The sequence below is a fragment of the Peromyscus californicus genome, unplaced genomic scaffold (genome assembly GCF_007827085.1).
Source record: "Peromyscus californicus insignis strain IS unplaced genomic scaffold, ASM782708v3 Scaffold_8__1_contigs__length_139910024, whole genome shotgun sequence".
NCBI classification, from domain to species: Eukaryota; Metazoa; Chordata; class Mammalia; order Rodentia; family Cricetidae; genus Peromyscus; species Peromyscus californicus.
In genome coordinates this window covers 6,317,662-7,377,476 of record NW_026294606.1, presented here as the reverse complement: position 1 = coordinate 7,377,476, position 1,059,815 = coordinate 6,317,662, and the positions used below count along the sequence as shown (strand labels likewise).

The 1,059,815-nt window shown below is 44.6% G+C and overlaps 2 protein-coding genes, 1 long non-coding RNA gene and 1 pseudogene across 5 annotated transcripts; 3 read left to right on the top strand and 1 right to left on the bottom strand.

The window, feature by feature from the left end:
- Positions 1–272,681: 272,681 nt before the first annotated feature.
- Positions 272,682–344,845, top strand: LOC128104467 (uncharacterized). 2 transcript variants are annotated; one of them, XR_008216015.1, is made up of 5 exons: positions 272,682–272,851; positions 332,474–332,765; positions 333,895–334,066; positions 341,011–341,147; positions 341,896–344,845. It is a non-coding gene; the product is annotated as an uncharacterized LOC128104467 (long non-coding RNA). The 2 variants fall into 2 exon arrangements; XR_008216014.1 differs by having other exon boundaries at positions 341,011–344,845.
- A 195,256-nt stretch (positions 344,846–540,101) lies between these two features.
- On the bottom strand, positions 540,102–1,035,210 carry Spock1 (SPARC (osteonectin), cwcv and kazal like domains proteoglycan 1). Of its 2 annotated transcripts, XM_052727130.1 has the most exons (11): positions 1,035,053–1,035,210; positions 1,034,265–1,034,450; positions 813,460–813,505; positions 697,829–697,943; positions 666,554–666,680; positions 623,767–623,881; positions 557,966–558,082; positions 554,471–554,692; positions 549,262–549,324; positions 544,333–544,470; positions 540,102–543,514 (listed from the first exon to the last, which is right to left on the bottom strand). In XM_052727130.1, exons 2-11 carry the CDS (start codon positions 1,034,448–1,034,450, stop codon positions 543,324–543,326), a joined length of 1,320 nt encoding a protein of 439 aa, XP_052583090.1. In that variant the 5' UTR covers positions 1,035,053–1,035,210; the 3' UTR covers positions 540,102–543,323. The 2 variants fall into 2 exon arrangements, with proteins under 2 accessions (XP_052583090.1, XP_052583089.1); XM_052727129.1 differs by lacking the exons at positions 1,034,265–1,034,450; positions 1,035,053–1,035,210 and adding an exon at positions 819,799–819,845.
- On the top strand, positions 659,656–659,981 carry LOC128103055 (40S ribosomal protein S28). The gene has a single exon (XM_052727131.1). The coding sequence runs from the start codon at positions 659,686–659,688 to the stop codon at positions 659,893–659,895; it is 210 nt and encodes a 69-aa protein (XP_052583091.1). The 5' UTR covers positions 659,656–659,685; the 3' UTR covers positions 659,896–659,981.
- LOC128103649 (60S ribosomal protein L29-like) lies at positions 691,874–692,347 on the top strand (annotated as a pseudogene).
- Positions 1,035,211–1,059,815: the final 24,605 nt, after the last annotated feature.

The following is a 1,059,815-nucleotide window of genomic DNA, read 5'->3' as shown; positions in this document are numbered from 1 at the left end:
GACTAGTGAGTCAATATGGAACAAGACTTTCTTAATTATAAAACACTTTCTCATGAATACTGAGTTATGACTTTAATTGCTAGTCATAGAGATGATTGTTTTTTAATAAATAGCCAATAGTATATTTTCATGAAATTCTGAGATAAACTATCCTTTTTCTATCCCTAATAATTTCATTGAAAACATATTAATATGTACCAATGATGAATAAAGTTTTATTTCCATCTATGAAGGAAAACAGAGGAGTAGGAGGGGCCAAGAGAAGAAAGGGCAGTGAACTAAATATTTTATAGAAATAATAGAAATGCTGAAGAAAGATCAGCATCATTTCAGATGAAAGATAGTACTTTATGAAGGATGCAGCCTTCAGAGGTCTTGTTATCAGAGTGCCTTACTTATATGTAGAGAGGCATTTGTTTAATGGGCAGCTACTTATCATCTGGAAATGTCACACCCATATGAAAGCACCATTTTTAATAAGCAGAACACTGAAGTAATTAGGTCTTTGCTATCCACATTGAGGATTGAGGATGCTATCAGCTCTTGGACTGGAAGATGTCTAAGGTTCCTCCATAAAAGATCTTGACTTTGGCTTTCTATCAACTCAGCATGTAGGCTTACAATAGAGCATAGAGTACATGACTTCTTGCCAAACATCTTGTGTTTGTGTCTTCCATTCCCTGAGTGCATCTTTTAGTTGTGTTCCCTAGAAAATGCAGATGACAGCAGCTGCTTGTGTATAGCATTACGGTGAGGCTAAAGCTGTAAGTTACACTCAGAGTTAGAGCAGTGCCTGGCACAGAGGTCAGCTTTCGCTATTACTCAGCATCTTTGAGCAGCGAGCATCCTTAGCTTTCTGTGCTCCATACAGCCCAATCAGCTTGTTGGAAGTAGAGAGTACCAATGCCTGGTGCTCCTTCCCCAGAGAATTGCTCTTTCACCCCCAGGAACTTCACAGGTGGTTCACAAGTAATCCTTGGAGGCAACACTTGCCCATTCTCTTTTAGAAATTGTAGCCACAAGCATGAAAGTCTTTTTTCTAATAAGTGAGTTCTTTGGGATGCTCTCTTTTTAACTCTCAGAATATTCTTAGTCTGTGCTGTTTGGTTGGGTCCTAGACTGATGTGTTCCTTCTGTATAGCAGTATACTGAGCAAAAATCTTTAGAGTGAGCATCATGTGGCAAAAATTCTATGTTCTAGACTGTTCTCAAGTCATGAAATATGTGTCTTTATTCACAATTAGAAAGTAACTGGAAATAACAGTGTCTTCATGATAATAGGATGGTGTTTGTAGCAGGCTTTTTTGTACTGCCAGCCCCCAAATCATGACACAGAGACTTATTAATTATGAAATCTCAGCTTTAGCTTAGGCTTATTTCTAACTAGCTCTTATAACTTAAATTAACCCATTTCTATTAGTCTATGTGCTGTCCTATGGTTTGTGGCTTTTACCTCTCTTCCTGAATGTCCTGTTTCCTCTGCATCTGGCTGGCAACTCTGCTTTTCTTATTCCCTGAGACCCCTCTGTCTGAAAGTCCCACCTTTACCTCCTGCCTGACTATTGGCCATTCAGCTTTTTATTAAACCAAATACAGTGACATATCTTTACACAGTATAATCAAATATCTCGCAGTAGGTGCTAAATTAATTGTATTTATACTTGTGGCTTATCAAAAGTTGTGGCTCATCCAATTTGGCATGTGCATTGAAATTTCAAAGGTTGTATTAGAATTGTATAAGCTATATAATCAGTGCATAAATTGTTGAAGGTCTTTTTTTAAAGAAAGCAGAAACTAATATGAAATACTTTCAAAAATCAGCATACAAAATAATTGGTTTTACTGTGAAAATTTTATAAATGAATATAGTGTTGTGCTGGCTGGTCTTATGTCAACTTGACATGCAAACTAGAGTTATCTGAAAGGAGGGATCCTCAGTTGAGAAAATACCCCCATAAGATCAGGCTGTAAGACATCTTAAATAGTGATTGATAGGGGAGGACCCAGCCCATTGTGGGTGTTCCCATCTCTGGGCTAGTGGTTCTGAGTTCTATAAGAAAACAGGCTGAGTAAGCCATGGGGAGCAAGCCAGTAAGCAGCACCCCTCCATGGCCTCTGCATCAGCTCCTGCCTCCAGGTTCCTGCTCTCTTTGAGTTCCTGTCCTGATTTCCTTCAGTAATGAACAGTGACATGGAAGTGTAAGCCAAATAAATCTTTTCCTCCCCAGCTTGCTTTTTGGCCATGGTGTTTCATCACCACAATAGAAACCCTAACTAGGACAAATGTACCTTACTCACTTTGATGTCTCCATTCGTCCTTTGGTATTTTTCCCTTTTCTCTCTTGATTGTCTCTTTTCTTCTTCCAAATAATATAAAATATTTATTTATATTCTACCTTGAAAAGAAATTTGAGATGCTGTCATGGACATGGGAATTCTTCTTCAATAAAGGATTTGTTCAAAGATAGCATCCAGCATTCCTAGCCATCAGCATTAGCTGTAACTAGAAAGAGCTCTCTTACCTCAGCTCACGCCCTTTTGAGGGCAGATTACATTCATGAATTAGCAGAGAGGGAGAATACAGGGTACTCTAGGGACCCTCTTGTCAGCGCTTCTCATTCCAGGGATTATTGCTCCATTGGACAAACCCTCATAGTTTGATTTCTCCTTCTGTCTGTCCCTTTTTCCTCTCCTCTCTCTTCATAGACATTGATCTCTAATGAATATTTTCACTCAAAAGTCCCTATCAACACTAACTCCTGGAGACTGTATTATGCTTTAACTGGTATGAGGAATAAATTAAGAAACTAAACAATGGGGTTTTGGACTGGTTCACTACTGTCCACATGGTAATATGTATCCCACCACAAGTCATAAATGAAAATAAATGTTGGCTAGCTAAGAATTGACTAGCTACAAATTTTACCTTGAGTTATAGTATTTAATGGTTTGTCAGTGATCCTGGAGATCCTATGAACTGACTATTAGACTGGCCCCTGGAAACATGAAAAAACAATGGGGTACATTGTACAAAGTTGAAATGATGTAATTTCTATTGTAGAAGGTAGAGGATATAAATAAGTCTCACAAGTGTGGAGATCCTAGAATCTGACTAGTAATGTGTATTTGTGATGCAGAATTGTGACTTTTTATTTTTAGTAAAAATTCTTAGTATACCAATCATTCAGCAAAAAAATATGATTTATTTTATATTTATTTATTTACTCTCTCTCTGTGTGTGTGTGTGTGTGTGTGTGTGTGTGTGTGTGTGTGTGTGTGTGTATGTGCATGTGAGTGCAGGTGCCTGTGGAGGCCACAAGAAGGAGTGGAGCCCTAGAGCTGGAGTTATAGGCAGTTGTGAGCCATTTTATATGGGTGCTGGAAACCAATCTGAATCTTCAGGAAAAATAGTGCATTCTTTTAACCACTTAGCCATTTCTCCAGGCCCTCATTAACTTTCCCTCTAATAAATGAGGGACCTTGAAGGTATAAGAATGTGCTTCTGGCCTGGGACTGCGCTAGGATCACATAGCCTTTCAACAGTGGGACTTCTTTCAGAGCAGTGTCAATAGGAAGATATTCCATTACAGAACTTGGCTTACTGATGGCAATATGTGGGATGGAACCATGAAGCAAAAGAGGCCAGGTGGCTATGCTTAAACATCCTGAACAAGGTTGTTACAATTACTGTCATGACCAGCAGTCAAAGGGGCATAACCCACAGAAATATGGAGACAGTTACCAGAACATAGCCTTTCTATAGACAAAATGGATAGACAGCTTCCTAGTACATTATTTTGTTTGCAATTGTGGAAATAATTTTTCAAAGGATAACTGTTCACTATACTAAAAAGCTGGTTCTGGATCACAAATGTATATTATGAAGTGAAAGAAGTCTGCATGGGAAAGTAACATATTGTGTAATTCCAGCTATATGGCATCCTGAAAAAGGCAAAACTATGAATTTGGTAAAAAGTCCAGTGTTTGCCAGAGCTTAGGAAGAGGGAGGATTAATGGGCAGAACACAGGATTGATAGGGCTGTGAAACAGTTCCATGTATTTGGTAAAGGAAGGGATCACACGTATTTCAAATGTTGGGACAGGGACAATACCAAGAGTGAACTCTAATGTAAACTGCGGCCTTTTGTCAAAATGGCCCTCTATACAGGGCCATTTGTTGTAACATTTGTTATGCTGTTGATAATGGGGGAACCTGTGTATGTATAGAGGCAGGTAGTATGTGAAAACTACTTTCCACACCATTTTATTGTGAACCCAAAGAACTCTGAAACTTAGATTTTTTGTTTGTTTTTTAAATCATAATTTCTTTTCTGTTGTCTGGATCTGACCCAGTGTATAGACCAGAACCTGAAGAGGTGAACCTACCCTTGAGGGAAAGAAACCAAGGTTCTTTTCTGAGCAGTGATTCCCTCGGTTCCCCAGACCTCCAGGACCTCCCTCTTCTGGCCATTTACTTGACTTATTTTGCACTGTGGAAAAGAGGAAGGAGACTATGTGGAAATTAGGAATGCTTCTGGACACAAACTCTGAGTTGGAATTAATACTCAGAGGCCCAAAGCTGTGTCATAATCTTTTTGGTATAATAGAGACAAATAGTGACTGGGTAATAAGCATAATTCTGGCAGAGAGAAGCATGCAGGAAGCCCACAGAGTCCATGAACTTTCCTGTGGGCTCTTTTCCTGGCCCCCAAAAGAATGAGTATGAAGTTCTTGGCATTTGTATCTCACATGGAGTCCTAGTCATGTAGGTAAAACCTTTCACAACAAAGATGACTAAATGGCTCTCACATAGTCTGCACCATGATGGTAAAATTAAAAACTACATAGCATCCCAGAGAAAGGAAGTGGTGGAGATCAGTAAACGAATGAATCCCTCATTCATCCAGGGTCTAAGGATTCCAAATGAATCAGTGAACAAATGAAACACAGAGAGGTGATGATTCCCAAGATTCCTTCATTTAACTGGCCAGCTTGGCACCATTGGAGTCAATGACCCTAGGATGGTAGCTGCAGATGGCTGCAAGTTCAGTTAATTAATAGGTCTGATCACAACCATTATGCTAGGTGTGATATCTCTGTTTGAGTAGATTAATAGGCCTGAGATACATTGTCATGGTTTTGAAAAGTGTTTTCATATCCTAAATTATAAAAGAGTCTCAGATATAATTTACATTTAGGTGAAATCAATAACAGATTATATGTATGGTTTTGCCAAAGGGCTTATGTTCACTGCCCCACCCTCTGTCATAAGAAAGTATACAGAGTTGTAGATTATCTGGTCATACTGCAGAATGCCGTGGTGATTTAGTACATTGATGATATTATAGTACGTTGATTGGCCAGATAAGCAAGAGGTGGTTGGCATGTCAGAAATCCCAGTGAGATGCTCATGTTCCAGAGGCTAGGGCACAAAACCTCCCATGGGAGAAAGTGATGGGTTTGTCATCACTAACCTTCTTAGAGTTAAGAAATCAAGATATGCCAGTAAATTTCCTCCAAAGTAAAAGACAGATCGCCATGTCTTTCCGTCTCCCACCCTGAGAAAGAAACAAAGACTGGTAATCCTCTATGGGTTCTGGACACAGCAAATTCTACATCCGGGAATTCTGCTCCAGGTCATGTTCTGGGAGACATGAAAGGCTGACTGCAGCCCAGGGCAGGAAGTGACTTTATAGTAAGCCCAGACTCTGCCATGTGAGTCATATAATCCAATGAATTCATACCAGCTGGAGGTCATCAGTGGCAGGCATGGTCTCTGTCATGCACAGTTTGGGTCATGTCTTAGTGAGAGAATTGCAGCACTGGCTTTATGTTCTGAGCAGTGTGTTATACATCTATAGGATTATACATATCTTGAAAACTGGCTTCTGCCATGACACTGGATTATCTGATGATGAGAAGCTGTGTGACCATGTATCCAGAACTGTGTTCTGTGAGCTAGGCCCTATGAGATCCACTGTCGTAAAGTCTAGATTGGTCTAGAACAGTCATAATAAAATCAAAGCAGTATGCTCTGACAGAACACTGGGGGCGGGGCGCGAGAGACAAGTAAGCTGCTTGAGCCTGGGCACTTGACCCAGCCCCATGGTGCCTTCCACTATGACACCGATGTCCCTTGCTCATCTCCCCAGATAAGGAAGGTGGGAAAAGCTGAGTTTTGTGTATAGAGAAGTCGACTTAGTACTTGAGTGCAAGTCAAAAGTATGTGGTAGATAAATTTCAGTTCAGGGGTAGCCTTAAAAGATGATGGAAATCCTCCCAGCCTGTAGACGTAGGCCTGGTTGCTTCCTTTGTATGTAAAAAAGAATCTGCTTTTAAATATATACAGACTCATCAGTAGCAATGAAGAACCTGGCTAGCTGGCAGGAGCCATGGCAGGAGGAAGAATGGAGGCCTGGTGAGAACAAGAGAGACCTATCTAGCTGATGTGTGTCAGGCTGTGGTCACCCACTGTAATGCTAATGTATAATGGATATGGAAACTATGGGAACTGATGATAAAGGGTCTGTGTGACCCCCACAGGGCAAGCTTTTTTAGTTATGGCCACTGCTGAACATCAACGAGGGAGACCATTGTTAATATAACACCTTTGCTCAAGAAGGACATCAAGATTGGTAGGGTGGCTGCACTGGGTCCTTTTCATCTTGGTAGGGTTAATGGTTTATGTTTACACATCTCACAGCCATGGACGTACGTTTGGGGTATGAATTTGCTTTTTCTGTCCATGGTGTTTCAACCAGCACTATTATCTATAAACAAGTATCTACCTCTTAAATTGATGTATAGATATTTGGTTCATAGCATATTAGTAAGATGCATGCATGATACCTTTTGGGGACTTGTCTTAATGGAGATGCATTTTACAATTGTTGGTGAAGTGTTGTACTGGTCCTTGGCTCACATCAACTCTCACTGCTTTCCTCTCCAGCTCTGTTCTGTTTTACAAAAGTGCTAACAACGGCAGGATCCGTCTCCCAGGCTTCCCTATAACTTGGTTGCTGTCTGGGTTTGACCCATGGGAATCACTGACAAAAGGTCAATAAGTAGGAAGAAAAGAGGCATTTCTAGAACTTTCTCCCATAGATACCATCTGTCCTTAGAAATTTAGCATTTCCCTGGAGACCTTATTAAACCCTTAAGTACATTTTCTTCTGACTTGGACACTTTAGCCTTGAGGTGATGGTGACTCCTCGCTAGTGACAATTTTTGAGTGATCTTGTTTGGTTTCTCAGCTCATCTGTCATTCATGTAACTAATTCCATGCTTAAAATTTAGGGTAATACATGTTTAAAAATAAATGATGTTGAGACAATTTACATTTATCTAGAACAAAATAGTTTCACATCTCACACAGTCAGCAGAACTAATTCCATGTTGATTGGAGACCTAAATGTAGAAAACATCCCACGTAAATGACAAAAGAAAACATGGACCATTTCACTTAGATGGGGAAAACTTTCAAATATAACCACAAATCCAGAAATAACCAAAAAGGAGATTGACATTATAAGTTGCACAAAAAATGCTAAGTGTTTTTTACATGACAGAACAACTCATGTATTATCAAAGGACAATGATGACCTGGAAGACTTAGAGTTGAGGTAATTTCCCCAAGAAATAACTAATCAGAAGTTCGAGAAAACTAATGGGCAAGAAGACCATGATAGTTAATGCTTCTAAGTACGGGAGAAGGTGGCTACACTTAGTGATAATAAGTGCAAGTTAGAATATTGTGGAGAGACTGTGTCTCACCTCCTAGGTTGATCAAAAGCTCAGAGTGTAGGTAACACACTTGACGAGGCTGTGGAAATTCAAATATTTTCATATAATTCCAATAAGAATGCTAAATGATGTTGTTCCACTAGAGGGGATCTGACAAGATATAACACTTATTTTTTGACCCAGAAAAATCCACTTAATTGTTTTCTCCTGCAGACATGCCTCCATGGATAGCATATATGCAGTTGCTTATTAAGGGATAATTTGTGACATCTTGTACTACATCAAGCCTTACATGGAAGTCCTTCTAAAGGACTATGTAGAGACAGGTGTGATGGACACAGTATTGCATACAAGGGTTTACGGCACAGCCAGAGAACAAGAACGAGGAGGAGCCTGTGTGTTCCATAGTAGAGTAATGAAATAAAGTTAATTTCAGTGGAGTTTTTTCAACAGGAAACTGAAGACGGACAAGAAGGGTGTTCATTCTCACAAAATGGAAGGGAAACTAAAACACCGGAAATTCATGAACCTGTTTACTTTCAAGGAAGGTGGGAAGACATGTATGAGATTTGTCTTAGTAAACGCTCTATACAGTTTTATTTTTGAATGAAGTGAATGATTTATCTACATTTTTAGTGTATTATAAATTTTATGTGTATAGGTGTTTCATTTTCATGTATGCCTATATGTCACCTATGTGCCTGATATCTGTAGAGGTCAGAAGAAGGCATCAGATTCCTTGGGACTGGAGTTATAGATAGATTTGAGCCATCATGTGGGTGCTGGAAACTCAATCTGGGTCCTCTAGAAGAGCAGCCAGTGCTCTTAACAACTGAGCCATCCACCTCTCCAGCCCCACTGCAGACAGTTTAAATGTGCAAAATCATAGTAAGATGAAAGGCAGGTGCTAAGTTTAAATTACAATTTCAAAAACAAAACCAAAAATCCAAAACAAAAAACCACCCCAACAAAACAAAACAAAAAACCACCTCCACTACCAACAAATTAGCTGCATATCACGCTGAAATAATCACAGAGATAAAAGTAACTTTCCAACATGGTTTTGACTACACCATAATCAGAATACATTATGAAGTGAGGGGGGTCTCAGGGACGGGAGCAGCTCAGAGGAAGACTACTTGCCTAGCCGAGGCTTTCCAAGGCCATGGCTGTCCTCGGGGCTGGGTCAGAACCCTGCCGTTTACCTCACAGATCTGTTCAGTTATTGTTTTTGTTTTTTGCAGACAGTTTCCTGTAGCTTAGGCTAGCCTGCCCTCCCTATGTGGCTGAGAATGACTCTACCAACTGAGCTGTATTCCTGGTTCTAGGTTTGTTCTTGATGGTGGTATTATTTGCTAGCATAATCTAGGAACTATTTTATGTGTTTAGTAAGATAAAATGAATGTGTAAATAAATGTATTGACACTTAGAGAAGCAGAATTTTTTATGCTTTTAGATGGACAAACTGTAAAGAGTTGGGTTTTAGCCAGAATTGTCAGCATAGACCACCATACATGGACAGACGCATGGACAGAGGACATTGTCCAGTGCTGCCTGCTGGGAGGACTTAGCAGCAAGGAGCACCCCAGCACTGGGTCTGGATTCCACATTCCTGTCACCAATAAGCAGCTCCTTAGAGAAATGGCCATTCCAGACCCAGAGCAGAGACTTCGAAAGTAAACTCGAGAAACCCGATCTCCAAAGCCAAGCAACTTCACAGAGACTAGTTTGTTCATTTGAAAGAAACTTATAAAAGCTGGCCTGGGACGAATTACACACCAAAAAGAATGATTACAATTGATTATAATGCGCACAGTAAAAACTGAATTCATGAGTTCATAGTGAGAAGAGCGTGAAGTACTTTGTAATAAATTAGCTGAAATGATACAACCAGACAATTAGTATCTCAATTGATTGTAACACATGATTCAAGCAAGGATGAGCAGTGCATGCTGGAACCACTGGGTAAAAGGTGGTTAGGGAACAGGCTACTCATGTGGTCTCAAGAATCACCCCAGAGATATGGAGGGTGAAGAGAAACTTGTCCTTGTGAAGCAGAGGGTTCTGACGTGCCACCCCTTAGCCAAACAATCGGTCTTAGGGTCTCTAGATCAGTGGTTCTCAACCTATGGGTCATGGCCCTTTCACAGGGGTCACCTAAGACCATGGAAAAACAGATATTTACATTACAATTCATAACTAGAAAAATTACAGTTATGAAGTAGCAATAGAAATAATTTTATAGCCGGGCGGTGGTGGCACACACGTTTAATCCCAGCACTCGGGAGGCAGAGGCAGCTGGATCTCTGTGAGTTCGAGGCCAGCCTGGTCTACTGAGTGAGATCCAGGAAAGGTGCAAAGCTACACAGTGAAACCCTGTCTCGGAAAAACCAAAAAAAAAAAAAAAAAAAAAAAAGAAAAAAGAAAGAATTTTATGGTTGGGGGTCACTATGTAGCATGAATCTTAAAAGGTCTTATTAATAAAAAGAAACCTGAAGCCAGGTATTGGGGTGAACGCTGAAAGATCAGAGAAACAGAACCAGCCACAGCTAACCTCACCTTGCCAATTCCTCAGCTGATCTCATTTGCTCAGACTGGAAGCCTCTGAGTCCTTATCCAAATGGATCTCAGCTGAACTGCTGCTAGAAGCCTAAAAGCCTAAAAGCTTAACCAGGCTCTAGTTCCTGGTCCTCACACCTTATATACCTTTCTGATTTCTGCTTCCTGCTAATTGTGTGTATGAGTATGTTTGTGTGTCTGCATGGGTTCAGGGCACATGCATGCAGTACCTGAGGAGGCCAGAATGCTAGGATTAAAGGTGTGTGTGCCACCATTTTCTGGCCTCTATGTCTAGTGGCTGTTCTGTTCTCTGACCCCAGATAAGTTTATTAGGGTGCACAATATATTGGGTAACACAATATCACCACATCACTACAATATGAGGAACTGTATTAAAGGGTTGCAGCATTAGGAAATTTGAGAACCACTGGTCTAGAGTGAAATAATTTGACTTATGCCTCCTGAGGGAACATAGTAAGTCAGACATCATCTACATTTGTTTGCTAAAAAAAAAAAAAAAATCCTCTCGTTTCAATCTTGGGTCAGTTTTGGTAATGGTGTTTTATGAAGAAATTTTCTATGTGATCAAACTTATTGATATATGTTCTATGATATTGTCCTGTAACTTAGGTGGTAAAGTCAATTTTATTTATGCTATAGTTAATTGTGTCTTTATTCTCTTCCTTAGCTAGTTGCTATGATTATTTGCCAAATCCATTAATTTTTTTCAAGGAACTTTTTGAGTTTTTTTTTTTGGTCTTGTTTGGCTTCCAATTGGGCCAAAAGAAAAACTACTGTTTTCCAGTGGACAGCTCTGATGGCATACACCTTAGCCAATTGTGTTCCTTTCTATACACATTCATTCCTGGTCGCTGGTTACTTTGAGTTTATGTTGTAGTTTAGGAAATTGATTTGGGACTTTTCTTATTTTTATCATATAATTTTGTGGACTTATAAATTTATCTTTAGGCAGTGCTTACACCCCTGCTATAGATAATGAAATTGCTGCGTTTTCATTATCATTCAATAAAATTCTTATTTTTCTTATAATTGCTTCTTTGACACACAGATTACTCAATTACATTAGAAGATTTTTCTAGATACAGTATTGATGCTAATTTGAAATTAAATTCTGATGTGGTTAAAGGACACCTCTGTAACATATCAATCCTTTCCTTAAGAAATATTATTTTATATTGTATATATATGTGTGAGAGCGTGTGGGTGTGCACATGCCACAGAACAAATGTGAAGGTCAGAGGACAACGTTGGGAGTTGGTTGTCTCTTTACACCGTGTGGATTGTGGGGATTCAACTCGTGTCCTCAAGCAGTTTGACAAGCACTTTTACCCATCTAGCCATCTTTCCAGCCTTCTCTGTCACTGGAAACTTTGGCAAGCTCCATGTTGGGTGCCATATGTTATCAGGAAAATTAGGGTTCTCTTTCTGGAGAATCTTGTTTTGTTAACAAGAATCAGGCTTTTTAATAAAAGAATTGAAAAATATATTGGGAAGGAAGCTCCAGGGTAATTTTATTAGAGTTTGAAAGAGAAACAGAAGGACAGTTAAGCTATAAATCTTGGCAGCTGACCCAATGAGGAAGATGGAAGTGAGGAAGAGAGACACCCATGCCATTTGTGAGCAGCCACAGGACAAGAGAGGAGGTGGTTTTAGAGGAAAAGAGTGAGAAATGCTGTAGTAGCATTGGAGGTCCAGTAAGAAAAGCTATTTCCTTTTAGTCAGAAGAAAGGAAAATACATACTGTTGCCTCCTCCCTCCATAATTAATCGAGCTGGGCCTGTCAATCACCTGGCTAAGGAGCCACTCCTCAGGAAGGCAGATTCATAAGAAGAATAATTACCCCTTTAATGAGATAATGTGCTTCTCCTTCTCAGAAAGCCCATCCCCACTTCAGTGCTACAGAGCTGTGTTGGGCTCTGTTATGTCTGCCTACCTTTCTAACTGTTGTTTCCTTTTCCTTCTCTTCTGTCTCTGTTCTGGATGCTGGCCAGAGCCTAAGGATGCTTTCTATGATGCCTTGGGCTTTTCACACACTCTCTCAAGCCCTCTCTAGTGTGCAGTTTCTTACAAATAGCATGGTCTTCCCTCTTCCTCTTTTCCATCTCTCTCCTCAGGGTAGCTGTTGAGATTTACAGTTTGGTTGCCCTGGGTTTTTCTTTTAAACTCTAATAAAATTGTCCTTAATCATTCTTCTGAGTTCATTATTAAATTCTTTTATTAATAAGACTGAAATTCCCTAGAAGAAACCCCTATTTCCTGGTATTGTGGTACTCTAGGTTAGATTCTACCAAATTTCTGGTAACATCAGTTACACTATTCATCTAAGTCTCAGACACCACTTAATTCTCAACATCATCAGCACTTTTATTACCACCCCCATTCAGGCACACCATAGAGAAAAATAAAGTTATATAGTATTCCCTGGGTCATATGAATAGTAGCTGGGAGATTGGTCCTTAAATTGGCATCTGATTACCCCCAAAGCCTGTGTCCATGTCTTTGTGCTGTCTTTTTCTGTTTAGCCCTCTGGGTGTTTGCACTCCTAATTTTTGGTTACTTGATGCTAATGTCCTTCTTTGCAAAGTGAATGTTTTCTCCATAGGCATTCCAGTTAAACACCTGCCCTTTCCATATGTGTTAATGACTGTCAAAGCTGCGCTGGGCAAAGTGTGGGTAAGGAAGACTATCCAAGGCTGTCACAGTGAGGAAGGGAGGGCAGGACTCACCTGACTGACTTCTGACCCTCACTGTCAAGCACAGGGCTGGAAAGCTAAGACTTTGGACAGAGACGCAGACAGGCTGCCTGTGTTTGCTTATTGGACTTCTGTTACAGAAAAAGAAACTTTCTGAATTATTGAGCAAGGCATCACGTGGCTTGTGGCTTACCAGCATCTTCACATGCTGCTTGTCATGGCGACGGCTGGCAGTCTCTCTCCCCGCCTTCCTGTTCTCTCAATTCTCCTTTCTGTTAGTCTCACCTATACTTCCTGCCTGGCCACTGGCCAATCAGTGTTTTATTTATTGACCAATCAGAGCACATACAGACCATCCCACAGCACACTGAGTTACTGCTGAATTTCTAACCCAAGCCACTTTGTTCTAGACCAGCGGTTCTCAACCTTCCTATCACTGTGACCCTTTAATATAATTCCTCACGTTGTGGTAAACCCCAACCATAAAATTATTTTATTGCTGCTTCATAACTGTAATTTTGCGACTATTATAAATTACAATGTAAGTATTTCATATGCAACCCTAAGGGGTCATGACCCACAGGTTGAGAACCATTGTTCTAGCTCACCAGCATTTCCAGGTAGCCACAGTGCCACACTTCAAAGGGAAATGTTAGTGGACAATAAAGAGGAAAACCAAAGCAGAACAAAAAAACAAAAAACCAAACCCAAAACAACAACAAACATTAGTCCATCTCTTTGGTAAGAACTGGTTAAGTTTTAACAGTGTCTTTGGATATTTTATATAAGGAAATTGCAAAGTCCTCCCCACCCTGCCCAGCACCCAGAGAACCAAGTGCGAGACTTCCATGAGAATGCTGTCTTTGAACTACAGCCAATGATTCAGATTTGGAAAAGGTTCTATGCTGGGATAATACACCAAAGAGAAACTCACATTGTTATATAAATCAAATATTCGTATGATAAACAACAAAGGCAAATTAAAAAGCAAAAGCTAAACCCTAAACACAACAATCTATGTATCCACAGAGCCTTGGTTTATGCTCAGTGCTGTGCATTATCTCATTTAACATTCCCACAGCCACATCATTTTCTCGATGCCGAGGTCATGGGCGGTGATACCGAGGTCACAAGCAGTGAGCGCTGATGCTCAGTTCCCCGAGGTCCACTTCACTCACTAGTATTTTTCTTTATTCTTAGTGGAGAGGCCGGTGGTCTGCTCTCTCCTCAGCAGCTCAGCAAGATGTGAAAAGTCCTGTAAGTGCTGTTCCTATGGACTTCGAAAAGCTGTCATTTTACTATTGATTTCTAATTTTATTATCTTCTAGTTACAGTATTCAGTGTTTGATATTGATCTCTTGGCGGGAGCTTCTTTTGTGGCCCAGAATATTGTCATCAGTTTTTGCAAATTAGCCATGTGCACTCTAGAAGAATGTGTTTGCTCTTGCTGAAGGGTATGTCTGTCAGATCAATACTGTTTTGTTGTTGTTTTTTATTGTCATACATTTTTTGTTCACTTGATCTATCGGTTCTGAGAGGCGTGTGTTGAAATACCCCATGGTGATTGCTTGATAATTTCTCTTTTCCCTTTTCCTCTCTTTATGCATTTGGAGGTGGCTGTGGTGGTGTTTATACTGAGTTAGGGTGCTTATGCTTTTCTGCTGAAATTTTCTTTCACTAAGTCTTTATTTTATTCTTAAAGATCCAGTTTGTTTTCGAATAATTTATTAATACTGTCACACATCACTTTCCCATTAGCATGAGCTTCCTTTATCTGTCTTTACTAAACTTAAAAAAAAAAAAAAACAAACCTCCATGTGGCTGGAGAGAGGCTCAGTGGTTAGGACAGCAAACTGTTCTTGCTGAGGACCAAGTTCCGTTCTCAGTACCTGCACTGGGCAGTTTGCAACATCCTGTAACTCCAGTTCCAGGGAATTCAACACCTTTTCTGGCCTCTGCAGGTACTTGCATTTATATGTGCATACACACACACACACACACACACACACAGAGAGTTAAAATATTTAAAAAAATATTTTTTAAAAATCATGCAGTCCTTCCCATTTTTGCATCTCTGTGGTTTTGGGAGTTGAGTTAATTTTAAAATTTGTAAAGAACAGCAAAGTACTTGATAGCCAACATTCATTTCCCAGGGGCAATATATGGTGCAGAAGACTGGACTTGCAGATACCAGGATTTCTTTTTAAGCTATAAAAAATAAATAATGAAGTATTCATATATGGATAGAAAATAAGTCAATAGACATATATTTTACATACATGAACAGTTCATTTTCACTCATAAATAGAATTTCACATCCCTGGGGAAAAGGCGAGCTTTCTGATAAGTACTACTGAGACCATATGAAAAATATTTGCAGCCATTCCTGGTGACTATGAGGGCTGGGTTCCAAGGCATTTCTCTTCCAAATGTAACCAAATGTGTTAATGTTCAGTCCCTTATATAACTTGGTATTTGCATATGACCTCCATGTGCCCCCACTCCCATATGCTTTAAATCAATTCTAGATTACATCTAACACCTAGCAGAGTGCACTCACCACATCAATTGTAATAGGCTGCGTAGTTTAGGGAAGAGTTTGAACCATCTGTGTGTGTGTGTGTGTGTGTGTGTGTGTGTGTGTGTATATTCAGTATAGACACAACTTCCTCCCCTAAATATTTTTGTCTGTAGCTGGTTGACAGGTGCAGGACCTGTTGATATAGATGACCGACTGTGTTTGGAATCCTCATCAAATCCAACCCAAAATCAGAGTGAATGCCCAAACTGAAACTTCAAGAGACACATAGGACCATAGTCTGATCTTGAGGTAGGAAAAGAGTTCTTAAACAGTGTCAAAAATCTGTTCCTACAAAGGAAAGGTTGTTACTTTTGATGGCAGCACAATTAAAAGTGTTCATTTATCAAAACTGCTGCACAAAGTTAAAAGCACAAAGAATGGGAGAGAAGGTGCTTGTGGTGCACGCATTGATGAAGAGTTCATGTTTGGAGCAAATGAATATCTCCCCTCAAAGACAATAGGAAAATGGACAGAAGTAAACTGGTATATCATCAAAGAGGGACCTCAAAAGCCCAAAAAGCGTGTGAAATGATTAGCCTCTTAGTAACTGTACAACTGCAAATTAAAAACACGTTATACTCATCAGTTAGACTGAGAACATTTGAAAGAAAACTCACATTTTGTGAGCAAATCATAGTATTTTATGACCTAGCAATTCCACTCCTAGATATTAACTTAAAGAAATGCCTATTTTTATGTACCAGGGTACTTGTTTGAAATTTTATAGCAGAGATGTCTGTTAATAGAGATCAGGAATAACACAGACGTCTGTCAACTGGAGAATTGACAGGGAAGTGTTGGCACAATCTCACTGGATGCAGTGATGGCGGAGCTCCTGTGCCCTCCTGCAGCAGTGGCTCCTAGGAGCCCATGTCCCTGTCAAGGCATCTCCCAGACAGCTTGTCCCTCTGAGACTGCACTCTTTGTGACCCTAGATTCCTGTGTGGATTAAAAACCCTACTTCCCAGCTCCTAGAACCTGTATCTGCTCCCACATTTTCTTGAACCCCCACAGCAGAAGCTTGCCCCAGCTCCTCTGTTAGTTTTTGGTAATTGGGATTTCCTTTTCTTCTTTTCACATTTATCTTAGAATTTTCCATTTTGTGAAGATGTTTTTTCAAGCATTGCTCCAGGTGTGTAGTAGGAAGAGGCTTAGCTGCTTGGATAGAGGCAGCCACTGTGCACGCTCTGCATCAAATCTCCATGATTCAGTGAGATGCCCCTGCCTATTACTTTGCCCAAGTTCAACTGTTGTCTCTTGCCAGCCAACAAAGTGGGTTCTTTATTATCATTAAACTCTTTTTGTTTTGTTTTTTTTCTTGTGTGTGTGTATATAACTTGATGAAGGCGTCTTACAAATGTTTTCTCAGGGCAGCTATCTTGACACAGCTGAGGAAACGTTTACAGCTATCTAAATACGGAATGTAGGTTTGTAAGAGGAGACTAAGAAAGAGAATGGAGGCCTCCTGAAACAGTCTGTGTAAAGCCGCGATGGTGGAAAGCGGTCTACCTAGAACATGTGACACCCCCCCCCCCCCATTCCCACCTTTACGTCTTATCTCTTTCCTCCTCCTCCTCCTTTTTGACTTAAGGTTCTTTTAATACGCTATCCAGTTCTTGGGTAAAGCTTTGCATGCCCTTTGAGAGTCTGGGCAAGCCATTTTTTATTATTTTGTGTTGGGATGAATTCCACTTCCTGTCCTATTTGCCATGGCCTCCCCATTTCCCTGTGCCAAAGTGTTTCTTCTAGTCCATTTCTTTCCCTTTTCTATGGAACACAGAAAATCTTTCCTGGAATGTCTCCTGTTAGTAGAAGCCTGTACGCTGACCCAAAAGCAAAGGCCTGACACTGTCCATAAGGTCTGTTTGTCCAGCTCTGCCTCTGACTCAACCCTCTGCTCAACAAGGCCAGCAGGGAACATTTCCAGTTTGGCTGTTGTAAGCTACAAGTTGCCTTATGTTTGACATTTTCGGGTTGTCCAGACTATTCCTTCATGTGACACTCCAGAGGATGCATTCTTCATGGGGTAGTCATCAATCCAAGAAACTAATTGCAGGTACAAGAAATAGAAATTCAACAACAGCAGGAAGCATGATGATAAAGTTTCTCAAGGCCGCTAACAAAAGGATAACCTTTAAACGGTTGGAAGAAAATAAGACTGGACTATAGGAAGTAAACGTGCTCTGCCAGCGTCTTTGGAGGAGTACAGTGCCAGCCTGGTCTGCTGTGCCCGAAGAAAACTCTTTCAAAATAAAGGCATTTCAGTCATGTGGAAGCTAAGACTTTACCACCAACCAACCTGCACAGAAAAACCCTCGGCTGGCAGGATAGCAATGCTGCTGCAACTCCTAGCCACACCCAGGAAAAAAGAGTGCAACAAATACCATGGACAGGTTTATGAGCCTTTTAAATGCAATCCACTTTTTAAATAGAAAGAAAAACCCCAATAATGTGGTTGAAAGATGAACCTATCTGGAAGTTGTTATTGTTTTTGTACAAATATGGAAGCGATAAGTGAAAGGTGGGAAACAGGTATGTGCCATTGACCCTGGGCTCTGCAGAAGTGAGACAATGTCAGTTGGAAGTAAAGTACAAGCTAGTGATGCTGCAAGCCTGAGCAACTACTGCAGGAGCAGTAATGCAGTAATGCAGCTAATAAGGAAGCAGAATGAAGCCACACAGGCCAAGGCACACAAGAAGCAAAGCAGGAAACAGGGCAGATAGGAAGCAAACAATACAAAAATAACACCTACCAAGGTAAACTACACACTGCGCCATACCACAAGTCAGTGAGCTCAAAAGATTCCTGTGTGTCTTCTGATCACAGTGGAATTAAATTAGAAATGGAAAACAGGCCGGGCGGTGGTGGCGCACGCCTTTAATCCCAGCACTCGGGAGGCAGAGGCAGGCGGATCTCTGTGAGTTCGAGGCCAGCCTGGTCTACGGCGCGAGATCCAGGAAAGGCGCAAAGCTACACAGAGAAACCCTGTCTCGAAAAACCAAAAAAAAAAAAAAAAAAAAAAAAAGAAATGGAAAACAGAACACTGTCATGAGAATCCTCCAATATTCAGAAATGAAATAAAATACTTCTAAGCAACGCCTAGATCAATGAAGAAATAAAAAAAGAGAAATTAGTGTTTTGAAAGGAATTACAATGAAAGTAGATTTAAACATTTTTTTTTATATTTTTATTATATTTTATTTTTACATAGAATTTGTAAGATGTGGCTAAGGAGTATTGATTTAGTGCTACATATCCGCCACCTTAGAAAACAGAAAAAGCAGAGAAAAGTGTTGATACAAAATAAAGTCCAAGATGCTGGGAACAAAGAGAATAGAAAAAATAAAAATAAAGATTTGAGAAGATCTATGAAATCAAACTTGCAGCCAGACTGACTAAGAAGATAAAAAGGACACAAATTATAGATTATCAATCCGTTGTGACGTCACTGTGGATTCAGTGATGTCACAACAGGCTCCACAGATACTAACAAGACAGCACAGGAGGTTTTTCTTTTTGGTTTGTTTTGTTTTGATCAAGACAAGGTTTGGTTACCTTGGCTGTCCTGGAACTCACTTTGTAGACCAGGCTGGCTTCAAACTCAGAGATTCACCTGCCTCTGCCTCCCAAGTGCTGGGATTGACATCTATAAATCCGATAACCAAGGTGAAGTGAACAAATGCATCTTCCTTACAAGAATTAAAATTCTATCATTCAAGGAACAGGTGCTTCACTTCACCCAAGATACTGAGTTGGTTTTTATTATTTGGTCTTTTTCCTTTTCCTTTTCTTTTAATCTTTTCCCTTTTTGGATCCAGGGTTTCACTGTGTAGCTCAGGTTGGCCTCAAACTCCTGAACCTCCCCACTCAGCCTCATGTACTGCTACTGCAGGTGTATGGCCCTGCCGAGCCACACTGAGTTTTTAGAGAAAATGTTCCCTAGGAAGTCCATGCTCAGCTACTTTCTGGTGAAATCTACCCATCATTTGAAGAAGTTTATACCAATCTTACATAAATTCCTGGAGCTGAGGAAGAGGCCATACTTTCTTATATGTTGTATGAAGCCAGTGTTAAGCCAAGAGCAAAACCAGAAACAATCATTACAAGATCATTATAGGAAAGAAAACCAATGCTGATGTCCCTCATGTCCCTACATATGCATGTAGTTTAAAAGTTATCAGATTATGCTAACAATATATAGAAGGAAAGCCATAGTTTGTGAGCAAGGTCTTTATCCTAAAAAGTTGAAATGTATTTAGTGTCAAAAAAATCCATGTGCAAACTGGAGGGTTGTTCAGTGATTGACAGCCCTTGCTGCTCTGACCGAGGATCTGAGTTCAGGTCCTAACACCCATGACAGGTGGCACCCATGACAGGTGACTCCAACTCCAGCAGATCCATTGTCCTTTTCTGGCCTCCTCAGGTACTGCATGCATGTGCCCTGAACCCATGCAGACACACAAACATACTCATACACACAATTAAGAAGTGAAATCTAAAAAAAAGTAAAAACAATGTCATAAATCATAACAAAGTAAAACTGAAAACTTAAAAAAACCCACATCAATTCAAAGTATAAGAGAAACAGTTTTTAAATTCAAAACATATTACTGATTAAAAACTAAACTTTCCTCAGCGTAAAAAACAGGGCAGAGCTTCCTCACATGAAAAGACGTTTGCAGAAAGCAGGCCCTCACACACAATGGAGGAAGGATGAAAGGCTTTGAGCAGTGTGGGGGTGGGGGGCAATGGTGTCTATCAGACCTTCTAGCCTGTGTAAAGAGGAAAGACAAAGAAATGAAGGGTGTTCATATTGGAAAAAAATACACTTACCTTTTATCACAGAGAATATTATCCTTGTAGAAAATCTAATGACGTATTCCTTATGACTTTAAGACTCATTGTAAAACTGTTATAGTTAATATAACGTGAAATCAACATTGAGACATACAGGCAATAAAACTAGAACAGAACAGAACAGAGAATCAACAGGTCGACCCACATGTGTGGAATGGTGACCTCTGACAAAAACGCCAAGGTAATCCAGCGGAGACACACTCTCCTTTTCATCAAATGGCACAAGCCCCAAATAATACAGATCTTTTCACACAACAGATGAGAAAAAGCTGACCACAGACCTATGTGGAAAACCAAGTGACCATTCACAGGCTGTATAGTTGTCATCTTGTTTCCCAGAAGGGAAAATGAAATTGCTAGAGTTTGAGTAACTTGCCCACATTTTGCTTAGATTCTATTAAACTAGGCTCTGAACATATCTTTGATTTGAAACATTTTTTCTATTGCCTAATATCTTGATATCTTTGGAGTCTAGCCATAATCTCTTAGGAAAGAAAGAAATAAAAAAAGGTTAAAAAAAATGGGAGAGAGGGAGGAGGGAGGGGAGGGGCATGTTGGATATCCACCTTTAAGCCTTGAGAATTTTCTCTGAAAGAATGCCTGGGGAATTTCCCAGGGGGCATCATGATTTCCCTGACCAGGGCCAAGTGAATGAACACTCTGCTTGGTGCCCCTGAGGCTGTGAGCCTTTTTTCTTACCTAACTATCATATTCTTCCTGAGTCATTCTAGAATGTCATAGTGAATGGAACCTTTAGTTTAAAAACACAAAAGCAAACCATTAAACTTCACTCATTGAAACTAATAACTAACATTTATCTCAAATGCAAAGTACTCACTGAGTGCCTTGCACACACTGTCCGGTTTTTCCCATGGATTGCTAAGACATAGTTCCTAGCACCATCATTGTTCTTAAAAACCATGAAGAAAGGGAAGCTCCAATCAAGCTGCTGTCCCAAAATTATGTCACAAGTTGATGGGAAACCAGGAATAAAACTTGGTCCCACCCCAGCATCTGCTTCTGTTTGGATGCCTTGCAGTATCTTGTCTTACTGGAGTGGCTTCTGTTGTGAGCTCTTCTAGCCGACTCTGACTCCTGCTCCTGGCTCTGCCCGTGAGAGTCTAGGGGTTGTCTCAAACCCTGATAATCTTCAGACGACTCTCCAAGACCTGTGAAGACGCTGCAGGCTCCCCAGGAGGAGACCTGTGACTGCAGCTTGATTATCCAGTGCCACCTCTCCTCACCAAGGAACTCTTCCTAATTAAGCAGTGTCACAGGTCTCCTGGAAGAGCCACCTTGGAGCGGAGGGGAGACTGAAGTGACTCTTGGGGATTACTGACTTTACCAGTGCCCGAGTGGATTAGGGGACAAAGCCGATGGGCAGCATCTCTGCCAGTGGGTAGCAAATGGTGTCAGCCCTTCCCCTGCCTCCTGTGCACAGCCTTCTACACTGAGCAGATCCAGTCTCTCAAACTAGAGGAAAAATGGGAGAGCTTCTTCTCCTCTTTTCTCTCAAGAGCCCAGATCCCACGGCTCCTGTCCCCCGCTGCTTCTGAAATTGAATCTAATTTTCCAAATATTAAAAAACAGTGTCACCACAATTGATACTTAATATTGCTTCCTATAGCTTTGATATGAAGTGTCTCTCAAAGGACTCCATATTCAAGCCTTAGTCATGGGCCTATGTCACTAGTGGGTGGTGGGAGAACCTTCAGGGCATGGGTTGTCATTGGGGACATGCCTTTGATGTGGATACAGGAACTCTGATCCTTTCTGTCTCTCTCTCTTTGCTCCTGGGTAGAGGGATTTTCTCCATTACTTCATCCTTCTGCATCAGGTCTCACCCACAGCCTCAAAGCAACAGGGCCAGATTACCTTGGACAACACGAAAACTGTGAGCCCAAGTAAATCTTTCCTCTTTTAAGTTGTTCCTGGTATTTGTGACTGTGGCAGAAAGCTGACTAAACACACCGCAGGGATAAGACAGCAGTGTTGGAAATGCTGCAGGGCATTATGGGTGAATTACCTGACCTAGGACAGGAAATAGTCCTTTTCAAACTTGTGTTTTGCTTTGTGTTGACTTTGGACTCATTAAAGATTTATTTTTATTATTTTAATTTATGTTTATGTATCTATATGTTTGTATGAGTGCCAGCAGGGGCCAGAGAGGGCATGGGATTCCCTGGAGACTCCCCTGCTGTGGATGCTAGGATATGAACTCCCATCCTCTGCAAGAACATCAAGCACTCTTTTTTTTCCCCTGTTCCTCCCAGTTCCTCCCCACCTGCCTTCCCCTTTCTGTTTCTCATTAGAAAAGAAAGACTTCCAAAAGATTACAACCAAATATCACAAAATAAAATATAAGATAAAACAAAACATTGAGGTTGGACAAGGCAACCCAACAGAAGGAAAAGAGCCCCAAGAGCAGGCACAAGAATCAGAGACCCACTCATTCATACACTCTGGAGTCCCATAAGAAACGCTAAGCTGAAAGCTACGATATATACACAGAGGACCTGGTGCAGACCTGTGCAGACCTGTGCTTGCTGCTCCAGCCTCTCTGAGCTCATATGAGCCTTGCTCAGTTGAGTCAGAGGGCCTTGTTCTCCTGGTGTCCTCCATCCCCTCTGGCTCTTACACTCTTTCTGCCTCCTCTTTCATGGGGTTCCTTGAGCTCTGAGAGGAGGGATTTAATGGAGACCTCCCATTTAAAGCTCTCTCTGCACATAATGTCTGGCTGTGGTTCTGTGCATCTGTTCCCATCTGCTGCAGGAGGAAGCTTCTCTGATGATGCCTAAATAAGGCACTGATCTGAGTCTAGCAGAATATCATTAGGAGTCATTTTATTGATACTTTTTTTTTTTTTTAGATTAGTAGTATTTGGTTTTACCCTAGGTCTCTGGGCTATCTAGTCTCTGTGTCTAGGTCACCCACGCAGTGTCAGGTATGGGTTCCATTTCAAGCCTTTAGTCAGAGCAGACATTGCTTGGCTACTCCCACAAGATCTGTGCCCTAGCATATTTTGCTGGTAGGACAAATTGTAGGTCAAAGGTTTTGTGGCTGGGTTGCTGTTTACATTTTTCTTTTGGTAGCCTATAGAATACCTTCCCTCACCACAGAGACTAGAATGTAGAGGTGAAGGTTCCATGTAGACATGAGCTTGACATCTCCATGTCCAGTGAGTTGTGTGGGTGTTGTCTTCAGCAAAGGGGCCCCACTGTCAGTTTGTGGAGATCCATTGTCTTAGTAACAGCCTGGGTTGTTTGGGGACTCCCATGGACTCCTTGGCCAACAATGCAATTGAATGCAACCTAGTACCAATACTGGAATCCTCATTTGGTGACAAGAGATGACACTTGGGACTCTGTATCCCCCATTGTTAGAGGATCTCATTAGGATTGTGCTGTGGGATGTTCTGTGTGGCAAATGTGTTGCTGATTAGTCAATAAATAAAACACTGATTGGCCATTGGCTAGGCAGGAAGTGTAGGCGGGACAAGGAGGAGAATAAAGCTAGGAAGTGGAAGGCTGAGTCAGAGAGACACTGCGAGCCGCCATCAGGACAAGGAAGATGTAAAGTACCGGTAAGCCACGAGCCATGTGGCAAGGTATAGATTAATGGAAATGGATTAATTTAAGCTGAAAGAACAGTTAGCAAGAAGCCTGCCACGGCCATACAGTTTGTAAGCAATATAAGTCTCTGTGTTTACTTGGTTGGGTCTGAGAGGCTGCGGGACTGGCGGGTGACAGAGATTTGTCCTGACTGTGGGCCAGGCAGGAAAACTTTATCTACAGGATTGCCTTCATATATTTTAGGGAGATTCCAGTGCATCGGGTTTCCATATCATACTTCAAATGCCCCTGCTGTGGGATAGTCTGTATGGCAAATGTGTTAATAAATAAAACACTGATTGGCCAATAGCCAGAGAGGAAGTATAGGTGGGACTAACAGAGAGGAGAATTGAGGGAACAGGAAGGGAAGGGAGAGACTAACTGGAGCCACCACCAGGACAAGGAAGATGTAAGGTACCAGTAAGCCATGAGCCACGTGACAAAGTATAGATTAATAAAAATGGGCTGAATATAAGAGTAAGAGCTAGACAGTGATAGGCCTGAGCTAAAGGCCAAGCAGTTTAAATAACATAAGCGTCTGTGTGTTTATTTTACAAGTGGGCTAAGGGACTGCCGGGGTTTGGCGGGACCCTGAGAGAAGACTCTCCAGCTACAAATAGCTTATTAGGGTACACAATATTTTGGGGAACATAATGCCACCTATGCCCCTCAATTCCAGCTGTCTTTCCTCAAATTCCTTCCCTCAACCCTATCTTCCCTCCCCTTCCCCATCTGATCTTCCCATTCCCATCCCCATCTGCCCCTAGGCCATCCATAAAATCTATTCTATTTCCCTCCTCCCAGGGGATCCATGTGCATGCCCCCCCAAGTCCTTTCCCCTAAACCTAACCTCTCCAGGTTTATAGATTGTAGGTTGCTTATCATTTATTTAATGGCTAATATTCACATATGAATACATACCATATTTGTCTTTCTGGTTTTATGTTGAGGTCCTTGACCCATTTAGACTTGAGTTTTGTGCAGGGTGATAATTATGGATGCATTTGCATTCTTCTATGGGCAGACATTTGGTTTGACCAACACCATTTGTTAAAGATGCTGTCTTTTTCCCAGTGTGTGTTTTTGGCTGCTTTATCAAAAACTGGGTGTCTGTAGGTGTGTAGATTTATGTTCGGGTCTTCAGTTGGATTCCATTGATCAATGTGCCTGTTTTTATTGCCAATACCATGCATTTTTTATTACTATATCTCTGTAGTACAACTTGAAATCAGGAATGGTGAAACCTCCAGCAGTTCTTTTATTGTACAGATTGTTTCAGCTATCCTGTTTTTTTTTTTTTTTCCATATGAAGTTGAGAATTGTCCTTTCAAGGCCTGTGAAGAACTGTGTTCGAATTTTGATGGGGACTGCTTTTGGTAAGATGACCATTTTTGCCCTGTTAATCCTACCAATTCATGAGCATGAGAGATCTTTCCATCTTCTGATATATTTTTCAATTTCTTTCTTCAAAGACATGAAGTTTTTAATCATATAAGTCTTTCACTTGCTTGGTTATAGTTACTGCAAGGTAATTTTATATTATTTGAGGATATTGTAAAAAGTGTTGTTTCCCTGACTTCTTTCTCAGCCTGTTTGTCATTTGTATATAGTAAGGCTACTGGTTTTGTGAGTTAATTTTGTATCTAGCTACTTTGCTGAAAGTGTATCAGTTGTTGGATTTTCCTGGTAGAATTTTTATGGTCACTTATGTATATTATCATATCGCCTGCAAGTAACAATACTTTGACTTCTTCCTTTCCAATTTGTATCCCCTTGATTTCCTTCAGTTGTCTTATTGCTCTAGCTAAGACTTCAAGTACTATATTGAGTAGATATGGAGAAAATAGACAATCTTGTTCCTAATTTTAGTGGAATTGCTTTCAGGTTTCTCTCTATTTAATTTGATGTTGGCAATAGGCTCTCTCTAAATTGCCTTTATTATATTGAAGTATGTCCCTTATATCCCCAATCTCTCCAGGACTTTTGTCATGAATGGGTATTGGATTTTGTCAAATGCTTTTCTGTATCTAATAAGATGATCACTGTTTTCTTTCTTTCAGTTTGTTTATATGGTGAATTACATTTATTATCTTTTGTATATTAAACCATCTATGCATCTCTGATATGAAGCCTACTTGATCATGGTAGATGATCTTTCTGATGTGTTCTTAGATTCAGCTTTCAAGCATTTTATTGAGAATTTTTGCGTCTATGTTCATACAGTGTGGTGATTTGAATAGAAATGGCCCCCATAGACTCATGTGTTTGAATGTTTGACCCATAGTTAGTGGCACTATTAAAAGGTATGGCCTTGTTAGAGTAGGTGTGACCTTGTTGGAGGAAGTGTGTCACTATGGAGGTGGGCTTTAAGATCTCTTATGCTCAAGCCATGCCCATTGTGGCACTCAATCTCCTGCTGCTGCCTGCAGATCAAGATGTAGAACTCTCAGCTCCTTCTCCAGCACCAAGTCTGCCTGCATGCTACTATACTTCTCATCATGAAGATAAAGGACTGCACCTCTGAAACTGTAAGCTAGACCCAATTAAATGTTTTCCTTTATATGAGTTGCAATGGTCATGATGTCTCTTCACAGCAATAGAAACCCTAACAAAGATATAAGAGAAATTCATCTGTAATTCTCTTTCTTTGTTGGATCTTTATGTGGTTTTGGTATCTGGTAACTGTGGCCTCATAAAATGAATTGGACAATGTCCCTCTGTTTATATTTTGTGGAGTAATTTGAGGAGTATTGGTGTTAACTCTTTTTTTTTTTTTTTTTTTGGTTTTTCGAGACAGGGTTTCTCTGTGTAGCTTTGCGCCTTTCCTGGGACTCACTTGGTAGTCCAGGCTGGCCTCGAACTCACAGAGATCCGCCTGGCTTTGCCTCCCGAGTGCTGGGATTAAAGGCGTGCGCCACCACCGCCCGGCTGGTGTTAACTCTTATTTGAAAGTCTGGTAGAATTCTGTGCTAACACCATCTGGCCCTGGGCTTCTTTTGGTTGGGTGATCTTTAATGACAGCTTCTATTTCTCCAGGGGCAATAGGTCTATTTAAATTGCATATCTGATCTTATTTTAACTTTGATAAGTAGTATCTATAGAGAAAATTATCTATTTATTTTAGATTTTCCCATTGGTTGGAGTACAGGTTTTTAAAGTATGTTCTTATGATTCTCTGGATTTCCCTGGTATCTGTTACTACGTTCTTCTTTTGGTTTCTGATTTTGTCCATTTGGATCTTCTCTCTCTATCTTTAGTTAGTTTGGAGAAGGGTTTGTCAGTCTTGTTTCTCAAAGAACCAACTCTTTCTCTCATTGATTCTTTGTATTGTTCTCTTTGTTTCTAGTCTATTGACTTCATCCCTGAGTTGATTATTTCCTGCTGTCTACTCCTCCTGGGTGAGTTTGCCCCTTTTTGTTCTAGAGCTTTCAGGAGTGTGGTTAAGTTGCTAGTGTGAGATCTCTCCAGTTTTTTATGTAGGCACTTAGTGCTATGAACTTGCCTCTTAGAACTGCTTTCTTTGTGTCCCATAAGTTTGGGTATGCTGTATACTCATTTTCATTGTTCTCTAGAAAGTCTTTACTTCTTTATTTCAGTCTTGATCCACTTTTCATTCAGTAGAGAGCTGTTCAGTTCCATTAGTTTGTAAGCTTTCTGTTGTTGTTGATATACAACTTTCATTTGTAGTGATCTGATAGGATGCAGGGAGTTATTTCAATTTTCTTGTAGCTGTTGAGACTTGTTTTGTGACCGAGTATGTGGTCAGTTTTGGAGAAAGTTCCATGAAGTGCAGAGAAAAAGCCGTATTTTTATGTGTTTGAGAGAAATGTTCTATAAATATCTGCTAGGTCCATTTAGTTTATAAAATCTGTTAGCTCCAATATTTAGCTCCTTGTTTAGTTTTTTGTTTGGATGACCTGCCCATTGGTGAGAGTGGGATATTTAAGTCATCCAGTATCAGTGTGTGAGTATCAATAAGTGATTTAAGCTGTGTTGGTGTTTCTTTTACAAATGTGGGTGTTCTTGTGTTTGGTGCATAGATGTTAAGAATTGAAATGTTGTCTTGGCGGATTTTTCCTTTGATGAGTATGCAATATCCTCTTCTGATTAATTTTGGTTTGAAGTCTATTTTGTTAGATATCAAAATGGCTACACCAGCTTGCTTCTTAGGTCCATTTGCTTGGAATATCTTTTTCAAATCCTTTACCGTTTATTCTTGATGTTTCTTGGATGCATGAGAAAGATGGATTCTGTTTTTGCATTCATTCTGTTAGTCTGTGTCTTTTTATTGGAAATTGAGACTATTGATATTGAGAGGTATCCAGTGATTGTTGATTCCTGTTATTTTGTTGTTGTTGTTGTTGTTGTTGGTGGTGGTGGTGGTGGTGGTGGTGTGTGTGTGTGTGTGTGTGTGTGTGTGTGTGTGTGTGTGTGTTTCCCTCCTTTTGATTTTGCTGGTCTGGGATTATTTCTTTTGTTTTTTTTCATGGGTGTAGTTAACCTCCTTAGGTTGGAGTTTTCCTTCTAGCACCTTTTGTAGGACTGGATTTATAGGTACAGATTACTTAAATTTGGCTTTATCGTGGAGTATCGTATTTTTTCAATCTATGATGATTGAAAATTTGGTTGGGTGTAGTAGTCTAGGCTGGCATCTGTGGTCTTAGAGTCTACAGCACATATGTCCATGCTCTTCTGGCTTTTAGAGTCTCCATTGAGAAGTTAGGTGTAATTCTAATAGGTCTACCTTTATATGTGACTTGGTCTTTTTTCCTTGCAGCTTTTAATATTCTTTCTTTGTTGTGCATGTTTAGTGTTTTGATTATTATGTGGTGCAGGGACTTTCTTTTCTGGTACAATCTATTTGGTGTCCTGTATGTTTCTTGTATCTTTATAGGCATCTCCTTCTTCAGGTTAGGAAAATTTCCTTCTATGATTTTGTTAAAAATATTTTCTGGGTCTTTGAGCTGGGATCTGTCTTCTTCTATTTGTATTATTCTTAGATTTGGTCTTTTCATAGTGTCCCAGATTTCCTGGTTGTTTTGTGTCAGGATTTTTTTTATTTAACATTTTCTTTGACCAATATATGCATTTCTTCTATGGTGTCTTCAGTGCCTGAGATTCTCTCTTCCATCTTTTGTATTCTGTTAGTAAAGCTTGCCTCTCCAGTTCCTGTTTGAATTCCTAACATTTTCTTTTCCAGAATTCCCTCAGTTTGGGTTTTCTTTGTTGACTCTATTTCCATTTTCAGGTCTTGAATGGGTTTATTCATTTCCTTGCATTGTTTGTGTTTTTCTGGACTTCTTTAAGGGATTTATTGATTATAGGTAATTTTCTTTGGACCTGATAGTTGTGGCCACTGGAGGTTCCAGGTAAAATGTGTTTCTGGGTATTTGGAGCTGACACTTAGGAATGGGGATAAGCTAGGTTCTGAAGGGGTTCATAGGAAGGAAGAGAGAAGAGTGTTCAATCAGGATCTGTTTGTCATCTCCTTGGCATGGGAGAAGACAGTGAAGAGAGGTCACCTAAGAGAGTCTGATATAGCACTGGGGATGAGAGTGGAGGATGGATCTAGAGGAACAGAAGGATCTACAGACAGCCTATCTGCTTCCCTGGCAGGAGTGGTCTGTGGGTTGGCAGGGAGTGTTCCTGCTAGTGTTGGGGGCCTGAACAAAACAACAAGTGGGAGAGAGAGGGTAGGAGGGGAAGGTCTGTGGGATCCTCAGGAGATGTGGGCAGAGGGAGAAGGAAGGCTGCAGCGTATGTTCTGATGCAGAGATAGGGATGAGACTGGGGAATTGGATCTGGTGGAACACAGCAGCATACACTCCTAACTCTTTAGTCCCAAGGTCCACATATTTAAAAACAAATTCAATATTCCTTGTGTTAATTCAGATAGATCCTACATTTTTATTTATACCATTTATTCATGATGATGTAATATATATGGGTCATTTGTTGAACATAAATATTTGAAAGTGAACATTATTGTGACTCTTCCATGTGCACAATCACTTCATGATCCTATGAAATTAGAAGCAAAACTTGGTGGTATTTTTGGCAGCGCCATGCAGAATGCTTTGTGATATGGTATGGAATGGATAGGAAGGTCTCCCTGGCTATAACTAGGGAATGGGTCCTGTGATTGAAGACTCAGAAGAGGATTCAGGGAGATTTGGGACTAGGTTGAATCTTAGAGATGAGGAAGGATTTACTAGTGAAAGATGTGGGGATCCACCTGGACTGGCTGCTTCCTTTGTGCCCATGAGGACATTTGGACCTGATGTGGGTGGGCTATTGGCCCTTTGTATTCTTGTGAGGATGTCTCCCTTGAAGGCCCTGAGCCTCTTCAGGTTGTGATTCAGGACTTACTCATCTTGGTCCTCTGTCCTCTTTGTATTTTAGCAGGAGTTAGTAAGTGTTTGTTTGATGCGCATGTGAGATAAGTGTTTTATCTCTTTCAGAGTTCAAACAAATTGTGAAGCCAGACCCTATGCTAGGTTCCCACAATAATGAGCATCCCTGGGGCTGCAGTGTCTCCTCTCCAGGACTCAAAAGAAGGCTTCCCTTTGTTTGGGACAAACTTGGAAAATGAGTGACCCAAAGGAAGGAATCATTTGCTCAGACTGCACCCCTGGGCCTGGCTTGGGCAAGGTGTTTTTTTATCAGTGCTCTTTGTGGCATGTTTCTTCATTATTCTCCTAGGACTGTCTGGAGGTACCATGTCTCTGGTCTCTATCATATCTGGTATGTATCTCCATGTAAACATCCATACCCTAGGTGCAGATACTGGGTTGCTGCTGCAGTACCTCAGCCCCCCCTCCCCCCAGAGCTGAGAGCTGAAAGCTCTTAAGCAGCAAGGAAGGCATAAGGATAATTTCACATAATTGGTTTCACTACAATAAGGGAGCTGTGACAAGGCATAGCTTGATTAATTGTCAAGTGAGTTATGCTGACTACCAATGCTCTGGAGGCTCAAAAGAGGAAGGCAGGAGTTCTCAAGGGAAGGATCTGTAGAGGATGTGGGAATTGAAGAAGGGCTTGGAGCATGGAAAAATGTTAAACTACCTGAAAGGGGGCCAGAGGATGCAAAAGCAGATTTAGGAAAAGCTTGGAATTTTGATGCATACACCATAGTTAACAGGCTATAGGAAAAGTGGTTTGATGGAAAAGGGAGTTTTTCTCATGAAGGGTTGAAGTTCATGTGTCATTAACATCAGGAACACTGGTGCAGCGGCACCAAACATTTATTGAACACAAATCCTAGTGAACACCAAGCTAAGCACATGATGATCATAATCTCAGTTAATCCCCACAAAGCCTCATGATGTGCTTAGAGCACTCTAGCTTCTATGCTGGCTTCAGAGAATGAACAAATGATACCCTCAGGGTAAACATTACCTCATGGGAAGACAACTTGGGGTGACTGAGTGACTAAGGGCAGTGTACGATGCCCAACTGAAACCACCATACCATTTACCAAGTGTGAGCTGTAGTTCAAGTCCTGCACTGGTGTTTCATGTGTGCATTGACTTTCTTCTTTTCAATTAATTGTTTTCATTCTATGTGTATTGGGGTTTTACCTGCATATGTGTCTATGTACCATGCATATGCAATGTCCATGAAGGCCAGAAGAAGGCATCACACGCCCTAGAACTGGAGTTAGGAAGGTTGTGAGCTGCTATGTGGGTGCTGGACATCAGACCTAGGTCCTCTGAAAAAACATCCCATGCTCTTAACCTCTGAGCATCTCTCCAGCCCCTGCATCAGCTTTCATGCTCCTGCTAGGTGGAAAACCCGTTTCTCATTTCCCTACTTCCTACAACTTCAGTTTTCTGGAGATGATGGAAAAGCAAGTTTGAGAAAAATTGTGGATGACTTTGAATGCCAAGTATGGGAAACACACTTTATTCTGTAGGTCTATGAGACTTCTACCCTGGTCATTCAATGAGTTTCCAACAGAGCCCCTGAGCTACCCAGGCTCCTATGCCCAGGTCTCTCACACCCAGGTGCCCCATGCCCAGGCCTCCCACGCCCAGGTCCCCCATGCCCAGGCCTCCCATGCCAAGGCCTCCCACACCCAGGTCCCCCATGCCCAGACCTCGCATGCTTAGGCCTCCTATGCCCAGCCCGCCCCACACCCAGGCCCCCTAGGCCCAGGCCAGGGCAAACACCCTCACACACCTCACCTTTGAGCCCAGTGTTGCTCACACCCTCCATCTTGCTCTTTCTGAGTGTCATTCCCTAGCCTCCTGCTTCCTCAGCACCACAGCTAACTAGCTTCTCTGACTCCCCACTGAAGCCGAGGCAGCAAGCCCTCTGGAGACTGTCCATGAGAGCTCCTCATGATAGGGGAAGTTCTAATTGTTTGGCTCTCAGCATCCTTAAGCACAGATCGTTTTACTCAGCCCAAGTGTGAGCATTTCCCAAGGAGCCACCTCCTCCCATTTACTCAGTCCAACATGCTTGACCTCCCTGGATTCTGGCACTTTTTGTCTCTACCTTATTGTGTTTTCTCCACTGCAGAGCCTTCGACACTGGCTGCTCTCACTGAGTCTCACATGGTCCTGTGATGGCCACTGACACTGTCACCTGCTCTTGAGATGGCCAGTCTCACCCACTACTGAGCTGTTGTTCCTGGCTTCCAGGCCTTCAGATGCTGTGAAGTGCAATACAGCTGCAGGGAGATTCTTTTGTTCCGTGGCTTGAACCATTGTTGGGCATCAGATGAATGCCACTGGTTCAGACATATTAACTCAACACACCTAGGCTGGCTGCACTAAGTTACCTGCCCAAGAAGGGCCTCTGCACTTCCAGCTTCTAGACAGCATATAGCTGTAGTTGGTCCATACCTGCATGCCTAGCATCACAGTACTGAAATACTTCTGCCTGATGGCAATAGCCCTGCCCCATGCCCTTCAGGGTGTCCCTGCCATGTAGCCTGCTGTAGCCTGTTCTCTGAGATCTCTTAGACTTCCCTGTATCTAGCAACCTGAGAGTTAATGTTCTGTATGGCAGGAGGCTTCAGGCCCTGCTCTACCTGTGAGAATTCTTCAGCTCTGTTTGTCTAGCCCAGGACTACATAGGTTGTTCAGTATTGTGAATCATGCTGTTGTTTCTAGACCAGGGAAAGCCCAGCCTCCCTTCTAATACCAGGCTCATTAATATAGTGGGAGTGTTTTCATCAGAGGGAAAAGCTTCCAGCTCCGGTGAAATGAGGAGCCATCATTTATTAGGAGCTCACTCTTTACCGAGCACTCACCAAGCGCTTGCTCAGAAACACTGTGTCTTTGTAAGGCCTCTAATGATATTCCACCCATTTGTTCTTGAAAAAGGAAGGCTCTTTAGAGGTTGAGAACTTGTCAAGGGCTGACAGGTAGAAAGGCTGGAATTTAAACACAGGTTGTCTGGCTGCCCGTGTCTGCACTGGTCTCTAACAGCCATGCTCACTTCAGCCAGCGCTGCATCTCCAAGCTCAGGACTCTCTAGCCACGTCCCCTGCTCAGTGGGACCTTGAGTTCTGGGGAGCACATCTGACTCCTGATTTCTTCTCAGGAGGGTTTTGAAGGACAAGTCCCTCTGCTCTCCTCTGAATAACAACTACACCCACTTGTAGCTAGCATTTGGGGTAGGTCATTTAAAATAGTACCCACCTAGATTACTCCTTCTCCTGTTTACAGCCGACCCCCATGCTTTGTAATGAGCCTTTCCTGTTCCACTCACCCAGAGGTGGGTTTTATTTTCTCATGGATGGTCCAGGTTCACCATGTGACTTGCACTGGCCAGGAGGAAACGTGGAAGTGTATTCTGAGAACTTTCAGCTTTGGCTGTGGAGGCCTTCTGAGTTTGCTCTTAAAATCTAGTCACTGTGTGAAGAAGTATGGGCAGTCCTACCAAAGGAGGCTGCCTGGAGAACAGGCACCAGCTCAGTGCTAGAAATCAGAACCACTTGGGTCTTCCCTTGCTGGTTTAGTCATCCCCAGTGACTACAGTGGGGGCCACACAACCATCTACACTCAATCCCAGTAACCCCTAGAGTCAGGAGCAAAGCCAGAGGTCTGGAGTGATATGTACTGCAGTATAAAACTTATCAAGAGTCAAAGCCTGGGGCTGGAGGATGGCTCTGTGGGCAGAGTTGCTGTGGGATGTCCTGTATGCTGTGAATATATGTTGCTATGATTGATTGATAAATAAAATGTTGATTGGCCAGTAGCCAGGCAGGAAGTATAGGCGGGACAAAGAGAGAGGAGAATGCTGGGAACAGGAGGGCTGAGGCAGAGAGACACTGCCAGCTGCCACAAGGAGAAGCATAATGTAAGATACCGGTAAGCCACAAGCCACGGGGCAAGGTATAGATTTATAGAAATGGGTTAATTTAAGATATAAGAACAGATAGCAAGCAGCCTGCCATGGCCATACAGTTTATAAGTAATATAAGTCTGTGTGTTTACTTCGTTGGGTCTGAGCGGCTGCAGGAGCTGGGTGGACATAGGAATACTCCAGCTACACAGAATGTTTGATATGGAAGCATGAAGACCTGAATTCAGACCCCCAAGCATCTGTCAATGATGGGCAGATGTGGCATCCTGCCTCTGCCCCTGACTCTAGAACTCCCTCAGTGCCAAGCTGGCTAGCTAGGCTACCTGAGTCAGTGAGCTCTAGGTTTGGTTCAAGTGAGAGACCCTGCGTGCCTCAAAATATATAAAGAGAAGAGAAGAGTGACTGAGAAAGACATCTGATATCACCTGGCTTCCACACATGCAAACATGCATTCACATCCACTCAAATACATATTCATGTGCAAGTACACAGAGGGGAAAAAGCCCAAGGCCTGAAAAATTATTTATAATTGTTAATTGCTCTTTTAAATCATAGATTGATTTAAGAACAACCCTGAGCCTGGTGTGGTGGAGCACTCCTTTAATCTCAGTACTGGGAGGGCAGAGGCAGGCAGATCTCTGTGAGTTCAAGGACAGCCTCGTCTACATAGAGAATTCCAGGACAGCCAGACCCTGTCTCAAAAAAATAAAAAAAAAAAAGAACAACCCTGTTCCTTGGCTTTTAGATTAAGGATAAAACAATTTATTAACACAGGCAAACTTTAAAAATCTAAAGGAAATAAAAGAAAAAGCCTTCATCTGAGGACTTTATTACCAATACCAAAATCCCCAAAGTAAAAAGCAAGGTCAGGCCGGGCGGTGGTGGCGCACGCCTTTAATCCCAGCACTTGGGAGGCAGAGCCAGGCGGATCTCTGTGAGTTCGAGGCCAGCCTGGGCTACCAAGTGAGTTCCAGGAAAGGCGCAAAGCTACACAGAGAAACCCTGTCTCGAAAAACCAAAAAAAAAAAAAAAAAAAAAAAAAAAAAAAAAGCAAGGTCAGGATAGGCTGCCTGTGAAGGAGATCTTCATCTAGACAGTTCTTTGAAAGTGGTATGATTTCCTACTCTCTTGATTTCATCCAGGGGACAATTTTCAGAGAAACACAGAGGTGTGCCCTGAGCAAATGCTGTGAGATTAGGGTGTGGACGCTAAGTGCTGCCTTGTCCACACTCACACTTGCTTTGCTTGCACAAGCTTTTGGAAACACCATCCTGGATTATGTAAAAGTGGATATGCATGGTGCACACACCATAAACATTTACCCCTTTACTTAAATTCAGCAATGAACTACAAGTTCCTACTACAACACTGAGAGAGGCAATCTGGATAAATTAGATTTTCACATTCTCCAACCATTACCAAATAGTGAATCTCTACAGTCACAGAGCTGCTAAACAGTTCTGCTTATTTCCTACCCAAGTCTCTAGAATAAAGTTATCCTAACAAACTCTGCTTGGTAGGCTCTCTGTGTATCTGTTGAATGAGAGAAGGAAGGGAGCGAGGGAGGAAGGGGAGGAGGGAGGGGAGGAGGGGAGGAAGGAAGAAGCTGAACAAAAGTTGCATAAAGAAAGGCAACTGAGCAGAGCATGGAGGTTCTGTGAGACATGAGACTGTGAGAGGATGAGTCTCTGGGGATGAGAGTCAGCTAAGCTCTCCTTGGTCCCAGGAAGGCCTTCCTTCCTTAGAACCTGCTCATCGGGAAGGGGAGCTGAGCTAAGATGGTGAGTGAAAACTTGGCTCTGCCTTTAGCCATGCTAGTGTGCTGTGGTTTCCTGCCTGCTGCAGGACCTGGCAGCTCTGGCCTCTGGTCATAGACAGGGAATGGTAACAGGAACAGGGAAGTGGGAGGAAAGCATTTGAAAGGGCATGGGGGCAAGCACAGGGTAAAAAGCTGATGTGTGATATTTAGTGCTTAAAAGGGTCCAAAGAGCATTTTTATCTTCAGTCTTAGAGTTCTTCCCGCGAGGAGGAGGGTGCTCACATGCCTTGCTGTTTGTGACCCCAGAAAGTGCAGGGAAGACCAGCAAGCAGGAGTTATATGACCATAGGACAGAAGATCAGTTCTGAGTGCATTGGGGGCTCAGGATCCCAGGAAGACTTTGTTCTGGAGGGATGTGCTTCCTTCATTTATTTCAGGGCTCAGAGAAGTACAGCTTGACCATATGAAATTGTTGTGGGGGATCCACCAGAGAAGACTACTTGGACACAAGTTTAAGCCAATAGAAAGTCTTTATTAGTCAGTCAGTAACTACCCCAGGTGTTTGGGATCCAAGTATAACCCCCAACCGTTTCTCAGGGTGCACTTTTAAGTACCAAAACTATATCCTGCGTTGTCATACTTCAGTTAACAAGAACAGTTAGCCAGAAGTGTAACTAGCTGCAGAAGCCAAAAAGCAAGGTTAGTACCCTTAGAGACTTCCCACAGCTATGGGCTTTGATGGATTAGACCTTGGCTTTCATTTTGGCCGGTGGTACTGTCTACACGCTGAGTTTTACGGCCTGAATGGCACTTCCATCGTGGAGTCAGTTGTGCTAAGGTCTGGGACCTGCTACAAAATGTGTGAGAGAAGGCCAGCTGGTGAGTTGAAAGCTATCCTTACCAAGAGCGTTGGGAGTAGAGATTCTGGAGTTAGGTAACCTGGGTTAGACCCCAGCTTTCCAGCTATTATTCTGGAGTTAGATGGCCTGGGTTAGAGCCCCACTTTACAGCTATTATTCTGGAGTGAGATGTCCTGGGTTAGACCCCAGCTTTGTAGCTATTATTCTGGAGTGAGATGTCCTGGGTTAGACCCCAGCTTTGTAGCTATTATTCTGGGTGAGTTACTAAGCCTCTTCTGGCCCAGTTTCTTATGTGTAAGAGAAGGTTATGGTAGTGAGGGGCTAGCAGTTAGCTTGGGTGGACATGACCAGGTAACAAAGGCATCAAACTTCCAAGGTGGCTGGCTTCTTCCTTACCCTGCTGATGCGAGGCAAGTCTGGCAGCCTCAAACAAAAGGCAGTTAGTCTTTTCCCTCACCAATAGGACCCCGCCCTCACATGGAGCAGGACGTGATTACAGAACAGTTGCTGGTTGTCCTGTTTTTGTCAAACTAGCCAGCCCTAAGTTAGGAAGGAAGATGCCCTCAAAGGTCCTTAAAAGCCCCTTTCTACCCCCGAAAGATAAACAGGGCTGAACTTTGCAGGGTCTTTCTCTGTGTGCTTGCTCTGTGTGCACACACGTGTGTGTGTGTGTGTGTGTGTGTGTGTGTGTGTGTGTGTGTGTGTGTCTGTGTGAGTGTGTGCATGTTTGTATGTATGTGCATGTGTGTGTTAGTGTGATGTGATGTGTGTACAAGGGTATATATGCGTGTGTATGGGTGTGTGTATGTGTCTGTGGTGTGTGTGTCATGTGAGAGTCCTTAGTAAAGCCTTTCTTCACTGGCTGATTCTGTGAGCCGTGTTGGAGAATTTCTCCTCTGCTGCCTGTCACAGTCAAATTTTTTCCTTCCTGCCTTTCACTTCTTTAGCACACAGAAAAGGAACCCTGTAAGATTCCATGGGAGCAGGAGTGCCTACTGCACTGGGATTGACCGAGGACTAAGGGAACTAACTAGCCAGGGTTGTGCAAGTTCATGGAGGACACATACAAGAGGGACAAGCCATCAGCCTGGCAGTCAGGCTGCCCTCTGTTCTTTCACAAGGACATGCTATTTCACAGTGTGGAAAATTCTTATACAGGTAGCAACTGGCTTGGTCCTCATAGCAACCATGTATGACAGGTGGGGTTGGTGAACTGTTATCCCCAGATGAGAAGACAGTTTCAGGTCACTCCATGACTTAGCAAGGGAAAAGAGAGTCCTGGCCTGGGTTTGGAAAGTCCGGCAGACATTCCCAGCACAAAATTGCCTTTCCCCAGTCTCCATGTGTGCAGGACCAGACACCAGCAGCTTTTGGAGGAGAGGGAGGAGTCACTACATTTGGTTTTCACAAGCTTGGCAATGCTGAGCTGCAGCAGGGCCTAGGAACAAAGTGCCTGTGGTTTACATTTCCCCTTTGAGTGGATAACTGGGGCTGGGGGCGTGGCTCAGCGGCTCTGTGGTAGAGGAGAACCCAGCCTGTGTAAGGCCCTGGGCTAGAAGGCAGTACCGAAACGAAATAGTGAGTCTGGAAGCAAATACTGAACATACAGAGGAGCCTACCTTCTGGCACACAGATTTCCTTTCCCTATAAAACTTTCATGCCACGTACTTTAGCTCTGTTGATGGAAAGCCGGATTCTGGGCCTCAGGGCAAACACAATATGAGGTCTCTAAGAGCAACCCTGAAATTATAAGCAGTTCCCCCACATTAACCTCTAGGAACTTACCTCAGTGTGAGAGTTGATCATACAGAAAATGAAATGAAATGATAAATATGTTCCCAAGTCTTATGCTTGCAGATCTAATGAGGCCAGTGCCTGAGATATCAGGCAAGACACTTAGCTCCTGTGACTTCCCGTCCTGGCCTGATTCTACCTGCAATCATGCTAGAGAGCTGGAGAGAGACACTCTTCTCATCTCATAGTGGGAAAAATGGCCCCAAAGAGGAGGAATCCTGGTTCCTGGAAGATCCCACTTCTCTCTAAAGGTGGGAAGTGAACAGATAACAGGTACAAAGAATTCAGTAGTATGTGATGTACAGTGACTTCCTAGATGCTTTAAGAAATGGCATTCAGAAAAGTCAAAAATGGTCCGTTCCGCCGTAGAAACTTCAGGGAGCTTGGTTCACCTCCTCGTGCCATTCAACAGTATTCCCTTTATTTTTCAGTTATGTAGTTGATTCTTTAAAATTCCAAAGGCTGTGAGTGGAAATCAGTCGTGCTTTGTATATTTATTTCACCAGCCTCTGCTGAATGCATAGGAAGCGTTAACGAAGCAAATGAGATTATTGGTTTACGAAAGTGCACACTGCAGAGAAGCAGACGAGTTACTTAAGCAGAGGGATGCTGTTGCCGTGTGTTGAACCGCGCTGACTTCTTGCATCTTTTCCTTTAATACACACACACACACACACACACACACACACACACACACACACACACACACACGGTATATTCCCTGTGCCTCAGGGAAGAGTCGCTACAGCTTGGTGTAGGAGAATGTCTCAGTCTTTGCTTTTGAGTTTCAGAATATGTTTGAAAACACAAGACAAAAGTTTGAAAGTAAGATATTGGATTTTTAGAGCTTAGGACTTTGCATTCCAAAAGCCTTTGCTTTGAAAGACTCATGACCTAGAGAGTATAAAATCAATCAGAAATGTTCCCCCACCCCCTGCTCCATAAATGTAAAGACAGATATTTCTGGGCTAATGGGGGAGGAGTTGGAAAGAATACAACAGAAATAAGAAAGGTTTCTTTCCTGTGGAGAGGATCCTGTGGTTCTAGGAGCATGACTGCTAGGGAGGAGGGTGAATCCATTATGTCTGGGACAGCCTGGAGCAGAGTACCCTGTGCACATCACTTTCAGGAGATGTGTTTGTAACATCCTCTCGGTGCTCAACATTGTACAGAGGACAGGGGGAAGACTCCTGTGCACAAGGGGGCACAGAAGCAGCCACAATGATATTCGATTTAGAGAGTAGATTCTGGTACAGATGAAGACCTCCGTAGATCACTAACAGAGGACCAGAGCAGGTGGGCCACAGCTCAGCATTCTGGTACAAGTGCATGGGAACAGCTGAGGAATAATTGCCTGACCTGTCTCTCTGCCTTCCCATTGATGGGAAATTAAGTTCAGCTATTGAGTAACAAAGGAAAGGTGGTCTCTTTGTGTGTATAGTTTATATTGTACACAGAAATGCTTATCTTTCATGCAAATCATCCCAGTTCAGTGTGACATAGGTCCTGACTGGAAAAGCTGGAAAGGAAAGATGCTCTGGAAACTTCTAAAAGGTCACCTGACCCTGGCTGAGGTAGAAGAGCATGTTTGGGAAGGCTTTTGGAGAAAGCAGTGCTTGAATGTCGAAAAGAAAGGAGCAACTAAGTTAGTCCAAGAAGTTAAGCGAGGTCCTTCACAGAAGCAATGCTGCTGTGTTGTGAATCATCCCTCCAGGGGTGGAGAAAGTTTAGGTAGTTTGGAGGGGGAGGGGTGAGGACTACATATAGCAGGGATGGGAATGTGCCCTAGAGGTTAGGGATGGAAGGCTGGTTTGAGGAAAAGAAAGATCCACTGTGGAAGTTTGAGATTGAGGGTATCACCACACCCCAAAGACATCGGTCATGAGTGTTGCAATCACAGAGTTCTGAGTCACCAGCTGCTAGGGGAAACTGCTCCCTTCAACCATTCCCAGCCAGCACATAATGGCCAATTACTAGCTGCTAACTGCTTGGTCTGTCCCAGCCTTATGCTGATTTCCTTTGTGCGTTCCGTCGCTTCGCTTCGCCATTGTAGCAACCCTGGGCGACAGGTGCAGCCATTTTCTCAATGTCCTTGATCAAAAACAAAAATCAAGGTTTAGAGAGGGCAAGCAGCTTGTCAGATGCCGTAGAACCTGATTGTGGGCCAGCCTGGACCAACCCTTCCCCTTGGCTACACCCACTCAACCCTGGGACACCCAGAGAAGGTGAGCAGAGGGGTGTCTGCCTCTGGAGGGAGGAGCTGAGGAAGCCTGCCCCTGGTTTCTTCTGTTGAGAGGCTATTTTTGAACATTTTCCCTCAGGCTTTGGGAATTCCTGTTTCTGAGGGACAGATCCACATGTCAGTCATTAATGGGATGGCTTGTAGGGCTGAGCGGACCATCCAACTCCAAACATGCCATGTGTTGGGACCAGTTGTCACAGAAGCTACTGATAGTCCTTACTTCAGTATCCCCAGGAAATCCTTGGACTGATTCTCAATGTCGAGCTGCTTCAAAGAGAGCAGAGGCATCCACAACAGAAGCACAGACTATGTACGAGAGAGCAGAGGGCAGGAATAGATCAATGCTACCTCTCTTGGCCCAGGCCCCACAGCAAGATACACATGGCCCACTGAGTATATGTGTGTCACAGTGAAAATCACTGAGGAGAGAGGTGTATTCCAGCACAGTGGGATCCTATCTGATTGCTGAGCTGGCAAAGCAGATGAATGCTCCCATAAGGAGCTCTAATATAGGCTATGACCTCAGAGTATGTGTAAATTACCTCTGAATGCTGTTTGCATTGGACAATCCATGCTTTAGTCAGACCTGCTCTCTGGAATTCTTGGGCAGTTTCAAAGAGATCAGTAGGAGATGGGGTGGTTTGGAGACGGGGAGATAAACAAAACAGGCTGTGTCTACAACACTAGAGAAGATGCTGATGCATGGCCGGCATGGCTCCTTCATCTTGGCATCTTAAAGCCTGTAGGAGGGACTTACAGATTTATGGTTGAGACCCGAGCTCCCCACTACTGTGTCGCTCACTAGCTACTGGCACTTTTGTGAGTGACTTCTCCCTTCATGTTTGTGGAGTGGGGTTATTAACAACTGTTGAGGGTTGTATGGAGAGGATATGAACTGATGTGCACATTGCTCAGGCTAACATCCTACACTCTTCTGCCCCTGAAGTTCACAGCAGATTCATTTCCCACGATCATAACCATTCCACTCATGCCTCCCATTTTTAGCGTTGATCCTCACACACTGCTGTGGTTTTGGTTGGAGTCTTTTTTTTTAAATTTATTTTTAAAATTCATTTTACATGCTAACCACAGATCCCCCTCTCATCCCTCCTTCCATCCCCTCCACCCCCCTACCCCAACCCACCCCTCATCCCCTCTTTCAAAAGGGTAAATTCTCCCATGCAGGGACAGCAAAGCCTGGTGTATTCAGTTGAAGCAGGACCAAGCCCGTCCCCGCTGCATCAAGGCTGTGCAAAAAGCCAGCTCATGTGCCAGGGATAAATCCTGATCCCACTGCCAGGGGCCCCTCAAACAGACCCAGCTACACAACTGTCTCCTGTATGCAGAGGGTCTAGTCCAGTCCCATGTAGGTTCCACAGCTGTCGGTCTACAGTTTGTGAGTTCCCATGAGCTTGGTTCAGTTGTCTCTGTAGATGTCTCCATCGTGATCTTGAGCCCCCCCCTGCGCCCCACTTGCTCATATAATCCTTCTTCCCTCTCTTCAACTGGACTCCCATAGCCTGATGCTTGGTTGCAGATCTCTGCATCTACTTCCATCAGTTACTGGATGAAGGCTCTATGATGACACTTAGGGTATTCACCAGTCTGATTACCAGTGTAGGCCAGTTCAGGCACCATCACCACTATTACTGGTAATCTAATCTGGGGTTGTCCTTGTGGATTCCTGGGAATTTCCCTAGCACCATGTTTCTCCCTTACCGCAGAATATCTCCCTCTATCAAGATATCTCTTTCATTGTCCTCCCATTCTGTCCCTATGGTGATATTTTATTTGTGCACCCCAACAAAGTTTATCTGAGCATCAGAGGAAAAAGCCAGCCACTATATTAAACATGGAGGTCAGGCAGTGGTAGCACACGCCCTTATCCTAGCATTCAGGAAGCAGAGATTCATCTGACTCTTTTTGAGTTTAAGGTCACACTGGGAACAGAGCGAGGTGTGGTGGCACATGCCTTTAATTCCCAGCACTAGTTAACCATAGAGGTATGGAGGTCTGTACAGACAGACAGGAAGTGATAGAGCTGGGCAGAAAGAGGAAATTGGTGTAGCTGGGCGGCGAGAGGAAGTAAGAGGGCAGGGACAGAAAGGCATATAGGCGTGAGTATACAGGAAGTAGCTCTCTCTGGAGGCTGAGGAGTTGGTAAGGTGAGATTGGCTGTGGCTTGTCCTGTTCCTCTGATCTCTGAGTTTTCACCCCAATATCTGGCTTCAGGTTTTTCCATTAATAAGACCATTTAGCAATTCGTCTTACAGTCCCTCCCCCAGCTTGACCATCCCATTCCCTCAAGTTCTCATCCCCCAATTTCCCCCCCCCCATTGCCCCAGCTCATCCCCAGTTTACTCATGGAGATCTCCTCTGTTTCCCCTTCCCAAGGTGATCCATATATCCCTCTTAGGGTCCTCCTGTTTCCTAGCTTCTCTGGAGCTGTGGGTTGTGGTCTGATTATTCTTTGCTTTACATCTAGTATCCACTTATGAGTGAGTACATACCATGTTTGTCTGTCTGGGTCTGGGTTACCTCACTCAGGATATTTTCTAGTTCCATTGATTTGCCTGCAAATTTCATGATATCATTGTTGTTTACAGCTGTGTAATATTCCATTGTCTATATGTACCACATTTTCTTTATCCATTCTTTAGTTGAGTGGCATCTAGGTTGTTTCTAGGTTCTGGCTATCATGAACAATGCTGATATGAACATAGTTGAGGAAGTGTTCTTGTGGTATGATTGAGCATCCCTTGGGTATATGCCCAAGAGTGGTATCATTGGGTCTTGAGGTAGATCGATTCCCAATATTCTGAGAAGTCGCCATACTGATTTCCAAAGTGTCTGCACAAGTTTGCACTCCCACCAACAGTGGAGGAGTGTTCCCCTTGTTCCACATCCTCTGGTTAGAGAGTCTTCTTGCTCAATCCTTCACTGAGCTGCTCTTTGAGTCAACATGGTGGCTTCTCCTGTGGAGGACAGATGGCCAGGAAACAAGCTCTTGTGTCTTGAGGTCTGAGGTTTTCCTGGCTGCCTGCAGATAGAGACCAGGAATGCTCGACTAGGGAGGAACCACTGAGAGCAATTAGTACAGTGGCTGGAAGGGGTGTTGTTTCAGAAGTAACATTACTGGCCACTTCAGAGGCTTATGGTGTTCATTAGGTAATAGGATATAGCCCAAGATTATGACCGTTTCTACAAAGAACCAGGAAGAAGGTGGTCTGAATTACTTTCTCCAAGTCTGTTTCTTTGGTTATAAACTGTTGGTATGTTAAACTCCTACCTTTTGGAACTTTTGTGAGAATAGTACCTAAATGCAAATTAAATGGTCTTTAAAATGGTCAGACTATTTAACAAGCATGTCATATTTAACTATGCACCAAGCACCATTCTGAGCAATTTGCTCAGGTTGCCTCATTTACTCTTTTAGGGGTAGAAACTGAGAAACACAGAGAGGAGACATACCTTGTCCAGTATCTCATAGCTAGCCAGTGCGTCAGACTTGGACAATCTGAAACCATATTATCCTTATTCTCAGAATGATATTCCACAAAGGACCCCGCCTAAGGGCTGTGGAGATATAGATATAACCATCCCAGGCCTCAGCCAGTGTATTAGTAACATTTGCTCAGCAAGCACTTCAGTTCCTCTCATGACGTAATGAATGTCTATTTCTGGGAACCAAGTAGCCAACACCACACAGCTCTAGCTGCCTTTTCTACCTTAAAGCCGTTTTTCTTGAGTGGTCTGGAAAATAGAGTATGTGAACTTGGCTTTTTTTGGGACTTCATTTGGTTCTCAGAATCATTTGCTTGTGGCGGGATAGGTGGAGCATGTCTTTAGACCCTCTTCCACAGCTAGAGCTCCTCTGGGTCTAGAACAGCCTAGAAACCTGAAATCCACAGGGCAGAGTCCATACTGGTTCCAGCAACTGAGTGTCTGCTTGGTTTTGAAGCAAAGCCCCACCTCTGCACACAGGTACCTCCCTGAGCACACATTATCCTCCTAGCAAAGTACTTGAAATTATACTCTTGTGCAAGTGAAATGATGTGGAGAATTTCTTGCAAGAAAAGCAGTCACAGCGGGGGGAAACATAAGCTTCCTGGGATCCCTCCCTGGATGGGGCGGGAGAACTGGGCTATGAAGTTGTTGTATCTTCCAGTTCTCCTGGAAGGCCCAGGAGGAGGCTCGAGTCCAGCAGAGTGCCAGGTAAAGACCCAAAGAAGGCCCTTGTAAGCAGCTCCCTAGGGGAGGGCGACTTTGCCTCAGAACCTCGGCAGCAAAAGAATGTGAGTGATAAGCTAGGCTCCTATGGGGAGTCTTATGGAAATTAGACACTAGAATTGTGGGCTTAAAATTAAGATTTATTTTTCACTTTTAAGTATGTATATATGAGGAATGTATGTGCACGTGAGTATTGGTGTCAGAAAGGCCAGAGACACAGGATCCCCTGGAACTAGAGTGACAGGTAGTTGTGAGCTACCCTGTGTGGGTGTTGAAAACTTAGGTCTTTTGTAAGAGAAGTGCTCTCTTGCAACCACAGACCCATATCTCCAGCCCTAGAACTGTGTTTTAATGGCTTTTGATTGACATACTTCTTTGACTGTGTGCTCAGACAGTGCTGTGCCGGGTCCCGGGTTTTGTTCTGGTCACTTCCTGCTCTTTTTGTTCCATTCAGCAGGCGTGGAGTAAGAAGTGTCTCTTTCCCATCTCCATGTCCTTAGTGATGGGGCCAGCACCCAGTGGTACACTTGGATTGGGTTGAAGGACCGTGATAGGCCTCGGTAGGACTTGGTGGTGTCTAGGAAACTTGAAAGGCTCATGTTAATTCTCCTCACTTAGTGAATGATAATGGACTAGCCCTAGAATTCGTATGCCCTAGAGCAGTGGTTCTCAACCTTCCTAATGCTGTGACCCTTTAATAAACTTCCTCATGTTGTGGTGACCCCCAATCATAAAATTATTTGGTTGATACTTCATAACTGTAATTTTGCAAGCATCTATTTTTCAATGGTCTTAGGTGACCCCTGTGAAAGGGTCATTCAACCCCCAAGGGGTTATGACCCACAGATTAGGAACCACTGCTCTAGAATGGCAGGAAAGTTCCAAGTTTATTTCTACTGGGTCTAGGACAGGGGTAATTAGCATTCCTGGGCTCAGGCCTTCCAGCGTCGTGGGAAGCTGGAGGATTCCTTTTCAGAGTCATGCTTTCATGAGATCAGAATAAAACATACAAGGCTTAATAGGGCCAGTTATATTCACTAAGAGAACATGCATACACATGTTCTTTTTTTTTTTTTTTTTTTTTTTTTTTTTTCTGAGACAGGGTTTCTCTGGTTCCTGGCTGTCCGTAGACCAGGCTGGCCTTGAACTCACAGAGATCCACCTGCCTCTGTCTCCTGAGTTCTGGGGTTAAGTGTGAGTCCCCACCACCTGAGAACATGCAATTATAAATTCCTGTCACAGTCAGATGCATGCCTCGCATGCCCTCGGGTCCGCATGTAGACTTCAGGTAGCAGTGCAACATCAGTGTTGTAGACAGTTGTCTACACTGGTGAAATGCGTGCTCTCCCTCTTCTTGTTTATGTGGAAGATTGTAATTTAATTACAATTTCTCCCTTCCCTTTCCTCCCTCCAGACCCTCCCATGTACCCCTCCCCACTCTCCTTCAAATTCATGGTCTCTTTTTTCATTGTTATTGCATAAATGTATTTGTATATACATCTTTATATTCCTAGAGATCACCTGTAGACTCCATATAATGCTACTTGTATGTATATTTTTAGGGCAGATCATTTGGCACGGGACAAGTCATTGGTGTGCTCTTCCCTGTGGAGGACTACCTCTCCTGCTCCCGAATTTACTCAGTTGCCTACAGTTCTTTGTATACGGTTGAGGCCTTATGGGATTTTCCCCACCCAGTCTGGCATATTTGTTGGTGTCGTCCTTGTTCAGCTCACACTTTGGGCAGTCGTGTTGGTGAGTCTTTATGGGTGTCGCTTCTGATGTTACTGGGAGACACGGTCTCACAGCAACCTCCCGGTCCTCTGATTACATGCTTAAATCCATCAAGGTCTTAGTGAAAACAGCAATGTCATGTTTTCTTGTCCAGGTTCATGGGTCCCTGAGTCCTGTCCAGGCTCTGGGAGGTTGGTGATATACAGAGGCTGAAGTCTATAAGCTGTGTTCACCACACCCTTCACCACAAGCTCTGATTCAGTTCTTCTAGTGGAAAAATGCGTGGGCATTTAAGGTCAGGCAGAGAAAGATGAACTTCAGATGGCCTTGGTGGCACCAGCAGATGGTGGCAGCAGCAAAGCAGTCTCCCCAGCAGCATAGGCCTGTGGTGATATTTGTACTAAAATGTGATTTTAATTGTATGTTAATAAATAAAGTTTGCCTGGAGATCAGAGGTCATAGCGAGCCACAAACAGAAGTCAGGCGGTGGTAGCACATGCCCTTAATCCGATCACATGACAGGCAGAGTCTCTGTGTGGTCAAGGACACAGCTAAGCGTGGTGACACAAGCCATTAATCCCAGTACCAACCATAGAGACTTGGAGGTCTGTATAGACAGGCAGTGATAAGGAAGTCATGTGGCTGGGCTTAGAGCCAATGAGAAGGAAGAACAGAAAGGCAATAAAAACACAAGTCAGACAGGAAGAAACTCTCTCTGGGGAAGCAACGGTGGTGAGGTAGTAAGATAAGGAAGTAGTGGCTCTTCGCTAGTTCTCTGATCTCTTTGGTTATTACCTCTGTATTTGGCTGTGTTTCTTATTTAATAAGACTGTTTAGAGATTCATCTACATAGGCCAAGGGGCACAGCTGGGCAGGTGCAGGCCGGAGTGAGCAGTGATGACCCCATCATTCCTTTACGTCCAGTTGCACCATGACTCTTTGGCTCTCCTGAGAGTTGTTTATTTCCAATCTGTTGACAAAATCTCCCTCTGCTCAGGCGCCTAGCATGGCCTCTGCTCTTCAAGTTGAGTTGTGACCCATTCCCTGCCCTGCCATTTGCTTTTAGTTCAGATGCTGGGCTAGTGAACGGAGCTGTTTTCTGTGTGTAACACACGGTTCAATGCCGTGGACACTTAAAGTTCAGATCATAGAAAGTATTTGGCGTATAGAAAAATGTTCCCAGGGTGTATTTTTATGTTAGGATGATGTCCTTTCATTTTCCTTCTTTTGTGTTGTGTGTATGTAGGTACATGTTCATGTGGAGGCACGTGTGCATGTGTGTGCATATATATGTGCACATGGAGAGGCCAGAGGACAACCTTGAGTGTCTTTCTTCAGGAGCTGTCCAATTTGTTCTTGAGACAGGGTCTCTCAGTGGCTGCAGGTGGCTGGGTAGGTTAGGCTGGCTGGCCAGCAAGCCCCAGGATTTACCCTGATCCCCACACTGCAGTGTTGTAAGCCTGTACACCGTGACTGGCTTCCACATGGGCTCTGAGGGCTGAGTCTCAGGCTTATGCAGCAAACGCTATGGTGACTTAGCCCTCTCCCTAGCCGCTTTGCTTTCTGACTATCTCGTCCCTCTTCCTTCCCCCTTCCTCCCTCCCTCCCTCCCTCCCTCCCTTCTTTCTTTTCTTCCTTCTTTGTTTTAAGCAGACTCTGTGTGGTTCAGGCTGTCCTTGACCTTGTAATCCTATCGGCACATCCTCCTAAGTGCTGGGATTATAGGAATCTGCCCCAATGCCTGATTTAAGGTGTCATTTCAGCTACCTGACATTACTGTGGGAGTGTGATCTGGCTTCAAGTGTTCCTTGGATACAACTAAGTATTGTCTATCATTTGTTTATGAGGACAGTTTAAATGTGATGATCAATGGGACCGGACTAGGCACTATGCATAAGGGAGACAGTTATGTAGCTTGGTCTGTTTGAGGGGCCCCTGACATGGGATCAGGATCTATCCCTGGTGCATGAGCTGGCTTTCTGGAGCCCATCACCTATTGTCAGATGTCATGCTCAGCCTTGAAGCAGCGGGGAGGAACTTGGTCCTGCCTCAACTGAATGTACCAGGCTTTGCTGACTCCCTATGGGAGCCCTTATCCTTTTGGAGGAGGTGATGGAGGGTGGGTTCAGGGAGGGGGAGAAAGCTGGTGGGGGGAGCTGGAGGAAGGATGGGAGGGGGATCTGTGGTTGATATGTAGAGTGAGTGGGAAAATTTCTTAAAGAAAATGAAAAAAAAAAAAAAAAGAAACCGCTAAAGCCCGATGCTGCTCAGTTGCTTCTGCCAATCTCCGATGTGGTTCCCCTGTAGTGACGGCTCAAGCAGGGCTGTATGTGGCTATCTATTTGTGACTAATTTTCAGGTTTCCTTAGAAATGTCACTGTGGATGCTTTCCTCATCCCAATCCAGTGTCAACAAACAATAGTAACTCCACAGAGAAGAGAACATTTTACCAGACTGAAGAAACCACAAAATCCCCAAAGCAAAGTCTTCAGATAGTCCTAAAGATTTCCAGTTTTATGGGGGCAAAATATTTGTCATTAAGAAAGATAGTAAACTGTTAGAATTGTTACGAAGATTAATGGAGACACAAAGCAGAAATGACTCTCCATTACAATGACTGATTGGAAAATTCTGATTTATTAAAAGGGAAAGAAAGTCAGAGTGGGAAGGAACTACAGATAGGATCAGCTACTAGGAATGGACTTGCAGCCTCCTGGCCTGGTTAAAACCTCCTTGTCTGAGAAACAGGGCCCCAGGACTCTTGCCTGATGCTACTAAATGCTCTACTCACCTTGATGTGCAGACAACACACTCGTCCAGCAAAAGAGAGGTTCTGAAGCTGTTCGTCATGCGGACCCACCTGGAGAGTCAGATTGGGACAGCAAGGGAATATCAACAATAGCTTATTTACTTAGTGTTCCATGTGCCTGCCGCATGTTGCTAAAGTTTTCCTGCCTGACCCACAGTCAGGACAAATCTCTGTCACCCGCCAGTCCCACAGCCACTCAGACCCAACCAAGTAAACACAGAGACTTATATTGCTTACAAACTGTATGGCCATGGCAGGCTTCTTGCTAACTGTTCTTACAGCTTAAATTAATCCATTTTCATTAATCTATACCTTGCCACGTGACTTGTGGCTTACCGGCATCTTCACATGCTGTTTCTCATCATGGCGGCTGACAGTGTCTCTCTCACCCAGCTTCCTGTTCTCTCAATTCTCCTGTTAGTCCCGCCTATACTTCCTGCCTGGCCACTGGCCAATCAGTGATTTATTCATTGACCAATCAGCAGCACATTTGACATACAGACCATCCCACAGCAGCCGCACATTGTTCCTATGTAGAATCCATAGCCCTCTGAGGAAGATCTAGTTAGTCTCTCCATTTTCCAAGTGTTGAGACTGAGGCACTGACTGTGTGGGTAATAAGCATGCCCTGCAGTTAGTGGACCTTCTAGACAATGAAGGGCGTCTCTGTGGTCCCAGCTTCTTTTTCTCTCCTCCCTCTGTGTGCTCTTGGGTTTTGATCTCAAATGGTTTTATCCATTTTCCTACTTTAGCTGGTGTGTTGACATCTCCAAATTTGAGTGATCGCAGCTGATTTTTCCTTTTGAAGCACAGATCATGTTTCCAGTTGGCTGCTTCAGTAATCCATTTGGTGGGTGGACTTGATGAAAAGAGGAAGCTATAGAGGTTGTCATTTGAGATGGAATTCCTCTGTCAAGCATTTCAAGCAATTCCCACATCTTTTTTGTTTATTTCTAATTAAGATTTGTCTTTGTCCATTTGTGTGACATCTCTGGCCATGGCTGACCTTACATGAGGTCACGACTTTTAAAGGATGTACTTCCATCCTGGTAGCCATGGTCTTAGCTTTGTCCATCTGGAGAGACTTCACCCTGGACCTGGCTCGCGCTCTCAGCATGCTCACATTATAAGAAGAGGCTCAGGCTTGGTAGTTCATGGGTGAGTGGGCCCATGGCATCAGCGCCAATGTTTTCCCCTCCTAACACGCATACAGCTGTTAGCTCCTCACTGAGAGGCAGGCAGAGCTAGGGAATGAAGCAGGACAGAAGTGAGCAACTGGTAACCTAAGCCCTTGTATGAGGTATTTGTGAAATAGCTGGACACATCGATTTAATTTTCTTGTCTGTTTCTCCAAAGTTAAATGCTGTATTGTCCCAAGGCAATTTAAAGACCTTGTAAGCATGTCACAAACAATGAGAGGATAGCACCTCAGGTTCCTCGGTGATAGACCTGCCACAAGTAATAACACTCGTTCCTAACTTTTCTGAAGACACCAGAGTGGTTTAACACCCAGATGACAGAGTGTGAGCCAGAGATGGGGCAAAAGGAACAGCAGGAACAAGAAAGGAAACCCTGTGCCAGTCTGCCTGAGTGACTCCATACTGGGACAAGCTGACTTAAGGCCATAGCATTTAAACCTCTGAATTCCCAGTGGGGCTTCAAATCCACTTGCGTTATTTCAGTTCCATCCAGTAGAATTCCACAGCCACCAAGCAACACAGTGGGACTATCCACATTCACAGTTGTGTGATTCTGACCCTCTGACAACTGTCCTAAATCATTTGCGCAAGGCAAGGTGCATGTACAAGGTAAGAATTGTGTTGGACTTACAGACATTCATGCCTTTTGTTAAAGCCTGACCTGCTTTAACGTCACCGTACATGTGTTTCAGTGGAGTGGGAAATTCTCATCTCACAAACTCGGATCAAGCACAATGAGACAAGATGGCTGGTCTGAGTGGTGCTGTGACCCCGGAAGTGATTTAGAGGCAGCCTCTGCTCATGTCAGACAGGAATATTATATCTTCAGAGATTTGGCTATTATAATTTGAGTTGCATTAGGACTTGAATTTTAGCTAACCAAAATAAAATAAGTTAGCTTAAAAACCCTTAGCTTAGGCCTTGGAAGTCAAGGAACCCTGGCAAAAGAGGAGTGCTCGGGAGGGAACTTGATCTGCCAGTGTTCAGCAGAAGAGGCGGTATGGGGATAGTGAGGGAAACGAGGAAGCCGTCCCACCCATAGCGTGTGAGCATCCACATAGGTGGCCTCTTTCTGCCAAGTTAGGCTGCAGGTAGCTGTGCTGATTATTCAATCGCTGCAGACATGCCTGCCTCACCCAGCAGGTCATTGTTATCTTAGCGTTTCTGTGGATCAGGAATCCTGCCACAGCTGGGTGGTCTCTGGAGGTCTTGGGTGGCTTTGGCTTGGGATCTTTCCAGTCATACTGTTGGCCAGGGTTGCAGTCTGTGAAGATTGCTTAGCTCAAGGTTTGTCTTTAGAGTTCATTCATATGGCCAATAAGACTTTTCTATTCCTCACCTTGTAGACTCATGATGGACCTGTACATGGCAGTATTCTACCCCTGAGCAGATAAAGGGGATGGGTCTATAACATTTCATAACTTTCAGAACCTGACCTATGACGTGACACCCCCTGCCCCCCCCCCCACTTCTATATTCTCTTCATGACAAGCGAGGGACTCTTCAGGTTCACTCTCCTCAGGCCACACGTGGGGATGGGATGGGGGTTATGTTTTATATTCGAGAGCTAGAAAAGCAAAAATGGTTGGGGACGTATTTTTAAAGTCAAGACCTTGTCCATGTTTTCTGGATGTTGAAGGCCTGGCTTCTTGGCTGGCAGGTGGGGTCTCTTAATAAACAGCGGCACCTTTCCATATCAGATTAGCCACTGTCACATCCACAACCCAACTGGGCTAGGCCAGTGTGGTAGGTTGTGTAGAGACAGCATGAGACATGGAGAGAATTGGGGGAGGGGGAGTGAGGGAGTCTGGTGACCCTGTAACACTATGTGGACTGCGTAGGAAACAGCCCCTGGACTGTCGGGATCACAAGCTTTTGTCTTCCATGCCTCTTCTCTGTGCTCTTTAACACAGGGAGAGAGTTTGTAAGTTTGACCGCTTACAGGGTGTGTCAGTGACAACTTTCTGTGCTCAGCAGTTGAAGGCAGCTGGCTGCATGCACACACACAGGCAGCTTCTCTCCTCCCAGAGTGCCTGCGAGAAGCCACTCATGTCTCAACCCCCCGTCTTGACTCAGCCAGCTGTTTCTCCTGCTCCCTTTCATTTGGCAAGGACATCAAGACTAGAAAGGGGGTACTTTTGGGACATGGCAGTTGACATTGTGGCCCCATTTTCCTCAGAAATCAGATGACCATGGTGACAAGATGGCTGAGAAGTCATCCTCAGAGGAACTTGGGGCCATTTATTTTGGACAACAAAGACCAGACTCAACCAGTTCTAATTCACCAAAGCTGTTTCCCCTTCCCACCCAGGCCTCAGCATCTGAGATGACGATATTGACTCAGAAAAATATAGAGCCTCTTAAAACATGACTGGGAAATTAACAGACCACTTGGAAGACACTCGGGAGTGAAATGTCAAACCAGGGAGAGTAACTCCAGCCCCAACTCTTGCATGGAGGTGAAGGACATCTGTCTACACGTATGAACACGGAGTCTGTGTTTGCAGGTGTGTGTGGCTGAGCCTTTGTGTGTCTGTCCTTTTCCCTGGAGGCATCTGCAGGTGTCAGGAGTAATAATGACAGCAGTCAGAGAGGAGGGACCTTGAACACTTAGTGTGCCTCTGCTCAGTGTCAGCCATTGCTGGGGACTTGATAGTGACAGATGGATGATGTGTCTCTGTCCTTGAGGAACTGCTGGCTTGGTTTCACAGCCCTGCTCAGCAGTCTCAGAAGGACCCTTTATTTAGGGAGTGGAGTTTCCAGGACCTTAGAAATAACCCAAGGCTCCGGCTGTAGGTGTTACTATGAAGGCAGGCCTGCAGGGACAAATGGAAGTCAGGTTATTGTTCTATCCCTGGGGCTTACCAGAGAAGCTTCCTAGCTTGGTAAGAGGGAATTTGTAGTACTGGATGTGGTTTTAAAGAACAGGGAAAGCAGCCTTGACTTTGTATGTGGGTCAATCAACATTTTGTAACTAGTGTTCTCATCCCCCACCCCCACCTCCCTTTAGAAGGCAGTTTGTGGCTAAAAGCCAAACTTCCTATTTATTCCATCAATAAATTTAATGACATTGGCAAAGAGAAGCAGAGGGATAGAGTGTTTGCTTTGCCTCAGGTCTGATTTCCACCCTTATATCGTTAGTCCTGCTGATAACTTCCCCACAGAGCACATGAGAAAATAGGGGAAATAATGACTTCATGGTCACCATGGAGATTGTTGGTTTACAGAGCCAACATATGTTCTTATATGTACTTTCATTATTGGAAGATAACATCCTTCAGTTCATTTTCTTGTCAACCCAGACAAGAACCAAAGAATGCTCAGACTCCACTCATGAAAAGGGAGTAAATGTAAATTCCCCAAAGGACGAAGATCTGTTTCCCACAGTCTAAGCTCCGTGAGGCCGAGGCCACATGTGCAGGGCCAGTGGACACATCAGACATCAAGAGACCTTTGAGGGAGCAAACGTGTTTGGAGAAGGGCTTGTGGTTTGTTGGGCACTGTTCTGGGCTCATCATATAAGGGGTTGTATTTAGCCCTTCCCGAGTTAGGTGTGGCCCACTGAGAGTTAGTAGACATGAGGAGTGAGGGACAGCAGATGGAACATCCTAATGATGTCATCCCTCTGACCTACCGTCATGAATATCAGATTTAAAATTTTACTTTTCAAGAGCAGTTCATTCAGCTAACGAACGCCTCCTCTGAGAAAACCTGGGTGCTGAAACGGAGCGAAAACAAAGAGCTCTCCCTTCATGCCGATATGTCTGTGCTGGTAAAACATGGCTGCTCAGTGCTTGCTGGGCCTCAGACCCCTGCCAGCATTTCTGTTACGTTGGTAGGATATCCGATCCCAAGTCTCCCTTCAAGAGGTCCAAGGGGCTTCCTGGACAGAGCTCATCCTGAAGACAGAGGACCTGGGCCAGGAAAATGTAAGGAATGTGTGTCTTCTCTTTTGCTTTCCTATTGCTTGAGGCCCCTGACATGTGGTCAGGTTTTGTGGTCTCCCCGACGCTGGAGGCGGGTCCAAAGGCAGCGATGTTTCTTCATCCCTCTGAGACCATGCAAAACTCCCCCTTTTCACAACTTCACTACCATTCTACCATTTTGAGGACTTTCAGAGCTGTGTCCACTGGGCCAGACCATGAGTCCTTCAGAGGCTGTGGGTGTTCTAGCAACAACTGGGGGTGTAGGAGTGGCATTCAGTCTGCACAGGGTCGCGGAATCTCATCAGGAGATTTCCTGCTTATAAATTTAGATTGAGCAAGTGCCTTCCTGACCACAGCACTGCTGAACTCTGGTTTTCCCCTCATTTGGAAGTCCATGTGGATATGAAAATGATCTCTTGATAATTTAGCTACAGCCCATTTTTTATGTATATAAAAAAAGTATCTTCAAGGAGTGGTTGGCTAATTGGACCATCATGTTTATTATACCATTCCCTTAAGCACTTAAATGTTCTTCTTTAAAAGATTTTAATTTGCCAGATCTGTACTTTAGTTCTTGGTCATGCTGTATCCCTGCCAACTTGGGCCTTTGAAAGTCAACTGCATTTTCAGCAAGTCCTTGTGGATGAAAGAGCCCAGACACATTCCTAAAGGTCTCCATGTGACCAGCACGGAGTGTCACCAAATGCAGCGGTGTGTCTGGAGAATGCTGTAAGGTGTTGAGGAGCTGAGCTGTTTGTTTTTGCACAAATCCTCTGATATGTCTTCCAGGCAGAGCCTCCTACATTTCTTCTTTAGCGCTTCCTGACGCAGCCACTGGTGCAGACTGAGAAGAGCGGACAAGAGGGAAGGATGGACGATCAGCTCCCAGACCCTCGCTCGCGTTCTAGGGAAAGGAAATCCAATAGTAGACAGAAAGGGCACTGTGTCTATGGTGGTGGTGGAAGTGGGCTGTGAGTCATGCAGCTGTAGCCAATGAGAAACTCCCACTTTTTACTGAGAAAAACTCCCATTTAGATCCAAGGACAAAACAGAAGTATTTCAACCAGAGAGGTGTGCTCTCCTCTGAAAAGGCAGTGGACACAGTTGGAGGTGGCTCCGTCAAGTCGGCTTTATTACTCTGTGATCTCTACCTTGGGACCTGGTCTGCCTAAGCCGATGGGAAAGAAGTGTGTCTTTTGCCTGTGGTGTCTCCCCAGAGAGGTAGGCAGGAAGGTCCCAGAAGGGGAAGAGGGAACTGGGCTCAACTCACCTCTTGAGCTCAGACATGGCAAAATGACCACATGTAGAACTCCTTTGTAGTGGTCTGTCATCACAAAGGGAAGTTCCTATGTTTACTGTAGGTTGTAAGATTTTCTTTTCCATGTGTAATTGTCTCAATAAGTAAGTAGAGGCTTCCATTGTCTGTTCCAGAGAGCAAGGGATGTTGATATTGGCTGGGGGCAGGTGTCTGAAAAGTCCTTGTCCACAACCTAGAGACAAAAGAGAAGAGGGGTCGGAAGGCCATGGGCATAACAATATGCTTGGGTGTCTCGTGGAGTCTGCTAGCTGGTTGTTGTCACCTGGGGCAGGTTGCAAGAGGGGTGAGCAGAGGCTGCTTTACCCAGGCAGAGGCTGTGGGCCTTTGCAATAGAAGCTGCGAGAACTGCTGTTGTCTGAGAATCCGAATGCAGACATCCAGAACCTGTGCTGTTGGTTAAACAGCTGAGCTCTTGCCCTAAGGTCGGAACAATGTGGTCCTTGTCAGTGATGGCCAGGAGGAAGCTTGGCAGCCCTGTCTTTCCAGAAACGCAGGTCCATGAGTAAAATGTTGGGACTTTGTTGGAAGGTGGCTAGTGCTGATCACTGGGTATTTAAAAAAGGAAGCAACCTTGCTTTGTAGTTCAAGAATGTGAAGTGGTTCCTGTAGGTTCTTTACAAACCTCAATAGAAGATTCTTTATATTTTAATTCATGAAGACCAAACTTGATAACTTGATCGCTGTGTGGGTTTGGCGATATTCTAGAATGGACAATGCATGGGGTGCTGTTTGGACCAGAAGGCAAATGTAGAGACGAGTCAAGTCATACTTGTGTAAGGGCAGAGGAAGTGACCCAGGCCTGCTTCACACATTTACACTTGCTGGAGGGGACAGGCGGCTCCTGGCCACTTTGCTACACTGTAAACCATCATTCATGGGGCAGCATCAGTGCAGGACTGACCACTGAGTCTTTAAAACAGGAAAGAGCCCATCTGATGGCAAATGTAAGGGTGTGATTGTAGGAGCAAGTTCAGACATATTTTGACTTTATTGAGACTATGATGTGTGAGGAGACAAATGGGTTTGAAAAGTTAGTGCTGATGTTGAAGGGGAACTTAATTCCCTGTGACTGTGAGGACCCTAGCCACTCCAGGTCTCAGTACTCTTCAGGACAGTGAGAGGTCTGACTAAGCATCCACTGCTTTACAGTGCTCTAGGCCTTCATAATGGAGACTACTTTATGAGTCTGTGTCCTAATTTAGGCTCAGAGCTCTGCATTGGGCCACGTACCCATTGATGGCTGCAGTCAGGGAAGGCTGGCTTGCAGGAGCCCCAACGCTCAGGGAAAGGCCTCCTTGTGTATGTAGCCTGAAGGCCTGATGGTTGACTGGCTCCCTGCAGCGCCCCCTGGTGTTTCCAAACTCCACATGCAAGCATCCTCCAGGTCAATTGCAGGAGGTCAGGAACCTGTTACATAACACAGGGCATTCAAGGTGCTGGTGTCGGGGTCAGATTGGCAGGTCATCTCCCTCTGCTCCCCATTAGTGCACCAGAGACCAGTATCAAAATGCTATTTTTCCTGGGAGAAAACAAAGGCACACACAGAGCAAGGCTGTTCCATATTCCAGGTCCACTCCAGAGCAAGGGCCAGGCCAATAGTAGAGCATGTAGCTCAAGAACCAGAAGTCCTGTCTCTAGAAATAGAACTCTTCTATCAGCTTTAAATTAAAAGTGTGTTCTGTGCAGCCTCCTGTAGTGCATGTGTGATGGGGTGTGACAACTATCAGTTATAGAGATGGCCCTTGAGCAGCCGTCTACACAGTCAGGGATGGTGATCAATATCAGGAGTGCTGCATATTCAACATCAGAGCCCGTACAGTGTGTGAGATTCGTTTGCTGAGTTTCCTTCAGGCTCCTGGCAACACTGTCACTGAGGACAAAGTCCTTCTGAGCCACCATAGCTTCTAAACCCAAGCCCCGCCTTGCTGTGTCCATGACCAGCATCTCTGCTGTGAGGATGCTTTTGGGGAAGCATCTCCTTCCAAGGCTGTTTGTAGAGGTGCCCAGTTCTCCTGCTTGGTCCCCAGACCTCTCACTTCCTTCTGCCTCAGGAACTCATTTCTTCTTTCAGGTCACTAGTATCTTAGACTCAGCAAAACAGAATCCTGACGTTGGCCAACACTCTAGAAACTCTGACTGTCAAGGCAAGTGAAGGGTCCAGGAATATAGAAATATAAAATTATAAGCTTAAGAGATAAAAATGGACAGTCATCAGCTCTAAATTTAACTGCTAACAGTGGCTGTCTGCTTTACAGCCAGCTCCTCTGTCAACTGCCAGAGGTTAACTTTTAACCCCCTTACCCCTTATAGTCAACAACTGCCTGGACCAAAGTTAACTTTTAATAGTTGTTTCCATGTGACTCCTAGCATGCAGCCCGTGCCTGATACTATAAAAGGGGGCCAGTACCCACCTCCATTGCCACAGCTCCAGAATCCCAACATTGGCTATGGTCTTAGCTAGCTGATAAGCTTTTGTACCCTGTGGTGTTTTATTTTAATTTTAAATTTTTTTTAATTTTTTATGTTTCTGGAATAAAGTTTGCTTCTGGTTTAATAGGCTTTGGTGGTCTGTTCCCCATTATTTTGTGACCCTGGATCCAACAGCAAGGAAGATGAGATGCCAGTCAGCAGAGTGTGCATTCATGTGCACAGATGGGTCCAGCCCTGTCTCTGTCCCTTATCTTGTGCCCACGAGCCAGCTCTGGCCTTCCTTTGGTCTCAGTTCCCCATTCAGTAGGGAACCTCCTGTGTCACCTACTGTTCTGATGTTGTGATAAGACTCCCTGAGCAGAGGCGGCTTTAGAAAAGGCTCCTTCAGCTTCCTGTTCCAGAGGGCTAGAGCCCAAAATGACAGTAAGTGATGGCGTGTGGCAGGAGCAGGAAGCTGAGAGATTGCATCTCAACCACACATGGAAAGCAGAGTGAACAGGAAGTGGGCAGAGGTCGCAAACCCTCAAAGTCAGCACCCAGGATGTGCTTCCTCTAGGAAGGCTCCACCCCCTGAAGGTCCTAAAACCTCCCCAAACAGCGCCACTGTCTGTGGACACTTGTTCGTGTGTGTGAGCCCATGAGGAGCATGTCGGATTCAAACCACTGCAGTTCCGTTTGGTTCCTTTACAGTTTACGAGCTGTGCACACACTTCAGAGCCGGCTGCTCGTCTGTTGCTCCCTCCACAGTTTTTCTAGACAGAGAAACACTGGGGCTTTTCCTCGCCTTCATCTCTTCTCTGCTTGCTTTGTTCTCACGTATCACACTTTTAAAACCCACAGCTGTTACTTTAACAAGGTCTTTGCCGGACATAGGCAAGAATGCACTTTTAAACCCCACCATAGTTATTCTGAAGTGTCTTGATATTTCATCTGACAAAGGTGATTCTGTCATTAAAGTTTTATAAATGGGGAAAGCAGACCCAGAGATGTTAGCAACTTTTCCCAACGTCACACAGCTCTCTAAAATAAGACCTGTGCTTTTCCCTGTCAGCCCCTGCTGGCATCTGGGTCATTTCCCTGTCTTGAGCTTGGCTCTGCACGTCTCCCTCTGAGCCAGCTGAGCTCTTGGTACACTGACAAGACCAGGACCCCGAGCTGTGAGACTGTGGTGGCACCACGGTCACAGCACAGTTGTGAAGGAATCTCTCCTTTGTGCATCACCATGGGCACCACGAGGCACACGCCTCTGCCCTCATTTTAATTTCCACATGTAAAATTGAGTTCATCTGCCTCTGCTGTGGTGGCTGGAGTCCCAGTGAAGAAAGCCAAACAGGAGTTTTAAAATAATACTCTTCTTTATTGCTCTTTCTTAGATTTAAATTTCTTTAAAAAAATTTTGTATGCTTGTGTGTATGTTTGTGTGCACACTTGTGTGTGTGTGTGTGTGTGTGTGTGTGTGTGTGTGTGTGTGTGTGTGCATGTGTACATGTGCGTGCATACATGTGGAAGTTAGAAGACAACCCTGAGCTACCTTTTCTTTTGAGACAGGCACCTCATTGGCCTGCAGGTCACCAAGTAGGCTGGGCTGCCTGGCCAGATCCACAGGGGCCTGCCTGTGGGGTCACAACCGTCTTCTGTCACGTCTGGGATTTTTTAAAGGCAGGTTCTGGAAATCAAACTCAGGTGCCTATTGCAAGGCAAGCACTTTACTGACTGAACCATCTCCCCGAATGCCCTTAAACTGAAATTTCCTTTGGGTGCTTTGGACTTATTGCATTTGCAAGAGCTTGTATTGGGAATCCTGAATGTTGTATGCTTGTTTTTTTCCCCCAATGGTAAGATTTTGTACTTAACAAAATATTGCACTAACACATGCTCATAGTTATACTGTCCTACCACCATGCACATGGAAGCAAACCACGGCTCCATCTTTCTCCTCTTGGCTCCCTCTGCACTCCTGGGTCCTGCTGAAGTCTTCTGTGCCTCCCCCTCCTGTGATATTCTCTTCTTGTCAAGGTGAAATCCCCGGACTCCAGGATTTCTTCCTGACACTCTGGGGAGCCTCCTCCTGGTGACTGGCATCAGTGGTAATTAGTCCCACCTCTTCCCCTAGCTGTCTGACCTCTTGATTCTTAGTGTACATTTTTCTTGGCACACCCAGTCAGAAAGAAGCTCTGTGTCTGTGTGTGTGTGTGTGTGTGTGTGTGTGTGTGTGTGTGTGTGTGTGTGTGTGTGCATGTGTGTAGTGTTTTCTATACATTATATTATTAAATATTGGTGGTACCATTTTATATTTTATTTAACATATACTGCCAGGCACTGCTCTGAATACTACAAATATTAATTAATTTAATACTTATACTCTATGAAGATACAGTTATTTCTGTGTGTGTGTGTGTGTGTGTGTGTGTGTATGTGTGCCCATGTATGTACAGGTGTGCATGCGTGTGTATGTACTTGCATAAGTACATGCATGTTTAGGCCAGATGCTGATGTTGGGTCTTCTTCTATCACTGCCCACCTCATCTTTTGAGATGGTGTTTTTCACTGAACCCAGCCCTCACTGGTTGACTAGACTGGCTGGCCTACCAGTGCCAGGGACCCACCTGACTGTGCAGATGTGCATGGCCACACATGGCTTTTGCATGGGCTCTGGGGTGTGAACTCAGGTCTTCATACTTGCAGTCAGGAACTTTACCAGCTGAGCCACCTCCCATCCCACAGGAAGACACTATCCTGTTTTCTTTTATAGGTTATATGAATTCAGAAAAGCCCATTGCCTTGCCTGAAGTCACACAGTGAAGAACAGAGCCCAGGTGAAACCCATTGGTCTGGTTCATAGTCTGAGCTCACTGAGTGTTGGACAGCTCACCTACTTCCTTAATGCTTACACATTTTCCCTTACATTAGTCTCTATGATGCAGGCTATGAATGTGTCTAATATTTGACGTTAACCTGTCTTCCATTCTCTCTGTCCCTACACCCTAAGCTCCAGCCCCATGCATCACTTCCTTTTCTCCGTACATTTGCTTGGGCTTCCTAGATTATCTTATAGCTGCCATCTCCATGTTCCTCTCCTAATTCTCTCAGGCCTGCAGCAGCTGCTGATGGAATCCTCTCCAACATCAGCAAGACATTTATTGCCTTTATCTCTCTACATATTGATGTGATCAATTATATCAATACGTTTCCTGATGGGAACTTTCTAACGCCAACACTGGTTGTTGTTCTTTAAAATCAGTGCTGGATTCCATTTGCTAATATTTTATTTTTGACTTTGGTTAGCATTGGATAGACAGACTATTTCCATAAAGGCCAGGAGAATCTAGGAAGTTCTTTCCAGTCTGTTTAATTTCCCTGTTAATTTATAGGGGTCAGTTTCCTTAAAGAAATAGCTTTAATGTCTCTGTGTTTATGCCTTTCCCCAGGGGATGTCTTTAATTTCCAATTAAAAGAGAAACAAATGTATTTTCTAATTATCACCCAGTAGTTATATAAGGCCTTTACACTGGGGTATGGATTAGGGAAGCTAGAATAATTTGATTGGCTTACACACAAGGTTAAGTTTGAATCCCCAGAAAATGTTGATTGGTAATATTGTGTGACACTGTTAATGCAGAGACATGAACAAACATCTGCTCACCCCAGATAGGGAACTCACTTCAGACCAAAATAAGATACTACCAAAGTCAAACTGGATGGACCAATGAGTTTTATTAGAGTGATTTACAGGATCATGGGTGGGGTTACTTAGAGGATCAGAAATGACTCAAAGACAGCTGCATCACCAAAGCCCGCCCGGTTCATGAAGGCTGACACCCGAGAATGCACTGCAGGACTTGCAGGCTGCTCCATAGGTGGGAGAGTGTTCCCTCAAAGCTGGCCTGGTCTGAGAGTATCATTACTCTTTATATATGCTTGGAGAGGGACTGGTCTAGCCTATCTGGTCAGTTTCAGGGATTTTCTGAAGCTTTTGAGTTGTTTACTTTCTGAGTTTAAGAAACTTCCCTACAGGGTGGAAGGTTTCACCTCGCTCTAGAACATCGTGTGTGTGCCTGAACTAGCTTCCAAGATGGAAGGTTTCACCTCAGAGGAAATTGCTCCATAGCAGGTAGGAGAAGCATTCTCTTTGGAGAGGCACTAGAGTAACCATCATGGTGACAGTGACATTAAACAAAAGAGGAAGAACAGTTGTAACATTTTCAGGGCCAGCATGATGTCAATCATTGGCCTGAAACACCTTACCTGTGCTATTTGTGAGAATGTAGTCTGTGAGGGCAAGACTGCAGGAGGTGCAAATTATTATTCATTCATAAGTCTGTTAGGTGGGTGCTGCTGTTGTCCATAGTAGGGATGGGAGGCTCTGGGAGGTGAGGCTACTTATTTAGGCTCCTCCATAGAGACACCAGGGTTGCCTGTCACTAGGTTCTGGTAAAAACTGAAGTCAGGACCTTTTCCTGCTGGCATTCTTGATGTCCCATTTCTCCAGACACCTGCAGTTTGCACTGTGGAACATGTGCATGCTGGGCCTCTGTCTGCTTCACCAGAAGTTTGTTCAGAGGTCCCTTCTTCCTTTCACTGCCTTCTCTCTGCCCCCAGGGCTGTGATGAGTACTCTTCCACACACCACTCTGTGGTTTCTCTCCTAATTTTAGCATCTTCAAGGTCCTTTGGACCCTTGCCTGTCTCCTGGATCATGCAGGACACTGGTGGGTTCCCTGTTGGAGTTAGGGTTCCGGACAACTCAGAATGAGTTTTCTGAGTGAATAAGGGCCGAGAGCTTCCTGTTAGGTCCTCTGCAAGATGAGCCTGGCCTGGCGGCTGCCAGCAGTTACTAAGCATCACTGATTTGGGTTGTCAGTCTGTCCAGAGAGGCCCAGGCTCTTCTTGTCTCTCTGCCTCTCCAGTGCCAAGAGGGCAGGCATTGCTACCATGCCCAGAGTTTTGCAGGAGTGCTAGGAATTCAGACTTAGGTCCCCATGGTTGTGAGACAAGCACTTTCCTGACCAAGCAAACTTCCCAGCCCAGAAATGCACTCATTTCTTAGAATGGTCTTGCACATGTTTCTTGAACTGATTCCCAATAATTTTGTGAGTTTAATGTAGTTATACATTGTATTGCATTAAAGAATTTATTTCAGAATAGTTGAGGTCTTCAGGACTATCACTGCATTGAGCTTCCCTGAAGCTCACACCAGTTTCTTCTGGTATCAACATCTTCCTTTAGACCAATACATTGTTAGTATTCATAAAAACAACCCTGACACATTACTATTATAATGTCATCTTTGATAAAAATACCAGGAACACAGATTTTATTTCTTTCTAAACTTATATTATGTGTTCTAATCTTTTGTGAAGAAGGGCTATCCAAACCACATATTATACTGCACCGATAATAATGGAAATGAAATACTGTAAAAATAAGGTATTTCAGAAAATGTCAGTAGATTGTGAAAGAACCATGCAATAGAGATGATTAACAATTTGTTATTAGGTTACATTAATGAGCACATTCATAGGACTAGTTTCTATTATGAATGCAAGCGTGTATATAATTGCATGCTGTGTAGTGAGAAAACCCATCATTCAGAGAAGGCAAGGCAGCCCATTGCCTCCAATATTTTCCTTCTTTCCTTCCTTCTACATTCACTAATTGAAGTCCTTCTACTAAATCCGAGCCGTTTCCCCTACTTACTTATCGGATTATTTACCTGTTTATTAGGAGCGCTCAGCTGTCTCCAGCATCCTGTCAGTCATTATTCACCGTGTGGACCGGACTCCTCCAGCTCGACCACGGGCGGCTCTTTCAGACTGTCTTCTGTGTTTAGTCGACACAATCCTTTTCCAGCCATTTTCGTTCTTCCTCCCTTCCTTCCTTCCTTCCTTCCTTCCTTCCTTCCTTCCTCCCTCCCTCCCTCCCTCCCTCCCTCCCTCCCTCCCCCCTTCTTTCTTTCCCTTCCTTCCTTCTTTGTTTTTTGAGACAGGATTTCTTTCTGCATAGCCCTGGCTGTCCCGAATCTCACTACTGGCTTTACATCTACCCAGGAAGGGAGGCTTGGTCCAAGTGTACATTGAGTCTAGGCTCTCTCCTAGCAAGATTATTGAAAACATGAGTGTGCTTTTGCAAATGTTCGCACATACATGTTTCAGGAGTGGATCTCCAAAAGGCTGGTATTTTATCTTTGTCTTGTTTCTCGTATCCTGCAGATGGTCTAACCAATTATCTCCTTTGTTTGCTTCTTTCCCATCAACATAGAATCACAATCAAGTCTCCATCAACCTCGACCCTTTCTCTTGACCCCAAGTTTCTTTCTAGCACTGCCTTCACCCACCTCTCCTTCACAGACACCCCTCCCTGAGGAGCCACCAGCCTTCACCCACCTCTCCTTCACAGACACCCCTCCCTGAGGAGCCACCAGCCTTCACCCACCTCTCCTTCACAGACACCCCTCCCTGAAGAGCTATCAGTGGTGCCTCCACTGCCTGGCTCCTCTGTTCACATCTTAACTCTGTCCAGGACTCATCCCTGTGACTCCCTCAAATCCACCTCCAGCCATTTTTCTCCTGTGACTTGGTCTCTCGGTGGCGTCCTCCATGTCTCAGACAATTAACACAATCTGTCACTGTTGGTGGTTACTCTGAGCACCGGGCTGAGGTGTGTGTGTCAAGTTTCTATGTCCTCTCAGCAAACATAGGAAAATGCATGTGGACATACTGTGTCCACAGCACTTCCTTGGGTAGCAATCTTTAACCAGAGTGGCTCAACACTGATTCCTAATGATGTTCTCAAGTCTAACCCATCACCACGTGCATAATTTTACCTTCCCACCTTTGCTTATCTGATGTCCAACCTGGCCCCTCTACCCACCAGTCACTTTATCATTTATCCAGGCCCAGGGTACACGTATATCAGGTCATAAGCTCTGACCCACATCCCCCAAGAAACAGCTTTTACCAGCTAGTGTCCTGTGATGATATTTTGTTTGTACTCTAACAAATAATATTTGCCTGAAGATCAGAAGACAGAGCCAGCCACTAGATTAAACCTAGAAGCCAGGCAGTAGTGGCACACACCTTTAATCCTACCTAGCACTCTGGAGGCAGAGATCCGTACAGATCTCTGTGAGTTCAAAGCCACTCTGGACTATGCAAGATTAATCCAGTCTAAAAGAGAAACAGAGCCAGGCAGTGGTGGCACACGCCTCCCATCCCCATGGTTATGCACTGCAAATCTGCCTCCCACCCCCATGATTACACACTGCAGTCCTGCTTCCCATTCTCATGGTTACACACTGCAGACTTCCCTCCCATCCCCATGGTTACATACTGAAAGTCCTACCTCCCATTCCCATGGTTACATACTGAAGTCCTAACTCGCATCCCCATGGTTACACACTGCAGTCCTGCCTCCCATCCCCATGGTTACACACTGCAGTCCTGCCTCCTCCCATCCCCATGGTTACACACTGCAGTCCTGCCTCCCATCCCCATGGTTACACACTGCAGTCCTGCCTCCCATCCCCATGGTTACACACTGCAGTCCTGCCTCCCATCCCCATGGTTACACACTACAGTTTGAGTCATTTAGTGTGTGCCTTTTCAGACTAGCTCATTGTTCACAGCAGTATCTGATAAGCTTCCCCCATGACTTCTCATAGCTTGGTAACACGTTTCTTTGGAATAGTACTCCATATGTGGGAGTACAAGTTTGTTTCCTCATTCATCTGTCTGTAGACATTGTAGGTATTTCCAGTTTTGAGTGATTGTGACTAGAACTATTGTGTTAGTTACATTTGCATCACTGAAACCAAATACTGAAAGAAACAGCCCAAGGGAAGAAAGTAACTTCGACTCATGATTTCAGTCTGTGGCTGCTTGGCTCTGTGTCTCTAGGTGTGGAGTACGACAGCATTTCCTGACAATGGGAGCAGGTGGCAGAGAGAGGTATTTTCTTCCAAAGGCTGACTCCAATGACCTCTAGTTTCTACAACCTCTCCAAAGAGAACTACCCCAGAACCAAGAATTCCAAACATGAGCTTGTAGGGAACACTTCATATTCAGACCGTAATGACTACTATAAAGATCCATATATGCTTTTATTGGCTATGAAAGTTTACATATCACTTGGTAAGTTCTTACAGGCATTACTGCTAAATTGTATGGACAAACCACACTTAACTGTAAGATATGCCAAATAATCTTTTAAAGTGCACAGTTTTGATTTCTCATTAGTAATGAGTGAAGGCTTTTTGTTCTAACCTATAATTTTCAATGTAATTTAATTTAAAAATAAGACAGCTTTTGGAGCCACATTATGTACTGTTCTCTACCCAGGTTTACATGGGTATAATTGCAAATAATGTTGTATGTACTTCCAGTGTATGTAATGTTTTGATATCTATCCACATTATGAAATCACAATCATGCTAATTAACATATCCATGCCTCATATCATTTAATTTTAAAAAATATATTCATGGGACTGGAGAGATGGTTCAGTGGTTAAGAGCAGTTGCCACTCTCAAAGAGGATTGGGTTCAGTTCCCAGCACCCACGCGGCAGCTCCTGGAGAGCTGACATCCTGTTCTGGCCTCTTCAGGGACTGAAAACACGTACATAGTGAACTTACATGTTTGCAGGCAGAACCCTCACACATTCTGTGCTGGATAGTTCTATTTCAACTCCACACAAGCTAAAGTCTTTTGAGAAGAGGGAACCTCAATTGAGAAAATGCTTCCACAAGATTGAGCTGTAGGCAGACCTGTAGGGCATTTTCTTAATTAGTGATTGATAAGGGAGGACCTAGCCCACAGTGAGTGGGGCCACCCCTGGGCTGGTGGTCCTGGTTCTATATAAAAGCAGGCTGAGCAAGCCATGAGGAGCAAGCCAGTAAGCAGCACTCTTCCATGTCCTCTGCATCAGCTCCTGTCTCCAGGATCCTGCCTTGTCCTGACTTCCTTCGATGATGAACAGAGATGTGGAAGTGTAAGTCAAATAAACCCTTTCTTCCCCAAGTTGCTCTGGTCATAGCATTTCATCACAGCAATAGAAACACTAAGACATGTGTAAAATTTTGCTTTTTTTTTTTTGGTTTTTCAAGACAGGGTTTCTCTGTGTAGCTTTGGAGCCTGTCCTGGAACTCACTCTGTAGCCCAGGCTGACCTCGAACTCACAGAGATCCGCCTGCCTCTGCCTCCCAAGTGCTGGGATTAAAGGCGTGCGCCACCACTGCCCGGCGACATGCATAAAATTTAAAAATTCATTTATGCGTGTGTACCACGGCAAAGCCTGCAGAGGTCCTTATCCACTGAGCCATCTTACCAGCCCCTGCATACTGTTGTGAAATCACCTAAAAGATATTCTTTGAACAGTTTGCTTGCATAGAACACATTATTATTTCTGTGGTAACCGTGGATACAATAGGTGGTTGTGCTTTCGTCGGTACTTACATCCAGGGCAGCCCTCGGCACTGTAAGATTATCTCTGCACACTGCAGAGGGATTTCATTTTTTGTCCTAGCTTGCAGCTCCCCAGTGGCATGTGATGCTGCACCTATTTGCTATCTGCGTATCTTCTCAGGTGAAACATATTTATGTCTTTGGTCAATTTTTAAAATGTTTGTTTTCTTATTGTTTTGTTTTTAGAATCTTTTTGCAGTTCGGATCCAAATCTCTTTTGTGATGTTGCATTTTAACACCCCCCCCCCCCCGCCCAGTTCTGACTTGTCTTTTAACAAGTATTCTGTCAAATATTGTCAGATTCTGTCAGTATCAATTCTGATAGTATTTGTTATAGTGTAGACAATTTGAATTCCAGTAAAGCCCAATGTCCCTACTTTTTTCTCTCATAGGTCATGTTTTTTATGTTGTTTTATAAACTCAAAAGTAAGTTTGAGGTCACAGAGACTTTATTGTCTCTCCTGGAAGAAGATATTTAAAAATTTATTCTTGTGAATAGAATCAGGTATGTGCAGATGCCACAATGCTTGTGTGGAGGTCAGAGGGCAGCTTGTGAGAGTCAGTTTTCTCCTTCCACCGTGTGGGTACCCTGGGTTGAACTTGGGTGGTGAGTCTTGACAGCTAGTGCCTTTACCCACTGAGCATCTCGCTGCCCTGTGCTGGATACTTACAATTTAAGTGTGTGTTTGATCAACTTTGAATTCATTTTTTAATGAAAGCTACAAGGTCTGTGTCTAAGTTTGTTTCATGTGACTCTTGCTGTTCAGGGTCATTTAGTGAAGATTATTTTCTCTCTCTTCAATGGTCTTTGCCCCTTTGTCAAAGAACAGTTAATATTGGTGTAGGTCTATTTTCGCATCTTGGGACTGTTTGGTTGATCTATGTGTTTATTCTTTATCTAATACCATACTGTCTTGATGTGCATTTTCTTTCTCTGCCTGTTTGGTGTATGAATATTTACGTGTGGGGGGGTGGTTAAGGGCCCTTCGTTACTGAGTGACTTTTATACCTGTTATAATGTTAATTGCTTCTATCTGCAGAGGTAGGAACAGTTTCTGTGACAATTGGCAGACACAGGCACTCTGCAGGAGATAATTTCCAGGTGTACATGTGAGGTTTGCAGTAGCTGAGCTTAGGTTATGGATGGAAATGGGGTGCCTTGAAGCAACAGCCAGGTTGTCCCCAACAAGTCCAGTGGCCACAGAAGTTCAGAGTTCTCATGAATAGAAAAAAGACACTAGCACTGGGTTCAGATGATGTTGCTGGAGAACACCTGTGACTGGGGCCCAGAGTTCAGATGACATCACTGTGTGGACACCCGTGACTGGGGCCGCAGAGTTCAGATGACATCACTGTGTGGACACCTGTGACTGGGGCCCAGAGTTCAGATTATGTCACTGTGTGGACACCTGTGACTGGGGCCCAGAGTTCAGATGACGTCACTGTGTGAACACCCGTGACTGGGGCCCAGAGTTCAGATGATGTCACTGTGTGGACACCTGTGACTGGGGCCACAGAGTTCAGATGACGTCACTGTGTGAACACCCGTGACTGGGGCCCAGAGTTCAGATGACGTCACTGTGTGGACACCTGTGACTGGGGCCGCAGAATTCAGATGACGTCACTGTGTGAACACCCGTGACTGGGGCCGCAGAGTTCAGATGACGTCACTGTGTGGACACCTGTGACTGGGGCCGCAGAGTTCAGATGATGTCACTGTGTGGACACCTGTGACTGGGGCCGCAGAGTTCAGATGATGTCACAGGGTGAACACCCGTGACTGGGCCTACAGAGCCTTTGTTTTGAGGACTGTGCACTTGGTTCTTTTCTGGATGTAGATTCTGTTTCCAGAGACAAGCACTTGGCAAGAAGGAGTAGGTATCTAGCAGGTGACATGATCATGGAGACACTCTAGAGTCCTTTCAAGACCTCTTTAAACTTCCTTTAGGAACCCCTGACCCCCAGTGTCTCTCCTCTGAGCCCCTTTCTCCAGGTGGCTCCTTGTTTTGATTCTTAGGCTTTTGTCCCTGGTGCTGGCTGTAGCTTCCAGGCCTGCAGGAGCTGATGGCATCTGTGAGGCTGCTGGTGGCCCTCTTGGTGGTGGTGTCTTTGGAGTCTGAATCCATTGGCTTTAGAGAAATGGGTGTAGTAGAATGTTGGGATTGGGCAGTGGGGTGTTGGCAGCATTTGGACCTAGGCAGGCTGCAAGTAAATGGCATAGGACAGACCGGACTGATGACATGGGCTAGAGATTGGGGAACCACTTCCTGGGGGTTGGATGAGGGGCAGTGCCATTACCTCCAGCTCAGCATTCAGTGTGATGACCAGAAAGACCCCTGGTCTGTGGCGTCCTTGCCTTGGTAGCTTTATTTTCGTTCTTTCTTGGCTCACTCAAGATGGGACTTGGGATGGGATGCAGTGAAGACACATTTGCTTGGAGAGTTCTGCACATCTAGGAAATGATGGTGCTGTCAGGTCAGGGTGTTGTGCACAGGACTAACCCCGCCCCTGCTTTTAAAGATCGCTGCAGCCGGGCCTGTTGATCGTTGGCTTTCCCTACAGGAGGAGAGGGCAAGGACAGTCGAGGACCCTCACCTGAGTGCCCAGCCTCTCCCCGGTCAGATTGTATGCAATTCTGTCCAAATTGCACGGGGTCGCAGAGAGCGGTGAGAATATTTAGGCTGAGAGGTCTGAGGGAAGGGGGCTCCATCTATGCAGCCTGGAGGGGGGCATCATCCATGCTGGATGAAGATCCTCCAGTGTGGTTTAGGGTCACCCAGACTTCTGCTTGTGACCATTCACCCATGCACTGTAAGTAATCCTAATAAATTCATTGGTGTTAAAAATTTGGTTTGTCACTAGACCTTATAAGGGGGGCAGGTAGACATTGCAAGCTATCTCCACCCCCACCCCAGGGTGAAATTCTCTCAACAAGGTGTTCTTGACTTGAGGTTAAAGTCTGTACTATTTTTTGAGATTTATTGATACTTCATTTTTGGCTCACTTCATGGTCTGTCTCTATTGATGAAATTTGATGTGTGCATCTGAAGAGATGGGGCCTTCCTTCCCTGTGGTTGGGAAGTGTGTTATGTGGTCACTCTGGGAGCGGCTGAGCAGAAAAGGTTCTTTGTCTAGTTTCTGAGGCCAATGCTAATCCTCCCATGAAATGAACAACTCTGGTAACACAGCGAGAAAGTTACCCCGGAACAGGAGGGCACAGCTGACCCACATGGCCTGAGTGCACCCCCAACTGCAAAAAAGTGGGAGTTACTAAGTCTTACTTTGTGTGGCTTAGCGCCAACGGGGAAAAGCGCACTGGTTTGGGGTACTGACCTCGCATCCCTTCACTTTGCTCTATGTACATAATTAGATCTAATATATTTGTTTGTGCAGACCTCAGGGTTTCCATCTGTTAGAGATGGCTTTAGCTTCCCCAATCTGAGTGACTGGTTTCCCTTCCTTGCCGAATTGTCCTGCTCACAAACGGTATTGGTGCTGTCTTCTCCCAGTTTATGGGGAACACCCAGGCATTCATCTCTGTGTATGAAGTTCCCTAGGGTTTTATCAGACACCAGCTATCAGATGAAGGTGTTCCCATTTGATAATAGAGTATATACCATCTTTTGAAATTTATTGATACTTCTTCTTTTTGGCTCATTTTGTGATCTGTTACTACCGATAAACATTTGATGTGTGTGTCTGAAAAATATGGATTTTTTTCCTTTTTCTTTTTTTTGGTTGGGAATGGTGTTCTGTACTAAGTTGGTTAGTAATGTTGTTTGTGTATTTTCCATCCTTTGGTCTGCTGGGTTACCGAGTGAGAAGATGAAATCTCTATGATTGCCTATCTTTCTTTTCGCCCTTTAGTTCCGGTATTTTATGTTTCAGGAATCCTGTTCTTTCATCAGAGGCATATAGACATAGGCTTGTTTATCTTTCTGATGAATTACCTCCTTTATCATGATCATATCTCTTACAACATGTATCTTGTGTAATGTATTATATTTCCTGCAATGTTCTCGTTATTGAGACTTCTGGCTGATATTGTGGGGACCTATTTTTCTTGTGATTTCTGCTTGTATGACATGTCTTTGCCCTTTTTTTTCTTTTTGGAAAATAGATATCTATCATTTTGTTTCAACTAGCATGCATTGCCATGATTTTTAACCGGCCAGAAATGTTCTGATTTTTAACTATCTGGGGTATTAATGTTAGTGTATGAATGTTATTTTCAGGTTGGTTATTGTCTTGCTGCTTTCCCTGTGTGCTCCTTTCTGGAGTTGGCTCCTCTGGTGTTCTCTTCCTGTGTTCTGTTGGATACAGTTACGATTCCACTTCATTTCTTTCTATTCCTGTCACTACTTCCCTTTCCTGTCCATTTTAGAGGTTGTTTTCTGGGTTACAGTTTGCATATTTAACTTGTCACTACTCACAATTAAATAAAACCACTTCACAGCTCACACCTGACAGCTCACAGACAACTCATCTTACAGCTCATACCTGACAGTTCAGACCTTACAGCTCACCTGACAGCTCATACCTGAAGCTCAGACCTACAGCTTACCTTACAGCTCACACCGGACAGCTCACCTGACGGCTCACACCTGAAGCTCATACCTGACAACTCACACTTACAGTTCACACCTGACAGCTCACCTGACGGCTCACACCTGAAGCTCATACCTGACAACTCACACTTACAGTTCACACCTGACAGCTCACCTGACGGCTCACACCTGAAGCTCATACCTGACAATTCACACTTACAGTTCACACCTGACAGCTCACACCTAGAGCTCACCTTTTATCTCACACCTATAGCTCACCTTACAGCTCATACCTGACAGCTCACACTTACAGCTCTCCTTACAGCTCACATCTGACAGCACAAGTCTCTGCTTCATATATCATACGTCTGTCTTCACTGGAAACTTCCACTCTCCCATGTTGTACTTTTAAGTACAGTAACCTCACATCAGTGTGTTCCCTCTTGCCTGCATTATTATCTTTTGCATTAATGTCGTATTGTTCACTTCTGCACATGCTACAAACCTTTACAATGTTCTTTTTAAAATTTAAATAGTTGCCAGGAAATGGTGACATAAGTCTTTAATCTTAGCATTTGGGAGGCAGAGGCAGGTGGATCTCTGTGAGTTCAAGGCCAGACTGGTATACAAAGTGAATTCCAGGACAGTTAGGACAGAGAAATTTCATCTCAAACAATAAAAAAAAAATTTAAGTAGTTAATTGTCTTGCAAGGCAACTTGAAGAAAAAAAAGACAATCATACTGTTTGTATTTCTAAAAATTTATTTTTAATTGTGTGTGTGTGTGTGTGTGTGTGTGTGTGTGTGTGTGTGTGTGTGTACAGGTATGCATGTGAGTGCAGGTGTCCCTGGAGACCAGAAGAGAACTTAGATGCTTGGATGCCCTGGAGCTGGAGTTACAGGTCATTGTGAGCTGCTCGGTGTGGGTGCTGGGGACTGAACTCACATCCTCTGGAAGAGCAGTGTGTGGTTTTCACCATGAGCCATCCTCTCTCCAGCCCTCTTTGTGTTCACACGTGTTTACCATTTCCAGTTCTTTCCTGCACTTCTCAGTCTCTACAGTCATGTTCTTACAGCCTAAAACCCCGTCAGCATTTCCTGTAGTGTATGGGTTTCCTGGTGCTGATTTCTCTAAGCTGGCTTTTCCTGGAAGAATATTTCACTCTCTTTGTTTTGTTTTGAAACAGAGCCTCACACTGTAGCCCATGCTACCCAGAAACTTATGTGTTCCAGGCTGGTCTCAAATTCATGATAGTTCTCTGGCCTCAACTCCTGAGTTCTGGGATTAAAGACATCACTCCCTGACCAGCTTACTCTTGTGTAAGGCATGTTTTAGCTGAAACAGAATTCCAGGCTGAGCCTTCCTCCCTCCCTCCCTCCCTCCCTCCCTCCCTCCCTCCCTCCCTCCCTTTCTTCCTTTCTTTGACTACTTTGTAGGGGAGGTGGGGAGGAACTGAGAAGAGCTGAGGGAGGGGCAAATGTAATCAGGATCTATTATGTGAGAAAAGAATCTATTTTCAATAAAAGGGAAAAAGATACAAAAAGTAATATACAATATTCTGAGATTATGTCCACACAGCTGGAAAGACCCACCTTTGTTCTTTATCCACTAGCTTCTACACCTATTCTACATCCTCCCCATTCTGTGTAATTAATGTATCATCACATCCATCACTGCTTACCATATTTGTGCTTTTGCATTGAAAATAGAAAATTATGTATACAATAATACAAATTTGTATGTGATTTTTTAATTTTTTATGGCAGTGAGTTAAAACCTTGTCTTATAAAATGGCAATTTAATTTACCAACAAATGAAGTAGTTACTTTTTTTTAGCACTTATAGGCTAATAGAAAAATGGAATTCAATAGTTGGTCTACAATGGAACTTTACTAGAGGGCTGTTGGAATATGCAACATTCTTAAGACATTCTCTTCCTTCCTAATTACTTTCTATTATTTCTTCAGTACATTTTATTTTATGTGTGTTATATAGTAAAAGGACCCACACCCTGGAAATACAACATTTGATTAAATAAAATCATCTTTCCATAGTGTGGTGGCTTGAAGGAGAATGCTTCCCATTGGCTCAGATGTTTGAATACTGGGTACCCAGTTGGTGGCACTATTTGGGTGGGTTTTGGAGGTGTGGTGTCACTTAAGAAAGTATGTCTCTAGAGTTGACTTTGAGGTTTCAAAGCCATGCTTCATAACTGGTACTAAATAGGGAACAGTTTAGCAACCTGGGACTCCCCTTGTTTTGTTTCGGACTGTGCATATACCCCTCTTGGAGTAATTCACTTGTCACCCTGGTACCCTACCTGTACAAACTGCACACACTCTAGAAACCTGCTAGCAGCCTAAGACCCCCACCTGAATTGATCTTCATGACAACCCATTCTGAACAATAGAACAAATCTCCCCTCTCCTTAATGACCGTCAAACTATTCAGTTGTACTCAGTGTGTGCCTGGGTAAATGAGTGGAAAGGCTGATCTGGCCTGAAAGGGTTTTGGAAACATGGGCAATGAGGCAAAACTGTGTCCTTAAATGAACTTTTAGGGAGAATCCTGTATTTACCATCTTATGCCTGTGCATAGTCAGATGTGCATATGACTAAAGTCAGATGCACCACGGGAAAGGGCACGAATAGTAGAGAAATAGTTATATAACTTACTCTGTCAATCAAAACAGAGAACTGTGGGTCCCCACCTCCCCCACAGTCTGTTGGCCACTGGGCCATGGGGCAAAGGGGGCAGAAGCGGCCAGCAGGGCCTTGTCTAGCCTGGGAGTACGACAACGGAGATAGCCCTCTGGGAGATAACTCTATAGGACTGGGGACAGGACCTGGGGAGTCACTTAATTTGCATTTAACAGCAGGCTCCTATCATAAAGCTCCTAGCACAAGTCTTAGTTATCATCTGTGGGAGCACGGTCCTATCATAAAGCTCCTAGCACAATGTCTAATTACCATATGGGCAGCAGAGGGCGGGGAGCCTCTGTATGGTACTATGTCCAGGGTCACACTAGAGATAAATCAGGCACTGGGCCTGGAGACAGTCTCCAAATAAGGTCAGGAAGAGAACTGGGCACCTTCCACCAGTGGGGAGGGAGTCATCCATTTTGCCGAGTTCAGAGAGAGCTGCCAGGCCATGGTAGACCGCAAGGCCTCCCAGAAGAGAACCACCCCGACTATGCCCCTTAGTCATGTCTCCCTCCTTCCCTTAGACCCCATGAAGAGTAGTCCCAAGCAGTGTCATCGAATCCCTTCATTCTATGGGCTGCTGCAGTCTTGATAGTGTCTTCCTTTTGAATCTGTGCTAGCTCTTGGCTTTGAGTAGAGCATTTCATTCTTGGCAGTCTCTTTGTGCCTTGATTTTATTCTCTAATTAGACAGCAAGAATCTGAAAACACCTGGGCCAGACCCTGACTACAGCAACACCCAAGTGTGATTTAGTGTTTATATTTATACCTCAGGGTTTGATGAGCCTCTCAGATATATACATTTATTTTATTTTTTTTATAGTAGAGCAACTGTAGATTTGATAAAGAAAAGTGGAAAAAGGACTCCTGAGAGTAGAGAGTTCCAAAGGATGTTTATTTTTAAAAGTAAATTTGGGGAGTGTAACGTGAATCCTAATTGGTCTTAATAAAAACCCTGAGCCAGATATCAGGGTAAATGTTGAAAGATCAGAGAGACAAAGGAACAAGCCACAGCCACTTCTCACATTGCCAACTCCTCAGTTGAAAAGACTGATTCCTGTCTCCTCCTGTCTTGTATTCCTCTCTCCACCCAGCCATATCACTTCCTGTCTCCACCTCCCTAGTCCTGAGATTAAAGGCATGTGTGCCTCCCAAGTACTGGGAGCAAAGGCGTGAGATCCCAAGTGCTAGGATTAAAGGTGTGTGCCATCACTGCCTGGCCTCTATGGCTAACTAGTGGCTTGTTCTGTCCTCTGATCTTCAGGCAAGCTTTATTTGTTAGAGCATAAACAAAATATTACCACAGGGGAGATTTCAGCTACTATTCTAAAATATATTTTCTGACCCATCTTCCACCCCCATCTGCTTTGGGATGCCTATTACACATGCAGTAGATCCTTTCCACAGGCCTTTGAGTCTGGCTATTTTCTCTGTTTCTCTGAGTTTTTCTTATCATGGAATTTTCACCATCAAGTTCTCAGAGTCTTTCTCTGTAGATGAATTTCTAAACAGTCTTATTAAATAAGAAACACAGAGCCAAATACAGAGGTACATACCATAGAGATCAGAGCAATAGCCACCAACTAACCTTAGCTCACTGCCTCGTGGCTTCCTAAGAGAGCCTCTTCCTCTCTAACCTGTGCCTTTATTGCCAACCTGTTCTGCCTTCTCATTGGCTATAAGCCCAGCCACATGACTTCCTCATCACTGCCTGTCTATACAGACCTCCAGGTCTCTATGGTTGGTACTGGCATTAAAGGCTTGTGTCACCACGCTTGGCTGTGTCCTTGAACACACAGAGACTCTGCCTGCCATGTGATCGGATTAAGGGCATGTGCTACCACCACCTGACTTCTGTTTATGTCTATGACCTCTGATCTCCAGGCAAATTTTATTTATTAACATACAAAAAAATCACATTTCAGCACAAATAAAATATCACCACATTTCTCCCCACTGTCTCTAACCAGTAAGAAAATTCATTTGATTAATTTGCTTAATTCCAGGTTTTCTATTTTCTTTAAATGTTTATTCATTAAGACAATATCTCTTCAATTCTTAAATGACATTTGCATTTGGATTTTAAAGAGCATCTTCTATCCTTGTTTAAAGACTAGTCCCAGTGACCACCACATCCAGGCTTGGTTTCCAATGATGGCTTATCTCTTAAGCATTCATTCCCTCCCTCTGTCCCTCTATCCCTCTGTCCCCCCCGTCCGTCCCTTTCCCCCATCTCTCCCTGTGCATGTCATCTCCCTCTCTTGCTCCTAAGTTGGCTTTTGGACTAGATGTCACGAGCTTTGCATCCAGAACCCTCAGAGTCTGCTGTCTTTCTCAGAAGTGTTAGTTTCTTCTTTCCTCTGCAGCCCCTGTTGAATGCTTGCTGTCTTCTCTCTATGGCTTCTTGGTTTTATCATTTACTGAGGCCAGATCTGTGTAGCTTGTTTCCCTGGCTATTCTAAGTGGATGGAACTCGGCCCCCACACAGCTTTCTCCCTCCAGATCTTGTGAGGTCTTGGTGCTCGGGGGAGTCTGGAGGACTTCTCTCAAGTCCCTGGCTCGGCCTCAAGTGTCTCAACAGTTTGCATGTTAGTGACACACTGGTAAGTTTTGTTCTTTGGGGCCAGACTGGAACTGTGGCCCTCCTAACATGCTTGGCTTCTCTTACCCTGGTTATGATTTTCAGCTTTGTAGCCGCTGAGAGGCCTCATGTTACCTCCACACAGTCACAGTCCTGACCCCAGCAGCTGATCTGGTAGATGCTCCCCAGATGGGAGCCTACAGGACATTGCTGCACAGATCTAGGATTGTGACCGCTCCATCACTGGCTCACCAGGACCAGCTTGGCCCACCTGAACTGCAGCTCACCATACGTGGCCAGAGGATTGCTCCCCATGCTTGGCTGGCCCTCCACCCTGTCATGCACAGTCGCTGCCTTTCAGCCAGTGTCTGCAGACAGTTGTCATGCATTTAATTTCTAGTTTTATTTTCTAGTAAATTTCAGCGGATGCCTAACCTAGAGTCAGTTTCTTCCTCATAGCTAGAAACAGAGGGCCACAACACAGTTCGCCATGTTAAATTCTTTTCTTTTGAGGACTGTCAAATACCATCCCTTCTATGAAGCGTCTCCATCATGCTAAGACACGGTTGGCCTCCTCCTCCTTACACACCCATTGCATTTGTGCCTCTGTCACCACTGAACATGGAAAACAGTTGTCCCTCAGTCCACTTTCTTGGTGGGTGCCATGACTTGGCCACTGCTATGGCCTCTTCTGGGTAGACTACACTGGGGAAGGGTCATCGAGTAGCTGCTTCTCTCAAGTTCAGTGGCCAGGATTCACTCCCACAGCTGCTTTTCTGCTCCACTGGGTGGATGAACCCTTAGGACTGTATGTGTAAGAACTTTGTTTCCTTCTTAGGCCTGAGCTGCTGATAGGGATAACAACAGCAACACGGGATACGGATTGAGCGCTTTGATTTGCTAGGTGCTAATATACATATACAGTATTACACAGCACTTAGTGTGTGAAAAGTTCCATTCTCACCACTCATTATAGATATTTTAAGATAAGGTCTCGTGATGTAGCCCTGCTGGTCTGCAACTCACTCTGTAGACCAGGTTGGCCTTCAACCCACAGAGATCTGTATGCCTCTGCCTCCTGAGTGCTGGGTGCACTGTCACACGTGGGCTAGCACTCAACTCGTGGGTGAATTTTAAACCATATAAGAACCTCACTGTGTGCCAAAGCATAAGGCAACTGAGGTTTGGAAAAGTCTCAGTGTATCCAAATGATCAGGCACCTAGCAAATGGCTACAGAGGGAGCTAATAGGTAACCATCAAGTGGTGGTTTAATTAGATACCATTTACAGGTCCATGGGGCTGGAGAGATGGCTCAATGCATAAGAGCACTTTCTGCTTTTCCAGAGGACCCAAATTCGTGCAGCCCACAGCCACCTATAAGTCCAGCTCTGTAGCTAGGGTTTTCCTGCCTGGCCCACAGTCAGGACAAATCTGTCACCCGCCAGTCCCACAGCTGCTCAGACCCAACCAAGTAAACACAGAGACTTATATTGCTTACAAACTGTATGGCTGTGGCAGGCTTCTTGCTATCTGTTCTTATATCTTAAATTAATCCATTTCTATAAATCTTTACCTTGCCACATAGCTCGTGGCTTACCGGCATCTTCACATGCTGCTTGTCATGGCGGCGGGTGGCAGTGTCTCTCCGCCTCAGCCTTCCACTTCCCAGAATTCTCTTCTCTGTTTGTCCTGCCTATACTTCCTGCCTGGCCACTGGCCAGTCAGTGTTTTATTTATTGACCAATCAGAGCAATTTGACATACAGACCATCCCACAGCACAGCTCCGAGGGATCTACCACCCTCTTCTAGCTGCCATGAGTACCACACACCTGTGGCATTCACTGTGCAGATACATATAAACAAAATAATGAAAAAGGAATTACCTTAACACTGTACCTGCATGGGAGAGGTATTTCAGCAGTGGACCTAATAGGTGTCTGCCATGCAGAGCTGGACCTGGTAAGTGTAGCTGGTTACATACAGTGTACTGAATGGTAGCCATTAGTGCCAAGATTGGAATTTATGGTGAAGGCTGCTCTTTGGGGATGGATGGTGTTCTCCACCATCTTCCATCTGATAGATGCTGGGCTGCCAGTGTAAGTGATGGCTCCGGGATGGATCTAGAACCAGAAGGCTCAGTGCTTTACTGTTCATTTTCCATCTCTGCTTTCAAGTGAGGTTGCAGGCAAAACAGAGGTGTTCGAAATAACCAGGAAAAATGCCATGCTTCTCTGAGAAGATGGATTAGGCAGTTAGCAGGTAGTGCCAACGCTTTAATTCAGGTTTTATGGAGTTGTAAAATTCAATAAGACATTTGTGCCTCGTGTACCAAGAAACTCTCAGGATAATATTTCTCCGAGGAACATCATCTATTCATGCCAGCAGGAAGAGGGTGTGAGGGGTTTCCTGTAGTCAAAGCAGGCACAATTTACAGGGCTCCAATTGAAGCCAGCCAGCTAAAGCCATGGGCATGTATTTTGTCTGGCAAGTCCTTCCCATCCCCCACTAGTGACAGATAATGGCATTTTTCCACAGTAGAAGAAAGATCTTTCCTTTTCAGATTGTTAGTTCTTCCATACACTGAAAGATTTTTAGAGGAAGTGTAGCTGATTACCTCACTCTAGTGGATGATTGAGCTTCCTCTCTGCGAATATGGTTAGTGATGGATTCAGTCAGTCCCTGGGCCCTGCACTATGGGGACATATCCTGATTGTGAGACTCACAGCCCCTCCCCAGCATGTCCAGAACAGGCAAGTGGTTTGATAACATGAGGATGGTGCCCTTCATGTGTCCAGTCCAAGGAGGTGACATCTTTTACTTACCGTGACTATGGCCTATGTGAGAAATGTCCTGATTCGGATGCTTCATTGCTAGCCCAGTGGTTGTTTTTGGTTACAGGGTAAAGAAATTTTATAAAGAGCTCATTAATCACATAGACAATCTGCTGTCTGCAACTGAGTTGAACTATGGCTAAGATTGGCTTAGGGGCCAGACAGGGAGACATGCACACACAGTAATGAGCGGTAGTATTAGGAGTCAGACAGAGTAGATTCACTTGCTGTGTGACCTTGAGCATGAGAAGTAGGCTGCTGTGGATTTCCCTTCACCAGAAAATGGGCAGAATGTGACCGTGCAGAAGGATCTCCTCACAGCACTGACAGGGTTAACTGTGGGGCCGTATGCTAGATATTTGGAACTGTTCACTCTCTGTAACGTCCTACAAAAACTCTTCCTTTTTTGTTTTCAGGTGAGGAAACCCCACCCTCAGAGTTTAAATGACTTGTCCTAGGTGTAACGCTCCTGCACAGTAGAGGGTAAGTTAAGCGCAGCTGGTGCTGTGGTCCCTTTCAAAGGTAAATGACAATTCCTAAAGTCCTGAGTTGTAGGGCTGTGGAGCAGAAAGTACAGTCACCCAAGAATGCTTGAACAGTGGTTTCAAGTGCTAAGTAACTCAGCAGTCCATTTGTGAGTTCTCTAATACAGTTGGACATATGGAAATCACATTGCCCACAATAGAGTTTTCCCATTTTTAGCTGTCATGCATTTTCTGTGAGCCCAATGGAATGTTTTGACCAAGCCTAAATATTTACTGAAATACTTCTCAACATAAATTTATCTTAATATAGAATCAAGCTTTGAAACCATTTATCAAAAAGTTTGAAAAAAATCGTTTTTTTTTCCTGTAGGAAAATGAAAAATGTTCTTTGTGCCTACATTTTGAATTAAGAATAAGTTAATATTCTATGAATAATGAAGGTAGTAACTATACTCCAGGTAGATATTATGACCAACAAAATTATGCAAAAGGAAGCTAAAGTATCTCTACAGCCCCAGAGTAAATAGCTATAAATCACTGTAAATATAATTTTTATATTGCTCCTTCTTTTCAAAAACACCAAGTAATTTTTTGGATAGAAAATTATTGCCAGGATATAGTAAAAATGCATTCATTAACCCATCTGAAGTTGGGATGTATACAGCAGGTGCCAGCACAAAATGGCAAGTGTTACAGAGCTGGGAACTTGGGTATTAGTTGCGTAGGTGTCACCCACGAGCTGTGTCACTGGAGGAAGCCATTTGGTGTCTCAAGGCCCGTACACCTGTTTCTATAACAAGGGGTTCCAGGCATTGCACTGTGCCATTGCTATCAATGTGGATTTTAGAGGATCATGTTGGTCCCCCTTTCAGAACAGCAAACTCGAGCTGACAGAGCCCAAAGACTTTGCTCAAAGTTAGATACATGTTTGTACCCATTTGTTCTTGGCACCCAAAATGAATATGCACAATTGAGAGGTTTGGTCCCCTTGGAGTCATACACGTGAATAAATGAATCCAACCATTTCTTGTTTTTCTACAGTTTTCAGCTGGGGATTTGAAATAGTCTCTAACCAAAATGCATGGGAGAAGGTTTCCATTGAAACTGTTGAGAGGAACTGCCTATGTGAGATGGCTGTAAATGCTGTTTGAAAATGAATTGGAGATGTGCTGAACTGGGGTCTGACTCAAATGTCAAAGCCACATCATTTGAACTGTGTTCAAGGACAGAACTGAAATTAAAAAAATAAAATGTAAAAGGCAGCTGCAGAAGAGGGAAGACACGAGGCTGCTTGCATCAGCTGGCGGCAGCTTGCCCTCCTCCACTGGGCATGCAGGCTCTGATGTCCCAGTGGGCGGCTGTGCTGAGGACAGGTGAAGGTCTGCAGGAGTGGCCAGAGCCTGCGGGGGGTGTGTTGTCACCGCTGTCAGCCAGCAGACATCCCACCAGCCAGAGTGAGACTTCCATCTCCTCTCAAGTCATTGTTTTTGTGAACAGGGTTAAGATGTGCACACTGCTTTGCAACATCTTGCAAACCAGGGCACAGCAAAACGAATTCAATTGTATTTAGTCTGAAATGTCTACAGTGCTTCTAGCTCATAACAATGAGGGACTTCTGATATCTCCATGTCACTTATGGTTTTTTCTTGGTTCATTCATTTGTTAATCCATTCAACAAATCATTCCTAAGCACTCACTATGTGCATAGAAGTATTCTGCATGCTGGGAATACATCAGCGCACAAATCAGACAAAGATGGATGCTCTCCCATGAATTAAATTCCACTGATTTGCATAATTAAGCAGAAAGAGCAGTAGCTTTGGGGCCTGCCAGCTCTGGGCACTGAAGCTAATTCCCAAACTTGTAAGCTATGTGACGTAACCTGCTTGAGTCAAATTTTTCTTACAGGAAAAGCATAGACCATAATTCTAGATCACAGAAATCATGCAAGGCATGGACGAAACAGTAACATAAGCAATACTCAACACCTGGAAGGGCCAAACTAGTGCTGACATCCTCTTCATTTTCCCTGGTTGTGTCCTTCACACCCTACCCCGAGACATGGCCCTGCCTTCCGCTGGCATCAGACTGTGAGCATTTTCCTGTGCCTTCTATCAGGTAACAATCTGTCCATCCTGTCCTTAGAATCCTGTTTTTGCTACACCTGGTCAGAGTCTGGTGAAAGCAGGGATGGTGGCCCTGGATGGAGGGATATGTGCCTGGTTCCCAGCGTCATGGTCTTAGGAAGTGCGGCTTTGGGGAGATATGTGGGTAAGTTTAGTCACAATGGTAAGATTCTCAGAATGGAACTAGTGTCCTTGTAGAAAAGGAAGAGCTCGGTCTTCTCCATCCCATGAGAGTGCACACAGAGGCGTGTACCTTGGCAACCCAGGAAGAGGGCTTCCCCAGAGGCCATCTTTTGGTGTTTTGATCCTGGACTTTCCAGCCTCTAGGAATGTGAGAGGCAGATGATTAATGATTATGCTACTCTACCTCTGGAGTTTTATTCTGGCAGCCTGAGCTAAGACGGCAGACTTAATGGCAACTAGTAATAAATGAGGAGTAGCCAAAGCTGATATGCCTTGTTTAGTAGTGTGAGCTTAGTACTTCCCCTTGGGGGTAATTGTAACAGAGCTCTTGCAGCCTTCCATCCCTCTAGAGAGGTTACCCAGGAGGACCTGGAGGCCCTAGAGGACATGCTGCACACAACAGCCTCCCCTCCCTGTGTCTTGTGCCACAGCCCCGCCCCCTGCCCCTTGCCCCCCCCCCCCCCCACTGTGGGCTTGCACTGTAGTTGATTGCCTTTTAATGGCACAAAAAATTGAAATGCACTTCCAAAATACTGTTTATACATGTTAAGTTGAATCCAATTCTGTCTTTTTTAAGCACTTTAAGCCTTTCCTTAATTTTTTCTATTTTAATATTTCTGTCTAAATTAAGCCAAACTAAAGTAAATGGGAAGTAATAATGGCCAAGCCATTTGTTTATGACTTCCTATGCAACGTGATCAATGGAAGATGGCATAGAATCAGCCATCTTCAGGCTATGTAGTTTTCAGGTAAGAAGTAGAGAGAGGAAGAAATCATTTTAATATTTTTTGAATTTTATGTTTTGAATGTCTTACTGCTACATGTATAATACCAGAATATAATATATATTCATGAATGAAAATAAAAACTGAACAATATAATAAATAGGATAATTTCTAAGACCCTGTGATAAATATAGAATTTTTTATAAACATGGTATTATTCTTTTTTTTTTACTTTTTATTAGTTCTTTGAGAGTTTGATAGGATGTATTTTGATCAGATTCACCCTCCCCCTAATTTCTTCCAGATCTATCTACCTCCCCTCTACATCTACCTTTGTATTCTCAGTTTGAAAAAAAAACAAAAACAAACACATCAAGTCCAGTTTATGCTTCTCATATACTCTTGGGTGTAGCTAAGGTTTTCCTGCCTGACCCACAGTCAGGACAAATCTCTCTCACCTGCCAGTCCCACAGCCACTCAGACCCGACCAAGTAAACACAGAGACTTACATTGGTTACAAACTGTATGGCCGTGGCAGGCTTCTTGCTAACTGTTCTTACAGCTTAAATTAATCCATTTCCATTAATCTATACCTTGCCACATGGCTCGTGGCTTACCGGTATCTTCACATGCTATTTCTCATCATGGCGGCTGGCAGTGTCTCTCTGACTCAGCCTTCCACTTCCCAGCTTTATTCTCCTCCTTGTCCCGCCTACACTTCCTGCCTAGCCAATGGCCAATCAGTGTTTTATTTATTGACTAATCAGCAACACATTTGCCATACAGAACATCCCACAGCACTTGGGTGTGAGGACATCCTCCGCTGGAGCATGGTTGACCTACCAGGGACAGATCCGTAAGGGAAACTGACTCTCTCTCTCTCCCCACATCTATCAGGTGCAGACAACTCCTCAGCTGAGGATAGAACTTGGTGCTCTGCAACCCCCTCCTGACGGAATGTTGTCTGGTTTGAGCTTGTGTGGGTCTTGTGCACGCTATCACATATTCTGAGTTCACACATGCAACTGTCCTGTTGTGTTCCCCAAACACGTTTTTCTTGGAGTTATCCACTTGGGGAGAACCTATTATTCTACTAAATGGGTAGAGTATTAAACCGACTCCTAATGATTTATTGTTGTATCCATAGATAGATTTATCTCTCAACCATCGTTAGAGAAGCTTTTGTTGTGGTAGATGGTGTTTCATGTAGCACCCACAGCTGATCAAGGTACAATGAGAGACTGCAGAACTCCCAGGCCTAAATGGGCACCTGGTAGCAGAGACGATTCTTTATGAATCTTTCCACACCATTAATTTTATGTAATTCCATTTTAATTGATTCCTATGTTCCATTATTTGACTATTCTATAATTTAATCAGTTTCTTCCTCCGTCTCATATTTTATTTTTTTCTCACACTTTTTTGGCTCTCACTAACAGTGCCATGAGGAAACTGTGTCTGTGTGAGCCACAGACCTCTTCCACATATGTTTATTTAGAATAATTTCTTAAAGATAAGGATGGTGGGTCTCAAATTACAATTACATTTCATTAATTTGCACAAGATTAATGGGAACCTTTTAAATGTCTACTATTTTTAGGCAGTAATAATCACTGGAGAAAAATCCTTAGAACAAGACATGAGATCCTCATCCTCACAGAGTTTAGTCTCACAAATTTATGTCCCAACACAGAGTACATACATGCCTTTCACCTGGGAGATGGTACCTGATATGTGTTTTATAAAATGCCTTGCAGAATTTTATATTTTATTTCATTTTACCACACTGGAGACAGAAAAGAACCCTGGGCCTCCCACATGTGGGGGCAAGCAGTTAGCCACCAAGATATCCCTCTATGCCCTGAAAATTTTAATATTTAATTCATTTTTAATTGTGTGTGTATCTGTCTGTGTGTATGTGTGTGTGCTTGTGTGTCTATATGTCTGTGTGTGTTTGTGTATGTGTATATGTGTGCCTATCTATGTATATGTATGTTGTGTGGTCATGTGTCTGTGTCTGTGTGCATGTGTGTGTGCGTGTGCATGTGCGTGTGTGTGTGTGTGTGTGTGTGTGTGTGTGTGTGTGTGTGTGTGTATCTGCATGTGGGCTGTACATGTGAGTGAAGATGACTGAGGATGCAGAAGACAGTGTTGGCCACCCTGAAGTTAAAGTAGGTAGACCTGGTGTTTGTGAGCCACCAGGTGTGGGTGCTGGGAACTGAACCTGGGTCCTCTGGAAGAACAGCAACTGTGCCTAACCACTATGCCATCTCTCCAGTGCCAGTCCCTGAGTTTTAAGCCATGCTCTGCTTATGAAATGATGCCTTTTCACCGAAGTTCTTATAAGGGTGTGAAAGCCTCAAAACTGATGAGTTGGTGTGTTTACACCTTGATTTAAATCTCACATGTTCTTGTTTTAGCACCTCTAGGTGTGGAGCAACCTGAACTTGGATGTTCTGTTTGAATGTCACAGCATTTGTGTCCAAACAACTTACTGCCTGAAATGACTCAGATGACCAGGGGACTGGACGAGACAGCTCTGATACGCCTTTTGGTCTCACAGGTTTTTTTTCCTTCTTTGCCATTTTAGAAAGAGAAAACGATCTTCAAAAAGAACAAAACATGTGAGGACTCAGAAATTATTCTAAATCATTAACAAAGAGAGAAATCTATCTCCTCTCAACACAAAGAGATCCCAAAATGTCATCCTCAGATCTGTACCAGAGAAAATCTGAACCATTGAAAATCATGCATTAACTATGGTCACAAGATTGTCATCTCATCTTGACAGCTAAAAATACACAGGGACAGTCTGAAATACTGCCGTTTTCATAACTAGTAAAATAGCTTCATTTTATTCCACAAAGAAACAGGCCCCTTTGAACAATGAACAATATTAAATTTGCTGCTAACTCCAGCATGCACACACTGTCTTGGGGTCAGTGTTTCCTCTACCTCTGCCAGATCCAGCCCTGGCTGCAATGACTTTGACTGCACAGTCCCAGGGCCCCAGGCCCTCACCATCATTGTCAGGCAGCTCCGGCCCTGCCCCCAAGGTCCAGGGTCTGCACTCTCTCTTCCGCGCTCTCATTTCTCCTAAACATGCCCTGATTCCCACTCATGCTTATCTCAAGGCTGGCTTAGCCAAGAGTCCATAATTGAGTTCAAGACAGCCTCCCGAGCAGGTGATGCCAAGAGAATGCTGTCCAACACTTTTGTTTTTGATGATGCTTTTAAGTAAGGTTTTGAACAAAAGAGACAAACATTGGAAAGAAGAGGTGTGAAGTCTGAAACTTTAGCGTCAGGGGTGAGAACAGCAAGGAAGGGAAAAGTAAGACTCCACAAGATCATCTCATTTGGGGAAAGGACACTCAGCTGTGGTAGTCACCGCAGTGTGTCCTCAGCTTAGGAGCCTCATGTTGTAGGGAACTGTAAACATCTGTTCCCCAAGACCTCCTCACTCACTGTGTCTTAAATCTGAGGCAGTCATCTTCACAGTAACTCTGAGGTGATGCTCTGCCACAGGGTGACCTAAGTCTGGACCACGAGATTGTGCATGTCAGTGAGACAGAAGACTTCTTAAGGACCTTGCTGAATTTCAGAGTCTCCACCCCTACTCACCCCCATTCTCATCCGGTCCCGAGGCAGATGCTCTGGAGGGAGAAAATGCCTGAGCCCTGGGGTATGGCTTTGGACACACAACAGGGAAAAGCGGACTCTAATTTGGTGGCAGGTGAGGGTTTGGAAAGAACTTAGGGATTTCAGCACAGACGTGCTTAAGTTGACTGACTGGGTGAGTGTTCAGGCATAAAAGAGGGATAAATGGTCCCCATATTCCATGGCCAAATGAGGTCGTGCCCTCATGTAGGAAGAGCCAGCCTTGGTTCTGAGCTGGCTCCATGGCTCCGAGAGTAAATGTAAGGATAGCCCTCAGGTAGCTTAGGCAGCAGCAAGTGGTGAGGAAAGGGTGAAGGGCTGAGAAACTTGCTGCCCAGCGTGGTTTGCTGCCTAGGATACATTCTTGGGTTTTTTTTTTTTTTTTTTAAGTTTGTGAGAATTGCATTAATGAATATTGTATTTACACCATTTCTACTCCCCCAAACCCTCCCATGCCCCACCCAAATTTAAGACCTCTTCTTCTTTAATTAGTTTGTGTGGGGGCGTGCTTAAGGCTGAACTTGACCAACCATCAGGGAGATTGTCCCTAGAGAAGACTGTCTCTCAGTTTTCAGCAGCCACTAATTGCCTGTAGCTCTTTATCTAGGAGTGAAACCTTGTGAAATCTTCCCATCCCCGTTGACATGTCAACTGGCATGGCCGTCGTTATTCACATCTTGTTTAGGTGATCGTATTATCTTTCACAGATGCAGTTTTCTTGTCATGTTCAGAAGACACCATCTATCAGCTGCTTAGTTCTGGTCTTCCGGCTTCTATAATCTTCCTGTCCCTCTGTTACAGTTTTCCCTGACACTTAGCAGGGGTTGCACTGTGGGACGTATGGATGGGGCAGGCACCCTGCACCCTATTCTGGGCGTTTGGACCAGTTGTGGAGTTTTTAAGTAGTTTCTGTTTGCTGCAAAAAGAAGCTTCTTTGATGAGGGGGTAGTGGCTACACCTGTCTGTGGGCATAAGGATAAGTATTTAGAATACAGTTAAAAGTTATATTGGTTTAGAATTCTTGTCACAAAAGAGTCTGAAAGTTAATGGACAGTGTGTGAATTACAGAATAAAGAATTGCTTTATTTCTGAATCTCTTCATCCTTCTGAATAGCTAAGGAGTTCTCATCACCTGGAGGATAAAATCTAGACTCCCCAGCTCAGTGTGTCTGAGTGCTCATTGCCCTGCATACATGCCTAGCTGTCTCTGCCTGTCCCAAATCCTAAGTGTCCTTCTTATGTGCCCTCTGCTCTACTCCAGCCCCTGAACGTGCTCTCCTGAGAACATGTCTTGACCCTTTATGTCCCTCTGCCCACTCTGTGCTCCCACTTGAACCCTGCTCCAGGGGCAGCTGTAATCACTGCAGGGATTATGGTACTCACCCCCTTCCCCTTCATCTTTTGAGCCAGCCTTGCTAATTACATGAGTGTTCCCTAATGTGCTCCCTCCCCTTAGAAACACAAACCCACTGTATATTGGTTCCAGAGGAAGATTACTGCATTTCTTTTTCTTTCTTTCTTTCTTTCTTTCTTTCTTTCTTTCTTTCTTTCTTTCTTTCTTTCTTTCTTTCTTTCTTTCTTTCTTTTTCTTTCCTTCCTTCCTTCCTTCCTTCCTTCCTTCCTTCCTTTCTTTCTTTCTTTCTTTCTTTCTTCTTTCTTTTCTTTCTTTCTTTCTTTCTTTCTTTCTTTCTTTCTTTCTTTCTTTCTTTCTTTCTTTTTCCTTCCTTCCTTCCTTCCTTCTTTTCTTTCTTTCTTTCTTTGACTCTTTTTAGAAGACAGTAGCTACATGGGTGGTGGCATCACATGGTTTGGGGTTGGGCAATGCTGAATAAATATCCTATGAACATTGTAAATGTGAACTGCCAAAACCATCAAGTTTCTTGGGTAGACTTAGGAACAGATGGTCACAGAGCTAACAGTTGCCTCTAGAGCAAAGAAAGACTGTATAGAGAAAGTCCAGTGTGTCTTCACCGGAACAGCTTGTAGTTCTCAGTTTCAGTGAAGGTTCTGGGGGTGAGCTTGCTCTGGCTTCCACTTGACATCTGATGGACAGCTGTCACCTGCCCTAAGAAGCTAGGCTTAGAGGAACAGGCCAGTCACTTAGGACCACAGATAAATGCCTTCTTGGTTTAATTTTTAAGATTTTTATTTTCTTTTTTGGTCTTTTTTATTTTGTTTTGTTTTGTCTCTAGACAGGGTCTTTCTATGTAGCTTTGGCTGTCCTGGAACTCACTATGTAGACCAGGCTGCCCTCAAACTCACAGAGATCTGTCTGCCTCCAAGTGCTAGAATCAAAGGCATGTACCACCATGTCTGGCAAGATTTTTATTTTAACCTGAAGTTATACATTTTAAAAGTTCTAAATTTGTAATACTGTTTTTGTGTATTTGGTAATTCATATGAACCTATTAAAGAGTTGGCAATACTTTGTGTTTATTGAACAAAATAGCATTGCTCAGTTATTCTAGAATTAATCTGGTGTCTTATATGTTAACTTTTACAATCCTGCGTAGAAATGAAAAGGATGGTATTATTCCCATTTTCATAGAACAGTTTCTAACATAGGATGGCTGAGCCCCAGGAGACTGTAAATATGGGAGCATTCTGAGACTTCAGCAGCCTAACACATCTCTACCTCAAGAGTGGAGTGAATACCTTTTTAAAGAAAACTGAAGACAAACCAAAAATACTTAATAAATTTGGAGTAGATTTTATCTGTTGATCTATATCATATAACAGAGGTATTTATTCACTTGGATATTGACTGAAGCCTTCTCTCTGTCCAGAATTATCCTGGATTCCAACATGGACATGAGACATGTTTGACAGTGGTCATCAGGTCGTGTAAGGCTCTGAGGAGAAATAAGAATGTCTGCTTGTGGAGGTAAGGGAGATCTTAGAGATCCACAGGAGAGAACTCTGCCAGGCACAGCACCGCTGGGAGCTGAGGAGGGGAGACATGGCCAACAGTGTCAGAGGGAGGGCATGTGCCCCTTGGGGACTCCTACAATGGGTGTTCTGGTAAGAGTCGGCTAAATGTGTCAGAAATGTCAAATAATGCCAAGGTGGGGTAATGGCCCTGGAGCTGAGGGGCCTGGCACACAGGAGAGCACCCAGAGGTGACAGTCTTGTGGCTTGTCTCTACCCAAGCACACAGACGCAGATCCATATGGTGGGCAAACACTGGCCGACTGGATAGCGAAATGGGGAGTCTTTGGTTGTGCTGTTGTGGACTTAAACTAGTCCCACAGTGAACTGACCGGTTTGATAATCATCTCCTCATCTGCTTGTACCTGTCACATGCCTTCCTTGCAGGAAGGACACCCCTAACACGCTTCAGATGCTGTGGTTTCCCCCAGTTCTCCTTGAGCACATAGCTCAGGGACTAATGGGCTTCTTATGGCTGGAGGCATCTTTGTTCTTTCTACAACTGTGGGTTTCTGGGCCCTTTGTGCTACTGTCTTAGTCTGTTAGACACTTTGTGTCGGGTGTGGGTGTGCCCTGATGGGTTTCTTTAGCATGCCTGGCCGTTGCTTTTTATCTGAAAGAAAGAGCTTGCAAGAATTCAATGGATTATTTATTAAAGAGCCAGTCCTGCCTTGAGAGATTTTTTTTCCTTTTGAGTGTTTAATAATGATTCTTCTCTTGGATGCTCAATGCATAAAAGAAGAGTACTGAAAAGAAACACTTTAACCATTTTAAAATAATACACTTTAGAACTCTGATTTGAGATAAAGTGGGCTTTTATTAACAAACAGCAAATCTCATTTTCTCAATGTTTTTCTTCTGAGATGTCAAAACCAAGACTTGGGGGCCATGTCTGGGCCACCACAAACCCAGGTGACATTAACACACATTCACTGTTCTGTTCGGGAAACCCAGAAGGTGTCTCTGTCTTCTGACCTCCACAGACATGAGGGAGGACTAGGCAAAGGCTCCTGGGAATACTGTCCCACTCCCGTGTGGCTGTTGAGCGGCACACAACAGCTGTTTCTCCTTAATGTTAACTAACATGCTTCGAATGTGGGGACAGTGTGAAGATCCTGCAGGTGACACCAGGACCAACAGCTCTAAGTTGCCAGGTGTGATTATTTGCTTTGTGTGACAGGTGGTCAGTCACTTGCCCCAGGTTACACAGCTTCAGCCCCCAAGTGACAGTGTCACATATACTGCCTTCAAAGTACTGGTCCCCGGCCAGTGGTGACCTTGCTGTAAACTCTCTGAAGGAAGACAGGCTTTCTGAAAAGAAAGCAGAGGGGGTGGGGGTGAACGGGGGTCGGGGCAGGGGCAGGGGGGAGGCTTAGCTGATAAGGATGTGGGGAGTGAAGCAGGTTGTTGTGACTGGATGTGTACTATGGACAAGAGCACGGCCCTGTCAAGGACTCCAATACCTCAGGCCTACGGAAATGGCAAGGCCTTCGCCAGGTCACAGCCACAGCAATGGCTGGTTCTCCCCCTGATTTTAGGATGGATATTGGAAGTGTGAGCAACAGCAGCACCACCAAGGCTTTCAAGGCAGGATGTTGAGAGTGTGTGATGACTGCAGGGGAGACTGCCCTACAGACGCCTCGCCTCCTACAGGGACCAGGTGACCCGGCTCCTCCTCATTTGTGCTGTTTACCATAAACACACTGAGTTTCCCAGTTGCTGTGAGTCCACCAGAGTGCATAGCCCACCCGCCCTATGGAGGGCAATCCCAAAGCCATGCAGGTCTCAGCACAGTGAGTTGGGTTCTTAATCGCAACAACCACACCATGAAAACTGCCCCTATGTTGTAGACCAATCAGAGCATTGATGGGGAAATGCCAACATTAAAAATAATATTGAGTGGTAAATGTTAGGTCATCAAGGGCATATCTGTATTGAGTATGATTTATTGTAATTTGCCATATAATTAGCTCTCTTTCTGGATGTTGTTGCAAGGAATTGTGCCTGTTAATTCACAAAAGATAGAGAAAAGCAGAAAGATATTTAGGAATAAGTCCCCCAGGAAATGACAGCTTGTTGGGAATTACAGCTTTTATAAAAAGGAAAAAAAAAGCCAGAGTTAAATCATTGTACTTTTCAAGCTTTCTGCTTCCCAAAATAGAGTGCCTGCCTTCCTTCCTAAAGATAAACACTTTCAATACCTGGATTTAAATGGATAAATCTCCTAATTATCTTCAGTCAACATCTGGATGTGATTTGTTTTTAAAGAAAAAAAGGATGCTGTTTAGGCAAAGATACATTTTAGAAACTTTCTTAGAATTCTCCCCTCAGCATTATTGATATGTAATTGATAAATATTGATTGTGTAGTGAGATAGTCTAGTTAGTTTAAATCTTTATCATGCATAGTGGCTTTGTGTGTGTGGGGGGCTGTGATGTATGTTTGTGTGTGTATATGCTATGTGTATGTAGTGTGTGATGTGTGTATGTATGTGTTTGTGTTGAGAACATTTCGGGTCAACTCTCTCTGCAAATTCCAAGCAAATAATAGGTTAACCAGAGTCTGCAATGGATCTGGGAAGTGTTGAGTCTCTGTTGAGTTCCACCACTGACCCAGCAAAAGGAGCAATTATGCACACAGCACAAGCTGAGGAAGAGACCAGTGTCTTGTTCAGCATAACAAGAAGAAAGGAGACAGTGAGAGCAGGAAGGAAAGACCCTACATTGTCTGTCTGTCTGAAGAGAGCTACCTCTAGCTAGGAGCTGGGGTGGGAGTTAAGTGCAGGCCACCTGCCACAGTGAAGCTGGATGTGGGGGAAGCCCACGACCAGGTCTGCGATCCGCAACTGCTGCCCTTCCACAAGTGGGTGCCCCGACCACTGCAGAGTAGAGAGCAGACAAAGATGCTCATGAGGAGTGTCATCTCAGAGCGCAGAGGCAGGCTTGCCTGAGGGTACCCAACACCCAGAAGAGCCTGACAGCCACATACCAAGGCCAGAGCCCACAAGGAGCCTCTGGACCAGCTCATCCTTAGGCCAAGACCAGTGCTCTGCTCTCCAATCTTCGCGGTTGCCCTGTTTTGTTCCCAGTCTTGAAGAGGGCTGGGGACACACTGGCTTCCTCCTGAAACCCTGCCACCTCTGTAACTGAGAATGGGGCTCCACCAAGCTAAGCAGCAGGAAGCTTCCTCTGGATGAGTACTCAGTACTCAGGATCATACTCAGTGCCCAGGATCACACTCAGTACTGGGGATCATACTCAGTATTTGAGATCATACACTGTAGTTGAAAGTTTTCTCTGGTCATGCCTGGCCCTGCCATCCCACAACCACTTACAAAATAATCATTCAGAGGCTTAATATTATTTACAAACTATATGGTCTATGGCAGGCCTCTTGTTATCTAGCTCTTTTATCTTAAATTAACCCATTTGTATTAATCTACGTTTTGCCACATGTTTCATGGCTTTACTGGTCTGCTGGCATGTTGCTCCTTGGGTGGTGGGCTGGTGTCTTTTCTGCCTCTACTTTTCTCTTTCCTGTCTCTCTCCTTGGATTTCCCACCTGCCTCTAGGCTGCCTTGCCATAGGCCAAAGCAGCTTATTTATTAACTAATGGGAACAACATATATTCACAGCATACAGAAAGACATCCCCCAGCAATACTCAGTACTTGGGATCATACTCAGTACTCAGGCTCATACTCAGTGCTCAGGATCATACTCAATACTCAGGCTCATATTCAGTATGCAGAATCATACTCAGTACTCTCAGGATCATACTCAGGATCACTGGGCCATGTGTAGGTCTGTTTCCAGGTTTCTGAGAGCCCCGTGCTGTTTCCCAAAATGGCAGTGTTGATTTACATCCCTCAGCTGTGCAAGGTCCTGGCTCCCCACACTTTTTCCAGCATTTAGGACCTCTTAGCTTAAGGCAGTATCTGTCCTCACAAGTACAGGGTGGTATTCTGTGGTGGTTCTGGGGTTAGTGAAGTGAGCCCATTTTCATGTACCTATTCTCCTGTGTGTCTTCTTTTGAGAAGTAGTTATTCAGTAACTTCGCCCATTTGATAAAGTTTAAATAGCCACACAATAATTAGATATATTAATGGGTACTATGTGATGATTGGATCGTGCATACATAGTATCATGACAACTCAGACAAATGACAGTTTCCATCCCCTTAAACGCTCTCCTTCCCTTTCCTACTTTAAAATTGTCACTTCAGGGTTTGGACATCGAGTTGCAGTTCCCAATATATTTCAGATATCAACCTGTTATTGGATCAGTCTTCAAATATAACACTCTGCAGCTGTTAGAGGCCAGTTTATTTTAACCTCTGCATCATCACATATTGATTTTAGGTGATAAAAATAACATGTCTCTTTTGATTGTACCTGCCTGTTTTTGCTTTGCTCTAGTTAATGATTCTGTGTCAGTTAATTGCACAAAGAATGCTGGTTAGACAAATCCTTGGCTAATGTGTGAGATGGCTGGTTTGTTTTGTTGTCTTAAGACAGTGTCTCTGCACATAGCCCAGGTTGGTCTTACACTTGATATGTAGCCTAGGCTAGCCTCAAATGGGCACACTGATCTTCCTGACTGCTGGACTTGCAGGCACGCATGCACCTCCATTCCTGGCTGTATGCATCTTCTGACCTTCATCAGGGTCCTGCTGTTGCTTTTTAAAAAGACTGAACATTTCTCTCTTCCGTGGCCTGTACACCTTCGCTCTCCCAGGACTGCTTGGCCCAGATATTTGTGTAATTCTTTCTCCGACCAAAGGTATCCTAGGAACATTGCAAGTCCCAGCCCTGGTCAACTTTCCTTTTGTGGTTTACTTTTATCTATAGTTTTATCAATGTCTCTTCACTGAGCATTAGCTCCATGGGTTTAAAGTGCTGGTTGGCTCTGTTCCCTACTGTATGGCAAGTATCTGGAACAACACAGAGCACAGAGTAAATACTTCATCAAAGTTGATTGAATATATTATAAATAAGCATGTTACAAATAGAAAACTCCATGACATTCACACTTCTGAGAACGTGTTTTCTGTCAAGGGTATCCCCAGTATCTCGGAGAGGGAGTATCTGCTGTATCCAGACTTCCAGTGTAAACTTGCAGACTAGGTAGACAGACAAGTGAGCATTACTGAGACTCTAGGGAAGATTATTGGCTTTAAAGGTAAAAGAGAGGAAAGGAAGAGTGGTGTATGGCTGCATCAGAGCTCGCTCCCATGTCACACTGGTTTTATGGCAATTCCACGTTGTAGTTTATTATATTAAAAACACAATGTCAAATGCAATTTGCAATTCTGCTCAGAAGATAAGAATCAAATTGGGAACGAATATAGCTCATCTTAGGGCCTCAGGTCGATTCCAGTTGGCTGTTTTTTTCAGTTTAGCACTGGTGGCTCTGATGTGAGTGTTTGACCATATGGTTCCTGAGTCTGGGTGATTATTCTAATCACATTCTCCTATCTGCAGATATATTGGATTCATATATAATGCAGCAACCACTTACTCAGCATGGAAATAAGATTACACTTGCCATATCCGTTCCTTGTAGATTCAGGAACAAAACAGACACATCAGTCAGGCTTTGAACCAATTTTCCTCTGGGAGAGTGCAGGGAAGGCAAAAGGTAAGATGGGTTTTAATCATGGGCTGGACCTGACATTAGACGTGCCTGTTTGTTACAGAAACAGGAAAGGTTCAAAGTTATTTTCTCTGCCAGACAGAGGCAGAGCTGAGGAGAGAAGAGCAAAGTGCCTTTGATGAAAGCATGTGCCCACCAGCCACTGGCAAGCTCCAAGCGTACATGTGAGAAGACACGTCGATCACTAACTAGAGTTAGCCTTCAGTATTTCAGGGCAGATTTTGAACATGGAGGAGATAGCAAGAACACTGTAAAGCTTTGGGATTTGGAACCTGGGCATGTTTAAATAAAATATTCGGGTTTAGGACCTTACCAGGTAGAAAGCACAGAATCTACGTGGAATGGTTCAAGAAGAATGTGATGGGAGAAGTCATGTGGCACGATATTAAGTTTACCCAGAAACTATCTATTTAGGAGAAAGAATTTTGAGATTATTCTAGGAAAATGGATGGTTGTAGTGGTTCCAACCAGGGTTTATGGTTCATTGTTTTCTTATAACAGTCATGTTGGTACTAGTCTTTGGTACTAGTCAGTCCATTTCTAAGGTAGGAGACTGTTCCTTGTTTAACTGATGGCAAGCTTGGGTGTGGGATTCTCACTGATTCGTGAACATAAGGGAGCATGACATATGACATGCAGTAGGACTGTGGCCCATATTTATGGCGCAGGCATGAGCCAGTGAGGTGACATGTTTTGGCATGACACTGAGAGCCTTTACCTTGAAGCTACCCATACTGCCTCTGTGCATATGAATGGGATGAAGAACATGGTCTAGCCTCAGTGGCTGGGGTTCATGCCTTAGCCAAGCAGAGAGAGTTCCCGGAATCCGACTGCTCCTTCTAGCCTGCACGTGTCCGTGCTTTACCCCAGAACTGGTGCTTTTGAATCTCTGGAGGTGGGCCTTATGCTTGCTCAGTTGTAGATTCTTTGGGTCATTTTGTACAACCCCCCATTCTAAGAACCATTGCCAAAGTGTCTTACTTGAGATTAAAGCGCAAGAGCAGACAGGGAGGGAGAAACTAGGAGGCTTGTGTTTAGAAGCCAGAGGCTAGTTGCTGGCCCCGCACCTCACTCACTGGAGGCCCTGTGCTGCTCTGGCCTGTCTAGTCTTACAGTGGTATTTCTTGTGTCTTTGTCAGAAGACAGCCATCCTATTCTCCTCCAGGAGGATGTGTGATATCACCACTAAATTGCTCTGAAAGCTGAAATACATTTGTGCAAATGAAAATATTGTTATGGGACGTGTGCTAGAGGGGGGCTCAGTCCCCAGTGATAGCAGATTGGATGGAGTTGAAATAATTCAGCCAGTGCATAGGAGAGCAGGCTTGGTCTCATCAATGCTAATTTCATTTGGCTCTTTTAATAAACAATTAGAAAACGATTTAGGGATTATTCAAATCTAGAGAAGGCTTAATGTCCAAAGCTCACAGGTCTAAGCTGCTGAGCAGGGAGAGCAGACATATCCTTGTTGCTTCATAGGAACCTGGGGTCCTTGGAGAAGCCAGGAAAACAGAAGGTGTTTTGAGACTCTCAGTGGAGGATGCATGGAGACTCCTCGCCCTCTCCTGAGCCTCTAAGACAGGGCATTTCCTGAGTGCTCGCTGGAGCCTGGCATCATGCCGAGAACTCTGATGCGGTCATCTCCAGAGAGAGGACTGTTCAGTCTACTTTCCCATGCAGAGTGGGAGCTGAGAGCTGCAATGTTGCTTTCCCCAAGTGCTTCCTCTCATGACAGAGCAGTGAGGATGGCGGGCTGTGAACCAGGTTCCTGCCCAAGTCCAGAGCCCTTGCCTGGGTCTCTGTATAAAGCCTGTGTTGGCACTCGGGATGAAATGAAGACGCACAGCAGTCATCACTTTTGTTTTACATTTTATTATTTTATTTTATAAATATAATTATAAAAAACTCACCAGAAGGTAAAAATATCACTTCTACAACCAGAAAAATAGCGGTACCATGTGAAAGTCATCTCCCTGAAATCCAGGCATTCTACCCAGGAAAACTAGAAACTGTAAGACAGAAAATTTAAAAAATCCAGGGAGTTTCCTATATGCTACCTTCTAACTCCACCCTGAAAGACACCGCCACCTTGATGCAGAAGCATGTGATTGCTGCCCAGCTGTGCTTAGACTCCAGTGGAAGGTGTGGAAGAAAACAGCCTCAAGCTTCGGGATTGCTAATGTCACTGAGATCCAGTTCCAAATGCAAGCTGAGGACAGTGAAACACATCTACCACCGCCAGTCTTCCTCGTAATTATAGAGCCTTTTAAAGTGGGCATGCGGCATCTCTTAAAATGCCACCCTTGATTTGCTCATCACTGCAACCCAAAATAATTCCTGGAGGGAGGCATGCCAGGGGAAACAGTCTGCAGGCAGGAGCACCCACCCCACCCCCACATTTCTAGTTTACAATCTCAGTGTGCTGACTCATAGTTGTGTACTTGAAGATCTGATGGGTGGTGATGCTCTTACCTAATGTGTGTCTCAGGGGACAGAAGGCAGGGTAGCAATCCAGACTCCTCTCACCTAGCCTGCTGAGGTGTAATCCATGAACAGTAACCCTCCCCCACCCCGTCTGATGGGCTTGGGGTTTGTAACATCATCTTCCCACCAAAGTGTCTATGATTCTCAGTATTCAGAAGTCCAGCGAAGCAGTGCTGATACAGAGCCCAGACTGCAGAATGGAACCCAGACTTATCAGAACAAATGGGTGCATATAGAGGCCTGAACACAGAACTGTCTTCCTGTTCTTTCTCTTCCTCTCTTCTTCCTTTCCTGTCTGTCTGCCCACCTCTCCCTTCCTTCCTTTAACTTTTCTAGCAAAGGAGAAAAAGCCTGATTTGGGGAGAAGCAGGGAGGGAAAGACGGTAGAGACCAAACACAGCTGTAAAAATAAACAAGCCTCTTTCTCAAACTAAATAAACGAGAAAGAATCTGAGCTCCCCGTTACCTTTTAAAAAGAACATTGTGGACTTGTTATTCCTTTCCTCATTGTTAGCTGTGTGCCCAGAGTGCTATAAGCACCAGGCATTCCCCTAGGCTCTGGGAGATCTCAGGGCTCTGGAGTGGGGACCCTGCCCTGGGTATCTGTGTCTGTGAACTCTAGCTGGAGCACTGCTGTCCCTGGGTGGGCGACCACAAACCCTTCTGTCTGATGGGCTTCCAGCACCTCTGTAAGCTGATGTTCCTAGTCAGAATCTGAGCAGTACTGGGAACTGAATCCCACTTTCTGTCACGTGGTGCATGTCAGCCCTGGGCTGCTGGGGAACATGCATTGGAGCAAGCTGGTGCCATTACAAATCCACAGTCTTCAGTTTCAACTGGACCCTCAGTGTGAATGGGTCCTGGCTCAGGTAGTTCTTGGTATTTTCAGGACACCTCTGCTTTTCTGTTCCTAGTTCTTAGGCAGGTGGTTCTCAACGCGTGGGTTGTGACCTCATAAAGGGGTCAAATATCAGATATCCTGCATATCAGATATTTACATTACAATTCATAACAGTAGGAACATTGCAGTTATGAAGTAGCAACAAAAATAATTTTATGGTTGGGGTCACCACAACAGGAGGAACTGTATTAAGGGGTCGCAGCATTAGGAAGGTTGAGAACCACTGTCCTAGGCATTGATTTCTCCGAACGAGAAAGCAGGTGGAGGAATAGAGTGCCAGCTTCATGTTTTACTTCTTCCAACCACACTTGTACGCTGGGCCTTCCCCTCCTCAGAAGAGTGTGATGTGAATGGCCTTCACTCTCTCCTCTGCCATCTGCAAAGCCTGTCCCCTTGGGACCCTTAGCAGCAAGTGGCCAGTAGACATGGTTTAGTTTTTCCCACCTCACAGACTATTTTTCCTGAACACTCGCAGCTCATGTTGCTTCCTCCACTTTTCAAATACCAAGTGATAGATGGCGACTTTTCTTTAGTCATAAATTAAAAAAAATAATATGCCGGGCGGTGGTGGCGCACGCCTTTAATCCCAGCACTCGGGAGGCAAAGCCAGGCAGATCACTGTGAGTTCGAGGCCAGCCTGGGCTACCAAGTGAGTTCCAGGAAAGGCGCAAAGCTACACAGAGAAACCCTGTCTCGAAAAACCAAAAAAAAAAAAAAATGTAATACACAGTTTTCTGGGGTATGGTCCAATATAGTAACACCTGTATCATGTAATACACAGTTTTCTGGAGTGTGGTCTAATATAGTAACACCTGTATCATGTAATACACAGTTTTCTGGGGCATGGTCTAATATAGTAACACCTGTATCATGTAATACACAGTTTTCTGGGGTATGGTCTAATATAGTAACACCTGTATCATGTAATACACAGTTTTCTGGGGTATGGTCTAATATAGTAACACCTGTATCATGTAATACACAGTTTTCTGGGGCATGGTCTAATATAGTAACACCTGTATCATGTAATACACAGTTTTCTGGGGTATGGTCTAATATAGTAACACCTGTATCATGTAATACACAGTTTTCTGGGGCGTGGTCTAATATAGTAACACCTGTATCATGTAATACACAGTTTTCTGGGGTATGGTCTAATATAGTAACACCTGTATCATGTAATACACAGTTTTCTGGGGTATGGTCTAATATAGTAACACCTGTATCATGTAATACACAGTTTTCTGGGGTACGGTCTAATATAGTAACACCTGTATCATGTAATACACAGTTTTCTGGGGCATGGTCTAATATAGTAACACCTGTATCATGTAATACACAGTTTTCTGGGGTATGGTCTAATATTGTAACACCAATCAAATCAGCTAGTGAGCATTCCCATTTCCTTGTCAGTCCTTTGTGTTGAGAACCTTCAGTCTCCTCCTCCAGCTCCTCATCAGTGTGTGTACATTACATTATTGCGATCTCCACTGTGTTGTGGAGAACATACTCCTGCATTAGTGTGTTCTGTGCAATGGTTTTTGTTGAGATAGCTAATACAATCTAGGCTTCAAGGAGATATCTTTCTGTCTTTGTAAACCCACACATGGAGATCGACCTAAGGTACACTTTCTGTCCCTGTCACCAACATCAACAAGCTCAACAAACCAGGTAACTCAAAGTCTGTAAGCTGCCAGCTTTCACACAGGCTTATCTTTCTCCATTCTCCTCAGTGGCACATGCAGAAATAGAAAATATTCATTTGGTCACAAGGAAGAGGTAAGAATTAAAGAACAGGCAAGAAAAACTAATTTCAGAGTGCATGGTCCATCCAATTTGGCCTCAAAAGATCTGAGGAATAGTATTCTTTTGAACTGTTTCTCAGCCAGTCAGAGAGGTCACTCTATGTCCCTTTTCTTAGGACTGTGGTAAAAGCATGATAGCCAATTTTATTAATAGAGATTTATTGAAGACAAAAAATATGGAAAGAATTAAAAAAACAATCTAGGCACCAAAGCCACCTGCCTTTGATCGCCTGGGGCAGGCTTTAGACGGGTGGCCTGCTCTGTGTCTGTCTGTGTCTCCCACTCTCAAGATGGAGGAGTTTTGCATCTGGCCTGAGTTCCACAGAGCCCATGTCCTAGCCAGCACCCATGCTGCTGGGCGCAGCCCTCTCCACACACCCAAAACCATGAGCCATGGAGAAGATGGATGTGAACAGCTTACTCTGCATCCCATGTGCACAGGGAAGCTGCTTTCTGCAGCTGTTAGTATCAAAGGAGGAATGAATGGCTTCATAACACTTGTACTGTTGCTAACCGTCATAATAAATCTGGGTATTTTACTTTGACCTCTGTTGTGGAGCACTTCCTGAGCATATGGAGAAATATAAACTTCCTACAAACATCACTTTACACAGTTCAGCCATCTCCTGTGAAACAGTCGGTACTTGCTATTTTACAGCCCATGGACACCTTAGACTACAGTTAGGGCAGTCACATCCAATTGTAACCAAAGGCATAGTTGATGTGGTTGGAGTCCAGTTACTTCAAATGCTTCTGTTCTCCAGTTTGCATTCCTTGTGAAGGGCAATGGAGTCCAGTCACAGTGCAGCGCTGTGTGGCCTTCCTTCTCTTCTTGATGCAGAGCAGAAGAGCCAAATGCAGTCCCTAAGCAGAAAGCTGTTTGCTTGACCTGGGTGTGGAGCTAGGCACACACCACCAAAGATGCCCCTTCATTAAAACTGTGGGCACTCTCTCTTTGGGACTAAAGACTCATTTGTGGATTTTCATCTTTGTTTTTCTCTTGCTTTTGTTGGTTAATCTATCTGAGGCCTGACTAATGTGACAACCTTCCCTTTTTTGCTCAGGGCTTTTCAGTAAACTCAGTTTGGGGTAAGCCTGTGCAAAGCGGTACAGACTAGTAAATCATCTTTGGATTTCTCCTCTTCTGGAAGTTCCATTGTTTTCTGTCAAAGGCTTGTTGGCCTTTGCTTAACTCAATCCTTTTGAAACTCGTAGAAACATTCATTCTTTGTCCTCCTGGGAAATAAGTATTACTATCCTGTGAAACTTGGTTCTGAGGTGGGAAACATTCACTGTTTTAGAGTTGCATAAACTACGTCCATGTTTTCTGCTTTGTCTTGTGACAAGGTCTCACCATGTAACCCGGACTGACTAGAACTCACTGTGTAGACCAGGCTGGCCTTGAATTCACAATGATCCTCCTGCCTCTGCTTCCCAACTGCATTAAAGACCTGCACCAGTGTACTTCCAAGGTTTCCTTATCTGTAGAATGTACACATTGGGAATTTTCTGACAGCCTTATCAGCACCCTCCTCAAAACAAACAAACAAAAACCATGCAAACTATGTAAATTGTGCTGTTGGAGGATACTCCAAGGTGACCCTGAGTCCACAGAACAGCAACCTCGTCCTTGGTACACACAAGGCTTTCCTTAGTCAGTATTCTAGGATTTGTCACAGAAAGAATTCTGTTAATTGAAAGAAGGGTGACGAGAACTCCGTGGAGAATTGTTATCTTCTCTCATGTACATTCTAACCCTTCACATCCCAAGGCAGCAGTGATAGATCACATGATCTTCCCCAGGTCATCTCTGCATGCACCCTAAAGTATATTCTGATGTCACTGAAAACCTAAATTGCTGACTTCGGGACATAGCCAGTTCATCAAAAGAGCCCAAGAGGAGAAAGTGGGAGGTGTCTGGTGTGTTTCCTTCATGTCTCTCTATTATTTTGACACATACATCCCACTGATTATTTGGGGACTCTACGACAATGCACCAGTCAAGGACGAAGGGCAGTAGGTGGAACTTCAGACCAGCACAGCAGCTACCCTCTGAAATAGAGGGGCCATGGCTACACATAAGAAAGGAAGTGCCCCGAGGCCACCCATTATCTGCCCATCCAGGATGTGGATGACAGAGTAGGCGCTTAGTACTGGAGACACAGAGGTTGGTGCAAACTAGTCTGGCTCCCTCTCTTGTGGGACTGGTAGGAGACTGATAACCATAGTTTGAAACTTTGACTTCCCAGTGAGAAAGGGGCCTGTCTCCATGGCAATGGATATCCAGTGGGTCAGCCTAGGCCAATAGGTCAGCGAAGGATTCTCTAAAGAAGTGATGGGTAAGGTCATATGAGAAAGAAGCAAATGGGCACAGGGAGAAAACAGGACACGGTCCAGGGAAGGGATGTCAAAGGCCCGGTGCCATGAGGGGAGGGGAGTGAACTCAGCAGGTCCAGATCACACCAGCATCATGATTTCATGGAGGAACGGGAAAATCGGTGGGGTTAGCCTGGGTCCTTGGAGCTCTTGGGAGAGGGTGGACTCTGTCTTGGGAGCAAGATGTTAAGTGGGTGTCTGGTTCAGAGGTTTCTTTTTCAGGATCTGTCAGTCAGTCTGCTGTGGAGAGCAGTGTCCCAGGATGAGACAGGAAACTAGTGCTTTGTACTTGTCTGATGGGAGCTGGCAAGGGCTAAGGGTCAAGGGCTAAAGGTCAAGGGCCAAGGGCTAAGGGCAGGAGGATGTTTACGTCCTAAACCATCAACCCCAACTGATATGTGGGGAGCAGGTCTGGTGGGAGCTGTCAAGGACCAAGGGCCAGAGAATGTTTTTGCCCTAAACCATCAACCCTGATTGATACATGGGGAGCAGTAGAAGAAGGCATCTGGGGCTGACCTCTCAAACGATGCTGTAAAAGCCCCTGCCACTCTGTGAGAGCATTTGTGGAGGAGTTGTCATAACCAAATAAATGGAGCAGTTATTGATGTAGAAACGGCAGGTGATTTCTCCAATTCCTTACAGTCTTTTCTGCTTGCCTCCAGGCCTCCTGCCTCCAACTTCAGTCCTCTGTGAGACTTCTGACAGGTTATACCAGGGACCTTTTTCAGACACTGGCTTTGGAGACCTTTGCTACTGAGCTTCACAGGCACAATATACCCAAATGCAAGGTCCCCAGCCCCACCTCCACCCCACCGAGACAGCCTCTAGCTCATGCCTGGTATCTCCTTTCCTAGCCAAGCTATGGCTTCCCTGAGGCAAAAGTGAGGACTGAGGCCTCTCCTGAGATCCCACCTGGGCTTTGCCCTTTGCCCTTTCCCATGTTCTCCACTCCCACTGGTCCCCTGAGAGCCCCACTTAGAAACACTTGCTCTCCAATCCTCATGTGAGAATATTCTTTCAATAGCCATCTCTGCCAGAGCATTGCTGTGGTCACAAGGGAAATGTAAGTAGCAGTTAACTGGGAAGATATGTCAGGGAAGACAAGATCAGAAGGATTGTGGAGCCAGGAAGACCTGAGACAGGCAGACTGGCAGACCAATGAGGAGCTCCTGTCTCAGCTGCAAGGCCTGAGAAGTAGGGACCCCATGCTGTGAGTTCCACATGGAAGGTTGGGGGGGGGGTGGCTGGGGACCCAAAAGGGCCTGAGTTCCAAGGCTGAAATGAACAACAATGAGAGCCCTCCCAGCAGGGACTTCAGGCAGGATGAGGTCCCTCCTCCTGGGTGCTGTTCTCCCTGCCCAGCCTCACACACCAGCTCCAGCCAGAAGCACCCGTATATGGCCACTCAGAATCACCTGTCCCGATGGGCGGGCTACCTGTGGCCTGGGAATGTTACCTAAGGTTAGCAGCCACACACAGAATACACTGCCTTCTAATTTTATTTATCCTTTATGGTGGTATTTTATTTGTACTGAAATGTGATTTTAATTGTATGTTAATAAATAAAGTTGCCTGGGGGTCAGAGCTATTAGAGCCATAGCAAGAGCATGGCGGTGGTGGCACACGCCTTTAATCCCAGCACTTGGTAGACAGAGCTAGGTAGATCTCTGTGTGTTCAAGGATATAGCCAGCATTGGAGACACACGCCTTTAATCTTAATAACCAACCATAGAAGACCTGGAAGTCTCTACAGACAGGCAGAGATGAGGCAGTCATGTGTTTGGGTTTACAACCAATGAGAAGGCAGAACAGCTAGACTAAATAAAGACATACACACAGGAAGTAGCTCCCTTTCGGAGAGCTCTCTTGGCCAAAGCAGGAAGGGTAAGGCTCTTAGTTCTGACCTCTTGGCTTTCTTCTCTGAATCAGCTCTGTGTTTCTTATTTAATAAGACGGTTGGTTACATCTACAATCCTTTAACAGAAAAGTTCTTGTCTGGTGGCATGTTGTTAATTCACTTATCTTTTATTTCAACACATACTGACTGCTGATATTGGAACATGGTTTGTCCCTATGGAGACATAATGAAATCTGATCCTCAATGTGGCCTTGTTAGGAGCAGGGCCCTGGGAAGGTCAAAGGCTGGTCCTGCCCTCAACAAATAGATTAATGTCTTTTAAGAGACATTTAAAAATTAAAAAAAAATTATCATTGGAGTGTATGTATGTGTGTGTATGTATGTGTACACGTGTGTAGGTGTGTACTTGTGTTGTGCATATGTGTATGTGTGCATATGTACGTGTGTGCATGTGTGTGTGTGTTCTTTGTTCAGAGGTGGGCTAACTTTTCTGCACACAGGGAATGAGTTGGATCTCGAAGGACTGAATTAGTGTTTGAGAGCAGACTGTGCTGAGGCAAGCCTTGTCTCTCATTTGCTCCCTACCCACGTATGTGCGCCTGCTCCCGAGTTCTGCTTCTCTGCTACGAGGGTCTCACCAGAAGCTGAGTGGATGCAGTGCTCCACTCTCTGGGCCTCCAGAATGGTAAGATAAATAAACCCCTCTTCTTTATAAATGACCCAGCCTTGGGTATTCTACTATAGCAACAAAAAGCAGAGTAAGACGTAAGTATCAATCACGTACCAGAAGCTGCGAATGGGACTGTGGCGATGAATAAGAGAGACTTCAGCTGCAGCAGCTCCACAGTGCAGAGAATTCTAACCATGCTGAGTGTGCCCATGCACAGAATGAACAATTACTTCTGACAGGAAGCCTGGGCTCCCCAGAAAGAGTACACAGGAATTCTAAGGATGAGTCAGAGGTCCCTGAGTTGAATAGTATGTTCTGGGCAAAATGAACAGCATCAGCTGAGGTGCAGTTGGGTGAAGAGAAGGCAGAGCCTGTGCAAGTTAAGTTAGAGGTGGGGGAGAGAGGGGTCCAGAGAGATGGCTCCAAGGTTAAGAGTACTAGCTGCTCTCGCAGAGGACCTGAGTTCAGTTTCCAGCACTATATTGGGCAGCTCACAACCACTTATAACTCTATCACCAGAGAATCTGATACCCTCTCCTGGCTACCATGGAGCTGCACTCATATGCACACAGATACAAGAACAGTGTCCTGTGACAGACTTTTCCTAGGGAGATGCAACATACACGTCTACTCATCCCAGAGAGGGAGCCTACAACAGACCACAATACGGATACCACCAATGTCCAGCTTGGCGAACCAATGACTTTTATTGGGGTTACGGGTAGGAATATGAGAGAGGGGTCACTTGTATGAGCAAACATGACTCACAGACAGCTGCATCACCAAGGCCCACCCCAACGTGGGTGACAGCTCACAAAAGCTGGAAACCTGGAGCACGCTGCACAGTGCAGGAGGCTCAGGAGGTTGGAGAGAGTCCTTTCCTTGGGGTTCACTTGGTCTAAGTCTCCTCTAGGCAGCTTGGCCGGTTTCTGCTTCTCCCAGGCAGGAGGCTGGTCTGGTCTCAGAGTCTTCACAGCCTGGCTTGTCTGAGTGTGACTCTCTGCAATCTTCATTGTTTGATGTTGGGGAGACAGGGAGTGAATCTGGTCAGTTTCAGGGAGTTCCTAAGTGATTTCAAATTGTTTACTTTCTGTCTTAAGGGGCTTTCCTGCAGGAATGTTTCAGACTAGGAAGAAATTGCTACACCACAAACACATATAATTGTTTTTTAAAAGGACATTGGGAAGTTGACAGGGTAGTTGGAGAGAGTACATGGGAAAAACCTGAAGAGATAGATCAAGGATGTTCTCATACTCCAGGCAAAACAAAACATACTGTGATTTCACAATTGGTGTGTGCAGTAGACATTACTAGTCAATTACTGGAATATTTAATATTAAATTAGTGTCCATAGCAGGCATTACTAGTCCATTGCTGGAATATTTACTACTGAGTCCAGAAATAGCCAACTGGAAATGTGTCTGTGCTTTGGAGCCGGTGCTTGAGAGGATACCCCTTCCCTATCCCTTCCATACATGATAAGAATGGGGTACTGTTTCCCAAGCAATGTGTGCATGTGAAAAACTATTTTTAAAGGATCCTCAATGACCAGAGGATCTAGAAAAGTAATGACTGAGTAATAGAGAATATTCTAGTGTCCTTTCTGTTGTGGTAGTAAAATACTCTGACCAAAGGCAACTAATGGGAGGGAAGGGCTTATTTGGCTTACATTTCCAGGTCACAGTCCATCACTGAGGGAAGTCAGGGCAGGAACTCAAGCAGGAGACATGGAATGAAGTTGACTTGCTCAGGCTTATGCTTATTAGCTTCCTTGTACAATCCAGGATGACCTGACCAGGGAATGGAACCACCCACAGTGGGCTAGGCCCACCATCAACTAATACTCAAGACAGTCCCTCACAGACATGCCATCAAGAGCAACCTAATAAAGACAATTGCTCAGTTGAGACTCTTTTTCTAGGTGACTCTAGACTGTGTCAAGTTGGCAGTTACTGTTAACTTGGACAGAGAGTGCAAGATGTGGAAAGACCAGGTAGGAATAGCTCCTACTAATTATGTTGTTTCATTATGGAGCAGCTATGATGAAAGCTCATGCATATGTAAATGATATTTCCTTTAGGCTTCCTAAGGTCAGTGACACGGGTTTGCATTATCCTGTTTAGAGCTAAGGAAGCTGGATTCCATGGAGGCTAAGCAATGTGGTCTCTGTGGTCTGGGTAGTAGGTAGCTGAGCTGGCCCTTGACTTTAAAAGGCTGGGTCATGTGCCCCTTGCTCCCTCATGGAGCTTCATTTCCTAACTCCTTCCTCCTGCTCTGTGTTCTAGCCACATGGGTCCTTTGTTCCTCCCATAAGGACCCCTTTAATGTAGGTCCTTGGCAAAAATGTGCATTTCCCTGTCGCTGTGGTAGTGCATCTCTCATCTTCACCATCTGAACTCTCTCATCTGAGGTGTTGCTTCTTGGAGGCTTACAGTGAAGGCTTTTGCAGTATTCTTCTCTCTTAGCAAAGTCCTTACCCTTCTTGGTAATAACATGCTTAATTATTTATTGCTATAGTTTGTATCTTGAATACCTTCCAAGGGCTTATGTGTTGAACACCTGGTCCTGAACACATGGAGTACTGGGAAGCAGTGGAATGTTAAAAAATGGGGTCAAGACACTAAGGTTGTCCTTCTCTTCCAGCACTTCCTCTGTGATACACTGCCTTGCCGCAGGCCAACCAGGGATGAAAACATTCAGAACTGTAAGCCAACACACACTTTCCCTCCTTATCAGTATTTATCTCAGGTACTTCACCATTTCAGTAGGACACTGGTCCACTCATGCCATTATTAGATTAATGTCCCCCCTGAAAGTCCCTGCAGTGGGGTAAGGCTCCGAGGGGAGCGACTGTGGTTGCTTTCACTGGCCACTGTATCCCAAGAGTTTACGAAATGGCTCGGGACCACCACATGCAGTAAGTAAATCTGTGATCACTGAACTCCACTTGCTGTCACAGTGTGGCTGACCAGTGCATCACCCACAGCAGCGTGAAGGTACAAGGGGGCTGATGCGGTTACAGAATCATCAGCTAAGAATGGGAGCAAAGGCAACGGGAAAACCATGAGTGACTATAATCCTCAGGATGCTTCTAGCAACCATGAATACAGGAGGGGCACCATCACTTTCAAGTGTTAAAAGGTGACCTTTCGGGCTGTTATAAAAGAATTTGATCCCACTGGATCTCCAAAGGAAGCGATCAGAAAAATTAAATCACCATCAGTTCATCAAATGAAATGAATATGGGACAAGACATCCAGCAGTTCTTAAGCATAAGCCACGAACCCAAATTTTGTAATTCAGAAGTAAGGTGGGGCAATCAAGAGAACAAGAACACAGCATCCCATAATACCCACAGCATCCTTTCCCTGCCATCAGACTATCAACACATCCCTCCAACATCTTCAATAGCAATATTTTATTTAAAGAGTGAACACATAAGCATTTCTATGTGACTGTACACATTATTTAGATGTGGAAGCCCAAATTAAAAATACAGGGAATACCTTCATTGAGTGTTTCTGCATGGCAGAGTACTTATTTGGGAAATCAGTTTCACTTAACTACATATGTGCACCAAACATCCTGTTCTTAAAGAATGGTATTTTGGGGCTGGTGTTGGTTCAGTAGTTGGAATGTTATGTATACCACACCCATGAAAACATGACAAATTCCATTTTCCTTCTTTTAATACATTTAATACATTTAATACAGGCATGTGTGTACATGTAAACACAAACCCAAACACATGAAAAGAAGGAAAATGTACCTAAGTTACAGAGTTATGGGTACTCATTGTGAACATTTCACAGACTCAAATATGTGAAAGTTAAAGACAACTTTCCCTAAGTGTCCTGAACCAGCCTCAATCTTAGTCTCTTTGGAAGTAACCTTACTGGTTCTGAAGTGTTTAGTGTGACCTTCATACCTATGGTTGGTTGATCTGCGGTGGGGAAAGAATAATCAGTCCAACGAGTGACTGCTAGGAGACTGCTCTCACAGCAGTGAAGCTGGGCTTCTCTCTCTCTCTCTCTCTCTCTCTCTCTCTCTCTCTCTCTCTCTCTCTCTTTCTCTCTCTCTTTCACACATACACACACATACACACACACACTATATTTTGCTTGCATATATAGATTATAGGTCTAAGTAGCGGATGAAAAATGATCCAACAATTAGAAGAAGCTGTGAGAAAATACTTGTGACCTGGGGTTAGGCAAAACCTTCATCAACATGCTGCAAAGACTTGTAGACCTAAGAAACAAAGATTCATTTATCTGACATGTCCGGAGCAGACAAATCTGCAGGGATGGAAAGCAGATTAGAAGTTGCCCCAGGCGGTGGGGAGGAGTTGAGGAGGTGTGGAAGTGGCTGCCAACGGGTCTGAGCTTTCATTTTCTGTAGATGAAGTGTTCTCAAGTTGATGACGGTGATGGTTGCATGACTGGGTATAATGGAAGCCATGAATCATACATGCCAAATGTGTGGACTGAATGGGATATGAATTACGTTGCAATAAGACTTTTGAAGTAGAAAAGAGTTTGCTGTGTATATTTCCACATATATTTCTGTGCTACAAGAGGGCATTTCTGTGCATACATTTAACACAAATGAGAGTAATGCAGGATAATTTATTTGTTGATTCCCTTTTATCTGCTAGTATACTTAGGATATTTTTATAAGAATCTTCATCTTTTATATGGCAGTACTAAATTTTCTAAAAGGACATGCCATAATTCGTTTAGCCATTTCCCTGTTGTTGGCTATTTAGGTTGTTTTGATGTTTTTCCCTATAACAAGATACATTATTATGACCATCATGAGAAACAAGTATTTGAGCTCATGGGTGGGTCCTTCAGTAGACTGAATCCAATACAACTGCCCAGGCAAGACTCTGTGCGTTGCTTATTAAGTAAATGTTGTCCACCTCCAAAACAGCTTTAAGGGATCTCTATTTCGGTGTTTTCTGCTAGCATCTTGCAGTTAATTCCACATCTTTGCAAGATCCTCACACACCTAGTGGAGTAGAGAAATTTCATTTCTAATATAGGATGTATCTTTGGTTTGATGTAAGAGTAGATGGCTTTTGGCACTGCATAGAGGTGGAGCTGAAGTGTTTTTTTTTAATCGTATTTGAAATGTCTCACCTTGCTGTGATTTGATTGTGTCTTACAAGGAAGGCTTTGGCCTCTCTCCCTCCCTCCCTCCTTTTTGATCATTTCTTCCTCCTTCCTTTCTTTCCTCCCTCCCTCTCCGTCCCTCTCATCACCCTCTTATTCTCTCATCTCCTACCTTGGAGGACACAGCCAGACATCCCTCAGCAGATGCTGGCCCCTCAGTTCTGAACTTCTCAGCCTTCATCAGTCTCAGAAATTAACCTTTTGTGAGTTCCCCAGTCTTTTATGCTGTTACAGCAGCTCATGGTCAACCAAGAGGTAACGCTCTAATGTTGAGGCTAAGAGATGGAAAAGTTACATTAGCACAAAATATGTTCTTACAAATTTTATAGTGCCCATTGAGGGTGAGGACATCATACTGTGGAGTACATACAGTGAATTGTTGTTATAGTGAAGGATATCAACCTGCCTGCCATCTTACCCATTTACCCATTCATATGTGTGGTAAGAACAGCTAGAGTATACTAATTTAGCAAAAATCCCCAATACAATACAGCATTTTAAACTCTAGTCTGCACAGCATACCCAGGAGATCTGGACTTACGTAGTTTCTCTTATTTGAATGTTGCACACATGGAAGTTGGGTTGAGTGCTTGCCTGGAGTGCATCAGGCCCTGAGCGCAACCCTGGTGCTACATACACGAGACACGGTGGAGAACATCTGTAGTCTGAGCGCTCCAGAGGTAGAAGCAGTGGGGTCTGGTGCTCAAGGTTCAAGATCCTTGGGTTCCATGGTGAGCTTGAGGCTAGCCTGGGCTACCTCAGACCCTATCTTAAAACAACAGCAGCAGCAAAACAGGAAAAGTCCCACATGGTTCTGTGCTCTTGGTTATCATCTCAGTTTTGTACTTATGCTTGGAACATATTATTTTGTAGCCTGATACTTGATTTCCTTTAGAAGACATGCTAAATCAAAAATAACTTATGAGAAGAAGAGAATTTAAGTAAAGAATTTGATGAGTGTCACAGTGATCTCTGTCAGGGATGGATGGGAATACTCTGGAAATGTTCTCTCACTGCTGTGTTTTGGGAGAGGAGCTACAAGGCAAAAGTATTGCTCATAACTTGCTAATTAATTTTTAATTAATGTTTTAGTACCTGTACAAATGATGGGTTTCTTTTTATTTTATTTTTTGTAGTGAAGGAAGTGTACCCAGGGCCAAGTATATGCTAAGCAAGTACCCTACCACTGAGTCACATCTCCAGCCCTAGTAGGATGGATTACTTTGTTATATTTTCATACACTTAAGTCCTGTGAATATTTGCTCCCCCCCTTATCCCCACTCCTGCTGGCTGGTTCCCTTCATCACCAAAATTTGTGTACACACACACACACACACACACACACACACACACACACGCACACGCACATGCACACGCACACGCACACGCACACGCACACGCACACACACACACACACACACGTACACACGCACGCACAGAGGGATAAATCTATTTAACTCTGTTATGGACTCTCACTAGAACTGAAAAGAAAGCAGTACAATTCTGGTGGGGAGTTGAGGTTGATATGGTGGTTTGCACAAGATTGAGTTCTCCACTGGCCCTGTTTACTTTCCTCCTGGCTTTGATCAGCCTGTAAGTCCTGGGTGATCTGCTTTGGGAGAGTGTGGGCCATTAACCCTGAGAAAGAACCTTCCTTTCTGACCAGGGGAACTGTCTTAGGGTTACTGTGATGAAACACCATGACCAAAGCTACCTGGGGAGGAAAGGGTTTATTTAAATTGTACTTCCATATCATAGTCCATCACTGAAGGAAGTCAGGACAGGAGCTCAAACAGGGTAGCAGGAGATGGTGCAGAGGTTATGGAGGGAGCTGCTTACTGGGTTTCTCATCATGACTTGCTCAGCCTGCTTTCTTAGAGAACCCAGGACTACCAGCCCAGGGATGGCCCCACCCACAATGGGCTGGGCCCTCCCCCATCAATTAGTAATTAAGAAAATGTCCAACAGACTTGCCTGCAGACAGATCTTTTCATTGGTACAGCATGTCTATTTAACAAAACAACAGTCAGCAGCCATGGTTTCCAGCTAGGGGTTATGGCCTTCCTACCCATAAGCTTTTCATCAAGTTTACAGTAACAGTCATGAATTCCCTCCTCTAGGAGTGGGTCTCAAACCCATCTAGAAAGTAATTGCTTACTCCTGCTGTCTTCTGCATAGGCTACAAACATGGATGTTACACACAAGAACTCACAGCAACCATGGTTGCCTGCACAAGACCTGTTCAACATTTGACCTGCCATTATTCTGTAGTAGTAAGGGAGTCACTGGGAAGGAGGACCCACCTCTCCATAAGGAGCTATTGGTAGTTAATGGATACTTGGGAAGGGAGAAGCGTTTTCATCATTGGTATAGCCATTGGTATGTTGTTGATGATCTGATAAATCTTGCCCCAAGTGATCATTTAAGCAACTCCAATTCCACTCACTGAGTTACACACCATTGCCTGTCATGAAAGTAGAAGTGTCTAATTGGGAAGAGGAAGGGATTGATGGAATAGAAGAGGACAAGAGAGGACAGTAGGGGGTGACTGAAAATACATTGTATACATACATGAAGTGGTCTAAAAGAAAGATTAACTTCTAAAAACTAAAAACAAATGAAATAGCAAAGAAAATTAGAAGTATCCTTCAGCAATATGTGCAAAGCAAAGACCTTCTCCAACAAAAGAAAAGTCTTCACACATGTCACAACTGTCGACTTGATGAGCATGATGGGTAATCGTAACTGCCGACTTGATGAACATGGTGGGTGATCACAATTGCCGACTTGATGAACATGATGGGTGATCACAATTGTCAACTTGATGAATGTGATGGGTGATCACAACTTCAACTTGATGAACATGATAAGTAATCATAACTGTCAACTTGATGGATGTGATGGGTGATCATAATTGTCAACTTGATGAACATGATAGGTGATCACAACTGTTGACTTGATGAACATGATGGGTGATCATAACTGTTGATTTGATGAGGTCTGGAATTACCTGGGAGACACCACTGAGCATTCCTGTTGGGAGGTGTATTGGTTAGTTTAATGACATCTGGGAAGAGAGGGGCTCCCATTTGAGAAAACTCCTCTATAAGCTTGGTAAATAGGCAAGTATGTCAGGCATCTTCCTGATTAATGATAGATGTGGGTAGTGTCAACCCTGGGCAGGTTGTCTTGGGGTATCTAAGAAAACAATTTCATAGCAATAGAAACTCAAACTAAGTCAGGGAATTACCTTGATAGAGTTAACTGATCCCTAAATGAGTGGATTGTTCCCTGGGGTAGGATACCAGACTGAATAAAAAAGGAGAAGTGATCTGAGCAGAAGCATTCAATGCTTTTTTAAAAATTATTATTATTATTATTATTATTATTATTATTATTATTATTATTATTATTATCATGTGTACATGCATATGTGCATTGTGTGCCTATATGTGTGGAGGTCAGAGGACAACTTGCAGGAATTGGTTCTCTCCTTTCAGCATGTGGGACATGATAGGTAAACTCAGGTCATCAGGCTTGGAGGCAAGCACCTTTTTAACCACTGAGCCATTTTGCTGGCTCCATTCTGTGTTTCTGTCTCAGGCTCCTGTGACTGTGCCTTTCCCACAGTGGCAGAGTACAACTCCTTCTGAGGGTCAAAAATTCTCCCTGAGTTGCTTTGGTCAGGGAGTGTAGCTAAATTTTTCCTGTGTCCCACCCAGTCTGCAGCCACTCAGACCCAAGTAAACACACAGAGGCCTTCATTTACCATGGTCTCCTATTCCTTGTTCTCCCTCTCTGTTGTTGATCCAGCTGGGATCTCCCGCTCCCCCAAGCTCTCTTTCCCTCGACCCTCGCCCTTCACTACCCCCACTCATGTCCAGGCTGTTCATGTAGATCTCTTCCATTTCTCCATCATTGGGCGATCCCCGTGTCTTTCTTGGGGTCCTGTTTTCCAGGTAGCCTCCCTGGTGATGTGAGTAGCAGTCCAGTCATCCTTATTCCACATCTAGTATCCTCCTATGAGTGAGTTCATACCATGTTTGTCTTTCTGAGTCTGGGTTACCTCACTCAGGATGATTTTTTCTAGATCCATCCATTTGCTTGCAAACCTCATGATGTCATTGTTTTTCTCTGCTGAGTAGTATTCCATTGTGTATATGTACCACATTTTGTTTATTCATTCTTCAGTTGAAGGGCATCTAGACCACATGAGAATAGGAAGAAGCAAAGTGCTAGAGAGGCCCACAGAAATCCACAAAGATACCCCCACAACAGACTGCTGGCAATGGTCGAGAGACAGCCCGAACTGACCTACTCTGGTGATGGGATGGCCAAACACCCTAATTGTCATGCTAGAAACCCCATCCAACGACTGAGGGATCTGGATGCAGAGATCCATGGCTAGGCCCTAGGTGGAGCGCTGGGAGTCCAATTAGCGAGAAAGAGGAGGGTTTATATGAGCGAGAATTGTTGAGACCAAGGTTGGATAAAGCACAGGGACAAATAGCCAAACGAATGGAAACACATGAACTATGAACCAATGGCTGAGGGGTCCCCAACTGGATCAGGCCCTCTGAATGGGTGAGACAGTTGATTGGCTTGATCTGTTTGGGAGGCATCCAGGCAGTGGGACCGGGTCCTGTGCTCATTGCATGAGTTGGCTGTTTGAAACCTGGGGCCTATGCAGGGTCGCTTGGCTCGGCCTGGGAGGAGGGGACTGGACCTGCCTGGACTGAGTCTACCAGGTTGATCTCAGTCCTCGGGGGAGGCTTTGCCCTGGAGGAGGTGGGAATGGAGCATGGGATGGGAGGAAGGGGAGGGGGGGTGGGAGGGGGAGAACAAGGGAATCCGTGGCTGATATGTAGAACTGAATTGTATTGCAAAATAAAAAAAAAAACCACATAGAGGCTTATATTAATTACAAACTGTATGACCTACTGGCTCAGGATTCCCACTAGGTAGATCTTACACCTTAAATTAACCCATTTCTACAAATCCATACTTTGCCACGTGGCTTGTGGCTTACTGGTGTCTTTGCATCTTGCTTCTCATGTTGGCAGCTGGCAACATCTCCTCTGCTCTCTTTCTCCTTCCTCCTCTCTAGTTAGAATGTCCTGCCTAATCCTATTCTGCCTCACCATTGACCAAACATCTTTATTTATCAACCAATCAGAGTAACATATTTTCACAGCATAAAAAAGGACATTCCTCCATCACGTCCCCTTTTCTTTCTAAACAAAAGGAAGGTTTTAACTTTAACCTAGTAAAATTACATATATCAAGCAATAATTACAGTTGCAATATCTAGTCTTTAACTACATCAAAGACCTTAGAAGGATATAATATTACCTCAGTAAATAGGAAGAACATTGTAAGCAATTTCCAAAAATCTAGAATGACAGAGACAGCTGCCTGCCTAGACAGTCACCCAAAGTTCCTCTGTAATGTTGGGACATCCGTCTTCAGCCCACAGGCTTGAAGTCTCTCAGTTGCTTCTCTTGGTGTCCTGTAGAATGTCTGGCAGTTTCTTCTGCAAAGCAGGAAACTGAAGGACCATCTCTTCTTGCAAAGTTCAGTGGTCACCTTCCTATGGATCCTGCATGTCCAGTTGAAAAGTTTCTTGCCCAAATGGCTACTTATGCCAAGAGGAAGATAAACTCCATATGGAGTGTCTTTGATGCCCATCTTTCTCTTTGAAGTAAATCGGTACTGCCAGGAGCAGATGTGTCTCACTGTTTAGAAAGTCTAAATTTTTAAAACATTTAAAATGCCATATTCTGTAGGTCTTTGACATTTTTGAAAATTACCTATCTATCTGAAATATATCTATGTATACCTAGAAAACTTAACTAACATGACTACAAGTTTGATTATCATAGATGATAAGCTATAAATCTGTATTTCTTAATTATATATTACAATTTCAAATGAGCTGTACAAACATAATACCTTAAACAAGGGTAAAAATATACATACAGTATGACAAAATTAACATTAAATTTGTATCAATAAACTAAAATCCATAGCAATGTAAAATATTTTAAAACAAGTTATTCTTTAAAAGTAGATTCAATAATCTACCCTTTCATCCTATCATATCTTATTTTATTTGTGCTGAAATGTGGTGATATTTTATTTGTATATTAATAAATAAAGTTTGCCTGGAGATCAGAGGAAACAGCAAGCCATTAACACAAGTCAGGCAGGGGCAGCACATGCCCTTAATCTGATCACTTGGCAGGCAGGTTCTCTGTGTGTTCAAGGACACACTAGGGAACAGCCAAGTGTGGTGACACATGCCTTTAATCCTAGTACCAACCATAGAGACCTGGAGGTCTGAATAGACAGGCAGTGACAAGAAAGTGAGGTAGCTGGGCTAAGAGCCAATGAGAGGGCAGAAAAGCAAGGCAATAAAGGCATAGGTAAGTAGCTCACCTTGTGGAAGCTGCAGAGCTGGTGAGGTAAGGTTGATGATTCTCACTATTTCCCCGATCTCTAAGGCTTTCACCCCTATATTTGGCTCCATATTCTTTACTTAATAAGACCTCTTAGAAATTTGTCTACAAGGGAGTTTCATCACAGCAATAGGAAAGTGACTAGAATACCATGCTTTGTAGATGTAACCAACCGTCTTATTAAATAAGAAACACAGAACCAATGCAAAGAAGAAAGCCAGGAGATCAGAGCTAAGAGCCTTACCCGTCTGCTGCAACTAGCCTCTTCCGCCAAGAGAGACCTACTTCCTGAGTGTTTGTCTTTATATAGACTTTCTGTTCTGCCTTCTCATTGGTTGTAAACCCAACCACATGACCGCCTCATCACTGCCTGTTTGTACAGACCTCCAGATCTTCTATGGTTGGTATTGAGATTAAAGGCGTGTGTCTCCAATGCTGGCTGTATTGTTGACCACACAGAGATCTACCTAGCTCTGCCTACCAAGTGCTGGGATTAAAGTCGTGTGCCATGAACACCCAGCTCTGCTATGGCTTGCTATTAGCTCTGACCCCCAGGCAACTTTATTTATTAACATACAAATAAAATCACATTTCAGTACAAATAAAATATCATCATAATGTTTTCTTTCTTTCTTCTTTTCTTCCTTATTTATGTAAAGGAAATACTGGAACTGGGAGTGTAGTGTGTGGCTCAGTGGTAGAGTACTTGCCTAGCATGGAAGGGGTCTTGAGTTCAATCCCTACACCTGCAAAATAAATAGGTAAATAAAATAAGTAAATAAATATGTAAAAAATGATAAAATATTTAAATGATATCAAAAGGAAGCATGAAAATTCAGGAATGAAGTGATAGTTGCAGTAAATATCTGAATTGTCTGAATAGTTTTTTTTAATTCTTTAAAATAAAGAGTAAGGCTGAAAAATAGAAATTATTAATACATTGGGGGATTTTATATATCATACCTAAAACCTTAACATATGAGGAAAGGATGAAGGAAGATATAAGATTGAAAGCCTTCTAAACTTTTACTCACAGTGTTAAATGTCATCCCTAAGTTGTCAAAGTTTAGATAAGAATATTTAATTCCTGGAAAAAAATACTCAAAATAAAACAGTGCAAAGAGATACAACCAAAAGACCAATAAAAAGAAATTAACATAATACAAAAATATCACAATAATCAGAAACCAAGAAACAAAAATACATACAATAAAGAGTGGAAAAAATAAAATGGTAGACTAATTCACAGGAATAATTATGAAAAATGCAAGCCATTGTTGGGGTCTGAGTGTGAAATGCACCCACAGGCTCATGTGTTCAGGTCTGCATCCCAGTTTATGGTACCATTTTGAGAAATGTTAGACTTTGGGAGTTGGCCTGGTTGGAGAAGCCCGTCATTGGGGTGCATCTTTGAAGGATGTGTCCCAGGACTGGAAAGATGACTCAGTGATTGGGAGTGATTGCTGCTGTTCCCAGCTCTTGTGTCAGGGGGTTCACAGCTGCCTATGAAACCAGTCCTAGGGGACCTGATGTCTTCTGGCCTCCATACACGGGTACCTACACACACACACACACACACACACACACACACACACACACACACACACACAGAGAGAGAGAGAGAGAGACAGACAGACAGACAGACAGACAGACAGAGACAGAAACAGACATAAAGAAATAAGAATATGATTTATCTTTAATAAACAGATGAAGATGTATCTTGACTGCTTCCTATTCTGTTTACCCATCATCAGTGAGCAGCTTTACTCCCTTCCACCTACTCTTCCATGATGCATTTCTTCACTGTGACTCGGAAATGATGGTGTCAGCCATCTACACTATCAACCAAAATAAATCCTCCTATGTGGTTTCTCTTTTGCTCCTGTGGTGGTGATGGAGAGTTGAACCAATACAACCTAAATAGTAATGAACAGAGAGTGAATAAAAAAATTATAGCTACTTGCCCAACACACTGGGCATTTAGGACTTATCAATGTTGTGGTTCCTTAAAGAATTAAAGGTTTTCAAGACAGAAGAATATAAGTTGATATATAGAACCACATGGATTACCTGGAAGCAACAGAAGCTGTGGTTGGAAGCTCCTGAGCAAGGTACAGCCTTGTGATTCTGAAGCATCCTGCCCTCACATGATCCCTTACCTGGGACATTATGGTTTGTGTCCACTCTTCCAGGAATCTTCAGCCACATAAGGGAGGTGATGGTTATGGGAGGAAGGGGAGAAGTTTTCCCCCTGCACAGACCACATGTGGAATGTAGCTGAAACTTTTCTATGCTTGCCCAGCACCAAGGTCCCACAGCCACTTATAAATTCCTATGTCCCACCTGGCTCCTGTGGTCCCACAGTCCCACAGTTTCTCAGACCCAAATGAACACACTGAGGCTTATATTAATTAAAACTGCTCAGTCATTAGCTCAGACTTGCTACTGACTAGCTCTTACACTTGAATTCAACCCATTTCTGTTAATCTGTATGTCATCACATGTTCCATAGCTTTACCTGTATGTCATTCCATGCTGTTCCCTGGATGACAGGCTGGTGTCTCCTGACTCAGCCTTCCACTTCCCAGAATTCTCCTTGTCTGTTTACCCTGCCTATACTTCTTGCCTGGCTACTGGCCAATCAGCATTTTATTTATCAGCCAATCAGAGCAACACATTCACAGCATACAGAACATCCCACAGCAGTGGAGCCATGGAACCAAGACCAAGCAATGTTTTTGGTCATGAGTCCCCTGTGCCATTTGTATTTCCATACTCATTGTTTTGGGGTTGGAATATGCCTATTACTCAATTTTGAGCATGTGGCTTATCTTTGTTACTTTTGCTATGAAAAGATACCATGACCAAGGCAACTTATTTGGGACTTACAGTTTCAGAGCGTGAGTCTGTAACCATCATGGCAGGGAGCATGACAACAGGCAGGCAAGCATGGTTTTAGAGCATTAGCTGAGAAATTTCATATTAATCCACAAGCATGAGACAGCATTCACTGGCGATAGCATGGCCTTTTAGAAACTACAAAGCCCATCCCAATAACACACCTCCTTCAACAAGGCCACATCTCCTAACTTTCCTAAACAATTCCACCAATAGGTGATAACATATTGAAATATATGAGCTTATGGGTTGCATTCTCATTCAAAGTACCCCATGATGACACTCACTTAGGCTGCCCCGCTGAACTTTGGAGACCAGATCACAGGTAGGCCATATTGGGAAGTTAGTCTACCTCTGATTTTTGTGTTTGGCAATTGACCACTAAAATGTTAATCAGGTACTCACATATAGAAACACGTTAATGACATATTTCATGCCTGTAGAATATGGAAATGGAAAAGTTGGTCTAACATACTTCATTTGCAGGATGCTTCTGTCATGGAATTTGTTTGATAAGCCACTGTGGAGAAATAAAAATTTCCTCCCAGGAATTCTCTCTGGTTCCCTAGGCAAATGAAACATGTTTCAAAGCAATCATAGGTTAGTGATAAAACTGTTTTGCAAATCCTTCTTAGACAGTGGACAAATCAACCCCAACTCATTCTATATTTAAAACCTACAGAGCCCCTGTCAGGAAATTTGGTGAAAGGCCATCTATTTAGTAAAGGAAGGTATCAGAGAAGATTCTTGGATGGGTGTGTGTCCACTGTAAGTGTGAGCCGCGGGGAGGAGAAGACTGGACAAGAAGGTGATCCCATAGGCAGATCAGCTCAGACTGACAGTGGGATATGCCTTGCAGGGTTTTCTAATTTCATACCCTAGTTTCTTCCCCTGGGGTGCAGCGACACCCCCAAGCTGTACTGCCCCAGGGGTGTAAAGAAAGACATTGTAAATATGAAACTGCCACATGGTTACCTCTCAGGTGGTAGAGAGAATAGCCAGAGGCATCTGGGGAGTCAAAAGCTGCCATATCCACCTCTCCAGGACAGAAAGAGTAGCAGACCAGGAACTGCCATGGCTGTCTCTTGGGAGCAGAGAGGTGGAGTGTGTGCTGTGGTTTGTGTGTCGGGGAGCTTGCTGGTTTTAAAGAGAACAGTGTGGCTACAGAAGGGAGGGAGTAGACTCTGGATAAGCCTAAGTTTTGGGGGAGGGTTGTGAGCTAGAAGAGCCCTGAGACTTTGATATGCACCACAGGTATACACCAATGCCAACAGAGAAGCAGGCGCCCCATTCGCTCGAGGTAAGGGAAGATGAGGGAAGTCGCTCTTCCTGGCAGACAGAAACCCATTTCCCAGGTTTTTGAGGAATGCTGAGAGTCATCTTTGATCTATGACAACAGTCCTTCAGTTTACCATGTCAGCATTCAGCCTGAGCTGAGCCCAGACTGTCATTTTGGGACATAGTCAGTGTCACCTTCTTTTTTTGGCAGGGAGGGATTAAGACCTAACACTCAGCACCTTAGCCTATGGTTTTCCTAAAGCATCAAGGTTCTGTTGCTGATGCAGTTGTTAATCTACAGTAGTGAGTTGAACAATGAACAGTGAACAGTCAGATCATGTGTCAGGATCTGCCTTACACCATTTAAATTCAGAAAAAAAAAAAAAACTACTACGTTACTGTGGTAGCTACTTCATGGCTTCCTGGTGGTCCAAGCCAAATATTACATCATCCTAGCTTTTCACCTGGCCCTGCCACTCTGAAAGTGAAGGCCATGAATTAAATGGCAGCCCAAGTATTCCTTGAGATTCTACATACATACAGATCTCTTATGAGAGCCCTTTCCCTAGCAATGAACCCCAGGAAACTCAGTCCTGAGGTCACTGTTTGCTGCCTGAGGTAAGACCTGGGGATTGATGGCTTCCAGGGCCTTTCTTGTGCAGCACTTGGCTGCGTTCCAACCCGTTGGCACCATGGAAAACTGTTCGTTATATGTTCTTAATGGACCAGGAAATTAAGGCGATGGAGGGCTGCCGACTGCTATCCAACCTCTGAGAGTACTCCAGTTTTGACTAAGCACACAGAGGAAATACACCATTCTTATAACCTTTTTATTACTCAACATGTTTACTGCAGAAAAATTAGAAAAGCATAGATAAGCAAAATGAACAAATTAAAAGTCAACCTCTGTGCCCGAAGATAATTATTATTAACAATTTTGGTGACATCCTTTCTGACTTTTTCTATGTATGTGTATTAAGTGTTTAGATTGAATCACACTGTTTATACTTTATAGCACAACTTCATAATGTATGAATAAAATCTTTGTCAATACTAAACTTTATCACATTTTAAATGGCTGCATAGTTAATGGAAATTCATGTATGTCTATTCATTTAATTGAATCAACTATTGGTAGACATTTACAATATTTCCTGTTTAAGTATTATAAAATAAGTTACAGTAAAAATTAATGAAATATTCATAGGCACAATAATGATTACTTGCCAAGTAAAAATAAATTGAAGTTTAATAGCTTTATGAAAGTCTGAACATTTTATATATTTTTACATATTATGAAATTGTCTCCCAGGAAAGTCATCCCAATTTGTCCTCACAAGAATATAATATTTCCTGAGTCCTTGTCTTTCCACACTCTTGGCAACTGGGAGGTGTTTTACTGGTTGTTTTTCTTGTGCCTGTCACAGAACACGTGACTGAAGCAGCATGAAGAGGGAGGATTTATTCATGTGCTGGCCTACAGATTCAGAGACTGTCAGTCTGCCATGGTGGTGGAGGCTTAGCAGCTAGAGAGACGTGGTCCCTGGGGGCAGGAGCTTACAGTGTAGCTTGTTTACATTCAGAAATCAGGAAGTGGAGAGTCTGGGCCAGAATCAGAAGTGGTAGAATCTTTAGAGTCACCCCTGGACTCCCCTTCTGCAGCTATGGCCCACATCCCAGTGGTTCTGCAGCTTCTGAAATGGCACCAACAGCCAAGGAACAAACTTGTGACTCCAGAAGCAAACAGAAGGTTACATGTCTGGGAAAGCAAAAGCTTGACCATCCTCAAGGCTCCTCCCCTGCTTTATTAGAGGGGTAACTGCTGAGGGAGGGGATGCTGCCCTGCAGAGGAAAGGGCCTGCAAGCTGTGCTCCAGGAGTGTGGCTGTCCTGTGTTGGGGTGGGCTTTTCAGTGATGCAGGTGCTTTTGAGTCAACACTCACCCACACTCCTCTTAGTAACCCCAATAAAAAATCATTGGTTCACCAAGTTGGACATTGGTGAGGTCCTTACTTTGGTCTGTTGTGAGTTCCCTTTCTGTAGTGAGCAGAATTGTGAAAATGTGTGAAAGTCTGTCACACAACAGTTGTGTGTAAGGTAACACTTGTCCCCATGTTCTGATTATTCTCACCTCTATACAAATCAACTAGAAAGGACTAGTTCTCAGCTCAACACATCCCTATAAGAGAAAGAAACAGAATTTCTGTTGGACAAAAAGGATAGAGACAGATATTTGGATGGTATAGGGTGCACGTTATTGGGCTTTTCTCTTCCTTCCTTCTCCCTTCCTTCCTTCCTTCCTTCCTTCCTTCCTTCCTTCCTTCCTTCCTTCCTTCCTTCCTTCCTTTTTTGACAGTTTCATAAATACGTACACTCTGTTGTGATTGCAGTCACCCTTCCATTGCCCTCTGTTATCTTCTGTTTCTTTCCTTTTGGTCCCTTTCTTCTTCCTGGACACACCACCGAAGAAAATGACACACTATCCTTCAGCAGCTGTTAATAGTCAATAGCTCCTCAAGTAGGGGTGCAGCCTCAGGGGCACCTCCTCTACCCATGATAGAGTGTTGAAGGGCCTGATCTTGTACAGGTGTCTACAGCTGCTGTGTTTGTGATTGCAGCAGCTGTGTTGTGTCCAGATGCCACTGTTTCATCATGGCGCTCCTCCCCATCTCCAGCTCTTATGTTCTGTATGCCCCACTTTCTGCAACATTCCCTGGACATTGCAGCTAGAGATCCAGATGCCTCCTTTAGGGCTGAGCACTTGACAGTCAGCCTTTTTGGCACATTGACCAGATTTGGGTCTCTGCATCAGCTATTTCCCTCTGCAGAAAGGAGGGTCTCCTTTTACAGGCTGAGAGTGATACTAATGTGGTGATGTATGATGTCCTCCAAAATATTGTGCACCCTAATAAAATTTATCTGAGGATCAGAGGAAAAAGCCAGTAACTATATTAAACAGGCAGTGGTAGCACACGCCTTTAATCCTATCACTCAGGAGGCAGGGATCCATTTGGATCTTGTGAGTTTAAGGCCACACTGGGAACAGAGCCGGGTGTGGGGGCACACGCCTTAAATTCTAACACTAGTTAACCATAAAGGTCTGGAGGTCTGTACAGACAGACAGGAAGTGACAGAGCTGGGTAGGAAGAGGAAGTGAGGAGAGAGGAAATGAGATGGCAGAACAGAAAGGCATATAGGCATGGGTATTCAGGAAGTAGGTCTATTTGGAGATTGAGGCGTCAGTAAGGTGAGGTTGGCTGTGGCTTTTCCTCTGATCCCTCAAGTTTTAACCCCAGTATCTGGCTCCAGGTTTTTTTTTATTAATAAGACCATTTAGCAATTCATTCTACATACTAATCTATGGGTATAAACATAAATGTGTAGAAGGACATCAGGGAAACAGCAGTTGTGTTTTCCTCCCTTGGTCTCATGACCTTCCTCACCATTGGCTTTTGACTAGGCATCTAGACCCAGATGTGCATCCCTTCCCACAGAGTTGGGCTTTGATCCAATCACAAAGGGCTGTGAAGTCACTCACCACTGCACAGGTAACATCTTACCTGGTGGGTCAGTGTGGAAGTATGCATGCTCTAGGCCCAGAACAGGCTCCCTCTTCCAGCAGGGAGCTCAGCACCTTCTTGTGGTGATATATTGTATACCCCCAACGTTGCAGAGAAACCTTAGGTGACTGTCCAGGCAGCCAGCTATTTCTGTCATTTCTCATATTTTTGGAAGTTGCTTGTTTGCACTTCCAGCTAACTCAGTTAATATTATTTCCTTCTCTGGTCTCTGAGGGAGTTGAAAATTAGATAGTTATAGTTACAGTTTTCCTTGTTAAGAAATTCAGAAAAGAAACTCACTAAGAGGTGTAAAGTGTATAAGTTTGAAAGACATCAAAAGATAGTTTTGGGTTGGTAATGCAATTTAGGATAGAAGGTGAATTAGTACAATCTTTGGATTCACAAAGACAGGATAGATAATGGAGTATTTGTGGGGTGGCTACCCACTAACCCTACAGTTTCCCAGACTTTTCTTGAGTGAGAGTAGCAGGAAATATTAATAGAAGGATTTAGAGTGTGGAGATAAACAGATAGAAAATACAGGATAGCCTCGAGAGGACCTGAAACCTATTCCAACAGGCCCTGACTGTCTCTGCCCTAGGGTATTTATAGAAATGCCAAGGGGTGGAGCAAAATACCTCCCCCCAGCACAGCCAAGTGCAGACCATCTCAGACACCTGCACTCAGGCCTGTGGGTCCAATCATCCTCTCTAGGCAGGCCTGCTGGGTAAAGCCACTAGGAACCTGAAAATAGGCTCCCACAGTATTTTCTCTGAATTTGTCAAATGCAAATGGACTAGACATTGTTGATGTATTTATTGCCTGCATATATTATATATCTTATTGTATATAGTTTTTCTTATATTAGTTATAAATTTCTTTTATTATTTTAGACAAGAAAGGGGAAATTTGGTGATATATTGTGTACCCCAATAAAGCTTATTTGGGGATCAGAGGACAGAGCCAGACACTAAATTAGACATAGAGGTCAGACAGTGGTGGCACACACCTTTAATCCCATCACTTGGGAGGCAGAGATCCATCTGGATGGATCTCTGTGAGTTCAAGGCCTCACTGGGCTACATGAGAGAAACAGAACCAGGCAGTGGTGACACATATCTTTAATCCCAGGAAGTAATATGGCAGGACACAGAAAGGTATGAAGGCATGAGGAAACAGGAACTCACTTTCTTAAGGCTGAGGATTTTGTGAGGTAAGCTCGTGGCTGGCTGTTCTGCTTCTCTGATCTTTCAACTTTCACCCCAATATCTGGCTCTGGGTTTTTTATTATTATAAGACCTTTTAAGATTCGTGTTACACCTTCTAGCACTGTGAATATTCACCAGCATGGAGAGAGCTTCTAGTTCAGTTCTAACTCAGTCCCTTTGTGTCCTACACTCACTTCTGTGTGTCTTCAGCAGTAGGTTCTTACCGTCTAGTTCTAGTGGGTAGCCATGGCAATAGCAATTGCCTATATTCTTTTGAAAGCCTGGAAACTCTCTGACAAATTCATAGGGAGGTATCTCACACCAGACACCAGAGGTTTTCTTTAAGACATTGGTTCTCAATCTTTTAACACTGAGACCCTTTAACACAGTTCCTCATGATGTGGTACCCCAACTGTAAAATTATTTCATTGCTACTTCATAACTGTAATTTTGCTACTGCTATCAATCATAATGTAAATATATGATATGCATGATGTCAAAGGGGGTCATGACCCACAGTTTGAGAACCATTGCTTTAAGGGCTCATGAATTCTGGAGCCACATTATCTACTCATGTAGGATATCTCCATTTCAAGTGGTTTATTTTAATTAAAATTACTTTATTATTATTGTGTGTGTGTGTGTGATGTGTATGTGGGAATGCACACGTGCCACAGCACACATGTGGTGGTCAGAAGACAGGGTTTTAGAGCCAGTTTTCTGTCTGTCTTTATGTGGGTTCTAGAAATGAACTCAGATCATCGGACAAAGCTTCAAACCATGAGCAAGCTCATTGGCGTAATTTTTTAATTCTATTTTTAGTTTTTAAAGCAGGTTTATAGATGACTTTTTCACACATCCTCAGTTTTTTTTTTTTTTAACCAACTGAAGAACTGACCTGCCTCCATCTCAGGCTGGAAAGCCATATCATAGTATAGATAACTAGGCTCATTCTTGTTTATGATTAAACTTCTGTTTCTTAAGGATTGGGCTACATCCCACTTGTAGCCTTAACTACAAATGGTTCTGTACTGCCTGTTCCAAGAATAGCAATCATGTCTTTGTTTCAAAAAGTTATTAACCATCTTGCAACCCTACCTTTGTTTCAGAAGGGTTTTTATGGCTACCTTGTTCTGACTACCTACTACCACCTTGCAATCATGTCTTTGTTTCAGGAGGTCATTATGACTAACTTGTTATACTTATGTTCTACTCCTGTAACCCTACCTGTTTTTCTCACCAGATTCCCCATTTGGAGACCCCCCTACCCCTGAGCTATAAAAGCCTTGTCTTCCTCACATCTAATGCTGACCTCTGGAATCCCACCTTAGAGGGAGGCAGCCTTTGTACAGAAATAAGAAAGCTTACTTTAATTAATTGCTTGCTTTAATTAATTTGGCCATGAAGATTTGGGTCAGTGGTCTTTTTCCTCTCATCTTTGGGGTTAACACAATCCCAAAGAGTTTTCCTCCCCTGCTTGGACGTTACCTGTGTTTATTTTCTGCCTGCATTAGTGCCTCCCCTACATGGTTCCTTTACTGCTTTCTGATCTCTACAAACATCAACTTAAACACAGAAGCCTAACATCTCAAAGCTAGGATTTGCATATGAGAGAGAACATATTGTTTTTGTCTTTATGGACCTGGATTATCTCACTTATGACAGATTTCCAGTTCCATCTATTTTCCTGATTTTTTTTTTATGGTTGAATATAATTTCATCCTGTATACTGTTAGGTCTCAAACCTGGGACAAATGGCTAACTGAGGTGCCTATTGAATATATCAAAGTGGACCTGGCCACTGGGTTCTCCCAGCATCCTTCAGTCCTATGTGTTACTGGGTATGGCTGGCATACCCAGCCTCCTACCCTAAGCTTCTCCAGTCCATGAGCTGGGCTGCCCTTCCCCAAGCTACCCTTCTCTATATAATTCAGCTATTTGGGTTATCCACCCTTTTGTCTACCCTTTACTCTCTGGGTTCCCCCCTCTCCCCACATGGCCCAGCTCAGGGTCATGTTCACTCTGGACTCTCCCAGATGTCCCCACCTCTGGCTATGCTCTCCCTCCTATCCACAATAAACGTTCTCCTCCACTATACCTAGGAACAGTTATGTCCTCCTTCTTATTTGTATTTTTTTTCATTCATGTATGTACTATTGGGTAAATCCTCAGGAATGGTAGAGCTGTATCACATGGAAATACTAGCTTTAGCTTTTTTAAAAACCTCCATATTGTTTTCCATAGCGGCAGCACTGATTTAGGTTCCTACCAACAGTGAATATCCTCACCAGCATCTGTTGTCATTTGATTGATTGATGGGTTGATTTTTTACTAGTCATTGTGGGGTGAGATGGAATCTGAAAGTAGCTTTGCTTTGCTTTTCCCTGGCGGGCAGCTATGTCAAACTTGTCTTCAGTAGCTGCTGCAGTTCTTCCTCTAAGAAGGCTCTGCACTACCGTAGCCCAGTTTGGACTGAGTCACTGCTTTCCTTATGGTTGGGGAATGACCACAAAAAGGTGTAACCCATTACAAGTTAATTTCAGACAAACAATCCTTTAATTTAGTTTTTAATTTACTGTGAGAATGTGCCATGCTGTTTTGTCCATCTAGTGTTCTTATGACAAAAATTATTTATAAGGAATTCAAATATCATGGGCTATCCTGTGCTCACCTGACTCCCCACCCCAGTAGCAGTACTCTGTAACTGAGTCCTCTGTCCAGTTCTCTGCTAACCCTCATGTGCTGAAATTGTCCTTTCATAGGACAGGTGGGTTGGTTGCCACCGGAAGGAATGCCCGGGGCCTGTGGCTCCTGGGTTTGTTCTCTACAGATTACCCCTCACTCAGCTGCTCTGTGGATTGTGCTAGAACAAAATCATGATTATGTCAGTCCCCTCCTCAAATCCTTCCATGCATTTCTCTCAGAACCTACGGCTCATCTTCACCCTGTCGGCCTCCCCTCTGCTCCTTCTTCCACAACTCACTGGCTCTGGCTTTAGGAAGTCTGGTTGCCCTGAGAGCTTGCTGAGCATGTATTCTTTTGTATCTGCTGTCCACCGTCTGGAAGATCTTCAGACACGTGTTTGTGTAGATCAGCCCTCCAGGTTCTACGGCCTCTGCTCAAGTGTCTCAGCAGAGATCGTCTTTGACATCCCAGCTGAAGGGAGCTGTCATCCCTCATTGGTCACTTTCTGGCAGATTAATTCATTTCTGCTCTAACAACTCAATGCCGTTCAAATGATCTCCTTCACTCATGTGTTTGTCTAGTCAATGTGTCGCCTCTCTGGGAAAGTCACCCACTTTGTGCTTCTCACTCACCAGATTCTCCAGCCTGTGGGGGAGGGGCTGGTGCAAGCTGGGAGCTCTAGAGGTAATGAAGTGAGTTAATCCTATAGAAGGAGGGCTCTGTGTCTGCGAAAGCGATTCACACCTGGGGAGTGAAGTGCCGTTTCCCTGAAAGCAGACATCTGCAGTGGAGCTGATCAAAGGCAGTTCCTGAGGAGAAGATATGTGTGCATCTAACCTCTCATAGAAGGTTTTCAAGGTAAATGTGTGTGTGAGAGAAAGAAACTAAGGAAGGTAACAAGCCCAGGTTAAGTCTTGGTCCAAGCCTGACCCCTAGGAGACTCAAGCCAAATTGTACGCTCTTGTGGCAGGCAGGTGCATCCTGGGAGCCTATTAACACCAGGGGTTTAGGCTCCCAATGCTGGCTAATGCAGCAACAATAACCAATAGACAGTTATCTGATGAAGGTCTCCTGACCACATGACCCACCAGCAACATGCAGTGCAGCAGCTGAGGAGCAGGTGCACAGAGCAGGTGCAAGCGCGTCTGGGAAGATGGGGTTTCCTACAGCATCTTTGACAGCAGGCCTGGAGCAGGACTTCCCTGTAGCTAGAGTTTTTCTGGTCCTGCCTGAAAATCTCTCTCACCCACCAGTCCCGCAGCCGCTCAGACCCAACCAAGTAAACACACAGAGACTTATATTACTTATAAACTGTGTGACCACAGCAGGCTTCTTGTTATCTAGTTCTTATATCTTAAACTAACCCATTTCTATTAATCTATAAGTTGCCACATGCCTCTTGGCTTACCAGTACCTTACATCTTGCTTGTCATGGCAGCGGCTAGCAGTGTCTCTCTGCCTCAGCCTTCCACTTCCCCAAATTCTCCTCTCTCCTTGTCCCACCTGTACTTCCTGCCTGGCTACTGGCCAATCAATGTTTTATTTATTAACCAATCAGAGCAACACATTTAACATACAGAACATCCCACAGCACTTCCTGCCATAGCACATCAGTGGGACAGGCTCCCATCTTCCTCACAGAGCTGTCTGCAGGTATTGCCAGAAGCCTGGGGGATGCTGCCACAAGTCTACCAGTATATATGAGGACCTCTAGTGCACCTATGGTCAAGGAAGGAGAAGCGCCATTCTGAGGGACATCACACTGCTGTTGGGCTGGGCGTCTCGGCAAGAACAAAAGCACAGGCGGCTGTCCCTTGGGGCGGGGCTCTTTGAACGGGCAGTGGAAGATAAGCTGAGCTTTCTTAAAGGAAATCTCTAAGCAAGATGGAGTGGAAAGTCATGCTCTCCAAGGTCTAAAGGTGGCAACAGAGGAAATTGAGAGTATACATTATCATGTAATGGAAAAGGCACAGGTCAGAGTCCAATAGAAAGAGCTAAATGCTCCAATAAAATGGCACCACAAACTTAATATGGACCGGATCTTAAAAACTTCAAAGGACTGCGTGTGTCACCGATGGGAATGTAACAGTCTCACAGCATGCAGCGGCACTGACAAAGTTGGCAAGCATCCCTTTAAAGTGCATGGCTGTCCTGTGGCCACTGCTTTACATTGCCATAATCCATCAGTTTAGTATCATGATGGAAAAATTCTAATATGTTATGACCAAGGCACAACTGATAAGATGTCAATAGCATCTGAGACTATGCACTAAGTCTCACTAATTTATTAGCTATTTATTTGAAATAGATTGAAAGTAAAGCTTCTCTCTGATGTTAGCTTGGTGGCTTTGGGGAGAACACTCTTCAGTGCTCAATGGGGCAGGGTGTTGTAGAATATTATTTTAAGATGTGTTACATTTGTTTGTGCTGTGGAACATTTGTTTTAATGATGCAATGTTTGAGGATGTGTTGCATTCCTTTATGTTGCATTTGCTTAACTCTGTGAAGCTGTGTTACTTTGCCTATCTAAAACACCTGATGGTCTAATAAAGAGCTGAATGGCCAGTAGCAAGGCAGGAAAAATGATAGGCAGGGCTGGCAGGCAGAGAGAATAAAGAAGAGGAAAAATCTGGGAGGAAAAGAAGAAAGAGCAAGAGAACAAGGAGAGGAGGATGCTAGAGGACAGCCACCCAGCCACACAGCCAGCCACAGAGTAAGAGTGAAAGTAAGTTATACAGAAGTAAGAAAAGGAAAAAGCCCAGAGGCAAAAGGTAGATGGGATAACTTAAAGTTAAGGAAAGCTGTCAAGAAACAAGCCACGCTAAGGCTGGGTATTTATAATTAAGAATGAGCCTTTGTGTGTGATTTATTTGGGAGCTGGGTGGCAGGATGCCCAAAAGAGCAAAAACAACCAACAACAGCAGGGATCCTTCACAGGCTAAGCTGGAGTCTGGTGAACTCATTCAGAAACTCTTCTCCATCTCCATTATGACATGCCCGGTAATGTCCCTGTCATGTTGCTCATGTATTCCATAAGACTTCAGAAAGAATGAGTCTACTTATTGTTGTTGTGCATGTCAGATAATGACTTTTGGGAGTCCGGTCTCTTCTTTACTGTGGATTCCAGGGATGGAATCAGACTTTTATCCCTGCTCAGCAGATACCTTCACTCACTGAGTTCTCATACGGGCCCTGACCATGTCCTGTCTTCTGAATCCCCAACTGCTGCAAGCTGCAGGAAAATGTAATGGAATTCAGCTACTAATACAAAAGCTACTACTTGGAAAAGTCAAGAACTTTTCCAGAGGTCAAGCCATGGTTTAAAAAGTGTTGGTGATATTTTAGCTTTTGTATGTATATTAGCTGGTTCCTACAATGATTTTATTGTATGCTATGTGTGCTTCCAAGAACTCCTAACAGTGTATATGTCTAAAATACCTATCAAGCATCCAAGGCCAAATGATCTCCCGAACTAATGTAACACCCTTATGGTAACAATCCCTGTCTCCTAGGTCAGGCAGATAGCTTTATTTCTTGTACAGTTTAAGCTGAGACCCTCCTTTCTTATACAGCCTTACTAACATTATAGACTCGTAACTTCTTACCTAATCACTTCTAGGAATGTACATTGAGCACATAAATCTCCTTTTCTTGAGATTCTAATCAATCATTAGCTCTCAGCTTTTTGGGTTGCAAAAGAAAGCCTGATGGCCACTCCCTGAGGAAAACTCTTATCTGCCTTTATGACCCTGTAAGAATTCAAGCCTGGTGACCTTGCTTGACCATAGATTGGCTATTGCTTGGCTTTATAACTGAATACCTGAGAGATGAGGGGGCTGAGAGGTATAAGGAGACTTAGAGGAGATTTTGAGGGATAGAACTCGAGGGCAAGACAGAGAAGAGAAAAGAGAATGGAAGAACTAGATGGGTAAGAACTGGAGAGGAATGAACTAGATGGGGAAGAACTAGATTGAGGGGCTAGAAGAGAGTACTAGAGGAATGAGATGGAAGATGAGGAAGAGCCAGATGGGGAGGAACAAGATGAGAAACCTAACAATGTACAAATAACTCTTACCCAGATAACACAATTCTAAATAATTCAAGCATTTTAAAGGCAGAAATTGTTAGGAATGCTATCTGTAGAATTGAATAGGTTCACTTTGATTAAAAACAAAACACATGCATACAATATTAAAAAAAAAATCAACCAACCAAAACAAAACAAATAGCCTGAAAGGAACCACAGTGTGGGGCACCCCCTTAGAAATCAATTCCTTCAACAGTCTCTTGTTGACTGTTCCTTATTCTCATTACATAAGACCAAATGACCAAAAAAGTCAATCTTCAAAAGAATGTATATACATTTCTTCTTTCCTTACACAATCAGGCCCATGCATCTGGTCCACTGAGGATGAGACCAATGGCATGTTTAAAAGTAGAAGTGTTGTTTTAAAATAAATAAAATTCCTCACCAAGTACACAGGCCTGTCCATGTTATTGGGGATCAGAGGAAAGCACGGATGTCAACAAGGACCAGATGCCTTTAAAGTCGTGCTTGAGCAGGACAGAGAGGGATACATCTTCCTCCAGATGCTCATAGGGAGTCCAACACATCCAGTATATGTAGGACTAGTGATAGAACTGTCCACTAGCAAGGACTCTACCATCAGAGCTACATCCTCAGCCCTGATCGTTACATTCTATAAACTGTGAGAAATGTGGCACACACTGACAAATGCAGCACTAAGGTGGATGATATAGGAGGATCACAAGTTCAAGGCCAGCCTGGGCTACATAGGGTGGATCTGTCTTTAAAAATGTGTCACAATATATCTATGTCATCTGTGCTCAGAAGCAAAAGAATAGTCATCAAATGATGTACAAAAAGTGGGAAGTACCCACCTCTGGGAAGGGTCAGGGCAATAAGAGTTTGGGTGAGGGAGTTTTCATCATATCCATTGTACAATCTGATTTTTTTAAACAAATGCATTTACTTTCCAATCAGAAGCTTTAGAGAAATATAATTTATAGGCCACAAAATTCAGTCCTTTTGCCCTTTCACAGAGTTGTACGACTATGGCCATCATCTGTCATCTGTGTTTAGGACTTTTCATTCTCCTTCCCCACAAAGAAACCCATTAACAGTAAACTCCATATCCTCATCCTCAGAAACTGCCAACAGTGAACATACCTTCTGTCATTATGGATTTGCCTATTCTGGACATTTACTATAAATAGAATTAAACCGTATGTCTAGAGCTTCTCACTTAGTGTAATGCGATTAAGATTTATTCATGTGATAGCTCTATCAGCGTTTCCTTTGTTCCTGCTCACATAATATTCCATCTTAAAGATTGTTTTCATTTTGCCCATCAATTAGAAGATCACTCAACTGACTTCCACATCTGACTGAAGTGAATTGTCTTGCTCTAACCCTTCATGTATATTTTTGGGTGGACACATCTTTTCACTTCTCTTCGCTATGTCAGAGAAATGGAACTGGCGGGTTGTGGGTTCTGCACATTTGAGGAACTGTTTTCTGCCCTGATTCCCTTTCTCACGAGCTGTGTGAGGAGTTAAAAGTTTCCCAACTCTTCTCATCTTTCTGATTAATCCAACTTAGGTGTAAAGTGATGCTGCCAGCTCACATTTCCCAGGAGGCAGATGCTTCTGGGCTTCATTTAACTGTTGATAACTTGAACACCATCTTTGGGGAAATGTCTATTTGGGTTCTTTAACTAGTTACAAATAGAGATCATTGTCATCTTATTGCTGATTAATAAAAGTTCATCGCACACCCCAACACAAGACTCCAATTAGACACTTGATCTGATGATGCCCCTCTCTGCACTGACATTTACTCTTCTGGTGGCATCTTCTGGAGTCAAGTGTGCCCACTATTTGCCTTGCTGCTGTTTCCGGATGCACCATGAAGACAGCTCTGCCTGACCTGAGGCTGTGGACAAGGTTGCCCTCATTTGGGCTTTGGGCTTTGCTTCTGCCTTGTGTTACTCTTCTCGTGGGGTGTGTTTCCCACTACATCCTTCTGCATGCATGTATACAGTTGTCCCACAGTTAGAACAGTTTGAGTGACCATTCTCTGTAGGCAGAAGTTTCTGTCCCACCCACCAGTTCCCAAATAACCAACACAGAGGCTTAATATTAATTATAAATGCTTGACCAATGGCTCAGGCTTATTACTAACTAGCTCTTACAACTGAAATCGACCAATTTCTGTTATTTCTATGTATTGTCGCATGGCTAGTGGCTTTATCTGTCCTCCCGCATGTCTTGCTCCCTCTGTGTTTTCTGGTGACTCCTCTGACTCCACCTTTCTTCATCCCAGCATCCTTACTTTGGTTGTTCTGCCTATACTTCCTTCCTGGCAACTGACCAGTCAGATTTTTATTAAACCAATCTGGGTGACGAATCTTCACAGAGTACGAAAGGATTATTCCACAGCAATTCTTTTCCCCACTCACACATTTTGGAAACCTTATCAAAATCAATTGACTGCAAAGATACAGGCTTATTTCTGGATGCAGAAACCCAAACATGCCAACTGTTAAGTTTTCAGGCCTATTGCCTTGCATATCTCTATGTTAGGTGAGCTTTGGGATACTGATGGTGATGGCAGTGTCTCTGATAAGTCACTGGGAGAGGATCCCATTTTAATCATATTGGTGTTTCCAATCCACAATCACAAGTTACCTTTACAGTTCTTGGGGTCTTCTCTTGCCAGTGTTCTGTGGTATTATGTTTATGCTTCTGTGGGATTTAACCCTAGACATAGTATTCTTCATTGTTTGATAGTTGTTCTTCTCACAAGTTCAGGTCTGAGTTGTTCTTTGATGGTGCCAAGAAATGAGTCTGAGTTCTGTATAGTGCTCATTTTCTGCTATTCTTCTGAGCCTAGTTATTTGCTCTAATTTCTTATTCTAACTTCCTTGGGATTTCTTTTAGACAATACTATGTATCCTATGGAAAGATAGTTTTCTTTCTCCTCCATAGTTATCTGAGGCAGAACTTTAAAGTTTTGTTGGATAGAAGTGACTAGACATAGACATCCCTGGGCTGCTCCTGACCTTAGAGGGAGCCTTTGGTCTTTTATAATTAATAAGGATGGAATTTATGGTTAGTTGAAGATTCCCATTGTCAAGTAGGGGATATCCCTTCCTTTGCTAGTTTCCAGAATCTCCTTTATCCTAAAAACTGCATAGATTTTGCTAAATATGTTTTCTACTTCCTTTGCTAGTTTCCAGAATCTCCTTCATCCTAAAAACTGCATAGATTTTGCTAAATATGTTTTCTATATCTGATGATATAAATAACCACATAGCTTGTATCCTTTACGCTCTTAATATACTGTGTTATAGAGAATGACTAGGAGATTGAGCTAACCTTGCATTATTAGAGTATGTTTCCTTGGCCATGGAATGTAAACCTTTTTCATATCAATGGATTTTTTTTGCTAGTGTTTTGTTGATAAATTTTGCATCCATGTTCCTAAGGGACACTGGGGTATCATTTTATGTAAATTTTTCTTCCTTTTCAGATTATATTAATTGCCTAAAGTAATGAGGTTCTTATTAACCCCACTAATCCTCTGTTGGTTGCTTTCTGATTTTGTGGCTTTGTTTTGTTTTTAGACTCCATGCATGAATGGAAACATAAGATAGATTTTTGTGAGGAATGGAGGAAGCCCTGAGACAGTGAAGTCCTGAGAGAATGTGTATTGTTTGACATGGGCATGCCTATGTCAAAGACCATAGCCTCAGACCCATGGGAAATGGCAAAGCCTTCCTCTTATTTGTGTGTGGATGTTCATAGCTGTGGTGATTTAAATAGGAATGGCTCCCATAGGTTCATGTGTTTGAGTGCGTGACCCATAGGGAGTGGCACTACTAGGAGGCATGGCCTTTAGAATAGATATGGTCTTGTTGGAGGAAGTGTGTCACTGTGAAGGCAGGCTTTGAGGTCTCCTATGCTCAAGCTATGCCCAGTGTGACACTCTCCTGCTTCCTTTGGATTCAGATGTTGAACTCTTAGCTTCTTCTCCAGTACTGTGTCTGCCTGCACATTGCCATGTTTCCTGCCGTGATGATAATGGACTAAGTCTCTGAACTGTAAGCCAGTCCCAATTAATGTTTTCCTTTATAAGAGTTGCCGTGGTCATAGTGTCTCTTCACAGCAATGGAAATCCTAAGACCCACCCTATGAATTTGATGAGTTTTCTTTTTCCATTCGTCTGTTAATGGAGACCTAGGCTGTGTCCATACATCGGCTATGTGGACCCTGCCACAGTAACATGGCTGTGCGGGTGTCTCTCTGATATTGTGTCTTTGATTCCTCTGGGTGTGGCTGGACATGCAGGGCAGGGTCATATTGATGGAACTTCATTCTGACTTCCATGATGACCGGACTAATTTACATTTCTGCAAACAGCAAAGAAGGATTTCTTCTGTCCTGTCTTCTTCCCAGAATTTGAAACAATGTGTTCCTTGGGGAGTGGTGTTTTAAACTCCTATTATTTCATCCCTTGCTGCCATGTGAGCAACAGTTTTCTTCAAAGTTGTTTACATCAGTAGACACAGTATCAGGTTTCATAATGGATTTTCAAACAAAATCATTGTTTTGGTTGCTCTCCCAACCCAACCCCATCCCTGCTTGTACCCTCCCCTCCATAACCTTTGTTTCATTGATTCGCTGTATTGTTTTTTCTCTCCATTTCATTCATTTTACCTCTGGTCTCTATTATTTTTTTCTTTCCTCTAATTTTGTGTTTGTCTTATTCTTGTTTCCCTAAGACCTTAAGATACATAGTCAGGTGTTTGTCTGAGAGCTCTTAGAGTTTTAACACAGACTCCCGTGGTTATTAAGGTCCTCTTTTAGAACTGCTCTGCTGTATCCCAAAGATTCTGATAGATTTGTTTTCAATATCATCCAGGAAATTTTAATTCCCATCCTCTGATTTCTTCAATTGCTTACTGTTCATTCAAACATGTTGTTTTAGTTCCACATGTACCTGTTCTCTGTTGTTTCTCTTGACATTGATTTATTCCATTATGATCTGACACAATACAGGAAATTAATTCATTTTGGTATTTGTTAAGACTTGCTTTATGGCCTAATATGTGATTTACTTTGGAGACAACTCTATGGGCTGCTGAGATGAGTGTATGCCACAGCTGTTGCATGCCATATTCTGTAGATGTCTGTTAAGGCTGTTTGGTCTAGGGTGGAATTTCGTTGTGACAGTTTTCTATGGGCTTTGCCTGTATGATCTTTCTCTGTTGATGAGAGTGAGGTATTGAAGTCACCCACTTGCTTTGGTGCCTGGGCCGTTCCATTCCTTGTGTCCCATAGTGTTTGTTTTGTGAGGCTGGGCACAGCAGCATCCAGTCCAGGCATGTCTCCAACCCTTCTGTTTACTTGACGGGTTGTTTCTTTGTGCGTATCTCACCATCTTCACCGTTCAGCTGCTGTTGCCTTGGAATTGGCCTTGTGAGGTATAGGAAGACAGCCTCTGCCGCTCTCTGGTTCCACTCGCTGGGAATATATTTTCTCCCTTTCTGTTCTTTAACTTTCGGGAGTGATGTCTCCACTGAAGAACTCGGTGTTTTATAGACAGCAAACACCAGGATCTACTGTTTTTGAATCCAAGCAGCCAATCTTGTCTTTGAACTGGAGAGTCATTCCAGTTTCATTTCCTATTTATTATTAAAAGGTGTGTACTGATTTCCATGTAAACTTTTTTCTGGTTGCTCAGCACACTCTCTTTATGTATTTATTTTAGAGGTATCCAGTTAACTGCTCAGCACCATGATTAATTTTGTTAACCCTTTTTGAGTTGGTTCTGCTGTCTCTTCAGACTGCTTAAATGTGCTGTTGTCTGAGCCTAAGATAGTTTTTGATTCAGTCATTATAGTTTGTAATCACAGAACAGTTATTTTTTCTTTTTTTCACAAGTTTTTTCCTTTTTAAAATTACATATTTTATAAGACTCTGATCTCGTACTTCCCTGAGTATTTTGGTCATTTTCTCCACAGAGCTTCAAAAATCCTTACAAAGAAATCTAATCCCTAAGCTTCCCATGCTCTGGCCACTAAGCTTCCTCCAGGGCGGTTCCTATTGACTTGGCCCCACCCCTCCCATGCCACACTTCCCCATTTCTCTTCATGCAGTTCAGTTTGCAGTGCTGAAAACTGAACCCAAGACCTTGTGCATGCAAGACATGCATTCTACCACAAAGTTGCACCACCAGCCTGGCACACAACAATGAACAGTCTACAGTTTGGTTTATAATAGATGGCTATTGTGGAATCAGTTGTCCCCTCCCCGGGGGGATTGACTGTCATCATGTTTGCTGTTGATTTTGCATTTGCTCATTTAGTGACATCCCTGTGTGAATTCCCTTTGCCCGAAGCCTCTGCTTTCTTGCCTTGTTGCTAGTGACAGGTTTTAAAAGTATATATTAATTGTATACATGAGTTTCATTGTGACATTTCATATGTGTACTTTGGATAACAGCCAGGTCCTCTTACCCCTGTGCTCTTCATGAACAAGCAGCTATGAGCTACTGCAGAATATTGAACTATTGGAGTATTGAAACTATGCCTCATGGTATAACCCAGAGCTGTGGCAAAGGTTGGGAGACACATATGAAGCGAAGATAGGGATTCTTCTGTTTTGAGGCAACTTGTAACAATTTCACAATTTATAATGTCTGCCTTATTCTTTACCATCTGTTTGTACAGAGCTCCAAGGTCTCCCAGAGGTCAGATATTCAGATCTTCTTAAGTATTTTCCGGGGCTTTTCCACAGCCCTACATGCAGAGAAGAGATTCTAAGACTCCTAGAATATATTGTGTCTTTTCAAAATGCATGTGAACATCTTTCTTGTCCTCAGATTATCTTTTACATTCTTTGGGTAGCCCTCTCTGTATGTGCAGATACTGCTGACTCAGGCCGCTGAGGTGCCTAATCATTTTCCTGCTTGTTGTCAACAAACACCTTGGGGAACTGGGCTTTTTCCATTGATCAGGCTTTGAGTCGGGTAAAATAAAGACAAGCATGGTAAATTGGGGGTTTTCCAAGGAGCTGACAGGCAGCTGCAGTAGTTGACAGCCTCTGGGCATGCAGCTTTGTGGAGAGCAGCTTGCCCATCTCCACCTCTCTGCTGACTAGGCAATGCGAGCATTCAGCCAGCATTGGTGACTGTGACTCTCCTTGTTTTCAGTAGACTGTCAACCTCAGGAGAGGCAGAGGGAATAACACGAGTTAAAATCCCAGGACCTTGCTGTTCTTGTGCCGAGCTTTGGGTTTACTTCTGGAGTGCTAGAGAGGTTTGTGTTCGCATCTCTTCCAGGGTTTTTGTGCTTTTCTGGCAGCGTGGGTTTGAGTTCTTTACTCTGCTGCGCCATTAAAATGTCTTTACATGTGCCAGTTAGCAATGAAGAAGTGTTTCATTTTTAAATACTTGTGCAAGATGAAGGGGTTATTTATGGCAGTGATTTACTAGGAAGAGTCTGTGTAACCCTGCCTGGCCCAGAACTTGCTCTGTAGACCAGGCTGCCCTTGAACCCTCCTGCCTCTGCCTTCCAGGTGCTGGGACTAAAGGCGTATTCTACCACATCTGTCAAAAAATGCTTTTAAAGAATGATGTATGTATATCAGTTGAGTACATCAGTGTGTAGGATGGATGTGAAATATGTTAAGTGGTAGTAAATGACAGTGCATATCTAGAAATGTGACAAATACATTCCTAAATGTTTACATTAGCTATTTGAGAAAGAACTGAATTGTGGGTAATTTATTTTCCAAAATTAACTTTGTATTTTTTGAAAATATATTATCTCTGTGTTGCTTTTCAGTGTATTTTTTCCAATTAAAACATGTATGTAAGATAAAGTTATTTCCTGGTTAAAGGAAACCACACCGTAGTTTATTCAGAATAACATTAGGGGCTCAGTGGCAGAATCCCTGCACACCATAGTTTATTCAAAATAATGTGATGTAAAATTGCTAGACTGTGTAACTTTAAATGGACCCAGATCCCTGCTTGAAAGCAAATCTTCCTGCATTGTTCTTTGGAAATCATGGGTCAGACTGAGCAAACCAATGAAGAGATGCCCCCCCAGGCTTCAGGCTTGTGTGTCCCTGGCTCATTGAGGTGGGTTCCAGAGACTAATACCGTCCCCAGAGCTACTTCTGCTGTTAGAATCTGCATGGGTCTCTGGGAATGTATAATTTTCCCATTGCCTAGCAACAGTTCCATTATTTTCAGGAACTCGTTAAATGAATGAATGCATTTTGATGACAAGACAGCTTTATTCATGCCATGCTCTGGGCCATCATGTAAGAAGAAGAGATAACAAAATGAAATATTGCAGAGATCATGTCCCCAGTCACTTCTTCCCACAAAAACCCTCAGAGGCACTGGCTTGGTGAAGAAACTTTCTGTGCAAACAGACTTGAAAAGCTAATAGAGAATGCATATTGATTCTGAGTAATTATATTGTATGTGCACACATTCACATTTTCTTTTTATCAATTTTTGGATGACCTTCTGTGCATAAAATATTAGTAGAAGTACTCCATGAAAAGAGTCTTTGACTGTTTCAAAATCCCCCCAAATGTCCCTGATTTTCTCTATACTCATGCATACCACAGTTCCCAATTTTCTAATGAATACACATTTGGCTAGAGAGAAATGCAGAGCATCACCCCTGCAGACCCAGTTCACACTGCATGTGGTACATGCTGTGCACCTGCGCCCTTTTAAATGGAAAGGATTCTAAACAACCATGGCTTAACATATTTATATTTTGATTCTCAGGAAACTTGGGGAAACATTTTGGTACCTAAATTCTAGCAACAGGTTTACTCTGGGGTCCTGAAAGATCAGAATTTCCTTCTAAGAATATTGGAGGAAACACACACACACACACACGTACACACACACACATGTGCACACACACACATGTGCACACACACATGTGCACACACACATGTGCACACACACACACACACACACACACACTCAGAGTGATACTGCCAGTAGATTTGAGACATCAAATTTATGCCGTCTGGATATATGAAATATTGTCATTTACCTGCCCCAAGTTCAGGTTAAAACTCACTTTAAGTTTATAAATAAAACTTGGTGGGTGGCATCAGTGGGTACAGGAGTTTGCTACCTGAGCCTGATGATCTGAGCTCAATCCTTGGTACCCATATGGTGGAAGAAGAGAACTAGCTCCTGGAAGTTGTTCTCTGACCGCCACATATGTGCTGCAGCATGCACCACCCACCCCACCCCCACCACATGCGCACAGATAAAAACCTTTTTAATTGCTATAAAATCAAAATATTTCAGAAACACATCAAGTAGAATTTGTAATCTCTCTTTAATGCCCCATGTGTAGAGTTTTTACGTGTGCAGAGAGTGGCACCGCATTTGGTAACTTCAAAACACACATGAACTTCAGTTAGCTGGCACAGTTTAACCCAGCAGTGTCCCCAGCATGTGTCTGTAAGCATAAGAACTTGGGATGTGAAGCAGGACAAGGACTGGACAGACATACATATCTTCAATGGGCTCATGGGATGTTTGGGAAAAGAAAGCATAAATGGGTCACATGAAAGCATGGGTCATAAAAGCAACATTAAAATGTGTAAATTGGGAGGTATTACATAATTCAGAAGAGAACAGGCCACCATGAAATCTTCCAGATGGGAGAAGAAGCTCTGACAGGCTTTGACAGGCATGTGGGGTTTGAGAGCAAAGAGAAAGAAAGGAAAACTCAGAGATCAATTCTCCCCAAGGAGTTCTATCTGGCTTTCGTGAAGAGAAACCACTGGATTTCTCTGTGCATTACTTGTTTTTTTTTTTATGGTAAAATAAGGCAATAAAAGCAGAACCAATTACTTAGAGTCATAGCGAAAATGAGACAAACTGCTGAATGGTATAGGACAGTGGCGGGAGTATGTGGGGATCTGGGTAGAACCTAGTTCTGTACTTCTGTCCTGCGGTGCGTGGCACAGGCTGAAATGCACGGTGCCACACTGGGCTGCATTATGGCTGTCATATTGCTGTTCTTTCCAGTGGAAGCAGTGGGGCACAGGCCGGGAGAGGTGGCTTAGCTGTTTTTCCAGAGGACCAGAGGACCTAGGTTCAATTCCCAGCACCCACATGGCAGCTCATAACCATCTGCAACTCCAATTCCAGGGGATCTACTCCTCTCTTTGGACCTCTGTGGGTACCAGGCATCCATGGCAATTCACACACACAGGCAAAATTCTCATATGCCCAGAATAAAATAAACAAATCTTAAAACAAAAACCTTCCAAGATAACATCAGAACTTCCCATGCTACCCACTGGAGCCTTTGCAGGCAGCAGGCTCTGGGCTCCCATTCTCTCTCTTGTGATTGCTCTGCTGTTCTTTCCCCACCCCCATCTCCAGTTCTCTCAAAGCCTAGCATCTTGGCTGCCTGCTTCTACCTCTGGCAAGCCCTTGTGCAGATGTGCTCATTAAGACGATAAACCTCACTGTTCCCATTTTCCAGTTGCAAAAAAAAACGTTCTTGAGTCAAGGATGACTGGAGATGCTGATGATTGCTTCTAATGAGCAGGCCAGAAAAATCAATCAGTTCCTTCTCAGAGAAAAAGCACTCGAGTGTGCTCACCTCTAATGTGAGCAAGGCAATGCTCCTTTAGTGAGAAAAACATTGATGATTAAAAGAAATAAGAGTGGGAGTTGGTGTAATCTCAAACCAGAAAGATTTGAAGAGGACAGGAGTAAATCCATAGGCGGCAGACTCTGACGCAAAATCTCATGTAAAATGGGCTTTTCACCAAGACACATTCGCCTGAATTACAGGAAACATCCAGTGCTGTCTTTGTCTTTTCCTCATTTTCTGTTGGAAAGCATCCAGAAAATGCCCAAGAGGTAAGTTTGGTTTCACAAGTGATTTGATTTAACAAACGCAAGATGCTAGGAAATAGACGGTTCTGAGCACTGTGGATTATCTCTTCCCTCCCCTCCACCTTGTGATAGTTCTCTGTGTTCATGGGCCGCAGCACTGTATCCACACCTGTTGATGGACCTGCAGGTCATGTTCAGGGCCACTGTGAGCAGTCCTGTGCTGAGTACCCCTGTGTATTTTTTCTTTGGGGCATGTACCCAGGATCACAAGATCCTATAATATTCAGATCTTCAGCTTTTTGTAAAGAATGCTGATGTCTGTCCTAAATTACACTCTTGCCAACAGTATAGGACTTGTGAGAGAGGAGAGAAGGCTTTTCATTGCATTATAACATACTTAACTGCCTGAAGTTCATCCATCTGGAATCTCGTGGACTACCTTCCACCAACGGTCTGAGTACTGTGTCCTCGGACATTGACAGAGCCAAGTTGAGTCCTGGTCTATTGTGTTAATTTAATACCATAATTAATGTACCTTGTACCTTGTGTGGCATGTTGTGAGACTCCAGCATAATGGCTACTGTGTTACTATGACAATGGTTTGTTCTTATAGTCTCCCTAAGTCCAGCAGTGAGAAAGATCAGGAAACAGAACCTGAGAGTTGCCCATCTGCATTTGAATGTTTTCCAGTAATGCGCAACCAGGGGAACAGTTCCAGAAAAGGGTAAGAGGCAAAGGACATCTTATAAACTCAGACCCTGTGTGCCACTGCAGTATCTGAAGACAAACAGACATATGTCAAGAGATTACCTCCCAGGTCACCCTGACAGGTATATACTTCCTGGTGCTTCTCAGTCACAATAGCTGCCCTGAGCCCTCCCCCACGCTGGTGGGGACCATGAGTGCTCAGCTCTGTTGCTCTAGAAGTAGCCACCTGGCATCCCCCTGAATCCCAAGACCACAGCTGCATGGCAGTGACGTCCAGTTGAGCCAGAGCTCTGGACTGCAGCTGGCAGCAGCTGTCCCCAAAAGACCATAGTGGCTGGCAGCCAGCAACATGGAGAAACAGGAATCACAGAAGCCAGGATCAGGGTGGAAATTATTGTAAAGTATCCGTCAGTGAGGGAGTGGGAAGGCTGCCAGTGCCCCTCTGTGCCCAGCTCTCTTTATCCCCCAGCAGCTCCTCTCCAGTGCCCGCTCCTGTTGTCTGTTCTCCCAGCAAGATGCCTGGCAGGCATTGAAGACTGCATGTTCTAGAAGCAGGACTTTGATAGACCTCTGCATGAGAAACCCATGGTAGGTGCTCCTGAAGGAAGGAGTGGTGGCAGCCCCAAGGAGCAGGGCAGAAGTGGGCCAAGAAGGTGTACAGCCCTGCTCCTGATGAGAGGTGTGGGCACGGAGTGGATTATGGGGTCTGTTTGGGGCACTGATTAGGCAAGAGCATCTGTTAGATGATACCATTGTCCTTTTAAGATTGAGTGTCCTCTTTATGATGTCCTTCATCTGGAGTGGAGGTGTTAGAAGAGTCTCAAGAGTCAGTTGGGCTAGCCTGGGGCTAATTACACACATCCACATGCCTACTAACTCCAAATGGGCTTTTGGGATCTTGTATCAGAACCTGATCTAACAGACTTTCAGCCACACTAGACCATCCATGCTTTCCATGCTATGTGCCACATTTACACACTCCACTAATTTACATATTTACACACTCCACTAATACTCCCTTTGAACTGCATCTCTCTCTTTCTCCTTCTCACTTTGTCTAGTGTCTTTATTTCTTTAGACAATTGCTTGGATGTGATGCCCCCTCATAGTCAGGACATTTGAATACTTGTTTCCCAGTTGTTGATGGTGTTTGGGTAGATTTAGGAGGTGTGGCTTTGCTGGAGGAAGTGTGTCACTGGGGGCGGGCTTAGAGAGTAAAAGTCTATTTCTAGCTGAGCTCTCTGCTTCATGCTTGTGCTTTGGTTCCAGAGTGAGTGGTCAGCTCCCTGTTACAGCCACCATGTCATCTGCCTGCCATCAGAGCTCCACATCATAGATTCTAACCCTGTGGAAACGTAAGCCCTAATAAACTCTTCAGTTATTGCCTTGCCCATGTGTTTTATCACAACAACAGAAAAGTAACGAATATGCTTCATTATTACAAAGATTAGTTATATTAAGCTTAACCAATATATATTCATTGCACAAGGTGATGGATTTCATGACATTTTAATTCAAATATATCATACACTTTGACAATATTCACCTCCTATTACCCTTTTCTGTCTCCTAGTCAGTCACTGTCATCTTTCTGGATTGTTCTTTCCTTTCATTTATGTCCTCCCCCACCCCCCCTCTCTGTGTGTGTGTGTGTGTGTGTGTGTGTGTGTGTGTGTGTGCGCGCGCATGCGCGTGTGTGCATGTGCTCCAAGTTCTAAGTTCCGTATATGAGAGAAAAATATGCGTTTGTGTTCCTGATTCTGTCTCATTTTGCTTAACATCATGGTCTCTACTTCCATCTGTTTGCCCACAATGGTTTAATTTCATTCATTAATATTATCAAAACATTTGTTTCTTCCCACCATTCTGTGTTTAAAAAGGCTCCCAGTTGCTATGAAATAATACAAAAGTATGTCTGGAACTTAATGTCTTTTGCCTTTTCCAATTTAAAACATTTTAATTTCCCACAGTTTTACTGTGAGTCCTCTTTGCCTTCAAGTTGGAAAATCATCATTCTCATAACTTGGAACAACTCCTACTGAGGGGCAAAGAACTTAGAAAACCTGTGCTCCATCAGTGGCAAGTTGGACATGTGGTGATTGGTATCTCTACCCACAGTTCTCTTTCCAGGAATGTGTAGACATACCATGTACAGAAACCACTGTCTACTTAGCCTGTGCAATATAATCAGATTGGGATTGAGTTTTTGCCATTTGTTTTTCTCATATTTGGGGTTATTATGAGATTTGTACATGTTAAGGTAAGCCTGTGTCGGGTGTGTGAGCTGTGGAGACCTAATGGTTACACTGGAAGCTATTAATAAATCTGAGCTATGTGTTCTGGCAAGCTGTACATGGAGAGAGGCAACCACAAAACAGCCATGTTTACTCTGAGATCCCGGGTTGTTCTATAGAAAGTAGTGTTTTATCACAGCAACAGAACAGAACTGACAGACACTTCATTATTACAAAGTTTTATTAGTTTTATCAAGCTTAACTAATATATTTGTATCACACAAGGTGATGAGTTTCAGAATGACATTTTAATTCACACTAACCTCCTATTACCCTCTCCTGTCTTCTAAGCAATCCCCTGTGGTGATGTTTTGTTTGTGCTCTAACAAATAAAGCTTGCCTGGAGATCAGAGGGTAGAGCTATCCACTAGTTAACCACAGAGGCCAGGCAGTGGTGGCTCACACCTTTAATCCCAGCACTTGGGAGGAGGAAGTAGGAAGATCAGGAGTTCAAGGCCACCCTGGGCTACACAAGATTGATCCATTCTAAGAGAGAAACAGAGCCAGGCAGTGGTAGTGCACGTGTTTAATCCCAGCGCTAGGGACATGGAGACAGTAGTATAAGGTGGAAGGAGACAGGAGCTCAGCCCCTTTTTCGGTCTGAGATTTCATGGAGGTAAGAGGTGACTTTGACTACTCCTTTGTCTCTCTGATCTTTCAACATTTACCCCAATATCTGACTCTGGGTTTTTAATTAAGACCAATTAGAATTCGCACTATAATCCTCTTCATTTTTTTTTACTATTATTCTTCTATGTTTATGGTATGTTTTGTGTATGTGTGTGTATGTATGCTAAATTCCATATGTGATAGAAAAATATGTATTTATGTTGGTGTTCTGAGGCTGAGTCTGCCTCATTTTGCCTGATGTTATGGTTCTGGGGTTTTAAGGGGATCATAATACTTTCCTAATGAGATTGTCCGTCTGTGAGGTCATATGTTAAATCAGGAATGGCTTTGCAAATTGGAATAACTTTTTTCACCTGGGCAACTTAAGGTTATCCCTATGAAAGAAGTTTATAGTAGGTCAGGTGTAATGGTAATTCCTACAATCCCTGCATTCAGAGGTAGAGGCAGGAGGGTTGACTAGTTTATATAGCAAATACTAGGCCAGCCAGAGCCACATAACAAGACATTGTCACAAAGAGACAGACAAGAATTTATAGTGTTTCTGATCCTGCTCTGGATATTTATTTTGTCACCTTGATACAAGTTAGGGTCACCTGGGAAGAGGGAACTTCAATTGAGAAAATGTCTCCATCAGGTTGGCCTGTAGGGCATTTTCTTGATTAATAATTGATGGGGAGGGTCCAGCCCACTGTGAGCAGTGCCATCCCTGGGCAGGTGGTCCTGGGTTGCATAAGAAATTGGGCTGAGTATGCCCTGGGGATCAAGCCAGTAGGCAGCACTTGCCTGTGGTTCCTGCCTCTGCTCCTGCTTGAGTTCCTGCCCTGAATTCCCTCAGTGATGGACTGTGATGGAGTACGCTAAACAAACCCTCTCCTTCCCCATGGTGCTTTTGGTCATGGTGTTTATCCCAACAGAAAGCTAGCTAATACAGATGCACCAACACAGTAACACAGCAAACCAGAGCTGTAGAGCTGTGGGAAAGAGCTGGGTTTCCATAGTGCACTGTCGATGTCATCATTAGCTCAACAGACACCCACTAAGGTATTCTGAATAGTACAGAAAGTACCTGGAAAACTTAGTTAAAGTTTTTCCAAATGTTTTTTTCCAGCAGAGTAAAGAGATTGAAAAAGCACAAAGAACATAAATCTTTCCCTTATTTAGAGTTTATTAGTTTGCAATGATATGGGATAAGTATGGAGCTTGCTGCAGTTGATTTTTAAAGATTTATTTTATTTTATGTGTATGAGTGTTTTACCTGCATGTATATCTGTGCTACTCATGCATGCAGTGCCCATGGAGACCAGAAGAGGGCCTCAGATCCCCTGGAACTGAAGTTACAGACGGTGGTGAGACACCCTGTGGTGCTGGGAACTGAACTCCCATCCTCTGGAAGAGCAGTCAGTGTTCTTAACTGCTGAGCCATCTCTGCAGCCCCTGCTTTTGACTGGTTAGAAATTGATCCTCAGGGTTCAGTCTTGGTAATTCCTTTTTTCTGTTTCATCCTCCACACATTGGAATTCAATGAGATTGTACCTACACACTCAAGCTATCTATTAGTAACGGATTTCTCTTCACCTGGAGCCAGTGGCTCTGATCCAGTGATAAGCAATACGTTTCACTCTTGAATGGTCTGTTCTGTCTCAGAAGTTTATTTTTAAGTGCGTACTTCTATGAGTTGATCGTGTGAAATGTTATCCATTTCCTGCTTACTTCTTTTGGATTTAAATGTCAAACTCAGTAACTTTGTTTTTGTTTGCATTATTTTTAATCTAACTATGGTCATGATGTGAAGTTTAATTCAGGAATGAACATTAGGGAGAAAATGAGTTGGTTTAAAGAAAAACACAAGTAGACAATAATGTGTGTGTTTTCAGCAGACATGACTCTATTGTGTCATGTAAATATCCAAGACTTTGGAAACCATGCTTTAGTTGAAGAAACTTTATTGAAGTTAAAGAAGAAGCATCCTTTCTCTAGGATGTCCTTATGACCTGTAAACTCTATCAACTTTTCTCTCTGTTTGCATTTAAAACTGTGTTCATCTTTTTTCCTTGCCAATTTCAAAAAGTTCCAGACTTTATTCTTTCAGCTGATTGAAAGACACCCACTTGGAGCATAGACCCAAATGCCATTTGTACACCAAAGCCCAAGAGTGGTATGTGAACACAGCCTGCTGTAGGCACAGGCAGGAAGGAAGGGCCACACTAACTGTAGTGAATTTAAAACCAGCCAAACTAGCCGAAATGCTGTCTCCCTTTTGTTATACTGCCTCAGCAATTCTAGACATTGGTGATAAAACATTCCCTTGCAGAAAAACTCTTGTGAGGCCAAGTCCTGAATAATTACTGTGGGGATCGGTAGGTTTTAGTCATAATGCACGCATGCTTCGAATAAGCATATTTTTATCACCTGTTCTCTAACAAGCATAGTGTTGTGCATGGAATAATTTATAGAGACCCCACAGTAGTACAGTCAACTTCCGGCCAGTCAGCTATCCAAACCATCTCAAGAACAATATATTGGGGTCTGTAGTCACAAGTTCAGGATGCTTTAGAATTGCTGACTGCTTCCTCAGCATCTGGTTTATGTCTCCTATCCTGTGGTGTTTTATCTTTTGATACAAAACAGTATATTTGAGATGAGCAATTCTTGCTCAAGAAATACTGCTACTTGGAGTGTTTGCTTTAAAATTGTTTAAACCATTGAAATGATGTACATTGAAGGAATGTGGTATTTTTGTCTATTTAACACACATTTTAGTTCATATTAATATTCAATTGAATTTGAGTAGTATTTGAAAATTAAAATGTGTTTTAATTTTTGTTATATAGCTAAATGACATATGAAGAAAATAATGATTATTCTCAATAACTCTTGAAAATGTTTTGTTATATATAGAAGGAATGTGTTCCAAATGATCTGATACATTAATAGAAAAATCAATGCTGTGTATCAGGAAAGGAATAAATTTACCGTATTTAAATCACAGCTCAATTTAACAAACACACCATCAAGCATGCTAGGTTCTCTACTAAAATGAAGAAAGAAACGGCTGCCTTACTCACAGGTGTGGGAGGGCTGGCATGGAGAAGGACTGGTGTGCTTTGGGAGCAGGCTGCGTAGAGGCATCACAGCACAGGACCAGTGTCTGCTCAGTTGGCCTGTGAGGAAGACTTCCAGGAAGAGGGAGTGAGTCACTGTGGTCACCTTGCAGCCTGCTGTTTGATGAGTTGTGTGGGGTGAAAACACAAATCAGCCTTGTCCCCCTCCGTCCTTCCGAGTTCCTGTCTTCTCTAGCCCCAGAGCTGGCTCTCTGTCATACTGCCAGCAACAGGAGCCCACTGAGGGGCCTTGTGCCATGGTAATTCTGAGCCCTCTGGGGTGGATTCTCCATATTTCTCATGACTTGACATTCTTTCCTTCTTTTGATTTGTGTCAACTGTTTTCATATGGGCTTTATTAATAAATAAGGCAACATAGAACATTGCATTAAATCTGACGCCTGTTTCCACCTGTGGGTTGACTTTACTTTTTTAATGGTCTGGAAATCTAAATACCTTGTTAATTAAACCACGAATACTGTGGAGTTCAGCTTTTCCTTTTTTCACAGTTCTATTATTCCCAGGTTAAGGACGATAACTTGACTTAAAAACTTAAGGCCGATAAATATGTATAATTATTATGTGTCAATAGAACTAATTTCCCACAAAAACTTCCACCTCTGTTCCCACACTCCTGTGGCAACTGATGAAGATAATGAGGCCCAGAGAGTGCAGGAGGCTGGCTCTGAGTTTGGGGCCGATCAGGACCAATACTGCCAATCAGGTTTCCTTCCCTCACAGCCCAGCACTTTTTCTCATAAATAATGAAATATGTGTGCTTGGGCCAAGTCACAAGCTGCATTTATTTACAAGGTGTTGGTCATGAAGATGGAAAGGCATAGGTGAACAGAATCTTCCACCTCTTTTAACTGAGTGAACTGTAGACGCAATTCACTCATAGATATGGTCCCAAATCACTGAGAATGAGTTCAGAATGCTTGGAGAGTAGACTATGCAAAGAACCTCCAGGCAGAATAATTCATATACACACACATTTTGGGGGAAATGTGTGGAATTGCTGTCCATCAATTTTAGAATTTTACTTTGATTTGTTTCTTGGGCCAGCCAACACAGTCTGACTTGAACAGACTGGATACCATTTGGATTTGTGTTATTTGAGATAAATGATGTCAGCTGATGTGACAGATAACCCCAAAGTTTTGGTGACTTTGCACAGTATAATTTATTTTTGTTTTGTGTCAGAGTCAGAGGTGGGGTGGTAAAGGTCAGGTGTTTGGGGACCCAGGCTGATTTGCCCTGCCCCGTCTTAGGAATTCTCTCCAGTCAACCCCAGTGTAGATGACAGGAGGAAGCAAAGCCGCAGGAGGGTGACATACATCATGTTAGTCCATTCATCCTCTCTCCCACTCCTTCCCTCCTCCCTTCTATCCCTCCCTTCCCCCATCACTTAGTTCTGTGACCAAATGCACTGTAAACAGGAATTTGAAATCATGGAATTATTGAACACTGATTTCTCAACTCCGTTCCAGCTAAAGACGGTGTACTCTGGCAAGGCACTGTGCTGAAGGGGTCAGAGCCACAGGCCCTCTAGAAACCATATCACCCTGTTCACAATGGAACAGGACCCAGACCCACAAGAAGGTTCCTTTGGAAGGACCAAGGCCTGAGATGTGGCACAGCTTAAGAACTTGGTCATTTTCCAACAATTACAAGAATCCTTAACTGTAAGGGCAAACATCTAAGTCCAGGCTGCCCGCAAAGTAAACTACCTTAAAAGAAGAGGGAATCTGCTCAGGATTTCCCTGAGACTCTCCGCAAGTGCTCAGCTTGAAGCCTTCCTTTTCTTTCATGGCACTTCTCAAACCTGGTGCTTAACATAGATGTCCAAAGAAGACGATGCTTTGTGCTGAAAGATCAAGGCAGGCGTTAGCTGTTGAGGGGTGGAAACTGAGATGGTGTAAGGATTCGTTTTACCCTCCTCTTTTCAGAGCAATCATCTATATATAACAACAAATGGGCAGTCCCCATAACACTTATTGCCCATGTTTACCTTTGGCTACTTAAACATAGTGGGGTACTTTCCAGGAAGCTTAACTGGACTAAGGGGCAGACTGGGCTGGAGTACTCAGCCTTCAGGCCCTATAGATTCTTAAAAGATCTTAGTTCAAGCTGAAATCCCAGACACAGAATGGAAGACATGGGGGAGAGGGTAGCTAAACCCCTGGGTTTGAAGAAAAAGTGATGAAGATAGCAGATGTCTTCCTGTGAGTTTCATACTTGACTAAGATACAGGAAAGGGAAACAGAAAGGACAGAAAGCATCCAGTTGTTAACTCTATCTCTACCCATTAGTGAACAAGGCCATCTCAGAGACAAACCAACCTGATTGCTATTCTCTTTTCTCATGGGAAGAGAAAGGGTATGGAGGAGGGGTCGGGTAATATTCCCCCTCCTTAGAAAGCATATCCAGAGCTTCCTTTCTGAAATGAGCACAGTTACCTAGAAGCCTTGAGTGGGTGTGTGGGGTGTCTATGGAAGGCCTCTTCTTTAAGGGTTGAAAATTTAATGGGAAAATGAAATATATTAAGAGGAGAAAGGTAAATACCCAGTGCTCAGCTCTGCCTGGGGACTCTGGCATCTGAGCTGAGCCAGGGGCCTTCTAAGAAGGGTCAGGTATGAGCTGGCCCTTGAAGGCTGCAGCAGCTCTGGAGACATGGGGAAAGTATAGTAGCTGGCACTCAGGTTCTGGAGTGCAGGAGATGTGGGCCTATACCCTAGACTAGCAAGCTTTCTCAAATATAGTCAGACTTTCCTTTGTGGGACTGCCAGCTCTCCAATAACAACATGGAGACTTACTATTAGCTATGAAAGTTGTGGGGGACCAACCCTGACCTTTTTCAGGGTTCCTACAAGGAGGAGAGAGGAATAAGGAACTTGTAGATAAAATGATAGGCCTAGCCAATAAGAGGAGAGACAGAAACACAGAACAGCTTAAGGAGGACCTGGGTCAATACCCAATGGCCCAGAACTTAAGGGCTTTTTATAACAATGCCAAGGGGAGGGGCAAAAGATTTCCCCCTTGCTAGATACAACCAAGTGTAGACACCTCCAAGCACCTGGTACCCAGACCCGTGGTCCAATCATCCTCTTACCCAGTCCTGCTGGGTAAAGCAAGCTTAGATTTTAGTAGGAAACCTCTGTGGGCTCCCACAGAAAGCACAGCCTTTGCCTTAGGCTTTTTCTCATCTAGTTCTTATAGCTTAATTAATCTATGTTTTGCCATTAGCTCAGTACTGTATGTCCAACTTGCTCCATGTTTCGCTGGCATAATCTGCGCACCTAGATTCCTTCTTCTCTTCCTCTCTCTTCCCAGAAATCTCACCTATCTTCTCCTGCCTAGCTATTGGCCAGTCAGCTCTTTTATTAAACCAATCAGAAGGTACCTTGGCAAAGACACATCTTCACAGTGTACAAAAAGATTATCCCACAACACTAAACCCACGTCTTATGAAGTTGATCAGGCTCTTCAATCTTTCTGAGCTCAGTAGCATTTTGTAAAATTTGGTAACACATTTCACCTCTACTTATGACAGGGTTGCCTCCCAGGAAGCCCATTATAAAACTAAGAAGTCCTAAGCTAAGCCTTACAGGTCAAGGGCCATCCACAATAATCTCACATGGTAGGCTGTTGTGGGGATTAAATGTGATAAGCCATGGAATGTACCCTCCACTCTGAGTTATCAGGGAGCAATGTATCTTGGCTGCTCACTATGACAGCTGGTAGGGAACCCAGGAGGAGCAGCAGCAGCAGGTGTATATGAGGCTGAGACAACTGAGTAGAGAGAATGCATTGTGGGAGGTTGTGGACAGTCAGGGTGAATGGGGTCACAGGCCTGGGTACTAGGGAGACTTGGAGAGGTTTTCCATAGTGTCACTTGTAGGTGGGTAGAAATAATGTAGTGAAAATTGACTACTCCTGTCAGAGTGAGATACAGTTGCCTGCAGAATTGTGTTACCACTCCATAGCTATGACTGCATCTGTAAATAGGACATGTAAAGGACTCAGATAAAAAGTGACATTGTGGAGTCTCATTGAGAAACCTAGGTCTCAAAAAACCTATAATTTACATTACAAAAAAAGTCAATCAAATGAACACAGATAAAAGATATTTGGCCTCTAATTTGTATTCCAACCTGATTACAAAATGACTAATCTATTTACTGAGCTCTTTAATCTCTTCCCATATTTTTATCATCCACCTGTCTGATGATTCTAATATACATGCAAGCTGGCTTCACTCTTGGACCTACACAGATGTAGTTTTTGATGTCAGTTTTGCATAAAGCCAACTACCCTTGATTCCCCATGGCCTTTTTTTCCTATTGATTTAATCTTAACCTCACCCAAGGCTTAGCCTGTCTGTCTTGCCTTTTAATGGATATTTTTAGTTTGTTCTTAGAAAAAAAATAGATATGGGACGTAGATCATTGGAATGCTAATCACAACAATAATCAAAGTAAGATCAAAACTCACAGCTTGATTTAAGTATCCCCAAAAATTCAGTCTAGCCAAGGAACACAGGCAGTAAACTCGGACAGCACCATATTGTCCCGAGGACATGTTTCCTGATACTTGGCTTTAGTTCTGTAGACTCCTGTGATTTCCCTGCTTTTCAATATATATTGGCTCAGTACAGTTCTAGACTGGCTGTCTCTAGGAATCCGTAGCTAGAAGAGAGTCAGATTTCTTTCCTGTCTGTCCTAAGTACTTTTCTAGGTCTGTACTAGAGATGCTTGTGTGGTGATATTTTACTTGTACTGAAATGTGATTTTAACTGTATGTTAATAAATAAAGTTGTCTGGGGGTCAGAGCTAATAGAGCCATAGCAAGTGCATGGTGGCGGTGGCGCACGCCTTTAAGGACCTGGAGGGCGGTACATTCAGGCAGTGACGAGGCAGTCACATGTTTGGGTTTACAACCAATGAGAAGGCAGAACAGCTAGACTATATAAAGACACACACAGGAAGTAGGTCCCCTTTTCGGAGAGCTCTCTTGGCTGAAGAGGATCCCTGAATCAGGAAGGGTGAGGTTCTTAGCTCTGACCTCTTGGCTTTCTTCTCTGAATTGGCTCTGTGTTTCTTATTTAATAAGACGGTTGGTTACATCTACATTCTTGTAAGCCAAGAGAATGACAGAATAAGCCCATGGATACATTGGTTCTAAGTACTCATCAATGGCATAACAGAGACACAAGGATTGGCAAAGACTGTTTCCTAATGAGTAGTTTGGGGGTTCATTTTCGAGTGCTGCACTGTGCATAATGGAACTTTGTTACCGGCTTTTAACTCTTTGTGTTATTATTTTGTGTGTATGTGTGTTAGTACAGGTGTACACTTGCCATAGCATGTGTGTGGAATTCAGAGGGTAACTCTTTGGACCAGTTATCTCCATATCTTGTGGGATCCAAAGAGCAAACTTAGATCACCAGGTAGGCAGGCAAGCATCCCTCAGTGCTGAGCTCTGTCACCGTCCTCCGGTTGCTTTGAGCACCCATGCAGGCATAGAGGGGCTCTGCATCACTTCAGAAGGCCCTATCAGAGAAAATCCATGCTCATGAGCAGCCATGTGCTTGAGAAGAAAAAGACCACATGGCTGAAAAACAGCACAGAAAAGAAGAGTTAAAAAGAAGAGGAGAAAAAAATTGAAGTCACAGAAAGAGGAAGGATGAGGCAGTAAATGGTGCTTCAAGGCGGTATATACCCTTAGCGCGTCCGGGCCTTGATGGGTGCAGGGCTCTATGTCTTAGATTGTCCAAGAAGTGTTAAATTTCAAGTCACGTTTCCTCTTGTTAAGCCATGGCTTTTGGACTCAGAATGAGGGAAATGGCCACCAGCAGGAAAGCCATAAAAAAATTGCCTTCCATGTTACATGGGCCTCACAGACTATTTAGCAATCAACTTCTGGTCCCGGGGAGAGTACTGAATGTAACCTATTATTGAGAGCAAGTGAGTTACACACATTACAATAGACAGTATTAGTGCCACTGATTGCTTCTTTGAATTAATTATGGCCAGCAGGGACTTCTTGGAACTAACTGTTGCTGGACTCACATTTAGTTTTTCCTAGTGACTGTGTGAGTTCTTTTAGTTGGCACTTAAAATGTTTTGGCCATTTCAGGAGTCCGGTTCCTATTAGATTGTAGAATTACTAGCATTTAGATGTGAGTGCTTTTGATTTTAATTTTAATCCAATGTGTATCATGTAAGGAGTAGAACCCTTTAAAAAATATAGAATGAATAAGTGGCCAGTACAGACAAAATGGTATATAAGAAAGAATATAGAAAAACATAAATATTAGCAGAAATAGATTAAAAATAATAACTACTAACATATGGGGGTTGTATTTGTGATGTTGCCTTTTGCAATGTGTGTATGTGTGTGCGCACGTGCATGCATATATGTGTTGTGTATGTGTACTTCCCAATGACTAGAAAGATTATGATTACATCCTATATGCTAGTTTTGTTAGCTGTTTTTTCACATAATTCTTGTAAGTTTGTCTTCCACAGTATTTAAAAATGGTACGTGTCTGAGTGTTTTTGCCTGTGTGTGTATATATGTACACCCCTCCCCTGCAGATGAAACGTTGGGGAAGTTGTAATGCTGGGAGAGTACATGCAGCCACCAGCCACAGCGCATGCAGCCACCAGCCACAGTGCTCTCTTCTAGCTGGCATCTTAGCATCTTCTTTTGCCATGCCTGTAGCCATAGCTGTGGATCTACCTCTGCAGTAGCAGCCCATTGCATTGTGGGCCTTCCTCCACCACAGTGCTATGTTTGTCTTGGGGAGCGGTGGGTTCAGGATGTGATACAATTTGGCAACATTGGTAGCCATAGATGTAGCATAGGAACCTGGCATGGGGTGAGTTGACCCATAATGACACTGCCCAGTCCTTTTCTGCTTGACTGCAGGCCTGCAGCTGTGGATAAGGTGTTCAGTCTATGCTGGCCCCAGGGGAAACTTGTGGGTACAGCCTACACCAGGCAATCTCCTGTTTCTTTTGGAATAATAAATCAACAATATATTGGGGAAAGCCTTTCTCCACCAGTCTAAAACAACAACAGGCCACTAGTCACTTGGCAAGTCTAGATCTGAGCACCACTCAGTGCTGAACTCAGGAAGTTATCTACAGCGTAGAGAAAATGCACAGCCTGATGCAAATCCTGGGAAAACAGGCACAACACAACCAGATTAGGAAAATGAGAATAAACACCTCATCTTTCAATGTTCAGACAGTTCTACATGCAATTTACACTTCAAAACTTCCAGGAAATCATGACCCCATATAATCTCAAAAAAAATTAAAACTAAAAATTAAAAAAGAAAAGAAAAAGAATGGCGGTCCTGGGTATAAAGCTATAATCAGCAAGAAACAGCAGTCTGACTTTGATGGTCAAACTGACAGGATCTAGACTCACCAGGAAACGAACCTCAAGTATGTCTGTCTGTGAGAAGGTCAGAAGCCAACAGTTTGAGAGAACACTCAGAAGGGGGATTGAGTTGATGTAAAAAAATTCAGTGAGTTTGGGAGATTAAAAAACCCCACAGAGAATTGTTTTTTATATTTTAACAGAAATTTAGCAGAGATTAAACATGCTTAAGCTGCAAAGAACATGTGGGAAAATTCAGAATTTAAAAAGCCATCTATGGTAGACCAGATCAAACAGAAAAGTTTGTATTAGTTACGTCTTTCACTGCTGTGAAAATACTCCTGGCTAAAACAACATAAGGAAGGGCTATGTGCTTCAGGGTTTTGGACGGAGACCACTATGGTGCAGAATTCTGGCAGCAGCCATGTGAGGCGCTGGATGCATCCCGTCTGCAGCCAGGAAGGGAGAGCAGTAGACGAGGCTGCTCAGCCTGGCTTTTCCTCTTCCAGGCTGACCTCAGCCCATAGAATATTAACCTAATCTAGAAGCTTCCTCACAGACAGACATACTTGAGGTTCATTTCCTGGTGAGTCTAGATCCTGTCAGTTTGACCATCATTATTCATCATCACAGAATTACTTGAAGTCAGACTGTTGTTTCTTGCTGATTATAGCTTTATACCCAGGACCACCATTCTTTTCCTTTTCTTTTTTAATTTTTAGTTTTAATTTTTCTCTCATATATTATAAGTGTTACAGCTCTGGAAGGAAAGGTATCCTGTATCCTGGCCGTTAGAAGCCAGGCTATACCTGTAAGTGTTACAGCTTTGAAAAGAAAGGGATTCTGGCTGTCGGAAGCCAGGCCATACCTACACCTCTGTTCTGGTGGGGGATAGTTTCCACACAGGAATGTAGCAAACCTGCTCCTCTCTGAGAGAGCCATCACAGCTCAGCTCTGCTCCACATTGCTAAGGGGTGTTGATTCGGTGTCTGCTCTTCCCCCTGCTCCAGTGAAAGTTGTTACTTCTCTGCCCCACTCCACTCTGGTGAAAGAAGTTCTTCACATAGAACTTCCTTACTTAAGAGATGTATTGGGAGGGAGGAGTCCAGGAGAGTGTCTGCCTCTGCCAGGGTGGAAAAGGCAGCTCTGAACTGGACAGTCATAGGACATACATAGGGCTTCTTAGGAGCAGAGTTTTTCCAAGGTAAAGATTTTCAGGGTGGGAATTGGTTGGGTATCAATCCCTGAGCTTGGACAAGCTCGGAGATTGGTTGGATTTTGTGCCTAGGGACTGGTTGGTTTTCCTGCTCAGAGATTGGCTAGTTTTTGTGCTGAGTTGGTCAGGGGCAGTTTTTTTTGTTTGTTTGTTTGGTTGTTTTTTTGGCTCTGGTTTCAGGAACAAAGTGTGTTTCTTTCACTGGCTCTGGTTTCAGGGTCAGGATGTGTTTCTTTGGTCCTTTTACATTACATATATTACATCTCAACCTCAGTATCCTCTTCCTTCCCTCCTACCAACCCCCTATCCACATCCCCTCTCCCCTAGATCTACTTCTTCTCCTTCCTCTTCAGAAAAGGGCAGGCCTCCCAGGAATATCAACCAAACATGGCATACCAAGTTATAATAAAACTAGGCATATTTGCCTCACATCAAGGCTGGACAAGGCAGCCCAGTAGGAGGAAAATGGTCCCAAAAGCAGGCAGAAGAGCCAGAGACCCCCCACTCCACTGTTACTAGCATCACAGGAACCTCAAGCTGTACACATATGCAGAGAACATCAGTCAGAACCATACAGGCTTCCTGGTTGTTGGTTAATTCTCTGTGAGCCCCTGTGAGCCCTGGTTAGTGATTCTTTGGGCTATTTTCTTGTGATGTCTTACCCCACTGGCTCCAACAACCCCTTCTTGCCCCGCCTCTGCAGGATTCCCCAAGTTCCACCCAATGATTTGTTGTGGGTCTTTGCATCTGCTCCCATCAGTTGCTGGATGAAGCCTCTCTGATGATGATTATACTAGACATTAGTCTGGTTACATATAAGATGGCCAGTTCAGGTTCCATATTACCCTCTATGAGGAGTTTTCAATGGGGTCACCCTTATGGAATCATGGGAGTTTCTGTTGCACTAGGTTTCTACTTTGCCCACCAAATGCCCCCTAATTCTAGTAATCTCTCCCAGTACTCTCCACACCCCCCCCAACTAATCCCTCCTGTTCCCTTCCACACCTGCTCCCAGTTCACCCATAATATCAATTCTATTTCCTCTTCCCAGGGAGCTCCATGTATATCCGTTTGAGCTCCCCTTATTACCTAGCCTTTCTGGGTCTGTAGATTTTAGCATGATTATCCTTTATTTTACAGCTAATATCCACTTATAACTGAGTACATACCTTGTTTGTCTTTCTGGGTCTGGTTACCTCACTCAGGATGACCTTTTCTAGTCCATCCATTTGCCTGCAAATTTTATATTGTTTTAACAGCTGAGTAATACTCCATTGTGTAAATTTACCACATTTTCTTTATCCATTCTTTGGTTGAGGGACATCTAGGTTGTTTCTGGGTTCTGGCTATTATGAATAAAGCTGCTATTAACATAGTTGAGCAAGTGTCTTTGCTGTACGATAGAGTATCCTTTGGATGTATGCCCAGGAGCGATATAGGTGGGTTTTAAGGTAGATTGATTCCTAGTTTTCTGAGAACCCGCCATATTGATTTCCAAAGTGGCTGAACAAGTTTGCTCTCCCACCAGCAGTGGAGGAGTGTTCCCCTTGCTCCACATCCTTGCCAGCATGAGCTGTCATTTGTGATTTTGATCTTAGACATTCTGACAGGTGTAAAATAGAATCTCAGAATTGTTTTGATTTGCATTTCCCTGATGGCTAAGGATGTTGAAGATTTTTTGTTGTTGTTGTTGTTTTGTTTTTTGAGATAGGATTTCTCTGTGTAGCCTTGGAGCCTTTCCTGGAACTCACTCTGTAGACCAGGCTGGCCTTGAACTCATGGAGATCCACCTGCCTCTGCCTCCCAGAGTGCTGGGATTAAAGGCGTGTGCCACCATCACCAGGCTGAAGACTTAAGTGCTTCTCTGCCATTTGATATTCCTATGTTGAGAATTCTTTGTTTAGATCTGTACCCCATTTTTAATTGAATTATTTGGTTTTTTGATGTCTAGTTTCTTGAATTCTTTATATATTTTGGATATTGACTGCTGTGGGATGTCTTCCTGTACGTTGTGAACATGTGTGCCTCCCACTGGATAATAAATAAAGCTGTTTTGGCCTATAGCAAGAAAGCTTACAGCCAGGTGGGAAATCCAAGCGGAGATACAGAGAGAAGAAGGGTTGAGTTGAGAGAGATGCCAGCTGCCGCCAAAGGAGCAACAAAATGCCAGTAGACTGGTAAAGCCATGGCTATATGGCAACATATAGATTAATAGGAATGGGTTAATTTAAGATGAAAGAGCTAGCTAGCAAGAAGCTGAAGCCATAGGCCATACAGTTTGTAATTAATATAAGCCTCCAAGTGGGTGGGAGAGATTCATCCAGACAGCAGGGCCAGGTGGAACAGGAGAAACTTCTGGTTACAATTAACCCTCTGTCAGATGTTGAGTTGGTAAAAATCTTTTCCCATTCTGTAGGCTGCTGTTTTGTCCTATTGATGGTGTTCTTTGCCTTATAGAAGCTTTTCAGTCTCATGAGGTCCCATTTGTTAATTATTGATCTTTAGTGCTTGTGCTATTGGTGTTCTGTTCAAGAAGTTTCCTGTGACAATGTGTTTAAGGCTATTCTCCACTTTTTCCTCTATCAGGCTCAGTGTATCTGGTTTTATGTTGAGGTCTTTGATCCACTTGGACTTGAGTTTTGTGCAGGATGATAGATATGGATCTATTTGGATTCTTCTACATGCAGACATCCAGTTAGACCAGCACCATTTGTTGAAGATGCTTTCTTTTTTTCCGTTGTGTTTTTCTGGCTTCTTTGTCAAAAATCAGGTATCCATAGGTATGTGGATTTATGTCTGGTTTTTAATTTGATTTCATTGATCAATCAGTCTGTTTTTATGCCAATACCACATGGTTTTATTACTATAGCTCAGTAGTACAGATTGAAATCAGGGATGTGATACCTATGGAAGTTCTTTTTTTGTACAGGATTGTTTTAGCTATCTTGGGTTTTTCTCTCTTTACAAACGAAGCTAAGTATTTTTCTTTCTAGGTCTGTATCGAATTGCTTTGAGATTCTGATGGAAATTGAAGCTGTAGATTGCTTTTGGTAAGACGGCCAGCCATTTTTACTATGTTAATCCTACCAATCCAGGAACATGGGAGATCTTTCCATCTTTTGATATCTTTTTCAGTTGCTTTTTTAAAGACTTAAAGTTCTTGTCATACAAATCTTTCACTTGCTTGGTTAGGGTTACACCACCAAGATATTTTATATTATTTGTGGCTATTATGAAGGGTGTTATTTCCCTGATTTCTTTCTCAGCCGTTTTGCCATTTGTGTATGGGAGGGCTACTAATTTTTTTTAGTTAACCTTGTATTTAGCCACTTTGCTGAAGGTGTTTATCAGCTGTAGGAGTTCCCTGGTGGAATTTTGAGGGTTGCTTATATTTACTATCATATCATCTGCAATAGGGATACTTTGACTTCTTCCTTTCCAATTTGTATCCCCCTGATCTCCTTTAGTTGTCTCATTATTCTAGCTAGAACTTCAAGTACTATATTGAATCAATGTGGAGATAGTGAACAACCTTGTCTTGTTTCTGCTTTTAGTGGATTTACTTTGAGTTTCTCTCCATTTAATTTGATGTTGGCTGTAAATTGCCTTTGCTATGTTTATGTATGTTTCTTGAATGTTCCTGATCTCTCCAGTACTTTTATCATGAAAGGGTGTTTGTCAATGGCTTTTTTGGTATCTAATGAGATGATCGTGTGGTTTTTTTTCTTTCAATTTGTTTATATGGTGGATTACATTGACAAATTTTCAGATGTTGAACCATCCCTGCATCTCTGGGGTGAAGCCTACTTGATCATGGTGGATGATCTTTTTGATATGATCTTGGATTCTGTTTGTGAGTATTTTATTGAGTATTTTTGAATCAATGATCATGAGGGAAATTGGTCTGTAATTCTTTCTTTGTTGAATCTTCTATGCTTTGGTATCAGGGTGACTGTAGCCTCATAAAATGAGTTTGGCAATGTTCCTTCTGTTTCTATTTTGTGGAGCAATTTGAGGAGCAAATTTGTATTAGCTCTTCTCTTAAAGTATGGTAGAATACTGCACTAAAATCATCTAGCCCTGGACTTTTTTTGGTTGGGAGATTTTTAATGATTGCTTTTATTTCCTTACAGGTTATAGGTCTATTTAAATTCTTTATCTGATCTTGATTTAACTTTGGTACATTGTGTCTATCAAGAAAATTGTCCATTTCTTTTAGATTTTCTACTTTTGTGGAGTATGGGTTTTGGAAGTATGACCAAATGATTCTTTTGATTTCCTCGATGTCTGTTGTTATGTCCCCCTTTTTGTTTCTGACTTTGTTAATTTGGATATTCTCTCTGTGTCTTTTAGTTCATTTGGATAAGGATTTGTCTATCTTATTTATTTTCTCAAAGAACCAACTCTTTGTTTCATTGATTTTTTTTGTATTTGTTCTCTTTGTTTCTATTTTGTTGATTTTAGTCCCCAGTTTGATTATTTCCTGCCATCTACTCCTCTTGAGTGTGTTTACTTCTTTTTGTTCTAGAGCTTTCAGGTATGCTGTTTAGTTGATAGTATGAGATCTCTCCAGTTGCTTTATGTAGGCACTTAGTGCTTTGAACTTTCCTCTTAGCAGCACTTTCATTGCGTCCCATAAGTTTGGGTGTGCTGTGCATTCATTCTCATTGAATTCTAGGAAGTCTTTAATTCCTTTATTTCTGCTTTTACACAGTAGTCATTCAGTAGAGAGTGGTTCAGTTTCCTTGAGCTTATAGGCTTTCTGTTTTGTTTCTGTTGTTGTTGAAATCCAGTTTTAATCCATGGTGGTCTGATAGGATACAGGGGTTATTTCAATTTTCTTGTAACTGTTGAGACTTGCTTTGTGACCAAGTATGTGGTCAGTTTTGGAGAATGTTCCATGAGGTGCTGAGAAGAAAGTGTATATTTTGTGTTTAGATGAAATATTTTGTAAATATCTGTTGGGTCAATTTGTTTCATAACATCTGTTAGCTCTAGTATTTCTCTGTTTAGATTTTGTCTGGATGATCTGTTCATTGGTGAGAGTGGGATATTGAAGTCTCCCACTATTAATGCTTGAGGGTCAGTGTGTGACTTAAGCTTTAGTAATGTTTCCTTTACAAATGTAGGTGCCCTTTTGTTTGGGGCTTAGATGTTAAGAATTGAAAAATCATCTTAGTTGATTTTTCCTTTGGTGAGTATAAAGTGTCCTTCTCCATTTCTTTTGATTAACTTTGGTTTGAAGTCCATTTTGTTAGTAATTAGAATGGCTATACCAGCTTGTTTCTTAGGTCCGTTTGCTTGGAATATCTTTTCCCAACCCTTTACTCTGAGGTAATGTCTGTTTTTTGATGTTGAGGTGTGTTTCTTATATGCGGCAGCAGGATAGATCCTGTTTTCACATCCATTTCGTTAAGCTGTATCTTTTTATTGGGGAATTGAGTCAATTGATATTGAGAGATATCAATGACCAATGATTTTTATTTCCTGTTATTATGTTGTTGTTTTTGGTGGTGGTGGTAGTTTTGTGTGTGTGTGTGTGTGTGTGTGTGTGTGTGTGTGTGTGTGTGTGTGTGTGTGTGTTTCCCTTCTTAGGGCTTTGCTGGTGTGAGATTATTTATTGCCTGGATTTTCCTGGTTGTAGTTAACCTCCTTGGGTTGGAGTTTCCATCTAGTACCTTCTGTAGGGCTGGATTTGTGGACAGATAGTGTTTAAATTTGACTTTACCATGTAATGTATTGTTTTCTCCATCTATGGTGATTGAAAGTTTTGCTGGGTATAGTAGTCTGCGCTAGCATCCTTGGTCTCTTGGAGTCTGCAAGACATCTGTCCAGGCCCTTCTGGCTTCTTGAGAAGTTGGGTGTAATTCTGATAGGTCTGCATTTATGTGTCACTGGGCAGTTTTTAATATTCTTTCTTTTTGTGTGCGTTTAGTGTTACAATTATTATGTGGTGTGGGGACTTTCTTTTCTGGTCTAATCTGTTTGGTGTTCTGAAAGCTTATTGTACCTCTGTAGACATGTCCTTCTTTAGGTTAGGAAAATTTTCTTCTATGATTTTGTTAAAAATATTTTTTGGGCCTTTGAGCTAGGATTCTTCTCCTTCTTCTATTCCTGTTGTGATCAGGTTTGGTCTTTTCATGGTGTCCCAAAATTCCTGGATGTTTTGTGTCAGGGATCTTTCAGATTTAACATTTTCTTTGACTAATGTGTCTATTTCTTCTCAATGCCTGAGATTCTCTCTTTTGTCTCTTGTATTCTGTTGGTGAGGCTTGCCTCTGTAGTTCTGTTCACTTATCTCAATTTTCCTTTTCTAGAATTCTCTCAATTTGGGTTTTCTTCATTGATTCTATTTCCATTTTCAGGTCTTGAACAGTTTTATTCATTTCTTTCAATTGTTTGTTTCTTTTGTCTTGGCTTTCTTTAATTAATTTATTTGTTTTCTCTTTAAGGATGTCTATCCTCTTTATAAAAGTGGTTTTAAAGTTCATTTTCTTGTGCTTCATCCATGTTGGAACATTTGGGGCTTGTTGTGGCAGGATAGCTGAGGTCTGGTGGTGCCATATTGCCCTGGCTGTTGTTGATTGGATTCTTAACTGGAATCTGGGCATCTGGCTTTGGGGTGATTACAGGACTAGTTGCTGATTTCTGAGTTTGTCTTTGTTGGATGGGTGATTTGTTCCTTGGTTTCTGTTTGCTCTCTGGTCTTCTTGCTGGAGTGACCTGTGTTTGAGTAGAAGGTCTATGCCCAAGTTGGGTGTAACAGGTTTTCTTTTGTCCAACAACCAGCTTCCAAATTGTGACATGGAGACTTATTCTTAGTTATGAATACTTGGCCTTATCTTAACTCTTATTTTAATCTGTTTCTCTTTATTCATGTTTGCCTTAGGGCTTTTTTTTTTTTTTTTTGCCTTTCTTTCATTCTGTATATCTTGCTTTCTTATTTCCTCTGTGGCTGGCTTGCTGGCAGCTGCCTGGCTTCTGACCACAGGAGTGTCCCTCTCTTGCTCCCTCATTCTCTCCTCTCTCTCATTCCCCAAGCCTAGATTTCTCCTCCTACTTATTCTTTCTACCCACCAGCCCTGCCTATTCCTCTATAGCATAGCTATTGTCCATTCAGCTTTTTATTAGACCAATCAGGTACCTTAGGCAGGCAAGGTGAAACAGCAACACATCTTCATCTATTAAATAAATGCAGCATAACCATATTCAACACATCTCTACATTGTTAAACAGACACAGCATAAACAGCTGTAACATACCTTTACATAGTGAAAGTAATATTCTACAACATTTCTACTTTTTTGTCTGAATAAAAAGGAAGGGTTTTAACTTTAACATAGTAACACCATATACAATAAGAACAATTATCAAGTAAGAATTACATTTACAATATCCAGTCCATTTGTATTTGGCAAATTCAGAGAAAATACTCACATTATTTATCTTATCTTGGTGAGTCCAAAGTTTTATAATTAATTTACCTTCTATAATAACTAAGGGGAACTACAACTATAATTATCTAGTCATCAACTACATCAAATACCCCAGAAGGATATAATATTACCTCAGTAAACAGGAAGTGTAGTACAAGCCACTTCCAAAACTATATAAAAGAGACATCTGGCTTCCTGGATAGTCACTCAGGTTTCCTCTGCAATGTTAGGGCATCCATCTTCAACCTACAGGCCTAGAATGTCTGGTAGACTTTTCTACAAAGCAGGAATTTTGAAGGACTGTCCCACCTTGTCTTGGCAAAGTTTGGCAATCTTTTTTCTTTGTGTCCTATATGTCCAGTTTGGATGGTATACTGTCAGCAGTAGAGGCAAGAACAGTTTTGTTTTTTTTTTTTTCCCGAATGGCTAGCTTTGTCACATTGAAAGAAAACTCCATATGGAGGTTCTTCAATGCCTATCATTCTTTTATGGAGTACATTGGTGCTACCAGAAGCAGATGAGTCTGTCTCACTGTCATGAAAAGTCTTAGGTTATTAAACATCTTAATTGCCATATTCTGTAGGTCCCTGAAGCATTTGAAGAGAATCTATCTAAAATATATATGTTTAACCTTGAAAACATACCTAATATGACTACAAGTTTGATTATTATAGATGACTAACTACTAACCTGCATTTCTTAATTATACATTGCATTTTAAAATAAGCACAATACCCCAAACAAGAGTAGAAACATACATACATTATAACAAAAGTGTAGGTGGAGTTTCTATGTGTCCTGTTAGTCCCTTCCAAATAGCCACAAAGAGACTTGTTATTAATTATAAATGCTCAGCCAATAGTTTAGGCTTGTTTCTAGGCAGCTCTTACAAGTTAAATTAGCCCATATTTATTACTCTATCTGCTGCCCTGAGGTCTGTTTACCTCATCTATGAACTTCTCATGTTGCTTCTTCCGCATCTAGCTAGCGATTCACGGACTCTACCCTTCTTCTTCCCAACATCTTCCTAGTCTGGCTCTCCTGCCCAATCTCTTCCTGTCCAGAAGTAGGCCAATCAGCTCTTTATTAACCAATGAGAGTAATTATATATTCACAGTGTACCAAAGGATTATTCCACAGCACAAAATAACATTAAATCTGTATCAATATATCAAAATCTATACCAATGTAAAATATTTTAGGCTAATAGTTGTCTTTTTATCCTATATTCCTATATTCCCTCCCTAAATGATGACAAACATCCATAACCCACCAAATGACCAAAAGCTACCCACCTCACCTCTTGGGAATGTGGGTGTTGTGTTCTCTAGACTGTTTCTTGTTGTCTGAGGACAAAGGCATCTGTAGAGGACCCTGGGGAAATTGAGATAATGGTCAAGTCCTGGGAAAATGAGTTGTATCATTTGTTGTTCGGTCTTAGAACTGTTCACATACAGAGGGATCAGCTTATATGTCACCTGTCTTGTAGTTTTTATTGGCTGATTTCTTTATGTCTGTAGCCAAGATTTTCAGAGGTCTCCCAGAATCACACCTGGTCTTCTATTAACCTTGGAGTAATCCACAACCTTTCATTCCCTGCAGAAACAAAAGCATAATCTCTTCCCCAATGCAATACATTTTCTGATTTTAAATTTAAGGCATCCCTAAAGTATCTAGGCTGGTTTAGTTCAGCAGCCCCTTTTACAATCCCAAGTCTCTTGGCAGCTGTCATTTGCTTATCAGCATTCAGAAAATTCAAAGTCAACACAACACCATACAGGATCCAGATTTCCCATATTTGTGTGGTTTATTCTTTTTATATTACTTTACTCTCTCTTTAAAGACTTTATTATTTTTAAACTATTCATTTTTTCCTATTACTGTCTATACCAATTTTCTTTTCTTTCTTAAGCCTATGCACATTTTTAAACACATTGTAACCCGTTTAGAGGTTGTTTTTTCCATCCAGACCTGTCTTTACTGTGTGTCTCTAGCCTTTTTTGACTGTGTGAGCCTTAAAATGCTGAGCCTTAAACTGGTAAGCAGCCTTTCACTGGTGGTTGGTTCCACCCTGCACAGGTCCATGAAAGCCGAGCTATATGTCCCAAGAGCCTGACCCAGAGCTGCGTTCAACTGGGAGCTGTGTTCAACTGCCTCAGCTCTATGAAGTTGGTGCCCTGTGCTGTGGCAGGTGGCTTTACTGAGCATACTGGTAAAGTAGAGCCTCCAAAAGGAGCCACATCCATTTTTTTCTTTTCCTTTTTTTCTTTTTTTCCAGCTTTCTTAGCCCCTGTGTGGAAATTCAGCCCGTTCTTGGGTACCAAATTAACAGACATAGCATAAACAAATGTAACACACCTTTATATAATTAAAGTCATATTCCACAACGTTGTGGGCTCGACCTCTGGTGGCCGGAGAGCCTCTGGTTGAGCAGGGGGTTTCTGCCTGAGTTGGGGTCTGGGGTTCTCACAGCCGGAGTGACCTCTGGTCTAATCAGGAGTCTTCTGGGGATCTGGGTGCTGGTGCAGCCTCTGGTGGAGCAGAGGGTTTCCACAGGAAGTGTGGGTGAGATGGGGTGACAAAGTGGGAAGGGTTATTGGGGTTAGACTGGTGGGTTCTGGAGGAGTGTTGGTTGTCAGCAAGGGGGTACTTACTTGGGCATCTGGGTGCTGGCATGGCCTCTGGTAGAGTAGGGGGCTCCCACTGGAGGTGTTGAGAATAATTTAAAAAATAGACTATAGAGGAAAGAATAGAACTTACAAGAACTCTGGGATAGTATGAAAAGAGCAGATATTATAGTTGATGGTGTATAAAGTCTAAAAACAAAACAAAAATTAATAATTATACTAACATCTAAGAGATGAGCAATATAGAAATATCTAAAATTCAAAATGTGGGAGCAATGAGGTAAATTGTAGGGTTTTCATATATTTTATCTTGTCCTTTGTTCTTAATTTTTCAATTATGTTGTTATTGTATTTCAAAATGGTTTGTTATAATTAAAAATGACTTAATATATTTAATATTCATACATACATATGTGTTTGGTTCAAATCCACTCCATTACTTCCCATCCAGTTCCTTCCCCACCCTGTCACCACTTTGTAAACCTAATAGCCACAAAACAAAAATGTATAATGTATAAACCCTAACTGATAAGCAAGGAATATAGACATGCTAGATAAACTCACGGATCCACAGAAGAACACAATTAGAAAGTGCTACATAATGGCTCTAGCAAGACGTCATCAATGTCTTTCAATGTAAATGGGTGCAGTTTCCTTGAAAGACATTATCCAAATGTATTAAAAGATAAAAGCCAACTTTATACTGCTGATAAAATCCTTCATCTCTACAAACATAAATAGGCTTGAAAGTGAAGGGACTGAGGTAGATAGTCTGTGCATTTGAAATCTGAAAGTAGGGCCACCTGTACCAGGTAGAATGAATCTTAAATCAAAGCAGACATGGTCATTATGTAATTACAAAAGTATGGATTCAGCAAGAGGAAAAATAGTTATATATGTCTGTCTGTCTGTGTTTCCAAGAGGCAGAGGCAGGTGAATATCTGAGTTCCAGGCCAGCCAGTGCTCTATAGCAAGGTCCTGTCTGTAAGTGCCGGTACTTACTTCCCGAAGCCAGGTCTCCTGATATGGCTAGTTTGGAGGCGTCCCGGCAGGACTGGGGCTGAGACAAGTTTATCCCAAGCAATCAGACTTCTTTTTTTGTTTGTTTGTTTTTGTTTTTTTCAAGACAGGGTTTCTCTGTGTAGTCTTGGTGCCTGTCCTGGAACTCACTCTGTAGACCAGGCTGACTTTGAACTAACAGAGATCCGCCTGCCTCTGCCTCCTGAGTGCTAGGGTTAAAGGCGTGCACCACTATGCCCGGCCTGCAATCAACTTTTTATACATGTATCAAAACAGAATATAATGGTGGCTGCCCGGAAGAATACACCTGACTTTTGTAGGCTATATGGGCTACACGAGGTAAATGTCTAAGACTAATTTTCCAGACAAGCTTCTATATGCTAAATGACTTCTAGGGAACACAGAGAAACACAGGCAGCCTGAATAATCCACTGCCTGAGGGAGTGCCTCGGTTTCCTAGGAACTTAAAGGCACACAGTGCCCTGGGAGCCATGGATTCTAACCTGAAAAATCTGTGATGCATGCGTTTCAAGGCAGTGAGACCAGGCTAACTCCGTGATTCCTTGCACCCGTCTAAATAAAGAAATGTATGCATGTATGAAGGCAGCCCCTATCTCCTGACAGCTTCTTCTGTCAGCACTGTCCCCATTGTCTTGGTTGATACAGATCACTTTTCTTCAATGCTAAGAACCTCCAATAGCGACCACTGTGGCATTCGTGCTTTGTCTGCATCAAACACATATTTTCTTGTCCAAACTGAAGATTTAAAGAAATAGTTTGGCTGTTTTTATTTTTTCCATATGTTCTAACTATAATCCGTACAGCCAGCAGCAACCACACTACAACCCAGATGCTTCCCTGCCGTGGAATTTCTCCCATTAAGTTAATTTATCCGTATCTTCTGATGGCCTCACTCTAATTGTTGTGATATGTGGAGAATGTAGCCAGAATCTAACATAAATAGCCTCTAGTCCAGTTTCCCATCATGCCTTCATTCCCACCTGAGACTCTCCAAGTGCTGTCTTTACTGATGACTTTCCTGTGGGCAGGTGTTCCTCCAGGCTTACACCAGAACTTCCGGTTAGCCTCTTCTCACAGTGTTCTCTAGGCTGCACTGTCAAGCTCTTCCACAAAGCTCTTGCAACCTTGTCCAAAGGCTTCAGACCACACATTTGAGTCCATCACACCAAGAGGCCAGCTTCTCTGACACAAATTTTATGTGCTATTTCTTTTCCAATTCCTGTGGCAAAGAGCTTGACAGAAGCAGCTAAAGAGAGTGCTTTAGTCACTTAACACATTGTTTCAATAAAATTCCTCACAAAGACAACTTACAGAAGGAAAGATGGTTTGGGGCTTACGATTAGAGGATGCTGTTCATCACAGTGGCAGGAGCTGGGGGTGGCTGCCACATTGTATCTGTGGTCAGGAAGGAGAGATCAGTGAATGGTCATGCTCAGCTCATTTTCTCTATTTTGTGCAGCCAGAAGCACAGCCCTTTGAATGGTGCCACCCACGCTTAGGGCTGGTCTTCCCTACCCTGGTTAACCCAATCTAGATAACCCCCGCACAGACAAAGCCAGACATTTGTTTCCATGGTGATGCTAGAGCCTGTCAAGTTGACAGTCAAGATAAACCATCCCAGGCAGGAGGGATGTATTCTGACTCATAAAGTTTCAGCAGGTTTAGTTCACCAGAGTGGGAGGGTATGGTGGATTGGCTCAACATTTGTCTTAGTTAGGGTTTTATTGCTCTGGAGAGACATCGTGACCATGGAAACTCTTATAAAGGAAAACATATAATTGGGGTGGCTCACATTTTTAGAGGTCCATTCCATTATCATCATGGTGCGACATGGTGACATGCCGGCAGACATGGTGCTAGAGAAGTAGCTGAGAGTCCTATATCTTGACTCACAGGAAACCAAAAGGGGTCTGAGACAGTGGGTGTGGCTTGAGCATATATGAGACCTCAAAGCCCACCGCCACAGTGACACACTTCCTCCAACAAAGCCACACCTCCCAGTAGTACCACTCCCTTTGGGGGCCATTTTCTTTCAAACCACCACAGATAGTATTGTTCACATAAAAGTGGGGAGAGCAGGCTAGATCTAGGATTGGTGTCTACTTCAAGGGCCTAATCCTAGCAACCTGCTCCTGCTGGTCAGGCCTCACCTCCTAAAGACTCCATAGCCTTTGAAACAGCACAAGCTGCCAACCAAGCATTCAGCACATTAGTCTTGGGGTAGGGGACATTTCTAGTTAGACCTTAACAGCTTATAAACCCAAACTTTATTCCTATTGAGCTCCCTACCCCCAACTTTTGGAAGAAGAAATGCCTTTGGTCACTTTGTTTTCACCATAAGGTAATGATAAATGTTGAAGAGATATTTTTAACCTGATCTGAACATTATGCAGTATGTCTATGTGTTGAAACAACATGGTACCTCATCATTGTTTATACTTTTCATGTGCTTATGTACCAGTTACAAATACTCCTAACAAGCTGAGGAGCGGCGGTTCTCATATCACATTTTGTCAGATGAGGTCATGAGGATAACACTGGCTCACTAACTTCACCAAACTCTCATGGCTAGTTAGGAAGACTGAGATCAAGCTGGTTTGTTTCAACTCTTGGTCTTTCCCTACAGAACCGTCCTGTTTCATAGTGGATATACACAGGAGGACTAGACTGAGCTGCCACGTAAGCATTGTTGAAGGGTGGATCCCCAGAAAGGAACTCAGACTCTGAAGTTCTCGTGGAGGAAGATGACTGGGAATAGCCTCTGTGGGTGTGGGTGGGCCAGACAAACAGATGTGTGGAGGGAAAGTTAGATGGCAAAGCAGTGTTACAAAGCTCTCAATCAGTCCTATAGTGAGTGCTGAGTAGGAGTGGCCTTTTTTGTTTTTAGTTTTGGTTTCTTTTGGGGTGTGTGTCCTGAGTTAGGGCAAGAAGGTGGCCCTTTGTATGCTGGTCATTGACTATGAGCTGTTCCAGATGATGGCTTCACCTTATGTTAGGCAGTTGGACTGAAGGGAATTACCAGAGACTCACTTGTGTGCTCAGGGGAAGGTATCTTAGGCAGCCTTTCTAGGGAAGTGGGGTCTGTACTGAAGAGCACAAAACTCACTGAAAATCCACATTAGCCAGTTGTTCAGGGGAAATGACATTTAGGCACATGTTCAAATTCTTGCCTGTCTTTTGTCCCTTTAGGAAAATTCTACCTGTGGCAAAGGAAGTCCATGAGAACCCCATTTTTTATCTGGTAATGTCCCAGAGCACCTTAAGGGGACAGTGTCTGTCTTTCAAGGTTGACTTTACCATCCAATTTAGTGTGCATGATTTTGACCACCTTAGAACTCTTCCCTAGCATAGGAGGGCAGGGACCAACAGAGGTGGGGGAAAGAATAAGTATTGATTTCTTCAAGGCAAGGAGAGTCCTGCCCAAGACTTTTGTGATGTTTAGGAAAAAGATTCTATGTTCACTGCACTTGTTGAGTGTGGCCTGGGGCTTCTGGGGCCACCTCTGCCTTTGCTTGAGAGAATTCATTGACAAAACTGTAGGAAGAATAACACAGGAGACAGACACAAAGGCAGAGAGTGGATGACTTTGGGATGTGGCATTAACCCTCAAATTTAGTCAAGCTATGTTGCAGTAGCACCCGCGCTACCACCACCCATTCACTATGTCCGAGCGAGAGGCTGTGGATTAAAAAATATAGACAAGAAACAGCGAGTCATTCACCACAGCAGAATGCCGAATGCCGTTTATTGAAAGAGGGAGGGAATCTTTAGTACAGGCTTACAGCACAATGGAGGAACCCTGGAGGGCAGAAGTTCGCTACCCAATGTTCTACATTCTTGCATCTAAACTGTTTACACCAAATGCAGGATACACGAATAAAGAACCTCCAGTGAGCGGAGCGGTGAGCGTTCAGTAAGAAGGAAATCGGCAGGGAATCAGCATAGGGAGGACATCTGGTCAAGGTCCGGCAAGCAGGCAACAGTTTACTCAATATGGGAAGGCCAGGGCCCACAAAGCTGGTCTTGCCCTGACGCCATTCCTCCATCCTTTATATCACCTAAACAAATTATGTTCTCTTTCTTCTCCTTGGGTTATAGCTGTCCTTTCAAGGGGTGCATTTAAAGTTATACAGCGATGTCCTCGTGGGCTGCAGATGGAGGGGCCTGGCATCCCCGGCATTACAGAAGGTCACCCCAAGGAGCAGAGTGCAGATAGAGGTTTATTGGGACTGCATGAATGTTAGAAAATCCAATCAGAAGACATGCCTTCTGACAGACCTCTAAATACAAAGAAAGGGGCTAAATGTGTACGGACCTTTCCCAAAATGTTCACCAAAGAAGACGTGGATATAGATGGCAGGCTGAGTGACCTGGAGCCCTCCGTGTGCTAAGAAGGATGCAAAGAAGGTCCAGTCCTGAACTCTGGCCTTGAGGGATCCTGTAAAAGCTTTGCTAATAATTGATATATTAAGGGTGGAACTGACAAGAGTTTTGTAGCAATGTAGTGGAGAAGGTGAAAGGTGGCCCACCTAATCAAGATGATTAACTAGAGTGGAAGGCAAGGGAGTCGTCAGTGAACTCTGGGGGGCTGAGACTTCCTTAGTGGAAAGAGCTGGGAGCCCTGCACAGGCTTTATTTAGTTTAGTTTTAATAACAGAAGCAGATGGTTCTGAAGTCTAAGCAGCAGCATATGTTATGATGTCACCGTGTTCCACTCCAGGGATGAAATAATGGATGCCTGTATGGATTCCGGGTTCCTCATCCCTACCTGACCCTCCCCCACTTGCTGCTTTAAGGCTGCATCAAGGCTCTCCTCCTCATTATGCACCTCCCTGTCTACAAGAGTGTCTTCATCTCTTCCTGTCTCTCCCCTTCCTAAAAGCTAAATGTTGATAAGACTTTGTGTCTAAACAGACTCAGATGTTGTGTTCAGTTTTTCTATTTCCTAAATTGTCCAATTTCATCAGACAATGACCTCAATCTAGCCTAGAATAATGAAGGCAATTATCAGTTACTTTGTTGCATGAAGAAGCCCTGCTCTTACTTTGCCAACCCCCCATAAGTGTTTTCTAGAGCCTCCTGCTTCCTTTGTCTGTGTCAAAATGGAGGCAAAGCCTCACAAGCCATGTAGTTAGTTTCACTCCTAAATGAAAGAACAGCCTCAGAGATGCACATCTCCCTTGAACTAGAAAAATCTATTCTGGTCAGAGAGGACTGCTATCACTCATTACCATGGTAACATAGGACTGGAGCATGCACAACATGGAGTCTGTCCTTTTCTCTCACTACTGGTCATACCATGTGTCATCTGACAACACTCTTTGGATGCTGTCCTAGTTGGGGTAACTACCACTGTGATGAAACACCATGACCAAAAGCCACTCAGAGAGGAAATGGTTTATTTGGTTTACACATCCTAAATCACTGTTCATCATTGAAACAAAGTCAGGACAGGAACTCAAACAGGGCAGGAACCTGAAGGCAGGAGCTGATGCAGAGGCCATGGATGGGTGCTGCTTACTGGCTTGCTCCTAATGGCCTGCTTTCTTATAGAACCCAGGACCACCAGCCCACAGGTGGTACAGCCTACAACAGGATGGACCCTTCCCCATCAATCACTAATTAGGAAAATGCCCTACAGACTTGTCTACAGCCAGATCTCACAGAGGCATTTTCTCAATTGAAGTTTCCTCTTCTCAGATGACTCTAGCTTGTGTCAAGTTGATATAAACTATTCAGCACAATTGAGCCCTTGTCACATAAGCACATCATTGTGAAACCATAACCTTTCCTTCTTGTTAATCCCCAAGATCTCACATTAACATTAACATCACAATATAAAATATTCTAACTTTTAAAAGTCCCACAGTCTTTAAAAATTCAAACACTTTAAAGTTCAAAAGTTTCTTTAGAATACCCAAACTCTCTTTTCAAATCCAGAGTCTTTGTACAACTCTAAAATGTTTTTAAAAGTTTAAAGTCTCTCAACTGTGGGCTCCTATAAAATCAAAAATACTTTCTTACATCAAGAGGGAATTTCCAGGGCATAGTCATAACCAGACCAAAACAAAACCAGTCTCCAATGGTGTAATTAACTCTATGTCCAAAGTCTGGGATCCACTCAATGTTACTTCTCCGGCTCTGCCCTCTGCAGCCCACCCAGATTGTCTCCTAAGCTCCAACCAGGTCTAGTCCACAGCTACTGTGTTTCTTGGTGGTCACCCCATGGTGCTGGCATCTCAAAAATGTTGGGGTTTTCTGCTGCAACTGGGCTGCATTTTCACCAATAGCCTCTCCTGGGCTCTCTTCGGGGACTCCAGCCCTGCCACACAGGGCCAAGCCTCTGCTGCTCTCCATGACCCCCTCATGTCTTCAAAACAAGTAACTGTAAGATTAAATAAACCCTGTCTTCTCCAAGTTGATTTTGGACATGGTGTTTTTCACAGCAACAGAAAGCCAACTAGAATAGATACCAAATAAGATTTGGATAAAACCCAAGCTCTCTTTTTGGTTAAAAATAAACCTTTAGTTATAAACTTGCATATAAATATAATTTTCTTGATATAAATACTTATCTAGATGGGGCCCAACACTCGTCAGACTTCCTCCTAATCCTTCAGGCCTGGCCACTTTACAGGAATGTGTGCAAATTACCAACATAGTTATAAGCATGCATTCAGCTGACAGCATAACTTGAGAAAATACTGTGGAAATAAAAGCCAAAAAAAAAAGCATATTTTTTCAAGCCACAGTGAGACCCTTCCACCAATCTGTTTCTCCTACAGAGTGGGAACAATCCCTAAGTTAGGTGGAAGCCAATGAAACTACAAGAGAACAAAGTGACACTTGGCAAGCGATGATGTCCAAGAAGTGTGCAGAATTGACTAGTCTCTGTACATTCCCACATGAAGCTTAGACTGTTGGGCATCTTGCCAAACATCAGCACTGGATGTCTGGAGAAGACTCACCAGCTGATGGGCACTCTCTTACACCATTCTAAGAATCATCTAATTTTAAATCACCAACAGCTCTGTGATAGACTGTAACTAATCCTGTTGAAAAGACATGGAAATGGAGACCTGGGCTGTTTATTCATCACAAACTGTGTCATAGTTAATGTTAGCTGTCAACTAGACAGAAACCTAAAGTCAGCTAGGAAGACAAGACAGAATGTCAACAGGACAATTTCCCAGTCCCATTGGCCTATGGCCATGTGTGCTGCTTAATTTGTGTCATTTTGACACAAGCTAGAGTCCTCTGCGACGGGGGAAATCTCAATTGAGAAAATTCCTCCTTCAGAATGGCCTGTAGGCATATCTGGGGATATTTTCTTGATTAATGATTGATGTGGGAGGTCCCAGCCCACTGTGGGCAGTGCCATCCCTGGGCTGGTGGTCCTGGGTTATATAAGAAAGCAGGCCACAGGGAGCAAGGCACTAAGCAGCATCCTCATGGTCTCTGCTTCAGTTCCTGCCTCTGGTTCCTGCCTTGTGTTCCTTCCCTGGCTTCCCCCAATGATGGACTGTTACCTGTAAGGCCAACAAAGCCTTTCATCCTCAAGTTGTGTTTGGTCATAGTGTCTGTAATGGCAATAGAAAGTAGGGCATCACATCTACCAGGCATTTTCTTGGTTGATAACTGATATAGAAGGGCCTCGCCCACTGTAAGTGGTGTGATCCCTAGGCAGATGGGCCTGGATGGTATGAGAAAGGAGCCTGAAGTGAGCCAGTAAGCAGCGTCCCTCCACCCCACTGTCTGCTCCAGTTCCTGCCCTCAGGTCCCTGCCTGAGTTCCTGCCTTGGCTTCCACTGCTAGTAAACTGTGGCCTATAAGTTGACATAAACCACTTATTCCCCTAAGTTGGTTTCTGTCAGTGTTTTATCACAACAAAAAAGCAAACTGGAATAAGCAGGGCCACCAAGCCGTGAGGTGACCCCACAGCCTGTGCTCTCCCCAGCTCAGCTGTGAACCAGAGCTGTTTCATGCCCTGGAAGACTCACCTGCCTTTTCTTGGCAAGAAAACGCTTGCATAGCCCAGAAGGCAATGACAGGATAGCCTGGGTGAATACACTGTGTCACTTGAAATGTGGTAAAGGCTACTTGTTCTCTGTTGTTTGCTGAGCAATGCAAGTGTTGATTAAGCCCACCTCAAAATAGTTTTACAGATTGATCGGGGAGCCATGTGCTATGATGAAGTGACATTAGCCTAGCCCTACCTGTCACGGCTCACCTGTCCGGGCTGTGACCCTTCCTCTGTAAAACAGGTGGCATCGTTCCTGTTACACGAGGTTGTTGTTAAAATTAAAGTAAAATGCTCGATATCATTCTGGGTAAAGCATGTGCCCTCAGTAATTATGAACTAACTGTTCTGTCATTACTCAGTTCACCATTTATAGTGAGGAAAAAGGGTTCTACCATCTCTTACCTAAGATCTTGAAGGCAGGTGTTCTTTGAAATTCCAACTGCAGGGGGGTTTAGAAAGGAAACTCTACCATGTGACTTCTTTGGTGGGGTCTGGGACAGTATACCCCACAAAACACAGGAATGTCTGTGCCAGAGGGGATTGTGCTTTAGTGTGATAACAGTATAGATGATCAGATTGTCCTGTCCAGTTTTGTGGGGAGTGTGTTTGCCTGAGAGTACAAATGACTAGTTGATACATTAAGTAAACACACACACACACACACACACACACACACACACACACACACACGCATACCTACACTCACACATGAGCACACATGCACACCCATACTCATACATGAGTACACATGCACACACATATGCATGCACTCTCACATGGACACACACATGCACATACACACATGGACACACAAGTGGGCTCCTTTCCAGAACTACATTTCAGAACTTTAGACAAGAGATTATTGCCCTTAGGCACAAAAGTTTCATTGGCCATTATGTCCTACTCCACCGCTGCCCCCATCTACCTGCACACTAGAATGTACCTTCCTCATCTCTCTCCACACTGGGGTCAACCACCCCCCACATCTATCTCTTCACTGGAATGAGTCCCCCAATCTGTTTCCTCACTGGAAATAATCCTCCAATCTATCTCCACACTGGAGTGAATCTCCCCCAATCTATCTCCACACTGGAGTGAACCTCCCTCCAATCTATCTTCACACTGGAGTGAATCTCTCCCCAATCTATCTCCACACTGGAGTGAATCTCTCCCCCAATCTATCTGCACACTGGAGTGAATCTCTCCCCCAATCTATCTTCACACTGGAGTGAATCTCTCCCCCAATCTATCTCCACACTGGAGTGAATCTCTCCCCCAATCTATCTGCACACTGGAGTGAACCTCCCTCCAATCTATCTCCACACTGGAGTGAACCTCCCTCCAATCTATCTCCACAGTGGAGTGAACCTCCCTCCAATCTATCTCCACACTGGAGTGAACCTCTCTCCAATCTATCTCCACAGTGGAGTGCATCTCCCTCCAAACTGTCTCTGCACTGCAATTAATCCCCCATCTCTATTCTCACTGGAGTGGATCTCCTTTCACCCCCACAAGGACTCCTCACCCCTACATGCCAGGGTCTGGAGGAACAGCTCCCCATGCCGCCTGTTGGCCTTCAGGCTTGACACATTGCTGCCTTCAGTAGCTACCAGGCTGCACTCCCTTGGGAATCTTGTCTCGTTGGCCCCTCAACACTCAGGTCTGTTGCAGGGGCTTTCTGCTCTATAATCCCTCCCCAGATGTCTACACTCATCCGTAGTATCGTCATTCCTGCTATCCTAGTGAGTTATTTATCTTGGCTGACTTCCATGTGCCCGTAGGCCAGGTTGTCCTCAGAGATACTCAGGTTGTCCACTCCCCTCCAAAAATTCCCTGGTGCTTTCTGGAAGTCGCTGTCTGTGGAACCAGCACTTAAACACTCCCAAGCCACCTGGCTTCATGTCCCCCACTCCCACATATGAGGACTTGCTATCTACCACAGGCCCCATGAACCTGCCAGTGTCTGTGCCCTGAACTCTGTCTAGATTTTCTTTCATGTAATTAGTGGTAACTCATCTTCCAAGCATGAGGCCAGATAGCTTTCTGTCTTGAAGAAGGCTTTGCATATTCCAGCACAAAGTGTGCTAGGAACTCCTGCTACATCACCACCGAGGCCCTTTCCTTATTGTCCACTCATACCACAGCTCCTCTGTCCTTCCTTTGGGAAAAGGCTGGCAGATATCAGGGCCATAAGTCCATCCCTGGAACCCAGTCCTGTCTCTCACATTTCCTAAGTACACACAGCCTCTCTGCAAGCCTCCGTTTCCTCATCTATTAAAGTAGGGGATGGAAATGACCACTTCCATCAGGTTGTCAGAGCACTTGGCTATTCGCTGTACAAAACAACACTTTGCAGCGCCTGGATGTGGACTGTGTGACAAATGTTGGAAATTAGTTTCATGGTTTTTAACATTCTGTGCCTCACCAGCCCCAGCGGAGGGAACAGCTCAGCCATCGCTCAACTCCTCCAGGATCGTGATGGCCTCTCACACTGTGTGCAATGGGCATTTGTCGGGTGAGATTCTTAGACTGTCACACTCTACCTCAGGATTTAGTTTTACTAAAGTCCTTTCTGAAGTAAAGCTGTAAATAAAACATGTAGCCAAAGACAAATCTGGTTCATAGACATAATCTTTTTGGGCAAACATACCAATCTTGAGCTAATATATCTGTTTATTTGAATAGCTAAACCCATATACAAGCTAGAGAAGTCTGTATCTGAGCTACTGAGGAATAGCAGTGTGGGGGGTAGGGGAAATCCATCAGTCTGGAGCAGAGAGAAGGGCCATCTGGCAGAGGCAATGGGAAGCTTCATTAAGGTCTGTTAAGCCCCAAATACTAGGTCATTAACAGAGGGATTTGTTTCGAGCTCTGGAAAGCTGTAAGTATGCATAATTGTACTGTGTAACCCAACTGAACCATCGCCTCATCTGAGGTGCTCTGCTGCCTCTCCAGATGCTGTTCCAGATGTTATCCTGTGTCCAAAAGCCTCTGCAGAGTCAGTGTTTGCTACCTCAGCTGAAGGCGTCCTTTCAGGCATGCTAGGGTGGTCAAGTGTCCCTTACTGGGACTATTAGTGAGACGCAGGGTTCATGGTCGATGGCTGGCTTTCCTGGGCCGTCCCAGACCAACTCAGGTACACTGTGTTTGGTTGTTTCACCTTAAAGGGCTGGCAACTGACCAGAGAAGAGCGGACCCCCTTGGTGATTGTGAGCCGCCTGGTGGAGGTCCATCCTGTCCAGATGTCTGGTTGCCTCATAGGACAAGGCAGGGGAATAAAGGCCTTTTCTTTCCCAGAATCCAGTGGCTTTGTGGCAGGTCTCTCTGTCACCAACCTGCAGGGCTTGACTAGAACACCTCCTACAGTGAGGGAGAGAATGGCAGCCAAGTTAAGAACTGAAACAGCACAGGAGCCCAGACAGAAAGAAGCGTGTCCCCTCCCATGATCAGAATCAGCCGGAAGTCACAGGCTCCTGGGCATGCAGTTGAGTGGCAGGTGGTCAGAAGGAAGCTGCTCTGGGTCGTCATTTCCAGCTTGGATGTGGCTGGGCACTTTGTGGACAGCTCAGGGTCCTGAGTTGACACAATGAAGATCCAAATGTACAGTCTTAGGTGTGGAGCTTTTACTGGGGTCTCTCCCAACATGTAATCCATTCCTGATAGAACCCCTATTTCTCTGGGGTGGGGACTTTTCACATCCCACAGTATGCAGTCATATGATGGACACATCCCAGGGCATGTGTCCACAAACCTCACAGCATTTACTCCGAGCATACAAGCAAAAGCATAGCCTTTCAGAAAACCATTCTTTCTGCTGAAGTTTGCTAAGATGTGTTTATGGCCTTTAGCTGGAGAACCCCAAAGCCAATCCTGACCGACTGTTTGACACTAGCTTTCCAGTTCTTCTAGTCTTTCTTCCCCAGAAAGCATCCAGGCATTAAAAGGCATTTCCCAGGGACTTAGAGAGGAGGGAAAGATTCCCATTAAGAAGCCAGCCAGGGCACTGGCTGTGGGAAGTTTGAGTCACACAGTCTGTTGGCTGGTGGCCCCAGGGAGCTGCTCTGGCTGGCTGAGGCCTCATGGGAAGGTGCAGGCTGAACTGACCAGATCACGAACTAAATATCCTAACTATTCATGCCTGGGGTTGGAAACCTTTTCTGAAGTTTACTGAAAAGTTGTAAATTTCTATGTCAGAGCCACATGCACTGGTACCCTCAGTATCCCATGCTCAAGGCACTTAGGGCTGTTTGATTCTGTTCTGACTCCCGGGTCACTTGAGAGCTGCTATGTGCTGAGGCCCCCACCAAGCCTTCTCCTTGGTTTTCAATAGTAAATGTGTGTCTGCCCATTATGTCCATCTCCTGATTTTCAAGTGGCTTGAAACCAGGAAATAAGTGAAGTGAAGAGGGCATTGCTTGTGGGTAAGGGGTGGCCAGGGAATTAGTGAAGAGGGCATTGCTTGTGGGTAAGGGATGGCCAGGGAATTAGTGAAGAGGGCATTGCTTGTGGGTAAGGGGTGGCCAGGGAATTAGTGAAGAGGGCATTGCTTGTGGGTAAGGGGTGGCCACAGTACCTCCCTCTGCCATGGTGTCTTGTGTTCTGAAATGGTTGCCGGTCAGTAATAGTCTCCAATCCCGGGAGACATTAACGTGCTAAGGATTGAAATACGCATCTCTCAGTTCTCACTTCACTTCCTTGGTGGCTCTCCTACCTGCTAGGACTGACTCACAGACCAAGTGACAAATTGGAATTCTGAGCCCAGGTCTCAAGTGCTGACATCATCACAGCCCTGTCATTCAGGAACCATGCATGGCCTTCTACCCAGGCTGGTGTCGGGCAGGCTCAGCAGAGCCTGTTCTTGTGAGGGAGGAGTGTAGAAAGTCTAACAGTTAGCTTGGTTATATAACACACCATCTAGAGTTTAGATTTAAATAGCTTGTTTTGTATGACTCACTGGGTTAGAAATTAGGGACAGACTCAGTTGGGGTGGCTTATTTCTGTTCTACTTTTCGCCACCTGGGGACCTCTGCTGGGGCACCTGGAGAAGAGGGAAGGTTGGTTGTGTGTGTTCCCCGTCTGTCCTCCCCCAGGGAGCCAACATGGGCTTCCCATGGACAGGACACCAGCTTCCAAGTCACCGGAAGCTGCCTGAGTGCTTGGTATCTTTGTTCAGAATTCCCAGGATGTAATTCCCCCTGTGTTCTGAATCAGAGTGAGGTACCGGACCAGTGCTGACTAGGAGCTGGGGCAGACTGCCTCTTCAATTGACCGTAGCAGGAACCCCAAACACATTACTTTGATAAAAGACTAATTAAGCACAAAGTCTTCTGATTTTGGAACACTCATCATTCTGATTGGTGCTTGTGAATCACCAAGTGCATTCATATTATTTCATTTACCCATAAGATAAACTTTCGAAGTATGTCACTTCTCATTTTCAGATAAGAGCTGGAAACTCACTTACTCAGGGTCCCTGAGTGGCATGCATGTTGTCCCTCTGGAACCCAACTGGAAGTCTTGTGTTTAGCTGGAAGCATATTTGAGCCATGAAAAACTCAACTGAGGAAAGAAGGAAGATAGGTAGGAGAGAGGGAGGGCCAGAACAAACTTGGGCTTGTGAATTTATTAAACTGCTTTAAAAATAAAATACACATTAATTATGTGGAGCTGAGCCTCCATACAAGGGGAGAAAAGGCTCAAGGATGCGAAGAGGGGTTGGAGATTATTGTCCCTGGAGTCTGTCTGTCTTAAAACCATGATGTCAATAGCATCACTTTCATGTTTAAAGCTTCCTTCATTATTTCATAGATGCCAGAGAATCAGCAGCTATGGCTCCAAGGAAATTGCTAATCTGTGCACCATGCCCCATATGGCGCTTAGTGGGATGCAGTCACTCATGTGTCTCAAGGCTTTACATCTCATCAGATGAAGGACTGATCTTATAAATGTTTCTCTTCTTATCCCCAACTTTGTGCAACAGCCAAGGAAAATTCTCTAACATTTGAGTTAGGAAACTGAATTAACTTGGATGATCTAAGTCACAATCCAGTCATCAGACTGGACTCATATGTGGCTACTGCCCCTATCACACTGTAGCTTTTTAAAAACAAACAAACAAAACATGCTGACTATTTTATAGATATAAATATGCATATGATGATAAATGGAAACAAAACATTTTTTTTTTTTTTTTTTTTTTGGTTTTTCGAGACAGGGTTTCTCTGTGTAGCTTTGCGCCTTTCCTGGATCTCGCTCTGTAGACCAGGCTGGCCTCGAACTCACAAAGATCCGCCTGCCTCTGCCTCCCAAGTGCTGGGATTAAAGGCGTGCGCCACCACCGCCCGGCTTGAAACAAAACATTTCTAAGTTCTTGCCACCCAAAAACAGTCAGTAGGAAATCTGTCTTCTTTTTCTAAGATTGATGTAATTCTAAATATAGACATTTTTATCTGATATCTTGGTTGTTGTATAAACAGATCAAGAGGATTTTCCCAACCTATTCCAAAGTCTTGGACAGCACAACTATAGTAGATCACATGCATATTCTAGAATTCATTTCATCGCTCCTTATTGTGTGACACTTCTGTAAAGGAACTTTTGCTATCCTAAGTAACAACAGTGTGAAAACATTACATGTAAGTCTTTTATATTACTGCTTTCAAGGCAGATTTCTGAGATCAGAGGGTTAAAGGTATTTAACACTTCTTGCATAATAAATGCCCTCATTGAGTTCAAGTGAAACACAAACTGCAGTAAAACATTTTTATTTAACAACAGAGTTATTTTCATTTTTTGAGATAGTCTTTAATTCAGACTGGCCTTGGACTCTCTGTGTACTAAGGATGTCCTTGAACTTCTGACTCTTCTTCCTCTCCTTCCTGAGTGCCACCAAGCCTGGTTTATACAGTGTTGGAGGACAAACCCAGGACCTTGTGTACAGTAAGCACTTTACCAACAGAGCTTAACCCCCAGCCTGAATAGAGAATTCTAAGTGGAAAGCCGAGAGCATACACTCAATCACTGTGGTGCTATCTCTTGAACAGGCCCTCCATGGGCTGTGTTGATAACTTTTAAAGTGCCTCTAACCTCTGTGTGTCTGCTCTAGAGCTTGGCCACTTTAGAGTATCAAGGTGGATCATTTACTGCACCAAAGGCACCTTTTCTCTTCTTGATGATTCTGTGCTCACTGCTTTGTTAGATACTACTGAAAATTGTGCTTACTTGGGGAGTAATTGTTGCCTTTACCTTTGCTACAGCAAAAAGTCTTCATAGTTTACCCTGGGATTTTGAACTACATGCTTTAGGCTTTTTGAAAGAGAGAAAATTCCTATCTAGATGAAGCAAGGCAAAGTGAGCAAAGAGGAGACACATCTCCTTGACAAGAGCTGCTCTGTAGTTTGTAACATTGGGTGCCAAGTCTGCCTTTCCTTTCTCTCAATATTTCTCATTCCAGGGCTATTTTTTATATTCTTTATTTTTTGAAACTGTAATATAATTACATCATTTTCCCCTTCCTTTTCTTCCTTCAATGCCTCCCTCGCACCCTCCTCACCTGCTCTCCCTGAAATTCATGGCCTCTTGATTGTTGTTATATATTTTGGTGGTTGAAAGAAAATGGCCCCCAAAGGGAGTGGCGTTATTAAGAGGTGTGGCCTTGTTGAAGTAGGTGTGGCCTTGTTGGAGAAGGTGTGTCACTGTGGGGGTGGGCTTTGAGGTCTCTTTTGCTCAAGCTTTACTCAGTGTGACACTCAGATCACTTCCTGTTGACTGTATGATGTAGGAGTCTCAGCTACTTCTCTAGCACCATGTCTGCCTACACATCACCATGTCCCACCATGATGATAATGGACTGAATCTCAGAATGGTAAGTGAGCCACCCCAATTAAATGTTTTCCTTTATAAGAGTTGCCATGGTCATAGTGTCTCTTCACAGCAATAGAAACCCTAACTAACACACACATACATACACACTTACACTTATTTATATACATTCCTAAGCACATAAATACAACCTCCTTAAACCATATAATGTCACTGTATGTAGTCCCTACTTGGCTATCCAATACCAAGTGTTGGGCTCTGAGATCATACACATCCAGAGTTACTTGTTATAGAAGTTCTAGAAGAGTAGCAAGCTATGGTCTAGACCTGGCAGAGTGTGAAGATACACACAGAGCTCATGTGCTGAGGACTCGTAGACCATGGTGTCAGTTAGCTTTCAATTACAGTGGCAGAAATGCCAGGGGGGAAATTAGAACAAAAAGTAGTTTTGCTCATGGTTTAGGTTTCAGCCCATGATTGGCTGGCTCCGCTGCTTCACTGAAGGGCCTGGATTGGTTTTCCTATGAAAGCTGACTGATTATGAATTAAAACTGCTCCCTCTTTTTCAGATTTCTGATTTGGCCAAAATATGGCACATTTTTCATTAATGTTTGGTGAATTCATAAGTAAAGCCATTGATCTCTGGAGATTTTCTTTGCAAGAAGATTGTATGGTCTTAATTATATGTCTACAATAGTTATAAGATAATTCAGTTTGTTATTTCTTCCTGGTTCTGTTTTTTAAAAAAAATAGGTAAAATTTTGCCAGAAAGAGTTCAATTCTTCTAAAATTTCAATTTCATTAGTATAAAGTTTTTATAATACTCTTTACCTTTAAATATTTGCATAATACAAAGACACCCTTCATTTTTCTGTTGTTAAGATCTCAGTTAATTTCTGCTGGAGTTTTATCAGTCATTAAACTAAATATTGACTTTATCCCCTCTCCTGTGTATCTCACTAATTTCAAATCCTACTTTGATGATTTTATTTTTTTTTCTTCCCCATTGCTCCTCCCTGTTCCGTCTGAAAAGGTTACCGAATATGGATGAGGGCTTCCTCACTGCATAGAATGAGCCCCCACTGAAGTCCTTTCCAGCCTCCCACATTCTGTAGTCCTACCCTCTGGCCATGCAGGGGTTCAGGGAGGAGAGCAGCTGGATCCTCGAGGGTCTACTGCTCCAGGGTGTAAACTGTCAACCAGGCCAACTGGAATGATCTTAGGACTGCAGGTGACACACCTAAACTCCCCAAGATGGCTGTTGTTTGGCCCAGAGGACAGTGGAAGAATAATTTCAAGCAGAGAGGAATTTCAGCTTTCCTCCATGATTTCAAAGGAATGACTTTTAGGAGTTTTGAAGTATGAAGGAAGTTCCTTAAGTGAGTTAGTAGTCACTACAACATGCCACACTGCCACTTACTTTGATGCAGAGCCCTAACATTCTCCCTGATAATGCTCAAGGCTAGAATGCCTGCTGTCACCCTTTCTATTTGGTATTGCATAGGATATAATAAAGAAGAAAAGGAGATTTTAAAATGTAAGGATTAGAATGGATGAGAAAACTCATTATTTGAAGGTGGTATATTTGTAGAATGAGCAAAAATATCTCTGATAACATTTGCTGCAGGTACTGTAGCATTAGAAATTTCAAGCACCCTATTAAAGTTCATGACATCAGGCATGACCTTCCCCCTGAAAATCACACAGTATCACTAGAAGAAACTTCAAGGTGTACAGGTGATGGATGTGTGCATTCGTCCACAGACTGCAGAATTGCTTCATGTCCTTCAGTTGGCCTTGGGCATCAGTCATTCCAGAAGCCCTTCTCAAAAAGTCTGGGGCTAATTCTATATCTGAAACCCACAGGAAGATAACAGCACATGTCCATCAGACCAGTAAAGCTGAGTAGACTGACAGTGCCTGGCATTGAGAAGGGATGTGAGGAGGCAAAAACCTGACACTCCACTGGAGAGACTTTGTCACTGTTAAAATGGAGCATGTGCATTCTGCATGAACAATCCCACCCCTAGGTCTAGTCTTCCCCCACCCCCTGCCACACACATACAGTCAATGGCTGCATAAGTGTGTTAAAAGGCATGATTTCCTAGGACATTTTTCATAAAACCTCCAAATTACAAGTGACTCAAATATCCATAAAGTATAGATGGATTCACACAACAAAATATAATCCAAGCTGAAAAGCAGTGGACTTAAACCTATAGGCAGAAGCACAAATAGATCAGATATAAAACTGAGCTAAAGAATACAGACACAAAATAATGTGTGTTATATAATTCCTGTTCAAAGCAGAAAAATGTATCCTGTGGGGATGGTACAAGGAGAGAAGCTACCTGCTACAGAGACAATATAACAGTAAGTGAGAGGCATCAAGCAGTGAACTTCAGGAGGGAATGCACTGGTCAGTCTCCTGGGCGTGACATCCATCCCAACTGAACATTAAAATATGAACACATACGGAAACTTAAATATATAATAAAGAGTTACAGTATGTAATGAAAGCCAATGTTAGACAGATTTATAGCTATTAATACAACCATTGGGAAAAAATGGAGTGGTGGTGTATTGGATTTGTTATAGAATATTATTTTAAGGTGTGTTACTTTTGTTTATGTTGCATTTGTTTAACTCTGTGAAACTGTGTTACTATGCCTATCTAAAACACCTAATTGGTCTAATAAAGAACTGAATGGCCAATAGTAAGGCAGGAGAAAGGATAGGCAGGGCTGGCAGGCAGAGAGAATATACAGGAAAAATCTGGGAAGAAAAAAGAAGTAGGCAGAGAAGGAGGAAGAGAAGACTCCAAGGGCCACCCACCCAGCTATACAGCAAGCCACAGAGTAAGAGTAAGATTTACAGAAGTAAGAGAACAGGAAAAGCCCAGAGACAAAAGGTAGATGGGATGATGTAAAGTTAATGAAAGGTGGCTAGCATGCCAAGCTTAGGCTGGACATTCATAACTAAGAATAAGCCTCCATATATGATTTATTTGGGAGCTGGGTGATGGGCCAAAAGAGCAAAAAAACAACCAATAATATTGATTTTCTTTTAAAAAGAGTGAGGGATGGTGAAGAAAAAGAAAATCATAAAAGTAGGATTAAAAATTAGTGCGATACACAGTAGAGGAGATAAAGTCAATATTTAGTATAACAGCTAATAAACTCCAACTGATAAAACTCCAGCAGAAATGAAGTGAGATCTTAATAACAGAAAATGAGGTATGTCTTTGTATTATGCAAACATTTAAATGAAAAGGGTATTATGAAAAATTCATGCTAATGAAATTGAAATTTTAGAAGAATTGGACTCTTTCTAGCAAAATTTCACTCACATTTTAAAAAAAAAAAAAAAGAACCAGGAAGAAATAGCAAATTGAATACTCTTATGACTGCTGTGGACATTTAATTGATAACTTACAATCTTCTTGCAAGAAAATCTCCAGAAATCAATGGCTTTACTTATGAATTCACTAAACATTAATAGAAAAATGTGCCACATTTTAGCCAAATCAGAAATCTGAAAAAGAAGGGGCAGTTTTAATTTATGAATCAGTCAGTTTTTATAGGGAAAGCAATCCAGGACCTTCAGTGAAGCAGATGCTGGAAGCCAGGCCCACAGGAGCTGGCCCTGAAAGGTAGCCCAGCAATCTATAAAACAGGTTTACCCACCACGAACAGTGGCGACTTAATTCTCCAAATGCAATTCCATTCAACATTTAAAATCAATGGGGTTGACTGCATCAAAAGAATAAATAAATTTATGTGAGCGCCTCCAGGTACATTTTGAAAAACTAAAAGTAAAAGCCCATAGTAATTTTCAGAACTCTTAGCAAACTAGACTTTGAAAGGAACAAGGCATATAGAAAATGAACTTACTGTGGAATGGGTAAAAGCCTCCTTTGAAGGCCAAGAACACGATGCTCTTGAGACCACTTCTGTTTCACCTTGAAAGGCAGGGCTTCCTAAAGCAGTGCCGTACAAAACAGAGGACAGCGGAGAGTTGTGAGGACCAAGGATACATGACACATTAGCAGGGGAATTGCTGGATTAAAGTCAATGTGGAGGAAATAAAATATATTTGTATCAACCAGGAACATTTAGGGTTTATCACATAAAATATAGGCTTTTATCATTTAGCATCAGAAATACCAAATACCTAAAAAGATCTCTGCAGACAAACAGCACCCTATTCAGAACTGACAGGGAACTCAATTCAAGGAGAATGTAGTGCGTGGTCACAAGACCTGTTATAAAGGCATCTTTTTACTAAGTGTACCTGTAAATTCAACAGCTCCATATCAGTATCCCAGCAATAGTTCTTAGTGTGGACCCTGAGTTAGTGCCACAGTGCATATGAAAATCCAAAGCATCAATAATAACTGAGATATTCTTGAAAGAAAAGAACAAAACTGGTCAAAAGCTTCCTTCTAGACACCAAGACTTTATGGTGTTGAATCAAGTGCAAATAGATATAGGAACAGAAATTTGGCCAGTTACACTATGTAAATGTAGCAGTTTTAGGTGGAACTGATAGAATTATTGTAGAAATAATGGTAATTAAGGTAAACTGGAGCTTAAACCTCTCTCCCTCCATCTCTCTCTTCCTCTTTCATTCTGTCCCACTGGCCTTGCACTTGCTGTGTAGCGTGTAGCTGAAGACGCCTTGCACTCTTGGCTTCCACCTTTCAGGGGCTAGCATTACACAGTGTGCTTTGTCCGCAAGTGGACATTATACTTGTCCACTTCGCCCAGAAGAAAATGTCAGCGGTAGCTGGGCTCTGTCACTGTCAGGAGGGAAAATTTATCACAAAAATACTTTAGTGAGAAAGCTACTTGGGAACAGATAATATGATTGTTTTCATATATATATATATATATATATATATATATATATATATATATGATCTCTAATGACACATACACACATATATGCTCTTTTGGTGTGGTTTTTAGAGTGTATTTTTATATATGTGTGTGTGTATATGTATATAAAATCTCTGGATATGAACTTTATATAATGATTTTCTTTTAGAATCATAGCCATTTTTTCCTCCTTAAGTCTTTTGTATACCTGTAGGAGAACTGTTTGTAGGCTTAGTCAGTATCTAATTAGGAAAGTTATCTATCAAATTTTTTTCCTGAGGGACAAAGAGAATTTTCAGTCTTATAACCTACATTGTGGAGAAAATATTGATTTGAATGTTTCTTGCAGAGTTCTTTGAGTACTTATTTTGATTTCTCTCCAGAATCATCCCCCGCCTCCCCACTCTACCATTTTCATTTGTTATTATCATCCCATAGAATTTTCAAGAGCAAATAACCCTGCAATTACGTGTTGTGGCTGCTCGATAATTGCAAGCATGGTGCTTGAATGCCTCACACAGTGAGCTGGTACAAAGACGAGCCTCTGTCAGGTCATCTCGGCTGCAGATATTTGTCATCAGAGGGATGTAAACATAGTCATCTGGGAAACAAATTCAAAGGATGCTGAATGAGAGTGGTCAGAATCTCACAGTCTACAAACTCACCAGCAAATGGGGCTAACAAGGGGACATGGAAGGAGCATTGGCTTGATGTGGACATGAAAGAGGCTTATGGGAAGGAAGCCAGAGAGCAGAGTGGGATCAAGTTGTGCTCGGAGATCTCGTAACTAAGGCTAAAAGTGAATGTACATCCTTTGATTCAAGGGCTGGTGACAGCCAGTCAGCTATTCTGTGCGCACAGCTACAGAGACAGTAATGGAACCATTGAGTTATAAGAAGATGGACACAGGCCATCTAGAAGGAAAAACTAAGAAACACAGGGGTGAAATGTGAAGTATTTTCCTGAATATCTGTGGAGGATCTGCTCTCTGGAACTAAGGGAGGAGGTATTCGGCTTTAGAAAGCTGAACTTTGGGCAATGCTTACTTTCTTATTTAACAAGGTGGCTTAGAAAAAAGGACAAAGGCCAAACCACTGGTAGGAAAAGCATGTGGAAAATGCAGGTAGAAGACCGTGGAAGTAAGCTATCTCTGCTTTTCTTAGAAAGGGTCCAGTGTTCAGCAGGAACTAGGACCAAACCACAATATCACATACTCAGAACGAGCACAGGCTGACCTGGTTGTCTAGTCGGAGAAGAAAGAACAGGAAGGATCCAAGTGCACACTCAGCATCAGAGACTTGTGGCCCAGGCCACGGAAGAGCCAGTCATCTGTTGCCCGTGCAGACATGCTTCAACCTCAAAGACACAAACAGGTGGAAAGCAAACACCACAAAGAGCATGATGGGGGGGGGGGGGAGAGAGAGAGAGAGAGAGAGAGAGAGAGAGAGAGAGAGAGAGAGAGAACAGCATGAACCAGAATAACTGTATTATTCACATAAGAAAATATGCTTTAAAACAAAGCTTATTATTAGGGACATAAAGGCACTTTCTAGTGATATAAGGGTTCAGGCGAAAAGATAATAAACCATTAAAAATCTGTAAGTACCTCACAACAGAGACTCATGAAGCCAAATGGACAGAACTGAAGGGAATCAGCTCAATCGGCTGGCTGTTGGAAACTTCAGTGTTCCATTTTTAGTATTAGCTAGAACAACTGACAGACACCAGTGCGGAAATAGAAGGCACAAAATCCACTCTAACAGACCTGATATAACAATAGCACATGCTAACCAGCAATGGTAGAAAGGGCGTTGTTTTAACGGGACCATGTGTCAGGTCATAGAGAGACTCCTAGGTTTAGAACAACCAAACTCACGCCATCTTTGTGTTGCACCATCAAAGGAATTAAATGAGAAATCAGTAACACCATAAAATGTAGGGAAATCATGGATAGATAAAATAAAATAACATATTCTTAAACAGCAGTGATTGGAAAATAGTTTCAGGTGAATTAAATTTGAACAAAACCCCAAAAGTACCAAAATTATGGGATGCAGTTAAAATAATGCTGAGAAATGTGTTGTTCTTGGTAACCCAGTTTTGTTGGTGTTGTTTTGTTTTTTATTCTCTCATATATTACATCCCAACTACAGTTCCCCCTTCCTCCCCACCTCTCCTCTCTCCCAGATCCACTCCTCCATTTCCCTTCAGAAAAGAGTGGGCCTCACCTCCCAGGGATGTCAACCAAACAAGCACAGCATAAAAAGTTACAGTAAGACTAGGCATAAACCCTCACATTCAGACTGGATAGGGCAACCCAGGAGGAGGAAAAGGGTCCCAAGAGCAGGTAAAAGAGTCAGAGACACCCCCAACTCCCACTCTTAGGAGTCCCACAAGAAGACCAAGCTACACAACTGTCACATATATATGCAGAGGACCTAGGTCAGACCCATGCAGGCTCCATGATTGTTGCTTCAGTCTCTGTGAGTCCCTATGAGCCCTGATTAGTTGATTCTGTAAGCCATGTTCTCGTGGTGTCCTTGACCCTTCTGGCTCCTACAATCCTTCCTCCCCCTCTCCCATGGGGTTCCCTGAGCTTTGTCTAATGTTTGTGGATCTCTGCATCTGTTCCCATCAGTTGCAGGATGAAGCCTCTCTGATGATGATTGGGCTAGGCTCCAGTCTATGAGCATAGCAGAGTAGCATTAGGAATCATTTCACTGACTTTTTTTTTTTTTGCCAGTCCTGTTTAGTTCTATCCTGGGTCTCTGAGCTATCCAGCCTCTGGGTTCTGGCCATCCAGGCAGTGTCAGACATGGGTCCCAGACATGACATGGGCCTGAAGTTGGACAAGTCATAAGTTGGCCACTCCCACAAATTCTGTGCCAGCATTGCCCCAGCACATCTTGCAGGCAGGACAAATTGTAGGTCGAAGGTTTTGTGGCTAGGTTGATGTCCCAGTTTGACCACTGGACACCTTGCCTGGTCACAGAAGATGGCTGGTTCAGGCTCTGCATCCTATTACTAGGAGTCTTCACTAGGGTCAACCTCATAGGTTCCAGGGGATTTCCACCACACTAGGTTTCCACATAACCCCCCAAGTGCCCCCCAATTCCAGTCATCTCTCCCAATACTTCCCCCTCCACCACCCCCAATTCACCCACAAAAATCAATTCTAATTTCCCTTCCCTTGAGCTCTCCTTGTTACTTAGCCTCTCCAGGTCTGTGGATTGCCTCATGATTATCCCTTACTTGACAGCTAGTATCCACTTATAAGAAAATACATACCATGTTTGTCTTTCTGAGTCTGGGTTACCTCACTCAGGATTACCTTTTTTCTAGTTCCATCCATCTGCCTGCAAACTTCATGATGTCATTTGTTTTTAACAGCTGAGTAATACTGCATTGTATAAATGTATCACATTTTCTTTATTCATTTTTTGTTTGAGGGACATCTAGGTTGTTTTCAGTTTCTGACTATTACAAATAAAGCTGCTATGAACATACTTAGTAAGTGTCATTGCTGGAGGATGGAGTGTCCTTTGGGTATATGCCCAGGAGTGGTATAGCTGGGTCTTGAAATAGATAGATTACCAGGACTCTGAGGAGGAACCACCATATTGATTTCCAAAGTAGCTGCACAAGTTTGCACTTCCAGTAGCAGTGGAGGAGTGTTCCCCTCGCTCCACATCCTTGCCAGCATGAGTAATTACTTGTGTTTTTGATCTTAGCCATTCTGATAGGTATAAGATGGAATTTCAAAGCATTTTTTGAGTTGCATTTCCCTGACAGCTAAGAATGTTGAACATTTCCTTAAGTCTTTCTCAGCTGTTTGAGATTCCTCTGTTGAGAATTCTCTGTTTAGATCTGTACCCCATTTTAAAAATGGATTTGTTTTTATGTCTAGCTTCTTGAATTCTTTATATATTTTTGATATTAGCCCTCTTTGAGATGCAGAGTTGGGCTGGGCAGTGGTGGCGCATGCCTGTAATCCCAGCACTTGGGAGGCAGAGGCAGGTGGATCTCTGTGAGTTCGAGACCAGCCTGGTCTACAGAGCTAATCCAGGACAGGCTCCAAAGCTACAGAGAAACCCTGTCTCGAAAAACAAACCAAAAAAAAAAAAAAAGAAGAGATGCAGAATTGGTAAAAAATTTTCCCATTTTGTAGACTATCATTTTGTCCTATTGAAGGTGTCCTTTGCCTTATGAAAGTCTTTCAGCTTCATGAGGTACCATTTATTAATTGTTGATCTTAGTGCCTGTGTATTGGTGTTCTGTTCAGGAAGTTGTCTCCTGTGCCTATGCATTCAAGGCTGTTTCCCACTGTCTCGTCTATCAGGTTCAGTGTATCTGTTTTATGTTGAGATCTTTGTTCTACTTCGACTTGAGTTTTGCGCAGGGTGATAAATACAGATCTATTTGTATTCTTTTACATGCTGACATCCAGTTAGGTCAGCACCATTTGTTAAAGATGCTTCCTTTTTTCCATTGTGTATTTCTGACTTCTTGGTCAAAAATCAGGTGTCTATAAGCATGTGGATTTATGTCTGGGTCTTTGATTTGATGCCATTAATCAATCAGTCTGTTTTAATACCTGTATCATGTTTTTTTTTTTATTACTGTAGCTCTCTATGTAGCCTGAAATCAGGGGTGGTGATACCTCCAAAAGTACTTTTATTGTACAGGATTGCTTTAGCTATCTTGAGTTTTTTTGTTTTTCCATATGAAGTTGAGTATTGTCCTTTCAATGTCTGTAAAGAATTATATTGGAAATTTGATAGGGATTGCATTGAATCTGTAGATTGCTTTTGGTAAGATGGCCATTTTTACTATGTTAATCCTACCAAACCATGAACATGGGAGATCTTTCCATTTTCTGATATCTTCTTCAATTTCTTTCTTCAAAACTTGAAGTTTTTTGTCATACAAGTTTTTTATTTGCCTGGTTACAGTTACCCCAAGATATTTTGTATTATTTGTGGCTATTGTGAAGGGTGTTGTTTCCTTGATTTCTTTTTCAGCCCATTTGTCATTTGTACATAGAAGGGCTACTGATTTTTTTTTTTGGTTTATCTTGTATTCAACCATTTTGCTAAAGGTGTGTATCAGCTGGAGGAGTTCCCTGTAGAATTTTTGGGGTCACTTATGATTACTTCATATCATTTGCAAATAGCGATACTCTGACTTATTCCTTTCCAATTTGTATCCCCTTGATTTCCTCCAATTTTCTTACTGCTCTAGCCAGAACTTCAAGTACTATATTGAACAGGTATGGAGAGAGTGGATAGCTGTTTTTTGTCCCCGAGTTTAGTGGCATTGCTTTGAGTTTCTCTCCATTTAATTTGATGCTGGCTATAGGTTTGCTGTAAACTGCCTTTATTGTGTTTAGGTATGTCCCTTTGTATCCCTGATCTCTCCAAGACTTTTATCATGAAGATGTGTTGGGATTTTGTCAAGGACATTTTCAGTATTGGTTGAGATGATCATATGGTTTCTCTGAAGAGCTGTCTTAGGTCAATAACCTAATCTTCCATTTTAGGATACTACAATATAAACAGAAGAGAAAATTAAATCCAAAGTGAAAGAATAAAATTTTAAAAAGAACCCACTGAAGATTAGAGCAGATGGAGTTCAATGAAGAGTAGGCAGACAGCAGAGACACTTGGTCAGTAGTCATAACTGAATGTCTTTGTGTGCCAGGTGTGGTGTGAGACACAATTGTTGCCATGAGTTGTACTCAACACACCATGTTAAATATTAATCAAAGGTTGGACAGATTTTTGTGTGCCAACGTAAAGTTACCCACATTTTGGTCACTCTGGAGACAGTCATTTAGTAGACACAGCTGAGAATGAGAGCATCTAAGGCTGTCCTTGCATGGATGATATCCTATATCATGGACAGTGAGCCTCCTGACCTCTGGACTGAGAGCCAGATTGGCACTCCCAGAATGAACATTTCCCTTTGGTGGTGGCATCTTATGACCCTTGGCAACTCAGGCTTGTTGTTTGGTTGAAGCAGACCCTAGTGATTTCTAGTCTAAATGGATTCCCAAGGATTTAAAAGGCTGAACCACTTGAAAAATTCACAGCTTACATGTGTCTAGAGAGGGCATCCTCCTCTTCAGCCACCTGTACTCTCAATATTGAGATGCCATTTTCACAGTTAATGTGGTTTTTCCAGATGGGTTATTTTTCAAAATTGGGTCTATATTAGCAGAAGTGCAATTTCTTCATAATTTAAAAAAATGACATTTCTTTGAGTTTGAAATGGATTGGTGTTAGAACTAGCGTTCTGTCGGTGGGAATGTGAATAAGCCTGTCTCCTGTCATTTACCCCTTATGTTGTTCGCATCAACTGTTGTCGTCAGGACGCTGCAACTCTGTAGAACAGGCCCAAGAATGACTCTCTAAGGCTTGGTAATGTCTTTGGAATTAAGTCTGGAGGGAACAGCCCGCACATGCATAGCAGACCATCAGACATGGTCAGACAGCCATCTGTCACGAGCATCCTCAATAGCAGCCAGGGCACCCCTGCAGGCAAGCCCAGACCTAATTCTGAATTTTGTCTTAGCCCATACCTCAGGTTTTGGTACTCTATGGTCTAATATCAAAGTATCCTTGTTATAAAGTTTCGTTTTGTTTTAACTTTTTGATTGTGTTGTAACATGCTTATAGACAGGCGTATACATTCTCTGTACAAAACCCAGGATATGTTTACATCTGTTTACACCTGTGTGACCACCTCCAGACCAATACAGGGACCATATTCAGCACTTTAGAAGGTTCACTCATGACCTTTGGTAACTGAGGCAGTGATGTTTGTCTGGACACAAATGACAGAAACACTGGAGTGGAAATTGATGGAGAGATGTCATTCAGAACATCTCTTTACATGGTGCCTTGCTTTTATGATATAGAGAGGTGAGGTGCTCCAGGGTAGGCTAGCATGAGGTGTATGCTATGCTAGACCTTACCAGTACATTATGTGGTTATAGCCAACCATCCGAATAGGTATGATAACTACAAGGAAAGAGGTATTTAATAAAATAGATTTTAAGGCTACATAGCAGTTTATGATGAGGAGAGACTGAGGCAAGGACACATTTATAACTATCTCAATTCCACTATTGCAACTTCATCAGTAAATATTTATTATTCTATAATTTGTTCAGTAATACAGCTAGTTTTGATTGAGTACCTGACACATGCTGGGAATGGAAGAGAGCTGAAGGTTGTAATGCCAACTGTCATCAAGAGCTTCTGGAATCTGAATCCTGTTTCCAAGGACACTACATCACACGGCTAGTTTTGCTGTCTGCACATTGACATCTGGGACTTTATTTGCAACTTTCCCTTTGCCTCTGACATTTGCACTTCTCAGCTCAATGCTTCAGTAACTCTCTGTGCCCTTTACATCCTCGTAACCAATAACTATGCAGCTTACTTAAGAAAAAATGAATCTCAAGTTATAAGGAATATGAAACAAGGGCTTCTGTGTTCTGACTATGAAGTTCTATCTTTCTTCTTTGTGTGTGTGTGTGTGTGTGTGTGTGTGTGTGTGTGTGTGTGTTTGTGTGTGGGCCAGAGGCCAACCTCCATACTGACCCACCAGGTAGTATATATAACTACCTCTTGGTGCAATAGGGGCATGACAATCGTAATTAGATTGGAGACCCACACCATGGGAAGGAATGTACACACCAGGTACTATAAATTTACTTAAAGCATGACTAGGGAAGTTGTGGGCCCAAGAATGAGAGCATACTACTACTTCCTTAAATGAACATGCTATCAAACTTTGTTTTAAATATTTGTGTTTATACCCATAGACTAGTCCTGCTTTCAGCCTTGGAGAGAAGCTCCTTTTTCACAGGGAACAACAATTAATTCAGAGATTCACATCTGGTTATAAGTGGTTGTTGAACACGGGCCCTAAATGGGACATCTGTATACCCCCCAGGTCAAGGAACACGGAAGAAGAGGGTGGAAGGAAAGCGAAGGCTGGAGAGCAGCGGGGAGTGCTGTGAAGTGTTGCCCTCCAGATACACGGCTACCGCAATCATGAACACAGTGGCTATGGAAACCTTCACAGGATTGCACTGAAATATTCTGTCGTGGATACAAGATGTGTCTGTGAGTCCCTGCCTCTACCTGAGGAGCTATGGACTGTTAACAGTTGTTGCAGGGGATTCTTACTTTACTTCAATGATATTGTCACTGGGGAATTAGCTGAGAGAAAGAAATGGTACAGAGGAAAAGGAATAGATAGGCTAGAATTAATGGAGGGTGAATATAATCACAATATTTTATATATGTTTGAAAATGGAGAGAGAAGTGGGGGTAATCTTGTCTGGATGGCTGGGTGGTGAGCCAAGGAAATGCTATCTAAAGTGTCATTTTGGAAGATTATTTCAAACTAGTTAAGTCAGAGGGGACAAGCATCTGATGTAGAGATTTTAGCTGAATTGTGTCCTGCAAGTTCATATGTCAAAACACCAACCTCCAGTGTTCTATAACCAGGCTGCACTGAGCACAGGACCTTTAAAAGGGTGTTTGCTAAGCTGTGCCCACCAGATGTGCATGCGTAAAGACTGTGTATGGCATAGCAAGAAGGCAGCCATCTACAAGCCAGGAAGAGGGGCCTCCAAAGTAACCAGACCTGCCAGCACCTTGATCTTGAACTTGCTGTCTCTAGGACTGTTCAGGTATGTCTGTTGTTTCAACACTCAGGCTGTGGTAATTCATTATGCTCATTATGCTTTGTTTGCTATGGGGCTCTGTTTGGGAGATCAGAAAGGTTGCCAGTGAGGCTGACACCCTTTCGCTGTGACCTGAGCAAACCTGTCCTCTACCTCTGGGATGAAGGCTTTGCTCCCCTAAGACAAAGATCTTGTCTAGCTATTATCTCTGACATGCCCTCCGGAACTATGATGCTATAAATCCGATGCCTCCAGCCTCGGTAGTCTTAGCTCTCCAGGGAAGAAACAAGCAAGGTGATTTTCTGAGAATGTCTTAATGAGACTCCCACCATTGTGAAATCTTCTTTGATTCATCAAGTCTAAATGTGAGTGATCAACAAAGGATTGTTGGAAAAATGGGCAGCTGGGTAGATAAACTCCCACTCAATCTATTCAGTGGCCAAAGGATCTCTGTCTATCCAGAGAGAGCTCTTGATGTGCTACACGTGTTAGTGAACTGTTAATGATAACTGCTGAAAGCTACTTAGCATTTCTGGAATCAACTTTTTGATATAAGCACATTTTTGTAAATAAAGAAACTGAGATTCAGGGAGGCCAACCATCTTGAGCATCCCCACACTCCTCACGCTGAGGAGAGCAGAGGTAGCTTAGGCCTGTGAAAGAGAGGTCAGTAGTCTTGAACTCTGACTTCCCAGGCCCTTCCCATGGTCCACACTATGTTTCTTGTAAATTTTCCTTCTTTCCCTCCTCAACTCCTTGATACTTCATGTCTAGGTGGATCTCTGGTAGTCCAATTAGCGAGAATGAGGAGGGTTTATATGAGCAAGAATTGTTGAGACCAAGGTTGGATAAAGCACAGGGACAAATAGCCAAATGAATGGAAACACATGAACTATGAACCAATGGCTGAGGGGTCCCCACTGGATCAGGCCCTCTGAATGGGTGAGACAGTTGATTGGCTTGATCTGTTTGGGAGGCATCCAGGCAGTGGGACCGGGTCCTGTGCTCATTGCATGAGTTGGCTGTTTGAAACCTGGGGCCTATGCAGGATTGCTTGGCTCGGCCTGGGAGGAGGGGACTAGACCTACCTGGATTGAGTCTACCAGGTTGAACTCAGTCCGTGGGGAAGGCTTTGCCCTGGAGGAGATGGGAATGGGGGGGGGGGCTGGGGGGAAGGTGAGGGGGACGGGAGGGGGGAGAACAAGGGAATCCGTGGCTGATATGTAGAATTGAATTGTATTGCAAAATTAAAAAATTTAAAAAAAAAAAGAGCTGGCAGGGGAACCAAAAACAAGCCTGGTGTGAAGAAGAATGGGATGTTTCTAGAAAGTTGCTAGTTAGAAGAAGGGTTTTGTTTTGTTTTCTGAATTAACCATTCAGCCTACACTGAAAGGTCAGGAATCTGTCAATAGATCTCTTTGCTCATCTGGTTCCTCCCAGGAAGGTGATTTCTCCTCTACCCAAATGAGAGAGTCATCATCCTACCTGTCTCTCAGTAGGCCAGGCTGGAGTTAGTAAAGTTTCTTCAGGAATGACCTCATACATGGGGATGTTGTAGCACTATTCATGCTAATGTACAACCTGATGTGCCCATCAATCCTGTGAGGTATATAAAAGGCCATGCTTAGATTAAATAGAATCTCCAGTCTCATTTGTCGTATTTTCACCTCTGCCTTCTTGGGGAGGGGAAGAGAGAGTGGAGCTCAGTTGGGGCCTAAAGTATGGCTGCTACTGCTGTGGAACCCAGAAGGTCACGTGTGACTCTACTACTAGACTGTCTTAGTTAGGGTTTTATTTCTGAGAAGGGACACCATGACCACAGCAACTCTTATAAAGGAAAACATTTAACTGAGGCTGGCTTACAGTTCAGAGGTTTAGTTTAGTCCATTATCATGATAGCAGGAGACATGGTGGCGTGCAGGTAGACATGGTGCTGGAGAGGTAGCTGAGAGTTCTACATCTGGATAGGCAGGCAGCAGGAAGAGAGAGTGTTACTGGACCTGGCTTGGGCTTCTAAAAACTAAAAGCCCACCCCTAGTGACTAACTTCTTTCAACTAGGTCACATCTCCAATAATGCCACTCCCTGTGAATCTGTGGGGGTCATTTTCATTCAAACTACCACATGGGCCAATTCTTCTTAAATGCAAAAAACAAAAACAAAACAAACAAAACAACAACAAAACCAAAAAAACAAAAAAAACCTTCTTGCCCAAGTCAAATGTTCATCTCATTGTGGTGGTATTGTGTTCCTCAAAATATTGTGTACCCTAATAAACTTATCTGGGGTCAGAGAACAGAAAAGCTGCTAGATACTTAGGATAGGCAGTGGTAGCACACGCCTTTAATCCTAGCATTCCAGAGGCAGAAATCCATGTGTTCAAGGATACAGCCAAGCATGGTGACTCACGCCTTTAATCCCAGAAAGCCAGCCTTTAATCCCAGGGAGTGATGGTAGAAAGCAGAAAGGTATATAAGGCGTGAAGACCAGGAACTAGAAGTATTTGGCTGGTTAAGCTTTTAGGTTTCGAGCACAGTTCAGCTGAGAGCCACTGGGATGAGGACACAGAAGCTTCCAGTCTGAGGAAACAGGACCAGCTGAGAAGTTGGCCAGGTGAGGTTAGCTGTGGTTTGTTCTGTCTCTCTGATCTTCCAGTGTTCACCCCAATAACTGGCCTCAGGTTTGACTTTATTAATAAGACCATCTAAGATTTCTGCTACATCTCATAGCAAAGATGCATCCCAGGATTTTTTCAGAAAAAGTGAGAGTACAGACTGACTTTGGGCCACCTTACATGATGGTCTGCAGAGGCTCAAACTAGAGAGTAATGTTCTTTGTTTCTCTGTTTATTAAATTGCCATTTCTGGATCATAGAAAAACCCCAACTCTTTATAACTCACTGTCATCCATCTGCAATCAATGAGCCTTTCCTGCCCACACTTGGAGTATTTGTAGCTGCCCTCTGCCCATCCTCCAGTCTGCTTTCCAAAATGCCGTGTTATTAAAGCCAACTGATTCACCAGAACCGACTAGGGGATTCCAGGGCCTTGCTCGACAATGAGAGATTCTTATTCATTAACCGTATAGTAGGGCTGAACAATAATTAAAAAAAAAATCACCCAATAACAAATGAATCAGTAAGCTTTCCAGATCAGAGAGCTGAGTGGCTGGCTGTGATGTAAGGAGTCCTTTGTATGGCATGGCTTCATCAATACTTTGAGTTTGGATCTGTTGAGTATTATTCCCAGAAGCTAAACGAAATTCAAAATGAATGCATAAATAAACAAACACACAAAAGAGCATACCCCCTAGGTGATTCTCCTGCACAGCAGGTTTGAGAATCATAATGTTAATTCATCGCAAGGGAAGGAAATGAGTCCAAATTGCCTAACACCTTCATTAATCTTCCGGTGTAGTCTTTGCCTTGGCTCTCTGCTGCTTAGTGGGGGCATGAGATGGTGGGTACTCAATAACGTTTTCTCAAATTTCAATCAGTCTTCACGTGTTCTCTGCAGCAGACCAACGTGAAGAGTCAGGTCACTAAGGCTGGAGTGATAAATGCTCATTTGTAACTGTGTAGTACTACAGCAGTCTTCACAGCAGCTCGATGATGGGGCTCCTTCTCTGATCCTGAACGGAGGCCTTTCAGGATGAATTTAGAAGAGGGCATGGAACATCACAAGCCAAAGATCTGTACATGGGGCATATGTATGGGGTGGGCAGGGAGACAGGGAAAGTGTTGGTGGAGGAAGAGGGTGTGTGGTAACCAGGGTCAGGAGGATACTGAAGAGTTCAGTGAGCCTTGCTATCGTGGGAAAGGTGGGCTTGGAATTAAGGCAGGTGGAGTTACGAGAATGAGAAAATGGTGCATGGGAAAAGCGATAAGCAAGAAAGTAGGCGAATGCTTTGGGAAATAGGGAGCAGTTAGCCATGAACAATGAGAACCAGCAGGTGCAGGCTGGAACATGGAGCCAGGTGGTGGGAAACATAGTGCAAATTACACTAGCATTTTTAACATGACACATACCTAGAAAATTGTAATTATTATATCATTATGATTTTTTTTGGTCCCGGCTGGAAAAATCATATGAATTATGGCCCTGAAGGTAAACTGGGGCTGCTATTTTAAGCAACTAATATGCCTCAAAGCTGCAGAGCTGGGAAGACCAGGCTCTCCTGCAGAAGAATAAGTGCCTGGGACACTGTCAAGCAGGTTTGAAGTTGAGCCTGCTGAGAATAATGAGAGAGCTGTGAGTGGGAAGAACACGAAGACAATCATCCCTTAAAGAAAGAAATGTAGACGGAGATAACTGTTTTCTCCTCTCAGATGGAACAAAGAAATACTGAGATGGGGGATGATAAAGCGAGGCCCCAGAAGGAATGGAGGATGCCAGGGAAAGAAATTGATCCACTGGGGCTCAGAGGCAGAGCTTCTGGGCTTTTGTTCTCTATCTCCAGCTCAGTAAATTCCTTCCCTTTCCCCTCAAGTGCTTCCTACTGAGATATTGTTGGGAAGGGGAGAGGCTGCCCCTCTAAGCAGCACTGAAAGAAGCCAGCCAAACTGTGATCTGTGTCACCATGCTTCCCACAGATGCAGAGGGCCACCAGCAACATGAAAGAACTATGCTAATAGAAAATAGAGCAGCAGCAAGTGCTTCACCAGCAAACGGTATTTGCCCACAAAGGTTTTGAGGGAGGAAATAGGAAAGAGATCATGCAAAACTACCTTTGCTCAGCATCAGCTCCGTTCTTCCATGGCAACAGAGGAATTCGGCCCAGCATGGATTCCTAAAAACTGCAGTGCCCAAACTGGGTGCACCCATTATCTCAGACTGAGCGAGGCTTAAAAAGTGTGAGCTAACCTTTGAAGCAACCTCATGGAAATGTCTTCTGCTTCTGGCACAAGGTCCTATAAACTAAGTCACACCCCATAACAGGATTAGGTTTTTAAGTTTATGCTTCACTTTTAATGTTCATATTCTTATTAATAACTCTTTGCCTGGGAGATGGGAGATGAATATAGGAAAATGTTTCCTGTGATGAATGGAACCCACACTGTTTCCCATTCCTGTTGATTGACACTTGCTCCTCAGGCTGTTACATGACTTACTTTCTCTAGCTGGGCCTCTAGGAGTCTATGTGATGTGAATTTACATGGGGAAAAAGTCCAGAGGCACAGCCTGGCATCAAAAGAGTTGAGTTGTTACTACTGGAGTGAGGGACAGAGCACAGAGGCAGGGTTTATGAGGAGCTCTAACTCTCCTGGTTGAGTGCAGAGTTGTCCCTAGAGAGGGAAAAGAACAATCTCGGTGTCATGTAAAGGAACACACAAATAAAGCAAAAGCAAATACACAAGTCAGTTTCTTTTCGGCAAAAACAGTGCACTGGAACCAAAAACTGGGCTTGCATCACAAGTGACCAAGACGGCCTCCTTAACGCAGGCAGCGACTGTGTCTCATCCCATTGGTGGAGTTCAACTTCACAGTCTGACTCGATTGGCTAATCGGTGTGAAGGGGAGGGAGCAAATTCTGAGACTATGGGTCCTTGTCAGACTAACTAGGAGCTGGTGCCTTCTCAGATTTTGCTCCTGACTGTCTCACATGCCTTGGGCACAATGAAGGTAGCCTTCATACTTTAGGCAACCGAGTTACCATTTTATTCAGGGTCTGTATTTCTGATTGCTACTCACAGTTATTAAGAAGTTTCTCCTGCCTCTTATAATCTTCCAATGGTGACAGTCCCAACTGTGTTCATGGAAAGTGCTTTGTTGCTTCATGCAATGAGCCTTAAACACATTTGCAAGAAGCTGGCATTGAATTGATAAAGCAGAATAATCTGTGGGTATTAGTGAGAACTCCCAAATGTGTCTGTTCTGCTGGTATGTTGCCTCGTTTTTCTGTAAGTTTGAATTCCCAAAATTCAGTGTTCCATGACCAAATGAGAGGTTGAACATTATAAGGGCTATCATTGGTCTTCATTACATTTTAGCCATGAGTTCCAGTCACAGCTGCTGTATTCCCAGGCCAAACTAAATAGAAACCTACTATTAGCCACCTGGAAAATGTATTCTCTTCTTCCAGGGTATGGATTTAGTACCTTGCCCAACAAGTGACCTCTACCTGCTACCACGGAAACTGACGGTCCCTTTTGGGTTCCTTAGTCTCATAAAATAATTTAGAAATGGATGCAAGCTCCAGGACAATGTTTTTAGAGTCTCAGATAAAAGCAGCACAGATTAGGTAAAATCCTGACAGTCGCCAGGAGGAGAGACAGAGGAAAAGTCATGTCTTCTAAGCTAGGCATCCTTGTAAGAAATGGCTTAGGAAGGAATGAAGTGTAGGAGAGAGCCCCAGAGCATCTGGTGCCTGTGTGGTCTTTTCTAGCATGCTGGCCTCCTGTTGGTCTTTCAGGGCCTGGGCTTGCTCTGTTTGTTAGATGATGCCTGGGGATGAAGGGCTCCCACTCTTCCTCACAAACTGGCTGCTTTCACACATTAATGTGGATTTGGCCTTTTTGGTTCCTACTGTCTTATCACATATCAATCTTGACAATAGAGGATATGAGTTCCTAGTCCCTGCTGCCTGCTATGGGAATACCTGAGCTGAATCTTAAGAAAGATTTTACATTTTGTGTAGGTTATATTATTTTGTAACTGTTCACTTTAAGGCCAAAGGCTCTTCTTTTATTGATATTGTTTAATTAAAAAATTTAATATATCTAGCTCTTCTATTTTTGCATGTTCTAAAGAAAAGATGGTTCTCTTTCTAGGTAAACAATTCACATTATTTTAGAAAATCTTAAATTTTTAGACAAATGCATGCTCTTAATTACCTAAATCAAACTTGCAAGTAACTAAAGATATGGGAAAAATCACAATATGTTAATTATAAAAAGATGTAAAATTTATTATCCAATTTAATAAATTTATAATGATGTGCAGTATTTATATATAATCACATGTTTATGTTTACTCATAAAGGATTGAAAATATGCTAAATTCTCAGTTGTCTATACCATTGTCAATTTATGGTTATTTTTCATTGTTTCCTATTTACCTTCTGAGCTTTCTGATGTTCTCAGTGAATATGCATTAGTTTCATAACAAAATGATAGTAACATTGAAAATGTCAAAGCATTTGCCTGTTATACCAGGCTCAAATGAACTCTGGGAAGGAAGAGGCACTGAGTCCCTGCTATACCTGAGGCAGATCCCCAGTATAGACCTGTACTCCAAAATATGAGCATATGGGGAAGCCACCAAATGCCACAAGATGGCCCTAGTATTTCTATTTCTGTTGGTAATGTGATTAGGACAATAGGCTAGCCTCTAACAGCTGAGAGTGGAACCTCAAATAGTCAACTGGTTCTCAGTGGCGGGCGATGCAGGACTCCTGAGACTAGCAGCTGACACAGGAGAGAGATTTCTTTCTCCCATTCTGGCTGAGCAGGAATATGAGGGGCATATTGGCCTATGGCCCTGTCCTCACAGATTCTCAAATTAGCAGCTGGAGCTCAGGCTAAACTGTGTAAGACACGAGTAAGATGTGTGCCAGGGACAAAGAAAGGCAGAGGGGGGAGGGGGCAGAGCCAAGACACCCCAGGAAGCAGGCTCCCCATTTTGGGAAGACTGAAGAAAATGACAGAAGAGGGAACCCCAAGGAACTGTAAAGGCTCTAAACTCATGTCTCACTCAAGGAATCAATTACACATTGAAATAAGTAACAAAAATATGGAAGTCAATTTTTTGCCAAGCTAATATGTGAAAAACAAAACAAAAAGTAAGAGCCAGACATAGGGGTGCATGTCTGTAACTTCAGTGGTTATGAACAGAGGTAGGAGGGTCATGCATTTGAGGACAATTGATGCTGCATGCTGAGGCCCTACCTCTAAATCAATCAGTCAGTCAGTCAATTTATCAATCAATCAGAGTAGCATGCCTTCAGACAATCAAATCATGCTAGAAAGATACACTCTGAAGCAGAACCAAACTGTAAACTTATGACTTCAAAACCAAAGGAGGCAAAGAAAGTGGCACAAATCATTGAAGACCAATACAAACTAGAATTAGGAAAACTCAAAGCTTAGGTGTTGAGACTGAAGAAAGAACTACAAATAGAATTTTAAAATGTCTTCCTATAAATTTGTCTTCCACCACACGACTAGAGAGACATAGGTTTGAAAAATAATGGTTACATCAACTGTGGAAAGGTATACAGACCCAGTGCCAGTTGTAGCTAGAGTTTTCCTGCCTGGCCCACAGTCAGGACAAATCTCTCTCACCTGCCAGTCCCACAGCCACTCAGACCCGACCAAGTAAACACACAGACTTATATTGCTTACAAACTGTATGGCCATGGCAGGCTTCTTGCTAACTGTTCTTACAGCTTAAATTAATCCATTTCTATTAATCTATACCTTGCCACGTGGCTTGTGGCTTACCGGTACTTTACATCTTCCTTGTCCTGATGGCGGCTGGCAGTGTCTCCCCTACCCAGCTTCCTGTTCTCTCAATTCTCCTCTCTGTTAGTCCCGCCTATACTTCCTGCCTGGCCACTGACCAATCAGTGATTTATTCATTGACCAATCAGCAACACATTTGACATACAGACCATCCCACAGCAGCCAGTGATAGCTGGAACTGACATTTGCCACATACTCTGGCAATGTATGGACACATTACTCCAAAAAGGCATATGATGTATGCAAATGATGTTCATGTTTTCTGTGGTCAGACTGTTACTACTATTGGTCTTGTTAGCAGTTATCATGGTACTGCTAGCCTGCCACCCTAGTATTCTTGGCTTCATGAGAAAGGGAGTGTATAGGTAGTGTACAGAAGGTTGATTGCAAGTTTGGTGGACTTGTGTTCAATGGGAAAAGGAAATACATAAAGTCATGTAGTGTGTATGAATGTGTGTGTGTGTGTGTGTGTGTGTGTGTGTGTGTGTGTGTGTGTATGTGTGTCTCTCTGTGTGTGTATGGGTTGGGTGAGTGTGAATATGAGTGTGTGTATGTATATAAGTGAGAGTACATGAGTGAGTACATGAATAAGTAAGTGTGTATGTCCATGTGCATTTTTTAGCTCTGTAGAAGATGCCAGATAATGACAAACTCAGTAAGCCAGAAACCAAATTCAGGTTTTGAAAGTAAAATCTCTCACTAAAAGACAGCAAGGATTTATTTAGTTGGTTAGTTATTTACTTAGTTATTGTGTGCACATTCCTGTGTACAAGTGGGGGAGGCGTATATAGGCGTACTTTGAGAAGGCCCAAGGCCATGTTCTCAATTACTTCTCCACTTTATTTTTTGAACCAGTTGGCTAATGGGGAGGCCAGCAAGCTCAGGACCCTCTTGTCTCCCTCCCCAGCCCGAGGCTGAGGCTGCAGATATGTGCTATGGGCACCTTACCTGGCCCTTCACGTGGTGCTGGGATCTGCATCAGGGCCCTCCTGTGCTCATGTCAAGCAATGTGCTGATGGCAGAGCCATCTCTGCAGCCCCTAGTAGAGGATGCCAGCTCAGGACATTGTCCTGAGATGGACATGGAACTCCTGTCACTACAAGAGAGGACCTTGGAGTTATCAAGAACTACTTTGGTCATGACAAAAGAACTTAGGGACCAAGTCAAAGAGGCTTTCATATGCTACACACAAGACAAATCCTGTCTCAAGAAGAATAAAAGTCACGATGATTGCAACCCATAAGATATGTTTAAGTGTGTGAATTGGAGCATTAGAAAATTAATTGCTCTCAGAAGTAGAAATCCTGTGAATAAATGAATGGGAGTAGACACCACTCTGCTGTATGTCTCTGAAGTGAACTATAAGCTAGTCACAAAATAGCACAAGAGTGTCTTTATAAAAATCCAATGAGTAAGCTCAATTATGGCATCTGAGTGCCGTCTTTCTGTGTGGGCTGTTGGTGACTTCAAAGCCTGTCTCCCTCCTTTCTGCCCCACATTTGGCCTGCGATACCAGGGCTTGTTTTCCTGGTGTCTGTAGTAGGTTCAGACCATGCATACCTTCCTGCATGCAGGAACATACTCCTCAGTTCCCCCCTTGAGTCACAGTAAAAACACTTGTTTTCCTTCTTTCTCCCACAGTTGGGGGCAGGTTGAACTCCTGTGATTGTTTTGTGGAGACAGTCTTACTCTATTCCAGACTACCAGGAACTCACAATATAACCCAGGCTGCCCTCACACTTACAACCATTCTCCTGTCTCAGCCTGCTGGTCTGTACTGGTAATTATTTTCCTGAAGAGACTTCAGGCAGAAAATTTTAAGAAGCTTAAAATGTGTAATGTAGAGATTGTAGATGTCAAGTCTAAGCATAATTAGTGACATGATAAACACACGTGTATGAGGATTTGCACTGTAGTGTCATTTAAGGTAAGAATGGAGGGAATCAATGACAGAGAAATGGAATGAGATCTACATGAACAGCCTGGACATGAGTGGGGGTAATGAAAGGCGAGGGTCGAGGGAAAGAGAGCTTGGGGGAGCGGGAGATCCCAGCTGGATCAACAACAGAGAGGGAGAACAAGGAATAGGAGACCATGGTAAATGAAGACCACATGAGAACAGGAAGAAGCAAAGTGCTAGAGAGGCCCACAGAAATCCACAAAGATACCCACACAACAGACTGCCGGCAATGGTCGAGAGACAGCCCGAACTGACCTACTCTGGTGATGGGATGGCCAAACACCCTAATTGTTGTGCTAGAAACCTCATCCAACTACTGAGGGATCTGGATGCAGAGATCCATGACTAGGCCCTGGGTGGATCTTCTGGGAGTCCAATCAACGAGAATGAGGAGGGTTTATATGAGCGAGAATTGTTGAGACCAAGGTTGGATAAAGCACAGGGACAAATAGCCAAATGAATGGAAACACATGAACTATGAACCAATGGCTGAGGGGTCCACACTGGATCAGGCTCTCCGAATGGGTGAGACAGTTGATTGGCTTGATCTGTTTGGGAGGCATCCAGGCAGTGGGACCAGATCTTGTGCTCATTGCATGAGTTGGCTGCTTGAAACCTGGGGCCTATGCAGGATTGTTTGGCTTGGCCTGGGAGGAGGGTACTAGACCTACCTGGACTGAGTCTACCAGGTTGACCTCAGTCTGTGGGGAAGGCTTTGCCCTGGAGGAGATGGGAATGGGGGGGGGGGGCGTTGGGGGGAAGGTGAGGGGGACGGGAGGGGGGGAGAACAAGGGAATCCGTGACTGATATGTAGAACTGAATTGTATTGCAAAATAAATTAAAATAAATTAAAAAAAAAACAAAACAAACAAACAAAAAAAAAGAATGGAGGGAATATAACATTTAAAACAAAAATTCTGAAATATAAATAAAAGAGGCTTTCAAAAACAGTAGTCATATAACAAACATCAGTGCTTGAAATGAATGCTATGGTGTAAAAATATTTAAAAAACAATAAATGAATGCTAAATGAGAGTGTGGGACATAGCCGATGTGATCATGAATACATGCAGCTATGGCTGAAGCAGGAGGGGACTAGGTGGGAAGAAGGGGCTAGTGGATTGGGAGGGGATAAGAGGGAGTAAGGGGAGACCTAAATATGTTCACGGTGCATTGTAGACGTGTATGAAATTGGCAAAACTTTAAGTTAAAAACTTTAAGCCAGAGAGGTGGCTCAGGTAAAAAGCGCTTGTTGCTTTAAAAGCACTGGTTGCTCTTGCAGAAGACCCAGGTTTGACTCCCAGCATCCACATGGTGGCTCAAAACCATCTGTAACTCTAGTTCCATGGGATATGATGGTCTTTGCAGGTCCTGCATGCACATGGTGCAGTACATGCAAGTAAAATACACATACACATAAAAGATAATCATCATCATCATTTTAAAATTATACTTGCTGCTCAAGTCAATTACTCTGGAACCCATGGTAGAATGGGAGAACTGACTCCTGAAAGTTGTCCTCTGACCTCCATTCATGTATGCAACTTTGCACATGTATATTTGTACTAACATATATACATCATACACAGATACAATAATAATAAGTAATAATTTACAAAACAAAGCCAAACAGGAATTACATGCAGCCATTCCATTTGTGGGCATATAAGTCAAGGAAAGTGAAAGTGAGATTTAGATATTTGTATTTCTATGTTCATCACAGTGTTTACTCTTGGAAGCTCAAAGATGGACTCAACCTGGGTATCTACTGACAGGCAGAAGAGCAAACCAAAGTGTATGTACATAGCAGCACTTATGGCCTTATACAGGAAAATAGTCCTGTTGCATGTGTGGACACGGGTGACAGTGAGAATGTTATGCCAAGTTAAACAAGCCAATTCCAAAGCTAATGTTGGGTAGTTTTGCTTTCATGAATGCATTCAAGAGGTCACATTTGTACAAACAGGAAATAAATGGGGGTTGCCAAGGGCAGGAGGCAGTGAGATTGGGGAATGTTTAATGAGTTTTCAGTTTAGAAAGATGGAGAAGGTCCTGGAGGTGGCTGTGGGTGACGATTAAAACCATGTAAATGTACTTAAGACACCTGACTTGAATACTTCAAAAATGATTAATACAGTAAATTTTATGTTATGTATATTTTTATCATAATTAAAAGTCTGTAAGCCTATAAAAAAATAAAGAATTTTGTGTCTGGGGTCCATTGCAGACTAATTTAGACTTTCTGGGAATGGAATGTAAGTATCTGTGTTTGAGAAGCTTCCTGATGGATTCTGCCATCATGGTTGAGGATTTCTGATTTAGACAACAATGGGTAAGATTACAAGCTTAATGAGAGCAGGGAATGCACACTTCATTCCATATATAACAGATTTTCAGGAAGACTGGGTGGGGGCAGGGGGATGGCTCAGCCGCTAAAGTGCTAACCTTGCAAGCACGAGGCCCTGGGTTTGATTCCAAAGACAGGGGCAGCGGCATATGCTTGTAATCCCAGCAATGGGAAGGTGGAAACACACAGATCCCTTGGGCCAGCTGGCCACCCTTCTTGGCACTCTCCAGGTATCGCAGTGAGAGACCCCATCTATAAACAAACAAACAAACAAACAAACAAAGGCAGATGGCACCTGAGGCACAACACTGAGGTTGACCTCTGGCCTCTACATTTAAGTACACACATACATATATGTAGCACCCATCCCCACAATGCACCTGCACACAAGGTACACACACAGACACCTGTGAATGCATACACACACACACACACACACACACACACACACACACACACACACACACAGATTGAGCAAACTAAATACTGAATAATTCATACATTTATGTATAGGTAGCCTAGCTTCTCATTCCATAGTTTTTGAGAGTCCATGTTGTGATAACTTATTTTTTTGTTTTTTTCAATATCTATTCAAATAACAATATTATCTAATCCATAATATATAGAAATGAAAGAGTCTTTGAAATGTAGTCAAGTTTGTGCCCATTTCTTGCCACCTAAAGGAACCAGTTGCCCATCTCTTCATTACATGTGGTGGGCGGGGGGGAGCACTGAGCAGCTCATGAAGGTCACACAGTCCTAAGATTCTGGTCTGACTGGGAGTCATGCTTTCCCACAAATGATGGTTCCTACAGGAATGTATACTTCACATCAGAACCAGCATATCCACAATAGCCAATACTTATCCTCAGTGTGTGAGATAATCCCTGGCATTTCTTGTTCTATATTGTTCATCAAGAATGTTAACAAGAGCCTCATTAATTCCATTGGCACTTGAATGCTACAGTATGGACCTGCCAAGCAAAATGTGACCACTGGTACAACAGTGGCATGAAGGTTATGGGGTAACCAACCATTCGTAATTGGATCTGAGACCTGCTCTACAGAGGGAACTCATGTCTGGTACTGTATACTAGGCCACAAAAGCTCATGGTGGGAAGTCATAGGTCCTGGGGTGGGGAAGACCTACTACAGACGGGCAACTGGTTCCTTTAGGTGGCAAGAAATGGGCACAAACTTCACTACATTTCAAAGACTCTTACATTTCTATAGATTATGGATTAGATAATATTGTTATTTGAATAGATATTGAAGAAAAACAAAAAAAAGTTATCACAGCATGGACTCTCAAAAACTATGGAATGAGAAGCTAGGTTGTGACTGGACATGTTATCAAACTGTCTTCTGAATGTTTACATTTGTAGCCATAGACTGGCCAGAGAAGCCTTCTCCAACAGTGGGAAACAGCTAATGTGGTGACTCCAAGTGCTGATAATTGAGTACTCAGTCCTATATGGTCATCTTTACCAACCCCTCCTCCAACAAGGCTCAGGACATGTTGCAGAGGAAGAGGCAGAAAGAACGTTGAGCTAGAGGATAGGGAGTAACACTGTAAACTGCTGTCTTCTGGGCATGGTGTAGCCATTGTACCCATGGACTCACTGACACTGTGGTTGCCTGTGAACTGCTGTCTTCTGGGCATGGTGTGGCCATTTTGCTCATGGACTCACTGACGCTGTGGTTACCAGCACATGAAGGGTGACATGCTGGGACTGCCTAGAGGAGTGTGAGGAAATAGCTGGAGGTGGGTGTGATGGAGATACATTGTGTACACACATGATGCTCCTAAAACTCATCTTAGGATTTAAAATATTATCTCAGCCCTGAAGTCCATGATCTAAAACCAAGATAGATAGGTAGCTAGGTAGATGTATGTATGTATGTATGTATGTATGTATGTATGTATGTATGTGTATGGATGGATGGATGGATAGATGAATGGTATATTTAGCTAAATGTGTATGGTTAGTTATCTTTGCAGAGAAGTAGGCAGACCATGAAAGTAAAAACATGTCAAAGATGACAAACCATTAAAAATGAATGCCAATGAAGTACCAAGTTCCATGAATGTTCTGGCCATTGTAGTGACTGGAATGACCAGTAATAGGCCAATGATGGAGAGCACTAAGAAATAAGGGGTTTCCTAGCAGGGGACCCAAGAGCACAGCTGTAACACAGGAAAGAGAACAGAGGAAAGAGTGGGAGCAGAGCCTGGTGTGTGTTTATACACACACACACAACATGTCACAGGTGGGTTGTCTGCCAGCACCCACAGAGCTCAGGACTCGGCTTCAGTTGGAAGATCTGTTGCCTTAGAGATATACTGCCCAAGCTCTGATGCTGAGAGAAGCTGCAAACCTGTTGTTCATATGGTGAGTATCTGTTGAACACTTGTCCTGTGTAAACATTAAGAACACAACAGTCAGTATGGCAGACAGAATCCTTGTCTTCATCAAATTTCCAACCTAGTCTAAAGGGGGAATTTTGACATTCACATACGATATTGGTTAGCAATACAGTGCTGCCGGTTTTAAGTTAGAATGAGGAATGCTGCTGTAAACAGTTGCGATATGCTCATGCTTGAAGAGGAGTTACTGGGATATTCGGGTAGAAAAAACACAGTAAAGGCCTGTGGCAACATCAGCATATCCATTTGGTGAAACTTGAATCAACAGGGGTGTGAGAATGGCCTTGGCCACATGGGAACATCCCCAACCTGCTGCAGATTTGATATTGTACCCAAGAGCAATGAGAAGTCAGTCAGAGGTTTCAGGCAGAGTTCAGAGGAACAGAATGTCAGGGAGGGGTGGAGGCAAGATTGACAGTGAGTGTACCTGTCTGAGGTGACCATGGCAAGGCTTCAGCATCCCAGGCATCACTTTCTAATTCTAACTAGGCTAGTTCTGCTACATAATAGCTTTTGCTCTGTTACCAAAAGATCTTTCCAGTATATCCCCAAAGCTGCCTGATTTACTGTCTAGACATTCTCCAGCTTAAATCATTTCTCATTAGAGAATGATTTAAAAGGGAAGAGCTTCTCCCACCTATTACTACCAAACGCTCTGGAGAGAGAGGCTTGCCTTAATCTTGGGCCCGTAACTCCTGCCCTCACTAAATCTGCTTAAGTCCCACTAGTGGCTCCTCTTAATCCTTCGTTCCTGCCTCAGGTGTCGTACGCAGGCAGGGTGGTGGAAAGCTTCTCACTTATTAGGAAGAACCCACAGCACTGTGACCTGAGAACGTGGTCTCGTTTGCACCGGCTGTGTGGATCTTTGTGAAATTTTGATGGAAATGGAATTTCACTTTCTAGTGTGAAAATGAGTGTCAGCTGCCTTAGGATTCCTAGTTCTCGAGAAAGCCTGTCAGAACAGGTAGGCTGTGTTCTTTCCAGGTTTTTGTTTTGTTCTTTAAAACTGCTTTAGGATTAGAAAAGATACAGTTGCACTATGATATTTCCTCCCTCCCTCCCTCCCTCCCTCCCTCCCTCCCTCCCTCCCTCCCTCCTTTCCTTCCTTCCTTCCTTCCTAATAAAACAATATCTTAGTTCATAGCCTAGGCTGGCCTGGAATTCATGATCTTGTTGCCTCAGCTCTTGAGTTTGACATTACAAGGATATGCCTCCACACCTAGTTTGCTACATGGTACTATTTAAAATAAAAAAAAAATTCAAAAAGTTTCAGCATGAGAAATGTGAACCCACACAGGAGCCTTTGAACTTGGCACCAGTTCTGAAATGGTAGAAGACTAGGAGGACTTCTTTAAATGTTTATGGAGCAGTTACTGGGTGCCAGGTGCACACGGAGACTTCAAGGCACCAGTTCTCCTTAGACTCTTATCTATTCCAGGACAGAGATACTGGTAACGTTCCCATTCTGCCAAAGAGGAAGCTGAGGTACAGAGAGTTTAATTTGCTGTCTGAAAATGTGGTAGAGCTGGGTTCTAGACCCGGTCTGTTCAATGCAAACACCCCTCCTTTCCTCACAGTTCATTATACACAGGGAATACTCACCCAGAATGTGTAAGCACCAGTTTGCCTGGCAGGCTCCTTGTTCTGTCGAGTACCAGAGAGTTAATTACTCAGACAGGCGTCTAGAAAAGACAGTGATTTCTGCTGAGGGGCAAATGCCACCATCCTGTAACCTGACTGAAAGGATCAAGAAAGAGACAGAAGAAACAGGCATTGGTATGGGAATCAGAGACAGCCACATTCTCACACCAAAACCTCAGAAATTTCTGGTGCGGTAGAACTTACATGAGCAAATGAGGTGCTCTGGAAGGAGATAAGCAGGTGCCTCTGCAGCAGCTGCAAAGCCCCTGATGATGGAAGAGGGGTACAGACTGCAGAGCACAGAGGTCCCCCTCTGAAATGCCTCTGTTCTGTGGGTGCTGCCCAGTGAGGTCAGTGTAGGAGATGGTAGCCATCAAACACTGTGAGCTGTGTTTTGAGAAGTAACTGGAGAGCAGCTAGGGGATTATTTGTCTCCACCTCAGATGCCAAAAAGTAACAAACTGTTAACCTGCAGCAAGCTTTTCCACAGGAACACGCAATTCATCCCAAATACAGACTGTTCCAGGGAAGATAAATTGCCTGTTCCCAGGGATGGAGCACACACTTGCTTACTAGCCTTGGGATGGAAGGGGGCGTCCACTGGTTTTTGTGGTACAGAGAGAAAAGCAGTGTGGTATTTTTCTCCTACATTCTTTGATACAGGGGGAATTGAGGTTCCTGGTGTCACTAATAAAAGGATTTATAAGTAGACACAAATGGAAGAAAGTGCAAGAATGATTTTCTTAGAGTTTAAAAGAAAAACCGCAGGCCAGGCCAGCTGCTGCCCAGAAAATGGAGGAAAAGAGGGAACCAGCCATGACACTGAACCTGCCATGGAGGCCATCCCCACGGACAGCACCTGGTCAGCAGAGAGGCTTTAGAGAAAATAGAGATGGGGGGAGTGGCAGAAAGCATGCTTAGAGCGGAGACAGAAGAAGGCGAGGTCAGTCTTCTGAGTAACTCTGAGAAGCCGGCAGACATTGGCCCCCACATGCCTGTGGGCCAGAAGCTTCTACACCAGAGGTGGGATTCTGGAAAGGGAAAGCACAGCATCTCACCAAAGGAACAATTATTCTGCCTGTCTCCTTAGCATGGCTGAAAATGGGGCCACCTTCCTGGAGGTTGTCCCTTGGCCAAAGTGACTGAGCCAGCACACCTGGATCGAATGTTAGGCTCCACCCAGTGTAACAAGAATCTTAAAGGGTCTTCTTAATAAAAAACAAACCCAGAGCCAGGTATTGGGATGAATGCTGAAAGATCAGAGAAACAGAACAAGCCACAGTCAACCTCACCTTGCCAACTTCTCAGCTGATCCTGTTTCCTCAAACTAGAAACCTCTGAGTCCTTATCTGAATGGATCTCAGCTGAACTGCTGCTGAAAGCCTGAAAGCTTAACCAGGCTCTAGTTCCTGGTCCTCACGCCTTATATACCTTTCTGCTTCCTGCCATCACTTCCTGGGATTAAAGGTGTGTGTCACCATGCCTGGCCATTTCCAGTGTGGCCTTGAACTCACAGAGATCCAGACAGATCTCTGCCTCCGGAATGCTAGGATTAAAGGCGTGTGCTACCACTGCCTAAACCTATGTTTAATATAGTGGCTGTTCTATTCTCTGACTCCCAGATAAGTTTATTAGGGTACACAATATATTGGGAGACACACTATCACCACAGCTGAGGCCAGAAATTCTAAACTCTTAACCATTAGTTTTTTCTACTTTAACCATTTTCCCACAAAACCATCAATTTCCCACTTTTCATCCTTCTCAACTAGAAGGAATATCTTCATTGTTATTGTTTATTTGATGTTTATTTTTACTTTAATTTTAAAAGTCATATTTTCATAGGGTAAAAATAGAAAAACTATTAAAGTCTAGGAGTGTGTGAAATACAAGTGTGTCCCCCTGCCACCTACTCTGTCTGGACTTCCCAGAGGTGTTTTCTATTTTTAGTTTCTTGCTGCTTTTCAAAGAACTGTGGTCCATGATGACACAACATGATCCCTGAAGTTCATCTTTGACTGTCCTTGGCCTTCACTCTTCTTCAGTTCAGCATGGAACTTTGTAGATGGAATTTTCCTGTCCTGACCGTCTGCTCCCAAATAACTGACACAGAGGCTTAATATTACTATTATATTATACTAATATAAGTGCTAGGTCAATAGCTCAGGCTCATTACTAGCTAACTCTTACACTTAAATTAACCCATATTTCGTATCTATGCTTCACCACATGGCTCATGGCTCATTTTCTATACATCTTGCTTGCTCGACAGCTGGCTGGCATCTCCTGACTCCACCCTTCCTCCTCCCAGAGTCCTCTGTGTCTGGCTGTCTCATCTATACTTCCTGCCTGGCTACTGGCTTGTCAGCTTTTTATTAACCAATGAGAGTAATACACATTCACAGTATATAGAAAGATTATTCCACAGCAGAACTCATCTATAGGAGATAAGCAGATCCCACTCTGCCTATTCTCACAGCTATCTGACATTACATTTCTGTGGTCCTCTGTGGACTCCACCAGTGTCTCACTGCCTCTGTTGTGATGCATTCCTCCTGATTATAATACAGCCTCCATCTGCATGCTACCTTCTGTCCTTGGTTTCAGACTCGGTGATGGCAAAGACTGGTGCTGTTCATTGCCATGTGTTCTGGGGCCTCTGTAATCTTAATGTAGTATAGACATATGCAATGGTTAAATTATAAAGCTCTGTCAGGGCACCATTTTGTCAGGAAACAACAGATTTTTAATCCTAGGTGCAGAATATCTTGGTGATAACCAATGACTTGCTAATTAGACTTAAGTCTCACTCAAAAATAAGGAAATCAAGCCTGATACTGGAAACCTCGCCAATTACTCAGTGCTAGTGAAGTCTTCGATCTTGGAGAAGAACCCACAACTGCTGCTTTACTAAGCCAGCATAATCCCTAACTACATTCCAAACATTTGTTCTTATACCCACAGAAAAGTGTAGTCCTCACTCCTCAGCAAGGAAACTTCTCTTTGCAACAGATGGAGACCATGACAGAAAACCACAAGCAATCTAAGTGTAGAGTTGTGGAGCCCAGTCCCAATAGATACATCTACACAACACCCCTATACCTCAGGCTCAGGGAGCACTGCCCAAGAGGAGGGAGAAACACTGTAAGAGCCAGAGGATCAGCTGTGAGACTGTGTCTCTTAGTAAGGTCAGGAGCTACACCAATGACGTCGTAGTAACATGACTGCCAAACATGGGCTGAACAAGGATGACACTGGTAGACAGGCCAAAGTGGACGAGGGGGAGGAGAGAGACCTCGAGGCCTCAGTCCCACAAAGAACTACAGGCAGCTAAGCAATGCCCAGAGCGGGAGGAATAGTCTTCTCTGGGGAAGATCACACCAATGGGTTTTTAAATGCCAAATGGTCAGCCCTGAAAACGTACGTAGGCTGAACAGACTGAGCAGGTTATAATATGACTGCTGTTACATGTATTTAAATGTCTAAATATAAATATTTTAAATATAAATAAATACATGGAACAGCAATGAGTGAAGAAAGAGGCCATGCATTTGAAAAAGAGCAAAGTGGAGTATATGGGAGGTTTGGAGATGGGGGACAGGAAAGGGAGAAATAATGTAATTATGTTATCATTTCAAAAAGAAAAGAAAAAGTGAGAAAACAAACAACAAACAAAAACTCTCATTCAATTCCATCAAAAAAAATAGGCCTGATTTCTAAACAATAAACTGCACGAGCCTTGAGTTATTGCTTTGAGTTGATTGCTTTTGGCATCTGTGTGAATCTGTGTAACCACCAATCAAAACAAGGAATGACTAGTTCCAGGAATCTGGAAATTTCCCCATGTGCTTTTCTAGTCATTTGTTGTTGCTGTTGATTAAATGTGTTCTTTTGACGATTTCCTGCATGTATACAACTCATCTGACTATCCTTATTCGCCATCCCTTTTCCCACTCGTACCCTTTTCAACACCCCATCCTCCCTAAGGCCCTTTCCCATGGTCATGTGTGATCCCCGGTAAGGAACCGTCCAAAGGCACCTGTCACCATTGGGCACACATTTGAAGATAATGGTTCCCTTTCCCAGAATCCTTCAGTGGCCTATCAGCAGAGTGGGCTCTGGCCCCATGAGTCCCTCCCCCATTCAGGACTGGTGGAGTCTCTTAGCCCTAGTGTAGGCAACCACAGCGGCTGGGAGCTCAGGATTGCAATGGCTGCGTCATGCCCACAAGATGGCGTTCTGCAGCCCTTCTCTCTGTCTTTTCTGCTCCCTCTTCTGATGTGTTGCCTGAGCCTTAGAGGGGCAGTGTAAATGTCCTGAATAAGTTGATTTTAAACACCACACCAACGCCAGAGGCAGTGACTGATTTCCACCACCATATTCTGATACCTGCATGGGATAATACAGTAAGATGCTTATACTCTTTTATTACTTTTAATGTATGAGTAATATTTTCTTTCACAAAATTGATCTTTCATCTTTTTAATAAATTTCCCTTATTTTCTCTAATTTTTACATGTTAGAATCAGAGTGCTAAGTCATCATCTCTTAGGCAAATATCTCGATCATGAGCTAACGATCTCAACTTTAATAGGAAACTCCCCAAATGTCCCTAAAATGATCCTATATGTCAGGGCTGGAGAGATTACTCAGCAGTTAAGAGTGCTTGGTGTTCTTGCAGAGTATCTGTATTTGGTCCCCAGCACCCTCATGGTGGCTCACAACCACCTGTAACTATAATTCCAGGGTGTTAGGAGCCAGACAGATCCAAGGCTTTCTCAGAGGCCAATGAAAGGACAAAGGGGACATTAGTCCTGTGTCTTTGTCCAGGAGAAGACTTGCTAGGTCCTGGAGCCTGGACCTTGAAGGATTTAAGGTTTCTGTTCTTGGAAACCCAGCTTTCTCCCTGGAAGGGGTGGGATCCTAAAGGCAGCTTTGTCTGAGGTATCCTGTCTTATCTTGGCCACATTGTCTGATTTATCTCTCTGTTGACCTTGGCCCCTTCTGCAAACAGTATACAGGATGCTTTTTACTTAATGACCTTGCCTGGCATAAATCAACAGCTTATGCAAGACCTTCAGGCCTCAGCTATTGCTTTTGTCTTCTTCATTTCTCATCCCTGGTCCTCCTACCTGACACCTTGCCTCAGGACCCTGCAGGATTGTATTTTCAATGTGTCTGAAAGGCAAGTTCATCACCCTATGTGGAATGACATGTCCTTTTTTGGTTGCATGAGTAGCTTGCTGTTGGCTTCTTACTGCTCAGCTCCTGGTTAGATATGCTCGCTATCCAAGTTCACCTCCTTCAACTATCTCAGAAGTGGAATCCCAGAAGCCCAAACTTGGCTGTAAATGTTGGGATGCTGGAAATATCAGAGGCCTACTTTTACTCTAAAACTCAAAGAAAATTTTCTCTCTAGTTAAATGGTCTGGAATGTTTTAGAAGACCATTCATCCCAAGTCCCCAGCACGTCGCTTTCTTTGAAGTATAGTCTGGTGACTGGCACAGAGTCGCTGGGGCAGCGTCTTGTACAATGGTCACCAGTTCATTTCGGAAGTCTCCTGGAGGCTTTGTCACAACACTTAAATATCACCCGTTGATTTAAACTCTCCTGATGGAGTTTAAGAAAGCTATGGTGGGCAAAACAGATGAGCTACTGACTTCAAAGGGTTGTGTCTCCATCTTGCCTGCTGCTGTGATAAAGAACTCAGACCAAAGCAAGCCAGAGGACAGAAAAGAGTTTATTTCAGCTTACAGACCCAGGGTATCCATCATGGTGGGGAAGGCATCGAGGCAAGAGCTGGAGGAAGCTGGTCGCATTGCATCTGCAGATAGGAAGCACAAATGATCATGGGCAACTAGTTTTCTCTGTTATGGACAGAACCCAAGCACAGAAAGGGCTGATGCCCATTTTTAGGGGACATCTTCCAGCCTCCATAACCTAATCAAGATAATCTCTACAGGTGTGACTGGAGCCTTAACTATTAGAAGATTCCAGATCCTGTCGAGTTGATAACCACTAACCGTCACACAACCCTCTCAAAAGATATATCAGGTAGTGATTTCTACTAAGTGCTTGTTTTTATGTGCTGGCTATAGAAATCTCCTACTGCTAGGGTTTGGTTTGGGATGCCTGTTCCCAAGCCAGTACTTTCAAGGCTTCATCTATAGCCTACGGGGCTACTGCAAAGCCTTACCTTTAAGAAGTGGGGCTCTTAGGAGATCTTGAAGACATTAGGGGTGTGCTCCATACTTCTCCTTTCCTCTTTTTCAATTCCTGCACATGTGGTAAGCAGCCATACACTACCTCCATGATGTGGTGTTGACTAATCATGGACCAAAACGTCTATGATGGTGACTAGAAACAGGTGGATCTTCCAATTATGGTGATGGAAAGCTGACTAAACAACCCAACTCTGACCTGGCAGGAACGTAATTTTTGACCCTGAAGTCTTATTCATTACTATTCATCTAATTCAACTAGAGTCAGCAAAAACTCTATGGTTATTTGGGGGCACTATGAGGTCCATGATCTGATGGTAGGAAATTTGAAGGGTCATGGGAGGCAGGGCAGCTAAAGAGAGCATAAGGAGAGATAAGACATACTTTATTAGCTCTGCATGAAGGCCTCCACGTGACCTGAACAGAGGCAGGTACAGGCACACAGGTCACATGGAAATAGGCACACAGGCCTACAGACAGACATACACAGACAGCCTGGCCATGGTGAAGATATAGAACCTACACAAAAGTAGTACTCTGTCAAAAATAGTTATATAACAGATTACATCACTGTTTGCTTTTGGGTTTCCTGGACAACAGTGTCAGCCATTTTGTGCTGACTCATACCCCCATCTCATGTCCAGTGTTAGCCATCTTGACCCATGCTGGATATCTGTATCAGCACCACGTTGTCTAAACATGAGTTGGCCCTAGAGGCTCTCTCTTCTCAACAGATGCCTTAAGCATTCTCAACAGTCTATGAAGATTTGAGGTGGGGCTAGGGCATGGACAAGGGGTAGACCAGGTAGCATCCTAATGCATATTCCCCATGATGTCAGAAAAAAATCCATGTCCACACTGCCTGCATCTCAAGACTTTTGGCTCATACAGTCTTCAAAAGTAGCAAATTCCTTTAAAAATGATTTGCTAAATATAAACTTACACCTGCATCAGGACATGCTGATTTATAATACACCAAATTTTACTGCAGGATGCTCCCTTCCACCCCTACCTTCAGTAGCTAAGCAGTAAGAAAACAAGGTTATTTTTTTTTGTTTGTCTGTCACCTTTTGAATCAAAGCAATGAAGAATTCCAGTGCAGCTTGTCATGTGCTGCAAGTGCTGTGACTCAAAGCTGAACAGCAGAAACCTCACCGTGTGGAGATTCAGAAGAGCTAACAGAATAAGCAAGTCCCCAAAGTAAAATGTACCTGTTGCTGTGTGGCAGTATGGGTGAATGTGGTTGCTGTGTGACAATGTGGTTGATTGTGGTTGCTGTGTGGCAGTGTGTGTGAATGTGGTTGCTGTGTGGCAGTGTGTGTGAATGTGGTTGCTGTGTGGCAGTGTGGGTGAACGTGGTTGCTGTGTGGCAGTGTGGGTGAATGTGGTTGCTGTGTGGCAGTGTGGGTAAATGGAGTTGCTGTGTGACAGTGTGTGTGAATGTGGTTGCTGTGTGGCAGTGTGGGTGAATGTGGTTGCTGTGTGGCAGTGTGGATGAATGTGGTTGCTGTGTGGCAGTGTGTGTGAATGTGGTTGCTGTGTGACAGTGTGGGTGAATGTGGTTGCTGTGTGGCAGTGTGGGTGAATGTGGTTGCTGTGTGGCAGTGTGGGTGAATGCAGTTGCTGTGTGGCAGTGTGGTTGAATGCGGTTGCTGTGTGACAGTGTGGGTGAATGTGGTTGCTGTGTGGCAGTGTGGTTGAATGTGGTTGCTGTGTGGCAGTGTGGTTGAATGCGGTTGCTTTATGGCAGTGTGGATGAATATGGTTGCTGTGTGACAGTGTGGGTGAATGTGATTGCTGTGTGACAGTGTGGGTGAATGTGGTTGCTGTGTGGCAGTGTGGTTGAATGTGGTTGCTGTGTGGCAGTGTGGGTGAATGTGGTTGCTGTGTGACAGTGTGGGTGAATATGGTTGCTGTGTGGCAGTGTGGTTGAATGTGGTTGCTGTGTGGCAGTGTGGGTGAATGTGGTTGCTGTATGACAGTGTGGGTGAATATGGTTGCTGTGTGGCAGTGTGGTTGAATGTGGTTGCTGTGTAGCAGTGTGGATGAATATGGTTGCTGTGTGGCAGTGTGGGTGAATATGGTTGCTGTGTGGCAGTGTGGGTGAATGTGGTTGCTTTATGGCAGTGTGTGTGAATGTGGTTGCTGTGTGGCAGTGTGTGTGAATGTGGTTGCCGTGTGACAGTGTGGGTGAATGTGGTTGCTGTGTGGCAGTGTGGTTGAATGCGGTTGCTGTGTGGCAGTGTGGTTGAATGCGGTTGCTGTGTAGCAGTGTGGATGAATATGGTTGCTGTGTGGCAGTGTGGGTGAATGTGGTTGCTGTGTGGCAGTGTGGGTGAATGTGGTTGCTGTGTGGCAGTGTGGGTGAATGTGGTTGCTGTGTGACAACATGGTTGCTGTGTGACAATGTGAGGTTTGCAGGATTATTTAGAAGTGGTCTTTATTGCAGCATTTCAGACGCTGTCTCTCCATTTATGATATTAAAACAGGAAAGGACTCTGCAGAAAGTTTTATGTCATTTTTTTTTCCTGCCAAGGAGGAGTCTAAGATGGCATTTTCTTGTAAATGCCTTTGCTGGCAATATTGCTGCCCAGGCATTGTGATATAATACGGATGTTTCTTTTAATCTAAGCTGTGTATGTTTCAATATCTAACCATTCAAGCTGTTGTAACAGGAGACACAAAAAGAAATTACTTTGGCCAGCTTTCTGAGATGATGGGATGGATGCGGTCCTCCAGGTTGGGAGAAAACTCTTCAAAGAGCAGGGGAGTCTGCCCCTGGAGCCTTATCTGTTCTATTTCAACACGGTGGAAATGGACACCCTCTCACACTGCATCTCATCCACTGACTGACTCGGCTTTTAGTGGTGAGTGATAATATAGATACAAATTTTCTCTGATTTACAACAAGGATTTCCCATCAATCATGTCACAAAGGGCCCCAAATACAATGTAAAACTAGAAAAAGTCACCAAAATAAAATTGCATCTTCCCATGGTGCTTGTGGGCAGATGGTCACAGCTTTACGTACCTGTTAAAAGGTCCCTCTGTGTCTATGAAGTCCAGCAGCTGCCGGTACAAGGACATGTCCACCTAGCATGTGCTTCATCTACACTAAAGGTTTTCAGGGTACCCTTTTTAGATAAAGATGGGTTTTCTGGAACTTGATCCTTGGCCCTGGCAGAGTCTTCACTATCCCAGAATGCCATAAATTAAGTTGTAGGATGATGAGATAGCATGACCTGTAATGACAGTGATTGGGAGGCTTAGGCTGGAAAAGTGGGGGTTAGTGGCCAGCCTGGGCTACATAGGGTAACCCTGTCTCAAAACAAAACAAAAAACAGCAATAATAGAAGCCACCAAGTCGTAGAGCCAAAAAAAAAAGTCGTAGAGAATGGAAAGGGATCAGGTGCTGGGGATGGGGCTGGGGATAATTATGATGCTTTTATACCTGTGTGCAAATGTTAAAGAACAGATTTAAACAGTTTTAAAATGATTCTTAAAAAGACATTGAATGAGGTCTCATGAGCCCAAATCTCTGGTTAGCATATATCTAAGTTTTTTTTAACATTGATGGGGACAGTTCTGTAATTTTTCAAAAAATATTCTGAACTTAGTGTTTCAGTAGTAAAAGAAACTTACTGCTTTCTTGCCCCTATGATTCTAGGCAATAGCCAGGGTTACCACTGGCAGCCTGGGATCTGGGACCCTTGGTCCTGAAGATTCAACAGTGCCCTGGAACTCCTCTGGTGACCAGGGCCTGCAGGGTTTCCTCTAAGGTTCCTTATAGCCTTTATCAACTTCCTTCCTTCCTTCCTTCCTCCTTCTCCTCCTCCTCCTTCTCTCTTTCTCTCTCTCTCTCTTTCTCTCTCTCTCTCTCTCTCTCTCTCTCTCTCTCTCTCTCTCTCTCTCTCTCTCTGTCAAGTTTACATTCTTTCTCTGGCTTAGTTAGTGTTTCTACTGCTGCAAGGAAACACCATGACCAAAAGCAACTTGGGGAAGAAAGGGTGTCAGCTTATACTTCCACATCTTTATTAGTCATCAAAGGAAGTCAGGACAGGAACTCAAACAGGGCAGGAACCTGGAGGCAGGAACTAATGCAGAACCCATGGATGAGTGATGCTTACTGGCTTGCTCCTCATGACTTGCTCAGCTTGCTTTCTTATACAACTCAGGACTGCCAGCCTAGGGGTGGAACCACCCACAATGGGCTGGGCCCTCCCCAGTTGATCACTAATTAAGAAAATGTCCTACAGCCTGATCTTATGGAGGCATTTTCTCAATTAAGGTATTAAGGTTCCCTCCTTTCAGATAATTCTAGCTTGTGTCAAGTTGACATTAAGACTAGTCAGTGCTCCCTCTCTCTCCCTGCCCATTCTTGTTCGTCTGCTTTTTCAGGATTACATTAGGGGGCTTCCAGCATGTAATGGTTGTAGAGTCATCTTGAGTTCATTGAGGTTTCTGATTATGAAATGTCTAGTTCAAAGTGTTTCAACAGGCCAGGCAGAGCCTGTGCTCCCAGGAGTGTGGTGGTTTACACTGTCGACTTGACAGCAACTGGAATCACCTAGGCCTGACCTAGAACCACATGCCTCTGTGAGTGTCCTAGTTTGCTTTGCTGCTGTGATTAAAACACTGACCAAGACCAGTTGGGGAGGAAAGGCTTTCCTTCATCTTCCTCTTCATCTTCCCTCAATGCTGAGAGAAGCCGAGGCAGGAACTGGAGGCAGGAACTGAAGCAGAGACCACAGGGAATGCTGCTTACTGGCTGCTTCCCCTGGCTTGCTCAGCTGCCTTTGTTATTCAGCCCAAGCCCACCTGCCTAGGGAGAGCACCACCCACAGTGGGTTGGACCTTCGTGTGTTGTAGATCAATTATCTTCACAGCCACAGCCACAAGCCGATCTGATCTGGGCAAGTTTTCAGTTGACGATCTCTTTTCCCAGGTGACTCTCTCTAGGTTTGTGTCAAGTTAACAGCTGAAGCTTATGATGAATGTATGTCTCCGAGGGATTTTCAAGGCGAGGTTAATTGAAGTGGGAAGCTGCCCCCCCCCCAAACTATGGATGGATCCTTCCATGAGCTAGGTCCAGACTGAATGAAAAGAAGGACTAAGTGCCAGCAGCACTCACCTCCCTCTGACTAAGCACCAGCACTAGCCCTCTTCTGCCCCTGAAGCAGATGCAGTATGCAGCTGCTTCATGCTGCCATCACTGTGATGTCCCTGCCATGATGAACTGCATCCTTGAATTGTAGATGAGCTAGTCAGTTCTTTGGTCTACTGGACACAAGCTAGCATCATCTGGAAGAGCAACCTCAACTGAGAAAATGCCTCTGTCAGATTGACCTGGAGGCAAGTCCGTGGAGCATTTTCCTGATTAAAGACTGATGTGTGTGCTGACACCCAGGGCAGGTGGTCTTGGGTTGTAGAAGAAAGAAGGCTGAGCAAGCTGTGGGGAACAAGCCAGTAAGGGGTGCTCTTCCATGGTCTCTGCTTCATTCTTGCCTCCAGGATCCTGCCCTGACTTCCCTTTAGGATAGGCTAAAAGCTGTAAGGACAATGAACCCATTCTTCCCCAAGTTGCTTTTGGGCAGTGTTTTAGCACAGCAACAGAAAGTGAACTAAACTACTTCCTTAAGTTGCTTTAGTCAGGAATTGTCACAGCACTAAGAAAGCTGAGGAGCCAGAAGAATGGGCCCCAGTGTTCCCACAGCTGTTTAGGGGTCTGTTTGATATGGGCTGTGCTGTAAGGCAGTTTGCGGGGCAGCTCAACGTACAGCCCTTCTGCTGAAGGCTGCCAATCAGGGAGTTCAGATTTCCCCTTCTCTGCTTGGCTTACTTGCAGAAAAACGCACATCGGGAAGAGCGCTTACAATATAAACTTAAAGAAGACAACAATATGAACAGCCAATTAAACAGTGCTTTAACAGTACTTAACACCTGCCCAGTGTTCCCAGAGAGATGGGTCTCCCCACATCTGCCTCAGGCTGAGTGCTTCTCAGGTACCTGATAGACCAACCCTATGCAGAGTTCAATCACAGTGACAGATTAGGCAGGCTATAGAAAGCCCTGTAGCCAGTGAACTGAGTAGGCTATGAACAGCTAACTTTAAGCTGAAACCAACTTAGTGGTTGGCTGAAGACGCTGTGGCCAATTAAGTTGTTTTCTGTGCCTTGTTTCTGTTGTCCTAAAATGCTATGAGACGCCCAAGTTGCATGTCAAAGTTTGTTTTGTTTTATCTGGAACCTTTCTAAATTTAATCGGTATAAGGAATCTTCCCTTTCTGTGTAGCAGGCAAGGGCCAAAGAAGAGCTTTGGTTGTCCAGAAGCATCTACCTGGTAACCAGGAGAGGATGTTACAGAATCCACACGTCCATTGTCAACTACTGCATCTGAGTGGTAGGTAAGTTCTCTCCTGGATTTTGAAGCTTTGTGGATTTTTGAATTGAGATTTTCAACAAAATTCTCACCTCAAACCATGTTTGGTGAAGTTGTAACAGAAATAGGACTAGACCCTATAAGGAAGTCTCTGGTGTCAGACTGGGTCGGACACAAACTCAGCTTAGTTCAGTGGGTGCTGGACTAGGATCGGAGAGTGGTCTCTGACCTCAGATACTGCACTTGGCCAGAACTCCTACCTCCACCAACAAAAGATTAGGTTCAATAGGTAGGTAAGTCTGTCAGTAGTTGGTAAATTCTGGGTTCACCTGGACCCAGGTCCTATAAAACTCTACCTCCAGATTTCCATCAAGGATTAGTTTATGCATCTTCAAGAGTTGTAAGCTTGTGGCAGTGCCAAGGATCAGTTTGTACTACAAGAGAGGTTTGTGGGCACTGCCTGGTGAGACGGGCTGTACTCTGGCCAAGTTCATTTATAAGAACTGCCAGGATCTATACTTCTTTTAGAGAAATGGGAAAACTTAAAGAAATACTTGGCAATTATGTAGCCTTAATATGGATGATTTGGTTTGGATACAATTATTTCATTTGTAGAGTATGTTAGAAAAGGAGCAACGATTTCATATAACCAAGGAGGTGTAGCTCAGAAAGCCTTTAAAAGGCTCAGTGGGTAGGGAAAGATTTGCCTGTGGAAATTGAGTCTCTGACTGGGGGATGCTTCATCTCGCTTTGTGCCTTGGTTAAGATGAGGACCTCGGAACATGTAAGGAGTCTGATTGCTGTCTGGAAGACACTTTGATCTTGTCATTTGCTTATGAACTCTACTCAAAACTCAGTAATTAAGTTGAGAGATTGCAAAATAGATTAGAAAGTGGCCCATCTTCACTAGAGAGTCTTCATTTAGGCTCTGGGTTTTAGTGGTTCTTCCTCTCTTCATGAAGAGAGAGTACTAGCTGTGTGAAGCCTCTTATAATAGAGATAGTGTTTGGATTCGGGGCCCATGTAACAAGACTCACTTTTGTCCACTTTGTCCTGACCACAATCCCTGCTCATTATTGTTATTATTATTTTAATTTTAGACTGATGATAATATTTAGACCTGAAACCTGGTTTCAAGGCAGTCAGTCAAGAAAGGGGCCTTTAATCAGTGCCACTCTCATTGAAATGAGCTAAGAGGAAAGTAAATATCCTCAGAGTAGTTTTTGAAAGAGGTGAATAATTGGAGTCTTGGACAAGGTCTGTTGGGATGTGAAGGATATGAAGCCTACTTTCTTATAATAAAAGTTGATGTTGAGGATTTCTTAAAACAGTCTTGAAAACAGCTGTGGAATAAATGAGAGTAATGTGGCTTTGTATTGTGCCATTTCTTTTCTTTTTTCTTTCTTTTTTGCTTGTTTGTTTGCTTTAAACTTAAAGTAACCTATGTATTTTAGAGTGGGATGTCTTTAACTTCTTCAGTGGCTACTTTGGTGAATGAACAAGCCAATCAAAATTGGTAAAAATCAATAAATTGGGTGGAAATAAATGGAGAGAAAGTTGGCAGATGAAATTATCTGGAATCTGTGATGTGGAGTCACTTCTGGTGAGTCAAGTGACAGTTACTTATGAAATGTCCAAGTCATGGAGGTAAAACACTAAAACTTGTTCTTCGGCAGTCTGATTCCATTCATGCTGGAGGAGAGACTGAAGACAGGACATAGGACTGAGGCTGCTGGGAATTTCCCTGTTTTGTTGAATTGGTTGGGGTCGTCCAATTTAAGTTGTCCAAACCAAAAATAGCTGTTCACTGCTTTTCTTGTGCATATGGAAGGTCTAGGTCCACAGGTAACATATCAAAAAATGAATATGTTTATTTCACAGAAATCTAGATGTAGCATGCACTAACACTTGTTTACAATGACAAGACAGGAGTTGTTTCCCCCTCCCTGGGGTGTCACAGGAGAGACAGGTGCATACGTGGTAAAGTCAGAAGGTACAGAGAATCAATAATGCTGGCAGAGGCCACAAAGGACTGCCCGTCCACTGCACGTGGGCTTCATTCCTGTAACTAGATGAACCACTGATTGAGTGGAACACCTCAGGACAGCAGCCTGTCACCTTTTGTCTTATTCCACAGATAGTACTAACCTCTTTGGTCAAACTCTGATAATAAAGAAATTCTGCCAGTGAACATCTTTATGCATTGTGGGATCTGTCCATAGACACAAAATACGTTGTGTTGTGAGAAAATATCCTCAACTTCATAAAATTGTGCTCATTTATAAAACATTAAGATGCAATGGCTCAAAATTGCTTGCTTCCTAGACTGTCATTAGAAATTAAGGTTATTGGTCTCAGTAGTTAAGAGCACATGCTGTGCTTCTGGAAGACCTGAGTTCAATTCCTAGTACCCATGTTGGGTGCCTCACAACCACCTGCCATTCCAGCTCCAGGGGAACCCACACTTCTGGACTCTTCATTCTCCTTTATATTCACATATACAGACACACACATTTTTTTAAATAATTAAAAGAATCAATCTTTAAATAAAAGAAATTACGGTCATCAAGAGTTAAAAATACCATTACATGGTAACTGTGATTCAGAATGACTTGTTGCTATGTAAGGAACCTAAGATATAATTTTGATGCTGAACCAATGAGCTCTGAGAGATGTATTCTTAAGGAAAAAAATTACTTTTCTGCCCTTAGTAAAATGACTACCTGGTCTACACTGGGCCGTCATTTCGGGGACACAAGGGACAGTACGGGGACAAATTGTGGAGAATTTTAAAGAAGTAAATCCAGTAAAGGGATTTTTATGACCCAGCTGGCTCAGCTTAGGAAGGAAGTATAAGGCTTTCCAAGCTTTGTGCATTAACATCAAAAGTGTGGTTATGCAAAATGGGAATCCATCCTTTCCTCCAGCCAGACTTTGTCAGAGCACTGAGCTCCTTTGCACAACAGCGTTACTGATCTCTCGTTAGGGAAAGGGAGTCTCCTGCAGGGATGACTTGGGGTGTTTGCTGCATCTGTCTGACTTCCTTTGCTTATGTTAGCAGTCGGGTTTATCTTTTGGGTTCGATGAATGAGTCTCTCGTGGTGAGTTGTGATCTTATTTGAGATTTTTTATTTGATTTTTGACAGATTTCACAGAATCAAATTCTGAATGATTCTTTTGATGTAGAATTAACTGAGGGAGATATAAAATTATATCATGCTTGATATGTAAAGTCATAGCTGTGTTTGTTTAAGAGTTATGCAATGGCCTTAGAAACTAATTGTTTACTTTTGTGCTGTCAATCATAATTGTAGTCAGTAAGATGTTGTCTGCAACAGAGACAATGGTCCTTAGTTGTTTTAAGACTGTAATGAACTCTCTTGAGATGTTTAAAATCATGGCTTTCACAAGTCTTATACTCAGGTGGCTAATTGTTCAGTGTGGTCTAAAGTATTTCATCTTCAAGAAAACTCTGGGAAAGGATTCTGACAGGCACAGGTTTCTGATCACTTTGAGATCCCATTACTGCACTGAGTAAGAATTTCTAGAAGTCTAGGGGAGAGATTGATGGGTCATAAGCTTACTGTGCCAACATCAGGCAGAGCGGGGAACTGATGGGCTGCCAAAGAAATGCTGATGAATTTCCCCACTGGGTTTGCAGAGCATATGCTTTGAGCACTTCCTTCAGGTGGGAGATACGGCCTTTATTTTTAGCTTCTCCTCCAAGGTCTTCTTCCTTGATAGACTAGGCTAGTAACTGAACTTCTGGGCATGCATTCACACTCCCCGCCTGAGTTTAGCCAGCTTGTGGGGGCACTAAATTATCTACTGGCTGAGTATGGGGTGCAGCACGAATCTTAACAGGTCTTATTAATAAAAACAAACCTGGAGCCAGGTATTGGGGTGAACACTGAAAGATCAGAGAAACAGAACCAGCCACAGCTACCCCACCTTGCCAATTCCTCAGCTGATCTCCTTTCCTCAAACTGGAAGCCTCTGTGTCCTCATCTGAATGGATCTCAGCTGAACTGCTGCTCAAAAGCCTAAAAGCTTAACCAGGCTCTAGCTCCTGGTTTTCACACCTTATATACTTTCTGCTTCCTGTCATCACTTCCTGGGATTAAAGGCATGTGCCACCATGCCTGGTTGTTTCTAGTGTGGCTTTGAACTCATAGAGATCCCAATAGATCTCTGCCTCCAGAATGCTAGGATTAAAGGTGTGTGTGCCACCATTTTCTGGCCTCTATGTCTATCTAGCGGCTGTTCTGATCTCTGACCCCAGATAAGTTTATTAGGGTATACAATATATTGGGGGACACAATATCACCACATGGGGGAGTCTGTGCAGGTGTTAATACTTTGCATTGATTGTGGATAAACATTGAGTAATACAGAGACTTTGCTATAAGAGCATTTAAAAAACAGGCTATTTAGTTTAAATAAATGCATTCTTCACCCAGCTTGTTCTGTAACCATATGATGTTTAGTTGGTGCAAGGGGGGTTGGGGGAGAGCTGGACCAGAAGCCTGGATCAGGAGCCAAAGCCTTGGCATTGTCCTGGTAGTCATCACATCCTCCCTGGTGTACTGTGTTCTCAGTTTTAAATGTCTGTGTGCAGCCATCTGCTGAATACTAAATGGCCCCCTTTGGCTAGAATGACAAGAACTCATGCATGGTCACCATAACCTATGTATGATATATAGTTGGAAACCAAGGGCAGTGGTGATGGGATGATACCCACACTCTGAGTTTTGGTCAAACTCTGTGGGATATATGTCAAAGAGGAGAGTTGCTAGATGGAGTTTGTGTAGGCAGCATGCATTTGGACAGGGCATCTGCACTGGGCTAGCAGACCAAAGGGAGTTGAATGGTAATAACTGAGCTTTGCCTGGTTGTAGAAGGGCTTATTTCCAATTACCTGAGGAAGCTGTGGACAAACATCGAGTTAAGCTCTAAGCGACTGCATCGTTGCCTGTAACTGTAGCCAATCACCTGTTTTCTGTACTCCCTCTGTTTTATGGAAGTTCTCGGAAACTTCTTTAAGTCTGTCCAACTTGCAAGTCATTTTTGTTCTCAAATAAAATGACCAAAGTTAGTGTAAGGATTTTCATTTCTACACAGTTATTACAGCTCCATCCCCAAGGAATATATGTATTACAGCCACAAGATTTTCAAAGTCACAGGCGTATGATAACTCAGTAGATCTGAGTTCCAGACATGAACCTGGGAGGGTATGGGGCATATTGCATGACATGAATATAATGTAGATGATATGGATGCCCTTCACTACCTGAACAGTAGAGCGTGTCCTGGGCTCCAATTATACTCCAAAAACCATAACTTAAGCTTTCATCAGAGACTCTCATAAATTGTACAATGACTACTAAATATGAATGTCTCCATCTAATTTTGATATGAGAACTTCTTTCATGGCCCGTGAGTAAGGGGGTTTTCCATCTTACGTAGCTTTCTGAGTTGACACTCATTCCTGAAGAGGGCTTTTTAGTGATGTAACTGCCTTCGAGTCATCCATGTTCCTATAAGTAACCGAGCCAACTGACTCACTGAACTAGACTTGTGTAGAGTTATTTCTTTGCTCTGTCATCGGTATTCTATCTGAAGCAAACAGACCCTTCTTCATATCTCCTCAGGAAAATCAACACTTGTCAATAAAAAATGGACAACTTAGGAGTACTTGCTGTAACTGAGAGAAAGGCCTAGGATACCAGATATGTACAGACCTCACCTTGCTGAGCCTGCAGGAGACGTGCATATCATGAGGCCACCCTGGAAGAAGTGGCAGGAACTGCACAATAAACCCCTGGAGAATCATTCAGAACTAGACCAGGTGACTTGGATGGATGTTTACCCTTCAAGAGCTCAGAACTGAAAGGAAGATCAAGGCCGGAGTTAGCTGGCTACATGTGGGCTTCTACTGAGCTACTGGGTTAAAAGTGGGGTCTTGAGGAATCCAGAGGAATAACTAACTTAAATTATCTGTAAAATACATCCACTGGTATTAAATGACAGCAGAAGTACTGCTCTGTGACATATGCTGTGCCCAGTACACAGCACCTTGCCAACCCCATCAAGTGACTGTCACTGCTGTATTCCTCTGCAGATGACAAAAGGGATCCTGAGTTTCCAGAACACTTATCCAGGCTCAATTCAAGCTCTGGGGGAGGCCATGATTTCATATGGACTGAATATGGCCTTTTAATTTTTCCCATCAAGCTTTTCCTGAGGCCAGTTTCCTTTTCATCAGCATCTAAACGTATTTAGAACCCTCTGTATTAAAGAAAAATGATCAAAAGCAGCCCTGCTTCCCTGCTGTCCCCTGCATGACACTGTCCACCTCCACTCCTCTTTACATTGCAGCCTTTTGTTTTCTCGATTCCCTGACGCCATTCCTTACCTCTTTAACCTCAACTTGTTCCAAAACTAGTGATCATAGCAAGAGTTGTGTTGTTGGCTTGATCAGATGACCAGTAATTGCCATGTTAAACTCAGCAGCTATCTTTCAGTTTGCTATGATTTGACATCTCAGTGTCATTTCTTAGCCTTGGTTTCTGTTCCCTTTCCTCTCTGTCTAGATGGCTTCATCATCTCTGTCCTTTCTGTTCCATCCTTAAGTCCTGGAATTAGCCGAGACTCAATCATAGATACGATACTTCACTTGTTCATGCTTAGACTCCTTTTGCTTTATGCTTTCTACCTATGTACATTCCTTTATTCCCATGGATTCAATTTTATCCTCAGTGATTCACTAAAATATTGACCTGGGTCCTAACAGGCAGATCTGACTGTCAACATACCAGCCTTGCTCAGACGTTTCTATGGATCTTAATCTTGGCATATTCAAAATGCTCTACTCCATCCCTTCTAATGTCCCCCTGTCAGTCATGGCATCCCTATCCACCCAGTTCTCTAAGTCAGAAATCTAAAAGCCAACTTCATCTTTCTCCTTCATGCATATTTGCTCTTCAAACCAGCTGTGTTAACTTCTAAACCTACGTGTCTCTTTCCATGGCCACCATGTCAGTGTAAGTGACCATCAGTTTTCATTGGGCTGTACTATGTAGTTAGCCAATGGTTTTCAAGATCCAAATCAACCATTTGTCCTGCTGACTCTTAAGCTGAAGACTGTAATCTTTCATGTGACTCACAAGGCCCTTCTTACACTAATCTATGGACTAATTGATCATTCCCTTAAGAAATATATTAGGTGCAAGTACATGTCAAAGCTTCATGGATACATAGGTGAGCCAAACATGACTCTATCCCTGTGTAACAATGGGGTTACTTTTTAAGATGATAATACCTATGAAGAGATATTAAGGGTTCAGGACTGACTTTTAAAGAGGCAGGGGAAGCTTCTCTAGGTTTCTAGGGAGCCATATGCTTAAGAGCACTGGAACTTTTATTTATTTTGATTAACTCATGTAGAGGGCAGATCTCACTATGACACAAAGGTTGGTCTTGAATCAACCATCCTCTTGCCTTGGCCTTCTGGTTCTATAACTCCAGGTGTGTGCCACTATGCCTGGCTTTGGCTGGTGTTTTTATCTATGTCCCTAGCTAAGGTTACACAGTTACTGTTTGTCCCCCTTCCTCTTCCCACTGCTCCCCATGCCTCCCCCTTCAATATTCTCTCCTTTATTTTTCAGCACTCCCAAGGCTCTCTTCTCATTTTCCCTAGTCCCCAAATCCAGGTGAAACTCTCTGGGAAAACATTCCTGCTCTTCTAGAGGGAATCAATCTGATATGTTCTCCTGCCTAGGCCCTTGTTTTCCATTGTCAACTGAGCTTTGAATTGTATCTGAGGGATTTTATATCTTGAATGGAGTATTTAGTATTTCTCACAGTAATACTACTAAAATGATTAAAGTTAAGTTTTAGTTAGCTCTTCTTAACATTCACCTCAACTTTGAATCTAGTCATTTGCTACATAAAAACAAGTAATATTTTGTTACTTGATTAATGTGATAGTTATGTTTTCAATAGATTAAATTCTTATAACATAGTTTTCTTAATATGTTTTTAAATGCTTTAATTTTTTTCTTTCTTCCTTTTTTTTTTCCAATATGGGTCTGCTTCCTGAGTGCTAAAATTATAGGCATGTGTAAAAAGATGTTTTAACTGATAATCATAAATATATAATGAAGTCTAATTCTCCCTAATTCATTGTAGGCATATCTACAACTTGAACGTAATTCTTTTGGTCCTTAATACTGCCTTTAAAACTAATTAATCTCAACTTTTACATGTAATTGGTTAGATTATCAAATACTGTTTATACAAATGCTATCGATCAGATTTTCTATATATTTTAGATTAAAATAAAAACTTATTACCAATTAAATGTCTAATCTTCAAATTCAGTGGGCTGGGTAAGCTTAACTGTAGCTATATTTTCAGTCAACATTTCTCTACCAGCATGCCTCAGACTTGAAGCTCTTAGCCTTTGGAGTAAGCAGAAGGAATTTGGATTGGCAGAATGTGGGGACTGATAGCGTCTCACAGGAACACCCTCTCACAGCTTTACTGTTCCCTCCAGTTAGCAGTCCTCTGTTTCTTTAAAATACATTGATTGAATACTGTGACAAAGGTTGGGACCAGAGCTGGAAAGGAAATGACACACTCAAACTATTGTGACCGCATAACCTTAGAAAGCCCTAACCGAAGGCACTAAAGCCTTGGGTGTGCTGTGGGTACTTAAAAACTCTGGGCTTATTTCCAAATTTCCAAGGATATAAAGGTACCTTCTGAAATGAGGAGAGCAGATTTTCCCTCTCTGGCCAGCTGAGATCACTGGCCTAAGACATGAGATACTGATGGATTTGGCTGTACACGTTCAGAATAATTCTACTTGAGCCATGGATTGAAAAGCCTAGCCCTGTCTTAGAGTCAGGCTCTGTCTCCATCCCAGCTCTTGACTGCTACCCTCCCACAGTGCTGCTGACTTGTTTGAATGGGGTCTGCTTACCTACAAGACAGAAACGAACCCTCTCCTAGTGCTTTCCTGCTCTTGCACCCTCAGGGAGGCATTTCTCTCTCTCGCCATCATGGCCCTTCAGGGTTTGAGACATACAGCATCGGGTAGTCTGGCTTTGATAGGTAAGTCGTCCATTTACCCATCTGTCTTCATCACGTGGCTGGTTTCCAGTAGGCTGCATCTGCTTCTTGCTGCCCACTGCATTTGTACTGTGTGGCATAAAATTCCTAATACATGTTCCAGTGAGCAAATGAGTGAAGAATTGTCCTGGGAAAGTATGCTGTGTACTGCTGTTATGAGAACTTTACACAGTCAACTATTTTGTAGGACATTACATCATTCGTTTTATAATGGTAAAATAAATCTTTGTATAGTGTGGCTGGAGAGGTGGCTCAGTGGCAAGAGCACCTGTTGCTTTTGCAGAGGACCCAGATTTATTTCCTAGCACTTACATGGCAGCTCACAAGTCCAGAGACCTGTAACTCCAGTCCAGAGACCTGGCCCCTCTTCTGACCTCTGCAGGACCCAGACATACACATAATACACATATGTACATGGAGGCAAAACTCCCATACACATAAAATAAAACTAAAAACTTTAAAAATCCTAGTGTAACTGACATGCAGTTGTTACATCAAAGGCTTATATTCCCTCCCAAAAGCTTGGCTGCAGCAAGTATTGTAAATGCCTCTTCTGAATGAGAAAGACACCAAAACAATGTGCAGAAGATCTGCAGATCAAGTATAACATCCATCCTAGTAGGTTTGTGTAGCAGCTCTAGGTATCTCAAGCCAGTAACCGCTGACATTGCATGACCCCAAGGAGACAGTGCTGAGGACGCCTGACCTGCTGTCTGAGGAAACTGCCTTTAGAGAAGAAACAGCATCCAGCCTGCAGGAAGACGGCATGTGGCTGGGAGTCGCATCCCAGGGGCCTCTCTCCAGCCTTCTCCTTCCTGTCTCTCCAGCCTCCCTTCTGGTCTCTATTCCAGGATCACAGCCTCCAACCCAACTTCTCTTCATCCTGGCTACCCACGCTGGTATATATACCTCTGCCCTGAGCTCCTATGATGCTGTGCCTTCCTTGGAATTTCATACTTAGCTCCCTGTTTTCATTCTTCCTACACTGTGGGCAGCACAGTGGCAGGAGATGGCCAGCTCGGAAAGGCGAGACGGCCTCTCGAAAAGGCGAGAGTGCCTCGTGTGCAGCCAGGTCCATAGACACTGTTCAGCAGTTGGTCAGTGAGCAAACTGTTTTGGTCCCTTATGCAAGGAGACACTCCCACCACACTGGCCTTCACATGAAGAAATGGTGTTCACAGATTTGGGGTACAAGTAAAAAGTGGAATTCATGGTCCACTATGTTTCTGATTTTTTACTGGAATGTGCTAAGCAGGTATTCTGGCTTATGTGTCTGTCTGGACACTTAGTAAGCATGAGTCCATTTCTGAGGGAGAAGCTGGGTTTAGTCAAACCCATCTGAAAGCAAATTCCTTGGGGTCTAAGCAGCTGCCCCTCAGGCTCCAGCTACTCTATCTGCATCTCTTTTTTTGCGCCAAGCTTTGTTTTTGAAATATTCATACATGAGAGGAAAAACGACTCAAGATCGAACCTGAAGGCAATTCTTTGCTAAAAGAAACGAGCCGGCATCTGGTGAAAGGCGGCTTTCACAACGACTGCAGCCATTGCAGATGTCTTGTCCTGGGATTCTAATTCAATTTGGTGGCTGTGTAGCTATTTAGTCCGTGAATGTTATGATCTACTTTGAATCTGTGAAGAATTTAACCTGCGATGAGAGATTGGCTTGTCTTACGGGTTTCATCCTAGAAATCTATTTTCACTTGAGATGAAATAGCAGCCAGAGTTTTATTTCCCACTCTTTCCAGAAGCCTTGGGGCTTAGTGGGAATGAAAATTAAAGCAAACGTGGGAAAAATACAGAAGGGGCTTTTCACTGAGGTCTGGAGAGGATCATGCCCAAGGACGGTAGTCATATTCCACTCAGGACCAAGCCCTTGTCCCTCCCACTTTTTATTCTGAATTCAGCATCCTCACTGAACAACTGACAAGAAACGAATACATCAGATCTCATTTGAAAATTTTTACACTGTCCTTATTTCAAGAAAGGTCTGTGGTTGAAATTGTTTTAATTATTAGCTACATCCTAAATAAGTGCTGCTGTCTCTAAAGGACCCCCACCTGCCTGACCCTTACACTAAGCCTGGCTGTGCATGTAGCCCCTTAGACTGGCACGCACACCCCCACACCATCATCTTTGAGCAAACAGAAGTCACTTGACTTGTCCAAAGCCACAAAGAGATAAGCTGTGTCAAGACTTGAACCCTCCACATTTGATATATGACTTGATGCTCTTTAGTACCACAGCAGGCAAGCTTCCACAAAAGTAGGCTAAGAGGCATTTGGTAAGCACTGGTTTTGACTGGGTAGATGGTGTCACCTGCCTGTCCCAGACTCCAGTCTGTTATGGTTTCCATGGCTCTTTGAAGTCACAGCCATACTGATCTGAACTTGCTAGTGATAGCACAGTATGGTCAGTATAGGGCAGCATGGCCAAATATGCAAAGTGTGTATCAAAAATGTTCCCTGGTGAGCTAGAGGCAAGAGCCACTCCAAATCAGCTGAGGAAAACACCGTCTCTTCTGCCTTCTATGTTATGGGTTTTGAGCAGGTTAGAGGAAGCAAGGCTTACATCATGGTGTACACATAGTGCACCATCGTGCTTAATGACATGGAGCAGTCAGTGATTTAGGACCAGTAATTTGTGTTCAGCAGAAATCAAGCAAATGACATTTCATAAAAGGATAAATTCACTATATAAACAATCAATATTTAATTCCAGAAAAAAAAATTTTGTTGTCATTCAACAAATACTTGAGTGTTTTTTCTGTAGAAGTCTCTGTCTCAGGGGTGTGTGTGTGTGTGTGTGTGTGTGTGTGTGTGTGTGTGTGTGTGTGTGTGTTCTTACATATTTTTCTTTACAGGCTTCTGTTATGATCCTCATATGATATACATGAAGACCAACAGGATGACCACAGGTGGGTGGGACACACCCAAACTGGCTTCCTCAGACCAGGCACAAAGGCTTTCTCTTAGAGATGGGGTAAAGGGAAGATCCCACTATGGCCTCCCAATGCTTGGCTTAAGGAGGATAGATCCACATTAGTTGAGGAAATGCTGCCAAATGATTGACAGGGTACAATTCTGCTCCCTGAATGAAGATTTGGGAGATGAAATAAATGGTTTCAGAGTAGCATATAGCTACTGAGCACTGAACCAAGATCTTTTTCATATCTTTGGAAAAAAGAACCTCAGGATGTTTACAGAAGTGGGATGTTCTTAACAGTCTATGTTTGGTCTTTGTGCTGATTGCTTTTGTGTGGACTTGATGGGCTGAGGCATACCCAGATAGCTGATAGAACTTAAGTCTAGGTGAGTCTGTCCTTCGGGTGTTTCTGCAACAGTCTGTCAGCTGAACCAGTTATCAGAGTATGGTCTCCACTGGTGAGGTGGCCATCATCTAATTGGTTGAATTGGGCCATGTGTCTGCTCTCTGCTCTCTCCTTGGACAATGATGTCACTGGGTTTGTCCACCTTCAAACTACAGCTGAATTGTGTACCCAACTTCCCTCACTCTAGCAGACCATGGGGCTCCTTCTCCTTCATAACCTTGTGTGCCGATTACCATAATATACCAGCACGTGCTGTGTAGGTCTGTGTAGCCATCTGTGGGGTCTGTGCCTCTTGAAAGCCCTGATACAGTCTTCTGAAACAGAACTTTACAGTGACCACCTGGGGCTCCATTCTGCTTTTTCCAGGCCTATGATTGAGAACGTTCAATGTCTGCTCTATGCCAGCCTCCATTGTGGCCCATCCTCCTTTAAAAGTTTCCAATAGGTTACATGTCTCATATGTCTCTCTCTTTCTCCCCATATATATAATTTTACTGGGGACTTATTATGTACGAGCCCTGTGATGAATATTTTTATAAAGACAACAAGTCCTAATTTCTTATATATGCCCATTATATAGTGGAGGAAAAATGATTTCAAAAACTTGTTTAAAAAAATAGAAGGTCTGTGGGCCATATCCATGACTGACTTAATCATCTCTAGTTTTTCATTAAACAGTAAACTCACATTAAATAAGTAATTGCAGATTTCCTACTGTGTGCTGCTATGCTAGAAGCTGGCCACTAATAAGGGGGAAAGAGATTGTGTCATTGCCTGTGGGGATTTCTCTGGGGGACATGGAGGAACCATGTCAATCAAAAGAGAATGGCATATCCAGAATTGGGTACCCAATGTGATGCTCTGGTGACAAATGCATGGCATATGTGTCTGTTAGATCTGTGCCCAGAAAGCAGGTGAGGACAATCTAGACCATAAGGGGGAGTCTCATGGATGCTCCAAGTTTTATTTTCTTTGTTCAAAAAAATCAAATATTCGGTGGTAGCCATGTATTTCTGATCTAATCAGATGACACATAAATATTATTAAAAGAGACTTTAATTTTAGAAAAGCCTAACTGACTGCATATGGTTTCAGCACTCCCCTCTTATGTTCTTTCATTTCTGTTCCTTCTATGAGAAAAGAATACTTCTTTTTGCCTCAGCCATACCAAGTGCGAAGTATTTCGCATTAGGAAGAAGAGTGGACCCTTTAATCCCAAGCGAGTTTCTACCTCTCAGTGCTGGCTGAGCACTCTCCTGGACAGCCAAAGCTACAATGCCCCCGTGCCCCCACACCCCCCCAGTCCTCCACCCTCCCTTACCACCCTGCTCCACCCCCACCACACTGAAGCAGAGGCACAGACAGAACTGAGAATCTTAAAGCAATGCTCTCAGTCCCCTATTCCTCAGAGCCTGGGCACGTGGTTTCTGGTGAGCAGCCAGGGCAGGGGCAGCTCAGAGCAGCTCAGAGCAGCTCAGCCCCCACCTTCCCCTCTATTTTATTGAGTCTTAGATAGTGGAGCAGGTGGCCAGAGCCAGGCAGAAGATGGCATCCTAAACCCTCAAGCACAGGCTCCCGGCCCCTCCCTGCTGACCTACTTACTCTTGCTGGGCTCACAATGCGAGGGACTCCGAGGACAGTGGAGATGTCTAACAAAAGCAGAGTGCTGCGCAGGTGGAAGGCCAAGGACACACTTGGGCCCACTAGAGTTCACACCATTCTGGAAGGGCACACACAGTCTCTGCTTTGGGCCTTTGTCCTGTCAATCTGCTTAGCTCTAAAGGGCCCTGTGATGCTAATTCTCCCCTTCCTGAGGGCTGAATTCTCTTCTTTGAAAATGAATCTCTCCCCCCACCTCCAGTCCAGTACCTTCACAATGGCAGGAGTTGATTCATACCATTAATGCCACCCTGAGCACATTTTATTGCTTGGTAAAGCTGTCTGCGTCCCTGATCAGGCCGGGGAATCCTCAAAGGCAAGGCCATATCCTCATCTGTCCCATACTGAACCCTCTATGCCTCCCAGGACATCTGCCAAGTAGATGGCTTCTGGGTACTTTTTGTCTTGAGGCCAAGCTGGAATCTACATTTCGCAAGGTCACTGCGTGTTTGGAGGCACTTGAATAGCACCTGTTCCTTTAACTCTCAACTTGTTCAGCTGTGTAACAGGAGTAATGATTGTTAATGAATGTACAGTGTCTCTGTGAAGTCCATACTGCCAGCATGCTCAGAGTCCAGTTAGGAACCAGCACGTACAAGATATTTCTATTGCTTTTTCCTCAGTGAATTTTGTGAGCTTCCATGTGGGTTCTGGGAACTGAACCTGGGTCTTTGGCAAGAGCAGTAAGTGTTCTTAACCACTGAGCCATCTCTCCATCCCCTTGTTCACAGATATTTAACTTTGTACAAAGCTGTCTCCCAAAGTGAGATCGTTTTGATCAATACCAGTGCAGGGGGGTTGCGGTCACCTACGTTATGGCTCGTGTTTGGCATTGGCATGGCCAGTTTTCCTTGCAGAATTTGAGGTCTTCTGATGCATGTGTTATGGGTTGCAGTAGTGTCTCTGTGTTGGTCTGAACTTGCCTCCCTTGAATGACTGTGGAGACTAAGCATCTCCTTCATGGTAAGTACCTGGGAGGGGAACGTTAGAACTGCTCATTAACTTATCACAGAGGCAAGTGATCAAATGCATGGTCCACTGCTCACTGGCTCTCACAAGCCTTTCTTTCCCTCCCTCTCCATTATGGTCTCAATGTTCTGAAGGCTTCATGTACTGAAATTTAATCTCCATCCTGAGAGACTTAAAAGGAGGAGCAGTCATTCATCTGACTGGATTTAGAGGTGGAGCAGGAAATGAAAAGAGTTAGAAAAAGTCATGGAATCAAGTGCCTTCCTAATAAATCTTGAGGCTATAAAAAAAAAGAGGGGCTGGAGAGGTGGCTCAGTGGTTCAGAGCATTGGTTGCTTTAGATGACCTGGATTTGATTCCCAGCACCCACATGATGGCTCAGAACCATATGTAACTCCAGTTCCAGGGGCTCTGATGCCCTCTTCTGGCCTCTGTGGACACTGTACCCTCATGAAGCACAAATATATTCAGGCCTAAAACCTATACACATAAAAATAAATAAATCTTTTAAAAAAGAACATGCTGCCATGACCACTTATTTAATTGGAATATTGAATGAGTGTGAGGTATAATGTAATAGGCTTCCTTCCAGCAAGAAGGCAACTTTTCTGTATAGTTTGGAATGTTACAAAAGACTAAGTTCTCTGCTATAAAGGGACCCTCTATTTGTAATGCTGTGTAGGTGGAGTTTTCCTATGCCGGCAGCCACTCCCAAGTACTCACTCAGAGTCTTAATAGTAATTGTAAATGCTTGGCCAATAGCTCAGGCTTGTTACTAGCTGACTCTTACATGTAAATTAACCCATATTTCTTACCTATGCTTTGCCACATGGCTTGGTACCTTTTATCAGTACAGCATGTCCATCTTGCTTCTCTCTGCATCTGCTGGTGACTCCAGACTCTGCCCTTCTTCCCCCCAGCATTCTGAGTTTGGCTCTCCCACCTAACCTTATTCTGTTCAGTTATTGGCCTGTCAACTTCTTTATTAAACCAATCATAGCAACATATATTCACACAGTATAAAGGAATATTCCACTGTGCTGCCCCCCTACCTTTCTTCATACAATCTCATCCAGATTCACTGGAGTCCAGCTGGACAGGACACATCCCCTGCTACCTGTGTGTGATTGTGGCTAGTGGGGTGACACTGTACACCAGCTTTTTGTTTAAGTGTGTTCCAGGAAGTATTGGGGATATAATCAACAGTTACCTGAAATTTGAAAGCCAACTCGGTATGTCCTTCATATCAGCTACTAACCCTTGCCCTAGATAACAACCCAAGACCGAAGCTCCACCTTTTAGACTCCGAGTTTAGACTTCCTGGAAAGGCCCAAGGTTATCTTGGGTTCTCTGGGCTATACAGCGCCAGCTGCTGTTTTTCAACTATGCCATTGCCTTGCATTGACAGCCATGAAGAAAATGCAGCTTGTGAGCATGACTATGACATTTAAAAAACCTTTTGATTTACAAGAACAAGCTGGATTTGATCATGGCCCATAGTGTCACTAGTTCAGCCTTACCTGGATCTTAGTAGGAAAAGTGAATTCCAAAGCTCTGGCCAGACCTACTGGGTCAGAAGGTTAAGAGTTAGGACAAGCTACAGGACCCAGAGATTCTGACACCTGCGTCCTCTTCTAGACACGTCTCGCTCCTTCCAGATTCTTTGTTTTCAAACATGAAATGGTCAGCAGGATCACCCAGAGCATGTCTGAAGTGCCAGCCCCTTGTTGTTCCAGACCACCTCAGTCAGAAATGCAGTTGGAAATTCAAGGTGGGGTCACAAGACGAAGGTGTGTGTTACGTCTACAAGCTACATGATGTTCAGCCAGTGCTGAGAACACTTACAGTGATAGGCACATGGATTCCTTCCTGAACCCTCTCTTGTTGAAGATTTCAGAAAATGAACGAAAAGAGTTAATCCTCCTCCGAAGTGATGGACCCCTTCTGAGCCACTTAATAAGGATATGCAAGATGGCAGAGGTAGTCAGACTGGGGTACAACAACAATGGTGTCCTTTGCTCAGAGGTCTTTCCCCTTAAAAACTGCAGGTGCACTCTATAGGCCCTGGTGGTCAGTCTGGGGTGCCATTCCCCTAGCCAGAGCTGGTAGACTCAGGCCTGCCCCCACTTTCCCAGTGGGGAGAAAACCAACAGAGCAATTTATACAGGGTAATGTACTGTGGTTCTTTACTACAAAGGATATTATTCTACACAAAGAGAAATAATTAAACCAGCCAGCCACATTTCCTTTTGGCCAATTCCCTCTTTCAAACACTTTCCAACCTAACCAACTACAAATGTGTCAAAATGCTATAAACACAGGGAAGGAAACTCATTAAACGCTGCTTCTCTGTGAAGCAGTCTCAATTAAGGCTTTAGATGTTATTAGTTCTCCCTTGTAGTCCTTGACTTTTTCTTAAGAATAGTCATCAAAGAACTTTAGGCAGAGTTTCCATCTTTTTTTTCTGTCTTTCTAGAAATTGTGTGTTGTTAATTATAGTTGGAAAAATGGAAAGTCTTTTCTCAATAAGTTGTGTGTTTGAGGTGGGTTATTGGGGTTCAGGAAGAAGTTTTTGTGTCCTCCCCTAAACTAGAAACCTTAGATTTCAGTGAAACTGGCATCCTTCTCTGTCTCCATTCCAAAACGGGTCACTGAATGTTTTAAATGAGCAACTGAAAATCTAGTAACCTGGGTCCAGGTTATTTAAGCTGCTCTGGAGAGGTGCACTCAGGCTGGGAGCAGGAAGGGAGGAGCTAAGGGTTGGACTTCAGGAGTCCTGGTTGACTTCTGGATGGAAAGGGAGGAGGAACAAGGAAACCCCACAGCGGTAAGCCTCTTCCCCAAATCTCTTTGTAGAACCATCTTTCCTGGACCACGTCTCTCTCGAAAACTCAAATGAAGGAACTTGAAAGTTGAACTATTTTTATGTAAGTGTGGGAACATGAAACATGGCTCATTTTGCAATTGAAGGTGGTCTTGGTGGATGTCTCCCAAGAGATATTTCTAGCAGGTTCCTGCTGTGGCAGCACTCTGCAGCATCTGCCAGCTGGGTGGCGAGGGTTAGTATGCCTGTCCTGAACTGCTAGGTGTCTTCTTAGACTAAACCTTCCAGGGCCAGAAAGTCGGATCAGGGATAAAAGAGAACTGCTAGGTGTCTTCTTAGATTAAACCTTACAGGGCCAGAAAGTTGGGTCAGGGGTAAAAGAACTTCCGTTGAGCCTGGGAAGCTGAGTTGGATCCCTGGGACTGACATGGTATAAGGAAAACGATTGCCGCATGCTGGCCCCTGACCTTCACACACAGGCTGTAACACACATATGGACACATACTAAATGAATACATAAATAAGCATAATACTCATCATAATCCTAAAGGCTCCTGGAGTGACAGGGTTTAGGAGTAACCCTGTGGAAATTTGAACTCTTGAGAGTCTTACCCACCACTGTTTCTTGCCCTGCTCAGATCTAGCAGTAATGGCTGAGGAGCTACCATCGATCAGCCATGTGCATCCCTGTGCCTTCGTTCATCCTGGTTCAATAGAAAATCGGCATGGGGACAGGGGACCAGGACACTGCAGATGGAGAACAGTCATCAACACAGACAGATGTGTTCTTGGGTTCTGATGTTTAACTGGAAATGCAAAGTATCTCCTACCCCATTTTGAGTGTGACACACCATGGTCCATGGTCAAACCGTGAACTCTGAGGTTGACACAGAAGCAAACTCGTTCTTACGCAATTTGAGGATGTTTCTAAATGTAGCTTACAGATGTGTGTATGACTTGTATAATATTTCTTTAGCCTTATGTTATTGCCAGCTTTTCCTAATTTTTAATAATTTTTGACCTTGTCAATTCCACACAACATATTTATTCAGCCCCCTCTCCCAATCCCTCCCAGTTCCATCCAACAAAACTTTACTTTTATTTTGTAAAATAAACACATAAATACACACAAATGTGTATGTTTACACTAGTAATGATTCTTCAAAAATACTGAGATTAAAATAGAAAATAAGAAAAAACAAGCAAAAACAAACAAAAGTAGATTCTGCTGCTTGTGAACTCGACTCTGGTGAGAAAGTCCCATCCTCCTTGTTTGCGCAGCAGAGGATAGTAACAGTGCTTACTTTCTGGAATTGTTGGAGGGGTTATGGCATCTATTTTGTGAGATCCAGAGATAGTGCATCTGTTTTATGAGGTCCTTGGTAACCATAATGTGAGAACTCCTTGCCTAGTGCTGGCACACCACCAATTTCCCTTGGTCGTCATGGTAGGAGAACTCCTTGCCTAGTGCTGGCACAGCACCAGTTTTCCTTGGTCATCATGGTAGGAGAACTCCTTGCCTAGTGCTGGCACCGCACCAGCGTTCAGGAGGTTTTATTACCCCTTCTGCTTCCTTTCTGGTATTGTTTGCAAGTACTTCTTACCCTCTGTTTGAGGAGCGTGGTGGGAAAATGCACTGCTCATTACAAAGCTTGCAAATTAGACCCTGTGTGTGTGATGCTGTAGCATCTAGAACCAGCACATAGATTCAGGACTTTTAGAATAAGACGTTTTAGTCTGTCTTAAAGATTTTTCAGTTAAAATGCTACCATCTAAGATATTTTATTTCTATTTTTAAAACAGACAGTGTATTTCCAAAAATCTCCTCATCTAACATTTCAGTAAACAAGATAAATAAGTCAACCAGGTGGATGGTGTATATGTAGGGGTACTACTACTGGACAAGGCAGTACATACCATTCAAACCAGCAGGACCAGAGACTACGTCTGCCATCCCAGCACCTGGGAAGTAGAGAAAGAAGCCTCAGAAGCAGGTGGGCATCTTCAGCTACAGAGTGAGTTCAAGGCCAGCCTAAGCTACATGAGGGTAAGAAAGGGGAAGGCAAAAAAAACAAGAAGAAAAGAGAATGACCCTCGCCTATCCAGGAACCTCTAATATTATTCTTGAAGATTGCTTTACAAAACAAAACAAATGCCTTTTCTATTCAACCTGCAAGAGGGCCTCCCTCCCCGTCCCCCACATCTGGTACAACCAGCACATGCTTGGGAGCGTCATGAGGATGTCAAGGGGCCAGTGCTGGTGGAGCCATGCTGGACGGCTTTCTTCTCTGTGCAGATACTGCCCACTCACTAGCTCCATTCTGCACCAGCTGGGTCACAGAAAACAGACAGGCACAGCTCAATGTATGTTTGGGGCTTTTCAAATGTTGTTTTGCTGCTTCCTGTGTGACTTCCTGAGTTATCAATTCATTTCTTGGAATTTTCCACCCAGGAAACACCATCAAAAGATCCGCTGTGAGATCATGAATCCAAAAGCGTGGACTGTGGACAGAGGTAGAGCAAGGGCGATGGAAGGGAGAGGGAAGCACTGGGAAGCAGGAAGGACCCACTAGCGAGGTGCCGGGCAGAGAACGTGATACTAAGTGACAGGCACCACGATGTTACCATCCCGTATAGCGTTTGGAGCCCAACGCAGGTTCGGCGTGAGGATGCAGCCATCCTCCTGAGGAATCTACACAGAGCCCAGTGTGTGTAGGAACTTGACTTTCCTGGAAACATTTGTAGAGTCTGCACCTTCTCTACCTTCCATACCCAGGTGCCCAGAAAAGAAGACACCCAGCCCAACAAGACGCAAGTGTAGCTCTGTGTCCCACAACTTACAGAAAGTCTGTCTAACACTAGGGAGCCAATACATGTCAGCTGAGGAACTGATTAAGGTCATGTTCTGGACTCGCTACCGGTCGCAGACACCCAGACCTAATAAATCATTAACACCCGAGAGGCTCCATGCCACTAGTATGTCTATTATCGACCAATAAGATTTATGTGGGAGAACCCCCTGAGCACTCTGTCTGCACCACCCCAAGCTACACATGGCTAATGAAGATTTAGGGCCTTTACCCACAAGGACAGATGCCTTTTCTAAAGTCACTCAGCTTAGGTCCTTTTGCACTCACATTCTGTCCTCAGTGAGGTGTCTGTGACACCATGTTCATATCCCACATGAGGGAAGGCTGACTGGGCAAGGAGTGGGAGTTCCTGATGAATATCAAGCACCATGTATGACTTTACCCTTCGTCTATGACTTGGCTCAAGCTCTCTTACTTACAGCCAAGCCACCTCTACAACAATCCTAATTCAGCATTCCAAACTTCAGTTTTGACCATCAGCCACTCTAACTGAGGTCCCAGGGGTTTCTACAAAACCAGGTGACTCAGGTCACCTGCAGACCAACAATTCAGCACAAACTGGGAACATCTCCTCTGGGGCCCGAGATCCAGCAAATGGCTGAACAAGCCACTCAAGCTAAGAATGAGTCCCCTCTCATTTCTTCTTATTAAAGGAATGACAGCCTCTTTTAAAGAAAAGAGTTTATTTGAGCTCATGATAGGAGATACAATACCAGTCTGAACACATGATGGGGCCAGGCAGGTGCGTGAAGGCTACACATGGGGAACATGTATGTGAAATTGTCATCCTGTGGCTCACAGTGTACCTGTGACATCAAATGACTCAGAGTCTGGTGACAATTCAGAGTTGCCTGAAGGTGAAAAGTGAAAAGTCAGTCTGAGAAGAGAAGTGAAATGTATCCCCACGAGACTCTGTCTGGGCTTCAAGGAAGGGAGCTCAGACAAAGGATGGAAAGAACAGAGTCCTGGGGCTGTGGTTAGATAGGAAAGACCAGTTCATAAGATGGGTTCTACGGTGGTGTGACTGTCTAGGGAGCAGGGTTTCCGCAGCTTGGGTACTGTCATAGTACCCTCTTTAGGAGTCTGGAGATTGAACTGGAAGGTGTTGGTTTTATGTGGTGGCGCAATGTTATTCATTAAGTGGTGCTGTTACCCTTCGAGAAAAGCCACAAGGCACAACAAAACCCACTATCAGAGTTTTATTAGGAGAAGGAAGGGGCAGAAAAGAATGTGATCAGGCCTGTGGAAGACATGTGCAGGGAGCAGGGGGAGAAGAAGAGGGAGGACTCTGTGACCTGCTTTTTATGCATTCCCCTGTATATGGGCAAATGGAACTACACTACGCATGTGCATAGATTGCGTGATCACACTGCATGCAAATTACGCGACCATGCAGTGTATGGATTACATAGGACATAAAGCCCTGGAATGACTAAGCATCTGAACAGCACTTGTGCGGTCATGTAGCTGGGGGAGTAGCCAGGAATTCCAACAGAAGGAACCTTAGGGGTTTCAGTGTGATGCTCTTGTCTGGGGATAGGAAGTGGGATATGTAGTACTTAGATCCCGATCTGTAAAACCAGGGCTTTACTGGCTATCCGAAGTAGAGTGCTGGGGATTCAATGGAGCCGAGCCGTGCATGTATTCTGTGGTGTGTTAGTAAATGATTGTTAGTGCTGTTACCACTTACCTTCTGACAGAGCAGCCAAGGCTTGGAGAACTCAAGCAGACGCCACAATCGCACAAAAGAGAGGCGACTTCAGGACTAGAAAAAAAGTCTTTCAAGAGCTGCCTCCAAGGGAAAATGGAATTTGGGGTAAGAAGCAGAGTTTCAGGCCTTTGAGAGTCATGCTTCAGTATCTGAGGGGTCCCCACTAAGTTCTTGCACAACCAGGCCCATTACCTGGCCTCCCTAGGACTGGCCCTCCTCGGGGCACAGTGAGGTAATGTCACTTCCACACAGCCTGAAGTTACATGGGACAATGTGCTGGATGCCAAGATTGTATTACTCACTCCCGGGCCAAACAGATGGCCTTGCACTGGCCCCAGACACAGCATCTATGTGTGAACTAGGGCCTTGGGTTTACTGTATGACAGGAGGTTGCTTCATATTCCGAGATGGATCCCAAAAGTGACAAGACACAGTGACTGGGTCCAGTGCCCTCACCCTGTCCCTCTCCTTTGGAAGAGCCAGGTAAACATCTATCTCCTGGAGACAGCAGAGATGCTCTGTGAGAAGACTCTGAAAACTGCCACTCAGCCTGGCAGAGCCTCATCAGCTAGAGCCCTTGACATTTCCATGAAACAGGAGAGGCCACTCCACCATGCTGAGGCTCCTTACTGTTCTGGGCACACCATAGACATGCCTATGTCCTCCTCTATTCTGCTGGTTCTGGGGAGAAGCCAAGTCAAAACAAACATTTATTGAGTACCTACTGTGTGTCAGATGCTTCCTCTCCTCATCAGTCCTTACACACACACACACACACACACACACACACACACACACACACACACACACACACACAGTTGAGGCTCCAGTCTCTTTAGAATCACCAGCCTGGATCAGGAGAGGTACATTTTGTGATTATGGTATGAAGGTCAAGGAAGGTCATGAACACTGGAAAAGCTCTCGCCTTTCTGTTCCTCCTTAGGCCTCCACAGTGTTCGTTACCATATTAAAGGCTCCAGAAAAAAAGCACAGAAGACATCCAGTTATTTCATCTAACCTGAGTTTTTCCAAATTGTTTTATTTTTCCCTGCAGAAGACCTTTTAATCATCTTTTTAAAATTAATGTTCTGCCAAACGCATTTGGGAGACCTGAACTCTGCTAGCAATTTCTCTGCAATTAGCTGTTTTTGGCAGCCCCAGGCAGGCATCTTTCATCAGGTTACTCCTTAGACCAGGGTGACAAGAGAGCTGGGGGTGCTGCTTTTCCAGGTGGCCCATTCACTGGTCCTGCCTTTCCTCCAGGTTATTGATCCTTCTCTTTCTTGAAAGTCTGCCCAGGTACTTTTCCCCCGTCTCTTTGTTAGCAACCCGGTTTCACTCTGTCTTTTCAGAAGGATGAAAAGGATCCTTTTCAGGGGGCAATGAATCCAGGTGAATTACGCATCAGGTGCAGCCGGCCTGACTGTTTCCCTGAGGCAGCTCTAGGCATCTGGACCTGTGCTGGGAAAGCAGAGTTCTCTTTTGATTCAGACAATGGTGCTGCTGTGCCAGCTGGCCGAGACATTCCAGGCATTCTTTAACCAGCTCTGGTCAGGAAAGAGGCTGCAAACCTCAGTGTGACCCTAAAAACCAAATGAGACCAATCTGCTGTCACCAAATAACAGAGTAGAGCTTGGAGAAGGTGCAGAAAGTGACCTTGAGCAGAAGACGGTTCTCACTTCATACATTCCTGTAGTGAGGTGGCAGGCGCTTTGTGAACTTGGGCGCAGATAAACTTGCGTTTGGACTCTAACTCTGGCAGCACATGAGCTCTGTGACCTTATTTCTTATGGTCTTTAAGCCTTTTCTTCTCATCCACAGATCACATGCAAGGATGGTATGGGGAGGGGGCAGGGCCAGCCACCTTTGTCTCCCTTGTTCCTGTGATCTACACTGAACGGTTAACATCATAGTATGAATTATTTATAAGATAGGTCCTATCAGAGAGCTGGGGTTGGGAGTGGGGAAATAGGGAAAAGAAGAAAGGGTTGTAGAATTGAAGAGAAACTAAAAAATGTCCAGAGACAGGCTCCTAGGTGTACCAGCACAAGTAATGGCCATAGGAGGCTTGTGGACCTACAGACTAGGAAACTCTAGGGGAGAGTGGAGCAAAGCCCTTGGAGAACTGAGTCCTGACATCATTGCTCAGAGTAAGACGTGGGCCTCTAGTGTACAGTGTAAGCTAGGAACTGCTTCTTTGACCCTGGCAATGATGTTTTCCTGCTCTGGCCTCAGATGACCACCTGGCCAGAGAACGTCCTGGCTGTCTCCCTCAAGCAGGCCAGAGGTGTGGCGCACAGAACTGCACAGTGCTGGGCTTAAAGGGATCTGCTTCAGTCAACTTCCTCAGTCTACAGGCAGGGAAACTGAGGCATAGGAGAACACTTGTCCTGTTCAGTGTAACTGGAACCTGTTCTCCTGAGTGCCATGTATGTGTCTTGCCCTACCACCGTGCACCAGGTCACTGAATGTCAGCCCCTGGCAGAAAGCACACAGGATGTTGTGAGTTCAACTCCAAGCTAAGAAGGTTCCTAAGAGACTGATTTCACTCCTCCTCTCCTGCCTTCTTGAGCATCTTGCTGGTGCATGGAGCTTCTTGAAATGTGGTGGTGAGACAGCTTGGAACCTGGAGCTGAGTTCTGAGAGGCAGAGCAGGGTCATCGAAGGCCTCAGAGAGCCACCACAGAAGTACAGCTTGACTTTGATGAGAAAAATATCTCTATTGTATCTAGTGTGTCTAATATAGACTGAGAACAGGAGTGTATTGTATATTTCAATGTCAGTTCCAAATCCCAGCTCTATACAACTTTAAATAATTTGTATCTGTTTATTTACATTTAATTTAAATTTAATTTTTGAGACTTTTATATATGAATACTATATTTACATAATTACTACCTCCCCCTCCCCCTCTCCCTCCCCCTCTAACTCTCCCCATTTACTCTCAAATCCCCTCCAACACACACGTGTACACACACACACACACACACACACACACATACACACACACACACACACACACACACACACACACATACACATGCACACACTCAGCACATATCCCACTTAGTCCATTTAGTGCTGTCCTATAGCTCTTCATTGAGGGGTAGGTGGGGCCTTGAGATTTCCCCTGTTCACATAGGAATGTCAACTGAGTGTGCCATCAGCTGATAGTGTAAACAGACATGGCTGTTCAGGCAGCCATGTTGTTGAGATTTCACGGCTGTAGCTTCATGGGTGACACTATCTAGCAGTCAGGACACTGCAGAAGAGGGCGTGGTGACATTGTGATAACCTTTCTCTTAATCTTCCTTCTTTGGAGAAGTACATAATTGCTACTAATTACTCCATGCCAAGACTTATGCTCTGTACCCTCCCCTACTGTCCGACATGTCACTGAGGAAGCTAAGATTAGCAATTTGAGTTAGCAGAATTATATGGAAGATTATGTGGCTTTGGACACCTGTTCTTCACCAGGTCCCAGCAGATTAACATGACCCAGTAATGCATCAAATGACACACAGGAAGCACTCATATTAGATAATAGCTATCAATAATTTAAATAAGTAGCCGCATGCCTATAATCCCAGCACTGGGGAGGCAGAGGCAGGCGGATCTCTGTGAGTTCGAGGCTGGCCTGGTCTACAGAGTGAGTTCCAGGACAGGCTCCAAAGCTACACAAAGAAACCCTGTCTCGAAAAAAAAAATAATTTAAATAAGTAATCAATGTGTAAAATCCTGGCATTATGAATAATACATCTTACATTATGTCATAGATGTACTTCTCGAAACTAAAATTTTATATAATTCTTAGGTAAAACTCTATTTCTTTCTTTTTTTTATTTTAGGTCTGGTTTTGTTTGCTTCACCAATCCTAACCCAACCCAGTAGATAAAAATGATAATTCCTAAGAGGTAAAGAAAGAATTAGGGGGCTAATCATGGAGAGCGGGGGTGGGGGGTGGGGGGAGTAGTTACCCAGCATGCACAAGGCCTTGGGTTTGGGCCCCAGCACAGTGCAAGGCCACAAACAACAGTTTTAAGAGGACTTGTTTGAGGGGATGCTCCACCATTTCTGGCAGTAGCTACTTGCTTGTGTGAGACGCACAGCTGCTGCTTTTCTGTTGCACTCTGAGTCCTAGCAGAATGGTCCATGGACCAAGAGGAGCTAGGTCACGTGCTTGGAGACCAGATGTGTTAATAGCTCACCATGTGACTTGAAGCAAAGGCCTTCTACTTTCTGAGTCCTAGTCGCCACACTCCAAGAGATGGCTGGGTAAGGTTTGCCCTGAGGACATCCTCATTTGCTCTGCTGGAAACCCACACAATATGAGCACAGACTAGTCACTTCAATGAAATCTCCGTAGAGAGTCACTGCGAGACACTGCGAGTCCCCTCTCAAGACGCACATCAAATGAACATTACTCCCTTACATAGTCAAGGCCTGTGTTAATTTCAAGACCACTGCTCCTGAGAGGTTAGTCTTAGCACTGTATCATGGAATCGTTTTTCCTAAGGCATTCACTACAGCTACTTTTAAAACTTCTTCTGAATATTTTAGGATTAAAGAAGGCTTCAAGATAAAAATTGAAATGTCAGTAATCCTCAGATCTGATCTCCGTTCCAGTCATGCTTGTTCAGTCTGTTACTCAAAAGGAGTTGACAGCAGCCCAGGCAGCCCAGGCTCTCAGGATGAGGGAAAGCTGACTGCCTATCTGTTCTAAAGATGTGTTTCCTGTTGCTAGAGTTTTCCTGCCTGGCCCACAGTCAGGACAAATCTCTCTCACCCGCCAGTCCCAAGCCGCTCAAACCCGATCAAGTAAACACAGAGACTTATATTGGTTACAAACTGTATGGCCGTGGCAGGCTTCTTGCTAACTGTTCTTACAGCTTAAATTAATCCATTTCCATTAATCTATACCTTGCCACGTGGCTTGTGGCTTACCGGTACTTTACATCTTCCTTATCCTGATGGCGGCTGGCAGTGTCTCCTGACTCAGCCTTCCTTCCCAGCTCTATTCTCCTCCTTGTCCCGCCTATACTTCCTGCCTGGCCACGGGCCAATCAGTGATTTATTTATTGACCAATCAGCAACACATTTGACATACAGACCATCCCACAGCAGTTTCCGTAGTCACGTGGGTGTCCTGGCAACTGTCCTAAAGATGGCTGCATTCTGTGCTCTTTGCCTACTGTACACCCCTGTTAGCATTCAGACACACTCCTGGCCTGCCCAGCACCCTGATGACGTCATCCTATGTAAAGTCCTCTTTAAGAGAAACTCCTCCCCCTTCTCTCTCTTCCTTCCTCTCTTGCTATGAGGTAGTATGCACCTTATCCCTTCCTTTTCTTTTCTTTTCTCTTCTTCTTCTCTTCTCAGACCCTGCCTGTTTTCTCTTTCTTCCTCCCTTCCTTCCCCCCTTAATAAAACTTTCCATGTGGGTGCCGTGTCTGCATGGTGTGAGCGACTTTCTGCCCTGCCCCCTTGGCCACCAGCGGCCATGTCTGCATGGCCTGTCTCCCTCACCTGGTGTGGGGCACCATGGCCCCATCTGCCAAGACCTCTCTCCCGCCATTTTACAAAAACTCCATATTCCAAAGCTCCCAAGTGGCCAGAAAATGGAATGATAGTGAGGGAGGTTCGGAAGGAGCCTCAAGGAAGAGATACTCCCAGGAGAATTCCAGGTGGCGACTTCCCAGACCCTACCCCATGTGCCCATCTGTACAGGGGACCAGCGATCAGAGTAACTCCCCAAACCCTACCCATGTGCCCACCTATACAGGGAGGGGACCAGCGATCAGAGGAACATCCCAGAACACAGGGAAGTTTCCCAAGACCATGTTGCAGACACTGACCTTGTTGCCATAAGAAAGCAATTAGCAGTACACTGCTGGGAGAATTAGCTTCTCCTCTCCCCCTCCTTTCTGGGTTCCTGACTGATACCTTCTTTGCATTCCTTTGTGTGTTTTCTTCTTTGTACACACCAATGTTAGGTAAGCCTCGGCCTTTATTAGTTTTTCAATCAGTAAGTCAACCCCCGAGAACCACAGTGAACTTAGCTGTTGTTACCTTAGTTTGGGGTCCATGTTGATTTCTTTATCTTTTGTTGTTTTTGTAACCTTAATATTCTTGAGGAATACTTGGCCAGATACTCTGAAGAACTGCCACAGACCGGGTTTGTTTCACTGTTAACAGGTGGCCCAGGTGTTGTGAACGATGTTAGAGACTCCACATATGCTGATATAGGAACCTTCCTCAATTGGAGGGTGTAGTATTTCTTCACTGCAGAGTTACTATGTTTCCTTTTATTATTCTTCCTTAAATATGAGCCACTAAACATAGCCCACCCTGAGTAGGCAGAGCATAAATTAAACATGAAGAGTCATAAATGGTATCTTTTTATGTATAAAAAAGTTTCATCTTCATGTGTATGGTAGTAGTGATGGGGCTGTGTGTGTGTCATGTGTGGATAGGTGCCCAGGAAGTCCAGAAGAGTATTAGATTCCCTGAGTCTGAAGTCACAGGTAGCTGTGAGCTGCTAGACATAGATGCTGGAGAACAAACGCGGGTCCTCTGCAAGAATAGCAAGCATTCTTAGCTACTGAGCCAGCTTTCCAGCCCCAAATGGTATCTTTCTAAATTTAATTTCAAATTTATTTTTGCTGGTATTTAAAAATATAACTGATTTTTTTTTCATATTGCCCTTATTTGTAAAAATTTGGTATGTAATTTACTTATCAAGTCATGCTAGATATTATTTCAAAATTTCTTTGTTCAAAATCTCATCTGTTGTAATTTGACCTTTTCCTTTCTAGCTCTTACATGTATAATTTCCTGCTCTACTATATAGACCAGTGCTTTCAGTATAATGTGGGACTGATGTAGCTTTACCATGTATTATTGCCTCATTCTCAAAGCTTTAAATAGGTCATAGTGTCTGTTAGAACACGAACTAAGACAGGAGTTGGTACAAGGAGTGGGGTATTGCTGTTGAAAGGATGAACAGTGCTGGTCGCGGTGCTGGTTACCGGTGGAAAAGTCACCAGCCACGGCCACGACTACCAGAGTTACAGAGAGCGTTATTGGAAGGAAGGAGGGGACAGGAGAGAGGAGAGCCAGGCCTGGGGGCAGGGAGAGATGGCAGGAGCAGAGCAGAGCAGGGAGCAGAGCAGAGTGTGAGGTCTGCGTCTGGCTTTTTAAGGAGCGCCTCCTGATGACGTAAGACGCAAGATCCCAAGCTGCACATGTGCAGGAGTGAGGGCAGGATCCTAACAACTGTGACAGGCCTGACCATGATGCTTGTTGGTGGAATGTGGACTTTGGGACTTTGACTTAGGGAAAGCAGTTGAACACTTTAAGTGGGACTTAGGGCCCATACTAGTAGGAGCATGGAAGACAGTGGTGCTGAGAGCAATGTAGATCATGATGGTCTATTTCAAGAAGTTTCAGAGGAGAAGATTATTAGTAAATGGCCTAAAGACTGTTCTTGCGATATTTAGGCAAAGAATGTGGAAGCTTTCTGCCCTTATCCAAAAAAAATGTGTCTGAGGCTAAACTTATTAGCTAAATTAAATCAATGTATTTGCTAACTCAGCAAATCTACTTTGCTAAAAGTTTTTATTGTTGCTTTCTTGTTCACCTGTCTCTTCTCATTTCTGTGGTTATCAAGGTATCTGACCTCAGACAACAAAGCCCCAGTCTGTGATAGGCTGAGGTAATAAAGAGATGAGCTGAAATAAAACATCCCACGTATAGAGTTGAGGCCTTGGACACCAGCACTAGGATGCCAGGCCTGCCAATCAGAGAGTAGGTGTGCTTATGTTTCTATTGGGCCTCTGGCCTCCTGTGTGGACCTGAGGTCAGATGCCTTGGTGACCACAGGGATGGGATGAATTTGAATGAAGATCTGGGCTTTCTGAGCACAGGTGAGGTGCTCTCAGGAGACTCTGTCAGCACTGGCCTCCTGTGGTTGTTTAGAGAAAAAAATGAGGGTACTTAGTAATGATTTAATTATACAGATTGCAATGACTTGCTTTGTTATCGATTCTATGTGTTCAAAGAGTCTTTAAAGCGATTATTCTTAGAGTGGGCAACCGCCACAGCATTGATTTCTGTGAGGCTGAGGTTACCTGGAGAGATGCCAATCTGCTTGGACAGAATACTTTGGAAGTGAAGTGGTGGCTCTGTTCCAGTGGGGCTCCGGGAGAAGGATGCTGAATGTGGAGTGAGCAAGGGAGCTGCCTCAAGGCAGACTGCTTGGAATAAAGCTGGTGTGGTCTGTGCATACTCCTCAAGCCCAGAGCTTAGACAGGGCATCCCACACTGACACTCCCAACCCTGAGGATTTTGGAAACCAGGCTAAGAAGGCATCAAAACATTGTATAGACTCAGATCACTTGTCCTGATGCTGCTTAAATTTGCAAATATAAATAAATGCATGAGTAATGCTAACAGTGACTGTCTTTTGGTAGATAATGTGTTATCTATTTCTATATATAATATACAATAAATATACATTTATATATAAATAAATATATAATCTATAACAAAGTTTTATATTTAGAAATATATTGGTATAGCCATATCCAATATTTTCATTTTTAGAACCATACTCTTGGAAGGCAACTGAAAAAATATATAAATGCTACATAACAAATTATAACAGCTAGTGAGCTGTACATTTAAAAATTATCTATTGTGAAATGAGTGTAATAAAGATAAGAAAGATAAAATGAATGTTGGCATAGTTATAACATAGAATGTAAATTTGACTTTAAGTCTTAAGGGTTTGCAGATGGAGAGTTGGCTCCATGGTTAAGAGCACTTTCTATTTTTAAATTAATTAATTGATTTATTTTTAAATTAAAATATTTATACAATATATTTTGATTGTGTTTTTCTTTTCCAATACCTCCTAGATCCTCTCCACCTTCCTGCCTACCCAACTTTATGTTCTTTCTCTCACAAACAAAACAAAACAAAAAACATAAAAACACAAAAATGAAAATAAAAACAAACAAGGAAAAAAATCAATGAGACAAACAAAATGCCAAAACAAAGCAATATGAAACAAAAAGTTAGAACACACACACACACACACACACACACACACACACACACATCAAAACAATGACATGAAACTTGTTTTTTGTTGGCCAACTACTCTTGGGCATGGGACATGCCCTAGAGTGTAGTTAATGTACCCAGCGACACTCCATTGGAGAGAACTAGTTTTGCCAGTGGGTATCAATTGCACACAGTTTCTTGGTTAGAGAGGAATCTCTTACCCATTGCCCCATCTCAACACTTGCCAGCTTACAGAGGTCCTGGGTTCAGTTCTCAGCAGTCACATGGTGGCTTACAACTGTCTGTAACTCTAGTTCTGAGGGATACAATTCCCTCTTCTGGACTCCATGAGGCTCAGGCATACATATGGTACACAGATAAGCTTGCAGGCAAGACACTCATACACATAAATAAAATAAATCTTTCAAAGGTAAAGAGTTTGGAAAATTTTTTGGTGAAAACATTGACACATAAAAAGAAAATACAAGTTACAGATTCAATTGATAATTTTAATATAATCTTCTGTAGACTAAACATTAACAGCTGATGAGATGGCTCAGTGGGTAAAGGCACTTGCCATTGTTATAGTTACAATTTGAGCCCACTCCCTGGAACTACATGCAGAAAGGAAAGAACAAATTCCCTCCGCTTGTCCTCTGGTTTCCACATGTATGTTAGGGCACCCTCATCCTCCCCCACACAAAACAAACAAATATAAAGAATAAAATAAGCATTAAAATGCTTTCAGGCCTTAGCTTTGGCCATCAGGATCTGAATGACTATTTTCCACTCACCTTTGCTCTATTTTGTCTTTTTTCTCAGTGGTCGTAGTTTCAAGCATGCACTGAAAGTTTGTATCATAAGACCCTTATGAGGTTAGAACTTTGTTACTTAAAGTCTAAAGAAAGTGATTGAGCCTTAAAGGAGTGTAATTTTTTATAACCATCTAATTTTCTCTCTAAGCTCCAGATTAAATGGTTATACAGTTATCAAGCCAATGGCTAGAACAATTTCACCCATTACTTAGAAACTACGTTAAATGTTCATACAGAGGCACAGTGTGAAATGAGCCCCGCAGCCTGAGGCTACATGTCACTTCTTAACTGAAGGTGAAGCTCCGGTGTGCATGGTGAGTCATCAGCCACAGCCACTTCCACTGGGTAGACATGGAGAGCTCACACCCGCTTACTCTCCTGCAGAGCACCCTGTATTCCATCTCATCTGAGGGACCTGAGAGGGCTACTATATTAAAGCCCTGTTGAATTTAGATTCCCATGCCTCTACATTTCTCACAAGGCCACTGCACTTATAATGTCCATATCTGTGTATGCAGTGTACCCTGGGGCCCTGGATGCTGGTCATACCAGGCAGTTCCTCAGAACAGTCTTCTGGTGAGTAGAACCCCCAGTAGCCAGGGCCCTGAAATTTATACAAATCCCCATTCTACCTTGCTTGGCTGCTCACCACTCTCTCAAGCACTGAACTTCAAGATTCAGTTGAGTTGATTGTTTTCATTTTTCATTTTCATTTTCGTGTGTGTGTGTGTGTGTGTGTGTGTACCATGCACATGCACATGCAGGTTCCTGAGGAGGCCAGAAGAAGGAAGGTGTTGGATCTCCTGGAACTAGTGTTACCATGTGAGCCACCATATGAGTGCTGGGAACTGAACCTAGGTCCTCTGCAAGAGCAGCAAGTGCTCCAAACTACTGAGCAATCTTTCCATCCCCTGAATTATTATATTAACCAGAAACCGGAATAAATATCAGTGTAGACATCACAGGAAGAAGAGGCGGTTAAAAATGAAGGAGTGTGACACTTTGCCCAAATCACTCTGTAATCCTTAAAATAGTAAGTGCTTAACACTTCAGCGCTTCACAATGGATGCCCGCTAACTCTGCTATTATGGGAAATAGTGATCAAACCAACACTATATATTAGTAATATTATAGGGTTATGTGCCAAGTTTCAACGAGAGCTGTAGACACAAGTAGAGCCTTTAGTCTAGCAGGCTAAATTGCCTAAGCGCTTGTCCATTATGATTATAGTGCCTAGACAGATTTAATCAAGGCTGAACTTCCTCCCTTTCCCTACCACCAGAGAAAAACAGGATAAAGGTAGTTTTGTTGTTGTTGTTGTTTTAGTTTTTTAAAACTAGATCTTAGCCAAAAGCTAAGGAGTAACATTTTTTTAAAGATTTATTTTTATCATTTTAAATTATGTGGACCTATATATGTCTATGTATGGGTATGTACACTTGATGGCAGGTGTCTGTGGAGTTCTGAAGAGGGTGTCAGATCCCCCAGAACTGGAGTCACAGGCAGGGAGAGCTGCTTGACTTGGGTGCTGAGAAACAAATTCAGGTCCTCTGCAGGAGCAGTAAGCATTCCTTACCACTGAGCGGTCTCTCCAGCCCTGGATGTCTGATGTGGTGCAAGCTTAGGCCTTCACAAGGCTCAGCTCTAATTTACAAAGGGCTTACCTCTCATGCTTCCTGTGGGAAGCTTTCTGAAGGACTTCCCTGCAGGCGGTGCTCAGAGCCCCAGGTCACTTCCATGCTGCTCTTCCACCATCTTTGAGGGTTTTGTGCTTCTGGCTGTGCAGGTAGGAGACAGAAAAAAAAAAAAGAGAGAGAGAGAGAGGTATTCCAGACCCAACTGCCTTGGACCACAAGAAACAGACTCACTAGATTCTGGGTAAAGATGGTTTTAATCTCCGTTTCTTTATCCCACTGACAACACACACACACACACACACACACACACACACACACACACACACACACACGAAATGGATATTTGGTGAGAATTAAAAGCTTTTGCTCCATGCCCTAAATGAAATAGGACCAGCAGAAGAATGCTCCCATGAGAGAGCTCATGGCTTCCTACGGCAGTTTGGTGTGTGCCAGGCTGGGCACCTGTATGGGCCTCTCAGAAAGAAATCACCAGTGTGTGTGGCTAGTGAGTTCTTGGTCTCAGACTCCTTTCAACCTTAAAGCAACTTGGGTTTGGCTTTCCTTAAACTAATTTACGTCCTTAGGTGTATCAGTCAGGGTTCTTTAAAGGAACAGAAGTGATAGTGAATGGTGTGTGTGTGTGTGTGTGTGTGTGTGTGTGTGTGTGTGTGTGTGTGTGTACATTAAACAAGGATTTATGAGATTGATGAGATTGGTTTGCAGGGTGCAATCTAGGCAGCCCAACAACGGCTTTCTCACTCTGGAAAGACAGAGAATCCTAGTTCGTCAGATGTGGCAGCTGTCCTAATCTGGAGCTGAGGCCTGGAGGATTCCTGGAGAGCTGCTGGTCTTCAATCTAAATTAAAAACCTAAAAAAAGCAAAAGTGGGGACAAACAGGCAACAGTTTCCTTTCTCAGTGTCCTTCAATCTGGGCTGCTGTAAGAGCTTCCTTCAACACATTGTATCTACCAGGAGCTTCCTTTGACACATTGTATCTACCAGAGCTGAGCTTCCTTTGACACTGTATCTACCAGGAGCTTCCTTTGACACATTGTATCCACCAGGAGCTTCCTTTGACACATTGTATCTCCCAGGAAGTGTCACCCTCAATTAGGTGAGTCTTCCTAATTCAAATAATCTGATTAAGAAGACCCTTCACAGAAGTGCCCAGACTTGCAATGGTTCTCAACCTGTGGGTTACAACCCCTTTGGGGGTCAAACCTTTCACAGGGGTTACACATCAGATACGCTGCATATCAGATATTTACATTACGATTCATAACAGTAGCAAAATTACAGTTATGAAGTAGCAACAAAAATAATTTTATGGTTGGGGGTCACATGTGGAACTGTATTAAAGGGTTGCATCATTAGGAAGGTTGAGAACCACCGCTCTAGAGGCTTGTGTTTTAGTTGATTTCAGATACAGTCAAGGGGACAACCAGTATTAGCCATTACATGGAACTTCAAAGCCTGTGTGTTCTGTCACTAGTTTCCTTGAGAACTGAGATGCGCACCAGTGAGCTCCTGCTTTTGTTCTTCCCGGAGCCTTCTGACAAACAGAGCCCAACTCTAACCATGAACTCTAACCTCAACCCATATTTTTTTTATTTTCTTAAAACACATTTGAAATTAAGACAATTTCATGACTCTTCTCCGATCCTGTCAACTAAATGTGTGCTCATTTAGCATACATTGATTGGGTCTTAGGTGGTGATATTTTATTTGTGCTTTAAAAAAATAAAGCTTGCCTGGAGATAAGAGGAAAAAGCCAACCACAACACAGAAGTTGTGCAATGTTAGCTCATGCCTTTAATCCTATCACTTGGCAGGCAGGAACTCTGTGTGTTCGAGGCCACACTGGAAACAGAGCCAGGCGTGGTGGCACATGTCTTAAATTCCAAAACTAGTTAATGATGGAGGTATGGAGGTCTGTACAGACAGACAGGAAGTGACAGAGCTGTGTAGGAAGAGGAAGTAATGTAGCTGAATGGAGAGAGCAAATCAGATGGCAGAACAGCAAGGCATATAGATGTGGGTAGACAGGAAGTAACTCACATTTGGAAGCTGCAGAGTTGGTGAGGTAAGGTTGGCTGGTGGCTTTCCCTATTTCCCTGATCTCTCTAAGGCTTTCAACCCCTATATTTGGCTCTGTGTTTTTTATTTAATAAGACTATTTAGAAATTTGTCTACAGTCTTATATCATCCGTAAGTGACAAGTCCAATTTCACTCTCTGGAAAAATGTTACATTCATGATATGGTACATTCTGGCCAGTCATGGTGTATACATTCCGACCTTGTAAGTTTACCTTCTAGTTGTGAAGCTGCGCCTTGGGGTAGCACGTTTCTTCTGAGGTAAAGACCAGCAGGAAAGTGAGTGGCTTACCCTGTCCTGTCAGGTTGAAGGCCAGAGTAAGGAATGCTATCTACCTCCACCCTGGCAAGCTACTTCTGTGCACTTTCCAAACTCCTCCTCCTTGACTAGCCTTGATATGAAGGCCATCAGCATTGGAAAAACTCATCCTGCTCTACAACTGTGAGAAAAAACTGCTTTTAAAATTCCAGTTGTGGGAATGGTTGTGAGGGGAGGAGGTGGGATACTTTTGCCTGGCCTCAGGTCTTTGTGAGAAGGTAACATGTGGACAGACTTTGAGACCCTTGACTGTGGCCTTGTCCTTCCTTCTGGGCCGCCCAGCATGTTGTACACTATGAACTCTCATTGCCTATGCATTGTTTATTTTCTTTTTCCCTTCTGACTCCTTCTGTCAGTGGGAGCATTTGGAAGGAAGGAAATGTGTCTTGTATGTCTCTCACATCAAGGCACTGAGTTAATTTTTCCTTCTGACATCTTAGCAAGTAGTTAAATGTCTGCATTGTCCCTGGGCCTTCATAGTTACCCAATAAATAGAAATCTTACATTGTTGGATGGACACACATGCGGGGGTGGGCGGGGGTAGCAATGCATTTAAGAGAATTGAACTGACAAGGTATCAGAAGTAACTCATAGCGTTAGAAATAACCTCATGTCCAGCTTGACAGCAAGTCAGTCTCTCCATGGCATCTGTCAAGTCAGGCTCCACACTGAATCATCATCGCTTCTTCCACACATCACTCTAAGCACACAGCTAGCTGTAGGGTTTTCTTGGTACTGGAGCACATTTCCTTTTGTAATTTATTGGCTATGGCTCATGCTTAGAAGAACAGGATGAAATATATCCTCCTACAAACCATGGCTTCTTGTTAAAGACTGAGCCCAGAGCAGGCTGGACTGCTGGGGCGGTTCATGAACAGTCCTGGGCAGCCTGGGGTCTGGAGGGTAAAAGGCTCTCGTCAACCTAATATCCTTGTCATTACCAGGCCAAGTTTCAATGACATCATTCTTTCCTGAACATGTCCTTATGATGGCTAATCTTGGTTGTCAGTGTGATGCACCTGGGAAGAGAGAACCACAATTAAAGACTTGTCTCCACCAGATTGGCCTGTGAACACGTCTGCGGAGGCATTTTCTTGTTGCTAATTGATGTAGGAGGGTCCAGTTTACTGTGGACAGTACCATTTCTAGGCAGGTGGGCCTGAGATATGTAAGAAAAGTAGCTGAAATGAACCTGGATGAACCAGTAAACTGTGTTAGTCCATGGTTTCTGCTTCAGTTCCTGGCTTCCCTTAAGGATGGACTGTGATCTACAATTGGAGCTAAGCCCTCTTCTTCCCCAGCTGCTTTTGGTCAGTGTTTGATCATAGCAACAGAGGGAGTAACCTGGACAGTCCGCAGCATGTGAGCTCCACATAAGCTGCCTACCTATTTCATGAGACGGATGCTACCATTTCCTTGGGCTTTATGAGTTAAGGGGCTTGTCATGCTTACAGACCCAATGAAAGACGGGGCATTCCACAGTCCCTGTGTGACAGCCCTGTTCTGAGACAGACAGCCTTCCTTGGAATTTGTACACGGCTCAGAACAGTTCTTATAGGAAAGGATCCCATGTGGCCTTCTGTCTAGCTGGTGCTTTAGCACCTACAAAACATTCTTACACAAAACTGTTTGTGGAATAGGGCAGAGCATATGAGGACTCTCTCCAAGGGACATTTGTCCTTTCTTTTTTTTTTTTTTTCTGAGACAGGGTTTCTCTGTGTAGTTTTGGTGCCTGTCCTGGATCTCACTCTGTAGACCTGGCTGGCCTTGAACTCATAGAGATCTACCTGGCTCTGCCTTGCAAGTGCTGGGATTAAAGGTGTGTGCCACCACTGCCTGGCCTAGACATTTGTCTTTCTAAAGCCCTCTATTCAGAGTGTTTGGATCTATGTTTACACTATGTGGATTCTCTCCTCTGGCCAGTCTTTGGTCATGGATACATGAGTCAGCATTTACTTTAAGCTTAGTCAATTGGAGTGTCTTCCCACTAGGAGTTTAGAATCGAGGTACCAATCAGCTGGTCAATGTTTTAAGACCTGTGAGGAGAACATGTGGATTTTTCTTCCTGAGGTTGTGTGATCTCTCTTAATATTATACATACTAAGTTTATGCATTTTCCTGCAAATTTTGTGATTTTTGTTTTTCTGTAGAATTGAATAGTAGATCCCTCAAGTGCAGATCCTAGCCCTATATCTATATAAACAAATGTATGTGTGGGTGTAGTATATAAACCTAGTTGTTTCTCTAGTTTCAATCCAGTCATGGATGTTTTATGGTTTTTGGGTGGATAAGTGTATGAGAACATGTTCAACAGTGAAAGGTGTAGCATCCAGTATAATGCTGTACAGCTTGAGAAGTGTTGTTCTAACTGAACAGAAGTTCTTTAAAACATCCAGACTTTGGATAGGGTGAATGTTGGTGCATGATGTTTTTAATGTTCAAGTTCTTTATGATAAAGTTTTAATTAATAAAAAGAGACCCATCAGGAGATGGTGATCCAAGGGCAAAGTGAGTGTTCCCTGCCACATTCATGGAGAGCAGGGGATGCTTATTTCTGGAGATGGGAATAAAAAGATACAAAAGAGCTGAGTGCGGGAAACATGTCTGTAATCCCAGCACTCAGGAAGTTGCAAATTTGAGGGCAGCCTTAGCTATGTAGAGGGTTGGAGGTAAACTTTGGCTACATGACAAGACCTTGTCTCAAGAAATAAATAAACCATTCTTTTGTCCACAACAATAAAAGGAAAACAAGCAGACAAAACTGTGGTATTGTATTCCCCCAAATATTGTGCATGCTAATAAACTTATCTGGGGTCAGAGACAGAGCAGCCACAATATTAAACATAAAGGACAGGCAGTGGTAGCCTTTAATCCTAGTATTCCAGAAGCAGAAATCCATGTGTTCAAGGATACAGACAGGCATGGTGACTCATCCCACCTTTAATCCCAGAAAGCAAGCCTTTAATCCCAGGGAGTGGTGGTAGAAAGCAGAAAGGTATATAAGGCATGAGGACCAGAAACTAGAAGCATTTGGCTGGTTAAGCTTTCAGGCTTTGGAGCAACACAGTTCAGCTGAGAGCTATTGGGATGAGGACTCAGAGGCTTCCGGTCTGAGGAAACAAGACCAGCTGAGAAGTTGGCCAGGTGAGGTTAGCTGTGGCTTGTTCTGTCTCTCTGATCTTCCATCGTTCAACCAAATAACTGGCCTCAGGTTTGATTTTATTAATAAGAATTTTTAAGATTCATGCTACACAAAGTCAAATAATAACAATGCCAACCCCCATTTTGCTCAGAGTAGCTCAGAATCCCAAGCCTGAGTGACAGACATTCCTCCCTTATAAGACGAAGTTACTGCTCTGGCCAGTTCATGAGAGGTCTCTTGACAATCCCCAAACCCTGACTTTTCAGGACAGCCTTGTAGCTCCCAGTAAACATGTTTGCTCCAGTCTTTGCTCAGGAAAGTGATGATAAGAGTGTTAATTGTAGCAATGTGCTTGAACCATGGCACAGGGACGTCCCCCAGGTAAAGGACCAGGGTGAGTGACTTCCTTTCTGTCTCAACAGCACACTGGCTAGAATAAGGGGGTTATTTATAGCTTGTTCAAAAGACTGGCCAGCTACTTCTCCTGACTGCAAAGCAGGGTGCTATTTCTTGCATTGCCCCCCTGCATGCCCACCACATGACCTATAACGCTCATACACAGTCAGCCACTACACTCCCTTAATCCACACTGTGTCTCTTGTTTCAGGCAGGCCATGGTACCTCCCAGATTCTCTTTCCCATATGGATCCATCTGATGGCTACAAGATTTGAGACACAAAAATGAAGCGGAAGCTGGGCTGCCATGGTGAAAGACAAGCAGGACCATCTGGTCAACCTCAAGCAGCCCTTCTTCACTCCCTGTTTCCCATGCACTTTGCCAAGTCTGCCGGCCCACAATAGCTTCGGGCCCTCCACCAGGCACAGAGTCACAGCCTGCAAAGTAGCATATTACAAAGGGACAGCCAACTGTGTAGATGTCGTTTCCCAGACCCTTGCTAGCAGTCTCTCATTGCATTTCCGTATTAGCAGCCAGTTGGATACAACTTCTACTTTTCTGCAAGCTCACACTTAGCCAGTCTCACCAAGGCAGATGGAGTCAGTGACTCTTTCTTTGATTATTCTATGCCCATCTTGAGATCTTCTCTTTCCCACATCAACATTTCTCTGAGTACTGATTAATCTATTAGAGGATCTATTTCATATTTCCAGTGGTTCTGTTTTCATGACTGACACATGTGAACTAGGAATAATAACAAATAATAAGGTTAAGGCTTACTAACACGTTTATTTTGTGCTGCTATAACAAAATACCTGAGGCTAGATAATTTATAATAGAAAGAAAGTTTCTGTCTTACAGTTCTAGAGGCCTGAAAGTCTAAGATCTAGGAGTCAACATCTGGACTTTCTTATTATACAATTTTGTTCCACTTGAGAAGCTAAAGAGAAAACCAATAGACCATAGGGAGCCTGATACAGTCACAGGCATAAAAGGACCAGTGATGGTAGAAGTAGGCATCTCAGGCCTGCTCTTCAGGCATGGTGAATGGAGTAACCCTGCTCTCCCAAGTGACTCCGTAAGACCATTTCCCCTTTTATCTTTCCCACCTTCCTTCTTTATTTTTGAGGCAGGGTCTCACTAAGTAGTCCAGCTTGGCTCAAGACTCATGGCAATCCTCCTAGTCAACTTCCTCAGAAACCTCAGCAGTCTGCTTCCAGAAGGTGGATTTTATCTCCATGTTCTAACCCTCTAAGAAGGACTCCATGACCTTGGTGTTTTCTACACACACATGGGGTTGAGATGAAAAATGGAAGTGATGGTGGTGGTGCTAGTAAGTAAGGAGCGTCCTGTATCCCAGCCTACTTTACTCCTTCACTAGTGAGTAAGTAAGGAGCATCCTGTATCCCAGCCTCCTTTACTCCTTCTCTAGTGAGAAAGGAGCATCCCGTATCCCATCCTCCTTTACTCCTTCACAGTAATACCCACTCTCAGTTACAGATGTAGAAACAGGTTCTAGGGAGTGCAAGTACCTTGCTGAGGTGAGCTAGGTTCTCTTTGTTTGCCTGGCTAGCCCTTCACATTCTGAGATGTGCATTGCATTTCAAGCAGTTCCAAGAAAATCGCATAGAAAACCCATATCCAGGATCCATAGGAACAATGAATTGAAGTTTGTTAATTCCATCCCAGCTCCCTTCCTCCTAATCCAGACCACTTTCCAGCCCATGCCAGTATATAGTAGAGCACAGACATCCTTACAGCTATGAAGATTAACAGTGTCATTTATTACACCTGCTACAAGGAAGCGTGTGTGATGCCGTACCTCAGGCACTCATCCCCGCCCCCAAATCTAAACTGCACAAACAACATCATTAAGAAGAAAAACACAACATAAAATTAATGTGGTTTTTGAAATGCCATAGACTTGAGATGAGCTGCAGACTGGGTCAAGAGAGCCATTTCTAGGCTTCTTTCTAAATGATGTGGACAGGGAATTCTTCCTGGGGTGTTGAGGGATGGATGCAGATTGTTGTGCTCAGTCCTGTCTCAGTGCCAGCCTGTGAGAGGCAGTTCCATCTGCTCTACCTGCAAGAGCTGGAAAGTTCTGTCAATGAACCTGAGGAGCCTTCCCTCCATGGTTGATCATAGGGTGGGGACAAGCCCAGCTCCTGTCTGGGAGTTGCTGTTTAGAGGACCAATCATAGGAAAAGTAGGCTGCCATTAAGGGGCAGTATCAAAGGAGGCTTGCAGGGTCCCCACAGAATTTGATCAGTAGTATAATCCGTTCTCCAACTGCCATCTCTGTCCTTTACCTGGTGTGGTCCTCTGGGCTATTCAGAAAGGTTGAAAAGGCTGGGAGCCTTCCTGACTAAGTCTTACTGGTTGTTCTAGCACAGACTTAATACAGCTAAGCAACTGTATAGCCGCAGAGCACGTGCTGGCAAGTATCAAAGCTACTTTTCTTTTGTTTCAAACAAGGTTCTGTAACCATAGTAACTTGTGACAATATATGTCAGAAGCAGCATCTTGCTTAGAGTGGTAACAACGTGCTGAGGATGACGGTGCCCTGGGGCTGAGTCTACCTCCCAGGAGAGAACCGTGACTAAGCCGACTTATGAGGCAGAAGAATAGCATGGAGACTATGATGGGGAAAGCCCTGTGGGAAGGCTGCAAAGTGATCATATGAAAAGAACAGGTTGACAAAATAGGAGGCTGAAGGGTTTGCAAAGGTAAGAAGTCTCTGGTGGCTGCTCCTCTGCTTCTCTGATTTTTTACGAACCTCTAATCAGCTTTTACTGATATCTAACTCCAGGTTTTTATTGATAAGACTAATTAGGATCATGATTCACTACCCTAGCTGAGGCAGTCTAGATCTAGACATCTGTGCAGGTGCAGAAGAGGGCACAAAGACGCTCCAGAGTGCGTGGAGGTGACCTGTGGCTCAGGGGTGGAGACTTCAGATGCTCATAAAACATGTGACACAGGAAGTAGTTTGTAGAACTGTACCTCACAGATAAAGCAGTTCCAGGAAGCCTGTGACAACTATGCAAATGATCCCCAAACCCATGTTATGTGACATTAACTCCCTATTTCTTTATAGAGAGGAGCTTTGAGCTATTAACTTTGTCTGTTTTGGACTCCTTTCTTCCTTGGAAATACTACCTTTTCACAGTGAACTCCTTGACCTTGCTCTAACTGCTTGCTTTTCTTCAGTTCTTTGTTCTGGGACATAAGAAGCAGGAGCCCCTTGGAGGTATGCGTTGAACCTATGTCCACCGGTACCATCGCAGTAAAACCTGCACGTTTCCCTGCTCTCCTCTCGTGGTTTTCTATGGAATGAGGCTGTGGACGACTGCTGCAGAATGTAGAGAAACATAAGGCTCTTTCCCCACTTGTCTGAACTGTAAAGAAATCCATTTTTATTTACCTGTGTGAAACAAGACCATCACTCTCTAGTAGCAAATACATGAGACCAGAGAAAGTGAAGCAGTTTTGATTTTAGGATTCTGCAGTCACTGGCATCGGTCTAGATAAAAGGCAAAAATGGCCTCTCTATTGATTTGATACAAAATGATTTTTTTTAATTCGCAATCACATTTATTTGCTACCCTGAATTCCCCATTGGCTGAATTCTCAGGGAGGTACACTCTTCCTGGTGTCCAGTATTACTTCCTCCCCAAAGTCGCCATCCTATTGGTTCAGGACATAAAAACAATAGCCTAGTGACTATTCTGAGGATTGAGATTCCCTCCCATTTCTAATAAGTAGATTCAGTCACATTACAGACCAACTGTAACTTTCCAACCCTAGGATGAACTGAAAGCACCCAGACAAGCAGACGCTAACTTCCTGTTATGGAGGACAGGGACCCACTGCCTCCTGCTTCTCTGTGACTCTCTCATGTCTCTAAAGACACCTCCCACTGAAACTGAACCATGGTGATTTATTTCTTACATTTGCCAATTTATATTTTCAAATTTTCTTTGAACTACAGAGAAAGTAAAGCAGAAGTATATGGACCCAAGTGGGCAATGATAGTCCTGGAGGCAGTATAGAGTCATGGATGCTGAGGGCCCCTCTGTGAGGATGAATAGCATCCGCTATAGCTACCGGTAAAATTTCCAAATGGTATCCCACTTTGCAAAGCTGCTTCTGGGTCTGGTTCTTTTGTCCTCTTAGTGACCTGTGTTGGCTTTTTAGGTGACTCACCTAGACTATACCCAGACTTGTAGAGCAAAATCCCTGTCTCTGACATCTCCAACATGGTAGGGCAGCCCAACATCCCAATGTGTCAGTTAAAGGGAAAGGCAAAGGGGGGACATTGAGAAGAAGGACAAATAGAGGAACCCAGTAACCCCAAGTTTGTCCTTGGTGTATTGAAATGAGTTTACGATTTCAACAGAGAAAGAACTGAGAGACAAGAGGAATGTGTAGTTTAGTCACTCTGGTCTCGGAGGGGCTGGTTGGTCACTGTCTAAACATTGGTTCTGCAAAGTGTCAAAGATCTCCTTAACCTTTCACAGTATAGGGCATAAGCAGGTCCCCATGAGATGAGCACTTCATTCCAGGATACAACCCCATTCTTGTGGTAGCTGCCCTTGTGGTGAGGGGTCTGTCCTGTGCCACTCTGCTCTTCCTGGAACCTGAGGTGACTGCAGGTTTAGGACAATGACTGGTTGTTCTGTTCTCTCTTTAAAAGGGGTATGATATGATATGATATGATATGATATGATATGATATGATATGATATGATAGGCTATGAGACAGGCTTCCTTGAAGGGTTGCTAGGCTGCATCTGGGCACAACCACACAGGTGATGGAGCCAGGACAAAGGAGCCAGGACAAATAAAGACAGAGATTCTGCATGTTCGCACTGTCTCTAGTTGTTTGCAGGGCTCTAGTGACCAGTGGATGGCTTTCAGCAAGAGTGCCTTCTAGCCTCTGTTGTGAGATTGCTGGGGCCTCTGTCTGGGTTCTTAGCATCCTACATGAGGCTGGAGGAAGGGCTCTGTGACACACCTCTGGGGTCCCTTGACCAGGTCACTGGGCAGTCTGAACAGCTCTTCTAGATTTATTCTAAGTCACCTGTGTGTTAACAGGTTGGTGTCCCTGTTTCCTCATGATTTCAGCCACATTTTGTTGACTTCAACTTTGTATTTGGGAAGCAATGGTTTTCAAGATAATCTCTCCCTTAAGGTTCCCAAGACAATGTGTGTGTCAACATTTATTTAGCTCTAAGTTGTGGGAATAACGGTATTTTTGCAAAACATCTTCTCCATTGCCCCTCTCTCCTATTTTTAAGATGCATGTCTTGAAAGCACATACCCCAATGAATATTGGAAATTTCATTCCTTTCTTCTTTACTCACTTGGTATCAGTTTATCTGTCATGAAGTGCTCAGCTGGCTTTCTGTGGGTCAGCAATCAGAAGAAACTGAGTCATGGGAGAGGAATGGAGTCCAAGGTCACAGACATTGCCTGGAAGGTGCTCTGCTCTGACTGTAAAATGGGAACCTTCCTGACAAGAATAAAGATAACATGAAGAGAGACACCGCTGTGTCCTCCCTTAGACTACCAGATCATTCAGATAATGACCCCCAAGGAACCTCGAGGCAGCCAGACTGGAAATGTTTCCTGTAAAGAGATCTCACGCAGTGCAGACAACTTTTCAAACCATCCTGAGGAGACACTGGGGCAGAGCAATGATGCCAGGCAGGACCACACCTTCACCAGGACAGCCTAGTTATGCGTGCTTCTTTGTCCTCTATTTAAACCCAGATCTTATGTCAGGACCCCCAAGATGGACTCGGGGGTCACTGGGCTTCTTCATTTACTCTTCTTGACAACATGGTCACACTGATTATATTAATCTCTTCTCTGCTTCAGGTGGCCCAGCCCAACTTGGTAGAGATCCAGGTGACCAAACTTACCCTCAAGACTGTGGTACAGAGAGGGTCTTTGCCCAGAGCTGCATTTCACTCTGGCACCCACTGCTTTGTGACCTACACAGCCCCAGTGAGTCTTTCAAGCTTGGGTTTTCATCAATAAAGGTATTGATCATGCAAGGTCATGGAGTTAGTGGGGAGATTCTATTAGTGTGTATCAGAAAGTGCTTGGCACTGAACTCAAAGCACATTAAGGACCTTACAGCTAGCTTTTATGAATATGAGGGACTCCGGGCAGGCACGGGGCTGCCCAATCTCATTAGCTGCTGACATCAGGACTTGTGTGGATTTGGTTTGGGATTTACAATTAGGAAACTAAATGTCAACTTTCTGCAAAGCATTAACCAGCTCACACAATTGGATATTTTCACAGGGCAAATTGTACCACAAAACAACTTTTTTGGACTTTATACCTTTCCTCTGCTCACCCTTAACCCACTTGTAGCATCCCTCTGTGGCATGTGTCACGGGTAATATAATCTGATGATGACCCTGTCCCTTTCCTACCCCACTCTGTGTGTATGTATGTATGTATGTATGTATGCATACATATAATGTACACATAGAAGCATGCACACACACATACACACAAATATACTGAATTACGCATCAGTTGGGATAATAGCATGCATAATATTTCTGCAGCCCACTGTGGTATAGTTCAATACTTTTTGTGTCAGTAAAGATTATTCTACCTAATGATTGCATGGTGTGAATTTTAACTTTATAAATCTTTTGAAATTTATTTCTAATTTTTGCATCTTCTGAGTGACATTTTGATAAAGATCTTGACATGTGTATCTTTGTATACAGCCATCAGGTTCTTATAAAACTGTCTAGACACAGGAATTTTGTGTCAAAGGATATGCACATTTTTTATAACTTTTATTCCATCTTGCCAACTTTTCCATCAGAAATTCTAGATCGATGTATACTCCTGTAGAAGAACTCTGCCAACTGAGGTGTCTTCACTTAGAAACACATGCCAGTTGGAAAGAGGAGCACAGTTTCCCCATCCTCCTTTGATTTCCAAATCAGAACATTTTCACACCTTTGTTGCCTTCACTTCTAGAGTGGAAAGGAGAGGTGGGATGAAGCTGAAAACATAATTCTCCTTAATAAGTCTCCTTGGCTCCTTGGACTCAAACGAGAAGTAAGAAGAGTCTGGTAGTAGATAATTACTATCTCACAGGAAAGACCACATCCAACAGAATGCACCAAGGCTAAGAGATACCGTGTCTACTGAGTTCTGGTAGTAAACATAGTAATTAAGAGTCTAGGGCCTGGAAGAGCTCCTGCAAGAGGGTGAAAGAAAAGCCCTCCGTCTTAAAATATGAAGGCTTAGTGGAATTTTAAGACCTTTTCAGGAACCTTAGAAAGACGTTTCTGTCATAAAATAGCAAGGTATAACATTCACACACAGACACTTGAGAAGCCAGTCTTCCATCTTCTCTGCTGTCCCTGTACTCGCCAACAGCTGAAGCTCTGAGGGATAGCATTCAAAATGAAGACCTCAGAAGGAAACCCTGCTAGGACCTAATTACTGCAGGAGGTTGCCTATAGCCCACTCTAGGGTAGGCCGCATTCAAGCTTACATGTTTATCTTGCCTGTGATAAAATGAGTCAGTGTACAGGAGCTGGCATGCCCCTGTGTGTGTGTGTGTGTGTGTGTGTGTGTGTGTGTGTGTGTGTGTGTGTGTGTGTGTGTCTATGTGTCTGTATGTGTTCACTTATAAAAGTCCACAGGAAAACTTTTGATTGGAGAGTCCTGGCCAAGGTTGGGCAGCACCATCCGTAGGCAAGTGAACCCAGGCTGTAAAAGAACAGGAAGCATGAGGCAGAGTGCTAGCCAGTAAGCAGCCTTCCTCTAGGTTTCTGCCTGAAGCTCCTGGCTGACTTCTTGCCGTAGCTTCCCCTGACAAGGGACTGTCAGCTATAAGATCAAATAAACATTTTCCCTAGCCGGGCGGTGGTGGCGCACGCCTTTAATCCCAGCACTCGGGAGGCAGAGCCAGGCGGATCTCTGTGAGTTCAAGGCCAGCTTGGGCTACCAAGTGAGTTCCAGGACAGGCGCAAAGCTACACAGAGAAACCCTGTCTCGAAAAACCAAAAAAAAAAAAAAAAAAACATTTTCCCACCCAAGTTGCTTTTGGTCAGTGCTTTATAACACTGATGGAGAAGTACATCAGCACACACAGTAAGCAAAGCCATATGTATTAGTTTAAATTTTTGTTTTTGACAGCCACTGTAGTTCATTGAGCTCCACAGAGATGGCGCCAGGGCAATGGAGAGTCAGACAGGCACTGGATGACTGCCTCTCTGAGGAAAACCAGCTGAATATGGGCAGAAGAGATTCTAAAAAGCCAAGAGGCAAAGCATTGTGATGGTTAACATTATGTTTAAAGTTTAAACTTACTAAAAGGAAAAATACCTCTAGCACATAAGCCCTACGTTTGTAATCAAGCTTGCTTACTCCACTCAAAAAGATAACTAGGACAACTACAAGACATATATGTTCAAATAAGCCCCTGCCCACACATAGGCAGGACACATGTCATCTTGTGGGTTTTACCTTTATAAGCCCTGAGCTGATATGGCTAAATGCTACACCTTGGAGGTGTTCTCTGGTACCAATGCCAATTAGTCCAGGTGCTGTTACCTAAATCAATGGCTCCCAATCTTCCTAAAGCTGCGACCCTTTAACATGTTTTCTCATGTCATGGTAACCCCTAACCATAAAATTCTCTTGTTGCTACGTCATAACTGTGATGTTGCTACTGTTATGAATCATTATGTAAATATTTTTGGAGAAAGAGGTTCGCCAAAGGGGTTGTGACCCACAGGTTGAGAACCACTTATGTAAATAAAAACCCCTTCTTGTTAAAATCGTCTTTGTTGTCAGGCTGTGAGTTTCTGAAGAGCCCCAGACCCATGCAGCAGCAGCATGTGCATCCTTTGTGCAAATGTGCTCCGAGAAGGCACACGATAGTGCCTGGATGTGTCAATCATCTTCTCAGAGTACTCTAGGAAGTGCTTGCAGTGGGGGAAGACCATGTTTGCCTGCTGAAGAAAAGGAAGCATTTGAAGACATGGTGAATGTGGGCAAGACCCATTATGAAAGAGAAGTAAAGTCTATCCCTCCAAAAGTGGGAGCAAAAGGTTCAAAGACCCCAATACACCCAAGAGACCCTCAGTCTTCTTGTTTATCATAGTCCCATCCAGATCCATGACATTGGGACTAGCATATGTGGGTTGTTGGCACTTATTGATCCCATTAGTGAGAAGAGGAAAGTCAGGTAGAAATGAGTCTTAGCTTTAGCAGGTCCTGTGAATGGGGTCGTATCATCCATCTTTTATCTTTATCCTTGTTGGGTCATCTGGAACTGGCTTTAGGTGGGAGTGGTGTATCCAGGATTTGATTCTGTCTATTTTCATTGCTGACTAGGTGGTCAGGATAACCATGTAGGGTCCCTTCCAGTGAGGCCACAAAGATTCCTTCTGGTGATGTTTGACCCAAACAAGGTCTGCTGGCTTGTAGTTGTGAAGTTTAGCGGGAGGGAGGTTGAGGGGGAGATGTAGCTCATATATGTGCTGGAGCAGGGGAACAGCAGTCTTGGGTATGTTGCAGGGCCTGCACAGACTTAAGCAAAGTAAGACTAGATATTTCAGCTACGACCTCGGATCTGATCTTAGGGCAGAGAGGAGAGGCCTCCAAAACATAATCTCATGTGGGGTCAGTCCTGGAGTATAGGGGGCATTCCTAACTGTAAGAAGGGCAAAGGTGTAGCTGAAAGGTTTCCTGTGTCCTGCCTGGCCCGTGGTCAGGACAAATCTCTCTCACTCACCAGTCCCGCAACCGCTCAGACCCAAATAAACACACATAGACTAATATTATTTTTAAACTATGGCCATGGCAGGCTTCTTGCTATCTAGTTCTTATATCTTAAATTAACCCATTTCTATAAATCTATATTTTGCCACATGCCTTGTGGTTTACCAGTACTTTTACATCTTGCTTCTAATGGCAGCAGCTGGCAGCGTCTCTTCTGCTCTGCCTTTCTTCTTCCTCCTATCTGTCTGGATTTTCTGCCTGCTTCTAAGCTGCCTTGCCATAAGCCAAACTGCTTTATTTATCAACCAATCAGAGCAACATATTTTCACAGCATAGAGAAAGACATTCCCCCATCACAAAGGGGAGGTGGGTCATCCAGTCCTTGCCAGTCTCAAGGGTTAATTTAGTCAAGGTCTTCTTTAGAGTCTGATTCATCCTCTCTATCTTTCTAGGGATGGTATGCATAATGAACTTTCCAGTTAATCCCCAAATCTTAGACAGTCCCTGAATTACCTGAAATACAAAAGCTGGTCCATTGTCTGAGCTAGTGCAGTGGGTACTCCAAACCGAGGGATGACCTCTTCTAGGCACTATGGACACTGTCTCTCCTTTTCTTGTAAGAGCTTCTGTCCAACCTGAGGTGCCTACCAGTACTAATAGATACCTATGTCCATAGTGCCGGGCCTTACCTCAGTGAAGTCTGAGGTAAGTTCCCCAAAAGATTCATGGTACCATACCTCTTTCCCATTTTCCAAGCTCCTGATGATGTCATAGGTCAGGGTTGGTGGCCTGGCAGGCCGGACATCTAGAAACAATGTCTTGAAGCATAAGATTTAGGGAAGGGATGAGATAACTTTTAGACAACAAGGTGAATAATTTTGTTGTACCAAGATAAGTGCTCTCATGAAGCTGTTAGATTGAAGACCTTCCCAGGGCGTGGGGTAGAACTATGTGTCTGTCAGTAGAGTACTGCCATCCCTGTTTAGTTGACCTGTTAGGCAGGTCTTGTCAAAAGTCAGCATCCCCTGTTGAATAAGTGGGTGTCTCTGGGAGGGTGGGCGCTGGTGCAGGAGCATTGCTGGTGTTGGAGGTCCCTGAGGGGCTTCTCTAGACACTTGATCTGCTTTGCAGTTTCCATGAGCCTCACTTGATTCCCCCTCCCCACTGGTGTCCGGGGGAATGCATTACTGAGACCTGCCTTGGGCCTCAGAGGACTTCCGGGAGATCAAGAATTGTAGATGTAACAGTCTTATTAAATAAGAAACACAGAGCCAAATGCAGAGTTAAAAGCACAAGAGGTCAGAGCAGTAGCTAAGAGCTGAGATTTAAAACCCTTTCTTACCCTTCCTGCCACTGCCATCCTTCCCCTCTGAAAGAGAGGCCTATTTCCTGTGTGTCTGTCTTTTTATTGACCTTCTGTTCTGCCTTCTTATTGGTTGTAAACCCAACCACATGACCTCCTCATCACTGCCTGTCTATACAGACCTCCAGGTCTCTATGGTTGGTATTGAGATTAAAGGCATGTGTCTCCATGCTGGCTGTATCCTTGAAAACAGAGAGATCTGCCTGTCATGTGATTGGGATTAAAGGTGTGTGCCACCACCGCCAGGCTCTGCTATGGCTTGCTATTAACTCTGACCCCCAGACAACTTTATTTATTAACATACAAATAAAATCACGTTTCAGCACAAATAAAATATCACCATAAAGAATCTCTTGTTTGTTTTTGATCGATTTACATTCAGCGGTAGGAAGGCCTCTTTCCCCATAAATAGCTCCACACACATGGACTGTGGCAAAGGCTTAGTGACTGACTATCAGTGAATATGTTGATTCTCTTTCCTTTACCCAACCTTAGGGCTGCAGTAAGTACAATCAGTTCAGCCTTTTGGACAGAGGTGCCTGTCGGAAGGGCTTCCACCCATAGCGTTTCCTTCAGGGTGACCACTGCAGCCCCTGCCAGCCTCTGCCAGCCTCTGCCTCCCTTTTATAAAATTGCAGCCATCAGTATACATTTCCAGATCTGGGGAGGCCAAAGGGACATCAGTCAGGTCAGGCTTGATGTTCTGGAAGCTGGATGCTATGTCCATACAGTTATGGAGCACCCCCCCATTCCACTATCGGGCAACATGGGGGCTAATTAAGCATGGAAGATTGGGCAAAAGCTATCTTGGGTTGATTCAGCAGTAAAGCCAAGCATTTGTTATCCATCAGTCAGGGGAGGGGGATTCCTCAGGAGGCTCTCCACTGCTGTGGGGCCATGATGGTCAGGTTCTGCCCAGAGTTAACTTGTCAGAGTCCTTAACAGGCAGGTCACTGCTGCTGTGGTTCTCAGGCAAGTTGGCCATCCAGCCACTAAAGAATCCAGTTTTTTAGATAAATATGCTACCAGGCAATGCCATGGCCCAAGTTTCTGAGTGAGCGCCCCTTTGGCAACTCCTGCTTTTTCATCCACAAAGGGACAGAAAGGTTTGGATATGTCTGGCCATGCTGGGGCTGACGCCAAGACCAAGGCCTGTTGGATGTCCCTGAGGACTTTAGCCTCAACCTCAGGCCCAGGTGGTTTGCCCTCCGGGATTTTGGTCGCCTCATAGAGAGATCTGGTCATTTTAGCAAATCCAGGGATCCATAATAGGCAGTACCCTGCACTTCCCAGAAATTCCTGCACTTGTCTCTTGGTGAGGGGGTCAGGATCCCCAAAATAGCTTGATTGCAGGAAGCAGACAGGGCCTTTTACCTTTGTGGAAGTCAAATCCCAGGTAGGCGGCTGTCCTGGTGCAAAGCTGAGCCTTTGTGGCTGACACCCAGTATCCCAGAGTCTGGAGGGTCTGCAACAGCCCTTCAATGGCCTCCTGGCAAGAAGTTTCATCCTCAGCCACTATCAGCAAGTCATCCACAGACTGCAGGAGTGTGACCTGGGGAAATCTGAGATGGTACTCAGGTCTGCGTGGAGAGCCTCAACAAAGAGGGTTGGCGAGTTTTTAAATTCTTGTGGCAGTCGAGTCCAGGTCAACTGGCCATGGGACCCAGTCCAGGTAGTTCATTCAAAGGAGAACAAGGGCTGACTGTGTTTGGCCAAAGGGATGCTGAGAGAGGCATCTTTCAGGCCCAAGACTGTATGGACCTGCTTCTCTGGGGCTAACGGCTAAGTACAGTCGGGTGAACGTCCTCCACACGCTTGTCCACCTCACTCAAATCCTGTACGAGCCTGAAGTCCTTGGTTCCAGGCTGTCTGACTGGCAGGATCAGGGTGTTCCAGAGTGATTGGCAAGGGACCAGGATCCCCTGTTCCCTAAGGTGGTTGATGTGAGTTTTGATGCCTCTTTGTGCCTCAGATGACATAGCTGGTTTTTAACCCGGGCAGGTTCTGCCTCTGGCCTCAGCTGCACTATGGTTAGGACTGGGTGCTGTACTAATCCAGAAGGGTTATGCCCACCTTACACACTGCTGCAAACACAGAAGCTGCCCCGCCCCCCACCTCATCTTCCATCTACTCAAAAGATGCTATGGAGTAATGCTGGCCACACTAAATGAGGACCCCAGCTGAGAGACCTGGAGGACCTGGTGTGACCAAGGAGACAGGCCCCACAAGACCTGAGACATGCTGGGGACAGACACCCACTGCAAAGGCGTCAACGTGCCCTTTGTGAAGGTTTTGGACATTGGCTCAGGGAATGCCCCAATTGGTCAAAGAAAAAAGTTCCCCACCAAAGTCCTCAACCTTGAGGAAGACTGAGGAAGTTGCAGCTTGGTCTCCCTCCCTGAGCTCATGGTAACTCTCAAGAGGATGGAAAGCCTGTGGACCTCTTAATAGATGTGGGTGTTCAATTATCCTAAAGGAACCAGGGGCCACTAACCACCCAGAGAATTTACATACAAGGGGCCACAGGTACCAAGTCTTACCCCCAAAGGACTATAAGAAAGGTTGATCTCGGGAGAGGCACAGTGACTCATTCCTTCCTAGTAATCCCTGAATGCCCCTTCCCCCTCCTGGGATATGACTTGATGTACAAGCTGAGAGCTCAGACAATATTCAAAGATGATGCCATAAGCATAGACTTTCCTCAGAAGAGGATCTCAAACTCTGGAATCTTTGTTACTCTTGCCCTGGGGAAAGGGTATCTCAATTCCCCAGGGGAAGGAGCCCCCAAACACCAAAAGAACCCCTATTAAAGGAGCACCAATTAAAGTTCTGATATATAAAACTGATATATGAAGGAGTGTCCTGGTCAGGGTGTCCTGGGTGGCCAAAAATCCTTGTGTGGACTGCAAGAGAAATAGATTAGAATTGCCCTCAGGAGGCCAGCTGACTCTGAAAGCTGACAGAGAGTGCGGAGCTACCCAGGGAAAACGGGATCCCTGGATTCCTAGGCTCTCTTCTTGAAGTCTTTACAATGCTGTAAAACAGGGTCTAGGGGAGAATTAGGGCCTAAAGATGGAGCTTGCCCCATGATCTCGGAGTACTAGAGAAGACTAATAGAGAGTAACAAAGTGAAACCAAGAATCAGACTTGGCAAAGATGACGAGACAGCGATGCACCACAGAGAAGATGGCAGTGACACACACAGAGGCAGGAAAGACAGGGTGACAGTAAAACTGGTCCTCCTCAGAACCAGGCAGACCAGCTGTTCCCAGAAAACAGACACTCCTGGTGGGGGAGCCCAGCGGCCAGATGACTCAGCCGCGGTCTGAGGAGTCTCCAAACACCCCAGTCACTCCCCTGCAGGACCCTGAAGGCCAGACTCATCCTCAGCCACCACTTAGGCCAAGCTCCCAAGTGGCTCAGACATTCCCCCTGTGGGAGCCTGAAGGCCAGACTCAGCCCTCAGCCCTGGGGCCAGGCTGAGGCCCCCAAAGAGAATCGAGATGTCTCTCATCTCCCTTTGATCCTAGAAACAATACTGCATCCAGTTTCTCCTCTCTTAGCTCCCAGAAAAAGACACCACAACCCCAAAACCTCTAGTTCTTGCCTCCAGAGATTTCCAATAGGGCCAGGGGCAGACAGCCTGGCCAAAGACTTGAACTAGTGGATGCCCCCCCCCATCCCAGACGAGCCCCCAAATGTTGGAGTCTGAGAATCTGGGAATAATCCACCACAAAAGACCAGGTTCAAGCAAGCCAAAAATTTATTTAGAAAAACTGATATAGGAAGGAGGCTGCAGATGTTGGGCTCCAGACCACAGTCCCTGAGGCAAGAGCAGCAGCCAGTCTTAAAGGAAAAAAAACCACAAAAAGTTCTTGAGTCCCATCCAATCATAATGTAATAAGAAGTGGTTGAGGACTTTCCATCATGGTACTCTTCCAGCCTATCAGAAAGTTGTGTGGTTTAGTAGCCTAGACTCAGCTCTGGGCTGACCACTCAGAAGAGAATTAAACGGTGTGGTTTGGTCTCACTCTAGACACCTGTTCAAGGGGGTTCAGGGCTGCAATCCAGCCTCAGGAAATTGTGGGTAACAAACAACTCAGAGTAGAACCAACTGGAACAAAATGAAGTTCCTGTTGCCAACTAGAATCTGACAGTTAAATATTGCAGACCCTCCCCTACGACTTTTTGAAATGTGTATTGTGTGTTTGTTGCTGCCACCCTACTGTGCACGGGCACACAGGAGTCTCTGATTCTTATTGATGATTTAGTCTCCATTGATCAGCCTTACTGTGTTCCCCTCCCTAACTCTCATCAGCCTCTGTGAAACACCATTCTACCCCCCACCACTGTGAGATCAACATTGTTATATTGTACATATGAGCAAGGTCATGTGACACTAGTCTTTCCATGCCCATCATACTTTGCTTTACATAATTACTTCACTTATATTTTATTTTTATTCTTTGAAAGTTTCATGTGTTTGTAAAATATATATTGATGATATCCATCCACAGCTACTTCCTTTCAACTCCACCTGGGGTCCCCTACTCCATTTCCCTCCCAATTTCATATCCACTTTTTACTCACTTTTGGTTGTCATTAATAACTCTCTGAGCCTCATTAGTACTACCTGTCTGTGCATGAGTGTGCGAGAATCCACTGGGGCGTGATCAACCTACCAGTGACCACATTCCCAAAAGAGAGTGATTCTCCCTACCTCAGCAGCCATCAATTGCCAATAGCTACTATGACAGAGAGCCCCTTTCCCATTCATGTTGGCATTTTGACAAACTTGATCTTGTGCAGGCAACCACAGATGCTTGTGAACTGATGAGTGTAACAGCCACGTAACATCTGAAAGTCAGCATTCCACAGCTCTCTTCCCCATCTGCCAACTTTTATACTCTTCCCACAAAGTCCCCAGAGCCTTGGATGGAAGAAGGTTGGTAAAGATGTACTGTCCACAGCTGAGCACCTAGAGGTCTTTGTTATCAGAGCTTTGGCAGTAACAAAGTCTCTGCATAAACCACTACCCACTGCAAAAAGAAGATTCTTTGATGAAAGTTGAAAGCAACACAAACCATTGGTATAAATATAAATATTTAAATAGAAGTTTGGCTGCAGACTTACTCAGCAAAGTAAGAACGGAGGTTCCTGCCAGCACCTTTAATCTGCCTATACATGGTTGTTGACCAGGTTTGCAGTCACAAATTTTGTCTTATGAAGCAGAGCTAATTTCCAGTGAGACATTGGTTGGTTACCCACACAGTAACCATGCAGCTATTGTACCAGTGAGCTCATCTTACCAGCAGGTCAGCACCATAGCAGTCAGAGTCCAGAACTGGGTAAGACCTTGATGTCTTTCCTCCTCCAACAGCCTGCATGACACTATGTAAGCTAGCCATCATGGACAGAGTTTCCTGGTCACTCTCAGATTGATTTCTCTATGTCCTGAATCCAGAGTAAGTGAGATCTTCAGCAATAGTGTCTTACCACCTAGTTATGTGGACAACCAAGAGCAATGGCCATAGCCTCTATTGTTTCATATGACTCTGAGCCTCTCTGACTGATAACTCATGTGGAAATATCCTGGCATAATACTGAGATTCTCATTTCATAACTTGTGTCTTCTGGGAGTAGCATTCCTGCAAGGTACTTCTGTTCAAACCCCCCTTTTAGTGTGTGTGTGTGTGTGTGTGTGTGTGTGTGTGTGTGTGTGTGTGTGTGTGTGTGTTTAATTAGATTACAAGTCACAGTAGACTTCCATAAGGCTTTTTTATGTATTCTCAGTTTTTTCTTAACCATCCATGCACTCTCCTCTCCCCAATTCCTCTATCCCCACTTAAACCTTTAACCCAGAAACCTCTGTTCTGCTATCTCCTCTAATTTATTTTTTTCTTGGGTTGGAAGATTGTAGGTTTCCATTTGGTTGAGCCTTCTGCTGTCCCCTTATCTCCCATCTCCCACTGCCCCCACATGTTGGAAGCTTTCCATCCCTGAAACTTGTATTTTACTACCCTTCCTCCCTTATGGTGTCCACTCCAGTAGCCTGTTTCTAGAGTCCAGGTTTCCACATGTACTTCAGGCTGACTGTACAGAAGACTGGAGAAAGGGATGTACCTAGAAGAGAGAAGATGCAGCTTTTGTCTTTTAGGGCCTGGGTGATCTCACTCACTATACTTTTTTACAGTTCCATTTATCTGCAGCTACATGATATCATTTTTCTCTGCAGCTGAGTGATACTCATTATTATCTCTTGTTCTGTCCACATTATTACAAATGAAAGCCCTTCAATTTTTCATGGTTTAATATTATTGTTCTATGGTGTACCTGTGCTGCCTTAAAACAAATCTGCTTGTCAAATTGATGGACACTTGGACTATTGCTGTCTTGGCTGTTAGGAATAGTACAGCAGGGAACGTCAGCAGGCAAGTGTCTCTTCAACATATAGACTCCATTTCCTGTCCCTGTGGAACCATGTGGTAGGAAAGCTGGATCATGTGGCCGTTCATTTTGGAGCTTTTGGAGAGGTCTGCATACTGTTGGCATAACCGCTGTCTACTTTCCATCCCCACCAATGGGGGTCAGTGTCCTGCTTCGCCTCCTCCCTGGAACTGCTCTGGTTCTGACAGCCTACGTAGCGAAGGAGAAGAGCCAGCTCACACGCTTTCCGTCTGCCCTCCTCCTCTTTGGTGCCTGACCATTTATCTGTTTTCCTCACATGCACGTCATTCCGCTTTAGTAACTTAACCTTTTATGCACCTACTATTCGGCAATCCAACCGAGGCTTAATGTTTCCCTGTGAATTTCCTTCGTGTACATGTATGTGAGTGTGTGTATGTGCATGTTCAACTTGATAAACGGATTTTCAAAGTAGCAGAGGTACGCCATGGGATATGTGTGCATATATGTGCATGTGCGTGCAGACACATGCTTGCTGTGGTATGTGTGTTGAAGGTTCAAGCATAACCTTGGATGGCCACCTTCACCTTCCACCTTCTCTGAGGCAGGACGTTTCTGTTGTTATCTGCTGCAGATGCAGGGTGGCTGGCCTGAGGCTTCCTGGGGTTCTCATCTCCAGCTTCCATCTCGCCTTCTGAGCACAGGCTTACAGATGCTTTCTACCATGGGTTCTGGGTTCCAGTCCAGCTCTTCATCCTTAGGTGCCACGTGCTTTACTCACTGAGCAATCTATCTCCAGCCTTGACTTTCTTACATGTGAACTTTTAAACTCATTTAAAATATCCCTTAAAGTCCTAGCAGGGTTTTGGAATTATATTAAATTTATAAATTGATGCAATGATGATGATGGTCTACAAATCTTCTCAAGTTTGCTTCATTTTTCTCAGCATTTTGTTTTAACTTTCTAAACATCCCCTCTCTATATTACTTCTAAGTTTTCTTTAAGTTATTAGACATTTTTCAAGTTAATACATTTTGCCTCTGTAGTTACGAGAGAAACGACCATTACTGTTAAATGCAGTATGACATTGAAGTCAGCGGCACCTCTTCAGGACTAAATATAGCCAGCTAATTGTGCTGTTCTGTCTTTCAAGAAAAGCCAAGTGACATTCTACAGGCAAGGCTTCGCTTTTATTACAATTCACAGTGTCATGACCTTTCTGTGACCCCTAAGGTGGGGAGCCATCTTATTTTAGAGGGAAAGAAAGCTCTCATCTCAAAAGAGATTAAGTAGAGTTTTTTCTGGAGCCCAGTCTTAGTGGCCATCACCCAGGAACACAGACACAGGATACCCAACTGCATCTGTCCATTACATCAAGACCTACTTCACTGGACTGAAATGAGCTCTTCCTGGTAAGCCACCAAGCTCTTGGCTTGACACAGCAAGGACTTGATCAATGCCAACTGTTCAGAAAGATTGTCTTACCATGAACTATACCCTTCCTTTACCATAGTTCCTGCAGGAAGTGTCATCTCCCAAGGGAGCCAAGAGTGATCTGAAATTGGCTTTACACGTTAATTCTAATGGAAACAAAGGTCTTAAGAACTTCATTCCTTCTCAGGTTAGATTCCCATAGAGCAGTGTTTCTCAGAACATGGGCCACAACTGCTTTGGGAGTCATAGATCAGATATCCTGCATATCAGGTATTTGTATTACAATTCATAACAGTAGCAAAACTACAGTTGGGAAGCAGCAGTAAGATAATTTTATGGCTGGGGATAGCCACTGCATGAGGAGCTGTGTTAAAGGGTTGCAGTGTTAGGAGGCCTGAGAACCACTGCTCTAGACAGAGGCTGAGAGAAAACACAGGAAAGGAGGGAAGAAGGGGAGAGGCAATTGTCTTAGAGAGCCGGGCTTGAATCCTTATTCCACATGCAAGTCCCCTCGCCTCTCTGTGCGTTGGTCCCCTCATCTAACTCAAATGATGAGGTTGCCCACCTGCCTCTCTCATGAAGACCAAGCAGGATAACAAAACCAAATTCAGTTAAACTACTATGACAAACAGTGTTTGCGTTTTATTGAGCATCTGGTGACAGACACTAGACTGAGTTGTTCAACAAACATCCTCTCATTTAAACCCGCAGTCACCCTGGGAGGTGTTCCCTTATGCCAGCTTCATAAGATGAGAAAGCGCAGACTAACTATGGCTGGGTCCAGATCCCACAGATAAGTGAGATCTCAGTGCGTCTGTAGCTATTTCTTTTTATTCAGCTTCTCAGTCAGCTTTGCCCTTTGAGTCTGGTGAACCTGGAAATATTCTAGAGAGTGGAGCATGGCTGCTACTACCCACCACTCTCAGCCAGCTCCAGCCTTCATATGCACCCATTCAGTGACAGTGGCATTCCCCAATGACAGTGGCGTTCCCTCCGGCCTCTGCTTCTCCTTTCATAGAAGTCACTTCACAACCATGTCACAGTGAAAAGTTGACCAGGTGAAGTGACTGCCAGGGACGGCACTGTGGCGGGTCCCAGAAGCCACTGGGCAGCAGGAACGGAAGGAGGAATCTCACTCACTCACTCACTGTGTCTGTAGCTGGGATTGGCCTGATCTGCACCAGGGTTCTAGCTGTGAAGGGGGCAGATTGGTAGGATCTTGTGTTTCAGAAACGAGTTTGCAATGAGGTGAACCTCAGAGTCTGGATTTTCTATCATTTATAGTATGAAAGACAACTGCAAGGGAAGTGAAGAGAGCCTTCTGTGTGCAGACTGCACACAGATCGGATGCATTTCTGCATGGAGCCTGATTCCATAACTTCACGAGCTTCCCTAATCCTGGCATCTGAGCTGCTCAAACATTTTGTGCCAGGGGACTGGGGTGGAGTAGGGTGGGGGTGGGGGGTGTTCTAGTCAAGGCCCATCACTCTGATTCCTCAGCAGTTCCCACGAGGAGAGTTGTGCTTCTCATTCTGGTGCTCTGACTGTAGTCCCACAGGGTGTGGGCTCTGACTGTAGTCCCACAGGGTGTGGGCTCTGACTGTAGTCCCACAGGGTGTGGGCTCTGACTGTAGTCCCACAGGGTGAGGGCTCTGACTGTAGTCCCACAGGGGTGTGGGCTCTGGTTGTAGTCCTGCAGGGGTGTGGGCTCTGGTTGTAGTCCTGCAGGGGTGTGGGCCCTGGTTGTAGTTCTGCAGGGGTGTGGGCTCTGACTGTAGTCCCACAGGGGTGTGGGCTCTGGTTGTAGTCCTGCAGGGGTGTGGGCTCTGGTTTTAGTCCTGCAGGAGTGTGGGCTCTGGTTGTAGTCCTGCAGGGGTGTGGGCCCTGGTTGTAGTCCTGCAGGGGTGTGGGCTCTGGTTATAGTCCTGCAGGGGTGTGGGCCCTGGTTTTAGTCCTGCAGGGGTGTGGGCTCTGGTTGTAGTCCTGCAGGGGTGTGGGCCCTGGTTTTAGTCCTGCAGGGGTATGGGCTCTGACTGTAGTCCCACAGGGGTGTGGGCTCTGGTTGTAGTCCTGCAGGGGTGTGGGCCCTGGTTGTAGTTCTGCAGGGGTGTGGGCTCTGACTGTAGTCCCGCAGGGGTGTGGGCTCTGGTTGTAGTCCTACAGGGGTGTGGGCTCTGGTTGTAGCCCTGCAGGGGTGTGGGCTCTGGTTGTAGTCCTGCAGGGGCGTGGGCCCTGGTTTTAGTCCTGCAGGGGCGTGGGCCCTGGTTTTAGTCCTGCAGGGGTGTGGGCTCTGGTTGTAGTCCTGCAGGGGTGTGGGCTCTGGTTGTAGTCCTGCAGGGGTGTGGGCCCTGGTTTTAGTCCTGCAGGGGTGTGGGCTCTGGTTGTAGTCCTGCAGGGGTGTGGGCCCTGGTTTTAGTCCTGCAGGGGTGTGGGCTCTGGTTGTAGTCTTGCAGAGGTGTGGGCTCTGGTTGTAGTCCTGCAGGGGTGTGGGCTCTGGTTGTAGTCCTGCAGGGGTGTGGGCTCTGGTTGTAGTCCTGCAGGGGTGTGGGCCCTGGTTGTAGTTCTGCAGGGGTGTGGGCTCTGACTGTAGTCCCACAGGGGTGTGGGCCCTGGTTGTAGTCCTGCAGGGGTGTGGGCCCTGGTTGTAGTCCTGCAGGGGTGTGGGCTCTGGTTGTAGTCCTGCAGGGGTGTGGGCCTAACTGTACTCATTGCTCCCCCAAGAAGGTCTTTCCCAGATCCTTCCTCAGTACATCCTGTGAGCAGTCGCAGGGCAGTTTGGGGGTGCACTCCCTTGGAGTGAAGCAGTGGTGCATCAGGAGGTGTAGGATTGGCAGAGGCAGTGCCGGCAGCGTCCGTGTCAGAGTTGTTGCTTTTGTGTAGCTCCCTGTTACTACCTCCCATTGCCAGTGTTGACCAGCTCCCCTGACCTGCTCTACCTGTGAACGCTCTCTGCCCCGACAGGGAGTCCTTGGCGTGTGTTTGGAGTCATGAAATGCCTAATTCAGGATGTGACTCTCTGAACACTGCAACCTTTAACCTGGACTCTAAAAGCTGGTCATGCCTGCACCTGGGAACCGGCAAAGACTGATATAATCTAACTCCCCTGCCTACACACACACACACACACACACACACACACACACACACACACACACACACAGAGAGATGATTCTGGGGAACTGACCCTGGGTGTGGTATACACACACACACACACACACACACACACACACACACACACACACACAGAGATTCTGGGGAACTGCCCCTGGGTGTGGTATGCATATTGGAGTTTTGAAAAACGCTGTGAAGGTACGTGCGGGCCACGGCTTTGACACACCTAACATTATCTAGTTCATCTCACAAGCAATGGTAGGCTTGGCTTGTCCCAACTAAGCAGATTTTATTTCTAGTGTTGGAAATACAATCAAAGCAGAGCATTGTGGATACACATCCAAAGTGGAAATCCCTTTATGTTACAGCTACACAGCAAAGCATCAAAACATGCATACACACACACACACACACACACACACACACACACACGAGAGAGAGAGAGAGAGAGAGAGAGAGAGAGAGAGAGAGAGAGAGAGAGAGAGAGAGAGAAATTGAGATTCAGGCACTAGAATCCTCATGTTATATGCCCTTCTCTGCCGGGCCCTTGAAGGGCATGTGTCCAGGTGTCACAGCCTGATGTGATGTCTCAGACAGTTTAAACCAATCCCTTCTGCTCTTGAAGCTGTCACTTCAAAATGCTATTGTAACAGAAAGGCTCTTCTAAGAACAGAATGTTGTTATCTTCCAAAGTCTGCTAACTAGAACTGTGGCACATGTATAGCTCCTGTGAAACTACAGTTAAGATAAACCCCTACCCACTTATCTCTGGTCTACACCTGCCAGTGTTTCCCTTTCTGCCCATCAGGGCAAGGAGGGTGTTTTGCACATCCACAGTTACAACCACAGTGGAGGATGAGAAAGCTCAGCCACTCCCAGCAAGGCAAGATCACCATCTTCTAACCCCAGGAAGACCACCCCATCCTTCCCGTTGTAGCCCTGTCCCCCCACCCCCCCTGTAGTCCTGTCCCCCCACCCCTCCTGTAGTCCTGTCCCCCATCCCCCCTGTAGTCCTGTCCCCCCCACCCCTCCTGTAGTCCTGCCACCCATCCCTCCTGTAGTCCTGCCACCCATCCCTCCTGTAGTCCTGTCCCCCCATCCCTCTTGTAGTCCTGCCCACCCATCCCTCCCGTTGTAGTCCTGCTTTTCTGGTGCTTCCAATTCAACGAGGAGATGGAGTGTCCAATGGTCAGGGCCACACACCTCCATACTTAGTTATGAAGAAGTCAGGACATCTTTAAATCAGGTGGAGAGGCAGATCAAGGATCCATAGGTGAGGGAATGAGCCACGTGTGGCTAAGATGGAAGGAGATGAGCTTCTCAGGTTCCCACCCAAGAGGTGGTGCAGTAGGGGACTGCTCAGTCAGTGTGCCTCAGAGATCCTGGGCCAGGAGGACAGTAAACGTGGTGAGAAAAGGAGGTTGGACCAGCCAAGGCCTTGGAAGTCAGGGGATGATTTGGGGCTTTATTCTGTGAGACAGAGAACATCTCTGGGGGTGTTTCGTGGCGGTAGCCTACCCTCAAACGCAAGCATTCTTGCCTTTGCAGGAGGGGGACTGAAGAAGCCCGAAGCACAGGAGGGGTCCAGAGAGAAGGGCGCACCCAGCGTGCAGACCAGCCGTCTTCCCTTCTTCTCACTTCCACTGAGTGGGAGAAGCAGGGGCATGTGCTGTCTGTCTGTCCAGCAACCCAGGAGGAACGGGGCAGCTAGGATGGAGGCCAGCTCTGTGGTTTGGTCAGCTGCTCTCACTGTGCAGACTGAGATCTGCAGAATTGCAGGAGCTTGCTTTGGTGCCGACTGCACGGAAATTTCTGCCCTTGGGAAGATGTCGTCTTTGCTCTCAGTGTTGAGTAAGCCCTGGGTCCTTTTACTCTTGATCTAGCTCCTGGGACCTTTTCTGTAGTTTCTTACTGACCTCCCTACTGGGTTTTGAACCTCCAGTCTCTTTTGCTAATCTGCTAGTGTAACTACTTAAATCTGATCCTCATTCAGGGTAGCTCTTTCCTGGTTCCCCCTGGGTTCACACTGCGGAGTAAATTAAACTGAAGTTCTCCCAATGGTGTTCAGGTCTCCAAAATATCTTGTATTGGACCAACAGGACCACTGTACTCTGGACCTGTGGCCTCGCATCTCCTGTCCTTAGAATGGCCCTGCCTGGCATTGCGGAGCGATTTCTCCTCTGGCAAAATAAGAACATATTCCCAAGCATCCACACTTCCCTTGCTGCCTTGGCCATCCATCTGTCCCCCACAGGCTACAAGGGCAGACCTGGGCAGTTCTTCACTGACCCTGTTCATCTGAGTCCTACAGGAAACACTGAGCATGGACATGTAACTTGGAATTCTGCCTCACTGCTCCATTCTCAGGAATATCAGTTTAGCAATAGGGCCATGCTCACTACCTCTGGCCATTGTTCTTCCTGGGAAGTGTGCTTTTATTTAGAGAACTGCTTTCTATCTTATCTCAACTTTTTTTTTTTTTTTGGGGGGGGGGCAGGCTCTTACTACAGAGCCTTGGCAGGCCTGGAACTCACCGGGATGTTGCCTGCCTCTGTTCCCAAGCGTGTCACCCCGCCCATCTTGCTTTGTCTCTTTTAGTTAGTGTCTGTTGGAGTCCCGTGGTTGCAAGGGTGACAGAGACATCTCCCTTGGCTGGCACAACGGTGTTTGCAGGATTGCAGTCCCCCTGTCCCCATCACACTTCTCAACTCCACAAGTCCCTTTCCTCGGTGAAGGGGAGGGAGAAGAGCTACTCCCATTCTCACCTCTTCCTGCAAATGACTTTCCACGGCAGCTGGAGCCAGCCGGTGGTTGACTTGGTCCCAGAGAAGGCAGTTGTAAAGCTGCTTATGCACCACGTTCTCCTGAAGGATTCATAGGCTGGCGAACTTAAGTGCACTGTTAGTGGCCATGTCACAAAACATTAGCTGGTCATCGGCTGATGGAGAAAGTGTCTTCCACAGTGTCAGTTGGCACAGCTGTGCCCTGGAGGGACAGGGCTTCTAACACCAGCTACTGGTTGCTAATTTCTCAAGCACATTTACCAGTGGTCAAGGATGTCATAGCTCTAAAATGTCAAAGAAAATGCAACTGATGCCACTGTGACTTTAGCCTGGAAAATGATGAGAACTTGACAGTCCCAGAATGATGCCTCTAACATGCAACTTTCCACTTAATTTAAACAGCGTGAAAACACTGGCAGCAGCAGCCATTGGAGAGACTCTAGCAACAAGAACTCACACACCATTGCTGGAAGTATAAGCTACCACAGCAGCCATTTTGAAAAAATCCTGGCAGTTTTCTATTAAATGAAACAGATCTATTCTTTGGCTTTTACCAACCACCCCCATCCCCCTACACAAACACAAATGAAAGCAACTCTTTAAAAGATTTTAAGTTAGGGGCTGGAGAGGTGGCTCTGTGCTTAAGAGCACTGGCTACTCTTGCAGAGGACCCAGGTTTGGTTCCCAGCAATCACATGCAGCTCCCAACCATCTTTAACTCCAGTTCCAGGAGATCTAATGCCCTCTTCTGGTCCCAATGGGGATTGTACACACAAGGGACACATGTATACATAGAGACAAACACTCATATACATAAAACAAATAAGGAAAGTCTTTCATTTAAATATACAAAGCAGCCCAGATGCCCTTTACTAGAAGAATACCTGAGTATGAACTGTTATATAGCAATGAAGAGCACATGAGCAAGATGGCTCCGTGGACAAAGCGATCACTGCCCAAGCCTGGCTTCATGAGTTGGATCTCTGGAACCCATAGAAACATGGAAGATGAGACCTGATTCCATAGTGTTGTCTATGTGTATGCGTGGCATGTGTGTGTTCCTCCCCCCATGCATGTACACATAATAATAATATTTAATAGTTTTAAAGAGGATCACATTGCTGATACATGCAACAGTGTGGTTGCAGCTGGAGAACATGCTGAGTGAAAGAAGCCTTCTTTGATATCTAGGGAAGCAGCGGGGAAGGACTCGAATATCTTCATTGTAAGTCTTCCACTCTGTTTCATTGAAGCAGATGCCCCAGGCAAACAACCCTCCTTGCCCAGGGGACCACACCCTGGCTCCTACTTATCGGGAGCAGCCCACAAAACCACTCAGTCAGGTTAATCATGTCCTCCTGTGAAAAACAGTAGACACTCCACCCTTTGGCTCCTTCACAGTCTGCCCCCATCCTCTGGCTGGTAATTTTGTTCCCATATGCAGCCTTCAAGTGGCCCTGTGGGTAAGCAGTACCTTCCTCTTCCTGGTATCAAGTATATGCAACTAGTGAATATTCCCTGTCTGTGACAGTGTACATTTGGCTATCACCGTAACCCTATAATGAGAATCCTTTCTTTTCTAGCAGGGTGAATAAGAGGCAATTAAAACATCAATCTGTACACTTCCTTTCCATACTGTCAGTGACCTGTGGTCTATCAACTGAGGGCTGAAAATATTAAGTGGAAAGTTCTAGAATTAAATAATTCATTAGTTTAAAATTGCATGCCATTCTGAGTAGCATAATAAAATTGTGTCTTCATCTCTTCATCAAGAGTACCCATGCTGTATACACTACTTGACTGTTAGCCACTTAGTAGCCATCTTGGTTTTTAAAGCAGTTGCCATGGCATCACAGGACTTGTGTGTTAAGTTTACATTTATTTTTATTAACAGTGGTACCAAGGTATAAGAGATGGCTTGGATATGCCAGAATCATTCTACAGAATGATTCCCACAAGTGAAGAAGAAGTGAATGTTCTCAGGAAGAAAATCCAGTGTTATATGCTCAGTACGCTACGATCCATGGCAAGAGTGTATCTTCTATTCATGACACTCTAAGGAAGAAAAATGCTCTGGCAATTTTGTCCTGCTTTTCAAAGGAATGCACATGTAGGAATGGCATTGTATGTACAGGGTCCAGCACTGACCATGGTTTCAGGTGTCCACTGGGGAGTTTGGAACATGCCCTCCATGGGTAAAGGTGGGACTGCTGTGTGTTTGGAACTTTCATATAAAACGCTAAAACCTTTCATGTGCCTAACAGAAGGTCCTGTTGGAAGAGAGACTGCTGACTTTATTGATCTTTTAGTTTACTGAGGGAAATTTCAGGTAGCACCGGTCCACACAACCACCTTTAAATATAGTGCAGATTCTACTGCTGGCTGTTATCAAACCTGTCACAGAACCCAAGCATCAGAAACTGTGGCCAGATGCAGCTCAGGATGGAGAGCCCTCCGAGCCCTCCAACAATAACTAGTTCTGTGACCTTTAAACAAATCCCTTCCCCTCTAGGGCCCCATCCCTCATACATAACAATGAGGGATTGCTGAAGCTCACCCTCCCAGTCATATTAGCACAAAGAAAAGATATGTGATTTTTAAATTAGCATAAATGACCTCACATACAATTACCTTACAAAGGGGCATATTATTTCTGGGCCCTAATTCCTCAGTTGTCACTTATTTGGGAAATGGCATTTCCATCGAAAATGTTCTCCCTATATTCTGCCTAAGCACAAACTCCTGAAGAGCAGGAATGGAGTTATGGGCTTAACTTAGTCACTTGATATTGAGAATTTGCATATCAGCTAGCATTTGTCCTTGTTGTTACATTAATACTTCTCATTATGAATCAAATAGAAGAGTAATCCTTCCAAGCGTTCTCCTGGGCATTGTCTCTCTGGAGGGTAGGGCTTTCTATAACATACAGAAGGGTAAGAGTGATACTTGCACACAGGCATGTAGCATCCTCACTGCCAGGCTGAGTGTGTTGGGAGCAATGGGGAACGTGGATAAAATGCCACAAGTGGTCGACCTGACCTCTTGCATGCCTGCTGGGATGGAGTTCTTTTATTTTTCTCAGGCTTCAGTTCTTTAAGTTCTGCAGAAGATGCCAGCTGTCCCAGGACATATTCACTGAGGATAAAGACAGGCCTGACAGTGCTTTGGAGACCCATTTTTCAGGCTGCACTAAAATATGATTTGCAAGATCAGAGAGAAAGAACAAAACCTACCAGTTACCAGTCCACTTTCCCCTGCCAGGGAAACTGCATTCAGTTATTCATGCTGACATGCTGGCTTGAAAGCGCTTGAGGAGGGAAGTTTACTTTGGCTTAGGGTTCCAGTGGGCTAGAGCCGTAGTAGGGGGGTGCATGGCAGTAGGGGAGAAGTTAACTGATCTCATTTCACAGGCAGCAGGAAACAGAGAGAGAACTGAAAGTAGCAGGAAGATATAAACCCCCAAACCTACACCTTGAGTGATGTATTTCCTCCATCAAGCAGCCGTGTCCTTAGAGTTCCATAACCTCCCCAGACAGGGCTACCAACTGGGACCATGTCTTCAAATCCCTGAGCTTATAGGAGTTTTTCATTCAAACCACCATGCTATGGTTTCCCCGCCTTGGCATTCTTGGTGTTTTGGACCACATAATTTTTTGCTATTGGAGGCTGTCCTGTGTATTATATGATATCCAATGGTGCAACCCTGGGTGACTCTGGCACTGTCACCTCTCCTGGTTAGAAGATATTTCAGTAAATGTCATGCCAGGGAGGTGTTTCAAACATCTCGGGAGGTAGGGGAGAAATGGATGGCCACCAGCCTGACTTCAGAAGTCTGTGAAAAATCAGCTGTGATTAAAACACAGGACAGTTCAAGCCTGTTAGTATGTTTATGCTGTTGTGCAATGTCCAGAGTGACTTCGCCTTGCAAAGCCTGAACGGCACCCATTATTCAGCCCCCCTTCCTCAGCTCCCCAGGCCCCATACCCCCATTCTACTTTCTGTGAATCTGAGACTCTAGCTATGCCAAAGAAGCAGCAATCATGGTGTATTTCCTCATGGCGAGCTGTTTCATTGGGCATTGTGTCTTCTAGTCAATCTGTGCTGGAACATGAGCCAGAAGTGTTTTCTTCTGTCAGGCAGGACATTGCTGAATCGTCTGTCCAGGCACAGTGTGTTTACTCATCCATCTGTCAGAACACCATGCCAATCTCACCCTGCAGCATTTGAATGATGCTGCTGTACACACGGATATGAAATTCCTTTAATGAGACCTTGATTTCTGTTGTGTTGTTGATTTTTAAGATTTATTTATTTGTACTTTATATGTATGGGTGTTTTCCCTGCATGTATGTCCATCATCATGTGTTGGGCTTGGTGCTCAACAATAACAGAAAGGGTGTTGGATTCATCTGGAACTGGAGTTACAGATGCTTGTGAGCTGCCATGTGGATGGTGGGAATCAAAGCTGGGCCCTCTGCAGAAGCAGCAAGTGCCTCACATCCACTGAGTCATCTTTCTTGATGTGTATCAAAAAGCTGTGTTCCTGCATCAAATGTGTTTTATTTAGTTACTATTGCTGTAATGAAACGCCATGACCAAAAGCAACATGAGGAGGAAAGGCTTTCTTTGGCTTACACTTTCACATCACTGTTCATCCCTGAAGACAATCAGAGCAGGAACTCAAACTGAGCAGGAACCTGGAGGTAGGAACTGACGCAGAGGCCATGGAGGAGTGCTGCCTACCTGCTTACTCAGCCTGTTGTCTTATACAACCCAGGACCACAATCCCAGGGGTGACCCCGCCCATAATTGGCTGGGTCCTCCCCCATCAATCACTAATTAAGAAAATGTCCTACAGGCTTGCTTACAGTGTGATCTCATGGAAGCATTTTCTCAATTAAGGATCCCTTCTCGCAAATGACTCTAGCCTACAAAATGTACACCAGTACAAAATGGCACTTTTAGTTAAATAGCTTTTTGGAGCTGCCATGCTACTTTTCATTATAAAAAATGCCCAGCATCAATGCAACTGATTTCTAATTTCTCCACATCTTCACTATGTTAAACGCTGTAGAGCCTTTTGGTTTGGGTTGGGTTTTTGTTTTTTGATAGTCATTCTGATGGGTCTGAGGTGACGTCTCCCCTTGGGTCTTCACGTGCATTTTGGAACTTTATTTTTATTTTTATGTGTGTGTGCCTGTGTGCATGTATGTACACCACCTGCATGCAGTGCCTGTCAAGACCAGAAGAGGTGTCAGCTCCCCTGGAGTGGGAGTTATAGTGAGTAATCATGTGAGTTCTCGGAACTGAGCCTGGTCCTCTGGAGAAGCAGTAAGTACTTTTAACCACTGAGCCCTCTCTCCAGCACCTTCTTAATAAATTTTTAAGTACACAATGCTGTGTTATTAATTATAAGTTTGGTTTTGTAGAATAGATTTTGATACCTTACTAGTCATATGTAGCTTTAGCTGCAAACACTGAGTAAGTTCCATTTTTTCCTTCTACCATCTGTGTTTTCCTACTGATAATGACCTTGGTTATCTTGCATATGCTGGCTGACTGTGGATCTCCTTTGCAGAACTTTCATTCATCTTTTAATTGTACTACTTTCTTTGTTGCTGCTGTTTGGTTGGTTTTAACTAGTTAGCAGGTGTATGATTACAAGCATTGTCTCCCATTGTGGAAAGCATCTTCTCACTGGATTGGTTTTGGATACACAGGAGCCATTAGTTTTTATGTAATTCAATTTGTTTTTACTTTGGTTGCTTAATTTGGGGGTCATTTCCCTCCTCTAAAATGGAGTCATGGTTCAGAGAAATAAAATTTCCCAGACTTACTCTTCTGTGGCCATAACCCCCTTAAAAAGTTTCTAGGAGTATCAGGGGTCTTTGCATGTTCCAAAGTAAATTCTCCCAGCCCCTGGGTGTTAACTAGAACACACTGTCAGCCCCTTGGAATGGGCAACATCAAGTCCAGTGAATACCCTCACCTTGTTGACCTGTTTGCTGTCTGTTGGCCAGAACTCCATTTCCCATTCAAATCTCAGTTTCTAACAATCCGCTGCCTCTTCAAACAACCTGCAAGAGAACCAAGACCTCCATTACCCCGGGTTCACAAGAGGCACACATATCCACCTCTTCACGATGGCACACTGTCTTTAAGGGGCTACATATTCAGGGGTTTTTTGCTCCATCGGGTGAAGCACTTAAATGTTTGCTGACTGCATCCTTCTCTCCCTAAAACCCAGAGTCATGGATCTGAGGCTGAGCTTCAGATGAGGCCATTAGTAGACTCCACTGTGTTATCCCCAACACTTACTCAAACAATACAGTTTTGTCACAGGGCAGAGCTCATGGCACTTGAATCCACTTTCCCTCTGCATGAATGCTGCCACATGAATCCCAAGTTGCTCTAGAGACTCATTTCTTCTTCTGTCTGTGAGACCCATCTGAATTAGACTAGAAACATCATGAGCTCAGAAGTCAGCTCTGGATCAGCTGTGAGTCAGTTATATACCAGCTGAAGCTCCCGTGTAGGATGTTCTAAGTAGATCCATAGATCTTATCTCTTTGGCACTCATGAATAATCTTTATTCTTTTTTTAGAATAGATATTTGTCATATACCATCCAATATTTATGAGTTAATTTGTATCTCATGGTAAAACAAAATATCAACTCTAACAACAGAAAACTTGTTATTCTTGAGCCGTGCATCACTGATGACTGCTAATTTCAATCTTGCTGCTGAGGAGCAGGCATCTGTGTGACCATCACTCAAAGTGTGCCAGCTTGAAGAGGATAGGAAAACACAAACTGACCTGTCAATGAAGCCAGGGGCAAAGGAAGAGTTAGGAACTGTAACACCAGGGTGCTAGTACCTGTTACACATGCCGAAAGGCCACGTGGTACCCACAGCCCCTAGGACTGTCCCAGCTGAAAAAGAAGGGGGTGGTCCTTTGCAACTGAAGTTCCCATTAGACTGATAGGTGAATTCTCTAGCACTATATGTGCAATTAACAATTTGTATTAACAGAGAGGTGTGTGAGGTGACATAGGAAAGCGGATGGTGGCTCCTTGTGCTTTGTTCAGTACACGATTGTTTAAAAATAATTTCTGGGGAAGTGATGTAGTTAGATTATAATCTCAGAAATAAATAAATAATAATAAAAACAATAAATTTCCTTGTATTTTTTGTCCAATTACAATGAAGTTACCACTGAATAACAAAGTGGCCTCCTTGGGTTATGCTGCAAAACTTGCCTCCATCTGTAAAACAGTGACACTATCACCTTCAGAGAATTGGGAAGGAAGCAATGATACCTCATTGAGTGCCTGACTCCTCATCACCACCACCACTACACCACACCACCAACTACCACCACCACTACAATCACCACCACCATACCACCACCACCACACCAACAACTACCACCACCACCACCACCACACCACCACCACCAACTACCACCACCAACAACAACTACCACCACCACCACCAACTACCACTACCACCACCACCAACTACCACCACTACCACCACCACCACTACCACCACTACACCAGCACCACCACCACCACACCACCACCACCTACCACCAACAACAACTACCACTACCACCAACAACAACTACGACCACTACCACCACCACCACCACCACAGTCACCACCACCAACTACCATCACTACCATCACCACCATCACCACCACCACCACAACAACAACAACAACACTAGCAGTACTGACAGCTGCTTCTTGCTGACTCCTAACTACAGCCTGACACATTACTTGGCAAGGATTCCAGTCCAGATTTGCATAGATCTTCAGGCTTATATCCAACACATTCAGCTTATATTGAGAGCGTCAAAGCTGATAACATAAAGATTATGGGCTAAAGGAAACCGAATTAATAGCTTGACACCACTTGACCAGGACACTGTCATCTGGTAGTGGGGGCCTCATCTACTTCTAGGATACTATCCTCAAACCACCATATGTTTAGAGAGTCAGTAACTGTTTTTCCTTTGTATGTAAGCCATCAACTTGAGGATGGAGAGGAGAGGTACTTAAAGTCACAAAAGGAATTTGCTCTAGGTGTGGTCAGAACCTGGCCTGCGCTTACTATCAGTGGACTTTAGTCTACACTGTGTGTCTGGTAACCTCACTTTTTGGAGTCCACTCCCTTTTCTTGAGAAATAAGACTTAGAAAATATCCTCAGTGAGTCAGCAAATTTTATACAACTGTCAAAGATGACCAAGAAGTGAGAGAGGTATAGTTACACTCAGCCTTCTTTCTAATAATCCCTCTATGCTATAATTCATCTAATATACATGTTTTTGTACTCTATAACATATATGATATAACATACAAGTGCTATTATTTGACTGTATATTATTAGTATATGTTTCTGAAATATATGATTATATCAGCAGTTCAACTTTGTGGACTGGAGTTTGGTTTTTGCTTGTCTTTCTTCTTTCAAGGAGAAATATTTTTACTGGTTTTTCTGTGACTCATCCACAGCCAGGCTCCACTTATCATGTATGTCCATGGCAGAAGCTAATACATTATGAGCATTGACAACAGAGCTTGGAAGACAGTTTACATCTCAGAACGGTTCAACCTAATTTACACCAGAACATATCAAATCCATTCGGACCTGAGCAGAGTGGAGACACCTACTGTACACTAGTGTATTAAAGTGCTTTGATGAAGTCACCACGAAGAAGTGAGCAATGGCAAGGCAGTATCTCTGTCCCTGGTGGCACCTGAGACTGTTCTCATGCCACCAAGGCTGACTCCAGGACCCTCCTTGGGTTTCTCACAGACCCACCAATGACCCCTGCTGTTTCCCTGTTTTCCTTCCCAGACTCATGCAGGTTCTATTTCACAATTTATTTTTTACATTTCTTCTTAATCTAAGGGAGTGTCAATTTCTTCATCTATTCTTCTTTCACATCCTAAAACATCCAATTGAAAGATTTCTTATATCCCAGGTTACGGTCAATGGCCACACAGTGCAGATGAAAAACTACTGAGACCCTTGGCAATCTGCTCCTTTTGTAATCCTTAGTGAATCCCCTGCCTTTGCCACAGGCACATCAATATAAAATCGTTCTCCTTCCTCGGGGTCTGCAGAGCTCAACACAGCAGCAGACAGAGCTGATGAGGTTTATGCTCAGAAATTATAGACTGTTTAAAGCCCACATGTTGTTTCTGGATCCAAAAGGCTCTGTCTTAGTTTCTTTTCCTTTTGCTTTAATAAAATACCCCAACAAAGGCAATGTATGGGTGGAAGGGTTTTCTTGGTTCACATTTCAGGTTACTATCCACAGCTGTGATGAAGTCAAGGCAGCAGGGATTTGAACCAGCTACTAGCATTGCATCCACAGCCAAGAGCAGGGAGTGATGAATAAATGGATGCTTAGCTCAGCTTGTTTTCTCCACTCTTAAACAGTTCAGGATCCCCTGCCTAGGGAATGGTGCCACCCACAGTGGGCAGGTCTTTCTACCTCAATGTAGTTAAGATAATATCTCCCAGACATGGCCACAGGCCAGCCTAATCTAGACAGTCCCTTCCCAGATGATTCTAGATTATCAAGATGGCAATTAAAACTAAACATCACAGCCTCTAGTTCTAAATTTGAGCATCTCCTTTTTATGTTGCTTTCTACACAAGATCTTTCTACTGACAAACCTTATCTTTGGAATCCTAAATTCCTCTTAGTTCTTACCAGTGAGTAATAATCTCTTATGTCTGCCTAATAGCAAAGTTGAATTTCAGTGGGCACTATGATTCACTTCAGTAAGATCCAATGTGTGATCTTGGACGTTTGGACAGTGGAAAAACGTATTCTGAAAACTGACTTGGTGTCAGCAAGTACCAGGTGAGCCCTGGTTGTCCCCTATCCTGATACCAGCATGGAAAGAAATAAAAGAGATTGATAAGCGCTAAACAGCAGCTCATGGGGACAATAAGCTTGTCTCTCTGAGCTTTGGGGTATGTAGAAATTGAAAACACACTAATCAGTTAAGCACTTAATGCCCTCAAAATGGCTCTAATGCTGACAGACTAAGACTGGGCTCAGATTTTCAACAGGACAGATTCTCTGTAGCCAGTGGTGAGCACTGACTGTTTTCAAGTATAGTCTTCACTTTTTTGATAGTCCTGAGCATCTCATTAACCCATCTACTTCTTCCCCTCTTCCCTGTGCTATCTTAGTGAGCAACCCTGGTCACACTGGTGGTGTGTCTCCCTTCCCTCTTTCCTGCCAGCTGCCAGCCTGCCTGAGAGTTATATATACCAAACCAGAGGAACGTGTCTCCTGTCTAAGGGCTTCCCGTGCCATGTAGAGGTCTCCAAGGTCCTTACCTTGTCCAGCAAGGCCATTGTGATCTGTGACCTACCTACTACCTTTAGTCCATAGTGCCTTTCTTCCTTTCATGAATTTCTTCTCGTATTTCATGTCAGGCATGCTTCAAGAAGCACAGAAGGTGGATTGAAGGCTTTAAACCACGAGATAAACTGGCATTGCAAATGGCTTGTAAGTAGTGGAGTCATGAAGGAGGGTTCCCGAGTTAAACAGATTGAATTCAAATCTTGATTCCTTTCTTCATAAGGTGTTCAGCCTGTCAGCTTACCTTTTGAGAGCTTCTGTTTGCTCCTGAAGTGGGAGGACTAGGTGAAATAAGAGATAAGGGATGCCTGGCATAATGTAGGCTGTGCAGCAAACACTTGACTAATATTTGTACGCAGAGGGAGGAGGAAGTGCTGCCTTGTTACCCAGTGGTGGAATTCCTGTTGGCCAAAAGATTTTTATTTAGCAAGTAATGGTCAGCTTTGGGTTGGAGGAGGAGTAGGCAAATGGGATGGGGATGCAATAGGGAGCTAGGTGAACTGCTTTTATAGGAAATAGATGGGCACTAATGTACACGGATTAGAAGAATCTATGTTATTAGAATTTCTCTATTACCTTGAGGGATCATCAAATTCAGCACAATCTCTATCAGAATATAAGTGACATTATTTACATAATTATAAGATTTAATCCTGAAACATATATAACCTCATAAAAGAGTAAAAAGCACACACACACACATGGGTGGGAGCAAGTGATGAGAAGTGAGGGGCCCATGTATAGGGGATGGTTAAATAATGAGGGGGAGGCTGATGATCTGTGTAGAGGGATGGTCCAGGTCAGGGGGAGTAAAGAGGACATTTTTATTTATAATTTTATGTGATTGATTAAATTAATGTACTGTCTCTTGAGGATTGTGAGTTATCCAAGTGAAACATTTAATTTTGCTTTTTTCTTTTATCCCCTCTATCATTTTTACTGAATTTTACTTAACTGATACATAAAAACATAAAACTATACACACACGGGGTGTGACGTGACATTTAATACATATATTTATACATGGTACAATTTCCATTCCCTGGTCATTGTGAATGCTGTAATGGACATGGGAACATATATCTATTTCAATTCCTCTTAGCAGGATTGATGGATCATATGTCAGTTCTTGTAATTTTTTTGAGAAACCTCCATATTCTTCTCCACTGTACTAGCTTGGATTCCTACCAAAGGTGAGGTGATTTGTGTTTCCACAGTGAATAGTAGTATTGAGAAATTTGTATGCACATGACAGTCATTTGTATGTCTTACTTTGAAAATTTCTATGTTGCCCTATTGTTCATTTCTAATATTTAATATTTAGTTATTTTATTTTGAGATAGGGTCTCACTGTGTAGCTCAGGCTCACCTCAAACTAGAGACTTTTCTGTCTCAGCACCCCCAGAAACTAGGGTTATAGGCAAGCACCCCATGCCAGGCTACTGTCAGTTGTCTGTTTTATATCATGTCTGTTTTTCAGGTAATTTCATAGTTTTGTGTCTTTAATCTATTTTGAGTTGACTTTTTTAACCGGTTAGATATTTAACAGGAATCCATTTCCATTCTTTTGTGTGTGAAATTTTCTTTGCATCCTTTGATGAAGATTCCTTTCTCCAAAGTGTGCTCTTGGCACCATAGTGGGAAATGAGTCTTAGAGTTTTAATTCAAGGCTCTCTAGTCTTTTGTTGATCTGGGTGCTAGTTTTTATGTCAATTTTTTCATCATGGTTTATAGTATATTTTGAAGTCAAGTGACATATTAGTTCCTGCTTTGTTCTTTTTGCTCAGACTTACTTCAGCTATTTAGGGTGCGTGTGTGTGTGTGTGTGTGTGTGTGTGTGTGTGTGTGTGTGTGTGTGTGTGTGTGTGTGTGTATGTATGCTTTTTACTCTTTTATGAGGTTATATATGTTTCAGAATTAAATCTTATAATTATGTAAGCAATGTCACTTATATTTTGATAGAGATTGTGCTGAATTTGATGATCACTCAAGGTAATAGGGAAATTCTAATAATGTAGATTCTTCTAATCTGTGCACACTGGTGATTCCATCTTTGTCTGTCTCCTTTTCCAGCTGTCATTGGGTTAACCTTCACTTCTTTGCATAAAAGTTTCTGGATTTTTATTTGGTTTTGTTTTCCTATGACTGTTTTAAACAAAATGTTCTCTCTTCTTTTTCTGGCACTTGCTGAGTGTAAGCAACACTTCTGGATTATGTGTGTTTAGTTTAATTTATTAGTTCAGATAGTATTTCAGTGGTGTCTTAGGATTGTCTGCACAGAAGATGGTTCCATTTTCTGATAGTGACAAAGTGACTTTACTCTTTCACTTTGGGGCTTTTGTTTCTTTTTCTTCCCTGATTGGTTCAGTTATAATTGAAGTGCTATTTCTAGTAAAACAGTAAAGAGGGTGTCAACTCTTATTATGTTGTAGGGTAGGCATCAGAGGTTACTCAGACACAGGTTTAAGCCAATAGAAAGTCATGAAAGTCTCTATTAGCAGGCTGGTGACAGCACTGGTTATTAGGGATCCCAGTGTAGCCCCGAGCCTTTCTCAGGGTGAGCTTTAAGCACAAAAACCATGTTCTGAGTTGACATATTTCAGTTAACAAGAACAGTTAACCAGAAGTAGAACTACAAAAGCCAAAAAGCAAGGTTAGTACATTTAGAGACTTTCCCAGAGCTATGGACTTTGATGGATTAGGTCTCTGTTTTCATTTTGGCAGGTGATACTGTCTACATGCTGAGTTTTATGGCCTGAATGGTACTTCCATCATGGAGTCAGTTGTGCTAAGGTCTAGGGGCTTATTACAATTAAATGCTCCTTCTGCATTGTTTATAGGATTTTATGGGTTTTTATTCATCATTCTCTTGATGTGGAGTATTGCCTTTATTGATTTTCATATATTAAACCCCTTTATACTACTTGATCAAGGAGAATAATTTTTGTTAATATGTGATTATATTTGTTTCTATAGTATTTCATTAAGAATTTTGGTGTTTCCATTCATCAGTGAGATCATCCTACAGCTTTGTCTTTTTGTTTGGTCCTTGTCTGGTTTTGGTATCATGGTAATGGTTGCCTCACAGAATGTGATCAGAAGCATTTTACCACCTGTCCCTACTTCTTGAGGGTTGGGATCACAGCCGGGTTCTCATGCCCACCTTGCATTTACTTGGGTGCTGGGGTCATTATGCTTGTGTGGCGAGCTGTTTACCCACTGAGCCTCTTTCCCAGAACCCAGAGCACCTATTTAAGACAATTTTAGACAGTTGAGGCAGTAACATGGCCATTGAGTGCCTTACTCTGTGATTCAATTGAAACTCATCTCCTAGTTTCTATCTCATAGTCCTGCTGTGTTTAAGTGAATTATTCTGGACATAATTTTTAGTCTTTGCTTGTTATTTTTGGTCTTTATGTTATGGATTTTTGCTTTGTGGTTGTCATATGTTTTGATAATTATGAGCTGCTTTGAAATGTTACCTGAGCATGATCATGAACATAAGAAGATGAACTAAAGGGAGCAGACAGATCAATAAACTCTACGCTTGCATGAACTCCTTCCCACTCTTGGAATTTCTAACTTCCCATTTTCATTAGGCTTTTGTGATGGCTCCTCTTGGTTGTGAACTTGATTACATCTGGAATTAACTAAAACCCAAGTGGCTGGGTATACTTGTGACAGATTTTTTTTCTTAGTTAAATCATTTGAAGTGAGAAGACCCACCTTTCATCCAGATCTTTTGAAGTAGAAAGGTCCAACTTTAATCTGGACCACACCTTCTGCTGGCAACCTACATAAAGGACAAGGGAAAAGGGAGATCTCTCTTTGCCTGCTTACCCCCACTCTCACTGGCAAGTCCATTCCTTCACTGGCATTACAGACTACTTTGGGATTCTGGAGTATACTGAAGAGCAGCTGGGACATGCAGAAGGTCTTCATGAACTGACCAGCTACTGGATTTGTAGACCTTCTGTTGGTAGACAGTCACTGGTAACCCAACTGGACCACAGCCTGTAAGCCATTCTAATAAATCCCCTTATGTACATAGTGACTCGTATATAAAACTTTTGACAATTTGTGGAAAAATAAGGAAAATGATGATGATAGTTGGCTGTTCCAAGCATCTTTAGATAAATTGATGAAGGAAAAGAACATGCTCTGTGGGGGGGACCTGCCCCTACCTTTTTTCCCTCCAGGGTATTCTTGAGGAGTGAGGGATAAGAGATTTAGATAGAAGTATAGAGGGGATAGAGAAAGATAGAAACACAGGATAGCCTTGGGAGGGCCTGGATCCTCATCTACCAGCCCCCTCTGTCTCTTCTTTAAGGCTTTTAAAGGAATGCCAAGGGGCAGGGCAAAAGACCTCCCCTTGCTAGATCAAAGCGTGCTGCACATCCAAGTGCAGACCCTTCCAAACACATAGTAACCACGCACGTGGTCAAGCAATCCTCTAATGCAGCTCTGCTGGGTAAAGCAAGCTCAGACCTCACTAGAAAACCTTTGTGGGTTTCCACAGCTCTGTGACAAAAATAACAAACCTCCAGAAATCAGAATATGGTGAAGGATGACAATGAACTCAATGATAAAAATCAACCAGGTCTGGAGGAGTGACTTGGTGGCTAAGAACAAGGCTTTCGGCTCTTAGGAAGGACCAGATTTTGTATCTTAGCAACCATGCAAAACAGTTCACAACTGTTTGTAATTCCAGCTCCAGGGGACCCCACACCCTCTTCTGACTTCTGCGAGCACCCGCATGGAGGTGGTAGATAGACTCATACACATGAGCAAATAAAATAAAATCTTTAAAAAAACAAACAAAAAAGTTGACCAGCTCCAGATGTCCATAAACAGACTAAAGGTTTCTAAGTGTGTCCTGGGAGAGAATCTTTTCTCCAGCAGCCACAGAGCTCAAGTTTAGGACAATCAAGCCGAATTCCTCATTCTCATCATAAGGCTGGCTGAACTACAAAGGGAATTCAAGTCCCAGCCTTGGGAGGGTGTCAGCGCTAAAGTAAGCGCATTAATTGGTAAAGAATGGGATCCTGTAACTTGGGATAGAGATGTGTGGGAGGACTCTATTGAGTCAGAGAATTCTCAAGGGTTTATCTCACCTAAGAAAGTAGTCTCTAAGCAGAAAATGTACTCACACCTCCACCCCCTGAAATACTGCCTTTCCTGCCTTTGACTAAGGAAATTAATCCTTCATTTCTGCTAAACCAGCAGTGACTTTTTCTGAAGGAGATGCCAAGAAAGACAATACTGATGTCCCCCAGGGCCCACCAATGGTTGCCTCTAGACCTATAACCAGACTCAAGGCTAAGCAGGGTCCTAGATGGGAGCTAGGAAGTGCAGTCCAGGAGGAGGTGCACTACACTACTAATGATCTTGATGAGTTTGCTATTTCATTCAAGTAGAAGTCTGGGGAATATGTGTGGGAATGAATTTTAAGGGTGTGGGATAACGGTGGAAGGAACATAAAACTAGATCAGGCTGAGTTCATTGATACGGGCCCTCTGGGGAGATTCTAGGTTTAATATGGAAGATTTAACTATTTAAAAAAGTGGGGGGTGTCAAAAGTTTGAATGGTTGGCTTAAGCATTTGTCAGAAGATGGCCTGCTGCAAAGGAGTTAGGGTGCTTGCTATCCCTTAGCTTAGTGTTGGTGGAGGGATTTTAAGGCTTGGGAAAACTGCAATGCCATAGTGGGTACGCTGTGTAAAAAAAACAATCCTCCACAATGGGAAGGCCCAGAAGACACGCCCTTCACTGATCCTCCACAATGGGAAGGCCCAGAGACACGCCCTTCACTAATCCTCCACAATGGGAAGGCCCAGAGACATGCCGTTCACTGATCCTATAGGATGCAAAATGGTGAGGGGGCACCAGAACATTGGAAGAACTTTGCTGTCACCTTCTTTGTGCCAGACATTAGGGTTGGAGATGTGCCTGCTCAGTCTGATGAATTCAGTGCAATGGGTTTAATTGGGCCCCAAGTAGCAAGGGCCAGGTGGCAGCACTGAATTGCCCAAAGTAGTCAGATTTTTCTGTGCCTCCAGCCAGGTCCCAATTAGCCACCCAGAGGCTTGTTATTAATTATTAATGCTCAGCCAATAGCTCAGACTTGTTTTTAACTAATTCTTATAACTTAAATTAACCCATTTTTCTTATCTATGCTCTGCCACGTGACTCAGTAGCTTTTCTCAGTATGGCAAGTTCGTCTCCTGCTTCCTCTGCATCTCCTCAAAACTCCTGAGCTCCTCACTTCTTTGCACTCTCTTTTTGTCTGCCAGTCCCACCTAATCTCTACCTGTCCAGCTATTGGCCAGTCAGCTTCTTTATTAAACCAATCACAATGACATATATTCACACAGTGTAAAGGAATAGTCCACAGTCCAAGGCAAGATGATCATAGTTATTATGACAGGCACATAGACAAAGCAATATCCATAGTGGGCAACACAGACGAAGTGATTTTATAGTGGAATGACTTGTATGGACCTTTGTTACTGACTAATCAATCATGGTGTTTCCAAGGGTGAAAGAGATAAGAAACCAACTGCATTTTTTTTTATTGTATAAGCAGAAAAATTCTCAAACAAATGAATAAAAAGTCCCATTGGATTGTGGCTAAAGGGAATCTTGGTCCATGTGCTGGCTAGTTCATGTCATCTTGACACAAGCTAGAGTTATCTGAAAGGAGGGAACCTCAATTGAGAAAATGCCTCCATAAGATTGGGCTGTAGAAAAGCCTGTGGGGCATTTTCTTAACCAGTGATTGTCAGAAGTGGGACCAGCCCATGGGTGGGTGGTGCCATCCATGGGTTGGTGGTCCTGGGTTATACAAGAAATCAAGCTGAGCAAGCCATGAGGAGCAAGCCAGTAAGCAACATCCCTCCATGGCCTCTGTATCAGCTCCTGCTTCCAGGTTCCTGTCCTGTTTGAGTTCTTGTCCTGACTTCCCTCAGTGTTGAAGTAAGACTGGGAAATGTAAGCTGAAATAAACTCTTTTCTTCCCACATTACTTTGGACATGGTGTTTCATCATAACAATAGAAACCCTAACTAGGACAGCCAATATCCAGACTTTAGCCACTTCTCAAACCCAGGACCCCTTGAATGAAGAATCAACCAGGTTCCCCTGAGGAAGGACTATGATACAATACCTGAGTTTACTGTTAGCCTTTCTCTAGTCTTTCCCTGAGTTAACTATACACTGGGGGAAAGGAAACAATCAGACTTTCCAGGGTTGATAAGATACTGGTTATAAATTGATGCTGATTTTGGAAGATCTCAAGTCACATTGTGGCCCTCTAGTTAAAGTAGGGGTTTATGAAGGTCAAGTGATTAATAGAGTTTTGCTTGAAGTCCACCTCACAGTAGGTCCAGTGTGACCTTGAACTCATCCTGTGGTTATTTCCCCCGAATGTATAATTGGGATAGATGTACTTAGGGCTTGGCAGGATTCTCACATTGGTTCCCTGACCTGTGGAGTGAGGACTACTATGGTTAGAAAGGCTAAACAGGAGTCTTTAGAGCTGCCTCCTCCAGGGAAAACAGTGAATCAAACCAGAAATTCATCCCCAGAGGAACTATAGAAATTGGTGCCACTATCAAGGACTTGAAAGATGCAGGGAGGTGGTTCCCACCGCATCTCCCTTTAACTCTCCTATCTGGCCAGTTCAGAAGACAGATGGATCATGGAGAATGACAATTGACTACCAAAATCAAGTAGTGACTCCAATTGCAGCTGCTATACCAGATATGATGTCCTTACTTGAGCAAATTAACACATCTCATGGTACATGCTATGCAGCTATTGATCTAGCAAATGCATTTTTCTCTGTACCTGTTCATAAGGACCACTAGAAGCAATTGGCAAGGCCAGCAGTATACATTTACAGTTCTGCCTCAGGAATATATGAACCCTCCAGCCCTGTGTCATAACTTAGTTTGAGGTGATCTTATCATCTGTCTCTCCCACAAAACATCATACTGGTCACTATGTTGATGACATTGTGCTGATTGGACCAAGTGAGCAGGGGGTAGCAACCACTTTTTGACTTGCTGTTGTCACATAAGCCAATCAGAGGATGGGAAATAAAAGACATCAGCAAAGGGAAATCTTTAGAGTGGGCAGAACTTTGGACAGTACTAATGGTCATATATTTTATTTGGAAGGATAAATGGCCAGATGTATTATTGTCCACTGATTCATGGGCTGTAGGCAATGGATGGTCAGGGACTTGGGAAAAGTGTGATTGGAAAATTGTGAGAAAGACATCTGGGGAAGAAATATGTGAATGGACCTCTCCAAAAGGGTGAAGGATGTGAAGATACTCGTGTTCCAATAAATGATCATCAAAAGATGACTTCAGCAGAAGAGTTCAGTAATCCACACCTTTTGTGTGGACAGTCAGCCTCTGTCCCCAGCCAACCTTATCATTGTCTGATGAAGGTTATATATGGGCTCAAAAACATGAACTGCCACTCACCAAGGCTGATCTGGCTATATCTGCTGGTGAGTTCCAGATCTTCCAGCAGCAGAGACCAACATTGAGCCCCAGATAGGACACTGTTCTCTAGAATGACCAGCCAGTGATCTGGTGGCAGGTTGACTACATTTGAACACTTCCTCCGTGGAAAGAACAATGCTTTGTCTTCACTGGAGTAGATATTTATTCTGGTTATGGATTTGCCTTTCCTACACTTAATGCTTCTGCCAAAACTACTATGGATAGACTTACTGAATGTGGACACCATCATGGTAGTCCACACAGTATTGCTTCTGACTAAGGAACTCACTTCACAGCCAGAGAAGTGTGACAATGGGTCCATGACAATGGAATCCACTGGTGTTACCATGCTCCTTATCATCCTGAAGCAACTGTCCTGATAAAAACATGCAATGGTCCTTTGAAGACACAGGTACAATGCCAACTAGGTGGCAACAGCCTGGAGAGCTGGGGCAGGTTTCTCCAGAAGGTGGTATATGCTTTGAATCAGCATCTGTGATGGCTATTCTTGGTTGTCAACTTGATTATATCTGGAACTAAAACTCCAAAATGGAAGGCACACCTATGGGGGGGGTTGCTGGGGGATGTCTTTCTGTATGCTGTGAGGATGTGTTGCTCTCATTGGTTGATAAATAAAGCTGTTTGACCAATAGTGAGGCAGAATAAGGTTAGGTGGTACATTCAAACTGAAGACAGAGATGAAGAAGGGTGGAGTCAGCAGACTCTGTGAGCTGCCCAAGAAGCAAGATTCGAAAGAACGGTTAAGCCACAGGCCACGTGGTAATACCTAGACTAATAGAAATGGGTTAATTTAAATGTAAGAGCTAGTTAGTAATAAACCTGAACCATCCACCAAGTGCTTATAATTAATATAAGCCTCTGAGTGGTTATTCAGGAACTGGCAGACAAGAGAGAACTACCCAATTACAGGAATTTTTTGCTTAATTTGAAGTAGGTAGATCCACTTCTTATCTGAATCTTTGAGTTAGAAAGATATGCACCTTTAATTGAGAACTTGAGGTGGGAAAGACACAACTTTAATCTAGGCCACACCTTGTGCTGAAAGACTACATAAAGACGTGGAAGAAGAAGGCTATTGCTCTTTGCCTGCCTGCTCTTACCCTCACTACAAGTCAATTCCTTCACCGGCATTAGAGCTCACTTCTTTCAGATCCCAGTATATACTGAAGACCAATTGAGACACTCAGCCTTGTGGACTGAACAATTACATGATTCTTGAATTTTCCATTCATAGCAAGGCACTGTTGGATTGGCCTGTAAGACATTCTAATAAATCCCCTTTCTGTATGTATGGACAGACTCATTCTATAAGTTCTATTACTAATACATGGTCTAATATATAGTATGACCAGAATCTACAGGTCTAAGAATCAAGGGGTAGAAAAGGAAATGGTCCCACTTACCATTACCCCTAGTGATCCACTAGGGAAATTTTTGCTTCCTGTTCCTATGACCTTAAGTACTTCTAGCTCCAGAGAGAAGCTCAGACTTTCCTCTGGCCACTTTGGGCTTCTGATGCCCTTAAGCCAATAGGCTAAGAAAAGAATAACACTGTTAGGAGGGGTGATTGATCCAAATTACCAAGGGGAAATTGGATTATTTCTTCACAATGGAGATTGTATCTGGAGTGCAGGTGATCCTTTAGGGCACCACTTGGTGTTACTGCGTCTGTGATTAAAGTCAGTGGGAAACTACAACAACCCAATCCAGGCAGGATGGCAAAGGGCACAGACCTTTGGGAATGAAGGTATGGCTCACTCTTCCAGGAAAAGAGCCAAGACCTGCTGTTGTGCTTGCTGAGGGTGGGGGAAATACAGAACAGGTAGTAGAGGAAGGCAGTCATATATACTAGCTAAAGCACATAAACAGTTTCAGAAACAAGGATTATAGTTGACACAAGTGTTTCTGTCATATTTTGCTTCAAAATATGTTTGCACAGATATTTGTACTTTCTTTCCTTGATTTCTTTATCATGTAATGTAACATCAGTTAAGAGAATATCAGTGGTTGCCGGGTGGTGGTGGTGCATGCCTTTAATCCCAGCACTCGGGAGGCAGGTGGATCTCTGTGAGTTCGAGGCCAGTCTGGGCTACCAAGCGAGTTCCAGGAAAGGTGCAAAGCTACACAGAGAAACCCTGTCTTGAAAAACCAAAAAAACAAAACAAAAAGAGAATATCAGTGGTTATGTGGTGGTTTGAATGTAATTGGCCCCTATAATCTCATAGCAAGTGGCACTATCAGAAGGTGTGGCTTTGTTGGAGTGAGTTGGGCCTTGTTGGAGGAAGTGCATCACTGTGGGGGTGGGCTTTGAGGTTTCGTATGCTCAGGTTACCACCCAGTGTGTCAGTCAACTTCCTGTAAGATGTAGGACTCTCAGCTGCTCCAGCACCACATCTGCCTGCACGCCGTCATGCTCCCCACCATGATTATAATGGACTGAACCTCTGAAACTGTAAGCCAGCACCCCAGTTAAATCTTTTCCCTTTTTAGAGTTGCCATGGTCATGGTGTCCTTTCTCAGCAGTAGAAATCCTATGACATGTTATCATATTTAAGTTTTGAGATAACAAAAGAATGTCCCTCAAGGGATGTTGCCACCTGTTCTAAATTGATAACGCATTTGCAGTTTTACAAGGGGTAGTTATATCATGTGAGGTGTAATTATGGACTGGTTATTATTCTAATTTGAAAATTAGGCATGACATAAGGAGACCCAATTGTGTGTCATGTTGACAAGGGTCAGACTTGTTACAGCTGTTCTAGGTTGTCCATCTACTGACTACATCTGGAATTAACTAAAACTCAAGCATCTGGGTACACTTGTGAAGGATTATTTCCTAACTAAATCAAAGTGGGAAGATCCACTTTGAATCCAGATCATTGGAGGTAGGAAGATACACCTTTAGTCCAGATCTTTTGAGGTGGGCAGATCCACCTTTACTCTGGGCCACACCTTCTGCTGGGAGCCTACATAAAGGACATGGAAGAAGGGAGCTTGCTCTTTGCCTGCTTGCTCTTGTTGGCAAATCCATTCCTTCAGTGGCATTACAGCCTCCTTCTTTGGGATTCTGGCATATGGTGAAGACCAGCTGGGACATTCAGCCTCGTTGACTGAACATGGATTCAGTGGATTCTTGGACCTTCTGTTGGTAGACAGTCATTGTTGGGCTAGCAGGACCACAGCCTGTAAGCCACTCTAATAAACCCCATATATGTATGTATATGTATGTGTTCTGTAAGTTCTGTTCCTTTGGAGAGCCCGGAGTGATACAGTTTTGGCTTAGGGCATGCTTTCGCCAGTTCGGTCTTTCATCTAGCCCACACGGCAGCTTCCGCAACCATCTTCCTCCTCACTGTACATTCAGCTGAGTTGCCCTGCCATTTCCTTTAGGAACATTTCTTTTGAGTTCGGACCTTGACTAACTTGTGTAACTTTTGGTCCAGCATGGCTTTCCATATGCCTTGGTGTGAGACTCTTTCATTAGATACTTAGAAGGACTGGTAGGGTTATTAAATAGCCTTATTGCAATATTGTGTCTCAGCAAATAAGCAGGTCAGAGCAGAGGAGAGGAGAGCAGAGCAGAGGAGAGGAGAGGAGAGGGGAGCGGAGGAGAGGAGAGAAGAGCAGAGGAGAGGAGAGCAGAGCAGAGCAGAGGAGAGGAGAGCAGAGGAGAGGAGAGCAGAGGAGAGGAGAGGAGACTTATGGGGAGAGGAGAGATGGAGAGTGGTCAGTGGAACAGTCGGACACTCAACAATTATCCCTTGAGTTGACTGTCTTGGAATGACACGGTTCACGGCGCCCCCACATAACCACCATGTTAAGGTGAGACAGCAGCAGCATAGAGGATCATGGCGTAGGTAAGAACGGCGAGACTGAAATACTAGGATAGTGACCACGTGTGGCAGACACAAGGTGAGCTCACATCTGAAAAGTGGTGGGGATAGTGTCAGTTAACTCAGTAATGCCATGAGTGTTCAGATTATAAAACACACAACAGCCACAGGCACAATAAGGTCAGGCAAATCAGTGGCTGTCTCTGGCTGTAACATAAGATAGCCCAAATTAAGTTATGGCTGTATTGACTTTTCTTATATATTCATAAACATGATGGCATTCAGTTTATAAATTAGGCCCAGTAAGATAGTGACACTGCCTATAAAACAGAACAATAACAATAGCACAGCACAATTAAAATTACTATAAACGTATTTATTGCTTATGTCAGGTTTTTTTTTCTTTAATATTTTCAGTTCCAGGTTGCCTATGGGTGCCTGAGACCTTAGGAAGCACAACCTCAGATAAACAGAACCACTCAATTTTCCAGACAGAACCACCTGTGCATGAGCACGTTTCCCAGGCTCAAGCCTCTAGTCACCGAGCCTGAGGCAATCACAGATCCACTCGCCACCTCTAGTTTTGCTTCTGCAGATCGGCATGCATTTGGAATCACACAGCACGCAGCCTCTTCAGACAGAGTCTCATACACTGCAGCCTGCATCTGAGGTTCTTCCAATCTGTGTCCTCATTTCTCTTCACTGTGTACTACTGTTCTGTTGATGGGCCTTGCTTGTGTGCTTACTCAGGAGAGAGACACCTCAGTTGTCTCTGCAATGTGGTGGTCATAAACTTTCACGTGCAGCTTGATCGTGAGTTCAGAGCTCAGCTAGGCACTTTCCCCTCACCCTGCCCTTGGGACCTTTCTGCTTTGGCCTGTGAACAGTCAGTCCTCAGGTCTCGCCTCAGGACCCTCAGCCCTACTTCTGCCTCCTCCTGCTGTCTGCAGAGGTCCTCAACGCTGCTGCACCGATGATGGCCTGTGGTGTCTCCCACAGAGCCGCCGCCTCTTCATGCTGTCCAGCCTCAGACACTCTGCACGGGGAGGTGTAGAGGAAGGAAAGGAATCCTGTCTTCCTCTGAGATGTTGTCGTTACTGTTGCTGCTGGCACCTAGAACAGCATGTTTGCTGGTTGCCTTTCTGTCCCTGTGACAGGCCTGGATATTGTGACCCTTCTTCCTCTTAAATGACTTGAGTGAGGCCCTGGGATGGGCATCAGCTGGCCTCCAAGCCCCTGACCTCTCCACAAGTCCTCAGGCCCAGCAAGAGAGAAGGTGTATGTCTATGGCACTTTCCACAAGAGCCAGAAAGCCATGGTTAGACACCTGACTTCTTTGGTGACTTACCTTTGAATGAGAAATAGTTGCAGAGGTAGGTGACTTTGATTGGCCTCTGCTGAGAAGTCCTAGCTGAGCGGCCGTTAGAGTAACCATGGAAAACAGACTCAGTACTGACACCACTGCTGACTGAATCTGGGTCTTCAGGGCCACCTCCCTGTCTGGTGTGTTCACAGACTGAAGGTTAGCTCCCCCCACAGTGATCTGGCTGGATGACTGGGGCCACCCTACCCTCCAGTATCCCATGTAGACACACCAGGCCGACAAGCCAAAGGACGATGACAATGTCTCCTCTGGCCCAGAGGCCAAAATAGACAGCCGTAATAATGCCAGCCCTTTGGGGTCAGGGCCTTTTATTCATTCCTCAATATTAACATTTCAAATCCTGAGGCCTAGATGCCTTTGTTCATAAAAGGTCACAAAAAAAACCCACACTGACTCCAATCAGCATTTTTAAACAACTCATCTGGCCAGGCCATTCCAGAAGGGACAGGCTCCGGAACACTCCATCACAGGACGGCAGGAGACTCGGGGGACACAGGATTTAAAAGTGTCCAATCCCCCAAGTCCACAGTGCCACAAGGAATAAGTCCTAATCTCCAGTCCTGTTCTGTTCCGGGCTTGCCAGGTGACTTGTCTCTGGGGATGCTCGTTCCTCGTTCTATATAAAAAAGGGCAGAGACACCAGAGCAGCCACTTCCCTTTGGAATTGCTTGACATGCAGTTTTATTTTTAATTTAATGCCAATGAGAACTCCTGAAAAGAAGCCTTGTCTGCAGAGACTGACTGGACACAGCAAGGTAAAGAGGTTGGGACGGTGCAGGTCCGGAGGCTAACCACCTTACCGCAGGCTAGCTTTAGACTCCCGAATAACCACTTCTTGCCCACCTCTGTGTTGGAATGAACAGCCTGTGACTAGTAGATAAAAACCTTTGGAATCTATTAACATCGCAGACTGCTTAGATTTTACCAACCCAGAGCCTAAGAATAACATCAGATTGCATCTGAGGCCTGAAGAAGAACTTCCCATCTTGCAGTAAATGCCTCTGATGTACCCAGCAATGTATTTTAAACCTGCCTTGATTTATGACTCTTTGTTCCATAAAACTATAAAACATCATGAAACTGCTTCCGTGTTGGAACATGCAATTTGGGATAACCTAAATCTGTGTTCTCTGGCCATGATCACTCAAGCTTGGCTCCAGAATAAACTATCTCCATTCCCTTTAAGATGAGAGCTGGTGTTGTTTGGTGGTGGTGGTGGTGGTGGTGGTATGTGTGTGTGTGAGAGAGTGTGTGTGTATGTGTGTTGTGAGAGTGTGTATATGTGTATATATGTGTGTGTGTGTGTGTATATCTGTGTGTGAGTATGTGTGTGTTATGAGAGTGTGTATATGTGTATATATGTGTGTGTGTGTGTATATCTGTGTGTGAGAGTATGTGTATGTGTGTTGTGAGAGTGTGTATATGTGTGTGAGAGTGTGTGTATGTGTGAGTGTGTGTTGTGAGTGTATGTGTGTATGTGTGTGAGAGTATGTATGTGTGTGTATATTTGTGTGTGTGTGTGTGTGCGTGCACATGCGTGCACGCGTGCGCCCGTCCGTCCGTCCGTGTGTGTGTGTGTGAGAGTGTATATGTGTGTGACTTTGTGTGTGTGCGTGTGTGTGTGTGTGTGTGTGTGTGTGTGTGTGTGTGTGTGTTAATGGGTCCAATACCTGGCTTTCTGAGTCAGCTCTAGGGCTGTGGTCCTGACCTTGCAGTTAGGTTACAACTGTTGAACGGTGAGAAAGCCAGCTGGGTCCCACCCAGCACGGTGTTTAGGAGCCACTGATCTAAAATGGTCTCTCGGGGGCCTTTATTGTGATTGTCCTGAAAAAAAAATTAATTATCGTGTGACAGTATAAAATACATGTATTTTAAAAGAAAAATCAGAAAAGTGGAGAACAAATGGTTCTCAGGGGTGATAGCTTGTCTCCGTGACCTTCTGAGATTTTTCATGGCTGTTAGGCTGCATAGTTATAATCAGATTACAGATTCAAACTGGCATCTCTTGTGGGATCTTTTTCACCAATTTTTATCTTAAAAGGATCTCCGTATGTCTTAAGCCTTTCCCCCAGTGGACGACCTCAAAGGGAAATGACCACTTGCTAGTGTGGACCCTGCTTCCTCTCACTGCCTCTGATGGGATACTCTTGGTTAACCGGGTGGAAGTACCTGCTCTCCCTGGCTCTGACTGCGTGAGGGATGAGCACGGGCTGTCTGTCTCTGGCCTCTGCACAGCCCTACAACTCTCTCTCTCTCTCTGCTTCACAGCGGCATTTGTGCTGGATGAGGACAGATGCATTGAGTCATTTGCTTCTAAGGGAAGCCAGGACAGGGCCTTCCGCACAGCTCATTGACCCTTTGGCCTTGGTGCCCTTACTGTTGCTGCTGATGGAATGGATTAGTGTCAGAATGGATGGGACTGGCCTAGAAAACACCTCCTGAGCATTCCCTGTCAGCTTTCATTTGCTGTGGCTTGTTCGGCTGTTTTAAGGGTTGCAGTGAATTTCAGTATTAATCGGTGAAATATCCAGTCAGAGAGCTCATTCGTCAGCCCCATTACAAGCTGCTCAGACTGAGAAACAACAGAAAAGTCAGAGCTAGATTTGGGGCAGAGCTGGCGCTCGGTTGGATGGCTCACAGGTGACAGAGGCCAGAGAACTGGACAGTCTCTACAGAGGAAACCAAGACACGGGGAAGTGATGGCTTAGTCCTAGGGTAGAGACCGAGGCTGGGGACCAGGACAGGGGTTGGCTGTGAGGTCCTGTTGTCCAGTAGGATTGAAAGTGCTGACCCAGGACACCTGTCACCGCTCTTCATTCAGGAGGTTCAAAAGCTCACAGGGACCCCATCCTATGTCCATTCTCCCCCCGACCAGCTGTGCCTCAAAACCCACATCAGTGTCATGGCCATGTGCTCATCCTGCCTCCCCCGTCTCCCTTCTGGCCTTTCCAACTCCCTTCTTGCCCTCTTCTCAGCGTCTCTCCCGTCCTTTCCCAGCAGTCCTTGAGTGTAAGGCAAATGTAAAGCAGTTTGCTGCAGTGCCGCAGGGTCTGCCAGCCAGTGAGTGACAAGCTGGCCCTCCAGAGAGGTGAGCACCACCAAGGGGCCTCAGGAGTTCATGGAGAGGCCTCATCCTAGGCTTGAGTCAGGCAGAGAAGAGCACCTCAAAATCAAATCCCAGACCTGTGTGTGGGTGAGCCTGGTGAACTGTGAGCAGAAGGACAGACCCTTTCCTTCCTGCCAGGGGAAGTGCACGTACAAAGGCCCATGTGTGAGGAAGCCTGTGGTACATGCAAGATCTGTGAAGACATTCCATGCAGGGCCCAAGGGATGCACAAGTGTGTGTGTGTGTGTGTGTGTGTGTGTGTGTGTGTGTGTGTGCGCGCGCGCATGCATGCGTGTGTGCATTATGGTGTACAGTGAGGACCATAGCAAGACAAGAGAAGCAGTGGTAACGTAAGCCAAGGACAGGCAGTGGTGAGATAGGAATAGAGGGGAGGTAGGGGTAGTAGGGAGGCAGGGGTAGTGGGGAGGTAGGGGTAGTGGGGAGGCAGGGGTAGTGGGGAGGTAGGGGTAGTGGGGAGGCAGGGGTAGTGGGGAGGCAGGGGTAGTGGGGAGGCAGGGGTAGCGGGAGGCAGGGATAGTGGGGAGGTAGGGGTAGTGGGGAGGTAGGGGTAGTGGGGAGATAGGAATAGTGGGGAGGTATGGTAGTGTGCTGGTAGAGGTAGTGGGGATTAGGGCCAGTGGGGAGGTAGGAAGTTAGAATATTTCTAACACAGAATCCCTGTCATTGGGTTTCAAGCTCCCAGGTGTGACTGTTTACTTCCAGAGCACCCCAAGGGAGTCCCCAAAGCAGACAATAAAGCCACTCGGCTCAATTTACCGAGTTTTTCTTTCTCTCCTGGCATGCCATAGTCACCCATTCACTGGGGCACTCAAGTTGGCTTCTTCAGCTCAGAAGCCTCTGTGCTCAGACTGGGCAGAGCCAGCTCAGCCTTGGGGAGTATCATGGCCAGAGTGTGCACCTTTGATGATGGTTAATTGAAGTTTTGTGTTCCTAAATTCAGTATTGATGGCCAGAAAAGGAGGGATGTTCTTTCTTTCTTGTTATCTAAAGAAAACAGACATCTAAAACCCAGTCCTTACAGTTTGCAGCCAATTTTTCTTTCACGTAAAAACATACACTGGCACAAAGCGACTTCGGTGCTAATTCAGACATAAAATTGCCTGTGCTGCCATTTGCCCCTATGTCCGTGATCCAGAGTTGGTTGCTGTCATAGCCGAAGGATAAAGAGGATCTCAGTAGAAAATACAAATGACAGGATGAGGTGGCTCACAGGACTGTAATCTCTGCAGTCCAGAGGCTGAGGCAGCAGAATAGTGAGCTAATCCATGCTACATAGATGATTCTAGTCTGGACTACAGGGTTGACACCTTGGTTCAAAATAATAAAATAATAATAATGGTACAAAGACCAGGCTAGAGGTGAGGCCTGATGGTGGAACAGCACTTGCCTGGCATGCAAGAGGTCCTGGGTTCATCCCTCAGGACCGAAAACAGTTTACATCTGTGATGGCAGATGGAGTGAACGGACATGTCCTTCTACCTCCCCATAAGGGGTGAGACATGACATTGGCCACAGAGGGAACCATCACAGTGTTAGGCACGTGTGCCGTGGAAAGAATGCACCAGCTCTGTGGGAAACTAGGCATCCCCTGGAGCCCAGAAAGTAAAGGAGTCAGTTCACTTGGGTTAAATCTTGCTGAAGGCCTCTTCCAAGTGTAACCTGACTAGGAAGACTCTGGCATGGTTAGCTGTACTCCCTTTGCCATCTCTGTGTTGTGGAATAATTAGCTCGGGATGTGTTACATTCGTTTATGCTGTGGAACATTTGTTTGATGATGCAACGATATGTTGCATTCTTTTATGTTGCATTTGTTTAATTCTGTGAAGCTGCATTACTTTGCCTGTCTAAAACACCTGATTGGTCTAATAAAGAGCTGAACAGCTAATAGCTAGGCAGGAGAGAGGGACAGGTGGGGCTTCCAGGCAGAGAGAATAAACTGGAGGAGAAAGCTAGGCCCAAGCAGAGGGAGAGAGGAAGGAGCGAGCAAAGGAGAAGGAGAGATGATGCCAGGGTCCAGCCACCCGGCCACACAACCAGCCACAGAGTAAGAAGGAAAGAAAGATATATAGAATAGAGAAAGGTAAAAGGCCCAGAGGCAAAAGGTAGAGAGAGTAGTTTAAGTTAGGAAAAGCTGGTTAGAGATAAGCCAATCTAAGGCCGGGCATTCATAAGTAAGAATAAGTCTCTGTGTGCTTATTTGGGAGCTGGGAGGCAGGCTCCCCCAAAAAACAATTACATCTCTGCTCTCCTTATCCCTCATTAGGCTGGTGGCCAGATGTGCATCAAGGTGAGAGAGAAGCGGGGTGTTAAGCTTTCTGGCTAAGGGTCGGACAATACCCAGGCAAGGCCCACTTGTCTATGTGGGTCTTTGCTATGAAGGTCCAAATCGGCTGAGGGAGCAAGTTAGAAACAGCAGAATACATGCTGCAGGACTGACAGGAGGATAGCTGGGGGGACCAATTTCATTTATCCTGTGTCAGCTGTGCTCGAAAAGCCAGGCTCAGCTTCCTTTTCTGTGGGCTCTTTGATACTCACAGTGTCCGGTGTAAGAAATCTCCAGCATCACGGACGCAGAAGTGGGGGTAGGGGCTGTGTTGTTTTTATCAAGACAAATAATGATCTAAGTCTTTTGTAAGAGTCTCCTTGGGAGGCTTAGATTTCATGCTTTATCATCTCTTCTTGGGTTATGGGCTGATTCTCGGTGACTTCAGCTACTTTAAAACCGAAGATCCCGAGACATTGTCGGTGAGTCTGTTTTTCCTGGCTGTGTTGCTAAGGATCTCATAGAATTGTTCCTGAGGCCACAGTCCAGCTGCATTCTGTTCTCTGAATAAGCTACGGCACTCTAGGAGGCAGACAGGATAAAAATAAACAAGAAGAAAAGGAGAGACTAGAAGTGGCTGATGGGCTCTTTCACACTTCTAATTCAATTTAATCCTCTCTACAATTCCAGTTCTGGGAGGAAGGTTTGCTTATCTGTTTTTCCTGCTGAGGAAACTGACGACGTGTAAAGGCAAGTAACTGAGCCATGGAGGGGTAGTAGGTGGGGTTCTAAGACAGCCCCCAGGCCTCCTGTCTCTCTCTTCCTTCCCCGACTATGGGCATAGCTTCCCTGTGGGTAGAATAAGCAGCAATTTTGTATTTGGGTCATGTTACACAGCCCAAGAGTTGTTCAGGTATCATTAATTTTATTCCCCAGTTGACCGAGTTAATCAAAAGGGACACTGTCCAGATGCAATTGACTCACTACAGGAGGCCTTGTCTACAGAGTGAGAAATCTGAAAGAGAGAGGTTGGACCACTGTTGTTGTGGGAGAGAGGCACTCATGTGGAATACAGGTGACCTTAGGGTTGGAGAGGTATTCCTAGGTGAAAGCCAGCGACAGAATGAAGCCTCAGTCCTAAGGCCCTGAGAACTGACTTTGGCCAGCATCACATTTGCATGAAAGCCCACACTCTGGGCAAGAAATCAGCCTAGCAGACACTTTGGCTGCAGCCTTGTGAAATAGAGCAGAGAACAGAGCTCAGCTCTGTTGGACTCCTGGCCTGAAGAAACCATGAGAAAAGTGATTCTTATTTCAAAATGGATTTATGCTCATTGGTTATGTAGCAATAGAAGGTACATGCGGAATGATGAGCCAGACTTTAACGCAAAGGCTGTCTGGACCTCCGGCCATGCTGCTCCCCATGCAGTGGTGACCTCCATCTTCCTCTCCATCCAGGAAGAGAAGAAAGGAATCAGTGGACAAGTGGATTCTACAAGTGTTTAGTGAGAGCCATTCTGTGTATACCTGTGGACTGGGCAGTGGACCTGCAAGACTATGGAGACAGGATGGAATCCCAAAAGGGGCTGCAGACTAGCATGAAAGACAGATGTGGCAGAGGGTGATCATGTGGGAAAATCATGGCAGATGCAAGAACAGTATACCAGGAGAGTGGGTGAGGACCAGGCTCAGATGAACGAGGACTTTGAACTTGGCCCTGAACCTGGACAGGAGCCTGGAGACACGCGGGAAATGCATGTGAAGGAGTGTAAAGAGCCAACATAAAACACACAATATGCTTCGGTTCTGATGCGGAGCCTGCAGTTCCTGCACTGCTGGCTGCCTGGGAGTAAGTGGGAGATGGGCTAAAACACGGGACAGGCATGCAGAGAGCAGTTCATGCCATGACGTCGCAGGTGGGCCACTTCCTCTGTGCGGTGCAAATAACGTCTCTGCTCTTTCCACTGGCTCTGCTCCAAGACCTCAGAAGCACAGACAGGCCACTCGCTAGACTGCATTCTATATACCCTAAGTGGTAAACTGCACAGCCTCAGGGGCTCCGATTCCTTTTCAGTTCATTTAATCCATGAGTCATTCAACAAACACTCCTCATACAGCTTCTCTTGCTGATACTGTCAGGGTCAAGGGAACATAAACGCCCTCTCTTTGCTGAAGAATGGTGAAACTACATTGATTATGGGTTGCAGGAGGGGTGAGGCGGGGGGCATTAGGAGGCTTTTCCCAGAGAAGGGAATTTGGCTCCTGTGAAGAGAGGAAGGAATAAGCCAGAAACATCAAAGCCTTCTTCTTTCTAAGGCATGCTGGGACTCCCTGTGCCCAGAGGACCTCCTGCCTTGATGAGTAACTGTCAGACTTCAGCGAGAAAATGCACACATTTACCAGAATCGGCCCTAGCTGGAGCTTGCGTCCTACTTAACTGGATGCTCAGGGGGGAATCACAACACGTCCTTCACCTTAATTGCACAATGGCATCTTTTTTTTGTGAAAACTGACATGATGACATCATAGGCAACCAAGCATTTCAGAGGAATCTTGGGGAATGTGCTTTTCTCTGCCACAGATCTGGCCTCCCTGCTCTGAGCTTTAGGGCTTCAGTCTATTGTGAAGTATGAACAAGAAATGTGTGAGGTGGGATTGACTAGTGTTGCAGTCAAGGAGCTGGTTTCTTTGGGCATCAGGCAGCTGTAGTGTCCACTGAGAGGCTTCAGCCTGTGTGCGGGACTCGGGGACAAGGCCTCCAAGAATATAAGTGAGGATAAGTGGGGTTAAGTTAGAGAGGATGAACCTGAACCTGGGCAGGAGGCAGGGAGACAGGTAGGAGGTGATGTAGTTGCTACAGCATGGTGCTGTGGGATGTTCTGTATGGCAAATGTGTTGCTGATTGGTCAATAAATAAAACACTGATTGGCCAGTGGCTAGGCAGGAAGTATAGGCGGGACAAGGAGGAGAATAAAGCTGGGAAGTGGAAGGCTGAGTCAGAGAGACACTGCCAGCCGCCATGATGACAAACAGCATGTGAAGATGCCAGTAAGCCATGAGCCATGTGGCAAGGCATAGATTTATAGAAATGGATTAATTTAAGCTGTAAGAACAGTTAGCAAGAAGCCTGCTACGGCCATACAGTTTGTAACCAATATAAGTCTCTGTGTTTACTTGGTCGGGTCTGAGTGACTGTGGGACTGGCAGGTGAGAGAGATTTGTCCTGACTGTGGGCCAGGCAGGAAAACTTTAGCTACAGCATGGTACCACAGGCTGGGAGGGCTGTAAACAGTTGACGCTTACTTCCTGTGGGTTCTGGAGGCTGCCACATCTCAAGATGTGGGAGCCAGTGGGGCAGGGTTCCAGTGTGAGCTCACTTCTGGGTTGCACACTGATGTATCATGTCAAGGTCAGGACTGTGTCAACGTACAAACCTCAAAAACAAAACAAACCCACGGCTCTTACCTCAAAAAGCATAAGAGATATTGTATTCTGGAGCCAAATATGAGTGACCATGACCAAATCCAAGTTACCCCAAGTTCCCTGGTCCAAACTGGTAACAGTTTTGGTAAGTTTTTATAGTAACAGAACAAAGCAAAGCATGAATCAGGACGTGTTGCAGATACGTTGTTGGCCACATCAGGGGATGGTGACAGCAAAGCAGGACAGTCTCTGTCGCAGGCCCAGAGGTTCCCTGATGACATCCTTGGCTTTTGGGAAGCTGAGAGTCTGTGTGTACATTTCAAAAAGATTTATTTAATAGTCAGAAGGTCAGACACAGAGGTGGCCAATGAATGATTAATTAGAAACTGAGATAGCCCCAAATCATCAGGCTCTGGGCCTGCACTATGCCAGTTCTCCACTGTCATTGAAGCTTGGAAAGTGGTAACACTGGTGCAGCTCCCCCCCCCCCAGAAATGTTAGTTAACAACGTATTTAGCTTTGACCACATCCTTGAAGATATTGCTACCCAAAGCAGGCATAGTGGAGGTTAGAGATTCAGACTTCTTCGAGTGGACACAATTTAGTCCGCAGCAATGGTTGTAAAAATATCCTGAACTCATGAATGAATGTGTTTTAAAGTATGCAGTTGATTATAGATAAAAGATTATTGGCAGCCTATATATTAATAAATTAGTTTACAAACAAGAAAACCAAAACAACAACAGAAAGCCGTGACCTGGATGTGGTGATGCATGCCTACAATCTCAGCACTCAGGAGGCTGGCGCATCATAAGGAGCCTATACTGAATTAATTCATTAAAATAGCAAAACTAAAATTGAAAAGCCCAGAAACCTCCATAGTTCTGTATGTTTAATGTGGACTTTTAAAAAGTCAGGTCAGTTCTTACTTCACAGTGAGATTACTGAGTCACCTGTCACCAGATGAAGCATGGCTGTAGAAATACCCCGGAACCTCTCATTCCCCGGGGCTTTCATCTGTTCCTGTGACCAGGCCCAGGGAACAGGACTTCTGTGTACTGAGGCGAGCTCCCCTTGCCTGGGAACCTTTAGCCATGTGACCTCCCTCCCTCCCTGACACTAGAGGCTCTAACCCTGAACAAAAGATGGACCGTCTCTGCATTTGAGGAGTAGGCCTGTTTACCACCTACTCTGGAGGACAAGGTGTCTCTGAAAAGCTACAGGTAGCTGTGCTGTGGATGAAGCGTCTCAGGTGCCTGTTGCTTCACAGTCCTCCTGCAGACCTGCCCCTTAGGGCCAGACACCCGTCGAGGCTCATCTTGCCCCAAGGGACTTTGAGCTCCTATTTCCTCTCCTGTTATTGACTCCTCCATGGAATGTGCTGTCTTCGGCTCTACATCTGACTTTGGGATAGCAGGCTGCTGGATGGTAGTGACTAACACTACCTACAGCTGCCTCTAAATGTAACAAGCTGTGCTCTGGGAACAGTGTCTGAATCCCAAGCAATCCTGACCAAAATTCACCATAATTGCCACTGAACTCTAATTTGTCTGCTCTACTATGTCCAAATGAGTCACGTCATTTCATTTAGGAGAGTACCTCGGTATCTCTTCAGATGGGGTCAAATTTCTGCTGCTCTCAGCACCAGACACATGGAATGAAGAGGTCAGTTCCTGACCTGTAGGACATAAAACCATCTGGCAGAGGCAAATAGATTCTGTCTTCTAGGTGGAGTTAAATGTCACAGGGCTGTTGACACCTGGACAGAAGTGATCTCAAAGGAGCAAGGTGTACTTCTTCCTAGATTCTCCAGAGGGCATCAACGAATGCTTCAGAGAGACATCTACCCCTGGGCATGTCATGGAAATGGGAATATGAGATGTTCTCAGAAGGAGCCACACTGCATACAACACCTGCTTGTCAACAAGCTTGCCCAGGTCACATTCCTCCTTTGCTAAGAACTGCCATGTGACAGGTATTTTTCTAGGGACAGGGAATGCAGCAGGGAATAAATTCAAGTTCAAGTGCATGATTCTTTCCAGTACTCAATACACAGCACCATATTTTCTTTCTTTTTCTGTATGAATGAGTGGGCGTATGCATGCTCATGTGTGGGTGGGCACACATGAAAGCCAGAGGTCAGCCTCTGTTGTCAACCAGTAAGGGTTGTCTGCTTTGGAGTTTTTGAGAGAGAGTCTCTTACTAGGACTCAACTGGTTACCCAGAAAAGCCCCAGGGATCTGCCTGTCTCTTCCTTCCCTGGGGCTTGGATTAGGAGCATGTGCTACCACACGTGCAATTTGTATAGGTTCTGGGGATCGAACTCAGATCCTCACGCTTGCCCACCAAGGGCTTTTATCACCTCAGCCACCTGCACAGCCTTCAGCACCATCTTTCCACTTCCACAGTGTTATTGAGCATGCTTCTCATGCACAAGACATTTGGGGGAGTGTGGAATGACTTACGCAATGCTGGCCTCAAAATACTTGCCCCAGAGGGAAGGAGATCACAGGCAATCACACATAACTCTGTGACCTTTCACCTTTGCAATGTTAGCCTTAAAAATATATGTAGCTCTTTTATTTGTCTGTTCATTTTATGTTCTTGGTGACAAAATAGAAACATTACAACAAAACCGAAATCTTACTGACCTGGTTTTTAGATATTGATCAAAGTTTCGACTTACATTTTCTTATGAACAAAATAAAATGAACTCTGGCCCAAAGAGAGCTACTCTGTTTCTACTCAAATTTGGACCAGGTGGGATTGAGTGCCACTTGCAAAGAGATCTCTCAGCTTGCACACAGGCCTCTTGTGTTGTCTGGAGAGGAACACAGAGTCAATACTTCCTTGGCTGTTATGTCAAGAACTTTTGTCACATGGATGTTTGAATGTCTGGATGTCAGAGAGGAGGCAGAGATGTGACATTGTGCAACCGTAGGTTCCAAGCGTTGGGCCACTAAAGCTCTGCCATGGATTTCCTCTTCCTCTTGCTTTCTTCACTCTCACCCACCAGTGATGAGGGTGTGCTAATCTCTGGCCCCGTCTCTTCCCTCCCTCCCTCTATTTGAACACACCCTTCTAGCTGGATTGTCATTTGTTGCTCTTGTTCTTAAACATTTCTCACTCCCTAATGAGTTTTTTAATTTAATTTTTTTAGGTCTATGAGTGCTTGTCTATCTATCTATCTGTCTATCTATCTATCTATCTATCTATCTATCTATCTATCTATCTGTCTGTCTGTGTGTATGTATACCTATATGTGCACCTGGTACCTGTAGAGGCCAGAAGAGAGCATCGGATCCTCTGGAACTGAAGTTATGAATGGCAGTGAGCCACCATGTGGGTGCTGGGTACTGAACCTGGGTCCTCTGCAACAGCATCAAGTGCTCTTAACTACTGAACATCTCTGAAGCCCCCAAAATCTTGATATAAAAATTCATTAGAAGGACTAGGAAGATGGCTCAGTGGTTAAAGAACTTGCTGCTCTTGCAGAGGACCTGGGTTCAGTTCCCGGCACCCACATGGATGCTCATAGTCCTCTGTAATCCCAGTTACAGGAAATCTGACTCTCCCTTTTGTCCTCCATGGGTGCTGCATGTATGTGGTGTATGGAAATACACACAGACAAAACACCCATACCCAAAAATAAAGAGAAATAGATCTTTAAAAATAGCAAGAAAAATAAAGATTTGTGAAGTTTTTAAAAAGCAACTGGAATTTTCTCTTCTACTGTTAACAGAACAGAATAATAGATGCCAAATTAGCTGATTCTTCTGGTTCCCAGGCCTCTTCACTTGGAGAGGGAAGCCCTGTCACACTGTCTTGGTCTAATTTATCTTTTGCCATCTCAGGACTGCCACAAGGCACTTGTTAAATAATATTCCTGTCAGTGGAGCCTCAGCTTCCCTACCTCCTGGGGAGAACACCCTCTCACACCACCCTAGGTCTGCCCTCAGCCTCCAGGTGTGGCCTTTGCTGTCCTTGTACACAGTCAGGGAGATACCAGGAAAGGACATGAATGGCCTCTATTATTCCTAAACTCAAAAGCTCTTGGGAATTGATGGATAATTTCTGCTGTGTTAGAGGGAAGAATTCAAATCAGTGTTTCCCTCTGATATCATGAGCTTCACTCAAGGGAAGGATTAATCAGATCAGTCGGGTTTCCAGAGTAGGAGAGGCCTGCAGGGAATGAAGAGCCCAGCAGACAGGCAGTGAGTGTCCCCCTCTGCTGTGTAGGGGAGGGGATGCTTTCCCTGCTGAGAAGGGGTGCTCTGGAGCAGCAATGACAGGACAGCTGGGGAGCAGCAGCAGGTGGAGCCCTCTAGGGTCGTAGTGTAGTGGGCCTCAGGCACTGGGTCCTTCAGTCCTAGAGTGACAGCTCCTTTGCAGCCTTAGGTATCAGGAGCGGATCTGACCTGCAGCAATCTGCAGTTCTGCCAGCAGCCAAGGCTTCTTGCAGGCTTTTATCCTTCTCAGCCTCAGTCCCCTCCCGTCTCTCTCTTCCCATTTTCCTAGGCGGTGGCTCTTCTGGGACGTGTCACTTGTGGTTACTGCTCCTGCAGTTGATGTCTGTGACGGCTTTTGCCCACTGCTGGCGTTTCCATCTCTGCCATCACTGCTGTCGCGGGACAGCTACCACAGTCTCTACTGTCACTTAGCTGCCACACCTTCTGTCTTTGCCATGGCCTCTTCACTTCGTGTTACCAGCTCAGCCCACTTGATTCATGACGAATCAAACTAAGCAAGAAAAAAGAGCGCTCAGGAGAAGGCTCACTTTGCAGCAACAGCGGCAGCGGCAGGCAGGAGGGTAAGTGAGGCTGGCTCACGGAGTGGGCCCACAAGTCTATGTAGCCAGATCACCTCTGGGCATAGTGTCGCCACCCTCTCTTTATCATGAAACCATGGCCCTAGTCAGGCAGGGAAGTAAGTAAAAGAATACAGTGGGAGCTAGGTATTCCGTCATGGTAACAAGACTGTTCATGCCCACTCATAGGCATAGAGAGGGCATAGAGTTACCAGAGCCCCACCTGGGATTGTACCTGCCACTGCCTTCTGCCCCGAGCTGTGCGTGATACTGGAGGTGGTCCAGTATATAGGAAGTATCTATATAAGTGGTTCCCAACCTTCCTCAATGCTGTGACTCCCAACCATAAAATTAATTTTATTGCTACCTCATAACTGTAATTTTGCTACTGTTATGAATTATAACATAAGCATCTGATATGCAGAATATCTGATATGTGATCCTCCCAAAGGGGCCGAGACCCACAGGTTGAGAGCCACTGAAGTAGAATTACTGAGAGTGATACTTCCTGATGCAGTCTCCAGTGCGGTCACTAAAAGAAGGAAGAAAGGAGTGACAGGTTTATAAAAGGGAGCGGACACGAAATTACCCTTCGGCTGGGCTTTGTTAGAGACAGTCTGTGACCGCAGTCATCTGTGTCTTCTCCTCAGTTGATCAGGCCTCGAAGCAGCGGAGTGTTAGAAGAGAGCCAACCCCATGCCATAGGCAGCAGCATGGTGGGACCTTGAAGGGTGAGCCTTCAATTTCAGAGAACAAATGGGTCTCTGTCTCTTAAAAGTTTTCTTCTGGAGATGAGAGAAGCTCCATGTTATGTGATCTAGCTTGACCTGACCTATGTGCCGGAAGTCAAGAAGGCACTAGTAAAGCTGTAATTGAAGGTTGCCTTTGGTCTAGGAATTGAGGGAGGGGGTTGCTCATGTCGGCGTGTGAGAGGGGAACTGCAAGGCCACAGTGTAGTCCACTTTCTTATCAACTCTGTCAGAAAGACAGTCAGACAGTCAGTCAGACAGACAGACAGACACAGAGAGAGAGAGAGACAGACAGAGAGAGAGAGAGAGAGAGAGAGAGAGAGAGAGAGAGAGAGAGCGCTACAGGGGGGTAGTCTGATTGCTGACGTAAAATTTTCTTGTAGATAGGCTTTGTTATAAAAAAGAGATCTTCATGGCCACAGGCAGCTGTCCATGATCAGGCCTTGAAATGAGAGAGGATTAGAAGAAAGGGAACACCATACCAAAGGCAGCATGGTACAAGCCTTAAAGGGAGAGACTCCAGTTCTGAAGAACAAAGAAGTCTTCTGAGTCAAGGTAACTAAAGATTCTGGGATCTAACAGTAATTATTCATGATAGGGTGGGATGTTTTCATGATGCACCTTTTTGGGTTTTGTTGTTGATGTTGTTGTTGTTGTTGTTGTTTGTTTTTTTAAGTCAGCCACACTCCTATAAGTAACCCTTCCCCCATGCTTCTATAAGTAAGCCCAATAAACTCTCTGGTTCACCGAGTGGGACCTGGAAGCATCATTCCTTCAGTCTGTTAGTGGGGCTTGATCTGGGGTGAATACACATTTATTCCCATCTCCCCAGGAAAGCCACACAACACTGAAGCTCCACCTTCAGGAGCCAGAGTCCTGCCCAGCAGCAAGGAGCTGTGGTTATCGTGCGGCTTCCTAGAAAGCTAGTGGTGGCATGAGGCTTATCCAAAGGGCTGTTCGATGGGCAGTCCTTAGTTCAAGGAAGCCAAAACCAGGGGAGAGCCAAAGGGCTGTTCATGAGGGGCACACATTGCCCCATTCTCCAAAGTCTTGGCTTATTTACAGGGAAAAATGTCCATCATAAGTACTCACAATATTAACAGTGATTTTAATAGTGTTTAATAGCACTTTAACAATGTTAAACACCTACTCAGAACTTGAACAAAAGTGATCCTCAGTCTGTCCTAACTGGTAGAGGCCTAGTGGGATGAGGTTTGAAACTTACACTGGAGAGGGGACAAGCATGAGTGATGACCTCTGGTGTCTAAAACACTGGTTCTCAACCTGTGGGTCATGACCCCTTGGGTTGAACAACAACAGGGGTCACCTAAGACTGTTGGAAAACAAATATTTACATTATGATTCATAACAATAGCAAAATTACAGTTATGAAGTAACAACAAAAATAATTTTATGGTTAGGGGTCACTTGTATTAAAGGGTCGCAATATTAGGAAGGTTGAGAAACACTGGTCTAAAACCAATTAAACTCCACTAAGGAGTCATTGGTGGTTGGGGACTAAGATATCTCCAGTGTGCACTGTGAGGATTCATTGGTGGCTCTTAGGCTCTGTTCCTCCAGCCTTGCCTCCATTTGATGTATCCTGAGCATTCATGATTGCATGAAATGTGAGGATCAGATCCTATCTTTACTCTTGGAGAAACAAAATATTCATATATACAGACAGAGATCTGGGGCATGATCAGAGAAGTGATTTGCTGAGAAGAATGAGCCTGCACACCCACGTGCATGGCTTGCTGAGGGGGTGGGGGGGTGAGGGGGGTGGGGGGGGGTCAGGAGCTGTGATGGCAAGCAGAAAAATGAGAAGGAACTAGAAAACAAAAATCCAAAGGTTTTGCAATAAGGTCTTGGCATCACAGTCTTACAGACTACCACATTCCGTATTAATCAGGAGATGTGAAAATGATCCCTTTCCAAGCTGAGAATTCTGGATCTGCTGTTGGATAAAACCCTGAGCCATTGACTATTTTCAAGTCTGGGCATGGCCAAAAGCAGCTTGGAGGCTGCTCCATCTCTCCTTGCAGGACTCAGGAAAATCTGATTAGGAAGCACTTCCTGTGCAGCCAGGTGAGAGGAGATGCTGCTCCTTCCGGTTTCCGTTGGAAGGAGTCATGGCCAGCTGTTGATACTGAGGCAGGAAGAGCCAAAAGCAGGGGGAGGCCAGGGCAAGTCTGGGAGGAAAGTCAGACTTGGGGATGTCAGATGAGGCTGCGCTGGGCATGGAGGACAGAGGAGCCTGGAGTCTGAAGCAGGGTCAGTACTGCAGGAGACATCTGATCGAAGCACTGTGGGAAAACTGGGGCTTGGGGTTAGATTCAAGGGCAGGCAGAGCTTGTTAGGAATCAGCACCAGCTTGCAGGACAGATCCTTGGCTGATGGGGAAAAATAAATCTCTTCCATGGGACGAAAGGCCAGAACACCACCTGAGGCCAAGTCTACCCTCATCTTTCACCTTCTAGAAATTTCTACTGCATCTGGTCTTAAGGGCCCAGCCATCTAGTGTCTGTTCTAGGCCTATGAATGTCAGGGATGTGGGAGGGAGTCCACAAGGGCCCACATTTCAGCGTGGCAGTGGCCTGAATTTGCTGCCTTGCTGTGTAGCTGCTGAGTAGGGCTGGGAAGCCAGCCGCCTCTAGCCATTTGCACCCGAGCTTTTACATTAATAAAAGCCCTTTATTTCCAGAATGTTTCACATGCTTCTGTTATGGAATTTGTAATAATCACGTGCTGAAGTATCACAAAACCAAATTGGAAAAACCCATGTAGCCAGTAGTTGAGGGTGCTGTTAGGGCTTCCGGATAGCTCTCTGTGCCAAAGTGACCTCCCTCCATGGTATAGATGTTTCTAGACAAGCTTCTCAAGATACTAGGGCACTCTCTTTCCCATGTCTGGGCTCCCAGAGATGCAGGACTGGCTGACCTTTCACATTCCATCTCTACATTAAGAGTGAAAGTTGTAAAATGGTCTTGGAGTTGTTTGTTTTGTTTTGATTTATATTGTTTTTTGGGATGAAAACAGCCGCCAAAAAATAAGACCGTATGATATTTGACCCAAACAAGCCAGGTAGTTAAGCACAGTGTTTATATGTGTGTTCTCTTCCCTTTTCCTCCTTTGCCTAGAGGCATGCTTTCAGATAATTCCTGCACTTCAGAATATATGATTCCACCAGAAAAGGGGTGGACAGTCTAGTGCCTACTGCGATGTGCTTCATCCTTGTCATTTTGATGGCTCTGGATTCTAATGTCCTCCCGTGACCTTGAATGTCCATGGAAGGGGTTACCTTACCAGCCCGATGTTTGCAGCCTCAGCCCAGAACCTATAGAAGGCCATCTAGGAATCTGGCCTTGGCTGCTGGGAATGGCAAGAGTATTTGGTAAAGAATAACCCTACCTTCATCCGGGATAAGCATTTGTCCTCAGTGGAATATCTGACTCCAGCCTGTGCTAGTCATTCCCAAGAAGCTCACTGCTGACAGGAGTTCAATCAAGTATTACAAGTATGGAAATCAGCGTGGGTGTTCCTCAAAAAGATAGAATTAACCAGACCTGCTAGTATGTACCTTTAATCCAGTACTCAGAAGGCAGAGGCAGGCAGATCACTGTGAGTTCAAAGTCAGCCAAGTCTACATAGTGAGTTCCAGGTTAGACAGAGTCACATGGTGAGACCCTGTCTCAAGCCAAACAACAACAACAACAACAAAGAAAACAACAACAAAAAGCTGGAGATAGATCAACCGTGGGATCCAGCTATAACCCTTAGCACATACTCAAAATACGCTAAATCCTACCACACAGACATGGGCTCATCCACGTTCATTGCTCTATTCACAATAGCCAGGAAATGAAAACAGACTAGATGTGCATCAGCTGATAAATGGACAATAAAAACACTGCATATTTTCACAATGGAATAGTATTCAGCTGTTAAGAAAAATGAAATTATGAAACTTGCAGGCAAATAGGTGGGGCTGGAAGTAATCATTATGAATGAGGTAACTGAGACCCAAAAATTCAAGTGTCCCATGTTCTCTGTCCTGGGTGGACTCTTAAGTTTTGGGTCACTCATTTTCATACATTTCATCCACTTCATGTCTACAGGATCATCCCCCTCTTCTCTCTAATTAATTCCATTTTCCTAGTCAGAGTTCAGCACAACTTTCATTATGTAGCTGTCTGTAGGTGGATTTTGTCCTGCAATCCAGCTCCCAAATAACCACACAGAGACCTATTATTAATTATAAATGCTCAACTGATAGCTTAGGCTTGTTACTAACTAGCTCTTACAACTTAAATTAACCCATATCTTTTAATCTATGTTCTTTTACATGGCTCAAATACCTTTACTTTGTAAAGGCTATGCTGCTTCCTCTCCCTCTAGCTAGTGACTCCACCCTTCTTCCCAGCCTTCTCTTAGTCTGATTCTCCTACCTAACCTCTTCCTGCCTAGCTACTGGCCAGTTAGCTCTTTATTAAATCAATGAGAGCAGCACATCTTCACAATGTACAAAAGGATTATTCCACAGCAGCTGTCTACTATGAGCAAAACTCAGAGTTTTCTGAATAGCCCACAATAGCAAGACCAGTGGCTAGAAAACACCTCCTGACCTTGAAGCTCATGGTAGAACTCAAGGAAAGACCCCACCCTTCTGGAGTTGCTGGGTGAGGAAGGGTATGATCAATAGGAAAATCCAAAGCCCCCTTTTATAAGGAGGTCACCTCCAGTTGTGAGTGGACAGAGGGGTCACTCACGTGCAGAGAAATGTAGCTTGTTTTGGGTATCCTCATGCCACTCTTTCTGCTTTTCCTGTTAGCTTAGAGGGTGTGTCTAGCAGCCGAAATGAGCCGTGAAATGTGTTTGTTACACGGCATAGCACAGCAGGTAGAAATAAGCTCCATCCATAAATTAATTCCATTGTAGTGACAAAGCATTCAGACACCAGGAGGCTGTGGCTGGCAAGCCTGAAGACCAACTGTGTGTAATTAAAACAGAGGAGTTCTCCTTTTCAGGGATACGAGCCAAAAAAGCAAATAAAATGAATGTTCAAAATGGATTTTCTTTCCCAATTAGTTCAAGAAAATGCTAATTAGGTGAGTATATTAATGAATCATGTTTCTAAAACAATAAAGCTGGGTACCTCGTGCCCCTCCGGTCACAGGCACTCTGATGTCTCTGGGGTCCAGCATCCACAGTTAGTCTCTTCCTCACAAAACAAGCAGTAAAACCACTCTGACCTCTCTTCTGACTCTGCATCTGACTTTAAGGGAAATCTAGACATCCAAACAAGAGACACTCCAGCTGGCTCCAGCATAAACTGCTTTAGTTTGTGATCTGCCACCCAGTGAACACACATTACACAATCACACATGCACACACACACCATACACGTATACATACATCGCACAAACACACACACACGCACACACTCATACATACTAAACACATAATACACATACATGCACACACATATACACACACCATACCACCCACACACACATACATACATACATACACACACCACACAAACAACACACACACACACACACACACACACACACACACACACACACACACACACACATTCACTTTAGTTTTGTCATAAGTGCTAGATAGTGGTGGGCTCAGTGAGAAGGGAACAGGGTGACTAGTGTCCTGTCTGGGGACACTAGACACTGGGGAGATAGACACTGAATTTCGATTAGGAACACTAGAGTTTCTCAAATACTGTGAGGTCACTCACACTCATATTTTCTGGTTTCTGTTTCTCCATGGCTAGAAGGGAACATGCCCCACATTCCTTACAGTAATAAAACAGTGTTATTTTAAGAAAAGAGCAATATGAGATAGCTAGAAGCAATATACTTATATATTTAATATACACTTATTGGATAAATTTATGACTTAAAATATTAATGTTATGACCATGAAATACTACTACAAAATCATGATTAGCATAAATCTTATTCAACATGAGGCATGAAGTCTATGAGTATTTCTGAAAATCCACAGAGACATTCTGGGCCTTTCTCCTTACCATGGGTGGTAAAGATGTGTTCATTTCCCAGGGTTCTCTGGGTGACTGCAAGGACCCCTCTCTCTACTGTCACTAAGGGCAGTTTGTATATTCGAATTCTGTAACTAAAAAACCGTTGGGGGAGGATTACCTTAGTTTGTCGTAACTTACTCTGGCCACTAAGGTTGAGTTTCACGGTATTGAAAACTATGACTTCCTTCTCTATTTGGAAATAATTGTTCAGGCAAACAACATCAGCATGCCAGTGTTTACCAGAACGGCAGCTGGGGTATTGTGGAAGGATTTTCACCCCCATACAGACTGGAATCACAAAGCCTTAATGCTTCAAAACAAGTCTACCGGTTAGTGAGTATGAAAGACTCGCGGCTCACTGCTGCTTCCGGTTGCCCCACCTGGTGGTCTATTTGGCATAAAATGGAAACATCTATGGCTGCATGCACTGAGGTACCTAGCCCACCCATGTGGCTGGAAACAGCACCAGGAACCAACCTTGTGGTTCAAAAGACTTGGTAAGAAACTGTATGGAAGGTGGGATTTTTAGGGACCATCTCAGACCTCACAGCTGTAAGTGCTTTTTTCTGTGTGGTGCCTTGCTGTCCAGGTGCTGTGAAGGTGACCCCAAGTGTGGTAGCTGTGCACCCTCGTCAAGGATCAGGCCAGGGAAGTCTGTCTTTTCCTAGAAACCAGACAACATTGCCAGGGCTTAAAGAATAGAATCCCAGAGGTAGCACAGTTTTCCTGTTGCTATTATAAAATGCCCTGACTTTTGTGTTTTAAGGGATTTTTGTTTGTTTGTTTGTTTGTTTGTTTTGCTTAAGGGAGACAGGATTTGTTTAGGCTGCAGATCTGAGCCTACCACAGTGGAGTCAGAGCAGCAAAGGCTTAAGCTTGCAATGCAACCAGGTGCAATACAAGTCAAAAAGCAGAGTGGCCCCCCGGAGCCTCAACACCACGGTATTGTCATCAAGCACTGCTAAAGGGACATGCAGGCTTCTACACCCACACTTGGTAAATCCCAAGTGTTTGTGGTAATTTTTCTAGAAAGTGCCCTGGCCCTTTTGGGAAAAGACTGTCCAGTTCGTCAGTAGTAACTCGCCGTGATTCTGACAAAAGCCCCAGGATTATGACTAATCTGTAACTGTTTCTGTCTATGTGGCCTTTGAGTCATAGATGACTACAGTTAGCAGCCACAACCTGAGGAAATGGGGAGTGTGGGCCCAGCTGAGTGGCCGGATTTCTCAATGGTACTGGCTGTGCCATATTACTCCTTATAGCAAAGATAAGGACCTAGGAGTTTTTATACAGTATTATAAACTGATGGAAATCTGGCATTTCTGGATGCAGGACTTTCACTTAAACACAAATTTGGGAAGGTGGAGGGCAGCTTGGAACTATTCTTCCATGGAACAGATAATGTAAAACTTGACATTGTTTTTCTTCTATGAAGGAAGACTGACCCTGTGTGGAATGGCCAAAATAGAAAAAATGAAGTTAATTGCCTGTTCCCTAAGTTTACACCGCCTAGACGGCATGTGTGGACATGAAAGTCCATGTGGAACAATTGGATACATCGAGACAACTAAGGTAAGACCTGGAGGATTCCTGAAGGGTGTGGGACTGCAAGAGCTCCCTATCCCCGGAATGTGCAGCCTGATGGGGTATGGCCCGTTTATACTGAGAGTATAAGGTAAAGTGGGTCATTTCACACACACACAAAGGGCGGCTGCCTTTCTGTCTGACAAGTTTGAAGACACAGGGGAGAAAAAGAAAGAAAAATGAAAAGCAGAGAGTGATGAAGATTTGTGCTGAGCTCACCTTCTCCTCAAGACCAGGATCCCAATCGAGGAACAGGGCAGCCCACAGTGGCCACCTCTTCTCAGCTCAGTTCACCTAAGCAAGGCAATCTGTCTTGGCCATGCCCCACAGGCTGCCTCTGGTGTGGTTCTAGAGCTTTTCAAGTTCCACAACGGAGATTAACCACCACCCTGCCACCAGCTTTCAATCAGTGTGGGTAAAGAGAAAGCAGGGGCTGCCTCTGTCTGAAAGACCTGTGGAAGAAGTAAAGCCACACACCCCATTGTACTAACGACAGCCTTTGCCATGAGGACCTCAGCGGTATAAGTTTCTTGCAGATGTGACCATTACCCTTAGTGTTGGAGAGAGCTAAGTTGGCCTGGGGTACCACAGGCCTTGGTTATTCAGCAGTCATTACCAAGGCCATTTCCGTCTCGTAGAAACATGGCTGGACAGATTCCCAGCCTCCATTTCAATAAAGTGCAACTTTACTGCTGTATTCTAACCTGTGGGACATCTGTGGACCATAACTTTCTAGGCCTGGCCAGGAAATCACTCACCCGTCCCTGAGCCCCCCTCCTCCATCTACCTGCAAGTGGAATGCCAATGTCCAGGGCAACTATGGAGGAAGGTACAAGAAGAAGACCACAGAGCACGGGCAGCCTGGACTCCTGGATGAATCCTTCCAGTGAGTACTGTACTCTGAGAGTAAGACGTAAAATTCAGCTGCTGAAGTGACTGTGCTAGTTCATCACAGCGGCTAGCGGCACGGGTCAGTGTCTGCCTAGGTCCGAAAGTCATGCTTGGGGTGCGGGAGTTCTCAGCAGCCTTTGATGTTTCCCCTAATTAGTTAAACCAGCCACTGTGGCTCTGGAACCAGTGTCTGCAAATGAATAAATAAATCATGGGCAAAAAAACACTGGACAAACAACAATCAGACCTGCCAGAAGTATGTGCCCTGGAGGGCAGTGTTGGGCAAGATGGTAGAGTAGCTCCTCCCCCGGGCTCCTTTGTGCAGAAACAGCCTGAAGCAGCCGGGGATGTATTCTCGGGAAGTGAGACCTCCAGCTCTTGGTGGCAGTTCACAAGAGGCCCGGAAAGAGAGTGGCCAGCCCATCTCTACTGTCTAGTGGCTGAGCAGGGAGGAAGGAAACAGAGGGAGGCGACAGTGCCAGTAATTAATTTAGGATCAGGGCAGTGCACACCCTGGGATTGGATGGCTGGGACAAGGGGGAGGGGCATCTGCCACCTTCTCCATCTTTCCAGGGAACTTGTATCCAGGTGCAAATTTTTGAACAATAAATAGCATGGCTCATATAATATAGAATGACTATGTGCCAAAGATCATTAACTAAATAATGAGAGGCCCAGTAAGATGCTGAGTGTGCTTATGACTTTATTTTGAAAAACAGGAGATATACAGTTGGCCACAAAGAACATTCTGAAATGAACTCACTGTTAGATAGAAAACTGGAAGAGATTGAAAACAATAAACTATAACCTCTTTTTATTTATTTTTAACCAGATGAGATCTACATGCTGCATATAACTCAGGGTCTAATTGTGCGTGGGGGGAGCTAAACACAGATCCACTCACCATGTCACTCATGAATGCCCACAGATGTCTGTCAAACAGTACTCTCTTGTAATGTGAGGGAACGTGATGCTGCCTCTCAGCTTTATTTCTAAGTTTTAAAAGATTTTTTTGCTAATAGTCCTCCTGTTTTTGGATCATAGAAAATCTTCATAGACCATTCTCAGTCATGGGAAATGGCTGGTTTCATTCTGTATTAGTCTGATTATTTTCAAAAGTGGCTTTAAGTCACCATAAAATTACCCTTCAGCGTGCAGACTGGGAAACTCCCAAGGCCCAGACTTGACTTCTGTCTGGAAATTTCGTTGAGGTGTCTGAGACTGGGCTTTACAGGTGCCATTATTTGATCATCTAATCCCAAACCTAGAAGTCAAATCCCTGAGTGCCCAACTGATGCCACAGGCAATGCCTATTGATAGGAACTTTACTGTCTAGAGGATGGCCCGGTTCTATGCCCTCTGGTCTCTGTAAACACTGAGCCCACATGCTAACCATGGTTCTCCCAAGCATGGCTTCTCATAACTTAAAGGCAGCCAGTCCTCATGACTGTCCAGATCAGGCCTTAGCTGCACAGGTGACTGGTGAAAGTCAAATTCAGAACAAATAGAATGGAATTTCCACTAAAGCTTTGCAAATAACTGCACCATTGTGCAAAGTGGAGCATCTATCTAAGTGAAATCATGAGCCTTCTTCGGGTTCTGCGGTGCTAGAGACTCAGGTACCATCACAAGCCTTGTGGTTTAGGGTTCCAAGATTGTACTTCTTCACACATCCTCCTGAAATAGGGTGTTGACAAATACACAGAGCTACAGTTAGCTTTCTCCTGTGCATAAGCTCTGTCCTCTATGGTGACTTTTACCCCACTAAGCCATGGATAAGCCGCTGCTTCCATGGAACTGTTTCAGGACTAGCAGTTCCCAACCTGTGGGTCACGACCATTTGGGGGTCACATGTCAGATATCCTGCATATCAGATATTTACATTATGATTCATAGCAGTAGCAAAATTACAGTTATGAAGTAGCAATAAATAATGTTATGGTTGGGGGTCACCACACCATGAGCAACTGTATTAAGGGCTGCAGCATTAGGAAGGTTGAGAAACATTGTCTAGACTAAAGAACTCCTCAAGTTCTGACCAGTCCCTGGCACAGTCTAAATGAAGGCAGTCTTACTCTCTGAAGCTCGCACCAGGAAGGTGGGTGTGAAGCTTCAGTCATCACTGGTACCCAGGGTCATCCTTTTCTAGAAACTCAAGCCTGTGCTTCCTCCCTGAAGTTGCTGGAGGTCTGTGGAATTCATGAAAGCTCCGAGGACAGTGAAATCATCTAGAGGAAGCAGTGTATGACTGTGGATTTGCAGTGAATAATTGTTCTGGTTAGTTTTTTTTTTTTTTTAATAAATTTGACACAGCTGGGGGTTCTCAAACTGTGGGTCGAGACCCCCTTTGGAGTTGCATATCTGATATTCTGCATATCAGGTATTGATATTATGATTCATAACAGTAGCAAGATTACAATTATGAAGTAGCAATGAAAATAATTTTATGGTTGGGGGTCACCACAACATGAGGAACTGTATTAAAGGGTCCCGGGATTAAGAAGATTGAGGAATCACTGACCTGGAGTCATCTGGGAAGAGAAACTTAATTGAGAAAATGTCTCCATCAGATTGGCCTCTAGGCAATTCTGTGGGGCATTTTCTTGATAAATTATTGATGTGGGAGGGAATGCCATCCTTGGACAGGTGGTCCTGGATCGTATAAGAAAGCAGGATTAGCAAGCCAAGGAGTAAGCCACCGAGTAGCACTCTTCTGGCCTCTATACCAAGGGTTCTCTTGAGTGTCCTTTTGGCTTCCCCTGATGATGGCCTGTAACCTGTAGGTTGAATAAACCCTTCCCTCCTCAAGTTGTCTTTGGTCATGTTTTATCACAACAACAGAAAGCAAAATATGACAATAAAATCAAAATAAAGGAGGGCTAGATGATCTGTTGGGATCCAATATTCATTTTCTAAGAATCTAATTGATGTTCTGTCTTGGGCAGGGACACATTGTGGTCAGTGAAAGTATTAAAAAATATCTGAGATATCCCAATATCTTCTATGAAGTTTATTCCTTCTTAAACGTTGTTGATATTTTACCCACATACACTTACTCTTTTATTTGACAAGTAAGTTTTTGTTATTCAGCTTTTATAACAACATCAAATCAACTTACAAATACCCAAAGCGGACCTAATTCTTTCTAGATTTTCTTTCTCTCTAAGATTACAAAACAAATATTTGTGAATTCCCATGGTAACTTTGAGACATCAAAAGATTCTTAGATATGAAAGGTACCCTGACTTTTTCCCTATAAATTCTGCTCTGATTTCAGGGTGGCTAAGTGATGAATTAGGAGAGATCTGTGCACTCATGACTGTAGCAATAGCTTGCCTGCCAATTAGACTGACTGTGCCATATTTGATGACTATTGAAGAAGGTGGCAGAAATTCCTGGAACCTTAGCTCATTAGTAATCAAGGGCATGATGAAGTCATGAAGCACAGAAAACCGTTCCGGTGAGAACCAGAATTCTTACCATCTAGTAGATAAACAGATGCACAAAATAGCCTTGTCTTGCTCCCATAGGAGCCCCAAATGCCTTCAGATCAAGTTACCACGTGATCAATACATAAGCACATATATGGTCTCTCTCTTAGCCTAGCCTGGAACTTACTATGTAGCCCAGGCTAGCCATTAACTTTTAGTGATCCTCCTGCCTCAGTGTTCTGAGTGCTGGGATTACAGATATGAACCACCACATCTGGATCCATTTATCTTTTTAACAGGGAGCTCCAAGTCTCATTCTTATAATATCAGACCGTAAAGTACAGATTCTCATGTTCTTCTGTTTCTTAAACTCAGGGGTGTTTGCTGTTAAGCCACGTTGTAGCCCAACTTTCTTAAAATCTGCAAATGAGTTCCACCTTAAAGAAAGAGTGAGGAAGACGGGAAGGAGGAAATAAAGGAGGGAGGAAGGGAAGAAGGGAAGAAGGTATGTAGGAAGGGAAGGAGGAAGAGAAGGAAGGAGGGAAGGAAGGAGAGAAGAAAGAGGGGGGGAAAACAGGAAGTGGGGAGGGAGTTGAAAATTCCCCATCAAATGCTAGCATTCATGCAGACCCCGAAGCTTGGAGGATTGTAGACTATGACTCCCAACAGTCATTAGTGTGTCTTCAACACTTTCTCCATGTAGCAAAAAGGAACTATTAAACTATTAAATAGTTATTTATTTATATATTAATTAAGCCGGCCTGATGTGGTTCTCTTTGTTTGTATCTACTGTGATTCTCTAACAAACGCCGGGATTTTCTAAATCTGACTCGTTTAATCTATTAGAAGTGTAGTTTCTTTAATTTGAGGGGAATTCTAGGAATATTAGATTAATGTAGGTACTTAAAATCTCTATGAGCCAATTAATTAAGAGATATATTCTAATTTATTAATGCCTTCCAGGAAACCCCCCCCCACACACACACACAGAAATAAAGTTTGCCTCGATCACATGCATTTAGGTGTACAGCCTTGCAGCTTCCCTCCTAGAGACTCAGAGGAGAAGAACAGACAGGAGCTGTGCACACTTACTGCCCACATCTGAAAGGCTACTCTTTGTGTCACAGATGATCACATAGTCCTGGAGGTCAGAAGTCAAGCAGATGAATTGAAACAGCCAACAATCTAGACTCTTGACCATTTCTTAGCCAAGGGAAGAGACGTTCTTGTCCCATCCGGGATTGCCAGATGAGCAGTGACACCTGAGTCCCAGTCACTGTAGCCCTACAGAAGGTAAGTTATTGATCAGCCATAAACGAAGATCAGAACTGAAGCTGGATCCAAATAAAAACAGGTGGGAGGTGGAAGCAAGAGGAAGATGGAGAGAGAAAGCAGAGATGCTGGAGAGAGCCTGATTTGGGATCCAGGCCAGGAGCCAAAATAGCTGTGTCAGCTGCAGCAGCCACACAATGCACTTCCTTGAGCACATTTTAATTGGTGCAGACAGGTTTCACTGAAGCCTCCAAACTGACAACTGTAATGACTTCAGTCCTCTAAAGTTAAAAACACACAGATACAGAGTGAGTCTGTGTCAAGGACTAACTGAGTCATCAATCTGGGAAGCTGTCAGATTGTCAATCTACTTAGAGAAATGAACGTGTTCCCAGGAGGAGTCACCTTATCCTGATGCCCGCTACTTTATTTCTGGTCAGTTTCCATTTCGAGGAAATGGAGCTATTTAGTTTACAAAGACATGCATTCTGAAATATAATGGTTGTTACATACTGTGGGAGGCTGAAAAATGACCACCAAAGATGTCAGTGCCCTCATCCCTAGAGCCAGGTACCTCGCAGGTTCACAGCAAAATTACTTTGCAGATTTTCTTGGCTGAGGATCCTATAATAAAAAGGGTCTTGGATCGTCTGAGCATGATCAGTTGGACCATACAAGTCTTCTTAAGTGGGAAAGGAAGGCAGGGGTAGATCAGAACAATGCTGACCTCCTGGTGCCTGCTGTGAAGATGGAAGGGGAACCATTCTGACCTACTGGTGCCTGCTGTGAAGATGGAGGGGGGACCATTCTGACCTACTGGTGCCTGCTGTGAAAGTGGAGGGGGGACCATTCTGACCTACTGGTACTTGCTGTGAAGATGGAGGAGGGGGACCAGCAGCCAAGAATCATGGTAGCCACCAACTTTCACCAAGGCAGAACAAAGGACCATGGTCATACACTTGCAAGAAACTGATTTTTTTTTTCAATTAGAATACTGGGAAGTAGATTTCTTCCTAGAATTTCTAGAAAGGCACAAGACACCTTAATTTTAGCCTGCTTGGACCTGCACCAGACTTCTGATGTCCAGAACTGTATGATTGCTGTTGGCTTCAGCCATTAAACTCATGATAACAATAGGAAATAGACACAGTGGGACAGACAGAATTTGCTAACGTTCTACAGGATGACAAAGCTAATTATTGATGCTATCTTTCTAACAATCTAATGGCCCTCTGATTTTGTAACTACTGGGGAGGGCAAAGCCAAACATGGGTACATTATTCTAGACAACTGGCTCATTCTTGAGTAATACTGTTGGACACTGCAGTGTGACACTGAGACAACATGTCTGTCACCCTTTGCCTTCACCAACTAGGTAAGATCGTGAGGCAACTTTTCATCTCATAGAATATAAGATCCACAAGGGCAAAGGCTGTGTTTATATCAATTCACATAGATGTGCCAGGGTTTAGTATAATGCCTGATGTGATGTAGGTCCAAGCATATTTATTGAACAGGAATGACTCTACAAAACCTCATCTTTATTTCTGGCTTTAAATGGATGATCAGTCACACTGAATTCCTCCTATTCCTTGGGTGTAAACCTGCCAACCTCTCCCCCACAGTGAGACTTCTGCACTTACTTGATTCTGCTTGTAGCCCAAACCCCACCGGACAAGCTTATGTATAAATGGGTGCATCGTGTCTTAGCTCTAACCACACATCCTCTGAGGTCTGGCTGTTCTCATCCTCGCATGCATTCTCCCAGTTCTTAGAGCCCCGATACCATCTTTTCACAGCGCCTAAACATGATGTTATCTACCTGTGTGGACCCTCCTCCCTGGTCTAATGCAACAAAGTAACCATTTAAGCATCGTGGATTAGAAGGTGTGGCTCTGCAGTTGGGAGCTGTGTCATTCTAGATAAGCTGACCTTATTTTCTCACTTGTGAAGGAGAGGCGATATTAAGCCTGCCTAAGATGGGTGTGAGGATTCAACGTCCAGGGCTTAGGGCAGAGCTTGGTGCATAGGTAGTACACAGGAAGCTCTTGCCATGTTATGTGCTCTGTGCTGCTAATCTACCCTTAGTGTCTGACACAGACTATCTGACATGGTGTTCGGTGTGCATGGGGTCGTTTGTGATGTTCACAGAGTGCTGTGACCTGAGATGAACTGTGTGAGCAGAACTGTAGACAAGACTGCATTGTCTGTAGAATGAGAAAAGCTGTCGAAGGAGACTCTGCTTCAAAGCCAGGAGAGACATCATCCTCTACTTCTGAAAGATGCCTGGAAGCCAATGTACTGGTACCGCTGAACAGTGCTGGAGACTCCAGCCCTGCACCGGAGCCTTACTTTGTCACAAAGACAAGCATCTTGTTCTCCGGAAGAACCATGGACTCTCAACAGTGGTAGTCCCGTGCCACCCCACCCCCACCCCAGGCTCTGCCTCACTCTCTACCCTTCTCCCAACCCCACCACAGTGTCCTAAATCTGGAACTTCTCTAGAACTCTTGAAAGCCATTAGAATGGCCCTGGGAATCAGTCTTTGAAATTCCCAGGAGCCCAGTCAGGCTAGGGTGTGTCTTCTAGGACTGTAAAAGCCTGTTCTTGCTGGGGAGAGCCAGTGGCCATCTCATCCCTTCTTCGGTGACTGGGTTGGTCGCTAGCTGAGCCAACAGACCTTTGGGTGTGCAGGTTGAGCACTGTCCTCCTCCAGCCCTTCTGCCTAAGGTTGGGAAATACCAGGCTGTTTGGTAGCATCACGGGACTCTGTCAGGAGCTCAAGGTGGCTTTATCAAACTCCTGCCCCTTCGGTCATCTTGAAGACCCCTTAGAGTGGAAAGGGATTATCTATAAATTAAGAATAGTCATCTTGCAGCTATCCCCAGAGCCAGCATGGATTTTGTCCATGGAGAGAAGCTATAACCATTAGCATATGTCTTTAGAGTCCTGATATTATTACTGGTGTGGGCTGCCTCCAAGAAGCTGGGAAGAACTCTCATTGACAGCCAGCCAAACCTTCCTATTTTCCATCTGTTATTAGATAAGGTTTTATAGTCGATACTTTTGTGGTTCATATTAAGATGCTTTTATTCCCCTACTATGAGAAAGCCAAAAATGCTACATAAATATAATCATAAAAAACTAAGGGGAACCCCTGAATCATTACTTTGCTTCTGAGCAAAGCAATCTGGGAAAGGTTATATAGCCTGTGAGAGGTTGTGACTGCAATGGGCACAGAGACCAGGTCCTGGGTTCCAGATTTCTAGAACATGATGTCATCTGATCTGCACTGCACCCTGTGCATTTGGTCAGGGTAGGTGTTCTGGGGCAGACACTTAACAGAAAGGTATGGTTCCTAGTTTATATCCCTGAAATGAGGCCTTTGACATGCTTAGAGGGACAGGTGAAGGAAGTCCCGGAGCTGTGCCCAGGATTGTTTCCTTCCCATCTATCTAGCATGACATTTGAAGTGTCACTGTCCCAGAAAGCAGCCTGCCTGAGTTCAAGATGCTGCCAGAAACCACAGCACCTACTGGCACTGCTGTGCAATTTCAAAAAATAGCTCCATGTCTTCCTGTTGAGAAATATCACCTTGGGTTGACCTTAGGAACAGATAAGGTTTTCAGATATGTACCCTTCTATCCAACTTCCACTCTCTCCCAGGTGGCTAGGGAGCAGGAACAGAGATATCATGGAGAGGACAAGGTCACACTTTGACAAGAACTAGAAGAATGGAATGTGTCAGGTCCCCTCTCCTGGTTTCTAAGTTGTAATTCGCATTGTTCATTCTCTGCTCTCAGATGTGCGTGGCTGAGCCAGCCCCATCTCCGGGATCCTTATTCCCGATCCAGCTCTGCTTCCTCCTCCTCGTGTTCCATTGCATTGGGGTATAGTAGCCTGAGCATGACACTGTAACCAGAGGGAAGATCCTGAGAGGTTTGGGCACTAGTCCCACATAGCCAGTTGCCAACAGTAACTTTTTCTGGCATCTGTCAAGTTGCTGTCTGGCCCCCCTCCCTCCCTCCCACCCTATTCTGAGATCTCTGAATTCCTCCGGGTCTTGACCCCAGTCTTGGTACTTACAATCCAGAAAGAGGAGGATTCAGACTGGCTATAGTAGTGGACCAAGTAGTCAGTCAAGAACGTAATTAGATGGGGTTGGGGTGAGGGATGGGGGCTGGGGTAGGGGTGGGGACAACACAGCCCAGTAGGTAAAGGAGCTTGCTGAACAAGCCTGACAACCCAAGTTCTCCTTGAGTATTCTGTCCCCGGAGAGAACTGACTCTTGCAAGTGGTTCTTTGTCTCCACTTACAGGCCCCAGTTCTTGCACACATGCACATACACCGATAAATAAATGTTTATTTTAAAAAGATGTTTAATTCTAATACTCAAGGAAGCAGGAATACAGTGGGCCTGGAAAAGCAATGTCTTGCTCTCAGCACAAGGCTTAGGTTTTCCCTCCACTGTGCTTCCTCTGGACAGACACTTCTAGCAAAGGGGAGAGCTTTCCTCAGAAGCTCATTTTACCCCAAATTTAATCTGTATAAGAAGATATATAATATGTAAGAATATGCATAGGAATTTAAGCACTCCAAATTTGAAAAGTTTACTAAGTTAAAAGTTTACTAGCTAACAGTGATCTGCTAATGCTTCCCTGAGAGGGAATCACTGGTTTGCTTCCAGCCACTGTCACCCATTTCCCCTTGCATCTGTCTTTGGAGCCCCGAGCTGGCCCAAACTAGAGCAGCCACCTCCATAATCTTATATCTTGACTGTTAATTGATACTACCATTATCTTTACAACCTGATTCACGGGCTTGGCTGGCCCAACCATTGTTCTTTATCTCATATGTTTGGGGGCCTGTTGGTCAGTCCATAGCCCCAGCACCTAGAGAACAGTAGTAATTATGTGAATTGTTTGGTTAGATTCTGTTGTATAAGTAATAAACACACCACCAGTCCCTAGAGCCCTCTCCCATCACCACAGTTCCTCCTGGTCTGAAGGTCAAAGGTTGACATTGGGTTCAGTCAGAAAGCCCTCCTTCTGAGTTTAAACTCATCCCATAAAACAGAAAGAAGCAGAAATGTGTTGATCTTGGGCTGTGCCAAGGAGATACGGCGTGAGGGAAGTTAGAAGCACCCTCTTTGGTCTTCCCTCGTGGCCTGCAGTATGTCCCATCCATCATGAGGACAAGACACACAAGAAACTCTGGGGAGAGTATGAAGGCTGGATATGTGTCCAGAGTCCCAGACAAATCATGCCACCCACAGCTGGTACTGGTGCCCCCAGGTCCCCTCCGTGAAATCCCAGGTGGATGGCAGACCAGGTTTCTCAGTGTCTCTCCAGTCTGCTACATGCTGCTTTGTTCCTGTCTGTTTGGTGCTGCTATAACAAAATATACGAGATGGGTAATTCATAAGGGAGAAGCATTTGCTTTCCTGCAGTTCTAGAGGCTTGGAAGAGCAGAATCCAGGCATGGCCAATTAGGTTTCTTTGGAAAAGACTGTTCTCTGCCTCCAAGATGGCACCTTGGTCCTGCATCCTCTGACATGGAAGAAGGCTGTGTGCTCACAGGAAGGTTCAAACCTAGCTGCTGCTCGGCCTAAGGGCGAGGGCCAGAATCAAGCCAATCCCTTCACTACCTGCATCTGTCCCCATCTCTAGGATGCCCTTGGTGGACCTTGAACAATTCCTCACGCTGCCTAGCACACCGTTCTTTCTCAGATTTTCTGACCTTTGAGAGAACCAAAAACAGTGGGCACAGATGGAGCAGGATGGCACTGAGAGAGCAGCAGGGACCAGGAAGGTACTGGCCTCGCCGCCGTCCCCGCAAAGACAAACAGTGGCTGTGGTGGCCTCGACAGCAGAGTTCTGACGACAACGATACCCAGTGCCAGCTGCTTCACAGAGAGCAGTGTGCTGGCCTCCCCGAAAGTGCACACGAGGCCAGAAGGAAACATCACCCTGGACTGGAGCCATCACCTGACACAGCCCTCACTCTCCTTGCCTGCAGTTCATCCAGGGTGGCACGTGGCTACTCACTCCATCATCTCCCACCCCCCAGGCTGAACACTGTCTGTAGACCAGCCTATCTCAGATGTGAAGTATTCCACAGTGGACAGACTGATGCTCCCATCTCTAGTCAGGCTCGGTAGTTTATGTGTCTCAATTCCCTTTCCCTTTCTTGCCTGGGATAGCCATCCAGGTGCTTCTTGCCTTGTGTTTGGGATTCAGCCAAACTCTCCTGCACAGGGAGGATATGGTGGAGGTCTCTGCTTGTTCCCAGTCTTAGCTGCGGGAGGGCAACGGAAACACAAGGGGGAAGGTGGAGAGGAGCATGGCTGTCATTTGGGTCACTGTTCAAGTGTTCCAGTTCTGTCACAGTTCCTCTTGGGGCGTGTGATTGTTCACTCAGATGTCTACCGTCCTGCCAGCCTCCCCAGCCACCACCCAGTGCCTCAGAAACCTTCTCTTTCACTAGAGTGCAGGCAAGTTCCCAGGGCTAGGTGAAGCAGACACCAGGACTGAAGGCTTGGTGTGAGGGAGCAGTCACACACTACTGAACAGGTGCCTCCTCTGACCTGTGAGGGAAATGTCACAGAGGGGGAAAGCCAAGCTCGCAGAAGTTACATAGGCTCCTCAAGGCCACATACAGGCTTGGTATATACACAGAAAGTATTTATTGTATTTTACCAGGCTTCCTGGAGCTAAGCAGAGGGCTTGGGCAATTTGCTGAAATGTTCAAACCTGGAGTCTTGCCAAAATCTCACCAGAACTCTGATTTCCACTGAGGTTTGAAGTGAGGTGTCCCTCATGTGCGCTTGTTTGAAAGGCTGGTGTCCAGCTGGGAGTGCTGTCTTGGGAATTTGTGGAACTTTGAGGAGGTGGAGCTTGCTGGAGGAAGTGGGTGACAGGCAGTGGGCCTTGGGGTTTTATGCCCAGCCTCACTTCCTTTTTACAGTCTGCTTCCTGGTCACCTGACTACAGTTGCACGGTGACCACCTGACCTCCTGCTGGCTTTCCCAAACAGGAGGGACTGTATCCTTTAAAACTGTAAGCCAGAGGAAGCCTTTCTCTCCCTCAAATACTTCCTGTCCTGTGTATGATTGCAGCAACAGGAAAAGTGAGAGTATTGTTTCATTCTTGGAAGTTTTAGAGAAAAAAACCCAAATCTTCAGAGGTGCCAGAGAAGGACAGGGGGGGACTCAGGCGGGCGTGCTAGGCTGGCACTGGCTTGCCACTGAATGATGGAGCTCTGGCAAATACTTAAACCCCACCCACCCCCTGCAAGCAGTAATCCAGCTCAGAGATTCCAGGAAAAGGGGCTGAAGTTAAAGGAAAACTGGTACTTACTCCAGAGGGTGTGATGAGTGGGCTGTCAGGGTGACACTGAGACCCTGGTGTGTTAGGGTTGGCTTCATCTTTGCATTGATGTGGTGGATGCCAGCTCCGGGCTGCACCTGAGTTTTCAGCCAGGAACCAGCATTGCTCATAGACTGGCACCAGGGTGGGGCACCAGTCAGGATGGCCGCAAAGCTCATCTCCCCAGCACAGAAGACGCTGTGAGGATGTCTGACTGGTGTCTCACATGCAGGTTCACTGTAGCTCTTCTCTGCAGCTTGCAGGGATGCTGTCATCCGAGGAAGGGCATGTTTACACAGCCTGGTTCCCAGACCTGGGAGGAGCAGAAAGTCCCTGGAAGCCAGATCTTGGTAAATTCCTCCAAAGAAAGCATTCGCCCCTAACTGCTGGGGAGTGAAGGTATTCTAAAGAGACATTTGGTCCCCTCCTTTTGGCTGTCTGACATTTGGGACAATAGGTCCCAAGGAACTGGAATTTCCCCAGGAATCTCACACGGTAGAAGGAAAAAGCTGTCACCTGGTGCCATCCCCAGGAGGACACGTCTCCAGAAAGAGATTTCACACAGTTCTGACAACTTGCCAGACAAGTATGCCGGAGAGCCTGGAGCCAAGACAATGCTGGGCAGTGATGGGCAGAGCCTTACTTTAGGAGAAATGCTTGGTTGTACATGCCTCTTGCCTTCAATTTAAAACTAAGGCTCACAGCCTGGGGGAGTGTGCAGCCCCTGGACCTCTCTGTTCCTTTCCCGAGGGTGGCCATATTGAATATATCTTCCTGTTTTCTTTAAGTCTTACATACTACTGAGGACTGATAGGTTGCCTCGCCTAGATGTTGGGGCTACCAAGGCCCAGGCTTTGATTAGTATTTCTAATGATAACATCCAGCTATTGATGTCTCTGGAACTGGCCTTAGCTGCTGAGAGCCACTAGCCTATTTCCACATTCCCCAGTGTGGTGGTTTGACTGAAAACGACCCCCATAGCCCCATAGGGAGTGTGTGGCCTTATTGGAGTGGAGGTGGCCTTGTTGGAGGAAGTGTGTCACTGGGGGTGGGCTTTGAGGTTTCAGATGCTCAAGCCAGGCCCAGTCTGTCTCTCTCTCTCTCTCTCTCTCTCTCTCTCTCTCTCTCTCTCTCTCTCTCTCTCTCTCCCTATTCCCTATAGATCTGGATGTGGAACTCCCAGCTACCCCTCCATCGGAACTCAGGTTTTCCTCCCACAGTCTTGCTTAGACCCTACTTCCTGTCACAGGAATTCCTTTCTGGTAGAAACCTCCTGCTCCATACCTGGTCTCAGCATCCTTTTCAGAGATTCCAACCTGCCTCAGTGCTAGACACCTGGAGAGTGTGAGTGTGAGGAGTGGGGACCCCTGGAGAGTGTGTGAGTGTGAGTGTGAGGAGTGGGGACCCCTGAGAGTGTGAGTGTGAGGAGTGAGGCCCCCTGAGAGTGTGAGTGTGAGTGTGAGGAGTGGGGCCCCCTGAGAGTGTGAGTGTGAGTATGAGGAGTGGGGACACCTGAGAGTGTGAATGTGAGAAGTGGGGACACCTGGAGAGTGTGTGAGTGTGAGTGTGAGGAGTGGGGACCCCTGGAGAGAGTGTGAGTGTGAGGAGTGGGGACACCTGGAGAGTGTGTGAGTGTGAGGAGTGGGTCACCTGGAGAGTGTGTGAGTGTGAGTGTGAGGAGTGGGTCACCTGGAGAGTGTGTGAGTGTGAGTGTGAGGAGTGGGGACACCTGGAGAGTGTGTGAGTGTGAGTGTGAGGAGTGGGGACACCTGGAGAGTGTTAGTGTGAGGAGTGGGGACCCCTGAGAGTGTGAGTGTGAGGAGTGGGGACACCTGGAGAGTGTGTGAGTGTGAGTGTGAGGAGTGGGGACACCTGGAGAGTGTGTGAGTGTGAGGAGTGGGGCCCCCTGAGAGTGTGAATGTGAGGAGTGGGGCCCCCTGAGAGTGTGAGTGTGAGGAGTGGGCACCCCCCTGAGTGTGAGTGTGAGGAGTGGGCTGGCAGAGAGCAGCACATCCTGGCAGTGTGGCCCTTATTCTTCCTGTAGGGAGACATGGGCGGTTCATTTCAGATTCTCATCTTCAAGAAGTAAACACATACTGTCATCCCCTGGTCAAGAGTCAGTCAGCACAGTGGTCCTTCTCGGTGCTCAGCTTGTCTGAAGGCCAATCACAAGGGATGGGCCACACCCACCGGTCACCAGCTTCTCCACGGATGACTCTTAGCTGCCTTGGTAGCAGCCTTCGCACCATTTCCCTTCCATCTGTGGCCGCGTTCATCCTAGACACAAACCACAAAGCAGATCTCAGCGTTGCTAAACTTTCAGTGGTTCTTCCTGCTTCTGGACTAAAACTTTGGACTGCTTGACTCAAGCTGCAACCTTCTCGGCAGTCTGGCCCCCACACTCCAGGCACCCAGCCAGGTGCCGGTGACATAGCAGCACACAGAACAGAGTAGGTGGTGACGAATAATTGTCACACCACTATGGAGAGGGGGAGGAAGTGTCCCGCGTAGATAAGGAGAGGAGAGGAGGGAGCCGGGTGGTGAGAGGTCTCCGTATCAGGATGACTTTCAGTAGACAGAAAGGACTTTGGGACAGGAAGACACATGGAGTGTGTGAGCCAGGGGAGGTGGCAGAGGAGGCCCAGGGCTAAGACTTGAGGTGAGAGTGTACTCAACATGTCAGCAGAGTGAGGTGCTTCTGCGGCAGAGGGAGGGAAGGGTGTGCGAGAGAGTCCAAGCGCCTGAGGGCCCTGGGGTCACAGGGCGCACTTGAGCTGTACTTGGAAGAAGGTAGGGACCATCCTGCGAGCTGCCATGTTTTCACAGGTGGAGAGGGTGGAGTGGGGCTTGGGCTAGGGTGGCCACCATGTAAGCGGGGAGAGTAGTCTGACCCCCGAGGACCATGGAGCTGGCTGGGCTTGCTACAGACTGGCTCTGGAGCACAGGAGGGGGTCAAGGCTAACTGCAAGGATGGGAACCCTGAGCAGTGGGAGAATGGAGTCTTTGGGATGTGAACACAGCAGTTTCGTGGAGAAATCAGTATAACTTGGATGTGTCAAGTTCAAAATTTCATCTCCTGTCACACTCTTGTATTCACACTGTTTATCCATTAGTTGCCTAAAAAGCGATCTTGTTTTACCCCAGGGCCTTTGCACGTGCTGTAGCCCCTCACACATAGAAGTGGGGTTCAGTGGGGTGAGAAGCCAACAGGGCTCTGGCCACCAGGCACCTTCTTCTCTCAAGTTCCAGTGTGGCTGTCAATTCCTGCTCGTGTTGAAAACAGTTTGAAACCACATCTACCCTTTCCTTGTGTTTAATCATGTTTATCGCCATCCATCACTGCTCGTTTGTCAGCTGGTAAGAGTTAGATTCTGTCTCTTGGGCTGCCTTGCACCAGCTTGGAGCCTGCCATGTGGTGGATGTTCAGTAAACATTTGTTAAGGTAACTTAACGATGGATGGGAATCATTTCTTTGTACCCCAGTGGCTTCCTGCCAGGGAGAGATGTCACCAATGATTAGTCAGGTGAAAAGGAACAAGCATAGATAAGGCCCAGTGAGCATCTCTGGGGTGGCTGGGTGAGGGCAGGAGCAGAGACAGGATGTGGCAGGGAGAGCCGTGCAAGGTCAACTAGCTAGACCAGGGCAGAAGGGAGAACTGTGCTTAGCAGGGCCGGGCAGGAGCTGGGGTAGGCCCTGGAGGAAGGAGCAGAGGGGTGCCGGCCCGGGCCAGGGTGGAAGCTACACAGACTTACCAGGCCGAGAGCAGGGACCACAGAGCATGAAAGTTCAGCCCCAAACGCTCAGTAGTTCCTCATTGGGGGTGGGGTAGAACCACTGCAGCCCTGTCAGAATGCACTGCAGTTAGCAAATGGCTTGCTAGACACCAGAGAAGAAACCCGTGGAGCTGGCCATCAGGGCCAGGCCTAGTGTTTTCTAAGTCCTGCTTGAGCTCCACAAATCCCGGAAATACTGTCAAAGCTTGTGAGGCTGACCAGGCGGGTGTCTTTGAGCACCATGGGAAGATTGACCCTTCCCCATCCCTAGTCAAGTTTAGGCCTCAAGAATCAAAAGAATATCAATGTGCTCTCTCTATATCAGCCTTTACCCACCCAGGACAACTCCCTGACCAAACCTAGAAGTTTCTCTGAGGTTGGGGGCAGTGGCATCATGGGAGTGACATTTCCATATACTGTTTAACTTTTCTTGGGGAGACATCAACAAACCGAGAAGGGCATGCATAGAGAATAGGTTAGCAGCCTAGGACTCTACTTGGTATGGGCTGTGTACACACCCCTCTCCTGGTAATGCACTTAGCAGCCCGAGACACTTGCCTGCACTTACTATGCACACAGCCCTCTCTGAACAATGCACTTAGCGACCTATTAGCAACCCAGGACCACTGCTTACATTGAGTCACATGCATACCACATTGGACAACACAGTAGCGTTCCCTTCCCCTTATCAACCATCAGACTTAGATGAGTCTGTTCATTTGTACTCAGATAATACCCGGTAGGAGAGTAAAATGCCAATCAAGCTTGAACTGGTTTTGGGTGCATTTTCAGTAAGGCAAACTGTGTCCTCAAAGTAAACTTTCAGGGAGAATTCCCTACTTACCATCTTATGGCTTTGTATAATTGATTATGCATATCATTAATAGGTGCATTATGGGAAGAAACCTGCACAGTGAGAAATGGTTATATAATAATCTGTCAATCAAAATAGAAAAACACCCAACTATAACCTTGGTAATCCTCCACTCCCCTTTAGTCCCTGTTGAAAAAAGCTCCAATCAGTATCCCAGGCCCTTGAGCACCTTCAGTCACATGGTTGCTGTCAATCTTGATAGTGTATCCTTCTCTAATCTGTACTATTGTTTTCCTTTGAATAAAATACTCTAGCTACTTTATAATCGGTGCAGTCTATTCATTCTTGAAGGAGACAGGGAAGACCTGGAAACTGAGGGTGGATAACTAGGGCTGGCCTCTAATGCTAAGCATGTGATGATGGATGATGACAGGAAGGATTGAACCCAAGTCTAGGTTGGTAAACCAGTCAGTTTATTTGGGTTGCTCACAGCTGTGTCACCAAAAAGGCCACAGGAGTACGGTTGACGACTCAGGACAGCTGAATCATTGGAGTGCGTCATTGGAGACCCCTGTGCACCTTGCAGGTGACCTCACTGCGTTCTTCCCTTGCCTGGCATTTATTGACTGTTTGCATAAGCTCAGTGAGAGGCCTATGCACCTTATGACTTTCTGGTGAGTCTCTGGAAACTCCTCGGTCCCTCCATGTGGAAACAGCTACACACCTTATCACCAAGGGAAGTCAAGAGCTGTCAGCTCTGAGCAGGGCTAGACAGGAATGGGACAGGAAGCTAGAATGGAGGCAGGGCCTGTCTGTCAGGCTTCCTTGGAGCTATGGGGAGGGTTGGGCTTTGTTTAGCATTATAGGCTAGTGGAGCCAAGCTTGACTGGACCCGTGGGTGCCTTGGCTGTGGGGTGTCTTTCTTAAGCTTCCAAGCCCCTGAAATGTGTGCTATTCCTTCTCTGTGCTGCTAGCTGGGGTGTGTGCCGGGGTTATATGTTTATAGGGCAGACCCTTACTTCGGCAGCAACATTCATGGAAAGATGCCAGGTCTCTCCGAGATGATTGGAGGCATATCCACAGGAGTGAGACTTTGGAGAGGATTGACTCTGGGCAGCCTTCTGTCCTGTATTCTCAGTCTTTGGAACCTCGGGGAGAGCTTTTTCCTGGGTCATCCTCCCTGGCTGATGTCAATTTCCTGTCTTCCTAGTCCAGAGGCCTAGCCACAGCCCCAGTTTGGTCCTTCATTGCCCCCTGGTGGCCATCTAGGCTCATTGCCTGCAGAATTGACTGCTTCCCCTTTTCCCTTAAGCCTGGGTAGCTACAGAGCTGCCCCAGTGAGAGCACAGCGAAGATTACCCGCAGAGGACACATTTCAGTCCCAGTGGGCGTCTGGAAATTTGACAGGACTAAACTCTGGTCTACTGTGCTCTCCCCCTACACGCGTTCCTCTGACAGTCTAGGGGTCTTGATCCGGTTTGCTTTCTTTGTCCGCTAAAGAATTCAAAGGTGGGAAAATTCTCAAGCACAGTGGAGAAATCTCAGATGCTGCAGACAGAATCAGCAGTTGAAGAAAGGTGTTTGCTGGGGGTGAGGACACACACACATGCACACAGGGAAAAAGACTCTCTGCAAAGCAGATGGGGGACCCAGAAAGCCAAAAAAATCCAGTCTCTTTTGGGGGCTGGGAGGTTAAACGTCTCTGAAGAGTTCTCCTCCCCCAATTCAGGTTGGTCGGCATGGAGACTGGATGATTGACTGGCTGGCAATTGTGTGACACACCCGAACTTGTTGAGATAGTCCCTCAGCAGGGGCCCAGCTGGTTGGGGACAAAAGCCCACAAGGCCTTGCTTTAAGTTGCCAGGCTTTTGTCTCAAGTCAGGAGGTCTAGGAAGAAGCCAGCCATCTTGGAAATTCATCACTTTTATTATCTAGCCATAGCATTGCCTAGCATGGCCCCTCTCCCTCTCTGTCTGCCTACCAGGTCGTCTGTCTAATGCCTGGTCTCTCAATAGTTTATGTATTAGGCAGAGTAAGAGAGTAACACCACCCACCTTTGATAAAATAGAACAATTGTAACAACATACTGATAGCATGAAAGCATGACAGTGGATCTGATAGCCAAGACAGCTTTTTGTTTTGTTTTGATTTTTTCCAGGCAGGGTCTCTCTGTAAAACAGTGTTAGCCATCCTGGAACTCATTCTGTAGACTAGGCTGGTCTTGAACTCAGATATCTGCCCTAGCTGCCACATGCTATTTGAAAACTGGCTACAGCTTGCTCCCCTTAGCCAGAACCCAGTGCTGAGCATATAGAAGTTGTGCGTAAACTAGAGTTAGTTAAAAACGTAGCTTTTGTCTTTCACTCTCCTCTTCATACATGTTTGTTTTAGTTTGTTCTTTGTGTTCTGTGTGCACTTGATTTAGAACCTGTTGACTGGGACTGGAGAGACGGCTCTAAGTGTGCAGACTGTTCTCTCAGAGTACTGGAGTTTAGTTCCCAGCACCTACATAGATCTACTCACAACCACCTGTAAGTCCTGCTCCGGAGGACCTGACATATCTCCTGGGCTCTGCAGGCTTTGCACTCAGGTGCACAAGTCCTCACAGACACACACACACACACACACACACACACACACACACACACACACACACACGTACATATAATTCAAAATAAAAATTCATCTTTAAAAGAAAGTCTGGGGCTGCAGAGATGGCTCCATGATTAAGAGCATTGGTTGCTCTTCCATGGGACCTGGGTTTGATTTCCAGCACCCACATAGCAGCTCGCACCCATCTGTAACTCCGGTTTTAAGAGATCTGACACCTTTTTCTGGCCTCCATAGACACCAGGAATATACATGGTATATAGACGTACATGCAGGCAAAATACACATATACTTAAAATCAAAATAATTTAAAAAATAAATTTAATGCATAAAAGAACGTCTGTTGACTCTTCCATCCAACATAAAGTCAATGTGCCTTTTCTTTTCCATCTGTATAGCTGGTTCCTTATTTTATATACCAAAACATTTTTGAAAGTTGCTTTTATTTTCCTCTTGGACATTGTCCTGTAACCAGCCAAAGACTCATGACCATTGTGCTCTTGTTTAGTGCCCATCCTCAAAGCAGTTAGCTGTGGACCTACAAGACTGGTAAACAATGGATTCCCAGCATGGCTTTCGGACAGAGTGTCTGCAGATCACTTGCCTCCTTGGCTTTGCATTGCTCCACTAACAAAGACCCAAAGTGCAGCATCAGTTAGAGGCACACTTGCTGGGTGGACGATGCCCCGTGTGTACACACACTCAGATTGTCTTCCCAGCAAAACAAGAGCCCAGGCATAGCCTGACCTAATGCAGGGAAGAGGGGCAGCCACCCAGGAAGACATGTTCTTTTACTGGAAATTTAAGTACTACAAATATCTGCCCACAACCTGCAATTTAACCTAGGCTATGTCTTAGCTGACAAGGACATTGTCTCAAACTAATGACAGGAAAGGACCCCTGGATGAAGCACTGTCGAGGGTGTGAAGGCCCACGTTATCTGACACACTTGGGTTTGCAATATGAACCCGGAAGTCGTGGGACATATCATTTGAGTCTTCATGGTTTAGCACAAGGACCGACCTAAATGTAGCATACAAGTGTCTTGAAGACGGTCAGTTCCACTGAGGTTAAGTTGTGCTTGTTGGGAAGGGTAGCCAATGGTGGAACTTAACTTCTTTGAACCTCAATTTTCTCATTTATGAAAGACAACAGTTGTATGAATCTCTTCCAAGACCCCTGAAGTCTTAATGTGCACAGCAGGTCATCAGAGGCCTGAGAGGTCAGCACACTGGAGTCCTAGCCAGTGAGGCCTGAGAGGTCTGCACACTGGAGGCCTAGCCAGTGAGGGGTACTGGTACTGCAAGCTACTCTGGGGAGGGACTGACCCCTGCAACCAAGTGCTTCTGTGTGTGTGTGTGTGTGTGTGTGTGTGTGTGTGTGTGTGTGTGTGTGTGTGACCCCTGGGCCCCAGTCCACCCACAAGATGCCAGGTGTAGATAGATGGGTGGCCATGTTCATGGGGTAGTCTGTCCAACATATGCTCACGGAATAAAGTCCAGTTCTTTAACCTATTTCAAATGAAGGATTTCCTCTCACAGTTTTTCAACCAGTTTCATGGTTTTCCCTAGTCTTAAAACAAAACAGAGCAAAAACCAACTTCATAAAGGATCTTCCACCTACATCTTCAAGTAACATTTGAGTTTCTGGTACATGTGATAGTCTGGTAATTCTGATTTCTTTACTAAGGAAAACATACAGCTGGCAGATTGGGGTGATGTCCCCACTTTGTCGTGTTCTCGTCCCATTTTTCTGAAGAAGTGCCTCTTCCAATCAGAGGGAGGCCATTTGTTTTGAGATCTATGAATAGCCATGGTTCTCTAAGGTACTTCTAGAACATTCTATTCCTCTGACTCTCTATAGTGTTGATTTTCTCTCTTTCCTCATTCCTACAGAGCCTCAAAAATGCCCCTCTGTGTGCCAGGGTGTGACAAATGTGTCAGAACAGAGGGAGTCATTGCTAGTGCGCAAAGAGATGGCACCTGCATAGCCAGGCAGGGACAGAATGGCAGGACGTCTTCCCAGCTCTGGTCCAGGCTGAGCAGATGATTAAGGACAGCCCCCAGGTAAGTGCAGTATACCATCCTGAGTAAACACTAGGAAGGCTGGGCTGTCAGGAGCTGTGCCTGTGACCACCCAGCATGGCTCTTCTCTCTGCTCTGGTTCAGCACTACACTGTGGGAACTCACCTGTTTGGATTCAGAACTAAATAAAAGAACCGGCATCCCCTGGTGACTCAGGGAATTTGCTCACGGATATTTGAGACCATCCAGTCTCTCTTTTTTCTCAATTTTTTTTCTGTATAAGTGTTTTATTTGGATCCTGGCTCGTAAATCATGTACATATCAGTACAAGATGCCTCACCACAGTTTATAAGATGTCAACTAACCAATATTTAGTAATAGTTAATTTAAGATTTTTAATATTAAAAAATGTGTATGAGTGTTTGTGTGTGTGTGTGTGTGTGTGTGTAAATGTATTATATATGTACAGTGTCCCCAGAGGCAAGGAGAGGCCTTTGGACCCTCTGGAACTGGAGTTGTGAACAGTTAGTTGTGAGCTGCCATGTAGGTTCTGAGAACCAAATCTGGGTCTTCTACAAGAGCAGCCTGTGCTCTTAACTGCTGAGTGACCTCTCCTGCCCTGAGATGAAGATGTTTAGTAGTTGAAACACCTGAATAATACAAGAACCATTGGAGGTCTTACCATCCCTGACCTCAAACTGTACTACAGAGCTATAGTAATAAAAAGAACACAGCATTCGCACAAGAACAGACATGTTGATCAATGGAATTACACTAAAGACTCAGATGTAAATCCATATACATATGGAAACCTGATCTTTGATAAAGAAGTCAGAAACCTGCTCTGGAAAAAAAGACAGCATCTTCAACAAATGGTGCTGGTCAAACTGGATGGCTGCATGTGGAAGAATGCAAACATACCCATCCTTATCACCCTGCCCAAAACTCAACTGCAAATGGATCCCAGACCTTAACATAAAACCCAGATACACTGAACCTGAAAGAAGAGAGAGTGGGAAACAGCTTTGAACTCATCGGCACAGGAAAAGACTTTCTGAACAGAACACCATTAACACAGTCACTAAGCTCAACAATTAATAAACAGGACCTCATGAAACTGAAAAGCTTCTGCATGGCAAAAGACACTTTCATTTGAGCAAAGACAGCCTATAGAATAATAATTTAAAAAAAGATTTTACCAATCTGATAGAGGACTAATATACAAAATAATAGAGAACTCAAAAAAACTAGATATCAAGAAAACAAATAATCCAATTAAAGCATGAGGTACAGCTCTAAACAGAGAATTGTCAAAAGAGGGGTCTCAAATGGCTGATAATCACATAAAGAAATGTGCAGCATCCTTAGCCACCAGGGAAATACAAATCAAAACGACTTTGAGATTTCATTTTACACCTGTCAGAATGGCCAAGATCAATGAAACAAGTGACAGCTCATGCTGGTGAGGATGTGGAGTAAGGGAAACACTCCTCCAATGCTGGTGGGAGTGCAAACTTGTACAGCCACTATGGAAATCAGTGTGGCAGTCCTCAGGAAGATAGGAATCAATCTACTTCAAGATCCAGCTATCCTGCTCTTCATTTGGGAATTTGCCCAAACGAAGCTTATCCCACCACAGAGACACTTGCTCAATCATGTTCATCAGTACTCTATTCATAATAGACAGAAACTGGAAACAGCCTAGATGTCCCTCAACAGAAGAATGGATAAAGAAAATGTGGCATATTTACACAATGGAGTATTACTCAGCCATTGAAATCTGAAATCATGAAATTAGCATGTAAGTGGATGGAACTAGAAAAAAAAATCATCCTGAGTGAGGTAATTCAGATGACAAATATATATTCACTTACATGTGAGTGTCAGCTGTTCAGTCAATTATAACGAAGGTATAATCCATAGAACCACAGGGGTTAGATATAGATTAAGGGACTGTGGGTGGGCAGATAGATCTTCCTAGGAAAGAGAAATGCAGTAGATAGCTATAGATGGTTGGGGGGCGCTGAATGGAAGAACTAAGTGGAGAGAAGAGAAGAAAGGGATAGGGGAGAGAATACAGAGAGGGATAGCTGGAACTGAGGACCACTGAGGAGTGGCATAGAAACCTAATATAGTAGAAGCCTCCTAAAATATATACATAAATGAAGGTGATCTAAATGAAATTGCCAAATAATGGGGGAGACAGAGCCTAACTGGACATCTCTTGTCACCAAATGAAGCTTCCAGTACCAGGCTTGGGTTACATCTAATTGAGTTGTTGGCCAAAGTGGTCCCTTGAGGACCCCCAAACAACCCAGGCTGTTGCCAAGACTACAGACTGCTCTCCACAACTGATGGCAAGGCCCCACTGCTGAAGTTAACACCCTTACAACTCACTGGACATGGAGGGCGGAGCTGACGCCTACATAGAGCCTTCACTCCGTAGATGTTAGCATCTTTGGTACAGGAAGGTACTCTGCATACTACCAAAGGAGAAACATCAACCCAGCCACAAACCCTTGGATCTACAGTGGTGTCCTGCACACAAGATATGCTCCTGCAATGGGGACACAAACTCTGTGGAAGTGACCAACCCATATCTGATTGACTTAAGGCCCACCCTGCAGGATGGAACCCGTACCTGACACTGCTTGTGTGACCAAGAACCCGAGACTAGATAGCCCAGGGACCTAGGGGGAAACCTAATGTTGTTGTTAAAAGAGAAGTAGCAAGAAAATGCCTCCTAATGACATTCTGCTATAATTGTAGAATAGTGACTTGTTCAGCCATCAACAGAGAAGCTTCCTTCTGTACAAATACAGAGACCCACACCAGAGAGTGGAACACTCAACACTAAAAGGATGTCTCCATTAAAACCCTCCTCCCAGGGCTCAGGGAACCCTTTGGAAGAAGAGGAAGGAAGAATGCAAGAGCCAGAAGGGCTGGGCGGCGATGGCTTTAATCCCAGCACTTGGGAGGCAGAGCTAGGCGGATCTTTGTGAGTTCCAGGACAGCCTGGTCTACAGAGTGAGAAAATCCTGTCTCAAAAAATCAAAAAATAAAAAATAAAATAAAAAAAGAACCAGAAGGGATGGAGGACAACAGGAAAATAAGACCTTCTAAATCATCAAGACGGTGCACATACGAACTCACAGGGCCTGTGGCAGCATACATAGGGCCTGTACGGTCTGCACTAGTTGGGGTCCTAGATCTGAAAGGAGAAGTGGACACATGTTCCCATCCCTAACCCAGAAGCAATCTAATTGATAACCACTTACAAATGAAAGATTGGTTTCCTCCAGGGGAGTGTCGCTGGGGGAACAAATCCCCTTCAGGGTAGGCTGTCTGACTGACCAGCAGTGGATGGCCAAGAGACAGAGTACTCAGTGGCATCTTTGGAGGTTCCTTGTCTCATAATGTTGCGCCAGAGCTCTTCTTTTTTAATTTAATTTAATTTTTTATTATTTTTATTTTATTATATTTTTTTCTTCTCTGTTTTTATCCTACAGGTCCTTTGCACATATATAATGGCTTCCAGTTTAGTGTTTTTACGGTATTCCTGAGTTTGCAAACAAGTAGGTCTCTGATTCTTGTTCCTTCTCTTGGGCTCTTTTCCTTCTGTTGGTTTGCTTTGTCCAATTCTGATGTGTTAGTTTTTGTTTTATCTTTTATATTTTATTATTCTCCCATAGAAGCCTGGTTGTTTTCTAGCGAGAGACAGAAAGGGGGTAGATCCAGAGGGGAGGGGGGACCTGGGAGCAGTAGAGGAAGGAGAAACTGTAATCAGGATATATTATATGAGGAAAAAAAATCTATTTTCAACAAAAGGAAAGAAAGGCTTTTTTTTCTTTTTCAAGATTTAAATTAGGGAATAACTAAATAAAATGTCCAAGAGAGATTTAACCTCCAGAAATCATGCTCAACTCAGCTGTCTCTTTTGCACTTAACTCACATATGGAGTTTAATGGTCTCCCAGGGAGTTCAAGTCTTTGGAAAGTCTTGGGTTTCAGTCTGTGTCATGATCTTTCCATAGGAGAAGAACATAAGGAGGGTCAGGAACAAGGAGGTTTGCTTATACATGAAGCTCTTCTTGTGGATGGGGAGGTGTGCTGGTGGCTCTTTGACTGTGTTCATTGTTGACCTGCCTCAGTTTCCCCACAATGATGGTCCATTTTTAGGGAGGCTAATCAGTTTGAAACAAACACAGAAGAGCATGCACAAAGTCCGTCAGTCCCCCTCAGGCACCGGTTTGTAGCTTGGAGTTTTCCTGCCTGACCCACAGTCAGGACAAATCTCTGTCACCCGCCAGTCCCACAGCCACTCAGACCCGACCAAGTAAACACAGAGACTTATACTGGTTACAAACTGTATGGCCGTGGCAGGCTTCTTGCTAACTGTTCTTACAGCTTAAATTAATCCATTTCCATTAATCTATACCTTGCCACATGGCTCGTGGCTTACCGGTATCTTCACATTCTGTTTCTCATCGTGGTGGCTGGCAGCGTCTCTCTGACTCAGCCTTCCACTTCCCAGCTTTATTCTCCTCCTTGTCCCGCCTACACTTCCTGCCTAGCCAATGGCCAATCAGTGTTTTAATTATTGACTAATCAGCAACACATTTGACATACAGAACATCCCACAGCACTTCCCCCCTTTTTTTTTTTTTAAAAAAAGGAAGGTTTTAACCTTAACAAAATAAAATTACATATAATTTGGGAATTTGGGCGTAGCTTCTCTTACTACTTCCTGCTGGAGGGGGGCGCTGTATCTTATGGGGATACAAAGAAAATTTTAGGATCATGGAAAAGTCCATGAGGATGTATCGTCTGAGCCAGTTGCCTTCAAACCATTCTGGATGTTGGATCATCTGGGCCATGGTGTCATCAGAGACCTTTCAGGGGGTCTTGGCTGGTCAAACCTGATGTATCTTAATCTTGAACAAATCCATAGCCTCTTGCTTTCTGTGGGAACAAAAACAGAGTCTCCTTTCCAAAGTAACATATCCTTATATTCAAATTTTGAAGTCAAGGTACCTTTAAAATATACATTTTGGCATAACTCAACAGCTTTTACAATCAAATGTTTTTCTGCAGTTACAAGTCCCAAAGACAACACAATGCAGATTCTCTGTGTAATATCCATTTTTACATGGCTTATATTTTATACTACCTTTACTGTCTCTTTAAAGACTTTATTTTTTAAAACTATGTATTTGTTTCTATAACTCTATATATCATCTTTTTTGTCTCTTTCAAGCCTACGCATCTTTTACACATATTGTAAACTATTACATCTGAATCTGTCTTATTGTGAATCTATTGCCTTAAACTGCAGCAGTTGTGGCTGCTGGCTCCACCCACCTCAGCTTCCCAACGTGGCGTTTTCCAACAGCTCTGGGAGCTATCGTGGGTCTCTATGCTTTTATCCAAGCAGCGTATAGCCCAGAAACCTCTTTGTTTTGTACCTGCAAAGGCTAAATCCACCACGCAGCTTAATGTGCCACTTGCAGAGGACTCATTCCCGCCATACTGCAGGTCGAGCGCACATGCTAGGAACCCACCAGTAGCTCAAACTGGCAGCTGCCGCTCATTTGAGAGAGACAATTAGGAAGCTGTTTTTAACTCCGTTTTAGAATCTTTTCTCAGGTTTTAGGTGGAAACTCTTGCCACCACGTTGGACGCCATTTGTAGATGTATCCAACCTTCTTATTAAATAATAAACACGGAACCAATGCAAAGAAGAAAGCCAAGAGGTCAGAGCTAAGAGCTAAAACCTTACCCTTCCTCCTGCGGTGGTCCTACCTCTCCGAACCAGAGCTACCCCTGTGTGTTAAAGTCTTTATATAGAGTTCCTGTCCTGCCTTCTCATTGGTTGTAAACCCAACCACATGACCGCCTCCTCACAGCCTGTCTGTATAGGCCTCCAGGTTTTCCATGATTGGTATTAAGATTAAAGTCATGTGTATCCAATAATGGCTGTATCCCTGAACACACAGAGACTTACCCAGCTCTGCCTACCAAGTGCTGGAATTACAAGCGTACGCTACCACTGCCCTGCTTTCCTATGGCTTGCTAATAGCTCTGACCCCCGGGCAACTTTATTTATTAACATACAAATAATATTTTAATACAAATAAAATATCACCATACCGGTTAGTCTCAGAAGTGTATCAGGAGGCCAGCTTCTTGTCTGCAGGAGGCTGCTGTTTGCTATTTGTTGGGAAGTGTAGTTTTCAGAATTCACAGATACTGAGATGAATCAACCAGGAAATCAGAAAAAAATGGAGAACAAGTGTTATAAATCACTTTGAGAAATCAAGGCAACAAAGGCATCCCTGGCTTCAAGGAACCTGCTGACTTCCAATTGGAAACAGATCTGGGGAAGACCTGACGGGAAAGGGGCTGTTAGGGCTAGTCTGTGTCGGGACCAGACATCAGCCTGGAGACAACAGGAGTCCGCCAGGCAGTTACCCTTGTAGCTAGCAGTGTGTGTGTGTGTGTGTGTGTGTGTGTGTGTGTGTGTGTGTGTGTACACGTGCATGTGTCTGCTGCTAATAGTGAATTGTTCTTGCAAACAAAATGAACATCAACAGATTTATGCACACAGTATTGTCTTCGAAAGTCCAAGAACAACTTCTGACTATGACACTGGCTGTTTCTACACGACTCTGTCTATTGTCAGCCACCTTGCCAGATGACTGAAAAGCTGCATTGCTGGAATCTTAGCCAATACTGTCTGCTGATCTCTCCAGTGTCTGAATATCATTTCTGGCTACCCTTGTTTGTAAATATTATACTTCAATTCCCATTTTCTTCTTACTTTGTTCATTAAGCAAAAATAGCAAATATCTTTATAATTAAGGGCTGTAAAGAATGTTGGATGTATATTAGGTAAAACAAGATTTTAGAGGATTTCCAGGTATTCCAGTTTCTCATTCAAACCATGGACCCTGTAGGAACTGGGAAGCACTCTTCTCTGTCTGGAGCTTTCCTAGTCTGGTGCCCATATGTCTGCTTCTCACTGGTGCCGTCTCCTCTGGATAATGCTGCCCAACCAGCTGCCAGTAGTTTCTGCTCAGGTTATTCTCCATGCCAGAGCCAGAGGGAGCGGATACAGACAGAGACACATTCATTTCCTCCCCCTCTTAAGACATTTTCATGAGTATCTGCACTTAGAGATGCTCAGATTCTCTAATAATCTGGAAAGTGAAATTTAAAACAGTTAGACTTCCATGCACACATGTCACATTGGCAAAACAAGTTCAGTCCTAACCTGCTAGGCCAGGGACAGGATCTGGGTTCACTCAACCTTCCAGCTGCAAGCTTGTCACGAAGACAAGGGTAGATGCCCAATGCTCATCAGCTCAAGTGTGAATGAGAGCCACACAAGCAAGGGTTCTTGCTTGAGTGTCACTCAGGTGCCTGCCAAAATGGAGTGTCCCCAGAGTCCCCTGAGCACTGTCCAGCATGCTAATCTTCCCCAGCTCTGATTCAAAGGCTTCGTTTACTGAGTGCTTTAAACCCATCCTTAAGAACAGAAGTTTTCCCACCATGAATGACCATGGGAAAACTACATTCCAGGAACCCCAGTTTCACATTCTCTTCCCTCTGGAAAGCGGTGAAGCTATATACAAGTTCATTCAGACATAGCCCAACATTCCTCACACCGTGTTTCCTGTTTTCTTGGATATCTGTAAGAAAATGAAGGAACTAAAGCAAGTAAGCTACTCCATAAAGCACGGTGTCATGCAACATTAGGATCCAATATTATTAAAGCAGCAGGCCTCCAGTTTACAAGAACAACTCCAACTTCTTGAATTCACATTATAGAGTCCAGCTCAGCCTACCTACCCATCCTGAAGATACGCTGTCTGGCCTCTCTGCCTTGATTTGGACACCCTATAATTTGATACCTATGATCAAGGTCTCCATTGTGTTTGGAGAAAAGCAGACGTTAAAATCAAGCGCATCTGCTTTGGGATTTGGGGCACCAAAGCTTAACATTCTTTGTTCCTAAGCCCATGTTTCTCCACCTATATAATTAGAGTGATAATATTTCCATAGCCAGGATGTTTTCTGAGAACTGAACAAAGCCCTGTGCACAAAGTGGCTTCCTTAACCATCTGATTTGTGGAACATGTAAGACATCCAGTGCCTCCTTTGTATTTCTCTGGTTGATCTCAGCTACTGGAAAAACTGAAAACTAGATCCCTGGATGAGGCAGAAGTGGGCATGTGGCCTTGGCTGTGATGCTAGTTGGCAAACACTGATAGGTGGTCACATGGGAAGAGAACAAAGGAACAGACTGCTATAAACAAAGACCCTTGTTCCGGGAGTGTGACAACTCGATGTCTCCCAACCACGGCCATTCTTCACTCAAAGCAAACTGGATTTGAGTGGATTGCTTAGCCACATTACAGGAACAAAGCTAACAATGATCCAGCAACCAGTTGGTCTTAAATCGTTTTTTTTGTTTTTGTTTTTGTTTTTTTTTTATCAAACCTGGAATCTCCATTTAAAAGTTAGACCAAGACTTGCAGTGTGTGTGTTGGGGGGGAACAGGGGGGCGGGGAACACCTCAGCATAGGCTTACTATGAGACATACACATTTATTTATTTTAAAAGATATACTTTCTTTTTAATTATGCATGTGTGTCTATGTATACTTGTGTGTCCTTGGGGCCAGAAGAGAGCACTGGATCCCCTGGAGCTGGTGTTACAGATGGTTGTATGCCACCGGACATGGATGTTGGGAACCCAACTTGGTCCTCTGTAAGAGCAGGAAGCACTAACTGCTGAGTCATCTCTCCAGCTCCTGCCACAAGACTTTTATAGGCCCTATCTGGGCCCTATCTGTATCTATGAATCCGTTAAGGAGTTAAAGGCTTGCATGAAGTCAAAAGGTCCAGTCAATCAATAGTAAGTCTCCATCCGTATCAGCTCTCTCCGAAGGATCTTACATACCAGTCAAAATCACTCATTCCTCCTGTATTTGAAGTCTGCCCTGCATTATCTTTTTCAGTGGTAAGGGAACTCACCTCTGTAGGCTCCCAGAACCTTCTTTCTTGCAGCTGCACTGAGCTATCTAGTTCCAGAGGCTCTGTGAGCACCAGGGGGTTAGTTGTCAATACAATGGTGTCCAGTCATCCTGGCATCAGCAAAGGATGCTTTAGTCTGTTCCTTCTAGTTAGTTCCACACAAATAAACACCTGCCGTGCAGTGTGAACGTTTGCTTGTTTGCTGTCGGCCTTCGTACACGAATCCATGCAGAATGGCTTTGATAGGACACCAAAGGCTTTTGGCTGTACCAAGTCCGTGCCAAGGATTCCCTGCCAACCCATCTCAAACATTACATCCAATTTTCATGTCAGGAGTTCTAAATTTCAGTTGTGGAAAAGTTATCACGATGGGAGTGAAAGTCAGGGAAGTGGCTGCAAAATGAACCCTGGCAGAGATGTAAGTGATGAGGAAGTCCGTGCTTGCTACAGAGCAGAACCAACCTGGGGGCAGGAAAACCTAGTTTAGCCAGGCTCACTGATACAGCACCAGCACAGGCAGTGATCCATGTGTGTGACTCTCCTGCCCTCTAGTGTCTCTAGATGTAGACTGAGTTGGACCTGGGAATGCTTCTTCCCATCCATTCAGAGTCACAGATCACAGAACACTAGCTCAGCCACAGAAACCAAAACGCACAGGGAGAAAATCCAGTGAGCGCCATAAGCGGCTGGACAGGAGGGAAAGCCAAGACCAGAGAGAAAGAAACTTGACCCTTTTGCTGAAATTAGCCAAGGCAAGGATTAATCAGCCCTCCCATCCATTACTGGGAGCCTGGGTATGGGTGAAATTCACAGTTCTCTCTGTTCCCTTCTTAGATCGTTTTCCCTGAGGTTCCTGGGAGCAGAACAAAGACATTTCCCTTTGGTCATTGTTCCTAAGCTTTTTAAATCCCCTAGAGTCAAACACAGACCGGCTCACTTCCGCTGCTCACTTCCGCGCTCACTTCCACTCACCCCTGGTGTTCCAAGTGCTTTGAAGAGTGTGGTCAGTGTTTGTCCTAAATCAATATTTGTTGAATGCAAGAATCAATGAATGAGTGGCATAGTAATTTGTTAGAATATTTATTCAGCAGCCATGGTTAATGACTAATTAACAACTTATTAATTAGTCATGCCTATTATTCTCAGTGCTGGGAGTATACAGCTTGTTGAGGCAGCAGAATTTAGCCAAGTATGGTTTCAGAGTGACTCTCTCCCAGCTCCTACCGTTTGAAGCCTGCTTTAGTTTTTGGGTTTGGGTTCTGTTCACTGTCCAGAGTGTGGCCACTTTTTTACACAGTACTTAAATGTCAGCCTCTTGGGGTTGGACTTCACAGTTCTAGGGCCATTCTTTAACACGGGGAGGGGCTTGATCTCACTGGACAGGGAAGATCAAGTTTCAGGGCCTCCCAAGAAGGAGGGGTCATAGCAAATACCCTGGAACTTGCAACTGGGGCCCCCTGTCCCACAAAACTTCTCACTGTGCTAGCTCAGCGTCCACAAAGAATGAAATGAAGCCAGCTCTTAGCTGCACTATGGTGATACACCTCTAGACCAGCTGCCTTCCAGAAGTATCTGCAGATCCCCTCTGGAGGAAAATAATGTCCCCATAACGTCAAATGATCTTCAGTTTTAAGTGCATGAGCCTCATATGCAATAGAATTGTACAGCTGGATAGAACCTCCCCAACCACTGCAGACAGCTGGGGTAGACCTTGGGAGATCTGAATGTGAGGGCGCCCAGGAGCACAGGGACATTGAGAGTGACTTACACAAGGAACTGCCAAGCAAAGAATTACATGTTAGAAAAAGCATACCAAATAAAGACTTAAAAAGAGAATTATCAAATCATGATATAAATCAGAAGGATAACTCCAGACAGAAGCACGTAGAGACATCCCCCTCACAAAATAGAAAAACAGACAGAAATACATAGAGACACCCCCTCACAAAACAGACAGAAGCACATAGAGACACCCCCCTCACAAAACAGACAGAAGCACATAGAGACACCCCCCTCACAAAAAAGAAAAAAAAAGATTTAAAAACAGAGACAGTGATTGATCCCAGCAATTGAAAGTGGGGTGTGTGGTGGATAAAAGGTCAGAAATAGATTTAGAGTCAATGACAGATTTCGAAGACCAATAAAGAGAATTGAGTTTCATGTTTTAGGAGCTCCAGAAACCCGGTAAGATGAATACAAAGGCACTACCTAAGCACATCAAAATAAAAGTCATAAAATTAATAGTATTTAAATTTGTGTTATATCCTCACTGTGGAATAGTACATGACCATGAGGCTGAACAACTAAAAATGGCTTGCAACATTTTAAATCTCTAAGTGTAATATTGAGCAATATCAAGATTTCAAATGAACACATATTGTGAGCACATAAACATTTCAAAGTACAAAATATTAAATAAACCCAGAAATTTATAGTGAATTAAACCAGAATTTATTTAGCTTTGAGAGAATAACAGTTACTGGTGAGTAAGGGGCAAAAGTGTAAAGACCCAAAGAATTTATGTTAAATAATAATACTATGTCAGGGAATTTAAATGTATGCAAATAACCATGCATATTCATTGAAAGGACTGGAGTCAGCACAGGACACACCAAGCCCAACTTCTCAGCACAAAGGAGATTTATTTGCCGCAGAGGGACAGAGGGCAGGGAATAAAAGACAAGGGCAGACAGGGAGAAGGGAAGGAGCAAGGGAGAGCGGCAGGGGAGGGATATTTGCCCCCGAGGACAAAGGACTGCCTCTGGACAGAGAGGGGACAGACATGACACATGGGCAAATGGCGGTTTATAAAGGGAAAAGAGGTACCCCTGTGTCAGGATGAGGTGTTTAATTTTGATTGGGCTTGGTAATTAGCGTGGCCAAAAGGGGGTTTTTGATTGCTGGCCTTCAATAATTTGATAACTGGACCTTGGTAGTCAGCCTAAGCGGGGAGGAAGTGGCCAAAGAAGGGACTAGACCTTGGTGGCTGGCTTTAGGAGTGTAATCTCGCAGTTCTTACCAAGGCACAGGGAATGCAGGAGAAGGGTAAAAGGGAAAATCTGTCAGGGCCACGTTGGCCATGCTCAGGCTTGCTAGAGCCCTCATTTATGAGAATGTGTATTAAAATACATTACTTTAGTACACTTGATATGGCCTTTGATAAGTTATATTAATTTAGGAAGAAGTAGTAAAAAGCTTTATAGGAAACATTAATATATGTGGAAACGCAGCAACATTTTAAAAATCATTAGACAAAGGAATTATAAATAAAAGTGGAAAACATCAACAAATGATAAAATATACTACATTAGAGCTTTTGAGATGTAGCTGGTACTGTCCTTAGAGGGATATGTACCACCCTGAGTGCATATTTTAATAAAAAGGAGCCTAAAAATTAATAATTTAGCTATTGCAAGCAGTCACAGTAAAAGGCAATTGAAACCCAGAGAAAGCAGAGAGAAGGAAATGATTAAAATAAAAGCCAAACAACTGAACTAGAAAAAAATAGACCCAATGAAGTCAGTACTGTTTTCCCCCAATATGAACAATATCCTGCTGTTGAGAGTGATCCAAGAGAAATAAAATACAAGATAGACCGTCATCAGAGGTCACAGGAGATGGCAAACATCAGTAAGAACCAACAGTAAGACTGCATCACAAACATTTGTACATCCACGTCGAGTGAATAAGTTGCTTGTTAAGCACGCAGTGAGCAGGAGAAGCCACAGTGAGCAGCAGGTAGACAGCAAACATCCATAGCAGAAATAATGGGGAAGCCCGACTTCCGGACTGGGAGACAAGTCTCACCATGGATGGGCTTCTGGCTTCTTGTGCTTGGGACAGGTGCTTGAATATCACGTGATAAACAACTGCAGACACTGCTGGGGATGGGTCTCCTTCCAGCTGCTCTCAAGGCTTCAGTTTCTGCTGCTCTGAGCCGTTTGCTCTCCTTGTTCCCTGTTACAGACTCAGGCAGCAACATGACCCTGTGGGACAGGGAGCCTTAGAGGACGCTTGAGCCAAACATGCTAGACACTTTACCATATAGTTTATGATGCAGTAAATACGGCTAAAATTTTAGGTGAAATGGACAACATAGCTTATCAAAACTGATGTCAGAAAATTTCAGATTCTATTTAATTATATTGACATTTAAAAACCTTCGCCCATGAAGCGTAAGACACTGAGGCATCACTGGTAAGTCATTACATTTAAAGAAGTAATAACATCGGTGCATATGGATCCTTCCTGATAATAGAAAAAGAGGAAACACGACCCAACTCTTCTTGTAAAACTGTAACTTTGAAGTGTTTAAAGACCATTTATCTAAAATTATACCTATTTAATCTAGAAAACATGCCATTTCCTCCTTGGGATCTGTTGACTTGTACAGTGACTCATGGACATCAGGGAAACACACAGACTGGCTTGTTAAAAAAGAAATTACAGCCAAGCAGTGGTGGTGAACGCCTTTAACCCTAGCACTCTGGAGACAGAGGCATGTGGATCTCTGGGAGTTTGAGGCCAGCCTGGTCTACAGAGTGAGTTCCAGGATAGCCAGGGCTACACACAGAAACCCTATCTTGAAAAACAAAACAAAAGGATATTACAGAGAATTCAATGAAGAGATGGATAGGACAAACTACATGGGTGCTGAGCCTCCACACCCTCTGGGGGTACAACTTTCTCCATGATTTCAACATCCTCAAAGGAGCAGATCTCTGGTTTTCTAAATTCATTCTTAGAAATATTTATGTCTGGGGCTGGAGAAATGGTCAAGAGGTTAAGAACACTGGCTGCTCTTCCAAAGGACCCTGGTCTATGTCTCAGCACCCACATGGTGTCTTCCAACCACCTGTAACTCCAGTTCTACTGGGAGATATTTGGAAAAAAAAAAACTCATATGCATGAACTAAAGAAAAATCTTTTAAAAACAAAAACCAAAAAACAAAAACTGTAACTCGAGTAGAATGCTGCAAAGTGAGAGAAACTATAGACCTAGTGTCTTCTAAGAACTGATTGCCTAGCCTGGCGGTGGTGGCGCACGCCTTTAATCCCAGCACTTGGCAGAGGCAGGCAGGTCTCTGTGAGTTCGAGGCCAGCCTGGTCTACAAAACAAGTTCCAGGACACCCAGGGCTGTTTCATAGAGAAGACCTGTGACTTCTCTATGAAAGACTAGTGATTCTTGCCAAAAAACAAAAACAGACAAAACAAAACAACAAAACTGATTATGGAATGGACCATACAATGTCAACAAGCAGAATCCAGCAAGATTTATGTAAATATAAATTTTATGTATTATATTACATGTTATATAAGTTATACATAATGTACAGTTTATATACACATAGTTTATAATATTTTGTATATATTAATTATAATTAATGTAGTAAAATAAATGTAATTTATTTCTATTTGCTTGTATTTGTTTAAGTTCTGTGTGTGTGTGTGTGTGTGTGTGTGTGTGTGTGTGTGTGTGTGTATTTGTGTATCAGCCAAACAGGGACTCAAGAGTCTTGAATATTTTCAAAGTAATCAGTGTAATTTACCACATTAATATGCATAAAACAAAAAGCCACATGAATATGTCAAAAGATACCTAAAAGGCATTTGATAAAATTCAATCAAATACCTAAGAAAATTTTATTATTCAAATATCTAAATGTTTTTACTGAGAGTCCTAGATTGTAAAATACAGGAAAATAAAGAAATGAAGCCACAAAGTTTCGAGAGAAAGAAATTAAAATCTAGTGTGTAAACAACAGGTTTGTTAAGTGCTAGGTGTAAGTGATCCTGAGGTAGTTATAGGACACAAGTTCAATATCCCACTGTCCCTTACATTTCTATATGCATCTCATAAATAATTAGGAAATCAAATGAAGTAACTTATTTACAACAGCATTAAAGATAAATATCAGGTAAGATTTTAAGGAAAGATGTGTAAGACCTCTACTTAGAAAATCACATAATTCAAAGAAGGAAATACATGAAAGATTCTGCCATGTCCTTAGGTTACATGAGTGTTTAAAAAGTCATTTCAGTTTGATTTACATACATACATAATGCAATCTTGGAATTATATTGATTGCATACATCTTCTCATAGAAATTGATAAACATAAAATTTATATGGCAAGTAAAGAGCTAAGTATAGCCAAAAAAAAGTGCCAAATGATAGAAGTGCCTGGGTTGCATTCCTAGACAGTGGGCAATAATAGCAGCACTCAAAACAGCATGGGCAGTAGAGAAAAGACAGACTCACATATTCAGACACACTTGATTCATGAGAAAATGAAACATGATAACAACGAAGAAACGAGTCTTCGCTTGCTGCTTCTGGGTGCTCAGCATCCTTAGCCAGCAGGGAAATGTAAATGAAATCTCCCCTGAGATCATAGTAATGAAAACAAAAGAATTCCGTGGAACACATGGGGAAAAGGAAACCCCATTTCACTGCTGGCAGGAGTGTAAATTATTTTAGCTACTGTGGAAATCATATGGAGATTTCTTTAAAAAAAAAGGAACCTGAAAATAGAACTACCATGCAATCTCTCTGCAACTTCCAGGTACATGCCTGAAGGATTCTAAGCCAACACACCACAGAAACACCTGCACATTCATGTTTATTGCAGAACACTGTTCATGGTAGCCAAACTATGGAATCTTCCCAGGTGTCCATCAACATAACCGGATAAGGGAAATGTGATATATATGTATATATAGTAATACATAATAGAACTTTATTAACTCATAAATAAGTAGAACGAAATTATGTTGTTTGTCGAAAACTGGATGTAACTGGTGATCATCATATTAAACAAAGTAAGCCAGGCTCAAAGGAGCAAATGCTATGTTTTCTCTTATTTGTGGATCCTAGGATTTTATAGATAGATACATAGGGCCATGTGGACACAGACACAGACATAGGCACACACACACACACACACACACACACACACACACACACACACACACACGTTGCACTTAACAGGAAGCAGAAGGGAAACTGAGTGACGGGAGGGAGGAGAAAGGGGAAGGGAGAATGTTCAGAATGCAAGCCACACTTGAAGGAGGTTACTTTATGAAACCCTTCACCATGTACAATGAATACAGGCCAATAAAAAGAAAATATATGCTTCAGAAGGGTTATGTATGAAACTCTCATCAAATATGTTTAAAGATTTTTAAAAATGCAATATAGCCTACTATTTAGGGATTGGGGCTCTGGAGTCAAATGCCCACATTTGACTCTTAGCAGCTGCCAGCCCTCCCTGTGATTTAATATTTTCAATCTGTGAAATGAGAGGAAGTAGAATAAAATATGTTCTGTAATAAAATCCTTGATAAATTGTTCTTCATTCAAAGTATGGACTTCAGAGGCTGGAGAGATGGCTCAGAAGTCAGGAAACTTGCAGCTCATGCCGAGGACACAGGTTGGGTCCCCAGCTCCCATGCTGGGCAGCTCACAGCCTCCTGTAACTCCAGCTCCAGTGAATCCAAAACCCTCTTGTGCCGGGCGGTGGTGGCGCACGCCTTTAATCCCAGCACTCGGGAGGCAGAGCCAGGCGGATCTCTGTGAGTTCGAGGCCAGCCTGGTCTACAAAGTGAGTTCCAGGAAAGGCGCAAAACTACACAGAGAAACCCTGTCTCGAAAAACCAAAAAAACAAAAAAAAAAACAAAAACAAAGCCCTCTTGTGAACTCTGAAGACACTGCACACATGTGGCATACACATAAATAAAAAAACTTTAAAAATAAAATTATAAATTTATGTTCATCAAAATCTGCCATTAGTGGGATAAAATGACAAACCACAAAGTGTGAAGATATGTCTGCAATTTATATAAATAGCACAGTTCTCATCTCCATATTTTAAAATTTCATAAATAAAGTGACTCAGAATAAATAGATAAATGGGATGGGAGGGACCTCACTAGAGACACCGAAATGTAAAGATGCCTAATGAGAATTTATATCACAGTGCGGCTCTACTGCACTGCTGCCAGATTGGTTGAGATGAAGAGGACCATCTAATTAAGGGGACCAGGGACAGCTAGCAATGTCACACACAGGAGGCAGAAGTACACACTGGCACATCCACTTAGATCAACTGCTTAGAACCATCTTAAAAACTTTATATGTGTATGCAGAAAAATCGAAATGTCTATGTCAAAAGACACACAAACAAGTACCTGTCTCTATTACTCATGAGATTCAGAAAGAACCAGCACCCCAAGTGTTCACAGACAGCACAGTAGGTGCTACGTGCCATTATGGTATTTTCACATGTGAGCAGTAGCTAAATGGTCATGGAAATGCCTATCCACCATGACATACCACATATGGCTGAGGCTCGAAAACAGACTACTGGGTAGAAGACATCGGACTCAAAATGTGTGTCGTGTGGCTAGATATGACAAGACATGAACCCAGGAGAACTTCTTCCTGACCTTGGTTGCTGGGATAACAACTATATCTTGGAGTAGAAAGGGGAGAGGTAGGGACTTGGTGTTCTGAGTTGCTAGTGACATGCTGTCCCTTGATCTGTGTTGTGCACACACAACTGCATGACCAGAAGTGCTTATGCTGTGCTCACCTTCCCTTAAGGTGCAGCAACAGCATTGTTCAAAAGTGAACACATAAATAATTGATCATAAAGCAATGCAATCGAAGGCTGGAGAAATGGCTTGCAGGTAAGAGTTAGGGCTCTGGCAGAGGACCTGGGTTCAGTTCCCAGCACCACATGGGGGTTCACAACCACTTGTAACTCCAGTTCCTGAGTATTCTGTGTGCCCTTCTGACTTCTGCTGATTTCTACCTGCTCATGGTGCACATACATAAACTCAGATGCACACACATACACTAAAATATTTAAAACAAAAACAAAAATGTGTGCAGCCGGGTGGTGGTGGCACCTGACTTTAATCCCAGCACTCGGGAGGCAGAGGCAAGTGGATCTCTGTGAGTTCGAGGCCAGCCTGGTCTACAGAGCGAGATCCAGGACAGGCACCAAAACAACATGGAGAAACCCTGTCTCAAAATAAATAAATAAAAACACAAACAAACAAACACAACTTTAAAAAAAAGTGCTATCTGTGGTGGTATTTTACTTGTACTGAAATGTGATTTTAATTGTATGTTAATAAATAAAGTTGCCTGGGGGTCAAAGCTATTAGAGCCATAGCAAGTGCGTGGCGGTGGTGGCGCATGCCTTTAAGGACCTGGAGGGCGGTACATACAGGCAGTGACGAGGCAGTCACATGTTTGGGTTTACAACCAATGAGAAGGCAGAACAGCTAGAGTATATACACATAGACATACACACAGGAAGTAGGTCCCTTTCGGAGAGCTCTCTTGGCTGAAGAGGATCGCTGAATCAGGAAGGGTGAGGCTCTTAGCTCTGATCTCTTGGCTTTCTTCTCTGAATCGGCTCTGTGTTTCTTATTTAATAAGACGGTTGGTTACATCTACAGCAATCAGTTTCTAATCCTTTAATTTGGGAATTCTACTTCATAATGTAGAGATGAAGTAATTAAAGATATACAACAAGCTTAAACAATTTAGCTACAAACATGTTAAAGACATCATTGTCTGTAACAGGGCAGATGGAAACTATCTTAGTGAGAAACTAAAGATGGTTTAGAGGGGTCAGTGGGGAAGTAGTGGCAGCAAGCTCCAGTGCTGGCCCAGGGAGCCAAGGCTCTCCAAGTTCTGCCAGCCCTACATGAAGACAGGCAACAGCAAGCCATCAGGGAGACCTTGTGTTTGGTATCTAAGCAAGATGAGAATTTTTGTAATTTTCCAGGAGGATTATTAATTGGAGGATCTGACAACAAACTGATTTATAGACATTATGCAACACTATATTTTGTCTTCTGAACAGATTACTCAGAAAATGAACTTGGCATTTTAGATCTACTTAAGTATTTATGGAAACATTGGACAAATGTTTTGAAAATGTCTGTGAGCTGGATTTATTTCATGTAGACAAAGTTCATAATATTCTTGCAGAAATGATGAGGGGAATGGTATTGGAGATCAGCATGAATGAAATTGATGCACAAAATAAACTGGAGAAATCTGAGGTCTCTGGGCTATCCAGTCTCTGGTTCCTGGTCACCCAGGCAGTGTCAGGCATGGGCTTCCTCTTGTGGATGTGGGCCTCAAATTACATCAGTCATTGGTTGGACAATCTCACAGGTTCTGCTCCACCATTGCCCCAGCACATCTTGCAGGCAGGACAGATTGTAGGTGGAAGGTTTTGTGTCTGGGTTGGTGTCCCAGTCAGCCCCACCACGGGAAGCCTGCAAACTAGACTTCTAAACTGTCTCCTCTGAGGACCTTTAGCTAGGGTGAGAAGCTGTGATGACAGTGGCCTCTAGTGGACAAGGAAAAATGGCTGGTTTTTATTCCTTTTTTTTAATTAAAAATTTTTTTATTCATTTTACATACCAACCACAGATCCTCGTCTCATCCCTCCTTCCACTCCTCCCCATGTTCCCTTCCCCCTGACCACCCCTCATCCCCTCCTCCAAAAGGGTAAGTCCTCCCACGGGGAGATAGCAAAGCCTGGTACATTCATTTGAGGTAGGATCAAGCTCTTCCTCCCTGTATCAAGGATGAGCAAGGTGTCTGACCAGGGGATCCAGAAAGCCAGCTCATGCACCAGGGATAGATCCTGATCCCACTGCCAGGGGCCCCTCAAAGAGACCCAGCTACACAACTATCTCCTGTGTGCAGAGGGTCTAGTCCAGTCCCATGCAGGTTCTACTGCTTTTGGCCAAGTTCGTGAGTTCCTATAAGCTTGGTTCAGTTGTCACTATAGATTTCCCCATTACAATCTTGATTCCCCTTGCTCATATAATCCTTCCACCCTCTCTTCGACTGGGCTCCTGGAGCTCGGCCTGGTGCTTGGCTGTGGATCTCTGCATCTGCTTCCATCAGTTACTGGATGAAGGCTCTATGATGACAGTTAGGGTATTCACCCATCTGAATACTAATTAGGCACCCTTTCCACTATTGCTAGTAGTCTAACCTGGGGTCATCCTTGTGGATTTCTGGGAATTTCTCTAGCACCAGGTTTCTCCCTTACCCCATAGTGTCTCCCTCTATCAAGATATATCTTTCATTGTTCTCTCACTCTGTCCCTCCCCCAACTCGACCATCCTGTTTCCTCATGTTCTTATTTCCCATCCCCTCCCATCTATTACTCCCCATCCCCAGTTCACTCATGGAGATCTCCTCTGTTTCTTCTTCCCAAGGTTATCCATGTGTCCCTCTTAGGGTCCTCCTTGTTTCCTAGCTTCTCTGGAGCTGTGGGTTAAAACCAACATGTGAACCAATGAAAATGAATTGAAGATCCTGACATTAATCCAAACACCTATGAACACCTGATTTTTGACAAAGAAGTCAAAACTATACAATGGAAAAAAGAAAGCATCTTCAACAAATGGTGCTGACATATTGGATGTCAACATGTAGAAGATTTCAAATAGATCCATATCTGTCACCATGCACAAAACTTAAGTCCAAGTGGATCAAAGACCTCAACATAAATCCAGCTACACTGAACCTGATAGAAGAGAAAGTAGGAAGTAGTCTAGATTGCACTGGCACAAGAGACCACTTCCTAAATATAACACTAGTAGCACAGACCCTGAGAGCAACAATTAATAAATGGGACCTCCTGAAACTGAGAAGCTTCTGTAAGGCAAAGGACACAGTAAATAAGACAAAACGACAGCCTACAGAATGGGAAAAGATCTTCACCAACCCCACATCTGAGAGAGGGCTGATCCCCAAAATATATAAAGAACTCAAGAAACTAGAGATTAAAATACCAAACAATTCAATTTGAAAAAATGAGCTAAAAATCTAAACAGAGAATTCTCTACAGAAGAATCTCAAATTGCCGATAGACATTTAAGGAATTGCTCAACATCCTTAGTCATCAGGGAAATGCAAATCAAAATGACTCTTACACCTGTCAAATGGCTAAGATCAAAAACACTGAGGACAGTTTATGTTGGCGAGGATGTGGAGCAAGGGGAACACTCCTCCACTGCTGGTGGGAATGCAAACTTGTACAGCCACTTTAGAAATCAGTATGGTGGTTTCTCAGAAAATTTTGAATCAACCTACCTCAAGACCCAATGATTCCACTCTTGAGCATATATCCAAGGAATGTTCAATCATACCATAAGGACACTTGCTCAACTATGTTCATAGCAGCATTATTTGTAATAGTCAGAATTTGGAAACAACCTAGATGCTCCTCGACCGAAGAATGGATAAAGAAAATATGGTACATATACACAATGGAGTACTACTCAGGAGAGAAAAACAATGATAGCATGAAATTTGCAGGCAAATAGATAGAACTAGAATATCATTCTGAGTGAGGTAACCCAGACTCAGAAGGACAAACATGGTATGTACTCACTCATAAGTGGGTACTAAATGTAAAGCAAAGGATAATCAGACTGCAACCCAGAGCTCCAGAGAAGCTAGGAAACAAGGAGGACCCTAAGAGGGACACATGGACCACCTTATTCCTTTATTTTGACGGTGGATGGCTCCAAGGAAACAGACGCTTCTAGAGGCATCAATCAGGGCAGGTGACACAAGAACTCACAAAGACTGGCAGCATGCACAAGACCTGTACAAAATTCAAACCAGACAAAACCTCAGGACAGAGAAGGGGAAGTGGACACAGAGTCCCATCCCTAACCAAGAAGCCTGATAACCCACTGTCAAAGGGAAAGTCAGCTCTCTCCAGTGGAGTCACTTTTCAGGGCAGGTCCCATGCCCAGGAGCAGTAGGCTAACACAAAATAAACTCCATAGTTTTCTTGTGAAAAACAAAAGATGGTTTAATTACTTATATTACTGCAAATGTAAAAATGTGAAAGTAAATGTTTTGACTTGAAAAGCTACAAACAATTAGGCAAAAACACCAAGTTATCAAATGACATTTCTTTTAGGATTCTAATTATATTAAATAAATTGTCAGACTATATCTGACAAAATTCTCTTTGTTTGAGTGGTACTTAAGATATTTTAATTTTCACTTTTATTATTCTAATTTGTAATGTTTCTGGAGTAACAACACATTTAGGCATATTTGCTGACTCCCAGCCTGGTGTTCTTTTAAGAGCAAGGGGTCTGACGTCCCTGTAACTGGCCAGGATCTGAGCTAGGGTGCTCCTGGCTTGCCTCCTCTGTGATTTAGGAACCTGGGGAGGTAGATGGACTATGTTCTGCCTTTTGGCCATCCTAATCCGCTAATGGAGGAAACCTCTTGGGTCTAGGGACTGATTGGTGGCTGGCATGTCTATACAGTGACAACGTTTTCAAGAAAAATATGTTCCTACTTTTTTGGGGGAACATATTTCTATGGGAAGGCATCACAAGTAATCACTACTGATCTGGGGTGGTGGTGGGGCTACTCAACTCACTCCCCTGTGATCAGATCAAGGTAACAGCAGGGTGTTTCCTTTGTATTTTAACTTTTATCTTATGTGTATGAGTATTTTGGCTTGACATGTCTGTGTACCACATGTGTGCCTAGGCCTATGAAGGCCAGAAGCAGGCATTGGATCCCAGTGGAATTCCAGACAGTTGTGAGAAGCCATGTGGGTGCTGGGAATCAAATCTGGGTCTTCTGTGAGAACACCTGGTGATCTTCCCCACTGAGGCATTTCTCTAGCCCCAACCACTGTCTATTTCTAAAGACAGGGATTGTGAATTCAGATGCTACCAATGTGTAAAATCTGATCATTGCAGCTCAGGTTTGCTCTTCATGTGTAGAGGCATTTCCAAGTGGAGTAGAGTAGCCTCCCTATGCTGGTGCCAGCAGGGCTTGAAGTTTGGAAGGTAAGGCTCTGTTGAAAGCATAAGATGCTTATGTGATAATCAAATAAAACGTTATGCTATTGTACCTGGCCACCAACTTAAACAGTTGTATGTAGGAAAATAGACATCATAAAGCTTTGCAAAAAATCTTTAAAAAATCATCTTTTTGGAGCTGTAGAGTTGATTGAAGGACATACAACTTCAGTTATGAGAAATACATTCAAGAGCAGCTATCATATTTTTTGAAAGTGTATGTGTGTGTGTGTGTGTGCGTGCGTGTGTGTGTGTGTGTGTGTGTGTGTGTGTGTGTGTGTGTGTGTGGTATTTGTGGTATATGTGCACATAAGAATCTGTAGCACAAATTCTAGTTGGTCTTAATAACAAAAACCTGGAGTCAGATATCAGGGTAAATGCTGAAAGATCAGAGAAGTAAGGAAGCCAGCCAAAGTCACCTCTTACCTCCACGATGACTCAGACCAAAAAGGGGGCTGAGATCCTGTCTCTGCCCATCTCATATTCTTCTCTCCACCCAGCCATATCACTTCCTGTCTGTCTGTACAAACCTTCAGACATCTACAGTTAACTAATGGCCAGCTCCACCCTCTGATCTTCAGGCAAGTTTTCTTGGTCAGAGCACAAACAAAATATCACCACAAAGAGTGCATCAACATATTTGTGTGCATGTACGGTAGTGAGGGGTCAATGTGGAGTGTCTTCCTCAATCACTCTCCACGTTAATTTTAGAGACAGGGTCTCTCAGTGAATCTGGAGCTCACAGGCCAGTGAGTGTCAGGATCTACCCACCTCTTTGGGATTATAGATGTGAGGCCTGTGCTCAGCTTTTGCACATGCTCTGGGGATTTGAACTTAGATCTACTGAGCCATCTCTTACAGTGAAACTTGCTGGCAGTTTTATATTTCCACATTACAAAGAGTGGCGGTATGTAAGGTGATGCATAAGCGAAGGAGCTGGATTTCATCAGTGTGTGCTGTACACCTATTTTAAAACATCCCATGCAGACAATAAATACATGCGACTTTTGTCAATTAAAAATAAGAGAGCAATACCTCTTACTACGTGTATATCTTGTTCAAAACTGTCTTGTTCTTTTTACAACCTTATTAGGTTGGTAGTTACTGCCTTGCCTAGGCACTTGTCTAGTAACTGCTGTAGTCAAATTAGAAGGGGTGTCTTCTAACTACAGATTTGTTTCTCATTTTTCATCAACCTAGCTCTTCCTTCAACAGTCTTGCTGACCCCACTGTTGAGATGGGAAGGGTCATGCTTTGTCTGAGAGCTATGGAATGCCTCGCAGTGTGTCCCAAGTCTCTCTGTTGAGGTAGTTGGTTCTTAACTGTTCAGCAGTGACTTTTGGATGTTTGTGGCTTTCCCGTGACAGTTTATGGGGGCATGCTGAAGTCACACACAATCATCTCTGGTGCTGGTGTCTTTATTTGGTCATGGAAACTACTGATCAGCCATTTGAGAGCAGGGAACATTCACTAGCCTCTGAGTGCTTGGCAAAGTAACTAGCACATAGTAAATGATCACCAAGTGCTTATCACTTGGTTCCCAGGGTGTGTTGGTGACAATCCTTATTCTCATTTTGGGAGCTCATAACCAACCCTTTCTCTGAGGTAAATACCCCAGATAAAATTACACACAGTAAAAACTTTTGAACAATTTCTTCTGAAAGGCCTTCCAGAGAAACCTTATACACTTCAATTTCTATCAAAAGTTTATGATAGTATTTTAGTCACATTATTTCCATCTGATTTGATCTGTTATCATTTTTAATTTTATCGAAGAGTTCAAAGCATTTTCTACTTGTTTCTACACATCTCTAGTACATTTTGGCATGCACAGCCTTTCCTTTTAACATCATAGACATTTTGACCTAATTAAAATCTTTTATAGCTTTGTCTTTCAGTGGTATCACAGAAGTGTACTGTAGACATAATGACTTAATCTATTCATTCTCTCGATTTCAGGACATTCAACTGGCATTATTTCCAGCTTCCTTCCTTGTTATTTAGTGCCTGCATACCATATGCATGTTGTATATGTGCATGTGCATGTGTGCACACCCACAGGTATGCACAAGGAAGCCAGTGGAGGATGTTAACATCCCCTCTTCTCTTTTTATCTTGTTCCTCTGAGACAGGATTTCTCACTGAAGAGCCTGTAGTTGGAGGCTTTGGCTAGGCATGCTGGCCAGCAAACCCCGCCCTTCTCCTGTGTCTTCTCCCAGTGCTGGGGTACCCGGCACATGAAGCCAGGCCTCATTTTCATGGAGGAGAGACTTGAACTCAGGTCCTCATGTTTGTTCTGCAAGTCTTCCTACCCACTGAGCCATCTGCTTAGCCTGAGAATCTTTTGTATACAAAACTTTTTATACAGTTTGGTTTTTTCCCACTAGAATAGACTCTAAGAGTATGGATGTTGGGTCAAAGGTCTGTACATTTTGTTTACAATTCTTGGTATTTGCTAGCAATGCCCCCATAACATTCATAGCACATACACTCCTGCAAGAGAATTGTACATGAGAAAAACTAAGCCTCTGTCACATCTAAATGCTCTGGCTGCATTGTTACATCCAGGACTTATATAGGCCTCCTGGGTGAGCGCACACATGTGATACCTTTGGAGTCATGTGTGCGTGTGTGTGTGTGTGTGTGTGTGTGTGTGTGTGTGTGTGTGTGTGTGTGTGTGTGTGCCTGTTTGTCTGTCTATCAAAGGTGCTGACACAACCTACTTCAGATGCCAAATTTAGCCTTTCCATCCATTTCTTTTGCTTAATTCTTCACCTGTCTCGTTTATGTTGTCCAACAAAAATTAGTTGCCTCCTTGATCCCCATTTCAATGGCAACCATTGGCCCCAAATGATTAATTCATTTCCGTCTCCAAGTAGAGAAAACTAACAACTATCCATTTCAGGAGAAAAAGCCCTCAAAAGATGCTGTACCTCCAACATGCCAGCAGAGGGCACTGTGGGCCCTCAGTCTACTTCAGAAACAACCAGGCGCTTTCTGGTTTTGAGATGGTTCCTCTCAGGGATAGGGTGTCCGCTGAAGGAATATTAAACTTGTAGCCTATGTACAGGGCCCCTTTCCAGTGAGACTCATTGGGTTTCTCTCTGCATGATTTAACCACACAAGTGTACAATTGTGTTTTAAAATGAATGTAGAGCCATGATTTTAAAAGACATTGAATTGTTTTAGTTGGGTATGTTAGCCTCATTCTCAACACCACGGAAATAAGGTCACATTCACGTTTTTCTTTTAAAGTTTAATAGAATTGAGTGTCAGAAAAGGTCATGAAGAGGTTCTGCACATTTGTACGCTTTGTTCCGTGGGCACTATTGATGTATGGTCACATTAGCTTATGCTCTCTGACGGTGTCCCTGCCTGCTCAGAGCTGAGCTCTTCTGGCCTGGACCATGGTCATAGCTTCCTTAATGATGTCCCCATCCCACTTCAACCGTCCCATCTCCATGCCCACTGCAGCCCTCGCTGTCTCCTGCATCCAGAATGAACAAATAGAACGGGAGCCCATCTCGTCCCTCCTCAAAGCTGTTAGTGAATCTGTGTGGAAGAAAAAGGCCTTAGTTCTGTTTTGGTCCCATGCTGGCCTCAAAATGAAGCCTCTGCTGGTGTTTCCAGCCTGATGCCATGCCATGCTTTCGGCCAGTCATGGGGCTGCTACGTCCCAGTGGTCCCCATCTTCTGGCCTTCTGCGGCTGTCTGAATGGACCCTCCAGAATCTGTGTGCTGGAAAGTTTGTCTTGAGCAAGAGCGTTAGGAGGCGGGGCCCAGTAGGAGGTGTTTAGTTCACAAGGATAGGGCCATTGTGCTAGATTGATTGATACCCTGATACAAAGGGGCCACAAGAGCAAAATCTTCCCTTTCCAGTCTTCTGGGTGAGGACATCGCGTTCCTTTTCTCTGGGGTTTGCAGCAGAAGACTCCATGTGGGACCAGAGACTGAGTCTACTGGTACCAAGCCTCGTGAACGGTGAGAAATAAACGGCTGCTCTTTATAAACAGCCCAGCCTTCCTCTCTCACAGCAGAGCAAACCTGCAAATGCCTTCTCTGCTGTGTGCTCTGCTCCGCAGCGCCACCCACCCCAAGCTCTTTGTTATACCCATTCCCCTCTTTGCCGGGCGGATTCTCCACTCTTTTCTCCAAGCTAGCAAATTCTTTTCCCCACTCTCACAGCTAGCATATTCTTATTCATTCTTCAAAACCCAATTAATAAGTCACTTCTTATTCACACCCTCCCAAAATCTCTAAGTTTGAGCTATTGGCAGAGCCCATAAGGAACCACAGATGCCAGCCACAAGTCCTAGTTACTTCCAGTCTGAAGCTAAGGGCTTGAAAATCTGGGGAAGGGTCCTGTTGAGAACAGAAGTCAACAAGGGCCAGCTTATGTTTAGACAACATGGGGCTGACATGGATATTTGCAGTGAGTCAGCTAAATCCTAACTGACATTGGACAATTTGAGGCTAAGAGTTAGCCGAAGTTGGCTGTTACCTAATGTCTGGGGAACCCCAGAGTACAGAGTGATATAATCTATTATATAACTTTTTCCCCCATATATCTATCTTTCTTTTTCCTGAGTGCCACATTTGTGTAATTCTGTATAAACATGGCCTTGAGGTCAGAGGCCTTTGCCTGAGTCTTGTCTTTGCCAGTCTACCTGTGTGTGTGTCTGTAGATCAGTCTGTCCGCCTCTCTGCATCCTGTGTGACCGTGTGTGTGTGTGTGTGTGTGTGTGTGTGTGTGTGTGTGTGTGTGTGTGTCTGCAGATCAGTCTGTCCGCCTCTCTGCATCCTGTGTGACCACGTGTGTGTGTGTGTGTGTGTGTGTGTGTGTGTGTGTGTATGTGTGTGTGTGTCTGCAGATCAGTCTGTCTGCCTCTCTGCATCCTGTGTGACCACCTGTGTGTGTGTGTGTGTGTCTGTAGATCAGTCTGTCTGCCTCTCTGCATCCTGTGTGACCACGTGTGTGTGTGTGTGTGTGTGTGTGTCTGCAGATCAGTCTGTCTGCCTCTCTGCATCCTGTGTGACCACGTGTGTGTGTGTGTGTGTGTGTGTGTGTGTGTGTCTGTAGATCAGTCTGTCTGCCTCTCTGCATCCTGTGTGACCACGTGTGTGTGTGTGTGTGTGTGTGTGTGTGTCTGCAGATCAGTCTGTCTGCCTCTCTGCATCCTGTGTGACCACCTGTGTGTGTGTGTGTGTGTCTGCAGATCAGTCTGTCTGCCTCTCTGCATCCTGTGTGACCACCTGTGTGTGTGTGTGTGTGTGTGTCTGTAGATCAGTCTGTCTGCCTCTCTGCATCCTGTGTGACCACGTGTGTGTGTGTGTGTGTGTGTGTGTGTGTGTGTCTGCAGATCAGTCTGTCTGCCTCTCTGCATCCTGTGTGACCACGTGTGTGTGTGTGTGTGTGTGTGTGTGTCTGTAGATCAGTCTGTCTGCCTCTCTGCATCCTGTGTGACCACGTGTGTGTGTGTGTGTGTGTGTGTGTGTGTCTGCAGATCAGTCTGTCTGCCTCTCTGCATCCTGTGTGACCATCTGTGTGTGTGTGTGTGTCTGCAGATCAGTCTGTCTGCCTCTCTGCATCCTGTGTGACCACCTGTGTGTGTGTGTGTGTGTGTGTGTGTGTGTGTGTGTGTGTGTGTGTGTGCCTGCCTGTGTGAGCATGCTTGCATGCCTGCCTAGCAGCCTGGGACTGGAGTGAATAAAGTGTATCTTCTCTTCCCACAGCTCCTCAGAGGCCCTTCACCCTCCTCCTTCCCTGGCATGGGAGCATGGACTCACGAGTACACTGGTGTGAGGCTTCTAGTCAAATTTAATTAACATATATTAATTGCACATATTAATGAGATTAAGTGTGATGTTTCCATGCATGTAAATAGTACACAGTGGTCAAATTCAATCTCATTTCCCACCTTTCTTCCCCCTTTTCCCTCCCTACTCTACTTAGCAGTTGACCTTTTTCTTTAACCACCCGAAGTGAAAGAGAACAGGAACTCTGAGCCCCGCTGTGCCAGGCTTGCTTACGTCACTTAACATGATATGCTCTCCTCTGGGCCGTTGTGCTGGGAGTGGTGGGACTTCTTTGTTTTTGACTCCACATTTTGCCTACTTACATGTTTGTGGCCACCCAGGCTGATTCTACCTCAGCTATTACAAAGTCTGGCACTAAACACGAGTGTGTATATGTCTTGTTGGTATGTTCACTTCACTTCCTTCAAATATTTATCAAAGAATGGGGTAGCTGAAGCATATCATAGATCTATTGTCAGTGTTAGGAACTTCTATACTATTCTCCATAGTGGCCATACAAATTCTTATCCCCATCAGTAGCCATAAAAAATTCCCTTTTCTACACATCCTTCTTAGAATTTATTGGTTTTTTTTATTGTTGTTATTTGTTGTTTTTGTTTGTTTGGTTTGGTTTTTTGTCTTGTTTTGTTTTTGTAATTGCATTCTAACTTATGTGAGATGGTTAGCACTACTGAATGGCTAACATTCCTGAACATTTTTCCATGTATTCATTAGCTATTTGAGTTCCTATCTTTTCCTCATTTTAAATTAGATTACGGAATTGTTTCTTGCCAAATCCTGTGAATTCTCAGTATTCTAGGTTTTAACTCTTTGTCAAATGAAGAGCTGCCAAACACTTTCCGTGTTGTGGGCGGGCTCTTTGGGCCCCTGACCGCTGTGGGCAGGCTCTTCGGGCTCCTGATCTCTGTCTTTCAGTCTATGAGCCTTTAAATTCCATGTCATTTGTCAGGTTTTGCTTTGTTTTACTTTTTTCTGCTCCTTTGAGGTTCTCCCTAGAAACCGGAGAAACCAGTGTCTGCAGATATTTTGCGCACATTTTCTTTAATCATTTCAGAATTTCCCGGCTGACATTTGGGTTCTGGTCCTTCAGAGGAATCCAGTGTCTGTGATCTTCATGTGTATCCAGTTGCCCAGCACCGTTTACTGAAGATGCTGTTTTCTTCAATGTGTACTTTTTGTGTCTTCTCTGGGAACCGTGTGGGTTTCTGCCTTCTCTGTTCTGCTCCCCCTGCTGCATGTCTGTTTTTATGCCTGTACCCTGCTGCTTCGATGACTACAGCTTTGCAGTGCGTTCTCAAGCTAGGCAGTGTGGAGCTTTCTCCCTTGTTCTTTTGGCTCAAAATTGCTTTGGCTGCTCAAAGGTTTTGTGGTTGTATTCAGATTCTAGGGTGAGTTTCTCCAGTTCTGTGAAGAACACCATTGGTACTTTGATGAGGGTTTCATTGAATCTGTGAGCTATTTCTGGTAAATGGACATTTAAACAAGATTAATTCTTCTAACCCATGAATTTAGAAGGATTTTCTTTCTGTTTGTGGTTTTTTTGTTTGTTTTTTGGCATTTATAAAATTTACTTTCTAAAAGGCTTTTATTTCATTCTTAAGTACTTTATTGACTTAAGTAGCTATCACAATGAGATTGTTTCATGGTATCTTCCTTTTTAAAACTATTTATTTATTTGCTTTTGTTTATATATAAGAATGTTTTGCTGGAGTGAGTGTATGTATACCATGTGCATTCAGGAGCCTTCAGAGGTGAGAAAAGGACATTAGATCCCCTGGAGTTGGAGTTACAGGCAGTTGTGAGCCACCTTGTGGGTGCTGGGAACTGAACCCAGGTCCTCTGCAAGAGCAGCAAGTGCTCTTAACCACTGAGCCATCTCTCCAGCCCACATGGTACTACTCTTCATGATCTTTCCTCCTCGTTACAATGTCTGCCTTCTACAGTGCATAGTGCCCACCATGCTTAGGTCACACTCACTCTACTGAGCCATACTGAGTATGCGAGGCAGCTGCCCGAGTTCCAAGGATGGGAATGTAACCCTTGGAGCAGTCTAGACTCAGACAGTAGCTCCCTCTTAAGGTTGTCTGGGAGAGGCTATAAAAATCCTCACGACGCCCTTGCAAAGCCTCATACACATTGCTAGATTCATCCCTGCTGGACACAGGCTTGCAGTGCTGATCGCAGTATCACATTCATTCAGGTACCAGGCTTGCTGCACCCCACTCACATTTGCTAGAGGAAAGCTAAAAGACTAACATAGTGACCAGGTTGTCATATCATAGAGAAGATAAATGGAAGACAATTGGAGATAGAAGGGAAATGGGAGTGACTTCCGGCACCAAATCCTCCTTCTACAACCTCTGTGTCTGCCTCCCATCGTAGAAATTAGTATCACTGAAAGACAATTGCCAACTTTCTATGAGCTGAGTATTTTTAAGATAGCAATGGGTTTTGAGTGGCCATACCACCTTGAAGTGTGGGAAATGAATGTTATTCATGCAGAGGTCTCTGGAGTTTGCAGTTCATGGTGTACATTGTTTGCTTCAATATTAGACCCTGTTTGCTGGTCCTGTATTCACCTATGGAACTGTGGCTCCAGTCCCTGTAACCACAGTGGGATACATGCACAAACATGGGGTCCCACCCACCTGCATTCCACATGGAGCATAATTCCATTTTCCTGCTGATATATGTGGCTCTTGTGTTGCCATGAACCATCTGTCTCCCAAATGGCATTTTTAATGTTTCAAGCACATCTCCAATAATCACTTCCCCTAAACACATTAGTGGGAAATGATGTAAAAAATAATTAAGCATGACTACCCACAGCATTAGAAGCTGACGATATCTGTGTTTTATAAATTAGAGATGTAGATGAAAAAGATTGTTCTCACAACTACTGCTACACAAAGGTCTCTGTGTTGCCATGGTAGAATTCATCCTGGTAAAAAGAATGTTTGAGAACTTGGTGGCTAAAAGGAAAAAGAAGGAAGTGAAGGCTTTAATTGAAAGATAGAGATATTTATAAAACTGGCAGAGTAGATAGCTTCATGATTAATAGTTATGGCTGCTCCTGCAAAGGGCCTGGGTTCAGTTCCCAGCATGCACATCAACCTGCTCATGACCACCTGTCATCCCAGCTTCAGAGAATTCGAAGCCAGTGGCTTCTGTGGGTACTTGCAGGTATATGGTACACATAAACTCAAACATGTGAAATACATATACACATAAATAAAATGCTTTTTTTGAAAGATATGGATGGATCTATGAGGTGGTGATAACACATACAGTATTATTGGGGGCCAGAGAAAGCTTGTATTCATCATGCAAAGCAAGACATCTGTGGCATCTGTCTGTGTTCTACAGGATTGGTGAATGGATGTGTTATATTGGATATACTAAGGAACAGCAAGCCTTTAAAGATAATGACCTACAGAAGAAAGTTCAATAAATTAGTTTGATACTTAATAGAATACCAAGAAACATGGTCCTCATGAAAGAGAAACAGACAACAGACATGCACACAGGATTAACCACAATGAAGAGATAACAGTCTAACTGGAGAAGACTAAAAACATAGGTGCCATCCAGAAGGAAAGTGTAGGAGTAAGTCTGTTCTAGAATCACTAAAGATCAGAAATTCCCAAAAATTCAATTCAGTGCTATCAATAATGTATCTGACAAATACGTAATAACTAGAGGCTGGAGAGATGGCTTAGCAGGTAAGAGCACCTGCTGCTCTTGCAGAGGATCTGGGTTCAGTTCCCAGCACCCACATGGTGGCTCATAGCCCTCTGTCATTCTGGTTCTAAGGGATCCAGTGTCCTCTTCTAGTCTCTGCAGGAACTGCACACACGGTTCACAGGCATAAGTTAGTTCTGGCAGAATACTTAAACATGTAAACTAAAATAAATGATTCTAAAGAAATAATTATAGAAATGCAGCAAATACTTTAAATGGGAGTAATAATAAATAGGGAAAAAGGAAAGTATACAATTCAGTTAACCTTTTTTTAAAAAAGGAAAACATTCAGAGTCCCTGATACTGAGTCAAAAACCAAGAAGTTAACAAGAGGAAGTTCTGCAGAAATATGGTTTAATAAGAAAGGATTTTAATAGAAAATACAGGGGCAAGGAAACTTATTATATTCTCAAATGGGATCAAAGAAATTCACCCATACATAGATATAAACCATGAAGTAAATCATTTTAATTGTAAAATAAATCTACATGTACTGTTCTATGTGACTCACAAATGACCCTCCACAAACACAAAACTGCACATATCTAAATTACTCTAAATTTTCCTCTGTAACACTGAATCACAGAGAATAAGAAACGAAGAGTTAGAGTGAAGCTGGTAAATGAGAACTCACATGGAAAAGCAACAAGAGAACACTCCTGGGGACATATGTGTTAGGTAGACTCTACATGCGTTTATGTTAAAGCGCTCAGAGAAATAGCTCCAGTCAGCAAAATGGTCCATAATCAAGAGTTGAGACGGTGAGATAAAAGCTCACAAATTTCTTTGGCCATTCACAATCCTTTCCAGGGAAATAATTTTATATGTGGTGATTTATTGTGCTAAGGTATTGAAGCCATGATGCTTTAGCCAAATATTGTAAACAGATTAAAGAGCCATCCTCTCAGGAAGAGAAAACGACATTCAGGTTTTCACCCACCACAGCAGTGTTAGAAAGGGTTCCAAGGACACCTGTGATAAAATGTGTGACAGAACAGTATGAGTTCCCATAGAATATCTATTATGTAAAAACACGTGGAAAAATCTAACATGAACTCTGGGACCTCTCCATGGGGGTTAGGACTGAGCTCCGAGCTTCTGTGCGACTTCAGAACTTTCTAGATCAGCCTTGATGATGGGGTAGGGGGGCAAGGTTTAGTGAATTAAAGTTGAGGAACTTGAAAGGACTTCAGAATATTTCTAATGCTGTGATTTATAACCACAAGGCCATTTCTAGAATGCCTGGAGCGATATTTAGTGCTTCCAGCATCAGCAAGTTGCATTTATTTATCCTGACCTGATGCTAGTCACAATGACAACTCATTTACTTACATTCCCTCATGGTCAAGTATGGCAGTCTAGAAACAGTATGTCATGTCTCGTAAGAACAGGCATAATGATCTTTGTATTAATAGTTTTAATTTGCACAATTAGAGCATTCTGTAGGGTGAGGAGTGGTCAAGACACCTGCTTTAGGGTGGGATAGATCATTCTCTGCACCCATGAGGACATGAGGAAGATGTTTGCAGAAGTGTTCACAATGCCAAGTCCTGAGAGCCCGGCAGAATCAGTTTTCAAATGTGATTCAAAAACTTAAAAACTGAACGATTTCAGGCAAGTCAATTAACCTCTCTGTGTCCCTCTCTTCTCCTAGAAGTGTGCTGTGTGGATTTAATTAGATGACACACAGGGTGCCTGGCACATCAAGCCCATTGTGACTATTGATTCTCTTCCCCCTTCCTTGACGGCTTCAGTACCTGAGCTGCCGATCCCTTCCACACTCTGACCTTGTTATCTTCACTGTGCCCCACTTCCAGACATACTGGAGCAGCTTTTCATTTGCCACAGAGCTTGTCCAAGCACCCTTCTCCGTTCTGTGTCTCACTGAGCACTGAGTACTGCAGACCCTCGTGGTAGCATTCAAAGGAGCTTTCTGGCTCTTTGCAAAGCAGCCCCTGACTCGCCCCAATCTCTTTGCGTCTCACAGTGCCAGCAGAGCCTCCATGGAGACCTCAGTGAGGCTGCCTAAGGCAGCAGGCAGCTTCTGGTATGGAAATAATGTCTGTGCCAGCTTGGCACAAACTCGGGCCCCTTTGCTTCCCTTACCCCTTGGGTTACATCGTGTCAGATGCTCGCTGATGAAGGAGGAGTGTGGGCTAACGCTTTCTTTTTTTCAGTTTCGTGGACAGATCGCAGGGGGAGGATAAGGTTTAAGGTGAGCTCAAAGCTAATTTGACCCTAAACTATTCTACCCAACTGCATCTTCTCCCTTCCAGGGTAAGCAGGATGATTACAGTCCCAACATTGGCCACCATGGCCTCCCTTTGGAAACATCTTTTGATCATATCTACAGTTCTCACAGGATTAAAATCCACCCATCATGCCTCAGTTACAATCCCATCTGCCATGAGACATTTTCTCATAGCCCAGCCTGCTCCATTCCCACCTCCCCTCACCAGGTACCTCCTCACTCAACCGTCTACCAGTGAAGACAGAGGAAGGAAAGAGCCGACTCTCAAATCCTCTCAGTTGTGCCATCTCGACAGTAATTCTTTTCTAAGTATGGGCTTTCCCATTTTTGTTAAATTGACATACTGATAAGATAATGCACTCTCATGGAAGCACTGTGAGGGTTAAATGGAACAATCCAGAAACAACTTAGAAACATTCTTTTCATGTAATCAAATCTTTATCAAGCATGTTCTAAGTTATGTAAAATGGTTGCATGTTTCTTTTTTAAAGATTTATTTTATTTTATGTGTATGAGCGTTTTTCTGGCACATATATGTGGGCACCATATGCATGCCTGGTGCCTGCAGAGGTCAGAAGAGGTTGTCAGATTCTCTGGAACTGGAATTACAGATGGTGTGAGCTGCCTTTGGGTGCTGGGAACCAAACCCAAGTCCTCTACAAGAGCAACAAGTGCTGAGCTATCTCTCCAGCCTCCACTGTGTGTCTCTATATTATCTACTCATCCAACCCACGATATCCAGAGATAAATGAAGCCCAGTGTTTCTCCTCAAGGTGTTGACATCACTCCAAGGGATGCAGAGATGCAGACAGGTCTGCCATGGTGTGACATGTGTGAAGGGCTGAGGGCCTGTCATCTTGGAACTGGTCAGGGATGTGACAGCTGGGATGGAACATAATCCTTTGGCTGTAGTATTCATTCTCATTATTCTGGGATGCTCACTGAAGTCTCTGGTCCCAGAGAAAAAGTTGGAAACTATGGCTACACAGTGGTCTGAAGGGACTTGAACAGTGTCCTGATTTCAATGGCATAGCAGCTTCCTCTCTCCCATAAGGGAAGTGGAGCAGCTTTTCAGCACAGACCAGGGAAGCTTCCAGGAACATTGCCAAGAGTTTAATTGATCCAAACTAATTACTCTAGGATGATGGTGAGTTCCAGCTCAGAATGGCAGAAGTTGAAGGTCACTTGGTGCCTCTTCAGTACTTTTCACCCTGCAGGTCTGTCTACATCACCCCAAACAAGGAGGGAGATGTCATTGGAAGATATTTAGAGGAGTCAGTTTCACAGATGTCCTTTTCAATATGAGATTAATCATAATACCTCTGAATCATCCCACAGACTTTTTGAGAGCTTCTGAATATAGAAACAGTGTCCAATTAGCTCAAGGGATTACAACAGCCTGTGAGCACAGTCTTAGTGAGGGCTGGGAGTCTCATGTAAGCCAGCTGGCCTTTCTCTGACGCCAGTAGACCCAATGGTGGTAGAACAACATATGGTCTTCAGGGACCAGGGTAGAGTGTGGGCAGCTCTTCATAGTCCCCATGACTAAAACTCAAAGGCAATTTCCTGTGTCACCCCTTGGCCTTTGCATAGCATGTTTTTTGCCCATTGGCACCCAGTTGCCTGCCTGGCAAATCCCAATGATTCTGCCAGCGCATTGCTTATATGTCTCTAGTCACGTTTCTTACTACAAAACAGGTCACCTTCTAGGGTCCTCTAGTCACTAGACCTTTTAAGGTTTTTCTTCTATTTCCAGTGTGTAGATGTCACTGTTTTATTAACCATATGCAAGCCTGTAGTCAAGGGCAGGCCCTTCTCTATCCCCACACTCAACACGTTCTTTCATATCCTGGTCACCTGGCTTTACTTTTCTCTAATTATTTCACTATTACATTTTCTCTTATTTCTGCTTATAGGTTATCAACATCTACTTTTAACTGTGTGGTATATCACTATACATTATTTTATTACACAAAGATTTTCATTTCCAGAGGGAGTGGGGGACAGCCTCCAGCAGAGCAAGGCTCAAAGGGAATCCATGGAGTTGTCACATACTAAGACTTTTTTATTTGAGGGGGTAGAGAAAAAAGACACTCACACACTCTCATGATGGTTTTCTTCAGGTATTTTCTTTATTCTTCCTTTGCATTCTCTATTCTTTATTTTCCTGGTGATTTCCTTCTCTCATTCTTGATGATTTCCTTTTAACTCTATCTTTATTCTTGATGTTTCCTTCTAATTCCTTCTAACTCTCTCATTCCTGATGTTTTCCTTCTAACTCTCTCATTCTTGATGTTTTCTTTCTAACTCATTTTAACTCTTTATTCTCTCCCTTACAGCTCATATACCCCAGTAAAATTTTTAGGCAAAATAAAAATAACAATGTGGAAATATTCTATTTTCAAGTGAATGATCACAATGAATATAAGTAAAAAAAAACAGAATGTTTTCCATATCCATTACATGATTAAACATTTTACATATTACAGGTGGAAAGCAAATTATCCCAAGAACCCACGTACATTCATACCCAAGCAAATTATTATAGATTAATTGTGTGTAAGCAAACAAGAATTTCTTTTACTGGCAGGCTGCATTTTGCAGTTACAAAGAAAGGACCAATCACTTTATTACTTATCTTGAAAGGTAATCTTACAAGGAATCTTAAAGGAATCACAAATTTAAACTTTTATATATATAAAAGAATCGGTCAGCTCTATTTTAAATCTTTAGGGTGCATACCCACTCATCAACAGTTTTTTTATATCAGGAGATTGAGGGCAGAAATGGGTATAAGAAATCAATCATCACCTTTAGTCATCAACCAATTCTAGCAAGAAAGGCACATCAGCTAATGATAATTGGGCTGCTTTGTTTTTGTTTCCCTAACCTTAAAAAGTTCCTCATTCAACTACGTGCCTTTCTAAAACTTTACATTGTCTTCCTGGGTTTTTCACCTCAAACCTATTTAACAAAAACATCTCAGTCTAACTTTAAGTTATTTTCAAAGCTTTGTTTCAGCTATGATGCACTCCAAAGCCTGTGAACATGTCTCCCAACATTAAGATTAAAAGAATTTAAACTAGCTGAGCTACTGGCACTCAATTGTTTTTTCTTAATCATTAGCCTAAGCCACATCTATACAGCTCCTCAATAGAAACTCATGTGTTCTAGCTGTGTGATGCTTCCTTCTTTTAATTTTTTATCATCAAAATTATATTTAAACTAACATTATTATTACCATCAATTAGACAGTATAGCATAAGAAGAGTAATCCACAAGTAAAAATACCCAGTAGAACAGGATGTTTTCATGAGATAAACACACTACATTACAGGCAATGGGGATCTCCCCACACCCATTCACACCATGCCAGATACCAGAGAAAGATGGCAGCAGCAAACATGTGAAGGCACAGCAGAAGCAAGACATTCTTGGATCTGTGGTCTCAGGGCCTTGCCTATCCGAGATTCACCCATCAGGGATTTGCCTCCTGGTGGGCTGACACCTTGAACTTCGATTGCTAGCCACTGCTCTTCTGACATGGCCAGCAGCAAAAGATAACAACTGTCAATAACCGTATCAACATACACAATAGTGATGAGGTTTGAGCATATTTTATCTTTTAAAATATTATTTATTTAATATATAATTCATAATATGTAGTTTCTATGTTTATATAATTTACTTAATTGTAAATATATAAATTGATGCTTCTCCACTCACAGTGGGATTGCCTTTCAGTGAGGCCATCAGGGGAAAGATATGATGAATTAAAAATGCATTAATCATCTAATCTGCAGAACATCAGTGCTTAGCCACATGACACACAGTTACTCTGCAGAGTACCCACTTTTGTCACACTGGTCCTGTAGTTGACCATGAGTTGTGGTTCACTGCTGAAACCTAACAAAGAGAGAAGTTGTCGTGCCACATATTGCCAGCCCAGGAAAAGGTGAAAGCTCAAAATCCCAAGTACAAACTCTATTTGGTGTACACTGCTTTTGTACTATCATAAAGTTAAAAAATCATAAGCTGAAACATTGTGAGCTGAGGACCATCTGCCATTTAATTTTAGTGTGGCTGTGTTTAACAAGCAGCTTGGTTGATTGCTAAATACATGCAGATGACTAGCTCAGGTCACTGACACGGACCTCTCTCCATGCTTTGCACACCAGAGTGTGTTTCACAGGAGAGTTTACATTCCAGCTGGAGACTTAAAACTTGTCCAGACACACTTAAGATCAAAGCAATCTGGCCATAAGATCTGCCACTGTGCCCATGTAGGAGAACTAGAGGTTTTGCGTCTACATATGAGGCCAGCCTTTTAATCATTTGCTGTGGTTAGGCTGTTTTTGTAAGTGAAGTATGATTCTTAGAAGCTACAAAAGATGGATTCTGTTTGCTAATCCAACATGCTAATATTTCTATTGGAGGAAGTGAGTTAGTACCATGTTAATTCTTGCCATATTTTTTGGTGTCTTCTTACACCTTTTTTGACTAACTGTTCTGATGCTATTTATTTAATCCATGTGTCCTCCTGGGTGTATTTATCTTTCTCTTCAAACTGAAGCATCCTCCATAGAGCTGACTTAGTTTTCTTAAATTCCTTTAATTTATTTTTAATCATGGAAAGCTTTTATTTATCTTTTAATTTTAATGGATAGTTTTGTTGGGTATTATATTCTGGGTTGACGGTGTGGTTTTTCAGAACTTGGAGTTTATCTTTCAGGTTCTTCTGGTGTGAAAAGCTTCTGGGTCATTCTGAATGACTTTATAAGTGTCTTTATAAGTGACTTTACTTTTCTTGGATCTTTTCTTACCATTTCTTTATTCTGTGTTTTTAATGTCTTAAATATAATATGTCATGGAAAGTTTCTTTTTTGGTCCTGTTTATTTGGTATTCTATATGACTCTTGTACCTAGATGGGTTGGAAATTTTCTTCTGTGACTATATTGAAAATATTCTCTTCTCTATGCCTTCACTATGCTGTTGCTGCTCCTCCTCCTCCTCCTCCTTCTTTTCCTTCTCTTCCTTCTCTTTCTCCTTCTCCTTTTTCTTCTTCTCCTTCTTCCTCCTTCTCCTCCTCTTCCCCCTCCTCTTCTTCTTCCTTCTTCTATGTTCATAATTTGAAGGTTAGTTCTTTTAATAATGTCCCAGAGCTTGCCAGTATTCTGCTTCAGGTCTAGTAAATCTACCTCAGGTAAATGCTGGTCAACCCAGAAGATATTGGGAATCTGGATGAGTGGTTGGGAGGCTTGTGGGAAGTGTGTGACTCTATGTGGTCCTCTGGTGATCAGGCTGTGGTCTTTGGAGTGAGTTGTAATACCTGTATGCCTGCTTCTTGATGATGTGGGCATCAGGTGGTAGGGGCTGAGACTGATTCTTCAAATTAGTAAAACAAATGACAGAATGGAATTGTTTCACATTTGGCTAACCTCCTCAGTGCCTAGCCTAATGCATGGCAGTTGGCTTCTTATGTTATTTTTATATTCATCCCGTTCTAACCTCACTTGTCATATAGTTTGTGGAAAACTTCATTGTATACTTGTAAGAGAATAAAAATGAAAAATCCAAATAACATCTTAGTGTTATAAAAATAGTGTGACAGAATGGACCCTGAACAGGGCCCAGGGACTTCACTTTGAAACTGTCACCTTCGCCAGGTCTCCTAAAGCAGGAAGCCTTGGTCCTTAGGTCAAATATTGCTAGTCATGCATGTACAGTGGTTTTGAGTTATGTCTTGAGTCCTGTGAATGTTGCATGGAGAGACTAGATTATGTTATATTTAAGAGCGCATTATTTTCTTTCCTTCTTAGAAGACAAAAGAATTGGTTGGAGTCACATGATGAGCTCTGTCTTTGGGGCTGAAGCTTGGAGGTCATCTGTAGATTCAGGCAGAACTTATACATGGGATCTGGTGGCCCTATCTGGTTCTCCCCTTTCTATTCATTATTCTCCTGAAGCTGTGGTTTCACTAGAGCCAGTCCACTGTTTTCTTTAGATTGGCATGGGTTGGGTGGTTGGGACTGACCAACTCTGACACAAGGGAGAGGAAGGGTCATGGAATGGACCTTGGGTGTTGACATACACAAGCCTCTTCTTCCTTTAGCCTTCCACCAAGGAATGGAAGAACACTAATGTAGAGTCTATGACCCCATGGAAGTCACTACAATGAGTTAAGCAGTTGGCACATGGGCACAGTTCTTTTGACTTCATGTCCTGTATTTTGAGAAGGAAGCAATCATAAGTGAGTGCCCTAAGCTGCCTTGTTGGACATGCTTCTGTCTTGTGTTTCTTTCTCAACAGCAGGTCCAGCTTATCTGTTTCACCTGAGCCCCAGGATGGTGCTGAGCTGGTTGTGGGGCCTGAAACTCGTCTGCTTTTCCCTTCCTGGCTTTATGTCTCTCATCGCCCAGTTACATTGGTGTAGCCTTTGGCCTGTATTTCCTTAGGCAGAACTAGCCTAAGGAAAAGACATTCACCAACCTAGAATTCTAGGTAATAGTGTAATGATATATTGTTATATTTATTATCTTTTATTTTGCCTGACACTCTCTTGAACCTCAAAGGGAGGAGAGTTGATTGGCATGACAGGATTAAGGAGTCTCCAGTTCTGGGCCCCTTCCAGACAGCAGTCATTGCATGTGGCAGCGGGCATTGCATGTAGCAGTGGGCACTGCATGTGACAGTGGGCATTGCATGTGACAGCGTGCATTGCATGTGACAGCGGGCATTGCACGTGACAGCGGGCACTGAAAGTGACAGCGGGCATTTCTTTTTTTTTTTTTTTTTGGCTTTTCGAGACAGGGTTTCTCTGTGTAGCTTTGCGCCTTTCCTGGAACTCACTTGGTAGTCCAGGCTGGCCTCGAACTCACAGAGATCCGCCTGGCTCTGCCTCCCGAGTGCTGGGATTAAAGGCGTGCGCCACCACCGCCCGGCTGACAGCGGGCATTTCTTGCTTGCAATGCTTGGTATACCATGCTGTGGCTCTCTCTTTTCACCTGTGGCTCCCCTGCTAAGCAGGAGCTCCTTGGCTCCCAGGATCACTACTTCTTCTTTCACCTGTGAAAGGCTTTGGTGATCTTCACTCTGTTTCTCCTCTCTGGTGTAATAGTCAAGAGATAAGGGATGTTGATTGCATTTAAAATTATTGGTCAAAGGGATGATCTTTGACCCCTATCAGCCAATCAGCATGTCCCCTATTCAAATTCTAAGTGAGCCTTCCTGCCCCCATTCTCAGGACACTGCTATCCTAACTGTAGTGGTCTGAATAAGAATGGCCCCCATAGACTAATGGACTTGAATGTTTGCTCACTAGGGAGTGGTACTATTAGGAGGTGTGGCCTTGTTGGAGGAAGTGTGTCACTGGGGGTGGACTTTTGACTAAAGGGGAATTTCACAAAAGTGTGACCAGGACTTAAAGAAAAGAAAAGGAAGGGACAGTCCTCCACCTGGGGCAGAAGTCTTTTCCTAGAACCCACACAGAGGGCTCTATGGAGAAGCCATTCTGTAGGAACTGTGACCCACACTCAGAAATCACAGGCATTTTGTAGCAACTTATGAGAGAGGGGACGAAAACCTGAACTCTCATCCTGTGTCTGTTCTCCTGCAGGGGAATTGTGCTAGGCTTGACTCAACTGAGGCTGGTGCATAAGAAAGCTCAGAGTCCAACACTGGGGCACAGGACAGGGTCACAGGTGAAGACGGATCTCAAGAAGCAGAGCTGAGGTAACCCAGGCCACCACCATCAAGCCATCCTTCTGAACAGGGGAAAGAAAGAGTATGTTTATTCCAAGTAAAGTCTGTATATGGACGGGTTTTCCACTTCAGTCTTATTTAACCTGCCCTGTGATTTTGAGCAAACTACTTAATCTGTGTGCACCTCAGTGTCCACCTTTGCAAACTGGTGATAATGACATACACCACACCGGATAGGGATTTTAGGTAACTGTTAGGACAGGAATAAGGCCCATAGCATGTAACCTAGCACACAAGAGACCTGTGCAAATGACAAATGTCCTTGCTGGGGCCCATCTTTCTTCTTGTGTCCTTAATCATATCTATTCCCTCTTGCTTTTATGGTTTCATTCTCTCAGAGGAATGGCTTCCTTTTTCAGCCAATGTGTCTGAACAACCTTTTTCCCAATTCCTCCTCAATTCAGCTCATAAAAATAATCGTGGCTATTGGCATTTGATACTGCTTCTCTCTCTTCGTAGGGGACCAGACCCTGGGGTAGGATGCAGCCTTAAACCAGAAGCAAGCTTTTATTTCCCTGTCCTAGGGAGATCTATGTGCCCCCAGTCCCCAGCCCCTTACTTTATACCTAACCTCTGCAGTTCTATGGATTGTAGCTTGGTTATCATTGACTTAACAGCCAATACCCACATATGAGTGAGTACATGCCGTATTTCTCTTTCTAGGTCTATGTTTCGTCACTCAGGATGATTTTTCTAATTCCATCTATTTACCTGCTAATTTCATTTTTAACAGCTAAGTAATACTCCGTCCTATAAATGTACCACAATTTTTTTATCCATTTTATGTCAAGGGATAGCTAAGTTGTTTCCAATTTCTGGCTATTATGAATAGAGAGGCAGTAACATGATTTATCAAGTGTCTTTGTGGTAGGATGAATCATCCTTTGGGTATATTCACAAGAGTGGTGTGTTGGATCTTGAGGTAGATCAATTCCCATCTTCCTGAGGAACTGATTTCCATAGTGACTGTACAAGTTTGTGCTCCCACCAGCAATGGAGAAGCACTCCCCTTGCTCCATATCCTCACCAGCATGAGCTGTCACTTACATTGTTGATCTTAGCCATTCTGACAGGTGTAAGAAGAAATCTTAAAGTAGTTTTGATTTGTGTTTCCCTGAAGACTAAAAATATTGAGCATTTCTTTAAGTGATTTTCAGCCATTTAAGTTTCCTTTTTTGAGAATTCCCTGTTTGGATCTGTACCCCATGTCTTAATTAGGTTATATGTTTTCTTGCTGTCTGTTCTTTCTTTTATATCAGATGTGTAGTGGGTGAAGATCTTTCCCATTCTGTAGGCTGCTGCTTTGTCTGAATGATGGTGTCCTTTACCATGCAGAAGTTTCTCAGCTCCATGAGGTCCCATTTATTAATTGTTGATCCGAGTGCCTGTGCTATTGATATTCTGTCCAAAAAGTCTTTTCCTGTGCCAATGAGTTCTAGGCTATTCCTTATTTTCTCTTCTATCAGGTTCAGTGTACCTAGTTTTACATTGAGGTCTTTGATCTATTTGGAGTTGAGTTTGTGCAGGGTGATAACTATGGATCTATTTGGATTCTTCTACATGCAGCCATCTTGTTTGACCAGTACCATTTGTTGAAGATGCTGTCTTTTTTTCAGTGCACATTTCTGGCTTCTTTAACAAAAATCAGATGTCCATAGATATGTGGATTTATGTCTGGGTCTTCAATTCCATTCCATTGATCGACATGTCTGTTTTTGTGCCAATATCATGCTGTTTTTATTACTATAGCTCTACAGAGTACAACTTGGAAGCAGGAATGACAGGACCTCCAGGAGTTCTTTTGTTGTTCAGGATTGCATTAATATCCTGGATTTTTCATGATTCCATATGAAGCTGAGATTTTTTTTCAAATTCTGTAAAGAATTGTGTTGGAATTTTGATAGGGATTCCATTGAATCTGTAGATTGCTTTTGATGGGATGGCCATTTTTACTGCTAATCCTATCAATCCATGAGCATGGGAGATCTTTCCATTGTCAGATAACTTCTTCAATTTCTTTCTTCAAATCCTTGAAATTTTTGTTATACAAGTTTTTCACTTGCTTGGTTGGAGATACTCCAAGATATTTTACATTATTTGATACTGTTGTAAAAAGTGTTTCCCTGACTTCTTTCTCAGTCTGTTTATCATTTGTATATAAGAGGGCTACTTATTTTTTGTTAATTTTGTATCCAGCTTCTTTGAGGAAAGTGTTTATCAACTGTAGAATTCCCTGGTGAAATTTTGAGGGTGACATGTGTATATAGTCATATCATCTGCAAATAAAGATACCTTGACTTCTTCCTTTCCAGTTGTATCCCTTGATTTCCTTCAGTTGTTTTATTGCTCTCGCTAAGACTTCAAGTACTATATTAGATAAACATGGAAAGAATGGACAATATAGTTCCTGACTTTAGTGAAATTGCTTTGTCTTTATCTCCATTTAAGTTGATGTTGGCTACAGACTTGGTGTAAACTGCTTTTATTATCCTTAATCTCTAATATCTCTAATTATTGTATCCCTAATTTCTCCAGGACTTTTATCATGAAGGGGTATTGGATTTTGTGAAAGGCCTTTTCTGCATCTAATGAGATGATTATATATTTTATTTCTTTCTGTTTGTTTATATAATGGGTTACATTTATTGATTTTTTTTATATGTTGAAGCATCCCCACATCTCTGGGATGAAACCTACTTGACAATTGTGGGTGACTTTTTTAATGTGTTCTTGGATTCAGTTTATAAGTATTTCATTGAGGATTTTTGCAGCTATGTTCATGAGGGAAATTAGTCTGTAGTTCTCTTTCTTTACTGAATTTTTATGTGGTTTGGGTAACAGGGTAACTGTGGCCTTATAAATGAACTGGGCAATGTTCCTTCTGTTTCTATTTTGTGGACTGATTTGAGGAGTTTTGACATTAATTTTTCTTTGAAAATCTTATGGAATTCTGCCCTCACACCATCTAGCTCTGAGGTTTTTATTTTTGGTTGGTAGATTTTTAATTACTGCTTCTTAGACTAGGGGTTATAAGTCTGTTTAAATTGCTTATCTGGTCTTGATTTAACTTTGACAATTGGTGGTATTGAGGAAATTACTCATTTCTTTTAGATTTTCCAATTTGGTGGAGTACAGGTTTTTAAATATGTCCTCATGATTATCTTGATTTCTTCCATGCCTGTTATATCCCCCATTTCATTTCTAATTTTGTTAATTTGGGTATTTTCTCTCTGCCTTGTAGTTTTTTTATAAGTGTTTGTCAATCTTATTGATTTTTTCAAAAACAACTCTGTTTTATTGATTATTTGTTTGTCTTTCATTTCTAGTTTATTGGTTTCAACCCCGAGTTTGATGATTTCTTGCTGTTTGTGCCATTTGTTTATGGTTTCTTCTTTTTGTTCTAGAGCTTTCAGATGTGCTGTTAAGTTACTAGCATGGCATCTCTCCAATTTTTTTATATAGGCATCTAGTGCTATGAACTTGCCTCTTAGAACAGCCTTCATTGTGTTCCATAAGGTTGGGTGTGCTGTATATTAATTTTCATTGAATTATAGAAAGTCTTTAATTCCTTTCTTTATTTCTGTCTTGATCCATTTTTCATGGAGTAGAGAGTTGCTTGGTTTCCATGGGTTTGTAAGCTTCCTGTTGTTTCTGTGGTTGTTGAAATCCAGCTTTATTTCATGGTGATCTGATAAGACAGAGAGAGTTATTTCAGTTTTCCTGTATCTGTTGAGAACTGCTTTGTGTCTGAGTATGTGGTCAATTTTGTAGAAAGTTCTGTGAGGTGCTGAGAAGAAGATATATTCTTTTGTATTTGGGTAAGATGTTCTATAAATATCTGTTAGATTCATTTAGTTTATAACATCAGTTAGCTCCAGCATTTCTCTGTTTAGGTTTTGTCTGGATGACTGATCTATTGGTAAAGTGGGGTATTGAAGTCTTCCACTATCACTGTGTGAGGGTCAATATGTGAGTTAAACTGTGTAGTTTTCTGTTTTGAACTGGCAAGTTTGTGTTTGGTGCATAGATGTTAAGTATTGAAATGCTGTGGGATGTTCTGTATGGCAAATATGTTGCTCTGATTGGTTGGTAAATAAAACACTGATTGGCCAGTAGTCAGGCAGGAGGAAGTGTAGGCAGGACAAGGAGGAGAATAAAGCTGGGAAGTGGAAGGCTGAGTCAGAGAGACACTGCCAGCTGCCACGATGAGAAACAGTATGTGAAGATGCCGGTAAGCCACGAGCCACGTGGCAAGGTATAGATTTATGGAAATGGATTAATTTAAGATATAAGAACAGTTAACAAGTAGCCTGCCATGGCTTTACAGTTTGTGAGCAATATAAGTCCCTGTGTGCTACTTGGTTGGGTCTGAGCGGCTGTGGGACTGGCAGGTGAGAGAGATTTGTCCTAACTGTGGGCCAGGCAGGAAAACTCTAGCTACAAGTGGTGCCCAACGTGGTGGCAAGAGTTTCCAAATAAAACCTGATTAAAGATTATAAAATGGAGCTAAAAACAGCTTCCTAATTGTCTCTCTCAAATGAGCGGCAGCTGCAGGTTTGAGCTACTGACGGGTTCCTACACTTGACCTGCAGTATGGCGGGAATGAGGCCTCTGCAAGTGGCACATTAAGCTGCATGGTGGATTTAGTCTTTGCTAGTACAAAACAAAAAAAGAGGTTTCTGGGCTACATGCTGCTTGGATAAAAGCATAGGCCCACAATAGCTCCCAGAGCTGGCGGTAAACATACCACCGCCATGTTGGGAAGCTGAGGTGGGCAGAGCCAGCAGCCACAGCTGCTGCAGTTTAAAGCAATAGATTCACAGTAAGACAGATTTAGATGTAATAGTTTACAATGTGTGTAAAATACACGTAGGCTGAAAAGAGACCAAAAAGGTGATATATACAGTTATATAAACAAATACATAGTTTAAAAAAATAAAGTCTTTAAAGAGACAGTAAAATTAATATAAAAAATAAGCCACGTGAAGATGAATATTACACAGAGAATCTGGATTGTGTTGTCTTTGGGATTTTTAACTGCAGAAAAACATTTGATCATAAAAGATGTTGAGTTAAACCAATATGTATATTTTAAAGATACCTTGACTTCAAAATTTGGATATAAGGATATGTTGCTTTGGAAAAGAGTCTCTGCTTTTGTTCCCACAGAAAGCCAAAGGCTATGGATTTGTTCCAGATTAAGATACATCAGGTTTGACCAGCCAAGACCCCCTGAAAGGTCTCCGATGACACCAAGGCCCAGATGATCCAACATCCAGAATGGTTTGAAGGCAACTGGCTCAGATGATACACCCTCATGGACTATTGCATAATTCTAAAATTTTTTTTGTGTCCCCATAAGACACAGCGCCCCCTCCAGCAGGAAGTAGTAAGAGAAGCTACGCCCAAATTCACAAATTATATGTAATTTTACTTTGTTAAGGTTAAAACCTTCCTTTTTGAAAAAAAAAAAAGGGGGGGGGGAAGTGCTGTGGGATGTTCTGTATGGCAAATGTGTTGCTCTGATTGGTTGGTAAATAAAACACTGATTGGCCAGTAGTCAGGCAGGAGGAAGTGTAGGCAGGACAAAGAGGAGAATAAAGCTGGGAAGTGGAAGGCTGAGTCAGAGAGACACTGCCAGCCGCCATGATGAGAAACAGCATGTGAAGATGCCAGTAAGTCACGAGCCACGTGGCAAGGTATAGATTTATGGAAATGGATTAATTTAAGATATAAGAACAGTTAGCAAGAAGCCTGCCATGGCTTTACAGTTTGTAAGCAATATAAGTCTCTGTGTTTACTTGGTTGGGTCTGAGCGGCTGTGGGACTGGCAGGTGAGAGAGATTTGTCCTAACTGTGGGCCAGGCAGGAAAACTCTAGCTACACATGGTAGAATTTTTTTTTTTTTAATGAGTATGTGGTATCCTTCCCTATCTCTTCTGATTAGTTTTAGGTTGAAGTCTATTTTGTCAGATACTAGCATGGCTACACCAGATTGCTTCTTAGGTCCATTTTCTTGTATATTTTTTCCAGCCTTTTATCATGAGATGGTATCTATCCTTGATGTTATGGTGCATTTCTAGGATGCAGCAGAAGGATGAATCCTGTTTTTGTAGAAGGATCTGTTTTGTCAGTCTGCCTTTTTATTGGTGAATTGAGACCACTGATGTTGAGAGATATCAATGAGCAATGTTTGTTTACTCCTGTTGCATTTGTGTGTGTGTGTATGTGTGTGTGTGTGTGTGTGTGTGTGTGTGTGTGTGTGTGTGTGTGTGTGTGTGTGTGATTTGCTGGTCTGGGATTGTTTATTCTTTGTGTTTTCTTGGGTATGGTTAACCTCTTTAGTTAAGAGTTTCCCTCTTAGTGCCTTCTGTAGGGCCAGGTTTATGGATGCATATTGCTTAAGCTTGATTTTATTTTGAGTATCTTATTTTATCTATCTATCTATCTATCTATCTAAATTGAAATTTTTGCTGGGTATAAAAAAATTGTCAGGACTGGCATCTGTGGTATCTTAGAATCTGTAGAACATCTGTCCAGGTTTTTAAGGTCTCCACTGAGAATTCAGATGTTATTCTAATAGGTCTGCCTTTATATGTTACTTGGCCTTTTTCCCTTGTAGCTCTTAATATTCTTTCTTTGTTCTGTATGTTCAGTGTTTTAATTATTACATGTGGCAAGTGGGAGGGGGATTTCTTCTCTGGCCCAGTCTATTTGGTGTTCTATGTGCTTCTAGTACCTTAATCATTGTTTTCTATGATTTTGTTGAAAATATTTTCTGTGCCTTTGACCTGGGTTTCTTTTTATTCCTCTATTCCTATTATTCTTAGGTTTGTTTTTTTTTTTCATAGTGTCCCAGATTTCTGCCAGTTTTTTTTTTTGATTTAAGGTTTTCTTTGACTGAGGTGTCTATTTCTTCTATTACACCTTCAATACCTGAGATTCTCTCATCCAATCCCCCAGTCTCATCTTCAGCTCTCTAACAGACTATCTGCTGAGGACTCCCCTCCTTCCCTGCCCTCATCTCCAGTGGCTCACACATATCTTCTCTTTCAACCTTCCTTTTCTCCTCTCATTGCTTTATCCCAGTCCCCAGCTCCAGCAGACTTTCCCTGGGAACCCACAGACCACATGGGCTAGGGAAGTAGGCAGCCTAACTGGATCTTCAACAGTCCCCTTCTCTAAATCCAGTCCTGCAATCTCACCCCCATCTTGGTATCAGACTACTTACTGTGGCCTCCTCCTCCTCTCTGCCCCCATCTCTAGAGATCACACCTATCTGCAACCTTCCTCTCTGCTCCTCCTGCTACCCCAGTCCCTAGCTCCAGCAGGCATTCCCTGGAAATCCACCAGCCAAGACCGCCAGAGGAGCAAGTAGGCCAGAGAAGCAAGTGGGCAAGCTTCAGTGCTTCACTTTCCCTCCTCTCCTTCAAATCCAACCCCCCGGTCTCATCTCCAGCTCTGTAGCAGACTACTTCTGTGGCCTCTCCTCACTTTCTGTCCCCCATTCCCAGGGGACTAAGCAGATCCTGATTGAATACTCTACTTTCCTCTCTCCTTTAGACCCCCTCAGGACCCTCCTCCCCGCCCACACACACCTCCATTCTTAAGTGTCAGTCCCAATACCTAGAAACACATTTACCCAGAACCACTAATGGCCATTCCTAACGGGATCCCATAAGTATTCTCTATCAGGCAACACACAGCCCACACACCCTCCTAAGAACCATAGAGGGCAACAGAAACCAAGGAACACAACTCCCATCCAAAAAAATTAGACTAGATATCAGCACTTAGAGCTAGAACCTTTGCAAATCCAGATGCCTAGATGCCAGTGTAAAATCACAATTAATAGCAACCAAGACAATATGTCTCCACTAGAGCCCAGCAACCCTACAACTGAAGGCCCCAAGTGGAGCTAGAGTTTTCCTGCCTTGCCCACGGTCAGGACAAATCTCTGTCACCCACCAGTCCCACAGCTGCTCAGACCCAACCAAGTAAACACAGAGACTTATATTGGTTACAAACTGTATGGCCATGGCAGGCTTCTTGCTAACTGTTCTTATATCTTAAATTAATCCATTTCTATAAATCTATACCTTGCCACGTGGCTCGTGACTTACTGGCATCTTCACATGCTGCTTGTCATGGCGGTGGCTGGCAGTGCCTTCCTTCTGTCTTCCTGTTCTCTCAATTCTCCTCTCTGTTAGTCCCACCTATACTTCCTGCCTGGCCACTGGCCAATTAGTGATTTATTTATTGACCAATCAGCAACACATCTGACATACAGAACATCCCACAGCACCCAATGATGGCAACATAACTGAAGCACAAGACAAAGACCTTAGAACAGCCTTTATGAATATGATAGAGGTCCTCAAAGAGGAAATGAAGAAATCCCTTAAAGAAATCTATGAAAACACAAATAAACAGTGGAAGGAAATGAATAAAACTACCCAAGACCTGAAAGTGGAAATAGGGTCAATAAAGAAAACCCAAATTGAGGGAAATCTTAAAATGGAACCCAAACAGGAACCTCAGAGGCAAGCCTCAACAACAGAATAGAAGAGATGGAAGAGAGCTGGGGTGACACTGGGGATTGAATTTGGATGAGAGTGAAGATCTGCAGTTAGCCTACCTGCTTCACTGGCTGGTATGCCATAACTAATTTTCTAACCAAGAATTCTTGCTAAAGACAACCTCCTTTCCCATCTTCTGTTGAAAGTTTTTTTTGTTTGTTTGTTTTTGTTTTTGTCTTGGCTAGTATCCATGTATGTTGTCTCTGTTTGGGTTTCTATTGCTGTGATGAAACACCGTGACCAAAAGCAAGTTGGGGAAACAAGGGTTTATTTGGCTCACACTTCTACATCATGTCTGCCATTGAAGGAAATCAGTGCAGGAACTCAAACAAGGGCAGAAACTTGGAACCAGGAGCTGATGCAGAGGCCACAGAGGGGTGCTGCTAACTGGCTTGCTCCCCATGACTTGCTCAGCCTGCTTTCTTATAGAACCCAGGACCACCAGCCTAGGGATGGAATCACCCACAACTGGCTGGACCCTCCCACATCAATCACTAATTTTTTAAAAATGGCCTAGATCCAGATCTTATGGAGGCATTCTTCTCAACTGATCCTCCCTCTCTTCTATGTCAAGACTCTAATCTGTGTCAAGTTGGCATAAAACTAGCCAGCACATATACCAAATAAATGGAAAAATTTGCATACAATAGAGGATTTTTGACTACATAGACACTTCCTTTTGCAGAGCTCTGAATAAACTAACAGACAGTGAACTCAGAGTTTCAGTCTGAGCTGTCCTACATCTGTCTCTGTCACATCCTTGGCCAATACTGTCTGAGAGTCATTATTTGTGCTGTCAACACAGACCAAGAATAGAACATTAAATCTGAGTTTTATAAACTGTGTTTTTTTTCTCCATCTTTTCCTATACTTTGTGTCTGGAATCCCAGGGCATGCCTGGCATCTTCCCTTAGGGCGATATGAAAAAGGCCTTTTATCTCCAGGACGGACTCAGATTGGCTCCAGGCTTCTGAATGTTAGATGCTCTGCTGCCTAAAGCCGACATTTCTGTGGGGCTCAGTGGTGAGCCTGAGTCAGAAGCAGGCAGGATGGAAACCATGGGCATGCCTTACTAAAATAGAAGCTATGAAAACAGCCTTGCAGGATAGATAGTGGGCTGGTCCAAGTGAGACAGATGGGTGAGTGACAGTGTTCTGCTCTCAAAGAACTCCCAGCTACTTCTCAGTTGTGAGGAGTGGGGAAGGCTGAGCAGAGTTAGCCTGGGATCATGTAACCCCACCTGGATCAGTCTGTCCCATTTGGGGCGTGAGCCTCGGAGATTCTTCTTGTCATTGGGTCTGTGCATGATTTTCAGCTTAGCTCTACGGTGATAAGACTCCTAGTGGAGGACAGGGTGACACACACTGTCTGTCATCCTGGCCAATAAGTGCTTTGGAAGGTGGACCCTGGTTGTGAAAAGACTATTGCTCTCTCCCAGGGTCATTCTGACTCTAATTCTGAAGAACAGGGAAGGGTGCCGGTTTAGAGGTAGAGGTGAACTAAATATCTGGCCACAGGAAAGCCACTCATTCCTAAGAAGCAGAAACTGTAGGAAGAGACTCCTAAGGCTGGTCTACCCACAGATGCTGCCCTAACTCTGTGTCACTCCTTTCTCAGCATTTGAAATTGTGGTGACATTTCAAAGGTACAGTGTGATCCTTACCCTACTTACTACAGGTGGTGGGAAGTGGAAAAAAGTTCGCCAAGGATGACTGGCAGCATCATCTGGGGATAGCTAGAAGGACCGTTTGCTGACAGAGGAAGTGTTGGAATATGCCACTGAAACAAGCAGGCAGGAAATTGGTTCTGATGAAGGCTGTTCACCAGGTCAGCTCAGGTATGGTGGAACCACAAATGCAGCGGCAGTGCGTGGTTAAGAGCAAGGAGTGTGGTTTGGGGCCAGACAGCTGCAGTTTGGGGCTGTTGGCACCGGCTTGCTCACTGTGGTTAGGGTTGGGTTAGTTTGGTTAAGCCTCAGTTTTTTCATAATCAATGGAGATTGTGTTGTTGCCCTGTAAGAGTCTTAGTAAAACAATCCGTGTAAAGTACAGTCTTAGGTTGTTGTCCTGGTGTTCCTTTTGCCCAGCAAAAGCAACTCATGAGGGAAGGGTTTATTCTGCCTCACAGTTCAAAGGTGCAGTCCATCATGGCTGAGGGTACAGGCTTCAGAAGAACAGTTTGAGGGTACAGTCCATCATGGCTGAGGGTACAGGCTTCAGAAGAACAGTTTGAGGGTACAGTCCATCATGGCTGAGGGTACAGGCTTCAGAAGAACAGGTCAAGGGTGAAGTCCATCATGGCTAGGAGCTCAAAGCAGCAGGAACTTGAAGCAACTGGCTTATGACATCTACAACCAGGAACAGAGAGAGATGGCTGAATTCTACTGCTCAGCTCCTTTTCTCCACTCACACAGTGTAGCTTGAGTTTTCCTGACAGACTACTCCATGATCCTAAAATTTTCTTTGTTTCCCCACAAGATACAGCGCCCCCCTCCAGCAGGAAGTAGTAAGAGAAGCTACGCCCAAATTCCCAAATATACCAAGCTGACTTTGGAGTTGTGTAAAGGTTAAAACCTTCCTTTTTAAGAAAAGAAAAGGGGGCCGGGCGGTGGTGGTGCACGATTTAATCCCAGCACTCGGGAGGCAGAGCTAGGCGGATCTCTGTGAGTTCGAGGCCAGCCTGGTCTCCAAAGCGAGTTCCAGGAAAGGCGCAAAGCTACACAGAGAAACCCTGTCTTGAAAAAGCAAAAAAAAAAAAAAAAAAAAAGAAAAGAAAAAGAAAAAGAAAAGAAAAGGGAAAAAAAGAAAAGAAAAGGGGAAGTGCTGTGGGATGGTCTGTATGACAAATGTGTTGCTGATTGGTCAATAAATAAATCACTGATTGGTCAGTGGCCAGGCAGGAAGTATAGGTGGGACAAGGAGGAGAATAGAGCTGGGAAGTGGAAGGCTGAGTCAGAGAGACACTGCCAGCCGCCATGATGAGAAACAGCATGTAAAGATGCCGGTAAGCCACGAGCCATGTGGCAAGGTATAGATTAATGGAAATGGATTAATTTAAGCTGTAAGAACAGTTAGCAAGAAGCCTGCCACGGCCATACAGTTTGTAAGCAATATAAGTCTCTGTGTTTACTTGGTCGGGTCTGAGTGGCTGTGGGACTGGCAGGTGAGAGAGATTTGTCCTGACTGTGGGCCAGGCAGGAAAACTCAAGCTACAACACAGCCTAGAATCGCCAGCCAGGGAACAGTACCAGCCACCGTGGGTGGATTGTCCCACTGGATCAAGGCAGTAAAGATAATCACCCACAGGCATGTTCAGAGGCCTTGTCTTCTGGGTGATTCTAGGTTCTGTCAAACTGACAGTTAATGCTTATCATCAAAACTGCTTAGCATCATTATTTCATTCATCCACAATCCAGAGGTATGTGCTCATTTCTGACAGAGTTGCCAGCCCAATTTTTAGGTACAAGATATGTCAGTAAATAAAATCAATCAAAAGTCTTGCTTGAACTCAGCAGCCTACTCTACCTCCACTACTGAGTTTAGTGTGAGACCTTCAAAAGTGAACAAGATTTAGTGTTCCTACGATGGCATTTGGGAAAGAAATGAAGATTGACCCAGGAAGAAGAAAGGAAGTGAGGACAAGGATTCCAGCAAAGCCAGCAATATAAGCAAGCCTAGGATGACGGGACACAGTAGCCTTTGAGTGACCCTCAGGTAAGCTCTCTCCATCTCCCTCTGACTGACTATGCCTGGTCAGTTCCACCCAGTGGAAAAGGACTGGATGACTTCTTATCTTGGAAGTCCTCTGTTTGAGGCCAGAGAATTCTGCTATGAACATGAGTGTGCTTTTGAGTGACCCTGGGAAACAGTGGCAGAATTAGACTGAACTGGGGAGAAATCTGAAAGGCCCTGATGCCCTTGAGTTCTCACAGCCCAGCTGCAATCTCATAATTATTCTTCTGGATGGGGTGGGAAGAACACATGGAGGATGATGAAGCAACTCGGGATGTCAGCCGAGAGAACGTAGAAATCAGCAATTGCGTTACTGTGATGGAAAATGTAACAAGGGATCTTTAAGACCATGGACGCCCTGACTGAGACAGTCATCCTGTGGAAAATTCTAGCAATACTGTAATAAACCATTTCCTAATTCAACTGAACTGAAGGCCCCCACAGTCTCAGGAAATTGGGTCACATCCTTGCGCTCTCATCTCAGGCCCCCTGTGGTGCTGAGCCAGACAGTGTGGATGGAATATTTTCCCAGACTTATCTGAGGAGAATATCCATTTGTTTCCGGCTTAATCAGTTCTCCATGTATCCTTAACTAGTTACCACCTGTGGTCTGTGTGTGAGTCATTTAGAGAATTCACTGTGCAGGGACATTTAACAATATCCCAATACCTAGTGGATTATACAATATAGCACTCAGGGAGATGGCAAGTGAGCATCAGAACCATTGGATCCTGTGAGCCAGGCACTGGCTGTTTACGGTGGAGCAAGATCTACAGGGCAAGCTGTGGAACCCATCTTGGCCTGATAATTATGGATACAAATTATTAATACAAGTTATAAAATAATGATCACTAGTGCAAGCGACTGCTATGAATTAAGTGTAAACACCCTACATATACTGTCATTTTATCTTCACAAGCCCTCTGTAAGGTAGATGAAGTTACTAATTCTTTCCTACAGGAATTCTGATTGTTATTTAATCATCACAAGCCCTCTGTAAGGTAGATGAAGTTATTAATTCTTTCCTATTGCTATTCTGATTGGTGTTTTTTAAGTTGACACAAACCTAGACGCACCTGGGAAAAGAAAACTTCAGTGAAGAAAATGCCTCCATCAGATTGGCCTGAAGACACACCTGTGGAGCATTTTCTTCAGTAATGGTTGGTGTAGGAGGGTCCAGCACACTGTGGACAGAGCCATTCCTGGGCAGGTTGTATGAAAATCAGGCTGAAAAAGCCATGAGGAGCAAGCCAGTAAGCAGCGCTCCTCCGTGGTTTTTTCCTCAGCTTCTGCCTCCAGGTTCGTGTATTGACTTCCTGCCCTGACTTCCCTCACTGGAGTGTGACCCAAGAGTTGTGAGCTGAAATAAATCCTTTTCTCCTGAGTTGTTTTTGGTCAGGGTGTTTTATCACAGCAATAGAAACCCTAACTAAAACAGCAGGTAATGTTACTGAGACCTTGTGAACTTAGCCATCTTGTCCAAAGCAAGTTATAGAAAAGTATTTAGGAAGTTAGCATGCTATGTAGAGCTTTGTTCTAATGTTAAGTCCTGGAAGGGCAGACAGACAATGGAATGGGCAAATGAAGTCAGGACAGCCTCTATTTCAAGGGAAAACCTGCAGAGAGGGTCTTTGTAAGAGTCAAAGCCCACTATCCACTTACAAGCTGGGTGCTTATAGGACAGACGTGGAGAAGTGGGGAGGGATGGATGATGACGGGGTCAAATGCCCACCACCCTCTCTCTTTCTTTGCTCAAGGCCAACCATTGCTAGAAGTGACCAAAGAATGGTAAGTTGTGAGTAGAACAAAGTCAAGTGATGGATAAGCATATCTCATGGCCATAACTATCTGTAAGTCCAATTCCAGGAGATCTGATGCCCTCTGGCATCAGTATGCACTGCATGCTTGTGATACATAGGCATACACTCGGACGCACGTACAATGATAAATTTTTCTTTAAGTTCATAAGGTAGAAAAACTTTAAAAGGAAAAATGGTGAAAGAAAATAGTGAGTGGTGTAGCTAACCTATCAAATTGTAAAGTGAAGAGAAGAATGAAAACCGTGGGACTGGGATGTCAGCAAATAGATTGACATCTGAATAGAACAGATTCAGACATGGTGCATGTATACGAAAGCCCATGGACAGATGGAGTTCATATAACTAGAAAGAACAATGGATACTTTTGCCTCAGCAGGAGAGCTTGCTCTCCCAATGTCATTGATTTGAGAAAATTAGATACAGCCCTCTGGCCCACACACAAATGAGATGCACTAAATAAGTCTACATTTAAGACAGTAATATTATACTAAAGTGGATGGGAATATTTTGATGACCCTGGAATAAATCAATCCCTCAGGTAGATAGGGTAAAAAATGTTAGGAGTTAAAAATCACTGTTTACAGATGTGTAACATGTAATTAAATTGTATACAAAGAAAGCTAAAAATTTTTTCAAACTGCTGAGCATTTGAAAATTTTCATAATAAATTTCTGAGAAAAATAAGCAACAGTCTAAGAGAAAATGTTTATGGTACAAATTATAGCAGGATTAATATTCAAAATACATAAAAAGCTCCTATAAATTCTAAAACATGAAAAATAGGGAAGGAATACAGATTAGCAATTAGCATAAAAACAAATGCCAACAGACTATAAATGTTAAAACGTGGTTCATTTTGACTAGTAACCAGGGAAATGAAGATGAAATCAACAATTAGTTCACATCTGATGTCCACTGGATGGGAAGTAACCACATTGATCATAGTCCAGCACTGGTGAGGGGACAGTGCTCCCACACTTGCATGGGGTGTCCACTGCAAAGTCTCTGGGAAAGCAGCTGGGAGCTCCTCGAGCATTCTAAATGCTCACAACATTAGTCCAAACATTCTGAGTTTTAGAATTTATTCCAAAGAAAACATTTTTATCAAGATTAACACCTCTCTCACTAGACAAACCATTAAATAAATTACTGATATAAACTGTGGTGATTAGCAAGAATATGGTGTGTGTGTGTGTGTGTGTGTGTGTGTGTGTGTGTGTGTGTGTGTGTGTAAAACAGTATTTCAAGGGCATTTTCTCTCACCAGTGAGAAAAGCCATTGAGAAATCAGCTTACAGAAAATGATCCTCATTTTAAAGATTTATGTTTTTCCCCACTGTATGTTCTCATGTCCTGTGGGTGTGTGCACATGAACACAGGTGCCCTCGGGACCAGGGGTGTTGCATCCCCTTGGGTCTGGAGTAACAGAGAGCTGATCTGCCCAACATGCATGCTGGAAACTGAACTTGGACCCTTTGGAAGAGCAGCAGGTGCTCTTCACTGAGCCATCTCTCCAGTCACGATTCCTGTTTCAGCAGGGCGAGGTAGGGCCCTGGCAGCTCCCATCCATGACTGATGACTGATGGGGCCACTCAGCAGCCAGTTACAGAAGCCTCTGTGAGTTCATGATCGCAAAAAGTCACGACATGCCTGGAAGACACGGCTCTCCTCCTTATCTTCTGACTCTTACACCCTTTCCACTCCATCTTCCTCAGTGTTCCTTGAACCCTGTTGGGATGTCATGGGTGGTTAATAAATGTCCTGTTCAGGGATGAACACTCAGCTCTCACTTTTTCTCAGGACCTTGAACAGTCAGAGAACAAATTTAATTAATAAGTAAGCACGAGCTACTTCAAAGAGGATGAAAAGGAATAATTTAAAAGGGTTTTTCTGAGCACCACACCAAGGGTTCTGAAGTGTGGATTAGCCATCACGTCATGGGCAAGCAAGAACAGTGTTGGACAAATGGAGAAGAGTTGAGAAAAGAAAATAACAGGAAAGAACATGCAGGTGATTCTCTCAGTGAGGAATATTATGGGTATTAAAATATCTACAAAGGTTCTCTGTAGCATGCTGGAGTTGTTCCTTACTCACCGAAGTCTTCGGTGGGGGTGTGGCTGAGCACTGCCTCTTTCATAGTCCCTGTTATTTCTTCTCTGGCATCGAATCCCCTGAATTTAATTGTAGAACTGTCCTGCTGTGTCAAACACTACATGTTTCAGCTCACTTTGCAGCCTTTGTGTCCCTGAAACTAAGTTTTAGCCAATGGAGCTGAGAGCAGAAAAGTAAAGCCTCGTCTTGAACTCACAGACATCAACCTGCCTCTGTTCCCAAAATAGATGAGACCAAGGAAGAATTTTACCTAACCTCTTTACACACACACACACACACACACACACACACACACACACACACACATCTCATGAATGCACACATACACACAGAGACTCACATACAAATACACATACACAGATAGACCTATATACTTACACAGACAGGCAGACACACACACAGATACACACAGATACTTACATATACGTGCATATATATAAACACACACATACACATAAACAGACACATAAATGCATACATAGACATACACATATACACACAGAGACACATACACACAGAAACACACATATATGTGCACTCACACACAGACACATGTACAGATATACACACATGCACACACACACACGCCCACACATTTACACACATACAGACACACACATACACATAAATACATATGTAACAAATGCATATATTTGTTGAAAGCATAATTCCTCTATAAAAGGCAGTGCTGATTGATAACTGGATGGATTTAACCACTCTACAATGTACAAAAATGCCATGTTATTTGTCCATGTTTCAAAAATAAAGACACTATTGAAATAAATTAGTAATTGCTAGTGAACAAATAAATTAACATTCCCCATATCAAATTACTAGTTGGAGAAGGAGTTCACAGTGACATGTGGGCTTCTTCATGTACACGCCTTCCCCACAGGTAATACATGTGTGTCTACTTTTCCTTTTCAGTGAGGAGGACCAGCTGCTTGTCCTTGTGTTTAGAGACATGAGCACAAGCCTCACCAAGTATCCTTTCTGTTCCACTGATGTGTGAAACCCTAACAGAAGAAAGCCAATGGTAGTGGCGGGCTGAAATAGTTCATCACAGTACACACTGTCACCTGGTTTTTATTTTAACAGCAAAACATCCGCACTACTATAGATAATGCAGAATTTGGGTTCCACAGGAAAGATAAGCAATAGAAGCAATCTGTTCTTCCATAAACACAGATAATGTGACATCTCCCATTGTCCCAGGGGTGGGGATATCAGAGGAGTTATCTGTCCCCATGAGATTGTTTGTTCTCTCGTCTGTAAGTCTGCAACAGCTGCATTGTCGCTGTGGGTGAATTTCCAGAGAGAGAGAGAGATAGCTGGACGTGAGTGTCTGGAGGAGGACCCTCATGTGGTGAGGCTGGGTCGAGTTTGTGGGGAAAACAGAGTTTGTGTTAACCTTCAAGGCTGCCTCTGGCCATCAGAATATACTTCAAACAGGGCTTGCTGGCAGGGAGCTTTGGACAGTTTTGTGGGAGAAGTGTGGTGAGCAGGTCTTGCTCAGTGTCGCCGGCTGAATTAGTATTCCTGGGCATTGATCCCAAGGAGCCGTGGAGAAATGTCAGTAGCCAGCTCTCCAGTGCCAGCATCCCAGGGGTGGAACAGGTAATGCACAGTACTCTGGAAAGCAGCCATTTTACATGCTGTTTTTTGTTTGGTTTGTGTGGTGGTATTTTACTTGTACTGAAATGTGATTTTAATTGTATGTTAATAAATAAAGTTGTCTGGGGGTCAGAGCTATTAGAGTCATAGCAAGTGCGTGGCGGCGGTGGCGCACGCCTTTAAGGACCTGGAGGGCGGTACATTCAGGCAGTGACGAGGCAGTCACATGTTTGGGTTTACAACCAATGAGAAGGCAGAACAGGAAGACTTTAAAGACAGACACACAGGAAGTAGGTCTTTTTCGGAGAGCTCTCTTGGCTGGAGAGGATCCCTGAATCAGGAAGGGTGAGGCTCTTAGCTCTGACCTCTTGGCTGTCTTCTCTGAATTGGCTCTGTGTTTCTTATTTTATAAGACCGTTGGTTACATCTACAGGTTTGTTTTGTTTTAACATGGAAATCAGGATAGTGTCTTTTGCTTGAAAATGACCAGTGGCTTTAGGAGAGAAAGGGCAGGAAGACTTGAAAGTCTTTATCTTTTATTGACATGTGAGTTTTGCCATGAGTTTGGTTGGGTGTGTAAATTTTGACCTGTTTGATAAATGATATTGGAGATGTAGCTCGTAGAAAACCACCTAGGTCCATGACCCTTCATTCTTAGGAGGCCATCATTCTGCGTCCTCACTTTCACTCTGTGTCTTTTGAGGAAAGTTGGGGAGGCCAGAGGGCGGGAAAGTGTGAGAAGCCCAGGCTTTGCTGTTGTGTCTTTTCCTCATTGAGCTCTCTTGTGTGGGAAGTGCTCTGCCCATCCTCTGGGAATCCATCTGGACACAGTGCATTGAAAGGGCAAAGCTGGGCAGTCATGGGAGTGCTACACTGTAGCTCATCACTGCCGCAGCAGGAGCAAATCTGATTCTTCCCCGAGAATCTCACCTCCCCCAGAGTCAAAGCCTTCCTTTAGTGCCCACAGTCAGAAGGCCCTGTAGAAAATCAAGGGGCACCATGCCAGGAAAATCCAAACCACACGCTAGCTGGGGTGAGCAGGGCAGCTAGCTGCTGGGGTAGGGGAGCTCACACTAGTAGCTGGGTGAGAGTCCATGGAAGGGACAGAGACAAAAACAAAGACACTGGACCTTAAATACATGTCCCCACAGCTACACGCAGTGAGGGACTTGACCGTAAGTAGCTATGAGATCTCCTCCTTACAAGAAATACCCTGGCATGGTGCTGCTGTTGGGGACATCTATTTCTCATTGTTACTAGTCTCTGAGGCACTTGTAAACCCAAGGAAACTATCCCACCTTTAATACATGTTTGTGTGTGTGTGTGTGTGTGTGTGTGTGTGTGTGTGTGTGTGTGTGTGTGTATGTGTGTGTGTGTGGTGGGGTGTGATGTGTGTGTGTATGTGTGCGGTGTGTATACATGTGATATGTGTTATATGTATGTGGTGTATATGTGTGGTGTATGATGTATATGTGTATGTAGTGTATATGTGTGTGTGGTGTATATATATGTGTGTATGTGTGTGTGTGTGTGTGTGCATGTGATATGTGTTATATGTATGTGGTGTATATGTGTGTGTGGTGTATATATATGTGTGTATGTGTGTGTGTGTGTATGTGTGCAGTGTATGTGTGTATGTGTGTGGTGTGTATGCATGTGATATGTGTTATATGTATGTGGTGTATATGTGTGGTGTATGATGTATATGTGTATGTGGTGTATATGTGTGTGGTGTATATGTGTGTGGTGTATATATATGTGTGTGTGTGTGTGTGTGTGTGTGTGTGGTCTATATATGTGTATGTGATGTGGTGTATATGTGTATGTTGTGTGTATGGTGTATATGTTTGTGTGTGTACACGTGCCCATGCTACCCCTCAGATTCTGTCTTCTCTGTGTTGACGGATGTAGAAAGTATATCCATCACCAGATTCCTCTATTAAATAACAATTTTGAATTTAAGGAATAGTTTTTTCACAAAATGACTCTATTCCCATCCTTCCTTCTCTGGTAGTCTCCACAGTATCCTTCATCTTCTAGAACTCCTTTCAAAGGAGAGCCCTAGACTGTAGAATGTAGTCTTCTTGACAGAGGAGATGTAAGAAGTAGTCACCTGCCCAGATGTCTCAACGTGCTCAGGAATAAAGTTACACTGGCATTCTGGAGCCCTGAGCACCATGTGCCATGCATTCCCATTCCCTTGCTTGGCTTCTCATCTTCCCCAGACTCAGTTCACTGTAGCAGGCCTCCCTTGCTCGTTTGAATCAAACTCAGACATACTTTATTTCTTCTTCAGTGAAGGCTCTCTTTTTATACCACCTTTTATGCAGCCCACTGATTCCAGGCTGGACAAGGAACTGCTGGGGTCAGAGGGTAAACCCTCCAAGCATTCCAAAGTCAGGTTTTTGCTGCCTTATCTCTCAGCTCAGAGTCTAGTGAATCTGGGACACTTGTTCTGGGGGAATCACTGATGGGATCTGTGGAGAAGGATGCTCCCAGGTCCTCTGAGGCCTGGCTTAAGAAATGCAAGTTATTTTGGAAAAAGAGAAAGGCTGCCACTTTTCAAACCAATGCTTTGTCTGCCCCTGAGTCTCTGGCCACAAGTACAAAATTAGTTTGAACAGACAACCCACTCGGGCTCCCCTGGCTTGTCATCTCAAATCCCTTCCTGCGGCACTTTGTGTTTGAGAAGGAAGGCTGTATGGAGGCAAAATCTGCTGTCAGACAGGAGTGAGGAAACAGCGGGTTAGGGAGAGGCACTGCCATGGCAGTCCATAGAGACACCCAGCAGGAAATGCCAAGGTATGGGGAGAGTGGCTCACCAGCCTCATTTCCGACCCCAGTGCCCAGCCAGGCAGTCTCCATCTGAATACCTGCCCACTGAAAAGGCCAAGAGGAAGGAGCAGAAGGCCCTTGCAAATCTCTTGGAGAGGCAAAGCTTCCGAAACACAGGCAGAAGTCAACCGACCATTTGAGAAGCCAAAGCAGCAGCCATAAGCCCAAACTTTGGACCGTTGTGTATGTGGATTTTCCTGTCCCTCCTGCCAGTTCCCAAATCACAACACAGAGACTCCTTATTAATTATGAAGGCTTAGCCAAAAGCTTAGGCTTGTTTTCAACGAGTTCTTATAACTTAACACATTTCTATTAATTTACTTTCTGCCTCATGGCTTTATTAACTTTACTCTGTACTGCCCACTCCTTCCTGCTTCCTTTGTCTCTGGCTGGTGACTCTCTGGGTATCAGCCTTTTTTCTTCCCAGGGCCCACTGTGTCTGGCTGTCCCACCGATACCTCCTGCTTAGCTAATGGCTGTCTAGCTTTTTATTAAACAAATGAGAAGGCACCTTGGCAAAGACACATCTTCCAGTGTACAAAAAGACTATTTCACAGCATTTCTCCCTTTTTGTCTAAATAAAAAGGAAAGGTTTTAACTCTAAACTATAAACAAGAAGAACAATTATCAGGTAAGAATTACATTTACAATGTTCAGTCCATTTGTATTTGGCTTATTTGGAGAAAATACTCCATTATTTATTCTATCTTGATGAGTCCAAAGCTCTGTACCTAATTTACCTTCTATCATAACTAAGGAAAACTATAAGTATGACTATCTAGTATTTAACTCCATCAAAGATCTCAGAAGGTTATAATATTACCTTAGTAAATAGGAAGTACAGAGCAAGCAGTTTTCAAAACTCAAAGAAATGACAGAAACAGCTGACTGTCTGGACAGTCACCCAAGGCTCCTCTGTAACATTTGGACATCCATCACCTTTCTACAGGCCTAGAATATCTGACAGACTTGCCAGTGAAACAGGAATTTTTGAAGGACTATCCTACCCTGTCTTGGCAAAGGTTGGCAGTCACTTTTCTTTATGTCCTGCTGGTCCAGTTTGGACAGCATATTGTCAGCAGTCAAGGCAATGGCAGTTTCTTGCCCAAATTTCTAGCTTTGCCACATTGAAAGCAAACTCCATATGGAGGTTCTTTGATGCCCATCATCCTTTTTTGAAGTAAATTGGTGCTGCCAGGAGCAGATGTGTCTCACTGTCATGAAAAGTCTTATGTCATTAAAACATTTTAAATGCCATATTCTATAGGTCTTTGAAGTGTTTGAAGACCATCTATCTATTTAAAATATATCTGGTTAGCCTTGAAAACATACCAAATATAACTATAAGTTTTATTGTTATAGATGACTATTAACTAATTAACTATTAATAAACTGTATTTATTGTCCTAAATAGATTTTAAATACTAAAACTTTACATAACCTTTTTAAATGAGCTGCATAGGTACAATACCTTAAATAAGAACAGAAACATATATGCAGTATAACAAAAATAACCTTAAATTTGTATCATTATACAAAAATCCATGCCAATGTAAAGTATTTAAGACTAGTCATTGTTTAAAAGTAAACTCAACAATCCACTCTTTTATCTCTTCATTTTTATACTATATCCCCCCTTTTTTTCTTCAGAAAGAGATCCTTGAATCTAACTCCTTTGTTTAGCTTTTTTCCTGACCATGACCAATAACAACTGTAACCTACCACTCTAAATGATAACAAACACCTATAACCCATTGAATGACCAAAAACTATACACCCCACCTCTTGGGAATGTGGGTGTCATGTTCTGTAGACTGCTTCCTGTTGTCTGGGGGTGCTGGCATCTTTAGGATACACTGGGAAAATTAATCTCTTCACTTCACAGTGCTGTAGACACCAGTATTTGTTTGGTTCACTGTGTCAAACATTTTCTGTTTGGTGTTAAAGACCCTCCCTCTCTGTTCCTTCAGTAATTCCCATTTTTTTTAAATCAAAACTTGCTTTCAATTATCTAATATTTACAGGGAAGTGTAAATGGCTGGTGACACTCACAATGGAGGAGGCAAGTATCTACACTAAAGAAACATTGCCCAGGGGTCATAAGCCATGGAAAGAATCAGAACATAAAATATCAAGACCCCAAAGAAAGGAATCCTGGAGAGAGCATCAATGGGCCAAAGGCAAGACAGTGCTTCTGTGGGGGACATGGGGAGGGGAATGTGTGCATGAGGGGTGTGGCTGGTTAGTGTGCTGCCTTTCTTCCTGTCTCTAAACAGGGCTCTTCCTTCTTCCATCTCTGGTTCCTATGCTCAGCTGGAAACTGGCCTGTCTCTTTCCTTCCACTTCCTATCTGACTCAGACTGTTATTGAATTTCTTACCCGGGTGACCTGATGAATCCCAGCTTCTTTTTGTCCCAGAGATGACTTACTGATTTAAGCCCTGGAGTCTTTGTGAACACACTCACACACTCAACACTCCCCTTGCCATGACCAAAAAAAAAAAAAGCAAGATCACTACTAGAAAATGATGTTCCTAGAAACCCTCAGGATGTGCACTTTCCACTGCTGGATAGAACAGGGCATTAGATGATTTCTGTCCAGGCCATGGAATAGCAGACACAGCAGGGCCATGAGGACCATTTCTCCCCATTCCACTGTTTTATTAGCTCAGCTCCATCTGACTTAACTAAAACAGACAGAGGCTTATTAAAATACCATGCTGGCTGGGATGTAATTCTCAGAATAATGTTAACATCAAACAAGCAGTTGGAAGATAGCATTGCTCCAGCCTTGCAAGTGACAAGCGCTTTGTAGGGTGAGCACTCTTGAAACCTTGGAGAGGGAAAACTAGATGTTGCTAAAGAGGCTGGTGCAGGGGCTGGAGAGCTCGCTCAGCAATTAAGAGCATGTACTGCTCTTGTGGAAGACCAGGGTTTGGTTCCCAGAGCCCTCAACTGCCTATGAATTAGTTATATTTCTATTGCTATGATAAGAAACTGTGACAAAGGCAACTTTGGGTTTATTTGGGCTTATGGTTCCAGAGGGATAAGAGTCCATCACTGTCAGTGGGAAATATATGGAAGCAGACAGTCATGGTGGCTGGAGCAGTGATGGGGGGGGTCATATCTTAAACCACAAGCAGGAAGTAGAGAGCAAACATGGAATGGCATGAGGCTTTGAAACCTCAGCGTCCACCCCCAGTGACATACTTCTTCCAACAAAGCCATACTTCCTAAGCATCTCCAAACAGTGCCACCAACTGGAGATGAAGCATTCAAATTCCTGAGGCTAGGGGCACATCTATCAATCAAACCATCACAGACCACTCTCTGGTTCCCATAGTTTTGTGCCCATATCATAATGCAAAATACTTTTGAAGAACCAAAGCACCCCCATTTCAAGCAATCCCCTCACCCCAGCTTGAAACAGGCCTGAGTTTCAAAATTCTCAGAGCTGCTGACATAGGTCCCAGGACAAAGTCAGGATGTTTGAAGAGCCATCTGGTAACAACTGATTAACCATAGAATGCCCCAATGCCAGAGATGGTCAAAGTACAAAGTCAGGATGTCTGGCTATCTGGTGGTGACTGATTAACCACGAGATGTCTCAACCTCGGAGATAGCATGCCTCAACTCCAGAGATGGGCTGTAAAAGTTCTGACAAAGCAAACGGACAAACTAAAATAAGATAACACGGAGGCCTGGGAAGATTGAGCCAATTAGAATTGTACCTGTACTAACTCCCCCACAACCTAGAGGGGCTTGTGGGTTTTGCCTTTAAAAAGTCAGCCTCACAAGGAAAGAGCAACGCCTCCCTGCCTTGCTGCGACGAGTGTTTGGGGACAAGTTCCCCGCCCAGCTCGCACTGCATGCCGCCTGCAGTAAACTGCTGTTGCATTCTGGATATCCTTGGTCTTTGGTGGTCTCTCTGGGGGTGATCTGGGCATAACACTTTTAGTCCAACATCAAAATTCCCCATGATCTTTTACAACTCCAACACACTGTTTAAAATTCCAAAGTCCATAGTCTGTTCTAAGACTCAAGGCAATCTCTTAATTGTAACTCCCTATAAACTCAAAAAAGCAAATTACATATTTCCAACATGTAATGGCACAGAACATACATTGCCATTCCAAAAGAAAGGAATGGGAGCAGAGTGAGGAAATATGTACCCCTTGCAGACACCTTGAAACAGCACATTTTCTGCCACACTAGAGCCCCTAAACAAAGTCGATACTGTAATGAACATATTTAGTATGCTGCTTAATCACAAATAAGTCTTTAGTAACCATAGAAGACCTGAAGCACTCAAGTTGAGTGTCTCAGTGGGACCAGCTTCTGTCCCTGGAAGACATCTTTAACTGGGCAGGTTCCCTTTAGAGTTAAAACCCAGAGTTCAGGTATGGCTTGAACTTCATACAATTCTCTAGTGTTTACCACTTGATCAAAATCAACACATATGGTTTAATTGATTGCCCATCCCCAGTTTCCTTGGGCAAGGCATAGAAGCCAACCTCAGCAACAATAAGAGTTTCTGAATCTTCAGATTCATGTGCTCAGATTCATTCCTCTGGTTGGCAGCCCAATTTCTGGGAATATTTTTTCCAGGAGGAAACAGAATCACACAGTTTAGAGTAGCTGTAGAGTGGGTGATGGCCACACAGCAGGCCTCCCAGCCAGAAGAGGAGGAACAGATGCAGACTGCTTGAGCACTTGCTGCTTGCAGAGGTACCGGAGGCTCACGGTGTGACAGCAGCATCTTCTGTGGGTCACTCAGTGATTACAGGGACAGAAATCCCCTGCTCTCTCCAAAGTGCACACAGGAGTGCCAATGTGCTTTTAAAAAGGCAGTTATTGTTCCCTAGAAGGTTCTTTTTGAACTGCCAGGGTTGTCTCTGGGTCTGCAAAAGAGGTTAACTGGAAGCTGTTCCGAAAAATGACTTGGGCTTCCTCCCACCAGGAACCTCCAGCTACCACAAGCTTAGACAGATGGATAAGCTGTCAAGCTCCACATAACTAATCCTAAGTCTCTGAACCAAGCAAGGTTCCCATCATCAGTGACAGCCAGCCTTTCTTTGCCCTCAGACCTTTTTAAAAAAGGACAAACAAATATTCCTCTTCCCAAAACATGTGTAGGGTACACGGCAAATTGGATTTACCACCAACTGTGCAAGTGCAGGCTCAGAGAAAGAAGGCTCGTGGAGGGGGAAGCTAAGAGTTAAAGGATGGGAGGGGGAACTGTTGACCAAGTCAGAGTGTGTGGGGTGTGAGTGTGTGTGTGTGAAAGTCTTAGCTGAGGCTCTTACATCTAAAATAATGTTCCCATGAAGAGAAGCCAAGAAAGCCAGGCAGGAAGGTCCTGAAGAGAGGCCCTTCCATCCAGGTAGGTGAAGTCATCTCCATTCTAATCATTGGATGTCCTAAGTCATTCCTGTGAAATGTTAAAAATATTTACTCTACTGTGCACGAAGGTAGCACCTAATTCCAGTCTTCATATTTGAGTACAATAATATCTATGTTCTCCTGGAAGCTAGTCCACCCCACTTTCTATTTTATTGTCATGCTTGGTTTTATGTGTGCCATGAAAACCTTACATTCTGTGCCACCAAATTCTGTGATGCTGATTCAATACTCCTTATGCTTCTGCTAACACCCCTGAGAAAAGTACTGCTAGGGTGTGTTCTTGTTAGAGATTAGAACCTTCTGTTTTATATAAAGGTCCACTGGCAAACAAAAGGCATGTACTCAGGTGTCTTTATTATGCATCTCGGCACAGTATGTGGTACCAAAAGTGATAACTCACTCAGAGAGCTGACCAGGTTATTACTTATGAATGGTGAGAAAATCTGGATAAAATGTGGAATGTGAATGCACTATTTGAAATTTCACCAATGGGGTGGCTTTGATGAATGTGATGATATAGAAGAAAACCTTAATTATATTTATCTCGCTTCTTTGAAGTAGCTATCTGAAATCAGAACAGCATTGTCTTTGAGTAGTAGATAAGGGCAAATTCAGTCTAAAAATGAAACTCTCAGTTCTGAGCAAGATACAATAGGAAATCATAAATTTAAATCTAGATTCCTCATTTCAAGAAATACAGCCACAGGAATGGGCGTACAGGGTAAAGTGTTTAGACAACTCAACACGTGGGGGGTGACAGAGAAGATTTACATCATTTTACTACTGGGAAAAGTCTTTAGGAAAGTGTCTTGGAATGACTCCAGGGTGAGTCTGCGGGAGTGAATTCATCCCATGTCATTCTTGGAGCGGTAGCCAGAAGGGTATGTGCAGAGGCCAGGAGTCTCAACTCCTCCAAGGTGATTAAATCTGGGGTAGCAGAGACCGAGAAGAGAGAACAAAGGGGAAAAGAAGAAAGGATTCTTCAGCTGAAGAAGGAGATGAATGGAGAAAGGCGTTGAGACCTGGCCCACATCTCTGGTCTACAGAAAGGAATAAGAATGAGGATGAAAACCAGGGAGCTAGGCTTGCTTGTTGCTCCTGGGGAATTGTCATTTCAAGCCCCTTTCCATGGATAGAGCCAGGAGACATGTGTGCATACATTTATCTGTAAAAATGTCTCTATGGGCTAAATATGAGGTTGTGTTAATATCTCCAACAATAACCCAGGACGACAACCCTAACCCTTGTTTACCTGTGAATTCCTACCCAAGCAGTTACAAACCCTGCTCTTCCACTATTGTTAATTTGTCTAATCATTCAATTCCTTATACACCTAGAGAAGTATCAGTGACCGAGCTGTACGTCATGGAAAACAACGTTATCACCTCGGGTGTGCCATATAACATCCCTCTGCCTTTAGTCTTAGAGACTGCAGCGCTGGGCACGAGTCTCAGGTCAGCCCAGCAGCTCCCATTCTCTCTGCAGGAACAGTTTTGTGTTTGTGGAAATGTCTCTTGCTATGATCTGATTCCTTTCGGAGCCCACCACCCCCGACCTCCTGCTATTTTTAAAACATTGCTTTCATTAGGGCTTGCTCTTTGTGCTGTAAGTAAACTCAATGAATTTAAAAAATAATACCGTGCATCTGCAATCGCAGCCTCCTAGGGACCCTCTGGGCTGTGCATATTTATTTACCTCCCTCTAACTGAAACAGGAAAACAATGTTTACCACCACAGTAGAGTAACTGTTTTTCAGAAATTCCTCTAACTGGGAACATTCAGCCCACAGCCTGGTCAGTCTGACTCTTTTACTTAGCAACTGGCACAAAAGGCTTGTGTGTATCTTTCTATGGTTCACTAGACCATAGTTTTTGTCACTGAATTAATGTCTACCTATGCATCTCACCTTCACCAATTGAGTGGTATCTTAGTGGCTCCAAGTTCTTGTCAATTATGAGCAAAGCAGCTATAAACCTTCCCTTACAACTTTTTCTCTGGACATAATTTTTTAAATAACTTTGGTAAATATATGAGTATGATTGCTGATATGACTATGCATAGCTTAACCCAAAGAAGTGACTAAACTGTCTTCCAGCATGATGCTCTTGACTCTGGTAGCAGTGAATGATTCCTTTTGCTTCTTCACCAATATTCAGTATTGCCACTTGAGGGGGATGCATTAGCCACCTTGATCAGTATGTAACATATCTCATTGTTAGATTAACTTGAGTTTCCTACCACAAGCAATGAATGTCCTTTCTATGGCTGTTTTCCCTCTGTACCTCTTCCTTGATGCTGTGCCTGTTGAGATCTGTGCATTTCTAAAGTTATGTTGGGTTGTTTTCTGTTATTACATCTTAAGGGCGTTTGCATTTTGGATACAATTTCTTTATCAGACAGGTGCTTGGCAAACATTTCCCCCAGTCTCTGGTTACTTCTCATCTCTTTATTAGTGTCTCTCACAGCAAAGATTTTAGTTTCGGTGGAGTATAACTTACCAACCTTTTTCTCTATGGGTCATGTTTTAATGGATTGTGTATAAAATTCATCACCAAACTCAAAGTTACTGTGATGGCTGACTTCAATTGCCAACCTGACTGTGTAGAAACTCCTGGTGAGAGAGTCATGGCAAGGGACTGCCTGGATCAGGTTGGGCTTCGGGTAGGCCTGGGAGTGATTTTCTAATTGTGTTTATTGAGATAGGAAGACCCTTGTGAATTTACACAGCACCATTTCACGGGTTGGGTCCTAGAGTGTGTAGGAGAGAGAAGAGGCTGAGTTCTAAACAGCATGTTTTTATCTCTCTGCTTTTGGTGGGGGATGTCATGGGACCGGCTGCTTCAGGTTCCTGTGGCCTTAACATCTCTACAGTGCTGATCGGAACTTGGGATTGTGAGGCAAAATAAATCCTTTCTCCCCTGCTTTGCTTTTTGTTGGGATGTTTTACCACAGAAACAGGAACAAAGTTAGGGCAGTCACCTAGATTTCCTCTTCTGCTTTCTCCTAGAAGCTGTTCAGTTTTGTGTCTTACAATCAGATACCATACTGCATTGATTAACTTTGTGAATGGTCTAAACTCATGTTTACAAGATTTGGAGTTTGTATTGGTTTCTTTTTTCATTTTGAGGTGTAACTTTTCCAGCGTCATTCCTTGGAAAGCTTATATTTCTCCACTGAATTGCCTTCAAGTCATTCATCACAGACCAATTGACTACATGTGCATGGGTCCATTTCTGGACTTGCTATTGCAGCCTAATGATTTATGTATCTTTTCTTCTCCAATACCATGCTGTCTTGATTGCTGTAGGTTCACTGTAAATCTTGAAGTCATACACTTAGTCTTCTGACCTTGGTCTCCTTCAGTGCATATACTTTTGGCTTTCCTGGGCCTTTTGCATTTCTATAGAAACCTTGGAATCTACTCACCAATACCAACACGGTAGCCTGCTGTGATTTTGATTGGCAGTGTGCTGCATTTTTAGAACAGGTTGGAAAGAACTGAGGACTTTTGAATATGGAGCTTTCTCCAATCATCTGACTCTGCTACTTGTCCTATGAAAAGGTCCATGGTTTCCTATATATAGATTGTCAACAGAGACAATTGAGATTAAATTAAAATCAAAGGGAGATGTATCTGGTGCAGAGTTGATTTGCCAATTGAAAATGCAGGTTCAGTTAGACAGCACATATGAGCTGCAGGGGGATAGTGGTGGGCTGGGGCTTTTCAAAGCAGATGCAAATACATCTGAGCATTCTTTGAAGGAAGATAACCAGAATGGAGGCCAGCCAGCAATTGGAAATTGATACAAGCCCGAACAGTGTTGAACTCCATAAATATATTGGAACGTTTGGGTCAAGGGGTTAAACCACTCACTCAGGTTTTTCTCAGTCCTGGCAATGTATTGTTCGATTCTAGAAAATTGTTCCCTCTGGCAGATTCTGCTATTAGCATGATGTCTGTGTGGCCGTTTATTCCTGTTAGTAAGTCTCCAAGGCTCAGAAAAATGTTCACTCATTTTTGATCATCCTACAGCCATTTTTGTCTTTATGTTACCGACATCTTGCATGCATCTTGTTGGATGAATACCCACACATTTTATATTTATGCTACTCAAAATGGCACCACATGTTAATTTCACAATTCTTTGCAAAGCTTCTTAGCGCCCCCTTTCCCAGCTCTTAGTTATGACAGAGAGACTAAAGGACCACAGTAGGTTACATGATTCTGTCCCTCTTGCCTAGGTAAGATGGGGGCTTTGGAGTCTTTTTTTGTTGGGAAGCAGGTGTATCTCAAAATGGCTTTCCCCCTTCTTGGAACTTAGAATTGTCTTACCTACTCAGCTGATAATGTCCTGTGTACCCATAGTGTAGCCCACCCACGACCACAGCCCAGGAGTGTCTCAGCTTCAAGAGAGACACATTCAGCCTCTAGCCATCCATCACAATTTGTATTTATACATTCTTTCTCAGCTCTAGCATCTGGGGCTTCCTGGCTGGGTTTTCCGTGTTCACCTGTCTCTTCAGATTGTGGAGGTTGTGACTCACACTGTGACATTAATTCTTTGAATGACCAGAGAACACTTGCTGATTTTGGCTTGCTCAGCTTTCTGTTGTAAGGATGATAGGGGAAGCTTCCAGACCGTTTGTGGGTCAGAGCCCAAGTTGGAAGACCCTGGGGGAAGTGAGACAAGGAGACACATTACAAATGAGATCTGGATTTAGCTTTGCTTTTCAGCCTCACACGAGTCTCTGCCTCTCCCTACACTTCTCTCATCAAGTTCAGGAAGTTCTAAGTGCACAGCTTGAGATGCCAACTCTGAGTCATGGAGATGGTTAGACATCCGTTTACCCAACTGAAGTAACAGTTGGAGAACGTAAATTGTGCCAGACCTTTCCTCAGACATGGTACAGAGGACCCTATATGGTGGCATTTTGTTGTACTCTAATAAAACTTGCCTGAAGAGCAGAGGACAGAGCCAGCCGGAGTTAAACATAGAGATCAGGCAGTGGTGGCACACACCTTTAATCCTAGCACTCAGGAAGCATTGATCCATCTGGATCTCTGTGAGTTCAAGGCCTCACTGGGCTACATGAGATTGATCTAATCTAGGAGAGAAACAGAGCCAGGCAGTGGTGGCACACACCTTTAACCCAGTATTTGGGAAGCACACATGCCTTTAATCCCAGTACTAGGAAGGTTGAGATAGGAAGTGAAATGGCTGTGTGGAGAAAGGCATAAAAGGCATGAGGAGACAGGAACTAGAGCCTTTCGCCTGAGGACTTAGAAACATTCAGTCAGAGGATTCGTGGAGCAGGTGAGGTGAGAAGTGGTGGCAGTGGCTTGTTCCTTTGTCTCTCTGATCTTTCAGCATTTACCCCAATATCTGGCTCCAGGTTTTTATTATAAGACTGTTTAGGATTAGTGCAACAACCCTAAACTGGGAAACATATTGTTCCCATCTTCTGACATTGTTCTTCTTTCTTATTTTTAAAATTTTTTTAAATTTAATTTAAATTTAATTTTTTGAGACAAAGTTTCACTGTGCAGCCCTAGCTGTCCTGGAATCCAATATATGGAGCAGACTGGCCTCGAGCTCACAAAGGTTTTTCTGCCTCTGCTTCTAGAGTGCTGGGACTAACGGTGTGCACCATCCCACCCGGCTCTCTTTTTTTTCTTATTTTTTAAGCCAAAACTATTCAGTCATGGTTGTCAATGTTAGTAGCTTCACTTTATCTTTCTCTACACATAGATGCATTTTTTCCTCCAACCTTCTGAGAGTTAGTTGCAGACATCTAAAAATTCAAAGGAGACATTCTTTCATAACTATAACTCTTATCTTCAGAAAATACAATGTAGATGCATTAGGCTTAGCCAATATGCCATTCATTCATTACCCAATCAAAGACTGTGAATTTCATTGACTTGGCATATGTCTTTGTTTTCTCTCAGTGTGGACTCTTGCCCGAGTGTTACTTTGTGTTTGATTTTGTCTGTGGAGTGACTTTGATGACATTGACGCTGTTCAAGAATGCAGATCTTTATCTTTCCAGAGTGCTCTAAACCTGAGTTAGCATGATAGTTTTCCACCACCCACAGCAAGTCAAATATTTCAGGAGAAATTCTGTAATGGTCATAACATATCTCTGTGCTTATGTATATATGTTCATATGCATGTGGTCACATGTGTGTGAGCAGGAACAATACACGTATATATGTGTACATGTACATGTGGGGGCCCAAAGTTGCCATCACATGTCTCCTTTACTGCTCTCCACTTTGTTTATTGAGGCAAATCTGTGTGATTCCAGGACCATCCTGGTCTTGACAGCAGGTTCTAGGTCAGCCAAGTCTACATAGCAAGACCCTATCTTAAACAATAAAAAAGGCATTATTTGACTGTATTTAAATTTAAGTCAATGTTCTTTCACCTTGGGTTTTTATTTTGATTAAGTATGTAAGTCATTAATTTGAAATCAAAAGTAAAACTATAAAAGGATATTCTGAGGAAGGTTCTGACTCCCTTCCTAACCCTGTACTCTATTTCTAGCTATCCTTACAGGTTCTCAATCAGTAGCTAATTAGTGTTTAGTGTGCTCTCCTCCTGTTCTGCCATAGCCACGTCTCCTCCCCTTCCATTCCCCTCCTCTTCTCTGTCCTTCGCCTTTGGCCTTCTGCTTCTTCAACAAATCTCTCCTCTCTCTCTCTCTCTCTCTCTCTCTCTCTCTCTCTCTCTCTCTCTCTCTCTCTCTCTCTCTGTATGTGTGTGTGTGTGTGTGTGTGTGTGTTTTAAATAAAAGTCTTTAATACTTGTAGAGCAGTTTTGGGTTCAGGGAAAAGCTGAGAGGAAGCCATGGCTCTTCTCAGGGCACCCTGCCTGGGCACAAACATCACCTCCTTCATTATCAACATCTCCCAACATTGCTGATGCTTCTGTGGACACATCACTGTCATCCGAAGCTGTAGCTTACATAGGGCTGGCCTGTGGTGTTTTATATTCTTTGGGTTTGGACAACTGTTTAATGGCACACATTCCTTATAACAATGCCATACAGAGTGTTTCTCGTTGCCCTGGAGAGTTGCTATGTTCTGCTTACTCACCCCAACCCCTAACTCTTGGCCATCACTGATCTTCTTAGTGTCTTCATACTTTTCACTTTTCCAGGTTTCATATTGCTGATATGATGCTGGGTGATGCCTTTGCAGATCTGCTTCTTTTTAAATATACTTCCTGTGGTTATGAAACGGTAGAGATTCTACGCTTTTTATAGAAAATCTGTTCCTTTGGCTCATGGTTCTGGGTGGGAGTGTGCTGGCATCTGCTCAGCTTCTGGTGAATCTTGGATTGCATAAACTCATGGCAAAAAAGTAGAAGGGCAGAGGATGGTGCGGAAGAACCACATGGTGAGAAAAGAAGCAAGCTGTGGTAAGTGTGGTGCAGGGAACACTGGCGGCGGAAGCCAGGGCCACTTCAGACAGGTGGCATACCTTCCCATGGGGTAGGAAACCTATTATTATTATATTATTGTTGTTATTATTCTCTCTCTACCTCTCTCCCCTTTGCCCTGCCCATTCTTTCTGTACACATACACGTGTCTCTTTCTCTCTGTGGTGTACACACTTACATGTGGAGGCCACAAGTGTCTTCTTAATCACTCTTCACTTTATTCTTTGAGACAAGGTCTCTCCTTGAACCCAGGGCTCACCAATTCATCTAGACTGAGTGCCAAAAAGCCATAGAGCTCTTTCCACATCTGGCACATTCATTATAAGTGTGCTTTTTACATGGCGGCTGGGAACTGGGCTTGGGTCTTCACACTTGTGCAGCAAGCACTTTGCTGACCGAGCTGTCCCCCAGCCCCGGGAACTTTTCAGGAATCCATTTTGCGGGGCCTGGTCTCAGACTTAGAACCTGATGGGGAGAGGTGGGTGTGAGGGCCCAGCGGCTCTCCAGGCGACTCTAAGCCAGAGTGTGTACAGTGTGTGTGAGCAGAGCGACCTCCTGCTTAGCTCCTGAGCGCTTGGGTCCCCTGTCCCCTCACCTTTGGTTCCCTGCTCTGTCTGCACCTGGGTTCACTCACCCATTGGCTGCCTTCGTCCCGGTGCCTGCTTCTTTGACATCGCCGTGGAAACTAAGTTAGCCCTCTACACAGAACACAACCGGACTTGGCACACAGTGAGCACCGTAGTGAGTGCTTCACGGCTGTTTGTCAAACAGAATGAAGTTGTTGGGGGATTTTAGATGATGTATGTAAATCATTCTTGGCCCCACCATAACTGCTCAGCAAATCTTCACAATTACCGTCATTAGTGACAACAATACTCTAACAAATTGTTCTGAAGGCCCAGAGCCCAACAAGCCTGGCTGAGCTGAGCCCGCACGCCCAGCGATCACGGTCTGCTTCCCAGGGGAGATGAAGATGAAAGGGCCACACTAAGCAGGCCATGTCACCAAGAGACAAACCCAGGAGCCTTGGGCATTGCAAGCAAGTGGCAATGCATGAACCCAGAGGGAGGGCGCCGGGATGAGGGAGTCGGTGGAGAGAGGAGGCTGACCGCCCGCTGGGTCACAATTGAAAGGGACACACCATTTCAGCTGGAGACACTCAAAACACCATTACTTGAAAATTGCCAAGCAAATTCAGTGGCTGGTATTGCTGTGCTAATGTGTTAATAATAATTCTGCAGTTAGACACAAGCCTGTGCTGTTAGCATTCAAGGCCACTTAAATTTTAAAGAGTCATTTTATGGAAAGTTTTAATTAGCTCTGGATTGTAACTAACATTCTCTTTAAAACTGTGTGAGTGTCTGATTAGGTCCGGGTTTCAGAGATGGAATGGAGCCGGATTGTACTCTTTGCAGCCAGGTCCAAAGAGTTCACATTTCTGGGCCTCTGCATGAGTTGCAGCAGGTGCTGCACCTACTAGAGCATTGCAGCTGGGGCCCTCTGGTCCTTTGTGTGGGGAGAGGGGAGTGCAGCCTTTGGGATAGGGACTCTACCCTAGACCTTAGACTGTGTAGCCCTCCCTCCTTCCCTTTTAGAGCCCCTGAGTTCCAACTGCCCTCAGAACTTCCTTCCCAGACAACTGTGCATTCTAGTTCCATGCATCTCCTCTGTTTCTCTTTATAGAATCCCACCAATCATGCAGGTCCAGCTGCAGCTTCTGCCTTTCTTGCAGTATGAGCACAATGCACCAAAGTCAACAGGATTCAGGAGGACCTACGTTAGCAAACTGGCTTTGATGTGTGAGCTTTGTTCTGTGGGCTCGTTAATCTCCCAGACTCTGTTTATTCATTAATGAAATGGGAACAAAGCGTTTAGCAGTGACACTGTCTAATGGCTGGCATGCAGTCAGTGACAGGGCAGTGATCATTACCATCATCTGGCACATCTAGTCCCCCCAGTGTTTAGTTCTGGTCTGCCTGCATTCTCCTGTATTTATTCTGTGCTTCCCCGCTTCAGCCTTGGGGCTAAGGACTTAGCTAACTTTGAAATTTCTGCAACCCCCCACCCCCACTATTTGCTTGCATGGTAACAGACGGCCCCCATTGACCTACAGACCTGCACCCCATGCTACCATGCTGGACATTCACTACCTTGTTAATGGTTGAGTTGCTACTGCTCATCTCCCAGGCCCAGGCTCCCAATGGAGACATTTGAAATGCTCTGTTACTATTGTACTTAGATAAAATGGCAATGAAACAAAATTGAGACATGGGGCATCTTCCTGTGCTGCTACCAAGGAAGCAAGCCTAGGTTTGAGGTGTGGCTTGTCTGGGTTCTGTTGCTGTGTGTTGCTTGAGGGTTAGGAGGCTGGCAGGAAGCCAAGAACTCATGACTACAATGGCTCTCACCCACATCTATGACTGGGCAGGGGGAGCATAGCCAACATGATGGCCTCGGTCAACCATCCTGAAAGAAACGTTGGCCTTCTTCTGGCAAAGCCAGGACAGGGCTGGAGAAAGATAGGTACTATCAAAGCATACTTCTGGCTGGTGTCTTCAAAGGAGCTGGCTGGCCTCTGTGTGTATAAGGACTGCCTCTAGGTTTCCTTCTGTAGTCAACTACCTCACAGTTCATGTCTGTGACATTCTTCTCTAGCAAGCTAGGAATCCCTTAGGATCTAAAGTTCTGGCCTTATAGATTTTGAATTCTAGACACCTACCCTGTACCAGCTCTGTAATGGGGAAACTCCATGGGGATATAAAGAAGAAGGTCTTTGGAATTACCCAGACCCAGGTTTGAATTAAGCTCTGATATCGGCCAGCCTATTTACCTTGGGCAAGCCATCTCATCTCATTGCCTTTTATCTGCACAATGAGCAAAGGAAGACCTGTCCTTCAGCGTGCGTTTCTCCAGCAATGCGCCTGTCGCACCCTGCCTGCTTGGGAACGGCGCTCTTGGATCACCTTGGTGCCTCTCCAACAGCTTGGTTCAGAAGACCCAGCTAATTGTTCAAGGAGTGACAAACAAACTTGGAATGACTGAAACTATTTCCTAGCTAATTTAGTGCTGCCATCTTTAGCTAATTGAATCAGCTCTCATTTGCCAATGGATAAATTGTCTTCATCATAGACTTAACCATGCAGCTAATATGGTTTTGAGACAGATTGATTAACAAAGCCCTAATTGAGGCTAAATAAATGAGATAAATTCAGAAGTCTGGAAGGCCAACCAACAGTCCTGAAATGCCAGTGGCAAAACTCCATTGCCAAGTGTGTCCACTATTGTAACAAACACTTACACACCTACTTTGTGCATGGCGGGGCTGGAAGTGTGTTCTTTGTTGACACTGGATATTAAGTGAGTACCAAGTCAGCAGTGGTCACCAGGAAAAAAACCACTGAGAGGTTTGACTGCTCTGGGGTTTGAGTCGGAGATTGAAGTTTAAGTTAAGGCGTGGACAGAGGAGCCAAATTGGGACCAGAAGACACAGCAAGTGGGCCAGGAAGTGTTGGGATAAGCCAAGGGATATAGAGGTCATCACCCCCTGACAGAGGCCAGAAATGGAGCAGGAAGGGAGAGACTCACACCAGATGTGATCTGCCATACGTGTTGTCCACTTCTTGGTTGATAGTTTGTGTTACCCTGTCTCAGTCTATGATGGGATTTGCTTCCCACACCTTAGATTTTCGTCTCTGTGATCAAACAGCTGAGAGAAGGGATTGTATAGGGGAATGATTGATTTTGAAAGTGTTTTCAGTGCCCTCAGTCCACTGAGGCAGGGAGGAGTGCTTGTATCACAGTGGATATGAGAGAGAGAGAGAGAGAGAGAGAGAGAGAGAGAGAGAGAGAGAGAGAGAGAGAGAGAGAGAAGAGAGAGAATGAAAATATATGCCCTTTCCCCACTTTATCCACTGACACCCCCAGTCCGTGCATGGTGCTGGCACTCTCATGGACACCGCCATGGGTGTGCTTCACTCATGTTCTAGACCTCTCTCACCCCAAGCCAGCTGACCATCAAGGTCAACTGTCGCATGTCTAGCCTTGTCAACTTGAAGCCTAAGCACGTGTCCCTAAACCACAGCACTGTCAGCTAACGGTCTCTCTCACCTGCCTCTTTTGAAGTGCAGTTCTGTCTCAGGTGTCTGCTGTGTGCTGTGGGATACCAAGCTCCCTCTCTCTTCGGTTCTGGAAAGCCAGACTCCAGAAAAGCTCCTGGTTTTTGGAAATCCCCAAAAGTAACATGGGAAAAACCAAAATACTATCCAGCAATGTGTCTTAGTACCCAGCTGGTCTCTGAATGCACCTCAGTGTTTAACAACTGATGTGGGGACAGTCAGTCGGGAAGATCAGAAACGGTATTGTGAAGCGAAATGCTGAATGCACACTGGGAGCCAGTGGGAACTTACGGTGTGGAGACGGCCTGGAGCTCTCTCACTTCTCACTCTCTCTCTGAGTTTTCATTTCCTAATGGGGAAAAAAATGAATTCTACCTCTTCAACACCGTTTTAGAAATGTCATCCGTAGAACAGAGTAGATCATTTCCCCAACTAGTCAGGTTTGCACATAAACCAAAGTGACGGGCAAGGGGACCCTGAATGATTCCTCCTCTGGCTTTACCTCTGAGAGTCATACTATCCTCTGAGAGTCTGTCAGCCAGGGAGACTCATCTATGCACACACACTGAGGTAGGATAGAAAAGACAGGTGAAATATGGGGGACATAAGAGGGGAAAGAATCCCCCTCTCTAGAACCTGGTTGGGTATCAGTGACTTCAATGCAATTGATAAAGTAGAAATTGTCTACCACAGTAGTCCTATGTGGGGGTGGTTGTCTGTGCTTCACCCCCGAAGCACCACCTCCAGAAGGCAGCAGGTAACTGCTAGGCACCTGCCCCCCACCTGGGGCGTGGCCAAGACAGGGACCCCTTAAGACCTGAAATGCATACGTGCTCACTCTCTCTTGGCTATCTCGTGATCCTGGATGCTGGATGTTGGTACTACAGCCCAAGTCAGAGTTCTCCAGAGAACCACGTTGGACTGGGCCTCACCTCTCCTGGATCCTGTAACTCCCTTTGCTTGCTGTGGTTAGCTCAAAATCAACCCCTTTTGACTATCAGCTAAACTACGTGGAATTGCCCCTTTATCTGCTGCTATAGTCCTGTAATCCCAGCACTCAAGAGGTGAGACAGGAGAATCAGGAGTTCAAAGCCATCTTGACTTTGAGAGAGCCTGAGTCACATGGGGCTTTCTCTCAAAAAATAAAAATAAAAAAATAAAAAAAACAAAAAAGAGAGGCGTTTCCTACAGTGAGTTGTTGTCTCCCAGTGGCATTTCAGACAGGGATGTTAGAACAGTGGTGCTTCCCTGCAGCAGGAATGGTCCTCGCCTCTATTTCAGCGAGTCAGCACCCTTCACTCTCATGCCTACACCCTAACAAAGAAGCACCTCAACAAACCATCACACAATTTCATTTATAAAAGGAAATTAAGGGAAGAGAAATAAACAAACCAACTCCTCTATTTTTACTTAATTTTAAAGCTTTGCTTGGTCTTTAAACCCCGCTGGAAATGTATCCTTTGAGCAAAGTAATTTAGAAGTTCACAAAGTCATAAACAGCCATTGTAAGCTGAAATGTGCTGCTTCGAAAATCCCCTACTCAAATTTTTGGTGTATGCTACCCTTTTCCTTTATGGCCTTTGTCAAGTGTTTGTTAAATTCACTACGTTTACTTCATTTGTCTAGTCCTGAAATTCTTCTCTGGCTTTAACGACATCACAGACGTTAGACCTTGGCTGTGGAGCCATCAGCGTGGTCTATCAAATGCTGTGATGTGGGGGCGAGCATGATCTTTCAAGGTGTCTGACCTAGACAGTATACCTCACAGCGGCTGTTAGGAGTCCTCTCTAATGCGTTCTGGTCCTGCATGTCGGGTTGCAAGGCTGTCCCTTCTACAGAGGGGCTATTGCCTTCTTTTGTTCCCTTTTTAAGTCAGCTCATGACTGCTCCTCTTAGCCTTTGAAAAGCACCCCAACAATGCTCGCCCTTAGCTCATCCATTTCTGATCTAAACTCTCGGAATGAATGTATTTTTAGAACAAGTGTGTTCAGAAGCAGATTTTTGACATTTTCAAATATTAGGCTTAGAACATCTCTTTCCTTACCAAATTCACAATGGCAGAATGTACCCTTAATTTCAAGAAGACTCATTAAAAACTTCCATCTTTGTACACAATTAGCAAGAGTCAAAGTGGCCATGATTAGTCAAGGCTCACAATTAAAATCCTGTTTGATGAACTTTTGAAATAAAATGTCATTATCCTCTAAAACCTCAATCATCTCTGATAATGAAGCTCTCAATTAATTCTTTTGTTCTTCACAAAAAGATTCATAATGCTGGCTCATAATTATTTTACTTATCAACATAGGCAAGAGGCAAATCATACAAATCATGTGCCACTCATGTTTTCTAAAGAGAGCAAGGAACTGATCTGGACATATGTATTATGGACAAATAATAGTTTCCTTAAAATAATTGTTCCTGCTAATTTTATTTCTTGAACTGATTATGTTTGCAATTAATTATTATCTTTATGATTATTGGTACTTTCAGGCAATTATTCATAAAATAATGGTGGTTAGTCTAAATGACATTATACTAGTTAGTCTTTGAGCTATATGCCACATTAAGTGGTTAATTGCTGTGATCTGACCCTTTGTCTTAGGGTTTCTTGCTGTGAAGAGACACCATGGCCACGGCAACTCTTATAAAGGAAAAACATTTCACTGGGAGTGGCTTACGTTTTCAGAGGTTTAGTCCGTTATCGTCATGGTGCAACATGGTAGCATACAGGCAGACATGGTGCTGGAGAAGCAGCCAGGTGTCCTACATTTTCACTTTGAAGGCAACAGAAAGTGGTCTGAGACACTGGGTGTGACCTCTATTGTGGAAGATGCTGTGATCATGCTGGTTCTTATGTAAGATGCATCTTCTAAGAGGCTCTTTATAGCTGGATGTGCTGGCCCATGCCTTTAAACCCAGCACAGCACAGGGAGGCAGAGACAGGTAGATTTCTGTGAGTTCAAGGTTAGTCTGGTTTATACAAAGAGTTCTGGGCCAGCCAGAGATGCCCAATAGGAGACAGTCTCAAACAAACAGAACCCCAACTCTTAGGTTTTCTGCTGGAACAGTCGTGTCCTCACTTTGGTTACTGTATATACTATGAGCAACCTCTTCTCCATCCTTATCAACTTTTTCCTTCCTAAACCAAAGCATACAACAACCATGGCAGCCACAGTTCCTTCCTTAGCATCCTCTTAAGGTGTGGTTGGAGAAGTACCTAGAAGTAATGAAGTACCATGTTCAAATAGGTTATAAGATACATATCTGGATCAACCCTCTGCAAAGAGAGCTTGGGATCTAATACTGCTTAGGGCTAACTCTTTACTCCGAGCCTGGTCACAGCATCCAGCAAAGATGGAGGCATTCATTATGCTAAACTCTGCAGTATAGTTGTGAATAGACATCTACTGCCTATGAGCAGTCTACCGAGGGATAGTGAATAGGAAATGGGAATACTGAATTTTGAGATGATTATGAGGAGAGACATGGGAGTGTTTGATCTCAGAGGCTCACAGAAGGTCTGTCGAGAGAGCTCATGCATGTAGGCACAAGTGTATGGCACACCTCCAGGACAGTAGTTGCTAAGCCTATAAAGAGAGTGAGTTTGCAGTCTATGCAGAAGGTAAAGGAGAGCCACTGCAGGGTGTGAGAAAGGCAACACTGTTATTGGATGTGTATTTTTAAAAGCATGCTTTCACAGCAGTGTGCACTCTGGAGTGAAGGAGGTCAGAGGCAAACCCATAAATATGCCGAAAATATAATTGAGGATTAAGAATGAAACACACTCCAATCACAGCTACGTTTTCTTGTTTCCTGCAAACGAAAAACTGCTTTGGGATCCAAGTTAACAATTCAAGGGTATTTTCAGTTATTTTGAGTAAAAACGTGATCTACTTCAGATGAGGAAAATGCTGTTTGCCATAGTTAAAATGTGCTCAATTGGTAGTTCTCTGGGAGAAACCACTCAGTCTGCTAAAATTTAAATACCCACAAGTAAAAACAAAGACAGCTAATAAGAAATGTGTCACTGAAATGGAACAGAAAACAGAGAAGCCCCATTTCTTGTTCCTTTTATCTTTTCAGAAGGGTTGCTCCATGGCAATTTACCAGCACCATCATTCATCCTTCGTATCATTAGCATTTGGGGAAAAGCCTAAAACTGTCACTGCAAGACAAGCAACATGTACAAACTAGAAATGTAGTTTGGGAAAATGAGAAAATAAAACTCCTGAGCCTGAGGATTGAGTGTTTCATTAAACCTAAAGATGATGCTAAAAAAAAAAAAAAAAATCCTTTCTGACATTAGAAGTTGTAGACTACTGAAACGTTATCATCAATTAAGCTGCTTTTGCATGCTCTGAAGTGTAAAATCAATTACGCCGACATCCTCACACTACAGACATGGAGGTCACTGATGTGGGCAGGCCGAGCAAGAGGCAATTCGGGCGCAAGCTTGTGGTAAGGCGGGAGTGCTCTTAAGAGAAAGTTGTTATCTGTTCACTCGTTTGCTTTTGTGCATTCATCTAGTCACGAAAGTACATACACAACATGCAGTGTGAAGGGGGTCAAAACTCAGTGCCAGGATAAAACGGTGAGGGTCTGGCCCACAGTGAGCTTGGCTGTGGTCTGGTGGGAATTCTATGGCAGGGAAAAAATAAAGAGAAAAGTAGGAGAATTGGATCTGGGCATGTGGCTAAGTGGGTGGAGTCTGTGCCTAGTGTGCTTGGGGTTCTGACTTCAATCCCCAGCATCACAGAAGGTGGGAACAATGAAGAGACTGTGTCCCAGTAAAAGTGAAAGGGAACTAGAGAAGAAGAAGGAGGAGGAGGAGGAGGAGGAGGAGGAGGAGGAGGAGGAGGAGGAGGAGGAGGAGGAGGAGAAGAAGAAGAAGAAGAAGAAGAAGAAGAAGAAGAAGAAGAAGAAGAAGAAGAAGAAGAAGAAGAAGAAGAGAATGTCAGTTAATGCTTGACTGGACAGGCATTGTGTTACTGTCTACATATCTTACCCGAGGAGCAGATTTCATGTAGATGGGACAGTCATCACTCATTTTTTTAGCTAAGGAAACCAAGACATCTTAATGGCTTACTGCTCTGGGGCAGGGTGATTATATCACAGCCCTCCATTCTGCTCTAGCTTCCTGGAGTTGAGCTTTCTGGAGAAAACAATGATCATGAGGGCTTTTCGGGTTTTGAAACTTTACCAAATCCAGGAGCCTCATCACATGTGCCTTTAACTTTGAGAACCCCATGTGTACTCTTCAAGTAGGAATGCAGAGCTGAGGAGGCTAGACAGTGATGTGACACGAGGATGAACAGTTCAGACAATGAGGTGTGTCTGGATAAAGATGACAGCACACTCAGGAAAGTTCCAGGAGTGGGCATGTGCCTTGGATGATGGGGCATGAGCCAGGGGAAGATGGAAGTCACAGGAAGGTAAGGGGATGAAGGTGTGGGATGAAACCAATTCCGTGCCCATTGAATGCTTCCTTCTTCCCAGAGAATGAGCAGAGCCTGTCTATGCCAAGGTCTGGCTTGAGGTGTGGAAACAGAGAGAGGGCCCTCTGAGGTTGTCAGTGGTGGTGACCTGTACGTGGGAACTGCGGAGATGTGACTTTTAGAAGCAGTTGGTGTTGGCTGGAGAAATGGCTCAGAAGGTAAGGTAGTGTAGTATTCTTGCAGGGGACCTGAGTTTAGCTCTAAGTATCCACATTGGGAGGCTTATAAGTGCCTGTAACTTTAAGGATCTGAGACTCTCTTCTGGTCACCTTGGCTACCTGCACCCATATACTCATACACATAGACACAGAAAGACAGAGAGATAGAAACACACACACATGCACACACACACACACACACACACACACACACACACACACACACACACACACAAATAAATAAATAAATGAATAAATCTGAAAAAAAAATTCAAATGACCTTCTAAAAAAGGCATTGGTGGTAAAGAAGGAAGGACTAAGCAGCTCAGTGTCCACTTGCAGCCCTCACCACGAACGAACACAGCAGACACATTCTTAATTTTGATGAATGCTGTTTTAAGTCTCCTCCCCGTACTCCAACTTTCAATTAGAACATGTACCTAAGATACCTGTCATCACTATTTGAACACGAAATGCCTCTTATAGGCCCTGGTAGCAAATGTTTACTCCTCAGCTGGTGGTGCTTATTTGGAACATTCTGGAAACAGCAGGAGGTAGGACCTATTGGAAGAAGTAGGTTGTTGGGAGAGGTTCTTGGAGATGTTGTCAGAGCTCTTCCTGTATCTCCCTGCTTACTGTCTTCTCTAGACTGGAGAGCATCTTTCATGATGCTTCTGCCTTTACAATGTTGTACCTCACAGCAGGCCCTCAGATGAGAGCTAAGAGACTGTGGCTGAACTCTAAAGCTAGGAGCCCAAAGAAATACATCCTTTTCTAACTGTCTCTCAGGTACATGGTCACAACCCTGATGAAACCGAGAGAATACACCAGTCTTATGACTCTCACTTTAGGATGGTAAAGGAAGGGTGTAGAGAAAGGTAGAATATACCATTTATTCTCTGCCTGCCTCTATTTCCTCCTGCATTAAAGGCTGAATGCATCACTTACATTACTAGATGAACATACCAGTAAACACCCTCAATGTCAGAATCACCATTCTTTTCGTAAAGACCCTTTAGTTCATTTTCTGTGTATGAATGTTTTGCCTGCACTGTGTCTGTGCGCCACAGGCATGCAGTGCCCACAGAAGTCAGAAGAGGGTGTCAGATCCCTTGGAACTGGAGTGATGAATGGTTGTGAGCTGCCTTGTAGCTGCTGGGAGCCAAGTCCAGATCCACTTCAAGAGTGACCAATGCTCTTAACTGCTGAGCCAACTCTCCAGTGTGCAGAGAGGTCCATTCTGTCTGCACATGGAACACTGAAAAAGGGTGGTGGTCTTTACCAACACTGCACAGTGAAGAAGGTGGGCAAGCCAGCTATTAAGGTAGAAAATGAGAATTGCAGACTGTGAGTACATTCTGTTCACTGGGCTCCATCATAATTGAAACGTGGGAATAAACTAGTGAGAAGTAGAACAGCAGGGTCTCCCGTTTGTCGTTTGCCTTCTTTACAAGTCAACATGCTGAAGAAGGCTGTCTTAGTGTGGACTCTGTTGCTGTAGCAGATACCTGTAAGAAAAAGAGATGTGTTTTTCCTCACCTTTCTGGAAGGAAGCTGTGATGTCTGAGAGCATGACACTGGCATCTGCGGGGCTTATGATGAGGGTTCTTGTAACAACTCATGGTAAAAAGTGGAAGAGCTAGTAGGGACCCGCAGAAGAAAGAAAACACAGTGCTTTCTAGGAATCTTTAGTAGCTCATATAATCCTGAGACTAAGAACTCATAAAGATGTTGGTCAATCCCTCACAGGTCCAGTCCTATTTTATAAACATCTCCCACCAGGCCCACCTCCTGACACTGCCCTACTGAGAGTAAGCTTCCGAACGAGTTTTCATGAGGACAAGGGAAAACAGCCCTCTGTCCTTATGCCGAAACTGGCCTATTTGTCTCAACGCCATTGGCAGACGACTAAATACAATTAATTATAAAGGGCTCAGCTCTACCTGTAATGGTGGAGACTCAACTGAAGTGTCTCTAGTAGTGTTCACCAATGAACTGAATATTCATTTATATTCATGATATAAAAACCAACTGATACACAGACTTTAAAGAAATGAAATACATTCACTGGAAACATGTACATAGACTGGGCAGTGGTGGTGCATGCCTTTAATCCCAGTACTCAGGAGGTGGAGACAGGCGGATCTCTATGAGTTCGAGGCTAGCCTGGTCTACATGAGGGAGTTCCAGGACAGCCATGGTGGTTACACAGAGAAACCCTGTCTTGAGAAACTAAAAGAAAGAGAGAAAGAAAGGAAGGGAGGGAGGGAGGGAGGAAGGGAGGGAGGGAGGGAGGGAGGGAGGGAGGGAGGGAGAAAGGAGGGAGGAGGAAGATGTTCACAGCTTCAAAGACACCCTGTAAAAGACCTCGAGGAAGCATGAAATTGCTTCAGCCTTTCACCCCAATTCTGGGGTGGACCCTAACCTGGCTATGGGTGGGTTTCTGTAGAGAATACAGGGAACTCTTCTATTTTCCACTAGTACCAGTGATAACGTAGATGTGTCTTGATCAACAGACACCTTTCTGAGATGCCACTGTTCTACACAGTTTTATCCCATGGTGACGGTCATCTGTTGTGTTGTGGCCAGTTTTACATGTAATCTGACTCTGTGAGACTAGGAGTCACTGTTGGGACATCTTTAAGCACTGCCTCAGGTGGCCACATTCTACACACAGTGTTTGGAAATAGTCTGGTGGAAGATCCACCTCAACTCCCCTCCCCATCTCTTTCCCTAAACCTGCCCCTTCAAAGCCTGCCAAACACAGCTCCTCCCCCAGAGAGGCTCAAGACCACTCCCACAGGATATATAAGCCACATCCCAGAAAACAGACGTGTGGTTCTTCCGGTGTCCCAGTCGACTCTCTCTGCAGACCAGGAATCGCCCGGGAGCTCTTGACCCATTAAACCTGGGCTTTCCAATTCAGTCTGATTCAGTTTGCTGCGTTGGCAGTGAGGCCTTCAGGAGGCCTAAGACTTATCACATAGTATGCAAAGTTGTGGTTAAAATAAACAGAACTGGTAAGTGATAGCCCTGACAAAAAGGAAGTGATTACAACAACAACAATACCCTCTCCTTCACTTGAGTGGATTCATGAACACTTTTTCTCAAGATTATGAACTATTTACCTATACCGAAGACACCACGCAAAGGAAATCAACAGTGCTAATCAATACTTCAAATCATGTCTGCCCTCTCTTCTCTCGGCCACTATGTTTCCTTTTTCTTGGTGTTGAAATCAGCGGTGGCTCAGAGCAAAGCTAGAAATATTTCAAGAGAGAGGGAAATAAAACTGAGGCGCTTGTGAGGACAGGGTGGGAATTAGCAATTAGGGAGTGGGAAGGATTAATTAATGTTTTCCAGTTTAACATAATCACATTTCCCGGCCACTGTGGGCTGTGAAGCCAAGATGTAAGTGAAGAAAATATAATCAAATCAGTTTCTTTGAAATGTACTTTACACAGGATTAGTACAAATTCTTGAATCACCTCTTTGCTGAAAAAGATCTATGGATTTAGTAATTATTTTGGTACAACTATTAAACACTTTTAAAGTTAATTCTCTACAGAATATCAAAGTAATTTCCAGATGAGCTAAAAGTTTACACATTAATGCTTATATTACAAAGGTGCTTAAAAGAAGCCCAGCAGATATAAACTGATGCTAGAGCTTGTATTTCCAAGTGTGGCTCTGAAGAATGAGCCCACAGAAGAGGGGGGCAGAAGACGCGAAACTGACCATGTGAAATTCTTTTCCCTTCCTTCCTTCCTTCCTTCCTTCCTTCCTTCCTTCCTTCCTTCCTTCCTTCCCTCCCTCCCTCCCTCCCACCCTCCCTCCCTCCCTCCCTCTCTCCCTCCTTCCTTCCTTCCTTCCTTTTTTAAATTTTAACCAGGCAAGACATTTTCTTTTCAAAAAGAATGCACCTGGACCCAAACTGGGCTAGCAAGCAGCAAATAAGAACAAAATGGCTTTTTTCTTTTATCCTGTAGCACAAAGGCCAGGGGTAGGGGGTTGACTGTTCCTCACTGGGGGGCAAGGTCGGCTGTTCCTCATTGGCTGGGGGTCAACCTCATGGTGTACTCTTGATTGGCTGATTTGGACAGCAGTACAAAGGCTATGAAGCCAAGGGATAAAAGGTGGACTGTCGTGGGCCGTCATGTTCCAGCAATGCCGCAAGGCCTTGGCATAAACCAAAGTTTCACTAGGTGGAAGAGATGTGTGGATTTTTAGTCCTTGATGGGTCAACCACTTTTGATGGGGCGGGGGGGGGGGGGGGAGGTGTCACAAATTCCCTCCCTTTATTATATATTTTTGTATCTTTTCCTTCAAATTCAGCCAGGATATGCTTTGAAGGTTCTAGTAACAATACTGTCCGGGGGTTGTTTGTATCACATCTCAGTGAGCTTCGAACCAGGCACTTAATGTAGGGAATTAATTTTTCCACCTTTCTCTTTTGATGACTTAAGGTGAGCCTGCCTTTCTAGATGTGGTTGCTTCGCCAGACAGTTGAGCAGGTCCAGCCCGGACGTTAGGTCTCAACCCAGGCCACAGAGTCTATTCTCTTGATTAGAAGGCAAAAGTTTTCTCTCACAGAGCCTTTACTTTACTCTAATGTTCTCCCCCTCCAATGAGGTCACCCTAGAATCACAGGGACCCAGAACAGATTAGAGCCCCCTAAACATTTTTGACATCTCTGGTCTCTGGTGAGGATGAGGCTGCCAAGAAACTCCAAGGACATTTCTGACTTTTATCCAAGAAAGAAACTGGCCACTTTCTTTGGATTCTTTTAGACCGCTTAGTCAATTTTTGCATCCCATCTCTTCCTCACCGCCTTCCTCAAGAGGGGAGCTTAACTGCCATTTTAGAAGTGGGGGTGGTGACCGGTCTGCCTTCTTCAAGCTAACTGAGGGTATCAGGTGTGGACTGGGTCTCCCTCCAGTTGGCCTCTCTTAAAGACCCCCCCAAAAAACAAAAGTAGCTGGTGGTTCCATTTTTATAACAGCCAGGTGTAAGGTGGAAAGGAAGTCCTTAAATGATGCTTGGAAAGAAATGTGAGGGAGCAGCTAGGGAAAGAGGTATTAGTATTACAAGTCCTGAGCAAAAGAACCAGAAGAAGCCAGAACAGAGCATATCTTTTAAATGTCCAAATCAAAGTCCATTAGCATTTCCTAATGCGCTTAGGAGAGCCCATCTACTGGCTCCTTCTCAGTTTTTCTTCAACCACAGCATCGCCCTACAAAAGCCACAGGGCAATGAATGCAAAGGGGAATGGCGAGACCAGGAAAACATTTTCAACAACGCCAGTAATGGACAGTTCAGGGGAGAATGATTTTAAGTAGAAATTCAAATGGCCCCTTAGTGTGCAGCTCACATTCTACTTTGCTAGTCAAGTCAGGGATGCAGGAAAATGGCAAACCTACAAAACAAAGCCTGGGGTGCGGAGGCTACTGTCCCTGCTGCTAGGACCAGGCGTCTGGGGTATGGTTTGGCAGCGTCTGTACTTCACTCTTGGCGTACTGTTTCCGCTCAAAATTCCATGCTTAGGAACATCCCCCATGGGCTTAGGCATTTGAGCATTTAGTCCCCAGCTGGTGGTGCTGTTTGGGAGGCTTAGGTGATGGCGTCTTGCTGGAGGAAGTACATCGCTGGAATGGGCTTTGGATGTTTACATCCTACCCGCTGCTTCCAGTTTGCTCTCTGCTTCGTGCTTGTGGTTCAAGATGTGAGCCCCCGCTTCCTGCTCGCGCTGCTCACTGCCAGGTCTCTCTGCCATGATAGACTCTTGTCCTTCTGCCAACACAGGCCAAAATTCACTCTTTTGTCCCTAAGTCACTCTGGTCATAGTGTTTTATGACATCACAGAAAAGTATATAATACAGGGACCTATCCTGTAGAATAACAACCAAGAAAAGTAACACATCACAGCCAAAGCCTGCTACACATTTATCGTATGGTAACTGTGCCAAATAGTTGACCTTCTGTATTTCATTTGGTGTCCCCAGTAATCACAAGGACAGGGGCTGTGATGGCCTAAGAGTTCCATTTCCCCTCTCATTCTTGGACATATATTATTGTGTTGCCCAGGATGGGGCCAAGAGCCTTGCTCACACTCAACAAATGTTCCACCCATGACCTGAATCTCCAACACCCTTTAAAAGTCAGGTTCTTACTGTGTAGCTCAGGCTGCCCTTGAGCTTGCAATCCTCCTGCCTCAGCCTCCCGAGTGTTAGAATTGCAGGCATGAGCCACCATGCCTAATAAAAACTCTCTGGGTAAATGAGATTGATTTTTGTTTGTTTTTATAGTGCTGAGGCTTGAACCCACCCAGACCTGTACATTTGCTGTGCAGATGCTTTGCTACTGAGCTCTACCAAAGTCTCTGGCATTGTTTCTTAAATAATGTGATAGGCGGGGACAAGGAGGAGAAGAATTCTGGGAAGTGGAAGGCTGAGTCAGAGAGACACTGCCAGCCGCCACCATGACAAGAAACATGTGAAGATGCCGGTAAGCCACGAGTCACGTGGCAAGGTATAGATTAATGGAAATGGATTAATTTAAGCTGTAAGAACAGTTAGCAAGAAGCCTGCCACAGCCATACAGTTTGTAAGCAATATAAGTCTCTGTGTTTACTTGGTCAGGTCTAAGCGGCTGTGGGACTGGGGGGGGTGACAGAGATTTGTCCTGACTGTGGGCCAGGCAGGAAAACTCTAGCTACAATATTTTTAACTAGCTCTTTGAAACTTTCACACATGTATACTCTGTATCCTGATTGTAGTCCTTCTACACTTCTTCCCTTTCCCCTGGGAACCACGCCACATCTCCGTCCCGGAGATTTTCTTCAACCTACTGACTCCACTTACCCACTGTGTCATACTCAAAAGAGCATTTCACGGCAGGCCTCCTCATTCTCCGGTTCACATGTTCATCACAGTCAGTTCTCAAATGACTGAGTCTCTGCATCAATCACTGGCCAACCACAGTAAGAATCTCCTCTGACCATGGTTGAGAGCAGCACAAATCTATGGATGTAAACAGATATCTAGAAAGAAGTCTGGCAATGCAACCATTTAAGAAAATAAGATCAGGTTCTGAGGGCCTATGACCTCACTGGCTGTGGGGTTTTGTAGCTAGAGTTTTCCTGCCTGGCCCCCAGTCAGGACAAATCTAGCTACAAATGGCGTCCAATGTGGTGGCAAGAGTTTCCACCTAAAAACTGAGAAAAAAGATTCTAAAACGGAGCTAAAAACAGTTCCTAATTGTCTCTCTCAAATGAGCGGCAGCTGCTGGTTTGAGCTACTGGTGGGTTCCTAGCATGCGCACTCGACCTGCAGTATGGCGGGAATGAGGCCTCTGCAAGTGGCACACTAAGCTGCGTGGTAGATTTAGCCTTTGCTAGTACAAAAACAAAAAAAGAGGTTTCTGGGCTACACGCTGCTTGGATAAAAGCATAGACCCACAATAGCTCCCAGAGCTGGTGGTAAATGTACCACTGTGTTGGGAAGCTGAGGTGGGTGGAGCCAGCAGCCACAGCTGTTGCAGTTTAAAGCAATAGATTCACAATAAGACAGATTCAGATGTAATAGTTTACAATGTGTGTAAAATATATGTAGGCGTGAAAGAGACAAAAAAGGTGATATATACAGTTATATAAACAAATACATAGTTTTAAAAAATAAAGTCTTTAAAGAGACAGTAAAATTAATATAAAAAATAAGCCACGTGAAGATGAATATTACACAGAGAATCTGGATTGTGTTGTCTTTGGGATTCTTAACTGCAGAGAGATATTTGATTGCAAAGGAAGCTGAGTTAAACCAATATGTATACTTTAAAGATACCTTTACTTCAAAGTTTGGATGTTAGGATGTGTTGCTTTGGAAAGGAGACTCTGCTTTTGTTCCCACAGAAAGCCAAAGGCTATGGATTTGTTCCAGATTAAGATACATCAGGTTTGACCAGCCAAGACCCCCTGAAAGGTCTCTGATGACACCATGGCCCAGATGATCCAACATCCAGAATGGTTTCAAGACAACTGGCTCAGACAATGCAGCCTCATGGACTATTCCATAATCCTAAAATTTTCTTTGTGTCCCCATAAGATACAGTGCCCCCCCTCCAGCAGGAAGTAGTAAGAGAAGTTACGCCCAAATTCCCAAATTATATGTAATTTTACTTTGTTAAGGTTAAAACCTTCCTTTTTGAAAAAAAAAAAGGGGGGGGAAGTGCTGTGGGATGTTCTGTATGGCAAATGTGTTGCTCTGATTGGTTGGTAAATAAATCACTGATTGGCCCATGGCCAGGCAGGAAGTATAGGTGGGACAAGGAGGAGAATAAAGCTGGGAAGTGGAAGGCTGAGTCAGAGACACTGCCAGCTGCCATGATGAGAAACAGCATGTGAAGATGCCGGTAAGCCACGAGCCATGTGGCAAGGTATAGATTTATGGAAATGGATTAATTTAAGCTGTAAGAAGAGTTAGCAAGAAGCCTGCCATGGCCATACAGTTTGTAACCAATATAAGTCTCTGTGTTTACCTGGTTGGGTCTGAGCGGCTGTGGGACTGGCAGGTGAGAGAGATTTGTCCTGACTGTGGGCCAGGCAGGAAAACTCTAGCTACAGGATTTGACTGTTTATAGTTCCAGGAATGAATCCCTCTTCACTTCTGCAGAAAGTTAGAACATGAAATGTTTGCTTTTTACTGAATATAGTTCCTCTGTGAAAGATATAAAACAAATTAACAGTCTAAGATCAGAATGTGTTTAATGTGTCACTATTGGACAGCACAATTCTATTATCTTAACATTAAAAAAGGTTACAGAATATCTTCAAAGCACAAAGATATCAATGGTGCATTAACTGTGAGAAAATACATTACAGGACTAGAGAGATGGCTCAGCAGCAAAGAGCCCTGCCTGCTTTTCTAGAGGACGACGGTTTGATTCCCAGGACCCACATGGTGACTCCAAACTGTTTGCAGATCCACTCCCAGGGGACCTGATACCCTCTTCTGGTCTCTGTGGGTACTTTATGCATATGGTATACAGACATACCTGCAGACAGAACACTGATACACATAAAATAAAAATAAATAAATCTTTAAAGAAATAAAGTAGGTTATAAGAGAATGTTTTACAATATTTTGTAAACAAAAAAAAATCACTTTGGTTAGAAATGGGTATTTACGGGTTGGAGATTTAGCTCAGTGGTAGAGCGCTTGCCTAGCAAGCGCAAGGCCCTGGGTTCGATCTTCAGCTCCAAAAAAAATATGGGTATTTATGTATTTACATGTGTATATAAATTTCAAAGTACAACACATCAAAAGATGAATAGCAGTTATGTCTGGGGGGGTAAGGTTGTACACCATATATATTTCCTTCTCTGTGGTGTTTCTTATTTTTGACACACTTTACTTGGTTATCATGTAAGGTTCCCCACTGAAGGCTCTTAGGAGACAGAACAGCATCAGTTAATCATTGTTTATTTTTATCACAAGTTGAAAATAGAAATCCAATTGCAGAACATTCAGTGGTTTTATGATTCAAATAAATTGTTTCCTACATGGGGCTGGAGAGATGGCTCAGCAGTTAAGACCACTGGCTACTGGGCATGGTTTAGTTCCCAGCACCCACGAGATTGTGCACAGCCATCACAACTGAACTCCAGGGGACCTGACACCTGATCTTTTGACCTCCACTGTCACTGTTTACATGTGGCCCACATGCATACATGCATGCAAACACTCAAACACACAAAATAAAATGAGTAAATCTAACAACCAAGTTCCCATGTGCTGGACATTGGCCCCCAGATAGTGACACTGTTTTTAATGGAGTGAGACCTGCCTGGAAGACAAAGTTCTGGGGACAGCCCCTTGAAGCCTATACTTGTCTCTGGTTCCTTCCTTTGCTATGCTTCCTGGATGACGTGGGATGCCACTTGCTGTAGCACGAATTCTAATCAGTCTTAATAAAAACCCAGAGCTAGATATTGGGGTAAATGCTGAAAGATCAGAAAAGCAGAGCAACCAACCACTAAAGAGATTTCTTACCTCTACTGAATCCTCAGCCTGAAAGGGACCTGAGCTCCTGCCTCCTCCTGCCTTATATTCCTCTCTCCACCCAGCCATGTCACTTCCTGTCTCCACCTCCCTAATGTTGGGATTAAAGGCATGAGATCCCAAGGGCTGGGATGAAAGGTGTGTGCCTCCACTGCCTGGCTCTGTTTCTCTTTTAGACTGGCTCAATCTTGTGTAGCCCAGGGTGGCTTTGAACTCACAAAGATCTGTCTGCCTCTGTCTCCTGAGTGCTGAAATTAAAATGTATGCCAGCACTGCCTGACCTCTATAGCTAACTAGTGGCTTAGCTCTGCCTCTGATCTTCAGTCAAACTTTATTTGTTAGATCACAAACAAAACATCACCACAACTTGCTGACATAGCCCTGATGTATTGCTTCACATTCCTCTGAAATACTGAGCCAAAATTGACCTTTCTTCTTTTGAAGTTGTTAGTCGGGCATTGTTTCCCTGCAACAAAATGTCTCACTGACAAAATGAAGGGTCAAAGCAGGCCCAAGTAAAACATATTTCAATTATAGTTCCTAAAAGTTTTCTTGACCAACAGAAAATGAAAACTGAGGAGTGTGGTGGTTTGCATCGGAATGCACCCCATAGGGTCACATATTTGAATGCTTGGTCCTCAGGGAGTGGTGATACTTGACAGGGATCAGGGGGTGTGGCCTTGTTGGAGGAAGCGTGTTACTGGAGGTGGGCTTTGAGGTTCCAAATGCCCAAGTCAGGCCCAGAGTCTCTCTCTTCCTGCTGCCTGTGGATCTGGATAATATAGAACTCTCAACTTCTCCAGCACCATGCCTGAATGCTGTGTGCTCCCCACCATGGTGACCACAATGGACGAAACCTCTGGAACTGTAAGCCAGCTCCAGCTGAATACTTCCTTTGTAAGAGCGGCTGTGGCCACAGTGTCTCTTCACAGCACTAGAACACCGATGAAGACGAGGCCCATGCCACACGTAGGTTGTTGGGTCTGTGTGACTTCGCAAGCGAGCAGCACAAAGGAGGCTCTCAGAAGCTGAACTACTTGGGCATCTTCCCATGTACCCTTTCATTTGGATGTATTGAGTCTGTGAAGAGAATTAAAGTGCCTGTGAGCTCGGGTAGTAGACGAAAACTACAACTTTCTTTTTAAATATCTAGCTCTAAATTAGAATTTCCTTTAGTTATAAATATCAATACCAACCCACCATTGGTAACCCGTAACTTGCCACCAGTAAAAAGCCGTGTATTTATATAAATTCTGTTAACATTAGCATTGATGTTTATCAGCACTCTGGAATTATGGTAGTGATTAGATTTCCCTCTAGTCTTGTTATCAAATTCAATAACAAAGAACCTATATAGTTATATCCTTTTGTTTGTTTTGAGAAAGAGATTTCCTACATACCCCCAAGCTGGCCTTGAACCCATAATAATCTTCCAGCTCCAACTTCCCAAATACTGGGATTGCAGGCATGTACCACCATGCCCAAAACAAAACATCTTAAAAATAAATGTGTAACATGAATCTTAAAAGGTCTTATTAAATAAAAAAAAACCCAGAGCCAAATATAGGGGTGAAAGCTTTAGAGAGATCAGGGAAATAGGAAAGCCACCAGCCAACCTTACCTCACCAACTCTGCAACTTCCAAATGTGAGCCACTTCCTGTCTTACCCGTGCCTTTATTGCCTTGTTGTTCTACCCTCTCACTGGCTACCTTAGCCCAGCCACCTCACTTCCTTGTCACTGTCTGTTTGTACAGACCTCTAGGTCTCTATGGTTGGTACTGGGATTAAAGGCATGTATCACCACTCTTGGCTCTGTTCCCTAGTGTGGCCTTGAACACACAGAGATCCTGCCTGCTAAGTGATCAGATTAAGGGCCTGTGCTGCCTGACTTCTTGTTTACTTAAAATGGCTGGCCTTTCCCCCTGATCTCCAGGCAAGCTTTATTAAAGCACAAATAAAATATCACCACATAAATGGTTTTGTTTTTCATTTCTCAGCCACACAACTATGTTTGGAGTCCTATATGTTTCATTGTATGTGTTTACAAATGGAATTCCAAGAAAGGGTTCCTAGACTTCGCCAGGGAGCTAAAAGATCCATAGGGCAGAGCAGGGCAGTTGGATGTGGCTGCACGACCTGCTAGTCCAGCTCCAAGGAGGCTTAGTGAGGAGGGTGGCAAGCCCCAGGCCAGCTTGGACTTCACAATGAGACCCTGTCGTCATCCATTTCTCCCCCCCAACCCCCCACCCCCCGCAACAAAACAAGACAAACAGAATCCCTAAATCAAGCTCAAGATCTCCTGTCAGTTCTGAACAGTAAACCAACTTCTGTCCTGTAGGTCCTGAAGGCTGTGGGCCCTGAGGCAAAATTGGGGTTCCAGAGCTGGTTAGGAGGCCGCAGCATAGCAGCAGCATGCCATCACTTTAATGTGAGCATTTTTTTTTTCCTTTCTCTCCTCTCCTGGCCTTGCCCTCTCTTCCTACAGGCCAGTTAAGAAGTACACTGTGCTCTTTAAATGGCCACCTTTTAACTGAGTTCACTTGGGCTACTCCCCTACTGACGTGTGTGTGACTGGGTTGTCTACTCAGACAACTGCTGAGTATGTGGCAGGTACAAGGTCCATGCTGTGGTCTGCAGAGGCACAGGCTCTTAAGCCTAGTCTCTATTTCTAGTTCTAAGGACTAGAGAACTACCCCACAGGAAGGAGAAGGCAGCTCATAGAAGGAAGCTTGAGAACTTCATTTGGAAGTGTGTTGTGCACTGATTTCTGGAATAATTTCACCTGTGTTCACTCTTTTTGGATACAGAATATGTGAAAATTTTATTTGCACATATGTGTGTGTCTGTGTGATAGATCACATGCATGCTTGTTTGAATGGGTGTAGTGCATGTGTGTGCCCGCTGGTATGGAGGCCTGAGGTTGACCTCATGTGTCTTCTTCCATCATTCTCCACCTTGTATTTTGAGGCAGAGTCTCTCACTGAGCCCGGATCTGGCCATTTCAGCTAGGCCAGCTTCTTCCAGGGAGTCCAAGCGCCTCCCACTCCCTGGGGCTATGAGAAGGCTGTTGTGCCCACTCAGCATCTCATGTGGATTCTGGGGACTCTGAACTCAGTCCTCACGTTCCTTTATCTCTGAGCTGTCTCCCCAGCCCTGTGTTCATTCCATGTAGGAGCTTTGCTACTTCTGTGTTCCCAGTGAACCACTTTTTCTCTCTCTGAATTTTTCTGCTTTGTTATTGTTGGGTCTCCACACTTGCCACTGATACTCAGTGTGTGCTCTCTAAGGTGGCATGCATTCTAGTCTATGAAATGCCTTCATATTCAATGACTGATGATGAACTGTCTCCAAGTGGGAATCAGAAAACTCCGGAGTGAGGATCTCTAACACAGACCCTGGTTCTGATATCTTCCCTAATTTGCCCATTCTCCCTGTGATTTCTAAGCACTTAAAATTTTGAGAAAATGATCCTACGTGACCCTCATGAAAACGGTATAAATTAAGTAGGGAAAATACCATCAGCTCTTTCTAGAAATCAGGAACTTCTATGGGTTTGTTCATGAGGAGACATCTATACCATGCCAGTTGGTAAGGGATGATTCAGAGAGCAGCTGGGCAGGAATGGAGTCACATGAGGGGACCCTTGTCAGCACCACAGAGAATGGAGGCCTAATGGCCTAGTGGCGGACATAGAAAGTATGAGCTTGGGGTAAGGGGAATTGTCACAGGGAACTGGCAAATGGGAGCTGTACCACAGCAGGGCTTAGTGGGAGGGGCCCCGGCTGCCCTTTCTCACTACTTACAAACTCCATCCTTGCCACTTTGCCTCTGGGCTCGAGTTTAAAATCAATATTCCGGTTGTTTTCAGTGGTATTCGTGGACATGCATAAAATGTCAAAAATTCCGAGTTGCTCGATCCGTTTCTCACTGAGATGGAGCTAGGCGAAGCTTTGATTTCGGCCTCGTTGTTTATGCTTTCACTCTGAGCGAGGGTTCCCTGACAGTCTGTCCAACAGTGTCTCGTTTTACACGGTTTTGAACCTTGTGTTGGTGATGTCACTGTTTAACGCTAATTTATAAGTTCAGGAAAATGTATGCATTACGTGAGCTTTCTTCAGTCCCCTTATAACTCTATCAGTCCAATGTCAATGAATCAATAAAGACTATTGTGTCCAGTGTGTTTAAGGAGCAACGTGTGACAGAGTAGAATTGGTAAGGTAGTGTAATCCAGGGCTCATAGGAGTTGAACCCTGTATTTTCATGGTCACGATGGTTTGTCATTCACTAACTCAGTGTCTATGGCAATTTGGTTGTATGTGTACTTCCCAGAACAGGGAAGAATCAGCCACAAGGATTCTTCCTCTGTGCTTCAATGGCAAGCCTGTTTTCCCAATCCACAGGGCACAGAGCAGGAAGCTGAGCCTTAGAACTGCTGACCTAACCCGAGGTTACTCTGGAGAAAATGCACAGTAGGCATTTCCCAGCCAGAACCAGCAGGCTCATTTCCTGCTAGAGCACAGCAATGAGAGTTTTAAAGATAACCTAAAATGTCCAAGGCTGAGGTGTATCCTACCAGGAAAACATAAGAATTAGGTGAGCTTTCTTCAGTCCCCTAATAATCCTGTTTCTTTCAGTCCAATGTCAAGGACTCCATAAAGCCTACAGTGTGTTTTAGGAGTAACATGTAATACAGTAGAATTGGTGAGATATTGTAATTCAGGGCTCATAGGAGCCCAGTAGACCAAGAAGGCGGCAGTTCGACTAAGAACAGTTTATGAGAAAAATGTGCACACACGGTCCTTGATCAGTTGGATTTTAGGTAAAAAGGTAAAACTTGACTTAAGGTATAGCTTTGGAGGCCACCCACAAAGATGAATTTACAGTAAGTGGAAAGAACAGACAGGCTTCTTCTGCTGCTAGGAAGAGGTGTGCCCAAAACCATCATTGTCTTCATGACCCCAACATCTCTCAATAGTGCAACCGGCTGGAGACGAGGCTTCCACATGGAGTCTTTTGGAGGGACACATATGTCAAGAGACAACAGGGAGGAGGAGGGAAAGGGGGCAAAAAAGAAGAAAACAAGACCACGATTAGAGGTGCAGGAAAGGAATGATGGAGTTAACGCGAATTTTCCACAAAGGTGAGAGAGCACAGGCCCAGCCTGTGTGAGACTCTGGGAAAGGTCGGCCTGATGAGGCCGAGGAAAGGGCGCTGCATTCACTGTGACAATGTCACTGTGTCCTTCATTGATGGTGGGGACAGAAGACAAAGAGAAAGAAAAAGAATGAGTAGGTCGTGAGGACTCCGGGAGGCTGCTCTCCCCATCTGCAGGTGCCAGAGGAGGGAGAATGCAGCACTTTTGCTTGGAGGGAATGGTATGGAAGTAGACGGGGAACGTGGGAAACGCTGCTTCAAAATGCGGGCAGGACTAAGCGGCAAGGAAGAAGCCATTGTGTGCTTCAGAAAGATGAGCTGTGTGTGTGTGTTTGTTTGTTTGTTATTGTCTTTTTTGAGACAAGATGCAGCTGGCTGAGAGAGAGAGAGAGAGAGAGAGAGAGAGAGAGAGAGAGAGAGAGAGAGAGAGAGAGAGAGAGAATGAATATGAAATTCCCAGGTGGAATGAAACTTCAACCAGTAAACAAAAGCACCAAAAAAGATCAAATGAAGAGAGTGTGGATCAGCTCACCCAGCACTGGGTTGGAGTCTTGGCTGTGATGTCAGGGTGTACTGTCATGATTGGAGAACATCTATTCATTTGGGGAAACACTGGTGAGGAATAGACCATCACCTCAAAACAGGTGGAATTACTTGGAAATTTTTCAGAAGTTATGGCCTGAAGGCTTGCTGAGTCTGCCTTTGCCATTAATAAAAGCAATTAGGAGCTGGCATTTGGAGGCGATCCAGGCTTAATTTCTTTACAAATATAACCAAAACTGTTGCATATCTCAAAGAGGTTAAACTGCCTATTTTTACTTGTCTATTTTTCTTATTCACCAAAAAACCCTGAAAGCCTTTTATCTACAGATGTTGTAGGAGACAGACTCCAGCCAGGCTTATGTCAAATTGTCACAAAACTCCAAATTAATAAGACCTGACTGCATGATGCTGCGCACGGGCAGAGCTGAATGTCCTTAATTGGCCTGCCTATGGGCACAGGAAAGCAGCTAGCTGATGGTGATAAAATGCTTCCAGACAGGCTGTAACAAACATCCGGTTCCTGGAAGTGCTGTGGAGAAGCTGATGTAACGAACAGTGGCTCACTCCTACGTGACCTCCTCGAGAACTGAGATATTAAAGTCTGATGTGCAGGAAGCCGGTCTCCTCGGCTCTGTCTCTCATCTGTTGGTGCCCTTTCTCTGTCACTAGGCACAGAAGGAAGCACTCAGCACCTCCTGACAAAAAGTCCTCCAACTCAACTTCTTGGTATCTAGCAAGCCCTCTAGCTACACTCCTCCTCCAAGATCCCTACATCCACCAGACCTGGGTTCAAATATCAGGTGCATCGCTTCCCAGTAGTGCAATCTCGAGCCACTTGACCAAGCATGTGAAAGCCTGTGAAATGGGAATGTAAGAGCATGCAAACCATACGTGACAGGCGTGGTTCCATATGTTACATATGGCTAGAGCAGGCTGCAGACAGGGTGGTGGCTGATCTCCTTTGGTCACACTCATTACTTTACACGTCAAGCGAGTTAGCCGATCTGGATTGCAAGTTAATCTCTTCATCACTCTTAACAATGTGTCCTTTGTGATGAATCGAAAGATAAAGCGGTGTGCAAACCCCCCTCTTCTCCTTGTTCTCTTCCAGCACCCCGTACAGCTCTAGAAGCATCCAGGAAGACATTTCACAGTATATCTTGAGCCTTTCTCTCCTCTCAGATGCAAGTATCTGGGACTGTTTGCCCTAGGTTTGTGAGCGCTGTTTGGTCATTGTTTTATTAAAATAAGACCATGTTTTCCTTAAACGTATTCTTCCTGCCTTTGTCAACTGCTGTGGGATGGTCTGTATGTCAAATGTGTTGTTGATTGGTCAATAAATAGATCACTGATTGGGCAGTGGCCAGGCAGGAAGTATAGGCGGGACTAACAGAGAGGAGAATTGAGAGAACAGGAAGCTGGGTGAGAGAGACACTGCCAGCCGCCACGATGACAAACAGCATGTGAAGATGCCGGTAAGCCACAAGCCATGTGGCAAGGTATAGATAATGGAAATGGATTAATTTAAGCTGTAAGAACAGTTAGCAAGAAGCCTGCCACTGCCATACAGTTTGTAACCAATATAAGTCTCTGTGTTTGCTTGGTCGGGTCTGAGCGGCTGTGGGACTGGCAGGTAAGAGAGATTTGTCCTGACTGTGGGCCAGGCAGGAAAACTCTAGCTACAGTCAACATCTCTCTAAGTATTATATAAACAACTTGTTTTTAAAGACTTATTTCTGTGTATGTGAGCTTTTGCCTATGTGTGTACATGGGAATGTGTATGCAATGCCTGGGAGGTAGAAGGTGGCATTGGATTACATGGAACTATAATTACAGACAGTTGTGAGCCACTAGACGTGAGTGCTACTGAACTTGAGTCCTCTGCCAGATCAGTACCAGTGCTTAACAGCTGAAACATCTCTCCATCCCTTTAATGATTTTTTTAAAATGAAACACAAGTTAGCAACTCAAACTGTGATCTTTAAAATCAAACATGCTAATATGTTGCAACCCAAAGATAGACTTATCTGATACATGCAGAGAAATGATGGTGGGGAAAAATTAAAAGCCTGCTTCCTGTAGTTAAACTCTCATGTTTGTATATGAGCAGAAAACTTGGTGCACTGAAGCGCTGATATTCCAACATGGGCTGCTCTCCAATTCGGAGCTGAGGTGTCTCAGGCAGTGTGTGTTGGCACTGCACTGTGTGATGGCATGCATAGCACAAATACTGCATGTCACATGTTCAAGGCAGAGGCTTCAGGGAGGTAGTACTCTGCCACCAGGACAGCATCCAGAACACCTTAGACTCATTAGCCATTTGGTTTTTGAATTAAGTTTTAGTTACCATGCATTCAGATGCCTTTTACTGTTTGAAAACTGTTTGCAGCCTCCATGTTCAGGTCATGTTCCCATTTGGGTCCCAGTTCACTGTGTGAGAGGCTTTGTACTAGATGGCTTATTAATTTAAGGACATAACATAATGCCAGCCCCTATTGGTGCAAAATCAAGGTACCTGTCACTGGCATAAAATTTCCAGTAATAATAATATTCCATTATGAGCATAAAACTGGACCTCCTATAATTTCACAGTTTTGATGAGGAAATCGGAATTCAGATTTCCTGTCTTCTGTGTTATCTTTCCCCGCTTCTCCTCCCCCTCTCTCGCCCTCCATCTCCTCCGCTCCCCTTGCTTTCTCTCTCTCCTCACAGCCCTGGCATATCTAGAATCAAGGGAGCTGAGAAGGGCTGTTTTCATTTCGGTATGTTATCGGCCCGGCCTTTGGGGATCCTTAGTCATTTGTATGACAAAGTGATAGTTGTAAATGGTCCTCACGATCCCTAAGCAGAGGGTCTTATAGAAATGAATTACCAGGCTGTGCTCCACTTGGTAAACACACTGCCCCGTCCCTGGCAGCCTTGTCCCCAGGAAAATCACAAAGATGAGTCTTCCCTGCACAGGCAAGCCATTACATCACTCCAGAGAAGCAGCATTGAAAATCTGTTATAATTCCTGTCACAAGCTGAATCTGTGGATCTGTGGGCTCAGATGTGTAAACTCTTTCTGAGGGCTTTGCTTGCCCTCATTTTCCTGTAGTCTCAGGGCCTGGCATATTGGGGCACTTGGCTTGTTTAAAGGGCAGAGACCCAAAGTCATGGCTCATCTTGACTCCCAGTGATGGTGCTCACAAGATGATCAGCACTGGACAGGTAATGCTTAGACTGGAGCAGAGGAAAAATGGAAATAGTCCTGATGGGGCAAACCCTGGCTTCTAGAACATGAAAGAATTGCCCCAGCCAGGCCCTTCCTTGTGCATGACCTTAGCAGCTTCAACTAAATTTGGCATTGTCTGTTATAATCAGCTCAACCTATATTTTAGTTACATGTAGATTAAAAGTCTCACCTAAATACTGAATCTAATTTACATCTGCCATTATTTAGGAACTGTAGTTTGAGCTCTCCAGCCCCACACATGCTGATTCCAGATGACTTGAGGTCTGTCCGGGATAAAGGGGCAGAGAGATCTCTATCTGTGGGTCTGCTCTGGGCTCCCCTCTCCCCTCTCCAGGCTCTGGAGCTGGAAGCACAGAGGTCCCCACCACCCCGTAACTCTCAGCCTCTGTTCCACTGGGGATAGCCTGGCAAGCCTGCCTGCATTCATACTGTCTTCTCACCCACTCCATGCCAGTCTGAACCAGCTGGCTGTTGGGGGAGGAGCCTGGCTAACCAAGTTCTCGATCTGCCTCCCATTATCCGTTAAACGTTCAGCCCATCCCTGCAGACTGCTGTCTGAAGCACCTGAGTCTCACCTCTGACCGGCTTGTTCTCAAGTGCACTGTTGCGCGGTTGTCCCCATGCTGTGAACAGCATGCCCTGGAGATCACCCAAGGAGGAGGGACCAGCTGGGGTTCAGGTCTCCCACCTTTGCTGTCCCCTTCTCTTTACCAGGCCCTTTTTTCTTTCTGTCTTGGTGGCAAAAGCCAATGAGCTAGCAGAGTTCTATTTTCTCCTTGATGAGGACAGGAGAGCCTGGTCCCAGAAACTACTTTTCAGCTGGGAGATGAAAGGTGTAGCTTCTCTGGCTATCAGCTGTGGGTCTGCCTTCCATAACTGGACACTGATGGGGGTTGGGATCCAGTGGACAACCTGAAAGAGCAAAGAGAGTGTCCTCTAGTGACATTTCCTGTTGCTTTGTCCCAGCATTCCATAATAAATTATGGCACTGGTTGCCGAGTGCTTATTTGTTTGTTTTGCCGAGGGAGACAATATATCTCATGGGAGCTAATACTGCATAGCTACTCAGTGCTGCTCAGTGTCTGTCCCCAGCACTCTGCACAGTACCTGGTATGTCATAGCTGCTTGGGTTTTGGTGAATGAAGAGAAAGAACTATCAATCCAGTGCCAGAGATCGGAACCCAGTAGTCTCCAAAAACCAATCCCCGCAAGGGCTGACTGGTCTCCCCATCCCAGGGCCAGAACTGATGATAGAGGCCAGGGCAGTCAGAAGGAGCAGCTGGAGGAAGAGGGAGAAAATCTGGGGAAATGGATTTGACTGAGCATGGAAGGAGTTGGATTCTCTGCCCTCCTGAAGGCCCCTGTTCTGAAATGTGAACCTTTTATGTCTGAGCACGAAGAACGGACTCTTTGTCTGCCAGAGCTAGATTGCAGCCGTCATCAGTGGCCATTTTCTATACCTTAACTTGGGTTGAATTTATAGAGGAAAGGAGAGAAGAATCTAAATCCATCCACTTTGCTCTTTTATTTGAAAGGGCTTTGTCTGTGCGCTGGAGTGCACGTGACCCAAATCCACAAGTGTGGGACATGTTCTTCATTTTTATACCAGCATTTGTTATTCCTGATTTGATGTGGGAGGCAGTACAATGTAGTGTTTAAAGGGCTTGAAATCCGGATTCTGGTACTTGTTAGCTGATTTATCCATTACTAATTTGTAAGCCTTAGATTCCTTATCTGCAAAATGAGAGAATGTGATTATAATCAACGTTTAATAAACATTAGCATCTGTCACAGGTAGAAACTAAACACAGCCCACACACTGCCCGATCTCCTTTATCAACCAAATTTTATTCATTTCTTTACAAACTGGTTTCTTCAATAAACACTTCTAAAGCCTCCACAGTGATCCAAATACTGGAGATTCACGATTTAGGTTCTAATTGTTGCCTAGGTGTTTATTCGATGTGTGATCTCAGGCAAGTTACTAACCTCTCTGTTCCCTTGAACATCTGTTTCCAAAGTAAACATATAAGTAGAATGTAGAATCTGAGATTATGCCTAATAGCCGGTATAAAGGCCAGGTGGGCAGAGCATGGTACATTAGGGAAACAGAGGCAAGTCTGGTGTTGTGGGGGCCAGGGGGCGGCTTAGGCAGATACCAAGTCCTCCAGGACTTTGGAGGTCACACAAGGATTTCATACTAGGCAGATGCCATCAAGGCAAACTCAAGGAAGCAGATGCCTTTACTGCTTTGTTCTGTCCTAGGAGCCCAGAGGCGAGATGGGGAAGCTCCCACTGCAGACAACAATTCAGCCATCAAAAGGAAGGTGGCCTAGTGTTCAAGGCCCTTCAGGCTTTCTCACCCAGACCTTGTCCTGGTCTTGAGGTAGACTAGAAGGGGAACGAAGGGAACATGAGAAAGGAAAGGAGCCCCCCATTCTGGAGACTGGTTGACACTTCTCACCAGCAGAGGATCAAGAATCCAGCACAATTAACGTTTGCTTACAGCCTTTCTCCTTCTCCAGCTGTAAACCTACTGTTTTCTAGGAATCTCACCAGAGACTCCGATTAGAGAAAGCAGCATTCCCTAAGTCCCTGTGCGACACTGCTGTTGCCAGAATCTGAGGGAGCCCCACTGGACTGCCTACCTGTTGTCAAGGAAACAGGGGTCCCATTTTAGGGTTCTGAGACTCATTAATAAATGGATTTAAGAACAGACTCACACAGAAGCTTAAAAACTTATTAGAGTTATAAAGTAAAACTCCAAAGCAGCCAAACTGTGGCTCTCAGCTGCTGCCTGGAGGAGGGGGATACAGCAGAGCAAAAGAGAAGGGCGTGTCAACTGAGGGGCATGGAGGACAGCCACCCAGGGGACAAGAGGCCGTGTTGATTGAGAAGCGTGGAGGACAGCCACCCAGGGGACAAGCATCCACATGGTGGGAAGAGAACTTTAAGAGAAAGAGCGAAGCTCAAAGTACTAGGGAAAGTGTCCTTAGAAAGAACAGGAGAAATGATGCTTTTCTGAGTCATTCAGAGAAGTGGACACACATAAAGCTGCACAGCCACAGCTCTGTGAGCAGTTGTGCTGAAGGGGATCCTGGGAAGGGAGAGTATACTGTCTCATTCAGGGATAATTATTCCGTCCATCCTTTCAGCACGGTTTAGTGTAAACCCGCCTTCCTGAGGAGTGGCCAGGTGATTGACAGGTACAATTTGCAGCTTCTGGTTTAAACATGCTAGATTGTAATCTCATCCAAGCCATGCCCACAGCCACCCTGTAACCTCACTTATCAAACAGAGAGGAAAGGAAAAGTGTCTTACAACTTTTTGAGGTGTATCTTGAGAGCCATCAAAATGATTTAAATGGTGAATGCTAAGACAATTGCCATTCTTCAGGAAGTCCACGCCCACGCTCTTGACTGTTTTATTTTTTCCCCCTTCTTTCTGTTTTTAGCTCTAGCTGTGCTTCACAATGGCTCACCCTGGACTTCTTTCCTGTGTTGAAAACAAGGACTTGATGTTGCCTGAGTTGAAGTCCCCAGAACATTAAAAGAGAACTCTTCAGGCTGCCAGGGTGACAGAGCAGGACTGTGAGCTGCCATGCCTCACCCTCACTGTACCATTCAGTCCCCTTGTAAGAATCAAGACTTTCCCTCTGGCAACAAAATTCTAGAAACTGGAATCAGCCTCGACAAAAGGGGAAATGGTTGACCCACAAATTTGGTAAAAAGCAGTGGTATTTATTGCACTAACTGCAAAATTCCTTTCATTTCTTCCACATAGTCTGGGTATTTCAGAGAGTTACAGCCTTCTTGCTCATCTAGCGTTGCATCTACCCGTCATCCAGCGTCTTGAGATCATCTACCTCTTGTCCTCATGTGTTGACTCAGTAACTTCTCAACCCTAAGACAGACCAAAGGCACTTGGGCAAGCAGGGGCCAACTGATATCTAGGGAAGACAGGGTACATGGTGCCTCCTGCTGATCTTTCATTTTTCTGATGAGGTCTAAATGAACCTCATATTGAAAGTGGACCATAGTGATTTATTCCTTACACCCTCAGCTCCCCAGTCATTATGTTTTGGGAACTCAGATAAGACACACCAAGCATGAAATGGAAGATAGGTAGGGTTTATTAGCATAAAGTAGAACACTCTCAAAGGGAGAGAAGAGGCAATCGACAAAGCTAGAGTTGCTCTGAACTATGTTTTAAGTAGACTTTACACTACATCTAAAGCCCCAAGAGCAGGAAGCGTCTCTTGATGAGGATTTTTTTGCCCAGGTGATTGGCAGGTCCATCTGGGACAGCAAAGCTGAGAAATCCATGCTGTTGGCTTCAAGTGCTACCTGAGGACATTCTTAGCTTTTCAGTTGGTGCAAAAACATTTCCTTAAAGTTTCACCTCTTAGTCAGCACAGATGAGCAAAGAACGACTATTAGGGAGGCTGATGATAGCCCAAGGTAAACTGTGGTTAGGCTCTGGACCTGAGATATTCCCACATCTCCACAGTCACTAAGTTCTAACTGGTTAGCCATCCTTGCAGGAGGATCGGTGGAAGTCCTTGTTCTCTCTCAGAAAGCCATGGCTAGGCAGCACACGAGTACAGAGTGGCATGACTCCATCCAGGACCAGCGATCCCATTCTCAGTCATTGAAGTCTTGCAGTTTGAGTTCCTAGCTTTACATGCTGCCAATTAGGAGGGAGAGGGTGCATCCTTCATGGTCTTCAAACCTGCTAATATCGATCTAGTGGCCTAACAGCTTCATTAATTAATCCATCCCAGAAGCCTCAAGCCAGGTTTACATCTCAGAAAACTCGAGCTAGGAGCTAAGCAACTTTGATCCTGAACTGTCCCTGACTAGCCTTGCACACTTTTACAGAAAAGTGAGCACACTCATTTCTCTGCTCCCATCACACCGGCAGTGTTTAACACAGTGAAAGGGACCGTAAAAACAAATCCATCCGTGAACAGTTGGCATGCAGTATGTCACCAACACTGACATCACTGGGTGCCCCATACATGGAACCCAGGGCACTTTGTAGCCCATCTTAGGGTTCTGGTGAATGGGACAGTGGGATGCGGAGGGGTGTGTGTGGGGTGCTGGAGTCCTGGTACTGCATGACACAAAGCTCTTCTGCTTCTGGGAATCTCTGAGTTACCAGTGTGAACAAAATTTCCTGGTAAGAAATGTACCTCCTACTGATCTTCCTGCAAAGCTCACAAACTGGTTTGCACTTCAGCAATGGTGGAGAGATGGGAACGCCCCAGGCCCAGGGCCCAGTTACAGTTTATCTTGGGCTATCTTTAGCTTCTTAGTAGCCATCCTCGGCCCATCTTTGTCTGATCTTGTGACTACCAGATGAAACTTTTTGCAGTGTTTCAAAAGACTGGTTTCCATTAACCAGAAAGCTATGAACGCCCTCAGATGGCGTCTGAGGCCCACAGCAGAGGCTCCTCTGTTTGCTTTAACTGACTACTTGATGTTTGTACCAATATATTTGAAAAGAGCCTTTTATTTATCACTTAGTTTGTTCTGTAACTAGGAAAGCTTCATGAATCTGTTACCACACTGAAACGAGGAACTGGGGTGATCCACAGCTGTGTTCTCTGGCTGTGGCCACTCACATCCAGTCCCCTAGAACAAAGGATCTTTGAGGTAAGAGTGTGTTTTGAGTTGACACCAGAGACAAGCCACTGTGACACTGCTGGGCTTTATTTCTGTATTTTGGCTTTGAGCAGTCATTTGTTCCTCTTCGCCAGCTCTTTGAGTAGCTCTGGGTTCCAGGAGGATAGAGCATTTGCATTACAATGCTTTCCTTGCAAGTCTAGGTGTCTGCACTAGTGAAACCGTCCCTTGATCAAACTCCGTACTGTTGTGGGTGTTTGGAAAGGTACATGCTTTCTTCGCTATGCCTGAGGAGAGAGCTCTAAGAAGAAAACATTGTATTCTTTTTGTAACAAATCATAGCTGTCAGGTACATAGCCAGTTCTGGGAAGAATTACACGCCGGGCCAAACTCTGCAATCTTCCCTGGTCGCAGCTGATTTCCGGAGGCCCCATTAAACGGCATGTGCAAAGTCTGTACAGACAAATATAGGTCAACTTCTTTGATGGCTAAATCGCTGTCTGCAGCCAGAGCTTCTGCATGTCAAGGTTTTGTTTTACATTCCGAACAGAAACAGGCTCCTAGAACCTCTGCCTCTCACATGACTTCCAACACCAGCTTTCCATGCACAAACCCCTCTCCTCCTCCTCCCAAGATCCAAGGACTGTGAGCCAAATTCAGTGATGATACTGCTCAATTCCATTTCTGTTTAGGGAATCTTTTGATTTTCTGGTTGAGTTATTCTAGAAAAGATATAGGTTTAGTCCCGAGTCCAAATGGCTTATTGGATTTGTGTATTTAAAAACAACTTTGATCTGCTTCTCAGCGGACTTTAAAAATAATTCTGGGCTCAATCTGATTTTGGAAATAAGTATGACTTACCCTGACTTCCTGATGTTGCTTCATTTAAGACCCTGAGTCTCACATAGAAAGCCCAGTTCTGGAAAATAACCTTCCAGGGTTCTGGGCTGAGTGCTCAGGAACCTTTCAGCAAAGGACACTTTCAGCAAAGAATGGCCACAGCCAATTTGAATAAATACATATTTATTTTGACAGTGATCACACTATTACCCTTCCATAGGACGAGAGAAGCCTGGAGCTGTAGCAACTTTCTTGGCCGCTGACCTAAGTTCTTCCAGCAAATAGAAATGAACTTGCCCATTGTACCTGTCCCTAGTGGTTCCCATGCTTCTGTTTGATTGTCTAGAATCTCTCCATCCCTGGAACCAATCTGTAGGCAGAAGTTTCTTGTCGCACTCACCAGTTCCCAATTAACCATTCAGAGTCTTAATATTAATTATAAATGCTTGGTCAATAGCTGAGACTTGTTACTAGCTAACTCTTACATGTAAATGAGCCCTTCTTTCTTATCTACGCTTTGCCGTGTGTCTTGGAACCTCCTCTCAGCATGGCATGTCCATCTTGCTTCTCTCTGAGTCTGCTGGTGACTCCACTGACTCCACCTTCCTCCCTCCCAAGGTTCTCAGTTTGGCTGTCCCACCTATACTTTCTGCCTGGATACTGGCCAGTCAGTTCTTCATTAACCAGTGAGAGTAATATAGATTTACAGTGTATAAAAGGATTATTACACAGCACCAATCAGTAGGCCTCATGGTGCTACCTGTGAACTAGTGTTGGGTAGAACTCTGGCCTTATAGAAATTAGGGTTTGAGCTGGCTATAAGAACCCAAATGAGCCAGAGGCTTAAGCAAGCCTGAATGGAATTGGTTCCTTTTCAGGGTAGATGGTCAGAGCTTGGGTGGTCCAAGGCTGAACACTTAGCTTTCTCATGATCTGAACTGAACTTTTCCTCTGCCATCTTTATCATCTGCACCAATAGCCTTATTCCTGAAAAGGAGGGTTTGGCCCCTCATTCTTTTCTTTTTTAAAGTATTCATGAGTTGGGAGTGGAGGGATGGCTCAGAGATTAAGAGTACACACTGCTATTCCAGAGGACCCAAGTTTGGATCTCAGCATCCACATTAAACAGAATGTGCTTTTGTTTTGCTTTGCTTTTCAAGATAGGTTTTTTTTGTTGTTTTTTGTTTTTTTGTTTTTTTTTTGTTTTTTTTCTGTGTAGCCCTGGCTGTCCTGGAACTCACTCTGAGCTCAGGCTGGCCTTGAACGCACAGAGATCCACCTGTCTCTGCTTCCTGAGTGCTGGGATTAAAGGCGTGCACCACCACCGCCCGGCTCAGAATGTGCTCTTAACTGAGCCATCTTAGCAGCAGCTAAGGACGGACTCTCGACTGTGTGAACTAACATCAAGTATTCTGCAGGCGATCCTCCTGTTGCGCTGCCACTTATCAGAAAGCCACCCTTCCCTGCTCCCCCACAGCTTCGCTTTGCTCTATCCAGGCTCCACACCTGTGTGCGTGTGTGCGTCTGTGCACTCTGGTCTGCCCCATTGATCCCCTGCCTCTGATTCAACACTGCACTGTAAAACTTGCTGTAGCTCTAAGAACCTGATACTTGATATAGCTTGTCCTTTCACTTTCTTCAAGAATCTCAGTTTTCTTGGTCTCGTATTTCATTTCAAAATTGACTTGTCAGCTCTTACGGTTTAACTATGAAATGCCCCCACACCCATAATGCATCTACCACAGGCTTAGTGCCTCGCTATGGGACTGCTTTGGGAGGCTTTTGAAACCTCAGAAGGTGGGGTGGCTGTTCCTGGTTCTTCCCTTGACCCCTGCTTCTGTCTCCCATGAGGTAAGCAGCCTCTCCCATCACACGTCCCCACAGCAATATTCTGCAGCATCAGAACCAGGGGGGTAAGGGTTGTTCCTGGAATCTCTGGCACTTGTTCTGTCAGACATTTAGACCCAGGGAAAACTAACAGACACTGTTGCACTTGAGTGCCCCAAATGAACTGTTTGTAACTCTGTGTAAATTTCGGTTAATTTACACGTCAAACTTAGGAGGAAAGGACACCTGTTTGTACTGGGTAGTTTGGACTCATGAATGTGGTCCATTTCTTCTTTTAATTAAGTCTTTAATTTCTCTCCATGATATAGATTGACGCTCTCACACTTTACCTGTTGGTCTGTAATTTCTGTGGAGCTCACATCGTTTACTTTCCCTGTTATGTCCATTCTTTGAGTTTTTCTTTAATTTCCAGATTTATCCATTTCCGTTCTCTGTTTTCGACTTGTTCTTCATTCTGTCTCTTGGCTGCAGTTCCCTGTAGTGAGAACCTGGTTTGTTTGCCTTCACTGGTGTTAGCTGTCTTGGCTGCTATAAAATTCTTGTGGGTTTGTGTCATCCATTGAGTCACACCAGGCTTGCACTCAGTCGGCGCTTTCCCTGGATTCTTTGAAAGTCAGGCAATCTCAGATTACATGTGAGCATCACGAATGCTGAGTAAGGGGGATCCTGGAGTCTTTTATCTGTACCAGTGAATGCTGCTTCCTTTGTTAGCAGGCCATTGTGTTGGCTATATTGGCCACAGATTCTCTCTGAATCATCAGCTTCAGTTTCGATGCCGCTAGCTTTTTATCTACTTCATGCCTCATAGTTTCAGGGTAATAAAAAGATGTGGGTAAATGAGGTTAGAAAGTTCCTCTCTGGATTTTTCCTTCTGTGGCCCCCTTCCACATCTCAGAACCAAGTCAAATGCACGGACTTCATTTCCCTGTGTCTCCAGGCTGGAAAGACCACAAGGATTTTAGAAAACCCACCTGCCTCTCTGCATGAAATCAGCCTCAGGCTGAAAGCGTTGAAGAGACCTTACCTATATAGCTTTGTGTCTTTCTCTGAGCTCCCTAGCTGCCACGCTCTCTGCCTCTGGGTGCTGTGTTAACTTGACAGCACCTTCAGATGGGTGGTTTGTTAAAAGTCAGCTGGCAGAGAGCCTTCTGCTCTGTCCAGATGGGGACTGTGACTGAGCCAAGGGCTACTTGCTCAGTGTGGACAGTTCCTGGATGCCAAAGGCCTGTGGGTGGGCTAGACTTGGTCTTACACTCGGTGGATAATGATGCCTGCCTTGAAGCAACACTCAGTGTGGGCAGCAGCAGGGATGGCCAGTGTTACAGCCCTTGGGACCACTGGCCCGTGACATGGCCAGCATTACAGAGCTTGGCCCTTGGCAGCTCACTGGGACGTAGACTGGCGCTGCCAGTCTCTCGTCTGGGGTTTTCAGGAACTTCTTCTTCTAGCCTCCACTGTCTTAGCCGTTCCTGATCTCACAGTGTCTGCCCCCATGGCCCCCTGGAACTCTTCAGACACTTCATCCTGCTGTTGTTACTGCTGCTTCTCCCGGCCTGTGGTCTCTGCTGTCACCGCTGCCCCTCGCTGCTGTCATGGTGGCTGTCATCTGCCCTTCCTGTTACCGGCTCCTACTACTTTACCTGACATGAAGACTTCCCTAATGAATGGCCTTGTGTCTGGCAGGAGGACATGAACCTTAAGATTAGATGTTATCTTTTTATCTAGAGTGTCCACACCATCCTTCTAGGCAGGGGCTTCAAAGTGGCTCAGAGTGGCTCCTGCCTACACTGGCTGCATTTCCTTGGAAAGGTGTCAGGTCTCAGAGATCTCATTGGGCTGTGAGTCACATCTGCCAATTAGAGCTTTAGTTCTCATGAGGAGGAGTCTTCCCTGACCCTGACCCCCAGTGTTGTCCAAAAGGACAGTGAGCGTATATCATGATGGAGAACTCAAGGAGGATTGATCAGGAGGCTGGGAGCTGGCAAGACAAAAAGAGCTCAACATGATGTTTACTCCAGGCAACAGAAACATAGAACACATTGGAGTTCATTCCAGACCACACTCCCTTCTCCCTCCACACCCCCTCCCCTCACTCCACTCCTCCTAGCTAACCCCCCCCCCCCCACCTCTCCTCTTCTCTAAATCCACTGCTCCTCCATTCCCCTTCAGAGAAAAGCAGGCCTCCCAGGGATATCAACCAAACACAGCATAACAAAATGCAGTAAGACTAAGCACAAACCCTCCTATCAAGGCTGGACAAGGCAACCCAGTAGGAGGAAAAGGATCCCAAGAGCAGGGAAAAGAGTCAGAGACATCCCGACTCCCACTTTTAGGAGTCTTACAGCCTAACAACCATAACTTAATTGCAGAGGACCTAGCACAGACCCATACAGGGTCTGTGATTGTCCCTTCAGTCTCTGTGATCCCCTATGAGCCCTGCTTAGATGATTCTGTGGGCTCTGTTCTCCTGGTGTCCTCAACCCCTCTGGCTCCTACAATCCCTTCTCCCCCTCTTCCATGGGGTTCCCCAAGCTCCACCAAATGTTTGCTTGGACTTTTTGAACCATCTAGGAAACAAAGTCAGGAGAGTCTGCTCAATAGGTATATTTGGGGTGTACATTCTGCAAGGAGACACCAAGAGGACCCTGATATTGGGATTAATCCATGGAGTTTATTTAGTGATCAAAGGAATTTATTTGGGGGTTAACTCACAAGACAGAAAAGAATCTCTTGCAGGATCCTGGAAGGGTGAGGCATGGTCCAATGCAGTTCTCTGTCAAGCTCTGCCTTGGTCTGTACCAGCATCCAAAACCACAAGGTAGTGAAGTGAAGAGAGAGCTGTGTATGTGCATCCTAGGTCTTAAGGGTCCCAGTGGCCATGCTCCAGGGGCATGTACCTCAAGGTCATAGGCAACTGTAACAGCTACCTGCCACTTTACTGGGGCCGTGCTTCAGGGCATGGCTCAAGCAACCACTCACTACACTCTGAGAGCTCACATCTTCTGGGGGCTGAAAAAGGGAAGGAAACTGAACCCCAGTTTTTTTTTACCACCTGCCCAAGGTTTCACAGGTAGGGGTGATGGAGCCATAGTGCATGTCGTGGTGCAGGACTGGGAATGAAGCCTGATCAGAAGATCTGGAAGCCTTCCCCCAATAAGAGGCACTGAGTCCTCTCTGGGCCTTTGGATCAACAGTGGATCTTTATTATCTGTTCAAGAAAACAAATTGAGACAAAGAGTAAGGCAGGTATTAAAAAAATTGCCAGTAATATTGATCTACTTAAGGCAAGAGTGGGAGGGAAAGGGGGGGAACTATTTGCATATTTCAGTGTCCTGATCATCATCCACAACAAATTATAGCAGCCACTCCCTTAGTAACCTTTCCTGGGCCATCACAGGGAAAGTGCTTAGGGCCTGGGACCTCATAGGCTCATATATTCAAATGTTTAGTCCCTAGTTAGTGGAACTGTTTGGGAAGGACTAGGAGGTGTGGCCTTGTTGAAGGAGGTATGTCCCTGGGGTGGGCTTTGAGGTTTCAAAAGCCATGCCAGGCCCAGACTTGCTCTTTCTTTGCATGCCTGTCTGCTGCCATGCTTCCTGTCTTGATGGTTGTGGACTCACCTTTAAAACTATAAGCAAGCCTCAGTTAAAGGCTTCCTTTTATAAGTTGTCTTGGTCACAGTGTAGCATCACAGCAATAAAAGAGTGACGACCACAGTCAGCCTGCTGAAGTCATCCTGGGTTTGGGTACACGAATCCACCAGGAGGGAAGTGAAATCAAGCAGTTCCTCCAGGGCTTCCCAGCAGAGCAAAGAGACAACAGATCCAAACCCCAACTTCTCACCCACCATCCACCCCTGGTATCCCCAGCACAGTCCTGGCCTGTAATCAGTCTGACCTGTTAAAGCTATTGACCAGGCTGCTGGAAAGCCTTTGCCCAAACTCCATCTCTGTTTAAACCCATTTTCCCACCTCAGAGACAGCCAACTGGACTTCTCAATTATCAAATTGTGTGGCCAGGAGCCCATATGCTTCTAAGAGGTAATGCATGTGAGTTTCTTTGCCATGAAAATGCCGTACTAGCTCCTATGGAGAGTGAATGGAGTATTGAAAACTCTTGTTCTGTGTGTCCCACTAGAGCTGGTGAAGGTGCAGTGTGCTTGGGTTGGGCTGCAGTGGACCCTCACAGATGTGTAGCAGACAGCCTCACGACAGCATTGTTGCCCAATCTTAACCTTTCTCTTTCCAGTTTCCCATCTGGCTCCAAAGTGTACAAACAGGCAAAGGCAATCTCTCCTAATGTATGTCTTTGACATGTATGATCATGTGGACAACATCTTTAAATCTAATTAAATCAGCACATTAAAAAATAGACCAACTTTTCCTTGCTGGTCATATCCTTTGTGTCAAGCAGTAGTGAGATGTGTTTAAAGTGCTACATAATTTGAGAAATTAGCTTTTCTCATAAAATTCAAAGGTCTTAACACTGACTCCCAATTTGATCTCAATCTCAGCCCTCACTGAAGATTGTTGCACTACTCAAAAATGAAAGTTTTTCAGTATTTTGTGCCCTTCTAGAATTTTCTACATGTTTACACTTATCAATCCTGTGGAAGATATAACACAGTTGTGTGTGCTTGTGTCTGCTGTAAATAGAGTTCCCTGGATCTTATAACTTGCTGTTCACATTCAATAATGTCTTGTGTATTTTGCTCACATTGGTAAGAGGTTGAACTCATTGTTTTTAGCTCCTATTTAATTTTCCAAAACAGGACAAGGCACGGTCTTATTTGTTTTTCCCCTATTAAAGCACAGCTGGGGTGTGTCTCTTTTTTCTTTCCTGTCTGGTACAAGTGAGAATTTCTGTGTGTTTCTTAGTATGGAGCCCTAGCTTCCTCACTGACAGGAGATACTCAAGTGTGAACACTGGCCTGCTGTGGCTGATATATGGACAAGGTTTCAAAACCACATTTCCTTGGGCAAAGTAATCTGCATATTATTTTGAGGCTGTTTGGGGTAGAAGAAGAGCTAAAGCCAGGACTGCTGTGTATGGAGGTAGCATCTCTGGGTTCACTTACAGATTTTTCAAACAATAGAAGGGACAATTGGCCCCCAGGAAGCCCAAGGCTGTCACTTTCTTTCTGGTTTGTTTGTATTTTTCATTAGGAAGCAGCAGAAATCTCCTGTAGAGACGAGGAAAACAAGCTCTTAATTAAGAAGAATGTGCTAGGCACAGGAAGCCCCCATCCCTTCTGGTCACTGCATATAAGCACTACCCCTGTACTCCCCGGAAGGCATCCTACTGGGGGGGAGGGGACTGATGCTGCATTCCCCCCCCCCACAGCCCCACCTCAGGAGCGTCTATCCTGCAGGCTTCAGAACAAAATGCAAATCTTTGCATCTGTATATCATCCTCAAATTTACAGCTTGTTTTTAATGGGAGGTTTATGTAAACATGACTTGTTTCCATATGAAATACTCAAGCATTATGGAAATGTGTAAAGAAAAAAAAGCATCAAACCTACATCTTCTAATTTCTGCCTTAATATTTATGCATATTTTAGCAAATATCTTCCAGATGGTAAATCCCTAGTATCTGTTTATAAAGACATAAATATTATAACGGGCTGAGTTGGTGCGTGTGTGTTTTGCATCAGTACGTGTATACAAGTGTATGTGATTGCATGTGCATGTGTGTGCGTACATGGGCATACACATACGAGGAGGCCGGAGGTTGGTATCCGACATATTTCCTTGATTGCCTTGTATTTCTGAGACAGGGTGTCTGACTGGACCTGGAGCTCATTGGTTTGTCAGGACTGTGTGACCTGGGACTTCCCGGGAGAGCTGTCTTCCTCACCGGCAGGCACAGCCACTGAAGGCATGCACCACCCTCCCAGTTTTGACATGGGTTTGGGGATCCAGACTCAGCTCCCCATGCTCACAGGCAAGCTTTTCCCACTGAACTGTCTCTCCAGCCCTAAACTGATGTTTTTTAAGAATTCGATTTTTCACTGGACAGCATGTTCCATATATCTATCTACGCCAACGCTAGGGCATGTGATTTGTCTTGATATTGACTAAATCAGTCACATGGCGCTCTTGTGGATTTGATCGTTTATTTATTCCTTCACCCATTTGTTACCCAAATCTTTATTGTATGCTTTGGTGCAGTTCGTTGTTGGATGGCTTAGGTGGCCGAGTCGTGACAGCTGAGAGATGGTAGTGTATGCGGGGACATTTGCAAGGCGATGGGAGGGAAGTGTGCCATCCGGCGGAACAGTGTCTATGAAACTCTGCAAATAATAAAACCCTTAGCCATTCTGCAGAGCTGCTGCACTGGATGGAGTGGGTTGGAGAAGTGTTAGAGGTGTGGGGACAGATGACCCTGGCCTAAGCAGTGGCATTAGCCATTCTCCATGACCTCTTATATAATCAGCCTAATTATCCAAACATGAACATATACCACCCCCCACTCACCTATAGGGATCTCAATATGACTCAAGGAGGGAGGGACAGACTAGCTCTGTCTGTATGGACTTATAGAAAGTAACAAGTATGACCGAGAGGTTTCAAGAATGTCTGAAATCAGGTAGTGAGAGAACACGGATCGACCCTTTTTCTAGTCTCTGACTTGGTTGAGAGGAAATGCAAAGAGTGCATGCAAGAAAAATTTTGCAAATATTCAGATCTCTGTTCTGTAGATACAGCTAGTCTTAGGAGGTATAGGTAAAATAAAACCCAGAAAGAATAGGAAGTTATCCGTGTTGTGGAAACACTTAAAAACTGAGCAGACTTTCCGCATTCAGCAGTAAAGAAGCATGAGCTGCCAACCCACACTGACTCCGGTAGGCTGAAACCTGCAGTGTGCTTGTTACCCGTGTACTGGGACCAGCTCAGGGGACTGGTCACTGAAACAGTGGCATGAAGAAGAGAAACCTCCTGAGGAAAGGGAAGGCAGATTCCACGGGTAGCTTGTGCATTAAAGGGACGTGTTTATTGACTGTACAATCTACAGAGAACTAGGGAAGAGGTCGGCTAGAAAACGGGGCCATGAGAAGTCGGGTGCAAAGACACGTTTCTCCTCCCAAAGCAGAAGCAGAGGAGGCACTGGGAAGGGGCTCTCGGGTCCAGCCTGTCTATGGAAGTTGGCTAGCTGGAGTAGTCTACAGCATGGGTTCCATGCAGACAAGTCGGGGTTCTTGCCGGGACTTGCCTTTGCCTGGGCTCTGTCCTGTCTAATGCTGTGTCATCTTGAGAGTGAGCTGATGGCATCCCACACTGAAATCAGTAGGATCTCTAGGGATGGTGACAGCTGGTGGCACCTACATCCATTAGGACAGAAAGTAAGGGACCAAAGACATTACTCCACAGGGACATTTTGTCATGACTTTGATCCCCTCATTTGGCAAGAAAGGTTGGCTATGCATGGTGAGCAGAGTGCTGCCTTTACAAAGCACAGGCTCCTTACCAAACTACCGCCAGCCAGGAGGGGAAGCAGGAAGGCACCTTCCCTGTACTTAGATGCCCTGCTTGGGCAGCCTTCAGCAGCTTCCAGGTCCTACCTGGTCAGAGTGTGGAGCCCCCTGACTACATGCTGTCTCGGGATTTCTGGCTTTGACGGACCAAGGATAACCAGCAAGGTTCTGATCTCAAAGATAGGATCAAAGGGCTCATGTGGAAATCAAAGAATAAACAAAACTTACGATTTTGATATTTAAAAATACTTCCATTTCCTTAATAATGGCTCTGGACCTTTTTGGAAGTTATGGAGTTTTCCTGTCCATTCCCAAAGGAAAGTGCAAATGGGGGCAGGCACTCCTGCTCACCTTCTAACTGCTGTGATCCCCAGTTTTCTGGTTAAAGCATTGTTTTTCTCTCCATGGTATGTTTCATGTCTGGCTAGACTTGAAGGTAATTTGGGATACTGCCCAAAGAGCCAGGGAGAAAATAGTTTGATCCCGTCACTTGCAAATGAATTAAATTCCAGTGGGTGTTTCTACATGTAGTTTGTGCATTAGAGGGACACATTTGCATATTATACTAAGGAGTGGGAAAGAGAAATATTTGTGCTTGCATTGAGACACATCCCTGAGACACACTTCAAGTTCCCAGACCTCTATTTTAAAATTTGCTAACCAGCTTCCCCAACTTCTTTGTATTTTCTTCCTTTAAAAAAAATATTTTATGTTTTCATTTATGTGCATGCATATTTGTGCACCATGAGGAGGCCGGAAGAGGGTTTGGGGTCCTCTAGAACCACAGTTACAGGTGGTTGTAAACCACCATTTGGGTGCCAGGAATTGAACCTGGATCTTCTGGAACCAGAGTTACAGGTAGTTGTAAAACCATGTGGGTGCTAGGAATTGAACCTGGATCCTCTAGAAGAGCAAAGGCCTAACTACTGAGCAACCCTCCAGGCCCTGAAATTCCTCCTTGGACAACAGGTGACTACAAGGATGCTTTTAGCTGTCACTTCGGGTCATTATTTGTAGTTGTTATTCATCTGTAGGGGTTTTCTTTTCTTTTTTCTTCTTTAGGACTGAATGATACTCAACAGAAATTATAAAAATGAATTGCAAACCTCTTTCAGTTATTAACAAAAGCAGTTCTCTATCGACAAAATATACAACCTACAATCTTGAAAATGTTGAAATGAAAATATTAATTAGGTATTATTACTTTGTTTTTAAAGATATAGAGTTGGGTTTTCTGCTTCATCAAATCTACTGGTTAATAAAGTTATCAAGTAGAGAATATAGTTAAAAAAACAATAAAATATCTATCAATAAAATAACATCAAACCTTCTTTCATGCTAAGGAGGTACCTTAGGACCTTTGAATGGCTTGCAAGATGCCACCGTTCATCATTTCTCAGGGTGTAGGACATCCGTGAAAATGCACCCAGTGGAGTGTTCTGATTGGCCAGCTGCAGCAGCAGAGCTCACAGTTCGTTTTACACACTTGCATCCGTGCATTCAGAGGTTGAGTGTTCAGGAGACTAAATGAAATAACACAGCTCGAGGACATTGCCCAGGAAGTAGATACAGAACTGACTAGACTAAGAGCATGTGAGTGGTGGAAAGGTCGGTTACGCCATCCCAGGATAAGGCCCGATTGGAAGTGGGAAGAGTCTCAGTGGAGTCAGGGCTGCAGAGGCGAGAAGAAAAAGGGAGCAAGGGACCAAGAAAGGAGCCAAAGAGTAAGGTGAGGAGCTAATGTTGCTTGAGCTTTGAGATCACAGAGACAGCCGGGCTGCGGGAAATCAGGCACATGGCGCATTACTTACTGAGGCTGTAAGTATTCGAGAGTCCGTGCTTCTACTGGGTCTCATGGGTGCTCTTAACTTCTGGCTTTATGAGGATTTAGGTGATCACGGAACTTTTTCATTCTAATTGTCTTTGCCTTTCTCCTCCCACAGTGAACTCTTGGATAACAGGAACATTCTCTTTTATCTTAGAATTCTTAAAGCATCTGCCATGCCAGCCACATAGAGTGTGAACAATAACTCCTGGAAAGAAGCTGTGTCTATACAGACTGATTGATTGGAACTACAGTGGTGTGGAGAGGTTGGTATGCTGCAAGTCCAGAAGCTAATCACTCAATTTTAGGCTAACTTTAGCCCCCTGAATGCCTCCGTTGTTGGTATTGTGTGTGTTGCCCACCTCTGTGTGTGGGAACTAACTTCTTGTGACTAATACATAAAACTGGTTGAAATCTATCAGCTTAGAAGACCAAAAGCTTCTATTAACCCAAAGCTAAGCATGTCTGTCACCAGCTAACATCTGAGGCCTATAGCAAAGCTTCCATCTTGCTATAACTGCCTCTCTGATGTACCTACCAATGTATTTTAAATGGCCTAGACTTAGGACTTTTTTCTGTAAAACTGTGAAACTGCTTCCATGTTGGAATATGGAATGTGGAGCAACCAAAATCTGTGCTCCTAGGCTGTGGTCACTCAAACTGGCTCTAGAATAAATTATCTTTTATTCCATTTAAGATGAGAGCCATGTTTTGTGTTGACAGTTATGGAGTCAAAACTTTGGACGGAGTATGATCTGCTTTTCACCGAGGAAAATCTGAATGGAAGCTGGTCAGGTACCTGCAAGGGCCCACTGAGTCCAGGCCACCTGGGGTCATTGGCTCACAATAGCTGGTGAATTCTTTCCAGGGGACTCAGATTTCCCTTGGTTTGTTTGATGGTTCATTTGTTTATTCTGAGCTGATTAATTAAAAATCTTAACTTGAAAGCTTCCTTTTCTGGTGTGTTTTCAAAATATTTGGTTTAAGGTCACACTCCCTCCAACAATGCCACACCTCCTAATCCTTTCATCTTCTGGGAACTAAGCATGCAAATATCTGAGCCCACGGGGGCCATTTGAATGGGAACCACCAGGGCACCTGCTCCTAAGGCACCAACAGTAGAAGGTCCTCCTTCCCTCCCACCCCAGAGTGTGGCCATATCAGGGAACACCTCATGACATGCAGCAGCTTCATTGGGAAACCTTCCTCTTCCTCATGCTTTCCTGATTATGAAGGATAACCCCTGAGACCCACTGGAAGAAGACGGTCTCCAGGTGACAGCTGGGAAAGTGGATCCCCGAAGCAGCACGTGAACCTGACCCCAAACCAGCATCCCCTCATTAGCACTGACAGGCAACTCTTCAGAAAAGGGGGAAAAATGGAGAACAAAAGGGAGGGTGGGGGAAGAACCCCGAGGGTGTAGGGAAATATGTTGGGCAGATGCAGCAGCAGGCTGGGCAGATGTAATCCATGCAGGTATGGTGGCGGTGGCCAGTAATTAAAATGCAGATGTTGCATCCACGTGGAGAGTTTATTATAATAGAAAGAAGAAAAGAAAGATAGGAAAGAGAGAAATAGAGAAGAAGAGAGAGAGAGAGGAAGGGGAGCAGTTTTTCTTTAGAATGAGGCTTTTAAGGCAGGATGCAGGGTGGAGCTAAGGGGTGGGATTTCAAAGGGCGGATCAGAATATTAACCACAAAGTTTCCAAAAGAAAGGAAGTGTTTGGAGATAAACCACCGTTTGGTACTCTAGCAAGCTTTATGTGTGATAATTACTGATCTTCAACTTGCAGGTATCTGGGGAAAGGGTGGATCTAACTAAAGATTGCCTAGCTTCACTGTTCCCTCAGTGGAGAACATTTTCCACCTCCAAACTGGTTTATCTTGCACTCTTAAAGTCCTAGGCAATAAAACTTTAAAATCGAAAACATGAAGCCTGCTTTAATTATAATTTAAAATTGTCTGTAGAACTGATAAAACTGGCAATTCGCACTAATAAAGGTCTCTAAAATACATGAGTTAAATTAGATGCTTAAATAAGATGATTTTTTAAATGTTAAGTTTATATCAACATAAAGACAAATTCTAAAACAACCCTGCTGCCCCTTCCTCGGCCCGGCTTCTTTGTCTCCTACCTACCCTACTGTTTTCCTCAAGCAGCTTCTTTTCCTCTTTTGACTCATGCTTACAGAAAGTGTCATTATTATACAAACCGGTCCTAAATTCCCGCCAGGCTTAAAGGCAGAAAGCTCAGTTTGTTCTGAGTTAGCTCCCTAAAGCTTAGGGAGCTCCTCTGGCTGTTGAAGATAACCAAATGAGACTGTGCCCTCAGCACCCCTGGGATTTTCGCTGAGACCCATCTTCAAGCTCTGTTGGTGACTTCCCTGTTTGACACTTGGACAACAGATCCTGTTAAACTTGCCTTCTGTGTTCCTTTGCTTCTGTTTTTTTTTCTGACCAGAGACTCACTAAATGTTTACGAGTCCCTGACACCAGCACCAGACATTTCCTGACCCAGCCACACTCTGCTCCTGGATCATATGTAAAAGCACACTGATTTTCTGAGAAACAACATTGTAAAAGCTGATGCCCTACATATCCTAAGCCAGTTTCTTACTACCTAGCTTGGACACAATAGAAAACTATTTCCCACGGGGAGAGAGAGAGAGACAGAGACAGAGAGACAGAGAGACAGAGACAGAGAGACAGATGTAACAGGATTTGCTAAATGGTCTTATTAATAAAAAGCCCAGAGCCAGATATTGGGGTGAGAGCTGAAAGATCAGAGGAATAGAACAAGCCAACCACAAGTTCTTACTGCTAGGAAATCCTCAGTCCAAGAGAGCTACTTCCTGTATACTCACACCTTATATACTTTTCTGTGCCCTGCCATCTTACTTCCTCACTTCCTCTTTCCGCCCAGCTCTATCACTTCCTGTCTGTCTGTACAGACCTCCAGACCTCTGTGGTTAACTAGTGCTGGCACTGAAGACATGTGCCACTGTGCCTCTCCCTGTTCCCAGTGTGGCCTTGAACTCACAGGGATCTGGATGAATCTCTGCCCCCTGTATGCTAGGGTTAAAGGTGTGTGTTACCACTGCCTGAACTCTATGTTTAATACAGTGGCTGGCTTTGTCTTCTGATCCCCAGGCAAGCTTTATTTGTTAGAGCACAAATAAAATATCACCACAGACAGACAGACAGAGACAGGCAGACAGAGAAAGACAGAGACAGAGGAGGGAGTGCCTTAGGTCTATGTAACAAACTTCACCTTTTGATCTTTTGTTACTGAGCCTTTCTCACATCTTAAGAGAGACATAAACTTTCTACCTTTTTTATTCTAAATTGAGTGGACCTAATTTCATGTGCTATGTCATACATGTCTGCAACAATTGTTTTCATATGTTTTGGGTTGTTTTCATATGATGCTTGTGTCAAAAATTTTTTTGTAACAAACTATAGCCAATTCAGTTTTTTTAATTCATTTTTTGTTCTGTGCTAAAATTATTGTTGTTGTGATTGGCATGCCTGTTAGGGTTTATGCAGTGGGAGTACCCTGGTGGGTCATGGCCAAGGTATGCTGCAAAGATCACACCACACAGCAGATCTCACATGGGAGATTTATTGGGGAGGTAGGGTGGGGTATGCAGAGGCTGCCTCTGAGTAAGAGTAGAGAGGAAAGAGACAGAGAGCAAGAGACAAACAGAGACAGACAGACTGGGAAACGGAACAGGCCATGAGGACCTGGCTGGATATGTCTCATTTGATGGCTGGTGATGATGTGACTGCTGGCACTGAGTCACTAAAGGCATGCTGGGGCTAATGATGCCCAGTGAAAATGTATGTACAGATTACAAATTTGAACATTGTGATGATATGTTAAATTACCTGAAAAATATGTACTACCTTACAAATCTGGATACTCTAATCATCTTAAAACATAGTAAAATTATAGTACAAATCTTAAAACATCTTATTAATAAAAGCAAACCTGGAGCCAGGTATTGGGTTAAAACTGGAAGATCAGAGAAGCAGAACAAGCCACAGCTTCCTCACCTTGCCAGTTCCTCAGCTGATCCTGTTTCCTCAGACTGGAAGCCTCTGAGTCCTCATCCAAATAAATCTCAGCTAACTGCTGCTCAAAAGCCTAAAAGCTTAACCAGCTCTAGTTCCTGGTTTTCATGCCTTAAATACCTTTCTGTTCCTGCCATCACTTCCTGGGATTAAAGGCCTGAGTCACTATGCCTGGCTGTTTCCAGTGTGGCTTTGAACTCACAGAGATCCGGGTGGATCTCTGCCTTCAGAATGCTAGGATTAAAGGTGTGGGTTCCACCATTTTCTGGCCTCTGTATCTAGTGGCTCTTCTATTCTCTGACCCCAGATAAGTTTTTTAGGGTGCACAATATTTTGGGGAACACAATAGCATGACATAAAATGGCATTTTTAAGTCAATTAAATGTTTCATAAAACCTTAAAATGCTAATTGTTTATATAAAACAACATTCAGTAGAATCATAAAATAAAAATTTTATTAAGCTGTGAAATTTGTTATATACATAAAATTAATAAGGATTTCCTTTCAAAACAAATTCTAAATGTATATATTAAATTTTTTATTTGATTTATGTGAGTAGCATAATTTACTATAATTTCTTTTCCAAAATATTATTAATAAAAAACTGTTGAATATAAGGTATTTTATTAAGGCTGGACTACATATACAGTAATAAATGTATATGTTTACTAATGATCTTTATGCTATGCTTCCTTTTCAGAGTGAGGATTATAGGAATACAATCCCAACAATGAGTATGAACAGAAGGAAAAACAAATAGAGATAGCTAATTGTCCTAAATCTTTATTTGGGTCAACTAATGGGAATTTTTAAATTTTAAAAGAATTTGACTTTTTTAAAAGGATAATGTATACATAATTATACTATTCTGGTCAATGACCCTTGTCTCAATTCTGGTTCTATGACATGGTCTCTGTTGCTTAAGGTATAAATTAACTTTAAGATTTGGTTGCTCCTACTCAAGGCTATTTTTTTTCCTGTTGGATAATTACCCAGAGGACCGGGGTTCAATTCCCCTACATGGTGGCTCACAGCAATCTGTAACTACAATTCCGGGGACCCTATACCCTTACACAGGCAAAATACCAATGCACATAAAATAAATAAAAATAATTAAAAAAAAAAAAGAAACAAATGGTAAACAAGTTATTTCAAGAGCTTATCATAAGCCAGGCTTATGTGACAACCTTAAACATTTTTTAGAAATTGTCATTTTTAAAACCTGCTTTAAGGCTTACAAAGACATCTTAGAGCTTAGAGATAATCTTACCTCATAGTGGTATCTTTGAAAGAATTATTCATCTCTGTTTTTAGCTTTTAAAATATTCAAGTCATAAATGGCAAACTTTATTCTGCTTTGGGTGCCTTACAAACCTAGATGTTTTTTCTAAAATGAACAAAAAATTCAAGGTGCATCCTATAATAACTTAAATATTTAACAAATAATTTAAATTTGGCTAAAAAACCAAAAACTATTAATGTATTTACCTGTATTTATTACATATAATATTCATTACACATATATTCTCATTATTCAACATAATTTGGGTAAAACAATAATTATTGGATATTTAAAATGATTTTTAAGTCTAATTAACTAGAGATATTCAAAGATTTGAGTTAATTTTCTTATCTAAATGATACAAAAGACATCAATCTATAATAACAACATTCATGATGTTTTATACTTTAAGTACTGATATTTCCTGAATAAACCAACTTCTTAGATGCCCTTTAATATAACTAGCTGAGATTTAAAAAATTAAATAATATCCAGGGGTTTTTGCTAATAAAAAAGGACACTACTACAGTGACTCCTTCCAAAGTCCAATTTCTACCTATTTAAATATGTCAGATAGTTTACAGAATATAAATAACTATCAACTGAGTTACAATGCATACATTTTAGTTATTTAAAATGCATGCTTTCTTTGCCTATTACCCTCACTCCATGAGGGCAAACTGTTGTTGATTATTTTAATGCTAGGGTGTGGTAATCCTATTATATGGCGCCTGTAAACATCAGGTACAGAGGACTAGGTGTGGGGTTAGAGCTGACTCATGGTGGATAACAGTTTGATATGATCCAGGAGTTTCTTTCTTAATGTCTGTTATTATTCCCCTGTCCTGGAGACATCGGTCCTGCCTACTACTCAGTTACTTCCAAATCAGATGCTGCAAAGACTGATTGGACCTGCCATGATGAGGAGACATTGAGAGGTGCAGACGCAGAAACTAACCACCTTCTTTCTGGTGGCTTTAGACCCGTTAAGAGCCAGTCCTCGTCCACCTCTGTGTCAGGACTCATCCTGTGACTAATAGATAAAAATCTCTGAATCTATGAACTTAGCAGAACACTAGCTTCCACCAACGCAAAAGCTAGGAATGCAGTCAGTCACCAGTGTCTTTGGCCTATAGAAAAGCTTCTCCTTCTTACTGTAACTGCCTCTCTGATGTGCCCACCAATGCAGTCTAAACTTGCCTTGATTTATAACTTTCTTTGCTCTGTAAAACTATAACATTTGCAAAACCACTTCCATGTTGGAACATGGAATTAGAAGTAACCTAAACCTTTGTTCTTGGGCCATGGTCACTCAGATTTGGCTCTAGAATAAACTATCTTTAATTCCCTTTAAGATGAAAGCTTTTTTTTTTTTTGCATCCACAATTGGTACTTATTAACGGTTCAAGAAATGAAGAATGAGGGGCCCAAGGAGACAGTTCAGTCTGTAAAGTACTTGTCATGTGCACTGGAAGACCTGAGTTTCCAATCCCTGGAACCCACATTCAAAACAAAACAAAACATCCTGGGTCTATAGTGTTGCTTATGTGTGTGTGTTTTTCTGAGCTGACCTCCTAGTACTAGATAGTCACTTTATATGTGTGCACTTATTTGTTTATATACATATATATATACACACACATGCATATATGCAACAATGTTAATTTAAAAATAAGGCTGTGAATGGGGAAAGGGATTATGGGAGGAATCAAGGGAGGAGAGGAAGTAATATTTGGCTCAAATTCTAATTGGTCTTAATAAAAATCTCAAGTCAGATATCAGGGTGAAAGCTGAAAGATTAGAGAAGCAGAACAGCAACCACCAGAGAGTTCTTACCTCCAAGACTCCTCAGCCTGAAAGTGCCAAGCTCCTGTCTCCACCCCACCTTATCACTTATCTCTCAGGCCATATCACTTCCTGTTTCCTCCTCCCAAGTGCTGGGATTAAAGATGTGTGCCACCACCTGGCCTCTAGTGGCTAGCTCCACACTCTGATCTCCAGGCAAGGTTTATTTGTTAAAGCACAAACAAAATATCACCGCAGTAATGTAACTATATTTTAGTTAAAAGTCCATCATGGTGCAGCCACAGCACTTGTTAAGTCAGCACTGGCAAAGGGGTCACGGGAATCCTTGGCTGGCTGGCCAGCTAGTCTGGCCTAATTGGCAAGACCCAGGCCAGTGAGAGATGCTCTCAAAACAACAGGAACAAAAATCAACAAGTTGGGTGGCATCCAAGTTTTTCCACTGGTTTTCATGAACCCTCACATGTGTTCCCGCACACACAGAGGACCTGCCTGAGAGGGCCAGAGACAATGAGGCTACCCTTCAACGCAAGCATGCCACAGGGGTTAGCCTCTGAGAGGCTCCATGTTTATGTCGAAATTCACCTTTTTCTGGTTTGTTACACACATTAGCATATTACATAGACTAATCTGTACTTTGCCCTTTTTTTCTGCTTAAAAATATCAAATATGCAGCTTCAAATTTAATAACTGCAAGGAACAAATTCTAGAGCAACATATTTAATTTACAGAATGGTAAATTAAGGAACCCAAGCAAAGGAAGCAATTTATTCAACCAAGGTCAGGGACAGGAGCAGAGATAGGGCCAGAAACGAAATGCATCATGTCCATGGCCCTATCCTTACCTGGAGAGCAGCTTCCATCCAGCAAGGCCAGGAGCTGTTTCCTTTTCCCATTGTCAACAAGGTTGTGGAAAACACCTACTAATAATGAAAAGAAAAGCAGGCCATGACGATTCTAACAAGGAGGCCAGGATCAAGCTCACAAGGTTGACCACAAGGCATACTGGTTATGTTTAGAAAGTTAAAAATGTAAAATAATTATTTGATTGAATTATTGGCAAGTAATACAGTCATGCAATTTGAAACATGAAAGACTGAAAGGGTATAAATAAGTAGGCACAGAGAGAAGTGCCCCCCCCCCAACCGGTTAAGTTAGTACCTGCACATAGGTCTGCCTCCATCTTAGCGTCTTAATTATACCCGCTCTCATTTCCTGATGGTTGTATAAGCGCAATATGAATACATATTCTTATTTTCTTCCTTTAAATTACACAAAATTAGCATATTGCAGTAATAATCTACATCTTGCTCTGCTCTTTTTCCTTTTCAACTTAAAATTTATCTTGGAGAACTCTCATGCCAAAGCCAATACCTTCACTTAGCTACAAAGTATCCTTGCATTGTGCATTGTAATTTAATTAAATGGCCCCGTATTGATAGGCATTTGGGTTATTTCTAAGCTTTTGTTGTCAGGGGGAGCATCCTTTTATGACTAGCACTGTCCATACCTCGGGGCTTTGCATGTGTCATCCTGACGGATTGCCAATTGCCCTCCTCGTGGTTGTACCGATTCATATTCAGGTCTGGTGTGCCACTGCTTGATTCCACACAGCCTCTACAGCAGCAGCGTGTTACCAGGCTTTGGATTGAGCCAATCTGATGGGTAAAAATGTTCTTTTAGTGTGCTTTAATTTGCATTTATTTTAATGACAAGCACTTCGAGGAGGAGGGGCTAGCTCCCTGAGAGACAGTTCCCAACTCTCCCCAAATTCAAGGTCTTCACTTGGGTTAGTTCACTCCAATGTTGACATTCCTGAGTGGCAGGCATTGTTACATCTGCCAGAGAGGAAGCTGAGGTAGAGCGGGAGCACTCTCCCAGGATCTGGTGAAGGACAGAGCAGACACCGGAGCTCGTATCAGGACACCAGGGTTGCAGCCAGTGCTCAGGCTCCATCAGGAGGCTGTATTTATATGGAGAGCTGGAGTTGGGTCATTTGTGTGCTATTCTTTTCCCAGTTGATTGATGGTCTTTCCTGTGGCTTAGCTGTATCCAGCTCTGTGCCTGGTTCTGAAAGACATATTTTTATTTAATGTGGCTGTGGCTTGTTGCTTTTCCCTGTAGACATGTGAGATGAGCAGATTACTCTCAGGCTGTCTCCCTTTTCTGCTGGTTCCTTGTTTTAAAAACCACCATGTTTGCAGCAGATTATAAATATCGATCTGTTTTTTCTCTCACCTTCGTATCAATATGAACATTGGAGCAATGGACTTTGTAACACTAGTAAATAAAGCAACTTGGAGGGGAAGTTTATTATTTCATTGATTATACGTGAAGGATTAACTCAACATAATTGTAGAAAGATAAATATTGAGGTTGGGCTGTGCCTTGCATTTTGTGCAAACCCGTTTTGGGCTGTACCTTGACTTGGGTGCCTCCATCTCACAAGCGTTGGCTCCATTTTGAGTGCTGGCTGACTGTTCTTGTGCACAGAGACACCACCTCCAGCCTGGCACCACTCAGGAGATAGAGACTCATAAACTGGGGTTCAGCTCTACCCTGATCCTTTGGCTTGGATCTACAGCATGTCTCCAGGACCATCTCTCAACAGAGTTCATTATCTACCCCAATGACAACAGCACTACCTCAGACTCCTTGCTTCTCTATCAGCCCTCTGCCTCTGCCTCCAGTAAGATCCCTTTGAACTCTGAGGCCTCTTTAACCTTTTGGTAACTGTCTTAATTGCTTTTATATTGGTGTGAAGAGACACCATGACTAAGGCAACTTATAAAAGAGAGCATTTAATTGGGGATTGTTTAGAGTTTCAGAAGGTGAGTCCTCTACCATTATGGTGGGGAGCATGGCAGCAGGCAAGTAGGCAGGCAGGCATGGTGATGGAGCAGTAGCTGAGAGTTTACATCTTACTTGCAAGTTAGAGGCAGAAATAGAACTAACTGGAATAGTATGGGCTTCTGAAACCTTAAAACCCATGCCCAGTGACACATCTCCACCAACAAGGCCACACCTTCCAGTGCTTACTAAACAGTTCCACCAACTGGGAACCAAGCATTCAAACATATGAATCTATGGGGCCATTCCCATTCACTGTTTCTGTGTAATTTATAATGTGTGATCTGATGATTTTTGTGGTTAAGATGGCAATTAAAGATCCTGTATTGGCCCATGGTCATCTGTCAAAGGAATAGTTGGCAAACTGCTCCCAAGGGAACTGACATAGTTTGTGAATTTATTGTTCTCCAGTAAATTCTGCCATTGTAAGAATACACCTTTGTCTATTTCTGACATGGAATGTTCATGACATTAATCAGTTTTAAAATTGTTCATTTTAGCCGGGCGGTGGTGGCGCACGCCTTTAATCCCAGCACTCGGGAGGCAGAGGCAGGCGGATCCCTGTGAGTTCGAGGCCAGCCTGGGCTACCAAGTGAGTCCCAGGAAAGGCGCAAAGCTACACAGAGAAACCCTGTCTCGAAAAACCAAAAAAAAAAAAAAAAAATTGTTCATTTTAATGACTTGTTAAATGTACCTAGACCTTTTCAAAATTACCTGGGAAAGACTATTTTCCCCAAATAGTATACTACAGAAAAGAATGAAGCATCTCAGAGAGAATGTTCTGGACACAGAGCAGCTGTTTCTGTACCTACACAGAGTCGCCAGTCTTCCGTGGACTGTGCTCACCCTGTTGGAATAGATTGGGAGCCTGATAACAACAACTGCCTGTCTAAGAAGCCTCTACATGGCTGTAAAGTGATATGTACTTGTGCCTCTCTACTTCATACAAACCTGGCCAGCTTCCTTCAGACTTATGCTTGCATTTGGCCATTTGCCCCTTCCTTCCATAATCAGAATCTGTCTAGTTCACAGCCTGCTTCTGCCTCGCCTGGCTGGCCACCTCCATTCTCCTGTCCTGGAGTTTCTGCACAGCTGATGTAGCATGGTAAGCTGTGGGGATGCAAGGCCCCATGCCCAGGAAACCTGAATAAGCCCACCCAAGCTTCTCAGTCCAGAGTTAGAGATATCCTGGAAACTAAGAACTGAGTCAAGACTGCATCTCATCAGAATCACCCAGGCAACTCAAATCACTGGGAAATTGCCACGGAAAAGCTCACGTGCCAGACAAACAGCTCTGTGGAGAGGTGGAGAAGAAACAGTCGCCCATGCCCTGCCACTCAGCTTCTGAGCACTTTCCTCAGGGTTTCTTCAGTACAGGGTAGAAGGCTGTCAGTCAGGGCTTGAGAGGAAAGAGACAAGGAAACAAGACAGAGTCACTTTGCATCCCCCTCCCCCTTGCAGGTACCTGCAGAGACCTTCGTTCACTTTGATGACCACTCTACCTGTACATTGGAAACTAAAAAAATAAATAAAAATAAACACCCACAAAAACCAACCACTAATTCTTGAACCCCATTGGATTTGCATGACCTAGAGTATAGCTTAACCACTGGGCTGTTTAATTCCTGGGGTGGTACAGCTATGCTCAGGGAGGTATTATTTACAATAGGAAAGCACTTCCAAGGGAGTGAAAAGGTATTTACCCTTTAAAAAAGGAAAAAAATCTGGTACATGTTACATGTCTGAGCCTGGAGGACAGTAAGGCTTGTGTCAGGGACCTGAATGAAAAGGTAGGCAGCATAGTGTCTCCTCTATGAACTACTAAGAACTGCGTTGGGGACTTCTAGCTCTCACAGTAAACATCAGTACTTTCTACCTGACCATCTATCTCTAGGTTTCTCATAACCCTCTGGGTCTCTGTCTTTTCCCCTAAGATTATATAATCCAAATAGCAATGACTTAAGTTCAGGGTGGAACTTAATTCTATGTCATTGATGGAAGTGAAATATATCTCTAGCCTCATTTGAATCTTGGGGATCTGGCTCCAGCATGCTTCTCCAGACTTACTTGCTCCCATCCTCACCTTGGACATCTCACCCTTTCCAGAACTCCCTGCACTCACCATTCACCCCATGTCATATCAAGACTTCCTTTCTTGGTTCCTTCTTTGCCTGTTGTAACCCCCCTCAACCATCAAGAATGGGGCTCATTTTGATGCTTTCTGTAGAAATTTCCTGAGTCCATTCCACATCTTCACCTGTCCCCCCTATCTGGCACAGTCATAACATTAAGCTGGGAACATTAAGGCTGCCTGTTTGGGTGTGTTCATATCTCACTCCTGCAGTTCCCAGGACGTGGTCTTCAGCTTGGAATTGATGTTCTCCAGGAGGACAAGGAATTTCCCCTGTTCCTAGCCTGATGTTTGTCTCTGACTGAGTGTTCAGAATTTATTATAGTAATTTGTATTTAGCTTTGCAGCCCAGACCTTACTTTTAAGCACTACACAAATATATTCAACTGTCCATAGGATTTCTTAAAATTTTTAATTGTGATACAATCAAAACGAGGCCTTGATTTTTCTCTGTATTTTTTCCTCTTCTATAGGATTTCCCCAGTCCAATAATAGTACCTTCCTTTTCTCCATTTATTGCTCAGGTAGGAATGTTGAACATCAACATTCATAACACCTCACTCTCACCTCTTATATCCAATCAGTAATTGAATCTGCAAAATAAATGATAAAAACTCTCCTTTCTCTCCATCTTTAGTGTGGCCGGCCACCAGGCTTCATCATGTCCCTCTGCCATCTGAAACAGCACCATCCACAGTCTGCTCTTTCAGTGCCTTCTCTTCCCTGCAAGTAACATATCAAGCAATGTCATCCCATTATACGGACCCTTTTGTTGACATCCCACCATGCTTGGCAGTGGCAGTCCTAAAGAAGATCTGGAAGGCTCTTCAGAACCCAGCTAATCTTCTTAACCTGCTACTCACACTGGTTTTCTCCCCACTCTCCCAACATCAGCTCCATCACGGCTCTTTATTTTTGTCCTATCTCTTTCTTCCCTCAGAAAATTTGCCCACAGCGATCACTGTCAAGGATGCTATTACCATGTCTTTTATTATTAGCTACTTGCTGATCTTCCAGAAACATGCGTCCCACCCAAGGGTTGCAGATCCCTCTGCTAACCTCCTCGGGGCACCTGAGTTTTCCATCTTAGCTCTGTGTAGTTGTATGAATTAAAGGTAGCCCCAGAGGCACCCAAGTGTACCTGTGTCACATTTAGGAAGGAAAGCTCAGTGCTTCCCTTTGGGTTAATCTGACCATGAGGAAGCCTGAGTTTGGAAGCTCACTTCTCCCTCTGTGTCTTCCATCTGTCTGTAACTGGGGATTTCTGGTTTGCACGTAACCTGTCTCTTGTGTGTGTGTCCTGTCCTTATTACCTGTGTCTTGATGCTGCCCTAACAAAGGACTTTGCTCTTATCGGTCAACACAGAAAGCATCGCATGGGACAGGAAATACGGGGCAATTTCAGAAATCATGAGTGTTTGACACAGGGTTATGTTACTGACTCTAGCTGATCCCAAAACACTTACTCCTGCAAATACACAATTACAAGTAATTCTTATGTTGTTCCAAAAATTTGTAGTGGATGTTTGTTGTATAAGATTGCTTTTGACCTGTTCGTTGTTTTCAACAAATGACTACCATAACATCCACACATACATACATACATGCATTGCTCTTTAGGTCATAGACATGGAAGAGCATACAATTTAAGATTATAGCCATAGGTTAGTTTAGGTAGTAAAAGCTGACTTCATGGGAAATCCAAGAAAGTATGTTAGTTGTTACATTGTTCTCTTAAAAGCAGGTTAAACAAACAGGCTGGGGACACAGCAGACTATCAGGCTCCTAGGTTTAGGGGCAGGAGGGTTGCCTAAGTGGTTAAGAGCGTGGATGCTCTTGTTCCCAGCACCCACATCACAGGCTCACAAGTTTATCCATGACCCAAATTCCAGGGAGTCCAAAGCCCTCTTCTGGGCTCGATGGGCACCAGGTATGCATGTGGTATATTTCCGTAAGTATGAGCAAAACACTCATCCACAGAATCTCTCTTTTAATTTGGAGCAAGTTAACTATTTATATACAAGACTGGGAGGGTCACCTTAAGAGGGGAGGATTTAGAAGTGGCCCTTCATCACTATCATACTGGGAATAACAACAACAACAATAACAACAACAACAACAAAAACCCAGTCCAGTGCTCAGCTCTTCCTGGATGAAAGAGCTTTGAGCATTATGATTGGAACAAGGTTCTGTGGCTCCACCCTGGACCCTCGCACTGTGTGTGCTCTCAGGTTTCAGATCTTGGCCTGGCACTAGGAGGAAGCCTCCATCCTGTTCTCTGCCTCTCCAAGCACATTAGCATGGACAAAAGAGGAAGAGGAACATTGTTTTCTTGAACCGAATGCTGCATTTCCAATGAAGCTCCTTAGGCGTTTAAACAATCATATTTATTCTACATGCAACAGCAGTTTCATTATATATAGTGAAAATCCTTCTAAATGTTAATGTCACATTGGCCCAAGGAATAAGCCAAGATGTGGCTTCTCGTTAGCAAAAATCTATTGAGTCCAGTCCTCGGCTGCAATTTGTTTTGGGGGAGATTTTTGTTGTTGTTGTTGTTGTTGTTTGTAGCTGAAAAGAACATGGACTGAAGTCAGAAAGAACTGAATTCAAACCCTAGCTTACTAATTGGATGACTTTCAGGAAGTCATTTACTAACACCAGCCTACTAAGTAAGGCTTTTGGTTTTATTGGTAAGACAAGGTTTCACTATGTAGCCCAGGCTGGCCTCAAATCCACATCCTCACGCTCCAGCATATTGACTCATGCGATTACAGGCATCTTCCACTGCATCCACCCTTTATAGGGCTCTTGAGCAAATGTAGAACAACTTAGTACATGATGATTTATTATGTATACGTTAGATATTCCATACTCAAAATGGTTCAGACCAGAGCTGCTTTAGATGTCAAACTTTGGGGACCTTTGAATAGTGTCAGTTCTAAATCTAACCACAAAATTTATTTATATTTTGTATACACATAGCCTGAAAGTAACCACTTATTGTATTTTTGGTGTCTTTGAATGTTAATAGGAATTTAACAAGAATCATTGCGTGTAACAGGAACCCATCACATGAAGTCAGGTGCAGAGCTTTCCAGTTACATCCCATGAGCACTCAGAAAGTTTTGGAATTTGGCGCATTTCAGATTTTGGATTTTCAGATTGGAGATGTTTAACCTGGAATATATTTCATATAATTATAGGTTTTCATATTTATAGTATAAGTCAAGATTCAAAATGGCATTTGTGTACTGTATATTCTATTGATTTCTATTATGAATTTCTTATATTCTAGCTTAGTGGTGGTGCTTGACCATGGTACAAACTCAGTCTTGATTAACGTTCATTGTCTATTCAGTCAGTAACTATTCACTGAGTTCCTCCTCTGATTCAGGAAATAACGCTAGGGAACACATGGTATCTTAGGGAATAGAGTGGACACTGTTTTTGCCTTCATGGAGTGCACAGGGAGGCAGAAGAATGAGTAAGAAAATCAGTTATATGTAGTTGTGAGATGTGGGGTGTGCTGCAGGGCAGAAGCCCCTCTGGAGAAGAAATTTTGGGGAGAGCTGTGTCAAGGAGGCCATCGGAGAAGTGACAGAGAAGTACACGGCCACAGGGTGTGGTTCCCAGCCGGCAACCTGGCATCATGCAAGCCTTTGCCAAAGGCTGCTGCTGACCCCCATGGTGCTTTCAAATTTCCTGCTAGGCCCTGCAGAGCTGACCTGATAGATGCTCTCAACTCACAAAAATGTGAGGCTGAAAAAGAAATTCTTTGATAAAATACTAGCAGACAAAATTCAGCAGCATTTGAAAGAAACTATCTTCTTCCACCCATTGGGTTTATTCCCAGACTCCCAAATTGGGTTTACATAAATAGATTTGCCAATGTGATTTATCCTATCAGGAGGTCAGAGGACAAAAGCTGAATCCTTATACCCCACAAGTAGCAAAATCATTATATTTTATTCAGATTCTGAATACAGCTTTTTCTTATGACTTTTTGCTGTGGTTATTTTGCCTGAAGCTGTGGGGCTTTTGACTATCAAATGTGCTAGTTAAAATAATCAAACACTGAGGGTTAAGTTTAAAAAAAAATCAGTGCATCTATGGAGTTCATACCCTGGCCATTTCTACTGAGTTACATCAGGATCCATTACCATACACCAAACTCAGTCCAACATGAGCACCATTTCATCCCAGTCCCTGCCACATGCTCAGCCTGTCAGCCCCCCAAACACCATCAACACACCGAAGGCTGCTGCTCACTGTGGAGATGGTTTGATGCCATCGTATAACTGACAGACAATCTCCATTTCCAAAATTAATTGCTTTTCCTCTGAAGTTAAATTTGCTGTTGATGCATCTCACAAAAAAACATGAGCCCTTTACATAGAAAATGTTCTAATTAAGTAAAAATAAAGGGCACAAAACTTCTAGCACTAAATGAGATACATTTATTCTGTGCATGTGGTTTACTCCTTAATAATTTGAAATATAACCACTTCTTCCCTCCCGGGATAGTGCTGCAATTGTGCCTGTGCCTGCATTTACATCTATCTCCCTTCTAATGTTTATTTATGGCCAAGTATGAGGTGGGGGGAGAGGCACGCACTTCTTTTGCCTGCTGCCCCTGCAGAGTTCCCAAACCCCAGTGGTTTGGACTGAAAGTTGTTCCTCTCCAATTCTTGTTGAAGTCCCTGCACTCAGTGTGTGCATGTTTGGAAACAGGGCTTTGGAAGTAATGAAGGACAAATAAAGCTGTAAGAGTAGGGTCCTCTGGTTAAGTGAGACAGCTGATGAGCTTGAACTGTTTAGGAGGCCCCTGGGCAGTGGACCGGGACCTGACCTTGGTGCGTGAGCTGGCTTTTTGGAACCTAGGGCCTATGCTGAGACACTTTGCTCAGCCTTGATGCAGGGAGGAGGGGACTGGATCTGCCTCAACTGAATCTACCAGGCTGGGCTGAATCCCCAGGGGAGACCTTGCCTTGAAGGAGGTGGGGATGGGGGGTGGGTTGGGGAGGAAGACTGGGGGGTAGGAGGAGGGAGGACAGGGGAATCCGTGGCTGATATGTAAAATTAAATTAATTATAAAATAAAAATATTTAAAAAAAAAAAGAGTAGGGTCCTGATCCTCCAGGAGTGGTGGTCCAGTGAGGAGATTGTCCCTGCTCTCCCTTGCTGCCCTTCTCTAGTCCCTTTCCATCTCCTCCTTGCCAAGGCCCTAAGGGAAGGGCCTGTAAACACTATCAAAATCAGCTATCTCCAAGCCAGAAAGAGACCTCCATCAGGATTAGCCACAACGGGGTTCTCATCTCAGATGTCTAGGTTCTAGAACCCTCAGAAAACCAATTTCTGCTGTTTAAGTCATTCACTCCAGTATTTCCTTATTGCAGCCTAACCCACCCGGGCAGGAGAGAAAGGGGCAGCTGGGAATTCAGGCAGACATCGCCCAGCTTCCACCTTCCAGGAGTCCCATCTTGCTTTTAGCACCCACCCAGTGGGCGAGCAGACTTCTGTTGAGTTCTGGACACTGGGTTCTGAACATATGATTGAATAGCTTCCTCCTCCCCATCCTCTCGTGCTTGCTTTGGCTCTTTGCCACAGGGTGGAATAAGACTTTCCCAGAGGGGCAGAGTTCTAAGTTCCTCTCTCATCTGTTCACTGAGGAGCCATATGAGTTTTCCACCCTTGGTTTAGAGTGCATGGGTCCAGGGAGAGAAGTTCCCAGAATAGGCAAGGCAGTGACTCAGCACCCAAAAGTATCTTGCTCCAAAAAAACCTTTATCAGAGGAAATCAAGAGGAGGCTGCACAGGGGAGGAGACTGCTGGCTGGCCAACTTTTAAATTCAGCTTCCAGCAGAGATATCTAGAGGAGGCTGTTCCTGAGCAGAACAAAACAGTGTTTACAGTAGCGGTGAATTCCCAAGATGCATTGTTCACGAGGGCAGCCGGTGAGTGGGCTCCGTAGTAGGGACAGAATCCCAAGTTCATATGCAGAACACTGTTAGACGTGTTTATGTTTTATCTAAATCCAACCTCTCAACAGTTGTTCTGAAAGGTAAATCCTGGCAGAGAAACCTTTCTGGAAGCGAATGGAAAGGGCATTCCAGTGCATGAACAAAGGTTTGTGTTGGGTTTTGGAATGGGGAGGGTGGCTCCTGAGGACACTGAGATGGATTACTAGAGAATAAGTAGTTCTTTAGAAGAGTTTTGGTGCCATGGATAGACAGACAACAGTGTGCCGGGGGCTCCAAGGAGAATCAGAACCCAGGTTGGAGGGGTGGCAGTCTCTTTTTAGACCTCTCTGAAGGTGCTCTCAGCAAGAGCCTGAAGCCAGGGTCTCCGTTCCCAGGCAAGAGAGTAGGGCACGGTGCGCTATGTGGCATGCCCAGGTGAGATGTCCAATACCAGCAATACTTGGTGCTGGAAATGGGGAGATTCCGGTGATTTGTCCAAATAGAGGAGAAATGCTTTGGAATTTGAGAGAATGTGTAGGAAAAAGGTTTACCAAAATTACAAACTAATACAACAGCCTTTAATTTAGCTAATTTCCTTTTTGATCCCCAGGGTGTTACAAGAGGATCTGGGCACCCCACTGGTGTCAGGTCCCAGGGGTGGACAGGTAAATTCCATGTAGCAAAATCTCAGGGAGTCTCATCCAATGGACACAGGAATAAATGTTGGAAACAATAAATATGCCCTCCACTCACTTTAGAGTTTAAAACAGCGCTGGGGACTCTGGCTTCACAGTATGTAAACCACGTTTGTCCGTGATGAACAAGGATGGCAAGGGATTAAACCCAATGCATCGTTAGAGCCCTCTCCATGTGTTGTCATTTTAAAGAGGAACCTAAGTATATCTTAAAAAGAGAAGTAACAATATAAGATTTAGGGGGGGGGGCATTTAGGGTGAGCTTGTACCCCAAGCAATAGCAAGCTGAAGACACTAGTCTGTAGTAGTGACTATAAATGATACTCCCCAAAAGTTGACGCCATACCATCAGGCAGCAACTTTAGAAAGCCGCTCATCTAGAATAAATCTCATTTTTAATAAAAAATGTATCTTTAAGATATACACAACGATTACCCTGGAAATAGATTGGACTGTCTATTATATTGATATATACACAATCTCAGAAATTTGTCTCCAGTGCCCGGTTTACTATACACCAACCAAATTTAGAGCTCCATAAAAATACTTTATAGCGCTCAGGCAGCAGTGTGCCTATTTCTTATGCGGGTACATTGGGGATGTGGTTGGGGCTGTCACTCATTCTTGACACTTAAGTGTTTCTCACAAATAGTAGCTGCCTTAAGAAAGTATCGCCAAATAAACTCGTTTTATTTGGTTCTTTGATGATATGTCAATAGACATTAAAATAAAAACTTCCTTGTACGTAGGTGCTATTGCCCACTTCAAAACGTTTGCAAGGGGAGCTGGAGGTTCTCTGGAGACCCATCAGCAAGGGGAGGCGGCAGAGCAGGGATGATTGCCTCTTGAAGGGATGGTGCTCTATATTGGCCACTTCACCTTTATTGGGAAGGAGGGTGAATAACGGAATTTATGAGACACATCCTGGCATGTTCAGAGGAGGACAGTCATATTGGTGTGTCTTGCAAGTGTGTCACCAAGAGGAACCAACCAAACACATTTCTTCATCTCAAAACACCAACACTATGCAAGTGTCCTTTGTTTTTAACCAATTTAGTCTGTGATGTCTTCACCTGCCATGTATATCTGGTGGGAGAAGGATGTGTAGACACTAAGGAAACATATCACCTATATTCTGTAATCATCATACACAGCCAGGCTTAATGAGAGTATTGGTCAGATATCTGTAATTACAACAAAATGTGGGAAATAAATTGCAAACAAAGAAGACTGATTTTGGCTCATGACGTTGAAGTTCCTGGTTAGTGGTTGATTGGCCTATTATGTGAGGCAATAAGTCTTGGAGGGAGGGAGTGGCTCAGCAAAGCTGCTCACCTCCTTATCCAAGAATCAAAAGGAGAAACAATGGCTGGGGGCTCACAATCCCCTTGAGAGAATGCCACCTTGTCAACTACAGACCTGATACTAGAGTCAGACATTGGAGTGCACACCAGTGACCAAGCCAGGCACTGGAGTGCACACCAGTGACCAAGCCAGGCACTGGAGTGCACACCAGTGACCCCAGCATGTGGGAGGCTGAGGTGGGAGGACAGTGGTCCAAGGCAAGCTGGGAACTTGCACAGTAGGCTGGCCTGGCTAGCCAGCAAGCTCCGGGATCTGCCTGCCTCCATCTCACTCGCACTGGAGTTGCAAGCATACACCTGGCTTTTGTTGTTTCATGGGTTCTGGGAATTCAGGTTCTAATACTTACAAGACAAGTACTTTACTAACTCAGCTGTACCCGTATCCCCAACCCCATTTTATCTTCTTGTTTCTTGCTGCTGTCATTTTCATAGTCTAGAACATTCCTCACTCAAAGCATCACTAAATAAAATATTTTTAGACAAAGTGAGAAGTTTGAAAAATTCTTGGTCATGACCTTTACCTCCTGTAATTGGTATAACTATAAACAATACTATTTATTATTCCCACATTTTAGTTAAGAAAATAAAGGAGTGAAGTTTTTGTATTAGGAGTTAAAACACTACCCAGGCATAGATTATGGTCTATAAATATCATTTTAATTAAGTTTTTTTTGAAGGGGCTTTCTAGAGAAATGGCAGATTTCACAACTATAACAACATGCAGAGGCAGGAGGATAGAAGTGTGGGGTGAGGGAGAGAAGGAGGGATGGAGGGAAGGAAACGGGAGGGAGGGAAGGAGGAAGAGAGGAAAGAAGAGAAGTGAGAAGAGAGAAGATCCCAGACTTGGGATGGAGAACACACAAAATGAGACTAGTACATCCTATTGAGTAGGGGCAATGAACCTTTAAAGATATGAGTAAGGTCTGCGGCCAACTCAAAGAGGCTCCCCTGGCCAAAGAAGAGGCAATGTAATTATCAAAAGAATAATCACAATAGATTAAAAATCCTTAAATGCTGCAATCCAGCCATTCATATTAATGCTTTAAAATGCTGAGTTAGTCCCTTTTAACAACCTTTTAATACTGAGAGTGTTAAACACATCAAGAATCCTAGTTTTAGTTGAAAAGTATAGAGCTGCCAGAGGAGAAAAGTCATCAGCAGTACCACAGAGCTGTGACTTCTGCCAGCTACAGTGACAATCCCACTGGCAAGATGTGCCCAGTGGTGCGAGGGTGGCATGGCTGTTATGAGTGTAACCTATCACCTTGCAGTTGTAGTTGAGACCACTCCACATTAGGGAACTCATACCTGGTCAAGAGCTGGTGGCTGGGGAGATCATAGTGGGAGCCCACGATTATTGCTTTCCTAAATGAAACTATGATCAAGCTGCCTTCTAAATACTGGAGTCTATACCCATGGACTAGTGCTGCTCTTGGCATCAGAGCAGCTTCTGTTAAAACGGTTAGTGAGGACTCAGACCTGGCCAAAGAGCCAAAAAAAAAAAAGGACAACCAATGGTTTGGCCCTCAATGGGTCATCTCATCTATATCACCCATATGAAGACTCATGGAACATCATGGAAGACGGAGCAGAAAAATTACGGGAGAGCCAAAATCAGCGGAGCTCTATTACAAGAAGACACCTTCTGGACAGGACATGGCTTTTGTGTTCATGGTCTCACTATGTCTGTGTATGTAAGAATTGTACCAAATCAGGTCCATCAACATTTCATCATGGATGGAGGAAGGGCTCTTGAAGCTCCACCCCTCTTTGATGGTATACTGGCATGTAGTTAGAGTTTTCCTGCCTGGCCCACAGTCAGGACAAATCTCTCTCACCTGCCAGTCCCACAGCCGCTCAGACCCGACCAAGTAAACACAGAGACTTATATTGGTTACAAACTATATGGCCGTGGCAGGCTTCTTGCTAACTGTTCTTACAGCTTAAATAATCCATTTCCACAAATCTATACCCTGCCACATGGCTCGTGGCTTACCGGCATCTTCACATGATGCTGCTTGTCCTGGCAGCGGCTGGCAGTGTCTCTGACTCAGCCTTCCACTTCCCAGCTTTATTCTCCTCCTTGTCCCACCTATACTTCCTGCCTAGCCAATGGCCAATCAGTGTTTTATTTATTGACCAATCAGCAACACATTTGCCATACAGAACATCCTACAGCACTGGCAATTCATGGCTGCTGGGGTGGGCTGTAATTTTCCTCAACAGTATAGCAACTGGTAAATTGCCTGTGATCCAGTAAATAACCTCTATCTGTGCTTATGCAGCAGCAATATTAATTAAACACCACACACACACACACACACACACACACACACACACACACACACACACACACACACTGTGAAAAGAAGAGGGGTACTTTTGAGGATAAAGAATGGTTTTACTCAGAGAAAGAGGAGTGGATGGGAAGGTATAATGGTTAAAAATGGCAAAAATGATTATATAGATATGTATGAAGATGTCAAAGATCTAAAAATATACGGACGGTACAGAAAGCAACACCATGCAGGGATGGTTGTCTGTACCCTGAAGCACCACCCCTAGTAGGCAGCAGGTAACTGCTAGGTACCTGCTTCATCCCCCCCCCCCCCGACGCCCTGGGTGCCAAGATGAGGACCCCTTAAGACCTGGGATGAGTATGTGTTCACTCTCTCTTGGCTACCTTTTGGTCTTGGATGCTGGTGCTGCTGATCAAGGCAGAGTTCTCCAGAGAACTGCGTTGGACTGCGCCCCACCCGTCCTAGATCCCACTCCTTTATGCTTGCTGTGAGTTAACCCAGAATAAATTCCTTTGATTATCAGATAGACTCCATGGAATTTCCTCATTAACACCATGCCCATATCTATAGCAAGAAAAAAAAATTGAACAAACAGAAAAGAGAGAAACAAAGGTTTTTCACAAATATGTAGAGAGCTGAGGTCACAAAGCAAATGATGTACGATCTGCTGCCAACGAAATGCATCAGGTAAGCAGATAGTTAGCCTCTTGCACAAAGAAGAACACCTGAGGTTTGAAAAAACGGTGTCTCTTGGAGTAGTGGTCTTACCTTGGATGTTTCTAGAGAACCTCGCCTGTTTCATGTGGGAGGGGCTTACAAATGGGCCCATTTTGCTGGCCGGGAAATCTAAACAACTGTGTTAGAAATGCTTATCTCCTCTGCCTCAGAGGACAAGCAGTTCTGACCTGAGGCATGCACTAATGAGGTGAGGATCTGCAAGGTGAAAGGGTCATGTCTCTGGCTTTATTGGCATATACAGACAAGAGAGGAAAGATCTGCATTCAGCCTCCTCACTGGCAAGCACAGGAGTCACACAGCAACATGGAAGAATGGACGGCGGGTTTATTTAATGGTGTGGAGAAAGCAGGCTCTGTGCTGAGTACCTTCCTGGAACACAAATTGTGTGGGGATTTCTTACGGGTCACTGTTTCCTAGATGCATAAAGCTTAGGTGGAGCTGAATAGTGCCATTAAAGCGACTCGGGAATGTATAAGAAAAAAGAATTGAAGCCATAGGTCACCTGGAATAGACCACTGGATACAACAGAAGGCCCGCTCCCCCCACCCCAAGAAGCAGGTGGAAGAACATTGCAGGCTGGGGAGTGATGGGGTGTCCCTGACGTCAGGTGCTCTTCACACTCTCACAGGTGTAGTCCCCCCAGGAGGAGCCCGAGGGGTCATCCCCTGCTGAGACTTCACAGAGGCTGTTTTCTGTTGAAAGTAAGAATGCCATTCCAGGAAAGGAGGTAGGAAGGATGTAAAACCCCCTCTCTAGCTCCTGGTGCAGTGAAGCCCCTGTGAGAGGGCACCCATGGTTAGGGGCACATGACTGCCCACGACTGTCCTCAATCAGAGGACCAGAGGATGCTAGCAAGAAAAAGCAGCAGTGGACTACAGGCCGAGGAGCAGTTTCGCTGGGAAGCGGGGCCCAGAACAGAGGGGCTCTGCCCAGCAGCGGAGGGGCCGAGACAAGCCCTTCAGCAAATCCATTTGTATTCCGATGGGTAGGTTCTGAATTGTTTTTATTTAATTGGTGTCAAACCTTTGGGTTTTGTCTGTAGAATATCCCACCCAAATGCCAAAGAGCATACATTTTCCTCAGCGGTGTATGGAAGCTTCTCTGAAGACTATACTCTGGGACACAAAGCAAACCTAAACAAATACATAAAAATTGAAATAATCTTATGGTCTTATCTGACCATTAGCATTAAAACTGACAGCAAGCAAAATTCTAGTAAGAGTATAAACTCATAGAGATGAAACAGCTCATTATTGAATAATAAATGGGCCAAAAAAAAGATCAAGAAGGAAATAAAAATATTCCTGGAAATAAAATGAAAACGCAACACAACAGAACCTCTGGGACACATTAAAAGCAGTTCTAAGAGAGACGTTTATAGCCTAGAGTGTCTGCATTAAAAAAATCAGACCAATTACAAATAAGTAACAATGATGCAGTTAAGAATTAAAAACAAGAAAACTGTGGTGGCTTGAGTAAAAACGGCCCCCATAGGCTCATAGGGAGCGGCACTATTAGGAGGTGTGGACTTGTTGGAATAGGTGTGGCTTGTTGGAGGAAGTGTGTCACTGGGGGCAGGCTTTGAGGTCTCAGAAGCTCAAGCCAGGCTTAGTGTGATCCTGTTGCCTGCTTATCAAGATGTAAGGACTCTCAGCCCCCACACCAAGTCTGCCTGCACACTACCATGCTTCTCACCATGACAACACTGGACTTACCTCAGGAACTGTAAGCCAGCCCCAATTAATGTTTTCCTTTAAAGAGTTGCTGTGGTTATCGTGTCTTTTCACAGCAATAGAACACTAACTGAAGCATAAACCAAACCTAAATCCAGTAGACAAGAAATGATAAAAAAATAAAAGCAGAAATTAACGAAATAGAAACAGAAAACAATACAAACAATCAATACATCTAAGAGCTGGTTCTTTGAAAAGACAAACAGGATTTACAAACCCTTGGCCCAATTAACCAAAATAAAGGAAGAGAATACCCAAATTAACAGAATCAGAAATGAACAGGGAAACAGTATGACAGACACCAAGGAAACTCAGATTATTATAAGGGAATACTTTAAAAATCTGTGCTCCATTGAGTTGGAAAAGATCTAAAAGAAATAGATGAGTTTCTTAATTCATCTAAACTACCAAAGTTAAACCAAGTAAAGGCTGACAGCCTAAACAGACTCAGTACAAAGGAGGGGACTGAGACAGAGCAAAAGCCTTCCAGCTAGAAATCGTTCAGGCCCATATGGATTCACAGCCGAATTCTACCAGACTTTCAAAGAAGAATTATAACCAGTCTTGCTTAAACTTTAAAAAAAAATAGATACAGAAAGAAGGATACTCCCAAACTCAATCTATGAAGCCAGTATTACTCTAGTACCCAATCCAGGTAAGCACCCACGTGCATGCACACATTCACACATACACACACGCACACAGATACACACAATTTCTTGAGTATATATATTCAATAAATATATAGAAATATATATTTTGCATGATATATACTCAATATATATATTTCTTGAGTATACACACACACACACACACACACACACATACTCAAGAAAGCTATTTTACTTTAGGCTAACAATGCTCTTCACAAGAATCACAGACTAACAAAACCCTCAACATGGGCATGTGAATTGTTGGTCAAGGTAGTCCAAGTGACTCCCCAAACAACTAAACTATTGACATACTCCTTAGTTGGCTCTCAGGGGTTGAGGATAGGCCCCTTTACACAGGCTTCAGATGATCTGAGCTGGATCTGACCTGAAAGCCTCCACCCTGTAGTCTAGCCTTCATGGTACCAGAAAATACTGTGCAAGCTGCCAAGAGAGAGAAGCAATTAAACGGTCCTACTCAAACGTGAGACCTGTGAACTACAGCAATGACCAACATGACAATATATGCATAAAGATATAAGATGTGGCATGCATATATCAGTGGCAACCAACAGCTGTAACTGAACTTAAGGTCCACTCAACAGGAGGGAAGTCATGCCTGATACTGGAAACTTAGCCAGCTTCCCTGGGGTCATGAACCTTAGAAAAGAACCTATTACTGACCATGTTAGAGCTCCATAATTCCTTACTACATCTTAAATCTTTTCCTTATACCCATGTGTGGTGATATTGTGTTCCCCAAAATATTGTGTACCTTAATAAACTTATCTGGGGTCAGAGAACAGACAGCCACTAGACACAAAGGCCAGGCATGGTGACACACGCCTTTAATCCCAGAAAGCAGCCTTTAATCCCAGGGAGTGGTGGTAGAAAGCAGAAAGGTTTATAAGGCGTGAGGACCAGAAACTAGAAGCATTTGGCTGGTTAAGCATTTTTGGCTGGTTAAGCATTCAGGCTTCTAGAAGCAATTCAGTTGAGAGCCATTGGGATGAGGACACAGAAGCTTCCAGTCTGAGGAAACAGGACCAACTGAGGAACTGGCAAGGTGAGATAGCTGTGGCTTGTTCTGTCTCTCTGATCATCCAGTGTTCACCCCAATAACTGGCTTCAGGTTTGATTTTATTAATAAGAACTTTTAAGATTCATGCTACACCCATGTCTTAGTTAGAGTTTCTATTGCTGTGAAGAGACACCATGACCATGGCAACCCCTATAAATGAAAACATTTAATAGAAGCTGGCTTCCAATTTCAGAGGTTTAGTCCATTCATTATCTTCATGGCAAGAAGCATGATAGAATGTAGGCAGACATGGTGCTGGAGAAGGAGCTGAGAGTTCTACATCTTGATCTGCAGGCAACAGAAAGAGACTGTGAGTCACACTGGTCATAGCTTGAACATATGAGACCTCAAAGCCTGCCTCCATAGTGACACACTTCCTTCAACAAGGCCACACCTCTTAATAGTGCCACTTCCTGTGGGTCATGCAGTCAAACACATGAGTCTATGGGGAACATTCCCATTCAAACCACCACACATTGTATATACTGCCCCTAATCAGAGAAGCCTCTCTTTACAGTTAATGGAGAGCATCACAGAAAACTACAACTGGACACATGCAGAGGTCAGTAGCTCATGGGGAGTCCAGCCCCAATGGATACATCTTACTCAGAGCTCCTGCATCTTTGGCTCAGTGGATACTGAGGCAGAGAAGGAGGAAAGCTTTTAAGATCCAGGATATCAGGTGTCTGCTGTGAAATGGTCTTTCCTAGAAATGACTATATAAAGAAGACAGGAACAATGGTGATATCAACAGACATGTTAAGGTGGAAGGGGGAAATCACAAGGAGGTCCCCACCCTTAGACAAAGAATTACAGGTAACTGTTGACTGTCAGTGAGGAGAATTAGCCTCTTCAGGAATGAGCCAGCTCCCTTATTGGTTATCCAACGTAGAGTGGTGGGCCCTGAAACCATTTCCACACAAACAACAAAGACAGATTCTGCATGTTCTATTTATATATTTGGCATACATATACACACACACAGAGTTATGTAACAATAATAAAGAAAAGGAGGCTATCGATTTGAGAGTAGAGGGGATGTGAGTTAGGGGAAAAATAGCTGGGAGGAGCTAGAGGTAAGAAAAGGAGATGGAAAGTGATGTAATCCTATTTCAATGAAAAATATATTAAAGTAAAAAATTAAATGTTCAATTCACAAAAAATAAAATAACTAGCAACCTTACTTACAACATCAAGGTAATTAGAAATCCCCTCAATCGTCCTTTGAGAGAGATATGGAATATTCTAGTAGCTGTCTATCACCGGATAGGCCATGTGCTGAATTACTAACTTTAGTAATTTATCTCTGAAAAGTTTATGTCCCCATTGTACCAAGACAAGGACCAAGTATCTGACATCCATTTTAAAGGCTTCCTTGTTCTCCTAATGAAGGTCATGCACATACAGTATTCAAACTGAAGCACCAGGGAAATTTAGATCTTGTATGTCCCGTTGAGGACCTGTGAAAAGGAGAGGACTCAGAAAATGCCGGGCACACCTGCCGAGAGGGCTGTTGTCCTCCCAGGAGAAGGCTGCAAGTACTGGCTGGTCTAGAGGAAAAGACAGAGAAAGAGCCACTACATAAAGCCAGCGCCTTGAGAACGAACTGATCACAAGATGGTATGTGGGTTAAGCAGTACTGAAGCAAAGTGTAATGATTTTGTTGATGGCCCTCAGGTCCTGAGCACACTCACACCCTCATTCCTTCAGGATTTTACTCTCAGGGGCCAGAGTGTTACACGGGATAAGAGAGAGTGAGAAGACCCTGGGATGGGGATTTTAGCTACAGGATTGAATGCTTCTTTCACATTTGACTTTAAGGAATACTAGGGGGCAATTCATAGTGGCTTATAGGATCAATGCAGGTTTTTGTGTACACCAGTGAAATCTGCCTAGCAGGTCCCGGCTTACTGTGAGCACAGAAGTTCCCCAGAGCTGAATCGAGTGGTCCCTCTGTTGTGCATTTGATGGCTCAGTACAATGTGCAAAATGCATTTCTCCCAGCTCAGTTTGCGGTAGTTGGTGGGATAACAGCACGATAAAATGCTGTTCAGTCAACCTGAGGTTTGAGGTAATAATGCCTGGGAGATGAGAATCACACAGGACATTTACAGTACCTGTGGCCTGTGTGGCTAGTTTACTCTGAAGCAGAGGGAAAGTGAAAATGTCAGGGCTTGCTACAGAGAGCATCGGACGCTAGCACTGGATGCTGTTTGTCTAATTCATCTTGAGTGTTTAAGGGATGGCAGGATTTTAAGTAGGTTTTCCTTCCCTAGAGTTTCCCACTTGGTCTAAACTGAGGGAAACCTTGCCTTCCCCGCTCTGTAAGGCAGAATAACTTCCTTACCACTTCTGTTTGGCTGTGTACGAGTGCCCTAGTCAGAGCACAGCTGGCTGGGGAGTGGATCACTAGCTATGATCTGTAGGCAACTGCATGACTATAGGTTACGACTCTTTTTTTTTTAAAGTTCCATCCAGATGCTGTAGAGGGAGTGGTGATTTAAGTAAAGGGCCCTTTTATCCCTCCCCACTTTTGAATTTGCTCTTCAATTTCAAGTTTAACACCACTGAAAAATCAGACAAAAGGGTCAGTTACTGTTATATGAGTTCCTTCTCTCTAGAGTAATGGGCAAAATGTGTGTGTGTGTGTGTGTGTGTGTGTGTGTGTGTGTGTGTGTGTGTGTGTGTGCGTGTGCGTGTGTGCGTGTGCGTGTGCGTGTGCGTGTGCGTGTGCGTGTGTGTGTGTATGTGTTTTTTTTGTGTGTAGTGTTTGCATGAATAAATGGATGAATGAATGAAAGAGTGGGTGAATGAGGCTTCCATGATTCCAAGGTCGTAGCTTTTAGGAGGCCATGCATTTGACATATTTGGAGCTCATTTTTGGCTACTACACTTGTTGCAGTAAAAATGTCCCATGGTCCCTTCCCAGCCAGTCCAATTGGCTTTTAACATCTGAAGTTCAGAATGACTCATGGGCAAATTGGCCATGTGTGATTGAAGGAATTCTAAATTCCTTCATGAATATTTGTGCACCTTGCTTTGGTGTAGGGATGTTTAAAATTATTTGAAAAATAGCATTTACTTCTGGTCATTTCCAGGGTTCTACAGTAACCCATGCACCTCACCCATGGGCTCCCTGTGGGCACTGGTATTTGTAGGGGGCGGGTTAAAGCTATTGGGATGTTAAATGGGCATAGGAACAAAGGGAAGAGAGAGGCAGAGGGCAAAAGAAGACAGATCAGAAGGTAAACAGGACACTAGCTACAGAGGTAACCTGAGGACGTAGAAGGACATTTGTTAGTGGAATGTGCTTGTTTTTTGCTTCTCATACTGATCTTCAGATTTAGACAAATGATATTTCAGTGGTGCAGTTTATGACTCAGAATTTTTCTCAGAAGCTTCTGTATACTAATCAAAAATCCTACCCGCTTTGCTTACGAAATCTTGTTCTCTTTCTTTCCTCAAATGAACAACTTTATTCAAGTCTAACATCCCTAAGAGTGGCACCAAAGGCTTAAATAATTCCTGATGTAGCATGCTGTTTAGGAAGGTAGGCATGAGAAATAGGATTATGATGAGAATGTTTGCAAAGAGCTGGGTTTTCCAGGCACAGAAGAGGGTTTTCATTTAGCAGAGCATTTACCACGGAGCTGATGGTGGGCAGCACAGGATACCTTTTCTTCCTGAGGCTCCCAGCTGCACATTTGGTTGAATACACCAAGAGATAGAAAGCTAGGAAGGACTCAGTTTACCGCAGCTAAGCTAAGCTCAGGATGCAGCATGAGGTTGGAAAGAGAGGCTCGATTGGTTTTATTGGTGACCCACAGAAGCATTTGCCTAATGATGCTCATCTAGCGAGAACTTAAAATTTGCTGGGTTTTGATGCCAACTCAGACAACAGGCTCCCAGGGCCTGTGTTCCACCCTGATTCTCCTTCTTATGCCAAGCAATGTGTTTAGACAACACAAAACAGGAACACATGCCCAAAATAGCAACAGGTAAAATTAATTTCCTGGGCAAGGAGGTAAAAATAGGACATCAAGTTCCCTGTAATGATGCTGTGTGTGCTGGGAAACAAACCTGGGTCCTCTGCAAGAGCAGCAGGAGTTCTAAACCACGGAGCCACATTCAGCCCCAACATCCTCACGTTTATTATCTTTCCCCCTTTTAATCTCATAACCTCTTTGGCTTTATTCTGGAACAATTCTGTGATTATATCTTTCAGCTCATGAATTCTTTCTCTTTAGGTGTTTATCTGATGTTTCATAATGGTCTATTGAGAAATATTCCCCCAATAATCATGTTTTTCTATGCATGTCTCCCAGTAGTATACAGTTTTAGTTATTATTGACAGGTGTAATTCATTTGGGCAAATAATAAATGATGTAATAATTATATTTTTAAGAGTTTGGAAGTATATAGAAAATCAGGTAGGCTTCTCATCATTCCCTGTCTATGTTGGACCCAGGATCCATCTTCTTTGTTAAGTCTGCATCCAGCACTTTCTAACATTGGTTCTCTCATCATTTTCTTTCCAATATGTCCTTCTTCCCTAGAATATAAGTAATGCTCATGGGTGTTGCAGAATATTTGTGTACATAGTAAAGGTGTGTCTCTGCCTAAGTTGCCTTCTGATTGGTTTAATAAAGAGCCAAATGACCAATAGGCAGGAGAGAATAGGCGGGATTTCTGAGGCGAGAGAGGAAGAGGAAGAGGAATCTAGGTGCTCAGATTTCACCAGAGACTCTGAAGAAGTCAGGCACACGGTACAGAACAGAGGTAACCGAGTCGTGTGGCAGGAGGTAGATTAAAAGAGACAGGTTAATTTAAGTTATAAGAGCTAGCTGGAAAAAAGCCTAAGCTAAGGCCAAGCTTTCATAATTAACGTTAAGTCTCTGTGTCATTATTGGGGAGCTGGCAGTCCCACAAAAGATAGTCTGGCAGGAAAATTTGCTACACATGGGGTTTAAATTTGTTCTGTTTACTATTATATCTTCAACACCCAGAACAGCACTTCATTTATCATAGGTGTTCAGTAAATATTTATTGAATGAATGAACCTGTTTTTAAGATTTACTTTGCGTATGTGTGTATGTGCACATCTCTGCATGTGTATGCCACATGTGTGTGAGTACCCACAGAAGCTAGAAGAAAGTACCAGATGCCTGGGAGCTGGAGTTACCAGCAGTTGAGGACCACATGATATGGGTGTAGGAAACTGAACCCAGGGCCCCTGGAAGAGGGCCATCTCTCCCAGCTGGGTAAACTCTCAATAATCTCATTAAAAATATTTTAGGGAGCATCCTGTGTAAATTCACAAACTTCCTTATACTCCCAGTTTGCTGTTTTAATAATACTGCATAGCAAGCTATTTGATGTGGCCTGTGTGTTAGGAAAGCCATCTACCTTTCCATCTTTAAATAGAAGTACTCTATCTTCTAAAGTCGATGAACTGATTGGATTATTAATTGTGGGGATAGGGGATTTGCTGCATGTGATGTTACCTGCAGAGGTCAGAGGACAACTTGTGATTGTTCATCCTCTCCATCTACCATGTGGGTTCCAGGGACGAAGCTCAGGTCATCAGACTTGGCAATAATCATGTACCTTTCCCCACTGAAGCATCTCTGGTTCAGAAACTGCACACTAACACTGGCATGCTAACATTCAGCTAGTGTATTCCTGGGATAAACCTGAGTTGGCCCTGATCTTTCTCATCTTATGTTACTATATTTGGGTTCCCAGGGAGTAAGACAGATATGGGAGTTTTGTTGCCTCTAAAATGTGTTCCTGGGTTTGGTATTAGGGTCACTCCAGCTTCATTGCAGGATTTACAAAGTAAGGAAACATTATGTAGGATTAAAACCTGTTTGTACCTTGTTTCACAAAATGTCTCTGCAAATCACCTGAGTGTGTGTGGAATAGGTTGGTATTTAGTTTCCAAATTAATTTAATTTTTAAATAGTTTCCTTTTTATGGCAACTATAATAGTTTATAATTCTGAAGTCTTCCATTTCATCAAGGTTCTGAACTTAATCGGTATGAAGTTGTTAATCATCTTATTGCAGGCTGAACTTCAGCTTGGTTTCTAATTATACCACCTTCATTTGTGATCTTGTATGTTTGCATTTTCTCTCTTTGTTCTTGCTGAACAATCTGATTTTACACATTTAACTTTTAATTTCCATATTTGTTTTTAATTAGCATGCATAGTAATGGGTTTCATTAAGACATTTTCATATATACTTTCTTTGGTTGAATCCTATTCTCCCATCTCTCCTCCATCTCCTTTCTCCCCCACTTGTCTCCTTCTGCCTCAGTAGTTCCCTCCCCCTTTATGTACCTCCCATGACCACCTCTCCAGCTTCCTTAAAGGGTTCCCCTCCCATGACCCCCTGTTAGGTTCATGACCTATACTTACAACATAAATATTCAAAACCAAGATCTGCACATGAAAGAGAGCATGTAGTGTTTGTCTCTCTGATTCCAGCTTATTTAACGCCATCATCTCCAGTTCCAGCCATTTCCTGGAAAGTCTGAAAACACTTTCACTGTGTAAATGTACCCGCTTCTGGTATCCATTTTTCAGTGTTCACCTTGCTGTTATGAATAGAGCAGCAATAAACACAGAGTGAGCAGGCATCCTTGTAGAAGGATCCAGAGGCCTTTGAGTATGGTGATATTTTATTTGTATTAAAATGTTATTTGGATGTTAATAAATAAAGTTGCTCGGGGGTCAGAGCTATTAGCAAGCCATAGGAAAGCAGGGCAGTGGTGGCGTACTCTTATAATTCCAGCACTTGGTAGGCAGAGCTGGGTAAGTCTCTGTGTGTTCAGGGATACAGCCATTATTGGATACACATGCCTTTAATCAATACCAATCATGGAAAACCTGGAGGCCTATACAGACAGGCTGTGAGGAGGTGGTCATGTGGTTGGGTTTACAACCAATGAGAAGGCAGAACAGGAACTCTATATAAAGACTTTAACACAGGGGTAGCTCTGGTTCGGAGAGGTAGGACCACTGCAGGAGGAAGGGTAAGGTTTTAGCTCTTAGCTCTGACCTCTTGGCTTTCTTCTTTGCATTGGTTCTGTGTTTCTTATTTAATAAGAAGGTTGGTTACATCTACATTTGAGTGCGTGCCCAGGAGTAGCATAGCTGAGTACTATGGTACTTCTAATTTTTAGTTTTTTGAGAAACTACCATACTGATGTCCATAGTGGTAGCACTAGTTTACACTCCCACTTAGAGAGAGAGAAAAAAAAGAATTCCTCTTTTCCCACATACTGGCCACATTTTTTTTCTTGAATATAATTGTTCTGATTGGAATGAGATGGATTCTAAAGTCTTTATAATTTGCATTTCCTTAGTATCTAAGCTTTTAAAGTATTTATTAGCTATTTGTGTTCATTAGCCTGTTCATTGATTGGCAGGATTGGGAATTAGTTTTGTGTTCAGTTTGTACAGTTCTTTATATATGATAGATACTATCCCACTTTCTGGATTATTGCTAGGAAATCGTTTCTCCCATACTATAGGCAGTCTGTTTAGAATATTGATAACTTCCTTTGCTATGCAGAAGCTTTGTAAATTTGACGTGATGCTATTTGTCAATTCTTGGGGTCATTTCCATCTTATTGGAGTCCTATTCAGAGAGTTCTTATTTTTTTTTCCCAAGACAAGGTTTCTCTGTGTGGCTTTGGAGCCTGTTTTGGAACTCGCTCTGTAGACCAGGCCGGCTTGAACTCGAGAGATCTTTCTGCCTCTGCCTCCCAAGTGCTGGGATCAAAGGCTTGTGCCACCACTGCCCAGCTGAGAGTTCTTATGTCTATATTTTAGAATATTTTCCTCCAGAGGTTTCAACACTTTGGGTTTTTAATGAAAGTTTTTGATACATTTTGGGTTGATTTCCATGCAGGATGAGATATAGGAACCTTGTTTCTTCTGCACATGGATATCCCATTTTAGCAGCACAATTTATCTAAGAGGCTATCTTTTTTCCAGTATATGTTTCTGACACCTTTTGTCAAAATATATTCCGTGGCCACAGCTCTATGGGTCCTCTGTTCTGTCCCATTAGTCTACACAGTTTTTGTACCAAAAACATTCTGACTTTGTCACTATGGCTCTGTAGTATAATTCAGAGTTAGGTATTGTGACGCCACCAGCAGTTTCTTTCTGCTTAGGATTGCTTTGGCTGCTGTCTTTTGTGTTTCCATATAGATTTTAGGATTGTTTTTTACTTCTATGAATAGTATTATTGTGATATTGATGGGGATTGCATTGAATCTGTACATCTCTTTGGTAATATAACCACTTTTTAAATATCAATTCTGCCAAATCAGGTGCATTAAAAACTATTTCCAACACCCAGTATCTTCTTAAAATTCTTTACTCAGTGGCATTGCATTCAAGTCTGCACTGCAGAAGTCATTCATCTCTCTGGCTAGGTTTAAGTATTTGGGGTGTGCTATTGAATAAGGTATTTCTTATTTTTTTTCTCAGCACATTTGTTTTCAGCATATAAAAACGCTAGCTACTGAATTTGTGTATTAATTCTGTATCCTGCAACTTTAAAAAAGGTTGTTGCAGGTTTTGTCGGACCCAAGAGTTTCCTGGTGGTGTTTGCCTTTTACCACTACGCAGTCTGCAAATAGAGAAAACTTGACTTTGTCATATCCTGTAACATTTATATGTTTAAAATAATCACTGTTGGTCAATTTTCACTCATCTCTTCTTTTACATTTTTCTTCTCTTTCTATTTTGTTAATTATACCCACATTTTAAACACTATTTTTTAATTTACATTTCAGTCATTGGTTCCTAACTTTGAGATCAGAGAATGAAACCTATGTGATCTTTTTACTTGAACTCAGGTTTATGGGCTGGAGGACGCCTGTTAATGATAGGACATTTTATTCTTTACTTGCCTATGATACTCAACTGTTAAAAAGAGCACTTGGTTCTTTTGCAACTTTAGTCTTCTTTCCCTATTTGATCCGTCATTGAGAAGTCTTTTTAAATCATTATAGCTCATTCAAATTTTGCTTGTTAGGACTTGAAATGCATTATTAGGTACACACAATTTCAATTCCTAAGTTTTGAATTTTTCTGTTTTGTTCTTCAATATATTGCTAGTGTGTAAAACCGTAATTACTACACAGTAGACTCTTGAAAATAATGGAATGAAGTACAATTTTTGTATGTATAGGGACTCTACCTAAGTAATTTCATCTTCACGAACAATGTCCTGCAAATAACTACTCTGAGGCAATCTGTTTCCATCAGTGTCTCTGGGGAACAGAACCAAAAGGATGAATATATTATACCAAAGTCTCCTACGGGAGCTTTAAAGTAATGATAGCCACGTCACCTCTGACCCTCCGGGAACCTGGTACTTGGTCTTTGAGGCTGAGCTCAACAGTCTGAGCTGTCCCAGAATAGATACCTGCTGTTCACTGGGGGCAGGACGGAGGGTAGTAATCAATAATTCTGTCCACAAGGTGGGATGCCTCATGGTCCCTCCCCAGCTGGAGCCAGGAAGGCTTGGGAGAGCCACTGCTCCCTATTCCAAGGTGAAAGTTTGGAAACATTAGTTCTGCTGTCAGGGAAGGAACCCATAGCAGCAGCAACAGTGTCAGGGCAAATTGCCTTTGTGGCCAGAGGGAAGGGCAAGCAAGCAAAAGGAAGCTGAGCATCTTTCTTGACACACCCTTCTTATCTGTGCTGGCACCTGATGGTGCTGCTGTGGCGCGGTGGACTTTTCTGTATCAATTACGGCAATCAGGACAGTTCCTCAGGGGGAAGCTCCCTGCTCAAGTGACTCTTAGGTTGTGGCAGTTGACATTGAAACCAAGCATAATACAGTATTTTGATTATATTTGTGTAACATTTTTTCTTCCAACCTATATCTATTCTTATATCTTAGCTGTGTCATTTACTAGACTACAAAAAAAAAATCAAATTGGATATTCTTCATTTTAACTGGAGAATTTAGCCAGTATGTATTGACTGAGATTACTGATAAACAATATCAATATACAATATTACTTTACAATATAGTCTAAATTTCTTTTGAACAATTTTCTTATTCTCTAATTTTTTGTTTTCCCTTCTACTACTTTGATATTGTATATTTGTTGGTCTTCTTATAGTGAATATATTAACCATTTATACATGTATATTGATTTGTGTGTGTATGCCTATATATGTCGATTTTAGCTATAAATTTAATAAACATGCCTTGTTACCCACCTACAAAATCAGGATCACATACTATTTTAAAACTGGTTATTCTGATTTTATTCTGTGCTTTTATATACTACGATCTTAATTCTGGATTAATTTTAAAGCTCTACAGGTGAGAATTGTGTTTGCTTTTTTCACACAACATTGACTTAAATTTACCCACATTAGATGTTTTCTTTGTTTCCTCAGTCCTTCTCACATCTCAGACCTTCTTCTCAAATACTTTTCCTCTTCCTGAATTACATATTCTAGAAGTTACTACAGCGGGAGTCTGTCACTAACTCAAGTTCTGTCCAGAGCAACTTGACTTTGCATTTGTTCATGGAAGCCCATTTGCTGGCCAGCAATGCCAGGCCAGCTATGTTCCACTGGTGTTTTGCTGAGCACATTTCCCACCCACCACAGCTCTTCACGATGCAGTTACCAATCTAGCCAGTGTTTTTACAGGGTGGCCCCAGATCAATGGCATCAGAATCACCTTGTAGCTTAGTGTAGCTTTTTTAAACCTTATTCCACAATTCCTGACCCCACTCTACAGTTGGGGACAGGCAGGGCTGTCTACCACCCACTGAAGTTTGATGGCCAGTGGTCTGAGCATCTGTCTTTAGAAGCACGATGTGGAAAGAGAAGGTGAGCCATCTTTTATTTTGGTGTGTTTAAGACTTACCTAGTCTCTGTCATCTGTAGACTAAGATAACTCTAGGAATTGATTAAGTTTTTTTTTTTTACTTTGAATTAAGTTTTTTCTTTGATTCTCTGAATTTAACAATTGATGACTTCTGTTAATTGGACAAGTGGAACCTGTTGCCGTTTCAAGCATTGATTTCCACCTCGATTTACACTATGTTTCTGAATGTCCTTTAGATTTGTGCTGGACCTCCTCACTATGCATTGTGTATTTTAAGTCATTTCTTCACATTTTCCATGTCTATGGCACCATCACTTCCATGCAGTTATTAATGGTAAGTAGGAACATTTGCATTTGCTTCTGATAGCAACATACTAAATTAGATTTTCTTCTTGGGTTCCCAGACCACACAGATAATATGAATTCAGCCTCTAGCTCGCCCATTTCCCTATGTCTGGTGTGTGTGTATGTGTGTGTGTGTGTGTGTGTGTGTGTGTGTGTGTGTGTGTGTGTACATGAATGTGCCATGGTCCGTGTGGAGGTCAGAGAACAACTTAGATGTAGGCCCTTGCTTTCTACCTTGTGTGAGACAGGGCCTCTTGGTTGTTTTACTTCGGTGTACACCAGCCTGTGAGGTTATGGAGATTTTCCTGTCTATGTCTCCCATCTCACAAAAGTTCTAGAATTGCAGATTCACTGTGTGAATAGATTTTACCTGAGTTCTGAAGTTCTAGAATTACAGATTCTTGAACTGTATGAATGGGTTTTACTTGAGTTCTAGAGTTTTAGAGCTGCAGATGTTTGCACTGCATGAATGGCTTTTATCTGGGTTCTGGAGTTCTAGAAGTGCAGATGATCGCACTGTGAGCACGGATTGTGCCTGGGTTCTGGGATTCCGGAGTTGCAGATGCTTGTACTATGAGCATGGATTGTGCTAGGTTCTGGAGTTCTAGAACTGCAGATGTTTGCACTGTGTGAGTGAATAGATTTTACATGAGCTCTGGAGTTCTAGAATTGCAGATGCTTGCACTATGAACATGGGTTATGCCTGGGTTCTGGAGTTTGAAGCCAGGCCACTGTGCATGGGTGCCAAGCACTTTTATCTACAAAGCCATCTCCACAGCCACACTTTACCTCTATCTTATTTATCAACACACTCATTTATTGGGGCCATTGCCTTTCCTCGAGTTTTGCCACCTACTTCCATCTTGCTGAGGTCCAGGCATTTGACTATTTCCCAAGATCACAGAAGATTATCACATAGCTAGAGACCAGAAAACAATTATCAGGTTCTCTGGGGGAAAATTAGTCCAACCAGGTCAAATATCGACAGAACCTTGTGGACTTTGGCCTTTTCATACTAATTGAAGAATTAAATATACCTACATCTTGATGGTTGAGCTATCATGAAAATACATTAATTTCATTCAAGATTTTTTGAAATACTATATTGGGGTTTGCTGAGTATCTTGTCATCCAAATACCCACAACTGAGATTACTTGAATTATCTAACCCCCTGAGCATGAACTTCCTATCACTACCCAGACTCCTTGCTGAGCATCCTGTACCTATTGGTTATATTGACCTTAATGCCTAGCAGGTGGATAAAAGTAAAGAAGTTTGAAAAAAAAGATAAAAAAGGGAACGGTCGTAGCCAATGAGAAGTAGGACAGGGGTTTACGCATTTATTTGTTAGGGGGGCTGAGGGCATTAGACCAAAAATAGCCTAATGCGTTGTCATGTAACAAAGGTGATTGACAAAACCCGTAGAAAGATGGAAATGTTCATGGTGTGGGACTTCAGAGTGACCTTAGTGTTGTCCAGAAGCAACTGGAATGAATGGCTGCTGGTTAGAGTGATGCTATCAGGCACCTTCCATTCACAGTAACCCAGGAAAGTGGCACCATTTATTGGTTAACTTTAGCCTGCTGCCTGAATCTGGTCTAGTGCGTTCATCCAAAGCGTTAAGTTCCTCTACTCATGAACTATTTGTTAAAGTAGAAAATGACTTGGGAATTATTCCACACAAAATGTCAAGTGGCAGAATAAATAACCATTCCCCTCATTAATCCCCATGGGCAGCGTCTGTCTGAGGGCTTTGCTTTTCCATAATGAAAATATGTCAGCCCTGAATATATGTTTGCGCTATTGAGACTGAACAGTGAAGTGAAATGAATTCTCCACTCAGCCGCAAGTGAAATACAGCAGTTTGTGGGAAATGCGGCACCGAGTGCTGGGAAGTGGTGACCTGGACTTCGAGAGACCTCAGGCAGGCTAAGATCAAGAGGGAAATGGGAGGGCAGTGTGTGGCGAAAGAATAAAGCATTTCTTCAACAATATTCATCTTCATTCAGCCCCATTTGTAAGAGAAATCTCTGCCCCTTTGTGTAGCTCCGTGTTGAAGACATATGAGGGGCTTTGTCATCCTGGAAGCTGTGAAAATGATGGAGGCCCAGGGGAGACATCTTGATGAACAAGAGTGTATCACCTAGGAAGACTGCTGATGACAGTGAGGTCAGAATCATAGGACTTCAGAGACCTGCCTGCCAGCCAGGTCATTTCAGAACTGGGGAGAGGCAGAGAGTGGAGGCCTCTGTCTGAAGAGCCACAGAGGGCTGGAACAATTATTAGTTAAGATGCATGCACTCCCACGAGCCTAGCCACATAGCAGTGCCCGCTGCATAGCTCTGTCCTCTGCCCCCTCCAGCATGGAAACAAGAAATTCTCAGACGTCAAAGTTTGATGTGTTCATTGTCCAATGCCCCCCACCCCTCAGGGACCATTGTGGGAGAGGAGCAGAAAGATTGTATGGGTGAGAGGTAGGAGAGGCCTGGAGTGAAATCGTGTCTTCTGGACACAACAGGAGTGCTGTCCTCATGAACTTCCAACACCTTTGCTTGCCTGCACAGGATCAAGACAGATAAAATTCTAGCATGTAGAAAGAAGGGGCCCCCACCCCAAGGGGCAATTGAGGTTGGTGGCTTCTGAGGAAGGGGGAGTCAATTTTTGTTAAGGATGTGGTCTCTAGTAGGTCCACCATGTTCCAGTGGGTGGCCACACACTCATGAGAATAGTAACAGTATAAATTGGACTTGGTGGGTTATTTTTTAAAACAAACCTATCAGTGGGAATAAAGTTTGGAGTGAGGATTGGGGGAAGAGGGGTAGATCCAGGAGGAGTCAAGGGGATAGGAAGTGGGTGGATGCTGTGGGATGGTCTGTATGTCAAATGTGTTGCTGATTGGTCAATAAATAAATCACTGATTGGCCCGTGGCCAGGCAGGAAGTATAGGCGGGACAAGGAGGAGAATAGAGCTGGGAAGTGGAAGGCTGAGGGGAGAGACACTGCCAGCTGCCATGATGAAAAACAGCATGTGAAGATGCCGGTAAGCCATGAGCCATGTGGCAAGGTATAGATTAATGGAAATGGATTAATTTAAGCTATAAGAACAGTTAGCAAGAAGCCTGCCACGGCCATACAGTTTGTAACCAATATAAGTCTCTGTGTTTACTTGGTCGGGTCTGAGTGACTGTGGGACTGGCAGGTGATAGAGATTTGTCCTGACTGTGGGCCAGGCAGGAAAACTCAAGCTACAAATGGCGTCCAACGTGGTGGCAAGAGTTTCCACCTAAAAACTGAGAAAAAAAGATTCTTAATCTGAGCTAAAAACAGTTCCTAATTGTCTCTCTCAAATGAGCGGCAGCTGCTGGTTTGAGCTACTGGTGGGTTCCTAGCATGTGCGCTGGACCTACAGTATGGCGGGAATGAGGCCTCGGCAAGTGGCACATTAAGCTGCGTGGTGGATTTAGCCTTTGCTAGTACAAAACAAAAAAAGAGGTTTCTGGGCTACATGCTGCTTGGATAAAAGCATAGGCCCACGATAGCTCCCAGAGCTGGCAGAAAACGTACTACCGCCATGTTGGGAAGCTGAGGTGGGTGGAGTCAGCAGCCACAGCTGCTGCAGCTTAAAGCATTAGATTCACAATAAGACAGATTCAGATGTAATAGTTTACAATGTGTGTAAAATATACGTAGGCTTGAAAGAGACAAAATAGGTGATATATACAGTTATAGAAACAAATACATAGTTTTAAAAAATAAAGTCTTTAAAGAGACAGTAAAATTAATATAAAAAATAAGCCATGTAAAGATGAATATTACACAGAGAATCTGGATTGTGTTGGGATTTTTAACTGCAGAAAAACATTTGATTGTAAAAGCTGTAGAGTTATGCCAAAATGTATATTTTAAAGGTACCTTGACTTCAAAATTTGGATATAAGGATATGTTGCTTTGGGAAGGAGACTCTGCTTTTGTTCCCACAGAAAGCCAGAGGCTATGGATTTGTTCCAGATTAAGACACATCAGGTTTGACCAGCCAAGACCACCTGAAAGGTCTCCGATGACACCATGGCCCAGATGATCCAACATCCAGAACCGTTTCAAGGAAACTGGCTCAGACGATACACCCTCATGGACTATTCCATAATCCTAAAATGTTCTTTGTGTCCCCATAAGATACAGCGCCCCCCTCCAGCAGGAAGTAGTAAGAGAAGCTACGCCCAAATTCCCAAATATACCAAGCTGACTTTGGAGATGTGTAAAGGTTAAAACCTTCCTTTTTAAGAAAAGAAAAGGGGAAGTGCTGTGGGATGGTCTGTATGTCAAATGTGTTGCTGATTGGTCAATAAATAAATCACTGATTGGCCCGTGGCCAGGCAGGAAGTATAGGCGGGACAAGGAGGAGAATAGAGCTGGGAAGTGGAAGGCTGAGGGGAGAGACACTGCCAGCTGCCATGATGAAAAACAGCATGTGAAGATGCCGGTAAGCCATGAGCCATGTGGCAAGGTATAGATTAATGGAAATGGATTAATTTAAGCTATAAGAACAGTTAGCAAGAAGCCTGCCACGGCCATACAGTTTGTAACCAATATAAGTCTCTGTGTTTACTTGGTCGGGTTTGAGTGGCTGTGGGACTGGCGGGTGTCAGAGATTTGTCCTGACTGTGGGCCAGGCAGGAAAACTCAAGCTACAGGTGGATATGGATCAAAATGCATTGAATGGGATTCTTAAAGAATGAATTAAGTACACACACACACACATACACACACACACACACACACACAAGAGCCACAGAGGGCCAAAGCAATTATTACCTACGATGTGTGCACTCCCCTTAGCCTATCCTCACAGCAGAGTGCCTGCTGCAGAGCTCTGTCCTCTGCCCTCTCCAGAATGGAAATAAGAAATTCTCGGATGTCAAGGTGTGATGTGTTCATTGTCCAATGTCTCCCCCATTTCTCCCCTGCCCCACTCCCCCTGCCGCCCCTGCAGCTCAGGGACCATTATGTGGAAGAGGAGCAGAAAGACATTCGTGTCTTGGAGGTTAAGAGCACTGGCTGCTCTTGCAAAGGAACTGAGTCTGGTTCCCAGCACCTACGTGGTGGCTCCCAACTATCTCTAACTCCAGTTCCAGGGGTTCTGATGCCCTCTTCTGGCCCCCCATGGGACCTGTACAAACACAGTGTACAGACATACATGCAGGCAAACACTCATAGATACAACTTTAAAAATTGAAATCAAAGTTCCATCTGTGTAAAGGTATTGATCAAATATCCTTTCTATGAGGCCAATACATCCACTACCTCCTCTTGTCTACCCTCCCTGTCTCTCCTCATCCTGATTCCTCCTCCTCATCAGTCGTCCCTTCTCCCCTCCTCCTGTACCTCTTCTTCATCCTGGTCCCCCTCTTCCTCCTCCTCAATATTCTTCTAAGCAGACTCAACTGGCCAGCCTCTTTGTTCCTGTTATCATTTGTCTGTTGATGTGTAATTGACAGATTAATTGCTGTTCTACCACGTATTGGCACAGCACTCACAAGTGAGGAAGAATAGGGCAAATTGTGTGTGTGTGTGTGTGTGTGTGTGTGTGTGTGTGTGCGCGCACACGCGCGCACGCATGCGTGCGTGCATGTGTGTAAAATTATCTTTGTTATCCATCAGAATTTCACTATACCAAACTGAAATTTTATATGGGAAATCTCCATTTCTCATGCTTCTATCCTCTAGAAAGCATGATTCATGTTTCTGCCCCTGAGCTTGGGGATTCTTGCTAGCTCGTATAAGAGGAATCACATAATATGTCCTTTTGGATTGACTCGCTCCGTTGAGCATGTTGTTTTCAATATTAATCCATGTTTTAGCACATGACATCAATTCCTTCCTTTTTATGGTTGAAGAGTAGCCTGTTTAGCCATAAGATGACATTTTACTTCTCATCCAATCTGTTAATGGCCATTCACCTTACTATCATCTTGTGGTTCTGCTAGTGATGCCACCATAAATATTGACATGTAAGTTTAAGTTCCTGCTTCCAGGCTTTTTGTGTAGAGATGGAGGAGTAAAATTTCTGTGTAAGATGGGAAGAACCTCCATGCTGCCTTGGGCATGAGCACAGCACTTCACCTCCTTCCACTAGTACTCAGGGCAGTGATCTGCCCATAGACTTAATGTGCAACATTGGTTACATTATTTACTGTTTTGAGAAAAAAAACATTATAAATGGTGGGAAGTGAGACCTCACTGTGGTTTGAGTTTGCATTTCCCTTTATGTGTTTTGGAACATTTGTATGAACCTAGCAGATGTTCTAGTCAAATATTTTGCCTATTTTTAAGCATCTGCTTTATTGAGTTGTGAAATTTCTTACATATTATGGATATTAATTTCCTCCCAGATAAATGATTCGTAACTATTTTTCTGTTCCCTAGATTGTCTTTTCATTCTGTTAATTGTGTCCTGGGATGCACAAAAGTTTTCATTTTAACTTTACTTTTCTTTTTTGTCACTTGTGAAAGGTCTAGGGTTATGACACACTTTTCTTTAAAGAATTTTATAGTTTTAGCCTTTGCATTTAGATCTCTGAGCTATTTTGAGTAGATATTTTACAAATGCTGTGAGGGAAGACTTCACCATCATTATTTTGTGGGGTTCCTCCACTTTTCTCAGCGTGGTTCACTGCAGACTTCTTTCCTTGTTGAATTTTGTTGGCTCCCTGACTGATAATCATTTGACCATATCTGTGAGTTGATTTCTGGGGTCCCTTCTGTCTTTCTGTGTGACAGCCCCACACTGGGCTATTGCCACAGCGGTAGAGTCAGCTTTGAAATGACGAAGTGACATCTCCTCCCACTTACTTCAGTCCCAGATGGTTTTGGATATTCAGGGTCTCTTGAGATTTTAAGATTCCTTATAATTTTCTAGTGGGTTTTCTATTTCTGAAAAAAAGTATTTTTGGAACATTGATTTGAAATTAGTAGAACTATAATTGGGGTATTCATTGGGTTAAGACTTATATTTTATTAATACTAAGCCTTCTATGACTATGAAGCCTGCCCATATGTATATTCTTTGATTTATTTCGGTATGTTTTGGAAATTTCAGTATACAACACACAGGTCCTTTATCTTGTCAGTAGTTTCATCCTGGGCATCTCAATTTGGGAAACTATTATACATTGGATTGTTTATGTAATTCATTTTTTATCATTTCCTTGTGAATGTACAGAAATAGCACTGATGCCTGTGTGATCATTTTCACACCTTTCAACTTTATCAAATGATTTACTAGCGTAAGGTATTTTCTTCGTCATGCCATTAGGATTTTCTCCAGAACTGTGCCATTGCAAACAGACACTTCCAATACCGTGTTGAATGAGTGTGGGCCACGTGGGCATCACTGTCTTCTTCATGGTAGAGAAAGCTTGAGGTCTTTACCATTAAGTACAATACGACTGTGGGATTTTTATATTCGGCTCCTTCTATAGTGGAGATTGCTTCCCCTTCTATTCTTTTTGAGTATGTCTATCCTTGAAGAACTGTTGAAGTCTGTCAAGTAATTTTCTGCAACAATTCAGATGATGGTATGTTTGTTTGTTTCCCGTTCATTCTGCTGATGTAGCATATGCCACATTGATTTTGTGTTGTTTGTTGAACCACCTTCCATTTCAGGAATAAACTCCACTTCAGCATGGTTTACAATGTTTTAATATATGCTGTAGTTTCCTTGTACTGTCTCGTTTGAAGGTAGTGTTAACCTAATTGACTAGAATTAGAAAGTATTCATTCTTCAACATTTTGAGAAAAAAATTCAGAAGAACTGGGTTAATTCTTCTTTAAAAAAATAATTTATTTTTATTTTCTCTGTGGGAGTGTATGTGTACCACATGTGTGCTTGGTGCCTGTGGAGGCCAGAAGAGGGTGCCAGATCCTCTGGCATCATAGATGGCTGTGAGCTTCCATGGGGGTGCTAGGAACTGAACCCAGGTCCTCGATGGTCGGTGTTCTTATCTCTGAGCCCTTGTTCCAGCCACTTAGTTCTTCTGTAATGTTTGATAAAGATCACTGGTGATGTCTTTGGCCCCCAGCTTTTCTCTGCTAGTAGGCTGCAGTTCCTGATTCACTATCATAGCTGGTTATAGACCTGTGCAGACTTTCTTCCTGTTTGTGCTTCATCTTGGTCGATAGATGTATGTTTCCAGGACTTTGTCCATTTCACATAGGCTTCCTAATTTGTTGGCCAATAGTTGTTGACAGCATGACATTGTCTCTTTCAGTTTCACAAATGTCATCATTCCTATTTTTTCATAATTTGATTTATCTTTGTCAATCTAAACATTTGTAAATGTTGTTAATTATTTTCTAAAACCTAATTTTTGGTTTGTTTGATTTTTTTCTGTTTTAATATTTGTTATTTATACCCTTCTGCTGGCTTCAGGTTTGTTATTGTTCTCTTTCCTAAAAGTGAAATATTAAGTTATTGATTTGAGATTTTTTTTTATGATGAGGCATAAGAGTCACAGAATTCTGTCTTAACCTTAGTTGTGCTTCACTTTATACCTTTTTGTGTGCTGCATTGTTGTGTCATTTCATTTAAATAAAGATGTTTCCCAGTTCAGTTTCTTCTTTGGTACAATGATTGTTTAGATGTGACTTGCTTAATATTCACATCTTTGGAAATTTTAACTATTTATTTAGCTGTCTTTACTGATTTCCAGTTTCTACTGTGTCCAGGAAGATATTTTATATAAATTTACTTTTTTAAAAAAACTTACACAATTGAAAGTCTTAAAACAAGAAAGACTTAGTTGAGCTCTAACATATGGTCTCTCTTGGAGAATGTTCCATATATACTAGAGGGAAAAAAATCAATATAGTCTGCTGTTGTGTAGGGGGTTCCATAAATGTCTGTGAGTCTAATTGGTTTATATTGTTGTTCAAGTCCTCGACTTCCTTATTGATTTTCTGTCTGGTTGTTCTATCCATTATTGAGACTGGAGGATTAAAGTCTGCAATTAGTATTGGGGAGCTGACTATTTCTCATTTTGAGTGTGCCAACGTTTGCTTCATATATTTTTGCAGGTATGAGTTTTTCACATATACATTTTTACTAGCTGTGCCTTCTTCAAAGTTAGCACTTTGGGCATCGTGTATGTCTCTTGCAGGGCCTTGTAACCATTTGACTTCAAGCCTATTTGTCTAATATCTTAACAGCAATCTCTATTCTCTTTTGGTTGCTATTTTTACAGACTTTCCCCCAAATCTTTCACATTCTACCTATTTGTATTCTTAGACTTCAAGTGTCTCTTGTAGGCAGTAAATAGTTGGGTCATATAGAAGACAGTAGATAGTTTAATCTGTTCTTCCACTCTGCCTTTGACTGGGGCATTCTATTTAAATTAGTAACTAACAAAAAAATACTTTGGCCACGGGATTGTTCTCAGTATGTCTTACAAATGCTCTCTTTGCCTCTCATGTCCTCCATTGTCATTTCCTTTTCCATTTACTTGATTTCTTGTAACAAAATGTTTGGATTGTGTTTCCATCTCCTCTGTCAATGTTCGTTGCTGTGGGATGTTCTGTATGGCAAATGTGTTGCTAATTAGTCAATAAATAAAACACTGGTTGGCCATTGGCTAGGCAGGAAGTATAGGCGGGACAAGGAGGAGAATAAAGCTGGGAAGTGGAAGGCTGAGTCAGAGAGACACTGCCAGCCGCCATGATGACAAACAGCATGTGAAGATGCCGGTAAGCCACGAGCCACGTGGCAAGGTATAGATTAATGGAAATGGATTAGTTTAAGCTGTAAGAACAGTTAGCAAGAAGCCTGCCACGGCCATACAGTTTGTAACCAATATAAGTCTCTGTGTTTACTTGGTCGGGTCTGAGTGACTGTGGGACTGGCAGGTGATAGAGATTTGTCCTGACTGTGGGCCAGGCAGGAAAACTCAAGCTACAAATGGCGTCCAACGTGGTGGCAAGAGTTTCCACCTAAAAACTGAGAAAAAAGATTCTTAAACTGAGCTAAAAACAGTTCCTAATTGTCTTTCTCAAATGAGCAGCAGCTGCCAGTTTGAGCTACTGGTGGGTTCCTAGCATGCACGCGTATGGCGGGAATGAGACCTCTGCAAGTGGCACATTAAGCTGCGTGGTGGATTTAGCCTTTGCTGGTACAAAACAAAAAAAGAGGTTTCTGGACTACATGCTGCTTGGATAAAAGCATAAACCCACGATAGCTCCCAGAGCTCGTGGTAAACCACTGCCATGCTGGGAAGCTGAGGTGGGCGGAGCCAGCAGCCACAGCTGCTGCAGTTTAAGGCAATAGATTCACAATAAGACAGATTCAGATGTAATAGTTTACAATGTGTGTAAAAGATGCGTAGGCTTGAAAGAGACAAAAAAGATGATATATAGAGTTATAGAAACAAATACATAGTTTTAAAAAATAAAGAGACAGTAAAGGTAGTATAAAAAATAAGCCACGTAAAAATGGATATTACACAGAGAATCTGGATTGTGTTGTCTTTGGGATTTTTAACTGCAGACAAACATTTGATTGTAAAAGCTGTTGAGTTATGCCAAAATGTATATTTTAAAGGTACCTTGACTTCAAAATTTGAATATAAGGATATGTTGCTTTGGAAAGGAGACTCTGCTTTTGTTCCCACAGAAAGCCCGAGGCTATGGATTTGTTCCAGATTAAGATACATCAGGTTTGACCAGCCAAGACCCCCTGAAAGGTCTCCGATGACACCATGGCCCAGATGATCCAACATCCAGAATGGTTTCAAGGCAACTGGCTCAGATGATACAGCCTCATGGACTATTCCATAATTCTAAAATTTTCTTTGTTTCCCCATAAGACACAGCGCCCCCCTCCAGCAGGAAGTAGTAAGAGAAGCTACGCACAAATTCCCAAATTGTATGTAATTTTACTTTGTTAAGGTTAAAACCTTCCTTTTTGAAAAAAAAAGGGGGAAGTGCTGTGGGATGTTCTGTATGGCAAATGTGTTGCTGATTAGTCAATAAATAAATCACTGATTGGCCATTGGCTAGGCAGGAAGTGTAGGCCGGACAAGGAGGAGAATAGAGCTGGGAAGTGGAAGGCTGAGTCAGAGACACTGCCAGCCGCCATGATGAAACAGCATGTGAAGATGCCTGTAAGCCACGAGCCATGTGGCAAGGTATAGATTAATAGAAATGGATTAGTTTAAGCTGTAAGAACAGTTAGCAAGAAGCCTGCCACGGCCATACAGTTTGTAACCAATATAAGTCTCTGTGTTTACTTGGTCGGGTCTGAGTGGCTGTGGGACTGGCAGGTGATAGAGATTTGTCCTGACTATGGGCCAGGCAGGAAAACTCAAGCTACAGTTCGTGGAGTCTGAACTATTATGAAATTCATGTTTTGTCCTAAAGTTATCAGAATCCATTTTAAAATAATAACTTCAACTGCATGGAGAACACTAACGTACGGGGCTTCCTATAATTGAAAAAGTGGATCCTCTCAATAAGGACAGATGGAATATATATGTGAGCATTGTTCAGCCAGTGCAGCAATTGTTTGTGCATGAAATCATGAAGAAGTGAAACCAAGCTAGCTTTGCTGTCATCTCAAGTTGAAAAATCTGTGGACATCGTGTGTGATAGGTCTGTAGGAGGTATTGAATTTATAGGAGGAAGATGTGAGCTGAAACAGGCTCGCCATGATTCCACTGTGTCTTCGGGAAGTCCGCAGCCTATTTAGTCTTCCTTGAAGGGTTCCCTGAAGTGAGTGATACTGTGACTCTTAGGTAACAGATAGATAAGCTGATTCAGAAACAAGTTTGGAACCAAAAGGTATAAAAATTTCGAGAGAGGCTGTGCTTGCTTAAAGAGAAGCTGCCCCTTTCCCAGCAGAGTTAACAAGTTGGTTAAGGAAAAAGAACACAGACAAAAGCAAACCCCAATTGTGTTGAAACTGGACACTTTCTGAAGAAGACAACTATCAGAACTACATTCCAAAAAGTACAGAGGCATTGGGGCTGGAGAGACGGCTCAGCGGTTAAGCATGCTAACTGTTCTTGCAGAGGACCTGAGTTTGATTCCCAGCACCGACATGGTGGCTCACAACCATTTATAACTCCAGGCCCATGGCATCTGATGGTCTTTTCTCTCCTCCATGGACACAAGACATGCACATGATACACAGCTATCCATACAGGTAAAACAGGTCATACACATAGAATAAATTCTTTTTTTTAAGTACAAAGGAGTTACCATGGCATAAAACATGAAGGACAGGTTAACTCTGCCACGGTGTGGCAATACCACAGAGTATATAAAAATGCAATTGTAGTTACCAGAACAAAGAACCCTGAGCTTCTAAAGAACAAAACTAAAAGTCATCTTCCCTTGCTCTAATAAGCTCAGAAGCGTAAGAGTCAGCCATCTTGTTTATGCAAAGGTTGTACATATGCTTTACCATAAAAAATGGGATAATACTTCAAAGAGGAAAGCTTCATAACTTAAAGTCCTGTTAATAATAAAATGCCCTTCCAGCTATCTGGAACCAGTTTGCTATGAAAATGAAAATGTTAAGGTTGTATTTTTACCACCATGATCAACTTGGAGCCACTTGGCCAAGGAAATACTTGGCTTGTGAATGCTGCTCCTCTTACCCAATATTTCATCACATCTGGCTGGCCATTGATGCAGACTCTAATCTGGATGTGATGCAGGGGTAGAAGTCACTCACTACTACTGATGCGGTGATATCCATCAAAGCTGCAAAGGGTGAAGTAAAGCAAGAAACTATAAATGCCTTAGGAACAAAAGGAGTTAAGTCATGAATGAATTTATGGTTTTCCTGGGGGTTGATGGGCAAATGAGAAAAATCATTCACTTAGCCAGTAGAGTTGGTAAGGACTTGCAGATGTACCTGATAAAGATGTGGAGGGGCATATTGAAGGCAACTAAGAGTCAGTTCTTAATGATGATGGATGGGAAGAACCCATGGACTCATGCACAGAGGAAGAAGAAATTGATGTGGACATGGTCTCCTTTTCCAAAGCATTTTCCATTGCATAGACAAAGTAGGACAAAATGGAGTGTGATTCTCTCTAGACTACAAATCCAAACTTAACTCAGACAAAGGCTGAAGGGTTACAACCCTCAAAACATCTGATGAACTAAAGAGTGAAAACAGCTTCCAGTCAGATGTTTCCAAAAGGCTTTTGATAGACACCTATGAATTAGGGCCTTGGATCATTAATGTTGTCTGTTCTGGATATCTAGCCATTAACATTGTCTCAGCTTAATCACAGAACCACCAAAGAAAGATTTCCTTCTCATATACCTTCAGGTTATGACCTTTTGTGGAATAACAGCATAGACTTCAGGTCATCTGGTTACATTGTATCAAACCACCTCATCACTATGGGGTAATTGTCTAAGAAGTATTAGATATTTAAGGAGGGAGGGGGTAATATCCACACAAACTTGGTCATATGTTGTATTCTTTCATCAGCTATAGCTAATATTGCACTGTGCTTAACAAAAACTTCATCCTAAGTGTGTTAGTTGTGGAAAAACATAGTTCAACTAGGGGCTAGTATGAGTTTAAGGCATCCAGTGAAGGACTTGAGATGTATCCTCTGAATATAAGGAAGGGGCACTATGGTTTATAATTGATAAAAAGCTTGCAATTAAATAGGGGCAGTGACCTGATCAGCTTAGTGTTTTAGAATCAATTACTGTGGTAACAACGTTTAGAATAGACCATAAGTGCCAGAAAAAAGTAAAGGAGGTTCCTGAAGCTGGCTGCGGGAGAGCCGACCCTTACTGCGAGCATTTGGGAGGCTGAGGCAGGAAGATTGTAATTTCAAGGCCAGAGACTCCATCCAAGAACCCAGGGGCTTGGTTTGTACCTCAGTGGTGGGGGGCTTTCCTAGCTGTGTGGAGTCCTGGTTTTGATGCCCAACACCGAAAGAGTGGATGAACGAAGCCAGCAAACAAACTTGCTCCTGAGATAGTTGAGGGATGGTGGTTAGAACAGGACAGTGATGGCAGGATGGAGAAGAAACCGAGACAAGACTGAGATTAGGGGGAACTTTACTTAGGTGGCGGAGTCATTGCTTACATCAAGGGTATTTTGTTTCCCTGTTTCCCTCCATCTTTTCCCTCCTCCCTTCTCTTCCACATGCAAGGTTAGCCTCAAGTTCACTAAGTAGCCTGGGTGACCTTTTGCCTCTGGCTCCCTGAGTACCGACATTACTGTGAGCTACCACACTTAGTTACTTTACTTATTTCTTAGATTACACAAGACAGTGGGATGGATTGCTATGTGATACAAACAGTGAAACTTAGAAACCAAGTCTATGCCTCTATCTGCCACCTGCCCCAACCCCAGGGTTTTTCCCTTGGCAGGAACCACTGCTACTGTTTTGAAATGTATCCTTTTGGGTCTTTTTCTTTCTGTGTGTTCTCTGAGCAACCATTAGTATCAAGTTTTAGATATATAATTTACATACTTGATACTCTTTACCTGAATTTTTCTAATGTAACCAATATCTTAGAGGTTTTCCTGAGTTAGTACATAGTAGGTGACTTCATTCTTTTGACTGCTACATACCCTTCCAAAGTATAGCCTCCTTCTGTATCTCCTTTGATGGATATTTAGTTTTGTTTCCCCAATTTCTCTTTTCTAGTAAACAAGGCTGCAACGGAAATGCGTTATCTCTTTTCTGGCTAAGGGTGGTTTCTGGGAAGAGGACTCTCTGCTCCCTGGATATGATCCTGTGTCAGTAGCTCTTTCGGTCCCTCTCCTCGGCTAATGTAGTTCTCTACATTATGGGAGTCCCCTTGGCCCACGCTCTCATCAACACTGGCTTGGATCAAGATTATGTTCTTATTTATAAGCATGATATTATGGTATTTATTTACCGTTGTCTAATACCAGGTGGGACTGCACAATTTCATTGCCTTTTGTGTTCCTGTGAACTGCTTTTAACCTTTCATCTACCAGTCTGTAGTGCTCTGTTTTTCTTGTGAATTTGTAGGAGTTAAAACATCCTTTATACCCTAATCATCCCTGGGCTTTATACCACTGATATCTTCTTCAGCCTCGTTTGTCCTTTCTTTATGGTGTGTTATTGTCTTTTATGGTTTCACATTTGTCAATTTGTCAATCTTCCCCTTAATGGATGATGTTTGTAAGGGTTTCAGAAAAGCCTTCTTGGTTCTGCTTCCCCAGGCACAATGACTGGATGTCCTGTCATTTGTAATTTGTAAAGGTTGAGGTTGAAGTGTCAGCAGGAAATTCATGCAACGTGAGCTCAACAGCAGATGGGTATTTCAGAATGGAAACGAATTCAAATCCTTCACTGGGGATACAGACTGGGACTCTCAGAGTGGAGGGGGTGTTGCAAGCAGAGGTCTCAGAACACCCAGAGAGTGAGTATGTAATGCCAATGGGACTCCACTGAACAGCAGCAATTGAGACGGATGTATGAGTTAGTCACGAGCACACTGGGACAAATATGGATGCTTTGTCCCAGTTTGGATGCTCACCGGCTTGACAAGCATCTGGTATGTTAATTCATGGAGGAGAGGTGGGGTTCTTGAAGAAAAGGAGAAAGCCTTACACCTAGTCTTCACGGAAACTGAAAACTGTTAAGTGTGAGTAGGGATGACAAGAGTGAAATCCAGCATGGCCAAGGAAAAAGCTGGGGCCAGAGAGAATCAAAAGTAGTCAGATGGGAGGGTTGGAGTGATGTGCCTCTGAGCAGGCACAAGAAGCTGATTGGGACATCTGCGAGAGACCAGGTGTCCAGCAGGTCATCTCTAAGTAATGGCAGCCTTGACTGACAGCCCCTGTGGTGGTATTGTGTTCCCCAAAATATCATGTACCCTAATAAACTTATCTGGGGTCAGAGAACAGGACAGCCACTAGATACTTAGGCTAGAAAATGGTGGCACTCACACCTTTAATCCTAGCATTCCAGAGGTAGAAATCCCTCTGGATCTCTGTGAGTTCAAGCCCACATTGGAAACAACCAGGCATGTGACACATGCCTTTAATCCCAAAAAGTGAGCCTTTAATCCCAGGGAGTGATGGTAGAAAGGAAAGATATATAAGGTGTGAAGACCAGGAACTAGAAGCATTTGGCCTGGTTAAGCATTTGGCTGGTTAAGCTTTTAGGCTTCTAGCAGCAGTTCAGCTGAGATTCACTCTGGATGAGGACTCAGAGGCTTCTAGTCTGAGGAAACAGGATCAGCTGAGGAATTGGCAAGGTGAGGTAGCTGTGGCTTGTTCTGCTTCTCTGATCTTTCAGCATTCACCCCAATACCTGGCTTCAGGTTTGATTTTATTAGCAAGAACTTCTAACATTTGTGCTACAAGCCCCAGTGGCAATTACTTGGCACCCCAGACTGTAGTTGTTTGGGGACTTGGTGAGTCAAGTTCATACCCATGCTAACAAAACACAAGCATTCACATGTTGCAGACAAAGTAAAATTTATTGAGACAGACAGAACTGTGCCTACTCAGGACTACAGGTAAGCGTTTGCTATTAACCAAAGAGTTGTGTTCACATTCCAGAAAAGTCTACATGGAAAAGCATTCAGAGTACTAGATTTTCTACATCACTATTTCACCTACAATAGGGACAACAAACGGACACTCTGGATATGATGGGCTTTTGTTACAAGGCTACACATTGAACAGGGACAAACATCAGTGACTGAGAAAAGGTGTAAAAAGACCAAAACCACCCATTGTAGAAAGGGCTCTTGGATGTTACTGTACAGTGTGGTCAAGGCAAAAAAAAAAAAAAAAAGCAAACCGGACGCCAATGGCATTGTGGGAAGAGCAGAGGGCAGACCTGGACAGACAAATCATCATTTCCAGTATGTAGGCATCAAGGAGAAACTAAGAGAAAGCTATATGAAGGCATCCCCATGCTGAGAATATCTGTAGAAACTAAACACATTAATATGGCAGACAGTGAACCATGGTGGAAGAGAATTCTGAGGTTTAAATTGGATGCCTCAGTAATGGTATTAAATAACTGTAGAATTAGAGTAACAGTATCAACTGAAGGATTTGTAAGAATAAGTCAGTAAGGATTCAACTCAGTACCTGCTTAAACAAGGGGATAGTCATCACAGTAGATATGCTTTAAAAGAATCATGTGGTGCTTAGAATTATTGGGATTAAATTATTGTAATTAAAGGTTCCTTCCAAACAGGGCAATGGAAGTTCTCCATCTCAGGAGAAGGCGACACAAAGTCTAATTTTAAGTACTATTATAAAGAACTGTCTTTAAAACCCAAGGTGGGGTGTGAGAAGTGGTACTGGTGCTGCTTTCTTGATGTGGGCTCCAGACCTCCAAGGGCTTTTGATTTAATATTTTAATGAATCAAAGTATCTTCTTGGAATGTCTCAGAAAACGACATCTCATTACCTTCCTGGGAATTGCCCATTGAGCACTCTTCTCCACCATCAAGATAATGTTAAGGAGCTCCAAGTGCCATCTTAATGTGACACTTGTCAGAAGATAATTAGACAAAATAAGTGGTTCATTGGGTTCCTAGAAGTTTCTCAAAGAGAAATCAATTTGCTGATTGTTAATTTGTTCTCTTGTGCATTTTTTCCAAGCTCAAAGGAAATAATAACAATGGCTTATGTTGATGGCCTCAACTGAGATTTCTAATATGTCTTTTTAATGTATTCTATCACAATTTAGCTGCAATTGAGCACCTGTTTTCTAAATTATGATCTAAATTATGATCAATTTTGAGAGTGGGAAAAAACAAAAACAAACTTTGGGACTGGGGAAGATGTTGTTGAGATCCCCAAACTGAGCAAGTCTGCGCCTCCACAGAGAGGAAGCACACAGAATCTCAGCGTCCTTGTGTCTACCAGGCCAAGGGGGCAAACGGCACCATGTGTTCATTTCCCACATGAGAAGAATACTTGGGCCAATGTAACCTTGTCCATCCTGTGCAAGGAGGGAAATACTAATTAAAGGAGGATTACTACATACAGAAGACCAATTTAGGGTGGGAGACTGATTTGTTCAAACTCACTTTTTGCCTGAGTTAATAGATCTGTCTTGTGGACTGGCTAAAACTCACTGGGGAAGGCAAGGGCAACAAAGAGATAATGCTGGCAGGCTGTGGCCAGTTAGGGCAAAGTAGGAATGGTCCCTAACAAGTCATGGCTGGTTAGGGCAACTGGCTAGGCAGGAAGCAAGTAGGCAGAGCTTGGCAAACAGGCCCTGACCTGAATGGGGCTGCACTGAGGTCCACTCTTTGGTACTTGTGTGAAAGAAATCTGGAAGAATATAGAGACGATGTCATTACTGAAACTAGATGCCAACAATGAGCTTAGGGAACAGATGATGATAAAACTGCTTCCGTGGTGTCTCCCATGTATTGACGAGTGTCGGAGGGGAGGCTGCTGACCCCCTGACTAGCTTCTTGTGCTATGATGAATCTCTTCCTAGGCCTCCACTGGGGCTTTCTATTAAACGATAGGTGAGAAAGAGGAACTCTTAGAGCCTTTATACCCTGGTCATAATTTGTGGATAGAAAGGGGGGAAAAGAAAACATGAAGAATCCTAACTTTTTCCCTATGGACTATTATCATGATGCTGTCTTCTTGGCGAGCAGGAGCTTGGTAGGAATGCCTTAGAAAGAGCCCTTGCGGGTAGAGAAGGAAGCTGCCACAGGCAGAAATGCTGCATCCTCAGGGGAGCTTTGAGCTAAAATGAAGAAATGGCTTGTGGAGCTGCCCAAGGGGGAGTTGCATGGCTTCTGTTGGGGAGGGGACCAATTTAGGCAAACAGAGGTTTATTCAAATCAAAAAGGCTTCCAGTCACTCTGTGACTGCGTGGAGGAGCCTCCACAGGCTGTAGGCTACACATGCCAAGTGTCAGTGCAAACAGGACTCCAAGAAGAAATTCATCTACCAGTTTGTGTTCTGCATCTGGAGATGTTGACTAAAAGCCATAGTTTTCTAAAGTGTTTTCAGTGTATGGTGTACAATCAGACACTCAGCTGAGAGGTGTGTGTGCAAGTCATGTCAGCACAGACACCCATTTGTGGATGTGCAAGGGGGAGCATTGAGATCTTAATTTTAAAAAGGGAATGAATTCTCCAAAGGGACTTTGACTGAATTAAGGCTGTCATTGTAGGAAGCCAGATACAGTGACATGAAAATTAAATTTTAATAAACACCAGAGGTGGTGGGAACAGGAGGAAAAGGAACAGCGTGGCGTGTTTTCCACAACATCTACAGGACACAAGAAAAGCACTTAGACACCATAAGGCTGGGAACCATGCTGTAATAACCACCGGTGTGGGTGATCAGAGAGGGTCGTTGACATTTGAGAGGGTGGGGCTCCCCGCACTGTTGGATTCCACATAAATCACATGCTAGTTGCAAAAACCTTACAGGAGGGAAGGAGGCTTTTCTTAAGCCAGCCATTCTCTCATCCGATGAAAACAAAAACAAGAAACAAAAACAGCATCCTTTCTCCCACACAACTGTTTGCAAATTCAGAACGCTCTGGGAAGGGGTCTTCCAAACCTTAGCCCTGGTACAGAGAGCGACAGCGGAGAAGAGACCTGCTGGCCTCAGAGTCTTAGATACAAATGCAGGCAAAGGAAGCGACTTGCAAATCTGTGCCAAAAGTGTGTCCTCTTCCTCGTGGGCACTACCATATGTACCCAACCTCATCTTCTTTGTCATCGTCTTCGTCCTCATCATCTTCCCTCACAGCCCGGGTATGCACCCTCAGCTTCCCCTCTTGGTCATTTGGTGCCAGCTCCCGCTCATCTTCCAGATCATCCAGCAGGACCACGGAGCCACCGCTGCCAAAGTCTCCCGAGGTTTCCTGCTCCTCTTCTAGCACAGGAAGGAAAGACTTCAGGTTAGCGCCCACTGTTCCTAAAGGCCCATGCGGGCTCCCTATGCTTATGACTTGAGTTATAGGATAAAGCCAGGGCATTTACTTCTGCAATGTGGGAGCTCAGCTTGAAACAGTCTCTAGGGCTTGGCCCTGTGAACAGGAAAGCTGTCCTGGTTAATTTCTTATCAACTTGACACATTTGGGAAGAGGAACCTCAATTGAGAAAATGCCTCTATCAGGTTCCCTGTAGTCAAGCCTGTGGGACATTTCCTAGATCAATGATTGATGGGGGAGGGCCCAGCACATTGTGGGTGGTGCCATCCCTGGGCTGGTGGTCCTGGGCTGTATAAGAAAGCAGGCTGAGCAAGGCATGGGGAGTAAGTCAGTAAGCAGCAGTCCTCCATGGCTTCTGTTTCAGTCACTGCCTCCAGGTTCCTGCCTTGTTCCTGCCCTGACTTCCCAATAAGCTCTTTCCTCTCCAAGTTTCTTTTGAATACAGTCTTTATCACAGCAATAGAAAGCCAACTAGAACAGGGCCCTCGAGTACCCCAGGTGCCTCAGCCTTGCCAGGAAGGTCGCAGTCTTAAGTGCTGTACCAGTGACAGTCCCCTGACTCAAAAACTTGTCTACTCAGTGCTATCGGTGAGTATCTGCTGCTAGCAAAACCAGCTTTGCATGAGGTCATGGAATTCCAGCATTTCTGTCTCCATTGCATACTCATGACAGCCAGAGCTGGCTCTTGGAATTCTGCTGTGATCCCTACACAGTGAGGTCCCCTGGGTCAGCTGGGGCTGGTGCAGGAGTCTGTACTCACCGCAGCTCACAGTGCCCTGTTTCCTGGAGCCAGCAAGCTCGTTCCCGTATTTATCCACACACCAGCACTGCCCCGTGCTGCCATGACACTGCGTGGCTTTGTAGTAGCCCTCCTCGTTACACCGAGGTATGAATGCCCCTGTGGGAACAAAATGGCCAGTTTAAGTCAGAGAAACAAGCATGGAGGCTTGGGGCTAGTGCCGTTTAAGACAGGGAGGAGGGCCCACATGTAAGCAGAAGATCTGCTGCAGGGCTAGCAGGAAAGAATGGGGGTTGGTTGGTTACTATTTTGTAAACATTATAGGGACCTCAGCCTTGAAGAGGAAGTATACGTTGGACTCCAGGAAGCTCATTCTCCAATTAGGCTTGGTAATAGCCAAAAGTACTGAATAGTTATACATATTCTGGGCACTAGTCTAAACCATGTACATTATATATTAAACATGTTCACATAATTTATTTCCTTTGAATACATATACAGCTAGGGATTTTGATGAGTTTCATGTTTTTGCTCAAGTATGCTTGTGATAAAAATTTGGAGAGTGTGATCATTAATCTTAATTATCAACTTGATTGGATTCACATTAGTAAAGCCCATCACTGAGAGGTATCTTTGAGGGCATGACCTAATCAATGGGTTAATCCCTGTATGGATTCATAACAGGCTGGCATTATTGGAAGTACAGCAGTGTAGAAAGACATAGACAGTTAAGGGGGCATGTGATGGCAAAGCAGCCCCCGTCTCCAGGGTCTGACTGAAGCCCCATGACAGTTGAGAGTAAAGAATTCCACCACAATTAATATTTCCTATAAAGATTGCCCACGGAGCAACAATACTCCTTCTATATTGAAAATTTCAAATATGGATTTTAAAATTAAAGTAAACCAAGCTGAAGGCCTGAGCCCATGTGACGCCTCTTTCAGATATTTCCTGAGATGCTCACTAGACAAGGCTCTCAGTCTCTCATGTGCTTTTTGTGGTGTCACATTTTACCTTATCAGCTGGAATCCTCCTGGCATTCCTCAGGAGCCACCCTGGGATCTCATTTAGATTCCTAGCAACCCTTTGAAGATGTAACTTCAGAACCCACTAAACTTGTAACTTTGACTGCTGTAAAGACAGTTAAGTGCCACCCTCCTTGGGGAAGCCCACATCTGTAATAGTGTGTCTTTTCCTTTCCCCAAGTGCCTCTCTTTCAATGGACCATCATGCTTAAATCTGTGTTTAAAAATCACTTTGTAATGAACTTCAGTTTTGCTTCATACTGGCTGGCCCCAAGAATCCTTTCTGTGGTGAGATCAGGGGTCTGACATTACCTGAGTGGAAGCCCCTAAAGGAAGAAGGAATGCCTCAGGCTGCTAGCTGCCATACTGGGCTGCATCTGTTTGTGTGCTTCTGCTGACTGGAGCAGATGAAAGGTAGGAGGCGGGGTCTAGTTAGAGGAAGTATGTCACTGGGGGCATGTAAGCTTCCTGTATTTTCTTGACGTGAACTGCCCTGCCATGATGGCTGACACCCCCAAAACAGTAAGCTAGAACGTACGTTTTAGCCTTTAAGCAGCATGCTCAGGTATTCTGTCAGTGATGAGATCTTAAATGCGCTGTTTCTTTAAATTATTTATAGCTCTATTTCATAATTTGGTTCATGGATCAGCAACATAATCTGAAACCCACTTTAGAAATGACTTGTTTCTGGTTCTAAGTCAAAAGTCCATTTTGATTTTCTTTTTAAAAAGAACTTATTTGTGTTTAGTGTGTGTGTGTGTGTGTGTGTGTGTGTGTGTGTGTGTGTGTGTGTGTGTCCTTGCCTGCTTGCATGCATGTTTATGAACTGTGTGCATGTAATTCTCATGGAGACCAGAAGGATGCATCAGGTACCCAGGACCTGGAGTGACAGACGGTTGCGACCTGCCATGTGGGTCCTGGGAACTGAACTAGGATTCTCTGCACAGCAAGTGCTCTTAACCCTGGAGTCATCTCTTCAGCTCCCTGCACCCCCAGAGTCAATTTTGAGGGCAGTAAATACCTTCCCTCTGTACTGGGTTCGGATTGTTCACTTTTAAGTCAGGACCTTTTTGCCTCTTACTGTCAAGCTTCCTCTGTTCTGTTAGTTTGTGAAAGAACCAGCCCTCTCTAATCGTTTCTGGTTATTGTGTTCTTGGGGTTTTGAGTTGAAATCTAGTTCTGTTCATTATTTTTGATAATGTGTTTGAAGTTACGTGTGCTTTTGTGGACTTCACGTTGTTTCTGTGGAGTTGGTGTATAGCCCTTTTATATTTTCATTCAGCCAAAATTTTCAGCTCTGGATTTGTTTTAATTCCTTGACATCTCTTTTCCTCACTGTCTAGGCCAGTGAGTTTGAGATGCGCTTATTAAAAATGTGTTTTATCTATGGGACTGCCCATGACAGGTATTTCATGCAAATCTGCATGACTGCATATGCAAATATGATTGTGAGTCACACTGTTCAATTATTCTATATCCAATTTGTGTCTACTTGAGCTGCGTTATTTGTGAAAGTCTATTATACTTAGTCTTAAAGTAATGAGGACACCGGCAGTCTATGACACGTCTTACTTCTTAGAAGGTGAAGTGTTTGCCTTCCCAAATGTTCTCACGATATAAAAAGGAGCATTTTCCATCTTCTAATTTCAATTTTTTGTACATATGTTTTAGGTGTAACTTTGAAGATACTTTCAAGTTACAATCAATACTTCCTGTCTCACAATATGTCAGTCCGTCCCATGTGTACTGATTGTGATTATGGACTATTTTGTTTCAAATAACTCTGGACTTTGGAATTATAACCTCTTTTTAATGTTAAAAAAACATTTAAGTGGAAAATGCTAAAGGACTACTGAACTTGATGTTGTATTTACATTTCTATATCTGTATAAAGTAATGATTATAAATGTTTGTTTAAAAAATTATTATAGCCACAGTTTGACCAAAAGTTTAAAGGATTGATAACAATATTATACCCATTAAAAGTCCTAAGAGGCACACAAACCGAGTTGCACTATGTAGGGCAGCTTTTACTGTTATGAACCTGGTGTTTGGATCTGGCAGAATGTTATTGGTGATTTTTGTTTTAAAGATGTTAACTATTTGCATATATGGTTCTGTGTGTGTGTGTATGTGTGTGTGTGTGTATGTGTGTGTGTGTGTGTGTGTGTGTGTGTGTGTGTGTGTGTGTGTGTGAGAGAGAGAGAGAGAGAGAGAGAGAGAGAGAGAGAGAGAGAGAGAGAGAGAGATTTTTCTAGAATTGGATGTGTTTTTCAATCCAGGAAGAGAACACATAGAATGGGAAATGCTGCCCCCATAACCTCAGCAGTAGTTGGAAACCACAGCATCTAACAGACCACAAAATAAATTAAAATTGGGCTGAGCCTTCAGGTTGGTGAGAAGCAGGTGTTGTACTAAATCTATAATTTAATAAGATTACTGCTTTTTCTAAGTAGGTAGTAATTATAACTGATTATAATTTGTTGTTGCTTGTTTCGTTTATTTATTTGAATCTGAATATCCCTGAACACACAGTTGTTATATTAGGAGATTTTCTTCATGCAGAAAATAATTTGTAAGCAATATAGATGGCATTTGTATGAATCAGTCTGGGTGAACTCAGCATGTGGGAGGGTTGAGATAAGACACAAGTGGGATTATGGTAGGAGAAAGGCGGGCAGTTGTTGGATCATATGCATTGAGAACATGAAAATGAGACATGTCAGGTGGCATACCTTATATACAAGTCATTAATTAATGATAAAATCACCATTGCTATGGAGCTTTAAAAATATTATAATTGCTTAAACTGCATGTAGACCATGGGTAGATCCTCAAACCTAAAACATCACCCTATGTAGAGGAATACAATTAGCCTTCAGAAGTCCGTGAGTTGGATAAAACCTATGTAGGGGATCTCCAGACATCATGCCTTCAGCCAGAATGACGTCGTTTACACTGACAAACCAAGACTGCCAGGGTCAAAGGCACAAGCTGAATGTTCTAGAAAAAATGAAAAGTACAAGGCAAGCCATGGAAATAGGTCTCAAAAGAAGAACAAAGAGGGGTGCACTATGAGGTGACCCAAAACTTCAGAGGGTGTGGGGCCAGCGTTTGTAGAATGCTTGCCTTTGGCAATCTTTAGGGAAAATGTGCCCATCCCCTTCAAGGAAATAGATTAACTTCTGAAATGGTGGGCTGCTTAGGGGATGCATGTGCCTCTGAATGCTCAATGAGAATAATTCTGAATTACTATGTTGCAGCTGTCTGCTCTTTTTAACAGGGAGAGAAAGCAGGTTCCCTTTTCCCCAAATGTGATTTACCAGTGTGCCAGTGATGGCCACCACACCCCCTCCCCATCCTGGAGCTAAGAGGACCAAAAGGGAACCTGTACTCCTGCAAATGACCTACTTCCTCCTTAAACCCAAAGCAGTGTCTAAATAGGTGGGAGACTTCCCTCCAGAGAGGCACATGCCCTTCAACACTATCTGATACATTCTGGTAGGGCCACAGATTGTCTTGTTCCTTAAATGGACAACTAGCCCTGGCGGAGAGAAGAAATAGCCTAACTGAAGAGCCTTTCATTTTGAGAGCTGGAAAAACACTCGTGGGCTCTATTCAATGGCTTTCTGTGACAGGGAGAAACCCAAAAGTTAGTGTAGCCAGAATCAGAGCTCCCTCAGAGAACAGAAGACTGAGCATGGCCGAGCTGCCTGCTAGCCCTGACCTGACCTCTGGCTTCTCTTGTTGGTAGAGGCCATCCTGTGTGTGCCAGCTGCCTGCAAGAGCTCAGGCTGGGGGAGAACGAGGCACTTCTTCCACAAGACACTGTCCCTAATTGAATAAACACTGCAGCGCCGAATGTTACAAGAGTTGTGGATGGTTTAATTAGTTGTTCTAATGAGTGGCAAGGAAGTGTACTTACCCAACAGGCTTTTCCCCTTGCTCAGCTTCTGAATTCTGTTCATTTCATTCTGGCAAGGGAGACCTAGAAAATAATTTATGGAAGTCAGTTTCCAGATGGTACAGAATATAATCTCTAATGATTGACTCCACTCTTGATGTGAAATGTAGGCAACGACACACCTGGGTGTGGAACTGCTCCATATGTTGTTGACTGTGTAATAAAACAAATTCAAGCCATTAGTGTTACTAATTTTAAGAAAAGCTGCATATCATATGGCACTTAGAATAGCATGTGGAGGCTACTTATATAATATAGGGCACCTCCTACCTACACCAAACCAAGCAATACCAAGTGTGGCCCAAGGATGTTTTCATTTTCTCAGCAAAGGAAGCATCCAAAAAAGGCCTCTCAGAGCTAAAAAACTGATGCTAAGCCTTACAAGAGGGCAAGAACTCTGAATATACAGACCAACTAGCCAGGGATGTCAATGCTTGACCTACTGCAGCTCCTGTCTCATGGGAGAGAGGTTAGAAGCACTCAGGCATGCCTGCATGGACATGGTAGCCACATGGAAAGGCAGTGAGCTAGCAAAGACATCCAGAGCCAGACTCCATCAAGGTTCTCTCTGCCTCCTGAATACTCAGGCCCCCAACATCTCTTCACTACTTTCAGCTGCTGAGTCCTCACTTGTGAAACATATGCTGTGTGAACAACCACCCAGGAAAGTGCTGTGAAGGACAGACAGGGAGCCACACAGCTAAGTGCAGATGACAGGGAAGGCATGGACCTGTGTGGTCTCCCTGGAGAAGAATTTACCAGTAGGCAAAGTGACAAAGACTTGCCTTTGTCAGTCTTATGTGTTTGGCGGGTCCTGCCATGGGCTCAGCATCCTTGTGGCTGAAGGAATTCCACACCTTTGTACCCACAACCATCTCTCTCTACAGCGCCACTTCTGTGTGTCACTGTACGGGCTTTACAGCACCACCTGGACACTACTGCTGCCAGGTGAGAAAGACGGGGCTGCAAGACATGTTTCTGACTTCAATCAGGGTAAGGGGAAAGAGTGAAGCAAATCCCACTGTGAGTACGAAAGTAGTACTTACTGTGACTAACACTACCATTTACTGAAATGTTAGAATGTTCTAGAGCTTCTTAAAATCTTTATAACCACCATACAAGACAGGCACTGATATTATGAAATTCCCATCCACAGAGCAGAGACAGCTGATGGGTAGAAGGATGATCAGACTGATTAGAACAGAGCACTACTGTGGGATGGTCTGTATGTCAAATGTGTTGCTGATTGGTCAATAAATAAATCACTGATTGGCCCGTGGCCAGGCAGGAAGTATAGGCGGGACAAGGAGGAGAATAGAGCGGGGAAGTGGAAGGCTGAGTCAGGAGACACTGCCAGCCGCCATCAGGACAAGGAAGATGTAAAGTACCGGTAAGCCACAAGCCACGTGGCAAGGTATAGATTAATAGAAATGGATTAATTTAAGCTGTAAGAACAGTTAGCAAGAAGCCTGCCACGGCCATACAGTTTGTAACCAATATAAGTCTCTGTGTTTACTTGGTCGGGTCTGAGTGGCTGTGGGACTGGCAGGTCAGAGAGTTTGTCCTGACTGTGGGCCAGGCAGGAAAACTCTAGCTACAGAGCACTGTTCTAGTTAACCATAAGTTCTTCAAATTTTCCTGTAGTAGTTTTGAAAACAACTAGTTTAAAGAAAGAAAAATTAAACGGATGGAAACCTACTTAAACACAGACAAGAACAAGACAAACACACAATTTTTTTTTTCATTTTTAAAATGAAAAATTCATCCTGGAAGTTATTTGCTGCTGAGCAGATGACAACCCTTAGTGGAGGGTTTGCTAAGTCGGGGATTCAAATGACAGAGGGAACTATGGAAGAGCAGGGCTCAGGACAGAGGCGTGCGGGCTCAAAGATGACCGAGACACAGGAAGAAAGAAACAGACAACAAAGAGACGAAGTTCACCTCCAAAGCCAGGAGATTTAAATGAAACATCTCTGTGGAGGCTGAGAAAGACGATCCAGAGAGAGAAAAGTTCTCAGCACAAACTTAAATGAAGAAAGGCTTCCTGCAAATGAGAAAGAATCGAATTCTAGAGTTGAGAGACATACGGCATCACATCTCATCGATGCGACACACTGAGCTAAGGCGGCTTTTAGGAAATGAAGGGCCTTGAGCGGAAGAAGAATCCTGCATAGTTCTTTTTTGTTGCTTTTGGCCATGGTGCTTCACTGGGGTGACTTAGAAAGCAAGGGGCTTAGTCTGACCCACACGTCAGGAGGCAAGAGTCCACCGGACCTTGGAAGGCATACCATGCGGATAGGAGCAAGAAGGTGGTTGGTGACATTTCCTCTACACACAGGAGGCCGAGGGAGGGAACAGGCAGTGGGAAGAGGCTCTACCTTGTAACGGCTCCTCACCCTCCCTCAGCAGCAACCAGCCGGGACCAAGTGTTCAAATACTCCAGTCTATGGGGGACATTCTCATTCAATGCAGAACAAATCCCTCTAGCTTCCAGGCACAATGGTTACATCACTCGTAAAAGATAAAAAACTACCATGGCTTCATGTTCTCAAGAATAAAGCAGGACTATTTTCAAATATTTCTACTAATTGTCTTCTAGAAAGATAACTTCCAAGAAAATTTTGAGAAAAATCTCAGAAAACTAAAACATCCATAAAACTAGAGAACACCACAAGATCTCAGGTTTTCCTTGGGTCATAGGTCACAGAGGTCATTGGAGCCTTAACCATAAAGTTACCAGATGTCAACATGTGTAACATCTCTAGCTCCAGCTCTGCTCTGGAGAAAAGCCTGGAGTCTTGAATGTACTTTACATTGACCTATAAATTCTAAGTGTGACACCCCTATCATCTTTAAGCTTCTTTATGAAATTATGCAGCAAATCAAGCAATAAGGAAGAACATGGAGGTAAAACGGAAGTGAGAAAAGTATACAAAACAAAAAATTTTTCTCAAAACTAATCCTGGATGCTGCATCGTTCCAAGGCATACCACAAGTGGGAGTCCTGACTTCTTCTCGCACATGCCAAAGGGGAGCTTGTCCAGAGATAGCCCTGTGGCCAAGCACCTAGCTCAGTACCCTGGGTATGGCAGTGCATAAACTCAGCCAGAGGGCTGGTCAGACTGTGCCATAAGCATTGTAGACCAAAGTGAACCAATTGCTATCATTTAGCTCCAATTTGTGTTAGCTAATATAGAGAGCAGAAAGAAATGAAGCACAAAGGGGAGGGGAAACAATGTAATTATAATTTAATATTCAAAGAAAAATGTATCACTGTTTGCATGATACAGTTTACACCGGACAACACCAGAGAGCCAACCAGAACAACTGAGACAGAGTGAGAATTTGGTGAGGGAGGAGAGGGAAAGAGGATTCGTTTACAGTCGTGCCAAGATGGGAAACCGTGATAACAACGAAGCTGAAAACGAACGCCACCAGCTAGGACACGCCTCTAAGCTAAAGGACTCAGCATCATATGGCTGAGAGCAGTCCAATTTATTAAAAACTGCTCTCAGCCATTGGACAAATGCATCCTAAAGTTCAGGAGGGAAGGAAAACATGACTATCCAGAGCATTCTGGTATAAAAATTGATGGCAAGAGAGGAGAGACCTAGAATATACCCAGACGCAAGGTCGGTCAACTGTGATTTAAACTGTTTTATTAAACTGTGAGCTAAATGGGATAGAATTGATTGATGGATATTTAGGAAAGTGGGACTTAGTATTCAGGAATAAATCTAACACACATGCACATATATCAGACATGCTGTTCACAGGAGAAAGATTAGTCAATAAATGACAGAAAGGCAGCTAGGCAGTTATCTTCAGGTTTGGAGCAGCAGCTGAGGCCTCCTGGACTGTGTGCACACATAAGGAGTAATGCAAAAGGTGAACCAACACAAAACCACCGAAGTGAGCAAAAGCGTGAGAAAGCTGCTTTACTAGATTCAAGTGGAGAATACCCTTCAAAGCCTAATGCAAGCTTCATGACTTAAAAAGGCATAGAATAAGAAAAGGAAGACATGCAATTGTGTCAAAATTTAAAACTTTCTCACTAAGAAGAAAAATGCACAATGTCAAAGTTGGAAAACAATTGCAATATTCATCACAAGCAAGTCTCTAAGTCCATAGATTTTCCTACACAATTTAAATAGGAAAAAATGTACAAAGAACATAAAATTACTTTGAGGAAATAGAAACCTGAGTGTCCCAGAGATGAGCAAAGTTACTCAGATTCATTCATGATAAACAGAATGAAGCCAGTGGGGAGTGTGGCATTGCTTTTGTCCCACTTTGGCAATAGTGACTAGGTCTGATACTGTCATGAAGAAACAGCATTCTGAATTTTTTTTCTCTCACCAAAAGTATCTAATACAACTTCTTTGGAAGGCAAATTGGCAACTGTGCTGAAATGTAAAGACGCATGCTCTGCCACTGGGGATATACCTGAGAACTCTATGAATGTGCACATGGAATTATTCTTCACTGAAAGCTCTTTGGAGTGTCTACATTTTTGATGTGTGTCCCGGCATCTTTGTGCACATGCATAAATATTGCAAAATTTAAATACTATTAGTAGACAGCCAGGCAGACTTCTGGTCCACTGGGTACAACCCCAGGAGGCAGAGACAGAAGTAAAGCCAGACAGGAAAGGCGACCCAGGGGAAGGCAGAGCACAGCCACTGGATGGAATGCTGCAGCAGGCTGCCTCCTTTGCCTGACTTTGAGTGACAGGAGACTCCTGATATCCTTCTCTATATTCCTTAGATCCAGTGTCTTTTGTTAGCTGTGGTTTGTTATGAGCAAAATATTATAATTAAGGAGAATTCATGTGACAATGGGAAATAAGATCTTCTTACATTTGTATAATATTTTTCACACTGAGAATCTCATGGTGGCCTTGAGAATGAAGTATCTAGGGTTTCTACACACCCATTTTATAGATGAAAATTCTAAGCATGGTAAGGATGCTTTCTTTCCCAAAGGGAAGAATTTCTCAGTGAGGAGCCACCCCCATTTCACTCTTAGTTTCCTGAAATGTCATGTTAAAAGTAGACAGGTGCCCTTGGGCTTGCTGTCCGTAGGGTGATTGACAGCTGTGTCTTTCTGGGCACAGATCTCTGTGCCCTCCCTGCCCAGCGCAGCTGCGGACCTTTGGGTCCCACCTCACCTCCTGGCTTCTGGAAGCAGTAGCACCACTCATTGTTAGAGAGTTTGCCGTCCTTGAAGGAGTCACAGGAGTTGAAGAGAGGCTTGATGCAGGGCTCATACTTGTCTAGGTAGATGGCGTTGATTTCCGAGTGGTCCAGCAAGAGGTCATAGTTCATGTCCAACTTGTTGAACATCCAGCCCAGGGAGTCCTTGCAAATGGGCAGGATGCTGGTGTCAAACCCTGTGAGAGAAAGGGGCAACTCAGCCTACCAGGCAGGGAGCACACTCTGCTGCCCCGGAGTGGCCAGGGTGCAGCTACAGAGTCCTCTCTTCGGGCTTTTTCCTTTATATATGAGACATATAGATGTCCAAAACACAGCCAACTTTGGGGAAAGTATCTTCCAAACTGAAGTCGTTCCCTATGATACTGTATCTGTGGCACACATATGAGTTCCACTGTCTATAAACCTGCTTGCAAGAGGCGTCTGAAAGGAGAACGAGGAGCACACTGAAACACGAGGTATGTGATGCTGAAACCTGAGCTGACCTTTCTAGGGAAAAGGGAGACTCAGAACAAAATACTGGAGAAAGGAGTTGGGGGTTGGAGACAGCAGCAGGTGAATGAGACTCGGCGGCTCCATCTATCCCATAGGACCCTTCGGCCCAGTCTGAGGCTGGAGGGCAGAGCACCCAGGACCTCCTGCCTCTCGTCCCTCTCTTCTTTTCTGCAATCCCCCAAGGAGACACAGGAGATGGAATCCAGATCCACTCAGACAACCATTTCTTTCTTATTTCCCCAGGGAAGGGGAAGTCGTTTTTCCTTAAAATTTTTCTGTTTCTATGTGGAGACTGTAAACCAGGAATGCTTGCTTACACTCAGCTCCACACCCTGGAAGCCCTAGCATGGCGGACAGACACCAAGCCCATCTTTCTCTCAGAGTCAAGGGATGGTAAAAAGCCAGGCTTATTTGAGGCACTGAGTCTCGAGGAATGGCTTTATTTTCCTAGGACACTACAGATAAAATGTTTCTAAGTGCTACATGCTTCATTATCTCACGAAATCCAAGTAGCAGTCATATGAAATGTCATCATTGCTACCATATAGATGAAGAAATAGCAAGATCATATGATTTCAGAATTAGGATTGAAACCCAGGCAGCCCATTCCAGATCTAGAGTCCCCACATTGTATCTTCCAGCTCCCCGTGCCTTCTTTAATACATCTGTCCTGAAAGGCATCCATCTGGCTTAGAATGCCATGCCTGGGATACAGTGTCTGCAGCACAGGGTCCTGATGAGACAGACTGTCCTCTTCTGTTCTGCACCACGGGGAGCCTTGGTCTAGTGGGACTCAGAAGATAAAGCAATATCTTCATGGCAAATCTGCACAAAAATCTACACAAAGACAGCAGTTACCTCCTGTGAGCTCTCAGGGGAGGCCAGGCTTTCCCCCACTGCTGATGCTCACTAATCAGGCTAGAAGATCTCTGAGGGGAGACCTCCATTTTCTCTTTAATACCCTTGGCACTTTGGGCACATCTTATCAGTAAAAATATTTGTTTTCCAGCCAGATAGGAGTTTTCTAGCCAGTTTTAAATTTACCCTTTTAAATAAATCTTCACATATTTAAATTTATTCATTTTGCTACCAAAGGATAACATCCTTTAAATTTTTTTTCCAGATGAGGACTATGGATGTGACATGGCCTCTTTTTTAGTGACTATCATGATTATCAACCAGAAGAAATGCCAAGCTGTGTGGCTTAGTCAAAAGGTCAAGCCTGCTCTACCCCATTTTCAGTTTCAGAAAAGGGCACCTGCACCTGGCATATGCAGCTGTCGGAGCCAGAGGACAGAGCTTGGAGCGAGGCTCAGGAGCTGCCCCTCAGGACTTACGCTGACAAATGTGTTGCTCTTTTCTCTGGCTTCCTAGGACCAAACTGTCCTTCCTCTACACACACACCCCCACCACCCTGGTGGCTTCAGATCATCAAGCCTACAGTGGCTTTGGGAACTGAGTTGACCCTAGGTATACTGGTATTTCCCAGGCTCCCACCTGTCTACAGAAAGGCTCTGAGGACTGATTGGAGGCTTCGAGGACATTTCTTCCCAATAGCCTGCTTTCTGTGGAGAAGTTATTCTGAAAGCCTGGGGCTGGGCTGCTGTTGGGCGACTCACAGACAAGCTTTTCTAGATGGAAATTAGTGTTCACAAACTCCCAAGGAACTTCTGGGAAGAATGGGAAAAAATAAAAAAAACCCAAACACCAACAAAACAAAACACCTCTCTCACCTCACCACCCTATAGACACAGCTACCAAGAACTACCTCCTGTATGGCACATTCTGAGAAGCACGCATTACGTCACCATTAAGGCGAAAGCGTCAAGTGGCTACACTAAGCATCCCTTCTCTCAGGACTCCTCATTCACCTCTCCAGGAAGCTGTGGGTGTGAAAGGATTACTGAACACTGAACGTTCAGATCACTGTTTTTGTTCTTGAGACAGCATCTTTCCATGTGGCTCAGGCTAGTTTGGGTCCTATCTTTAAAGGATCCTCTTGTTTCAGCTTCCCTAATATCTGGGAAAGCATGTGGACTGCCACACTGGGCTGGAGAGCAGAGTCAACAGTGTTACTTCTCACCTCCTGCCTTCAAGCCAGGAGCATTACTTTCACGGTTCCATCCAAACAACCGGAGGGAAGGAGGCTGGGTAAATACCTTGACCAGGTCATCTCAAACGCACACCCAGTCAAAGTACCTGTGTTTAAAGGATCAGGTGGATCAGTGATCTCTATTGTAGCAGTTAGCACAACTACCTTGGAATTCAAAGCATGGAGAGGAGGAGTATAAGTATGTGTGGGTTCTGGGGGCTCCTTCAGGAGCTTGAGTGTTAATAGGGAAGAAAGGGGAAGGGCACCTGTCTTGGTTCCTGGTGAAAGTTAAGCCCAGCTGCCCAGTACACACAAAAAGCACATTATTCAAGCTGCTTGAATGTCCCAATTAAAGGCTCCTTAAGTTGTTCTATCCATGATTAGGATCCTATTTGGCTCCTGCAAGAAACTACTCAATAACACGAAAGCATAATGATATATCTAGGTATTTAAATTTCCAAATGGTGTATCAGCCTGTAAAGTGTGTAAACTTTCCAAAACACATGAATTTCCATATACAGCAAAGAAAAGTACTTCAATGTAATACGGTAGCATGCTTAAGTTGTTAAATGGGTAGGTAGTACTGTATATATATGTATATATTTACACACAACTTTTTTTCTATATAGTATATTTACTAAAATATCTCTATAAAGCATGATCTCTTTGAAATCACATTTTTCCAAAATAAAAGATATATCTCTCTTGATTCTAAAGCACCACCTCTCTTTAAAAATTTAATGTTTCTAAAATCGGGACTTGTTTTAAATCTCTTTAACCAAAATGTGCTGGTGATAAACCCATGTGTCTGATAATCGAGAAGAGGGATACTTAGTTTGAAATAGCAAGAACAGAGTGGTCTTACTGCCTTGGGCTGTATCAGAGCTGGTAGGCTTGATGACTCTGTTGGCATCCTCATGAAGAGCCCCGAACCAGTCCTTCAGCCGGGAAGCAAGGTTCCTCAGCTCCTTATCTGTGCAGGCTGCAGGGAAACACACAGAGCAGATGGTGAGCACCTGGGCTTTGCACCCTCAGTGTACAAGGTCATTGGCCAAGCTGCATTCAAGACAATCTTCCTTGCCCAGACACTCTGAAAACACCCCCCGCCAAGGAATGCTACTGTCATAAGTCAAACGTGGGACAAAGAAAGATTGTCCTCGATTCCCAGGACAGACAGGCTGTTCAGACTTGAACTGTCTCAGATAAAGCAAGCTGCTGGCACTTCACATTTGTGCAGCATCCTCCAAGTCTGACTGACATCCCTTTGCTAAGCACATAAAACTTGTTATTGCAATTTTGCCAGAGAACATGACACCTTCCAGTATGCTCACACTAAGAGATTAACCAGCTCATGCTCCTAGGAAGAAAATGTCGCCGGGCGGTGGTGGCGCACGCCTTTAATCCCAGCACTCGGGAGGCAGAGCCAGGCGGATCTCTGTGAGTTCGAGGCCAGCCTGGACTGCCAAGTGAGTTCCAGGAAAGGCGCAAAGCTACACAGAGAAACCCTGTCTCGAAAAACCAAAAAAAAAAAAAAAAAAAAAAATGTCTAGGGTACCACGGGAGCCCATGAACAGCATATTGCCCATTTTGGATTAGGACAAGGTGGACTTGTGAATCTGGCCTCATTTTTTTTGCCTTCCATGTACTCATCACAGCTCTCCACTACTGACAGGTAAACGTCCTGACCATGGAAAAGCCCTTTCTGCCTCAGCCCTGGTTCCCCATTTTAGTGTATGACAGAATGATGGGGGCTGATACTGATAAGGACAAGAAGAAAGCCAGTTTGATGGGTGGCAGCAGATAAGTGGGTGCAAACAATTTGAGGGTATGTAGTAGGCTGTGACTTGAAAGGGGAAATCCCAAAGGAGGGGATGATGGAGAGACTGGAGCGGACTCTGAAAAGCTCTCTGCCATTTCTTCAGGGCCCACCTTCATTCTGAGTGAGAGAATCTTAGCTAGGGGTGCAGCAGTGGGATGCTCTCAGGACCATGGAAAGGAAGCACTTGTTTTGTGTCCTTCTGCAATTAGAGAAAAGTTTAAAAGCCATGAGACCAAAAGGGAACCAGGAACAGACCTTCATGACTCTTAGCTTTTCCAAACTCTAAAGCTGGAGTAGAGCAAGTAAGCTAAGAGGTTGAGCACCCCACTGCTCTAATGGGGAGCTAAAGCTGGTCCTCTCCCAGTGTTGAGAGGACACAGCTGGTGCCTCAGAACATGCTGATGCTCCAAGCTTTCCCCTGAAGCCTCAGAGGGTAATGATGGAGATACAAAGTGTCATCCCAACCCCACTCCAGCCTCCAGAAAGCACAATGCTTGACTGAATCCCAGTGCCAGGCCCCAGCAGACAGCCTTGTTGTTGGGGAGAATGCAGAAGAGGGCGATCCTCGGCAGGCGCTGTCCTCATTTTACAGCTCATGTCTACTGAACCATGGGTTGGTGCAGCCAGCTTTGCAGACCTCCCCCAATAAAGGTCTTTCTCCAAGATCAAATGGGTGTGGAAGTGCAGGCCCAAGCTGCCTCCACACAACTGCCATATTTCATCCCTCCCTTCACTTCACATAGGATGCAAGCTTGAGTCTCTGCATGGCAGCCAGTGAATGTGTCCAGCTATAGATGCCAAGGTGCTAACGACCCGGAGGTCCTGCTTTGCCTTTAACACACAGACCTGACTATAGTGTGAAACACAGGTCGGAAGTGGAACAGACTATCTTGTTGGTAGTAGAATGTCACACCATGGGGTCACGCTGACTAGAGTGATTCTCAGTTTTATCATCCATCACAGATCTATCCCTAAATCTCCTGGGACCTCAGTTTCCTTATCTGTAAACCTGGGGTAATAAGGTCACAACAAACCTGACAACATGGTCCAAGCTCTTAACAAATGACACGATCATTTGCAGAATGTGCCAGATAGAGCTTTAGCATTTTTTCCCATAATTATTATTTTAAATGGAATGTTTAAAGGTAGACTTAGTGCAAGCAAGTACTGTACATCTCAGAAGGAAAAACTGTAAACCAAATGCAAATAATCAAAACTGGCTTTGGCTACCCACAAATTCATGCAAGTAGATACTTGTGTAATCCTATATAAGTGAGTTGATATTAAATAAAAGTACAAACTAATTCCTTGGGTACATGTCCCATCCCAAGTTGGCTCATTGCCCACCTGGCAGAGACCTTGCACTGGGTAGCACAGATGCAGATCTTGCCACCAGAGCAGGCTGCCGCACTGGTTGGAACTGGGTGAAGGTGGCTTTTATTCTCTGATTTCTAACTTCACAGGGGCTCCCCATGATAACTAGCTACCCAAATATGTGTCTTTCCCCCTTCCCTTTGGCCTTTTGAGCCAGATTGAGAAGATTGTAAGCTCCCACAAGCCACCTCCCAATACCTCTGCTAACCTGTGCTCATAAACAGGAAGAGAAGCAGTTGCTGCTGAAGGCAGAGGTTCACTTATCTACTCCAACTCAGAGCCTCTGAGGACCAAGCCTGTGCCTTTCTGACCTGCTCAGCTCTAAACAGTAGTACGATGATCTAAAACCAGGATATGAACTCTCCAGCCAATCTCACATTTGGAAATTGAAAATTAATAGCACTCATTTTCCATCTATCGCCAGTGCACCATCTATTTAGAAATGTTCTCTGAGCAGAGAAAATTGCCAAGTCAACTCGCAATGAAATCACTCACACACTGAAAGATAAATTAGTCAGCCATGTTTGACTAAATCCTGAGACATGCAGGTAACCTGTATATTCATAAGCCTGCTGGATTTCCCCCAGGCTTCACAGAGCACGGAGGCCAGGGAGGGCTGAAGGAAATGGGCAGCGCAATCTTGAAAGAGTGAATGTGTCACTCAACAGCAAGTCTGGGAGCAGGGAGCCATGGCATGGCTGGAGTGAGATCAGAGGACAGAAACAGAGATAGAAGACACTCAATTACTGGGCCCAGTTCACTTGGTATCTTCAACCGAGTGGTCTTTGTGAGGAGAAAGCCAAGCACAGTCTGCCTGGAGCATGATATATTCCAGAGGAAGTAATAAAGGGTGACGGCCTGCAGAGAGCTATTTGTTCAGATTTGACACTCTAGCCACAGCACAGGCTGGCTGCCTCTTAAGATGTCTATCACTCCTCCAGATGGTGGGACTAACTGGAAATCACAATTTAGGAACTGGGAAGCCAGAGAATATTTCCCAAGGAAAAGTAATGTTTTCCAGAAAGAAACTGTGAACCACACCCACCTGCCATTCCTGTACTCTGCCAGGAAGTGGGACAAATCTTGTCACAGAGGAGTTCTGTCCCAACCAAACCCCTACGTCTCCTGGTGGGAGAATCAGTCTGCAGAGCAAATGATGCTCTCCTGGGGAAATCTGGCTAAACCAGGACAACCTGGACCCTGTTTTGCTACATTATCTCCCAGCATGTGGGCATCACTGAGGTCAACTGTATTCGGTTCTACTCCCTCCCTGTCTCTATCTGGGTTTCTGTTGCTCTCTTCCTCCAAGAAGTCTCTGCTCAGAGTCCTCCACTGAAATCCTATTTTCCTGCCTGGTCACTGCATCTTTCTTACATGATTCAGTCTGCTCCAACAGGACCCACTACGACCCCTCTAGCAGTGCCACGGCCAGGAGGCAGGAAGTGGTCCTTCAGATATTTGCCCTCAGAGCAGACATTTGGAAGTTGCCCTGGATTTCCTCATGTTCCTCACCTTCCCAATCAGTTGGCCACCAAATGCTTGTTTCTCCCTCTGTCTCCACCGCCTACTCCCATCCATCCACCACGACTCACAACTCTTCCCCCCTGGGTTAGCCACAGCAGGCTCCTAACTCCTCTCCCAGGCTTACTCTCTACAACCTCCCAATCCAGCAGCTACAGTGAGTGACCATTCTGAGTTGGACATTGGGTCAAGTTACTTTGTCTGGCTGTTTCTGAGGCTCCTGGTTGCTCTGTTGGCTGAGCCTAAGTCCATGATTTAAGTGGCCTGTGGGATCAATCCATGGTCTTCCATGCGTTGACCTTGCTGGCTCCCCCCCACACTCTTTACCTCAACATCCCTAACCCTGTTGCCTTGCCCATGTCTCCCTTACATCTCAGCTTTAAGGTTCTTTCTTTTCCAAGGTCTTCCAGCCCAGTGCCATCTCCCTCTTGATCATAAGAGCATAAACTAGTACCGTTAGCCCTCAGCATGGAAGGCAGCCCGTTACCTGTTTGAAGGATGCTCTCATTATGTAGCTATTGATGGACTCTCATAACCCTCTCACTGCCTTTTGTAAACTGTAGTTTTTCCATCTGTGAAATGGCAAAATGAAGCTTAGCTCCTGGCATCATTGCATGGAATAAGATATCAGCAAAGCATAGCTCACAGCTACTGGCATGTAGCAGGGACTCATCTCCCAACTATCTGCATGATATGTTGGGATTTTATTGTTATACTTTATTTTTAAGCCTGAGGAGATACTGATGCTATAAAGAATAACATCTCCTCTCATTTAGTTTATAGCTGTGCCAATAGAAGACCAAGAGACTGGGGTTTCGATTTCTGTCTGCCTTCTAGTTGGATAAGCTATGTGATGGGTGATTGATGTGACTTCCCCGCACCCACATTCCCAGCCTTATTGTAGGTGGTATGTAGTAAGTGTTCAAAATATATTTATGGGAAGAAAACATGAATGATTGATTGAGCATATTGGTTGCAAAGTCCCAAGTCAAATGTTACACTAAGTGGTAGGATTGGGGTTTGAAGCTAGGCTGCGATCTTGCAGAGTCAGTTCTATGCCGGGAGGGTTGGGGGAAGCAGCCTCCTTGGATAGACTGACTGGGCCTGTGGGTAGCCAGCACTAATGAATGCAATTAATAAACCTGGTCATGCCTTCCCCTGTAATGGAAGCTCCTCCAGTGACACAGACAGCCGCCAGCCCAGCAGTTCAGGGTGGAGGGGCAGCGAGTGAGGCTCTCGCCTTCATTAGCTTTGGGGTGAGAACAATGGCCATTCGGGAGGACTGTAGAACAGCCTGCCCCGTGGCACATGTACAGTCACTGGGGCTTCATTAGGGAAAACAGTACCATTGCACATTATTCTACGACATCCAGAAAGACAGCTCACTCCCCCAGGAAGCCACAGCACTCAGGCAGGGAAGGGCCCAGGTAATAGGACACTCTCCCAGTGGACTTCTGTCTCTTTGCAAAGTATGAGCAGACTGCAATGAGCAGTGGCGGCTCCCCAGGAGCTAAGCAGCCCAGAAAGCCAATGTGGCGACTTTCTCCTCCAACCTTCTCGCCTCCCCACCCGAGAGGCATGGAGCTCTGACGGGTGTGGAGTGTGCTGGATCTGAAGGCTCTCTACAGGAAGTGCAGTTCAGGTGATTCAGATGGCAGAGGGAGAGGGGGGTGCTGTGGCCAAAGCTAGAGACAGGGCCCCTCTTCTGTGTCACTGCAGCTTGGGGCAACGAGGAGGAAGAGAGATGGCTGACCCATCAGTATTACCTTGTGGGGAAGTTAGATTGCCAGGAGAGCAGCTATAAGGAAGAGGCAGCCATGACGCCTGCTCCTTGTCTCCAGCCCTGGGCCCCTAGGGCTAGTCCTTCCCAGCCCCTCTACCCTCCCACAGACAACACTAAGGCCTGGTGAAGAGCAGAGGAGGAAGCTTTAAAGTATGCTGCAGTCTTGACAAAGAAGGAGCTATGAAATTCAAAACTGCACCCAACAGCTTAGCCCAGATCCTAACTTAGTCTCCAGTTATTAACAAGTGTGGTAGCTGAATGATAAGAAGACTATTCCAGAAGGCTAGACTTCAGAGAGGACATGTGCAAAGGTACAGAAAACACTGGGGAAGTGATATAAAAAATGCAGGTGGTGACTGGATACACATTCTTATTCAAATCTAGTGCTAACTGGAGGGACAGACATAGGCACCTGTGGTGTGTCCCTGTATTAGCAGCCCTAACTGAAGCCGCATTTGAGCGCCCACTGGGGATGTCTGAAAACAGCAAAAATCTCAACTACACAAGCATCCCAGGATACCTATGCACCTCTGCCAGGGAACTGATTCTCTAGGTCTGCTCTCCATCACATGAACTTCTCCAGCTCAAGAGCCCAAGTTAAAAACTACTCCACCTGCCACAGACCTACCTCCCCCCACACCAGCCTCATGGATGCTTAGCTCAGGGCTCTGCAGAGGCTAATATGAAAACAATCCGGATTTAATTTAAACTTTAGTGCCTCCGAAGGCAATTAAAGAGTTGGGCCAGACTCAAGTTCTTTCTGGGAGCCAGCCGAGAGGCCTCTCTGCAATGGAGACCTGGTGTGATGGTCCTTTCCCACTAATCCCCCTCAGCCCTCCTAGGTACTATTGTGAATAATTACTTAATCAGAATGGCTCTGGATCAACGAGCTCAGAGTGTTTGCAATTAGCAGCTTCTGCAGAAGGTCCAGCTGAGCCTTCTTTCTGGTGATGATTAGACGCTGGGATAAGACTTCTCAGAGTCAGGACCTGAGCAAAGGCAAGGTTCCTTCTTAACCCGGCCTGTCTAGGCTAGCTTTTCCCTTGAACCATTGCAACCTCATGCTGCTGGTACCCAAGGGACTCTAGACTCCTCTTCCTCCCCGGGAACGGGATCCTTCCAGTGGTTGCATTTCTGGCATTGAGCAGGAGTGACAATGCTTGAGCCATAGACTGGGTGGCTGATGAGGAAAAGCTGCAAGACCAGGGAACTTCAAAGAGGAAGGCACAGTGGCTCCAGGTCCCTTCGAACATGGCTCCGATAACTGATATGCAAATAGTGGACTGATGCTGCTTCCTTAGTTTCTGCAGCAATAACCAAAACCATTCTGCCTTCAAGGGCTACAGGAAGGCAGGAGAGAGGAAACGGTTTTGGAAACACAAGGCACTGAGTATGGATGTCAGATGAGACTGTGGACTCTTCCAGTCTCCAGTCTCCTCGCCAGTGTAATGGAGGTGAAACAGAACCGGCCAGCAGGATTGCAGGAGGAAGGAAAGCAGAGCGATGTAAGCCCTCAACCGCAGGCTTGACACCCACACTACCACAGCCAGCAGCAATCCCTGCTGTGTTTGTGGGCATAGCGCAATGCTGTGGCTGACCACATGGAAAAACTGTAGGCCAGACCCTACACATGGTACTTGCACACAAATCATCCCATAAGGCTATCCAGCAAGACCTGATTCTGTTGTCTTTCAGAGAAGTTCCACAATCCCTCCAAGGTACAGATCCCTACAGATAGCGAGTGGAAACCCTGAGACTAACACTCTGGTCTTCAGACTTAGAGTTCATCTGCTCCTATGTTACAACCCAAGATCCCCAGGGCACCTGCTCTGCTCTTCCACACAGTCCCTCTGTCACACGATAATGATCTTGGGCATGAGTTGCAGGCTTGGGACTATGCTCCCTTCAGACTTCTGGATACCAGCCCCCAGGAGACCAGTGTTTCTCAAACTGGCAACTCTTCAGGAACCCCTGCTTCCTTTTCTGTAAATGGGGATAATGACAGCCGGGGTCTTATGCGGTGATATTGTGTTCCCCAAAATACTGTGCACCCTAATAAACTTATCTGGGGTCAGAGAACAGAACAGCCACTAGATATAGAGGCCAGAAAATGGTGGCACACACGCCTTTAACCCTAGCATTCCAGAGACAGAGATCCGTCTGGATCTCTGTGAGTTCAAAGCCACACTGGAAACAGCCAGGCCTGGTAATAAGAGCCTTTAATCCCAGGAAGTGATGGCAGGAACAGAAAGGTATTTAAGGCATGAGGATGAGGAACTAGAGCCTGGTTAAGCTTTCAGGCTTTTGAGCAGCAGCTCAGCTGAGATTCATTCTGGATGAGGACTCAAAGACATCCAGTCTGAGGAAACAGGATCAGCTGAGAAACTGTCGAGGTGAGGAAGCTGTGGCTTGTTCTGCTTCTCTGATCTTCCAGCGTTGACCCCAGTACTTGGCTCCAGGTTTGTTTTTATTAATAAGACTCTTTAAGATTCGTGCTACAGTCTTAATCTCAGCTGAAGATGTGATGCAGAGTGCTGGGAGAATTGTCTCAAAACCAACAGGAAGCTGCCACTACCTTCTGAGCTGGGGGACTTTGGGAGCTAACACTGCCCACTCTTGAGAGGCTAATATTGACGCTTCGAGCCACATGTGATTATAAAGGGGGCTCCACGAAGACCTTTGGAAAGCGCACACTATGAATCCTGTTCTAACTGGAGCTCACTTGACAGACCAGGCTGTGCTTAAATTAAACCATGTTACACATGATTCTAGCTTTTACTTTTCAGTGCCCAAAACATCAATATATATGCATGTTCTCTTATCCTTAGAGAAGGTATCATTTTATGGAAAAACAGGAACAAGGAAGGAATTAAGACTCTGTTACTCAGGAGCTAGCTAATAAAATCCTCCTTAAAAAGCAGTTTTTGGAAGAGCTTAAAGTACTGACATTAAACTTGGAAGGAGATGAGTTTAACTAATTAATGGTACAACTCACAATCGGGGATGGATACATTTCCTATTAAAGTCATTAAGACTATTCTTGGTAACTTGATTTGAGGAGGCTCTCTGTTCCCTTGATTCCAATGATAACCCTTCATTTGGAAAAGGAAATATGTTTAGAATTTGCCCAACACTTGTAAATGTGCATTAGCGGAGCCACACTTCTCCCCTTGAATCATCTAGCAGGGCAAGTGAGTCAAATGAAATAAGCTTTGAAAACCTCAGATAAAATCCACAGCCTTTCTTATACTCTGGGGTACACATGTACTATTGAATATGCAAAATGTTGGCTATAAATGCCAGCTCTGGTTCCATTGTATTTCCAGCTAGTGAGCCAGCATTGGCCTGTAGAGGAGACCAGGCATGGACCGCCTGCGACTACATAGGGCAATGTACAACTGACAGTTTCAATGAGGGACTGCATGGCCATGCAGAGGTGTCAGGTGTCCCCAGAGAAGGAGACCTTTGCTGAAGAAATGACAACTGCCATTCCCACTAAAACAAGCAAGGAGGTGCTCTCAGACAGGCTGTGAATGGGTCCAACCTGGATTACTCAGGATGCTGGGGTATAACACACTTTGCTGTATTATATACTACACAAGCAGTACATATCCAGTCTTTGAGGTAACATGATATAAACTGATCATCATGTGATAACCCCAGATTTGTAAGTAGCTCTCGTGACAGAACTCTTGATTTTGAGGGAGAGATAATTTATGAAGAATCTTAAAAAAAAAAAAAAAACAACTTTAACCTGCTCAGATTCAACATTCAAATCTAGCTATTACAAAGTGTAGATTTTTATTCTGTGTTTTTAATGCCTAGAGCAATAACATGCACAGACATTTCTACCCTTAAGCAAGAGAATACTACATTGCTAGTTAGCACAGCAGAGAGCTAATGACAACCTTTGATCTGAGATCTTACACTAGCAGGAAGTCTAGGAGGTGCCTGGAACCTATGAACAGCTTCCTTAGGAAGAGGACACTAAATACTGTCACATGCATCTTCTGTGGTGGCAAAAGAAACGAGACAAGTGTAGAGTCCCTCTTACCCTCACCCCCGGTTTACAGCAGTTACCTTTCAACAAGCTGTGTGGAAGGGAGGCCACACTACCCTCTGGTGACAAAGGTCCAGTAGCAGTATCTCTAGGTTCTGAGTCTAGGGTAAGAGGATGGAAGCCAGAACTGCACTGAGAACCCAGAAAAGGGTCATTGAAATGCCCGAAGTGGTCATCTCCATCTTCACTAAATGACAAACCAGGAGTCAGAGCCATCGGGGTAAATAAAGCAGGATCCAAGGAGGACCTGCCTGAGACTGAAGGTACCCCAAACTGAGTGCCGGGCTCCCCGATCGTCTCTCACTCTCAGGCTGTCCCCTCCCTGAGGTGTGACTGTGGACAGTGACTTGGCATGAGAAGTAGCTGGCATCTAAGCCCCCCTAGACCTCTCCTAGATTGTAACTGACACAAGGGTGAGATATGAACCACCATTCTTCTATTTTGATCACAATTGCCAGTCTGGAGAGCTAGTATCTACATGAGAAGACAGTAAGCAACTTCTACCGTCTTCTCTGTAGATAATAAATGAGGTATACAGAAAAGGGTAGAATCCTTTACTTTCATTAAAACTAGAGGAGAGAGAGAGAGAGAGAGAGAGAGAGAGAGAGAGAGAGAGAGAGAGAGAGAGAGACTGACTCTCTTTGGACTGAAAAGCCAGAAACCTCTCAGATGGAAGAGAAAAGTAGAATTTCCATGAGGGTCTATAAAATGGTTACACACACAATAAAATGGCACAAATCTGTCTCTCAGAGGCAAAGGTTCCTCCCTAAAGTGACTCAAATGTTCTGCTCAGCAAGAACTAAGGGATGTGGAGGGAAGGGCAGGGAGCAGAGCTAAGGGATGTGGAGGGAAGGGCAGGGAGCAGAGCTAAGGGATGTGGAGGGAAGGGCAGGGAACAGAGCTAAGGGATGTGGAGGGAAGGGAGGGGAACAGAGCTAAGGGATGTGGAGGGAAGGGCAGGGAACAGAGCTAAGGGATGTGGAGGGAAGGGTGGGGAACAGAGCTAAGGGATGTGGAGGGAAGGGAGGGGAACAGAGCTAAGGGATGTGGAGGGAAGGGCAGGGAGCAGAGCTAAGGGATGTGGAGGGAAGGGCAGGGAGCAGAGCTAAGGGATGTGGAGGGAAGGGCAGGGAACAGAGCTAAGGGATGTGGAGGGAAGGGAGGGGAACAGAGCTAAGGGATGTGGAGGGAAGGGCAGGGAACAGAGCTAAGGGATGTGGAGGGAAGGGCAGGGAACAGAGCTAAGGGATGTGGAGGGAAGGGCAGGGAACAGAGCTAAGGGATGTGGAGGGAAGGGAGGGGAACAGAGCTAAGGGATGTGGAGGGAAGGGTGGGGAACAGAGCTAAGGGATGTGGAGGGAAGGGAGGGGAACAGACTAAATGGAAACCACACAGGAGGAGAAAGCGTGAAGAAAAGGGGAGGTGCATCCTGGAGGCAGCAGAGCTCAGAAGACACACAAGGTAGTTCTGTGTGTCCTGTGCAGACCAGAGGCTCACTGCAAAGCACAGCTGGAGTGGAACAAGGACACTGGAGGATGACTGAACAGAGTAACAGAGAAAGCCCTCTTGGGCCGATTGCCTACAGGGAAGATAGGCCCACACAGAGGGGCTGTTTTTAAAGGGAACAATCTGTCTGTACTCGGAAGTTGGATACTTTTGGAATTGTAAAGTCCATGGAGGACAGTTTGGTTCCCCTCCCCTGAAGACCCCACTGTTTTTAGTGTTTTAAAGAATCGGACCCTGTTGGTTTAAAGACTTCATAGAGATTGGGGGTGGGGGAGCAGATAAAACTACCAGAGAACACTGAGCAGAAAACATGAAAATGAGGACCAAGTAAACAATAGAAATTCAAATGAAACACTCGCCTTTAGAGAAAATAATAATAGTAAAATAAAAAGAAAGCAGCACATCAAAGCTCAGAGAAGGGAGGAGACAGTAGGGATGGAGTCAAAACTGGAGGAAGAAGAATGGACAGACACTACAGGAAGCAGGAGGATGCTAGAGTGAGCACAGGGACCAGCACAAGGGGGAGGAACCACTGCACATAAGTGACAGCCCTGGAAGCAAAGGATGCTCCTCATGTGGTGACCGAAAGCCCTGAGGATACCATGGAAACATGAAGCAGAGTGGGCTGCAAATCCAGTTGTCTACGTAATTCCCATTTCTGCTGAACCTACAGGCTGAAAGCACAATGTGGGACAAGGAAACGGCCTCCGGATGGTCAATACGAAGATTCATCTTCATCAAATCACTGGATTTTCGAAGTAAAGAAAGTCAATATGGCATCAGAAGATACATCCTAGGGACTTCTGAGAGAGAAAAGTACAAAGCTGCCCCCAGATTTGAGCAACATTCAAGGTGGGAAAGCAAAGCCTGTGAGTATAGCTGAGGCACAGATTAAACCACGGAGAGCTAGCAAATCAAGTTACATAAGGTTTTATACAGCAAAGGCGGCAAGCCCTAGGAGGAGCAGTGTATTGCCAAGAAGAAGACCGAAAGAAGAGGAGCTTTAAAAAAATGGAGGGTAGGGGAGAGAGTAAGAAAATCATCTGGGTTTTGTCACTGTCTAAAGTGCTAACTTCGATGTGGGGAATGTTAGTAAATGCCCAAATTTTTAGTTAGTCGGGAGAATCACAAGTTTAAGGCCCACCAAGGCTAAATAGGAATTGTAAGAGCAGCTTGGGTACCTTAAGAAAACAAGCAGCTGGGTGGTGGTGGTGCACACCTTCAATCCCAACACTCAGGAGGCAGAGGCAGGTGGGTCTCTTTGAGTTTGAGGCCAAACTGGTCTATAGAGTGAGTTTCAGAGAAGCTAAGGCTACACAGAGAAACCCTGTCTTGAAAACAACAACAAAAACAAGCAATCAAACAACAGCACCAACAACCAACTTTATCAAACTTAACTTCTATAACAATAAATATAAATGAGCTAAATTGATCTCTCAAAAGGATAAAATATTATATCTAACCATGTCACAAAGAAAAATTTAACTAGATGTTGACTACAAAAGATTTAACAGAATTTAAGGGATGCAGAAAGGTTACCAATGTTTTCATTATAAAAATCCACTGTGGAACTCATAGCTCATTTGTGGTCAAGAATACAAGGCTCCAGCCCACAGTACTGTCTGAGATAGCAAAAATCAGGAAACAATTCCAATACCCCCTGTAAGTCAGTTATAACACACCCACCCACTGTAATCAATACAGTTAATTGTATTGTATTCTTTGAGACATGAAGCTTTAAAAAAATCAACATTCTATATGTCTCATATAGGATCCTTGTCTGTGTTTGTTTCTACAATGCATCAAGAATCTATTAAGGGTTGGAGAGATGGCACACCAGTTAAGAGAACTGGCGGCTCTTGCGGAGGACCTGGGTTCAGTTCCCAGCATCCATACACTGGCTCACAACAGTCTGTAATTCCAAAGAATCCAATGCCCTCTTCTGGCTTTGTGGCCATTGCATGCACATGATATATATACAAACATACATGCAGGTAAAACTGTAACGAGTCTTTCTCTGTCCCACCAGCCAGGTCCCAAACAGTGACTGGAGACTTCTTAGTAATTATGAAAGCTCAGCCTATAGCTTAGACTTGTTACTAACTAGCTCTTATAATTTAAATTAACCCATTTCTATTAATCTACATTCTGTCATGTATCACCCATCCTCCATGTCTCCTCACGTGTCTCTCTCATGCACCTAGATTCCTCCTAGTTCCTCTATCTGCCATGAAGTCCCACCTATACCTCCTGCCTAGCTATTTGCCTTTCAGCTTTTTGCTGCATCAATCATAGCAATACACCTTCACATAGTGTACAAATATCCCACAGCACAAAACATTCATATAGACAAAATAAAAAAAATAAAATTTTGGCAACAGCAAGATATAAGTGATGAAGGAAGGAATAGTTTAAAAATACAGGGTGGGGAGCTTTCATTCAGGAACATATGAAAGGCAGCAAAGAAGGAAAGGGAGGAGGAGGAGAAACAACACTAAGGATGTTTGGAAAAGCTGAAAAGATATTTTTAACCTACAATTACATATAATACAAATAAGTATATATTGATAGATAGATAGATAGATAGATAGATAGATAGATAGATAGATAGATAGATAGATAGACAGAGTTTAAATGAAGTTATATCACTTGGGCTGACAATGTCCCTCGCCCCCCAAGAGCCATAGATCATTTAAGAAAAACCTCTGGGCCAGGATGTGAGGAACATCCTTTTAAGCTATCAGTTACAGGAGTCCAAGAGACCCCTTAAGTAGTATGGGCTATTGCTGTTGTGCTTGACTATCTCCCAGAGGCTGAGGTAAGTCCCTATTACTGAAGACACCATGCACTTCAGACACAGGACTCAAAGGACCTGAACTATATCAGACCTGAAAAACCCCCTCCCAGAGGACTAGCTTTCATAGTACCAGGAGCTGCTATGGAAGCTTCCAAGGGAGGGAAGCAACCAATAGTCCTGTCCAGCTGATGCCTGGGAACCACAACAATAACCAACATGGCAGGAAGCCCCTAAGGATGCAGTAGTAGCACTCAGATCTTGGCAGTAAACAAAGACGTCTAACTAGACTAAAGGCCCATTCAACAGGAGAGAAATCATGCCTGGTATAGGAAACTGAGCCAACTACCTGGGCCTAGTAAGGCCATGGATATCAGAGGAGGACCCACTATGACCACTTTAACCAAACCGCATTATTTCTAACGGCATTCTACATACATGTCCTTATACCCACAGACAAATATAGTTCCCATTCCTCATCAAAGAAGCTCCTCTTTGCAATAGATAGAGATCATAAAGAAAACACAACTGATACAAATGAGGAGAACCTGTTATAGGATGTCCAGGCTGGTGGATACATCTACAATACACCTCCTGCATCTAAACCTCAAGAAACATCACAGAACAGGGGGCAGAAAGACTAGGAGTGAAAGGACCAAGCAAACTGCTGTGTGTGGGTGTGCCTCCTAGAAACAACAAGGAAGCTTCCCATGATACCCAAAGACATGGCTATCTACACAAGACCCAAATAAAAGGCATCACCAACAGACACTCTAAAGGGGAAGGGAGAAAATCTCAGAGGGCCTCATCTGTAAATTGAACTATAGGCAACTAATGACAACTGTAAGATGGAATATTAGTCCTTCCAGGGATGAGAGCCCTTGTAGTGGGTAGCTGTTCTGGCTTTGACCTGGAAGTACTACCTCTAGTGAAGCTTCTGGTAGCTGCCACACCTACCTATGACCTGCCCCTGGGATGGAACAGAGATGGGAGTCCTTAAGACCTGAGATTTAAATGTGCAGGCTCTCTTGGTTCCTCACAATCCTGGATGCTGGATGGCAGACCATGTCAGAGTTCTTTAGAGAACCCTGCTGGACTGTACCTCACCTCTCCCAGATCCTGTAACCAACCCCTTTACTGGCTATAAGTTACCTCAAAATAAACCTCCTTTTTAACTATGTGGAGTTGCCTTGCTACATCCTCACATTACCCCCTAATTGACTTTCTGGTACCAATTGGTCAGCCCTGTAATCATATACAAGCAACACTAACTAGATTAAGGAAGATTATATTTATATATTTATGTGCATATACATTCATATACACATACATATATATGTAACAATAACAATTAAAGAAAAAGGCCATGAATTTGAGAGAAGGGGTAAAGGAGGGATGAATAGTAAGAGAGAAATGATGTAGCTATATTTTAATTTCACTTTTTTAAATTAAAAAATAAATCTTTAGAAAAAAGAAACTATTCAAAGACATTCAAAGACACATGAAAATTAGTAACGATAGTTTCTTTCGGGGCAGGAGCCAGGAGCTAGATCACTGGGAGAGTGCCTATGTTCCTTTAAATGACTTTTGTGTGTGGTGTAAATATCCACACAGAATCAAAACCATGACACCATCCTTGTCTGTCTCCCTTACTAAGCCACCTGCTCCCTGAATCAAGGGACTGCATGTCACACTCAGTCATCTCTTCAAAGCTGGGCTCTAGATCTAAAATAACAATTGTGGCTGCTTGGACTTCATTAAGAGTAAATAAATGGATGAACAAAAGCAGTATAGAATGATAGGAAGGATGAAGCTTGGGTTAGGACAACAAGGGACTTCTTACCTGCAGCTCAAGACAGTTTGCACCCATCCATCAGTTTTCATGCTTACATGCTGATAATTTGCTTTTGAACCCAGAGGAGAAATAATCCCTAAATGCAGGAATTTTTAATCCAAACAATCTGTGTGCTGTGCTCCATTGTTCCCGGGGTCCCTGGGGGCAAGTCTAAATCAATTTCAGCACTCCCTAAGCCACTCTGGGGAATACTGAGATGATTAAGACACAGCCCTCGCTTGGTGCCTGGTATTCACTCTCTCCTCTCCTGATGTGTAAAGGAGGAGCAGGCACTTTCCTCACACCAAGTTCATGGAGTTTTAATGAGGGAGTCAGAAGTGCTTTCTCAGACTGCTCCTTGATGGGGATGCAGGGCTCAGATGGAGTTATATGCTTTCCAGAGACTCTCATCCCACCCTGGAGGAAGCTGGATGCATCCTGAAGTCCAGGACACAGAGTCCCACCTCTCTGAGGTATATCACAATGTGCCACTCTTCTGGGCTGGTAGACTGCCTTGTCAAAAGTGGACATCAGTAGGTTTACAGAAGCATAGTAGGAAAAAACCTGAACATTTCTGGTGAACAGTTCCCACTACTGCAAAAGCACTAAGAACACACATGGTGAACTGGCTGAAGCTTAGCTGAGCAGCAGGTCCCTTCAAGATCAAAACGGAAGCTAAAGGCAGGGGAACACTCTTCCTGCCAAAGAGTGAACGGACCTGAAGGGGACAGGAAAGCAGAGAGAGATACACACACGGATGAAGATTCTTTGTCTTAGCCAAGCTTCAGAATGCCTCAGGGTAGCCTTTGGTCTCCACTGCATATCTGAGAATAGCAAACCTTGCATCTTGCCCATTTAAGCCCACAGGACCAAAGGATTCACACCAACGTGCCTGAAACCCACAAAGGAAAAAAGATGTTCTGACCATTTGACTACGGACTCTGTCACACCAACTCCCTAGGCTTAGACAAAGGAAAGACCAGCCTATAACTGTCAGTTCTCAGTGAGTTCAGGGTCTCCCATGCTGAAACTGGATCTACTGTTTTACCAACTGAGGTTACCCCCACTGCTGACACTTCAGACCTCAGCCCTCCTCTGCAGCAGCCAGGGAGACCCCGACCATCTCTGCTTTGTCTGCTGTGATTGCAGGGTTCTAGAGCTCCCTCACACCTGGTTTCTTTTAGCCCCGGCTTCTCACTGCTGTCTGGGTAGTTACCACTGTGTAATTTAGTTTGTCGGTGTCTCCGCAAGCTTATTTGAAAACCATGGAAGACTGCTTACAGAAAATTAAGCTTCATTTTCTTAAGCATCCAGCCAACGGTGCAGGCAGGGGATGACGATTTGGAGATAACTGGCTTTTGCATATGTAAACATGATGCATTTAGCAAATTACGCAGACTTCACACTTCAGAGCATTGAAGAAAACAAAGGTGTCTTCCAGGACAACTGTAGTGCAATAGAGCTGTTCTGAAAAGGATGCAGAATCATTGGCTTGTAAGAAGAATGGAGCTCAGACAGGAATGGAAAATAACAGTTTATAGTGTGAAGCATGGGCAGAAACAAGAATTGGAACAGGTCTAATTTTAAGTGGTTTTATGGCAACTCTAAGGACTCGGAGGAATTATGGATCGTACGTGTTTTGAGATTGAATTCACAGTAGGAAGAGGTTGTACACTTCAGACTCAATTCCACTGTGACTCCTTGTGCTTCACACAATTTCCCAATGCATGTTTTTCTCCTTGGGCCTAGAGAGAAAATTCTAGGTCTGCCCTAAGCTAAAAAGCGTTTTGATAGGAAGCAGCCCTGTAATCTACTGGACTTTGTTTCCAGTCTCCACCAGGACCTGTTGCCTCAGTCCCCGCTTCTACCTCATTGTCGACAAATTATACCTGAAGATGTAATTAAAAGCTTTACTCTGGTAAAAGTAACTGCTAGTAGCCAACACCATAGACAGGTCAGGTAGCAGGGGACGCCTGCTGGGCTGATTGCACATCTGCAGGCTGCAGGAGAGACAGCTCAAGTTTGCAGGCCTGCATCTAAAGGGCTGGCTGCAGGAGTGGCAGTTTATGTTTGCAGCGTCGCATCTGAAGGGCAGTGATCAACACTAGCTGCTGACTTTAGGGGTCTGGGTGGTATCAAGGCAGCATGGCTTGTCTTGTTTTCTAGAACTGATGCCACAAATACCCCGATGCCCCAAGAGCCAATACATATGGACCATCTACTGCCACCAGTACCCATGCTAGTACTTAGAGCTAGTGACAACCCCTCAGCACCCTCGTTAATTATTACTTCTATTTTACGGATGTGGACACTAGGCTGAAGGAGGTTAAGTGAGTTGTTTCTGCTGCTACCAAGTGCTTATTTAATGACGGGCACTAAACACACTGACACAACCTAACTGAATCATCAGAGCAGCTCTGCACGAGGAATGAACTTCAATATATCTGCTCCAGGCAGTGAACCCAAGGGAGTCACACGACACATGAAGTCAAGGGGTTAGTGTCAGGAGAGCCGGGCATCACACTCAAGGCTAGAACACAGACATGTCTATTCTGCTACATCCTGCATCGCCCCATTTAGAAAGGGGTTTCTGTCAGCTAGGGTTTCTGTTGCTGTGATAAAACACCACACTCAAAAGCAACTTGGGGAGGAAGTGGTTTATTTCAGCCTATAACTCTCAGGTCATACAGAAATTAGGACAAAAACTCAAGGCAGGAATTAAAGCAGAAGCCATGGAGGAGTGATGCTTACTGGCTCCCCGAGGCTTGCTCAGCTTGCTTTTTTTATACAGCTTTGCTATACAGTCAGGACCACCTGCCTAAGGGATGGAACTGCCCACAATGGGCTGGGCCCTCCCACATCAATCATAAATCAAACAAATGCTCCCATAGACTTGCTGATAGGCCAATCTGATGGAGACATTTCCAAGTTGAGAGTGCTTCTTTCTAAATGACTCTGGCTTATGTCAAGTTGACACAAAACTTGTCAGCACAGTCCTCTGAGGCAGCAAATGAGAGAACACCAGAAAGAAACTCTTTGAGCAGCCAGAAGCCATGCTGACCTGGAGATGATGTGGCCTTTCTCTCCACTTCCTTCCCCCAAGATCTCACACATAGACATGTACATGTCTGTGATTCCAAGTGATATTCATTCATCTTTACCATAATACAATGAAGCTACCATTGTTTTCACCCCCATTTTAAGGCTGTGCAGATTGGCAGTGGGGGGGGGGTTCTAAAATATTAAGTAGCAGAGTGAGATTGGCACCACGGCCACCTGATTCTGTGAGGCAGACGTCAGGTTAGGCACCAGTCAGCCCAGGAGACATCAAGCCCAGGCAAACCATTTACCGGATTTCACACAGAACTTATGGCTAAGAGGCATAGATGGATGAGGAGAGTTAGCAGAACTCTTACAAACGATTACACTGCATACCACAGGAGCAAACACCTCTCAGAAACAAATGTCAACACTGGGTATTAAACGGAGTTTGCAGAGACATTGAAAAGGAATAGCAGCAATAAAAAGTATGGTAAAGAAAGGGGGCTATGGCATGGGGAGTGTTCATGATAAATTAGACTGTGGGGAAATAATTTAGAAAAGGATCTGTGGTTTGACCCACATGTAACATGAAAGGGGCAGTGGGGTGTGTGTGAGAGAGGCAGGCCCCGAAGCAAAGTGGGAAGACAACAGGAAAATTCCATTTTTAGCTTTAACAGCTTGAAGGGAGAAGCAAACGGCTAAAAGAGCAAGACATGATGGCTGGAGATCAGTGTGGCATCTCAGAGTCTGGCGTGTGTGGACATTTCAAGAATAGCATTTCATGGTGAATGTTAATTGGCGAATTTTCTACCTTGTTTTGGTAATGCACACTGCAAGCTCTTGTTAGTGGGTTGTCTTAGTTGCTCATCTGTTAATATGATAAAACACCTTGACCAGGGAAACTTAGAGAAACAGTATTATGTTAGCTGTATGTTTCCAGAGGGTTAGAGTCCATGAGGGCAGAGAGAAGGAACAGCTAGGAGCATCATCCAGATCCACAACCATGAACCATGAGGTGGAGAGCAAGCTCTGGGAATTACACTTTTGACACCTCAAAGCTCAACCCTTGACACACTTCCTTCAACAAGGCCACATCTCCTAATCCTTCCTAAACAGTTCCACCAACTGAGGGCCATGTTTTCAAACATGCACTCACCAGGGCCATTCTCACTCAACCCAGCACCACAGGGACTATGTTTAATTTTGCTTTAACTGAAGCTTTTCTGATTTATATAACCAGAGCAGCAGTCTTCAGGTAAAGGCATGGATGATCTCCTGCTGTCCTGAGGAATAAGCTAAGAAATGGGATCCTAGAGGATATTCATCCTACAATCTATGTGTCATCCAGATACTGACCTCTCTATCCAGGATTTAGCTCTCTCAAGTGACAATAAAACAAAGGATTCCCCCCCCCCTGTCTGTATCTCCTGTAAATGCTTCCATACTATAAGTCAATGACATACTCTTCTTAATCCTCTGGACTCAGGATCACTAGCTCATAGTTAAAATGTTTGTGACATATGAAACACAGTTCTTTTCATTGTGACTGCTCCCAGTATTACGTTGAGTGTTATTTCTTAGGCCTGTATTTTTCCTTGAGAGTTTTCTCAGCAGCCGTATCAAGACCGAATATCATTTAGGTGGCTGAGACAGCCATGGCCTGGTACCATGGGACCAGCACACAACTGATAAGTCAGCAAGTGCTATTACATTAATTCCTGCTGACCCTTTCTTTATCCCCGGCCATATCCCAATCTAGAATGTAACCTAAAGACATTCGGATTCATAAACCCATTCTTGCCAAGTCATGAACAAGAAGGTCTTGGTACATCACAATTTGGAATCTTCCTGGAAACATGGCCTGAGATATAGCTACCCAAAGAACTCCCTAAGACTGCTCTGTCCTAATTGTAAGTGTTCAAAACCTGAGAGGAAGGCTTCCCATCCCTATAGTCTGTGAGGAACAGAGACTGTCTGTGTCAATACGTCCGAGCTTATCACCTGTAATGGGATGTGTACATAGCTAAGACTTAGTAATCCAATTTTCTATCTCAAGGGGTATTAGAATCCTGGCAGGCACACATTCCTGAGAGGGTCAGAATACATCATCTTTTATTTAGTTTATTTTGTGTTTGTAATCCTGTGTAATGGATATGAACACCCCAATGATTCCAACAGAAATTATCGCGTACTGCCGATTACCACTGTGCATGCAGCAAGGGTCTTGTGAGAAGAAGGGCTGGTGGATGAAAAGGCTAAGTTCATCAGCAGGTGACAGATTTGCTCCTGTGGAATGAGGCTGGAGCAAATTCAAGACTTCTCTGGGTAAAAATGGCTTCTAAAAGCCTAATTTTTCTACTTTCACCAAGAGGCAGCTGATACAGCCACAGAGAAGAATTTATAGCACAGACTATTGCATTAGGCTTGTGAAAGGAAAACAGGCCTGCTTTTACAGAACAGAGCCGGGATACAGACACTCGCATGCCAACATTCACATTCACACCAAGGACCCATTTCCCACACACCTCTCCTGTCCCAAATAGCTGCCTCTGGCATTCCAAGCATGTGAAGAAGCATAGGCAGAGTCTCCCCCTTCCCCTCGCCCTTCCCCCTCCCCCCTCCCCCCACCCACCCAAAGCCTGCACCTGATGATATAACCCCTTGCTGGAGCTCTGCAAGGAAGAAAATGGGGTCCACTGTGCTGCACATACAATAAAATATTCTACAGAGGGGATTCTTGACCACCCTGGGGACACTCAGATCCTCAGGAGATGACAGATTTGTTCTGGACCATAGGTGTCGTTCGACCCCCTGGAGGCAGGGAGCAGAGTGGGGAAGAAGGGCCCAGAATGGTTTGTGGCACCACACTTTTCAGGCCGCCATTTCCAAAGGCCTGGACAGTTAAGTGCTGGACAGTAACAGACAGCTTTGAAGGAAATGCCACCAGCCCCAAGGACTACAGAGAGAAAAACAACATTCCATGTTTTGGATACATAGTTCAGAGTCTAAATGGCTCAGTTTTGCTGCTGAAAGGAAGAGGCCCTTGGGCTGACAGGCTGACAAAGGGGGACACACATGCTTTTCTGGAACAAAGCTACCTTCACTGCTAAACCAGAGCAGCAGCAACTCCATGCTTTCCCATCCCTGGACATTTGTGAATATGACTATCACTCCCAACCTGCTGGTCTCTTCTTGGAGCTTGTGCAGATACAGCCAAAGTAACGTCCTCATGTCCCATACCACCAGGCAGAATCCTGACAGTCTTGCAACCCTTCCAGCAGGAAGTCAGAGGCCACCAGGACACTATCCTCTGCTTGAACACTGCTTGGAACTCTTTGCTAAGTAAGCAAAGGACAAACATTTGTGAGTTCAAATCCAAACAGTAGCCTCAAAATAAGCAGACCAGAAATAGGGAAAATATTTCATACTCAAAGTAGAAATCAGATTACAGGGCTTTGGAAAATCAGACACTCAGCTATGCATCAACTGTGTCCACCAGCTAAAAACACAAAGGCTTCATCTAGTCCTCACACAGTGGGGCACAGGGGCTAGTAACACATGCACTGCACACACATGTGGAGGTCAGAGGTTAATGCCAGGTAGCTTCCTCTATCCCTTCCTCCGCCCTTATTTTTTTAATTTTAATTCTATTTTATATGTATGGGTATTTTGCCTGCATGTATGTCTGGTCACCCCTTGGGTCAGATAAGGTGTCAGATCCCTTGGAACTGGAGTTACAGGTGGTTGTGAGCTGCCATGTAGGTGCTGGGAATTGAACCTGGGTCCTCTGGAAGAACAGCCAGTTCTCTTAACTGCTGAGCCATCTCTCTGCCTCTTCACCTTGTCCTTTGAGACATGGTCTTGCACTGAACCCAGAGTTCACCATTTCAGCCACACCACCTTGCTAGCAAGACCCAGGGATCCATTGTTTCTACTATAAACATCAGTGCCAGGACTGCAGATGTGTGCCACACTACTCTGCTTTTACAAGAGAGTCGGGGACTTGGACTTGGGTCCTCCTTATGCTTCCTGGCAAACACGTTTCCAGTGAGTCAACACCCCAGCCCTTCTCTCTCTTCTTCTTTCTGGTGTCATGGTTTGATATGAACTGTCCCCAGCAGCTCATATAGTCAAGGCTGGACTCCTGATGTGTGGTGTTTAGAAACTGAACTCTGACTTTTCTTTTGGTTTTCAAGACAGGGTTTCTCTGTGTGTCCCTGGCTGTCCTGAACCTCACTCTATAGACCAGGCTGGCATCAAACTCACAGAGATCTGCCTGCCTCTGTCTCCTGGGTGCTGGGATTAAAGGTGTGCACCACCACCACCCATCTGAGCTCTGTCCTTTTTGGGTTAATCCATTGACACATTATCACCTAATGCATTTAAGGGCAGGGTTTTGTTACACCCCAGATGCCAAGAGGCAAACAGCTTTGCTCCTGGTGTGTTGGTGTGTTTTGAGATACGTGAGCCCCAACACCTTCCTATATGCACATGTGAACAAATGTGTGTGGAGCACCTTGGTTCTCAGAATGTAAAGAATATAAGATGGTGTATGAGTCTCCAGAGAGAAGTCAGAAACAGAAAATATGATTCCCTGGAAGAATATAATGAATGCATCAAGAAATATCATAATGGAATCATCCAGCAAATTACATCATTACATTTGTTATATTCAAAGGAAAATTGCAAAAAGGTTAAGTGTCACCACACAGTGTCACTTTTTACAGGAATTAAAGGCTTAGGGCAAAAATAGTTAACAAAACTCAGGAGTTGAAGATGAGGAAAGAGAAACTCTGTATCTCAAAGCAAGACAAGGAGTTACAAGGCAGGAAGGGCGGCCCAAGCTGCGATCTTGACACTTTGGAGGCTATGGCAGAAGGGTTGCCATGGGTTGGAGATCAGCCTAAGCTAGCTTGACTTTGTCTCAAAAAACACATGTTCTGAACATGATATCATTATTGCACATACAAAGTCAAAGCAGAGTTGGTTACCTACACAAGATCCGTGCAAGGTCAAGTCAGTTAAAACTACCTGTATGGGAAGGTATGGGAAGGGCTACTGAGGCCCACCCCTGCTGAGGAGCTATGGCACATAGTGGGTATTGGGGGATGGACAGTCAGTTTTCTTTGGGGATTGGCCACTGGTGGTATGCCCGTTTTAGAATGGGTGACCCCACACCGATGTACACACAGGCAGCACAAAATTAGACTCTGTGGGTTAAAAAACATAATAATGTAATAAAAATGTAAAAAGAGGACATAAAGTTGGGAAGAGGACATATTGAGGGGCTCGTAGTGAATGTTGAGGCTTGTGGTGAATGTTGGGGGGATAATTAGGAGTTAACATGACTAAGACACATTGTATACATGAATTAATTACCAAGGAATAATGTTATAAAAGGAAATAATATTAAGAAATTGAACTCTAAAACTAAAAGTATATGTTCACAGAAAGCCTTGTGACAGAATCTCTCACTGAGAAACTGTGGTGATCAGCTGCAATCCTGTCAAAACTAACCGAGTCTGAAATTTATTCAGATGGCAGTACAGTCCCATTCCCAAAGCCCAATGGCCGCCTCTTGTTCCTACTGCCCTGTGCCAGCCAAGGCCAACACTGTCCCTGATGGGACACTGGGTAACATCTGGAGAGACTTTTGACTGTCACAACAAAATAATCATATTGGCCTCTGGCCAGGGGAGGCCTGGGATATTGCTAAGCATCTCACAGTGCAGAGGACCATGAGACAAAAACAGTTCAGCCCAGTGTGCCAGCAATGTCCAAGCTGGCAACTCCCAGACTCAGAGAAAAGACCTTCATTCTTTGTCACTCATGACTGAGGGAGGTCACTAAAGTGACAGGAAGGACAGAGCAGCGTATGGACTCAACTGCTAGGGAAAGTGAACCAGCTCTGTGCTGTCTCAAAAGACAGCAGAGCTCTGCAAACCTGTGCCTGCGGGTAGGTGGGCTGAGCTGTTCACACACACACACCTGTGTCTGCGGGTAGGTGGGCTGAACTGTTCACACACCTGTGCCTGCGGGTAGGTGGGCTGAACTGTTCACACACCTGTGCCTGCGGGTAGGTGGGCTGAGCTGATCATACACCTGTGCCTGCGGGTAGGCGGGCTGAGCTGTTCACACACACACCTGTGCCTGCGGGTAGGCGGGCTGAACTGTTCACACACCTGTGCCTGCGGGTAGGCGGGCTGAACTGTTCACACACACACACCTGTGCCTGCCGGTAGGTGGACTGAGCTGATCACACACACACCTGTGCCTGCGGGTAGGCGGGCTGAGCTGTTCACACACACACCTGTGCCTGCGGGTAGGTGGACTGAGCTGTTCACACACACACCTGTGCCTGCGGGTAGGCGGGCTGAGCTGTTCACACACCTGTGCCTGCGGGTAGGTGGGCTGAACTGTTCACACACACACACCTGTGCCTGCGGGTAGATGGGCTGAACTGTTCACACACACACACCTGTGCCTGCGGGTAGGTGGGCTGAACTGTTCACACACACACACCTGTGCCTGCGGGTAGGTGGGCTGAGCTGTTCACACACACACCTGTGCCTGCGGGTAGGCGGGCTGAGCTGTTCACACACCTGTGCCAGTGGGTAGGCGGGCTGAGCTGTTCACACACACACCTGTGCCAGTGGGTAGGTGGGCTGAGCTGCTCACACACACACCTGTGCCTGCGGGTAGGTGGGCTGAGCTGATCTCCTTTCCTCTCACTTTTCCCCCTTTCCCAAGCATGTCAGAAAAGAGCAATAAAAAATAACCGCACAAACAGACGTGTTAGTCATCAGATATACAGATGACAAGATGTCCATCTGTGTCCTACACAGGGGTGGCAGACAAGACAAAAACAAAACAAACAAAAAACCAAAAAATCCCCTAAAAAGTGACAACTCTGGAGTAGCCAGCCTCTTCTCCTTCATCTCATGATTGTGCAGAACTTAGTTTTGAAGTATATTCTATTTCCTCTTTTCCTCCTTGCCACCAAGACTTACAACAGAGTCTTTTCAGAATAATGTGTCTTCCTTGTTTATATCTATTCATGCCCTTTTTCAAAATGCATAAGGAATCAATTTTTAATAGAAAAAATTAAACATTAAGTTATTATGAATGATAGTCCAAGACAAGTAGGAAAACAACTTGAAAACAAGGCAGGGTCAATATTCTTAATATATAAAGAGCTATTTCAAATCAATGAGAAAACAATTAAGATTATAATTGAAAAATCGACAATAGATATGGCCAAATGCTCTAAAGCGAGAATTATAAATGACTAGTAAACATGGACATAAAAAAGTGATTGACTTCAATAGTAATTACAAATGGGAATGGATATAATAATAAAATAATTCAGTACACTTATAAAGTTAACAGACAGTAAAATATAATGACTATTCACTTACTACAGGAGTTGGATATGAGTACAAATGACACAACCTTCTTGAAAATCAAATTCTACTTTATGTCATCTATGAAGCCAAAGTTGGTTTCTAATTATATTCAATGCACTTGCTAATGTAGAAAAGTCACACTCCAAATACAGAAAGAAGCACAACTTTAACCTACGATTCCTTCAATATCTGGGAAGGAATTTGAATTTTTTTAATTAAATAATTAATTTATTTTACATCCTGATCACAGCCTCCCCTCCCTCCTGTCCTCCCCTCTCCCCCATTGTCCCCTCTATCCTGCCCCCATCCACCCCTCCTCCATAATCACTCAGAAAGGGGCAGGCCTCCCATGGGCTTAGCAAAGCATTGGCATATCAAACTGCCGTAAGACCAAGTACCTCCCCCTGTATTCAGGCTGTGCAAGGCAATCCAACATAAGGAATAGGTTCCTAAGAGCCAATCAAAGGGTCAGGGGCAGCCCCCGCTCCCATTGCCAGGAGTCCCACATATAGCCCAAGCTACACAACTGTCACATACATACAGAAGGCCTAGGTTGATGAATTTCTTATTGTGCCTTCTCATGCTTCTTGAGGCATGTATATAAGCACACACATTATAGTGCACATGAAGAGTGGAGCCTTGCTCCCAGCCTCTGTCATTTCTGAAATCATGACAATCATGGTTATGTTCTGCTGCGTGGATGCATTTGTACAGCTGCAACCTCACTACTGCCCACATACATTTCTACTCCTCTGGTTTTGGTCTCTTGCCTGCCACAAACAATACTGTCATCATGTTTCAATCTTTTCTGCAACTCTAATGACCGTGACTATAGTTAGAGTGACAGGGGAAAGAGGACATGGTTACAGAAACAAAACCAGGTACTGTGCATGACAGGCTCTCGTTACAGGAATTCCCACAGGACGCACTTCCAGACAGAAGGCAAGGGACCCACGGAGAGTTAACAGTGTAGCACAAAGACAGTTAACAGCAGCTTAACACAAGGTTAAAAACAACAACAGCAAACAAATGAAAACACCACCAAGGAAGCAGCCTTGAGGTTTAGAAAGGCAGGCCACAGGCTCATGCCCTCACTGCCCACACTAGTTACTGTCCAAGTAATAACAGAATGAATAACTTCAAATTAGATGAACAGGAATTAGAATACGATAATCCAGCATGAGTAAAAAGGAAAAAAAAAAGGATTCATGGGAAAAAGCAAATAAAAAGCAGAAAATATTAATCAGAAAGTAGACTTCTGATAAATATTGGCAAGGTGAGTATTTAATTAATACAAAGATTGTGAAAAAAATGAACAGCAAGCTCTAGTTATTTGCTACTAACAAATCAACTAGAAAAAGCAAAGGTATAAAAATCAAAACACTATGCTCATACTAAAAGAGTTACTATGGACACCTGATGAGAATACCACACGTTCAACATCAGAATTTGTAATAATTAAAAATCACAAGCAAAATGCAAATAAAGAGGAAAATCAGAGGTTCACAACACCGCAAAGCATTTCTCAACATCATGCACAAAAAAGGGTCAACCCAGCTATTCTACACACTAAGCAAAATGTCATAGAGCCTGTAGAAGAGAATAAAATGGAGAATGATATATAACCTCAAGTTAGGAAAGGATTTTCAACCTACAAAGACTGAGATTTGACAGGGCAAACTTAACAGTTTCTGTGCTTTAAACTCAAAGAGAACATGAGGCACCATCAGGGAGAGGGGACAGTGCTGAGAAGGTTGGGGACTTGGTAGAAAAAGGATGCTCCTATAGATGACTGAGAAAAAGATAGCTCAGTACATAAACCAACAAGAGTCTTGGACAAGAATTTAGTAAAACAAAACAAAACAAACAAAAAAAACCAGAAAATATAAGAGAAGATGCTCACAGCAACCAAAACGAGGTGACAAGTTTCATTTCCTAACTAACATGAGGATGTCAACAAGTGTTCAAAGACAAACAACCAGGAACTAAGTTAGAGGAGCATGAGAAATGACCAAACCTTTTACATATGTTAGCATGTACCATGAAGAAGTCACAGTGGACCATGATTCACCATTCCAACAAAGCTGGAAGTTAGCATTTGTCAACAGTTAGCAGAGATGTAAGAATTTTGACATAGAAACTCTTTACGATAGGAAAGGAAAATGTTCATCAGCAATAGTCTACATTATGGTCTCAGTCTTGACTATGTTCTAATAATGAAGATGGCTGAAATCCATCTGCATGCAATAATGTGGGTAAGTCTTGGGACAGCAGCACTGAAAGAGAATAAATACAGTATGGCTCCAACTATGAAAATGTTCTAAAGCACGTAAAATTAAATGTGTATCCCAGAGGGATGAAAGCACATACCACACTATAAAGAAAATTAATGCATCAATAAACACGCGAGTCAGGATAATGGTTACCATAAAGTAGGGAAAAGTGAATGTGGTCAGGAAGAGGCACATCAGCCTCAAGGTTCATGGCCACATCCTTTTATATTGCTGGAGTTCTCTATGTTGTTACTATCCAATCCGTATACAAGTTTCATAAGTTAAAAAGGTAGGAGCTGGTTCCACGGCTCAGCAGGTGAAGGTGCTTGCCGTCAAGCCTGGCAACCTGGGTTCTATTTCTGGGACCCACATGGTAGAAGGAAAGAGCAGACTCCTGCAGGAGTCCTCCACCCTTGTCCTGTCAAATGCGCGCCCACCACACACACACACACACACACACACACACACACACACACACTTAATTAAAATGTAATAAAATAAAGGTAGCAATTCTATGTTAAACAATGTTGCAATTTAAAAATAATAAATATTCTAGTCAGAAATGTTTATTCATTAAGGTAGGTCTGGGTGTAACTCAACTCACAGTACTGTGATTGGGAGGAGGGAACATCAGACTATGAACTATAAAAGTCTTAAAGTGGAATGCAAGCAAGCTATAAACTGTTGTGGTTTTGCTCAACATCCCTGGAATTACTCTAAATGGTTTACATGGGACAAAGAAGAGAAATGTCTTCTGTTGATTGACACTGTTCAAGATGCAGAACTGGTTTTTGTGGGATGCCAGATGTCCTAAGAAGGGAACAGCTGATCTAGGCGATGGTAGAAATGCTTTGTGCAGATGTGTGAGCTCCAGAAACAAAATCATTCTAGGAAAAACCAAGGCAGCAGAACACCTGTTTCAGACCTAAGCACTTGCCCACTCCCCTGTAGTCTGACCTCAGTGCACCTTAAATAGAGTTTCCTTTACATCAGCTTGTATAGAGCTCTGTGATACATGTGATGCTCTGGGATTTGGGGTCTGGATCTTTGAAGGCGTCTACCACTGTCCTCTCCTCTGTCCCTCATCCATTCACCAGCTCTCTATCTCTCTTTGGACACTTGCTCTTAGATTCCAGTTGTGAAGCTGTGAGAAATCTCTAGAGGAATCATAATTAGGTGCTCCAGCCAACAGTCCTAGCTGTCATACTAGCTGATGGCCAGAATCAATGGCAAACCCACGCCTAAGAAGGATTTCAATATCACTTCAGCTACCATCTGACTGTACCCACCCATGCGATCCCAGGAACAAACTGCCCAGCAAATCCCAGGCAGCCCCACTGAAGGAAGTAACAACACAAGATGTCACTAAGGTAGTCTGTTACACTGTGGTAGATACATGGTACCATGACTTTGTGGTCACTTATAGCAACCAAAGCAAAGACAGTGTACAGTAAAAGAAGCCCTGGCACTAGCTAGTTCTCTCTTGTTAACTGCTGTGAACTTGAAGTTCTCTCAGGGAAAGATTGTGGGTCCCTGTCACCGGCTCTCTCAGACATGCGGTAGGTCACCTGAAAACGCTATTGCTCATTGTCTGCTGGAAGTGACACACAGCATCGGGGAAATGTTGTAGTCCCCTGCTACTAGGTCAACATCTGACTGGCCCTGTCCTCTCTTCTTCTATGAGACATGGGTAGAACTCCCAGGGACATGTTGGCTGCAAGCAGTTTGCTGTGGCTAAGCTCTCTTACAGAAGGGACCATCTGCTTTAACTTTTCTCTCAGACTTTTCTCTTTTCCTCAACCTTTAAAACTGGTTCTGGTCCATGGCAGTTAGACCTGACTAGCTGGGAGGCAAGCACACAGGCTGGGCTGAGAATGGAGCTTGGAACCTAGTGCTAATCCCCAATCCAGGTCCTGCCTCTTACCAGCATAAGACCTGGGGCAACGGACTGTCCCATATGCCTCAGCTCCTCCCTTAAGAGTGAAATTAATTTATCTAATTCCCAGAGCTGCTATGCACACTGAATTAATATGTTGACACATATCATTCTTAGAACCTCAATGCACCCAGAAAGCCTTCATAATCATGGAAAAGGGTCAATAGGTTAGATGGAGGGCAGGGACTCTTTTGGGTGATGGAAAAAGAAGACATCAATAAAAACAGAAGGGCCAGCTTCACATTTGGCAGTCTAGCTCTCAATAAAATAGGAACTAGGTTTGGTTCAGAGAACCTTGTGCCTCTATCGTGACAGTCGGTAAAACAATCCAAGTGGTTGTAGACTTCTACCAGGGACAGATTTGAAGGAAGGGTGTGACAGACTAAATCTTGCTGTAGTTTTAGAAGCCTGCAATCAAAACGCCATGTTTCAAAATGATTGGGATGCAAGTGTGACTTAAAACCAGACAGCAACTAGGAGATCCATCTATAAGATAGAATGAAATCACGCCACTGATGGGGAAAATGCACCATGTGACAAGCATCCTTTCAGCAGCAATGCAGCCTCCAGACACACTCAATACCCTCCTTGTCATGGGCGGGGGGAGGAATCTGCCAATGTTCTGTCACCCTATGTGATATAAAGATCCTGCCCCTTAACCTTTCTGTTCTCAAGGGGATGAACGAAAATGGAGTCCATTGAGCTCTGTTTATGACCCTAAATATACCGAGCATCTTTAGCAATCAATGTATCAATGGCACAATGGAGCTAAAGGTAGCAAACTCACATGAACACTGCAGGCTGTGTGGTGAGATTGTATCTAATTAGCAATTATCAATATAGTATTGCTTTCTAACTTTACCTTCTTTTGCTATTTTGGAAAATCTACAGAAATTTTGTGGGTTTTTGTTTTTAAGTCAGGTGTGCAACCTGGCATCCCGGCACATCCTATGAAGTCACTTTACATGAATGCAGTTGCTTCTCCCTGAAATCAAAATGCCAGCCAGCTCCCCAAATGACAAGGAAGGAAACCGTGGCTTTTGAACAGCAAAATTGGGCAGTGTAGGCACCACTACCCTGATAAGGTTAGCTCAGAATGAGAGAGGGCGGTCGAGGGTGACAGGTGTAATTAAAATTATGTTCAGCGGCTGATCTGCTAGACAGATAAATTCCACACGCTCTCAATTGCATCATTTTGCTGAAAAAAAAGTTACAAGTGACTGCTCATTTCTGGTTAAATACAACATTGATTTTAAAACTAGGATTCTAGAACTTCACTGTGATTAGTGAAGGCTTCCTGGCTTTTAGAATAAAAGGGGCATCAACCTTTGGATCATCACAGTTTTCAAGGACCCATGCAGAGCATGGGACAAAACACCCTGCTCACTCTCTACATTACTACTGTCCAGAAGTTCAGACACTTGATGGTAAAAGTCTTTTCCACTGTGCAGTATAATCTCAAGCCAAAGAGCTACCTAATACAGAAGAAAAACAGGAGATCCAGAAAGCAGGCAAGACACAAGGCAACTGGCTGGACACTGAGTTCATGATGTGTCCAAATTCTCTATTGGCCATTGAGACAAGACTGGAGGCAACTCCCACTGGCCTCAGCAATTCCGCTTGTGGGCAATAATCCCAAATATGGGAAACTGTAACCAAAACAGATGATAGCACTCTCGTGATTGGTGCTATTCAAATATGATGTGGTAGCATCCTAAGTCGTCTACTGATGGATGGATGTAAAAATTGTGGTCTATGTATAGCAGAATATTATTCGGCTTTGAAAAATGGAGCCTTCTGCAATGTGGCAACATGGGCAAACCTTGGTGACATGCTATATGAAATAAGCCAAACATAGAAATAGAAATATGATCCCACTTCTAAGAAGTATCTAAAAATATTTAAATGATCAAAGGGCAGAGCAGTGGCTTCTAGGTGCTGGGGGAAGGAAGAAAAACTGTAAAATAAAATTATAGTAGGGCAAGGGGCTAGAGAGAGGGCTCAGTGGTTAAGAGCACTTGTTGCTTTTGCAGAGGACCCAGGTTCAGTTCCTAGCACCTACATGGCAGCTCACAACTATCTGTAACTCTAGTTCCAGGGGATCACATGCCCTCTTCTGGCCTCCATGTGATCCTGCACACGTGTGGTACATATAAACTTATGCAGGTCCACACTTATACAATCAATCAATAAACCTTTATATTAGGGCATAGTCTCTCTCTCTCTCTGTCTCTGTCTCTGTCTCTCTCTCTCTCTCTCTCTCTCTCTCTCTCTCTCTCTCTCTCTCTCTCTGCAAAGAGAACAGCAAACTTGACAACTATGGGAAGGAAGCATGTTCTTAAAACACCTGCTACACACGGCCACCCCTGCTTATATCTTTCCCTCTGAATTAATTCATTCAATATTTAATCAACAGCTATTCCATGACCATCTGTTATATATTTAGGACTGTTCAATTTACAGAGTGGGAAATAAAACATCAGAATCTGTCCTTAAAGACAAAAAGGAACAAGGGATGAAGGGGAAATGCCCAAACTGAGTGGCAGGTACTACAGAGGGCACCGGGGGATAGTGCTGGTCCCATTTGACTGAGGAAGAACCTGATTTGTAGAGAGGGTAGAGTTGGCTAGGGAAAGGACCAGGGCTGCTTGTAATCTCCATGTCTAACTTCAACCCTGTAACATTTCCATCCCTTCACTGGTGTCCTAACTGTAGAAGGGGAGCTAGGGCAGGTAGGTGGGGAAGGGGTCCTCTACCTGGGACAACATGGCCAAGGAAACTGAACTCAACGACTAAGTCACATGAAGGACGTAAGAGCCTGCTTAGTTCTACTTGTCAATATGACTAAGGTCATAGCACTGGTCAAATGTTATTCTGGATGTTTCTGTAAAGGTTTTAATGAGATTAACATCTGAATCAATAGCCTAAATAAAGGTGATTACCTCATGTATGTAGGTCTGATGTAATTAGTCTAACACCTTTTGTGAATGGGGTTCTGGGCAACTGACTTCCATGAGGAAGATGGTGACTCAGGTGTGTCCAGAATCAGCCCCCACAATCTCCACAGCCATTCCCTTCATCCCCTCCTTCCCTTTCCCCAGTAGTCCTGGCTCTCCTGGGAGCCCTCAGAAGTAGGACTGCACTCTGATACTGAACTATGAAGCCAGCCCTAAATGGCCCCGAGCCTACAGGACATCCATAGCTGCCTCCTGGTGCTCTGGTGCTCTGTGCAGCCCCCAGAGAGCATGGGGAGCAAAGGGGAATGACTGAACATACCAGCCTGTGGACTAACTGTTCTTTCATTTCACAGATGCTTACTGCATGGCCAGGCCCCACCTGGCACACAATGGGCATTCAGTAAATATTTACTGACTCTATTGGAATAATAAAAGCTTTACCATGTCTCAAGAAACTAAAATATCCATGTCCTCTCTATTTTCTATTCTCTGTGCTCAAATAATTTATACTTTCCAAATGCTTGATAATTAACATTTTATATTTTTTATCTTGAAAATAGCACCAGTCATACTAACTAAGCAGACAGTAACATCTTGAACCCGTGCAGGATGCTGTACCACTCCACACAGTCACCCTGACATGGACAGAGGAGCAAGATTTCCAGGGCTCTACAGAAGCCCAAGTCCAGAATTCTACACCTCAAGTCCAGAATGGGAATCAAGTCCCATTCTGCTACAACTGGACTTGCTCATAGTCAGTGTCAATCTTTTAGCTTCTAAATAGACTAGACCTCCTGTGAACTTCTCGAGGGGGACCACGGCTGACATTGAATTCACCAAATGTAATTAAGTCATTGCTCTGGATGCAAATCCACCCCAGTGGGAAAGCATAACAGCTACTTATTAGGTTTTTAATTCTAATTCTTCCTGAAGAGTTTCTCAAAAGATTATAAGATGCCACAGGAATGAAGAGTTTGGTTTTGTAAGCGTTTTCCCTAAGAACCGTGCAAGCCCATTCTTCCTTGTAAATCCCACATGGCACAGTTATGGCAGGAAGGGCCGGGCTCTGCCTCCTGTTTCAGCGTGATTCCATTTTAAAGTATTCCCTTTGGTAAGTGTGCAACCGGCAGCCCCACTGTGGTCGCTTAGGGATTTCAGACCTTATTTATTTTTAAAGAGAAGACAGCACTTTGGAAGCTAGAATCAAGTTCACAAAACCTAAGTTTTATTGCAAAAAACCCCCAAGCCCTCTTTTATGATATTGAAAGTTAAGGGGTTTGTGGCAATGACAGGAGAGAAACGGAGTAAGAAACACAGAGGGGTAGAGCGGCTCTTGTGAACTGTGGGAGGAGAGTTCCGAACTTATCAGGACTCAGCATTCTATTCTCCAGCACAGAGGACTATCATTTTCATCCTTCACCCCTTCAGACACACTGAGGACTCTGGAACTACAGGGCAGGCCCATGGTTAAAGCTGACAAACATTTGCTGAGTTGATACAAACAAATGGACAAGAAAGCTCCACCCCCACCACCGTTAAAAGCAAACATCCCAGATAATGGTGTGAGAGAGTTCCTTTTTCTGAACATGCTCACTAATCTTTGTTACTTTTTATTTGTTTGATCACAACCCTGATAACTAGGGTGACATGAAGTCTCCCTGTAGTTTCAATTTGTATTTGAAAGTTAATCTGATTGGTCATTAAAACAAAAAGATGTATATTGTATTTTATGTGTATGAGGTTTTGCCAACATGCATGTCTGTGTATCATGTGTGTGCCTTGTGCCCATGGAAGCCCAAAGAAGGTATCACATCCTCTGAGAGTGAGGCTGCCCTGTAGGTGCTGGGAACCAAACTCAGGTCCTCTGTAGGAGCAGCAAATGCTCTTAACCACTGAGCTTTTTCTCCAAGCCCAAGCATTTTTTTCCATATACTTCTTGGCCATTTGTACTTCTTGTTTTGAGAAGGGTCTATTTAGGTCATCTGCCTAATTAAAAAAATTAACCAACGCACCTTTCTGAAAATATTTAAATTTTTTCCCTATATAGTAATATAAACCTAGAAATCAGTGTAGAATTTCCTCAAAAAAATAAAAATAAATGAAAAAAACAAAACAACAACAAACAAACAAAAAAACCCTAAGATAGCTTTACTTAAATTACAAAATGTGATACAGAACTGCAAATGATAAGCATGTTAAGAAAAAGTGCAAGGCCGCCGTTGGAGAAAGCTTCCTACTACAGCAGATGGGAACAAATACAGAGACCCACAGCCAGACACGACGCAGAGAGAGAAACCTCAGAACACTCAGCTCTGAATGGGGTAGCCCCATCAAATCCCTCCCCTCAGAGCTCAAAGAACCCCATGGAAGAGGAGGCTGAAAGAGTGCACGAGCCAAAAGGGATGGAGGAGGCCAAGGAAACAAGACCCTCTAACCTAACTAAGCAAAACTCTCATAAACTCAGACTGAAGCAGCAAGCTCGGAGTTCCACCTGTCTGTGCCAGTCCTCTGCATGCATATTATGGCTTCCAGTTTAGTGTTTTCAGGTAACTCCTGAGTATGTGAGCAAGTGGGTCTCTGGTTCTAGGGCCTTCTCTTGGGCTCTTTTCCTTCTCTTGGCTTGTCTTGTCCAACTTGGACATGATAGTTTTTGTTTTGTCTTGCTGTATCTTTTGTTATATTTTGTTGTTTTGTTATATTTATCTCTTAGAAGCCTGTTCTTTTCTAATGGGAGACAGAAAGAGGGTAAATCTGGATGGGAGGGGAGAGGGAGGAACTGGAAGGTATAGAGAGAGGGGAAACTATAATCAGGATATATTGTATGAGGGAAGAATCTATTTCAATAAAGGGGAAAAAACACATAGAATAAATACATGGCATCTAGAGAGAAGAGCAATTGACTTTGACCTTGTCGAGGAGGGAGGGCTTCCAGTGGGAAGTGACATCCGATCTGAGGTTGCAAGTATGTGTATGGGTACGAAGCCAAGGGAAAAGCAAGACTGAGACTACTGGTAGGGACACACCATCATACATATGAGGGATGAGGCAGCCCGGGTATCAGGAATGAGGGAAGGTTGACCCAGCCTGCAGGATGCATATTACAAGTCACCTCATCCTCCTGTCTCATTGGGGACCTTAGAGGACCACCCATGTCTGTCATTATGGTGTAAGTGCCACAGGGGCAGAGGTATTTAATTTTTACCTGACTCCTCTCTTTGAGCATAGTGGCCAGTCCTGTGTAAGCACAAGGATTGGCCTTAACAAACACACAGCAGGTAAATGCATTGGCTGTAACTGCTTATGTGTTGGCCCCATAGTGCACTGGAAACAGGCTTCCAGAAGGAGACTGTCTCACACCATGCTCAAGGCTAGCACATAGTAGGTCCCTGTCACCAAGGAGTGCTTTGTCTAGGAGGGACATGTAAGGACACAAGGATTGCTGTGGAATAATCCTTCTGTATACTGTGAATGTGTATTACTCTCATTGGTTAATAAAAAGCTGACAGGCTGGTAGCCAGGCAGGAAGTATAGGTGGGACAGTCAGACACAGAGGACTCTGGGAGGAGGAAGGGTGGAGTCAGGAGAAGCCAGCCAGCCGCTGAGGAAACATGGTATATAGAAAGTGAAGTAACAAGCCATGAGCCACATGGCAAAGCATAAATGAAAAATATGGGTTAATTTAAGGTGTAAGAATTAGCTAGTACCAAGCCCGAGCTATCAGCTAAGCATTTATAAGTAATATTAAGCCTCTTAGTGGTTTTTCAGGAACTGGCAGGCAGGAGAAATGTCCAACAACAAAGAATTTTTAAAACTGGGCGAAGAATATGGTGAGGGTGGTGCCATGGGCAACCTGAGGAGCAACCTCTACCACTACTGATCATTGGTGAGTCCCTAGCAGGGCCAAACTCAGATGGACAGTTTAACAACATGGCCTCAAGGGATACCAATAATACTCCTAAAGCCACCCAAGAATCAGCCTTCACTGTGGCAGGGTTGCAGATCCCTGTGAACAGCTATGGATAAGGACCCATTGTACCCATGTGGCTGGCATGCTAGGGACTAGAGCATAGCAGGAAATACCATGCTGGAGTGCAACTGGCTCACCCTGAGAGCCTTGGCTTATACCCCAGGAGAAGGGCTGTCTGCAAGTCTGGGAAATGGGATGTCGGTTTCATGAATTTTGTTTCACTTCTTTCTGTAGCTGGAAATGCTGCGATGGGCAAGACAAAGGCACACTGGGAATTTCTCTCTCCAGCTTTTGCCAAACTGTAAATATATTCATATGTATTTTTCACTGTGTGTGTGTGTGTGTGTGTGTGTGTGTGTGTGTGTGTTGTACACCTTCATCTTCTCTTAACTCAGGCAAGCATTCTGACCCAGAGCTGGCCTAGTGGTCAAGGTTTATGGTAACGGTGGCAGTCACCACGGCAGGTAAAATGGTTGCACAGCTGCTCACCTCCAAGTCCTGTATGGAATATCTCCCAGGCATCGCCTGTTGTTACACCTTGTAGGCTAAGCGTTGGCATTATAGCCACTTCCCACCTGAGAGAACTGAGGCTGGGTCAGGGAAGTTAGATGATTCATCCAGTCACAAAACCAGGTAGGTGACAGTTAGAAATTAAAGGCAGGTTCGTGGTGCTCCAGAGAAGGATTAGGCTGCGGTTAGGGGAAATAATCAATCCACACAGACCCACACGGTGATAGCTGAGAACGGGCACTGCAGAGCTGGTATCGGGGCCAGGGCTGGCACGGGCAAGGCCGTGGACGATGGCAGCTGTCCTCTCTAGTGGGCAAAGCCTGCCTGGGAGAAAAGGCAGGGAGTGAAAAGGACATGTGCCTGAGGTCCAGAGGGCCCCAGGTGCAGGTCTGCAAAGCCGTGGCAGTGCCGGAAGGACAGCTGCCTGCAAGTGGACTCACTCTGTGCCTGGGATTGACACCACCTGAGCTGCACGTCTCCCCCCACCCTCCCCACACACACTGATTCCCATCACCGAAGCCACAAGCATCTCCTCTGGCCTGAGTCTGGCATACACAGAACTGCTGCAAGTTAGCACCTGAATGTAAATCAGGCCACATTAGTGCTATTTCTGCAGGTGCCTATGCTGTGACTTCCCTCCTCCTGAAAGAAAGGGGGAAAGCATGCCACAGGGGGAACAGTTACAGCCTGTCAGCTTATGCTGCTCCCAGCCAGGGAGACTGTCAGTTCACCACAAAGAACATGGGGAAGGTATAGAATCTCCCTGCTTCTAAGAAACCGTATCCCTGCAGACACTGTCCCAAGGCAGAACTGCTTCTGCAGAAGCAAGGCAGGTTGGGTGCACACTCAGAAGAGGGTGTGTGCAGGGAAAGCTGAGGGGACATTAACCATGACAAAAAGGAATACCAGCCTGGGGTAGGTGGTAGATGTCCTTGGGTCTGTCCTGTGTGGTTCAGCATTCTCTTAGCATCAGGCTTCTGGTGGCCATGGCCACAGGAAGAAAGCATGGTGGCACTCCAGAGAATGTCATCATGTGCACATTCCTCCCCTCACACATGAATAACCCTCAACCAAGTGTGTCTGGAATAGTGTCTAGCCAAGCTGAGGCTCTTCACCTCACAGTTCCCAGGGGAACCACCAAACTCCCCTTCCCTCTAGGCTCAGCGAGCGCGAGAAGGAGAGGCCAAGCCTGGGACGGCAGTGAAGCTGCACTGTCTTGTTGCCTGGATGCCTTCTAGACACTGAGCTGCAAGCTGAAGCATGGGAACAGCTCTCCCAAGCTTCTGGGAAGGGTGAGACCGAGGAGCCAGAAGGAGGTGAGAGGTCTTGGAGAACCTAGCAAGAAAGGTCGGAGATGGACTCTAAGAAAGCGTGGGCCCCAGCAGCAGAACGGGTTGAGCCACACTAGAGAGCAGAGGCTCAGGGCAGTAAGCCTACTTTCGACACAGGAGGCTTACTGTGTTGACACAGGAACATCTCATATCCGTATTACCCACTAAGTTCCCCTGAGCAAGACTTCAGACTTGCTGGTGCCTTGACCATTGCTCTCCCCACACACAGTTTGCAGCTCACGGACAGTTCATGGGCCAGTAGGAGTCCAGGCCAAGAAATCAGAAGACATCTTCTCTCCCATCAGGAAGTTTTCTGTGACTCTCCTCTCTGCCTCCTCCGCCCTCCCTGAGCTCTCTTCACTTCCCTCCATCATGTTGTATTTCCTAGCTCGTATGGCCTTTTAGTCTATCCTGCATGCAGACAAGAGCTCTTTGAGGGCAGGCATGGCAAGTTCATCACTCTCTCGGTGCTCAGAAAGCACATGATGGGATAAACAGGTAAATGAAGGCGTGGATGACAGTCACCCCACACCCCTCCCCTGTGTGCATGCCAGCTCCAAGAGCCCAAACACAGAGGCAACTGCTCTGGAGGACAGGAGAAGGAGAACGGAGTGAGAAGAAACCTGCTACCTCACAGACATTCCCTATTCCAGGCTTTTGGGGGCTGGCCCTGAGCTAACACCCCCACTCCAGGGGAGGATGTGCTTCTTAAACACTTACTTAGCAAAACATTTAAAATGCTATTGATTTCTCTCCTCGAGAGAGGAAGTGAGGCAGTGATAGACATGACGAGCAGTTAGCAACAATGAGTTGCATCCACCACCAACTGGAAGACACAATTTCCCTTTCAGATTACCAGCCACACAGCCCTGGAGAGAGGCAGCTCACTAATGGAGGCAGCCACTAGAACCAGCAGGCGCTCTGGCTCAGATACTAGCAATTAGAGGCTTAAACTCCCTTTTCAGGAAGACAATGTAAAATAAATCCGATTTCCAAAGGTATGCTGGCTTGCAAGGTGTCTTCCCCCTGTGTAGGGAAAAAGACAGGAGCCCAAATCTCCAGGAGCCAGGATGAGGAGTAACCCACATCAGGGCGCCATCCATAATGGTGCCCGAGTCCCTTCCAGCTGCTGGACATGGGACTAGATACCAGAAACAAAGAGGCAGATATAAAGATGGGCCTTGTCCACTCTGGTAGCCGCTGTGTGCAGAACACATGTAAAGCGCACACTAGGTGGGTGAGGGCCAGCCCAAAACCCAGTTTCCCTCTTCTTCTGCTGTCCTCACTGCCCTAGCACACAGCACGGCAGCTGTCCTGTATCAGGTGTGCAGGGAACATTCTTTGCTTTAATCTTTTAGGATCCTGGCAGCCACTTCCTAATGCCTCAGTGCTCAAGTATAAGAAAGTGTGTAATGTCCCATCGGCCTGTCCCATAAAACAGATAAGTGTGAGATCAGCACACACACACTGCCTGGGCCTCAACTACAGATGTGTTTCCCCTGCAGTGGGCTGTGATTTCTGTCTAAAACATGTCTCTGGCTATAAATGTGCATTAGAAATGACAGACAGAGAAGTGAAGCCTCAGAAACTCCAATACCTGATGTCAAGAGTGAGGCAAGGTGAGCAGCAAAGGTGACCCAGAGGCGCGCATCACATTCCTCTAAGTCGGTGCTCACATTTACATATTTTAATGATCATATAAGTGGGGATTGGTGGAAGAGGCCACGCCAGACTTGTCAGAATGGAAGATGCCCAGGGACACTAAGTAAAAGCAGACTTCTCTATTGAAGTGCAAGACACTTACACACTGCCTCACACCTTGCATTGAGCCATCTCTCCTGTGGGTTGCTGTGGAGGAACATTATGCGAAACCCCTCAAGGTGGGGCTGCAGATGGAATCAACTGACCTCTCTCCCATCTTGGCATGAAGAGGCAGTGGACGATGGTACCAGAGATTCACACTCCAGGTCATTACAATCTGGGATTCATGAAGCTGCCAAGCTACTCAGGCTAGGGGGAAATCCATCGTAAGCCTGGATACAGACCGCCAGTACCTAGCAACAAAGGAGGGAGGGAGCAAAGCCAGAACCAGGCCCGTCGGGTGAAGACCGCAAGAGAGGGAGTCTACCCACTTCCATCTCACCCTTCAGAAACTGTCTGAGGGCCAGCGTCTCACCTGCACAGGACAGTCTCCTGTTCAAATGCGAGGAAGGAGCAGATGGGGGTGGTGACCAGGTAACAGAGAAGGAAGAAGGCAGGAGCATCTACCCGAGGTGGAACTGAGGCATGGTGGGGGTGGGAGGAAGGGCTGCCATGTGGACCTGGCAGTCTCCCTGTCTTCTCTGGTTCCTCTCACTCCTCAGCTGAATTACTTTGTTTTTCCTCACAATTAATAACCAGACATTGCTTTGCTTTTTGATGTGTTATCAGAATTTAACAACTGTGTGATTTTTTCATCTTTTAAAGGTACAAGTTCTATGGGGACAAACACGGAGTGGCTAGTTCCGTATCTTAAATACGCTCTGCATGTTGTAGGAATCAAGAAGGACATTCTGGGTTTGAGTTAATACAGGGACTGATGACAGATATCAGAGGGGAGGTTGATACATGGGTCTTCCTATCCTTAAGGATCTAAAAGAAGGAAGTGGCGGGTGCAAGAGAAGGTAGTGGTGGGTATGAGGCTATGCAGCAACACACATTCCCACGGTTTTCCTTTGCTTGTTATATTTTGAGGGGTCACTACTAACTTCCCTGCTAACCGGTGAAGGCCTGAATTCAAACGCGCAGTTTCTTATAGAAATTCTCCACCTAGGAGGCTTCAGAACTGAACACAGACCTGCCTGAATCTAGAAGTAGAACTTCTCACCACCCTACTGTTTTTCCTGTCAATCCCACTCCTTTTTAAAAAAATTGTATGTGTGTGTGGTGTGCATATATAAGTGTGTATATGTGACATGGGTACATGTACATGTTTATGCATACGGAGGCCAGGAGTTAATCCATGTCTTCCTTGATCACTCTCTTATATATATTGAGGCAGGGTCTCCTCTCACTTGGATCCAGAGTTCACAGGTCAGCTAACCTAGCTGGCCAGCATGTTCTGGGGTCCCCTGTCTTTGCCTCCTGAGCATTGGTATTATCGGTGGACCACCACACCTGCCCCACATTTATGTGGGTGTTAGGGATCCGAACTCTGACTCTGTAGCGCAGCAAGTACATTACCGACCGAGTCATGTGCCAGTCATGCCATACATTGTTTTTATGAAACATGGACATTCCACCTACACTGGGAACCTAGAAAAAAAGGGGGTAAACTCCAGAAGTGTGCAAATGAGGAGTATGGTTTCCTGAGGACATTAATAGTCATATTTTTACCAATGGTCCACTGGGTACTTTCACATTGTTTACTGCTTCTCCTTATTATGATTGCACCGTGTTTGCTGGCCTTTGCAAAAGGCCAAAACTGGAAGACTCTCAGGCTACCACTCTGCTCACCACCAAACAAAGCCAGAGGTCTAAGAACCAGGTCCTCTAGCCTGGGTCAGAGCCCACAGGGAGGAGTGGCCCCTAGCATCAAGATCCTAAGCATGCTTTAGCCTACCTATAAACCCTCTGTTGCTGGCAGCATCTGCTGGACTACCTCAGCAGGGAAAGGATGATGCAGCCTAGTTAAAGAACAAAGCTGGGTACCCACAACAGTCCAGGGGGCTGCACTCCACCTGGACCAAAGCTTCCCCTGCATGCCAGCCTTCCCTGGGTGAGCTGGGAAGCTACCACATACCCCACAAGCAGCCCATTTGTTGTCCCCAGTAGTAAAAGCAGCTGCAGGCATGGACCTGCCAAGACTGTCTTCCACGGGGAATTTGCTAAAGGTCACTTGTGGAGCTGCCATGCACAGTCAGATGCTCGCTGGGGTCTCTGTCATTCTCCCCACACCCCACTGCCTGCTCTGGCACTGTCCATCAGCTGTCCAGTGCCTGTTGGATGGTGATGCCAACAGAGACTGGGCTTTGAGCCTAGAGCTGAAAGAACCTGCAGTGCTGATTGGCATCCTGTCGCCATGGGCCCACCCAGTGATCTACAGAGGGAGGCAGGACAGCTAACAGCGGGCTCCTAACTTCAAAAGCACTTGGACTACGGTTCTAATATATCCTGATGCACTCCATCTGCTGCCAGTCCACCCTGGGCATGGCTCCTCACCTCAGTACCCCATTATGACTGGAAAGCTCATTACAAAGCATGTACATGCCTTGCAGAGAGGAGACAAATGCTGTAGAGAATCTCCTAGAAAACCTGGGGACAAGGGCAGGCAAGCAGAGAGAACATTCCACAAATAGCAATGCCCCAAATGCGATGGGGCTCAATACCTCTGAGACGCTCCTCAGTCCTCGATTTTGTAGACCATATCAAAGCAAATATACAACCCATGGATGTTCTAACATGGCTTGTGTCTTGGAGAAGCTTATTTCATGCCTTTGTAAAGTAAGAAATAATTTTGATCTCATCTTCATTAAACCATAATCTTTGAGTTCTGTCCCAAATATCTGTCCTCTTTTTCTTGTTAAAAGCCATCCATTTTTATATCTATGGAGATTAATTAACAGTTCTGGGTTTTATCTGAGAACCACAGGTGAAAGTTATGTGAGGCATAGTGGCCCTCCTGGTATGGCCATACCTAGACACCCGCTGATCCACTCTGGGGTCATGGAAGTTCTCCCTCACTGCTCTTACTATAAGTCAACAAGTGATAAACCAGGGTCTACTGTGTGCTGGGTCAGCAATGGTTCACCTAAAATACATGCTTTATACAAAAAGGCCATGACCCAAACATTTTTCCTTTAAAAAACCCACTATATTACGAGTATTATTATACTGAAGAAGAAAAAGTAAGTTTATAATATCATATTCTAAGGACAATATAATTATTCTATGAGTATGACAGGGAGGCAGCACCGAAAAAATAAATTCATGAGGCAGGAAAAAAAGACTGACATACCCAGAGAAAGAGTCAACTCTTTTCAATAAATGGTCAGACACACAAGTGGAAAAAAATAACCTAGTTAGAGACCTTATACCAAAAGTTTCTCAAAACGCAACATCCCCTCAATGCAAACTGCAACATTATAAAATATCTATAAAAAAATGAGAAAAACCTGTGTGACCTTGAGGTTGGTGATGAATTCTTAAATATAAGATCATAGCACAATCCATGAGAGAAAAAAAATGAGTGAGTTGGACCTTATTAAAAGCAAAACCTTATGCTCTGTGGGTGATGTTAAAAATGAAAACAAGAAAATACTGCAAATGTTGGCAGAAAATAGTTACAAAATACATACCTGATACAGATTTATATTTTAAACACCATCTTCAAATTCAACAACAGGACAAGAAATAGCCTGATAAAATTGTTAAATGACCCAAGTAGACATATCATGTGAAAGGATCATCAGTATGATTTGTTATTAGGAAAATGTGAAAGAACATAAGATGTCATGGACATACATGCATGCAAACACAGACACACAGACAGACAGACAGACAGACACACACACACCCCTAAAATCCTGGAGTGGGATATCCTCACATTCCCAGCTGATTGTTAGCACACAAAGCAACAGAAGCTCTCCTATGTTCATGGAAGTATAAAAGGGTGAGCCTACTGTGGGTCCTAAGCTAAACAATATACCATATAGCTCAACCATAGCATGATGAAGTGATTATCCAACTGATTTAAAAACTAAGGCAGCACTAAGAGTCAAATCCCAAGTGTTTATATCAGTTTTGTCAATGATCACTCAAACTAGACATTTCCCAGATATCCTTCGATAGAGTGATAAACTATAAAACAAGTCCACAATGGCATGCTCCTAAGTGATAGAAAGAGGTGAGCCATCACACTCCAAAGAGACATTAGTGAATCTTAAATGAGAATTGCTAAGTGAAAGAAGCCATTATAGATGTACTACACAGAAGGTGTGGGTGCACCATTGGACTTTCTTCTAGAAAAAGAAAAGTGCTAGAGAATGTAAACAGACCACTGGTTCCCGGGGGCAGGGGTGGCAGGGAGGGGGCGTTGAAGTGGGAAAGGAAGAGTAGTTGAAAAGGTGGAATGGAGCTGGGCGGTGGTGGCGCACGCCTTTAATCCCAGCACTCGGGAGGCAGAGCCAGGCGGATCTCTGTGAGTTCGAGGTCAGCCTGGGCTACCAAGTGAGTTCCAGGAAAGGCGCAAAGCTACACAGAGAAACCCTGTTTCGAAAAACCAAAAAAAAAAAAAAAAAAAAAAAAGGTGGAATGGAGAGAATGCTTTAAAGAAATGATTCCTTATAATACTGTAAGGACAGGCACATGACACTATGTATTCTTCGAAGCTCATGCAACTTCATAGTTCAGTGCGTGAACATCGGTGTATGCAAAATTTTAAAAACCGTTTAGGATGCCAAATGATGCTAGGATGAAATGTAGAGTTTGACAAACCAATCTCAATGAGTTACAGATGTTGGCCCGAGTGGAACAGCTTTGGAAACTTTGGACTTTAAGGCTGAAGACAAAAGGTCTATACAAAAGCACAGAACTCTAGCTGAGAAAACCCTGCCCAGGGAGGTGACACTTAACACTTTGCTCTCACATACACTCATACCAGAATGGAAGAATCAAGTAAATGGATAGAGGGTAGTCAGAGCCAAGTTCCTCACTATAGAGTGGGGCTGGCCATATGGACACCAGAATGATCATGTAATAGTGGGCCAGTATTGGAGACCTAGTGAAGAGCCAAAATTTAGCTCATATAGATGTAAATGGATCCATGCTGGAGAATATGCGAATATGTAAGATTTATCTCTCACTCTCTATATTCATACCCCTTGAACCACACACCAGGCACATACACACACATGTGAATGATTATTAAGGTAGGAATGCAAAAGAATACAACAACTTCTGCAGGTTCTGACAAAGCTAAACAACTCATACACAACAGAGCAAAAACCCTTCTGGCTGTGTATTCAACTGACTTCAAAACATATGGCAAAATGGGACATTGATGGATCAATATCTATAGATAACTATATGAAGATGAAGGAAAAGATAGTGATTAGATGGATGGATGGATAGATGGACAGGTGGATGGATGGATGGGTGGATGGATGGATAGATGGACAGATAGATGATAGGCAAAGGCCCATTGGTATATCCATGTATTTCCTTGCTTTGCATTGACATCTAATGTCCAGGTCTTGGGTCATAATAGCACTCTCCAGTAGAAGGACCCAGAGTGACTTAGCCAAGGAAAACCCTGATTCTGGGGCTGGAGAAATGGTCAGTGGTTAAGAACACTGAATGCTCTTGCAGATGACAGAGTTTGCATCCAGCACCCACATGGTGGCTCACAACTTCCTGTAACTCCAGTTCTTCTGTCCTTCATGGCACAAGGCGCATACATGGTACACATATAGACATCCAAGCAAAACATTCATATACATAAAAATAGAAATGAACAAACAAACAAACCAAAGGGCCTGACTCTCTAGATGAGTTTGGAACATCCTGCAGTGCCAACAATTTAAAAAGTGCCAAAAATATGTAAATAAACCACAATGAGAGCTATGCTGAAGGGCCACAGGACCAAGAAAGAGAGCTTGGCTACAATTTGAACAAAATCTCAATATTGGATTAATAGGCCTCAAGTATAAAATAAATGTTCATGAATCAGTATTTATCTAAATACATGATTAAAAATAAATAAAAGGAGAAGTGTCATCACCTGTGTGGAAGACTTCCCAAAGATTTCCACAGCACTCTGCCCTTCAGGGTCCACTCAAGAAGATGAAGCATCACCCTTGTTTCCAATGTGGGCATGTGCAATAACCAATTACTTTCTTCTTTAAAAAAAAAATAATACAGCATGGAGAGGGAGAAAAATAGGGAAACCCAACAGATGTTACCTCCACCAGGTTCCCAAGGGTCATGCAGCTGTCATAGTCATGTCCACACCACATACTCTTGACCTGTGATGCTAATAGCATTTTACCCTAAGACGACACAAGCTCCTGAAACAAGGAAAGGAAACTCTAGAGAAATGTGAGTTAAAATACAGACTGTAGGCTGGCAAGATGGCTCAGCAGGTAAGACACCTGCTGCCAGCCTAAGGACCAAGGATCGATCCCCAGGACCCACATAGTATAAGGAGATAATCAACTCCTTCAAATTGTCCTCTGAATTCCATGTTCATGTTGAGGCATGTACATGTACCTCCTGCCCTGCCATACACAAAATAAACTAATAAATGTAACTTTTTCTTTAAGTATGAAATTAGATTAACATATGTTGTTATTGGTTTGTTAACTGTGGAAATGTATCTTACACATTTAATTTATTAACAACAGAGAGAAATGGTACAGGTTTCTATCTGGGAGCTCTCTGGTATATTCCGGTGTTTCTAAAGAACACAAACTCTTGTAAAACAGAAGCCTTAAGAGAAACAACGAGTAAAGAAGGCATGGCTTCAGGAAACAGCCCAGCTTTCTGGGAAACCAAGTGCTGAGCAGGGAAAGAATGACAGAGAGATGACCAACCCCAGGGTGAAAAGGGCCACTACAGGCAGTGGACAGGGACCTCACCAGCCAGTCCACACACGAGTGATGCATGGGAACTTCATCAGTCCATTCACAGAGGGACAGACTGGGCAGTGGCCCTGAGTCCCAAATCACACCCCTCATGAAAATACCCCATACCATGGCTTCTTTGCAAAGTAGGTAATTATTCACTTCATTCTAGAAGTTTCAACCAAAGTCACAAGACATAACAAAGAAACAGAGCCTGCTCAGAGAGTCAAAGAAATCACCTACAGCTCCAGATTCAGGGGTCAAAATGATCTAGGTTCAAACTCAGCTCTGCCATTTGCTGGACGTGTGTGTGACTTGCACAGTTCAAATTTAAAAAGGCTCAATTTTTACTTTATCATCTTTAAAATAGAGATAATGGCACCTCCCCTACTGGGCACTTGGGATGACTAAGTGGATAGATAAGGCACCCAGTGTCTAACAATGGTGGTCATAAGTAAATGATAGCCATTTCTTAAAGCTTTCATTGGACAGAAGGACAAAAATGGCCATTACTTTCAGATGATAGAATTTTCCACATAAAACCCCAAATTATAAACCAAAAACCTACCAGAATCATGACAGACTATCTGAAAGAATCATTTTTAACGATCATGAATAACATATTTCCATCACAAAAAGCTGTCATCAACACCAGCTCTCACTTAGTGAGGACATGTAGCCAGCCTGAGGGAAAGCCACGGACTTTCTTAAGGAGATGTGGGGAAAGACAGACGCCACACTTCCAGACGGCACAGTGAAGCCCAGTGCTATCAGATCCTGTCAGAACCCAATCTAAATCTCATTTTTCAAGTTTTCAGAAGTTATTTTGAATATTATCTAGGCAAATGAATAGGTAAGAATAACCCATGAAAAATTTGAAAGCTGGTAGATGAAAAGATAAATTACTGGGTAAAAATAATTCTTAAAACTGCCTCTTCAAAGCAAACAGAAAACATCCCATGGATGCATTTCTCATATCATATCCTGAGAAGCATTAGATTGATTAAAATTTTTCCAAGTACAGGTTTCAATCCCTGAGTGGGTCTCAGACACCATCTGTAACGGGAAGCATCATGGTGGCAACGGAACCAGCACTCCTTACAGCAGGGAAGGGGGCCGCAGGATGAGAGCACTCAGTCTCACTGGAGCATCCTGTTTGAACGACACTGGGCCAATCATTCAACACTAAGTGCAGAATGGAAATGCTGGCCAAAAGTGAGCCCTGGCCTCAGCATGGGGCGTCGAGGGCTAGGTGTCAATCAAGGCCAGAAACTCTGAAAGAGAAGGATGGATGATAGAACTGATGGATATAAACCTCAGAAAATAACTGAAACCTAGCACTTGGGAGGCTGAGGCAGGAAGATCAAGGATTTGAAGCCAGTCTGGACTACAAAAGGAGGCTTTACCTCAAAACCAAAACAAATCACAAGCAAACAAATAAACAACAACAAAGACACTTTAAAATAAATGTCACGTTGGAGAAAAGTGAAGCACATATGAAGGATCCATACCTTACTGTGAAGTATTGATAATATTGGTGCCATAAGTATGAACTCCTAGGGCATGTGGGCAATCCGAAAAGGAATTACAAACAGCATACATACAAGTGCACCCACACACAAACACATGTCAAAACTGTAGCATGATCAAAAACAGAAAAATCAAAACCAGGAGGAGCAGGCAAGTTGCCTCCTAAGATGTACTGTTTTGCTTTTCTTGACAATGAGAACTTGTATTCCCAGCTCTGTTCTTATTCTCAAACTTAAAACTCTCTGTTTCCCAGTATCTAAGTGGGACCTTCTGACTAGACCCAGACTAAACTCAGACTGAGTTGGCCTTTGAATGTAAGTGGAATTACATCCAAATTCACAGTTGTACACATGAAAGAAAGCAGTGTAGCTTCCTCTGCTCTTTGATTCTCCTGTGGAGTGGACTGCAGGTGGAATGGCCACTCTAGCAGACCCTGTGGGCTGCCATGGAGTGGACTTTTTAGAGAAGCAACAGGAAGGGGCCTGGGTCCCCAACGATGGAGGCTGCCTGTATGAGTCCCCAGCTTCCTACCATTGACTTGTATCTTGGTTAGATTTATTGTCAGCTTGACACAAACTAGAGTCACCTCGGAAGAGAGATCACCCCTTCCAGACTGACCTGTGGGCATATCTATGGGGCATTTTGTTGATTGCTCATTGATGTAAACAGGCTCAGCCCACTGTGGGCTGTAGGTGGAGTTTTCCTGTCCTGCAGCCACTCTCAAATACACCTAGAAGCTTAATATAAATTATAAATGATTGGCCAATAGCTCAGGTTTGTTACTAACTCTTACACTTAAATTAACACATATTTAATATCTATGCTTTGCCATGAGGCTCATGGCTCTTTACGTCATTTTCTACATGTCCTGCTGTCTCAGTAGCTGGCTGATGACAACCCTGAGTCCACCCTTCCTCATCCCATCATTCTCAGTTTATTTTTTCTGCCTAACTTTATCCTGATCAGCTATTGGCTTGTTTATTAAACCAGTCATAGAGACATATAGTCACACAGTGCACAGAAGGATTATTCCACAGCAGTGGGCAGTACCAAACCTAGACACCCTGTCTGTATCAGAAGGTAGCTGAACTTGAGGCTATGAGAAGAAGGAAGTTACATTTCTCAATGGCCTCTGCTTCAATTTCTAGTCCAGGTTCCTGCCCTAAATTTCCTTAATGATGGATGGTAAGCTGTAAGATGAAATAAACCTTTTTCTCCCAAGTTGCTTCTGGTCATAGTGATTATCACAGCCATAGAAAGTAAACCAGGACAATTTGGTAACATGCAAATAAAACAAATAAAAGAAACCCTCTTTTGTTTAAAGCCCTATTACTCAGGAACTGGAATCTCAGACATATTAACACCGAAACATATCTTAGCTAGTTAAACTCTATTCTTTCTAAAAAAAAAAAAAATATCTGAAAAACTTGTGAAATCTGAGGTGGATGAGAGTCTCTGAATAGGCCTGTGTGGTCTCTCTTCACTGAAAGAAACCCTGCCAGGGTGTAACAGCAGCCTTAGATTGTGTATACTCTCATACACATAAGATCTCCCTCTCAAAACTAACCTCATGCAAACGATTAAGATGTCTGCACAATTAATACTTGATGTTCATAAAAGCAAAGTATATAATAGTGAATTAGGAAGAAGCTAAATGTTCAATAATACAGGACTAGTTAGAAAAATTACATTACACTTATGCAATCAAATTCCATGAAGACATTAAAAGCAAAGTTTTAAAAGAATAATTGATGGTATGGGAGTATTATTAAGCACCATTAAGTTAATTGTAAAGTTTTTAAATAGTGTATGATTACATTCAGTATGGGAGACTGAGTCATTTTTAAAATTTATTCGTTATCATTTGCAGTATTTTAATAGTGTTCTGTAACAAACATGATTAACACCTCTTTTTAATCCTAATGCTGCCCATGTTTGCAGTCTTGTACCACACGTTGTTTTTACCAGATGGGCAGTTTGTCTGCACTCCTGTCTGCCCACAGTAAAGGTCAGTATGCCCGGTTGGTGTGCACCATGCTGCTCCTTTATCTTCATAAAGGTGAGGAACAGCGGCTTGCATGGTACACCCACAGGTCACCAGCTCCTACTCCAGGCCATCCTGAAAAGCCCATTCACTGAGTTCTCTGTGCCCAACACGTACAGAGTACCCCTGGAAGATGGCACTGCAGCCATCTTAGGTGTCCTCCATCCCTAAATGCCAAGATGTCACTGATCCTGACTCTCTTGGCGCTCCTGGCCTCACACCAATGCTATGTGTCTCTACAAACATGGTCACTAGTGGACATATTCCATTTCCACTAGAGTTTGCAGCTAGCTGGACATTCAGTGGCATACAGTCTTGCTGAATTACTCTGTGGCATAAACTAAGGGAGACAGAGTAATGGCATGGGTCCAACTACCCCACACTAACATCAGGTACCCAGGTTTTCTCTAGACTGTGTCTTCCTCCATGTGTGGGCTGATTTCCTGGGGCCTGGCATCTTGTGGTTACAAATGTTTCAGTGTTCCATGTACACCTTATGAGTGAAGAGGGCCCCAATTCCATGCCTGACCGGATTTCTGTCAAGGAAAAGCCTTCTCAGAAAGTTCTAGAACATTTAAATGTCATGGGCCAGCCTCAACTGGAAGAACTTGGGAGAATAAATAACAGTTTAGTAGATCATTTTAAAAAACAATGATGATAAAACCCAGGGTTGAATGGATGACAAGGTAGGGAGCTGACTCTACCTGTATAGGTCATCAGGACTGATTTTGGAATTCAAACATCTATAAGGCACTGTGTTGCCAAAATGCACATAAAATAGACCCAAATCAGAGGCATGCATATGTGCCTATATTATAAACAACAGCAACAACAAAAATCACTGAGTTTCAGAATCAGATGTTTTCATAATTACCTCCCTGAATTAATTTCACTTTTATACTGCTGTCTCCAGACAAGCCAAGTCACTTTGTTTTACTAACGAGGAGCAGAGTCTCAGAGAGGTCAAGCAACTTGCTTCAAACCACACAGCTATTATCCTAGAGCGTACTTCAATTCCACAAGTGCCTGATTCCACAGCCCACACCATTTCCAGACGATAATGCAGCATCTTACCAGGTCCGACTGTGAGCAACTGAGGGGCAGATGATGAGAAAGAAGTGTACATGAGTTTTTCTGAACCCTGAAGATGTGCAAAGACTCAGAGGAAGTCAGGTGAAGAGAATCTTTCTGCCTCTGTGGAGATTGGAGAGTCACGTTCTCAGTTATGGCTGCTACCGTGAGCAACTGAGGAGAGCAACCCAGACTTAAGATGGCACCATGAATCAGATGGCTCAGGACAACCAAACAGCAGTGTCTGGTGAGCACAGAACAGACAAACACGGGAATTACGAAGATGCTACCTTTAACCTGGATATCTATGTATCAACATATTACCCACATTAAATACATGCCAGATACATTCCCAGTTAACACTCACATTTGGTTGCACCTATATAAAGAACAGCCCCTGTGTTGGAACACAAGGATAATGTAGGCCCCAGTTTCAGAGGCAGAGCCTACCAGTACCCATGACAGAACCAAGTGTCCATTGGACACCAAGCAGCACGTGGACTCCCAACATCTTAAAGTCAGTGTCCATGTCTCCACAACTTGCAATGAAATAAGACCAGAGAGGCCACAGTGGAAGTAGGTCAAAATTCCAGCAGAGTCTGTAGAAAGCAATAAAAACCCTGTGGAGTCCGGGACTCATAAACCCAACTCCATAAAGAGATGTTGTGCTCAGCTCCAGATAGCTGTAACCTTGGGACACAAGTGAGTGCTGTGTGCAGGAGGCATTACTGATTATCCACTGTAGACAGTGCCTGTGGTCCCTCTGAGAGGAGACTGGGTACTGGGTCTGGGCACAGAATGAGCACTTGATTGAGGCTGGATAGCTGGAAGATGGATGGATGGAAGGATGAAAACATATTACTCCTACCAGCAGACTTGACCACTGACCTCAATTTTGAGAAACAAAAAGAAAACAGTGTTCGGAATTTTGCCTTAAATTTTACATTTTAAATAGAGCTCAGAGGTCTTTAGAAGTGAGATTTATGAAGTAACAGATCGCTTTGGCATTAGTTCACTGTATTTTTCCTGTATAGGCAGGTTTCCAAGTGGACACGGTGTTAATCGGATTTGAACACAACCATGTTACAACATAGAACTGTGCATAATTCTTGTGCTAGAAATGCCCGACTCAAGTGAAAAAAAAAATCTTGCAACCACCAGGTGCTCCCTCCTTTGCCTAGAAATGGGTCATGTTCTCACAAGAGCCCAACAGAACCCTGATCACCATGTGGCATCCCAAAGAACACTCTGTGTCTGCTACCAAGGCAAGATCCAAAGCAATAATACATGTTTCCCCAGATGTCTTGGGTAAGCAGAATATAGACAGGTCCTCCTCCACCATGGAAGTCAAGAGGGATCTGGTTCCAACCAGAGGAGCCACTAAAACGCACACTGCAGTGAATTGCCAGACCAAGATCAAGCTCAGAGTCATTTGCTCAGGGACTTCAGAGAGCATGTTCTTGAAGGGACCCATTCCCCCAGAGGAGTCCCAGCTGTAGGCATTCAAAAGAGGACGTAGATATTGTTGTGGGGTTTGTCGAAGGCTATTTCTCAGAGTCAGAGAGGGAAATAGGGGCTGGTTTGATCACATTCATCACATACACGTATCAAATTCTCAAGAAAGGAAAGTTTTATTAAGTAAAAGAAAACAACATGAGCCTATGTATTCGATTAGTAAACTCATCCCACATGTGACTAGAGGTGACCTAATTTAATCCACTGTGCAAGGCATGTGTACAAAGACAAGGATGGTGTGTGGGTAGAGCTGGGGTTGTGGGTCTAGGTAGAGAGGATAGACTGGCAGGTGTGACCCACAGCAGTACACGGCAGGCAAGGGGACCTATAGGAGTCAACACTGATATGGAGGCTGAGGGTCAGGCCTATGGGAAGGACTATGACAGATCCTTCCTGGAGGCTGGGGTCCAGATGCCAAGCCTGCCAAGAAAGCTGGGGTAGGAAGCTAGCTCCCCTATGCTTCTGCCCTGGAGCTCTGAAAACTCCCTCCATAAGCCTAGCCTAGGACCAATACATGCCTGGATTGGAAGAGATACAGAGACATGGATCCAACCCTGTTCAGCATCAGGAATCCCTTTAAATTAATAGTTTCATGGCCCCATACAAATGACTTTTCATCTCCCTTTAAACTTATCTTAAATCAATTTTAAGACACGTTTGTTGCACTGGCCCTGTGCTCTGGACATGATTGGTGTTCTAATCAAACTCCCTGCAACACTAATTTTCTGGTCTTTGACATTCAACTTTTAAATCTGTTTTCACAGAGTCAATACTCCCTGCCTGTGTGGCCACTGAGGCTAGGGCTGCACTCGCACCGCATTCCAAGATGGGCTCAGGGGGCCTTAGCTGCCAGCCTCACTTTGCTTCCACATATGATCTGATGGCAAGGGACTTTAGGAGACTCAAGCAGACAGATTACAGCTGGGCCATGGAGGCACTAACACTTGGTGCTCTCCAGACTAGGGAGGAGAAGAAACAGGCTCCCTGCTGCCTAGGCTGATGCCCCACGGGAGAGCTAGATAGCTCTTCATATGATCTTCCACAAGGTAAAAGGCAGTCATCACTGAAGAAAGGACTCTTCTTCACCATGTCTGTGATTGCTCTATGGGTACCCGAGAAGCAGGGTTTGAACTTTCTGCAGCCCCCCTGGTCCTGGCGCCTAACTGCCTGGCCTCTTCCTCACACAGCTCCCTGACCTGTTCTGAAGCCACTTCTCCCTCTAGGTCTTTCTAGGTCTTGAATCATGATGATAATGAGGAGTCCATCCACCTTTTCTTGCTGTAGGACTCTCTTCAAACAGAAGGGCCACTTGGAGCTACCCATGGGGATAGGAGAAGAACCACACCATCCCATTTAGGGTGTGGCTCTTGGTGTTGATTTTGTCTGTAGTCCCAATGGATCTGGGTATCTCTCACTGTATATTTAAGAAAATTGTGAGCCTTGACTTTATCTGTCCTTGATATATGTTCTCTAAGTGGAACAGCCAAAGTGGCATCCCTGTCCCTTTCACATCCAATCAAAGTGGCATTCCTGATCCCTTTATATCCAACCAAAGTGGCATCCCTGCCTCCTTCACATCCAATCAAAGTGGCATCCCTGCCCACTTCATGTCAAATTGCCTCATTGGGTTTTGCAACAGAGAACCATTATGATCATGACTATGTTTGTACTGTTGACAAGACGCAGGCAGAGAACAGAGGACAGTGATGTCAGACTGATGGTAACACACAGGCAGAGGGTGCTAATAGTGGACTGATGGTGATGATAGTATAGGAGCAAAGAACAATGACATCATACTGAGGATGACACTCAGGCAGAGGACAGTGATATCATACTGATGATAATGATAATATACTGGTAACAGACAATGACATCATTCTGATGATTGACATTCAGGCAGAAGATGCTGTTGTCACCTAATGACAATGGTGGTACAGGATGAGGAGACTGATACCATGTTGTGGCTGCTGTTTGCAGAGCTGTTGAATTTTGTGACATTTATAGGTAAAATACAGCTTACTTAATCTCACTTGCTAGGAGTGGGGCCTGCACTGTCCTCAGTTCCCCACCCTCTCAAAGGCCCAGCTGCTAGTCCTGCTCATGGAGCCCAGGAAACAGGCAATATTTCACCAAGCAGCCCCTTGGTGGTGCGGCTGCCTCATGCTTCCCTGTGACTCTAATTTCAATTTATTTCATATTGTGCAGTGCTATCTTTTTCACAGCAGCAGATAGCCGAGCCATGGAAGAACAGTTGACTTCAGGACAGATTACAAATGAATTTTTATCTTCAAGGAGCTAGGTCGGAAACTTGAGACTATCAGAAAAGCACAATGTGGCGAGGACAACGAGCTCATGGCAGTGTTTTGATAAACTTCAGAGAGCTACGCACACATGCTGAAAGACAGAGGAGAAAATGAGTGAGGATAGTATGTCTCTCACCTTGGAAAAATCCCATCAGTGAGGAATGTCATATCAGAAAAGGGCCATATCCTCTCAGTACCAAAAACACAGTAAAATGTGTTCAACAAGCATAGATGTGTTTTTCACATATGTGGGCATGCATGTGCATGCATGTGGAGGGCATGCTTGTGTGAGGGCATGCTTAGGCATGTGCATGTTTGTAGAGGGCATGCTTGTGTGAAGGCATGCTTGTATAAGGGCATGCATGGGCATGTGCATGAATGTGGAGGACATACTTGTGTGAGGGCATGCATGGGCATGCATGTGGAGGACATACTTGTGTGAGGGCATGCATGGGCATGCATGTGGAGGATACGCTTGTATGAGGGCATGCATGGGCGTGCATGTGGAGGACATGCTTGTGTGAGGGCATGTATGAGCATGTGCATACATGTGAATGGACATGAATGGACATGGGTATGATGCACATGAATGAGCATGTAGGGGCAGCATGTGAATGGACATATGTAGGAGTATGCATGTGTGTGGGAATGCATGTGTGTGGGCATGCATAGGCATGGACATATGTAAACATGGGCATGTATAGGCATGCATGTGTTTGGACATATATATTGTGACATGTGGACCTTTTTCACTTTCCAAAGGAAGCTTAGCACTCATGGATATTTGAAATAGGTTAAGAACACAGTCTAATGAGAGGGTGAGAATGAAAGCTCCAGAAAAGACTTAACCTTCAGCATTGTTATCTATTCAAATCTTAAATTTCCTAACCAGCAATAGAAATGACATCATTCATTGGAAGAATTGAGTGATTAAACATGGTTCACATGTCGAGCGCCTACTACAGGCTATCTTGTGCTACAACAAAGTCTCTTTTAAGAACTGTTTTAAACATTGGAATTAATGGAACAGAAACACACACATACATACAGACATATGCATACACACACATGCTGTGGGATGGTCTGTATGTCAAATGTGTTGCTGATTGGTCAATGAATAAATCACTGATTGGTCAGTGGCCAGGCAGGAAGTATAGGCGGGACTAACAGAGAGGAGAATTGAGAGAACAGGAAGCTGGGTGAGGGAGACACTGCCAGCCGCCATCAGGACAAGGAAGATGTAAAGTACCAGTAAGCCACAAGCCACATGGCAAGGTATAGATTAATAGAAATGGATTAATTTAAGCTGTAAGAACAGTTAGCAAGAAACCTGCCACGGCCATACAGTTTGTAACCAATATAAGTCTCTGTGTTTACTTGGTTGGGTCTGACGGCTGTGGGACTGGCAGGTGAGAGAGATTTGTACTGACTGTGGGCCAGGCAGGAAAACTCTAGCTACACACACATATACACACATATGCATACATACACATACACACATATACACACGCATACAAACATACACACATGCATACATACACATATACACACACATACACACGTACATACAGCAGATAACTTTAAAGCACAAGAAGCAGGCTCATCCAACATTTGACAGTTACTGAGACTCTAGACAACATGCCTTCGTGGAGCTTCCATTCTGGTTAGGCAAGACAGTGAGCAGGGCAGGCAGTAAATGGATCTATTAGAGGGTCATAAATGCTATGGAGAACAACAGAGAAGGAGCAGAAAGAACTGGAGAAAGTTTGCTAAGGAAGCGACATCCGTTAAAGGTGGAAAGAGTGCTATCTGAGGAAGACAGGGTTGCAGGCAGAGTGACGTGAACTGCACATCTGGAGCCCTAATGGAGGCCGTGAACTTGAAGCTGAGTAAGCAGAGGGTCAGGACGACAGGGACATAAATCAGCCTGTTGCAGGGCTTCGCACATCACCAAGATGTCTCTAGTTTTTCAGTTAATCTGAATAAGGTGGGAAATCAGTTGTTGCTTTCCCCTGGATAGCAGTGGCATGCAATCACTCACATGTCATAGGTCAGCCAGGCTACTATGTTTAGAGATGACACCGGCCCCAGAGACCAATCTGAAGTGATGAAAATAAAACCCTCTCTCAGAGTCACAGTAGTGGTGGTGGGAAGCAGTACATTTGAAAATGTATGTGGAGATTGTACCAGTGTGATTTGCTGGTCAGTTTCATGTGACATGCAAGGAGAGAGGTTCTTATTGTCACCAGTGGAAAAGCAGAGCTAATGGACTAAGGTGGCCCCTCCTACAGGAGGAAGGGGTTTGCCTGGGGACATGTTACGCTTGCTGTGCCTGTGGAAATCCACATGCAGACACTGAGTGGCCAGTGTGTATACAGTCTGTTGTTTCAGGCAATAGCGAGGCAGGTGGCTGTGATCATTAATAGGAACATAGAGAGAAACGTATATCCACATATAGACATATGGAAAGATCTGTTATATAAGAAACATTCATGATACACAAAAGTCAGGATACAAAACACCCCAGTTTGACTAAAGTTTAAAAAATAGAGTGTAGACAGTTGGTGCTAGTGCACGACTTTAATCCCAGCACTCAGGAGGCAGAGGCAGGTGGATCTCTGTGTTCAAGGTCTGGTCTACAGAGTGAGTTCTAGGACAGTCAGGGCTATACAGAGAAACCCTGTCTTGAAAAACAAACAACCACAACAAAAATAGAGTGTATATATGTGTGTCCATACGTTCATGTGTGTGTGTGTGTGTGTGTGTGTGTGTGTGTGTGTGCATGTGTGTGTAAAATTGGAGGTATTTTCAGAAAGCAGGTTAGATATGAGAGTAATAAGCATGTCCTTCATAGCATTTAGATTTTACATAAGATTGTGCATTACTACAGAATTTTTTAAATATTACTTTATTTTTAGCTATGTGTGTTTTTATGTCTGTGTGTGGAGCACATACATTCGAGTGTGGGTTCCCATGGAGGCCAGAGGAGGGCACTGGAGCTGGAGCTAGAGTTCCAGGCAGTGTGAGCCACTCAACATGAGTGCTGGGAACAGCAACCAGGCCTTTTGGAAGAGCAGGAAGTGCCCCATAAGCAGAGGGGTCTCTCCAGTCTGAATGTGTAATGTGTAAAGAACTTAAGAGTAGTTTAAGCAAATCACCAAAGCCCCTAATTTCTGGATTATGCTTCCATTCTACCCTCTGAACTCCAGCCATGCCTCAGTTTACCCCTCTTTCTTTTCACTCCCAGCTCTCTCTGATCAGTTAATATCAAATAGGCTTTAGGGGGACCAGGGAAATCTGTGGTCTCCCTTCCCAGAGTTGGTCCCACAAAACAGAAGCAGAGACCAAAGCCAAATCCAACATTTACTTCAGAATCCTGATCAGGGAACTTAAGTTCTTTAGTCAGTTGCCAATTTAATTTCCAAGGTTTTTTCTTTCTTTCTTTTAAATCCTGACATTTGGAATAACTGGTCCCTAAAATTTAAATGCTCCCTCGTACATTTAATTTCTGACTACAGTGTGGAACAGAATAATAAGCAATGTGAGAGAATGGGTAGGGAAAGGTTGCTGGAAACTGCTTTTAAATCATGGTTTGCAAGCCCGAGGCCTTCACCCTGTTGCACCATAGGCATTAAGTACATCATTCTCTCCAGGATGCAAAGACAACCTCCAAGCTTCTAACACAATGGGTCTCAACCTTCCTAATGCTGTGGCCCTTTGCTACAGTTCCTCATGTTGTGGTGACCCCCAACCATACAATTATTTTCATTGTTATTTCATAACTGTAATTAGCTACTATTATGAATCATAATATAAAATATGTGTGTTTTCCGATGGTCATAGGTGACCCCTGCAGAAAGGTCTTTTGACCCCCAAAGGGGTTGTGACCTACAGGTTGAGAACCACTGCTCTAGGAGCCTGGGCAGCGGGATTTTCTTTAAGGAGTTTTCCATTGAGATGTTACAGCTAGGAGGAACTGTACTCTGTCTCCTTTGCACTGTCTCGTGTTCCCATTTAAACACATTTCCCCAGATCCACTTGTGATAAGTAATAGAATTAGACAACCGTCTGTCAACCTGAGACTCTCTCCCCCCACAGAATCTCTCTCTCAGGTGGAAAACACCATTTGAGAAGAGAAAATCGCTGTCTAGAATCTTTCTACTGTTGGAAATACTTGGCTGCAGGGAAGCTGTTATTTCCCCCTTAGCAAGTCCTGCTGTCAAAAGCTGCAGCTCTCCTGCCTCCCTGAGCCCAGCATGCCCTGGTCTTGCTCCCTTCTGCAGTATGCCAGGCCTGCAGTGAGTCCTTTCTAGCCTTTCCTAGCATTTCTCAGGGTATCTGAACTCATATCCCTTCTCCAAAAGCTAAGCTGAGCCTCCGGAAGGAGGTGGAGTTGCTCTTAGAGAGCCGCCCGTTCCCTCCACCTCCTCCTTCAGAGAAGGCAGAGGAGGACACTGTAGTAAAGTGCCATTCAAACCCTTCTGGTTACAAGAATACGATGACGCTGTCTGCCTTGTGGTTGACACTGTAAGATTCAGTCAATGATTTCAGACCCAAGGGAAACTCCCAGCACTCAGAGACTCGCCTTATCCAGGCTGAGGAGAGCTGAATGTGACCCAAGGCTGTAAACAGAGACCTGGAGTCCAGTGACTTACTTGTCTGAGTCTAGACAAGTCTCTCCCAGGAGCGCTCCAGGGTTTTCCTCTGGTAAACAGGAACTGGATAAAGATCACTGGGGACTAGGGAGATGACTCACTGGGTAAAGCTTACTGTGCAAAGCTTGGGGACCTGAGTTCAGATTCCTGCAGTGTCCATCTGTAACCCCAACATTGGAGAATGGGGTAGAGACAGGTGGATCCAAAGGACTTGCTGGCCAATGTAGCCAAGTCAGTGAGCTTCAGAGTCAGTGAGAGACCCTGTCTCAAAAAAATAAGATGGAGGAGCAATTGGGGAAGATACCTGATGTTGACCTCTGGCCTCCACATGTATGTACATTCAAGTGCATGTGTGTCCGTGTGCTCACACACATTCATAATCACATGCATAGGTCACTGGTTGTAAGTTCTGTACAAATATAATCTACCATAGATGCTGAAGTGGAGATGGAGCTCATGCACGTGGCCTCTTCTTCACAAAACATGGATGCTTCAGAGACAGGTATGAGAGCAGTAGGTGAGACCCTTCCTGACCTGGAACCCCACAGTCACGCAGAGTCCTCCCTCCACCCAGGAAAGCACCATGCCTCTCTGGGTGTAGGATGCCCACGGCAAGGCTGCCACGCTCAGAGAGGGAGGGTCTGGCTCTACTGGAGAGTGGTGGTGAGGCAGGCTGGGAGGGCCCAGGGTTAGAAGGGGAGGAGACCCACTGGCTAACCCAAAGAGGGTGCCTTAGAGCCGCCTTTAAGAGGCTTCTACTTTCTTTTTAGTTTTCTCCACTGTGAAGAATCATGCGCCCAGCACTAAGGACTTCCCTCACATCTTTGCTGAGAACAGAAGGAAGGACAGCTGCAATACCCCGCAGCTGACCAGTGACAGTCTAAGAAGTGGCTTTCCGACTGTCCTGGTTATTAGTCCTGGCAAATACCAAACACTAAACTTAGGCTGAGAAGAGTTCCAGAACCTTCCCCCTCTTTCTATCGTTTTGCTTGAGATTCACCTCTAGGCTTACATACATACATCAAGCAGGAGCTTCACTACTGTGCTGTATGCCCTACTTCTCAACTATCTCTTTTAGACATTTTTCTTTCCTTTGGTTTCTGTTGCTGTTTTGTTGAACAACCGTGAGTTTATGATTCTGAGGCTGGCCTGGCTTTATGAGATCAGAGAGGTAACCATGATCATAAGATGATTGGGAAACGTAATAAGAAGCATTCAGAGCTATTAGAGGATGATTTTATCCTCCACCAGCAATTCAGGGGTCACATCAAAGGAAAGATGCCAGATCAGTGAAAAGAATGAAAACACAACCGCTTGATTCTGACTTGGAAAAGAGGCTGAAAGAGACATAAGACACTTCCAATTTACAAGTTAGACACAGCTCATCTTAAAACACCAAACCCAGGAGAGAATTCGGCTCTTAAATTAAGAGGGGGTAAGTAGTCAGGTCCTCCCGCTCCCCCACCCCTGAACCCAATACTGATCAATACTGAGGCCCCAGGCAGTGGGGCTCAGGGAAGGAAGAGAGGAAGAGTTGCCTGAGTATCCAAGAGAGATGCCTCCCACCCCATGTCTCCCACCCCATGCCCCCACCCCATGCCCCCCACCCCATGCCCCCACTGCCGGCCATGCCTACTGCTGACTATACCTACTGCCAGCCATGCCTATTGGTGACCACACCTACTGCTGACCATGCCTACTGCTGGCCATGCCTATTGGTGACTACACCTACTGCCAGCCATGCCTATTGGTGACCACACCTACTGCTGCCCATGCCTACTGTCTATTCTCCGTCAGGCGCCCTGACAGGTAGGAGGAGGCTCATGCTCAGCCTTCCTCCCCTGTCCCCCCTTCCCTGCAGCTCAGTTGTCACCTGGGAACTGCCCTTCACTTCACTTCTGACCTCTCCCTGATAATCATCCTTCCTCCTCATTCCAGCTGCCAAACCTCAGCCCAGCTCTTGTGGCCTGTTACAAGTCACTCTGAGAGCGTCATGGAAAGAACCATTAGCACTCCAAGGAAAAGGTCAGCTTCCCTTGATCAAATTTGTTCAGGTCAAGCATTATTAATGTAAATGTAATGTGATGACCCTAAGGAATTGTCAAAGCTCTTGTCACCATACTTGTTACTGTCTGTTGAGGAAACACCAATTAAATCCATATTAAGTCTTTGAACATTCTGTCTTAGAAGGGGTTATACTCTCCTCCATTAGGACAACCTTGGATGCAGCATTAAATCACGCCAGAGTCTTCAGTCTTGCTACTGGCAGCTGGTTGCTGCTTCATCTCATGCTTAAGTGAAAATTCCTGCATTAACTCAGAGCTTAGAAACGGGATTGTTAGCACAGAAGGCCAGTCTCAGAATCCCAGAGAAAGAGCTTGCTCCCAAGGGTGAACTGATAGTTCGAGGAACATGTGGGGCTTCCAAAATGATATTTCTTAGACAACTTCCAGATGGCCTCAGGGACTGAATAAATATGTTTCAGGAGCCATTTCAGCCCAGGGGCAAAGTTCTGAAGGAAAAACAGGCATGCCATCTGAAAGGCATCAATATGGTTTGGGGTATTGTTGATATTATTTCATAATGTTCCCTTGTCTGCTGTGCTAAGATGAACTTCCTGCTTTTCTGAATTGTCTTTCACCATTAACAAGCTTGCGCAAATGCCTTGAAATCTCTGTAAACAACAATCTCATCCTCACCGACCTTTCAGAATGCAGGCATGGCACTTTTTATCCCCAAGTCCTTTTACGTTAAATGGCAACACACTTGCATAGACTCATGAGGAATTTGTTTTACCTTTTACTCGTGAATATCTGCCTAAGTTGATGACAGGGCCAAAGCCATATCTGGAGGGTCATGCTTAAGAAAGCCTCCCGTCATCAGAGGTGAAGATCGTTAGAACAGCATAGGTTTTCTTCATTGGAGAAATGAAAAGGTCTCCCAGAAAATGGGGCTGTATTACTTCAATGCGAGGAGAATGGAACCCTTAGCACATCTGGGGGGCTCTGAGAAGTGATGTTTTCACCTCATCTATGGATATCAGAGGCAAAGCAAGAGGACTTCTTGGTTTAGTTCCCCTCCCTCAGAACAGAGGAGCAAAGAAAAGAAATAAACAGCAAATCTAGAATAGCATGGAATGCAGAATAGGATGGAATCTAGAATAGCGAGGACCACCACAACTTCCTAACAAGACCCCAGAGAACTTTAGGCAGAATTTTCTTGACTATGTAGTTAATGAAGAAAGGACTCCAAGGTACGAGACCAGCGGGACTTAGTTTGTTGGGATGTTCTCCAGATCTTAAAATATCTCTACCAGGCACAAAAACCCAGAGCAGACAGTTTCCCCATGACCAGTATGTAATGCCCAGCAAGTGATGCTCCATCAGTAAGGGTAAACCGAAGGGAAATTCCCTCCCATCCCCCTTGTCCCCACCCGTGTGCTATGCCTGACTTCAGGCATCAGTTGTAGATGCTTTTGGCTGATATAACCTGACTGGAATCTTAGGATCTGACCCCCATCAAAAGAAGAAACAATAAAGCCACACCACCCTAGAGACAATCTCCTGCTCAGAGCATCCTCTAACCCATACAAGGAACACTCTGACTGTCCCAGTGTGGCCTTGCTCACGAAGCCACTCATGCTACTCCCTGAGCACACTTTTGCTTTTTTATACACTCTCACCTCCTAAATTAACTTTTCTCACTGGGCTTTTGTGCACATCCTCTAAGTTCTTTTATTGATGAGGTCGAGGACCTGAACTAAAAGGGTCTGACTTCCCCCACCAACCTCTTTACCTACAACCACGGCCTTGGGTTTTCTCACCAAAATACAATGAGGTATTATATATTATATCTAAGTTTTCTTAATGCAGTTATATAAATTGGCCTCAAATGCAAATATATATAAATGAGATTGGCCAGCAGGAAATCAATAGTAACCTTGGCTGATTACTTATAATTACAATATTCATGATCTATATTGCTCTTCTGAGATAAACTTCTCAAAGAGCCTGTAATGTTTCTGAAGTGGAACTGCCCAGACTAGGACTTGAAGTCTCTGTCTACTTGCCACACAGTGAACAAAAATTATATTGTCTCTCATCTTTTTCATTTCCTTAATCATAAGAAGCTTCTAGCTTTGGAAGACGTGTTGGCATACACACACATACGTTGGCATACATGCACATGCCGTGTTTTCTACGAACCAGCCAGTCATAGCTAAGAACAACCAGTGTTACCAAAGGAAAATTCAAACTTGGATTTTAGGAAGGGACAACGGTCAATGGGCCATATTATTTCTCCATTAGAAAACATCCCAAGAAGCCCTAGCATCCCAGCCCTCTCAACCCTGGAGCAGAAACAGTGGTCCCCAGGGGGCTGTTCTCTTTCATCTGTCCCTTGGTATTATGCCGGCCTACAGGAGGATGTATTGATGAAGAAATGCTTGGGGAGAAAGCTCTCCTCTGCCAGGATATCTCTGCAGTTTCTGTGATGTTTGCTTCGGAGAGGTTCAAAGGATTCTAGAGTCTGCAGTTGGAGAAGGATAAACCCAAGGGCAGGCCATGGTCTTAGATGCTGAAAACCTTCCCCTCCCATGCTAGAGTTAAACTACCATTTAAAAGAAGCCAGTATCCACCTTGGTCTAACAGATTTGTGTTAAAAGCCTCTCTGCTCTTTTCTCTCTTTAATGGTAGAAGCAGGAGATCTTACTTGCCAAGTCAGCTCGTGTTCCCTCCATGGGCCTGAACAGCTCTGTCTCAAGCCTGGCTCCTGGCAACCGAGACACGCTTACCCATGCAAGCCTGCCCTGACCCCCTGAACCCTTGTCTACTCACCACTCTTTTCTGCCTTGGGTTTCGGTGGCTCGGGCTCAGGCAGACACGGACAGGGCCCATCGCAGAGGGAGCTGAGGCTCTTGCCTGTAGAACAAGCATGGAATTCCAACTTGCACTGCAAGAGAGAGACAGGACAGACTGTCAGAACGCAGCTGGCACAGCCTTGGCTCACCTTTCTGGGAAGCAGCTGCTCTCCTGGCTTTTAGAGAACAAAGGTGGATAAGGGAGAGGCCGACCCCGTCTGGCTTTCTCAACACTAACTTGGGATTGGCCTTTCTTTTTTTTTTTTTTTTTTTTTTGTTTCAAAATGTACCAGATAACTTCCAAAACACAGCGGAAGCATTGGAAAGCTAATTTTAATTAACAGTGGGCTCATCTGTCATCATTTATAAAATGCGATGATTATCTGAAATTTAATGCATGTGGAGTTCTATATGACCCATGAAGCCCTCCCACTTGGGCTCTGAAAGCTTCCCAACAAACCCTCCCACACAGAGGAAGTGCTTGAGAACATTCTTCGGAACCGGCTCTCCTATTACTGTGACAGATACTGGTCATAAACAAAGATTGGTTCGGCTCATGACTTCAGTCCATCATGGTGGGAGGCTATGATGGAAATACTGGCATCATGGTGGACAGGAAGCCGAGCAGGAAAGAAGGGAGCCCAGGACAGGACACAAGACACAGGGTACAAGGACATTTTTCAAGCGGCTCACTTCATCCAAATAGCTTCCATTACTTAAGGTTTCTAGACACTCTGAAAATAGCATCATCAGTTGGAGACCAAACGTTCAACACCTAAGCCTATGAGGGATGTTCCATATTCAAACCATAGCAAAGCACAGCTACCTCCTTTCCAAGTCTGGATGGTGCATCTGAGGTGCTCTGCCCTTCCTCTCAGAGCAATGTGCAAGCTTGTGCGTCCCCTGTCTGGAACTGAAGTCTATACTGGTCCTCTGTGGGCTGGAGCCCTCCTATAACTAGCTTGGGATACAGTGGAAATGTCTACCTAATTCTAGGATTCAATGTTAGAAGTTCATAAGCTGTCAACTTTTATCAGCAACAATGGTAGCTTTTGGGTCCCTTTCTTTATCTCTTTACATTCAAGCCTCAACAGACTCAAAACGTAAGTGGGAGAGAGGGAAGGTATTTATAGGTGCCCTAGACCACAGTGGATACCACATTCTTCTTACTTGTATATTATGAAAAAAGAAATTGAGGCTCTTCGAGGTTAAACAACTCATAAAAGACCTCAGCACTCAGCCGAACACATGCCTGGCTTCAGAGCCGAGCCCCGAAGGGTCCTGAGATAGCTTCTGTCACGTGGCTGGGGTTCAGAGCACTAACACTGTACCAACTGTGGTTGATTCCACACCTTTGCCTTTGGCCCAGGTATGCTATCTGAGTTTCCTCCCTTTCTACCTGTCAGTTTCTCAGGATCAAGGCTTGCATATAATCAGTCTCCTGCAAAGGCCCAGGGCCTGGGAACCTGGCAGATGTTCAAAGAAAGGAGAGATAGATGGAACTTAAGAACCCACTCAGCATGCATCTCTTATCAGGTGCCATGAGGAATCGTTTAAAAGAAAAGGAAGAGCGGATACAGTCCTTGCCCTTAGAAAACACAAATTATCCTGTAAGAAGCCACCAGCATTTGCAAGGCAACTCGCTGGAGTACAGGTGGACATGAGCTCACTGCGAGAGGATGAGATGATCAGTCCCCAGACTAACTACAAACCCAGGCAGTGTTTTATGGCCGGCTCTAAAGGTTCTGAAATCACTGGGTATAACTCCAGCTGTCACCCACCCAACGGGCAATGGCAGAGCAAGCATACAGAGAGCAAGTTCCATCTCAGTGAAGTGCTCCCTTCTATCCATGATCCTGAAACACCTAGCATGTGACCAGTGTGGTCACAGGACAGGGGCACTTTGTGAAATGAAGCCAGGCCCAGGCATCACTTGCCCTGACTTTGGAGTAAATGAGAGCAGATTCATCCAAAGTCGAGCGGACAGGACTATATAGTGAGGCTGACTTCATGAGTATATACAGCCAGAGCAAAAGGACCTCTGGGTATGGGTGTGCTTGCAGGCCGCAGGATGGACTGAAGGAAAGCCAAAGGCCGCTAGTATCAGTGTTCTCTTTAAACAGCATTGTGCTCTAGTTTGATTTCTGTGGCTGTGATAAACACTGACAACAGGCAACCTGGGGAGGAAAGGGTTATTGGGTTTCAGGTTACAGTCCACAGTACAGAGAAGCCAAGGCAGAAACTGAAGCAGAGGTCATGGAGGAATGCTGCTTATTGTCTTGTTCCCCATGGCTTGCTCAGTTCTCTTTCTTATACAACCCAGGACCACCTGCCCAGGGGTGGTACCACTCAAAGTAGACTGGACACTCCTACATCAACAACAACAACAACAAATTAATAAAAAAATGCTGCACAAACTTGCCCCCAGGTCAATCTGATGGAAGCAATTCCTCATTGAGAGTCTCTCTTCCCAGGCGACCCTAGCTTTGTCAATTGACGAAAACTAAGCCACATACACAGCATGTGTGCAGCTGGAGCAGAGACCACTGTGGCCAGTGGCTTCGTCTCCCTCCATCTCTTCCTCTTCCTTCTCCTCTTCCTCTTCCTTTATCTTCCTTCTCCTCTTCTTCCTCCATCTCTTCCTCCATCTCTTCCTCTTCCTCCTCCTCCTCTTCCTCCGTCTCTTCCTCTTCCTCCTCCTCTTCCTCCATCTCTTCCTCTTCCTCCAGCTCCTCTTCTTCCTCTGGGTTGGTTCTCTATAATGACCCTCAGTTTCACATTGGAGGTTTACAAACTAATTTTTAAAGAGACTCTAAATCTTATCTGGGCAAAAATATTCTTTTATGTGTAAATTTATTTTATAAAGTTTACATTTTGTCTGAATTCATCATAAGGCCTTTTCATACTAGTTTTGTAATTTCCTGCTTATGTCTGTTGTAGACTCAAATATTTTCCCTCACCAAACTCTACCCTCCTTGAGTGGGGAATCTACATGTTGCTCATGCCCGTGACTCTTTGTCGCATGACCCACACCTGCCTTCCCTGCCCCATGGTCTCAGCGCTGCCACGTGACCGACTGACAGGCAGATGGATCAGCAGGAAGAAGCAGGTTCCAGCAGACACTTCTAGAACCATCCGTTTCATTACCTCGTCTGCACTTCTCAAGCCTTGCGAAGGCCACATGCCACAGAGAGATGCTTCTTCTGCCGGGGAACAGAACGGAAGTGCACCCAGAGCTATTGAATGTCACTATGCGTGAGGAAACCGACTGACTTCCTTCTAGACCACAGAGCAGGGCAAGGGGCAAGGAAAGCCCCACTTCCTGTCTTATCTCTGACATGATGTGACCCACAGTGAGCCTGGCACATAGTAGGTATTCAAGAAATAGAACAATAAGGAAAGGGGTAGTAATGTGCACTCTGCAAATCCCAAGCCCCTGTTCGGTCCTTGAGCGTCCCAGGAGTTAGCATGCTGGCACTCCATCTCAGCTGTTTATCCCACCCTACATTCTACTCGTGTCCACTATGAGGCCTGTCTGTCTGCCCTAAAGCCCCACATTCAGCACATGTCTCTCAGTCTCATGCTTGCCCCAGGCTACTGGCAGAGTCAGCTTAGTCCACTTGCTTCCCAGCAGCCAGACACCTGTGTCCTGTGTAGCCCTCCCTGACCAGGAGCCCCAGGTATGACCTCTAGTCCATTTGCTTCCCAGCAGCCAGACACCTGTGTCCTGTGTAGCCCTACCTGACCAGGAGCCCCAGGTATGACCTCTTGCAACCAAGCATGCTTGGCAGGGTAGCAGCATCCCCTCTCCTGTTCCCCGGAAACTGTCTGCAGAGACAGTCGACCTCTCCATAGCTGAGACAGGAGCCCCTGAGAAAGCAGCATTCACCTGTACCAGTCAAACTCAAGGTTCAAGGGTACTTTATCTTCTAGGACAATATGTGACATGCAAGGGGAGCTCAAAAGGCTGCAATTCCAGGGCTGGAGAGATGGCTCAGCAGGTAAGAGCACTGGCTGCTCTTCTAGAGGACCCGGGTTTGATTCCCAGCACTCTCATAGCAGTTCACAACCTTCTGTAACACTAGTTCCTCAGAATTAGGTGCCTTCTTTTGGCTTCCATGGGCACAAGGTAGTCTCATGCTACATATACATACATGTAGGGAAAACAATTCATGTAGGCAAAATACACACATAAAATAAAAATAAATTTAAGAAATGTTAAATGACTGTAATCTCATCATTTTATTTGAATTTTTAAAATTCTGTTTGAATTTAGCAATTCAAAACAGGCTATACAGATAGACAGACAGACAGACAGACAGAGATAGTAAAAACTCATAATAGGTGTGTGGCAAGTGCCATCAAGCTATGGTTACCTCCCTAGGGGATGGGACAGGGCAAGGCAGGGCACACAGAACCATCGCAAAAATGGGTGATGTTTGCTTCATATTTTAATTCAGCTTTATTTTTTAACTTTTTTAACTCCTGGACTCAACAACTTGCATAAATGATTCAGATATTAGGCATCATACATTTTATAATGAAATGGGAACAAAATGTACAGGGTTCTCTGGAGGTAGTAACCAAGCCAGAACCACACTGCTCCACTGAAAAGCTGCTCATTTGTGGGGAGCCACTGGTACCACATGGTGGAGGCTGTGCCCAGAAGCTCTGAATTGGAGTCCTGAACCACAATTGTGGGGAGCCCCCATACCATGCGGTGGAGGCTGCCCCTGGAAGCTCTGAATTGGAGTGCTGAACTGTACCTGGGCAGAGGTGTTCCCACGGCCCCGAGGTTCTCGGGACTAGGACGTCTCATAAATGTTCCCTTCTGGAGCTTTTCTCTAATCTACCTCCCAGATGCAATGTCATCCTTCTCCTGCACCAGGCTGTTGCCAAGTCAGAGGCAATAGCGAGGCTAAAAAGCAGCCCTCCATGCCACCTTACCCCGGGGGCCTGGTGTCTCAGAGAGAAGAACTTCCTGCTGGAGGAGCTCTACAACGCCAGTGGAGCCCCCACACCGGGCAGTGTTCATTTCCCTCTGCCAAGAGTTAGGTTACAGCCCCCAGGTGGAGCGGGCTGACTGCACAGAGCCGGCTGGACAGTGCAAACACATGTACTGGTTTAGGAATAATCACAAGGCAGGTATGCTGTGCCCTCGGTTCAGGCCTGCTAAGAAAATGGGAGCCAAGGGGAAAGGGGTTGCTGCAAGCCTTTCCACTGCCTCCCACTAGAAACAGATACAGCCCGAGATGCTGGGCTTCCTCCAACTGAGCAGATGCAGCCTTGACTTATCCAGCTCCCAACTTAGTTGTAATAACAAGACATACTTTTCTGCTTGGGAGAGAGGTAGTAGAGAAAGTAGAGAATGAAGCACAAGAGAATGAAGGAGTCTGCAGGGGAGATGTGGGAAAGGGAGACAGGGAGTCCTAAGCATCCTCCCAGCATCACGGGGTACCAGCAGCTTCCTCCTGACTTTAGGACAAAATGACAGGGGCTGGAAACCTTTTGTATAGTGTGTGCAAAGCAGGAGCTAAAAACTATGGATGCGGATTGCTGTGCCATGAGGAGATGACTGGTCAAGCCGCCTCTATACCCACCCCGCAGGGAGGGAGGATCTGGGCAGGCAGAATATGGTGAGGCACCTTCAACTTTCACAGCATGGCAGTTAAAAACCAACCCAAATGAAAACATGACCTTCTTGGGGGCTAGTAAGGATATAGCATAACTTGCCTGTCACTTTAGAAAAAGCAATTGGTTTTGAGTGTAAAACAGAGGAAACAGGTATAAGCAAATCCTCTGGACTGAAGAGCCTCTTGGCTCCTTACAGCTCACAAGAGCCAAAGCTGGAGGCACACCTGGAGTCCTCCATGAGAGGGACGGAAGACACCCATTGGGATAAACACTGAGTGGGTACTTCCTATGAGAGAACCCTTCCTTTAGACTTGCCCACTCCAGAAAGGGATATAGCAGAGAAGACCCTCCGCAGCTGTCTGCAGTGAGCTCCTAGTTACTCTGGAAGCCATACACTCCCACTAGGGTCCACCTCCAGCCCACATGCAAGCTGTGTCCAAAGGAGTCCCAGACCTGGCCTTTTTAAAGAGCGGGGGTCTCACAGAAGCAGGCTGGGGTAGGCCTGCAGCCAATGTCACTGCTGTCCTGATAAGGGAGGACCACGTGGGCACAGAAGTACCCAGGGAGGGATGAAGTAATGGGACGGACACAGGAGAAAGATATCTCTAAGCCTCCTCAGACCCCAGAGGCACCACAGACCAGGAAAACAGCCCCTCTGTTTCAGAATGAGGCAGCCACTGTTAGTTATTTGATCTCAAGCACCCAGCCTCCAGGGCTACGCAAGGGAACTGGGTCATTTACACGGCTCAGTTTCCAGTTCTTTGCTGTGACAGCCAAGCTAATTGATACACGTTGCATCTAGTGTTTTAAGAAGACACAGATTCCAAGACAAGGAGATGCTCTAGTGTGGGATTAAAAACATAAATCTTTGTGCCAAGATGGCACAGGTCTACTGGAAAGAAACAAAACAAAATCACAGAACAGCAGTCTTAGGGTGTAAGGGAATTGGATCTGAAGAAGTCAGCCATGTTATGTCCCTTGTGACTCATGCCCAGTGGTGGTAGTGGGTGGACATATGAAAATTTCACATCTTATATTGATTTTATAATAAAGTGGTTATATGAATAATTAGCTCTAACTCTATACAGGAAATGAATTGAGAAACTAGGAAATCAGGTAAGGTCATTTAAGCATGGACTAGCCTCTGTATTCACACAAATAAATATAAATCCAACTCCCTGGAGCTTCTAGACCCTCGACCTGCTGGAACATAAGTGCCCTCCCAACCATCTAAGGAACAGAGAAAGGAAACACTGTATGACTGTGTAGAGGTGCTCAAAACACTGACCTACTTAAAAATAAGTGTGCTAGCAGATTTTCCAGCCAATCCTTGCTTCCATTTTGCATAACACGTCGGCGTGAGTGAACGTTTCCTGCAAATGGCCAGTAAATCTTTCTCTCCTATGATTTGTAAAGCAAAGCTAATAACTTCTCTCTGGTTCATTGCTCACGCAGGTCTCCACACTCTTCACTGGGCCTTGCATGCTTGGGGTATTATTTTTAACATTTTATTTAAATTGCTTTCTCCACTGTATTTCATCAACCTATCATCTATTTTTAAACCAGACTGTTGACGGTTCACAGTTGACAATTTTGTTCACAGTTGATGAATTCTGATTTGTTTTCATTTGCCCAAAATCATGTCACAGTAGAGGGAGGGAAATAATCCCCAGGCTGTGCTGGCTTTAATACCTGGGCGTGAAGTGAGCGGCTGCTGCCTGCTACAGTCAGATGGTCCCCTCAGCTCTCCTCTCTAGCTGTGCCAGCCCCACTTCTCAAGTGGAGTGGGATCCCTCTACCTCAAGGCCTATGCACTTTCCTTTGTCTGGAGCTCTCTCCCCAACTCACTTTATTTCCCCATTCACTTTTTTTCTCTACTCAGTTCCTGATCATCCACACAATATTCTCTGCCTCCCCCTCCCCTGCCATATAAACACCATGGGGACAATTCTTTGTCCTACTGGCTTAGAGCCTAGAGCAGATGTCCCATTAGTGGCTTTTTTTTTAAACTGCAAGAAGAGCATACATACCTGCACACATGTTTGGAAAGGTTCTGCATGGATCCAAAGGTCCCTCCCTTGTTTTTCTACCTTACTCCTTCCAGAGAGCGCCTATCCATTCAAGCCCTGGGTACTGACAGGAGGCTGGCCATCTTTCCATCAGCCAGGGTCAGTCTCAATCTAACTGACAGTTGACCTGTTTGTGACCAGGTATGATTCTTATATGTATACTTCTGCCTACCTGCCTCTCATATAAGATTTAAGAGTTTCAAGAGTTTCAAGAAGAGGCAGAACTTCAAACTTGAAACTAAGCTGTTAAGAAAGAGCCCTTCTTCACGAAACAATGCCTGCCAAGTTTAAAGGGAAGATATAATTAGAAACTCGCCATTTTTGCAATGCAAAAAGTTTGGGGAAAAAATAAGTGGGAGTAAGACATACACAAGGTGGTTGGTCTCAGGTATACCCCAAAGAGTGTTTAGTTGCAACAGAGAAGACAGTGTACATTTCCAATAAAATATGTAGCTGTCACCTCTTAACAGAGGGACCCAGATGCCAAGTCAGCACCACAATGGAATAGCCTGGCATGCACCTGCTCATGTGCCACCAAAGGAAAAATCCAGTGGCTCTATAAAATGCAGCCCAGTGGGGCTGACAAGACAGCCTAGTGGTTAAGAGTACTTGTTGCTCTTGACAAAGGTCCCAAGTTTAGTTTCCAATAACCACATGGCAGTTCCCAACCATCCATAATTCCAATTCCAGGGGATCTGACTGACATGTTCTTCTGATCTCTGCCTGCACCAGGTACACAAATGGTACATACTTACATACGTGTAGGCAAAATATGCTCATACACATAAAATAAATAAATCTAAAACTATTTAAATACTGCAGCCACAATTGCTAAACTTGAACCAAGTAGAAACAAGCATGATAGCGTCTCCTTAGTGCTTAGGTAATAATAATTACACAAAGCTATAAAAGACTTCTTTTTGGGGGGAAGCATCATGATTTTAATGTGAATCACATTATTAGGTGATGTTTTGAAATTATTTTCCCATAAGTGCAATAGTAAATTCTTCTAAGGCAATTACACAGAAGAACATCCCTTTCTTTAACAAGGGTTGCCCACCAGAATGTCTGTAATCTGCTTCCAAATGCTTCAAGGGAACAGATACAGGTGTATATATAACACATAAAGGCGAGGATGTTATCAGCTTCCGTATCTTGGTGATAGTGGACAGAGTTTTCCTCATCTGTCTTAGGCTCTTCATTTACTCAGCAATTATAAAATCAATAGCTTGGGAAGGAATTTTAACTTGCTTTGCCTGGTAGTTCCTGGAGACTCTTCCCAGAATCCATGCCTGCCTGCCTGCCTGCCTGCCCCAAGCACAGGCTACTGTAGCCAACAGCCGCTTTCCTTGCTCCTGTCCCCCAGTAGGGGGCGGGCTCTTTATGGGCAGTGACAGGATCCTGCTGGCTGAGGCTTCAAGGACCTGACTAACCCTGAGGAAAGAACCAGCCTTCAATAAGTTGTTAAAGAGGCAACGATTGAGGCTTTCCCTAGACATAAAATCTTTAATGGATGGAAGCAAGCAGGACTCAGTCAAAGGCTAAATGCGTGTGCATGGTCTTGCATATTTTAGACCTTGCAGGGGTACTCTTTCCCATAACAAATCAGTAAACTGAGGCTAGAAAACAGACGACTGTATGTGGTTGCTCTCTTCAGAAATGGCCTCACTTCTCCCTCTTGGGAATCCTGTCAATGAGTTGGCAAACCCTTTCAATACGAGAGGGGGAAATTTCAGCCAATTCACACACACATTGTTTGCTTCCAGATGAGAAACCTAAGTTATTATAAAATATAGGTAACAAAACCAGCGCAGCCTCACATGTGAAATGCCAAAGACAGATACTAGACTCCACAAGAAGAAGGCTTGAGAAAAAAAAAAAAACGACGCTTTGCCAACCCACCTGGGGAAGCCAGAGACACTGTAACAGGTTGCAGCTCTGATTGACTCCCACAGCGTCTGTGTGGAACCCCCTCTGTGTGATGTCCTTGGGGGAAGAGAGCTGCTCCCCCAGATGTCTTCCCTGCCCAGCATGCTCTCCAGTGCCTCCAGCTCAGTTCTGGCCTCTGTGTTTGGCTTCCCGTTTGTGGGGCTTCCTTTTGATGCTCACTGACAGTTCCTTCCTTGATGTCTGCTCTGCCTGGAAACCTCTGAGGACTGCAGATAATTCATAATCTAAATTTACACGGCATGTCTCCTCCATCTAGAATTTGGGGGACAGGACAGATGAGGAAGGGCTTGAAGTTCCCAGGCCTGCTTCCTCTTGGTACCAAGAATAGCACATAGGCATAGCAAGCGCTTGATGACAATGATGAAAATGTCCGGTGAAGGAGCAAGAAGAAGAGCCCACATGCAGAGCTGGCTGGGGATACATGCCTGCTTCAACCATCAGTTCAGACCAGGATGGAACCCCACAGCAGGGGCAAGCGCACAGACTGGTCAAAGTCAGGTTTTCTCTCAGCCCTAATAGACTGGGGCTCTGAGAAGAAACTTAACTGCCACAGAAATAGAGAAGGATGGAGGCCCAGGGGTAGCCAGTGTGAGACCAGAGCCAGAGCTGCTTCAACATTCCCCACCTGCTCCAGTTTCCTTCCTCCAGGCCCCTGCCTCTGTGCCCAGGGTGAATCCCTTTCACTCCCACACCATCCTGACATACCGGGTTATCTGTCGGCTTCTGGGGGGAAACAGGCATCTCCTTCGGGAGCCTGGCAAACAGCAGGTGCTTAGTACGCTTATGTGCAGGATATGTGTCACATGATCCATATGTCACTATGGTCATGGTATAGAGTAAGAAGCCCTGGCACAATGGTGCATGGTATTCTATGACTGCTATGATGGTCAGAGCTTTGGCAAAGTCTCTCAGAGCATCTAGGAAGGCTCAGTGAGGAGGAGGCAGAGAAAGAGGAGACCATGGAGAAATGGCATCATCACAGTGATGAAGGGAGGGAGGGCTCAAGGTCCCCGCTAAAGGCTAAGATGCGGAGCCGCAAGGAGGGAACAGCTGGCAGCTGTCCTTGTGCTTGCCTGCACGCCACTTGAAGTCCCTGCTTCTCACCGGTGACAAAGACATGGACCATGGTTGCTTATGAGGAACAGGAATAAAGCTGGTCTGCCAGAGGCCTGGATCAGATGAGGAGAGTGCCCGCCCTTGCTTTCCAGGAGCTGCTGACACTGGAACCCAGTCTGGTTCTGAGGCAGAAGGTCTCACAGCTATTCCGGGGCAACAGATAACCTTTGATATTCCCAGGGAGCTCTCTGTGAAGAGCGTTTTCAGGAGTCTGCAATCCAGAGAAGCCCAGGCAGGGCCTCAGAACACAGCTGGGTTCATAGGACAGGGTCTGTAAAGTTGACTGGGGCCTGGCAGCATGTTCCTAAGAAAGCTGTGCTTGTGGATAAACCCTGGTGATTGACATATGTCTGTGCCTGGAGAAAGTGGGCTTGCTGGAAGTTCATTAATTAGTCATCATCCCAGAAACAGCAGAAGGTTAAGACTAACACTTCCATGTCACAAATGAGAGGAACAAAGGCAAGAAAGGGGACACAAATAGGAGAAGGAGGGAAGGAACAGGAAGAGAAGTCACATCGGAGCCTCCCGAGGGAAGGCAGGAAGAAAAGCGAGAAGAAACACAAGACAGAAGATGCTACATAAGGGAAGCAGGGAACGCCCTAAAGTTGCAGGAGGCAGAGAAGAAATCAGAACATCAGCCACGCGTCTCTCACCTCTGGGGGTGAAAGGGCTTGGCAGCTCCAGGAGAAAAGGAAGACAGTGTTCTGGGGTACCCACGATGCTTAAAATAAACTCTCTGAACCTAGAAATGCCCTGGGGATTCCATCCCTTCCCTGCCCACCCGTCCTAATTTTCCGGTTGTGGGGGAAGCTCTGTGACCCTCTTCTCCCAGCTGGCTGTGCCCTCGTGGGTTTCCAGTGGGTTGCAGGGCAGTGTCCTCCACAGCAAAGGGAGGTGGAGGGCAAGCTGAGGTGCAGCTGCTGCGATGCTGGGAGGGGGGAGCGAGGGGGTGATATCTGCCAGGACTCTGTCTGCACCTCTTACAGGGAGCTTAGAAGGGAATCTGACACCTCAAGCTGCAGGGAGCCACCAGAGGTGAGAATCAGAGTGATTTGCATAACCCTTCTGAGCCTCCTTCCTTATCACTAAATAAAGATCACCCTGCTGCCTGTCTGCAGCCAGCAAGAAGGCAGAATGGACAGCTAGCAGATGTCTAGAGCCTGGCGGCGTTCCTGGCATGGGCAGACAATAGAACTTATTTCCTTCCCGGGTCTTCCATCAGCTCCGCCTTCATTCTTTCTCTCCTTCAACAGCTTCACACCCGAGTGGTCTTTGTTTAAATGCGTATTTGCTCACACCATTCCCTGCTCCCCATCCTCTTCAGATGCACAACACTTTAGCCTAATAGAAAAGGCGTTTGTGATGCCCATGTCCCACATCTCCCCATCAGTCCCCATTCAGGCTTCTCATGTCCACCTAAGACCTCTCAGCCATGTCCGCCCTCCCTCTGATGCTCTGCTGTATAATCTCCATGAAGTCTATGGGAGGGAGCCCCACACTCCAGAACCTGTGTCTACCTCTGGGTTTTCTGTGCTCTGCATTTTGATGCTACTTGCTACTTTCTTACCCATATCCTTACAAATTTAGTGAAATCACCTTTCAGTTCACACATGGCGCTAAACAAAGATGTGATGGGTAAATTTTTGCACAGGTAGATGGACAGACGGATGCTCCTATCCTGCATCTAACTGCCAGTTAAGCAGTCCTACTCAGGTTTGCTGCTATCCCCACCAGGTAAACTGCCTGAATTAAGTTATTCTTCACCTCTAGACTCCAGGTTTGCGTAGCACCTTGGCCCAGATCAAAAACAATCTCAAGGCTGGGACACTCACTCCACCACCCTACCCTACCTGAAGCAGGTCCCAAACTGTAAGCTCTTCCATACAAGCCACAGTCAAATCCAAACCTTCCCTTTTAAGGCCAGTCACTGTCAGGTCCAGAAGAACTCAGACAAATGACTACATGAGGTGCCTATTAGTATACGAAGAGCACACCCAAAGCGCATGCTGGCTCCTCTCAGCTCCTCTCACCCTGCCCACTACCCTCTTCAGTCCAGGGACTTGGTTTCCCTTCCCCTGGTTTCTCTTTCCTATATAACCCTGCCATTTTGACCACAAGCTCTCTTGGTTCTCTTGGCTCTGTTCCTGGGTCTCTCTTGGTCTTCTGTCTTCCTCTCTCACTCCCCCCTCTCCTCTCATGGCCCAGGTCTGTCTACTGGCCATGATTCCTCTGCTACTTTCTCTCCTTGCTGTGGACTCTTCCGATGCCTCTGGCTGTACTCTCCTCCTCAGCCCTCCCTGGGAGTGCTCACATCCTCATTTTCATTCAGTCCCTATCTGATCCTGACTCTCTCTAACAGCATGGTCCCATGTGTCAACACAGCCCCTGCTCTGTCCCTACTTCACCCCTGTGCTCTCCCACCCCAAGTCCTCCTGCTTAGAGATGCCCTCCTGCCACTCATCTCTGCAGGCCCCTCTCTCAGCTGCACAGTCCCATCCCTGCTCTAGTATTTTCTTCCCTGTGAGAACACAGCTCTGGGATTTCAGGGCTTTTCTGTAGTGTATCTATGCTTCCTTCATCATGCAGATCCCTGTACACTTCCATCCTTCACGGCACTAGAAGGAATGGCTTATAAAGTCTTCATGAATCACAGAAAGCACAGAACAGCTAATTATGAACCCGACATTTGTGCTAAAACTCTACCTCTACTTTCTCCTTTAATTTTCACCCTGCCCACCACAGGAAGAACTGTAATATCCATCTAACACACAAAGAAACTGGGGTTCAGAACTTCTGCTTGCTGAGTGGAATCCGCCCTGAGGAGGAGAGAGGGAAGGCATGCCCTGCTCCATTATGTGGATGTCTGTGCTAACATGCTTAATTGTGCTCCCAGGTCAAGATGTTTTATTGTTGAGTTCTCCATCCTCACAACCCACAGTGCTAGAAGAAAGGACTGTCTTAGGTACCAAGCCAAGTCACAGGTTGTCGGCACATCTCTGTCAAATGTACCCAAGGGGACATGCATCTGCCTGGGGTTGCCATTTTTGCATCTGGAAGGCACAGAGATGTGCTCTCTCCTGGGTGTTTCTGAAGGGGCCTCTGTGATAACCCCTGTTCCTAGGCTGCTCAGGATCATGGTCCTGGCTCTGTTCAATCCCGTAAGCATCCCAGGCACTTGGAACACTGTGTGGCCATGGCACGGGCCCTTTAGTTATTATTTGAGTTGAAGAAAGAGTGAATAAAGGAAGATAATCCACCAAAGACCTGCCACATCTACCACCAAAGAAACTGTGAGCACACTGAAGAAACGATAGAAGACTAGAACATTCTAAGTGCTACAGCCGTCAGAGGTAAGTGTGGGATGACAACCTCAGCAACGACAAGGAAGGGCAGAGTCATTGCACCCACAACCGTGACAGGCAAGCTTTTCTGTGACTCCGAGCGCATTGTTTCCTGGGTCTGAACTGGGGAAGGCTGGTGACAGGGACACTTTGTCATGGGGAGCAAGTCACAGGGACTGGAGCTCCTGTGTCTGGCTGACATGCTCAGCAGGGCAGCTTGTACTCCAGCCCAGGGCACCTGCGGAACAACAGCAGCCCCAGGATCTGTCTGTTCCCATCGCCTCTGCAGCATGTTATTAGGAGCAATACAGGGCGAAAGCTCCTCATCTCAGGACTAGAACCTTGACTCTGAGTCTCTGGATTAAAAACTCTGCCTTCTCTTCCTTATAGAGCCTTCACAGGGAAGAAAGAAGAAATGCGGATGGCGAAGTTCTTTACACACGATAGTCTGGATTGCTTCCTTCCCAGTTGTCCTCAACGTGCTCTGAAGAAGGAGAAAACAAATGCCCACCAAGCATCTCCACCAACTCCTGGCCCAAGCTAACATCCACCAAGGTCAAAACAGCCATTAAAACCTCACCTTGGGCCTTTGCAAGATAACTATCAGCCACTATTCAACCTTGCTTTTTACAGCTGCCCTTCAGTGTAACTTCTCTACCCCAGCCCTCCTTTAACTGGAGAAAACACACCCCAGATGTCTTGCTGAATAAAACCCTGGATATGTTCATCAGAGCCAGCAGAAATAAAACCAGAGCTAGAGGTGACCAAAAAATGCCAAAGCAGACTTTTGACCAAATGCAGCGAGGTTGAGATTATATTTTTAAAATGAAACAGTAGCTTAAACTTTGAATTACTTCCTGATTTTACTGCTAAGAGATGAAAGACCCCTTGGTGCTGAACGACAAAGGCGTATAACTCAAAGAGGATTTGCTTTGCTTGGCATCATCTCTGTGAAAATACATTTAAGCAGTAAAATGTCCTTGCAAGAGTCCATTTTCTGATGATGGAGCCGAGGTATGAAGCTGGTGAGGGCAGACAGTTTTCCCCCAAAGGGTCTGATCCCATCCTTATCAGAACCTGATGAGAGATGAGCCAGCCAGACCAGGTGGCCCAGGAGTTGACCCTGTTAAACACTTCCCTATGATGAAAGCCAGAGACTAATGGTCTCACAACTCATTATAAGAACAGAAACATCTTCATGTAGAGCCTTCCCCTTTGTTACTATATTTTCTTTTGAGGCCACAGCTACAGCCCAGCGACCCTGCAGTGGCCATGGGGGTGGGGGGTGTCAAGGCCTCTGATGGCACGATATGCAATCTGAGCAACGTCTTGGGATGTACATAAAAAAGCGATATGAAATCTGCCCACCGAGGACTAAGAGAAGAGGAGTCACTGCTTGCAGAAAGCGCAGTCTTGGGATAAGATGCTAAAAAGTTAAGTCCATCTTTCCATTGAGTAAGCAATTGGTCCAAGAGGGGCAGAAGTAGGAACCAGCGACAAGGGAAGAGGCTTTGGTGAGAAGAAGCCACCAGAAGTGGTGGTGGAGAACACTGGAAATATTTAGCTGAGGACAATGACAGGCATACAGGTTCTAAGGAACTGTGACAGCATTTGAGTCCCATCAGTCTGAGCTTTCTCCCCCATCTGTGTGCCATGGTGTAGAATGAACAGGGAGGCCTCAGAGCCCGGACCAGGCCTCAGCCTACCAAGGTCTGGGCAAAGGGAGAAGCTTCAAAGCCCCAGACGCTCATCATACATTTCACCCTCGGCTCCACGCTTCTCAGTGGACTTCCCCAAGTTCAAAGCTAGAAAGCTCAAACTAGTCCCCTCCACACACACCCTATCCCTACTCAGTCTCCACTTGCATATTTTGGTATCAGTCTGGAACCTGGTTAATCAGGCCAAAATTTACTAAGGACGGATGGGCCACTGTGATCTGCGGGAAGCTAGCTGCTCTCCATGTAATTTGTGTTTCATATAGAGTGATTTTTCAAACACCATAACATCACAGTTTGGGAGAGGGGAAGCTTGTGGATGGCGTGGAGAAAATCTGCCTTGTGGAGACCGTGCTGTAACATATGTGCTTCTGGTTTGGGGAATTCTGTATTGCAGACAGCATGGCAACCCCATCATGTCCTTTACACAGATAATTAAGCTCATCAATTACTTTTGTCCCTGTGTTGTCTGAGAAGAATGTCACTGTGGGCCTCCCAGGGAAGCAATATGTCAGCCCCTGCAGTCCTTGTACCTCCTGCTTCTTAGAATGGCAGAGGGGTAAAGCCTCCAGCCCAAACTCTAGAATATAGCAACTTAAGTTCAGATCTTCCCAGGAAATTTAATCTTGTACCCAAGGGAAATAAAAATAACTGCTTTGGTGGATGCCATAATTCACTAATTCAGCTAATATTTGATGAGCACCTACTATGTGCAGGAAAGTGAGATATTAGAAAAGTATTAATCGTGATGAAACTGTGTGCACAAGGCTCTCAGGCCAACACTCAGCCCTCACTTACTGTGTGTCTGCTGCGAGCCCACCAACCCTGATGCTCAGCTTCCACAGCTACAACAGAGTCCTGCTTGGAGTGGGGAGAGTTACCTAGGATGGTGATCAGGTTCAGCTCAGTGCCTGGCTTGGCTCATGTGCCCATCCCTCTTCTATCCAGCTCCACTTTTATCCCCACAAAGACCCGGGAAGCCACAGCTGTCAGGGTGTCTCTTCCACTTCTAAGATGGTACCCAGGGCACCTAGGTTGATCACTCACAAAGACACCATAGTTCCATCCCCATGAGATGCTTTGTCTCCTCTGCTTGACAATGGTGGCATGGAGCAGCCAGGGTGAAGCTGAGAGGCGGCAGCATGATGCAGGAACTTCAAGGGGCAGCGCAGCACCACCCAGAACTTCCCGCTCAACCTGGGGCCACAGTGCAGCTAGCCTCTTTCCTGCCCTGGAGACTGCTGACTTCTAGAAAGCAGAGGCTCCTCATTGCTCCCTTGGCACCAGTAAGAGGTGTGCTGGCAGGGCACAGGATACACCAGAAAGGGCACAAGAAGTGAGGACACAGAGAAGGCCCTGATAGGCACAGCTGCACCAAATAACCTGTGGACTTCCTGAAGAAGTCTTCTGTAGGAAGTTCTAGAGGGAAAGTATTGCTTTTCACTAAGCTGTCATTCACATAACCCCTAAGGAAGGAAAGGCCTCTCCAGGGGGGCCTGCCATCTACAGTAGGCAAGGGCTGTATACAAAGCAGACTTCTTCCCTTCATCTCCCAAGTTTTGCACTTACAGTCAGAACAAAGCAAAAACACTTAAAGTCAAAAGGAAGAAAATCATTTGCACAGAATATTACCAAGCACGTCATTCTACCGGAAGTGACCGACAGAACATAGGAGGGCAGGTAATGAGAGAGGCTATGAGAGACTTGGGATGCGAGCATTCCCTCAGTGGCCACCTCAGACGCCAACATGGCCCCCTCACAGCTATCAAGGCAGGACAGCGGCACAAGAGGCAGCTCTAAGGGCAGTTGTAAGGAAGGACCTGTAAGTCGTTAGGAAGAAACAAAGCAAAGTTTAAGTTTGGAGACATTATCCTGCAGGGCTCCAAGGCAAGAGCAGCTGCTGATATCCCACCCCCTAGCAGCTTAGCCACAGCAGGATGTCCCTGTCCACCATCTGTGAGAGACGTGGGGACCTGACTGAAGAGAAGAGGAGACTGGTGTTTCCGAGAGAACAGTTGGGGCTCCTGGTGGAGAACGAAGAACACTTGCATCCACGTTCAAGAAAGGAGTGAATGAAAATAAGAAATTAAAAAGGAAGGACATGACTGCTCCTCGGTATGGAGGAGAAAGTTCATTGTCGACAAAAGGGAGAGCACAGCCAGAGGCAGGGACATCTGGGAGAGTCCAGAGTGGACATGACCCTGAGCCAGGTGAGGAGATGGGGGAGGGGACAAGGGAGAGCCAGACCAAGAGGCCAGGGCAGTAAAGGTAGAGAGCCAGAAGGGCTGGCATAGCAAAGTGGCTGCATTATATAGGGAAGGGCAGCTGGGGGAGGGCAGCCCAGCCCTGGGCTGGAGAAGTTTAGGGTAGGGGTGGGGTATGGCAGCCAGAAGAGCCCTGAGGGGAGTTAAATCCTAAAGGAGAGGCTTACATACGAGGGCACAGGGGCAGGAGGGCATGTATCAAGGCCTTTACTTCCACTTCTTCATGGTTCCATGAGTTCAAATCCACCACACTGGGAATAGGCTGCTTCCCCATGAGTCTATAGTAAACACATTTAACGGGTCTGTAACATTTCACCATGGACTTAAAAGTTTGTCTGTTGCAGTCTGGAGATGAAATGTCCCCACGTGCTGAAGATTTTCCCTAATGCCATGTTCAGAAGCAGAACTGTGGCGAAATGACTGAGTCATTTGGCTCCTGAACTAATTCTTCCACTAACCAATGGGCAGATAAATGATGGCTTCATTACCAAACAGACTATTGAAAGGTGGTAGGATTGTGGAAACTTCCTCTAATCAGAGGAAGTCGGCCATGGGGAGCCTGCCTCTCTTGTCTCTGGCCTTTTTCTCTAGCCCTCTCTGCTTCCCAGACATCATGAATTCAGCAGCTTTCTCTGCTACCTGCTCCTGTCACCATGACATTTTGCCTTTGCCACTGGCCCAAACAACAGAGGCAAGTGATGACGGATGGAAACTTTCAGAACCATGAGCCCAAGTCTTTTCACTCTTCAGTTGGCCGTAGCAAATAATTTTGTCACAGATAGTAAAACCTCCTCACACAGTATTCTTATAATATGAAACATAATCCTTCCATCCCCCAAAGTCCAAAGTCTTTACTTTGTTCTAGCATTGTTTAAAACAAGTTCAAAGTCTCATCTGAGTCTCCAGGAAAACTCTTTCCAGCTGCAAGCCTGTAAAATCAAACAGAAGCCACGTGCACATATCTCCAAGCTCCAGTGACACAGAGAACAAACAGGATCTACAAGGCAAACATCCTCATCCCAAGGGAAGATGAGAGCAAATAAGACAGAATCGAGGCTCTTGGCAAGATGGATGCCCACCAGGACAGACGTGAAATCCTAAAGCTCCGAGTCCAGCGTCCTATGCACGATATGACATCAGTGGGTCCCCAAGAGCTTCAGTCAACCCCAACCTACATGGCTTTGTCAAGTCACAGCCCACATGGCTACTCTTTGGGACTTGCTTTGCAAGGTAATGCCTGTAATGTCACCAACCCAGCATTACATGTTGCCTTCGTGGGGCTTAAGCAGTGGTGGCCCCACTCCCTGGACTTCAGTAAGCATGATGATGGATGATCTTTGCAGCAGCTGCCTCCTGCCTCTCTCTCTACCTGGTGTCCCAGGCTTCCTTTGAAGTCTGAGTGGAAGCTGCCATAAACCCATTGCTCTTGCATTTGGAATGCTTGTAGAATTAGCACCATGTAGATCTCAGGATCTGCTGCCTGCTGCCTTAGGAACAGGGACATAAGCCATGGCTGGGCCTTCTTGAACCATGGCTGTGGCAAGCAGAGAGTAAAGCAGATTCTTGAGGCAGAGACACTTAGGGAGGCTATAAGGATGCCCTGGGCCTGTTCCCTGGACCGCTGTGCCCCCATCTCTGGCCTGAGCAGATTTCTGAGATGCTTCTGAGGCCTTTCCTCTACCGTTCATATAAAGAACAACCAGCTTCTCCGTATCTGCACTGATTTGTGTTGGACTCTTCCATGTCTCACTTAGTTTTGCATTTTTCTTCTGTCTTCCTGTGTTCCTTCCCAGGTCAGGCTGTGAAGTGACCAAATCTCACACTCTTTTTAATTATAAATCCCATTTTTAGATTATACCACTGTTCTGAATCCTACTGTATCCAGTTAAAAACATCAAGGACTTCCTCCAGTATTCTCCTTAAAAGATTCTTCTGCAAGATACCCAAGGTCTTCGACTTGGCAAGTCCCACTTTCCATAAATCCCTAGGCCTAGGGCACAGATGCCATTCACCCAAGTTCTCTGCAATGGTGTTATAATAAGGATGGCCTTTGCTCCAGTTTCCAGAAGTGCATCCTCCCTTTCCATCCAAGACTCATTAGCATTCTGGTCATAGCTACTCACCCTCTCTGTAAGACATTTCAGCTCCTTCTGAGTCTCTTCTGAGCCCCAGCAGAATTACCCACAATGCTCCATTTGCAGCCTTCTAGGCATTTTCAGCTCATCCAAACTCTGCCCTTACCCAAATCCAATACTTACAAATGTGGGGGCGGGGGTGTTATATCAGCAACTGCCTTCCTCTCTCAGTACCAATTTTTGTATTTGTTTATTTTCTGTTGTTCTTAAAAAAATACCTCAGGCTTGGTACTTCATAGCAGAAAAAAGTATATGTAGCTCATAGTTTGGGAGGACGAAGTCTAAGATCAGTAGCCCCATGGTTTGGTTTCTGGTGGACCAGAAAGGAAAAAGGGCCATGGAGAGAAAGGGTCAGCCAAGTGGGTGGAACTGTAAGGACTCTGTGTGTGGTCAGCATCAAGCCTTTCTGAAGACTGTGTCCTTATCAGCCAATTGTCTTTAGCAGTCCTTACAACTGCCAGCCTGAGAGCTTTGAGGGACCCCTCCATTCGCTCTGTAGGGATATGGTCATGATATTGAAAAAGAATATCAGGTATACACCATTTTTAATGATAATGACATCGGTATAGAAATTGAGGATAGTCCTCTTGAAGCTTAAGTTTCTACATGCACTCTGTGAAGCCTTGGGTTAAGAAGTTTTATGGTTCTAACACAGTTTCACATGTTGACTTTGTAAGAACTAAACTCCTGCTGTCCATTTTCACTGTGAGTGTCCTTATAGTTACTGGATCCTAAGGGTGGAGGCCCTTCCCTCCCCTCGCTGGTGATTGACACGTGTTTGATTCAGGACTTCTAGAGTCAGAAAAGTTCTACTGACTGAAGAAGAGGGCATCCTCAAACCCTAAACTGTTCTCTGGGTGAGACTTTGTGTTCTAGGCAAATGAGATAGGCAGTTTGGGAGGGATGCAATCTCCAGCCTACAGGAGAAGACAGACATTTCCAGCACTGGGTGGATGTAAACACCTGTGCCAATCAGTGCTCACCGGAGATACTGGGGTGGGACATTGGAATCTCACACCTGGAGCAGGTTTTCTCTCTGGCTTGGTCATGATCCCGTGAAGATGCAGAACCAACCCAGAGATGATCTGTCACTTAAAACAACACAAACTGAAGTGATACTTTCTCTACCAAAACACCGTAATCCCACTCAAGACAGGCTGCTAGTTTAAGGTTGTATTTCAATGAAAGAGGGTTGAGCTTGCCTCAAGAGCAAATTGTGAAATGGCAATTTCAAGTTCATTCTTTTGTCATCAAAATTGCTGTGCAATTTCTAAACTTCTTGCAGGGATGTAATTAGCTAGCAATACATCTCTGAGGCCCAGAGCGCCTCCCTTTAATGTCTGTGTGAGAGAGAACGGCACCCTGGGCTGTGCCAGTGGCCATCCCTTACCCTCCCTTTCTCTGCAGATCAGATCACATCTAGCACGTAAGCACAGACTGCTCAGGGGGCACTTGACCTTCTGCTGTAGTGGCGCTCAGTGTCCTGCCAACAAAAACAACATGGAAGCTAACTAAGCTGGAACTCCCTCTCCAGCACAGGTACCAAGTCTGAGCCCTTCCCCAGGCACTCAGTGAGATCATGGCGGGCAGGTTTTCTGCGGGCAGCAGTAGCGAATAGTAGAAACCAGTCAAGTCCAGATGCTGTGTAGGGTTTCATCTCGAAAGTATGAGACACCTCTCAAACGTTCCATAGTCTCCAAGCTGAGAGAGGAAAGGGGCCATGGCATACAGTGAATAGGCAGATTTCTTTAAAGGGAAATGTCTTTGTTCCCTTGGGCTTTTAAGCAAAGAGCTTTGACAAGATGCAAGGCGAGTCTCCTGAGCCTGTCAGGCACCTGTGCTCATGAAACACTTTCTCTTTCTTATCCTACTCTCTGGCTCTGTTTCAGATTCCAGTCTAACTCCCTCCCTGCCCACCTCTCTACATACTAATCCAGCCATGGAACTGAGCCAGGACCAGGAAAAAGGCAGAAGGCATGCAATGGGGCCTCAGGTCCTCTGGGGGTCCTGCACTCTATGGTCAAGAGTCAAGCAGGGATAAGGAACACAGGTGAGCTGGCCAAAAGAGATAACATGAGATACACACATACATGTAATACATGATTCAGCTTTTATGAGTCTGAGGACTCGACGTTCAAACTCGACAGCTTGCAGGTCATTTCTTTCATCTTCCCAAAGATTAACTCTCCTCTGCTCCATCCCATCCTCCCACTAACATTCAGTGAGCCCCATTAGCTGCTAGGCACTATAGTGGGTGCTTGAGATACAAAGGATCCTGCTAAACGGTGCTAAACTGGGTTGCAATTGTGCAAAGGGAAGGGCGTGGTACCCAGGGCTTGCTCTTCCTCCATGCTTCTGCATGATCTAGATTTACTGGAAGCCCTTCCTTTATGCAAGTCAGTCCTCAGGTCCTTAAGGGAGCTTCTAGGACTGCCCAGGTGAGATCATGCTTCCTCCTACTATGCCCCCCTCAGTTGAGGAGGGAAATGAGGCTGGGGGAAGCTGGTTATACTGGGAGAACTAAAGGAGGGTCTCCCAGGAGAGACAAACTCCCAGCTAAGACCAGGGCGGGATGGAGGAGCCAGATATGGGACGTTCCAGGGGGATAGTGTTGATGCAGAGGGAACAGTGTGTGTGAAGCCCTCATGTGAGACAAGTTCAGCACGTGGGAAAGAAGCATGAATGCATGCACAGTAGTCGAGCAGAGTCACACAGAGAGAGACACAGTAAGCTACAAGGCAGGGGGCAGAACCTGGGGAAGCAGAACAAGAACATTCTTCTCCAACTTCTTGTGAAGAACAGCCTGCAATCAAATATTGATGGAAACAGAGACCAGTAAGGATGCCAGACGATGGCTTGCGCCACTAATGGGGACAGAGGCAATGATGATTAGCACTCAAACACGCGGTATAGTCCATGGGCAAAATGGCAAGGTTGGCTAGGACTGGCTATAGGGACCAAAGGAAAAACAGAGTCAAGATGACACCAAGGTGCTTGACCTGAGTCACAGTGCAAGGGGGACTGGGGCCTGGGGTCATCAGCAAGCTCATGAGGGTACTGGGGACAAGGAAAATCAAGAGCTCTGTTTAGCCACATTAAGCATGAGGTACCAATCAATATCTAAGCAAATTACTCTAATAGGCCATTCAGCACCCTTCTAAACAAGCACCAGGATACTCCGACTCACTGATTAAACCAGGAAAGGTAACCCTTTACAAACTGCAGGTTACAGAAAGCCAAACTGTTTCGGTTCAGTTAGATTTCAATTCCAGGTCCACACTATTTACTCATGCTTAGGCAAGGAAAACCCTCTGTAAGGATGTTAGTGACTTTACCTGTTAATATGCAGATAGAATCATGCAAAACACAGTGGTTGTGAGGATGGAATTTGCTGATGGGCAGCCCCAGGCATAGGGTGAACTGAGACCCATGGCCACCTCCCTGCTCCCCATACTGCTCCCTTGAGAGACAGGCCCTGATGGCGGGGAGCGTACTGCAGTCACATGCCGCTCTCCATTCCTGTCATTAGCTATTATTACACTTGGGTTGATGCAAACCTCATGAAAGAAAAAAGCCCAAGAGATTCCAAAGCAATACAGCAACACTGTTTTGAGTGACTGAAATGGCAAGCCAGGAAAAATGACAGATACAGTGATAAAAATGTGGATCTACAAGACGTGCAATCAAGGAAGGCTATGAGCTGTGAAAACCAAGTGACCTCGGGGACCCTTATTCCCTCCCACAGCTGAACTCCTCAGTATCAACAGAGCAGAAGAATCTGTGTGGGCGGTGGGCAGGCAGGCAGGAGCAAGGGGCAGCCCGCCTAGCAGTGGGGGTGGGGGTGCGATCATTCGGGGACTAGAGTCTGGGAGACTGACAACTGAGGATATGTGACAGAAGTCCTCTGCTTATGATAGGGTGATGGAGGTGCGATACTTTGGGACCCTCCCTGAGGGTTGCTGCAGCCCACTGGTCGTCAACCTCTCTCTGTCTGCAGTGCCTCCTGAGATTGCTAGGTGATACACTGTCTTCATTTTCCATGCACACGGCCTTCTCTTTTCAGGCAGCTATAATAAGACAATGACCATGGCCCAAGACCAAAATGAAAACAAAAACATGTTTCCATGACAACCACTTCTGAGTCAGGTACATGGGAGGTGGTACCACACAGAGGCTCAGGCAACTGGAAGAGTTACTGTCTTCAGAGATGGAGCACTTCATTTTTTTCCTTCCCTGTAGCTCCACTATGGGCTCAGGACTGGGCAGGTCCAATCAGATCTTGGGAAAGGAAAGAGGGCGGGGTTAACAGACACAGCTTTAACAGAAGCCCTTATCACTCAAACACAGTCCATAGGTGGCCCTGGAAAACAAATTGGGGAGTGTAACTGAATCTAAGTACTGCTAACTGTCCCATGTTGTCATTTGTACCTCTTTGCCAAGACAAGGCTAACAGAACTTGAGTCTGCAACAATATTTCTTGTAAGATATGTGTGTATTTACATATATCTACACACACACACACACATACACACACACACACACACACACACACACACACACACACACACACACACACTTCCTATTACTAACTGGCCTCATAGATGACTCTGAATTGAGATTGTTTCTGTACAGTCTTTGGGAGTCAAGATGACGCTGTCCTGGAAGCTGGCTCTTCTGTCTTGGACTAAGGGACTCTGGAAGTGTCACTGAGTCTCTTCCTCCTACCCTTTCTCTTTGCTGTCATTCGGCCTTCTCTCTTCCTCTGCACTATCTGAAGAAGGGACTTGATGACAGTGCCCTTCCTGGTGGACTGGTGCCGTAACTGTAGCAGCAAAGCAAAGCAGTGGCACACGGTAGACACAGTAGAGCTTGACTCCTGGTATTCACAGACCAAGGCTACTTGGTCAAAAGGGATGATGTAAGGTGGCATGGTCAGATCAAGGGCGGTAAAGTCGCACCTGGAGGTGGCTCTGGAGTAGACCCTGGTCAATGATCCTGTGGGTAGAGAGTTGTCCTTGTTCAACTCCTGAGGAAGCTTCCCAAGAAGAACTCTCCATTGAGTGGTTTCCCTGCACTGGCAGACATGAATCAGCACAGGAATGGCTAACACAGCAACAGAACAGTGAACATTGGCTCAAAGACCCCAGCAAAGCCCAAACAGCTCCTCCTGATTTACAGGCTCTGCAAAGTGCAGCTGCCTCAGTCCACACACCTGCACACATGCTGAGCACATCAGAGGGACTCAGCAAGCACACGAGTAAATGACAGATGGGGATGAAGTGATGCCACACTGAGCCTGCAGGCAGGCAGACATTCACACCTGCAGAGTTGGGTGGGGTTCATCCACTTCCTGCCATCCCTTCACAAAACTAGGCAAGGCAGTTCTAAACGCAGGCCTACCTTGACTTCACCCAGGAACTCCCATACCTGACCTTGCTTGCTACATACTGGACAAATGAATGACAATGACCCCGAGACTCATTACAGAGAAAAGCTTGAGCATCTATCATGTTGGAGAGATGGAGTGGCAAGATGAAGTCACCAAGGAGAAAAGCATTCTTGCTACAGCCAAGGACTGCTACAGATTATATCCTCAACAACAGGTCCTGCTGCCCATCCAGAGTATGGCACAACTTCATGGATGTGGGAACAGAAGGAAACCTGAGCCTCTAGGGCCAGAGGGGAGACTGGGGAGAAACTATTAAAATACTACAGGTATATCTACAGGACGTACAAGGTTCTGGTAACTTAGTCTGTATTAATCCAGCTTCTCACAAAGACCCTTCAGCCTCCCTTGCAGAGAAGGGAACTGGAACACAGAGAAGTAGACCTCTGGACAAGGCCTGAGCCATGACTGATGCACCAGCTTCCTCCTGCCTGTTTGTCTACTGTTTTATATCCAAATCACAATCTGTTTCCATGTCTGCCTTCTCTAGACATAGAGAGCAATCTGGGACTAGAACCAGTAACCAGCAGGGTCCCAGCGCATAGCGAATGTGTTTGTGACTCCAGAGGGTCACCTCAGGAGAGGGGCCCAAGGCAGGCTCCAGAAAAGTCTATGGCCTTCTCTAGATGTGGAGACTTACAGGCCTGAGTGAATGGAGCTACAGCCCCATTGAGTCAGAAGACAAAGCAACCTCTGTCAATCATGTGGTCTTCTAAGAGGCCATCTCCCTTGCCCCTCTGTCACCTACAGGATGAATGACATTCTCACACTGATCAGGGAGCCTAGCCTTACCCATACCAGCCACTGGTTCTTATCTCAGACATTTACCTGGCCGGAACTTTACAATCCCCACCACCACCTAAGTGAGAATTCTTTGAAGGGCCACCTTCAGAGATGTATAAGACACCAAGAGTCTTCCTCTGCAGTACCTGCCACTCCCCAGTTGGCTTCTGTGGCTGATGTTCCATCCCCCAAACCTCTTCCTCCGAAAGATGGAGGAAACAGCAACCTTGACACCCGGAAAGCAGGTGCCCTACCTAGAAGGATGCTAAAATCCAAGACGTGCTTCAAGAGCAGCTTTTCCATGAAAGGAGACTGGAGTAATGGAGTGTTCTCGTGGGAAGCCACAGCTTTTGTAACTTTCAGAGGTGCATGGAGGGAAGAAAAACATTTGGAAAGCATCAATTCCATTCTTCTGTTACCAGACAAATAGAAGAACAGTGAAGTCTTTCTAACTCATGGGCAATGCCAACCACCAACTGAGAAATACAGAGTCAAAGGTGGGCAACTGCAAGAACTTGCTGCGCCTTGAACATATCCCACAGGCTCGACATGAATCCTTTTTTTAACTTTATTTTTATTTTATGTGCACTGGTATTTTCCCTTTAGGTATGTCTGTGTGAGATGTCAGCCTCCTGGAGGTGGAGTTACAGACAGGTGTGAGCTTCCATGTGGGTACTGGAAAGTGAACCCATGGTCCTCTGAAAGAACAGCTGGTGCTCTTAACCTCTGAGCCATCTCTTCGGCCCTCTTGACTTGAATTCTTAAAAAATTTATTTAAACAGTCAGTCACACTGATGTATAATCAATATATAAAAGTTTACATATTTTAAGTATATACTTCAAGAAGGTTTGGTAAGTATAAATATGCATATATACATATAAAATAATGACCATGATCTAGATAACTAACATACCATTGTCCTTTAAGTTTTTTTCATACCCTTTGAAATTCCTCCTTTTTATTCTTCTCCAAGTGCCTCCCTACTATGGATAACCATTGATTTATCCTATCAGTAAAGATTAGCTTATAGTTTATGAAGATTTTATTAATGCAATCAATATATACTATTTTGGATCTGGTTTTCCTCTGCATAATTATTTTAGTATGTATTATGTTGTTATACGTATCAATAATTGATGCCTTTTTGTTTCTGGGTACATTTTAAATGATATGGCATTCTGGTTTGAATGTGTCCCTGAGACGTTCAGATGTCAAGAATGTGATTATTCAGTGTAGTAGCAGTGGGAAGTAGGTCTCACGTTAGGCCAGCTTTTTATGCTGTCACAAGTGCCCAGGAAATCAAAGGAGGAGGAAAGACGATGTGGGTGCATGTCCACAGTGGCTGGAGCCACTGCCTTGGAACCACAGAGAGGTATGACATCATGGGGTGTGGCAAGTGTTCGAGCATTGTTTCTCAACTCAGAGTGACCAGAAAGCAAAAGGACAGAGGACAGAACTGGGAGCCTTCAAGAGCATGGCCTCCATGACTTAACTGACTTTCTTAGGTTCTACTCCTGGAAGGTTCCATGGCCTCTTGACAGCATCAGTTGAGTGAGGATCAGGCCTTCAACACAGCACCCTTTGGGAGACATTCCATCCAGACCAGTGGGAGGAACTTGGGTTATGGAGGATAACCCTTCATGAACTGACCAATGTCTTTCCTGAGGGACTACCTAAGCTATGACAATTTAGGATAAGGGGCTGGAGCACTGGTGTAATAGTGTAGATGGGTGTTTTCTTTATCAAGAGATGCTTTTCATGATTTCTTCTTTCAATACTAGACATTTCAAATTAGTCCGACAGCCTTTGATAAAGGTGTAATTCATTGTCTAAGTCTTAAATTGCCTTTTGTATTTAAACATGTTGAGCATTTGAACTTTACAGACTGGATCTGAAAGTCTGTCACTCAATTTCCTGGGGGTCTAATTCTGCTCTTTATTGCTTATATCATCCCTCACAGCAGCTTACTTCTTTCTGAAGAGTCAGTCTGTCTGGCAGGGTTTGAAGGGAGTGCTGTGAAGCCTCCAGGTGTGGACTCAGTGCTGCAGAGGGATTCATCCTAGGTCTTCCAGGCCCCCCTCATGCCTTCCCACTCAGGACCATCAGAGGTATCTATCTCCTGTAGTATGCCAAGAATATAAATACGAACTGCCCACCCAAGCTGAAATCCCTGGTGTGTGTGAACCACAGGACAGTTTGCCAACCACTAGCCCTTCTCACTATTTCATCCCTCTGTCCTACGTATGTCTTTAGATGTTGTCTGAGCCATGCTTGTCATCCCTGAGTGCGTGTGGGCTCTTCGTTAGAGTATTACCGATTTACCCTTATTCTCTATCCAGAGTCTAAGCTGAGGCTCACAAGTGCTCCTGTAATCCTGATTCACTACCAGACAGATAAAAAACAAACAGACAACAAAACAAAACCTAAACCCTAAACCACCTCAAACTCAAGGTGAATACCCAGATGATACTAGATTTATTTATGGGCTTTTGTCTTTAATCCCACCTAGGACTTAAAGAATTCTCTTCAGTCTGCATGCTGCTCTTCCCAGTATTTTTTTTTTTTTTTGGCTAGTTTAGCAAGGCAGGTGTCAGCATCCTATCTGGCTTTTAGTGCCCTTCTCTCTTGAACCAAGATTTGTCTTAAATTTTCCAAGATTAATCACTCAAAATGATTTATGCATTATATCTAGGGCTTTCTATTAGAGGGCTGGGGTATCTCTAGACTATCATACACTTGGATTAATACAGGCACACGTACAGCTCCTACAAGGCAATCAACATACTCCAAGAAGAAAACACATGGTGGGATTGACATTCAGAAGAAAGACACAGTATTATCTGGCGTGAGGGGAACAGGGGGGTTTACTGAGGAGATATGCTTAGGTTGAGCCTTATAGCTAAAATCTCAGAAACATGGTTTCTCCTGTTACTGGTAGGATAGAGATGAGCAAGGGAGGCTCAATCTATTCTCTCCCATCATTTTGAATTAAGTGCAAAATCCTAGGAATGCTGTCAAACAGTAGTTGTGCTTAGTGTCCTCATGGCCATGGGTTCAAAGTCTGCCACAAACAAATAAATGTTAAAATATTATAATAAAAAGGTACATGCTCTCTATTCTACCTTTACCTCTCTTTTGTATAGCATCATTTGGGGGTGTCCATTGGTTCTTTCTAAAGGGGGCCCAAGTGGCTGACCCAGACAGCTTTCAGCAAGAAAAGGTTAAACACAGCAGGGGAGATACTGTCCTAATCCTGCACAGGGACACCTTTGGCACATCCCACCTTGACTGATACATGCCATTATCTGCCATTCACTCTGCTAGAGAGAGGTTGGGGTTAGGGTGACATTAGAGAAAAAGCCAATAGACTTCTGTGGAATATTCCTTTACATTGTGTGAATATATGTCACTGTGACTGATTTAATAAAGAAGCTGACTGGCCTACAGATGAGTAGACTAAGGTTAAGTGGGAAAAACAAACTGAGAATGATGGGATGAGGAAGGGTGGAGTCAGAGGAGTCACCAGTCAGACAGAAAGGAAGTGGGACGTGCAGGACAGGTAAAATCCATGCGCCTTGGGGGAGCACATAGATTAATAGAAATGGGTTAATTTAAGTTTTAAGAGCCAGTTCGTAATAAGCCTGAGCTGTCAGCCAAGCATTTATAATTAATAATAAGTTTCTGTGAGTTTATTTTGGAGCTGTCAGACCTGACAAAAACTCCGCCTACAGACTTCAGTGCCAAAGCAGTTCTAATGACTTTGGAGAACGTGGGAGAACATCGTTCTTTGGGCTTCAGAACTTCCCTAGTGGCTGGAGTGTGTTCTCTGAGCATCTCACAGGCCTGGACCTAGCAGTCCAGGAAAGCTGCCCACTCCTAGAAAGCACCTTTCCACTTCTAATGCATGCCGGAGGCTCTGAGCACAGCCATCTAAAATGAAGGAGACAAAAATCCCCTAATTTTCACTGATTCCAGAAAAGGGGAAAAATGCTTTTGTAGAAGTAAGAGCATCCTTACAGTCATAACATTCAAATATGGAAGTTCAGGTAAGTTCTAACCAAATTCTAATAAAGAATGAGGAGTTCCTTAATTCCCTCACATGACATATGGATCCTAGTCCAAGGCCTGAGAAATGAACAGAATTCCCTAGGTACTGCCGACTCTGAGGCTCAACCATTCTCTTGGAAAACACTGAGAAAGACCCATGGCTTTACTCATGTGAGCAGTATGTCCAAAGGGAATGTTTTGTTTGTTCCCTTTAAAGAAAACAGCTACATGATAACTTAATTAAAGTTATTTGTAATTACTTAATTAGATTTACAGCACTGAGCATAGCATTCTGGCCAGGGACCTTTCCATCTTTTTAACAGTAGGAAGGTAGAGTCTCAAGTACTTTGCAGTTTTATCTCATTCATCTTCTGACGTGCTGATGAAGGGCACCAAGCCTCACTGTGCTCAAATGAGTGCTTCATCAGATAGGTCAACTGTGTGTTTAGCAGAACTGACAGCAAGAGGCCCCCTTTCCTTAATGTATTTTTAACAAAGGGATTAACTAATTACATGATGCTTTACTTGGGGTATCTAAGAAGAAATAAAAATCTATTTTTCAAATCTCAGTTAAACATGTATTTGCATAAAGAACCTAGAAATAAGTCCTGAAATAGTTAATTGAATCATTTCCTTCTGCTGTAACTTTATGACGAATCTGCATGCTGAAGAAATCTAGGTAAATCCATGGATGTCTGTTTGTTATGGACGGCATCTGAACATCTGTGCTTCCTGAAAATGTTACAATAACCATTTTCCCCAAAAGTTCATCCTCAGGAGCCAAAAAGACAGTGCTATCTTGGCATGTCTAAAAAGAAAAAAAGAATGAAGAGAACTGAAGATAAATGGGCCCCAAGTTCTGCAGAAAGTCTTAAGAATTAGGCCAAATGGCTTCAAAGAATTCTGCATTCAACCAGCACTCACTCTACATTTTAGGGATTTCCCCCTTTAATTAGAAAACATTCTGGGTATAAAAGTCTCCTTTTATCACTGTCTTTCTACAGGTATTATTCCTGCTGGGCCTGCAGAGATGGCTGAGTGGATAAGAATGCTTGCCATGCAAGAAGACCGGAATTTGAACTCTCAACACGTACATAAAAGCCAGGTACTGTCTCCTGGGCCTGTATTCAACATTAAGAGGTGGAGATGGACAGATCTCAGGAGCTCACCAGCCAGTTTGTCTAGCAAGCCTCAAGCTCAGTGAGAGATACAGTCTCAAAAAATAAAGGCACAGGGTGATAGAGGAGGATAGCAGACACTCTCATCTGGCCTTCAAGCATGTAGCATGAATGCATGCACATGGTGCACACACACACACACACACACACACACACACACACACACGACCTTAAACATTCTTACACTGGCTCAAACTAATGCTACTTAGCTGATGACCCCAAAGAAGCTACCACATCTGATACCAGATAGGTGCTTTTAAATGTGCCCAGTCTAAAATGTGGTCTCCTGCCTTTCTTCTATTAAAGAAGTCTTTTGCTTGATCATAGAGAAGTGGGGCTCACAAGGCCAGAGCAGGCCACACACATAGTCTCATTAGGCAGGACAAGGACTTGATTAAGAGAAGGCATTTGATTCAAAATGAGCCAATTAGAGGCCTTCCTTGAGATCCTAGCACAGGCTAGGGTAAATTTCCTTGAAGTTTCTAATGTGAAAACAAGGTAATTTGAGAGTTTCAAAACCCACATTCTTTGCAAAGAGAAAGAGACTATTTGTAGCATGAAGGCAGGCAGAGCCAGGATGGGAAAAACCTCATGCTACCCAGTGAGTTTCCCCACCTCCTGCCAAGGCCTGGCTGTCCTCTGTCATTTAGCCTAAATTTGAGGTATGTATTCCTGTCATTTAAAGTCAGAAGTGTTATGCTGATAGAGCTGGTATTCTAAAGCATTTTGGTGGAATTTTATTTGCAAAGTAAAAGCCATGACCCCATTCAGACTGGAGTTCAAATATGACTCTGATGCTTCCCAACCATGTAGATCTTTTGGCTGTTTCTCTCCCTCCCTCTACTTTCACTTTGGGATCAACAGTGGTACTTACTCCTGAGTGTGGGTCTTACTTTGCTTTCTATTGCTGTGATAAGGATGATGACCAAAAGTGACTTGGATAGGAGAGGGCTTATTTCATCTTATAGCTTATAGTCCAACCTTCAGGGAGGTCAGGGCAGGAACTCAAGGCAGGAACCTGGGGGCAGGAACTGAGGCAGAGACCATGGACAAACTCTGCTTACTGGCTTGCTCCCCATAGCATTTTACCTTGCATATATATGTATATATATGTATACACACACACACACACACACACACACACACACACACACACACACACACACACAAACACCCCCCCCCCCCAGGATCACCTACTCAGAGGTGGTACTACCCACAGTGGGCTGGAGCCTCCAACATCAATCATTAATCAAATAAATGCCTAAAAACTTGCCCAAAGGCCAAACTGATGGGGGCATCTTCTCAATTTTAAGGTTCCCTCTTCTCAGACAACTGGAGCTTATATCAAGGTGTCAAAGACTAATCAACTCATGGTGTTTTGAAAACTTGTTGAAATAACAGAGAATCAAAACATCATTTGGCACAGAAGCCCAACACATAGTATTCAACACGGCCTCAGCAAGTATTCCTGTCCTCTTAGTACTGCTGAGACTATGGTAGCCGCTGTGAGATAACATGTTCATCTGTCCTTCAGAGAGCTCTCAAATTTCAGATGGGCACATGGCTGCCTAGTATTAAAGCTACATCCCTAACCTCCTTTGCTGGGGCCTATGGCATAATTCTGGCTAATGGGCCATGAATGGGTGAGGCTGATGACTTCCGGATGGTCCCCATTTTCCTTGTCTGTTTTGACTGTACTGGCTGGACACAGAAACTATGCTACACCCATAGGCAAAGCTTCACTATTCCTATTATTGTGGATGACAGAATACCAAGCCAAATGGCTCCTGGGAAACCCCAGTCTGGAGGCAGTGCCTCAGTTCCGTGTCACTTCTGTGTGGACCAGAAGCCAGTGCTGATGTGCTTAAGTCTCTGTTTCATCTAAGATTTTGTCATAGCACCTAGAATCCATAGCCTCCTGAATATGTAGTTAATATTCTAAATATTGTTTACACTTACTCTTTGTGGAAGGCCTTTGAGGGGGGCAATAAAACTAGAGTAAAAAGCCTATTTAAAATAGCTGAAGGTAACCACAGAAATGAGCTCTCATTACCAAATGATATCTGACTCCCCCAGACTAAGACAGGAAGTTGTAAATGAACACGGCCTGAGGGGAAAGGCAAATTGGGGCATCTGCCGTCCATACAGGATTTCTCCTGAAACCTCAAACTTTCTAATGTATGAAGCAAAATCACTTAAGAGTTGGCTAGAAGCTACCAAGGAGCTCTCCAGAGTCTCAAAGCCTCTACTGTTGGCCTTTTCTATGCAAGAGAAAATCAAAGCCATGAATTGGACTCCAGACCATTTATCAGGCTGTTCCTCTCTGGGGTCTCTCTGCTCTCTTTCTCCTGCTACCTAAGAACATGGACAGAGTAGGCCAGGGTCACTTGTCCTCACAGTGCTATTCAAGGGGAGCCTTCTGGAGGTAGCTGCCCTTCTCTTCTCCTGCCTTCACCAGGCTCCTGAGGCACAGTGTGCGCAAAGGCATGCATCCTCCCTGCAGTTTCCAATTGTTTCATTTTCTTCTTCATCAACAGCAAGGCTCTCTCTCGGGAGCCATTTGCAAGTGAAGACCATTCACAGGCCACAGGCCTGCAGGGAACAGGCCTATCTCAATTGCCAGTCTCAACTAGAGACAAGCCAAGCAGAGTAAGGAGCCTTTCAAGGCAAGAATGCCCACAGGTCAGACATCCTAGAAGCTGAAAACAGTGCCTACAGCCAGCCGGAGGAGCCTCAAAAGCCTACACCCCGAATTAGCTTCAATCCTCTGAATTACCTGTTCTTGGAAAATGTGGCCAACAGAGACTATACTTGCCAAGAACTTCAAACACGACCTTTACTTGGTAGCGGTTGTTAGAAACTATTAAGATGTCAGGGCAAAGATAATATAATCTGTGGCGACAATGTGATGGAAGAAATGCCAGCCCTATAAAGCACGCGCTCCCACCCCGCCCTCACTTGCGCACTTTCAGAACCAAAAGACCACATTTCATCCACAGCAGTTCTCAACTCTGCATCTCTCTTGGGCGTCTAGACATAAATGAGCCATTTGCTAATTGTTTAACAGCTTTTAAGGAAGGTGTGGGGGAGGGGTGAGAGCAGATGGGTGTTTCCCTGCTTGTTTTCCAATTATCAGCTGGCAGGTGCCAGAGAACAGCGCTAACTCTTCAGAAACCTGTGCCACTAAGAGACCCCTCTTCTCAGAGGCCACCCAGGTCCTGGCTGGGAAAGGAGCACTTGTGGACGTCAGAGCATCCGCCAGTGTAGCCAGTGAAGTCCCCTGGAAAGATCCTGCCAATGAAACTCCCTCCAGGGACAGGGCCAAATTGGCCTAGGTATCCAAATTGGAAGAAGTACTGTATACCATGTACCTGTGTAAGGAGACCTGCATTTTATGTACTATCATGGGCTGCAGTCCTGGAAATCATGTACCTGTATGGGGAAAAGTCGTGAATATCACATACCCGCATGGGAAGCCATATTGATTATCATTTTCCTGTATGAGAAACAGTCCCAGCCGAGCCCTCCTGTGGGCCCTCTCTGAGCTTCCAAGACCTGAGCACCACACTGGATCTGCTGCCATTTCTAAATTAGCTTTCCCTTCTAGAAGTAGAATAGCTGGCCCACCTGAATGAAAGATGATCACAGACTTCCCTGTGAACAGAGCCAATCCAGCAGCCTGGACTCCATCCCGTCGGATAAGCTGCCACCCCACTCTGCTGGGAGCAGCAGAAAAGGAAAGGGGTTTGCAAATGATGGTCTCCAAAGATTCCAGGCACAGCCAAGACACTGTAGACAGGATATCTACAAGCTCAGCTAGGATGAATATGCAGGTGTCCTCGTGCTGAGCTCATAGCGGAGATGACCTTACATGTTTCAGATCTATCAGTCACAAAGACCAGGCTAACCTCCTTGGTGCCACTTCAGATTGTTTTCTACACATGCCAAAAACCACTGCCCCAGTCTTGAACAATGTTAGTAGGTCTGTCCATCCCATCCCATACATTCCTATCCTATATGAAGGCAGGTGAATGCAAAACCGTGACTCTTTAATGGGATCCCCCAAATCTTACAGGGCAAAGTCCAAAGTCCTTCCTGTGGTCTTCAAATTACTAAATGTGGCTGATTATTTCTCTATAATCAGCTATTGGCTCACTTACATCTAGATGCAAGAGAAAGATGTGGCCTTAAGAGTTGCTGTAGAGATCGCCGCCATCATGGACACGAGTCGCGTGCAACCCATCAAGCTAGCTAGGGTAACCAAAGTGCTGGGCAGGACCGGCTCGCAGGGACAGTGCACGCAGGTGCGCGTGGAATTTATGGATGACACCAGCCGCTCTATCATCCGAAACGTCAAAGGCCCTGTTCGAGAGGGTGATGTGCTCACCCTATTGGAATCAGAGAGAGAGGCTCGGAGGTTGCGCTGACCTTGCTGCTGGGTCCTGGATATCCAACACTTGGCCCATGATGACCTGCAACTATTAAATAAAGCATTTGTATTGTTTAAAAAAAAAAAAAAAGAGTTGCTGTAGAAAAAGATACTCCCTCACCTCTTTAGAAATTGCACATGGGACAGCAAGGCAGGAGCGTGCTTTATAGGCCTGGAGTTTCTGCACCTGCCTCACTCCCTGGAAGGTGACCCAGCCACACTGATACTGGATGAGCCCCTCCGTGTACCTTGCTTTCTTTCATCCTTAGTACCTTCCTCCTTTTTGCTGAATGAAGGATCCAGATCCTGTTCCTTTCAGTGTCTGTTTCTTTTCAGCCATAAGATCTTGCTAGCACCACTGTTAGAATTTCTAGCCACTCCCCCAACTACATGACTGCACATGCGCTGTCCAGTAACCAGGCAAGATGCTTAGTCATCCCAGGGTCTTACATCCTACGTAATCCGTGCACTGTGTGATCACGTAATTTGTGTGCAGTGTGATCACGTAATCTATGCGCATGTATGGCGTAGCTATGTAAGCCCATATGTGCATGTGCAGGGTGGGGGTGGGGGACCTATAAAAGCAGGTTCCACCTATTCCCCACCCCTGCTTCCTGCACAGTCATTCCATAGATCTATGCACACCCCTTCTATTCCCTTCCCTTAATAAACTCTTATAGTGGGCTTCATTGTGCCTCGAGGCTTCTCTCCCATGGTAAACAGTGCCACTTAATAAATAACAACCACCACTTTCTCTAAGATGACTGCCTAGTCCTCCAAACTGGTGGGGGTGACCAAGCTCAGTGCTCACATAGTACCTTCAATGCCCCTCATCCAAACAATGACTGTCTTAACCCAACTCTTGCTATGACAAATGTCCAAGGTTGGGTAATGTATGAAGAAAGTTCATTCAGCTCACAGGATCCCTTCACTACCATATGCACCATAATGGTCATGGTGATGGCATCACAGTGGGGACATATATAAGATGATAAAACATTACAGCACAGGAGCCCATGGCCCAGGATGGGGTCTAGTCTTACTCTTTATAAAACAACTCATTCTTAGGAGAAGTTACCTACAAGGTTACCATTAATCCCACCCAAGATCAGTGTACCCAATATCTTAATTACCTTTCATGAGGCCTGGTCTCTTAAAGGTACTAATAACTTCAGTACTGCCACACTAGAGATGAATCTCCAGGACATAAACTCCTATGGGACAAATTACCTGCTATAATCTAAGCATGCTTTTCACTGTGTCTGTCTTCCTTACAAGTTCCATGCAAATAGAACATTATCTCTTTTGGCCTTTGCAAGTGACTCTACTATACACCATGTCTACTACTGAGGAATAAAGAATTCAAGAACTGTTGAACTTCTGCAATACATCATTTTTTCTGGACAGAAGACTGGTAGAAAAGACAGTAAAGGAAGTAGCCTGACACTTACTACCCAGAAACTAAGTTCAGGGACAAAGCCAACTTCACACTCTGCAGTGAGCCGCAGTGTTGGCTTTGTCTTGCCATGTAACATCATATTTTATCTCAAGACTGCAGCCTCACACATTGATCTTAGGTTCTGGGGAGTCAGAACTATAATTGGTACCTCTGGGGTTGAAATATTGGGAAGTACTGCTGTAGAATGGTATTCTTGAGTATTTCCTCCTCTGTCAGTTCTAGAAGGCTCCACCTATCCTAGGCAGACACAGAAGCAGAGCTTGGCTGATATGTCTCCAAGAAAGACACCTGTCTCATGGCCAGCCTGAAAAGTGGGCTCTGCCTTTGCTGACCCTCCACAACTGTCAGACCCATCATGAACAGATAAACAATCCAATTGGAAAGTGGTGACTGATCATGGAGGGTGTGGGTTTTCCTGGCAATGACAGGCCATTTTTATAAGTTTGACTTCATGACATGAAAGCACTTTCTGCTTACAAGTGCACCATGGTCTCTGGTCTCTGTTTTCCAATATCGATGACTTCAAAAGGCCATAGCTCCATGGGAGAGGGAGCCACTGTTTATTAATAGTTAACCCATTCATTCACAATAGCTGAGCCTCTATTAATGTTCTTCAAAGGTTTGTCTGCAAGACCCAAACATCTTTTTGAACCTCAATCAACAAGCAGCCATGTCTTTAGGGGCAGTAAATAAAATACCTAGTAGTAAACCCTACCAGATGGAAATATGCCTTCTGGAAGAAAGTCCCACTGAGTTCCATTGTGGTCTCCATCTCAGAGGCCTTAAGCAGTCAGTAAAAGGCCATGACTTACCCATATTTGACATATTACATTCAGAGGAAACAAAGCAGAAGATGAGGACTGTTGTAGAATATTAATTTAAGATATGTTATATTTGTTTATGCTGTGGAACATTTGTTTTAATGATGCAAAGATGTGTTGCATTCTTTTATGTTGCATTTGTTTAACTCTGTAAAGCTGTGTTACTTTGTCTAAAATACCTGATGATCTAATAAAGCGCTGAATGGCCAATAGCGAGGAAGGAGAAAAAAACAGGTGGGTTGGCAGGCAGAGAGAATAAATAGAAGGAGAAGAATGTTAGAGAGAAGGAGCAAGAAAAGGAGAGAGGACTCCAGGGGCCAGCCACCCAGCTACACAGAAAACCATGTAGTAAGAAGGAAAGGCAAGTATATAGAATAGATAAAGCCCAGAGGCTAAAGGTAGACTTAAGTTAAGAAAAGCTAGCTAGAAACATTCCAAGCAAAGGCCAGGCATTTATAAGTAAGAATACATCTCTGTATGTGATTATTTGGGTGCTGGGTGGCAGGCCTGCAGAGAGCCAAAGAGTGAAAAAACAACCAACCACAGAGGACCCAACACCACCTTTCCTGGGATGATGTCACTCCCACCACTCTGCCTCCTTGTTTTGATGTCACTGAAGTGGGTTAGATCCACATACACCCAGGCAGAAGGCCAAGGGCATCAGAGCCTCCCGCAAGTCTTGTCCCAAGGAACCTTAGTGTAACATTCTGTAGTGTAGATCTGGAATACCCAACAGCCTAAGTGTTGAAGGCTTGACCCCCCAGTCTGTGACAGTGCTGGGGGAAGTAGGACCTTTGGGACGTAGAGCCCAGATGGAGGAAGTTAGATGACTCAGAGTATGTTCATAGTGGGGTGTCTCATATTGGGGTCTCAGTTCCCTTCTACTTTTTCTTTTTTTCATGGCTACCATAAGGTGGACAGGCCTCTTCTGTCCCATGGCATGTCTCCTCGATGTTGTACTGTGCCTGTACAAGCCCAAAGCAATGGAGCCAAATGATGATAGATTGAGACTTCTGAGGCCACCAGCCAAGACAAACGTCTCTGAAAAGTGATCGTCTCAGGCATTTTATGACAGCAACAGACGATTAACATACCATATACTAACAACAATTTCTGATGAGCTATCTTCTGTCTTCTTCTTTTGCACCAGGAAAATACTTGAGCAATGCTGGGAGACAGACTCATCCCACTTATTTGTGAATTGAAGGGTACTGCCTGCCCTGGGAATGGTGCTGGGGATGGGGAAGGCCACTGAGTGCTTCTTCACTCAACTCTGTGTAGAGACCAGTTCTCTGAAAAGTAAGGAGCTGTTGTAATGGGATCTTCCAAAAACAAATCTTGTCTTCTAACCAAGTTATCCACCTGCACCAGAAAGCAGCACCTGCTCCGTACACAAGCCAGCCTCTGGGATGACAGGAGGGCCTTGATCAGCAAGTTTCCCAGACAGATCTTGAACAACTGACAACACTTTGGGTCAGTGCATTAGACAGGTCACTGCTGCCTTGCAGCTCAGGGATCCTGAGAGATGCATTTTAATTTCCTTCTGTGAGTGAAATGCAGAGGTCAGAGGAAAGGTTTTGACCAGGAACTGATAACCAAGAAGTTCTAGTCTCTCACTGGTGGCTCATGGCTATCCTATCTGAGGCTAGAGGAGAAGATGGCTTACTCATATCCACAGGCACAAGGTTATATTTCCATAAAATAAAGAACCACCAACATCTAGCTTTCTGCCATAACCCCAAGCTAGGTGTGTAATGAGCAACTTGGTCCAGGATGGGGATGACTGGTAACTTAAATGTCTCTATCCATCCAACTTGATCACATCCAGGGTAGGTTATGCACATTGAACTTCTGTAGTTCCTCTCAGCTAAAGTCTTAATTGTCTCTTCTGTGGCCAGTGATACTGAACATTCACCACACACTGTGCCCCATGTTTGGCAAGGCTAAGAATTTACATTTGTGTCTTCAGGATTTAACATTCTTTTTTTCTTGTATTCTTCTCTCATACATTACATCCTGACTACAGTTTCCCTCCCCCAACCTCCCTTCTCCCCTAGATCCACTCCTGTTTTCCTTCAACAATGACACAAAGCAGGCCTCCCAACACAAAACATGACCTAACAAGTTACAGTAAGACTAGGCACAAACCGTCACATCAAGGCTGGATGAGGCAATCCAATAGGAGGAAAAGGGTTCCAGGAGCAGGCAAAAGACTCAGACGCCCCACTCCCACTATTAGGAGTCCCCAAGAACACCAAACTACACAACATAACATCCATGCAGAGGACCTAGCTTAGGCCCACACAGGGTCCGTGTTTGTCACTTCAGGCTCTGTGAGCCCCTAGGAGCCCTGCTTAGTTGATTCTGTCTACTATGTTCTCATGGTGTCCTCTGCTCCTCTCCTCTTACAATCCTTTCTCCCCCTCTTCTGTGGGGTTCCCCTGGCTCCACCTAGTGTTGGGCTGTGAGTCTCTGCATCTGATCCCATCAGTTACTGAACAACCCCTCTGATGGCAATTAGGCTAGGCACCGATCTATGAGTATAGCAGAATATCATCAGGAATCACTCTACTGATTTTTTCCCAGTCATGCTTGGTTCTATCCTGGGTCTCTGAGCTGTCCTGCCTCTGGTTCCTGGTCATTCAAGCAGCGTCAGGTGTGGGCTCCCTCTCCTGCCATTGGACCAGTCATTGGTTGGCCACTCCCACAGGTTCTGCATCACCATTACCCTAGCATATCTTGCAGGTAGGACAGATTACAGGTTGAAGGTTTTGTGGCTGGGTTGATGTCCCAGTCCCACCGCTGGGAGCCTTGCCTGGTTATATAAGATGGCAGGTTCAGACGCCGTATCCTCCATTATTAGGAGACTTCAACAGGGTGACTCTCGTAGATTCCAGGGAGTCTCTACTGCACTAGGTTTCTATGTTGTCCACCAAATGTCCTCAATTCCAGTCATCCCTCCCACCCCTGATCCCACTTGTTCCCATCCCCACCCCACCCCAGTCCACCCATAAAATCTCTTTATTACCCCTTCCCAGGGAGATCCATGCATCCCCTCTTCAGCCATCCTTGTTACTTAGCCTCTCTAGGTCTGAGGATTTCACATTCTTAAGGCAAATGCAGCACTCAGCATCTTGCAAGCCTGAAACTGCCCTTAAGTTTTCATCCTCTGGTTTGGTCAGTGTCCCCTCCCTGACTATCTTTGACACCCTCCTCCTCATGTTGCATGCCCCACCCCTCACCATGGCAGCCACATGGTTATCTAATCAGCTCTGCAAACACATGATGCTTCCCAGGTGGGAACATCTTACCCTACTCTTAGCTCAGAGGACATCTCTCACAGAGGGACCAGCAGTGTCATCCCTACAAAATCAGGTCTCTTCCCACCTCTCCGCCTCCCCCCTTCTCTTTTATGTCTCCCTCCTCCTTTTCCTCCTTTCCTCTCCCTCCTCCCCTTCTTGTCCGCTCCTCTTTTCTCTGTCTCAGTGTCGCAGCGCTTGCTAAAGTTTGAAATGACACATTCATTTGCCGATTATTTGTTTTCGCCTCTTCTACAAGACTATGACCTCTCAGTGATGAGGGTGGCCCTTGCCCCGCCCCTCCCCCTCCCGTGTTTGGCTTGGTATCTGGCACACCTGTTAGTGTTAGGGGAGTAGATGCTGAGGCGATGGATGGGTGTTCCCTCCTAGGATTTTGGAGTAGGAAGGAGTCTGACTCTGGAGAACTCAGCTAGTGGCAAGAACCTTAGCTAAGTTCTAGTAGCAAAAAGACAGTCTTCCTAGCATGTAAGCTGGGGAGGCCATGATCTCTTGATAACTCCAATAAGACTGAAGGTAGCAGGCCATGAGGGTTCTTCCCAGGAGTCCGTGGTGTGAGGAACAGCCGGGGAGCACAGAAAAGAGACTGTGTGTGCAGCTGGAGAGGAACAAGGGGGAGGGCAGAAATGCTTGAGATCCACACAGCATGTGACCCAGGGTGAACAAGGTATTCTCCATAAGAGCTCACTAGCCATAGGCTCCACCCTAGGAAACTGCCCTGGAACTCAGGAAGGCAGATGAAGGCACACAGCTGTGCAGCAGGAAGTGAGAAGTACTAGAGGCCCCACCCCACCCCCCAACTTCACCAGAAGCACCAACTCCCAGACTGTTTCTCCATGGGTCAAACTATGTGGCACGTGTCTTTTGGACAGAGAGCATCTGTCTCCCTCTTTGGCCTTCAGCCACTGCAATCGCATTTCACTTTGTTTTTCCTCCTTGGCCAGACGTTATCTATCTCTGAGTCTGCCTTCCCCAGAACAACCAGGCTGCTCAGAGAATGGCGACCTGGCAAATAGACCTGCAGGGGTGTTTATGATACGCACAACAATCAAAACCAACCTTGGACGTGTATGTGTGGCCATCAGATCCGCAGACCATCGCTGACTGTGCCACGGGGCAGGGCTTGCACTTAACCAAATTTGAAGGTCCAACCCAGTGTTTGTGAGCCACATTCCCCTTCTTTTGCCTAAGGAAGAAAAAAGGGGGATAAGTTAGTCAAAACTCTGCCCAGCCCCCATCGATGCTTCCCTAGGTTCCCAAAGAACACAGCTAAATACATACACTAAAGCATCCCTAAAACAGATAAGAGGCCCAAGGGCTGCTAGCCAGAACTCCCATTTGTTCCAAGTCATTAAAAGGTATCAGGGGGTTTTCTCTCCAGAGCACACATTCCACCCAATAGCTGAACCAAGCAAAATGGTAGCTATTAAAACACTGCAAATCACATACCCACATGGAAAGAACATCACAGACATTTCAGAGACAGTGAGAGAGAGCAGTACATTCTGCCCCAGTGCCCCATTCAACATATCACAAGTGTCTGGAAGAGCCTCCCACAGCCTTACACTCTCCTGGGGCTGCTGGGCAGCTTCCATATGGGTACCACATGCCACTGTGTGAGCACTTTCTACAGAAATACTCCAGACACCACCAGGAGATGCTTGCACAGCTGTAGAACACCATTTCTGGGTATACCGTAAGGCGATTTCACTATAGCTACCAACTTGCCACTTGGTGAAGGCTAGGGTGATGTCATTTCCAGCTCTGGCTTCCACATCTCACCTTTGCTGTAGTAAGTGGCAGTAACTGTGATGGCTGTGTCCACAGAAAGGACCCCATCTCTGTATCACAGACCACTGAAAGAGGGGCCTGCAGTTCCTGCCATCCGTTCTCCCTTAGCTGAAGCTGATCTCCATGCACTTCCCCTGGGTGAATCCCGTGGGCCCAGGGCAAACACCTCTGCACTGCCCATCAATCAGATAGTTCCGATTCCCTTGAGGTCCTTTGCTCTGGCAATCAGTCCTGCATGGTGATTAGCATGTGGACTCTGCAGTCCGAAAACACAGTTCACACCCAGCTCTACCACTTACAGTGTGACCTTGACAAAACATTTAATGTTAGAAATCTCAGTTTCTCATCTATATATGAAGAAAACAGAAACTACTTCTGGTGGCCATTATAAAGATCACAATATGTTATGGTTTGAATTCAAAATGCCCCAACAGGCTGATGTACTGGGGGCCTGTTTGTGGGAAATGCTCCAAAGGGCTGATGTACTGGGAGCTTGTTTGCTAGTTGATGTGCTTTTAGGAAATTATTGGATCCTGGGGGCTCTGATACAACAAACAGATTAAGCCCTTAAGGGATTGAAATATAATGGAATTACAAACTGCAGGCAATACTTATTTGGGGGAAGATCTCTGGGGAAGAGGCATGTCCTTGAGAACTACGTGGTCTGATCCCTTCCTGTGTTTGTTTCCTCAGTTGCTTCTGTCATGAGCTGAGGCGCCTCTGTCACATACTTCCTGCTTCCACCACCATGATGCTCTGCCCTGGCACAGACCTAGCAAGACTGTGAACTAAAACCTCTTAACCCCTGAGACCAAAACACAAAATTCCTGCCTTCATGTGGTTTTACTTAGGTATTTATTTTTATAGCAATGACTATAACTAGTACAGCCTTCAATAAAAGCAATAAAAATGGCAGATATTACATTTGTTTTCCCAACAGATGAGACTACAAAGAAGGAAGTCCCCATTGCATGGATATGTGATAAGTCCTTGGGGCCTAGATCCAGAGAGCCTTTAACCACAAAGAACCCATGAAGCTAGAAGGAAATCTGCTCTGCCAGGTGAGGAACTACACCCCTGTCCCTCAGGAATTCAGCTGTGGAGTCTGAGGGGAGACACACTCTTCCACAGGAGAGGAAGTGAGCAAGAGAAAGAGGTGAACACGGGAAACACTAATTCGGTTCTTATGCCACACCTCACACTTTCATTAGGAATTTAAAGGAGGCCGTGGGTGAGGAGAGTGTGTTTGGAGAATTCCTGGAGAGCAACATCAAAGGGAATCAGTTCATACCCGTAGCATAGCCCCTGGATCCAGGCTGGAGAGAAAACATTTCTGAGCCTGTCTGACAAAAAATCGGAGAACACAGTCCTAGGAGGGCGGAGACCACCCAAGATTGACCTTGTTTTACTGAAGCGGGAACTGAAAACACCGAGAGAGGTGGAGTCCTGTCTGATCCATGAGTCTGATTGGTTGGTGAGGCTTAAGGCCTTCAGAGAGTGTCCAAGGATGAAGCTCTGCCTTGCTCCATGTCTTAGTTACTTTTCTATTGCTACTGTCACAAGACATCATGACCAAGGCAACTTATAAAAGAAAGCATTTGATTGGGCTTAGAGTCTGTGGTGGTTTGCATGAGAATGTACACTCCCCCCGACCCCCACCATAGACTCATAGGTTTGAATGCTTGGTCCCTAGTTGGTGAAACTGTTTGTGAAGGATTAGGAGGTATAGGAAGAAGTATGACATTGGGGAATGGACTTTGAGGTTTCTAAAGCCCAAGTATCTCAGTTAGTATTCTCTCTCTCTCTCTCTCTCTCTCTCTCTCTCTCTCTCTCTCTCTCTCTCTCTCTCTCTGTGTGTGTGTGTGTGTGTGTGTGTGTGTGTGTGTGTGCCTTCAACTTGCAGATCAGGATGTAGGCTCTTAGCTGCTACACCAGCATTACGCCTGCCTGCCTGCCTTCCTGTTGCCATGCTATGGTGACCATTGGACACCAACATCTGGAAACTGTGGGCCCTCAAATTCAATGCATGCTTTTATAAATTATCTTGGTCATGGTGTCTCTTCACAGCAGTAGTATCCCTAACTAAGGCAGAAGTTTCAGAGGGTTAGAGTTGAGAGCTCACATCTTGATCCTCAAGCAGGAGGCAGAGAACACAATGGGAATGGTGTCAGTCTTTTGAAACCTAAAAGCCTGACCTCAGTGACACACCTCCTCAACAAGGCTACACCTCCATTCCTTTCCAAACAGTTCCACCAACTGTTGACCAAACATTTAAATATATGAACTTATGGAGGACGTTCTTATTCAAACTACCACTTCCCACCTCAGTCCAACTTCGAATAGCAGCTTTAAAATTATTTGAGGAAGGTTACCCTTGTCTGTGCTGTTGGGGGTCTGCCTGTTTCCCAAAAGCTACTCACATTGTCATTATCCTCTATCTGAGATGGAAATTTTTCATCATTTGAGTTTATGAATCACATGGACTTGAGGGCTGCTATTATTCTTCAGCAAACATGACTTTCTCAAGGTCTGTTTAAGTCAACCAGCACACATAGCCATGTGAGACTCACCAGGGCAGAGGAACGGACTGTCAGTACATGGTTGATCTTAGAGCCCATAATTTCTTCAGCAGAACACTTCACATTTATCATCATTCACACAGCACATTGTCTGTCACTGGCAGTGAGTCAGCAAGAGCAAGGAGATATGCTTACATCTGGTAGCTCTTCTCATGGGTTAGACCCCAAAAGGCTGAAGCAATTCCTGTTCTGAGCTTCCAGAAGGGGCGATAAAGCCCACAGGTTTCCCTGGAGGGAGCATGCCCATGTGTAGTGATGCTTTAGGAGAAAGAAGCCTTGGGGAGTTCAGCCAAAGGCAGGAGAGGGAGAAGTGAGCACTGATGGAGCCAGCCACCAATCACCAGCCCACGACAAGTGCTCTCTGAACTTCGCTATTAAATTACATTCTTTAAGGGAGGCAAGGAGGTGAGGCTGGCTGGTGCCTACCGGAGTTACGGCACCTCGTGGATGTTTAAGGTGTCCCTGTTGGGTGGAGGTTCTGCCCATGCCTGCCATGCAGTTGTCACTCTACAATTAACCATAGGGTCACAGAATGTTAGAGCAGCAAGTACCTTCCACCTAGTCTAGATAATGTCGCTTGTATGCATGCATTCAGGGCTTACTGTTGGGTAATGTATAACCCCTTGGTGTGCTCTTCCCTGGGGAAGATTATGTCTCTCACTCTCCACATTCCTTAGTTGCCCGTAGTTCTCAGTGCAGGGTTGATGCCTTGGGATCTTTCTCATGTCCACTTTGGCATGTTTACTGTTGCCCTTGTTTAGTTGGTTTAGGCGGCCATGTTGGTGAGGCTGTATGGGTGTCATTTTTTACACTGGTTGGTGAAAGACAGACTCACGGGAAACTCACTGATCCTTTGGCCATTATAATCTTTCCACCCCTGTTCTGCAATGCTCCCAAGTCTTAGGTGCAGGAGTGTTTTGTGAGTGCATTCATTGATAATGGACTCCACAACTCTACATTTTGGTTCGTTGCAGTTTTCTATTATACAGACTAAGCAGGTTATATATTTAATATATATATATATATATATATATATATATATATATATATTTACAGTGTGTGTGTGTGTGTGTGTAACAACATATATAAATATGGCCATCAATAAAAAGAGAGGCCATTAATTTGAAAGCGAGCAAGGAGGAGTATATGGGAGGATTTGGAGGGAAGAAAGAGAAGGGGGAAATGATATAACTATATTATGATCTCTAAAGTAAAAGAAAAATACTTTTAAAAAACTAATTAGATAAGTAACTTTGCCATATAAATGAAGAATTAGAAATGTAGACGGAAAGCAATTTGTAATGTCACACAGGCATATGGCACTTGCATCATAGCTATTTTCCCAGGAAACCTTGGCAATGATCCAATGAATCTCCTACCAGGGATCTGCACTGTCATTGGAAGGGCTCAGTTACATAAGAACAGCTTCTCTGAAGACTTGTTCCTGGCTCTCTACCTATAGAAGAGAATGCTTGCCATGCCCAGGGGTGGGTGGTCATGGATCATGTCTAGGTAGAAGCACCCTAGGCCTTGCCTCAAATGTTGGGGAGATTTTTAGTACAAAGCCTTCACCATTCCATTTTGCTGCTGGTTCCAAAGACTCTGGAACACCTGTTACAGGAGAGCAGTCCTGGGTGTTCCTTATTCCATCCCAGGTAGGAGCTCGACAGAAATGGCACTCAACCTGGGACATCTATCAAGAAGCCGAGCCTGGAAAGCTCTGTGCCACCAGATGTAAGCCAATGGGGCTTAACTTCCCTGACGCCTGTGGATGTATTTGATTCCTCCAATCCAGTACAAATCATAAAATAATAACCAGCTCAGTCAAAGCAAGTGACTAAGAATTCTAACTCCAATATTTCAATTTCTGAGTCAATGAAGAGTGAAACCCCATGAAGCAGTCTTGATGGAAATGCTGTGCCCAGTGTCACAGACATTCATCAACACGGGTGACACAGCAATTTGGTCCGGAGGTAGGTCCAGTCAGCCTTTCCTTGGCCACAGAGCTGACTCATCTCTGCATGGTAAGACTGACGGGGTAGCCTCAGCTCCCGCGGTTGACGACACAGCAAAGAACACCCCAGCCTCTATGCCCCTGTAGACAGCCAGGCAGAGCAACTGTCACCAGAGCTCCTGCTCTGTCTATTAAACCACTTTCTTCAAGTTTTCTGCTGTAAGTCTACTGAATTTCCCAGCATTTATGTTTCTGAAGTACAAGAATGATTCTTAACTACATATCTGATCATGTGATTCTCATGCATGAGACCCTCACTTTCCTGTCTCTCTGGCCACACTACAGACTCTGAGTTTGGTGACAAATTACTACAGCCTGTCTTAATAGTCTCACTATTAGCTTGATCCAGTCGCCAACCCATATGTGTACATGTGTACATGTGTGCACCAGTTTTTGTTCCACCCACACTCAGCTGCTTCCTAGAGCCCTCAATGATGGCCTCTGTGTTATCATGCATCACCCTCCTCCCTAACATATCTTCACACCTGCCTGTATGTCTCCCCCACACCAATCCGCTTCAAAGGCTAGCTCATATATTAACTCACCAGGAAGCCTCCTGGGGCCCCTTCACAGACAGTGGCACTGTACATGCCTTCCATTGGCTTGTAATCACTTCCATGTCAGAGTTCCCAAACAAGCTCCTTGACTCTACCTGACCAAATAGTGAAGTCTTCATCTATCCCAAAAGAGCCCATGCACACCAGGGTGGAAGCTCGAGTGCCACCATGCACATTCCTTCTTTCCTACCCATACCACCTTCCCACTGGGGCCTACTGAGTCTATGTCCGGCCAGCTACTGGTCGTATCCATGTGTATTCTATGTACCATTCAAATTTGAGTTTGGCAGTGACTTCCTATCTTCACAACAGATGCCTATTCTGGCTCAGGCTTTCAATCCATTGCCCCCTATGAGCCTTTCCCAACCCCGTGACTAGCACACCAAGTTGTTGATCATAGCAGTGTTTTTCCCAACACCGCATCTTGATCAGATCCAGTGGTGACATTAACCACAGCACAAAGTGGCTCTTCTGTGTTTGTCTTCCTTAGGATACTCCAGAAGGACAGTGACTTATTTTATCTGTCTTTTTTTTTTTTTTTTTTTTTAAGAAAACAACCCTTATCAATTCTTCTTCCTCCACCTGCCTCTGAGAGGAAGGCTGGCCAGTTTTTCTTTCATCATATGTTATACACAGTCTTTTAATTAATTGAGAAATATTATCTATGCCATTGATAAAGAAATGTAGACCAGAGCAGAAATATAAAGAGTGTACTCCATCAGAAGATGCTAATGGGCTGCCTTCAAACAACAGCCACATCTTCTAACAGATTCCGAGGGTGACACAGCACCACATGCGGCCATCGTGTTAAATTTATTTTGCTCTGAAATGTTCTTTGGAACACCAATCAGAAGATTTCTATAAAATGCACTAGCAAATCGCCTATCCATACTCATTATATGTATAAGAACAATTCAGTGGCCATGGATACAATCACACACCTACAAGGTGACAACAGGTTGATCCTGTCCAGGTTCCAAGAAATGTCCCCTTTAACTTTTGGCTGCCGACACTGGTGCTTCCCGCTCCTCCTGCTTTTGGCTCAGCCACCTGCCTCCCCCATCACACACCTGCAGCAAGGTGATGCCGAGGGAGTCTGATGACATCAGCTGTGACCTAGCAATTCATTTGCTGTTGCAGAGTGGTGCCATGGTCAGGGCCCACAGCACAACCTGGCAGGACAATCATTTTCTCAACAATAAATATATCTGTAAGAATAAATTTACCAACATATTCCTGCTGTTTGAAATTCAGCAATTTCTGTCAAAATATTTTAAAGGCAAGAGGGAGGGAGGCCTGGGAATGGGTGGCTGACATAAGTACACACAGTAGAAATGTCTACTTCTTTTCTTTCAGCCACCAAGGAGGGGCTTTCCTGTTACTCTATGTGGGTAGAACTGCTTCCCTCTGTATGTGAACAGCTGGTGAAGGGGTAAAGCAACTCCAAAGAATAAATGACAGCCAGGCCAATCCATTTGCTTTGAGTAACTCCCATATACCAGTCTAGAGGTGCAAATGTATCTCCCTGCTTCTTCTCACAGCAACTCTCTGGGGGTAGCCACCATTAGGACCCATTCACAGGAGGAAAAAACAAGGCTTACATAATCTGTCCCCATCAACAGACCTTATTTCCTGGCTTGTCTTTGTTCTCTGGTTGCCTGTCTAAAATGGGCCTGTCAGCCTGGAGGTGTGAGAATCCATCAATGGACAATCTTTCCCCAGTAATAACAGTATTGGTTTGCTGTCTTCAAAGGACTGCATGCATTCTATTCTCATGTTAATATCAAACTGCCCATTTAAGAATAAAATTGAATTTGTTTTCAAAATCAAAACTAATTGGTTCTAAAGCAGGGATGGGAGATCCCCAGATCGTTGACATGGTGGCTATTTTGAACCAGAGACAAAATAATGAATGTTAATTGAAATGAAAACATGTTAACCATTGGAATAATCTGTCGTGTACAATGATGCTGTGATTTCTCGCTTGTTAAGGTTATTTCAGTCATTATCCTGTGTCATAAAATTATACAGGAACAGCATAATGGCTTGTGTCATTTATGAAAGCTGTCCCAGTGAAAGAGACAGGTTCCCACGTGAGGGTTCTCCATCCCAGCATGCATGGGCTTACAAGGCCCTGTTTACAAGTGAAGAAGGTTCCAGATACAGGATCCTGTGCAAACAAGTACAGTTTTATTAATGAGGCAACAGGGCTACAGAAAATAGTATGTCTCTGGGCAAGGCAGTACCCAGTGATACAAGGTATTCAATGGCATAAATACAAATTGTTTATAAAAACTGGAAATATAAAAGGACAGGAATGTGATAATGAGAACGGCTGCTAAATATTTATGGAGGGCTTATAACAACACACCACTACTGATATGGATAGGACCCTCTGTTGGTAGTAAGTAGCCTAGCCTGTGATGAGCTCCGGTGAGGCTATAGTCATTGCTTTAGGCACTTTTTGTGAACTTTCCCATTTACTCCTCACAAAAGCTCCTAGAGGGAGAAAACTGTGGTAGAACATAGGGAATCTGCTAGGGAGAAGGAGCCAGGGAGACTCTGTAGGCAAAGCAGAAATGGGCGATGGGAAGGACCCAGACCATCCCCTGAGCCCACCCAGCATTGAGGTGGGAGGTAGCCTCTGGTTTATCTGGAAGGTCTTGTGTGGCTCCACCCCACCCTGGTCTAGATGAGAAGGGTGAGGTTCACAAAGCATCTCAGATCAAGATTGGGCGTGACAGAAGGGTGAGCATGGTCCAGATCAAGTAAAGAACCACACTCCAAGCCAGCCCCAAGTCGGAGCCCCAAGTACTTTCAAATACATAAGTACACTTACTTTAAAAGTCATAGAGTAGAATCAGGCCCAGCCAAAAGCTATGTGCCTGGGAATCTACTATTCCAAAAGCAAAAACTTAAAGTTCTTAAAGTTCACGGCCTGTTTACAAACTGACTCATTTCACTGTGGGTGTTTTTGACCTGCCCTTCACCTGGGCTTCAGGACGGCCAAGGCAGCTGAGGATGCAGCCATTCTTTGTAGATGAGAGGAGTCAACAGCTTGGACTAGAAGTTCTGAAAACAGCAGTCAAACTGTGCTTCCTCAAGCAAACTGAAGATGAACAAGAAGACAAATCAAACCCACAGTACACACTCAACAAGGCAGAAGAGGCCGGGCAGAGGACATTGAAGTAGAAGCCGTGCTTTGCAGCTCTCTGTATCTTTCCATTGTTTCTTCTCTTGCTACCAATCACATAGCGCTAGCTAAATCGACCTAAAGCCTAAAAGAGAAATGCATTTAGAGAGCTCTTAAATTGCGCTCACCCTCACCTGGCTTGTTCTTATTTCTGGAAATGTTTTTAAAATCCCAAGTTGTCAAAATAGAAGGAAAATCTCCCAGAGTAGGAAGGATAATGGGGTGCCCATTGCCTGGGCATAAGGGGAAACCATGAGGTGGACCACCCTATCGGATTGAGCCTTCACCTTAGTATTTTGACTCTTTTAAAGATAAGATCTCAGAACGGAAGGCACAAGCCTTCAGCACAGGAATCCAGAGGCAGTCTACTTTTTCAATATGCATAAGAGGGTGCCAGACACTGAGCAAGAAACTGTAAGATAAAGGCAGATTTGCAGTCTCTACCACCTCTGCTCAGAACAATTGTTAGTGTAACTTAGTTACTATGAACAGGATTAGCCCAAAAGAGGTGCTACCTTTCTGATTTTGTTTTATATATATTTCAAAATACTAGAGGCACATAGACCATGAGTTTTAAAACAATTTGTGTGCATGTTAAGAAAAGGACTATTAGTCTAACTAGGCACAGTGGCTGATGTTTGTATTCCTAATGCTCAGGATGCCGAGGCAGGAGGATTGTGAGTTAGAGACTTTCCTGGGCTATGTAGTAAGTACCATGACAGTGTAAGCTGTACTGTTTGGGGGCACAAATAGCAGGAACGAAAGGATGCCTGACTATAACCTCTGGTGGTTCATTGGGACATTATTTGAATCAAGGCTTTTTAGACTTGCAAATCGAATTCTATTTGTCCTGGGACCCTGGTCAGAGCAGCAACCTCTAGCCTGACACATTCTCAGTATTTCCCAACTGGGTAAAGAAGATTAGCAGATTAACTGATCATGTAAATGCCACCAGTCTTCTGTAAACAACCAGTCGGAGTCACCTGCCTTTATAAGAGTGACAGATCATGGCCAGTGGCCACAGGGCTCTGTGAAGCAGAGAATAGCACAGTTGTCACATAAAAATCAACTGGTTCGCAAGCTTGGGTACTAGGGCCAACATGTAAAAATTACATGTATGTTCATTCTCTACCTGCCCATCACCAACCCCCCACCCCAACACACACACTACAGGCTTCAACTAAAATTGTGCTTGGTCAAGAAAAACTACCAAGTCAGCAGCATAACAAGATATTAGATAAGGCTGGAGAGATGGCTCAGTGGCTAAGAGCACTGGCTGCTCTTCTAGAGGACCTGGGTTCAATTCTCAGTCACATGGTGACTCACAACCATTTGTAACTCTAGTTCCAGGAAATCTGAAAACCTTCTTCTGGCCTCCACAGGTACTATACACACATGATTCATAGACATACATGCAGCAAAAATCCATACACATAAAACAAAAATTAAAAAGTAAAATCTAAAAAGACCAAGGCCACTAGAAAAATATAGAGTTGACCTTGCCTTACTCCCTTAGAGAAAAGGTGTTTTTAAAATCCATTTCTTCCCAACTGTGGAAAGAAAAGAAACTGTTACTGTTGCCCACTGTTTCTTGCTCTCCATTGCTCACTGGCCCAATAGTGTCCATCTTTAAGCCTAGGGAATGCTTGGCAATCTACTAACAGGTTAAGAGGAAAATGTAAGGAGCAAGGCCAGGACTTGCAGTTTCACTGAGTTCCCTTCATATGCATGCATCACCTGCCTTTTCCAGGAGAAGGAGATCAGGGAGGGGTCTGCTGACACAGCTCCTAGTTAAGTGTCTCCAAGCAAAGGCGTGTGCACCAGGATCGTGGAAGTTTGCACATTTCCACCCTAGGCTTGGCTGTTACAATTTTAGAAAACATTGGCTTGCATTTCCTGGGGACAATTAATTATCATGAGATGAGCCTGTACAAGAAACGAATGCCCGTGTGTGTTTCCTAGTCACCAGCAACAATGATCTCTGTCCTGGTAGGGCTACATGCACTCTGCCTTAGCAAGGAGAAAGTCAGTCACCCAAAGGGAGAGGTGGCATTGGAGACACAACAGGATTATTAAATGTTTTATTTACTATTCATACATACCTATAATGGGTTTTGATCAAATCTACCCTTCTCCCATCCCTCGTTCTTTTTTTTTGTTTGTTTGTTTGTTTGTTTTTCAAGACAGGGTTTCTCTGTGTAGTTTTGCGCCTTTCCTGGAAATCACTCTGTAGCCCAAGCTGGCCTTGAATTCACAGAGATCCACCTGCCTCTGCCTCCCGAGTGCTGGAATTAAAGGCGTGCGCCACCACAGCCCGGCATCATCCCTCGTTCTTATTTTTCCCTCCCAACCTCATGTGCTCTTTTTTATTTTTAAATTTAATACCCACTGAGTCCATTTAATGTTACCTGTACATGAATGAGTGTGGGACTATCTACTGGAACCTAGATAACTGGTTAGGGCCTGCATTCCTGAAGAAAACTGTCTCTCCTCAGCAGCTACCAATTGCAAATAGCTCTGCAGATAGGGTGGGACTTTATGAGTGTCTCCCCCACACATGCTGGAATTTTATCTGGCTTCATCTTGTGTTGGTCCTATGCATGCAGCCCTAGCCACTAAGAGTTCATGTGTGCAACTGTACTGTCTTGTCTGGCTGATACGTTTCATTACAGATATCTGCTCCCTCAGGCTCTTACAATCTTTCTTACAACTCTTCCATGATGATCCCCAAGTCGTGGGGGGAAGGAGTATGATATGGATGTCCCATTCAGGGTTGAGCAGGTCACAGTCTCGCCTTCTCTGCATGTTGACCAGTTGGGGGTCTCTGCATTAATCACTACTTACTACAAAAAGAAGCTTCTCTGGTGAGGTTGAGAGATGCCCTGATCTAGGGGTATAGTAAGGATATGTACTTAGGGTATAGTTTACACTAGGGTTACCATTGTTGCGATGAAATACCATGACCAAATTTGGGGAGGAAAGGGTTTATCTCACATTTCCAGGTGACAGTACATCACTAAAGGAAGTCAGGACAGGAACTCAAGCAGGGCAGGAACCTGGAGGTGGGAGCTGATGCCGAGGCCATGAAGGGTGCTGCTTACTGGCTGCTCACATGACTTGCTCTCTTATAGAACCCAGGACCACCAGCCAGAGATGGCACCACCCACCATGGACTGGCTTCTCCCTCATCAATCACTAATTAAGAAAATGCCCAATAGGCTCAATCTTATTGAGGCATTTTCTCAAGTGAGGTTCCTTCTTCTCTGATGACTCTAGCTTATGTCAAGTTGACATAAAACCAGCCAGCACAGTTACCATGTCCATTTGGAGAATATTAGTACTAGGTTCTCCTGTAGGGTCTAGGACCTAGCCAGTCCTGGGTTTGGGGTCCCGGTGATGCTTAAATGGGTTGAAGTAGAAAGGCAGAGTAGAGGAGGGAAGTGGGGAAGAGCACCAACTCCAAAGACCTTGGGAAATACTATATGGAAAATTAACACTGTAGAATCTTCCTAAATATGCAGCTAAAGAGGTTTAAATGGTATTATCCTATAAGAGGGGGACAACCCCTCACCTAGGCATAATGGGCTACCCCATAAAAAGACTAATACCAGGCATGGGCTACCTCTTTTCAAGTTCTGAGCCAGTAGAGTTCCACAGACTCCTGCAAAACACTACAGGCTATTTCCACTGTTCTTGGTAACCCCCTAGAACTTGATGGAAAGTTTACCATACTATTGCTGAAGCCACTGCATGTCCTGGGCCATGACATAATTACAGCAGACAGCAGTTGACAATTCAGATGTCAGCCCATCAGGTGAATAATTCTCTGATGGAGGAGAACTACATTCAAGCAAGGCTGATGGGACCACAGACTCTAAACACTGTTGCTTCTGTCTGTGATTTCACATGTGCAGAGACAGATGTGGTATCTCCCCAACACCTGCACTGTAATGTGCAATCTCATGTGATGTGTATATGTAATCTCATGATTACATCTCAATCTCATGGGCACATATATCTGTGGATGGTCAGAAAGATGACTTCTCATTAAGCTGTATAATTTTGATATATGGAAAATATACTAGGATATGCTTCATAACTAGACCTATTGCTCCACGTGGACTGTAAGACTTAAAGCCTGTTTTGTTTCTTTAACTCAGACTAACATAAGAAAATAATTTCTCCCCAGTCTAAGACAAGCTACATACATTTAGCTGATTTGAAACCTCAGTGCAATTTCAAATTAGACCGAATGTCTCTGTAAATGGATCATAAGTTAAAACTTTACAGATATGCACAAGGACAGTTACAGATGTCTAACCAAGGTTAGTAACACAAAGCAACTTAAACTACTATGCCAGCCTCTTTTGCCAAGACTGGCTGATAAAGACCTACTCCCTACACAAATCCCTCAGCAGATTGTCTCACCAGGCACTATGCCCTCGGCCTCAGGTCACAGCCCATAACCAAGGACCTCGAAGCTGGGTGTTGCCATGGTTACTCACTCCCCTCAGATACAGCCTTTGCAACTTTTTTATGCAAAAAGTTTGCTGTTGAATGTGTATATAAGCTGTGGAGAATCAGAGCAGAATGGAATAAAGAGAATGAAGAAAATTAGAGCTGAAGAAGAATAAAAGAAAATGACCCTCAGTGCGTGTGTGAGTCTTTTTCCCTTAAATAGATAGAAACTTTTTCCTAAAGATCCTCAGCTAAAGAAGTTTCATAAACCATGCTACTCTGAAGGCATTCTATTTATAACCCTAGAGCAGTTCTGGGAGCTGGACTCCTGGGCTGCTTAACTGAACACTTGGATGAAAGAATGTGGAGAAATCAAGCTGGTCCTAACCCGGAGGCTTCTTCCCCACTGGCTGGCGCTCATAGTGATGAAAGGTCCTATGTATGCTACCAAGGAAGAAGTGTCATCATCAATCATACCCAGCTGTGAACTGTGAGATTTAACACTGACTGAAATGACAGGATATATCGTGGTATAAATGTTATGTGAATAACCAACCACTTTCTAATTGTATTTAAAGCCCATTCCACAAGGCAGAACTCACACAACATGTTTAAGAACAATCTAGTCTTGTTGTAACATGGTGTTTGAGTAGCTCAGGCAGCTGCACACTATTACCCACAAACCATCAATACTGGGTCATTCTCCAAAAGTGGGGCAGGAAGGAAGTGTCTCCAATCATCTGTGCCATGTATCCCTGGTTCTCAAAGCTTTCTTCATAGTTGGTGCTAGAAAGAACAAGATATAGACTCACAGGGGTGTTTTCTTATCTCTGTGGTCCTCACTGGTAGTTAATTTTCTGGTTAAAGTTTTCTGAAACTAAACCTAGCTCCCTTGGTTTATACTTAACCTTCTTTCGGAATCTCCCCATCCCTTCCTAGGGGGTAGCTCACATGCCACTCTTCTCACAGAATTTCTCAGGTACCTCTGCATCACCAAGGCTGTTTGTGTTGTAGAATATTATTTTAAGGTGTGTTACTTTTTATGTTGCATTTGTTTAACTCTGTGAAGCTGTGCTACTGTGCCTGTCTAAAACACCTAATTTAAAGAGCTGAACGGCCAATGGTGAGGCAAGAGAAAGGACAGGTGGGGCTAGCAGGCAGAAAGAATATATAGAAGGAGAAAACTGGGAGGAAAAAAAGGAAGAAGTAGCCAGAAGAGAAGGACTCCAGGGGCCAGCCACCCAGCCACACAGCTACACAGCAAGCCATGGAGCAAGAGTAAGATTTACAGAACTAAGAAAATGGGAAAAACCCAGAGGCAAAAGGTAGATGGGATAATTTAAGTTAAGGAAAGCTGGCAAGAAATAATTCAAGCTAAGGCCAGGCATTCATAATTAAGAATAAGCCTCCATGTGTGATTTATTTGGGAGCTGGGTGGCAGCCCCCCCCAGAAGAGTAAAAACCCCCAACTACATGTTTGCTTGGTGTTCTTGGCTGCTTGTATGTGAACACTCACACATGCATGCACACACACACACACACACACACACACACACACACACACACACACACACACAGCCCTTTCCCAGTTGTTTCACAGGGAGAGACAGGATGCTCAGGCATATGCCAGCATGCTGCACCTGTGTGTCAGGATGCTGCTTCTGAGTAGAACCCAGACTAATACAGACAAGTTACCAAGTAAACAATAACCTGTTAGCTCTGCTCCTGGAAAGTCAGCCAAAGGCATTAGTGCTGCCTAAAAGAGGTTGAGTAGGCAGGCTCCCAATTCTACAAAATTCAGAGGTCACTTGGAGAGGGAATATTTTTATTGCTTCAATGCTGCAATCAAGCACACTGAGCATTCTTACATACAAATCTTTAAGTTGATTTTTCTTCCATGAAAGGGATTTGACAAGATGGAATCAAAAAGGTCAGTCAGGCTGCAATGCTGTTCAGCAATGTACCAATCTATACTCCAATAGCAGGGCATTGGTGTAGGAGAAAATGCAGGCATGATCTGGTGGTCAGTCTATGTGGCACGGTGCTTCTAACTAAGAGGCATGCAAACCATACTCCTGAGTATTCCCAGAAGTCAGAACATTGAATTCTGAAGTTGTGTGAGTAGCTGGTAGCTGGCCTGCTCAGGAGTCCACCCTCTCTATGTCTCCTTTATGTTCTTCTTCTGCATAGAGACCATGGTGGTGTGGGTGCTCACAGTCTAATCCGAGGCAATGTGCTAAGCAATCATAGTAGATAGGCTTCCACTATATAAGTGGTTGCTTAGTGCAATAAAGCAGATGCTGTTCCCTGAAACCTTCCCCACAGTGGTTCTTCTTGGCGAATTTTACCAACCCACAGGCATTGTGGTCTTGTCGGGATAACTGCCACAGTACACTGCGTAGAGCCCTACTCCATTACCCTACCCTCTGCTAGATCAGTTTTCACTACCTACCACTCTGAGAACTAACTGAAGCAAAGTGACCTCCAAAGGGCCACTGACCATCACTAAGGCCCCTCCAGCAACAAATCCACTTTCCCTTATAACATGAGGTGGTGGGGATTGGTTCCTGAAGAAACCAATTCAAGTGGAGAGCAGGTGCAAAGACAGCAAACACTACCTCACCAAGGCTTATTCTACTTGGTTTGCAGGTATAGATTGAGCTCACATGGATAGTGGAACCACAATCCCAAGGCCCCTTGGAGAGGTGAGTATCACATCTGCCAGCCCTCTGTTCTAGGTTTTTTTTTCCAGACAGAGAAAATGATGGAAATGCTGCTGACTCCAGTCTGAGAATTCCTGCTAGTGGGGGGTAGGGGTGGGGTGACATGGCCTCAGATAACTCTATTCACTCCTGTTCTTAGGAGCGAGAAAGGCGAATTGAATTCCATAGGCAAAGGAATGAAGAGCCTAACCTTAAAAAGAAGAGAGTCTGCAGTCTACAAGCCTCCTGGTTGGAGCAGTCCTTAAGAAGGAAAGTTGGACATTCACTAGGGCTCAGGAGCAGGCAGAACCATACAGGGCCTGGCACAGGCAGCTGGAAGGGAGGGCATTCGATGTTAGTCCCTTTCCACACCTCCTTTCTTACGGCGTGTGCAAAGATCATTCTGCAGCACCAGGAGGAACACAACCCAGCTGCTCTGAGAGATAAATGACACCCCACAACTCTAGAGGGGAGTTGACCTTTATGTTTGTCTAGTCGCTGCGCACAGGGATAGAGTGAGCAATGAGGCAAGAACCCAGAGAAGTAGGTCACAGGTCAGACAGGGCAGAGCCCTGGAATCAAGCTCTTCCCAGAGAACAAAATGAGACTGATATATGACAGACAGGGTCCCTGGGGGCTTTCATGAACATTTTCTGAGTTGTTTCTGAGTGCCCATGAGTGTGACAAGTTCTGCGCAGATAACACAAGGGGGTGGTCCTGTCCCCACCTCACAGTAATCCTCATTTCAAGCACCATTTTGTAACTCAGAGACAATCCCAATCCCAATCCCAATAACTAAGCAAATTATCCTGGTCCTACATCTCTAGCTTCTCCCTTAACTGACCTATTTACCTACAAAATATTTGGCAAACACCTATCCTGTGTCAAGTCCTGAAGCAGGCACAGGAGACATGAGGTGAGTGGCTTGTGTCCTCATGGAGCTGGTACTCATAGGGGATCTGGGCTCTGCCATTAAGAGGTGCATAATGACTTAGCTACCATTCCATTGCTGTGAAGAGACACCATGTCCAAGGCAACTCATAGAAGAAAACATTTAATTAAGCTTGCTTACAGCTTCAGAGTGTTGGTCCATTATCACCATGGCAGGGAGTGTAATGGCAGGCAGCCATTGTACTACAGCAGAAGGTGAAAACTTTACATTCCAGTCCACAGGCAGCAGGCAGAGAAAGAGATACAGGTCTTAGCATGGGCTTTTGAAACCTCAAAGGCTACACCCAGTGATACACCTCCTCCAACAAGGCCACACCTCTTAATCCTTCTCAAACAGTTCTACTAACTGGGAGCCAAACATTCAAACAGATGAGCTTCTGGGTGCCATTCTCATTCAAACCACCACACATAGCAAGGAAGAAACTATGCACTCAATGTAGAACTTAGTATGAGTGACACTCTACAGACTAAATGTGTGCACTCCCTTAAACCATCTATTACAGCTCTAACTCCCACTAACACCTCTGAGGGGGGTGATTAGATCATGATGTCACATCTTCATGAATGGGATTATAACTTTGTAAAAGTGATCACAGAGAGCACTTCCACCACATGAGAACCTTAACAGGCTCTCACCAGACTCCCGAATATCCGGATAACAACAGGTGGAAGCTAGAAGAGTTCTGGGAGCCAGGAAAGGCCCACATCACCAGGCATGGACTATTAGAGGAGATTCTGATGAGGCCAAAAGAAAAGAAGACAGCTTTGCAGAAAGTGTAGGTCTTCTCAGACAAAACGTCAGCATCCCTGAATAAAACTTCCATGGGATTCAGATATAAAGGCTGCTCTGATGAGGGTTCAGGTAGAAATGAGAAGCAGCTACTGGAAACTGGAGGAAAGGTCATACTTCTAAAGTGGCAAAGAGCTTGACTGACCAGTGTTTCTGTCTCAATCCTCTTGGAGGTAGAACTTGAAAATATTGATGATGGATATTTGGCTGGCGAAATGTGAAAGCCAAGCATTGAGAGAGTGGTCTGCTTCCTTCTGGCGCCTCTATGCAGCATGATTTAAAGTCTGAAGTGATAACTGCTAAACTTGAAGATCTGGAACATTCTCTGCTTATATCAAGAGAAAAAGCTAAGGGTGTGGCCAAGCACCCCCTGGTTAAGAAGATAATATAGATTAACATTTTAACAGAAGCCAAGCACTGTCATGAAGGAAATGTGGAGATCAGCTAGCTATGAAAACAGAAGCCAGGAGTTAGTATCCAAAACAAAGGAAAAATGACCTCTAAGAAGGCATTAGAGATGCCTTCCCATTCTAGCTGGGGGTCCAGGAGCCCCTGCAGGCCCATGGAACCACCACAGAGAATTCCTATTAGATCAGAGTTCCTTGACCCAGATCCCAGGAGCCTACACCAGCAGAGCCACAGGTGTGCACTGAGGGAGCCAAAGGCAAGAGCCCTACAGACAGAGCCACTCTGGGAAGGGGTGCCTGGTTCCTCTGGGAGGTGGCAATACCTTACCCAAATGACTCCAGGAGGTGAAGTGTCTGCCCCTGGGGACCTGGGAGGTAGGGCCTCTGCCCAAGTGGGCCTTAAAGACAGAACAACAAGTTCAAAATGGTGATTTAAAAAAAAGTATTTATTATTTAATGTGTCTGTGTGTATATACATACATGCATACAGATGTGTGTGGGTGTGCATGTCAAGGCTACAAGAGGCCATCAGGGTCTTCTCTATAATTCTCTCTCTAGTCCTTTTGGGCAGGGTCTTTCCCTGAATCTGGAGTTGATGTTTCCTTTGCTAGGCTAGGAGCCAGCAAGCCTCAGAGATTCTTCTGTTTCCACCCAACCCAGACCTGGGGTTATAGGTATGTGCTCGACATCCAGTTGGTTATGTGGGCACTGGCTCTGTTGTCCCCTTTATATGATATCTTCTGTTTAGAACAGAATGCTTATTGCACATCTTAGGTCTGTCCTAGCATTTTCTTCGGGAAATGCCTATGTTGGTTCATAGACTCACAAGCAGTGAACAGTCACCCGAGGATGGACCCGAGTCTCGCCTGTATCCAGGTGCATTTTCCTGAGACTGTGGAAGTAGACTTCAAAGCTGACAGTGATATGAGCTAAAGAATACAGTTATGAAATGAGTAAGGCCATGAACTGGGGAGATCCCGGGTTAGAATAGAATACAGAGAGAGAATGCTTTCGTTCCTTGACACTAAAATATGTATATTGAAACCAAATTCCAGATTCTAAGATATTTGAAAGTGGGTGTCTGCGAGGCGATTGGGTCTGGAGAGCCAGACTGGGACAAGTGGCTTTATCGTTTTTAATACATATATACTTTATATGTATGAGTGTTTTGCTGTACATTCCCCATGCTCACAGATGCCAGATGATCCTCAGGAACTGGAGTAACAGGTGGCTGTGAGCTAACCGATGCAAGTACTGGGAACTAAACCCAAGTCCCCTGTAAGAGGAGCAAGTGCTCTTAACCACTGAGCCTTCTCTCCAGCTCCAGATTAGTGACTTCACAAATGAGCCTGGGGAGGTATCAGTGGTTCCTCCTGCCACACAAGGGTCCGGCAAAATGAGAACCTCTAAAAGCCAGAAAAATAGATACACCAGGCATGATACCTGCCATGATCTCTCCAACTCTAGGAGTCTGAGAAATAAAAATCTTTTGTTCAGAAGCCACTTGGTCTCTGGCATTCTGTTATAGCAGCCAGAGACGAAGACAACAGTGATGTCATCCAGAGCACTGCACATTGAACTTAGTAGTCCTGAGCATCTCTGGGGATGACAGCTACTATTGTCCCATCTCACTGTTCTTGGCCGAGAACCAAGCCTGATGGCTGTGGCCTTCAGGGCACTGCATGGCAGACTCTGCCTTCCCTCAGGCTTCTACCTTCCCTTGCCTTTTCCACCAACACAGGCTGCCCGACTCTTACTTCCTTCAGAACAGCAGGACCATTCCCCTCCCTCCTCACCCAGAGGCCTTTGCCTCTGTATTCCCTCTACCAAGGACACTTTCCCCTACTCTTGCCCGTGTCAAGGGGCTTTCCATGTTCAGCCAAGTGGAAGCGACTTGCATGGAACCCTGGGTCTTAAGCTACACGACACTTATCACCAATGATTAGATTCTCAGTTGCATTCCAACTGTCTGTTCTAATAGACTTTAATATCTACAAGAGCAGACTGTATCCCTTTACCACAGAGTTCTAGACATACCACATTGTATCTAGAGAAAGGTACACACATACGTTTGCTGAAGAAAGTCCTCATTGCCAACTCCAGTGTAGTAGCATATGGATAAGTACCCTTGACCTTGCTGTCACCAGTGCACATAAGCAGTGTTCTGAAGTGGTCCCTGACTTTAAGCCCTAATTTTTACCATCCCCATACACACTCATGGTACCTGCCAACAAAAGGGATCTTGTTCCAGAGGGCAGGGCAGCCCCTACCACCTTGTCTCCACTTTAGGGTTTCTCACGGCCATGGGATACTAAGCCGTAGCCCCCCCCCCCCCATTGGGTCAGCATCATGTACTGGAGTTAGCCCCATGGCTCACTGCAAAGGGTCATGGCTGTGAAAGCATCAGAGGCAAGGCAGGCTGCCGGAAGTCCTCTTACCACCTGATAACAGAGGTGCACAGGTTCAAGGTGGACCTGTGAGAAGCATCTCTCAAGAGAGAGCACTGGAAAGGAACCAAGGTCCCCAAACTAATTAACATCATCTCTCTTGTCCCTCTGTGCACAGAGAGTCTTCCCTCCACCCACCCTCTCCATGAAGAACATTGAAGACAGAACGTTAGCTTGAGAACATTCTATTTAAAACACAAGTCCTTCTAAAGATAGTCTTCAAAGTCTGTCCAAATCATCGCATTTTCTGGCCCAAGGATCTGTAAGGTCAGTGCCCAGAATGAGCTCTACAGTGTTGGATGCCTATAAAGAATGTCTCCCATGGTTCACGGTTTGAATTCAGCTGGTGTGAGATGTCGAAACTGAAAGTCTATGAGTGGGATCCTGATGAGTTCAGCAAAACAACAGCAGGCAAAGCAGATTTATGATAATACAGGAAAATGAAAGCATTTCCGCAAACTAAAATAAAAAGGCGGAAAAATGGGAAACTTAAATCTTATAACTCTTGTTCATGACTTTCGAGGGCCACATGTGTCAGGCCTACCTGATTGCTAATCTGCCCTCTTGACCTGTGTCCTCAGGATGGGTGATGAGCATTTTACAACTTCAGTGTGCTGCAGGGGTGCAAGCTTGTTTATTTCACAATAAGCAGAGACAGATGTGTTAGCATGATCCACACCTGTGTGCCATCAGCAAGACACGATCCCGCAAGGAAATCATACCCAGTGATTATCTATTCAAAATGGCACACCCACCTCAGCCAGTTTTTTCTCACACAATTCTAAAGCTTTGCCACTGAGTACACTGCTTAATAAACAGACACACAGAAATACCACCTGGAGTCCCAACATTGGAGGCAGCAGTGCACGGAATGCCTTCATCAGACATGGAGGCAGGAATTGGGAGGGTGTCCTTGAACAACCCTGTGTCCTGTAAAATACCAGTCATCTCAGCTCCACAGATGTAGGTCCTATTAACACCTGGGCACATGCACATCCTAGGAAGTCAACCATAAAACATTCTTCATCTCCTGTAGACAGGAATCAGGTCAAAAAAAAAAAAAAATGACAAGGAACCAGTGCTGTAGAGTCAGTGGGATACATAAACCTACCTTTGCAGGCAATATGACCTGGGAGCCTAGAAGTAGAAGGTGGTCACAATGGGGTATCATTCTGGCCCCTGAGGGCCATACCCAGAAAATGCCTCACCAAGCTCTGAGACTTACCAGGAGCCTGTGACAGCTAAGCCTATCCTTCCCAGTCAGCTTCAGGTGGCCTTGAAAGTATGGCTTTTAAGAAAAAGGGAAAGAAGGCAGGACAATGCATGGATGCCATACTGTACTAGAACAGTTGCATTTGGTAATTACAAACATCTTTGTAGATCTGGACATCTCTTCTACAGCAGATGGTGACTATTGCGAAGGTAAACAACTACTCAAAATGCAGAAAACAAGTGAATGCAGGGTGTCTAACTCCAACTGATACATCTACAATACAACTCCTAGTCCTAAGGCTCAGCACAAACCAAGGAGGAAGAGAGAGAGATGATCAGAGTGAGGACCAGGATGGGTCCTGGGAGAGAGAATCTGTGGTGGTATTGTGTTCCCCAAAATATTGTGCACCCTAATAAACTTATCCGGGGTCAGAGAACAGAACAGCCACTAGATACAGAGGCTAGAAAATGGTGGCACTCATGCCTTTAATCCTAGCATTTCAGAGGCAGAAATCCGTCTGGATCTCTGTGAGTTCAAGGCCACATTGGAAACAGTCAGGCATGGTGACACACACCTTTAATCCCAAGAAGTGAGCCTTTAATCCCAAGAAATGAGCCTTTAATCCCAGGAAGTGATGACAGAAAGCAGAAAGTTATATAAGGTGTGAAAACCAGGAACTAGGCTGGTTAAGCTTTCAGGCTTTCGAGAAGCAGTTCAGCTGAGATTCATTCGGATGAGGACACAGAGGCTTCCAGTCTGAAGAAACAAGATCAGCTGAGAAGTTGGCCAGGTGAGATTAGTTGTGGCTTGTTCTGCTTCTCTGATCTTCCAGCATTCACCCCAATAACTGGCCTCAGGTTTGATTTTGTTAATAAGACCATTTAAGATTCGTGCTACAAGAATCTTCTGTGTATGGCAAGGAAGCTGAACCATGAAAGCTCAACCTTGTGGTCACCTAAACAAGACCTGCATAATGACAATAACAGTTGACACAATGTGGGAAATTTACAATACCCCATCCCTTGACTGCCAAGAAAGGGAGAATCTGTTTTCTCCAGAAATGAGCCCCCTGATAGGTTACTCAATCCAAAGTGGCCATCCCTAAACACAAATACATACATGGAATATTAAATTTAACTCAGTGGTGTGTGTGTGTGTGTGTGTGTGTGTGTGTGTGTGTGTGTGTGTGTGTGTGTGTAAATAATAACTGAAGAAGTCATGAATTTAAGGAGGAGGCATGGGAGGAATTGAAGGAGAGAGGAAAGGGGGATAAATGATGTAAATACAGTACTCCTGTATGAGATTCTCAAGAAACAAAGAATTTAAATAAAAACAAATATATCTTTGTGAGTCTACCTTGCAATGTAATAGGTACCTCATAAGGCAGTGTCTGCCTTACATGCTGTCTCCTGCTTCAAGGGATTGAAGATTCCATGCAATCATTCACATTTCTAATATGAATTGCTTTCTACTCTCTACTGCTCCTGTCATCCAGGTCAGACAACCAATGCCTTCAGTTTCATAAAGAAGAACAGAGGAAGGAGGAGTGGGCTTGAGCTGTAAAACTGTACCCAGGGAAGACCCCAAGAGCAGGCATGTCTGCATCCTGGGCACAGATAGACAGTGTTTCTGTAGTAAGACCTCAAGGGTTTAAATTAATTCAGTATCTCTATGTGTAAGTGACATGTTCTTTAAAGGAAGACTTTTGGAAAAACCACAAAGGAGAAGGCACCTGGAAAGATTGGTGTGGGCACTGAAAGGAGGAAATCAGTTTAATACCAGAGACCAGACCAATTGCCTGATAAAGGATAGGTACTAGGAGAAAGGGGTCCAGGGTTCCTCATGATGGGACGTCAGGGACCAGGAGAACAATGACTCCCCCTTGGAGATCATCCCTAGGTAGCCTCACATCCCCAGTGGCTGCTGTGTGAAGAAAGTAGAAGGTGAGGAACCTGCAGACAGATGGAAATCTGCCTCTTGCCGGCCATGTCCAATTGGGACAATTATTTATGGAACCTGAGTAGTCACCTGGGGGATATAATGCAGACAGCCATGAGAAGGTCACAAGATCATCCATGTGAAGTTCTTCTGACACACAGTGCAGTCAGTCAGTGCTGCTTTGGGACGTTCACTCTCCTCTCTTCTGCAGTGGTATGTATTTGGCATGAGCTCCAAAAACACAAACTGCATGCCTTTGCCAAAACTAGGCCACAGTGCAGTCTTTTCCGTTTGTCGAGGTGTTTGACTTAGAAGAGAGTGGACCCAAACTTGATGGCAGATTTCCATCTGTCTGCAGGTTCCTCACCTTCTACTTTCTTCACACAGCAGCCACTGGGGATGTGAGGCTACCTAGGGATGATCTCCAAGGGGGAGTCATTGTTCTCCTGGTCCCTGACGTGATGGTTCCATAGCCAGCAGAGTTCTTGGGCCCGAGCTCGGCCCATGAAGATTTCTGAGCTTAAAATGAAGCCCAAGGCAGCACGTGGTCCCTCACAGAAGGGACACAAGCCACATCAGTGCAGTTTCCTAGTAATGAAGGTAGTCTCCACGACTCGATGATAACTCTCAAGGCCTTGATGGGCGAAGCATCAGAAAGTCAGGCAGGCACCCAGGAGCCTGGCACCTTCCACATGGCCATGTGCCTTCCAAGCCTCCACAGCCATGTGTATGTATAATCAAGCGGTTCAAAGCTCCTGTAGCAGGAGGCAGTGCTTTGTTGTAAAACAAAACTGAGATGAAATAACCCCATCCTTTCAAATATCCTCTGAGAGTTTGGTATTTGAGGCACATCCTGTGATGTGCTTCTCTCTGACCTCAAACACTTTGATTCTTTTTTCAAGTTCACATAAAAGAGAGAAAGCCCTGAGATTGGTCTACTGTACCAAAAGCCTCGACAGCATCTAAATTCTTTGCTGGCACAGAGAATTAGTTGTTATTCCAGATAGGGAGGAAGTGGAGATGAAGGGCCATTACATTAGAGAGGCCCAGCCCTCTGGGAAGTTGGGCCGTCTCGCTCCTTACTTAAAAATAAATGAGTTCCCACAGCTCCCCAAGGCTTTGAAGGGTTCACTTAGCTATTGCAAGTCCCATTCTGACATGGTCTCCCCATTCACAACACTCTGGCAGAATCAGAGAACGTGGTTTGTCTAGAAGGCCCCAAACAAATGCTTCAATTTTCTATTCTCCAAATGAAAATCACTGGCGAGGGAGAGGTAAAAATCAATGCTCAGGCTCTTCTGGTCCCAGACACTTCAGGAGCTGCTGGTCACATTCAGACATGGCCAAGTCCAGGAACCAAACCACATACAACTGATCCTGAAAATGGCACAGCAGTGGCATCAAGAAACCCGGGTCACAAAGATACAAATCTCCTAAGGGGGTGGACCCCAAGTTCCTGAGGAACTTGCACTTTGCCAAGAAGCACAAGAAAGGCCTGAAGAAGATGCAGGCCAACAATGCAAAGGATGCAAAGATGACTGCACCTGCAGAGGCCATCAAGGCCCTTGTGCAGCCCAGGGTGGTTAAGCCCAAGACGCCAAAGGGCCCCAGCCACAAGTTCAGCTGTCTTGCTTTCATTGCTCACCCCATGCTTGGGAAGTGCATTAGAAGCTACGTGGCCAAGGGTCGTAGGCTCAGCCAACCAAAGCCCAAGGTTCAAACCAAGGCACAGGCCTCAGCTCCAGCTCAGGTCCAGGCTTCAGCTCCAGCTCAGGCTCCCAAAGGGATCCAGGGTCCTGTGAAGGCCCTGTAGAAAAGGTTTCTGTCTGCCAATGTGAAGACAGATGGACTGGTGTGACACATGTACACACTATTTGCAGATGATCAGGACCCTATGCTGTTTTTACAAATAAACTTGAGGCAAGATCTGTTAGAAAAGAAATATCAATGTTCAGTCCTCTGTGAGGAGACCCCACCTCCTTCATCTCCACAATCAGAACCAATGATCCCCAACAACAGAGACCTTAGCAGCAGAGCCCTCTGTAGGCTCCATCCCCTTGACAACATTCTCCTTAAAAATACCGCAGAGAGGATTATACAAAAAACTATGAATAATAAGACATTGTTCTAACCGTCCTCCATTGCTAGCAGACTCAGTTACGAATGGGGCCTCTGGCATCCCAGGATGGAGTCTGACTCCTCTGTTTCCCAAGGGATCTACCTTGTTATAGGACGCTCAGCCATTCACCCACACTCTCGTAGTCTCTTCTTCTGTATGCTTTCTGTCACCCCAGACATGAAGTCTGTGCCCCTTATAATAGGCTTGGCCCCAGAAGGGAGGAAATGGAGACGACACACTCCATACTTATTTGAGTCTGATCCTTTTTGTTATTTGGTTAGTTTTTTATTATTTGGTATACTAACAGCTTATATTTGTGTTTGTTGCTGTGTAGTATCAACTATAATGGTTAGGCCACAGTTGGTTGATCAGTTCACCTTGAGTTCTCCTGTGTGTGGGGTGTGTGTGTGTGTGTGTGTGTGTGTGTGTGTGTGTTGTGTATGTATATGTGAAATTCTAAATGAAGCTGATATAAACACACATGAGAGTACTTTAAACATATATATACCAAGCAAATCTTTTGAACTATTTCCTCCCAGCATGGCTGGACATTTAAAAAAAGTTGGAAGAGTATCTACAGAACATCAGACATCTTCAATTTGGGTAAAATCTCATTTGCTATGTCACAATTAGGGAGTCTTAATCAAACCCAAGGACAGAAATGCCACATTCTTTTCTTCTGGAAGTCTTACAGACTTAGGGTGTGTGTTTACAAATGTGACCCATCTCTCAAGGGAAATTTTCATACAGCATGTTATGTAATCATTAAAATTTTAAGCATAGTTTATAGTACCATAAAGTATTCATGTATAAGGATCAACACAAAATTATATTATATAGGCCATTTGCTAAATAAGTTTTATCAAGAACAAGTCAATAAGCAAAAAAGAGGCTGAAGAGGTGCTCAGCCGCTCACAGCACTGGCTGGTCTTCCACAGGCCCCCATGACAGCTCATAAATACCTCTATAAATGCTCCAGCTCCAGGGATCCAGTGCCCTCTTCTGATCTCTGAGGACATCAGGCACATGTGGGGCACACACACACACACACACACACACACACACACACACACACACATACATGCAGGCAAAATACTAGTATGCATAAAATAAATAAATCTTAACAAAAACAAGAAAAGAAAAACTAGAAAGCTAGACAGAACTTGCTGAAATAATTTAAATATTTAAATTTAAATAATGTGGCCACTACATACTTCCTATTTATTTTTATAATTTAAAAATATTTTCTACAATAAGCATCAACTATCATACCAAAAGTAGACTAAGAATTTTTAAGTCACCAAAGAGAAGCCATTCTGACCACATCCACTACTCTGTGGCACACAAAAGTGATGCCATGGAGACTGTGAAGAAGGAGCATATGGCCGAGAATGTACCTCCTCCCACACCCGCGAGCACTGCTTAACAGAAGGAAGATGTGAAAGAATTTCCACAAGAATTCTCTAAGAAGGACGTAAATGTAACAGGAGCCTCCAGATGAAACCCTACACATCTCCTCCTCAAAGGGTTGAGGAAGACTCCAGGGGAGGAAGGCCCAATTGTCTGCCTCCCTTTCCACCACCCCTCTGAATTGTTTGGTCAGCCCTGAAACACTGTGGCCACAGACCTGTGCTCCCAGGAGCTTCTCCACCCCCATGAGCTCCATGGACCATCCGGCCCCACAGCATCCCCTTGCTGGGCACTCCCCAGTCTTGCTCCCTAATCCACTTGCAAGTCAGCCTACATCAGGGCCTCCTCATCAGCCGAGGCCTCCCAGCAGCCTCCTGATCTGTCAGCAGCTTCTCAACGTCTAGAGCAAGATTTTCCCTTTGAGCTGCAAGAGGCCAGCTTGGCTAGCAGGATTCTCCACAGATGTTTTGCAGAATGAAGAAGCACTTCTCCGATAGATGAATAAATAGAGCTGTCAGTATGCTATCCCTTCTCTAGGGGACCCCTGAAGTTTAATGTGGAAGGACAGATGCTTCCTCTGGGAAGGCATCCAAGACCCTCCAAGGAGTTACACATGGCTACTACCGAGGGCTGAGAAATCCCACTTCTGAGAAAGAGACTTGTGAGTACAACCACAGTGACCACACCACAGGCCCCCTTGGGCTGGGTCACACACACCCCCCTTTCCTGCTAAGGAAGAGGGGGTACCATCATAGCCAAAGTACATTCTTGACCTATTTTTCTAGTAATGAACAGACCCCATTATCAGAAATGCAGGTATTTCCTTTGTCTTCCCTGTTGAAATCACAAAGGGGCAGCAGAAATGTCACCACAGTCCTTGAGATCCAGCTCAAAGGCTAAGAGGCAGCACACTCGGCCTGGGAAACAGGAGTTGCTTCTTTCTTAGGAACATATGCAGTTGGGAGGGAGAGTTCTGGTTGATCTTCCAGAATTACTCAGAAAATAACTATTATAATGGTTGTTTTGCTAATTGTCAGAATAGCTGGTATAGTCTGACATTAAGCCATCATTATACACCATCCCCTACATTGAACATTCACACAAAATACGCTGTGTCTTCACATTAAATCCATTTAACAGATGAAGAAATACAAATTTAGACACACAAATGTATTTATCAAATTTACACAGGCACAGAGGACCCACCAAGAAATTGAACCCACTTTAGTCTCATTCCTAAACCCAAAGCTATTATCATTTTATGGATGGAGGAGTTAGGGTCTATACTGTCCACATAAGCGGAGAATGAGGCTCAGAAGTGTGGCACGCCCAATACAATACAATTTATGCCTGGATATGTATGAGCACCAAGGAGGTGACTACTTTGGTCTCAAACACATTTGAATTTTAAACTAAAAACCTCTCATTTGATATTTCTTCGAATTTTAGGGAAAAGCATGTGAAGGATGCTCCAAAACACACATCCATGTGTGTACACACACATATGTGCATACACATATACAGGAGACCAAATGGTTGAACCACCTTGGACATTATCCCTAAGGGCATTCTGTTCCTTGCCACTAAAGAGGGCTCATTTCCTTCTATCCTAAAAGGCAGAAATCACATGGTAAGAGGACTGGAATGGTTTTCTTGGAGTATAGATACCTGAAAAGGAGCTTCAAATGATAACAACAAAATTATTTTTACATCCCACTCAGTAATGACCTGCATACATTTACAGCAGACAAAATCCCAACACAGAGAAGAGGAGGTGGGCACAAGCCATGCCTCAAGCCAAGAAGCTATTTGTCCTTGATGGCTGCTGGGAGGGGGAAATCAGTTTTCTTCAATGGAGTGACCACAAAGGTGTATCAACCACACTCCAGGGCAGGCTCCACACTCAGGAGTAGTTAGCCAACACAAAACAGGCTCCAGAATTTTTTGTCTGTGCTTTCTTTATTTTTTGTCTTATTTTTTTTTTATTTTTTTTATTTAAAGAGTATGAAGTTGGGTGGGTAAGGAGGTGAGAGAGGATCTGGGAGGATTTGGGGTAGGGGAAAATATGATCAAAATATAGTGTATGAAACTCTAAAAATAAAAATATAAATATTACATTAGTTGAAAGAATTTTAAATATTTGTGTGCAAATCATTGATGCCTCTTTCTGCTTCAACTCTTTCCCTTGCAGAATAGAGACAAAAAAAAAAATCATCCGTTTTGAAAACTGCCTGGAGGAACTGAAGGCAACTGCTGAGCACCACTCCTGGGTAGCAGGGCCGGACCCATCTAACTCCCAGGAAGAAGCACCGGCCTAGAAAACAGCCCCACACATCTCAGTACTTTGCACTTAAAACAACACTAAAAGCAATCCCCAGCAAAGGATCCCGGTGGCCAGGTCTGTGGCATCAGACTTAGGGAAGACAGAGGCAGAGCGTCACTCCAATGAGCAACTCTGTTTTGCTGCCAGCACTGATGTCAGGGGAGAGGCATTACCCCAGCAAAATTCAGAGGAAGCCACTTAGAAGGGAGAAGACAATCACAACACATCCCTGGAAGATGAGCCAAAGGGCCAATGCCAATGGCTAACGTCAAGAACTGGAGAGGGAAAGCACCCATTCTGCAGGGTCCTAGGGTGTCACGCTGGAGCTAATAAAAACCAATGCTGTAGGAGGTTCCAGTTTCTCAAAGGCTGCTTCATCATGTTCAGACTGTCAGTGGCAACTCTAGGAATGAAGGGTCATGAATCTTAAAAGGTCTTATTAATAAAAAAACTTGGGGCCAGATATCGGGGTAAATGCTGGAAGATCAGAGAAGCAGAACAAGCCACAGCTTCCTCACCTCAACAGTTCCTCAGCTGATCCTGTTTCCTCAGACTGGAAGCCTCTGAGTCCTCATCCAAATGGATCTCAGCTGAACTGCTGCTCAAAAGCCTAAAAGCTTAACCAGCTCTAGTTCCTGGTCCTCACGCCTTATATACCTTTCTGCTTTCTGCCATCACTTCCTGAAATTAAAAGTGTGTGTCACCATGCCTGGCTGTTTCCAGTGTGGCTTTGAACTCAGAGATCCAGATGGATCTCTGCCTCTGGAATGCTAGGATTAAAGGTATGAATGCCACCATTTTCTGGCCTCTGTGTCTATCTAGTGGCTGTTCTGTTCCCTGACCCCGGATAAGTTTATTAGGGTGCACAATATATTGGGGAACACAATATCACCACACCTTCCTGCTTTCTTGGCTGCAACCTTCCTGGGCACCAGGGTCACTTAAAGAGGAAGGGCTCCCATGATGACGAAAGGGGCTTTTCTGTTCAGAGGGCTCGGAGTCAAAATTAAGATTTTATTTTAAACTTAAGGTTTCTGTTCTTAGAGCTGGTGAGATGGCCCACCAGTTAAGAGCACTGGCTGCTCCTCTAGAGGACCTGGGTTCAATTCTTAGCACCTACATCTATAATTCCAGTTCCAAGGGACACAATGCCTTCTTCTGACCTCTGTGGGCACCAGGAACACACAACAGACATATATGCAGACAACACACCCCCACATACACTAAAGTAATAATTAAAAAGATTACTGGTTTTTTGTAAACCTGTGCTTGCAATCTGAGACCCATACCATCACCTAAGAATAGGCACCTGACACCGTTTAAAATGGTGGCAAACACACTGCTCTCCTTTGGTCCAACCTGCTTCCAGTCAGAGCCTGGATGTTTTAGATCTATTAGCTGCAGAGCACCCCTAACTTCTAGCCACCTCTTCCCCACCTTACCTGGGCAGCAGGTGCTTGCGACTGACACACAGGGCTGTCTGGTAGTCCTGGGTCACACACACTTTGTGAGGGCTGCATTTAACCTTCAGGCAAGGGTCCTTGGATGGGTCCAGGGCTGAGATAAAAAAAAAATGAGAACAGGGTTAGCACCTTCAGGGAAATTTAATTTCTATCACCACTCAAATAAACAAGTGGGAAATAAAACAGCTGTGTGTGTTTGTGCTGCACGCTATTTCCCAAGGCTGGTGGGGACTGAAAGAAAACCCAAGCCAGGTGGAGCTCTGCATCTGTCACCCAGATCTCTCAAGCATCCTGAGATAAACTAATTCCTGTACTGAGCATTTCACCATGATTTCAAGTGGCAATTACTCTTTTAGAAAAATCCTTTACTGTTGGGGGATGTTTTCCTGTACACTGTGAGTATATGTTGTTCCCATTGGTTAACAAATAAGCTGATTTGGTTTATGGCAAGGCAGCTTAGAGGCAGGTGGAGAAATCCGAGAGAGACAGGAAGGAAAAAGGCGGAGTCTGGGGAGAAGCTGGAAGCCACCACCAGGAGAAGCAACATGTGAAAGTACTGGTAAGCCACAAAGCCATGTGGCAATGCATAGATTAATAGAATGGGTTAATTTAAGATATAAGAGCTATCGAGCAAGAAGCCTGACCCATAGGCCATATAGTCTGTAAATAATGTAAGCCTCTGTGTGTTTACTTGGGACCAAGCAGCTGTGGGACTTGGGAGGGAGAGATTCATCCTGACCGCAGGACCGGCAGGACTGGAGAAACCTTCAGGCTACACTTCACAATTGCACATAATCCAAGGATCAAGAGATACCAAGACTGGCCTGCTTTGATTACTGTCTGATGTTGGTTTATGTGACTTCTTCCAAGCTTCATTTTAATTATTTCCTCTTATGTACACCCCAAATCCTCACTGACTTGTTTGCTCCTGTTCAATAAATATGGACTTCATACATGAACAGTTTAAGTTTTTGGAAAACTTCATTCAGGACAGGCAAGACATTTGTACAACACAAAGTTATGACGTAAGTGGGAGTGGGAAAAAGCCTACACATAAATATTTATTGTGCAAGGCAGAATTAGATAAGGGCCGTGATGGGCATAGAAAATGATAACAGAGCTTGAGAGAAAAATAGAGATCAATTTCTAGGGCAAGGATTAGTGAAGCATTAATATTTGAATTGAATCTTGAAGGATGGGCAGGATTTTTGCAAAGCAAAGATGGAAAAGACAAGCCAGGCAGGAAGAGCAGCTTGAGCAAACGGGGGCAGGGGGCAGGGGGGACAGCATGAGAGTCAATCTCTTCACTGCGGTTGTGGGTCTGAATAATGAGAGAGGGGAAAAGTTATTCCAAACACATAACTCCAGGAAGGAGTCCCAAGGGCACAAGGTCACACACAGCAGCATTTCCTAGACCAAGCTGAGCAGCAGGCCCCTGGCTAATCAGCACTCTACATGCTGAGGTACACGTGCTCATCATGGGTACAGAGGAGGCCCCGGGGGATTCTTTGCAAAACAAAAGCAATTGTGCCATCTCCCAGCTTCCTGGCTGAAAGCCTATTAGGCAGTAAATCTTTCATAACTGCTCTCGCAGCCAGGAGAGGGATGCTCCCCACATCATCCCCACACAAACATTTGGCTAAACAGATTGACATTCCAAGCAGGGACTGCAGAACTGTCTACCCCACCAATGAGGTTCCAGCTATCGCACAGAAAGTCACAATTCTTCCCTCCCACCCAGGCCTGGAAACTGCACATCGTTTTCTTTAGTTTGCTGCTGGGAATTTCTCAAGGGTCCTGAACCCACAACATTGGAAGGTGCTACTGCTGAATATCTCAGGATGGCTCTGCCCTGTGGCATGGGTAGCAGCTGTGAGCAACCAGGGTACATTCTTTTATCAGTCACAGCAGCAACAAGGCCCTGAGTCCCATCCCAGTGGAATCACCTGGTAGAGTCTACTTCCCAAGGGATATGCTCCGATGCCGCCGGGAGCTTAACAGAGAAACAGGCTCCAATAAAAGAGCTGCTGGCTTGAGCCCCAGAGGCAAGGCTTGCACCTGGCTCTTAAACTGAGCGCAGCCTCTGGGAGGCAAGGAGCAGAAAAGGCTAAGCCTGCCCTGCCTGAGTCCTCTGCAGCCAAGCCTCCTAGGAATTTGCAGGCAGAGCTTCCTGATCCCATGTAGACATCGCCTGCGGAAATGACTGTGTGGAAGTTAGGAGGCTGATGTGGTCTCTGTGCATCACCCCTTGGCGTGTAGTGCAGCCAACTTCAACTGCTCTCCAAGATGCCTTCAAAGCTAAGACAACCAGTAAAGATTAGCATGTGACCGCCCAGGAGGACTATGTCAATCCTCCTTGTCTCTTCTCTCGCTTCCACTCACCACTCATGATCTCAGCAAACCTGGAGACTAGACCACTGGCAACCTCACCACAGTGGCCAGTTAAGGCACTTTCTTAGGTGCCAATGCTGCTGAGCCTTGGAATTTCTGCCCCACTAGCTTTCAGAGATGGAGAATCTCAGGCTGGCCTCCATGATGGGTGCAGAAATCTGCAACACTATGTGATGTATGTGACAGGCTTTGGGATTCTGATTCTTTTTGCTTCTGCAGTTGACTTCTCACAAATATTTAATGTCCACACTGCCACCCAGGGGGACAGAACAATGCAAATGTCACAAGGACAGCATGTCAAGTACAAGGCAGGAAAGGGCACAGACCTCAGCTCAAGGGCTTCTGAGACTGACTTCTAACAGTTCTGGACAGTTTCTAACCTGTCTATACTTCCATTTCTTCTGCAAATTTGGGTTAGTGGCAGCTCCTTTATGGATTGTTATGGTTCATTGGCTGCCACTGGTTAATAGGTGTAGGTGTGCATATGATCTAGGATGGTGAGCATGTGCCATGCATTTGTTGAGTTTGAAGGTTTGTATTTCGTTCTCAAAGTGGGTAACAAGGCTTCATAATGACAAGAACAATAGCTGGCACTCAATCGATCGAGTGTGTCTGACATGCAGGCAGTGAGCTAAGCCCTCAGATTGGACTAGCTCATTATCCTAGTTTATCTCCTGTCGCTGTAGTAAATATGACTAAAGACAACTCAGGGGGAGAGGGCTTATTTGGCTTCAATTCCCCCACCGTAGCCACCGCTGAGGGAAGTTGGGGCAGGAACTCAAGCAGGAGCAGAGGCAGGAACCAAAGAGGAGAGACATTTACTGGCTTGCTTCCAACAAGTTCATGTTCAACCACCTTTCCTACACAATTTAGGAGCATCTGCCTGGGGTGGCACTGCCCACAGCGGGCTAGTCCCTCCTTCAGGGATTAGAGAACAAGAAAATGCTGCCCAGACAGACCCACAAGTCAGTCTGATGGAGGTGACTTCTCAGTTGAGGGTCTCTTTTCCCAAGTGACTCTAGTTAGTTAGTGCTAGCTGGTTAGCTCACTTATTTAGTCCTCATAGCATCCAAAGACAGGGCCCTGGCCAAAATGCACATCGCATTTAAATTGGTCTTAAAGAAAATGGCAGCTCAGAGGTGAAGTAGAAATTTGCACACTGGTCTATAAACCCAAACTCCATCCTATTACATGCCATGGTATAGGAATCATCTGGGAGCTTCTTTCATCTAGAAAGTTGGTTGACAGCCCAAACTCATCAATGTGGACAGCCCATCACATCATTTTCCAGATGCCTTCTGGGGTGTAAGAAGTAAAAGGTGAGTCCATGGGGCTGGTGCTGTGAGGCCACAACACACCCTTCCAGTGTCCCTCAGGACTAAGTCACAGAGTCACCAGCCCCAAAGCTCCATCAGGTGGGCCCTACGCTGCACTCTCTGCCTACTAGCTCTAGACATGGCAACACCCATCCCCACCTCCCAGCAGAGGCACTTGGCCCATGCCCATTCAATTCTCTGTATTCTCACTATCTGCCACTATTAGGATAACTATGATAGATAATCCTTACCATCTGAAAAGCCAGACATTCTTAATAAGTAAAATATCCACCTCAAATGCGAATACTTTAAAAATGTCAGTTTAAGCAGATCTGTTGGTGCAGGCCTATAACTCCAGCTACTTGAGGGAAACTTAAGTTCAAGGCCTGCCTGGATAACTAACTATAACCCTGTTTCAAAATAAAAAGAGGAAAAAGGGCTTGGGGTAGAGTCTTGCCTAACACTCATGGGGCCCTAGGCTGAAACCTCAGCACCACATGAACGAGCTATCCAACCATCACCCACCCACTACTTAACTCCGTACACATATTTAATGATCTGCACAGAGACATCCAATCTGCTAAACAGTAATTATGAGCGTCTGAGCACTTCAAACACGTCTATGAATTGTTTAGAGTAAATTAACTTCACAGCATGACAGAATAGTCACAAATCAAACTGTCACTTCATCAACAGCACACACTTGACTTTGAAATACAGGCATGCTTGGCTTGAAGGGGGATGAAAGAGGGGAAGAAGTCTGGGTCTATTGTAAGCAGTAGTCACAAGGCTCCCAGCGCTGGCATGGCACGGGGCTGCCTGGCTCCTCTTTTGAAAGGGAATGACTGGTAGGAGGTCAACATAGAAGTGGCATTTCATCTAGGGGTGGGGCTTTGTGAGAGCTTCTTCCATCCCCGCTGACACGTTGACTGGTGTGGTCTTTGCAGGTCTCATGCAGGCAGCCATATTGTTGAGAGTTCTTATGGGCAACATGTCCTGTCCAGAAGAAACTGTCTCACAGCAGTTGTCCCGGTCCTCGGGTCTTTGCCATCTTTCTGCCCCTGCTTCCTCAATGTTCCCTGAGCCTTCTGTCTGGGGTGTGTCGTACTGTCCCATTTGGGACTGGGCACCCAACAGTCATTTATTCTCTGCACTTTGATCAGTTGGAGAGTTTTCTCCAAAGAAAGAAATTTCTTTGATGAGTTGTCAGGGCTGTACATATCTGTAGGCAAAAGGATGAATCTTTATGGTTTTAGTAACGTGCTGGTGCTAGGTGGCCCTCTAAGGCCTATGACATCTCCAGCCATGGGCTCTTGGTTGGATTTATAGTACCAGGCCTGACTTCCCTCCTATTGAATGGCCTTTAGGTCCAATTAGACAGTTGTTGATTACCCCCAACCTACAAATGCCACTATGGCATCATAACTGCTGAGAAGGGGAAGAACAGTTTTGATTTGAGAGACAGGATCTCAATTGTAAGGGGTTAGACCTAAACACATGTAAATAAGGACAATGCTCATTGGACTCAGTAGTGTGTGTGTGTGTGTGTGTGTGTGTGTGTGTGTGTGTGTGTGTGTGTGTGGTAAATATACAAGAGGTAATAAATTTGAGAGATAATAGTTGGAACACAAGGGAAGAGTTAGAACAGAGAAAGGGGAGAGGAAAGAATGCATATATAGCATACTCATGTATGAAATCCTCAAATATAATAATCAGGGAATGGAGAGATGGCTCAGCAGTTAAAAGCATTGGTTACTCTTCTAGAGAACCTGGATTTGATTTCCAGCATCTACATGGCGGCTCTCAACCATCTGTAACTCCAGTTCTAAGAGATCTGATGCCTCTCTCTGGTCTCTATGAGTACTTTATACACATGATGCATAGACATATATGCAGGTAAAACACCCATACACATAAAATAAAAATAAATAAATCTTTTAGAAAATAATGGTGCTTAAAAACAAATAACTAATATAAATTTTTTTTTTAAAAAAAAAAGAAGTAGCATTTGAGAAACCCTTCCACTAGGTGGGGGACCTGCCTGCATGGGGAGGGAAGAAGGAAGGCCAGGTGTCGGGGACAGCCCTGTGCAGGTGTGGAGCCTTGGTGTCAGGGCACTGAGGATTTCCTGGTGGCCCTCTCCAAGGCGTACTCTTTCTCTGCAAATGGCTGGTGACAGAATGCAGCATCAATTCCCCAAGGACAACAAAACCCAGTGTCCCCACTACAGTGTCATAACACCTGTAGGCCTCACCAGGTGCTGACCAGAAAATGTGGCCATCAAGGGCTCAGCAGGGACTGTTATGGTAATGTTATCTCTCCTGCCCACCTTCCAGCAGAAACTAGGCCAGAGTCAACTGGCATAGGATACATGTCCAATTCACTTTTCAAAATAACTTTCACAAATCTTTCTTCAAGAAAAAAAAGAATGAATTAATTTATGGAGAGATTTGTTGAGCTGTAGCACATTGAATTCAAAAGCCAGTTAATTACAAGCTTCACATAGGTTTTTTTTTTTTTTTAATTAATGTTATTTTTTAAGCTCATTGCTTGGTCTCAATTAAGGTGGTGATATTTTAATTATCGTAATTGTTTCTGAACTTGTTTTTGAGTTCAATGAGTTTATTTTTTAATTAGCTACATTGATTTTAAAATTCAAGATCAAGCCTTGTCACTGTCCTTGGCCATATCCTACTGACTTAATTGACAAAGGGTCAGGGTCATAATACCTGTGACAGAAAAGCTGCTGTTACTTCCTAGAGGCTGAGAGGAGAGGGGGGTGGTTATTTTGAAATTTGACACAGAAGATCCACCGGTCACTGGGCCAGCACACATGCCTGTCTGTGTTTATTCAGCCAACATTAGCAGAGTTTTATTCCACATGAAGCATCTTTCGGCAGGCCAGAGGCCAGCATCTCCTCCCTAGGAGCTCATAGCTGACCGGAAGTCAGATGGGGCATCTGAGCACCTTGCAGGGACCTGATGAACTCCCTGGAGAGACTGGCAGACATGGAAAAGTGGGTTGAGTGAGATAAGAGGACAGGGAGAAAGCTGCAGGCCAAAGGGAACTCATTTCAGGGACAGGAGGGGCTGGCCCGTTTGGGACCCGGTTCCGAATCAGGCTTACAGCAGGCTGAGTAGGGGTGACAAGTGCTCCCTCATCCCCCAGAGAGGGTGAGTAGACACAGTCATATAGGGCCTTGAAAGCCATGGGGAGCCACAACCTCCAAGTCCTAGAACAATTGTAAACATGGTAGGTCCTGGTGACCCCTGAAATGCCCATCTATGTTTAAGTGGGTCCAGGAGCAGGAAGAGGAACCTTGTGCATGCACTGTGTGGGGGTGGTACTGAGCAAGTATAGACAGGCTTCACATGAGCAAAAGCCCTATTCCTTTAAGATAGAAGAGTGCCTGTGGCTCTCAGAAGACCCTTTCTTCCTACACTGAACCTCCTTACTTCCTCTCCCAAGCTGTACAGGATTCTGGGAAACAAAGGCTACCCTCTGAGATCAGGAAGCCAATGTATTATCTAGAAGCTGTATGAACTGTGGCCCCCTCTGCTGACCCCCAGAAGCTCACTCATGCAGGGGTAACTCAGTTTACAAAGTATGTACAAATTAACCATGGCCCATGTTCTTGTCCTTGCTTTTAAGATTGGCCTCTGCCTGGGAGGCCCATGGCCAACAGTCATCTGAAGAGCAGGCATGCCCAGTGATTCATTAGGAGTGACTTCACAGATGATTGACAAAGAAATTACTCCAAACTGTGAAAACCTCCTCAAGCTAGGATCCTGGACATTTATTATAGCTTGTCTGTCCCCATGGTAACTCGTGTGTGCATCGCACCTCCCCCTCTCCAGAGGCGCTTGTTTACTAGCTGGTGAGCCTCCGTAGAATACAAATTGTGCTCATTGGATCTTGCTGGAAGCAGGGAAGGACAGCAGCTGGGAAGCCGCCTTCATTACTCTGGGCTTTCACATTCAAGGGCTTCCCGAGTTCTCTGAGGCTGAACAAAGGGACTTATTGGCCACGTGGTTAGGTGGCTAACAGGGTTACTTTCAGGGAGACAGACTGAACCTGTGTACCCAAGGACTGGGAAGTGGCCACAGAGGAGGGCACAGGACAGATATGACACAGAGGCAGGGGACAAAAAGACGCCACTGATCAAAGCTAGCCCTGCTCCTTCCTTCCCCCTAGACCAGGGTCTGAAGAGTCCCAATTCTCTGCATCAAAGCAGAAAGCACTTTCCTAGTTACTAAGGGTGTGGAAACGGGACTCATGACAATTCCTGAAAGATAGCTGGATGGATTTAGGACATTCATTACTCTTGATTTTATGGTATACATAAATTTAACAATAGAAGCCATTTTAATTTAAAGGGTGGAAAAAGAAATAGCTTATGATTCAGCAAGTCAAAATTATGCAAAAAGAAAAAATGATCACCCCAGTGGTTTATAACAAGGGAAAATTATAAACAATTTAAATGTTCATAGGCATCAGTCTGTCTGGGTTGTGTGGTGGCTAATCTTGGTTGTCAACTTGACACACCTGGGAAAAGGGAACCTCAATTCAAGAATTGCCTCCATCAAACTGGCCTGTGGGCATGTCTGTGAGAGCATTTTCTTGATTGCTAATTGATGTAGGAAGATCCAGGCCTCTGTGTGTGGGGCCATCTCTAAGCGGGCGGGCCTTGCCTGTATAAGAAAGGGAGCTGAACATGAGCCTGGGAACAAACCAGAAACACCATTCCCCCATGGTTCCTATTCCAGTTCCCACCTCCAGATTCCTGCAATGTCTTCCTTACTGATGAACTGTGACCTGTAAGATGAAGTAGGCCCTTTCCTCCCCAAGTTGGTTTTGGTCATGGTGTTTATCACGGCAACAGAAACCAGACAAGAACAAGCTGCTGTGCCAAAATACCAGACTGTGTGCCTAAGCAATAAGTTTATTTTCTCACAGTTCTAGAGGATGGAACCTTGATTTACAGCATGGTGGGATTCTATGAGAGCTTCTCCCTAGCTTACAGATAGCCAGTTTTTTACTCTGTCCTTCTGCGGCCTTCTTTTGGCTACATGAACTTAGAGAGATACACAGTAAGTACCCTCGTGTGTTCTGATAAGGACAACAATTCTATTGAATTAGTGTCCCACCCTATAAAGTTTATGAACCTACTTTAAACTTAATGGCTTCCTAGGAGCCTCATCTCCAAGCATGGCCAACCTGTGTGTTGAGACTCTAACATGCTAATTTGGAAGAGATGATGTAACATTCAGCCCTTAATGTCATCTACTGGTAAATAATTTAACTAATTACATACCATCTGTGTACAATAGCGTGCAGCTATGTTAAAGAAAGTACGGTCTATAGTTACTCGCATAAGTGGATGTCTGTAATGAATTAGATAAAACAATTTGAAAGTAAGAAGATTATCAGGAGAAAAGTAGCTTCTTGGCATTGGAAAGCCCTAATGGCTAAGACTAAATCCTAGATTTATCTGTTTCTAAAGCTGCACCTTCTCCCTTCCATATCTGGCTTCTCTTGTAGCCTTAGCTCCCTCCCACACCAGCTCCAGCCTCCTCTCCATTCAGCTTCTCCTGGGTGGTTGTTTTATATCTTGTGGTACCTCTGGAACACTCAGGAACAAATTCAGATGCCCACAGACTGAAGGCTAACATGGCTGCTGCCTGTGACCGCCTGCTCCAGGAATACTGTCAGCAGATCTAGTTCCTTCTGCTTCCCGAAGACTCTTATTTGTAGCAGGGAGACAATAGAAGTTAGGATCATAGCCAAGGGCTGGGATGGGTTCTTGTCCATTCCTGGGAGATTTTGCTGTTTGCCTCTGAGATGACAGGGTTAAGGACAAGCCATGATTGGCTGGAACTAATGACAGATACTAGCAAGAGAATGGGCCCTCAGCTCACACACAGAGCAAGACATTATGCGCAACCACTACTGAGGCCAGCATGGTCGTTTACACACCCTGGTCATTAGAAGACAAAGCGTTGAGAAACATGTGCGTGAGGGGCTGTGGAAATGTGTGTCAGTGGGTACAGAATTGTTTCAGCCTGGCCAGGTAGTCTCCTTTCCAAGGCTCTCGTGTCAACCTCCTGTTTCTTCCTACATGCTCCAGAAAGGGGAAAGGAGCACTATCCCTCAGTGATTCCGACAAAAAACTGATTTCCCTTTAAGTGGGGTCACAGCAGGCAGAGGGGATCAAAACAGAATGAGGCACCTATGCGGTTGGGTCTAAGTGGAAAGAAAGGGGAAGAGAATCTTATTGTTATAAGATCTCAGGAGGCTGGTGGTATCAGCAGCAGCAGCAGGGATGGATCTATAGGATAACATACTATCACACATTCTAACTTAGCAATGAGGAAACCCATGCAGAAGTCAGTTTATTCTTAACTGGTTGGCTGGTGAATGACACAGAGACATGGAGCAGCCTATGGTCATACAGTCAGTAAGACTGGGCTTCAGGCCTGGTGAGGGTCACACAAAGGTGACTCACAGAGCCATTGGAACACAAGTGAAGAGTCCCATGATGGGGACAAATGAGGTAAACAGAATGCTGAGCAGCTACACACCAAACCTGATGGTGCTTGTTATATTACCTACCTATACTGTCAGCACTTGGGGGAAGGTCCAGGAGTTGAGGTGATCCTTGGCTACAAAGTGAGTTCAAGGCCAGCCTGGGCTATATGAGTCCTTGTCACAACAAACAAACAACAAAAACAAGCCAAGTTTTTAGGGTGTTTGAACAATCTTGTGTTGCTGTTACAATAATCTGTTTTTTTTTTTTTTTTGGTTTTTTGAGACAGGGTTTCTCTGTGTAGCTTTGCACCTTTTCCTGGAACTCACTTGGTAGCCCAGGCTGGCCTCGAACTCACAGAGATCCACCTGGCTCTGCCTCCCGAGTGCTGTTTTTTTTTTTTTTTTTAAATTGAGGGGTCTTTCAAAAGTGGTCCTGCTGCCCAGTGAATGAACTGGGGAAGCCTCATTCACACGCTGCCTCATTCACACGCTGCTGCTCCTAAGCACTGTTCAACCCACAGCACAGAAGGAGAGCTACACCAAGCCTGGCAGCCATAGAGAGAGGGTAACATGACCAAGAGGACCTGGGAAAGGCTATACCTCTAAGGAGAGGAACAGGACTCCATCCACAGAAAAGCTACAACCTCTCATCCCTCAAAATGGGCAGCATTTAATTAAAATGTTTTACTAGTAAAAATGCTTGGACGCTTTTCACTATAGTTAACATAAATTATTCATAAGACATGAATGGAAAAAGGAGAGAGAATTACTTAAAATACAAAAGAACCAATTCATAACCTAGAGGATCAGAGAGATAATAAGCACAAGAAAAATCAAATATTTGCAGAAAAAAAGGTATGCCTAAAAGATCACTGTTGCTCAGAAAGTCTATCTTTTGTATCTGTGCATCATTTTAATGCAGTCAGAAACCTCATAAAACATGGAGCCTTCCTCAGAGCAAAGACATGCACAGAGCTAATTATTCTGACGCTGCTTACCCCACCATTAGCAACATCCATGGCTACTGACCACATTAAGAGTCTACCCCCACCTTTTCTGTGCACCAAGAAGGCATGGGCTGTGGGTTTTGGAGTAGAGAGGTTCGAGGGGGGGCTGCTGTGCCACCCACCTGTATGGAATCTGGGGTCTTGGTGACTCCTTGGCTCTTAAGAGCAGGTGCAGAGAAGCAGGTCCCCTTCTCTGAGGTTGGGGGGCGGGATGTTGGGAGAATACAGGGAAGATGCCTGACACAGGGTGACACAGATTCAGCTCCCATCCTTGGCTCTCTCGCCAGTTCCTTTCCCAAGGCCCAGAGAGCAGTAGCAGGGCAGGGAGCCTGGACACTTCAGATGCCCAAAGCCCTGGGGCGAGATCCTATTCGCCCTTCCTAGACTCAGCGCTATACTCATTTCTACATAAAGAAACATTAAAACTCCTTTTTGAGCACCAAGTTCAAGTGTTCAAAAACCTTGTCCAGAAACCTCATGCTGAGTAACCAGAACCACATATTGCTGATGTCAGCTTGTGAAACACACGGTTTCCACATCTCAGGAATAAGAGTGACTCCTCCCCAAAGAGGCTGAGAATTAAGAAAAAAAAAATCATTTCTCTAAGTTCTGTGCACTAGGATCATACAACAAAGCCATATACAAGAAACTGAATTGCCACAACTCACAGTTGTGTGCATATTGTGTTTGGGCTTGAGAGAAGTTTTGTGAGCTTTGAAATGTTTGTGCTGGAGAGTTGAGATATCCTCAAAGCTTATATTCAAACACTGCTGGGAAAAGGCTAAGAAGAAAAAAAGCCTGGTCAAGGAAAGCAGAATTAGGTAACATAAGAAGACAAAGGCTTGACCTAAGGTGGTGATAAGTGGGGCAGGTTGGGGACACTGAGGTAGGCAGAACCCAGCAATGCAAGCCGAAAGCTGGAGGATGTCCTTGGGTCTGCAGTAAGAACCACCTGCCTGCCATTGTGATACATCTGTCCTGATCTGTAGAACTCAGCAGGGCAGGGATTAAATGGCACCAGGAAAGTACAGGCTAGGGTAAGACTGCTTCAGAATGGAGGTTGGGGGCTCCAAATGACAACCTAGAGCTCCTCAGATGACATGTGACACCTTATGAAGCAGAACTTCAGTGCAGAGCTCTGCTCGGACACATAAAACGCACTCTCTGGCTACCTTCCTGAGGAAACCTGAAAACCAGCTAAAGAAAGAAGAATCGGAGCCCCACGCTTTGTGCCCCTGGTACCGCCTGCCTTATGACTTCATTTCTTGTTTCCTACAACCCAGTCTAAGCCTGTTTCTCAGACGGCATGGCAGGCCATGGAGAATGCAAACCTGTGGCAATCTCCCTGCAGTGGGTAATCTCAAACTTACTTTACAGAAATCACCGGTCTACTGTGTAAATCAACCAGAATTCATGTAAACTGGCAGAGAAGAGACTCCAAGAATGTGCGGACAGTGTGTTCTCTGCAATGAGCCTCAGAGTAGATGTTTGCTCTTGCTGGCCCTGAGAGACTCTTTGCGAGGAAAGTTTGAAAAGTGCTGAAAGTGTTTACCGAGTTTAGAGGGTTCTGGAAAGAGGCAGAGAGCTCTCCAGGGTCTGCTGTGGAAGATGGAAAATCGATATCGGGAAAAGAACATACAGAGAACCCTCAGTAGCAAACTGTTCATTCTGTCTGATCAGAAAGCAACTCCCATTAAAGGTTATTAATCAATAATATCCCTCTAGCAAACTTCCAGGCCACCTCCTTCTAGAAACCTCAGTTCCATTAGTGAAAGAACCCAGGACTTTTCGGAGAGCAAACTGTTTAAAACATTTGGAGGGCAACTTTTTCCACGTGCCAAACATTGTGTGAGGTACATAAGCATTTGTGGCTCCCTAGGTATCAAATTTAATATCCTAATTAAAGCTGTTATTGCTTTTGTCCCTCCCAATGTTAATTTTCCAGATACACTCGGCCATGGATTTATAAATGGGCAATCAGAGACTATTCATTTCCAAGCTCTTTCTTTCCCCAATTAGGGCAGATTCATTTCTCCTTCTTTGGGAAGGTTCCCAAGGTCATTAAATTTCATTCCTGAACGAGAGTGTTGAAGTAATCATCGTGAAGTTAGTGCTGAGTGGGGCCGGGGTTCTTGGGGGCAGCTTCTAAGTGCTTAGAAACATCCCCAGCTGAGGGAGCTCAGCCTCTCCCACTGCCGGTTTTGACAAGTGCTGTATCATTTCACTCTTACGTTTTCCTGCTCCTTCCATTGTTCTTTGTGCCCTGCACCATTCAATCACTGCCAACATGTGTCACCACACATCTGGTAAATCTATCAGTTCCAAAGCAGCCCACAACCAACTCTCTGCCCTGCCTGCCCCTCTACCAATGTGCTCCTCGCTGCTTCCCGCACAGGGCTCTAGGAGAGGTCAATGTTACAAAAAACACGTGTCAGGTCTTACTGTGCATGGAAGACACACAAAAATAAATAACACTATCATTTCCACTTGGCAACCAAAGAAATAAAGCTAGAGCTTGCCCGAAATCACCCAACTAAACGATCACTCCATTACATAACTTCAAGTCTTTCCAGGAGCCTGCAGAAGTCTGTAGTAGACGAATTCTAGGACCAGGGACAGCACTTTGCCTTTTAACTAGTGCCTATCCCTGTCCCCACTGTCTACAGTATCACAGAGGTTCAATAAGGTGCTTACACGCAGGTACCAGGGCTTTTCTAATCCTCTAATCTGCTTTGACTAGGTCAGGGATCAAACTCATGTACCATTTCTGAACTCCAGGTGATCTGACGTGCCTGTTTCAAAGGATGCTCTGAGTCAATGCTAGTGCAAGTGTGCAAGTGACATCTGGCATTGAATAACCTACTATCTAAAGGTCACAAAGCCCCAGTGCTGTGAGAGTCTCCCAGGCACCCCCACACCAATGTCTTCATTGACATCGCAGGGAAGGTTTCAAGCCTCAACTTCAAAACCTGCTACAGGACTAGGCACTGAGAGGTGGCTAAGACAAAGCCTCTGCTCTCCAGAGGTCATAGAGCAGCAGAGATGATCAGAGAGGAAAGGGAAGAAGGAGGGGGCGGGGAAAATGAAGCCTGGAAAGAGGCGAGGAAGAGACACTAGGTCTCCATAAATATGGTTGGAGAGGAAGACAGGAACATCTTGGTGAGATGATGTGAGAAAAGAGCCTCTCACCCAGGGATCCAGGTGAAGACACTCTTGACACAGGAGAAGCAAGAATTCTGGCACATTTCTTCTTTCTCAGTTGTAAACTGCAATTCTCCAGGACTCTGCTCAGAAACTCCATTTTCATTGAAAGGGCATGTGTGAAACTCCCTGTGTGAGGCTAGTGGCTTCCAGTTTACCTTCTCAGTTTGTAATTCCATCAAAGGCATCCTCAGAGACACCTTAGGATAGAATTTATCAAAAGAGACAAAAAGAGGGGAGGTTTCCCAGCAAACTTTTGAGCTATAACTTGAGGGCCCAAATGATATATATGACTAATGCTAGGACACTGGACTCTCCCCCTGGGCTCACACATGCAGGCATATTTTATCTTCTGCAAGTCTCTTTTAGAGAAGCCCACATCTCTGCCCTCAGCTGTGCTTTTATTATCCTTTCTTGTGCCTTTCTTTACTTTAAAGTCTCTTTAATAAAATCCCCACTTCTGTGTCGCACTGCTTAGCCCTGAATCCTTTTCTGCACTGAAATCCTATTTCTTGGTTTGGCCTGAGTCAAGACCCCTAAAAGATTAGGGGATCTGCTTCCCCCAGGCTGCTGGAGGTAAAGGTGTGGGGCTGTGCCCCCGCCCCTCCTCCATCATTGACAATAAAGACTTATGTTAGGCCGACCTGTTCACAGGTGTGCATCCTTGGAGCAGGGAGGCTCCAGACAGCTGATTAGCACGTTGGTGTCTAATTGAGGAGCACTGGTAAAAGCACGTTGGCCCTGCTCCAGCTCTGGGCTCATCTTCATGATCCATGACGGCAGACTCATGGTAAAGGAAGTGTAAGATTTGAGTTGTCTGGACAAGAGTCAGCCATCAAGAACTCTGTGTTCAGCTCAGCTCTGGCCTTAGCAAGTTCTCAATAAATGGCAGTTCACCTCTTTCCCACATGATGCCTCTGAATCCTCCCTTCAGCAGCCCAAACGGGGCCCTTTCTTCTCTAGGTTACCTTCAGGTTAAAGCACTGCCCTGGGATCACCTTGCTTCTCATATCTGCTTCCCAGGAGATCCATGAACTGCCTCCACATCAGTGAGAACCTTGATATTGAGTGAGTCCCCTTGAAGGGGCCTGGCTCCACCCCAGGCCCCGCATCAGAAGCCTGATTACCCGCTACTTTCACCACTGTTCAGGTGTCCAGTGGGAGAAAGGTGAACTGGTGGATCTGTGCTTCTATTCAGGGGCGTCCAACTTCTAAACCGATACCTGGCACTCAAAGGACACGAAGACAAAGATTAAAGGGGAAAAACTAGTGGAATAATGGAGATGCTTTTCCCCCAAACACTCCTTCCCCTTGCAAATGTTAACAGACATTCCTGGCACCAGATCTCACTGGCTGGGACTAACCCAGCCATCGGGCCTTTTGTGATCCTGAGCAAGCTAATGAGGGTATGTGTTTCGGTGTAATCCAAACAGTATCTGTTTCGTGCCCAATCGTTTTTTAAATGGGCAACAGATCTCCCTGGCGTGTCCTTTTCTCTGACAAACAAAAGCTCAGTCTGGGCTCTTTGTGGGCTCTGTCCAATCAGCAAGAGCAAGAGGCTCCAAGGATGCTAATTCAAAGTCCTCCTCACAATGGCAGAGCCTCTGGGCCCTCAGGCTCCAACCTAACAAGATTCCCACGTTGGAAGTCATGCCCAAAGCTAGAATTGTGAAAACGAACCGATGATGTACATACACCACTGGTTTTTAACTAATTCCTGAAGAACATTTTGATGACTTCTCAAATGAAGTTCACTGTCTCAGAGAGTTGCATTCATAGATACAGTATAACAAGGCCTGACCACATTATTAAATAGGGAAGAAATTCCGGGCACCACAAAGTAAGTGGCCTCTGGAATATATTCCTGGATCCTTGGGCACTAGCAGAGCAGAAGAACCTTTGCGTCCTGAGAGGTGGGCCTGTGGCAGACTCTTCCCTGGTTGTGGTAGACAACAGGAAGGGAGCCCGCAGGAGTGCCTTACAGAAGCACTTAAAATTCCTGGGCTTAAAAGCACTGACTCCTCGCTTGGGTCCAACAATAACCAAAAGCAGCTTGCAAGCCTGGTGTCCCTGTCTGTATTTTGTCTCCTTTACCTTAGGTCCTCTGCTTATCTCTGTTCAGGGACATGTCAATCACTCAAGCAGTACACATAGAAACTGGCACAAAGCTCCAAGTAACTGGGGTATCTCACTGTCAGCTTCATACACTGTCCTCTTCTAGAGCTTCTACCTAATGGTTTCCAGTTGTCCTAAACCTGCAGTCACTTTGGATTCCAAGAGCAGCGAAGCCAGGAGGAACAAAAGACCCCCAAGAGGAAGGCAGCTCTCTCTCCCTGATGAGGCTACACCCTGGAGCAAGAGTAATGACCTCCCAGGAGGCCTTGTCTTCTCAGGCAACAGAGACTTCTTCACTGGGTAGGATTAGAACTGAGATAAAAGATGGACCGGAGCACACATTGACCAGGACTGCCCAATGATGTATAGATACCTCTTGCTTCCTGACCCGAACTCTTTCTCTGTGTAAACCTGAAGTTCATACTTGGGTTAGGACCCCTTTCTCTATTCCTCTTCCCAGTGTAGACTGATTAAACCTCTTCTCTCTGCTTTTGACCACTGCTCATCTCTTTAACTGGAATACCAGGGTAAGCACAGCTTTGCCTGTTGGGCCTGCTGGAACCTGGGCTTTTGCCCTAAAACTCTGGTTTTATATGTGACTATCTGCTACACAAAACTAGCCCTGTGCAGCTTAGTTTGCAGGGTTTTCAGATTCAGCCTGGAGCATAGTTCCCATGGCAACCCATCCCTTTGACTTCGATAGGGGCATCAACAAAGAACTGGGCTCACTCTGAAGTAGTGTGATACCCAGTTGTTATTATCACTTGAGCACAGATGTTCACTGAACACCTACTTTATGCAGCTTCTATTTCAGGTGCTGAGGGAGGCTGATCTCTGTGTTTGTGGCATATACCAGCCCAAGAAAGTTAAGGGTTCCAGCACATTTGACTTCATAGAATCTTGCCAAGAACCCTCTGCAACAGGGTTCACCCCCATCCCCATGTCACAGATAAGCTAGCAGAGATAAAGAAAATATTCAAGTGTGTGCTGAGCTTGAAGGGTCCAAGGAAGAATTCAACCCCAAGTGGGTACAGAGACTACCTACATCAGAGGCCATAGAGGGCAGACCGCATGGGAATGCTCTGGCCAACTTACATGGTACATTTCAAGTAAGTCATCAACAGTGAAACATGGTTCTTTACAGGCTGTGGTGTGACTTTTAACTGAAATATCTGGATACCTGGGTTTGCCCTCCTGCAGCCCCACAAGGAGGCCTCCTTTTCCCTTCCTCTCCCCTCTCCTTCCCACTGCTGCTGCTGCTGCTGCTCACCGGCCAGCCTCCTTCCTTCCTTCCTTCCTTCCTTCCTTCCTTCCTTCCTTCCTTCCTTCCTTGGTTCATTAATTGCCTGTCTGGTCCCAAAGGCAATGGTGTGTGTACACCGAGACTCCATAAGAACATATCTGCTCTTCACGAAATAAACAAGCACACTGCTCTTCCCTGGGGGAACTCCTGGGCTGGCTGGGCCAGCCTGTTCTGGAAGGATTAGTCCTTGCAATTTAAGAGTTGTTCAGCAGCATAATCACTTCTTTCTTAGCTCTATCTATTTATTCAACTAGTCTGCTTTGAATTTTGTTAAATTCTGAGTAATCGGGTCAGTAATCCCCCACCCAGGAGTGCTTTCTCCTGACATGCTTCACACCGCTTTCCTCCCCCTTCCTCTTTTGTGCGGTCTTAACTGTCAGATCCCGGAGGTGACTCTACAGCAGAGGAGGAACCCAAGGACCTCCTGTTTCTGATGCTGGCCCTGGGCTGGGCTCTTGTCACCACGTATCCCCAAGCAGAAATAAGGACATCATCTCTGTAGGTCTTTCCTGTGGATTTTTCTGCTAATTCCTAGATCTCAACCCATTCCCTCGGCACTAACCTCTAAATGAATGCATGAAAAGTCCTCTGCATAGAAGGCAGTTTAGTCAAGGACCGACTCTGGCAGATCTAAAATCTACACAAAAAAATTCATGGGCACTTTTGTGATACAAGAGACCCAAAGTAGATGCTGAGTTTGAGGCTCAAGATTGTCCCACCCATAGCCCACTGGGCAGATGTGGCTCTGGGATACCTACAAATGCTGGCCAATGTAAGATTGTAACCTTACTTAAAACATAAGAATTTCTTATGGTTTCCTCTTTTGTAACTCAATCAAAGTTCTCAAACATGAACTTTGTAGATGATGACACCATATTTCAAAGTCAAAAGGCTGGACACACCTTTGAACCCTCCACCTCTCCTTGTGGAGGTGGTGAGGGACTGTCCTGGTTACTTTTCTATTGCTGCCTTAAGACATGATGACCAAGGATGACCAAGGCAACTTGTAAAATAAAGAGTTTATTTGGGGCTTACAGTTTAAAAGGATGAGTCCATTACCACCATGGTGGGGAACATGGCAGCAGGCAGGCAGGCAGGAATGGCACTGGAGAAGTGACGAGAGCGCACATCCTGATCCACAAGGACTAGGAAGAGAGAGCTGACCTGGAATGACATGAGCTTTTGAAACCTCAAAGCCCACCCCAGTGACACAACTCCTGCAACAAGGCCACACCTCCTAATCCTTCCCAAACAGCTCTACCTGCTGGGAACCAAGCATTCAAATATCTGAGCCTATGTGGGACATTCTCATTCAAACCACCACAGAGAAAGCCATTTCAAATGTCAACATACCACCAAGGAGACAGGAGTGCCACCTGACTCTTCTCCTCTTTCCTGGTTCACTGAGTCAAGTAACCACCATCTCTGCTTTGTGAAGAAGGATCCCCAGAGTAGAGGGCATGCTGAGAACATGAGTCTTGCTGAGTGGCCCTTTGGCCTGCCTCCAAGTTTTCCAGCCTCTTCTGCCTCTGCAAGCTATGATGCCTGTGTCATGGTCTGTTGCTAACATTCAGAGACTTCTTCAATGATGTAAGGTTGTTCTACTCAGGGAATATCTAACACATCTGGGGAAAGAAATCACAGTTCTAGGTCATGAAGCCTTCCATGAAGCATAGGCAAACCTGAGCTAGTCACTGTGATGAATCTTACTTGCTAAGAAGGCTTAGAATGATGGGATCAGTAGATCTTCCCAATATCACAGTTTACAGAATGCTGCCCAGAAAAACACTCTCTCAATCACCATGGTGAGTGAGTGAGCTTTCTGTAGAACACTCCTACACCTGTCAGCCAGGGGCAGGTAGAGGCTGTGCCACAGACGGGAAGGAGTCCAAGAGGCATTTTGACGAGAGGGAACTGAGGACAGAGAGTAGGATGGAAGAAGAGCCCAGGCACATCACAGTAACATCAAAGGGTGGCCCTGTGGTGATCTGATAGTCGATGGGGGCACCAAATCTCCTCAGAGCTGGCTACCTACTAATATAACATGCAGTTTCTCCAGGCCTCATGGGGGTGGGGTGGCTGCCATGGCTCCTAGAGTTGTATGGACAGCCCTGGTCACATGAGGAGACTAACATGTTCTTGGTCCTAAATAAAAATTCTAATGTAAATTACCCAGTATACCTGATTAGTCAGCTGGAATCAGGTGTTTACTTTGACCCAATCAGTGATAACCTGGAACCAAGAGGTTGGCTGGCATCAAGAAGGCAAACATGGCAACCAGGACTCCATCTGTATGAGTTTGGTTTTCATTCTATAACAAAATGTCTGAAGCAGGCTAATTTAATGAAGAAAATAGGTTTCTTTAGCTCAGAGTTTCAAAGGTTGGAGACTCAACTGCATGAACTCTGGTGAGGGCTCCACAAGTGACAGGAACATGTGAGGGAGAAGAGATCGCATCACTAAACAGGAAAGCACAGGGATACTGACAGTCCACATTCTGAGTCCATGCCTCCTGATCACCTACAGACCTCCTGCTACGCTCCACCTCCTAAAGGTTCCACACTAGCTCTACATTGCCAGTCTGAGCACCAACCAAGCTTTTAACACACGAACCTAAGCTTAGGGGATCAATCCCATCTGGCTCATATTGCCATTCAGATCTTTCCTCTTCTCTTCTTTGATGGACAGGCAATATTCCAAGGAGCCAGCAGCGTGGGGTTGGGAAAAATACTTCAAAGCCTATCAACTTCCAGAGGAGTTGAAGACACAAAAACAAAGCTCTCCTAACTTAGAATCACCTCTACTTGGAATAATTTAAGCCAATGGGTTAAATACTCCAGAGTTAGCAATTAATGTCAAATGCATGTTGTCTCAAGGGCTCCAGATTCAAGTGTTTAGAACAATGATCAGCCTGATATCTTAGCCCTAAGTATGCTGCCAGGCCTCTACCCCCATCCCCAGGTAAATCCTTCCTGTCCACATGAGCTGTATTTCTGTTTCTTTGGGCTCCAATGGCAATTACTGTGTGCATGTCACAAAATCAGCATTGTTTTAACCTACAGTGTTAGTCATGATTCATATTTTGATTCACAACTTTGCTAGTTTGTGTCTGTCACCCACCAAATTATGAGCTCCTGTCTTGTGTTTTTTACTTCTCTCAAAGAAGCCAGCCAGCTACATACTTTGGTTGACAAAATATGATCAACAAGTTTGTAATAAATGCCTTGTTTGTGATATCCTGACACCAATGAAAATGCATCTACAAGATTTGCCCACATCTAAGATGTGGTGTGATAGAGGCTTTCTTAAACCTATCTCTTTTTTATCAATTATTCAGAACCACAGTCTCCCAATTTCCACAATATAAGAGTAAAATCCAAATAGCTGTCATATTCGGGTAAGATCTGAGAGCTGTCACCCCTCTTCTTTCTTTGGTGATGTACTAGAGGTGGGATTATCTCAGTGTGAATTCAGGTCCCCAGCAAAATACATGGAAATAGTTTTATATTTTTACTTTCAAGCTGGCAAGTTGTTTTCTTTTTTATCCCCCCATCCCTATGGAGAAGAAGCCTCTGATCAATGTCCCATCTGCTCTGGGCACCTGAGCACACCTCCTGTGATGTTAGCTGCCAAAAGGCTATGGAGGGAGCTGTGTGTCCATCAGTGATGCTGTGGCTTCAGAAGATGTATGGCAACATCTGGAGACCTCTCTAATCACCATGGCTGGTGTGTGCTTGGGTTGGGGTAAGGCTATCGGAATTTAGTAGGAAGGGGCAAGGGAGGGTGTAAAACTCCAACAGTGTACAATGCTCTGTAGCAAAGAACTCTCCAGCCAACAGTCAACAGTGTCAAGTTCAGGGATCCTGAGAACGAGGTACTGCTGGGGTCAGACACCTTAGGGGGAAGGCGGGTAACGACACATGGTCCTGATGGAGCTGAAGATACAGAAAGGAGGGCCAAGAGCAGAATGTCCCATCCAGAGACCATCCGTGATCCACTGAGCTTGGGAAGGGTCTTTCATGTTTCCTCCTTGGACAGACTGTTGAGAAGCTGAGATGCCTGGTCTGTCCAAGGTCATGAAACTCCAGCCTGGTATTCTACCTGTCTACTCCATTACACTGACTCCAGTGAGTCACTCCAAAGTGACCATCAGCCTTTAGAGTCACCCAGAGATGGGAGGATGCAAGAGATAGCCCTGGCTACAACAGAAGCTGTACTCACGATGTGAAGCCAGTGGAGATATTAAACAACAGATTTAGCACCTACTATATGCCAAGTCCAAGTTTATCAGCTAAAAATGCAGCTATGGACGGGGAGGAAAACACTCTGCTGTCCTGGAACTTGCTCTCTAGTCTAGTGACACATTCAAGGGTGGCTGTGTGGCAATAGCCACCATGGAAAAGCAGCACAGTACACAGCAGTCAACGATATGACTGGTAACATGAATTATCTTCCAGCACTACCAGAAGCCCCTGTCATATAAAAGCATCCATGGGTATCCTTTACAAAGGGTATTCTAGGATGTTTCAGGTTCTAATTCAGTAAGTCACTACTGTATCAGTGAGCCAGGGACAGTAACAATAGCCCCCTTGACATTGTCCAACATCCCTGGGCATGGAAAGGCACACGTGAGTACTGTGCTGCACACCTCTGACACACACCAGTTCACTAAACCTCTGCAACAGCCCTGTGCTTCAGACAGCATCGCACTAGCCATTAGGTGCACAGACTTGGGTTCCATCACAGAAAATAACTAATCCAACATCACCTAACTGGAGGAACACATCCTCAGGACTGTGTTTTAGCCAGTAGGCTGAATGGCATGAAGTCTCTCAGTACTCAGTCTATCAGCATGGTGGCTGCTCTTCTGCCATAGCCCAGTCTGTATGCCAGGCACGACTGAACACAGTTGTTTTCTTACTGTGCTAATGCATGGCCTTTCTCACACCAAATGATACGTTGCAGTTCTAAGTGTCTTCTAAGAAAATTCAGGTGGTTTGCAGGTGATATATTTAAAAACATGTGCAGACTACACTGAGCACAAAAAGACATACACAAAGGGCCACATTGTTTGAAATGTAAATGATCATATGCTGTTGAAGGCTGAAAAGCTGGAAGGTTCTATGAAGCCCTCATGTTTGCTTCTGAACACCAGGCGAGACAGACTGTTGCAGCCCCATAAATCCTAACCACTAGATTAAATTCTGTTAATGGGACCAACAATATTCCAAATAAGCCATTTTTTTTCTATGTGAACATTTGATCTAAGTCATTACTCCTCTACCAAATTGAGTTTCTCTTTTTTATTTTTCAGTTCTCGTCAAGAATGTCATGTAGTGACTATCTCGTCCTGACCCTCACTCACTGGGGCTCTGGAAGTCCACATGAAGGTGGGCATGCACAGGGCAACCTGAAAGCTAGGACAGATGAGTCCACTCTGCCAATTAACCCACACTCCAGATAGTCACTTGGCCTGAGGAAACACGGTATCTTCACAAGGCTCATCTCAGACAACCTGAGGAGGAAGAGTGACTGTTCCCATTCCTCCAGTCAGGAGAAGGCGGGGCTCAGAGAGGCTTGGTCATCATCCTGGGACATACAGCCAAGTCAAGAGTCAAATCTCCCATTCTAAATCCGCATTCTCTGTTCTTTTATTGTTTTTACCTAGCATTCCTATTACACCAACAGTTTCAGAGAGGGGGCCCTGGCCAGAGGTATACACAGCTGTCTAGAGGAGAGAGATGAACCAGGAGGGACAGAAGTGGACATTCACAGCATGCTGCTCTGTACCAGGCAATGGGCAGGCTGCCTAAGAGACAGATGGCATGGGTGCCCCATGGGCAGAATCGGACCCCACCTGGAGTTGTGTGTTGAATCCCTGATACAACATGATGGTGTTTGAAGACCATGCCTTTGGGAACCAATTCCTGTTAGATGAAGTAACGAGAGCAGAGCCTCATGACCAGATTGTCCCCACAAAGAGAGGCCAGAGAGCATGTGCACTCATATTCCCTTCGCTCCCACACCTCTCCTTCCCTCTCTTCACAGAGGAAAGGTCCTGAATCTGCACAGTAGGAAGGAGGCCATTTGCAGGCCAGGGGATGGCCCTCGTCATGACCTTCCATGCTCCTGGTGGTTAAGCCACCAGGATCACATTTTGTTACTGTAGCTCAATCTGTAAGAAAAATACTATCACTCTGACAATAAGAAAAGTAAAGTTCAGAGACACTAAGTACCTCACCTAAGTGCATAGTCACAAACTGTGACCCAGAGCCTCACATGAATGACTGTCAACTCCTTATTTTATCATTGTTTACCACATCCTTGTGACATAAGCAGTCACCACAGCCAGGATATAAATGTATGCATTCTAGGGCAGGTCCTGTGAAGCCTCAATGAGACTCTTTTCAGGAGGCTTTTGTAGAGAGCAAGCAGCAAGCAACTACCACCCCCTCAGAGTGGCCATTACCTGGCTGTGGTCTAGGACAGATACGCACACTTCTGAATGAAGTCTTAGGTCTCACTAAGAGTAAGCCATGGATGGAGCATTTCCATTTTTGCTTAATGTCCTTCCTACTTGTGAGCTACTCAAGGGAACATAATAGATCTTATTTATCCTTACACAGACTGACACTGTGCCTGAATCTAGATACATCAGCCAGCATTTGCTGAACATGAAAGCTCCTTCTAGACGCCCCTATGTGAAACAGTGAACACGCTGTCAGTGTGAAGGGTCAGGATCCAGTGCATAACAGGTGTTCCATAAATGGTGGAGGAATGAAGAGAAATCCACTCATGGGTTCTAAGCAATAAAGAGCTAGTTGTATTTATACCCAGACAGCTTCAACTTATTCTCAGCCCAAAGCATTTGTTAGAAAAATACTACAAATGACAAAATCTATGGAAAATGGAGACAGGAGAGGAAAACCTCATGGGGACACACAGTGGGCATTCAATTAGTATTCTCTGACCTCTGAAGTCACCAGCTAACAACTGCCCAAAGTGGAGTTTGCACTAGAGTCTGAATCACCATTCACATCTGAGAGGGCAGCATGACTCCCACTGTGCCTTTCTGATAAACATATGCTGTCCATGAGCCTCCAATTATAAAGGTTACCAGGACTTAAAAATGCCATTAAGAGTACCAGATCAGTTGCTCGTATCCTGCCTGTCTCACGGAGTAAAAAGCCATGAACGATTTGCCTTGGTGGTCAGCAAATGGCCTGAGCCCCTGGTATTTGGCCCGCAGGTTTCCATACTTCACTTACATAGTAAACTCACATTCTCAAGGAATTCGACAATCACCACCAACAAAGAACACCGCCCTGGCCTTCAACATGCAAATCACAACGTTCCTAAATCTTCCAGGAAGGTAAAGAAGCAAATACTCCTGTTAAAAAGATGAAGATGCTCAGAGTGGCCCTCATCCTCACCCCATGTGAAGTACCTGACTTTGTAAGCTGATTTGTATGAACATACCTCTACCTCGCTACGCGCTTCCATTCAATGTGATGCTTCAGCGGTGGCAGGGTAATAAGGGTTTAGAAAAACAAAGAACGCTTGGGCTCATCCCTCTGTGCATAGACAGGGCTTGAAGTGGTGATGGGAAATGGTAACAGCATTTCCAAGCTATCTCCACTGCCACGTAGAAAAACCAATTATACAGAACCCCTCTCCCCTGCAGGAGGGCAAGCTCTCTGCCCATCAATATTTCATGCATTGTCATCTGTGCATTATTTAATAAAGCAATTCAGAGGACGAGTTTATTTTCTTTTTCAACCTTTCCACTGGAGACCCCGGGCCTACTGTACACAAGTGGAAGTCAGACAGCAATCAGGGAAACATCGCTGCTCAGTTTCTGAAGCCCTGGGCTATTCTAGTCTTAACCACACACCCACAGTTTCACACACACACCCTCCCCAGGGACATCCTAACTGCCTCTTATTTGTGCTGACGGAGGTAAACTCACTTCAGAATTCAATAACTGGTAATGTAGTTGATCACCAGTCATTCACTGAGTGCCACACTGGAGGATACGAGTCTTATAAGCCAGGATCCCTGCCCTGTGGAATGCAGAGACAAGAGGAAAATGCACGGGCAGATAAACAATGGAATCTAGACTCTAGCTATACACGTGACTAACAATCACTCAAACAATGCATTGGGCCTAGATGATAAAGAACATACTGGTGTCCATCCTTTTTCATCTCCATTCAATTTCTGATATCTGGTGTGTGGTATTAATGAGAATGTAGTTCTTGAAGATGCTAGTCTCTCTTTCTACATATGAAGAGACCAGACAGTCCTTTTCCTAAGCCATGGCATAGGTTTGGGCAGGCTTCCAGGATTGTTGAGTCTTCAGGGAGTGCTTCAAAGAAAATGCAAACATCAAATACACTGCCAAGATGGCAGCAGCTGGGACTGACCCACGTGCAACATCCTGTCTTCAGCAGGGCCCTTGGTTCTGCTCTCTGTCCAAGCCCCACTGGTAGTGCTGAGGGTCATCTGAGGAAGTCACTGGATTCATTTCCGGTGACAAAGAGGCTGACTGATGAATCATGCAAGAGCTGCTTGCTGAAGACAAAATGAAGCTTGGTCCAACTGCCCCTCCATTTCTTTGCCGAAACTGAGAATGTGATTAGGATACCAAAAATATTTTTCCAAGACTGGTATTTCGAAAACAATACTGAACCAAAACCAAGCTGTGGATCAGAATCATGGGTCTCTTCTGCACTTATTTCAAAGTTCAGTGTTGTTTATCTTTTGTATTGCACATGAGATCAGAACTTAAGGATCTTAAACATTTCTACCCCACTCTGCTCAGGGAGCAAACGTGCATTTATTAAATTTCTTTGACCAGGATACCCATTCCTTCAGAATAAAGGAGACATTTCTTGTCTTAAATATCTAACTACAAAACATCTAGGATGTTCTCTGTGTCAAAAAGTTACAAAATTCTATGGATACCTGTTGTCAATGCCCTGGGAACAAAAAGAAACCCAAGGCATGCCTGAGATGACTCAGCTTCTGTTCAAGTATTCCTTCTAGAGAGGGGAAACCTCTACCTGATCAAGCATTCCCCCACCAGCTTGCCTGAAGGGAACAACTACACACACCTTGGATCCCTTCCTCTCCGAGCTTGACCGCACTTCTTCACTCTCCAAGGGGAGGAGACGAGATGACCTATCTTGGTGGCAAATTGGCTTTTGCATGCTTCAAGACAATTGCAAGATCTCCCTGCAGGCTACTTTTCCTGAGGCTACGGATCCTAATTATTTTCATATGTGCCTGAATTCCCAGTTCCACAGTCAAGTCTGCTGCTTTCCCTTAAGCCATGTCCCAGCTGTCCTCTACAGTCTTGGGCCTGGGCTCAACCATCTTTTCATGCCCGACTCAGGCATCTTGGGGTGGGGGTGGGACAGGAGTTAAAAAACCAATTCTAGAATGTGGGGCACAGCCATGATTAATATAGTAAGCATTTCTCTTGATTAGAGATTCTTTCTCAAAGTTGGTCCATGGGCAGTCACTTCCAAACTGGTGTTGGTCAGCTAAGGAATCATGGTTTGGCATCTTAGGTGTTCCACTCTCTCATCAAACTCAGTGTCCTTTAAGGAGTCACCACTGAAAAGAGTAAAAGGGCTAGGTGTGATGATCTGTGATTCTAGTACTCATAAGGCTAAGGCAGATGGATTGAGAGTTCAAGGCCAACCTGGGCTACATAGCAAACTTTGTCTTAAAAATATTTTATGTTGGGGCTGGAGAGCTGGATCAGTGGTTAAGAGCACTTGTCTTTTGAGAGGACCCAGGTATGATTCCTAGCACCCACATGGTAGCTCACCACTATCTGTAATTCCAATGCCAGGGGTTCCAGTGCCCCTTCTGGCCTCTGTAGGCCACAGGCATGCACATGGTGTGCAGACAAATGTGAAGGCAAAACATCCATGCATAAATTAAATTACAAAATACTTTGTTCTGTTAAACAAACAACAACCAAAGGCAAGGAAAAGAAAGGGGAAGAAAGGACCCATCTCCAGGGTCCAAGGCCACCTTCTTGCATGTGAGTCTGCCCAGCCTTCCAGATTGCCCACCTGTGGAGCCCACCTCTGCCATAGATGTTTGCAGAGCTAATTTCTACGTTCTCCTCATCCTTCCCAACTCCACAATTTAGTCTTGTCCTCAAGGAGCTTATAAAATCTCAAGAGGAATGTGCCAGATATCACAGGAGAAAGAAGGCAAACTAGCACAGAAATGGGAGCTGTGAAGAAGAAATTGCTACCCGCACCAGGCACGGGGACCTTGGCAGAAAGTGGGAGCTGGGGGTGGAAACCCTGAAATAGCCTCCAAAATGGGCAGCAGAAGCACGTGGAAGTTGTAGGTAGGGAATCACATGACCAGAGACCATAACGAAAGCACTGGTATATTGCACTGGGAAGGGAAAAATAAGAATTGTGAGTAAATCATATGGCTAGAGCTCTACAGGATTCTCTCCTTTATAGATGCAAATATTTTGTCTCTATAGTAAGCTGTTTATGGACAGAGTGAGTGACTATGTTAATGTATCAGTTACACTTATCATTTCTCTGACAGAATGTCTAAGAACTCAGGGATGGGGCACTCTTCTAGCTTACTGAGTCCACTGGACCCAATGCATTAAGCCTGAGCCGATGCAGACTGTCATGACAGACAGAGTGTGTGGCAGAGGCTGATGACAGCCAGGAAGTAGAAAGGCAGATAGACTAAAGCTCAGGACAGATACAGCCCCTAAGAACATGACCCCGGTGACTGCTTCCTCCAACTGGTCTCCACTCCAAACATTTTCATCTCTTCCTAATAATGCTTTTAATTATGAATCCACCTGTGGATAAATCATGATGTAGGCAGAGCCTTCCCCAAATGGTCACTCCCCACATCCCTGACTCTGAACACCACTCAAAACCAAGCCTTCGAATCCATAAGCCTCAGTGGGGACGCGTCATATTCAGATCCTAGCAGCAGGGAATGGCGTGGTCAGAAAACGGTAAGTGTTTGTTACGGTTTGACCTTCCACTACTGGGAGCTGCTGCATTGCTCTTTGGAGGGTTGGTGGAGCAGCTAAGAGGCCGGGCTCCAGGTTCTAATCCCAGTGTCACCACTTGGCAGCAGTGGGACTCTGGGAGGGCTCCTTAACTCTCCACAGCCTGTTTTTCATCTTTGAGTTGGAAAAGTCAGTCTAGCTGTTTTCCTGGCTTGTCAAACAACACGGCTGGCAATCTAAATAGAGTGCTTTGTAGAGAGGATCCCAGAGCTCCCCTCAGCTCCCCAGGCTCCTCCATCCACCCTCATGCATTTGGATGAACACAGCTTAGAGATGTGTATGTGGATACATGACACACACACACACACACACACACACACACACACACACACACACACACACACACGGAGAGAGACAGAGAGACAGAGATGAGAGAGAGAGAGAAATCACTCAGCAATGACTCATTTGGGGTAAATTTATAGTTTGTTCAAAGTTCAAAATAAAATTAAAATCTACCAGCAATAATAAAAACAGGAGGATTTCACTGTCCCACATCAGTGTGTGTATGTGTGTCTGTCTGTATATGTGTGTGTTTCTGCCTGTCTCTGTGTGTGTCTGTCTGTCTGTATATGTGTGTGTTTCTGTCTGTCTCTCTGTGTATGTGTGTGTATAACTGTGTAAACGTGTGTGTGTGTGTGTGTGTGTGTGTGTGTGTGTGTGTGTGTGTGTGTCTGTGTGTGTGTCTGTGTGTAGGTTTGTGTGTGTGGTGCTAGGATTAAATTCAGGGCCTCACACATACTAGGCAAGTACTCTACCACTAAGCTACTTCCATATATATTTTTTTCAACAACTATGTTTATGCTCTCTTTAATGCTATAGAAATGTCCAGATTTGAGTATCAAACACAGAGGAATGGCTACTGTGTTAAAGCCTCTACCAAATCTTCCTAATGGCTGAATGAATCTAAAGCAATAGCCATTAACTCTACCAGCCCTCTTGCTTGTAAAAGCCTTTTGAATGAACATCCTCCAGTGAGTTCCATGACAGGTCCTGTGTATCGTCAATTTGGAAGATCCTGTCACTTAATCACACAAATAGCCACTATGTCCTCAATTCCCTCCAATGTTTGCCATCAAGGTCACTTGGCCAGACTCTAGGAAAGGTGTCCTCTTTGTGTACCCTGAAACAGCCAGAGGAAGAAGAACACCTGCTCTCCTCCAGGCAGTGAACACAGGACAAGTGGAGAAGGGACATAATTACCATATCTCCTACCTAGAGGCTGGGAAAAGCGTTGAGTGCCAAGATGACTGTGTAGATCCTGTCAAAGTGAACTTGAAAGGCTTAGAATTTCGACAAGCTGCAGTGATTGCAAAATCTACCCCACCGTCCCCTGAATATGTATGCATGTATATACATATACAAGTATTTGCTTATCAGAAAGTCACATATTCATCAATAAATAATGTCTGCAAGCAGTCACTGCCTACTAAACTTCATTAGAAATATAAGTTCCTAATTAGAAAGGGTAATAACCCAATATGATGCTCTTGTCAATGTATATCAGCTACCAGGAGAGGTAAGAATGATAGCAGCCCAGACACAAAGCAAGTCTGACGCTGATAAACTACATGAGCAGCTAATTGATGGCTGATAGTTCCTGAAGCCATAACTGATGCAATGTAAGGAACTCTAATGACTTCTCCCCTCTTACAGTGTTCTTCAAAGGGACATTTATTGTGGGTCAAGTGGTGGTGTCCATGTCTGTTAACCCAAGAGCACTGTCACAAGTCTCCCATCTCTTGCATCTCTCCCTTCCTCTCTTCCTCCCTTCCTCCCTCCCTCCCTTCCTTCCTTCCTCCCTTCCATTTCAGATCATGTCCTTTCTACCAGGAACTTTTAGCCAGCACCCAAAGGCCGAGATGAACTTATAAAGAAGTAACTTACAAAAGAGTAAACCCCAAGCGACTAGAAGATGGAATTAATTGACAGAAGGCTGGATGCAGAGCGCTCCAGGAGCAGAAATGAATACATGGCCTCTCGAGCCGCATCTGCCCTTAGGTAATTGAATGCTGGTGTGCTTTAGACCCTGTAGAGGTTTCTTCCAGGGAAAATCCACCATGTGGTGTTAAAGATGACATTTGTTTTCTTTGAAATCAGGGCAATTCCAGCCAGTGGGCAAATGACCATCCCGTGCTCCAGGTTTGCTGGGGGCATTCCACACTATCAAAGACATCTTCAAAGAGGTCTGGGTGGGAGGAGGCCAGAGGCCCGTTCCCTGGAAACAGCTCCTGGCCACAGCTGAGGTAAGCACTCCAAGTGCCCGGTGTGAGCAGAGTGAGAAGTAGGGGAGGAAAGAACAGCCAGGAACTCTGAAAGTCCAGAGGGACTTGAGGAAGGAGAAAAACAGGCAAGGAAGGTTTAGGTGGGCACCGGCTCAAGGAGGCCAGAAAGGGGAAATACGGCTGGGACGTGGAGGCCTGGGGGTGGGAGACAGCCAACAAAGTGTATTTGAAATTAACACATTGAAATGAACACATTAAACAAACAAATCTGGCTCAGAAACGATAGATTCCGAGCTGAGATTAAGAATGGCCCCCAGCTTTGACTCTGAAGAGCCTTTTGAAGAACCCTGCTAATCCGCTCCCACCAATGCAGGAAAAGAGTAGGTTTCAAGCCTACGTGGTCTAAGAAGGAAGTTCAAGGCCAGCCCAGAATCAAAAGTAAAAAGAAGGCTGTGGGTGTAGTCCAGTATCCACAAGGCCCTGGGAACACTCTGTGGTTCCTCCAAAAAACCAAACAAAAAAGAGGAAAGAGAGAGACACACACACACACAGACAGAGAGACAGAGAGAGAGAGAGAGAGAGAGAGAGAGAGAGAGAGAGACAGACAGACAGACAGACAGACAGAGACAGACAGAGAGAGAGACAGAGAGAGACAGAGACACAGAGACACAGAGAGAGGCCAAACAGGATGTCAAAATCACTGAGAGAGTACCCTCCTAGAATTTCCCCCAAGGCCTGGCACAGAGGCCGAGATGAGTCAGTATCCCAGAGAATTTCCTGCCACAGCTTCTTCTCTGCTCACCTCACTGCAAGGGCCTGTTTGCTCCAAAGGGCCTCTACCCCCACACAGCTTCTTTACCACAAAGCTGCCCCAAGACCAGTGTGTGGCTGTGCACCATTCATTCTCCTGTTAGAATGTAATAGGCAGGGCCTAGTGTAAAACCAGACAACAAATTGACTCTCTGCTCATGGGAGTGTTGGGACCGCTCATGCCACTTCTGTACACTCCAGGGGTAAAAAGGAAAAAGAATTTGTTCTGTCCAGGGTTGGCACCACTGCCCCGCCCTGCCCCACCTCTGCCCTGGCTGCCATGTTTTCTTAATTCTGTTTTTCTCCCAGTGTGGAGCACACCAGAGAGGATGGTGATCTTGTCTCTGAGCCTAACATGATGGGTGCTGAGGATGGCTCTAGCTAGCTTTTCCCAGCTTCTACAGGGACTAGCACAGGGCCCAGCTCCAAAGAGTGGTTCCTCAGAAAATGATGATGAGTCGGGTAGTGAAAAGGGACTTCTGTTTCTGAGCTAGTTAATAAGAGACTGCAGGTGTTTTTGAGGCCATCTGAGCTATTTAAACTCCAGCATTATTTTCCTCTTATATTAAAAACAGATTTTTTTATTATAAAAATGGGACCATGCAAAAAGGCAGGATCCAGCCCCAGTCTTCTCAGAAACAGATCCATGGTGGGCTTTGAAGAAAGGAAGGGATCAGTTGCTAGCCACGTGCAGCAGAAAACATTCCTCTCTTCCCCATTTGATCTAAAAATAAAGGCATGGTGCTGAATTCCTCAGAGGGTACCTGATTTGCACTCTGATTGTGTTGCGGAACAGGCACAGACTTTGCTCTGCCTTGGAAGGTGCCATTTAGTTAACTTACACAAATGTCCCACAGGGCGATGTCCAGGCTCTCTGACCTGCTGGAGTCATCCGGTATCCTCAACTTCAACAGAGCATCCTGGAGTCCTGAGTCCCATCACCCTCTCATGACAACTATTTCTCTAAACACTCAGCAAAACCCCCCACGAGATGCAGTGTAGACCGTGTAGAGAATCACAGTGGACCGCCTTGCTTCACCCCTACCTAGCAGAGACTGACTGAGTTTATTCCCAAGATCCAGTAGCAAGAGTTTAAAGCAGACTTCAAGTCACTAGCTTGCCAGCTCTGAGATTTGGGGCGGGCCCTGACTTTGCCAATGAGGGGGGATTTCTAGGAGCTCTACCCGCTTCACAGGGCTTTTGTGAGGACCAATCATAGGCAGGGCTACCTCACCCTTGGGCCACTTTTGTCCTACCTTGTCATTCCTGGATATTTCTTGTGCACTCACTAGTCTGAAGCAATAAAGTATCATCACAGAACCATCCCTTTCATGCTCAGAATTATGCTACAAAGCAACTGTTCCTATCTCAATTGTACAGTGACTGACCCAAGACTGGGAAACATCCAGTCAAGTGGCTGGCTGAGCAGTGACCTGCTTGCATTTGATGGTGGTGAGAGCGAAGTTCCACAGCCAGCCCGTTATTTGTTCCTGAACCCTCCCACAAGCTTTGTTCCCTGGGCCCACTGGACAAACAGCACATGATAATACCTGCCAAGCTGAATGCCACATACTGCATACAACAAAAAGGAAGATGTGGCTTAAGGCGACATTACTAGTTAATGTGACTCTTTTCAATAGTGATGTTTGTGTCTTTCCTCAGTCACTTTGGCTAAGGGGATGATGATGGGTGGGTGGCTAGGAGAAAGGAATGTTTACCTTCTAAACTAATAGGTTCATTACCTCAATACCTCAATTATCTCATCCTCAGTGGCTATGAGGTACATGTTATTACCATCATTGTATAAGAAAGGATACCTAATTCAAGGACATCTCCAAACTTGAAACACTGAGTTTTGTTTCCCAATGACTCTGCTACCACGACTCCCAGAGTTTACAGTCACACAGCCCTGAGGAGATTCCCTGGCACAATGTCCCCTCGCCATGCCTCCAGTGACAGCCAAGATGTCCACGTTTCTCTTGGTTGAAAGAAAACCAAGTAGGTCATCAATTCCAGAGTATTCAGGTCAGAGCTGAGAGGAGCCTCCTCCCCTCTCCTGAGCTGTCCCCTCCCCACAATCTCAAAACAGAAACCTCCAGGGTTCAGGTACCAGGATGATGGAAAATGCAGAAGAGCCAGAAAGGAGCTGTTCGTTTTCTGGCCTTACAGTGCAAAAGTGAAGAACACATGATCAGGTGGATGGTCCCACAGATTTGGCTCAGAATTGAATCCAATCTCTCGTACCTACTGTATGTGAGGTCTTGAGCTTGGCACAGAGCAGAGATGAGAAATAGAGGTGACTGAAAAAAGTCACAAGTTTAATGTTCCATGTTAGCATACCCACCACACATGACTCCAGTAAGTCTCAAACGAAGTGGGAACTCCAGGATGCCAACTGACAGAAGACTCAATGAAGGACAAGGATTATGTTGGGCCCACACCACGGACACAGGGGAAAGTTCTCCATCAGGTTGAAGTGAAGCATTATGGGAAGAAGTGACAACAGGAACATGCATATGGAAAAAGGGAAGTAGAGGCTGTGGTGTTCAGTGCCACAGGCTAGAAATCTGTGGAGACTGGTAAGGACATATTGTCTTACAACAGAACAAGAAGACTGATAAGCACTGTGCTAATGAGTGTGCATATTACTCCATGATCAGTGACAGCTATTGTCAATCTTTGAGGATGGGTGTGATGCAAAGAATTTGCTTAATGTTCCTTCATTCTGTCATCAAGCAGCAAGCAGGTAGACTGGATGCACTGGTCCATGGGGAACTGTGAAAAGTCTTCCACGGCTCACATGTTTGAACACGTGGTCACTAGCTGGTGGTGCTGTTTGTAAGGGTTGTGGAACCTATAGGAGGAAGAGCCTCACTGGAAGAAATAGGTCACAGGGTGTGGGGGTAGACAAGAGGTTTTATAGCCCAACCCTCTTTCCTCTATGCTTTCTGCATCCTGACAACAAACACAATGTGACAAGTCTCCCTCACGCTCCTGCTACCATGCCTTTCCCCTCCATGATGGTCTCTCTGCTTCCTTAAATGATAGGCTCCAAGAAACCTTTCTTCCCTAAGTTACTTCCCTCGGGTATTTTGTCACAGCAATGAGAAAAGTAACTAAAATATAAATTGGTACCATGAGTGGGGTTTTGCTATGATAAGCCTGACAGTATGATTCATAGACTTTGGAACTGGTTTGCAAGAGAAATGTAAAAGAGCTTAGAGCTACAAGCTAGAGAAGTCCTGGGGGTGTTGCAAACAGTACCTGGGCCATCTAGTTGAAATTTGGAACAATGGGTTAGCAAGGGAAATGTGGTCAGTGGAGGCAGACCTGATTCATGAGGTTTCAGAGGGGAACAAAGATTCCATTAGGGTCTGAGCTAGTGGCCATTTGTGTTATATTCTGGCAAAGAACCTGTATGCATTCTGTTCATGTATGTCCTGAAAATCTGAGTGAGGAAGAATTCAGAAGTAATGGACAAATTTGTTTGGCAGAGGAAATTTCAAGAAAGATAGCATTCAGGCTGTGGCATGGTTGTTGCTCATTGTCCTTCTCCAGGTTTATAGCAAGAGAGAAGTGTAGTGGAAAGTTGGAAAACATGTAGCCTAGTGATGAAAAGAACAGGAGCAAGTTAAAGGTGCAGGGAGTGTAGGTCAGGAACTGTTAAGGAGAGCAATACTACTAAAGAGAAACAGGGTACTCTCTACTGGGAAGGCACAGAGATTCCTGAGGATAAGATCCTACCCATCAATGTCATCAGCTAGTGGAAATTCAGATTTATCTTAAAGGAAAGAACCTGACATAAGAATGTAACAGAAAAGAGCCCCTGCTCAAAAGCAATTGCCCTGGTAAAATATTTTCTCAGACTCCACCACAAAGATGCACAAACCCCTTGTTAACTATAGCTCAAGGGGCCAGGAAACTTCTTAAGCTGTCAGAAAAACACAGCAGTACCATTCTCCTGGTACTGATGTTGCAGCATGAAAGATCCAAGAGCAAGTGGGTCTTAGAAGCTTTAGCCAAGGTTTCTGAAAGGCAGGCAATATGTGACAAGGCTAGAGTCCCAGCAAGGAGGGCCTGAGAGGCCATTGTATGAAGCTATGAAGTACAGTCTCAGTGGCAGTAGAAACATGAGGATGTTGAGGAAGCTAGAACTGTGGGATACCATCAAAGGGTAGTGTACTAACCCAGGAGGTAATGCTGAATGTGCTGTAGGCAACAGAGCTGGAGGTGGATATCAGATGATTCTATCAGTGGCCCTAAATGGTAGACATAGAACTGTAGGTTTGGAATTTTCCCTGAGGAATTTTGATCTTACCTGGGTCTGGTTTTTCCTTACTTTGCTGCCATTCTTTGAACATTCAAATGGATGTTCATTTTGTGCTACTGTATATTGGAAGGATGTAACTTATTTTTTACTTATACGGGGTCATAGTATGAAACTATTTTGAGTCTCATGAGACTGTGAACTTTTAGACAGTGTTGGGACTGTTAAAGACTATGGAGACTTTGGAAGGTGGAATGAATCTATTTTGCATGATGGATGAACATGAGCCTATGGAGGTCAGAGGCATGGTATGGTTACAATATAAAACATTCCCTATAACAGTAGTTCTCAACCTTCCTAATTCTATAGCCCCTCAATACCATTCCTCATGGTGTAGTGACCCCAACTACGAAATTATTTTTGTTGCTACTTCATAACTGTAATTTTGCTACATTATGGATCATGATATAAATAGATGATATGTAGGATATCTGATATATGACCCCTGTGAAAGGATCCTTTGACCCCTAAAGGGTCATGACGCACAGGTTGAGAACCACTGCCCTACAGACTCATATGCTTGTACCCTTGGCGTCAAGTTGGGAATGCTAATTTGGAAGACTGAAATCTCTAGGAGGAAGACCTTCACTGGAGGAAATGAGGCCCTGGGGGTGGGACTTGAGGTTTTATAGCCAGCCCCATTTCCTTTCTGCTTTCTGCATCCTGACTGTGAACACACTGTGACCAGCTGCCTCACAACGTGTGTATCCTCTCAAGTCATGAGTCCACAGAAACCTTTCCTTCCTTAAGGGGTTTTGTCAGAGCAATGAAAAGCTCATATGTCCACTAAACAGGGCTCCCTTGAATCCCCACCTTAGGATTTAAAATGTGGGGGTCTATTCAGAGAGTGATGGGAAAACTCGGAAGGGACCCAATGGCATCTTCTCCATCCTCAAAGTTTCCAGCTTGCCATCAGTCTTACACCCTCATTTCACTGCATTTGAATAAAACATTCAGCAGAGTTTGAAGCATGGTCCCCATGGGAGCCGGAAACTTTGGAGCATTAGCTGACAAACAGGCTGCTGCTGTGTAAACTCCCAGGGCAAATGCAAAGTGCGAGCTAATCTTGCCGCTATCAGAAGTTCTCTGAGCTGAGGATAATGTATGATAATCTAAATCGGGCTGGGCAGATGCCTGCCTGGGAAATCTGATTAGGATTTGCTTGGTGGTTCCCTTTATCCCCCAAGAGAACTCAGACTATGGCAGACAGGACCTGGCCATGAAGTTGACATGCCCCCTAAGTGGTCCAGGCCCCAAGGCACTCATCTGCTGAACCATAGTTGGTACTGAGTCCTCCACTGGTGAGGACAATAATCTTCAAATAATGTTTCAGCACTGGACTCAGGCAAACAGATCCTGGCTTCATCAATGCATACCCGACAAGGCCAAAGCCTCTCTGTGTATAAGGAATACATACAAGACTCGCTGCTGCCTCGTCTGTGTTTAGCATCCTTCAAAGGACACCATCAACCGGGGTGTGATAGTTAAAGTGCAGTTCTCACATCCTCATCACTTGTGGCTCCCCATCACCTAGCACTTCGTGCCCCTACAATGACTGAGTCACAGTATCTCTGCTCATACACCGCACTCCCCAGGACTCTGCTCTTGCCCTTCCATCTGAAATGCCCTCTTCCAACTAAATCCTATTTGCTCTTACAAACAAAAGCAGATGTCTCCTTCTCTGGGAAGCTTCTCCTGGACAAAGTCTCAGCTATCAGTTATTCAACCAAGCTTGGTCAGTGTTTCCAGTCCTCAATACTTCCCCTGAGTCAGGACACGATTGGTGTCATTGCTATCCCTGATGAAAGAGCCCCAATAGCTCTACTTGATGAAGACTGCATCTGCATGGCAAGACCTATCCTGCGTGCCATCTGGATTTCTGACCCCTTGTCTCAATGAGCTCTTTCCACACCCCAGCTCTGGGTCAACACTGCTGCTTCCGCTTTGTCCATTCATCTAGATTCTGATGTCCTAGAAGGTTGAACCCAGCTCTCTGACCATTGTGGGATGTCGGCCTACTTCAGGGTCTCAAACAAAAGGCCCTTGGCTGTAGGGCCCTATCTGGTCAGTAGAGGTGGGCATGGCACCAGTAGGATAAGCTGATAAATTCAATACATCTTCCTCACTGGAACACCCTCAACCATCATCAACCACCACTAACAACCCTGGGGACCTGGTGAAGGATGTGTGTGGATTAGTGGAGAGCCACTCATGGTTTGAAGAACAACTCTTAACGTATGGAATAAGGAACAAGGTACTTGCATTTTGTTCTTTATTATCGGTGGCTGTAAGTCAGATATAGGGTGCCATTAAAATCTCCTTTAGGCTCCCCCAGAAAAAAGCAGATAACTCCCTATAGAAACACATTGACACTTTGTCACCTAGATCATCTTAGACATTGTTCTCAGGGGTCTTTGCTACAGAGTCAGTATGTGCCAGAGACTATGAACAGAAAGATTCAAAGCAGTCTGTCCTCACTGAGTGCTGGGGGTGGGGACAATTAAGCACTGAGGTACTAAGGTTCCTATGCAGCTGAGTCAGATGACGGGACTGGTTCAGTCCCTTTATTCCCGGCTGGATTATGTCACCCACCCCAGCTGTACCTCAGCTTTCCTTGTGTAAAGCAAGGAGCCCTGAGCATTACTTACCTCCTAAGAGTCAGCCTGACTGACACAATGAGAAGGTGGCTGATGTCTGATGATGCTTAACTTCTACCATGATTGATGCAGATTGCCATTGGCTAGTGGTTTGGCCTCGGTGACTACCAGTAGGAACAAGCCCCAGGACAAGAACAGATGCTGCCAATTGTAAAACACGGTTTTGTTTTCCTTAATTATTACATAAAGTAGGCAATCTCCACTGGGCGTCCGGGCTTTGGCTTGCTCCCAAGGGCACACAGCTGTGTTTAGGACACAAGCCAAATAAGCACATGGTGGATAGGCGTCTCACTGCCCAGCCTGAGGAAGCCAGGCAAGCAGCACAGCCTGGTGCAGGAGGGTTTCAGTGGCCCTCACGTACTAACCAAGTGGCACAGAAGCCCTTCTTTGCCCCAGTTTCACACAAGGCCAGCTAGGCTGACCCTTCTTCTATCCACCCCTGGCACATACTACCTGGTATTGGCCACGCTCATCAATAGGAGAGAAAGTGAAGAACTCTCTCTACAAGCTGCTGGGCAAACCATAAAGGTTCTCACTGGGGGCCGGGGGCTTCCAATAAAATCAACACCTTGGTCCCTGAGTGGATGACACCGAATAAGGAGTCTCTCTTCCCAAGTCAGTGCTAAGACCAGTGGGGCAGCCAGGCTAAAATCCAGTTCTGGAAGGTGCATTGAAGGTACAAACCCACAACACAAGCTATTTGAGCTCGTCTTCTTTCTCTCCTTAAAAACATGTATGGGTGTTTTACCTGCATGTATGTCTGTATATCATGCGGGTCCCTGCTGCCCATGGAGACCAGAAGAGAGCACTGGATTGATCCCCTGAGACTGGAGTTACAGATAACTGTGAACTTCTATGTGGATGCTGGGGATTGAACCCAGGTCCTCTGTGAGAGCAGCAGTCTTCAGCACTGAGCCATCTCTCCATCTCCAACCTGCCTGATCTTGAGAATCAAAAAATCCCTGGCCTGTGTACCTGCTTTTTTTTACAGCCCCCCCATCTCCATTCTCAATGCTTCCTGTGCTACCTCAAGACTCAAGGTCTTAGGAGGCTTGGAACTGGGGACCTTCTGAGCTCTGCCTCCAGTTAACCTGTCTGACTCTTCTCATACCTCAGGGTTCACCTTATATGCCTCCCTCTCCAAGTCACCACTTCCTGTGCCACCTTGCCCCTCTCTCAAGGGGACCGGCTTACTCCCTCCTAGAGTATAACCATGTGGCCTGTGTCATTATCTTCTGTCTTGTGGACATCACATCTCAGCCACAGGGGGACCCTTGGGCCAGTACACCAAGGCAGGACCTGGAATTCCTCCTCATAGATGGCTTTGGCTCTGGCAGACAAGGAGTCTCAGTGATGATTTTAATTGTCAAGTTTCTCTTTTTAACTCAGGAAACAGAGCAGACAGATTATCTTGCATGGCTTTAGTACCTTCCCCGCTCTGTGGCAATCACTGCTCTGTCTAGAGGCCTCTGAGGTTCCTACGTCTTAATAAAATACAGAAATAAAGGAAGTCTTCCAGAGCTGTAATCTGACCACAGTGGGGGTCAGTGTGTGATTAGGTGATGGGATATAATGAAACTGGGCTGACCAGAGGAGGCTGTTGCACTGAGGGGCAGGAAATGGATGTGCTAGGCCAGCACCTGAGGGAGTCCCTGCAAGAAGGCAGAGCAATACCTCACAGGGGAGGTGCAAGCTGTGTCTTTGCTAGATAAGGCTTTTCCATGTGCGTCCCAGTAATTGAAAACAAAACGAATGTGGTATCATGACAAGATAGGCAGTGAAAATATACGGTGCTCCAACCTGATAAGTCACAAGGGACAGAGTCTCCTAGAGTCACATGTGGGGATGGCAGCATGTAGAAGAAAACCCACTGGCAGCTTGGATTTATCTGTACCACAGAATGAAGGCCATTACTGGGAATTACTGGGAATCTACTGTCCTCACCAGTACAGATCCATCCTCAGTCCAGATCTGCACACAGATGACAGGGAGGGACTACCTCATCTTCAGTGAGACACTTGTAGGTCTCTCCTCACCCTCATTTTATCTAACTTCTTCTCTCCCCCATCACCAACCTTCTCACTGAGGCCCACACACAGTTGCAGAACACTCTTATCATGGGCGCATCCTATAGCATGTTTAGGGCAACTGATGCCATGCTGGATAGTGACTCCATGGCTGGACAGCAACCCCGTGGCTAGCGCTGCTGTTGCTCCAAGTGTCTGTTTTGGGATGCACCTGCTGCCAACAGCACCATCTTGGAATGATTCAAGAAATTATCTTCAAAACACTGGACCAAACTGGACCAGGTCACACTGGTAGCAGCCCTCCAGCTTCACAAGACAAGGACATAAGAACAGATGTAGGTTCAACAGATGTATGACTGTGAAATCCCATCAGCTACACTGGGCAGTTGGTGACATTACTCCTTCCTTACTAGGTGAGACATTTGCTCTGGAAATACATTAGGCCTTTCTGCACGTGATGTGTTTTCTGAAGCTATTAATGGACTTACAGGGTGTCTCATCCATCATCACGATTATTCTGCACAGTATTGCTTCTTATTGAGAAGCTACCTTCACAGATGCAATGGGCTATGCTCTCGGGAGTCACTGGCCACACCCTATTCTTTACTCTCCTGAAGCAGCTGGCTTGACAAAATCATGGAATGGTCTTTTGAAGATGCAGTTACAGGACTGTCTTAGACAGTGTGCTATTGCTGTGAAGAGACACCACGACCACAGCAACTCTTAAAAAGGAAAACAATTAATTGGGGCTGGCTTACAGGTTCAGAGGTTTAGTCCATTATTGTCGTGGCAGGAAGCAGGGCGGCAAGCAGGCATAATGCTGGAGAAGGAGCCGATAGTTCTACATCTGGGTCAGCAGGCAGCAGGAAGAGAGACACTGGGCCTGGCTTGAGCATCTGAGACCTCAAAGCCCACCTCCAGTGACACACTTCCTCCAATAAGGCCATGCCCACTCCAACAAGGCCACACCTCCTAATAGTGTCACTTACTATGAGCCTATGGGGGCCATTTTCATTCAAACCACCACAAGGACCAACTACATGACAATAGTACCTTGCAAGGCTCTGCTAGGATCCCTCAGTAGGCCGTGGAGGTCCTGACTGATGTACACTAGGTGGTTGTTTCTTGAACAATCAGGACTCATAGTCCAGATATCAAGGGGTAAAAGCAGGTGATTCCATACTCCATCATCCCTAGTGACATACAAGCAAACCTTGTGCTTTCTAGTCCTACAACCTGCCTCTCTGATGCCCAGAGTTCTTAGTTCTAAAAGCAGGGATGCTTCTACCAGGAGGCACAACTATTCCAAGGCTCTGCAAACTAGACTTCTTCCTCAGCACTTTCAGCTCCTCATGTCCCTGAGTCAACAGTCAAGAATGGAGCCATAATAATGGCCAAGAGCTACACCACCAAGGTGAAACTGGACTGGTACCTTGTAATGAAGTTAAAGAGGAGTGTGTCTGGAAGATCTCCGAGGACATTTCAATATCACAGTACCTTGTGATTAAGGTCAGGCCACCAAAGGCTGTAAAGGGGCAAACAGATCTGTTTTATACTTCAAAAGGATGGGCCAATAGCCACCATCAAAAGGATGATCAAATTAACTGTGTACTTTATAGAGTAGTACCCACACTTAAAACAAATGAGCTAGTGATACATGAAACACCATGATCACCCTCAAATACATGTTGAGGACCAAAACACTATGTAAAGCCATTCCTGTGAGGTCTAAGACATGCCCCATAGTGGTGTATATGTTCACTTGCAGATACATGCACACATTCATATGTGTACACATCAAATACCAAATTCAGGATGGTCACTGCCTCTGAGAAGGAAAGACATGGGAAGATTTGGGAAGGGTACATGGGCTCTTTAGTGATAGATCTATGATGTTTAGTTGCATTAAAACCAGTACCTTGCTACAGAGATGTGGTAAAGAGTAAAATATCCCTTAAGCAGTTGGAAGCAAATGAACTGGGGAGAAGGGAGCAATGATGGAAATTCAGGTGGACCAATTAGGATGTGGAAAAGAGCAGCAGTGGAGACAATTCAAGGAGCCGACTCAGTTCAGGCCTTGTAAGCGATCCTAGATGCAGGTATTGCTGGACTATAAGAGCTGAAGAGGTAGAAGTTTGGCATCAAGTTTTCCAGCTTCAGTCACTAGGTGGTAGAGCCCTCGAGGAGGCAGAAAGCAGTAGAGAAGCATCCAGACACTCCAGGGATGAATCCAGATCCAAGTACCATTCCATAACAAATGAAGCGAGGCCCAGGCATCCCCCCAGACCCATAATGGGCTATCACTGTAGAATATCCTGAGAATTCTTTTGTAAGTCACGCCTGGTGCCTTCCTTTGATGAAATGACCCAATTAAAGAAGGGGAAGGGACAGGGTAGACATGAAGCCCTGGGTAGCCATGCAGCCCATGTTTAATATTGCCCTCAAACCTTTGGGTACAACCAGCAGAGGGGGAAAAGTGAGATCTGAATCGTACCCATGAATACTTGATGGCTCAATATAGCTTTGGGGGTACAAAAGACTGTGAAATATGAACAGTGCCTGGCTGCCCCCGAGAAGTTACATTAGTGATAATAATACAAAGGGCCATAGGTACAGGATGCAGGTATTTTATGTCCCCTTTAAGGATATGTTAGGAAAGGGAGGCTTAATAGTGTGGAAATTAGACAGGGTGAGAGATGACATCACAACCTGTCAATAACCCATCAGGCTCCTCCAGCCCCCAAACAGGCTCCAGCCTCCAGCCCTATATCCACTCTCCTCCCCTGAAGACAGCGCCAAGAGCTCCCATACCATCTCCCCCATCATAATAAAAGCGCACAGCTCACTCTTGGGCTGAAGGGAGCGTGTTTAATTGCTCCTTTAATTCTTAGAATGCTGGGGTTTTGGCTTTTCGTGTACCTGATATGCCAACCAGCCTGCTTTCGACCGAGCATTCCCAGGAAGTAGGTAAAGTATCTGGGACAGCCATTCCATAGAGCACGAGCAGAGATGGGGAAGAGACAGCTGCAGACACGGCGTCCCCTCCTGCCCTCACCAAGGAGACCTCAATCAGTGCCATTGGTTAATGATGTACTCTACCGGCCAACTGTGCCAGGGCATCAGCTAGACAAGAGGAATGAAAGTGTCTCTTGCACAAGGGGCAGGAGACAGAGAATGTGTGGCACGTCAGTGGCCCAGCAGCAATCCGAGCGGCAGCTGGTGTAAGTGTGGAGAGCTGAGGGTAGAGCGTTGATGGCTTTCTCTGAACTCAGCCCGAACTGCCTTATGCTTGGCACACAGACATAAGATACATCTGCTTTTTAGGAAGTGACAGAGCAGAGCCAAGTCCTCTCTTTCCCTTTCATAATTTCCTCCCAGCTCCCCCCCAACCATGTGAGGCTCCCACCTCTCTGCTCCAGACCCATGTGACACTGCTCTAAGATGGCAGCTCTCACTCCACACCTCCTCCCTTTCCTATTATCCCCCAGTCCCACGACAGAACCAGCACTTTGCAAAAGATCTCATGGGATCCTTCCACACACAGCATCCCCTGGGCCTGCACCCCCACACGCCCCTGTTCTTGGACAGACCCATTCAACAAAGGACAGGATCACCAGAAGCTACACAAACCCCAACTCCATTTGGACTTGCTCCATATCTAACATGTGAATGAATCAGAACAACTGAGCCACGAAGTCAAGGGGCCATCCATCAGCTCTATTGTTTACTTCTCAATCGAACCATGTAAAATGACCCTGTTGAGTCAAACTAAACAAGCTGCTACAGCCTGTCCTCGTGTGCCCCTTCAGTGGCAGCACAGGCACCAGCCCACACAGGCTTCAATACATCCTCTCAGTTTTCTCTGTACTTCTTCCACTTTTCAGGGTCACCAGCCCATTTAGAAGCCAGGGCCAGCTCCCACTTGGGAACGCCTGTACGATTGCTTTGATACAGGTGCTGGGTGATTTACCAGGCTCTCAACAGACACGGGGGAAGAGGTCACTTTGGAGGACTGGTTTTTCAATAGTATTTTTTTTCAATAGTATTATATTTTAAAGGACATCTTGGATCTCAGATTATAGCTTAGCCCATGCCCAGCATATGTCAGGCCCTGGTTTAATTCCCAGCATCATAGAAAGAGAAAAGAAAGAATTCTAAAGTTTCTTTTCCTCTGATTATCACATCTCTATTGAAAGGTAATATGGAGCAGGAGATAAGAGCCCATTAACTGGGTTCCATCCAGCTTCACTTCCTCACATTTCTGTATCTCAGGTAATCACTCAGTCCCCAAAGGTCTGTCTCTACCCAGCATATCCATAAAACTAGGAGACAATAATGGCCAGCCCAGTTGAGGAATTTCAGTGAGATCATCTAAATGAAGGTCTTCACAAGGCCTGAAATGGAGGAGGTAGCAAATATGGCTACAAGCATCCCGCTGAAAACACAAAGGAAAGTACAATGCAAGCCAGACAAGGCCACACATAAACCCACACTGTAAACACTTTAGCATGCTCTCACATCCACGCTATTTCTCATTTACAAACTAGGGTTCATACTATATAAACCATCATATTCTGACTTCTTTAGTTTTCTTACAACATTAAAAAGAAACACAATGTAAAAGATTCCATAATATCCCATTATCTTGTAATACCAAGATTAATCTATCATAATAGCTCATTGACTAAATTTTTATTAAATGTTGTTTTATAAATTATGTTGACAAGTGTGTGTTTCTTTGTATGTCCTTGCCCTAATTTCAAGTTATTTGTTTAGAAAAGACCCCTGAAGAATAAATTCCATTTAACAGAGATTCTTATTTATTGACTTTCCAATGTGCAGGGAGTATTTTCCAGAATCTACGTGCCCCCTGTACCTGGCACCACACTTGGCAGACTGAGAGAATGATATTGTGACGTCAGAGGCAGCAAGGTGGTGATTTCCCTGCTGTCCACACTGTTGTATTAAAAATGCTGACTAGGAATAGAAAATGCTCATTGTGTCTCATTTGATGTTTTTGTAAAATCCAGTAAAGCAGAACAGCTTTTCCTATATTCCATTCTAACGCTTTTGTCACTATCTTTAGTTTTAGTGATTGTAAATACTTTTCTCTGCATATGGCTGCCATCATTTTGACTTACTTGTGACATAATTTTGGGATGAATTACTTGTGCTGTTATTTTTCCTGTCTTTACTTTTTGTGTATTCAGATTATGTGGTTTTCTGATGGGGTTCTTTAGGGTAGAGGAAAACTCAAACCATGTTCTTTGTTGCATGTTCAATGTTTATGGGTAATTCTTCTGAATATTCAGTGACTGAATGCATGAATTTGGGTGGTTGACACGGGTTGCTATCTACCATGATGCACTTAGCAGCCTCCCAGCACCCGCTATAAAGCCTTCTTTCTCAGATGCCACCACAGGGATGTGCCCAAGACCTACCAGTGACAGCACGGTTTATTTCTAATGTGGGGATCTAGCCATTGCTCTCTGGTGGTGTCTCATCATTCATCCAGAGCCTCTAAGAAGTGCACATTTTCCTCCCTGCTTCAATCAGCAGATCCTGCCGCCCTGGCAGGAAGAGCCAGAAACTGTCCCCCTTCCTGCAGATGACAGAGGCCTGCCACACAACCAGCATGCACATTAGTGCAAACAGCCTCGGCAGCCCATATGGTGCCATTCATGGCCCTCAGGCCAGTGACTCCCACCCTCCCCTGTGGACTTTCTTTTTGACACAGCTTTCGGTCTCTGCATATCTAAGTCCCTCCTGCCCACATTGGTTAGAAGGAGCCTCTTCGTCCACACGAGCAGCCACAGAGCCAGTTTGTTGAACAATAATGACAGTAACAAGTGCAGAGCTCTTGCTATGTTGGCCGCTAATGAACCCTCACACTCCCAGGCTCTGCTCCACCTGGTCTTTCAGTACCAGGTGGGGTGACTTCTGTCCTCTCACTGTGCTCTCTGTGATTCCGGGCTTCCATGTCATCTTGACTTCCCTCCTCATTTCTAGTTTGCTCTCAGTCGTGTCTGTTGCTGCCTCAGTTTCCCCGTGTCTGAAGTCAGAGCACCCAGCTGTCAATCATCAGGTCCTTGCTTCTCTAGCCATACTCACTCCCAAGGCCATTGTATCTAGGCTCCTGGTTCTAAGGCCCAACTCCAGGCTAATGACCCTGGTGTGTCAAGTCTCATTCTGTTACTATAACACAACACTGACCAAAAGCAAATTAAAGGAAGAAAAGGTTTATTTCCCCTTATAGGTTACAGTTCATCATTGAAGGAAACCAGGGTGGGAACTCAAGGAACTCAAGGCAGGAATCTGAAGCAGAAACCATGAAGGAATGTTGTGTGTGGACCGGAAACCATGCTGAGTGCCAGCTTGTCACCTAGAGCGCGCTCTCTCTCTCTCTCTCTCTCTCTCTCTCTGTATATATATGTATGTATAAGTGTGGTATATGTGTGTGAGAGAGTGTGTGTGTATGGTATGTGTGTTTGTAAGTGTGTGTGTGTGTGTGTGTGTGTGTGTGTGTGTGTGTGTGTGTGTGTGCACGCACGCTAGCTTTCTTGTATAGCCAGGCCCACTTGTCTAGAGATGATATGGCCTAAGTTAGGTAGTGCCCTCCCACATCAATCATCAGTCAGGGCAATCTCTCACAGACATGGCCTCAGGCTAGTCTGATCTGGACAACCCTTCAGCTGGGACTCCCTCAGAAGACTTCCTCAGACAGCAAGTTAAGCAGAGGCTAACTAGGACTGAGGCTCACTGGAGACTTCTCTGCTTTGCAAGCCAGCATAGCTCCCCATCAGGTTTGAACCTTTTACATCCTAAAACGAACCACAAAACATTCCCTCACTGCCTGCTTCTGTGCCCAACCCCATCAGAGTTCCTCAGGGACACACCAACCAAGCTGCCATTCAAATACATCTCCTGGCCCTCATTGTCACACCCTGGGTCTGCCATGGAGTCACTGGCCTCTGCTACTTTAAGTCTTTTAAGATCTGAAGGGTCACTCAGCTTCTTCCTTTCGTTTCCTGTTAGACTGTTCCTAACAGCAGGTGGGAGGATCCCACATCTCTCTCAGAGTCAGAAATTCTCACCTGGTGTGTCAGACCTGTGGCCTCTGTTTTCACAACTGGGCACCCTCCTCACTGTTCCATTTCTTCTAGATGCTCCAGAAGTTCCTCATACACACCAGACACAGGCTTTGTGCTGGCTAGTTTATGTCAACTTGACACAAGCTAGAGTTATCTGAGAGGAGGGAGCCTGAATTGAGAGAATGCCTCCATAACATCCAGCTGTAGGCAAGAGTGGTTGGAAAGCCTCCCCAAGGTTTGACTACGTACCCAGAAATGGTTCTATACCTGTGCCTTTATGCATAACACTGAACAAAGGCACCGGGATGGGAGCATTGCCTTAGAAACTGGATGTACTTTGCAAACCCAGCTCTATTTCACAATGCTAAATTACCCACTGGTGTCTTTAGGGTGCAGTTTTGTGTGGAGAGAAAAACAAGATAACTATCAAAGCAGCTGTCCAATTGAGTTGGCCCAGGAAGGGAAAAAGCCACCAGCAAGACAATGGCCAACACTGAGTGACACGAGCTAGGACCTGACTGACAGAAAAGGGGAAGAATTATTTCATCAGAACAAAGGCAAGCAGAAGGGCTGCTCCAGCACAGAGGCATGGTGCGTGTCTGGGGGCCCCCTGGATGGAGTGGAGATTACAAAACAAAACAGTCCTAATAAGATTACAGCTGATAATGAATCTGCTACAGAACTCTGCGATGATGTTAGGGTTTTAATAAGCATTCCCCAAAGAGTACTCAGTCAATTTCACAAATGCCCATTCTCATCATTAAATCCTAAAGGGGAGGAAGGCCCATTCTACCTAGCTGTTTCTAAATTAATAATGTGCTTCATTCCTGCTAGGCCTTGGGAACAAAGCTACTGTAACATTCCAAGCTGTTTTGGGGAAAATTTTAATATTCTCTGATAATATAAATATAACCTTATTAATTAAGTCCCAGAGAGACCACATTTGGGATGTAATCCAGACCCTGGTGCCAAATGCAGTGTTAACTTTTAAACATGCCTCACAGGCACAGTTCATGTGACCAGTAAGGCATGAACACTTCCTCTAGAAAAATGGAAAGAGAAGCCAAATGATTATCGGTACCTATTGAGAAAGGCCGCTTAATCCCAACTTGGACAAGATGTACTGGATGGGATGTGTGGTCCCTTCCCAGCCATTTGAATAGCATCACTCTCCCTCAGAACTAAATGACCTCCCTGAAAACACAACCAGCTCCATTCCACAGAGGGGGCGACGGAAAGAGAAGAGCCATGACTAAAATGCACATAGAAAGTACATCACAACAGTGCACACAGGCATCAGTACCACAGAGGCAGCTGTGTGGACTGACATTCCAGCCCTTCACATCTGCAGCTGAACTCACCGCTGCACAGGGACATGCCAGGGTGATGAAGAGCAATCCATTGCCAATCACCTGGGCAGAGAATGGGCTAGGAGCCCCTGGATGCAATCATTTTTAAGAGATACCGATCCTAGTCTTATGATTCAGCCTTTCTTGACATCCAAGACTCTGGGCACCGCACAAACCCTCCCGACTTCCAACACCAGCTGGTGAGAGGAGGCGAAAATCCAGGGAGAAATAATGGAGCAGGAGGGGAGGCACGCATGGCTGCTCGAGGTTCTCACAATCTGAGCAAAACACTTGTCAGTCGTGAGGCCATCGGTGACACAAATTTGATTTTTAAAAATGCTCTAATAGTGGAAATAAAGGGAATCCCAGAGGGCTTCACGCAACATGACAAACCAGAGAAGCCAGGCTAATGCCCAGGACAAGCTGACGTTCAACTCCATTTGAGAGCAGACTGTATGCATTCTGAGACAGGCGGGTGCAGCAACGCAGACCCACCAATGCAGTCTTCATCAATTTCTTGGTGTTCTCAGCATGCATAAATGCTGCCAGGGGAACTGATGAGCAAAAATTGCATGGAACAATGCTTAGAGGCTCCATCAGAGTTCAAAACTCATTTCCTCAGCCAGCAAGTGAGTGATTGAGATGTTCACAGGCTGAAATGGCTCCTTCACTTAAGGAGCTCAGATTTCAAAAGGGAACAGAACAGCAAAGCATTCTTCCCCAGAATTAAAAATCAGGTCACAGTAAATTCAAAAATAACTTTGTAAAGACTAAGGATGGGAACAGAAGTGGTTCTATAAATAATCAGCCGCATCCATATTCATTGTAAGCCTCTAGACACACTGGACAGGCGGCTTCCACAAAACTGAGGCAGAGCTGAAGGTAGAGCTTTAAGAACGTCATGCATATTCACGGCCTTGATGTACTCTAATCACAAATCAAAGTGCTCAACTCATTAAATGTTGATTGCTTGTTGCACAAAGGTGAAAGTCAACCCTCTAGCCAAGGTTTGAGTTATTCTAAGAAATGATGATGGTTAAGTTTCTTCTACCTATTTTCTGCTTAATGAGTACATTACTCTTCAAGCAACTTCATTTAGGCTAACAATTACCCTGATTTAACAAATAACCAACTGATGACGGTCTGTTAAAGTCCCAGATGGGATAACTGATACCACAGACATGGTAGACCAACTTTCATCACTTCTAAGGTATGGCCTGTGGCAGTCATGGGGTGATCCTGAACGGGATAGGCCCACCTCTCGTTGGAGAAAAGTGGTGTTCAGTGATGGCAGAGGTAAGTGCTATAGTCACCACCCAGATGTGATGAGAACATTTTCCAAAGACAGAGGGGCTGGGCCAAAGGCGTGACATTCACTCTGAGGAAGTGACAAGGGCAAGGATGTCATCCAGGCCTGCGCATCTTGCTGCCAACACTCAGGGAAGTCTCAGGAAGCCACAGCTAACTACTGATGGTCACCATGTGGCTTTCTTACATTATCACAATGTACAGACCTTTTCCCCTTAGGAGTGCATTACTGTGTTCACCTGCATGCTAAAGTTGAATGAAAGAATCCTTTTCCCTCTAATCCCTGAGAACTTCACACAGAATGCAGTATAGGTGAGTTAAAGGTATCCCAGCACATCATCTGCAGCTGTTGTTTACTCTGCCTGGCTTACACCTTTATGATTTGTAAGGTGCTCTCAGACTCTGCTCCCATAAGCCAGAATCTGCTCAGATCAAAAGCAGCGTCACTCCTGCAGAACCGCCTCTCTGCCATCAGACTGGCTGCAGGAACTCTACAAAATCTCTCTTAAATGATGCAGACTGAGGATGTCTGCCACTTGCAGAGGGAAGGGAAATCACAGTTCTTCAAAAGTCTAGAAGCTGGTGAGATGTAGATGAGGTGTGGCTAGAAGAAAAGAAAGTCTGGTCTAGATTCTGAATGATTTGGACTTAAATCCTGCTATGCATTTGTTAGGTACTCTGGATGGGTTACTTAACCACTCAGGTCTTGTGGGGTTTCTTCCTCTGTGAAACAGAAATAGAAGCACCTTAGGAGTAGTTCATTATGACACACTGGTAAGTCATATGGGGCTTACAGGATGGTTCAGTCAGTAAAGCACTTGCCGCGCAAGTGTAAGGACCTGAGTTTAATCTCCGGCACTCATAGCTTTTAAAGCCCAATGTTCAGTGAGCATCTATAATCCTTGTGCTGAGGTGAATGGAGACTCTCTGGATGGACAATCCAGCTGAATCAGTGAGTTCCAGGTACTAGGTTCAGTGAGAGACCCTGTCTCAAAAACAGTAAGGTAGAAAGTGAGGAAAACATTTGAGTTCAACCTCTGGCCTTCACATGCACACACACAGGCACGCACAAGCAGATATTCATACATACACAAAAGATCATGCCTATCAAGTCCTATCAGTTTGCTAAACATTAGAGGCTAATATTGTTTTTAATTTTATTCTTAACATCACCACTGATGTCTGGTCAGTATCACAGCAGCTTATAAACAAACACAGCTTTATAGAGTGATAAACAAACCTCAAGAATTTCACCCCTGCTTTTTGTGTGACTCGGTCGCTATCCTGATAAAAATGGCCCAGTGTGGACCAGCGGGAAGGAAGTACATAAACGACACCAACTCTCATCTTAGAAGTGGACAAGCCATCACCATTTCACCCCCTTGTTTAACTAATCACCCCGTATCAAAAGGTCTACCCTCAGAACAAGTTTTAATTATCTTTTCCTCTCCTGTACTTCCAAACCCTCATCTGTGACATTCTCTTACCCAGTGACCTCCCCCCGCATCATCTGACAGCAAGATTTATTTGTTTAAAACCACTTAATAACTCCCTACTAAGTTTAGGGTAAAGCCTAAATCCCAGCATACCTCAGCTGATGCCTGCAGTCTTTCATCCCATCTCTCTCCCCACACTCACGAGCATCCACTCTACTCCTCACGCACGCTCGGCTTGTTTCCACAAGGCGGCCAGGTACGGAACAGAAGATCACTTCCTCTGCTCCTTGCTGAGCTGGCATCATCCTTGTCATCAAGATAACTATATTGTACAATGCAGTCAAAAGTGCTTGGTCCAGTCCTGAGTAGGTTGTAGGCACTGTCTTCTGCAGTCTCTACCACAGCCCTCTGAGGGAGGGCAGAACCCTGCCTGGTCACCATTGCATGGATGAGAACACTGAGAGGTCAAGGGGCACCGTGCTCAGGGTCAAACATCCAGGAAACACACAGGTATCACACACACACACACACACACACACACACACACACACACACACACACACACACACACACACACTGTCACACAGAGGGACCTCAGAGGGGAGATTCTGAAGGCAGCACTCCCTTTGATTTCTCTTCAGAACGGCGGGCGGGTCATGTTCAAAAACGTAATGTCCTTGTGAAGGCTGCCAGGCTGGGCCAGATTCCCCCAGATCAATAACAACCTCTAAATCAGAGTGCATTTAGAGGCCAGTGAAAGGAACAGGCTCTTGTCCAATCCGTCCTCATCTTACCCTCCCCACAAGGGCAAAGACGGCACTCTGGAGCTGCTGGTCCCCAGGCTGTGGCTCCCAAGCTACCACTGCCAGATTAACCTGCATGGGCTTTAATAGGCATCACACCCCCAACCACACAGAGAAAAACCTTCTTGCCATACAGAGAAACAGTAACAGAGATTGTTTCAGAGAGGTGTGCAGCGGAGGAAGGGAGGAAGTCACCCCACACCCCACCACCACCCCTTCCCACTCACGCCTGGCTGTGACTCAGCTGGATCCCTGGTCTACACTGTCTGGGACACATGAAGTAAGTGACTTGACTTGCTGGGTCTGTGTCCCCATCTGCCCTCCTGAATGTTAGGAGATGTAAGGTAATAGATGTATTAAGGAAATGCTAATATAATCCTACAAGTTAAAGTTGCTTTAATATGTTACAACCAGCATAATTAACACAAGCAGGAGAAACATCAGATAAATATCATCAGAGCTGACATTTATTAAGCACTAATGGCATGCCTAGCAATGTCTTATGCAATATAGTTGGTTTGCTTTATTGAATCCTTGGCTGCCCCATAAAGACGGGACAATTATTAGCCCCCTTTACAATCAAGGAAACTGAGAACCAGAGGGAGTAACAAACTTGCAGAAGACTCATTGTAACTTGTGAGAAAACCCAGAGGTGAACGGTGCTAGGTCACTCTGTAGGCCATGTGCTGAAGCAGACTCCAGGAGTCCATCAGGAATAGGAGCATGGCATGTTTGCCCCTTTTCTTCACTAACACAGCCTTACATTTCAGGAGTCTCCTCTGGTCTGGGTTATTTAGGAACCCTGAGTTGTCTGTCTGAAAAGGCTCTTCCATGCTTGCCACCAGCCAGCACTTCTGTGTTTTTCTCTCTGAACCATTGGCAATGACAGATGCCCAAGATTAGACCTGCTGGCTCTGCTCCAAGAGAGACCTCCTGATGGGGGACCTTGTAGGTTGAAACCAACATACCAGCACCAACTCCTGCTTTTGTGCCATGTATAAAGGATAGTAAATGAAGGATTGCATGCTCATGTGCCTTTCACAATTCCTTCAGTCCTCTTTAACTGCCAGCCATAGGTGCTGCCTCCCACAGTACTTCATGCAGGCCTGGAGCAGGGTTTGGCTTGTTTTACCTCTAGATCACAGCAAACCACCTGCTCAGCCACCACTGGCCCCATGGCCCTGGAGCAGGACCAAAGGCAGAGGAAGCAGGGAGGGGGCTATTCTGTACTACAGCTCCAGGAAAGTGGAGGGGCCAAAGCCAGCATTGGTTGAGCACATGAGCTGCAATGGGCCTGTGCTCGGGGCATCCTCCACAAATGCTCACTGTGGCTTTGGGGACTTGATGTAGCCACAGTTACTAGTTTTGAATAGTATCACATCCTGAGATCCCAAAGTCAATGTGATTTGAACTCAGAGCACAGAATTTAGTGTGATGTTATATAAGTGCCTGTGCTACAGAGAGAGAGAGAGAGAGAGAGACAGAGAGAGAGAGAGAGAGAGAGAGAGAGAGAGAGAGAGAGAGAGAGATCTTCCTTAAAATTTAATAAATAACTAAACAGAGGAGGTTGCTCCCTCTCCTCCTAAAGTATTCTAGAAGCATTTAAATGAGTATCACTCAGCAACGTGGATTCCAAACCCCACCGGTTCATTCATTCTCCTGAAATCCATAGCATGGCCAACCTTTTTATATGTACTTCCCAAGAAATCTCTCCTCTGCCAATCTAAAGGTTATTTTCCCCCTTTACTCATAACTGTTTTGACTGGTTTAGCCTTTCTGTCAACCAGGAAACCAAAACCAAAACACCCCCCCCTCACTGTTTATAAGGAAGGAGGAGTCAGCATTTGCAGGATTCCTCTTGGTGGCTGGTGAGCAGGAACCTCTGCAGACATGCTGAGTGGAGAACTTCCCCCTCTCTCTGCCAGCAGGGCCAGTACTGGTAGCCTTGTGAACTTCGGCCTGGTGTCCTGTCTGTGTTTTTACAGATGGGCAGATGAAACCCAAGAGAGGTTAAGAAAGATGGCCAGACCTCCTCTGACTCCCCAAGAGACTGACTCATCACAAATGCCCTTTTGCATCTGAAACAGAAGGAAGCAGAAGTCTAGCCTATGGCACGGAGGGAGGAGCACTGCTCTGGCCAACAGTGAAGCCCAGGCTAGCTCCTTCCCAATGCAACCAGCCAGCAAATCTCCCTTTGACCTCCATTTCCTCATTTGTAAAACTGAGAGAATAATGTTGGTTTCACAAAATTCTTGAGAGAAGGCACTCTCAACAAATGTTATTTTCTCCCTTCCACCAGATGAAACATCTTTAAAAAATAAATAAATAACAACAAAACCTCCTCTATATTTCCCCAAATGTGGCAGCCATGACATTTCCCCTTTCAGTATCAAATCCAGCACCATAGTAGGAATTACTTGTAGAGTGTTTACTATTTCCTATTTCCAAAATGTATTTTCCATCATGTAATTCAAAGCTATTAAGGCTGCCAAAGCCCCAAATAACCAGACCGCGTCGTAGCCAGCCCTGCACGATTGGCATGCTGAAAATGAATTGCTTCTAAGCGCCATTTAGATGTGGAGGTAGTTTGATTTTGCTCTGATATAGCTCAAACTGATTGAAACACTGTAAATATCCTTCCTAAACTTGGAGGCTGCTGCCATTACCATTGGCAGCAGATGCCAGACCATTTTCATAATCATTTCTTGAGCCAGGAACCTGAGAGTGGCTTGTGTGACAGATGAGAAGGCACCGGGCTTGATTGAATCAGACTCAGCACATACTGCTTGACTGCATTTTGCCTCCATTATGGGCCCCCTGAGACTTCAGTCTCCATGTCAGTCAAATGAGATACAACACAAGAAGCCAACCTTTCAGCCCAAAGCGGCCAGGAAGGTCACCCGTATGGGTAAGTGAAAACACTGACCCACGAGGGCAATTAGTGTACAGCTCCTAAGAACAGGTTTTAAAAGATGCATGTGAAGAACTCAGTACACAAACACAAAGCCACAGAAAATCCAGGGGAAAACTAACTTTCTCTTAACCCTAAATGTGAGACCTCCATATTTATATTCCTTGGCATTAAGATTCCAGCACTTCTAGGACTCTCAATGTGCCAATATAGTCTTTTCAAACTTGTGTATTTGCCCACACAACTAGATTTGATATTGATTTTTTGTTACAAAGCCGGGAGCTGAGAGACTTGGGAGCAAATGTATGATCCAGAGCAGCCATTATTCTCTCCTTGTATTTCCAATTCTATAGAGTTTTAGGGTGACACTTTCACCCCATTATATATAGGATAATTGAGCAATGAGGTAGGCAGACAGTTGTATAGCGCCAGTTAGTATCAGCCTCTTTTCGTTCACAGATGGGTTTGTACAAACGCCTTTATTCTCACACACGGGACCAAGACTCAGGCCAAGGTTTTATGACTTCATCTCAAAGAAACTCTGAAAATGGAATAATATAAAGCATCAAGCAGAGAGCTCACTTGCTGTCTTAACCCCCCATCGAGAACCAGGTAAACTGTTTATGCAGGGCACACCTATAGCAACCCTGCCCTAGTTGCTGGGAAATTAACAATAAACTATGTATACTGTTTGGGTTTTTTTGTTTTTAATTTTTTAGAAAGATTTTTTTTTGTCTAGAAGTTGTTTGTTTCGATTCGTTAGAGCCTCCCAATGGTCCTTCCTCTAACTCATGAAGGTGTTGGAAAGAATACAAAACAAAAGGCCCATTTACAGTCAGATCAATTACCCAGTCAGGAAAGGGAGGCTCCTGGAGAGGTCCAGGAGAGACTTCACCAGTGAGTCAGTTTTGGCAACCCGAGTCTTCATCCCACAGATAACCCAGTCTCCAGGCAAGGTAGGCAGGGGAGGCTGAGAAGGGAGGCTCCCCTAACATCCTGTGTTACAGCGTTCATCTTCTAATTTGCTGCTTGGATTCCCCTAGTCCTTTTTTTTTTGCTGGTTACAGAAGAGAAGTATTTGGACTCCAAACTACCAATGATATTAGCTGGCATGATATGATTGGAGGCTGTGGGCTTTAATTCTAAGGTTTTCCCTTCCCCCAGTACACTATCCAAAAGCCAGTTAACTGTGTCTTCTCTCTATGAGACAAAGCAACATGGAGACTCATTGTTCTTCCTCTCAGTGGCCAACACATCATAGCTGGCAGACAGACACAGGGCATCGGATAATCCCGCACATCCCTGGTACCCACAGAGAAAGAACTGCATGGGGCAGCTACAGGAAGGAACTCCAAGTCCTTACAATACCATGTCCTTGAAGAGAAAGAAATGAAAACTCAGAGAAGTAAGGACATTATCCCTTATGCTAGCCTTTTAAAGCATGAGTTAAGAGTTCCATCTCCAGCGTCAAACTCACCTCTGAGGGTTACCTCTACTGCCCATTCATTGTGTGACTCTCAGGTCTGTAAGCACTTCTGAGGTTCTGGTCCTCAGTGGAAACTGAGAGGAACATGGCACCTACCTCAAGGGAGGGGAGTGTTGCTGACTATGATGTTGCAGTATTTCTCTGGGCAAGGTTTCTGAGACAGGGTTCCTATAAACATCATAGACAGGGCTAAGGGGAAGATCTTTCTTTCTATTTGATTTTTAAACCTGGTTCTTGGAACATAGTTCTTAGAGGTCCTTGGGAACCTCTAAGGGCTCAGTGTCTTATACGCTACTGAGATGACCTGGGTCTGAGCCCAAGGAGTGATTTAGGACAGGAGTTGCTCAACCAGAAGGACCCACGCACAGTTAGAGGGTCAGAACTTTTAGTCATATCTTTACGATATGGCCTTACCAATGGCCAAAGCTACGACCAATTGTGGCTACATAATGAAGCATCATAACAGCCAAGGACACACTTTGAGCCTGTTGAATGCATGGAAGTTCACTGAGGCTCCTGGCCCCTTCAAACATATCTTGCCTTTTACACCTCTTCTATTTCATTTGTAAATTTAATATACTCTATAAGATGTGGTTAAGTTAAAGAGAAGAAGCTACCTGAGTCTTGTAAGCATCTACAGCAAATTAATGAAATCTGAGGAGGGGAGTTGGGGGACCCTCAATTTATAGCTGACTGGTAAAAACCACACATCATAACCTGGGGCTTACGCATGGCATCAGAAGTAAGGAATTGGTTCCTGAGCCTGTCAGTGTGACTGTAATTCTATGTAGATAGTGCCCAAAATTATCAAAAATGCAATCAGTGTCTGCTGGGAAAGCAGTTGGTGAGAAGACATGTCCACAGTCTGATGACTGTGTTAGTCACTATTCTATCACCATGATAAGACATCATGACCAAGGCAACTTAGAGAAGAATGTTTATTTGGCGCTCATAGTTTCAGAGGCTGAGTCCTTGATCATCATGTTGAGGAGCATGGCGGCAGGCAGGCATGGTGCTGGAATAATAGCTGAGAGCTGACATGTTGAAACATATAATGAGGCAGAGAGAGCTAACAGAATAGTATGGGCTTCTGAAACCTCAAAAGTGCCCCCCCAGTGACACACCTCCTCCAACAAGGCCACCCCTCCTAATCCTTCCCAAATAGTTCTGTCAACTGGAGACAAAGTATTTAAATATATGAGCCCCTGGGGGCCATTCTCATTCAAACTACCACAATAACCAAAGGTGAAATACAGTGTACTGAGTATACCCAGTGTGAGAGTAAAGCAGCATTCATTCCCAGACTAGGAATATAATTCCTAGAAAGTACTTCACATGGTGTCTGGCTTATGATAAGTATGCAGTACTGATTATTACAGTATGGATGTTTAGCATCCACTCACATCACAGTCCTTCCAAGATAAATTTTATTCACTCAACAAACACACTTCATATCAGGCACTGTGGATTTGGCTGTGGCAGAATCATGTAACAGATCCAGAGTTGCTTGCATAATGTCTGGTTGACAATGTCATCTTGGTAGGTGAGCACCCTGTGTTTGGTCCATGGCTGACTGAGAAGCCCTGGGCCAGGGCACGGAAGCTGAACCCTTTCCACTGTACTTCTACAGTGTGTCAGCTGGTAGTCTGTGGGTGGGACTCGTTCCCTGCAGCTGAGCCTCCTTGCAGAAGACAAGGTCAAAACCAGCCTTCTTGCACACGGACGACAGCTCAAGCATCCATGTGTACTGCTGTACTGCTGCTGAAGTGGAAAGGCAGCAGAGCGAGAGCATCCGCAGCCCCAAGCTCTGCCCAGCCTCCTGCACTCAAGCTTCTACAACCAGGAAGTGTGTCCTGAGCCTCGGAGTCCACACAATGAGGCCTGGATTGGGTGGTCTGCAAGAGTCTCTGAAGAGCAAGGGGTCCTTCCAGGAAGGAAGAGAAAGGCAACTAAGACAGCGGCCTGAGAGCACAGAAGGGAAAGCCAAGGGCTAATGCTCACTGGTCCCCTCTTTAAAAAAAAAGATAGGAGTGTGTGTGTGTGTGTGTGTGTGTGTGTGTGTGTGTGTGTGTGTGTGTCTGTGTGTCTGTGTGTGTGTCTGTGTGTGTGTCTGTGTGAACACACATGTGAGTATGCACACACGCATGTACAAGAGCCTGTGGAGGCCAAAAGAGGGTGCCGGACCCTCACCTGGTGCTGGAGTTACAGGTAGCTATGATCTACCTGGCACTGGGAATCAAACTCAGATCCTGTGAAAGAACGGAAAACTTCTTGATGGAGGGAGGGAGACACAGAGCAGCAAAACATCCCCTCCCCCCACAACCCCCCCCCCCCCATAGTGCCCCTGGCCCGGACTGAGCTGTGCCATTCAACAGTGTGTGTTCGCTGTGACTGTTTCCATTGACTTGGGAGTAAACTAGGGCTTGGGGAGGGTGAGTCATAACACACACCCTGCCATGTAGTATGTGTCCAAACAGCCCTCATACAGAGGCAGTTCCATGCTGATCACACTCCCACAATGACTCCTATCTGCAGGTGTGATTAAAGCTCTGTCCAGAGCAATCACATTCTCCTGATTTCCCTCCACCAAACCTCAAGAGGAAGAACTGTTACTACTGGTTTACAGAAGAGGAAATCAAGGCAATCCTGCCACACAGGTGACAAGGCTGCCATGTGGGTGACAAGGCTGGCATCTTCCCCTAATCTCCACACTCCTGGGAATATGAGGTGAGGAGTCTGGAGACCTGGCTTGGATTTTGTCTTCACCATCACTAGACACAGATCCTCAGAACAGTGAATGGTGATTGTTTCCTGTTTGCCTCCCTGTGAGGTGACAAACAGTGCCTCCTTGGTAGAAGTTGAATGAGGCTTCAATGGACAGTGTCACTATGGTGCACAACTGTCCTCAAAGCCAAGCAACCACCATCTTGGGGAGTTCATCCATGCCCCTTTGCAAAAGATCATCCCAGCTGGGCTTGTTTGCTATGGAATAATCCTTCTGTACACTGTGTGAATATATGTCACTATGATTGGGTTAATAAACAAGCTGACTGGCCAAAACCTGAACAGATTAAAGTTAGGTGGAAAAGCCAAACTGAGAATGATGGGATGAGGAAGAGCAGAGTGAGGAGTCACCAGTCAGATGCAGAGAGGGCAAGAGATGAATGTGCCATGCTAATAAAGGTGCAGCCCCACGGCAGAGAGTAAGTAAGGAATATGGGTTAACTTAAAATGTAAGAGCTAGTCAGTAATAAGCCTGAGCTATTGGCTGAGCATTTACAACTCTCTGTGTGGTAATCTGGAAGTGGCTCCTGGGACAGGAAACTCTGCCTACACTTGTTACTGTTTACATCCCCTTATGGAGGAGTGGATTGGTCATGAGACCCTCACCTGAGTATCTAGCTGTTCCCTATCACCTGCTGTGTGTGACTCTGCCTTAATTGCATGTGGGGGGAGGGGCCAGGGAAGACCAGGTGGGGAGTGGGGCTCCAGCTATGTGGCTATGGGGAAGCCAGCCTCCTTGCTAGGTAAACACTTTCCAGTTACAGCTTGTTGGAGGGAGAAGCACTGAAATCCATGTAAGCAACCCCTCACCTATGCTCTGTAAGAAAGCACAATAAACTCTTTGCTTCTGTGGGGTGAACTTTGGCAGAATTGTGCTCAGTTTATTATTAGGAGAAGATGGCTTGCATCTCTCACTGACAAGGAATTTCAGCAACAACCACACACAGGTATGATCATTACTGTAGCAGTAATTCACAGTACTGTGGTTGATATTGGATATATCAGCACAGATCCAAATCTCGCCATGACAATACTATATCAGTTTGTTCTATCACTAATACAAGGACAGTGCAAACATAATTACTGCCACACAACAATCATGAAGATAGCCCCACATTCAATGTGCACCTGTTTATGTCTACATTCAATCATACCAGCACCAAGGGGCTTGGGGCCAAAGACAACCACTACTGGAATGCTTTTAAGGCAATGGCCTTTGCCAACATTATATTCCCCAAATCTTAACAAAATACTTAGTTGACCATTAATCACACAATTGGAACACAAATATTGCTAAATACTAGTAAATAGTTAATAAATTGCTAGCATATACTAGTATAACCTGGCACTATACTATCTGTTTATCTCTTAAATCTATCGAAAGTTGTTATTTTCATCCTTTTTTTTACAAATGAAGACGAAGGTTCCAAGAAGGAAGATGAGATGGCTAAGGTCACAGAGCTGAGTGGTAGAGCCAGAACTGAACCTCTGGTCTGTCCAAACCAGACTGAGAGCCCTTACAGCACTGTGTCCCCATATATTACAGACACCAGAAAGTTCTGTCACTGTCGCAGCTCCAATGTGCCCTCAAAGATGCATGCGGCTTCACTTTCCATTCAGAAAGAGGCAACACTGTTCATCTGCTCCCCGTCACTTCTCTGCATTCTAGCACACACGGACAGCAACCGCTCATCAGAGACAACAATGCATGCCAGATGACTGACAGACTGAGTCTTTGCTAATGTGGTCTACCCCTCAAACCAATTAAGATAATCAGACAAAACACAGTAGCGAAGCACAAGGAGAAATGGGGACAGCAAACAGCTCACCGATGACATTCCAATGCCAGGGTACAAATAACCAGGGGTCATAGGGTTTGAGGAAATGCTGGAGGGTGTCAGGTTTTCATGAAGAACTGGATTCTGGAGAATGTTAGACAGCATGAGGCAGAAGTCACAGAAAATTCAACCATGATCATTCCTCTGTGGAAAATAACTTTATAAAAATATGTTTTAATCAGTAAATAATACCTCAAGGATTTTTTTTACGTTTCATGTGTTCATTTTAAGGGAAAAGTTAATGTTCACCCTGTAATTGGACACAACCTAAAAGAAAGCCATGCTTTAAACATTGTGATCATGCAAATAAAAGATCAGGTGTTACCCAGAGAAGTACTAGGTAAGCATTTTTCAGGGCAGGGTGACCAGCAGGGCCTATTACTTTAACGGAAAAAAAAAAAAAAACACTTTTGAGCATTTACTGTGTACTACGAACCAAGCTCTTCACAGATGTTTCCATCTGAGACTTGTGAAAAAGCTCTTTTAATCTGTATAGACAAAGCATATTTGCTTTCCAATTTAATGTTAAGAATTATTTCATCACAAAATCGCCCTGATGAAAATAGGATGTGTTCAGGGGGATGTGACGCTAACCAAGCCAGGACAAGGACTGGGCACTGAGGTGGTCTATAAACATCAGGACAAGAACTGGGCACTGAGGTGGTCTATAAACATCAGGACAAGAACTGGGCACTGAGGTGGTCTATAAACATCAGGACAAGAACTGGGCACTGAGGTGGTCTATAAACATCAGGACAAGAACTGGGCACTGAGGTGGTCTATAAACATCAGGACAAGAACTGGGCACTGAGATGGTCTATAAACATCAGGACAAGAACTGGGCACTGAGGTGGTCTATAAACATCAGGACAAGAACTGGGCACTGAGGTGGTCTATAAACATCAGGACAAGAACTGGGCATGGGGGTAGTCTATAAACATCAGGACAAGAACTGGGCACGGGGGTGGTCTATAAACATCAGGAACACCCTGATGCAGGCAGAAGAATGGCCAGTGGGTTCAGCAAGTAAAGACAGTCTCAGGCAAAGACTGCTTTCTCTCTTCGACTGTCACTACACCAAGAAGGAGAGCTTGACTCTCACAGTCTCTATCCAAATCCCAGCTTCATCATCTGCTATCTGGGTCTCAAACACTGTGTATTCTCTCATATCTTAACTGATCATTTGCACAAGGACCTCAGTATAATCCGCTGGAATGTTTTTAGATGACCCAGAACAGTTCTGAACATAGGGCAAGGAATGAGTACCAACAACTGGGACTCCTTCGCTGAGACATCCCACATGAACTATTTGCTTCTGATAAAGGCTTCTTCTCCAAGGATCATGTGATACATTATTAAAATAAATAAATAGGGAATGAGAGCAGAGATTAAAGGCAATCAAAACTCTACAACTCTACCTCCAGGGTTTTTTTTTATAAAGCCATCACTGAGAAAGCCTTTTAAGAGAAGACACTAGCTGTCTTTGGGGATAAATATAAATACCAATAGAAAGAATTGAGGAAAAAGCATGCCAAGGTGACAAGAAGGTATCAGGAGCCTGGAGAATGGTAATGCTAGGGCAGGAAGCTGTTATCCTGGGGCCAGGAGCCCGGGATGAAGCAGATGTACCAGCAAAACAGGCTCCAGGTAGGGCTTCAGAAGCCTGAGGACAGGCAGGTGACTGGAAGAGACTGCTCTGAGGTAGGCTACTGAAAACGTGCTGTGGGGAGGAAGGGAGGCAGAAAAGAGCTCAGACGAGACACTGGGAACAGAAAATGTCAGGGAGGCCCATGGGAAGCCATGGAAAATCAAGAGAAACCAACAAAGAAAACAAAACTCAGTTGACTCAAGAATTTCTTTCTGGTACCAGAGGCTCTACCCAAACATGATGAATAAATAAATATACTCCCAGTGACTACAGAGCAGCACTTTGCTAAATGACTCCCCAGGGCCAGCAGTTGGAGAAGCAGTGAGTGAGTACCATCAGGCTGGATCCCTGCTAGTTTCCTGCATCCACTGGTACTGGGCAGCTAGAGAAGTGATAACAGGCACAGAATCTAGAATATGCTAGGGTCTTACAACAACCCCTACTTTGCTTCTACTCCAGCTGGCAATCGCCTCTGCCACCAATGCCAAGGCCTTCCATCTATAAAACAGGGACAAGAGGGTATCTTCTAGCTTAGATGTTCCGTGCATCAAAAGATGAAGTTTCCTTATCAGAGATGCTCTGAAGTGTATCTCTGTACTGTTCTGAGACTGTCATTTGTACCCATAATGTCAACAAATCACAATGTGGTTTGGAACCAAAAATCACATTGCGAAGTTCGCCACTGTTACTGAAGGAAGTATAAACTTCACTTCTTGTATTAATAGCAATAGCTTAATTGTATTTTTATTGATCATTTGCTATAGTAAGCACTTAAGATGTCTTCCTCCATCATGTAACAATCTCATTCTCCTACTTGATAAGGAAATAAAGCCCATGGAGATTCAGTAACTTACTCAACTCCCAACCTGAATGAAAGGTTCCAGCTCCACTGCTCTCCCCTGTCACATTCTACTTCACCGGAAAACCCCACTACTTAGAAGTAGGTCAGAAGGAGAGGCAGCTTTGGCATTACCTGGGTCAACTATGCACTCACGCTTTCCATACCTGCAGCAGACATAGCTAATCCATTGTGGAATCCGTCCCCACTGTGATCAGAGATCTGTTTCTTAAGTAATCAGAGTTCAGGATAAAACCTGATCTTTTATATTCGTTTTTGCCTGGGGAGACTATCCCATCAGAAGAGATGTGATGTCTTTAACACAGCATGCCAGTGACAGAGTGAAACCTGGGCTCTTGTCCTTTCGATTTCTGGCCTTATAGGCTCATGGCAAGCTCTCTGTATGCGAAAGACGATACCTTTTCTAATTGACTCTGATAAATAGACTGAAGATGACTGCATCAAGTGCCAGGTGGAGGCTGTTCCAAATCCAGCCCTGACATATGGTTCTTGGATATTACCTGCCACCCAATTAATGGACCTGTATAAAACAGCTCTTCGGCTTTCTTCATAAAGAAATGAATAATTTGTAAAGCTGAGAAATTAACTTTCTTTTTGTCAGGCTAACGAATATTTGAACTGGGAATAACAGAAAACTCATGCATTAAACAAAAGACAATAATGCCATTCATTTAATTCCTTCTGCAGGAACTAGGTTTCTTTTAGCTTTGCAGGGGGATTGATGGGTTGTATGTCTCAGCTGCACCTGAAGGGTAAGCCATCACTTACATCCCTGAGACACAGCAGAAGCGAGCTCTCGGAACTGGGCCCGACTCATCCCTTACATGTGAAGCAGATGAAGTCAGGTGGTCCAAGGGCTTCCTGAGAAGGCACTCCTCATCTGACCAGCACAGGAGGAAGATGGGGAGAGACAGATGCCACCAAGGGCAGGACTGCGTACCTAGCTCCAGGCATTTGGGCAGAGGCAGACCTAGAGCTGGGGTGATAACTCTTACAGTTTGCATGTGTCCTGATGACGCTTGGGCACTGGGAATATAACCCCCAGAATTATATGTTAATGACATATAGAGGTGAGACCTTTGCAGAGTAATTGGGATTGGGTGAGGGTACAAGGGCAGGGACCCCAGAATGGCATCAACAGCTTTAAAAGAAGATTTAGCATGCTTGTTCTTCTCTGTCTAGTGCAGCAGTACAAGCCTGTAATTCCAAAATTTGGGAGGTGAAGGCGGGAGGATTTTGAATTTGCAGCCAGTCTGGCCTACTTAGAGGAAACACCATCTCAAAAATAAAACAAAACAAACAACAAAAACCATGTTCTCCTCACCAAATGTCAATGCCGTGCTCTTTCCGGCTGCCTAATCTGTGCTCCAAGTCTCTCTCTATTCTTTATAAATTGCCCAACCTCACATAGTTTGGTAAAGCAACAGAAAGTGAACTATGATGACCAAAACCAAAGCAGACAGTACCCAGCTGCACTCAGATGAGGGCTGTCAGAGCACTCCATCTTCACATGTCCTGGCTGGGACTTCAGGTGCAAGCAGCCTGTCCTGTCCCCAGCTTTCTGCCTAAGGACTTACCTGAAATCTCCCCCACAGTGATGACAGACACATTTGTGCCCAGGAAATGCAATGGCCTCGCTATCAACCTGTCCAGTGGACTATTTACATAAGCACATTGGGATCTTTGTGTAAGCAGGAATAACGATGGTAAGATGATAAAAACCACTCAGCTAAAGTCATTTGCAGAGTAGCAAGTAAGCAGAATCCTGGCAGCAGGGTCTCAAAGGTCCTTTTATTTCATATTAACTCTTAGTTATATGAGGTGAAGCTGATTGGGGGCACAGGACTAGAAAAAGCAAGAACCTTCGAAGCCTTGCAGGGCCTGCCCCAGGGAAAGCCATGCATCTCTTTGCAGGATGGGCCTAATGAGCCAAGGGTTGGAATTTGTGCAAATATGTTTCTTTCTAAAAGAGGAACTCATTATTCCAGGAGTTGCATTTCCGAATTCATGAAGGCAAAATTACACCAATTAAGAATCATGCCTTTTCTTCTCTAAATGAATAGAAGCTCAAAATACTGCCAAACAAAATCTCAGGTCGAATTCCTTGAGAAAGTTTACCTCATTGCCAGACAAACAGTTAGATGTGCAAACACAGTAACTGGCAGAGTGCCTTTGCCCAGTGTTCTGCAACACAGTAACTGACATATTCCCCCTTCTAATCATTCATCCATTGGCCTACTTGCTCATTCATTCATTCATTCATTCATTCATTCATTCATTCAAAGAATAAGACCCTTGATGACTAGATAACAAGCTCAGATCTTGGTCCCTAATGAGCTTCTAGCCTAGATTATTGAAGATAATCCAGGGTGGTTTTATTTCAAGAGATGTGAGAGGTATATGAGGCCCTAGACCTATCATTTAGAATTGCTTTGCCTTTTAAGAAACAACAGATTTTGAACCTTCCTGGCATCACATAGATCAAGAGACTCCTGCGCTAGTGTCCAAGTCCCAGGTAACACACCCAACATCTCATCTGTTTTAGCAAAACATTCTAGACAGTGAACCTAGAGCATCTAAATAGCCCTTGCTCCTTCCAGTGGGGCTACCTGCTGCTCTGGACTCTGGCAAATGGTATTTCAGGGCTAGCAACAAGAACCAATGATTTGGGGAAGAAATGAAAGGTTCAGGAACATAACCTTTCAAAGTAAAATGAATCAACTTCAAAGTCAATTATCTGTGATAGTTTGAATGTAACTGGTCCCCATAAGCTCACAGAAAATGGCACTATAAGGAGGGGTGGCCTTGTTGAAGTAGGTGTAGCCATGTTGGAGGAAGTGTGTCACTGTGTAAGCGGGCTTTAAGGTCTCTTTTGCTCAAGCTTCCATCAGTGTGACTTTCAGACCATTTCCTGTTGCCTGCAAGTGTAGGATTCTCATCTACTTCACTAGCACCATGTCTGCCTGCATGTGGCCATGCTTTCCACCATGATGGTAATGGACTGCACCTCTGAACTGTAAGTAAGCCACTTCAATTAAATATTTTCCTTTATAAGAGTTGACATGGTCACGGGGTCTCTTCACAGCAACAGAATCCAAAGATAATATCCTACCCATAATTCCTCATTTTTCAAAAGCACAATGTTAGTCAGTTCTGTGTCAGAAACAAATGCCCTTCCCATCTCCATCTGCATGCTTGGAACTAACTTATCAGTGCTGCCCTGCCTGACAGAGTCCCACGTATGTGTTTTGAGCCTATCCATATATCTGCTCAAAGCACCATCATTTGCTAAGTAATGTCAGGAGGTATGCACCTTGCTTGGCATGGATTTAGATGGTGTAACTCTCAAGGAACCATATGAGGTTGGGACAATTTCAATACTACTTTGCAGATGAGTCATATGACAGAGGATGTAAGTTATGTGGCTAGCATCACATAGGGCTGACATCTAATTTAGCCTGTGAACATTGTGAACTCCATGACTCCCTCATGTCACTACTGAGCTGCACTCTGAGGATCCTGGAAGCCAGGGCTGAGTCACATTCATCAGTCTCCCCAGCGTCTTGATGAGGGACTCGAGTCCAGGGACATGAAGTACATGGTTCCCACCCTCCCGGTATAAGAGGGCCTAACAAAATGAGCAAGGAGGCGATGGCTGCAGGGTCCATCTGAATCCCCAGCCTCCTGGTGTCTAAGACAGCTGTAGATTAGACAAGAATTACATATAAAAGAGATGCCAGGCAACAAGTTCAACTATTTTATCAAGATACTTGCCTTAAAGTTCACATTTTTAAATCATTTTTATAATTATTCTCTTAAAATGACGTAACCAGTAGCCACGGAAACACAACCAACAAAAACATCTGCTAAGAAAAGTGGACTTTGCTTTGAGAAAATGAAGAACAAGAATGTAAATATCCACATGGAAATATAGATAGGACAGCATTCAATATTTTTGAAGAGGAGCCACACTAAGTTTCCTCTAAATAGCTCATTGCCTTGGAAATTTCAAACTTTAAATGTCTGATTTGGGTATCTCTTAAAAAATTATAGTTAAAAAAACAACCTTTTAAACTTCTGTCCATCCTAAAGCAAATATCCAGTGGATAAAGACACCATATAGAACACAGAACAGTGTGTTATTACAGCCCAGGTTAGTGCCCAAGCGCTTGCAAGAGTTCCAGCTGTGCCAAACTCTCAATGTGACATTCTCTCATGCTACTAAAAGAATTGCTATAAACTAGAATATGTGACATGGTTCCATATTGTCTCAAGGAATCTGTCCAGCAAAGCAAAAACAAAACCTCCAAACCTTGACACATTCAGTCTATAATAGAGACAACAATGGATACCAATTTTTCTAACTTAAGTTCACTACAGCCATGGGGGCTCAACTATCAGAACCATTCATTATGATGTTTGCTTAGGCTGTAATTAAATTCATTTTCTTGGTTTGAATATTCATATTTTCTTTAGTTGTTGGTATAGAAGTGAACAGTGAACGTCAATCTTCTTTCTCTAAGAAATTAGCATCTGAAATATTTCTATGGGGCAATTGCCTACCCATAATGAAGAATGAGAAGTAATCATCTCTGGGAATGCCCACAACAAGTTTTCCTCATGAGGTATCAGAGAAGCAGCAGTGTCTGCCCCAGGCTGGAGGCACCAAACATGAGCAGTGGGTGACTCTGGTCAGATGGGAATTTTAATGACTATTACTATTCTTATCAAATGAGACAGTACAAGGTCACTGGTCCACTTGTTTCATCAAGGGGCACACTAAGGAGATATGTTCACATGCTGTGGGATGTTCTGTATGTCAAATGTGTTGCTGATTGGTCAATAAATAAAACACTGATTGGCCATTGGCTAGGCAGGAAGTATAGGCGGGACAAGGAGGAGAATAAATCTGGGAAGTGGAAGGCTGAGTCAGAGAGACACTGCCAGCCGCCACAATGACAAACAACATGTGAAGATGCCAGTAAGCCACGTGGCAAGGTATAGATTTATAGAAATGGATTAATTTAACCTGTAAGAACAGTTAGCAAGAAGCCTGCCACGGCCATACAGTTTGTAACCAATATAAGTCTCTGTGTTTACTTGGTCGAGTTTGAGTGGCTGTGGGACTGGTGGGTGATAGAGATTTGTCCTAACTGTGGGCCAGGCAGGAAAACTCTAGCAACAAATGGCGTCCAACGTGGTGGCAAGAGTTTCCACCTAAAAACTGAGAAAAAAGATTCTAAAACGGAGCTTAAAAACAGTTCCTAATTATCTCTCTCAAATGAGCGGCAGCTGCCGGTTTGAGCTACTGGAGGGTTTCTAGCGCCCTCAACCTGCCCTATGGCGGGAATGAGGCCTCTACAAGTGGCACATTAAGCTGTGTGGTGGATTTAGCCTTTGCTAGTGCAAAGCAAAGGGAGAGGTTTCTGGGCTACACGCTGCTTGGATAAAAGCATAGAGACCCACAATAGCTCCCAGAGCTGGTGGTAAACTACCACTGCCATGTTGGGAAGTTGAGGTGGGCGGAGCCAGCAGCTACAGCTGCTGCAATTTAAAGCAATAGATTCACAATAAGACAGATTCAGATGTAATAGTTTACAATGTGTGTAAAATATACGTAGGCTTGAAAGAGACAAAAAAAGGTGATATGTACAGTTATAGAAACAAATACACAGTTTTAAAAAATAAAGTCTTTAAAGAGACAGTAAAATTAATATAAAAAATAAGCCACGTAAAGATGAATTTTACAGAGAATCTGGATTGTGTTGTCTTTGGGATTTTTAACTGCAGAAAAACATTTGATTGTAAAAGCTGTTGAGTTATACCAAAATGTATATTTTAAAGATACCTTGACTTCAAAATTTGGATATAAGGATATGTTGCTTTGGAAAAGAGTCTCTGCTTTTGTTCCCACAGAAAGCCAGAGGCTATGGATTTGTTCCAGATTAAGATACATCAGGTTTGACCAGCCAAGACCCCCTGAAAGGTCTCTGATGACACCATGGCCCAGATGATCTAACATCCAGAATGGTTTCAAGGCAACTGGCTCAGACGATACAGCCTAACAGACTACTCCATGATCCTAAAATTTTCTTTGTGTCCCCATAAGATACAGCACCCCCCTCCAGCAGGAAGTAAGAGAAGCTACGCCCAAATTCCCAAATTATATGTAATTTTACTTTGTTAAGGTTAAAACCTTCCTTTTTGGAAAAAAAAAGGGGGAAGTGCTTTGGGATGTTCTGTATGGCAAATGTGTTGCTGATTGGTCAGTAAATAAAACAGTGATTGGCCATTGGCTAGGCAGGAAGTGTAGGCCGGACAAGGAGGAGAATAAAGCTGGGGAGTGGAAGGCTGAGTCAGAGAGACACTGCCAGCTGCCACGATGAGAAACAGCATGTGAAGATGCTGGTAAGCCATGAGCCATGTGGCAAGGTATAGATTAATGGAAATGGATTAATTTAACCTGTAAGAACAGTTAGCAAGAAGCCTGCCATGGCCATACAGTTTGTAACCAATATAAGTCTCTGTGTTTACTTGGTCGAGTTTGAGTGGCTGTAGGACTGGCAGGTGAGAGAGATTTGTTCTGACTGTGGGCCAGGCAGGAAAACTCTAGCTACATTCACATGTGTCCATTTGCCCTGGTATCACTACAGAGAAATTAGGGGGAAACTGGGTAAGGTCATTGCTGATGTTGACACAGACACTGTGAAGCTAATACAGACATGCTGCTAGGGCTCTGTCCCCAGACTGCTCTGTTTCAGTATCATGGTCTCTGTGGACACAAAGAACAATACCTGCAGCTTATAAGAACATACAGCAAATGTATATTCGGGTTTCTGTGTGTGTTGATTAACACAGACCTGTATAGAGGTTTAAATAAACCTCAACTAAACCCTCATTGCAAAACAAACAAAAACTGAGATTCTAAGACTAAGCACATGGAAAATATGTAAAATACAAACTTCTTTTTTTCCCCACATATTATGTGGTTTCAGGGTTCTTCCTTCTTCTGTCTCCCTAGTGCTGGAATTAAAGTCATGTGCCCCCACACTTGCCAAAACACATATGTGTGGGCATAAAAAGTTCACTCAATATAAATCTGTTGAGTTCCTACAGTGTCCTAGGCACAGAAGGTCTAGAGGGCAAAATTCTCACAGGGGCAACTCTGTCCCTCAAGGGTATACAAATGTTTTTAATGTTTTTTTGTTTGTTTTACTTATGTACATGTGCATGTCCCTGTGTGCATATGTGCCCCAACGTGAGCAAGTGATTGGAGGCCAGAAGAGGGTATAGAATTCCCTGGAGCTGGAGTTACAGCTGTTTTGAGCCACCTGATACGGCTGCTGGGAACTGAACCAGGGTCCTCTGAAAGAGCAGGGGGTAACTGCTGGTAGACAAAGACCACAAACAAGAAGTAAATTGCGGAGTTTATTAAGCACCAGTGCTGGGCAGGAGGGTGGGGGGTATCATATGAGAAGGAGATAAAACAGGCTAGGAGAGGAGAGGGCAGACACAGGAGCAGCCACGTTTTCATTGGCCACTCTGCCAATGCCTTTCCCCAGTCATGGCTCTGTGACTTCCACAGGGGAGAAATGAGATTCTGGTGACAAGTTTAATAAAGTAAAAACTCTAACCTAGGGTAGCCCTGTTCATAATCAGCTATAGGATCCCTGTCCTTGGAGGGGGGACCTAAAATGTGTGACAAATAACATATCTATGTGCTTTTAAGGGATGTGCTCCCCAAGTATTGAAAGCACAATAACAATTAAATGCAATCTTTTCTATTCCTTCAGCATTTTCTCTATGTCCTTTAATTTTCCCCTTTCTTCACAATTCAATACCCAGTTGGCTATTTAATTCCAAGATCCATCCATTTGAGACTGATGAGCTGCCATCTGGGGCAGACATAATGATAACTCCCAATGTTGTCTCCATTTTCATGAGACCCAAGTTCAACACCATTATTCTTACGTGATCACACATGTTTATGAAATGAGAAAAAATGAGCCAAATACTTGAGGAATAACTCAGCCATAAAAGATTTGTACAAGCCATGGGGATTATCTTTAGCTGGCAGGTCAGAGCTTAGAGACTCGAACATCTGAACAGTGAGATAAAGTTAGCAGTAGAGAGGCCAATCATGGGCGTTAACTCATAATGTAGGGTTTATGTAGAAGTTGAATATGAGAAAGTTGGGACCCCTTAGGGTCTCATCTCTAGGGTGGTAAGAGAAGCAGAAGCTGACTCCTGGGGTGGCTTTTCCCTGACTAATAATGTCATGGCGTTTCCAGCTCCCTGCAAAGCCCCAGCATTGTTACAGATGCTAAACAAAGCTATTCTCCAAGGGAGCAGCTGATTTTCTGAAAGCAAGAACAGCCTAGCTCAGCACTGCTCGTAGGCTAAGTTCAGCCTCCCTGCAGCTTTGCTAGATCTTTTCTATAGGGAAATTAACAAGACGATCTCTTGGCTTAATGTATTATTGGAACTTGGCTACAAGCTAATTGGGAGAGAGAAATCTTAGGGAGTGTAAACCATGGCTTTATGGTTCCAATACAAGTCTGAAAATCAGAAATAACACAACAGCTGCCCACAGAGGCAGGGAGGCACATGCAGCTCCCACAGGTGGGTGCAGATTTTTCTTTGAGTAACTATCATGCTTTCAAGGTACAGACTGCAAAGTTAGAGTCTACAAGGAGGATGTAGCCAAATAGAAATCCTTGAATCATGTTAGCCGAGAAGGAAGAGCTAGTACATAATCAAAAGGCCAGTTCACACTAGAGTTCCCAGACACTCACCTACTGCAGATCTCAGAACCAATGAGAAACTTGAAAAGGTATCACCAATCAGTCTGCAAACACTGTGTTGAAATACAGAAGCTCTCTGCTAAGATAATAGGCGAGTCTCGCAGACATGGCCTCAGGAAGCCTTCTCAATCTCAATCCAAGTTCCCCTCATCTCTAAAATAAACTGACACATGGCTCCTAGCATGTGTTTAATAATGTGAAGAAACTCCATGGAGATGCAGGAAGTGTCAGACCCTGGTCCCTCAGGAAGGCTATGGTACGAATCTAGGAAGACTATGACCCCTTTCCCCATGGTTCAGTGCCTCATGCTAGTGGCCTCCATCACTGGTCTGAGGCATAGGCCCTGCCCAGTTTCACAGGCATGGTAGTATATTTCAAGTGTTATGTTGCTACCTTTACTGGCTCACTTCATTCCTTGGTTCATATTTGTGCTTCTAACGTTGCTCTCGTAGGGAAGATTAAGCACTGTGTATCAAGAACCCAGAAGCCCCTCATGCTTAGTGACTCTGTTGAAAACTAAAGCCCATCAACAAGCCAGCCCAAGGGCCACACGGGAAACCCAGGTGTTCTAAGAGTCAGACACACCCAGAAGGGCCAGGACAGGAGCAGCTTAGCTGCAGGAGCCATGGGCATGCCCCTGCTTGTGTTCCATTTCTACCACTCCTGGCTGGGTGATGGTGAGCCAATCCATTAAGTGCTCTTCACAGAGATACAAAATGTTGCCACCAAAAACTGTTTACTGTGGGAGCCAAATGAGAAGTTCAAAATGCTTCACAATAGGACTGGTACACAGAACATCACGAAAGCTGTCCATCATCCTCATCCACACCATTGTTAGGTATCAATAGGTGTTAAGAATCCCCAAGCAGTGCTAGGACATTACACAGTGTTCCCTAGAATCATATCCCTGCCCAGCTCCTCTCCACAATGTACAGCCACATTCAAAACGACCTGTAGCTCTCCTACACGCTCACATGCTACAGCATGAACTTGCTACAGCATGACTTTGACCCAATGCCACAATCTAACAAGAATACCCAGCACAAAGCTGGAGCCTGCGAAGATAAGGTGTTTGACCCAGGGCCATCGCCCTCGGTGGGCTGCATGCCACCCACTCAATTATCATCAGCTTCTCCATGTTAACAGGTTTGCAGGATTCTTTTCTGGGAGACTGATGGGTGCATCTCATGCTAATTCTTGCTGGAGTTGGGAAGCCTTTGTTTCCTTATTTCAAAGAGAAAATGATGGCAGACATTTCCAGAGGAAATGTCATTGCTTCTTTATAATACCATCCAGATGCTGCCAGAATTAAACAACTGACCAGATTCATCTGTTTAACCACACACACTGTGACTTGATCTTCTTGCCCTGGGGGCTCAAGAGTCATGCTGCCAAGGCATCCGCATTTAGGCTCAGTAAAGTGTCACTTAGACAGACTGGGTCTTTAATGCCATGGGAACAGCACAGAGGGCCACCTCCTAGCTGAGCTTTACCCTTGCATGCCCCTCCCCCACTCACCCATACTTGGAGTTAAGTCCAAATGCTTTAACAAGACTTATGGGCTCTGTATGATGAGATTCCCCTGCTTGTCTCTTCTCCAAGCTCATTCTCTCTCTCTAGGCATCTCTATCCAGGGCTCAGGACTTCACTGTCTCAGCACCTTGGCATAGGTTGGTGTCCCTGTCTGGAGAGTCGCCTTCCTGCTAATTGGGATGTTTACCTGTGACTGGACAGCAGGTGTCCCTTTACACCTCACTGCTGCAGGTCCCAGCCGTGTCCTCATGTCTCACCTCTCAGAGGTCTCATTGCCGGTCACTATTTGCTTCCAGACTGTGGGAGGCCAAGAACCATATCTAGTGGAGCACTTGACAAGTATTCACTGTGGCAGGCTCTTAACAAACAATTTCCAAAGAATAAACAGGCAGTTGACCCTCGGTGGTTCCTGTCCTTCTTCAAAGCTTCCCACCTTCATCTACCCACCAGATGAGGGGTCTGGACTTAGGAGTTTTAACAAGGTTGGTGATCAGGGGCCACAACAACATCCTCTGGGCAGCTGTAAGAGGTGAGTTCAGAACACACAGATTGTCAGAAGACTATTCCAAACCCCAGGGTTCCCAGAAACTATCTGTAAATCTACTGTCAGGCTGTAGATGTACAGGGATGCTTGGAAACCCTGATTTAACTAATCACTAAGGGGTGCTGCTGCACATGAAAGAGAACCAGGAAGTTGGAAGCCATGGGTATTTCAAAGTGACTCAGTCCCTCACCTGGCCTTGCCTCATAAGGGAAAACCCTGGAGACAGAAAAGGCCAGAGGGTGTCACAGGCTCTCCTGTCCTGCTGATTGATAGTCTGGCTCTGGCAACATCAGAAAAAGACATTAATAATCCTTGGGAATTTGGCATTTGTGACCCAACTCAGGGTGAGGATTGAGGGCTACAGAGGCACCTGGCAGCCAACCTTCCATTCTGGGAAAAGCAATAAGCCTGTACATACAACAACATGTGGACAGTGAGGAAATCCAGCTGAGAACCTATACCCAGAGACTCAGGAGAAGGCGAGGATTTTGGTTAGACCTTTGGCTCTGAAGGACAGATGAGGAAGAGTTTATCTCTGGACACTCAGGGACAGAGCTGGCACACCGACCCTCCAGAGCACAGGCAATGATAGCAGATGTGGGCTACCAGCTCCAGCCTCACAGACCCACCCCTCCTCTGGATCCTTCTGTCCTACTCCTTGGAGCTTGTTGTGAGATTCACAAACCCACAGACATGACATAAAATCTGTAACCTGGGTGTTCTCTCATCTACAGTCAGTGCAGACGAAGCAGAGTCCACTTCCTGACAAAGCTGAGACCAAGCCCTATGATGGGCACATCAAGCCCCGTTTCTTTTCTTCCTCTTCAACATGATTGATGTGCGCATCCCTGAAGGACAAAACAAGGTCTTGGACTTACAAATGGCACATGGTTGGTGTATCTTCTGAGACGGCTGGAGCCAAAATCAGTGAGACTCTAAATGCAAGGCATAGGGCCAGCTTGGGACATGCAAGTGAGACCTCAGATAGAATAAGCTACAGAAATACCTTTCAGGACAAACATCTCTGGGATGATGTCTAATGTCATTGGTGTAAAATTGCAATACCAAAGTGCCAAGACTTTCAAAATCACCTCTAAGAACACTTTAAATGTATTTTGCTGAGGGGGAGAAAACATACACAAATATAATATTTTCATTGTAATTACTGCATGGCAGCTCTAACCAAGATAATAGATTAACCTGGAAACAATCTGAGAAATTAAGAGCAATCTAAATATACCTCTGCCATCACAGACTGGTTGCGATCCATGAGCTCGTTAGGATTTGGCCTTCATGCTGATATCAATCTCCCCAGCAACAAGATGAGCTCACACACACACCGAATACCCAAGCCCTGGGAGCCTCGAGGCCTCTCTGGGGTTCTAATTTGGTTCAGATGGGGCCGGTCCTGGAACAAGGACTGTGAGAGTGACCCATTGTGGGACTCAGCAGGGAATAGAAGAAGAAATCCTGTACTTGTTAGTAAGGCAGAGGGGAGAGAACAGAGGCATATATTGTTCTCAAGGAGAACATGAGTAGACCCTTAAGTGCATGGGAAGGAAACTCAATGGGCACTCACTTAGCCCAGGAACACACCTCATTAGTTCATAAAAACAAATGGTCTACTGGCCTTTGGGACAGCAGGTACAAGGGACTGGCCCATACCAAGTCCTAGGCACACACTCTCTGGTGGTTCTCTGGCTCCCTAGTTTTATCTCCAGGATCAGTGGGGCAGATTCTTTTGAAAAATGACACAATACTTCAATCACAAGGCTACAGAGGAGAGGCACATCTCAGAGTATGACAGACAGCACAGATGTCTGTGACAGGGACCTTCAAGCACAGATGTATATGACTGACAGCATCCTTGTCCCTATACTGTAGAGTAGCAGGAACTGAAGGCCCGCCCTGGCCTCTGTAGAAAGATGATCCTCCCTAGTATTCTACCTTAAGCAAAGGGGGCTCATCTAAGACAGGATTGGATAGTGTGATCTCTAACAACCCTTCAGTCACCTCCGAGCACTAATAGACACTGAGGGCACACAGGAAACTCTTTTGGCTCATGTCTCTTGAGCATCTAACTTCTGAAATTCTGTACAAGAGGCTTATCTCAAACCTATCCATAAATATGAAAGCTCAGTTAAGTTATAGGAAGAGCATCATACCCAGAGGCTTGGGGGCAAAGGTCACCCCAGCAGCCCACTGCAAAATGAGTGACAGGAGGAGAAAACCAAGGAAGCCCAGTTCTAGGATTTCAGGTACATGCTCCCACGCCCAGACTCACCATTTAAAATGTTATGTGCATTGTCTGCACATACGCATTTGCACCGCTTGTGTGTCTAGTGCCTGTGGAGCTAGAAGAGAGAGTCGGATCCTCTGGAACTGGAATTAGAGATGGTTACAAACTGTCACGTGAGTGCTGGGAACTGAGCTCAGGTCCTCTCTAAGAGCAGCAAGTGCTCTGCATAGTTGCCTGACTCCCCGACTTGTCCCTTTTTAACACTTTCAAAATATGCTAAATCTGGTCCTGCTTCATAATACGATTTCATTCATTGAAAATTGTACTGGGAACACAAACTATTTATTTGTGATTATAAGAACTACTCAAAAACAAAAGGAACAATCTAGGCATTTTGTGACCTTATACCCAGTCTTCAAAGATAACACCTCGCCTCGTAGTACAATATTATAATTCAGATTACGGATGCTGGGACAGCCCACCAATCTTTTAATGCAGACTTCCTCAACTTTAGTTACAGTGTGTATGTGTATGTGCATGTGTCCAGTTCCTTCTCATTTTAGTACAAGTTTCGATTTCTGTATCCACCACAGTAATATGCAGAGCACTTGCCCTTTTCTACGCACACCTACCTCTCTGCTGAGCCTGCTCCTTGGTTCCTGCCATCCAGAATCCCTGACAACTAACCTCCTTCCTATTTTTAAATTTTTAAGTGTTCAAATTTTATATAACATCTGGAAATGTTATATAAATGGAACTATAGTACGTAACCTTTTAAAGTCTTTTTTACTCAGCAAAATTCCCTGGAAATTCCCTCCGGTTAGTGCATCAATCGATAGTGCATTCTGTTTTTATCGCCAAGTACCATTTCCAGGGTGTGAGTGCTGCCGCACATTCTCTAACCACTCCCCCGGGGAGGGACCTGATTGCAGGGTTTAGCTCTTGCAAATAAACCAGGTGCAAACATTGGCGTGCATGGTCTTGTGTGAGAATAGGTTTCTGTTTCTCTGGGATAAATGTCCTAGAGTGGAATCACTGGGTTGTACCGGATTCTCATTCCAGGGATTCCACCAACAATACATAGGTGACCCGGCTTCTCCACGACCTTTGCTAGCTTCGGGTATTAACACTATTAGTATTTCAGCCGCTCTGTCAGGTATGGGGTGAGAAGTCTGCTAAGTTTTCACTTTCACTTCCTCAATGGCTAATGATGCTGACCATCAGTCCACACTCCTTAGTTATCTGTGTATCCTCACTGGTGAGGTTCCTTGTGTCTTCGGCTCATTTTAAAGGCTGGAGAGATGGACCAATGATTAAGACCACCTGCTGTTCTTCTGGAGGTTCTATTCCCAGCACCAATAGGGCAGATCACAACCCTCTGTAGCTCCAGTTCTAGAGAATTCGATGCCCTCTTCTGGCTTCTGCAGGCACCAAGCATATGCATGGTACACACACAAACATAAAATCAGACAAAACACTCATACACATAAAATAAAGAAGAATAATTTTGAAATGTTAAAAATGGCCTTACTTATGATCCACTTTGAGGGAATTTGTAAATAAAATACAATGTTTAAATACCACCCGCATCCCTCTCCTCCCCCCTCCTTCCTTTCTTCTTCCCCCCTCCTTCCTTTCTTCTTCCCCCCCCCTCCCTCCCTCCTTCCTCCCTTCCATTCTAATATGTAATGCACACGGGCCTTCGGTTGCAACTTTGCCAAAATCGGTCTATTTACAGGGTTCTGTTTGGGTTGCCGCTCTTTCCTTCTGATCCTTGTGCTGGACACACTTGCTTTGCCGTGTAGCCGTATGCAGCCCCACGGCAAAGTCTCCTACTGTGTCTTATCAGCTTGTCTAGACTAGAGCCTGTGCCTTCCCATATAAGTTATAGAATAGCCTTACTTATGCCTTGCTGGGATTTAGACCAGGACGAATTTCTTTAAGTCAACTTAGGGAGAGCTGACATCTTTGTTCAGCTTTCCAATATATGTACAGCATGTTGCTGTGGGATGTTCTGTATGGCAAATGTGTTGCTGATTAGTCAATCAATAAAACACTGATTGACCATTGGCTAGGCAGGAAGTATAGGCGGGACAAGGAGGAGAATAAAGCTGGGAAGTGGAAGGCTGAGTCAGAGAGACACTGCCAGCCGCCATGATGAGAAACAGCATGTGAAGATGTTGGTAAACCACGTGGCAAGGTATAGATTTATAGAAATGGATTAATTTAAGCTGTAAGAACAGTTAGCAAGAAGCCTGCCACGGCCATACAGTTTGTAACCAATATAAGTCTCTGTGTTTACTTGGTTGGGTCTGAGTGGCTGTGGGACTGGCAAGTGAGAGAGATTTGTCCTGACTGTGGGCCAGGCAGGAAAACTCTAGCAACAAATGGTGCCCAGCGTGTTGGCAAGAGTTTCCACCTAAAACCTAAGAAAAGATTCTAAAACGGAGCTAAAAACAGCTTCCTAATTGTCTCTCTCAAATGAGCGGCAGCTGCCGGTTTGAGCTACTATGGCAGGTTCCTAGCGTGCTGTATGGCGGGAATGAGGACTCTGCAAGTGGCACATTAAGCTGCGTGGTTGATTTAGACTTTGCTAGTACAAAACAAAAAAAAAAGAGGTTTCTGGGCTACACGCTGCTTGGATAAAAGCATAGACCCACAATAGCTCCCAGAGCTGGTGGTAAACTACCACTGCCATGTTGGGAAGCTGAGGTGGGTGGAGCCAGCAGCCACAGCTGCTGCAGTTTAAAGCAATAGATTCACAATAAGACAGATTCAGATGTAATAGTTTACAATGTGTGTAAAATATACATAGGCTTGAAAGAGACAAAAAAGGTGATATATATAGCTATAGAAACAAATACGTAGTTTTAAAAAAATAAAGTCTTTAAAGAGACAGTAAAATTAATATAAAAAATAAGCCATGTAAAGATGAATATTACACAAAGAATCTGGATTGTGTTGTCTTTGGGATTTTTAACTGCAGAAAAATATTTGATCATAAAAGATGTTGAGTTAAACCAATATGTATATTTTAAAGATACCTTGACTTCAAAATTTGAATATAAGGATATGTTGCTTTGGAAAGGAGACTCTATTTTTGTTCCCACAGAAAGCCAGAGGCTATGGATTTGTTCCAGATTAAGATACATCAGGTTTGACCAGCCAAGACCCCCTGAAAGGTCTCTGATGACACCATGGCCCAGATGATCCAACATCCAGAATCCTTTCAAGGCAACTGGCTCAGATGATACAGCCTCACAGACTACTCCATGATCCTTAAATTTTCTTTGTGTCCCCATAAGATACAGCGCCCCCTCCAGCAGGAAGTAGTAAGAGAAGCTACGCCCAAATTTCCAAATTATATGTAATTTTACTTTGTTAAGGTTAAAACCTTCCTTTTTGAAAAAAAAAAGGGGGGGGGGAGTGCTGTGGGATGTTCTGTATGGCAAATGTGTTGCTGATTAGTCAATCAATAAAACACTGCTTGGCCATTGGCTAGGCAGGAAGTGTAGGCCGGACAAGGAGGAGAATAAAGCTGGGAAGTGGAAGGCTGAGTCAGAGAGACACTGCCAGCCGCCATGATGAGAAACAGCATGTGAAGATGCCGGTAAGCAATGTGGCAAGGTACAGATTTATAGAAATGGGTTAATTTAAGCTGTAAGAACAGTTAGCAAGAAGCCTGCCACGGCCATACAGTTTGTAACCAATATAAGTCTCTGTGTTTACTTGGTTGGGTCTGAGCGGCTGTGGGACTGGCAAGTGAGAGAGATTTGTCCTGACTGTGGGCCAGGCAGGAAAACTCTAGCAACAGCATGTGTTTTTTATTTGTTTATATTTTGTTTGATTTTTTTCAATAATCTTTATGATATTTAGTGTATAGATATTTCATGCATAAATGTGTGTCTAAATATTCCATTTTCTTTGTTAATTTTGCTTCCAATATATCCCTTGTTAGCTTGGAGATACATGGCTGATGTTGTGTGCTGATCTTATATCCCATGACCTTGTTGAACATATTTATTGACCCGTCTTAGGGGATACCTGTCTTTTTACTTTAAGGCAGTTTTCCTTGGGATGTTCTTCATAGACAACCACATCATCTGAAAGTAAATGCAGTCCGACTTCTCCCTTCCTGCCACCTTCTATTGCTTCTTCTTGCTTTATTGTGTGGTCAGAACTTCCAGGACTACATCAAGTAAGAAGGGCAACAGTGGACATCTCTGTCATGTCCCTCAAGACAGATGGTTTCTCTAGACCAGGTCATCTAGAATCACTTGGATAGGAAGGAAAGTCTGTGATCATGGGGATGAGAAGGCATTCTGAGTGCTTGTTGGAGTGGGAAGCCCTCTGCCAGCCAGTAACCTCCTAGAGGGTTGTTGTGGGTAGGGCAAGAAATTCCCAGATCACAGGGAGAAAGAGGCTGGGCCACACATGGAATGGGGATGTTTGGCCACCATGGGCTCATTCAGAGGAGGAAGACCCTGTGGCCCAGGGGCAAGCACAACATTTCCCTCAGATGCTAGGATTAGTAGATCCGGGTGGATTCACCCAGTGATCCCAAAGGTACCAAAGCACCAATGCCTGGGCTCCTGTCTGTTGCTAGGTCATGGGTCAGAGAAATGACTTGGCTTGGTGAATGAGGGGAAGATGTGGCTGCCTCAATCCCGAGTTCTTCCTCCAGCCTCCTCTTCCCACCTCCAGATCTCCACCTCTGCCTCCTGTGAGAGCAATTGGAAGCATGGTCATACTCAGCCGGGAGGAGGGAGCACCTCCTCCATCTTGTCTAGACCAGAAATCACCAAATACCTGCATAAGTGTTAGGGTGAGCAAATTCTCTCAGTAGAATTCAAAATTGCTTATGCACCAGTCTTGGCAGCTTCCTTCCCCAAAAAAAAGGATAGCAAAGGGGAAAATTTCCTAGAGAAACCTAGAAAACCCCACTCCACCCAAAGAAGAATGAGAGGAGTCCAGATAAGTAGTAACATGGTAATGTCAGTTTCTTGTCATCAAGTAATCAGTAAATACCAAACGCCCCTCCCCCACGCTCTTTACAGAGTGGGATATCCTTAGATTCAAAGCAGGGAAGACTGATATCAAATGGACTTTCCAAAGGCTGCAGTCCGTCTCACTAAGCACACAGTGTTCCATGCCAAACCGCATGCTCACCAAGAAGAGTGGGTTACCAGTACCTGTATTCCTTCTAGCTGGTCTGCCCTGAGGTCAGACCCTGGGGCTGTGTTACTATCAAAGGGGGAGATAGGCTCACAGAAGGATCCAGAAGCACTTTCTCTATGTGGGTTCCCCCTGGGAATATGGTTCAAGTCAGCAGCTCTCAACCAGTGGATCTTGGCCTCTTCGGCAAACCTCTATCTCCAAAAGTATTTACATTATGATTCCTTAACATAGCAAAATTACAGTTATGAAGTAGCAACGAAATAATTTTATAGTTGGGGGTCACCATGACATGAGGAACTGTACTAAAGGGTCATAGCATCAGGGAGGTTGAGAGCCGCTGCTCTAAGTGATTCTGAATGCTGTTCCTAAAACACCTACACAAAGGAAATCATGGCCAGCTGCTCTCCCTGCTTGATGAAGTTCCAGCCTTTGGAGGGAGCATGGCACTCATAAAGACATAACATGTGTCTGGACATTTAAACACAGACCGCACTGTGGTTGTCAGTAACTCTGTGTCAACAAGTTTCTATTATCTACTAATGGTCAATGAGCAGAACTCAAGGAAAATAATGACAATAGGGGACAATCGGGAGATGGTGGTCAACAGGACACAGTTACACAGAGGGACTGGTTTCCGGTGACTGCCGGGAAAGGTGACTGCAGATCATGTATTGGATGTGTCAAAACAGCTGACAGTGGAGATTTTCATTCTCACCACAGAGAAATGTTAATTGTATGAGGTGATGGATATGATAATTATACTGACTTAATCATAATGTATATCAAAATATTATAGTATCATATATATATATATATATATATATATATAAAACTACACATTAATTTTAAAATGCAAGATAGACCCTAAAGCCCTAAAGCCTCATTCTAGCCATGATTTTCAACTCCTTTCCTAGTAACATCAGTGGATGCTGATGAAAGAAAAACATGCCCAATACAGCAGGTTTGGGTGTGTATTAGAGAGATGAGTGTGGCTGAGTGATGCCAAGGTTTGAAGATACATAGACAGGCAAAATATAGGTAAATACACATCTGTTGTAACTGTACATGACTGCATGTTAATGCCCAGCGTGGGTGTTACACACACACACACACACACACACACACACACACACACACACACACACAATCCTCTCATATACATAAAGATTAAAAAGAAAACCATACATACAATATCAATATTTGTGCCATAGTAAGGCAAATAGATGAAAATTCCAGGTCTGTGTATTTATTTAACAGAGCAAGGAGGATACAGCTGCCCAAAGTGTGGAGTATGTGCATGTGAGTGTGAAGAGTGGGGCTTGTGCACATCAAGGGGAGCTCACTGCAAGGCTCAGCTCTGAGCACCACCAATGATGAGCATCTGTGTAGGATATATACATGCATGCACAAGGTAGTTACAGTTTCTTCTTTGACAGAGACCTGGATAAATGAAACCTGTCACCATCTAGGCACCGTCTTCAGATAGGCAGGGAGAGTCCTGTTCTGAATGTCACCTTATGGACCCCTCCAAATGCAGTGGGACCTCTGCAAGGCTTAGAACACATCTCTGAGGTTCAGGGTCCCTGAACCTCAGAATTTCTGCCCAGATGGTCCTGAGCCAACTTCCGGGACAACTAGGCCCTTAGTCTAGTCCAGAGGTTCTCAAACTGTGGGTTGCTGATCCCTTTGAGGGTTGAATGATCTTTGCACAGGAGTTGTCTAAGACCATCGGAAAATACAGATGTTTACATTATGATTCAAAACAGTAGCAAAATTACAGTTATGAAGTAGCAACAAGAATAATTTTATGGCTGGGGGGGTCAATACAACATGAGGAACTGTATTAAAGGGTCACAGCATAAGGAAGGTTGAGAACCACTGATCTAGTCCATCCTCTGAAGGTGGCCTAAGTGGCCAACAAGAGCCTGCTAGGCCTGAGGAGAGGTCTTAAGACAATGGTTTGGTATGAAGAGGAGGCTATCATCAGAACCTGTACAAGAAAACTGGTTGTTGCACAGGGGCACATGCCAGGTCCTTGGAGAGATTAAAATGAAGCCAAAGATAAAAAGAGGAGAGAGTCTTCTACGACCACATCCCACTTCATCCCAGAGGGTGATCTGCCAAGGTAAGAAGATGGGACTTATGGAAAAAGTGGCTTGGTTTGTTTTTTGACTCGGCTGTCGGTGTGTGAATCATACTGCAGGCCCCACATATGCCTGAGTTGGGCTGTGCACACATCCTTGTTTGCAGGTCCCCTGAACTTCTCTGAGTTCTCTAGTGTGCAGAGGATTATGGCACATGGTGATGGGTACCCTGTACTGGGGGACAGACACGTGATTTCTTGAGTGCCTCACACCAATTCACACTCTGCACTCTCTGGCAATGGGCTCATTCATCATATCGTCCCCAGAGCCACATACACACTCTCTCACACCTGAGAGAATGCTGCACTGAGCACAAAACACATCAGGCCTGGGAGTTTCCAGAATTAGATGAGATATCTGAATGTAACTCAGAACTAGTTTTAGCAAATTATACCTTTGGTCACTGGCAAAGCCACAGAATCATCACAGCCTCAACCTGGTGGCATTCTGATCTGACTATTCTGGGTAAGACAACCAAGAAGACATGACAGGGACATTACTGAAAGCCACTTGAGCAGTGAGCACGCCAGCTCATGGCCATGCTGCCCTATGTAATGACTTGACCCAATTAGTATGTAAGCAGCTTGGCTTTTGTAAATCTGTAAGGCCAGCTAAATGAATTCAGTGTCCAGGAGGGAAGGGCAGGCACCTGGCAAATGCAGAGAAATCATTAATTGGGCAAAGGCCTTAGGTTAAGCCAATTATCTATTTCTCATTTGGGTGGCATCGTGCGGAGATGAAGTCGAGTGGGTAGCCCACCATGACGTCACCCTCTTCCTAGTAGTCACTCATCAGAGGCCTGAGAGCACCGGCTTGCTCCAGAGTCCCTCTCCCTCCTTCCCCCACTTCATCCAAGGAAGAGCTTGTGCATCATGCAAAGAGTCCAGACACAGACGCTGAGCACATCTGTGAACCACTTTCACTCCTGTAATAAAGTCTCATTAGTTTGTTTAAGACCTCTGCCCTGACTGAGGCTCTGAGCAAATGATGCTCTATTGACATTTCACAGGCTCTTTAAATCTCACAAGCTTCAAGCCGCCCAGGGAGGCAGGCTTAACAAAACTCTCTTGAACAAACCAGTGTCAACTGAATGCTCAGCCTTTACAGTCAGGGGGCTAAACAGAATGATCAGCCTTTGCTGATCAGGAGACCAGGCAGAGAAAACAAGTCCTATTTTGCCCTTATTCAGAGTCAACAAGTTAATAACTCTAATTCAAATTGTGGCTGGGAAGAAAAAGATGTTATTCCCGGACTCCTGGGCACACAAAGACCACCTGGAAGACTCCTGGGAGCTCATGCTGTGGGTCTCCACTGCATTTCCTAGGGCAGTAGATGTGGGCGGAGCTTGAGAACAGGAGCTGAGGTGATGTCTCAGCAGTTGGTCTGAGGGCTGCACTTAGAGGCCATTGCTTCAGTAAATAGTTTTCATATTTCTGACCTCCCATAAAAACTCACATTTACTTAATAAGGGTGTCACGGTGACAGAAATATTAAAGGTGGGATTGAACAGATCTAAGTTTCAAGTGTGATCCCAACCCTTGCTATCTGTGTGGTCTTGGAACCTGCTTCCCTCTTCAAGTCTATTTTTATCTTCTATAATTGAAAGAACTCCTCACAGGGTTGTGCAGAGGATTAGAATGAGCTAATATATGTAAAGGTAACCTACTATAGATTAAATCAACTCATTCACTCACCTAATAATTTTTCCTACTAGTAGTAATGTCAAATTATTTTCCATATGTTGACTCCCAAGAGAGGTAAACCCTATCTTCATTATTAATTTAAGTTTGCACTCACAATGAATATACAACAGCCCACAAAACCACTTATCATGGCAAACATGCTCCGCATAATCTTATTCAGTCTGAGTTATTTAGAAAACTGCCCTCCATAGGAAAAGCAAAACCTCAAAACTATTATATGCAAAGGAAATCTCAAGATGAATCTAATTAGTGACTATCACAGCCAAAGCATGAGCACATAGAATCCAGGGTGCAATAAAATATTATTACCAAGTAGAGTTTCTACAATAATACAAAGATTTCCCTACACTAGTAATTCTACAAACTAGATCATATTTTTATGGTTGTAAAATCATATAACCATCCCAGAATCACTGAAGGAGTATTGAGTAAAGTTCTATGGCATTCCTGATGACATTAACAAAAGCTACTCAGTGAAACAGAAAGAATATATCTTCCTCGAAGTGATAAAAATGTATTTATCTCAACCTCAAAGCTAGTATACCTACTGTAACACTCAAATAAACACGGTAGTCACTATAATAAGGAACATGCATTTGGTCTTAATTTCTGGTTCCTGGAGCAGAGGTAACAAAACATTTGGACTTTCCTAAGGGTCAGAATGAAAGAAGCATCTACTGGTCTTCACACTGAGTCCCTTTGGGTCACTCCTGAGTTTATGCTGATGAGGTGACTGTGGGAGAATGGCCTGGTTGCTGGAGGAACCAATCACATGATAGAAGCTAGAATTTCAGCCCCAGCCCTTACTTTCAGGGATGGGTCTGGAGCTACAGATTGACATAATCACCAACGGCCAATGACTTTATTCACTGTGCCCATGTAATGGAGCTTCTGTGAGTCTCCAAAGAGAGTTTCTGACTAGGTTAATGCATCTATGTGCTAGAGCCAGTGCTCCTCAACTCCAGGAACTTCTACACTCAAGGCTGCTCGTGGCTTTGTTCCTGGCCTTTTATAACATATGTGTAAAGTACATAAGACATTTCCCCAGATATTGTAAGCCTTTATGGCAAACTACTGAACGCAAGCAGGGAGTGAAGAAGTCTTTGAATGGACAGCCCAGTCTTTAGAAGTACAGGTGATAAGCTGGCGCTTAATACTGGCATCTGAAATGGAAGCAGCCATGTGGAACTAAGTCCACTAACTTGTGGGGCCTGACCTGAACCCCAGCCAGTGTTAGAGCTAACTCCCTGGGGTGTACCCAGTGAGGGAGAGCAGAGAATGTTTTGGTGTAGGGGGAAAAAAAACAGAATTGATATCTGAAATGTCTTCTGTATAGAGAAAAAGTGTTTCTCTTTTTCATTATAACTGCTCATATTTCATATTATCTAAAGAGAATTAAAGAAATTAATTAAGGAAAATAAATTAAAGAAAATCCTTAAAAGTATAAACACTTAAAGAAATAAATTTCACTAAGACTGGTTAAAAAAAAAACCAGTTGATTAGATATCCAAGTTTCAAAGCATCAAGTCAATTAATAAATAAAACTAAAAGTCATGTCAGGAAACAGGCAAAATACAGACGCAATTTGTAGATATTCCTGGCTTCCTGACGTGCACTGGAAACAACTCACGAGCTTAAGGAAGGAAATAATTCCACTCGACATAGCACACAGAGAGTTAATAACTAAGGAATCTGTACAACCTGTCAGAAGAAAATTCACAAACCTTTCTAAGGAATACCAACCACCACCACCAAGTAAACCTGTGCAAAGACTAGTGGGCATAGTGTGGGTTCAAAAAGATGTAACATTCATGATGACATCACCCAGACAGCAGTTCTTGAGGGACTTTCTAAAGGCAATGTGGTCCTCATGAAAACAATGTTTTCAGTTTGGGGATTATGAAATTTTACTCTTAGTGCATATAGACAAATACACATGTACGACTATGAATAATGGGAAAAATCTGAAAAATCGTGAGGCTGCATAGCCCTGTCTGATAACACCATATATTATGGAGCAACACTTAAAATAACATAGTACTGGTGCTGCTACAATATGGTTGTAAGACAAAGGAATGGATAAGAATATAAAATACAACAATCAACCCAAATACAAATGAGGAGTCAGTGTGGACTGGAAGTGGCATCTCTCGGCTCAGTGGGCAGGAATGTGCACTCACATTCACACACACAGAAGGACAGACAGATGGCATATCAAGAAACCTGCTCCACAGTCTTCACCATCCAGCAAGGTAGACTCCAGTTGTGTCAAAGACCACAGTGGGAATGGAAACGTTTCCTAGTAACTCAGAGGTGGGAATCAGCTTTTAAAGTCACACCAAATATATCCAGAAGCCATAAAAGTCAATACATATGAACTCATAAACGTGAAATTTTACCTGGCAATATGCCTTGTGAAATCAAAAGGCAAATGCTACCAGTGAGAATTTTCTTATTCTTTTCTCTTTATTTTTTTATTCAAATTATATTTCAAAGGCTAATCTCTCTATATAGAAAGTTTTTTAACCCTATAAATTAACAAGGGTTAAAGATCCATAAAGAAAATGGATGAAAGATCATACGTGTGTATGCTTGTGTGTGTGTGTGTGTGTGTGTGTGTGTGTGTGTGTGTGTGTGTGTGTGCTAGCAAGGCTGCTTAGAAATTTATTTCTCAATACTGACTTTTTAAAATAAAATGATAGAAATCTGACAGTGGCCATCAAAATTATAAATATATGCATCTTCTGATCCAGTAACTCCTCTTCTGGGAGCCTGGCATATTGTGGAATTGACAATTTGTGAGAGGACATTTATACAAGGTCATTCACTGCAGTCTTGGTGACTATGTCACAGTACTGGAAAGCACACAAATGACCATCAATAGAGACCACATGAAGTAAACCCAGCTATCTTTGCAGGCTGAAACACCAAACTGCTGTACAGGAGAAGCAACCAGTGATGAGCTCAATAAATAAATATGGAAGTATCTCAAATATCTATTATTCCTTACCAAAAGAGTAGGACAGGGGACACTGTACATAACATGCCATCATTCATGTCTTTAGCCAGAGAAGGAACAGGCAGGCACATACATTAGCAGGCATTATTAAATCACCTCTGGAAGGAAATGCAAGAAGCTAATAACAATGGTTACAGAGCGAGAAAAGTAGGCTCAAGAGACTTTTTACTAGACGCCTTCCTATTTATTTTCATTTCTAAACTAACAATGTATTCATTGCCTAGTTAAAAACTGTATTTTAAAGACATCAAGAGCAATGCAAGCATCTGCTGTGGCTGGACTATGTGGAAACTGTTAGTCAAATACGCCCTGGGAAGTGCCTCATCTGGTGCAACTGAGCCCTGCTCCCCTCAGAGCCCCACATTTGCTTTTGCGGAACAGCTAGAGCTTGGGAGGGAGCACACTGGGCGTTCAAGATGCCCCACATTTGGCAACTGTTTTTGAAACTTCTTAAAATGACCACAAAGCATTGACGGCAAAGGCAGGTGCTTTAAATACAACCTGAGAGCCTTTGGCTTGGGTGTGTTTTCAGTCTCATTTTTCAAAGACCAAAGATACCATGGAGGTGGTTTTCCAATGTCACTACAAGTAAATCTCATATCTAGATGTGGACAGACACAGTCGCATGTGGGTGCCAACCAGAACCAGCCGTCTTGATGTCTCTAGGATAATGGAAGACTTACTCGTGTGAAAAGCTTCCTGTCTGCCTGCATTACCAGAAGACCCTCAACTAGCCCACGGAAGAAATAATAGTTCTGCCCAAATCTATGATCACATTTTTATAGGAATTCTGCAGGAAAAAAAGTCATAATTCAATGCGCTGATGGCACTGCTGATTCAATTTTCTGCTTGCATAAATGCCTGCTAAATCCCTTATTATGAACGAGCCCGGCTGGCCTCAGGTAAGAGACCTCCCACTCTCATCACCGCAGCCACCAGAACTAATGATCCTGTAATAACTCACGACTGATGGACTCGCAGACTGGCCTCACCCACCACGCCGTTCTGCGGGCTGGTGTTAACAGCCTTGGCAAGCAGAGGCAGAATTTATGGGCAATGAACAGGGATTAAAGGATTATCTAACGAGATAAAAGCAGCCAGGGCAAAACTATTTCTAATAAGGTGGTTACAGCTCTCTGTCCTGACGGTGGCAGCGATCTTGGTAAACATCCCAGAGAAGAGTGTTGCAGCTTATGTTATTATTGATGGAAGATAGAACTCTAATAAAAATTCAGCAAGTATAGAAAATGTCAGAGATGGTTTCATTTCATGTGTAATAAAGTCAGACACATAAAAATAACATGTTGCCTATAAAGAGACTGTTGCACCTGATATTGGTACGCAGAAGCATAGAGCAGGGAACCGAGAGTCTGCTGGCAGCAGAGACATCCACAAAAACAAGCCCTTACGCTTGGACACGTACAACATTCTGATGTGAGCTGGGGCCTGGAGAGGTGGTTCTGGGAAGCACACTGTCCTTCGGGTCCCTGAAAGCCTGCACCTCCCACTGTGTGGTCTGGAAAATCAAAGATTCCAAGAGGAAAAACGAAGCCCAAAGTTGAATACAAATTTCCAGGGTGTCTGAAAACCTGGCTTATAGTTATGATGAATGTGAAGGAGAGGGGATCCTAAGTGTTCTTTTCTAAAGCCCTAGCATGGAAATGGAAATTCTTCTCATGAGACAATAAAACACACACGAGTGAGAAGGGGTGGATGCTGAGTCTGTGGGTTCAGTTAGAGGACATCCTGCCTGGGGACAGAACCACACCTGGCTGCGGCAACCGAGGCTTAGCTCTACCCTCTGGAAAAGTGTTCTCATCTAAGGGAAAGACCTGAGCTGTGAGATCTCCACCTGCAACTGCACATCTCTTTGGGGAAGGCTCTAGGTGCTGCTGTTATCTCAGCACCTCGCCACCACCCCTACCCCATGGTTCCCTGCCACGGCAGTCCACCTCACCTCAGTGCCATAGTGGCCCCCATTTGGACACTAAAGATCAACCCCACACACCAGAGTGAGCAAGGGAGAATTTTCCAACAGACTGTCACTGTTTTTTTAAGTAGGAGGTCTTCTATTTTGGTTTGGGGTTGGTTTGTTTTATAACTCACCAATGTTCGTGGTGCAGTTATTTCTACTTAAAAGTGGAAACAGTTCATAGAAATGGATAAAAAATATTTTTTGCATACTTGTATTTGAGTGTTGAGATTAAAGGTGTGTACCACCATGCCCAGGGAGGTGGTTAAAATGCTTGAAGGTACCGTTCTTGGCTTAGGAACTCAAACCATTCCTCTACAGATTCTAATAAAAAGATAGTCCGTCTCCCCATCACACCCTGGCTTCCCATAAAGTTGAGGAGGAATTAGTGAACATGACCCCTGGCCCCACTAGGAGCAGAAATAAACATGGCTGGTGCTCAGCCTCCAGGTTAAAAACTAACACAATTAATAATAAACACATCCTACTTCACTGAGAATTCTCCTCGATACCAGCATTAAAAAAAATCAATGATCTTTTCAACTTAATAGCCAATCTGGAAAGCAATTTTAAAAAAATAATTGGTTTCAGAAATGGAAAGTGTTCAGACATGAGTGTCCGTCTATTACCATCTGTAGCTTTACAAGGCCATTCCCAAGCCTTGTGTAACATTTATAAGAAATAATTATACATCTAATGATTATTATACCAATTGTTTGTTCTAATCAATAGTTAAGGACAGACACAGACGAGGGAAATAATTAAGCATTTAATATTGCTCCTTATAAATGAGAGGAAAACTGAAGGCGATATACGCATTGGGACTTTGCAGGAATGAGAAACCGTCGAGTTCCAGGTGATGGGGTCCCAGGTGATGGAGTCCCGGGTGATGGGGTGCCAGGTGATGGGGTCCCAGAATATGGGACAGTGATTTCCACTTTGCCAAGAAACCCGGGTGCTTCTGGAATCAGAACTACAGTGACATTAACAACCTCACGGGAACTGTGATCAGACAATGGGCCAGGATTGGAACATGGTCTGTCCATGTCCAAACTCACATATAGACTGAATTTTTCCACTTGGCAGTGTTGGTGTAAACATGAGGTGGAGGCATTTGGGTCATGAAGGTGGAGTCCTCTGAAATGGAGTTCTGGTTACTTTGTGGGAATGGTTGACCTGTCCACGGTGCTCCCTTTCCTCTTCCCAGTGCCTGTCTGCCACTGTGCTTTCCATCATGAGTCAGCATAAGACCCTTGCTAGTTATGGCTGCCCATCCTGGGTCTCCAGAATGACTAATCAAAGCCGTTCTCTTTTTTGCTCACCAATTACCTAGCTATAAAACAGCAGAAAGCAGAACACGACATAGCCCAACCCTGAGTTTCTGAATTATCTCACAGAAGACATTGCTTACATATGTAGCTAAGGAGCCTGACTGCCTTGAGATGTTCTTTAGGAATGAGGTCTAGGCTCAAATAAGTATAGGGAATCACACATAGGCTGCCTTTGAAGAGCCACAACAACATTAGCATATTAAAGGCTCACAGAAGCCAAAGGATAAACATAACATGCCGAATCAACATTAAACGCATGCATGTCCCACTTCTCTTAGCAGCATTGGGACTTGTAACTACTAACACCTATGAAGCCGAACAAAGAGTGACTTTCCTAGTTTCAGTGTTCTATTTGAACAATTAGCCATGGGGCACCTCTACCACCCTCAAAGGAAGTGGTCCACCACCGTAGAGAATTCTAATTATTGAAGGAGCAGGAATGGCCACAATTCAGGTCTTGGTGGTGGTATTTTACTTGTACTGAAATGTGATTTTAATTGTATGTTAATAAATAAAGTTGTCTGGGGGTCAGAGCTATTAGAGCCATAGCAAGTGCGCGGCGGCAGTGGCGCACGCCTTTAAGGACCTGGAGGGCGGTACATTCAGGCAGTGACGAGGCAGTCACATGTTTGGGTTTACAACCAATGAGAAGGCAGAACAGGAAGACTTTAAAGACATACACACAGGAAGTAGGTCCTTTTCGGAGAGCTCTCTTGGCTGAAGAGGATCCCTGAATCAGGAAGGGTGAGGCTCTTAGCTCTGACCTCTTGGCTTTCTTCTCTGAATCGGCTCTGTGTTTCTTATTTAATAAGACCGTTGGTTACATCTACAGGTCTTAATGTGAAACTGATCGATATTAGAGTTTGCACTGTCCATATAATCACCATGTAATAGCGACCTTCTATTTACCTGTAGCTTTCATTACATCATCTGCAAAGTGGGGCTCACAGGATTATTACAGAGATGCTGAAAACCTTAGATACACTGAGACCAGGAAACTGCCTGATGTCTGCTACTGCTAGCCTTATTGTGACTCTCCTCATGTTGAGTGAAGGTCTCTACAACTCATGCCCCAGAGACTAGCTCCACATTGGAGAATCAGTGTGACTCCTGCGCCACCCACCATGCTGTGTGCAGTTTCAGTTCTCTTACGCTTCCAAGTCCTCAACTGCCACCTTCACTTATCTCCAACTTTGTCATTTTTTTTGTGGTAACCAAACTCTAAACTCTGTCGGTCCTCACAAGCTTTGTGAGGATAGTGGGTCTTAAGGAGAGCTTCACACTTGTAGTCTGCTATCACAACCATTCCCACCCATCATTCTAGACCTTATTCTGACAACACAGTCTGTCTGAAATTGTCCACGCAGCCTTCTCTGGCATTACATGGGGCAAATGCAGGAACAAATACAAAAGGAATAACCCAAGGAGAAGCCTAAAGTGGCCAAATGGATTTCTGACATCAGCCATATTTATGGAAATCATGCTCCATGAGATGGGTCTTTGGATCACGGATCTCAGAAGCCCACAGCACCCAATCCTTGTGAAAGGAGTTGATGGTCAGCATCATATCAAGTTCTCGTCTTTGTCTTAAGCATGTCTCTAAAATTAGAGGACCGTGACCCTGTGTTTAGGAGGGCATCTAAAGTTAAGCCCACTCAACAGACAACCCATGACTCATCAATTAAGGCATATTATAGCTAATCTTAGTCGTCAACTTGGCTATATCTAGAATTGACTACAGCCCAACCCGCTGGGTACCTCTGGGAAGGATTTTCTCAATCAGATTATTGAAGCAGAAAGATCCACCCTAACTCTGGGCCACATCCTCTAAAGGTAACTCACATAAAAGGATATGAAGAAGGACACTCTGCTTTTTGTCTATCTGTGCTCACTCTTGCTGGCCATCTGTCCTATTACTATGGCCGGTGTTAAAATCAACTTCTTCAGGATTCCACTGTAGACTGAAGACCAGCAGCTCTCTAGGAATCCTCCAGGACTCCAGGGCCAGAGTAGGAATCCTGAGACATCCAGCCTGATGGACTGAACAGCTATCAGATTCTCTGTCTTTCCATCCTCAGATAGCCATTGTTGGAGTACCTGTACCATATCCTCTAAGGCAGTCTAATAAATGCTCTTTTAGTATATATGTGTGTGTGTGTGTGTGTGTGTGTGTGTGTGTGTGTGTGTGTGTGTGTGTGTATCTTTTCATTCTATTAGTTCTGTTCCTCTAAAGAACCCTGACTAATCCAAAGAGAGTCAACCAAGTTAAAGAAGAGGCACAGGCCAATAATAAGATAGGATCTGTGAGGACATGGTAACAAAGTGGACATAAAGGGGATGGCATATCAGGACCCAGCATGCATACACTCATTTCTCACCCTGAGACCCAGAGGAGGCCCCTAAGGGTTCAGGCCCTGTGCAGATTGGTGGCAGAAACAGGAATTCAGATTCCCCTTTGGTTAAGAGGCCACCATGTATGCAGAAATGATCACAGGCTGACAGTAGAACTGATGAGAACTGGAGATCTCTTGGCAATTGCTCTTTGGCTCACTCATGCTCAAGCAAGCAGAAAACAGAAGTACACACGCAGACTTCTCCCAGTCCAGAGACCTAACAGTCACACCAGAGACCAAGTTTCAGAACACTTAAAAAACAGTAGCTACTTCACTAGGCCAAAGAGACCTTGTCAGAGTTTTTTTTACCCAGTTTTACACCTATAATTAGGAGGTCAAAGATTAATTGCCATACAATTCTAATGTATTAAAAATAAAATTTACTGTTCTTCTGATCTCATAACTAAACAGTTTACACTGTGTTCCTTCTTCACCTTTCAAGATCTGTCACATCTTAATCTTTATTTATTCCTCAGTGTCTCCTCCAGTTACTCTATGTGTATTTGTCAAATTCATTCATTGACTCAGCTCATCCCTCTTCACTGAGTGCCTTTCTGGGGGAGGCTCGAAAGTGTGAGTGATCACTCTCTTACCCTTCAAACTCGCAGTCTGGAAGAAAAGCCTTTCTAAAACTACTTGAGAAATAAGGTTGGGGCAACTCTCACCACTGCAGGTTCCCTCACTGTGATTGGCCAGCCTGTGTCATGAACTAAATAATACTTGTACAATTTTGAGATGACCAGTAATAAATGGCAAGCTCCTTGGTGATCAAGAATGGGCATTTTACATTCAGCTCTGAGTTCAGAGCTTGGCTCTGTTGTTTCTTTGCTGTGTGACCTGGGCCCCTCTGACCCTTCCATTGTGGGATGAGAATAGTTCTTTCTAGTCTTCTATGGTGATTTTGTAAATTCAAAGATGACTCATACAAAGGGCTCAGTGCCGACACTGGTAGCAGATGCCATTTCATGCCTAAGCCACTAGCAATCCTCTTGTAGGCTTTGAGGAACACTCAGCGGGAGTAACTACAATTCTCAAAAGCCACTGTTGCTCCCGGACCAGAGCATTCTGGACAGGCAAGCCTGTCACACTTTTTTTCTTTTTTGCCTTTAGAAAAGGTGGTTGTTCTTTAAATAGATGTCAAAGATCACGATGAAATCTGGAGCCTCAGACCACAGTGTTGCCTGGTGACAACTGTACAGAAGCTCCTTTAAAGATGAACATGACCTGTAACTCATCAGACAAGAAGCAATAGGCTGAAGGAAATAGTACAGAAGACAGGAAGGCGTCCATCCCCCCACCAGCATGCTGTTTTTTGTAGACCTTCTCCATTCAGGCAAATAACTTGCTTGGAAGTTAATGTAAGACAGGTAAGAAAAAATATTTAAATAATGAGAAAAAAATTAGAATGAGCTCAACTGCACATTCCCTTTGATGTCGTGGCTATACTTCTAGGAATGTAGCCTACAGAAGTATGTACAGAAGTATGACAGACTTAATCTCAGAATATTCTAGCAACTGTATTTTAATAATAACTAAAATCAGGAAAGAACTCAGATGCAACAATGGGAAATGGATAAATAAATAAGTATATTTCAGGCACAGATCTCACAGAATATTATATATTGAAATAACATATGTGGAGGGTTCTCTAAGATGTATGACTTGAAAAAGCAAGTATGAATTAAAATGAAGGTAACTACTGCCTTCTCAAGTCAACTCCCAGAGAATGCATGAGAGCCTATAGTGAATGTGACTACCACCTTCTCACAGGGACTCCCAGAGTGTATGAGAGCCTATAGGTCTGGCCCCTGAGAAGAATGACCACAGAATAACAGAAGTAAGAAAGTAAAGGACCTGTCCTGATTTCTTTCTACCTTGTACATGCTTTTTTGTTTTTTGGGTTTTTTTTTTCTTTTTTTACTTAAAAACAATCAAAGAACTTGCATTTCCTAGCTCTCAGTTTAAATGTACCAACCAAATTATAATTAACATCAAGTTAAAGAGAAAAAAGCTGGGCTTTTCTGAAAAACTTGACAAGCTTTTCCATTAAGGCAGACGATGCTTTCAGCAGGATGTGTTAGAGATGAGCAAACTAGCCTTCCTTGTCTCCCCCCACCCCCTCCTGATGATCTGCAAAACAACACAGGTTGGAGAGACCCTGGCCTCCAGGCAGCCCTAAACCAGGGTCAACAACCTGTGTCCCAGGGCCAGATCTGGCCTCCTACTTGTCTCATGTAACCCATTAGCTAAGTATATGCTTTACATTTTAAAATATTTGAAAAAAATTTAAATTATTTCATAACCTAAAAAACGTACAAAGCTCAAGCTCAGTCTGCACACCTGAAGTTGCCTAGAAAGCAGCCACGCCCTCATTTGCATATGACCAGGTCTGCATTTGCCTCTAAGACAGAAGTCAGTTATTGCAACAGAATATATGGACCTCAAAGTCTAAAATATTTACTATTTGACCTTTCAAGGAGAAAATATATATGTTGTCTGACTTGGCTGGGTCTCAGCTCCCTTTTCTGTAGGGCAGGCGTGGGAAAAGCCCAGTCCACAGAGACGTCGTGAAGACAGAATCTAATAATATATGACATGCTTGACACTCCATTTTCCCGGTTTTCATATTCTAACACTGAAATTGTACTTTTTAAAACAGCTGATAGAATGTCAGCTTGATTTGCTTTTTAAGAATAGTTTGTAAGACTTGCTGTATCTACCAGTCAAGGTGTGTAAGACAGGAAGCTCACCAAGCTTCCCCTCGCTGGTTATGTAATGCTTTTACCTATAGTTATGATTCTCATTAACCTTCATTTGCCAATCCCACTCATATCATAACCAGCGTCTGTTCATAAGGACCGCGCTCCCTCACACGATCAGTCCTCCTGCCATCATCAGGCCCCAGCCATGGAAGCTATTCTAGCCATGCCAGCTCACTCTGATTGCAGTATGTCAGGTGGGGATCTTTCTAAGAGGTCCTCAGGAGAACATGAGGAACACCTGTGACCTTCGGGAAGGGGCTGCCTTAAGAGACAAGAGGAAAAACCGTGTATAGTCTACGGAGGACAGGAGAGATCAGGAGCAACACTGACCCATCCTTAAGGAGCAGAGACACAAGTCCCCAGGCTGACTGCTTGGCTAAGTGTGTGAGTCATTCACTTACAGTAGCTTCTCCTTGAGGTGGTGCATCCCTATCATACAGGCCCAGGAAAGCCGCCACAGCTCAGGTCCCAGCTGTCAGCACAGCATCCGCTGATAGCAGGAGTTATTTCTTCCATGTTATCAGCGGTTCTCAAATGTAAGTGAGCATCAGAAGGCCCAGGGACCTGTTCACACAGGCTGCTCCCCACTCTCCTATGGCCTCTGCCAGAGGACAAGCTTCCAGAAAGTTCTCCAGAGACACTAATGCTCCGGTCCAGGGCACATTGTAAATCAGAGATCACACCCCTGAGGTACTGGACAGAGAAAGCCCTCCCCCAGCCGTTACCTTTTAAACTTCCTACTCCCCACTCACATCACACAACCTCATCTATACAACAGGACATTTCGTATTTGAAAGGAGAGAAAACCCCATTGTTGTCTTGCTAGAGCTTATCACAGGATTAAGAGCCAGATTTCTACAGCCTAGTCCTAATTGGCTAATAACTAGCTGGAAGTTTGGGAGCAAGTCACTTCTCCTGTTTGGCCTTATGTCCATCAGTGAAAAGGCCAAATAATATTTTCAAAAGTTTCCCCTGCAGACCACCACCACTCATGTGCCAATGTCCCGAACACCCTCTCCCTTCCCTGGGTGCTTACTGCAGATCCAGGCAGCTGCTAGAAGCGTCCTCTCATAATGAATGAACTTCCTGGTTGAGACTTAATTAAGCAGACAACAGTGGAATGGTGTCCCCAGTGGGTTTTTAGATGCTTGTATGACACAGAACTTCAGGTAGTAAGTAAACTAGCAGATCATTAAAGAGAAGATATTGGGAACAAGTCCCGACCATACCATCACTTTCAAAAGAGACTTAGCTCCCGCTGCACTGAGACAGATGGAGGCCCCCTTCCACCCTCATCTCTCGAGGATCCCTTCTCTCTCCTGGTTATCATGTCTCTAAACATCAGAATCTGTCTCAAATCTGCCTCTAATCTTTGGTTAGGAATAAAGTCATGCTTAACTTAATTTTCACTGTGTCCACAGGACGCGGGAACAGTTGATGAAGCAAATAGTCTTTAAAATGTGACACAGCAGGTTCACAACATTTATGACAAAAAAATATACTTGGTACAAATATGGTATAATGGAGTATTGTAGGAGATTAGCCTGGCTTAGTCTAGGGCATTAGAATGGCTTCCTCCGGTAAATGGCACATAAATCGAGACCTCACAGATGAAGTGGACAGGATATGAGACAAGGCCAGGAGTGTTCTAAGCTGTGGTAACAGATTGTGTGCATACTAGGGTAAATCTGACTCACATACTAGGGTACATGAATTATAATATTATACTGAGATCTTAAAGGAAGAGCACAAGAGCTAAGAGATGGGAGACCTATACTCAATCTACCTGCTTAATCACAACTTTCCGGTTTCCACCTCTACTACTGGACAGTTATGACATCAGCATGTGATAGTTTGGATGTAATTGGCCTCCATAAGCTCATAGGGAGTGGCACTATTAGGAGGTATGGTTTTATTGGAGTAGGTATGGCCTTGTTGGAGGAAGTGTGTCACTGTGGAGGCAGGCTTGAGGACTTATATATGCTCAAGCCATGCCCAGTGTCTCATTTCACTTCCTGGTGCCTTTGGATCAAGATGTAGGACTCTCAGCTCCAGCACCATGTCTGCCTGCACACCACCATGTCCCACCATGACAATAATGGACTAAACTTCTGAATTGTAGGCCAGCCCCCATTAAATGTCTTCCTTTATAAGAGTTGCTATGGTCATGGTGTCTCTCCACAGCAATGGGAACCCTCAGACACATGGTAATTTTCTCCATTTGATGAATTAAATACTTGTAAAAAGCTACAGAATCAAGAAAAACAAAACCAAAGGGAAAAGTAGATGATTCAGTCATGAACACACAGCAGCCAAGATGAGTGCTCTTGTCTTAGTAACTGCTTTTAAGGATATTAATGTGTGTGTGTGTGTGTGTGTGTGTGTGTGTGTGTGTGTGTGTGTGTGTGTATGTGTGTGTGTGTGCGCGTGCCTGCATTGGTTTGCATGTGCCATACACATACAGGTGCTTGCAGAGACCATCAGAGTTATTGGACTTAGAGGTGGTTGTGAGCCTCCCACCTTGGGTGCTGAAACTGAACCTGGGTCCTCTGCAAGAGCAGTAAGTGCTCTTAACTGACAAGCATCTCGCCAGTCAAGTGAGAAAATTCTACAGATAAGTTCCTGCAGAACCATTAAACCAGACAGCTGGCATCTTCTTCTGACTGCCCTTCACCCAAGAGAGCCTGAATGTCCCTGGAGGCACAAGTAGTCCCTCGGTCCTTTCTAGAGCATCTCAGTTCAATGTTGACCAGAAACACACTAGAACAACTGTCCAAACACATGGTGGTTCTCCCTGTCTGACAGAGTGCATTTCCTTCGGTGCCTGAGATAGCAAGATGTAAATCACATTTAAGCCATTGTGCACTTCAGATTTTTCTGTCACTGAGAGATAGCTAATACAACTGACACAGAAGTCTATAAGTGCAGTTCCTGTTGGGGCTGCAGCCTGGGATCCATGGAAGTAACTCGACCCTTCAGAGAAGGACAAGAGCCCGCTAAAGGGCCTGGGTTTTCCTTGTGGTCGGGGACCAGGCTAATCTGTCCCTGTGACACCTCAGAGGGTTCTCTGATGATAATGGCTCCCCAATTCCCTTTTCTAGTCACACCTTTTATCCAAAACATATGAAGGCAAACACATGTCCTGGACAGAACACCTCAATGCTCTCACATGATTTTTACAAAAAAAAAAAAAAAAAAAAAAAAAAATCAAGCAGCATTTGCAAATCTGTGGCTATTTAGACGACTCTAGAAAGAGCGCATGACTTTGGTGGGGTGGCTCACTCTCCTGCCATCCTTGCTGAGGGCAACAGACTCATCTGAAGGAGCGAGCACAGGTTAGCTCTGCCTTTGAGAGACTGGAGCCATGAGCTGATGAGGTGTGAGACTCTTCCTCACATCGGAGTAATTCAGCTATTTTTCTTCACCAGCCCTTTGTGTCCACAGTGAACACCGTTTTGATTGTGCCATTCTGCCCCACTGGCCTGTCAGTCTTCAAAACTATTCAGGGAAGATTTGGTAAAAACCAAATGCACCTCAGATGCAGCAACAAGGCAGGCACTTGGGGAGCCCTAGAAAGAAACACTTCATAAAATACAGCCTCCCTTTTACCAGCCTCCCTCTCGCCAGGCTTCCTCTCACAGAACCACACAGACTCAAGGCCAGAAACAATGCCAGTGGTAGCCCCGCCCCACCCAGTGCACAATACCACACAGCTCCCTGCCCTAAAGGGCCTGAGCTGTGAAAACATCATGCTTGGACTAAGCTCAAATCTATTGTTTTACAGCTCCTGCCTACCATATCCAGTTACCCTTGAAAGCTGATCATTTCTGTTGCTATGATAAAATACCCTGACAAGAAGTGACTTGGGAGAGAAAGAGGTTATTTGGTTTATAATTCCAAATTATGCTCCATCATTATGAGGAAGTAAGACAGGAACTCAAGTAGCTGATTACATCACATCCTCCCATCCTAGCTTGCTTCTGCTCAGCATAATTTCTTAACTCTTACCAAGTTTGCAACGCCTTGCCTAGGGAATGTTGCTGCCCACAATGGGTTAGGTTAACAATCAAGGCAATACCCCATAGGCATACCCATAAGCCAACCTGATATAAATAATTCTTCATCAAGCCTCTCTTCCCGGGTAGTTCTAGGTTGTGTCAACATGACAGTTAAAACTAACCACCTGAGTGACCTTGCACATGCCCAAGTCCAGCTGTTGTGTCTGCAGAATAGACACCATGCCACATGCACTACAGGGCTGGAGCTGAGACTCACCCACCCATATGTGTTCCCGCAGTCACCCCTGCTTCACAAACGTACATAAAATGAAACAATTTAAGTGTGGAGGAATCTGGGCTCTGCTATGAGAACAGAACGACCAAGATTTGCCCATAATGTGACAATATAATTTTATCATCCCCAAGTGTGAATTTCTCCTCCTGTCTAATCACAGACAGAAAGAAATGAGTCAGGATCAACTTCACTAAAGGTAAAAAATCATAATTATTAGCATATGTCTTCCAACACTTGTATGGCTTGTATCAAAATAGTCTATTTTCCCCATGGGTATTTTTTGCATAAATAATTTGTCTTAACTGGATCACCAAGAAGAGGTATAACTTAAAATTAAGAGGTTATAGTGGGGTTTTTGTGCTTGCTTTGACTTGAAAAAAATCAAAATAATATTCCTATATTTATGTACTATCTCAACATGCCCACATTTCTCACAAGGAATTCTTTTAATGGTTAAAAAGAATTTTTTGTGAACTGCATCTTCCTGCTGCCTGGTGAATGTGTCCATCATGCTAAAAGTCCCATGGTTTTGGGAGTCCCTACCCTTTTGGAGGAGGGGATGGGAGTGAGTCAGGGGAAAGGCTGGGGTAGGAAGCAGAAGGAGGGATGTGAAGGGGATCTGTGGTTGGTATGTAAAATGAATAAAAAATTTTCTTGAATAAAAAAATAAATAAAAGTCCCATGGTTTGCCGAGAACTTCATTGCATGACCAAGTAGGAATTTGGTGATGTCCTTAAACAGAACACAGATTTTATCAAGATCTTGGCATCTGTATAGGTACCAAATATGCACCTATTTTTAAAATGAGAAATATGAATGTGTGTATCTGTTTGTGTGTGTGCATATGTGTGTACTTGTATGCATCTGTACACATGTGTGTATGTATATGTATGTACCTGTGTGTGGGCATACATATGTGTATGTGCATGAATGTATGTGTATATGTGTGCATGTGTATAGGGTGTGAGCATACATGTTTGCTTATGTACATGCATGTGTGTGGGCATGTGTGCACAAGTACATGTGCACATGTGTGTACATACACATGTGCAAGGGAAGCATTCCTGTCCATACAAAATACACACCTCACTTTGCTAATCCAGGTGACACTGTGTAGCTGCCTGGGCCTCTGGAGTCTATGAAAGGCAAGTCTCTTCATTGGCCGTACCTATGGGTGTGACTGTGGTGATATACTGTGTACCCTAATAAAATTTTCCTGAAGATCAGAGAACAGAACAAGCCACTAGATTAAATATAGATGCCAGGCAGTGGTGGCACACATCTTTAATCCTAGCAATCAGGAGGCAGAGATCCATCTGGATCTCTGTGAGTTCAAAGCCACCCTGGGCTACATGAGATTGACTCAGTCTAGGAGAGAAACAGAGCCAGGCAGTGGTGGCACACACATTTAATCACAGGAAGTGATGGTTGGGCAGAGAAAGGTATATAAGGTGTGAGGAGACAGGAACTAAAAGGCTTTTTCAGGCTGAGGAGTCCTAGAGGTAAGAAGTGGCTGTGGCTTGTTCCTTTGTCTCTCTGATCTTTCAGTACTTACCCCAATATCTGGCTCTGGGTTTTTTATTAAAAGACCTTTTAACATTTGAGTTACATGTGGCCAGCCTCCTACCTCAGCATGGAGGAAGGTGACTGTGCACTGAGGAACTGGATTCTGGATGTCTGAACATCTCAGTAGAGGAGTCTGGCTCAGCTGCCACTTGGCTAGAGTCAGAAGATCCATCTGCTTCCATTAATTGGCAACACAGATCATTCAGATGCCTCTCTCCTGCCAGGAAGAGCCCAGAGCTCTTTGTTCCCGATGCTAAACACTTACCAGAAACAACCCCTGAGAGCAGTCCCTGATGGAGGTACAGGCCTTCTATTCTCCATCTCAACAAGTTTGACTGTGCGTCAATCCAGACCTTTAGAACACTGTGTACTCAGTATTACTGGATTAATTATAGACCTGTAAGCATTGTCACACAGACAGATCTTGAAGGAACATCCTGTCGCTGTCAGATACTAGCATGAACAAGGCTCTCCCTCCTAAGCCCACTTCCAAGATCCCATGGGGGGGGGGTCATATTTTTTTAATAGATACTTATATATGGCTGCACATACATCACCCTTTGGTGAATGATGCAGATAAAGTTGATTAAATAATAATAATAATAAAGATACATCAGGCCTTCATGAATTTGGTTACATAGCTAACAAGAATGCTTTAAGTAGGTGTCTGCAGGAAAACGGAACATTCCTTCAAGAGAAGACAGCAAGCACATTAGTCACCAGGTCTTAGAGTTAGGGAGGCTGGGGGTGGACATGGCTGGAGCAGAATGACCTGAGAACCAGGAGGGGACACAAACTCAGCGTTGGGATGTCTCCAGAGCTAGCATAGAAAAATAGGAGGTTCCTTTAAATGGACAGTTGGGTGCCATCAGAATCACCTGAAAGGGAGTCTGACAGGGGAGTGACCAGATTCAATTTACCTGTGGGTGTATGTGTGAAAGACTGCCTTCATCGCCTTACCTGATGTAGGAAGACAGCCTGGCAGGGGGCAGAACCACACCCTGGCTCAGGGCCCTTGACTGCGTTAGAGAAATCTAGCCTAGCACTAAGCATGAATTCATGCATTTCTGTACGCTCTTGAGTGGGGATGTGATGTGACCAGCTGTTTCAAGTTCCTGCCTTGACTTCCCCAAAATGATGGTCTATGTAACCTGAAACTGTAAGCTAAAATTGCTTTTTGTCAGTGTAAATGTGATGATAATTTATTGTACTCTAATAAAGCTTCCCTGAAGATCAGAGGACAGAACTAGCCACAGAATTAGCCATAGACAGTCAGGCAGTGGTGGCACACACCTTTAATCGGGAGGCAGAGCTGGATCTGTGTGAGATCAAGGCCAACCCTCGACTACACAAGATTAATCCAGTCTAAAAGAAACAGAGCCAGGCAGTGGTGGCATACACCTTTAATCCTAGCACTCGGGAGGCCCAGCTCCGTCTGGGTCTCTGTGAGATCAAGCCCAACCCTAGACTATACAAGATGAATCCAGTCAAAAGAAACAGAGCCAGGCAGTGGTGGCATACACCTTTAATCCCAGCACTTGAGATCTTATGCCTTTGCTACCAGTACTTGAGAAGCACACACACCATTAATCCCGGCACTGGGAAGGCTGAGACAGGAAGTGATATGGCTGCGTGGAGAAAGGCATATAAGGTGTGAGGAGACAGGAACTCAGGCCCCTTTCAGCTGAGGACTCCGGGGCATTCAGTCAAAGGATTCGTAGAGCTGGCGAGATGAGCTGGCTTGTTCTTTGTCTCTCTGATCTTTCAGCATTTACCCCAATATCTGGCTCCAGGTTTTTATTATGACCATTTAGGATTCGTCCAACAGTGTATTCTATAACAGCAACAGAAATGCAGCCTTTTCCGTCTGGTTGGAGTCTTCCTGCCTCGGCAAAGACTTCTTCTGACATTTCCTGCCTGCTCTGAAGTAAAGAGCAGGAGCTGCTGGGGCAATCCACAAGGCTCTCAGCCCATGGTGAACGTCGAATGACTACCCCGGCCGGACACTGCTCAGCCCACTGGTGTCCAGAGAGCTGGGAAAGTCAGTTCCTCCACCAGCGTTCACCAGCTCAAGCAGGCTCTGCAGGGAGGCTTGGGGCCAGTAAGGTTTTCTCAGGCCCAATAGCACTATGTTCGTGTGTGTGTGTGTGTGTGTGTGTGTGTGTGTGTGTGTGTGTGTGTGTGTTAAACAGACCGCCTTTAGGAGCTACAAGGGACCACATGGACATAGCAGTCCCAGCCCCCAGGACTTCCCAGGCTTCAGTCCCTCATGGTTGTTTCAAGCTCCTTTGTGCTCACTGTACACACTGAGCACAGTCCAGCGGAGGTGATTTCACTTGGACAGTGAGTCTCTAGCTCAGCCAGGTACTACATCCACCTCTTGGATACCCAGAAACTCCAGGTTAGAGAGGATCCCAAAATATCTAATGGCCTCCATACTACACACATGCACACACCCCAAAAGACAAAGTCTAGCCAAGGCCACTGGTTCCCAGTAGGACAGTACCTACAAACAACCCCAAGATGCAACCACCCTCGCCCAGCACTGCTTGCCCTTGATGCCGTTTTGCTGATTTTGATGCAGAGGTTTATATCATAATCCAGACTGACCTCGAACTCACTATACATCCCAGGCTGGCCTCAAATTTGAAAACCCTCCTCTCCAAGCATTGTGAAGCCAGCCCACCTGGCTCCCCAGCACTACCTTAAGCGACTGTCTTGCCAGTGGTGGGGAAGCAAGCTTCACATACAGCCACCTTCCTTCCTAGCTACTCCTGATGAAGCTGAAGTGCAGCCTGGCAGCCCTTGTGACAGGCGCCAGAGGCCCAGCTTCCCATAGGCACCAGCTCTACCTGACTGTTGATTCACCTGCTTAAAGTTCCTAAGGGGTCAGAGATAAGCGGGAGAGGCGGAGAGTGAAAGAGCAGGGCCAGCAGTGGATTCTATTTTTCTCACATCTCCTAAGAGGAGTGTTTTCAAGAGAAGCATCCTGCCTGGGGCAGAGGTGGGGGGCTGAATTTGTGTCCCCTGAAGGTTTTTATATTGATGTCCTAAGCTCTAGTATGAGAGTTTGGGTAGCAGGGATTCTGGGAAGCTGTCAGGTTCTTATGGTTACCAATGGCATTGGTGCCCTTGTGGGTTCCCAGAAGATGCCCTGGCTCTGTCCTCCCTGTGAAGACTGGAGAAAAGTTAGCCATTGTTAACTGAATGGAGACCCTCACCACAACTCCACCATACAGCCACCTTGAGCTCAGGCTGTGGCTTCTGAAAGCGTAAGGAATAAATGTCAGCTGCTTGTGAGTGACTCACTCTGATGATGTCAGCTGCTTGTGAGTGTCTCTCTCTGATGATGTCAGTTGCTTGTGAGTGGCTCAACTCTAATAATGTCAGCTGCTTGTGTCTCACTCTGATGATGTCAGTTGCTTGTGAGTGGCTCACTCTAATAATGTCAGCTGCTTGTGAGTGTCTCACTCTGATGATGTCAGTTGCTTGTGAGTGGCTCACTCTGATGATGTCAGTTGCTTGTGAGTGGCTCACTCTGCTCTGCTTGTTCATAGCAGCCAAGTTCCCCACACTGGTGGACTCTGCTCAGGTGACCCTGATTGATCATGGTCAGAATCTACTTCTCCCTACCCTGTGCTTCCACTGCAGCCCTCCTCCAAATACATGGCCATCTTTAGGAGGGCACCAGACACTTCCTCTGGGGTCTTCTGCCAGACATCACCCAGACTGATGACCCCTGACCTGAGCTCCCCTAACCCTAAAAGCTTCTTTGGGGCACACACGCTGATCATATTTACTGGGTGCCAGGCTGGATAACAAACTGTAATGAGTGAAGTAAGTACTTGACTAGGTGATTGACAGACCGAGTCAGACAGCTCATACTCAAGTGCTCAGATCCTTCCACATCTGAGGCTCAAGAGCGAATCAGTAATTGTGCATCTTGTGACAAAGCTTTCCATACTTCTCATGTTCTTTATAAGGAGGCTGGGTCGATTTTGTGGATCACATCATAGGTATAATAAACCCCATAAGCTCTAGCATACAGACAAGGATCTCCAGGCCCAGGAAGGCGGAAGCCTGTCCTAGTGCACAAGGTTTCAGAGGAATGGAGGCCAAGCTCCAAAGCTGCAGAGCCAGGGCCTTCCCAACAGACGCCATTGCCTCCTGTGTGCACGGTGACTATGTAAAAAGAACACGGCACAGGTCTCCATCACTCACATGCTGCATAATACAGATGAAGATATTAACAAGCAAAACACTTTGATTTGAGGCTTGGAGTGGGGTCCAGCATTTTTTGAAGTACCCATCTCCCTTGTGTGCAAATGGAGAAAAAAATGAATCCATTCTACACTCTCCAAGCAGAGAGCTGAACCAGCCATACTGATGGATTTTTTTTTTAAATTCTGCTGACATATTTTACTCTGTTGAGAATTCATCTAAGCCAAAGCTGGTTCATTACAGCTCAACAAAATCAACATATCCAGGAGCTGTTGTCCTACCCAGAAGGTGGAATTGTAGTAGATCTCCTCCCCTGAATTAAAAACTACATCAAATTTTATAAGTTTTGATCAGCATGACTTTAGAATGGACTGGACCTCCTGAGGAGGCTCTTATATGATAACAGGAAGCCATAGTGCCCATCACTGCCAAGTGAGTTTTACTGCCCTCATGACTCCATTATCCCAGCCAAATCGGGGAAACACAACCTTGAATGGTTTTTACACCTGGGTCCTGGGGACACAGGTCCTGAGAAGCTGTCCCAGAGCATTCTATGCACATTTGTCCCAGCATTGTGTGTGGACAGGGAGCCCACACAAATACACCTAACCGAATAGACTAGAAAGTGCATGGGTTCATTAGGAACATTCTATATCTGAGCCATCCCCTTGGCCCTTGTGCACATAAAAGCCACTTTCACAAATGTCCATCCAGATGGAATCACACATAAGTGCTTTCCTACAGATGAGAAAGTGAAGGGTGTGACTGGGACCATGAAGTAATGGCACAGCCAAGATCTAACCAGGATCCCTTCACCCTTTCCCTTTCCTCCACACCTCTGCAAGGTCTCATAGGACTCTGAGGCAAGAAACCAGCCCCAGCTTGGGCCTTTCTTCCTGCTTACACTAAATGTTTCTCCCTACTCTGGTGGTTAAAAGGCCCATTTAATTCTACTGGTTTTATTGAAGTTATATTCATACCTCATTGGTTAACCTGTAATTTTAAAATAAGAGCATTATGTTTTGAATGTTTCATTTTTCCTTCCTCTAAGAGAAAACATATACAGAGGCATGCTCTCAGAACTTAACACCCAGAAATGCAAAGGGGAAACTTTCTATCCGTGATAGGCAACCTTAAGTTAAGAAAGGCCTTGGTGTTTGCCAGAGTTGGCCATTTGATACTGGCATAGCTGCATTTGTCTTAGTTATGGTTACTATTGCTGTGATAAGGCACATGACCACAAAGAACTTGGGGAGGAAAGGGTTCATTTCAGCCTTCAGTTCCATTATGGTCCATCAGCCAGAGACATCAGGGCAGAAACTCTAACATGGCAGGAACCGGGAGGCAGGAGCTGACGCAGAGGCCATGGAAGGGGTGTTGTTTACTGGCTTGCTCCTTGTGACTTACTTGGCTTATTCTCTTATACAACCCAGGACCACCAGCCCAGGGATGGCACTACCCACAATGGGCTGGGCCCTCCCTCATCAATCACTAACTAAGAAAATGTACCACAGGCTTGCCCACAGGCCAATCTGGTGGGAACATTTTCTCAGTTGAGGTTCCCTTTACAAAATGACTCAGCTTGTGTCAAGTTGACATAAAACTAGCCTGTACAACATCCCATCCTGGCTCCCCTCTGGGAGACACCACTCTCTGCAGGGCTAAAGTCTTGACAGGAAAGTCATTGTGTGCCTGTTGAAGTTATTAAGAAAAGTACCCCAACACCAAAACAAAGAGAGACAATGTAGTCATCCATCAACAGGAGAGAACTGGAGTAAAATGTGGCACCTGCAGGAACATTACATTGTAAAGGAATCGCTAAATCTACAGCTACAAAAACAAAATGTCAAACGGTATGCTGAGGGCTGTAAGCAGCCTAGAGAAAGAGAGACTGATTTCTTCTGTGAAATATATGGTTTAATGTAACACCTTGTGCACATGTTCAGATGACATGGAAAGAAAAGAGAAGTAACAGTCCCGTCACCTCTAGGGAAATGAAAATGGGAGAGAGGACCAAGGAAGGTTCCCTGGATGCAGATATTGCAAATCTGGTGGTTTGTTTCTCTCGGGCAAGCAAACAGGCAAAGTCAGACAAGGAGGAAAGACCGAACTTTTAATCTTCAAAGCCGAGAGATGGAATTAAACCCAAGAACACCAATGTTTGAATTAATAATGTTCTCTTCCCTGCCAGGATTGAGTTGCAACATTTAGAAATCAATATTCCAATTAAAAAAATAGTTATTTCTATGTTAGAGTCAAGACATAAAAGAATTGGGGAGAGAAGAATGAATTGATCTGGAGTGAGGAGCACAGGGCAGTAGGGTGTGGGGCAATCAGAAGTGTTGAGTTAGAGAGAACATCTTCCTGAAGTTGTGTGGTGATGGAGAGGTGAAGCCTGTTCCTCTAAATGTGAAGCCTCCAGGGGGAAACTATTCTGTTGCCTCCCACAAAACAGGCCAGCTGCCTCTGAGCTACAGCAGTTCCCAGGCTCAAAGGTGAGTGAAGCTTTAAAAGTTATTTTTCAAGGCCTAATGAATGCAAATCAGAGGTTCTGTGGAGGTGGGTGTTAAATTCCACACCAAGAAGAGAGCCCCAGAGACTCAGCATCTCCAGCTGGTTCAGAGTGTAAAAACTTCCAGACTCATCTAAGTGGGAAAGTTCCAACTACTTTATCAGTGAGCCATCTTGTCCCCACGCCTCTTTCAGCCCAGTGATACAGTATGCTGTGGCACTCCACAGGGCCCTGGGACCCAAAAGGCAGCTGGAGCATGGGAAGAACCTCTCCTCTTAGTTGTAAAATTTCTCCTCCAAAGGTTCTGTGATGTGTCAGGATTTGAGCTTGTTGGGATGTTGGGATAATGGGTGAAGTCAAAGTCTCAGGGCTTTCTTCTCTCCTACCATTTGAGTTAACAGCATGTGGATGGGGCTCCTGACTCCCTGGCTTCTGTTAAATCTGGAGATCTATTCCTGCATGTTCCTACTGTGCTCTGAAATCACCTGCTGAGGGTGAGCCCCTGCTGGGCTGCTAGACAAGAAGGATGCACTCACTGCCGAAGGAGCATCATCCTCAAAGCCAGTGACTGTGTGCTGTCCCTGAAACACCCACCTCTTTCTCTATAAAGGAGCCACTTGCCTCTGACAGGTCCCCTGATGAATCTCTCAGCCATTCCTCCCAACACAGTTTTGTTTCATCACTTGGGACTTCGTACCCACATCAACTGCCAGGCTCATTCCTGGGACCCACAACTACAGTAGAGATCTAAATCTATCTGTGCTCCATCACTTGGAGACATCTTCAAGTCATCAGAATTACATCCTAAACATTCCAGTGTGAGCAGGACACACACACACACACACACACACACAAACCTTCCTCACCCCCATGCAACAGCAACACACCAGCTATTCCATAAACAATAGTGTAAACAAACTTCAGCGTTCTTTTTCTAATAGGACAGTTGGGAACCTTTGAAATAACTCATTAGAATTTGCTTCACAGTCGGGCGGGGGTGGCGCACGCCTCTAATCCCAGCACTCGGGAGGCAGAGGCAGGTGGATCTCTGTGAGTTCGAGGCCAGCCTGGTCTACACAGCAAGTTCCAGGAAAGGCGCAAAACTACAGAGAAACCTTGTCTCGAAAAACCAAAAAAAAAAAAAGAATTTGCTTCACAGCTTCTTCACCCCAAATTCTGTGGACTGCAAAGCCACACTTTTACTTCCTTAATGACACTGTTGTAGTTCCATGAATTGTCTCTTTCTTTCTCCTCTGGATTCTGTGGACAACTGTCCTCATCAAGCTCATTTCATCAGGTGGAAAAGAGGAGGAGACATTCCTATCTTTGCTCTGGAGGTGACTGATATCAGCAAGATCAATTGTGCAGCAACAGGAAGCCTGAGCCACAGACTGTGTGGGGCCAAGCTGAGGCTGAAGAAAGTCACAACATGATGATGGAGCCAATTGTGTAAACATGTACCAGCTTATGAGTGTCCCTGATGAGCCAAACCTCACCCTGCTCCTACCCATGGCATGTCCCCATCAATCAGTGCTCACACAGTCCATACCTGTGTGACTGGGCATGTCCCACAAGAGAGGTCCTCCTTAGTTCTGTCCCTATGGTCAATATTAAATATTTGACAGCTTTTATGAACTCTGAGTGTGGTTTTCAAAAAGTTCTTTCTGTGTCAAGTAAATGTCTCCTTGATACAAACCTTCTTTTGATATCCCTTCCTCCCTCTTTCTCCCCCTACAACCTCCCCTCCGTGTGTGTGTGTGTGTGTGTGTGTGTGTGTGTGTGTGTGTATGCATCCATACGCATGCATTGGTATGTATGTGCCACAGTGGGCATGTGAGATCAAAGGACAACCTCCATGTTGGTTCTTGCAGTCCTCTTTCCTTGAGGCCATTTCTTCTCCTCCCTGTGTGCACAGGCTAGCTGGCCCGTCAGTCTCTGAGGACTCTCCTGCCCCCACCTTCCATCTTGCTTTAGGAGCACAGGAACTGTAGGTTTGCTACTGTATCTCTGGATTCTGAGGATCCAGACTCAGGCCCCCACTTTCATACAGCAGGCACTATACCCACTGGGCCACCTCCCCAGCCTTGTATTTAATCCTTCCTCAGATCAGGAAAGTGTCTGGTTAATTTTATCAAATCAACACAACTAAAGTTGCCTGGGAAGATGAATTCTCACTGAGGAATCGCCGTTATCAGATTGGCCTTTGGGTATGTCTGTGAGGCATTTTCTTGATTAATGATTCCCATGGAAGGCCCTGCCCACTGTGGGTGGTACTGTTACTGGACTGGTGGTCCCGGGCTGTATAAAAAGCAGACTGAGCAAGCCAGGGGCATCCAGCCAGTAAGCAGCACTCCTCCATGGTCTCTGTTTCAGTTCCTGCCTCCAGGTTCCTGCTTGAGCTCCTGTCCTGGCGTCCTTCAATGATGAACTGCGATGTGGAAGTATAAGCCAAATAAATCCTTTCCTCCCCATGCTGCTTTTGGTCATGGTGTTTATTACAGCAATAGAAAGGCAGCAGGACAGAACAGAAAGGGCTTCATGTTTCTGACCATTTCTGTGGAGTTCAGTAATTCCCTGTGTTCCAAAGGATGCCCGATGTCATCTGTGCCTGTGGCTTTTATTTCCCCATGTGGTGTCAGTACCATCGGTGACTGTCCATTTCTATTAAGCAGTGTACAGTGTAATTGATGGCATCTGCTGGAGCTAATATTGTAAGTGAAGGCTGTTCTCTGCTAACCGCTCTCCCATGGCTGTGCATATAAATGACCACAGCAGCCACACAGAGGTACCAAGTAGGACGTTCAGCTGTACCCTTAAGCATCGTGAGGTTTGGGTAGAGGGTTCATTTCAGCAGACCTAATTTTTCAAGCACACAGAGCAGACCAGAGCTCCCCATGCAGAACAGTGGCAAAATGCTCCTCAAGAGTCTTTTCCTAAGTAGGTTTAAATGCCATGTTTCCCTTGGGACTCAAAATCCCTGTGTGACCATCAAAACAAGAGGAGTAATTATTTATCTATCCAGATGGCAAACAGTACTTGTCTTCATACGTTCTCTTCTCTCATGTGCATTAATAAAAGCAAATGTGTCTTCCCCTCATGGAACTTTCATTTGTCTGAACGCCCTGGGAGGGAGCAAATCTAGCTCCTTGGAGGACAAGAGTCTATGTATGCATCTTAGCCCAAAGCAGCAGCTCAGGGTACCTCACAGCAGGCTGGTATCACAATTGAGAGCCTTCAGACAAACTCGCCCATCACACACAAACAGGGGATGTATCACTCTGCATCATGAGTATCCTTCATAAATGAAGGGTTAGCCTTCTTAGAACACTTGGTTAAGGAAATGCTTAACATACATGACTAACACCTTCATATATGCTGCTGTCAACTGCTGGGGTGATTTGATGATTGTGAGAATTGTAAAGGAACAAGGCCCTGGCAGGCTAACACATGCGCATCCCAGGAAAAGCCTCCAAAGGAAAGCTTTCTGCACACACCCTTCCTCCTTCCTTGGTACACACCGACCCACAAACCCCTTGCCACAGTCCTCTACACAGCTACACACCCTACGCTGCACACACCTGTGCTGTGGCCATTGACACAGCCCACTGAAATCATGGCCACTCCTTCTCCTTGATCCTCACTCTGAGTGGCTCCGGTGGACACTAACCATGGTCCATTTGCTCTCTAATAGGTTTCTTTCTGGCTTGGTGTTTGTGCAAACAGTGAGAGCTCAGTAAATTTTCAAGGTGAGTAGATGAATGGATGGATGGATAAAGGCATGTGGGAATGAACAAAGAAGATGTTGTACTACTTTAAGGTTTGGGATAAACACATGTGAAAATTTGAACATCAGTTTTCCTGATGAGGAAGAGTCCAGAGGAAGAGATTGAACTGAAGCCAATAGTCAGAATTGCGAGCCATGGGAAACATGTATGATAGATGGTGTCTCCTCTGAGTTTCAGGCTTAACAGCACACGCATATCCACAACATAATTTAGTGTCATTACAGCAGCGATGTCTGTGCCAAGAGCTGCCACTCATGGGACATCAGGAACAGGACAGTAATTCAAATTAGGCTCTCACTGTGTGCTAGTAACTCACACAAGGACATAATGACTTACATCTGCCCCATGGTAACAGTTCCGTGTCTCCCAGGACCAGTGGGAAGGACTCGAGGGGACAACCACCTATCCATGAGTGGACACTGCAACAGCTTCTGCTTAGAAACCACGAAGGATGGTATTTGGCCAGATGGCTCAGGGGCTAATTCACTTCCCACCAGGCCTGATGAGCTGAGTGTGATACTGAATCCCACATAGGGGAAGGAGGGATCCAACTCCTGAAGACTGTCCCTGACCTTCACACATGTATATATGTGCATACACAGGAACACACACACACACACACACACACACACACACACACACACACACACACACACACACAAAATAAGAAAATTGTTTTTTAAAATAAAAGTCATAAAGGGATGCATTTAACAAATGATTTCAAGTATCCTTGAAAATCTCCCAAAATTATTCTTTTTTCCCTCATTGAATGGGAGGACATCTTTCAGCATATTATATTCTATGAATAAAACTTCAGGGTACAACCAGGCCCACAATTCACAAGCTTGATAATCATTTTACTTTTTTTTAAAACAAAACTAATCAATAATTTCACCAGCTGATTCGAGTTTTAAAAATTGTTTAAATCTGTCTAGAAATAACCTCAGATAAATACCCAATTTGATAAAATAATTTCTACCACCCCGCTCAGTTGAGGGCCCAAAGTCAATAAAATAAGAATGCTAGGTAGCTTGAGAGAGAGAGAATCAACTGCATGCAAGGAAGGTAGAATGGGCATTTCCCATGGTGTGCACGGCTAGAAATGACGTATCCTTTTACCTTGGTCGAAGGGCTTGTTGGGATTCCAGTTTCTGAAATAGTCATCCTAGGAAAGAAAAGTAGAAACAAAGGTCAGATGTCAGAGGCCTCTCCCTGCATAAAAGCTGCCTTGTCCCGTTTCCCAAAACACAAAGGAGAACCCTCACAGTTTACAAATCTTCCCCCAAACAAGCATTAGAATGCAATAAATAAATAAAAACTTCAATTTACTTCTGCAATCCTCACCTTTCAAATTGTACGTACTAAACACTGGGAGTTATAAAAACATCTCAGCCTGATATGGAAACAGCTCTGCTCATCTTAGTTTGACATGTAAGCCCAGTCATCTCCTAAGTGTGAGGTGTATCTGCTATCAATTATACTGCAGGTGATGCCTGGGCGCTCTCACTTATGATTAAGCCCCTGTGTTTGTAACAGCTGATAATTTAACTGTCAGCATTTCTTTTACATGGAGACATATATCTTGTGGTGCACATTTGCAGTTTCCCAACACTTAAGGAGCCTAAACCCAGAGGGCCATTCAAATGGTAGAACACCCCTGGGCTGTATGTTTAGCTTAATGTCTTTTGTTTTAGGGATGGAGGGGGATGGGAAGCCAAGTCTTTTCTGCTCCCATCACAGCCATGTGGTTCTTGCATGCAGTCTGTACCAAGCATGTGCCAAGGTGGGTCCTTCATTACTCAGTTCTTCAGGGTTCTATTAACCTCTCCTTACTGCTAGCAACCCTCTCCCTTCTAAACAAACATCACTGGCCTCACCCTCCCCAGCACACCCACAGCTTGCCAGCAGGAAAGACTATACTGTTCTGCATCATACCACACCACCTCTAGGGCATTTGGCCCTTTTCAGCCGATGGCCAGTTTGTTAGCTTTGTGATTTGGGGCAGGTACTCCACACATCACAGACACCTTCAAAAGGCTGTCTGAAACAAGCCCCCAATTTCCCTTCTGGAGAAGTTAATTTACATCAAAGTGTACAATTAGTTTAAATTACCATCCCCACTGTCCCATGCTGCAGTTCATCTCCCACACAATCTCCTGTGGATTTCATCGGCCTCCTCCTCGTTCAATCACCTGACTTTATTAGATCCTTGTTGAGGATCACCCAAGCCCTCAGATAGATCTTAGGAAACTGGATTTAGAGTTAAATCAGAACATGTTACTTCATGGCCAGTGATTCCATTTTGCAGAGTGTGAATAAACATGAACAGCCTCCCCTGGATCCCAGAGACTCAGCACTAAGCTATTTTTAACTCCAAGGAACTGGTCCGCTTTGCTCCAGCTTTAATTTTATGGCACAACTGTTATGCTCACCTGAATTGCATTGAGATCTATCCCATGAGCCATCACTAAGAAAGTCTAGAATAATCTATCTGCAACATCCCCCCTTCCACTTAATATTTTAAATACAATCCAAATTTGGGGCACTGTGCTATCTAAAAACTGATAGCCAGTGCTAAGTGGTCTTAAGTAAAGGGTGGGAATTGGTGGAATATTTAGCACTCAATGTTTTTGTCTGATGCTCAATATCCTCTTAGCCTTAGACAATCCTGTTACCAGAAGAGTCTATTGTTCATGAGAGCAAGGCAAGAGATAACCCCAAGGGGTTGGTCTCATCACCATAGGACAAAGATAACAAACTATTCAGGCTGCCAACCAATGTACTCTTCTCATGCAAAGTGGATGGCAGCAAGTCCAAGGGCAGTGTGGAGCTTCTGAAATCTTCTCACTTGAACATGCTGTTCTAATCCAGGGGAGCTCTAGAAGGTGAGGATGTGCGTCCGAGGGAAGGGCCAGAGCCTAAGATAAGTTCCTCTACTTTAATTTCACATGTTACATTCTCTTTGATATCCAAGAAAGGTTTGAACAGGTCCCAAGAACAGCATATTCCCTAATGATTCAGAACACTTGAGAACCTGGATGGAATTTGAAGCATTCTTCCAGACCTTGTCTCTTTGCAGGTTAACTCTAATTGCTATTTTTACATTTTTCTTTTGGGAGGAAAGCACAGTTTTAAATATAAAGCCTCTAAAAGCTGATATCTGCCTTAGAATATTTAAAACCCACTGCAAATGTAATAATACTTCCTAATTACTGCAAATGTGAAAGCACACCTCGAACGAAAACTCATTATGCAAAGTAAGTCCTTCAAACAGTCCCTTGCCCAGGGAGGCCGAGTGGGATGAGGAATCATGCCCTGCATCTGATCGTTTTCTCTCCCACTAGAGGAAAGTAGATCACCAAAACACAGGCCAAGGAGCTGGCAGCTCACAAAGCTTTGAGTATTATGAATTTTACTGTAGCTAGTGGAAAACCCTCCACCAGAGGCCAAGATCGTGAGCACTGGGAAGTACTGGATGCAACAAAGGTCATTTGGGAAATGGGCAAGGGGCAGCAGGGAGGGGATTTCTAGCTGTCACATCTACTGCCAGGGTCAGAGTGTGAGGCGTCAGGGCATGAGGGATCACTGTTCTAACATGTACAAGTGGCCCCAGAGAAGCCCACACCCGCTCAGCTGCTTCAGCTGCTTCAGCTGCTTCAGTCTTGGAGAGATTTTGATGAGGTAGAATCAGCAAGGCACAAAAAGCCAGGGATGAAGAACGCCATCAAGAGACTTCACCTGGGAATCTGCTCCTCCTAAAGTCCCACCTAACTAACCACTGGCATCCTTGAGAGACTTAAGGACAGCTATCTATGGGCTCAAACTGTCACTCCACCAATACCAGGGCTGCTCTCTTCTCTAAGGCTCAAGACACAGCTTGTAGAAGCCAGGCTTTTATTTTCTGTCTAAATGAAAACACAGGTGCTGCTGTCCTTTGTAGCATTCTCATCCAGCAGCAGGGTGCCTGGTCCCACACCAACTCGATGCTGAGGTGTGTGACAATACATTCCTGCTAGCAGGACCTCGGAGGCCAGCTGCAAGGGCAGCAGAGACCTGACCTGAGAGCCCTTACCTCTGACCATTTTCCTAGCCCAAGTAAGTTGATACCTATTCAAATTCAGATAGGGTTGGAGGCTACTGAATAGATGGGAGCTTGCTGGGTGAGTCTGTCTGGTTTGGTCTCTTGACAAGAAATGTGGTCATCTAATGATGGAATTCTTTAAAAAAGACTTGCAAGGACCCAGAAACAGTTAATTTTCAGACATAACCTAACTGGAAGAGTAAACATCTAAATATAGTCATTTATTAAATTCAATAACTCTCATTAATGTATTGCCTAGACTGAACAGCATGGATGGCAGAGTTGCTCCCTATCTGCATTTAATGGTCTACCCTGCAGGGCCTAAGAGTGTCAGCTTCTGGACAGGGAGGCACACAGCCTTGCTCTGGAGTCCAGCCAATTCTTAGGAAGAAAGGCAAATTCTATTTTACTGTGCTAGTCCATAAGTGACCTGCCCAACTCTCCTTAGATGTGACTCTCCAAGACTCTACCAGTCTAAACAGAGGCTCAAGCATGAGTTTACGGGCTGACGACTGAAATCACGAAGCATTTCAGGACAGTAAGTACTCTAAAGAGTCAGCCTGACAGTCAGAGAGTAAATCGAGGTTGTATGTCTAAGACAGAGGAAGGGAAGAATGGCTGGTGCTCACAGCCAAGAACCAGAGACTGGCTAGTTCTGTAGCACCATGCTATCATGTCAACTGAGCATATCTTAACATTCATCTCATTTGCTAAATATCCCCAGAAACACAGCACTGGACACTATAAAATGAATAGCTGCTGATAGCTGGTCCATAGGAATTAACTGAATTTTTAACTGTATTAGAGATATTCTGTTCTGATCAGCACCTGTGAAAAGAAAATCTGTACATATACATACATACACACCCATGTGCATACATGCATATGCATGCACACATATCCACATACACACACACAAATATATATAAAGTTGTAAACACATGCATGTGTGTATTTTTATATCACATGGTACATATTATAGCATATCATAACAAATGTGTGCATTCTCACAAGTCATTTTGTGTATGATGAGACACATAAACACAGTCATCTCTCCATACCTTACATGCCACTTGTACAGATTCAACCTGGTATCAGAAGCCTTTGAAAAACACCTGGATTTCCTTATGATTCACCAAACCATGTGGTCTAATGATTGCATAGCATTTACACTATATTAATTATCATGTGTAATCCAGGGGTGATGTAAACTACATGGAGGACACGAGCAGGTTCTATGCAAACACTGTGCAACTGATTTCAGAGATGTGAACATTTGGGTTCTTGGGGTCCTGAAGCAGGTCCTGCACAAGTGACTACATGTGACAAGATCATCGCATTCTACTGCAGTCTGCTAAAGGAAGCTTGGAGTCTGCCTAACACGAAATGAGGCCAAACCTCTGCGGACTCTGGGTGATCAAGTCCCCTCACCGTGGACAGGCTTATCCTATAGCACAATCGAACATGATCTCTCTTCCCTTGTACCACAGCCCCCAAACGGCTGACACAATTTAGCCCCAATATTCTCCAGGGGGTTCCCTTTCAGGAGGCTCCTACTTCAGCTACAGAGACTGTTAAAGCCAACTCCAGGGAAAAGCTGGGGGCAGAGCCAAGCAAAGGCACCCAAATGCTGTGGCTCTGAATATGAAGATGAGGGGTAATTTATTATATACAACAGCTTCAGAAGCCACAGATCAAAGACACTGAGTGCACATGAAACAGATAATTTCTCCCTCATACATATTTTAGCTAAACTGTTTGAACCGTGCAGATCCATCTGAAGATTACCTGAGACAATACAAATTGCCAGCCTGGAAAATAAATGAGAGCCTCATTTATCCTGACCAGGGGTGAACAAGAAAGCCGTGAGCAGAGGAAGCAAGCTACAGAGAGGTCACAACAGTCACTGTGAGGTCATCTGTGGGGCCACTGTCAATCAACAGAGAGAAGTGTGTCTCTCTGTTGTAGGGAAGCAGTGTTTCTGTATCAGTAGCATCCCAGATGGAGGCTAACTCCGCCAAGCACAAACCCGTGAAAAGACCCATTGAAGACAGGAGTCAAACTTTCTGAAGGTGACTCAACACACACTAGTTCACCTCCCTTTCGTGACATTTGACGGGGTGGAGTAGTGGGGAAGTAGGTTGTTGGGTAGGAGGTTTCCCTAAACTGGCTAATAGAAGTTCCAGACCAGGCTCTTGTAAGGCCATCTACTGTGTAATAGGACATTTTCCTATGACTTCAATTCTTAAACAGCGGAAATGCTTGCTAGTCAACCTACTATGTGATGCAAAGCAGTTCATCTGTTGCAAAATGACATGGCCTCCTATCCAGCCACCTCACCCCTGAACTGTGTCCCTTCACATCTCTAAACCAGTAACATGCTCTCTCTCTCTGTGAATCTGTTCTGTCAAGCCTGCCCCATCTATCACTAAGGAATAGCCCTGGTGAGGAACCCTGAATAAAATGGTTCAACTGACCACCAAGTCCAGACTGGGCAGTGATTTGAAGCCACTAAACATCACTCATGGGACTTTGGTTGACCAGGGACAGGAGCTGTGTGCTGTAGTGCATTTCAATGCGTATGTATGATCCTGCCCACCCCCCACCCCACCCCCGCACACACACACACAAATACACACATGCCTGAGCCTAGGTGATGTTTGAGCCGCATATTCCCTTAGGTATCACTCCACAGTGCATGATAAATTCTTGATGAATTGCTTCAAATACGAGAGAGCCGATCTAGCTTTAAGAGCACAGCAGCCCCTGAGAAATCCCCATAACTATTACCAGTGTGTGTAAGCACAGGTGGGTGGATGTTTGTACACACACTCTAAATCACTTTCACCCTGAATAGAGCTATTCTTTGATAAATTGGTCTGACATTTGGTGTAAAGTCCTGCAGGCTTTAGACAGAATGATTTAGAAAATAACAATGTGGGTTTCTCCGCTCTTTCAATAAATAACCCACCAGTAAAATACAGATAATAACTGACAATCGTACTTGTAGTGTAACTAATGAGAAAAAATAACACAGTCAATGGACTGCTTATATACATTTGATAAATTACATCCCTCACATATACCCATGAGAAACAAGCATGTATATTCCTGGTTGGCTGAATGCAAACAAATATTTACCATGGAGATTAAAGATCTGAGATACAATTTACATTTTATTTTGCAACTATTTTGATACTATGTCTACATAGGGTTTGAAAGCAAAACCTACCTCAACTTCCTGAGTCCGAAAGCATAATGAATGGGAAAAAATAAAAGAATCACATCAAACAAGAAGGAATGTACACATTTTTGATAAATGCATCAAAATTTCAAAACATTATAAAGGTCATAGCCAGTTATTTTGAGCCACCTACCATCATTCCTTTGCTAAGGTCCATCACCCACAGAGCCCACGAGAAAGGACTTAGGTAAAAAGGTAATGACTGGGGGGTGGGGCATTCCTCAGCTATCTGTGCATGCTGCAGGAGAGCTAGCAAAACTCTGATGAAACCCAGACACTCATCCACTGTTCCCATCTGCAAGAATGTCAAATTACTCATCACAACATCAGCCCAATCAATAAACGTTCCAAGACAACAACAAAGGCCAAGAATAATAGAGCTTCTGTATTTCTGCAAAAGCATCATTTGCCCTAAAGCTCCAAAATAGCTGGTGGGGAACTTCAAACATTGGACAGCCACAGAACTATGTAAGATGAGTAGGACTGACTCATCTTCCTCCCCGCCCCCACCACCCCTACTCTCTCCCCACCCCTGCTCCCCTGCCAGTTAGAGTTGTAACTGCTGCAATGAGCTCTCCTTTCTCTGGGACTTACTGTCTCTATTGAGCCATCCAAATTGGGGTGGTAAGGTGTTATTGACCCAAACAGAAAAGGAAAGTCTGTGGTTCCTTCTCTGAACTGTGTTCTGTATCTGTTCTTGCTTCTTCTGCTGACACAAATGATGAAAGGACACTACGTATACATTCATCCTGAACCATGGGGCAAGACCAATGCCACCCATGCCCTTGTCCTCACCAGCAAAGCCGCCAGCTTATCTGAGCTAATGAAAGGCAGTCTTGTCAAAATCTAGGAAGGAGAGAAATCAGTACCATGGACTCAAAGGCAGCAGGAGCTAGGGCAGGCTTTGAAGTGGGTGTGGGTTTGAGATCCTGCTCCAATACTTCTTAGCTGAGTGGCCTCCATAACACTGGCTTCTCTGAGCCATGTTCCTTATCCACTGGTACCTACCTTAAAGATGCTGTTAGAGTCTGACAATGATCCCAATGCCCAGCATGGCTGGCTTTCAGAAATAAGTGGCAGGCAAGTGCTCTCGTGCCCATTGCTAGAGCTTTACATCAGTGAGGTTCCCCAGGAACACAGAGGGGATCATAGGCTCTGTGGAAGTGGTATGTTTAAAATTTCTATGATGTGATTTCTGTACATTTGAGTTTTACCAATGAGACACACATGAAAGGTGACCCAGCTGTAACAGGAAACAATTACAAAATATTTTCAATCTTGGCTATTTTATTAGTCTCTGGTATGAAGAAACTAATTCAATGTGACTTGGAAACTTGAGTTGCAGGTCTGCTTCTAAAGACCACACGCCCACTCTACAGTTCAGTGACCCTCATCCAGACAACACAGCCTGTCGAGCAGATGGAGGCAATCTTATGACACTGGACTGCTCCCTGCTTCACAGTATACAAACGCTAAGGTGAGTCCCCGAACCCACACGTAAATGTTTCAATTATGACTAACTGTATCCTAACACAGAGACTGGGCTTCAATAGGCAAAATTTCTATGTAATCAGTCATTTGCATAAAGAAAGCAGATGAGGGATCCCTGAAAGTGTCTGTGCTGCTGGCACACCAAACAAAGTCCTTGCTGTCTCAAAATATTAAAATTTCATTCCCCAGAAAGCACAAATGATAGGCGGCCTGAGACCCAGGTTTGTCCAGGTATTATGGATTCCAAATTAATTATGTCCCACTATGTTTCTGATAGTCCCCCCACACCTGACTACTAGGCCTCCATGAGCATGCTTCCGTTTAACAACAGGACACCGTGCACTGAAGGACGGCTTGGCACTTTGAAGGAGCACTTGTTGCCTTTGCAGGATTGTTTCCTAGCTCCCACATGACAGGTCTTAGTCTGCAACTCCAGGTACAGCCCTCTTCTGGCCACAGTACATGGCCATCATGTACTACATGCACATGATGCATACACATTCGTTCAGGCCAATGCTCATGCATATAAAATAAAAATAAATTTAAAAAAAAAGGAAAGGGGTGCTATCTTTACGCCATCACACATTCCCTCCTCCCCACTAGTCTTCTCTGGATTATATTGATTCCAGGAGAAAGTCACTGTCCCTGGCTAAGTACTGGAGCAGCCAACGGACTCTCTAATCACTGATTCCTATCCTACTCTGGAGATGCTGACTAAGGGGCTTGGAGCATGGTGGTGTTCATCATGATGGCATCCAGCATGGGATTTTTAAAGAGCATCCTAGGTGACTGTAGTCTAGCCCTCAATGGGGCAAAGGAAGTAGATCATACACTAACTCAGACCAAGCGACAGGTGACCAAGGGAATGTCAGAGCCACTCTATATAGCATGCATACCAGTCACAGAACACTAGAGGTCCTCTGTCCAGCTCTAGGGCCTCCCACATGCACAGCATGGCCCCTGGGGTACTCTCAGCTGGGTATACAGAACCTCTGACCACCCACTCATTCAGGCAAGAATCCAGCTGAAGCTGAGGGGCTTCGGTGGAAGAGCGCTTGCTTAGGATGTATGAGGCCATGGGTTAAAGCCCAATACTCAGAAGAAAAAACCCATGTTATCTGGCTTCACTTCCTTTCCTTGGTGGTAGCAATCCCATGCTTCAAACTCCCTCTTCTGTGGCAGTTCTCTGCATCCACACCACCGCTTCCTCCATCCAGGACAGTTTTCCCTGCATCACCACATGCCCCTCCCAGCCTCCCTGCCTCCCACAAGCGCTGCCAGCTCTTCTCCACACTGCTCCCACAGTGGCCTTCTAAAGATTACGTCCAGAGTGGCTAGTCCACTAACCGGGCTCCTAGGGCCCGGCCCCTGCACGCTTTCACTAGCTCACTCCAGTCACACTCCAGCCCCCTTCCAGCCAGGAATGAATGTTTTTGGTTTTATCCTTTATTGAAACAGTACAAAATCTGCTTGACTTCTGAAATGCTGCCCATGCTATCCACTCAACACCTGAAACACACTTCCCCATCCTCCATGGCTACCAAGCCCTCACTCCATCAAACTGGCCTGAATGCTGCTTGTCCTGGAAGCCCATGCTCTTCCTAGCCCTGTGGTACCTGACTGGTTTGCAGGCCATACTGCAGCAGCTGGCTGGTGTTCTGTAGTTCTGCCACAGAAGTTAGTCCCCGGGGGTGGGCTGGGTGGCTTCACCGTGGGACCTTAGTGCCAACATGGCGCTTGTGTTTAATACACATATGGATCAGCAGAGCCGGAATGAGTAGACGATGATCCCACCTCTGCCTGATTTCCTGGATGCTGCAACATCCCCCCCCCACACACACACACACATACTTTTCTACTTGGATTCAAGGCCATGAGCTGAAGGACTGGAGTGGAGAAAAATGAAATGGGCACCTCCCTGTGGTGACACCAGGTGGGGCAGACATGGGGACCCGGGAAGCAGAACAATGACACAAGGAGAACTTGGGAGGATGGGTCAAGGTGTGCAGCACTAGAGTGCTCAGTAGCATCCTTACCTCATATCATCTCAGAACAAGCAGACTTTACAACCCGTGTAAGCTGAAATCTGGTGTATGTCGAATGAGACACGTTCCCCATATATTTGAACACTTGATCTTAAGTTGATGGTTCCACTCAGGAAGAGCATGGGACCTTTAGGGACTGGAGACTTGATAGAGGAAGTATGTCACTGGGGTGGCGGGTGGGGGAGTTTGAGGGTTTATAGGCTGGGCCCACTTCCCACCTCCTGTTTCTTTCTATCCCTTTATATCTATCTTTATATCTCTTTATCTCTATCATCTCTAGCTCTAGCTTTCTCTAGCTCTATATATCTCTATCTCTATCATCTCTACATTATCTCTATCATCTATCTCTATCTCTCTTTATTCTATCTCTGTATCTACCTATTTCTGTATCTCTGTCTCTATCATTTCTCTATTTCTATCTCATCATCTCCCTTTATTCTATCTATCTATCCATCCATCTATCTTTCTATCTATCTATCCATCTAACTAACTAACTATCTCTCACTATCTCTCCTGCGAGTGGATGAAGTGTTGTCATTGAGCTTCCCCACCAGGATGGATTCTCTCCTTGTGGAACCATAAGCCAAAATAAACAAATCCTTTTTTCTTTACATTGCTTTGGTTGTGGTTATTTTTACCATAGCAACAGAGAGATCTAATGAGTGGTTTTAGAGTCAAGACTTGGACCAAAATGAAGTATACATCAAAAAGTTTAAATAAAAATTTAAAACAGAAGCTAATAGTGATAATGATGACACCAGTAATGGCCACCATGTGTGAGTGGTCCAGTGATGACCTGGCCAGATGCTGTTTTATCTGGCCCTTACAATAACTGTCTGAGGCAGGTACATTAAACAGGCCTGTACCTCAGGTACAGACACTGCAGTTTGGAAGGAGCTATTACTATCTAAGGTCACATAGCTAGTGAGACGGAGAAATATGACTTGAACTCAGTGTTCACTTGACTTGACCATGTTCTCACCACAATACAGCCTCCTTCAGTGGCACTATGTAAGGAATGTAAGACTGGAGACCCTGGAGAGGACCATGGGCATGCATGCTCTGTGAAGACAGGAGACAGGAAGGGACGGAAGATGAGCACACACACCAGAAGCTTCCTGCCAGTAAAGCGGGAAAACAGAAATCTATGCCTCACTAGGTCTTTAAGGGACCAGATAACAACACAACCTGTTAATCTAGCCCCAGTAAGGTGGGCAACAAACCCCACCTTCCTGAACCTTACCTACCCAAGTTTAGCCTTCCTGGGCACAATGATGGCCTCTGGGGCCAAGAAGAGCAGCTACAAGAGCCAGCAAGGATGAGGTCACAGAAGTGTCCTGTACCTGCAAGCCCTGTACTGCTGCTGACACCTGCCTGCCATCAGCCTTCCCAGGAGCCCCAATCAAAATGGTGCAGCCCAGACATCAAAATGCTGACCAAAAGCTGTGGCACTTTGACTCAACTCTCCCCTCTGGAAAGCCACAGCCACAGTGTCTCTGAAATGTCTACCTGCCACCCGGCTCATTCGGCTACAGCTCCCTCCAGCCCTCTGCTGGCCTTGTCTCTTCCACAGATAGTCTAGGAGTGGTAGCATTAAAGATGCTCTTCAACGGGTCCCTAAAGTGTCCACTTTCTACTGTTACCTGCCAATGACACTGTCCCGAGGAGCACTGGAGCAGTAAAGTCAACAAAGCCTCCAAAGATCCCATCAAAGTCTTTTGTCCATTCCAAGTCAGTGTCACAGCCAGGATCAGCCATTTCCTCTGTGAAATACACAATGTCTGCAGCGATATTATTTCTATCATGAGGTAGCTTTCCTCTGTGAAATACGCAATGTCTGCAGCGATATGATTTCTATCATGAGGTGATCAGAGCAAACAAGCCTGCCAAAAAATGGCCTCACATTCCTAAGCCAAAGTTTACCTCCACAATTACCAACAAGTTTCCATGAGGGAGAGAATACACCCACCACTAAACCAGGGTTCACCAAGTGAGGGTAAGAATCTGCTGAGGATGATTAAACATTGTTTTCAGAATCCACAGAGCTGCCAAGGAAACCTGAGTCACAGAAACCTGTCACCCAAAGCATCAGTACTGCCCACCAGGGGTGCAGCAGAACTTCCAGAGAAAAGATGCTGATAGACTCAGAAAGCTTAGGGACATGATCAGAAGCATATCACCCAGATGCCACAGCTGAGAATATTCTCATCTGGCCCACTACAGAGAACAGAAGGATTTCTGTCATGAGGACAAGGCAGAGACCGGAGAGCCCTAAGAGAATCTTTCTCATACCATAAAACAATGCACGCGAGTTCCCTGGTAGGAACGCAGCCCTAATATCTACATACTAGACTAGTCCATCACTGTCTAGCAATCCCATTTTCCCCAGCTGGACTGCTATGCTGGCCATGCTGGATTTAGCAGACAGCACTGAAGAGCCACCAGGGAAGCAGCCCAAGCAACTGCTATCTCCCAAACATGCTCAGCTCTGTGTGTTATGGAGTCTAGGGAGCCCAATGAGAGCCCAGGGGCCAGTGAAAAAGTTCATTCTAAATGCACAAGTATCATGCTATTTGTCTGCCCTGACACTGGGCCAGAAAATAGATGTGAGGAACAGCTAACCCATAGCTTTATGAAGCCTGTGGTGCACCAAGAGGAGAGAGAGCCAGAAATGTAAGGATGCCTTACAAATGTAATGTAACTGACAAATGTAGCCACTAAAGAAAAATAACTATAACAACTACGAGGATGAGGCCACTGACTATTATCACACATGCACATACACACATGCACATGCACATGTACACGCATGCACACCCCAGAGAAGCAAGGCAGCTTCTACTGAGAAAGATGCAACCACCGGATCTTGAAGGTTAAGGAAGATTCTGGATGCAGAGTATGGGGCCGGGGCTTGCACATAGTGTGGAGCTAGCCCAAGTCTATGTGCACAGTCTTTGCTGTGGATGTCCTCAGCTCAGGAGAATCAGGAAAAAGCCAATGGCTCCAGAACCCAGAGGCAGTGACAGCAGAAGCACTGGCCAGGTCTACTCAGTGTCCTCTGCACCTGCAGCCTGCTCCTGCCAAAGGACCAGGAAGCTCTGCAGCGGCTGCAGACACTGGGTAGGAACAATACACAGGATGAACACTACCGTCAGGGCTTCAGTGGCAAGGCAGACCACAGACTTGGTGCCTAGGAAGCACACAGACCCACCACCTGCCACCCCAGGGCAAGCAATCCAGTCCTCAACCTTTCTGGTCCAACAGCAAGAGTCCCCATGCCACCTGTTAAGAATACATGTGAGTCATTATGAGCCATGATGGGAGCCAACTATCTGCCACTGCTCCCCTCAAGAGGCACACTGCCAGCCAGCTGCACCTTCTCTGCATGAAGTAATGAAGCATCTACCCCTCCAAAGGGCAGCACCCCAAGAGTAAGTGACACACCATATGACCATGCTCTGGAATCAAAACCCTGGGGGTCCTGCTTCCAAGCCTCAGACCAGGACAGCAATGAATGGCCTGGTGTCGTCACTCAGACTGTGCCTGCAGAGGACGGGGCAAAGGAAGGGTGTACAGCCTGGCGTCTGAGGTCCCATCTTTTCAATTCAACCCCTCCAGTGAGAACATTTATGTGCTAACACAGGCACACCAGCAAGAACATGGTTTCTTGTGGAGGGGCACTCAGCCATCAAAGCCATGGGATGATTTCACGCTTTTTTATTCATTTATTATTAGAAAACTGACAATCCAAGTCTCTGCTGTCTCAGGGTCTAAATTTGTCAAATAAGAAACCAAATATGCCCCAAAGCTCTGTGTGCATAAAATGGGAGCATTTCTTCACAGCCTGCCAAGGGCTGCAGCATGCGTAAGAACTTACGCTGAACCAGAGCAACAGCTGCTCTTGCTTGATCTTTACATTTGCACCCACATTTCAAGGCACGAGTGTGAATACAAGGAATTACTGTATCTGGGATCCCTCAAGTCCCTTTCTTAGTAAATAACTCACGAACCTTAAGAACTAACTCAGCTGCTTTGTCCCCTGATGGCCAGAACTATGAAGACACAAACTACAGACAAACTCCCAAGAGCAAATCACTCACCACGTTGCCCTCTCCTGCAAGTAGAACAATGGAGGAACGAAGCCGAAACTAAGACTCAAGAGAGAGAGCCAACGTTATAACAGAAGCTAACTACTTCCTCTCCACCTTAAATGCACTCCCCACCCCACCCCCACCCCCAGTGCTCACAGCCCTCAGCATGGACAGGGCAGCCAGGTCCACTAACATGCTGGAGGCCAGGATGTGGTGATGTTTTATTCACGTACCCCAATAAAGCTTATCTGAGGATCAGAGGGAAAAACCAGCTACTATTGTGGTGATGTATTGTGTCCCGTCCCCCAATAAAATCTATCTGAGGATCAGAGGAAAAAGCCAGTCACTATAAGTAAACATAGAGGTCAGGCAATGGTAGCACACACCTTTAACCCTATCACTTGGGAGGCAGGGATCTGTCTGACTCTCTGTGAGTTCAAGGCCACACTGGGAACAGAGCCAGGCATGGTGATACACACCTTTAATCCCAGCACTAACCTTAGAGGTCTGGAGGTCTGTACAGACAGACAGGAAATGACAAAGCTGGGCAGGAAGAGGGAGTGATGTAGCTGGACTGAGAGAGCAAATGAGAGAACAGAACAAAAAAAGCATATAGGTGTAGGTAGACAGGAAGTAGCTCGCTTTGGAGGCTGAGGAGTCGGTAAGGTGAGGTTGGCTCTGGCTTGTCCTATTTCTCTGATCGTTTGGTTTTTACCCCAATATCTGGCTCTGGGTTTTTTATTAATAAGACCATTTAGCAATTTGTCTTACACCAGGACAACATGGCTCTGCTAGATCATGCCAGAACCAATGGATCACAGTCTTGTTCAGTCAAGTTCACAGTTACAAGCTCTAGGCTCTCAACCATCCTGAAGATATGTCCACAGGCCATGTGAGAAGAAAAGTAAATATACACAAGGAAAACCCAAAATGGCGACAGTGACTACCAGTGTTTGGGAGAGCTGAGTTTCCTTCCTGTTTATGCTTTTAAAGATAATTTTTTAAATTTTTACAAAATTAAGATGGTTGTTATCTAGCTGGGTGATGGTGGCTCATGCCTTTAATCCCAGCACTCGGGAGGCAGAAGCAGGTGGATCTCTGTGAGTTCAAGGCCAGCCTGGGCTACAAAAGCAAGTTCCAGGATAGCCAGAACTGTTAAACAGAGAAACCCTGTCTCAGAAAACAACAACAACAAAAACAACCAAACGAACATGCAAACAAACAAAAGATGGGTGTTATCTGCTCATTTCACTAATTTAAAGCGTTTGGGATGAACAGAGGAGAAGCAGCACATCCCTCACATTACACTCAAAGGAACTTCCAGACTCAGAGAGTGAAGTTATTTTTGCCAAAATCTACATTTCATTCAAAGTTGCATCTAAGACCCTTGTAGACTCATAGCTGAGGCTGTGACAAGCACACCATGCACCGTGCCTTGGAAGCAAGGAAGAGGAGGGCCCCTGGACCAAGCCAAAGAAAAGCCCAGAAACATTCCAAGGCAACCCAGGAAGCCATTGGCCTTTCCTTATGAGCTTTTTTCCAGGGTGGCAAAACGTTCCATCCATTCACTTAATCTTTTTATCCAGGTATTTCTGCCACCTCATTAAGAAATGAAGGGTATGGAAGAAGCAGGGCTTGACCCTCAGCTCTCCTACCAGCACAGATCCCATGACCCCTTCCAAAAACACGAGAGAAAGGTTCAGAGCTTGCATCAGAAATCACACATTTGCTTAGGACATGGTGACAAGTCCACAGCAAACCTGGATTGTGGTTCTGGTTAACAAGGCAGTCGAGGCCTGACACCTCATCCAGTCTAGCAGTAGGACACACCAGTCTCAGTCAGAAGCAGAGGCACCTCAGCAGGGCTGCCTGCTGGAATTATATGGCGGCAATACACAGTGTAACTTCCTACCGCCCAGCAAAGCCTCAGAAGGCCATTTCCCATGCCTCTCTTTTTACAAAACTCAGCTCCTACCCCCAGTTTGGGGTTGAAATCAATGGTTCTGCTTCCCAGCCAGAAACCTGAAATACATAAGTACCACGGGCAGTTTTTAAAGTGGCAACGTCTTCTGTCATTTCCACCGCCGCCGTGGTGTGAGTGACTTCACCTGTCCATGCTCAGCTTCCTCATCCGAGTAATAAGGGCAGTGGTGCCAACACCATCCAGGGTGCCTGGAAGCATGACCAGAGATGGCTATTGCCAGGTGCCCAGCATAGAGGTGGGCATATTTAATTGATCCCTGCTTATCCTCTGCTCCAAGTTGATAATGGAGTTTTATAAACATACTGCAGGCTTCCTTTGGATGGATGCTTTCGTGAGGTTACGGAGATTTTTGAGAAATCAAATCCGGGTGACGGCTGCTTCAGAAAAGCAGCTGCCGATGCTCTGTGAGAAAGTGTAAATAAGGTGCCACTTTAGTAATCACATTACTCAGCTTAACGTGTGTGATCAGAGCTGCACGTGCGGATGACGGATTGTGGATTATCTGTTGGCTGCCACTGCAGTCCATTCAACTGTCTCCAGGCATTCCAGCTGGGAATATCTACATTAGCTTAGCTCCTGATGGCCCTGAGCTCCTGCTATCGGTGGGGCCAGTCTCAGGCGGAAGGAGGCAATGCCTTTGTAATAAGGAGATAATACAAACAGCATACTTTGCTTGGGGAAGAGCTGCCAGGTTCTAAGTATTCATTATAGGGCCTTTCTCAGTCTTCAGGGGCTCACAGAACAGTGTAGGCTGCAAGCTCGGTCTTCTCTTGCTCCTGCACAGAAGGGGTAGAGCATTCCACTTGGATGTCAAGGTACTGCCTGCTTTGGCTTAGCAGTATGGACCACTAGATCAAGACCAAAGGAACAAAGCAAGCATAACCACACTCAAACCTGGCTCCTTCTAAGAAGGATCCCTGATCCCAGGAGCTCCATTTGACCAGAGTCACTTGTATATTTCTGTGTATTTGTGCTTGGATAGCTGTGGGCCTTCTAGAAGGTTCCAGAACCTACCTACAGTCTGCAGATGTGTGTGTGTATTTAAAAGAGGCTAGAAAACTCCAAGGAAGGACTTAAGGCAGTGGTTCTCAACCTGTGAGTTGTGACCCGTGGAGGGGGGGGGGCTCACATATCAGATATCCTGCATGTCAGATATTTACAATTCACAACAGTAGCAAAATTACAGTTATGAAGGAGCAACGAAATAACTTCATAGCTGAGGGTCATCACAACGTGAGGAATTATGTTAATGGGTCGCAGCAATAGGAAGGTGAGAACCACTGACTTAAGGGCTAAGTTCTGGGTAACAGATCCAGGTCCTTGGAGCCTCCCCAAACTCTAGACTATCAACTTCTGATGGGCGAATTGTTCTGGATCCAACTCTGACTCAAGCAGGCAGCAGCGACTCAGAACAGCTATTGGTGGAATCCCAGTTGGTCGTGTTGCAGAGGGAGCAGCAGTGTGGAAGGAAAGAGAGAACTCCTACAAAGCAGGGAAGCTGAGCCTTCGGGACTGAGGTAGGGGAGCGGAGAGTGTGAGTGGAGAACTGTCTGAGAAGACATCTGGGAAGAAAGGAAGGAAGCAGGATACTGGAGTTGGCTCTGCACCAGAGTGACATCGGGAGAAAGCCAGCACAAGGGAAGACCTCGGGATGGTGCCCTCAGAAGGGAGAAAACATGCATGCTGTTAGCGATTTTGAGGCTGTTTGCTGAGGAGTGCTTCAGGGGACACCTGTCCTCAGGCCTCCACATGCATGCAGTATAGCATCTGACTAGGACAATGAACACCATCTTCTCTGTGGGGGAGGGGTGCAGATTCAAAGAGGCAGCCAACTCTGTGACTTGGGGAGGGAGGGAGCCAATGGCTGAGAACATGGACTCACCTGCGTCTCATTGTCACACAAGACTTCTGTGTGGCCCTAGAGCAGAGTGACATGGAGGGACAGGGGCACAGAGGAGCATCCCTGATCAGATAGGCCCCATAGAGGGCCAGCATGTGAAGGGTGTCTGACGAAGGTGCATCAGTCTGCAGCCTGATCTTCCCTTGTCCTGAGAGTGTGCCTCCCCCAGCAGCTTCCCCAGCTCTGCCCTGGTCAACACCCAATCAGGCCACTGGTAACATGAATGAACACACGCTATTAAAGGCCCGGAGATGCACCAATGTCAGGGCAAATATAAATGTAGTGTGGCTTGCCTTGTGGATGTCCCCATATTCTCATATAACAATCGTGCCTGGATGCCACAACTAGATAACATAGTAAGTGAGCAATGAACAGCACACAGGACCACAGCCGTGCACACCTTCTGCGCTCATCAGGGTTGCCTTTCTTCTCTTTAACTCTTTACCATCTACCCGGAAGCATAAATCTTCCTTACCATGTGAACCAGTCCCATGACGACAGCGGCAATTCATTACCAAGCCATTTTGGGTTATATTTCTCCAAGAAAATAAATAGCCAGTTTAAAGACCTTCAGAAAAATGTTCCACCAGTACTCTACATAAACATGATTATTTATTAGGGATATCAAGAGCCACTCACACCTGTGGGATGGGGAACATGGTTTAAGCTCAAGTGGCCCTCTGTGAGCTTTGTACTGAGAAGTGGAAAATGGCATGAGATCCAGGGCCTTCCATGGATTTCCCTTTGGGACTGGGGACTGATCCCCATGTTAGGCTCACACGGGTCTTGGTGGCTGATCTCAGTGATAGAAGCCCTTGCCACAGATGGCCAGGCAAATAAGAGCCCGGGCAAAGTTATATGTCAGGTATCAGTGCCCCATGTCCAGCTGATCACCACAGAAATCAGGTTCTGCCGTTGCTAGGTGGGGATGTTAAAATTTCTCTCTGAGGGCCAGGGAGCACCTGTTTTAAATTTGTGTGTTGTGTACCACTTGTCTCACATTCTTCTTTTAACTTCCCCCCACCCATCCACCTTAATAACATGAAAACATTTAACCCACAGTCTCAGCTGGATTTGGCCTACAAAACATACCTGAGCATTCTAAACATGGCAAGTCTCATTCAACTAAAAGCACATTTGGATTATGATATATGGGCTGTACTGCAGACTCAGGCTAAAGATCATATATTACCTTGGTCATAGACTTTGCACTTTGGGCCTTGGGTCCTCCATGGAATTAGGCAGACTGTTCACTGTCTAAAAGATCCAGGCTAGGAAAATAGTGAGGACTGGAGTGTCATCTGCTCTCACACAGTAACCAAGCATAAGGAAAAAGCCTTCACCTTCCTGGATGGTTCCTCCTTTTGTTTCTCACTAAGGACCCATGGTGGTGGCAGCAGGGGACCTCCCAGGAAGGCAGGGCAAGAGGAAGCAGCCTGACCAGAAGCCTAGTGCTGTGATGGGGGCCGGGACAGAGTCCAAATGTGTGTAATGACAGAATGGGAGGGTGGGCAGGAACCAGAGACAGGAGCCCAGCTTCAGTCTATCATGGAGCAGAAGTTTGCCTTGAGCATACAGACTGCAGGCTGCCTCACACAGATGTGAACAAACAGACATTGTTAAACCTTGACGTGAAGAGAGGGAGCAGACACTGCCAAGTATTGCTATACACATTCCACTCTGGTCGGCTGACTAAGCCCTGACCATAAAAGGCAGCCAAGAGGTAAGAAATATCCCTCCCATATCCTGAATTCTATTCTATGGGTGCTGTCCTTGAACCAGGAAGGAGCCCCAGTGTGACAGTGGGTTTCTTGTGGGCTCCTCTACAGTCTGAACTCTCCCACACTAAATAGTTTCTGCCCCCAAAGCTTCCAGGCAGAATAGTCTGCTGATGGATTCCATGTCTCTAGACCTCTCTGTGGCTCAGACTTTCTGTTCTTAACCTATAAAAGATAAACTGCGGCAACTGTCATAGCGGGCCTCAGTTCTGTGACGGTGCCAGGGAAAGGCCTGAGGCCTCAAGGAGGCTGTCCTTCTCCCATCCGCCAGAGAACATCAGCTCCACAGACCACGGCAGGGACGACTGAGTTAAACTGTCAGGACTTAGCTCACAAACGAAAGAAACGATATTCATTTTCTTGTTCTCATCTCCAACTCCAAAGATGAGATGAGATTTTTTTTCTCAGAAGCCCCTGAAAGTTCCTGTGATTGTCCCCAGACAGACACTAGTGAGGAGAGAGCAAATTGCACTCTGCAATTCCTACGCTCTGAACTCTCAGACAGCCCATCTTCACACTGCCATTGTGTTTGTCCACGGATGGCTGGTTCAGGCGGGGCAATCATTCCCAGAGCCCTTCACTACTGCAAAATGCTCAAACAGCAGTGCGGAAAATTACCCAAAAAACAGCTGTTTATGCTTTAGGCGGTACCTACACAAGGAAAAAAGCAATAGGTGGGTGGAAGCCACAAGGCATAAAATTGAGAAAATACTGTTTTCAAGCTAAAAGAGAAGTGACATCTTATTGAAAAGGTAATCAATACTCAGAATGGATCATGGAAAGATAGAACACCCTGGCGACAGAAAGACCGCTCCCAACAAGTCACCAACAAATGACAAGAACTGAACTGTAACAGTCCAAGAGGGACTCGCGGCAACCCCCTCAGCTCCTCCTGATTCTCTGCTCCCATGGTCATAACTCCACCCAGATGAACTCAGGTAAGGTGTGGTGAGCCACACAGTACCTCACTAGTCTGCTTCACTGTTGCTGTGATCAAACAATGACCAAAACCAAGTTGGAGAGAAAAGCGTTTATTTGGGTTACACTTCCAGCCAACAGTCCATCACTGAAGGAAGTCGGGACAGAAACAGGAAGCTGGAGGCAGGAACTGAAGCAGAACATGGAGTGAGGCTACTTCCTGGCTTGCTCAGCTTTTTTATGCAACGCAGGACCACCTACCCAGGGTGGCACTGCTCACAGTGGACTGAGCCTTCCCACATGGGTCACTAATCAAGAAAATGTCCAAGGCTGATACCCACAGGCCAATTGCTCAATGGAGGTTCGCTCTTCTTGGGAGACTCTCGTTTGTGTCAGGCTGACAAAGCTAACCAGCACAACGCTGTGCTAACTTGAAGAGCAGGCACCTGTCAGTCCCTTACAGCCACAAGCCAAGAAGCCACAGGACTCGGAAAACTTGAAAAGAAATAATCCCGACTCTGCCCTTGAAGCTTGATAACAAATAGCCCACAACGTAAGCCAGCAGAGTCTAGTTTCTACTCAGTTGCTTCTTCCCTGAGAAAGAGCCTGGAAGCCACAGACACTAACTGCTGGCTTCTCTAGCATTCCAGAGACCTCAGCCATTTGCTGTCAAGCCCAAACACCAAGCAGTCTTTCAAAATAAACAGGATATGTGATGACCTTAAATGTACAATTCTAGTCCAGCTTGTTGCTAACTGTTGAAGTCAACCATGTTTTACCAAAACTCCCAGGTCCTCCTCTACCCCAGGAAGATAAGATGGAATGCCTTTCTGGACAACAAGACAACATTAAAAGGGCCAGGGACATAGTCAATGTCACCGACATACTTCTGTGATGGAGAACTGAAGAACAAGAAACTTCCCAGTGTCTCAGAGCACTGAGCTTCTCATAGTACAAGGCTCAAAGTGTGGTTTGACCAGCTGGAGCCACACTGGAAAGCATAGGGGCTCATCTTCCAGGGCTACAGAGTTCTAACCGGGAGCATCCAACAAATCTCCCTAAAGTCTGGGCTCTACAGTTTCTTGACTGTGTGGTCCAGAGTGTAAGAGACCATCCCTTTCCAACTCGGCTGCCTAGAGTCTGCAAAGTCCACCAGATTTAATCCATGCCAGGCGCTAACAAAGAGAGTAACCAATCTCAAGTGGGAATGCTGTTTAGTAGCTGGCTCTTGTCCGTGTCCATTTTGACCTGTCACTCTTCTTCTTAACAAGACCCTCCCATTTCATTACCACTTCAGAGGAGAAAGGATGAAGGGGATGTTTGGCTGACCTGTCCCTTTCCTTCAAAACACAGACCATACTCTCTGTGGTCTGAAGCATGGTCTGGGCCCAAATGAGCTTCTCTTAAAAATAGACAACCCTAAACAAGCCAGGGGCAAAGGTGAAAAAAGGCTCTTTCACAAAGAAGCAGAAATTTAGGGCAGAAGACCACAAGTTTCCCCACAGGAAATGCGTCACCGGCTGAAGCCAGAAAGAGCTGTTGACCATACTCAACAAAGGAGTAATACTCACTCTCCCAGATGCTTGTTAAAACAGGTAAAGGACAAAGCAAGCATCCTCTCCCTTGTGGAAGAGCACTGTGAGAAGACACTTTTCATCAGTTAAAACCAACACAGAGGTGGCTTACAGATGGAAGGTATCAGACTTACACAAACTCATAGGATAAAGACAGACAATTCAGTTAAGAATGAGGCACGTGGGAGGTAGAGACATGGCTCAGCAGTTAAGGGCTCTTGCTGCTCTTCCAGAGGAGCCAAGTTCAGTTCCCAGCTCCCACATTAGGTGACTCACAACTGTCTATAACTAGCTCCAGGGCATCTGGTACCCTCTTCTGGCTTCTGAAGGCACTGCACTCACATGCACATATACATAATTAAAATAAGAATGTTTTAAAAGAATGGGAAAGAAGGTATGAATAGTTGTATCTCTCAAAGTAGATGCTCACAAGCTATACTATACCAGAATGACTGAAATCTGAACCCTGACCCTAACAAATAGAAGAAAAACTGATCTGCTGGAAGCTTGTCACCACTTGTATTTGTGACAATGCAAAGACACTCACACCCAGGAGCAAAACTGCAGACCAGCATGATGACACCCCTCAGAAATGAGACAGGAATACAAAAGGACTCAGGAAGGACCAGCTAAAGAAATGCTCACATAGCCCTCGCTTGAAACAGTCCAGAGGTCCTCAGCATGAAAGGAGCAGACAACATGAAGAAATGAACAGCAGCCACACACCGCAGTGGGTAACTTCGCTCCCAGAGCACTGGGGGAAGGCTAGATACAAAAGAGCGTCAGTATAAACCCTGGGGTTCCACTGAAAGGTCTGACGATGATACAACAGTAGGAACCTCCAGAAAGAAGAAGAGGAATAAAATGGGGGCACTGACGTGTGTGTGTATGTGTGTGTGTGTGTGTGTGTGTGTGTGTGTGTGTGTGTGTGTGTGTGTAATGCAGAAAGGGGTGAATATGAGAAATAGTGTTTCCTTTGATCTATGTGATCAAGCTTGGCCATTGCTTACTGGGAAATAAAGGATGACACTGAGCCAGGGAAATTGTCACATGGTAAAATGGACACACTTGCCCAGTGCCAGGTGAACCCCTGGACAGGCACACCCAGAGCCAGCTAGGGACAGAGCCATTGCCTAATGTCAGCATGGAAGGCTGTGAAACCAGAAAGGCAAATGGGAAACCCAGTACTGCCACACACTGTGACTGAGGCACAATGCTTCCTAAGTGCGGGTATAGGCAGGCATAATGTGATCCATTTAAGTCCCTTCTCCCTTCTCCAGCAGATGACCAGGCACTGATGAGATCACACACTAAAATGAGGTGGAGCCTTGATATAGCCTCTGTGGTCTTGCTCCAGAAGTCACATTAATAGCCACAAGCCCATTCCCACCTTTGAACTCTCTGAGGAAATCATCCCCTCAGGCTAACAGAGGCACCTAGTCAGCAGTGGAAGCTGGGGCAGAGGCCTTAAGGAGAAGGGCCTGTGAATGAGCTCACTGTGCACCCAGTGGGACTACTCTCCACGAAGGCTTTATAAGTTTTTACAGTCCTGGACTTACTCCCACTCTTATTCCTAGCGGTGGAGGAATAAGGTAGAGAACTGGTGGGGATGTCACACAGCCATCGATGGATGGGGCCAGGCAGGACCAAGTCCAGACCACTTCACCAGAAATGTCAGTGGTATCTCCCAGGTCCCACAAGCCACGATGGATCCTGACAGGATTAAATCTCCGTGGAAGCTGCAGGGAGGCTGTAACCACGTGTGTATGGTGTGGAGAGGAGTCCCCATCTGTGTGCTCTCTTCACACCAAAGCCAGCATGCAAACACACAGAGCACTTCCAAGCATGGGGGAGCCCAGCTCCTGAGCACTGAAGACCTCTACACAAAACAGAGGGGTGTCTAGGGATAATGCCCCCCTGCTGTGGCACAGACACAAAGCCTATCTGTTCCACAGGTTCCCTCCCTCTTCTTTTTTTTTTTTTTTTTTTTTTTGGTTTTTCGATACAGGGTTTCTCTGTGTAGCTTTGCGCCTTTCCTGGGACTCACTTGGTAGCCCAGGCTGGCCTCGAACTCACAGAGATCCGCCTGGCTCTGCCTCCCGAGTGCTGGGATTAAAGGCGTGCGCCACCACCGCCCGGCTTCCCTCCCTCTTCTAAGGGGAATCTTTGCCTAGAGTTCAGTCAGGGCCAATTAACCCCAACCCTGACAACACAAGCCACTCACACTTTGCCAGTGGGAGTTCACCTTCCTTAGTACCAGGATCCATCCAGGAATGCCTAGGGAACCTCACAATAATGAGGGGCACACTGGGTCTGCAGACGCCACAGGAAGAAGCTGCTTTCTCTTCATAGACCCTAACAGGGAGGGCTAAAGTGGAACTGCCCGAGACCTCCCTGCCACTGGAGAGATACATGTTTAAGAATAAAGCCTAAGCCAGTGAGGCAGGCAGCTGCAGACAAGATGTAAGGGAACAGTGGCCACAGGCCTGGGTGCAACCATGCCTGAAGTCCAATGCAAGCTTTCATGCTACTGGGAGAATCAATGTGACTTTGGGTCAAAGCTATGGTCAAAATTCAGTGTCAATAACCTGCAGCTGTTAGTCCTGATATGGTGGAGGTCTCTGAGCAAGGGATGATGTAGGGACATTTATCCACAGAAGTGACTGCTGGATGGATGGGATAGAACAGTCCCAACCACTGCAAGAAAGGTTCTGAAAGGAAACTACATTAAGCAAGCCTCTGAAACCTCACTGGGCTTCTAGGAAGGAGAGCATAGAAACCATGCTGTCCCCACTCACTGGGACAATGTTGCTGAAATCCCAGCATCTACACCTCCCCTAAGGTCCCAATGATAAACACACTCACTCTGGGGAACCCGTGAGTTTATTAGGCTTTCTTACAGAGCATGGATGAGCGGTTACTTACAGGGACGTGGATGCTTCCACAAAAGGCTGCACTGGCAAGTCTTTATCAGCAGAGATGTTAGGTTTTCCACCACTGCATTGATGGAGCCCACTCCTCTAGGCTTCTCCAGGCTTTTACTCTAGTCTCTGGGGGGGGGGGCACTTACAGTTAGGACAGAATTGCCTTAAACAAGTGGCATGGAGTGACTACGTACTCCGGTGATCCTCTTTCTATGATTAGATGTCAACAGTCCTATGGTGGTTATTTGGCTTGGAGGACAGTCATGTTCAACATGTAGCAAATAAAACAAAACAAACAAACAAACAAACAAAACAAGAGGTGGAGGGCTGACCCCCAAGGCCAGGGGCACTGCTCTGGATGGAAATGTGACCTGACAATCATGCATAAGTCCCCCAGCACACAGATGTTGGGAGGAATCCCTTCCCACAGCACAGCTAACTGCAGTCAGACCCATCTTCACTACGTGAGTCTTCACTGCATAATGAATTGACTTGTCTTTAACAAGCTTTTCCTGCTGTTTTGATTCCACAGAGGATTCAGCCGGTGAGAAAGAACAGAATGGCACTTTACTACCTGTAGGTACACACCCTAACTTTTAAATTCCTGTCTTTGAGATGGGAAAAGAGTCAGCAATAAGAGGAAATTAAATACATAAATCCTTTGATTTATCACTGAACACACAGGCACAACTCTGCAACAGTAAACTCTATTCAGGTCGCATTTCCCCAAGAGTCCCTGCTGCAAACACAGCGGAAAATCCTGATTTGAAATGAGAAATAATTCTGTTTTAATCTTGTTTATCTTCTTGGTCTAGTAACCCCCCTGTGGCCAGAGCCCATCTGGCACACTCTCAAGAAAACCGTGGCTACTGCATTTAATCCAATCTTGTGGTTGGTCCGTTGACTCTTTTTCATTATCTACTGTACACCAATGGGTGTTGAGTTTATTCACTTAAACCTAATAATCCAACACAGATACCATTTATTTTAAGACTGTTTTAAAGGTACACACAACACATTAGCAGTTTTCAGTGGAGCACACAAATGCTCTCTGTGGAGGAGTTGGCTGAGCCCAGCAAATTAGTTTAATCTCGAATGGACTGCCATGAAATGACCTGCCAAAGCAGCCTGCAAGTTTGTATCTACAGCAGCTGAACATCATAGAAAAAGCCACATGTCCTAGTAGTCTGCCATTGTCCCTTGGAACTCCAAATCTCTAACATTAGCCTGCACCACAGCCCCAGAGGAAACAGTTAAGGGAGGCAGGCCCCTAAGCCTCATACTGGAGATTCTGAATCAGGAAATGTGTCACAGGCTCTGACATCCTATTACTGATGAGACAATACTATGAAATGCCATTGTTAACAAAGGTATTGCACTCTCTTCTAGCATGGACCAGAGTTTAGAACGAATTAAGTGTGTTACTAGCTCAACAACATCATGTCCCAAAGGAACATGGCTTGGTGACCAAAATGTCCTACCTCCTTCCCTGTCCAACAGAGCACTGTGCTTGTTTCTCTTCAATGTCAATGTGACTGCCTAAGAAAGTGGATACCCTAGCATGCCTCTAGGGAGCATTTCTGAAGACATCCCAGAGACAATTGGCCCTGAAGGCTTTGAGAGGAAGAATGGGTTCGTCTCTGGATGTATTTGAACATGATAGCATTTCTAACAGGTGGTAAAACGTGTGTGTTGGGGAGTAGTGAGTGGAAGTACATCATTGGAGGCATGTCCTTGGGCTATACCTCACTCTGGCTCTTTCTATACCCTCCTTTCTCTGCTTTTCCAGATGCCACAATGTCGACATCTTCTGCCACATACACCTGCTCCCATGATGTTCTACCTCAATGTGGGCTTGTACACGTAGAGCCAGGCAAGCACAGACTGACCCCTCCTCCCCAAGGCGCTTCCTTCAGGCATTTTGTCACAGTCAAGAAGGTGAGTAACACACATAGCCACATGTGGCTGCTGTGCAGTTGACTTAGGAATCCAGCGTCTAGTTTTTATTTAACTGCCACTCACTTTATTTAAATGGCTTTATGCATTTAGGCTTCTCTGTGGAACCATACAACTAGATATGGCCAGAAGCAACTGGAGAAAAAGAAATGAGAAGTTCACAGACTAGATTAAACTGTATTTCTTTCCATCATGACAAGGTTAGCAGTACTCCTGTCAGTACATACAGGCAGGACAGCATGGTTTGAGTCTCTATTGCTCTTTGCAAGGCCTCCTCCAAAAGTCCCTCAGGTGAGGAAGCAGAACCAGAGGGGAGGTCTCTAAGGTGAGCAGGCATGGGAAAGCTGTGCTATTTAGTGAAAAAACAAATGTGTGTTCTCTGAGCCCTGGCCATCTGCAACCAGTGGAATCAGAGCACAAGTCAACACAGATGCGTGAGGTCTAGCTTGTCACCACTCTGCAAAGCGCTGTCCCTCCTCTGCCACCTCACTGACTCCAAAATGACCCAATAAGGAAGACCCATCTTTCTTATCATTGAGAAGCTGCTGTGTCGGTGGTTAATAGCACTCACTGTTCCTGCAGAGATCGCAGGTTTGATTCCCAGCACCCACATTAGGCAGTTCACAATTGCCTGTAACTCCAGCTCCAAGGCCTCTGTCACCGTCTTCTGGGCCCCAGAGGCACTTGTACATGTGGTATATATACAGACAAGCAGGTACACAAATGTCTTTAAAAAAATAGGCTGTGTGACCTGTTTGTGTGTGCACCCTACCCCCACCTCAATCCATATGTCAAACCCTAGTCCTCAGCATATGGGTGTATACAGACAGGGTCCCTTACACAAGAGGTCCAAGGGAACTGTGCAAGCCTGAGGCCACACACAGACACAAAAAGAAACTCTATTGGTGAGGAAGCCCGCCCTTGCCAGACACAGAATCTACTAGGGCCTGTGTTTGGAGCTTTTGGCCACCAGAGCTGTGAGAATACACCTCTGCTCTTTATAAGTCATCGGTTTTATGGCAGTCTGGGAATAACAGTCAAAACTGAGAAGCATAGAGAGACAATATGACTCTCCATGTACCTCAAGTCACACAGCACAGGGATGGAGCCCAGGTTCTGAACCTATACCTGTTCTGAGTTAAAAGACCCAATACCCAGTTAGTAGAGCTGAGCAAACTCCCAAGGAAAGGTACCCAGTGGGAGAGAAGCCAGAACGGGCCCCACAGAGCATGCCCAAGAGCAGTGAACCCACAGTGCTGTGAGCTGCGCTGCCGGCCCTGCCTGTTGGTGCTATGAGCTGACAAAGATTTCCTAGTGATGGGGAGGGCTCCTCACTGACCTACTGTGAGAGCAGGCCTCACAAGTAAATACCCACACCTGTGACAAGTCCAGATAAATCAGTTTAGAGCTGTCCCCTGGAAGGGTCAGTGGAGGTGGCAAAACTCCCCAGCAGTATAATTCATCATCCAAAGAAGACAAGCTGAAATGCATGCAAACATTATGCAGTCTCCAGAAGCAGGCTCGCACCTGTGATGAGGCTGGATCTGAAGCAACACACGCACTGAAGAACAGAGACCTCCACAGCAGGTTTCCTGGAGTAAGCATAGCCAAGCTCTCCAGCAGCAGAAGGGGCATGGTATAACTGGTATACAGAGAACTGCCCTTGGACAAAAGACAACTGTCTGAATGTGGAGAATCTTTATACACTGTTGGGAGATATGTGATAACCCAGCCACCGTGAAGTCGGGATGAGGGTAACTCAAGGAACTAAAACGGAACTATCACGTGACCCAGCTATACACCACTCCCTGGTACATACCTGAAACAGAATCAGTACAGGCAGAGATGCCCACACATGCATGTTGAACAGCGGTACTCTGCACAATAGCCAAGTTACAAAAACTGCCAAGGTGCCCATCAACATGGGAATGGATAAAAACAATGGGAAACTATACATAATTGAGTATTACTCAGCCATATAAAAAACAAAACCATGTCATTTGCAGGAAAGTCAAGTGGGAAATCACATTAATCATAAGTCAGACTCAGAAAGGCACTTTCTGTTGCTGTGATGAGACACCAGAACCAAACTCAACTTATGGAAAAGAGAATTTATTTGGGCTTGTGGTTCCAGAGAGAGTCCACAGTGGCAGGAGAGGCACTGTGGCAGGCAGCGGAGCAGGGAGCTGAGAGAGCACACCTTCAAGCACAAGGCAGAGAGTGAACAGGAAGTGGACTGAGACTGTGTCCCAAAGGCCACTCCCAGTGACATACTTCCTCCAGCAAGGCTGCAACTCCTAAAGGATTCTTAACCTCCCCAAATAGCACCACCAAATGCAGACCAAGTGTTTAGATACCTGAGCCTATGCGGGACATTTCTTATTCAAACCATTCAGACAAATATCCCATTTTCTCTCATATATGGAATCTAGATTGTTTCCAAAGGCAGGGAAGATAAAGAGAGACCACATAAGAAGAGGAAAAGGATGGGGTAGGGGACAAGAGGGAGTAGACATGTGTGTCTACTCTCATCCCTTTAATGGAGGTTGATCCCTGAGAACCTCTGTCCTTTGTAATAACTGAGGAAAATGATCTGTTCATTCCATGGTACATCACACACCCATTTAAAAAGTGCTTCCAAAGAGACTCAGATAATGAGAAAGCTTTATGAAATTATAAGTTAGAAGAAACAGACCATTTATGATGTATATTAGAAAACAGAGGGACAAATTTAAAACAAACAAAGAACCTCAGAGCTGAGAGCCATTTCCTTCTGTAAGGACTGTGTTGATAAAGGAGAGGCGCTGTCCCTCTGGATGGTGAGTGTGTGGCACACAGTGGGCACTCGAGCCCTTAGGAACAGGGCACAGAGAAGGAAGGGGGCAGGAGACAAGGTTCTGGGGGTCTAGACCAGTTCAGGCAGAGCTGGCCAGGTCTGGTGTCACCTCACCCCGCCTACTCTGGTGGGTCTGTGGATGTCTTCAGTAGAGGTGTAAGCAAAGAACTTTATGAATGCTTAATTTTAATAGAAATAGAACTATTTTATTAAATAGAAAAGGCATGACCAGAAAAGAGAATGGATAAAATCAAGAGTATGATATATCTACAGCATCCCTTCAAGAAAGGAAATGCCATTTATACAAATGTGATTAGAGGTGTGTGACTTAAGTGTCCTGAGAAGGTCTTGTATCTGGTCTCAAAAAGACCTGACCCCACCTCATCTCTGCACCAAGGTGGGAAACTCTGGGCCAAGTATGTTGGCTTGCCTAGCCTCAACAGACTCTGCTCCCAAATGGAGACAACTGGGTATTACATGACCCACTGAGTCCCAGGCACCTGTCAGTGGCACTGTGTATATGGGAAGGGTATCTCAGCATCTTCCATCCTCAGCCATTCACCAGCCTAAGCACACACCTGCTCTGGACACCAGAATGAGGCTGTTCCAGAGCTCCCGTGGGTCTCTGAACACACTGTGATTTAATTTACAGTTATTTGTACTTTTGTTTCTATCATACTGATAATGATTTCTAATTAAATACAAGTATGGACCAAGACAAGACTGTACAATTCCAAACCTTTGTCACATCGGCTTTATTTTCCTAACAGTACCATCAATTGCTGAGCCAAGAGCACTGACTCTCCAGGCACAGCCAGGAGGGTGTCTTCCTTTGACCGGCCTTTTCTTTACATCAATTGTGTTGTATTTCTGTTGTTGGCCAAATACCCAGCATGGTCTTATGGATGAACTCGTATCTTTGTGCAATGCCCCCGGCTCCCAGTTAACACTCCTGGACTTGGGGTCTGTTGTCTAACATGAATACCGTTATACCACAGTTTGCTTATTCTGCTGTCTTGCATAGAATCTCTCTGCAACCTTCACTGCTCTGTATTCCGTGGGCCTTCTATAGACAACGTTCAGGGGCATCTATTTCAACAGTTGACAGTCTCTCCTTTAACGTTTCATTTATTCACGTTCAATATAACCATGGATACAGTTGATTTGAATCTAACATGTTCATATTTATTGTTTTTAAGATGGGGGTCTCTATGTCATCCAGACTGACTTCAAACTCCCTAGTTCAAGCAACGCCCCTGCCTCAGCCCTCCAAGTAACTAGAAGTATAGGTGTGCGCCATCATACCTAGCACTGTGTGTTTCAGCTGATCTCTACTCTAATTTTCTTTCTCTCCCATTTTCTGGGTTAACTAAAATTTCAGCATGTCTTTTACATCTTTCTATTTTCTGTTTGAGCTACCTACATCTTTGCTCTATCATTTTTGGTGAGTGATTGATACAGGGATATGTGACCTTAACTTACAACAGCCCACTCAGTTTATATTGTACCATTTAATGTAAAAAGCAAAATTATTCCACTGACTTCTGCTACCCTCTTCCTCTGGGCCACAGTCACTGTTCATATGTAAGAATAAGCATGCATGCATTACATCATATAATCTACATATATAGTAAACCCAATAGTGCTTTTATTATTTTTGTGTATGCTTCCTTTTCTTTTTTATGTATTCTTTGGTAATTTCATACATTTATACAATGATCATATCTAACCTTACTCCCCCTTCTTCCAATTTTCTTGCCCCCGAAGTCATTTTAAAGTAAATCAAATTGAAAGATAATTTATACATGTTACACAGAAATTTGTGCATAACTTACATGTAAATTTATAGATATACAGATATATACATACTTTATATGTAAATGTATACATATCTTTTTTATCTTGTTTTAAATTATGTGTATGAATGTGTCTGTGTGTGGGTATGTGCAGATGTGTACAGTGTCTGGGGAAGCCAGAAGGGAGCATCAGATCCCCTAGAACTGGAGTCACAGGTAGTTGTGAGTGGTCCAACATGGGTGCCAGGAACTGAGGTAAGTTCCTCTGCAAGAATAGCAAGCCCTCCGAACCGCTGAGCATCTCTCCAAGCCCCACCCATATCTTAGATATAAAGTTATGGGTCTGAAAAGCTTCCTCTATCATACACTGCTGCATAGTTTGCTGGCAACAAACTACATTGACTTATCTGAGAAATACTTAGTTCATCTTCGTGCTTAATGGGTGTTTTGTTTGATACAGATTTAGGAGTTGACAGATTCATAATGTTCTTTCACTATTTAAAACACGCTGTTCCATTCTTGTGTGGCTTCATTATTCCTTAAAGAGCTGGGATTTAAAGTATCATTTTCACTATAAATACTGTGTAGTGCATTGCCCCATCTGCTTTCAGAATTTCTCTTTGTTTTTTAGCACTTTAACTACACTGTATGTTGGAATAGCTATTTTTGCATAAAGCTTGCTTTGGAGCATTGTGTTTCTGTGTCTTTTTCCAAGAGTTTCAGGAAATGTTTTGGTATTGTTTTTTTTTTTTTTTTCAAAAATTTTCTGTCAAATCCCCCCCCCCCCCCCCCTCCTTCTAGAACACCTTGTCCTGGTTGGCATTTATTTATCCACATGACAAGGTAGAGTTATCTGAGAAGACAACCTCAATGGAAAAAAATGCCTCCATCAGAGGCCTATAGGCAAGTCTGTGGGGCATTTTCTTAATAATGATGTAGGAGGGCCAAGTCCACAGACAGCAGTGAGTGTCAACCCTGGGCAGGCAGTCCTGGTATATATAATAAATTGGGCTGTGCAAACCAGTAAGCAACAGTCCTCCACGGCCTCAGCTTTAGTTCCTGCTTTTAAGTTCCTGCCTTGAGTTCCTGTCCTGACTTCCTTAGATGACTGACTGGGACCAAGAAGTATAAGCCAAATAAACCCTTTTTTCCTGGAATTGCTTTAGTCATGATATTTTATCACAGTGATAGAAACCATAACTAAGACACTATCACATGTGTAGCTAGTCACATGTCCCACATGACCATGTACTCTACTGATTCAATATTGTGTGTTTCAGACTGAATAATTTCATTGATCTAAACTCTAGATTCAGCAACTTCCCCAGTTCCATTTTGCTGGTTCATGGTCCTGGTTCACAGTCACTTCATTTCAGGTGCTGTATTTTCTGTGTTAAAATTGGCATTGTAAACAGTTTTTGCTTCTCTGTTCACATTTCTCAGTCTGTTTATTAGCACCCCCCTTTCCCTTGCACACATTTATGATTGTTCCAAAGACTTATCTCCTAATTCAACACCAGTATGTTGACAGTATGACATGACAACACCATGTCAGGATCGAGCTGGTCGGATTGGTTTATGGTCATGACTCACACTCCTGTTTCTTCGTGTCTGGTAGTTTACTACATAGTGGAAATTGTTCACAGGCTTTCTGGAGTCACTAGGTTCTTTCCAAAGTGTTTTGCTTGCAATGAATAGCAGCTGAAATATCTCAGATCTTCAGACTTTCAGAGCTGCTTGTGGCTAAGAAGCTCGGAGCATGCCCCACTCACATGAGTTCAGGAGACAGCCAATGATTTGGGCAGGATTTATAATAGCTATCATCCCCCCTTTCCACGGTGCTCTGAGCTTGAAGCTCCTCAATGCAGTAAACACCTCTCTCTGCTTGACTTCTAGTCTCCCTGTGCCCAAGTGGAGAGTCCCCTCAGGCTAAAGGCCACACAAACACAAATGTACCGAGTGTGATTGCTTTGCAATGGTCAATTCCCTTCCAATTTCTGGTGGCAAGCCTAAACCATGGCTTTGGTCCTCAGAGAGAAGAGGCTGCCTTGAAAGTCTAGCCCAGTGAGATTTAAGGAACCATCCTCAACAAAACAGGGAAGAAACAGAGACATATCTACGGGTCCTCAGGGCTTTTGCCTCTTATCATCTTATTCACATCTCATCTTGCATTAAGGAATGCCTACCGGGGATCCCAGGACAGCTGCAGTCCCCTAACAAAGGGGGATCCCCCTACACATCCTTGGATCTTCTCTTGGAACCCGACCAAAAAGTAGATTCCTACCATTGCCCATGGCTGATCCTGACCCAGTGGTAATGTGACTTAAAGCCACTTAGCGACTGAGAGCGGCTGGGGCAGCCACACAGGTGCTAGGGAAGCAGGATCAGTTCTCTGGCAGCATCAGCTGAGAGCTCCTGCCAAAACATGTGAACCTTCTGCCCAACCAGAAGTTCTCCTTGCTCTGCTCTGGAACATTCAGCAAATACCAAGCAATATCTTATCTCATTCTTTTATTTATTTATTTATTTATTTATTTATTTATTTATTTATTTATTTATTTATTTATTTATTTATTTATTTATTTATTTTGTATACAGCATGTATGACCAGAAGAGGGCACCAGATCTCATTACAGATGGTTGTGAGCTACCATGTGGTTGCTGGGAGTTGAACTCAGGACAGTGCTCTTAACCTCTGAGCCATCTCTCCAGCCCCTTATCTCATTCTTAAACCAGCAAACAAACCCACAAATTCTGCTGTAGTTTTAGGCAGCTCATACAGCTTCCGGTACCTAAGCAGAGACGATCTAGTGATAAAGGAAACCAGGCTGAGTTCAGTGCTCTATGCTGACAGATTCACAAGGTTTCCCTAAAGAGATAGCATCTCAGTATTGAATGAGTGATTTTAATGCTGGATATGGTAAGATGTAAGGAGACAGACACTCCAGAAGGCCCGGACCCAAAAATATGCTTCCCACCCATCATAAATGAACAAGCTTCCCAGGAAACATTGTCACAACTGAATTCACTATTGTGCATATCACAAGACCTAGAGACACCCTTTTGGAAATTTTGGGCTATGGAGTTATAGAAACAGGGAATTTTGAAATAAAATGTAAAGGCAAAGAGAAAATCGAGTTAGACTTTTAGTTTTAGCAGATATACTGTGGTGGGCATCTATACTGCAGAAGGCTCCTTCATGCAGAGACTTAATCTTGAGGATCCTTGAAATCAGTTTCAGATTCCAATAAAAGGCTGATTCAACTGGATTCCCATCAACTGAAAAAGCAATTCTCTTTCCTATTGCTCCATCTCTTCTTCCTCTTCCTTCATCCCCTCCTCCTCCAGTTCTCCCTCCTCTTTCTCTTTGTGGAGTTTGGATAGTTGTATGGACATGAGATGAGATATCATGGGGATGGGACAGTCTAAGGTAAAACTCATTTATATTTCATATACATCTTATACATATACATCTTATAGCCTAAAAGTAATTTTATACTTTTAGGGCACCTGCATTTTGACTGCAACCTGTCATGTGAGGTTAAATGTGGATTTTTCTCCCTTTATAACATCATGTTGCCTAGAAAGTTTCAGATTTTAAAGCATTAAATGAGGGGCTTGGCCTGTGTCATTATTAAACCAGGTAACAGGGCAGGAAGCCAAAGAAGGACATCGAAGAAGGTAAACACTGAAAACAACACATTCCTAAAAGATTTTAAATAAAATGCCAAGATTTTACATCCATGAGAAAGCAGAACTCAGTGGTCAGAGGCTTGAATGTGTCTGGAGCACTGAAGGCAGGGCAGGGGGTGACTGCTGAGCTCTAGAGTCGCAAGCACCACGTGAGCCTTGATGCCCAGAAGACTGACTCACACTAGGCCCTGCTCACAGCCCGGCCTCCACAAACCCTGCCTGCTGCCTGTCGTCACTGGTCTCCCACACTCTGGCCTCCATGGGTCTTCCAGAAAGCCCTGAGATGGAAGACTATGTCCAGCCCTGTGAGATGTGACGTATGGTGCACAGGACTGGGGACACACCTGCTGACCGAGAAGAACAGGAGTAGGACATTTGTAGGAAGAACCCCCAGATAAGGCGCCATGATGAGATCTATGATACCAGCACCAGCTGGCATGGTAAAGGAGGCAGCTCCCACATTGACAGGGAGTAAGGCCAGTGAATTGGGCATCTGAGGAGTCGGCATCCCTTTACTGTGAGCATTCTCTCTCTCTCTCTCTCTCTCTCTCTCTCTCTCTCTCTCTCTCTCTCTCTCTCTCTCTCTCTCTCTTCCTCTCTCTCTCTCTCTCAAGTATGAAGGATCCACCATGCATGGCTAGGTGACCTTGGCAAACCACTTAAAGCCAGTGGGGACTGTGGCTTTATCTACTTCATGTCATTGTCCAAGGAACAAACTGGTTTACTAAAATCACCACAACAAGGAACCAGAAGCAGGAGCTTTCAAACAACAGGAATATATACGGCCTTGTGGTCTAAAATCTAGGTGTTGGCTGGGCCAGGCTCCCTGTGGAATCTGCAGGCAAGAAACCTTCCTTGCCTCAGATGATCCTCAGAGAGAAAGCAACATTTCATATTGGCCATCAACAGGTTTGTTGCTGGCATTTCTCTCTTTTCTTCATATTAATACATGTTAGCTCAGGGGCCACCCTATGGCTTTATTCATTTATTTATTTTTATGCATTTGTGTGTGTTGTGTGAGTTTGTGCACAATGTGTGTCCAGTGTCCACAGAAGCTAGAAGAGGGCATCAAATCCCTTGAAACAAGAGTTACAGAGCCACTATGTGAGTGCTGAGAATGGGACCCAGGTCCTCTATAAGAGCAGCAGTTGTTCCTAACTACTGAGCCATCTCTCCAGCCCCCTAATGGCATTATCTTGACTGGTTGTTACTTGCTAATACAAAGGTCCCATCCATAAATATCAAGGTTACAATTTCAAAAGGTCTTTCTAGGGGTCACAGATGTCATGTTCATTACCCAGCAAGGAGACTCACTAGATCAGAAAGATACTCAGTACAGCACCCCACCACAAGAAAGTGCCCAGTTAGCATTGGCTATGATCATTGGTAACACTGACAAGTTTGACATAGCCACTATCACCATTTACTGGATCCCACCCCCTGACCACTAAACACGTCCTCCAGCATGTTCACCTGACCCCAGTGTCACCGTCCTCATAGCTGGCTCAAAGGAAGTCCCCCATTTGTGTCTCCTTCAGAACCTCTTCAGCTGAGGCAGTCTGGGGTATCCAAAGGGTCCGTGAACTTCATAGAAGCTTAAGACCCTGCCTTGCACATGCTCCCCCAGAACCCAGAACAGGCCCTACTAATATGCTCAGATATCACATGCACATTCATACAAACCGCTCGAGGTAAGACTTTGTCTTAATCACAGTTGTTTAAGGCCTATGTCTCCTTCCACACCACACTTACTCTACATCATTCTACCTTGTTCCCCCAAACACCAGAACCCAGAAAAGAGGCATGGAGGGAGCCTATAGCCAGAACTGAGCCATGGGGAGTACTCAGTCAACAATCATTTCCATGCTAGCTGAAGTTACTGCTGGCCATGATAGTTAGGAAATGTCTTTCAGAAATGCTTTTTTCCATCCTGTGTCATGGTGACACCTAAGAACATCACTAGAAGTCATGTGACAAGAGGAATATGCCCAGCACTGGGAGTACATCGGCATGGAAAAGAAACAAGTTTGAAAGCATGCCACACCAGAATCTAAACTGAGGGACTAGATGTCTGGGATCTTCCAGCAATAGAGCAAACAAAATGGAAGTGAAGACGTGGAGCTGCCCAAGAGGAGAGCTCTCTGCCAGCAAGCGGCCTGATAATGCAGCAAATGCCATTGCAAATGCTCAGACTGCAGCCTGTATTTCTGCGGGAGTCACATGACACAGAAATAACTCAAATCCCTGTGCTTGAGGGGTGGAACACCGCAAACAAGCGGAGCACATCTGCGTTGGAAGTTGTATGCTTTGTGCATCCAATTATCAAATATAAAAACAAATTTGTTCAGCCACTAGAGGAAGGCTGAATTATCTTTCTAATCTCTCTGTAGAGAATATTACAAAATTGATGTCACATAAAAAGACGATCAAAGAGCATGCTGCAAAAATGCACAGGGCAAAATTTATTGCAGAGGTGTGTTGGGCAGTTAATTTCTAAAATATATCATGTTTTTAATGTGTGTGTGTGCTTTTGCAAACGTATAATTTTGTGATTATTTTCTCAGCCCAAATAACAAATAATTTTACACATCAGTGTATAAATAGCCATTAAGAACTTTTGTGAAGAATGTCTACATGAGGCTTACGCTTCAGGCCCCACTAACCAGGATCTCTGAAGGCGTGAGTGACCATGAATCTTGGAGCTCACACTCCTCTCTGGAAAAGCAGGTAGTTTCCTGAGGCACTGTACACAAAGAGAATCCTCAGACAGACCCACCCTTCTCCCCCATCCCTCCACAGCTGCTCATCCAGCCTCTTGAGCCTCAGTTTCCCAGGCAATAAAATGGGGCTGATTTTTATGTCACCTTCCAGTCAGATATGGAAGTCTGTGGTGATCACTACCGGTAGCTCACTTGAGACCCCGGAACTTCATCCTCAGCAACCATAAAAAAGGAAATATGACCATGTATCTTGTCCTAAATAAGAATCACTACATTTCTAAGCACTATGCTAAGAGCTACAGAGAGTTATGAGGAGATGTAAAGACTCAGCCCCTGTTCTCAGGGTCACTGAAGTCAGAAGGGGAAGGAGGCCTGAGGTCATGAGAGGCCACCTGCTTGAAATGCCAAAATCTTTACCTAGCAACCAAGAATGTACTAAATGAACCATAACTTCCCAATTTAAACATTCACCTGTCTTCCCAGGTATATGCACATCCCATCCAGCAAGAACAGGAACCCACCATGATGGGACAGGGCTCTGTGGCTTTCCCTTGATAGGCTCTGTTCTGCAATGTCAGCAACAGCCTATTCTCTCGCTATTTGGTTTGCTCCTGCTCACTACATTTTACTCACTGAGGTGCCCCCACCGTGGGTTATGGGGCATGTACAGCAAAGAAAAAACGAGGCTGAAGTGTTCATTTTCCAGAAGAAAACCTTTAGGACACAGGGAACAAAGGCCAGGTCACCTTTAGGGAACAGTGACAGCAGTGTCTTAGGGAGGGCCCCACAATAGTCCCTGCATCAAGAGCAGAGACACACACAACTGTCACCAATGAGGAGTGGGAGAAGCACAGATAGATGCCTCACATAGCCTCGGGGAATGTGCTGGAAAGATGGCAGCCAGCGACTGAAGGTGAAGGCCCAGGTGTCATGCCTGCAGAGGGCTGAGTCAGCAAGCACGTTCATCTCCAGGAACACTGGCTGCCTGGAATGAGAACTGCGTTTATATAATGAAGAAAGGGCCATGGCTACAAAGAAATGGGAGATGAGATGGTGCCATGAACCATGGAGCCTAAAATGCTGATATACACAAAGCACCGAGCACAGGTTTGGCAGTTAGTGGATGCTTGATGGACAGTGGCTGTCGGAATAACACACCTGCTGAACTATGCCACAGAGTGCAGGACGTGTCCACCAGGCACTCCCAGCTGGACTTACTCCAGCACAAGGCACCACAAGGCATACTGAAATCACACCCTTCCATGTGTCCTTCCAGGTTGTTCCAGACATATAAAAACCTCATTGCTTAGCTGCGTGCTCCTATCCATGCCAGTCATTCCATGTGAGATGTCAGGGCAAAGCCCTGTTCTTCCTCTGTGTCAGAGTAAGACAATGCCCAGACTCCTCTGACTTTGGCTATCTCAAGGCAGTTCTTTTTTCCAGGAGGAAGCAAGGAGAGAGCTGAAGGGGAAGCCGGTGTGGCCCCGCCTGCCTGTTTTGAGTGGCATCTCAACAGTAAGCATGCCCTTCCCATTGCCTCACTCCTCACTCCTAATCCTGGCTAGGAAGTCCTGCTGAGGGTCTAGTTCCCCACTAAAAAGCCCCTGCACCTGGCCTCAGACATTACTTCCTGCCATGGTCCAGCAGGAAAGGCGGCAAATTCCTGTCACTTTCACCTCAGGCCCTCTAGAGTCCCACCCCTCCATAGCCCTCAGACCTGCTCTTCCAACCAGGCCCTACCTCCCAAAAGCCAGTTCATCAATCCCATAATCCATCACTAATGAAGGTGGATCCTTCATGAGCCAATCACTTTTCAGAGCTGCCACCAGCTGGGGACCACGCCGACAGCATCAGGTCCTTGGAGACTTTGATACCCCAATCAGGAGACCTCTCAGAGCTTCCCCTTGGCCACTGTTATTCTTGCCTGTGTGCTCACTCATCTCTCCTTGAGCAAGCCGAGTGGTCTTCAGACACACTGATCCAGGGCTGAGCATGCTGTGGCTTGACTCTCACTCCTTGTTAGTATTTGTTTATAATAAGCTCAAAAATGAGTGGAAACCCTGGTTTTGCCACCTCAGATCCGAGTAATCTTGAGCACATGACTTATCTTTACTTAGTGGTAAGTTCAGACTACAGACATCACATGACAAAGATTAAGCTAGGAAAGTGATGTCACATATCTAGTGGCATACCCACCAAGGTCCTCAGACACTGGGCCTTCCCACAATGCACAGGTCCTGCATCCCCAAAGGACATACAACAGATATGCGTGGACTGCCCCTGCCCCACACATGTTGCAAAACTGTAGTCATCAAGAAGCCCTCACATGATGCCCACTTCTCTATATGATAAGCCCCCAAACAAAACTAAACTAAAAACAGCATACATTTGGGAGCCAGGATCCTATGTGAGATTGGCTTGTGCCATTTATTAGCTACCTGTCTCAAACAAGTTACTAGACCTCTCTTAGGCAGTCCTGTAAAACAAAAATGACACTGCCTTCCTGAAGAGATTCTTAGAAGGACTAAGTGGGAAAAGCATAAAGTGCTTAACACAGCTCCTGGGACAAGAGGATGCTGCAAATATCTGCCTCCGTTCAGGGCTTGTGTGTGACCAAGTCTTTGGGAAAAAGAAAAAAAAAGGCGTGCTTCACTGTAATCTTTACTATCACAGCATAATGGCATCCAGGTGGAACCATACTCCCATCATCTTCATTTAAGAATTCTACATCATTTGATGATTTATTAACCATAAGGAGCAATTCCCTGAGGGAGAGTACAGTTAAAATAATTGTTCTGAAGAAAGCAGGGTAGACCAGTACGCTAGAGTCATTAATCACCAACACAACGTGCATCTGATGTGCTGGCTTCCGCAAAGCTTTCTTCTGTAACAAAGGAGAGTGCACACAAAAATCTATAGTCCCTTCAGCCCACAACTCATGGCATATTCCGGCTGAGAATGGCAGTTGGGTAGAGGAGGGATCCTAGCCATTAGTCACTGCAAAGCAGCCAGAGCTTAATGGGCTTATTAATGAATTAATAACTTAGGGAATATTTAGTGGCTGTTTTCTACTGAATAATGTCCATGAAATACTGCAAAAGTAACCCAGGAAATGAGAGGCTGTGATGCTGAACATGAGAAATAAACTACCTCCCCCAGAAGCAGGCGAGACATGCTTTCAAATCCATTTGACGGCTATTACAATATAGCAGGAAGGGTCACTCTGCTCCCAAACACTGGTACCCTCATCTGCCTCTGGAAACTCTCCTCTCCTTCAAGAGCAAAGGTCACCCAAGCCAGTCTAGAAATCTATGTTGTTTTCATCTTGAAGGCATCTTCAATGTGGGTACTAATCTCTCAGGCCACGAGCCCAGAGCTACCAGTGTTGGTTTAACAAACACAGCTAATCCAAGAGGGATGAATTCAGAGTGGCTTCTTTGCTGTTTGCCTTGGAGGGTTGTGGTTTTACTGTAAGGAGACTTAGCACGCTGCTTCGTGTGCACAGTGTATTGTAGGGTTGGGGGTGGCTAACTATTTTCTGAGCACCTACTATGTGTGAGCCACTACCATTAATTTGGGAGTGAGAAGCAGGTAATTCCAGATTCATGTCTGTTCCCATGGTATATATGTTTGTTGTTTAATGGTTAGTGTGGAACTGGATATATATTAAAAATATTGCTATCTTAGAGTCTTTACAGAAGATCCTGTTTCATATACTCCTGAGAAACAGGTAAAGCTGGTCTCAGCCCAGTTTCTTTGCTTGAAACTGTTTGGCATAATTCTAAACAATTCCAAAGTATTTTCTCCTGTTTTTCTCAAATCTGATTTTCACATGAACACACACACACACACACACACACACACACACACACACACACACACACTGACTTTTCTCCTTTGGTCTGAGAACTATAGCTTTTGGGTAAAGTTAGCATGAACATATAAAAACAAGAAAAAAAGAAATCACCCACTAGCTGAATTTCCAGGAAGCCATTGTTAAAAATGTCATATCTGCCTTGTCAGCCTTGGTCTGTATTTGCCTTTAAATCATAAGCAAATACAGTAATTCTGCACCTAATCCTTTGTAACCTGCTTTTTATAGTTAAGAAAGCATGAACTCTTCTCCGTGTCATTAAATATTCCGCAGCATCAATTTAGTGGCTGTCTAGTAGTCTTCTGCCCTCACTTACTGAGCTTGTCTGAATTACTTAGGCTTCACTGTCTGACAAAGTCTTCTCTTTCTATCCCCAAACTTCAACAGTTAGGCAGTCAGGTACTGAATAGCTGCCCAAAAATGTCAGTTCTTTAGGGCACTTCTTCACAGAATGGTCCTAGACACATGCCATTTCAAAACACACCCGAAAATACCCCACAAGCTGGCTCAATATGCAAACTTAGCTCCCTCATATCTTTAGCAGTAGAATCAGCCCTGGAGTTGTGAAACCCCATGGGATCCAGGTGCCACCATGCAGAGCCTAGAGTCTGTGACTAAGCATGGCACTTCAGGAGGTCTCGTCCCCAAACCCTCAGAAAAACCACACACACACATTTGTGCAAAGCCTTCATTGCCCTACCTGCAACTAAGCAGCAAGATTTGAGTTTTCAGTTTGTCTCCTTTTGTCTGAATCTAAATTCAGAAACGAGTTAAAATCTAGACTGTCCCAAAACATGATGGGTAATTTGGGACTCCCAGTTCTTTACAAAACCACTATCCATCTTTAGGGCATGCCATGAGTAAGTTATGTGGTCAGCTCAGGAGCCCAATGAGGCCTGAAGGCTTTTAATTCTGAGAATAAATGCTTTTTCTGTACCCAATTCCTCCCCATCTCTTGCACCATTTCCAGCCAGTGAATATCTCACCAAGAGGAGACACCGCCATGTAAGGTTTTCTCTAAGGAGAAAACGCCTCTGGGGAAGCAGTGTCCGCTTCTGTGCAGCTCCAGCAGCTCCAAGCTACCTCCAGAGAAGGACAGAATGGGCAGGCCTATTCTCCTCCCAGTAGCAACCCATTCAACCTAACCAAAAGAAGCCCAAGACCCTGTCTTGGCCTTGCAGCCTCCTGGATCAACAGCATCTGAATGCTGAGTGCAGCAGGGCACTCTTACCTTTAGGGGACAACAGAGAGTGCTGTATATGCCCTGGACCAAAGTGGTATCCTATCAAGAGTTTTCAATGGTTCCTGAAATTCCCATGACAAGTCTCTCCTCAGAATTCAGCAGGAAGGGTGTCTTCATAAGTATAGAGTACTACACTTTACAGCAACACTCAAACTAGCCCCTGATGTAATACAACTAGCAGGCGAGGTGCACCAACCACCTGCTTAGCATCCGGGATGAGGTATGTGCATGCGAAAGAGTCAGGCTTTGGTGGGAGTACGGGGCACAAAGACCAGAGTCAGCTATCCTGCTGCTAAGGGTGCTTTCCTGAAAAACTATCAGGAAGCATGACACCTGAGACTACCACCCACAGGAATGCCTCCCAACAGCCTCAGAGGGGACCCATAATGGAGCCCCAGTCTCTGGCCTCATTCATGCAGCTTTCTTCAAATGACCTGACTCATTCTTCTAATCTTCCAGACCCCCTTGCTGCTCTGTACAAATGTGGATGCACCGGGGCTAGGAGAAGTGGTTCAACCCTATCCACCACTTGGCCAAGAGCCCACCTTCCCTGGCGAACACGTCCTGCAAGTCTCCCTCGGTTCCATGGACCAGGGCTTGTACAATAGGGTGGGTTTGTGTGGGGCAGAACAAAAGAGAGTTGTTTTCCAGTATGTTCTGATTATTTACTGTGTGTCCTGCAAGCTCAACATACTGGGGAGTCAAGAAGCCTCCACAGATGCTTCTGGTAAAGACAGAGGTGGAGTGGACAGCACCTTCCCACAGGGCAATGTAGAGCCTCCAACTGGGGCAGCTCTGTCCTCCCAGGTGAATCTTGAACCCAATAACTGCTTGCTTTTTCTTGAACCCAGGCTTACTTTTCCTTTTCTCCTTTTCCCTCTCTGAGTTCCTTGTCCCAAAAACAACCCAATAAAACCTGGATTCAAGCTCTGGGCACATCCCCCAAGGCTTCTCTGTGAGGGCTTACACTTTATTCAAAGCTGAACAGCCTGAGAGAGCAGTGTCTCTTCATTCCCTCTGTTGGACTTGCTTCACTTAAGGTAGTGAGTCTCTAGTGCTCATCACTAGTCTCCAGTGCTTATCACTAGTCTCCAGTGCTCATCACTAGTCTCCAGTGCTCATCACTAGTCTCCAGTGCTCATCACTAGTCTCCAATGCTCCTTCACTAGTCTCTAGTACTCATTCACTAGTCTCCAGTGCTTATCACTAGTCTCCAGTGCTCTTCACTAGTCTCCAGTGCTTATCACTAGTCTCCAGTGCTCTTCACTAGTCTCTAGTGCTCCTCATTAGTCTCCAATGCTCCTTCACTAGTTTCCAGTGCTCCTTCAACTAATCTCAGTGCTCCTTCACTAGTCTCCAGTGCTCCTTCACTAGTCTCTAATGCTCATCACTAGTCTCCAGTGCTCATCACTAGGATCCAGTACTCATCACTAGTGTCCAGTGCTCATCACTAGTTTCTAGTTCTCGTCACTAGTCTCCAGTGCTCTCATCACCAGTCTATGGTGCTCATCACGAGTCTCCAGTGCTCATCACTAGCCTATGGTGCTCATCACTAGTGTTTGGTGCTTATCACTAGTCTCCGGTGCTCATCACTAGTCCCCAGTGCTCATTCACTAGTCTCTAGTGCTTATCTCTAGTCTCTAGTGCTCATCTCTAGTCTCCAGTGCTCCTCACTAGTCTCCAATGCTCCTCCACTAGTCTCCAATGCTCCTCCACTAGTCTCCAGTGCTCATCACTAGTCTCCAGTGCTCATCACTAGTCTCCAGTGCTCATTCCCTAGTCTCTAGTGCTCATCACTAGTCTCCCTGCTGCCCATCAGTGGGTGAGCACAGAGTATTAGTGGCTTCTCTTCAACACCAGGGTAATGCTAAGACCTCCAAACTCCAAAGTTGCAAACATTTTGGTTCTAGAGTAGCCTGACCAGCTTTCCCAGGCCTGGCTTTCAACGTAGCACCTGATTCAGTCAAAAAAGACAGGCTTAGCATTTGACAAGGCTGCACTGGAGTACCAGCTCTGCCAGGGACCAGCTTTCGGAGGCTCTTCTCCTCACCTGTACAAAACAGATGATAGAATCTGCTTTGGGGACTTTTTAAAAAATTAATTAGAAACGTCACAGATAAAACAGCCAGCACGGGGTCAGAAACACACTCTGTTTTCTAGGAAAGGTAGTTAGTATTACTGGCCCCAGGTCTATTGTTTATCCCAGCCTAGAATCTCTAGTGGCTGATTTACAGTCCGGCTCTGTTGAAAAGGACAAATAAGATCCTGCCATATTGAAGGGCCTCTGCCTGACCACATTCTCCACTGTTTCTTTACTCCCCTGTGCACCTCACCCTGTGCTCAGCACCAAACAGTTGCTCCATAAATTAAGCTCCCAGGGCAGTCTCAGCCAGCGCTACACCTTTAATTGGCTCTAGTGAGATCAGCAGCATTTAAAAGCTCTCTGTCCACCACCGTGAGTGCCTGAGTCTTAATACCCAGCAGAGATTAGCTGTCTTTGGGAACATTTGAAACTATTGTATGTACCAGATGTAACTACTTCCACAATCTTATAGCATCCTTCAGACCAAAGCCTTCCCCTGCATATCCCACCAAACCCCTGGAGCCCCATTCTCTGCTGCATATGTTGATCTTTGGCCTCTGCCGCTCAGACAGGAATGAGGAACGGACAGCTAGAGCTGGCACTATGCTAGTAAGAGCTGTATTATCTCAGCTAAAAATCCACCTCCTTCCACTCAGAAGCCATCTAAGAGTCAGCCCGCACAGAATCAAAGCTGAGCCGCTGTACTCTGCAATTCATATTCCACTGGGCTGCAACTCCCTCCTCCTCTTATCTCTCTTATCCCAGGAGGCTGTGAGCTCAGGGACCTGACTGTATCTCTGCAGCGGGGGTGACGGTGAGTATAGAGAATGGGTTCAGTATGCTTTTAGCAAACAGGCTACCAGCCCTGGGAAGATGGCCTTCTTCCCAATGCCTTCTCTCTTGAGGAAACCACAGCTGGGAGAGGCTGAGAGTCTCAACTTCTCTCCACTCTGCTGATGATAGAAGGGGGATGTGCACCCCAAAGCAAACTGCTTAGCTTCTGCTCACTAGTGTCCTGCTCACTAGCCCCTATCCATTTGTGATTATTATGAATATCTTTTCCCTAGACAGTGAACTCCCCTAGAGTAGGCACAGGGTCTGTCTCCCCACGCAAACATACTCTATCCTGAGGCGGATAAGGCCTAAAGCACTGGGCTATGCCTTAAGCTAAGAAAGAGCTCTGACATGCGCAGTAGTATCCTGACCCAGAGGACCCTGAAACTGGACCCTCAAGATGACCGCTGCTGACATATGACCCAGAGCCAACCAGGAAATACCACGGTAGCTGGAAGCAGAGCCTGCCAAAAAGTACACACATAAATACCTCAGTCCTCTGTTTAATAAACAAGATTGCTGACAACCTCCCAGAGCCTGTGTCGTTTGGTTCTGCATCTATTCACACCCTGCCCCCAGGATCAGAGACAGTGGGACCCCAGCTGCAGAGCAAGCAACACTATCCAGGCTGCCATGAAGATTTACTGAAATTACCCAGGCCATTTAGCTGGCCCTCTTTGCATCTCAGACTTCCTTATACATATGAATCATCCCCAGACAGCTGCTGGAATGCAGAATGTTACTAGCTGGTGCAAAAGGGGCCTGGCAGCCAATACTTCTAACGCTCCCAGTAGCCCTAGACTCCAGAAAAAGTGGAGGCCCTGACTCTTAGGAGCAGGCTCAAGCTGAGGGACAGCTGGCTGGCTGCAGCTAGTCCTCGGCTCCTCAGAAAGGAACATGCAGCTTTCATTCCTGGGTAAGCTAATGTCACTCTTTCAGCTGTGACAACTGCCACAGGGGCTAGATAACATCTGAGTGAGGGGATCTAGAGCAAAGCCTCCATCCCAAAGAGCTAAGGCCTGAAGAACTTTCCAGATTAAACGCTCTATGCTGCATTCCAGGCTGGCTGCCAGACTCACAGCTTACACAGCTCGACACTAACAACCTGGTCCCGGCAGTCAAGGCCTGGGCAGAAGCCTGTACTTTTAAATCCCTGGAATTTTAAAACCTTATTCTAAACTAAACTTTCCCCTGCAGGTTTCATTTCTAGCTCCTCTGCTTTCTGAATATTTCATTTATGCCCAGGATAGAGTCTTAAATTGCAGGAAACCAGAATTCTGCAGCTCAATTAGCCTAATTTACAACCTGTCGTTTTTCTCACTTAACAATTAAAATAACACCATTTCTGAGTTCAATGTGGGCTCCAGGGGCCCAGTGAAGAGCAAATCCACCTGCTTTATAGATTTGGGTTCATGTCTTCTAAAAGGGGTGACGACACACGGCATTCTGAGGCTCAGACTATTTTCCCCACTGATAAGATCCTTACATGGCAACATGGACAGAAATCAAAGTGCCCATCTCTCTATGGGCTCTGGGCGCACCATAGCTCCTCTGTTTACTGCTGGCAGAACTGTTTGCAAGTACTGGGAAAAGAATAATCTCGTTGTTATTCAAAGGAATACAAGAGCAAAGTGAAAGCAACTTTGCAAGGCAATTTATTTTTTCAAATGCATGTGCCAGTACCCAAATCAGGCTAGAAAGTACACTCAGCCAAGATGGCCTCTGGATCTTACCCCTGATGCAAGTGATAATTGTTTATCATCCTATTTTGGGAGTTCAGTTTCATAATCTACTACTCTTGGCTGATCAGCACAAAAGGAAAGGGGAGGTCCAGAAAACGGGCCTGTGGAGGGCTACATTTCTCACAGGGGTCTCCTAGGAAGCAAGTCCTTGCTCACAGGTACAGCTCAGCTCTGGGCTCTTTCCCTCATTCAACTGCAGCTAGACAAATGCCCAGGACTTTGAAGAGCATGTGGACTCACGAAGCACGAAGTTCCTTTGCTCCCAGCTTCTGCCAGCCATGACATTGCTGGGACCTCGTGTCTCTTGTCTCTCTTCGTGCATGGCCACAGTATGAGTAGAGAGAACTGGCGATCCCCCCTTCAGGGCCTCTAGGAGGTTTGTCCTTGATTTATATTCCTGCTGCTTGAGTGCAGTGCAAGACACTGGGGACGCCGGCGTTAGTAGACCAGCCATGGGTGTGTTTCAAGAACAGATGGAGGGTGACTTGATAAAGGTGAGGGACAAAGCTGGACAAAGACAAACCCAAGTTTGATATGTGAACACAACTAAACAGAGTCAAACTGTCTTTGTCATCAAAACCCCTCGCAAAGATTATTGTTCAAGAAACAAAGGCCCACCTTTCCAGGCAGCCCATGTCATTGGATCTGGAAACCACTCCCAAAAGTAGAGGAAGGTCTAACTCCTAAAAAAAAAATCACACATCGCTGTACAGATGCCTCCATCCCTCAATGGATACATCTGTGACCAAAAAAAAAAAAAAAGTCATTTGCCAACTACAATCTACAAGTGAACCAGGTCACCATGGCCATATTGTCGCTTTACTTAATCAGCTGAAAACTGGTATAGCTATTATCCCCTTCTCTGTTTATACTTTTCTTTCTATATTTGGAAGTGAATTTTGAAGCTCACCAAAATGTAGACTAAAAAGTACTTTTAATTTAATTATTTTAAAAGTCTCATTAATGTTTCAAACATACATCACATGTAGGCACCAATATATGTGCCAGACATTTGCAAACCAGTGAAAGTTAATAATCATTTGATGTAGTTGCATATGTTACAAGCCATCTTGCTGTCCCACTGCATTTTCAAAGACTACATAAATATGTAATCTATTCCTCTTTTCCTATCACAACATTCCACTGGGGCGATTCTGATGAGCTGTGTCCCTGCTGTCTCCGCAATAAAGTGGTGCGTGGAGGCTGATGGATAGATACTGGTTTCGAGTGGAAAGGATTTCTGCAGCCATCCATAAACTGGCTCATTTAAATTGCTAGCTGTCGACTACCTGAGAGGAAAGAAAAGGCTGTCTTTAAATAATAATAAAAAAAAAGTGTGGCTCCATTGTTTAGAATGGCAAGCAGAATTCTTATTTCCAGGCAGCAGGCCCAAAGGACTACCTGACCCTGATGAGGGGCTTGGTCTGTCTTCTCAGCTTGCTCCCCCAGGAACCTGCCTTGGTTGTCTGAGAGAAGGTAGGAATGTCAAGGTTCTTCTCCCTGCTGCAGGTATCTGGTGAAAGATGAAGTACATAAAATTTTAGCTGCCGAGTTGTATCTGAAGCAGAAATGCATACAGATCCCGGGGTTTGCAGAAACTTGCCCCTTGGTGAAATGGGAATTGAGGTCCAGTATGTCACTGCTCGTTGTTTAATTGCTCTTCTTTAATGAGTAGGGGATTCATAAGGAATGTTAGGACTCCAAGCCCACAGCATGCACGACAGAACACAGCAGAGGCCGGCCTTGCACATTTCACCTGGTTGATAAAATTTTTTTCTTAACCCTTAAGCATGCTGCCGAGGGCAACAATACCCTGTGATGGAAACTTGCTGATCAAGTCTCCTGCTTCTCTGTGTGGAATAGAACCTCATTCATTCACAGGCTTGCCCAGTGGCTGAGAATGTTTTCAGGATGTCATTTTAGCCCAGGCACACACCTCACACGTTAGCCCCCAAGATTTGCCAACTGATGCAGCTGTGAGCTAAAACCTGTAACAACCCATTTCCTCCCTCTCACAGAAATGTGTCCAATTTCTGCCTCACAAAAGGGAGGAGGCACACACAGACGCATCCCGAGGCTGTATATCATGAAGGTTATGGAGCCTGTGTGAGACATCACAAAACTACCCAGCTGAATTTTAAGCTGCCTCTCCTGGGAGTAAAAGTTCACAGAATCGAGGAAAAGTGTTTTGGAAGAAAATATCTATTGAAAAAACACAGAGAACTCAAATGACAGAGATTCTTTTGCCCTCTAACTGATTGGGGAGTAACATTCCACCTCTACTTGTGAATGAAGCTCCCATTAATTCCTTAGTCCTTCTAATACACAGAAAATATCAATAATGAGCTAGCAGAGAGAGTGCAGTGGGGGTGCTGGGATAAACACTGTGAAAGATCATGAGGTTTAAGTGACAACCCTGAGATGCTGGGGTAGGAAGCCCTGCATAGCTTTACCCACAGAAATGCTGACTTAGCAAAAGCACAGGATCTACAACACCTTTACGAGAACTCCAGGAGTCAGCTACAAATTCACAGTAGCCAAGACGACTCCACACCAAGCACAAGTTTACCCCAATGAGTAGCAAGGGCATCCCCTTCTGTCACATGAGTTTCTCTCCCAAAGCCAGAGCAGCATATGACCCAGAGGAAGAGTCCAAGTTGTGGATCCCCCCTCAGGAGAAAAACCTGAGTGAACTCTCCCAGTTATATCTCATTGCTGTGAGAAAATATCTGACAGGAGCACCTTGAGAGAGGACAAACCGCAACAGTGACTTCTCTCTAACATTGTGGGACTGACTTCTGTCCTGCCCGAGTGAGGGCACTGAAGAGAAACTAGCACACCTTGGATGTGGGGTTAGCAGATGCTCCTGTCTGGTTTCTGTTTCTGTGATAAAACATGGACCAGAAGCAACCTGGGAGATGAAAGGGTCCGTGTGGCTTACAGGGTACAGTCATCATGGAGGGAAGCCAGGGCAGGAACCCAGGGCAGGTGCTGAAACAGAAGCCATGGAGGAGTGCTGCTTACAGGCTTGCTCTCTGTGGCTTCTTCAGCCTGCTTGGAATACCACAGTGTGAAGCCAGCAAAGTTTGCTGAAGCTGGAAAAATGCACTGGACACATGGCTCCCATGCTGGGGTGGGAAGAGAAGGGTGGAATATGAATACAACATCCAGTCTCTCAGAGGCCCCCTGAGCAAAGGGCCCTACGGACACATTCAGCAAGAGAACAACAGAGAATTCAGACAGCAAGCTAATTCAAAGACTAATTCAGCAGACCCCACTCTTTTGGAAAGCCAAGTATATACCTATAGAAAATATCTCCCCAGAAAAAGATTTCAGCAGCCCCCAGAATAGCTGGCTGGCACAGAAGAAGGTCTCACAGAGGGGGTGCACAGAGACCAAAGAGAAGGCTATTTTTTTTTTTTTTTTTTTTTTTTGGTTTTTCGAGACAGGGTTTCTCTGTGTAGCTTTGCGCCTGTCCTGGAACTCACTTGGTAGCCCAGGCTGGCCTCGAACTCACAGAGATCCGCCTGGCTCTGCCTCCCGAGTGCTGGGATTAAAGGCGTGCACCACCACCGCCCGGCGAAGGCTATTTTTCAAACGTGCAGGAACAAAACCGAAGCTGCAGGGTTCACAAAGGAACCCAGAAACTAAACCTCAGGAACTGCTCCTGAAGGGGAAGAAGTACATGAATTTCCTGGAAACGAGTTTAAAGGACCATTATGAAGATAGTAAATAAGGTCAGAAAAACAAGACAAGAACAATAATAATAACCCGGAAATTCTAAATGAATAAAAGCTTCAGAGTTCCAGAAGATGCTAGAGGAGTTGTGGATGTCACTGAAGCTGGTTCAATGGCTGAATTAGACAAGAGAATCAGCAAGCATGTCCAAAGACAGCTCATCTGCAATTCTACAGACATAGGAGGAAAAACTCACTTAAAAGAATAAAGAAAACATAAGAGATGTAGGGAGTGTGCCTGGTGTGTCTTATGAAAATTATAAAAGAAGAGAACAAATTCTAATGAATGGCCAAAGCCATCCAAGGCAAGAAAAACAAGAAATCATTATCTCTAGCTTGAAGAAGCCCAATATAATCTCAACTAGCACAAACCTACAAAACTCATGGAAATTTCAATTGTGATTTAATTAAACCATCAAAATCAGAGAGGAATTTCAAGGATAAAAGCCAGAGAGATTCGTTGTATATAAGGGAGGCTATTGGCGTGTTTCTCGGTCCAAACCTGGTGGACCAGAAGGCCGTAGATTCAGAGAACTGAAAGAAAACAGCCAGCAAGAAATATATTGCAAAAATGAGAGAGAAATAAAGACTTCCCTCAATAAACGGAAGCCGAGAGCAAGGTCACTGCAAGAGAAGTAACGGGGCATCCTTCGAGTTGAAAAGACACGGCCCTTGCCAACAGCACAAAGTGCATAAAAGAACACAGTGAAAATAAACACGCAGCCGGATCCAGAACTCTATAACACTGCTGGAAAACAACTGTTAGTTCTGGTGTGAGCTCCAAAGTGGAAGTAAAAAAAAACCTACAAAATGTTTTAATGGACATAAATTCTTCTCTCATACAATACATCCTGACCACAGTTTCCCCTCTGATATAGAAATATAGGATATAGATATGATAGGATAAAAGGGTGGATTGTTGAACCTACTTTTAAAGAGCCAACTTGTTTCAAATGTTTTACATTGGTATAGATTTTAGTTTATTGATACAAATTTGAAGTTAATTTTGTTAGACTGTATGTATATTTCTACTCTTAAGGTATTATGTTTGTGCAGCTCATTTAAATTGTAATGGATAATTAAGAAATACAGATTAATAAGTAGTCTTCTATGATAGTCAAACTTATAGTCATGTTAAGTTTTCTAGATATACATAGATAAAATTCAATTAGGTAGGTAATCTTCAAACACTTCAAAGACCTACAGAATATGGCATTTAAGATATTTTAAAAACTTAGACTTTCTGGACAGTGAGACATGTCTGCTCCTGGCAGCACCAATTTACTTCAGAGAGAAAGATGGGCATCGAAGATACTCCATATGGAGTTTATCTTCTTCTTGGCAAAAATAGCCATTTGGGCAAAAAACTGTTCTAGCCTAGACTGCTTGACAAAATGTTGTATCAACTGGACATGCAGGACCCATAAGAAGGTGACCACTGAACTTTGCAAGGCAAATGGTCCTTCAGGTTCCTGCTTCACAGAAGAAGCTGCCAAACATTCTACAGGACACAGAGAAAAGTGACTGAGAGACTCTAGACCTATGGGCTAAAAATGGATGTCCCAACATTACAAAAAAACTTTGGGTAACTGTCCAGGTAGCCAGCTGTCTCTGTCATTCTAGATTTTTGAAAGTTGCTTACAATGTTCTTCCTGTTTACTTAGGTAATATTATATCCTTCTGAGGTCTTTGATGTAGTTAAAGACTAGATAGTTATAATTTTCCTTGGTTATGATAAAAAAAAATTAGATACAAAACTTGAGACTTACAAATATAGGATAGATAAAATATCTTCTTTAATTTTACAAAATACAAATAGACTAGATATTGTAACTATAATTCTTGCTTGATAACTGTTTTGTTATATGTAATTTTACTATGTTAAAGTTAAAACCTTCCTTTTGAATAGAAAGAAAAGGGGAAAGGATGGGTGATGTCATTCTGTATGCTGTGAAAATGTGTTGCTCTGATTGGTTGATAAATAAAGCTGTTTGACCAATGGTGAGGCAGAATAAGGTTAGGCAGGACATTCTAACTAGAGAGATAGGAGAGAAGAAAAGAGAGCAGGGGAGACACTGCTAGCTGCCAGAAGAAGAAGCAAGATGTAAAGATACCAGTAAGCCACAAGCCACGTGGCAAAATATAGATTCATAAAAATGGGTTATTTTAAGATATAAAGGCTAGTTAGCAAGAAGCCTGAGCCATCAGGCCATACAGTTCATAATTAATACAAGTCTCCATGTGTTCGTTTGGGTCTGAGTGACTGCAGGACTGCAGAGCCATGGGCAGGAAAACTTCAGCTACACTCCCCCCTTCACTGTGGTGATATTGTGTTCCCCAATATATTGTGCACATCAAGAAACTTATCTGGGGTCAGAGAACATAACAGCTGCTAGATAGACATAGAGGCCAGAAAATGGTGGCACTCACACCTTTAATCCTAGCATTCCAAAGGTAGAGATCCATCCAGATCTCTGTGAGTTCAAAGCCACACTGGAAACAGCCAGGCATGGTGACACACGCCTTTAATCCCAGGAAGTGATGGTAGGAAGCAAAAAGGTATACAAGGTGTGAGGACCAGGAACCAGAGCCTGGTTAAGCTTTTAGACTTTTAGCAGCAGTTCAGCTGAGATTCATTCCAGATGAGGACTCAGAGGCTTCCAGTCTGAGGAAACAGGATCAGCTGAGGAATTGGTGAAATGAGGTGGCTGTGGCTTGTTCTGCTTCTCTGATCTTCCAGCATTCACCCCAATAACTGGGTTTTTATTAATAAGACCTTTTAAAGATTTGTGTTACACTTCACTCCTCCCAGCTCCTCTCCACCTCCCCTCTCCCCCAGATCCATTACCTCTCCAGAAAAGAGCAGCTTCCAAGAGTCAACAACCAAACACACAAAAAAGGTACAATAAGGCAAAGCAAAATCCCTCAAGTCCAGTCTGGGCAAGGCAACCAACCCAACGGAAGGAAAAGGGTCCGAGAGCAGGCAAAGGAGTCAGAGGCATATTCACTCTCCTTGTTAGGAGACCCACAAAAACACCAAGCTGACAGCCATAGCGTATACACAGAGGACCTGGTGCAGACCCATGCAGGTCCTGCGTTTGCCACTTCAGTCTCTATGAGCCCATATGAGCCCTTCTTAGTTGATTCAGTGGACTATGTTCTCCTAGTGTCCTCCATCCTCTCTGACTCCTACAGTCTTTCTTTCCTCCCCACCTTCTGCAGGGTTCCCCAATCTCTGAAGGGAGGGAATGGAGACCTCCAATTTAGAGTCCCTCTATGCATCATGCCTGGCTGTGGGTCTCTGCCCCACTGCTGCTGGAGGAAGCCTCTCTGGTGATGATTAGATGAAACACTGATCTATGAGTATAGCACAATATCATTAGGAGTCATTTTGTTAATTTGGAGTAGTGGTGGGTGGGGGCTGGGGTAGTTGTGTATGGCTCTACCCTAGGTTTCTGGGCTAGCTAGTCTCCAGTTCTCAGCCATCCAGGCAGCTTAGGGAGAATCCCCTATTTGCCATCTTACATCTATGCATAATTGAGCATTTATATGATTAAAATCAGATTCACTATGGGAAGGGACATGCACAGAAAAGAAACAATTATATAACTTAAAAGTAGTCAACCAAAATGGAGATATCCATGGTGCATCTTAGCCACCTAACTCTTCCTCCTCTTGAATCCCATAAACCAGTGTTTTTCAACCTTCCTAATGCTGTGAACCTTTAATATAGTTCCCTCAACCATAAAATTATTTTCATTGCTACTTCATAACTGTAATTTTGATACTGTTGTGAATTATAATGTAAATATCTGTGTTTTCTTGTTTTTTTTTTTTTTTTTTGGTCTTTTTTGTTGTTTTGTCTTTTTTTTTTTTTTTTTTTTTTTTTTTTTCCAGAGCTGAGGACCGAACCCAGGGCCTTGCGCTTTCTAGGCAAGCGCTCTACCACTGAGCTAAATCCCCAACCCCAATATCTGTGTTTTCTAATGGTCTTAGGCAACCCCTGTAAAAGGGTTATTTGACACCCAAAGGGGTCATGTCCCACAGGTTGAGAACCACTGCTATGAACAGAAGGCCCAAACAATAGCTGGGGCCCCTGAGTGTGTCCTCACCCACGTGGCCTGCTGTCATTCTTGGCAGTGTATCCCTTTCTAACCTGTACTATTATTTTGCTTTTACTTCCCAATCTGTGTGTTCCTTTATTTCAGTACTTGGAACAAGAGGCCCAAAACCTGGAAACACCTGGCCCAGACCCCAGCCATCATTAAAAGCATAGCTGGCCCTTTCGGTATTCTTCTGAAGAAGACAAATAATGTAAAGGCCTATGCTGTGGGATGTTCTGTATGGCAAATGTGTTGCTGATTAGTCAATAAATAAAACACTGATTGGCCATTGGCTAGGCAGGAAGTATAGGCGGGACAAGGAGGAGAATAAAGCTGGGAAGTGGAAGGCTGAGTCAGAGAGACACTGCCAGCCGCCATGATGACAAACAGCATGTGAAGATGCTGGTAAGCCACGAGCCATGTGGCAAGGTATAGATTAATGGAAATGGATTAATTTAAGCTGTAAGAACAGTTAGCAAGAAGCCTGCCATGGCCATACAGTTTGTAACCAATGTAAGTCTCTGTGTTTACTTGGTCAGGTCTGAGCGGCTGTGGGACTGGCAGGTGAGAGAGATTTGTCCTGACTGTGGGCCAGGCAGGAAAACTTTAGCTACAGGCCTACAACATCATGATACTCTTCAATGGGACTGTGGTGGTTTGAAAGAAAATGGCCCCCAAGGGAGTGGCACTATTGAGTTATGTGGCCTTGTTGGAAGAAGGGTGACACTGTGAAGGGGATTTGAGGTCTCATATATGCTCAGGCTATGCCCAGTGAGACAGTTCACTTCCTGTTGCCTGTGCAAGATGCAGAACTCTCAGCTACCTCTCCAGCACTATGTCTGCCTACACACCACCATGTCCCATCATGATGATAATAGACTGAACCTCTGAACTGTAAGCCACCCAATAAAATGTTTTTTTTTTCCTTTAGAAGCATTGTCATGGCCATGGTGTCTCTTCACAACAATAGAAACCCTAAGTAAGATAGGGACTAAGTGTGAAGCTGGCCTCATGGGGCACAGGTATACTGATGGATATCTAAGTTATGTAAGACGAAAAGCCCTAAGCAGATCTAGCCACATCCTATGCACAAACTACCATCAACAAGAATGCCAGGACCATCCTCAGCTGAATTCCAGGGTTATCCTTGCAGCATCAGGCTATGACTCATAAGGACAAGTTTTACCCTGATCTATGTACCACTGCTAACCACAAGACAGCACCATCTGGCATAGGAAGAAGCCTGCTATATAGTGGAGGAAGTAGACCCACTTCACTAGTTGCTTCTGAGCCCTCAAAGCAGTAGAGTTAGCTGGGCTTTGAGACAAAAATATTCAGCAATTAAAAAAAGTAAAACTTTATTTAAAGCAAAGCAATAGGACAAGTTGGCTGTACTGAATACACCTACAATGAACAGTTGGAAGAAAATCTCATTCAGCATAGCATCAAAAACAATACTTTGGAGTGAACTTAACTAAGGGAGGAAGGACATGTGCACTGATATTGCTGAAAGAAGCAAGACAGAAATAAATTGGGAGATGATATCAATCAGTCATAGACAAAAAGACTTAAAACTTAAAATGTCTACACTGCCCCCCAAATACAGAAATCCAGTGCAAGCTCTAAACTCAACAGTAATATCACAGTGTTATCTTTTACAGAAATAAGAAAATAAAACTCTAACATTTAAACAGAACCACCTGGACAGCCAAATCATCTTGAGAAAGGGCAAGACTGGAGACATCTTCTTTTCTGACTTCAAAACATACTGCAAAGTAACCGTACATAAAACAGTATGGAAGGGTGATAGAACAGACATGTGTGCTAATGGAGCAGGATACAAAGCTCAGAAATAAAGATCTTCAGCCAGGGCATCAAGACCATACAATGTAGAAACCATAGTCTCTTTGACCGACGGTGATGGAAAAAGAGAATTCATGGGCAACAGGATAAAACTGGACCTTTATCATGTGACACCTGCAAAAATCAAGCTAAAAAATTTCCTGGAAAAAACCATGGGTGCAAACGACACAACAGTGGCTTTGGCACAGACAGCAATAGCAAAGACAGATAAGTGGGTCTCCATCAAACTTGCAGGCTTCCCAGCCACAGAGGAAACAAGTCAACATGGCAAAAGTACAGCCTATAAAGATGCATTTGCAAGCCTCCACTGGACAAGGGTTACTATCTGAAACACAGCCGAAATGTCTATAATGCAATAATAACAAACAACCTATATGCAAAATGTGCAGAGGAACTGAACAGACATTCTGCAAAGAAGACATGCTAACAGCACACAGGGACGTAAAAGGTGTTTAACATCTCTAATCACCAAGAGAAGACAATCAAAACATGGCCTCCCACTGGTTAGGGTGGTCAGTTGAAGCAATATTGTTTGCAAGGTGTAGAGAGAGAGCAGAAGTACATTGTGGGTGAGAATGTAAAACAGAGCAGCCACTATGGGAAGCCATATACAGGATCCTTAGAAACATCAATTCAAACTATCGTGTGATCAAGCGGTCCTTCCACAAAGAATTTGTGTGAAATAATGGAGATCATGATCCCAGTGAGACTTTGTCCAGTGCAGGGATAGGATAGAATGGGAGTTGCTATTCAGTGGATTAGAGTTTTAGTCATGTGAGATGAAAAGTCCTAAGTACCAGCCACATGAAGATGCTCACAGCTCACAGTACCACACAGTACACTCACCAGCTCAGTGCAGACAACTGCTACACTCCCTGCATACACCGAGAGTCTCAGAAGAATGTGAGTACAGCCTGTTTCACAGCCCTGTTTCTCCATCCCAAACTTAACTTCCAAAGGGACAATGCCAGCAACATTAAGCTGTGTAAGCAAGTCTGAGAGCTTGACTCCCAAAACAAGATGAGGAGTGTGCACATCGGTCCAGTGTCAGACTTTGGTGTACATACATATGTAAACACAGCATATCTGTAAATACAAACAACAAACTGATAGAACTATCTTATTATGGGGAGAAAAGATCAAGAGATGAGGGGGGCAGAGCACAGCTCCTGGGAGATTTTGTCAAAATAATTTAGTATTTTGATTGATAAAAGATTTTAAAAGAAAAATGTGTTGAGCTAATAGTGGAATTTGAAATAAAGAGGGTGACATTTAATAATTAAATAAAACCCTACTTACTCACTATGGTACTATTTCTCAGTATGTTTTTTTCAAGACAGGGAGACAGGGTTTCTCTGTGTAGCCCTGGCTGTCCTAAAACTAGCTCTGTAGACCAGACTGGCCTCAAACTCACAGAGATACACCTGCCTTTGTCTCTCCAGTGCTGGGGATTAAACCCTCCCTTCCATGACACCCCTTCAAACCAGAGAGATGTCACCTTTCTATTGGTGAAATTATTAAGGCCACTCCACGTAGTTAAAAGGAGATTTATTTAATGTCATAACTTACAAATTAAGGGATAGGTAGGTCGCGGGGTCTGGGGAAGGTGTATCGCAGTCCAGCGGTGTTCTCTGGAGCTCTGCTTGGCCCACCTCCACCGTCCAGGGTCCCAGAACAGAGAGAGAGTGCTGGCCCATCCAGATCTCAGGTCTCCAGGTGCCTCCCTTGGCCCCGCCTTGTAGGCGTGACAGTTGCCGAAGTCTCAATGGGCGTTGGAACTTCCAGATCAAAGCTGGAATGGCTACCCACTACACCTTTCTGTGATGAGAACATGGATCCTGCCCTGTGCTCTCAATTCTTTGTGCAGTGAGGCCAGGGTGAGATGTCTCATCCACTCCTGGTCAAGGAAGCCAGGTCTGCACACAGACATTTCTCTCAGCACTCATACTCATGCTCAGAGTAATGTCTGCATATGTGGTTCCCAAGAGTCCAGTTCTCCAGAGTGGTCCACCAAACTAGAAGTACTTCAAGCAGCTTGTAATGTAGTATCTAGCAATTATGTCCACACCCTTCAATGCAAGACAGAGCTCTGCTATGGGTATAGCAAGGGGTTTAGGAAAAGTCCCTTCCCTTTACAACTCACATTCATAGTGGACATGGACACACAGACTCACCTATCCATGTTTAACTATGCCAGAGAGTACCAAAGTTGTGGAGAAAACAAAGTCAGATCAATGGACCATAGAGTGATGGATGGTGATGTTGTATGCAGAACACTTGCTATGGCCTCTTTGAGAAAATTACTTTAAAGGCAAAGGTTAAAAATAATGAGAACACTGGGAGTACACAGCTCAATGGTAAAGTGCTTTCCAGCCTAGCATGGGAGATCACATGGACCCATGGGCGGTAAAGGAGGGGTGGAGAAAGCATATATACAAAGGTCACAGTCTTTCAGTTTAAATGATTCTCAACAAGTTGACCTCTAAAAGGTTGTGCCAATTCACACTGAACCAGCCACAGCTGGAATGATTGTTTCTCAACGTATTCCATTCCACCTCAATTATCTATGCTTCCTTTATTTTCTGTTTAAAAATCACCACTCAAGGGTGGTAACTCCTCTTCGTGGAAATGAGGACTGCAAGAGAGGAAACAGAAGGCAGGCAGTTCCCATTCAGCACTTCCCTTGTACATGCACTATGTATCATCCCCTCCCCACCACCACCCCCAACACCATTTGACAGATGTCCCAATTCATCTTCATCAACACTCTGATGGAAGCATTAGCCAGAAAAAAAAAAATCCATGAAGCCAAGAGACAGTAAGAAATCAGAACATGAGCCCTCAGCTCTTAAGAGAGAACTGTAGCTGACCTCAGAGAAACCTGAATTAAGGGTCAAAGTGCCTTTGCAGGGCCAAGCTGCATCTTCATCCTGAGTTGCGGAAAAATTGTGGGGATGATCACATGCCCGAGGGCCCTAGCCTGAACAGAGATGTGGCCCTGGGTAATGTCTGGCATATGCATTTGATTTCCTTCCACTGGATCTTTTAACAGCAGAAGCCTATATCTCCTGATGTGCCAGGAATTTATCTAAAGCTGAAGTAAGTTACTGTCGGGAAGATGTGGATATGAATAATTAAGCCCCTATTAAACATGCACACATCTTGTAATAAATCTCAAATTAGAATGTGCCAAGATCTTGTTAAACCTGCCAACACATATTCTTAAATAAGGTGGGAATACAATTTGAAGCTTATCAGGAAATTCAACCTTTCATGAAAGATGCCATTTCTCTGCTCAGAATTTTAATCCGAAGATTACCTGACTTCGCTCAACTACCTTCCATTGTGTTTACGCTCATTGTAAAAATCTACCATGTAATTTCTCTTGGGATGTCCTCAAATGGGGTGCATTTTAATACATGTTGCATTAAAACTCATTATCTCTGATGAGATGGTGTCCAAAAGAGCCTCGCTCTGAATACACTTCACTTAAATCCTAAAAAATAGTAATTTGCATTCATCATTGACTTAAATGGAACTTTCTAATACCCAAGTGTTGTGCTGTCTGGTGGATGGGAGGGACAAGCACCATGGCTGAGCACACTCCAGGAACAACACCAACTTTTCACCTCAGCTCCACACTGAAGCAGAACAGTCTCACAGGGTTCCAGGGCTGCCAGGCCCACACCGAGTACAGTCCGTAATGATTCATTTTGTTTGCTGTATCCCAGTCATGGAATTGACATTATCAATAGCATAGAAGTTCATCATGATGCTTTATTTGATGGTAGGAAACAACAGAGATGTACTTTCATAATCTTATAAACAACACGCAAGATTAAAAGGAGAATGAACAGCTGGCATAAAGTACCGGAGTGTTACACATTAGTGACAATGGTAGAAGCCACCACAGCTATATCCCTCTCAGTCAGGGAAAAGGGGACACCAGTTAAGACACTTGCTCTCCACCCCCAGAAAAGAAACTGAAGATATTCCCAGCCTGTCACAACTATTTAAATCACACCTCACGGATATTTCCTATCCCAGTAAGTTGGTACACTGTTTAAATACAAGTCTTAGTTTTTATACACAAGCTACATAGACAAAGCAAGTAGCCAGCCAGGCTTTGATTTCCTCCTCTGTAAGGTGGACAATAACAGACAGACAGGTTGCAGCATTGCTGTGAAGAAAATGAATCCACACAGTAGACAAGTCTGCACACACAGTGAGTACTTCCCCAAATGAGCGCAGGGAAGGCACCTCCAGCTGCCTTTTCTGTAGTGGGTTTTCGTCATGTGCAAAATCATGTGGACTCTCAAGCCACAGAATCAACAGGGAAAAGTCTCACCAAGAATAAAAAAAAGAACATAACTGTATTGTTCTCATGGACGCTTATAGTCATGCATTGGAATTAACCATCCATTATCCACAGCCAGCTGTGACCCCATTTAAGGAGCAACAACCCATCACAGCCTTTGCTGCTCCCAGCACCCAACTGATTGCTGAATGGCTCTTCGCTAATGAATGGGAGCAAATTCTGAGACATGACTGTACTCATCAGGGTTTTCCGTTGGTCTAGTCTGTCTACCTACCTACCTACCTACCTACCTATCTAACTGCCTATCTATCTAATCTATCTATCTACCTATCTCTGACTAGTTTTGTTTCTCTGGAGAAAACTGATGAATACAGATGCCAATCACCACAGACATCCAACCAACACACCCCAATCTTTGCATGCAAGTGCTAACCACTACTGCAATCTTAAAGAGCAATCTGCATGGTGCGCCGTCTTCAGCCAGCCTAAATAAAGGTCCAGCAGAGCCTGAACAGGTACTGAAGGGAAAGCTACTGCTCTAGAGTCCATCTCAATTTGGTGCACTGTATCAATCCCCATCCTTCACCATTTACAAGACAGATCCCCCTGGCTATCACACTGGACCCAGTGGAGAGTCCTCACCATGTGGCCAGAGCATGTCCAGTCTCTATGGCATGCTGCGTGGGCAGCTGAGCTGGGGACTCAGCTCTGCTCTACCAGACCTTTCACCAGGCATGGCTTCTGAAAATTAGCTCTTTCATCATGATGAAATGCCCACAGCATAGGAACTAAGAGATGACCTGTGGGCACAATTTGTATTATTTATGTCTCTGCCATGTCGCCACCTTCTTTCTCTGCTCAGCACCTGTGGCTAACTCAGAGAACCCCAGACACTGTGGGGGGAAGTCATTCAATGGACGGCAGCTTAAGGGGAGGACCCTGGCCCTGGAATCTTCTCTTTTCTCCTTACAACCGTTTCAGCCACAGTGTAAACAGCCACCAATCTCTAGTGCCAGAAGCCAGTTCAGCTCGACCCTTCAACCCATCAACATTTATTTTAAAGCCATATCTCTCTCTGATCTTAAGACATGACAATGATCTAAGCCTGACATCTTACAGACAGCAGAAATCACAAGTGAAGGCACATGTTAAGGCTCAGGTATGGAACCTGTTTTTAGTCCCAACAGTAGGCACACTCCCACCCCACCCACCCCCATGCAACCCTTCAATAAGTACATGCTAAGGAGCTATGGAGCAGCAGTTAGAGGCAGTGGAGAGATGAGGCCATGCCCACAAGGGCTCACTATTCTTCAGGAGCCCTCAAAGCCTCTGCAGTTTAGTTTGTCAAGAAAAGCTATGTGACTCTACCCAGCCCTACATTCACTTGGTAATTATTACTTTTATCTAAGGAGTCACATGCCAAGTGTCACTTAACTATGGTGAGTTTCATTTCTTGATCCAGCTCTATGACAGATACTATGTCTACCATACCATTTAAGACCCCGACATCACAAGGTAGGGAGGTACACATAGGGCTGTTTTACAAATGAGAGCTAGAAAGATCCAAGGACTTGCCCAAAGTCTTATAATCATCAAATGGCAGTGGGCTGGGACTGAGAGTCCCCAGTGTCCAATGGCAAAGCTCCAATTGCTCCCAGCATCTGCTATGATTCCCAGTGGCTCCCAGGAGGCCTGCTTTTCACTTGGTTGTTAAATAACCTTCGGACTACTCAACTGAGTCCAAAAGACTGAGCAAAAGGGACAATGAGGTGACTGGGAGAGCCTGTGACTGCAGACCCAAGGCCATTACTTCCTGCTCTGAATGCCCTGCTGTCTGCAGGATGGACAGGCTGAAAACTGCATCCCTAAGATACATTCCAACTGTAGAGTCTTCCAAATCCCTGCAGGTGGAGGGCCTGCCTGGTGCAAGTCCTAGCCCATTCCCTAGGCATAAGACACCACAACCAGACCCTGACGGCCTCACAAGATACAGGCTGGCTCCAGTAGCCTTGCCTCTGTACATCCCAGACAGGCACTCCTCCTGCCTCCTGCCCCTCCCCTACTTCATCTGTGCATGGACTAGCATTCTCTGTAACTCAGATTACATCACTTTTCTATGTTAAAGTAACACACCACACTTCAGCTCACTACTGCAACCTCATCAGTTCCACATAGTCTTTCCCTCCTAAGCTTCAGCCCTTCCCTGTCTGTGATATGCCATGTCCTTCCTCTCAAGTCTGTCCCCTTCCTTTGATGAGTCTGCTCCTTCTTCTCTCCCCCCACTTTATTCATTAGTTCATCTCCAGTTTGTGCCCCATATCAGTATCAAAAGTGGCAACTTTTCTATCTGGGCTCATTGTTCCTCTCTGCTTGTCCACAGCCTCCCAGCACCTGATACAATGTCAGGCACAAGATCAAGAAAGTAGCATTCACTGCATACCCCAAACACTGCCTCCAGCACAGGGGTCCTCCTTGGCTTCCGCAGAAACCATGTTACAAAACTCAGGTGGCAGAGCCCCTGAGGGAGTGAGGCCTGCTGCTGAGGAGGAGGGACTCCAGCCAGGCCTACGAAGTGGCATGGGTCTGCAGGTGGCAATAGCTAGTGCACCTGACTAAGCAACACCCTGATGGACAGCATGTGACTGAGGAAGGCTGCACTGTCACCACATGGTTTAGCCAATGATGCCTATGAAACCACCAAAGGGGCTGAGTGCACACAGCTATGCCTGAGGACAAGCACCTAAGGGAGCGTGGAATAAAGAGGGAAGGCAGACATTTGAACTTGAATGCTAACGTCGAGGCTAACAGCACATTCGAAGGTCAGATTTAAGAACTAGACACAGATATTTGACAATGCCATAGTGTAACATGGACGCACCAGGTTTCTGCAGAAAAACAGGTTCTCAGCACCAGATCACAGCCACCGTGTCTTTGTTTCCAGAGGCCGGGGTGTCTGACTTATGCATGCATCCCTGCCAACTACCTAGGCCTGAGCACTTGAGCTCTGATGGATCTCTCTCTCGGCCCATGAATAAGGGATTTCTCCCTTGTGCCTTGAGCCCAATGTGTTCCTTTTGTCAGCCTCCCCAGGCCTGGATTTCTCGGGCAGGCCAGAGCAAATGCTTCTGAAGGTACTTGGCAATAATGAATGCAACACATCAGATGCTCCAGACCCTAGAAACACAAAGACAGGCACTCAGATCTGGTCAGAGCTGAGACGCAGCTCTTCTGAAAACAACAGGCATGCACATAGTGCATCTTCAAATACAAAAGCCCTTCAGTGAACACTGTGTGTCTGTACATGGGGAGATAGATCCAAACAGCTTCTGCTTCTCAATGAAAGAAAAGAAAGAGAAATCTCAAAGATGTAGAAGCATCATGTCCAAAGCACCATTCTTAAAATTAAGCACATTTAATAGGGGGATTTAAATGATACCTCACTAGGGGCCAGTGCAGCCTCTTCCCTGGGGTCTCCACCAGAGGAATCATCCACCCCTCCCTCTGTTGTTCATGTGACATGTATGGTGTGAGTTCCATAGAATTCACCATCTTCCCAAGAACGGATTCTGGGAGACAAGCTTGCCTTAAAACAGTGTAGCTCCAGAACGTGGACTCAAAACAAGAGAGTGTGGAAGCAGGCAGACAAGGTTCTTTTCTGCTGAGATTAATAGGAGACTTCTACAAAGTGTCCTTTGAAATGTCTGAGCAATGCTCCCGCCAGCCAACAGGAGCAGCAGCATCCCCACCTGTCCCCAGGCAGCCAAGTTGTGAATGCTGCAGGAAAGTTTGTTTGAGGGTTTTTTTGGGGGGCGGGGGAGCGGGGTCCTCTAAGCATCGAGTACACATTTAAATGGTTTGAGAAAAGTTTAATTAGCCAGGTATAAAGGAGAGTAAGAGGATGTCATGGAATCAGGCCCCATGCTTCTTGTCCTGTTGTTCTACAATCTTTGCAGATCAGACAATGTTTTTCCTGGTCCTCTGGTTTCAAAGATAACCTTCATAAGAAAAATCAATCATTAGAAGATAGTCTTTGGTTCTGAATGAAGCAGTATCCCAGACTCTGAGAAGTGGTCCCTGCAGAGGTCAATGAGATGCCCATACAAGACATCTCATTTTCCCATCAGCCATGTTGACATTTGCAATCTCTCCCATCTCGACACTCAGGTCAGATCAGATCCTGCCCATAGACACTTGTGTTGTCCTGCCTTTCCTTGGAGAGCTGCACACAGTGCCAGATGCCCTGCAGAGGTGCATCTCCAGTAACATTTGAACCAGCCACTTCTATGAAGCCAACATGTCAGTGTTGTCCCCAGGGAACCCCCATCAGCGCCAGGGCTGACACATGCATACAGTCTCCTGGGCCATATTTAGAGAGGCCCAGCACAGCACAGCAGTTGTCTAGGGGAGAAATAGGGACTTGGAATTCCAGGGATCGATGAAAATGTTCCCCAATTAGATGTGTGATGGTTGTACAACCTGGAAATTTGACTGAAACTTACTGAATTGCACACTTTAAACAGGCTAATGCTGTAATATTAAATTAGGCCTCCATAAAACTGTAAAAGAAATGCATTCATTGAGCAGCTAATGATATGGGGGAAGCAAGTTATGAAACAACACAGAACATAAAGCATCACATCATTTGCTCCTAACTGTTTAAAGTCTACATTCAAGCACACACAGCACAGGAGAAACAGGAATTAAGCACACCAAAAGGCCTGTGATGCCTTTGCTAATGGTGAGACTACCTATCCGTATTTCTTCTTCACCTCTCTGTACAGTCCAAACCTCTCCATGGATATGGACTTTCACAACCAAGAACTGACACCAACTGGCAAAGGGCGCTGCAGAGCAATGGATACAGACAGCAGGACAGGAAAACCTAACTGTGCTTCAGGAGGCAACCCTCGCAGCCACTGCCACAGCAGGCTATCCAGCACCCTTCCTATTCCTGCAATTCAGGGCCCAGAAAGGAGTAAAGGCCTCTCTCCAATGAGCACACCCTCTGCTCAGTGATGAATGCATTCCTAGAAGAGGGCTGTGCCTAGAATAGGGAAAGCAAGTGATAAGCCCCACATTGCATACGTACGTATACCAGCTCCTGAAACAGATATGTCTATGTGTTTATTCAACATCGACAAGACTTACAAGAACCACATTGTTAAGAGTCTGGGGGGCCCATTCCCAGTTCAGAGAAGCATATGTATTCATACAAATGCTTTCTACTTGTGAAAAAAAAAGTTCTTTTCTAGAAATACACATAATTGCATATGAGAGGATGTATTGACACCATCTAATGATGAGATTAATGTGACACACTGTCTTTTAGGTAGCACAGTGACAAAGGATTGTCTAAAACTATAGCTACTTTGTACTATACTAGCATGAAGTTTCTCTGCCTTAGGTGTTAAGCCTGAGAACAAAGGTCAGTCCGCGAAGGTCAATCCTACAGTTCGCTAGTATGAAGCATCCTAAACTTGGGCAAAGGTATGTTCCTTGCTAATTCCCAGCTGGAGACCTAGAAGGCGGTATCCTGAGCCTGGCAGCATAGCTCTGCCTAGCAGAGTGATGGGTCCTATGGCCTGGCTGATGCCATTAAGCCTATCCCTTCAGCCCACTGTTGCGGGGCTGGAGGCATGCCACTGGTCTGCCTATTCTCTCCTGCAGTGTCCGGAACTAGACTGTGCAATAATAGACCTGCTCGCCACCGGTCATTTAAAATGTGGATCTGTACAGTCCTGAGCACGCCATAGTCAGTTATCACCAATACACCTGTAAAAGCACACTAAGGAGAGGGGTCAGGCTAAGCAGAGAACACACAGAAAAGAGACTGGGGTGGTTGTCTTGGTCCCCCAATATGTCTCTGGGTCTGAGCAACAGTCCCTATGAGGGTACTTCTTAGGATATACAAACTACCCCTTTAGTCTTCTGATTCTCTATCCTTTTAGCATGAATGATTTTTTGTAATTCATATCCAGAGTACCCTTGGATAAGGAACCTACAAAACTCCCATTCTGAATAAAGGAAATTCTTCCCTGGGCTCTCTGCCTGGAGACATTAACAAAAGGACATTCAGAATAATGAAAACTGTTCCTCCCAGGACTAGAGGCCAAAAGGCTGCACATACAACAGGTACCTGAGTAACAGCATTCAGGCAAGGGTCCAGTGAAGCCTCCAGGGTGACAGGTCAGGGGAATGCTCCCTAAGGATAGGGCAAGGGATGACACCTGCCTTGCTAACCTCTGTGTCTCACTGCAACAGCACTAAACACACAAAGCCTGACTTCAGTGATGGCTTGGTTAGTACTCACTGAGAATCAACTTTTTACAAATATTAATTCCAAGCACAGGGTTGGGTTGTTAAAGATACAATAGTAGAGGTCAAAAGGAAGGACCAGAGGAACAGAAAGCAGCCCCGTTTGATGGACAAGCCACACCTGTTTGCAGAACTGTGGGATGGGACTACAGGAAAGCAAGCCTTGACTGGGCTAGTGAGTCAGCCTTGTCTGCAGCTCAGGCCATCACACACCTGACTTCTCTGTATTCAAGAACGCACAGCCACTGCAGTTTTATAGAACTGTAAACTCATCATCTGCATCTCCCTAATGACCAAGATTTTGCATCATACTTTTGATACCATGTACCATGAAGCACTAAGTGTTGGCCCCTGGCATTAGATTCCACAGTACCCTCCACTTGTGTACAGTCTAATCATAAGTATCCATGCAACACTGGCTCTGACAACCATCCAACTAAGGCCAAAATTGAATAGCAATTCACAGTATGACCAGAGATTTCAGTCTCATGCTCTTAGAATGGGATGTCTGCAAACTACACAACATATACACACACAAGCATACACATGTGCATGCACACACACAATTCACTGTGTAACAGCATTATGTCCTGATGTTCCTATATGAATAAGCTTTATTCTTTCTTCTGATCTGTCAAGAAATATTAATAAATGTCCACAGGATGGGGGTAGTGATTAGCCAGGAGACCAGACTTCTTAGCAATGTAGCCTCTCCACTAAGAACGTGACTTTTCAAGGCATCCTCTCCCCTCCAGAGTGTTGCTCCATCTTTAAATTGGACTAGTGCCAGCCTCTGGTGGTGGCATTCAAAGGCAAGTCTGAGAATATACATCAAAGTGTCAAACAGTGAATACCATGTAGCAGAAACTGAAATGATGGCTGTAGCCATAAGTACTGCTTTTATTAAGTATATGTTGTCATGCCAGTGCACGTACAAGGCCAGGACACAAATCTCTATCTGCTTCAGGAATACAAAGATGAACGTGCATATGGACTCTCCATCAACCAAGGCCCAAAGCAGATCCGAGAAAGCCAACATGACCTACAACATGGCCATCAGCATCCATGTCTCATTCCCTACTGCATTTAGCCCTGGCTTTGTGCTAGACTCCACCCCAGCTCCAGGGTGGAGCACTGATTCACACCTATGCCAACCAAAGCACTGTATGTTCTGGCTACTGTGGTTTACATAATCCAGTTAAAACCAAGGGGAAACTTTAAAATGTTTCCATAACTAAAAGACATTTTCTACTAAGCTGCTGTGGATGGCACAGCTCTGAGAACACAGCATGCCCCCAAATAGGTCCAAACTGAGGTTAAAGGCCAGCACTTAGAATCTGGTCCTGATGGTATCTGTGCCCCCTGTACTGAGCTAACATTGAATTCTCAGTTGCATTTTAAAATCTCCCATCCCCGGCTTTCTTTTGAGAAAATTACTTTGTTCCTAGTCCTGGAATGTTCTCATCTGATCTGTGGATTGAGGTGTTTGGGGTTGGTTGGAGGGGATAGTGTGAGCAGAGAAGCTTGTTCATATTGAGCTATGAATGAGCCATAATTCTGATTTGAAGCCACAGCCTCGTTTCATACTGGTCTGTGGAGCAGACGCCCTGAAGAAGTGGCTTGGCTGACAGATGGTAAACCTGAACCCCTGGGAGGTGTGTTCCTAATATGAAGATGCCACACTCCAAGCCTGAGAGCACAGGCCTGCCCTGAGAGACCAGCCCAGGCCTGATGGGCAGTGTGCCCCTGTGTGTGACAGCTCCTGACTTCCTATTTGTCTCATCCTTCCAGGTGGGCTGGACCATGACATTTACAAGGGGCATTCACTGGGGCACAGTGTGAAGCTGCTCGTAAATTCTACTTTATTGACCTCTTTAAAGAAAAAAAAAAAAAACTTGGTTAAAATACACACAGAAGGCAGACAGTTAAGGGACTTTGGGTCTCTAGCTATGGTCCCTGAAGAGATCTTGATCTTGGATTTTAACAAGAAAGGTGAACTGCCCTTCTCCTCTGCACAGGCTCAGGTCAGCATTACCTGGCATTCGCCATCTGCCCAGTGCCCCTGGCCTTTGTCCACAGCTCACCCAAGCAGGTCTTCACCATGAGGCTGTGTAGGGTTGCGATCTGTGTCAAAACCTGTCCATTCAGCACAATCAGGCTGGACCTCTAACCTTGCCTCTTCCTGAGACCATCCTAAAGCAAATCACTTTACCTCTGTGAGCTTTAAGGCCCGCACCCCTGAGACATGCTCGGGAGTTACAGCCCTCACCAAACAAAGCGACTGGGCAGACAGCAGACCTTCACTGTGCTCTCACAGGTAAGAAGACTGCAGAGCAGAAGTATACAGTGGCTTTGTGACCCTCCAGATCCCTGGACTGATGATAGAGATTCAGATCTCATGAGGACCCTTCCCTCACTCATGCCTGGTCATCAGACACTCCATTGTTCTGCCAGTTAACATGCACCACCACACCCATGAGCTCTTAACTGGCTCTGCTCACATTTCCTGTACTACCCAGGCTACAGTCTCCTTCAGGGGGAACAATGTCAAGCTATGTTTTATACACATGCAAGGCAGGTCTCAGAAACAAGATGCACATTCTACCTTGTAATGTGTGTGCCTGCTCACGGTGCCTGGCAGACACGCATAGATGGAGCTGCGTTCAGGGTCTTCTCTAGTCAGTGAGACCTGTTTCCAGGGCCTTTACTCATCCTAAGGATGGAGAACATCCAAAAGGGGAACAGGTGTACCTCAAACAGAGGGTATCAAGGTGCTTCTGGGGGAGATGGCCCAGGTGTCAGGAGGGTGGATCATGTCAAAAGTTTGGGAAGGGGGAATGTGATTTAAAAAGGAAAAAAATGAAATGTCTCAACTCTTTTGAGGTTGTACCTACTAACAAAGAGAATGTGTCTGCTAAGGACCGTAGAGAACTATCAAAAACACAGAACTCACCTGCTCTTACCCTCTTGTGCCATTGGTTTATACTGAGTTCCTAGGAGCCAGATAGGGTAATAGATAGGAAACTGTATCCCAAAGGTGCCAGACGACACAGTCTGGGCCCTCCTGGTGAGAGCAGAGACTCCACCTCTCTATGTCCACTGCCAGGGCCCACAGAAGTTTGCAAAAATTCCTTGTTCACCGTGACAAAATAACAGCCAATCCCAGGAGACCAACACTTCCACAGATGTGCCATGGAAAGAAGACAAAATGCTTATCAAGCTAGTGGGGAGTGGGTGGTCTTAAAACCAGTGTCCTAGACTTTTCACTAGAGGATTCTCTGATTCTTTGCCTTGTGAAGCATCCTAAGTGACTGGCCCACAGATGAGGCACACGGGGCTGCCCCTGCGATAATGCACATCGCCAAGCAGACTTAACTACAGGGCACTGTAAGAGGCAAGGCTCCACAGAAAGCGCTTGGCAAAAACACTTCAGTTTGAGATAATGTCCGAAGTAAGTCTACTACAGGCAGAGCACTCCAGTATCCCCTCCGCCTAGGAATGCCCTCTTCCCAGTGTGATAATGAATAGTTTTATAACAAGTATTTATCTATGTGGGAAAAATAAAATGAAGAAATCTGAGAGGCATTTTATACCTACATCACTAAAATACATGCCTTGTCTGGGCACTTCTTTCAGCTCACTCTGTGGAATTGATCACCATGAATAATTCAAAATACAAATAAAAAATTCATTTGTTAGCACAGCCAATCTCTAGCCTGTCCAATGAAGGAAGTAGTAACTGTAATCCCAAGGGGGGATTTCCTGACCTCCTCCTTATCCATTCAGGACCAAATAAGGTAGATTTCCAATAGAGTATTGGCAGACAGAAGCACTGGTCAATAGGAATGAGAGGCAGTAGCCTTCTGGAAGGGAATAGAGTCTTCACCAAGTACTTAAGTGAAGAAATGTGGTTAGAGTTCCAGGCTCCAATAGGAGAGCAGTTTGGGGGTGGAAAACTCTGGTAATGCACAGGAAGTGACCCATGGCTGAGGAAAGAGGCAGCCAGGGAACGGGGCACTTTGTAGGACTGGACTATTCCATAAACTCGTCTCCAAGTTCTGTGTCCTTTGCTCCTGCTGACACTTTGTTTCGCAATTCGTTCCTACCTGCCTCTCTCAGGATATAGATATAGATATAGATATAGACATAGACATAGACATAGACATAGACATAGACATAGACATAGACATAGACATAGACATAGACATAGATATAGATATAGATATAGACATAGACATAGATATATGGATAGCTAAATGGGTGGGTAAAATTGAATTTCAGGAAATGAGCTGAACTCTGCAAAAGGCTGGTCTCCAACCAACGCAAGGATACCCTGATGCCAGATGCCTGCCCAACCCTGTGACTATCATGGGAAGTTTCAGGGGCACTGGTCACTGAGGGGAGAGGACCATCTATACCCTGACTATTGTCCATGATGACTCAGCTGCAGGTGTTGGTGAAAAGGAAGAATGAACTGCTCCAAAATTATGAAGCATTTCCTCTGTCTGTCTGCTCTGCAACCCCTTGCCCAAGTTTCACCCACAGCAGAGGTAGAAAACTCACCCAATGGTTGTTGTAAACTCCCACATCAGACAGGACACACTAAAAACAGGATTTTGTTGGGGTTGGCCCCAGCCTCCTACTTTACAAAGCAGGAGTCATTCCCTGGGGGGCTGGGGAGTTAATTAGCTCAGCAGTTAAGAGCACATACTGCCTTTGCAGAGGACCCAAGTTCAATTCCCAAGAACCCAAGTCCAGTGGTCCATATCTCCTGTAAGTCTAGCTCCCAGAGGATCCATCACCTCTAGCCTCTGCAGGCATCCATACTCACATCACACACCCACACATGGACACGAACACATACATATGATGAAAAATAAAATAAACCTTAAAAAAGAATGATTCCCTGCTGGGGATGTCTTTCCGTATGCTGTGAATGTGTTGCTCTGATTGATTGATAAATAAAATGCTGACTGGCCAGTAGCCAGGCAGGAAGTATAGTATAGGTGGGATAAGCAAAGAGGAGAATTCTGGGAAGTAGAAGGCTGAGTCAGGAGATGCCAGTCTGCCATCTAGGGAATAGCATGTAACGGCCTATAGGTAAAGCCACAGAACACGTGGCAACACATAGATTAACAGAAATGGGCTGAGTTTAAGTGTAAGAGCTAGTCAGTGGTAAGCCTGAGCTAAATGGCCAAGTAGTTTTAATTAATATAAGCCTCTGTGTGTTTACTTGGGTCTGAGTGGCTGTGGGACTGCGGGTTGCAGGGCCCAGGCAGGACTGGAGAAACTTCAGCTACAATTCTCTGATACAATATCCTCAGTCTGGTTCTCCAGCTCCTGGGTCTTCCAGTGAGAACCTTTGTCCCAGCATAAGATTAGAAAGCAGACACCACACGACAGTGCTAGGGAAATGCTGATTGGTCAAACTCGTTAATTGCCCTTTAGTAGAAGAGTCAAATATGAGTACAGGATGTTCCTTGTCTTCACTAGACATACTCCAAGGCCCCCAGGAGATAGCAGAAATCATGAACTGTCTAATTATTTCTTTTTCTGTACATACATACCTACAATAGAGTTTAATTGCCAGATTATGTACAGTAGGAAATTGTTAGTGTAATTAATAGTACAGCAGAGTAATTATGGCCATGTACTGCAATGAAAGTCACAGGAATGTGGGCTGTCTGTTTTGCTTCCTTTTCTCCTTCCATAGCTCTCTGAGAGCACCTTACTGGACCATACTCACCCTTCACTAGTCACATGTGGTCATGTGGGACAATATAATGGCCACACAAGGAAACACTGGACAAAGAGATGACTCCCATCCCAAGCACAACAATGAGATATTTTATACCACTACTCAAAAAGCACACAATTAAAAACTATAAACTTTTTTAAAAGTTTTTTTCATTTAATGTCTGCCAGCCATGGGTGACTGGAGCTAACTGTACCTGGGGGAAGCAGAGTTGGGGATGAGGCAGGATAACAGCAGGGACCATGGGAGTGGCTGACCCTGTGCCACACAGGGGATTTCTGTTCTGCCTTCCACAACAGGCTCAGCAATACTCATGCAGCCAGGCTGGAAAACACACAAGACTGCCCAGAGACCTTTCTTCCACAGCAAATCTTATCCCAACCTTTCTGGAACATGTACTTTCTATATGGAAACATACGTCACACAATTAACAGCCCTTTCCCCAAACTACAAAAACTAATAGCATTTGCCCATTCTGCAGAGTTTCTAAGAGAAAAGACATTACACACCCCCTCATCCCCTTACCCCTTCACACATACACCCACGCTCAGAGGCTTGTGCAGTCCAGCAGTCTACAGTTGTCTTGTCTACCTGAGGAAGGTCCATGGTGGCTCCTGTGTAGATGTTCAGCCCAAGTGTGGAGCTGTGAATGCCAGTCCATCCATTACAGCTTCCTCTAGACTTTTGAAAAATCAAAATGACATTTATAAAACCTGAATGTCTTAGTCTACTTCCAAGTCAGAAGTCATTCCACTGCTGCCCTAAATAACCTGTGAAGACAGTTGTCACATCTTAGCTCTCAGTGACCTTATGTCACATGCTGCCTGTCACTGAAGTGGGCTGGAGGTTCACAGTGCACTCCAGCACAGCAGTTCTAAAGGGGATGATTTTGCCTTCCAGGGGATGTTGGTAATGTCTGGAGGTATTCTGATTGTCACAAATGAGGAGACAGAAGTGTGCTGACATCAGTGTGGGAGGTCAGGGATGTGACTAAACAGATGCCACCACACAGGACGGCTGCCCACACAGGGATGGTCCAGAACATCCACCGTGCCAAGGCTGAGGGCCTGCCTCAAGGTAGTGGCTTCACACAACACTGGTTGGTATAAAAGCTTTAAAATACGCCGGGCGGTGGTGGCGCACGCCTTTAATCCCAGCACTCGGGAGAAAGAGCCAGGCGGATCTCTGTGAGTTCGAGGCCAGCCTGGACTACCAAGTGAGTTCCAGGAAAGGCGCAAAGCTACACAGAGAAACCCTGTCTCGAAAAACCAAAAAAAAAAAAAGCTTTAAAATACAAGTTATAAATCCTACTCAGAGAGGTTCTGTTTCAGTTTCCCAGGCATTTAGAGCTTCCTTGAAACACACACACACACACACACACACACACACACACACACACACACACACACACACCCTTTTTCCCTTCCCTCAGGCCACTTCAAAGAAAATGTTTGTTATTTCCTCAAACAACATTGGTTTGCAGTTCCAAAAGCTGCCACCAACAGTGGTACTGTTGACTTGAGTAACAAAAGCTTTCTAGAAAGTTCTCAGGCAAAGTCTGGAAGAACCACACATGCTTTCCTTTCCCACAAAAACAAATTCAATGAATACAGGGTTTGTTTCAGTACAAAATCAGAATAAACACAGGATCAAACAATATTTAACAGGAATGCCAATGCCAGACACTGGGGGTCGCCAACTCACAAAAAGTCCCCTCCACCTCCTTGAATTCATACTGGATATTCTACAGCTAAGTGCCTTCAGAGCTGAGAATGAAAGGCACACGTCTCACGGCCTCAGTTCAACAAAGGAAGTGACTGTCCAGGGACACAGCTGTGTCCACTCCCAGTCTCCTCTATGACTAGCTCTTGGAGTTGAAGGCAGAATGTGCAACTACCTTTGTGTATGGTCCCTGATGCCTGCCTTGGTACCCATGACTCACACAGAGAGGGACATGGCCTAGATTCTACAGCCTAGTACACCCAACTTGTTTTATCCCAAGGATCATCTGGGCTTGGCAAAAACACAGGCCCTGTGTCTAGAGAGATGGCTCAGCAGTTAAGAGCACTGGCTATTCTTCCAGAGGACCAGGGTTTGATTCCCAGTACCTTCGCGGCAGCTCACAACTGTCTGTAACTCCAGTCCCAGGGGATCTGACACCCTCTTCTGACTTCTGCAGACACTGCATATATGTGCTGCACAGACATACATACCGGCAAAACAACTACATACATAAAATAAAAAAATAAATAAATTCTCAAAATAAAATTTAAATACAGGCCCAGAGTCTGGAAAGTCCCTACAATAATCCACCTAGGACAGATAATGAATCTCCCATACTCCCAAGCTCTTTAACTCTAGCTGTACCCAACTATCTCAGAATGTAGATAGACCCTGAAAGAATCAACTCATCCTCATTCCAGACCAGTCCAAATCTGGGGCAGGGGAGCTGAACCCAGAAATAGTAAACGAATTCCTGGCTACAGCTGCTACACATGACAGCTAAGAAGCTCTCTGTGAGCAAATTCCACACGGTGCCACAGGCTCCCAGATGGAGCCTGACCTCTGACCAGCTGGCTGTGGACCACTGTGGGACAGACACAGCCTCACCTGTACTGTTGTCACAGAGGCCCTCCTAGGAGGGGGGCGGGGTGCACCTCACAAGCACCTTCCGTCTGCACCATCTGGCCCTTGGGCTCTTCATGATATAGACATGGAGGTATTGGAGTCAGCATTCAAACTCTCATCCATGCCTCACACATCCCAGTTCTCCTTTCTGCAGGCCACCTCTCAGACAATTTCAAGGGAGCCAACCTCCCCACTTGCTTAAGCTTTCTCTCCTGGAGCACAGTGGAGTGACTAGGAATAATGAGCCCTGGAGGCTGGAAGTATGCCGTCCCCTCCCAGCCTAGGGAGCCAGTTACACAGAGTCAGAGCCCCAATGCCATCGGAAGTGTGCTCACCCCTTCCACTAGAACCTTCCTGGCTCGTGAGGGGCACTCCCCAAGGGACAGGGTGCCTTTGACTTATCTGCATCATCTGACTCCTGGCCTGCTTCCAACTCCAAGTCCCAGTCAAAGGCAGGAAGCAAGAGTGGGAGGAGAGAAGGATGCAGATAATCAGCCTTTGATTAACACTGAGCCAGGGATGCAGGGCCTTTTCTGAAGTGGCACACTCGGCTTCTGGAAGGAGTGTAAATGAGATGCTGGGTATGAAAAGTCTGCCCGAACTGCGAAGCGCCACACAAACAAGAATTAGCACTCAAAGAGAATCAAACAGGGAAACATGGCTTTTCCAGCAAATTCTGCCAGGCTCACCTTCTTCAGCCAAAGAAAGTCAACATCACCTGAAAAGGGGTCACAGCTCAGAAGGAGGGTTCCAGCTAGCACAGTGTGCCCAGCTGCCTGCTTGGCTCTGTGCACAACCACAGATCTGTCCTTAAGAAGGTGATCAGGTGCAGAGGTGAACTGAGAAACACCCAAGCTTCCCAGACTAGGGCTGCTGGGACAGTCTCCAAGAAGTGAGAGTCAGGGAAGATTGCAGGGCTCTGCTGGGCACCCACCAAAGGCCCTTCCTGTGGGCCTTCCATCCTCTGCTCCCAGGTCCTTCTCAGATACCACTGCTGACCTCCCTAGTGTCACCACCTTCTCCCAGACCTGTCACTGAAGCCTAAACACGCCCCCCACTCCACTCTTCCCTGCACTAACCCTCCTCACATATCAGCCCAGGGGATTGTTTACAGTCCAGTTATGTTCTCAAACCAAATTCTGTTTGAAGGCCTCAACAGCTCCTGTGACCTTCTGGGAAAAGTCCAAGCTCCCTGTGTATGACCCTGAAACTTCACTCGGACTCCCATGTTATTGCCCAGCATGAGCTCAACTCACAATCTAAAGTTCCTCCAATAGGCTGTCATCTCTGAGTTGAAGCACACATCCCTGTCTGGGACCTCATACTTCATGGGGCTACCCAGTGTCAGCCTTCTTCCTCCTGTTTACACTTTTGGTCTCAGCTGGAACAGTCCCAACCTTGCCAGACCTTCTCTGAGTCCTTCCCATCCGTATGTGGACATGAGCTGCTCTTTTCCACCCAGGGGCCACACTTGAACATTTTCATGTCATATTGTGATTACCCACTGCGTACATTTCCTCCTGCCTAGAGCGGGAATCACCTGATAAACTCCAGGTGGTTTGGTAGATCTGCAGAGGGGACCATGATGCTCCATCTCTAACCAGCTCTCAGGTCGAGCTGAAGCTGCTGGGCTGTGGACCATATCCTGCGCACACAGATTGGAGCTTGATGAGCCAAGGCTGTGCTTGTGCTGGTCTGTAGCCAAGTTTAAACCTAGAAGATGGTGGTCCCCAGCCAGTATAGAATGAATAAATGAGAAATGGAGAAGGGATAAAGATAAACACTAGGAAACTGGAGGTTCAGATAGGTCTCATCAGGACCATAGTGTGTAATAACAACATCCATGGAACCAACTTTGTCCCTTAAAAATCAAGCCTTCCTGACATACATAATTACTCATTTATAAAACCGGATATTTGCCTAAATCAAGTCTGCAAAGCAAGTGTAAGACCAAAACAGAACCTGTGAGCTTAGCAATTCTGTGCCCTTTACCAAAGTTAAACAAATTGTCACTTGTGACAGGGGGCCACAGTGCCAGCACTCAACTGTGAATTATTAATGTGAAAGATTTGCATGTGCTTTTTCTGAGTATAGCAGACTTTGATGTCTTTGTACCCTGCCTAGGATTTCCACAAACAACAATTCCTTTGCCTGCCCCCAAACTGTTTTTTAAAAACATTTTGAATAAACCAAGCATAGGAAATGTATTAAAGTCATTTCAATACAAGACAAAATTTCAACAATGATGTTGCTCCTCTGTTGCCAAGGGTAATACAAGGGTAAAGGATGGGGTGCAGGGGCATGCTTAAATCTCCATCAAGAGAAGACAGCCCAACAGCCCTTCAGAACCTGACTCAATTCTGCAGACCAGTGATCAGTGAATGGGAAAATGGAGGCAAGCATTTGCAACAACTTCAATAACTTGCTGCAGATCAATACAACTCTAAAACAGCCCTCCTCGCCCTCAGCCTTCCAAAGAGTTCCGCCAAACTTGCAAGATGCTTTACAAAGCCTACATTGTGCACCTCAACACACTGGTGCGGCTCACTCACAATAAGAAGAAACTGGTGAAGAGAGAACTTGCAGGTAACGCTCCCAAGTCAGAATCAATAGTTCTCAGAAGAATAGAAAAGCGGGCAGGCTGCGGAGTCCTTATTTACATACATGTGACTCTCAATATATGCCTGCCCCATGGCTGAGAGAAGAAATCAATAGTGCCCCTCGGGAAGCCTCAAGTACAGAGGGATGGGATGGATATAAAAGATGTCTGGGTCTGCATCTCTTTTTAATTCCAGCTCTGCACTTCCTCAAAGAAATACCTATAATGGCCAAAAGGCCCTCAATACCTGGGAGCCTTGATTAAACCGTTACTGTTATGCACGCCTAACGTCAAGCCAGCCCAGTTCTCAGATTAGAATCCAGGCTTCAGGCTTGTGCAATGGGAGAGATCACGGAGTGGCTTGCTGGGAGCAGGACTGTGGAGACAGATGAAGTTTGCAACATAGATGGCAGAGGGGGGCATATTCATTTCTGTTGTATCAAAGTAGCCATAAGATGGGTGGCTTAGCTGACAGAATTATATCGTCTTCAAGTTCTTGATGCTCCAAGTCTAACTTCAAGGCTGGGTAGGAGGGCTCTTCTGAGAGCCGTGAGGCAGAATCCATGCCATGCCCCTGCACTAGACTCTTCATGGCAACTGATAATACTTCATACCCCATGGCTTACAGGTACATGACCCCATCTCTGACTTCATCTTCAGATGGCTGCATCTCTTTATAGTCTTCCACCAGTGCCTGTCTATCTCTGAGCCCAAATATTGCTCTACATGAAAAACAAACTAATAATACTAGGTTACAAGGCCTACCTTAATTATCTCAGCTTGACTGTATTGTTCTAAAAATCTTGTTTCACAAAGGGCCTTATTGTGACATACAGGGGATTAGGTTTCCAGCACACGGCTTTAGTGGGATACAGACAAGGAGGTAAGAGAGGAGGCTTCGCCAAGCAAGGCACTGAGCAAGGTGAAGGCCAGCTACCCATTCATTCTTGAGTCTTGAGATCGGAAGGGAAACACAGCAAGAGACAAAGAGTTGAGATGTACCTTCATTTACCAGTTTACACAGCACGGGCTGTCTGAGGGCAGGTCCCTGAGTAACTATATGAAGACACAGACACAGCGGACACTGTTCCAAGAGATGCCACAGAGGTTTGGAGCAAAGGAAATCAGGAAAGAAACAGCTCAGAACCTTGGTACTCCAGGGACAGAGGGGAGCAGCTGCCAGGAAGGTTAGGAGCAAACCCAGGCTAAGGCCAATGGGTGAGTGTGGCGTGAAGAAAAGGACTACTGCTTCAGTGACGGCATCCCAGATACACAATGCCATGTCACACTTCAGTATCTTTAAACTGTCCCCCTATCATAGTTCTGTGTATCAGGAAGACACAGGCATGACTACACACTGTTCTTATACCAGTGTGGTGGCACCTGGGATCACCTAGTGGTCTCTGCTGAGGATGGGCTGCTATAGAAATGCCATTCCTGTTTTACTCACCTGTTGGCCTTCTGGGTGAGTTCAAGAGAAATTACTAGGAGGCTGGACTCAGCTGCAATTGTCTAACCTAATGCCTAAGACAGCTTCTCCACACGGAAGACCCATCAGGCTCAAGGCTGAGGGCTAGCACACTCTGGCCTGCAAGTCCCCATCCACCTTCTGAAGCAACTTTCAGTTGTCAAATGAATGTGTGACGCTCAGTACAACACAGACCTGTGAGATTTTTCATCGGAATAGCAGGAACACTCATCATGAAACCTGCAACAAGGGTCTGGAGAGATGGCTCAGCTGTAAGAGCACTGGCTGCTCTTCCACAGAACCTGGGTTCAATTCCCAGCACCCACATGGTGGCTCACAACTGTCTGTAACTCCAGTCCTAGGGGATCTAATGCCCTCCTTTGGCCTCCAGAGGAAGCTACATGGTACATAGACATATACACAGGCAAAATCCCCACACATAAAAATAAATCAGTGACTTCCCATGGGAGACCTTGCCTTGGAAGAGGTGGGAATGGGGGGTGGGTTGAGGGGGAAGGCTGGGGGAGCAGGAGGAGGGAAGAGAGGGAGATCTGTGGTTGGTATGTAAAATGAACAGAAAAATTGTTAATAAAAAGAAAAAAGAAAAAATTTTAAAAATTAGTAATAATAAAATACTAAATAAAACTTAAAGTACAACAAATACATACACATACCCTTTATAAAAGTGGGTATAAAAGTACCACTATACTAAGGTCATTGCTTGTCTCCATGCCCCAATTTCCAAAAATGTGGTTATTTTTCAAGGGACATGAGCTTCCAGTTTATGGAACATGGAGGGCATATTCATTCATAATTCCACCCTGACACACTTGAGTGCAGGTGATGCTTGCTGCCAAGCTGTCCCCACCACGTGGACTCTAGCCTCAGGAATCCTAAACTCAAATAAATTCTTCTGTAAGTTGCCATTTAATCATGGTGTTTTGTCACAGCAGCAGAAAAGGAAGTCATACAGTGTTTTAAAGGACCCTGATGCCATGGCCCCCTATTGAGTGTTGGGCAGGTATTTAATTACCCCCTCGTTGTACAATATCTGTGCCCTGTGTGGTCAAAATGTGAAACTATTATGTGCTGTGGGATGGTCTGTATGTCAAATGTGTTGCTGATTGGTCAATGAATAAATCACTGATTGGTCAGTGGCCAGGCAGGAAGTAAGGCGGGACTAACAGAGAGGAGAATTGAGAGAACAGGAAGCTGGGTGAGGGAGACACTGCCAGCCGCCATCAGGACAAGGAAGATGTAAAGTACCGGTAAGCCACAAGCCACGTGGCAAGGTATAGATTAATAGAAATGGATTAATTTAAGCTGTAAGAACAGTTAGCAAGAAGCCTGCCACGGCCATACAGTTTGAAACCAATATAAGTCTCTGTGTTTATTTGATCGGGTTTGAGCGGCTTGGAACTGGCGGGTGAGAGAGATTTGTCCTGACTGTGGGCCAGGCAGGAAAACTCTAGCTACAATTATGGCAATAGGTTTGCTGAGCCAGAAACTCAGGCCATTTGGTAAGGCAGCTCACCAGACAAGAAATTCAACTGGCAAGGGCTTGGGGGTGCAATGCAGAAGTTTCTTTCATAGAAGCAATGCTGGGCACTGCCCGCCTTCATCAGGAGATCGACTGAGAAGGCTTGAGGTTTTCTAGGCAGCCATGAGAATTGACAATATGACAGTATTTCCCACAGAGGATGTTGTCCGCCCAGCGCTGTGGTGTGCTTTCATTTTATTAGCATAGAGCGAGTGGCTGAGGGCACTGCCTGGCACACTTCTAAGTTCTTGCTCTGGGGCCCGTCTGATTTGGTAGGAGGTGGGAATCAGCCTCAGTGGCCTCTCTTTGCTGGCTCTCTCCTTTCCAATTCATCTTTGAACGGCATACCACAATTAAAGAGAGGCATAGGTAACCCCCCTCATAACACACCTCTAACTAGCCTTCTCTGGAAGGCAAAGCCATGAACTTGAATGAGAAGCTTCCTGGTCTGAAGCCCGGGAAAAGATGGAGGCCACATGGACAGGTGTCTGAAGTCAGACAGGATAGGATGCGAATCTTCTGTGACTCATGTCCGTGTGGCTTGGAGCAAGCCTCCCCACTTCTCTCTGCTGTCTCTTGTCCTTAAGAGTAAAATCCACTAATGCAGGCTGTCAAGATATCTCAAGAGAATTTAGGAGAAACATCTAGAATGAGAGCTGGTACACCACAGGGCCCAACCAAAAACAGCTACTGTTGTTATTATGCCAGAAAACACTTTTCCTCAAAGGTACAAAGCTAAATTTCATCATTAAAAGTCAATTAATCATTCATCAAATATTTCATAAGCACCTAATGTAGCCAACTATTCTGTAGATCGAAAAATGAGCTGAAGATAGTCATAATGTAAGTAACTGCCTCTGGTGCTCTATTCTTGGACTTAAGGTGCATCACGAATTTCCTAAATTCCTCACCAAGTTGTTATTGGGTTCTTATGTGTAGGGCAGTTCTCGCCTGGAATGACAAGCCCACTTCTGTTACAGAGCTAAGGAGCCTGGCAGAGCTGACATGTGAACTCACCATGAGGCAATAGCAGAGAGAGAGATGGAAGAGAAATCGAGCAGGAGGGGAGGAAAGGAAGAGGAGAAAGGTCAGAAGTTACTCAAAATGAAAAGGCAGACAGTCGGAGCCACACACTAAAACCCTTGGATGTCAAGCCAAGTGTGCCGCTTCTTGCAAATGTTGGTGAGATCATGTCAAGACATGCACAGGAAACAGTAGGTTTGGGGGATTGGGGGTGTGTGTGTGGACTGCAGTGACCCCCTTGATATTCTTTTTGCTCTTTACACAAAGTTATTTTCTGCATTTGCAAATAAAAAAGTACCAAGTTTTTCTGAGAGTTTTTTGGAATTCATACAGCAAACGTCTATGATATTCTGGATTTACCAAGTCAAGTCAGAGAAAAGGGATTAGCAGAAACAAATGTAAAGAACTTACATGAGAAGTAAAGCCAATAAACCAGGCAGATACTGATGGCCTTGTGCTGGACCTGTATCTGACACCTTGCACCTCAGCAGAGGGGCTGCCTTCTAGTTAAAAGCCAGCTTATGTCTCTGATCAGGTAACAGCAAGTTCCCCTTTAACAAGGACAGACTTTCTAGTTCTTCAAACCCTACTTTCAGATCCTTCCTGGAACTAACTTCACAATCTGACCAACAGAGTCCCCAGAGTACTCAGCTAGTGCAAATCTCAACCAAAAATTCCTAGGTGCAAGCACAGCAGACCCAAGTAGAAATATCGTCATCTTCACTCTGCCTAGCAGGCTCATCTCCTTCCACACTTCCATTTCCTGCCCACATCCTTCCTCTGTGGATACCTGCTGGCCTCCTGAGAGTCAATCCTAATACAATGTATTTCCCCCAGACCATCACCAGCTTGACCCTCCCATGACTACTGAGCATCCCCAAACTTCCCCCAGACCATCACCAGCTTGACCTCCCCATGACTACTGAGCATCCCCAAGCTTCCCCAGACCATCACCAGCTTGACCTCCCCATGGCTGCTGAGCACACCCAGATCATCACCATCACCAGCTTGACCTCAACATGGCTGCTGAGCACCCCCAAACTGCCATTGTTCTCTAAAACTTCCTCAGAGTTGCTGCCTGAGGGAAGCTCACTACCCTTGCCTTCCTCCCAGCATCTGCATTTGCCAGCACCCTTCAGACAACGCTCTCTGAGCTGGCACCACCCCTGCCCAGTAGCATCCCTAATCACTGTAAGCCTAATCACTCTAAGGTGCATGGAATTCCCACTATGGTAGTCAAACCAACAGCTAGTTCCTTGCCCCTCACTGTCCTAGGTCTAAATCCCCAATCCTGATCTCTGCCCTCCTAGGCTTCTTCTTAACTCTGCTTACACCCTTCACTCTTGCCAATCCAAGTCTTCCAGAACATCCAGTAACAATTTCTGGCCTTTTGGTATACTCCTCCACTACTCAAGGATACCTCAAATCTGACTTCCCACTAAGGCTTCTTCATTGTTCCCCTGGAGGAAATGAATGCTTTTCCTCTGACTCTCTAAATCGGTCATCGGGTCCTACTGAAGCCAAGTCTTGGTCCACGTGACTCTGTACTCGACATCCTTCCCCCAACCCTGACTCTAAGCTCCATGAAGTTACAATTGTAGTGCATTTCTATCTGGTTCTGTGTGCAGTCTAAGATATGTAGGCTGGTCAAGAAGTGTCTGCTAAACTGACCATCTAGCTGATCCATACAGCACAAGGTTTAAGTAAGAATACCTCAGTTTCGGTGCAGATGTGAGATTCTTTTCTGTGAAGGGATTGATTTTATTTTTCCCACAAGAATGTAATATTCCTAAAGACAGACACCATCTTCTTGCTCCCTGCTGAATCTTAGCATCTAGGAGAGAGTCCAACCTCTACACGGCACTCAATCAATACTATATCAACTAAATAGCCTTCTTTCAAGTCTCAGTTGATACACATCATCTCTGGTGGGTAGCTTACTCTCAAATTTTAGTTAGATGTTTGGTAAAATGGGAGAACAGGACAAAACCACCTCTAATGGCTATTATGTAGAGCCAGTGAGGAGGACGGCCTCCCATGGAGCTGGACATGGCACCAATTTCTGAAGCAGTGCCGGAACTGCCCACTGCACGCTCATCTATTTCATCCCCAGAATGCTTTAAAGACCAGCTGTTCATTGTACCTATCAGCACTGGAGGCTGTCCCCAGACCCACAAAACTTTCATCTGACAGCTTCTACTGCCCTCAGTACCCCACCCCTTTTCTTCCCTGTCTCAGGTCAGAGCCTACACAGGAGGGTCCTTTCCACTTCCCTTGTTGAGTCAATACTGGTCCCTGAAATCCAAGACAGTAGCTGCTGAACACAATGGACCATAAGTCTTAGGGACTTACTTACCTAGGACACATCCAGCTGTGAGTGGGAGTCACAGACAGGAGAGAAAACTCAGATCTACTGAAGTCCTAACCTCGCTCGTCCCTTCCTCAGGACCTCAGAGAGTGCCCAGGGTGTCTGCACTGGCCCTGTCCTGGGATCACCTTCAGAAAAGGGTTTCAAGTCACCCCAAGCTTTGGGACTTCATGTGTACTATCTCCACTGTAGGTGACATCAGGCCAGCCATTCTATTTCTCTTTGATGAACCCTAACTCAACACCAATTTAGCAGATCAAGGCAAACAACACAAAGTCCACTTATTAACTAAGGTAAAGTGCCAAGTGAGGTCAATTTATAATTTAAATCTCTACTGCATAATGCATAAGATGTCGTGATAAATTATTCACTCACAAATTGCCATCTGGACATTTATGGAACTTGGTGGGAAATTTAAAAGGGAATGGATGGATGTCTGCCCGGGGTCTCATCAGTGGCAAAGAGCATCGCTTCTGTTGTTGCTGCCATCTTTTTGGCTATGAATCCCAGCAGATGGATTTCATGCACCTTCAACTGAAAACACTTTAGAGTTGTGTGGGGACCCATCTTCCCATTGCCTGTCTCTGCTCCAGATCCTACCTGGGGCCAATTTCTACCTTTACAGCAGCCATACTCCACACTCACCACAGCAGCTCAGAATGTCTACCAAGACCACAAGGCTTCACCTACCGCTGACCTACCTGGTAACTAGCAGAGACCCCTTTCTCCATGTTCCCGCTCTATCTATCTACCTATCTATCTATCTATCTATCTATCTATCTATCTATCTATCTATCTACCTACCTACCTATCTATCTACCTACCCACCCACCCACCCACCCATCCATCCATCCATCTATTCATCTACCTGTCTACCTATCCATCCATCCATCCATCATCTCTCTATCTCTGTCTCCCTTCACTGAAGTCCACACAAAGAACTGATCTCTACTGACCCACCTCAATCACCCAGACAGAAGCTCCCCTGAACAGAGGATAAACTCAGTGTGGAAACAAGGGTACTGTTCACTTATCCATTCAGTTTATCACAAGCAAACATCTATATTATCAACCTGTTGGCTTGCTGAGGACACAGAAATATGCTCCCATAACAAACTACTACTGAATGAATTATCCCTGATGCCTGATCCCTGTTAAGGGCAGGGCCCCTTGGGGGATGAGAACCAGAGCCAGTTTGTGTCTAGGCCAATGGGGATGCAAAGGAATCCACAGTCATTCATAGTGACAACCTTACATGTCAGGTTGACAAGGGATCAATCGTTTTGTTTTGGTTTTGGTTTTGTCAACTGGACATTGGGTAGGGTCATCTGGAAGAGGGAATCTCAATTGAGAAAATGCCTCTGTGGTGGTATTTTACTTGTACTGAAATGTGATTTTAATTGTATGTTAATAAATAAAGTTGCCTGGGGGTCAGAGCTATTAGAGCCATAGCAAGAGCGTGGCAGTGGTGGCACACGCCTTTAATCCCAGCACTTGGTAGACAGAGCTAGGTAGATCTCTGTGTGTAAAAAGATACAGCCAGCATTAGAGACACACGCCTTTAATCTCAATCCCAACCATAGAAGACCTGGAAGTCTTTACAGACAGGCAGTGACGAGGCATGGGTTTACAACCAATGAGAAGGCAGAACCGAAAGTCTTTATAAAGACAAACACACAGGAAGTAGCTCCTTTTCGAAGAGCTCTCTTGGCTGCAGAGGATCGCTGAAGCAGGAAGGGTAAGGCTCTTAGTCCTGGGCTGTATAAGAAAGCCAGTTGAGCAAGCCATGAAAAGCAAAAGTAGGCAGCATTCCTCCACAGCTTCTCCTTCAGCTCCTGCCTCCAAGCTTCCTCTCTTGAGTTCCTCACCTGACTTCCCTTAGTGATGGACTGTTAAACTGTGAGATGAAATAAACCCTTTCCTCTCCAAGTTACTTCTGATAATGGTGTTTATCACAGCAATAGAAAGCAAGGTAATACAATCATCTCCACTTGTGTGATAAGAGACTCAAAACAGACTGCACAGAGAAAGCGTGCTCCAAGAGCCATGGAGGAAGACTAAGATCTGCTGAGGAGAAAGAGGATAAAGAGAACAAAGACATCCATAGGCCTAGTCACATAAAACATGCACACGGGAGCCATGTAAAACATGCACACAGGAGCCATGTAAAACATGCACACAGGAGCCATGTAAAACATACACACAAGAGTCATGTGAAACACACACACAGGAGTCGTGTAAAATATGCACATAGGAGTCATGTAAAACACACACACACACAAGAGTCATGTAAAACATGCACATGGAAGCTATGTAAAACATGCACACAGGACAACACCACAAATCTCAGCCCATGAAGCAGCTCAGCAAACATGGCTGGGACAGGCTGATCACACACTGTTCCCTTTAAGGAGGTCAGTGTAGCTCTACTTCACCCGTGACTAATGTAGGTCATACACTCTTGGTGACGCTAGGAGGAAATGGAATTTTTCTTATCCTCTCATAATAGGATAATTGGAACCCTTACAGCATTCTCTCCTTTCTCTGTTAATAATCCAACTTCCAATAGAATATAGTATCATTACCCTGAGGTACCACTCCATTTAAATCTTACGGATCTTCCTGGGAACCAGGAAATTATTGCTGGATTCACTTCACATGGAGGTGCAAATATGAATTTAAAAAAAAAAAAGAAAAAGAAAAGAATAATGGCCTCTGATTAGGACACCCAAAACCCTGTCTCCTTCCCAAAGACTGTACCCTTCACCTCAGACTCTTGGAAGATCACTCCAGATGCCACACACCAGAAGGTGACCCAGCTGGGTTCTCGTGTTAAGGAAGAGACAGAAACTGCACAACTGTGTGCTGTGTGTTTGTGAGAGAGGTCACTGGTCAATGGTTGAGTAAGGCCAGTCCTTTCCCACAGCCCAAACCAACTCTTCATTGTCTCCCCACCTGCCACCTGAAGGACAGTGGCACAGAGCTGACCCACGACAGCATGCTCCTCTGCACAGTGGATTTCACTCATCACTTTCATGCCACAAACAGAGGCAGACAGATAGACAGACAGGCTTCTCCACAATAATCCCCTCCCAGAGAACACTAATGTTCCACCCACCATGACCAGAAATGAAACCATCCAAGGGATACTCAGCTGCTTCTTGCAAACCATGGATGCTGTGGGTGGTTGTATGTTTAAGAAACATCCTCTGTTGGTTTTCTGATGAACTGTTTATCTCAGAGTCTGATATTCCTTGGCTAAACCTTTTCTGAGACTCCTGTTCAAACAGATTAAACACTAGAAACTTTGAAGCATTTTTCTATGCCTCCTGGACAAACTTTCAAGACTTACAAGATCAAATAAAAAAAATCCTGGTACCCTGAACTCTAATAGCTGCTTTTGGATAGTTTAGAAAGTATAAACCCATTACAAAGGCTTTGGTATGGAACAGAGGACGGGTTCTTAAGGCATCATTTCTGGGATGAAGGCTAAAAATTGTCTATCACAGCCAGTTAGCCTCAAAGGATGTCTAAATAAACCATGCCCACCAGGGAGCCTCTGGTGTAAGACCTACATTGGTCGCAATCTTTTGAGCATCATGTCTACATGAAATAAGAACTCTCCCTCTAACTGGGGCAAAGGACCCTCTGAAGAATAAAACTTTAAGTCACTGTACAGCAATGCCCCTCTAGGGATTAGAATGGAGGCTGCATTTGGATGATACCCTCATCCCACTGTTCACCATGGAGACAACAGCCGCCCCCAGATAATGAACAAGGCACAAACACACATTCTCATCAACAGCTTAAATTAAAGACTAAACTACCAAAGTCCAGAGCATGTAAAATCAATTAAGAGAGTTAATACATGCAAAGCACTTTGAACCCTGAATCAAAATTAGCTATTATATCAATAAAAATAATAGCTTCCATTTATTGAGTGCCTACTACATAGCAGGCAGTAGGTTAAGGACTCGTGCTCTCTGAGTTAATCCTAAAGCAGACCCTACAGGCTAGTGATAATGCCCACATCTCACAGACGAAGGTGAGGAGACGCAAATCTTATTAGTTGCTGCCTTGCTTGCAAGGCTTCTGCTAATGAAAAGCCATTTTTGCCTTTTTTAAATAAAGCACTGTGGTCCATACTAAGGAGCAAATGCAGTTGGTGCTTTTATATGCTTACCCAACTTAGTAAAGATAAAAATTCAAGAAGCAATACATAGATGCATACATTTTCTAAATCAGATATTTTTCTCTGTTGTGTACACGATATAGCACTGGGCTTTCTCTATGTCACATAATTTTGCAGCTGTCTGTCCCCTGCTGGGGGGAGGCTGTGACTCACAAATTCATCCTGCAGCAATTTCACAGACACATGTATTCCTGAGTCCCCACAAGTCTGTCCCTACAAAATTCTGTCTAGTGGGCATTCAACAAGCAAAAGGGACCTACTTCCAATCCAGTCACTGACATCCTATGAGTTAATTGGACAAAGAATTCTGTAGTCACACATTGCTGTCAACTATAAATGTGCAAGACTCAATGTGTGATCACTCTGTTGGACATTCTGCCTCCCAGAACACTGTTTCTTGGAAGGATACATAAAAGAAGCCACAGGTGATGGTGAACAGAAAATGGCAGCGGCATCTGTGTGCTCAAACACTGGGAGACGGGGCGGGTGGGGGGGTTGAGTTCACGCTCACTACATGTCCTGTTGCCCCACCTCACAAGTGTGCAACACTTCCCACGTCTGTCCTACACATGGCTGGAAAACATTGGGAAAGTGTTCAGGAGGCAGACAGGAGCCATGCTTTCACAACACACTGCTGAACTTCCAGAACAAAAGAGTGTCTCAGCCACACCTCTCCTCAGATGAGTCTTTGTCTAGGGAGGGAGCTCTCCATGGAGACAATTGCCTCCTGTTTCAAAAATACACTCACCATCGCCCGACGAGTCTGCCTACTTTCATCCCTGCGGTGCAATGCTTTATTCCTGAGGAGCCTCATGCTAGGGGGACAGAGGTGGTGACACTGGGAAGACAAGAGTGATAACGGCACTGCACAACAGTGTCTGTGGTTCCATCGCCACTGCAGCTGCTGATTCCCTTCCTGTGGTGGGTTGAATGGGAAGTGTCCCCCACAGGCACACGTGTTTTAATACTTGGTCTCTCCAGTAGGTGGCACTGTTTGGGAGGTTACAGAAATTTTAGAAGATTGCTAGAGGGAGTACGTCATTGGGGTGTGCTTTAAAGGTTTGTAAATGCTCCCCACTTCCTGTTCTCTTTCTCTCTGATTCCTGTGTGCAAACAAATATGACCACTAGCTCCCTCCCCCTGCCAGCGTGCTATGCCTGTCCCACCATTATGGACTCATCTCTGGAATAGTGACCTAAAATAAACGTAAGTTGCTTTTGGTCATGGGATTTTATCACAGCAACAAAAAAGTAAGTATACACTTTTATTCTATCTTTTATTCATGTGTATGGCTCAGGAGATGTTCTGACATTCCAAAAAGAGTTAACCAGTCAGAGTTCCTCAAACTTCCTCCTAAGAGGGGACCTCAGAGAGAAGCTAGCTGCCTCTGGAAAGCCAACCTAGTATCACCACTTCAGGAGCAGTGATGAGGCCCCAGCCACAGGCTCCTCTTTTCCCCACACTCAAGCGAGTATACATGATGCTTGTTATGGACTGAACATCCATGTCCCTTCCTCCTCAGATCCTTGTATGGAAGAAACCTGGCCCTCAGTGTGATGGGATTTGGAAGAAAACTCTTTGGAAGGTAACCAGGTTTAGATGAGATCATGAGAATAGAACCTGTTGTATTAACTAATTTTTTAGAAAGAGAAAGAGGAAGTAATATCAGTGTCTTCTCTCTAGTCTGTGGATACAGCCAGACTGTGGCCATCTGTGGGTCAGGAAGAGGGCCTCACTGGAGAGCTGAATTTTCCAGTACCTTGACTCCCTGCCTTCTTAAACTGAAGGACAGAAATGTCTGCTGTGTAAGCTGCCAAGTCTGTGGCACTTCATTAAAGTCTGAGCCAAGGAAGACTGTGTTGTCCTGGTCATCTCCCCGGAGCCCTGCCAGGCTGTGGACTCTGTGACAGGACAGATAATGTCATCTCCCCTAGAGCCCTGCCAGACTGTGGACTCTGTGGCAGGATAGATGATGTCATCTCCCCAGAGCCCTGCCAGGCTGTGGACTCTGTGGCAGGATAGATGATGTCATCTCCTCAGAGCCCTGCCAGGCTGTGGACTCTGTGACGTAACAGATGATGTCATCTCCCCGGAGCCCTGCCAGGCTGTGACTCTGTGAAGGGACAGATGACATCAATGTGCTCACTACTCTATGCCTGGCACCCAGCACAGGGTTGAGGATGTAAGAATCACTAAAAACATGTGTGGGTTAGAGGATGGGTGGGTGGGTGGGTGAATGTGTATAGGCACAGGCAAAGGTTTTGAAGGACATTCAATGCTGGAGGGAATGGTTATGATGTAATAAGTAATAATGTGGGGAATAAAATTACATAAACAATGTGATCCCAATTATGTAAACATTTGCACATGCTTAGGAATCTGGAAGGAAGGAAGGAAGCTGGGAATGCTAACAGGGATGGTCTCAGGTGCTGAGATTTGGACTAATTGTTGCAGTTTTCTTCCTTTTCCATGTTTCCACAAATTGCATGTATTGCATTTATAATTCAAAAATAGGATTTTCTGTAAAGAAAATTAGTAAGGAAAAATATTCCTTTTTAAACCTTCCAAAGCGAGGCTGAAAGAATAAAGGAAGCAGCCAGGACTATGAGGGGCCCATAGTCCCTGAACTCAGAAGCTCCTGCCTCACACTCCCCACAACAGGAAGAAAATTCACAGGGTTTGCTCCTTAGCTGGACGACATTAAAGCAAGTGGCCCTCTCAGCCCTGGCCTCTAAGATGTGGAAGAGAGGCAGGTCCCATCTTAAAAGGCAGACCTCAAACCTGGAGGCACCATCAGATCAGAAGCAAAAGGCTAAGAAGAAATTCCACCCAGAGCTTTAGGCCCACGAAGACCAGGAACCTCAGGAGTGGTAAGCAGGTGCTATGGTTGAAACATCCCCAACCTGGTTTGTGTTGGAAACACTCAGTTCCGGCTCCTGGCACAATTTTAAAGGTTGTGGAGCCTTCAGGAGGTGAGGCCTGGCTGGCAGAAGTGGGTCACTAGAGGAGGGTCTTCAAGGCTACACTTGCTTCTCTGTACCATCTGCTTCCGGGTCCATCTGCCATGTGACATCCACCTCCTGCTCCCCCTGCTATTAAATAAATCACTCCCACCTCCAAGGTTTCCATGGTGGCCGGAAACGGCGGCCAAATAAGCCTTTCTTCCCTCAAGCATTTGGTCAAGGCAATGAGAGGAACTCATATACCAGACGCTTGGAAAGTCCCTCCCAGGGCTCCAAGCACAGAAGGCCGTGGCTCTGGAGCTGACTTATTCATGAAGTCGGAGGGTGGAAGTTATAGGTAACGACAATAATTGTGATGACAGCTATACTTGCTATTTGTTCAGAGCTTAACACAGCAGGTGGCAACCTTTTGCTGTAAAAGGACAGGAAGTGAATATTCTTGGCTTTGTGAGCCATATGGTCGCTGTCATAACTAAAGTGTGCCATTAGAGTGCAAACACAACCACTAACAACAGGAAAGCGTGCGCGTGTCGTAGTCAAGGACTACCATATATATAAAAGCAGCCAGCAGGTTAGATTTGGCCCAACTGCCACAGTTTGCCAGCCTCTAGCTTAACATGAGCAGTGATCTGCAGAATCTCTCTTTAAATCTGGTTATGGAGACTCGGGAAGCCAGTCACATGCCCAGGACCATTTGTCTGAAAGTGGCAAGGTTCAAGTCTAGGTCAGTTTGACTCCAAAGCAGCCTCATTATACCATAAGTTTATTTGGCTTTGGGGGCCCCACAGGGCAAGCTACTCCTTCTCCACCAGTGAACACACACTGAGCATGTCCATGCACCAGCATCAGGCTGAGGACAGTCTGCAGTGAAAAGCAACCAGGCCTTGCCCTCTGGAGCTCACAGTGTCACAGAGGCATCTACCCCAAGGTAGCCAATATCCTCTCCTCAGTGGAAGCCCACAACCTACAGCCCAGACACACATCAAGTGCAAAGATTTCTTTACCAAGGGATTGAGTGCTCTACACAAGGATATTGCTGGGAAGTGAGCTTATTCGAAGCCTCTGTAAATATTGATTTACACATTCTCAGTCCTGAGTACAGAAGCCAAGGGATAAACTGTGGCATGAAAAGCCCCTACTAGAAATGTGGTATTCTAAGTCCCAGTTTAGGGGCACCTCGGGTGAAATCCCAGCTCTGCCAGGCCCTGAGTAAATGACCAACTTTCTCCAAGCTCTACTTATGCCTATACTAAGGTTATGAAGAACTGTTTCCCCAGAGTTGGTAGACAACAGTGTGGGCAGAGCAGGGAACGTATTTGTTATGCTCACTGTCATATCTAAAGCAGCCGACAGCCTGAGCACCAAGAAACAAGCAGAGAGGTAACCACAGATGGAGACGTTCTGAAATTACCCAAGACAGCAGAAAAATGGGACTTATACTACATCCGGCAATTGCTGGAAGTCCAGCACAGCTGTCTGGCAGAGGCAGGCTGGGTAGGGACAGCACAGAGGAGAGCTGAGAGGAACAGACACAAGTCTGTAGAGAGAGGAGGGCCTTGTTCTGAGAGAGGCGGGAATTGATGGCGTACAGAAAGCTGGGGAGGTGTGGGGTTCTCAGCATAGACAACCTAGGATGCCTGGGATCCTGCAACCCCACCTCTAGCCTTGAGCGGCAAGCCCCAGAGGCTCATTTATTTCCCCAAGCAGCTTCCCTTCAACTTCTGACTGTAAATAAACTCTGATCATATTTACTCCGGCAGAGGAATGAATACCCAGCCCGCCCTTCCACCTGTTCCCCTCCCCAGGCCTTTCAGGGGCATAGATAGCTAATTGGAGGAACATAGTCATTAAACACGAGGATTCGCAGGCAGTTTTCCCTAAGGTCCAACTACCACCTGCACATCCGTGGCTGCTTCAGCGCCTCCAAAGCTAACACAATGGTGTGGAGAAAAGAAATGCCATACCGGCACCTACAGCATTGGCATCGTGGGCTACAGTGAATTATACAACTTTTGTCTTCACGCCAATTCTGAGAGGTAGGTGTCTCCATCTACATTTTCAAGCAGGACTTTAGCTCAAAGATGTTCTAAAGACAAGACAACGACTTCCCTGAAATCAGGAACAACTTTTATATATGAGTCAGTCCCTAGTACTTTCCACAAGATTTCATATGAGGTAGATACCTATTTCTGTCTATAGAATGAAAATGAATGAATGAAAAATAAATGAATGAATGAGAACAAATGAATAACCACCCATGTTCCCTGGATATTTCAGGACATATAAACACCAATAGTCCCAGAATCCATCACATGCCTCAATCTCTCTCTCTCTCTCTCTCTCTCTCTCTCTCTCTCTCTCTCTCTCTCTCTCTCTCTCTCTCACACACACACACACACACACACACACACACACACACACACACACACAGAATTTACCACCCATATTAAAACTCACAGAGCAAGATTACAAACCACCACTCACTCCTCCCCTCATAGCATTGCCCTGCCCTTCGATAGAGATAGATGGGATAGAGATAGATGGAGATGGAGATGGAGACGGAGACGGAGACAGAGAGAGAGAGAGAGATGCCTTCTCACCAAACCCTGTTCATCCCACTCTAATGGTAACACCTTGGCAACCTGCCATTTGCTGCCCAACTGACCTGCTGGAAGGAGCCCTCACAAAGCCAAAGGAAAATGCAGGCACTCATGCAGGTCTTACAGGCCCAGTGACACCCCTAAAGACAATGAGTGAACCATCCACTCTTTCTACTAAGGCCACAGAGTTGATTATAAAGGACACAATGTGAAACCTCCCCAATGCTTCTGCTATTCAGCCATGTCCAATACCTAGTATGCACACACTAGAGCACAAGACATTAGCCACCTTTTCACACCTATTGGCAGGCAGAATTTAAGGGGCAAAGCATGGCCCCAGTGCATGGCCCTGATGCATGGCTCCAATGCATGGCTCCAACACCCACTGCTGCTTGTGCAGCCTCGAGTCTTTTTGTCTGTAACAGGACTGGTACAAGGAACTGTTCAGATGAGGGGGCTAGATGCATGTAAATGGCTCTCTGGTGCTGCAGGAACCCTGTCCTCCACCGCCTGTCAGCCTGGATGCTCCACACTGGAAGAAGCCTGCCTAAGCAGGATGTCATGTCACTAGGTCTCTGACGACACCAACCCAAGCTTGAGGGAAGCATGGAGAGAGCACCCTCTCATCTCAGGCTGCGTCTGTGAGGACCCTCTGGAGGACAGTGTGATGCAGCTGAGCAGACAGATGAGCCGGTTAAACCATCTCCTTTGTCATGTCGGAGGCTTTGGGCCTCGAGTTAATTTTGGTTTCATCTAGTCCTTTGCTGAGGCCCAGGAGTCTCAGGCACACCTGCATATCCACCTACACAAGGAAAGTTCTAATCCCATGGACCTTTCAAAGGGAGACAGGCTTGGAAAGAAGTCTACAACGCACTCAGTAATTGACACAAGTGAGTGGCCCTCTTCTCAGGAAGTTCCCTCCTTAAATAAAAGATCCTGAGATGTCACCTTAGAGTAAACAACCAAGGAGGGGGGTGGCCATTTGAGAGTCTCAGTAAATCAAAATCCTCCCATGAAGGAAACTGATTGCTGAGAAACCTACCTCCTAATCCATTCATAAATCAGACCAAGTCTGAGAGTCTTTCCCATGATTCATGTTAACATTCCGCTCGCGTAGTATGAATCATCTGTTTAATGAAAACTTTCACCACAACCGGCAAGAGCCACTGGATCTGGCTTTAAGACTCTCTCCAGAGCTCAGAAGGTTTTCTATTATTGACAGAAAAGTTACTGCATTTTAAGCAGCCACTTTAAATATTACTCATGCAATCAAAGCTGTTTTCCTAACTCAATTTATACAGTTTTCAAACATGTATTATAGCTGACCTTATTAAATATTCTGTAGCATCTTTTACACATGATGGCATACAAAAGCACAACCCCAGACTTCTGGTAGATTGGAAGAGGCACAGACTCAGGGATTGGTCCTGAGGGAACAGATGAGGCTTTGGGCCAACCAACGCCACAGGAGGCCAGGGACAGGTTCTCACAAGACTGCTAAGCTGAAGTGAGTGAGCAGGCATGCAGAGCCGGAGATACGGGTACTCTGAACACCACTCAGGAACCTCCCAGAAGCCCCCTCAGGAATTCTTTTCCAGGCTCTAGGGACAAGGGAGTATTTTTCAATCTTATGAATGCCCAGGGTATCACAGGGAAAACAAGGCAATTAGACATTTTCAAATAAAACCTTAAAATCTGTAAGCTAGAAAATAATGCCTTGGATGGCTCCAACCATTGCGCTCACACCACCTGGCAATATGCTAAGCACTGGAGACTTAAGCCTTATTCCATCTTCAACATACTCCTGAGGAAGATGCTACCATCTTCCTGTCTGGTAAGATAGAAAGGCAAGCAAGCTTGTCCATGACCAGGGCAGAGTCGAGTGGAAGCAGGACCTGCTATAGCCAGTACCTGTACCCGAAATCCTTCCCTCAGCTGTCCTAGGAGGTCAGAGCTTGAGTTGCTCCCCATCTGCCGTTCCTTGTTCTGAGTCTCATTCAGTTCTGGTAAAAAGGGGGTTAATGCCATTAGACACCAACCCATTGCTCACCGAAGGAGTTTAGCTCCTCTGAACGGAGTGCTGTGGAGTGCTGTGAAACAAATGATTAGTTCGAAACAGTTGGGCAGGGAAGTCCATCCCAGATGCCGCTGTGAGAGTGGAATCAGAGGGAAGAGAGCATAGCTCTGAAGGAAGATGAGAGGGAAGGGGACAGGTGCTGTGGCCAGGCAGGTGACAACTGTCAGCCAAACCAGAGAACATCAGACCAGCAAACGAGCTAGCTAATGAGTATGGCTGCAAGGGTCAAACACCAGGCCTCACTCTGGCTTCCTCACTGAACACGAGAGAGGGGTGGTGGTGCATAAGGAGGGGAGGGGAGAGAGGGAGAGAGGGAGAGAGACAGAGACCCAGGATCTGCTCATCTCAGTGAACAAGGGGAGGGTGGCCGTGCATAAGGAGGAAGGGGCAGAGGCAGAGACAGAGATCCAGGGAAGCACAAGAGCATACATAGTCTCTGGGTCCAATGCTGCCTATGCTTCCATCTGTCTCTCTCTGGACACCTGTCCACATGAGTTCAAGGAGGGAGCTAGAATTCCCTGAATTACACCCGCATTGTCCCATCTGTGACGGGAGGCAGGGTTCCTGCTTAGCCACCACAGACAGCTGTCCACTGAGAGAGCTCTCTACCTCCCTAGCTACACATAGTGAAACACTGCCCGTCACCAGGTGTCAACTGGTGCAAAATGATGCATGAGCCACATGGAGAGCCCTGGCCTCTCAAACTCGCTAAAGCCAGAGCATCCTAAACAGTCAACATTCAGAAAGAGGAAGCTGCCTCAGTCAGCAAGAAGAGCATGGAAGAAAATAATTTGGAGAAATTGCATCACTGGGAATTTTAGGTATTTCTAGGGCAGCCAGCCCCTAGAGGACAGTGACCCAAGATGAGACAAATGGGTGACACAGTCTCATATAAAAGGCTTACAGCTTAATTGGAAAAGAATAAATGACCATACAGGAGACACACGCCCCAGGAAGTCACAGAGCTGGCAGCACACAGTGGGGTGCCAGCCCTGTGCGGAACACCACCAGGCCCATCCCAGCTGACCCCCTGCTTCCGATTCTAGGTCGACAGTTCTTCATGCAGACACACGGTTTATTCCAATAGGGCTTCTCAGTCTACACTCTTTCCCACCATCAGTACTGCCTCCACAAACCACCAGCAATCATGCCAAGCCCTCTCATTAGGACCCTGCAGTGGGAACACTGGCTCCGGGTCTGCCAGCCCAGACTACTACCCTATCAAACCTTCCACAACTAAAAGTCAGATACACTGTCACATGACCTCCCCTGAACACACACTCTAATCGACAGCAACACCTGACTCTAAAGGAAATAACCCAAATTGCTGCTCAGACATCCAACCGGGGCTGGAAAGATGACTCAGAGATTATGAACACTGGCTGCTTTTGTAGAGGCTCCTTGTTTGATTCTCAGCACCCACATGGGATGCACAATCATGTTAGCTCCAGTTCCAGGGAATTGATGCCCTCTTCTGGCACTGGCAGGTACTGCATGCACATGGTGCACAGACATACATGCAGGTGAAACACCCATACACATAAAAATATAAATAAATAAATCTAAAAACAGAAAGCAACCTACCCATACCTAACAGTCACAGAGGTAGTAGTCTGGTAAGAATGAGTTTAGAATAATCCAGGCGAGCAAAAGAAGTGGGGGTGGGGGGAGGTGGTCACACTACAATTTATGAATTTATGCTAAAATTTCAAATAGCAAGTAGCACAGAGGGGCCCAGGGGGTCCTCAGAGGGAACAATGGGCATATATTACCTCATCTGGGGGTCGTGGAAGGTTTCAAGAGACCTGAAGGAAGAAAGGAGCTAACTGCACAGAGGTGAGAGGTAGAAGAGAATGTACTGAGTCTCCACAGGACCCCGAGCCGAGCCAGCTAGGCTATGAAGCAGTACATGCTGCACTACACACAAAGTCAAGATACCTGCAGAGAACGCTGGGAAGCCCTGGACCTGGGGATCCTGCCATAGTGCTGCTCTTCCCCCACCCCAGCAAGTTCCCTGGGCTTGCCTCCCCTCGGAGCCCTGCCCCTGCCACCTCTCCTTGACCCCAATGTTTCTGCTGTTGCCATCACCACCAAGTCCAGGACTGAGTGGTCCAGAGGGCTGTGTGGTCGGCTTCCTGATTGATCTTGCTGTGTCTTATTAAAATAGCCTGCTGCCTGCCCAGTGTTCTTCTGCACAGAGCAGAGGGGTCTGAGCAGCACAAGCAGCAGTGGGTCAAGCTGTACCTCGCTTCTTTGTGCTGGAGGAATGACCTAGATGCTGCTCTCTACAAAAGACCGGCACTTCAAGCTTTAACTCTTTCTGCCAGCCTGGCTCCCAGGTAGCAGACAAGAGCTGCCCAGGCACATGTGGGTGGGGACGGCACAATACAACCCCTCCCTGCCATGGGCTGTTCCAGATGAGACGAGGGCCATGCTCCTGTGTGGGTGGGTGCCTTCAGAATGGCCAGCTACAGCAGAGATTTCTCTGGGACTCCCTGTTTATACAAACTCTTTCACAAGGTCTATGATAGAGGACAAATGTGTCCTCCCCCATCCTCCTCTATTCCTACCTTCTATCCCAGACTGTCACCCTCAATCTAAAGCATCCATTTGCAGTCTACTTTAAATATGTCTTTGTGAGGACCCCATAGACAAGTGGCAAGTGCTCTATGGAGAACACAAGCAAGCAGAAACCTGGAGGCAAAGACCACCTGGGGAAGGAGCTGGGGAGAGAACAAAGCAATGGGCATTCCCAGACAGGCTAGGCAGGCAACTTTCTAACAAGTCAGCTTCTCAAAACTGTTGACCATTGATGTAGACAACTATGGGGATAATAACAGAATATATCATAACAAAATAATTAAATATAAAAGAATAACAAAAGTATTCTAGATTGTTATAGATGGCTGAGGCAGCAGGAATGTATGCCTCACAGCTTGAGACTGCAAGTCTGCTGTCATGGTGCTGGACAATTTGGATGGCTCTCTTGATGACCTGAATATAGCTAACTTCTTCCTGCTATGCCATCCCATGGACAGGAAAGAGAGGGGGCAAACTCTTTGATATCTCTTTTTATAAGGACAGCAATCCCATCAAGAGGGACCCACCCTGATCACCTCACCCAACAGGAACCACTTCCCAAAAGCCCATCCAAATACCCTCACACTGTGGGTTAGGAATTCTACATAGGCATTTAAGGGCGGAGACATAATCTGCCACCTATCAACCATCAACCTCTAGGACTAAGGTAGCAATCATGTGTCACCCTCAGGTACACTGCTAAGTCCTGTACCTTGTTATGTAAATGTCTTGCCATCCTGCTGACTCTTGTGGGTGCCTCAGGTATAAACGGCCAGGTAGAATTTGCCTCCCAGAACCCAACTTGCCTCTCAGAACAGACATAATATCTGATTCTATTCTTCTTCTTCACGCCCTCCCCCACTGCCCCCTGCACAGCAGGAGTGTGACTCAGGATTGAACCTTTTCCCTCCAGGACTATGAAAGGGAAATGAAAGCACAAGCAAAGTGATTAAATGCTGAGCTGGTCATCATGCCATGATCCGGCAGTCAGATGCTGACCAAGTCCGTTGATTTCCCACCTCCTAATCACATCCCTGCCAGACTTGAAATGCAGCGAACATGGTGAGAACAAACAGTAACAAGGCTCTGACAGCCCCCCGAGGTCAGGGGTGAGGAATACACCTTGCATGTTTTGACTGAAGGGGGCCAAAGAGGAAATAACTGGGACACTAAATAGAGATCTGTTATTCAATAGCATCAGCATCCCTGAAAGGCACCCGCTCCAATCAGTGACACTCACCCATTAAAGAATCTGCTGTGTGGTGTCCTGCAGCAACAGAAACACCCAGCTTCATGACGTGTATCTTTCCTGGCATTCAGCTAATGTGGTGAAGTCACAAGCAAATTTGCATCAGGCCTGAATGGAAGAGAATGTCCTTTACCGACCATGTTGTCATTAGTTTTGTTGCTGTGAGATGTTTCCAGGTAAATGCCAGGCCTTTAGAAATCTGGTCTCAGATGCCTCCTAGAAGCTGCACTGGGTAAGTTCATGCATTTACCAAGTGTCTTGACATCACCAGGGTTGTAGAACACCCTTCTAGTGGCAAGACCTGAGGTCCAAGGGGACAATTTTATCTGGTCTTGCTGGCTGAGGCCAAGAGGACCCTAGGACCAACCCTAGCCCATTCCATAGCTAGTCATGTAACATGCCCTCCACGTTCTTCACTCTAGGCACAGAAAAAGCTTAGCCTGGACCTGAGGATTCTTGGCCATTTTCTGGGTTCCTTGTACCTTCAGACATTGCCCTCTCCAGGGCACCATATATTGGAAAATACCCACTTTTTATTGCGTGAGTTTCCTAAATAAGAGACTTGGTTTGGGTTCTAATGAAGCACAATAAATGGTGTAGTAACTACAGGATTAGACAGCCCTGGAGGCAGGGCCAGGCTTCCTCATATGCTGGGCACATGCCATGTGCAAACGCTTGTTCCACTCCAGTGTGGACTGTGGAAGCCAGTGCTTACCACCTTGGAGGAATATCATGAACAGGAAATAACACATAGAAAGTGCTCAGCATGGTGTCTTGGCAAATGTGACAAACTTAGCCTGTTTATAACTGGCTCATAAAGAAACTGAACTTTTACTCCATTACAATAGTTAAAACAGCTGACTAGATGAAGTGCTGGAGAGTGTACAGAGCAGTTGGAAGCAAATGTCCCTTCGGGCAACAGCATCTACCCTAAACTATGCCGACAACCTCCCATTATAAACACAGAAAGGGGCCGGGCGGTGGTGGCGCACGCCTTTAATCCCAGCACTCGGGAGGCAGAGGCAGGCGGATCTCTGTGAGTTCGAGGCCAGCCTGGGCTACCAAGTGAGTTCCAGGAAAGGCGCAAAGCTACACAGAGAAACCCTGTCTCGAAAAACCAAAAAAATAAAAAAATAAACACAGAAAGGATTACTTGTGACACCAGAACTCCCCCTCTCCCGCCCCGGCACACACACAATCATACTCATCTTCTCAGAGGAAGGACATCACTCCCCGTCAAGCTACAACTCAACCACAACCACGCCAGTTTTCTTCCTCTTAGCTTATGTTACCACCTTCAACAGGAATATGAGGAGGATGAGCTAAAGCCACCTTCAACCTGCCAAAGCCAAATTAGACACAATTCACCCATTTGCTTCATGCAACACAAGTGAGTATTTCGCAATGTATGATATCCTAGAGAGTGTCTGAACCCTCACAATAACCTAAAGGAGCTCTTGCTAACCTCTGCAGAGGCCAGCACTATTCAACAGAAATACAATTCGCTGTATCATGACTTATATATTGGTATCATGACCAATGGTGTGCTCTATAATATGCAACTAAATTCTCTACCCATCACACTAAAAAGTAAAAACTAATGGGAATTTCAACGTTTTATTTAACCCAGCATACTCACAAAGTATATTTCACCATGCCATTAATATTTTTAAATATAATGTTCATTCATATTGAGACTTCAAAATTGGGAGTGTTTGGCTCTCGGCATATCCTAAGCAGCCTCATTTCAAGGGTTTAGCAGCCACATGTGGCCGGATATTGTTGAATCAGATTCTGAGATTTAAAGAAAGGAAAATGGCTTAGCCCCACACAGATTCAGCAGGCTCTCTGTGCAGAGCCAAGGTCCTTTCTACAACCCTTTCCGCTGTCTGGTTTGTTGTGTTCATTAACCCCCACACCCTGCAGGCCACCATCTTCTGCAAGCAATGGGAGCATCCCCCTCATTACAGGAACTAGATGCACCCCCCATCCTACACACTAAGAAGGCACAAAGATATATCTGCTATTTAACTTTAAAAATACGATCCTAGCCGGGCGGTGGTGGCGCACGCCTTTAATCCCAGCACTCGGGAGGCAGAGCCAGGTGGATCTCTGTGAGTTCGAGGCCAGCCTGGTCTATAGCGCAAGATCCAGGAAAGGTGCAAAGCTACACAGAGAAACCCTGTCTCGAAAAACCAAAAAAAAAAAATACGATCCTGACAAAACACCATCACTAAAAACCTGTTAAAAGGGACCCCAGGGTGACAACAGGTAAGGGGAGAAAATGGGGGGTTTTTCAACAGCACCCCGTTGATGTCAGAAGATAGTTTCAAAACTGTCACACACACAAAAGTCCAATTCTGTCAAAAATTTCAGAAAGAGGATGAATGCTTCACAGATTAGTTATTATTGGAGAAGGATCCCGTTATAAAATACAGAAAATGGAAAGCAAAGCCCTGGGAGAAACGGGTAACATGTTTTTTAATGGGAGCAGGTAAATGCATATTCATTCAGAGACCGAGCAGTGAGTTGGGAAGCAGTAGGCATAGAGGTCTGGGGGGAGCAGCCTCATAATGGCCCAGCTCTCACTTCATCATCTTGCATTGTCTCTTCAAAGACAATAAAGTGATCGGGGATGGACTCGTTGCACCCATAGTTGCCTCATGAGAGATGGTGGTGATTTCTTGTTGTCAATTTCACCACATGTAAAGGAACACCCAAGAATCAAGACAGCTTAGAAAGCCGCCATGAGATTAACACAATCCACAGTTTCCTGTGGGAATAAACCAGCTGGAGTCTAACTATAAAGAATACAAAGTCCCAGAGCATGGGCAGTCCTTGGTCTCCGTGCAGGATTAATCCAATGCCCTGTGTGCCAGGAAGGGTCTCCTCCTACCCAGCTAACAACCTTGCAGCATCCTTGTCAGAGTCCAGGGAAGAAGTCTGTGCCCAGTTCCAACAGACCTGTGAGGAAGTCCAAACCAAGAGACGTGGCACATCTTCTGTGCTAGCAGGCCACCTGAGGACAGCTGAGACCTGAGCTCAGACTTGAGCTCACCCGGGTAGCAGGTGACCAGTCCTGTATACTCCTTGCAACATGCCAGTCTCATTACTGCAGGTACATGCAAATTATGAGCTAAGGGGACATTTCCCAATTCTTGTAAAGTGGGACATTGACCTCAGTACCCACTAGACCTGGCTCTTCTTGTCAAACATAGTATGGCCTTGGTGGGTCATTTAACCACTTGAAACCCTATTTTTTTCTTCCTAGAGTCTTCCAATCATGTTACACATAGTTACTGTGCCCATAGTTATCTAGCTACTTATACTAACAGAAAAACAAACAGATTTGTTCTGCCAGGAAGGAGGACATACCAGCACACAGGTTATCACATACAAACAAATATAACAACCGTGCCCTCTCCACAAAGCTGTCCTGGAGATTAAACGGCACATCCAGTGGGGACAGAATGCACTAAATCAATGTTATCTGCTGTTGTTAGGAGTAGTAGCAAAGTTGATGTCTAATCTATCCTGCTACACAAGAGCCTGGGCCTAGTTCCAAAAGTCTAATTTGGCTGGAAGCCAGGGTAGAAAAAGAGCCCAAAGAGGTCACCGTTCTTCATATCCTAATGTCTTTCTAGATTTTCTGGATTCATGCCACATAAGCATCCTACATATGGATGGACCCTAGATAGGCTTCATTTGGCAAACTCAACAGTCCACTTAGCCCAGGATCTCAGTGAAAGGTAGACCTGGGACAGAGAGCTCTGGGGACAGAGAGCTCTGGCGATACAGTTCTCCCAGCTGGGGGAGTGCCAGCTTGTTTTCAGGCTGTGCCAAGTAGTCTACCTGCCTTCAGAGCTCATGTGCTAGCAAGGAGAAGCCGAGGACATCCCAACAGACTGTGTTCTCTCACATCTTCACGGGAACTGGAGAAACGGCAGGGAGGCAGTCCTGTCACCAGCATGAATTAGTGCCCTCCAGGGGTACCAGGTCTCTAGAGATAGGCGTGCTCTCAGCTCTGAGTGCTTGCCACACCGTTCACCATGTATCTGCTGAACATGAACACTAGAGGCAGCGCTTGCCCACCTCCATGTTCCTACAGCCCTAAGTGGAATAGAAGCACTTCTGTGCTGTTTTATAGACAAGGAAAGTGAGGGTAAAGAATTTGACCAAGAATGCACGTCAAGGAGAAACTAGGCAGATCCCAGCTCCAGGAGTCCAGGCTTGAACCCACAAGCCGAAGCACCTCACCAAGGTCCAGCCTTGGGGAAAGGGAAGCAAAGAACTGGGGAGGAGAGGGGCCTCCATGTGACCTGAACCTTGCTAAGCTGTAGCAGTTCCTAATTGATCTAATTTCCATGAATGGATTCCATATGAAATTTCCCATTAACCTTTCAAAAATCATTGGATGATGACCAATAGCAAAAGACAGCTCATATGCCAAGCTTTAAAATAAAATGTCACAATGAAGCAAAATACCCCTCAACAGTACAACTGAGGAACTGTGGCAATCAATCCACCTAAAAGGATACAAGAGGTCCAGGTAGTTCGTTTTTAGTAACGCTTAATACTAAAAATGAGGAGACTGGTTCTTGGCAAGAAGGGACTACTGCGGGGTGGGGTGGGGAGTGGCCCTGGGAGCTGGGAGATGTTGACTTGGCTGAGGTTACAGAGAATGATGTAGAAGGTCAACATTCACTGAGCTGTATATGGAAGATCTGCATGGATATTATTCCTCAATATGAATGAAAAATAATATTTAAAAACAAGTACCCCTATATATTATTTAATCCAGGACCCTTCTTTTAGGTAAGAAAGCCCAGATTCTGATTTGGTTTCTTAAGATGTCTCACTTTACTTAAGTGTACATGTGCATGTGTCCATGTGTGTGATCTATGTGGACTGTATGCCCAAGGTGAGTGTGGGTTCCCATGGAGGCCAGAATAGGATATCGGATCCCCAGGAGCTGAGTTGATAGGTATTTGGGAGCCACTCAGCATGGCTGCTGGTATATGAACTCAGGTCTTCATGATGGATCAATAAGCGCTCTTAACCACTTAGCCATCTCTCCAGGCCCCGCAGAATCAATTAATAAAGAAAGCAGTGTTCTATACAGAGATATTTTATATCGGTATATAGAGATAAAATATTAAAAAATATAAATAAGAATTTTTTCATGATTGAAAACTTATTTCTTTGCCAAATAATTTGTGTACTTAACAAAGAAAGGGCAGTAGTGGCTATTAAAACATCTAACCAGAAAACTCAGGAACTACAGTACAACGTGCAAGCAATGGAATCGGCTGCATAAGCAGGTGTGCACAAGCCACACACGACCTCCAGCCAGCCCAGCCCACCCTGCTGGGGAGATTCACAGAAAAACATGTCCACAGAGAACAAAGCAAGGCCACCCCTGCCACTTCAGAGGGCCTTAGAAGAACATTCCCTTCCTCTACACCTAGGGGCATTGAGCCTTTTAAGAAACTCAAAAAAGCAGTCTCAAAGGCATAGAGTGAGATAATACTGTCAGCTATCTCAACGACCCGGTGCACGAAGTAAAATGGGCATAAGTGACAAGAAGCCAACAGCTCACCAGTCTCTCACCACACTGTGCACCATTGTGTGTGCCCTGGTCTCTAATCATTTCCAGGCTTGGAAGCAAACTGTACTTAGGAAAAAAAAAAAAAAGAACAGTCCAGGGATCCACCCAGGTACTGCCCTGGAGCAACCGGAAGTCCCACAAAATGCAACATATGTGACCCTGGGCCACTGTCACCCTGCCTGGCAGCCAGCACTGACGGCCTCTCCCATCTGCACTTTCCACTTAACAAAAGTGAATCTTGCCTCCCAGGCATCACAGGCAGGACTTAGCTTTGCTCACTGCCACTGCGAGGGTTTTGATACATGAGGCACAGGAGCAACGAGTACTTGGCTTGATCACAATCACACTCTGGTTTGAAAGTTGGTTGAGCAATTACAAAGTCCTCAGTCCAGTAAGAGCTCCCTGGGGTCTGGAAGGTGGGCTTTTAAAGAGGAAATTGGACCCACCATGCAAACAGGTTTTACTCTCCTATGCCTTTTGAAAGAGTCCTTATTCTCAAACTCTCTTCAAGAGCTGAGGAAAGAAAAATAAAACCTTAAAGGCGATGTAATTCTAGACCCACCCCATCTAGAGGCCCCTCTCCCTCCACTGGTGTCAGATTCTCCTCTCCCTCCTGCAGCACCCTGAATCGCTTTGAGCTGCCCCACCTATCTGGTGCGCCCTCAGTACAGATGCCAACAAGATGAGAGTCGCTGTTAAGCTTGTGGTGAGGCTGCGCTTTCTTTCTGTGAACTGCACAGAGAGGGCCGTGAGGTCTTCCTGGAGGTCTTCTTGGAGGTCTTCCTGGAGGTCTTCCTGGAGGTCTTCCTGGAGGTCTTCCTGGAGGCTATCTCGGCTTTCATTTGCCTCGCTGACTACTCACAGTAATGTGCCACTGCCCTCCTCCTACTGGGTCAGGGTCAGGAACCAGCTTTGAGCTTCTTAGGGATGAGGTTCTCTTTGCACCACGAAAGTCTAAATATACATCTTTGCGGAGTGCAGAATGAGAGGAAATGGCTGACAATGGGTAAGCCCAACTCCAATTCTTTAGTCCAATAAGAAAATGTAACCGCAGCAGCCCTGTAAAGGGAGAGGTGAAGCATCCCGACCACAGGCAGTCAGGAAATGGCCACACTCACATTTGTATGGGGTTGTGCAGGGTGAGCTGTGGGCCCTCAAGGGGACCTGGCTCCTGTGGAGCTCTGAACCTTCATCCTCCTGAGTCTTTCAGGCCCTCCCCACAGCATGGACCCTGAAGAATAGCCGAATCTGGGCTTCTTGTCTATGCCAACTTTATGTCTAAAGTTGATGTAACTTTAGGGAAAACATTTTAATGTGTGATGTCTTACTTTCCAAGTATCAAGGAACAATTTGTTCCTGCTACATTTTTTCTAAATTTTCTACAAGGAACGTGTATTACTTGTGGAATAATAAATTAAGTTTTTGGAACCAGACAAGACATAAGCAATTAAATAAGCTGACAGATTAGCCGTGGGAGGAGGGTTACTTCTTATGCTTCTGCATGACCACCAGCTGGAGCAGAATTCAGGATTCTCCTACAATGTCTTCAGACAAAACCCCTGACATCTCACCATGGACAGATTCCAACATCAATATCTTAGCCAAAAATCAGAACAGAAAGTGGGGTTGGGTCTTAAAAAGAAGCCAGTCAGGGTTGAAAAGAAATAAGGAATCGGGAAACAGAGAGGGTAGAAAGGGGCACAACGACCCCACCCTTGTTGTGCTCCATAAGAGCATAGCTGCCTGAGGGAGGCACAGCCTGTGATGGCCACACACAGGGCCCTTGTAGCTGAAGGAGGAAAGAGAAAACGGCCTAATAGACCGTGTCTACAGATGGGACTGGAAAAAACCACCAGCTCCATGAAATCCCCAGGGGACAGGTGGTGATCAGAGTTGAGCTCAGAGGGTGAGTTAGGGGCAACAATCTGTCCCATGTGCAGATGGGCACCTTCCGTCTCTGAGATGGAATCACTCAGCAGCACAAAAGCCCCTCAGGAAAATGAAGTCAGAGTCCCTGCCTGAGCCAAAGGGGAGCCTCTGAAGGTGCAAGCAGCCATGCTGACAGCCCCTTGTGAGCAAGTCACCTCAATGGGGTTCAGGACCACGGGTCAGGATGTCTGTGTCGGGCAGTCCCTCTTAGACATAATGCCAGGCCAGGACTCAAGGCCTGAGTTGAAAGCTGTCCTCAACAGTCTAGACAGCAACTTAAGCCCTGGTGGTAACTGAGCAGATATTAAAGGAGCAGGAGAGTGACTCAGCAGTTGGTGAGAAAGGAGAGAGAAGTACCAAAGACAGAAGAAAAGGACCAGGGAGCCAAACTGCTGCCCTCTGAGATGCCCATGGAGCCACGGCCCTGCTGCCCTCTGAGATGCCCATGGAGCCACGGCCCTGCTGCCCTCTGAGATGCTCATGGAGCCACGGCCCTGCTGCCCTCTGAGATGCCCATGGAGCCACGGCCCTGCTGCCCTCTGAGATGCCCATGGAGCCACACCCCTGCTGCCCCTAAGAGCCTAAAAGAGACCCCAGCATCGGCACCAACCTCAGAGGCATGGATGCAGGGCTGGAAGGATGCTGTGTGGATGGTGGGTAGCAGGAGCATTCATTTCATCCCTGCCTCAGGACTGATAGTGTCAGGATCATGTTTTGAAGGCACTAGAATGGAGGTTCCTTCTGGTTTTCCATCAAGGCAGACAGATTCAGTGTTTGAACAGTTTCATCATAACTAACCTATTTTAATCTCCTTCAAACACAAGAGAGATCAAACACATACACATTTATCTTTACTGCCGAAAACAATATCCTGTGTAACATGCAGATATGCACCTGAAGCATCTTGTGGCACTAACAAAAAGGGAGTTGCATGTTGAACAGCCACTGATTCGGTGAGAGGGTCTCTTCATACCCCACCACCATCCCCAAAACCTCAGCACACCTGCTTCTCAGGAGCATCCCTGCCCACCAGGAGGATTTGAGTGTTACTTAAAATCAAATGAGCCTCCAGGCAGAGGCCGCACATGCCTTTAATACCAGCAATCAGGAGGCAGAGGCAGTTGGATCTCTGTGAATTCTGGGACAACCTGGTCTACTGAGAGAAGCCCTGTCTGGGGTGTGTGTGTGGGGCGGGGGGGAATCAAATGAGCCACGCCAATGATTTTTAAACGTCACTAATTTCTTCAGCTTAATGGCCTTAAGTTATATATTAGATCAGCATCTCATTTGCATATGCAAGTTTCTCCTGAGGAGCAAGCCATGCCTGGCCATGTTGGTGCTTCTGTCACTAGCCAGGACTGAGATGACAGCAGGAGCTATGGGGTCAGTACAGTTAGGATTGTCTTCTTTTTCTAAAGTCCTAATGAAATAGTCTTTGGGGTAAAGCAGAGATCAGTGGTGGATCAATTCACAAGCACCAGTGGTGACGGTACCAACAGCAATTCCCCGCCACAGACTGAATCATCAGAACAAATATTGCCACTTTACCACTTAGTGGGGAGGATTAGCACGTCAGGGAAGAGCTTTACAAGCATTCATCATTCCCATTTTCTCCCTCTAAGATATTCTCAATACACACCTTAGACCCACACCAAATAAACTCACTGGACCAATAGCCAGGCAGAGCAAATGCCACAGAGTTATTCAGGCTCCAGGTAAGAACACTGTGCCCACAGGCACTCACTCACAGCAGAGGCGGGGAAGATGTGGGGAGGGGAACAAGATACCCAACGTAAGAATGGTTGTAACTCAACCACTGGGTGTTCCTGAGCTGCTTTCCTGACAGACGCCCTCAACTGATGGGAGCTAGGTTCATCTTCTATCCAACGTTAAAGACACTAGGGGACTGAATGATCTTGGGGGTTGTTTAATATGTTACTATGTGTTTACGTGAGCTTCTAAACAAGGCATCAGAGAAGACAGCCTGGAAAGGATGGGCAGGCAGACTGCCCAGGGGAGAAAGCAGCCTGAGTCACTTAGGAAAGAGCAGGAGGTGGCAAGGTTCTCAAGTCTGGTAGGCTGAGCCAAAGCCAGATGCTGTTGACTTAATAGTGACTGGCAACAGGCACCTCCAGGGCAGCCTCCTGCTTAAGAAACCTTCGAAACACCCTTTCCTTTGTTCCCAGCTGCCCTAAGGCATTTCTGCCCTTCGTTTCACTCTTCCACACTGCTCTGAAACTTTGAGCTAAACCCATCCCCCCCACCCCTACAAAAAAAGTGTCTACTTTCCTTTTTAATCAATTGTCACCTTAAATGGAGCATGCTCAGGAATCACCCTTATGTGAATAGGTACAGGCCCTGGAGGAAAACCCCCAAGCTGCCTTTGTGTGGAAGAACAGGGCTTTGGACAGGAGTCCTGTGCTCTCCTTACCTGCAGAGGTAACAGCTTCCTCCGCTCTTTTTTGTCTTACATGGCCTTGGTTTGACTTTGCACTCACCAAGATACAATCTTGTTGCATTCAGCTCTGCCAGGCAGCAATTCAACATATGGTTTAGAAATCAGAAAGGGAAGCTGGAGAGAAGGCTTAGTAGTCAAGAGCATTTGCTGCTTTGCAAAGGATCTGGGTTCGGTCCTCAAAACCCACATTGGGCAGCTCATAACCACCACAGCTCTAGTTCCAGAGGGATCTGAAGCCCTCTTCTGGGCTCTGTGGGCACCTGCATGTATGTGGTTCACATTCATGCAGTAAGGCAAACACGCACACACATAAAATACATCCTGTTTTAATCTGAAAGTTCCTGGGTTCTAATCCCAGTACTGCCTTCTTGCTGTGAGTCCTTGGATCTGACATAAGCCTAACTCCTTTTTCCCATCTGTAAAGTGGAGGCACAGTAACTTATCTCGAAGAACTATTGTGATGTTTAATAAAAACAGGCAAAAATCTTCCTTCAGTGCCTGGCACACGACAGAACTCCACAAGAGGCAGCTTCCATCATCTCCACAGCAGGCTCTCTGGACCACCTGCCCTCTTTCTTCCAGCCAGCCTGACCTTCATCAACCATCAACCATCCTTCATCCATCAGAAAGGCTGGATTCAGGCTCCACAGGAGCCTGGTGTAGCTCTCTGGAAGCACACCTCACCCCACACATGCAGGCACATGTTCATTGATGAAGACAAAGGGCAGGTTCTGCAGTCCAGCCCAGTTAGGGAGGGTTCCCCCTTTTCCAGGGCTCCTTAAGACTCAACCCCTAGAGCCTAAATAGCACAGGACAGTTATTCTGTAGCAATGTCCTCTAAATCGGAACAGTCTTCAGGAGGGAGCCTTCCTCAGTGAAGGAAACTTACAAGGCTTAAGAAGTTTCTGAAACTTGTAAGATCCGGAGTCCCCCTGCCCCAACTCCCTCCCTCCCCCAACCCCCTCCAAGGTTAGAGCAGCAGTGAGAAGACACTCGACCTATGGAACGGCCTAACTTGCAAGTTCTGCAGGACCTGAGGGAGGCAGCTTTCCTGAGTCTTCACCCGTGTTGGGGAGGCTCTCAGTGATGCAGCCGCCTGAGTCATCCATGCTCCTATAAGGAACCCCCAAAGAACCTGCTGGCTCACTAAGCAGAGCCTAGATGGAGTCATCTCTGTGGGCTGTCAGCAGTACCCTACCTGGGATGAAGAGATGCTTGCCCATGTCTCCCCAAGAAGGCACACAATAGTCTAAGAATGAAGAAGGTAACAGCACAAGCTTGACACAATGGGAGTGGCCCCTGACTGGATGGGAATCTAAGCCACAGCCAACTGAAGCCCATGGAGGCCAAGACCAGGCTCTCTCTGCAGCACTGTGCATTAGCACACCCATTGTCTTGGACCAGTCTCTGAGGTTTCAGCTAACATAAGCCAAACGGGCTCCATTTGGGGCACAGGGGTAATGAACAGGGGTAGGGGCCCAGCAGGGACATGTGCCCAACAAGCTCCCTGTGAGGAGTTCCACCTACAAGAGACTCTTTGTGGCTAAGGATATGCCTCTGGGGGCATAAACATTCACTAGAACTGACAATAGTGCTGCCTCGGCTCAACCCACACTAGGATAACAGTTGTACCTACATCGGCTTCTTGTGGCTGATACACTAAATTACCAGCAGGCAGGATGCTTCACTTCATTTTTATAACCTTTCTGGAGGCCAGAAGTCCAAACTCAAGGTATCCAGCAGAGCCGCCCTCCCTCTAAACCTTAGAGAAGAATTAATACTTAATTCTGCTAGCTTCTGAGAGCACCTGGAGTTCCTCAGTTACAGCAGCGTAATTCCCATCTTGACCTCTGCCTCCATAAACTACCCATTCTGTGTCACTGTATCATAAACTGCTTCCCTTTCCCACAAGGAAACCAGTCACCCTAAGCCCAGAATGACCTCATTTCAAAAGTGTTAATGATATCTGAAGACTCTTTTTCTGTATAGGATTGCATTTAAAGTTAATGGGAGATAGGCCTTGAATGTAACTTCTATGGGATAGAGAACACAATCCAGCAGCAGTGCCTAGTGCGGGATCACATGGAGTGAAAGAAAAACAAGCTGTAATGCATGTGATATGATTCTATTACCCAAATCATCAACGTTTCCTCCTCCTCTTCCTCCACTTCCTCCTCATCTTCCTCTTCCTCCAGGAGACCTTCAGAACACCTCATCCCTAAAGGAACTTTCTATAACTCAGGATTTCTCCACATTGTGATCAGTTTATGATAATCAGCAAAGACCATGCTTAGGCTGAAGAGAAATGGAGTCTCCATGGCAAGATCACAGGTATATGCATCTGGCCAGATGTGGTTAGGCTCTCCCACTCTCTAACAATGGGTCTCAGGCATACAGATCAGTACCCAGACCTCAACACCGCCTGTGAGGAACAGAATTGTGACCATCTTTGATGGAATATTATGGGCAATTCAGGTAATTAATATCCAGCACCAAAGAGAAAATGTCACGTGCTCCCTAAAGAGAATTATGACTCTGGGTGCTACTCAGTGACTGTTTGCTCATTAAATGTCTCATGACTAAATCCAACAGCACCTCCAGCCACTGCTCCTCCTAAACCTATGGAGCCTTCTCCATCCCTCAGAGGCATGGCTACATCCGAGTTTACCATCTCACCTCCTCCAAAATCCACAAAAAGGAACATGCCATGTGCAGACTGATAAGCCACTTCCGACATCCATTCATCAGGCATTCATTCACATAATACATATTCTGCCAGGTACCTACTATGTGCTTAGCTGCCTACATGCCCATGAATGGGGGTCAGCAAACGTTTCTATCGAGGGCTAGATAAAACTGTTTCAGGCTTTCTGAACCATATGTTCTCTGCTGAAATTACTCGGTTCTTCAGTCACAGTGTTAGAGCCACCGTAGAAAACATGTCAACACAAGTGAGCGTGGCTGTGTTCCAATACAACCTTATTTGGGAAAACATGTGGTAGTTAACAAGCAGTTACAAAAAGTTGCAAAATATAAGGATAATAACATATAAAACTCAATTGTAATCATATAGACCAGCAAAGGACATATAGAAATTGAAATTATAAACACAAAAGTATTTATATCGGCATCTAAAAATTATATGCCAGGTACAAAAATCAAAATATATATGCAAGATTTGTATGAAGAAAACTATATAGCCTTGATGAAAAGTTGAAATAAAAATTGGCAAACATTCCATGTTCATGGATAGGAAGTAAATGCTGTGAAGAGGTTGGCTAGTCCTGGCTTGAGCTACAGTCTCAATGTAATCCCAGTCAAAATCACAGCATATTTTCATATACATTGACATCTAAAGTTCACATTGGGGGATACACATGAGAGCTAATATTTAAATAATATTACAAGAGAAGAAACAAAGTAGAAGACAGACACTAACCAGTTACAAGACTATGGTGATTTAAAGGAAAATGGCCCCCATAGACTCACAGGGAAAAGCACTATTAGGAATTGTGGCCTTGCTGGAGTAAGTGTGGCCTTGTTAGCGGAAGTGTGTCACTGGGGGTGGGCTTTAAGATTTCAGATGCTCAAGCCAGGCCCAGTGTCTTTCTCTCTCCTCCTGCTGCCTGCCAATCCAGATGTAGAATTCTTGGCTTCTTCTCCAGGACAATGTCTGCCTGCACTCTGCCATGCTTCCCACCATGATGACAATGGACTAAACCCCTGAACCTGTAAGCCACCCCAATTAAATTGTTTTCCTTTATAAAAGTGGTCATGGTGTCTCTTCACAGCAATAGACCAACTACGAAACTATGCTCATCAACACAACAGAGAACAGGGATCCCAGAAACACTCACATGACTGGAGTCAAATGTATTTAAAAAGAAACAGAGGAAGAAAATGCAGCCCTTTCCAGAAATGGTATTAAAAGAATTAGACATCTGAGAGAGGAAGAAGGAGAGTATGGGAGGAAAGAAGAAAGGGAGGAGGAAAAACCAAATGAAGACATTGTATCCTTGGCAGAAATTAACTCAAAACTGATCACAAAACTAGCCAGAAACTAAAACACTAAAACCCTCATACAGCACCACAAGAGGAAATGGATGGGCTGGCTTTACTGGTAACTTTTCGGATAAAACACCAAAGGTAGAGCCCATGAAGGAAAGAGCTGAGAAACTGGACTTAATTAAAAATTTCTTCTCTGTAAAAGACAATACTAATAAAATGAAAACATGAGCCACTGAATGGAGGAAAAATATCTATAGAAGTCTTATATAATAAGGTAATATTATTTGAAATACATGAAGAATTCTTAAAACTTAACTATAAGAAATAACCCAGTTAAAATAAATAGACCAAGACTCTGAACAAATATCAAGGAAGACACACTGAAGCAAACAGCCCATTGATAAGACATCAGATGCCCCAAACCAGCTAGTAGGTGGATTAAAAACTCTAACAAGATAGTGTTGCACATGCACAAGGATGGCCAAAGTCCCGAACAGTGATGTCACCAAACGCTGGTGAGGAAATAGCTCCTCTTGTCCATTGCTGGTGGAAGAGCATATGAAGCCACTTTTTTAGACAGCTCAGCAGTTCCTCCAAAACTCAGTAGGCTCTTGCCATACCTTCTAGCATCCTCCCTCCTTGGATCTTCTGCAGGGGTGGAAAGCTTCAAGCCACAGTAAAACTGCTCACAGATACTAATAACATTACTCATGATTCTCAGAACTTGAAAGCAATCAGGACATCTTTCATGTGTATGAAGTGAGGAAGCAACATCCAGGCAATGGAGTGTTATTTATTACTAAAAAGAAATCAGCTTTTTTAGAAAAGAAAAGATCCAAAGAAAACACAAGTCCATACTAGTATGTGGAAGAAGCCAATCTGGAAAGACCACACTGTGTGATTCTAGTCTCTAATGTTCTGGGAGTCATAACCATGGAAACAGAAAGATGCTCAGTGACTGTCAGATGTTAGGAAGCAGAGAGGGATGAGCACACACAGTATAGAAAATTTTAGGGTAAATTAAAAAAAAAAAAAAAAAAAAAAAAAAGATGTGTGTACCACCATGCCTAGCCGGGCGGTGGTGGCGCACGCCTTTAATCCCAGCACTCGGGAGGCAGAGCCAGGCGGATCTCTGTGAGTTCGAGGCCAGCCTGGGCTACCAAGTGAGTTCCAGGAAAGGCGCAAAGCTACACAGAGAAACCCTGTCTCGAAAAACCAAAAAAAAAAAAAAAAAAAAAAAAAAAAAAAAAGAAAATTTTAGGGTAAATAAAGCTACTTGCCACAGTGATGTGAGGCTAGATATGTCATCATTTACCCAGACTCACAAAGTGAATACCCAAGAAATTATAAACTATGGACCTTGGGTGATAATGAAATATTTAAGTGTAGGATCCTTGACCTAACAAATATAGCACTCTGGTGGGGAATGTTGGTAATGGAGAAGTTGAGCATACATAGTATCTAGTATCTAGAAACATCTCTGTAACTTCTCAATTTTGCTATGAACTTGAAACTGATTTTAAAAATAGTCTAAGTTGGGTAGGTTGGTACCACCTATAGAATACCTACACAGAAGGCTGAGGGTGGAAGAACTCTTGAGTCCAGGAGTTCAAAACCAGTCTGACCTATATGGTGAGACCCGCCCCCATTTAGATAGACAGATGGGTGGTTAGATAGATATATAGATGGATGGATAGAAGGATGGATGGATGGATGGATGGATGGATAGACGGTTGGATGGACAGACGGACGGACAGACAGATGGATGGATGGTTGGATGGACGGACGGACAGATGGATGGATGGTTGGATGGACGGATGAATGGACGGACAGACGGATGGATAGATGGAGAGATGATAGGAGAGGGGTAGAAAGAGAGAGGGGTGGTCTATCAATAGTTTGTAGGCCCTAATTTTGAGGATGAGACCCAAATGGGACTCCCATTCTCCCAATGATGTCAACACTCACATAGAGAGGAAGAGATACTGCTGAGACCAGAATCCAGGCCTGGCACTTATACATCAGGTGGCTGAACCATGTCCTGCTATATCCCATTCTGTCTACTCAGCACCAGAAAAAAGTGCACTTAAGAGTTGATGCACCAAAAGCATTTGTCAGAGGGACCCAGAAATATTTACAGTATTAAGCCCAACAACAGCAAGGGTCTGTTTACACATGCAGCAGGTGCGTATAAAACTCCTAATGGGCTTCTGTCAGACAGTAAAAATGCAATAGGAGGGACAAAGGCCTCAGTCCCTCATGGAGCCCACAGTCTAGGGGGATGAAAATCCCCTTCTGGTGAAAACACCCTATCAGATGCCAACTGAAAGCACACAAACAACACAACCACATGGTACATGAGAAACTATCAAACACCAATGATCTTTCTGATGGAGAGCCAAATTCTCCCTGTACTTGTTGATGCTATCTCTGGGGGTAAAGGACATGGAGCGAACTGCTGTTGACTTCACAAGGTGTCTGTTGTATAACAACATCAAGGTCACAAAACCCTTCAATAAAAACCATGATTTCTCTGATGTGCAGCCAAATGCCCAGGGTATGTGAATGCCCAGGGTGTGTGAACCTATGCCGTCCCCTGTCTGTGAAGTGTGTGTTGGCATTTACAGCCCCTGGCAAGCTCTGCTCACGAGAATAGATGGCGACTCTCCTGCTGCAGCTCTACAGAGATGTGACTCCAGTTTCCATCTGGGTTCAGCACTCACATTCATCACTCTGAACTGGAAGCTTTCAACACCTTGCCGAGGCTGCAGACTCTGCTCTTTAAAGACTCCCTCTACTTTCAGCCTCTTCAAAACAGTCAGAATTAAATTTAGACAAACATTTCAAAGATAAAGAAAATCTATCCGGAAGACTTGCCAACGCTCACTGCTTTGACTGATGAGGAAAGGGCCGAGGAAGAGAACTCAGCACAGACTACCCACTTGTCATCTTACGCAGTACTTAGCAGAAACTGGCATGATTTAGGTAGGCAAGAAAATAGGACAGCACCATAAAGCATCTAGAGTCTGTTCTAACGCCCAACCAGACAGGATGTGACAAGCACAAACACAGAATAGTGCCCACACTTCCTGAGAGATGCGGACTGCAGGCTGCTGAGTGACAATCCAAACAAGCACACTTCGAGAGGGTGGGGAGTGTCTCCAATTCATCCCATGAGGTCTACGATCACAGATGACTACAAGAAGGGCCCAAGCTTTCTAGAATTTCAAGGATACTTTAACTGGGTCCTGTGTGTTCTTCATAGCTTCTGTGTCCTGTCCAATGGGCACTCCTTGCCTTTGTGGGCCCCATACACTTAAATCCACTATCAACACTGTCCTGGCTTCATCTGACACCACAGTGAATAACACATTTTTCCAAAGGTTTCAGATACCACTGCTGAGAGGACCCCAAAACAAAATGTGAATTATGTGCTCCCAACATGTGACCACCAGTCCAAAAGCTAGTGGTGATGGTAAAAGCCATCTATTTTCTGACTCATGCCATGCACCAAGCTTTGGTCCACCCATGCTCGGCAGAGCATCATACCCATTCATAGGCTCAGAGACACAAAGTTGTAAAAGGTAGAAAACAATGCCCAAATCCAGGTCTCTGAGATGTCGAACTTCTAAGGAAAAGTGTGTGCATCAAGTCCCTTGTGGGTGGCACACAGAAGGAGAGCCCGTTGACCACATAATCTCTGGTGCCCCACAGCTTAGTTCAGATGCCTGAATTGCCAAAGGTATGTGAATTTTTGTGTAGGTTTGAATGGGGACTTACAGGTTTCACCTGATACCAAGGCTATCAGATAACGGGATATGAGACTATTCAGGAAGCCCCTCAACATTGAGAAACCCTACAGCCCCTTTCCACACTGCCACTAGTGTCCTATTTATACTGTCCACCCAGCCCATGTATGCAGGAGGGGCCTTACATGACCTAGCTATGGGCAGGTCTTACACTGTCCTTGACCTCATATAAAATTCCCATGTCTTTGTGCTGTACTCCCCATTAAAGGAGACCCTTTCTCTTCTCCTCTCTGTGTGGGATTTGGCAACTCAGAGGTACTTGGGGATTTTTCTATTTAATAAAGGGGGCATAATACAAGACAAGTCAGCAGATAAAAGTCCCCTGTGGTTGAAAACAAGGTCAAGAAGAAGTCAGTGTGAGGAAGTGATCCTGCCTAGAAAGCATATGTATCTATAAGGAGATAAAGGACATTTGTTCCTGTGCCTGTGACTACTGGGAATGGCCCCTGGGACAAGAACAGCCTCCCAGACTAACTCGTATATATTTTTAATGAAAAACTGCAAATTAGATTAGCTTAATTTGACCACATCTGCCTTTTTTAAACAAAGGAAATTACCATTTTAATAGAAAGACTGGCTATTTGTCTAAGGGAGAGGTCCTCTGCCTGCTCTATTTCCATTTGTAAAGAGGGGAAGGGAGACAGTGGGGCAGAGGACAGGTGGTCAGCTTGAAAACCACAGCATTGTCCTGGGAAGCACCACAGAGGAGCAGAGGAGCTTCCAGAGATGCATGCACACATACCTGCTGGAAATTTCTACAGCAGCAGGGCTCCCCCCAGCACATGACAGTGCTCAAACCCTGGGCTGAGCCCCTACTGTGTGCCCAGCACGGCACCAGGGTAGGATTCAGTAGAGAGCATGGCACTTTCCAGAGGAGAGAAGCCAGATTTTTAATGCTCTGAATGCAAGCCAGGTAGCAGAAAAGAGCTGGCAGGTGCAGGATACAGGACAAATTCTGCAGGCCAAATGGATAGAGCTGAGGTTAGTCAGGATGACAAAGCTGGATGAGGCCTCAGAACCAGAAGGCACTGGCCATGACGGCAGCCTCCTTAGAGGAGAACAGTCTACCTTGTAGGGGCTGCGGTAAGTTTAGTCTCTAAAGGCCTTCGCAGCTCCCCTCCTGGGTCTGAAGGGCTCTGACCTTTCTCCTGTCCTGGCCTCCCAGTCCACTGTGGTCTGCACAGCCTTCCTGCCTGACCCCCACCGCTGCCCATGCATGGTTAGTTTGTCCTCCATTGCTGGTATCTCCTAGGCTGTCTTTCTAATGGTTTTTCCCATTCCTCCTCCATCTTTATCTTCTTTACTGTGGTAAATTCTATGTTAGTCTTTCTTTTCAGTCAGTCCACAGACACCGAAGTGTCCAACATGCATCCCACTCATCTTGAGCTTGGCTTCTTGAACCTGCCCCCACAATATGATGTTCCTGATGCTCCCACCCCTGTGACAGTACCACCCCTGTGACTGGTGGGCTCAGCCATGTCTGAAATCTTCTGTTTCCCTCTTGTCTCCCATAGTTGTAATAAAATCCCAGAAGACTCCCTCAACGACACCTTCTGTTTCGTGGCTGACTCTTGGAGTCCCGGGAAACAGTCTCTGGAGACAGACTGTGCATGCTGACAACTCAACCCTGCTCCTGGGAGCCATGCGCCCTTTGACAAGCCACGCCTCTGTTTCCTGCTCTGAGATTCTCTGAGGATACAATAGTGCAAAGCATTTGGCAGAGTGTCCAGCATCCGATTTTAAGCCTATTGATGAAAGCTACACTAATAGACCTCACAGTCTCAGTCACCCCTTCCCTTCTACCCCTTCACAGCCAGCCTCACAGGGGGTCCCTCTAGCAGAGACTTACTTCCCTCTCTTTGGCCTCTTTTAACTAAATGCACCCCAAGTACTGTGTGAGGTTTTCATTTTTAGGCCCCATGTCCTCACTTATATCTGACAGGACCAAGCCTGGCCTCCTTCTCCTCACACACAGTGTCTTCCACTCATCAGCCTGTTTCTGGCAGTTGGACAGACCCATGACAATACCCAGTACCACTCCACACCTTTGCCAACACTACCTTGTCTCAAGTCTACAGGCACAGACCAGAAATGATACCGCAGTGAACCAACTGCATCTTCGCCCTTCCCACACGAACTTCTTTGACCATGACACACTGTAGTGGTACGGTCACCTCCCACCTAGGCACATCCATGTGACTTGCTAACAGACACAACACACCACAAGGCTTGAGAGAGCATCTGGGTAGCTCAGTTTCTACCCTTGGGCATTAGCCATCACCATGAGAACCCTCTCAAGTTGGCTATTGGCATCTTAGACCAAGTGAGAGCCAATGGGTGCCAAGACGGGTCAGGACCAGCCTGATGAGTCAGCCCCAGCTGACTAAAGACCCAAAAACCCACTGTGTCAGTGGGTTCTACATTCATAGCTGGTAAACACCGTAGGAGATGTGGAAGAAATCCCATGCACAGTAACAGACAACGACACAGAACAGTGACATAGAACATGGTCCCAGCCACATGTGTGAGCATCTGTACATAGGAGGTGACCTAGTTATGAGTACAGATTCCAATAATATCCATCTAATGCCTGTCTCCCAGTCTTGGTATGTATCCGAGACACACCTGCTTCCTACACCATCACGGACTTGCATGCCTAAGCCGAGGGCAGCAGCCTTATACATTCTAGATAAATACAAGTGAGTAAGTGGGAGACATTCCTGCATGCATCCAGAAGCCTAGAAGTTGCACGTCAAATGATCAAAAACGGCTATCTCTGGATGCTTAAATTGTAGGTGGCCTGTGTTCCAGATCTGTCTTAAAACCAGCATTTCCTGCCTTTCTGTAACTACTGAAGATTCCTTGTGTAATAATGCAATGACTGAGACTACATCTGTCAAGGTGGGGACCCTAGATTTGGGCAGAATCCCTCCACCAGACAAACCCTGAGAAAGGCCTTCCTTCCCCAAACACTCACATGCTCAATCATGCTTGCTGCTTTATTTACTTTCAACTGGCAAAGACCATGCCCCCACTCATAGATGGGACACTCTTAGGAACAAGGATTTTGCCTTTATCCTCTGTATACACTTCACTGCCCCATCAGAATAATTTTTTTAATTCATAGATGAGAAAACCCAGTTCCCACAATCTGCTAGGGCATTAAGTTTTAGGATCAGTAACTTTATTATACATTTACAGTAGTTAAGGTTCAATGAAGTATCTAAGATCCTAAAGAACAGAATCATAACAATGCAAAGTTAGAGTCTAACTTCAAATCTCCATTCATTCTCTGATGGTGTTAGACCACCTCTGTGTCTTCTCTAATGTTGATGCTGATGAACAGCCTCCCAGTCAGACCCTCCAAAGCTGGATATGGGTCTCAGTCACTTTTGCATTTCCAGCCAGAGGTGACTGACATACAGTGGTGATCAACAGATAGTCATTGAACTTAACCAGGAAACAGGAAACAGTTCTGAGGCCAGTTGTCCTTGTCCTTCTTACTACAGAGGAGTATTATAAAGTGTGACCTTGAAATGGTCTCAATGCAAAGAAAGGCTAAAGGTCATGGGGCCTGGAAGTCCTGAGGCCTGAGGATGGACTTCGAGTGGTCCACCTAGGTGAAAAATGCTCTTGGGATGTGTCCATGCTCTCTAGGGAGAGAGAAAAGCTTTAATCAGACACTAGTAGGATGAATGGCCCAGCAACACTGAAGCCAAACAAAGCTCAAAGCCAAGCAAGATGAATGATCTCGGCACAGTGGCGAATGGTAGTGAATGGGCGGAGCTGGGGCTGAACCCAAACCTCCTTGCTCCTGTCCTGGAGTCCTCTCCCTTTGTTTATGCCAACGGCATGGTCCTAGAACACTACGTTCCTGCAGCTCGGAAGGGTGGGCAGACAGCTTTACTGCTCTACTGAATTTTGTTTTCCGCAGACCACAGTGTTCTGTAGTGGTGAAATATTTCTGACGTGATCTGGATCCCTTCCTTTAATTCATCAGCTATCTATAAAATGTCAAGGCTGCCAAAGTAATTTTCTTTAAAATGATGTATCAGTCACATGAACACCAGTCATCTCATCTGATCTGCAGAATTAAAAGCACATTTCTCATCCAAAGAGAGTAAAGCTGGAGGCCTGACAAGCAGGATGCGTTTTTTCTGGTCTGGGGTGAGGAGGTCTCCATCAGCAAGGAGGACATCCCGAGGCACACGTATCTTCCTCACAGCTCAGCAGCCCAACCCCGGCACTTAGACCTGGGACTCAGTCTCTAATAACTATGCTCGATAACCAAAGCAATCACTCATCTACCTGCCAAGCTGCAGGTGACTGCTACACTGTGCACAGGTCACACAGCGATGGGGGGAGGGGAAGCAGCTGGTGGAGCAGAAATGATGGCCCTGCAATGTATTCAAGAAAGAGATCTAAGTCAGGTTCTCTGGGGCCCGGAATTGCATTCCTGGCAGTGAGGAAATAGACTCAGGGTGAGTCCTGAGCATACTGTTGTCCTGGGTGGGACTCTATCTTGAGTGAACATATGTCCCTTCAGAAAGCTGTGTAGAATACACAGCCAAGGTCATTCACTAAATTTCCTCACTGAAGGATCCCAACTGCCCAACACTAATGGGAAGTTAGTGGCATCCCATCAAAGCTCTTTGTGTCTCCCTGGCATAAGCATGCAGCCACCATCCTTAATCTTGGCAGCTTAGTCAAGGACTATGTCAGCTGAGACTTTGGGACTCCATCACCTAGAGGGAGGAGACAACACTTTTGTTTACTTTTCTCATTTTCATTAGTCTTTGGAAATTCTTCTACTATGTATTTTGATTGTATTTACCTTTTTCTTCCTAACCCACCCAACTTTATATCCTCGTTCTTTTTTTAACCCATCAAGGACAGTTTGAGTTGCCCATATATTCTTAGACGTGTGGCCTTCTGCTGAAGCATGGTCAACCTGCTAGGAGCCACACCCTTGAAAAATCTGACTCTCCCACTCCCAGAAGTCATTAGTGACCAATAACTCCTTAGCTAGGAGGGGGACTTCATGCCTACCCCTTCTCTCCAGGCTGCAATTTGAGACAAAGCTTTCAAAATTTAGGATGCAGATGCCATAGTGGATTTGGGATTTCTCACCATGATTCAACCTGCTCTATTTGACTTCCCACAGCCATAAAGCATGCTCTCCACAGCCCTGCTCCTTCCAAATACCTGGACTACTTCTTCATGAGAAGTAACAAAGAAAGCACATCTGTGAACATGAAAGTATCTCACCGGGATTTGGTTATCAAGGCATTCCCAACAGGTGATACATATGTTGCTGAGGATTTTAGGAAGTACACATACATGCTTTATTTAAATTATGCATGATAATGCGTACTGCACCTGTGAGCTCATATTCATGACAGCTTAAGTTGGAAAGAGAGAGAGCTGATTTTATTAAAAAACATTTTTAGTAACTCCAAATGTATGATCATGGGGTAAAAGTCAGAACGGTGATATTTACAGGGCAGAGCGGGTTAGACGTGAGGAACAGGAGAGCAGGCAAGCTCTGGGCACCCACCCTGGGACAGGGGCTTTCACCTGGATTCCCATTCGATTCCCACTGCAGCCCTGCAAGAGGCAACTCAGTCTCTCATGTCACAGACAGGAAAAAATACAGTAAATATAAAAACATTTACCAAATTACCATGATTTTGAGTCCTGTGTATGAACTAGCTAATTTGGCCTTGAATTAGCTAGAGCAATTCACCTCCCCCACCAAAAGAACTTCTCAGTGGCTATGTCCCTGCTTCTGCTAACAGGCTGAGAAAGTACCACAGCATTACAAAGTGCTTTGGACTTCTAGGCTTTCAAAACACTCAATTCACCAATATCGTGTGAAAAAAGAAGAAAACAGCCCTGAAATGTTAAGCAAATTGGCCCAAGTCACCCAGGCAAATGAGCAAAAGAAATATCAGAACTGAGATTCCCAGATTTTTTGGTCCCCAAAGCTCAAAGCCCTGCTCTATGATTATTCTGAGGTAAAGAGTCATGGCTTTTCCAAGAAGTCCCTTGGAAGAGGGTACTAAGGTGGGAAATGCCTATGATTCTATAGATCAGCAGTGGTGTTCTACCCAAAGCTACAAGAGTTGAAGGAGCCATGCCCACCCCTCTTGCAGGTGTGAGGACCAGCCCTCGACACGGAGTGTGTGTCAGCAGAAGCGGTTATGGACTGCTCACTGTGCTTGCCTGGGAACCGCTGTCCAGGCTGCACCTGCAGCCATGGCTGTGTGCTGCTGGCAGCTACATTCAAGCTCTCCCAGCCTTGCTCTGCAATGGCGCAGTTCACTCTCTAAGGACAATGATCGAGTTTCTGTCCACTCCAAGCTCCACTCCTGTCACAGGGCCAGAGCTGAAGGAGAGGAGCTTTGTTCTCTGTCCCTCCACACCTCATGTCTCCCTTGAGCATGCCAACATTGGGGCAGACTGTGGATCCTCACCTCTACCCACTGTTAAGATTCAGCAGTTGAGCATATGTCTCTGGAGAGAGATTCCCTAAGGTCACCACTAGCTCCTGACCTTGGGTACATCAGCTACCCTCTCTGGGAGTCTGTTTTTCCTCAATTCAGTGAGAACAACACTAATGCCCATTACCCCAGGCTCTGTGAGACTCATGTGGTCACCATGACCCCTTTTACCTGGCCTTCTTCATCTTCAAAGACTCAGCTCTGAGCTCACTTGCTCCAGGAGACTTCTTGGCTCTATGCACTCCCTGCCCACAGAGTCTAGCCTACTCCCAGAAGTCAGAGGATGCTCAATATTTACATACCAAATGAATATGGAATGATGACTTTTCAAACAAAAGAGATCCATAAGATCCTAAAACAGGTAAACTACTGGAGTAGCAATTGTAGAATCATTCTTCCAAAGCCTGGAGAAACTGCTAGAACCTTGTCTCACCATCAGCTCACATCATACATGTGGCAGCCTGAAACACCAATGACCCTGTGCATTCTTCAGGCTTCAAAGACTTTCGGTGAGGCTGGCCAGCTGGCCAGCCATCTAGCCAGTCTGCCTGAGTGCCTGTCTGCTGGAGTGCCTACCTGAGTACCTGCCTGCCTGATGCCAGTTCTGGGCATGTGCAAACCTTAGCAAGGCAGCCTCATTAGCTGATGGGTTACAACAAGACAGCACCATGACAGTAACTCACACTTTGGAAATAATTGGTGCCTGGAAATGAAGTGTTTGGTCCAAAATAAAGCTGCTTGAGGTTCCCATCACCCCAGGAGACAAGCCAGAGAAACCTGAATGCAATCCATCCCCTGGTCCCCCAGGAACAGCAGAACGTAATGTGATTGTTTCTGGCATTAAGCAATGTATCTGGCCTTGGATCATTAACTTATATGGCTCACAAATATACAGTAACAAATCTGAAGTATTTGCCTAATTTATCTCCCTTCCTCCAGCCCTTCAAGCTGCATCTGATAGGGTATGCAGAGCACAGTCTTCTCTCAGGAAGACAGAAACAAATCTTAGGGTGAAGTATGAGACCACACTAAACAAATACTCAACAAATTCAATTGATTTTCTAATTTGAAAGTATGGCATATTAACAAGGGTTTATGGATAATATTTCCATGATTTCTCCCCTAGTTAAGTGATCAATAAAAATCTAATACTATAGCACTTGTTTACTTCTACAAATGAACAAGTAGCATAGGAAATACTTCATGGGCCAGACAGCAATGACCTGCAGTGCACAGATGGGGTAGAGAGACCAGCCATATAGGTACAAAATGCACCAAGCCATTGGGGTTTTCCAAAAACCTCTCAATGCAAGCAGCTAGGGAGGACTGGATAGGGCGAGAATTCATTTGCCAAATGAACAAGATGAGGAAGGACCATCTGCATGCAAATAACACTATGCTGAAGTATACACAATGGAAGGCAGAGACAATGTGTGCTACCTGAGACATACCTACTTTGCATTTCTACTTTTCTTAAACCCTTTTTTCCCTTGAAAGTTGTACCTTTCTGAATCACAGTAGCCAATATGAGGCACTGAAAGTAATGTAAGAAAAGGTTTGAAACACGTACAGAGTGGAAACACCAAGGAAAGGCTGGAATGTAACCATGAATGATGACTCATACTGAGGACCAGCTGTGACATGCAGCAGGCTCACCCAAGCAGGAGCCCATTTAATGCTACCTCTAGCCCAGCCTGGACTATGGGGAACCAGCTCTAACCACTGGGCTATTTTTCCCTCTTTGTTCTTTTAATCACAATGAAGAAGAATGGACAGACAAAAATGATAGCCATTTAATACGTTTGACTTGATGAGCTCAGGGGGAAGAATATGCTTGTGGGACCATCACCACTGCTAAAACATTATCTCCAAGTATTAGCAACAACAAAAAAAGATTTGAGACCTTGGTTTCATCATTAAAAATGACACACACACACCCCACACCCTGCCCATGGAGGCTAGACTACTCTCAGAACTCAGCAAATGCTCATGGGTCAACAACCAAACATGTGTTCCAAAATAGTCTGCCAGGGAGGGAGCCAAGTATGTTGCAGAGGGACAGAAAGTCACATCCCCACAGAGGTCAAGGGTGGCTTCCTCTGCTAACAGGAAGGCCCCTCCCTAGGCACCTCTAGATTCATCCACACAGCACCTACTAGATGTCCCTTAAGTCAAGTCTTTGCTGGGAGCAAAGGCAGCGGATGAATTGGGTCAGTACAAAGGGAAGGCTAGTCTCCCAACCGGGGCTAGAGAGCACCCCTGTCAGAGTCCAGTTCTGACCTGTTGAAGGGTTCAGGGGGGAGGAGAGAGAAATGAGGAAGTATTAGATAGAAATATAGACAGAGATGATAAGAAAGACAGAGACACAGGATAGCTTCAGGAGGGCCCTGGGTCACCCAGAGTTTTATTCTAATGGGCTTTTTATACACTACCAAGGGGAGAGGGAAAAGAATTCCTTCTTTCAAGATCAAAGTACAACATACAGCCAAGTGTAGACCCTTCAAAACACCTGGTAACCACAGTCCTGGCCAAATCATCCTATTTGCAGCCCTACTGGGTAAAGCAAGCTCAGATTCTCTGACCTTGAGTAAGGCCTTACTAGGGAGCCTCTGAGGGACCCTACACACCCACTTCCTAAAGCCAACCTACAACCCAGGGCCCTTCCTGCTGCATCCACCAGGTGGGGCGATGACAGACTGGGGAGTGAGGAGAGGCGGTGCCTGGTCCCACTGGTGGACAACCTGGGGAGTGAGGAGAGACGGTACCAGGTCCCACTGGTGGACAGGCCGGGGAGTGAGGAGAGACAGTACCAGGTCCCACTGGTGGACAGCCTGGGGAGTGAGGAGAGACAGTACCAGGTCCCACTGGTGGACAGCCTGGGGAGTGAGGAGAGACAGTACCAGGTCCCACTGGTGGACAGGCCGGGGAGTGAGGAGAGACAGTACCAGGTCCCACTGGTCAAACACAGCTGCTGAAGGAAGTGATGGCAGTGGGAAGCAATGTGTCTTTCATCGTGCCAACAACAAACAAGAGGTACCAGGGTGCAGGGAAGGCAGCAAATGAAAGTGAATAGAAGCTAGTATTTAGCAAGTGTCAGCTTTTGATAAATCACCCTGTCTGGTCTTCAGAATGATCCTTAAGGAAGCAGTACCTTCCTTAAGTAAGTACATCCTCTTCCTGAAGTTGGGAAATAAAGGTTCGGGGAGGTTATATGGGTTCTCTGAGTCACAGAGCTGGCACTAAGAAGAGTCTGTGGTAACGTGTCTATACTTATGCATGCAGACTCCCTATCCACCACTCCCTCGCCCCCCTCCAGGCTCAGAACTTCCTTTTTGAAGAGTAAAGGTAAGTATCTCAGGAATAGCTTCTGTTCCATCTGAGATCTAAAGATTTGAGCCTCGGGTTTCTGAGAGAGGAAAGAGCACATTTATTAGTGTTATCTCAGAGACATTTCTATCTGCTTCCAAAGGAGCCATGAGAAACCCCATCTGTTCATCAAAATTTCACCTTGCGGCCAGCACCAAAAATCCAGGGAAGGTGGGCTACCAGCTCTAAGCCGCATGTGCTGGAGGAAACTGGCCCATTTATTTCCATTTCCCTAGGCCAGAGGGTTTTCATTTGTTTCAGAAGCTGGTAGGTCCCTTCAGGAAAGCTTTTGTGAAAATGTACAACCATTGTAGATACTCTAGTTCAGGTGAGATTAATATGGTCAGATGCATTAAAACAAAACATACTTACATCTCCCCCAAATGAATGTAAATCATGGAAGGAAGCATTTGCAGGCCTGAGTTCAGTCAGCATTTTTAAATGCCCCTTTTTATTGACAACCATCTGGAGTGGGAATGAGGTGTGTATTATGCCACTTGGCTGAGGCACTACTTGGCCTATATTATTTCATAGTTGACTGCAGTTACTTCTCCATTAGTAAGTAGAATGGAGGTGGGAACTGTACCACGGCAGAGAGCTCAGTGTGAGTGCTGTCTCCCAAAGCAGCTGCTGGGAACAGCCTCAGCCTGTCCATCTCCTCCAGCCATGGCAAAGGCTGCAATGTGAAAACTTCAAACCGTGTTATATTTCACTGAGTGGAGGTAAATATCCAACCCCAAAAAGCCATTCCTACCAGAACCCTGAGACGTAAAAACAGGACACATTTTCAAGACCATTGATTTAGATTCAGGAACCAGCTATAAACTGCACAGTGCAGGTGAGAGGCACAGATGACTGTCCTGGGGTCCCTGCAAAATCCAGCCCATGTGGATCTGGACCTTGTTAGAACCCCTGACCGACAGCATTACAGGGCTGTGTGAGTGGCCTCAGACACCCTCTGGAATGGCAGGCTCCCCTCCTGGATACTAACAGTGAGGCCCAGACTGTGCCTAAGGTCATGTGATATGGTAGTTTGAATGGGAAAATGCCCAGGATCAAGTACTGAACACTTGGTCCTCTTATTGGTGGTACTGTTTGGAGGAGAGAGTTGTGGAACTCTGGGGAGGTGGAGCTTGTTGGAGGAACTACATCATGCAGACAGGGCCATGATGGAACCCTCTGGAACCATAGCCCAATAAACGGTTCCTTCTCTACACTGCTTTTGGTCATGGTGCTTCATCCCGGCAACAGAGTGGGCAGTAGGAGTGTCAAGATGAGTCCAGCGGTGGAACCACCACACTCCCACTGTTTTCTCTGTCCCATCTTAGCTCTGCAGACACGCAGACTGCCACCTGCATCCTCACAGAGAAAGAGGCGGTAGACCAAGGAGGCCACATGGGAAAGAAGCTGGAGGGAAACCGCTGGGACTCTGGTCCTCCCATCTTGGGTCCTCAGCCTCCCCTCCTAGGATTCTCTGCTACGCAGCACACTAAGACAGAGGGACATCTCCTGATTCCCATCACACCAAGTATTAACTTCCAAGAAGCTCTCGGAAAGCACTCAGTTATTTCAATAGTATCCACTGCCAGACTTTCTGAATGCCTACTGTGTGCCAGGCACTGCTCAGTGTGCTGGGGTGAGAGGGTGAGTACAACAAAGGCCACTGGCATTGTCAAGTTCACATTCTAGCATGGAGGAAACAAGTGTGATTTTTTTTTTTTTAAAAAAAAAGTATTCGGTGTGCTAGAAGTGAATAAATGTTATAGAAATATGAAAGCAAGCGTACAGCTTTCTGTTGAGATGAGAAACACAGGAAATGGAGCGGGGTAGGGTACAGCAATAAGTAAGATGGGGAGACGGGAGGTAACATCTGAAGGAGACGGGAGACAAATGGTTTCTGGGGGAACTTTTTGTGCAGAATAGGAAAAGACCCTGAAGTCTAGCATGCTCAAAGCAAAGCAAGGGGCCCCAAGGCCAGAGAAGTGAAGGAGGCCAGCCAGAGAGGTAACAGGAGGCACCATCACACCTGCCTACAGGCAGTGTGAGCACTCTGACTGCACAGCCATATATAAGCAGAGGAGTGACAGGATTCCACATGGTTCACAGACTCCAGTCTGGCTTCTGTGCTGAGCACAGACTGGAGTTGGGGGCATAGGATGCAAGTAGAAGCGTACGGAGGTGTCAGAGGGTGTCTGCATTGCTCCAGATGAGAGGTCCGCTGAGACCAGAGTGGTGGGACCGAGTTGGTGAGCTTCAGAGTCATGGAGCATGCCACACTCACTAGCTTGGTACTGGAATGCCGAAATCATATGCCACGTGAAGCCTAGCTGATAAGTTGAAAAGGCAAAGTAGAGTAGGCACACCAGAAAGGTAGACTGTGGAGGGGCAGCTGCTCCTTGGTGACAGCCATCTGTGAGAGACTGTGGCCAGGGTGTCTGTGTCTGAGGATTTTCTCAGATAAGCAGGAAATTCACATGTATGAATTATTAGAGGGGTTTTCTAATTTATTAATGGTAACAAGAGAGTCGAAATATTTTTTACATCCACATGAAAAAACCTACAAGACAGTTTTAGCCCCTGCATGTTACCTTTGGTGTTCCTTAACTAACAGTCTGCTTAGCCACTGAAAGCCAGACCTGCTCATTTGTTAAGGGTTCTGACTGGGTCATGAAGTGTCTTCTGTGAAAGCTCATGTATTAAACACTTGCTGCCCACCTGCTGACATAGTTTTGGAGGGTTCTAGAAACCTTAGGAAAGAAAACCTCTGTGTGTATGTGTGCACGTGTGTATGAGCGTGTGTGTTCCTATTGGGGACACATGTAGATACAGTTGTGCATGCTCATGGCGCCCATGTGGATACAGTTGTGCATGCTCATGGTGCCCATGTGGATACAGTTGTGCATGCTCATGGTGCCCATGTGGATACAGTTGTGCATGCTCATGGTGCCCATGTGGATACAGTTGTGCATGCTCATGGTACCCATGTGGATACAGTTGCACACGCTCATGGTGCCCATGTGGATACAGTTGTGCATGCTCATGGTGCCCATGTGGATACAGTTGTGCATGCTCATGGTGCCCATGTGGATACAGTTGTGCATGCTCATGGTGCCCATGTGGATACAGTTGTGCATGCTCATGGTACCCATGTGGATACAGTTGCACACGCTCATGGTGCCCATGTGGATACAGTTGTGCGTGCTCACGGTGCCCATGTGGATACAGTTGTGCATGCTCATGGTGCCCATGTGGATACAGTTGTGCGTGCTCATGGTACCCATGTGGATACAGTTGTGCATGCTCATGGTGCCCATGTGGATACAGTTGTGCGTGCTCATGGTACCCATGTGGATACAGTTGTGCATGCTCATGGTGCCCATGTGGATACAGTTGTGCGTGCTCACAGTACCCATGTGGATACAGTTGTGCACGCTCATGGTGCCCATGTGGATACAGTTGTGTGTGCTCACAGTACCCATGTGGCAGTCAAAGAACAACCTCAGGTGCTAGAGCTTCACCAACAAGGCCAGACGAGTAGGCCAGCATATTTCCAGGGATGTACCATCTCTGCTGCCCACCTCACCACTGCTGGGACTACAGGTGCACAGTGACAGCTTTCCTGTGGGTTCTGGAGCTAAACTCAGATCCCCAGAACTGCCATCTTGCCAGCCTCCTTTGGGGACTGAGGCTCCTGGCCCTTTCCGGGCCCTCCTCATCCACAACAATATGAAGAGCATTTTCTTCGATGCTTCTGCCACCACGGGGCTCTGTCTAAGCCCATTTAGCCAAGCAACCATGAGCCAGATCCTCTGAAACCATGACTCAATGCATGAGCTAATCCTTCCCTCTTCCGGTTGTTTCTGTCGGCTGTCTGGATACAAATAGGCAAGAGTAACCCCAACACAGACTTACACCACATCAGCACTGCTTCTGGGTGTCCTCAGGAACCTTCACGAACACTCCAACATTCACTTTGAGTTTAGCTGCAAGTCAAGGGCTAGTCACCTTCAAAAGATGGTTTTAATGTTTAATAATTAAGAAATAAAGACAATTCAATTGTTTCAAAGATGCAGGGAGCCCTGGTCACCCACAGGGCTAGAATTTTTGGAAATACTACTCAAGACAAGTTTCTATAAAGCAACAGATTTGGAGATTAAAAGTCATCCTGAACTGGAAAAGGCTAATGTCTAAATTCATCACTGTTTAGGTCAAGAAAGTAAAGTTGACCTGAAATGATTTTGCAAGCATCCCAAGCAAGGAACAGGGAAATCCTCTCATCAATTTATATAATTACTGACAACTCACATAATGAGCTTATCTTAGCCCCATAAATCAGCTGAACTGCCAGTTACTAAGACATGGGGTGAGGCAGGGAGCTTGAGGTGGGCCTCCTGGGAGAAGGGCTGGCGGCTGAAGGCGAGAACAGTGGCTGTTTTTCCTGTGTCCTCCTCCAGTCAGTATGGATCCTCTGTGAGCAGCCTGGGTCTCAGGGCTAGGCACAGCCACTGTCTCCAGATCCACCTGTCCAGCAATGAACAAGCCTTGGAGCAACCCTGATACCCACCAGGCCCCATGAAGATCTGGACAGACATGTCCAAACATCTGAACAAAATCTAAACTGCAGAGAACAAGGGTAAGAGAGGAGCCTGGAAAACCTCTTCCTTGGAGAAAAATATTGAAAGCCATATCAGGAGAGGACATATCTTTGTTGTAGTTAGAAAAAGAGGCAAGGAGCCAATGTCATGCTGTGGGTCGTATGTGCAACCTCATTTCCTATCTAAGAACCCAGGGACCCAAGCTTACGATGGACTTCTCACAGTAGCCCCTCTGTGGGCCCATCTGTGTAAGTGAAAAGAGAAAACAGAAAAGTCTGTGGCCAGGCACTGCCTGCTTCTGTCACCCTACAATCTGCTGTCCCAGGGAAATTGTCATCATCCAGGTCCCGTCACAGTCCAGCTGAGAGGATGTCCTCAGTTCTGAAGAGATAAAATGAGAAGCCTTGTGGTCCCTGCTCACTCAAGGAGCCCAGAACGCTCACTATAGGCTCACCACAGGCAACCCAAGGCCAGACACCCTGACAAAGGCAGCCTGCCACCAAGACAGTCACACCTAGGGGCACATAAAAGCAGTGCCACTCCTGGAATCAAACTGTATAGAAGCCCAGTCACCTGAAGGAGCATATAATGCTGGGGCTGGGGTGACAACACAGACTTCAGTGAGAGCATTGGGACTTGGTAAGAGCAGACATATACCCTTGACCATGAAGGTGACCACCGAGGGTCAGAGCAGGCACCCCTTCTGCAGCAGTCTGGCTTATCAATGCCTCACACATTTCACATGCAGGCTGCCTGCAGCACTGGATGCCAGGGGACTGTCACCATCAGCATTTGGACCCAAAGCTTCTGCCCTTGTACCTGAGGGCTTCTAGGGGTCAACTCTCAGAATTCATGGCAGACGGATGAGGGAGAACTCTCTGTGCTTGCTGGACACACCATGTCCACCTAATCGCACACCAACCTCAGAAACAGGCTTAGTTGGCAGCTGAGAGCACATCCATGGCTCCAGGTGCCAGCTCTTCTGCTTTCTGGGTAAGCAACCTAGGGCAGATGTGAACTGTGCCTCGGTGTTCACATCTGTAGGGTGGAAGAAGTAAGCACCCGCCACATAGGATTGCTAAGAAGATTGAGTAATTCAAGCACACCATCAGCCTAGGTGTGAATGCTCACTTCCATTCGCTTCTAAGTGTGAATGCTCACTTCCATTAATGTCTGCTATTTTATCAATTTTTTATGGAGGGCCTTGACACTTGTAGAAAAAAGAAATTTGCCTAAAGCCAAAAAGCTAGTAAGTGGCAGAGCTGGGTCTCAGGCTGAGGTATCACCCTCGGCCACTGTGAGACGTTAACAGCATCCTGCAATGGTGCTGAAATATGGTAGAAATAAATTTGGAGAGAATTAACAGCTTAATTATACCAGTGAAATACATACTGAAGTAGGGTGTAATTTTATCGTCTGGAAAAACAGACATAAGATCTTCAACTCCATAACTGTCACTTTTATCCAGCTGGTGTCCACGGAGATGAGCAACTTCGGAGTAATTGATCTTTTTCTCCTCTAGGGAAAGTGAAAACACTACCTTTTTTAGAACTTAGAGCTATACTTCACAAGTGGAGAGAAACTTGGGAAGAGACAAGGGATAGAAAAAGAGCAGCACCGGGGATTAACCCAGAGGGCAGGGTGTCACAAAAAGATCACACTGCCTTGGGACTCAGGACCCTGGGACTCTTAGGAGAGTGTGCCTGGCATACAGGTGCTATTGCACAGTGGCAGCACAAATAGGGATCTAAATTTTTCCTGGACCTATATCCTTACTCAAGGTCCCTAAGATACATATAATCAGAGAAACATTCAACTATGTTTGTGCTTCTAATTTTATGTATTCTTTCACAACCTTATTCCTAGATAGATATGGAGAGAGAGAGGGAGAGAGGGAGGGAGGGAGGGAGGGAGGGAGGGAGGGAGGGAGGGAGGGAGGGAGGGAGGGAGGGAGAGATGACGTACTCTCTGATTATATTCCTTCCATTACCCTAGCTCCTTCCCTATCCCACCAAACCCTTTCTTCTTCTCATTAAGACTCTCCCCTACTTTAACGTCTATTTTTATTTGTTTGTGACCCACTGCATTGAACCAGGGTTCTCCGGTATGAGCATGGGTTCCTTATTCACTTGAGCAAGGACAACTTATCACACTGCAAAACTGAGGAATATGATATGATTCCTCTGTACCCAACAACCATTAACCACTAATAACTCTTCAGCTAGGAATGAAGCTTCATGAGCCCGTTCTCTATCCACAGTGGAACGTTGCCTGGCTCAACCTTACACAGGTCATGTGCCAGTAACCATAGCTGCTGTGGGTCCATGAAAGCAACAGCATAGCACAGAAGGCTTCTCACAGCACCCCTGCCTATCCCTGGGTTTTTGTATCTTCTGGAAGAGGCCCTGGGCCCTGGAGGGAAATACAACTTTTTTTAGTCCATTCCCCAACAGGAAATGCCAGTGATATATGCTGGACCTCAGAGTCAACTTCCAAAGCTCCATGAAAAAGACCCCAATCTCCCCCAACACAAAACTAAGTCAGAAATCTTAGTACTCTGCAAAAGCGCAAGCCATTGTGCCCCTCCCAGATCAGAGGTCACGGGAATGTGGGTGCCAGCCACAGGGACCACAGGGACTCAGAACAGGACTTCCTGTGACAGGCTGAGCTTTGCACCACCCAGGAGCCTTTGCAGGTATAGTTCATCTCTCTGATCTGTTATTTGACTATACTGTGGTTTCCATCCTTCAGAGAATTTCCCGTATGAATATACATTCTTTGTTTTCAGGCTTGCTGGGTTGTTTAGAGATTTTTGCTTTTATGATTTGCACTCATAATCCTGTGGCTCCCCTAAGACAACGACTCCAACTGTGTCACAGCAATCACAGCAAACTTCGGAGGTTTCCAGCTCTGTCATGAATGATGGGTCACTGACTGACGTCAGATGCCAGGCGGTGACAATGAGGATGGGGAGGGGGACAGACACACAGTAGATCCTCAGCTGATGGATGATGAACACAGACCACACACCTTTGCTGTGACCATCACAACCTCATGAGGCCCTAGAATGTGAAACCGAAACCTTAACCTGGAAACCTGACCCTCTTCACCTTCCTGCTGAGGGAGTGAGTGCTTGTCTTCAGCTTTAGTCATAACTTGTCCTTAGAAAAAGTAAGGGGGAGGGGAAACGCCCTAAGTTCCTGGATATGGCCAATGGGAAAATAAACTAGTCACCAGCTCTGGTCTCCACTTGGTTTATTTTGTATTCTCTGTAACTTGTAAGGTCTCTCATAGTTCAAATATTTCAAATGTTGTGCCACAACAAAATACAGCATGTTCTACCAAAATCAGATTTCCCTGAGAGCCACAAAGAAATGTAGGAAGGGCATGGACTCTGCTGCCATAGACTTGGGGCATCACAGCTCTGCTTCTCACTAGTGATGTGGCCTTGACCGTGTCCTGACGTTGTTTCTTGGCTCTCTAACCCTTGGTTACTTTGACTGAAAAACACAGTTGAATAATCCCACCCTCCTCGTTGAGTGAGTGGGAAGACAGTGCCCAGACTCAGTGTGCCTGCTGCACAATTCACGCCTCTCATCTCCTTCCATTCTCTGCTCCACACCTTAGAATACAGCCCTCCAGATCGCCGAGAAAGGACTGCCGAGTCTGAGGGAAGCTAGGCCCCACATAATCTCTAACCTATTCTCAGCTCTGCAGGAAATGCCAGGCATGAGTTCTGGCATCTGCGGTGTGGATATTCTCTTTCTTTTAAATGTCAGAAAGAGGTGGTGCTGTTGGAAGCCCTATTTGTTATGTCCCTCACGACCCTCGGTAGGTAGTTTGAGTGAAAGCCATAGCTTGAGAAAAACCAGTTGGCAAGAAAAAGAGGCTGCGGCAAGCACACTGGCATCAGGCTCCCATCAAACAGATAAGGAGTGCTGGACCACAGGAAACCTGGAGCAGATACTCGGCCTCAGCTCACATCCGAACCAGCTCCAGCTAGCTGCCTATGCCTTTTTCTTGTTCTGTAAAATGGCAAGATTATACACACCTTATAGTCTTGTCCATTTGTGTTAGATGACATTGACATTAGCAGCATTTAAACACGCACTTAATCCATAGCATTTAGCCCACAGTGAACACTGTGTAAGTTAGAGGCACAGAGTCACCAGCCCATCACTGCGCCTGTCTTCCCACCTATTGCCTGGGGAGGTCAGTTTTGCCTTGCCTTTTGCATTCCTTGTTTCTCTATGGTTAGGATACCTGTAAAGAGACTGTTCATTCAGTCACTGGACATCTCTTAAGTGCTTGGCTCAGTCTAAATGCTAAGCAAAAGAGACATCAACCCCTCTGGGAGTTTATGGTCCAGTGGAAATTCAGTCTAGCTCAGTTTGGCATTTACTGGGTTCAGGCAAAGGCTAAGGACTGGAGTGAGAGGAAAGGATGGCCAGCACACCCCGGCAAGTACCCACAGTACCACCACATGGCTGGCACAGGCTGGCACTGGTCCTGGAGCCTTGAAAGCTTCATTTCCTCCCTTGACTCCCTCCACATCCCAAATCATCACAGACATTATTACCTTCCCAAGTCTTCCCATTTTCCACCTTCATTATCATGCTCCCAGAACTCGGCATTCACAGGCACTTAATCACGGCTCTCTGCTGGTTTATACAGAATCTTCTAGCTGATGTATTTCCCCTTATCTGGGAACTCCACCACAGCCAGCGCCAGTGTTTAAAACCTTTCCCAGGTATCATTTCACTTGTTGCTGAAGGTAATTAATTTTAAGAACTGATCAAGATGTTAGAGGGGGACCGGCCTCTGGAAATTGATGAGCATGTGGGTATAGCATGACAACAGGGCTTTTTAAAAGATGTTCTGAGCAGCCTGGGAAGGGCTGTCTTGTGATAACCATCACGGCGGCTGCACGGATCATCACCATCAGATTCTGTTGTTAGTTTCATTATTCCAAATGAGCTCTGTTTTGTGACCAAAGATAATTGGCCCAGAAGACATCTTTGCATTTTAATGGAGTCAACAAGTATTAAATGGAGACCTTACCCACATCTGGGCATCTCTGCCTAGGGCTCATCACAAAGAACAGGCAAGCAAGGTGGATGTGGGTACTGGAGCTCACACTTCCAAGCACCTGATCCAGTGAAGAGAAGAATGGACCCCACAACCCCATGAAAGGCACCACCAGAGACACAGGCAGAGATGTCCTGTGTCAAAAAAAACAAACAAACCTGGTTTGTTTGTTTGTTTGTTTTCCACTCAGATGAAAATGGAGAGGGAGGCAGTACTGGAGTGAGAGAAAGTAGAGTACATACCTTCAAAGAGGCAGAGATCCCAGCCTCGAACGGGCATGTCTCACAGAAGAGCAGGAGAAGTTTGGGGACTGCAGAAAAGAACGCTTCCTCACATCTCTCTTTTGATAAAGGCCTGATCCTAGTCACAAGTCCTTTGGTGCCAGTGGCAGCATGGGTCCCCACCGGATCCTCAATCCCAGCAACTTTATGTAAGTTGGGTGAGCACTGGGTCCTACTGAAGACAGCGGAGAACAGGACAGATGAAGTCCCTAGCCTCATCACCCAGAGCTACTCACAGACCTGTGTCAGAACACAGAGAAGAGGGCACTATGTGAGCCACGGGAGCAACCATCTAACTTGGATTAGGACTAAGCCAAGATGGTCCAGACCAAGAGAACCCAGAGCCAGGCTTGAGAGTGGTTGTGACGGGCAGAAATAGAATAGACACTTATTCAGAGTGGAGGAAAGGTTGGACATGTTCGAGAGAATAGGGAAAAGGCTGAGGAGATGAGGGTGAGAGATCAGACTTAGATTGTATTATACTGAAGGCAACAGGAGCCACAGAAGACTGGAAAGACAAGGAAGACATGGCTGGTATTTAAAGAGAAGTCTTAGGAGTAACCAACATGGTATTCTAGGATGTACCCTGGACTCAAAGCTAAGAAAAGCGGGCCTTCCTCCACTCCATCATGTCCTAACTACATGTATTTAGATAGATGACTTCCCATGAAGAGTGCCACTTTATCATATGTAATATGGGGCAATATAGTCTAGGCGCTATTGATCTAACCAGGACATTATACATCTCTAATCATGAACATGGAAATGCCACAAAGTTTCACAAAATAAATAAATGCAATAATGACAACTTGGGAATGAAAACATGGCTCAGTCCACACAGTGCCTGCCTCACAAGCATGAAAACTTGAGTTTAACCCCGGGAAGTCACATCCAGAAGCCAGAAATGGCAGTCCACTTGTAAGCCTAGTGCTGGGGAGGTGGAGACAGGCAGATCCCAAGTCAGCAAGTCCCAGGGTAGTGGGGAGGGACAGTACCAGAGGAGAAAGAGCACCCAAGATGCTCCTCTGCCTTCATACACATGTCCACACACAAGTTACAATCACGACAACTCTCCACAACACCCAAATTTCACTTTTTTCCTATGGATTTAACTTATTCCAGAAAAGAAAATTCTACTTGGCCCTAAAGACAAGATTGAACATACTTTTCCCGTTATCGTCTCCAGCCCTCACCTCTACAAGAAAGAAAAGACCAGAGTGGCTACCACAGCAGCCATGAAGAAAGATGGAGGACAGGAGAGAGTTACCCCAGAACTCCGCTGTGGAGCCTTGGGTCCTCTGGAACCCCAAGTTGAATAGTCCATCCCACTACCCACGAGGTGAACATGGAGCGTGTGAGCCATGAGACAGCGGCCTTGCTGACCTCCTGGCTCTCCAGACCACTGTGCTCTGGGGCCTCCCGCAACACAGGCAAGACATCTATCTTCAGTGACCAGGTCTACTTCCTGAAGGCCCTCCCTGACACAGACCCTCACTGCCCAAGGGCCATGTAGAGCTGATACTATCACCAGTTCTGTTAGGAAAGGGTGCCTTGGGTCAAGCTGAATGCATGACACCTCCACAGAAGATAAAAAGAATTAGCTAGACTTCCATTCTATAGCTGAGCTGACATCTGAAAAGAATGAGCCTGGAGGACAGCTGAAGATAGATTTTTCCCAAGTCAAATCCACATTAGCATGAAGGAGAGAGAAAACATTGGCAGGTTGTATCTACTTTGTTTTAGGGAAAGACTTGGGAAGGACAAGGTGCTTGTCTGGAAACCATCCCTAGGCACTGAAAGGAATAATGTTGACTTACAATTTGTGAAACTGAGAAAGAACAGTCCTTGGGACAGAAAGAGAGAAGTGTGGAGTCTAATTCCCCAGAGCAGAGGAGTCCCAGAAACTCCAACAGAGTCTCAAATCAGATGTATGATCCAGGCAGGCAATGTACACGGCCCTTTGTGGGTGTCAGGCATGCACAGTAAAGGTGCTGTATTTCTTGAGGCATAGCAAGACAAATGTACATGGGTACTCTCCACAACGTGATGAAATACAGGGGGGGGGGCTAAATTCCCTTCAACTGAAGACCTGGAAAATAAATTGGAGTTCAAGAATAACTTTATAATCCGACTCTACGAACATGCTCTAACCTTAAACGTTGTCCAGAACCTAGACTTAAGTAGGAGTATACTTTTGTAAACAATGTGTAGAGTCTGATTCTACCTTTATAAAAATTCTAGTAAATGTTAGAAATATGATATAGAGAAGGGACAGTCTCCATCTCATCTGCATCTAACACACACTAACTTTAACCCATTTTACAAATGAAGCTGTTAACTCGAATGTCTCTCCTTGAGCTTTGCTAAATGAGGGACTGCACTCAGCTCCTCACAACCCAGTACAAACAGCATTAGCTTATTCTGGAAAACTACACTGCGTGCCAAATATAAAACCAAAGAAATATTAGAATGTACAGCTGAACCTTGACACCTTTGCTGGTGACAGGGAAAGGGATTGCAAGCAAACACTAAATAATCATATGTTATAATCTGCAACTTCCCCCACTTCTGCTTCAAAGTTGTCCTTGATGTGGAACGGTTTTCACAAGATGGTAAGGAGGGGTAGATGAGGGGGTGTCCATTCACCCACCTGGAAAGGGTCTAGATCCAGTCCTGCCTAAGATGGAGTTTCTTTGCTGCACTCACTCCTCTGAGGGGTCTGGAATGAGCTCCACCCACCCACGCACAAGGCACTGCCCTCCCACCAGAGTCACACCCCAGGCTTCCCTGGAGCCAGGACCTCGGCTGGGAGGTGCCTATTCCCTGATGACATAATCTAAGCACCAATCTCGCCTGCGCATGGACATCCAGACCAAATGTCTAGTTAAGTCTTTTCCTCCTCACCATTCTGAAATATCCAACAGCTCACGCCGAGCCTCAGCCTGCTTCCTCAGCAAGGAGTCTGTGGCCACGGACGCTGACTGGGTTTAGAGAGGACGGGCCACTCCAGTTACTGTCCACTTCTGTTCTCGAAAATCCTGACTCCTACTTGAATACAATCAAACTTTTAGAACTTGCAGGTGGAACAGCTTGGCCTCAGCTAACCGTTACTCAAGAGAGAACACCAGTAGATAAGGTGACCAGCACAAGAATATGAATTACAAATTTATAAATGATTGTTAATTATAACTGGAAAAGAAAACACAAGAAATGCTTGTCCAACTCAGAGGGACAGAACACGAGTGAATTCGAAGGACAAGCCTTGATTCTAAGGGGTTGGGCAGGTGTGACCTCCGTCCCATAACCCCAGGTCCTCTGCAGCAGCACCTGCATTCACAAAGCCGTGCCTGAGTGACAGGGACCAGCAGGCAGTGTCTCTGGGTTGTGGGAGACAGTGACCAGACATGGCTGTCCTTTGTCACTTAACCACCTTTCCGAGCTTCCCCTCCTGCCAAGCCATCTGCAGGAAAATGTCAACATGTGCTGCAGGGAGAAAGCGTGTTTGCTAATTTATATGCTGGATAAATTCACTTATTCAGTAGAATAATAAAGCTGTGACTGCTCACCCCCCCTTCCCTCTGAGAGTACAGACATCTTTATTAAAGGTTTTAAAGCCTGAAGAAAAGGGAGTACTCACTCTGCTTACATTTCCCTAGATTAAGTGGAAGACATTCGCTAACGGGTGGCAATTGAAACTTCCTTCTAGCTACAATTTATTACCAAAGAAGTTGTATCAAATTGGGATGTGACCATGTGTCCACCTATCAATTACATCACTGTAAAAAGAAAACACCAGAGATTTACGTTTTCAGTATTTCCTGCATGTTCTGTGTTCATGAGTATTAAAAATACATTTCCCAACACCTGCTAGTTCACCCATAATGCTCAGTTGAAAATGCTGCATTTTCTGGTGTTAAGTGGACTGTCGGCAATCCTCAATGCACCCTCGCTTTCCCACACTGGCAAGGAGAGCTCGGGCTGGTCTTAATGTGCTCTCCCCCAGCTTACCAATGACAGCAATCACAGATGACCTTGATTCTGAATTTGGCCTGAATCAACAAATGAGAACTCACTTAGAACCAGGGAAGCATTCAAAATCTGCAGACTTGAGCAATTATAAGCAAATCAGGATGGAAGACAGAAGAGAGCTGAGTCCTGCCTAGTGGATAAAAGTCATTGAGTACATGAGAAAAGCAAGTATTATTTTGGGATAAAATGTAAATAGAGATTTGCCAATACCTACTGGACTAGGGAGGAAAGAAGTGGGGTAGAGAAGGCCCTTGTTGTAGGAACAGTCCACTACCTCACACAAGAAGGCAGAGTGGAATCAATTCTACCTCTAGTCCTCCTGACTGACCTTTAAGTAGGACCTTTAAGTAGATGGAGGATAAATCCAAACCAAGCACTTCAAAGCTGTCTAAGTCCTTAGCTAAGGGGCATCTGTGAAGGACACATGTAGGTTCAAGATGAAATCCAGGACCTACCTCCCTCCTCCCTTCATGTAAACCAGTAGTTCTCAATCTTCCTAATGCTGTAACCCTTTGATACAGAGTTCTTCATGTTGTGGTGGCCCCCAACCATAAAATTATTTTGTTGATACTTCATAACTGTAATTTTGCTACTGTTATGAGTCATAATGTAAGTATCTGTGTTTTCCAGTTGTCCTAGGTAAGCCTTGTGAAAGGGACATTTGATCCCCCCAAGGGGTTGAAGCCCACGGAACTGCTGATATAAACAGTGGTGAAAGCTGCCCTGATCTCATAATGTATCAACAGACCAGATTCTTTGGATTCCTCGTTCCAAACTATTCCTTCACCCACAGCAGAAGCTTAGCCCTAGTGGACACTGAGAAAGACCACTGATAAACCACAAACCAGTCAATTGCCCAGATTAATCAAAATTAATGTGGAGGGCTTTGTGTTCCTAATCTAGAGTCTTGCAGCAAATCACTTACAGCTTCTGGAAGAGAAAAGCCCTTGCTAAACAACATTCACTTCTACCCTAGTACCTCAACTACACAAGAATACATCAGCTAGCATTCTCACATAAGCCTAAATATCCCCAAATCTCATGCTACCTTCCTAATTCTCGGAAGTCTAAACACAAAAACTTCAAACCCACAGATCCAAGAATTGCAATGAACCTCAAGTATAAGAAACATGAACAAAACTGGGCATATCACAATCAAATTGCTAAAACCAGTGGTAAATAGAAAATTCTGAACAGCAGCTGTAGGAAACAGACTTGTCACAGACAGAGAAAGAACAGCTTTCTTGGCAGAACACTACAAACAAGAAGATGGAAGAGCAACATCTTTAAAGTACGAAAAAGAAGGTGTTGACCTAAAATTTTATACCTAGCAAAAATGTCTTCTGAAAATGAAGTTTGTAGAAAGACCTTCTCAGGCTTACAGAAACATAAGTGACCATGAGCAGACATGAATTAGAAGAGTTAAACCTTCAGACAAAAGAAATGTGTCAGGCAGACTTGGATCTTACAAAGATATGGAAAGCTCTGGAAAGGAGTTAGCTACACAGGCTCTCAGAGTCAACATCAGTTATAGATAGATAAATAGATGATAGATAGATAGATAGATAGATAGATAGATAGATAGATAGATAGATAAAAAGATAGATAGATAGATAGATAGATAGATAGATAGATAGATAGATAGATAGATAGAACAGACAGATAAATAGGTATGTAGACAGATTTCCTCATATTAATTGTCTTGTCAAATTATACTTATAGTTTTCTTTAATATTATCTGAATTAAAAACAGAGATAAGTGATAGTTTTATCTAATCTGCTCAAAGATAACAGAACCTGAAAAAACATTACTCTTCCTAAAGAGGTTTAACACTGGGGAAAATAAAAGATACACTAGAGAAATCAAAAAGGTCCTCACTGTGGTAGCTTGAATGAGAATGTCCCCCATAGACTCAGATGTTTGAACATTTAGTCCCCAGTTGGTGGTGCTGTTTGGGGGAGAGTTAGGAGGTGTATCCTTGTTGGAAGAATCATGCCACTGGTAGCAAGCTTTGAGACACCATACCATTTCCAGAATGTTCTCTCTGCCTTGTGCTTATGGGATATGAGCTCTCAGCTTCTGGTTCCAACTGCCCATCAGTCATGGCAGCTGTGATGGTAAAGGACCCTTATCCCTCAGGAACCATAAGCCCAAACAAACCTTCCTTGGTAAGTTGCTTTGGTTGTGGTGTTTTATCACAGAAAAAAATCAGAAGCCCATCAGAATTACTATGATTAAGAAAGCACAAGACTAGGGCATAGCTTAGGGGAAGAGTGCGTGACTAACACGTGCATTGCCTTGAGTTTTGTCTCCAGTGCTGGGAAAAAAAATCCTGCCCACAACTTCTTTGCTGTGGGTATATCAACCAGAGTTTCAAGCGATCCATATCTGCACCCACACTGTCAGGTATTTTTTAATGTTGCACACTTTCAGAGAGGTGTAACAGTATCTCATAATAGTTGAAATTCACATTTCCCTGAAGACTAATGATTTTGAATATCATTACATGAGTTGAGGAGTCACCCATTTTCTTTTGCCATGTATTTGTTCAAATATCTTGTTCATTTCCTTATTTAATCATCTTAATGTAAGTTACATTATTTCTTCATATAATGTTTCTTTATTATATCTATGCATATGCATATACCCACATACAGCATATGTAAATTGATATTTGTCAGTATATCAATATATACGAGTATATCATACTTGGACAGATATACATGGTTGCTATAGTACTGACTGTGGAAGAGCAACCTTTCCCTAGGGAGTTATAGTGACATCTTTGTTAAAAAGAATTTGACTGATCACAAATGTATGGAACTCTTTAGAAACTCCCCTTTGTTCAGTGGATCTACAGATGTGATCCAGAAATTCCATTCCTAGTTATTTGCCCAATAGAAATGCTTTGCAACTGGACACTGATGACAATCCTACTTCTAGTGGTCTCAAGCTAGAACCAACCCAATGTCCATCAAAAATGAATAGAAAACAGATTTTGTTGAAAGCAGTCAATATTTTTTTAAAAACTGTAGACACAGAAAAACAGACAAATCTAAAAATGATCATGAGAAAAAAAGAAGCCAGACACTGACGATCATACACATATGCTCTTATTTATATGTATAACTTGCTCTGTCAAAGAGGTGATGAGCGGTGGGGTCTCCCGGGGCTGAGGGGACTGATTGCAAAGGGACACGAGGGAGCTTGATGGTGAAGGAGATGTTCTCAAGTCTTGATTGTGGGAGTTACAAGCTGCATACATTTGCTGAATCTCAAACTGTACACTTTAAATGGGTGGGTTTTATTGCATATAAATTATTTCTCAATGAAACTGGGTTAAAAAAAATAAATGCTCCCCTGTTTTCATTTAGGTCTTGTTATTTTAAAAATCTACCAGAAGTTCTGTCCACATTTATAAGTATGAGAAAACACATTTTGTACATAAAAATGTCACCCTGCTCCTTGTCTCTATTGACTATTTCTAAAACGTTTTCACAAAGCTAATATTTTAAACTAGCACTTCAGATTGGGTCTAATGCAATGGATGGGGTGTCTTGTGTGCACATTTGTTACTAACGTGCTTATTGATCTGTCTCTCCTGGCTGGTTGTTTTCTTGACTCCCATCAGGTCACTGGTGTGATAAAAGCCTATGGAGCTAGAAACAGCAGACTGTGAAACCAGTTCCACCTGGCACATGCCCCTGCTCACTTTTGGATCTTTCCATCTGTGCCACCATGTCCCTCAACCTCCCTCCAAATGAGCATGGCCTGCGATGCTGCCGCCAAATTCACCTCCAACAAAAGAACGTATGTGAGTAATTGTTGAGCAACTCCAGCAATGCCAGCACAGAACAAAACCCATGCGGTGCCAGGGAGAGCCGAGGGCACATCACACCGCATTGCCATCCTGTTTTGGGGGATACTGGGACACACCTAAAACCTCTGGAGCAACAAACCCACATCTGCTCTCCTCCAAGAGCACCCTGACTCTGTATCCAAGAGCAGAGCCAGTCACAAAACAGTGCCATGCCTCTCTGGAGCCTGAGTTTTACATGGAAAGTTAGAAAGGAAGAGAGGGTTTTCTATGATCTAGCATTTCTGTGTCACAGACTAGAAAGCAAAACTCACAGGATCTGTTAAGATTTTAAAAGGTACTGTGGACAGATCCTACCTTCAACAGATGCTTCACTTTTAAGACCCTAAAATGCTCTCAAACTTTGGGATAAATGTTCCCTCTGCATATCATTTAAGGGTTCATTCCAAGGAGGGAAGGGGAGAGGATGGGAGGGGAAGGGGAGAGAGGGGGCAGGTGAAGAAGAGAAGAGGGCCGAGTTGAACCAAAGTTAGACAAAATACCCTGAACTGATAAGGCTAAAACATCCACCAGGACATGTTCCTAGCCTCCCACCAACATATCTGGCCCAGCACTCCAAATATGTCTTAGCCATATTTCTGCAGCACCTCAAAGGCTGGAAGAACCCGCCATACCTTCTGCATCCACAGAACAGAGATGCCAACAGTGTTGGGTTATAAAGCACATGCTACCCAAAGACTGCCCAAACATGATGTTGCCACTGCCCCTGACTGTTTCTAGTCTATGTGAACTGTTCCTTAGCTTTAAGGACACCAATTTCCATCCACTCAGCCATCAGATTGACTGCCAGTTCTCAAACGTTAAGGCAAACGCTGAGGACTCTGGAAACCCAAAGCAAATGCAGTTTCTCTGGAACTCTTCAACATACTATACTTGTTGGCTGTCAACTGACACGCGTGAAATAAATAAGGGTTCTTTGTGGCTGAGCTTCAAAAGTAACCTGAAGCAAGCTGTTCAGCTTTGCAGTGAGGGTGGGCTGAAGAAGGAACTCATTCCTATCAAACAAGTACAAGACCCGTGTATAATCCAGAAGGCCTCTCCTTCTTCATATACAAAGGTAGAAGCTACGAGCAAGAGCCAGAAGTCACTCAAGCCAAGCATCTTTGTTTGGGCTTGGAGGTGTGTCTATGAGTCCAAAACAAGAGTCAAGTCATGTTCCCCAAACACACTTCTAACTAACCATGGCAACCTGGTGAGCTGCTCTCAGGCATATTTCAAGGCTCCTTGGATTAGAAGAATTTGGAAGAATTGTTTTACACACACACACACACACACACACACACACACACACACACTAAAAACACTGAGAAATGCTTACTAAATGGAGCCTAAGTTTATGTACAACCTCCTGCTTCCAGAAATCTCTTTCTGATATTTCTAGGAGTCCCTAGAAAGGAAATACATGAGCTGACAAAAAATCCTTCAAGTATGACGACCCTTGACAGCTATATTCTGCCCAGGCAACACCAGGAGCATGCTGGCATCTCTGCCAAGGGTGCAGTCTCCACAGAGCTCTCGGAAGGCAGCTACGATACTGCTGTGTGCAGAAAAGAGCAAATGGCCCATCAAAGATTCAGGCTCCCTACACACGGTGCACGAGGGCTGCTGAGAAGCGGCCGTCAAGCCCCAGACCTTCATTTCTAGCCCCCTTTGCATGTAAGTGGGACTCATTCTCACTAGCAGAGTGATTAAGAAAAATGTGTGTCACTTTCAGATCAAATGAGCAAGCAGTGGATGTGTCTTCTCCATGCTATCTCTTTGCACATCTGCCAGGGATGCACATTAGAGATGGTAGGTCCTAGTCCAACACCATCTGATGCTTTGATATTTGGGTCCCAAGGCAGTGTGGGCTATGCACACATATATCCTCAATGTCCCACAGAAGCAAGACTGAGTTTCTTGGGGTGACGGGGGAGGGGGTAGTACAGCTAAGTCTTGCCACAATTAGTAAGAATCTAAGGATCCAGGTGAGGGTGTGTTTCATCACAAAAGTGTATTCAGAACCTGGTGGTCATGAAATCCCTCAGAATAATTCCTGCCAACAGAAAGGATGGCAGATGTGATCTGATTCTGTGGGGCATTTACCCACCAACCCCACAGCTCCCCAGAGTTTTCTTGAGTGTGAGCAGCAGGAAATATTAGATAGAAGGATTTATATTGTGGAGAATATTGCAGAGATAAACAGATAGAAAATAAAGGATAGCCTCGAGAGGGCCTGGAACCTTTTCCAACGGCCCCGACTGTCTCTGCCCCAGGGTATTTATAGAGACGCCAAGGGGTGGAGCAAAAGACCTCCTCCCCCAGCACAGCCAAGTGCAGACCATCTCAGACACCTGCACTCAGGCCTGTGGTCCTAATCATCCTCTATGCGGACCTGCTGGGTAAAGGCACAAGGAACCCGAAAACGGGCTCCCACATGATTCCAACCTCTTCTGTCATAACCCAGAAATAACTCAGCCCTCAAATAAGGCAATCTATCCAGGCTCCATGATGTCCATGCTTGCTCTCTCAGAATCAGACCCACCTTATCTATATCTGCACAGTAGGGTCTAGAAATTTTCCATCAGTGTCCACTTCTGAGCAAGAGATAAGCCAAGACATAATTTAGCACAAGCCACCCCAGAGATAACTGCTAACATAGAAGTCTACTTAGATATTATATTGGTTAATTCTCTCATTACTGTGATAGAAGCAACTCAGGGAAGAGCATATTTTGACTTACAGCTCCAGGTGACACAGTCTATCATGGAGGTAAAGGCATGGCATCAGGAGAGGGTGCTAAAGACACTGTATCTGCAGTCAGGAAGCAGAGAGCTAACGGGAAGGGGGACCTGGTTATAAGACTCCAAGGCCTGCCTCCAGTGACCTACTTCTTCCAGTGAGTTTTCACCTCCAGAAGCTTCTTAAATGACACCACCATATGGGGACCAAGTGTTCAAACAGATGAACTTATGGGCACATTTCACAATTAAACTACAGTGTGTATGTATCAATCTTCAGGGCTCAGCTTACCGATACGTGAGTTTACATGAAGGAAAAGCCTCAAGAGTGTTGGTGACAGAAGAGTGACTACAGGGCAGCTTGGGCTGCTTGGCACACTGAAGCATCACTGGCAGAGTCCTGTAGGGGACACTGAACCATGAGGAGCCCAGCAGGAGACCCTCCCAACAGAGGAATCCTCAGAGATGGCCCAAGAGAAGCAGCCCCACCTGGCCTTCAATGAGTTGCTCCCTCATTGCTTCCTAGATTTACTAATGGAGTTCAGGATTCCACAGAACATGAATTCCCTCTACTGTTCGAATCCCTCTTCTCCATCCTACGTCTTTCCTACAAAAATCCGTAGGCTCTACCTTTTAACTGGACAGAATTTTTGTATTCTCCCTCAAATGATTTTTACTAAGGACTCTCTCTGCCCAATTAAATATTAGGGTTTGAATATGAAATGTGTTTATGTGCTAAGTGATTGATGGTTGTCTAAAGGTTGGTAGGTGGGACTTGGCTGGAGGTAGTCCAGTCACTGGGGCTGTGCCTTGAAAGGTTATATCTAGCCTTCCATCCTTGTCTGGCTTCCTGCTTTCCTCCTCCATGACATAAGCAGCCACCTCTCCCACACATTACCGTATCAGGATGTTCTGCCAGACTGTACAGCTTGACAGCTGGAGCCCAGGAAGCTAGACCCAGGGTTGGACCCTCTGAAACCATGAGCCATGAGCTAATGTAAATAATTCATCTCCTCTAATGGTTTCCTCTGGTATTTGTCACAGCAGCACAGAAGTGACTAACAGAGAAAATTAGTACAAAAAAAATAGTCACTCTGTGACTACATGACAATGTGGCCATTGAGTCTTTGAAGGGGGTTTGTAGGAGGAATATGAAAAGTATGAAGAGTGAAGAAAAATCTTGATATGCTTCAAACAGTTTCATGGTGATCCTGGTGAACTCCCAGAAGACCTTAATGCTGATAGACATCAGGAGAATAGCTACAGTGCACAGATTTCAGTTAGAGTCGAGAACTCAGGAGAGGGGGCTGGACTAAGAGCCGTTCATGTTCAACTCTGACAAAGCCTTCCCCTTCATTCTGTCCCTGCCCTCAGACTTTGAGTGGAACTGAGTTTTAAAGCAATGTGCTAATTAATTCTGTGAAAGAAAACCAAGGACAGCAAAGTGTTGGAGGTATGACATCAGTGTTGCTGGGTGCTTTTAGCAGGCTTGCAGTGAGGATTAGGAACAAAACGCTGAGAGTTTAACAAGAACAGTTTGGCCGTGAACATGAAATGAAGCCCCTTTAAAGTTGTAGACAAGGAGTAGATGGCTGTTTCAGTATTAGTTCTGCTAAACAGAAGGCAATGACTCCACCAGGGCAACAAGAACAATACTCTGAGAGTATCAGAATTTGGCTGGCCCCATGCCTATCTCAGAATCAAGGGTGTAAAAGTTTTTGTTTTTGTTTGTTTGGTTTTTGGTTTTTCAAGACAGAATTTCTCTGTGAAACAGTCCTGGCTATCCTGGAACTCTGTACACCAGGCTGGCCTCAAACTCACAGAGCTCTGCCTGTCTCTGCCTCCTGAGTGCTGGGAATTAAAGGCATGTACTGACATCACCCAGTGGTGTAAAGGTTTTTAACTCATGTGGAAGTCCTTGCTTTGAGAAGAGGGCTCCAGGGTACCACATGCATTCACACAGATGCCTAGGGAACTGAACATTCTGAGGCTGCTGAAGCCATCCATGGTTCAAGCTCTTGGCAGACCTGGGAGCCATCCCCATGATGCTGGTTTTGCTGACATGCAGAATGACAGAATCACAGTTTCATGGCAATATCCATCTATATTTTAAAGGAGAGCCCAGCGGACCAGGCAAGGCAATGTGTGTAGAGTAAAGATCGCTACAAGTTGCCTCTAAGAGAGCAAGGTATGCATCTACGAGAGTGAAGCCTAAGATGCAGTAGAGAGCCAAGGATGTTGGAGATTCTACCAAGAAAAGCTGCAGTGACAAGTGGAGCCAGCCTGAGAGATAGAGACTGTGTGGGCTGCAGATGGCAGCCTGAGAGAGAGACAGTGTGGGCTGTGGATGGCATAGCAGTAAGGTCAGGGATGCCTGAACCCACCAGAACTCATATCAAGACAGTACATTTCTCAGAGTCAAAGACTAGACCTCTAGGGTTTAATATTTACCTTCCTGGGTTTCTACCCTGCTTCTATCTGATGCTTCCTTGTTAGTCTTCTATTATTTCCTTTTAAAATGTTAATGATACCTCTGTAAATTGTATATTGGAAGAGCATGCTTGTCTATTTGTGTGTGCACATGTATATGTGTGCTTGTATGTGTGCACATGCATGTATGAACATGAGTACATGTGTGTATGCAGGGGTGAACATGAATTTGTATGTGTAGGATTTTAAGGGACTCACAGCTAGAAGTTTTCTTTGACTCTCAGAGGACTTTGAACTTGGATTATTGAACAATGTGGGAACTGTTGAGATTCTGAGTACTCTTGAAGCTGAACTAAATGAATTTTACATTATGAGGTGGCCATGAGCCTTTGGAGACCAGGTGCCAAGCATTACAGCCTGAATATAAAACGTGTCTTGGGAGGTCGTGGAACCTTCAGGAGGCAGCACATAGCTGGAGGAAGTAGACTAGGGTTACAGCTACCCCAGTTCCTGTCTTCCTCTCTGCTCTCTGTCGACCATGAGGTGAACAGCTTCCCCCTACACATGTCCACTGCATGCTCTGCCTCACCATGAGCCTAACCCCACAGAGCCGAGACTGAACCCTCTAAAGCCAAGCACAAAAGCAGCTCCTCCCTGTAAGCGGCCAACACCTTACAGAAATAATTAACATGGATATTAAGACCATATGCCAATGCTCTGCTGCCAAACTCGGATCCCCTTGGTAATCTCCTCACTGGCCTCTGGCATACCAACTCCCAAAGACAAAAATGAAAATGATGAGTTTCCACTAGTGATTCCTCTGCCCGATTCCCACCATATCTTACCAAACCTCCCTCCAGAATCTCTGCCAAGCCCTTCCACTTCTCCCCATCCTCATGTCCACAGCTGCCCCCATCCTCCACACCAGTCGTCACATGGGTCCTTACACAGCCTTTCCCAGACAGCCTTCCCTTGATGTCTCCTGAAGTGCCTTCCTTACTGTATCTTTTCTACAGCTCCACATCTAGGCAGGGGACTCCAGCCTACTGCGAGTGGCCTTCCTTTGGTCTCAGGATCACTGCTCCAGTCTCCGTGGTTTTTATTACAGTATTATTACATCCTTTCCCCCCTCCCCTCTGTACCCCCTTCCCACGCAGTCCCATGGTTTTTACAGTGCTGTAATGGCAAGACCCTGACCTTTCCGTCACACTCTGCTTTTCTCTAGTTCAGTTCCCCCAGATCGGTCTGTTTTACTCCTGAAACACAGCAGGGCCCTAACTTCCCTGAGTTGTTCATTCCTCACTTCCTCTCTCCACTCCTCTGGGCCTTTCATCTCTGGTTAATGTCTGTGCGTCTTCTTCCAACCACACTAGAGTAGCCAAGTCGTTAGGAAGGCAAGAAAGCATTTCATAGTGGGAAGTCCACCAGGCTGCCAGAAAACAGTGTTTGATAAGGATGATAAACACATGATACTCGTCTTACCACACAGAGCTATGTCCAACACCCCAGCACACAGAGCCAAGTGGCAGGTGATCCATCTTAAAGAGATGCATTGCTGGCTAACTGATTTCTGCCAGCAGTGTATTTACTGGGATTAAAATTTGATATAAATGTACCTGTAGAATTATTATTGAACATACCAAAGGCTCCATTCACATGTGGGCAAAAAGATAATCCATCACTCCAGCCCATATCCTATCAACTCACAGGAAGTTTATTCCTGCCTGATCCAAGAAGGCCGGATATTCTAGAACCATTTCCCCCACTGGAATATTAAAATGATGCTTCAGCCAATTCTGTAATCACTTACCATCTTGTCTGTGACATTTCAGGCCCAGTGCTGGATTGTATGATTTCAGCAATGACCAGACAGCATGTGCCCCAGGAGGCTTCCATTCAGTCAAACTACAGCTGTACAGCCCTTTGCAATCTAGCAAGTGATTTTCTCTAGACTCTTTAAGCATATTTTTAGGCTATCTTAATTATTACTGTCTACACCTCCCCAGGTCTAAGAAGGGTGTCACATAAAAGTGGCACCTGGTTAGAATTAGAGAAAGATCTTGTTTTGCCCCATTTTGGTTAGAATGTAAACGAGAAGTACATATCATGGGTTCCTTTAGAAACCACACGCCATGGCAGACTCCTGTGTGGCCACCCTCAAGCCTTTGCAAGTTCACTCTCCCTGAAGCCTCTCACTCCAGAGCTCAAGAAGTCAGACACCAAGTTGAGTCATAATTCAATCCACTTCCAGCCACTGGGACATCTGCAGGGAACCTCTCTGAGACTTCCATGAGAGCCTTTATTTCAACTTTAAGAGGAGAAAAACCTGCCAGGCTTGACCCTTATTCTTCCTCCCTGTCTTAACCAGACACGTTATGTCTGGAGCTAGGACAACCATCTTGCAGACAAGAAGCCAGGGCAAAGGCATTAACAAAAATTTCTGAGAACTGAGGATGCTAACCCTAATGCTATTGAGCCAGTAAGCAGCTAACAGCAGCTAATGCCTTCAGGTGACTTATTAAGTAATGAAAGCCATCCCTGGGTGTTTAAACCACAAAATTAAGCTTTTGCTTAATTTCCTAAAGCCAAACAGTGCTGAAATTCATATCCTAGGGGATGATTAAGTGTGTGGCCTTTGAACCAGACACACTCAGGTTAGTGCCTTGCTGTGGGATATTTGTTTACTGTGTAAAAATGTATTGCTGTGATTGGTGTAATAAAAAGCTGAATGGCCAATAACTAGACAGGAGGTATAGGTGGGACTTCCGGACAGAGAGAGAACTCTGGGAAGAAGAAAGCAGAGTTGCCAGACAAATGTGGAGGAAGCAGCATGGGCAGTGTGGAGAGAAGAGGTAGTGAGTCTAACGACAGAGCGTAGATTAATATCAATGGGTTAATTTACGTTATAAGAGCTGGTGGGACAACCTAAGCTAAGGCTGAGCTTTCATAATTAGTAATAAGTCTCCATGTCATTATTTGTCAGCTGGTGGCCCAAAGAAAAATCCAACCACAGTGTCCTTGGTTACTGACTAGGTGCTTGAATCTGGACAAGTCACCTGACCCCGGAGAGCTCCATTTACATCCCACACATAATGAAAACATAGTTAAAGCCTGTGTTACAGACTGTGGCTGGGAGGAAGTGAGGTGAGTCGGGGAAGAGCACCTGTGGCACCTGAAGGATGACTCCCTGGACAAACTGTAACCAGTGACCCCCGTGGAGGGGGCTCAGCACCATGTACAATCAGGGACACACCTCCCCAAACCAAAGATCCCAGTTCACACCTATCAGGACAGACACTAAAAAGAAAAAGAAAATCAGCAACTTTGCAAAGATCTGGAGGAATCAGAGTCCTTATGTTCTTACCAGAAATGTAATACAGTGCAGACATTGTGGAAAACAGTAAGAATGCGTCCACACTGTGCATGTGCAAGTGTGTATAAGTGCACATTGCTCTGTGTGTGTGTGTGTGTGTGTGTGTGTGTGTGTGTGTGTGTGTGTGTAATATTTTATATCCTCTCAGCTAGGAATTTGCCTGACTCCCAGAGAACTTTGGACTCAGATTAATGAACAATGTTGGAATCATCAAATTACACATAAATTAGCATGTGATCCAGCAATTTCTCCAGAAGAAAAGAGCTGGACTTGAGAAGGATATTTGTGCACCTATGCTCATAGCAGGGTTATTCATGGTGGCCAAGGAGCAGGAACACCCAAATTTCAGTTAACTCAATGAACTAAATGTCACACACACACACACACACACACACACACACACACACACACACACATACACACACACACTGGAATATCATTCAGTCTTAAAGAGTAAAGAAATTTGGACTAGGACTGCAACACCAAACAAACCTTGAAGACATTAAGTTAAGCAGAATAAACCAGTCACAAGAAAGAAAATTACTACATAATCCTGTTCAGACAAGTTCTCAAAATATTAAGATCTATAGAGAAAGAAAGTGGAAAGGAAAAAAGGAAGAGTTTCCATTAGGAAAGGTGAAAACAATTCGGGAGATGGTTGGTCCGAAGAGCTGCACAACAGGGTGAATGTATTTACAGTCACTGAGTCTACTTAAAGATGCTAAATGGCTGTTTCCTTATGTGCAGGTATATATAGCACGTTTTTGAATGACTGTTAAATAAAAACAAAAATTTTAATGGAATAAAATTACAACCTCCAATCCTGACCCTAATATTGATAGTAAGATATCAATTAATTCATAGGTTGGCAGACAACTTCATGGGTAACATGTCAGACAGTGCCATGGGTGGTATGCCATGAGGCCTGCCCCAGGCTGGGTTGGTCCCTGAGCCTCTTCTCTAAAGGGAGTTTCATTCAAGCACAAAATTGGAACACTCAAGGGCTTTTCCAGGAAACCCCAAGCAATGCAAGGATACCCTGCCTCGCAGAAGGCCACACATCTGTAAGCTGTTTGTTACACAGCAGGTGTGCACTTGCTGGGTAGTGAGCCAGAGACATATAGGATACCATCAGAGGCAGAGCTGTGGCTCATAGCTTTGGGGCTTGATAAAATTTCCAAAGAAGACGTGGAACTGGGGCTGGACTTGACAAACGGGAGCCTTTTCAGATCGGCAGAAAGGGCTACACTGTCTCCATACAGAAATCGCAGCCTTGTGAGTCTAGGCATTAGTCCCTGTTGGTGGCTGTGATAAACATGGTGAACAAAACTGACTTATGGAAGAAGAGGTTATTTTGGGTGATGTTCCAGAAGAAGAGTCATGTCAGGGAAGGATGGCAGCAGGTGACGGGAGCAGAAAGCTGAGAGATCACATCCCCAGTCACAAAGCAGAGTGAGTGAACTAGCAGAGGGACAGGCCTTTAACCTCTCAAAGCATTTCCCCCAGTGACATACTTTCTCCAACAAGGTTGCCCCTTCCCTAAAGGTTCCACAACCTCCCCAAACAGTTCTACCAGCTGAAGGCTGAGTGCTCAAATACTTGAGCCTATGAGGGACATTTTCATTCAAACTGCCACAGTAGAGACAGAAGAGCGGCTTGGTTGGTTGGAGAGAATCATGCATTAGGTTGAGCAGGAAAAGTGGCATACACTGGGCAAAGGGGAGGGCCGCACACAGTGCCAGCAACAGCAGCTGAGACTCTTCTAAACACACCCAAGATTCTCAAAAACTGTCACCTCATCCAGCTGAAGCAATGTGGAGTAATGAGCATGGAGACCACCACTCACCTGCACCTCTTAGAATGCGGACACCCTCAGCAAACACACAGATACCTCCAAAGGTCTCAGGCTAGGGATGGATACACAAACACATCCTAACTGTCCCGAAATCCTTCATCACACATGCTCCCACATGCGTAGAATGGGCAGGAGCTCTGGGCCCATGTTCAAAACACAACTTCAGCCTGAGTCTTCAGAGTACTTGCTTAAGTCCTCAATGACAAACAAACAGTACAAATAATTGAGAAAAATATGCAGAAGGAGACCAAACCCTCCCAAAAATGTATTCAACTGAGACCAATTTTAAGAAATTATTTCAAAGTTCTAATCACTCTAAGAGGAAACAATTCATGACAGAAATTGCAATTACCAAAGAACTGATCAGTTATGCAACAGCAATTTTAGTGACATTTATAACATACAAGAAATCATGAAGCTTAATTATTTGAATTTACTGGGGCTACAGATGCCATGTAGAAATCTAATTAAATAGATCCAGCAAAAGTGACCAGCTGAAGAAATGGTGGTGTTGCTCAACTATGTACTACTTAGTCCATGAATAGCTTCCAAACAGGCAGGGAATGAGGATCTAGCTCTCCCCGTTAGCTGTCATTTGGAAAAAACACAGAGACATCCCATTATTGATCCTCAGAGCCTCACAATGGAGTTTACTTCAACTCTGAAAACACATCTTCCATTCTAATGATCTCTAGTCAACTCCAAGACAGATGTGTATTCTCACTGTCTGCCATTCAGGTCTCCCATCCAGACACATCAGCCTCGAGAGTGGGACAAGTCCCTAAGTGGTGAGAAAAGGATGTCCTGTCTCACTTAAGAATTGAACTGTTGGGGCTCGAGAGATGGTTCAGCAGTTAAGAGCCCTGGCTGCTCTTCTAGACAACCCAGATCCCGGTTCCCAGCACCCACATGGCAGCTCAGTCATCCATAACTCCAGTTCCAGGGGAGCCAGTGCTCTCCTCTGCCTTTCTCAGGCACTGTACACGTGTGGTGCACAGACATACATGCAGGCAAAATATTCATGCATAGGAGAAATACATTTCTATAACATGAGCTGTTAACATTCATTGCTGGGGGAGTGAATAATTCCTGAAACTGCCGTGAATTTTTTACTTAAATACTAAGGACTTCCAGAAAACAAGACTCTGGTTATGGATGGTAAGAAAAATGTTCAAAGATGAAGAAAATACAGAAAACCATAAAAGTATAAAGAAAATAAAGATTATTTATAACCTGGACAACCATGTGGAACCATAAAGAATACATTATACCCTCTGTCCTCCCAATGTATTTCTAAGAATAAATCATTTTATCACAATGTGGACCTATTGTGTTTATAGTTTCCTATCATATTATCTCACTAAAATTGTATAAAGTATATTAAATCGAGCACATTTAAAATAATTTCTTCAAGTTGCCCTCTACTGCTATACTTACAGTATGTTCCCAGTTTCTAAACTGTCACCAGTAAACTGACTGCTGTCACAGGGCAAACCTACCACTGCCTCTGCACTAACTCCTGACAAGAGTCCTCAGACAGATGCTCCTGGGACAGTGCTCATTGACTTTTTCAGGAACATCTGCCAACCTGCTTGAACCCAAAGTTATGCCGAGTTACATTTCTACCAACCATGCAATGAATAGCCACACTAGAGAATACCGTTCCCCCCTTTCTAACAGTATTATTGAACTTCCAGAGGCTGGAGGGATGGCTCAGATTTATATGACTGCAAATTTTTACATGCAACAAAATAACTTTTGGATTTAAACAAATCAACTAAAATTTTTCCAGTATATTTTATAAGAAAAGGCTTCAACCATATTTTTCCAAGTAGGTAATTTAGAAATACATTTAGTAATTTACCCTTTCCCCTGGCTTATGCTAAGCTGTTATGGACCGATCTGTTCCATGCATGGGTATACTCCTAAAATGAAAACCACATGGTCCCAATTAGCATCATCTGAGGACATTTATATCTGGAAATGCAAATCTCTTCTCATTATACATAATTTTCAAAATTTTCTTGGCAATTTCAGCCAGTTTATTCAAGTATTTGAGAACAACTTGACACATTCCAAAACGAGGAGAAAGAGAGAAAAGACTGGCTGGGATGTTGATTAGGATGGGGCAAAATGATACATTTCTTTAGTAAGAACTGACATCTTCATAGCACTCTGAGAACCCGGCATCACACGTCTCCATTTATTCACATCTTCCTTTATGTCAGCCAGTAAATTTTTGTGATTTGCCTCATATGGATTCAGCCACATTTCTTGCTATACTATTTCTGTCTGTTTCATATATAATTTACTCCTAAGCAAACTACCCCATGCACAGAAGGTCTAAGATGGTAATATCCACATTTCAGTGCTACATCATCAAAGACAGCTTCACTCTGCAGGGCCTGAGAGAAAGGGTTTCCCATTTCCTGAATGAATAACAAATGGATGATGTATGGGGCCCAAAGCCCCTGCACCCATGCCGAGTGGGGTTTGCCAGCCTGTGCAATGTCCACGGCTCTTCTCTCATGCCCAGTGCTAACATGATATTAAAAAATTAAAAAAATCACATGGCACCTAACCACATGACACCCTCTGGCAGTTCTGCCACCAGAGAACACTCTCCACCCTTCCTGATCCTCTGCTCCAGATGGATGGCTGGGGGGGTACAAGGAGGCTCAAGCCTTTCTAGGTAACTTCAACTTTGAACAGGCTGAAACTAGCTTTGGGATTGAGCCAGATCTTGCCCTGTGAAAATCACCTATGAGTCCCTTCCAAATGCACAGGAGAAACGGGGTGCTAAAGGGAGAATTTGAAATTGGGGTTTTCACATTTTATTGCAACATCATCCATATACAACACTTAAAGTGGACAGTTCACTGGTTCCTAGTACAGAATTGTGCACCAACCAGCACAATCAATTTGAGAACATTTTTATCATGCACAGAGGAAACTGTATCCATTATAAGTTGAAACTGCGTCATATATATATTTCAGTAGTGGTAGGTCTGTTCACATCATTTTATAAACTACCTCCAAAATTTTGTCATCCTGGGCACACAACACTCTGTATCTATTAAACAACAGAACCCCATCTACCCCTTCCATAACCCAACATCCACCATTCTGCTGTCTCTGGGATTTTTTTTTTTTTTTTACTATTCTAAGAACATCATATAAGGGAGCTTATCCAGCAGTTATTATTTGAGTGTGAGAGAGACAACAGACATCCTCAAGGTTCAGCTATACTGTCAAGCATGTCACAGCGTCCTTCATTTTAAGGGTGAATACACTACAGTCTTTTATCAAGAGAAGAGGCGGGTGGGGACAGAAGAAGGAAGAGGGGATGATAAAAAGGGAGAGAGAAGGGAGACCTGCAGTTAGAAAGCCCTCCACGACTCCAGGCAAGCCAGTGACAATGACATGCTTTCAGGAAGGATGTAAAGGAACAGGCACAGATGCATTGGAAGAGATGTTACCCAGTAAAGGAAGAAAATAAAAGACAGAGTGACAGGACTTGCTAATAGATTTGACCACAGAATAATGGACAACACCTTGGCTATCACAGACAGAGGACTACAGGGAACGGGTGGGCAGATGGAAGGAGACTGCTAGCAAAGAACAAGGGGACCAGTGTGAGGAAGTGTGGTGGTTTTGTGTTCCCCAAAATATTGTGCACCCTAATAAACTTATCTGGGGTCAGAGACAGAACAGCCACTAGATACAAAGGCTAGAAAATGGTGGCACTCACACCTTTAATCCTAGCACTCTAGGGGTAGAAATCCCTCTGGATCTCTGTGAGTTCAAGGCCACATTGGAAACAGCCAGGCATGTGACACACGCCTTTAATCCCAGAAAGCGAGCCTTTAATCCCAGGGAGTGATGGCAAAAACAGAAAGATATATAAGGTGTGAAGACCAGAAACTAGAAGCTTTCAGCTGGTTAAGGTTTCAGGCTTTGGAGCAGCAGTTCAGCTGAGATTCATTCTGGATGTGGACTCAGAGGCTTCCAGTCTGAGGAAACAGAATCAGCTGAGGAATGGGCAAGGTGAGGTGGCTGTGGCTTGTTCTACTTTTCTGATCTTCCAGCATTCACCCCAATATCTGGCCTCAGGTTTGATTTTATTAATAAGACCTTCTAAGATTCATGCTACAAGGAAGAAGGGGACAAGAGACGGTAATGGAAGGTGAAGATGAGCAAACTACATGATAAACACACGTGAAGATGTCAGAATGAAGTTCATGACTTTAAACATTGAACACATGCTAACAAGACCTAAAGAAGACTGTCAACAGGCCCGGCTGCTGCTGTGAAGGAAGACTGTCAACAGGCCTGGCTGAAGTAGTTCAAAGGAGAAAGAGAAGCACTCAGTTCAGAAAAAACAGCTGTGAGCACACCCCCTCTGGAGGCATGGGCCCAGATAGTCATTCCAACAACAGAAAAAATAGCCACTACTAGGTCTCCCAAGTCAAACCACCTGCAAGCAGCCAGTGTAGCACACAGTAGGCATGCAGGTAAGGCTCAACACATGCCTTAAGAGGTTCAAGGGGATGCATGGAGCATCAACCAGTGGCTCTACCACCAGGCTGCTCTGTGGCTGGGGCAAATTTTTCCAATGGAGTTTCCATTTCCTTATTTGTAAAATCAAGAGAATCAAACCTAATCCATAGGCTGGAGGAGGGTGGCACATGAAACAGAGAAAGAAAGAAAGGGAGGGAAGATGGAGAAGGACTAAGGAGAGAGACTGGGGGTGGGGGGTCCTAGCACTCCAGGTAGTTTCAATGCTGAAGTAAGGGTCCGAAGACCTGGATTCTAGTTATGTGGTAGGCAGGTCACCTCCCTTCTCTTGGTCTAGGCTCCCTCACTCAGTAAAGTTGCAGTTGACCTGAGTCAACTGAACTGTCAATGGCAAACAGGCAGTTAAGAGCCAACCCATTAACACTGCAAATCCTAAGGAGGAGAGAATACATGCTTTCCAGCTCTTCCTGTGATATGGGGGGCTCACTGACTTCTGAACAAGAAGCATTTGGGTCCCTAACTCACCCTACTATGCCACATGTCTAAGCTTCCTGCTCCTTCTCTACAGCAGCAAGACCCAAGTTTATGAACAGGCCTAGCAAAGGGTCTCCCAGACCTAAGGCTGCATAAGCAAGCCACCAGAGGAGCATGAGTCATCACCCTCTCATATCTACTGGCTCCCAGAGGCACGGCCAATGACACTCTCACTCCAGACACTAAGAGTCTTCTCTGGAACAGAGTGGATCCAAAAGGACACACGTGCAGAAACCAACCCAGATGCCTAAAACCCAGGCCACCTTCAGTGAGGCTGGGGACCCACAACACCACCTGCACACTGAAGCCTTTGAGTGACTTTGAAGTCCCCTTGACTAGGAATCCAGGCTGAATATTACCAGACACTGAAGCAAAGCTTTCCACAGCTAACTCAAAGGAAGAAGGAAAGTCAGAAAGCTGGAAGGAAAAACCAAAGGACATTAAAACCATGGAATAAGAATAGTATGACATAATACAAGAAATACAGAGTAAACACCCCTCCAAAAGCTGAATTAGAAAGTAAAATTTCTATGTTTGCATTTGTTCACAGAAATAGAAAATTTTATGCACTTTCCAGGAAATCCTCATAAAAAAAAGTCAAGAAGGCGGCAAAGAGACAAATACAAAAGGGATTAGGAAGAGAGAAAGGGGAGGAGAGAGTTTTCCATGCCCAAGAAGGTTCTCCTGAGGAAGAATGTGCACAGATGTAATGGGATGATTGTGGTGATATATTGTGTAGCCCAATAAAACTTATCTGGGGATCAGAGGACAGAGTCAGCCACTAGATTAGACATAGAGGCAAGACAGTGGTGGCACACACCCTTAATCCTATCACTTGGGAGGCAGAGATCTGTCTGGATCTCTGTGAGTTCAAGGCCACACAGGGAACAGAGTCAGGCAGTGGTGGCACACACCTTTAATCCCAGCACTTGAGATCTCATGCCTTTGCTTGGAAAGCACACATACCTTTAATCCCAGGAAGTGACATGGCTGGGTAGGGAGCGGTATATAAGGCGTGAGGAGACAGGAACTAAGCAGCAGTTCAACTGAGACCCTCAGGGGTGAGGACTCAGAGGCTTTCAGTCTGAGGATTCCTGGAAACAGGATCTGGTGAGGAGCTGGTGAGGTGAGGTTGGCTGTGGCTTGCTCTGTTTCTCTGATATTTCAGCCTTCACCCCAATATCTGGCTCTGGGATTTGTGTGTGTGTGTGTGTGTGTGTGTGTGTGTGTGTGTGTGTGTGTGTGTGTGTGTGTGTGTGTGTGTGTATAAAACCTTTTAAGATTCATGTTACAGATGATACCCACTAAAGAGTAAAATCAAGACCTCTAGAAATGATCACATGACAGGAATGGTCACATGACTGACTCTCACAAGGGAATTCTCTAATCTTGTAAGTCCTGACACTTTCAATTCATATTCTTCTAACTTAAAATAATGCACATTAATTATACAGAACACACCCAGGACACCCCCACATGTGCATATAGCTAATTTTGATCACATCCACCCAAATTACACTCTCATCATGCCCCTTCGGCTTCCAGGTCCTCTCCCTTCTCCTTTGTATGAGGCAACATGCAGGAATGTCTTTCGAAGGCTGGCTTCTCCATGTTCCACATCCATCCTGTTCCACCCATTTTCCTGCCAACGAGAGGATTTTGTCCTTCCTTATGGTTGAATAATACTCTATCATGTACATATACCACAATTTCTCTTATGTTCACCTGCTCATGGGCATGACCCTCTAATTTGGCCTCTAAAAAATGGGTGTGAAGATACCTCTGTTGGATGCTGACGTTGGTTCCTGTATGCCAAGGAATGAGGCAATCTTTTTCGTGACATTTTCGACTTACCTGAGAATCTTCCAGCAGTTATAACTGCCATCTTTGCTGTGCACAGTCATCTTCTAGAACTCAGAAGTAAATTCTCAATCTAAACCACATTATGGGGATTGTTGATATGAACGAAAAAGTTGTAGCTGCCTGGCTTCCCTGAAAGTTTCATTTTATACCTGTTTGACTCAAGCTTTTACTTTTACAGCTGTATTTTGAGCCTGTCTCATATGGGAAGAGGAAGATAAATGTCTTTGAGAAATCATGTCTACTGACGCAAGTCCTGCTGAGTGAGCAAGAGAATCCTCCAGTTCTTTCTTAGTGATGCCATTCAGCCTCTGGAGACTTCATTTGCTTCTTGACTATCAGAAGGGCACTAATGGGCCTTTAATAACATAAAGGGCAATGAAGTTTTCTACCATGACAACTGATCCTTGCTCTCATGCCTGAAAGTCATCACCACCATCAGTGTAAGGCTGGATCAAAAGGATTCACCACCATGGAAACTTCAGTTGCCTAAAAAAGAACCCATCCCACAGCCACTGATGAGGCTGCTCCAGCATGATCTTCTCCCCATGCTCCTGGGCTCTGTCATAAGATGCTCTCAGGAGCATGGTAGAGGGCTATGCAGCTCTGCCTCATTCTCCTTGAGACCTAACTAAGGACATTTCCTTTCTTCACCCTTTGTTTTCTCCATTTGCAAGATAAAGGGAATGAACAGAAATTCCCTCCAAAATCTGGGTTTCTGACTTTTATCAAATCACAACCCAAGATGTTCATCAACAGATGAATGGATAAAGAAAATTTGGTAAATTATACAGTGGAATATTACTCAGCCATTAAAAAAAATAAATCATGAAATTGTCAGGTAAATGGAACTAGAAAAAAAAACTTCCTGAATGAGGTAACTCATACCAAGAAAGACAAATATGGTATGCATTTGCTTGTGTGTGGATGGTAGTTGTTAAGTCATTAATAAGCAAGCTACAATCCATAGAACCACAGAGGTTAGACAGAGGAATAAGGGACTGGTTGGGAGAGGGAAGGGTCTTCCTAGGAAGGGGAAATAGAATAGGTAGATATGGAACGGGGACTGGAACAGGAGGATCCAACAGGGAGGGCGCTGGAACAGGAGGATATGGGAGGGAATATGGGGAGAGAGAGCTAAAACTAAGGGGTAGTATAGAAACCTAACGCAGTAGAAGCTTCCTAAAATATATATGCATATGAAGGCGACCTAAATGAAATCCCCAAATAACAGAGGAGACAGAGCCCCAACTGGACCTCTCTCATCACCAAATGAAGCTTCCAATACTGGGAATGTGTTACATCTAATAGAGTTCTTGACCAAAGGGGTCCCATGGGAATCCCCAAACAACCAGGTTATTGCCAAAGCTATTGGTGGCCCTCCACAAACAGCTAGTAAGGCCCCATTGCTAAAGACAACATATATACAACTCACTGAACCCTGAGAAGTCAAGTTGGTACCTCCCTAGAGCCTTCATCCCTATGGACAAGTATTTATGATGCTAGTAGGCACTCTATGTGCTACCAAAGGAGAAAGGTAAACACCAACCCAGCTACAAATCTACAAGAATGACCTGCCTGCAAAATACACTGGTATAATAGTAGCAAAAAGCTTGTACAAGTACCAACCGGCATCTTATTTGAGTTAAGGCCCACTGCATAAGATGGAACACACCCAGCATTGCTTGTGTGACCAAGAACCTGAGACTATATAACCAGGGACCTGGGGTAAAGCCAAATACTCCTGTTCTTTTTTTAAACATAGCAATTAAACGACTCTTAATGACATTCTGCTATACTCATAGATCAGTGCCTTCCTCAGCCATCGTCAGAGAAGCTTCCTTCTGCAGCAGATGGGAACAAATACAGAGACTCACAGCCAGAGAGTGAGAGACTTTGGAACACTCAGCCCTTATGGGATGTCTCCATCAAATCCCTCCCCTCAGGGCTCAGGGAACCCCATGGAAGAGGGGGCAGAAAAAGTGTAAGAGCCAGAGGGGATGGAGGACACCAAGGAATCAAAGCCTTTTAGACACAAGTCTGGCCCACATATGAGCTCACAGAGCCTGTGGCAGCAAGCACAGCACCTACGTGTGGCTAACACAAAACAAACTCAATGCCATTTTTCGATGTTCTTTGTCTCATAATGTTAACTTTATATCAAAAAACCCACTTTGGGGCATTTTTTTAACGTTACAGGTTCTATGCATACATATTACGGCTTCCAGTTTCAGATTTTGATGGGATTCCTGTGTTTCCAAACCTGTGTGTGGCTGTGTCTATATGTGTTTCTTGTGCTTTTTCTTTGGCTCTTTTTCTAGTGTGTTTTTGTTTTATCTCATTGTGCTTTATTTTATTATTACTCCTTGGATGCCAGTTTGTTTACTAAGGAGACACAAAAAAGATGTGGATCCAGATGGGAGGGGAGAAACTGGGAGAAGTGGGGGGAGGGGAAAACATAATCAGAATATATTATATGAAAAAAATCTGTTTTCAATAAAAGAAAAAAATCATACTACTTAGTAAGATAAATCAAATCAGCAGGTTTGGCTCCTGCCAAGTGCAACCTACTGCTCACCACAGGTGAGGGGACAAATGAGCCCGTGTGGGCCTGCCCAGTTTGCAGGAAAGGAGTGGGAACGCGGCTAATGGTCCGGCTTTGTAATCAGTTTAGAGCTCTGCCCTCAGTTCTGGTCACTTGGGAGCTGGCAGCTGTGTCTCCTGCTGTACGGATGCCATCAATCCACTACCTCCTAGGTAATTCATTGGTGAATGAGCACAGAATGACTCTAAGGACAAAGGAAATCCATAAGCCAGAAGCCTCATACAGAGGGGTCACTTCTACCTGAGGCTTCTCAATGGACACTTGCATCTGCTATCTCAGGCTGAGCAGTGAGCTAGCCACAGCTGGGTAGGTACAGAGCCAGAAGGTGCACACAGCACAAGAATGAAGAGCTCCAGAGCTGCCTTTTAATGCCACGAGGTGCTTGATAGCATCGCCGTTTTCTGTGTCTCTGCAACAGCTGCAGTTCACATCTCAAGCAGTAGTGTGCACAGTGCTGAGCTGGAGCACTCCCTTATGGTGACACGCTAGGAGTAGACCCCCAGGAGCTCATGTCTAGCCTACAACTCAGGCTCCCTCTCAGTGACCTGCCCTCTGCCCCATTCCTGCAGCTCCTAACTTGCTGCAGCTGGGCCTCCAGCCAACCCTCAGACCCCAGCTGCTCCAGCTGCAGCCCAAGCCTCTGCAAGAGTTCTTTCCACTCTTTCAGGACCATTTAAGCCAGCACCCCTTAGATCTATCTATGCAAGGACAATCATAGATTAGAGAAAAAACCAAAATCCCAGGTTTAGGCCAACGAGACTGTTTCAGATAAGATGTCCTGACAGATGTGGGAAACAACTGGGAAGGCTGGAGAGAGCTGGGCTTACCATTCTAACTTCCATCTGCTGGCCACGGGATCTTTGAACAATTAACTTCCCAATTAGTAGGGAAGTCACAATGGCAAGAAGAATCCTAAGACTCACATGCCTGTACCAAGGTAATGCATGTACGGTGCTCAAGTGTATCACCTTGCACACAGTAGGTGCTCAATAAACCTTAGATACAGTACGCACCCAAGCTCTTACACAGTGAGGCCCCTGGCAAACTCTTCCACTAGCTTAGAGCTGATCTGAGGTGAGAAATCAGGATGAAAAAGATAAAGGCTTTTGCCAAAGCAAACAAAGCCAGAACTAATTGTAGCTAATCCTCTGTGTCTTGTGCCCAACAGAAAATAAGTTTGTTGTTGGGTTATTTTTCTGGCCATAATTTGCGGTGCAATTAAACCACTGGCACTGATTCCCATGTTCTATCTGAAACAGCTCCCAAGTCCAATGGCCATCACATGGTCTGCTCAGCAGGCAAGCCTGGAAGGAGATGAGTGGCTACAGGCTTCCCTGAGACCTGTCTACAACTGCCAAGTCTTGGGGATACGACGCTTCCCAAGTGGCTGACATCACCCCAGAGGGACAACTTTCAGGACTCTAGAGCCTCACCCTTGGCTGCAGACACCTGTGCCACGGAAAGGAGAAAAACATCACCTAATTGGCTCAACTGGGTCAGGAGCCTGTCCCTGTCAGGTAACTGTGGACAGTCGAGATAGAGTGGATGGGACACGTCTGTGAACCCTGGAGTGACCCTGGGCACGTTGTCCTCGCTCCCTTTCTCTAGAGGATTCCACTTTCCCTCAGCAAGAATTATCTCCATAAATTCTCTGTCTACTCTTCAGAAGTGAGGTCAGGTTTCACACATGAGGACGTTTGTGAGCTGATTCCCTCCAGTTACAGAGCACTGTTCATGCGATTTAGGGAGTTCCTTTTTATTTGTGTTCATACCCCATTTTTTTTCAGCCCTGGGGATGGTCTACTTAAATTCAGTACATTGAAAGTGTGCCTAGTATGCACTAAGACAGAGCTGGAGGGCACAGTAGGGCTTTGGGACACACATAACCTCAAAGGCTGCTGAGGCTACCTCACAAGGATGGGTAGGGAAACCAACAGTGTCAGAGGTAGAGGCAAACACAAACAGTATTTCCCAAAATGGTCAATTCAAGGATATTTTGTTCATGTTATAAAATCCCTCTCCATTTCTAAGGGATGGTTTAAACCAGCCAGCTCCTTGGAAACATAGAGTCCAACAGTTGGATTTTGTGCCAGCGTCGGAAGAACATCTTGAGAGAGGGCAGCTGACAGACAGGTGTGCAGCCTCTTCAAGCTAATGGCAGACTGCATGTGGACATAAATGGCACTCGGGTTCACAGCAGCAAATTGAGTTTAGTAAACTCCAAGAAGGTGCATCAAGGAACAAAGGAGCTCACAGCTCCACCTGGGATCCATGCCTGGTTCTGTCTCCAGAACCACCATTAAAGCCACTGACAGCCACCTTCCCAGACTCGAATTTCTTCCTCTATTAAAAGGGGGGCTAAAATAAAACCTCGCAGAAATCCCTTCCAACAGGAAAACTCCATGTTCCTCATTAAATTATGTATATGCAGGCCCTGCCATGTCCCTCTGGACTTAAATATCACATCAGAAACCAGTGCCAGGAATTTACTAGCAGTAAAAATTTAAATGATGCTTAAGAATGGTTACGCTTCATGTTTTGGGAAGATGGAAGTACCCACAGCCTTTTTTTCCTGCTGCACCATGTGCAAATCCGTTAACAGCAGAGGCGCCGCAATTAAACCAGACCTAATGATGCAACTAATCAATGCAGCTGCAGAAAATGACGCCACATTAGGATCTCAGGAGAGCTGTTGGACCAGGAAGAAAGAAACCCTAGATGTTGCCCAGACACGAAGAAGAGCTTCCCACAGCAGGGGCCAGAGTGAAGACAGTCTCCCTTTGGTCTCTGCAGGACCCCACAGGCAAGAGATCCCAGAAAGGAGTCTAAGCTGGAGTCTGAGGAACTCCCACAGGAGGGAGGTACGTGAGGTGCACAGCAAGAGAAACCTGGGACTATCCCAGCATCATAGAAGAGATGAAAGAAAGACAACGTTCATGTGCATGCATCCTCCATGTCCATCTAGGTCACAGTATACGACAGCATTCTAGGCCTTTTATAAAGGCTAAGTGGTGTATCATTGTATGCAGGTGCCACGTTTTTGTTTCTATTCATACACATGAGATGGGAACTTGAGAAAGGAAAGCTTCTAATGCCAGGTTACAAACACAGTGTTGATTTTCATAAGAATTGCCCATTTCTATGAGGCCAGCTGGAAACAACTACCCCAAGGGATGTGAGATGACCTGTATCTGTGACGATCTGGGTCTGTTCATTTGCCCATGGGCTGTGTCTGCTTTTGCATGACAGTGGCGTTTGCCCTTGAATGCCAGGCAGACATTATACACTGTCATTCAAAAGCATGTGCAGACTTAACTGGTGTTGCACTCAGAACCACAGCTGACATGGTGTGCTCTGAGACTGGGCCCACCCACCTTCTTACAATCATCCCTTGATTAGGAGTTTAGCAGCTCTGGCTATGGTCCCCTAGGGCTAGGAGGGTTGAATGGAAAATCCTACTGTGAGAACTACCCCAGGAGATTCCTAATTGCCTATGGATGCCACCTGCCCTCCCATCTACCCGAGCTCTTGGGAACAACAGACCCCCTTTTTATCAGTAATAGCCACTATATAGAATCCAAATACAAGATGTATGTAAAAAGTTAAATTTTTTAAGCATTTTCATAGTGAGACTATCATAAACTTAATTTTTCAAACAGCAATGAATTTAAAGACACTTTTAAAAAAATCAGTTCGAACCTTCATTTAAAACTATAATGGTAGGTTTGAAATTCTGAGATGTTTCCCCATTGGCCTGTTGCTTGCATGAGATGCACCCTCAGAAGCATCCTGTGTTTATTGACAACTACAGTTCTTTCTGCTCCTCCTATGTCTCCTCCCTCAAGTTGGACACTATTCTATCCAGAAATCCCTCCAAGAGAAGGTTCACAGAACAGAAGGGATCTGATGTGAGCTCTGGTGTCCCCCTAAACTGAACGGCATGAAAGTGGGCAGTCATCTTCATGTACCCTCCTCTCAGCTACGGCCTTCCAAGGTCCCCTGTGCAGAGGCCCTGCTCCCAGGCCCTGAGACAGGCAGCTGAGAAGGGAAAGGCGTGTCCAGGACCAGATGCCATGGTGCTTCTTCCAGCCTGCCAGCTGCTAACAATCCTAAGTAGAGAATGATTTCTTTCAACTTACCTGAGGTCCCTGCCTTCTGCTGGGTGAGACAGAGCCTGCCACCTCCAGACACTTCAAGGCCACCATGTCTGCAAAGTACAGCTCCCTGCACCAGGTTATACCCAGAATGCACAACTCCTTGTGATCTTTCTGCTGGTCCTGCGAACAAGGCCAGCCTGTTTCTCAGAAGGCAGTTTTAACATCAACTCTATCTCAGACTCTGTGTGTCTGTTTGTGTATGTATGTGTGCGTGTGTTTGATTAATTATTTGTTTTTGTTGCCAACAAAGGGAAACTTCTGAGAGAAATTCTGCCAGCTGCTGGCCATGAGGAATTAGAGTCTCTAAACTCACTCAGTCCTGCAGAAACATTGTAAAATGAGGTAGGGGGTCTATCTAAGGATTCAATAAGCTAGCATTCACTAAAATTCTCTAGGATGGTTGACAGGATGACTCAAGGGGTAAAGGTGACTGCCTCCAAGCCTAATGACCTGAGTTCAGTCCCTGGGACCTACATCGTGGAGGGAGAGAACTGAGAACTGGCTCCTACAAGTTGTCCTCTGCATGCTAACACACCATATGTATGTTAATCACATGCATGCATACGCAAGTACACACACAAACAAACGCACACACATACAGAGCAGACTCTCACCATGCAAACTCTATCTTTTTCCCTCAATAAAATGTGGCTACTCCTTGTGGAGTGAAATTTTGGAGCAGAAACCAGGCATTAAGCCTGAGTATCTCCGAAGACTTTTCTTTTGGCTTAAGTTTCTGTTCCACTTTCAACGTGTCAGAGGACCTCTGCCCTCCCCGGGCGTGCTTAGGAACAGGTCACATGAGATAATGAGCCTAGTGCCAACAGCTGGGACAGATTAGGCCTGGGGTCACAAGAGAGGCCACCGGAGAGTCTGCTCCTTCGCCTTTGTTCTCGATCCTGCAGAGGCCTGTGCTGTTGCGTGTAAAGTTGTTCTGCGTTGTTACCTGAAAACTCCAAGGCCCAGGGAAGGTACTCAGGAAAGGTGTGGCAGGCATGTACATTTCAGGTCATCCTGCCTAGCCAGAGCTAAATATGGGACCTGTGCAGTCACAGAGTCCTGTTATGGTTGGAATACAAGATGCCACCACCACCACTTAGCTTGTGTGTTGACCCTTTGGTCACCAGCTGGCAGCACAATCCTGAGGGGTGATCAAAGCTTCAGACATCGGGCGAAGTAGATGACCAGGGCATGCAAATGACAGCTGGTTCCTGATCCCTCCGCCACTTCTCCACCATGATGAACAATCATCTTTCCCCTTTGGTAGCTTGTATAACAGATGTTTTGTCTTGGTGATGAAAGTCTAACACAAGAAGTGAGTACTAGGCAGTGTTAAGAGAGGTAGCTCAGTGGTTAAAGGATTAGGGTTCAGTTCCGAGTACCCACATGGTGTCTCACAACCACTTGTAGCTATATACCTTATCCAGCATATCTGGCACTCTCTTCTGCTCTCTGAGCATCAGGCATTCATGTGGTGCACATACATACATGCAGGTAAACACTCATCCACATAAAATGAAATTAGTCTTTTAAAAAGTATCTTTAAGAAAGTTGGTACTAGGCTGGAGAGATGGCTCAGAGGTTAAGAGCACTGGCTACACTTCCAGAGGTCCTGAGTTCAATTCCCAGCACCCACATGGTGGCTCACAACCACCTATAATGAGATCTGGTGCCCTCTTCTGGTGTGCAGGCAGAACACTGTATACATAATAAATGTGTCTAAAAAACAAAAAGAAAGAGAGAGAGAGAGAGAGAGAGAGAGAGAGAGAGAGAGAGAGAGAGAGAGAGAAAAGAAAGTTGGTGCTAAGAGTGGAGTTACTGCTGTAACTTTGTCTGACTATGTGATTCAAAGGGGTTTGGGGACTGGCTTAGGAGAGGAACTTGGAAAACTTTGGAGGTGTGAATGAGAGAACCCTGGAACTTCATGGGCTATTCTAGTGGAAGCTAAGAAAGCAGAATACTGACCGAGACACAGAGAGCAACACTGTGTTTGCAAGGCTTCAGACAGAACGAGGACTGTACTGGGAGCTGGGTAAGAGGCTGTTTATGCTACGTTATGACAAAGAACTTACCTGAATCTTCTCTATGTCCTAAGACTTTATGGGAAACCAGATTTAAAGGTGATGGACTAATTAAGCTGGCATCTAAGTTTCAAGGGAGCCTAGCATGTGTGCTATGCCATGGTTATTGCTGGCTGCTCAAAGCCAATGCTATGACAGAACTGCACAAAAGCCAAGTGGAGAGGTTTAGAAAATGGTTGTTAGTTAGAAGGATCAAGCTTCAAGATGGTACCAAGCGTGGAGTAGTTACTTCAAGATTAGAGCCACTAAAGAGAAGCCGAGCACTTTGCATTGGACATCACAAAAATTGGCCAGACCTCAGTCACCAAAGGTCTGGGTATGAGAGAGCAGACCCATTTGAAAGACTGTCCCTTGAAAATAGTGGGACACTAGAGCCTAAGGTCTGCCATCTTCAACCTCTATGACATTGAAGTATGCTCAGCTACCCATAACTTCTCTATGACTTTTATCAAAGGGATGATGGATTTTTGCCAAAGGCTTTTTCTTCACCTATTGAGATTATCATGTGACTTCTGGCTTTTAGTCTATACATTATAAATTACATTTATTGATTTATATGCATTGCACCATCCCTGCATTGATGGAATAAAGCCACTTTGGTCATGATGAATCTTTTTTATATGATATTGAATTAAGTTTGCCAAGTATTTCATTGAGAATTTTTGCATCTATGTTTGTCAGAGAGATTGGTCCATATTTTTCCTTTTTTTGTGGTATCTGTTTTGGGTTTGGGTATCAGGGTAATATTTGCTTATCAAAAAGCATTTGGAAATCTTCCTTTCTTTTCTAATTTATGGACTGTTGGTTCTTCTTTGAAGTTCTGGTAGAATTCTTCAATTCATCTAGTCCTTTTTTAGTTGGGAGATTTTTTTATTATTGCTTCAGTCTCATTGCTGGTCATACATGTTTCTAAATTATTTCATCTTGACTTAATTTCAGTATGTCATATGCATCTAGAAACTTGCATTTCTTTTACGTTTTCTGAGTTAATGGGATATATGCTTTCAGGGTAAGTCCTTCGCTCCTCTGAATTTCACCAGCACCTCTTGAATTGGCCCCTTTTCATATCCGATGTCAGTAATTTGGGTCTTCTCTCGCCTTCTTTTGGTTACTCTGGCTAAGGGTTTGTCGATTTTGTTCATCTTTTCAAAGAACTAATTCTTCATTTCACTAATTCTTGGTGGGATTTTTTCCATTTCATTTTACTACTTTCTACCCTGATTCTGATCACTTCTGGCCATATATTCTTTGTGGGTTGGCTTATTCTTGTTTCTCGAAGGCCTTAAAGTGCATCATTAATTTATTTATTTGAGGACTCTCAATTTTTTATGCAGGCACTTAGCATCATAAACCTTCCTCTTAGGTCTACCTTCATTGTTCCTATAGTTTCTGATATTGCATGTGGTTATTTTCACTCAATTCTGGGAAGTTTTTAAAATTTCCTTCTTGATTTCTTCAGTGAACCATACATCATTCAATAGTGTGTTGTTTAATCTCCATGAGATTGTGAGCTTTCTGTAGTTTCTATTGCTAGTGATATCCAGCTTTACTCCACTGTGGTCTGACAGACGGCACGATATTACTTCAATCACTTTCTATCTGCTGAGAGTTGCTTTGTATCCTAATATGTGATGAATTCTGGAGAAAGTTCCATAGGCTTCTGGGAAGAATGTGTATTCTTTGGTGTTTGGAGGGAATTTTCTATAAATAGCTTTTAAATACATTTTATGATGTCATTTAAATCCAAGGTTTCTGTTTACTTTTGTCCGTGTGACCTGTCCTTGGTGAAAGGGGGGGCTGAAGTCACCCACTGTTGCTGGGTTGGAGTTCACCCACGGTTCCAGGTCTAACCGCATTTCTTTCATAAATTGGACGCACTCGTGTCTGGCGCATGTCTCTTTAGAGTTACAAGCCCTCTTGGTGCAGTAGTCTTTTGATGAGTGTGAGGTGACCTCCCTTCCTTTTCTCTTCTAGTTTTGGCTAGAAATCTGTTTTATCAGATATTAGAATGGCTGCAATTGCTTGTTTCTTGGGTCCATTTTCTTGGAATACCTTTTTCCACCCTTTACCCCATGATGATTGCTGTCTTTGATGGTGATAAAGATAATTTTCTGATCCAATATGCTAGTCTGTCTTTTTGTTGGGTATTTGGGCTCTGGACCCAGGGTGGGGGTCTAGGCCTGACACAGGTAACAAACAGTTCAGAGTCACCCACAGAGTTCCACAATGCTTCCCATAGGATTCAGACCTGGGCAGGAGGCCTGCACTAAGCCGGGTAATGCACATAGGTACAGGGGTTTCTCAACTTGGGGAAGTGGAGGCTGTGGACCCAATGTGGAGACTGGATCTGATGCAGACTAAGGCCCGCAGCCACACAGGAAGTCCACACCTCCCAGCAAGCTTCACACCCAGGCAGGATGCCCCCACTGACTCAAGGACAGACACTGACCCTAAGAAGAATACTAGGGACACACCATGGGTCTCCAAGTGTCAGTCCCACAGAGGAAAACAAGACCTTACTCACTTGCATTAGTTCTTAGAACATTGTAAATACATCTATTGAAAGCAGAAAGGAAATATAAATATGTTGAAGGGAAAATTTTTTAAACTAACTCCAGATGGGCAAATCACAGTGCATAAATAAAAACAACAGGCACTCTTTAATCTTTTGTTGGACCCTAGCGACAACTCAGGCAGTCCTTTGTTTCACATTTAACATCCACCTAGTTCTCTCCCTCTCTGCCTGATAATGGCAGCACTATCACTGTCTTCCTGGTTCTAAAGCACAGATCCTCTCCCCATCTATGCTGTGTGTCTGAAAACTTTGAGGTGCTATCAATTCTGTTTGTGCCTGGCAGCCCTGTCTTCCTATCCATCCCCATTATGCTTGCAGAGGTTCCTACTCCGACCTTCCCTAACTCTCTCTGCACCAGTCTTTTCTCCCCACAGCTCTTCAGTTGTTCATCAGTCCTGCTCAACCATGCCAGAGTAATTCGGCCAAGGCAAAAGTGACCAGAGGGCTCTCAAAGCCCCTCCTTCTGAAGCCACAAATTCCTGCGCCTGGCCAGCCTTGGAAGAGATGCACCCTGCCTGGACATCTCAGGAGCTGTGACCATTCTCTTCCTTGATCCTGTTCTGAGTGGCCCCCAACCTACACACACTCATTTCTGATTTACACCGTATCCTTGCTATGCGGCATGCTCCCCGAAGTCAGAACCCATCTTGGCCACTCCATCTCTGCTTACCTGAAGCATTCCTGCACACTGTAAAATTTTGGAAGTAAATTATAATGGATAGTTTCAGTGTTGCCCTAAGCTCACATTTCAGTCTTGCTAGGGTGAACTCAACACTAACAGTGTTTTCCACTGCGCATTCACTTTGGTAGGACATCTGTCATCTCCCTTGCTCTTCCATTACATTTTGTGACAATACACACAAACAGAACAATGACATGAAGCCTAAACAACCTCCTCCCAAGTAGCATGGAAGAGCTACACTAATCCAGCTAAACGAGTTCCTTCTAACACCCACATAATCAACTTTTCATCTGAATATTTAACAAACATCATCTCAGCAAACATCTTCCCCTTGATCTATACAAAAACAATAAGGGATTTAGTCCATCCAGACTGTATTTAGTCCCACACAGACATTTTATGCCTCCTTTTGAAATCTTAATCCTGCTGTGGCACAGTAATTCAGATGTGGATGAAACACCGCGGGCAGACTCCATTGATCTGCTCCACTTGTGCATGTTAGTTCCCTTCAATGAGCGTTGTAACTTTTTTAGCTAAGTATGCTTGCAAAATCTAGTTCTACAGATTAGGACAGTTTCAAAATATCTAGGTTTTATACCAGTAACCATATAGAATATGTTTTGTGAGGGTTTTTTTTCTTTTATTTATTTTTATTATGTTTGTGGGTGTTTTGTCTACATGTATGTATGTGCACCACATATGTGTCTGGTGCCCTTGGAGGCCAGAAGGGAGACTCAGAGCCCCTGGAACAAGAGTTACAGAAGGTTATAAGCCACCATGTGGGTGCTGGGAACGGAATCCAGGCCCTCTGCAAGAGCATCAAATAGTCTTAAACCACTGACTCCCCAGTCCTAAGAACTCCCCTCTTTAATTTGGATGTGTCCAACTGACATCCTGCTGATTGAACTGTAATGAGTGCCATGTCCCATACAATAACTTCTGGACTAGTTTTCAATTTAAAACAATGACAATTTCTAGAACATGTTTCTGACCTGTAATGGCAGTCGTGTTTTTATCACCAGCACTTCAGATGCAAACACAGACTTCCCCTGCTCACATGGCTTCATTCACATGAGCAGTTATGAACCCCATGCTTGTCCACTCCACAGCACTGTCAGCTCTGCAAGAGCCCAGTTGTAAACCCTCAACCAGCACATCCTAAGCTGAGCACCACTTCTGTTTCTGCTGTTTTTGTCTTAGTGCAATGGCTATACGAATCCAGAAGAAAATCTCCCCATGTTTCCTAAAATGCCCCAGTTGCCCTAAAAATCCAGGATGAAAATCCACAAGTCTGAGCTTTAGAGGAAAGTAATGTGGAGGTTAGTTGACTTTTGAAAGTGCAATTTAGCTGTCTTTTCCAGGATACATGTTCTTTATCTTCATTCAAAGCAAAGACACGCATTAGAGAGCTATCAGCTGTGTTTTCTTATACATCACAAATAGATGGTTTGCTAAGCAAAACAGACAAGCTTCTAAATAAAACTCAGGACCAGAACCCATTTTGTCCTTCCAGAGAGATTATGGATCCACTGCCAATGCAAACGGTACCAGAAATACATCCACCTCCCTGAGTGGTGCAGAAAACGTGGAGTGCAAAGCTACCTCACATACACCTCTCATTAAAAATAACTGTCAATGCCCTGTGGACTTCTGTGACTCTCTTGGGTATCTACAAAAAAGTAAAAACAAAAACACGAGCTTTCTTTCCCATAAACAGCCCATGTGTGAGAAATTCTCTCTATGTGTAAGACCAAGAGAACTGATTTCAAAATATCAAGGCACTGAAAGGTAAACCATTTTTGCTCAAACCAGTAAAATAATTGTTCCCTATTTTCTACATCTCTCGGTGTCATAAATCTATCCATGGCACAGCTGTAAGTACAAGCAGAAAAGGGTTTCATCCACCCAAGGCCATGTACTTTAAGAAACACTTTCTTGTAAGCCAATCAGTATCATGGACAGATCAAGGAAGAATTTTATTTTAAGGATGTCATCATAGCTCTGAAAGTTTCCATATTACATTGCTGGTGCAGTTTAAGACATGGAAGGAGTTAAAATGCTATTTTATATTATTTCAGTGCAAGGGGCTCATAAAAAGTAGTGAACTTAAAATAATGACCTCAAATTCTCTTCTGACTACTAGGCTCACATTCGCAGAGTCTCCACATCCCCGGGGTTTTACTTTTCTAGGCTAATTTAAGCTGTTTGTGCATGTATGTGCAAAAATGTCTACCAAGCAAGTGAATAACAGATATTTCAACTCATAATGATGTCATGAACAAAAAATAAAAGACAAGTTATTAGGGATTAGAAAACATTGTGTAAGGGACCCAAGATCTCACAGTCCATTCATTGTTTTCAAGGCCAGAGCAGGTAAAAATAGTGAGGATGCATCTTTATAGGACAAATTAGAATTGTCATTGTCTGTCTTAGTGTGGCTCAGCCCATGAAAACTGAGTGTGGCTTAAGTGACAACCAAACCTTATTTGGTATGCAAGATCAGCAAGTGACAGGAAGCCAAGCCTAAGAAGACAGATGCCCAAATATACCGCACCAGTTCTGGCAGTATTCGAATGAGGTCTGGGCCAACTGCAAAGATTCATTCCCATCACGTCCCCAAATAACCAGAAGAATTGGAAGTATATCCAGAGGATCACTGGGCTTCTCTTAGAATCCATGTGAAGGAGCATTTAAAATCTCATGCATAGCACCAACAGACCTCGAAGCAAAAATGTCATGTTTCTGAAAAATCTATCCAAAGCCTACTGAAGAAAAAAAACTGCTAAAATGGGGAGGGGTGACAGCACACAAAGAAACTTGCCAGAAAAATTAGAAGTGGTTTCTCCCAGCAGTAATTCAGGGGCTCACAATTAGCACTCTGATTCAAAAATGGATATTGATTTCTCTGTGGAACACTTAATAAACATGAGTTACATGGTTTTCAGGATGGGAATGTTGTTTCATCTTCATTTTGTTTTGGCCAAGGACAACTAAGACCCCTGACCAACCAAAATCACAATTCCTGAATTATGCAATAAATGATGGATTTGCAATCCCAGGCCACGAATGCTGTCATACCGTATCTATACCATGGGCTTTTGCCTTTAGATACCAGCTTTTTGAAAAGCTGTCACACATGATTTGGACCAGTTGAAATAAAGCATAAATCTATCTGTCCCATTGTTTTTCTGCCCAAACAAAAAAAGTACAGAAGAAAATGGTCTCTGCTTTCCAAGTTAAATACATCAGCAAAACAGACTTCTTTTTAGAGTCCTTGAAGAGTATGCTGCTTCCTACACTTGCCTGTTCTGCCCTCTGACCTCTGCACACACCTGCTCTGCCCTCTGACCTCTGCACATACCTGCTCTGCCCTCTAACCTCTGCACACGCCTGCTCTGCCCTCTAACCTCTGCACACGCCTGCTCTGCCCTCTAACCTCTGCACACACCTGCTCTGCCCTCTAACCTCTGCACAATCAGCTTGCTGAGCAACAATTCAAGCTTGGGGTTTAATGTGCCTTATGCACGAGAACACGTGACGACACTGCCTAACTAACTCTCATCCTCCACCACATCTTTGCTCAAAAGATGTGGGTGTGTTCACACAGACCACCTGATCATAAGAGAACTGTCTTCTCCAAATTGTGTATGTGTGGTGGGAAGAGTTAATGGGACATGTAGGGTGCCAAGGTCACTCAGCAAGAAGAACCATGCCTTCTTGGCAGTCTGTTTCCAGGGAAGCACTGTAGACACGGAGCCACCTGAATCAAACCGAGGCAGTTGTTCTCAAGATATTGTACAGGTTTCCTAGGTTACAAAGCCCTTGCTGGCCTAGTGGAGTATATAAGACGAAAAGCTGCATTGTGGAGGCTAAATAAATACAACACTAAGTAGATCATAGGCAAGGCACCGCCTTGAGATGTTCTAGAATAGCAACTATTCATGAGCATTAGTGCTAATGTGTCCTGCAATAACTGGCAGCTTCTCCTCTCTTGTATTGAGTGGGAGGATCTGCTCCCAGAATCAAGCAGCCACTTCTGTCATAGCTTAGGAGTTAGAGACTACTTTATTTCCCCAGTCAATTTTTATAAGCAGTAGTGAGCAGAAGAGGGGCCATAGCCTGGATCTGAGGCCTCATCGGAGCTGTCCCTGGTGCTAAACCATCAATGTTCCCTGGTGCTTCTCTTATTTTTTTTTAGGAGGTTCTTACCATACCCAATATTCACAGCTCTCATCCTGATAGCACAGAATGTGTGGTTTTATATTGGCATAGGAGGCTGGAGAGATTGGCTCAGAGATTAAAGGGTAGGCTCACAACCAAAAATAATATTATTATCATAGGACCAACCTAGCTAATAATCTGTGCATCACCACTTACACAGCTGCTTACATGTACTTTTAATTCTTAGAGATGATGGTGTCTTTTCTTTTGGTAAATTAGAGGTAATGTGCTCAGTATGCCCTCCCTATAATTCTCCAACTATATTATATGCTAAGTATAGACAACTCCTGATCCCAGATGGTATCTTCATTTGAAACAATCTTATAGTGTTTTTGTAGCACTAACTCAATTAAGATTTTTGGTTTATTTATTCTATCAACAAGCACTTACTGGATAGTACTATGGTTGGGCCACAATTATCAACACCAGGAATATTTGTGAAGAGATTGTCTTTGTCCTCTAAGAACAAATAATAAATGATGGAGTCAAGAGCCCATAATCAGCACAATGATGTGCTCTAGAAACAATGACAAGCCTGAAATGAGACCATGATGGTCCCAAACAATAATTAATCACCTCAAGCTAATGATAAGTTTGTAGAAATATTCTTTTATCTACAGCAGTGTAGTAATGCTGTGCTTCAAACACGAGAAAACCTGACAGCTACAAAGGAAATTCAGTGTCAACACGTACTACTAATACTCATCTACTAGTGGGTGTGCCAATAATATTTGAAGAAACTCTGCAATAATTATGCCAAAATACTCATCAATTTAACAGTTCAGGTATTCTCAATTTAACTAAATAACTACAGGAACATAATTTTAAATATGAGAATGACTCTTCTGATGGGAAAAAAATCACTAAGACGAGGCTTCATACACGGCTGCATCTGAGCAGAAACTTACACATAAACAGCAACCTGAAGAGGTCCTTATGAATCTTTTAAGGGAAGATCAAAGGAAAAATAGACATGAATGGGTTGAAGCAGAATGATATGAAGTAGAAGTGGAGCTGGTGTGGATTGGAATTTAGATAAAATATATTTATGCAGGGTGACCTGGAGAAGAATATGATGTGCCTGAGCTTAAGGAGATAAAAGAGCACTCTCCGTGGGGAACAGCAGGAGAGCACAGGATGTCCCCAGTCTTCCAAACTCAATGATATTCTCAGAGATATTTTTAGGAATACAAAAGCCAAGGAATGGTTTAAACCACATACTGTAGATTGACTATCTCTTCTAGACAGGCTGCTATGTTCAGCCCATGTGAAAGGGGCCCTGGAGTCACACCTCTTCTGATGAGCTAAGTAAGTAAGGATGTGTCACTGTTTAATTCAGAAAGTCACCTAGGTTTTCTGAGTACCTAGAGAGTACAGCAGTCATTGGGAATGCAATGGTTAAAAAGCATGTGGCCCATGCTAACAGCGTTACCATCTGCAAAGAGGACATGATAGCTTTTCAAATTATCTCAGAGAAACTAGAAGAGGAATCTGTTCCCTAAATGAAATCAATCTCCTTCATTTTTAAACATGTGGGAACTAAAGAAAAATGCACAAAATGAGAAAATCCAAAGAAAATGACTCAATCTTGTTTGGTGGTTACTAAAAAGGAAGAGAAGAGTGGTAGCCAGCATGCTGCCAAGATATGCAAGCAGGCACTTCAAGAAATGTGGAGGTGTCTCCTAGAGAGAGCTAGCTCCTTCGGAGGCGACACACAGCATCATCGTTCCTCACTCGAAAATCAGTCTGAACTCTCTTTTCAAGGTCAAAAAAATACATGTCAGAAAAAACAGCCATGGGAGAGAGGACTAGACACAAAGCAACTTCCATGAAGACACACAGGTGTCATCTTGTAAGGTTCAAAGCATGGATGCTTGAAGAAACCACAAACTTCTTCCATCATTTCCAAAAGTGACTGTATGGTCAAGCTTTCTTGCCCAGACCAGAGGAGTCTTGGAGAAAAAAGAGTTAACTCTACTTTCTAAGTTTCTACAATGAGTGTATGAGTGCAAATGTGTGTGTGTGTGTGTGTGTGTGTGTGTGTGTGTGTGTGTGTGTGTGACTTTTAAGCAAATTTTAAGTGAAAAATTGTAAGTGTTGCTTGGGCAACATCTTTCAGTCCTGGTTGCCTCCATCTTGAAGAAATGTCTGCTGTTCTTATGAATGTGTGTGAAATCTTGGCTCCTGGTCAAGTTTTTCTAACACACAGTAAGAACTCATTTTACACATTTTAGAAAATTTTTATTTCTTCAGTTACCTCATTTTCTTACATCCAAATTCCTTCTGGGGAAATACTTTTCATTTCTAGTATTTGTGGCTTTTCCCAGCAAAGACAAGAACACATCTAAGATTCATGTGTGTGTCATATTATCCCTTTGAGGGATCACAGATCACCTGTGGATACAAGGGAGACATGAGCATCAGGCAAAAACACACAAATCAGCTCCCAACTAATTTTAAAATGCTGCAGAAACATAGATCAAAATGAACCTCAGCAGTAGCTGGTGCAGGCAATTTGGGCATATTCTAAGTCCACAAAAATGGACCACTAACTTGGTTGTGATTGATTACTGTAAGTTAATGACAGAAAAACGGTCAACATGCCAAGGAGGATATAGTATGTGTGCTTCCTATCCTGGCTGCATGGTGCTGTTCCTCAGTGAAGTTTTGCACACAGCCCATGGGACCAAGCAGTGTTGTGAGCCAGCCCTGAGTTTGTTGGTGACTGTGTATTGACCCGTACAAGGGCTTCCTGTTGCCTATGAGTGGGTGTGGGTACATGAAACCTGCAGTCTAAATGTAAGACTAGGGACTAAATGTAAGACTCATTACTGAATTCAAGGGCAAGGAAGATCCTTGAAGACAGACACGAGCATTTATCAAACTAATGCCAGAAGCAGAAAGACAGTCCCTGTGTCCATCTCATCTCAAAAACTGCCCTTCTTCCTGAGATGCAAGGGGCACCTCTAACTCCAGGGCCTTGGGGGATTTCCCTTCAGTGAGAGGGATCCAATAGCAAAGGAATAGTGGCTAATTCAAAGCCTAGAGTTAAGATCTGAAATCCTCCTCTGGGTCTGTGTAGCTTAGTATGTGTGCCACGGGTTCAAGTCCCAGTGCACAGCATGTGTGGCATGGGTTCAAGCCAGGGATTAGCATGTCTGGCATGGGTTCCAACCCCAGAGATTAATGTGCATAGTGTGGATTCAAACCTCAGTGCTTAGCATGTGTGGCATGGGTTCAAGCCCCAGATATTAACCTGTGTGCTGTGGGTTCAAGCCACAGCGCTTAGCATGTGTGCTGTGGGTTCAAACCCCAGAGATTAACATGTGTGACATGGGTTCAAGCCCAGAGAATAACATGTATGACATGGGTTCAAGCCCAGAGATTTACATGTATGACATGGGTTTAAGCCCCAGTGCTTAGCATGTGTCTCATAGGTTCAAGCCTCAGCACACCTGTGCACATACACAATCACTGCAGGATGGTATTTAAACAAGGGACTCCTCTGTGCCATTACCTAAGGTGCTAGGAACAGCCTGGAAACTGAAATGAAGCTCCATCTTTCTGCACTATCTCATCTGAATTCTTCCCAGCCTAGCGCTCTCTCTCTCTCTCTCTCTCTCTCTCTCTCTCTCTCTCTCTCTCTCTCTCTCTCTCTCTGTGTGTGTGTGTGTGTGTGTGTGTGTGTGTGTGTGTGTGTGTGTGTGTGTGTTTTCCAGTTGTTCGTAGGGTCTTACATCCCTAGGATATTTATCTATACCATCTGTAAGACAGGAGCCCTGGTCCCCAGGAGCTGCTGACAAATTAGGAGAGACAAGGAACAAAAAAGGAGGCACATGTGAGGCCGCTAAAGACAAACACAGGAGGCACAGTGGAGAGGGAGGGAGGGAGGGAGGGAGGGAGGGGGGGAGGGAGGGAGGGGGGGAGGGAGGGAGGGGGGGAGGGAGGGGTGGGGTGAAGAGAGGTGCTGAGAGAATAAGCAGGTGCCAGTGCAAAAAGCACAATGTGTTCAGAGGCTGCACGTGAACGCGCTCTCTGTGAGGAGTCATAGAGGAGAGGATGGACAACAAGCAGGACCAAGTCACAAAGGACCTTCAAAGCTATGCTAACTTGATTAGATTTTGATTCATTGATACAGGGTGATCTTTGAAAGCACTCAATCAATTACCTTTGAGGGTAACATGAAAAATAAACCTGGATCTACGAACCAGTCTGGGCTGGAACAGTCTGTGCTAGAGAGCCAAGAAAGTCTACAGAAGTGCAGGAGGCTGGACCAGCTCCTGTAGGGCTGACCTGTGTATCCTGCCTCTGTGTGCCTCAATCTTCCCAATAGGGATGAAAGCGAGGCCTCCATGGAAGACCACTTATCCAGTGCATCAGGGATACGGAGGAGCCAAGTCCATTCTGTAGCCTCCCTGACATCCTCTTGAGCTCTCACCCTGAAGAAGACACACAAGTCTGTTTGTCCAATTACCCAACAGATTCAGGCCGACCTCCAGGCTGGATGCTGGGCACACAGAGAAGACATCAGTGACTGTCTCTACCACAGCGTTCCAAAGACTCTCCAGAACTGTCTGCTCGGACTGCCCACTTGTTGCCCTTGAACATGAGATGCAGAGAATTTTTTAAATAAAAGCTGGGTCTTTACACTGCACTCTAAGTCTCTGCATGATCCACACGACCCTGGCTCCCAGGTCCACAATATTTCTGCCACGTGCCGCACTCCAGATGTCTTCCTTAGGCAGACTGAACACATTCCCGCTTCTGCACTTGCTGCTCCTCTCCGCAGACCCTGACTCAGCTGGCTCCGCTCAAGTCCAGTTCTTCAGCGAAGCCCTCCTCAAGGAGGCAGACGACATCATCCACCCCACCTTCACTGCCATGGATTCTGAGACAACCTCTGTTGTCTGTGCCCCGTTAGACCATGAGACCCAAGAGCAAAGGGATGATTCTGTTCTCATGTTTCTCCAGTATCTACAAAAATGCTTGGTACATAGACACACCCAATAAATATTTGCTAAATAACGGAATAATTAATTGATCAATCCGTGTCTTAGAAAATGCACGAACCTCAGTAGATCTGCTTCGGAAGACGACAGTCCAGCCAGTTTTACAGAGACTGCAACAATGGAGCTTCTAGCTTCTTTTAAACTATCTGCATCTAAAACACTGACAGCTGGGTACTGGGTATGTTCACATCAAACAGAGGAAAGCTGTGGGGAACTTGCTGAATACACAGTCCACGAAAAAAGAAACTTCTAGAAATATCCTCATTAATGAAGCAGCTTTTGAGGGAAGCCCCTTGAAACACTGTCAGTGTCGACACTAAAGCTCCCTTAACTATGAAGTTCAGGGCTGGAGACAGAGGGGTCACCTGCATTCCACTGTGATTGAAATAAGAGTTTCCGGGAAGACCCAGGTTCTAAGTCACGGCTCACTCTGGGCCTCTGTCTATGTTCTGTCCCTTTCTTCGGACTCTAATGAGGCTTTATGAAAAGCAGATCTGCCTGTAAAGGAAATCATCTGCTAGCCTAGAAACTGCAAACTGCAGCCAAGTCTCACTTACTGCTACTAATGAGGAGACACGGGGACCGAAAAACCTTCTGATAATGCAAAAACATCTCCCAGCCAACCTCTCTGTGATCTAATAACAACTCCTTGCACTTCTGCAGCATTTGATCACCAGCACACTTGCATGTCCGATCACCTCCTGCGCTTCTCAGGCTCCCTGGAGGCTGGTGTTAATCAGTAACATCAGCATTTTACAGATAGAGATATGGCATCTCACAGACCAGGGGCCTGGCCCCAAGTCTAGACAGAAGGCCCAAACACAAGGAAGACATAACCAGGGTCCTCTGGCTTTATGGTGGACGCCCAACTCCCAGCCTGTACACAGCAGAAGAAGCAGAAGTGAGATGGACCTGCAGGGCACTGTGCTCAGCCCTTGCCCCAACAACCCTGAGGGCTCAAAGCATGGCAAGCTCCAGCTCACACAGAAGGGTTCTTCTAAGCGTCCCCTGAACACACGGTTCTCCTTGACAATCATGACTCAGAAAGACCCCCAAAGTGTGTCTCCCCAGGGAAGGTTTTGCTGAAGAACTGAATTTGAATAGAGCCAGCTATTGGCTATTCCTTGGCCAACAGCTAGAGTGTGGTGTTTCTAGGGACTCTAGGCATTCTAGCCAGCTGTGTGTCATGGCCCGGTACAGACAAGGCTTTTACTCAAGCTGAATGGGGACTGCTCAGGTCAGACTCACTTCTGCAAGCCGCCAGCACTGAAAGGTGGGAGATGTCCTGGCTGAGGGCTAGATTTGCTGCCTCTGCCAAGACTGAGGTGCCAGCTGGGTAACTCCAGGCAGGTTCCCGACTGAGTCTTAAGTGAGAACATTCTAGATTGAGGAAGAACACACCAAGTAGAGAGCCATTCGGGCAAGTATATATCTGCCCTACATAGTTCTTCCTATGGCTGAGGCCTCAGGGGCTCTCTGAGGTCAAATTGATGTTCTCCTATGGCAGAGACTTCATGGTGTGGCAAAGACTGATTTAGGCTCTGAATCCTCCACTTAATTTTTCTATAGCTAAGCATTTTGACAATCTAGCCAGGCATTCACACCTTCTGCCATAATATTACTCAATACCACACCCACAGGAGACACGGGCTCTGCAGCACCCAGTGGCTACCTGCTATAACCAATGGAGACCCCAGGGCTTCATCTACTACCCTAAGGAAAAGAATGCCATGTACATTTGTCAGCCCCATCACATCCACCCATGTCCCCATAGACTCCCAAGTCCCCACGGAGCCTGTAGTGTACTATGGGATCTCTTTCATGGCCTCAGCTTTGTGAGGAAGGTTTGACACCCCAATATCTTAGTAGGAGAAAGCTCAAAAATTAATAATTATATTAGCATAGAACATGCTACTGAATTTTGGTTGACTTAGCATCAGTAGCAAACTCTTAAGCTATATATAAAAACACATGCAAATGAAATTATCTAGTCACTCATCAGTCACCAAGTTCCAATACCCACCACAGCCCATTTCCTAAAGGTACTCACGGTCTGTATGTGGCCTAAGAGGAGGCAATCAGTTCCACTTGAGTGGAAAGAAAATGTGTCAAAGAATAAACACTAGGCCAAACAGTAGTGGTTAAAATGATGGTCATAGCAACATGTCTGAGCACTCACTGTGCTTCAGACGTATCTCAGGACCCTCTTCAGCCATGCAATCCCACAAGCATATTATTACCCACACTGCTCAGCAGAGGAAACTGAGAGGCAAAAATGTTCTGCCCCTGCCTGTGGTTGCAGAGCTCATGAACAGCTGTGAGCACAACTGGCCTGAACCTGCACCCAGGAGCATTTCTGCAAGCAGAATGGTAGTCATCTGTACCTCAACACCACTGGTGTGTTGTGCATGGTGCATCTTCACAGGGAGGTCTGCCCTGGTCATTGTCAGCCCTGGGCTCTACTCACAGGACACTAGCAGCAGCCCTTCCCCTCTTCATCTCTGTAGTGACAGATACAAATATCTTGTGGCTTTTCCAAATGTCCACTGGGGATAAAGTCCCTTCCGGGTGAGAGCCACTAGGAAGCACAAGCAAGGTCCCCGGCAGGAGATAGAATGTAATGTAGAGTGACAATAGCTTAATGTTGCTGATATGGGGGGGGGATAATTCAGAGAATGACAAGGGACAGAAGTGGTGCAATGAGGGGTCAGTGAGTCACACAGAAACCTCGGAGTTCAAAGGAAGAACTTGGACAATCATGGGGACAGTGGAGAGCCACTACACCTGCAAAGCTGGGGGATAACAAGATTGGGTTTTTGGAAACATGCAGCAGAAAGCAAGATCCATCTGGAAGGTGGCCTGAAGATGCCACAGCAATATGTGGTGGGGATCTAAGAGATAACAAGAAGCTAAGGAGGGAAAGATGGATTTGAGAGAAACTGAGGAATTTCCATAGGCAGGCCTGGCTAGAAAGGAGTTGGAAATCCAGGGATAACTGCCACCTACAAGCCTGGGTGTCTAAAGTGGCAGCAAGGTCACTAACAGAGACGGCAGGCAGCAGGGAAAATTGTGGTTTAGGAGCAGGAAGAACACAGTGCCACACATGCTGACTCGAGCTGTCAAAGAAGAGGACTATGCAAACTGAGGGGTCACTGGGAAACTGAACAAGCTCTGTTTAGAACCTAGGAGAGCAAGCTGGGCTGGAGAAATGGCCTAAGAACACAGCATAGACAGAGAGTGAAAAACTCTCTGTGCCCAGTAGGCAACCCTACACCCATGTGCACATGGGTTTAAAAGGTTAATTAATTCATAAATTAACTAAAACTTAAGTTTTTCTCTAATGAAGCCAATCACCCCAAAAGATTGACAAAGTAAGAAAAGGGAGCTAGAGAAAAAGCTTGATTGAGGGCACTTGTTGCTCTTGCGGAGAATCTGGGTTCAGTTCCCAACACCCCATGATGGTCACAATCATCCTAACTCCAGCTCCAGGGGACCCAATGCACTCTTCTGACCTCCATGAGCACCACACACACACACATACACACACACACACACACGGTGCACATATATACATACAGGTAAAACACTCATACACATAAAATAAAAAATAGATAGAGTGAAAAGCGATCTGAGGGCAGTATTCTAGGGAATGACTAATATTTAAATGGGATAAAAAAAGAATCTGAGGCTAGGGGGACAGAAGCAGAGACATTAGAGGGTCAGAGACAGTGATGCTGAAACCCACAGAAAGAGAACATGCCAGGTAGCTCCAGAATCTGAGACTCGAGAGTAAACGGGAAAGGTAAATAACAACACCCAGACCATCTGCTTTGGTTATATTCATAACACAAGAAAAACTAGATATGAATACATACTATCACATTTCTCCAGATTGAGTTTGATGAAGAGAACACAAATCTAACACACTTATGTAATTCATTTATGATTTCCACAGGAGCTAGAAAACTCCAACTAAAATCATGACAGCTGAGCAGGATGGGCAACACAGAGCTTAGGAATATGAAATCCAAGTTGTATCCAAGTGCCTTCCCAACAGCACAGAGACTCCTGTGCAGACTTACACTTTTGGAAAATCATAAACTGATCTTTTCTTAGGAGCCCAGATTGGATTCTTGCTCCCTGGAAAAGCTCTGTTGCAACACAAAGGATTGTCACTGTGGGACATGGTTACATTGCCAGAATATAAGGTCACACCGGAAACAACATTCCACACAGCCACAAATCCAGTATGTCCCATGGCATGGCCAACACTCGCTTGTAATCTGTACTCACCTGGCTATTTTTCCATCACTCTACATGAATCTGTCCCAGCGAGCCATTATGATGCTACTCCACAATGCTCGAGATATGGGCAAAAATAGATTCTGAGGCAAGAGCCAGGTAAGCATAGCAGAAGACAGAAAAACAAACAACAGAACTTTGTTCTTCCAAATCTCTCCTGAAATATATTCTCTACTACAAGGGTCAGAGTCACTCTGTACACAAGATCAGTGCCCAGCTCATGATCTTAGAACTCTATAATCCCATCCTCGGCCATCTTACAGAATGTTCCTCCTTCCCCCCAGAACATAATACATTCTGTTCTGTTGCATTTTTACATCTACAGATAAATAAAATTTAAAAGAAGAAGAAGAACATACGCTTAACAGGCTCTAGTACGGGCTTAAACATTCACCATAGTACAGTCTGCCTCAGACAAACCAGTCATGGGGGCAGACGAGCAAACAATGACTAATTTAATATCATCATGCAGAAGTTGAAAACAAGTTGCAATCATGGCAGATACTGCCCATTTAATTACAAAGCACCATCTTTTATGTTCCTGATTGGATTTTATTCTTGGCCACAAGAGGAGTGATCAGCTGACTTGGAGTGTCTCCCCAGGGCTCTCTGATGAGCACACAAATTCGGGGCATTGAGAGGGTCACACCTAAACAAGGCAACAGATGGCCCTCTCCTAAAGGGGCTCACTGAAGCTCCTTAAACAGGCAGGGTCCAAGCTGAGCCCCTGATCAAATGCTCATCCAAACCCTGATATGTGTCCCCTGCCCTGTGCTCCGGTCATCTCCAGGGTCAGAACCCAGGGACTTTAAGGGAGAAGCTGAGCACAATTCCAGGTTGCATTCTTGCTTCTATGCTCCAGAATCACACTTAGCAGACTCAAGCACCCCATATGCCTCATCTACTAAGTGGATACAGTAACAGCCCAATCCAGAGTCAAAGCCAGCAGCAGGAAAGAGTGTGCATAAGTGTTCAGCACAAGATTTGGAATATATTACGTTCCCATGATCACCACTAATATATCTAATGAGATACAGGAGAGAAAAATCTGTGTTTTAGTTAGCTATGACTATGTAACAAATTATCCCCAAAACTTGATGGCTTTAAACAAATAAGTCTATATTATCACAGTTCCAGCTGATCAAGAATCCAAGTGCATTTCAACTCCAAGCCTCTATCTTAAGGTTCTCACAGACTGCTGGCAAGACATCGGCAGGATTGTATCTGGAGCCAAACAGGCAGGGTGTGCTCCAAAGATCATTCTCATGATTACAGGTGGGATTCAGCCACTTGGAGGAACTGGCCTAGGTGGCAGGTGCCTCCTGCCTGTCAACCAAAGCTTCCTCAGTTCCTGACCTCACCACAGGGACCTCTTCTGAGCAGCATACAATGGTGGCTAGCTATCCTCACAGCAAACAGACAAGTGAGCAACCAAAGACAGGAAGGAAGAGGCTCCACTACGTCCTCTGAGGAGTCTGTGGAAGTGACAACATATTTCTGCTGTAATCAGGGAGCTAGAGGGTTCAGCTGACGGGGTGGGGGTGGGGTGACACTGGAGGACCTGGACACCAGGAGGTGGGGCTCCTAGAGACCAGCTTTCTAAGGTGAAAAGGCAACATCTTTGCAGGGAACTTCTCACTCTTCTATCCCTTTTCCTTTAGAATCTCCTCCCTTGAATGTTTAGTCCATATCAAACACTACTCAAAGGCCACAGTAATCTGGTAAAACACAGATGAGCTCCTGCTCACATGAAGCCTATAATAATCTAGTAAGAGACAGATATTAAAGAAATAAGACATGCTTATTTAATTAAACCATTCAGTTCAAGTAGTGATGAGCTCCTTAAAGAAAAACACATTATAAAATGAGAAGTACCGTATGCTTCCCTAAGGAAGAAATCCATCTGAAAGCAAAGGTTGAGGAAGAATTGAACAGAGAAAGGCCAGGGCCGGGAGAGAGGATTAAGGTTCACATACAAAAGAATCAGAGTTCATAAAGACTAGGAGGTGGAAGGCATCTGAAACATGGCAGTGGATCCAAACACAGAGGGGTGCAGGACTCTGGACAGAGGGACAGTGTCTAGCAAGCAAGGAGGTAGACAGTTGACTAATTAAATTTATAAACTATCTCACATAGATTGGTTCTCTGTGGTTTGGGCTGCAAACACTGTCTAAAGAACTAGAGTTAATAAAATACACTTCGGTCTTAAGTTTCAAAACTTCTCCAGTGACTTGGGGCTTGGGTTCTTTTAATAATGTATCCATGGTGGCATTATTAAATGACAGGATGCACTGCCCCTAAACCAAGTCAGATCTCATCCCAGTGGTTACTGCTGGACAAAGGGAACTCACTTAGGACAAGGAAGACTCCAATCTCATTCCACTCCATAAACTCAATCAGTTTTTACATAAATAATGCCACCAACTGACTCCCAGAGAGTGGATACTGATCCATGGCAGGAACAGGACAGAAATATCAAGATAAAGATGCTTGCTTTTTCATCTCCAAGGCTGGAGACTAGACGGAGAAGCAGCAGCCCAGAGCATGCTTCAAGAGCTTCCCCAAGGCTCTCAGGCCTAGCCAGTGCCCTCCTGCTCAGCAGCAAGCCATGGTGTCCAGTGTCCAACAGCTATAAAAGGACACATTTCAATGCAATGGGAGTCTATTACAACCTACAAGGGGGGAAACACATCGTTAGAGCAGTATTAGCCTAGGCTGACATACTTATGATAAATGGCCCACACGGTAATCCCATCAGCAGAGGACCATCTTTGCTATTGGTGCTTCAAGTGCTCTGTCAGGGGTAAACACATACATAATAATGCAATTAAAGCTCAAGAGTTGCAATATGTGCTTATTGTGCTCAAAAACTGAGCTTCAACATCAAACCAGCTCTGGAAGCAGCACCCTCCAGCCCCACTCCCCCTATTCCTAAGCCCAGGATGGATCCCCCAGGTGAAACATACAGACAGAACAAAGCAGAAGCATCAAAGCTGCATGCTTTCCTGGGGCAAGAAGCTGTGGTGAGATAAAACTGAGGGAGAAGGGCCTCCCACACACATGCAAAACACCTGCCAGAAGACTGTCGCACGCCCACTTTCAGCACAGCTAAGGTCCAGAATAACATGGAGGCGGAAGGCAAGAATGACGTGCTCAGAGAAAACCACTTAACAGGGAGTTTGTTAAGCTTTTAAAGTCAATCTGGAAAACTGCAGGAGGCTGGAGGACCTGAAACACAGAGTTTGCTGGCTGGCAAAGCAAGCCTCTGGCTACAAGTTGAAAGAAAGAACTGGATTCCCACCTCAACTAATTAACTTTCTGGCCTTTAACAAACATCTTCAATCAATCAATTAATAAGTGATTATTGAGTATCTATTATTCAGCCAACACTGAGAAAATGCTCTCAGGCTGGTACAAAGGAGGTCCAGGGTACATGGCTTACCCTCAAGGAACTTAACATTCTGAGGAAAAGCTGGGGTCGGCTTTCCAGAGCCTGTGAGAACAGTCCTGGGAGGTAGGAGCTGAGGCTTTCAGCAGAAGGACATTCTAGCAGTTAAGTACTTTTAAGACAGAAAGCAGTCAGAAGGAATGGGCTATCCGTGTTTTGTCTAAGTGTGAACACAGTTCTGCTGGGTGTGTAATAGGTTGTATAAGAAAAAGGCAAATATATATATATATATATATGGGAAACGAGCTAAATAAACTCATGAACACTAGGACTTCTCAGAGCCTTGAAAACAAATGCTTGGTAAGTACATGCAGAGACATGGGACTTTCTCCAGGGTGTCAGCTCATGGGACAGAGGCTCCACATGGCAAGCGCTCTGGAAGGAGCTCGGTGTATTGTTTCCTCTCTCCTGGTGCTGCACAGGGCTGGTCCTGTGCCCTATGGGCTTCAGGCATCGCAATGGGCTGCTGATGAGGGACCTTAAAGCTGGAAGGCTGTCCTGATAGGCTGCTCCACTCTGGAAGTTCCAGCTCCTGGAGACAGAACAATCCACCCACAGGACTGTCCACCCACAGGACTGTCCACCCACAGGACCGTCCACCACACAGGACCGTCCACCCACAGGACCGTCCACCCACAGGACTGTCCACCATACAGGACCGTCCACCACACAAGACCATCCACCACACAGGACCATCCACCCACAGGACAATCCACCACATAGGACAATCCACCCACAGGACTGTCCACCACACAGGACTGTCCACCACAGGACTGTCCACCCACAGGACTGTCCACCACACAGGACTGTCCACCACACAGGACTGTCCACCACAGGACTGTCCACCCACAGGACTGTCCACCCACAGGACTGTCCACCACACAGGACCATCCACCCACAGGACCGTCCACCACACAGGACCGTCCACCCACAGGACCGTCCACCCACAGGACCGTCCACCCACAGGACTGTCCACCCACAGGACTGTCCACCCACAGGACAATCCACCACACAGGCCACAGGGAGCCACACCTTGCTCTTGACACCTGTCCAGACACTGTCTATACTTTCCATGTCTTCTCTTCTGGCTACCACTCTCTGTGGACACCCCTTGTGGATGGGTGGATGGGGGAAATCCCAGCTGCAGAACAGAGTTTCTGTGTCTTCTTGTGGCACTAAAAACAGACTCCCAAAGCTGCATAACAAGAAAATGTAAATGACAGTATAAAATGCTGTTATGAAGAAAGGCTCTCATGATGGGCCATGCAAACGGCTAAGGAGGGCATGCGTAACAGGAGTCAAGACAGCCAGGCCTGGACCCTGGCTCTCTAGTGATGGGCCTTAGTCCTTGTGCATCCTAAACAACATTCTGAACCTCCCCATGCATGAGTGAAAACAGCTATTTTCCATAGGGCTGCTGTAAAGCAGATAGGACAACTGACAGAGTCCTCAGACCAAAACGGGGCACAGAGTAAACTAAAAACAAACTAAACTCTGGCATCATTCACAATGGTTTGATCCTACTGAACCAAAACCTGTTCTGCAGGGTCTCCAGATGGGGTGATCCCAGAATAGTCTGTTCAGAAGATACATGTTCAAGAAGTCATATTTTTCCACATAATTGGATTAGTAGGGTTTGCTGTCCTCTCCACAAAATTATAGACAGACTCTAAGTGTGTGTGTGTGTGTGTGTGTGTGTGTGTGTGTGTGTGTGTGTGTGTGTGTGTTGTGTATGGTGTGGTGTGGTGTGTGTGTGGTATGTGTGGTGTGTGTGGTGTGGTGTATGTATGGTGTATGGTGTGTGTGGTGTGTATGGTGTGGTGTGTGTGTGGTATATGTTTGTGCTGTGTAGTGTGTGTGGTGCGATATATATGTACTATGTGGTATATATGGTGCATATGGTGTGGTGTGTGTGGTGTATGTGGTGTATGGTGTGCATGTGTGTGGTATGTGTGGTGTATGTATATGTGGTATATGTATGTGTGGTGTATGGTGTGTGTGTGTGTGGTTTATGGTGTGTGTTGTGTATGGTGTGGGAGTGCGTGCTGTGTATGGTATGCTGGGTGGTATGTGTGGTGTATATGGTGTGCTGTGTATGTGCGGCATATGGTGTGTTTATGTGTATGTGTGTGCTGTGTAGTGTGTATGGTGTACTGGGTTGTGTGTGTGGTATGTATGTGTGTGTATGGTGTGTTTGTGTGTGTTCTTGCTGTGCCTCCAAAGAGTATGAGTATTTTCAGCAGCTTCCTCACTAAAACAAAGTAGATAATGATGTGACCTGCTTTACGCAGCTCTCGAAAAGGTTCAGCAGCAGGACCAAAGCTCTCAGCACCTGGTGAGGTTCTGATCCGTGGCCTCCATCACCGTGTGGCTGTGCAACCAGAATGGAGAGAATGGTGTGCCCATGATCTGGCTGCCATGAGATGGCTAACAAATGCTGCTGGAGGCTACAGACCTTAACACTTAACCTGTGGATTCTCAAAGTCCGAGAAAGCCCAGATGTGGTCCTCTCCTGACCCAGATGTGGTCCTCTCCTTACCCAGATGTGGTCCTCTCGTTACCCAGATGTGGTCCTCTCATTACCCAGATATGGTCCTCTCGTTACCCAGATGTGGTCCTCTCGTTACCCAGATGTGGTCCTCTCGTTACCCAGATGTGGTCCTCTTGTTACCCAGATGTGGTCCTCTCGTTACCCACATGTGGTCCTCTCACATGTTGGGGGCCTCTTATCCCAGTTTTCGTCTGGGAAGACGGACATCAGAAGGGAAGGAACGCCTCCCTTAGCAGCTCACTCCACCTCCCAACAGAGCATGAGAGGCCAGGAGTGGGAGGCCCAAGGACCACAGCAGCTTGCAATCAGTGAAGAGGTAATCACCTGCCTCAGCGCCTGCGGGCAGGGAAATAACAGGGCAGCATGATTTAGTTCAGTAGATTGGGCAGGAGAGAGCGGGAGCAGCCGACCGGGTGAACAGAAACGAGACAGGTGATGACATTCCTCAGGTCACAGGCTGGGCTACAGTCAGCTCTGCTACAGAAGTCATCCGCAGGACAGCTCTCCAAGGACACGGTGAACTGAGGACACAGCAGCAAGGACTCTTGGGGAGGGGATGAGGTCCAGGTAGTATGGAGGATACATATACATACACACATACATGTACCACACACGCTAGCCAGGCTGCCCTTCCCCGGATGCTCTCCTGACCACCTCACCCAGATAAAAGAGTGTTCTGCTAGGGAACAGCGGCCTGGACTTGAAATAAACATACAGGAGTGATAGAGTAAGGGAAGCCGTGCAAACAACCCATGCACACTTATGACATTCCTTCCTCTACCATCAGGAGAAGAATCAGCAAGAACTCCCAGCCAGAGACGTGGACAGGGGAGAGAGGGCAGCAGACTGAGGGGAAGAGGAGGAGCCGCCACTGGGAGTCAGCGTGGAGTTCCTCCCGGCACACGGCTCCTGGGCCTGAGGGACTCGCACATGCACTGTCCACAGCAACCAAGTCAGGAGTTAGCCAAGGTGTCCGTCAGCAGGTGAACGATCATTGTGTAGAAGGAGTAAGCCAGCCTCAGAAAGAGGCGTTTTGTGTCCCATGTGTGTGTATATGTGTGTGTGTATGTGGTATGTGTGTGTATATGCGTGTGTAGTATGTATGTGTGTGTGTGTGGTATGTGAGTATATGTGTGTATGTGTGTGGTGTGTATATGTGTAAATATGTGTGTATATGCATGTGTATGTAGATATGTGTGTGGTGTGCATGTGTATGTATGTATGTGTGTGTATGTGTATGTATGTGTGTGGTGTGTGTGTATATATGTATGTGTGGTATGTGTGTATATGTGTGTATGTGTGTGGTGTGTGTATGTGTAAATATGTATGTGTATGCGTGTGTGTATATATGTGTGTGGTGTGTGTGTATGTGTATGTATGTGTGTGGTGTATGTGTATATATGTGTGTGTGATATGTGTATATATGTGTGTATGTGTGTGGTGTGTGTATGTGTAAATATGTGTGTGTGTGTGTGTGTGTGTGTGTAAGGGGAAGGTGTAAGAGGGATTACAAAGGCAGTGGAATATATACAGCATGAAATCAGAAGCGCAGACTATTGGAGGAGAAGGGGGCCTGGGGAGGGCAGGAGGCAGAATTAAGAAGCGGGCGTGTTTAAAACAGCACTGATTACAGGAGAAGTGGATTTGAGAGAAGGAGGGGAGGGGAGAGAGGGAGAGAAGGAGGGAGGGAAGCTGGGAAGGAGGGACAAGAAGACTTGGAGGGGCATCTGGGTGGAAATGATGGAAATACAGTACTCATGTATGCAATTCTTTAAAAATGAATGTAATAAAAGTGAGAAGGAGAAAGTATAACAGCGAACACACAAGGAAAGGCCTTATGAACCCATTCCTTCTTGTGCTGACTCTAAACATAACCAAGCAGGCAAACAACTCAGTTGGCTCTGGGGCTTAGAGGAATCAGAGAATGCACTCCTGTTCACTGCCGGGTGGGTGCTAACCGGACAAGCCATGAGAGGAGCTACAGTTTAATGTAACACGTGTTTTCTGACCAAGCAAGAACTTTAACCCCTAACAGCACACAAGCAAATGAAGTTTCCATGAGATCGGTCACTGCAATAGTATAACAGCAAATCCAAAGAGACAAATGACTCCAGCCTCTACCCTTAGTGGGTAACGGTGAGCATATCTAAGCGGTGGCATGCTAGATTGCTTTTACAAAAAGAAAGATGCAAATTAAGCACTAATGGGGAAAATGGCAAAATTCATAAGCTTTCCATACAAAAGACACATACGGTATTTGAAGAGATGCCCTGCTTCAGTGCTGGGGCTAGAGAGACGCTCGGAGGTCAAGAGCAAAGGACCCAGGTTTGGTTCCCAGCACCCATGTGATGGCCCACAACCATCTGTGCCTCCAGTACCAGGGGACCCAACACTCTCTCCTGGCCTCAGTGGGCACTACACACATGAGGCTCATAAATACATATGAGGCAAAACAAATATAAAATAAAAATAAATTTTAATAGGTTTTTTTTTATCTACGCTGCCACACCACTTTTTGTCTATTGTATTTGAACATATTCCTAAGCTTCATCACCTCCCCTACGAGTGAGGCTGTGTAGAAGCGAGCACCCTCATTGCTGCTGGTTAAAGTGCAGGATGGTTCAGAAGCCCCAGAGGGTGGGTCAGCGCTCACAGGACCACACTTCTAAGAGCTTCCTCTAAAGATGTGCCTTGGCCGTGAACAACAAGTGTACACAGTTTTTCCCTCCTCCATGGCCCAGCTATCCCATGACCTACAACCTTTACTTCACGCTTCCTGCTACAAACAAGTACAGCTCTGTTTGTGTTGACTCTTTGTTCTCGGGTCTGTACAGTCCGCTGCTAATTCATGATGGATGGATATGAGAAATACGTTTTTCCTTCGGTGTGCAAATATCCTCGTGTGATATAAATTAAGAAGGCTAAGATGTTACCAGGTGACATAACCTCCAGTGTCACATATATGGTCCATCACTGATCAAAACATTACATGACATGGATGTATATGTGGGTGGGTGGGTGGGTGGGTGCACACGTATGTTTATTTATGTGAGTGTCTCATTTGTAAATTTGGTATCTTGTGTTTTTCACTTGATTTGTGGGCCATTCAACAGCCTCATGAGGCCTTTCTCCCTTGGTTACTGACTGTGTAGACCTAAGCAGTTCATTCAGTCAGTCACTCCTGTAGATGAACATTTAGGTTGCTTAACACTTTCTGGCATTCAGAGTTAATGTAGCAGGGTGTTTCAAGTGACTTAAGAAATCAAAGTAAGGTGTCTAAGCATTCATCTGCATGTAGTCTTTGATGACCATGTAAATTATTAAGAAATAATTTTTAAATGACAATAAACTAAGCTGAATACAAGCAGTGATAAATCTAAGAGTAAATTAAGATGTTTATAGAATCGCTTTGCTTAGGAAACCAGCTTGCCCAGTAAGTTGGAACACCCTTCACTATTAAGTTAGACAGTATGGAGTGTCTGAACAGGGACTGCTGTATAGTCTGAAGCTTCAGTGGGTTTCTCTTAAGAGTGTTGGCATATAATTCCTAGGCCCCTTTTGTGCTATAGAATAAAACATGTGAGTATAATTGTTGATGTTATTGGGAACCAAGGTTCTTACTCTGGGAAAAACAGAAATTTATGTAATCTAATGGTGTAGTGTTAGATTTACATTGAAACTGTCAGTACGAGCTGGTGATTTCTGTAATTCTGTGCACTTAATACACCAGAGTACTGATGAGTCCCAGCAGGAGTGAGTATACCCAGTACCCATGCCAGAGTACTGACGAATCCCAGTAATAGTGAGTACACCTGGTACCCATGCCAGAGTACTGACAAGTCCCCACAGGAGTGAGTACACCCATGTCAGCCTTACAGACATCAGCTGCTGGCCATGTTCAATCTACTGCTTTCTCCCTCTGCTCTGGACTCTTCCAGATGCCTCTGGCTGTACTCTGCCTCACATCTACAATAAAAACCTTCCCCTCAACCACACCTTGGAACGATCATGTCCTCAGTTTATACATCTGGCGCCAAAACCCTCTTGAACCTGACACCTTGGTCTACAAAGTCAGAAGTAGTCAGATAATTATATAATTTTATTTTATTGTACAAACATAACTTACAGAAATATATATAAATATAATAAAAGTGATTGTGGTAGGTAACAAAGGGGACAAAAGGGCAAGAGAGGGTAGATTAGAGGCAAGAGCAAACATGTTTACTTCTTACTATTATTTTATGATGATGATGATGATGACACCACGCCCCCACAGCAAGCACAAAGAAGTCAGAGGATAGCTCTCAGAACTCAGTTCTCTCCTTGCTCTGTGGGATCCAGGGACCAATCCTCAGGCTTGTACAGCAAACACTTTTACTCACTCAGCATCTCACTGGACTAAGAACAAACACACTTTATGTGTTTTTTAAAAAGTGTTGTGACCTCTACAAAGATACTGATTCAGAAACACCTGGGGAAATTGCTTTTATAATAAAGAAATGTAAAGGCCTAAAGAGTGAAAGATCTAAGTCCATGAAAGAATTTAGGATCCTCAGGAGAGAGACCTTGGAGGTTTCCGGAGGTATTGATGACATCCTTGGGAAGGTCAACATGTTCCTGTGGGCTGGGGTATTGCTCTGTAGAATAACACCTACCCAGCTTGTAAGAGGCCCTGAGATTAACCCTCAGCATAATATCTAAAAGGCCTTCATTCTTACATATTTTTATTTCACAGCAATTTCCTTTAAAAAAACTCTTTAAAAAAATTATTTTCCTAAGGAAATAATTCTAAAGACGGCCAGTGAATTAATCCCCTAAAATGTTCATCACAATAAGATAATGTGGGAAATAACACAAACGTTTAACCAAAAATTCTTTCAAAATAAAAAAAAATTTAAATAAATTATCAGGCTATCCAACAAAGGACTACCCAGAAGGGTCATTTTGTAGCTTTTTAACAGGTGGGCATATACAGCGGGCCATGTCATTTCAAACATGTACATGTGTCTATAAAGACATACAGCAACATAGCTCTCTTGGAGGGATGGAGTACAGATGTTTTTCTCACCCTTCTGCTTATTTCTTTTGTTTTCTGTTTCTTTATAGGGAGAGAATCTGTTTTGACAAGTTGTGCTGGGAAGCTCTGGGGGGTGTGATCCAGACATCCATCTCACCAACGCTTCAAGGTCAGGAAGACTGTTAGGACCATGCTGAGTTGGGAGTCAGCACCTCATGCTTTCGGCTCCTGCGATGCTGCCTGGTGTGGCTGGCTGGGAAGAAGGGAGGAGATCCAGATGCTGCCAGGATGTCAAAGCAAACCTGTCAACTGCCAACAACCCCTAAAAGCACTTCAGCACAGGAGCAGGTCAATATCCACTGGACCGTGACAACACTTCCCCTGCCTACTCCCTAGGGAAGGATTGCATCTGAAGGGGAGACAGCCTACTCTCAACAGAGCGACAGCCCCCCATTAAGCATCACATGTCACCTAAGACACACAGGGCACTGTGGACTGCTGTTAAAAGCTGTCAGAGGATACACCCACATCAGTATAGCCTCCTGACTCTAGGAAGAGGGTCATCAGACGTAGTGGAGGGAGGAAGAATGGTGTTCACTCCATGCTCGGGAGCGGAGGACTGAAGTGACATCGGATTTGAAGCTTCCTCCTTCACATCAGCTCTTCTGCCTGGGCGAGTCACTTAACCACTTCAGGGCTTCCACTTGCTCTCCTAGGAGAGCCACGGCGCTAAATGTGTAAAGTGCCTGGGACACAGGTTCAGGGTGGGGGGTGCACATGATAAACAGAACAAACAGCATTCAGGCAATAAATTTTCATATTTACAAGAAATTTCTATGCTGCCGAACAGAAGGTCAGGGCCCTTATTTCATAAGCAGGCCAAGTGAGGGGTTTTTAATCTACCCTTCCCCCACACTGTCACTATGACCAAAGCTCAACACCAAACTTCTACAAGTCCTTACTCAGCAGGAAGAGGGTCTCGGGTGACAAGGTAAAGCATGACTCCTAGCTAGAGGCTTCCTGAACAGAAGATGCCTCTCTGTTCCTGGTCTGCACGAGTGGAGGACTAGAGAATGATGGCTGTCAGCATTTGGGGGCACGTGAGCCTGGCCAGCTCCCCCAGAGAAGTGCATTTCTCTTTAAGTTCCATCAAGAGTCATTACAAATAAACTGCTTTAATAAAGAACAAAAAGACAACAAAGCTGAGAAAATATCTGAGTTCCCAATGAAGATATTTTCTCAGCCAGTGAGCTTGCTCATCTGTACCGTGACTAACAAAGCAGGGGAAGAAGTATTTGAGAGGACTAGCTAAATCTAGGGAAAAAATAAGGAAGCCTGGGCCCCCACCCTTTAGTAGAGAGTGGAAAAGAGAGTTTAGGAGTCAAAGGGACAAGTCCCAGACAGCCCAGGGACCCACCTAATGCACCCGGTCCATGAACACACCGACATAAGGTGGGGGTGGGGATGGCTCACCTGGAGAGAATGCTCTTGACATGTCTTCAGTGCCATTGGCCAAGCATATAGCTTCTCCACTCTCAGAGTACATGATAGGATTGACCCTAATGGATGGATGCTCTCAAAACTGGCATCCTACCTAAGAGGCACTGGGTATTAAGGCAGATCTCCACAGGTTGGCAATACTGCCACCATGTCTGTAACAGCATGCCCTGGAGCCCTCAGCAGCCACTGTCCTGAATAACATAGATGGGGGCCCTTCCTGTCCATGAGAGACGGTAGTGTGATGTAGAAGTGAGCTTTTATGATTTCAAGGCAAAAATAATATTTTTGGAGTTGTTCCCACAGGTGACAAAGGAGAATAGGAGGAAGAGGTTGGCGGGGAGTGGACCACCACATCAAGGGATTGCTAGTCCTCAAGGGGGCCAATCTCGACCTTCCTCTTGGCAAGGAAGGGGTTAAAGAACCAAGAGTGCATCCACCAGGATGCAAAGGCCTCAAAACACAAGTTTAGACTATTCAAAGCAACAGAAAAGGGAACCCCAAATCTGATATCAGATGGGAGCTTCAAACTCAGCAAGACTTGGTTTTAAATCTTAAAATGATAGAAAATGAATCCATGTTATTAAGAGAAAGCAGGACATAAAAATAAACAAAAACTGCTTCATGTTTACTTCCCAGATTGAAATTTCTCAAAAAGCCAATGGCTTTTTGTACATGTTTAGTAAACAAGGGCACATGTTTGTAACTGGCCTCAGAAAGCAGCAGCTGTTCACCCCTGCATGCCTTAAGGCACACATGTGCACACACATAAGCATGCACATATTACTGCATTGATTTTCAAAAGGTAATCAATACTGCTCTAAAACAATGGGTTCCAATGAGCGCTTGAAGCTGCAGTGCACTAATCCCATTATGTGCCTTCCTGCTCACTTAGAGTCAGGGTTGTATCACTCTGTACAGAGAGGGTGTGCCCTGCAGGAGAGACTGGGACATGTGGAAATAACCCATCCTGGAGAAGTGCATTATTGTCCAACTACCCATATAGGAGGGTGAGCACTGAATACCAAAGTGTGGTCAAGGGGGAATTAATGAGGTGGAGCTCCCCAGTTCACCCTCAATCCTCAAGATTACCCTATAAAGGATGGTTCTGCTTGTATTTCCAGCCTGAAGTCAATAGGACAGGAGAATACCTAAGAATCCCATAGAAAGTGGGATATGGGGGCACCAGGACAGACTAAGCAGATTACACTAAGTAACAAGAGTGGGGGGTAGGGAGAAGAGACGTCTTGTCATAGCAGCTCACCAAGGCCAAAAGAACAGTGAAGAGGACAGCCTTGAGCTTTTGAGATTTGCAGCTCTGGGGTATGAGTCCATCTTCTCTAGCACTTTTTGAAAGATGGGAGTAGAAACTGAATTTCTTTCTGGATCCTTTTGGATACTGGACAGTACATCTGTGAGTAGGGTGTTAAGCACACACAGCCTTGGCTGAGTAGGGTCCTGGAGCTCATCTGCATGTAGACGTTTCTGCAGACCTCTGCTCAGCATCCTTCCCCTTGCCCTCTCTCCTCCAAAAGGCTCTGTAGAATTCAGAGCAGGCACCTTCTCCTAGCCAGCTTCTTAACTTCTCCACTGGGACTGGATGACCTTCCCTGACCAACTCCCATCACCCTGCATTTCCTCCATCTGTTTGTCGAATAGTGCCTTAGAAACAAGGGTTAGGCCAGAACTTCACACCTTCTAGCATGCTACCATGACTGATAAAGAAAGCTTCAGTAATTAAGATCATTGAGTCTCTCAAGCTCAAATTTTCACTTCAGCTAAGTGATGGGAAGAATTTACCTGAGCTAAATGATAGAAGACTGTGATCCCATTTCTGTTCTTGGTCCCCTTATCCGCACAACACAAACTGAACTCTTGTATCTGTACTGACAACAGTTGGTTGTTGAGAAGCCCAACTCTCCTGCTGCTCAGTTTTGTGTGTTACTAGAATGTTTTGCATAAAGACTAACTCTGCAGTGGGAAGGGCCCAGCAAAGACTAAGATTGGAAAACTGGGAAAGTGTGTAAAGTTACTCCAAATATCCTGTCAGATATCTACATGAAGGGAAGGAGGCAGTCTCCCAGAGCTGTGCCAAGTGGGCAGCACGTCACAGGACAGGTTTCCTCTGTTTCCCCAGGTACCTTAGAGCATGCCAAACAGCTAAATGGACCTTTTGAAATTAACCCTGGCCTAGAGAGGAGAAAGAAGCTTTCATCTTACTGTGATTCAGGAATTACATGGGCAAGAAGTGGATTCTTAAAATAAAAAATAAAAAAAAATCTTACAGGCCAGACTAGAAATATGAACTATATATATATAACCTTGCTCAGGACTGAGGCCAGCCAGGCTGAGAGAGCAACTTAGCAAGACAGTCACTGGTGAGGAGAAAGCAGAAGGAAGAGGTGAGCTGACATGAAGTCCTGCCACCGGCCTAGAGTAGGCCACACCATACACCTATGATCCTAAGACACTATACGAAGAACAAAACATCTAAATAGAGACAATGTCCACCTATCTCTACTAGCTAGACTTGTAATCAGTTTGAATTAAAAGCAATGACAGGATCCCACATCATCTGTGAAGCTACTAGCCTTGATGTCTTTGTCATGGGCTGTGACTCCTTTCCTGCCTTGAGGAAGAGTGCTGGAATCATGAGGGCCACAGAAAAAGACCCTCCGAACATAGAAGCCAGAAGACAAGAGCTGAGGAACTCAAGCTGAAGCCATAAACAAGTCCCCCCGAACAGGCCAAGCTCGCAGAATGCTGGGTCACATGGTGCAGCCAACACTGCTGTGGGGTCATAGGGCAAGTCTTGAAAGTTTGCTGCCTCAGCATAAGAGAAAGAAACGAGTTGTGAGCAAGAACCATCTTGTGAACGTAAGGCATGTTGCCAAGCTGGTGGGGAAACAAGGATCAAGGGGAGTCCTAGCCTGTCCATCTGGAAACTGTCAGCTCTTTAGGGAAATGGAAATGTTTTATTCTGCATTCGCTACCTCTTTGAGGTAAGAAAATGAAATAGCCCTCTGGTTCGCAGTGAAGATGTTTCCTGTAACTCGAAGGAAAGCATGGAGCATCTTGTACAACTCCCAGCAGCTCTTTATTTCAACAAAAATAATAAAAGTCATATGGCCTTTATTACAGAGGACTGTCTGCAATAACTTATCACATCCCCAAGGATATGGAATGAAGCATATTTATTCAATTAATCCTGACTTTAATTTTAGAAAAGTCAAACATTGTGTCTTAGAGCATAAGCCCCAGAGGGCAGGGACTTTGCTGTCTGTTTCACAGCGGCCTCCCAGGACCTAGGAAACGACTTGCACATTGATTCTTAAGTGAACAAAGGAGAGAGCGGCTAGGCAAAAGTCCCTGTTCTCAACTTCCCCATCTGGCACTATACCTTGCTTTTAAAACCACTAGCTAAGAAGCTACTGGCAGTTGATGGTTGATAGGGGAGTGTGGTGGTTTGAATAGGAATGGCCCCATAGACTCATGTGTTTGAGTGCTTGGCTCATAGGGAGTGGCACTATTAGGAGGTGTGGCCTTGTTGGAGTAGGTGTGGCCTTGTTAGAGGAAGGACTTTGTCACCATAGGGGCTGGTTTGGAGGTCTCATACGCTCAAGCTATGCCCAGTGTGGGACATTGTCTCCTTCTGTTGCCTGCAGATCAAGATGTAAAACTCTCAGCTCCTTCTCCAGCACCATGTCTGCCTGCATGCCACCATGTCCCACCATAATGATAATGGACTAAACCTCTGAAACTGTAAGCCACCCCAATTTAATGTTTTCCTTTATAAGAGTTGCCATGGACATGGTGCCTCTTCACAGCAATAGAAACCTTAACCAAGACAGGAAGGGAGAGCCATTTCTCTCCAGGGGTATGGATCCTGGTAGGTTCCCCAGCCTCTGTGAATGGCAAATCCTACATCCATGTACACAATAGCAGTACTAATTGGAAACAGTGGTTTATGAAAAAAAGAAAGAAATGTAGAGGACACGAAGCTGGAAGGCAGATGTGGTAGGAGGAGCTAGAAGGAGTTGGATCATATGAGTAGGGTACAGGTATAATCAAAGTATATTGTATACATGTATAAAATTCTCAAATAAGTTAAGGTTTTAAATATCATAAGAGGAATGACTACCTCTAGGCCATCATTTTAACAATCCTGACCTGACCGTCAGTTCTCTCTGGGGGGTGGGATGGAAGACTTCCTACACAGCACCTTCTCACTAGACATCGTTAGTCCCTGCCCACCCATCATGGCAACTCAAAAATGTGACCAGATGGGCCCAATGTCTTTGAGGACACAGTCTTCTCTAGATGGGAATCAATAGCCTACAAAATGCTCCCCAAGAGCAACCAGACCCAGCGAGGTGGTTTTGTGCTTTCAGCTCATTGTTGATGCTGAAATAGCATCAAGGGAACCCTTCCCCTTGCCTGCTCTGCAGTGAGTTTACCAGCAGGTCTGATGAGAGCAGTGGGTAGGAGGAAATACTGGGTAATGAAAAGCAGGCAGATGTCTCAGACACAAATGAAGACTGAGCTGGGGCCCAGACCTTGTCTGTATTCTATAGGAGCATCCACGTTGCTGCCGTGGTAAAGATGGACTTGGTTTTTAATGATCTCCTCTCACCATCCTCCACCACAAGGGCATTAAAGCAGCTATATGATGTGCCAGCAGCAAGGGATCCATCAGCCACAATTGCACTTAAAATCCGGCTTGAAGCATCTGCTCCCAATTACCAGTGAGGCTGGGCTTCATTAATACTGCCACAATGAGTTCAGTGGCATCCTCAGAGAATTGGCTCTGCAGACATTCCCAAAGCCAGGTGCACATGTGAAAAAGGGGAAGATGTTCTCCCCCAGACTTGGAGTGAGCTGATACTTCTCAAAGGCTGTCTCCCTGGCAGAACCCAGAGGGAACCAAGAATCAGCTCTCCCAGCAGGCCACTGAGGACCATTCCCTTCCCTGAGTAGAACCACCACCTACGTTTAGCTTGATAGACATGCCAGGTTTCCATCCTTTACCAAGAAACACTAACAACAGGCATAGGGAAGAGTCATGGTTCTGAGGGTTCCTGCTCAACACAGATACATGTGTGAGTACACCAAGTATTTCTACATCTTGAAATATATGAAAACAAATCCATTTTAGATGCAGGATGACTCATATGCTCCAAAATAAAGAAAAATAAAAATAATTACTTGACTATCATCAGAACCCTGGTTTTATATATATTATGGAATGCATATATTCACAGGAGTGATCTAACAAATTAAAATGACATTTTTGAAGTCCAATACCACACTTAAATGTCTACGCTGTGCTGTAAAATGAATGAGAGAGCATGTGTGTGTATTAAACCAAAGAAATGGCTTAATAATCATGAAAATTTTTGGTGTTAAAAAGCCTACCTGGTTTGAGATGGTTTAGCAGGTAAAGGGTCCAACTGCCAAGCCTGATGACCTGAGTTCAATCCTCAGGACCCACATAAGGGAAGGAGAGAACTGACTCCTGCCATGTGTCCTCTGACCTCTATAGATGTACCTTTGTGAATGTGTAATCCCCACAAATAACTATTTTTTACAGTGTTAAAGCCTACTGGGCACACATAGATGCCATGCAAAGAGCTAATATCACCTACATATTGGACAAAAGTGAGTTATTTTCTTCTTTTTCTTTTCCTGTACCATCTTACTTTTCTTTAAAATTATCTATTCCTTTAAGTTGGGAAAAGAACACTATAAAGCCAAAAGAACAACAAAATCCCCCAGTTAAAGTGTAAACACATCTTTTCTATATTCCCCTTACCCTACTTTTTATCTATAGCACTCAAAACACTACCATGTCTTTAACTGCTTTCACTCATAAGCTCGGCTTTCTCCCCTCCACCCCCATCTCCTCCTCTCCTACACACACACACACACACACACACACACACACACACACACACACACACTCCATAAGGCTAGGCAAGTGCCTAAAAACAATAGATGCTCAGCATAGTTCTTACTTGGATCTGTGGGTTGATTATAGGTTTGCTTCTGGTTTTTATTTTTAATTGCATGTGTTGCTACCACTGAATTTTCATTCAGAAGTAGTGAAAGAAATTGGCCTAACCACTGTGGGAAATGGTCCAACCACTTCCCTTAAAGCTGAATGCTCCCTTGTCTTTTGGTGACCACTGAATCTCACAGCAGGTGTGTTCCTGGGAACCTAGGCCACCCAAGGGCATGCCCATGACAGTGTTCATGTGTAATAAACCCAATGACCTCAAGTGCCCTTGATAACAAGTCAGCCACGTTTGGGTTGTTCATAGCACGATGAAAAGGAAAAGATATCACCTATTCAAACCACATAGCCAGTTTGGTGAATGAAAACAGACAACAGAGTGAATCCTCAGAGACCCATCTGTAAAAATACAAAAGCAGGCAGGAGTCACATGCTGTTAGACATCAGGAGAGTTCTTACTAGGGGAGGGACAGGCAGTAACCCCAAGGCCCACAGGACGAACTTCTCAACATTGTCTCTCAGTTTGCAGCTGTGTGACTGTGCCTGCTTCGGGTCCCCTGTGATTGGTGTGTGCTACACTCCTGTGAAACATGCCCACCCCAGTAATGCAGGTCTGTGGTTATATCTCTATGCACAATGGGCCTCAGCCTAGAGCCTTCCCAAGGCTATATCACCACACCGAAACACCTGTTAGCACATCAAACCACCCATCTCAATGTACCAACTAGCACATGTACACACACACACACGCACACACACGCACACACACACACATGCACACACACGCACACACACACACACACACACACACACACACACACACACACACGCACACACACACAGTGTTTAGGTCCCCAGAGTCAGGCAAAATAGCAGCAGTTGTTCACACATTTCAATATACATCCAGGGGAGCTAACTTGACAGCAGACACACACATTAAAACTAAATCAACTGTCCCCTGGAGACACGGCCCAGAGTCTCGGGAAGTAGAGGGCGTCAGAGAGCCCACTGTGTCAGGCTCAGGTGGTCCATTTATAGGCATGTTCTTTCCAGAATGACGTCATACAGGTTCTCCAACCACTATGCCTTCTGCTTATCTCAGGCAGGCGCCATGTTGGTCTCCATGCTGTGTCTAAGCACAGCTGGTCTTGTGGGATATCTGTACACTATGTGAATATGTACTGCTGTGATTGGTGTAATAAAAAGCTGAACAGCCAATAACTAGGCAGGAGGTCTAGGCAGGACTTCTAGGCAGAGAGAGAACTCTGAGAAGAAGAAGGTGGAGTTGCCAGCCAGATATAGAGGAAGAAGGACTAGCAGGAGGAGAGGTGATAGCCATGAGCCACATGGCAGGATATAGATTAATAGAAGGGGGTTAATTTAAGTTATAAGAACTAAGCCTAAACTATAGGCCGAGCTTTCACAATCTCAGCGTCATTATTTGGAAGCTAACTGGTAGGACAGAGAAGGACTCGTTACAGCTTGGCCAGTCATTCTATGTGACGAACACAGAGACAAGAAATCCAACCAACCCAGTGAAGCAGTACACCAGGGTCTGGTCTCTGGAAGGCAGGAACGTGGGTCTGGGATGACCACAGAAAGGAGCTGGAGAGGTGGCTCAGCAGTCAGGACACGCACTGCTACTGCTGAGGACCCAGGTTCAGATCTAACACCCACACGGCGGCTCAGCTCACAAATGCCTGTACATTCAGCTGCAGTGGGTGTGATGTCTTCTTCTGGCCTCTGCAGACACTGCATGCATGTGATGCACATACCTGCATGCAGGCAAACACTCATACACATAAAACACAAATAAATAAATCTTTCTGTAAAATATGTACAAAGGTGCTTCTGGGAAGTTATTTAAACCAACAGTTCTGGAATACAAAACTTCCACAATTTCCCAAATACCAACCACTGAGCTCAGCAGTTGTATGTTCATGGGGGTGGCATTTATACTCTTACTCGCTGGAAGTGACACAGGACCCATTTAAGAAGATGGAAAGTGGTACAGACCAGGCCCCAGGGTCACTGCAAGGCTAGGTGTTTGTAATGGAGGCAATGCTGTACCTTGTTCAAAGTGCTGAGCACTAACCATGAAGTCCCCCACAAGTCCCAAACCATTCAACATGCCCATTGAGCATGGAAAGATCTGGAAAAACCCAGACAGCCCAGAATAATGACAAAATGAAAAATCCCGCCAGATAGCCACATGTCTCTTCAATAGACTATTTTCTCCCTCTTGGCCATACATTTACCAGTTTTAGGCACTGTGGATTTACTATTGATCAGAGAAAATTCAACCAAGTGGAGCAAAGTAAAGCTTAAGAGTTGGGTGAGAGGTCAATGGGAAGGCTTCATAACACAGAATCCTGTCCGCTTCTGCTAATGTCCAGGAATTTCCTAAGTTTTGATGAGTCTTTTTTGATGCCCACAATCTTCCCAGAATAATCTGGCCAACCAAAATGACTTGTGTACCAAAATGGTTTAGTATACCAAAGGTAGCAAGCAGGTCTCTGGACCTGACCTGCATTTCTTTTCTACGCCTCCACTGGCATGCCGGTGTGTATCTGAGGGTCCATCCCCCGAAGAAGTCAACGTTCCTTGTCACATCTACCATTTCTTGTCTTCTCTGATCTGAACATCTCTTCTGCCTCAATGCCTGTTCACTATAAAGTCAAGCCAATGCAAGAGTCAATTTCCTTCCATTCATCTGTGCATAAATCATATCCACTCTGTGATAAAGGATGCAAAATCAGACAGAGTCTTAGGGCATTTGCCCTCTGAAGACAGGGAGATTTGTTGAAACAGTTCCCTGGTACTCTGTGGTGGAGAAAGTCCCATCAGTTGCACTGTGCTCATGAGTTCAAACATCCCTACACCAACCAGAGCCAATGTTATTCCAGCCCACAGATTAGCAATGACTGTTGTTCAAACTGATGCAGATATATGCAAGGGAAAATGGGATCTTTCCTTCCCCTGATGTCAGTGGCAGTCATGTTGGTATAAGGTGAAAACAGCACTCTGCTTCATGGTGTTGGCTATTTAGGCTGAATGACTATTCTCCAGGATTTCTCTGTAAATACTGCTTGAGAACCACCTACACCAAAACTACTTAGACTGTGCATCAAATGTAGGTTCCTGGATGCCATTTCTACACGGTGGACCTGACCAGCAGGCTCAGTTCTGCATTTGAAGCAAGCTCCACCAGTGACTTTGCAATGCTGTAAGGTCAGAGTGTGCTGGCCCCACACAGCCCTCTGGACACTGCTGTTTTATCCTCCTCCATAGTCGGTCATCACTATTTGGCCTGGCCTCCCTTTGGATTGGGCTGGAATCATTCTGTATATGTGAAGGGACAGAATATGTACAGCTGAAATGGAAAGAAAAGATCTCCCCTCACTATATCTCATTTCTAAGTGTTTTATCTGGGCTGAGATTGCCCAGGACAGCTCCAGGGGGGCTCCGCTTCTGGTCCCAAACACAAGCATTGCTCAACTCTGCATAAACACCCACTTACCCAACAACAACCCTGCTGGGAATATTGTTGATAAGCCTAAAGTTATTACAAATAGTTGCATAATGTGCCCTTCCTCCATCCTATTGCACTAAAGAATAATTCTTCTTTTATATAATAGTGGGGTTTTTTAAGTTTTATTTTTATTTTATGTGTATGTTGAGTGCCTACATCCATGACTGTGCACCATGTGCATGTCTGGTGCCCACAAAGGCCTTAAGCAGGCATCAGGTCCCCTGTAACTGGAGTTACAGCAGGTTTTAATTCTCTTGGTGTGGATGCTGGGAGCTAAACCAGGTCCTCGGCAAGTGTTCTTACCACTGAGCCATCTCTCCAGCCCCAAATACATTATTTTCCAAGCCTCAGATGAATGTCCTGAGGGACACATTCACAGAGAATTTGTCAGAAAAGTGACCCAATCAAGTTAATTTTCACATCTGTGGATGCATCACTCTTCCCTCGCACTTGAGAAACCATTAATCTCATGTCTGCCAAGGAGATATAGGGAAGACCCATACCCAAGGCTGTAACGTACATATCCTATGCATGACATGGCAGTACGGTAACAGTATACAGTTGTCTCTCCCTACCCTAAACTGACCTCTGAGAGCAGAAAGCTTTCCATCTATGACCTCAGAGTCCAGCCTCCGCTTGTTTTCAGTGGAAGAGAGGACGGGAAAGACAGCAAGGAGCATCTCATGAACTTCAATCTCATCTTAAAACCCCAACTTCACAAAGCATCCAGGAAACTCTAAGGCACCTCATTCCTAAACAACAGACTGAAATGAGGCTCTGAAACCCAGTTCACTTGACTAGAGAGAAAGGATAAAGACACTAGAAAACTGTGAAGTCCTAGGGTGTGAGGGTAAAGAGTAAAGTCCACACAGCAAACAGCTGTAGAGGATGGCACAGAAAGACTCAAGGAACAGGCAAGCTCCCCAGCGTTTGGACCATCTGTGCACCCCACTTTCCATAGTTGACTTCTTGGTCCCAAAAATAATATAATAAATTGAAGATGTGTAAACATGTGGGAGAGAGTTCACCACTTAAGAGAATCCTAGGATAAACACCCTTGATGAAAACACCTTAAGGTTTTTCCCACTTCTGGACACTCAGTCCTGCCCATGCCACTGTCTGGGATGGGACACAGCTGCCTCCTCTCCTCCCCAGATCACTCAGGCATCTTCTAGCTCAGCTTCTGTACCTTCACCAGGGATGGAGGCTTTCCCCTAGCCAAAGTGCTCCAGGGCTCCTCCTCCCCATTCAGGTTCCTCTGCCTCTGCTGCACCTGGGTGACTAAGTACTAAGACGGTCTGTCTCACACAGCAAACCAAAGCCCAGGACAGTACACACTGTCTGTCTCCTGTTCCCAGCACTCAGGACAGTACAGACTATGTCTGTCTCCTGTTCCCAGCACTCAGGACAGTACACACTGTCTGTCTCCTGTTCCCAGCACTCAGGACAGTACACACTGTCTGTCTCCTGTTCCCAGCACTCAGGACAGTACAGACTGTGTCTGTCTCCTGTTCCCAGCACTCAGGACAGTACAGACTGTGTCTGTCTCCTGTTCCCAGCACTCAGGACAGTACACACTGTCTGTCTCCTGTTCCCAGCACTCAGGACAGTACAGACTGTGTCTGTCTCCTGCTCCCAAAGCCCAGCGAAGATCGGATGTGACTGGCATTTGAGGAACATTTCCATCCCAACAAAACACCCTTTTCTGGATCAACTTTGTTATTGCTTGTAGTTTCCTAAGCCCTGGGCAGTCTGCTCTGGCTGCCATGAATTACAGGCCTCTGACTGCCTTTCATGAGCAGGAACTGACGGCTGGTTATTGGGAGAGAAGGAACAACAGTGTGGCCAATCCTATTCCTGTTTGCCTGTTGGTTCTAAAGCCAAACCTGGAGCCAGTCAGAATCATCACTAGACCAGGTGCTGGCCCTGAGGAATGGTGCTGGTCTCACTCAGAGCTGAGACCAAATGGCAGGTTTCTAATGTACAGGGTACTAAGAGGCCACAGTAGTACACTGGCTACCTGGACCATCTGCCTCAGGACCCATCACCCTCTCTACCCATAAGACTAGGCTGGAAAAATTCTAAAAGACAAAATGTCGTTTAACAATTGGCTCAGAGATCCATGGGTAGTGATGTCAATGAGGGATCCTTGGGTTTAAAGATGTCCAAGGGAGTGCTTCACATAACTAGAATTTTTGGCACAGCTGAGCTCCAAACTCCTCCTTGATATTTCATGATAAGGATTGCCAGTTTTGACCTGGGGATGAGGGAGCCTAAGTGTCATGTGAAATATGATGGGGAGGTTGCCTCTGCTAAGAGCTGTGAGTGGCAAGTAACAGAGATTTGGCTAATGAAACTGCATACCACCTTTCAGACGGGCATGAAATAAGAACAGAGTCAAGGATAGTGAGTCAGATTACCTTTCCATTTAAGCTGGCTTAGACTGGTTTTCAGTCACTTGCATGCTAGAGGCCTCACTAATAAAACAGAACCATCACACTTAAAAAAAAAAAAAAAAAAAGGAGCCAGCAGCTCAGAGAACAGATGATTTGACATTTGACGCTGCTATAACTGTATGGAGTTTGGGGAGGGGTGATGGAGCAGTGGGGTACACAGGTGCCTGTTGAGGGTCTCTGTGTTCATCTCGTCTTTTCTCTCCACTGCCAAGGGAGAGATGGACAGGTTGTCTTGCTGGGCTCCTTTCTTCATAGTGGTCACTTCCACAGGAGGACACAGCCCCGTGCAGCCCAGCTTTCTGCAGAGGTCTGCCAAGCTCTACCCTGGACATAGACTTACTTAATTAATAGTGCATTAAAATGGTAAATCTTACAAGAAATGGTATCTCAGACTAGAAACCATCCTGGAAAAGTACCTGCAACCTTGGCAAACTACTTAATCTCTTACAGGAAATGTTTTATGTGTCATTATCTAGTGTGGGAAAAGAAGGCCATGTGTTAGCATCCAAGTAACTTGCCACCTGACACACAGCACAGACACACTTCACAATAAGCAAGGGGCTAGAGCTGGAGCTGGAGAGACACTTCGCAGTCAGGAGGACTCGTGCAGAGGACCTGGGTTTGGTTCAAAGCTCCTGCACCTCTTACTGCGGTTCCAACGGCTCTGCCCACTTCTGGCCTCCCAGGCTCCTGCATGAATGCAGTGCACATATAGGCACACATACATACATTTTTATGTAAACTCAACCTTACAGAAAATATCTGAATTTAGATAGTGAATGTGTTTGGTTTGAAATATGTCATATTGAGCAAATAAATACGATTTTTATAAAATACCTAATTTCTAGTTTTCCTCTGTCTCCTCAAGCAAAATAACAGTTGAGTTAATGGCTAAGTCTTGTCCCTCAGGGACTCTCACAGATTCAATTCTCTATTTGGAGCCACTTCTTGGCTTGGAAAATAGCTTTGCCAGCATGTACCAAGATGCCTGGCCTCCCAGAAATGCATTCCAGTCCTGTCCTGTGTGGAAGGGCTGCAAAGACCAGGGAGAGGTAGAAAACTCAGCTCACGAGGTCAGCAGAGAGAAGAGGTTCCACCACATATGCCAAGAAAGATCTAGCTTCTATCTGTCATGGCTAGACTAAAAGGAAGGTCAGAGAAGACAGGATGCTCTTAGGCCTGTCAACCCTTAAAACTGTAATTATCAGTGGTCATGTGGTTCAGAGATTTAAGACAGTAGGTTCATTAAAGGCATTCATTTATGTCTCCTTGAACCTGTTTAACCAAAATGACTTTCTGCTACACTCCATCACAAACCAACCCCATGTGGTGACAAATTAATGACCAATCTGCTAAGCCACACCACCACTTGTCACCAGCACCACCAACAGAGTCAACCCCTGTGCTAGCAGGAAGCCCCACTTGGCCCTGAAACTCATTGTAAGTGAGATGTTATGGTCAGGTGGTCGCTGCCACCCTTTTCTGCCATGGAGACCACCATATCCCACAGAGTGTGGTCCACGCGTGCTCTCATTAGAATTATAAACCCAGGTCACTCAAGAATAAGATAAATGCCAGCAAAAGCAGCACTTCTGACTCTTCAGGCTTACTAGAGGTAATTATCCTGGAGTTAAATGTCAAGGCTGGTTTCATGTGTGCAAAAGAAAGGAAATGTCATGTTTAGTGTAAGCAACGATATTATTTTAATCAAATCAGAAGCTCATTATTAGAAGATAAAGCTTGACACAACCCCGACAATAAGCTGTGTCTCCTGGCTTCCCACTGCTCAAGTTCCTGGCTGACTGCCCTCAGGCATGAAGTGGGGAGGCCTTGCACCATGATATGGATGGAGCTGTGGACAGGGTACACACCCGCAAACCACTCAGCCCTGTTGGTTGCAGGACCCAGGCCCCTCACACCCAGGTGTCTCTGGAATCCTGGCTAAGAAGCTCAGCTCTCTCAATAAATAGGCAAGGATAGTAGTACTCTTTTCATTGGATTGTTATATTAAATAATGCACAGGAAGTGCCTTGAACAATGCCTGACACACTGAATGCTCCATAAATGTTCGCTATTATCTATTTATGCAATGTTAAATCTTTTCCTTACTTCCAGTGGGTATTATCTCCATGAGAAAAAAAAAACTTGCTGTTTTTTAAAGAACATAGAATAAGAAAGAATTGTGCAACAGCCTGAGTCAGCGGCATACCAGAGGCTGTAGGAGAGAAAGGATTACATTAAACGTGCTCACTTTTATAGGTCAGAACCGCATACTCAAGAAGTAGTCAAATATTTACAAGGATGAGTGAAATGTAGAAATGAATAGAGGGAACTTGGTCAAAACCAAATCAGATTTGTAGCACTCTAATGTCTCAAACACAAACCACGGGGAAGCAGGACACATGGCAGCTAGGGATGGGAAGTGCTGTGTGGCTTATACATCCGCTTGCTCTCTGCTTCCTCCTGCTGCTGTTGTGTTCATCAGACTGCCCCCATTCTCTACCCACCAAGCCCACTGTGTTTGTTTTCAGTCCTTCAGGACAAACCTGCGCTGCCCACGTATTCTTGGCTAGTCCTCCTCTGCTAGAGTAGTCAACTCACCAGGGACTACAGTCTTGGAGAAAACTGTCTCCCCGCCTGGCAGCCAACAATTGCTGATAGCTCCAAGGCTTGCAGTGGGTTTGTGTGCCCATTTCCTCTCTGCATGCTGGGATCTGGTCTGGTTTGGGCTCGCCCAGGTTTTGGACATGCTGTCACATCACTCTGCGCTCACATGTGCAGCTGCCCTGCTAATAGCATCCTTCTTGAGGTTGTATTTGTACAAAAGTCCAGGCCTCCCTCTGGCCAAAACATCCCAATTTCTAGTCTTGATAAAGTAATACCAAGCTAAGTAACCACCAGTGCGTGGAGGAACAGCCATCTGGATGCCTTTATGTCCTTATTGGATCCCTAACTGTAGCCAGCAAGTCATGGGGTAGTTTTAATGTTTAACTGGAGAAAGTGACTGTCCATGTGCTGAGTGACAAGACACTTTTCAAAGCCTTAATTCAGGGGCTGCCAGTTCATCTCCAGCAATGTCACAGCACATCCAACACTCAAAAAATCAAAGAAACACATTCTAACACCATCCATTTCCAAGCTGGTCCAGACATGACTACCAGTATGTACAGTCACCTCTCTGAAAAAAGGGGTGCTTAGGACCACATGCCCACCAATAATCCCAGCACTGGGGAGGCAGAGTTCAAGAGTTCAAGGTCAATCTTGGCTACATAATAAGTTCAATACCACACTAGACTACAAGAGACTGTCTCAAAAAATAAGACAAAACAAAGTAAGGTAACCCTTCGCTTTTAGCTTCCCAAGATCAAAGGTCACTTCTAAATGTGTATCACCCAAGTCCAACAAAGCAATGTTAGTGGGAGATGGGTCATTTTCTTTCACAGTGAATTTCAAAAACCTGACATGCATCATTACCATATTCTTTTAAAGTGATCAGCAACTTCAAAACAAAAAGCTCCAGTTGGACATGGTGGCACATATCTTTAATCCCAACACTGGGATCTCTTTGAGTTCAAGGCCAGCCTGGTCTACAAAATGAGTTGTAGAGACAGCCAGAGCTATTACACAGAGAAACCGTGTTTCTAAAAACAAAACAAAACAAAAAAAGCCCCAAAATAATAGCCAAGAAGCTAAGGTTTTGTCAACCTGGAGCAAGGGCTGGCTCACTAAGAGTGATCAGGCTGGTCAAGCCACTGCCACCCTAGCCAGACTTCATATATTATCCCTAGAGTGGCCTGTTTCTAAAGAAAGCACTCTTCTCTCCCTGGTGTCTGAGGGCCCAGGCTTGTCCAAGTGACACAACTAAAGGTACCTAGACCTGCCCCAAAAGGATGTCTGTTGAGTTCATGACACTTTAAAGAGGTTAATGGCATTCAATTATATCTGAGCCACTGAGGAGACCAGATGATTCCGTGAAGCGTAGAAAATGGTTGATGATTGATGGTGTTTGCAAATATTTTAACATCTTTGGATGTTTTTAATGGCTTGCTGAACCAAATTGTCATTTTTACAAACGACACACTGTTAAAAGCGCTGGTTTGGCACCTAACTGCTCCAGGAGCTTCCCTCTTTCATGCTTAAACCTTGGACCTCTCTTCAAAACAGTCATCAAGGCAGTGTTCTTAACCATCCTGGGAACTGTCTAGTATGTTTGTTTAAAGGATGAATCACAGCGCCTGTCCTCAAAAAGGTGCCTAGCCCAATTGTCACCAGAGAGGCTTCATCCAGTAACGGGTGGTAACAAATTCAGACCCACAGCCAACGTTAGGTGGAGCTCAGGGAATCCTGCTGAAGAGAGGGAGGAAGGATTGTAGAAGGCAGAGGGGTCAAGGACATCACAAGAAAACTCACAGAATCAACTAACCTGGGCTCATAGGGGATCACAGAGTATGGACGGACAACCAGAGAGCCTGCATGGGACCAACTTAGCCCCTCTACATACATATCTACAGTTGTGCAGCTTGGTCTACGTGTGGGACTCCTAACAGTGGGAGCAGGAGCTGTTGCTAACACTTTGGCTAGCTTTTGGGAACCTATTCATCATACTGGGTGGCCTTGCCCAGCCTAAATACAAGAGGAGGTGCTTAGTTTTACTGCAACTTGATATGCCATGTTTTGTTGATATCCATGGGAGGCCTGCCCCTTTCTGAACAGAAAAGGAGGAGTGGATGAGGGGGCACAGAGGGAAGGTGGGGAAGGGAATGGGAGGGGAGGAGGGAAGGGAGGTCAGGATGTAAAATAAATAAATAATTTAATTAATAAAAACAAAACAAAAAGGCTGGATGCTGTAGTTCAGTAAGCAACCTGGATTTCATCATTAGTCATGTCCGGGGGCAGGGAGTACAATTTGATCTACTTTTTAAAAGTCAGGACCACCCAAAACAAAAAGAAAGAAAGAAGCCATTCACTTCCTTAAAATGAAAAGCTAAATGGGAATTAGGACATTAATACTCATGACGTACTGAGGATACAGACCTTTGCACAACCCAAAGACCCAAGAGGCAGGCACAAGTATTTTCACCCCACCCATTATTCCCTGTTCCAGAGCACCCACCCAGCAAAGGTGGCCCATCCTCTAAACCAAGTCCAATTTGCCCAGGTCTGTAAGAGTTCATCATGTACCTGGTTCCTCAATTCTAGTTGAAATGTAATAATTAAACAAAAGCAAAACAGTGTCTATACCTCCCCCATGCCCCATTCCAACCTGGCTAGGAATGGAAGTATCACAATCTGGCCATCAAAATCATAAATGGGCCATAGATGGCTAAGAGAACTTAGTGGGGGCTGTGAGATGCAGCTGGAATCTGCCTGTTGGGATTCAGCAGGCAGATCTGCTGTAAACAGCCCCAAATAACCAAGGATACTCAGTATATGTTTGAAAACCTCTTCCCTGAAGAAGCTGCCCACCATCCACTCCAAAGAGGAGAAGGGGCTGAGAGAGCATATAAGCAAGTCTGCACTCAAGGCTAAAGTTGCTTCTGCCTCTGGGAGGGAGCCCTAGAGAGGTTGCTATTTAGAAAGCACAGGCAAACATCTGGAGCCATTCAGTTCCACAGAGACCTGCTCCCTGCAAGGCCGGGGGGGGGGGGGGGGGGGGGCGGGGGGGACACAGGACTGAGAACGGGGCTATAAGAAACCCTGTGGAGAAAAGTGTGAAGCCACCTCTCTCCACCTCTGTATTTAAGCCGTGCCCTGTGATGAGAACAAGGGGTTCGGTGGTACCAGCCAGGTTACCACTTTAAAATGCACATACTGCTTTTTAAAAATGTCATAACATATAAACTGAAAACAAAAACAAAAACAACAATGCATTTGGACATAAAAGCCTTACTCATTATAAGTCTTGGATATTTTTACAATATTGAAAGCATCTTGGGGACAGGGATTCCTAATGTCCCCTGGAAGTGCTTGACCCCTTCCACCCAGTAAAATCTTTGAAGAAGCTGTGAACAGGTACTGCTGGGGGTGGGGGGAGACAGGCTGCTGGAACGACTGTGCCAGATGCTTCTTGCCCCATCTTCTGGGGGCGCAGAGGTGTGTGGGAGCCAGGACTGGGCCGGAAACAAACAGAAGCGCCCCTGATGCCTGGGAGTTTCTCCCCCACATCCCAGCACATTCGTGGGGGAAAAGGGGACGGATTCCCTGGACTGCCTGCTCCCTTTTCCCTTCCACTAAAGTCTGGAAGACTCCAAACCACTGCACTGTTCCCTGACATTTCATCAAGCTCATTGCCATGAGACCCCCAAGACTCCCCTCATGCCTGCCACATCTGGGACTCCCCTCATGCCTGCCACATCTGGCTCCCTAATAAATGAGCTACGCTCATCCAGTGGGGATTTTTGTCTGACGCAAAACCACTGCCGCTCCTGGGAGCTTCCCTCTAGGGCTTGGTAAAGTCAGTCTGCCATCCGGAGCTCTCAGACACTTTGAAGAGCCCCTCTCCCCAAGCTGCTTAAGGTTCGCGCCCTGTTTCCGTGCAGACAGCTGCGTCAGTCCTACAAGTGCACACACCTGGACCACAGGTAGCACGCAAGAGCATCCAGCCTTCCAAGTTCTCTTTAAAGTTCCTCTCAGGCTAGACCTATGGACTGTGGACCTCCGTGGGAGGTTTGAATCTACCATCCCTACCCCTTCACCTGCCTCTGAGCTTCCCCTATTTTCCACCCCCAGAGAGGGTGGCAGCTGTACTCACGTCTCGGAAACGGTTCCAGTACTTATCACGGTCATACTGGGAGACGGTGCTCAGCCACTGGTCATTGTCTAGGAAATTGGCGTTGTTGAGGGCCGCGCCGCCTGCGAGCGCGTCCAGGTGCCGGCTGTCCACTTGGAGGAAGCACCACGCCGCGGCGGCCGCTACGAGCACCGCGATCGCTGGCATCTGGGGGCAGGGCACACGGGCGTGAGCCGGCGACAACAGGGCGACCTCGAGCCCCTCGCTCCCTCCGGGGGTCTGGGCGCCTAGGGAGCGCACCAGCTGCAACCCGAATGATCACAGTGGGGACAGGGTGGTCCCTCGCACACCTGGGACGGAGGCTGCACCTGGAGAGCCCTTATGAATGGAGACAGCTACAAACGCAGAGGCTAGGTCAGGGATTTGGGGCTGCTGTCAAACTATAGAGGACCCTCTCACCTGCTCTCGGATGAGGGGCGTCAGTACCTCTCCCCAAAACCCGGATGCTCAATGTGCCAGCCGCACTCCCACAGACGGGGCCCACAGCTGTGGGGCAGGGATAGGGATAACGGGGTTCTGAGCATCATCCCAGGCTCTGGCAGATGGGGGCTTTTAGGGTGCCCTCAAGCCGGGCCTCCCATTCCCAGCTAAGGCGAAGGTCCTCCTGTGCCCTGCCCGCTGCTTCTGTGCAACAGGGGCGCGCAGAGATGCCCCCAGGCCCTGACCCTGTCGGCCCCGGGGATGGCCTCCGGAAGGTCCCAACTACGCCAATACGCCAAGTTCGGGCTCAGGGTTCTGCGGACACGTACCTTGGGGGCCCGCTCGAGTCCCGGTGACCGAGTTGCTGGGGCTCCTGTGCAGCGGTGGCTGGGAAGGCTGCTGCCCGCTGGTTCCCCTGCGCACCTGCCGCCTCCGCGCGTCCGGCCGCTTTGTGAGCCCGCAGCGCTCTGGCTCGGCTCGGGCGCGGCGTCCGCGGGCGGAGAAGCCCGAGCTCATAGCCGAGGCCTCTGGCGCCCCCTGGCGGCTACGTGATGCTCCGCGGTCCCGTCCTGGAGCATGATTCATTCGCTGCTCTCTGCAGGACTGACACAGATTTCAGGTCGAGGGAAACGAGGTTATAAGGCCAAGAAGTGCCCAGTGTTGGGAGACTCTCCAAAGGCAGGTGGTCGGGACACCTGGCTCAGAATCACTTTGGTGGATGGGGAGGCAACTTTCTGAATCAACATCGCTCAACAGGGTCTCCAAGAGTCTGCACTTTTAACGAGCCCCTGGATGGTTCTTGTGCACAGAAATACATGAGTGAATTTCTCCACTCCCTCGTCCAAGCCATGCACCCAGCATCTGTGAAGTCTGGTCCTCACCCACAGCCACCCGTGGGAGTCCTTCGTAACCATGCTCCAGCTTCAGGGACAGGGCAGAGTTCTGAAGCAGGAGGCTGGCCTTGCCCCAGTCCTGACTCCTCTTCCCAAATACTAAGCCATGTTTGCTTAAATAGGGCTGTGAGGGACTTAACACATTGCCCTTCCTGAAAACAGGGGCATCCCCTGCCTGCTTCTCTGTACAGCTGCAGCCAATGCCCAGTACTGTTAGAATAAAACTGACGGCGCGCACACACTCACACATCCACACGCATGCACTCACGCACACACTACAAGCTCAAACACCTTCATGATGCTTTCCTGAGACACACCGAACAGTCAGGTGCAATCCTAGCCCCCTGTAAACCTGGCCTTTGCCTCCTTACCTCTGCCTCTCACAATTTCCACCTCTTATTCTCACTTCCTACTCAGGCTAGCCCTAGGGTCAGACCCCAGTGGCAATGGTCTCCCTCCAGCACTGGACTCACTTTGGTCAAACTGGAGCCAACTGGAACCTACGAATGCATTCTGCAGCAGCAGCATCCATTTGTTCAGAGATTCCTGGTGCCTGCGATGCAGGCCAGGACCTCAGTGATGCTGTCCTGAGGACACAGTGTTGCCCGGGCTGCAAGCTCAGCGCACTGGAGATCGCTTATTCCAAGTGCATCTTCCTTGTGGCCTGGAACTGTAGGACAGCATGGGCTGTCTTGCTCTTGGCTGCCCCTCAGTGCCCAGGGTACAAGCACTCAGTATCACGTCTGAGCCACACTTTTCAAGGTGCCACTACAATAATGTGGTCAATTGTGAATTGTGCTGTAATAATTTGGCTATGGATGGCATAGATCAAGTTGGACTGTGATTTGTAAGCATAGGTTTAATTGCAGCTACTGTGCACTCTGGGAAGCCTTAACAGGAGAGATGTGGAGTCCTTTCTTCATGTTGGGGAAACATTTCACCCAGGATGTATCTCACCACAGGAATATAGTGAGTATCTGGTGCCGTAGCCTGAGTGAGAGACAGGCTTGGGAATGGCAAGGAGAATGTACTTTACATTTAGAGGGACTGTGCAGTCATCACCTCTGTCGTGTTCTGAAGAGTCATCTCCAGATGTCATTCTTGCCTCCTCACATCCAGTTCTTTTATCAAGCCATCTTAATCTACCTTTGAGTCAACTACTTTGAGCCAACTAACTGAAGTGATTTGTCACATCAGCAGCCTCCCCTGCTCAACCCTGGGCTGTTTCTATGGGCTCCTGGTTTTCTGGTCCTCAAGTGTCATCCTGCATCCATGCCGTGCTCCTTTGGGTTCATCCCTGGACTCTATTCTCCCACCACAGCATCCTTTCCCTAGACATCTACATCCCCTGCGGTCTCACACTGAGAGTCTGTAAGTCAACCTCAGCCCACAATGGTTTCAAGGCTTGCCACTATATACCCAGCTTCATGCTCAACATCTCAGGGTGCCCACAGAGCATACTGTTTCACACCTGTATCCCCAGGCTTATCTCAGAACTTAACATTCACTGGACACTCAATAAATCCAATGATTGGATGGATGAAGCAAGTAAATTCCATAAGCCTAATGTATCTCAAAGTTTTAAACTCCCATCTTCAACCTTTGGTTCTGCGGAGCAAATCTCTGATTTTTCTGGGAAGACCTATCCCTAGTTTAATTAGAGGGCATCTGCTCTTGGCCAGGTGCCAGCCTCACAACTGGAACTGTCCCTGTAACCACTGCGCATAGGAAGGGCAGCCAGTACCGAACAGGCAGGAGAGAGGGTGTCAGAGCTGGCCTGAGCCAAGAACAGACTTAACCTTGTGGCAGGGTGAAGAGGCTGGCAGTTGGACTCCTGCCATCCGCTCAGCCAGCACTCATGGAGGAATGTCAGATCCATTCGGCTGTGAGAGGCATCCAGGACCAAATCAATACTGTGCCTTGGGGCTGTATTTCTGCTCTTCATTGGCTCACATACAAGTATAATAACTCCTTGTTTTAACATAGTTCTCATTTCCAAGGAGCCCACATGTTTTATTTTCAGTTTAGTGGATCCTCAAACGTGCTCCTGGCTAGACTGAAGTAGACAGAACTGTCACCACTTTCTGCCGAGGAGAGGGGCTTGCAGGAAGAGCTGTGGAGGTCACAGAGTGATGATCTAGCCTGGAAAGTCTAGGGGTAGCACCCCCCCCCCAAGATGCTCTGCCCTCCAGGATGGGCTCTGCCTGATGAAAGGGGTGCACTGCTTTGCTTCCTGCCTGGATTCCTTTTAGCTACAAACTCATTTCTCTCTGACAAGTGGCATCTCCATTCCAGTGCCTCTGCTGCTCCGAACTCAAAATGTCAACAGTGGGATGCTTGAGTCTCATCTCTGGTCAAGTTTGCCCCCGGCCTATGTCCCACGTTAGGAAAGCACCTCCCACCCCCAACATCAACTCTGACCTTCTCAGCCCCCACCTTGAATGACCTGATTGTCTGGGACTACTCTATTCTTGAATTCTGACCAGCTCTCCCTCCCTCACAGCTGCTTCCCTGCACCTCTCCCCTGCACTGCACAGAGCCCTTGGCCAGGGCCTCCATCTTCTGATCATCAGAAAATTCACTCTGCACAGGTGCTTTAGAGTCCTCTGTCCGTGTAAATGTGACCCCCTTCTCCATAGTTACCACTCTTGCTGTCTCCTCTGGACAAATAACCGCACCTTGGCTTGAGGTCCTATCCACCCACCCTACCCCTCTACAGAGCCTCTCCTGTGGGCTCCCTACAGCCTGCATGCTCTCCTCTCTGCCCACCATTCTACTAACAGCCTGTCCTCCCCTTCAGGCCACAGCATCACCCCACGTCCTCAGACACAGCTTCCCCACCCCCACAACCTCAAGGACCTCAGAACTACTTCCCATCCATCTTTCAGCAGACATACTCAGCAAAACGAAGTCACGGTCTCTTTCGGATCCATTCTACTTGCTATTGAGTCTGCAGTGCTTTACAAAGCCCCAGCTGCATATTAGGTACACAAGAAATACTGACTTCATCAGGATTTCGTGCTCAAAACTCTGCACATAGTAGGTAAACAGCCAATGCCGACTGAGGGAATGAAGGCTCAAATTTCAGCGGTTTTTATTTCTTTCACATCTGAGAAGCAAAGAAGCTCCCAGTTGGAGATTTTAGACCACAAAAACCCCTTGGGTGGAGGACGGGGACGTGAGAGAGACATGGCTTTGCAGTCTGGACCCTTCTGTCATAAAGGTGATGCCGTAGTCTATCCTGCCCTAAGAAGAGGAGGCATGAAATAGATGTATTTCTTGTCACCATGGAAAACAGCTCACCCAGCAGGGCCTGTAACTTTTATGAACACATCGATTTCACCTATTGATTCTATGTGTTCGCAGAGTCAGGTTCACTCCATCTCCCGCATCCCCACAGCCATCCCTCTCTCCTACACATGCCTTCTTGCTTTCTTCCCCTCTTCAGAGCCACAGTGAATGGACGACCTAGCTCAAGTAAGTGAGCAGATCACGAAGAAAAGAGAAGTGCCAGAACTACAGAAGTAGCCAATCAACTACACAGGGTCAAAGTACAGGGGTCCAACATCCTCCTCAAAGAGAAAAACAGTCTTGACAGCACCAACACTGACATTGCAGCTGATACTGCATGAGTATGCTCACATGTCAAAGCAACCCTCATGCTATCTGACGTCAACCTCATGGCAAGCCCTTGTGAAGTGGACATGGCAGTAAGTCCCCTTAATCAGATGAAAACATTGGGTCTCAAGTTGTATTGACCATCGTACTAGCCCATACTACCTGAGACTGGGTAATATATAAAGAAAATAAGTTTCTTTAACTCAGCTTTGGAGGCTGAAAGCCCAGAATTGAGTGCCCACATCTGTTTGGTTTCTGGTGAGGGCCCCCGTCTATGTCAAAACACAGGAGACAGATGGAAAGGGAAATACGTAAGTGCAGAAAAGCCATCCTCAGAGGGTGGCCTTACTTTCTGACAACCCATTCTCTTGAGAACAAACTCTCCAAGCCTGGCATTCACCCATCACGAGGTTTTCTTTCATTGGACCCCCAGTAGCCTAATTACCTCCCAGTGGACCTTGCCTCTTAAAGTTGTGCCCTCTCTCAAAATTATACAGTGGGTACCAGGCTTCCAGCACACAGACCTCTGGGGAGGGAAATCGTATCCAAACCTCAGCATCATTCCTCCTAAGTCACCAGGTCAAGGAAAGAGCTGGGATTTGAACCAAAACCCACCCCATGCTGAAGTTTCCACTGCTGTGGCACTCGACTGTATCTGTGCCATTTCTCACTGTGACTTGTGGTGTCCTTCACCTGCCAACTTATCAACGGCATAGTAAAAAGTCATTATTTGATATAAATTTTTATTAATTCACATACCTACGTGTGTGTGTGTGTGTGTGTGTGTGTGTGTGTGTGTGTGTGTGCTTTCTTCTCCAGGGATGCCGTATCTGTAGAGCGTATGGTCTACTGTGAAAGGTATTCAGTTGTTTTCAATGACTGTGTGCCGCAAAAGACCTTGGCAACTGTGACTCACCAAGTGAAATAGTACCAAAGGACTTTGTGTGACTCACACTCTGTGAAGATCGTGGAGCCTTATCATCCTGGAAGAATAAAATACGGTTTTGCTTCCAGGACCAACATTTCTGATCCTCTCCCCGAGAACCGAGGCTCTTCTCACCTCCAATGCTAATAACTCTCACAAAGTGTCTGTTGAAATGGTGTGAGGTTGCATCTCGGTCCACAGTCTCTCTGGCCTCCGGGCAACTAATAAGGTGGCCAGAAATCCTGGGAGAAACTCTTCCTGGAACTGATGACTGGTGAGAGATGACTACAGCTGGGGAGGAGAGACCCAGGCTGCTCTAAGGAAGGGACCTCAGAATCGTCACTTAACCATTAGACCCTGAGCTACTAAGCTGGCTCTTTGCGTCTGGCCAGATGCTGCTGGGAACACATCAGGGACTGAGTCAGATGTATTCTATCTTTATGAACCATATTTCAATAGGGAACATCTCAACCTGTCTGCAGGCTGTTTCACACAGCAAGCAAAAATTCATCTTGGTTTGACTCCTCTGTGCTGCAGCCAGTTCCCAATAAATTCCAATATCCTTGTTTCTGGAATGTTCTACCCTCCAATTCCCCAGAGGCTGAAACAGTCATTGTCCGTTATCAGATGCATAACAATCTTGAAGAAGCTAAAATAACATTCAAGAATATCTGAAACAGTCTATATCCCAGGGTCATCCAGAGGACTAAACAAGTCCACGTTTGTACTGTGCTTAGAACTGTCCTACACGTAACACATGCTGTTTGAGAGCTCCTCTGTTCAATGTAAAGTCCCTCACCTAGACCCATGCAGAAGAGGCCGCCATCGCCCCCTTCTGGGTGAGCACCCTGATGTTTGGAGAGGTTAAATGGCCTGCTCAACATTCTAAAGCATCAGAACTCAAAACAATGTTATCCCTCAGCCCTGGGTCTCTGCCTCGATGCTGCCTTCCCCTCCCATGGTGATCTGAGATGGACAATGAAGACATCACATCTGTGTAGTTAAGTCACAGGCTCTCTGACATGTGAAGGCTGTTCTCTCTCTCTCTCTCTCTCTCTCTCTCTCTCTCTCTCTCTCTCTCTCTCTCTCTCTCTGTCTGTCTCTCTCTCTCTGTCTGTCTCTCTCTCTCTGTCTCTCTCTCTCTCTCTGTCTCTCTCTGTCTCTCTCTGTCTCTCTCTGTCTCTCTCTCTCTCTCTCTCTCTCTCTTTCTCTCTTCCCTTGGAAAAGCTCTCCAGCTCCCTTTGCTTTGTTTCATCAGTTTTGTGTTCATTTCAAAAAGAGAAATGCAGCCACATACTCACATCAGCCTCTGTGTACATGACAGAGCTTTGAGACAAGTGGGAGGGGCTTCATTCCCTCTCAAGGTCAGTGTCAGGTGGTTGCCTTAAGGAGAACTACAATTTGTATATACACATGTTCACACCTTAGGGACTCAGACTCCTGGATGTCAAGTCAACAGAGAGTTGGCCAACTCCTGAAAGGTGCCATGCTGCCAGAGCCCCAGCTCTACAAGGATCCCAAGACTGAGAGCACCATAGACCTCCACCATGGCTGCACTGTTCTGCATCTCCACCATTTCCATATTCCCCCACAGCCCACCAGCACTTGCAGTTCATTGATAACAGTCATTCTAGAGCTATGAGGTGATTTCTCATTATGGTTTTCATCTTTGTTTCCATAATAATTGGTGACACTGAACATTCTTTACACTCATTGGCCATTTAAATGCATTATCTGGGGAAATGTCTGCTCATGTTTCTACTCAAATTACTATTTTTTTTGCTCTTGAGTTACAGAAGTTACTTATGGATTCAGGAAGGCTGTTTCAGGGCAAAGTCATCTGGGATAGCCTTGGAAGACTGTGGGAAGATACAAACCATCAGGATGGGGTTCTCACAGAACCCTAAGTCTGTCTCCTACTATCTATGGACTTGAAGACAAGTTGAGTCAACACTGTCCATCTGTTTCTCTATGTGATGGGAATGGAAGTGTCTTTCTATGACTCTGGGACAGATAAAGAGCTAAGCACAGCTGACAGCAGCTAGTACCCATGCCTCAGAAGTACTGTGCATGGCATGGTACTGCAGATGCTGTTCTTATTTAGTGCTTTTTTTTTTTTTTTTTTTTTTTTTGGTTTTTCGAGACAGGGTTTCTCTGTGTAGCTTTGCGCCTTTCCTGGAACTCGCTTTGGAGACCAGGCTGGCCTCGAACTCATAGAGATCCGCCTGGCTCTGCCTCCCGAGTGCTGGGATTAAAGGCGTGCGCCACCACCGCCCGGCTTATTTAGTGCTTTTTAACTTACTGTGCAAATCATTATTTAAGTCATGTATATGAAATTTACAAGGCAGGTCAGTTCATCCCTGTATAGACAGAAACACTGAGGCCCAGGGAACAAGTTTTAACTGCTTACACAGGCATCCTCACTAGATTTTTTTTTTTTTTAAGGTCAAAATGTTAGGAAGATTTGTCTGGTGACACACACGTTCACATAATTTACAGATGTCTACAACTATGAAAGACATCCTTAGGCAATTTGCAAGTTAAATCTGTACCATTTCACTCAAAGCATGAAGTGAGAAGGGAATTATCCAACCAGGGAGAATTGCAGGGGAGACAGCAGGGGTCCGTAGAAATTCTTCCAACATCTTCAGTGAGAGAACACTAAATCCAAGAATTTAGCATCTGCCCAACAAAGGAATATTATGCAGAGCATTAAAATGACTACTATAAAATCCATGAAACAACATGGGGAAATGTAGAATGAAATGATCATGTTACAGAAGAGAACTGGGTACACAGAGTTCTGCAAAAGTGGAGGTGAGAACGTACGTGGGGAAGAGTGACCACTGTCAGAACACAGTTGCTGGTGATGATTTTTAGGTCTTCCGACAGGACTGTAATTTACATGTTCTTTCTAGATTTGAGGACAGGGGACATCTGGAACTCAGCTCCATCACTGAGTACTGCGTGGGCCTCAAAAGATTTTACCCTGATGGTGTTGTGCTCTTTATCTGGAAAATGAGATGGTCATGACACAGAACCATCAAGACAAGGGAAGATGAGATCGCATGTGTGCAAAGTACCGTCTCTGACACACACCAAGTCTTTGTGCCGAGCATCCTTGAGAGGAAAGGGACCGCGTGCCTTCTTGCCAGTGTTGCTTGAGAATTCTGGCTGCCGTTCTGTTGAGTCTTCTCTGACCTCACATCCTTTCGTTCTTAATTTTGACCTTTGTTTTAGCTTTTCTCTTCCAGTGATAAAACAGACTGACAAAAGCAACCAAAGGGGGTGGGTTTATTTCAGTTCATTCAGGGTCACAAGTCCATCACTACAGGAAAGTCACAGAGCAGCAGCTTGAGGCTGCTAGGCACATTGCAGCATCAAAGAAGCAGAGAGTGAGGGATGGATGCACACTGCCGCTCAGCTCCATCATACCGTCTAGGACCCAGCCAGGGAAAGGTGCTGCCCATAGTGGACAGGCCCTACCATCTCGATTAATATAATGAAGGTAATGCCCCATAGGCATGCCTGGAGGCCCATCTCCTAGTTAATCTGTCAAGTCGACACTAAACCACCACCCTCCTTAAGTCTAGATTCTGCAGATGAGAGAAGTCATGTAATGTGTGTCATTCTGAGTCTGACTTACTTTGTTTAATATGAAAATCTCCAGTTTCATTATTTTCCTGCAGATGCCCCAATTTCATTCAGCTTTATGTCCAGGTGTGTGCATACATCACATTTTCTTAATCCACTCCTCTGTTGGTGGGCATCTAAGCTGGGCCTATGTCTTTCGGCCACCCTTCTTTTGATTACAGTGGAGGAAGGAACAATTTTGAGGGTCAGAGGCCTGGACTCCGTTAAGGCTGTTATCTTCCTGGTTATGCCTGGCTCTGTTTCTTCTCCTTTAAGGGGAGGGAAGAGGACCATTACACAGGTCTGCAGTACCCCCGCTCCTATAACTGCAAGTTCCCTACACAGGTCTGTAGTACCCCCTGCTCCTACAACTAAAAGTTCTATGTGCCTTGATCAACTGCAAAGAAAGCTCAAACAAATTGATGGGGAAAGAATACATCAATGGGAAGACAGCCAAATGCCCTGAAAAGGCAACTTACCAAAGAAATACAAATAGCCAAACTATAAATGTGACAGCTGCCTAGCAACCCTAACAAACAATTAAAATAATAAGTAATCTATCAAATTTTCAGAGTGTTAAAAACCCCAGTGCCCTAGCTGACAAACATGAAGAGTCACTCTCCTGTGCTGCCTGTGGGATTCCTTGGTGGACCCAGAGTTCAGATTCTCAACAGTTATGTTAAGAGCCATGAAATGTTTGTAACCTTTGACTTTGTGATTTTCCCCTATAGGAATGTAATCTAAAATACACTTAAGAATTTTTACAAAGCTTTATCAGTAGTGGAAACCATCTAAATGTCTAAAAGTAGTAGACTGGCTCAATCTTCTCTAGCTCTATAATACCATGTAGCCATCAAAAGTCATTCTGTTTAGGAAAATGACATTTATTGAATGAAAATGACTGATCGGTATTGTCTTAAGTTGGTTCTCTAGAAACAGAGCCTGAGACAAGGATTCATGAGGAAGTGATTCAATGAGAAGATGCTCTGAGGAGATCAGGGGAAGGAGGTGCAGGAGAAGAAAAGCAAGCAAGAGACCCAGACACTGTGGCACACACCTGTAATCCCAGAAGTGGGAAGGTAGACACAAGAAGATCACACATCAAGACCATACTAGGCTAAATAATGAGACCCTACACCAAATCTCCTCCCCCCAATAAAAACGGAAAGAAAGAGTCAAGCAAGATTGTGATGTCCACTGGACATCAGTTTCAATGTGGTCCCCAGGGAGCTCTGGAACAGAATTGGGACCCTAATTAGTGCCCCCTGAGAGACTTGTCTTTTATTCCCTCTTGGGACTAGCTGCTTAATGGCACATGGTAAGCATGTGGGGTAAGTATTATCTTTCAGGTATGTGTGTCAAGTACAAGGCTTCTAAAGAGGGGTACCACTCACACCCACATCCTATCACACTCAGGTCCTGTTGTGGAATATTAGTTTAAGATGTGTCAAAGCCGGGCAGTGGTGGGGCACGCCTTTAATCCCAGCACCAGGGAGGCAGAGGCAGGCGGATCTCTGTAAGTTGGAGGCCAGCCTGGTCTACAGAGCAAGATCCAGGACAGGCATCAAAACTATACAGAGAAACTCTGTCTCAAAAAAAAATGTGTTACAATTTGTTTATACTGTGGAATATTTGTTTAATGATGCAAGACTGTGTTGCATTCTTTTATGTTGCATTTGTTTAACTCTTAAAGCTGTGTTACTTTGCCTGTCCAAAATACCTGATTGGTCTAATAAAGAGCTGAACAGTCAATAGCTAGGCAGGAGAGGGACAGGCAGGGCTGCCAGGCAGAGAGAATAAATAAGTAGAAATCTAGGCTGAGAGAAAGGAGAGCTAGGAGAGAGAGAATGAGAAGGAGAGGAGGATGCCAGGGGCCAGCCACCCAGCCACACAACCAGCCACAGAGTAAGAAGGGAAGAAGGACATTTAGATAAGAAAGGTAAAAAGCTCAGAGTCAAAATGTAGGAGAGAAATGGGTTAATTTAAGTTAGAAAAGCTGGCTAGAAACAAGCCAAGCTAAGGCCAGGCATTCATAAGAATAAGTAATGATGTATTTATTTGGGAGCTGAGTGGTGGGGCTCCCAAAGAGTTAAAAAAAAATTACCAAATCCCTTCACCCCCTCAACTTCTAATGCTTGGGTGTTTGTGTAAGAAGATGCTGATACAGTTTAAGGTAAGGAGATGGTTACACAGTTGCTGGTACAGTTTCTGGAAGGAGAAGGTTATACAGTTGCTGGTACAGTTTCTGGAAGGAGATGGTTACACAGTTGCTGATATGGATGCTTAAGGAGATGGCTACATGGTAGCTGGTATAGTTTATATAAGGAGATGGTTATGCAGTTGCTGGCACAGTTTGTGTAAGGAGATGGTTACATATAGTTTATGGCACAGTTTGTGTAAGGAGATGGTTACATGGCTGCTGATACAGTTAGTTTCAAGGTAATAATGGATTCTTGACCCCTCCCCCATCCTGTGGCTAACATTACTTACTTTTTCTTTTGGCCTTTGTTTGTTTTGTTGTGTTGTGTTTTGTTTTTTCAAGACAGGGTTTCTCTGTGTAGTTTTGGTGCCTGTCCTGGATCTCACTCTGTAGACCAGGCTGGCCTCAAACTCACAGAGATCCACCTGGCTCTGCCTCCTGAGTGCTGGGATTAAAGGCATGCGCCACCACTGCCCGGCTTCTTTTGGCCTTGTTAAGATAACCTAGATCCATACCCTTGGAGTTCTGAGGCTGATTATCATGCCCTTACCAGGCTATGGTTGTTATCTGTCCATTCATGCACACAATCAGTTACAGAAGCAGGTACAGGGACACTAGAATACAAGACTTACTTCTCCTCACTGCCATTATGTAGCATCAGTACCACCACCTCCTGATGACAAGAGTCAATTGTTCCTCTCTGCCTACTGGTCTTCTAGCATAAAGAGCCAAAGGTAACTATAAAGCAGCCATAACTAAGTTTAGATTAATCTCTATCTACTGTGGCTCCTGGAGGAAGAAACCTCTCAGGGCCTGAGATCTCTAAACAGAGATTGGAGTGGTATAAATGGAGAGAACAAATCCACCAAGTGGATCCTTGGGAGTGAGAGTGAGCAGGACACTGATTCAGAGATTTATACATTGTATCTCCTATGGTCACAGCACCTATTGGTTTTCAGGCGCATACCTGGCATACAGATAGCATCCTAAACTGGTACCTCATTACATCTCCAGAAGACTAGTCACTGTCATCAGACCAGCAGCATGGGGAATGTTCAGGATAAAGAAGGACCAGCAAATACATGATATGTACTCACTGACATATGCCCCTCAACATGAACCTGGATCCAAGATGAGGCCATGTAATTGGTAACTCACACCAGTAGACCAGGCTACACTTTGATCCCTGTGTTGTGCTGGTCCTGAGAAGCTGCAGGCTGCATGTGGTGACAGCACATGCAACATGATCTATTACAAATGAGAAGTATAATACATGAAAGACCCAGCGATGCTCTCTATTTCAGACAGGTGGAACATTTGGCCACCTGCCTGAAACAGAGAGAAAGGAAGCTAGTGATGCCAGCACCATCGACAGTTTTCATCTCTGCCTCTGTGGCTACACCATTTGTTGGTCAATTGTACAAGACACAGATGGGTGTTGACCCATAGATTACTACACATACATTCATGCCCTAGCTTTGTCCTTGGAGCATCTAGAACAGCACACAGGCAGCAATGTGCATTCCTAGTGCCAAAGGTTTGAACTCTAAATGAAATTATTCAACACAAGGAGTTAGAACCACTTGAAGGATGGTTGACTCAGTGCTGGGAGGGAAAATACAAAATGAACTTGGAACATCTTGTTCTATCCAAAGGCAAGAAAGTTCTCACAGAGGATAGATATGGCTTGTCAAAAGAATGAGGCTTAGATAAATAAACTGCAGGAAGACCAGATAGTGGACTATTACACAGCATGAAAAGGATAAGAGCCATCTGCCTAAGTGCATGTTACTAAGTGAAAGAAGACAATTTGAAAAGCCAGTCTATTACATGACTCAAACTGCATGGCATTCTGGTAAAGATCAATCTGTGAATATCTTTTTAAAATCAATGGATGGGCTGGAAAGATGGCTCAGCAGTTAAGATCACTGGCTGCTCTTGCAGAGGACCCAGGTTCAGTTCCCAGCACCCACATCATGGCTGGTAACCTTCTGTAACTCCAGTTCCCAAGTATTTAATGCCCTCTTCTGGTCTCCTTGGGCAATGCCATGCACATGGTGCACAGACATGTGTAGGTAAAGCACACAAAAAAATATTTTTTAAATTAGTGGCTTCCAGGAAATAGGAAGAAAGAAATAAATGAATAATATATCATGGAGTATTTGTATGACAACAAGACTATTCATACTCTATTGTAGGGGATGTGTCATGACACATCTGCCCAAACTCATAAAAGACCCATCACGAGGAAGCCCTGTGCTGGTGGGGCTTAGCAATGATAGGGTGTGGTGATACCGTGTCCCCAATATATCGTGCACCCTAATAAACTTATCTGGGGTCAGAGAACAGAACAGCCACTAGACAGACATAGAGGCCAGAAAATGGTGGCACACACACCTTTAATCCTAGCATTCCAGAAGCAGAGATCCATCTGGATCTCTGTGAGTTCAAAGCCACACTGGAAACAGCCAGGCATGGTGACTCACGCCTTTAATCCCAGGAAGTGATGGCAGGAAGCAGAAAGGTATATAAGGCGTGAGGACCAGGAACTAAGTTTGTTAGGCTTTTAGGCTTTTAACAGCAGTTCAGCTGAGATTCATTCCAGATGAGGACTCAGAGGCTTCCAGTTTTAGGAAACAGGATCAGTTGAGAAGTTGTTGAGGTAAGGTTAGCTGTGGCTTGTTCTGTCTCTCTGATCTTTCAGAATTTACCCCAATATCTGGCTCCTGAGTTTTTTACTAATAAGATCCTTTAAGATTCATGTTACAATTGGATTTCAATACAGATTCATGATGGCAGTGCACGTGTACACTGATGTACATGATGGCAGGAGGTGTACAGAATGGGAGCAGGCAATTCATGTCTGAGGGAAGTGGAGTGGAACACAGGGCTCCTCTGTGTCCTGATCACCTTTGCTCTTTCCATAAAGCTGCTCTCCAAATAAAATCTACTGGATAAATGCAAAGATGGTCTGATCTTGGAGGACCCTGGGGTCAAGACCAGAAAAACTTTTGGGAAAAGAGTAATCTAAAGGTAAATGCCAAAAAAAGAAAGAAAACAAAACAAACAAATCTGACCCATAGTCCCCAGGAATGTCAAGATCCTCTGATGGGACACAGGAACAGAGAGAAAACTCCTGAGACAACATTTCCATCCACAGTGTTGTATGAATGGTAGTTCATCTAGTTACCTGTGATGGTGACATTAACGAAAACGCAGCAAGAAAAGTAAGGGGACTCACTGTTCCGACATTCTGTAAGTTAAAACTTAATTTTAAAAAAACACAGAAATGCTTCACATTCTGAAAGCCGAGAAGGAGAAAACAAAAGGAAAATGCCAACCCCGAATGACACTGACTCCCTTTAGTGTTACATAAGCCAAGCAAGACAAACGACTCAGAGAGGAAAACAGAAAAGCCATGGCCACTCCTGAAGCCAAGCTAAAACTGTGCTTAGAGCATCCATATTCAGAGGTCTTCTATTAGCATGGGTAACTAGAAGTTGACAACGTTTAGAAATTATGCCTGGCTTTTCACTCTCTGGGTGCAGCACAAGATAAATTCCCAGGGCAATGGTCTATGATATTGAATCCAACAGTAATTAAGTTAACGTGGCCTGTCTTGTGTGTAAAGGTGTAATTCGGGTGGTACAAATCTTTTATTGAACTCAAATTCAATAGTTGTGTTCAATTCCTCTATTTGTGGTATGTATAGAGGTGGTAGAGAATTGTACAAGGTGATACATTATAATTATATTCCTATGAAGGCCAGGTGTTTTCACTCCACATAAGCCTGTCATGGGGGCCCCTTTCATGTCACAAAGGAAGTTGTTAGGTGAGTAAACAGATGTGCAGAATAAATGGTGCAGAGATGCATGGCTTTTGCTGCCCAGTACTCTTTTGCTTGCACTAAATATGCCTTGAATTCCCTTGGGGATCTTCCTTCTCCCCCACTTTTAGCCACAGGACTCAGGACATAGGTGCCTCTAAAGCTAGGCACATGAGCCAGCTGAACATATATACAGTCAGCCCATTTCTACAGGTTCTGCATCTGTGGACTCAAACAAAATACTAAAAGAAAAATGTACTGCACCCAAGTACATATAGTCAACATGAATTTGACTCAGTAAGGGTGTGTGTGTGTGTGTGTGTGTGTGTATGTGTGTGTGTTTTATAGAAGACATAGATTTAAGAGGGAGGACATGGAGGTGCCAGAGAAAGAAAAAGATGAAGATACACTCATATATGAAGTTCTTAAGAAAATTTTTAAAATTATGTACATGGGTGTTTGCCAATATAGCTGTTTACTGTACATGTGCAGTGCCTAAGGAGGCCAGAAGAGGGGATCAGATCCTCTGACATTGGAGTTACAGATGGTTATGAGCCATCATGGGGATGCTGGGAAGCAAGCCTGGGTGCTCTGCAGGAGCAGCAGGTGCTCTTGACTGCTGAGCCATCCCTCCAGTCCTACAAAAAGAGAGAGAGAGAGAGAGAAAAGAAAAGAAGAGAAGAGAAAGGGAGGAGAGTCTCACTTTTGTCCAAAAAGTAAAACCCCAATTCCCACACAAAGTGCAACACTGATTTTATGTGAATGGCGTACCACACAGCACCCCACTGTGACTGCCCACCATCCCACAGACCCTCAGGCTCTCCAGCACTCCTGTGGGCATGGGTGGCATCAGGTCTTGTGGTTCCTGGGCATTTAGGCCCCTTGTTGTCCTGTCATGCTTAACATGTGTGTTATTTTGTAAACAGTACAAATGGTAGTTTATATAGAGCATTTGTACTGATGGGAATTTTAAACACTCTGTAGGTGATGTAGGTGGACAGGGACATGTCTATAGGCATTGTGCTACTTTATATAAGAAACGAGAGTGTCTGTGGATCTGGATACCAAGGGGTACTAAAGCCAAACACCCCAGGATGCTGAGGGAAGCTGTGTTCATCTTGCCAGAGTCTTCTGTTCAGCATGAGCATGAGGTTCAGTTGTAAGACTCCTGTTAGAATTACCCAGGAAATGATGGTTCTGTCCCCATTGAGGATACTAAGACAACAGCCAGAGTCAAGAAAGCTTCACTGCCATCCCTAGAAAAGATGGCCAGTGAGGCCCTCAGGCAGAGGAAGAGCTGAGATGAGCAGTTGGGAACACTTACAAACATCCTTTGTTTTCTTCTTTTCCTTTAAGCCAGCTTTCGTTTGGTTTCTAACACTTAAACAGTAGTAAAGAGTTCTCGCCCAAAAAAAAAACCTCTTATTTGAAGTCTCAAAACCCACATTTGTCTGTAAATTCACCCACTCTGTTATGCCACCACAAAGAGACAATCTCAGCAATTCTTTTAGTTCTCTCCTTCCCTCCCCCCCCCCCGCCACCTCAGACCTCCAAAGTCTCCTCTCTTCTGAGACAAGATGGTATCCCAGCTGGCCCTTCCCCAGGCATCACATTCTGAGAACTGTTCCTCAGACTGAATGTCTCCCTCCTAGAGCGTCACAAAACATGAGGAAAAAAACCTGCATGGTCTAGAGTTCAACTTGTTTATTCTAACAGAGTCGCAGCCAGGCTAGAGTGGCCATGTGTTGGTACCAGCCACTGTGGGATCTGGGGCCCCATGCTGTATGGGGAAGGGGGTTTCTTTACCCCCATGGAGTTTGAATCAAGATCATCCTCCAGAAAAGGGAGGTGTGCGGAGGAAGTCTGTCTGCCCTGAACATATTAGACAAACTCACAGTGGTTCGGATTGGACCTTAACAATGCACCCACTTCCGGTGTCTGCACGCAAACTAAGAAGAATAGTAACAGGGGACAGCAGTGTTTCCTGTGTGCCTGCTGCATGGCTCTCCTCCAACATCTCAGACCTCACAGAAACTCTCTGCGTGACACCTGCGTCTTCTTTGTTCAACACTGATGCTGAAGGCCAGAGAGTTTAAAGAATGTGACTGGGCTCTCCCAGCTGGGAAAGGGCAGCGCCATTCTTCCCCAGGTCTGTCCAGCCATGATCCTGTCCCCTGCACTCCACACCCCACTCTTGATTGTCTTCAACTTCATAGAAAAGCAGAAGCAGGAGCCTGGTGCTCAGCTGGTTCGCTGCAGGACACTGGGGACACTGGGTGTGCCACACAGAGAAGCCAGACACCACCATGCCTCTCATCCAAGGAAACACTGACCCAAACACTTCATGGAAAGCAGGTATGCTTCACAGTGTGCACAGTGGGACCTGTCATAGCACAGTTTGCAGTGAAGGAAAGAAACACCATGGATTTTACACCTGAGAAGGGCAATTTTGAGGATGGAGACCACGGAGGCCCCAAAATTGGTATTTTCTTTCCACATATATAAAAACAGGATTGGGAGAAAGAAAATGCATAAATCAAAAAAATAGTCTCAATTAGAGCAAAAGAACACACACACACACAAAAGAAGACTTTCCAAGTCTTGCTGAGTGCAAGGTATGACCAACAGACCTCCCAGCTGAGACTGAACCCTCAGCTGTAATGTAATGTAATGCGCAGGTTCTATTGTTCACCCCCATTTTTCAGATGAGGAAAATGAAGTTTGGGCTAAGTCCACAAAGGAACTAAATTGGGACCTATTTTAGAGATTTTTTTTTTAAGAGAGAGTGTGTGTGTATGTAGGTAAGTAGGTATATGCATGCAGTGCCCTGCCCTTGGAGGCCAGAGACGTCAGATCCTCCAAAGCTAGAGTTACAGGCAGCTGTAAGACACCCAATGTGTGTGCCAGGAACCAAACTGGGGGCCTCTGGAAAAGCAGTCCCTGCTCTGGGTTCTATTCTAGAAGATAGAAAATTACCTGGAAAGCCTTCTTCTTTAAGAGTTTATGACTACTGTGTGAACATCTAGCTATAAGCAGATTCCAACAGTGATGTAGAAACATGTGTATGTGCCAGACTCTTCAGAAAGTTCTGAGCTGTGGTAATGAACAGAACGGATGAGGTCAGAGACTTCTCACCGAGCTTGCACCTCCTGCTGGATGTAAAAGATGGTGGAGATGCTGAGTGAAGAAAACAGGCAAGAGCAAAAAGAGGGTGAGGAGAAGAGCAATCCGGATGAAGAGTGAAACAGGCCCTTCTGGAGAAGCCTTGCCGAGAAAGTAGCATTTGAGCAATCTTCAAAGAATGGAAAGGAGGTTCTGAAGAGGGGGAGTCCAAGACACGCCCCTGGGGATGGAAGTGTGGATGTTTCAGGGAAAAGAAACACAAACCAAATGAAGGCACCTGGGAAGGATGCACTGTGTATTCCCAGAACAGCTGGAATATCTGCATGGCAGAGAGGTAGAGAGTGACAGGGTGGGAGGTGTGGTCAGAACCAAGGCCAAGACCCTGGAGACTTCATGGCAAGGCCTTTAGATTTGGGGAAGTCAGGGAAACCTTCAGAGGACTGGAGCAGAAAGATGCCACAGGATAAATTTAGAAAGCTTTTTCTGGCTGCTGTTGGGAAGACAGTTGCAAGGCCAACCACTGGGAGTAGGGTCATACATGAGAGAACATAAAGGCAACCTAAAAGTTGGTATTTGCTGTCTAAACATGAAACAAGATTAAGGGAAAGGAAAATGCAGAAATCAAAAACATTATACGTATATAATTATACTTACGTGTGTGCATACACACACACACACACACACGTGTGTATTGTGCATATGTTTGCATGTGTGTGAGTGTACATGTATGTCTGGGTACTGGGTATTGGGCCTGAAGCTGACTTTGAGTGTCTCAGCTTGCCCCCAGGGATCCCTTGACTCTGCCTCTCAAGTGCTGGGATTACAGACATTTGTCATGGCTGCCTGGCTGTAAGTGGTGCTGGGGATCTGAACTCCTGTCCTCACACCTGCACTGCAAACACTGTGTCTGTCGAGCCGCCTCCCAAGCCCGGATTCCAGATATATTTTTAAGAGAATCTTGACAGAATTTCCTTATGGTTTAGATACTGAATATAGGGAGAGAGAAGAATGTCAAGGATGTCGCCAAAGGAGATTTAGTGTCATGAATCAAAAAGAAAGAAAGAATATGTTAAATAAGGAACTTTTTCTGTAAAATACTTGAATACATAAAACCATTAAATTTTAGTGCTATAAATAATTGTGGATATATTCAACAAAGTGGTATGGCCAGTATAAAAAGTAGCATAGAGATTCTTTAAAAATTAAAGATATAGTTAGCATATGATCCAGCATGCTGGATGATTTTTGTCAGCTTGACACAACTTAGAGTCACCTAAGAAGAAGAAACCTCGATTGAGGAACTAGTCACATAAGATTGGCCTGTGGCCATGTCTCTTGATTAGTGATTGATGTTGGAGGGCCTAGCCCATTGCGGGCAGCACCATCCCTAGGCAGATGAGTCTGAGTTGTGGAAGAAAGCTGGCTGAGTGTGAGCCAGGAAGCAAGCCACAGACAGTGTTCTTCCCTAATTTCTGCCCTGCCTTGGCTTCTCTCAATGATGAACTGTAAGCTGAAAAACTGAATAAACCCTTTCCTCTCCAAGTTGCTTGTGGTGGTTGTGTTCACCACAGCAACAGGAAGTAAAGGAGAGCAATGTACAGCAGGTTATTACTCAACCCCAAAGTGGAAGGAAATTCTCACAGATGCTAAGATGAGCCCTGAGGACATGTAGGGTGAAATGAGCCCCAGTCAAAATGAAAACCATTGTGTGGGTTGTTGAGTTTGTAGAGACAGAAGAACAGAGGGGCTGAGGAAGGAAGGCATGCAGAGGTGTTTAATGGTACATGCTCCAGTTTTGCAAAATGAAAGGTTTCTAAAGATGGGTGGTGGTCATGATTGTACAATGATGTGAATGTGCCTAATCCCACTGAACTGTACCATGAAAATAGTCAGGATGATAAATGTTATATGTATTTTACCACATGAAGAAAATTATTAAGTCAGCAGCACCCATCTCACCCCTACCTCCAAAAAGAAAAGAGTCTCCTGCGGCAGGACCACTGCTTGTGACCGAGGAGTGACTCTGCCCATATGGATTGTAAATAGCAGTATGTTTGGGTGGCTAGATTAAGATGACACTTGAAGTTTGACTTCTCCCTGACTGGTTAGGTATCTCAAAGAGACACTGTGATGGAGAGCACTAATATATGGTGTGCTGTTCAAGTATCTATTAGAAGAACAAATGATAGATTCTTTTCCAATTTAATAAAGCAGAGCTCATGAAACACACATCTCAGGCTGTGAAACATCCTTCCCATCGCTGGCTCCCTGGGGAGGCTGTAGAATAGATAGACGTTAATATCTGAAGATTAAATAACATGATAACAGATTTGATATGTTCGACCTAGTTTTTGAAAAAAAAAAGTATTTTTTATTCATTGTTTTATAATAAACAGCTTAATGTCAACGATAATCCCACTGTAACAAGGATGGTGGCACCAGGGGAACTAAATGGGTGGGTGTTCACTTATTACAAGGACCGGATGGAAGCTGGGCCCTCCGGAGGGGGTGCATACAGCAGGGAGGCAACAGGCCCCACTCCCACCACTCAGCTGGAAAAGACAGCCCGGAAAGAAAGGCCGAGGGCTCCCAACCACACAACCTGTTTCTTAAGGGCCTAAAAGGGGATTGGGGAGGGGGAGCTGATACAATGGCTCCACAGTTAAGAGCATTGGCTGCTCTTCCAGAACACCTAGATTCAATTCTTAGTACCCACAGGACAGCTCACAGCTTTCCATAACTCCAATTCCGGGGGATCTGATGACCATTTCTGCCTTCTGTAGGCACCAAGCATACATGTGGTGTATATACATATATTCAGGTAAAATACTCACACACATAAAGTAAAAATAAATAAATAAATAAATATTTATAAGGGGTGGGGTAACAAAAGTGAGAATTAGTTCCAAACTCAAATACATAAAGTCTGTGCAGCCTCTTAAGGGGACCTCATTCATCCACACAGGGGAAATTGTCATGAAACTGACTGACCTAAAGTTGTGTAGCTAACGCTTATCAAAAAGTTGGTTCCCTTGACTACCTGTGCAGCTTTGAACAAAGGAAAGGAACTTCAGCCAGGCGGTGGGAGACACACACCTTTAATTTCAGCAGTAGCAAGTGGATCTCTGTGAGTTTGAGGCCAGCCTGGTCTACAGAGGGAGTTCCAGGACAACCAGGGCTACACAGAGAAACCCTATCTCAAAACCCCAATGTTGTCATCAAAGGGAGTAAGGCTTGGAGGGTGGAGCCCTGGCTCCGTGGTTAAGAGTGTGCACTGCTCTTGTAGAGGATGAGAGTTCAATTCCCAACACCCATTTTAGTCAGCTCACAACCACTTGTTACTCCAGCCCCAGGGCCAGCCAATGCCTCTTGTCTCTGCAGGTACCTGCACTCGTGTGCACATACCCACACACTGACATACACACACACACACACACACACACACACACACACACACACACACACACACACACACACACACACACACACTTGATTCAAAATGAAAAATAAATTTTCTTGAAAAAGGAGTAAGTTTCTCCTCAGACACAAGGCCACAAGAAGCCTTGGACTCCCTCCTGCCCTGTGTTCTTGTGTATAAATGGGGAATAGTGGCTACTTCAGTCTGTATAGAAAAATAATCCATGTTCATCTGTGCGATGGTGGATTGGTAAGTGCAGCACACCGTGGTCCCCCAACAGAGATGTGTCAACTGCTTCTCTTCTGTCTACTGGTGGAACCTTAAGTGACTGGCAGGCAAATCTAATTTATATGCCACATATATTCATCCCAGCCCTTCCTCACCAGTTTTCTTTCAAGCTGCATCTGGCTCACCACTCCCAGCCTCTCTACCCCTGCTTTCGTCCCTGTCTTCACAGTGTGCGTCACTGATTTTCTTATTTGTCCACCAGCCTCACTCACTGTGTCTGCTCAGGCCTTCAAACCAGATTGGAGATGTAACAGTCTTATTAAATAAGACACACAGAGCCAAATGCAGAGTTAAAAGCCCAAGAGGTCAGAGCAGTAGCTAATAGCTGATAGTAAAAATAGCATTCTTACCCTTCACTGCCACTGCCATCCTTCCCCTGAGAAAGAGACCTACTTCCTGTATATCTGTCTTTTTATTGACTTTCTGTTCTGCCTTCTTATTGGTTGTAAACCCAACCACATGACCTCCTCGTCACTGCCTGTCTATACAGACCTCCAGGTCTCTATGGTTGGTATTGAGATTAAAGGCGTGTGTCTCCACACTGGCTGTATCCTTGAACACAGAGAGATCTGCCTGTCATGTGATTGGGATTAAAGGTGTGCGCCACCACCGCCTGGCTTCTGCTATGGCTTGCTATTAGCTCTGACCCCCAGGCAACTTTATTTATTAACATACAAATAAAATCACATTTCAGTACAAATAAAATATCACCATACCGGATGTTATATACCACAGTCCTCTGGACTTGTTAACTGGCTGGTCTTGAAATTCAAGACCTTATACAAGACCCTCTTCAGAAAAAAAGGTGGGGGAGAGACTTTGTTATACCCTTTTCCATGTGGAATGGCTTGAACATAATTCTGTCAGTGGGCAGGGTTGGAGCAAGAGAACTCTCAAGACCCTTTTTACTTTGCAGAATTGTCTGACCTCTCCCTGTGTCTGTTTGCCACTGGGAAAATCCATCATTTGCAAGAAGCAGCAATGAGACAATGGGCAGTGTGTTCCATTTCACAGCAAAGCCAGAAGCCTGTGCAAAATTGCACAATCTGTTCACGCAGTGGAGACTTGACTCTTGGAAAGGAAGGAGAGAGCTTTTTATACTCAAGAGCTCAGACAAAAATATGTAAAGAAAAATAACAACGCTGGCAGTAAGTATTGGCAGTTTCTCTGATGACAAAATTCAATTTAAAGGGGGGAAAAGCTAGACAGTTCTTCAAAATAGAGCTAGGCTTCAGGAAATTAGAACTGCTGCTCAAGTGGGCACATTACAATTTCAGAAGAAATTGTCTCAGCTATTTCTCCGCTGTGGACTTTGGAAGATAATGACGAACTTAATGTTTCTGATTATGTTGCTAGGCAAATCAGGGACCATAGAATAATTGGAAAAGCAAGGACTAAACACAGTGAGAAAGAAAGAAAGAAACTCAGCCCAAGAGACAGGTCACCAACTCTGAGGCTGGGTCACCCTCACACCAACCCGCATTCCGTGTCTACTTAGGATCCTCTCAGTCACATTCATTCCAAGCCCACAGAAGGGCCTGGGTTCCTCCTTAGCAAGGATTGTTCCATTTTCAATGAGGTGATGTCAAAGGAGGGAAGCTCCCTGCTGTGGGACAGATGTTGTGATGGGGTAAAGCAGCAGGGAGGCCCCTTCTCTGAGAGCCAAGGGTCACTATGCCTTCCACACCAAAATCATTTCAAGTCAAGAAAAAGGATGTTCAGCAAAAGGGTTTGTGTTTTGTCTCCTAGCAGGGAGACCCCATTAGTGTAGGTCCAGAACACCAGCATAGAGAAATCAGGTCTCGTGAGCTTAAAATAGCTAGAGGAAAGCCCAAAACCTACTCTATCTCATTTCACACAAGAGGAAACTGAAGCTCTAAGACAGCAAATTTCTCTCTCAAGGTGACTCACCCAAGCACAGGCAGAAGCTCTACCTTCCTATCAGGATGACCAATGCCTGGTTTTCCCAGAACAGTCCCTGTCTATCACACAAGGTCCTTCTCTGACTTCCTATAATCCCAGTGCTTTCTAAGCAGATCAGAGAGATTGCCTCAAGTTCAAGGCCAACATAATCTATGTAACAAGTTCTACCCAGACCAGCCAGGGGTACCTAAAAAGACCTTGTCTTTAAAAAAAATAAATAATAATAATAATATAATGAAGAAGAAGCAAGAAAATTAAAATAAATTTTTCAAATGAGATGTAGAGATAGCTCAGTGAGTACTCTGCATGGGTGGATATGTTGGATAGTTTTATATCAACTTGACACAAGCTGAAGTCATTTGAGAGGAGGGCCTCTCAATTAAGAAAATACATTGATAAGAATGGGCTGTAGGTAAGCCTGTAGTGCATTTTCTTAATTACTAATTGATGGAGGAGGGCCCAGCCCATGGTGGGTGGTGCCATCCCTGGGCTGGTGGTCCTGGGTTCTATAAGAAAGCAGGCTGAGCAAGTCATGATGAGAAAGCCAGTAAGCAGCTCCCTCCAGTGGCCTCTACATCAGCTCCCCGTTTCAGTTCCTGTTCTGGCTTCCTTCAGTGATGGACTACAGTGCAAAAGCGTAAGCCAAATGAACCCTTTACTCCTCAGCTTGCTTTTTGGTCATAGGGTTTCATTGCAGCAACAGAAACCTAAGAAAGAAACTAATCATACAGTGAGCAATGCTACTCCCAGAAGACATTGCTTATTATACGAAAACTTCAGTGCCAGACAGGGGATACCTCCCTATGAATGACTGGTCAGGAAGGCTCCAGAGGTTCCCTCAACAATATGGACTACTGCTATTGCTCTTGGCTGCCCACCGTAAGGAGATGATAAGACCATATTCCTCAAGATGCCACAGACTCTGGTTGTGGGACATAGAGAAATCAATCCTGACCCAACTTAGAAACTCTCCTTCTGGCTAGCTTTCATGGTGACAGATGGTGCTATGCCTCCTGGGCAAGAGAAGACATCAGTAACATTTCCCCATTTTGAATCTGAATGCCAACCTGCTAGGCAAGACCTGTCCACTTGTGCAATAGTAGGAAGACTGTTAATGGGGTAACCAATCCTTTGTGCCTAAATGTGAGGCCTGCTCCACAAGAGGGAATCCATGCCTGGTACCTTAAATACAGTCAAAGCCCACGGCTGGGGAAGTCACAGACCCGAAGGGGAAACCTGCTGGGG

Excerpts from the sequence above, each read along its gene's own strand:
- LOC128103055 (XM_052727131.1), top strand. The coding sequence starts at position 659,686 with ATGGACACGAGTCGCGTGCAACCCATCAAGCTAGCTAGGGTAACCAAA.
- Spock1 (XM_052727130.1), bottom strand. The coding sequence starts at position 1,034,450 with ATGCCAGCGATCGCGGTGCTCGTAGCGGCCGCCGCGGCGTGGTGCTTC. Across the intron at positions 813,506-1,034,264 it reads ACTGGAACCGTTTCCGAGAC|GATGACTATTTCAGAAACTG; the intron begins GTGAGTACAGCT and ends TTTCTTTCCTAG. Across the intron at positions 697,944-813,459 it reads CAACAAGCCCTTCGACCAAG|CCCTGGACCCATCCAAGGAC; the intron begins GTAAAAGGATAC and ends TTTTTATCTCAG.